The 1,153,433-nt window shown below is 40.9% G+C and overlaps 41 protein-coding genes, 9 long non-coding RNA genes, 12 other non-coding genes and 2 pseudogenes across 82 annotated transcripts; 18 read left to right on the top strand and 46 right to left on the bottom strand.

Annotated features, from left to right (window-relative positions):
• Positions 1-35,024: 35,024 nt before the first annotated feature.
• Positions 35,025-53,293, bottom strand: LOC145435816 (uncharacterized). Its single transcript, XM_080313084.1, has one exon. It carries the CDS (start codon positions 44,785-44,787, stop codon positions 43,750-43,752), a length of 1,038 nt encoding a protein of 345 aa, XP_080169210.1. The 5' UTR covers positions 44,788-53,293; the 3' UTR covers positions 35,025-43,749.
• An 89-nt stretch (positions 53,294-53,382) lies between these two features.
• LOC145435682 (uncharacterized) lies at positions 53,383-60,300 on the bottom strand. Its single transcript, XM_080312984.1, has one exon. It carries the CDS (start codon positions 60,298-60,300, stop codon positions 58,885-58,887), a length of 1,416 nt encoding a protein of 471 aa, XP_080169110.1. The 3' UTR covers positions 53,383-58,884.
• A 113-nt stretch (positions 60,301-60,413) lies between these two features.
• LOC145435676 (uncharacterized) lies at positions 60,414-66,352 on the bottom strand. Its single transcript, XM_080312975.1, has one exon. The coding sequence runs from the start codon at positions 65,224-65,226 to the stop codon at positions 63,808-63,810; it is 1,419 nt and encodes a 472-aa protein (XP_080169101.1). The 5' UTR covers positions 65,227-66,352; the 3' UTR covers positions 60,414-63,807.
• Positions 66,353-82,170: 15,818 nt separating this feature from the next.
• LOC145436046 (uncharacterized) lies at positions 82,171-85,340 on the bottom strand. Its single transcript, XR_013914147.1, has 2 exons — positions 84,766-85,340; positions 82,171-84,642 (listed from the first exon to the last, which is right to left on the bottom strand). It is a non-coding gene; the product is annotated as an uncharacterized LOC145436046 (long non-coding RNA).
• Positions 85,341-92,239: 6,899 nt separating this feature from the next.
• Positions 92,240-119,284, bottom strand: LOC145435638 (syntaxin-binding protein 1-like). 2 transcript variants are annotated; one of them, XR_013913928.1, is made up of 16 exons: positions 119,144-119,284; positions 118,263-118,344; positions 116,446-116,601; positions 114,997-115,100; positions 114,151-114,299; positions 112,161-112,221; positions 111,539-111,693; positions 110,025-110,132; positions 109,023-109,155; positions 103,407-103,626; positions 102,131-102,243; positions 100,094-100,278; positions 98,900-99,057; positions 93,863-94,008; positions 93,213-93,328; positions 92,240-93,149 (listed from the first exon to the last, which is right to left on the bottom strand). XR_013913928.1 is itself a non-coding variant. In XM_080312937.1 (14 exons), the coding sequence occupies exons 1-14, from the start codon at positions 119,219-119,221 to the stop codon at positions 96,840-96,842; spliced, it is 1,791 nt and encodes a 596-aa protein (XP_080169063.1). In that variant the 5' UTR covers positions 119,222-119,284; the 3' UTR covers positions 95,525-96,839. The 2 variants fall into 2 exon arrangements, 1 of the variants encoding a protein (XP_080169063.1); XM_080312937.1 differs by lacking the exons at positions 92,240-93,149; positions 93,213-93,328; positions 93,863-94,008 and adding an exon at positions 95,525-96,928.
• A 13-nt stretch (positions 119,285-119,297) lies between these two features.
• On the bottom strand, positions 119,298-121,834 carry LOC145435901 (uncharacterized). The gene has a single exon (XM_080313166.1). The coding sequence runs from the start codon at positions 121,169-121,171 to the stop codon at positions 120,563-120,565; it is 609 nt and encodes a 202-aa protein (XP_080169292.1). The 5' UTR covers positions 121,172-121,834; the 3' UTR covers positions 119,298-120,562.
• A 7,397-nt stretch (positions 121,835-129,231) lies between these two features.
• LOC145436003 (uncharacterized) lies at positions 129,232-356,309 on the top strand. Of its 2 annotated transcripts, XR_013914135.1 has the most exons (8): positions 129,232-129,303; positions 353,677-353,796; positions 353,856-354,085; positions 354,147-354,221; positions 354,279-354,462; positions 354,777-354,919; positions 355,276-355,370; positions 356,163-356,309. It is a non-coding gene; the product is annotated as an uncharacterized LOC145436003 (long non-coding RNA). The 2 variants fall into 2 exon arrangements; XR_013914130.1 differs by lacking the exon at positions 129,232-129,303 and having other exon boundaries at positions 353,007-353,796.
• On the top strand, positions 137,721-163,781 carry LOC145435583 (uncharacterized). 2 transcript variants are annotated; one of them, XM_080312876.1, is made up of 17 exons: positions 137,721-138,322; positions 144,135-144,219; positions 144,294-144,418; positions 145,239-145,318; positions 146,709-146,883; positions 147,583-147,676; positions 148,614-148,710; positions 152,367-152,520; positions 154,630-154,838; positions 155,671-155,825; positions 156,692-156,772; positions 156,832-156,942; positions 159,323-159,432; positions 159,974-160,048; positions 160,745-160,922; positions 161,130-161,836; positions 162,814-163,781. In XM_080312876.1, the coding sequence occupies exons 1-17, from the start codon at positions 138,131-138,133 to the stop codon at positions 163,072-163,074; spliced, it is 2,889 nt and encodes a 962-aa protein (XP_080169002.1). In that variant the 5' UTR covers positions 137,721-138,130; the 3' UTR covers positions 163,075-163,781. The 2 variants fall into 2 exon arrangements, with proteins under 2 accessions (XP_080169002.1, XP_080168993.1); XM_080312867.1 differs by having other exon boundaries at positions 137,741-138,322; positions 152,364-152,520.
• LOC145436040 (uncharacterized) lies at positions 157,603-159,246 on the bottom strand. Its single transcript, XR_013914146.1, has 3 exons — positions 159,106-159,246; positions 157,798-158,012; positions 157,603-157,714 (listed from the first exon to the last, which is right to left on the bottom strand). It is a non-coding gene; the product is annotated as an uncharacterized LOC145436040 (long non-coding RNA).
• LOC145448279 (centrosomal protein POC5-like) lies at positions 164,272-190,017 on the top strand. The gene is made up of 13 exons (XM_080326650.1): positions 164,272-164,423; positions 176,550-176,694; positions 178,927-179,031; positions 180,334-180,581; positions 181,632-181,730; positions 183,004-183,174; positions 184,069-184,248; positions 185,372-185,528; positions 185,716-185,838; positions 186,305-186,423; positions 187,660-187,753; positions 188,869-188,954; positions 189,612-190,017. The coding sequence occupies exons 1-13, from the start codon at positions 164,337-164,339 to the stop codon at positions 189,747-189,749; spliced, it is 1,752 nt and encodes a 583-aa protein (XP_080182776.1). The 5' UTR covers positions 164,272-164,336; the 3' UTR covers positions 189,750-190,017.
• A 1,095-nt stretch (positions 356,310-357,404) lies between the features above and the next one.
• LOC145435907 (uncharacterized) lies at positions 357,405-363,057 on the bottom strand. The gene is made up of 7 exons (XM_080313175.1): positions 362,660-363,057; positions 362,235-362,346; positions 361,140-361,206; positions 359,855-359,904; positions 359,512-359,649; positions 358,914-358,991; positions 357,405-357,791 (listed from the first exon to the last, which is right to left on the bottom strand). Exons 1-7 carry the CDS (start codon positions 362,752-362,754, stop codon positions 357,726-357,728), a joined length of 606 nt encoding a protein of 201 aa, XP_080169301.1. The 5' UTR covers positions 362,755-363,057; the 3' UTR covers positions 357,405-357,725.
• Positions 363,058-366,045: 2,988 nt separating this feature from the next.
• Positions 366,046-400,486, bottom strand: LOC145435567 (DNA topoisomerase 2-alpha-like). 2 transcript variants are annotated; one of them, XM_080312853.1, is made up of 30 exons: positions 400,290-400,486; positions 400,097-400,228; positions 396,967-397,121; positions 394,856-395,001; positions 394,687-394,784; positions 393,488-393,571; positions 391,919-392,047; positions 391,614-391,718; positions 390,048-390,224; positions 389,793-389,930; positions 388,383-388,488; positions 388,036-388,226; positions 386,444-386,569; positions 386,174-386,250; positions 384,044-384,183; positions 383,295-383,404; positions 380,874-381,081; positions 378,698-378,819; positions 377,620-377,768; positions 377,180-377,266; positions 376,656-376,800; positions 375,274-375,408; positions 374,859-374,959; positions 372,871-372,970; positions 372,126-372,240; positions 370,773-370,945; positions 368,749-368,877; positions 368,234-368,329; positions 367,038-367,205; positions 366,055-366,404 (listed from the first exon to the last, which is right to left on the bottom strand). In XM_080312853.1, exons 1-30 carry the CDS (start codon positions 400,326-400,328, stop codon positions 366,261-366,263), a joined length of 3,825 nt encoding a protein of 1,274 aa, XP_080168979.1. In that variant the 5' UTR covers positions 400,329-400,486; the 3' UTR covers positions 366,055-366,260. The 2 variants fall into 2 exon arrangements, with proteins under 2 accessions (XP_080168988.1, XP_080168979.1); XM_080312862.1 differs by lacking the exons at positions 400,097-400,228; positions 400,290-400,486 and adding an exon at positions 395,960-396,032 and having other exon boundaries at positions 366,046-366,404; positions 396,967-397,106.
• LOC145451720 (small nucleolar RNA SNORD35) lies at positions 367,294-367,369 on the bottom strand. Its single transcript, XR_013919012.1, has one exon. It is a non-coding gene; the product is annotated as a small nucleolar RNA SNORD35 (small nucleolar RNA).
• Positions 400,487-417,523: 17,037 nt separating the features above from the next.
• Positions 417,524-418,279, top strand: LOC145441611 (uncharacterized). The gene has a single exon (XM_080319521.1). The coding sequence runs from the start codon at positions 417,524-417,526 to the stop codon at positions 418,277-418,279; it is 756 nt and encodes a 251-aa protein (XP_080175647.1).
• Positions 418,280-420,980: 2,701 nt separating this feature from the next.
• LOC145448264 (uncharacterized) lies at positions 420,981-429,355 on the top strand. Of its 2 annotated transcripts, XR_013917854.1 has the most exons (3): positions 420,981-423,180; positions 424,469-426,387; positions 428,913-429,355. It is a non-coding gene; the product is annotated as an uncharacterized LOC145448264 (long non-coding RNA). The 2 variants fall into 2 exon arrangements; XR_013917853.1 differs by having other exon boundaries at positions 424,469-429,355.
• A 2,596-nt stretch (positions 429,356-431,951) lies between these two features.
• Positions 431,952-479,355, top strand: LOC145448244 (DNA topoisomerase 2-alpha-like). 3 transcript variants are annotated; one of them, XM_080326615.1, is made up of 42 exons: positions 431,952-432,111; positions 432,173-432,319; positions 434,931-435,085; positions 437,110-437,255; positions 437,327-437,424; positions 438,523-438,606; positions 441,076-441,204; positions 442,144-442,248; positions 443,451-443,627; positions 444,525-444,662; positions 446,765-446,870; positions 448,124-448,314; positions 449,720-449,845; positions 450,050-450,126; positions 453,485-453,624; positions 453,915-454,024; positions 454,944-455,151; positions 456,199-456,320; positions 456,965-457,113; positions 457,882-457,968; positions 458,280-458,424; positions 460,421-460,555; positions 460,743-460,843; positions 461,502-461,598; positions 462,027-462,141; positions 463,334-463,506; positions 464,578-464,706; positions 465,677-465,772; positions 466,064-466,270; positions 467,455-467,536; positions 470,821-470,904; positions 472,189-472,350; positions 472,411-472,459; positions 472,521-472,577; positions 473,405-473,516; positions 474,211-474,286; positions 474,903-474,952; positions 475,163-475,312; positions 475,914-476,060; positions 476,859-476,906; positions 477,768-477,896; positions 478,837-479,355. In XM_080326615.1, exons 1-42 carry the CDS (start codon positions 431,980-431,982, stop codon positions 479,008-479,010), a joined length of 5,145 nt encoding a protein of 1,714 aa, XP_080182741.1. In that variant the 5' UTR covers positions 431,952-431,979; the 3' UTR covers positions 479,011-479,355. The 3 variants fall into 3 exon arrangements, with proteins under 3 accessions (XP_080182741.1, XP_080182733.1, XP_080182749.1); XM_080326607.1 differs by having other exon boundaries at positions 463,334-463,516; positions 464,585-464,706; XM_080326623.1 differs by lacking the exon at positions 476,859-476,906 and having other exon boundaries at positions 463,334-463,516; positions 464,585-464,706.
• On the top strand, positions 467,602-467,805 carry LOC145451716 (small nucleolar RNA SNORA74). Its single transcript, XR_013919010.1, has one exon. It is a non-coding gene; the product is annotated as a small nucleolar RNA SNORA74 (small nucleolar RNA).
• Positions 475,010-475,083, top strand: LOC145451726 (small nucleolar RNA SNORD35). Its single transcript, XR_013919013.1, has one exon. It is a non-coding gene; the product is annotated as a small nucleolar RNA SNORD35 (small nucleolar RNA).
• LOC145451742 (small nucleolar RNA SNORD35) lies at positions 475,740-475,815 on the top strand. The gene has a single exon (XR_013919024.1). It is a non-coding gene; the product is annotated as a small nucleolar RNA SNORD35 (small nucleolar RNA).
• A 24,889-nt stretch (positions 479,356-504,244) lies between the features above and the next one.
• On the bottom strand, positions 504,245-504,326 carry Trnas-aga (transfer RNA serine (anticodon AGA)). The gene has a single exon. It is a non-coding gene; the product is annotated as a tRNA-Ser (tRNA).
• A 3-nt stretch (positions 504,327-504,329) lies between these two features.
• Positions 504,330-504,402, bottom strand: Trnat-cgu (transfer RNA threonine (anticodon CGU)). The gene has a single exon. It is a non-coding gene; the product is annotated as a tRNA-Thr (tRNA).
• A 6,406-nt stretch (positions 504,403-510,808) lies between these two features.
• On the bottom strand, positions 510,809-522,915 carry LOC145448228 (sodium/glucose cotransporter 4-like). Its single transcript, XM_080326590.1, has 9 exons — positions 521,960-522,915; positions 521,735-521,896; positions 521,531-521,674; positions 516,215-516,346; positions 515,966-516,151; positions 515,739-515,903; positions 513,771-513,897; positions 513,501-513,703; positions 510,809-513,418 (listed from the first exon to the last, which is right to left on the bottom strand). The coding sequence occupies exons 1-9, from the start codon at positions 522,071-522,073 to the stop codon at positions 513,275-513,277; spliced, it is 1,377 nt and encodes a 458-aa protein (XP_080182716.1). The 5' UTR covers positions 522,074-522,915; the 3' UTR covers positions 510,809-513,274.
• Positions 522,916-523,206: 291 nt separating this feature from the next.
• Positions 523,207-524,731, top strand: LOC145448236 (uncharacterized). The gene is made up of 3 exons (XR_013917835.1): positions 523,207-523,344; positions 523,759-523,913; positions 524,290-524,731. It is a non-coding gene; the product is annotated as an uncharacterized LOC145448236 (long non-coding RNA).
• An 8,316-nt stretch (positions 524,732-533,047) lies between these two features.
• LOC145435825 (uncharacterized) lies at positions 533,048-548,347 on the bottom strand. The gene is made up of 7 exons (XM_080313097.1): positions 547,951-548,347; positions 547,824-547,892; positions 545,844-546,059; positions 545,243-545,464; positions 544,282-544,320; positions 539,691-539,847; positions 533,048-537,053 (listed from the first exon to the last, which is right to left on the bottom strand). The coding sequence occupies exons 2-7, from the start codon at positions 547,855-547,857 to the stop codon at positions 536,693-536,695; spliced, it is 1,029 nt and encodes a 342-aa protein (XP_080169223.1). The 5' UTR covers positions 547,858-547,892; positions 547,951-548,347; the 3' UTR covers positions 533,048-536,692.
• On the bottom strand, positions 539,437-539,509 carry Trnat-ugu (transfer RNA threonine (anticodon UGU)). Its single transcript has one exon. It is a non-coding gene; the product is annotated as a tRNA-Thr (tRNA).
• Positions 548,348-551,417: 3,070 nt separating the features above from the next.
• LOC145435723 (uncharacterized) lies at positions 551,418-555,175 on the top strand. Its single transcript, XM_080313010.1, has one exon. It carries the CDS (start codon positions 551,634-551,636, stop codon positions 553,011-553,013), a length of 1,380 nt encoding a protein of 459 aa, XP_080169136.1. The 5' UTR covers positions 551,418-551,633; the 3' UTR covers positions 553,014-555,175.
• Positions 555,176-559,252: 4,077 nt separating this feature from the next.
• On the bottom strand, positions 559,253-567,526 carry LOC145435650 (NXPE family member 3-like). The gene is made up of 2 exons (XM_080312946.1): positions 565,471-567,526; positions 559,253-562,859 (listed from the first exon to the last, which is right to left on the bottom strand). Exons 1-2 carry the CDS (start codon positions 566,211-566,213, stop codon positions 561,902-561,904), a joined length of 1,701 nt encoding a protein of 566 aa, XP_080169072.1. The 5' UTR covers positions 566,214-567,526; the 3' UTR covers positions 559,253-561,901.
• On the bottom strand, positions 567,464-567,545 carry Trnas-aga (transfer RNA serine (anticodon AGA)). Its single transcript has one exon. It is a non-coding gene; the product is annotated as a tRNA-Ser (tRNA).
• A 3-nt stretch (positions 567,546-567,548) lies between these two features.
• Trnat-cgu (transfer RNA threonine (anticodon CGU)) lies at positions 567,549-567,621 on the bottom strand. Its single transcript has one exon. It is a non-coding gene; the product is annotated as a tRNA-Thr (tRNA).
• Positions 567,622-593,815: 26,194 nt separating this feature from the next.
• LOC145435846 (uncharacterized) lies at positions 593,816-599,905 on the top strand. Of its 2 annotated transcripts, none has more exons than XM_080313115.1 (5): positions 593,816-593,959; positions 594,503-594,741; positions 595,757-595,981; positions 597,902-598,082; positions 599,632-599,905. In XM_080313115.1, the coding sequence occupies exons 1-5, from the start codon at positions 593,934-593,936 to the stop codon at positions 599,885-599,887; spliced, it is 927 nt and encodes a 308-aa protein (XP_080169241.1). In that variant the 5' UTR covers positions 593,816-593,933; the 3' UTR covers positions 599,888-599,905. The 2 variants fall into 2 exon arrangements, with proteins under 2 accessions (XP_080169241.1, XP_080169249.1); XM_080313123.1 differs by having other exon boundaries at positions 593,816-593,967; positions 594,514-594,741.
• A 458-nt stretch (positions 599,906-600,363) lies between these two features.
• Positions 600,364-609,475, bottom strand: LOC145435943 (uncharacterized). The gene is made up of 5 exons (XM_080313223.1): positions 609,323-609,475; positions 607,917-607,995; positions 606,204-606,341; positions 602,583-602,703; positions 600,364-600,491 (listed from the first exon to the last, which is right to left on the bottom strand). The coding sequence occupies exons 1-5, from the start codon at positions 609,431-609,433 to the stop codon at positions 600,425-600,427; spliced, it is 516 nt and encodes a 171-aa protein (XP_080169349.1). The 5' UTR covers positions 609,434-609,475; the 3' UTR covers positions 600,364-600,424.
• An 18,367-nt stretch (positions 609,476-627,842) lies between these two features.
• On the top strand, positions 627,843-887,920 carry LOC145435598 (uncharacterized). 2 transcript variants are annotated; one of them, XR_013913907.1, is made up of 2 exons: positions 627,843-630,762; positions 887,808-887,920. XR_013913907.1 is itself a non-coding variant. In XM_080312885.1 (1 exon), exon 1 carries the CDS (start codon positions 628,164-628,166, stop codon positions 630,669-630,671), a length of 2,508 nt encoding a protein of 835 aa, XP_080169011.1. In that variant the 5' UTR covers positions 627,843-628,163; the 3' UTR covers positions 630,672-634,319. The 2 variants fall into 2 exon arrangements, 1 of the variants encoding a protein (XP_080169011.1); XM_080312885.1 differs by lacking the exon at positions 887,808-887,920 and having other exon boundaries at positions 627,843-634,319.
• On the top strand, positions 642,357-644,329 carry LOC145448210 (E3 ubiquitin ligase RNF121-like). Its single transcript, XM_080326569.1, has one exon. The coding sequence runs from the start codon at positions 642,540-642,542 to the stop codon at positions 643,479-643,481; it is 942 nt and encodes a 313-aa protein (XP_080182695.1). The 5' UTR covers positions 642,357-642,539; the 3' UTR covers positions 643,482-644,329.
• On the top strand, positions 644,329-657,256 carry LOC145448202 (WD40 repeat-containing protein SMU1-like). Its single transcript, XM_080326557.1, has 10 exons — positions 644,329-644,524; positions 645,685-645,835; positions 646,856-647,062; positions 647,776-647,932; positions 651,013-651,181; positions 651,582-651,677; positions 652,580-652,738; positions 653,534-653,692; positions 655,661-655,768; positions 656,922-657,256. The coding sequence occupies exons 1-10, from the start codon at positions 644,342-644,344 to the stop codon at positions 657,069-657,071; spliced, it is 1,539 nt and encodes a 512-aa protein (XP_080182683.1). The 5' UTR covers positions 644,329-644,341; the 3' UTR covers positions 657,072-657,256.
• LOC145435890 (lysophospholipase-like protein 1) lies at positions 658,999-666,783 on the bottom strand. The gene is made up of 4 exons (XM_080313155.1): positions 666,678-666,783; positions 663,619-663,746; positions 663,126-663,278; positions 658,999-660,788 (listed from the first exon to the last, which is right to left on the bottom strand). The coding sequence occupies exons 1-4, from the start codon at positions 666,706-666,708 to the stop codon at positions 660,384-660,386; spliced, it is 717 nt and encodes a 238-aa protein (XP_080169281.1). The 5' UTR covers positions 666,709-666,783; the 3' UTR covers positions 658,999-660,383.
• Positions 666,753-669,567, bottom strand: LOC145435736 (uncharacterized). The gene has a single exon (XM_080313018.1). The coding sequence runs from the start codon at positions 669,565-669,567 to the stop codon at positions 668,221-668,223; it is 1,347 nt and encodes a 448-aa protein (XP_080169144.1). The 3' UTR covers positions 666,753-668,220.
• Positions 669,695-1,061,116, bottom strand: LOC145435743 (armadillo repeat-containing protein 1-like). 4 transcript variants are annotated; one of them, XM_080313036.1, is made up of 3 exons: positions 1,061,099-1,061,114; positions 673,268-674,810; positions 669,695-673,140 (listed from the first exon to the last, which is right to left on the bottom strand). In XM_080313036.1, exon 3 carries the CDS (start codon positions 672,344-672,346, stop codon positions 671,081-671,083), a length of 1,266 nt encoding a protein of 421 aa, XP_080169162.1. In that variant the 5' UTR covers positions 672,347-673,140; positions 673,268-674,810; positions 1,061,099-1,061,114; the 3' UTR covers positions 669,695-671,080. The 4 variants fall into 4 exon arrangements, with proteins under 4 accessions (XP_080169162.1, XP_080169157.1, XP_080169168.1 ...); XM_080313031.1 differs by having other exon boundaries at positions 669,695-674,810; XM_080313042.1 differs by lacking the exons at positions 669,695-673,140; positions 673,268-674,810 and adding an exon at positions 857,360-860,639 and having other exon boundaries at positions 1,061,095-1,061,116.
• LOC145435790 (ADP-ribosylhydrolase ARH3-like) lies at positions 681,119-686,428 on the bottom strand. The gene has a single exon (XM_080313065.1). It carries the CDS (start codon positions 685,391-685,393, stop codon positions 684,281-684,283), a length of 1,113 nt encoding a protein of 370 aa, XP_080169191.1. The 5' UTR covers positions 685,394-686,428; the 3' UTR covers positions 681,119-684,280.
• On the bottom strand, positions 700,648-711,576 carry LOC145448193 (uncharacterized). Its single transcript, XM_080326545.1, has 6 exons — positions 711,456-711,576; positions 711,343-711,371; positions 711,031-711,220; positions 706,843-706,943; positions 704,013-704,167; positions 700,648-701,951 (listed from the first exon to the last, which is right to left on the bottom strand). Exons 1-6 carry the CDS (start codon positions 711,511-711,513, stop codon positions 701,648-701,650), a joined length of 837 nt encoding a protein of 278 aa, XP_080182671.1. The 5' UTR covers positions 711,514-711,576; the 3' UTR covers positions 700,648-701,647.
• LOC145435608 (uncharacterized) lies at positions 719,331-739,325 on the top strand. 4 transcript variants are annotated; one of them, XM_080312911.1, is made up of 16 exons: positions 719,333-719,543; positions 720,636-720,815; positions 721,434-721,625; positions 722,167-722,281; positions 725,009-725,158; positions 726,017-726,169; positions 727,208-727,318; positions 729,891-729,989; positions 731,239-731,370; positions 731,841-731,957; positions 733,907-734,029; positions 735,125-735,214; positions 735,510-735,671; positions 736,067-736,219; positions 738,309-738,401; positions 738,789-739,325. In XM_080312911.1, the coding sequence occupies exons 1-16, from the start codon at positions 719,495-719,497 to the stop codon at positions 738,790-738,792; spliced, it is 1,923 nt and encodes a 640-aa protein (XP_080169037.1). In that variant the 5' UTR covers positions 719,333-719,494; the 3' UTR covers positions 738,793-739,325. The 4 variants fall into 4 exon arrangements, with proteins under 4 accessions (XP_080169046.1, XP_080169037.1, XP_080169028.1 ...); XM_080312902.1 differs by having other exon boundaries at positions 731,239-731,397; XM_080312920.1 differs by lacking the exon at positions 727,208-727,318 and having other exon boundaries at positions 719,331-719,543; positions 731,239-731,397.
• Positions 741,763-741,834, bottom strand: Trnae-uuc (transfer RNA glutamic acid (anticodon UUC)). The gene has a single exon. It is a non-coding gene; the product is annotated as a tRNA-Glu (tRNA).
• LOC145448186 (uncharacterized) lies at positions 751,016-756,931 on the top strand. Its single transcript, XM_080326534.1, has 3 exons — positions 751,016-751,788; positions 753,052-753,137; positions 754,768-756,931. The coding sequence occupies exons 1-3, from the start codon at positions 751,474-751,476 to the stop codon at positions 755,957-755,959; spliced, it is 1,593 nt and encodes a 530-aa protein (XP_080182660.1). The 5' UTR covers positions 751,016-751,473; the 3' UTR covers positions 755,960-756,931.
• LOC145435872 (uncharacterized) lies at positions 766,617-788,030 on the bottom strand. Its single transcript, XM_080313137.1, has 7 exons — positions 787,556-788,030; positions 783,927-783,982; positions 780,568-780,715; positions 780,343-780,375; positions 770,847-771,002; positions 767,662-767,900; positions 766,617-766,888 (listed from the first exon to the last, which is right to left on the bottom strand). Exons 1-7 carry the CDS (start codon positions 787,611-787,613, stop codon positions 766,670-766,672), a joined length of 909 nt encoding a protein of 302 aa, XP_080169263.1. The 5' UTR covers positions 787,614-788,030; the 3' UTR covers positions 766,617-766,669.
• LOC145435779 (uncharacterized) lies at positions 797,116-800,033 on the bottom strand. Its single transcript, XM_080313055.1, has one exon. It carries the CDS (start codon positions 798,585-798,587, stop codon positions 797,376-797,378), a length of 1,212 nt encoding a protein of 403 aa, XP_080169181.1. The 5' UTR covers positions 798,588-800,033; the 3' UTR covers positions 797,116-797,375.
• LOC145448174 (uncharacterized) lies at positions 814,735-816,289 on the top strand. Its single transcript, XR_013917821.1, has 2 exons — positions 814,735-815,006; positions 815,466-816,289. It is a non-coding gene; the product is annotated as an uncharacterized LOC145448174 (long non-coding RNA).
• LOC145448182 (uncharacterized) lies at positions 815,603-817,153 on the bottom strand. The gene is made up of 2 exons (XR_013917824.1): positions 816,575-817,153; positions 815,603-815,831 (listed from the first exon to the last, which is right to left on the bottom strand). It is a non-coding gene; the product is annotated as an uncharacterized LOC145448182 (long non-coding RNA).
• Positions 821,465-822,195, bottom strand: LOC145439231 (uncharacterized). Its single transcript, XR_013915123.1, has 2 exons — positions 821,863-822,195; positions 821,465-821,805 (listed from the first exon to the last, which is right to left on the bottom strand). It is a non-coding gene; the product is annotated as an uncharacterized LOC145439231 (long non-coding RNA).
• LOC145448163 (uncharacterized) lies at positions 827,382-830,583 on the bottom strand. Its single transcript, XM_080326509.1, has one exon. The coding sequence runs from the start codon at positions 829,242-829,244 to the stop codon at positions 828,036-828,038; it is 1,209 nt and encodes a 402-aa protein (XP_080182635.1). The 5' UTR covers positions 829,245-830,583; the 3' UTR covers positions 827,382-828,035.
• On the bottom strand, positions 844,268-846,236 carry LOC145435769 (uncharacterized). The gene has a single exon (XM_080313048.1). It carries the CDS (start codon positions 845,686-845,688, stop codon positions 844,465-844,467), a length of 1,224 nt encoding a protein of 407 aa, XP_080169174.1. The 5' UTR covers positions 845,689-846,236; the 3' UTR covers positions 844,268-844,464.
• On the bottom strand, positions 848,412-857,334 carry LOC145435833 (sin3 histone deacetylase corepressor complex component SDS3-like). Of its 2 annotated transcripts, none has more exons than XM_080313100.1 (7): positions 857,192-857,334; positions 856,178-856,268; positions 854,451-854,598; positions 854,170-854,265; positions 852,858-853,067; positions 851,351-851,560; positions 848,412-849,108 (listed from the first exon to the last, which is right to left on the bottom strand). In XM_080313100.1, the coding sequence occupies exons 1-7, from the start codon at positions 857,274-857,276 to the stop codon at positions 849,016-849,018; spliced, it is 933 nt and encodes a 310-aa protein (XP_080169226.1). In that variant the 5' UTR covers positions 857,277-857,334; the 3' UTR covers positions 848,412-849,015. The 2 variants fall into 2 exon arrangements, with proteins under 2 accessions (XP_080169226.1, XP_080169232.1); XM_080313106.1 differs by having other exon boundaries at positions 852,858-853,064.
• LOC145435863 (uncharacterized) lies at positions 861,319-863,278 on the bottom strand. The gene has a single exon (XM_080313131.1). The coding sequence runs from the start codon at positions 863,122-863,124 to the stop codon at positions 862,210-862,212; it is 915 nt and encodes a 304-aa protein (XP_080169257.1). The 5' UTR covers positions 863,125-863,278; the 3' UTR covers positions 861,319-862,209.
• LOC145435954 (ubiquitin-conjugating enzyme E2 D2B-like) lies at positions 888,614-899,655 on the bottom strand. 4 transcript variants are annotated; one of them, XM_080313256.1, is made up of 3 exons: positions 899,516-899,655; positions 897,254-899,032; positions 888,614-897,171 (listed from the first exon to the last, which is right to left on the bottom strand). In XM_080313256.1, the coding sequence occupies exon 2, from the start codon at positions 899,018-899,020 to the stop codon at positions 898,565-898,567; it is 456 nt and encodes a 151-aa protein (XP_080169382.1). In that variant the 5' UTR covers positions 899,021-899,032; positions 899,516-899,655; the 3' UTR covers positions 888,614-897,171; positions 897,254-898,564. The 4 variants fall into 4 exon arrangements, with proteins under 4 accessions (XP_080169382.1, XP_080169369.1, XP_080169377.1 ...); XM_080313243.1 differs by lacking the exon at positions 899,516-899,655 and adding an exon at positions 899,244-899,353; XM_080313251.1 differs by lacking the exon at positions 899,516-899,655 and adding an exon at positions 899,087-899,225.
• On the bottom strand, positions 904,542-909,866 carry LOC145448159 (ubiquitin-conjugating enzyme E2 D2B-like). Its single transcript, XM_080326495.1, has one exon. It carries the CDS (start codon positions 909,790-909,792, stop codon positions 909,334-909,336), a length of 459 nt encoding a protein of 152 aa, XP_080182621.1. The 5' UTR covers positions 909,793-909,866; the 3' UTR covers positions 904,542-909,333.
• Positions 927,953-934,417, bottom strand: LOC145448150 (sterile alpha motif domain-containing protein 3-like). The gene is made up of 8 exons (XM_080326481.1): positions 933,294-934,417; positions 932,934-933,234; positions 931,962-932,055; positions 930,681-930,842; positions 930,407-930,619; positions 930,213-930,339; positions 929,847-929,926; positions 927,953-928,848 (listed from the first exon to the last, which is right to left on the bottom strand). Exons 1-8 carry the CDS (start codon positions 933,496-933,498, stop codon positions 928,594-928,596), a joined length of 1,437 nt encoding a protein of 478 aa, XP_080182607.1. The 5' UTR covers positions 933,499-934,417; the 3' UTR covers positions 927,953-928,593.
• On the bottom strand, positions 963,598-965,271 carry LOC145448141 (ubiquitin-conjugating enzyme E2 D4-like). Its single transcript, XM_080326471.1, has one exon. The coding sequence runs from the start codon at positions 964,734-964,736 to the stop codon at positions 964,221-964,223; it is 516 nt and encodes a 171-aa protein (XP_080182597.1). The 5' UTR covers positions 964,737-965,271; the 3' UTR covers positions 963,598-964,220.
• LOC145435936 (ubiquitin-conjugating enzyme E2 2 pseudogene) lies at positions 986,976-988,229 on the bottom strand (annotated as a pseudogene).
• LOC145448127 (ubiquitin-conjugating enzyme E2 D4-like) lies at positions 1,000,488-1,005,256 on the bottom strand. 2 transcript variants are annotated; one of them, XM_080326455.1, is made up of 3 exons: positions 1,004,629-1,005,256; positions 1,001,969-1,002,006; positions 1,000,488-1,001,177 (listed from the first exon to the last, which is right to left on the bottom strand). In XM_080326455.1, exon 1 carries the CDS (start codon positions 1,005,177-1,005,179, stop codon positions 1,004,634-1,004,636), a length of 546 nt encoding a protein of 181 aa, XP_080182581.1. In that variant the 5' UTR covers positions 1,005,180-1,005,256; the 3' UTR covers positions 1,000,488-1,001,177; positions 1,001,969-1,002,006; positions 1,004,629-1,004,633. The 2 variants fall into 2 exon arrangements, with proteins under 2 accessions (XP_080182581.1, XP_080182589.1); XM_080326463.1 differs by lacking the exon at positions 1,001,969-1,002,006.
• Positions 1,011,360-1,011,441, bottom strand: Trnas-aga (transfer RNA serine (anticodon AGA)). Its single transcript has one exon. It is a non-coding gene; the product is annotated as a tRNA-Ser (tRNA).
• On the bottom strand, positions 1,011,445-1,011,517 carry Trnat-cgu (transfer RNA threonine (anticodon CGU)). Its single transcript has one exon. It is a non-coding gene; the product is annotated as a tRNA-Thr (tRNA).
• Positions 1,012,038-1,014,662, bottom strand: LOC145448119 (uncharacterized). Its single transcript, XR_013917812.1, has 2 exons — positions 1,013,557-1,014,662; positions 1,012,038-1,013,218 (listed from the first exon to the last, which is right to left on the bottom strand). It is a non-coding gene; the product is annotated as an uncharacterized LOC145448119 (long non-coding RNA).
• LOC145441603 (ubiquitin-conjugating enzyme E2 D4-like) lies at positions 1,035,968-1,036,465 on the bottom strand. The gene has a single exon (XM_080319510.1). The coding sequence runs from the start codon at positions 1,036,463-1,036,465 to the stop codon at positions 1,035,968-1,035,970; it is 498 nt and encodes a 165-aa protein (XP_080175636.1).
• On the bottom strand, positions 1,045,753-1,046,382 carry LOC145448110 (ubiquitin-conjugating enzyme E2 2-like). Its single transcript, XM_080326437.1, has one exon. It carries the CDS (start codon positions 1,046,314-1,046,316, stop codon positions 1,045,813-1,045,815), a length of 504 nt encoding a protein of 167 aa, XP_080182563.1. The 5' UTR covers positions 1,046,317-1,046,382; the 3' UTR covers positions 1,045,753-1,045,812.
• A 6,485-nt stretch (positions 1,061,117-1,067,601) lies between the features above and the next one.
• LOC145448105 (ubiquitin-conjugating enzyme E2 D1-like) lies at positions 1,067,602-1,068,948 on the bottom strand. Its single transcript, XM_080326425.1, has one exon. It carries the CDS (start codon positions 1,068,892-1,068,894, stop codon positions 1,068,424-1,068,426), a length of 471 nt encoding a protein of 156 aa, XP_080182551.1. The 5' UTR covers positions 1,068,895-1,068,948; the 3' UTR covers positions 1,067,602-1,068,423.
• Positions 1,068,949-1,078,301: 9,353 nt separating this feature from the next.
• On the bottom strand, positions 1,078,302-1,078,840 carry LOC145448093 (ubiquitin-conjugating enzyme E2 D1 pseudogene; annotated as a pseudogene).
• Between the last annotated feature and the right edge of the window lie 74,593 nt (positions 1,078,841-1,153,433).

The raw sequence follows: 1,153,433 nt of genomic DNA, 5'->3' as shown, positions 1-1,153,433 counted from the left end.
AATGACGCTTGAGGGCACACTTCCATGTGAATGTTTCTCCGCATATATCGCATTTATGAATGACGCCAGCATGCCTAATCAAATGAGTCTTGAGAGAGCCCTTCTGAATAAATGATTTTCCACATATATCACATTTATGATTTCTGATGCCAGCATGCATGTCCGAATGAAGCTTGAGGGCGCTCTTCCGAGGAAATGCTCTTCCACATATATCACATTTATGAGTGATGACGCCAACATGCATGTCCATATTTCTCTTTAGTTCATATGAAATATTTTTGCCTGGAAATATAGCATCGACGAGCTTGAATGCGTTCAATTCTTCATGTTTAAATAGTCAGGAATGCTAATTTTTTTCAAATCTATTCGGCACATATAACTTTGCTAAATGATCGTGTAGCACAGTCTTATATCATCGGAAGCAATCTAAACAAAGCGCACCATAAGATTATAGACAGCGTGGCTGCTATACTTACATATTAAACAAATATATCAGTAGAATAAAATGAAATGCACAAATCATAGTCCAGAGACTACATACCAACAAGCCGTAACACTTCGTCAAACAACAGCATAATTTACTATAAATATCGATAGCATTCTCTCAGCAATCTCGACAACAACAGGCGTAGTGGGTATTCACCGAAACAGTACATCCGGAGCAGCAAAATTTATAGGGGCAAAGGTTGAAGACTGTCGATTCAAGTACGATCAACAACGTTGTAATCATTGTAGATCAAAGATCTCAAACTCAAATGTGCTCGCGGGTCAATTTCCTACTTTTTGGCGGCGCCGCGGGCTGCAGCACCAATATTGGGGGAATTCAATGTATTTCCAGGTCGGCCTTATTTGACGGAACCTTGCAGACTGACATTCCACACACATCGTGAAAATGTAATTTACCCTATTGTTTATTCACGCCTGGCACGACAAAAATCACATTTTCAAGTATTTTAATAAACTTGTTTCTGTACTTGGCATAGTTTGTCAAAATAATTACTTGTAGTGGCTATTCACCAAAACGGTACATCCGGACTAGCAAAATTTATCGGGCCAAGGGTGGAAGACTGTCGATTCAAGTACGATAAACAACGTTGTAATCATTGTAGATCAACGCCTGCAAGTTTGTGACCGTACGGCGGCATGCGGTCGTAGAAGAATAAATAAACGACTGTGCGCACGTAATTCAACTACCATGTGTTGATGGCCGGTAACATGCGATTTGAGTTTGCGAATTGGCCCCCAAGCCGGCATCCAGATTAATTAGTATATTCACAGAGGAGGTTCGGCATACCTTTACGATATTCCGGAAAGCACAGACTATAGAGTCTTTTCGAAAGATCAATTCAATTTGTATGTAATTCAACTGTATTCGTGCTTGGAGAAATTGAGTGGGACTTCATCTTTCGATTTTATTATGATAACATCTTTGCAATCTGAGTACCGCCGTACAAATCCAAACCGCAGAGTAAAATGATGCGCCACACCAAGAAATACCAATTTGGAATCGTGAAGCTTGACGACGGACATGCGATACGACCTTCAAGTAAGGTTGTCTAGTATAGGGTTACCATATTTTCGTGAAGCAAATTCCAGACACTCTTTAGCGCCCACTAGCGGATTTAAAAATGGGGGACCCAGCTGCGGCCGGCGCACTTGCCACGGAACCGTTTAGGCATGAGCACGCAATCTCGGATTTCGGTAATGGGAGCTTCAATAAAGCCAGATAAAATGTGTGTTTCGTGAATTCAGTAAGTCCAATTCTAATCTAATTTGGAAACAAACGTTACAGCTATGCCTCTAATACTATTGTAATTTGAAAAAAAATCTTGTTAACTGTAATTCGATTTCAAATCTAATTTAGAATAGCTGAAATTTTTCTGTTGTTCGAGTCTGGTACAGGGGTACACGAACAACATGATTTTTCTAGCACTGGACGGTTTTTTGTGACATTGACCTCAGTAATTATGTGAAAATCGACAATTATTCAGCAGATATTAAGGCGTAAGACCTCATGTAGGCCCAAGCTATCGGTAGTGAATTTTTGTTTCCCCACTGTCGCGCAGTGTTGGGATGACCCGAGTTACGACGTGACTCGAGTAAACTTTTACAGGTGACTTGACTTGACTCGGAATCTCAAAAATGGGGATTGGCTCGTGACTCAAATCAAAATTTTCGAATAAATTTCAAGTCATGAAGTGATCGGTATTAACTAAGTCGCTGTGCCTATACGTACATGCTCCTAACACCCTGATATGGTCTACTGTGCGAGAAACCAGCCATTCAACAACCGTGCAGTCTGATTTTACTGAGCCTCCGTCGCCAAGTCGCAAATAAAATGACCACTAACGTAGTGAATATAGTCTACATTGTCGTAGACTAGTAGTAGGCCTACTCTATCTAAAGCAGTGGTTCTCAACCACCGGTCCACGGACCGGTGCCGGTCCGCGACGAAATTCCTGCCGGTCCACCAGGTATATTACAATTTTATACCTTAGTTTCAAGATGCAATGGTGAAGGCGTGTCCATTGATAAAATAAATAAAACATCAAATTTTGAAATAATTCCGAACTTCGTGAGGTAACATTAGGGCTGGAAACATGTTCGATTTGACTTAAAGTTCAAGACGTGTCATCTGACGACATGCGAGCGACAGGTACAGAACAGATACGAGCTGACTCATTGCTAAATAGCGCAGTTTTGCGCGATAATTCGTTTTCGATTCATTCATTTTGTGCTGGACCTTAACTGGGCTCCCCAAACCGCCCAAATGGAGATGGACCGAGCGTATTAGGTCCCCTTCTCCAATAAACGCGCAGGATTTATAAATATAGGCATTTCAGCGTCAGCCATTACCGCGCCACGAAGTACCAACACATAATAAAGTACAGGCTAACAGGGGACTCCGAAAGGTGTGCCAAAATTCAGCAGCGAGAAACCCGATTCAGTCATGAATGATCGAAAGTTTTCGCTATTGGCGCGATTAAGCTACATAAACTCTCTGCTTACACTGAGTACAATGAGTGTGCTCACAAGTACAGGTGAAAACAACCACCCAACTGTAGGGTCTGGGGGCGAAGCCCCCGGAAGTTTGACTTGTCGTCCTGTGTGGGCCCAAGACCAACGTTATAGATGTGGGCTGACGGAGTGTTTTTTCGGCCCGGACTTGTCGATATAGTTGCTGTAACGTATGTTCTTGCGGCACGCATAGTATTCGTAGTTGCCAGTGTAGCCTATGCGTCTGGTGGCAGTGAGCAATGAACAAGGTAGAGCGACAAGGTGCTTGGTTCGACTCCGAAACGCTTCTTCTCCTGATATTCTCAAAGAGAAGAATATTATTCGAATTGACGTGGTAGGTTATACCCACCCTTCGGCTCGAAAAATTGTAAACAACTCTCGGCGGTAGTACTTTTATCTGGAAAGGCAATTTTACCTCGACTCAGCAGACTGACTATCATGAAATCACCTGGATGCCATCATGAGAATAATTAATTATGATCGAAACCCTCTAAATGTCGCTTTCTAGCACCACATAATTGCAAAAAACGTTGCATACTTTGCATTTTGGCTTCATTTCAATTTTGAAAGTTCACCGGTCCAACAAACATTTTTTGATATTTTACCGGTCGGCCAGGTGAAAAAGGTTGAGAACCACTGATCTATACCACTGTCTTTCTACTCAGTGCTAATAACGAAACTATTTCATAATTACAATGTGACCGATATACATTTATATACTCGATATGCATTTATATCCGATACACCAGTGGTCAGGAACCTTTTTTGTCCGAAGAGCCATATTGGCCCTATTTTTTCCATCTCAACTCCCAAAGAGCCATACATGCCATTCAACTGTTACCTCACAATTGAAAATTCGTGACGTCATCATAGTACTAATTCGAAGTCACTACATGGGATTCCTCGTGTGCGCTATATTTTCTCTGTAAAAACTGGTATTTATTGCTCGAAAATAAAGCTCGAAACTAAGGGTAAGGCACTGACGGGCCAAGCCTCACCATTGATAACACAATCCATCGTAAGTAGCTCAGAATTTGTTAAAACTGATGATATTAATCGAATGCTGAACACTGATTCGGAAAATCTTAATACTTATCGACTTTTAAATTCTCAAAGTATTCGGTGGTAACATAACGTTGCGCTACACGCCTACATTTTATCAAGAACGTGAATAGCTATGGCGTTGTTTGTAATTCGATTTTGTAATTGTGAATGTCACATCCACAACAGCTCATTCCGCGCCGTAGATCAGGAAGACAATGAGTATTTTAAAACTGCGTTTTGAATGGGCGTCGCCATGTATGCTATGCTCTTTGATTAATCAACGTATCGCTCAATTAAAGATTTTGTGTCGGGTACATAGAATTCGCGACAGTAACTTAAATTTGATGATTTTGAAAAGAGGGGGTCCGAGCCCCTAAACCTGAAGACGGTATTGTCTTTACCTCCTAAAGACATGTTTGTTTATCCTGCCACGAGAATAATTATTCTGGTCGTGATGAAAATTTACCAACAAGTCGCTGCAATATTGATCAATTCAGTTCAAAAATATATATTTGGCAAGGAGCCATATCTTATCCCCAAAAGAGCCATATATGGCTCGCGAGCCATAGGTTCCCGACCACTGCGATATACCTTTATAGCAGGGGCGGGCAACTTCTCCAGTCGGCGGGTCGGATGTAGGAAAATTAAATACTTGGCCGGCCGGATTGCTGAATCGATACATTATTCGCACGTTTATCCACATATACAAGGAATAAATCACATTTAATGAATGTATTTTAACGATAGCAATGTCACTTCAAAGCCATTTCTCGCCGATAATAGCGAAGACAATGTGGCTTTGAGAATAGCATTGTCATACAGGCGCCGTCGTGTCTGCTTCTATCTGATCAATCAACAGACGGTGCAATCCTTAATTAGGATTTCAAGGCGTTCGATAAGCCAGGTACCCCAAATTTACCAAGATATCAATTCATTAAGCTTGAGTAGGTGACGAGATAGCGTCGTTGTTCAACTGTATGGCCTAATAATCTCGATATTGAATGCATGCCCGCGTCCTCTACGAAATTTGAAAAGTGGCCCGCGACCCGTTTTGAGTTGGCGACCCCTGGCATAAGCCGCGACTTATAAAAGCCTATAGAAGTGTGCCGTGCTACAAGTCGGCGGTCACAGAATCAAAGATAAGAAGTATCAGCCTGGTGTAAATGGCCATTGTAGTCGACAAACACCATGATCACCGCAAATGACTTTAGGGTTGACTACATCGTAAATATCAATAATGCAAGTTGTTGTTGATGTTTGTGGTATTTGTCGACTACTATGGTCATCTACACCAGGCCGATATTCCTTTTTTGATTCAGTATCTGTCGACTTGTAGTACGGCCCACTTCTAGGCTTTTTAAGACACCGCTTACGCGGATGAAATGGCGAGGAGGGGCCTAGATAAACATCCAACACTTAGGTAGGAATTCTGGAGTCAACCCCGGTCGTACTCGAACCCACAACCCATTGGTGTTGTAGCACTGGATTATACCACTGCGCTATCTCGCCACAGATAATGCAAGTCTTCTCGCTTCGACGAATTTACGCGTAAGCTCCACTCTCGCACGCTGCGCAAGTGCGCATTCACGTATATAATAACACACAGTAACTAAAATTTGACGTACTAAGCGAGTAGTGGGGAATCTAGGCAGACTGGGGCCGCGGGTAATATTATCATGTAAGACGGAAAACTGTCCGCGGGCCGTATGTTGCCTAGGGCTCTTCAAAAATGACTTTTTTCTCAAATCGTACTGGCTACTTGATAAAATTGTTAGGTTGCCTGATTTAAGCCTGCACACAAAATTTGGATCAATTCCAGCCAGTAACCGCTTTGCTACAGGAGAAGAAGTTTTCTATTTATTACATAAAAATAAATATTAAAAAATTTAAAAATTTTCTATTCACCCCATGAAAGTGTTAGGCTGTCTATAGAAACGCTGCTCACCAAATTTGGTTCAATTCCAACCAGTGGAAGCGGAGTTATTGCCGTCGAAAAATTCGGATTTGAATAAAATAGTATTTACGGTGACCACAATTATAATAAATAAACAAAGAATCGGTGGATGGTGCTGGTAGCATAAAAAAATCAACGCTAAACGAGCATGCGGCATGCACCTCGACAACCTTAAAAGTTTTACTTGCTTTGTTGCAAAAATATTCTCGGAAAAACCAGCTTTCCGTTTATGAATATTTAGTGACTCTCTGATGTGAGCTTGACCCGCAATCACACAACATCACGAGCGATATATACGTAATCAGCGAATGATGCTTATTCAACCAATCAATGACATTGATATCGTCTTCTGATGTAAAAAATTGAACGGGCGTACGGAGTCAATCTTGACTTCATATCTACTGTAGCCTATCATTTAAACCAAATCCGTGCGATTAAGGTGCTTGCTACTGCTGCATAACTTGTTGTTGTTTATGGTATCGGTAGCGAGTATAGAGACCCGTTGTACACTCTGCTCAATATAAATGTAGCAATACTCAGATTCCGAACACATTGTTCGGTCTGGCTAAGACCGTGAAGGCGTAAGCTTATATTGCTTGGTAAGTTCTCGTCGAAATTGTTGGCAAAGCGACGGAATGTATTGATTTTATGCAATTATTATATCCTTTGATTACCGCGGTTGATACATTTAGCGACGTTTAATACGCCAATAAGTACTTCAGCATTGTGGCATTATGTGGACCGAGTCTTCGCTAGGCATCGTGTACATTAATATAGGCTATCACTTCATTGGAAGATAAGGTTGGAATTCGCAATTAGCAAAATGACGTCACGAGTTTCACGTTCGTGTTCACACAGAACCTTTCAAAAAGGTTCGCGTTCACACGAACCTGAACCTTTCAGAGGTTCACACCATCCCTAATAAATACGTGAGTCAAAATAGAAGATTGAATACGAAGCGCCGAGAAGTTGAATCAAATTGCTACGGTACAATACACTACCCACCTACACACCCGTGAGAATAGAAGCGCATAATATATATTCGTTAGATTCAAATCATACATGAGGGTTGGTTAAGGTGGGAACTGCGCGGTGTAGGTACCGCGCCGTCTAAATAACAGAGATACGTTGCAATTAGATTATTATTCCACTTCAAGTACATAAACGTAAGCTGCGATTATTTCGTTTTCAGTCAATTTATCTTTGATGCAACAATGGAGGATTAGTGAAGGATACAATCGGTGAATGACCCGTTGCTCTCACAAGTCACACCGGCGTATCGAGAACAATCCTAACATAAACAAGATACAGAGATTTAATCCACACCGTTTACTTGGTGACTTGAAATTGACCCGTAAAGTTAGCTCCGAATCACGATTCAATCCACATTTCTGAAACACCGAGTAAAGTAAAGTAAAGTAATTTTTGCGAAGTGACTCGAGTCAAGTCAAGTCATACGAAAAAGTTGTCTCGAGTCTGACTCGAGTCATCCCAACGCTGCTAAGAGGTGCACCATACATACATATAATTCGTTTAGGGTACGCATGTGGAAAAAGTTTGAGAACACCTCGAGTAAAACGTTAAAGGTTTCTGCGAAAGCATCGCGACATATAACTCGTATCTGATGTAATAACTTTGGACTATAGCAACTATTTCTGCACATACACAAGCCTGCAATATCTATAACTTTTAGATATCTCTTACACAACTATATAAAACGATCCTCGGCAACACCTCATAATTCGGCGAGCATACCCCGAATCAGACTGATCAAGAATCAAATGTAAACGTGGAAGGGCAACGATCGATTCCGTTGCTTCGTTCTGCTTGCCAGATCAAAGGATTACACGTGCGCATTTACCGATGCGCAATGCAAAACCAGCTATGTTGGTAATGTTATGACTATGGTCGCCCGAAGGCAAAATGTAATGCATTCTGTCGAAATCGAAAGATACTATCGCCCTGTTAATTTTGATTGATGCGATTTACTGAATGAATGCTCTCGGCCAGGGATGGTGTGAACGTGAGGTTCACATTCGCGTTCTGTGTGTGAAGCTAACGAACCTTTGTAGGTTCTGCAATATGAACGTTTTTCATACATTACATTATTACGTGATTATAACGTGTTTCGTTGAAATTCCTTGCATTTCAACTTCGGGCCACTCTATGAATGGGCAGCATAATAAATATAACGACTAAACAAGCATGCTCCTGGCCAATCTCATAGATTTAACTTGCTTTATTACAAAAGTTAGCACGAAATAATCAGCTTTGCCGTTCGTGAATATTTAGTAACTCTGCTGTGAGTTTGACTTCCAATCACACAACATCAAAAACGAAATACACTACATGTAGGTGGTCAGCGAATGATGCTTATTCAACCAATCAATGAAATTGATATGAAGAATACATCGTTGTGTAATACAGTGTTGGGTTCACGTCACTACCGTCGAATCACAAGTCATCTCGAGTCATTGCACTTTTCGACTCTAGTCAAGTCAAGTCACGAGTCAAGTCACTAATCAAGTCAAGATGAATTTTTAAAGTACGAGACATCATTCAAAGTCATTGCATTTTACCGTTTTAAATATAAATGGGGAGCCCGTATTTTCTGCATTGAAGAACGAATAAGGAGTTGATAATACAGTACACATAAGAAGTCGCGCGCTGCACTGCTACGCATGTAACAGTATAGCCCCAGTCAACTAGGCTTACCATACGTCCTCTTTTAAGAGGATTTGTCCTCTTTTTTGACTTTTTTGAAAGTGTCCTCGGAGGACGCCCTTTTGTCCTCTTTTTTGAGATTTTGTCCTCTTTTTTGAAAATTGAGGTCAGATATGGAGGAAATTGCGAGTGATATGCCGCAAATTAGCGCAGAAGTGAAGCTCCGGCGGGTATTTCGGAGGAAAAGCGGTGATTTCAGCTCTGAGCGAAATGAAGACTTTTTTTTTTTTTTTTTTTTTAGTCATCCATAAATGACAATGTCCGAGACCTGCGACGACGGACTCAGACATGAGATACGTTACGGTACGTAATGCATATCACGGTGTAAGTTATTCTGATTTGAGATGAACTGAACCGACTGCTGACATCAAGAATCTGTTAAAAGTCTATGCGTAAGCGTGGTGACATGATTCGTATCTAATCTGATAATGTATACTTTAACAACTATTCCTGCTCATACGCAAACCTGCGATATATGGAGCAACAACACGAAACTAACCGCGACAACGCCTCTGAAATGCTTAGTGCTTCTCCTTCGAATAGCTGACGCAGAACCAGACTGATTCAGTATCGAATGTCAACGTGGAATGTCAACGAACGATTTGTTAGTGTTATAGCTGGCGGCCCGAGGGCGAAATGCAATTACACTTTTTTTCAATGGAAGCTATTACCGCTCATGTGATTTTGATAGATGCAATTATTGACTGAATATTCTTGACGCTCCGACTGGTTTTCCGGTCTAGCGATCGGGTTGGTGACTGGCTGTGCGGTTTTACGTGAGCTTTTAGAATACATTGATCACTATTGCATCACCGTTTGCGAAAATGTAAATCACATCAGTTCAAGCCACCCGGAAAGTATGCTTGAAGTCAGAATTAGGCATTATACTGGACAATCGGTGAAAAACGTTAGCTAATTGTTACGGGCATGGTGTTATTTATATTATACACATCATTCATGTATATCAGGGGTGTCAAACATATGGCCGGCGAAGCAATTCTGAGTAGATTGACAAATGCGTGTATTATCGAGCACTAGGGTTGCAATTGAAACAAACTGTATTTTAAAACACTTTGTTTAAATCATGTTTTAAACAATGTTTTAAACAAAGTTTTAAACAAAGGCCATCTAAAAAAAATTGTTTTTTTTTTCAAGTTGTAAAATTATGCCATAATTGTGTAAATACTTTCTAAAAGACATGTTGTATGAGCCTACGGACAATTACCACCAGATGTAGCCGACGTATATCGATATGGGATGGTTGGAACCCTCAAAATACTCGGTTCAACAACAATAATACATATATTTCGTCAAAGGAGCTATATTTACCCTATATTTTCAATTGTCAATGCCAATCCACTGTGACGTCACAATTGAATATTCGTGACGTCTTGGCTTCAAAGAAATGTTTTATAAAGGGCCTTGTTTTAAAAATGTTCGTTTTAAATTGGTTTTAGTTGTAAATGCAACCCTATTTATGACTGTATTTACCCGCACAATCCTCATATTATAGCCAATTGGAGTGTTTGCGAATAAAGGTGTAGCTAGAATAGAACCCCATGACCCGAAATGTAATGTAATATACTATTGCGTATATAGGCAGGTTGATGAAGTATTAAAATGAAAAAAAAAGAATGGACTTTGAGATATTTTGTGACTGAGGTATTTTGGTGCGTCCCGCGAGCGATCTGAATTGTTGAATCCGGCCTGCGACGTCAGTCGAGTTTGACAAGCCTGTTGTATACCATCGGATTACACCAGTGCTTTCAAACCTGTGGGATGGTACGCACTTGTTGGATAGAAACAAATTGCAATGCGGCTGACGAACGCGGTGCGGATTGAAATCAGGATGAATGCGGACGAAAATCATAAATACTTGCTACTTTTTCTGATGTGGAATAATTGAAATAAAACTAATAAGAAATTCAAGTGCAGTGGCTACCTATAACTTTGCAGTTACGACTCATTTCTAAAAACTATTTCTACTTATGACTAGGACGTTTTTCATTACCTAAAAAAGGAAGATTTTGACCTAAAAATCAAAATTTTGATCTACCATATGCAAATGAGGTGTTTTCCCACATAATGGTAAAATTGTATCACATAACTTCATTTCTGGTTAGAGATGGCTGCCCTAACGAAGTAGTTTGGCCTGAAAAAAAAACGTTTTTGGCTTGGAAACACAAAAATTTTTACATGAAAAAAACAGTATTTCCACGAAATCTGGTACTATGAAGAATTCAAGTGATTACAATACGTATTATGGCAGAAATAATTGAAAAATTTTGTAGTTCAACGAGAGATACTTTACCACATTATTGGGTAGAAAGTGGATGCCCTTAACAAGAAGCTTGCCAAGGACGTTCCACAGCAACAGTTGTTGGCTGACAAGACTCAAGTTGTGCGTACACTGTTTGTGACACACCGTTTTGCTTCATTCCGACAATGCTGTCAACATCACACTTTTTCATTATGGGCTTCTTAATATAAGAATGATACAATGCCCAATAAGTCTTTTTTCAGTTAGGATATTGCGGTACGTTGACCATAACACCATGTCTACCTATTTGATTTATTTGAATATTTATGATTCACAATGAGCAGACAACTATAGCCGTTTAAAACGGTAGGCTTATGAAGTAGGACAAGCTGTAAAATGTCAAATGATAAGATCATCGACAGTCCAAAAATCCCGCCTCATACGAAATGCTGGTTTCAAAAAAGTTTTTTGACTTCTTTTAAACAAATTTGACAATTTTTGACCTAACGCTACAATTTTGACAAAATTTTGACTTATTCTGATCTTTCTATTTATGGGTATGTTTATCTATGTTCAATTTTCAATGAATAACTATCCTTTAAACGAGCGTCGTACGAAAAGCCCAGATGAAGCAAGTAAAGTCGAGCTTACGAAAATCGGCTGCAACTCACTTTGACGAGCACGCGTGCTAGAGAGAGTGAAAGACGCGGATGAGAGTGTGACTGGACGTAGTCCACAAAAATCGTACCACGAGCAAAAGACCAAGTAAAAGGACAATATTCATGATCGGGCGCAAATGACCTTATCGGTGATAAGCGCCAAAAAATGCTCAATAAAATACAAAATACAAACCAGTGGTTCCCAACCTTTTTCTACTCATCGCCCCTTTATACAGCCCTGTAGCTGCACATAATACACCTACAAACTATATCCAAGCGATCGTGACTCACAAATGTATTACGCTTATTCCTGACGCGTTACCGTTCGAATATTAACATTCTGATAGATTCGTACCGCTCTGACTTGCACGCTCAAAAGGTGCCAGTCAGAGAGCATGTATATATTATTGTTGTTGTGATTACAGATTGAGTGTAACTGTACTTGTCTGGCGTTCTCAGTATCGAAATGAGAGTTACGTAGTTAGTTAACTACTCAGTAGGAAACGAGTTCCTACATTGGTGACCCCGAACTACCTGGAAGACTCCAGAAGACCGCAAGTATTGTGCACAGCCAGGATTATACGGACGCTTTCCAACATGGATACCGCCGCTATGCAAGGATTGACCGACGCACTGAAGAAACTCGTCATCCCTTCGTCAGCTAATGCGGTAAGCGTTAAACTTCCGTCACTCTGGACTGACAACCCTACTTTGTGGTTCGCTAGAGCTGAAGCTCAGTTCGAGGCTGCAAGCATCACTCGAGATGATACGAAATTTAACCATGTGGTTTCGGTGTTGGATAACGCCACTGCTAGCGAAATTTCCTCTCTGCTTACTGAACCGCCAGCAACAGAAAAGTACCCTGCTATCAAAAGCGCGCTAATCAAAGTATATGGCAAGCCACAAGAAGTTAAGGACTCTGAACTTCTTAACATAGCCGGCTTAGGAGACAGAAAGCCGTCTGGTTTGTTGAGACACATGCGTGCGCTAGGTGGCAGTCAAGAGACATTACTGCGAGCGTTCTGGTTGGCCCAGCTACCTGCTGCAGTGCGAACAGCGCTGGCCACATCCGCAGAAACAGATGTTGAAAAACTGGCCGAAGTTGCGGATAGAGTGTTTTTCGCAACTCAGACAGTCAACGTGAGCGCCCTACGCCATGACGCGCAGGATATCGCCCCACAGGCAGAAGTAGACAGCGCAACCGGAGTTTTCATTTGTCACTACCACAAAACTTTCGGTATGAAGGCTACGAACTGCAAACAAGGGTGCACATTTGCCCAGTTGGTGTCTAAGCAGAAAAGTGAATCTTCGGCACCGCACACGGTGCGCTACGCCCGTCGCAGAAAGACCCGACAGGGAAACGACGACGCCGATCGCGGTTAGAGGCTGACGCGGTTGGTGGAATTCGTAGCTGCCTCTTGATCATCAACGATGCCAAATCCGGCCGCGGGTTCCTGGTAGACACAGGAGCCCAGGTTAGCATCCTTCCCGCTCTACGCTCTGATCGCCTCTCTCGCAATACCGATCCCCTTCTGGTAGCAGCAAATGGCTCAGAGATCAAGACTTATGGATACAGAACGGAAATACTGCACATCGGTACCAAAACGTACGAGTGCCGGTTTGTCCTCGCGGACGTTTCTCGTCCCATTCTCGGAGCAGATTTCCTTTTGCGGCATAGCCTCCTAGTTGACATAGGTGGGCGACGGCTCCTTGAAGCTTCTACATGCCGTACAGCTGTCGTAGGCCACCTGTCATGGTCTCGTCACATGCAACTCCATGTAGTCGAAAAGCATCCACATACGGTATACTCGAAGCTTCTCGATGAATTCAGCGAGATTACCAAACCGTCTTTTGAACTACAACAGCCGAAACACGGTGTGGAACACCACATCGTAACGACCGGCCAACCCGTCTTTTCGCGCCCACGCAGATTGCGCCCTGACCGTCTCAAAGCCGCGAAAGATGAGTTTGACAACATGGAAAGACTGGGGATTATACGCAGGTCCAGCAGCCAGTGGGCGTCTCCTCTGCATGTAGTTCCAAAAGCCAATGGCGAAAGCCGCCCCTGCGGCGATTACAGGCGCTTGAACGATGCCACGACACCGGATCGTTACCCGGTCCCTAACATTCAAGATTTCTCACACAACTTGGATGGAAAATCGGTGTTTTCAAAAGTCGACCTTGTGAAGGGATATTTTCAAATCCCCGTCAGGCCACAGGACGTGGCGAAGACTGCAATCACCACGCCTTTCGGACTCTTTGAATTTCTACGAATGCCGTTCGGTTTGAAAAACGCGGCACAAACATTCCAACGCTTGATGGATTCTGTCTGTCAAGGGCTTCAAAACGTGTTTGTTTATCTTGACGACGTCTTAATTGCGAGCCAAGACCAAGAACAGCACTTAGCAGACTTACGGACATTATTCTCCCGTTTTCGTGAACACGGGCATGTGATAAACCCCACCAAATGTCAATTTGGCCGGTCCACGCTCGATTTCCTCGGCCATCGAGTTTCAGCCAGCGGCATCAAGCCTCTTCCTGAGAAGGTGGAGGTAATCCGCAATTTTCCTGCGCCTCGGACGGTCAAGCAACTTATGGAATTTAATGGAATGGTGAACTTTTACCACAGATTTCTACCGAGTGCTGCGGAAATTATGCAGCCTCTGTACAGAGCAACCGCAGGTCGTAAATCCAAGACTCAAACTGTCCAGTGGTCAACAGACATGACCACGGCTTTCAACGCTACTAAGGCTGCTTTAGCCAAGGCCACGCTCTTGGTGCATCCTAAAACGGACGCGCCAACCGCCTTAACAGTAGACGCGTCGGATGTGGCTGTTGGAGGCGTCCTCCAACAGAAGTTGGGGAGTGTTTGGAAGCCGTTAGCCTTCTTCAGCCGTCAACTGAATAATGCTGAAAGAAAGTACAGTGCTTTTGATAGGGAACTGCTGGCGATTCATCTGAGCATCAGAAAATTCCGCTACTTTCTGGAAGGACGTCACTTCACCGTCTACACCGACCATAAACCGTTGACTTTTGCTATGGCGAAGAAATCTGTACCGTGGTCGGCCAGGCAATCCAGACAATTGGCCGCAATCAGTGAGTACACGACTGATATACGGCACGTTTCTGGGAAAAGCAACTCGGTAGCGGACACACTGTCGCGTGCCACCGTCAACGCTATCGACGACGGCCTTGATTTCCAAGCGATGGCACGAGAACAAACGGACCTTGATCTACGCGATACCAGCCTTGAGTTACAGAGGATTCCATTTGACGGTGGGCGGTCCACCTTGCTTTGTGACGTCAGCACTGGGACACCGAGGCCGGTGGTTCCACCATCGTGGCGACGACGGGTTTTCGACGCTGTACACACCTTGTCCCATCCGGGCATTAGGACCACTAAGAATTTGGTAAGCGCCAAGTATGTGTGGAAGGGTCTTGCAAAAGACGTGAACCAGTGGAGCAGGTCTTGCATCGCCTGCCAACAGTCGAAGGTCACCCAACACACGAAAACTGCTCTTGAAACGTTTCGTGTTCCGGAAAGGCGTTTCAGTCATCTGAACATCGACCTCGTAGGCCCCTTGCCTCACTCGCGGGGATACACGTATCTCCTTACAATTGTCGATAGGTTCACCAGGTGGCCCGAAGCCATACCGATTTCCGACATTTCCGCCGCCGGATGTGCCCGCGCACTGCTGTATAATTGGGTGGCGAGATTTGGCGTTCCGGCAGATATGTCATCTGACCGAGGGCCTCAGTTCACTTCCAGACTATGGGACGCAGTTTGTGAACTGCTCGGCACCAAACTTCACAGGACCACTTCGTACCATCCCCAAGCCAACGGACTGGTGGAACGCTTCCACCGCTCTATGAAGGCTGCCTTGCGTGCTCGATGCACGCATCCAGGCTGGGTAGACGAGCTACCGTGGGTTTTACTTGGACTTCGAACCACGCCAAAAGCGGACCTAGGGTCGACTTCGGCGGAGCTTGTGTACGGTGAGACAATAGCAGTGCCAGCAGATTTCATGGCCACGCCTGAGACCGTTACAAACTACAATCCACTGCTTAACCGCCTCCGAGAAACTGCCGGAAGTTTGCGCCCAACCCCTACCTCGTCTCATGGAAACACATCAGCTCATGTGACTTCGGACTTATCAAACAGTAAATTCGTTTTCGTGCGAAGAGGCGCACATGGGCACCCGCTGACAAGACCGTATGACGGACCATACGAGGTAATCTCCCCAGGAGAGAAGGTCTTCAGACTGAGGATTGGCTTGCGCGAAGAACTTGTTTCGGCGGACAGACTCAAACCAGCCTACATTGACAAAGAGCATCCATTCGTGGCGGCGCAACCACCTACAAGAGGTAGACCGCCCTTGCGTGATCGTTCCATACCATCTCCAGATCATGAGCAACGATCACCCGAAAGCTCCCAACGTGAACAGGATGACACGACGTATACGCGCAACAAGCAGATGAAGACTCGCTTCGGAAGAATGATTAACGTGCCCCCTCGATTCCGAGCATGAAAAGCCTAGTCACGATCTGGTGGAGGGTGGTGTAGCTGCACATAATACACCTACAAACTATATCCAAGCGATCGTGACTCACAAATGTATTACGCTTATTCCTGACGCGTTACCGTTCGAATATTAACATTCTGATACATTCGTACCGCTCTGACTTGCACGCTCAAAAGGTGCCAGTCAGAGAGCATGTATATATTATTGTTGTTGTGATTACAGATTGAGTGTAACTGTACTTGTCTGGCGTTCTCAGTATCGAAATGAGAGTTACGTAGTTAGTTAACTACTCAGTAGGAAACGAGTTCCTACAGCCCGACATATATTTATCGCCCTCCATATTTGCGGATCCGAGAATAGACATATAAACGGGAAATTTATACCGCTAACTCTGATCGCTTGAAAAATAAAATAAAAACAAAAATGGTAAACTTTCGCGGTGATCCCTGAAAATCCCGGTAGGCCTATCTGAGGATAGTATGTGGCAAGTTGTCCTTTATTTTAGGTAACATGAACGGCAGTTTCAGAATAAACTGATTTTCACGTGTATTTTCTTCCTATATTCGGTTGCCGGTTAGTTGAATATATAGGACTGAACGTTCTAATATTTTCGCCTCCTCCGCATGTTCTGTCCCCCGATCACCCCCTTCGGTATTTTGGCCCTAGGTATCTCAAATTCGCCCACCGGGGGCGATATCGCCAGATCGTGAGCCACTGTTTTACAAAACAAAGGACTAGATTGGATATTGATTGTTCAAATACGTTGAGCGAAAGGGGGGTGGACAATTGAGGCACAGCCTCACATGATAGCGCAATTCATCATAAACAGCTGGGAACTTATAATAACTGGTATTAACGGAATGCTATTGTCACACAGATTCCGAAAATCTAAACATTAATAATGTATAATAGCGTCAGCACTCCGCCCCCTCAAATCCTCAGGCAGCGGTTCTTAAACAGGTGTCCACGGATCACTTGGGGGTACGTAGCACCGGAATAGGGGGTACGAGATGAAGTGCTCAATAATACGTTTCTTAATTACTCATATTATTTTGCAAATTCACATAAAGTGGAATATTATTGACCGGATTTCTTCAACTCTAAAATGTTCATCGCGTGCCGCGCGATTCCCTTTCCAGAGAATTCTTACTTCTAATTTGGGCATGTCATTCTCTCCCACACAATAATGGTAGGCTTATAATAAAAATACAACATGCGTTGCAGAAATGAGTCTAGATTTTCTCGCAATTATGAGAGAATGGTGCTTTGAGGGCGCTGGGATGCTTTAGTCAAAGGGTGTGAAACCTTCTGGGACGGGACTATATCACACTCCCAAATATTGGCGATGGCCGTAACTTCCACCCCATGACATGCCAATACCTGTGACATTTCGGTACACCGGCGGCGTTTTACATTTGTACCCTAAAATCATATCACATCGACGAAACCTTCGATATTAATATCTCCGGTCGCTGAAACGTCGTCTATCCCTGAAATCTAAATAGGTTATGTTGAAAACCCTATGGGGGCCCAAGACCTGCCTTTGGTGGTGGTTTGACAAAGTGCTGTTTCGATCCTGGATAAGGGGTACGAAAAACATTTCATGACAGCTCACGGGGCACGAGCGCTAAAACGTTTAGTCCTTATTGGTACATGCGTTAACATTTTGTCAAAATCGATTCTTTATTTGACATTGCTCCTATGCCTTAGGCCAGTGGTTCTGATCGCGACCCAAATCTGAGTTTAATGGCATCTCGCGACCCAAGCCTCACAGATCAAAAGGAAGGCATTTAACGTTAGTATGCTACGTTTTTACGGGCATGAACGCCATAGAGAACTCGAAGAGAACAGTTGTATGCAGATCTGGGAAACATGTCACATATAACATAGTGAATGAACGCCTGGACGATCTGGTATATTGGTTAATAGCACTGGTCTACACTCTTTTTGCGCCAGGATTCCTTTGAGTCAATTATAACTAATTTAATGGCGCGCCGAATCTGGTGTTATTTTTGTTCTATCACGTCACGTTTTGGAGATACTAGAAATGTTGATTATCACTACTTTTTCGGGGTACTCAAGTAGATTAAACCTACTTGCAGTACTTACTGAAGTTGATATGTTTTCAGACTACTTCCACTTCTACCTGAACAGTATTTTGGATAAATTATTTGCTTTTGCATTCTGGATTTTGAAAAGTAGAAAGTAGTTTGAAGAAAATATTGCACCACTCTCATGAGTTTCATTGTCATTCGAGCTGCGTGACATAGCCCCTGAAGCATGGTAACTGAAAATATTTCCGAATATTCTACCAATGTGGAGTGTCATTATAGACACTTTGCTATTGCCGAGAAGATATATCTTGCGAATTCGTATGTAGCCACCACCGACTAACTGCTGAAAGTATGCGGCCACCCTCCACCGACCAAATATACTTAGACTGACTGACTGACTGACTGAATTTTAGTACTTCAGAGACCTTTCGTTTAGTCTTCAGAGCACTTGAAGTACTTTTGACGGGTCATAGAAATTAAAACCTCTACTTGTAATTGAGTAGAAATATAAGGCGTTACTTGTTCTACTTGAGTAGCAACGCCGATCAACTACTCTGGTTCATAGAATAGCATTACGGCAAATCAAAAACCGCCAAAAATGTTACAGTTTTTATATTTACAACTGGCGTTGATTCATGCGAAACAGAAACACTGGAACCAATCAAAAACATGATTAGAACTTAACCAATGCTCTGATCCGGCTACGTTCAAGCCTATAAAACATCGCAACTGGGGTAGGCCACCGATGTCCTAAGTCGAGACAGATCGACTGTCCTAGAACCGATATATATTTTTTGTATTGTGAGTGCCACCCACACGCACATCAGGTTTCATGTTGAGGTGTTAGCAAGCAGTCGCCATTCATCTGGTTTACTATAATTCACAATACAAAAGAAGCTCTTCATAACATGACAATAGACCAAAAGAAAACCAGCCCAGAAACAGCTTTTCTCAATTCCAATAAAAGATCACAGTATATGGAAACTGGATAAAAACTAGCATCATAAACAGGCGGAGAATAATGAGAAAAGGGGGTATTCGGTTTCGTCTGCACCATCGAGATGCTTTTGACGACGGAGATGCGATACGACCGCAGGTTCATCTGGTCAGCTCCCTCGCTTTTTTCTCCTCCATGCTATCCGTGGATGCTGAGCGCCTAGCAGGATAGCGGCGGATCCAAGTTTTCGAGTCTTTGGTCTGACCCGGCCGGTAATCGAACCCACGACCTACCGAACAACTGGCCGGACGCATCACCATTGGTGATAAATTATTTCAGGTTATCATGATTAGCACTTTTTCTCTGGATAAGCAGACATCCTGTACGTTAAGTTTTTTTTTGGGGGGGAGGGGGGTATTCATGGTGTTTGTCGACTACTATGGTCATTTACACCAGGCCGGTTTTCTTCTTATTTTCCGTAACTGCCGACTTATAGCACGGCCCACCTCTAGGCTTTTGTAAGACACCGCTGACGCGGATGAGGTGGCGAGGAGGAGCTTAGTTAAACCTCCAACACTTAGGTATCGGAATTCGGAAGCCGACCTCGGTCGGACTCGAACCCGCGCCCATTGGTGTTGCAGCCGCGGATTATACCACTGCGCTATCTCGCCACTCCTGTATGTTAATGTTTCAAAACAAGCTTAAAGGGCACTCAAGCCACTGCAGAAACTACAGCATAAAGTATTTCGAATCATAGCTACGGCCCCAAAGGGGCCTGGCTGCCCATCCAATAAGTCGCTGCTGAAGAGATTCGGCGTCCTAAACATAGAAGATATGCGGAAACTAGAAATCGCCAAGTTTATGTATCAGGTTCACTGCGGTCGTTGCCCCGAATATTTCAATGACTTCTTTACCTCTGAATCAAAAGCGCACAAGTACAACACACGCGCGTCCACGTCGTCCAAATATCATATGATCGACCGGAAAGATCATCGCTCTATCAAATATGCCGGACCTGATGTGTGGAACAGCATCCCGCCGGCCATCCGACAGTCGACGAGCATGTCCACATTCAAGTCGAAATACAAGCAATTACTACTAAATAAATACAGTCCATCCTAAAGATTACCGGACCACGACTGACCTATCGATCTCGCTTCCCATGACATGCCGCCCTATTTCTTGTCGCTTTCTTTTTCTATACTATATTCTTTATTTTCATTCAGTGTGCATGCCTCCTCTTTACATCGCCTAGGCCAAGGTGGGTGTCAGATTCCATAGACTACTCCTTGTCGCTTCGACATCTTCCTGTCTTTTCATTGTATCGCATTTTTTGTGGTGTATTGAACTGATAAAATTGCTAATAAACCAATGATGATGATGATGATGAGTCACGTGCCTGATTGAACAGTTCCCTTCTACATAATATACTAACAATATCATATTTATTGTTTGCAAACTTTTTACGTTTGACGAAAGAGAAGGGTACTGTCACAAAATGCATCGATCGATTAAGTCAGCAGGACCGATGTATAAAGATAACGTGGCGAACTAAATTGAGTATGGAGCTACTAATCAAAATCTTAACGATGAGTGGTATATAATGGTGATAACTACTATCGACTAAAATGGTTGAGTCTACATATAATATTATGGGCCGAAAAGAGGTCCTGATTGAAAGAAGGAGAGAACCACTGGATGCAAGCTCACTGAAAACTCACTCATTCTGTTCTATAACAACCCAGGTTTCATCATTATAGATCATTTCAATAACAATATTTGATATAATGCTGCTGTACGCTCACCATAATGTCACTAACGAAAACCGAAGTTTGATTAATTTATGAAAATGAGAAAAATACATACCGAGAACATTTGACGTGATGGAGAAATTCTGAGCACATAATCGGACTCAAAAACCTAATACTAGCGTTAGTCGATCATTAAAATTTTTTGGGCAATTTTTTTTTGAAACTTGTAGACCAGTGTAATTTTATGGGTCGAAACCAGCTCATAATTGAAGAAAAAAGAAAACCACTAGATTGGAGTACAACGAAAACTCTGTCCTGCTGCACTACAACCACCCAGGTTTAATCATAGATAATTTCAATGACAGTATTGGATCTGTAGCCGCTTTACGCTCACCGTAATGCCACTAACGGTAGCCGAAATTTGAATAATTTAATGACATGAGAAACATTCATACCGAAAAAATCTGACGTGATAGAGAAATTCTGAGCACATAGTCGGATTCAGCAACCTAAAATTAACCTGGATCAATCATTGTAATTTTTATCGAAAAATCTATTTGAAATTTGTAGACCAGTATAATCTAAACAAAGAGCATGATTGGATTATAAATAGCGCAACCGCTATACTTGCATATCATACACATCAACCAATAAAATCAAATGAAATGAATAAATGATTGTCCAAAGGACTATATTTCGACAAGTCATATCAGCATACTGTAACATTTCGTAAAATAAACAGCATAATGTATTTTACATATTGATAGCATTTTCTCATCAATTTCGGCAAAGGCATGCGTGGTTCGTACCTTATATTCACCAAAACACCATATGCGGACAAGCGGAAATTAATTTGAGCAAGGATTGGGTAGCGGCGATTCAAGTACATCAGGCAACATGTTTCTTAACATTGAAAGAAAAGTAATCACTGTATATCAGTGGTGGCCAACAAATGGGGGGGAAAATATATGTACGGCTGTGTACACGGCCGTCGACACATGCAAGTTGAAATTTTCGACGACTGACTATTGCGTCATACAGCTGGCATATAGCTTACTTGTCCCCGTGCCACTGACTAATAAAGTAGCATGGCTACCTTTTCCTTTACGCAATCCACAGGCCCACAAATCTACACTTTCATCATGTGTACGGTAGTGTAGTTATGATTTGGAGGGGGCCGTGGTTGTGTGCTTTTTACTGAAATTCCGAGTTTGGTTCATGAACCATTACCAGTGCAGCGACCCAGAATTGAATTGCTGCTGCGGTATCAACGTAACAGTGTTGTGTGTCCAACTGAAGCTTGAGGTGACCCTTCGATGTGAATGCTTTCCCGCATATATAGCATTTATAATTTGTGACACCAGCATGCATCTCCGAATGAAGCCTGAAGTAAGCCTTCGATCTAAATGATTTTCCACATGTATCACATTTATGATTTTAGATGCCAGCATGCATATCCAAATGAAGCTTGAGTTTACCCTTTGAAGTAAATGATTTCTCACATAGATCACATTTATGATTTTTCATGCCAGCATGCATGCCCAAATGAAGCTTGAGGCTACCCTTCCGAGTAAATGCTTTCCCGCATATATCACATACATGGTTTTTAACGCCTGCATGCATGTCCAAATGAAGCTTGAGGTTACTCTTCGATGTGAATGCTTTTCCGCATATATCACATACATAGTTTTTAACGCCTGCATGCATGTCAAAATGATGCTTGATGTGACCCTTCCATGCGAATGCTTTCCCACAAATATCACATTTATAGTTTGTGACGACAGCATGGTTGTTCGAATGAAGCTTGAGGTTACTCTTCGATGTGAATGCTTTTCCGCATATATCACATACATAGTTTTTAACGCCTGCATGCATGTCCAAATGAAGCATGAGGTGACCTTTCGAAGTGAATGCTTTCCCGCATATTTCACATACATGGTTTTTGATGTCAGCGTGAATGTCCAAATGAAGCTTGAAGTGACCCTTCGCTGTGAATGCTTTCCCACATATACCACATTTATAATTTGTGACGCCAGCATGCTTGTCCGAATGAAGCTTGACGTAAGCCTTCGATGTAAATAATTTTCCGCATATATCACATTTATGATTTTTGATGCCTGCATGCATATCCAAGTGAAGTTTCAGGTTACCCTTCGAAGTAAGTGCTTTACCGCATATATCACATACATGGTTTTTAACGCCAGCATGCATGTTTAAATGAAGTTTGAGGTTACCTTTCGAAGTAAATGATTTTTCACATATATCACATTTATAATTTTTGATGCCAGCATGCATGTCCAAATGATACAAGAGGTTCTTCTTCCACGTGAATGCTTTTCCACATACATCACATTTATGATTTCTGACGCCAGTATGCTTGTTCGAATGAAGCTTGAGGTAAGCCTTCGATGTAAATGATTTTCCACATATATCACATTGATGATTTTTGATGCCGGGATGCATGCCTATATGAAACTTGAGATTGCATGAATTTATTCTTGGAAATATCACATCAACGATCTTGAACCAGTTCAAGTCTTCACGTGTGAAGTGTTAGGAATGCTAAAAATGTTTCAACTCCATTCTTCACATATACGTTAGCTTAATGACCGTCTGGTACAATCTAATATGTTGGTATGTAATCTAAACAAAGAGGATCATTAGATTATTGAGAGCGCAACCGCTATACTTGCATATAAAAAAATCGGTAAAATCAAATGAAATGCACAAATGTGTGACCTGGAACGGAATTGCTGCTTCACTTTACTCGTCACACTAAATATAGAATTCACTTTTCAATAATGGTGGTGACGAGATAGCGTAGTCGTGTAATCCACAGCAGCAACACAAATGGGTTGCGGGTTCGAGTCCAACCGAGGTCGACTCCAGAATTCCTGCCTAAGTGTTGGAGGTTTAGCTATGCTCATCCGCGCCATGTCGTCTGTGTAAACGGTGTCTTATAAAAAGCCTAGAAGTTGGCCGTGCTACAATTCGGCAGCTATGGAATAAAAATTATGAAAATTGGCCTGGTGTAAATGACAATAGTAGTCGACAAACACCATGAATGTCACAAACAACAAGAAAATGGTGGTGAGACTACAGAAGCGCTCGACGAGGAACTGTCGAATTATGGGGCAGCGATGTCCTGTCATTGTCACAGCAAGTCGTGAAGTTGCGAATCTTTTTCGAGACCTATAATGCAGTCAGCTTGCCCCAATAGTGCTGTAGATATTTCTAAGGATGGGTGGATGGTTGGGTCGGTGGATGGGTGGATGCACGGACGAACGAACGAACGGATGGACGGACGGGCGGACGGACGGACATATGGATGGATGGATAGACACCTCTTTCTATTAAGATACCAGGATGCAATTCAAATATGATGACAGAGATATGTCATATTATGATTGTCAAACGGCCACGTTTTGCATAAGAAAAGTAAAATGAGCGCGTATGTCGGTGTCCTACAGTCTTATTTAGTGAGAGACATATTGCATCTGTTGGGTGCCCTAAAGTTGGTCTGAGTATATGAAGTTGATATGTGAAGCAGAGCTTACAGATGATCATCAGTAAGCGAGGATATGTACGTAGGCCACTCACTATAACAGCACATAAACGAACATGTTTCATAGACACATATTTCCGGTTCAGTTTACACAGCCTATATGGTTTTACATTACCTTTTTACATTTAAAAGTATGCCACATATTCGAATTTCCAAGCAACTTGTCACGGGCCGCATTTAGCCCGTGGTGTGCAGTTTGCCTAGGTGTGCGCTAACGAAGTGTTGTTACGGTCTTGAGTAGGGGAGATGTGGTACCGATGGATCAAAAATTGCAAAATGATCTCTGGCCCTCAAATCTTCAGCCGAGAATAGCAGATCTTTTGCTGTCTCAACACTTCGATACAAGCTCTACCTATTGCAGACATTTACATGAATATCCGTCTTTTCAAAAAATATTTATGAACGTTTAAAATTTGTTGCTCGAACGTGTCATCGGTCCCCACCCGGTGGGTCCGAAGGCACACGACCATGGGACCTATGAGACACACGCTCAAAAATTCAAATTAGTTTACTTGTTTTGTGTACTATAAGCTAAGCTACCGCAAGTCAATGAAGAATGTTTCGTCGCGACCTTCAAGAATAAAATAGATTATATCAACTCAAATGTTGGGATAAAATCTTGTTTTAATTTACGCTAAAATTTACAAAATTAATACCACATACATATTACCCGCAAATCGACATTTTGACTTTAAAATACCTCGTAATAGCGATAAAACACCACAGGTAACTATGATTTACAGCCTATATATATGTAGGCGAGTTTCTGTTGCTAAGTGATTAGTTGGTCCATCTATTTTGCTTGATTTTGCCATGGTACCATAGGTCCCCACCCCATAAATATTGTAATTGACTTGAAAATAGTCCACTCGAGGATGGTATTGAATAAAAAAATATGTGCCATTATATAGCCTGATACAAGCCCTATACTTCACATCAAAAATTATGGCGGGTTTGTTAGTCTGAAAGATGATATAGAAAAATGCAAATGTCGATCGAAATTTACTTCACACCCCCTAAAACGTAAATCATTCGTCACAGACCCCATAACTCACGCAGGTCGAATTTTTTTGCATGTGAGGAAAGATTCTGCCAGCATGCAATTGTAGACAAATTCACGGAGTGAAATCATGGAATTATCATGGAGAATTTCTCAAGTATTTTCGGTCCCAGTGATCCATCGGTACCACATCTCCCCTATACATTGCAGATTATAACCCAACTCCAGCACCTTTAACCCTAACTCATGGATAGCGCTTGACCTAAACTTACACGCTTGCCGAGGTGGAGCTACATGTGCTTGTGTACAACACGACCAGGACACTGTCACGCAGGGGCGTCGAAACCAAACTAATTTAGATCCACCAACACTATTATACACAACCCTCTCTCAATTAACCTCTTATTCTTAACCAGACTAATAGCTGATATACATCGCCTGAACGGAAATTGTATATAGCTAGCGACCAATGTTCCCTCTAAGCTGCACACGTGCGCAAATGCGAAGTGCTGAAACGGTTTCTGCGCACGGAAAATCTCTAAGCTGCGCACAGAAAATCTGAAGTGATAATTTATTTTTAGTCGTTGCGCACTGTTGTTCAAGGGACCGCGCATGCGCCCAGACTCGTGAAACATTAGAGAGAACATTGTCAGGGGCAAATAGTGTTATCGCTGAAGTCTGAAACAGAGGTACAAGTGCGACCCGTAAAGGTAAATATTGCGCTCTGTGAAGAATGATAATTTGCAATGACGCGAGCTTCACGAAAGAGATTTTTCTTTTAGTATGGTCTCGTACGCGTGAGCGATACTGATATCATTTCAATAACGCAATCTTTTCTGGGAATGGCGAAATAACATGGTTTAACAAAGTTATAAATAATTATGGGCTAGCTCGAAGTTGATCTGCGAGAAACTAACGAATAGTATTGTATAAGAACATTGCATAAGTTTTACTGTACAGTGTACAATTACATGCCGTGAAATTTCTACGTCATAACTTCCATCAGGCAAATCTGATCGCGTATGGTGAGAAAGGATAACATGCAGAATATGCAAGTACAAGCACCAATATTGTTGAAAATATCCATCCCCTTGCGAACGTTGATTGGGAAATGCTTCAGCTGCGCACTGTGTGGCGTTGAACTACATCAGCTTCCCAGCAGCACAAATTTCGATTTCATTCGATTCGTTTGAACGGAAATCTCCTGTCGATAAGGTCATACGCTAATATTGTTCTTGCTTCAGTCAGAATTGATCATTCGTATCATTATATAAGACTGTATGTCTTGATCGTAATGAGTGCATTGCCGGTATTAAGACGTCACATCAGTGTTTTAACGCGGTAGGCCTACATCGATCGCATGTATTGATTTGAAGAGGGTTCTCGTGAGTGTATGTCTACTAATAATCTATATGTCACCATGTCCGTACACGAATTTGTTGTGACGTCAGAGATGGTCGCACAAGATTACGATTCACCGTCTATAGTACTTGCGGTTACAAGCAGACATGCCACTTCTATGTTTTCCACACAGATCTGTTTTTTTCGAGCGTCACCTGGGTTTCTGGGTTTTTGTTTTTGAAATCTGTTTTTTTTTTCACCATCATATCCGTCAGGTCAATTTTACGCTCGAAATTAATCATTAGATTAGCAAGATAATATAGTGTCGTCAAATGCACGTACCTCAGTTTGCCCCTGTCAATAGATTTCACTGTAATTGTAACGGCAGAGTCTCAATTCACCTGAATTCACTAAGAAAATGAGAGATCTTGGCATGATGCGAGGGAGCTTTCATTGAAAACTGGCTGCCCAGGTCGCAGAAAGTCATGTACATAACTCATAAGGCAACTCATTAGAACCGTCAGCCTTGAAATTTAAAATAATTATTAAAAAAAAACGATTTGAGAATTGAATGCTATTATCACACCAATAATTTCGTCGTCTTCCAATAAATACCATGTAATTATAAAGTATGCACATTGCACATGGGCGGATCAGGTGTTTATCCGAGGACTAATATACCGTATTGTTATCTGAGTATACTTACCTCCAACAGAGAGAGAGAGAGAGAGATTTGGCAGCTAGCAAATTAGTCTCTGTGGGGTTGGTTATCAGCACATGCGAATATACCGTTGACCAACCCTAACATTCATGATCAGGCAGTTTATTTTTGAACAGGACATGCCAGCCACATTGTTCCAGGATTATTCAACCGAGAGCTTTTAATCTGCTCAGGTCACCGAAAATGCCCGAAAATCACTTAGAGATGGGGAATGGCATTGTTTTGAGTATTGACGCCGCGCACCTATTATTTCAAAGCGATGCGTCGAGCAGAAAACAACATAACTGAGCTGAATCTATTGTATGGACTGTGGGAATAGCAATAATACTGGATGTAACTTACTTCTATTACTGTATGATTGTGATTAATGCCTGCCGCATTCCAGTTTCACAGCTTTCGCATAGCAATTGGAGTAAAATATAGGAGCTGGGTTTTTCTGGGTTTATTTAACGTCTAAATCTGGGTTTTTCCGAAATATTTCAGTGGCTTCCTGGTTACAAGCGTCCATTCTTGTCGGTACAAGTGTTTTGGCTATATAGCTGATTGCCTGTTTGGCCAACGTTGAGTGAATACTCGCTTAATCTGCTTGTCACTGTTTATTAGGGCTCTTTAAAAATGACTTTTTTTCTCAAATCGTACTGGCTACTTCATAAAATTGTTAGGTTACCTAATTTAAGCCTACATACAAAATTTGGTTCAATTCCAGCCAGTAACCGCTTTGCTACAGGAGAAGAAAGTTTCTATTTATTATGTAAAAATAAATAATAAAAAATATGGAAATTTTCTGTTCACCCCATGAAAGTGTTAGGCTGTCCATCGAAACGATGCTCACCAAATTTGGTTCAATTCCAACCAGTGAAAGCGGAGTTATTGCCGTCGAAAAATTTGGATTTGAATAAAATAGTATTTACGGTGACCGATTCTTTGTTTATTTATTTAAAGTTGTTCTCACCGTAAATACTAATTTATTTAAATCCAAATTTTCCTTCTTCTCCTCCTCGGTAAATCTTATTACGTGAGCAGAGAGAGCTTAAAAATTGATCGCAATATACCGACTCAATCATGAATTATAAAAGATTTTCGCGCTTCGCGCGTTCAGGTGTCACACCCACCAAACGGACACCCAATTTATATGATAAGAAGCGGTAAAAAGCTCATATAGCCCGAGGGGGGTCTGGGGGGCGAACCCCCAGAAGTTTGATTTATCACCCTATGGGGGGTCTGGTTGCGCACTGTTGTCCAAGAGCCTGGGTGCGTTTGCGCAGACTCGTAAAAAAATAGAGGAAACATTGCGAGCGACCTGAACTAAAATTTAAGATAACCGGTCTTACTCGGAAGCGTAGACCCTGATACCTCTTACCCCACTGCAGAAGGCATGCGCCCTCCAATAGACTGACTACTGGCATTGAGAATGCATAGTACAGGACAGACTTGGATAAGTAGATAATTCTTGGTGAGTAATTCAGAGTTACCATACCAGTTGACACTGTGCACTAGCGCAGCTGTCGAAGCTGTAAATGAGGCCGAATGTCAAAAAATAGGACTTTTAGGTGTCCTCGGAGGACATTTCGATTTCCTGAAAACTGAGCACAAATCCTCTTGAATGAGTACATCTCGTTCTAATCTTATTTGTTTAACATTTCTAAGCTCTTGTTATGATTCCAATTTAATTTCTGGTTTTCCTGTAAATGCTACAGGAGAATAAAATAGTGCGAAACGAGCCAAGCTTGCTGTACAGACATTCGCTATTTTGATGCTCATCAAAATGAACCGTGATATGATATTAACGGAACTTAGTTGAATGTCAAAGTTTTCGTGAATTCAGGTATTCTAATTCCAAGCTAATTTGGAAAAACACAGTGTAGTTACAACTCTAATTTTAATCTAATTTGGAAATAACGGTGTAGCTGCGATATTAACTTTATTCTAATTCGAAAAGAACTTTGTGGCTGTTATTGTAATTCTATTCTAATTTAGAAAAGCTGAGAATTTTGTAGTTGTCCAGGTCCGGTACAGGCAGTGACGTACATGGATGTTCATGACTGATGCGGCACTGAACCCTTTAATTTCGGTTTTACATTCTCTATTGTCCTCTGGTCGTCAAATCTCTTTTTTACCACATTAAAATGGGCACTGTATAGGCAAAAATAAATATGTGACTCAGTAAGAACAAACTTAAATGGTTGAAAAGATCTTTCAGGCCGTAGAAAATCGGGGCTAGATTCATGATTGCGGAGGGATGCATATTTCCTTGGAAGAAGATTCGCAAATATAGAGAACCTTATAGGTTAGCGGATTCAGTTAGCGACCAGTTTCTTATCGCATTAGCCATCTTCACACAGGCCAGCTATGTAGGCTGCTCCTCGCTGTCTGATCCTCGTAAGCGGTGTCTTACAAAAGTCTAGAATTAGGCCATGACAGAAGTCGTCAGATATGGAATCATAACATGGAATATCGCCCTGGTGTAAATTATTATTAGTGTTCGAAAACACCGTCAAAACCACAAACAACGGAGATGCAGACTATGTAAGTAGCTACTGTCTATCTAGTCTATATATGACTAGAAAGGTGACTAACAAAGGTTAGCTCGATGGAAAGTAGTCGCGAAAACCCGTGTTCCGAGCACCTACTCGAAAAAAATGATATATATTTTTCAGTCGATTCACAGCGATTAGAGTTTGGGGAAAAACTTTTCCATTAATATGCCCCGTTTTTCGGATCCGTAAATATGGGGGGCTAAAATTTGTGTCGAGCTTGATAAGGGGGCAACGAGTCAAAAAATGTTGGGGACCACTGAAATCCATCACATACCACAATTCAGGGCAGGTATCGATGGAAAATATATACCAGCTACATCAGTAAGGGAATGTATTTGCTCTGCGTTACGTATCGGCCGTCGCTATATACAATTCCTACAACACTGTACTGTTTATGTCACTCACTAACATCAAACTCAAATGGATGAAAACGTCATTCAGACTGTGGAAAATCAGGGTTATATCCATGATTGGAAATGCTGATTTCCTTATAATAAGATTCGCAAATATATAAAACCTAAAGTGTTAGCTAATTGAGTTGGCGACCTGTTTCTTATCACATTAGTCATCTTCACACGTATGCTATCTAGGTCCCTTCCTCGCCACATTATCCGCGTATAAGCGGTGCGTTACAGAAGCCTAGAAGTGGGCCATGCTGCGAGTCGGCAGATATGGAATCATAGACTGGAATATCGATCTGGTGTGAATGACTATTGCAGTCGAAAACACCGTAAAGGCCACAAAAAACGGCAACGCAGGCTATATATACAGTCATCACATACCGCAATTTAATCTGGGTATGGATGGAAAATACATCACAGGTCACAGCTAGCCTACATCAGTAGGGGAGTGTATTTGCTCTGCATTACGTATTGGCCGTCGCTGCTATACCATTTCTACAGTTGTGTCGGTTTTCAAAACCGGTATCGCGTTTCACTGCGCTGCAATCGTCCGATTGCTAGCAAATAGTGACTAAATCGTTGTGCAGCATTTTTACGGTCGGCGGTCATCATCATCATAACACCCATTCCATACCAATGATCTGTATCTACGTGCAAAAGCTGTTGAACCTACGACGATTGCTGTGGCTAGGGCTAGGGCTATGACTAGGGCTAGAGCTAGGGCTAGGGCTCATACTGCATAGTTTGTCGGACGTATTTACCTAATTATGGGATAATTAGACGGCGTTTGGAAAAACACACAATTTTCTTTCAAGGCATTTGTTTAAACACTGTTTAAAACAAGTTTTGAACAAAGTGTTTTAAATGCACCATACATAGATATAATTCGTATAGGCGTCCGCATATGAAAAAAGTTTGAGAACACCTAGAGTAGAACGTTAACAGTTTATGCGAAAGCATCGTAACATAACTCGTATCTAATTTGATAACTTAGGACTACGCCAAGTATTGCTGCACATACACAAGCCAAGCCTGCAATATCTATAACTTTTAGCTATCTCTGACACAACTAAATGCAACTATCCTTCGCAACATCTCAGAAATACCTAGTTCTTCTACTTCGGCGAGCATAAACCAATTCAGACTGATCCAGTATCGAATGGAAACGTGGAATGGTGGAAATGACTGGTTTCGTTGCTTCGTTCCGCTTGGCTGATCCTGGCGGATTATAGGTGCCCGTTTACCGATGTGCAGTGACAAACCAGCTTCATTGACAATGTTATAACTGATCGCCCAAGGGCAACATGCAATGGATTCCGTCTTAATCGAAAGCTACTATTGCCTTTGTGATTTTGATTGATGCAATTATTGAATGAATGCTCTCGGCGCGTCATCTCGAGATCGGAGGCGAAGGGAAGGTGACTGGTTATGCTGTTTTACGCGAAACTTTATAATAAATTGATCACAAATACATCACCGATTCCGTAAATATAGAATTGAAATCAGTGCACGACACCTAGACTGCCTACTTAAAGTCAGACATCGGCAATGTGGCGGAACGCCGCATTAGCTAATTGTTATACTTACTATACATGTCATTGAAATACATCATTGGATTACGCTGTAAGATCACACAAAACTTATCTCATGGCTGCTCAAAATGTACTAAATACCACCCTAAAATCACCATGGACGATCTCGACACTGCCATAAAGATCTAGTTCAGTGCTTCCCAGCCGGTGTGTCGCGACGGATTACTAAATGTTGCAGCTTCCTATTCAGTATGCCAATTCCAATAATTTTCTTCTCGCGATTACGCGTACTCATCCTCTAAGTCTAAAATAAGTTGTTTTTGCACCCATAAATATTACGTTATCGTGTTCACAATAATTCATCAACCAGATTTTCGTGACAGTCATTTTGATTGAAGCGCCAAATTGGACAGTGTTATTGTGTATGCCTAAGAATCGGAAATAATTCCTTCCTCCAATGCAGGGGTACTAAAACGGGAGGCGTGTAAGCATCTGAAAAGGTACGCGAAGCTGCGGTCGACAGATAATTTATTCGCGCCCCGCGCGATTTATTACCTCCAATTGATAGATATTGCTCTGTGTATACTCCTAATTTCATATTTGACAATTCTCTAATCAACAGTCATAACCTTCCATGCCATTAAACTATCCATTGGGTGTGCTAGCTTTCCGGTAACAGTTTGTGATGTGACGATAAGGGGGCGCGTAATTTTTCACTACCATAAAGAGGAGGATGTGTGTAAAATAGTTTGACAACCAATGCTCCAAAGGTTTGCGTACGTTGAGAGGGAAATGCAGCAATCCAGCCCGATTTAGTGTTATATTAAGCAAAGAATTGCTGCGACGCAAGCTACTCGGAACCCCATTGTGTTCGTAAAAGACACGCACTTTGGTATTTGTAATCATCTATTACGTGTATTCATTCTTGACTGCTTCATATAGGCCTACCCGTGATCCTGCATTTCTCACAGCTTGTCGGCATCCACTCGTTACTCATACGACGGTTTGTGCGAGGCGAGATACCGTTGCGATTCACAGCTGCAACACCAATAGGTAGCTGACTCAAGTCCGACCGATATCGACTCTATAATCCCATTCCGAGTGTTGGGGGTTTATCTATACAGACTCCTACTCGCCATCACATCCGCGTAAGCGGTTTCTCAAAAAAACAAGAAGTGGGCGGTGATACATGTCGTCAGCTATGGAATAAAAAATGATGAATTCGAGCCTGGTGTAAATCACCATCACAGTCTAAAAACACTCTGAATACCGCAAACGACCACAACGACACATCGTGCGCTGAATCACGCTTTCGTTCGTTTTGTCTCATCTCATGGCGGGTCACACAATAAATGTGTGTCAAAAGTGGGTCGTGAACTTGAAAGGGTTGGGAAGCACTTATCTAGTTCAGCAAGGTCGAGATATTTATATGTATGTGTATCGCAAATCAGTCTATAAAGCTCGAGCCTGCAAATCAAACTGAATAGTATATTCATATTGACATGAACCCGAATATTTTCGGCTGACACTCGTCAGGGGTAATCGTCAGCAACTAGTGAAGAATTCGAAAGAACATCGTATGTCAACAATGGTATCACAAAATATGGCATCACCAGCTTGAAAGACGCTTAGAAAACTGCTTAGGGTTCAACACATGATCATGGTCCCGCACATCACAGTTTTAATCATGAGCACGGTAGTGTAGTTTTGCTCTGACTGGAGGACCTGATGTGCTGTTGCTGAAATTCCGATTCTGGGTCAAGAACCATTTTGGATTTTGGACTCGAAAGGAACTTGCTGCTTCGGTATCAGACCAACACTGTGACACGCTTCATTTCTCCAAGACGAAACGAAAGGACTTCGATACAGAAAACAGCCCATTCAAACCGCAAGTCAGATAGACACTCGAGCGAGGAAAGGGAAGTGATGTATTTTCCTGTAATAAGTTACGCGACAAATGAAAGCTGATCAACTGATAAACCATCGTTAAACTAATAATATTGAATAGAATTCGCTTCACTCCAACGACATGAGGCTACAGGAGCGTTGGACAAGTCCAGGAAAAAAAACACTCATGATTATTGACTATTATGAACGAGGAATAATCACATGAAGCTGGAGGGCTCCCTTCCCAATAAATATCAGATTTTTGATTTTTGACGGTCGCACGCAGCCATATGACGTTCGAGGTTGCTCTTTCTGGTAAATGCTTTTCCACATTTATCACATTTATAATTGACGCCAGCATGCATTTCCAAGTGACGATTGAGGTTGCTCTTCCAGATAAATGCTTTATCACAAACACCACATTTATAATTTTTGATGCCAACATGCATGGACAAATGGAGCTTGACAGAACTCTTCGATGTGAATGCCTTCCCACATATATCACATTTTTGGTTTTTGAGGCCAGCATGCATGTTCAAATGAAACTTGAGGTGAGCCCTGTGAATAAATGCTTTCCCACAAATTTCACATTCATGATTGGCGCCAGCATGCATTTTCGAGTGAAGCTTGAGGTTGCCCTTCCAGATAAATGCTTTACCACAAATATCACACTTATGATTTTTGATGCCAGAATGCATGTCCAAATGACGCTTGAGGTTACCTTCCAATGTAAATGATTTTCCACATATATCACACTTATGATTTGTGACGCCAGCATGCATGTCCAAATGAAGCTTGAGGTAACTCTTCGATGAGAATGTTTTCCCACAAGTATCACATTTATGATTTTTGATTTCAGCATGCATGTCCAAATGAAGCTTGAGGCCGCATTTTCGACTAAATGCTTTTCCACGAATATCACATTCATGATTTTTGATACCAGCATACATGTCCATATCAAACTTGTGGTCACATGAATTTTCTTCCGAAATATCGCATCAACGATCTTGATTGAGTTCAAGTCTTCAAGGTTGAAGTGTCGGGAATGCAAAATTTTCCCTACTCCGTTCGGCACATATGCCTTAGCTTAATGACCGCCTGGCACAATCTGATATGTCTGTAAGCAATGTGAACAAAGAGCACCATCATATTATAGAAAGCGCAACCGCCATACACGCATATCATACAAATAAGCAATAGAAACAAATGAAATGAACAAATCACAGTCCAAATGACTACATATCGGCAGGTAAACACTTTGTAAAACAAACAGCATAATGTACTTCAAATATTGATTGTATTTTCTCAGCAATTTCGACAAAGGCATGCGTGCAAGGGTTGGGAGCGCTGATCCAAGTACACTAGACAATATATTGCTTTTTAATCTGAGGACATGAGTCGATTGCGTATGGAAATCAGATACCCCCTCACACTTACACTTTCTTGAATACCGAAAAAATATAGTTGAACTAATATTACAGTAATCAACTCATGGAAAGGCAGTAAATTGAATGGTTAAGCACAGGGCAGCAGTACACATCTAACGTAATTTTCATTTGCTTGATATCATTGCCGTTGGGCAAAGCGTTTAAAAGTAGCTGCTTAAGAATGGGTGTGACAGTGTGACACCGACGATAGATTTCCACTATTGGTTCAGTTCCAGGACACACAATGCTGACAGCATAATAACCATGTTAGCTTCAGGCACGCTTCTACTGTGTGTAGATAAAATATGAATACCCTAATTCTACGCATACAGATAACGAATATACCTAAGACACGTGCGGATCGTTTTTTGTAAGCACATTACTGAAATAAAATAGAACTGGAGTGGTCAATCTTAAATCACACTACTGATCCGAATTTGGTAAAATCTCATTTAGATTTCTGTGATGTTAAGCAGTTAAAACCTTTCAAAATGTGTCGGCCTTGAAATCGGGCTGTCGCGCCAGAAATTAAACATAAAAAATGATTTGAGAAGTATTTACGTTAGAACAGCGATTATCAAACTTTTTAAGACACCCTCCCCCCATTATGATGGCGAAAGATTTCGCGCACCACTTACCGGCATATCACAAAACGCAACCAGGATGCTAGCCAGTCAAACGGATAGTGTAATAGCACGGGAGGTTACGCGTGTGGATTAGAGGTTTTGAAATATAAAATTCGAACTAAATACAGAGCAATAACTATGAGTGGCTGTAAATCGGGTCAAGCGCGATTTTTTTTTCAGTTGAGCTCAGCTTCGCGACCCCTTCTGATACTTTCACGCCCCCGAGGGGGGCGAGCGTCCAGTTTGAGAACCACTGCCATAGAATTATTATAGTGAAATATACTAAGAAAAAGTTTAATGAAGTCCTTGCATTATTTCGATTTTAAGTACGCATTTTATCAATAGTTTTTGATAAGTTTCTTCAGACTCCCGTAGGCCGCACAGAACGGTGCCCACCCCCCCAAAACACAGTATGCGGCCAACCAAAAATTTATCGGACCAAGGGTTGGGGACTGCCAATTCAAGTACACACAACAACACATTGCTATCAATTGAAAGAAAGGTGTTAGCACGATGTGTACACGAAATTCAACATGCATGCATCGTCGGCTGTCAACATGCAATTTGAATTTTGCGACTACTGACTATCGCGACTGACATACAGAGCCAACATGTCACCATGCCCATGACTGTTAAAGTATCATGGCAACCTCTACCAAATCCGCAAGCTCACACATCTCCATTTTCATATTGGGTACGGCAGCGAAGTAAACAAGGGAGTGATGAAATCACTATTGGCGCAAGAAATAAAAGCTATTCGCAATATGATGATAAAACATCATTTAACTCGTCACACAGAACATAGAATTTGCATCACAATAATCCACTTGTTCCGTTCCAACGTCGTGACGCTACAAAAGCGTTTGTTCAGAGGTTGACAAACTATGGGGTAGCACTGTCATAACAAAAGCAACTGGTAAAGTTGCAAATCTTTTTCAAGATCAGTAAAAGTCGACTTGATCAAATAGGGATGCACGCAATTTTTGTCACGCCAGCATATCTGTCCCAATGAAGCTAGAATTTACCCTCCCGAGTAAATGCTTTACCACAAATATCACATTTATTATTTTTTGATGCAAGCATGCATGTCCAAATGAAGCTTGATGCTACCTTTGGATATTATTGCTTAACCACATATATCACACTTAGGATTTGTGACGCCAGCATGCATGTTCAAATGAAACATAAGGTCACCCTCACCAGTAAATGCTTCACCACAAACATCACATTCATGATTTTTGCTGCCCGCACACAACCGTGTGACGCTTGAGGTTGCCCATCCGAGTGAATGCTTTTCCGCATATATCACATTTATGGATTTTGATGCCAGCATGCGTGTCCAAATGACGCTTGAGGTTACCCTTGTGAGTAAATGCTTTTCCACAAATATCACATTTACTAGTTCTGATGCCGGTATGCATTTCCAGATGTTGCTTGAGGTTACTATTTGATGGAAAGGCTTTTCCACATATAGCACATTTATAACTGGCGCCAGCATGCCTCTCAAAATGAATCCTGAGGCTGACCTTTCGAGTAAATGTTTTCCCACATATATAACATTTATGATTGACGCCAACATGCCTGTCCAAATGACGCCTAAAGTCAACCAGCCAAGTAAATCCTTTCCCACATATATCACATTTATGACTTTTCATGTCAGCATGCATGTCCAAATGAAACTTGAGGTCACCCTTCCGAGTAAATGCTCTTCCACATATATCACATTTATGATTTTTTACTCCAGCATGTCTGTCAAAATGAACCTTGAGGTCACCCTTCCGAGTAAATGCTTTCCCACATATATCACATTCATGATTTGTTACGCCAGCATGTCTGTCCGAATGAAGCTTCAGGTCACTCTTCTGAGTACATGCTTTACCGCAAATATAACATTTATGATTTTTGATACCGGCATGTAGGTCCACATGTTGCTTGAGATTACCTTTCGATGTAAATGCTTTCCCACATATATCACACTTATGATTTGTTACGTCAGCATGCATGTTCAAATGAAGCTTAAGGTAACATTTTTGGGTATATGCTTTCCCGCATATATCACATTCATGGTTTTTGATGCCAGCATGCATATCCAAATGAAGCTTCAGGTTACCTTTCGATGCTAATGTTTTTCCACATATATCACACTTATGATTTGTGACGCCAGCATGCATGCCTAAATGAAACTTGAGGTAGTTCTTACGAGAAAATGCTTTCCCACAAATATCACATTTATTATTGATGCCAGCATGTCTGTCCAAATGAAGCCTGAGGGCACATTTCGATGTGAATGCTTTTTCACATATATCACATTTATTATTCTTGATGCCAGCACACATGTCCATGGGAAAGTTGTGGTTATATTAATTATTTCTTGGAAATATCGCATCAACGATCTTGAACGAGTGCAAGTCTTCACGTTTGCAGTGCTATGAATGTTATTTTTCCCAACTCCCTTTCGCTAATATTATTTAGCTATGTGACCGTCTGGCACATCTGATGTGTCGATACGTGATCTAAACAAAGAGCACCATCAGATTATAGAAAGCGCAACCGCCATACATGCATATCATACAAATAAAGCGATAGAAGCAAATGAAATGAAGAAATCATAGTCCAAAGAATTACATATCGACAAGCCATATCAGTATACTGTAACACTTCGTGATACAAACAGTATAATGTACCATAATATTGAGAGCATTTTCACAGCAATTTCGACAAAGGCATGCAATCAATGGTTGGGGAGCATCAATTCAAGTATACTATACAACACACGAAGAGGAATATATGTACAGTTGTGTAAACGTAATTCAACTAGCATGTGACTACGGCCGTCAACATGCAATTTGCATTTAGTGACGACTGACTATCGCGACTGGCATACAGCCTACATGTCACCATGCCTTCGACTAATAAAGTATCATAGCTACCTTCACTCAATCTGCAGTTGCAGAGATTGCAGATAAACCATAATTTTAATTGTCCAACAGAATATAGAGTTCACTTTACAATAAACCAATTGTCCCGTTTCAACGTAGTGAGGCTACAGAAACGTTTGACCCGATGTTGTCAAACTAAGGGGTAGTGATGTCATAGTAATAACAATTGGTAAAGTTGCTAATCTTTTTCGAGACCGCAGAAAGTCAACTTGTTCCAATAACGATGTACGAATTTCTTTGCTTTGAGACGCATGCGGAATAATTATTAGTTTGATATGCGAAAGCCTCCGAAATGTGAGGACTGGTCTCAATCGCGTATGGAAATCGGATCTCCCCACACCTGCACATTCTCGGACAGCTTTAAATTCTGACAAAATGTGGTCGAACTACAATCAGAGTAATTAACACATAAAAAGGCAGTAATTTGACTGTTTTGACGTGAGCGGTAAACATCAAACGTAATTTTTAAATGCATAAATATATTACCTTTTCTAGAACATATACATTCATAGTTGTTGACTGAGAGAAATGATGTTTCTTCAACAATGAATGAGTTTAATTCGTGCTTCAACTTCCAAGTTCCAACAATGTCTTATTTGTACTTATTTTTCGACTTGAAATGTCATCATGGCGTTGTACCATTCATACACTGATGCAAGATTTTGATTGACACCAAACCTTACGCTGATCAGAAGGTACCCTTCAAAGAAATGCAACTGACTTTGCTTATGGTCAGGTACATTTGAGCTAGACACAAGTGGGGTAATAGCATTAAAATATCTATTTGCTACATGCTACTATTGAACATGATTTCAAAATATTCAACTGGAAATTTATCTCGTAATTCTTGCTCTGTGTATGGTACCATTTCCATATTTGAGAAGTATCTCAACACCAATACCATCTTTCATGCCCTAACAATGCCTTGGGATTGCAATAAGGAGGCGCAAAATTCTTCACTATAATCGAGGGGGCGTGTCGTAAAAAGTTTGAGAACAGCTGGACTAGTATGACTGATGAATAATCATATGAAGCTGGGGGCACTCTTTCCAGTATATACCAGATTTCCGACATGTGATGCAACCATATGACGCAAGAGATTGTATCTGATTCTTCACATATACCACACCTATGACTGACGCCAGCATGACTGTCTAAGTGACGAACGAGGATTCACTTCTGAGTAAATACTTTACAACTCTAGCATGCGTGTTCAAATGAATCTTGAGGTCGCTCTTCCAGGAAAATGCTTTTCCACAAACATCACATTCATGATTTTAGATACCAGCATGCATGTCTATATGAAACTTCAGGTCATATGAATTTATTGTTAGGGATGTCGCATCAACGATCTTGAACGAGTCCAAGTCTTCATATTTTAAGTGTTGGGAATGCAAAATTTTTCCCAACTTTATTCGGCCGTATGCCGTAGCTTAGTGATCGTCTGGCAAAAGCTGACATGTTGATAAGTAATCTATACAAAGAGCATCATTAGATTATTTACAGCACAACCAATATACTTGTATATCATAAAAATATATCAACAGAATCAAATGAAATACACAAACGATGGTCCAGTGGACTACATAGCACTAATCTATACCAGTATACTGTAGCAGTTAAACACCTTTCGAAATGCGTGGGCCTTGAAATCGGGCTGTCGCGCCAGAAATTGAACATAAAAAATGATTGAGAAGTATTTACCTTAGAACAGCGATTCTCAAACTTTTTAAGTAACCCTCCCCCCTTATGATGGTGAAAGATTTCGCGCACCCCTTACCGTCATATCACGAAACGCAACCAGGATGCTAGCAAGTCAAACGGATAGTGTGATGGCATGGAAGGTTACGACTGTGGATTAGAGGTTTTGAAATATAAAATTCCAACTAAATACAGAGCAATAACTATGAGTGGATGTAAATCGCGCCCGGCGAGAATTTTTTTTCAGTTGAGCTCAGCTTCGCGACCTCGTCTGATGCTTTCACGTACCCAAGGGGGGAGCCCCTAGTTTGAGAGCCACTGACTTAGAATTATCATAGTGAAATATACCAAGAAAAAGTTTAATCAAGTCCTTGCATTAATTCGATTTCAAGTAGCCTACGCATTTTATCAATATTTTTCATGAGTTTCTTCAGACTCTTGCGGGCTGCACAGAACGGTGCCCACCCTGTCTTAGAGTTACCAAAACACACTATGCGACCAACTAAAAATTTATCGGATCAAGGGTTGGGGACTGCCACTTCCAGTACACACAACAACACATTGCTAGCCATTGAAAGAAAGGTGTTCACTGTACGTTAGCGGCGGCCAGCCAATTGACAATGAAGAACATATGCACGGTGTGTACACGTACTTCAATATGAAAGTCTTGACGGCTGTCAATATGCAATTTTGATTTGGCGAGTACTGACTATCGCATTTGACATACACAGCCTACATGTCACCATGCCCTTGATTATTTAAGGATCATGGCAACCTTTACCAGATCCGCAAGCCCACACATCTCCATTTTCATATTGGGTATGATAGCGTAGTAAACAAGGGAGTAATGAAATCACCTGTCACAAATGGCGCAAGAAATAAAAGCTCTTCGCAATATTATGATAAACCATCATTTTACTCGTCACACAGAACATAGAATTCACTTCACAATAATCCACTTGTTCCGTTTCAATGTCGTGAGGCTACAAAAGCTGTTGACAAGAGGTTGGCAAACTATGGGGTAGCGCTGTCGTGGCAAGAGCAAGTGGTAAAGTTGTGAATCGTTTTTAAGACCAGTAAAAGTCGACTTGCTCCAATAGTGATGTACGGAATTTTTGATTGCGCATGGAAATCGGATCTCCCCACGTTTTACAAAACATATACAATATACACTATTGTTATGGACTAGAGTGAATGATTAATAAAATAATGAAGTTGGAGGGCACCCTAGCAGACATGGGGTAATCGTAATCGATTACAGCATTTCCAAGTAATCGTAATCGTAATCGATTGGATTGGATCGATTATTTCGTAAAAACGCGATTACTCTTACTGATTGACAGTAAGTCGCGAACGCGAGTCGGAAATACAATTGTGCCGTGATGTTAGTACATATAAATTGTGGGAACGTCGGCACTGTTAACAAGGTAATAGTATTAATGCGTCAAGACGGTATGAAAGAAGCATCCAATTTGGGTAAAGTAATCAGTAAAGCGTCCAACATTATGGCTCACGTTCGTAAATCAACGCACGCCACCGAGCGATTGAAAGACTTCAAAAAGCTCCAAACAGCAAATGCAACGAGATGGAATCCCGAACTAAGAATGATCAAATCGGTTCTAGAAGTTCCCCATGACGTTCTGCATGATTTACCATGACTCATCACAAGCTTACTGTACATGAGCTGTTTATGCGAAATTTTGAGTCCGTTTGATACGGCAACTGATAAAGCGCAAGGAGATAAAATAGTCACCTCAAGTTTTGTCATACCCTGTATTCGATGATTGCAATCAGAGCTTGATGAGATGCATGCGAAATATTACAACAATAGTAACTTCAACCGTATCATTAATACTTTTCGTCATTCGCTGAAGTTGCGATTCGTGGCTTATGACAAGGAGAAGGTGTTCCGATTAGCTGCAATACTTGATCCGCGTTTTAAAGGCGTGTCGTGCAAAGAAGACGAGTTGTCTGCGCTGCATGAATTAATCAAGGGTGAAATGTCTCGTACGACATCAAACAACAGCCAACCACCACTGACACTGATGTTCCGGTTAAAAGATGCAAACTATTTAATTACATGGGTTGCAGATCTTCGAACAGCGCTTGCACCTCTCGCGGCTCAACGATTGACTAAGAACTGAGCAAGTATTTAGCCGAGCCTTGCTTATCAGACGACTCGGGTCCCGTGAAATTTTGGAATATTCATGAAGCATCGATGCCGACGCTAGCGAAATTAGCCATTTTATATTTGCCGGGGCCTGCAACATCGTCGACCGTGGAACGGCTTTATAGCGTTGGTGGGAGGGTTTTCAAGCCAGATCGATGTCGCTTAACAGATAAGCGATTTGAAACTCTTCTGTTTATCAAATGTAATAAAGGTATTTAAAGGTCTGTGCTACATGCTACATGCAGGGATATCTAGATATCCCTGGCTACATTGTTGCAACATTTCGTTTGAACACGTCGATACAAGGATACAAAATAAATGTAATCGTGTGTAATCGTGATTACTTTTGTGTTGTAATCGTAATCAATTACCGGGGATTTTGCTGTAATCGTAATTGTGTGGGTAGGAAGTAATCGTAATCGCATTCGATTACATTTACGAAGTAATCACCCCATGTCTGCACCCTACACAGTAAATATCACATTTTTGATATTTCACATCAGCACGCAACCGTGTGATGCTTCAGGTTGCTTTTCTGAGTAAATGATTTTCCACATATATCGCATTCATGACTAATGCCAGCATGCGTGCCCATATAAAGCTTGAGAGCCATATTCGATGTAAATGCTTTCCCACAAACACCACAATAAAAATTTTTGATGCCAGCATGTCTGTCTGAATGATGCTTGGGTGCTATTTCCGATATTAATGCTTTTCCACAAATATCACATTCATGATTTTTTTAATGCCAGCATGTTCGTTCAAATGACACTGGAGGTTACCTATCAATGCTAATGCTTATCCATATTTATCACACTTCAGATTGTGACATCAGCATGCAAGTCGAAATGATGTTTGAGTTATTGCTTTGATGTAAATGCTTTTCCCGATATGTCGCACTTATGATCTGTGACGCCAGCATGCTTATCCGAATGATGCTGGAGGTCAACTTGCTGGGTAAATGCTTTTCCACAAATGTCACATTTGATTTTTGATTCCAGCATGCACTTTCAAATGACACTCAAGGTTACTCTTCGTTATAAATGCTTTTCCACAAATATCACATTTATGATTTTTGATTCCAGCATGCATGTCCAAATGACGCTTGAGGCCCCATTTCCGATTAAATGCTTTTCCACAAATATCACATTTATGATTTTTGATTCCAGCATGCACGTTCAAATGACGCTTGAGGTGATCCTTTGATGTAAAGGCTTTTCCGCATATATCACACTTATGATTTGTGACGTCAGCATGCCTGCGTGAATGAAGCTTGAGGTAACCCTGATGAGTAAATATTTTCCCACAAATATCACATTCAAGATTATTGATGCCCAAATGCATGTCCAAATGACGCTTGAGTTCACCATTCAATGTAAATGCTTTTCCACATATATCACATTCATGATTTGTGACGCCGGCATGTCTGTCCGAATGAAACTTGAGGTCACCCTTATGGATAAATCTTTTTCCACAAATACCACATTCATGATTTTTGATGCCAGCATGCATGTCCAAATGAAGCTTCAGATGAAACAGTTGAGTAAATGCTTTCCCACAAATATCACATTCATGATTTCTAGCGCCAGCATGCACTTTCAGATGTATCTTGAGGCTACCCATCATTAAAAATGATTTTCCACATATAACACACTTATGATTTGTGACCCCAGCATGCATGTCCGAATGACGCTGGAGGTCACCCTTCTGATTAAATCCTTTCCCACAAATTTCACACTTATGATTTTTGATGCCAGAATGCATGTCCAAATGACGCTTGAGGTTACCTTCCAATGTAAATGATTTTCCACATATATCACACTCATGATTTGTGACGCCAGCATGCATGTCCAAATGAAGCTTGAGGTAACTCTTCGATGAGAATGTTTTCCCACAAGTATCACATTTATGATTTTTGATTTCAGCATGCATGTCCAAATGAAGCTTGAGGCCGCATTTTCGACTAAATGCTTTTCCACAAATATCACATTCATGATTTTTGATATCAGCATACATGTCTATATCAAACTTGTGGTCACATGAATTTTATTCCGAAATATCGCATCAACGATCTTGATTGAGTTCAAGTCTTCAAGGTTGAAGTGTCAGGAATGCAAAATTTTCCCTACTCCGTTCGGCACATATGCCTTAGCTTAATGACCGCCTGGCACAATCTGATATGTCTGTAAGCAATGTGAACAAAGAGCACCATCATATTATAGAAAGCGCAACCGCCATACACGCATATCATACAAATAAGCAATAGAAACAAATGAAATGAACAAATCACAGTCCAAATGACTACATATCGGCAGGTAAACACTTTGTAAAACAAACAGCATAATGTACTTCAAATATTGATTGTATTTTCTCAGCAATTTCGACAAAGGCATGCGTGCAAGGGTTGGGAGCGCTGATCCAAGTACACTAGACAATATATTGCTTTTTAATCTGAGGACATGAGTCGATTGCGTATGGAAATCAGATACCCCCTCACACTTACACTTTCTTGAATACCGAAAAAATATAGTTGAACTAATATTACAGTAATCAACTCATAGAAAGGCAGTAAATTGAATGGTTCAGCACAGGGCAGCAGTACACATCTAACGTAATTTTCATTTGCTTGATATCATTGCCGTTGGGCAAAGCGTTTAAAAGTAGCTGCTTAAGAATGGGTGTGACAGTGTGACACCGACCATAGAGCGGCCAGAAGACCAAGAAGGCCAAAGATTTCCACTATTGGTTCAGTTCCAGGACACACAATGCTGACAGCATAATAACCATGTTAGATTCAGGCACGCTTCTACTGTACGTAGATAAAATATGAATACCCTAATTCTACGCATACAGATAACGAATCTACCTAAGACACGTGCGAATCGTTTTTTATAAGCACATTACTGAAATAAAATAGAACTGGAGTGGTCAATCTTAAATCACACTACTGATCCGAATTTGGTAAAATCTCATTTAGATTTCTGTGATGTTAAGCAGTTAAAACCTTTCAAAATGTGTCGGCCTTGAAATCGGGCTGTCGCGCCAGAAATTGAACATAAAAAATGATTTGAGGAGTATTTACCTTAGAACAGCGATTATCAAACTTTTCAAGACACCCTCCCCCCATTATGATGGCGAAAGATTTCGCGCACCACTTACCGGCATATCACAAAACGCAACCAGGATGCTAGCCAGTCAAATGGATAGTGTACTGGCAAGGGAGGTTACGAGTGTGGATTAGAGGTTTTGAAATATAAAATTCGAACTAAATACAGAGCAATAACTATGAGTGGCTGTAAATCGGGTCAAGCGCGATTTTTTTTTCAGTTGAGCTCAGCTTCGCGACCCCTTCTGATACTTTCACGCCCCCGAGGGGGGCGAGCGTCCAGTTTGAGAACCACTGCCATAGAATTATCATAGTGAAATATACTAAGAAAAAGTTTAATGAAGTCCTTGCATTATTTCGATTTTAAGTATGCATTTTATCGATATTTTTTGATATGTTTCTTCAGACTCCCGCAGGCGGCACAGAACGGTGCCCACCCCTGTCTTAGAGTCACCAAAACACAGTATGCGGCAAATCAAAAATTTATCGGACCAAGGGTTGGGGACTGCCAATTCAAGTACACACAACAACACATTGCTATCAATTGAAAGAAAGGTGTTCGCACGATGTGTACACGTAATTCAACATGCATGCATTGTCGGCTGTCAGCATGCAATTTGAATTTTTAGACTGCTGACTATCGCGACTGACATACACAGCCTACATGTCACCATGCCCTTGACTGTTAAAGTATCATGGCAAACTTTACCAAATCCGCAAGCTAACACATCTCCATTTTCATGATGGGTACAGTAGCGAAGTAAACAAGGGAGTGATGAAATCACCTGTCACCATTGGCGCAAGAAATAAAAGCTATTCGCAATATGATGATAAAACATCATTCAACTCGTCACACAGAACAAAGAATTTACTTCACAATAATCCACTTGTTCCGTTTCAACGTCGTGACGCCACAAAAGCGTTTGTTCAGAGGTTGACAAACTATGGGGTAGCGCTGTCATAACAAAAGCAGCATCTGGTCAAGTTGCAAATCTTTTTTAAGACCAGAAAAAGTCGACTTGCTCAAATAGTGATGCACGGAATTTTTGTCACCCCAGCATCTCTGTCCCAATGAAGCTTGAATTTACCCTTCCGAGTAAATGCTTTACCACAAATATCACATTGATTATTTTTGATGCAAGCATGCATGTCCAAATGAAGCTTGATGTTACCTTTGGATATTACTGCCTAACCACATATATCACACTTATTTTTTGTGACATCAGCATGCATGTTCAAATGAAGCATAAGGTCACCCGTCCAAGTAAATGCTTCACCACAAATATCACATTCATGATTTTTGCTGCCCGCACACAACCGTATGACGCTTGAGGTTGCCCATCTGAGTGAATGCTTTTCCACATATATCACATTTATTTGATTTTGATGCCAGCATTCATATCCAAATGAAGCTTCAGGTTACCTTTTGATGCAAATGTTTTACCGCATATATCACACTTATGACTGTGACGCCAGCATGCATGCCCAAATGATACTTGAGGTAGCTCTTCTGAGAAAATGATTTTCCACAAATATCACATTTATTATTGATGCCAGCATGTCTGTCCAAATGAAGCCTGCGGGTATATTCCGATGTAAATGCTTTTTCACATATATCACATTTATAATTCTTGATGCCAGCACACATGTCCATATGAAAGTTGTGGTTATATGAATTATTTCTTGAAAATATCGCATCAACGATCTTGAACGAGTGCAAATCTTCACGTTTAAAGTGTTACGAATGTAATTTTTCCCAGCTCCCTTTGGCCAATACGATTTAGCTTAGTGACCGTCTGGCACAATCTGATATGCGGGTACGTGATCTAAACAAAGAGCACCGATAGAAAGTGCAACCGCCATACATGCATATCATACAAATAAAGCAATAGAATCAAAGGAAATGAAGAAATCATTGTCAAAAGAATTACATATCGACAAGCCATATCAGCATGCTGTAACACTTCGTGATACAAATAGTATAATGCACCTTAATATTGATATTGTTTTCTCAGCAGTTTCGACAAAGACATGCAATCACTGGTTGGAGAGTGACAATTCAAGTATACTATACAACGCACAAAGAGGAATATACAGTTGTGTAAACGTAATTCAACTAGCATGTGACTACGGCAGTCAACATGCAATTTGAATTTAGTGACGACTGACATACAGCCTACATATCACCATGCCTTCGACTAATAAAGTGTCATGGTTACCTTCACTCAATCTGCAGTTGCTGAGATTACAGATAAACCATAATTTTAATTGTCACACAGAATATAGAGTTCACTTCACAATAAACCAATTGTTACGTTTCAAAGTAGTGAGGCTGCAGAAGCGTGAAGTTGTGAAACTATGGGGTAGCGATCTCATAGTATTAAAAAGTGGCTAAGTAGCTAATCTTTTTCGAGACCGGTAAAAGTCAACTTGTTCCAATAATGATGAACGGATTTCTTTGCCTTGAGCCGCATAGGGAATAATTATTGGTTTGATATGCGAAAGCCTCCAAGATGTGAGGACTGGTCTCAATTGCGTATGGAAATCGGATCTCCCCACACCTGCTCATTCTCGGATAGCTTTAAATTCTGACAAAATGTGGTTGAACTACAATCATAGTAATTAACTCATAAAACGGCAGTAATTTGACTGTTTTCAAGTGGTACAGCGGTAAACAACGAACATAATTTTAAAATGCCTAAAAATAATGACGTTTTCTAGAACATATACATTCATGGTTGTTGACTGAGAGAAATTATGCTTCTTCAACAATGAAAGAGTTTAATTCGTGCTCCAACTTCAACGTTTCCGCAATGCCTATATTTGTACTCATATGCGCCGATTTCTATTTTTTGACGAGGTGGCGAATTCTTGTGACGTAATATTTGTTCCAGACAGATGACGTCATCGTCACACGAAAACACACTTTATTACATGCCGCTGGTGTACTTGCAGAGTTGAACCATTCGCGTGATGTTTTAGTATCGGTCCTGCACTCATTAATATCAAACCATGCAGTCGAGGTATTAAATGGAATCTTAAAACGGTACGATCATTTGAAGTGTAATTGCGGCCTGCGCTATCAGTCGGTCTGACGGAATATGCAGTTGCATCAATAATATTTACGCGCAATGCCCAGTGTGACTAACGAAATACACTACGCACTGGCCTTGCAAGTAACACACGACAACTCTGGAACACTTCAAGCAGACCATAATGATGATTACAAACGCGAAATCGCGCAGCCAATCATTGTTTCTTGCGTCTTGCGATTTCTTGCTTGGCGTTGACCAACTCGCATCGCGGCAATTGTTTGATAAATAAAACATTGGTGCATTTCCCGATTTAAGTTCGCGAAGCATTTCGGGAGTACATCGGTCAATTCGTAAATTCAATATACATGTCGACGGCCGTCAACGCATACTAATTGAAATTACGTGTTGACGACTGCACAGATTTCGGTCTACGGCCGCGGGTTGGCCACCCCTGGGCTGGAATTAATTCCACTTCCGGACGCATGCCGCGATCTTACAAATAAAAATCCACTGTCTACCTAATGCCTAATAGTTTAATATTCGATAATGTTGTTCTCGATACGAGTACATAGAGCGATCAAGTTTATTGGAATGTAGAAGGTTCCCTGTTCAAACGAATCGAAAAAAATCAGAATTTGTGCCACCCACAATCTTGTATTCATCACGTTAATAATGAAAAGAACATTGAAAAATGACTTTGTGTGACAATTTCGGAGTACGAATGTATCGAGTAGATAACAAGAAATATGCATGATGGCAAATGAGAAAGCGTGTATTCTAATCAGCATCGCAACAAATCGGCTTTGAGTCTGACACTGCATTGAGTAGCTTTCGTCGCGACAATTGTTTTCTCATTATATCGGTGTTTAAGCTGTATTGCTGCATTTCCCGATTAATGCCTCTGGCAAAGCCTTGTCAGACAAACGAATCTGTGCAGAAATGAGTTCCAATTTGCAGGCACATACCAACACACCCTCCAATTTCGCGCACCGACGACCTATTACGAAGCTAGCTAGATCATGAATAGTTTTGTAAACGAATATGGGTGCACATAATTTAGATTTCAGAAAAGCAGAATGTATATTTGGGCGTCTGGTCGGCAGAGCAGATCTAAGATGGTGCTTCTCAGCACACGCTAGGCACGTAAGCCAGTCCAAAAATTAGGGGGATTCGGATTTTTTTTCAAATATGTTATAATATAGCATCAATTCAATTCGGGTCAAGTACATATGTAAATGGAGATCATATAATCTCTTCGTATCGACGATTTTAGGCGCATGATAAGCTTACCAAAGAGTCCGGGAGTGCTGTCCATTAGCCAGTCACTGATCTCTGGTTAACAATTCAATACGCACGCGCATATTGCGCAGTCTCGGCCACAGTTTTCGCAAATCAAAATGTCCGAACTTGATTGCACCGATTTCAAACCTTTGTCGTATTTCAGAACTCGAGACATGATACACACCTTCTGGTCGTTACGTTCAAGTATTAGCGAGAATCAATTTCACACGTTAAAGTCTGTTTGCAGCAATTCGATGTTATTCAGTTTAGCAATGTCGCTCTCTAATCGATATGACATAAAACATTCACTAATTAGCGTAAACTCGACCGCATTGTCTCGAAACCCGTGAGAGACAGGAGCCAAAGCATGCTAGGTCTGAGACGCGATAGGCCAACAATGATATCTTTCACTCCAGGCCTATTGCAGATGCTACTGTATAGGCCAGCAATGATATCGTGCACACCAGGCCAAAGCCGCCAATGCAGATTCGATTGCGCAGTTAAGCGATGATATAGTGTGAAATGGGCCTATTGCAGATGCGATTGTTGAAGCCTGCAGAACTAGGCTTGATCGAGACGCGATAAATCAGCCACGCGCACCGGAATGAATGACCTAATTTCGCGACCATCCAAGTGGGAGATCTTCACAGATTCTTCTCGCAAGTTGACAATACGTTTCTTTTAAATCCGACGCACGGAACACTGATTACACAATTATTGAATTGCAGCTATTAGAGTTAGAATAATAATTTTAAGATGACGGGGTTTCGCGTTTCAAATAGGGAAGTTTGACCCCCGAAACACCCGTTGCTACGCGGCTGACTCACGCGCGTGCCGGGATCGGAAGACGTCTCTAACGAGGTTGCATCTATTCGCCTTATTACTAATTACTGGTCACAAATCACTTGTGACCTCATGAGTCGGCGCCTAATTTGTACTTATTTTTCGATTTTAAATGTCAACATGGCGTTGTACCATCCATACACGGATGCAAAATCCGTGTTACTGATCTTATAGATACTATTGATGGCACATAACTAACAAAATGTGCAATTTGCAACTGCACAAGGCCATCGTGAGTAAATATATTGCCTTGTTTGACACTTCTCATAGGCGCACGATTTCTCTTGCTGCTTCATTTCCTATCACTTTGAAACGTGTTCTACACATCGAATGTCGGATACAGGTTTATCAGTATATGGGCATATGATCAACATGTATTCATTGAAGTCTACAGTAACTTCGTATAACATATAAAACGGATGATTCAACTGTCTGTAAGATGTTGTTATTACAGGCGCGATTACCGTACTCGCCTAACTTACACACCCATTACATTACATTCCCGATATTATGGTTTCAATGAACTCTTGCGATCAACAACTACTCTAAAACGACAGCTGTGTCTGCTTACGACGTGTAGAACGGAAGATATAATGGATTATAAGATTAGCGTTCATTCAGGCGAACTGAGCTACACATTGTGTTTTGCAGGAAACGTTTTTTCTGTATTAAACCTGCATTTTGAACAGATTATACGGTCAGGCCATGATTTATACATGGCACTTCGTATGCGCATTGACAATAGCTATTTATAGACGATAACTGTAACCGTTTAAGACCACTACAACGCAAGATGTCGTTTATTGATTGAAGCGTGTTGGTGAAAAACTGTGTATGGATCATATAGGATCCACCCGCGGGTAAAGGGTTAAAGTCGGTGCCTATGATGGCAGTGATTAACTCATAAAAAGGCAGCAATTTGAATATTTTCACACGGGACAGTGGTAAATATCGAGCCTGATTTCAAATAGCTTAATATTGACGTTTTACAGAAAATTACACATTCATGGTTATGGAGTATTAGGAATAATGAATTATCATGAAGTGGGCGGACACTCTTCCAAGTAAATATCATGTTTCAAATATTTGACACCGGCATCCAACCATATGACGCTTGAGGTTACCCTTTAGAGTGAATACTTTTCCACATATATCACATTTATGAGTGACGCCTGCATGTGTGTCCAAATGAACCTTGAGGTTGCCCTTTAGAGTGAATGCTTTTCCACATATATCACATTTATGAGTGACGCCTGCATGTGTGTCCAAATGAAGCCTGAGGTTGCCCTTGCCAGTAAATTCTTTTCCACATATATCACATTTATTACTGACACCAGCATGCCTTTTCAGATGAAAATTGAGGTAGCTCTTGTGAGTAAATTCTTTCCCACATATATCACATTTATGGCTGACACCAGCATGCCTTTTCAAATGAATCTTGAGGTTACCCTTTGATGTAAATTTTTTCCAACATATACAACATTCATGATTTGTGACACCAGCATGCATATCAAAATGAGCCTTGAGGTCACCCTTACGAGTAAATGATTTCCCACATATATCACATTTATGACTGACGCCAGCATGCATGTCCAAATGAAGCTTCAGATGACCCGGTTGAGTAAATGCTTTCCCACATATACCGCATTCATGATTTTTGATGCCATAATGCATATCCAAATGAGGCTTCAGGTGACCAGATTGATTAAATGCTTTTCCACATATAACACACTTGTGGTTTTTAAAACCAATACATATTTTCATATGACGCTTGTGGTCGCTCTTAACAGCAAATTCTTTCTCACATATATTGCATTCTTGATTTTTGATGCCAACATGCATTTCCATATGACGATTCAAGGCAGCTCTCCAAGAAAATGATTTTCCACATATACCACATTTATAATTTTGGTTGCCATCATGCCTGTATAAATGATGAATGAGGTTACCCTTAGATGCAAATGCTTTTCCACAGTTTTCACACTTATGATTTGTGACGCCAATATGCCTGTCAGAATGAATCTTGAGATCAACTTTTCGAGTAAATGCTTTCCCACAAATATCACATTCGTGATTTTTGATGCCAAGATGCATTTCCAAATGACGCTCGAGGTTACCCTTTGATGTAAAAGCTTTCCCACAAATATCACATTCGTGATTTTTGATGCCAGCATGGATGTCCAAATGAAGCTTAAGGTCATACTTCCGACTGAATGCTTTCCCACAAACACCACATTTCTGATTTTTCATACCAGCATGCATGAGTTCAAGACTAAATTTCCAACTTCATGCACAGAAATAGCCTAAGAACCGTTTGGCACAATCTGATATGGTGGTAAGTTATCTAAACAAAGAGCATCAATAAATAATAGATAGCACTAACGCTATCCTTGAATATGATACAAAACAATTAATGGAACAAATACAATGCACAAATGATAGCTCATAGAAGAGGACTACATACCAACAACCCATACCAGCATACTGTAACTGTGTTATATGACACTCTTCATTTTGCAAAGATGGAAGAAACTAGGTGATGAACGGTGATATCGAGAACAATTCATCCAACCCGCGAGTCATATATACGAGAGAACCAGACAGATTTCTTGACTAAGGACAAGTAGGTGATGTAATCTCCTGTGACAAATGGCGCAAGAAATACAAGCAGTTCGCAATCTACTGATAAAACATCATTTTACTGGTCCTACAGAATATAGAATTCACTTCACAATGATCCAATTGTACCGTTTCAACGTGGTGAGGCTATAAGAGTGTTGGAACTGTAGTTGTCAAACTTGCTCCAATACTGAGGTACGGATTCCTTTCCCAATGATTTGATTACTTGAGCGGTATACGGGATAATTATTGGTGTGATATGCGCAAGCCTTTGAAATGTGAGGGCTTGTCTACATTGTGTATGGAAATCGATCTCCCCACATCTACACTTTCTCTGCTAGCATGAAATACCGATAAAATGTGGTCGAACCGCTAATACAGTAATAAAATCATAAAAAGGCAATGAGTGAACAATGAGTGTTTTCACATGAAAAAGCGGTATACAACGAATATATTGAAATTGTTGAAAATATTGACGTTTTACTGTATCAGCTGTATCACAGTTGTAGCAGCTGTATCGCAGTTGTATCAGCTGTATCACTCAGGTATCAGCTGTATCACTCAGGTATCGGCTGTATCACTCAGGTATTACTCAGTGATCACTCGGCATAATAAGTATCACGTCTAGACTACGTCAGGATACAAAACATTTGGAGAATATTGTTGAAAAATATCTGGAGAAATTTTGCAATTGATAATGTCGCCTAGCTTTGCATCCTTTTCGTCAGCAGAAGACACGTATATTGCAAAGGAAAACTGTCCACAGATACTTTCGTACTTGGATAATACATTTCTTGCGTAGGCTCGTGAGAAGGTTTAGGCGTTGAATAGAATATTAAATTGGCATTCGTACTCTGAAGGACTGTATACGAACAATAATTGCAAAACAGTGCATTTCATGATAAAGGTACTGACGCAATGGCAAAAATGTAAACTGAATAAATTGATTTGCTACATGAAATCATTACAATGTATTTGGATGCACAGAGGGCATTTTATAATCAAAGAATTTTCTAAAAGTACCGTAATATTTCATGTATAATCCGCAAAATTTTTACGATTTTTTGCCCTAAAATCGGGGGGATGCGTATTATACATGGGAACAACACGCTTGAAAAAAATCTCTCTCGATAAAAAACTTGAAATCACACCTTTCTTCATGTTCGTTTCCAATCGCGCATCACTTTCACGGTCGTGCTCAGTAATTCGTATTATCAGGGTAACGCGCTACCAATTAGCAAAAACCGTGTTGCCAATTAATGAGAGTCGTCTGCCCAGCACGCAATCTCCTTCTGAGTTGGTTTGCCGTTTGCACGCAAGCGAAGTTAGGTCAAGCATTGATTGCTGAAAGCGTGCGCGGCAATCGTCGCTGATTCATCGACAGGCCATGTGCGCAAAATATAATCGCTTGCGTAATCAGTCGCACCTCCAACAGGCGTGGTGTGCAAGACATAATCGTTGGACTGAGCAACCGCATGATGCGCAAGATGTCGCGTCGCCGGCCTCGCAGGCTTTGGCTGCTATCTACTATCGTATAGAGGCAATATCGTTACTTTTAGCAATCGCATCTGTAATAGGCCACGTGCGCAAGATGTCGTGTCGCTGGCCTGAACTATCGCGTCGCCAGCCTCGCAGGCTTTGGCTGCTCTGTACTATCGTTTAGAGACGATGCCGTTAATTGCATAATGATTAGCGATGGTTATGTCATGATTGTTCGACAGTGACATCGCAAAACAGAACAACATCGCGTACTAAAACACAGCTACTCATGTACTATGAATGCAGGGCTGGCACTATACATGGGTACAGGCTTTTTCCCAGAATTTGCATGTCATTTTAAGGGTGCGTATTATACATGGGGGCGCACTATATTCGGATATTACGGTAAATACCGGTACTGATAAAATGTACCTGAAGTGGTTTCACAGTAATTAACTCATAAAAAGGCAGTAAATTGAATGTTTTCGTGCGGGAAAGGGGTATACATCGAACGTAATTTTAAAATGCCAGAAAATATTGACGTTTTACTGAACATATACATTCATGGCTATTGAATAATACAGTTGTTCTCGAAATTGGGAGGTGGACGCTTGGGGAAAGTGAATGCATCCAAGGGGAGGTGCGAACCCGATGGAGAGAATTGATGTTTATTCAACTCGAAATGAGTTCAAATTGTATGATACTCTATGTTTCTCCAAAACGCAACAAAACAAGGTAATGAACGATGATATAGAAAACAGCCTATCAAAGCAACAAGTCACCCTAGCCCCAACCCAAAGGACTACATATCGACAAGCCATACCAGCACACTGTAACACATCGTAAAACCAGCAGCATAATATACCTTAAATATTGATAGCATTTTCTCATCAATTTCGATACAGGCATGCGACCAAGGGTTGGGGAGCGCCAATTCAAGTTCACTAGACCAGCGGTTCTCAACTGCCATTTCCAGACGTACTTCCTGCCAGTCCGCAATGAAAAAACAAAATATGTCATCTCAATTTCAAAATGCAAGATGTTGAAGCCTTGTCTTTTGATATAGGAAATATTACATCAAATTTTAAAAGTAGTCAAGAACTTCGTGAAGTAACATTAGGCCTTGAAACATATTAGATTTTTCTTGAAGTTCAAGCCGTCTACAGTGACGACATGCGAGCGACAATTACGAGCTGCGACTATCTGAGCCGCACAGTATGTACGTAAATTCATTTTCGATTCATTGACGTGACGTGCGTGGAACAGCAGACAGCGATGAGTTATATTGGACACCAGGTTCATAGATACCAGCATGCATGTCTATATGAAACTTCAGTTCATATGAACTTATTGTTAGGGATGTCGCATCAACGATATTGAACGAGTCCAAGACTTCTAGTTTAAGTGTTCGGAATGCTAAATATTTCCCAAGTTCATTCGACCGTATACCGTAGCTTAGTGATTGTCTGGCAAAATCTGATATTTTGGTAAATATTCTGTAAAAAGAGCATCATTAGATTATTAACAGCACAACCACTATACTTGTATGTCATGAAAATATATCAACAGAATCAAATGAAATACACAAACGATGGTTCAGTGGACTACATAGCAATAATCTATACCAGCATATCGTATCGCTTCGTAATACAAACAGCCTGATGTATCTTACATGTTGATAGCATTTACTCATCAATCTCGACAAAGACATTTGTGGTTAGTATATCTTAGAGCAGGGGTGGGCAAACTTTTGAGCTCGCGGGCCACATTCAACATCTCAATCCATTTGCGGGCCGCACTATAAAAAATTGGGATTATAAACCAAAACGCAATATTGGTTTAGATTAGATAGTGAGGACATGGAGATAATATATATGCTTATTTAAATAAACCAAACATTGGTTGGATGATATCGTACACTCGTCACAAACAGTGGCAAGATTTCCACTCTTGGTTCAGTTCCAGGACACACAATGCTGACAGCATAATAACGATGTTAGCTTCAGGCACGCTTCTACTGTGTGTAGATAAATTATAAGCACATACATTAAACTGGAGTGGTCCATCTTAAATTACACTACTGATCCGAATTAGGTCAATCTCGTTTAGATTTCTGTGATGTTTAGCAGTTAAGACCTTTCAAAATGCTTGGGGCTTGAAATCGAGCTGTTGCGCAAGAAATTAAACATAAAAAATGATATAACAAGTATTTACCTTAGAACAGGGATTCTCAAACTTTTCAAGACACCCTCCCCCTTATGATGGTGAAAGATTTCACGCACCCCTTACCGTCATATCACAAAACGCAACCAGGATGCAAGCAAGTCAAACTGATAGTTTGATGGCATGGAAGGTTACGACTGTTGATTGGAGGTTTTGAAATATAAAATTTAAACTAAATACAGAGCAATTAACTATGAATGGATGTAAATCGCGCAGGGCGCGAATTTTTTTTTCAGTTGAGCTCGGCGACGCGACCCCTTCTGATGCTTTCACGGCCCCAAGGGGTGGAGCCCCCGGTTTGAGAATCACTGCCTTAGAATTACCATAGTGAAATATACTAAGAAAAAGTTTAAGTCATTGCATTAATTTGATTTTATCATTTATCAATTTTTATTCATCAATTAATCATTTTATCAATAAATTTTGATAATTTTCTTCAAGACTCTCGCGGGCCGCACAGAACAGTGCGGCGGGCCGTAGCTTGCCCACTCCTGTCTCAGAGTCACCAAAACACACTATGCGCCCAACCGAAAATTTATCGGACCAAGGGTTGGGGACTGCCAATTCAAGTACGCACAACAACACATTGCTATCCGATGAAAGAAAGGTGTTCACTGTACGCCGGCGGCGGCCAGCCAATTGACGATGAAGAACATATGCACGGTGTGTACACGTAATTCAACATGCATGTGTCGCCGGCTGTCAACATGCAATTTGAATTTTGCGACTACTGACTTTCGCGACTGTCATACACAGCCTACATGTCACCATGCCCTTGACTGTTAAAGTATCATGGCAAACTTTACCAGATCCGCAAGCCCAGACATCTCCATTTTCATATTGGGTACGGTAGTGCAGTAATCAAGGGAGTGATGAAATCACCTGTGCCAAATGGAGCATGATATAATAGCTATTCGAAATATGATTATACACCATCATTTTTCTCGTCACACATAACATAGAATTAACTTCACAGTAATCCACTTGTTCCGTTTCAACGTCGTGAGGCTACAAAAGCGTTTGACCAGAGGTTAACAAACCATGGGGTAGCGCTGTCACAACAACAGCAAGTGGTAAAGTTGCTAATCTTTTTTAAGATCGGTAAAAGTCGACTCGCTCCAATAGTGATGTACGGAATTTTTGATTGTGCGAAGAAATCGGATCTCCTCACGTTTTACGAAAGACATTGCTCTGGACTAGTGTGAATGATGAATAATATAAAGAGGTTGGAGGGCACACTACAAAGTGAATATCACATTTTCGATATTTTACGTCACATCACATTAATTACTAATGCCACCATGCAAACCCAAATGAAGCTTGAGAGCTATGTTCAATGTAAATGCTTTCCCACAAATAACACAATAATAATGTTTGATGCCAGCATGCCTATCTGAATAATGCTTGGGTGCCATTTGCGATATTATTGCTTTTCCACAAATATCACATTCATGATTTTTTTTATGCCAGCATGTTCGTTCAAATGAAGCTGGAGGTTACCCAGCGATGCTAATGCTATTCTATATATCACACTTGTGATTGTGACACCAGCATGTCCAAATGACGCTTGAGGTCACCACTCAATGTAATTGCTTTCCCACATATATCACAATGATGATTTGTGACACCAGCATGTCTGTCCGAATACAGGTCACCCTTATGAATAAATCTTTTCCCACAAATATCACATTCATGATTTTTGATGACAGCATGCATGTCCAAATGAAGCTTTAGATGAACCAGTTGAGTAAATGCTTTCCCACAAATATCACATTCATCATTTTTTACGCCAGCATGCACTTTCAAATGCATCTTGAGGCTACCCTTCAATGAAAATGCTTTCCCACAAATTTCACACTTATGAATTTTGATGCCAGAATGCATGTCCAAATGACGCTTCAGGTTACCCTTCAATGTAAATGATTTTCCACATATATCACACTTGGGATTTGCGACGCCAGCATGCATGTCCAAATGAAGCTTGAGGTAACTCTTTGATGAGAATGTTTTCCCACAAGTATCACATTTATGATGTTTGATTTCAGCATGCATGTCCAAATGACGCTTGAGACCCCATTTCCGACTAAATGCTTCTCCACAAATATCACATTTATGGTTTTTGATGCCAGCATGCATGTTCAAGTGATGTTTGAGGTTACCTTCCGATGTTAATGCTTTCCCACAAATATTACATTCATGAGTTTTGATGCCAGCATGCATGTTCAAATGATGCTTGAGGTAACTCTTCAATGTATATGATTTTCCACATATATAACACCTATGCTTTGTGACGCCAGCATGCACGTATAAATGACGCTTGAGGTCACGCTTTATTGTAAATGCTTTTCCACAGATATCACACTTCTGATTTGTGACCCCAGCATGTCTGTCCGAATGAATCCCGAGGTCACCCTGATGAGTGAATCTTTTCCCACAAATATCACATTCATGATTTTTGATGCCAGTGTGCATGTACAAATGAATCTTCAGATGAGCCAGTTGAGTGAACGCTTTCCCACAAATGTCACATTTTTGATTTTTAATGCCAGCATGCACTTTCAAATGACACTCGAGGCTACTCTTCGATGCAAATGCTTTTCCACATATCACACACTTATGATTTGTGACTCCAGCATGCATGTCCAAATGAATCTTGAGGTTTCCCTTCTGAGTATATCCTTTTCCACAAATTTCACATTTATGATTTTTGATGCCAACATGCATGTTCAAATGAAGCTTGAGGTCACCCTTCGATTTGAATGCGTTTCCACATATATCACACTTATGATTTGTGACGCCAGCATGCCTGTCCAAATGAAGCTTAAGGTAACCCTTCGATGTGAATGATTTCCCACAAGCATCACATTCATGATTTTTGATGCCAGCATGCATGTCTATATCAAACTTGAAGTCGTGTGAATTTCGTTTTCTGAAATGTCGCATCAAATATCTTGATCGAGTCTTCAAGGTTGAAGTGTCAGGAATCCAAAATTTTTTCCAACTCAATTCAACACATATACTTCAGCTTAATGATAATCTGATATTTCGGTACGAAATCTAAAAAAATGGCACCATCAGATTATAGTAAGCAAAACCGCCATACATGCATATCATACAAATAAAACCATAGAAACTAATGAATTAAACAAAATCAAATGAAATGAACAGATCATAGTTCAAAGGACTACATATCGTCAAGCCATACAAGCATACTGTACCACATCGTAAAACAAAAAGCATAATATCCCTTACACATTCATAGCATTTTCTCAGCAATTTCGATAAAGGCGTGCGAGCAAGGGTTGGGGAGCGCCAATTCAAGTTCACTAGACCCCAGTGGTTCTCAACTGCCGGTCCCCGACGTACTTTCTACCAGTCCGCGAGGGAAAAACAAAATATTTTACCTTAATTTCAAGATGCAAGATGTTGAAGGCTTTTCCATTGATAGAAAATATATTACATCAAATTTTGAAGTAGTTAAGAATTTCGTGAAGTAACATTAGGCCTTGAAACATATTCTATTTTTCTTGAAGTTCACGCCGTCTCCAGTGACGACATTCGAACGACAATTACGAGTCCAAATGAAGGTTGAGGTGAGCCTTCCAAGTAAATGCTTTCCTACAAGTGTCACACTCATGATTTTTGATACCAGCATGCATGTTTCAAAGTTCGGGTCATACATATTTATCCTTGAAGATGTCGCATCAACGATCTTGAACGAGTCCAAGTCTTGACGTTCAAACTGTTAGGAATGCTGAATGCTAACTCTGTTCGGGGAAATTTTAATACAACCACACATACATATCTAATATAAAAAAGGCAGTATGAAATCAAGTTTTATTCAGTATATTTGAGTTGCATACTTTTGACGTAATTAAATCACGGTTAATTTTGATTTTGTAGGGGTCACTGTTACGCAAAATTCGATTCGAAATTTTACCGGTCCGCGTTGAAACAAAAATTGAGAATCACTGCACTAGACAAGGTAGTGCTTACCATTGAAGGAAATACTTGAGATCAACAGCGGCCAACTAATGGTTGTACGCCGCATGCAGTCATAGAAGAATGTGTGTATGGCTGTGTACACGTAATTTCACTAGCATGTGTTGACGGCAGTCAACATACAACTTGAAATTTTCGACGACTTTCGCCTCTGGCATACAGCGTACGTGTTGCCATGCCGTGACTAATGAAGTATCATGACTAGCTTTACTAAATCTGCTGGTCCGAACATCTCCATTTTTATCATGGATTGTACACAAATGTAGATTTTGATGCTGTTGCATACCGAGTTAAAAGACTATCTTCCGAATTGTATATCAAGATGATGTTATGATTGTCATAAAACGCTGTAGTAAGTTTCAGGATTAATGGTAACTGATAACTGATTGGGATGGTAATATTAGTATCAAAGTCGAGTATACATGTGATATGCCATCTTACCTACAGCAAAGTAATGTGACCAAAACTGCTAAAAGAATTCAAGCGTGACTTAACAATGGTAAAACGGGATTTTCCATTCCATAGTCATATTCGATATTGAAATCAACTAAAAATGCTGCATCCGGACACCGTGGAAGTGTAAGATATATGAGGTACAGCAATATTTTCAATCAGAGGCCAACGATTATGGTTTCCTAACATTTTACCACCATGTTGTGACTTAACGAAAATTGCTGATATTTTTTCACCTCTAATGGTCGATACAGATAATTACTTCAAAATGTGATATCGGATCGACAATTGGTCGGGCTCTATTAAAAACCAATTAACGCTCGAGCTTGTGTGATACAATCATGAATAATAGTGGACCGGCGCAGGCTCAGGCAAGCAATCAAAAAAGCTTTCCAAAATGCGTTTGCGGTGCAAAAGTCACAATTGTGAATTGTCCACGCCTATAACTTCTTGTCATTACCGCAATACATCGAATATGGATAGCCCTATAACGCGCCTTGAGTCACGGAGCGGTCTACTTTTTGCAAGCCTCTAATGTTTTTACTACTGGCCAAGTGCATTTGATCAGCAGATGCGCTAGAGATACGAAAAGACGGAAATCTGGGAACCAACACAACAACCAATCTAAATCATTGCGAATTGGATTACATGATAGATTCCACATCGGGCATATGATTAGTAGGCCCACAATCTGTTATGGTACTATAGCCATGAACGCGCAAGGGCGAAATCTTCAGCTGCAATATAATGTGATACGCATATTACTCCCATTGTCATAGACGAGAAATGGTTAGGAGAAAAATTTATTGCTCTTGTGAAACTGCTCATTGGGCATCCAATCACAAATGAGCAATTATACCAAGATATAACAGAGCTAGATTTCGGATTCTGGTGGCATATTTGAGCTTGGGGGGAATGGGTGGGGGATCTTGGATATGGATCACATGTCTACGCCCCTATAACGTAGCATTGGACCCGAAGTTGTCAAAATTTGGGTCAGTGATGGCATTGTAAGAGCAAGTACTAAAGTTATTCTTTTTCGAAAGCAGCAAAACAGTCAACATGTTCCAATATTGGTTAATAGATTTCCTTGCCATTGCTGACTACTTGAGCAATATGGCAAATAATTGTGGTTTTTTATATGCGAAAGCCTTTAAATATGAGGACTTGTCTCAATTGCGTATAGAAATCGGATCTCCCCACCTTCACTTTCGCGGATAGGAACTACCATCGCAGTGATCAACTCATAATAAGGCAGCAATTCAACTGTTTTTACACGGTACAGCGGTAAACATAAAGCATAATTTTAAATTGCTCTAGAATATCGATATTTTACAGAAAATACACCCTCATTGTTAGCAAGTATCAGGAATAATGAATTACTGTAATTTTCCATGTATAATGCGCAAAATTTTCACGGTTTTTTGCCCTAAAATAGGGGATACGCATTATACATTGGCATAGTCTTGAAAAAAATCTCCCTCGATAAAAAATTGAAATCACACCTTTCTTCATGTTTGTTTCCAATCGCGCATCACTTTCAGCCATCGCGCTCAGTAATTCGTATTATGGGTGTTATGTGCTGCCAATTAGCGAGAAGCGTGTTACCAATTAACGAGCAGCACAGCACATGGTCTCCTGCTAAGTTAGTTAGCCATTTGTACGAGAGCGAAATTAGGTCATTGAGCACGAGCGAGCATCGCGCAGCAATCATCCTTAATATATTGCCAGGGTCAAAGGCTCACACCCCCTTTGAAAATCCACAAATTAAGTTGCTGTTGCAACGGTGACCAACACCACCAGCGAATTCAATCATACCGCCATCGTACGCCTCGAAGTCTTGATTGCCCGATACCATGATTGCTCAGAGAGAATAGCGGACATGGCGACGCTTGTCGGACTATGCAGTTTTCAAATCCAAATACACCGAGAAATTAACTGTCCTGGAAGTAACGCTTGAGGTTGCCCTTCTGAGGAAATACCTTTCAGCATATATCACATTTGCGATTGAGCATGCCTCTCCAAATGAACGTTGAGGTTGCTCTTCTGAATAAATGCTTTCCCACATATATCACATTTATGATTTGTGACGCCAGCATGCATGTCCAAATGAAGCTTGAGGGTACCCTTTGTAGAAATAGCTTTTCCACATATACAGCATTTATGATTTGTGACGCCAGCATGCATGTCCAAATGAAATTTGAGGGCACGCTTTGACTTGATAGTTTTCTCACATATATCACATTTATGATCTGTTACGCCAGCATGCATTTCCAAATGAAGATTGAGTTCGACCTTTTGTGAAAATGCTTTTCCACATATATCACATTCATGATTTTTGATGCCTCCATGCATGTCCAAATGACGCATAAGGACATACTTCCGAGTAAATGATTTCCCACATATGTCACATTTGTGATTTTTGATGCTAGCATGCATGTCCAAATGACGCTCGAGGAGATACTTCCGAATAAATGCTTTCCCACATATCTCACATATGTGGTTTCTGATGCTAGCATGCATGTATAAATGAAGTTTCAGGTCACTCTTCTGAGTGAAAGCTTTTCCACAAATATCACATGCATGATTTTGGATTCCAGCATGCATTTCCAAATGACGCTTGAGGTTACCCTTCGATTTGAATGGTTTCCCACATACATCACATTTATGATGTGTGACGCCAGAATGCCTGTCCAAATGATTCTTGAAGTTACACTTCCATGTAAAGGCTTTTCCACATATATGACACTTATGATTTGTGACGCCAGCATGCTTGTCCAAATGATGCTTGAGGTTACTCTTCGATGCAAATGCTTTTCCACATATATCACACTCATGATTTGTGACACCAGCATGCATATCCAAATGAAGCTTGAAGTATACTTTCCGAGAAAATGCTTTCCCACAAGTATCACATTTATGATTTTTGATGCCTCCATGCATGTCCAAATGACGCATAAGGACATACTTCCGAGTAAATGATTTCCCACATATGTCACATTTATGATGCGTGATGCCAGAATGCCTGTCCAAATGATTCTTGAGGTTACACTTCCATGTAAAGGCTTTTCCACATATATGACACTTATGATTTGTGACGCCAGCATGCTTGTCCAAATGATGCTTGAGGTTACTCTTCGATGCAAATGCTTTTCCACATATATCACACTCATGATTTGTGACACCGGCATGCATATCCAAATGAAGCTTGAAGTATCCTTTCCGAGAAAATGCTTTCCCACAAGTATCACATTTATGATTTTTGATGCCTCCATGCATGTCCAAATGACGCATAAGGACATACTTCCGAGTAAATGATTTCCCACATATGTCACATTTATGATTTTTGATGCCAGCCTGCATGTCTATTTCAAACTTGAAGTCATGTGAATTTTCTTTTCTGAAATATCGCATCAACGATCTTGATTGAGCATTTGAGGTTGAAGTGCCAGGAATGCAAATTTTTCCCAACTCTATTCAAACATATACTTCAGCTTAATGATACTCTGATATTTCGGTTACTCTGATATTTCGGTAAGTAAGCTGAAAAAATTGCACCATCAGATTATAGTAAGCACAACCGCCATACATGCATATCATACAAAAAAAGCAATAGAAACAAATGAACTGAACAAAATCAAATGACTACATATCAACAAGCCATACAAGCATACTGTAACACCGGCATGTTTATCCAAATGAAGCTTGAAGTAGCCTTTCCGAGAAAATGCTTTCCCACAAGTATAACATTTATGATTTTTCATACCAGCATGCATGTCCAAATGATGCTTGAGGGTACCCTTCCATGTAAATGCTTTTCCACATACATGACACTTATGGTTCGTGACACCAGTATGCATTTCCAAATTAAACTCGAGGTATCCCTTGCGAGTAAATGCTTTCCCACAAGTATCACGTCTTTGATTTCCTATACCAGCATGCATGTCTATATAAAACTTGAGGTTATATGAATTTTTTCATGGAAATGATGCATCAACAATCTTTACCGAGTTAAGATTTTCACGCTCAAAGTGTTAGGAATTCTAGATCTTTCCCAACTCAATTCGCACATACAGCCAAGCTTATTGACCATCAGGCACAATCTAATATATTGGTAAGTGAACTAAACAAAGAGCATCATTCATTCGATTAAAGACAGTGCGACCGTTACTCTTGCACATACAAATAAATCAATAGAATTAAATAAAATGCACAAACGATAGTTCAGACGCCTACATAGCAACAAGCCATTTGAGCATAATTCAACTCTCGATTACGGGGTGGTGCAGCCACTCCATGACTATATTATAGGGTGGTAAATCAAATCAAAATGTCAAAGTCTGTCGTGGAATCTGTTCTGTAACAGATCGGACTTCAATTGAATCATCAGGCCTTTCTCATATTTTGATTAGCGTGAATAAATTACGCCAATAGTCTGATAGCGGATTCAAAGTTTGAGACGCTCGTTGTCAATCTTAGATTACAGTAATTTTCACATCCACATGTATAATACGCATCCTTACAACGACAACGATCGCTAATCATTATACAATTTACGGCATTTTCCATGAACGATAGTTGATATCGGTCAAAGCATGCGAGGCCGGCGATGCGATAGTTCAGGCCAGCGACACGACATCTTGCGCACAAGGCGTATTACAGATTGATTGCCCAGGGTTGTCTGCGCTGCACAACAGCGCGTGATCTCCTGTTGAGTTGGTTTGCCGTTGATTCGCTTGCTAAATTAGATCATTAACTGTACCCGCACACGGCAATCCTCGCTAATTTATCACGTCAACTACAGGCCTGAACAACCGCATACACAGCACGCCATGTGCGCAAGATCTTATCGCTGGCCTGGTTGAATCTCCAACATGCCTGGTGCACATGACATAACTGTTGGCCTGAACAATCGCATCTGACCTCGTGCGCAAGATGTCGCGTCGCCGGCCTCGCAGGCTTTGGCAGCTATCTACTATCGTATAGAGCAGAGGTCTCAAACTCAAATGTGCTCGCGGGCCAGTTTTCCAGTTTTGACGACGCCGCGGGCCGCAGCATTTATGGGGGTATTCTGTGTCTTTCCAAGTAGGCCTTATTTTGCGGGAATGGATTGTCCTATTGAAAGTGAGCCGATCCAACAGACTGACAGTGAACGCAGATCGTCAAAATGTGATGTACTCTTGTATCAATTTAAGCCTGGCACGAATAGAATCCTCACATTTATAACTATTTGAATAGAATTGCTGTCGTACTTGATATATATATATATATAATTATTAGATATAGACACCGTATGGCGGATAAATGTATGATACCATTATAAAAGCTATCGGGTTATTATTTTTCAGCTACTATGAATATTTTGAATTTAACAGATGGATAATAGAGACTGATCTGATATCAAAACATTTTTAATTTGAGCATTGTAATTCCAATCCATGATTCGGGTATACTTCTGATAAGTAGGCTATTAATCTCATGGCCACATATCTTCAAATATAGGAGCAGAAAAAAATATAAATAAAATAAAAATATATTAATGAATGTGTCCTACTGATTGAAATGTCGGAACGCCGAACGGCCCATTGCTGTTACATCGTTGGAGCGTCTCACTACGGTACTCGATACCTTTAAGTGGCCTTAATAACACGGTTTAGCGACCAGAGATGTAACTAACAGATTGCCTATGAGTAATTCCCTGTCAACATGCAAATATTTTTTAAATCCGTCTCCACACCCTCTCAGATTTTTCCCTAAATTTATATACAACTAAAGTATCTAGTTCTGAGTACAACGAAATTTATTTCGGACAATTTCGTTGAACGGCTTTCGAGTTATTGCAGTTTGAAAAATGATGATTTTGTGATTACTCAACCATGAAATTTGGCAACACAAAACCTGTGTATGATTGTAACTGATATAGCTCAGAGGTTACGTAGAGTAAAGGTTTGAATGTTATTTAGCAATAATTGTTGGTACATGTTCTTCACTTACCACGAATTTCCCCGCTCCACAGTATTGGGTCAAGGTTCAAAACGCGATTTCAAAATTGGCATATGTTAAAATCGGTGATGCATAACGATATTTTTCAACTCATCTGGTGCAATTCTATTTAAACCAAAATTCACAAGCAAGGTGTCATTTGAAAGCTGTTTCCAACTAGAATGCACGAAACTTAGTTTTATTATTGATATTTGACAGCAACATGGTTAAAAATATAATATGGTGCATAATGCAAAATATGTCATTTTTTAATTAATTTTAATTATATTAATTCAGTGATTATCTGATTTTGTCATTATTCTACTCCTTATATGATAATGTGTGTTCAGTAGATAATTATTGCCATGCTCATAGAGTACTTTTATTTATTGCATGTGCATTATGCTTGCAAGGGGGCTTCTGGGTTTACCGACTATCAGTAATTCGAGTCAACATCCAAATAATATTTCAATTCGTCTTCACACCCTCTCAGATTTCTCTGCAATATCATGTACAACTAAAGTACCCAATTCTGAGTAGAATAGAATTTAATTAATATAACCTTATTGATCGGTTCTTGAGCAATTGCAGTATGAAGAATGAGGATTTCGTGCTTACTCAACCATGAAATTTGCGTATAATTATAACTGCTAAAATCATTACTTATACAGGCTGCAGGTAGTAATGCTGGTAAGCAATGATTGGTGGTACATGTTCTTCACTCACTAGGAATTCCCCTCCGTATTACAGAATCAAGGTTCAAATCTTGATTCGAAAATTGACATACCAGTATGTTATAATCAGTGATGCGTGATGATATTTCTGAACTCTCTGGCACGACTCTATCTAACTCAAAATTCATAAGTAAGGTGTCATATGAAAGCTGTTACCAATTAGAATCCATCAGAATTGGTTATGAATTGAATATAAGACAGGATCACGGTTAAAAATATACTTTGACACTTTATGCATAACAGGTCATGCACTATTTAGAGCGCATCTTTTCAATGAAGTTTTAGACAAGTGGCAGTCAAATATCACATGCAATACCAATTTAGCAACGTTCTACTCTTTCCAAGCTTCCATTTGACACCTTCCTCGAAAAAATCGGTTTAAATAGAATTACGCTAGGCAGAGTTGCATATTTGTTACGCATGACTGATTTTGAAAACATGATGACTTTGAATTGACATTTGACCCCTAACCCCCATTAGTAAAGTTAAAAATTTAGGTCTATCCCAATAAGCATATACCAAAATATCTTACTACAGAAATTCAAGTCTGCCCGGCAGCAATTTGATCACTATAATGTTAATTACAATTAGACACAGGTTCCAAGCGGTATAGCGTCACGGCCGAGTGAGCACAAAATGTCATTTTTCAAATTGCAATAACTCTGTAACGAATTGTCCGATTTTCTTGAAACAAAGTTTGCTATGCACCAAATTTAGTACCTTGTCGATGTGAAAATTTTCAATTTGATCTGAAATGGTGTGGAGACGGGCGTTTGCATGTTGAGAGGGAATTACTCCTATGGTTGCCATATTAACTTGCTTAGTTAGCGAAATACCAGCAAGGTGCGACCTTCTGATCTATTACTCCCCTGATACGCGATTAGTTTGTTGCGTCCATGGTTCTAACAAATTCACGGCATTCCGAGTCACTCCAAGTCCACTCGATTCATTTTCATTTTGCCATCGAGTTAGCCCGAGTCTGAGTAATTTAGGAAAGGTCGCGCCTAAGTCCAACTCACAAATTTCAGTCACGAATCGTCTAAGGGTCACGATTTGTCATCATGAATTGGAAATTTGGCGAAATAGTGAATCTTCCACTGCATGGTAGCGTTTGCAATTGATGTGATAGCGAAGTTTGATGAATAGTTTGAGGCTTTCGGAGTAATTTAGGAGGGCATTTTCACTTTATAACCTGAAAAGATATATGTGACACTTATATATTGTCAAATTAGTAAAAATCTAAAATGTCGTCGCGGGCCGCACAAAATGCTCTGGCGGGCCGCATGCGGCCCGCGGGCCGCGTGTTTGAGACCTCTGGTATAGAGGCAACACCGGTACTTGTATACATCAATCGCATCTGTAATAGGCCTCGTGCGCAGGACGTTGTGTCGCTGGCCCGAACTATCGCGTTGCCAGCCTCGCAGGCTTTGGCTGTTCTCTGCTATCGTTTAGGGACAATGCCATTAATTGCATGATTAGCGATGGTTATGTCATGATTGTTCGACAGTGACATCGCAAAACAGAACACCATTGAGTACTAAAACAGAATGACTTCGCAACATTCAAATATGTTTCAGACGTTGAATGCCAGTAGATTCAGCAAAGAGCCTCTTAAGAATCTCTCGGATCATGGCCTTTCTACTCGAAGCAAATTACGCCAGAACAGGATGTAATAATTAAAGATTTGAATTTATGGGTGAAGGATCACAGGATCGCCTGCAACACCAAGTTGTAAAGTTACAAATGTTTTCGAGACCAGCAATACATTCAGCTTGCTCCAGTACTGATGTACAGATTTCTTTGCCATTACTTCGACTTCTTGAGCCGTATGGGGAATAATTAATGGTTTGATATGCGAAACGCTTTGAAAATGAAGACCCGTCTCGATTGAGTATGGAAATCGTATCTCCACACACCTATACTTTCTTGGATAGCATTAAATACCACTAAAATGTGGTTAACTGCTATCACAGTAATAAACAAGAAAAAGGCAGTTAACTGAATGTTTTCACGTGGGACAGTGGTTTGCATCGAAGGCTTGGCTACATTGCCGTTTTACAGATGATACATATTCATGGTTATTAACCCTTTGTGATCGGCCGGCCTACTGACCAAAATTTTACTGCATCCATAAAAATACCGATAAAATGCGATCCATAGGGCTTAAATCGACGCCCAATATATTGCTGTAAACCTGAAGTAGCCTCCTAGCGGACTGAGACACTCGCACGGCTCAGACGCGAGAGGGAATGGCGTTATGCGAGGAAATGTTGTCAATTTTTTGAAAATGGAAGATGATTTTGTTCTTCAATTTATCCTGACGTCATTCATATGGCTTCTATTGGTATATGACCACCTGATTGTTCTCCGCATGAATCTCCACGTTCCAACGAGCCATTACACGCTACTATAACGCTTCACAGCCCAGCGCTACGATATTGGAAAGATAGAGAGGATAAGGATGACTCACGCGGCGGCCGCCGATAAGTGATTGATTACCTAATCTCGTATTCTCGCCGAAGGCAACGCGCGCGTGTACAGTTCTACGTAACATAATAGGCACTGCCCTGGCGGCATTGCCTAAGTTATATATATCTCTGCTATTCAAGTGTTATCAGCTTCAGTTGGTTATTGTGTGTAACTGCAATAAGGCAATCCAAGTGAACATATACTGGCTTATCCTTATTCGACGCTGCCTATATGCGCTGGAGAATTCATTTTACACGATACAGTATTGCTTCATTTCACATCCATTTGAACTGTCTTCTATAGCGCGAATGTTTTACGTATAATCAACACTATTCATAGAAGTCAACTGTAACTTCCTATGCCATCTAAAACAGACATAGGCTGCGTCTATGTGATGTTATTATTACAGGCCCGGCTACCGAAATAGCCTAACTCGCACGCTAATTTGTTCAGTGTTAGGGCTGGTGTCGGTTGTCTTATACAAAGCTAAGCTCCACGATAGCGATATTGATGGATTTGCCAGGATAATGGCTAACTATATGTATAATTTGCAATTGCCTGAAGCAATTATACATTTGTCTGAAACCGCAACCAGCCAGGTGCTCTTACGCAGCCATGATTTTCACGTGGCAAGGTATCGCTTTCTTTCACGTCAATTTGAAACATCTTCTACGTGCTAATCTTCGATATAAGGGCTTTCATACAATGGTATAACTACAACAAGCCATGTAAGATAACTGTCACTGGTTATATGACGTCTAGAACGGAAGGTACAATGGTTTAGATCTCAGGCGTTCATTCAAGCGAACATCGTTACAAATTTAATTTTGCTGGCAACGTTTTTGCGTGTTCAATCTTCATTTCAAATAGGATATACATTGATATAATAGATTATACATGGTCCGATGTATGCGTATTCATAAGAGTTATCCTTATAAAACCATTGTAACGGTTCATGACCAATACAGGTCTAGCTATCTTGGATTAAATAACAACTCCTCTGTGTTAAACAGTGGCGGTCCAGTATACTGGACAGCCGGGTGCAAAGGGTTAAGACTGGTATCACTGATGAATTATCATAGCTTCATGGCACCTTTCCCATTAAATATCACATTTCCGATTTTTGACGACCAAACGCAACCATGTGACGCTCGAGGTAGCCCGTCCGACCATTTTTTTCCACATATATCACATTTATGATTTTTGACACCATAGTGCATATCCAAATGACGCTTGAGATAACGCATTAATGTAAATGCTTTCCCCCATGCATCACATTTATGATTTTTGATACCCGCATGCACATCCAAATGATACTTGAGGTTACTCCAAGATGTGAATGCTTTCCCACATACATGACATTTGTGATTTTTTATGCTAATGTGCATGTCCAAATGATGCAGGAGGTTACCATTCAATGTAAATGTTTTTCCACAAATAGCACATTCGTGATTTTTGATGCCAGTATGTATGTTCAAATGACGCTTGAGGTAACACTTCAATGTAAATGCTTTCCCACAAACATCACATATATGATTTTCCATATCAGCAAGCATGTCTATATGAAACTTCAGGTCATAAGAAATTTTTCTTCGAACTATCACATCAACGATACTGAACGAGTTTCCCGTCAAGATCTTCACATTAAGGTGTTGGGAATGCTAAATTTATCCAACCTTATTCGGCACATATACCTTAGCTTGATGACCGTCTGGCACAATCTGATATCTAGGTAAGTAATCTAAACAAAGAGCATCATTAGATTATAGACTGCCCAACCGCTATATTTTCATGATTTATTGTCTCAAAGTCTAGCGGGGCTTGAAAAATGGAAAATTTTAAATTTCAAAACGGTCACTTGATATGTGGCGCCAAATATCAAAAAAAAAATTCGATGATAATTTAGGGCTCGTGTACCCTCTAGTGGTCGTTCAATTTCACAGAACGAGTCAAAAATAGCCAGCTTCGCTATATATTGATAACCGCCTGCACTAGAAAGCTGATTTTGGCTTAAAAGATGAGATAGAAAAAAGTTTCTATCTCAATTCCACAGAACTTTGTCTTAAAAATGAAATGACAACTCTATATTGAAAGCACATAAATTGCAAATCCATATTGAAAACACAAGAACATCTCTATATTGAAAAAAAAATTCGAAGATGGTTTCACTACCGGAGAATAAGTCTGAAAAAACTTTAAAATCTTGTTTCGTATTAGAGGATTTCATCTGCTTTCAAAACTTCAGTTTTTGTCTGATGAGACCATCTCTACGTTTAAATCCCGGCACATGGGCAGATTCTTTAGTCACCACTTGCAAGTGTCTTTCCACTGCCTGGTTGTGGCAAGGATGATTGAGCCTGGTGATGACCTTAGATTTTCAGCTCGAGATCAGACCAGTTTTTGATTGCAGGTGGCTTTTCCGTATCTTATAGATTCAAGTGGAACATTTGGTGGAATAATTTGGCCTTGATGTTTATAATTGATATTTTGAACTATCTGATGCTAGTGTCAATGTTGTTTTTAGGTTTCGGTTTATTAACATATAATCCTTCAAAGTCGCTAATTGGAATCTGGTATTCCGTGCTTGATCTGCGCATAGTTGTAATCTTGTTAACTGCAAGTCTTCTGAAGCCTTCATCATCATCACCAAGCATTACCAGCAAAACATTTTCATGATGTGAAAAATATGCATTTCTGATTTTGTTGTAGCACAGATTGTGCAATGTTATGAATTCGTGTATCAGGAAGCTTTGTGACACGGGAAACTATGATTAAAGGGGATTCTTGAATTTCAACGATTAACCTAAAATTTCAAAAAATATTGAAATTCAGGAATTGCCAATATTTTCCAGCCGGCAACCCCGGTAAAATGGCAAAAGAAAATCCATGCTTTGCCTGAAAGCATGGAGGGTAGCTCGTACGTGGGTAGCTGCCAGTGACAAAACTTGATTAGTTGATCATCAATACTGTTGCGGAAGGCTCAGGCGGGAGACGTCTCCATGAGAAATGAGAGGAGGGATAGTCATGCTTTGATGGCGGCTTCAGTAGCAAATATACCAAGTCAGCAATGGTCTTCCAGCCTCGTCTGAGGATGGGCTAGTCGGAGAGGAGAAACAAACGTGGCCTCGCCTGGAAGATGCATTATGGTCTCACGTTGTCGGCACGCCCGGCATGAGAGGACATCGGAGTGTGAACGCGGGCGGATGCCTATTGGGCCACCTACGATCTTATAAAACTTCTCAAGCCCCGGGAGGCAACCAGGGGTCTGGACTTGCATTACGACACTGTACTGCCACCCTACTAAAGAGGGCTTGTCGACCACTCAGGGTCTCCGTCCACAACCATATTCTAAATCAGGCGTCGGCAACACGGTGCCCGCAGGCCTGAGGTAGCCAGCAAGGACAGCCCTTACCAGTGAGCGTTTATATTAAGATATTGATCTATTTAGCAAGGTTTTTGTGTAAATCACACCAACATGTGGGCTGCGTTAAATTTTACAGTTTTGGGCTGGAACTCGTTTTGTGTTCACAATAGAGAAAACTTTCTTCTCAAGACTGATAAAAACATGATGTTTTGGCAGCTTTTGAGCAGTATCTCATGACTCTACAACCAGCGGTTATCGAGGTGGCCAATTTTACCCACTCGCGCGCAGAAATTCGACGCTAGGAAAATGGGGGTGTTCTCTTTGAGCAGTGGTTCTCAGCTAGGGTAGCACAGCGGATCCGCGAAGCCTTCAAGTTTGCAAAATGGTTGATAACCTAAATTCTAATTTTATATATTAGCGGAACATGAGGCAGTTTGTGATTCGTTACGGCGAAAGCTACAGGACTCACATCAACAGAATGGTCGTCTGAGATGAGATATTCTACTGTGCAAACTCATTTTAATTGCCAATAGCCCACTGATACAGCATACTGATGTACGAAGATGTTTTGTGGGGGGTTGTGGAAAAATAAACGTTGGAGTAGTAAGGTCGATCAGGGTGACCAGTGACTTTAAAATGTTTTTAAAAATCCGTTTTCTCCTGTGATACATGCAGAATCGCAGGCGCCGAATTTGATTTTTACATGGGTTACCAGATGAAGAAACGGGGGGGTTTCAATAAAAACAGAGGGGTTTGAAATTGTTTCAAATTTACCAAGTTAACAGCAATTTATTAAGGTTAAGTACATGCGTTAATGCCCATAATGCATGAATAGGAGAAGCTTCATAGTGTTGACGAATTTACGAGTATAAGTACGCGTAAGCAGGCCAGCGAGTGCAGTGGTTGATTAGCGATTCCTCGATCTCGCTTCAATATCAACAATTCACTGACACGTGTGCGAACAATTGAATACACAACCTCGGTGACGATGGACAATTTCACAAATTCATATGATTCAAGTCTGCTGTGGAATCTGTTCCGTAATGGTACCGATTTCAGGTGATTCAGGTGATATAACAATCGCATAATTGGATATAAAAGGCAAATCATACGAGGCCTGTAGCAGACGCTATAGTTTGGGCCAGCGATGTTAGCACATGCACCAGTCCTGCAATAGACTCAATAGTGTAGGCTGGTAACAATATCAGGTCTAGCCCGGTGCACGTGATAGTTCATAACAGCGATTATAGCGTGCAGGCCTGCATACGGACGCGCTAAATCAAACTAGCGATGGACAGCGCAAATCAGATGGCAATGACCGATTTCGCATACAAATGAATCTTGCTAATTTGCATTACCCAGCATCAATAATACGATTTAGTGAATTGGCATTTCAAAGGGACGAGATTTCTAGTTTTAAATGAGAAACTTCCTGGCTACGCACCTAGGGTTTTAATACCGACAACACGCTGGTTAATATCAGTCAGGGCCTATGGACAACGATGGCCCCGATCGTCCAGTCGAATTTGATCGTGAAATGGTGCGATTTTAATTATGCAGGTGTTATTGCAGTAAGAGCAATATATATCGAACATTAGTCGCAGGGAAGGTTATTCCAATTGAATAATTATATAATTGAGTAATTATATTTTAGGAAATAACATGGCGGGTTTGAGCAATAGAGTTTCTGTGGTGATTAGCGCAGATTTGCTGTTATTACGCAGATTACGCGTATGGATTATTGCTGCTTTTCATACTAATACATCAATACTACCATGACATTGTTCAGCGGATTACAAGATCCCCGCAATTGATATAACAGCAAATTTATGTCCGTAAATGGCTGCACATCTGGTGAAAATGTTTCGCATCTTTCCTGTGGTAGCGAAACAAAACCCACAGGCACATCAAAGCTCCAATTGCGAGTCTGATATCGTAAGTTATTTTTGTTTCTGCTCAAGATTTCCGTCCACAACGCCTGGGTCATTTTGAAAATACACTGGTTACGCCCAACAACACGCCCAGGCCTACAAGGAGCCTGCCACGAGAGAAAGGTCCTCTGGAAAGCGACTCGACATGTCATTGCCGCACAAGCCGATATGCATACCTGATATGCACGAAGAGGATGTCACTATTGCAATGTTCGCCTGAGAGAGGCAACAAAAGTCGATGTAATTCTGTCAAAACAGTTGACCTATTTTCATTGCAGTGTAGGCAAGGACTATCTTTGCAGATCGAAGAATTGCTAATTGACCGCTGGCAAGCTTATGCGAACATTTACGCGTAAATTCATAAACAAAACACGATGAGGCTTGTTCTATTAGAAACACGCTTTTCGTTAATTGGCAACACGCTTCTCTATTTGGCAGCGCCGTACACTCTATAATACGAATTACGGGGCCCAATGGCTAGAGGTGATGCGTGATTTAAACAAACATCGATCGAGGGATTTTTTTCAAGGCTTGCTGTAACCATGTATAATACGCACCCCCTATTTTAGGGCGAAAAATCGGTAAAATTTTGCGCATTATACATGGAAAATTACGTTAATCACAATTGCTAATGAGCATATACTTACGCCCAGGGGCGTAGACAGGGGGGTAATCGGTGTCCGATACCCCCTGTTTCCAAGCGCAAAATACCCCCCCTTCTTATATATATTTCCATTGATCTAATATTTCTTGTCCTATTCGATAATCCCCAATTGCCGCGCGGCACTATCGCGCACTCGAACGATCGAACAATGCAGTGCGGTGATGCCTTTTTCTAATATTGTTCTCTTGACTACGGAAGCCCGAAAAACGCATCTCACATGGCTCTCCCATCTCATCAGAACGCTATTATCCAGTTACAATAACACTCACATTGAAATTTCGATACCGCCCGAGTAGGGCTAGGCATAATGATTCGAGTACTCGAATCTGAATCGAGTATTAATTTTAATGATTCGAGTCGAGTAGCAAAATACGAATTTTTCGAGTACTGAAATTATAGTCTCCTCGCCACTGAAAGTTAATTTATCAACGAGAATTATAGTTCGATACCAGGGGCGTAGCCAGGGGGGGTGTTTCGGGTGTCCAAACACCCCCCTTTCTAAACTAGAATACCCTCCCTTTTTGAATCCCAAATCTAGAGGTAATATTTATTGGCATAATCGCGCATTCGTAATTGTTGCACCGAGAGTGTTTTCACTGAACGATCAATGCCAATATACCCCTTTTTCTCCGATTCTTCTCTCGTCTGTGATAACAAGAGTGCTTTAGGTATCATGTTACAACACAGTGGAACTTCACGCTATTTCGCGTTACAAATAAATTGGCGACTCGGCTTGATATCTTGCCTTGTTTTAATCAAATGCACAATGCGGAATCTGTTTGATACATGAATGAATTTGATACAACTCGGTTGTGTGAGTAACGACTGCCCGCCTTTTAGTCCTATGTTATCTCTTGTCCTGCTTTCACACATTTAGCCGAAAATAAAAACAATCATAGGACGCATGGGAGGCGCGAAAAATTAGGTCGCTCAGCGATTAGCTATGTGTTACAGTTCTATAAATATTCGATGTAATGTGGTAATAACGAGACGAAATAGTCCTGGATAATCCGCATTTGTCACTTTTGCATCGTAATCGAATGCTTTTTACGATTACGAGCCTAAGCCTGAGACGGGCTACTGACATTAACGATTGCATCGCACTACATAGCAAAAATGCTACATCAATTAAGCAAACGATATCAAGTTGAATCGAAACTCATGGTGTATAATTTGAATTAATCCAGATCCCCAGAAACGAACTGGGAACAATTCATAGCAAAGGCGAAGGTGTATTAGCGCGAATATTAAACCGTGACAAGCAGGAGATGTGTTAGAGGCCGAGTAACGATCAGCAAGACGGCCAGTCGTTACTCCAACAACCGAGCTAATTCACCGCCAATTACATCAATAAATAAGAGATTCCGCACTCGACATTATCATTTGTGAGTTATGATACCCGATTCGAGGTGACGTTGTTATGTGAGCGCGAAATGGCAATATCTCTGACTGTATTGTAACTTGATCACACTGCTCACTTTTGGTAATCAAGGGCACGTTATGTCTGTTTCTGCTGTTATCTCAGCTTACCAGTTGTGGTGCTATATCGTAATACGGTAATAAAACTGGGTTATGTGGATGAGTTACGGGCCGAATTAAAAAAGATCGGAACGTCGGGCGGGCGTTCTGAATCATGGCACAAGTTATCACGATATATATATCACATTCCGACTGCATATATTAACATTCGAGAATCTGGTTATGGTACCATATCAAGTCGAGGCCGCTACTTATCTGAAAGCGAAATTATAAGATCTCGCGCTGCTACGTTGATTGAAATATGATCTGTGCGCGTGTGTTGTAGATGTCGTAACTCGCTCTCAGTAATCATAGGCGCGCCTACGAAGAGACGTACTCGGGCTGCTATCCATCGTAGCGTACGGCATTGGCGTTATATTTTAATGTAACAAGGCTATGTATATGCGTATAGAGTTGTTAACACGAGCAAGATCATCTGATTCTTGTAGTAGAAGCATTTATGCATACAATTAGCCCGATAAATCGGGTATAATTCAGAACATCCTTTGTTGACGAAACACCCCCCTTTATTCTCGGCTGGCTACGCCCCTGTTCGATACTAATTTTCACTGTTGAAACCTTGACTGGCCGTACCGTAGCATACAATACCTATAATAGTACAAAGCTACGAACTACGAACGTTACTGAGAATATCACATTTCTGAAGTCATGATCATTCCACAACATTGTCAATAAGTGCAATAAAATCGGTCTGGTCTAAAAAATACCAAAGTATCTTTAATGTGATGGATAACAGGCATTATACTCTTTGTGGTGGCGTAAAAGGTATTTATTTGTACTTTGACCATAGCAATTTACAGCGTAGCTACGCTGTAAATTGCTATGCTTTGACATAAAACATTCGGTATTAACGTCATAATGAGCGATACTGGATTACTCGACTCGAAGCAGAATACGTGATTCAGAATCGAATCACCCGGGTACTCGATTTTGACCAGCCCTTCGCGCGAGTTGGTTTTCGTGTTTCGCAGTCTATTGTCAACAAACGTTTAGAACATGCGCGCTAGGCTTGTATCATGGAGATAGCAGATCCCTACACTACCAAAGCAGATCGTATACTAATCAAATGTCCTGTATGGCTAATTCCATTATAATTTAGCAAGGGCTGTAATGCATACCCTCAGAATTGTACAATATTTACAAATGTTGTTCTTTTATGAATTCGAAGTGGATTACAAAAAACAAAATTGAAAAATTTTTAACGGCTTAAAAGATAATGCGATTCAAAACACTCTTGTCACTAGGTGGCGCTGCATGCAAAAATCTTTAAAATCGATATTTTTTGCTTAAATTGATGAACAAGAACCAATTAAAATGTCTAATTATACAATGCTGGGACCAAGGAATTGGAAAAAATCAACGTTCTTGCCCTCAACTCAATGAAAAAAAAGTTACGGACGAAATAAAATTGGGGGTGCCCGGACTTGAAAATCCATGTGGTGTCCAGTTTCTACAAAAAAAAATTGTTGCAAAATGTACTTTGAAGCAGTATGGTTAATATAAAATTGGATTTTCGAAGTGCAGTCTATTCCTTCATGAAATCTCAAAAAATATGGTCTTTTATATGATTTATGGCTGAAAATAGTATTTACGGTGAACAGCTGGTCTCTGCTGCTCACCGTGAATACTATTTTTAGCAATCAACAATTGCAAAAATAAATTTTTTTGGAGATTTTATGAAGGAATAGATTGCACTTCGAAAATCCAATTCTATATTAACCATACTGCTTCAAAGAACATCTTGCAACAATTTTTTTTTGTAGAAACTGAACACCACATGGATTTTCAAGTCCGGGCCCCCTCAATTTTATTTCGTCCGTAACTTTTTTTTTCATTGAGTTGAGAGCAAAAACGTTGATTTTTTCCAATTCCTTGGCCCCAGCATTGTATAATTAGACATTTTAATTGGTTCTCCACCATCAATTTAAGCAAAAAATATTGATTTTAAAGATTTTTGCATGCAGCGCCACCTAGTGACAAGAGAATTTAGAATCGAATTATCTTTTGAACCGTTGGAAATTTTTCAATTTTGTTTTTTGTAATCCACTTAGAATTCATAAATGAACATTTGTAAATATTGGACAATTCTGACGGCATGCATTACAAATGTCAAAAAATTTGCTAAATTATAATGGAATGAGTCGTATGGAATCTATCATGTATTGATCCGATTTGCGATCAGTTAGTTCGGTTGTTGTGTGTGGGTTTCCAGATCTCCAGTCGTTTAGTGTCTCAGGCCTCTGGCGCATCTGCTGATTGTCCTGTTTTAACGCGCTTGGCCACTAGTAAAAACATTGCAGGCTAGGAAAATTAGGCCGCTCCGTGACCCGCGGCGCGTGATAGTGCTACATCAATGTTCGATGTACTATTGTAATGACCAGTTGTTATAGTCTTGGCCTCGACAATATGCAATTGTCACTTCTGCACCGCAAACGCGTTAAGGAATACATTTTGATCGCGAGCCTAAGCCTGTGCCAGGCCACTGTTATTCATGTGATGCAATCACAGAAGCTCGAGAGGTAATTGGTCTTTACCATCTCCACACACCAAAAATACTACGGTACACCATCTTGGCAGACAGTAGAAATCATATTGATTTGAAACACAATTAATTCAGATTGTTTGTATCAAACGGCAACAGACTATAATTCATTTGCGTATCTTCACTGTTCGAATGTTCGTGTTTGAGCGCAAAATGGAGAGATCTTCCTCTGTGCTGTAATATGATCTGCGCACTTTCCTGATAACATCCTCGCTTTGGTAATTAAGGTCAAGATACCTCGCTGTCATCGAGATTTGTTTGCTACTTCCATCTGATCTGATACATTGTGATTTGCGAGGTGATCATCGATCACCTGCTGCGTTGAGTCATGATTTGAGCGCGCTTTGTATCAAGATCCGCGCGCATGAAACTCGCTGTCGGCAAATAGTGGCGCGCAAGCCAAAAGCGCCTTGCGTTTGTTACTGTAGCATGCGACAGTACATAATAGAGCTAATTTATAAGATAACTGGCAAATGTTCATGTGTATAAAGACAATAACACAAACGAGATTATCTTACCCTTTTTGTATCGGCATTTGCGTGTATTTTTAACGCAATTTCGCGGTTAGCATAAAGAACATCATCTTCTAGAGAAATATCCCCCGTTTTAATAAATATCCCTGTTTTTTTTTTCTTCGGCTGGCTACGCCCCTGCTTACGCCATAGGCGCCGACTTACGGGGCTACAAAGCGGCCACCTTGTACAACATGCTCAAATGCCCAATTGATTTGTGACCAGTAATTAGTAATCAGGCGAATCGATGTGTCCTCATAAGAGACGTCTTCGATTTCGATAGGCGCGTAAGACACGGGGTTTCGAGGGTCGAAACACAAAACCCCATCATTTTGAAATGACCATTGTAACGCTAATATTCAGTTGCAATTCAATAATTGTGTCATCAGTTTTCCGCGCGGGCAATTTGCGAGAAGCATGTTGTCAATTAACGAGAAGAGTCTGTGATGATATCCTGCTGATATGGTTGCGAAATTAGGTCATTCATTCATTTCCGACCCCGTGGCAATCGTTGCTAGCCTGATTTATCGCGTCTCGAACAAGCCTGGTTTCGTTGGCCTGAGCAAACGCATTGGGTTTTGGTTAGGGTACCCCAATATTAGGGTTGTGGGTGGCAGATAGTAGGGTTGTGAGTGGGAGATATTAGGGTTGTGGGGAGAGATATTAGGGTTGTGAGTGGGAGATATTACGATCGTGGAGAGGGATATTAGGGTTGTGGGTGGGAGATATTAGGGTTGTGGGTGGGAGATATTAGGGTTGTGGGTGAGGGATATTAGGGTTGTGAGTGGGATATATTAGGGCTGTGGGAGTGATATTAGGGTTGTGAGTGGGAGATATCAGGGTTGGGGGGGGGATATTAGGGAGTGGGATATATTAGGGCTGGAGGATTCCGATGGACGGACTGGTAGCGCAGTTGCACTTTCGAATGATCGTACCGTTTTAAGAAGCCATTTAATAACTCGACTGCATGGTTGATATTAATGATTACAGGCTGGTATTAGAACGTCACATGAATCGTTTAACGCTGCACCAGCGCCATGTAGTAAAATGCGTCTTAGTGCAACGATAACGTCATCGATATGGAACAATTATGATGTCAAAAGACTCCGCAAGCTCGTAAAATAATAAAAGTCGGCGCCTATGCTTAACGGCATTGTCTCCAAGCCATTTAAGCCATCTGGAGCTAGGAGCCAGAGCATAGTAGGCCAGAGACGCGGTAGTTAGGCCAGCGATGATGTTTCGTATCAGGGCTATTGCAGATGCGATTGTGTAGGCCAGCGATGATATAGTGCGCACCGGGCCTATTGCAGATGCGATTCTTCAAGCCAGCGGAAATAGGCTTGTTCGAGACGCAATCGCGCGTCGATCGCGAAATCAGGCCAGCGACAATTGCTGAGTGCACAGCAATCAATAACCTAATTCAACAATCATCTCAGCAGGAGATCGCGCCACGTTACATGGTGCACAGAAAATCTCGCTAATTGACCTAGCGCAACACTGATAATAATATGACTAGGGCTGGGCACAATGAATTGAGTTCTCGAATCTGAATCGAGTATTAATTCTAATATTTCGAGTCGAGTAGTGAAAAATGATTTTTTTTCTAGTACCAAAATTATACGTTTCACGCCACTAAGAGTTAATTTATCAACAAAAATTATAGTTTTGACAGTATTTCCACTGTGGTTGCCTTGAATCTATGAACATATCGTGACATAAAAAACATGAATTACAGAGCTACAAAATACCTTTGTAGGCATTCTATTTTTTGAGGTATAGTAGCATAAAAGGTACACATATCTGAAATTTCCAAATCTTTCACACTGTTATGACATCATAATAAGAGATACTAGAATACCTTACTCAAATCGACTTTAAGCCTAATACCTGATTCAGAATCGAATCACTCAGGTACATGATTTTGCCCACCCTGGATATGACTAGCATTGAATTGCAACTGAACATTAGCATCAGAATGGTCATTTCAACCGACTTGGTCACGCGCTTCAAAAGAGGGGGTTTGACCCCCTCAGCCCTAAAGACCCCAACCTCAAACCCAAACGACCGTAACCACAACCGTTAGGACATTCACCCTCAACCCTAATGATTATATCCCCTACTCAAAATACGCTAACAGCAACCCTTAAGACCATCAGCTTCAACCCGACCAAAAACACGCTAATATCAACCCTATTGCCCCTAAAGCATTAGTTCTTAGGTACCGGTACTTAGGTAGCCTTCCGTCACCAAGGGAACGCCAACGCAAATCTGCAAGCCTTCGTGGAACCCTTTTTGCCAAGTTTAAAATCAAAAACACAACTAAATAGACATCACAACGGATTTGAAATTAGAATTGAAGTGCAGATAACATAGGAACTGATTGTGTTGAAACGTCGATAGATTAAGGATCTAGACCAGCAGTGGGCAAACTTTTGAGCTCACGGGCCGCATTCAACATCTGAATCCAATCGCGGTCCGCACTGTGTAAAATTATGATTATAAAACAAAATGCAATATTGGTATATGATTGTTTAGTGAGGACATTGAGATAATATATATGCTTATTTAAAACAAATCAAACATTGTTTTGATGATATCGGACACTAGTCATAAACAGTTGGCGAGATTTCATAGGCTGGTCGACCTTAATAACCAATTCGTCATAACTATATAGAGATGAAAGTTGGTTGTCCCGACTCCCGATTCTTAGAACGGGATTGAAATTTAAATCTGTGAGAAGCGATCTGTTCGTAGATTTTCTAATTCCACTTTTGGTTCAGTTCCAGGACACACAATGCTGACAGCATCATAATCATGCTAGCTTCAAACACGCTTCTACTATGTGTGGATAAAATATAAATACCCTGATTTTATGCATAGGCCTACACGCGCGAATCGTTTTTTATAAGCATTCACTGGAATAATTGAAACTGAAGTGGCCAATCTGAAATCACGCTCGTCATCCAAATTAAGTCAATCTCGTTTAGGATTTCAGTGATGTTTAGCAATTGAAACCTTTCAAACTGCGAGGGCCTTGGGATCTGGCTGTCGCGCCAGAAATTGAACATAAAAAATAGTATAGGAAGTATTTACCTTAGAACAGTGGTTATCAAACTTTTCAAGACATGCCCCCCTTCTGATGGTGAAAGATTTACCTTCAGCCCTACAAAATATTTCAGTTGCCGAAATAAACGATGCATAATAATTTCAGCTCACTTTCCACCAGTAGAAGAGAAGTTATTCCAGTTGAAACATGTGGAGATGTAAAAATAGCAGTTACGGCGGGTAATCTAGGCTAATTGTTAATGAAAAACTCAAATAACTTCGCTTCTATGGGTTGGCGTCAAATTTGTTTCGCATCGATTAAGACCACTCAACAATTTCATGGGGTTGACAGTAAAAAAATTTTAAAAAATAATTAACTCAAAATTTTGACTCTGCGGCGCCTGCTACTGGTTGGAATTGAGTAAAATTTGGTACGCAGGGTTTTTTAAGTAACTCATCAATTTAATCGGTGAATCCCCGGAATCCGGAGAAAAGTTGTTTTTGAACAATGCTACTACGTATACACCGCTGCACACGACGTACCAACACAACAGTAGCACTGCGACTACAGGTCGGACCTATAATTACCAGCAATCTACAATGACGGGTGTATCATCACAAATTGTACGAGTTGAGTATGCGGGCCTGGGCCTTGACCTCGCTTACAGTAAAAGGCCAACTATATCGACCAAAACAACTTTGCCTCATTCTGTAGAGTTTTACATGCCGATTCTAAAAATATACCACATACCCAGGCGCGTAGCCAGGGGGGGGGTTTCGGGGGTCGAAACCCCCTCCTTTAGAAACGCGAAACCCCCTCCTTTAGAAACGCGAAACCCCCTCCTTTAACGCGAAACCTTGCTCTTTTTAAATGACCGCTCTGACGCTAATACTCGTTTGCAATTCAATAAGTCATATTATCAGTATTGTGCGCGGCGAATTAACGAAAGGCGCGGCCAATTAACGAAAGACGTGTTGCTAATTAGCGAGATTCGTCTGTGCGCATTGCACTGCACAGTGTAACACGACACGATCTCCCGCTGAGATGATTGGCGAAATCAGGTCATTCATTGTCGCGCGTTCGGCAATCATTACTAGCCTGATTTAACGCGTCTCCAACAAGCCTAATTCCGCTGGCTTGAATAATCACATCTGCAATAGGCCCGCGGCGCACGATATCGTCACTGGCCTTCACAATCACATCTGCATTGGCTTGGTGTGCACGATATCTTCGTAGGCCTACACAATCGCATCTGGAATAGGCCTCGTACTAAAGATATCGCTAGCCTAACTACCGCGTCTTGGGCCTACCATGCTTCGGCTCCTATTTCTCGATGGCTTGGATAAAATGCTATTAAGTATATGCTGATTAGCGATTGTGATTAAAGAGTTACATCTCGTAACTGAATGACATCGAATGTCCGCAATCATGTTCGACGCGTGCGTACATGCGTAATTGATTTCCACTAGTCTTCAGCTATAGTCCAGTAGGCTTGAGTTATAAGAGGTAAAGGTTTGAACCACCTGAAATCGGCGTCATTGTAGCACATATTCCATAAAAACTCGTACATTTTTACTTGCCTAAATCGTCACCGAGGCTACGTAAGACGCAAGACGCATTGATGAGCGGGCGTATTTAATTGTTGGACGCTTTGACAAGCGCGCGAATTTAATTGTTCAGCGCGTTGATAAGCGCGCGTATTCAAATGTTCGACGCGTGCGTATTTCATTGTTCACGACAGATCAGGGAGTCGCTAATTAACAGCACTTCCGGACTCGTCGAAAAGCTTATCGTACGCCTATAATCGCCAACACGGGGATGTTGTATAATCGTTATTTACGCATCGCATGTACTTAACCCTAATGAGTCAATGCTACGTTACTAAATTCGGAAAAAATCGGAACCCCCCCCTTTTATTTCAAACCCCCCCCCCTTATTTTTCGGCTGGCTACGCGCCTGCACATACCTTCTAAAATTTAGTATTTTTTTCAGATTTCGAGCAGCAAAAGTCACAAAACGCAACCACAGACCAAAACTGTAGTAAAATCAATGAACCATGTCGATGACGTACTACCAGGATTTCTGATGCTGCGGCTGTGGTGTATGTATTGAAGTGGGACCAGAGTGGAATTGGTGGCAACGTCAAACAGAACTTTCTGTCTAATTACTAAATTATTCTATGCAGAACAGCACTCATCACGCAGGATTTATTTCAAAAAATTAACCAAGATTCCATGGGGTAAGTGGGATAATGTCAACCTCTGCTGAGGTGTCCTGTGTTATCCTTGCCTAAGAGACGCCGTTGCACAAATACTTGGTAGCAGCATCATTCACCATCTGACATTTTACCCCAATTATTTTCTAGCATTTTAACCATGTAATAAATTTGAATAGTATATTCATATTGAAATGAACCCGAATATTTTCGGCTGACACTCGCCAGGGGTTATCGTCAGCAACTAGTAGAGAATTGGAAAGAACATTGTATATCAACAATCATATCACAAAATATGACGTCACCAGCATGGAAGAGAGAGCGTTCAATGTACTATTTTTTACCTCAATTTCAATAAGAATATACTATTCAAATGTATATTGAAGTTCTGTACCTCCAAGAAGCTCTTCATGTAATAAATGAAAACAAAAGTATATTTACCGAGTCTACACCTGTTTTTACTCTTCATGTCAATAAAAAGTTCACAATTTGCATAAACCTGTTCCTCGAGAGGGACTTACAAAACATAATGCACTCATGCACTCAGTCCTCATATGCATTCAATTCACTAGATCAAGCCCCTTCCCCCCGAAGACCCATCTCGCAGACTAAAGCAAAGGCCCTTCGCCCTTGTACAGCCCTAGCATATAAGTATGACCAATACAGATGTCGGCTGGTCTAGTGGTAGGCCTACATTTCATTTGTCATGTCCTGTAACACGCTGAGCTTCAGAAATATAATATTACAGAGACTTGATGACTCGGAAAGATAAAGATACACTGCCTTCTATTACAAGGGATGTTGTTGCCAGAGGTGTTCAGTAACGAAGTATACTCTACTTCTCTCTACTTCTGGTACTAACTCAAGTAGATCTAAATTCTGCTACTTCTACTTGGTAATACTTTGTGATCTACTTACTTACTTTTCACTATTTTCAGTTTGCCAAGTAGAAGTAGTGTAATCCTCCAACATTTAATTCTCATAAAATTTCAAGTATAGCTCAGAATTTTTGTCGCGCTTCGCGCAAAGTACATAGGCCATATGGAGTGGCAAATATGTCTTCACAACAGTATTGGTGAATAGGCTATGAAATCGGTAGCGGAATGCGTGGCTCCGTTCACACCGTATTGTCGCCCATATGAAATATTTCATCACAGTAAATATGGCCCATCATAACGTTTCAAACTACCGTTTCGCAATGTAGTATTTACCTATCATGTCGTAGTCTAGCAGCCCAGCATGGCATGTCCTATTTTGGAAAAGTGGTCTCTGACTGTTTGAGCGTCAGACCTGCTTTAGCAGACCACTGTTGATGCTATCTGGACAAGTGACCTGGATTCTATTTTCCACTTTTCAGAAGTAGTATTTGTGCTTCTCTTTTAATTCATAGTATCAATACTTCGAGTTACTTAGTTTCACTTCCTTTGTCTGGAGAACTTACGTGTCGAAGTCACTATTTTCCGAAAATAAAATTACTCTATTTGACATTTTTACGATCCGCCATATTTTTCTATCAACGTACACTAATCTCTCAAAATGTTAACACCGTATCGGTATTGCTCTTCCACTAAACTACGGGCCTTATAATATAGGCCAGGGCTCCAGACCATGACATTTTTTAAAACTGGGTGTTCGAGAGAACAAATATGAGTATCGCATTTCCACAGCGATACTATCATTTGCATCCCATGATGAGAAAGAACGCTTATGCTCTTGAACATTGATACCTCCTGTGATGCATCAATATGAATCTATCTCTCTGCACCCTCCGCATAGCTCAATTTGGATTTTTTGACAGTCCATGCGAACGTATTATGACCGTTTTCACAACTACTTACTTGAGTAGATTTAAAGCCAGGAAATTCTACTTTTACTTCAAGTGATCTTAGGTCGCTTTCAAACGAAGTACTTGTACTTGTAATTGAGTAGATTTTTGTGTCGCTACTTCTACTTCTACTTGAGTAGCTTTCTTGACTACTTTGACCACCTCTGGTTGTTGCTAACACAGTTAGACGAAGTCGATATAAATAAAGTTATGCTGTTACAAACGACTATTCTGCGTTTGGCAGATACATAACCAGGGTAATATGAAACTGCGATTCCTTTCGGTAGAAAAACTGTGTATAACTTCTTTATTTGTACTAGACAAGTGATGAAAATCATAGGTAAGGTGGCCTAGAGAGAGAGATATGATATTCTTTTTCGCCTGCACCATCGAGATGCTTTGACGACGGAGTTGCGATACGGCCCCATGAGGTCTGAGGTCATCTAGACTGCGCCCGTGTTTTCTTTTTTCTCCTCCATGCTATCCGCGATTGCTGAGCGCCTAGCAGGATAGCTGCGGATCCCAATTTTCGAGTCCTTGGTATGACCCGGCCGGGGATCGAACCCACGACCTACCGCTCGAGAAGCCGTACGCACAAGGCACAACCATTACCGTACACTATCTCGCTCGGTACATAAAATAAATGAAAGTCAAGACGTTTCAGCCGAACAGCGCAGGATTAGACTGAATGCCAGCTCTTCATAAATGAAAATGCGTCAAAAAACCACTTGTTCGTTCTAGTGTTAATAAACTGATACTGATACTGAATATTGTAACCCATATTCATGGGTAAAAAAAGTAGACTAAACCCGGCAATCGACCAATCGTATTGCTGGTGTTCTGATACCGATCTCAATCAACAGCGGAGACCACGACACATCTCCTGCAACCGCGCAGCAGAAACCACTCGCCTCAAACGGGGCTTGTGAGAATAAAGAAGCGATGTATCATCATCGTGAGAGTTACCATCATGCTGTGTTTGAGCTGAACTAAACTGTCGAGTTTGCGAAGCGCCCTAAAAGACCGCGCGAATGCGTCGTAACGTAACTGGTATCTGATAACTTTGCCCTTGGCGATCAATGAAAACTATTTCTGCACATACAGAAGAACGGAACCCTGCGAACAGCTAGATATCACGCCATCACGGTTGGATCTTATTGCACCGCCTCCGAAACGCCAATTGATTTGGCGCGCAGACACCACGATACGGTCGGCTTCCCGAATGACCCAAATGTCGGAATTCACATCCATCCGGCCTCGGCTGGCAATTTGAAGTTCGAAAACTCCGGCTAATCAATTTCCTATTGAGTTGAGAATGCGAAAATACCCTACCCATGCCCCATATCATTCTAATTTTTTCTTATTTCGCTACGAAAATCCTTCTAAAATCCGAGTTTCAAATCAAATTGTAAATCCGGATCCAGTTCGGCTACGTCGAAAATCGATGAAATCCTGCTCCTGCTCCTACTCCGGCTCCCAAACTGGATCGTGGCCATCTCTGTATAGATATCTAACCTACGGATATATATGCGCAACACGTGATTCACGGTCGAGTGATGCGACAACTGCAGATTTGTTGTCGCTTCATAGCATGAAAGGGCAACGTAATTGCTAATCCCATAGATGACGACCCGAGCGCTCAAATTGAATAAAGTTGATCTTATTTGAAAGCTACAGTCGCGCTGATTCTGATAATATACATTAAACTTTCATCAAGGCAATGGAACCACCCAGAAATAGTCTTCAAAATCTTAAAATCGGCATTGTTCTAAACAATCGCAACAGCGCGGCACAATGACCATAACAACGTTCCTTGCGTGGCTGCGATTGTTTAGAACAGGGGTTCTCAGCCGTTCTTCGCCAGTGGCCCATTTTCCGATTTGAAGATGTTGTGTGGCCCACCTCTTATCCCGGAGTCATGGTCCCGTTCAACGCGTGGTCACTGGTGATCGCTGGCGCCGATCGATATGCCTTTTTCTCTAAAATATGCGCATTATTTCTCTTACTGGTCATTACAAAGGTAGACCTCCATACTGACGAAATCGTGCGAAGCGCGACGAAAATTTTCAAGTTGAATAATTCTCCTCCAACAAACAAACGACCAACGAAATTTGGGTGCCTTTGAGCTAACTCCGCTTCCACTGGTTGGAATTGAACCAAATTTGGTGAGCATCGTTTCTATAGACAGCCTAACACTTTCATGGGGTGAACAGAAAATTTTCAAATTTTTTATTATTCATTTTTATATAATAAATAGAAACTTTCTTCTCCTGTAGCAAAGCGGTTACTGGCTGGAATTCAACCAAATTTTGTGTGTAGGCTTAAATTAGGTAACCTCCTAACAATTTTATCAAGTAGCCAGTACGATTTGAGAAAAAAAGACATTTTTGAAGAGCCCTAATGCGGGTGCACTCTTTTACTGCAAATTATCTCAGCCTTGAGTAAAGTGTTTGTATAATTGAACTGGGTGTCAAATTATACTTCCTAAAACCGGTGGCCTGGTCACCACAAACTAAAAAGACGGGTTTACGTCTGAATTCAGTAAACAAATACTTTGTGCTCCAAATCTTTTTGGAATATCGCTGTCACCCTGCACCTTTTTTGAGTTCAGGCGTTCGGATAACAAGAGGCATGTTTGTCACGTCCCGTCACCAAGTGCCCCTTAAACCTGGGTTACCATATATTTTGGGATCCGGAAACAAGGACACTTTATACAAATTACCGGAGCAGAAAAGTGCCGATTCTAGAATTTTTACGGAAAATCTTGTGTCGACTAAAAAGAGGTCATTTTCCGACTCGACTCCCGAATGACTCACTTTTTCACAATACTGCTGTGGTGGTGACTAAAGAATAGGTCATTCTTCCAGTCCTACTCCCGGAAGACCAGCCCGAACATCCGAACTGCAGATTTTGCGTCAGTTATGGCGTTTTTTTTTAGTTCTAGTTTTAGTGTGGCTAACGATTCCTCTTGGTGATCGGCTATTGTATACTCATCTCGAGAAGCTGTTGCCTTGGGTGAAGTTCTTCGTAACAGATATATGCTCAATGCAATCGGTTTATATAAACGTTATGTAGTAGTTGGGTATAGAGTCTCATCTTAATGTTCCTCCTAACACGTGTTACATACACTTTTATACGATACTAGTCTCGACTCTCGACTCGAGAGTCTCGAGTCATCACAAGAAGTAGTTTCTTATCCGAGACATAGGGAAATATCATGGACGAGTGATCACAGCGGGATAGCTGCAACCCTAATAAACCGTAGGCCTATACTCAGTAATCAGTACTAGACATTTGGTGTGCATAAAAATACTACCTCATTAACAATACTAGTCAATATACACCCCCGTAATTGTGAATGGTTTGACTGTCACGCGAAGCTACCGTCACCAACTACCGACCCATATCTATTCTGACGTGCATTGCATTCGAAAAAACGTTTTTTTTTCGCCTACTCTTATTCCTCGTCAAGATGTTCACCACCACATCATTTCTCCTCACCAATTTAGGTTCCGCAAAAAGAACATCAAACCTCACATGCCCATTACCCAGCTAACAGTGGATGTGCCGCTGCTATAATGAGTTTTTAGAAGAAGCAGTGCACTACAATTTGATATTCTTTATATTCTTGGTTAGTAAAGAATTAAATTGCACTAAGATAAACACTCTGAATATTTGCAATAGATTCTAATCAAATACGTTGAAACTCACATCGATATATCACAAAATATCAGTTTCGTGACTCGGGGATATCGCCATAAGTGGCCAGCATAGTCGATTGCCAACAAAGATGTAGCTATTTCGAGATCGCACATCATAAGGTCCAGGAATTATCATACAGACGATAAGTAGCTGAATTCCTCCATTTTAAGCATCTTTTTCGGGTGTAAAAGCATATTCGATTTTTGTAATCGACATTGAAATCATGGAGAAAAAATCACGCTCTAGAATACGCGTCGCAATAGGAGTAAGCTAGAATAGTTAGCATTCGAAGTTAATAAGATTTTAAACTAGAAATAGTATTGGAAAGCTTAAATTATATTTGGGAATAGGCTACCTGATATTGAAGTCATCATCAAAAGTCAGCGCCGATTTACAAGCATTAAGGAGCACCAGGACTTGTAAATACCCACGGTAGTGTATTGGGTGTGCAATGCAGTTCGATTGCTCACACAACATAAAAACATTCAAGGCAGGCCACATATAACGAATATATAGATATTTACATACTTGTCACTTTCTATAGACGGCGAAAATGGAATGAAATTCCTCTCTTAAATCAAGAAAGCTCAGAAAAGACACGACTACTAAAGTATATGAGCTTGTAATCTACAGAAACTAAACGATAACGTGAAGTCAGTACATTGCTCTGGTGCGCATAGTTAGATTGAACATATGAAGTAAAAGAATCCTTTCGTTTGATCACGCTTGTCAAGGTTAGGTCGTAGAAAACGCGGTGGTGCGCCGCGGTTCAGTCACTGAAAGCTGGGTTTTCCTGTCCAGAAGATTGTGAGCTGCAGACAGTCGGATCGACAGTTACATTGTGGATAGTTCTTCTCTGGAAAGGCGGAACTTACCCATTCTCAAACTGCAGGTCAATATCACTTGGCGAGGCGTGTGTTGTCACTGCCGGCAGTGGGACCTGCTTGTTGTTAGAACCGCTGACATTTTCCATCTCGGTGGCTGGAGGTTTCTGGAAAAACGTGTTTGATTAACTGACGGCAATTGTATTCTAGCGCTATTTCTGATCAATTAGAATTATTTTTCAACCCGTTTCACTGCTACTTGAAAATCACTACTTAAATTTTTGGATTATAAAAATAAGCAGTATTGGGATAAGTCTGCAACACTTTACGAGTAAAATTGTCGTAAGAAATGCACGAAATAGCCCCCGTGCCACGGTAACTGAATAAATTTCCGAGGATTGAATCCATATGCGGGGTCATTAGTAGTTTTGCCTCAGTTCTGCTAGAAGTATGTGAACCTCACTCCCAAATCTACATTTCCAAACGGCTTAGTTAAGTACTTTCCAGACTGCCAGTTGAAATAGTTTTAACAGGTCTTGGAAATTGCTACGTCTAATTTTAATACAATAGAAATTCACGGTGTTAATTCGACTTCTACCCGAGCAGCACCAGGGACACTGATTATGACAACTTCTGAGAATAACCAATCCCGCAATTAGGATCTTCCATATACCATCCATATTATCATTAATATCTCTTACGTTCTTCTTTTTCGATAGTCTTCGCAAGCTTCTTCGCAGGATACCTTCTTTCAGTGGGGCTAATTGTCAATCGGAGCCGTCCGCTTCGGACGACAGATTCTGAAGATCGCAGAGGAAATCCGCCGGCCTTGCGATGTGAGTCGATCCTAATTCGCCGAAGGAAGATTATACAAATAGAATTGAGAAAAGTTATTTGTCTGTCTATGGACCAGTGAATTCGTGTGTTCAAGGAACGGTCAATCAGCAATTTGGCTGACAAAACCTCTGTTTATAGATTACGGTATATGGTACGGCCCGCAGGTGGTTTCTTCTCAATTCTCTTCGCAGTAATTTGTTCGGTGGTACCTAGACTTCTTCCAACATAAAAGTTTTCTAACTATAAATGGTGGATTGCTAGACAAATAGACTTATTTTTAGAACACTTGAACCCTAGTATTATGATTATGGACAAAAAAGCAATTCGTGATATCAACAATCAATTTTTAACTTGACTCGAGTCAACGGGGCGTTCTGATCGATTGCTCCATAGATAGGGCATGGTGTCCTTCATCACTTCGATTTTAATAGGAGACAACGAGAATATAGGCCTCCATATGGTAAGGGGACATGATAAATACTAATAAGTACAGTTTAGTAAGCCCAGACCTTTACATCTAGCAGTCAGTTTCGAGATAGACCAGTTCATAGCACACTAAAGACCAATAATCCAACACAAATCACATCAGGCAAAGAATATAAGCACGAAGAAATTCGATACACGAACGGGCTAGGCATTCGACACTACAAATTGACCAGAAAAGCGTCCTTACGGACATAGTCATGACTAACATAATAGTAGGAGCAATAAGTGGAAATTAACGGACCAGGCAAAAACAAAATACAGATATTTTCTTGGTGGACATTTACATTTTCCCCTCCCACAAAAGCATTTGAAGGATATGGTTGTTGGCGTGAAAAGACAAGAAAAGCAATGACAAAAGTCGCCTTGCGCACGTTAGGTGGGAAGTGAATACAAATGGAAAGCCGTACTATGCGTGCAAAGCAAGCTGACATAAGACAAGTAAGATTTTCCAGGAATATTGGTGATTTGCATGTTAGACTCTGAGATTGTGTGCGACTCGGGAATGTCAAAGGCCAACACAAGTTTAGTTGCGGAATACTTACTAAGATATAAAAGTACCATACCGAGTTCTTGTATTGTGGTCGTAGGCGGCGGGTCGAATACGCATATGTGACTTATCTGAGTGGCTCCGTTTTAACTAGTTTGTTATATCTCAGTCTCTATATCTTGCATATTTGTATATCACTTTTCACTTATAACCATTTTTTATATGTCACATTTCACTCAATTGCATTTTTACTATCTATGTTGTTGATTTACACGGCTGACAAACATTCTGTCTCTATTCTTCTGAATTTCTGAGTCTGGAACACAGTGACATCGCAGTTACCTTTCTGTCTCAAACCTGGTCAACCAACTATCCTGAAACTCTGTTAAATCTGTGAACATCCTGTAGAAATTACTTCACAACCTGTCGCCAGTCAATCTATTTTATCCTTCTCATGATGGAACCTCTACTACTCGTCTCAACTTCGAACAGATACAAGTAACAACATATGCCGATAAGCTGACATCAAGTGCCAGAGAAATAACTTCAAATCTACACGATACGTCAATATATTTTACACATTATTTGATAATTGTACTGCTACAAACAACTTCACCGTGAAAATAGCAAAACTTGTACAATGTACAGCCATGAAATGCGGTACCTATAACAGAGTTCCGAGCTTCAAAGATCTGTAAAACCTGGGCATTAACTGCATGCAGTGTCTTTTCATGGAAGTACGTTATTATCACATGAATATTTCCTTTTTATCGATCAATCAGCGGGATGAAGAGAGCATACAGAAGAACATTAAGACAAGCGTGCAAAACATAGGGACGAACAGACGAGAAAGAGTAGCTAAGTAATTATATATTTAGATATAATACACGACTTCAACAAGATAGCTGTTCTAATACATGATACCATTTAGTACTACAATAGACGCATTCGACGTTAATGTAAATAAACGTTCATGGATGATCACAAACAATTATGTCTGCCATTCTTGATACAACGGGGATTGTGATTTGGAATTTGAAATGGTATTGAATTTCACGAAACCATTGAATGAATTTGTGGCATCAGAGTTTAAATTATTATTCAAACTCTTTTATTTGTTCCTTGAATGGGTGCTTGCTAAACAGTTTTCATAAGATTAGTTGGTTTCACCACAGTTTCGAGCTATTATTATTGGATTACTGGATAATGGAATGTTTGCAACGGAATGCTGACATAATTTTGAAATCAGTGGATGTATGGTTATGAATTATTTATAAGGATGCTGAAGCAAACTTAGAATGCCGGTCCAATCTGTTGCAGTTATCGAGAAGATTGATAAATCGCCAAAATAATGGCGTATCAAGAAACAGATAGGCTACAGAAAAAAACTTAGCTTCTTAGGACTCCCCAAAGTCGTGAAAAGGACGGGTTACATGGAAAATGGAAATATACACTTATTTTCCATATTTTATTCTGCTACATTCACAGCGGACATTATAAATTACAATCAGTGCATTTGAATTCTCACGAGCCAAGTAATCAAATATTACTCCTGGTATTTCCGTTACTCCAAAAAAATCATTTCACACAACTCAAATCGAACCATTACAATCATTACTGTAGTCGGATTCGAATTATTGACTCACCAACAGCTCACAAATCAGTATACTCAGTATGTTGCTTACAGAGATACACAAAAATAACATAATCAACACTGTGTAAACTGTCTGTATAATCTTCTGTGTAACTACATACATCACATCGACATCAAACGGAGTAGTTATTAACAAATCACGCTGACTACCATCCTGAGCATGTTAAACGCTGTATATCGTCACGAAATACTGAACAGTCCCTTTCTCTTCTGCCTATGAATCGAGAACATGGTACCGCACGGCTCTAGTCAACAGGCGCAGGTCTTCGAGGAAGTTGTATGGGTTCACGATGTGGCTCGAGCCTGCATTCGGAGATATATATGTCACCAAATACAGACAACGAACGTTAAGTATGTGATATTACATATGTGACCAAAATACCGACAACGACCGTCAAGTATGCGATATTGCATATGTTAATAATCCAGAACACAAATTTAGACCCACAATTTTAAAAGAACGACCGTCATGTAATTAAATACAGTACGATTGCATGAGCAGGTGCAGAATATCCCGTGTGAGAGACGACATGCAAAAATATCGCATGCAGAAGCGCACACATAAATAAAATATCAAAAAAGGCGAAAAATTGCACACGCCGTGAATATAAAACCGGTGTGACATGCACGTGAGGGTGAGAGTATACGGAAAGTAACGAATGACATCACAATGCCACACAGCAACGTACCAGATATCCCAGCGGCGGATTGTGATGAAAGAAAGAGTATGTGGTTAGCGAGGGTAAGTACTTGTGTCACACGGTGCGTAGGATTTAGGTGCATCTGTCTTGCTTGGTAAGTTAGCCAACTGGGACAGGGTAGGCATTCCAACTATCAGTCTTGTGATTTAAAATCAGGATGCAAGAAGATAGTTCACTATCAACTAACTACTGAATTTTTGACTAGTTCTAAATAATGCTAGTTGCTGATTTGAAAAGTGAGTAGTTCTAGTTCTAGTGCGCATTTCAAAAGGAATTTAGTGACCAACAACTAGAGAGCAAGAGTCGTCGTTTGGTATGAATCATGATACCGGTGTTTTGTAGGGCGACGTTCTTGTAGCCATTGCTAGCTCAGAGTCATCAGTAGTTCACTACTAACAGTGGCGTAGCCAAGAGGGGGGGGGGGTGTTTGGCGGTCAGAACCCTGTCCTTTTGAAATGCCGACTTATCCCCGACATTTCTTATGCGTAATCAGCAATTCATATTATCAGTTACTAGCTGTATTTTAGTTAGTTGCGTCTTTTAAACAATTGATAGTTTTGGTTGGGCATTTTGAAAATCCAGTAGTTTGCACAAGTCTGGTATTGCTTGGTGAATCGAACAGGGGAATTAGGGACGTTAGCTGATTGAGACAGGGTAGGCTTTCCAAGCACCAAACTTACAATATTAGATCAAGGTGCAATCGATGAAATATCTAGAACATGTTTCACGAACAATACTGGAATGGCGGTACTGAAAAAAAAGGTGCTACGATTTTAGCCAGCATACAAAAGTGACATCAATGTGTGCCTTTTCGCGATCGGGTGTCTACGAGCTACTTTTTACCAGTATGGAAGAACTTCTACTTGTGCAGCAATGCTAAATAGTTCGAGCACCTCTTTTGACGCATCGGCAATTACACTATTCATGCATGTTCCAGAAGAAATTTCGTTTCTTTTATTTGCATAGAAAGAGTGTGCGAAAGAGTGGCCAATTGCTATCCATTGCGAGAGAGCCATTAAATTTGTAACAAATGCATCATCGCCAAGTACTGGTACCGCAGAATCCTGAAAGACTTATGATCTAGACAGGCAAACCTACTACGTAGCAAGAAAGAGTCAAACAGCAATATCGCAGCCAATACCAAGTGTCAGAGATGGGCATGGATTTGGATTAACGATGCGTTCAAGGATCTAATTTACCCCTTGTTATAGAATATTTCTCATTCACCCATAACTTCAAGATGTAAGAAGCAATCTTTCTGAAATTCGGACTCAAGGTCCACGTTTTTTAGCTTTCATTGGATCCTACAATTTTTTTAACTAATTTTTGACAAAATGAAGTTCATTCCAGTTCTTAACTAATTGCTGACTATTACCTCTGACGAGTCTCGGCCGAAAATACGTGGGTTTATTTCAATATGAATATATTATTCAATTGCATATTAAAAATTTAGGTCCCATACCATTCTTGTGTCATTTCGAAATATGGGATTCTGTTAGAAAAACACTACCGGGGTGCTGACTAAATCATCATCGCAAAACACTACCACACGTATCATCACACGACGACTCACCGATGAGCACTTCCCATTTGTCCCCGCCGCTGCGCAGCTGGTTTGTGACCTCATAGGCGCTTCTCATCTCGCTGCAGGTGACCCCGCCGATCATGAAGATGATGAGACGCGGGCCGGACTTGTACTCTGTGGGGCGGTCGTGCCAGTGGTACCGCGCGCTGTTTAAGAAATTTCAACATGAAATTATTTTTTGGTTTCATTCAATACGAATAGATTATTCAATTGTACATTGAATTTCTATAGCTACGAAAGAGATTCATTATGTCAAAAAAAGTCAAAATTAGGTCAAAATTGTAGCGTTGGGGTCAAAAAATGTCAAAATTAATTGTTTACAAAGTTAAAACTTTTATGCAGCCTGCATTTGTATGTTAGATTTTGCACTGTCGGTGAACTTATCATTTGACATTTTACAGCTTGTAGCCTACTTTATTGGCCTACCGTTGTAGACGGCCCATTGTCTGCACATTGTGAATCACGAACGTTCAAATGAAACGAACGGGTTGACATGGTGTTATGCTCAACGTACCGCAATATCCCAACTGAAGCAAGACTGCGTGGGCATTGCGTGGTTCTTATATCAAGAAGCGAATGATGAAAAATTGTGATGTAGACAACATTGCCAGAATGAAGCGACACGGTGTGTCACCAGCAGTGTACGCACAACTTCAGTGTTGTCAGCCAACAACTGCTGCTGTTGAACGTTCTTTCTCCATTCCTGGCAATATACTTATAGGGACAAACGCTTTCTAAGCGAGATTGTGGAAAAGTATCTGTCGTTGTACATAATGAGTAATGTAAGTACGGGAATTCGTCATAAGGCCAGATTTCGTCAAAATTAAGTTTCTTTCATGTTGGTTTTAGAGGCAATAACGTTTTTTTCAGGCCAAACTACTTTGCAAGAACAGACAGTTCCAACCAGAAATGGAGAAGGTTAGTGTAAATCTAACATTATACGGGAAAACACCTAATTTGCATACATTAGGTCCAATTTAGTCAAAATAAGATTTTGAAAGTGAAAACAATGTCAAAATTTTGATTTTTTAGGTCAAAATCTTGCGTTTTTTAGGTAAAAAAATCTCCACTCATTACATTATTTTTTGAATGTTATAGTGCTTGTCATTTTTTCACGCTGAAATCGCAAAAAAAAACCGAGACAACGCAAAACAATTTCAATTTCCACGAGCGCACACTCGCCTTTTCACCCCGCCGCCGCTAGCCCCGGCATTGCTGCGTCCGGACAAGAACGGGAACACCTTCTGGTCCAGCTTGTCCTCGACGGCCTGCTCCATGACGTCTTTCACCCACGGCGTCCAACGCGACAGCTGGTACTGGGCCTCGTGCTTGCGCCGTTCGATTTTGGCCGTGGGTTTCTTGCGACCCTGCGAGATTAGAGGTGCACGGATTAGAAGTTTAATTCAGATGAAAGCTGTTGAGCTTTTGAAAGTTTTATGTGACGTCTTCGACCAGGGTTGTAATTTTAAGGACTCAACTCGATTTTTGTAATGACTCAAATCAATTCATTGACTCGAGACTATGACGGCCAAGACAAACATTTCAGTGTGACTTCGAAGAATAGTAAAGCCACCACATAATTGGTATTTCACAGGGTTGTAATGACTCGAGTCATTTTCACAAAATACGGAAATGACTAGACTCGAGTCAATCTGCATAGGACTCGAGTCTCAGACGGCCAAGACCGACATTTCATAGCAGTTTCGAAGAATAGTAAAGTAACCACACTGCTGGTATTTTGCCTATTGTTACTGGTACTTGAAAATGTGACCTAAAACTGCTAAAAGTGGGGAAATCAGTATATTTTATATGCGAACAATTCGATATCACTAAATAAAAAGTGGTTTTAACAAGGCTTTTACTCAAAACTGAGCAGTCATCGCAATGACTTGGACTCGGGCTCGACTCGATGGCGAATTGAAAATGACTCGACTTGACTCAAGTCAAAACTATAATAGTGAGATTGACTTGTGACTAGGAACATTGTGACTTGTTTACAGCTGATAAAATGAAAATTGCTAACAGATGTGAAACCTTCAGTGAGTAGTCTGACTCGAACTGCTAAATTACTGACCAGCCTACCTCTGGTTGTACATTAGGGTTGCTAAAAATAGCTTTTTCTACAGATTCCAGGGATTCACTGATTAAATTAATGGGTTTCCTAAAACGGTGCCCACCAAATTCGACTCAAACTGGTAGATGTGAAAATTTTGAATTAAATATAAAAAAAAATTGTTATTTTATCTACGAAAACGATGCATAACAAATTTGACGCAATTCCAAACCGTAAAAGCAAAGTTATTTGAGTTTTTCGCTAATAATTCAGGGATTACCCACCGTCTATGTTATTTTTGTGAATATAATAGCTTCGTTTCTACCGGTTGGAAGTGAGCAAAAATTGTCAAGCAACGTTCTTTTAGACAACGCAACTATTTCATGGAGTTGACAGTGAAATTTGAATTATTTTTTCAAGTTATTATTAGTAAATTCAAAATTTTCAAACGACCGTTGGTTCACACCAGTTGGAATTGAGCAAAATTTGGTGTGCAGCGTTATTTTTTGGCAACCTAATATAGTTTAATCGGTGACTCCCCTGAATCTGGAAAAAAATGATAGAATGGTCAGTATTCAGTAGGGCTGTTAAAAAAAACTTTTCCTTCAGATTTCACTGGCTACTTGATAAAATTGTTAGGTTGGTTAAAAAAACACTGCACACCAACTTTGGCTCCATTCCAACTACTAGAAGCAAAGTTATTGCAGTAGAAAAATTTCTAATTCCATGATTTTATAATAAGTAATCAGTCACCGTCAATACTATTTTATTCAAATCCAAATTTTTCTGCTGTCGGCTGAAAACTTTTGCATTTTTATTTTTTAATGATAAATTTTAATGATAATAATGATAAAACTTTCTACCACACAAATCTCCCTTCCACTGGTTGGAACGAAGCCAAAGTCGGTGTGCAGCGTTTTTTTTAACCAACCTAACAATTTTATCAAGTAGCCAGTGAAATCCGAAGGAAAAGTTTTTTTAACAGCCCTAGTGGTCAGTGATGAAGCAGTTATGTTTCTGTACTACTTCCAATTCTGCGACAGTTTTCTAGAGAGAATTGAAATTCGATCATATTTCATGGCAAGGTTCAGATAGTTTGCAGACACCGGCTGAGATACAGGGAAAGAGAAAATGATAGAGAGAGAGAGAGAGGTTGACGGTCATACCTCGTTATTGCTGATTGTCACGGGCAGATATTGCATGTTGCGAATGGAATCCACGTCGGAGCCCGTGATTTTCGCGTGGTTCAACAGCTTCTCCAGGCTCTCGTCTGGAATCCCTGCGCGAATCGAAACGCTGGCGTCAAAACACGACGACACATTACATCAGGGGCGTCAAACATACGGTAACTAGTAAAATTATTGTGTATAGTGCTCAAAATGGAAATCTAACCAAAATGGACAGCCAGATTAAAAATTTCAGGCCAGTCGCCCAATTAACACCCGAAATAAGCTTGTGACCGACAAGACAGCGTCAGTCTTCTTGATCTGTAGGTAGTGGGTTCACTCCCCGGCCGGGTCAGACCAAAGACCCGATTAGTGGCACCGGTATCCATGACTTCCCCGTTTGGCGCTCAGCATTTCCGGGATAGCACGGCGGGGTCGTGCCAGACTTAGAAAGCCTTGCAAGGCTATATCTGCACCTCCCTTGTCCTGCGGCACATGCACATCCCGGACTCATGGCGTGCATATCCGGTTAGGCTGTTCAAAATCAATTTTTTCTTTCAAATTTCACTGGCTACGTGATAAAATTATTATTTTGGCTAAAACCACGCTGCACACCAAATTTGGTTCAATTCCAACCAGTAGAAGCGGGGTTCTTGCTGCAGAAAGTTTAGACTTTATTATATAAAAATAAATTTCAAAAAATAAAATTTTCTGCTGACCCCATAAAATTGTTATGCTGCCAGTAGAGATGATGCATACCAAATTTGGCTCAATTCCGACCACTAGAAGCGAAATTATTGCAGTAGAAAAATTCGAATTCCAATAAAATACCATTTACGGTGGTTAAGTGTTTGATTATTCATTATAAAATCATGGAACGAGACATTTTTCTACTGCAATACCTTCGCTTCTAATGGTTGGAATTGAGCCGATTTCGGTGTACAATATCTTTACTGACAGCTTGCCAATTTTATGGGGTGGACAGAAAAATTTGAAATTTTATTATTTATATAATAAACTCAGAACTTTCTACTGCAAGAACCTCGCTTCTACTGCTCGGAATTGAGCCAAATTTGGTGTGCAGTGTTGTTTTAGCCAACCGAACAATTGTACCACATAGCCAGTGAAATCTTAAGAAAAAAAACCCTATTATGCACAGATCATGTGCATGCTGCAAAACATCAAGGACAAAAATACATAACAAGCTTTTCTTTCCTTTCGATCAATACAAATCCACACACTTGCATTACACAACACGCTTCCGTATTCCACTTACCTCCTTTCAAAATGATGTAAAGCAGTATGATTCTGATCTTGTCGTTGGCGGAAACGTCCTGGTCCAGCAGTATGGGCACGATGTTCTTCATGGGCTCCTTGACCTTGTTGCCCTCGACGTCGGTGCCCATGGCCAGGTCCTGCTCCACCTTGCACAGCTTGTCCACCTTGTCGCTGTACTGCTTCATGCAGTCCTCGGCAAGGTGGAGGTGCGTCGAGTACTGCAGAATTCGATTAGAATTATAGATTATTCTAAAGCAGGGGCTCTTAAAACCTGTGTTAGGATGCGCACGACCAAGGGTTGTAACCCAGTCACGAGGCTCCGAGTCACAAGTCAATCTCATTTTTCTAGTTTTGACTCGAGTCAAGTCGAGTCATTTTCAATTCAACACCAAGTCAAGTCCGAGTCCAAGTCAGCGAGCAGAGGGTTGAGTCCGAGTTATTATGACTCGAATCTGAGTCCGAGTCATTGTGTTGACTGCTCAAGTGTTCAGTTTCCAGTTAAAGTCTTGTTAAACTCACTTTTTACAAGTCTGTTTGGTGCGATCAAATGGTTCGCAATTATAATATACAAATTTTCCTCACTTTTAGCAGTTTTGGTCGCATTTCCAAGTACCACTACCAATAGATGAAATCCCAATAGTGTGGTTACTTTACTATTCTTCGAAATGACAATGAAATGACGGTCTTGGCCGTCTGAGTCTCCTGTCATATGACTTGGTTCGAGTCATACGAAATGACTCGAGTCCAAGTCGAGTCAATACACAGATTGACTCGAGTCGAGCCATTTTCGTAATTTACGAAAATGACTCGCGCCAAGTCGAATCATCAGAAAATCATGACTCGGGTCGAGTCATGACTCAAGTCATTACAGCCCTGACTTGACCCCCTTTGTGAGCAAATTTCAATCACCCTGCACCAGCGTTGGGGTGACTCGAGTCACTTTGCAAAAATGACTCGATTTGACGCTTCAGAAACACGGATTGATTCGTGACTCGAAGTAAAATTTACGAGTCAATTTCAAGTCGTCAGGGGATCAGTGTCAACCAAATCGCTGTATCTCTTATAAGTCCTGATTGTTAACGGTACGCTGGTGTGACCCGTGAGCGCATCCAATCACTCAATGATTGTGTGCGTAGTAACTAGCCTCCGTTGTTATATATATCAAGTTAAACCACAAACGCAGTGATCGGAGCTTACATCTTACGTTGTCGTAATCTAGTATTACAGTTATTGATCTCTCTTCTATAAAGTGCTCATTAGGGGTATTCAAAAATTTGGTTACCTAATTTAAGCCTACACACCGAATTTGGCACAATTCCAGCCAGTAGCCGCATTGCTACAGAAGAAATTTTCTATTTATTATATAAAAATGAATAACAAAAAATTTGAAAATTTTCTGTTCACCCTATGAAAGTGTTTGGTTGTCTATAGTAACGATTTTCACCAAATTTGGTTCAATTCCGATCAGCGGAAGCGGAGTTATTGCCGTCGAAAAATTTGGATTATGAATAAAATAGTGTTTACGGTGACCAATTCTTTAATTATTCATTATAGTGGCGCTCACCGTAAATACCATTTTATTCAAATTCAAATTTTTTGACGGCAATAACTCCGATATAATAAATCGAAAATCTCCTCCCCTGTAGCAATGCGGCTACTGGTTCGAATTGTGCCAAATTTGGTGTGTAGGCTTAAATTAGGTAACCTAACAATTTTATCAAGTAGCCTGTACGATTTGAGGAAAAAAGTGTTTTTTGAATACCCCTAGTGCTCATATAACCAACCCTCGAGTATGATTAAAATCGGAATAACATCGTTCACACGCTTATATTACGCATCGACAGGCTTAAATTGTATATCATGTATACGTAAGTGGGTAGTGTATTGCATCATAGCATTTTTTCAGCTTTCTGAGGTCCTGTATTTTGGCTGATAATTACAGACTAGGGCTATACCATTACTTGCGTAGTTAGCAGTTGTGTGATCGACACAATGTCTCGTTGCATGTATATTCAACTCTATATTCGACTCGATTCAGAATAAATGGGGTCTCAATCTGTATTTCCAACAGCTAGCAAAATGATGCAATGAATATGACTTGACTAGTGACTTGACTCGACTCGAGTCACCTTCAAAAATCGAGTGACTCGACTTGAATCGAGTCAAAATCTGGATTGACTCGAGGCGAGTTGTGACTTGAAGGTTGTGACTTGATCCCAACACTGCCCTGCATCGATTGAACACAACGCAATAAAACTAAAATGAATTGGCAACAGATCCACGCAAAATAAAATCAACGAAACAAACGAAGGTGAGGAGGTTAGCCTGGTTAATATTAGACCTAGCTGCCGTTGAAATAACCTTACAGCATCAAAACAAACGGAGTGGGCCGTGATGTGATAGACACACTGATATCTGGAAACGCCAAACAAGAAATCATCAGTGTTAATTCCAATTTTCGGTGGTGTTACAGAATTAAATTAACTTTGATATTAAATCACTATATATGTACTATAAAACACTGGGGCTCGGAATGTGTTTTAGCTTGGAGACCAGTAAAATTTCGAGACATGGTTTCGTGAACCAATAACATTCGCAGATATAAACCAACACAACAACTACAGCCACATAATCATACGAATCAAATGCGAAAAATAAAAACATCACTTCCATTACCAGTTCATTTTACTAATTTTGTAAGGTAAAAGGTAGTTTGGGATAAGTTTCACAAGTGAAACTGTCATTACAACCATGCGGAATGATCCCTGTAGCCGGGCGACCGAATCTATCGTTGGCACCTACTAGCAGTGTCATTACCTATTATGTATCAGTGAAAAAGATCTTGAAATTTGGAAGGTAGCCATGTTTGACTTTCTACCAAGCCAGTCTACGGTTTGAAACGGTATATTCGAATTGTGGCGCTTGTTCGATATACGCTCTAGATCAGAGGTCTCAAACTAAAATGTGCTCGTGGGCCAGTTTTCCAGTTTTGACGACGACGCGGGCCGCAGCATTTATAGGGATATTCTATGTATTTCCAAGTAGGCCTTATTTGGCGGGAATGAATTGTTTTATTGAAAGTGAGCCGATCCAAAAGACTGACAGTATCGTCAAATGTGATTTACTCTTGTATAAATTCAGGCGTGGCACGAAAAGAATCATCACATTTATAACTATTTGAATAGAATTGTTGTTGTACTTGATATATATTAATTATAAGATATAGCCACAATATGGGCGGACAAATGTATGATGCCATCATAAAAGCTATCGGGTTATAATTTTGCAGCTACTATGAATATTTTGAATTTAACAGATTGATAATAGAGACTGATTTGATATCAAAACATTTTTAGGTTGGGCATTGTAATTCCAATCCAGGATTCCGGTATACTTCTGATAAGTAGGCTAATAATCTCATGGCAAAATATCTTCAAATATAGGAGCAGAAACAAATAAAAATATAATATAAATATATTAATGAATGTGTCCTAGTGATTGAAATGTCGGGACGCCGAACGGGCCATTGTTGTTACATCGTTGGAGCGTACAACTACGGTACTCGGTACTTGTAAGTGCCCTTAATAACATCATTTAGCGACCAAAAATGTAACTGTCAGATTGCCAATGGTTACCAAAACTACTTGCTTAGTTCGCGAAATACCAAGCTGCGACTTTCTGATCTATTACTATTCCCCTAATACGCGATTAGTTTGTTGCGCCCATTGTTCTAACAAATTCACGGCATTCCGAGTCACTTCGAGTCCACTCGAGTCATTTTCATTTTGCCATCGAGTTAGCCCGAGTCTGAGTAATTCTAAGAAAGGTCGCGTCCAAGTCCAACTCACAAATTTCAGTCACGAATCGTTCAAGGGTCAGGTTTTGTCATCATGAATTGGAAATGGGGCGAAATAGTGAATCTTCCACTGCATGGTAGCGTTTGCAATTGATGTGATGGTGAAGTTTGATGAATAGTTTCTGTTTTTCGGTGCAATTTAAGAGGGAATTTTCACTTTATAACCCGAAAAGATATATGTGACACTTAGGCCTATACATTGTCAACGTAATAAAAATCTAAAATGGCGTCGGGCCGCGTGTTTGAGACCTCTGCTCTAGATCGAAACAGTGCTTTCCATGACACCAACATGTGTTTCCCATGAACACAATAAAAGTTTATAAACGTCAAAATAAATTGTTTTTTGCCTTTGGAGAGATGGATATTAGAGTTGGATGCGGGTTAGGGTCAAAGTTGAGGTTAGGGTATCCCAAGATTAGGGTTGGGGAAGGGGGATATTAGGGTTGGATATCGTGTCCCTCATCACCCCTAACCTGATCTTGGGACACCCTAACTGACCACTAACTCTAATATCCCCCTCCCCTAACCCTAATATCCCCCTTCCCCTACCCTAATATCCCTCTCTCCTCCAACCCTAATACCCCCCTTCCCCAACCCTAATATCCCATAACTCTAATGTTGAGATACCCTAACCTCAACTTTGACCCTAACCCCCCTCCAACCCTAATATCCCTCTCTCCTCCAACCCTAACATCCCCCTCCCCCAACCGTAATCTTGGGCTACCCTAACCCCAACCCACATCCAACCCTAATATCTCCCTACCCCTATCAGTCTCTCCAAAGGCAAAAAACAATTTATTTTGACGTTTGTAAAATTTTATCGTGTTCACGGGAAACACTTACCGGTGTCATGGGGGACACTGTTCCGATCTGGGGCGTATATAGAAGTGCCCGAATTCTTTCCATGCCTTCGTTTTCTATTTAAACTTGTAGAACAGGGCCGGCCAACCCGTGGCCCGCGGGCCACATGTGGCCCGCGAGAGGGTTTTGAGTGGCCCGCGAGGTAATTTCGGAAATTTCTAATATCAAAAATGGATTGCACAGATTGTGAAATTGTGATTAGTTTGGCCGCAACACTTGAGATGTGATGACTAATATATCACTTCCGACGCATTGACAGATCCATCAGCCAGTCACATATTGATATATCTTCGTACACTACAATAAAGCAGAATAATTTGCGATGGATTTATGAAAAGTAAAAATTTTCTGCAAGCTTAGCGCAACATGTTGTCACTCGATTCCTTGTTTTTAATATTGTTGCCCTTTTTGTGAAAATGGAAGAACGCCTGATGTATCAGATTGAGTTTAACTATATTCGCGATTACGGGACAAAGTGTCGTTCAACATATGCGACCTGCGTTTGCGCTCGCAGTAAGATCGTTGACTATGGAACCTAGGGACGGAAAGATTGACGCATGTTGGTCGCAGCTTTCGATACCGATATGTCCATGCGCCGAATAGCCCATTCCTCGCAAACTTAGCCCAGCGATATACGACAGGGTCGCAATATAGTCAAGTGACAATATTATTGACCTATGAATTTCAAAAAAATTTCGCACTTCGCGCGGTGAGTGGCCCGCGCAATATTTCGTCAATCGAATGTGGCCCTTTGGCTGAAAAGGTTGGCCGGCCCTGTTGTAGAAGTTTCGATGTATGCCTTCGAAATCGTTATTCTACTCGTAATTGAGTGGAAATTCTACTTCTCTCGAGTACCAACGGACCATTTAGAAGACCTCTGTTTGGTATGACGCGTACCTTGTTCAACTCTTTCTGGTATTGCGGCATTTTTTTAAGCATATTCGACAGGTCGCGCATTGTGGTCTTGGTCTCGTTTTCAGTTTTGACGCGTTTCTCCGTCGCGAAATCCTTCAGTTTCGCGGTAACGGTCCTGAAATAAAATCAAACGTAAAGAAATTAAATTAAAAATTTAGGAAAAAATAAATAAATTGAAGGAATCTCCACAAAAAAAAAACAGATTCTTCAAGCGTGCCGTGAATCATGCGGAAACTGATTTTGTACCGATTCGAAAAAAAGACACGAGATCTCAAGGTCTGGTGTACTTTCTTATCCACAAGAAGCGTTGCCCGTGGCCAGGGTTGTAATGACTCAAGTCATGACTCGACTCGAGTCGCAATTTTCTGATGACTCGACTTGACTCGAGTCATTTCGTCAAAATACGGAAATGACTCGACTCGACTTGGACTCGAGTCATTGCGCATGACTCGAACCAAGTCATGTGACTCGAGACTCAGACGGTCAATACCAACATTTCATTGTAATTTCGAAGAATAGTAAAGTAACCACACTATTGGGATTTCGTCTATTGGTACTGGCACTTGAAAATGCGACCAGATACCGCTGAAAATGAGGAAAATTAGTATGCTATAAATGCGAAATATTCGATATCACCAATCGGAGTTATAAAAAAAGTGGGTTAACAAGACTTTAACTGGAAACCGAGCGAAACAAATTTAGTGTGTAGGCTTAACCTAGGTAACCTAACAATTTTATCAAGTAGCCAGTACGATTTGAGAAAAAAAGTCATTTTTGAAGAGCCCTACTGAGCAGTCAACACCATGACTTGGACTCGGCCCTCTGCTCGCTGACTTGGACTCGGACTTAACTCGGTGGTGAACAAAAAATGACTCGACTTGACTCGAGTCAAAACTAGAAAAGTGAGATTGACTTGCGACTCGGAGCCTTGTGACTTGGTTACAACCCTGGGCGAGGTAGGTATACGAATTCAACTTGTCGTACTTGGAAACCACTGCGATGTGCTGATGGCGGAGAGACACCCACAGGTCGTCGTCTTCGTCCAGAAGAACTTGCTTTTCCGGGCCTCCGGCTTGTTGCTGATTGTCATACCTGTTAAGTTACATTAATAGTAAACAAAAATTATAACCTGCACACTGTGCACAGGGAGCAGAGTGTGTCAATAAAAGAGCACCTCTACTTCTTCGGATTACTCAAATAGGATTTGACTGCTTGCACCACTTACTCAAGTATATTTACCAGTTTTTGAAGCAAACATACTAGCTTCTTCAAACTTTTCATTTTGTAAACTAAGAAGTAGCCTACTGAGTACTAGGGCGATTTTTTTTACCGAAAAAAATGAAGATTTCGACCTAAAAATCAATTTTGCACTGTCGGGGAACTTATCATTTGACATTTTACAGCTTGTAGCCTACTTTATAGGCCTACCGTTGTAGACGGCTAATTGTCTGCTCATTGTGAATCATAAACATTCAAATGAAACAAATGGGTTGACATGGTGTTGTGCTCAACGTACCGATGTCCCAACTGAAGCAAGATTGCGTGGGCATTGCATGATTCTTATATCAAGAAGCGCATGATGAAAAATTGTGATGTAGACAACATCGCCAGAATGAAGCAACAAGTTTTGTCACCAGCAGTGCACGCACAACTTCAGTGTTGTCAGCCAACAACTGCTGCTGTTGAACGTTCTTTATCCATTTTTGGCAAGCTACTTATTAAGGACACACACTCCCTACACGAGAATGTAGGAAAGTATCTTTCGTTGGACTGCAACAGATTTTAATTATTTCTACGATAATACGTGATGTATCTGGAATTCTTCATAGGGCCAGATTTTGTTAAAATAAAGCTTCTTTACGTAAAAATTTGTCAGTTTGAGGCAAAAAAGTTTCTTCAGGCCGAAGTACTTCGTAATACCAGACGGTTCCAACCAGAAATGAATATATGTACTACAATTCTAACATTATGTGGGAAATCACCTAATTTGCATACGTTAGGTCAAAATTTGGTCAAAATCAAGTTGTCAAAAAATGTCAGAATTTGGATTTTTTAGATCAAAATCTTCGGATTTTGGGTAAAAAAAAATTTGGTAGGCCTACCCCTAACCGGCAGTGCAACCTACGACGCCAACGATTTGCAGGTACTTGGAGGTACAGAACTTCAATATACAATTGGATAGTAACTTCATATTGAAATGAACCCGAACATTTTCGGCTGACACTCGTCAGGGGTAATCGTCAGCAACTAGCAGGGAATTGGAAAGAACATTGTATATCAACAATCGTATCTTTAGCAATGTCAAGAAATAATCGCCCTAGTTATTACATATCTACTACCAAATTCACTGGTAACTTTTGAAACCACTTTAACTGGAGTACGCTTGAGATCTCTTGGACTCAAAACAATTTTGGCATAGCTAGGAAATTATCACTTCTACTTGTATTTGAATAGGAAGTAATGGAATTAGTTGTAACACTGCTGATTATTACACATACTTGTAAACATCGTTTTCGACTGGCAACAAGTCATACACCATAGCTTGGTAGGTCAGCTCGTGGACCAGCGCCGAAACCGGGTCGAAGCCCCGGCCGATCAGTATCAATTGAGATCGGGACTTGTCCGGGCCGTCTCCCATGGTCGGGTTGTCAGCCTGGGGTAAAATAGAGTCAAATTTTACATAATGACTTGGTTGTAATGACTTGAGTCGTAATTTTTTGGTGAATAGACTTGACCCGAGTCAATTTTTGTATTGACTCGAGTCATTATGCACGATTCGAACCAAGTCATATGACTCGATACTAGGACGGCCAAGACAGATATTTCATTGTAATTTCGAAGGATAGTAAAGTCACCACGTTATTCATATTTCGTCTATTAGTCCTGATACTTGGAAAATAGGGCCAGAAACTGTTAAGACTGAGGAGAATTACTATATTATGAATGCGAGCCATTGTATGTCACTTGAGTAGAGTCAAAAAAGTGGGTCGAGCCAGAATGAACTCAAAACCATACATTCAACACAATGACTTGGACTCGGACTTGACTCGGCGGTGAATTGAAAATGACTCGGCTTGACTCGAGTCAAAACTATATAAGAGAGATTGACTTACGACCTACCTTGAAAGAGTCCAACTTGCTCTGCAGAAACTGAGCCAGGAGAAGACAGTTTTGGTCTTCGCTGTAAGAAATATGACAAAAGATATTGAATGCCGACATTTAACAACATGATTACCACCACAAAAGACAATTATTTCATAGAAACCGCGGTTTTCATCCTCTACGATATGAGCAATGAATTTTTAAATAATAATTTCCGTATACCGGGGTAACTTTGGACACGAAGAAGTAAAAGATTTAAATGGTTATTGTTGGAAAAGGGTTGCCGCTGGATGTCCAATTCTTTTTCATGAGGCAACAGTACCACAAGTTGTCTAAAAGGTGGATGCATTTCACTACCAGATAAACTTGACCCAACATAGATAAATTAATGGCAGGGGTCAATTTCAACAAAATTGATGGCCATCAAACTTCTTACAACCAAACATAGATGGCATGTGATACATAGATTAAAAACTTGGCAGCAGATACCTCTAAGTCTTAATCCATGGTAAAAATCTCACTGGGCTCACCCTTAGATCAATACAAGAAATTGTGATGTTCAAAGTTACCCTGTCAAATTTTATCAAAACGGGGTAACTTGGGACAGTGAAAAATGTGATATTTAGAGCTCTGTAAAGTGGCTGTTTCATCTGTGTCAAAGTGTATCGTCAACTATATTCCTTATGACCGGCCTGATATCTTTTTAAAATGGAATGAGGAGGTTAATAAATTAAGAGTTTGCCAAAACATGAAAAAAATGGGTAGGCAATGAGCTGAGAGATTGTTATTGGGTGTAAGCTACTTCAAAAACTTATCACATACCGTACTCTTAAAGATGCGGCTGCTGAATATGGGATAGCCTATGGTAAATTACGACAAAATATCCATCAGAGGACATAAGAAATGGAAAGTGCATCTTTTAAAGTAGGCCTACAGTAAAATATTTGAAATCGGCAATAAATCATGGTAACATGCTTAATGTTTGCTGTCGATTGCTGACACTGCCAGTGGGATACCCCTTATCACCATATGTTATCCCAATTGGTGACGGCATGGAGGAAAATTGAGATAACAGATGAATCAAGGGGCATTAAAGTCTTCATAAACTACCTAATTTTATTTTTTTTGGGGGGGGGCGGGGGGGATTAGGTAAAAATCATGCAATAGGCCAGTCATATACTATTTTGTTTCAGTTTTAGCCACTGCTCTCATCAACTCTTACCAAATAAGCCTCATATAGGAGGTTTCATAAACACGGTGTAAAGGCATACAACAAACTAGACTGTCCAAAGTTACCCCACATGCATGGACAATTTACAAAAATAAGGTACTTATTTATGACCATGAAGATTTTGGATTGGTTAATTCTAATCTTTGTTCCATGACCCAAAAAAACCACAAAACTTGCCTCCCCTACACCTTAGCATTTCCAAGAAACAGAGCAAAATTGTTGAAAATTGTCCAAAGTTACCCCGGTTTACGGTACCTTAATACGTGATGTAACTACAGGAATAGTTCACAGGGCTGGATTTCGTTAAAATACTATATTTTTCACGTAAAAATTTGTCAGTTTTTGCGCCAAAAACGTTTTTTCAGGTCAAACTACTTTGTAAGGGCAGACAGTTCCCACCAGAAATGAAGGTAAGTAGTGCAATTTTAACATAATGTGCGAAAACACCTAATTTGCATACGCGAGGTCAAAATTTGGTCAAAATTCAGTTTTTTTAGGTGAAAATATGTCAAAATTTAGAATTTTTAGGTCAAAATCTTTCGTTTTTAGGTCAAAAAAATCGACCTAGTAATTAGAACTAGAAATACTCACTTTTCAAAACTCGCAACTAGAACTAGAACTGAAACTACCCACATATCAAAACTCGCAACCAAAACTAGGACTGCTTACTTTTCAACATACGCAACCAGAACCAGAACTACTAAAAAACCAGCAGTTACTTAACTGGGAACAGGCTAGATTTATAGTTTGTACAAATCTGAGCAAAGACAGCCTTACCTTTTGAATCTGATAGCTGGATACTCTCCCAGGATGGCGCAGAGCGTCGCCAATTGCTCCCCGATACGCTCTAGGCCCTTGTTCCTACGCTCCTGATGATTGGGGCTGAAGGTGTACTCAAAAGAGTCCGGGCAGTCCAACGTGTACACCTGAACAGCGAGACGTTGACAGCGCCAGATGTAATACGGAAAGTATAGGCAGCTTCATGACAAGTTTGCATCACCCTACCGCTGCAGGTGGGGCATGTTATAGTAGAGTAGACATCCACTATGACAAAAGAATTAGATTAAAATTGTGTTAGTTGCTTACAACAATAGGCTACTTCTTGATCTTGAGTTTACTTTCTTTGTTTTTGCCTTTCTAGATTTTAATATCACTATTCCGGAATGGCTAAATCAGCAACAGAGACGGAATTAGGGTTAAAGTTACGATTTACATAACTACACTACATGGGAAAGGAATTTGTGAGCCCCAATGTGTTCTATGTTCAACATTTCTGACTAACGAGTCAATAAAACCAGGAAAGCCGACACTCGAAAAAACAGGGGGGTCTTTGATATTCCAAAATTTTCAAAGGGGCCCACGGTGTGAAAACGATTGGGAATCTTGGCTTTAACCAGTGAAATTCTCATACGAGCCACGTGAACTAGGCCCTGTGTCACGTTAACTCCATATATTTTCGGAGATTGTAGCTATTTGAGGCGTCATCAGTCATTTCTCGTTCACCACAAAGATACATCTTTCAAATTTTAACTAACTACCATTCTCTACTCTATGAACTCTTGTAGGCCTCCTAACAACACCAACACGCCATACTATTAAATAGTCACAGAGCTACACTCCTACCTGTGATTCGTACGGAAGAAACGCGATATTGATCTCGACGATGGAACGGGTAAACTTTGAGATCCTCGATTGACATATCTCCTTGAAGAGGCTTTCTCCGCAAGCTGTTATAATCGAGAGTTATCGTCGGTAAGATTAGAAACCAAAACTGTTTTGTAGTTTGTGACATAGGGGTTCTTAAAGTAGGGGTATAAATTTGGATCACGAATGAACCGAAACAATCTTTTAATATGTGTGAAATATTTGCTAAAATTCACGAAAAATTTCTTTGCGCTTTGCACGATGTCTTGTGGATTGGCTTATACTTTATAGCCTACATATCCAAGGTCACTGTGTTGGGTGCTATAGCCAATTACCGAGACACGCATCACTGGTTTAAACAGTCCCTATTCTTGACAATTCCCCCATTCTTATACTGGAAATTCGACCCATTCAAAGATGCCAAATTCACAAGAACATGACTACCCTTACGGCACTATTCACAAATCAATACGCTGTGATTAATTTTGGAGCCAAGTGCCAGCAAGAGTTAAATAGATTCTTCGTCAGCATGATTGCATTTTCATAGTTCACTTGCACTTGCACGGAACGTTCCAGCTATCGATACAAGATGAATTGATCCCCTCTTGATCAAGGTCGCGATCTCGGCAAACATTATCTGGCAGTAGTTGATACATATTACCAACAAATGAATCATGGGGATCTCCAACTAAGAGCTAGAATGTGTCAGCTATAAGCAAAAAGATAAGTAATGACTAGGCCTATCGAAATTCAAAACATCAGATCTAGCAACAGGGATTGTTTTTCTTCGATTATTACCATGTTTTTAATTGCGTAATCAATGGGCCGGTTTTTCTCTAACATGTCAATGCGAGATGTAGCCTAACTACTGGGGTTCTTCGTAGGTCCAGATTTTGCAAAAATAGGGTTTTTCTTTGTAAAAATTTGTTAGTTTTCGAGTCAAGAGGTTTTTCAGTCCAAACTACTTTGTTAGGACAGATAACTCCAACCAGAAATGAAGATAAGTAGTACTCCTACAATAATAACATTATGTAAGAAAACACCTAATTTACGCACACAAGGTCAAAATTTTGTCAAAATCAAGCTTTTTAGGGCTCAAGATATGTCAAAATTCAAATTTTCAGGTCAAAATCTTCCGTTTTTTGGATTAAAAAAGGCCCTAGAAATCAGAGTAGTCTATATCCATTTTACGCAATTTGAGAAAATTTATGTAAAGTTTTCATTTTCTTTCGGGCATTATATCTTGGCAATGGTTAACTTTGGAACAATGTGACAAACATAAAGATTAAACATAGCCGTAAAAATATGAAAATTTGAAAAAAATGAACATAAGCTACTTTGATTGACTCTGGCCGTTACAGCCCTGACTGGCCGTTACAGCCCCGACCAAAACACACATCAGAATATTCAATCAGATTTTCAACGTACTGTCGGTGAAGAAGATATGAGCCCCCTTATATCTCGGTCCTTTTCCGTCCTCAAAATCGTTGATCATCTTATGCACCGAGTCCTCGGTCGGCGTGATGAAATAAACAGCCTCTAGCGACGGGAGCGGCTGTCGCTTTTTCTTCAGATCCTCGACCACTGCGAAAATATTTGTTATGTCACGACCCGACCTGAACAAACCAATCTAGTATGTTGGCAGTCAACAAACTGTTATGTTCGTTAGGGGCATTCAAAAATGACTTTTTTTCTCAAATCGTACTGGCTACTTGATAGAATTGTTAGGTTACCTAATTTAAGCCTACACACCAAATTTGGTTCAATTCCAGCCAGCAGCCGCATTGCTACAGGAGTACAAAGATTCTATTTATTACATAAAAATAAATGAACAAAAATTTCAAAATTTTCCGTTCACCCCATGAAAGTGTTAAGGGTGTCTACAGAAACGGTGTTCACCAAATTTGGCTCAATTCCAACCACTGGAAGCGGAGTTATCGCCGTCGAAGAATTTTGGATTTGAATAAAATTGTAACCAATTCTTTATCATTTATTATAGTTGCCATTTCAAGTTAGGTTCACGTTGTAATCACAACACACACGACAGATGACATTTTCAAATATATTAGTGGCTTCGGCGGCATCAATAGAAACTCGTGATAACTTGCCAATTCTCTGACAACCAAATCACAAAGTTACGGCCAACAGAAATCCCTGATTTGTTATATAATAGATCGTGCTACTTTTAGCTTTGACTAGAATATTGATCAGGAGCGTGTGCCTCATACTATCAACTATTAGAATAGTGAATCATAATCCCACACTCAGGAAGGAGAAATAACATAGCAATGACGGAAGACGTATTTCATTGTACAGTTTGATATGAGCTTGCCAAGTTGCTGCTTCAACAAGACTTGTTGTTGCAGCCAGCCTTGCAATTGCAATGTATGCAGTTCATTGATGGTATGCATTCATTATTACCCAACCTGTTCCAATTCATTCTTGTGAAGTAGGGCTACTACTGAAAACACCTAGGTCAATATCTTGTGGTCCCCAATTAGCAATAATTTATGCCCAACAAATTCAAAATAATTGCATTAATTCAGTGCCATTGAAAGCAGACATTATGATTTGGACTGCCATGAAATTAGCTATGAATGTTTATTCACTGATTCACATATGGTACAACAGCTATGTATGTTCAATTGATTGTTTAGGCCTGTGGTGTCAATAAAGTCGAATTGACATTATTATGACAAGTTGACATCACGCACAATTTTGAAGAAGGCTAATCCTAGAATGTATGATATTGATTACTCCCGGACACTAGTTGTTTGACACCAAGGCCTGGTTACTGAAATTATCAGATTATTGTGAGTTACAACTCAATCTCAGGCTGAGAATTGACTGCTAATCATGGTAAGGACTGAACACATAGATACCTTAGTTGAGAAACAATTGAATTGTGTGTGATTAGTTTCAGACAAGAAGTGATAATGTCCATGGCAGGACTTTCGCAGCTATCATTTCACTGATACATGATGGTAGACTATTACGAAAATTTAAACCCCTCTATGAACTGGTATTATGATCAAACACATAATCTCAATATAGCCTACATAACAGGTTTTGACAGCTAGTAATATTATCACAGCAATAAAATAGCAACTACGGTATAGTGCCACAGAATGCATATAATATCTTCCAGTTTCTCAAAGCCAGTTGTGAGCCGTGTTCAAAATTCTACGCGATTTCGTAAGGTTGTCACTACCAACAGTGCCATAATCATGAATATTCCAACTTACATGTGATGCCCTTGTTCATGATATTTGTCATCTTACAGCAAGACGAGACAATTCGGACACTCAGCCTATCCAGGATCAACACCTGGCGAAAAATTTGATGCGATTACCATTTTGCTAGAAAATTTACCAGGAATATACAGTTGAGGTTGAATATTTTCAAAATGATTACAAACTTCAAAGTCAAATATCCTTCACAACTTCAAATTGGCATTATCATCATGGAGACTCAAACAACTTCTTGTGTGCCATTATCAATAGTAAATGGCATCATGCAGAAAGAGAGATTCAAACGACAAGCAATCGTAAAGTGTTACGTCACAATGTAAGCACTAAGCACGCAATAAAAATACAAAACTGGGAGTCATAAATGTAACATAACAATAATATGCAAGCTTGATCAAGTGCACAAAGATACGCGAATGCCAAAATTCGGATGTTGCAAAGTCAATCGGACATAAATTCAAGTTGAAACTAATCTGTGATGACAAATATAGCAGCTGTATGAAAATTCTTTCTGTAATATTGGGATTATTCAAGTCAATGAACGTAGATTCAGAAATCTTCCAGTTGAAAACCGATCTGCATTTAGAGATAATATAGAACATATTGTCATTATACTTTTAGGCAAAAAAAAAAACATTGTTTATATGAGTAGGTGTTGGGCTTGATAAGGAATAGAAACGATGTGAAAAACTATATGACAAATGAAATCCCAAGGAGGTACAGTCCTAATGTAGTATGGGGAGGGTACGGAAGGGTGTGTGGCCTTTGTAACCAAACGACACCAAGATGGGGGAGGGAACCTTTAAGAACACCAAAAGGAAACAAAAGTTTAAAGTTATGACCAAATATGACTATAGCAAACCAGGCCTAGCAAATACCTTCCACTCATTCGGCTTGTAAACTTTCATGATAATATCCTTCATGATACGATCGTTGACCATCGCCTTCAACGCCATCTTGAAGAAGTATTATTTACCAACCAATATAGCCCTACCTCAATTTCAGATTTTTCACTGAATAATTGAAAATTGGCTGCAAAAGAATACACAATATGAATTGAGAGCAATTCCAAAATTACTCGGCAACAAAAAATATAAAGCAATATACTTTAATTCAACAACTTTGAAAGTCCGACTGATATCCTTCAAAAGGTATGAGGTAACAATGCGTCCATGCAATCAATAGTAATCTACGTGCAGTGCAAGACCAGTCAATTTTGTATGAAATAATTACATAAAAATAACCATTACACTGACAAGCATAACGTTAAGCTCATATCATGCAAAGTTTGACAAAAATTAATAGCACCTACATCAGACACTGGTTTAAAACATTCAAGTCGTATTATAGCACAATTCATAACTGCAACAAATAACGTGATTGAACGCTCCAATGCATATAATGTTATTACAAGATGGTGCTATCAATTCAAAATCCTCGGGTGCGGCCATAGACAAGCCAGAAAATGGTCATATGATGGGAAGGACTAGTGCAGCCGAATTGGAAAACAGACTCAAGATGGGTTACAAGATACACAGCAAAACTCCTTGAATTCATGAATGTTATTGAAGGCACTTTATTATGAGTATGGCTTGGTAATATCGAGCTCCTCATCGATTCGATGCCAAGTTCAGTATTAGTCTTCCAGTTTCATATCAAGACAATCACTCATTACGATGTATGGTCGTATGGATGCTGTGGACAGTTCAAATAAGCACCTTTTATGCGATCGCAAAGAATATAATTGAGCATTTTTAGGCCATACCTATTTCACTTTAGATTGCGTAAATGCTGTATGTTTAACACGGGTTCACCGAATCTCATTCCCATTAATGTGCATTAGGGCTCTACAAAAATGACTTTTTTTCTCAAATCGTACAAGCCAATTGATAAAATTGTTAGGTTACCTAATTTAAGCTTACACACAAAATTTGGTTCAATTCCAGCCAGTAACCGCTTTGCTACAGAAGAAAGTTCCAAATTTTTTATTATTTATTTTTATATAATAAATAGAAACTTTCTTCTCCTGTAGCAAAGCGGTTACTGGCTGGAATTGAATCAAATTTTGTGTGTAGGCTTAAATTAGGTAACCTAACAATTTTATCAAGTAGCCAGTATGATTTAAGAAAAGAGTCATTTTTGAAGAGCCCTAATGTGCATGGCTCTGTAGCCTAGGCCTACTACATATTTTTGGATGACGTCATACAACCAATCGCGTTTACAGCCTCCACGTTGAAAAACAAGTATTGAAACTGTAACAGTGCTCAAATCGTCGCGCCCAAACCCAATTACAAAGCTCAGTTGTCGTTTAACACTTCCTCACTCTTTTCTCTAAGAAGAGTAAACGCTTTATCGATAATAGTCCATGTCTTTTCGCATTCCTGTACGGCCGATGATATTTTACGGAGTGACCCCGAAACGCCAGAAAGGTCAACCTTTTTATGCCACTGCAACGTATCTACGACAGACTGAAAACGACGGAGCATGTCCGCACTACCAAATAGAAACTTTTGAACGCTTTCGTGGTACTTTTTTTCTATTTTTAAATTATTACCGAGGAATGGTTTCGACAAGGCGTTCTGCAAATGCTGCGATTCCACGACACAGCTCTCAAAACCTTGCAACAACAGTTCGACCGAGTTTAATTTGCCGTTTAGCTCTTCGGAACGCAAGATATCGGCTGCCTTATTCATAAAGATTAGTTCTCTGTGTGCGCGTTTCACTTCCAATAATTTCTCCCGCATTTCTTCTGAGGATTTCATTAATCTTAATTCCACGGCCAGAGGATCTAAATCCACACAATTCTGTACCTCCTTTTCGGACAGAAAGTGTTCAGAGTCCGAAAGAACGTATAATATCCCATCGTATGGATGACTGTCTTCTTGCGAAGAGGAGTTGTACGTCATGTTAAGATCTATAAATAAAAATTGTATTTAAAGACTCTTGAAGGTAATACAGAACTTCATTATAGAATTGTATAATACATCGACTGTCGTATAGTATAGGCCTATCAGCATCACAAAATAATCATGGCATCAATGGCATAAGACATTCGAAAGTTCGAGACGAGCTTATAGGCTCAACGTATACACAAACTCATTCTGTTGGTACAACCTACTTTTGTAGATCTCGATAAAACTCAACTCCAGCCTCCAGGTATACATATGAAAGAATAACCGGCCTTTCCCGAATACACGAAACTTCAGCTGAAGATTACCCCTAACCCTGACAAGTGTCAGCCAGAAATATTTGGGTTCATTTTAGTATGAACGTATTATTATTATTCAAAAATAACATTACCGTACGAATAATTGTATAACACTGAGAGGGAATGGATAGAACAGTTGACTAGCCTCTTATATCCCAGCCAGGGTAGGTATAGAATTGGTGGCAACATCATGCACAATGTTCCGTTCCATGACATCATTATTCAGTGCAAGAAATCCTTCGGTAATGCCGTCATGCCCAATTTGTAAGTAAAACCAGCCTCAGTCTGGTATTCTACATTTAGCATTCTTAAATCATGCATAACTAAAGCTTACTTTACAGCAGTTTTTTCGGGTTATTGGTAAGACGAATGGATCGCACCATTAATACATGCAAAGATATCCATACAATAATCATTATTGCATTATTGATTGGGCGAGTCTATAATACAAGCAATTACTACTAAGTAAATACAGTGCATCCTCAAGATTACCGGACCACGACTGACCTATCGATCTCGCTTCCTATGACATGCCGCCCTATTTCTTGTCGCTTCCTTTTCTATACTATATCTTCTTTACTTTCATTCAGTGTGCATGCCTCCTCTTTACATCGCCTAGGCCAACTTGGGTGTCTGATTCCATAGATAACTCCTAGTCGCTTCGACATCTTCCTGTCTTTTCATTGTATCGCATTTTTTGTGGTGTATTGAACTGATAAAATTGCTAATAAACCAATGATGATGATGATGTTAATATATATTCTTTCTTATGTAATGGAATGAAAACGGCAAATATACCAGTATATTCGGCGGTATGGTCGTTTCATAATAATTTAGTATGATGCACTGATCGACTGATGCAACAGTGACAGAGGAAAACTCGAGACATAGAGTTTGACAGATCCCGCCGGCCATCCGACAGTCGACGAGCATGTCCACATTCAAGTCGAAATACAAGCAATTACTACTAAATAAATACAGTCCATCCTCAAGATTACCGGACCACGACTGACCTATCCATGACATGCCGCCCTATTTCTTGTCGCTTTCTTTTTCTATACTATCTTCTTTACTTTCATTCAGTGTGCATGCCTCCTCTTTACATCGCTTAGGCCAAGCCAAGGTGGGTGTCAGATTCCATAGACAACCTAGTCGCTTCGACATCTTCCTTTCTTTCATTGTATCGCATTTTTTGTGGTGTATTGAACTGATAAAATTGCTAATAAACCAATGATGATGGATTCACGCGTCCATAACGTCAACAAAACATAATATAAGTATCTGGTCTAGTCGATACACGGAGCAACGCAGGTTAATTCGAAGTCATATCTCGATCAATTTTCACAGATGACACTGTACTTCTTTCAACTTATCCTCCTATATATCAACACAGTAACTTCTTTTAATGCCGCTCGCAAAATTAAAGAACAATCGACCACTATTTAGCAACAAAGTAAATCCTCAATAGTCAATTCGGGATTTGCAAAGCAAACCAAAAATAGAAACTGATTGTGCAGCACTGGTGTCGTATGTATCATCGAAGTTATCAGGATTGCCATCATCATCATTGGTTTATTAGCAATTTTATCAGTTCAATACACCACAAATTTGCGATACAATGAAAAGACAGGAAGATGTCGAAGCGACAAGGAGTAGTCTATGGAATCTGACACCCACCTTGCAGACGCACCATGCAGACGCAAGTGAGAGAGAGAGAGAGATCACTTTCATTTTCGTATGCACCATCGAAGTGTTATGACGATGACGATGAGAAGAAAACGTTTGTAGGTTTTCGAGTCAGTATCATCATATATTCTCCTATATGCTTCCCGGAATGCTGAGAGACGAGTCAGCCCTCAAGATTACCGGACCTCGACCTGACATCAGCTCAGTGATCAACCCTCGTTTATCGACTTGCGTCATTCATTTTCATCACTAGTTGCTTTAAGTTTCTCCTTATTTACCAAAGTATATATCGTCATAAACTGATACTGATACTGAAGCCGAGGATACCAGTTTTACGTTTCGTCTGGTCTCGATCCTATTGCTGCGAGTTAATGTGATCCAGTCTCCCAGGACCCCGGCTCACACACCAACCCCTCACCATCGATCACGAAGCCAAACGCTCGTCTACCATTGCACTATCTCGTTGGAACAAAACCAGTACTTTAACATTTTTGTGTCATTATCCCAAAGAAGAGCATATAGACTTCGGATAGGGTCACCATATTCCGAGATCCTAAAAAGAGACCATAAATTCTGAAACCTTCAGCACCAGGCAGTAAAACTGGTATTGTTTCAAATTTTCCGACCGAAAGTAGGCTACTGTGTCGAAAAAAAGGTCATTACTTTGACTAGACTCCCGAATTACTAGCTTTTTACTATAGTGTATGGCGTGTTTACTAAAAAGGTCATGACTTTGTTACGACGCCCGATTTACCCCGCTTCTTCTGAAACTCTGACGTTTGATGCGCCGGAGTCGCATTTTCCATGGCAGTTTAATCCTTTTCAAAGAAAAAGAGGACAAATTCCCAAAAAACAGGACATGTACGCGTCCTCCAAGGACACTTTCAATTTATTGAAAAAAGAGGACAAAATCCTCTTAAAAAAGGACGTATGGTACCCCTACTTCAAGCGGAGTTGGTGCAGGAGCGAAATACACCGCCATCTATGCATGAAAAGCTGGCTCGATTCTCGTCAGCACCGAATAGTCGGAGGATTATCTGGACTACGATCGTCTCTTGTGTTGTGTCAATTGTTTACAGGACTGTGGCATCGGATACTAGGCCGAGGTGGATCCTATATTTTGGGACATCGTTGAAACGTCCTCCTGTCTATTCATTCAGTTAAGTTTATTAGGAATTTTCATCAATTCAAAACACCACAAGACTGTGATACAATGAAAAGATAGGAAGGTGTTTAATTTCTATAATTTGGGCGTTCTCGGATGATATTTTAGTTTTATTGAAAAAAGAGGACAAATCCTCTGAAAAAGGACATCGGGGCCTATCTCAGCCTATAATATTGTGTCTTGTGTAGATGAAAATATATAATTTTATACAGGTGTTAGGATCAGAACCCGAAGCAGGACTTCTGTCAACCCACCAAAAAGAAGTTTGGTCTTGGGGTGATCAACCAAACATCTCGAGGGATGGGGGATCAAAATGTCACTTAACAGATAATATGCTTATTTTTTTGGTACATCAACTGGGGTGTTATATTAAAATGAAGACATTTAGCGACATTAAATCGCGCGAGGCGCAAAAAAATATCAATTTGAATAAATCTCCACTGTATAATTTATGTTTACGATCTACGTAATAATTTTGAGCCCGCTTTGAGCTTACGGCCCTGATTTGATTACTAATAAATTAACCTCGTTTAATAATAACTAGACCACCGACTTTGCGTTGTCAGGGGGGGGGGGGGGCGTTATAGTTCTTTTGCTTATGTAGGCCTACCGTTGGAGTTGACTTTTATGAAAATCCGCCAACCAAGTTTGTGCGAACGGAGGGAGGTTGTGTATAATTGAATTTCATGTCTGAGACGTCGTCATGCAGTGATACGGTGGCACAGCCCAAATTTTGATATAGTTTCAATCTGTTCAATTATATTTACTTGAAATCTTATTATGTTGACCTGACAGGTCACATACCGTTTATTTATCCACATTGCTAGGTGGATGACTAAAAAAATATAATAAAAGGTCAACTTTACGCTCAGAGCTCAAATCGCCGTTTTTCACTCCGAAATACCCGCCGGCCGCCGGAGCGTCACTTCTGTGCTGATTTACGGCATTTCACTCGCATTTTGCTCTAAATGTGACCTAAATTTTCAAAAAATAGGACAAAATCTCAAAAAAGAAGACAAAAGGGCGTCCTCCGGGGACACTTTCAAAAAACTCAAAAAAGAGGACAAATCCTCTTAAAAGAGGACGTATGGTAACCCTACGTAAGCGCCAAAGCGGCTGCTACGCCACTGGATAGGAGGTGTCAACGTTGTCTGGCAGTGTGGTAATATAGTATTCAGCCACCCACCTTCAATTCAATTGAATTGATCATATTGCTAACATGCAATTTCATCATTTCAATACACCACAAGACTGCGATGCAATGAAAGATAGGAAGGTGTCGAAACGACTTGTTGGAGTAGGGTTCGAAATCAGACACCCACCTGGCCTAGACTCGTTTTTAACGGACCATTTCGCAGCTGCAAGCCCCCCTCCCCCATTTTAGAGCCGATGACACTCGTGAGGGACAATCGCCAGCACCTATAGTGTGTGTCTTGAGCGGATGAAAAGATATAATTTGAAGACACGAACTAGATTTTGAGCAATTATATTATATATATGAATCTACACTTGCAACAGATAATTTTGCGGGCCTGTAGTAAATTACATGCGAACCACAAGTTTGCCGATAACTGAGATGGTAGATCATAAAATTCTCATCTCGAAATTGGCGCGTTACGGATTTCGGGACCCACAACTTGAGCTCATGAAAAGTTACCTCACTGGACGCCAACAAACGGTTGCAATCTCAAACACCTTGTCCTCTCCCCACCCGGTAAGCTGTGGTTCAATCCAAGGATCAGTACTTGGACCGATCCTCTTCACCTTATCGATCAACGACATTTTTGAATCCTCCTCATTGAACACCACAGTGTTCGGTGCTCGCTGATGATACTCACCTCCTCTCTTCCGCATCTTCGTCGGCAGAGCTGGATGCCCTTACTAGTGACCAATTGCCCAAAGTGCATGAGTGGACACCCCAAAATAACCTTTGCATCAAGGCCTCGAAATCCGAGCTGCTGACAGTATATTCAAAAGATGACCTAACCGCGTTAACATCGCTAGTCAGCTCGTTTCAAACACAGATGATGCCAAATATCTCGGGATTTTATTGGACTCTGACATGTCCTGGAAGAGTCATATTCAGTCCCTAGACACTAAATTATCACCGAGGTGGGGCTACTGGCGTAGCAACATGTGCTGCCGCCCCTGGCTCTCGCTTCTCACACAACTCGCAATTGAAACACCAATGGTCAGATAAAGTTTCAGACACGAGCCTAAATATGGTGTCGAATGAAGTAGCTTTGCATTATATAACCAATGTAAAACATCGAACGCTGTTGCACTACGATCAAACGTGGTTCCACTGCTTCGCACCAGCCTCTTATCCCTTTTAAAAGCTCAAGTTGAACAACTTCATTTGATCTTATCTTAATTTGTGTACGTCCTAGAGGCCTCATATTGGTTTGTACGAAAAGCTATAGCAATCTTCTGATTTATATGATCCCTAATTCGAAGATATAAGGCAGTGGTTCCCAACCGGGGGGTCCCCATTGGGGGGAGGGGAATTTTGAAATTTTTAGGAGGGAATCTGGCTTAATTTTTTAGGGGAAATCTGGCTTTGGGATTGTATCGGAAGATACACTGGGTTCGCAAAGTTTTTAGATTTCTATGGTATAGAACTGTTAAGTAGAAATTAGTTCTTTACAATCGTATATGTTTCTTTGGCGGATTTCAAGCTAGGCGTATGTTTAAATGCCTTCCGTATATATTACACCCCCTGATAAAGTGAGGCTCACGAGACGATTTCGTTGGGTCCGCGACAGCCTCTCGACCGAATTGCTACTAAGCAGGAAAACGTCAAGCTGAATGCACAAGGCCACTAGTGAAATTGTATAACTGTCTAAGCCAACATATGAGCTAACGTGAAAAACATATCGTACCAAATTCATCGATTTAACTCAAGTCCATACCAAGCGGACTTGGTGAATTATTTTTAGTCAGCGGCTACGCGACCCGTAAAAAAACCGGTCAAATTTGACTGTAGGCTACTTTATCAAAGTTTAGCGCGGTCCGTACTCGCCATAGTTCGGACATATCTGAATATTTTTGGCCATAAATTGCTCAGTTAACAAATGATTGCGCATTAAAAACACATTTTTTAGTCATAGGACACTTTTCATAAGGGGTGGGGGGATTCTAGCACAAATATCGGCCAAGGGAGGCACGAGACGACGAAAAAGGTTGATAACCACTGGTATAAGGCATGACAATTTTCGGAGCTGACAATTTTCGGAGCGAACTCCAAAAAGTCCACCTCGTCGTCATAAGTGCTTAAAAGCGCTGGTGAATAAATTGTGACTTTCGCATTGCCACAGCACGTGGGAATTCAAAAGTCCAGACATATCATTTAAGTGATGTATGCCGGTAGACCTAGTTTCAGCTTCAAGTTTAAATCAATCCAAAGTTTGAAACATGCATCGTATAGCTTCTTCAGCAACACTGAGGCCAGCATCTTCTGATTTTTCGGCAGGCATTCTCCTTTTTCTGAGAACTCTCCGAACAATCGACCTTGACGACTTTTTGGGAGTGGTTCCATTGCCATGTTAACATATTATTTCGTGTGTTCGGAATTAGCGGGACACTAGCTTTCGATTGCAACCTGTTTGATTAAATTTTAGCTCACGGGACGCCAGCTATAGGACTACCAATTACGCTTATTTTAGCCGGCTGTGTACACTGTGCCGAGCGAGATAGTGTAATGTTGATGCGTCCGGCTTCTTGATCGGTAGGTCGTGCGTTCGATACCCAGCCGGGTCAGACTAGAGACTCGAAAACTGGTATCCGCGGTTACCCCGCTAGGCGCTCAGCAATCACGGAGGAGAAAAATGGGTTTGCAGACTATAAAGTCCGTATCGCATCTCCGTCGTCAAAGCATCTCGATGGTGCTGGCGAAAAAGAATGTCATCGCTCTCTCTCACACACACTGTGCATCCTCATTTTGCCGCCCCCTTGGAGCCTGCCGCCCCTGGCGCAGAGCCAGAACCGCCAAGTGGCTGCTACGCCACTGGGTGGGGCCTGTTCTACAGCCTTTAGACCAGGGGCGGGCAACTTCTCGAGTCGACGGGCCGGATATTTAAGTACTTGGCGGGCCGTATTCCTGAATCGATATAATATTCGCCCATTTATCCACATTCCACATATACAAGGAATAAATCGCATTTAATGAATACATTTTAACGACAGTAATGTCACTTCAAAGCCATTTCTCGCCGATAATGACGAAGACAATGTGGATTTGAGAATAGCATTTTCGTCATACAGGCGCCGCCATGTCTGCTTCTATCTGATCAATCAACACACGGTGCAATCCTCAATTAAGATTTCAAGGAGTTCGATAACCCCGGTACCCCTAATTTACCAACATATAAATTCATTAGGGTTGAGTAGGTGACGAGATAGCATCGTTGTTCATAATGTTCAACTGTGTGGCCTGAGAAATCTCGATAATGAATTCATGCGGTCCGCGACCTCTACGAAATTTGAAAAGTGGCCCGCGACCCGTTTTGAGTTGGCGACCCCTGGTATAAGCCAGACATGGGGTAATCGCGATTAGTAATCGTAATCGATTACGACGATTACAGCATTTTCAAGTAATCGTAATCGCAATCGATTACATTCGGAAAAATCCCGAAGTAATCGTAATCGTAATCGACTACTTCCCATATTTAATCGATTTCTTTGTGTGGGAACGATTACTTTTTATTTGTACAAGGACTGTGACATGAACTGAACACTCGTGAACAAGGAAGAGATATTATACCAGTTATTGAGAGCACAAACGTCTGATTTTCAAAAGTCACTGCTCATTATTACGTCAGAGGTAGCCTATTAGCTTTGCTCGTCTTTGCGTAGGAAGTATCCACACATAGTAAATAGTAGGGATGGTGTGAACGCGAGGTTCACGTTCGCGTTCTGTGTGTGAACCTCGGAAATTTAGAGGTTCGCGTTCACAACAGAACCTTGGTAGGTTCTGCACTGTGTACCTTTTTGGTAAATTGTAATTCGGACTTCACTATAAGATCTTTGGTTAAAATATATTGCATTTCAACTGCGAGTCACTCTATGCATGGCGCTGGCAGCATAAAAAATCAACACTAAACGAGCATGCACCTTGACAACATTAAAAGTTTTACTTGCTTTTCTGTTGCAAAAAATTTCTCGAAATATCCAGCTCTCCGTTTGTGAATATTTAGTGACTCTTTGCTGTGAGCTTGACCCGCAATCACACAACATCACGAGCGATATACGTAGTCAGCGAATGATGCTTATTCAACTAATCAATGACATTGATATCGTTTTCTGATGTAAACAATCGAGCGGGCGTACGGGGTCAATCTTGACTTCATATCCTTACTCAGCACCGTAACTGCCGCACCCCAAACCACCCAATTGGGGGGGGCCCGAGCTCGAAGGGGGCCCAAAATTATTTCGTGCATTAGCATAAATTATAGAGTATTTTTTAAAATTTATGCAACTTTTTCAAAAAATTTTCGCGCTGCGCGCGATTTCAAGCTGCCACATATCTTGATTTTGGAGTATTCTTGCCCCCCCCCAAAAAAAATAAGCAAGATTTATGGAAATCGGCATATCGGCGTTGGTCATTATCGCGCCACGATGTACCAAGGCATATAAAGTTTTAGGCCATGTAACATGCGACTCCAAGAAATGTGCTAGAACGATCGGCAGTGAGAAAACCTTGGCCGAAAAGGACGGCCCTTATGCTGACCGAAAGCTTCGTTATACATACAAAATACATGTAGGTTTAATTGTCCAAAGGCGCCTAAATGACTGGCGCCGAATGTTCCTGTCTTGGCAATCTGAACCTCACAAGACAAATACCATCCCGCAGGGGAAAATTATATACCGGTGAAGAAATACCAATTTGAAATCGTGTGTGTCTTTTAGTTTAGTAGCATACGTTTGGGCGATTCTATATTTTTTGATATAGCAGAAAGGAGGTCACGAAATACCATTATGTTACGGAGTCATACCAACGGGCCCTACAGTTTCCAAGACACCTCACTCAGCTCTGCCGGTAAATCTGATTACGTGAGCAGAGAGGACAAGAAATTGATAGCAATATATATGCAATTCCCGATCTTATTGACCGATTTTATTATGAATTATCGAAAAATTTCGCGCTTGGCGCTGGCTCACTAAACAGTACGACTAATTTCGTGGCAAAGCGAACGTCATTGGGGGTCGGTTTATCACCCTATGGGAGCCCAACACCCAAGATTTTTTAGGGGCCTGACGAAGTGCTGTTTCGTTCCTGTCAATGGGTATACGCCCGAAGATGTTTAATTATTAAATATTTAATTATTAATCTGATTAGGTGAGCAGAGAGAGGGTAAAAATTGATAGCAATACGTATGCAATTCCCGATCATATTTACCGATTCAATCACGAATTACATAATTTTTCCGCGCTTCGCGCGTTTAGTCGAGAAAAGCGTACCCAGTGAACGGAGCCCCATGTAAGATGATAAGTTGTGGTTAACGGTGTACAGGATACAGCCTGAGGGGGGTCTGGGGGGCGAAGCCCCCCAGAAGTTCGGTTTATCATCATATGGGGGGCCCAATACAAAAGTTTTGGGGGGGCCTGGCGAAGTGCTGTTACGGCCCTGTCCTTACTGTATCATTAAAACCAAATCCGTGCTGGCTGCTGCTATATAACTTGTTGTTTATGGTATCGGTAGCGAGAATAGAAACCCGTTTTACACTCTGCTCAATATCAATGTAGCAATACTCAGACTCCGAACACATTGTCCGGTCTGTCAAAGACCGTTAAGGCGTAAGCTTATATTCCCTGGTAAGTCCTCGTCGAAATTGTTGGCAAAGCGACGGAATGTATTGATTTTATGAGATTATTATATGCCTTCATAACCGCGGTTATCACATTTAGCGACGTTTAAAACGACAATATGTACTTCAGCAATGTGACATTATGTGACCCGAGTCTTCGCTAGGTATGTATATTAATATAGGCCATCACTTCATTGAAAGATAGAGTTGGAATTAGCAATATGACGTCACGAGGTTCACGTTCGTGTTCACACAGAACCTTTCAAAAAGGTTCGCGTTCACACGAACCCGAACCTTTCAGAGGTTCACACCATCCCTAGTAAATAGATATTCGATGTACATTTGTGTGATTGTAAGAAAACCCACCGTGCTGAGATCGGTTTATCAATACATTTCAGACACCACTACCTCGCATCATGATAATTAATCATAATCACCTCTCTGCCTAAGTTAAAATAGCAACTTTTGTATTGATGTTTGGTTATGCTTAGTAGGGATGGTGTGAACCTCTGAAAGTTTCAGGTTCGTGTGAACGCGAACCTTTTTGAAAGGTTCTGTGTGAACACGAACGTGAACCTCGTGACGTCACGTGACGTCATATTGCTAATTCCAACCCTATCTTCCAATGAAGTGATAGCCTATATTAAAGTACACGATAGGCTACCTAGCGAAGACTCGGTCCACATAATGCCACAATGCTGAAGTACATAACGGCGTTTTAAACGTCGCTAAATGTATCAACAGCGGTAATCAAAGGATATAATAATTGCGTAAAATCAATACATTCCGTCGCTTTGCCAACAATTTCGACGAGGACTTACCAAGGAATATAAGCTTACCCCTTAACGGTCTTAGCCAGACCGGACAATGTGTTCGGAGTCTGAGTATTGCTACATTGATATGGAGCAGAGTGTACAACGGGTTTCAATACTCGCTACCGATACCACGAACAATAACAAGTTATGCAGCAGTAGCAAGCACCTTAATCGCACGGATTTGGTTTTAATGATACAGTAAAGAAATGAAGTCAAGATTGACCCCGTACGCCCGTACGATTTTTTACATCAGAAGACGATATCAATGTCATTGATTGGTTGAATAAGCATCATTCGCTGACTACGTATATCGCTCGTGATGTTGTGTGATTGCGGGTCAAGCTCACAGCAGATAGTCACTAAATATTCACAAACGGAAAGCTGGTTATTCCGAGAAAATTTTTGCAACAAAGCAACTAAAACATTAAGGTTGTCGAGGTGCATGATGCATGCTCGTTAAGCGTTGATTTTCTTTTGCTGCCAGCACCATGCATGGAGTGGCTCGCCGTTGAAATGCAATAAATTTGAGCCAAAGATCTTTTAATGGAGTGAAAATTACAATTTACCAAAAGGTTCACAGTGCAGAACCTACCAAGGTTATGTTGTGAACACGAACCTCTAAATTTCCGAGGTTCACACACAGAACGCGAACGTGAACCTCACGTTCACACCATCCCTAATGCTTAGTTAAACTATGGAATGTAATAGTTCTAATTCTATAGTTAAATGCAGTTTCACCGTTGCTGCTTGGCGAGCAGTAGGCCTATATGGTACGAACGTACAGCAGACAAAGGTTTAAAATTCTGTACTCGCCAAATAAAACATTACGATTTCCACAACGAAGCATTAAAATCAACAGCTGCTGCTGATATAATCATCATAACTGGGCCGTTGTTTGCCGTTTCTCGTAATGGCAGCTTGCATTACATTATCTGCATTAAGTTGAAGGCAGAATTTTATGTTCCCTTTCTGTTATTCTCATAATATTCTACCCAAAACGGGTCGCTCTTTCACAATTCCTAACTGAACATTTGAACCTGCCGCCATAGTCATCGGCTTATATACCATGTTAGCGTGGGTTGTAGCTAGAATCTGGATTAAAACAACAAAAGCGTCCCCCAACCAAACTTTGGTCTTGGGCCCTCATAGGGTAGTCAATTTTGAAGTTGAAGATGTAATTTCGTCAATAATATTGGTAATTGCATTATATTGCATTTCTAATCCTATCTCAGCGCCTGATGGTCAGATTTACCTGAACAGCGGGAGGAGGGGGCGGCGTAATTCATAATATAACATTTGGTGTCTTGCAATAATTACTTTATTGTATGTTGTTAATTCGTGACCTCCTGTCTGTTGTATAGCCAAACGATATTGATTGTAGTGGCCCAAAGAGCAGACTAAATGAAAAACTTGCGTGAGACGCACACACAAATTGTCATGTCTAATGCTCTGTGGGTGCCCGGGTGGCATTTGCATCGTGGGCTCAGATTGGAAAAAATGGACTATTAGTCACGCCCAGCCAGCGCGGCTATGGACACATACCCTAAGTTTTGGCAAATGTCATTCTTTAATAGCACACTTCGTGGAGTCTCATGTTGGCCGAAACTGCATATGTCTTTTGATGTGTCGAGGAGCGGTATTGACTGGCACCTAAATGCCTATTACTATGAATTATGCATGCTTTATTTCTACAAGGGGAGACGTATGCATTTCAAAATCAAGCTATCTAGAGACAATTAAATCGCAAAGCTCAAAGAGATATTCCAAGTTAATGAAATCTCGCGAAAATGCTCTATAATTTATGTTGGTTTACAAAATACTTTTGAGTCACCTCCAACCACGCTCCCCAACCTAGTGGGGAATTGGGGGTGCGGCAGTTATGGACCTGGCAATACAAATCATTGGGTACGATAAACCGTCCTCTATAAAATGGGCAATGGGTGCATTATGACGTAACAAGGAAGCGTCCCATCTTTTTTCAAGACAGTTGGTATATCATTGGGCCTTTCCAGCGCAATCCATGTAGTGTCTTCCAACATAACTACTACGATGCAAAATAAATGTAATCGTGAGTAATCGTGATTACTTTTCCATTGTAATCGTAATCGTAATCGACTACTTCCCGATTTTGCTGTAATCGTAATCGTAATCGTAATCGCGTGATTCTGAAGTAATCGTAATCGCAATCGATTACATTCATGAAGTAATCACCCCATGTCTGGACTATAAGCAGTGTTTTCGTCTTACAAAAGCCTAGAAGTGTGCCGTGCTACAAGTCGGCGGTTACAGAATGAAAAACAAGAAATATCCGTCTGGTGTAATTGACCATTGTAGTCGACAAACACTATGATTACCACAAACGACATTAGGGTTGAGTACATCGCAAATGCCGATAATGCAAGTATTCTCGCTTCGACGAACTTACGCGTAAGCTCCACTCTAGCACGCTGCGCATATACGTATAATAACATGCATGTCACTAAAATGTGACGTTGTAAGCAAGTAGTGGTAAATCTCGGCAGACTAGGGCCGCGGGCCACATCATCATGTAAAACGTAAAACTGTCCGCGGGCCGGACACAATCCCTTCGCGGGCCGGATCCGGCCCGCGGGCCATATGTTGCCCGCCCCCGCTTTAGACGCTTCATGTCGGCCTGGTTTCTCCTGATACTCTGCCAGCAAAACTGCACTCTTGCCACTGCAAAACTACAACATAAAGGCACTCCGTATTATAGCTAGGGCCCCACAGGAGCCTGGTTGTCAATCAAACAAATCGCTGCTGAAGAAATTCGGTGTCATAAACATAGAAGATATGCGGAAACGAGAAATCGCCAAGTTCATGTATCAGTTCCACAACGGTCGTTGCCCCGAATATTTCAATGACTTTTTTTTCCTCGGAATCAAAAGCGCACAAGTAGCCTACAACACACGCGCGTCGCGCGTCCAAGTCGTCCAATTATCATATGATCGACAGAAAAGATCATCATTTCATCAAATATGCCTGACCTAATGTGTGGAGCAGTATCCCACTGGCCATCCGACAGTCGACGAGCTATCGATACTACGATAATACGATACTATCTTCTTTACTTTTCATTCAGTGTGCATGCCTCCTCTTTACATCGCCTAGGCCAGGGGCGGGCAACTTCTCCAGTCGGCGGGCCAGATATAGGAAAATTAAATACTTGGCGGGCCGGATTGCTGAATCGATACATTATTCACCCATTTATCCACATATACAAGAAATAAATCGCCTTTAATGAATGTATTTTAACGACAGCAATGTCACTTCGAAACTATTTCTCGCCGATAATGACGAGGATATAATGTGACTTTGAGAACAGCATTGTCATACAGGCGCCGCCATGTCAGCCTCTCTCTGATCATAGTGTCCTATATGGTGTGGAAACAAGCAAATCTCACGGCTCGGTGAAATTGGTCTACGTCACACTTTCCATTCGGCCAAAGGCAATTTGACGGTAGTTTTTGACCGACTTGCCGGGCATTAAATTTGATAAAACGGGTATCAATCGAAAGTTACCGCGGTTCTGGACCCCCCCCCAAAAAAAAAAAAAATAATAATAATAATAATAATAATCAGCCTCGAATGCTGCATTGTTACGGAGTTTGGTATTGTAACGCAGTCAAGCCGTCTGAGCTGCTCGGGACCAAGCGCGCACGAGAGTAGGAGTGTGAATGCTCATTGCTCAATCGGTTGCGCAGCAATGGCCAATACGTTTGCGGTTTACTCTGCTCCTCACCTGCTCCCAGACGGCATGGTTGCGTCATAATACAAAACTCCGAAACAATGCAACGTTCGAAGCTTTTTTGGGGGGGTTCCGGGACCACGGGCAGAATAGAATTTATATTTTCGCAATCAGTACTGCGGTAGCTTTCGATTGATACCCGTTTTATCAAATTTAATGCTCGGCAAGCCGGTCAAAAATTACCGTCAAATTGCCTTTGACCAAGGGAAAGTGTGACGTAGAACAATTTCAAGGAGCTGTGAGATTTGCTTGTGTACACACCATATAGGACACTATGCTCTGATCAATCAACACACGGTGCAATCCCTAATTATTATTTCAAGGCATTCGATAAGCCCGGCACCCCAAATTTACCAAGATATCAATTCATTAGGGATGAATAGGTGATGAGATGGCGCCGTTGTTTATCTGTGTGGCCTATTTTATCTCGATATTAAATTCATGCGGACCGCGGCATCTATGAAATTTGAAAAGTGGCCCGCAACCCGTTTTGAGTTGGCGACTCCTGGCATAAGCGGTGTCTTACAAACGACTACAAGTGCATGTGCCGTGCTACATGTCGGCGGTTACAGAATCAAAAATTAGAAATATCGGTCTCGTGTACATGACCATTGTAGTCTACAAACACCATGATTACCACAAACGATATTAGGGTTGAGTACATCGTAAGTGCCAAATAATGCAAGTCTTCTCGCTTCGACGAACTTACGCACAAGCTCCACTCGCACGCTGCGCACTGCGCATGCACGCTGCGCACTCCGCATATATATATAAAATAACGTACAGTCACTAAAATTTGACGTAGTAAGCAAGGAGCGGGGTATCTCGGCCGACTGTAGCCGCGGGCCACATTGTCATATAAGACGAAAAACTGTCCGCGGGCCGGACAAAATCCCTTCGCGGGCCGGATCCGGCCCGCGGGCCGTATGTTGCCCACCCCTGGCCTAGGCCAAGGTGGGTCTGATTCCATAGACTACTCTAAGTCGCTTCGACACCTTCCTATCTTTTCATTGTATCGCATTTATGGTGTATTGAACTGATGAAATTGCTAATAAACCAGTGATGATGATGAGGAGGAGGATGGTAATGGTGCTTTTGATTGGTGATCTTGATTATTTCTCGCTCTCTCTATCTCTCGCTTTCCTTTACTGGTTCACCGATCCCGAACGATTTGATGACTTTGTTTACGTCACGTGATTCGATTACGTCAAGAACAAAAATATCACATGATGACTGAATCGATCTAGAACAGGAACTATTTTGTTTGTTATATCTCTCGAGATGCCGCGATGCGGGAACACATTCTTTGGATTACCTGGGTTTTTAGAATATGCATCAATATAATATAATATGCGGTAGCAAAGTATCAGGTGTCAATTAAAAACGGAGTGGTTTGTTTCGTTCGTGGTTCGTTCAGTTGAGCTCTTCAATTTCTTTTCAATTTCACTTCATATAGATTGCGACACAGTGCAAAGCTAGAAAGGTCTCCATTGGAGTTGGAGTAGTCTTTTAGGTCTTAATTCTTGACAGCACAATGATTTGGTCTCAAGTCATATTCAGCGATTTCAGTCTTACTGATCTGATGAAGTGAGGTCTTAAAATTGAAACTGATTTAGCTTTTTAAGACCGTATTGATTGAATTGTCACAAATCATAAATATTTGGTCTTGAGATTAGACCAATAAACCACCAATGTAAAACGCATCTTTTGAGACATATTGATCTTATTGAGACAATGTTTGATGCATCAGTTTTTTGTGTCGTTTGCAAGACTAATTTTGCTAATATAAATGGTCTGTGGTCTTGAAAAACTAGCTTTTTAAGGCAATTTTTTGATGCATTTGATTTGTTATGTCTTGTTTTAATATGAATTTTGCTAATCAAGGAACTACATGGTCTGTTGCCTAATGCATTTATAATTATTTGGCTGTATACATAGATTGCAATGCAATGCTACGAAGGCGTCAAGACAACTTGGAATAGTCTTTGAAATCACAATAAGTGGTCCACCCTCTTCATTTGTTTAGTGAAGATAAGTGGAGCTGTCATCAGCCATATTTGAAAAATTAGTGTTTAGGGTAGGTAGGTCTATAATGAATCTAATCAAAGAATTTTCAACCATAAATAAGCCTATTTTTTCAAATCCAAAATTTTCTACTGCACTATATAATGTGTAGCGTTTCTTTTAGGCAACCCAACTATATATTTCATCAAGGAGCCAGTAAAATTTGAAAGGAATGTTATTTTCGAAGTAAGCTACAAGTCGAGTCAATACACAAATTGACTCGACTCGAGTCATTACAAACATGTCGTTAAACAATATATTGAATTGTGCAGCAAATCTTTTTAAATGATATTATACACTTACTGAAACAATTCCATTCTTTAGCACAGCCTACGTATCAAAGCTAAAATAGCAGATGTCCAGTTTTTTCGGTAGCCTGGTGAACAGTCTTAATTCAAACCAAAGTAAAAGTTACGACGACGATATGGCGGGATGTTACAACCTTTATGTGCATCACAATGAGTCCATGGATATTGATGACGATGTAATGGAACCGCCGGCGTTTCAAATTCCTACACACATGCAATGGGAGGACATACTCGGATTGGTAAGTTGGTGCTGAATAGTGGCAGTGAGTCCATATATTATATAGTCCTATTCCTATAGAAGATTGCTATATGGTTTCATAATTTTCTACTGTACATAGGTCTAGATCAGTATCAAGACTGTATAGTTTCAGAGGTGTCAATCTTGAAACACAAAAGAAATTAGAGGCTGACTCAAACCGTCCGATAACCTCAATTGTCCCACATATTATACGCAATGTGTTGCACACTAAAAATTACATGTACACTTTACCTATCTCCCATGTGAAAGTTTATGTATCTATACACTACAAAAAAAAATTAGACAAATTGGTCTCAAAATTAGACAAATTTGGTCTCAAATTTAAGAAATGAGGATGATTTGGTCTCATTTTACCACCCACTCACCATAAATGCTATTTTCGACTCAGACAACCATATATATATTGATCTGAATAGTACATGTGAGTAGTAAGTGGCATGTACCTTGATAACTATATCTAGTGAATACCTTGTAAACTTAGTACAGGATCATCTCAACACTGCAATTTCTGGTCTCTCTCATCCTTCCCCTCCTCCGCTCAGACCCCTAACACTGAAAAGGATGCCCCCGAGGCACTGCTACTATTTTCGATCAATTTCTGGCTTACTTTTGAGACATAAAGTACTTGGTAAGACTAATTGGTCTTTAAGACTAATTGGTCTTTAAGACTTATTGGTCTTTAAGACTTTTTTTTTGTAAAAAATCGATTTGAGACATTGAGACCAAATTTGTCTTATTTTTTTTTGTAGTGTATGTACGGGAATTCGAAACAAGCTATGAAGTTAATCGGTCACACTCTAGCCTCGGCCTACAAAGGAAGCGGCATGCACACACAAATAAAATAAATTACATATATCCACAGTGTCCCCTTTCTAACCTACATGAATAATGGCAAATACCTCCGTTGATGTTCTACTAGATTCGACTCGACTCGATCATTTCCTCGAAGATTCCGATCCGTTAGCTCGAAGCTAAAACCCGTCCACGAACTCCGGACCGTCAAAAATCCAGTTTCTATATGCGCAAATGAATTTATTGAATTCACGGGACTGTGATGGAAATATGCATATTGAAACTGATATTATACGAGAAAAACAAATTGTTTTTAACATAAATACCCGCTTGAACCTTTCTCTATAGGAAATGATCATGAATTCTAGGAAAAAGGTAATGCAGAGGCGTCCAGGTCCGCTAATCTAATTGACGAACCTACGGGGCTCGTTCACTTTCGGACCAAAAATCAATTTTCTCCATAAGGACGTAGTAGAATTGGTCCTCAAGTGAACGAGCCCCGTCCCGGTCCGTATTGGGGCGCGTGTAGTCGCGTTTGTCGCGGGCGGACAGGGGTATCGGCGGTTGTTTTTGTTGTATTTCTGCGTATTCGGGTCGGATTCCGTCGCATATTTTGTTTGTGATTTTTTGCCGAGAACATATTAAAAAATTAATAAAAATGTTCGTGGTATCAGAGGATTTACTGAGATATCTACACCATCGAATGTTTACATTCGATATAGAAGCACTGTTGGAGCTCAAAAACTACCCATGCTTTCCAAATGAAAACCTGATTTTCAGTGCTGACATAAATGTATCACCGGCCCATCTGCATCCAGAGGCCTGCCCTTCTCTTTTCAAAGCCTGAATCTGATCCTTGTTGAAAAAACCTTCCTATCCTCCTCCATCTGGTCCTTGTTATCCGAGCTTACATCCAAGTTCCAAAACGATCATAAATTGTGCAATTCCGCTATTAATCACATTTGGGTATCTTGTTTGGTTTTCATTGTGTATTTGTATCGTCGAAATGCTACAATTAATTTCACAATGATTTCGCATTACCAGCGATTTCAACAGCGCAATTTCTTCGTCTTTCTCCCTGAATTTCTTTGCACTGTATTCCGTGGCACACAAGACCTAAACAGGTGATAAGGGCGGCGACTCTATAAACTTTTAATCATAATAATAACGCGCAATTTCTTCATCTTTCTCCTGACACCGGCCTTGTAGCTGCAAATTGTAAGATGGGTGACTTTATATCGTATTGGGTGGTCTATGCTGTTACAGTATGTATGCGGCAAGTTTCTATTGGCCATATTGAATCTTACTAGCTCCATCTCCTGCTTCAACAGGATACAATTCTCACAAGAAGCCTTTAGGTTGAGATTCTAAATATATCGCCATATGTAGGCCTACAATTCGTTGATGCAGCCCAGAAATGCATTTTGCTGTGGTAGTCCGGGGTGATCTGAAATAAAAACGACCAGCAGACAACGAAAATACATAAATTCACCTTGGTTTCTATGTCCAATATACCAGTTGCGGGCGTAATCCCATAAATATCACTGCCAATATGAACGAAAACTACAGCCTCACACATAGGTTCAGGCTGTTTTTATGGTCTTTTGAGACCAAAATGGATGCCGCAACGTAACAGTGGCATGACGCAACAATGACCTTGCACTTCTTGCCCTTCTACATTCTTTGGGCGTAACCATACCGTATACTTTTTCGCTCTTCATTTTCGCCTTTGGTGGGAGGGATTCGGCGAGGCAAGCACAGTGCTTATACCCATTAGGCCACGACGCCCTCGAGAGCGGGAGACGATACGCGGCAATTCGAATTCGCACGCTCGCGTCATCCGCTGGAGGTCTCTCGCATAATCCCGCGGTTCCCGCCGTCCGCGAGCGGGCTCGTAGTTTGGGGCCGGGCGAACACAATGGCACGGGCACTCAAAAATGAACAGAGTAACAATTTAAAGATTCTAATCGTGTAGTGATACATGATTTCTTAGCGTACTGAAATTAGACGATCCTGTCGAAGTTACATTATGGCATCCTCTGTTGGGGGGCTGCCAGTAAAACTGCACTCAAGCCACTGCAGAAACTACAGCATAAAGTGCTCCGAATCATAGCTAGGGCCCCAAAGGGGCCTGGCTGCCCATCCAATAAGTCGCTGCTGAAGAGATTCGGCGTCCTAAACATAGAAGATATGCGGAAACTAGAAATCGCCAAGTTTATGTATCAGTTTCACTGCGGTCGTTGCCCCGAATATTTCAATGACTTCTTTACCTCTGAATCAAAAGCGCACAAGTACAACACACGCGCGCGTCCACGTCGTCCAAATATCATATGATCGACCGAAAAGATCATCGCTCCATCAAATATGCCGGACCTGATGTGTGGAATAGTATCCCGCCGGCCATCCGACAGTCGACGAGCATGTCCACATTCAAGTCGAAATACAAGCAATTACTACTAAATAAATACAGTCCATCCTCAAGATTACCGGACCACGACTGACCTATCGATCTCGCTTCCCATGACATGCCGCCCTATTTCTTGTCGCTTTCTTTTTCTATACTGTATTCTTTACTTTCATTCAGTGTGCATGCCTCCTCTTTACTACGCCTAGGCCAAGGTGGGTGTCCGATTCCATTGACAAATCCAAGTCGCTTCGACATCTTCCTGTCTATTCATTGTATCGCATTTTTTGTGGTGTATTGAACTGATAAAATTGCTAATAAACCAATGATGATGTCGCTAAGAGTTAATTTATAGTTTCGAAGTAATTTCCCAACGCGTTGCGGCATACGAAGCGGGGTGCGTCATTGTATATGAGATATCTGTGAAGTCGTGGTCGAGCCGCGGCAACAGTGACAATGGATGCGCAATAGGACTGTTGAAAAATAACCTTTATTTCTGAATCTTGTTGGTTACGTGATTAAATCGATAAAACGACGTACACCAGATTCGAATTCATTCTAACCAATATTCGCGGATTTAGTACAGCATGAAAATTTTGAATTCCAAGCATTTTGAATTCCAAGCCGTAGAAGTGGAGTGATTTCAATTTTTCTTTGATAAATATTTGATAATTCCGGGATTATCCTTGATCGGTGGATCATCCCAGAATTATCATCAAAAATGCGCAATTAAACGGGTACGCTCGAAAAATATACCTGTCCTGTCGCAATTACATTTAATCCGATGCGAAACTGACATTTTATTCGCTGTGGCCACTCTACATGTATAATTTGTATACATTTCAACTTTCCACGCCGTTCTCATTGATAATCGAACACTCGACACGACTCGAAGCCCAATACACATTGTCGTCTACTTATGACCCGTCGTTTCTAAAAGCTTATCGCTCTTTCAATTTAGAGTCCCAATTTCCAGCGCGGCGCTCGACGCTCAGGCTATCGCTCTCCCCCGTGGCGAGCGAGGGCCGATCATCAATGGGCTTTTGCCGCGTTGTAGTACTGGTTGGCGACGTGGCAGAACCGGGCTGCGGTCATCGCCTGACAGGTCTGAACTGCCCCTCAGACGAGCGCGGGTCAGATGGGGCTGCGGGTCTTGCTAGCTCCGCGAAACGCGGCTTTAGGAAGTAGAGGTGTTAATTTTGCACAGCTCGATCGAGCCGCCCCGCCGTCGAAAACCGGTCGTTTACGCAGCCGTCTCGCGCGGATCCGGAGCTTGCGCGCCGGTCAGCGCGCGAACACGTTCCGCCCCGCGGACCGGTCGGCCACTTCCGGGGTCGGCGCCACGGCCCGGGTCACGACGAACACTAGCACAGAAAGCCGTGCCCCGACCGGCGTCGGCCGTCGCCGAGAGCTTCATCGTTTCGTTCGCGTCTGCTCGTTCGGCAGTCGTTGGTTATATACGTATCACTACAAAAAAAATTAGACAAATTGGTCTCAAAATTAGACAAATTTGGTCTCAAATTTAAGAAATGAGGATGATTTGGTCTCATTTTACCACCCACTCACCATAAATGCTATTTTCGACTCAGACAACCATATATATATTGATCTGAATAGTACATGTGAGTAGTAAGTGGCATGTACCTTGATAACTATATCTAGTGAATACCTTGTAAACTTAGTACAGGATCATCTCAACACTGCAATTTCTGGTCTCTCTCATCCTTCCCCTCCTCCGCTCAGACCCCTAACACTGAAAAGGATGCCCCCGAGGCACTGCTACTATTTTCGATCAATTTCTGGCTTACTTTTGAGACATAAAGTACTTGGTAAGACTAATTGGTCTTTAAGACTAATTGGTCTTTAAGACTTATTGGTCTTTAAGACTTTTTTTTTGTAAAAAATCGATTTGAGACATTGAGACCAAATTTGTCTTATTTTTTTTTGTAGTGTATCTAAGTAGTAAAAAGTTCAATTATATCGTCATAGTGGAATCAAAGTAGCTTATGTTTATTTGACACATTTTGAGAAAATTATGTTTTCATCTTCTTTCAGCTATATATTTGCCCGGATTAACTTTAAAAAACCGAGACAGACATAAATAGGGCAAAGTTATAACCAAGAAATATTCAAAAGTTTTCGAAAAGTCGATTTTTTCAAGTTTTAAAAATGGACTTTCGAAAATTTGAAAATTGGACATGAGCTACTTTGATTCCACAGCGGCGATAATTGTCAGCATTTCCAAATTGTATTAGAATTACAATTATAGCTACAAATTTTTTTCCAAATTAGATTAAAATTAGAATTACTGAATTTGTAAAAACTTTCAAATTTAATTTAATCCTGAACTAGAAAGAAATGGCAACAAAAGTCAAAAATCAGTTTCGTTCATATTAAATCAGTGTTCATTATCTTAAGAATGTCAAATATCTTTACAGCAAGCTTGAATCGTTCCTCACTGGAAATTAAATTAGAATGAAATTACTGACATTTTGCTCGAATTAGCATACTGAGACGACTGGAATCATCTAGTTGCCCAAGTCTGCAGTTTGACGTAACCGTGATTGTCATTATTCATGTTGAATAACAATGATAGGTGATTGGAGAAATCGGATGCGGCGATAAAGCACAGTTTTCATATGTCGACGATGAAGGTGATGAAATCAGGATAGATTCACAAGGTGCGTGTTGCGATTGATGCGTTGGGTAGGTATTATAAGTTACGATCAATTTTAACGGCGGTTTCTATTTACAGAGGAATACGAAACAGCTCTTCAGATATGTCAAAAGGAAAGGCGGGATTTACACATCTATAACGTGCGGGAGCGTACCAAAACTGACCGAAAGAAGAAAAAGAAACAAAAAACAAATGAAACAGAGGTGATATATTTTACGGTTTTCGTTCAGGGGTTGTCTGAATGCAAAAATTCATGCCTAACATGGTTGATTACATAGAAACCACACCATCGTGTAAAACATGGTTTCTCATTTAGCTGGTGCATGATCGCATACTTTTTAAACCTTAATTTGCTATGTGTTACTTTTTTCATCTAGTTGTATTAACAGCAGTAAATATGCCAGATATGGCTTTATACTTTGCACAACATATGTTTATATTTGTAACATAGGCCTATGTATGACTGTATGATATGTGACCAGCTGTCTTGATGACCTAAGGACCATATCGCTGGTCACTATTTCATTGAATTATTTTCTCCTATTTGTGTCTGGGAAATGTCTGTTCTACTAGATTTTGTGCAAGAAAATAGCGAGTGGGAACTGGGAAGAGCACTTTTTTAATCTTGATATGTAGGCCTACTTGTGCGTTAATGTCTGTAACATCGGATGATATTAAATTGCGTGGTCCTTAATTTGGCTTGCCTCAAAGTATTTGGAAACCACTGGTCTAAAATCAACCGCTTGCTGAATTCAGACAAGCCCCATGGAAAATAATCAGACCGAACTACATCGATAATATTTAGTGTGCACCGTTTATGGTACCATATTCTAATGTTAGCGGTAAATGGACTCACTTCAGTTGGAAATGATCGGGTTAAAGTATTGATTTGACAACTGTCCTGTAAGCCAGGAATCAATATCATACCGTGATCGATTGGCTGCCTGCTACTGGAAAGTGTGATTAAAGCAGCTGTTGCTTTCTTGATTGCTGCTTTTGAATCTGACCATTATGCGTCTACAGGGGTTTGCGATCTTACCTGATCGATGTAGTGAAGAATCGGAGACGGATCCTGTCCGTACGAATACAGAGCAAAAAAAGAGGTACGCTATAATTAGTATAAACTCGTACCAACAGGAATTATTGATCATCAGTTTCGTGTGCTGATACATTGAAATTTTGCACCGATTTAGGCAATAGAGTGCTAATATTATCGATAAATAAGAGATATTGATGTGCTATTAGAAAGTCATCAACTTGAATGTCAGATGTGATATTGGATATTGGGACCAATGTGACTTACCGTGGTACTTAAATCTGAATAATGATTCAGTTAAGAAGTGAGAGATGTTGTTATGGAATGACGAAATTATGGTTTTGACAATGGGGAACCACCATGGAAGCCCTGAAGCTTTGTTTGGTTGTGTTGTGCAACAGCCAGACCTTGGATAACCAAATGGTTTAATTGTCTGATTATATCGACACGTCATTAATCTAAGTTTTCGTAAACTCAGTAATTCTAATTCTAATCTGATTTAAAAGAAAACTGTGTAGCTATAATTTTAATCTAATATCTCGTTTTCCGGTAAACGTTACAGAAAAACTGTATGGTGATAAATGAGCCAAGATTGCAGTACAGTAAGGCTCTTCAAAAATGACTTTTTTTTCTCAAATCGTACTGGCTACTTGATAAAATTGTTAGGTTACCTACTTTAAGCCTACACACAACATTTGGTTCAATTCCAGCCAGTAACTGCTTTGCTACAGGAGAAGAAAGTTTCTGTCGAAAATTTTTTATTTGAATTAAATAGTATTTACGGTGAGCACAACTATAATAAAGAAACAAAGAATCGGTCACCGTAAATACTATTTTATTCAAATCCAAATTTTTCGACGGCGATAACTCCGCTTCCACTGGTTGGAATTGAATCAAATTTGGTGAACATCGTTTCAATAGACAGCCTAACACTTTCATGGGGTTAACAGAAAATTTTTTATTATTTATTTTTATATAATAAATAGAAACTTTCTTCTCCTGTAGCAAAGCGGTTACTGGTTGGAATTGAACCAAATTTTGTGTGTAGGCTTGAATTAGGTAACCTAACAATTTTATCAAGTAGCCAGTACGATTTGAGAAAAAAAGTCATTTTTGAAGAGCCCTACTGTACGGGCATTTGCCATTCCCATGCTTATGAGAACGACTGTGGTTTGATACGAACTGAACTTATTGTAATCCAATTTGGAAAAAGCTGTGTAGTCATAATTCAAATTCTAATCCAACTTGAAAAAAACTGCATAGGTATAATTCTAATTCCGGCCTAATTTGGCAAAACCGTTTAGTTATAGGCCTAATTGTGATTTAGAAAAGTTTAAAATGTTCTAGTTGTGAAGTCTGGCTGTAGTCCCTCTGGTAACAAGCACAGCATATCGGAATGAACCACATAGAGGCCGACGCGGTTAGCAGGTACTGATTTTCCGAATTAATATTCGCAGCGATGCAAGAAACCAAGGTCTCGCCGTTAACAAATTACAAGTGAAACCGCCAGAGGGTGCCGTTGGCGGGGAACCTATTCAAATGGAAGAGGTTTCTTCAAGCTTATGCTCGGAAGACGTGTGCGAGACGAAACCCCATCCGCCATCAAATTCTCTTTTGTCGCTAATAAGAAAGGTGAGTGTGGTACATTGAACTCTCTCTTATTCGAAATTTCATGCTGGTGACGTCATATTTTGTGATACGATTGTTGATATACAATGTTCTTTCCAATTCTCCACTAGTTGCTGACGATTACCCCTGACGAGTGTCAACCGAAAATATTCGGGTTCATTTCAATATGAATATACTATTCAATTGTATATTATTTTTGAAGAGTTTCTTGGAGGTTACAGAACTTCAATAGCTATACACTTGAAGTATATTCATATTGAAATGTAAGCAATCGTATCACAAAATCGTATGTAGGCCTATACAATGTTCTTTCCAATTCTCTAGGCTACTAGTTGCTGACGATTGCCAGCAGAAAATATTCGGGTTCATTTCAATATGAATATACTATTCAATTGTATATTATGTTTGAAGAGTTACTTGGAGGTCACAAAACTTCAATATACACTTGAATAGTATATTCATATTAAAATGAGCCCCAATATTTTTGCTGACACTCGTCAGGGGTAATCGTCAGCAATTAGCAGAGAATCTGGAAAAACATTGTATATAAGGAATCTTATCAAAAAATCGTATGTATATAATGTTCTTTCCTATTCTCTACTAGTTGCTGACGTTTACCCCTGACGAGTGTCAGCCGAAAATATTCGGGTTCATTTCAATACGAATATACTATTCAATCGTGTTTTATTTTTGTGTTTGTAGGAAGCTCGCAAGATGGCAGCGGAAGAAGTCAAAGACATTTGGGCTTTTGTGAACGCTCTGAAACGCGACATCAACACAGAACTCGACGGTATCGGTGAGTGTGTCTATGACTTGATATCTTTCAAAGTTTATTTATTCATTTTTTGTAAAATTTACAAGTGTAAATGACAGGTTTTTCGCACTTGGACAGATTTTGAGGCAAAACAACTCACTTCCTACATTTTCAATAGTAGAAACAGGTTTTAGGATAAGTTAGCTTCTCTTTTGGTAGCAAAATTGTCATAAGAACCAGGTGAAATAGCCTTTGCAGCAGGATTGTAATCAAGTCATAAGGTGCCGAGTCGCGAGTCAATCTCACTTTTATGGTTTTGACTCGAGTCAAGTCCGAGTCCAAGTCATAGGTGTTGACTGTTTAGTGTTAAACCCACTTTTCACTACTCAGCTTGGTGATATCGAATGCTTCACATTCATAATATGCAAATTTTCCTCACTTGTAACAGTTTCTGGTCGCATTTTCAAGTACCAGTACTAATAGACGAAATACCAGTAGTGTGGTAACTTTACTATTCTTCGAAATCACAACGAAATGTTACTCTTGGCCGTCCTAGTCTCGAGTCATATGACTCGAGTTCAAGTCGAGTCGATTCACAGATTGCCTCAATTCGACTCTTTTGCCGTATTTTGAGAAAATGGCTCGACTTGAGTCGTTGCAACCCTGCTTTGCAGTAGTCATAAAATCAGTAATCGTTCACAAGTAGCCAAATATAATTTGCAGAAAGTGTGCAAACCCTCGAAAAAATCTACTTCTAGAGACTACTTCAGTAATTTTCCGACCTTACATTTATTACTTCAATTCAAAGTAATTTTGACGCGTCTTGGGAATCGATACTCTGCTGGTAATCCAGTAGAAAGTAATTGTGCTACTGCTACTACAACAACGCAAGTAGCAATGCTGTCTAGCTCTGGTTAATGGCGGGTTCTAATTTGAAATTGAAAATGCTTGAAGCTAAAAATCTAATTTGTACACGCAGGTGAGCAACTGGCTCAGCTTCGTACGCCTGAACCCGTAGAACAGGTTGCAAGTAACAGGACTGACGAAGAAGAGGCTTCGCCACACTCAAGTTTAAGGTAACGTAGATACTGTTTTGCTTGTTTGATATGATGTCTGTTGTCTAAATTATGTAGTATCTTGATAATATGATAATTAGACGATGGGGCTGTTCAAAGTTGACTTGTTTCTTCAATAAAACTGTTGGGTTGCCTAAAAAACGCTGGGCGCCGATTTTGGTTTCATTCCAACCTATGTAAGCATTGCCGTATAAGTTTGGGATTAATTTTATATATATAAATATAAAACTTTCAAATTTTTCTGGCTACCCTGTGAAATTGTTAGGTTGTCTGCAGATACGATGCTCACCAAATTTGGCTAAATTCCAACCAGTAGGAGCAAAGTTATTTGAGTATAAAATTATGGATTTGAAGAATATAGTATTTACAGTAGCAAATTCTTTACTTATTTATTATAGATCTACCTACAGTAAATACTATGATTTGAAATCCTAAATTTTGCAGAATGCGTCAATTCATAATCAGGTTAAACCTGATGGCGATCATTAAAGAGCCTCAGTCTCAGCCTCGTCTTTGCTATCTATCATACAAAAGCGTTTATGATTCATTATCACGAACATTTAGTCACCAATTAGTCACTAACTATCAAGGGTGTTATGAATTGACTGGGAAATCAATAGACACAGGCTGTGCAACCCTCAGTCACACGAATCAATGGTTAATTTCATTGCCAAAGTAACATATGGTCGCCTTTGTGAGATGGTATTGAATCTCATAGAGATTAAACACTCGGGCCAGATCTCCAGATGTGTTTCTATTGCAATCTGTTTATATTAATAAAGATTAATCTACTGATGTGTGGTTACTGAAAACCATTCCGCTTTGAATTACTTAAGCGTCTCTGTATATGGTAAAATACCCACGATATTGGTTGGATCGCTGCACACTGCATTCGTTTGGTTTTCATGGTTTTTCTTGTCAATATCGAGATCAATGGTCACATCAGACAACTCTTGTTGTTAATGTACAGTTTTCCCGAATTAGATTAGAATGAGAATTATAGCTGCACAGTTTTTTTTCCAATAAGCTTAAAATTAGAATTATAGGCCTAACCACCTCGCACGGTTTTTGCCGAATTAGATTAGATTCAGAATTACTGAGTTCTCGAAAACTTAAAAAATTGATTCAAGTTCAGATGACATTTAATCAGTAGGGCGATTTTTTTTACGTAAAAACACGAGATTTTGACTAAAAAAAATCCAAAATTTTGACCTTAAAAATCTTAATTTTGACCAAGTTTGACCTAACGTATGCAGATTAGGTGTTTTCCCACATAATGTTAGAATACTACTACTTATCCAGCCCTACATTTCTGGTCGGAACTGTCTGTCCTTACGAAGTAGTTTGGCCTGAGAAAATACTTTTTTGCCTCAAAAACTGACAAATTTTGACACAAAAAAACTTTATTTTAACAAAATCTGGCCCTATGAAGAATTCGAGTTGTTACATCAAGCGTTATGGTAGAAATAGTAAAAAAAAATTGTAGTACAACGAAAGATACTTTCTTACATTCTCGAGTAGAATGTGTCTGTCCCTACTAAGTATCTTGCCAAGAATGGAGAAAAAACGTTTGACAGCAGCAGTTGTTGGCTGACAACACTCAAGTTGTGCGTACGCTGCTGGTGACATACAGTGTTTCTTCATTCTGACAATGTTGTCTACATCACAACTTTTCATCATGCGCTTCTTGATATAAGAGCCATGCAATGCCCACGCAGTCTTGCTTCAGTTGGGATGTTGCGGTACGTTGAGCATAACACCATGTGAACCTATTTATTGAATTCATATGTTTATGATACACAGTGAGCAGACAATGGGCCGTCTACAATGGTAGGCCTATAAAGTAGGCTACAAGCTGTAAAATGTCAAATGATAAGTTCACCGACCGTGCAAAATCTACGATACAAACGAAATGCAGGTTGCAAAAAAGTTTAAACTTTGTAAATAATTTTGTCATTTTTTGACCTAACACTGCAATTTTGATCTAATTTTGACTTTTTTTGACAAATGTCTGTTCGTACAGGAAACTTGGCTCATTACACATTATACCATTCTCCTGTAGCATTTTCAGAAAATGCAGGAATTAGATTACATTTAGACCATGGAAACATTCCACAAATTTGATTTTGATAATTATAATATTAGATTACAGTCATTTCGCTTCAAGTATTGTAATCAATAGGCACATAACTGGAATTTTCTAGTGACCAAGTCTACGTGGCGCATTACTCTCTCTTAAGTAAGTTTACCACCTTTAAACTTTCCGAATTGACATTTTCAATATCAACACAGAATAATATTAGTTAAACACTGTTTAAGACCAGGCCAATACCTTCCAAAGGATTACATGATAATTCAGTGTTGGGGATTTCCCGATACAGTAAATTTCATACCATAGGACGATAATTGACAATGATTCACAGCAGCGCGCAAATCTCAATAACACGTGCTTGTCTTGTGACCTTGCGTTGGCATTTTCTTTGTGAATGTCGGGTTTGTGAATGATTGACTATCTTATTAGCTTTTAGAGTGTTTCATTGTTGGATTGTTGCCTTTGCCTGCCTTTGAAATGGGCCGTTTTGTGATTGATTAGTTACTTGTAACACCGTCATGTAACTGTCTGTAATGTAAACTCTTCAGTAGATGAAGTAGGCATAACCTACTGTACTACTCACAATTAAAGTAGAATACTTCATTACTAGGGCTTGGCACAATGCTTCGAGCATACGAAAGATATATTACAAAGCTACAGACGTTACTGGAATGAAATAAACATTTCGTAAGTCATAATGATCCCACAACATTGTCACAAAGTGCAATGCGATCGGTATGGTCAGAAGAATACCAAAGAATCTTTTGTGAGGGATAACAGACATTATATACTTCTGGGTGGCATAGAAGATAGATGTTTGAACTTTGACGTATAACATTATGTCATGACGTCAGGCGCGTAGCCAGCCGAAAAAAACAGAGGGGGTTTGACTTTTTTCAAATATACCAATTATAGCATCAATTCATTAGTGTTAACTGGGTTTAGTACAAGCTTCTCGTGTTTGACAAACTTGTTAGAAGCACCATAACACGATTTTAATAATAAAAAATGAATGATAATAATAATATACTCTTTGCAACGATGCTTGGGTGATATCGAATGCCTCGCATTTGTAATATAATAAGATCTTGGTTGGTTTCACACCTTATTTAACGTTCACTTGCAAAGTAATAATTACTCTTATTATTATCTATATCGTTCTGCTATAGGCTCAACGAATTTTATTCATAATATAGTAATTGTTACTTAGCAAGTGGACATTAAGTAAGGTGTGAAAGCGACCAAGATATTATTATTATTATCTATATCGTCTGCTATCGGTTCAACGAATTATTAATAATATCGTAATTTCCTCACTCTTAAAAGGTTCTGGCCTTATTTTACAAACACCAGTACTGATCGACGAAAAACTTTACTATTCTTACAATGAAATGCCTCTCTTAGCCATCTGAGTCTTGAGTACAAGTCGAGTCAATACACAAATTGCCTCAAGTCGAGTCTTGAAATATGAAAAATGACTCGAGTCGAGTCATATCTAGCATTTCTGCGTATTTCAATGGCCTGTCTTGCTTTAAATCTAGAATTTTCCTTTATTCAACAGCAGCGTAGCCAGTTCCGAAGGTGAAGGGTGCGACTTCGAGGCTTCGGTCGTCTGTCAGAGTCTGCCCGACGACAGCGTTGTAAGATGCGGGACCAGTTTTGAGAAGCATTGGGTTTTCAGGAACGACGGTAACTCTGAATGGGACCACGATACACGAGTAAGTTAGCGGGGGTGGTTACTGTGTTGGTTGTCGAAAATGAACTTTTTCTTCAAATTTTACTGGCTAAAAAAACGAGATATTTATTTACCTAAAAAGCGGAAGATTTTGAACTTAAAATTCAAAATTTTGACATTTTTTTACCTTGAAAATCAAAATTTTGACCAAATTTGACCTAGCTTATGCAAATTAGGTGTTATTCCGCACAATGTTAGGATTGTACCACTTATCTTCATCTTCATTTCTGGTTGGAACTGTCTGTCCTTGCGAAGTAGTTTGACCTGAAAAAAACCTTCTTTGCATCAAAAACTGACCGGGGCCTACGATAACTTACGGCCTTATATTGCGCATTCCACTTGCAACATCGGGGAGGCCGACGTTCGCAAAACAGACATCAGCGATTGCTTACGATTTCGTTTCTCGCAACCAGATCCCTCCCTTAGGATAAGTCTAGCAAAGCCGTATAACAGACGAAATTAGTACTTTACCAAAGTTACAATTGACAGCGTCCAAGATACAGTTATCCAGTATATCCCCTTATCCACTAATCACACAAATAGACTATATAGCGGTAAGGAATAAACTTGCTAATGAGAAGTATTTTAATGCATGGTAAAATCAATTACAGCATGTAAAGAATAAATTTAAGTCATTTTCATAAGTAAATACTCGCAAATACAAACACCAAGCTTATGGTTACAAAGATTCGACCTCAAATTCAGCGAATCAAATGCACCAATGATGTAGGTAAGCTACGACTTGCTCAACTGCCGCTTTTTAAAGCCCTTCATAACATCTTTTCTCACAGAGGCATTAACTAGCTTCTGCTTGTTATTGTAATATATGTTCACAATGATTCTGTTCGCCAATTTTGAAGCTCGCTCTTGATGACTACAACAGGCAAAGCTTATGGACCCCCAAAACGTTGCAAAACATATTCGGCAGCTTCTCTCACTGAGACTTGAGGATGAGAGCAGATGATTGTATCAGAACCCTCCAGGATTGAAAAACTGGATGCAGCAAACTTAGCGAGTGGTTCTGAAGGGGCAAGCAATCCCCCACGAGAGAGTATGTCGAAATATAATGAATTAGTGTCACCGGATTCTTCAACAATTAACTTAGAACATTCCCTGCAATTCATTTTCTTAGGACCTTTTTGCCGACGTACCCAGCAACATAATAGGACACCTCCTCACTGTCAGGAGATAAAAATGATCCAGTAATTTCAATTGCCACATCTTCAATTGTTTGTTTGAAATGATCCAAATGAACTGAGCTTTGAACACCAACATCATGCTCCCAGAAATTAATGTCAATTTTCAACATAGAACGGAGCAGTATTATCTTTTCAGAGTTGGTAACTTCTGTTAAACCGACCAGAAAACGCCCCCCACTCATTTGCCTGTACTGCGAGAACCTTCTTTCAATGGGGTCACTTTGGAATTTTCTTGGAATCACATATTCATACCCGTATCGTAGGCCCCGAACTGACTAATTTTTATATGAAAAACTTTATTTTAACGAAATCCGGCCCTATGACAATCCCAGTAGTTTCATCACGCATTATGGTAGAAATAATTAAAAAACTGTAGTACAACGAAAGATACTTCACTACATTCCCAAGTAGAATGTGTCCGTCCGTACCAAGAATGGAGAAAGAACTTTCAACAGCAGCAGTTGTTGGCTGACAACACTGAAGTTGTGCGGACACTACTAGTGAAACACCGCGTTGCTTCCTTCTGACGATGGTGTCTACATCACAATTTTTCATGATGCGCTTCTTGATATAAGAACCATGCAATGCCCACGCAGTCTTGCTTCAGTTGGGATATTGCGGTACTTTGAGGATAACACCATGTCAACCTATTTGTTTCATTTGACCGTTCATGATTCACAAGGAGCAGACAATGGGACGTCTACAGCGGTAGGCCTATAAAGTAGGCAACAAGCTGTAAAATGTCAAATGATAAGTTCACCGACAGTGCAAACATCTCTGATACAAACGAAATGCAGGCTTGCAAAACAACTATTTTGACAACTTTTTGACCTAACGCTACAATTTTTACTTATTTTGAAATGTCCCTACTAATCAGCAATATCTTATCACAGCTGCATCTCATCGAGGAGTCTTGTGAGCCCGCGGCCGGTAGGGGGTCCAGTCTGTCGGATTGGGGGTCCCAGGGAAAAAGCGTGGGGGTGCCGTCTTTGCGGCCCGGGCAGACCGGAGTGCTGGTGGTCAAGCTTTTGGCCCCGGTTCACCAGTGCGAGTATCGTTCCTCGTGGAAACTGAGCCACAGCAACGTACCCTTCGGACGCACGTGAGTGGTCTAGTGTTTGTATGTTTGTTTGTTTTAATGTTGTGATCAAGTCTCTAACTTTTGATTTGAGTCATTTCAAAATTTTCAGTCTCTAGTTGAATAATTTTGAAAGTGTCTCGGAGTGGGGTCTAGCTGTTTCAGATTGAACATCTTTAGAGTCGAGTCACGCAAGTTTACAAATTGACTCGAGTCAAGGCAAGTTAAGTTGTCTCGGATTTAAAATCTTTCAAGTCGAGTCGCGCAAATGTACAAATTACAAGCCAACAAATATTTCACGTTCATATTTTGTGATACGATTGTTGGTGTACAATGTTCTTCCCAATTCTCAACTAGTCGCTGACGATTACCCCTGACGAGTGTCAGCCAAAATAATTAGGGTTTATTTCGATATCAATATATTATTTAATTGTACGTTGAATTTCTCTTCCTCCTGCCAATATGTATGCTTATAAGTTAGCGCCAGAGTGAGTAATCGTGTCAAGGATGGATGCAATGATACCGTAGAGACCTTAAGATCTGTTTTAATGTTTATGGATATTTCAAAAGCTTGCTTTGTAGACACAGTTGTGAAATGAAAAGTCCATATTCTAAATTCAGTAGATAACTTCAACATACAGTTGAATAATTTATTTATGAGCCCGAATATTTTCGGCTGACACTCGTCAGGGGTAATCGTCAGCAACTAGTAGAAAACTGAGAAGAACATTTGATTGATTTAAATAGGTGATATGAAATCACTCTTATGTTGTAGCCTAGTTCTTTACCATTTGTAACTTGAATTCGCGCTAATATATGTTATGGTAGTTTGTATTCCCAATTTTTTTTCTTTCAGAGTAACGTGCAATGTCCATATCGAAGAGCAAAAGTCAGATTCATCGTCCGACCAAAGCCTGGATAGTTTCGTTCAAGTCCAGAATCCAAAAGAAGAGAATGAAGTGAAATCGGACGACGGGGAATCTGTAGTTACGGAGTCAAAAATCCAGCCTGGTGAGTTATTGTTAAAATTAGATTTAATTAGCGATTGCTTGAGTAGAAATAGAAGTTACTGTAAATTTCTACTGGAGTACAGCTGGAAGTGGTGATTTCCATGTACGGAATTAAGGGCAAGTATTCTAGGCCTAGAAAAGTGCAAGAAAGTGGCCTAAAACCGCAACCACTTGAGAAATTAATATGAGATTCTACATAAAATATATATAGCTGGATTCAGGTTTTGTGTAAAATAGGCCTTTTAGTTGCTTGAATAAACTTTCTTAATGCGAGAAAAATGTGTAATCACTCGAGTCATATTTTCAAATGCGTAAAATGACTCGACTCGAGTCAACTTATGTATTGACTCGACTTGTACTCTAGTCATTGTGCATGATTTGAACCAAGTCATATGACTCGAGACTAGGACGGCCGAGGCAGACATTTCATTGTAACTTGAAGAATAGTAAAGTCACCACATCTTTGGTATTTCGTCTATCAGTCCTGATACTTGGAAAATAGGGCCAGAAGCTGTTGGGTCTGAGGAATATTATGAACGCGAGCCATTCGATATCACTCGAGCTGAGTTGAAAAAGTGGGTTGAACCTGGTTAAACTCAAAACTGAACACTTTGACTCGAACTCGACCCTCTATTAACTGACTCGAATTCGGACATGACTCGGTTGTGAACTGATATTGACTCGACTTGACTCGAGCTAAAACTATAAAAGTAAGATTGAATGATGACTCGGAACCTTGTGACTTGGTTACGACACTGTGTGACGCTATTGCAAAATGCTGATTCTATTTAATGTGAGCCAAATTTTCAGTATCTGATTCGAATCTGGCTGATTGATGGTTTACATTTTTTTTTTAATGCATTACAGAGGAACAAAGCCAGCCAAGTGAGGAACAGGTACAACGTAACGATTACAACGTAGCGTCTTTTAACGCTGACGATATCAGAGGTAGGCTTCTACGAGATTTGCTTCGGATATTCTGCAGGCACAAATATTTTGTTTTGCAGAAGGGGCGCGTAGCGTTGACACAACAGATCAGGAGGCGTCTGCCGTCGGTAGTGAAGATAAGGTGGAGAATGCGACTGAGCACAGCTCAGATGCTAGCGTTGATGATGAAGGTACAGTTTTTGAATTTAATCTAACCTGCGTCAGCATCAGCACTGTGCAGTGTTGGTCAGTAGTCTATCGGGATTGCGACTTGTCAAAATCGATACTCTTACCGGTAAGAGCGTTACGTCAGTGCTGATTTACGGTATTCCAGCCGAATTTGGCCGTGTATTTCACCAAATTTCTCAAAAACAGTGACATATACTGCCAAACATTTCCAGTAAAAAGTTGGTTTTATGATATATCGAAAAAACTTGAATGAAAAATCGAAAAAATTGCAAAAAGTTGCACCATAAGATCCCTTCAAACAGCTTAAAACAGCATTCTACATAACTTTCAAGTATTTAGGAAGCTGCCGGAAGCTGTAAAAAAAAGTTGCGAAAACTTACCCTACTTATTATCATTCATAAGAGTGTGGGTGATACTGGAAGTAGAAATATTCACCTCACCCTCGTTGCGACCGCAAATAATATAATGCCTTACGCCGCATAAAGATACCAAGGTATATCTATCTCATTGCACTTTGTGACAACGCCGCGGGTTTCCACTAGCGTGCACAGTGTTGTGCTACAGCAGTTGTTCCCAACGCGGGCGATTTTGAGAAAGAGGGCAAAGATGGGGGGCAAAAATGTTGAAACGTTCAGTCAGATATATTTAATTTGCCGGATGCCGCACGAAACACCCTTGAAACGCGTTATTCCGGAGCTGCCGCGAATGTTGACTAAAAAGGTCAACTCGCGACAGACTATCCTCAGATACCGGGACCGCCGCGAATAGTTGACCCTTTTTTCAGTTGATTGCCGGCGATCAGAGTTAGCTGTGTAAATTTCCTGTTTTTATGTCCTCTTTCTCGTATCCGAAAATACGGGGCGATAAATAATATGTCGAGCTTGATGAGGGGGGCGTTGAGTCGAAAAAGGTCGAGAACCATTGTCTCGTATGCCGTGCTAGAAGCAATTGAGGTTTCAAGGCTTCGACAGCGGAAAATAGTATCGAACGTATATTTCCTGTTCATAAATCAGCTCTTAGTGGCTAGGAGCGTATAATTTTAGTATTTGAATAATTTATTTATCTTTCAATACTCGGCATAGATCATCAGGGGCGTAGCCAGCCGTGATAAAAAGGGGGTAGAACTGAATAAAGGGGGCAGAATGACCTTCTATGCGTCATACCTTTAGCGATAGCGACTTCTGTATCCCGTACGCTTTAGAGAGCGTAACTAATTGGTGGATCTAATTACTGAAAGCGAGTGAGCAATCAACAACTTGCACGGGATCATATTACGATGCGCACGCGCTCAGCCTGTTACAGTGCAGGAGATCTTATTTGCATTCAAATAAGTAATGGACCTTGAAACAATACAAGAACAACATTTCACACGAACAATCTATACAGCGCAGAATCAGTTATATCTTCATGAATTTTGACATGATTCAATTCGCGTGTAAGAGTAACGTCTGCTCGGCGTTTCAATTCCATTCATTTCGAACATGGCGCATATACTAATTGTATCGGCGCGTGAATAATGACTTATTCCCAAAGTGAGGTAATCGCAAACAAGTTTCGGCGCGGCTATTGAAGGCTGAATGCGTCCCGATGGGATACCGATCACGAAAGGCATACTCTAGTATGACGTATAGATGGTCATTGAGGTCAAGACAAGGCACAACAATGGCGTCTAAAATAAAATGCGAATCGAATGTATTGCGTCTTCACGCTGTTTTGGGAACAGGCTTGAGTTCGGCAAAGCACGAATCAGATGCTATTGCTTCAAAAGATGATTTAATTCAGTTATAAGTTGTCATTTTCATGTTATCAATGTTCGTTATCGTTTACAATGAACTGTTGATGAGAAAACCAATGCGTGAACGACGCGACAAATGTTATTGTTGCTCGACGACTGCATTCAGAATGAAGGGATTAAGCTTGACTCGCCGAGAGAAAAATGTAACAATGCCCCTTTCACGCTTGCATAGACGCGCTTCCGTAGACGAGAGATCGACGAGAAAAAGGCATGTAATAAGCGTCGGCAATCGGCGCCGCGCGTAGCAAATTGGAATTAGGCGATATCGTGAAGAAATGTTGTTATAGCAGTAGCGTTTATTTGGGATTTTCGGGATAGAATCGAGCCTGGAAGGGGGTAGAACGTTCTTCAATTCTACCCCCCTGGCTACGCCCCTGTAGATCATAACAATTAGTAGTGGAATCAGAGGCTTTTACCCCACTGGCAGTTTTCAGGCCTTTCATTTTCTGCTACCACCACGTACAGTTTTGTCTTGAAAACCTTCGTTACTGACCATCTCTGGAAACTACAAACAGGAATATTCCGCTCTATGAATACTTTGTTGTAAGATATCCTCTGTGAAGTTCTGTTATTTTAAATTCTGACAGATCAAAGCCCTTTGTCGGAGACGCCTTTGACTGTAGCCGCGCCGTCCGATACCGAGGAGGAGCCGAAGACTTTGGAGAACGAAGTCGATCAGACGCAGGAAGAAGTCGAGGTCAGCCGTTGACCCGTTTGTAGCTTTTCGCAGTCGGAGAGACGCATTTAGATTTGTGGATTCGTCGGATGGGTCGCATACTGCTAACAGTTGATTGAAATTGTGAACACAAATATATGCAATGTTCAGAAATGTATTGGTCACCGCTATAAGAGTGCTATTTCGTCCGAACGTCGTGACAATTACATTCACACACGCGATGGAATCGTCCCGAAACCTCTTTGTAGTTACCAAAATCCTAAGTGTAAAAATTGAGTGGTTTTGACTAAAAATATGTTTTAATTGAAGTAGAAGTATTCATCAAACGTAAACGCTCGAGCAATACGTACTCGAGTGCTCTGAAAAAAACAGTACTACTGCGTTACTGACCACTTGTTTCTTTACTAAAGTAGAAATAGTTCCACGAATGAAATGATAAACCGACGTGGATAGAATAACTGAACGTGTGAGCAAATGATGACTTCCGTTGACTCACAGTACAATGTTTGCCCTGTAGACGCATGCGAACATGACGGTAACAATGCACGCGTTTTGTTGACAGAACGATATTGAGACCTTCACGGAGCCGCACGCGCATTCTTTCAGTTCCGACGAGGAAAGCGACGCCGAAGATGAGGTTTGTATTATTCTGTTGAAAATAAATTCAACGGTACGCTTGTTTCCGGTAGAATTTGCCATACAAAATTTGAAGTGGGATTTTGTGCCTTGTGCTGTCAACAGGTGTGGTTAAATATGATAGCGTAATGGTGGAGCGAATTTAACGGCGCTTATTTAAAAGTCTCTTTCACATACAACTTATCCGAAATGAGTTGTAGGCTACGTTTAAACAGCTTCATATAACTAGGCGATTATTCAAATCCAACTTTTGATATTTTTTCACCCTAAAAACTTAATTTTGACCTCGTGTATGCAAATTAGGTGTTTTCCCACATAATGTAAGAATTGTACTGCTTATCTACATATCTGGTTGGAACTGTCTGTCCTTACGAAGTGGTTTGGCCTGGAAAAACTTTTTTGACAGATTTTTACATGAAAAAAACTTCATTTTACCGAAATCTGGCCCTATGATGAATTCCAGTAGTTACATCACGTATTATGGTAGAAATAATCAAAATTTGTTGTAGTACAACGAAAGATACTTTCCTACATTCTCGGGTAGAAAGTGTCTGGCCTTACTAAGTAGCTTGCCAAGAATGGAGACAGAACGTTCAACAGCAGCAGTAGCTCTGCGCTATCTATTCCTTTAGAAATAGATGAATGGTTTCCTTGTCAACCTATCAACTCCGGGCTTAACTGTTGTTTCTTATCACAGCCAGAAGAGAGCGGATCTGAAGTGGCCGAACCGGAGAGAGCCAGCTCTGAAGATCTGCAAAGCGTGGACTACGCCTTGGAGGAGGAACCGCCCTCTATGATGTCATTTGTGGTCGTGCCGCTGCCGGATTGCTTTGACGTGAACAAGCCTCTCAACGAATCGCAGTACACCGAAGAAGGTTTGAAAACTAGAATATTTCGGCAGTATTCAAATTAGGATTGGAATGATAGCTACACAGTTTGTTGAGTATCGGAATTAGTGAATTCGCAAAAACTTGAAAATTGAATTAAATTTCGCTGGTGTCAGAGATGAGTAGATTCAATATTTTTTAAATTTGATTTTTTTTAAATAATTTTATTTTACAAATTCAATTTTTTTAATTCAGATGCAAGCGTAGACTCTGCGGAAAAAGACGCAGCCTCACCCCAAAACGAAGAATCCGACTCGGAACCCGAATCTCAACCTGGGTCCGTAACCCGCCCCGAGAATTCGTCCCTCCCCGAAACGGAGACCCTTCCGAAATCGACCGCCCCGCACATCGTAATACCACCCAACCCAGACACAACCGGTCCGCCATCGAGCGGAGGTGTCACCCCTCAGTCTGTCGATAACGAATCACTAACCGAGCGTATTCATAAAGAATTTGATGAATTTTTGGCCAACCCGGACCATCCCGTGGAGTGCCCCGCCACAAAACCAAAAGTCCCGATGAACCAAATGTCTACCGCGTCGCCGGCTAAAATCGTGCTTTACGCGCAAGAACCGAAACCAGTCCCGAATTCTGTGTTGAATATCGACGCCCCGTACCAAATCCCGAATTCAACCACTGCCCCGCCGTTCCCGCCTTTTGAACAAGGTTGGGCTCGAAACCCGATTCCAGTACCACAGTCTGTCGTCGATAGCAACCCGTCGTCAGGTGAAAAACCAGTTCCAGCCCCTCGGGGCACCGCCGGGGCTATTCAGCCGCCCTTAGAGTTTGTCGGGGTGTTTCCGACTGAGCCGTTTGCGGTGGCGTCTCCGAGTCATAGTATACAGGACGACAGACAGACGCAGGAGAGATTGCGTCTGCCCAGGATACCTAGTCTTGAAACCGTGAGTTTCGCATTTTCTGAAGTTTGAAGTATGAATTATTTTTGCATTTTTTTTAATTACCCTTGATATCATAAGTTTGATAATTTTTGAAGTTTGAAATGTTTTTCACACTTACAGAGAAAAATAACACAAATGTCGTAAGTTTAACATTTATAAGTTATGAGTAAGGCGATTTTTTATCTAAAATATGGGAGATTTTGACCTAAAAAACCAAAACTTTGGCATTTTTTGACTTTAATGAACTTCATTTTGACAAAATTTTGCCCTCATGTATGTAAACTAGGTGTTTCCGCACATAATGTTAGAATTGTACTACTTATCTTCATTTCTGGTTGGAACTGTCTGTCCTCATGAAGTTTTTTGACTTAAAAACTGACAATTTTTATATGAAAAAAACTTAGTTTTAACGAAGCTTGATCTATGAAGAATTCCAGTTGTTACATCACGCATTACGATGGAAATATTAAAATTTTTATAGTACAACGAAAGATTCCTTCTACATTCTCGGGTAGAAAGTGCCTGTCCTTCCCTTACTAAGTAGCTTGCTAAGAATGGAAAAAGAACGTTCAACAGCAGCAGTTGTTGACTGACAACATTGAAGTTGTGCGTACGCTGCTGGTGACTCACCGTGTTGTCTACATCACAATTTTTTATCATGCGCTTCTTGATATAAGAACCAATGCCCATGCAATCTTGCTTCAGTTAGGATATTGCGGTACATTGAGCATAACACCATGTCAACCTATTTGTTTATGATTCACACTGAGCAGACAATGGGCCGTCTACAATGGTAGGCGTATAAAGTTAACAACAAGCTGTAAAATGTCAAATGATAAGTTCACCGACAGTGCAAACATCTACGATACAAACGAAACCCTAGTTATGAGTTTTAAATAAGTCTCCAAATCTTCGCTAAGCTATACGATTTTCCCTTGAGCTCCACTGATATTTTCATCTAGTGCATAATTCCTTTCCAGGATGGAGGAGTTTCTGCAGACGGCCCCGGGTCATCCGACGATCAGGACCACGAAATATTCCACACGCCGCCCCCGAGCTTCCAGACCAGGCGCTATCAGGAGGTGGAGTTGGGCCCTCTCGACCAACTCTACGAGATGGGATTTCACGACCTTGACTTGAACAGGGACATTTTCAACCAGTGCGCGGGCGACCTGACCCGCACCGTGCAGGCGCTAGTGTTGCGGGCCGACGCGGAACAACAGTACGATGAAACGGCTTGAAAAATGGGCCAGATACAGGCCTTGGTCGCATTTCTTAGCGTGTGAATTCAGTTTTGTATGTAAGATATGTAATCCTTGATGATTTGCACTGCATTTTCGAGATACAGACAGTCTGTGAAAAAACATAACCGCTTAAGTACTGTTAAAACGTAGAAGTACTGACCAATACCCCCTTCTGCCAAGAATCAGTATTATAACCTGAGGCGTAATTTTACCTTAACCATGGTAGAGAATTGGTCCTGTGAATTTTAAAACGTTGCGTATCAGCGAAGGCTTGCTAGTGATAATTGAACACTAAATCACTGAAGTACGTGTTGTGTAATTTTCTGCACTTAATTCGCAGTTCAAATGGCGCCCTTTACTTGGGAGAGAACGATGCTATTTGGTTATTTGTTCGGCTGGTGTTTTTTCTTGATTTCCTGTGCAATATGATTGTTACAGGCACATATTTTCCATCATTTCAATTTCTGCCGTATTAAGAAGCTTAAGGCTATCAAGCAGCCGGTATGAGCTGTTTTTCATGATACCTTCATTTGATGAATTTCCAAGGAAACGTCTGTATAGATGTCGGATATGTTTGATTTATGTGAATCTGCACTGTACCGCTTGTCTGTTACAATTTTTGATGTGTGTACATTTCGACTTTTATCTGTGCTTTTGTCTGAAAACTTGTATAAACATTAAACAATGACAGTTGTTAGTAGTAAGAGCCTCTATTTAAAGTCCAAGATGCTTGAGAAATGCCAAAAGTTTAATACTAGGACTGAGGTTGCGTCAGGGAAGTCTCTGTGGATTGAATTGTTGGAGAGATACATGAGTGAGGTGCAGGTGCATATATAACGTATATATTGGCCTGTCTTCGTAGAGATGAAGAGAATCGTCACCGACGTGATTGCTACATCCATAAAAAGAGCAAAGATTCAGAGCTACAGATTACATTTCCTGTGATAAGCTTTTAAGAATGTCTTCATGTTGCTGTCGTGGGTATTTTGTGGTAAATATTGTCCGTCAGCACCACGGAAGATGGTAGTACCGCATTGTAACACTCGCAGAACATTGCATAATGACACTAAATACTGGATGAATGTTGTGTCTCAGCTACGGTTCACATAAGAGACCGTTATTTGGTTCGGGTGCTGAGAGCCATATGTTAGCCTAGTGAAGCGTGACAACCGGTACGCCATTTAAATCATTATCATTGCAAACATCGAATCGTTTTGTTTTGTGTGAAAATCCGTGTTTCCGTGAATTGTAATCAAAAAATGTCGACGATGAGCGAAGAAAGAGAGGAATTACCCAATTTGCCGTCCGAAACATCGAGGGGAAGCTCCGTTTCTACTGAGCTGCAGGTGGGACATGTCTTGGTTTTGGGCATCCCTAAAAGACGGAGAAGCGGAGGCAGCGGAGACAGCGGAGGCAGCGGAGAACGGACCCTAAAACGCGGAAGCAACGGAGACGGCGGAGAGAGCCAAAAATGCCGATTCCTAAAAGACGGAGACAACGGACCTAGCGGAGAGCGGAGCTTTCGGTCATTAACCTTTATAGACACGCGCGACATAGCGGACGGATACTGAAAGCGGAGTCCGGGACCCCGCGAAATGGACATAGCGGACAGTTATATAATATAGAAAGCGCAGATCGGGGCGTATCGGAAGATGTTTCGAAGCAGTGGAGAATAACGGAGAAGTCAGCCATGCAAGTTCAAGGCCAATTGGGCGACTGATTGCCCATCGATGAGATGACATAGCGGGCGGTTATAATACAAGGAAAGCGGAGTTCGGGGCGTATCGGAAGATGTTTCGAAGCAGTGGAGAATAACGGAGAAGTCAGCCATATGCAAGTTCAAGGCCAATTGGGCGACTGATTGCCCATCGATGAGATGACATAGCGGGCGGTTATATAGTACAAAGAAAGCGGAGTTCGGGGCGTATCGGAAGATGTTTCGAAGCAGTGGAGAATAACGGAGAAGTCAGCCATGCGAGTTCAAGGCCAATTGGCGACTGATTGCCCTTCGATGAGATGACATAGCGGACGGATACTGAAAGCGGAGTTCGGGGCGCCGCGAAATAGACATAGCGGACGGTTATATAATACAGAAAGCGGAGATCAGGGCATATCGGAAGATTTTTCGATGCAGTGGAGAATAACGGAGAAGTCAGCCATGCAAGTTCAAGGCCAATTGGGCGACTGATTGCCCATCGATGAGATGACATAACAGACGGTTATATCGTTATAATATACTGAAAGCGGAGTTTGGGGCGTAACGAAATATATTTCGAAACAGCAGAGAATAACGGAGAAGTCAGCCATGCGAGTTTCGGGCCAATTTGGTGACTGATTGCCCATCGATGAGATGACATAGCGGACGGTTATAATATACTGAAAACGGAGTTCGGGGCGCAGCGAAATATATTTCGAAACAGCAGAGAATAACGGAGAAGTCAGCCATGCGAGTTTCAGGCCAATTTGGTGACTGATTGCCCATCGATGAGATGACACAGCGGACGGTTATATCGTTATAATATACTGAAAGCGGAGTTCGGGGCGTAGCGAAATATATTTCGAAACAGCAGAGAATAACGGAGAATTCAGCCATGCGAGTTCAAGGCCAATTTGGCGACTGATTGCCCATCGATGAGATGACATAGCGGGCGGTTATATAATACAAGGAAAGCGGAGTTCGGGGCGTATCGGAAGATGTTTCGAAGCAGTGGAGAGTAACGGAGAAGTCAGCCATGCGAGTTCAAGGCCAATTGGCGACTGATTGCCCTTCGATGAGATGACATAGCGGACGGATACTGAAAGCGGAGTTCTTGGCCCCGCGAAATAGACATAGCGGACGGTTATATAATATAGAAAGCGGAGATCAGGGCGTATCGGAAGATGTTTCGAAGCAGTGGAGAATAGCGGAGAAGTCAGCCATGCAAGTTCAAGGCCAATTGGGCGACTGATTGCCCATCGATGAGATGACATAGCGGGCGGTTATATAATACAAGGAAAGCGGAGTTCGGGGCGTATCGGAAGATGTTTCGAAGCAGTGGAGAGTAACGGAGAAGTCAGCCATGCGAGTTCAAGGCCAATTGGCGACTGATTGCCCTTCGATGAGATGACATAGCGGACGGATATATATATATATATCTCAATGAAGAATACGGAACTACCCCAAGTGCTATCCTACGATACAACTTTCTCCCTAGGGGACTTTTACGTTTCCATTTTAGTGTGCCGCAATGTGCTAATGAAGGGGGACCCAATATTCCCAGTTGCATTTATGGTGCATGAGAAAAAGTTCATGACAAACCATGAACAGATGTTCCGCGACATATTGCATTGCCTCGGTATGGATAAATGCTCAAACATTCCGTTTGTGACTGACCGGGAAAAAGGCATAACTAAACCACTCCATGATTACTTTCCAGACTTGCCAAAGTTTTATTGTCTGAACCATATCCTCAATGATGCAAAAAGATGGCTTCGCGAACACTCTTTTAAAACACACGAAGTGAGCATTCTATTAGGTGATATACGCAAGTTGGTTTTGTCGGATGGAGAAGATCAATTCAACGATAAATATCGTACGCTGGCAAATGGATGGACAGGCAAATTCAGAGAATATTTTGACAAACATTTGAAGGGTGACATTTCCAGAAATACCTGCAGATTCAGAACGAAATTTTTTTCCGCTTTTAGTGAGAGCCCACCCACTAACAATATCAGCGAGTCAATGAACAACGTTTTGAAGGCTGCGAGCGGGCGTAAAGAAATGACATTGGATGCCATCATATTATGGATGCATAATCTGCAGACGAACTACTTACATGATTTTCGCCGTGCGGAATGCGGACATGGGGAATATCAACTTAAAACGGAATTTAGTTACATGAGAAAAAAACTCGAACATATCAAATTTCCTAAAATGTTGACGCTTGACGATATCATAAGTGAAATCAACAATGACCAAAATGTGACAAAATTCTTCAGGTCAAACAATAAGTTGAATCAAAGATTCTCCCAGCGCGCTATGGCGAGGTGGTGCGGGATAAATAATATGGTTGGATTCTCGTCGACCAATGGTGTGTTCACCGTTGCTTCAATGACTCAACGTCAAGTTCATTGCGTCAGGTATTTCCCAAAGCCTCCCTCATGTACTTGCCCAAGCACAACAATATGCTATCATATTCTAGCTGTAGCGATGTCATTAAGGGACAACAGCACACAGAAAGCGGTCCCCTGCAATTTGAGTCAGCTCCTGAAAAATCGCAAGGGTAGGACCAGGAAGTCCGGTCGGAAAAGGCCTCGCCGGGTAGATTTTGACTATACCGTAAATAGTACACCAGCTCACCATTCAACACCAAGAAAACAGCAACCCAAACAACCGCTATTGCATTCTGATCTATCAATGATATCCGACGAGCAGATGTCTGAAATCAATGAAGAAACAGCGCCATTGGACTTGACGACCGACTCTGTGAAGCTGCCCGCCCTCAATGATTACCCTTGGCTTTCGTCGTCAAAGGAAAATAAAGATCCGCAGCATGTGATACGCCAATGCTTGAAACCTGAGCAATGGCTAGATGATGAAACAATAGAGCGAGCGATAGAAGCATTTTGTACCGAAAAACCTTTGGTTTTGTTTTTCACCTCGTACAGGTATCAGTGGACTGGACAAGATCACAACGTGCCGTCGCTATGCCGATTTGCGCGTAAGCACCAAGCAGCGAACAAAGACTTCTTCATTTTTCTAGTGCATGTTCCAAATCACTGGATACTGACAGTAGTTAACTTGAGTACCAAAACTATACTGGTGATGGACTCTTTTATATCTCCTAATCGGACGAGATATGAAGGTATTTTTCGCAACTCATTCAAAATTGTCAGTGCTTGCTTCAGGGTTGCGAATGTGAGATGCACAATTGACGAGTGGCAGTTTTTTCTGTGCAGGGACGTTAAACAACAGGAGAACACATTTGACTGCGGCATACATGTGATAGCAAATGCTTATTGCGTGACAAATAATTTGCCTTTAGCGCGTGATTTTCCGTCGGGAAAGTGCCGAGTCTGGGTAGATTACTTGGCAGGGATTCGAGAACGGTCAACTGAGAACCAACTGCCAACCGGCCGTCGACCGACTGACGAAACGCAATCAGAATCCCGTTGTATTTTGGATGATTGGAATGCGATATCAGAAAGTGATATTACATATGCAGAGCTAGCCGATTCCTCATCTGCCATTGGTGTCATGAATAAATCGAAATGGGATAACTGCGACAGCAGCTTATGTAAAGGTAGTAAAGACCAAGATCAGCAGATAATGTGTGTGAAATGCCGAAGATGGTTCCACAAGTCCTGCCTAGTCGATGAAAAGGCTGATGAGATGACATACTTCATTTGCTACCGCAAAAACTGCTTAGCTGCTAAAATTCAGCCGTGAACTTTTATTTAACCTTTTATCATGACTGTATAGTGTAGGCTATATATTTTCTTCGTTTCATTCATTGTTTCATTTTGGTAACATCTGTATATAATTTGTAAAAGATATTTCGTTAATGAAGTGACATGTGTTAGCAAATAAGGAGAAGATCGAGTCGAGCAAAGGTGGATTGTTAAGGCCAGGCAAAATGCCCCGATATTGGGTTCATAGCAAGTAGTTACGGATTTCGCACTATAGTCACTAGTGCAGAGGTCTCAAACTAGAATGTGCTCACGGGCCAATTTCCTGGTTTGATGGCGTCGCACGCCGCAGCACCAATAACGCTGATCTACAGGATTTTTGCGCCAGGACTTCTTCGGGTCAATTATGCCTAATTTGGGGGCGCTGAATACGAATCTGACGTTATTTTTGCTTTATCACATCACGTTGTTCAGATATTATATATGTTGAATATTTCTACTTTTTCGAGCTAATCAAGTAGATTTGGGCTATTTCCGGTACTTACTGAAGTGGTAATGTTTCGCAATTACTTCAACATCTACCTGAACAGTATTCTGGATGAAATAATTACATTTGCAATTCGGTTTTTGTAAAGTAGAAAGTAGTTCAGTATAATATTCCACAACTATCAACAGTTAAATTGTCATACGAAACGCGTCCGCTATGTCATCTCATCGATGGGCAAGCAATCACCGAATTGGCCTGAAGCTCGCATGGCTGACTTCTCCGTTATTCTCTGCTGTTTCGAAATATATTTCGCTACGCCCCAAACTCCGCTTTCAGTATATTATAACGATATAACCGTCTGCTATGTCATCTCATCGATGGGCAATCAGTCACCTTGAACTCGCGGCTGACTTCTCCGCTATTCTCCACTGCTTCGAAACATCTTCCGATACGCCTTGATCTCCGCTTTCTGTATTATATAACCGTCCGCTATGTCTATTTCGCGGGGCCCCGAACTCCGCTTTCAGTATCCGTCCGCTATGTCATCTCATCGACGGGCAATCAGTCGCCCAATTGGCCTTGAACTTGCATATGGCTGACTTCTCCGTTATTCTCCACTGCTTCGAAACATCTTCCGATACGCCCCGAACTCCGCTTTCCTTGTATTATATAACCGCCCGCTATGTCATCTCATCGATGGGCAATCAGTCGCCCAATTGGCCTTGAACTTGCATGGCTGACTTCTCCGCTATTCTCCACTGCTTCGAAACATCTTCCGATACGCCCTGATCTCCGCTTTCTAGATTATATAACCGTCCGCTATGTCTATTTCGCGGGGCCCCGAACTCCGCTTTCAGTATCCGTCCGCTATGTCATCTCATCGAAGGGCAATCAGTCGCCAATTGGCCTTGAACTCGCATGGCTGACTTCTCCGTTATTCTCCACTGCTTCGAAACATCTTCCGATACGCCCCGAACTCCGCTTTCCTTGCATTATATAACCGCCCGCTATGTCATCTCATCGATGGGCAATCAGTTGCCCAATTGGCCTTGAACTTGCATGGCTGACTTCTCCGTTATTCTCCACTGCTTCGAAACATCTTCCGATACGCCCCGAACTCCGCTTTCCTTGTATTATATAACCGCCCGCTATGTCATCTCATCGATGGGCAATCAGTCGCCCAATTGGCCTTGAACTTGCATGGCTGACTTCTCCGTTATTCTCCACTGCTTCGAAACATCTTCCGATACGCCCCGAACTCCGCTTTCCTTGTATTATATAACCGCCCGCTATGTCATCTCATCGATGGGCAATCAGTCGCCCAATTGGCCTTGAACTTGCATGGCTGACTTCTCCGCTATTCTCCACTGCTTCGAAACATCTTCCGATACGCCCTGATCTCCGCTTTCTATATTATATAACCGTCCGCTATGTCTATTTCGCGGGGCCCCGAACTCCGCTTTCAGTATCCGTCCGCTATGTCATCTCATCGAAGGGCAATCAGTCGCCAATTGGCCTTGAACTCGCATGGCTGACTTCTCCGTTATTCTCCACTGCTTCGAAACATCTTCCGATACGCCCTGATCTCCGCTTTCTGTATTATATAACCGTCCGCTATGTCTATTTCGCGGCGCCCCGAACTCCGCTTTCAGTATCCGTCCGCTATGTCATCTCATCGAAGGGCAATCAGTCGCCAATTGGCCTTGAACTCGCATGGCTGACTTCTCCGTTATTCTCCACTGCTTCGAAACATCTTCCGATACGCCTCGAACTCCGCTTTCTTTGTACCATATAACCGCCCGCTATGTCATCTCATCGATGGGCAATCAGTCGCCCAATTGGCCTTGAACTTGCATGGCTGACTTCTCCGCTATTCTCCACTGCTTCGAAACATCTTCCGATACGCCCTGATCTCCGCTTTCTATATTATATAACCGTCCGCTATGTCTATTTCGCGGGGCCCCGAACTCCGCTTTCAGTATCCGTCCGCTATGTCATCTCATCGAAGGGCAATCAGTCGCCAATTGGCCTTGAAGTCGCATGGCTGACTTCTCCGTTATTCTCCACTGCTTCGAAACATCTTCCGATACGCCCCGAACTCCGCTTTCCTTGCATTATATAACCGCCCGCTATGTCATCTCATCGATGGGCAATCAGTCGCCCAATTGGCCTTGAACTTGCATGGCTGACTTCTCCGTTATTCTCCACTGCTTCGAAACATCTTCCGATACGCCCCGAACTCCGCTTTCCTTGTATTATATAACCGCCCGCTATGTCATCTCATCGATGGGCAATCAGTCGCCCAATTGGCCTTGAACTTGCATGGCTGACTTCTCCGTTATTCTCCACTGCTTCGAAACATCTTCCGATACGCCCCGAACTCCGCTTTCCTTGTATTATATAACCGCCCGCTATGTCATCTCATCGATGGGCAATCAGTCGCCCAATTGGCCTTGAACTTGCATGGCTGACTTCTCCGCTATTCTCCACTGCTTCGAAACATCTTCCGATACGCCCTGATCTCCGCTTTCTATATTATTTAACCGTCCGCTATGTCTATTTCGCGGGGCCCCGAACTCCGCTTTCAGTATCCGTCCGCTATGTCATCTCATCGAAGGGCAATCAGTCGCCAATTGGCCTTGAACTCGCATGGCTGACTTCTCCGTTATTCTCCACTGCTTCGAAACATCTCCCGATACGCCCTGATCTCCGCTTTCTGTATTATATAACCGTCCGCTATGTCTATTTCGCGGCGCCCCGAACTCCGCTTTCAGTATCCGTCCGCTATGTCATCTCATCGAAGGGCAATCAGTCGCCAATTGGCCTTGAACTCGCATGGCTGACTTCTCCGTTATTCTCCACTGCTTCGAAACATCTTCCGATACGCCCCGAACTCCGCTTTCCTTGTATTATATAACCGCCCGCTATGTCATCTTATCGATGGGCAATCAGTCGCCCAATTGGCCTTGAACTTGCATGGCTGACTTCTCCGTTATTCTCCACTGCTTCGAAACATCTTCCGATACGCCTCGAACTCCGCTTTCTTTGTACCATATAACCGCCCGCTATGTCATCTCATCGATGGGCAATCAGTCGCCCAATTGGCCTTGAACTTGCATATGGCTGACTTCTCCGTTATTCTGCACTGCTTCGAAACATCTTCCGATACGCCCCGAACTCCGCTTTCCTTGTATTATATAACCGCCCGCTATGTCATCTCATCGATGGGCAATCAGTCGCCCAATTGGCCTTGAACTTGCATGGCTGACTTCTCCGCTATTCTCCACTGCTTCGAAACATCTTCCGATACGCCCTGATCTCCGCTTTCTATATTATATAACCGTCCGCTATGTCTATTTCGCGGGGCCCCGAACTCCGCTTCAGTATCCGTCCGCTATGTCATCTCATCGATGGGCAATCAGTCGCCCAATTGGCCTTGAACTTGCATATGGCTGACTTCTCCGTTATTCTGCACTGCTTCGAAACATCTTCCGATACGCCCCGAACTCCGCTTTCCTTGTATTATATAACCGCCCGCTATGTCATCTCATCGATGGGCAATCAGTCGCCCAATTGGCCTTGAACTTGCATGGCTGACTTCTCCGTTATTCTCCACTGCTTCGAAACATCTTCCGATACGCCTCGAACTCCGCTTTCTTTGTACCATATAACCGCCCGCTATGTCATCTCATCGATGGGCAATCAGTCGCCCAATTGGCCTTGAACTTGCATGGCTGACTTCTCCGCTATTCTCCACTGCTTCGAAACATCTTCCGATACGCCCTGATCTCCGCTTTCTATATTATATAACCGTCCGCTATGTCTATTTCGCGGGGCCCCGAACTCCGCTTCAGTATCCGTCCGCTATGTCATCTCATCGATGGGCAATCAGTCGCCCAATTGGCCTTGAACTTGCATATGGCTGACTTCTCCGTTATTCTCCACTGCTTCGAAACATCTTCCGATACGCCCCGAACTCCGCTTTCCTTGCATTATATAACCGCCCGCTATGTCATCTCATCGATGGGCAATCAGTCGCCCAATTGGCCTTGAACTTGCATGGCTGACTTCTCCGTTATTCTCCACTGCTTCGAAACATCTTCCGATACGCCCCGAACTCCGCTTTCCTTGTATTATATAACCGCCCGCTATGTCATCTCATCGATGGGCAATCAGTCGCCCAATTGGCCTTGAACTTGCATGGCTGACTTCTCCGTTATTCTCCACTGCTTCGAAACATCTTCCGATACGCCCCGAACTCCGCTTTCCTTGTATTATATAACCGCCCGCTATGTCATCTCATCGATGGGCAATCAGTCGCCCAATTGGCCTTGAACTTGCATGGCTGACTTCTCCGCTATTCTCCACTGCTTCGAAACATCTTCCGATACGCCCTGATCTCCGCTTTCTATATTATTTAACCGTCCGCTATGTCTATTTCGCGGGGCCCCGAACTCCGCTTTCAGTATCCGTCCGCTATGTCATCTCATCGAAGGGCAATCAGTCGCCAATTGGCCTTGAACTCGCATGGCTGACTTCTCCGTTATTCTCCACTGCTTCGAAACATCTCCCGATACGCCCTGATCTCCGCTTTCTGTATTATATAACCGTCCGCTATGTCTATTTCGCGGCGCCCCGAACTCCGCTTTCAGTATCCGTCCGCTATGTCATCTCATCGAAGGGCAATCAGTCGCCAATTGGCCTTGAACTCGCATGGCTGACTTCTCCGTTATTCTCCACTGCTTCGAAACATCTTCCGATACGCCCCGAACTCCGCTTTCCTTGTATTATATAACCGCCCGCTATGTCATCTTATCGATGGGCAATCAGTCGCCCAATTGGCCTTGAACTTGCATGGCTGACTTCTCCGTTATTCTCCACTGCTTCGAAACATCTTCCGATACGCCTCGAACTCCGCTTTCTTTGTACCATATAACCGCCCGCTATGTCATCTCATCGATGGGCAATCAGTCGCCCAATTGGCCTTGAACTTGCATATGGCTGACTTCTCCGTTATTCTGCACTGCTTCGAAACATCTTCCGATACGCCCCGAACTCCGCTTTCCTTGTATTATATAACCGCCCGCTATGTCATCTCATCGATGGGCAATCAGTCGCCCAATTGGCCTTGAACTTGCATGGCTGACTTCTCCGCTATTCTCCACTGCTTCGAAACATCTTCCGATACGCCCTGATCTCCGCTTTCTATATTATATAACCGTCCGCTATGTCTATTTCGCGGGGCCCCGAACTCCGCTTCAGTATCCGTCCGCTATGTCATCTCATCGATGGGCAATCAGTCGCCCAATTGGCCTTGAACTTGCATATGGCTGACTTCTCCGTTATTCTGCACTGCTTCGAAACATCTTCCGATACGCCCCGAACTCCGCTTTCCTTGTATTATATAACCGCCCGCTATGTCATCTCATCGATGGGCAATCAGTCGCCCAATTGGCCTTGAACTTGCATGGCTGACTTCTCCGTTATTCTCCACTGCTTCGAAACATCTTCCGATACGCCTCGAACTCCGCTTTCTTTGTACCATATAACCGCCCGCTATGTCATCTCATCGATGGGCAATCAGTCGCCCAATTGGCCTTGAACTTGCATGGCTGACTTCTCCGCTATTCTCCACTGCTTCGAAACATCTTCCGATACGCCCTGATCTCCGCTTTCTATATTATATAACCGTCCGCTATGTCTATTTCGCGGGGCCCCGAACTCCGCTTCAGTATCCGTCCGCTATGTCATCTCATCGATGGGCAATCAGTCGCCCAATTGGCCTTGAACTTGCATATGGCTGACTTCTCCGTTATTCTCCACTGCTTCGAAACATCTTCCGATACGCCCCGAACTCCGCTTTCCTTGTATTATATAACCGCCCGCTATGTCATCTCATCGATGGGCAATCAGTCGCCCAATTGGCCTTGAACTTGCATGGCTGACTTCTCCGTTATTCTCCACTGCTTCGAAACATCTTCCGATACGCCCCGATCTCCGCTTTCTATATTATATAACTGTCCGCTATGTCCATTTCGCGGGGTCCCGGACTCCGCTTTCAGTATCCGTCCGCTATGTCGCGCGTGTCTATAAAGGTTAATGACCGAAAGCTCCGCTCTCCGCTAGGTCCGCTGTCTCCGTCTTTTAGGAATCGGCATTTTTGGCTCTCTCCGCCGTCTCCGTTGCTTCTGCGTTTTAGAGTCCGTTCTCCGCTGCCTCCGCTGTCTCCGCTGCCTCCGCTTCTCCGTCTTTTAGGGATGCCCCTTGGTTTTCGTAATGACGTGCGGTGTAGTCTAGTATAATCATAATCACTTAATCAGCAAAACAGTTGAAAGATTATTATCCGTTTGCTGGCCAACCGTTGCGTATCAACTATCAACCACATTCAACTAAATGAATGATAAAATAGAATTGAGCGTGTATACCCTTCAATCTAGGACTCTGCGACTGTAACGTAATATATATACCTTATCACTACATCCATTAATCAAGAACAACAGTCCTACACCAGCAGTGGGAAAAATATCACCCATGGAATATAAGGGGTGGATTGATATTGGCGATAGGGTTGGTTTATAGATTAGGGATTTAGTTGGGGAGCGTCTATAGGGGTGGAGTTGGTTTGGTTTTGTGCCAGACTGGAAACGGATAGTTATTATATCGATATTGTTTTCAAATTCAGGTTTCTTGCATAGAATAATCAAGCAATTAATCGTAAAGTTGGGTGTGACGTTGCCACTTGCCACCAATTCCACTCTGGGTTTAGGGGAGAGAAGATCTCATAGTAGGGTTGCCTGCTGGGTTGGGATTTCAAGTTAGGTTACAGGTTTACCCTAGCCCCCAACAAACCTCTCACTCAACCATGCAACACAACATTCTTCCACTGGCACAGATACTCAAACAGATACGCTAACCTACGGATAGCCCTTAACCCACACAAACCAATCCAAAGGGTTACCGGTAACCTAACCAAGCCCTGACCAATCGTCAAAACATGGAGGGTATCACCAGAGTAGGCTATATGTTGTCATTGCTGACGCAGCCAATTTGTATCCACTCCAATATATGTGGTTTGTAAGACATGTATATATTGTGTATGCAATAATGTGAAGATGCATGCAATTATTTTCAACAAGACTGCTATACCAGACTTCGCCAACTAGAACACTCCCACCTTTTCTGAATTAGATTTGAATTAGAATTATAGAGTTCGTATAAACTTTAGAATTTCAATAAATTCCTAGTTGAAGGTAAACAACAAAAATTAAGTTCAATTCATACAAAATAAGAGCTCATAAGTATGAGAATAGCAAATGTCTGTACAGAAAACTTGGCTCGTTCCGCACTATACAGTTCTGTAGCATTTTTAGAAAAACCAGTTCAGAATAACGTTCACAATTGAGTTTATTATAAAATTAGTTTAGAATTACCTAGAACTAACAATTTAATTCAGAATATAATTATATTACCTGTATTTCACTCCAATTAGTCCAAGTCTTCGTTAGACATGCTGGTTTGTCGCAGTTGATGAAGTTCAGATGCTATATTATTGTCCCAAAACATTAACATTTCATTTCTCGTCAACTTAATGTGACAGGAGGAGTATGATGAGCTCATAAAGTATGCAATCGTTACCCCGAAATGGAACCCAAGTACAGTCGCGACGGAGTCTACTACCTTGCCGCAACTTCGATTATCTGGTGTTGACCAACAGCCGTTGACGACAATCGGAGAATATTCCGGTGAGTTTAGTATTATGCCGTTGACAGAGGTCGTCTTTGGTGAAGCATGTAAACTTTTCCAAAGTAAATCATGTACGGCTTTGCCCAGGGCATGGTATGGTATGGTATGGAAGTATGGTATGGTATGGATCGATATTTTGGTATGGAATATGGAAGAATGCAAGTATGGTATGGAATGGAAGATTTTAATCTATGGTATGGAACGACATTTCCATACTTCCATACTTTGGTGTTTTATACATTTTATCGTGATCTGTGCAAGCTTCATGAAGCGTACGTTGTTCGCTGTTCACGGAATACGATCGCTTTTATTATGTGTGAACGTGAACTATTGAACGCTGTGTAGGATCAAATACACGCTTGTGCAACGGTTTTAGGAGCACTTGAAATGACTTGATTTTGTGATGTAATAATGACAACAGTAATGTTGAATTGTTGATCCGATATTCTATTGAGTCTAGACACGACGTCTCCGAGGATAGTCTATCATGTGACGCAATAATTGGTAATGTTTGCTACTCCAACTACCGATATCTTACAAGCAATCATGATGCAACGTACTTAATGCTCAATGTTATTGATAATTACATTTCTTCTTGAACATTATCCGTACATTTATACTATGTACATACCGAGATATCTTATTGGTCATATTTCAAACGCTCTCCCATTAGGATTATCGGTCAGGGAGTGGGGTAGAGTTAGTTTGAAATTCTCGCCGCACTAACCCCAACCAAATACTGTACTAATAATCACGCAGATCGCTGCAGTATTGATCGCCTGCAGCTGCGATATTTTATGGGTGCGCCTATATTATAAATTACTTTGCGAGTATTTACTTCAAACTTGCATGTGCCTCATGCCAATGCACCGGAAATGCGATGATATTCTTACGGAGCAGGGGCGTGCAACTTCTCTAGTCGGCGGGCCGGATATAGGAAAATTAAGTACTTGGAGGCCCGATTGCTGAATGGATAAATTGTTCGCCCATATATACAAGGAATAAATCGTATTTATTGGATGTATTTTATCGACAGCAAAAAAGCCATTTCTCGCCGATAATGAAAATACAATGGGGATTTGAGAACAGCATTGTCATACAGGCGTTTGATAAGCCCCTTTACCCAAAATTTACCAAGATATATATCAATTCATTAGTGTTGAGTATACGTCGTAAATGCCGATAATGCAAGTCTTCTCGCTTCGAAGAGCTTACCCGTAAGCTCCACTCTCGCACACTGCGCAGTGCGCAGACCTATGTAATAACATGCAGTCACTATATTTGACGTTTAGGCAAGTAGTAGGGAATCTCGGCCGCGGCCACATTATCATGCAAGACAGGGAAACTGTCCGCGGGCCGAAAAAAATCTCGTTGCAGGTCGTATGTTGCCAGTCCCTTTTATGGACGGTCCTAGATAACAATCTGCTGACTATCTCAATTTGCTCGTGGAAGCTGTAGAGTAGAGGTACACGGCACCTCACCAATGTGAACTAAACCTCATCAAAACAGACTCTGTGAAACTATTACCAGGGATTAGATCCGCATCATTCCTATAGTTTAAGCAATAATGACATCCGATCCGAGATATCAATAATATAGGTGCTAGAAAAGGTACTATACTTATGATATTGAAGTATTTGAAAGTATGGAACAATGTTGGTATGGTATGGAAAATTGCAAGTATGGTATGGAGAAAGTAAGGCAAGTATGGAGTATGGAAAATTCTGGTTCCATACCATACCATGCCCTGGCTTTGCCTACTTGATTAGTTATCTTTCTTAAATACAGTTTAGTGGGCAGAAGTATATTAGATGCTGGACCTCAATAATTACGATTTTCCAGGTATAAAGTAGTTTCGTGACATGTTTTGCAAGTAGCTTCTTGGAGGTGCTGAACTTCAATATACAGTCAAATAGTATATTCATATTGATATGAACCCGAATATTTTCGGCCTACAGAAGGAGTTTGTGTAGGGCCTACCGTCTAAAAATTGTGGGCCTGCATTAAGCTTTAGCGATCTCTTCGGCCTGACTATTCAAGTTTCCTTGTGATACGACTGTTGATGATGCGAAGGTCTATCCAATGCTCCGCTAATGGCTGACAATTAACCCTGACTAATGTCAGCCGAAAATATTCAGTTCATTTCAATATGAATATACTACTCAATTGTATATTGAAGTTCTGTACCTCAAAGAAGCTCTGTGCGTTATTTCATGATTTTTTGTATACAGCTGGTTCAACGGTAACCACTCGTTCGACACACACAGAGGAAGACAGCGCAGTCGGTAGCGAAGAGCCGGAGACTGCTAGAAGGCAGACGGAGAATTGGCGACCAGGTACTGATATTAAAACGTAAACTGCTCAGATTTCCAGATTTGTATCAATCATGATATTGACTTTGAAGCTCTTGTGGCTGGCGTCTTGACGAAAGAGTGCATTTGGTTTTTCAAGCAGTTGCCAAAGTTTCGTAGTGACCACTGGTCCCAATTGTCAAACATTGGTCAGTGGCACATAATTAGTTTGTTTTCAGAACCAGATAGCCTAGTGCAGTGGTTCTCAACCTTTATGTCTTCGCGGACCCCTTTTGGACCGCCACGGACCCCTAACGCTTTAATTCAAATTTGGCTCCCAGAATCACCGTGCAACCGTCATCTGTGCTTTGCAAATATTAGTTTTATTGTTTCAAAGCGAATTCTGCTGCTGAATCTCGTGGAATCCGCGGTCGTGCCTTGAATGTTCGTGCCTTATACTTGATATTAATATCAAATCCCTATTGATTAACGAGTGCCGAATATTCATATCCGATGACACCTTTAAGTGTGATCGCAACATATATTACACCAAAATTGAGAAACAGATTTTTAGTGAACTGTGCACATAGCGTCCAACATAGTAATTTCCGTCTAGCAGCTTATCTTGAAGTTATTCTGAAACAATGGTTATGCATATCACTGGAGATAGTGGATTTTTGCAAACAATTTTCTTACAAAATCCCAACAAAACATCTGTAAACAACAATATTTTATCAGTATGCTATCGGCAACTTAGCAATTGAAATGAATTTACACACCAGGATATTTCATCTCAGACATCCATTTCGTTTATATGAGTCATGAAGTTTTAGCAGTTATGAAGCGAAACTGCCTCGTGATTTCCCTTATTTAAAAAAATTACAAACCAGGTTATCAACGATTTTGCAACTTTGGAGGTTTCGCGGACCCCCGGTTGAGAACCATTCGCCTAGTGTATAATAGTAGGATATGGTGGTCATGGATTGTTTTTTAGCATTCGATTGCAGTTCGTTTTGATTGTACGGTACTTCTGATGAATTTGATGAGTAATTCATGCGAAATAACAATCTAGATATCAACCTGAGGGACATTTTAGTATTACCCTATCTTTACACAGTAGACATAATTTATGTATAAAGCATGGTCCTGTTTGAAGGCAGTTATGTTTGAACAACCGCACGCAAAGGAGAGCCCCCAACCTCTTTTTTTTCTGCCCCATTGCTAAATCTCTCCGCATATGTACCCAATTACTCGCCAATTCAAAATGAGGTAACCTAATCTACACAACACTGCTTCACAATTCATACTGTCTTTAAATTGGGTCTGATTTATATCCGCTTATTGCAGAAGAGCACACACCCAGACCGATGCCGTCCCCAGGACGGACCCCGTACCGCGGCCCCATGCTTTCACCCTCGCCCACCTCCGCGTCAGACAGATCCGACCCCATTTCGAGACAGCCGGTCGCTATCTCGACATACTTGAAGGACCCAAAGACGGGCAAAGAAGGGGCGTACAGACACAAAGACCCGCATATGGTGCGCATGAACGAGCGTTTGGACCAGTGGCACGGAAAATTGAAGACTATGGTTTTGGTGAGTTTTAGTGAGTCTCTGATTGTAATGACTTATTCACGAGTCCATGAATTAATGATGTTCTCTGGCCTGTGTGAGAATATGGTGATGGCCTGCTGTTGAAAAATATATTTGTATTGAATTCAACCTGAGTAATTTCAGCTGACACTCGTCAGGTGTAATTGTCAGCAAATAGTAATTCCCAACCGCGGCTCCAAGGTAGCCTTCTAGCGGCTTTGGGTGACCTCTAAATATGCCACAAAAATATAACAGACAGTTGTTGTTTGTTTCTATGAATAGTTATAGTGAATTCCTGTATATGAATGCTAAAATGAGGGATATTAGTTATGTCTAAAGCCGTCTAAGGCTGCCATGGATGAATTCGTGTCAGACAAGGATATATCTTGGGTTCTGCAGGTCATAGACCGTTACATATCGTCTCTGTGAAGAGTAAATTTCAACACAATCTTGCTAACATAAAAATAACGGCTCATAATCAAATATAAATTGCAATAAGTCCAATATTACTCAGCGTATTATCCCCCACAAACTTGTGAATCAAATGCTGGAATGTACGAAGAGCTATCGCATAACGATATAATAGTATGTTGTAGTAATGATATGCATTTTCAGTTTATTTCAATGTATAGCACTCGCCAATCTGCGTCTATCAATGCTAAAATAACCGAGATAGAATCTACAGAAGTCTATGTGCTTGCTTTTGAATTATCTGGATGGTGAGATCCAGAGGTAGGCTGGCTACCTTAAATTATCGTTACAAGTAGTCTACTAGAGTGTCTTCATGCGGCTCCATACGTACTCTGAAGTTTGAAATGCGGCTCCGAGATCCAAAAGGGTTGGGTACCGCTGGCATATGGTATACAATTGCATAGTAAATAGGACTACATATTGAAATAAACCGGTATATGAACCTGAATTTTTTATTGAAGTTCTGTACCTCCCAGAAGCTCTTCAAATAATAATATGAATAATGAATATACATCGAGGGTTGATGTTATTTTTCTCTTGCTCTGAAAAAGTTTGTTAACTCTCGTACTACATTGTCTGCAGGCCGAGCTGAGCCAGACCAAAATTTCGATTGACGAGGAGCATCGCAGAAAAGTGTCCGATATGGAGCAGGGTCACAAATCCGACGTGGACAAGCTGCAGGTGACCTCTTTTACCAGAAAATGCGCGGTGACATTCCCGCCAATCTGTCATCCATGCCTCAAAACGATTTTAGGGCCCGGCGTACGTCTTAATATACAACGAGAAGTGCTCCCTGTGACCATCACCAAACAATGCTCCCCGTGAAGATATCATAATTTATGTTGTTTCACGTGATCTCCGCTAAACTAGATATACTGACGTCATAGATACAATCATGTAGAATCAGTTTAGCGAATCTTCGAAGCACCCCTGTACCTTAGATCCCAAACCTAAATCTAAACCCGCTGCCCTAACCCATTCTAGTAAGCTTTTAGATTAATTCGGATTGTAATTTGAATTACTGAATTCCAAAAATCTTTTAATTTTATTTAAATTCCAAAATAGAAAGAATTACAACAAAAATTAAATTGAGTTCATGAAATAAGATTGATTGCATTATCATAAGCACGAGAACGGCATGTTAGGGCTCTTCAGCTGATGTTACGAAGGAAATATGTCGTACACGCCCTATGTCCTAAAGAAATAGAATACATTAGGCCTCTTCAAAAATGATTTTTTTTCTCAAGTCGCACTGGCTACTTGATAAAATTGTTAGGTTACCTAATTTAAGCCTACACACAAAATTTGGTTCAATTCCACCCAGTAACCACTTTGCTACAGGAGAAGAAAGTTTTTATTTATTATATAAAAATAAATGATAAAAAATTTCTGTTAACCCCATGAAAGTGTTAGGCTGTCTATAGAAACGATGCTCACCCAATTTGGTTCAATTCCAACCAGTGGAAACGGAGTTATTGCCGTCGAAAAATTTGGATTTGAATAAAATAGTATTTACGGTGAGCACTACTATAATAAACGATTAAAGAATCGGTCACCGTAAATACTATTTTATTCATAATCCAAAATCATTTTTGAAGAGGCCTAATGTATTCTATTTCTTTAGGACATAGGGCGTGTACGACATATTTCCTTCGTAACATCAGCTGACGACTCTATAAAGTCCGATCTCTGTGTGACCGCTGGAGCGTGAAGTTGCTATCGTAATTTCAAAAAAGTGCCGCTCCATTACGGTGGTGTTCTGAAGAAAACAGCTGCGGCCAAAATTTCTATTCCGTTTTGCCCTTCAATACGAGACCACGTAATTTTTAGAGTGCAGTGCCTCTTCAACACGATATCAAAGTTTTGCGCCTCTAGAAGCCTGTCGTTGAGTTTTCCGCTAATGTATTTCTTCATTAAGTCATTTTATTCATATTCCTACCCGCAAATTTTCCAGGACGAGATCTCGCAGCTGAAAGAGCTCCTGCACACTTACGAGGTTTCCGTCGGGCGGAAGGACCAGGTGATATCGAACTTGACGCGGGCCGTCCAAACCGGGCAGGACCGTTTGGAGATGGCGCGCAGGATGATGCAGTGGAAGCTGAGGATGATGGACGAGAGGAGACAGGTTGGGACTCTTCGTCTGCCGTGCGTTGATCGAATCTGTGTGTTGAAACCGTGCCAATGTGTGTAACATGAGGGGTAAATAGCGAGTGTCGTTATAGTGAGCATTCAATATAACAAGGCAGGCGTTCAAGATAACTTCAGCTAACCTTAACGTAACCTTGCCCCAAATCGACCATAACACTAACTGCTTGCAGTCGGGATAGGACTAGAAAAAGGACGTTATCTGCCGCGAAAACATCAGGACAAAAATATATAACGGCCTATTCCTGCGTTATTTTTGTCCTCGGTGTGTTCACAACATATAAATGGACTCATGATGTATAGAATTGTTGGTGCTTATTGGATATACCCCACAACAACCACAACTCCAATCTCAACACGAAATACAATTTATTTTGACGTTTATAAATTTTGGCATGTTCATATGAAGCGTTTATTGGTGTCGTTGTGAGCGCTTGTTTGATCTCGGGGGGTGTATCGAAGAAGCGCCGAATTGTTTGGTTGCCTGAAAAACGCTGCACACCAATTGTGGCTCGATTCCAAGCTATAGAAGCATTGCTATATAAGAAAAAAGTCATTGATTTATTTAATGAATAGAATATGGGTAGATCTATAATAAATAATTGAATAATTTGTCACCGTAAATGCTATTTTTTTCATCCAAAATTTATCCAATGACTTGGCTTCTACTGGTTGGGATTGAGCCAAATTTGTCACGCATCGTTTTTCAGACAACCTAACGTTTGATTTCATTTTGTACTTTTCCGGGCCATATTTGCGCACATTCTAGATACGTATCGTATTTTTTTTTGGATCGTAACTGCAAAGGCATTCTCCTACGGTGTAAAATCTGTAGCATTTTGACGCGTCTAACGTTACGGTTCATATCTTTTAGAGCTTCACCACTCATCTCGCCAGGAAACACAGAGAGCGTACGATTTCGCTCAAGGTCTGGCAGGCCTGGCGCTCCACGATTGAGGCAAAATGGAAGGAAAAGGTGGAGAAGGCTTGCCAGAAAAAAGCACAGGAAGTCTGCGTGCAGCTCACCGACGAGTACGAAGAGAAAATTAAAGAGGTTGGGAGAATTTGATGCCCGTTTTGAGTGGGTAGTACATAAACAGTTATATTCAGGCTCGTAGCCAGCCGAAAAGTAATGGGGGGTTTCTTTTTTTGGGGAATTTACTAGTATAGCATCAATTCATCATGATTAAGTACATGCGTAAATGCCGATTATATAATCTCCTTGTCTTGACAAACTTACGCGTACATGACAAGCTGGCCAACGAGTCCGGAAGTGCTGTCAATTAGCGAGTCCCTGATCTCTCGTGAATAATTAAATACGCCTGCTTAGCAACATGTATTACGCTGCCTATGCGACGATTTGCACAAGTCAGATTGTCCTAGTTGTTATGGAATCTGTTCTATAATGGCACCGATTTCAGGTGGTTCTCATCTTTTATACTTCAAGCATTAACACACAACTTCTGATGGTTATGTTCAAGTATTAACTGAAATCAATTAACCTACGCATGTACGCACGCGCATATTTGCGGACATTCAGTTTTGTGATGTCACTATTCAATCACAATCGCTAACCAGCATACACTTAACTGCATTGTCTCCATGCCATCGTGAGATCGGAGCCAAAGCATGCTAGGCTCGAGACGCGATAGTTAGGCCAGCGATGATATCTTTCGTACCAGGCCTATTGCAGATGCGATTGTGTAGGCCAGCGATGATATTGTGGGAACCAGGCCGATGCAGATGCGATTGTACATGCCAGCGATGGTATATTCGCAATCATCTCAGCGGGAGATCGCGTCACGTTACATTGTGCACAGACTGATCTCGCTAATTGGCAACATGCTTCTCGGTAACTGGCTGCAAGCAACACTGATATATTGAATTGCAACTGAATATTAGCTTCACATTTCAAGATCAGGGGGGGTGTGGATTCCCGAACCCCCTGGCTATGTGCCTGGTTATAATCTTGACTGACTCGAGTCATTACAACCCTGGTTAGGATAAAGGTAAGGGTTCTTTTCAGGGTTAGGGTTGGGGTTATAAAGTTGTATGCTAAATTGAAGCATGCTATAGTGTCGCATGCTCAGATATCGGGTAAATTCATCTGTAGTAAGTTAACTGGCGGATGTCACCCTTGTTGAGTTAGCGTGACTTACCAAAAACGAAATTTTCAGCTTAACGCGCAGCTCAGGAACGCCAGAAACGAAGTGGCGGGCCTTCACAAGGAACGGGAAAAGTACGAGGAGACTATGAAGAAAGCGTTCATGCGTGGCGTGTGTGCGCTCAACCTCGAAGCGATGTCCATGTTCGAGGGTGGCGAAGGTCAGCCAGGTAAGTTGAGTGAATTTTTTTCATTTAGTTACTTATGGTACGAGTGAAACAGGCCTGCTTGTGGCTGACTATTTTCCATCTAAAATGATTTCTTTCGTTAGAAACTGATTATACTGATTAAAAAATTTTTGCTTGATGAGCAAAAATTCATCGAAAATAATATTTTTGCTAAAAATTCTTTCGTCAGGTCCGAGCGAAGTGGAGACGTTGGCTGCCGCTGTGGACGCGTTGCACTGTGCCCCGGACGGAAATAACCCCGGCGCGTCTTTCAAGTTCCACCAGGCCAGGAAACCAGACTATGTGCACTCCGGTATTATAAATTCTTGCTCATATTATACTTTTGAGCCTTCGCAATGGTAGCTCATACGAAAATCTGGGTAGAATTATGGGTATATTCCAGGGTTGTAATGACTCAAGTTCGACTCGAGTCACGATTTTCTGATGACTCGACTTGGCTCGAGTTATATTTTCAAATGACTCCAAATTACAATGAAATGTCGGTCTTGGCTGTCTGAGTCTCGAGTCATATGACTTGGTTCGGGTTTGAGTCATGCGCAATGACGCGAGTCCAAGTCTAGTCAATACACAGATTTCCATATTTTGGGAAAAGGACTCGAGTCAACTTGAGTCGTCAGAAAATCGTGACTTGAGTTCGGTTGCACCAGCTTTTAGCTTCGGACGCCAAATTTTGATTTTAAATATTTGTCAAATGAAAATTTGGGAACAAAAAAACACGTATCAAAAATCTTACCGGGTGTGTTCGGTTGATTTTTCAGATTTCGAACCCACGCGATTGCCGTACGACACCGCGTCTGTCACCGTTGACTATTCGGGGCCAGCGAATCGGCAGGTGTCTGGCGGCGGCCCCGCCAAAGGCTCTGTGGTTACAGGAAAAGTAAGCTGCAGTATTGACACCAGTGTCTTATTTGCGGTCCAATCGAATTGAGTGTGTTGATAGCAGGAGTGGGGAACCTTTTCAGTACATTGCGCTGCATTAGTGCTGGACACAATGATACGACTTTATCTAGCACTGAAAATATACGCCCGTTTGTACTAAGAGTTATATTATCAACGATAATTATAGTCTCGATGCTTTTTACTGGTGTTGAAGCCTTGAAACCTCGATTGGCCGATTGGCTAGTTGCAGTTTTTTCCAAATTTAAGTGGAGACGAATTACTTGATTTGCGAAAACTTGGACATTGAACCCAGTTCCGTTAATATCATGAGCGCGAGAATAGGAAATGTCTGTACAGTAGGGCTCTTCAAAAATGACTTTTTTTCTCAAATCGTACTGGCTACCTGATAAAAGTGTTAGGGTACCTAATTTAGGCCTACGCACCAAATTTGGTTCAATTCCAACCAGTAGGAGTTATTGCCGTCGAAGAATTTAGATTATGAATAAAATAGTATAAACGGGGACCAATTCCTTAATTATACATTATAGTGGTGCCCACCGTAAATACTGTACACACCCCTACTGTACAGCAGAGATGAGCTTGGATTAGAATTAGGTTTTGAAAAAACAGGATTTGTGAAATTTTGTCGGATTTGGATTGGACATTTTTTTCAGAACGAATTAGGATTTGGATTGGATTTACCGATTTTCGGGGAGATTGAAATATCGTGTGGGAAACTTTATTCAGATCAGTTATTAATGTACTTATGGTTACTAAGTTATCTTGAATCAAGTGAATCGTTGGTTGTGAAAGAAAATTTTCGAATCCCACCATTGCATAAATTAGTATTTTTTCTGAATTTCCGGTTGGAATCGGATTAGGATTGGACATATACTTGAATATGAAAAAGTTATGGATTAGGATTTGGATTTGGATTCTAAGGTTCGGATTTGGATTGGATTAGGACAGAAATTTCAAATACGCTCATCTCTGCTGTACAGCAAGCTTGGCTCGTTTCGCGCTATACAGCTCTTCTGTAGCATTTGCAAGAATGCCAGAAATTAGTTTGGAATCAAAAAAAAAAATACAAAAACTTCACTAATTTGATTAGAATTAGATCACCGTCATTTCACTGTAATTACTATCCAGTTGTACAAGTCTCAACACGAGCGCGTTTGTGAAGCTTGGGAAATCTCTTTTCGTTTTTAATTCAAATTATGCTTCTTGGTTTCAGTACCTCTCGAACCCGCCGATCAGAAACGTAGGCGGTAAGCATCCTGTCAACAGAAGTCGAACGTTGTCTGCGAACATAGCGCCTACAGTAACAGGTATGTTTGTGTTGTGTTTCTAGGTTTGTTAAAGGGGCACTGCACTCTAAAAATGGTGCGGTCTCAAATTGAAGGGCAAAACGAAATAAGAATTTTGGCCGCAGCCGTTTTCTTCAGAACCCCACCGTAATGGAGCTGCAATGTTTTGAAATTTCCACAAGGGGCTTCACGCTCCAGCAGTCACGCAGAGATCGAACTTTATATCGTTGTCAGCCGATGTTATGAAGGAAATAGAATACACCAGACCCGGTTTTGACATGGATCTGACTGTGCAATGGACATCTTCCGTTGAACGCGGTTTCTAAACCACATTGGCGTGTACGACATATTTCCATCATAACATCGGCTGACAACTATATAAAGTTCGATCTCTGCGTAACTGCTGGAGCGTGCTGCAAGTCTGGAAATTTCAATACATTACAGCTCCATTACGGTGGCGTTCTGAAAAAAACGGCTGTGGCCAAAATTTTTCTTTCGTTTTGCCCTTCAACTAGAGACCACACCATTTTTAGAGCGCAGTGCCCCTTTAACTCATGCCGAGCTAGTAAACTTCACAAAGTTTCTCAATCTATATTCAATTGAATAGTATATTGATATTGAAATGGAACCGAATATTTTCGGCTGACGCTCGTCAGGGGTAACCGTCGGCAACTAGTAGAGAATTGGTTGTTCAAAAATAACTTTTTCCGCGGATTCCGGGGATCTGCTGATCAAATTGTTAGGTTGCCTCAATAAAATGCTGCACGCCAAATTTGGCTCGATTACATCTGGTAGATGTGAACGCGCAGGAGTTCGAAAATTTTGAATTTATCACAGTAAAGTTTTAATAAAAAGTTTACAAATTTTACTGTCGACCCCATGAAAGTATGGAGCTGTGTACAAAATCGACGCGAGACAAATTTGACGCAATTCCAATACGTAGAAGTAATGTTATTCGAATTTTTCATTAATAATTCTGGGATTACTCACTGTCCCATCTATTTTTGCCAATCCAAAACTTCCAACCGCAATGACTTCGCTTTTACCAATTGGAATTGAGCAATGATTATTCAACTCGACAATTTCGAAGGGTAGATATTTCGAAGTAACGTTCCTTGTGCGTTTTGGTGTCCCAGGAAAAAGAACGCAGCAAGGGAAAGCGGAAAAATTCGGACCGCCACCACACGGAGTACTGGTTGAAAGACATCATCCAAACCTTCAGGTACACTAGAATCAAATGTAGTGGGTGGTTATCAGCAGGGTTGTAAGTCACAAGGCTCCGAGTCACAAGTCAATCTCGCTTTTATAGTTTTGACTCGAGTCAAATCGAGTCATTTTCAATTCACCGTCGAGTCCAAGTCATGGTATTATGACTCGAGTACGAGTTTCCAGTTAAAGTCTTGTTAAATCCACTTTTATAACTCTGTTTGGTGATATCGAATGGTTCACATTTATAATATACTAATTTTTCCCATTTTTAGCAGTTTCAGGTCGCATTTTCAAGTACCAGACCCAATAGACGAAATCCCAATAGTGTGATTACTTCACCATTCTTCGAAATTACAATGAAATGTCAGTCTTAGCCGTCTGAGTCTCGAGTCATATGACTTGGTTTGAGTCAAATCGAGTCATTTCTGTAATTTTGAGGAAATGACTCGGGCCATTACAACCCTGGTAAGCGGTGTCTTGAAGCAGCCTAGAAGTGGGCCGTGGTACAAGTGGGCAATTACGGGATCGTAATCAAAATATGGGCCTGGTGTAAAATTATCAATGTAGTCGAAACACCAGGAATATGAAACGCTACAACAACCCGACCCCTAAACAAAATTTACTCTTAATTTATAGACCTTTCGTTTGTTTATATCTGATGCGTTCTCAGAACTACCAGACAGAACAGCCGTTAAGCCACGCAGTCAAATATCCTTACACTCCGACGAAAGAAATAACGGTCACCAGAGGACCCTATGGCAGCGACGGTCAAAAGAAGAAGACCTCACAGAAAGGGTTGAAGAGTTAAAAGCTGATATTTTTTGCTATCGTTTAAAATAATTTTATCGCACTATATTTTATCAACTGTCTAGTGATGAATACCTCGTTGTCTTGACTGTATTTTCTGGGATTTGTTAACTGTCAGCGTTGGATATGATTTTAACCGCATAGACATTTATTTGTATTGTAGGCTTGATAATTGAAAGCGGGTAGTTTGTTTTGCCTGTGCTCGAATTAGTGTGGAGATTATTTTGGTAGAGAATAAATCTTATGTCTATGAGCTGCTACTGTGATAACGTGCACTACTCTGCGTTACTGTGTTGGCGTTGAGATAAGGAAGCAAGGCCTGAGAGAAAACAGTACAAATCAGTAGCTTGGAGGCCTTCCTCTGTTTTTTGTCTAACTCGTAGTCAAGTGATGTTTTGTGTTGGCGGAAATACTTTTGGACAAAGCCGACGAAATATACAATCGCATAGCAGCCAATATATATATGCGGCTATTTTAGTAACAATACCTGATGATCCAGGGGCTGGCAACTTCTTCAGCCAGAGGGCCGGATATGGGAAAATAAAGTAGGCCTACTTGGCGGGGCAGGAATCCTGAATGGATATATATCAGTCGCGTGTTTATCCACCAACACAAAGAATAAATCTTATCTACTGTGAGCTTTAAGTTTAAAATATAGAGACCAAAAACAGTACACAAAGATTTTATTAACGAGCTGTAGTACTTCTGTAGCTGTTGAAGTCAATGAGACATCTGCGGTCGATCAAAGTTGTCCACAAGTTCTTTTAACTCGAAGGCTGCATGTCGGACGTAGAAACCGCACATCAGTTGGCTTGGGACGCAGCTTTGTCTCGTTAATGTTCATGGTCGAAAATGTATGTAGACTAGAACATGTAGCTCCATGGCCATCTTTCTCAGGTTGGCAAACGTGGAATTATTCAGTGAAGCATAAAGAGTTGGCATTATCATGCAAGACAGAATACTGTATGCAGGGCGCTCAATATCCCGTCGTGGGCTGTATGTTGCCCGCTCCTGTGATAAACTGTACTCGGTAGTGTCGGAATTCTATCTGTTCATTGGTATCGCAGATTCAATTGGGATGTACCGAGATAACGATCGAGGTTCCCTAACATACTTTTTCCTCGAATCAGGATGCCTATCCACCAAGCTCATCATTGTACAAAATGTCGAGTCAAATAAACAGATTTCGGTCACGAATCATAATTGCGGGTCATTTTCTATAATCTTACGCCGGTAACATCCAAAGCAGTGGTTGTCAGCCGGTGAGGAACAGCGACGCAAATGAATACATAAAGTATATACACTACAGCCGCCTGAGAGAAATGAAGTTTCTTGAATTCGGAATGAGTTCAATCTGTGCAGACAATTCCAAGTTTCAGCAACGACAATAATCCTAATTATCTTACGATTTTAAATTTAGTGGTTGCGTCGCACCAACCACACACTATACACTACACCAGCGGTGTCAAACATCCGGCCCGCGAGGCAAATTTGAGTTAATTGAAACATGCTTATATCATCCAGCACACTCGTAATAAATGTTGAGATTTTTTGTAGGAAATTCTTTCAATAAATCACCCCTCAAGAGATCAAATGTTGATCACGTCCATTGTCCATAGGTCACTATATAATAATCATTGAGTTATATTTTTCATGTGAACAAGTCACACACAATTAATGTACAATGCGATAAGATACAATGAGGTGTTATGAACAGATAAAGGATGTCGAACGACACGCATCAGGCCTAGCTGTGCCGATGCGGTGTTCGACCAAGCCTTGCTACACCAGGGGTCTCAACTTCCCATGTGTAACGGGCCGCATTTTACCAGCAAAAGAGGCCGCGGGTCGCAGAACATTCTTACCATGTATTTGTGAGCTACTAATTTAGGCTAATGTAGTCTATTTACCTTTCGTATACGTGCGCTTAGTACGTTTTCATGCATTCTAAAGCAATAATGGACTGCGTTCGTAAACTGCTGTTTTTTGTAAGAATATGTATCTTCCCGGGGTGCGTTACGGTAACTTGTTCGTTACCGAGGCCATTGTTATTTTGAGCTCTCGCTGATAAAACCCACCCAGATAACGTCTGATGTGATGTCGGTGGATTCGTCCAATGCTAGGCTAATGCAGTGATGGGATGACTCGAGTCATGACCTGAGTCATGACTTGAGTCATGACTTGACTCGAGTCACCTTTTTCGTATGACTTGACTTGACTCGAGTCACTTTGCTAAAATATCTTGACTTGACTTGACTCGGCGTATCAGAAATGTGGATTGACTCGTGACTCGGAGCAAAATTCACGAGTCAATTTCGAGTCATCAAGCAATCGATGTCGATAAACATCATTGTGTCTTGCATATGTTCGGATCGTACGCGAAACGCTGGTGAGAGCGTGAGAGCGTGAGCCCATGAGAGCGACCGATTGTTCAATGATCGTGCGTTTTACTATAGGCCTCCATTGTTCTCTCACAAATAACTTGGCCGCAAACGAAGTGATCGAAGCTTACAGCATACGCTGTCGTAAACTAGTATAGTAAAGTAATTTATTAGCAAAATGTCAATTTCTCATCTCTGTTCATAACTTAACCAAACCTCTTGCCTTGTTGAAATTGAATTGCAATATAGTTTATATAGTCCTCAACCATTGGCGCAGGCTAGAATTGTATCATATCAATTTGTAAATTGGTAATGTTTTGCATCTTATCAATTCGTTTCTTTATTCTCTATTTTGGCTGGTAACTTTAATCCGACGCTATGTAATTCCTTACGTAGTTTAGCATTTCTACGTATATGTGAGCGATAAAGCGCCTTTTTTGCGTTGATTTTTATCTCTATATTTGTTCATAGGTTCAGAATCAATGACCACTCAATCTGTATTTCAGACAGCTAGAGCTAGTAAAATGCAATGACGTAAGCATGCCTCATACTTCGAAAAGGCAACTTGACTTGTTACTTGACTCGTGACTTGACTTGACTGTACTCGACTTGACTCGAGTCACCTCCAAAAATCGATTGACTTGACTTGACTCGAGTCACCTTCGAAAATCGATTGAGCTTGACTTGACTCGAGTCAAAATGTCGAATGACTCGTGACTCGAAGGTATAGTGACTTTATCCCAACACTGGGCTAATGTAGTCTACGCGGCAACGTGCAATAAAAGATCGACTGACATTTCTTTTACTCTTCTGGTCACGGTTGCATCAGACAGCTGTAGGCCCACTTCGTAATTTGTCATGTGATGGTGTCCATTCTGCTAAGTTCCGGAAACAGTGAATATTCGCACAGTAGGCCTATGTTAATTTTTTATTGAAATTATACCTTCTCCAGTAGATTTTTTGTGTTTAGCGATATTCCAATGAGTCTGTATCGTCGTCGGTAATGTTAACACTGCCTCGAAATATGGATTGCTGGGCTTGACACCTAGCCAGCAACGTTTTTCCAGATCAGGCGATATGTATAATCCAGAAGAAACTTACGTTGTATCATTTGAAGCTTCTACGCTTCGTTACGACAATTGTTCGACGACAAATATGACAAATCGGTTTTCCATTTATATCTGAGAAAGCAAATTCATTGTTCCACGGAGTGTTACAAACACAGTTTTCACCTTTTAATTTCTCGTTCCTGTTTCTGTTCAAACTATTCGCGGTGAGTGAAACACTCTTTAAAAGTGTACGACACAGCGGGATTCTCTTAAACCAGAGTTCAGAGGAATGCGGATTCAAATTAACAAATCTAAACTCGAGCATATATCAAGAAACCAGAACACATGAGTAGCCTATTCAAACAACACAGAGACGGTACGATAAGAGACGAGCTAAGTAGCTATTAATATGCAACAATACTGTGCTAGTAGAACCCCCTCAAAATCGCCAATGAATGTTTCATTCGGCTTTATTACAGACAATGCGATCGCAGAGAAACGATGGCCAGGTGAGGCACAAACGAATCTGATTCATGCACTATTCGCTAACAATTGGACAGTCGAAGCGCAGTGAAACGCGCTATCGATGCCGGAATCCAACTTCCAACAGTCTTGTAACTAGGAATTATATAGTAGCGACGGCCAACACGCAATGCGGAGTCAATACTTTCCTTTATACTTGTGTAGCTGTTATATATTTTACATCCATAGCTACGTTAAATTGGATATTTTACATCCATAGCTGCGTTAAATTGTGGTATGTGATAGCTCCTTTGTGTCCTTTATGCTGTGTTCGACTGCTATACCTGTAACCCCTAATTGTGGTATTTGATAGCTACACTTACATAGCCTGCGTTGTCGTTGTTTGGTCATGGTCAGTGGTGCCACTCCTAGTGTTTTTACACTAGATCCAGTGTAAATTTTGACTTGGCCTAGTACATTTTCCTTCGAAATTAGGCAAATAGGTTTTTTTTTTACTGAACAAATTTGTAACTGAGGAATGAGGATGCTATTTTCATGCGCTCCGAATAATTGATACCGGTACTTGAAGAGATAGTAAACTTGACCATTTAGCAAAATAGCGACCAGTCCTACATGTATTGTAAAATATGGAATCGCAACGGCTATTGGTGTGCACAGAAAATGCTATCTATGCCCACTGCCATTGTTACGTGCGTACGTGTTTGTGTGTGTGCTCGTATGTTGGGGGTGTTGGGGGGGGGGGGGGGGGTGCCTCACCAGTCATGAACGTCACTGCGCTACACACTACACCGGGGGTGTCAAACATCCGGCCCGTCGGACGATTTCATCTGGCCCGCGAAGCAATTTTGAGTAAATTGAAACATGCTTATCATCCAGCACACTCGTAACAAATGTTGAGATATTTTGTAGGAAATACTTTCAATAAATCATCCCTAAGACAGCAAATGTCGAAATTCCTCAGGCTTTTTTTCGTATTGGGGGATTAAACTACTTCTACTCTACAAACTGAAAATAGCGAAAAGTAAGTAAGTAGATCACAAAATATTAAGATGTAGCAGAAGAGAAAATCAGATCTACTTTCAACGACTACTTCACCTCGAAGCCAATAAAGCGCACAAGTACAGCACAAGTGCGTCAACGATATATCGCCGGCTATCCGACAGTCGTCGGGCATGTCCGCATTCAAGTCGAAATACAAGCAATTTCTTCTAAATGAATACTAGTCAGTCTTCAGGACTACCGGACCACGATCTAACATCGACATCGCCCTCCGCCACATCATTTCGTCGCTTGCGTCTTATATTCTCTGCATACTTTTCATTCAGTGTGCAACTGTGCATGCCTAGGCTAATGTGGGTGTCTGATCTTGAAGGCTACTCCCAGTTGTTTCGACACCTTCCTATCTTTTCATTGTATCGCAGTCATGTGATGTTTTGAAACGATGAAAATATTATCGAACCTGATTGATTGATATCCATTCAGGATTCCTGCCCCGCCAAGTAGGCCTACTTCATTTCCCCATATCCTAGGGTTACCATACGTCCTTAGAGCAAATTGCGAGTGATATGTGTGTGATATATGACAGCAGAAGTTACAAACCGCAAATCTACTTTCCTACACAAACCAAAGTCTGATATAGGATTTGGACAAGTAATTTGTTGCTCTGGTGATATTTGTTTAATATAAATGATGCAATTTCTCAGCAATAAAAATGGCAAGTTATGTGAATGTTCCTTCCTTTTCAATTTTCGTTCAAGGTAATCAATGCATTTCACATGCAAGGTCATACAGGAAGTATAAATACTTGTTTCGCATTACAAATCTACTTCACAATTTTCACTGGGGAATATGTTAATATTACACTATTAGTGATGACTAGGGCTAATATTTTTTGACATGTCAAAAAAGTCTAAATTTTGATCAAAATTGTTGCGTTGACGTTTTTTTCAAATTTGTTACCGGTGTGAAAAGTTTTTTGCAAACTGCATTTCGTTGGTGTCGTAGGAGCTCCTCTATGGGAAGCACATTTCTCGTAGTTGACGAGAGGGAAAACTACTTCAATATACTCATTGGCGACATTTCTGTGTATGAAAAGACGTAGTCCTATATCTTGGACACCAGCAGCATAGTGGAGACAGTGATCCAGCACGTAGATTGACGACGCACTGAAGAAGCTGGAAATTGAAAGAAATAATTTTGTTTTGATGCTTACCAATTCAGCCAGGTACATGAGCCAAGCTACTTCACAAAACAAAGAGTTCCAACTAGATATGTGGAAAATTACACGTTATATGCGAGGATGCAAAATTGTGCAATGTGAAATTTCGTATTGCCATCTGCATCATCGTATCCAAATTTCAGACAACTCTGACTCTGAGAGTCATTTCAAAAAATGCAGAATCCTTGGAACTGTCTGGAGCAGTGGTTCTCAACCTTCTTGTCTTCGTGAACCACTTTTAAACCGTCCCGCCACCAGTTCAAATTAAGCTCCGTCATCTAAAATATTAACTGTAGGCTAGTGATAAACAGCAAGAAAATGACTTTTATTGAAAATAACGGCGCTTCTTCGATAGTGGCCAGTCATCGAACAATGTTCACCATAATCACCAATAAATTATTCCCTTGAACATGTCAAAACATCAAAATAAATTATTTTTCGCGTCTTGTTAGGTTGGAGGTCGGTTAGGGAATCGTAAGATTAGGGTTGGTGGTGCGTTAGGGAGAGGGCTTGGGTTAGGGTACCGTAAGATTAGCATATGGGGAGACGGTTATAAGGTTTGAAGGTGGGTTAGGGTACCGTAATATTAGGGTTAGGGTGAGCCCGTAATGTAAGGACACCCTTGGGTTAGGGCAGAGGTCTCAAACACGCGGGCCGCATGCGGCCCTCGAGAACATTTTGTGCGACCCGCGATGGCATTTCGGAATTTCAAGTATTCGACAAATGTTCAAGTTCCACATATCTTTTTTAGATATAAGAACTTAAAGTTCACCTTAAAACTACTATAATAATCACTGAAATCTCAATTAACTACAGTATAACATCACTTTTAAAAAATACCATGAGGTAGAAGATCGGCTATTACGTCACATTTCTAGTTCATGATGATAAAACATGACCAGTTGATGATTTGTGACTGAAAATTGTGATCTGGATTTGTGCTACCTTTCATAAAAATTTTCGGATTGGAATGGTGATTAAATAAAAATGGCTCGAGTTGAGTCGGGTCAAATGTAAGAATCAGAGGACTTACGACTCGGAACGGTGACTTGGTAATCCTACAGACGCAACAATCTATGAAACTGCCATGAGGAATAGTAATATATAAAAAGGTCGTAGCTTGCGTTGTGTAGGGTATATATCAATCTAATCAGGTCAGTATGGCAACTATCCGAATTATGTAACCCGCGCGACGTGTAGTTGGTTACATGCAGGGTGTAGTTTGTTCTTTCTGTCCATGTTATTGTCGGTGGCGAGTAAGATACAAGTGCTCCACTTTTACCCACGTACAGGAGTCGAGTCTTGTCCCAAAGCATAATCGAACCTAGTTTTAGCCAATTCTACCGTCTAGTTCGAGTCGAATTTCATCTCTACTTTTCAGAGAAATTGCGCGAGTATCATCACCTGACCAACGTCTTTCGCAAAATTACACGTATAGCTCTCGGATTAAAGACGCCGATATTTCTATTATAGACAAGTGCTCCACTTTTAACCACGTACAGGAGTCGAGGCTTGTCCCAAAGCATAATCGAACCGAGTTTTAGCCAATTCTACCGTCTAGTTCGAGTCGAATTTCATCTCTACTTTTCAGAGAAATTGCGCGAGTATCATCACCTGGCCAACGTCTTTCGCAAAATTACACGTATAGCTCTCGGATTAAAGACGCCGATATTTCTATTATATACAAGTGCTCCACTTTTAACCACGTACAGGAGTCGAGTCTTGTCCCAAAGCATAATCGAACCTAGTTTTAGCCAATTCTACCGTCTAGTTCGAGTCGAATTTCATCTCTACTTTTCAGAGAAATTGCGCGAGTATCATCACCTGGCCAACGTCTTTCGCAAAATTACACGTATAGCTCACGGATTAAAGACGCCGATATTTCTATTATAGACAAGTGCTCCACTTTTAACCACGTACAGAAGTCGAGTCTTGTCCCAAAGCATAATCGAACCGAGTTTTAGCCAATTCTACGGTCTAGTTCGAGTCGAATTTCATCTCTACTCTTCAGAGAAATTGCGCGAGTATCATCACTCCGCCAATGTTTGTCGAAAATTAGCACATGGCCATCTGATTTAAGATGTCACAATTTAAATTATCGATACAGCATCAAAACGAAGACACGTACACGAGTCGAAGCTTGTCCTGAATCATGTTCGAACTAAGTTTCATCGAATTCTACCGTCTTGTTCCGGTTGAAATTAGAGTGTAGTTTCAAAAGAATCCGTGCGATTATCACCTGGCCAACGTCTTTCGCAAAATTACACGTATAGCTCTCGGATTAAAGACGCCGATATTTCTATTATTGACAAGTGCTCCACTTTTAACTACGTACAGGAGTCGAGGCTTGTCCCAAAGCATAATCGAACCGAGTTTTAGCCAATTCTACCGTCTAGTTCGAATCAAATTTCATCTCTACTTTTCAGAGAAATTGCGCGAGTATCATCACCTGGCCAACGTCTTTCGCAAAATTACACGTATAGCTCTCGGATTAAAGACGCCGATATTTCTAGTATATACAAGTGCTCCACTTTTAACCACGTACAGGAGTCGAGTCTTGTCCCAAAGCATAATCGAACCGAGTTTTAGCCAATTCCAACGTCTAGTTCGAGTCGAATTTCATCTCTACTTTTTAGAGAAATTGCGCGAGTATCATCACCTGGCCAACGTCTTTCGCAAAGTTACACGTATAGCTCTCGGATTAAAGACGCCGATATTTCTATCATAGACAAGTGCTCCACTTTTAACCACGTTCAGGAGTCGAGCCTTGTCCCAAAGCATAATCGAACCGAGTTTTAGCCAATTCTACCGTCTAGTTCGAGTCGAATTTCATCTCTACTTTTCAGAGAAATTGCGCGAGTATCATCACCTGGTTAACGTCTTTCGCAAAATTACACGTATAGCTCTCCGATTAAAGACGCCGATATTTCTATTATAGACAAGTGCTCCACTTTTAACCACGTACAGGAGTCGAGTCTTGTCCCGAAGCATAATCGAACCTAGTTTTAGCCAATTCTACCGTCTAGTTCGAGTCGAATTTCATCTCTACTTTTCAGAGAAATTGCGCGAGTATCATCACCTGGCCAACGTCTTTCGCAAAATTACACGTATAGCTCTCGGATTAAAGACGCCGATATTTCTATTATAGACAAGTACTCCACTTTTAACCACGTACAGGAGTCGAGTCTTGTCCCAAAGCATAATCGAACCGAGTTTTAGCCAATTCTACCGTCTAGTTCGAGTCGAATTTCATCTCTACTTTTGAGAGAAATTGCGCGAGTATCATCACCTGGCCAACGTCTTTCGCAAAATTACACGTATAGCTCTTGGATTAAAGACGCCGATATTTCTATTCTATACAAGTGCTCCACTTTTAACCACGTACAGGAGTCGAGTCTTGTCCCAAAGCATAATCGAACCTAGTTTTAGCCAATTCTACCGTCTAGTTCGAGTCGAATTTCATCTCTACTTTTCAGAGAAATTGCGCGAGTATCATCACCTGGCCAACGTCTTTCGCAAAATTACACGTATAGCTCTCGGATTAAAGACGCCGATATTTCTATTATAGACAAGTGCTCCACTTTTAACCACGTACAGGAGTCGAGTCTTGTCCCAAAGCATAATCGAACCGAGTTTTAGCCAATTCTACCGTCTAGTTCGAGTCGAATTTCATCTCTACTTTTCAGAGAAATTGCGCGAGTATCATCACTCCGCCAATGTTTGTCGAAAATTAGCACATGGCCATCTGATTTAAGATGTCATCATATAAATTATCGATACGGCATCAAAACGAAGACACGTACACGAGTCGAAGCTTGTCCTGAATCATGTTCGAACTAAGTTTCATCGAATTCTACCGTCTTGTTCCGGTTGAAATTAGAGTGTAGTTTCAAAAGAATCCGTGCGATTATCACCTGGCCAACGTCTTTCGCAAAATTACACGTATAGCTCTCGGATTAAAGACGCCGATATTTCTATTATAGACAAGTGCTCCACTTTTAACCACGTACAGGAGTCGAGTCTTGTCCCAAAGCATAATCGAACCTAGTTTTAGCCAATTCTACCGTCTAGTTCGAGTCGAATTTCATCTCTACTTTTCAGAGAAATTGCGCGAGTATCATCACCTGGCCAACGTCTTTCGCAAAATTACACGTATAGCTCTCGGATTAAAGACGTCGATATTTCTATTATAGACAAGTGCTCCACTTTTAACCACGTGCAGGAGTCTAGGCTTGTCCCAAAGCATAATCGAACCGAGTTTTAGCCAATTCTACCGTCTAGTTCGAGTCGAATTTGATCTCTACTTTTCAGAGAAATAGCGCGAGTATCATCACCTGGCCAATGTCTTTCGCAAAATTACACGTATAGCTCTCGGATTAAAGACGCCGATATTTCTATTATAGACAAGTGCTCCACTTTTAACCACGTACAGGAGTCGAGGCTTGTCCCAAAGCATAATCGAACCGAGTTTTAGCCAATTCTAACGTCTAGTTCGAGTCGAATTTCATCTCTACTTTTCAGAGAAATAGCGCGAGTATCATCACCTGGCCAACGTCTTTCGCAAAATTACACGTATAGCTCTCGGATTAAAGACGCCGATATTTCTATTATATACAAGTGCTCCACTTTTAACCACGTACAGGAGTCGAGTCTTGTCCCAAAGCATAATCGAACCTAGTTTTAGCCAATTCTACCGTCTAGTTCGAGTCGAATTTCATCTCTACTTTTCAGAGAAATTGCGCGTGTATAATCACCTTGCCAACGTCTTTCGCAAAATTACACGTATAGCTCTCGGATTAAAGACGCCGATATTTCCATTATAGACAAGTGCTCCACTTTTAACCACGTACAGGAGTCGAGTCTCGTCCCAAAGCATAATCGAACCGAGTTTTAGCCAATTCTACCGTCTAGTTCGAGTCGAATTTCATCTCTACTTTTCAGAGAAATTGCGCGAGTATCATCACTCCGCCAATGTTTGTCGAAAATTAGCACATGGCCGTCTGATTTAAGATGTCACCATATAAATTATCGATACGGCATCAAAACGTAGACACGTACACGAGTCGAAGCTTGTCCTGAATCATGTTCGAACTAAGTTTCATCGAATTCTACCGTCTTGTTCCGGTTGAAATTAGAGTGTAGTTTCAAAAGAATCCGTGCGATTATCACCTGGCCAACGTCTTTCGCAAAATTACACGTATAGCTCTCGGATTAAAGACGCCGATATTTCTATTATAGACAAGTGCTCCACTTTTAACCACGTACAGGAGTCGAGGCTTGTCCCAAAGCATAATCGAACCGAGTTTTAGCCAATTCTACCGTCTAGTTCGAGTCGAATTTCATCTCTACTTTTCAGAGAAGTTGCGCGAGTATCATCACCTGGCCAACGTCTTTCGCAAAATTACACGTATAGCTCTCGGATTAAAGACGCCGATATTTCTATTATATACAAGTGCTTCACTTTTAACCACGTACAGGAGTCGAGTCTTGTCCCAAAGCATAATCGAACCTAGTTTTAGCCAATTCTACCGTCTAGTTCGAGTCGAATTTCATCTCTACTTTTCAGAGAAATTGCGCGAGTATCATCACCTGGCCAACGTCTTTCGCAAAATTACACGTATAGCTCTCGGATTAAAGACGCCGATATTTCTATTATAGACAAGTGCTCCACTTTTAACCACGTACAGAAGTCGAGTCTTGTCCCAAAGCATAATCGAACCGAGTTTTAGCCAATTCTACGGTCTAGTTCGAGTCGAATTTCATCTCTACTCTTCAGAGAAATTGCGCGAGTATCATCACTCCGCCAATGTTTGTCGAAAATTAGCACATGGCCATCTGATTTAAGATGTCACAATTTAAATTATCGATACAGCATCAAAACGAAGACACGTACACGAGTCGAAGCTTGTCCTGAATCATGTTCGAACTAAGTTTCATCGAATTCTACCGTCTTGTTCCGGTTGAAATTAGAGTGTAGTTTCAAAAGAATCCGTGCGATTATCACCTGGCCAACGTCTTTCGCAAAATTACACGTATAGCTCTCGGATTAAAGACGCCGATATTTCTATTATTGACAAGTGCTCCACTTTTAACTACGTACAGGAGTCGAGGCTTGTCCCAAAGCATAATCGAACCGAGTTTTAGCCAATTCTACCGTCTAGTTCAGTGGTTCCCAACCTTTTTCGACCCATCGCCCCCTTTTGAAGGTCAACACCAATCATCGCCCCCCAAAATTTTGTGCACCGATAATTGGGCATACAGACTGTAATCACCGGCGGGTTGACTAAAAAAAAAAAAAAAAAGGTCATCTTTCTCCGCTCAGAGCTGCAAATAACGTTTTTTCTCTCCGAATTGCTAGGTGGATGACTAAAAAAAAAAAAAAAAAAAAAAAAAAAAAGGTCAGCCGTTTTGACGCGTCATCGCCCCCCTATCGCCCCCTTCGCTATTTTCGCCCCCCGTCGCCCCCTTTGTCCATTTTCGCCCCCCTATCGCCCCCTTCGTCATTTTCGCCCCCCTAGATCGCCAAATCGCCCCCTGGGGGGCGATATCGCCCACGTTGGGAACCACTGGTCTAGTTCGAATCAAATTTCATCTCTACTTTTCAGAGAAATTGCGCGAGTATCATCACCTGGCCAACGTCTTTCGCAAAATTACACGTATAGCTCTCGGATTAAAGACGCCGATATTTCTAGTATATACAAGTGCTCCACTTTTAACCACGTACAGGAGTCGAGTCTTGTCCCAAAGCATAATCGAACCGAGTTTTAGCCAATTCCAACGTCTAGTTCGAGTCGAATTTCATCTCTACTTTTTAGAGAAATTGCGCGAGTATCATCACCTGGCCAACGTCTTTCGCAAAGTTACACGTATAGCTCTCGGATTAAAGACGCCGATATTTCTATCATAGACAAGTGCTCCACTTTTAACCACGTTCAGGAGTCGAGCCTTGTCCCAAAGCATAATCGAACCGAGTTTTAGCCAATTCTACCGTCTAGTTCGAGTCGAATTTCATCTCTACTTTTCAGAGAAATTGCGCGAGTATCATCACCTGGTTAACGTCTTTCGCAAAATTACACGTATAGCTCTCGGATTAAAGACGCCGATATTTCTATTATAGACAAGTGCTCCACTTTTAACCACGTACAGGAGTCGAGTCTTGTCCCGAAGCATAATCGAACCTAGTTTTAGCCAATTCTACCGTCTAGTTCGAGTCGAATTTCATCTCTACTTTTCAGAGAAATTGCGCGAGTATCATCACCTGGCCAACGTCTTTCGCAAAATTACACGTATAGCTCTCGGATTAAAGACGCCGATATTTCTATTATAGACAAGTACTCCACTTTTAACCACGTACAGGAGTCGAGTCTTGTCCCAAAGCATAATCGAACCGAGTTTTAGCCAATTCTACCGTCTAGTTCGAGTCGAATTTCATCTCTACTTTTGAGAGAAATTGCGCGAGTATCATCACCTGGCCAACGTCTTTCGCAAAATTACACGTATAGCTCTCGGATTAAAGACGCCGATATTTCTATTCTATACAAGTGCTCCACTTTTAACCACGTACAGGAGTCGAGTCTTGTCCCAAAGCATAATCGAACCTAGTTTTAGCCAATTCTACCGTCTAGTTCGAGTCGAATTTCATCTCTACTTTTCAGAGAAATTGCGCGAGTATCATCACCTGGCCAACGTCTTTCGCAAAATTACACGTATAGCTCTCGGATTAAAGACGCCGATATTTCTATTCTATACAAGTGCTCCACTTTTAACCACGTACAGGAGTCGAGTCTTGTCCCAAAGCATAATCGAACCTAGTTTTAGCCAATTCTACCGTCTAGTTCGAGTCGAATTTCATCTCTACTTTTCAGAGAAATTGCGCGAGTATCATCACCTGGCCAACGTCTTTCGCAAAATTACACGTATAGCTCTCGGATTAAAGACGTCGATATTTCTATTATAGACAAGTGCTCCACTTTTAACCACGTGCAGGAGTCGAGGCTTGTCCCAAAGCATAATCGAACCGAGTTTTAGCCAATTCTACCGTCTAGTTCGAGTCGAATTTGATCTCTACTTTTCAGAGAAATAGCGCGAGTATCATCACCTGGCCAATGTCTTTCGCAAAATTACACGTATAGCTCTCGGATTAAAGACGCCGATATTTCTATTATAGACAAGTGCTCCACTTTTAACCACGTACAGGAGTCGAGGCTTGTCCCAAAGCATAATCGAACCGAGTTTTAGCCAATTCTAACGTCTAGTTCGAGTCGAATTTCATCTCTACTTTTCAGAGAAATAGCGCGAGTATCATCACCTGGCCAACGTCTTTCGCAAAATTACACGTATAGCTCTCGGATTAAAGACGCCGATATTTCTATTATATACAAGTGCTCCACTTTTAACCACGTACAGGAGTCGAGTCTTGTCCCAAAGCATAATCGAACCTAGTTTTAGCCAATTCTACCGTCTAGTTCGAGTCGAATTTCATCTCTACTTTTCAGAGAAATTGCGCGTGTATCATCACCTTGCCAACGTCTTTCGCAAAATTACACGTATAGCTCTCGGATTAAAGACGCCGATATTTCCATTATAGACAAGTGCTCCACTTTTACCCACGTACAGGAGTCGAGTCTCGTCCCAAAGCATAATCGAACCGAGTTTTAGCCAATTCTACCGTCTAGTTCGAGTCGAATTTCATCTCTACTTTTCAGAGAAATTGCGCGAGTATCATCACTCCGCCAATGTTTGTCGAAAATTAGCACATGGCCGTCTGATTTAAGATGTCACCATATAAATTATCGATACGGCATCAAAACGTAGACACGTACACGAGTCGAAGCTTGTCCTGAATCATGTTCGAACTAAGTTTCATCGAATTCTACCGTCTTGTTCCGGTTGAAATTAGAGTGTAGTTTCAAAAGAATCCGTGCGATTATCACCTGGCCAACGTCTTTCGCAAAATTACACGTATAGCTCTCGGATTAAAGACGCCGATATTTCTATTATAGACAAGTGCTCCACTTTTAACCACGTACAGGAGTCGAGTCTTGTCCCAAAGCATAATCGAACCTAGTTTTAGACAATTCTACCGTCTAGTTCGAGTCGAATTTCATCTCTACTTTTCAGAGAAATAGCGCGAGTATCATCACCTGGCCAATGTCTTTCGCAAAATTACACGTATAGCTCTCGGATTAAAGACGCCGATATTTCTATTATAGACAAGTGCTCCACTTTTAACCACGTACAGGAGTCGAGGCTTGTCCCAAAGCATAATCGAACCGAGTTTTAGCCAATTCTACCGTCTAGTTCGAGTCGAATTTCATCTCTACTTTTCAGAGAAATAGCGCGAGTATCATCACCTGGCCAACGTCTTTCGCAAAATTACACGTATAGCTCTCGGATTAAAGACGCCGATATTTCTATTATATACAAGTACTCCACTTTTAACCACGTACAGGAGTCGAGTCTTGTCCCAAAGCATAATCGAACCTAGTTTTAGCCAATTCTACCGTCTAGTTCGAGTCGAATTTCATCTCTACTTTTCAGAGAAATTGCGCGAGTATCATCACCTGGCCAACGTCTTTCGCAAAATTACACGTATAGCTCTCGGATTAAAGACGCCGATATTTCTATTATAGACAAGTGCTCCACTTTTAACCACGTACAGGAGTCGAGGCTTGTCCCAAAGCATAATCGAACCGAGTTTTGGCCAATTCTGCCGTCTAGTGCGAAGCGAATTTCATCTCTACTTTTCAGAGAAATAGCGCGAGTATCATCACCTGGCCAACGTCTTCCGCAAAATTACACGTATAGCTCTCGGATTAAAGACGCCGATATTTCTATTATAGACAAGTACTCCACTTTTAACCACGTACAGGAGTCGAGTCTTGTCCCAAAGCATAATCGAACCGAGTTTTAGCCAATTCTACCGTCTAGTTCGAGTCGAATTTCATCTCTACTTTTGAGAGAAATTGCGCGAGTATCATCACCTGGCCAACGTCTTTCGCAAAATTACACGTATAGCTCTCGGATTAAAGACGCCGATATTTCTATTATAGACAAATACTCCACTTTTAACCACGTACAGGAGTCGAGGCTTGTCCCAAAGCATAATCGAACCGAGTTTTAGCCAATTCTACCGTCTAGTTCGAGTCGAATTTCATCTCTACTTTTCAGAGAAATTGCGCGAGTATCATCACCTGGCCAACGTCTTTCGCAAAATTACACGTATAGCTCTCGGATTAAAGACGCCGATATTTCTATTCTATACAAGTACTCCACTTTTAACCACGTACAGGAGTCGAGGCTTGTCCCAAAGCATAATCGAACCGAGTTTTAGCCAATTCTACCGTCTAGTTCGAGTCGAATTTCATCTCTACTTTTCAGAGAAAATGCGCGAGTATCATCACCTGGCCAACGTCTTTCGCAAAATTACACGTATAGCTCTCGGATTAAAGACGCCGATATTTCTATTCTATACAAGTGCTCCACTTTTAACCACGTACAGGAGTCGAGTCTTGTCCCAAAGCATAATCGAACCTAGTTTTAGCCAATTCTACCGTCTAGTTCGAGTCGAATTTCATCTCTACTTTTCAGAGAAAATGCGCGAGTATCATCACCTGGCCAACGTCTTTCGCAAAATTACACGTATAGCTCTCGGATTAAAGACGCCGATATTTCTATTATAGACAAGTGCTCCACTTTTAACCACGTACGGGAGTCGAGTCTTGTCCCAAAGCATAATCGAACCGAGTTTTAGCCAATTCTACCGTCTAGTTCGAGTCGAATTTCATCTCTACTTTTCAGAGAAATTGCGCGAGTATCATCACTCCGCCAATGTTTGTCGAAAATTAGCACATGGCCATCTGATTTAAGATGTCATCATATAAATTATCGATACGGCATCAAAACGAAGACACGTACACGAGTCGAAGCTTGTCCTGAATCATGTTCGAACTAAGTTTCATCGAATTCTACCGTCTTGTTCCGGTTGAAATTAGAGTGTAGTTTCAAAAGAATCCGTGCAATTATCACCTGGCCAACGTCTTTCGCAAAATTACACGTATAGCTCTCGGATTAAAGACGCCGATATTTCTATTATAGACAAGTGCTCCACTTTTACCCACGTACAGGAGTCGAGTCTTGTCCCAAAGCATAATCGAACCTAGTTTTAGCCAATTCTACCGTCTAGTTCGAGTCGAATTTCATCTCTACTTTTCAGAGAAATAGCGCGAGTATCATCACCTGGCCAACGTCTTTCGCAAAATTACACGTATAGCTCTCGGATTAAAGACGCCGATATTTCTATTATAGACAAGTGCTCCACTTTTACCCACGTACAGGAGTCGAGGCTTGTCCCAAAGCATAATCGAACCGAGTTTTGGCCAATTCTGCCGTCTAGTGCGAAGCGAATTTCATCTCTACTTTTCAGAGAAATAGCGCGAGTATCATCACCTGACCAACGTCTTCCGCAAAATTACACGTATAGCTCTCGGATTAAAGACGCCGATATTTCTATTATAGACAAGTACTCCACTTTTAACCACGTACAGGAGTCGAGTCTTGTCCCAAAGCATAATCGAACCGAGTTTTAGCCAATTCTACCGTCTAGTTCGAGTCGAATTTCATCTCTACTTTTGAGAGAAATTGCGCGAGTATCATCACCTGGCCAACGTCTTTCGCAAAATTACACGTATAGCTCTCGGATTAAAGACGCCGATATTTCTATTCTATACAAGTGCTCCACTTTTAACCACGTACAGGAGTCGAGTCTTGTCCCAAAGCATAATCGAACCTAGTTTTAGCCAATTCTACCGTCTAGTTCGAGTCGAATTTCATCTCTACTTTTCAGAGAAATTGCGCGAGTATCATCACCTGGCCAACGTCTTTCGCAAAATTACACGTATAGCTCTCGGATTAAAGACGCCGATATTTCTATTATAGACAAATACTCCACTTTTAACCACGTACAGGAGTCGAGGCTTGTCCCAAAGCATAATCGAACCGAGTTTTAGCCAATTCTACCGTCTAGTTCGAGTCGAATTTCATCTCTACTTTTCAGAGAAATTGCGCGAGTATCATCACCTGGCCAACGTCTTTCGCAAAATTACACGTATAGCTCTCGGATTAAAGACGCCGATATTTCTATTCTATACAAGTACTCCACTTTTAACCACGTACAGGAGTCGAGGCTTGTCCCAAAGCATAATCGAACCGAGTTTTAGCCAATTCTACCGTCTAGTTCGAGTCGAATTTCATCTCTACTTTTCAGAGAAAATGCGCGAGTATCATCACCTGGCCAACGTCTTTCGCAAAATTACACGTATGGCTCTCGGATTAAAGACGCCGATATTTCTATTCTATACAAGTGCTCCACTTTTAACCACGTACAGGAGTCGAGTCTTGTCCCAAAGCATAATCGAACCTAGTTTTAGCCAATTCTACCGTCTAGTTCGAGTCGAATTTCATCTCTACTTTTCAGAAAAATTGCGCGAGTATCATCACCTGGCCAACGTCTTTCGCAAAATTACACGTATAGCTCTCGGATTAAAGACGCCGATATTTCTATTATAGACAAGTGCTCCACTTTTAACCACGTACAGGAGTCGAGTCTTGTCCCAAAGCATAATCGAACCGAGTTTTAGCCAATTCTACCGTCTAGTTCGAGTCGAATTTCATCTCTACTTTTCAGAGAAATTGCGCGAGTATCATCACTCCGCCAATGTTTGTCGAAAATTAGCACATGGCCATCTGATTTAAGATGTCATCATATAAATTATCGATACGGCATCAAAACGAAGACACGTACACGAGTCGAAGCTTGTCCTGAATCATGTTCGAACTAAGTTTCATCGAATTCTACCGTCTTGTTCCGGTTGAAATTAGAGTGTAGTTTCAAAAGAATCCGTGCGATTATCACCTGGCCAACGTCTTTCGCAAAATTACACGTATAGCTCTCGGATTAAAGACGCCGATATTTCTATTATATACAAGTGCTCCACTTTTAACCACGTACAGGAGTCGAGTCTTGTCCCAAAGCATAATCGAACCTAGTTTTAGCCAATTCTACCGTCTAGTTCGAGTCGAATTTCATCTCTACTTTTCAGAGAAATTGCGCGTGTATCATCACCTTGCCAACGTCTTTCGCAAAATTACACGTATAGCTCTCGGATTAAAGACGCCGATATTTCCATTATAGACAAGTGCTCCACTTTTAACCACGTACAGGAGTCGAGTCTCGTCCCAAAGCATAATCGAACCGAGTTTTAGCCAATTCTACCGTCTAGTTCGAGTCGAATTTCATCTCTACTTTTCAGAGAAATTACGCGAGTATCATCACTCCGCCAATGTTTGTCGAAAATTAGCACATGGCCGTCTGATTTAAGATGTCACCATTTAAATTATCGATACGGCATCAAAACGTAGACACGTACACGAGTCGAAGCTTGTCCTGAATCATGTTCGAACCAAGTTTCATCGAATTCTACCGTCTTGTTCCGGTTGAAATTAGAGTGTAGTTTCAAAAGAATCCGTGCGATTATCACCTGGCCAACGTCTTTCGCAAAATTACACGTATAGCTCTCGGATTAAAGACGCCGATATTTCTATTATAGACAAATACTCCACTTTTAACCACGTACAGGAGTCGAGGCTTGTCCCAAAGCATAATCGAACCGAGTTTTAGCCAATTCTACCGTCTAGTTCGAGTCGAATTTCATCTCTACTTTTCAGAGAAATTGCGCGAGTATCATCACCTGGCCAACGTCTTTCGCAAAATTACACGTATAGCTCTCGGATTAAAGACGCCGATATTTCTATTCTATACAAGTACTCCACTTTTAACCACGTACAGGAGTCGAGGCTTGTCCCAAAGCATAACCGAACCGAGTTTTAGCCAATTCTACCGTCTAGTTCGAGTCGAATTTCATCTCTACTTTTCAGAGAAAATGCGCGAGTATCATCACCTGGCCAACGTCTTTCGCAAAATTACACGTATAGCTCTCGGATTAAAGACGCCGATATTTCTATTCTATACAAGTGCTCCACTTTTAACCACGTACAGGAGTCGAGTCTTGTCCCAAAGCATAATCGAACCTAGTTTTAGCCAATTCTACCGTCTAGTTCGAGTCGAATTTCATCTCTACTTTTCAGAGAAAATGCGCGAGTATCATCACCTGGCCAACGTCTTTCGCAAAATTACACGTATAGCTCTCGGATTAAAGACGCCGATATTTCTATTATAGACAAGTGCTCCACTTTTAACCACGTACGGGAGTCGAGTCTTGTCCCAAAGCATAATCGAACCGAGTTTTAGCCAATTCTACCGTCTAGTTCGAGTCGAATTTCATCTCTACTTTTCAGAGAAATTGCGCGAGTATCATCACTCCGCCAATGTTTGTCGAAAATTAGCACATGGCCATCTGATTTAAGATGTCATCATATAAATTATCGATACGGCATCAAAACGAAGACACGTACACGAGTCGAAGCTTGTCCTGAATCATGTTCGAACTAAGTTTCATCGAATTCTACCGTCTTGTTCCGGTTGAAATTAGAGTGTAGTTTCAAAAGAATCCGTGCGATTATCACCTGGCCAACGTCTTTCGCAAAATTACACGTATAGCTCTCGGATTAAAGACGCCGATATTTCTATTATAGACAAGTGCTCCACTTTTACCCACGTACAGGAGTCGAGTCTTGTCCCAAAGCATAATCGAACCTAGTTTTAGCCAATTCTACCGTCTAGTTCGAGTCGAATTTCATCTCTACTTTTCAGAGAAATTGCGCGAGTATCATCACCTGGCCAACGTCTTTCGCAAAATTACACGTATAGCTCTCGGATTAAAGACGTCGATATTTCTATTATAGACAAGTGCTCCACTTTTAACCACGTGCAGGAGTCGAGGCTTGTCCCAAAGCATAATCGAACCGAGTTTTAGCCAATTCTACCGTCTAGTTCGAGTCGAATTTCATCTCTACTTTTGAGAGAAATTGCGCGAGTATCATCACCTGGCCAACGTCTTTCGCAAAATTACACGTATAGCTCTCGGATTAAAGACGCCGATATTTCTATTCTATACAAGTGCTCCACTTTTAACCACGTACAGGAGTCGAGTCTTGTCCCAAAGCATAATCGAACCTAGTTTTAGCCAATTCTACCGTCTAGTTCGAGTCGAATTTCATCTCTACTTTTCAGAGAAATTGCGCGAGTATCATCACCTGGCCAACGTCTTTCGCAAAATTACACGTATAGCTCTCGGATTAAAGACGCCGATATTTCTATTATAGACAAATACTCCACTTTTAACCACGTACAGGAGTCGAGGCTTGTCCCAAAGCATAATCGAACCGAGTTTTAGCCAATTCTACCGTCTAGTTCGAGTCGAATTTCATCTCTACTTTTCAGAGAAAATGCGCGAGTATCATCACCTGGCCAACGTCTTTCGCAAAATTACACGTATAGCTCTCGGATTAAAGACGCCGATATTTCTATTCTATACAAGTACTCCACTTTTAACCACGTACAGGAGTCGAGGCTTGTCCCAAAGCATAATCGAACCGAGTTTTAGCCAATTCTACCGTCTAGTTCGAGTCGAATTTCATCTCTACTTTTCAGAGAAAATGCGCGAGTATCATCACCTGGCCAACGTCTTTCGCAAAATTACACGTATGGCTCTCGGATTAAAGACGCCGATATTTCTATTCTATACAAGTGCTCCACTTTTAACCACGCACAGGAGTCGAGTCTTGTCCCAAAGCATAATCGAACCTAGTTTTAGCCAATTCTACCGTCTAGTTCGAGTCGAATTTCATCTCTACTTTTCAGAGAAATTGCGCGTGTATCATCACCTTGCCAACGTCTTTCGCAAAATTACACGTATAGCTCTCGGATTAAAGACGCCGATATTTCCATTATAGACAAGTGCTCCACTTTTAACCACGTACAGGAGTCGAGTCTCGTCCCAAAGCATAATCGAACCGAGTTTTAGCCAATTCTACCGTCTAGTTCGAGTCGAATTTCATCTCTACTTTTCAGAGAAATTGCGCGAGTATCATCACTCCGCCAATGTTTGTCGAAAATTAGCACATGGCCGTCTGATTTAAGATGTCACCATTTAAATTATCGATACGGCATCAAAACGTAGACACAAACACGAGTCGAAGCTTGTCCTGAATCATGTTCGAACTAAGTTTCATCGAATTCTACCGTCTTGTTCCGGTTGAAATTAGAGTGTAGTTTCAAAAGAATCCGTGCGATTATCACCTGGCCAACGTCTTTCGCAAAATTACACGTATAGCTCTCGGATTAAAGACGCCGATATTTCTATTATAGACAAGTGCTCCACTTTTAACCACGTACAGGAGTCGAGTCTTGTCCCAAAGCATAATCGAACCTAGTTTTAGACAATTCTACCGTCTAGTTCGAGTCGAATTTCATCTCTACTTTTCAGAGAAATAGCGCGAGTATCATCACCTGGCCAATGTCTTTCGCAAAATTACACGTATAGCTCTCGGATTAAAGACGCCGATATTTCTATTATAGACAAGTGCTCCACTTTTAACCACGTACAGGAGTCGAGGCTTGTCCCAAAGCATAATCGAACCGAGTTTTAGCCAATTCTACCGTCTAGTTCGAGTCGAATTTCATCTCTACTTTTCAGAGAAATAGCGCGAGTATCATCACCTGGCCAACGTCTTTCGCAAAATTACACGTATAGCTCTCGGATTAAAGACGCCGATATTTCTATTATATACAAGTACTCCACTTTTAACCACGTACAGGAGTCGAGTCTTGTCCCAAAGCATAATCGAACCTAGTTTTAGCCAATTCTACCGTCTAGTTCGAGTCGAATTTCATCTCTACTTTTCAGAGAAATTGCGCGAGTATCATCACCTGGCCAACGTCTTTCGCAAAATTACACGTATAGCTCTCGGATTAAAGACGCCGATATTTCTATTATAGACAAGTGCTCCACTTTTAACCACGTACAGGAGTCGAGGCTTGTCCCAAAGCATAATCGAACCGAGTTTTGGCCAATTCTGCCGTCTAGTGCGAAGCGAATTTCATCTCTACTTTTCAGAGAAATAGCGCGAGTATCATCACCTGGCCAACGTCTTCCGCAAAATTACACGTATAGCTCTCGGATTAAAGACGCCGATATTTCTATTATAGACAAGTACTCCACTTTTAACCACGTACAGGAGTCGAGTCTTGTCCCAAAGCATAATCGAACCGAGTTTTAGCCAATTCTACCGTCTAGTTCGAGTCGAATTTCATCTCTACTTTTGAGAGAAATTGCGCGAGTATCATCACCTGGCCAACGTCTTTCGCAAAATTACACGTATAGCTCTCGGATTAAAGACGCCGATATTTCTATTCTATACAAGTGCTCCACTTTTAACCACGTACAGGAGTCGAGTCTTGTCCCAAAGCATAATCGAACCTAGTTTTAGCCAATTCTACCGTCTAGTTCGAGTCGAATTTCATCTCTACTTTTCAGAGAAATTGCGCGAGTATCATCACCTGGCCAACGTCTTTCGCAAAATTACACGTATAGCTCTCGGATTAAAGACGCCGATATTTCTATTATAGACAAATACTCCACTTTTAACCACGTACAGGAGTCGAGGTTTGTCCCAAAGCATAATCGAACCGAGTTTTAGCCAATTCTACCGTCTAGTTCGAGTCGAATTTCATCTCTACTTTTCAGAGAAATTGCGCGAGTATCATCACCTGGCCAACGTCTTTCGCAAAATTACACGTATAGCTCTCGGATTAAAGACGCCGATATTTCTATTCTATACAAGTACTCCACTTTTAACCACGTACAGGAGTCGAGGCTTGTCCCAAAGCATAATCGAACCGAGTTTTAGCCAATTCTACCGTCTAGTTCGAGTCGAATTTCATCTCTACTTTTCAGAGAAAATGCGCGAGTATCATCACCTGGCCAACGTCTTTCGCAAAATTACACGTATGGCTCTCGGATTAAAGACGCCGATATTTCTATTCTATACAAGTGCTCCACTTTTAACCACGTACAGGAGTCGAGTCTTGTCCCAAAGCATAATCGAACCTAGTTTTAGCCAATTCTACCGTCTAGTTCGAGTCGAATTTCATCTCTACTTTTCAGAGAAATTGCGCGAGTATCATCACCTGGCCAACGTCTTTCGCAAAATTACACGTATAGCTCTCGGATTAAAGACGCCGATATTTCTATTATAGACAAGTGCTCCACTTTTAACCACGTACAGGAGTCGAGTCTTGTCCCAAAGCATAATCGAACCGAGTTTTAGCCAATTCTACCGTCTAGTTCGAGTCGAATTTCATCTCTACTTTTCAGAGAAATTGCGCGAGTATCATCACTCCGCCAATGTTTGTCGAAAATTAGCACATGGCCATCTGATTTAAGATGTCATCATATAAATTATCGATACGGCATCAAAACGAAGACACGTACACGAGTCGAAGCTTGTCCTGAATCATGTTCGAACTAAGTTTCATCGAAATCTATCGTCTTGTTCCGGTTGAAATTAGAGTGTAGTTTCAAAAGAATCCGTGCGATTATCACCTGGCCAACGTCTTTCGCAAAATTACACGTATAGCTCTCGGATTAAAGACGCCGATATTTCTATTATAGACAAGTGCTCCACTTTTAACACGTACAGGAGTCGAGTCTTGTCCCAAAGCATAATCGAACCTAGTTTTAGACAATTCTACCGTCTAGTTCGAGTCGAATTTCATCTCTACTTTTCAGAGAAATAGCGCGAGTATCATCACCTGGCCAATGTCTTTCGCAAAATTACACGTATAGCTCTCGGATTAAAGACGCCGATATTTCTATTATAGACAAGTGCTCCACTTTTAACCACGTACAGGAGTCGAGGCTTGTCCCAAAGCATAATCGAACCGAGTTTTAGCCAATTCTACCGTCTAGTTCGAGTCGAATTTCATCTCTACTTTTCAGAGAAATAGCGCGAGTATCATCACCTGGCCAACGTCTTTCGCAAAATTACACGTATAGCTCTCGGATTAAAGACGCCAATATTTCTATTATATACAAGTACTCCACTTTTAACCACGTACAGGAGTCGAGTCTTGTCCCAAAGCATAATCGAACCTAGTTTTAGCCAATTCTACCGTCTAGTTCGAGTCGAATTTCATCTCTACTTTTCAGAGAAATTGCGCGAGTATCATCACCTGGCCAACGTCTTTCGCAAAATTACACGTATAGCTCTCGGATTAAAGACGCCGATATTTCTATTATAGACAAGTGCTCCACTTTTAACCACGTACAGGAGTCGAGGCTTGTCCCAAAGCATAATCGAACCGAGTTTTGGCCAATTCTGCCGTCTAGTGCGAAGCGAATTTCATCTCTACTTTTCAGAGAAATAGCGCGAGTATCATCACCTGGCCAACGTCTTCCGCAAAATTACACGTATAGCTCTCGGATTAAAGACGCCGATATTTCTATTATATACAAGTGCTCCACTTTTAACCACGTACAGGAGTCGAGTCTTGTCCCAAAGCATAATCGAACCTAGTTTTAGCCAATTCTACCGTCTAGTTCGAGTCGAATTTCATCTCTACTTTTCAGAGAAATTGCGCGTGTATCATCACCTGGCCAACGTCTTTCGCAAAATTACACGTATAGCTCTCGGATTAAAGACGCCGATATTTCTATTATAGACAAGTGCTCCACTTTTAACCACGTACAGGAGTCGAGTCTTGTCCCAAAGCATAATCGAACCTAGTTTTATCCAATTCTACCGTCTAGTTCGAGTCGAATTTCATCTCTACTTTTCAGAGAAATTGCGCGAGTATCATCACTCCGCCAATGTTTGTCGAAAATTAGCACATGGCCGTCTGATTTAAGATGTCACCATTTAAATTATCGATACGGCATCAAAACGTAGACACGTACACGAGTCGAAGCTTGTCCTGAATCATGTTCGAACTAAGTTTCATCGAATTCTACCGTCTTGTTCCGGTTGAAATTAGAGTGTAGTTTCAAAAGATTCCGTGCGATTATCACCTGGCCAACGTCTTTCGCAAAATTACACGTATAGCTCTCGGATTAAAGACGCCGATATTTCTATTATAGACAAATGCTCCACTTTTAACCACGTACAGGAGTCGAGTCTTGTCCCAAAGCATAATCGAACCTAGTTTTAGCCAATTCTACCGTCTAGTTCGAGTCGAATTTCATCTCTACTTTTCAGAGAAATTGCGCGAGTATCATCACCTGGCCAACGTCTTTCGCAAAATTACACGTATAGCTCTCGGATTAAAGACGCCGATATTTCTATTATAGACAAGTGCTCCACTTTTAACCACGTACAGGAGTCGAGGCTTGTCCCAAAGCATAATCAAACCGAGTTTTAGCCAATTCTACCGTCTAGTTCGAGTCGAATTTCATCTCTACTCTTCAGAGAAAATGCGCGAGTATCATCACCTGGCCAACGTCTTTCGCAAAATTACACGTATGGCTCTCGGATTAAAGACGCCGATATTTCTATTCTATACAAGTGCTCCACTTTTAACCACGCACAGGAGTCGAGTCTTGTCCCAAAGCATAATCGAACCTAGTTTTAGCCAATTCTACCGTCTAGTTCGAGTCGAATTTCATCTCTACTTTTCAGAGAAATTGCGCGAGTATCATCACCTGGCCAACGTCTTTCGCAAAATTACACGTATAGCTCTCGGATTAAAGACGCCGATATTTCTATTATAGACAAGTGCTCCACTTTTAACCACGTACAGGAGTCGAGTCTTGTCCCAAAGCATAATCGAACCGAGTTTTAGCCCATTCTACCGTCTAGTTCGAGTCGAATTTCATCTCTACTTTTCAGAGAAATTGCGCGAGTATCATCACTCCGCCAATGTTTGTCGAAAATTAGCACATGGCCATCTGATTTAAGATGTCATCATATAAATTATCGATACGGCATCAAAACGAAGACACGTACACGAGTCGAAGCTTGTCCTGAATCATGTTCGAACTAAGTTTCATCGAATTCTACCGTCTTGTTCCGGTTGAAATTAGAGTGTAGTTTCAAAAGAATCCGTGCGATTATCACCTGGCCAACGTCTTTCGCAAAATTACACGTATAGCTCTCGGATTAAAGACGCCGATATTTCTATTATATACAAGTGCTCCACTTTTAACCACGTACAGGAGTCGAGTCTTGTCCCAAAGCATAATCGAACCTAGTTTTAGCCAATTCTACCGTCTAGTTCGAGTCGAATTTCATCTCTACTTTTCAGAGAAATTGCGCGAGTATCATCACTCCGCCAATGTTTGTCGAAAATTAGCACATGGCCATCTGATTTAAGATGTCATCATATAAATTATCGATACGGCATCAAAACGAAGACACGTACACGAGTCGAAGCTTGTCCTGAATCATGTTCGAACTAAGTTTCATCGAATTCTACCGTCTTGTTCCGGTTGAAATTAGAGTGTAGTTTCAAAAGAATCCGTGCGATTATCACCTGGCCAACGTCTTTCGCAAAATTACACGTATAGCTCTCGGATTAAAGACGCCGATATTTCTATTATATACAAGTGCTCCACTTTTAACCACGTACAGGAGTCGAGTCTTGTCCCAAAGCATAATCGAACCTAGTTTTAGCCAATTCTACCGTCTAGTTCGAGTCGAATTTCATCTCTACTTTTCAGAGAAATTGCGCGTGTATCATCACCTTGCCAACGTCTTTCGCAAAATTACACGTATAGCTCTCGGATTAAAGACGCCGATATTTCCATTATAGACAAGTGCTCCACTTTTAACCACGTACAGGAGTCGAGTCTCGTCCCAAAGCATAATCGAACCGAGTTTTAGCCAATTCTACCGTCTAGTTCGAGTCGAATTTCATCTCTACTTTTCAGAGAAATTGCGCGAGTATCATCACTCCGCCAATGTTTGTCGAAAATTAGCACATGGCCGTCTGATTTAAGATGTCACCATTTAAATTATCGATACGGCATCAAAACGTAGACACAAACACGAGTCGAAGCTTGTCCTGAATCATGTTCGAACTAAGTTTCATCGAATTCTACCGTCTTGTTCCGGTTGAAATTAGAGTGTAGTTTCAAAAGAATCCGTGCGATTATCACCTGGCCAACGTCTTTCGCAAAATTACACGTATAGCTCTCGGATTAAAGACGCCGATATTTCTATTATAGACAAGTGCTCCACTTTTAACCACGTACAGGAGTCGAGTCTTGTCCCAAAGCATAATCGAACCTAGTTTTAGACAATTCTACCGTCTAGTTCGAGTCGAATTTCATCTCTACTTTTCAGAGAAATAGCGCGAGTATCATCACCTGGCCAATGTCTTTCGCAAAATTACACGTATAGCTCTCGGATTAAAGACGCCGATATTTCTATTATAGACAAGTGCTCCACTTTTAACCACGTACAGGAGTCGAGGCTTGTCCCAAAGCATAATCGAACCGAGTTTTAGCCAATTCTACCGTCTAGTTCGAGTCGAATTTCATCTCTACTTTTCAGAGAAATAGCGCGAGTATCATCACCTGGCCAACGTCTTTCGCAAAATTACACGTATAGCTCTCGGATTAAAGACGCCGATATTTCTATTATATACAAGTACTCCACTTTTAACCACGTACAGGAGTCGAGTCTTGTCCCAAAGCATAATCGAACCTAGTTTTAGCCAATTCTACCGTCTAGTTCGAGTCGAATTTCATCTCTACTTTTCAGAGAAATTGCGCGAGTATCATCACCTGGCCAACGTCTTTCGCAAAATTACACGTATAGCTCTCGGATTAAAGACGCCGATATTTCTATTATAGACAAGTGCTCCACTTTTAACCACGTACAGGAGTCGAGGCTTGTCCCAAAGCATAATCGAACCGAGTTTTGGCCAATTCTGCCGTCTAGTGCGAAGCGAATTTCATCTCTACTTTTCAGAGAAATAGCGCGAGTATCATCACCTGGCCAACGTCTTCCGCAAAATTACACGTATAGCTCTCGGATTAAAGACGCCGATATTTCTATTATAGACAAGTACTCCACTTTTAACCACGTACAGGAGTCGAGTCTTGTCCCAAAGCATAATCGAACCGAGTTTTAGCCAATTCTACCGTCTAGTTCGAGTCGAATTTCATCTCTACTTTTGAGAGAAATTGCGCGAGTATCATCACCTGGCCAACGTCTTTCGCAAAATTACACGTATAGCTCTCGGATTAAAGACGCCGATATTTCTATTCTATACAAGTGCTCCACTTTTAACCACGTACAGGAGTCGAGTCTTGTCCCAAAGCATAATCGAACCTAGTTTTAGCCAATTCTACCGTCTAGTTCGAGTCGAATTTCATCTCTACTTTTCAGAGAAATTGCGCGAGTATCATCACCTGGCCAACGTCTTTCGCAAAATTACACGTATAGCTCTCGGATTAAAGACGCCGATATTTCTATTATAGACAAATACTCCACTTTTAACCACGTACAGGAGTCGAGGTTTGTCCCAAAGCATAATCGAACCGAGTTTTAGCCAATTCTACCGTCTAGTTCGAGTCGAATTTCATCTCTACTTTTCAGAGAAATTGCGCGAGTATCATCACCTGGCCAACGTCTTTCGCAAAATTACACGTATAGCTCTCGGATTAAAGACGCCGATATTTCTATTCTATACAAGTACTCCACTTTTAACCACGTACAGGAGTCGAGGCTTGTCCCAAAGCATAATCGAACCGAGTTTTAGCCAATTCTACCGTCTAGTTCGAGTCGAATTTCATCTCTACTTTTCAGAGAAAATGCGCGAGTATCATCACCTGGCCAACGTCTTTCGCAAAATTACACGTATGGCTCTCGGATTAAAGACGCCGATATTTCTATTCTATACAAGTGCTCCACTTTTAACCACGTACAGGAGTCGAGTCTTGTCCCAAAGCATAATCGAACCTAGTTTTAGCCAATTCTACCGTCTAGTTCGAGTCGAATTTCATCTCTACTTTTCAGAGAAATTGCGCGAGTATCATCACCTGGCCAACGTCTTTCGCAAAATTACACGTATAGCTCTCGGATTAAAGACGCCGATATTTCTATTATAGACAAGTGCTCCACTTTTAACCACGTACAGGAGTCGAGTCTTGTCCCAAAGCATAATCGAACCGAGTTTTAGCCAATTCTACCGTCTAGTTCGAGTCGAATTTCATCTCTACTTTTCAGAGAAATTGCGCGAGTATCATCACTCCGCCAATGTTTGTCGAAAATTAGCACATGGCCATCTGATTTAAGATGTCATCATATAAATTATCGATACGGCATCAAAACGAAGACACGTACACGAGTCGAAGCTTGTCCTGAATCATGTTCGAACTAAGTTTCATCGAATTCTATCGTCTTGTTCCGGTTGAAATTAGAGTGTAGTTTCAAAAGAATCCGTGCGATTATCACCTGGCCAACGTCTTTCGCAAAATTACACGTATAGCTCTCGGATTAAAGACGCCGATATTTCTATTATAGACAAGTGCTCCACTTTTAACACGTACAGGAGTCGAGTCTTGTCCCAAAGCATAATCGAACCTAGTTTTAGACAATTCTACCGTCTAGTTCGAGTCGAATTTCATCTCTACTTTTCAGAGAAATAGCGCGAGTATCATCACCTGGCCAATGTCTTTCGCAAAATTACACGTATAGCTCTCGGATTAAAGACGCCGATATTTCTATTATAGACAAGTGCTCCACTTTTAACCACGTACAGGAGTCGAGGCTTGTCCCAAAGCATAATCGAACCGAGTTTTAGCCAATTCTACCGTCTAGTTCGAGTCGAATTTCATCTCTACTTTTCAGAGAAATAGCGCGAGTATCATCACCTGGCCAACGTCTTTCGCAAAATTACACGTATAGCTCTCGGATTAAAGACGCCGATATTTCTATTATATACAAGTACTCCACTTTTAACCACGTACAGGAGTCGAGTCTTGTCCCAAAGCATATTCGAACCTAGTTTTAGCCAATTCTACCGTCTAGTTCGAGTCGAATTTCATCTCTACTTTTCAGAGAAATTGCGCGAGTATCATCACCTGGCCAACGTCTTTCGCAAAATTACACGTATAGCTCTCGGATTAAAGACGCCGATATTTCTATTATAGACAAGTGCTCCACTTTTAACCACGTACAGGAGTCGAGGCTTGTCCCAAAGCATAATCGAACCGAGTTTTGGCCAATTCTGCCGTCTAGTGCGAAGCGAATTTCATCTCTACTTTTCAGAGAAATAGCGCGAGTATCATCACCTGGCCAACGTCTTCCGCAAAATTACACGTATAGCTCTCGGATTAAAGACGCCGATATTTCTATTATATACAAGTGCTCCACTTTTAACCACGTACAGGAGTCGAGTCTTGTCCCAAAGCATAATCGAACCTAGTTTTAGCCAATTCTACCGTCTAGTTCGAGTCGAATTTCATCTCTACTTTTCAGAGAAATTGCGCGTGTATCATCACCTGGCCAACGTCTTTCGCAAAATTACACGTATAGCTCTCGGATTAAAGACGCCGATATTTCTATTATAGACAAGTGCTCCACTTTTAACCACGTACAGGAGTCGAGTCTTGTCCCAAAGCATAATCGAACCTAGTTTTATCCAATTCTACCGTCTAGTTCGAGTCGAATTTCATCTCTACTTTTCAGAGAAATTGCGCGAGTATCATCACTCCGCCAATGTTTGTCGAAAATTAGCACATGGCCGTCTGATTTAAGATGTCACCATTTAAATTATCGATACGGCATCAAAACGTAGACACGTACACGAGTCGAAGCTTGTCCTGAATCATGTTCGAACTAAGTTTCATCGAATTCTACCGTCTTGTTCCGGTTGAAATTAGAGTGTAGTTTCAAAAGATTCCGTGCGATTATCACCTGGCCAACGTCTTTCGCAAAATTACACGTATAGCTCTCGGATTAAAGACGCCGATATTTCTATTATAGACAAATGCTCCACTTTTAACCACGTACAGGAGTCGAGTCTTGTCCCAAAGCATAATCGAACCTAGTTTTAGCCAATTCTACCGTCTAGTTCGAGTCGAATTTCATCTCTACTTTTCAGAGAAATTGCGCGAGTATCATCACCTGGCCAACGTCTTTCGCAAAATTACACGTATAGCTCTCGGATTAAAGACGCCGATATTTCTATTATAGACAAGTGCTCCACTTTTAACCACGTACAGGAGTCGAGGCTTGTCCCAAAGCATAATCAAACCGAGTTTTAGCCAATTCTACCGTCTAGTTCGAGTCGAATTTCATCTCTACTCTTCAGAGAAATTGCGCGAGTATCATCACTCCGCCAATGTTTGTCGAAAATTAGCACATGGCCATCTGATTTAAGATGTCACAATTTAAATTATCGATACGGCATCAAAACGAAGACACGTACACGAGTCGAAGCTTGTCCTGAATCATGTTCGAACTAAGTTTCATCGAATTCTACCGTCTTGTTCCGGTTGAAATTAGAGTGTAGTTTCAAAAGAATCCGTGCGATTATCACCTGGCCAACGTCTTTCGCAAAATTACACGTATAGCTCTCGGATTAAAGACGCCGATATTTCTATTCTATACAAGTGCTCCACTTTTAACCACGTACAGGAGTCGAGTCTTGTCCCAAAGCATAATCGAACCTAGTTTTAGCCAATTCTACCGTCTATTTCGAGTCGAATTTCATCTCTACTTTTCAGAGAAATTGCGCGAGTATCATCACCTGGCCAACGTCTTTCGCAAAATTACACGTATAGCTCTCGGATTAAAGACGACGATATTTCTATTATAGACCAGTGCTCCACTTTTAACCACGTGCAGGAGTCGAAGCTTGTCCCAAAGCATAATCGAAACGAGTTTTAGCCAATTCTACCGTCTAGTTCGAGTCGAATTTCATCTCTACTTTTCAGAGAAATAGCGCGAGTATCATCACCTGGCCAATGTCTTTCGCAAAATTACACGTATAGCTCTCGGATTAAAGACGCCGATATTTCTATTATAGACAAGTGCTCCACTTTTAACCACGTACAGAAGTCGAGTCTTGTCCCAAAGCATAATCGAACCGAGTTTTAGCCAATTCTACGGTCTAGTTCGAGTCGAATTTCATCTCTACTCTTCAGAGAAATTGCGCGAGTATCATCACTCCGCCAATGTTTGTCGAAAATTAGCACATGGACATCTGATTTAAGATGTCACAATTTAAATTATCGATACGGCATCAAAACGAAGACACGTACACGAGTCGAAGCTTGTCCTGAATCAAGTTCGAACTAAGTTTCATCGAATTCTACCGTCTTGTTCCGGTTGAAATTAGAGTGTAGTTTCAAAAGAATCCGTGCGATTATCACCTGGCCAACGTCTTTCGCAAAATTACACGTATAGCTCTCGGATTAAAGACGCCGATATTTCTATTATAGACAAGTGCTCCACTTTTACCCACGTACAGGAGTCGAGTCTTGTCTCAAAGCATAATCGAACCTAGTTTTAGCCAATTCTACCGTCTAGTTCGAGTCGAATTTCATCTCTACTTTTCAGAGAAATTGCGCGAGTATCATCACCTGGCCAACGTCTTTCGCAAAATTACACGTATAGCTCTCGGATTAAAGACGTCGATATTTCTATTATAGACAAGTGCTCCACTTTTAACCACGTGCAGGAGTCGAGGCTTGTCCCAAAGCATAATCGAACCGAGTTTTAGCCAATTCTACCGTCTAGTTTGAGTCGAATTTGATCTCTACTTTTCAGAGAAATAGCGCGAGTATCATCACCTGGCCAATGTCTTTCGCAAAATTACACGTATAGCTCTCGTATTAAAGACGCCAATATTTCTATTATAGACAAGTGCTCCACTTTTAACCACGTACAGGAGTCGAGGCTTGTCCCAAAGCATAATCGAACCGAGTTTTAGCCAATTCTAACGTCTAGTTCGAGTCGAATTTCATCTCTACTTTTCAGAGAAATAGCGCGAGTATCATCACCTGGCCAACGTCTTTCGCAAAATTACACGTATAGCTCTCGGATTAAAGACGCCGATATTTCTATTATATACAAGTGCTCCACTTTTAACCACGTACAGGAGTCGAGTCTTGTCCCAAAGCATAATCGAACCTAGTTTTAGCCAATTCTACCGTCTAGTTCGAGTCGAATTTCATCTCTACTTTTCAGAGAAATTGCGCGAGTATCATCACCTGGCCAACGTCTTTCGCAAAATTACACGTATGGCTCTCGGATTAAAGACGCCGATATTTCTATTATAGACAAGTGCTCCACTTTTAACCACGTACAGGAGTCGAGGCTTGTCCCAAAGCATAATCGAACCGAGTTTTGGCCAATTCTGCCGTCTAGTTCGAAGCGAATTTCATCTCTACTTTTCAGAGAAATAGCGCGAGTATCATCACCTGGCCAACGTCTTTCGCAAAATTACACGCATAGCTCTCGGATTAAAGACGCCGATATTTCTATTATATACAAGTGCTCCACTTTTAACCACGTACAGGAGTCGAGTCTTGTCCCAAAGCATAATCGAACCTAGTTTTAGCCAATTCTACCGTCTAGTTCGAGTCGAATTTCATCTCTACTTTTCAGAGAAATTGCGCGTGTATCATCACCTTGCCAACGTCTTTCGCAAAATTACACGTATAGCTCTCGGATTAAAGACGCCGATATTTCCATTATAGACAAGTGCTCCACTCTTAACCACGTACAGGAGTCGAGTCTCGTCCCAAAGCATAATCGAACCGAGTTTTAGCCAATATAATACAAGTGCTCCACTTTTAACCACGTACAGGAGTCGAGTCTTGTCCCAAAGCATAATCGAACCTAGTTTTAGCCAATTCTACCGTCTAGTTCGAGTCGAATTTCATCTCTACTTTTCAGAGAAATTGCGCGAGTATCATCACCTGACCAACGTCTTTCGCAAAATTACACGTATAGCTCTCGGATTAAAGACGCCGATATTTCTATTATTGACAAGTGCTCCACTTTTAACCACGTGCAGGAGTCGAGGCTTGTCCCAAAGCATAATCGAACCGAGTTTTAGCCAATTCTACCGTCTAGTTCGAGTCGAATTTCATCTCTACTTTTCAGAGAAATAGCGCGAGTATCATCACCTGGCCAACGTCTTTCGCCAAATTACACGTATAGCTCTTGGATTAAAGACGCCGATATTTCTATTATAGACAAGTGCTCCACTTTTAACCACAAACAGGAGTCGAGGCTTGTCCCAAAGCATAATAGAACCGAGTTTTAGCCAATTCTACCGTCTAGTTCGAGTCGAATTTCATCTCTACTTTTCAGAGAAATAGCGCGAGTATCATCACCTGGCCAACGTCTTTCGCAAAATTACACGTATAGCTCTCGGATTAAAGACGCCGATATTTCTATTATATACAAGTGCTCCACTTTTAACCACGTACAGGAGTCGAGTCTTGTCCCAAAGCATAATCGAACCTAGTTTTAGCCAATTCTACCGTCTAGTTCGAGTCGAATTTCATCTCTACTTTTCAGAGAAATTGCGCGAGTATCATCACCTGACCAACGTCTTTCGCAAAATTACACGTATAGCTCTCGGATTTAAGACGCCGATATTTCTATCATAGACAAGTGCTCCACTTTTAACCACGTTCAGGAGTCGAGGCTTGTCTCAAAGCATAATCGAACCGAGTTTTAGCCAATTCTACCGTCTAGTTCGAGTCGAATTTCATCTCTACTTTTCAGAGAAATTGCGCGAGTATCATCACCTGGCCAACGTCTTTAGCAAAGTTACACGTATAGCTCTCGGATTAAAGACGCCGATATTTCTATCATAGACAAGTGCTCCACTTTTAACCACGTTCAGGAGTCGAGGCTTGTCCCAAAGCATAATCGAACCGAGTTTTAGCCAATTCTACCGTCTAGTTCGAGTCGAATTTCATCTCTACTTTTCAGAGAAATTGCGCGAGTATCATCACCTGGTTAACGTCTTTCGCAAAATTACACGTATAGCTCTCGGATTAAAGACGCCGATATTTCTATTAAAGGCAAGTGCTCCACTTTTAACCACGTACAGGAGTCGAGTCTTGTCCCAAAGCATAATCGAACCTAGTTTTAGCCAATTCTACCATCTAGTTCGAGTCGAATTTCATCTCTACTTTTCAGAGAAATTGCGCGAGTATCATCACCTGGCCAACGTCTTTCGCAAAGTTACACGTATAGCTCTCGGATTAAAGACGACGATATTTCTATCATATACAAGTGCTCCACTTTTAACCACGTTCAGGAGTCGAGGCTTGTCCCAAAGCATAACCGAACCGAGTTTTAGCCAATTCTAACGTCTAGTTCGAGTCGAATTTCACCTCTACTTTTCAGAGAAATTGCGCGAGTATCATCACCTGGCCAACGTCTTTCGCAAAATTACACGTATAGCTCTCGGATTAAAGACGCCGATATTTCTATTATTGACAAGTGCTCCACTTTTAACCACGTGCAGGAGTCGAGGCTTGTCCAAAAGCATAATCGAACCGAGTTTTAGCCAATTCTACCGTCTAGTTCGAGTGTAATTTCATCTCTACTTTTCAGAGAAATAGCGCGAGTATCATCACCTGGCCAACGTCTTTCGCAAAATTACACGTATAGCTCTCGGATTAAAGACGCCGATATTTCTATTATAGACAAGTGCTCCACTTTTAACCACGTACAGGAGTCGAGTCTTGTCCCAAAGCATAATCGAACCTAGTTTTAGCCAATTCTACCGTTTAGTTCGAGTCGAATTTCATCTCTACTTTTCAGAGAAATTGCGCGAGTATCATCACCTGGCCAACGTCTTTCGCAAAATTACACGTATAGCTCTCGGATTAAAGACGCCGATATTTCTATTATTGACAAGTGCTCCACTTTTAACCACGTGCAGGAGTCGAGATTTGTCCCAAAGCATAATCGAACCGAGTTTTAGCCAATTTTTCCGTCTAGTTCGAGTCGAATTTCATCTCTACTTTTCAGAGAAATAGCGCGAGTATCATCACCTGGCCAACGTCTTTCGCAAAATTACACGTATAGCTCTCGGATTAAAGACGCCGATATTTCTATTATAGACAAGTGCTCCACTTTTAACCACGTACAGGAGTTGAGTCTTGTCCTAAAGCATAATCGAACCTAGTTTTAGCCAATTCTACCGTCTAGTTCGAGTCGAATTTCATCTCTACTTTTCAGAGAAATTGCGCGAGTATCATCACCTGGCCAACGTCTTTCGCAAAATTACACGTATAGCTTTCGGATTAAAGACGCCGATATTTCTATCATAGACAAGTGCTCCACTTTTAACCATGTTCAGGAGTCGAGGCTTGTCCCAAAGCATAATCGAACCGAGTTTTAGCCAATTCTACCGTCTAGTTCGAGTCGAATTTCATCTCTACTTTTCAGAGAAATAGCGCGATTATCATCACCTGGCAAACGTCTTTCGCAAAGTTACACGTATAGCTCTCGGATTAAAGACGCCGATATTTCCATCATAGACAAGTGCTCCACTTTTAACCACGTACAGGAGTCGAGGCTTGTCCCAAAGCATAATCGAACCGAGTTTTAGCCAATTCTACCGTCTAGTTCGAGTCGAATTTCATCTCTACTTTTCAGAGAAATTGCGCGAGTATCATCACCTGACCAACGTCTTTCGCAAAATTAAACGTATAGCTCTCGGATTAAAGACGCCGATATTTCTATTATAGACAAGTCCTCCACTTTTAACCACGTACAGGAGTCGAGTCTTGTCCCAAAGCATAATCGAACCTAGTTTTAGCCAATTCTACCGTCTAGTTCGAGTCGAATTTCATCTCTACTTTTCAGAGAAATTGCGCGAGTATCATCACCTGGCCAACGTCTTTCGCAAAATTACACGTATAGCTCTCGGATTAAAGACGCCGATATTTCTATTATTTACAAGTGCTCCACTTTTAACCACGTGCAGGAGTCGAGGCTTGTCCCAAAGCATAATCGAACCGAGTTTTAGCCAATTCTACTGTCTAGTTCGAGTCGAATTTCATCTCTACTTTTCAGAGAAATAGCGCGAGTATCATCACCCGGCCAACGTCTTTCGCCAAATTACACGTATAGCTCTCGGATTAAAGACGCCGATATTTCTATTATAGTCAAGTGCTCCACTTTTAACCACGAACAGGGGTCGAGGCTTGTCCCAAAGCATAATCGAACCGAGTTTTAGCCAATTCTACCGTCTAGTTCGAGTCGAATCTCATCTCTACTTTTCAGAGAAATTGCGCGAGTATCATCACCTGGTTAACGTCTTTCGCAAAATTACACGTATAGCTCTCGGATTAAAGACGCCGATATTTCTATTAAAGACAAGTGCTCCACTTTTAACCACGTACAGGAGTCGAGTCTTGTCCCAAAGCATAATCGAACCTAGTTTTAGCCAATTCTACCATCTAGTTCGAGTCGAATTTCATCTCTACTTTTCAGAGAAATTGCGCGAGTATCATCACCTGGCCAACGTCTTTCGCAAAGTTACACGTATAGCTCTCGGATTAAAGACGCCGATATTTCTATCATATACAAGTGCTCCACTTTTAACCACGTTCAGGAGTCGAGGCTTGTCCCAAAGCATAACCGAACAGAGTTTTAGCCAATTCTAACGTCTAGTTCGAGTCGAATTTCACCTCTACTTTTCAGAGAAATTGCGCGAGTATCATCACGTGGCCAACGTCTTTCGCAAAATTACACGTATAGCTCTCGGATTAAAGACGCCGATATTTCTATTATTTACAAGTGCTCCACTTTTAACCACGTGCAGGAGTCGAGGCTTGTCCCAAAGCATAATCGAACCGAGTTTTAGCCAATTCTACCGTCTAGTTCGAGTCGAATTTCATCTCTACTTTTCAGAGAAATAGCGCGAGTATCATCACCCGGCCAACGTCTTTCGCCAAATTACACGTATAGCTCTCGGATTAAAGACGCCGATATTTCTATTATAGTCAAGTGCTCCACTTTTAACCACGAACAGGGGTCGAGGCTTGTCCCAAAGCATAATCGAACCGAGTTTTAGCCAATTCTACCGTCTAGTTCGAGTCGAATTTCATCTCTACTTTTCAGAGAAATTGCGCGAGTATCATCACCTGGTTAACGTCTTTCGCAAAATTACACGTATAGCTCTCGGATTAAAGACGCCGATATTTCTATTAAAGACAAGTGCTCCACTTTTAACCACGTACAGGAGTCGAGTCTTGTCCCAAAGCATAATCGAACCTAGTTTTAGCCAATTCTACCATCTAGTTCGAGTCGAATTTCATCTCTACTTTTCAGAGAAATTGCGCGAGTATCATCACCTGGCCAACGTCTTTCGCAAAGTTACACGTATAGCTCTCGGATTAAAGACGCCGATATTTCTATCATATACAAGTGCTCCACTTTTAACCACGTTCAGGAGTCGAGGCTTGTCCCAAAGCATAACCGAACCGAGTTTTAGCCAATTCTAACGTCTAGTTCGAGTCGAATTTCACCTCTACTTTTCAGAGAAATTGCGCGAGTATCATCACCTGGCCAACGTCTTTCGCAAAATTACACGTATAGCTCTCGGATTAAAGACGCCGATATTTCTATTATTGACAAGTGCTCCACTTTTAACCACGTGCAGGAGTCGAGGCTTGTCCAAAAGCATAATCGAACCGAGTTTTAGCCAATTCTACCGTCTAGTTCGAGTCGAATTTCATCTCTACTTTTCAGAGAAATAGCGCGAGTATCATCACCTGGCCAACGTCTTTCGCAAAATTACACGTATAGCTCTCGGATTAAAGACGCCGATATTTCTATTATAGACAAGTGCTCCACTTTTAACCACGTACAGGAGTCGAGTCTTGTCCCAAAGCATAATCGAACCTAGTTTTAGCCAATTCTACCGTTTAGTTCGAGTCGAATTTCATCTCTACTTTTCAGAGAAATTGCGCGAGTATCATCACCTGGTCAACGTCTTTCGCAAAATTACACGTATAGCTCTCGGATTAAAGACGCCGATATTTCTATTATTGACAAGTGCTCCACTTTTAACCACGTGCAGGAGTCGAGATTTGTCCCAAAGCATAATCGAACCGAGTTTTAGCCAATTCTTCCGTCTAGTTCGAGTCGAATTTCATCTCTACTTTTCAGAGAAATAGCGCGAGTATCATCACCTGGCCAACGTCTTTCGCAAAATTACACGTATAGCTCTCGGATTAAAGACGCCGATATTTCTATTATAGACAAGTGCTCCACTTTTAACCACGTACAGGAGTCGAGTCTTGTCCTAAAGCATAATCGAACCTAGTTTTAGCCAATTCTACCGTCTAGTTCGAGTCGAATTTCATCTCTACTTTTCAGAGAAATTGCGCGAGTATCATCACCTGGCCAACGTCTTTCGCAAAATTACACGTATAGCTCTCGGATTAAAGACGCCGATATTTCTATCACAGACAAGTGCTCCACTTTTAACCATGTTCAGGAGTCGAGGCTTGTCCCAAAGCATAATCGAACCGAGTTTTAGCCAATTCTACCGTCTAGTTCGAGTCGAATTTCATCTCTACTTTTCAGAGAAATTGCGCGATTATCATCACCTGGCAAACGTCTTTCGCAAAGTTACACGTATAGCTCTCGGATTAAAGACGCCGATATTTCCATCATAGACAAGTGCTCCACTTTTAACCACGTACAGGAGTCGAGGCTTGTCCCAAAGCATAATCGAACCGAGTTTTAGCCAATTCTACCGTCTAGTTCGAGTCGAATTTCATCTCTACTTTTCAGAGAAATTGCGCGAGTATCATCACCTGACCAACGTCTTTCGCAAAATTACACGTATAGCTCTCGGATTAAAGACGCCGATATTTCTATTATAGACAAGTCCTCCACTTTTAACCACGTACAGGAGTCGAGTCTTGTCCCAAAGCATAATCGAACCTAGTTTTAGCCAATTCTACCGTCTAGTTCGAGTCGAATTTCATCTCTACTTTTCAGAGAAATTGCGCGAGTATCATCACCTGGCCAACGTCTTTCGCAAAATTACACGTATAGCTCTCGGATTAAAGACGCCGATATTTCTATTATTTACAAGTGCTCCACTTTTAACCACGTGCAGGAGTCGAGGCTTGTCCCAAAGCATAATCGAACCGAGTTTTAGCCAATTCTACCGTCTAGTTCGAGTCGAATTTCATCTCTACTTTTCAGAGAAATAGCGCGAGTATCATCACCTGGCCAACGTCTTTCGCCAAATTACACGTATAGCTCTCGGATTAAAGACGCCGATATTTCTATTATAGTCAAGTGCTCCACTTTTAACCACGAACAGGAGTCGAGGCTTGTCCCAAAGCATAATCGAACCGAGTTTTAGCCAATTCTACCGTCTAGTTCGAGTCGAATTTCATCTCTACTTTTCAGAGAAATTGCGCGAGTATCATCACTTGGTTAACGTCTTTCGCAAAATTACACGTATAGCTCTCGGATTAAAGACGCCGATATTTCTATTAAAGACAAGTGCTCCACTTTTAACCACGTACAGGAGTCGAGTCTTGTCCCAAAGCATAATCGAACCTAGTTTTAGCCAATTCTACCATCTAGTTCGAGTGGAATTTCATCTCTACTTTTCAGAGAAATTGCGCGAGTATCAACACCTGGCCAACGTCTTTCGCAAAGTTACACGTATAGCTCTCGGATTGAAGACGCCGATATTTCTATTATTGACAAGTGCTCCACTTTTAACCACGTGCAGGAGTCGAGGCTTGTCCAAAAGCATAATCGAACCTAGTTTTAGCCAATTCTACCGTCTAGTTCGAGTGTAATTTCATCTCTACTTTTCAGAGAAATAGCGCGAGTATCATCACCTGGCCAACGTCTTTCGCAAAATTACACGTATAGCTCTCGGATTAAAGACGCCGATATTTCTATTATAGACAAGTGCTCCACTTTTAACCACGTACAGGAGTCGAGTCTTGTCCCAAAGCATAATCGAACCTAGTTTTAGCCAATTCTACCGTTTAGTTCGAGTCGAATTTCATCTCTACTTTTCAGAGAAATTGCGCGAGTATCATCACCTGGCCAACGTCTTTCGCAAATTTACACGTATAGCTCTCGGATTAAAGACGCCGATATTTCTATTATTGACAAGTGCTCCACTTTTAACCACGTGCAGGAGTCGAGATTTGTCCCAAAGCATAATCGAACCGAGTTTTAGCCAATTCTTCCGTCTAGTTCGAGTCGAATTTCATCTCTACTTTTCAGAGAAATAGCGCGAGTATCATCACCTGGCCAACGTCTTTCGCAAAATTACACGTATAGCTCTCGGATTAAAGACGCCGATATTTCTATTATAGACAAGTGCTCCACTTTTAACCACGTACAGGAGTCGAGTCTTGTCCTAAAGCATAATCGAACCTAGTTTTAGCCAATTCTACCGTCTAGTTCGAGTCGAATTTCATCTCTACTTTTCAGAGAAATTGCGCGAGTATCATCACCTGGCCAACGTCTTTCGCAAAATTACACGTATAGCTCTCGGATTAAAGACGCCGATATTTCTATCATAGACAAGTGCTCCACTTTTAACCATGTTCAGGAGTCGAGGCTTGTCCCAAAGCATAATCGAACAGAGTTTTAGCCAATTCTACCGTCTAGTTCGAGTCGAATTTCATCTCTACTTTTCAGAGAAATTGCGCGATTATCATCACCTGGCAAACGTCTTTCGCAAAGTTACACGTATAGCTCTCGGATTAAAGACGCCGATATTTCCATCATAGACAAGTGCTCCACTTTTAACCACGTACAGGAGTCGAGGCTTGTCCCAAAGCATAATCGAACCGAGTTTTAGCCAATTCTACCGTCTAGTTCGAGTCGAATTTCATCTCTACTTTTCAGAGAAATTGCGCGAGTATCATCACCTGACCAACGTCTTTCGCAAAATTACACGTATAGCTCTCGGATTAAAGACGCCGATATTTCTGTTATAGACAAGTCCTCCACTTTTAACCACGTACAGGAGTCGAGTCTTGTCCCAAAGCATAATCGAACCTAGTTTTAGCCAATTCTACCGTCTAGTTCGAGTCGAATTTCATCTCTACTTTTCAGAGAAATTGCGCGAGTATCATCACCTGGCCAACGTCTTTCGCAAAATTACACGTATAGCTCTCGGATTAAAGATGCCGATATTTCTATTATTTACAAGTGCTCCACTTTTAACCACGTGCAGGAGTCGAGATTTGTCCCAAAGCATAATCGAACCGAGTTTTAGCCAATTCTTCCGTCTAGTTCGAGTCGAATTTCATCTCTACTTTTCAGAGAAATAGCGCGAGTATCATCACCTGGCCAACGTCTTTCGCAAAATTACACGTATAGCTCTCGGATTAAAGACGCCGATATTTCTATTATTGACAAGTGCTCCACTTTTAACCACGTGCAGGAGTCGAGGCTTGTCCAAAAGCATAATCGAACCGAGTTTTAGCCAATTCTACCGTCTAGTTCGAGTCGAATTTCATCTCTACTTTTCAGAGAAATAGCGCGAGTATCATCACCTGGCCAACGTCTTTCGCAAAATTACACGTATAGCTCTCGGATTAAAGACGCCGATATTTCTATTATAGACAAGTGCTCCACTTTTAACCACGTACAGGAGTCGAGTCTTGTCCCAAAGCATAATCGAACCTAGTTTTAGCCAATTCTACCGTTTAGTTCGAGTCGAATTTCATCTCTACTTTTCAGAGAAATTGCGCGAGTATCATCACCTGGTCAACGTCTTTCGCAAAATTACACGTATAGCTCTCGGATTAAAGACGCCGATATTTCTATTATTGACAAGTGCTCCACTTTTAACCACGTGCAGGAGTCGAGATTTGTCCCAAAGCATAATCGAACCGAGTTTTAGCCAATTCTTCCGTCTAGTTCGAGTCGAATTTCATCTCTACTTTTCAGAGAAATAGCGCGAGTATCATCACCTGGCCAACGTCTTTCGCAAAATTACACGTATAGCTCTCGGATTAAAGACGCCGATATTTCTATTATAGACAAGTGCTCCACTTTTAACCACGTACAGGAGTCGAGTCTTGTCCTAAAGCATAATCGAACCTAGTTTTAGCCAATTCTACCGTCTAGTTCGAGTCGAATTTCATCTCTACTTTTCAGAGAAATTGCGCGAGTATCATCACCTGGCCAACGTCTTTCGCAAAATTACACGTATAGCTCTCGGATTAAAGACGCCGATATTTCTATCACAGACAAGTGCTCCACTTTTAACCATGTTCAGGAGTCGAGGCTTGTCCCAAAGCATAATCGAACCGAGTTTTAGCCAATTCTACCGTCTAGTTCGAGTCGAATTTCATCTCTACTTTTCAGAGAAATTGCGCGATTATCATCACCTGGCAAACGTCTTTCGCAAAGTTACACGTATAGCTCTCGGATTAAAGACGCCGATATTTCCATCATAGACAAGTGCTCCACTTTTAACCACGTACAGGAGTCGAGGCTTGTCCCAAAGCATAATCGAACCGAGTTTTAGCCAATTCTACCGTCTAGTTCGAGTCGAATTTCATCTCTACTTTTCAGAGAAATTGCGCGAGTATCATCACCTGACCAACGTCTTTCGCAAAATTACACGTATAGCTCTCGGATTAAAGACGCCGATATTTCTATTATAGACAAGTCCTCCACTTTTAACCACGTACAGGAGTCGAGTCTTGTCCCAAAGCATAATCGAACCTAGTTTTAGCCAATTCTACCGTCTAGTTCGAGTCGAATTTCATCTCTACTTTTCAGAGAAATTGCGCGAGTATCATCACCTGGCCAACGTCTTTCGCAAAATTACACGTATAGCTCTCGGATTAAAGACGCCGATATTTCTATTATTTACAAGTGCTCCACTTTTAACCACGTGCAGGAGTCGAGGCTTGTCCCAAAGCATAATCGAACCGAGTTTTAGCCAATTCTACCGTCTAGTTCGAGTCGAATTTCATCTCTACTTTTCAGAGAAATAGCGCGAGTATCATCACCTGGCCAACGTCTTTCGCCAAATTACACGTATAGCTCTCGGATTAAAGACGCCGATATTTCTATTATAGTCAAGTGCTCCACTTTTAACCACGAACAGGAGTCGAGGCTTGTCCCAAAGCATAATCGAACCGAGTTTTAGCCAATTCTACCGTCTAGTTCGAGTCGAATTTCATCTCTACTTTTCAGAGAAATTGCGCGAGTATCATCACTTGGTTAACGTCTTTCGCAAAATTACACGTATAGCTCTCGGATTAAAGACGCCGATATTTCTATTAAAGACAAGTGCTCCACTTTTAACCACGTACAGGAGTCGAGTCTTGTCCCAAAGCATAATCGAACCTAGTTTTAGCCAATTCTACCATCTAGTTCGAGTGGAATTTCATCTCTACTTTTCAGAGAAATTGCGCGAGTATCAACACCTGGCCAACGTCTTTCGCAAAGTTACACGTATAGCTCTCGGATTGAAGACGCCGATATTTCTATTATTGACAAGTGCTCCACTTTTAACCACGTGCAGGAGTCGAGGCTTGTCCAAAAGCATAATCGAACCTAGTTTTAGCCAATTCTACCGTCTAGTTCGAGTGTAATTTCATCTCTACTTTTCAGAGAAATAGCGCGAGTATCATCACCTGGCCAACGTCTTTCGCAAAATTACACGTATAGCTCTCGGATTAAAGACGCCGATATTTCTATTATAGACAAGTGCTCCACTTTTAACCACGTACAGGAGTCGAGTCTTGTCCCAAAGCATAATCGAACCTAGTTTTAGCCAATTCTACCGTTTAGTTCGAGTCGAATTTCATCTCTACTTTTCAGAGAAATTGCGCGAGTATCATCACCTGGCCAACGTCTTTCGCAAATTTACATGTATAGCTCTCGGATTAAAGACGCCGATATTTCTATTATTGACAAGTGCTCCACTTTTAACCACGTGCAGGAGTCGAGATTTGTCCCAAAGCATAATCGAACCGAGTTTTAGCCAATTCTTCCGTCTAGTTCGAGTCGAATTTCATCTCTACTTTTCAGAGAAATAGCGCGAGTATCATCACCTGGCCAACGTCTTTCGCAAAATTACACGTATAGCTCTCGGATTAAAGACGCCGATATTTCTATTATAGACAAGTGCTCCACTTTTAACCACGTACAGGAGTCGAGTCTTGTCCTAAAGCATAATCGAACCTAGTTTTAGCCAATTCTACCGTCTAGTTCGAGTCGAATTTCATCTCTACTTTTCAGAGAAATTGCGCGAGTATCATCACCTGGCCAACGTCTTTCGCAAAATTACACGTATAGCTCTCGGATTAAAGACGCCGATATTTCTATCATAGACAAGTGCTCCACTTTTAACCATGTTCAGGAGTCGAGGCTTGTCCCAAAGCATAATCGAACAGAGTTTTAGCCAATTCTACCGTCTAGTTCGAGTCGAATTTCATCTCTACTTTTCAGAGAAATTGCGCGATTATCATCACCTGGCAAACGTCTTTCGCAAAGTTACACGTATAGCTCTCGGATTAAAGACGCCGATATTTCCATCATAGACAAGTGCTCCACTTTTAACCACGTACAGGAGTCGAGGCTTGTCCCAAAGCATAATCGAACCGAGTTTTAGCCAATTCTACCGTCTAGTTCGAGTCGAATTTCATCTCTACTTTTCAGAGAAATTGCGCGAGTATCATCACCTGACCAACGTCTTTCGCAAAATTACACGTATAGCTCTCGGATTAAAGACGCCGATATTTCTGTTATAGACAAGTCCTCCACTTTTAACCACGTACAGGAGTCGAGTCTTGTCCCAAAGCATAATCGAACCTAGTTTTAGCCAATTCTACCGTCTAGTTCGAGTCGAATTTCATCTCTACTTTTCAGAGAAATTGCGCGAGTATCATCACCTGGCCAACGTCTTTCGCAAAATTACACGTATAGCTCTCGGATTAAAGACGCCGATATTTCTATTATTTACAAGTGCTCCACTTTTAACCACGTGCAGGAGTCGAGGCTTGTCCCAAAGCATAATCGAACCGAGTTTTAGCCAATTCTACCGTCTAGTTCGAGTCGAATTTCATCTCTACTTTTCAGAGAAATAGCGCGAGTATCATCACCTGGCCAACGTCTTTCGCCAAATTACACGTATAGCTCTCGGATTAAAGACGCCGATATTTCTATTATTGTCAAGTGCTCCACTTTTAACCACGAACAGGAGTCGAGGCTTGTCCCAAAGCATAATCGAACCGAGTTTTAGCCAATTCTACCGTCTAGTTCGAGTCGAATTTCATCTCTACTTTTCAGAGAAATAGCGCGAGTATCATCACCTGGCCAACGTCTTTCGCAAAATTACACGTATAGCTCTCGGATTAAAGACGCCGATATTTCTATTATTGACAAGTGCTCCACTTTTAACCACGTGCAGGAGTCGAGATTTGTCCCAAAGCATAATCGAACCGAGTTTTAGCCAATTCTTCAGTCTAGTTCGAGTCGAATTTCATCTCTACTTTTCAGAGAAATAGCGCGAGTATCATCACCTGGCCAACGTCTTTCGCAAAATTACACGTATAGCTCTCGGATTAAAGACGCCGATATTTCTATTATTGACAAGTGCTCCACTTTTAACCACGTGCAGGAGTCGAGGCTTGTTCAAAAGCATAATCGAACCGAGTTTTAGCCAATTCTACCGTCTAGTTCGAGTGTAATTTCATCTCTACTTTTCAGAGAAATAGCGCGAGTATCATCACCTGGCCAACGTCTTTCGCAAAATTACACGTATAGCTCTCGGATTAAAGACGCCGATATTTCTATTATAGACAAGTGCTCCACTTTTAACCACGTACAGAAGTCGAGTCTTGTCCCAAAGCATAATCGAACCTAGTTTTAGCCAATTCTACCGTTTAGTTCGAGTCGAATTTCATCTCTACTTTTCAGAGAAATAGCGCGAGTATCATCACCTGGCCAACGTCTTTCGCAAAATTACACGTATAGCTCTCGGATTAAAGACGCCGATATTTCTATTATTGACAAGTGCTCCACTTTTAACCACGTGCAGGAGTCGAGGCTTGTCCCAAAGCATAATCGAACAGAGTTTTAGCCAATTCTACCGTCTAGTTCGAGTCGAATTTCATCTCTACTTTTCAGAGAAATTGCGCGATTATCATCACCTGGCAAACGTCTTTCGCCAAATTACACGTATAGCTCTCGGATTAAAGACGCCGATATTTCTATTATTGACAAGTGCTCCACTTTTAACCACGTGCAGGAGTCGAGATTTGTCCCAAAGCATAATCGAACCGAGTTTTAGCCAATTCTTCAGTCTAGTTCGAGTCGAATTTCATCTCTACTTTTCAGAGAAATAGCGCGAGTATCATCACCTGGCCAACGTCTTTCGCAAAATTACACGTATAGCTCTCGGATTAAAGACGCCGATATTTCTATTATTGACAAGTGCTCCACTTTTAACCACGTGCAGGAGTCGAGGCTTGTCCAAAAGCATAATCGAACCGAGTTTTAGCCAATTCTACCGTCTAGTTCGAGTGTAATTTCATCTCTACTTTTCAGAGAAATAGCGCGAGTATCATCACCTGGCCAACGTCTTTCGCAAAATTACACGTATAGCTCTCGGATTAAAGACGCCGATATTTCTATTATAGACAAGTGCTCCACTTTTAACCACGTACAGGAGTCGAGTCTTGTCCCAAAGCATAATCGAACCTAGTTTTAGCCAATTCTACCGTTTAGTTCGAGTCGAATTTCATCTCTACTTTTCAGAGAAATAGCGCGAGTATCATCACCTGGCCAACGTCTTTCGCAAAATTACACGTATAGCTCTCGGATTAAAGACGCCGATATTTCTATTATTGACAAGTGCTCCACTTTTAACCACGTGCAGGAGTCGAGATTTGTCCCAAAGCATAATCGAACCGAGTTTTAGCCAATTTTTCCGTCTAGTTCGAGTCGAATTTCATCTCTACTTTTCAGAGAAATAGCGCGAGTATCATCACCTGGCCAACGTCTTTCGCAAAATTACACGTATAGCTCTCGGATTAAAGACGCCGATAATTCTATTATAGACAAGTGCTCCACTTTTAACCACGTACAGGAGTCGAGTCTTGTCCTAAAGCATAATCGAACCTAGTTTTAGCCAATTCTACCGTCTAGTTTGAGTCGAATTTCATCTCTACTTTTCAGAGAAATTGCGCGAGTATCATCACCTGGCCAACGTCTTTCGCAAAATTACACGTATAGCTCTCGGATTAAAGACGCCGATATTTCTATCATAGACAAGTGCTCCACTTTTAACCATGTTCAGGAGTCGAGGCTTGTCCCAAAGCATAATCGAACCGAGTTTTAGCCAATTCTACCGTCTAGTTCGAGTCTAATTTCATCTCTACTTTTCAGAGAAATAGCGCGATTATCATCACCTGGCAAACGTCTTTCGCAAAGTTACACGTATAGCTCTCGGATTAAAGACGCCGATATTTCCATCATAGACAAGTGCTCCACATTTAACCACGTACAGGAGTCGAGGCTTGTCCCAAAGCATAATCGAACCGAGTTTTAGCCAATTCTACCGTCTAGTTCGAGTCGAATTTCATCTCTACTTTTCAGAGAAATTGCGTGAGTATCATCACCTGACCAACGTCTTTCGCAAAATTACACGTATAGCTCTCGGATTAAAGACGCCGATATTTCTATTATAGACAAGTCCTCCACTTTTAACCACGTACAGGAGTCGAGTCTTGTCCCAAAGCATAATCGAACCTAGTTTTAGCCAATTCTACCGTCTAGTTCGAGTCGAATTTCATCTCTACTTTTCAGAGAAATTGCGCGAGTATCATCACCTGGCCAACGTCTTTCGCAAAATTACACGTATAGCTCTCGGATTAAAGACGCCGATATTTCTATTATTTACAAGTGCTCCACTTTTAACCACGTGCAGGAGTCGAGGCTTGTCCCAAAGCATAATCGAACCGAGTTTTAGCCAATTCTACCGTCTAGTTCGAGTCGAATTTCATCTCTACTTTTCAGAGAAATAGCGCGAGTATCATCACCTGGCCAACGTCTTTCGCCAAATTACACGTATAGCTCTCGGATTAAAGACGCCGATATTTCTATTATTGTCAAGTGCTCCACTTTTAACCACGAACAGGAGTCGAGGCTTGTCCCAAAGCATAATCGAACCGAGTTTTAGCCAATTCTACCGTCTAGTTCGAGTCGAATTTCATCTCTACTTTTCAGAGAAATAGCGCGAGTATCATCACCTGGCCAACGTCTTTCGCAAAATTACACGTATAGCTCTCGGATTAAAGACGCCGATATTTCTATTATTGACAAGTGCTCCACTTTTAACCACGTGCAGGAGTCGAGATTTGTCCCAAAGCATAATCGAACCGAGTTTTAGCCAATTCTTCAGTCTAGTTCGAGTCGAATTTCATCTCTACTTTTCAGAGAAATAGCGCGAGTATCATCACCTGGCCAACGTCTTTCGCAAAATTACACGTATAGCTCTCGGATTAAAGACGCCGATATTTCTATTATTGACAAGTGCTCCACTTTTAACCACGTGCAGGAGTCGAGGCTTGTCCAAAAGCATAATCGAACCGAGTTTTAGCCAATTCTACCGTCTAGTTCGAGTGTAATTTCATCTCTACTTTTCAGAGAAATAGCGCGAGTATCATCACCTGGCCAACGTCTTTCGCAAAATTACACGTATAGCTCTCGGATTAAAGACGCCGATATTTCTATTATAGACAAGTGCTCCACTTTTAACCACGTACAGGAGTCGAGTCTTGTCCCAAAGCATAATCGAACCTAGTTTTAGCCAATTCTACCGTTTAGTTCGAGTCGAATTTCATCTCTACTTTTCAGAGAAATAGCGCGAGTATCATCACCTGGCCAACGTCTTTCGCAAAATTACACGTATAGCTCTCGGATTAAAGACGCCGATATTTCTATTATTGACAAGTGCTCCACTTTTAACCACGTGCAGGAGTCGAGATTTGTCCCAAAGCATAATCGAACCGAGTTTTAGCCAATTTTTCCGTCTAGTTCGAGTCGAATTTCATCTCTACTTTTCAGAGAAATAGCGCGAGTATCATCACCTGGCCAACGTCTTTCGCAAAATTACACGTATAGCTCTCGGATTAAAGACGCCGATAATTCTATTATAGACAAGTGCTCCACTTTTAACCACGTACAGGAGTCGAGTCTTGTCCTAAAGCATAATCGAACCTAGTTTTAGCCAATTCTACCGTCTAGTTCGAGTCGAATTTCATCTCTACTTTTCAGAGAAATTGCGCGAGTATCATCACCTGGCCAACGTCTTTCGCAAAATTACACGTATAGCTCTCGGATTAAAGACGCCGATATTTCTATCATAGACAAGTGCTCCACTTTTAACCATGTTCAGGAGTCGAGGCTTGTCCCAAAGCATAATCGAACCGAGTTTTAGCCAATTCTACCGTCTAGTTCGAGTCTAATTTCATCTCTACTTTTCAGAGAAATAGCGCGATTATCATCACCTGGCAAACGTCTTTCGCAAAGTTACACGTATAGCTCTCGGATTAAAGACGCCGATATTTCCATCATAGACAAGTGCTCCACATTTAACCACGTACAGGAGTCGAGGCTTGTCCCAAAGCATAATCGAACCGAGTTTTAGCCAATTCTACCGTCTAGTTCGAGTCGAATTTCATCTCTACTTTTCAGAGAAATTGCGCGAGTATCATCACCTGACCAACGTCTTTCGCAAAATTACACGTATAGCTCTCGGATTAAAGACGCCGATATTTCTATTATAGACAAGTCCTCCACTTTTAACCACGTACAGGAGTCGAGTCTTGTCCCAAAGCATAATCGAACCTAGTTTTAGCCAATTCTACCGTCTAGTTCGAGTCGAATTTCATCTCTACTTTTCAGAGAAATTGCGCGAGTATCATCACCTGGCCAACGTCTTTCGCAAAATTACACGTATAGCTCTCGGATTAAAGACGCCGATATTTCTATTATTTACAAGTGCTCCACTTTTAACCACGTGCAGGAGTCGAGGCTTGTCCCAAAGCATAATCGAACCGAGTTTTAGCCAATTCTACCGTCTAGTTCGAGTCGAATTTCATCTCTACTTTTCAGAGAAATAGCGCGAGTATCATCACCTGGCCAACGTCTTTCGCCAAATTACACGTATAGCTCTCGGATTAAAGACGCCGATATTTCTATTATAGTCAAGTGCTCCACTTTTAACCACGAACAGGAGTCGAGGCTTGTCCCAAAGCATAATCGAACCGAGTTTTAGCCAATTCTACCGTCTAGTTCGAGTCGAATTTCATCTCTACTTTTCAGAGAAATAGCGCGAGTATCATCACCTGGCCAACGTCTTTCGCAAAATTACACGTATAGCTCTCGGATTAAAGACGCCGATATTTCTATTATTGACAAGTGCTCCACTTTTAACCACGTGCAGGAGTCGAGATTTGTCCCAAAGCATAATCGAACCGAGTTTTAGCCAATTCTTCAGTCTAGTTCGAGTCGAATTTCATCTCTACTTTTCAGAGAAATAGCGCGAGTATCATCACCTGGCCAACGTCTTTCGCAAAATTACACGTATAGCTCTCGGATTAAAGACGCCGATATTTCTATTATTGACAAGTGCTCCACTTTTAACCACGTGCAGGAGTCGAGGCTTGTCCAAAAGCATAATCGAACCGAGTTTTAGCCAATTCTACCGTCTAGTTCGAGTGTAATTTCATCTCTACTTTTCAGAGAAATAGCGCGAGTATCATCACCTGGCCAACGTCTTTCGCAAAATTACACGTATAGCTCTCGGATTAAAGACGCCGATATTTCTATTATAGACAAGTGCTCCACTTTTAACCACGTACAGGAGTCGAGTCTTGTCCCAAAGCATAATCGAACCTAGTTTTAGCCAATTCTACCGTTTAGTTCGAGTCGAATTTCATCTCTACTTTTCAGAGAAATAGCGCGAGTATCATCACCTGGCCAACGTCTTTCGCAAAATTACACGTATAGCTCTCGGATTAAAGACGCCGATATTTCTATTATTGACAAGTGCTCCACTTTTAACCACGTGCAGGAGTCGAGATTTGTCCCAAAGCATAATCGAACCGAGTTTTAGCCAATTCTTCCGTCTAGTTCGAGTCGAATTTCATCTCTACTTTTCAGAGAAATTGCGCGAGTATCATCACTTGGTTAACGTCTTTCGCAAAATTACACGTATAGCTCTCGGATTAAAGACGCCGATATTTCTATTAAAGACAAGTGCTCCACTTTTAACCACGTACAGGAGTCGAGTCTTGTCCCAAAGCATAATCGAACCTAGTTTTAGCCAATTCTACCATCTAGTTCGAGTGGAATTTCATCTCTACTTTTCAGAGAAATTGCGCGAGTATCAACACCTGGCCAACGTCTTTCGCAAAGTTACACGTATAGCTCTCGGATTGAAGACGCCGATATTTCTATTATTGACAAGTGCTCCACTTTTAACCACGTGCAGGAGTCGAGGCTTGTCCAAAAGCATAATCGAACCTAGTTTTAGCCAATTCTACCGTCTAGTTCGAGTGTAATTTCATCTCTACTTTTCAGAGAAATAGCGCGAGTATCATCACCTGGCCAACGTCTTTCGCAAAATTACACGTATAGCTCTCGGATTAAAGACGCCGATATTTCTATTATAGACAAGTGCTCCACTTTTAACCACGTACAGGAGTCGAGTCTTGTCCCAAAGCATAATCGAACCTAGTTTTAGCCAATTCTACCGTTTAGTTCGAGTCGAATTTCATCTCTACTTTTCAGAGAAATTGCGCGAGTATCATCACCTGGCCAACGTCTTTCGCAAATTTACATGTATAGCTCTCGGATTAAAGACGCCGATATTTCTATTATTGACAAGTGCTCCACTTTTAACCACGTGCAGGAGTCGAGATTTGTCCCAAAGCATAATCGAACCGAGTTTTAGCCAATTCTTCCGTCTAGTTCGAGTCGAATTTCATCTCTACTTTTCAGAGAAATAGCGCGAGTATCATCACCTGGCCAACGTCTTTCGCAAAATTACACGTATAGCTCTCGGATTAAAGACGCCGATATTTCTATTATAGACAAGTGCTCCACTTTTAACCACGTACAGGAGTCGAGTCTTGTCCTAAAGCATAATCGAACCTAGTTTTAGCCAATTCTACCGTCTAGTTCGAGTCGAATTTCATCTCTACTTTTCAGAGAAATTGCGCGAGTATCATCACCTGGCCAACGTCTTTCGCAAAATTACACGTATAGCTCTCGGATTAAAGACGCCGATATTTCTATCATAGACAAGTGCTCCACTTTTAACCATGTTCAGGAGTCGAGGCTTGTCCCAAAGCATAATCGAACAGAGTTTTAGCCAATTCTACCGTCTAGTTCGAGTCGAATTTCATCTCTACTTTTCAGAGAAATTGCGCGATTATCATCACCTGGCAAACGTCTTTCGCAAAGTTACACGTATAGCTCTCGGATTAAAGACGCCGATATTTCCATCATAGACAAGTGCTCCACTTTTAACCACGTACAGGAGTCGAGGCTTGTCCCAAAGCATAATCGAACCGAGTTTTAGCCAATTCTACCGTCTAGTTCGAGTCGAATTTCATCTCTACTTTTCAGAGAAATTGCGCGAGTATCATCACCTGACCAACGTCTTTCGCAAAATTACACGTATAGCTCTCGGATTAAAGACGCCGATATTTCTGTTATAGACAAGTCCTCCACTTTTAACCACGTACAGGAGTCGAGTCTTGTCCCAAAGCATAATCGAACCTAGTTTTAGCCAATTCTACCGTCTAGTTCGAGTCGAATTTCATCTCTACTTTTCAGAGAAATTGCGCGAGTATCATCACCTGGCCAACGTCTTTCGCAAAATTACACGTATAGCTCTCGGATTAAAGACGCCGATATTTCTATTATTTACAAGTGCTCCACTTTTAACCACGTGCAGGAGTCGAGGCTTGTCCCAAAGCATAATCGAACCGAGTTTTAGCCAATTCTACCGTCTAGTTCGAGTCGAATTTCATCTCTACTTTTCAGAGAAATAGCGCGAGTATCATCACCTGGCCAACGTCTTTCGCCAAATTACACGTATAGCTCTCGGATTAAAGACGCCGATATTTCTATTATTGTCAAGTGCTCCACTTTTAACCACGAACAGGAGTCGAGGCTTGTCCCAAAGCATAATCGAACCGAGTTTTAGCCAATTCTACCGTCTAGTTCGAGTCGAATTTCATCTCTACTTTCCAGAGAAATAGCGCGAGTATCATCACCTGGCCAACGTCTTTCGCAAAATTACACGTATAGCTCTCGGATTAAAGACGCCGATATTTCTATTATTGACAAGTGCTCCACTTTTAACCACGTGCAGGAGTCGAGATTTGTCCCAAAGCATAATCGAACCGAGTTTTAGCCAATTCTTCAGTCTAGTTCGAGTCGAATTTCATCTCTACTTTTCAGAGAAATAGCGCGAGTATCATCACCTGGCCAACGTCTTTCGCCAAATTACACGTATAGCTCTCGGATTAAAGACGCCGATATTTCTATTATTGTCAAGTGCTCCACTTTTAACCACGAACAGGAGTCGAGGCTTGTCCCAAAGCATAATCGAACCGAGTTTTAGCCAATTCTACCGTCTAGTTCGAGTCGAATTTCATCTCTACTTTTCAGAGAAATAGCGCGAGTATCATCACCTGGCCAACGTCTTTCGCAAAATTACACGTATAGCTCTCGGATTAAAGACGCCGATATTTCTATTATTGACAAGTGCTCCACTTTTAACCACGTGCAGGAGTCGAGATTTGTCCCAAAGCATAATCGAACCGAGTTTTAGCCAATTCTTCAGTCTAGTTCGAGTCGAATTTCATCTCTACTTTTCAGAGAAATAGCGCGAGTATCATCACCTGGCCAACGTCTTTCGCAAAATTACACGTATAGCTCTCGGATTAAAGACGCCGATATTTCTATTATTGACAAGTGCTCCACTTTTAACCACGTGCAGGAGTCGAGGCTTGTCCAAAAGCATAATCGAACCGAGTTTTAGCCAATTCTACCGTCTAGTTCGAGTGTAATTTCATCTCTACTTTTCAGAGAAATAGCGCGAGTATCATCACCTGGCCAACGTCTTTCGCAAAATTACACGTATAGCTCTCGGATTAAAGACGCCGATATTTCTATTATAGACAAGTGCTCCACTTTTAACCACGTACAGGAGTCGAGTCTTGTCCCAAAGCATAATCGAACCTAGTTTTAGCCAATTCTACCGTTTAGTTCGAGTCGAATTTCATCTCTACTTTTCAGAGAAATAGCGCGAGTATCATCACCTGGCCAACGTCTTTCGCAAAATTACACGTATAGCTCTCGGATTAAAGACGCCGATATTTCTATTATTGACAAGTGCTCCACTTTTAACCACGTGCAGGAGTCGAGATTTGTCCCAAAGCATAATCGAACCGAGTTTTAGCCAATTTTTCCGTCTAGTTCGAGTCGAATTTCATCTCTACTTTTCAGAGAAATAGCGCGAGTATCATCACCTGGCCAACGTCTTTCGCAAAATTACACGTATAGCTCTCGGATTAAAGACGCCGATAATTCTATTATAGACAAGTGCTCCACTTTTAACCACGTACAGGAGTCGAGTCTTGTCCTAAAGCATAATCGAACCTAGTTTTAGCCAATTCTACCGTCTAGTTCGAGTCGAATTTCATCTCTACTTTTCAGAGAAATTGCGCGAGTATCATCACCTGGCCAACGTCTTTCGCAAAATTACACGTATAGCTCTCGGATTAAAGACGCCGATATTTCTATCATAGACAAGTGCTCCACTTTTAACCATGTTCAGGAGTCGAGGCTTGTCCCAAAGCATAATCGAACCGAGTTTTAGCCAATTCTACCGTCTAGTTCGAGTCTAATTTCATCTCTACTTTTCAGAGAAATAGCGCGATTATCATCACCTGGCAAACGTCTTTCGCAAAGTTACACGTATAGCTCTCGGATTAAAGACGCCGATATTTCCATCATAGACAAGTGCTCCACATTTAACCACGTACAGGAGTCGAGGCTTGTCCCAAAGCATAATCGAACCGAGTTTTAGCCAATTCTACCGTCTAGTTCGAGTCGAATTTCATCTCTACTTTTCAGAGAAATTGCGCGAGTATCATCACCTGACCAACGTCTTTCGCAAAATTACACGTATAGCTCTCGGATTAAAGACGCCGATATTTCTATTATAGACAAGTCCTCCACTTTTAACCACGTACAGGAGTCGAGTCTTGTCCCAAAGCATAATCGAACCTAGTTTTAGCCAATTCTACCGTCTAGTTCGAGTCGAATTTCATCTCTACTTTTCAGAGAAATTGCGCGAGTATCATCACCTGGCCAACGTCTTTCGCAAAATTACACGTATAGCTCTCGGATTAAAGACGCCGATATTTCTATTATTTACAAGTGCTCCACTTTTAACCACGTGCAGGAGTCGAGGCTTGTCCCAAAGCATAATCGAACCGAGTTTTAGCCAATTCTACCGTCTAGTTCGAGTCGAATTTCATCTCTACTTTTCAGAGAAATAGCGCGAGTATCATCACCTGGCCAACGTCTTTCGCCAAATTACACGTATAGCTCTCGGATTAAAGACGCCGATATTTCTATTATAGTCAAGTGCTCCACTTTTAACCACGAACAGGAGTCGAGGCTTGTCCCAAAGCATAATCGAACCGAGTTTTAGCCAATTCTACCGTCTAGTTCGAGTCGAATTTCATCTCTACTTTTCAGAGAAATAGCGCGAGTATCATCACCTGGCCAACGTCTTTCGCAAAATTACACGTATAGCTCTCGGATTAAAGACGCCGATATTTCTATTATTGACAAGTGCTCCACTTTTAACCACGTGCAGGAGTCGAGATTTGTCCCAAAGCATAATCGAACCGAGTTTTAGCCAATTCTTCAGTCTAGTTCGAGTCGAATTTCATCTCTACTTTTCAGAGAAATAGCGCGAGTATCATCACCTGGCCAACGTCTTTCGCAAAATTACACGTATAGCTCTCGGATTAAAGACGCCGATATTTCTATTATTGACAAGTGCTCCACTTTTAACCACGTGCAGGAGTCGAGGCTTGTCCAAAAGCATAATCGAACCGAGTTTTAGCCAATTCTACCGTCTAGTTCGAGTGTAATTTCATCTCTACTTTTCAGAGAAATAGCGCGAGTATCATCACCTGGCCAACGTCTTTCGCAAAATTACACGTATAGCTCTCGGATTAAAGACGCCGATATTTCTATTATAGACAAGTGCTCCACTTTTAACCACGTACAGGAGTCGAGTCTTGTCCCAAAGCATAATCGAACCTAGTTTTAGCCAATTCTACCGTTTAGTTCGAGTCGAATTTCATCTCTACTTTTCAGAGAAATAGCGCGAGTATCATCACCTGGCCAACGTCTTTCGCAAAATTACACGTATAGCTCTCGGATTAAAGACGCCGATATTTCTATTATTGACAAGTGCTCCACTTTTAACCACGTGCAGGAGTCGAGATTTGTCCCAAAGCATAATCGAACCGAGTTTTAGCCAATTCTTCCGTCTAGTTCGAGTCGAATTTCATCTCTACTTTTCAGAGAAATTGCGCGAGTATCATCACTTGGTTAACGTCTTTCGCAAAATTACACGTATAGCTCTCGGATTAAAGACGCCGATATTTCTATTAAAGACAAGTGCTCCACTTTTAACCACGTACAGGAGTCGAGTCTTGTCCCAAAGCATAATCGAACCTAGTTTTAGCCAATTCTACCATCTAGTTCGAGTGGAATTTCATCTCTACTTTTCAGAGAAATTGCGCGAGTATCAACACCTGGCCAACGTCTTTCGCAAAGTTACACGTATAGCTCTCGGATTGAAGACGCCGATATTTCTATTATTGACAAGTGCTCCACTTTTAACCACGTGCAGGAGTCGAGGCTTGTCCAAAAGCATAATCGAACCTAGTTTTAGCCAATTCTACCGTCTAGTTCGAGTGTAATTTCATCTCTACTTTTCAGAGAAATAGCGCGAGTATCATCACCTGGCCAACGTCTTTCGCAAAATTACACGTATAGCTCTCGGATTAAAGACGCCGATATTTCTATTATTTACAAGTGCTCCACTTTTAACCACGTGCAGGAGTCGAGGCTTGTCCCAAAGCATAATCGAACCGAGTTTTAGCCAATTCTACCGTCTAGTTCGAGTCGAATTTCATCTCTACTTTTCAGAGAAATTGCGCGAGTATCATCACCTGGCCAACGTCTTTCGCAAAATTACACGTATAGCTCTCGGATTAAAGACGCCGATATTTCTATTATTTACAAGTGCTCCACTTTTAACCACGTGCAGGAGTCGAGGCTTGTCCCAAAGCATAATCGAACCGAGTTTTAGCCAATTCTACCGTCTAGTTCGAGTCGAATTTCATCTCTACTTTTCAGAGAAATAGCGCGAGTATCATCACCTGGCCAACGTCTTTCGCCAAATTACACGTATAGCTCTCGGATTAAAGACGCCGATATTTCTGTTATAGACAAGTCCTCCACTTTTAACCACGTACAGGAGTCGAGTCTTGTCCCAAAGCATAATCGAACCTAGTTTTAGCCAATTCTACCGTCTAGTTCGAGTCGAATTTCATCTCTACTTTTCAGAGAAATTGCGCGAGTATCATCACCTGGCCAACGTCTTTCGCAAAATTACACGTATAGCTCTCGGATTAAAGACGCCGATATTTCTATTATTTACAAGTGCTCCACTTTTAACCACGTGCAGGAGTCGAGGCTTGTCCCAAAGCATAATCGAACCGAGTTTTAGCCAATTCTACCGTCTAGTTCGAGTCGAATTTCATCTCTACTTTTCAGAGAAATAGCGCGAGTATCATCACCTGGCCAACGTCTTTCGCCAAATTACACGTATAGCTCTCGGATTAAAGACGCCGATATTTCTATTATTGTCAAGTGCTCCACTTTTAACCACGAACAGGAGTCGAGGCTTGTCCCAAAGCATAATCGAACCGAGTTTTAGCCAATTCTACCGTCTAGTTCGAGTCGAATTTCATCTCTACTTTTCAGAGAAATAGCGCGAGTATCATCACCTGGCCAACGTCTTTCGCAAAATTACACGTATAGCTCTCGGATTAAAGACGCCGATATTTCTATTATTGACAAGTGCTCCACTTTTAACCACGTGCAGGAGTCGAGATTTGTCCCAAAGCATAATCGAACCGAGTTTTAGCCAATTCTTCAGTCTAGTTCGAGTCGAATTTCATCTCTACTTTTCAGAGAAATAGCGCGAGTATCATCACCTGGCCAACGTCTTTCGCAAAATTACACGTATAGCTCTCGGATTAAAGACGCCGATATTTCTATTATTGACAAGTGCTCCACTTTTAACCACGTGCAGGAGTCGAGGCTTGTCCAAAAGCATAATCGAACCGAGTTTTAGCCAATTCTACCGTCTAGTTCGAGTGTAATTTCATCTCTACTTTTCAGAGAAATAGCGCGAGTATCATCACCTGGCCAACGTCTTTCGCAAAATTACACGTATAGCTCTCGGATTAAAGACGCCGATATTTCTATTATAGACAAGTGCTCCACTTTTAACCACGTACAGGAGTCGAGTCTTGTCCCAAAGCATAATCGAACCTAGTTTTAGCCAATTCTACCGTTTAGTTCGAGTCGAATTTCATCTCTACTTTTCAGAGAAATAGCGCGAGTATCATCACCTGGCCAACGTCTTTCGCAAAATTACACGTATAGCTCTCGGATTAAAGACGCCGATATTTCTATTATTGACAAGTGCTCCACTTTTAACCACGTGCAGGAGTCGAGGCTTGTCCCAAAGCATAATCGAACAGAGTTTTAGCCAATTCTACCGTCTAGTTCGAGTCGAATTTCATCTCTACTTTTCAGAGAAATTGCGCGATTATCATCACCTGGCAAACGTCTTTCGCCAAATTACACGTATAGCTCTCGGATTAAAGACGCCGATATTTCTATTATTGACAAGTGCTCCACTTTTAACCACGTGCAGGAGTCGAGATTTGTCCCAAAGCATAATCGAACCGAGTTTTAGCCAATTCTTCAGTCTAGTTCGAGTCGAATTTCATCTCTACTTTTCAGAGAAATAGCGCGAGTATCATCACCTGGCCAACGTCTTTCGCAAAATTACACGTATAGCTCTCGGATTAAAGACGCCGATATTTCTATTATTGACAAGTGCTCCACTTTTAACCACGTGCAGGAGTCGAGGCTTGTCCAAAAGCATAATCGAACCGAGTTTTAGCCAATTCTACCGTCTAGTTCGAGTGTAATTTCATCTCTACTTTTCAGAGAAATAGCGCGAGTATCATCACCTGGCCAACGTCTTTCGCAAAATTACACGTATAGCTCTCGGATTAAAGACGCCGATATTTCTATTATAGACAAGTGCTCCACTTTTAACCACGTACAGGAGTCGAGTCTTGTCCCAAAGCATAATCGAACCTAGTTTTAGCCAATTCTACCGTTTAGTTCGAGTCGAATTTCATCTCTACTTTTCAGAGAAATAGCGCGAGTATCATCACCTGGCCAACGTCTTTCGCAAAATTACACGTATAGCTCTCGGATTAAAGACGCCGATATTTCTATTATTGACAAGTGCTCCACTTTTAACCACGTGCAGGAGTCGAGATTTGTCCCAAAGCATAATCGAACCGAGTTTTAGCCAATTTTTCCGTCTAGTTCGAGTCGAATTTCATCTCTACTTTTCAGAGAAATAGCGCGAGTATCATCACCTGGCCAACGTCTTTCGCAAAATTACACGTATAGCTCTCGGATTAAAGACGCCGATAATTCTATTATAGACAAGTGCTCCACTTTTAACCACGTACAGGAGTCGAGTCTTGTCCTAAAGCATAATCGAACCTAGTTTTAGCCAATTCTACCGTCTAGTTCGAGTCGAATTTCATCTCTACTTTTCAGAGAAATTGCGCGAGTATCATCACCTGGCCAACGTCTTTCGCAAAATTACACGTATAGCTCTCGGATTAAAGACGCCGATATTTCTATCATAGACAAGTGCTCCACTTTTAACCATGTTCAGGAGTCGAGGCTTGTCCCAAAGCATAATCGAACCGAGTTTTAGCCAATTCTACCGTCTAGTTCGAGTCTAATTTCATCTCTACTTTTCAGAGAAATAGCGCGATTATCATCACCTGGCAAACGTCTTTCGCAAAGTTACACGTATAGCTCTCGGATTAAAGACGCCGATATTTCCATCATAGACAAGTGCTCCACATTTAACCACGTACAGGAGTCGAGGCTTGTCCCAAAGCATAATCGAACCGAGTTTTAGCCAATTCTACCGTCTAGTTCGAGTCGAATTTCATCTCTACTTTTCAGAGAAATTGCGTGAGTATCATCACCTGACCAACGTCTTTCGCAAAATTACACGTATAGCTCTCGGATTAAAGACGCCGATATTTCTATTATAGACAAGTCCTCCACTTTTAACCACGTACAGGAGTCGAGTCTTGTCCCAAAGCATAATCGAACCTAGTTTTAGCCAATTCTACCGTCTAGTTCGAGTCGAATTTCATCTCTACTTTTCAGAGAAATTGCGCGAGTATCATCACCTGGCCAACGTCTTTCGCAAAATTACACGTATAGCTCTCGGATTAAAGACGCCGATATTTCTATTATTTACAAGTGCTCCACTTTTAACCACGTGCAGGAGTCGAGGCTTGTCCCAAAGCATAATCGAACCGAGTTTTAGCCAATTCTACCGTCTAGTTCGAGTCGAATTTCATCTCTACTTTTCAGAGAAATAGCGCGAGTATCATCACCTGGCCAACGTCTTTCGCCAAATTACACGTATAGCTCTCGGATTAAAGACGCCGATATTTCTATTATTGTCAAGTGCTCCACTTTTAACCACGAACAGGAGTCGAGGCTTGTCCCAAAGCATAATCGAACCGAGTTTTAGCCAATTCTACCGTCTAGTTCGAGTCGAATTTCATCTCTACTTTTCAGAGAAATAGCGCGAGTATCATCACCTGGCCAACGTCTTTCGCAAAATTACACGTATAGCTCTCGGATTAAAGACGCCGATATTTCTATTATTGACAAGTGCTCCACTTTTAACCACGTGCAGGAGTCGAGATTTGTCCCAAAGCATAATCGAACCGAGTTTTAGCCAATTCTTCAGTCTAGTTCGAGTCGAATTTCATCTCTACTTTTCAGAGAAATAGCGCGAGTATCATCACCTGGCCAACGTCTTTCGCAAAATTACACGTATAGCTCTCGGATTAAAGACGCCGATATTTCTATTATTGACAAGTGCTCCACTTTTAACCACGTGCAGGAGTCGAGGCTTGTCCAAAAGCATAATCGAACCGAGTTTTAGCCAATTCTACCGTCTAGTTCGAGTGTAATTTCATCTCTACTTTTCAGAGAAATAGCGCGAGTATCATCACCTGGCCAACGTCTTTCGCAAAATTACACGTATAGCTCTCGGATTAAAGACGCCGATATTTCTATTATAGACAAGTGCTCCACTTTTAACCACGTACAGGAGTCGAGTCTTGTCCCAAAGCATAATCGAACCTAGTTTTAGCCAATTCTACCGTTTAGTTCGAGTCGAATTTCATCTCTACTTTTCAGAGAAATAGCGCGAGTATCATCACCTGGCCAACGTCTTTCGCAAAATTACACGTATAGCTCTCGGATTAAAGACGCCGATATTTCTATTATTGACAAGTGCTCCACTTTTAACCACGTGCAGGAGTCGAGATTTGTCCCAAAGCATAATCGAACCGAGTTTTAGCCAATTTTTCCGTCTAGTTCGAGTCGAATTTCATCTCTACTTTTCAGAGAAATAGCGCGAGTATCATCACCTGGCCAACGTCTTTCGCAAAATTACACGTATAGCTCTCGGATTAAAGACGCCGATAATTCTATTATAGACAAGTGCTCCACTTTTAACCACGTACAGGAGTCGAGTCTTGTCCTAAAGCATAATCGAACCTAGTTTTAGCCAATTCTACCGTCTAGTTCGAGTCGAATTTCATCTCTACTTTTCAGAGAAATTGCGCGAGTATCATCACCTGGCCAACGTCTTTCGCAAAATTACACGTATAGCTCTCGGATTAAAGACGCCGATATTTCTATCATAGACAAGTGCTCCACTTTTAACCATGTTCAGGAGTCGAGGCTTGTCCCAAAGCATAATCGAACCGAGTTTTAGCCAATTCTACCGTCTAGTTCGAGTCTAATTTCATCTCTACTTTTCAGAGAAATAGCGCGATTATCATCACCTGGCAAACGTCTTTCGCAAAGTTACACGTATAGCTCTCGGATTAAAGACGCCGATATTTCCATCATAGACAAGTGCTCCACATTTAACCACGTACAGGAGTCGAGGCTTGTCCCAAAGCATAATCGAACCGAGTTTTAGCCAATTCTACCGTCTAGTTCGAGTCGAATTTCATCTCTACTTTTCAGAGAAATTGCGCGAGTATCATCACCTGACCAACGTCTTTCGCAAAATTACACGTATAGCTCTCGGATTAAAGACGCCGATATTTCTATTATAGACAAGTCCTCCACTTTTAACCACGTACAGGAGTCGAGTCTTGTCCCAAAGCATAATCGAACCTAGTTTTAGCCAATTCTACCGTCTAGTTCGAGTCGAATTTCATCTCTACTTTTCAGAGAAATTGCGCGAGTATCATCACCTGGCCAACGTCTTTCGCAAAATTACACGTATAGCTCTCGGATTAAAGACGCCGATATTTCTATTATTTACAAGTGCTCCACTTTTAACCACGTGCAGGAGTCGAGGCTTGTCCCAAAGCATAATCGAACCGAGTTTTAGCCAATTCTACCGTCTAGTTCGAGTCGAATTTCATCTCTACTTTTCAGAGAAATAGCGCGAGTATCATCACCTGGCCAACGTCTTTCGCCAAATTACACGTATAGCTCTCGGATTAAAGACGCCGATATTTCTATTATAGTCAAGTGCTCCACTTTTAACCACGAACAGGAGTCGAGGCTTGTCCCAAAGCATAATCGAACCGAGTTTTAGCCAATTCTACCGTCTAGTTCGAGTCGAATTTCATCTCTACTTTTCAGAGAAATAGCGCGAGTATCATCACCTGGCCAACGTCTTTCGCAAAATTACACGTATAGCTCTCGGATTAAAGACGCCGATATTTCTATTATTGACAAGTGCTCCACTTTTAACCACGTGCAGGAGTCGAGATTTGTCCCAAAGCATAATCGAACCGAGTTTTAGCCAATTCTTCAGTCTAGTTCGAGTCGAATTTCATCTCTACTTTTCAGAGAAATAGCGCGAGTATCATCACCTGGCCAACGTCTTTCGCAAAATTACACGTATAGCTCTCGGATTAAAGACGCCGATATTTCTATTATTGACAAGTGCTCCACTTTTAACCACGTGCAGGAGTCGAGGCTTGTCCAAAAGCATAATCGAACCGAGTTTTAGCCAATTCTACCGTCTAGTTCGAGTGTAATTTCATCTCTACTTTTCAGAGAAATAGCGCGAGTATCATCACCTGGCCAACGTCTTTCGCAAAATTACACGTATAGCTCTCGGATTAAAGACGCCGATATTTCTATTATAGACAAGTGCTCCACTTTTAACCACGTACAGGAGTCGAGTCTTGTCCCAAAGCATAATCGAACCTAGTTTTAGCCAATTCTACCGTTTAGTTCGAGTCGAATTTCATCTCTACTTTTCAGAGAAATAGCGCGAGTATCATCACCTGGCCAACGTCTTTCGCAAAATTACACGTATAGCTCTCGGATTAAAGACGCCGATATTTCTATTATTGACAAGTGCTCCACTTTTAACCACGTGCAGGAGTCGAGATTTGTCCCAAAGCATAATCGAACCGAGTTTTAGCCAATTTTTCCGTCTAGTTCGAGTCGAATTTCATCTCTACTTTTCAGAGAAATAGCGCGAGTATCATCACCTGGCCAACGTCTTTCGCAAAATTACACGTATAGCTCTCGGATTAAAGACGCCGATAATTCTATTATAGACAAGTGCTCCACTTTTAACCACGTACAGGAGTCGAGTCTTGTCCTAAAGCATAATCGAACCTAGTTTTAGCCAATTCTACCGTCTAGTTCGAGTCGAATTTCATCTCTACTTTTCAGAGAAATTGCGCGAGTATCATCACCTGGCCAACGTCTTTCGCAAAATTACACGTATAGCTCTCGGATTAAAGACGCCGATATTTCTATCATAGACAAGTGCTCCACTTTTAACCATGTTCAGGAGTCGAGGCTTGTCCCAAAGCATAATCGAACCGAGTTTTAGCCAATTCTACCGTCTAGTTCGAGTCGAATTTCATCTCTACTTTTCAGAGAAATAGCGCGATTATCATCACCTGGCAAACGTCTTTCGCAAAGTTACACGTATAGCTCTCGGATTAAAGACGCCGATATTTCCATCATAGACAAGTGCTCCACTTTTAACCACGTACAGGAGTCGAGGCTTGTCCCAAAGCATAATCGAACCGAGTTTTAGCCAATTCTACCGTCTAGTTCGAGTCGAATTTCATCTCTACTTTTCAGAGAAATTGCGCGAGTATCATCACCTGACCAACGTCTTTCGCAAAATTACACGTATAGCTCTCGGATTAAAGACGCCGATATTTCTATTATAGACAAGTCCTCCACTTTTAACCACGTACAGGAGTCGAGTCTTGTCCCAAAGCATAATCGAACCTAGTTTTAGCCAATTCTACCGTCTAGTTCGAGTCGAATTTCATCTCTACTTTTCAGAGAAATTGCGCGAGTATCATCACCTGGCCAACGTCTTTCGCAAAATTACACGTATAGCTCTCGGATTAAAGACGCCGATATTTCTATTATTTACAAATGCTCCACTTTTAACCACGTGCAGGAGTCGAGGCTTGTCCCAAAGCATAATCGAACCGAGTTTTAGCCAATTCTACCGTCTAGTTCGAGTCGAATTTCATCTCTACTTTTCAGAGAAATAGCGCGAGTATCATCACCTGGCCAACGTCTTTCGCCAAATTACACGTATAGCTCTCGGATTAAAGACGCCGATATTTCTATTATAGTCAAGTGCTCCACTTTTAACCACGAACAGGAGTCGAGGCTTGTCCCAAAGCATAATCGAACCGAGTTTTAGCCAATTCTACCGTCTAGTTCGAGTCGAATTTCATCTCTACTTTTCAGAGAAATTGCGCGAGTATCATCACCTGGTTAACGTCTTTCGCAAAATTACACGTATAGCTCTCGGATTAAAGACGCCGATATTTCTATTAAAGACAAGTGCTCCACTTTTAACCACGTACAGGAGTCGAGTCTTGTCCCAAAGCATAATCGAACCTAGTTTTAGCCAATTCTACCATCTAGTTCGAGTCGAATTTCATCTCTACTTTTCAGAGAAATTGCGCGAGTATCATCACCTGGCCAACGTCTTTCGCAAAGTTACACGTATAGCTCTCGGATTAAAGACGCCGATATTTCTATCATATACAAGTGCTCCACTTTTAACCACGTTCAGGAGTCGAGTCTTGTCCCAAAGCATAACCGAACCGAGTTTTAGCCAATTCTAACGTCTAGTTCGAGTCGAATTTCACCTCTACTTTTCAGAGAAATTGCGCGAGTATCATCACCTGGCCAACGTCTTTCGCAAAATTACACGTATAGCTCTCGGATTAAAGACGCCGATATTTCTATTATTGACAAGTGCTCCACTTTTAACCACGTGCAGGAGTCGAGGCTTGTCCAAAAGCATAATCGAACCGAGTTTTAGCCAATTCTACCGTCTAGTTCGAGTCGAATTTCATCTCTACTTTTCAGAGAAATAGCGCGAGTATCATCACCTGGCCAACGTCTTTCGCAAAATTACACGTATAGCTCTCGGATTAAAGACGCCGATATTTCTATTATAGACAAGTGCTCCACTTTTAACCACGTACAGGAGTCGAGTCTTGTCCTAAAGCATAATCGAACCTAGTTTTAGCCAATTCTACCGTTTAGTTCGAGTCGAATTTCATCTCTACTTTTCAGAGAAATTGCGCGAGTATCATCACCTGGCCAACGTCTTTCGCAAAATTACACGTATAGCTCTCGGATTAAAGACGCCGATATTTCTATCACAGACAAGTGCTCCACTTTTAACCATGTTCAGGAGTCGAGGCTTGTCCCAAAGCATAATCGAACCGAGTTTTAGCCAATTCTACCGTCTAGTTCGAGTCGAATTTCATCTCTACTTCTCAGAGAAATTGCGCGATTATCATCACCTGGCAAACGTCTTTCGCAAAGTTACACGTATAGCTCTCGGATTAAAGACGCCGATATTTCCATCATAGACAAGTGCTCCACTTTTAACCACGTACAGGAGTCGAGGCTTGTCCCAAAGCATAATCGAACCGAGTTTTAGCCAATTCTACCGTCTAGTTCGAGTCGAATTTCATCTCTACTTTTCAGAGAAATTGCGCGAGTATCATCACCTGACCAACGTCTTTCGCAAAATTACACGTATAGCTCTCGGATTAAAGACGCCGATATTTCTATTATAGACAAGTCCTCCACTTTTAACCACGTACAGGAGTCGAGTCTTGTCCCAAAGCATAATCGAACCTAGTTTTAGCCAATTCTACCGTCTAGTTCGAGTCGAATTTCATCTCTACTTTTCAGAGAAATTGCGCGAGTATCATCACCTGGCCAACGTCTTTCGCAAAATTACACGTATAGCTCTCGGATTAAAGACGCCGATATTTCTATTATTTACAAGTGCTCCACTTTTAACCACGTGCAGGAGTCGAGGCTTGTCCCAAAGCATAATCGAACCGAGTTTTAGCCAATTCTACCGTCTAGTTCGAGTCGAATTTCATCTCTACTTTTCAGAGAAATAGCGCGAGTATCATCACCTGGCCAACGTCTTTCGCCAAATTACACGTATAGCTCTCGGATTAAAGACGCCGATATTTCTATTATAGTCAAGTGCTCCACTTTTAACCACGAACAGGAGTCGAGGCTTGTCCCAAAGCATAATCGAACCGAGTTTTAGCCAATTCTACCGTCTAGTTCGAGTCGAATTTCATCTCTACTTTTCAGAGAAATTGCGCGAGTATCATCACCTGGTTAACGTCTTTCGCAAAATTACACGTATAGCTCTCGGATTAAAGACGCCGATATTTCTATTAAAGACAAGTGCTCCACTTTTAACCACGTACAGGAGTCGAGTCTTGTCCCAAAGCATAATCGAACCTAGTTTTAGCCAATTCTACCATCTAGTTCGAGTGGAATTTCATCTCTACTTTTCAGAGAAATTGCGCGAGTATCAACACCTGGCCAACGTCTTTCGCAAAGTTACACGTATAGCTCTCGGATTAAAGACGCCGATATTTCTATCATATACAAGTGCTCCACTTTTAACCACGTTCAGGAGTCGAGGCTTGTCCCAAAGCATAACCGAACCGAGTTTTAGCCAATTCTAACGTCTAGTTCGAGTCGAATTTCACCTCTACTTTTCAGAGAAATTGCGCGAGTATCATCACCTGGCCAACGTCTTTCGCAAAATTACACGTATAGCTCTCGGATTAAAGACGCCGATATTTCTATTATTGACAAGTGCTCCACTTTTAACCACGTGCAGGAGTCGAGGCTTGTCCAAAAGCATAATCGAACCGAGTTTTAGCCAATTCTACCGTCTAGTTCGAGTGTAATTTCATCTCTACTTTTCAGAGAAATAGCGCGAGTATCATCACCTGGCCAACGTCTTTCGCAAAATTACACGTATAGCTCTCGGATTAAAGACGCCGATATTTCTATTATAGACAAGTGCTCCACTTTTAACCACGTACAGGAGTCGAGTCTTGTCCCAACGCATAATCGAACCTAGTTTTAGCCAATTCTACCGTTTAGTTAGAGTCGAATTTCATCTCTACTTTTCAGAGAAATTGCGCGAGTATCATCACCTGGCCAACGTCTTTCGCAAAATTACACGTATAGCTCTCGGATTAAAGACGCCGATATTTCTATTATTGACAAGTGCTCCACTTTTAACCACGTGCAGGAGTCGAGATTTGTCCCAAAGCATAATCGAACCGAGTTTTAGCCAATTCTTCCGTCTAGTTCGAGTCGAATTTCATCTCTACTTTTCAGAGAAATAGCGCGAGTATCATCACCTGGCCAACGTCTTTCGCAAAATTACACGTATAGCTCTCGGATTAAAGACGCCGATATTTCTATTATAGACAAGTGCTCCACTTTTAACCACGTACAGGAGTCGAGTCTTGTCCTAAAGCATAATCGAACCTAGTTTTAGCCAATTCTACCGTCTAGTTCGAGTCGAATTTCATCTCTACTTTTCAGAGAAATTGCGCGAGTATCATCACCTGGCCAACGTCTTTCGCAAAATTACACGTATAGCTCTCGGATTAAAGACGCCGATATTTCTATCATAGACAAGTGCTCCACTTTTAACCATGTTCAGGAGTCGAGGCTTGTCCAAAAGCATAATCGAACCGAGTTTTAGCCAATTCTACCGTCTAGTTCGAGTCGAATTTCATCTCTACTTTTCAGAGAAATTGCGCGATTATCATCACCTGGCAAACGTCTTTCGCAAAGTTACACGTATAGCTCTCGGATTAAAGACGCCGATATTTCCATCATAGACAAGTGCTCCACTTTTAACCACGTACAGGAGTCGAGGCTTGTCCCAAAGCATAATCGAACCGAGTTTTAGCCAATTCTACCGTCTAGTTCGAGTCGAATTTCATCTCTACTTTTCAGAGAAATTGCGCGAGTATCATCACCTGACCAACGTCTTTCGCAAAATTACACGTATAGCTCTCGGATTAAAGACGCCGATATTTCTATTATAGACAAGTCCTCCACTTTTAACCACGTACAGGAGTCGAGTCTTGTCCCAAAGCATAATCGAACCTAGTTTTAGCCAATTCTACCGTCTAGTTCGAGTCGAATTTCATCTCTACTTTTCAGAGAAATTGCGCGAGTATCATCACCTGGCCAACGTCTTTCGCAAAATTACACGTATAGCTCTCGGATTAAAGACGCCGATATTTCTATTATTTACAAGTGCTCCACTTTTAACCACGTGCAGGAGTCGAGGCTTGTCCCAAAGCATAATCGAACCGAGTTTTAGCCAATTCTACCGTCTAGTTCGAGTCGAATTTCATCTCTACTTTTCAGAGAAATAGCGCGAGTATCATCACCTGGCCAACGTCTTTCGCCAAATTACACGTATAGCTCTCGGATTAAAGACGCCGATATTTCTATTATAGTCAAGTGCTCCACTTTTAACCACGAACAGGAGTCGAGGCTTGTCCCAAAGCATAATCGAACCGAGTTTTAGCCAATTCTACCGTCTAGTTCGAGTCGAATTTCATCTCTACTTTTCAGAGAAATAGCGCGAGTATCATCACCTGGCCAACGTCTTTCGCAAAATTACACGTATAGCTCTCGGATTAAAGACGCCGATATTTCTATTATTGACAAGTGCTCCACTTTTAACCACGTGCAGGAGTCGAGATTTGTCCCAAAGCATAATCGAACCGAGTTTTAGCCAATTCTTCAGTCTAGTTCGAGTCGAATTTCATCTCTACTTTTCAGAGAAATAGCGCGAGTATCATCACCTGGCCAACGTCTTTCGCAAAATTACACGTATAGCTCTCGGATTAAAGACGCCGATATTTCTATTATAGACAAGTGCTCCACTTTTAACCACGTACAGGAGTCGAGTCTTGTCCTAAAGCATAATCGAACCTAGTTTTAGCCAATTCTACCGTCTAGTTCGAGTCAAATTTCATCTCTACTTTTCAGAGAAATTGCGCGAGTATCATCACCTGGCCAACGTCTTTCGCAAAATTACACGTATAGCTCTCGGATTAAAGACGCCGATATTTCTATCATAGACAAGTGCTCCACTTTTAACCATGTTCAGGAGTCGAGGCTTGTCCCAAAGCATAATCGAACCGAGTTTTAGCCAATTCTACCGTCTAGTTCGAGTCGAATTTCATCTCTACTTTTCAGAGAAATTGCGCGATTATCATCACCTGGCAAACGTCTTTCGCAAAGTTACACGTATAGCTCTCGGATTAAAGACGCCGATATTTCTATCATAGACAAGTGCTCCACTTTTAACCACGTACAGGAGTCGAGGCTTGTCCCAAAGCATAATCGAACCGAGTTTTAGCCAATTCTACCGTCTAGTTCGAGTCAAATTTCATCTCTACTTTTCAGAGAAATTGCGCGATTATCATCACCTGGCAAACGTCTTTCGCAAAGTTACACGTATAGCTCTCGGATTAAAGACGCCGATATTTCCATCATAGACAAGTGCTCCACTTTTAACCACGTACAGGAGTCGAGGCTTGTCCCAAAGCATAATCGAACCGAGTTTTAGCCAATTCTACCGTCTAGTTCGAGTCGAATTTCATCTCTACTTTTCAGAGAAATTGCGCGAGTATCATCACCTGACCAACGTCTTTCGCAAAATTACACGTATAGCTCTCGGATTAAAGACGCCGATATTTCTATTATAGACAAGTCCTCCACTTTTAACCACGTACAGGAGTCGAGTCTTGTCCCAAAGCATAATCGAACCTAGTTTTAGCCAATTCTACCGTCTAGTTCGAGTCGAATTTCATCTCTACTTTTCAGAGAAATTGCGCGAGTATCATCACCTGGCCAACGTCTTTCGCAAAATTACACGTATAGCTCTCGGATTAAAGACGCCGATATTTCTATTATTTACAAGTGCTCCACTTTTAACCACGTGCAGGAGTCGAGGCTTGTCCCAAAGCATAATCGAACCGAGTTTTAGCCAATTCTACCGTCTAGTTCGAGTCGAATTTCATCTCTACTTTTCAGAGAAATAGCGCGAGTATCATCACCTGGCCAACGTCTTTCGCCAAATTACACGTATAGCTCTCGGATTAAAGACGCCGATATTTCTATTATAGTCAAGTGCTCCACTTTTAACCACGAACAGGAGTCGAGGCTTGTCCCAAAGCATAATCGAACCGAGTTTTAGCCAATTCTACCGTCTAGTTCGAGTCGAATTTCATCTCTACTTTTCAGAGAAATAGCGCGAGTATCATCACCTGGCCAACGTCTTTCGCAAAATTACACGTATAGCTCTCGGATTAAAGACGCCGATATTTCTATTATTGACAAGTGCTCCACTTTTAACCACGTGCAGGAGTCGAGATTTGTCCCAAAGCATAATCGAACCGAGTTTTAGCCAATTCTTCAGTCTAGTTCGAGTCGAATTTCATCTCTACTTTTCAGAGAAATAGCGCGAGTATCATCACCTGGCCAACGTCTTTCGCAAAATTACACGTATAGCTCTCGGATTAAAGACGCCGATATTTCTATTATAGACAAGTGCTCCACTTTTAACCACGTACAGGAGTCGAGTCTTGTCCTAAAGCATAATCGAACCTAGTTTTAGCCAATTCTACCGTCTAGTTCGAGTCGAATTTCATCTCTACTTTTCAGAGAAATTGCGCGAGTATCATCACCTGGCCAACGTCTTTCGCAAAATTACACGTATAGCTCTCGGATTAAAGACGCCGATATTTCTATCATAGACAAGTGCTCCACTTTTAACCATGTTCAGGAGTCGAGGCTTGTCCCAAAGCATAATCGAACCGAGTTTCAGCCAATTCTACCGTCTAGTTCGAGTCGAATTTCATCTCTACTTTTCAGAGAAATTGCGCGATTATCATCACCTGGCAAACGTCTTTCGCAAAGTTACACGTATAGCTCTCGGATTAAAGACGCCGATATTTCTATCATAGACAAGTGCTCCACTTTTAACCACGTACAGGAGTCGAGGCTTGTCCTAAAGCATAATCGAACCGAGTTTTAGCCAATTCTACCGTCTAGTTCGAGTCGAATTTCATCTCTACTTTTCAGAGAAATTGCGCGAGTATCATCACCTGACCAACGTCTTTCGCAAAATTACACGTATAGCTCTCGGATTAAAGACGCCGATATTTCTATCATAGACAAGTGCTCCACTTTTAACCATGTTCAGGAGTCGAGGCTTGTCCCAAAGCATAATCGAACCGAGTTTTAGCCAATTCTACCGTCTAGTTCGAGTCGAATTTCATCTCTACTTTTCAGAGAAATTGCGCGATTATCATCACCTGGCAAACGTCTTTCGCAAAATTACACGTATAGCTCTCGGATTAAAGACGCCGATATTTCTATTATTGACAAGTGCTCCACTTTTAAGCACGTGCAGGAGTCGAGGCTTGTCTCAAAGCATAATCGAACCGAGTTTTAGCCAATTCTACCGTCTAGTTCGAGTCGAATTTCATCTCTACTTTTCAGAGAAATAGCGCGAGTATCATCACCTGGCCAACGTCTTTCGCCAAATTACACGTATAGCTCTTGGATTAAAGACGCCGATATTTCTATTATAGACAAGTGCTCCACTTTTAACCACCAACAGGAGTCGAGGCTTGTCCCAAAGCATAATCGAACCTAGTTTTAGCCAATTCTACCGTCTAGTTCGAGTCGAATTTCATCTCTACTTTTCAGAGAAATTGCGCGAGTATCATCACCTGGCCAACGTCTTTCGCAAAATTACACGTATAGCTCTCGGATAAAAGACGCCGATATTTCTATTATTTACAAGTGCTCCACTTTTAACCACGTGCAGGAGTCGAGGCTTGTCCCAAAGCATAATCGAACCTAGTTTTAGCCAATTCTACCGTCTAGTTCGAGTCGAATTTCATCTCTACTTTTCAGAGAAATAGCGCGAGTATCATCACCTGGCCAACGTCTTTCGCCAAATTACACGTATAGCTCTCGGATTAAAGACGCCGATATTTCTATTATAGTCAAGTGCTCCACTTTTAACCACGAACAGGAGTCGAGGCTTGTCCCAAAGCATAATCGAACCGAGTTTTAGCCAATTCTACCGTCTAGTTCGAGTCGAATTTCATCTCTACTTTTCAGAGAAATAGCGCGAGTATCATCACCTGGCCAACGTCTTTCGCAAAATTACACGTATAGCTCTCGGATTAAAGACGCCGATATTTCTATTATTGACAAGTGCTCCACTTTTAACCACGTGCAGGAGTCGAGATTTGTCCCAAAGCATAATCGAACCGAGTTTTAGCCAATTCTTCAGTCTAGTTCGAGTCGAATTTCATCTCTACTTTTCAGAGAAATAGCGCGAGTATCATCACCTGGCCAACGTCTTTCGCAAAATTACACGTATAGCTCTCGGATTAAAGACGCCGATATTTCTATTATAGACAAGTGCTCCACTTTTAACCACGTACAGGAGTCGAGTCTTGTCCTAAAGCATAATCGAACCTAGTTTTAGCCAATTCTACCGTCTAGTTCGAGTCGAATTTCATCTCTACTTTTCAGAGAAATTGCACGAGTATCATCACCTGGCCAACGTCTTTCGCAAAATTACACGTATAGCTCTCGGATTAAAGACGCCGATATTTCTATCATGGACAAGTGCTCCACTTTTAACCATGTTCAGGAGTCGAGGCTTGTCCCAAAGCATAATCGAACCGAGTTTTAGCCAATTCTACCGTCTAGTTCGAGTCGAATTTCATCTCTACTTTTCAGAGAAATTGCGCGATTATCATCACCTGGCAAACGTCTTTCGCAAAGTTACACGTATAGCTCTCGGATTAAAGACGCCGATATTTCTATCATAGACAAGTGCTCCACTTTTAACCACGTACAGGAGTCGAGGCTTGTCCCAAAGCATAATCGAACCGAGTTTTAGCCAATTCTACCGTCTAGTTCGAGTCGAATTTCATCTCTACTTTTCAGAGAAATTGCGCGAGTATCATCACCTGACCAACGTCTTTCGCAAAATTACACGTATAGCTCTCGGATTAAAGACGCCGATATTTCTATCATAGACAAGTGCTCCACTTTTAACCATGTTCAGGAGTCGAGGCTTGTCCCAAAGCATAATCGAACCGAGTTTTAGCCAATTCTACCGTCTAGTTCGAGTCGAATTTCATCTCTACTTTTCAGAGAAATTGCGCGATTATCATCACCTGGCAAACGTCTTTCGCAAAATTACACGTATAGCTCTCGGATTAAAGACGCCGATATTTCTATTATTGACAAGTGCTCCACTTTTAACCACGTGCAGGAGTCGAGGCTTGTCCCAAAGCATAATGGAACCGAGTTTTAGCCAATTCTACCGTCTAGTTCGAGTCGAATTTCATCTCTACTTTTCAGAGAAATAGCGCGAGTATCATCACCTGGCCAACGTCTTTCGCCAAATTACACGTATAGCTCTTGGATTAAAGACGCCGATATTTCTATTATAGACAAGTGCTCCACTTTTAACCACGAACAGGAGTCGAGGCTTGTCCCAAAGCATAATAGAACCGAGTTTTAGCCAATTCTACCGTCTAGTTCGAGTCGAATTTCATCTCTACTTTTCAGAGAAATAGCGCGAGTATCATCACCTGGCCAACGTCTTTCGCAAAATTACACGTATAGCTCTCGGATTAAAGACGCCGATATTTCTATTATATACAAATGCTCCACTTTTAACCACGTACAGGAGTCGAGTCTTGTCCCAAAGCATAATCGAACCTAGTTTTAGCCAATTCTACCGTCTAGTTCGAGTCGAATTTCATCTCTACTTTTCAGAGAAATTGCGCGAGTATCATCACCTGACCAACGTCTTTCGCAAAATTACACGTATAGCTCTCGGATTTAAGACGCCGATATTTCTATCATAGACAAGTGCTCCACTTTTAACCACGTTCAGGAGTCGAGGCTTGTCCCAAAGCATAATCGAACCGAGTTTTAGCCAATTCTACCGTCTAGTTCGAGTCGAATTTCATCTCTACTTTTCAGAGAAATTGCGCGAGTATCATCACCTGGCCAACGTCTTTAGCAAAGTTACACGTATAGCTCTCGGATTAAAGACGCCGATATTTCTATCATAGACAAGTGCTCCACTTTTAACCACGTTCAGGAGTCGAGGCTTGTCCCAAAGCATAATCGAACCGAGTTTTAGCCAATTCTACCGTCTAGTTCGAGTCGAATTTCATCTCTACTTTTCAGAGAAATTGCGCGAGTATCATCACCTGGTTAACGTCTTTCGCAAAATTACACGTATAGCTCTCGGATTAAAGACGCCGATATTTCTATTAAAGACAAGTGCTCCACTTTTAACCACGTACAGGAGTCGAGGCTTGTCCAAAAGCATAATCGAACCGAGTTTTAGCCAATTCTACCGTCTAGTTCGAGTGTAATTTCATCTCTACTTTTCAGAGAAATAGCGCGAGTATCATCACCTGGCCAACGTCTTTCGCAAAATTACACGTATAGCTCTCGGATTAAAGACGCCGATATTTCTATTATAGACAAGTGCTCCACTTTTAACCACGTACAGGAGTCGAGTCTTGTCCCAAAGCATAATCGAACCTAGTTTTAGCCAATTCTACCGTTTAGTTCGAGTCGAATTTCATCTCTACTTTTCAGAGAAATTGCGCGAGTATCATCACCTGGCCAACGTCTTTCGCAAAATTACACGTATAGCTCTCGGAATAAAGACGCCGATATTTCTATTATTGACAAGTGCTCCACTTTTAACCACGTGCAGGAGTCGAGATTTGTCCCAAAGCATAATCGAACCGAGTTTTAGCCAATTCTTCCGTCTAGTTCGAGTCGAATTTCATCTCTACTTTTCAGAGAAATAGCGCGAGTATCATCACCTGGCCAACGTCTTTCGCAAAATTACACGTATAGCTCTCGGATTAAAGACGCCGATATTTCTATTATAGACAAGTGCTCCACTTTTAACCACGTACAGGAGTCGAGTCTTGTCCTAAAGCATAATCGAACCTAGTTTTAGCCAATTCCACCGTCTAGTTCGAGTCGAATTTCATCTCTACTTTTCAGAGAAATTGCGCGAGTATCATCACCTGGCCAACGTCTTTCGCAAAATTACACGTATAGCTCTCGGATTAAAGACGCCGATATTTCTATCATAGACAAGTGCTCCACTTTTAACCATGATCAGGAGTCGAGGCTTGTCCCAAAGCATAATCGAACCGAGTTTTAGCCAATTCTACCGTCTAGTTCGAGTCGAATTTCATCTCTACTTTTCAGAGAAATTGCGCGATTATCATCACCTGGCAAACGTCTTTCGCAAAGTTACACGTATAGCTCTCGGATTAAAGACGCCGATATTTCCATCATAGACAAGTGCTCCACTTTTAACCACGTACAGGAGTCGAGGCTTGTCCCAAAGCATAATCGAACCGAGTTTTAGCCAATTCTACCGTCTAGTTCGAGTGGAATTTCATCTCTACTTTTCAGAGAAATTGCGCGAGTATCATCACCTGACCAACGTCTTTCGCAAAATTACACGTATAGCTCTCGGATTAAAGACGCCGATATTTCTATTATAGACAAGTCCTCCACTTTTAACCACGTACAGGAGTCGAGTCTTGTCCCAAAGCATAATCGAACCTAGTTTTAGCCAATTCTACCGTCTAGTTCGAGTCGAATTTCATCTCTACTTTTCAGAGAAATTGCGCGAGTATCATCACCTGGCCAACGTCTTTCGCAAAATTACACGTATAGCTCTCGGATTAAAGACGCCGATATTTCTATTATTTACAAGTGCTCCACTTTTAACCACGTGCAGGAGTCGAGGCTTGTCCCAAAGCATAATCGAACCGAGTTTTAGCCAATTCTACCGTCTAGTTCGAGTCGAATTTCATCTCTACTTTTCAGAGAAATAGCGCGAGTATCATCACCTGGCCAACGTCTTTCGCCAAATTACACGTATAGCTCTCGGATTAAAGACGCCGATATTTCTATTATAGTCAAGTGCTCCACTTTTAACCACGAACAGGAGTCGAGGCTTGTCCCAAAGCATAATCGAACCGAGTTTTAGCCAATTCTACCGTCTAGTTCGAGTCGAATTTCATCTCTACTTTTCAGAGAAATAGCGCGAGTATCATCACCTGGCCAACGTCTTTCGCAAAATTACACGTATAGCTCTCGGATTAAAGACGCCGATATTTCTATTATTGACAAGTGCTCCACTTTTAACCACGTGCAAGAGTCGAGATTTGTCCCAAAGCATAATCGAACCGAGTTTTAGCCAATTCTACCGTCTAGTTCGAGTCGAATTTCATCTCTACTTTTCAGAGAAATTGCGCGAGTATCATCACCTGACCAACGTCTTTCGCAAAATTACACGTATAGCTCTCGGATTAAAGACGCCGATATTTCTATCATAGACAAGTGCTCCACTTTTAACCATGTTCAGGAGTCGAGGCTTGTCCCAAAGCATAATCGAACCGAGTTTTAGCCAATTCTACCGTCTAGTTCGAGTCGAATTTCATCTCTACTTTTCAGAGAAATTGCGCGATTATCATCACCTGGCAAACGTCTTTCGCAAAATTACACGTATAGCTCTCGGATTAAAGACGCCGATATTTCTATTATTGACAAGTGCTCCACTTTTAACCACGTGCAGGAGTCGAGGCTTGTCCCAAAGCACAATGGAACCGAGTTTTAGCCAATTCTACCGTCTAGTTCGAGTCGAATTTCATCTCTACTTTTCAGAGAAATAGCGCGAGTATCATCACCTGGCCAACGTCTTTCGCCAAATTACACGTATAGCTCTTGGATTAAAGACGCCGATATTTCTATTATAGACAAGTGCTCCACTTTTAACCACGAACAGGAGTCGAGGCTTGTCCCAAAGCATAATAGAACCGAGTTTTAGCCAATTCTACCGTCTAGTTCGAGTCGAATTTCATCTCTACTTTTCAGAGAAATAGCGCGAGTATCATCACCTGGCCAACGTCTTTCGCAAAATTACACGTATAGCTCTCGGATTAAAGACGCCGATATTTCTATTATATACAAATGCTCCACTTTTAACCACGTACAGGAGTCGAGTCTTGTCCCAAAGCATAATCGAACCTAGTTTTAGCCAATTCTACCGTCTAGTTCGAGTCGAATTTCATCTCTACTTTTCAGAGAAATTGCGCGAGTATCATCACCTGACCAACGTCTTTCGCAAAATTACACGTATAGCTCTCGGATTTAAGACGCCGATATTTCTATCATAGACAAGTGCTCCACTTTTAACCACGTTCAGGAGTCGAGGCTTGTCTCAAAGCATAATCGAACCGAGTTTTAGCCAATTCTACCGTCTAGTTCGAGTCGAATTTCATCTCTACTTTTCAGAGAAATTGCGCGAGTATCATCACCTGGCCAACGTCTTTAGCAAAGTTACACGTATAGCTCTCGGATTAAAGACGCCGATATTTCTATCATAGACAAGTGCTCCACTTTTAACCACGTTCAGGAGTCGAGGCTTGTCCCAAAGCATAATCGAACCGAGTTTTAGCCAATTCTACCGTCTAGTTCGAGTCGAATTTCATCTCTACTTTTCAGAGAAATTGCGCGAGTATCATCACCTGGTTAACGTCTTTCGCAAAATTACACGTATAGCTCTCGGATTAAAGACGCCGATATTTCTATTAAAGACAAGTGCTCCACTTTTAACCACGTACAGGAGTCGAGTCTTGTCCCAAAGCATAATCGAACCTAGTTTTAGCCAATTCTACCATCTAGTTCGAGTCGAATTTCATCTCTACTTTTCAGAGAAATTGCGCGAATATCATCACCTGGCCAACGTCTTTCGCAAAGTTACACGTATAGCTCTCGGATTAAAGACGCCGATATTTCTATCATATACAAGTGCTTCACTTTTAACCACGTTCAGGAGTCGAGGCTTGTCCCAAAGCATAACCGAACCGAGTTTTAGCCAATTCTAACGTTTAGTTCGAGTCGAATTTCACCTCTACTTTTCAGAGAAATTGCGCGAGTATCATCACCTGGCCAACGTCTTTCGCAAAATTACACGTATAGCTATCGGATTAAAGACGCCGATATTTCTATTATTGACAAGTGCTCCACTTTTAACCACGTGCAGGAGTCGAGGCTTGTCCAAAAGCATAATCGAACCGAGTTTTAGCCAATTCTACCGTCTAGTTCGAGTGTAATTTCATCTCTACTTTTCAGAGAAATAGCGCGAGTATCATCACCTGGCCAACGTCTTTCGCAAAATTACACGTATAGCTCTCGGATTAAAGACGCCGATATTTCTATTATAGACAAGTGCTCCACTTTTAACCACGTACAGGAGTCGAGTCTTGTCCCAAAGCATAATCGAACCTAGTTTTAGCCAATTCTACCGTTTAGTTCGAGTCGAATTTCATCTCTACTTTTCAGAGAAATTGCGCGAGTATCATCACCTGGCCAACGTCTTTCGCAAAATTACACGTATAGCTCTCGGATTAAAGACGCCGATATTTCTATTATTGACAAGTGCTCCACTTTTAACCACGTGCAGGAGTCGAGATTTGTCCCAAAGCATAATCGAACCGAGTTTTAGCCAATTCTTCCGTCTAGTTCGAGTCGAATTTCATCTCTACTTTTCAGAGAAATAGCGCGAGTATCATCACCTGGCCAACGTCTTTCGCAAAATTACACGTATAGCTCTCGGATTAAAGACGCCGATATTTCTATTATAGACAAGTGCTCCACTTTTAACCACGTACAGGAGTCGAGTCTTGTCCTAAAGCATAATCGAACCTAGTTTTAGCCAATTCCACCGTCTAGTTCGAGTCGAATTTCATCTCTACTTTTCAGAGAAATTGCGCGAGTATCATCACCTGGCCAACGTCTTTCGCAAAATTACACGTATAGCTCTCGGATTAAAGACGCCGATATTTCTATCATAGACAAGTGCTCCACTTTTAACCATGTTCAGGAGTCGAGGCTTGTCCCAAAGCATAATCGAACCGAGTTTTAGCCAATTCTACCGTCTAGTTCGAGTCGAATTTCATCTCTACTTTTCAGAGAAATTGCGCGATTATCATCACCTGGCAAACGTCTTTCGCAAAGTTACACGTATAGCTCTCGGATTAAAGACGCCGATATTTCCATCATAGACAAGTGCTCCACTTTTAACCACGTACAGGAGTCGAGGCTTGTCCCAAAGCATAATCGAACCGAGTTTTAGCCAATTCTACCGTCTAGTTCGAGTCGAATTTCATCTCTACTTTTCAGAGAAATTGCGCGAGTATCATCACCTGACCAACGTCTTTCGTAAAATTACACGTATAGCTCTCGGATTAAAGACGCCGATATTTCTATTATAGACAAGTCCTCCACTTTTAACCACGTACAGGAGTCGAGTCTTGTCCCAAAGCATAATCGAACCTAGTTTTAGCCAATTCTACCGTCTAGTTCGAGTCGAATTTCATCTCTACTTTTCAGAGAAATTGCGCGAGTATCATCACCTGGCCAACGTCTTTCGCAAAATTACACGTATAGCTCTCGGATTAAAGACGCCGATATTTCTATTATTTACAAGTGCTCCACTTTTAACCACGTGCAGGAGTCGAGGCTTGTCCCAAAGCATAATCGAACCGAGTTTTAGCCAATTCTACCGTCTAGTTCGAGTCGAATTTCATCTCTACTTTTCAGAGAAATAGCGCGAGTATCATCACCTGGCCAACGTCTTTCGCCAAATTACACGTATAGCTCTCGGATTAAAGACGCCGATATTTCTATTATAGTCAAGTGCTCCACTTTTAACCACGAACAGGAGTCGAGGCTTGTCCCAAAGCATAATCGAACCGAGTTTTAGCCAATTCTACCGTCTAGTTCGAGTCGAATTTCATCTCTACTTTTCAGAGAAATAGCGCGAGTATCATCACCTGGCCAACGTCTTTCGCAAAATTACACGTATAGCTCTCGGATTAAAGACGCCGATATTTCTATTATTGACAAGTGCTCCACTTTTAACCACGTGCAAGAGTCGAGATTTGTCCCAAAGCATAATCGAACCGAGTTTTAGCCAATTCTTCAGTCTAGTTCGAGTCGAATTTCATCTCTACTTTTCAGAGAAATGGCGCGAGTATCATCACCTGGCCAACGTCTTTCGCAAAATTACACGTATAGCTCTCGGATTAAAGACGCCGATATTTCTATTATAGACAAGTGCTCCACTTTTAACCACGTACAGGAGTCGAGTCTTGTCCTAAAGCATAATCGAACCTAGTTTTAGCCAATTCTACCGTCTAGTTCGAGTCGAATTTCATCTCTACTTTTCAGAGAAATTGCGCGAGTATCATCACCTGGCCAACGTCTTTCGCAAAATTACACGTATAGCTCTCGGATTAAAGACGCCGATATTTCTATCATAGACAAGTGCTCCACTTTTAACCATGTTCAGGAGTCGAGGCTTGTCCCAAAGCATAATCGAACCGAGTTTTAGCCAATTCTACCGTCTAGTTCGAGTCGAATTTCATCTCTACTTTTTAGAGAAATTGCGCGATTATCATCACCTGGCAAACGTCTTTCGCAAAGTTACACGTATAGCTCTCGGATTAAAGACGCCGATATTTCTATTATAGACAAGTGCTCCACTTTTAACCACGTACAGGAGTCGAGGCTTGTCCCAAAGCATAATCGAACCGAGTTTCAGCCAATTCTACCGTCTAGTTCGAGTCGAATTTCATCTCTACTTTTCAGAGAAATAGCGCGAGTATCATCACCTGACCAACGTCTTTCGCAAAATTACACGTATAGCTCTCGGATTAAAGACGCCGATATTTCTATTATAGACAAGTGCTCCACTTTTAACCACGTACAGGAGTCGAGTCTTGTCCCAAAGCATAATCGAACCTAGTTTTAGCCAATTCTACCGTCTAGTTCGAGTCGAATTTCATCTCTACTTTTCAGAGAAATTGCGCGATTATCATCACCTGGCAAACGTCTTTCGCAAAGTTACACGTATAGCTCTCGGATTAAAGACGCCGATATTTCCATCATAGACAAGTGCTCCACTTTTAACCACGTACAGGAGTCGAGGCTTGTCCCAAAGCATAATCGAACCGAGTTTTAGCCAATTCTACCGTCTAGTTCGAGTCGAATTTCATCTCTACTTTTCAGAGAAATTGCGCGAGTATCATCACCTGACCAACGTCTTTCGCAAAATTACACGTATAGCTCTCGGATTAAAGACGCCGATATTTCTATTATAGACAAGTCCTCCACTTTTAACCACGTACAGGAGTCGAGTCTTGTCCCAAAGCATAATCGAACCTAGTTTTAGCCAATTCTACCGTCTAGTTCGAGTCGAATTTCATCTCTACTTTTCAGAGAAATTGCGCGAGTATCATCACCTGGCCAACGTCTTTCGCAAAATTACACGTATAGCTCTCGGATTAAAGACGCCGATATTTCTATTATTTACAAGTGCTCCACTTTTAACCACGTGCAGGAGTCGAGGCTTGTCCCAAAGCATAATCGAACCGAGTTTTAGCCAATTCTACCGTCTAGTTCGAGTCGAATTTCATCTCTACTTTTCAGAGAAATAGCGCGAGTATCATCACCTGGCCAACGTCTTTCGCCAAATTACACGTATAGCTCTCGGATTAAAGACGCCGATATTTCTATTATAGTCAAGTGCTCCACTTTTAACCACGAACAGGAGTCAAGGCTTGTCCCAAAGCATAATCGAACCGAGTTTTAGCCAATTCTACCGTCTAGTTCGAGTCGAATTTCATCTCTACTTTTCAGAGAAATAGCGCGAGTATCATCACCTGGCCAACGTCTTTCGCAAAATTACACGTATAGCTCTCGGATTAAAGACGCCGATATTTCTATTATTGACAAGTGCTCCACTTTTAACCACGTGCAAGAGTCGAGATTTGTCCCAAAGCATAATCGAACCGAGTTTTAGCCAATTCTTCAGTCTAGTTCGAGTCGAATTTCATCTCTACTTTTCAGAGAAATGGCGCGAGTATCATCACCTGGCCAACGTCTTTCGCAAAATTACACGTATAGCTCTCGGATTAAAGACGCCGATATTTCTATTATAGACAAGTGCTCCACTTTTAACCACGTACAGGAGTCGAGTCTTGTCCTAAAGCATAATCGAACCTAGTTTTAGCCAATTCTACCGTCTAGTTCGAGTCGAATTTCATCTCTACTTTTCAGAGAAATTGCGCGAGTATCATCACCTGGCCAACGTCTTTCGCAAAATTACACGTATAGCTCTCGGATTAAAGACGCCGATATTTCTATCATAGACAAGTGCTCCACTTTTAACCATGTTCAGGAGTCGAGGCTTGTCCCAAAGCATAATCGAACCGAGTTTTAGCCAATTCTACCGTCTAGTTCGAGTCGAATTTCATCTCTACTTTTTAGAGAAATTGCGCGATTATCATCACCTGGCAAACGTCTTTCGCAAAGTTACACGTATAGCTCTCGGATTAAAGACGCCGATATTTCTATTATAGACAAGTGCTCCACTTTTAACCACGTACAGGAGTCGAGGCTTGTCCCAAAGCATAATCGAACCGAGTTTCAGCCAATTCTACCGTCTAGTTCGAGTCGAATTTCATCTCTACTTTTCAGAGAAATTGCGCGAGTATCATCACCTGACCAACGTCTTTCGCAAAATTACACGTATAGCTCTCGGATTAAAGACGCCGATATTTCTATTATGGACAGGTGCTCCACTTTTAACCACGTACAGGAGTCGAGTCTTGTCCCAAAGCATAATCGAACCTAGTTTTAGCCAATTCTACCGTCTAGTTCGAGTCGAATTTCATCTCTACTTTTCAGAGAAATTGCGCGATTATCATCACCTGGCAAACGTCTTTCGCAAAGTTACACGTATAGCTCTCGGATTAAAGACGCCGATATTTCCATCATAGACAAGTGCTCCACTTTTAACCACGTACAGGAGTCGAGGCTTGTCCCAAAGCATAATCGAACCGAGTTTTAGCCAATTCTACCGTCTAGTTCGAGTCGAATTTCATCTCTACTTTTCAGAGAAATTGCGCGAGTATCATCACCTGACCAACGTCTTTCGCAAAATTACACGTATAGCTCTCGGATTAAAGACGCCGATATTTCTATTATAGACAAGTCCTCCACTTTTCACCACGTACAGAAGTCGAGTCTTGTCCCAAAGCATAATCGAACCTAGTTTTAGCCAATTCTACCGTCTAGTTCGAGTCGAATTTCATCTCTACTTTTCAGAGAAATTGCGCGAGTATCATCACCTGGCCAACGTCTTTCGCAAAATTACACGTATAGCTCTCGGATTAAAGACGCCGATATTTCTATTATTTACAAGTGCTCCACTTTTAACCACGTGCAGGAGTCGAGGCTTGTCCCAAAGCATAATCGAACCGAGTTTTAGCCAATTCTACCGTCTAGTTCGAGTCGAATTTCATCTCTACTTTTCAGAGAAATAGCGCGAGTATCATCACCTGGCCAACGTCTTTCGCCAAATTACACGTATAGCTCTCGGATTAAAGACGCCGATATTTCTATTATAGTCAAGTGCTCCACTTTTAACCACGAACAGGAGTCAAGGCTTGTCCCAAAGCATAATCGAACCGAGTTTTAGCCAATTCTACCGTCTAGTTCGAGTCGAATTTCATCTCTACTTTTCAGAGAAATAGCGCGAGTATCATCACCTGGCCAACGTCTTTCGCAAAATTACACGTATAGCTCTCGGATTAAAGACGCCGATATTTCTATTATTGACAAGTGCTCCACTTTTAACCACGTGCAAGAGTCGAGATTTGTCCCAAAGCATAATCGAACCGAGTTTTAGCCAATTCTTCAGTCTAGTTCGAGTCGAATTTCATCTCTACTTTTCAGAGAAATGGCGCGAGTATCATCACCTGGCCAACGTCTTTCGCAAAATTACACGTATAGCTCTCGGATTAAAGACGCCGATATTTCTATTATAGACAAGTGCTCCACTTTTAACCACGTACAGGAGTCGAGTCTTGTCCTAAAGCATAATCGAACCTAGTTTTAGCCAATTCTACCGTCTAGTTCGAGTCGAATTTCATCTCTACTTTTCAGAGAAATTGCGCGAGTATCATCACCTGGCCAACGTCTTTCGCAAAATTACACGTATAGCTCTCGGATTAAAGACGCCGATATTTCTATCATAGACAAGTGCTCCACTTTTAACCATGTTCAGGAGTCGAGGCTTGTCCCAAAGCATAATCGAACCGAGTTTTAGCCAATTCTACCGTCTAGTTCGAGTCGAATTTCATCTCTACTTTTTAGAGAAATTGCGCGATTATCATCACCTGGCAAACGTCTTTCGCAAAGTTACACGTATAGCTCTCGGATTAAAGACGCCGATATTTCTATTATAGACAAGTGCTCCACTTTTAACCACGTACAGGAGTCGAGGCTTGTCCCAAAGCATAATCGAACCGAGTTTCAGCCAATTCTACCGTCTAGTTCGAGTCGAATTTCATCTCTACTTTTCAGAGAAATTGCGCGAGTATCATCACCTGACCAACGTCTTTCGCAAAATTACACGTATAGCTCTCGGATTAAAGACGCCGATATTTCTATTATGGACAAGTGCTCCACTTTTAACCACGTACAGGAGTCGAGTCTTGTCCCAAAGCATAATCGAACCTAGTTTTAGCCAATTCTACCGTCTAGTTCGAGTCGAATTTCATCTCTACTTTTCAGAGAAATTGCGCGATTATCATCACCTGGCAAACGTCTTTCGCAAAGTTACACGTATAGCTCTCGGATTAAAGACGCCGATATTTCCATCATAGACAAGTGCTCCACTTTTAACCACGTACAGGAGTCGAGGCTTGTCCCAAAGCATAATCGAACCGAGTTTTAGCCAATTCTACCGTCTAGTTCGAGTCGAATTTCATCTCTACTTTTCAGAGAAATTGCGCGAGTATCATCACCTGACCAACGTCTTTCGCAAAATTACACGTATAGCTCTCGGATTAAAGACGCCGATATTTCTATTATAGACAAGTCCTCCACTTTTCACCACGTACAGAAGTCGAGTCTTGTCCCAAAGCATAATCGAACCTAGTTTTAGCCAATTCTACCGTCTAGTTCGAGTCGAATTTCATCTCTACTTTTCAGAGAAATTGCGCGAGTATCATCACCTGGCCAACGTCTTTCGCAAAATTACACGTATAGCTCTCGGATTAAAGACGCCGATATTTCTATTATTTACAAGTGCTCCACTTTTAACCACGTGCAGGAGTCGAGGCTTGTCCCAAAGCATAATCGAACCGAGTTTTAGCCAATTCTACCGTCTAGTTCGAGTCGAATTTCATCTCTACTTTTCAGAGAAATAGCGCGAGTATCATCACCTGGCCAACGTCTTTCGCCAAATTACACGTATAGCTCTCGGATTAAAGACGCCGATATTTCTATTATAGTCAAGTGCTCCACTTTTAACCACGAACAGGAGTCAAGGCTTGTCCCAAAGCATAATCGAACCGAGTTTTAGCCAATTCTACCGTCTAGTTCGAGTCGAATTTCATCTCTACTTTTCAGAGAAATAGCGCGAGTATCATCACCTGGCCAACGTCTTTCGCAAAATTACACGTATAGCTCTCGGATTAAAGACGCCGATATTTCTATTATTGACAAGTGCTCCACTTTTAACCACGTGCAAGAGTCGAGATTTGTCCCAAAGCATAATCGAACCGAGTTTTAGCCAATTCTTCAGTCTAGTTCGAGTCGAATTTCATCTCTACTTTTCAGAGAAATAGCGCGAGTATCATCACCTGGCCAACGTTTTTCGCAAAATTACACGTATAGCTCTCGGATTAAAGACGCCGATATTTCTATTATAGACAAGTGCTCCACTTTTAACCACGTACAGGAGTCGAGTCTTGTCCTAAAGCATAATCGAACCTAGTTTTAGCCAATTCTACCGTCTAGTTCGAGTCGAATTTCATCTCTACTTTTCAGAGAAATTGCGCGAGTATCATCACCTGGCCAACGTCTTTCGCAAAATTACACGTATAGCTCTCGGATTAAAGACGCCGATATTTCTATCATAGACAAGTGCTCCACTTTTAACCATGTTCAGGAGTCGAGGCTTGTCCCAAAGCATAATCGAACCGAGTTTTAGCCAATTCTACCGTCTAGTTCGAGTCGAATTTCATCTCTACTTTTCAGAGAAATTGCGCGATTATCATCACCTGGCAAACGTCTTTCGCAAAGTTACACGTATAGCTCTCGGATTAAAGACGCCGATATTTCTATCATAGACAAGTGCTCCACTTTTAACCATGTTCAGGAGTCGAGGCTTGTCCCAATGCATAATCGAACCGAGTTTTAGCCAATTCTACCGTCTAGTTCGAGTCGAATTTCATCTCTACTTTTCAGAGAAATTGCGCGATTATCATCACCTGGCAAACGTCTTTCGCAAAGTTACACGTTGTCGTAAACTGACTATTGCATTGAATGACTAACTGAAGCTTTATTAAAGCAAAGGTAACCAATGTGGCTTTAAGCAACATAGAACACAACTGACAGCAGAACAGAAGAGAATAGAATGACACGGTAACGATAAGGCGACACTGTACTGTACAACGTAACTAATCAGAGAAAAGTAATTATTGCCTAATTGCGGATCACCACATTCTACCCCCCTTGCATTTTGTAAATTCACATATAAAAATGACACAAAAATATCAATGACTAACAAAATTACCATACCGTTCCGGCTGGCGCCTAACTCTAGTTGAACGCCGAAGCTCGACGTCTAGATTTCTACTCGAATCATCTGGTACATCCTCTGAATGGTTAGATTCTTGAGGCTCTTCATCAGATGACTTCAACTCAACGTTAGAAACTTCGCGAATTGGCTCGTGGCCATCGACATCAACAGAACAAGGTTCAGCTTGTTTCGTTTCAGGATTAGTCGACGGTGTTTCTTCTCCAGTAGGAAAACGGGCCAAATCGTTGAGTGAGACGTTGGACTCGCGGCCGTTAGGAAAACGAACACGTGCGTAAGTCGGGTTGGCTTCAAGAAGTTCGACCTAAGAACATAGTTCGTCGCCCTTGTTTCTGACGAATTTGCGTAAGAAAACTGGCCCCGGTGTCAATAGCCAGGATGGCACGCTATTCCCCACCATACTTTTTCTTGGAAAGGAAAAAAATCGGTCATGCGGTGTTGAATTAGTTGACGTGCAAAGTAGCGATCGAACTGAATGTAGCGCATGAGGAAGGGCGTCAGCCCAACATGATTCTGAGACCCCGGTTGATTTCAAAATAAGTTTGATGGTTCGCCATAATGTTTGATTAAGGCGTTCGCACTGCGAATTTCCTGTTGGGTGGTAAGGAGTAGTGAAGCTAGTTGCAACCCCGCGAGAATGTAAATAATCCTTGACTTCCTTGGACACGAAAGCGGTGCCTCGGTCACTGTGAACGTATCCCGGAAGTCCAAAAACAGCGAATAGTGTCGACAAACACGAAACGACGGTTAGCGCGGAAGTGTTGCGACATGGAAAGGCGAACGGAAAACGACTATATTCGTCTATGACAACGAACATGAAAGGGGATTTGTTAGATTTCAAAGGCCCTTTGAAGTCTACGTTGATTCTTTCCCAAGGTTTCGTTGCTTTCACAAGCACTTGCGGATTGCATTTGTAAAAATTTGGTTTGATTTGAGCACAAATGCGGCAACGAGCGCAGGTCTCACGGACGTCATTTAGGGAGAACGAGAGATTTTTCGAACGAACGAAATGATGCAGCCTTGTGACTCCTGGATGACCCAGAGTGTCGTGTATGCGATTTAGATTAGAACCCAACTCACAGGGTGAGATCGATGCGCAATACGAAGATGTGGTCCGCGAAAACATATCAGCCGCAACATTCAGTGCCCCCGGTTTGTGTACGATATCATACGAAAATTGACCAAGTTCGACACGCCACAGTTGGATTTTGGTATTTTTGATTTTACCTTTAGATTTGCCGTCAAACATAAACGCGACAGATCTCTGGTCAGTAACAAGAGTGAAATGTCTGCCATGTAAAAAATGAGCCCATTTACGAACTGCCGCGATAATTGAGGACGCTTCTTTCTCAACAGAGGAGTAGCGTATTTCACTTGGCGATAGTGCTTTTGACATGAACGCGACCGGTCGACCGTTTTGACTAAGGATAGCTGCAATGGCTGCATTAGAAGCATCACACTCTATTGTGAACGGACTTGTCTCGTCGATCCTACCAAGAGACGCGTCAACTAACTCGCGTTTTAAATCGTTAAATGCGATAGATGCATTTTCGGAAAGCGGAAATTTTTCGACTGAATACAAAGGACGGATTTTGTCGGAAAAGTTGGGCAACCATTTGGCATAGTAGGCAAACATGCCACACACTCGTTTTAGTTCTGGGTTGTTGCGTGGCGGCAATAAATCGATTAACGGCTTTAGTCTTTCTGGGTCCGGTTTGATCACGCCATGCGACACGCGATAACCGAGCAAGTCTATTTCCGTAGAACGGATGATCGACTTCGAATGATTGAAAGTGAGGCTGAATCGCTGAGCAGCATTGAGAAACGCGTCGAGATTCCGATCGTGGTCGTCCTTATCCATACCGCAAACAGTAATATTATCCAGATAAGCGAAGGTGCCAGTGAGCTTGTTGTCTTTTATGACGTTGTCTATTATTCTTTGGAATGCCGAAACTCCGTTGGTGACTCCAAATGGCAATCGACGGTATTGGTAAAGATTTCCAGCGGCTTCGAATGCCGTATACGGACGATCATCAGGTGATAGAGCCACTTGATAATACGCGGACTTCAGATCTAACGTACTGAAAACTTTGAAACGGGCGATGTTGTTGACTTGGTCATCGATCCTTGGTAAAGGATAGGCGTCTAGTAAGGTGTACCTGTTGACCGTCTGAGAGAAGTCGATGACCATGCGCTTCTTGTGTCGACCGTCATTTACAACAAGAACCTGTGCTCGCCAAGGCGATGAGGACGGCTCGATGATTCCTTCCTTCTCGAGTTTCGCAACTTCCGCTTTAATGAAATGTAGATCGGCTTCGCTGTATCTTCTGGATTTAGTGGCAATCGGTTTACAATTCGGTGTCATAAACTTGAAAATTTGCGGTGCTTCGACACACGCTTGAGCAACTCCGCATACACTGTACTTCTGATCTCGAGGGAGTTCCAAGGTATCTCTATCTCCGTCCATATTGAAAATGACTCGTTTATGCAAGTTCATGAAATCGAGACCAAGCACCACATCAGCGCACAAATCTTCCATTCCTTTAAGAGGGAATTCCGTATATTTCGTTTCGTTTACAAGAATGTCTGGTCTGTAGAGTTCTTCAATCTTGCGGGAATGGGATTTGGAAGCAAATGTAACCGTAGAGGAGTACGGAGTTGATTTCAGGTCAATTTCGTTGGCGTATGCAGTGCTTATGAAGCTTTCCGCGGAACCGGAGTCGATTAAAGCAAATGTTATGTGGCAGCCGATCTTAACCACGATTCTTGCTTTTATGAGACATTTGGGTACTCCGATGGCGCTGAAGTATGAGATCATTGCAGTTACTGTTCTCCTGTTGTCGGTGGCCTTTCTCATGCAAACCACCTCATAATGACCTAGGGCTCCACAATAGCCACACTCGCTCCGTTTCGCTGGACATTTATATCGGGAGTGGAATGACTGACCGCAAAAAAAGCACTTCCGATTAGGTTTGATTGTTTTGCTCATTGCGTTGAGTCGACTGTGAGTTTCTGCGGATGATAGTTCGACTTCAGGATTCAAAGATTTTTCCAGCGGTTCGACGCCGACAGATGAACATGGAGTGCTGCAATAGATACTAGAGCTTCGCTGGGCGAATTCTAATGAGCGGGCTTTTGAGATCGCCATTTCGAGGGTTACAGCCCCGTCACTTTCTAATAATCTCTGTCTGATAACGTTTGATCGGAGACCAGTAACGAAAGCGTCGCGGATGGACTCCTTGCGATGATCTTCCGCCGAGAGAGTCTTGAATGTGCAATCTTTCGCTAGATCTGCCAAGGCGCGGGAAAATTCCTCGATCGTCTCTTCGGGCTTCTGAATACGGGTTACTAGCATGTGGCGGACGAAGATTTCGTTCTTTTGCTTGATATAAATTTTGTCGAGAAGTTCTATTGCGGTATCGTAAGTCGAACTTTCTTCAAAATAGGAATAGACAGACGACGACACGAAATTCGTTAAGATCTTCAGCTTGTCAATCTGTGTATCTTGATCAAATGATGAAAGAAAATTATCGAAGGTCTTCTTCCAATGCTTGTACTGTTTTTCAGCAGAGACGGAGTCCGGACTGATATCGAGCTTGTCTGGTTTCAGAATCCTTTCTGCCATAATTCTATGTTGCTTAAATTGTCGTAAACTGACTATTGCATTGAATGACTAACTGAAGCTTTATTAAAGCAAAGGTAACCAATGTGGCTTTAAGCAACATAGAACACAACTGACAGCAGAACAGAAGAGAATAGAATGACACGGTAACGATAAGGCGACACTGTACTGTACAACGTAACTAATCAGAGAAAAGTAATTATTGCCTAATTGCGGATCACCACACACGTATAGCTCTCGGATTAAAGACGCCGATATTTCTATCATAGACAAGTGCTCCACTTTTATTCACGTACAGGAGTCGAGGCTTGTCCCAAAGCATAATCGAACCGAGTTTCAGCCAATTCTACCGTCTAGTTCGAGTCGAATTTCATCTCTACTTTTCAGAGAAATTGCGCGAGTATCATCACCTGACCAACGTCTTTCGCAAAATTACACGTATAGCTCTCGGATTAAAGACGCCGATATTTCTATTATAGACAAGTGCTCCACTTTTAACCACGTACAGGAGTCGAGTCTTGTCCCAAAGCATAATCGAACCTAGTTTTAGCCAATTCTACCGTCTAGTTCGAGTCGAATTTCATCTCTACTTTTCAGAGAAATTGCGCGATTATCATCACCTGGCAAACGTCTTTCGCAAAGTTACACGTATAGCTCTCGGATTAAAGACGCCGATATTTCCATCATAGACAAGTGCTCCACTTTTAACCACGTACAGGAGTCGAGGCTTGTCCCAAAGCATAATCGAACCGAGTTTTAGCCAATTCTACCGTCTAGTTCGAGTCGAATTTCATCTCTACTTTTCAGAGAAATTGCGCGAGTATCATCACCTGACCAACGTCTTTCGCAAAATTACACGTATAGCTCTCGGATTAAAGACGCCGATATTTCTATTATAGACAAGTCCTCCACTTTTAACCACGTACAGGAGTCGAGTCTTGTCCCAAAGCATAATCGAACCTAATTTTAGCCAATTCTACCGTCTAGTTCGAGTCGAATTTCATCTCTACTTTTCAGAGAAATTGCGCGAGTATCATCACCTGGCCAACGTCTTTCGCAAAATTACACGTATAGCTCTCGGATTAAAGACGCCGATATTTCTATTATTTACAAGTGCTCCACTTTTAACCACGTGCAGGAGTCGAGGCTTGTCCCAAAGCATAATCGAACCGAGTTTTAGCCAATTCTACCGTCTAGTTCGAGTCGAATTTCATCTCTACTTTTCAGAGAAATTGCGCGATTATCATCACCTGGCAAACGTCTTTCGCAAAGTTACACGTATAGCTCTCGGATTAAAGACGCCGATATTTCCATCATAGACAAGTGCTCCACTTTTAACCACGTACAGGAGTCGAGGCTTGTCCCAAAGCATAATCGAACCGAGTTTTAGCCAATTCTACCGTCTAGTTCGAGTCGAATTTCATCTCTACTTTTCAGAGAAATTGCGCGAGTATCATCACCTGACCAACGTCTTTCGCAAAATTACACGTATAGCTCTCGGATTAAAGACGCCGATATTTCTATTATAGACAAGTCCTCCACTTTTAACCACGTACAGGAGTCGAGTCTTGTCCCAAAGCATAATCGAACCTAGTTTTAGCCAATTCTACCGTCTAGTTCGAGTCGAATTTCATCTCTACTTTTCAGAGAAATTGCGCGAGTATCATCACCTGGCCAACGTCTTTCGCAAAATTACACGTATAGCTCTCGGATTAAAGACGCCGATATTTCTATTATTTACAAGTGCTCCACTTTTAACCACGTGCAGGAGTCGAGGCTTGTCCCAAAGCATAATCGAACCGAGTTTTAGCCAATTCTACCGTCTAGTTCGAGTCGAATTTCATCTCTACTTTTCAGAGAAATAGCGCGAGTATCATCACCTGGCCAACGTCTTTCGCCAAATTACACGTATAGCTCTCGGATTAAAGACGCCGATATTTCTATTATAGTCAAGTGCTCCACTTTTAACCACGAACAGGAGTCAAGGCTTGTCCCAAAGCATAATCGAACCGAGTTTTAGCCAATTCTACCGTCTAGTTCGAGTCGAATTTCATCTCTACTTTTCAGAGAAATAGCGCGAGTATCATCACCTGGCCAACGTCTTTCGCAAAATTACACGTATAGCTCTCGGATTAAAGACGCCGATATTTCTATTATTGACAAGTGCTCCACTTTTAACCACGTGCAAGAGTCGAGATTTGTCCCAAAGCATAATCGAACCGAGTTTTAGCCAATTCTTCAGTCTAGTTCGAGTCGAATTTCATCTCTACTTTTCAGAGAAATAGCGCGAGTATCATCACCTGGCCAACGTTTTTCGCAAAATTACACGTATAGCTCTCGGATTAAAGACGCCGATATTTCTATTATAGACAAGTGCTCCACTTTTAACCACGTACAGGAGTCGAGTCTTGTCCTAAAGCATAATCGAACCTAGTTTTAGCCAATTCTACCGTCTAGTTCGAGTCGAATTTCATCTCTACTTTTCAGAGAAATTGCGCGAGTATCATCACCTGGCCAACGTCTTTCGCAAAATTACACGTATAGCTCTCGGATTAAAGACGCCGATATTTCTATCATAGACAAGTGCTCCACTTTTAACCATGTTCAGGAGTCGAGGCTTGTCCCAAAGCATAATCGAACCGAGTTTTAGCCAATTCTTCAGTCTAGTTCGAGTCGAATTTCATCTCTACTTTTCAGAGAAATTGCGCGATTATCATCACCTGGCAAACGTCTTTCGCAAAGTTACACGTATAGCTCTCGGATTAAAGACGCCGATATTTCTATCATAGACAAGTGCTCCACTTTTATTCACGTACAGGAGTCGAGGCTTGTCCCAAAGCATAATCGAACCGAGTTTTAGCCAATTCTACCGTCTAGTTCGAGTCGAATTTCATCTCTAATTTTCAGAGAAATTGCGCGAGTATCATCACCTGACCAACGTCTTTCGCAAAATTACACGTATAGCTCTCGGATTAAAGACGCCGATATTTCTATTATAGACAAGTGCTCCACTTTTAACCACGTACAGGAGTCGAGGCTTGTCCCAAAGCATAATCGAACCTAGTTTTAGCCAATTCTACCGTCCAGTTCGAGTCGAATTTCATCTCTACTTTTCAGAGAAATTGCGCGAGTATCATCACCTGGCCAACGTCTTTCGCAAAATTACACGTATAGCTCTCGGATTAAAGACGCCGATATTTCTATTATAGACAAGTGCTCCACTTTTAACCACGTGCAGGAGTCGAGGCTTGTCCCAAAGCATAATCGAACCGAGTTTTAGCCAATTCTTCCGTCTAGTTCGAGTCGAATTTCATCTCTACTTTTCAGAAAAATAGCGCGAGTATCATCACCTGGCCAACGTCTTTCGCCAAATTACACGTATAGCTCTCGGATTAAAGACGCCGATATTTCTATTATAGTCAAGTGCTCCACTTTTAACCACAAACAGGAGTCGAGGCTTGTCCCAAAGCATAATCGAACCGAGTTTTAGCCAATTCTACAGTCTAGTTCGAGTCGAATTTCATCTCTACTTTTCAGAGAAATAGCGCGAGTATCATCACCTGGCCAACGTCTCTCGCCAAATTACACGTATAGCTCTCGGATTAAAGACGCCGATATTTCTATTATAGACAAGTGCTCCACTTTTAACCACGAACAGGAGTCGAGGCTTGTCCCAAAGCATAATCGAACCGAGTTTTACCCAATTCTACCGTCTAGTTCGAGTCGAATTTCATCTCTACTTTTCAGAGAAATAGCGCGAGTGTCATCACCTGGCCAACGTCTTTCGCAAAATTACACGTATAGCTCTCGGATTAAAGACGCCGATATTTCTATTATATACAAGTGCTCCACTTTTAACCACGTACAGGAGTCGAGTCTTGTCCCAAAGCATAATCGAACCTAGTTTTAGCCAATTCTACCGTCTAGTTCGAGTCGAATTTCATCTCTACTTTTCAGAGAAATTGCGCGATTATCATCACCTGGCAAACGTCTTTCGCAAAATTACACGTATAGCTCTCGGATTAAAGACGCCGATATTTCTATTATTGACAAGTGCTCCACTTTTAACCACGTGCAGGAGTCGAGGCTTGTCCCAAAGCATAATCGAACCGAGTTTTAGCCAATTCTACCGTCTAGTTCGAGTCGAATTTCATCTCTACTTTTCAGAGAAATAGCGCGAGTATCATCACCTGGCCAACGTCTTTCGCCAAATTACACGTATAGCTCTTGGATTAAAGACGCCGATATTTCTATTATAGACAAGTGCTCCACTTTTAACCACGAACAGGAGTCGAGGCTCTTCCCAAAGCATAATAGAACCGAGTTTTAGCCAATTCTACCGTCTAGTTCGAGTCGAATTTCATCTCTACTTTTCAGAGAAATAGCGCCAGTATCATCACCTGGCCAACGTCTTTCGCAAAATTACACGTATAGCTCTCGGATTAAAGACGCCGATATTTCTATTATATACAAATGCTCCACTTTTAACCACGTACAGGAGTCGAGTCTTGTCCCAAAGCATAATCGAACCTAGTTTTAGCCAATTCTACCGTCTAGTTCGAGTCGAATTTCATCTCTACTTTTCAGAGAAATTGCGCGAGTATCATCACCTGACCAACGTCTTTCGCAAAATTACACGTATAGCTCTCGGATTTAAGACGCCGATATTTCTATCATAGACAAGTGCTCCACTTTTAACCACGAACAGGAGTCGAGGCTTGTCCCAAAGCATAATAGAACCGAGTTTTAGCCAATTCTACCGTCTAGTTCGAGTCGAATTTCATCTCTACTTTTCAGAGAAATAGCGCGAGTATCATCACCTGGCCAACGTCTTTCGCAAAATTACACGTATAGCTCTCGGATTAAAGACGCCGATATTTCTATTATATACAAATGCTCCACTTTTAACCACGTACAGGATTCGAGTCTTGTCCCAAAGCATAATCGAACCTAGTTTTAGCCAATTCTACCGTCTAGTTCGAGTCGAATTTCATCTCTACTTTTCAGAGAAATTGCGCGAGTATCATCACCTGGTTAACGTCTTTCGCAAAATTACACGTATAGCTCTCGGATTAAAGACGCCGATATTTCTATTAAAGACAAGTGCTCCACTTTTAACCACGTACAGGAGTCGAGTCTTGTCCCAAAGCATAATCGAACCTAGTTTTAGCCAATTCTACCATCTAGTTCGAGTCGAATTTCATCTCTACTTTTCAGAGAAATTGCGCGAGTATCATCACCTGGCCAACGTCTTTCGCAAAGTTACACGTATAGCTCTCGGATTAAAGACGCCGATATTTCTATCATATACAAGTGCTTCACTTTTAACCACGTTCAGGAGTCGAGGCTTGTCCCAAAGCATAACCGAACCGAGTTTTAGCCAATTCTAACGTCCAGTTCGAGTCGAATTTCACCTCTACTTTTCAGAGAAATTGCGCGAGTATCATCACCTGGCCAACGTCTTTCGCAAAATTACACGTATAGCTCTCGGATTAAAGACGCCGATATTTCTATTAGTGACCAGTGCTCCACTTTTAACCACGTGCAGGAGTCAAGGCTTGTCCAAAAGCATAATCGAACCGAGTTTTAGCCAATTCTACCGTCTAGTTCGAGTGTAATTTCATCTCTACTTTTCAGAGAAATAGCGCGAGTATCATCACCTGGCCAACGTCTTTCGCAAAATTACACGTATAGCTCTCGGATTAAAGACGCCGATATTTCTATTATAGACAAGTGCTCCACTTTTAACCACGTACAGGAGTCGAGTCTTGTCCCAAAGCATAATCGAACCTAGTTTTAGCCAATTCTACCGTTTAGTTCGAGTCGAATTTCATCTCTACTTTTCGGAGAAATTGCGCGAGTATCATCACCTGGCCAACGTCTTTCGCAAAATTACACGTATAGCTCTCGGATTAAAGACGCCGATATTTCTATTATTGACAAGTGCTCCACTTTTAACCACGTGCAGGAGTCGAGATTTGTCCCAAAGCATAATCGAACCGAGTTTTAGCCAATTCTTCCGTCTAGTTCGAGTCGAATTTCATCTCTACTTTTCAGAGAAATAGCGCGAGTATCATCACCTGGCCAACGTCTTTCGCAAAATTACACGTATAGCTCTCGGATTAAAGACGCCGATATTTCTATTATAGACAAGTGCTCCACTTTTAACCACGTACAGGAGTCGAGTCTTGTCCTAAAGCATAATCGAACCTAGTTTTAGCCAATTCTACCGTCTAGTTCGAGTCGAATTTCATCTCTACTTTTCAGAGAAATTGCGCGAGTATCATCACCTGGCCAACGTCTTTCGCAAAATTACACGTATAGCTCTCGGATTAAAGACGCCGATATTTCTATCATAGACAAGTGCTCCACTTTTAACCATGTTCAGGAGTCGAGGCTTGTCCCAAAGCATAATCGAACCGAGTTTTAGCCAATTCTACCGTCTAGTTCGAGTCGAATTTCATCTCTACTTTTCAGAGAAATTGCGCGATTATCATCACCTGGCAAACGTCTTTCGCAAAGTTACACGTATAGCTCTCGGATTAAAGACGCCGATATTTCCAGCATAGACAAGTGCTCCACTTTTAACCACGTACAGGAGTCGAGGCTTGTCCCAAAGCATAATCGAACCGAGTTTTAGCCAATTCTACCGTCTAGTTCGAGTCGAATTTCATCTCTACTTTTCAGAGAAATTGCGCGAGTATCATCACCTGACCAACGTCTTTCGCAAAATTACACGTATAGCTCTCGGATTAAAGACGCCGATATTTCTATTATAGACAAGTCCTCCACTTTTAACCACGTACAAGAGTCGAGTCTTGTTCCAAAGCATAATCGAACCTAGTTTTAGCCAATTCTACCGTCTAGTTCGAGTCGAATTTCATCTCAACTTTTCAGAGAAATTGCGCGAGTATCATCACCTGGCCAACGTCTTTCGCAAAATTACACGTATAGCTCTCGGATTAAAGACGCCGATATTTCTATTATTTACAAGTGCTCCACTTTTAACCACGTGCAGGAGTCGAGGCTTGTCCCAAAGCAAAATCGAACCGAGTTTTAGCCAATTCTACCGTCTAGTTCGAGTCGAATTTCACCTCTACTTTTCAGAGAAATTGCGCGAGTATCATCACCTGGCCAACGTCTTTCGCAAAATTACACGTATAGCTCTCGGATTAAAGACGCCGATATTTCTATTATTGACAAGTGCTCCACTTTTAACCACGTGCAGGAGTCGAGGCTTGTCCAAAAGCATAATCGAACCGAGTTTTAGCCAATTCTACCGTCTAGTTCGAGTGTAATTTCATCTCTACTTTTCAGAGAAATAGCGCGAGTATCATCACCTGGCCAACGTCTTTCGCAAAATTACACGTATAGCTCTCGGATTAAAGACGCCGATATTTCTATTATAGACAAGTGCTCCACTTTTAACCACGTACAGGAGTCGAGTCTTGTCCCAAAGCATAATCGAACCTAGTTTTAGCCAATTCTACCGTTTAGTTCGAGTCGAATTTCATCTCTACTTTTCAGAGAAATTGCGCGAGTATCATCACCTGGCCAACGTCTTTCGCAAAATTACACGTATAGCTCTCGGATTAAAGACGCCGATATTTCTATTATTGACAAGTGCTCCACTTTTAACCACGTGCAGGAGTCGAGATTTTTCCCAAAGCATAATCGAACCGAGTTTTAGCCAATTCTTACGTCTAGTTCGAGTCGAATTTCATCTCTACTTTTCAGAGAAATAGCGCGAGTATCATCACCTGGCCAACGTCTTTCGCAAAATTACACGTATAGCTCTCGGATTAAAGACGCCGATATTTCTATTATAGACAAGTGCTCCACTTTTAACCACGTACAGGAGTCGAGTCTTGTCCTAAAGCATAATCGAACCTAGTTTTAGCCAATTCTACCGTCTAGTTCGAGTCGAATTTCATCTCTACTTTTCAGAGAAATTGCGCGAGTATCATCACCTGGCCAACGTCTTTCGCAAAATTACACGTATAGCTCTCGGATTAAAGACGCCGATATTTCTATCATAGACAAGTGCTCCACTTTTAACCATGTTCAGGAGTCGAGGCTTGTCCCAAAGCATAATCGAACCGAGTTTTAGCCAATTCTACCGTCTAGTTCGAGTCGAATTTCATTTCTACTTTTCAGAGAAATTGCGCGATTATCATCACCTGGCAAACGTCTTTCGCAAAGTTACACGTATAGCTCTCGGATTAAAGACGCCGATATTTCCATCATAGACAAGTGCTCCACTTTTAACCACGTACAGGAGTCGAGGCTTGTCCCAAAGCATAATCGAACCGAGTTTTAGCCAATTCTACCGTCTAGTTCGAGTCGAATTTCATCTCTACTTTTCAAAGAAATTGCGCGAGTATCATCACCTGACCAACGTCTTTCGCAAAATTACTCGTATAGCTCTCGGATTAAAGACGCCGATATTTCTATTATAGACAAGTCCTCCACTTTTAACCACGTACAGGAGTCGAGTCTTGTCCTAAAGCATAATCGAACCTAGTTTTAGCCAATTCTACCGTCTAGTTCGAGTCGAATTTCATCTCTACTTTTCAGAGAAATTGCGCGAGTATCATCACCTGGCCAACGTCTTTCGCAAAATTACACGTATAGCTCTCGGATTAAAGACGCCGATATTTCTATTATTTACAAGTGCTCCACTTTTAACCACGTGCAGGAGTCGAGGCTTGTCCCAAAGCATAATCGAACCGAGTTTTAGCCAATTCTACCGTCTAGTTCGAGTCGAATTTCATCTCTACTTTTCAGAGAAATAGCGCGAGTATCATCACCTGGCCAACGTCTTTCGCCAAATTACACGTATAGCTCTCGGATTAAAGACGCCGATATTTTTATTATAGTCAAGTGCTCCACTTTTAACCACGAACAGGAGTCGAGGCTTGTCCCAAAGCATAATCGAACCGAGTTTTAGCCAATTCTACCGTCTAGTTCGAGTCGAATTTCATCTCTACTTTTCAGAGAAATAGTGCGAGTATCATCACCTGGCCAACGTCTTTCGCAAAATTACACGTATAGCTCTCGGATTAAAGACGCCGATATTTCTATTATTGACAAGTGCTCCACTTTTAACCACGTGCAAGAGTCGAGATTTGTCCCAAAGCATAATCGAACCGAGTTTTAGCCAATTCTTCAGTCTAGTTCGAGTCGAATTTCATCTCTACTTTTCAGAGAAATAGCGCGAGTATCATCACCTGGCCAACGTCTTTCGCAAAATTACACGTATAGCTCTCGGATTAAAGACGCCGATATTTCTATTATAGACAAGTGCTCCACTTTTAACCACGTACAGGAGTCGAGTCTTGTCCTAAAGCATAATCGAACCTAGTTTTAGCCAATTCTACCGTCTAGTTCGAGTCGAATTTCATCTCTACTTTTCAGAGAAATTGCGCGAGTATCATCACCTGGCCAACGTCTTTCGCAAAATTACACGTATAGCTCTCGGATTAAAGACGCCGATATTTCTATCATAGACAAGTGCTCCACTTTTAACCATGTTCAGGAGTCGAGGCTTGTCCCAAAGCATAATCGAACCGAGTTTTAGCCAATTCTACCGTCTAGTTCGAGTCGAATTTCATCTCTACTTTTCAGAGAAATTGCGCGATTATCATCACCTGGCAAACGTCTTTCGCAAAGTTACACGTATAGCTCTCGGATTAAAGACGCCGATATTTCTATCATAGACAAGTGCTCCACTTTTAACCACGTACAGGAGTCGAGGCTTGTCCCAAAGCATAATCGAACCGAGTTTTAGCCAATTCTACCGTCTAGTTCGAGTCGAATTTCATCTCTACTTTTCAGAGAAATTGCGCGAGTATCATCACCTGACCAACGTCTTTCGCAAAATTACACGTATAGCTCTCGGATTAAAGACGCCGATATTTCTATTATAGACAAGTGCTCCACTTTTAACCACGAACAGGGGTCGAGGCTTGTCCCAAAGCATAATCGAACCGAGTTTTAGCCAATTCTACCGTCTAGTTCGAGTCGAATTTCATCTCTACTTTTCAGAGAAATTGCGCGAGTATCATCACCTGGCCAACGTCTTTCGCAAAATTACACGTATAGCTCTCGGATTAAAGACGCTGATATTTCTATTATTTACAAGTGCTCCACTTTTAACCACGTGCAGGAGTCGAGGCTTGTCCCAAAGCATAATCGAACCGAGTTTTAGCCAATTCTTCCGTCTAGTTCGAGTCGAATTTCATCTCTACTTTTCAGAGAAATAGCGCGAGTATCATCACCTGGCCAACGTCTTTCGCCAAATTACACGTATAGCTCTCGGATTAAAGACGCCGATATTTCTATTATAGTCAAGTGCTCCACTTTTAACCACGAACAGGAGTCGAGGCTTGTCCCAAAGCATAATCGAACCGAGTTTTAGCCAATTCTACCGTCTAGTTCGAGTCGAATTTCATCTCTACTTTTCAGAGAAATAGCGCGAGTATCATCACCTGGCCAACGTCTTTCGCCAAATTACACGTATAGCTCTCGGATTAAAGACGCCGATATTTCTATTATAGACAAGTGCTCCACTTTTAACCACGAACAGGAGTCGAGGCTTGTCCCAAAGCATAATCGAACCGAGTTTTAGCCAATTCTACCGTCTAGTTCGAGTCGAATTTCATCTCTACTTTTCAGAGAAATAGCGCGAGTATCATCACCTGGCCAACGTCTTTCGCAAAATTACACGTATAGCTCTCGGATTAAAGACGCCGATATTTCTATTATATACAAGTGCTCCACTTTTAACCACGTACAGGAGTCGAGTCTTGTCCTAAAGCATAATCGAACCTAGTTTTAGCCAATTCTACCGTCTAGTTCGAGTCGAATTTCATCTCTACTTTTCAGAGAAATTGCGCGAGTATCATCACCTGGCCAACGTCTTTCGCAAAATTACACGTATAGCTCTCGGATTAAAGACGCCGATATTTCTATCATAGACAAGTGCTCCACTTTTAACCATGTTCAGGAGTCGAGGCTTGTCCCAAAGCATAATCGAACCGAGTTTTAGCCAATTCTACCGTCTAGTTCGAGTCGAATTTCATCTCTACTTTTCAGAGAAATTGCGCGATTATCATCACCTGGCAAACGTCTTTCGCAAAGTTACACGTATAGCTCTCGGATTAAAGACGCCGATATTTCTATCATAGACAAGTGCTCCACTTTTAACCACGTACAGGAGTCGAGGCTTGTCCCAAAGCATAATCGAACCGAGTTTTAGCCAATTCTACCGTCTAGTTCGAGTCGAATTTCATCTCTACTTTTCAGAGAAATTGCGCGAGTATCATCACCTGACCAACGTCTTTCGCAAAATTACACGTATAGCTCTCGGATTAAAGACGCCGATATTTCTATTATAGACAAGTGCTCCACTTTTAACCACGTACAGGAGTCGAGTCTTGTCCCAAAGCATAATCGAACCTAGTTTTAGCCAATTCTACCGTCTAGTTCGAGTCGAATTTCATCTCTACTTTTCAGAGAAATTGCGCGAGTATCATCACCTGGCCAACGTCTTTCGCAAAATTACACGTATAGCTCTCGGATTAAAGACGCTGATATTTCTATTATTTACAAGTGCTCCACTTTTAACCACGTGCAGGAGTCGAGGCTTGTCCCAAAGCATAATCGAACCGAGTTTTAGCCAATTCTTCCGTCTAGTTCGAGTCGAATTTCATCTCTACTTTTCAGAGAAATAGCGCGAGTATCATCACCTTGCCAACGTCTTTCGCCAAATTACACGTATAGCTCTCGGATTAAAGACGCCGATATTTCTATTATAGTCAAGTGCTCCACTTTTAACCACGAACAGGAGTCGAGGCTTGTCCCAAAGCATAATCGAACCGAGTTTTAGCCAATTCTACCGTCTAGTTCGAGTCGAATTTCATCTCTACTTTTCAGAGAAATAGCGCGAGTATCATCACCTGGCCAACGTCTTTCGCCAAATTACACGTATAGCTCTCGGATTAAAGACGCCGATATTTCTATTATAGACAAGTGCTCCACTTTTAACCACGAACAGGAGTCGAGGCTTGTCCCAAAGCATAATCGAACCGAGTTTTAGCCAATTCTACCGTCTAGTTCGAGTCGAATTTCATCTCTACTTTTCAGAGAAATAGCGCGAGTATCATCACCTGGCCAACGTCTTTCGCAAAATTACACGTATAGCTCTCGGATTAAAGACGCCGATATTTCTATTATATACAAGTGCTCCACTTTTAACCACGTACAGGAGTCGAGTCTTGTCCCAAAGCATAATCGAACCTAGTTTTAGCCAATTCTACCGTCTAGTTCGAGTCGAATTTCATCTCTACTTTTCAGAGAAATAGCGCGAGTATCATCACCTGACCAACGTCTTTCGCAAAATTACACGTATAGCTCTCGGATTAAAGACGCCGATATTTCTATCATAGACAAGTGCTCCACTTTTAACCACGTTCAGGAGTCGAGGCTTGTCCCAAAGCATAATCGAACCGAGTTTTAGCCAATTCTACCGTCTAGTTCGAGTCGAATTTCATCTCTACTTTTCAGAGAAATTGCGCGAGTATCATCACCTGGCCACCGTCTTTAGCAAAGTTACACGTATAGCTCTCGGATTAAAGACGCCGATATTTCTATCATAGACAAGTGCTCCACTTTTAACCACGTTCAGGAGTCGAGGCTTGTCCCAAAGCATAATCGAACCGAGTTTTAGCCAATTCTACCGTCTAGTTCGAGTCGAATTTCATCTCTACTTTTCAGAGAAATAGCGCGAGTATCATCACCTGGCCAACGTCTTTCGCAAAATTACACGTATAGCTCTCGGATTAAAGACGCCGATATTTCTATTATAGACAAGTGCTCCACTTTTAACCACGTACAGGAGTCGAGTCTTGTCCTAAAGCATAATCGAACCTAGTTTTGGCCAATTCTACCGTCTAGTTCGAGTCGAATTTCATCTCTACTTTTCAGAGAAATTGCGCGAGTATCATCAACTGGCCAACGTCTTTCGCAAAATTACACGTATAGCTCTCGGATTAAAGACGCCGATATTTCTATCATAGACAAGTGCTCCACTTTTAACCATGTTCAGGAGTCGAGGCTTGTCCCAAAGCATAATCGAACCGAGTTTTAGCCAATTCTACCGTCTAGTTCGAGTCGAATTTCATCTCTACTTTTCAGAGAAATTGCGCGATTATCATCACCTGGCAAACGTCTTTCGCAAAGTTACACGTATAGCTCTCGGATTAAAGACGCCTATATTTCTATCATAGACAAGTGCTCCACTTTTAACCACGTTCAGGAGTCGAGGCTTGTCCCAAAGCATAACCGAACCAAGTTTTAAACAATTCTAACGTCTAGTTCGAGTCGAATTTCATCTCTACTTTTCAGAGAAATTGCGCGAGTATCATCACCTGGCCAACGTCTTTCGCAATGTTACACGTATTGCTCTCGGATTAAAGACGCCGATATTTCTATCATAGACAAGTGCTCCACTTTTAACCACGTTCAGGAGTCGAGGCTTGTCCCAAAGCATAATCGAACCGAGTTTTAGCCAATTCTACCGTCTAGTTCGAGTCGAATTCCATCTCTACTTTTCAGAGAAATAGCGCGAGTATCATCACCTGGCCAACGTCTTTCGCAAAATTACACGTATAGCTCTCGGATTAAAGACGCCGATATTTCTATTATAGACAAGTGCTCCAGTTTTAACCACGTACAGGAGTCGAGGCTTGTCCCAAAGCATAATCGAACCGAGTTTTAGCCAATTCTACTGTTTAGTTCGAGTCGAATTTCATCTCTACTTTTCAGAGAAATAGCGCGAGTATCATCACCTGGCCAACGTCTTTCGCAAAATTACACGTATAGCTCTCGGATTAAAGACGCCGATATTTCTATTATATACATGTGCTCCACTTTTAACCACGTACAGGAGTCGAGTCTTGTCCCAAAGCATAATCGAACCTAGTTTTAGCCAATTCTACCGTCTAGTTCAAGTCGAATTTCATATCTACTTTTCAGAGAAATTGCGCGAGTATCATCACCTGACCAACGTCTTTCGCAAAATTACACGTATAGCTCTCGGATTAAAGACGCCGATATTTTAATTATAGACAAGTGCTCCACTTTTAACCACGTACAGGAGTCGGGTCTTGTCCCAAAGCATAATCGAACCTAGTTTTAGCCAATTCTACCGTCTAGTTCGAGTCGAATTTCATCTCTACTTTTCAGAGAAATTGCGCGAGTATCATCACCTGGCCAACGTCTTTCGCAAAGTTACACGTATAGCTCTCGGATTAAAGACGCCGATATTTCTATCATATACAAGTGCTCCACTTTTAACCACGTATAGGAGTCGAGGCTTGTCCCAAAGCATAACCGAACCGAGTTTTAGCCAATTCTAACGTCTAGTTCGAGTCGAATTTCATCTCTACTTTTCAGAGAAATTGCGCGAGTATCATCACCTGGCCAACGTCTTTCGCAAAATTACACGTATAGCTCTCGGATTAAAGACGCCGATATTTCTATCATATACAAGTGCTCCACTTTTAACCACGTACAGGAGTCGAGGCTTGTCCCAAAGCATAACCGAACCGAGTTTTAGCCAATTCTAACGTCTAGTTCGAGTCGAATTTCATCTCTACTTTTCAGAGAAATTGCGCGAGTATCATCACCTGGCCAACGTCTTTCGCAAAATTACACGTATAGCTCTCGGATTAAAGACGCCGATATTTCTATTATTGACGAGTGCTCCACTTTTAACCACGTGCAGGAGTCGAGGCTTGTCCCAAAGCATAATCGAACCGAGTTTTAGCCAATTCTACCGTCTAGTTCGAGTCGAATTTCATCTCTACTTTTCAGAGAAATAGCGCGAGTATCATCACCTGGCCAACGTCTTTCGCAAAATTACACGTATAGCTCTCGGATTAAAGACGCCGATATTTCTATTATATACATGTGCTCCACTTTTAACCACGTACAGGAGTCGAGTCTGGTCCCAAAGCATAATCGAACCTAGTTTTAGCTAATTCTACCGTCTAGTTCAAGTCGAATTTCATCTCTACTTTTCAGAGAAATTGCGCGAGTATCATCACCTGACCAACGTCTTTCGCAAAATTACACGTATAGCTCTCGGATTAAAGACGCCGATATTTCAATTATAGACAAGTGCTCCACTTTTAACCACGTACAGGAGTCGAGGCTTGTCCCAAAGCATAACCGAACCGAGTTTTAGCCAATTCTAACGTCTAGTTCGAGTCGAATTTCATCTCTACTTTTCAGAGAAATTGCGCGAGTATCATCACCTGGCCAACGTCTTTCGCAAAATTACACGTATAGCTCTCGGATTAAAGACGCCGATATTTCTATTATTGACAAGTGCTCCACTTTTAACCACGTGCAGGAGTCGAGGCTTGTCCCAAAGCATAATCGAACCGAGTTTTAGCCAATTCTACCGTCTAGTTCGAGTCGAATTTCATCTCTACTTTTCAGAGAAATAGCGCGAGTATCATCACCTGGCCAACGTCTTTCGCAAAATTACACGTATAGCTCTCGGATTAAAGACGCCGATATTTCTATTATATACATGTGCTCCACTTTTAACCACGTACAGGAGTCGAGTCTGGTCCCAAAGCATAATCGAACCTAGTTTTAGCCAATTCTACCGTCTAGTTCAAGTCGAATTTCATCTCTACTTTTCAGAGAAATTGCGCGAGTATCATCACCTGACCAACGTCTTTCGCAAAATTACACGTATAGCTCTCGGATTAAAGACGCCGATATTTCAATTATAGACAAGTGCTCCACTTTTAACCACGTACAGGAGTCGGGTCTTGTCCCAAAGCATAATCGAACCTAGTTTTAGCCAATTCTACCGTCTAGTTCGAGTCGAATTTAACCTCTACTTTTCAGAGAAATTGCGCGAGTATCATCACCTGGCCAACGTCTTTCGCAAAATTACACGTATAGCTCTCGGATTAAAGACGCCGATATTTCTATTATTGACAAGTGCTCTACTTTTAACCACGTGCAGGAGTCGAGGCTTGTCCCAAAGCATAATCGAACCGAGTTTTAGCCAATTCTACCGTCTAGTTCGAGTCGAATTTCATCTCTACTTTTCAGAGAAATTGCGCGAGTATCATCACCTGACCAACGTCTTTCGCAAAATTACACGTATAGCTCTCGGATTAAAGACGCCGATATTTCTATCATAGACAAGTGCTCCACTTTTAACCACGTTCAGGAGTCGAGGCTTGTCCCAAAGCATAATCGAACCGAGTTTAAGCCAATTCTACCGTCTAGTTCGAGTCGAATTTCATCTCTACTTTTCAGAGAAATTGCGCGAGTATCATCACCTGGCCAACGTCTTTCGCCAAATTACACGTATAGCTCTCGGAATAAAGACGCTGATATTTCTATCATATACAAGTGCTCCACTTTTAACCACATACAGGAGTCGAGGCTTGTCCCAAAGCATAACCGAACCGAGTTTTAGCCAATTCGAACGTCTAGTTCGAGTCGAATTTCATCTCTACTTTTCAGAGAAATTGCGCGAGTATCATCACCTGGCCAACGTCTTTCGCAAAATTACACGTATAACCCTCGGATTAAAGACGCCGATATTTCTATTATAGACAAGTGCTCCACTTTTAACCACGTACAGGAGTCGAGTCTTGTCTTAAAGCATAATCGAACCTAGTTTTAGCCAATTCTACCGTCTAGTTCGAGTCGAATTTCATCTCTACTTTTCAGAGAAATTGCGCGAGTATCATCAACTGGCCAACGTCTTTCGCAAAATTACACGTATAGCTCTCGGATTAAAGACGCCGATATTTCTATCATAGACAAGTGCTCCACTTTTAACCATGTTCAGGAGTCGAGGCTTGTCCCAAAGCATAATCGAACCGAGTTTTAGCCAATTCTACCGTCTAGTTCGAGTCGAATTTCATCTCTACTTTTCAGAGAAATTGCGCGATTATCATCACCTGGCAAACGTCTTTCGCAAAGTTACACGTATAGCTCTCGGATTAAAGACGCCGATATTTCTATCATAGACAAGTGCTCCACTTTTAACCACGTTCAGGAGTCGAGGCTTGTCCCAAAGCATAACCGAACCGAGTTTTAGCCAATTCTAACGTCTAGTTCGAGTCGAATTTCATCTCTACTTTTCAGAGAAATTGCGCGAGTATCATCACCTGGCCAACGTCTTTCGCAATGTTACACGTATAGCTCTCGGATTAAAGACGCCGATATTTCTATCATAGACAAGTGCTCCACTTTTAACCACGTTCAGGAGTCGAGGCTTGTCCCAAAGCATAATCGAACCGAGTTTTAGCCAATTCTACGGTCTAGTTCGAGTCGAATTCCATCTCTACTTTTCAGAGAAATAGCGCGAGTATCATCACCTGGCCAACGTCTTTCGCAAAATTACACGTATAGCTCTCGGATTAAAGACGCCGATATTTCAATTATAGACAAGTGCTCCACTTTTAACCACGTACAGGAGTCGGGTCTTGTCCCAAAGCATAATCGAACCTAGTTTTAGCCAATTCTACCGTCTAGTTCGAGTCGAATTTCATCTCTACTTTTCAGAGAAATTGCGCGAGTATCATCACCTGGCCAACGTCTTTCGCAAAATTACACGTATAGCTCTCGGATTAAAGACGCCGATATTTCTATTATTGACAAGTGCTCCACTTTTAACCACGTTCAAGAGTCGAGGCTTGTCCCAAAGCATAATCGAACCGAGTTTAAGCCAATTCTACCGTCTAGTTCGAGTCGAATTTCATCTCTACTTTTCAGAGAAATAGCGCGAGTATCATCACCTGGCCAACGTCTTTCGCAAAATTACACTTATAGCTCTCGGATTAAAGACGCCGATATTTCTATTATAGACAAGTGCTCCACTTTTAACCACGTACAGGAGTCGAGTCTTGTCTTAAAGCATAATCGAACCTAGTTTTAGCCAATTCTACCGTCTAGTTCGAGTCGAATTTCATCTCTACTTTTCAGAGAAATTGCGCGAGTATCATCAACTGGCCAACGTCTTTCGCAAAATTACACGTATAGCTCTCGGATTAAAGACGCCGATATTTCTATAATAGACAAGTGCTCCACTTTAAACCATGTTCAGGAGTCGAGGCTTGTCCCAAAGCATAATCGAACCGAGTTTTAGCCAATTCTACGGTCTAGTTCGAGTCGAATTCCATCTCTACTTTTCAGAGAAATAGCGCGAGTATCATCACCTGGCCAACGTCTTTCGCAAAATTACACGTATAGCTCTCGGATTAAAGACGCCGATATTTCTATTATAGACAAGTGCTCCACTTTTAACCACGTACAGGAGTCGAGGCTTGTCCCAAAGCATAATCGAACCGAGTTTTAGCCAATTCTACCGTCTAGTTCGAGTCGAATTTCATCTCTACTTTTCAGAGAAATAGCGCGAGTATCATCACCTGGCCAACGTCTTTCGCAAAATTACACGTATAGCTCTCGGATTAAAGACGCCGATATTTCTATTATATACATGTGCTCCACTTTTAACCACGTACAGGAGTCGAGTCTTGTCCCAAAGCATAATCGAACCTAGTTTTAGCCAATTCTACCGTCTAGTTCAAGTCGAATTTCATCTCTACTTTTCAGAGAAATTGCGCGAGTATCATCACCTGACCAACGTCTTTCGCAAAATTACACGTATAGCTCTCGGATTAAAGACGCCGATATTTCAATTATAGACAAGTGCTCCACTTTTAACCACGTACAGGAGTCGGGTCTTGTCCCAAAGCATAATCGAACCTAGTTTTAGCCAATTCTACCGTCTAGTTCGAGTCGAATTTCATCTCTACTTTTCAGAGAAATTGCGCGAGTATCATCACCTGGCCAACGTCTTTCGCAAAATTACACGTATAGCTCTCGGATTAAAGACGCCGATATTTCTATTATTGACATGTGCTCCACTTTTAACCACGTTCAGGAGTCGAGGCTTGTCCCAAAGCATAATCGAACCGAGTTTAAGCCAATTCTACCGTCTAGTTCGAGTCGAATTTCATCTCTACTTTTCAGAGAAATAGCGCGAGTATCATCACCTGGCCAACGTCTTTCGCAAAATTACACGTATAGCTCTCGGATTAAAGACGCCGATATTTCTATTATAGACAAGTGCTCCACTTTTAACCACGTACAGGAGTCGAGTCTTGTCTTAAAGCATAATCGAACCTAGTTTTAGCCAATTCTACCGTCTAGTTCGAGTCGAATTTCATCTCTACTTTTCAGAGAAATTGCGCGAGTATCATCAACTGGCCAACGTCTTTCGCAAAATTACACGTATAGCTCTCGGATTAAAGACGCCGATATTTCTATCATAGACAAGTGCTCCACTTTTAACCATGTTCAGGAGTCGAGGCTTGTCCTAAAGCATAATCGAACCGAGTTCTAGCCAATTCTACCGTCTAGTTCGAGTCGAATTTCATCTCTACTTTTCAGAGAAATTGCGCGATTATCATCACCTGGCAAACGTCTTTCGCAAAGTTACACGTATAGCTCTCGGATTAAAGACGCCGATATTTCTATCATAGACAAGTGCTCCACTTTTAACCAAGTTAAGGAGTCGAGGCTTGTCCCAAAGCATAACCGAACCGAGTTTTAGCCAATTCTACCGTCTAGTTCGAGTCGAATTTCATCTCTACTTTTCAGAGAAATAGCGCGAGTATCATCACCTGGCCAACGTCTTTCGCAAAATTACACGTATAGCTCTCGGATTAAAGACACCGATATTTTTATTATTGACAAGTGCTCCACTTTTAACCACGTGACGGAGTCGAGGCTTGTCCCAAAGCATAATCGAACCGAGTTTTAGCCAATTCTACCGTCTAGTTCGAGTCGAATTTCATCTCTACTTTTCAGAGAAATAGCGCGAGTATCATCACCTGGCCAACGTCTTTCGCAAAATTACACGTATAGCTCTCGGATTAAAGACACCGATATTTTTATTATTGACAAGTGCTCCACTTTTAACCACGTGAAGGAGTCGAGGCTTGTCCCAAAGCATAATCGAACCGAGTTTTAGCCAATTCTACCGTCTAGTTCGAGTCGAATTTCATCTCTACTTTTCAGAAAAATAGCGCGAGTATCATCACCTGGCCAACGTCTTTCGCAAAATTACACGTATAGCTCTCGGATTAAAGACGCCGATATTTCTATTATAGACATGTGCTCCACTTTTAACCACGTACAGGAGTCGAGGCTTGTCCCAAAGCATAATCGAACCGAGTTTTAGCCAATTCTACCGTCTAGTTCGAGTCGAATTTCATCTCTACTTTTCAGAGAAATAGCGCGAGTATCATTACCTGGCCAACGTCTTTCGCAAAATTACACGTATAGCTCTCGGATTAAAGACGCCGATATTTCTATTATATACAAGTGCTCCACTTTTAACCACGTACAGGAGTCGAGTCTTGTCCCAAAGCATATTCGAACCTAATTTTAGCCAATTCTACCGTCTAGTTCGAGTCGAATTTCATCTCCACTTTTCAGAGAAATTGCGCGAGTATCATCACCTGGCCAACGTCTTTCGCAAAATTACACGTATAGCTCTCGGATTAAAGACGCCGATATTTCTATTATTGACAAGTGCTCCACTTTTAACCACGTGCAGGAGTCGAGGCTTGTCCCAAAGCATAATCGAACCGAGTTTTAGCCAATTCTACCGTCTAGTTCGAGTCGAATTTCATCTCTACTTTTCAGAGAAATAGCGCGAGTATCATCACCTGGCCAACGTCTTTCGCAAAATTACACGTATAGCTCTCGGATTAAAGACGCCGATATTTCTATTATAGACAAGTGCTCCACTTTTAACCACGTACAGGAGTCGAGGCTTGTCCCAGAGCATAATCGAACCGAGTTTTAGCCAATTCTACCGTCTAGTTCGAGTCGAATTTATCCTCTACTTCTCAGAGAAATTGCGCGAGTATCATCACCTGGCCAACGTCTTTCGCAAAATTACACGTATAGCTCTCGGATTAAAGACGCCGATATTTCTATTATTGACAAGTGCTCTACTTTTAACCACGTGCAGGAGTCGAGGCTTGTCCCAAAGCATAATCGAACCGAGTTTTAGCCAATTCTACCGTCTAGTTCGAGTCGAATTTCATCTCTACTTTTCAGAGAAATTGCGCGAGTATCATCACCTGACCAACGTCTTTCGCAAAATTACACGTATAGCTCTCGGATTAAAGACGCCGATATTTCTATCATAGACAAGTGCTCCACTTTTAACCACGTACAGGAGTCGAGTCTTGTCCTAAAGCATAATCGAACCTAGTTTTAGCCAATTCTACCGTCTAGTTCGAGTCGAATTTCATCTCTACTTTTCAGAGAAATTGCGCGAGTATCATCAACTGGCCAACGTCTTTCGCAAAATTACACGTATAGCTCTCGGATTAAAGACGCCGATATTTCTATCATAGACAAGTGCTCCACTTTTAACCATGTTCAGGAGTCGAGGCTTGTCCCAAAGCTTAATCGAACCGAGTTTTAGCCAATTCTACCGTCTAGTTCGAGTCGAATTTCATCTCTACTTTTCAGAGAAATTGCGCGATTATTATCACCTGGCAAACGTCTTTCGCAAAGTTACACGTATAGCTCTCGGATTAAAGACGCCTATATTTCTATCATAGACAAGTGCTCCACTTTTAACCACGTTCAGGAGTCGAGGCTTGTCCCAAAGCATAACCGAACCAAGTTTTAGCCAATTCTAACGTCTAGTTCGAGTCGAATTTCATCTCTACTTTTCAGAGAAATAGCGCGAGTATCATCACCTGGCCAACGTCTTTCGCAATGTTACACGTATTGCTCTCGGATTAAAGACGCCGATATTTCTATCATAGACAAGTGCTCCACTTTTAACCACGTTCAGGAGTCGAGGCTTGTCCCAAAGCATAATCGAACCGAGTTTTAGCCAATTCTACCGTCTAGTTCGAGTCGAATTCCATCTCTACTTTTCAGAGAAATAGCGCGAGTATCATCACCTGGCCAACGTCTTTCGCAAAATTACACGTATAGCTCTCGGATTAAAGACGCCGATATTTCTATTATAGACAAGTGCTCCAGTTTTAACCACGTACAGGAGTCGAGGCTTGTCCCAAATCATAATCGAACCGAGTTTTAGCAAATTCTACCGTTTAGTTCGAGTCGAATTTCATCTCTACTTTTCAGAGAAATAGCGCGAGTATCATCACCTGGCCAACGTCTTTCGCAAAATTACACGTATAGCTCTCGGATTAAAGACGCCGATATTTCTATTATATACATGTGCTCCACTTTTAACCACGTACAGGAGTCGAGTCTTGTCCCAAAGCATAATCGAACCTAGTTTTAGCCAATTCTACCGTCTAGTTCAAGTCGAATTTCATCTCTACTTTTCAGAGAAATTGCGCGAGTATCATCACCTGACCAACGTCTTTCGCAAAATTACACGTATAGCTCTCGGATTAAAGACGCCGATATTTCAATTATAGACAAGTGCTCCACTTTTAACCACGTACAGGAGTCGGGTCTTGTCCCAAAGCATAATCGAACCTAGTTTTAGCCAATTCTACCGTCTAGTTCGAGTCGAATTTCATCTCTACTTTTCAGAGAAATTGCGCGAGTATCATCACCTGGCCAACGTCTTTCGCAAAGTTACACGTATAGCTCTCGGATTAAAGACGCCGATATTTCTATCATATACAAGTGCTCCACTTTTAACCACGTACAGGAGTCGAGGCTTGTCCCAAAGCATAACCGAACCGAGTTTTAGCCAATTCTAACGTCTAGTTCGAGTCGAATTTCATCTCTACTTTTCAGAGAAATTGCGCGAGTATCATCACCTGGCCAACGTCTTTCGCAAAATTACACGTATAGCTCTCGGATTAAAGACGCCGATATTTCTATTATTGACAAGTGCTCCACTTTTAACCACGTGCAGGAGTCGAGGCTTGTCCCAAAGCATAATCGAACCGAGTTTTAGCCAATTCTACCGTCTAGTTCGAGTCGAATTTCATCTCTACTTTTCAGAGAAATAGCGCGAGTATCATCACCTGGCCAACGTCTTTCGCAAAATTACACGTATAGCTCTCGGATTAAAGACGCCGATATTTCTATTATATACATGTGCTCCACTTTTAACCACGTACAGGAGTCGAGTCTGGTCCCAAAGCATAATCGAACCTAGTTTTAGCCAATTCTAACGTCTAGTTCAAGTCGAATTTCATCTCTACTTTTCAGAGAAATAGCGCGAGTATCATCACCTGGCCAACGTCTTTCGCAAAATTACACGTATAGCTCTCGGATTAAAGACGCCGATATTTCTATTATAGACAAGTGCTCCAGTTTTAACCACGTACAGGAGTCGAGGCTTGTCCCAAATCATAATCGAACCGAGTTTTAGCAAATTCTACCGTTTAGTTCGAGTCGAATTTCATCTCTACTTTTCAGAGAAATAGCGCGAGTATCATCACCTGGCCAACGTCTTTCGCAAAATTACACGTATAGCTCTCGGATTAAAGACGCCGATATTTCTATTATATACATGTGCTCCACTTTTAACCACGTACAGGAGTCGAGTCTTGTCCCAAAGCATAATCGAACCTAGTTTTAGCCAATTCTACCGTCTAGTTCAAGTCGAATTTCATCTCTACTTTTCAGAGAAATTGCGCGAGTATCATCACCTGACCAACGTCTTTCGCAAAATTACACGTATAGCTCTCGGATTAAAGACGCCGATATTTCAATTATAGACAAGTGCTCCACTTTTAACCACGTACAGGAGTCGGGTCTTGTCCCAAAGCATAATCGAACCTAGTTTTAGCCAATTCTACCGTCTAGTTCGAGTCGAATTTCATCTCTACTTTTCAGAGAAATTGCGCGAGTATCATCACCTGGCCAACGTCTTTCGCAAAGTTACACGTATAGCTCTCGGATTAAAGACGCCGATATTTCTATCATATACAAGTGCTCCACTTTTAACCACGTACAGGAGTCGAGGCTTGTCCCAAAGCATAACCGAACCGAGTTTTAGCCAATTCTAACGTCTAGTTCGAGTCGAATTTCATCTCTACTTTTCAGAGAAATTGCGCGAGTATCATCACCTGGCCAACGTCTTTCGCAAAATTACACGTATAGCTCTCGGATTAAAGACGCCGATATTTCTATTATTGACAAGTGCTCCACTTTTAACCACGTGCAGGAGTCGAGGCTTGTCCCAAAGCATAATCGAACCGAGTTTTAGCCAATTCTACCGTCTAGTTCGAGTCGAATTTCATCTCTACTTTTCAGAGAAATAGCGCGAGTATCATCACCTGGCCAACGTCTTTCGCAAAATTACACGTATAGCTCTCGGATTAAAGACGCCGATATTTCTATTATATACATGTGCTCCACTTTTAACCACGTACAGGAGTCGAGTCTGGTCCCAAAGCATAATCGAACCTAGTTTTAGCCAATTCTAACGTCTAGTTCAAGTCGAATTTCATCTCTACTTTTCAGAGAAATTGCGCGAGTATCATCACCTGACCAACGTCTTTCGCAAAATTACACGTATAGCTCTCGGATTAAAGACGCCGATTTTTCAATTATAGACAAGTGCTCCACTTTTAACCACGTACAGGAGTCGGGTCTTGTCCCAAAGAATAATCGAACCTAGTTTTAGCCAATTCTACCGTCTAGTTCGAGTCGAATTTAACCTCTACTTTTCAGAGAAATTGCGCGAGTATCATCACCTGGCCAACGTCTTTCGCAAAATTACACGTATAGCTCTCGGATTAAAGACGCCGATATTTCTATTATTGACAAGAGCTCTACTTTTAACCACGTGCAGGAGTCGAGGCTTGTCCCAAAGCATAATCGAACCGAGTTTTAGCCAATTCTACCGTCTAGTTCGAGTCGAATTTCATCTCTACTTTTCAGAGAAATTGCGCGAGTATCATCACCTGACCAACGTCTTTCGCAAAATTACACGTATAGCTCTCGGATTAAAGACGCCGATATTTCTATCATAGACAAGTGCTCCACTTTTAACCACGTTCAGGAGTCGAGGCTTGTCCCAAAGCATAATCGAACCGAGTTTAAGCCAATTCTACCGTCTAGTTCGAGTCGAATTTCATCTCTACTTTTCAGAGAAATTGCGCGAGTATCATCACCTGGCCAACGTCTTTCGCAAAGTTACACGTATAGCTCTCGGATTAAAGACGCTGATATTTCTATCATATACAAGTGCTCCACTTTTAACCACGTACAGGAGTCGAGGCTTGTCCCAAAGCATAACCGAACCGAGTTTTAGCCAATTCGAACGTCTAGTTCGAGTCGAATTTCATCTCTACTTTTCAGAGAAATTGCGCGAGTATCATCACCTGGCCAACGTCTTTCGCAAAATTACACGTATAACCCTCGGATTAAAGACGCCGATATTTCTATTATTGACAAGTGCTCCACTTTTAACCACGTGCAGGAGTCGAGGCTTGTCCCAAAGCATAATCGAACCGAGTTTTAGCCAATTCTACCGTCTAGTTCGAGTCGAATTTCATCTCTACTTTTCAGAGAAATAGCGCGAGTATCATCACCTGGCCAACGTCTTTCGCAAAATTACACGTATAGCTCTCGGATTAAAGACGCCGATATTTCTATTATAGACAAGTGCTCCACTTTTAACCACGTACAGGAGTCGAGTCTTGTCTTAAAGCATAATCGAACCTAGTTTTAGCCAATTCTACCGTCTAGTTCGAGTCGAATTTCATCTCTACTTTTCAGAGAAATTGCGCGAGTATCATCAACTGGCCAACGTCTTTCGCAAAATTACACGTATAGCTCTCGGATTAAAGACGCCGATATTTCTATCATAGACAAGTGCTCCACTTTTAACCATGTTCAGGAGTCGAGGCTTGTCCCAAAGCATAATCGAACCGAGTTTTAGCCAATTCTACCGTCTAGTTCGAGTCGAATTTCATCTCTACTTTTCAGAGAAATTGCGCGATTATCATCACCTGGCAAACGTCTTTCGCAAAGTTACACGTATAGCTCTCGGATTAAAGACGCCGATATTTCTATCATAGACAAGTGCTCCACTTTTAACCACGTTCAGGAGTCGAGGCTTGTCCCAAAGCATAACCGAACCGAGTTTTAGCCAATTCTAACGTCTAGTTCGAGTCGAATTTCATCTCTACTTTTCAGAGAAATTGCGCGAGTATCATCACCTGGCCAACGTCTTTCGCAATGTTACACGTATAGCTCTCGGATTAAAGACGCCGATATTTCTATCATAGACAAGTGCTCCACTTTTAACCACGTTCAGGAGTCGAGGCTTGTCCCAAAGCATAATCGAACCGAGTTTTAGCCAATTCTACCGTCTAGTTCGAGTCGAATTCCATCTCTACTTTTCAGAGAAATAGCGCGAGTATCATCACCTGGCCAACGTCTTTCGTAAAATTACACGTATAGCTCTCGGATTAAAGACGCCGATATTTCTATTATATACATGTGCTCCACTTTTAACCACGTACAGGAGTCGAGTCTTGTCCCAAAGCATAATCGAACCGAGTTTTAGCCAATTCTACCGTCTAGTTCAAGTCGAATTTCATCTCTACTTTTCAGAGAAATAGCGCGAGTATCATCACCTGGCCAACGTCTTTCGCAAAGTTACACGTATAGCTCTCGGATTAAAGACGCCGATATTTCTATCATATACAAGTGCTCCACTTTTAACCACGTACAGGAGTCGAGGCTTGTCCCAAAGCATAACCGAACCGAGTTTTAGCCAATTCTACCGTCTAGTTCGAGTCGAATTTCATCTCTACTTTTCAGAGAAATTGCGCGATTATCATCACCTGGCAAACGTCTTTCGCAAAGTTACACGTATAGCTCTCGGATTAAAGACGCCGATATTTCTATCATAGACAAGTGCTCCACTTTTAACCAAGTTAAGGAGTCGAGGCTTGTCCCAAAGCATAACCGAACCGAGTTTTAGCCAATTCTACCGTCTAGTTCGAGTCGAATTTCATCTCTACTTTTCAGAGAAATAGCGCGAGTATCATCACCTGGCCAACGTCTTTCGCAAAATTACACGTATAGCTCTCGGATTAAAGACACCGATATTTTTATTATTGACAAGTGCTCCACTTTTAACCACGTGACGGAGTCGAGGCTTGTCCCAAAGCATAATCGAACCGAGTTTTAGCCAATTCTACCGTCTAGTTCGAGTCGAATTTCATCTCTACTTTTCAGAGAAATAGCGCGAGTATCATCACCTGGCCAACGTCTTTCGCAAAATTACACGTATAGCTCTCGGATTAAAGACACCGATATTTTTATTATTGACAAGTGCTCCACTTTTAACCACGTGAAGGAGTCGAGGCTTGTCCCAAAGCATAATCGAACCGAGTTTTAGCCAATTCTACCGTCTAGTTCGAGTCGAATTTCATCTCTACTTTTCAGAAAAATAGCGCGAGTATCATCACCTGGCCAACGTCTTTCGCAAAATTACACGTATAGCTCTCGGATTAAAGACGCCGATATTTCTATTATAGACATGTGCTCCACTTTTAACCACGTACAGGAGTCGAGGCTTGTCCCAAAGCATAATCGAACCGAGTTTTAGCCAATTCTACCGTCTAGTTCGAGTCGAATTTCATCTCTACTTTTCAGAGAAATAGCGCGAGTATCATTACCTGGCCAACGTCTTTCGCAAAATTACACGTATAGCTCTCGGATTAAAGACGCCGATATTTCTATTATATACAAGTGCTCCACTTTTAACCACGTACAGGAGTCGAGTCTTGTCCCAAAGCATATTCGAACCTAATTTTAGCCAATTCTACCGTCTAGTTCGAGTCGAATTTCATCTCCACTTTTCAGAGAAATTGCGCGAGTATCATCACCTGGCCAACGTCTTTCGCAAAATTACACGTATAGCTCTCGGATTAAAGACGCCGATATTTCTATTATTGACAAGTGCTCCACTTTTAACCACGTGCAGGAGTCGAGGCTTGTCCCAAAGCATAATCGAACCGAGTTTTAGCCAATTCTACCGTCTAGTTCGAGTCGAATTTCATCTCTACTTTTCAGAGAAATAGCGCGAGTATCATCACCTGGCCAACGTCTTTCGCAAAATTACACGTATAGCTCTCGGATTAAAGACGCCGATATTTCTATTATAGACAAGTGCTCCACTTTTAACCACGTACAGGAGTCGAGGCTTGTCCCAGAGCATAATCGAACCGAGTTTTAGCCAATTCTACCGTCTAGTTCGAGTCGAATTTATCCTCTACTTCTCAGAGAAATTGCGCGAGTATCATCACCTGGCCAACGTCTTTCGCAAAATTACACGTATAGCTCTCGGATTAAAGACGCCGATATTTCTATTATTGACAAGTGCTCTACTTTTAACCACGTGCAGGAGTCGAGGCTTGTCCCAAAGCATAATCGAACCGAGTTTTAGCCAATTCTACCGTCTAGTTCGAGTCGAATTTCATCTCTACTTTTCAGAGAAATTGCGCGAGTATCATCACCTGACCAACGTCTTTCGCAAAATTACACGTATAGCTCTCGGATTAAAGACGCCGATATTTCTATCATAGACAAGTGCTCCACTTTTAACCACGTACAGGAGTCGAGTCTTGTCCTAAAGCATAATCGAACCTAGTTTTAGCCAATTCTACCGTCTAGTTCGAGTCGAATTTCATCTCTACTTTTCAGAGAAATTGCGCGAGTATCATCAACTGGCCAACGTCTTTCGCAAAATTACACGTATAGCTCTCGGATTAAAGACGCCGATATTTCTATCATAGACAAGTGCTCCACTTTTAACCATGTTCAGGAGTCGAGGCTTGTCCCAAAGCTTAATCGAACCGAGTTTTAGCCAATTCTACCGTCTAGTTCGAGTCGAATTTCATCTCTACTTTTCAGAGAAATTGCGCGATTATTATCACCTGGCAAACGTCTTTCGCAAAGTTACACGTATAGCTCTCGGATTAAAGACGCCTATATTTCTATCATAGACAAGTGCTCCACTTTTAACCACGTTCAGGAGTCGAGGCTTGTCCCAAAGCATAACCGAACCAAGTTTTAGCCAATTCTAACGTCTAGTTCGAGTCGAATTTCATCTCTACTTTTCAGAGAAATAGCGCGAGTATCATCACCTGGCCAACGTCTTTCGCAATGTTACACGTATTGCTCTCGGATTAAAGACGCCGATATTTCTATCATAGACAAGTGCTCCACTTTTAACCACGTTCAGGAGTCGAGGCTTGTCCCAAAGCATAATCGAACCGAGTTTTAGCCAATTCTACCGTCTAGTTCGAGTCGAATTCCATCTCTACTTTTCAGAGAAATAGCGCGAGTATCATCACCTGGCCAACGTCTTTCGCAAAATTACACGTATAGCTCTCGGATTAAAGACGCCGATATTTCTATTATAGACAAGTGCTCCAGTTTTAACCACGTACAGGAGTCGAGGCTTGTCCCAAATCATAATCGAACCGAGTTTTAGCAAATTCTACCGTTTAGTTCGAGTCGAATTTCATCTCTACTTTTCAGAGAAATAGCGCGAGTATCATCACCTGGCCAACGTCTTTCGCAAAATTACACGTATAGCTCTCGGATTAAAGACGCCGATATTTCTATTATATACATGTGCTCCACTTTTAACCACGTACAGGAGTCGAGTCTTGTCCCAAAGCATAATCGAACCTAGTTTTAGCCAATTCTACCGTCTAGTTCAAGTCGAATTTCATCTCTACTTTTCAGAGAAATTGCGCGAGTATCATCACCTGACCAACGTCTTTCGCAAAATTACACGTATAGCTCTCGGATTAAAGACGCCGATATTTCAATTATAGACAAGTGCTCCACTTTTAACCACGTACAGGAGTCGGGTCTTGTCCCAAAGCATAATCGAACCTAGTTTTAGCCAATTCTACCGTCTAGTTCGAGTCGAATTTCATCTCTACTTTTCAGAGAAATTGCGCGAGTATCATCACCTGGCCAACGTCTTTCGCAAAGTTACACGTATAGCTCTCGGATTAAAGACGCCGATATTTCTATCATATACAAGTGCTCCACTTTTAACCACGTACAGGAGTCGAGGCTTGTCCCAAAGCATAACCGAACCGAGTTTTAGCCAATTCTAACGTCTAGTTCGAGTCGAATTTCATCTCTACTTTTCAGAGAAATTGCGCGAGTATCATCACCTGGCCAACGTCTTTCGCAAAATTACACGTATAGCTCTCGGATTAAAGACGCCGATATTTCTATTATTGACAAGTGCTCCACTTTTAACCACGTGCAGGAGTCGAGGCTTGTCCCAAAGCATAATCGAACCGAGTTTTAGCCAATTCTACCGTCTAGTTCGAGTCGAATTTCATCTCTACTTTTCAGAGAAATAGCGCGAGTATCATCACCTGGCCAACGTCTTTCGCAAAATTACACGTATAGCTCTCGGATTAAAGACGCCGATATTTCTATTATATACATGTGCTCCACTTTTAACCACGTACAGGAGTCGAGTCTGGTCCCAAAGCATAATCGAACCTAGTTTTAGCCAATTCTAACGTCTAGTTCAAGTCGAATTTCATCTCTACTTTTCAGAGAAATTGCGCGAGTATCATCACCTGACCAACGTCTTTCGCAAAATTACACGTATAGCTCTCGGATTAAAGACGCCGATTTTTCAATTATAGACAAGTGCTCCACTTTTAACCACGTACAGGAGTCGGGTCTTGTCCCAAAGAATAATCGAACCTAGTTTTAGCCAATTCTACCGTCTAGTTCGAGTCGAATTTAACCTCTACTTTTCAGAGAAATTGCGCGAGTATCATCACCTGGCCAACGTCTTTCGCAAAATTACACGTATAGCTCTCGGATTAAAGACGCCGATATTTCTATTATTGACAAGAGCTCTACTTTTAACCACGTGCAGGAGTCGAGGCTTGTCCCAAAGCATAATCGAACCGAGTTTTAGCCAATTCTACCGTCTAGTTCGAGTCGAATTTCATCTCTACTTTTCAGAGAAATTGCGCGAGTATCATCACCTGACCAACGTCTTTCGCAAAATTACACGTATAGCTCTCGGATTAAAGACGCCGATATTTCTATCATAGACAAGTGCTCCACTTTTAACCACGTTCAGGAGTCGAGGCTTGTCCCAAAGCATAATCGAACCGAGTTTAAGCCAATTCTACCGTCTAGTTCGAGTCGAATTTCATCTCTACTTTTCAGAGAAATTGCGCGAGTATCATCACCTGGCCAACGTCTTTCGCAAAGTTACACGTATAGCTCTCGGATTAAAGACGCTGATATTTCTATCATATACAAGTGCTCCACTTTTAACCACGTACAGGAGTCGAGGCTTGTCCCAAAGCATAACCGAACCGAGTTTTAGCCAATTCGAACGTCTAGTTCGAGTCGAATTTCATCTCTACTTTTCAGAGAAATTGCGCGAGTATCATCACCTGGCCAACGTCTTTCGCAAAATTACACGTATAACCCTCGGATTAAAGACGCCGATATTTCTATTATTGACAAGTGCTCCACTTTTAACCACGTGCAGGAGTCGAGGCTTGTCCCAAAGCATAATCGAACCGAGTTTTAGCCAATTCTACCGTCTAGTTCGAGTCGAATTTCATCTCTACTTTTCAGAGAAATAGCGCGAGTATCATCACCTGGCCAACGTCTTTCGCAAAATTACACGTATAGCTCTCGGATTAAAGACGCCGATATTTCTATTATAGACAAGTGCTCCACTTTTAACCACGTACAGGAGTCGAGTCTTGTCTTAAAGCATAATCGAACCTAGTTTTAGCCAATTCTACCGTCTAGTTCGAGTCGAATTTCATCTCTACTTTTCAGAGAAATTGCGCGAGTATCATCAACTGGCCAACGTCTTTCGCAAAATTACACGTATAGCTCTCGGATTAAAGACGCCGATATTTCTATCATAGACAAGTGCTCCACTTTTAACCATGTTCAGGAGTCGAGGCTTGTCCCAAAGCATAATCGAACCGAGTTTTAGCCAATTCTACCGTCTAGTTCGAGTCGAATTTCATCTCTACTTTTCAGAGAAATTGCGCGATTATCATCACCTGGCAAACGTCTTTCGCAAAGTTACACGTATAGCTCTCGGATTAAAGACGCCGATATTTCTATCATAGACAAGTGCTCCACTTTTAACCACGTTCAGGAGTCGAGGCTTGTCCCAAAGCATAACCGAACCGAGTTTTAGCCAATTCTAACGTCTAGTTCGAGTCGAATTTCATCTCTACTTTTCAGAGAAATTGCGCGAGTATCATCACCTGGCCAACGTCTTTCGCAATGTTACACGTATAGCTCTCGGATTAAAGACGCCGATATTTCTATCATAGACAAGTGCTCCACTTTTAACCACGTTCAGGAGTCGAGGCTTGTCCCAAAGCATAATCGAACCGAGTTTTAGCCAATTCTACCGTCTAGTTCGAGTCGAATTCCATCTCTACTTTTCAGAGAAATAGCGCGAGTATCATCACCTGGCCAACGTCTTTCGCAAAATTACACGTATAGCTCTCGGATTAAAGACGCCGATATTTCTATTATATACATGTGCTCCACTTTTAACCACGTACAGGAGTCGAGTCTTGTCCCAAAGCATAATCGAACCGAGTTTTAGCCAATTCTACCGTCTAGTTCAAGTCGAATTTCATCTCTACTTTTCAGAGAAATAGCGCGAGTATCATCACCTGGCCAACGTCTTTCGCAAAGTTACACGTATAGCTCTCGGATTAAAGACGCCGATATTTCTATCATATACAAGTGCTCCACTTTTAACCACGTACAGGAGTCGAGGCTTGTCCCAAAGCATAACCGAACCGAGTTTTAGCCAATTCTAACGTCTAGTTCGAGTCGAATTTCATCTCTACTTTTCAGAGAAATTGCGCGAGTATCATCACCTGGCCAACGTCTTTCGCAAAATTACACGTATAGCTCTCGGATTAAAGACGCCGATATTTCTATTATTGACAAGTGCTCCACTTTTAACCACGTGCAGGAGTCGAGGCTTGTCCCAAAGCATAACCGAACCGAGTTTTAGCCAATTCTAACGTCTAGTTCTAGTCGAATTCCATCTCTACTTTTCAGAGAAATAGCGCGAGTATCATCACCAGGCCAACGTCTTTCGCAAAATTACACGTATAGCTCTCGGATTAAAGACGCCGATATTTCTATTATATACATGTGCTCCACTTTTAACCACGTACAGGAGTCGAGTCTGGTCCCAAAGCATAATCGAACCTAGTTTTGACCAATTCTACCGTCTAGTTCAAGTCGAATTTCATCTCTACTTTTCAGAGAAATTGCGCGAGTATCATCACCTGACCAACGTCTTTCGCAAAATTACACGTATAGCTCTCGGATTAAAGACGCCGATATTTCAATTATAGACAAGTGCTCCACTTTTAACCACGTACAGGAGTCGGGTCTTGTCCCAAAGCATAATCGAACCTAGTTTTAGCCAATTCTACCGTCTAGTTCGAGTCGAATTTAACCTCTACTTTTCAGAGAAATTGCGCGAGTATCATCACCTGGCCAACGTCTTTCGCAAAATTACACGTATAGCTCTCGGATTAAAGACGCCGATATTTCTATTATTGACAAGTGCTCTACTTTTAACCACGTGCAGGAGTCGAGGCTTGTCCCAAAGCATAATCGAACCGAGTTTTAGCCAATTCTACCGTCTAGTTCGAGTCGAATTTCATCTCTACTTTTCAGAGAAATTTCGCGAGTATCATCACCTGACCAACGTCTTTCGCAAAATTACACGTATAGCTCTCGGATTAAAGACGCCGATATTTCTATCATAGACAAGTGCTCCACTTTTAACCACGTTCAGGAGTCGAGGCTTGTCCCAAAGCATAATCGAACCGAGTTTAAGCCAATTCTACCGTCTAGTTCGAGTCGAATTTCATCTCTACTTTTCAGAGAAATTGCGCGAGTATCATCACCTGGCCAACGTCTTTCGCAAAGTTACACGTATAGCTCTCGGATTAAAGACGCTGATATTTCTATCATATACAAGTGCTCCACTTTTAACCACGTACAGGAGTCGAGGCTTGTCCCAAAGCATAACCGAACCGAGTTTTAGCCAATTCGAACGTCTAGTTCGAGTCGAATTTCATCTCTACTTTTCAGAGAAATTGCGCGAGTATCATCACCTGGCCAACGTCTTTCGCAAAATTACACGTATAACCCTCGGATTAAAGACGCCGATATTTCTATTATTGACAAGTGCTCCACTTTTAACCACGTGCAGGAGTCGAGGCTTGTCCCAAAGCATAATCGAACCGAGTTTTAGCCAATTCTACCGTCTAGTTCGTGTCGAATTTCATCTCTACTTTTCAGAGAAATAGCGCAAGTATCATCACCTGGCCAACGTCTTTCGCAAAATTACACGTATAGCTCTCGGATTAAAGACGCCGATATTTCTATTATAGACAAGTGCTCCACTTTTAACCACGTACAGGAGTCGAGTCTTGTCTTAAAGCATAATCGAACCTAGTTTTAGCCAATTCTACCGTCTAGTTCGAGTCGAATTTCATCTCTACTTTTCAGAGAAATTGCGCGAGTATCATCAACTGGCCAACGTCTTTCGCAAAATTACACGTATAGCTCTCGGATTAAAGACGCCGATATTTCTATCATAGACAAGTGCTCCACTTTTAACCATGTTCAGGAGTCGAGGCTTGTCCCAAAGCATAATCGAACCGAGTTTTAGCCAATTCTACCGTCTAGTTCGAGTCGAATTTCATCTCTACTTTTCAGAGAAATTGCGCGATTATCATCACCTGGCAAACGTCTTTCGCAAAGTTACACGTATAGCTCTCGGATTAAAGACGCCGATATTTCTATCATAGACAAGTGCTCCACTTTTAACCACGTTCAGGAGTCGAGGCTTGTCCCAAAGCATAACCGAACCGAGTTTTAGCCAATTCTAACGTCTAGTTCGAGTCGAATTTCATCTCTACTTTTCAGAGAAATTGCGCGAGTATCATCACCTGGCCAACGTCTTTCGCAATGTTACACGTATAGCTCTCGGATTAAAGACGCCGATATTTCTATCATAGACAAGTGCTCCACTTTTAACCACGTTCAGGAGTCGAGGCTTGTCCCAAAGCATAATCGAACCGAGTTTTAGCCAATTCTACCGTCTAGTTCGAGTCGAATTCCATCTCTACTTTTCAGAGAAATAGCGCGAGTATCATCACCTGGCCAACGTCTTTCGCAAAATTACATGTATAGCTCTCGGATTAAAGACGCCGATATTTCAATTATAGACAAGTGCTCCACTTTTAACCACGTACAGGAGTCGGGTCTTGTCCCAAAGCATAATCGAACCTAGTTTTAGCCAATTCTACCGTCTAGTTCGAGTCGAATTTCATCTCTACTTTTCAGAGAAATTGCGCGAGTATCATCACCTGGCCAACGTTTTTCGCAAAATTACACGTATAGCTCTCGGATTAAAGACGCCGATATTTCTATTATTGACAAGTGCTCGACTTTTAACCACGTTCAGGAGTCGAGGCTTGTCCCAAAGCATAATCGAACCGAGTTTAAGCCAATTCTACCGTCTAGTTCGAGTCGAATTTCATCTCTACTTTTCAGAGAAATAGCGCGAGTATCATCACCTGGCCAACGTCTTTCGCAAAATTACACGTATAGCTCTCGGATTAAAGACGCCGATATTTCTATTATAGACAAGTGCTCCACTTTTAACCACGTACAGGAGTCGAGTCTTGTCTTAAAGCATAATCGAACCTAGTTTTAGCCAATTCTACCGTCTAGTTCGAGTCGAATTTCATCTCTACTTTTCAGAGAAATTGCGCGAGTATCATCAACTGGCCAACGTCTTTCGCAAAATTACACGTATAGCTCTCGGATTAAAGACGCCGATATTTCTATCATAGACAAGTGCTCCACTTTTAACCATGTTCAGGAGTCGAGGCTTGTCCCAAAGCATAATCGAACCGAGTTTTAGCCAATTCTACCGTCTAGTTCGAGTCGAATTCCATCTCTACTTTTCAGAGAAATAGCGCGAGTATCATCACCTGGCCAACGTCTTTCGCAAAATTACACGTATAGCTCTCGGATTAAAGACGCCGATATTTCTATTATAGACAAGTGCTCCACTTTTAACCACGTACAGGAGTCGAGGCTTGTCCCAAAGCATAATCGAACCGAGTTTTAGCCAATTCTACCGTCTAGTTCGAGTCGAATTTCATCTCTACTTTTCAGAGAAATTGCGCGAGTATCATCACCTGGCCAACGTCTTTCGCAAAATTACACGTATAGCTCTCGGATTAAAGACGCCGATATTTCTATTATTGACATGTGCTCCACTTTTAACCACGTTCAGGAGTCGAGGCTTGTCCCAAAGCATAATCGAACCGAGTTTAAGCCAATTCTACCGTCTAGTTCGAGTCGAATTTCATCTCTACTTTTCAGAGAAATAGCGCGAGTATCATCACCTGGCCAACGTCTTTCGCAAAATTACACGTATAGCTCTCGGATTAAAGACGCCGATATTTCTATTATAGACAAGTGCTCCACTTTTAACCACGTACAGGAGTCGAGTCTTGTCTTAAAGCATAATCGAACCTAGTTTTAGCCAATTCTACCGTCTAGTTCGAGTCGAATTTCCTCTCTACTTTTCAGAGAAATTGCGCGAGTATCATCAACTGGCCAACGTCTTTCGCAAAATTACACGTATAGCTCTCGGATTAAAGACGCCGATATTTCTATCATAGACAAGTGCTCCACTTTTAACCATGTTCAGGAGTCGAGGCTTGTCCTAAAGCATAATCGAACCGAGTTCTAGCCAATTCTACCGTCTAGTTCGAGTCGAATTTCATCTCTACTTTTCAGAGAAATTGCGCGATTATCATCACCTGGCAAACGTCTTTCGCAAAGTTACACGTATAGCTCTCGGATTAAAGACGCCGATATTTCTATCATAGACAAGTGCTCCACTTTTAACCAAGTTCAGGAGTCGAGGCTTGTCCCAAAGCATAACCGAACCGAGTTTTAGCCAATTCTAACGTCTAGTTCGAGTTGAATTTCATCTCTACTTTTCAGAGAAATTGCGCGAGTATCATCACCTGGCCAACGTCTTTCGCAAAATTACACGTATAGCTCTCGGATTAAAGACGCCGATATTTCTATCATAGACAAGTGCTCCACTTTTAACCATGTTCAGGAGTCGAGGCTTGTCCTAAAGCATAATCGAACCGAGTTCTAGCCAATTCTACCGTCTAGTTCGAGTCGAATTTCATCTCTACTTTTCAGAGAAATTGCGCGATTATCATCACCTGGCAAACGTCTTTCGCAAAGTTACACGTATAGCTCTCGGATTAAAGACGCCGATATTTCTATCATAGACAAGTGCTCCACTTTTAACCACGTTCAGGAGTCGAGGCTTGTCCCAAAGCATAATCGAACCGAGTTTTAGCCAATTCTACCGTCTAGTTCGAGTCGAATTCCATCTCTACTTTTCAGAGAAATTGCGCGAGTATCATCACCTGGCCAACGTCTTTCGCAAAATTACACGTATAGCTCTCGGATTAAAGACGCCGATATTTCTATTATAGACAAGTGCTCCAGTTTTAACCACGTACAGGAGTCGAGGCTTGTCCCAAAGCATAATCGAACCGAGTTTTAGCCAATTCTACCGTCTAGTTCGAGTCGAATTTCATCTCTACTTTTCAGAGAAATACCGCGAGTATCATCACCTGGCCAACGTCTTTCGCAAAATAACACGTATAGCTCTCGGATTAAAGACGCCGATATTTCTATTATATACATGTGCTCCACTTTTAACCACGTACAGGAGTCGAGTCTTGTCCCAAAGCATAATGGAACCTAGTTTTAGCCAATTCTACCGTCTAGTTCAAGTCGAATTTCATCTCTACTTTTCAGAGAAATTGCGCGAGTATCATCACCTGACCAACGTCTTTCGCAAAATTACACGTATAGCTCTCGGATTAAAGACGCCGATATTTCAATTATAGACAAGTGCTCCACTTTTAACCACGTACAGGAGTCGGGTCTTGTCCCAAAGCATAATCGAACCTAGTTTTAGCCAATTCTACCGTCTAGTTCGAGTCGAATTTCATCTCTACTTTTCAGAGAAATTGCGCAAGTATCATCACCTGGCCAACGTCTTTCGCAAAATTACACGTATAGCTCTCGGATTAAAAACGCCGATATTTCTATTATTGACAAGTGCTCCACTTTTAACCACGTGCAGGAGTCGAGGCTTGTCCCAAAGCATAATCGAACCGAGTTTTAGCCAATTCTACCGTCTAGTTCGAGTCGAATTTCATCTCTACTTTTCAGAGAAATTGCGCGAGTATCATCACCTGACCAACGTCTTTCGCAAAATTACACGTATAGCTCTCGGATTAAAGACGCCGATATTTCTATCATAGACAAGTGCTCCACTTTTAACCACGTTCAGGAGTCGAGGCTTGTCCCAAAGCATAATCGAACCGAGTTTAAGCCAATTCTACCGTCTAGTTCGAGTCGAATTTCATCTCTACTTTTGAGAGAAATTGCGCGAGTATCATCACCTGGCCAACGTCTTTCGCAAAGTTACACGTATAGCTCTCGGATTAAAGACGCCGATATTTCTATTATATACATGTGCTCCACTTTTAACCACGTACAGGAGTCGAGTCTTGTCCCAAAGCATAATGGAACCTAGTTTTAGCCAATTCTACCGTCTAGTTCAAGTCGAATTTCATCTCTACTTTTCAGAGAAATTGCGCGAGTATCATCACCTGACCAACGTCTTTCGCAAAATTACACGTATAGCTCTCGGATTAAAGACGCCGATATTTCAATTATAGACAAGTGCTCCACTTTTAACCACGTACAGGAGTCGGGTCTTGTCCCAAAGCATAATCGAACCTAGTTTTAGCCAATTCTACCGTCTAGTTCGAGTCGAATTTCATCTCTACTTTTCAGAGAAATTGCGCAAGTATCATCACCTGGCCAACGTCTTTCGCAAAATTACACGTATAGCTCTCGGATTAAAAACGCCGATATTTCTATTATTGACAAGTGCTCCACTTTTAACCACGTGCAGGAGTCGAGGCTTGTCCCAAAGCATAATCGAACCGAGTTTTAGCCAATTCTACCGTCTAGTTCGAGTCGAATTTCATCTCTACTTTTCAGAGAAATTGCGCGAGTATCATCACCTGACCAACGTCTTTCGCAAAATTACACGTATAGCTCTCGGATTAAAGACGCCGATATTTCTATCATAGACAAGTGCTCCACTTTTAACCACGTTCAGGAGTCGAGGCTTGTCCCAAAGCATAATCGAACCGAGTTTAAGCCAATTCTACCGTCTAGTTCGAGTCGAATTTCATCTCTACTTTTGAGAGAAATTGCGCGAGTATCATCACCTGGCCAACGTCTTTCGCAAAGTTACACGTATAGCTCTCGGATTAAAGACGCCGATATTTCTATCATATACAAGTGCTCCACTTTTAACCACGTACAGGAGTCGAGGCTTGTCCCAAAGCATAATCGAACCGAGTTTTAGCCAATTCTACCGTCTAGTTCGAGTCGAATTTCATCTCTACTTTTCAGAGAAATTGCGCGAGTATCATCACCTGGCCAACGTCTTTCGCAAAATTACACGTATAGCTCTCGGATTAAAGACGCCGATATTTCTATTATTGACATGTGCTCCACTTTTAACCACGTTCAGGAGTCGAGGCTTGTCCCAAAGCATAATCGAACCGAGTTTAAGCCAATTCTACCGTCTAGTTCGAGTCGAATTTCATCTCTACTTTTCAGAGAAATAGCGCGAGTATCATCACCTGGCCAACGTCTTTCGCAAAATTACACGTATAGCTCTCGGATTAAAGACGCCGATATTTCTATTATAGACAAGTGCTCCACTTTTAACCACGTACAGGAGTCGAGTCTTGTCTTAAAGCATAATCGAACCTAGTTTTAGCCAATTCTACCGTCTAGTTCGAGTCGAATTTCCTCTCTACTTTTCAGAGAAATTGCGCGAGTATCATCAACTGGCCAACGTCTTTCGCAAAATTACACGTATAGCTCTCGGATTAAAGACGCCGATATTTCTATCATAGACAAGTGCTCCACTTTTAACCATGTTCAGGAGTCGAGGCTTGTCCTAAAGCATAATCGAACCGAGTTCTAGCCAATTCTACCGTCTAGTTCGAGTCGAATTTCATCTCTACTTTTCAGAGAAATTGCGCGATTATCATCACCTGGCAAACGTCTTTCGCAAAGTTACACGTATAGCTCTCGGATTAAAGACGCCGATATTTCTATCATAGACAAGTGCTCCACTTTTAACCAAGTTCAGGAGTCGAGGCTTGTCCCAAAGCATAACCGAACCGAGTTTTAGCCAATTCTAACGTCTAGTTCGAGTTGAATTTCATCTCTACTTTTCAGAGAAATTGCGCGAGTATCATCACCTGGCCAACGTCTTTCGCAATGTTACACGTATAGCTCTCGGATTAAAGACGCCGATATTTCTATCATAGACAAGTGCTCCACTTTTAACCACGTTCAGGAGTCGAGGCTTGTCCCAAAGCATAATCGAACCGAGTTTTAGCCAATTCTACCGTCTAGTTCGAGTCGAATTCCATCTCTACTTTTCAGAGAAATTGCGCGAGTATCATCACCTGGCCAACGTCTTTCGCAAAATTACACGTATAGCTCTCGGATTAAAGACGCCGATATTTCTATTATAGACAAGTGCTCCAGTTTTAACCACGTACAGGAGTCGAGGCTTGTCCCAAAGCATAATCGAACCGAGTTTTAGCCAATTCTACCGTCTAGTTCGAGTCGAATTTCATCTCTACTTTTCAGAGAAATACCGCGAGTATCATCACCTGGCCAACGTCTTTCGCAAAATAACACGTATAGCTCTCGGATTAAAGACGCCGATATTTCTATTATATACATGTGCTCCACTTTTAACCACGTACAGGAGTCGAGTCTTGTCCCAAAGCATAATGGAACCTAGTTTTAGCCAATTCTACCGTCTAGTTCAAGTCGAATTTCATCTCTACTTTTCAGAGAAATTGCGCGAGTATCATCACCTGACCAACGTCTTTCGCAAAATTACACGTATAGCTCTCGGATTAAAGACGCCGATATTTCAATTATAGACAAGTGCTCCACTTTTAACCACGTACAGGAGTCGGGTCTTGTCCCAAAGCATAATCGAACCTAGTTTTAGCCAATTCTACCGTCTAGTTCGAGTCGAATTTCATCTCTACTTTTCAGAGAAATTGCGCAAGTATCATCACCTGGCCAACGTCTTTCGCAAAATTACACGTATAGCTCTCGGATTAAAAACGCCGATATTTCTATTATTGACAAGTGCTCCACTTTTAACCACGTGCAGGAGTCGAGGCTTGTCCCAAAGCATAATCGAACCGAGTTTTAGCCAATTCTACCGTCTAGTTCGAGTCGAATTTCATCTCTACTTTTCAGAGAAATTGCGCGAGTATCATCACCTGACCAACGTCTTTCGCAAAATTACACGTATAGCTCTCGGATTAAAGACGCCGATATTTCTATCATAGACAAGTGCTCCACTTTTAACCACGTTCAGGAGTCGAGGCTTGTCCCAAAGCATAATCGAACCGAGTTTAAGCCAATTCTACCGTCTAGTTCGAGTCGAATTTCATCTCTACTTTTGAGAGAAATTGCGCGAGTATCATCACCTGGCCAACGTCTTTCGCAAAGTTACACGTATAGCTCTCGGATTAAAGACGCCGATATTTCTATCATATACAAGTGCTCCACTTTTAACCACGTACAGGAGTCGAGGCTTGTCCCAAAGCATAACCGAACCGAGTTTTAGCCAATTCTAACGTCTAGTTCGAGTCGAATTTCATCTCTACTTTTCAGAGAAATTGCGCGAGTATCATCACCTGGCCAACGTCTTTCGCAAAATTACACGTATAGCTCTCGGATTAAAGACGCCGATATTTCTATTATTGACAAGTGCTCCACTTTTAACCACGTGCGGGAGTCGAGGCTTGTCCCAAAGCATAATCGAACCGAGTTTTAGCCAATTCTACCGTCTAGTTCGAGTCGAATTTCATCTCTACTTTTCAGAGAAATAGCGCGAGTATCATCACCTGGCCAACGTCTTTCGCAAAATTACACGTATAGCTCTCGGATTAAAGACGCCGATATTTCTATTATATACAAGTGCTCTACTTTTAAACACGTACAGGAGTCGAGTCTTGTCCCAAAGCATAATCGAACCTAGTTTTAGCAAATTCTACCGTCTAGTTCGAGTCGAATTTCATCTCTACTTTTCAGAGAAATTGCGCGAGTATCATCACCTGACCAACGTCTTTCGCAAAATTACACGTATAGCTCTCGGATTAAAGACGCCGATATTTCTATCATAGACAAGTGCTCCACTTTTAACCATGTTCAGGAGTCGAGGCTTGTCCCAAAGCATAATCGAACCGAGTTTTAGCCAATTCTACCGTCTAGTTCGAGTCGAATTTCATCTCTATTTTTCAGAGAAATTGCGCGATTATCATCACCTGGCCAACGTCTTTCGCAAAGTTACACGTATAGCTCTCGGATTAAAGACGCCGATATTTCTATCATAGACAAGTGCTCCACTTTTAACCACGTTCAGGAGTCGAGGCTTGTCCCAAAGCATAACCGAACCGAGTTTAGCCAATTCTACCGTCTAGTTCGAGTCGATTTTCATCTCTACTTTTCAGAGAAATTGCGCGAGTATCATCACCTGGCCAACGTCTTTCGCAAAGTTACACGTATAGCTCTCGGATTAAAGACGCCGATATTTCTATTATATACAAGTGCTCCACTTTTAACCACGTTCAGGAGTCGAGGCTTGTCCCAAAGCATAACCGAACCGAGTTTTAGCCAATTCTAACGTCTAGTTCGAGTCGAATTTCATCTCTACTTTTCATAGAAATTGCGCGAGTATCATCACCTGGCCAACGTCTTTCGCAAAGTTACACGTATAGCTCTCGGATTAAAGACGCCGATATTTCTATCATAGACAAGTGCTCCACTTTTAACCACGTTCAGGAGTCGAGGCTTGTCCCAAAGCATAATCGAACCTAGTTTTAGCCAATTCTACCGTCTAGTTCTAGTCGAATTCCATCTCTACTTTTCAGAGAAATAGCGCGAGTATCATCACCTGGCCAACGTCTTCCGCAAAATTACACGTATAGCTCTCGGATTAAAGACGCCGATATTTCTATTATAGACAAGTGCTCCACTTTTAACCACGTACAGGAGTCGAGGCTTGTCCCAAAGCATAATCGAACCGAGTTTTAGCCAATTCTACCGTCTAGTTCTAGTCGAATTCCATCTCTACTTTTCAGAGAAATAGCGCGAGTATCATCACCTGGCCAACGTCTTTCGCAAAATTACACGTATAGCTCTCCGATTAAAGACGCCGATATTTCTATTATATACAAGTGCTCCACTTTTATCCACGTACAGGAGTCGAGTCTTGTCCCAAAGCATAATCGAACCTAGTTTTAGCCAATTCTACCGTCTAGTTCGAGTCGAATTTCATCTCTACTTTTCAGAGAAATTGCGCGAGTATCATCACCTGACCAACGCCTTTCGCAAAATTACACGTATAGCTCTCGGATTAAAGACGCCGATATTTCAATTATAGACAAGTGCTCCACTTTTAACCACGTACAGGAGTCGAGTCTTGTCCCAAAGCATACTCGAACCTAGTTTTAGCCAATTCTACCGTCCAGTTCGAGTCGAATTTCATCTCTACTTTTCAGAGAAATTGCGCGAGTATCATCACCTGGCCAACGTCTTTCGCAAAATTACACGTATAGCTCTCGGATTAAAGACACCGATATTTTTATTATTGACAAGTGCTCCACTTTTAACCACGTGACGGAGTCGAGGCTTGTCCCAAAGCATAATCGAACCGAGTTTTAGCCAATTCTACCGTCTAGTTCGAGTCGAATTTCATCTCTATTTTTCAGAGAAATTGCGCGATTATCATCACCTGGCCAACGTCTTTCGCAAAGTTACACGTATAGCTCTCGGATTAAAGACGCCGATATTTCTATCATAGACAAGTGCTCCACTTTTAACCACGTTCAGGAGTCGAGGCTTGTCCCAAAGCATAACCGAACCGAGTTTAGCCAATTCTACCGTCTAGTTCGAGTCGATTTTCATCTCTACTTTTCAGAGAAATTGCGCGAGTATCATCACCTTGCCAACGTCTTTCGCAAAGTTACACGTATAGCTCTCGGATTAAAGACGCCGATATTTCTATTATTGACAAGTGCTCCACTTTTAACCACGTGCAGGAGTCGAGGCTTGTCCCAAAGCATAATCGAACCGAGTTTTAGCCAATTCTACCGTCTAGTTCGAGTCGAATTTCATCTCTACTTTTCAGAGAAATAGCGCGAGTATCATCACCTGGCCAACGTCTTTCGCAAAATTACACGTATAGCTCTCGGATTAAAGACGCCGATATTTCTATTATAGACAAGTGCTCCACTTTTAACCACGTACAGGAGTCGAGGCTTGTCCCAGAGCATAATCGAACCGAGTTTTAGCCAATTCTACCGTCTAGTTCGAGTCGAATTTCATCTCTACTTTTCAGAGAAATTGCGCGAGTATCATCACCTGGCCAACGTCTTTCGCAAAATTACACGTATAGCTCTCGGATTAAAGACTCCGATATTTCTATTATATACAAGTGCTCCACTTTTAACCACGTACAGGAGTCGGGTCTTGTCCCAAAGCATAATCGAACCTAGTTTTAGCCAATTCTACCGTCTAGTTTGAGTCGAATTTCATCTCTACTTTTCAGAGAAATTGCGCGAGTATCATCACCTGACCAACGTCTTTCGCAAAATTACACGTATAGCTCTCGGATTAAAGACGCCGATATTTCTATCATAGACAAGTGCTCCACTTTTAACCATGTTCAGGAGTCGAGGCTTGTCCCAAAGCATAATCGAACCGAGTTTTAGCCAATTCTACCGTCTAGTTCGAGTCGAATTTCATCTCTATTTTTCAGAGAAATTGCGCGATTATCATCACCTGGCCAACGTCTTTCGCAAAGTTACACGTATAGCTCTCGGATTAAAGACGCCGATATTTCTATCATAGACAAGTGCTCCACTTTTAACCACGTACAGGAGTCGAGGCTTGTCCCAGAGCATAATCGAACCGAGTTTTAGCCAATTCTACCGTCTAGTTCGAGTCGAATTTCATCTCTACTTTTCAGAGAAATTGCGCGAGTATCATCACCTGGCCAACGTCTTTCGCAAAATTACACGTGTAGCTCTCGGATTAAAGACGCCGATATTTCTATTATATACAAGTGCTCTACTTTTAAACACGTACAGGAGTCGAGTCTTGTCCCAAAGCATAATCGAACCTAGTTTTAGCAAATTCTACCGTCTAGTTCGAGTCGAATTTCATCTCTACTTTTCAGAGAAATTGCGCGAGTATCATCACCTGACCAACGTCTTTCGCAAAATTACACGTATAGCTCTCGGATTAAAGACGCCGATATTTCTATCATAGACAAGTGCTCCACTTTTAACCATGTTCAGGAGTCGAGGCTTGTCCCAAAGCATAATCGAACCGAGTTTTAGCCAATTCTACCGTCTAGTTCGAGTCGAATTTCATCTCTATTTTTCAGAGAAATTGCGCGATTATCATCACCTGGCCAACGTCTTTCGCAAAGTTACACGTATAGCTCTCGGATTAAAGACGCCGATATTTCTATCATAGACAAGTGCTCCACTTTTAACCACGTTCAGGAGTCGAGGCTTGTCCCAAAGCATAACCGAACCGAGTTTAGCCAATTCTACCGTCTAGTTCGAGTCGATTTTCATCTCTACTTTTCAGAGAAATTGCGCGAGTATCATCACCTGGCCAACGTCTTTCGCAAAGTTACACGTATAGCTCTCGGATTAAAGACGCCGATATTTCTATTATATACAAGTGCTCCACTTTTAACCACGTTCAGGAGTCGAGGCTTGTCCCAAAGCATAACCGAACCGAGTTTTAGCCAATTCTAACGTCTAGTTCGAGTCGAATTTCATCTCTACTTTTCATAGAAATTGCGCGAGTATCATCACCTGGCCAACGTCTTTCGCAAAGTTACACGTATAGCTCTCGGATTAAAGACGCCGATATTTCTATCATAGACAAGTGCTCCACTTTTAACCACGTTCAGGAGTCGAGGCTTGTCCCAAAGCATAATCGAACCTAGTTTTAGCCAATTCTACCGTCTAGTTCTAGTCGAATTCCATCTCTACTTTTCAGAGAAATAGCGCGAGTATCATCACCTGGCCAACGTCTTCCGCAAAATTACACGTATAGCTCTCGGATTAAAGACGCCGATATTTCTATTATAGACAAGTGCTCCACTTTTAACCACGTACAGGAGTCGAGGCTTGTCCCAAAGCATAATCGAACCGAGTTTTAGCCAATTCTACCGTCTAGTTCTAGTCGAATTCCATCTCTACTTTTCAGAGAAATAGCGCGAGTATCATCACCTGGCCAACGTCTTTCGCAAAATTACACGTATAGCTCTCCGATTAAAGACGCCGATATTTCTATTATATACAAGTGCTCCACTTTTATCCACGTACAGGAGTCGAGTCTTGTCCCAAAGCATAATCGAACCTAGTTTTAGCCAATTCTACCGTCTAGTTCGAGTCGAATTTCATCTCTACTTTTCAGAGAAATTGCGCGAGTATCATCACCTGACCAACGCCTTTCGCAAAATTACACGTATAGCTCTCGGATTAAAGACGCCGATATTTCAATTATAGACAAGTGCTCCACTTTTAACCACGTACAGGAGTCGAGTCTTGTCCCAAAGCATACTCGAACCTAGTTTTAGCCAATTCTACCGTCCAGTTCGAGTCGAATTTCATCTCTACTTTTCAGAGAAATTGCGCGAGTATCATCACCTGGCCAACGTCTTTCGCAAAATTACACGTATAGCTCTCGGATTAAAGACACCGATATTTTTATTATTGACAAGTGCTCCACTTTTAACCACGTGACGGAGTCGAGGCTTGTCCCAAAGCATAATCGAACCGAGTTTTAGCCAATTCTACCGTCTAGTTCGAGTCGAATTTCATCTCTATTTTTCAGAGAAATTGCGCGATTATCATCACCTGGCCAACGTCTTTCGCAAAGTTACACGTATAGCTCTCGGATTAAAGACGCCGATATTTCTATCATAGACAAGTGCTCCACTTTTAACCACGTTCAGGAGTCGAGGCTTGTCCCAAAGCATAACCGAACCGAGTTTAGCCAATTCTACCGTCTAGTTCGAGTCGATTTTCATCTCTACTTTTCAGAGAAATTGCGCGAGTATCATCACCTTGCCAACGTCTTTCGCAAAGTTACACGTATAGCTCTCGGATTAAAGACGCCGATATTTCTATTATTGACAAGTGCTCCACTTTTAACCACGTGCAGGAGTCGAGGCTTGTCCCAAAGCATAATCGAACCGAGTTTTAGCCAATTCTACCGTCTAGTTCGAGTCGAATTTCATCGCTACTTTTCAGAGAAATAGCGCGAGTATCATCACCTGGCCAACGTCTTTCGCAAAATTACACGTATAGCTCTCGGATTAAAGACGCCGATATTTCTATTATAGACAAGTGCTCCACTTTTAACCACGTACAGGAGTCGAGGCTTGTCCCAGAGCATAATCGAACCGAGTTTTAGCCAATTCTACCGTCTAGTTCGAGTCGAATTTCATCTCTACTTTTCAGAGAAATTGCGCGAGTATCATCACCTGGCCAACGTCTTTCGCAAAATTACACGTATAGCTCTCGGATTAAAGACTCCGATATTTCTATTATATACAAGTGCTCCACTTTTAACCACGTACAGGAGTCGGGTCTTGTCCCAAAGCATAATCGAACCTAGTTTTAGCCAATTCTACCGTCTAGTTTGAGTCGAATTTCATCTCTACTTTTCAGAGAAATTGCGCGAGTATTATTATTATTATTATTATAGATGGTAAAAAATGGAAGTGGCGCATATCACCGATAAAGGTCTGGTGCACCACGTGCAAGGTTAATCGTAAAGAATAGTCAATTCAGGACAAATACAAATGAAAAGGTTGAGAAAATCATAGCAATATGTTACAAGAATCCACAAATTCGATGACAGCCGTAAAAAGTAGCGGGTTAACTAAAAGGTTATAAGTACTGAACGCAAGATGTAGTCCCTCACAATAGTGTTTTACCGTGCGTCTATGGTGAGCGTATTTACAACATGACAAAAGAAAATGTTCGACGGTGTCTGGTACGAAACAGAAATCACATAAAGGAGAGTCAATACACCCAATTTTAAACAGATGCACATTCAGCCGGCAATGACCGGAACGAAGGCGAAACAAAATATTCTCATGCCGGCGCGATATTCCATCTGACGATATTCGGTCGAATATGGAAGTTTGAAAAACTCGATAGTGACATCCTTTTTCATTGTTTCTGTATTCCGTGTCCCATCGCGATCGGATGGACTTCCGAATCGCGCTTTTCGCATCTGAAAACTGAATCGTTGGTGACCAAAGAGGTGGAGGTTGAGAGGCTGCTGTCCGCGCTAATTCATCCGCAATTTCATTTCCGTGAATGCCGCTGTGACTGGGTATCCAGCTGATGGCTACGTCGATGCCTGCCCGTTTGATCTGTTCAAGATAAGGATACATTGCATTAAGGATATGACTAGGCATGTCTAGCGGCTCGCCAATGGTCTGTATTGCGCTGAGGCAATCACTAAGTATGACGAATTTGTCTGTGCTCAAGCCGTTCTCTATTATCCATGAAAGTGCATACATGATCGCATCCAATTCAACAGTAATTACCGACTTCAATGGTGAGCAAGTTTGCGAATATTTCATTAGCTTCTGGGGTATGTAAACACCGTAACCAGTGGCAGTGGACGTTTTTGAGCCGTCTGTGTATACTTCAATATATTGGTCACAGACTTCGAACAGAAAGTCTTTGAAGATAGAATTTACTTTATGTGGGGTATCCAGTCTGGATATCACGCCACACAGTTGCGTGTGGACGTTTAGTGGGCTAACCGACCACGGCTCTCGAAAAGTAGGATAGCGCTGGCGAACACTGAATTCCGCCAAGATTGGCGACTTGGAAACTATATTGAACGTGACGAAATTCGGCTTAGTGAGACTGTATATTTCTTCCCATGAATCCTCTAATAGTCCTAACGTCGGGTGGGATCCGGGTGGATGTCTAAGAAGATGACAACGGTATACGCTACAAAGATACTTATGCCTCAAATGGAGAGGAAACTCATTACAAGAGGCCTCAAGTACGCAAATAGGTGTACTGCGCATGGCGCCGCAGCAGAGACGTAAAGCCTGGTTCTGGACGACTTCGATTTTGTTGATGTGGCACTTAGGGGCAAAAAAATACGCTGGCATCCCATAATCTACGATGGATCGTATAACTGACCTGTATAGGCGGAGGAGAGATCTCCTGTTTGCACCCCAATTTATTGCGCGAGTATCATCACCTGACCAACGTCTTTCGCAAAATTACACGTATAGCTCTCGGATTAAAGACGCCGATATTTCTATCATAGACAAGTGCTCCACTTTTAACCATGTTCAGGAGTCGAGGCTTGTCCCAAAGCATAATCGAACCGAGTTTTAGCCAATTCTACCGTCTAGTTCGAGTCGAATTTCATCTCTATTTTTCAGAGAAATTGCGCGATTATCATCACCTGGCCAACGTCTTTCGCAAAGTTACACGTATAGCTCTCGGATTAAAGACGCCGATATTTCTATCATAGACAAGTGCTCCACTTTTAACCACGTTCAGGAGTCGAGGCTTGTCCCAAAGCATAACCGAACCGAGTTTAGCCAATTCTACCGTCTAGTTCGAGTCGATTTTCATCTCTACTTTTCAGAGAAATTGCGCGAGTATCATCACCTGGCCAACGTCTTTCGCAAAGTTACACGTATAGCTCTCGGATTAAAGACGCCGATATTTCTATCATATACAAGTGCTCCACTTTTAACCACGTTCAGGAGTCGAGGCTTGTCCCAAAGCATAACCGAACCGAGTTTTAGCCAATTCTAACGTCTAGTTCGAGTCGAATTTCATCTCTACTTTTCATAGAAATTGCGCGAGTATCATCACCTGGCCAACGTCTTTCGCAAAGTTACACGTATAGCTCTCGGATTAAAGACGCCGATATTTCTATCATAGACAAGTGCTCCACTTTTAACCACGTTCAGGAGTCGAGGCTTGTCCCAAAGCATAATCGAACCTAGTTTTAGCCAATTCTACCGTCTAGTTCTAGTCGAATTCCATCTCTACTTTTCAGAGAAATAGCGCGAGTATCATCACCTGGCCAACGTCTTTCGCAAAATTACACGTATAGCTCTCGGATTAAAGACGCCGATATTTCTATTATAGACAAGTGCTCCACTTATAACCACGTACAGGAGTCGAGGCTTGTCCCAAAGCATAATCGAACCGAGTTTTAGCCAATTCTACCGTCTAGTTCGAGTCGAATTTCATCTCTACTTTTCAGAGAAATAGCGCGAGTATCATCACCTGGCCAACGTCTTTCGCAAAATTACACGTATAGCTCTCCGATTAAAGACGCCGATATTTCTATTATATACAAGTGCTCCACTTTTAACCACGTACAGGAGTCGAGTCTTGTCCCAAAGCATAATCGAACCTAGTTTTAGCCAATTCTACCGTCTAGTTCGAGTCGAATTTCATCTCTACTTTTCAGAGAAATTGCGCGAGTATCATCACCTGACCAACGCCTTTCGCAAAATTACACGTATAGCTCTCGGATTAAAGACGCCGATATTTCAATTATAGACAAGTGCTCCACTTTTAACCACGTACAGGAGTCGAGTCTTGTCCCAAAGCATACTCGAACCTAGTTTTAGCCAATTCTACCGTCTAGTTCGAGTCGAATTTCATCTCTACTTTTCAGAGAAATTGCGCGAGTATCATCACCTGGCCAACGTCTTTCGCAAAATTACACGTATAGCTCTCGGATTAAAGACGCCGATATTTCTATTATTGACAAGTGCTCCACTTTTAACCACGTGAAGGAGTCGAGGCTTGTCCCAAAGCATAATCGAACCGAGTTTTAGCCAATTCTACCGTCTAGTTCGAGTCGAATTTCATCTCTACTTTTCAGAGAAATAGCGCGAGTATCATCACCTGGCCAACGTCTTTCGCAAAATTACACGTATAGCTCTCGGATTAAAGACGCCGATATTTCTATTATAGACAAGTGCTCCACTTTTAACCACGTACAGAAGTCGAGGCTTGTCCCAAAGCATAATCGTACCGAGTTTTAGCCAATTCTACCGTCTAGTTCGAGTCGAATTTCATCTCTACTTTTCAGAGAAATAGCGCGAGTATCATTACCTGGCCAACGTCTTTCGCAAAATTACACGTATAGCTCTCGGATTAAAGACGCCGATATTTCTATTATATACAAGTGCTCCACTTTTAACCATGTTCAGGAGTCGAGGCTTGTCCCAAAGCATAATCGAACCGAGTTTTAGCCAATTCTACCGTCTAGTTCGAGTCGAATTTCATCTCTATTTTTCAGAGAAATTGCGCGAGTATCATCACCTGGCCAACGTCTTTCGCAAAGTTACACGTATAGCTCTCGGATTAAAGACGCCGATATTTCTATCATATACAAGTGCTCCACTTTTAACCACGTTCAGGAGTCGAGGCTTGTCCCAAAGCATAACCGAACCGAGTTTTAGCCAATTCTACCGTCTAGTTCGAGTCGAATTTCATCTCTATTTTTCAGAGAAATTGCGCGAGTATCATCACCTGGCCAACGTCTTTCGCAAAATTACACGTATAGCTCTCGGATTAAAGACGCCGATATTTCTATTATATACAAGTGCTCCACTTTTAACCACGTTCAGGAGTCGAGGCTTGTCCCAAAGCATAACCGAACCGAGTTTTAGCCAATTCTACCGTCTAGTTCGAGTCGAATTTCATCTCTATTTTTCAGAGAAATTGCGCGAGTATCATCACCTGGCCAACGTCTTTCGCAAAGTTACACGTATAGCTCTCGGATTAAAGACGCCGATATTTCTATCATAGACAAGTGCTCCACTTTTAACCACGTTCAGGAGTCGAGGCTTGTCCCAAAGCATAACCGAACCGAGTTTAGCCAATTCTACCGTCTAGTTCGAGTCGATTTTCATCTCTACTTTTCAGAGAAATTGCGCGAGTATCATCACCTGGCCAACGTCTTTCGCAAAGTTACACGTATAGCTCTCGGATTAAAGACGCCGATATTTCTATCATATACAAGTGCTCCACTTTTAACCACGTTCAGGAGTCGAGGCTTGTCCCAAAGCATAACCGAACCGAGTTTTAGCCAATTCTAACGTCTAGTTCGAGTCGAATTTCATCTCTACTTTTCATAGAAATTGCGCGAGTATCATCACCTGGCCAACGTCTTTCGCAAAGTTACACGTATAGCTCTCGGATTAAAGACGCCGATATTTCTATCATAGACAAGTGCTCCACTTTTAACCACGTTCAGGAGTCGAGGCTTGTCCCAAAGCATAATCGAACCTAGTTTTAGCCAATTCTACCGTCTAGTTCTAGTCGAATTCCATCTCTACTTTTCAGAGAAATAGCGCGAGTATCATCACCTGGCCAACGTCTTTCGCAAAATTACACGTATAGCTCTCGGATTAAAGACGCCGATATTTCTATTATAGACAAGTGCTCCACTTATAACCACGTACAGGAGTCGAGGCTTGTCCCAAAGCATAATCGAACCGAGTTTTAGCCAATTCTACCGTCTAGTTCGAGTCGAATTTCATCTCTACTTTTCAGAGAAATAGCGCGAGTATCATCACCTGGCCAACGTCTTTCGCAAAATTACACGTATAGCTCTCCGATTAAAGACGCCGATATTTCTATTATATACAAGTGCTCCACTTTTAACCACGTACAGGAGTCGAGTCTTGTCCCAAAGCATAATCGAACCTAGTTTTAGCCAATTCTACCGTCTAGTTCGAGTCGAATTTCATCTCTACTTTTCAGAGAAATTGCGCGAGTATCATCACCTGACCAACGCCTTTCGCAAAATTACACGTATAGCTCTCGGATTAAAGACGCCGATATTTCAATTATAGACAAGTGCTCCACTTTTAACCACGTACAGGAGTCGAGTCTTGTCCCAAAGCATACTCGAACCTAGTTTTAGCCAATTCTACCGTCTAGTTCGAGTCGAATTTCATCTCTACTTTTCAGAGAAATTGCGCGAGTATCATCACCTGGCCAACGTCTTTCGCAAAATTACACGTATAGCTCTCGGATTAAAGACGCCGATATTTCTATTATAGACAAGTGCTCCACTTATAACCACGTACAGGAGTCGAGGCTTGTCCCAAAGCATAATCGAACCGAGTTTTAGCCAATTCTACCGTCTAGTTCGAGTCGAATTTCATCTCTACTTTTCAGAGAAATAGCGCGAGTATCATCACCTGGCCAACGTCTTTCGCAAAATTACACGTATAGCTCTCGGATTAAAGACGCCGATATTTCTATTATAGACAAGTGCTCCACTTATAACCACGTACAGGAGTCGAGGCTTGTCCCAAAGCATAATCGAACCGAGTTTTAGCCAATTCTACCGTCTAGTTCGAGTCGAATTTCATCTCTACTTTTCAGAGAAATAGCGCGAGTATCATCACCTGGCCAACGTCTTTCGCAAAATTACACGTATAGCTCTCCGATTAAAGACGCCGATATTTCTATCATATACAAGTGCTCCACTTTTAACCACGTTCAGGAGTCGAGGCTTGTCCCAAAGCATAACCGAACCGAGTTTTAGCCAATTCTAACGTCTAGTTCGAGTCGAATTTCATCTCTACTTTTCATAGAAATTGCGCGAGTATCATCACCTGGCCAACGTCTTTCGCAAAGTTACACGTATAGCTCTCGGATTAAAGACGCCGATATTTCTATCATAGACAAGTGCTCCACTTTTAACCACGTTCAGGAGTCGAGGCTTGTCCCAAAGCATAATCGAACCTAGTTTTAGCCAATTCTACCGTCTAGTTCTAGTCGAATTCCATCTCTACTTTTCAGAGAAATAGCGCGAGTATCATCACCTGGCCAACGTCTTTCGCAAAATTACACGTATAGCTCTCGGATTAAAGACGCCGATATTTCTATTATAGACAAGTGCTCCACTTATAACCACGTACAGGAGTCGAGGCTTGTCCCAAAGCATAATCGAACCTAGTTTTAGCCAATTCTACCGTCTAGTTCGAGTCGAATTTCATCTCTACTTTTCAGAGAAATTGCGCGAGTATCATCACCTGACCAACGCCTTTCGCAAAATTACACGTATAGCTCTCGGATTAAAGACGCCGATATTTCAATTATAGACAAGTGCTCCACTTTTAACCACGTACAGGAGTCGAGTCTTGTCCCAAAGCATACTCGAACCTAGTTTTAGCCAATTCTACCGTCTAGTTCGAGTCGAATTTCATCTCTACTTTTCAGAGAAATAGCGCGAGTATCATCACCTGGCCAACGTCTTTCGCAAAATTACACGTATAGCTCTCCGATTAAAGACGCCGATATTTCTATTATATACAAGTGCTCCACTTTTAACCACGTACAGGAGTCGAGTCTTGTCCCAAAGCATAATCGAACCTAGTTTTAGCCAATTCTACCGTCTAGTTCGAGTCGAATTTCATCTCTACTTTTCAGAGAAATTGCGCGAGTATCATCACCTGACCAACGCCTTTCGCAAAATTACACGTATAGCTCTCGGATTAAAGACGCCGATATTTCAATTATAGACAAGTGCTCCACTTTTAACCACGTACAGGAGTCGAGTCTTGTCCCAAAGCATACTCGAACCTAGTTTTAGCCAATTCTACCGTCTAGTTCGAGTCGAATTTCATCTCTACTTTTCAGAGAAATTGCGCGAGTATCATCACCTGGCCAACGTCTTTCGCAAAATTACACGTATAGCTCTCGGATTAAAGACGCCGATATTTCTATTATTGACAAGTGCTCCACTTTTAACCACGTGAAGGAGTCGAGGCTTGTCCCAAAGCATAATCGAACCGAGTTTTAGCCAATTCTACCGTCTAGTTCGAGTCGAATTTCATCTCTACTTTTCAGAGAAATAGCGCGAGTATCATCACCTGGCCAACGTCTTTCGCAAAATTACACGTATAGCTCTCGGATTAAAGACGCCGATATTTCTATTATAGACAAGTGCTCCACTTTTAACCACGTACAGAAGTCGAGGCTTGTCCCAAAGCATAATCGTACCGAGTTTTAGCCAATTCTACCGTCTAGTTCGAGTCGAATTTCATCTCTACTTTTCAGAGAAATAGCGCGAGTATCATTACCTGGCCAACGTCTTTCGCAAAATTACACGTATAGCTCTCGGATTAAAGACGCCGATATTTCTATTATATACAAGTGCTCCACTTTTAACCATGTTCAGGAGTCGAGGCTTGTCCCAAAGCATAATCGAACCGAGTTTTAGCCAATTCTACCGTCTAGTTCGAGTCGAATTTCATCTCTATTTTTCAGAGAAATTGCGCGAGTATCATCACCTGGCCAACGTCTTTCGCAAAGTTACACGTATAGCTCTCGGATTAAAGACGCCGATATTTCTATCATATACAAGTGCTCCACTTTTAACCACGTTCAGGAGTCGAGGCTTGTCCCAAAGCATAACCGAACCGAGTTTTAGCCAATTCTACCGTCTAGTTCGAGTCGAATTTCATCTCTATTTTTCAGAGAAATTGCGCGAGTATCATCACCTGGCCAACGTCTTTCGCAAAATTACACGTATAGCTCTCGGATTAAAGACGCCGATATTTCTATTATATACAAGTGCTCCACTTTTAACCACGTTCAGGAGTCGAGGCTTGTCCCAAAGCATAACCGAACCGAGTTTTAGCCAATTCTACCGTCTAGTTCGAGTCGAATTTCATCTCTATTTTTCAGAGAAATTGCGCGAGTATCATCACCTGGCCAACGTCTTTCGCAAAGTTACACGTATAGCTCTCGGATTAAAGACGCCGATATTTCTATCATAGACAAGTGCTCCACTTTTAACCACGTTCAGGAGTCGAGGCTTGTCCCAAAGCATAACCGAACCGAGTTTAGCCAATTCTACCGTCTAGTTCGAGTCGATTTTCATCTCTACTTTTCAGAGAAATTGCGCGAGTATCATCACCTGGCCAACGTCTTTCGCAAAGTTACACGTATAGCTCTCGGATTAAAGACGCCGATATTTCTATCATATACAAGTGCTCCACTTTTAACCACGTTCAGGAGTCGAGGCTTGTCCCAAAGCATAACCGAACCGAGTTTTAGCCAATTCTAACGTCTAGTTCGAGTCGAATTTCATCTCTACTTTTCATAGAAATTGCGCGAGTATCATCACCTGGCCAACGTCTTTCGCAAAGTTACACGTATAGCTCTCGGATTAAAGACGCCGATATTTCTATCATAGACAAGTGCTCCACTTTTAACCACGTTCAGGAGTCGAGGCTTGTCCCAAAGCATAATCGAACCTAGTTTTAGCCAATTCTACCGTCTAGTTCTAGTCGAATTCCATCTCTACTTTTCAGAGAAATAGCGCGAGTATCATCACCTGGCCAACGTCTTTCGCAAAATTACACGTATAGCTCTCGGATTAAAGACGCCGATATTTCTATTATAGACAAGTGCTCCACTTATAACCACGTACAGGAGTCGAGGCTTGTCCCAAAGCATAATCGAACCGAGTTTTAGCCAATTCTACCGTCTAGTTCGAGTCGAATTTCATCTCTACTTTTCAGAGAAATAGCGCGAGTATCATCACCTGGCCAACGTCTTTCGCAAAATTACACGTATAGCTCTCCGATTAAAGACGCCGATATTTCTATTATATACAAGTGCTCCACTTTTAACCACGTACAGGAGTCGAGTCTTGTCCCAAAGCATAATCGAACCTAGTTTTAGCCAATTCTACCGTCTAGTTCGAGTCGAATTTCATCTCTACTTTTCAGAGAAATTGCGCGAGTATCATCACCTGACCAACGCCTTTCGCAAAATTACACGTATAGCTCTCGGATTAAAGACGCCGATATTTCAATTATAGACAAGTGCTCCACTTTTAACCACGTACAGGAGTCGAGTCTTGTCCCAAAGCATACTCGAACCTAGTTTTAGCCAATTCTACCGTCTAGTTCGAGTCGAATTTCATCTCTACTTTTCAGAGAAATTGCGCGAGTATCATCACCTGGCCAACGTCTTTCGCAAAATTACACGTATAGCTCTCGGATTAAAGACGCCGATATTTCTATTATTGACAAGTGCTCCACTTTTAACCACGTGAAGGAGTCGAGGCTTGTCCCAAAGCATAATCGAACCGAGTTTTAGCCAATTCTACCGTCTAGTTCGAGTCGAATTTCATCTCTACTTTTCAGAGAAATAGCGCGAGTATCATCACCTGGCCAACGTCTTTCGCAAAATTACACGTATAGCTCTCGGATTAAAGACGCCGATATTTCTATTATAGACAAGTGCTCCACTTTTAACCACGTACAGAAGTCGAGGCTTGTCCCAAAGCATAATCGTACCGAGTTTTAGCCAATTCTACCGTCTAGTTCGAGTCGAATTTCATCTCTACTTTTCAGAGAAATAGCGCGAGTATCATTACCTGGCCAACGTCTTTCGCAAAATTACACGTATAGCTCTCGGATTAAAGACGCCGATATTTCTATTATATACAAGTGCTCCACTTTTAACCACGTACAGGAGTCGAGTCTTGTCCCAAAGCATATTCGAACCTAATTTTAGCCAATTCTACCGTCTAGTTCGAGTCGAATTTCATCTCTACTTTTCAGAGAAATTGCGCGAGTATCATCACCTGACCAACGTCTTTCGCAAAACTACACGTATAGCTCTCGGATTAAAGACGCCGATATTTCTATTATAGACAAGTGCTACACTTTTAACCACGTACAGGAGTCGAGGCTTGTCCCAAAGCATAATCGAACCGAGTTTTAGCCAATTCTACCGTCTAGTTCGAGTCGAATTTCATCTCTACTTTTCAGAGAAATAGCGCGAGTATCATTACCTGGCCAACGTCTTTCGCAAAATTACACGTATAGCTCTCGGATTAAAGACGCCGATATTTCTATTATATACAAGTGCTCCACTTTTAACCACGTACAGGAGTCGAGTCTTGTCCAAAAGCATAATCGAACCTAATTTTAGCCAATTCTACCGTCTAGTTCGAGTCGAATTTCATCTCTACTTTTCAGAGAAATTGCGCGAGTATCATCACCTGACCAACGTCTTTCGCAAAATTACACGTATAGCTCTCGGATTAAAGACGCCGATATTTCTATTATAGACAAGTGCTCCACTTTTAACCACGTACAGGAGTCGAGTCTTGTCCCAAAGCATAATCGAACCGAGTTTTAGCCAATTCTACCGTCTAGTTCGAGTCGAATTTCATCTCTACTTTTCAGAGAAATTGCGCGAGTATCATCACTCCGCCAATTTTTGTCGAAAATTAACACATGGCCGTCTGATTTAAGATGTCACCATTTAAATTATCGATACGGCATCAAAACGTAGACACGTACACGAGTCGAAGCTTGTCCTGAATCATATTCGAACTAAGTTTCATCGAATTCTACCGTCTTGTTCCGGTTGAAATTAGAGTGTAGTTTCAAAAGAATCCGTGCGATTATCACCTGGCCAACGTCTTTCGCAAAATTACACGTATAGCTCTCGGATTAAAGACGCCGATATTTCTATCATAGACAAGTGCTCCACTTTTAATCACATTCAGGAGTCGAGGCTTGTCCCGAAGCATAATAGAATTAAGTTTAGTCAAATTCTACCGTCTTTTTCAGGTCAAAATTCGGGTCTACTTGGATATGAAATTGTTGCTGGTTCGAGTCTTGGCCCCGCCATGTTTCTATGTGTCGGATGTTTTTCTGGGCACCTTGTCGCCGATACCGCTGTAAATACATCGCCTTGAAAATCCCAGAGGAAGAGAGAGCCGAACTCCAGAACGATGTCATTATCAAATACCAAAAAAGGACGTAAAAAAGGCGGAAAGACCTTACAAAGATTATTGTGCGGGCCGCAAGTGACTCAAATGTTCATAATTGTTTATAGACAAACAATGTCTTTTGGAATATTACGCGTGTAGCTCTCCGATAAAATACGCTGATATTTCTATCCTAGACAATTGGCGCGAGTTGGGGAGCCAGCTAGAAGACTCTTTTGTGTGTCTACCGTTCACTCATCAGATCTATTATGGACTCTGGATTGCCTGCATACTTCCTGGTGCCAGTAATATATCTTAAAAAGATTCAATCCATCCAGAGCCCTTCGAATCTGTTCTACTGCGATGACCAGAGGATAATTAGTGCATGATCCGCAATTTTTCTGAAAAGTAGAGATGAAATTCGACTCGAACTAGACGGTAGAATTGGCTAAAACTCGGTTCGATTATGCCTTGGGACAATCCTCGACTCCTGAACGTCGTTAAAAGTGGAGCACTTGTCTATGATAGAAATATCGGCGTCTTTTATCCTGGAGCTATAAATGTAATTTTGCGAAAGACGTAGGCCAGGTGATAATCGCACGGATTCTTTTGAAACTACACTTTAATTTCAACCGGAACAAGACGGTAAAATTCGATGAAACTTAGTTCGAACATGATTCAGGACAAGCTTCGACTGGTGAACGTGTCTTCGTTTTGATGCCGTATCGATAATTGAAATGGTGACATCTTAAATCAGACGGCCATGTGCTATTTTTCGACAAACATTGGCGGAGTGATGATACTCGCGCAATTTCTCCGAAAAGTAGAGATGAAATTCGACTCGAACTAGACGGTAGAATTGTTTAAAACTCGGTTCGATTGTGCTTTGGGACAAGCCTCGACTCCTGAACGTGGTTAAAAGTGGAGCACTTGTCTATGATAGAAATATCGGCGTCTTTAATCCGAGAGCTATACGTGTAATTTTGCGAAAGACGTTGGCCAGGTGATGATACTCGCGCAATTTCTCTAAAAAGTAGAGATAAAATTCGACTCCAACTAGACGATAGAATTGGCTAAAACTCGGTTCGATTATGCTTTGGGACAAGCCTCGACTCCTGAACGTGGTTAAAAGTGGAGCACTTGTCTATGATTGAAATATCGGCGTCTTTAATCCGAGAGCTATACGTGTAATTTTGCGAAAGACGTTGGCAACTGGCAAGGTGATAATCGCACGGATTCTTTTGAAACTACACTCTAATTTTAACCGGAACAAGACGGTAAAATTCGATGAAAATTAGTTCGAATATGCTTCAGGACAAGCTTCGACTCGTGAACGTGTCTACATCTTGATGCCGTATCGAGAATTGAAATGGTGACATCTTAAATCAGACGGCCACGTGCTATTTTTCGACAAACATTGGCGGAGTGATGATACTCGCGCAATTTCTCTGAAAAGTAGAGATGAAATTCGACTCGAACTAGACGATAGAATTGGCTAAAACTCGGTTCGATTATGCTTTGGGACAAGACTCGACTCCTGAACGTGGTTAAAAGTGGAGCACTTGTCTATGATTGAAATATCGGCGTCTTTAATCCGAGAGCTATACGTGTAATTTTGCGAAAGACGTTGGCCAGGTGATAATCGCACGGATTCTTTTGAAACTACTTTCTAATTTCAACCGGAACAAGACGGTAAAATTCGATGAAACTTAGTTCGAACATGCTTCAGGACAAGCTTCGACTCGTGAACGTGTCTACATTTTGATGCCGTATCGAGAATTGAAATGGTGACATCTTAAATCAGACGGCCATGTGCTATTTTTCGACAAATATTGGTTAGGTGATGATACTCGCGCAATGTCTCTTAAAAGTAGTGATGAAATTCGACTCGAACTTGACGGTAGAATTCGCTGAAATTCGGTTCCATTATAATTTGGGACAAGTTTCGACTACAGACCGTTTCTGCGTTTTGATGCGGTAGCGATAATTGAAATGGTATCATCGTCTTGCGTATTGTATTTGATTGAAATGATACCTGCGATAAATCATAGTTGTCTGTTTTGGACACGTTTTCTGCGACAAATCGGCATAAAATTTGGTATGGACAGAGTTCTATATACGTTTTATCATGTGTCAGTGTCCAAATCCGGATACCATATCCGGATACGTCATTGTTTCATCAGTACGGTGATACAACCGTTCATGTTGTTACATGTCACATTTAGTAGGTACCCTTCGATTTGTGTGATGGAATTTTGTGAGATAACTTCACTCTCAGAGATGCCACTCCTGGGTTTTTCCACCCAGATCTGGGTTTTTTTAGCATCACCTGGGTTTCTGGGTTTTTATCCTTGAAATCTGGGTTTTTTCAACATCCAGTTCGCCAGGTCAGTTTTACGCTCGAAAATTAAATGTTAGATTAGTATGGTCGCAATATCGTAAAATGCACGCACTTCAGTTCGCCATTGTTGTTGTGTTCCTCTTAAACTATTTCTTGATCATATACCGAAGAAGGCTATACCGATGCAGCACAAGTACGACCACGTTTATTCACGACCAAAACTTAACAGAACTACGACACACGAAATACTAACGACGGTAGGAACACAGGAAAACAATCAACGAGCATGAGTCATCATTGAAAAACGCAAAGCAATTCCACAACACCTCCCTTCTAACTTGAGAGTTATTACAAATCAAGAATAACTCTCGGTTTACGAGTTCGTTTGGAGCGTCTCGGGTTATGAGGTCCATATTCCGGTAATTCATGGACTTCCGGTGAGGCATGACGCATTGCCACGATATTGTTTCTCGGAGGGCTTACTACCCTTTGATAATTAAAAGCAGATACATCAGGTGTGATGCCAGGCTCGCTGTCTTCTTCAATTCCATACCTTGGTCGAAGTTGATCAATGTTTCTTCTCCACGTAGGACCACGCGGATGAACCATAACATTGACGCGACGCTGCGAGAACCAAATTCCTTGGTAACTGTCGCAGGTACCCATTTGGGCTTTTTATTCTTCTTCGGCCCATAATACAGAGCATAACAAGGTGTGCCAATCGTGAATCGATTGACTGAAGCCTTTACTTGCTTCTCAACTTCTCTCACTTGCTTGCCTTGAGCTGCATGAGCTGGAGATGGCAGTAGCGTATCAATCATTGTTCGAATTTGTCTGCCATTGAGGAGCTGACTCGGAGATAATCCACTTGCAAGCGGTGTTCTCCTGTACAACATGAGGAATTCCTGTAATGCGGCCTTGGCCGGCAAGCTTGATTTGCGTAGTGCGCGTTTGAATGAGTCAACCAGCTTTTCTGCGGCGCCATTCGTAGATGGGTGATACGGTGCACCCGAAAGGTGGATAATTCCTCTTTCTTTACACCATTTCTGAGACTTGAACGTACTTGCATTATCGGACACAATGGTAAACGGATATCCAAAATGTGCAAAGTCCTGTTCAAGTAATCCGATCGTTTCCTTGCTTGAAACGGAATTGGTCGGGTGGATGCATGGATATTTGGAATACGAGTCCGTTAATACGAGCCAATTGGTTCCCATGAATTCGATTGCATGGTCGACATGAACTCTCATCCACGGCTTCTCAGGTAACATCCAAGGATGGATGCTTGCCTCCTTAGGAGCGTTCTGATTTTCACAGCATGAAACACATCTGTGACACGTGTCTACAATATCATTGTCCATTCGCGGCCAATACACAGCACTACCAGCAAGTTGCTTCATGCGTTGCATTCCAAAATGTCCCAAATGAAGAATATCCAACACCTTTCTTTGCAGACTCGAGGGAATTACGATTCTCGCTCCAGAAAACAAACATCCGTTTTCAACAGATAAACATGTGGATATCTTACGAAAATCTTCAACCGAATATCCTTGATCTTTGGTGCTGACAACATTTTCTGGCCAGCCCACTCTGGTGTGTCTCATCACAGCAGAAATGACAGGATCTTTGCTGGATTCTTTTGCCAATATACCAGGATCAGAAGGATTAATCTGTTGGCTCACAGTGCGTACTGTGCTAACAATGTTCATATTGTCCTCTTCCTCCCCTTTATCAAATACGGAGTCATGACTGAACGGGAGTCGACTCAATGCATCAGCATTACCGTGTTGCTTTGTATTACGATATTCAATATCGTAATCGTATTGGTTCAAAGTCAGTGCCCATCTTGCCAGACGATTTGCTGCGAGGGCCGGTATCGCTTTGCTTGGTCCAAACAATGCCAGTAGCGAGGTTTATGGTCAGTAACCAATATAAACTTTCTTCCATACAAGTATTGATGATACTTCTGGAGAGCAAAAATGATAGCCAAAGCTTCTTTGTGAATCTGACTATACTTTCGTTGAGTTTCCGTCAACGTTTTGGACATGTAGGAAATTGGCTTCTCAGAACCATCTTCAGAACGGTGAAAAAGTACGCAACCAATTCCTACTTCCGAAGCGTCACATGATAATCCTAACTTCTTTGTTGGATCAAAGTGAACCAGGAGCAAATCTGCACATAGCATTTTCTTCAATTCTTCGAATGAATCTTGCTCATCTTTACCCCAGAACCACGGGATTCCCTTTCTTGTAAGACGGTGTAACGGTTCTGTCACCGCTGACAGATTGGGTAAAAATTTACTGTAGAATTGTACTTGGCCCAGAAATGATTTGAGACCAGAAACGTTAGATGGAGCAGGCATTTTCAACACTGCCTCCACTTTCGAACCTTTGGAAATACCGGCACTTGATAATTTGTGACCTAGGTATTCGACTGACGGTTGTGCGAATGTGCACTTTTCTCTTCGGCATCGGAGACCTTTATCTTGAAGTCTCTTCAATAACGCACGGAGATTATTCATGTGATCGGCGGCGTCGACGCCGCTGACCAAAATGTCATCCAGGTAAACAGCTACACCTTTCAAGTCGGCAGTCAGCTGATTCATGATTTCAGTGAAATAACCTGGTGCTGAAGAGATTCCGAACGGTAACCTCATTTGCAGCAAGACACCACGATGCGTGCTGAGAGCAAGTCTCTTTTGACTCTCTTCACTCAGTTGAACTTGGTTATCGGCATCAGCCAAGTCAATCTTCGTAAAACCATAACCACCGCCCAATTTCTGCATGAGCTCTTCCGCGAGTGGAATAGGTTGTCTATGCGTTTCAAGTTGCGAATTAACTGTAACAGAATAATCGCCGTACACACGAATCTTTCCCGATTTACTACCAGGGAGCGATCGTTTACGAATTGGAATAACAGGCGTACCATAATCATTAAAATCGACAGGTTGCCACACACCTTTGGCTATCCCTACATCATACGCTTGGGATAACTCATCACGGATAGCAAACGGTACTGGGCGATATTTACAGAAAATAGGTTTCGCATCATTTTTAAATCGAATGTCTAACTTAACATCCTTTAAACAACCCAATTGAGATTTGAAAAGTTCTGGGAATTCGTTACTGATATCCTCACAGCGTTTGGCCAATTCCGAAAAATCAACATTGGAAAGTGATTTTACAACGCTGTTACCGTATAGCAGCGCATCAATTGAAATTCCCAACTTCAATATTCCACTACGGCCTATCAAGTTCAAATTCGGTATATCGGTAACTATAAATGAGAAATCGGATATTTCTGACCGATTGTTTGTGTGATTATCTCTTACTACTATCTCTCTCCCTAATAGTTTCCCTAAACGCATGAGCGATCTCGTCTTCTCGTTGTTGTGATTGTGCGACGTGCGTGCATGTATATATTAGCACCCACGTCTTGTGAGTTGTTGGAGCAATAGGGATTAGGCTAATCGATGCAACTGTTCTTTTGTATTTCAGTTTGATCATTTATTACGGTATTTAACCTATGAATAAATGCAAAGTTGCACATGATCAAACTTAATACAACCAAGGGACCGCTCCCTTGATGAAATTACTAACACAAGGATTTTTCGTCTGAAGCAGCGCACATTGTCATGGCGCTTCCGTGTCGTCCATGTTCCTGGCAAACTCATTCCTGCATCTGATGCATTCTCCAGGCACCCTGCTCCCTCGACTCCAGTGGATGACATGCCATTGGACCACTGCGACAGTATCGTGGCTGCCCATGAGGACACCAATCTGATTGAAATCAGCATCGTGGCCGCCTCCCGCGCATCATTGAATGCCATTGAAGTTGTCTCCTGGGACGATGTAAAGCGCAGTACTGCATATGATCCTGTCCTCAGTGAGTTAAAAACTCACATCATCTCAGGATTCCCAGACAAATCGGACAAATTGCCTTTTCAACTACAATCATATTGGCGGTACCGCGACAACCTTTCGATCGTAGACGATGTTGTCATGTATAATGACCGGATTGTCGTTCCCCCGCCATTGCGAGGGGTTATCTGTGAAATCTTACACTCGGCACACCAAGGGACTGCTGCCATGTCACAGAGGGCACAGGCCACAGTATTTTGGCCTGGGATGACTGAGTGTATAGCACGTACACGAGCACGTTGTGGCAACTGCAGTAAAATGGCACCGAGTCAAGCATACATGCCTCCGGCCGAGCCATTCATACCGACCTACCCTTTCCAAGCTGTTGCCGCTGATTATTGCACCGCCGCAGGCCACCACTATTTAGTCGTTGTTGACCGCTTCAGCAACTGGCCAGAGATATTCCATGTGAAGCACGGTGGGCAAACGTCTGGAGCCCTCGGACTCCAAGATGCATTACGAAGTTACTTCGGCACGTTTGGAGTGGCCGAAGAACTTAGCAGTGATGGGGGACCCGAATTTGCTGCGCACAGCACTCGGGAATTTTTTCGAAAATGGGGGGTACGTCACAGGCTGTCGTCGGCCTACCACTCAAGGTCAAATGGCCGCGCGGAAGCCGCGGTGAAATCGATGAAACGACTCCTTCTCGGCAACATTTCGCAGGATGGCCGCATCCGGACCGATGCAATTACTCGAGCATTGCTACAGTTTCGCAATTGCCCCGACCCCGCGAATGGACTCTCCCCTGCAGAAATAGTATTTGGCAGGACTTTGAAAGACGCGTTGCCGATCAAAGCATGGGTCCCAGTTTTCACCCAGCGCAACATCAGGCCATTATGGAGGAACCTCTGGCAGAGTCGCGAGCACACGTTACGTACCAGATTTGCGAAGCAGATGGAATCTCTGTCATTGAACACTAAGCCATTATCACCGCTTCTTGAAGGTGATGTCTGTCGCATTCAAAACCAAAACGGTCGTTATCCCCTTCGCTGGGACAGAACCGGCACTGTGGTTCAGTGCCGGGACCATGACCAGTACCTCGTGAAAGTGGACGGTTCCGGCAGATTGACGCTGCGTAACAGGAAATTTCTACGCAAGATTGAGCCGTACTTCCCGAACCAAGAGCGCACATATTTTCAGCCAACGGTCTCGTCTCCCGGCACAGCTACGTCACCTCAAGTCGTTTTGCCACCCGCTCGAAGTGGACAGTCACATGAGGTAGACCCTGGCGTGCCGAGATCCGCCGAATCGAGTGCAGAAGATCATCTACCAGTTGAAGTACCGATCGACGACACTAGTGTTGCCGCACCGTCTAATGATAGACGCCAGCGCTCTGGCAGAAATGTTACTCCGCCACTATGGCACAAGGACTACGTTATTGGGGCACAAATTTTATGTTGATTCCCGCTTCGATCGCCATTAGAGTATTTGGTTGGACGTTCTCTACACGCTGTATTTTGAACTCCTCACTCAATGCTCGTTGATTTTGTTAGGAGTTGGGGGGGATGTGTGATTATCTCTTACTACTATCTCTCTCCCTAATAGTTTCCCTAAACGCATGAGCGATCTCGTCTTCTCGTTGTTGTGATTGTGCGACGTGCGTGCATGTATATATTAGCACCCACGTCTTGTGAGTTGTTGGAGCAATAGGGATTAGGCTAGTCGATGCAACTGTTCTTTTGTATTTCAGTTTGATCATTTATTACGGTATTTAACCTATGAATAAATGCAAAGTTGCACATTGTTCACATCTGTCAGTGACACATTCTTAGGTGTGAATGTACCTAGAGTGTTCAGTTTATGCAAGGATGCAGATTCGAATTCAGCATTCACCTTTTGCATAGCAGGTCTTCCCAGATCGATCCATCTGTCTTTGGTCATGAAATTTTCTCTCGCGCCAGTATCCAACTCAAACGACTGGATGTCTTCATTGATTTGCACGTCGATTTCGATTTCTGGATACGATCGCGTATGTTTAACACTTTTAACGCGACGGTTCTTTCGAACACCTTTCTCCGTCAACCTATCTTTCTTTTTGATACGACATGCTGGTTGAATATGACATCTTTTGTCGCAGTAATGACAGACAGCATCTACATATTTGCATTCATCAGGAGAGTGTCCGCACTTGTCACATCGAAAACACGCCCTTTCAGAGAGGTTTCTTCCTTCCCCCTCATATCCAGCAACTCGACTCTTGGAGTTCTGGGCGTCTCCTTTACTTTTCTTTGTATAAGAAGACTTTACCACGTTAGTTTGAAACGGGATTTCGGATTTTGCACCATAAACGGTTTCTTTTGCTACCTTGGCGGCATCTTCCGTATCAGTTGCTGTTTTGACAACAGTCTCGAAGTTCAAAGAATCGCTTTTCAGTTTAAATACTGCCTTTAGAACAGCTTCATTTCCCACCGAACACATAAATCGCGTGGACATCGCTTCGTCCAACGGATTTTTAATTGAAGAAAAGTCACATGTGATCGCGTCTTGCCTGATACGAGCAGCTAATTCTGGTATGGTTTCACCAGGTTTGCGCTTCATATCGCTCCAAAATTTGTAGCGTTCTCTAATCACAAATTGCTTCGGATCATAGTGCTCTTTCATAAAAGCGTTAATTTCTTCAATGGAAAGATCATTAATCTTCTTAGGATCGGCCTGCTGCGCAGCTATGTTCTGCAACATCTTGTAGACCACTGGACTTTGATTCGTTAAGAATACATGGGCCACTTTATCATTCGGCACAGAGTTTGCGCTCACGAATGTGCTGAATCGTTCCCAATAATCGGTCCAGAGTTCTGTTGTGGAGTCAAATGGAGCAAATGGCTGAACTGACACATTATTGCTGACCGGCGCAGTGGAGACCGCCTGAGAAGATATTTGACGCAGTGTCTCCATCCATGCTTTCATCTGCTGTTCGTTATGTGCCCTCTGCTCGTCCATCTCTTTACGCTGCTGTTCTAACTGTTCCTTAAGAACGTTAACGAGTTCTTCGGACATGTTGGGTGTGGTAGTCACGCACTTGAAGTATGTACGTCTCACGAATAAAACTTAGTCGCACTGCAACCTCTTCTTGGAAATGTTGAAATAGCTCAGATCCCATATATATCACAGGATCCCATCCTCGTCGCCAGAAACGCTCTGTTGTGTTCCTCTTAAACTATTTCTTGATCATATACCGAAGAAGGCTATACCGATGCAGCACAAGTACGACCACGTTTATTCACGACCAAAACTTAACAGAACTACGACACACGAAATACTAACGACGGTAGGAACACAGGAAAACAATCAACGAGCATGAGTCATCATTGACAAACGCAAAGCAATTCCACAACAATTGTCGATGGATTTTGCTGTTATTGTAACGACAGAGTGTTGAGAATCTATTTCACTACTAAAACGAGAGTCTTCGGCTTGATGCGATGAGCTTCATTGAATGGTAACTTCCAAATCGCAGAAAGTCATCTTCATATAGGACGATTGCCAGTAGCGAACTCGGCACTTGGTGAACAATTCGGCATGTATCGATGAATATCATGTAACTGTATGGTATGCACAAGCACATGAACAGACCAGGTGATGATCCGACTAATATAATCCTATTGTTATCTGAGTATATTTATAGTTCCAACAGGGACACTCAGAGAGAGAGAGAGTTAGTTAGTTGGACACCCCTAGCAAGTTAATCAGAGGCATTAGTTATCATATCAGCACATTCGAACCCTAACCCTATGTCCCTTACCCTAACCCCGAATTTCATGATTTGACAGTTATTTATTTCCACTATATATTGGTCTGTGATCATTCCAAATAAAAGTGATTGTCGTAAGATTAATCAATCGAAAGCTACTTTCAATCTGTTCTGGTCGCTGAAAATAATGGAAATCATCCTTAGAAATAGGGAATGGATGGCATTGCATTGAACTTTTGCAGCGCGATGATATAATTAGTACCGGACTACCGGTACACTATCATCAACTATTCACGCTGCGCCCCAATTGTATCATTTCGATGTGTCGAGACGAAAACATCGTGTTTTTTGTGCGATTCGCAGTGGTAACGAAGCAAAATGTGTATTATGAACGGCTGTAAATTCAATATCAAAGGCTTCAATGACTGTATGAGTGTATTGGACGACTATCAGTCTCCACTTTCACAGCTATCTCGTGTCTTTTGCGTGAAATATAGGATCTGGGTTTTTCTGCGTTTATTTCGCCTCCATATCTGGGTTTTTCCGAAATATCCCAGTGGCATCTCTGTTAATCACTCTGGTTTTCGGCGCGCAGGTTTCAAATCGTCAGACAAAAGACAGAAGCGCTCTGATAATGGCGGCTTGTAGTGCAGATATCGTTGTCGTTTTGGTTTTAGTTGCGTTCAGGGAAATCGCAGTTAATTGAGGCTAATCCAAGCATAGAAGAATACCGAAAACTGCTCTGTGCAAGGTAATTTATAAATAGGCTATGCTTCTTATATAATCATAGTTAAGGACTTGTCTTGAGGTAATACGATATAACTTCATAGAACTAGTCTAGTCTTTCTGGTAATATGGTGTCCATATCATAACTGGGCGGCTATATCTGAATATAATTCTTGGATTCATATCAAACCAACTAATAAACTATAGAACTTGTGCGGCTAATCATGAGCACATTTCCTGGATATCAACTTACTCCAACCTTACTTTAAGGATTTGCTGTAAATGAATATAGGTCATTAGGTGGGTATTAGTCGATCAATAAATCGAGCAATCATTTGCTGTTGTGCTTTTTGTTGAACAAGAACAATCGGTTGCTGTTGCTGTAATACATAAAAGCTGGAAAACCGATGTAGAAGTGATCTCATTGATTCAGACTAGCTTATATCTTATGAATTGTGAATTGTGTGAAATTGTTTGTATCTATAATAGTATTGCATGGCTGGTGGTTGCGTAAGAATGCAAATAGCACGGTAAGGCTAAGAATAGAAAGCAACCATAATATGATGATCGCAATCGGTCTCTGTATAAAAGATACATATGAAATGCTCATCCAGTAAGTTATAAACTCAGAATTAGTATATTGTTTTCCAAGTGGGCCTACCTTTGCCATCTACATTATCCATATGTTTTAGATGTATTGAAGGTAGCTTTTAGTGATATAATAAACGCTGCGGAGAGTATAGTGGCTTGCTCACGTCTTTGTCATTGTCTGAACTGAAAATGAAGCGCAGCGGCCAAAACGAAAACGTCAGCTGAACAAACAATTTTTGAATAATTCGGCGTCAACTGATGGTCAAGGTATACCCTTTTATTCCGTGAAATATGGTACATATATGTAAAACGTTTATAATTTGTAGATGATGTTTTTCCTGCACTGCAAGGAAGAAACATAATCCAAGTATTCAGATACAAGACATGCCAATTTCAAGAACGCGGTCATCTTATGATTCTAGCAATGAAAGTGTGGCAAGCAGGAGTGATATCAATGATGCTCGCAATGCAAGTTTGCCATCATTAAGCGAAAATAGTGTTCAAGAATGGCATGATCCCAACATTGAATGTAACGGCCAGAGATCTAAGTCCTGCAGTAAGTTCCTAGCACTTTGATGCGTTCTGGAATTTGAGAATAAAGTCTCTCTGTTTTTCAGATGCTCCTTCATTTAAAATCATCGTTGAACTACAAAATTTTGACCATCAACAATGTGGCCTGTCATAAAGTAATGGTAAGTTTATCACATATGATGGTCAATCCAACTTTCTTGTAATCGAATCCTTTTTAGCTTGTGCATCAAAGACATAAAGTTGCAGAAAAACCAGATGATGGATTTCCTCAGACATCATATCGACAATGACTCCAAAAGACCTCAATCGAGTGCCCCAATTTTACTGGAAGATATAATTGAAGATCCCTGTGAAACCTTGTCACAGCTGGAACACCTTTGAACAACGGCAAAGTCTGAACTGGTATGTTTTTGTTTCTCATTCGAACAAAGCGATTGACAGTCTAAATCAGGGGTGTCCGCCGACACCAAGGAATCATTTTCAGACACAGCAGGGGTCCTTTTCGAAATTAGTTCTATTATCAAAAATTGAATTGCCAATGTGATTTATTGCGAAATCGCAAAGTCAACCAAGCCTTTGATCAGCGTGACCATGAAATTTATGGTGTGGATGGTTTTATCTAGAATGCCCATAAATGTTATGGTTAATTCTGGTGCAAACCATTCATGCAAGGCAGTACCATCTGTATTGTGTACCACTAATATAATGTTTTACAGGTAGCCGCTTTAATGGGAATCCGGGGTGTACAATTGCCGGAAACTGTCGGAAATATGATGACCCGCATAGCTGTAAAGATAGTAGGAAAAACCAGTATTAAGGGTCAAAACAACAAGAGTGACACTTGAAAAGACTATTAGACGTAAGTTATCAACGGTTATTGACGGGAATTAAACGTAATCAACATAAAAAACAAGTTGAGCCCTAGCCTCGATTTTTCAACATTTTAATCGTTTGACGTCATATTTGGTAATACGAATACTGATGTCGTGATTTGCTAAGTTACCTACTTTAGTACTCTAGTTGTTAATGAGTTTTAGCAGAAAATATTCAGCTGCAATTGAATATATTATTGCAATATGAATATATTATTCAATAGTATATTGGAATTCTTTACCTCCAAGAGTCTCTTATATCAATGAAACTTGTTCGTTGTCTGATGTATAATATACCATGACTGGACAGTGGACATCTTCATCTAGTTATATCTCTTTTTAGGAGCATGCAGATCGGCTCATCCTGACCTCGAGATCCCAGATAAAAGAACTAAAGATCAGGTTGCAAGATCTCTAGCTGTTGCTGGATCTTGCAAGGTAATTTTGTTGTTAAGTTAAGCCTGTGTGCTGTGACAGTTGTGTCTTTGATGATATTATTGAACTCTAAGTGAATTGTTGTTACCGCTCTTCAGAACATTGTATATCAGTGGTCCCCCAACTTTACAAGAAAATTTACGAGACAGACCTTTACAATTTCCCTCCGCGGGTCGCATTTGTCTCGCATGGGGAGATTAAAATTTAATTTTAATAACTCTACTTTGTGTTGATTTACAAAGTAATTTTAAGCAACTTCGATTTTAGTTTAGACAATACCCTGTCTAAAGATTTTTATACTCAAGGAATTTAAATTTCTGGATCGTGTGAATTTCTGGAAGGTACTACGCAGTCATAAAAATTGTCTCGCAGACCACAGTTTGGGAACCACTGCATATATTTGCTGTGTCGTGCATGGAAGGAGCGATCAATATCACATCAGCCTCTCACAGGCAACGATTACCATATTAACAATAAAATAATAATGTGGAGAACAATCTTCACCTAGTGCCCAAACTATAGGTTTTGAAATCCGTTTCCAGCAGCAGCCACTTCATGACGCCAATAGCATGAAAATCATCTCTATAATGACAGGCATTATTGAACAGGTTCTGGTGTCTCATCTTGACAGCGTAACTGCGTTGATTATATCTTCAGTGTAAAAGTAAAGGTCATGTCGCTTTTGGTGAATGTGACTTAGACCACCATCCCACTTTACTCACAACCAAACACAGAAAAACTTTTATTCTACAGTGATAATAATCAATTGTACTAATCTACTCGTTTATGTTATAGGGTGGCGATAAAGAAGATAACAGGAACAAGGCTGTCATCACAGAGTCTGACAATTCCGACAACGATTTCGAACTTATGCTTAGGCAGCAATATTTGCTGAAGTGATTGCGCAGTTCTGTGCTGATTTAATACACGAACAAAGCCATGCATGATTTGTAAAATTATCAGTCAGTCTTCCTTGATAAGGGCATTGCAGGATGTGGCAGGTCCAGGTACCTAACTAGGGTCAGGGGTCACCTAGGGTCAGGGGTCATCTAGGGTCAAGCAAGATATGATGACAATGTCATACAGGTATCATTGAAGATATCCTATATATGTGCAAATGTGTCGACAGATTTATATAAACAATACATATGACTAGATATATTTTCAAGTAGTTGAGACATATACACAATATATATGCAATATATTCTGTGTTTGCTGGGTTTATGATAGTGAAAAATTTCACCCCACCCACCCTTAACGTGATATAACGTAATATTAATGAGAGCAATCAGGATGCTTGCAAACGTAAAGTATAGTTTATTGCCATTGAAGGTTATGCCTGTTGATGAGAAACTTCTCAATTATGAAATTCGGACAATAGACAGAGCAACAACCATGAGCTGGAGGAATTTACTGCGGCTTTGCGCCTCCCAGCTTAAGATCCACTGGTTTAAACAATCGTGCAAGGCAATTTCTCTTCCCGTTCATTGTACTTTGTTTCTGTGCAAAATGCGCTCAAAACTTCATCGCCCTAGTTGTACAAGCGTTTGAGTGTGTGCTCATCACTTGCGTTCAATAAGTTTCACTGAATAATTAGTCGATTCGTTATTTGATTGATTAGAAAACTCAATGCTGCATGACAATGAACATGAACATGTTCGAAGGGAATTGGTGACGCTAACGACGTGACCACATACGGTGTTCTTAAATCTGAATTTGGTGCACAGGGATACCTATCAACTTATAGGTTTCCCATAGCTCTAGGGTAGGCAACTCACAGCCTGTGACTAGTGTTTTTTGTCGCTATGCATACATTAAATGCAATTCATTCCTTCTAAATAGGTGGATGAATACACGATTAATGATGTATCGATTCAGGAATCCGGCCCGCCAAGTACTTCAATTTCCCATATCCGGCCCGCTGACTGGATAAGTAGCCCGCCCCTGCCATAGACCATATCGTCCACATCTACTCTCAGCACCCCCTTCTCCCCTAATCTGTAGCTAGCGCCCCCTGCAAGGCGGCAAACACACATATAAACGGGTAATTTATTCAGATAACTTTGCAAAAAATGTCACGTTTCACAGGAGTTGCTTGGAAAACCGATGTCCCGTCTACTTTTTCTTTTCAAATTGTAGTGTTAGGTCGTGAAATTGTCAGAATCGTGCGCAAAGTCAAAAATCGATTGCACACCGCGTTTCGATGGCGTCGTAGAGGTCGCGCTGTCGGTGAACTTATCGTATCTCGCAGCGTGCTTCGCAGGTCTACTACACCCAATGTCGATTTGACTCCTAACCCTGGAATCAGTCGGGCGCTCGAGTTTGCTCAGGCCTTCCAGCGACTACTTCTCCAGAGCGCTAACGCGGAATTTTCGCATTTTCCGCTACCTGCGCCAACGGGACGGTTTCTGGGAGTTTATGAACCTGGCGTAGAAAACAGTGTTGGAATCAGAGGCGGTCGAAATCAGACTCTGACAACTACACCGTTATTTGAGAAAAATGACGATGAGCGAGATGCTTCTATGCACTCATTTCAACTATACTATAATTTCTAGTTTTCATGAAATTCTACAGGAAAGTAGTTAAAAAAACTGTTATATCTAGGGCGGTTTTTTTCACCTAAAAATCCAAATTATGACCTAAAAATCCAAATTTTTACTTTTTTGACCTAACAAACTGAATTTTGACCAAATTTTGACCTAACGTATGCAAATTAGGTGTTTTCCCACATAATGTTACAATTGTGCCACTTAATCTTCATTTCTGGTGAGAACTGGCTGTCCTAACGAAGCAGTTTGGCCTGGAAAAGCGTTTTTGGCTTAGAAACAGGCTACTTTTTACATGAAAAAACCAATATTTTACCGAAATCAGGCCTAATGATGAATCCCAGTGGCTACAATACGGTATTATGGTAGAAATAACTTATAACAGTGCAAAACAAGTACAAGTACAAGTACAGTACATGCATTTGCCATTCTCATGCTCACGAGAGCTATTATCATCCAGTAATACTAATTTTGATCAGATTTAGAATTAATTCAACGATAAACTGAATTTGATTTTTGTTACATAATTGAAGTACTTCCAAATCTAATCGATAGGGAGATTTTTTTGACACGTCAAAATAAGTCAAAAAAATTGTCAAAATTGTTTGCGAAGTTGAAATTTTTTTGCAACGCGCATTTCATTCGACATTTTACAACTTGTGGCCTACTTTACAGGCCTACCGTTGTAGACGGCACATCGTCTGCTCATTGTGACAGTTGGTGAAAATTAACATTTTTTAGACAAAATTTTGAATTTTGAGATCAAAATCTTCACTTTTTTAGGTAAAAAAATAACCCTACCAATCTAATCCGGAAATCAACGGTAGCTATCATTCTACTTTCAATCTATCTTGGTTAAGCCAGAAATTTTCCAGTTGCTCGAATCTGGTAAAGTAGCCAGCCTTGCTACGCAAAATAGAAGTAAAGTCGCAAATTTCTACTCGACCATAAGTAGAATAGGCGATTCCCACTAATCTACGAGCGTTATTCGAAAACCGACCTCGACTAGAGCCTGTGGTGCCTTCTTTTCCGCCTCGCTGCCGTCCGGGTCTATTTTCGTGGCCTTTTTAGGGGTGGGCTGTGAAAATACGGACCGAATTTGAACGCGAGTGACCATTACGACGACCACCGTGAGAGTAGCTATCCGAGAAGAAATATTTACGCCAGCAGCTGTCGATGTAGTCAACGTTACATGTCCTTATGAAAATGACTAGACTTGACTCAATTTAAAACTGTAAAAAGTGAGATTAGATTGACTTGGAACCTTGCGACTTGGTTACTACCAAGCTTTCTTATGCTGACAGCAGTAGATGGAGTGATCTTTTTGGCCGGGTATTAGAAATTTCGTGCCGGTGACCTCACATTTCATGATACGATGGCAGATATACAATGTTCTTTCCGATTCTCTACTAGTTGCTGACGATTACCCCTGAGTGTCAGCCGAAAAATTCCGGGTTCATTACAACATCAATAATTTAATACATCATTCCAGTGGCTCAAGTTTTGAGAATCTAAAAAATACACCAAATGCCTAGTTCCAAAAATCACACGTCCACAAATCTTACGCTAATATAAACGAGACTTGTTCGAAAGCTCACCTTGACACGGGCTTTCGGGGCCGTCTTTTTAGCGGCCGGAGATTCCTTCACCACCTCGACGCTGTCACAGTCGGACATTTTGCGAGACGCTCCCGGCCTGTCCGAGGGGTCTGTTTTCTTAGCCTTCTTAGGGGTGGGCTAAAAAATGACAGGCACAATTTTAACGCGCCCCACCCCAGTTCGATAAAAAACCAGTCGTAATCAGAAATTTTTGTCGCGTCAGCCATAAAATAAAAGATATCGTCAAATCGTATTACGAAGACCATCGTGATAACATCATTCGCGGCAAAAAATCGATAATTTTCCGATTTCACAAGAACCCGGAAGACAGAAATTGACAAACCTTGGCAGTTTTAGCAGGCGTCTTCGCGGCGGGAGCCTTTTTGGGTTGCTCTAAAAAGACAGAGTCACAGATAGCGCAAATTCTTTGAAAATCACGCCACACGGCGTGCCGCGTCTGATAACTAGTCTGGTTACAACGATTCGAGTACTTTTTTCGCCACCAAGAGTTGAATTTATAACCAAGAATTATCAACGAGAATTACAGTTTCAATGCTATTCTTCACCGCGGAAACTCCCGATTCACGCTATACAAAATATGCAGTACAAATTTTTACACGTTTGTAGAAATGATCTGTAAAGTAATGATTAGGGCGATTTTATCTAAAAAAAACGGAAGATTTTGATCTAAAAAATTTTGACATTTTTTCACCTCAAAAATCACAATTTTAACGCAACGTATCCAACTGAGGTGTTTTCACACATAATCTTAGCATTGTACCAATTACATTCATTTCTGGTTGGAACTGTCCGTCCCTACGAAGTAGTTAGGCTTGAAAAATTTTATTCGACTCAAACTGACAAATTTTTACCTGAAAAAACTTCATTTCAACGAAATCTGGCCCTATGAAGAATTCGAGGAGTTACATCACGTATTACGGTCGAAATAATCAAAATTTCTTGTAGTACAACGACTGATACTTCCCCACAATCTCGGGTAGAAAGTGCCTGTCCTTACTAAGTAGCTTGCCAAGAATGGAGAAAGAACGTTCGACAGCAGCAGTTCTTGGCTGACGACACTGAAGTTGTGCGTGCACTGCTGGTGACAAACCGTGTCGCTTCATTCTGACAATGGTGTCTACTTCACAATTTTACATCATGCGCTTCTTGATATAAAAATCAATGCCCACGCAGACTTGCTTCAGTTAGGATATTGCGGTACGTTGACCATAACACCATGTCAACCTATTTGTTTCATTTGAATGTTTATGATTCACTATGGGTCGTCTAGAAGCTGTAAAATGCCGAATGATAAGTTCACCGACAGTGCAAAATCTACGATACATACGAAACAAAGTTTGCTAAAATTTTTTGACTTTGTAAACAATTTTGACATTTTTTGACCTAACGCTACAATTTTGACAAAATTTGACGTTTTTTGACATGTCAAAAAAAAATCGCCCGAGCCATGATCAAACCACAGAGACACAAAGCGCGACGAGATAGGTGCAGTAGAACAAATACCAAATAATCTTAAATGTGATGTATAACATAGATTATTCCTAGTCACATAAAAGGTACATATTGAATAAATATCCTAAAATATCCCCGGGAAAGACATCACTCACTGTTCGGAGTGCTGACGTCTTCGCTAGACCCCGTTTTCGGCAGCTTCCTTCGGTTGGCCCGGGTTTTCTGCAAGGACGAAAATCGGGGTTTTTAAACCGAAAGCACCAACCCAAAAGTGTTTCTTCTCCGGCAAATGCCAAATCAGCCAGATTCGCAATACCGCACCGCGCGGTTCACGTGATTTCACCAGAGAGAGCGAGGATTTGGATTGACAAAAACTAGAATTTGGCACTTGAAGACAAACTGTACCGCTAGAACGTTGTCAATTTTGATGAAATCAAATCACAATTTGAATTACAGCTACAAAGTTTTCCCCGAATTACAATTACTGCCACAGTCTTTCGCTGTTAAAAAAAAAACTGTGTCTTCAGATTTCACTGGCTACTTGATAAAATTGTTAGGTTGGTTAAAAAAACGCTGCACACTATCTTTGGCTCGATTCCAACCACTAGAAGAGATTTTCTTGCAGTAGGAAGTTTTAAATTCATCATTAAAACATAAGTTAAATTTCAAATTTGTTCTGTCAACCCCATACAATTGTTAGGCTGTCAGTAGATATGATAAACACCAAATTTGGCTCCATTCGAACCACTAGAAGCAAAGTTATTGCAGTAGAAAAATTTGGATTTGAATAAAATAGTATTTACGGTGGCTAACTCTTTGATTAGAAGTTTTTCTAGCGCAAGAATCTCCCTTCTACTGGTTGGTTTTCAGCGAAATTTGGTGTGCAGCGAAGATTTCACGTACCCAACAATTTTAGCAGGTAGCCAGTGAAATCTGAAGAAAAAGGTTTTTTTTTCAAACAGCCCTACTGTACAGTTATCACGCAGAATCTGCAGGAAAACCAGAAATTGGAATGAAATTGGAGCAAAGAAGTATTTCACAAATTAGACTACAACTCGGCCAAGCCTGGTGCGCAGACAGCGCAACTTCTACGACACAAACACAGTTCGGATGCATAAGAAATTTTTCCCTTTGGTAAATATTTTGCGCGGCCTAACTCTGCAATTTTGACAAAATTCCAACTTTTCGCCATGTCATAAAACAACCGCCCTATTACACAGCCAAAAATTTTGACTAACATCTCGTCACACCTTAGCGACGGGAGAGGGCGACTTCAGCTCCATAATCTCGTCCGAAGAGGGATCGGCCTTCTTGGAGGACTCCTCCGCGCCATGGTCATTATCGTCCAAGTCGACAGCATCCCTGTACAGAAAGGTCAGGCTAAAATACAAAACTAGAAAATTACAGTTTCCATGTTGCGCATATCGCAGCTAGCATTGTGATGACTTCGAGTCACGATTTTGTTTTGGCGACTCGAGTCATATTTTCAAATGCTTAAAATGACTCGAGTCAAATTGAACTCGGACTCAAGTCAAAACACACTACGACCCGGACTCGACCCCTTGCTAGTCGACTTGGACTCGATTTAACTCGAGTCAAAACTCTAAAAGTCGGAACCTTGTGACTTGGTTGCAACCTCGACCGTCGCGCACGCAGCAACGCAACAAAAACTCACTCGTCTTCATTATCGTTTTCAGAGCCCTTCTTCAAACTGACCCTTTCAGCTAGCGACAGCGGCTTGTCGACATCATCGTCAACGTCCATGTCCATACCTGGAAGGCATTCGCGATTATAAACACAAATCAAAGTTTCAGGAATAACGAAGAAACTTTTCCCTGGTAGATGCCACTGAACAGACGAACGAAAAACATTTTAACAATATTTCCAAACACGAGTTATTGCAGTACAAAGCTTTAGATTCAAAAATTATTTAATCATTAATTATTATCCCGACCCACTGCAAGTACCATAATTTCAAATTCAAATTTTTGAACACCAACAACATAACTTATAATACTGGTTGGAATTGAGGTAAATTTGCTACACATCGTTTTTTTCTAGATAACTCAACATTTCATTGTGTTGCCTGTAAAATTGGAAGAATATACAAGTAGATTTTGTAAACTATAATAGCTTCGCTTCTATTTGTTGAAATTGAGTAAATTTGGTGCGGAAGACTTCGTTCTGGCCAACCTAACAACATTATCGCGTATGCGGGGTAGGGTGGAGTGAAAAAAAGAAAAATTTGAATTTCAACAAGTGCCTCTGATATTTGGCCTCAAATCAAAAATGAATAACTTCTATCATAATTTCAGGTTCTTACGCCCTCTAGTGGCCGAGCTTATTCACCAAACGAGTCGAAAATAGCTAATTTTGCCATATCCTGATAACCGCTTATGCTAGAAAGCCAGTTTTGGGTTTAAAATCTGTGGAAGCAACATGTTTCTATCTCACTTCCATAGAACTTTGTCCTGAAAATGTACAGAAAAAAAGTTACAAGCAAACTGTCGATTTTTAGACCGCCATTAAAAGTGTTGGATGGTTGTACCAAATTTGCAATGCCGATTAGCATGTTACTGTTTGTTACATTGCTGCTTTAACAACGAAATCTTGTTTGAAGGACTTATCAGTTGATTTTCATATCAACCTAGTATAATTTGGATAGTAGAGAGCATGATTGAACTTTCTTCATAGTTGCAAAGGAGCTACATGACCATTGGATTTGGTGCAATGTATTTTCCATAAATGAGTTTCCTATTGCTCGAAAAGTCAATCAACTGATGTTGAAATTTAGACAACTAACTCGGTATCACAAGAAATCTAGAACATCAAATTCTTATAAAGAAATGGAAACTACGTTCTTGCAAGATATTGATAGGCTTTTTGGCATCTTCTGCTGCGATAGCAAACAGAGAGATAAAATTGCACTCCAATGTGGCTTAAGAATGGCACCGAAAGATTTGAAGATCAGAAAGCAGAGCGCAAGGGAAAAGGTTTGGTTGACGCTGTGCCTCTTTCATCAGCTGACGAAAGATTTCGAAGGCAGTCAAGCTCAATCCAACAACCGGTGATTCTAATGCAGGTGCCAGCACTTCTATCGGGCAATTCAGCTTTAATCAAAGTGATTCAGAGTCAATGCAATCTTAATCAACATCTTCTGGTAATGATTCAACTTTTATGGGAGGTGCTCAACCATCAAACCAAAACCATGTGTTGGGGATCAACTTGGCAAGAGTTTGTGAACGGTATAATGTATTGGACCTTACAGGAGCTGCTGCTGCAACTTGTGTATTGCAAGATGTTGGAATAATCAACTAAAAAAGTGATTCGTTTGTGGTAGATCACGGCAAATTACGAGGAGATAGAGAAAGGTGCAGAAAAGAAATACAAAGAAGAGAAGCAGAAAACTTAAATCTTGTGTATGGACTCTACTTCGATGGAAGAAAAGATGACACTTTGAATATGGTTGAGGCACCAACTGGAGAATGCTCTATGACAACAGAGCTGGAGAAACATATTGTTTTAGTAGGAGAACCAGGTCAGAATTACCTCGGTCACTTGTCACCTCCCAATGGAAAAGGTCGTGTTTTGCCAAGAAATGTATCAGTTTATTTCCAACACCAAACTCTGCAAAAACCCAGCTGTCGTGGGATCAGACAGTACAGCTTCAATGACAGGGAGATTCAAAGGCTGCATTCGTGCAATGAACTTCTACAAAGACCACTACAATGGGCTATCTGCTTGCTTCATGGTAATGAGCTGCCATCAAGATATGTTTTCACAGCAATGCGTAATTCAAACACGCAATACAATATTATAAATTACAACTTTCAAGGCGGATATGTAGAATGGCAGCTCATTATCATGAAGCAAGCAGATAGCCTATTGAAGTGGTCTTTGTAAAATTTCTTCCATTGCACGAATGCAGCCTTTGAATCTCCCTGTCATTGAAGCTGTACCGTCTGATCTCACAACAGCTGGGATTTTGCAGAGGTCGGTGTTAGAAATAAACCGATATATTTTTGCCAAAATACGACCTTTTCCATTGGGAGGTGACAAGTGACAGAGGTAATACTCACCTGGTTATCCTACTAAAACAATATGTTCCTCCAGGTCTGTTGTCATAGAGCATTTTCCAGTGGGTGCCTCAACCATATTCAAAGTGTCATCTTTTCTTCCATCGAAGTAGAGTCCATACAAAAGATTTAAGTTTTCTGCTTCTCTTTTTTGTATTTCTTTTCTACACCTTTCTCTCTCTCCTCGTAATTTGCCGTGATCTACCACAAACGAATCACTTTTTTAGTTGATTATTCCAACATCTTGCAATACACAAGTTGCAGCAGCAGCTCCTGTAAGTGATACCGAGTTAGTTGACTAAATTTCAACATCAGTTTATTGACTTTTCGCGCAATAGGAACTCATTTATGGAAAATATATTGCACCAAATCCAATGGTCATGTAGCTCCTTTGCAACTATGAAGAAAGTTCAATCATGCTCTCTACTATCCAAATTATACTTGGTTGATATAAAAATCAACTGATAAGTCCTTCAAACAAGATTTCGTTGTTGAAGCAGCAATGCAACAGACAGTAACATGCTAATCGGCATTGCAAATTTGGTACAACCATCCAACACTTTTAATGGCGGTCTAAAAATCGGCAATTTTACTTGTAACTTTTTTTCTGTACATTTTCAGGACAAAGTTCTATGGAAGTGAGATAGAAACATGTTGCTTCCACAGATTTTAAACCCAAAACTGGCTTTCTAGCATAGCGGTTATCAGGATATGGCAAAATTAGCTATTTTCGACTCGTTTGGTGAATAAGCTCGGCCACTAGAGGGCGTAAAAACCTGAAATTATGATAGAAGTTATTCATATTTGATTTGGGGCCAAATATCAGAGGCACTTTTTGAAATTCAAAATTTTCTTTTTTTCACTCCACCCTAATGCGGGGGTTATTTCAACCTTATTTTAAGCCTGCAGATGCAGTTGAATATGTTTTGCTACATCTTTATCGTCAGATTTTTTGTAGTAAATTCGCATCAAACATATTTCCAAGACGAGAGTTTTATTCCGCAAAACAATGTCGGTTATCAGACTAGGACGGGAGATACCGAAAAACAATCGCCCGTCCACTCTAGCAAACCTACGCGCGCTAAACGTCAAAGTCTCCCGAGGCTAAAACAGCCTCCGAAATTCGTGACGAGTCGACGCGCCTCACTCTACCACCCTCGTAACGCATGACACGCGACAGAAACGGGCCAAACATGCTGACTAGAGAATGGATACAGTTTCTAGAAAAATTAGTACAAAAATAGGATGAAAACACACGAGAGCAGGAAGTAGCATACCTAATTTCTTGTTGGCGGTGACGAAATGAGAGTCCGGTTTTTTGACGGTGGGGTCTTCGATTTTAGCCTGCAATTAAGATAATAAAAGTAAAGCAAACAGGCCAGGTTTTCGATCAAAAGCCAGTACACCGTCAGCTATGGTCTGCGTTTCTACAGGGGACACTACCCTTATTATTGTACGCCTCTCAGAATTCAGGAAGAAAATTTAAAGAAATCGGCATCTAGATTCGAAAAAAGTGACTAAAAATTCCAGAAAACAACATCGCGTTCAAAAACTCTAACCGGAAAATTTCCAAGAAAACATTAAAATTTTGAAAATCGACCGCAAATTCCGGGAAAACATCGAAATTTCTAAAGCTGACCGAATGTTCGGATAAAACATCAAGATCAAAAAATATCGCCTGAAAACACAGGCAAGCAAAATCAGACGTAAACTAGTGACCGTAAATACCAAAAGTAACATCGGTAGTAAGGCAATAGCGGGTAAAGAACTTCGGAAAACAACATTGCGTTCAAAAAATCCGATCAAAAATTTCGAGAAAAATCGAAATTTCCAAAATTGACCACAAATTCCAAGAAAATAACATCCGGTCATAAAAAAAATCGACCGATAATTCCGCGAAAATAACGTTACGATATGAAAAAAAAATCGGCCGTAATTTAAAGAAAAAACTTGACCGAAACCCTCAAACCCCAATACCTTCTTTCCCCTTTTCCCCCCGGCGAGCGGCTTGGCAAGGTCAATCCGCGGGGTCACCCTGACACCGTGCGGCGACGGGAACACTTCAGCCTTGACGGCCTCGGTCAGTATGCCCCTGCCCTGGCTGCCGGCCGACCCGGCTTTCTTGGCTTCGGCCTTCTCCATTTTCTGCAGATCGACAATTCGATTAACGACAGCCTACGATAGTTTCAGTGAAAATCAGAGCATCATCCGCAGGTTACATACCTAGGTTAAATTATCCGCATCAGTCTTGAAATGTTAAATTATCATCACGTCATGTTATGAAGACCATCGTGAGAACATCATTTGCGGCGCTAAGCAACTTTACATTTGTAACTGCACCACGAAACCAGGCGCACAAGACCACAACTGTCCAAACGCAGCTTTTTAGGTCAAATTTGACTGGCTATTCGATAAAATCATTAGGTGGCACACCAAATTTGGCTCGATTCCATTCGTCAAATGGTCAAGTTGTACAACAGGGGTGTCCAAAAATGAATTTTTTCTCAAATCGTACCGGCTACTTGATAAAATTGTTAGGTTACCTAATTTAAGCCTACACGTCGAATTTGGTTCGATTCCAGCCAGTGGAAGCGGAGTTATTGCAGTCGGAAAATTTGGATTCGAATAAAATAGTATTTACGGTGGGCACACTCGCACACCTATAATAAACAATTAAAGAATTGGTCACCGTAAATATTATTTTATTTAAATCCAAATTTTTCGACGGCAGTAACTCCGCTTCCACGGGTTGGAATAAACCAAATTTGGTGAACATCATTCCTACAGACAACCTAACACTTTCATGGGGCGAAAAGAAAATTTTCAAATTTTACTTCATTTCTATATAATAAATAGAAACTTTCTTCTCCTGTAGCAATGCGGCTGCCGGCTGGAATTGAACCAAATTTGGTGTGTAGGCTTAAATTAGGTAACCTAACAATTTTATCAAGTAGCAAGTACGATTTGAAAAAAAAAGTCATTTCTGAACACCCCTATTGTACAATAGAATAGTTCACAGCTGATCTGGCTTCATTCCCGCCGACTCGATCACGAAAATCACGTTTTCAAACTCAAAAACTGACTCGAGATCAAATACGAAAGAAAAATCACGGAAATTTCTTAGTCACGTAGAAACGGAGCAAAAATTTTCAAAGCCACACTCAAAATCTCACCTCAAATTCCTCCATAAATTTGTCGAGGTCGTCGCGCCACAATGTCGACGGGGTCTTCCCGAACAGCTCGTCGAGCTCCGTCTGCTTCGCATCTTTCTGTAAAGGTTACATATTTTTAGAACAAAATCGGCAATCACACCAAAATGCGAACCGACACAGGGAAAATGTCGGTTATCAGACTAGACGGGCGACACCCAAAACAATAATCGCCCGTCCACTCTCGCAAACTTACGCGCCCCAAACGTCAAGGTCTCCCGAGGCTAAAACAGCCTCCGAAATTCATGACAAGCCGACGCGCCTCACTCTACCACCCTCGTAACGCATGACAGGCGACTCAAACGGGCCAAACATGCTGACTAGAGAACGGAAGTTTTCGATAACAAACCCGCGCATGAAGCCAGATGTGATATAATCAAACAGAAGTAGACACTTTGAGATCCTTAGTATAACTCTGGGAATGTATTTTCCCGCATTCATCGATTAGCAGCCCAATCGCAAAAGCAAACGCGGCAAACCTGCTTTAAGAGGTCTTCCTTTTTCTCCATGGACAGACTCCACAGCGGCATGTTGAGAATGTAATTGAAGTCCGCGCCGCCGTTCGTCTCCTCGCCTTCCGATTCCGCGCCTTCGTCGTTTGCGAGTTTCTGGGCAGAAAAATTCATCGATATTTATCAGGTGGCAAATTGCAGTCATATAGTCATGTTCAGACCAGGTCAACTGTATAACACGACTAACAAGAGCTAAACGCCTGTGGTCTAGTTAATGAAATGCTTGTTTGCTCCAATTCAAATCTAATTTGTAAAGTGTTTTCATACCGATTCAATGTCAGTAGCCTAGTTCTAATCGTAAGCTAATTTGTAAAAAAACTGTAGCTGCAATTCTAATTCTACTATAATTCGAAGAAAAAAAACGGTTTAGCCGCACTTCTAATCCCAGCGCAATTTGCAAAAGCCTGGCAGACTGTAGACGAGCAGAGAATTTTCAGCTTCTCCAAATCATATTACAATTAGAATTACTGTACACAACTAAATCCAAGACCAGTGTATATTGAGTCAGAGTTCGGCATCGCGAATGTCCGCACACAAAGTTTGGTTCATTTCGCGCCATACCGTTCTCCCGTAACATATCCAATAACACTAGAATCAAAACTGAAGCATAGAAACGTAAAGTGTAATGAGCAGATCGATTTTTTTGGCCTAAAAACTCAATTTTGACTTGGCGAATCAAAATTTTGACGTTTTTTCGTCTCAAAAAACTTAATTTTGACCAAGTTTGACCGAACGTACGCAAACTAGGCATTTTCTCACACGTTAGAATTGTACTACTTATCTTCGTACGTGGTTGGAACTGTCTGTCCTTAGGAAGTAGTTTGGCCTGAAAAAAACTTTGATCGAAAACTGTCAAATTTTTACGTGAAAAAAACTTCATTTTAACGAAATCTGGCCCTACGATGAATTCCAATAGTTATATTACGCTTTATAGTAGAAATGATTAAAATTATTTGTAATACAACAAAGAAAACTTTCCTACATTCTCGGGTAGAAAGCGTCTGTCCTTACTAAATAGCTTGCCAAGAATGGAGAAAGAACGTTTAACAGCAGCAGATGTTGGCTGACGACACTCAAGTAGTGCGTACACTGCTGGTGACAAACCGTGTTGCTTCATTCTGACAATGTCGTCTACATCAGCGGTCCTCAACCGCCGCGACGACATTCTTGCCGGTCCGCCAGGTATATTACAATTCTATACCTTAAATTCAAGATGCAATGTTGAAGGCTTTTACATTGATAAAATAAATAAAACATCAAATTTTAAACTGATCCAGAACTTCGTGAGATAACTTTAGGGCTGGAAACATGTTCGTTTTGACTTAAAGTTCAAGACGTGTCGTTTGAGAACATACAAGCGACAAGTACAGAACAGGTACGACCCGGCCCATGGCTAAATCGCGCAGTTTGAGCGATCATTTGTTTTCGATTCATGCATTTTGTGCAGGACCGTAACTGGTGCACCCCAAACCACCCAATTGGAGAGGGGCCGAGATTGAAAAGAGCCCTAGATTATTTTGTAAATTAACATACATCACTGCGTAGTATTTTAAAACTTTTTCCAACATTTTTCAATTTCTTTTCGCGATTTAGTGTCACTAAATGTCTTGTTTATCAGGTGCCCTTCTCTGAGAAATACGCATGATTTATAGAAATAGGCATTTCGGCATCGGCCATTACCGCGCCACGACGTACCAACACATAATGAAGCGTAGGCTAACAGGGGACTCCGAAAGGTGTGCTAAAAATTAGGCAGCGAGAAAACCGAATCAGTCATGAATGATCGAAAATTTTCGCTATTGGTGAGATCAAGCTACATAAACTCTCTGCTTACACTGAGCCTAATGAATGTGCTGACAAGCACAGCTGAAAACATACGCCCCACTGTAGAGTTTAGGGGCGAAGCCCCCGGAAGTTTGTCTTGTGGCTATATAAGAACCATACAATGCCTCCTAGGAAGCACACCTACAAATCCGCTAACGGCACCATACCTTGCCGACTGCATCCTTCCAAGCCTTGACCGGGTCAGAGTCGTAGCCCCGGTCCGCCAGCATCTTGACCAGTTCTTTTTTGGGCTTGTTGAATATAGAAATGACGCCGTCGACCATCTCCACGATAAACCTGGCCTGGTTCGAGAGCTTCTTGGCTTCGGCCGTCAGCAGTCCTGACCGAATAAAACAAATCGCAAAAATTGAAGCCCACGTACGTTTACCAGGCTAATTTCCGTGTGGCGTTTCAGTACAAGGATACCCGGTCATCTTTTCAGTATAGATATTCATCCGCCGTTATATGGCGTCCGTGTTTGTTATAATCATCCCGGAATGCAAAATCATACCCAAATCTCTGACGGAAGAGACTCTCGGAGGTACAAAACTTCAACATACAATTGTTTCGTGTATTCGTTAGGGTCATCCAGTGTCCATACTTTGGAAAATATCAAAAACGATTCATAATCATGTCCCATTCTATATATTATCGATAAAAATCGTCAACAAGCTTGCAATAAGCTCAAGCATACTCGATTAACCAATCAAGATCCGATATTTTTATTAAAAAATGGAAGATTGCGACTAAAAAATCGAAAGTCTGACATTTTTTACTATAAAAAACTTGATTTTGACAAAATTTTGCCCTCGTGTATGTACATTAGGAGTTTTCGCACATAATTTTTAAATTGTAGGCCTACTATTTATCTTCGTTTCTGGTCGGAACCGTCTGTCCTCACGAAGTAGTTTGGATAAAAAAAAATGTTTCGACTTGAAAACTGACAAATTTGTGAAAAAGCCTAAATGGGGCAATTTTTTCTTTACCTAAAAACGGAAGATTTTGACCTAAAAAATCAAAATTTTGACATTTTTTGACTTAATAAAACTTCTATTTTCCACCAAATTTTGCCCTCGCGTATGCAAGTCAGGCGTTTCCCACATTCATCTTCGTTTCTGGTTGGAACTGTCCGTCCTTGCCAAGAAGTTTGGCCTGAAAAACTTTTTCGACTTGGAAACTTACGGGTGTTTCTATGAAAAAATGTTATTGTAACGGAATCTGGACATTTTTCCATGGAAAAACGATATTACAACAAAATGTGGACCAGTAACTACATCTCTTTTTTCAGATTATTCAAAATTTCATGCCGATAACATCGTATTTGGCGATACGATTCTTGTTACACAATGTTCTTTCTAATTCTCTACTAATTGCTGACGAATATCCGGGTTCATTTCAATACGAATATACTATTCAATCGTATATCGAAGTTCTGTACCTCTAAATACATTTATAAGCTCGAGATCGCCAAAAATAACGCCGGAAAAACCAGATTCAATCTCAAAGACGATATAACTCACCGAGCAAAAACTCTTTCCTGTCGTGATACTTTTGCAAACGGATCTTGTAAAAGTATTTCAGAACGTCGAGGGTGTCGGTGAACTTACGCAGGCAGCCGCGCTCGTCGAACATGACCTGAGTTTACCGAGTAGAACATTTATGAAATTGTTCGTTTTTTATTTCACTGGAAGAAGAGTTTAATTTGAAAGTCCAATTTTTTATCAATCATACCGCCTCAAAGTACACATCGCAATAATTTTTTTCGTGCGAACGGAATCCAACCCCCCATATTTGTTCATCTGTAGCTTTTTCCCTCGAGTTAAGAGCGAAAAAGTTGATTTTTTCCAATTCCTCGGCCCCAGAATTGGATAATCAGACATTTTATTTGATTCTCCGCTATCATTTAGCCAAAAGAATATGGATTTTACAGATTTTTGCATGCAGCGCCACCTAGTGACAAGAGAATTTAAACCACAGGAAATTTTTCAATTCAATCTTTATAATGTACGCATAATTCAAAAAAGATATTGGACAAATATATCGGACAATTCCGAGGGTATACATTACAGCCTCGCTAAGTTATAACGGAATTGCCTTATGTATCCTTTTTAGCCAACCTAACAATTCTACCGAACACCCGGTAAAATTCAAAGAAAAATGCAAATTTTGAACAACCCTAAAACCCAGTCCACGTAGCTTTTAAACATCGAGGGATTCTACGCACAATCGAAGCCCTGGCAAATTCAGGCGGACGCGTTCGCTCACCAAGCTGTTGGCGCAAGTCAGGGAGGTCTGCAGGTTGAAGAAGCTGTGCAGGGTGCGCTTGTTTTGTCGCAGTGTGTCCTTGGACATCTTCACTTTGAACCTGAAACGGAAAAGATGAACGTGCGTCACGCTTCGGCAACGGTATAAACACCCTAACGGCGGTAAAATTTGGTGGGAAATGGCTGGTGATTTTTTTTACCTATACCGTGATTTTTGAACAAATTTTGGTAAAAATTCTTTGTAGGCTTTAAATGCCTCAAAGTTTCGAAAATGACTACGTGGTCTCGTGAAAAATTCAATTTGTGACACTTTGGTGAATTCAATCCTTATGAGGGGCGGGATGATGTAGGAAAGTATCTTTCGTATTACTACAACAAGTTTCGACTATTTCTACCGTAATACGTGATGCAACTACTGAAATTCTTCATACATCCAGATTTCATAAAAACGAAGTATTTTTCACATAGAAATCTATCAGTTTCAAGACAAAAAGAGGATTTTCAGGACATACTGCTTCGCAAGGACAGACATTTCCAACCGGAATTGAAGATAAGTAGTACAATTCTTGCGTTATGTGGGGAAAACATCTAATTTGCTTTTTTAGGTCAAAATCTGCCGATTTTAGCTAAAAAAATTGCATTACTCTCAAGACTTGAGTAGTTGAAAGGTGACACCTAATAAAACAAATATCTACTACAAAACTTGAATTTTTTTCAATTTTCAGAGCACGGTAGCCTAGCCCCACAATGGAACTCGACTCGACGTCAAAGTTTTCGCAAATTCAGCGATTCCAACTCTAATCTAATTAGGAAAAAGAAAGTGTAGCCATTATTCTTCACTAATTCTGAAAACTTCATAGCTGTAATTCTGATTCTGAAATAATTCGATATATGATATTTTCATAATCCTAGTTGAACATAACCGCTCAAGCGGTCATATCTTTAGTACGCTTGAACTTCCACACAGAACAGTTTTTAGACTAAACTACTAGTTTTTTAGGAAATTACACTTTTTAAAATACCAAGTAGTTATGGGATAAGTTTGCATCCCTTTTACAAGTGAAAGTGTCACAAGAACCTTACGAAATAGCCCTCGCATAACGATAACCGAATATTAGGGGTGTCCAAAAATGACTTTTTATCTCAAATGCTACTGGCTACTAGATAAAATTGTTAGGTTACCTAATCAAAGTCTGCACACCAAATTTGGTGCAATTCCAGCCAGCGGAAGCGGAGTTATTGCCGTCGAAATATTTGGATTTGAATAAAATAGTATTTACGGTGGCCAATTCTTAAATTACTTATTATAAGCGCCCACCGTAGATACTATTTTGTTCAAATTCGAATTTTAGACGACAATAACTCCACTGGCTGGTATTGAACCAAATTTGATGTGCAGGCTTCAATTAGGTAACTTAAGAATTTTATCGAGTAGCCAGTAAAATAGGAGAAGAAATCATTTTTTAACAACCCTGATGAATATGTATTCCAAAAGATCGTATTACTCACAGTAACAGTTAAGATACGTCTCATTTTCAATAGTTATTAGTATCATTCGCATTTACAAGCCCACGTTTTCGGCTGATACCAAAAACGACACTTTTCAGATAATTCGTTGGTTCGAGAAGCGTTTTCCGTGGGTCTGCGAAACCAAAAATGTCGCAAAATTTGGAAATTCACAAGGCAATTTCTTCGTAACTGTTTAAAGTTCGGGACTCGCATAAAACGAATAACCGTCAGAGATGAAATATTCTACTTCGCAATCTAATTTCGATTGCCAAATTGCCAATAGCCTACCGATACAAACACACATTGCTGTTGATTGCTTAAAGATGCTTTGTTGTGGTTTCGGGAAAAAAATCGTTTGCAAAAATCAAGTTTCTCGGCGATAGACAATAACCGCTATTCCGGAATAACTCAAAGAGATTGTAGCTGGAAAAGAATGGGCTGGACGCAACATGTAAAATTCATAAATGCGGCCATAGTTACCTCACAGTGACATCCGTGTTGTACTCCTTGTACTCGAGAATCTGCGGCGGAGTCTTCTCCGTTCCCAGAGACATCGGCTCCAAAACCGATTCCTTATAATTCTACCAAAACAAGGGTTTAATTGAACAATTCAGCTCATGCAACTAAGAAAAATTGGGTTCCCGAATGAACTTGAATTTTTGCAAAAATTTTTTACACGTTGTCTGATTCAGTTTTGGATTCGGACACGTTGAAAAATCAGTGCTAAAAAAATAACAGAATTACAAATTTGACTGGATTTGCACCCGATATAAATTCTTGAATTTACAACATTTTTCAACATCCAATGCTGATAAACAATCGTTAGGTAATTCACCATTAATTTTACAGAATTCAAATTAAGTCGAGAATTACAAACCCGGTTCCTAGTCCGTACCTGGGTCCAAGTCTTTACGGGCAGTTCCGTGATCTCCACGTGTTCTTCGTCCAAAACGCTGACCTCCCCAAACGTGGCGTGCCTGTTCGGCTCGACCTCCTCGATTTGCCCTCGAAAATTCTTGTAGCTGATGTTCTGAAACGAAAGCCGGGGTTTCGGGTATATTATCACATCGAATCTGGACCGAGCTACAAACTTACTTGTTAAATTGTTAGGTCGATGAATCAACCAAACCATACACGGCTAGATTTCAACTGGTAAATTTCAAATTCATCATAAACATTTTCAAATTTGTTCCACCCTGCAGATTGTGGATTTGAAGGAGAAAAATGCACCGACGCGGGGAACGCAAAATCCTAAAATTGTGAGGGCCTTTTTCGATCTAACGCCGTCTTTAGGAAATACCAGGACGGTGCCGTGTTATGCTAAAATTTGAAGGAATTTGTGCGACCCCTCTCGGAGAAATTACATTTTGAAATCTCAAAATTGAAGGTCATGTTTTTAAAAAGTTTGCCGTGAAGCTTCGTAATTCAGAGCAAGGCAGACCCAGGCCAAACGGCTCTTAGCATAACATAGGTCTCGATATTAGCTTGTCATAAAACACTGAGTGAATACTATACGGCAGATGTGTCATACAATTTTGGATGTACCATGAAGCTGTTCAACGAGATTTTTCAATAGAGAAAAACGTTAAACATTTTACCAGTAATAAAAGATACTAAACTGGTGCCGATGAACATTGAAATTATCAAGTTTTTAGCTATGTTTTGGGTAAGATAAGGCCATGAGGCAAGAGTATAGGTGCTATGTTGATATTTCACGCCAAGATGATGTATACCAAATTCGGCCCAATTCCAACCACTAGAAGCAAAGCTATTGCAGTAGACAAACTTCTAATTCTATGATTTTATACTAAATAATTAAAGAGCTAATCACCGTAAATACTATTTTATTCAAATCCAAATTTTTCTACCGCAATAACATCGCTTTTGGTGGTTGGAATTGAGCCAAATTTGGTGTGCATAATCTCTACTGGGAGCCTAATAAGTGTTTTTTTGAACAGCCTAAGTCAGCCAATCAAGTTCACAACTTTCCACGATTGAAAATATCCTTAATTCTTCATTTTTCAAATTTTTTTTCGAGAATAACCATTGTTCGGGTAAAAAAAATAGTTTCGTCTGGAATCTACGAGGACCACCGAGAAAAAATTTTGCCGAAAAATGTTGCCAGAAAAAATCATAAAATCTAATTGTAAAGTCAAAAAAAGATATGTGTCCTAATTTCAGAAGATTGCTTCCCCGGTGTAAAAGTTATGTGTACGACTGATTTCACAACTCGAGGGGTAGCCCTGGCCCCCGGCCCATATTGACGGCAGTACTCACCATGGGTTTGGGGTCGTCGCCGTCCAGCAGCCTGCGGATGTTATCGACAACGTCCCGGACGTCGTGGTTGGGCACAAAAGAGGACCAGCCCGTCCCGATGCCTAGAGCGCCGTTGACCAAGATCATGGGAATGATCGGACAGTACCTGCGAGGTCGCAAAATCGAAACGGGTTCAGACACGTACGTCGCTGTCAGTCAGAGCTGTAACGACCCGAGTCACCGCATCACCGGTATTTCGTCTATCAGTCCTGATACTCGGGAAACGGGGACAGAAACTGTTGAGGGTGAGTAAAATTTAATTGGTTTTCGAGTATATAAACCTTCCGTAAACTGCACCGTGTAGAAATGCACTCCGGTCATATTACCCGATATTTACGTCACCACTAGGAGTCTGCATACATTCTAATCATCCCGGAATGCAAAATTGCACCAAAAAGTATGCGATTCGGACGCTTGGATTGAAATGCGGGCGTTGAAGACGCCTCGCACGACAATAAACAGTCCCCGACACTGAAAACACTCACCATTCCGGCTCCACTCTTTGGTTATCTTCGTAGCACCAGGTGAGCACGTTGTCGTCGAGCGCAGGAAACAGCAACCGAGTCAGCGGGCTGGATATTAAAATATACAAACCGATAAAAATAATCGGTAAAACAAACAGAGAAATAAATATTAAAAAAAGAATCGGAGAAATCGACGTCTCTTCAAACGACACTCAGCAATCAGAAAAATAACAAATAAAATATGATCTGAATCTATAAAAATAACAGCAATACTGGAAAAATTGACAACTTAATTGGACAATTGGATTTTTTTCAGAAATAATCAGAATTTGTTTTAAATGCTCCTTTTGAGATAAGACAATTGGAATTTTTTTAGCAATCAGACTTTTTCTAAATTATCGTAAAACTAATCACTATGTGGATGACAACCTAAGAAAAATCGCGAGATCGCGTTCGCGGACCTGAGCATCGTGAAGATGTAACGGGGCGAGGCCGCGTCCTTGCCCCCGTGCAGCCTGGTCCCGAACTGCCCGATCGGCTGCAGCAGGTTGACGTTGTTGGACCCCACGTGGTTCTGGGCCATGTTGACGATGGTCGTCATTAGCGAGGCCTGCGACAATACGATAGAAACTATAAAAGGAGCTGCCGTGTACGTATTTTTTTCCAAATTACATTAAAATTAGAATGATAGCTACACATTTTTTCCAAATTAGTTGACAATCAATTATTACAGCTACATACTTTTTTTTCAAATTACATTAAAATTATAATGATAGCTGCATCTTTTCAAACTAGATTAGAATTAGAATTACAGCCACACTTTTTATTCAAATTATTTAGGAATTAGAATTATAGCAACAGGTTTGTTATCCAATTAGTTTATATTTATGGGTTAGAGTTACATAGATTTTTTTCTAAATAACAACAGAATCAGCACCATAGCAACACAATTATCCAAATTAGATTAGAATCATAATTACAGCTACACAGTTTTTCCAAATTAGATTGAAATTAGAATTATAACTACAGTTTTCCAAATCAGTTTACACTTAGAGTTACAGCCACAAATATTTTCTCCGAATATATCCAAATTAGAACTATGGCTACTTTCTTTTTTAAATTTAATTAGAATTATGGCTATACAGATTTTCTAAATTTGATGAAAATTCCGAATTAGATCAGAATCACAATCATAGATAAACAGCCTAATGCTTCATATACAATTCATGTACGAAACCCGGGCAATAGAAGAATCTCGACTGTGTCTGAGACATTCTGCGAATGGGTTCGAGTCAGTAATATCGCACATTGGTTATTCTTCCCCCACGTCGCCGCACGGAAACGCTAGGACGCGGTCTGCTGATGTGCTCATTGTGATACGATTGTTGATGAGCAATGCCCTTTTAATTCTCTACCAGTTGCCGACGATGACCCCTGACGAGTGTCAGCAAAAAATACCCGGGTTCATTTCAACATGAAGATACTATTCCAGTATAATGAAGATTATTCCACAGGGTTCCTATTACGTGTAATCATTACCTCTCCGTGATGGTACGCGGACAATTCGGCCACCGAGCCCGCGAGCTCCGCCACCTTGACTTCGCGTTTATCGTTCCTCTTCAGGCAGGTAAACAGCACTTTCCTCTGGCTCGGTTTCAGTCCTGGAGGAAGCACAACATTGTCAGAAGACGTTAAGCCAGGACGAGTAGAGGTGCGCCTTTCAATCGCTCTACATACGGGAACTGTATTGGTGCTACTACGATTCTGGTCATATTTTCAGTATTGCCTTTCAAACACTGCAGACGCAGCGTCAGACTTTTGCAAGATGTAATCATCCCAGAATACTACCGACGGAACCACAAAATAACAGTCTCTTTTTTGACCGAGTGTATCAAGTTTCATTCGAGTACCATTTATCGCATCGCCGCCCGTAGCAGTAGCTGCGTAGAGAGGGTGGCGGCCCGCTAAAAGTTGCTCAGAATTCGAAAAAAAATCTACTTTACAATGTTAATGTATGGACCAAGACCATTATTACAGGCTGTCGAACCTGAACCGTAAATGCGTTTACCTTCGAAGTGTCTTTCGCAATTCGCATGCGCAATCCAGATTCAAAATAAAGTCAACGTAGCAAACTATACCGCAACAATTGAGGTCTGACTAAGTCAATTTTGTCCACATAATTCGGAGAACGAAAGCTTCACTTTCTCATTACCTGATATCAACACACCCACCGAGCAGCATGAATTAACAATGCAATTCGCTGCGTTCAATTAGTAATGAGTCATTAACCTTTTGCGACCGGCTGTCTAGTATACTAGACCGCGACTGTTCAACAGAGGAGTCGTTATTTAATCAAAGATAGCTAGACCTGTATTGGTCATAAACTGTTACAATCGTTTTATATGGATGGCTCTTATGAATACGCATACATCAGATCATGTATAACCTATTATATCAATGTATATCCTGCTTGAAATGCAGATTGAACACGCAAAAATTGAATTTGTAACTATGTTCACTTGAAATGTAAACCATTGTACCTTCCGTTCTAAAAGACATATAACCAATTACAGTTATCGTTACACATAATAAGCAAGAGGTTGATAACACTTCAATAGCATGTAGATATATAACATAGGTAACGTCGCTAAGACAGTGTGCCTCCTATGTTATGTAGAATTGGACGCGCTTAGCCTTTAGCGAGAATATGCGACTATGTAATCGATTACTCATTGGCGTGAGTCATGCTTGTCCTCTCTGTCTTTCTAGTAGCGTGTAATGTCTCGTTGGAACGCAGAGATTCATGCGGAAGACAATCAGGCGGTCATATACCGATAGAAGGCCTACGTGTGACGTCAGAAGAATTAAAAAAATAAAATTATATTTTAATCTCAAAAAATCGCGTAACGCAGTTCCCTCTCGCGTCTGAGCAGTGAGAGTATCTCAATCCGCTAGACGGCTACTTCAGGCTTACGGCAAAATATTGGGCGTCGATTCAAGCCCTATCGATGACATTTTTCGGTCTTTTTTATGGATGCAGTGAAATTTTGGTCAGCAGCCTGGCCGATAGCAAATCGTTAAACACATATCAGCACTGATTTAAAATCCATGTTTTAAATACCTTAACCCTTACGAGGTGGGTGTATCATATATGATATGGCATGTCTCCGACACCGACTTCTCCATGTTGACATGCCCTAGACATCGGGGACTACGTTTTATGAAAAGCTGAGACTTTTCCGATGTATTTAGCACCTTACTCAAAAATTTTGGTTTGCAAAAATAATAATAAGAAAAATAAAATGAAAAAATGGTTATCAACTTATCACCTAAAATTTCCAGATATTTTCCGAGTGGGAAATATTGTCGGAAAATCTGCCAGAACATCAGAAGTCGACAGGCACGGTATTCTGTGTAAATTTTCACCGTTTCAAACATCAAAACGTGTTCTGGAGAGTTTTCTGAGGGGGGTTTGTTAATTTTGGTTACGCTTCAGTGATATTCAATATCTAGGTCAAGTTCAAGACCAAATTCAGACGGCATATGAGTCATAAAACTGGTTTACTATCCCTGCAAATGCTTGGATATGACAAAAGAAAGCATATTGCGTTGTTTTATGCCTCTCCCCCTTTTCTAGTTCTGTAAATTTCTACTCTCGCACTAGCGTGCTCAGAAATACGAAAAGCAAAGAAAACCTACTCCAGCAAAGTCTCACCGTCGAGCAACGAGGGCACGGACCTGTCCACGTCGGCGCAAGAGTAGAGAATCAGTTCCCTGTTGACAAACTCCGTGTAGGTCAGCGACTTCACGTCGGCGTTGTACAGCGCGTCGTCGGGACGCCCGTCCTCCCTCCGCTGCCGCCTGGAAGCCATAAAGTTGGACAGCCACTCCCTGCGGTCGTCTGCGCGTTTCCTATTGAAGGCCTGGGCAAGATTTCAAGTTACTTTATTAGTTTTTGAACAGCACGAAAAAAATAATGCAACCGGTAAAAGCAAAGTTATTGCAGTTGAAAGTTTTGGATTCGCCAGAATAGCTATGACTGTGGGACAGGGTCAATCGAATCGAGTCAATCTGTGTATCGGTTTAACTTGGACTCGAGTCATTGCGCATGACTCGAACCAAGCCATATGGCTCGAGACTCAGACGGCCAAGACCGACATTTCATTGTAATTGCCAAGAATAGCAAAGTAACCACACTATTGGGATTTCGTCTATTGATACTGGTACTGGAAAATGCGACCAGAAACTGCTAAAAGTGAGGAAAATTTGTATATTATAACTCTGAACCCTTCGATATCACCAAACAGAGTTATAAAAAGTGGGTTTGGCGAGACTTCAGCTGGAAACTGAGCAGTCAACACAATGACTTGGACTCGAGTCATAATACCATGACTTGGACTCGACCCTCTGCTCGCCGACTTGGACTCGGACTTGACTTGGTGGTGAATTGAAAATGACTCGACTTGACTCGAGTCAAAGCTATAAAAGAGAGATTGAATTGTGACTCGGAGCCTAGTGACTTGGTTACAACCCTGCTCTCTAGCATAATATAATTACGAAAAAATGGTTCCATACTTTACATTACATTACACAATGACTTGGACTCGAGTCATAATACTACGACTCGGACTCGACCCTCTGTTCGCTGACTTGGACTCGGACTCAACTTGAGTCAAAACTTTAAGTGAGATCGAATTGTGACTCGAAGCCTCGTGACTTGGCTACAACTCTGCTTTGGGAAATCCTAGAATTATCAATGAATAACCAAAAATAACTTCGCTTCTACGGGTTGGAATTGCGTCAAATTTGTTTTGCATCGTTTTCGTAGACAACTCGCACTTTTACAGGGTCGAGAGCAATATTTTAATTCACAAATTTTAATTGTGTCGGTTCCTACCGGTTGAAATCGGGACAAATTTGGTGTGCATCGTTTTTTAGACATCTAACAATTCAATCGATGAATCCGCGGATTCCCTGAAAAAAAGTTAATTTTCGAACAACCCCCTAGGCAACGTCCAGTTCTCTGCACTTGGGTGGAGTGATTAAAAAAATTGGAATTTCAAAAAGGACACTTGATATTTGGTCCCAAATCTAAAATGAACAGCTTCTATCATGATTTCAGCTTCTTACGCCCTCCAGTGACCGAGCAATTTCACCGAACGAGCCCAAAATAGCTAATTTTGTAGTATCTTGGCAACCGCTCACGCTAGAACAGTGATTCCCAACCTTTTTGTCTTCATACCTCACTTCAGATTTATTCCGAGCCTTCATTCCCCACCAGGACCGTAACCGCTCTTTGTCAGCCCCGCCCAAAAACGTTGTTCCTGGGCCCCCAGAACCCCCGCTGAGCCTGTACGCTTTTCCCTGCAACTTATCAGCTGCATTGGGTCTACTGTTTAGTGCGTCGCCTTACTACGTAGTTTCGTGGGGGAAGGGTGGCCAATAATCAGATATTCGGCAATATTAAATCGCGCACGCAGCGCGAAAATTTTTCGAAAAAGTGGCATAAATCTAAAAGAATACTTTAATTATGTTAATTCATGAAATAATTTTGGGCCCCTTCGAGCTCGCCCCCTCCCCAATTGGGGGGTCTTGGGTGCGGCAGTTACGGTCCTGTTCCTCACTACCCAGCACTTTTGTCATCACAGAGCAGCTGTTTGCTGGTTTGACTACACAAGACACACAACCACACCAGTACGCAAGAAAATCGCCTATTACTGCAACATAAAACGAATCGTGAACCGATACCAATAACGCTCATAATTTCGCGAAAGCGTTATTTCACGTCAAATTAGCCGTGCTGGATGCGTTTGTGACGCCATCATTGGCCATCCAGAGTCAAAAATGAGGTTTTGTGAACAACACGCAATATAATTTCCGATACATACATTCAAGAGCAGTTAACTGGTAGCGGTAATTGCGCCCGTGAATATGTCGACTGTCCTGTATACAATTTTGAAGAAATGCGTCTATTCCCCACCAGAAACCATTGAATTCCCCACCAGTGGGGAATTCCCCACCGTTTGGGAACCACTGCACTAGAAAGCCAGTTATGGGTTTAAAATCTGCGGAAGCAACAATGTTTCTATCTCACTTCCATAGAACTTTGTCTTGAAAATGTACGCAAAACACCCACCAAATCGATATGTCCGTCGTCGGCGGGACCGCCGTATTCAAACTGGATCCTGTGGCGCTCCATGTCTGCGAAATATTCTTTCGCCTCTTTCGCGGTAGACGTGCCCAAACCTGTCAAAGAGCGGGAATCGGTTTCAGTCCCAGAGAGCGTTTCCACGGCAGACTCATTCCGTTATACCTTAGCAAATTTTCCGACATTCGTAATGCATACCCTCAGAATTGTCAGTTATTTACAAAGGTTGTTCTTTTTTTCAAATTCCGAGCACATTCAAAAATTTTAGCGGTTCAAAAGATAACGCCATCCAAAATTATCCTGCCACTAGCTGGCACTGCATGCAAAATTCTTTAAAATCGATATTTTTCGCTTCAACGATGGTAGAGAACCAATTAAAATGTCCAATTATAAAATTCTGGGGCCCAGGAATTTGAAAAAATCGACTTTTTCGCTCTAAACTCGATGAAAAAAAGTTACGAATGAAACAAAATTACGGAGGGGCGGACTTGAAAATCCATGAAGTATTCCGTTTACACTAGAAAAATGATTGCAAATTGTACTTTGAAGCAGTATGGTTGATACAAAAATGGGATTTTTAAATTAAACTCAACAATCACACAAATTTAATACGACAACTTTCTTTCTACGTCTTACCAGAGTGGAATAAGCGCCAAAATAAGTACCGGCATTTGTGATATTTTGAAAATAAAGTCTTGTTTCAGATCCTAGATTCAAATCCAAGTGAAAATTCGAACCTTTGTAGTACTTCACTTTCCAGGATTTCGAGTTTGCCGTGGAATTCTCCCAGCCTTCGAACTCCGGGATGGAATAGAAGGACAGGACCTGGCTGCCCTTGGACACCTTGACGATGGGCGTGATAAACTCTTCCACCACCCTGGACGAAACGTAATTACGCGTTCAGGGTTATTTTAGGTAATGCGATTGTCGACATAAAATGCTATTTCCAATTCTCTACTAGCTGCTGACGATTACCCCTGACGAGCGTCAACCGAAAATATTTGGCTAGATTTCAACACGAATATACTATTAAATAACTATTACAAAGCGATTACAAGCCAAAAACATAACTCATTCTAATAAAGCTCCTAGTCACAAGTCAAGCTCACGTTTATAGTTTTGACTCGAGTCAGGTCCGAGTCCAAGCCATCGCGTTGACTGCTAAGTAGGGCTGTTCAAAAAAACTTTTCCTTGAGATTTCACTGGCTGCTTGATAAATTGTTATGTTGGTGAAAAAAACGCTGCACACCGACTTTGGCTCAATTCCGACCAGTAGAAGCGAGGTTTTTGTAGTAGAAAGTTTTGAATTTATCATTGAAAAATAGAACATGTAAATTTCACATTTTTATTGTCGACCCCATAAAATTGTTAGGCTGTCAGTAGAGATGATGCACACCAAATTTGGCTCAATTCCAACCACTAGAAGGGAAGTTATAGCAGTAGAAAAATTTCCAATTCCACTATTTCATAATAAATAATTGAAGAGTTGGTCACCGTAAATACTATTTTATTCAAATCACAATTTTTCTGCAATAACTTTGCTTCTAGTGGTTGGAATTGAACCAAATTTGGTGTGCATTGTCTCTACTGACAGCCTAACAATTTTATGGGGTTGACAGAAAAATTTTGAAATTTTGTTTTTTCATTTTCCAATCATTAATTTAAAACTTTCTACTGGTTGGAATGGAGCCAAAGTTGGCGTGCAGCGTTTTTTTGCCCAACCTAACAATCTTATCAAGTAGCCAGTGAAATCTGGAGAAAGGTTTTTTTGAACAGCCCTACTGCTCAGTTTCCGAGTTGAAGTCTTATCACCGTTTGGTGATATCGAATGGCTCGCATTTAAAACATACAAATTTTTTTCATTTTCAACAGTTTCTGGTCGCGTTTTCAAGTACCAGTACCAATGAACGAAATACCAATAGTGTGGTTACTTAACTATTCGAAATTACAATCAGAAAATCGCAACTCGAGTCATTACAACCCTTAATCAACAGACATTTTACCGTTTTCATAACTGTGATTTGATATGAACCTAACTTATTTTGACCAATCCATCGTACATCGTATTTGGTATCTCTTAGCTGCAGTTCAAATACCGTGCGTTTCCGCGGATAACGGCTGCTGTTACAACGTTTTGCACACATATTCAACGGCAATTTCAGACTCTATCATATTTGGAACAGGGTGCCGACAGCATCTTGGTTGCTTTCACACCTTATTCAACGTCCACTCGAAAAGCAAAATTTACACAAACTTTTAGAGGACTGCTCCTTCATCAAGAATTTTTCGAATTTAAATGTAGTAAGCTAAATGCAACGCCTTCCATACCGATGGAAATTTTGCACATGCATACTGCGGTTCAATATCCCCTGTTTATGAAACCTGCCGGCAGTTTTGTATTCACCGGCAGGGCAGAAAGCAGGGACCAAGCATAGAGCAGCACGCGAATTGGAGTCAATTACCCAGTTGTTATGAATTCAGCAATTCAAGGCCGACATTTCATCGTAACTCCGAAGAATAGTTAAGTCACCGCAATATTGGTATTTCGTCTATCGGCACTGATACTTGGTAAATAGGGCCAGAAACTATTTGGACTCGACCCTATACTACAGTGGTTCTCAACCTTTTTGTAGACACGCCCCCCTTTTTGATAGTGAAAAATTTCGCGCCCCCCTTATCGTCATATCACAAAATACAACTGGGATGCTAACTGAGAAGCCCTGCTCTACTAGCTGACTTGGACTCGGACTTGACTCGGTGGTGTATCCAAATGAAATGACTCGACTTGACTCGAGTCAAAACTATACAAGTAAGATCGACTCGCGACTCGGAACCTTGCGACTTGGTAACAAAATCGGCACGCCTACCTTTGATGCAGCAGTTTCGGCCAGTTTGCGTGCAAGAAGTTGATCAGCAGGCCTTTGATGTGAGATCCGTCGTGATCCTGAAACCCAAACACATAGACGATAACATATTGTTCCGCACGCAAACAACTATGTCACCGCGGTCAGAGACAGCCCCCGTTCAGACAGTATGAATACAGTTTAACAGTCATGTACCTACATAAGGTATACTGCACCGAAGTCTAATCATTACAGGTAATGTTCTCAAAGCAAGGTTTGAATCAAGGCCATTACCTGATCTGTCATAATCATCAGTCTCCCGTAACGCAGGCTCTTAACGTCCGTCTCGTCGGCGTACTTCTTGTTGTACTGCAGTCCCATGATCTTGATGATGTTGTTAATCTCGCCGTTCTCCACGATCTGACAAATACGAGACGCTGACAAATACGAAAACATTTGGGTCTTATTTCAATATGAATATATTATTCAAGCATATAATGAAGCTCTGTACGTCCAAGAGTCTTGCCAAAAACTGTGAAGAAATATTTTACTAGACAGGAATTATCATCGTTTTTACACTTTTTTCACAATCAATGCTCGGAAACTTACATTTGCTTTACGACGGTACAGGAGACATACATTGCATGACAGGGTGGAATGAAAAATGGAAAATTTTGCTGCCAAATATCAAAAAATTTATATTTTTTGGTTCATGCACCCTCTAGTGGTCGTGCAATTTCACCGAACGAGCCAAAAACATCTAATTTCGCTCTATACCGATAACCGCTAACGCTAGAAAGCTGATTTCGGGCTTAAAAGATGCGGAAGCAACAAGTTTCTATCTTACTTCCGCACAGCTTGGTCTTCGAAATATACAGAAGAAAAGTTGTAAGCAAATCATTGATTTTTAGACCGTTTTAGGTAGAATTAGGAACTGAAGCAGTGGGTATGATGCAAAAAGCGTGAGGTAATAGCTTTTATGACTGACAACACCATATTGAAAGCACAGAGATATAAAATCCATATTAAATACACAAAAACATCAGTTCTATATTGACAAAGGCTAGGCATGTTTATTGAAACATCTCGCGTCGCGACATTATAACACAGCGCTATATTCATAGCCATGTTGAATGAATATGTATCACAGTCATAGGCGCAGAACCTGGGTATGCAAGGTATGCCACGCATGACATTTTTTTAGGTATGTGGCATGCGACATATGTGCGACGTGCGTGCGTAATTGAATTCCGCTAATACTTGAACATAACCGTCATAAGATGTGCGCCAAGGCTTCACTTATAAAAGACGAGAGGTTTGAACCACCTGAAATCGGTGCCATTATACAGAACAGATTCCGTAACACGGACATTTTGACTTGCGTATACAATTGCATAGTATGTTCCGAATATTTTTGGCTGACACTCGTCAGCCACTAGTAGAGAATTGGAAAGAACATTGTATATTGACTTTGACTCGGACTCGAGTCATTCGAACCTCTGCTCGATGACTTGGACTCGGACTTGACTCGGTGGTGAATTGAAAATGACTCGACTTGACTCGAGTCAAAACTATATAAGTGGGATTGACTTGTGACTCGGAGCTCTGTGATTTGGCTACAACCCTGGGAAACAATGATTTTGGAAACCGCAATATTCGTAACAGGCAATATTTTCGTGCAGATTTTGTGAAAGTTTTCAAGTGGTTGTTACCACGCATAAAATCGGACGCTCTATTTATTCCAGCCCTAGTAAATAATCTGGGTCATACAGTATGAATACTTGAACATTCATCGACAAAACACTTAGCCTTCTGTCATCCGATATAATCATTCCCAGACATAGCCTAGCGTAAATCAAGGAGGGGGCGAAAAAAATCGGACCCACCTGCTTGTGGGTCGCGTCCCGCACGTTAAGCAATTTACCACGCAGCGGAAACACCCCAAACTTGTCACGGCCCACCACCGAGAGCCCCGACACGGCCAGCGTCTTGGCCGAGTCTCCCGCGGTCAGGATCAGGGTGCAGTCCTGGGACAGCTTGGTGCCGGCGTCGTTGGCGTCGTCCAGTTTTGGAATGCCTGACAAAATAAATTATAAACAATTACTAAGTTTATAAAAATTTTTAATAGTCATCATGTGTCAAAATGCCCAAACAAATACAACTGAAAAAAATTTCATTAAAAAAAACATAATTTAAAGTGATTAACAATGGCATAAAAATGACGTGGTGCGACCTTTGATCTTGTTAGATTTCGCCCCGGACATCTTCTTGGACATCTGCGACTGCGTCTTGAATTTCACCCAGTTCATGACGCCGTCCACTATACCGCACGATGAGGCCTGCAAACGCGAATCGGGTCAAAATCCGAGGTTTGGCGACGGAATTGCAAAAAGTAGACTCCTAGTCGTATTACGTCACATTTTGATACTGGCAGAAAATACAGGCTGCATCAGCGAGGATATCTTATGAATTGATTCATAGAGTTCGCCAGTTCTAACAGAGTTCACAAGTTTCTTACTCAGATAGAAATTGATTGTAAGAACATGTAATTAATAGCCTACAGGATGTGTTAGTCAAATTACTGTGGTTGAAACGTAAACGATATCTGTACCGAGTCAAAATTCTAATATCAATCAGGCTTGAAAATTTAAATTGGCTCAGCGACAGATTACCGTAATTTACAAGTATAGTACGCCCCCGTATGTATAATACGGACCCTTAAAATAGCGTGTAAATTCTGGGAAAAAGCCTGTCTCATGTATAGTACGCACCCTGCATTCGCAGTACATGAATAGCTGTGTTTTAGTACAAGATGTTGTTCTGTTTTGCGATGTCACTGTCGAACAATCATGACATAACCATCGCTAATCATTATGTGATTAACGGCATTGTCTCTAAACGATAGTAAAGAGCAGCCAAAGCCTGCGAGCCTGGCGACGCGACGTCTTGCGCACGAGGCCTAGTATAGATGCGATTGCTAATCATTATACAAGTAACGGTATGGCCTCTATACGATAGTAGATAGCAGCCAAAGCCCGCGAGGCCAGCGACGCGACATCTTGAGCACAAGGTCAGATGCGATTGCTAAGGCCACCGGTCATGTCGTGCACACCACGCCTGTCGGGAGGTGCGACTGATTACGCAAGCGATTATATTTTGCGCACATGGCCTATCGATGAATCAGCGAGGATTGCCGCCCGCGCGCACATTCAGCATTCTATTAACGACGCTCGCGTGCAAACGGCAAACCAACTCAGCAAGAGATTACGTGCTGTGCAGACCACTCTCGTTAATTGACAAAACGCTTTATGCTAATTGGCAGCGCATAACACTGATAATACGAATTACTGGGCGATGGATGATAGTGATGCGCGATTGGAAACAAACATGAAGAAAGGTGTGATTTCAAGTTTTTTATCGAGGGAGATTTTTTTCAAGCGTGTTGTTCCTATGTATAATACGAGCCCCCTCGATTTTAGGACGAAAAATTGTGAAAATTTTGCGGATTATACATGGAAAATTACGGTATGTATTTGGTGTGCAGCGTTTTTTAAGGTAACCTGACAATTTAATGAGTGAATGGCTAGAATCCAAAAAAGAGGTCATTTTTGTACAACCCTACTGAGCATCTCTAAACACTCACCGATTTCAGGAACTTGTCGCTCAAGGCGCAAGTGGATCCAAACTTCTTCGCCGCCAACGTCATGCGCTCCTTGGTTTGCGAGTCGAACGTGGGGTTCTCGATGAGGCAGTTAACGAAAATCCAGCAATGATGCTTGATCTGGAAAAGTAAGCGGCAATGAAGAGAAGAGATAAAATTTGAAACCACGATGGAAATATTCTTCAAGAGTCCAAAACCAACACCGCTACATTGTACAAGAAACACGCAAGCAATTACCTGGAACGGCTTAACATCGAAGCCCTTTCCGCCTATGTTTTTCTTCTTCACAATCTCCAATATTTTCTTCACAACCTGGTCGGTGATGTAGTCTACGTGCCGGCCCCCTTTAGAAGTGGCTATGCTGTTCACAAACGACAAATGCTGGAAACCTTTTTTCGATAAGGTGATGCAAACCTAAAAAAGGGTAGGCGACTGACGGAACCGCTTCAGAGTCGCAGCTAAGTCGAGATTTCAGATGATATGTTGTTATTATTGTCGTATTATGAAGGGCTGAGCGCAATGATTCAGTACTCCAACCTGAATCAAGTATCAATTCCAATGCGGAAGTCAAGAGCCGTAAGTCCAAGTCAGTTCAGTAAATATCTTACCAAAGCAACGTTTTAAAACTCTTGCTTGGTAGAGTTGAATGTTTCACATTCAAAATATACCAATTTTCCTCACTTTCAACAGTTTTTGGTCACATTTTCAAGAGCCAGTACTAATAGACGAAGTACCAATCACGATGTAACTTTACTATTCTTCAAAATTACAATGAAATGTTGGTCTTGGCCGTCAAGAGTCTTGCATTATTTATTATTAATTATATTAGAATTATAGCTACACATTTTGTTCGAATTAGATTAGAATCAGAATAATGGCTAGTTTTATTCAAATTAGTTGGAAATTAGAATGATAACTACACAGTTGGCATCAAAGTTGGAATGGCAGTTACGCATTTTTTTCGTAAATTAGTTTACAATCAGAGCTATAGCTACAGTCCTTTTCCAAATTAGATTAAAATTAGAATTTTAGCTACACAGTTTGTTCGAATTTGATTAGAATTATGGCTAGTTTTTTCTTCAAATTAGTTTGGAATTAGAATTACAACTACAACTTAGTTTCTTTCAAATAGATCAAAGTTGGAATGATAGCTATGAAATTGTTTTCCAAATGGGTTTACAATCAGAGTCACAGCTACAGTTCTTTTCCAAATTAAATTAAAATTAGAATTATAACCACCCAGTTTTTCCAAATTAGATTAGAATTAGAATTATAACTACAGTTTCTTTTCGAATAGATTACAGTTAGTATGATAGTTATGCAGTTTTTTTTATTAATTAGTTCACAATTAGAGCTATAGCTACACAGTTTTCTTGATTAGATACAAATCAGAATTATAGATACCGTTTATTTCAAAATTAGTTTACAATTAGCGTTATAGATACACAATTTTCCAGATTAGATTGAAATCAAAACTAAAGCTAGTTTCTTATCCAAATTAGATTTGAATCACAATTATATCTACATAATCTATTGCTTCATATACAATTCATGTACGAAACCCGGGCAATAGAATTATCCCGACTGTGTCAGAGACATTCTGCGAATGGTTTAAAGTAAGTAATATCGCACATTGAATATTCTTCCCCCACGACGCCGCACGGAAACGCAAGGACGTGGTCTGCTGATGTGCTGGATAGCAGGCAAAATCCACACAAGGACTTTGAGACAGTAAAGAACTTAGTTATTGACCCCTTCTGCATATATACATCAAGCTACTACCGTAGTACAGCAATTACTCACTTCCCAACGCGGATTCACTTTTTCATACACCGTCTCGTAGGGAACCCCGTTTTCATCCGTACATTTTTTCGTGTATAGCTCGACGTAATCTTTGAAATTGTTCACCTAAAACAATCAACGTCAGACTGATTCAATCACCGAAATGGGACATTTCATATTTTTGTCCGCGATGTTTTTGCGGTTCATGTGCACATGCACACCGTGAGTGCATCATGTGCATATGCCGCCGCACAAGGAAGGTGCAGAAATAGCTTCGTAAGGTTTTACAAGTCTCGGAGCAAGAAGTAAAGCATTCGACAGCTTACCGGTAACCGAGTGCCATTGAGATAGACAATGACGCCTTTTGTTGACCCGGCAATGTCGTAGGCGCGTCTAGACAGTAACGCCACCGTGTCCGCGTCTAATTTGTCCATGCCGAATTTCTTCAAATCGGGCTGAAAAAATATTAACACATTGAAACAGACACCAATTACTGGTACCTACATAAATTTGACTTTTTCTATTCAAGAATAGAGAATTTTGACATTTTCTGCATTAGATTTCGATTACTCGAAGCTATATTAATAAATAATTAGAAAATCGACAGCTGAAATTCCAATTCCACAAACTTTGCATTAAAACCAATGCGCTTATCCAATGTGCATCACAGTAATTGTTCACAAAATTAGCAAGATAAAGTGGGTTATAGGTCTCTTCCAATCAGCTAGAGTCGCTATGCGCATTATTACAAACATTTGGACGAGTTCTTAGACACCTAAATAACACGAAAGTGCCATATTTGCGTTACTGTATATTGAATACTACATTTAGCTGATAAATGAGTATTTAATACCAGGCTAAATCTAGGAGTTATTGCAGTGTCTGTGAAATTAGCTATATAATGATCCCTTCCATCAAGTAGAATCATTTTGAGCTTAAGTACAATATTTCCAATGTTAGTGATCCCCTTAATTACTTGAGGATACCATACTCGCTTTATTATAGAAAAATTACTATTTCGAACTGATAAATGAGCTATCGGCACTATCTGACAGATTTCAAGCACGACCCCACAAGACCCAGTCCTGTTATTCACACATTACCACGGAGACTAGCGCCATTATCTTCCATCGAAATCAAAACATTACATCACCAATCACCGCTGCCCTCAGATCTCATAATCTCATAAAGTCATTGGAAGGGCCGCGAGCAAAGTAGAGCCCCGCGGTCACTGGACAACACAGATCGAGTTAACGATCAAAGTGGCGTGCCAAGCGTCCGCTGGGCCGGACTTCAAAAGCAGCCGGCTTCCTCTAGGCACGGTTGTCATCATTGGGCAAGCAGCAGAGCGGGCATTGCATTATAGAACACATAATTGGGACGGTTAACTTACAGTGGAGCATACAATTCGACAAGCACACCCCCAACTTAACAGCTACCATCCCGCTAACACCACCTTTAACCCACGTTTACAAAATTTTCAGCTTTGACAACTATTTTGGCACAGGAGGAAGAAGTTTTGTGTTTTTCTGGGGTTAGATTAGAATTAGCTATTTAGCTGGTTCACAATCTTCATGTTCGTCCATCGGTAGCGTATATTTTTTAATTATTTGTGTCCAAAATTACTCCAGCATTCAGGGTAACTTTGGAGAAGGCATTTTTTTGCACGTCTTTTCACTCCAGTGTCTATAATACCCATCAAGTGAGGTTTATTCGAACAGAGCTGAGAGCATTGTCTAAAAATGAAGAAAAATATAGTCTAGGCCTGTACTAATGCAAGGTTAGGGTTAGTTTGGGTTATGTTAAATGACTCGCTCTTTTGAAGGGGTCTGGAAATCTGTAATTATGGAGATCATAGCTACGATAAGCAAAAAGCAATACTGCCATATGCTCACCGTGAAAGTGATACACGTGTAATCCTTTTCATCGTTGGCCGACAGCTTCATAGGCCCGGCCTGCGCCATATTACCAGTCCACGTCTGAAAAACACAACCTGTTGAAAACCGAGCCAGTCAATCCTTTTCAACAATAACAACCGATCCACGATAATCAAAATTATAACCAGCCCTCAGATCTCATAATCTCAATTGGTCATCGGAGCCGCACGCAACCAAAGCCCGGCCTAGAGTGACCACAAAATTTAGAACCAATTACCTCTCGCGTAGTTTAGAAATCTGTCTCTATAGAACAGGCTTTGATCGCGGCAAGCTTCCTCAAGGCATTGCTGTCATCACAGAGCTTAGATTTTCACAAAGGCACTTGTCCAAGTAGTTCGAGACTGAATATAGACTAGCTGTCATTGTCATAAGATTGCTATATCCACGTAAGATTATTATATTCACATATGGTCAGTAGGGTTGTTCAATCACTTTTTTAAAAATTTTTGCAGCTACTTTATCAAATTATTGGGTTGGCTAAAAAAACGTATCACACCAAATTTGGCTCAATTCCAAGCGGTTGATGTGAAGCTGCAGGAGTTTGAACAATTTGAAATTGTTATAAGAACACTTAAAATATATCTTACAAATTCTATTGCCAACCCTATGAAATTGATAAATTGTCTACAAGTACAATGCTTGACAAATTTTGCTAACTTCCAACCGACGGAAGTGTAGTTATTGGAGTTGAAAATTTAGGATTTAGCAAAAATAACATTGACGGTAGGTAATCCCAGAATGAAAAGCTTAAATAACTTCGTTTCTACGGGTTGGAATTGCGTCAGATTTGTTTTACATCGTTTTCGTAGACAACTCAACACTTTCACAGAGTGGACAGTAAACTTTGAAATAGAAATTATGTTTTTTTTTATAATAAATTCAGAATTTTCAAACTCCCGTAGCTTCACATCTACAAATTGGAATTGAGCCAAATTTGGGGTGCAGCGTTTATTTTTAGCCAACCTACTAATTTTATCAAATAGGTGCAAAAATTGTAAAAAAAGTGATTTTACAAACAGCCCCAGTGGTCAGTATGCAAGTACCAATTTTCATAGCATTTTGCCGATTTTTCAGTTTCTTGAGCAAAACTAGGACTAGAACACTTCCGATAGCCGACTAATTCGACTACTTCTGTTACAGTTCACCAAATCACGCACCATCTTAAACTTTTTCTTATATTCCTTCGAAGACGTCTCCACAGTGAACTTGGTGCTGAAAACATTGCACAGTTTCGCCCCGTATCCGTTACGGCCGCCTGAACACAACAAAAAACACCCGTTTCAGCCCGAAACGTCGCGAGACAATCAGTCCGCTCTCGAAAATTACCTGTGACTTTTTTTTGATCGTCGTCATGGTTACTGGGGGTGAGCAGGTGTCCGAAAATGAGTTCGGGAACGTAGAGTTTTTCTCCCTTGTGCTTTACCACGGGTATGCCTTTGCCGTCGTTCCATACCGAGATCAGGTTGCGTTCTCTGCAAGACAACTACATATTATTACACTAGAACTACAGCGGCAGTTATTTCCAAATTAGATTAAAATTAGAAGCATTAAATTCGCAAAAACTTTGAAATCTCATCAAATTCCGAATTTGCGAGAAAAAGCTTTTTTGAGCGCGATAATAGCAAATCTCTAAACAGCAAGCTGGGATCGTTTCACCATAGTGTCCTATATGGTGTCGACACAAGCAAATCTCACGGCTCAGTGAAATTGTATCACGTCACAATTTGGATTCGGCTATAGGCAATTTGACGGTCATTTTTGACCGGCTTGCCGAGCAATAAATTTGGTAAAACTGGTATCAATCGAAAGCTGACTCTGCACTGATCACGAAAATATAAATTTTATTCCGCTAGTGGCCCTGGAACTCCCACAATCAGCCTCAAATTTTTCATTGTTATGGAGATTGGCATTGGGACGCAACAATGCTGTCTGGCGAAACGAGAGAATAGCTCAAGAGAAAAAGAGCCAGACAGCATTGTTGCGTCCCAATGCCAATCTCCATAACAATGAAAAATTCGAGGCTGATTGTGGGGGTTCCAGGGCCGCGAGCGGAATAAAATTTATATTTTCATCATCAGTGCAGAGTCAGCTTTCGATTGATACCCGTTTTACCAAATTTAATGCTCGGCAAGCCGGTCAAAAATGACCGTCAAATTGCCTGTAGCCAAATGGAAATTGTGACGTGATACAATTTCACTGAGCCGTGAGATTTGCTTGTGTCGACACCATATAGGACACTATGGTTTCACACTGTACAGTTCACTTGTAGCATCAAGAGGATACCCAGATATTAAATTGGAATTATAATGAGAGCATGGAAATATTTCACAAATTCGATTGTAACCAGAATAGCAATATTTCTTCCTCACCCGGAATTTAATTCCAAGTTTTTTCGAATTCAGTATTGGAGTTCATATCATCATATCAAACCTTGATCTTATAAGCATGAGAACGGCAGATATCCGTAAACCAAGCTTGGCTCGTTCCGCACCATACGGTTTCCCTGCAGGGTTTTCAGCAGAGATTAGATTAGAATTAAAATTATATCAAAGCAACAGTTCCCGAATTGAATTGCACAATTACATTACAAGCATTTCTCACTAATTAGCCCAAAAAGACTAGAATTATTAATTGTCAAATCTGACCTGTACAATAGGGCTCTTCAAAAATGACTTTTTTCTCAAATCGTACTGGCTACTTGATAAAATTATTAGGTTACCTGATTTAAGCCTACACACAAAATTTGGTTCAATTCCAGCCAGTGGAAGCGGAGTTATTGCCGTCGAAAAATTTGGATTTGACTAAAATAGTATCTACGGTGACCGATTCTTCGTTTATTTGTTATAGTTGTGGTGCTCACTGTAAATAGGCTACTATTTTATTCAAATCCAAAATTTTCGACGGCAATAACTCCGCTTTCACTGGTTGGAATTGAACTAAATTTTGTGCGCAGGCTTAAATTAGGTAACCTAACAGTTTTATCAAGTAGCCAGTACGATTTGAGAAAAAAGTCATTTTTGAAGAGCCCTATTGTACAGGTCAGATTTGACAATTAAAAATTCTAGTTTTTTGGGGCTAATTAGTGAGAAATGCTTGTAATCTAATTGTGCAATTCAATTCGGGAACTGTTTCTTTGCTATAATTTTACATCGTTTCTATAGCCTAGACAGCCTAACACTTTCATGGGGTGAACAGAAAATTTACAAATTTTTCATTATTTATGTTTATACTATAAATGGAAACTTTCTTCTCCTGTAGCAAAGCGGTTAATGGCTGGAATTGAACCAAATTTTGTGTGTAGGCTTAAATTAGGTAACCTAACAATTTTATCAAGTAGGCCTAGCCAGTACGATTTGAGAAAAAAGTCATTTTTGAAGAGCCCTACTGTACAACCTTACCTCAAATTCAACATTCGCAACCCCCTAATTCTGACTTACCCGTCGATATCAATTCTTATCTTCGACATATTCGGGTCCCTCTGCTTGTTATCGGCAGCGTTCACCAAAACTTCGTCGAAGATCTTGTACAGCCCCGGAACGAAGGTGATTTCTCGGTTAACCATGCCGTTCTCTCCGTCCCAAACCCACATCGGCTGCAAATAATCAAATGCTCAAGAATAATTTGAGTTTCGAAAAAAAAATCTGACATTATCAATTACTTACATTCATGGAAGTACAGAACTTCATTAGCCTATACAATTGAATAATATATTCCTAATGAAATACTGTAATTTTCCGAATATAGTGCGCCCCCATGTATAATACGCACCCTTAAAATGGCGTGTAAATTCTGAGGAAAAGCCTGTACCCATGTATAGTACGCACCCTGCATTCGCAGTACATGAATAGTTATGTTTTAGTATTCGATGTCATTCTGTTTTGCGATGTCACTGTTGAACAATCATGACATAACCATCGCTAATCATTATACACGTAACGGCATTGTCTCTAACGATGATAGCAGCCAAAGCCTGCGAGGCCCGCGACGCGATAGTTCAGGCCAGGACGATATCTTGCGCACAAGGCCTATTATAGATGCGATTGTTCAGGCAAACGGTTATGTCGTGCGCACTAGGCCTGTTGGAGATGCGACTAGTGTGTAGGCCAGCGATTACGTCTTGCGCACATGGCGTGCTGTTAATGCGATTGTTCAGGCCTGTTGTTGACGCGATAAATCAGCGAGAATTGCCGCGTGCGGGTGCAGCAATCCAGTGACCTAATTTCGCTTGCGTACAAACGGCAACCAACTCACCAGGAGGTCGCTTGCTGTTGCACAGCGGAGCAGTGCAGACGCTAATCGGCAACACGCTTCTCGCTAATTGGCAGCGCGCAACATTGATAATACTAATTACCGGGCATGATGGCTGAATGTGTTGCGCGGTTAAAACAAACATGAAGAAAGGGTGATTTAGAGTTATGTTTCGAGGGAGATTTTTTTCAAGGCTTTTTGTGCCTATGCATAATACGTACTCCCGATTTTAGGCCAAAAAATCGGGAAAATTTTGCGCATTATACATGGAAAATTACGGTACACCCCAATATTTTGTGTTGACACTCGTCAATGGTAATAGTCAGCAACTAGTAGAGTATTCTTCCCGATTCTCTACTATACTTGCCAACCCCTGATGAGTGTCAGCCGAATATAATCATTATATTCATTTGATATCACTTCAATACGAAAATATGATTCGATTCACAGGGACAGTAATACAAACAACGGTATCTATGTGACTAACCAGCTGTGTATCTCCATGTTTTGTCCAAGATAAGCACCATCAAAATCTATCTAAAACCAGACACGGTCTGTAACAATGTATTCTGCATTGTCGGAGCACAACGTTTGTATATTTGCATTTCCTATGGAAGTGGTTATGATTTTATAATCTTGCCACTAAACTGTTTGGATTTCAAAGAAAACTAGGATTTGAATTATCACATTTTTTGCTTGCTACGAAATCATTACTTTCAATAGTACTCCACCAGTAATTGATGTCACTTTGACTTTAGTGCTAGCAATGGCTACTTTGACCACATCTGCCCAAAATAACACACAAGGCAACATCCAAATACACGCCACCACCCTCAGATTTCGTAATCTCATTGGGTCATCGGTAAGTCCGCTAGCAAAGTCTAGAATCGTTCGAGTGTAGAGTACGAATATAAGCGCCACTGTGGTTGTGGCTACGTGGGAAGAGCGTCAAAACGTCTGCAGGAACGCATAAACCAGCATGTCCCCAGATTTATCAGAACACGTGCCTCACGCTCAGTGAAAAGCTCACCCTTAACTCATCCGCTCAAGATTGATGCTGATCGATCAAAGGCCATTAATTCTGCCCTCGGCAAACATCTGTTAGATAATCCGATTAGCGCGAATTATTATCGAGACAACCGATTTGGAATCGTTGGGCGGGGCCGTTCACAATTCCATTTGTGTGCCTTGGAGCCGACTTTTATCAAAATGCACCAACCAAAACTCTGTCAACAAAAGGAGTTCGTGTACCACCTAAAAATAGTACATTGAACGCTCTCTCTTTCATGCTGGTGACGTCATATTTTGTGATACGATTGTTGATATACAATGTTCTTTCCAATTTTCTACATAGTTGCTGACGATTACCCCTGACGAGTGTCAGCCAAAAATATTCGGGTCCATTTCAATATGAATATACTATTCAATTGTATATTGAAGTTCTGTACCTCAAAGAAGCTGTTCATATACTATTAAAAAAAACGATGTAAAATTGGTAACTTTCCGCACTCAAATTGGTTTCGTAAATGATTGAGTCCAATCAAGTTGAAATCAAGATTCAACTGTGAACACTTCAGAGTCTCAACACTATGATTTGGACTCGAACCTTCTCAGCCTGACTTACAGACTCGGACTCGACTCGAACCAAAACTAAAAACGCTAGATTGACTTGCGACTCGAAACCTTGTAATTTGGTACAGTTGTACTGTGTGGTAACGGTAATCAACGATCCTACGAAACGCAAAACTAAACTGCAACCCTAAACCAATTATAAACGCACAGCTTTCAAGCTTCTATAATATATCATGTTTCGAAGAGAACACAGTTGACGATCATTCGAAACAACACCAATTTTTAAATATTCTTGTGGCAAAATAATTGGTGACGCCAAGGACCAAATATTGATTTTCATAAGAAAGTAAAAACATGTGCGCTTTATATTGCAAGCAATATTTGGTCCTTCATATGGCCGTGATAAATACTGCAGGTCTGCATGTCAACGTGACTTTTCATAAAAAAATCTTAGAAGAGCAAAAAAACTCGCGTTGAAATATATTTTATGGTACTTGTGGTGGGCAAGATAGCATTTTTGTGTTAATTTTTAGTTAAATATATTGGTGTAGCGCCAATAATACGCACTTGTAGGCGGTTCAATAATGTATCCGACGGTCACAAGGAAGATATGATATGCAGAAGCAATAAAATGTGGAATCATGAGCAAACAGCAAAGAATGTGCAAGGCGATTCGTGAATAACTAATATAACAAAAAAAAAGCTAATTTGAATCCATTGATACTTGATTAGAAACAATAAACAAACCTGTGTCACGGTCTCAACAGATCCGATATAAGTATCTGGCCGGAGTAAAATATGTTCCAACTGTGTTTTTTTCTGATAACTCCTCTCCACAGACACGCCATCTTTTTTCGAGTCTGGCGTCTCTATCATCGGCTGCGGACGCGAGAAAAATTGGTCAAGGCCGCGTATTTTTGCAAAAATAGATAACACTTACCGAGAAGGTCAGTTTCTGTATCTTGTCTTCCGAGTCCATGCCGCCTTCTTATTATTTTTATTCAGCAATTTAAAAATACTCAACAGGTGTTAAATCAGGTATATGTAGACCGATTGCAGACCGAAAATACTCGATTCGACACAAACCCCACAGCGAATTTTCGGCAACCACGAGGAATGACCACTGAGCTCAAGAAACTCAAGATTCGAGAAAAAAATTTCCCACAAATTTCTGTAACACCGGTGGCGCACTTTTGTTCAATGGGAATAGGCCAGCGGTTCTCAACCTTTTTTGACAGGCGCCCCCCTTGGCGATAGTCAGAAAAATCGCGCGCCCCTGACCCCCTTACATTTATCGTCATGTCAAAACAGCACATCATCTAATACAGAGGTGGGCAACCCGCATTTCGATTAGTTATGCAGATAATGCAGCCTAAGGCCGCTTTCCAGGGCGTAACCGCAATGAACGATCCGGACGCAAAATACCTATAGTAAACTGTCCATATCCATTCCCGGTGAACTCCGAACTATTCTACTTTTCACAACGGCCTATTGTACGAACCGAAATCGCGAGTGGCAATGTTATGAATAGTTGCAGGGAGTAGTGCATAGTCGCGCGGAGCGCGAAAATTGTTCAGAGCCGCGAATGAGGATTCCCATTCCTGCTCCAATTAGAAGGGCGCTATTGCGTCAGAATCGAAAAATGAAGTTTTTTTGAATTGCGCGGAGCGCGAAGAAAATTTCAAGATCATATATAAAATCTCTCGAAAATTCGGGAGTGACTTCGTAATTGCAATTTGCATGTCTACGGCTGCCAACACATACTAATAGAATTAGGCGTCGACGGCCGCACAAATTCCCTTCTACGACCGCATGCGCCCGCACGGGCTGCCCACCCCTGATCTGATAGTATAGCCTACATAAGGTAGGCCTATATCTTACGCCAATTTTGAATCCGCATTTCAGTTGTTTAGTCAGTTTTTCCAGAATCATGGCAATGATCCTACTTTCGATTTGTCAAATTGATTGCATACCTCAGAAAATCGTTCACTCTCTTATGTTCATATCTCAAGTTGCGATTTATCCATCACCCACCCCAGTCGACATCAATTTCTGCGCTTTGGTAGGATGATCGTCATACTCTATAGTCATACGCAATATCTATTTGACATAACCATCGGTCATTCGAAAATATGTAGCTTGTCTTGGAGCGACGTTACGATATGCCGGTCTACAACACGCAATAAACTTCATAAAATTTGGTTATCTCTGATAAAAGAATAGACACCCTGATCTTAGCTAATGCATCTATAGTGTGTATGGCCCACAGATTGGCGGGGAAAATGGACATTTGATCCGCTGTACCGAAATGATTGTAGTGATGTAAATTTATATTCTAAGATATATTATAATGCAGTGGTTTCGAACCGGTGGGTAATTTAGGTAATTAAACATCTGTATGGAATTCCGACCGTACCTCTAATATTTAGGCCTATTAGCTCATTTGCAATTCAGCAATCGTATTCATTATCAGTGCCTCCAATTAGCGAGAATCGACTGGACAGCGGCACGCGATCTCCCGCATATATACGTTGTTATTCAGTCGCATGCGAAATGGTGTGATTGAAATCACCTGACTCGTTATAATAAGAGTTCTCATGTATGTGAATTGAATATGTATTCAGGTAGATCGCGGACTTGCTAATTGATAGCATAGCCTGACTCATTACAGATGAAATAATATATTTCTTCTCGAGTTATGCAGCGTGCGAAAGTGTAGCTTATGGCTTATTTTGTAGATAATGTTACTGCTAGCATTCCGTTACAACACTATATAGATATTACATGTCATGAGATTATTTTGTGATTTCCAAATAATCCCATGTGTGTAGGCCTATAATAAACGTTCCGTATTCGATGATTAGGCAACATACATTGCTGACGACGTATGATATAAAGAAACTGGGGATATCAATGGTGTATCAGGGCTGTTTAAATGGATAATTTCATCTAAATAATTAGAATAAAAACGCCGCAACATTTCCACATATCAAAAATAGAATATCACTTGAGAGGCTGGGCAAGTTGCGGAAGTATGGAAAAAGTATCAAATATGGTATGGAAGAAGGTTGCTATGGTATGGAAATTGTTAAGTAGATTATGGTATGGAACGATTGGGCGGGTATGGAGTATGGAAAACTCCAATTCCATACCACCCAAACCTTGCCCTGTCTATAGCACTATCGGATCTCAAAATATAGTAACCCTAACTAGCGGGCCAAAAACAAACTTAAATAGGATAGCTGGTAGGCTATTTCTCGTGTAATCGTGAGAAGATAAGGCGTTTCGCACATTTGGCAAGGTGAATAGGGAACTGTGCACTATTTATAAAATTCTTCACGACTCACCCGAAATAGGTTTGTGACCACTATTGCTCGCGTGCGCAATCGGGCAGTTCTGACACGGTCTCTGTGCACAGAAAATGTAAGATGCGCACAAGAAAGCCGAAGTGATGACATTTTGTTGTAGTCAACACCACAAAATTAACGAAAAAAGTGGATAAATCGGCAGTCCAATCAATGTGATGACCAGGCCGTGTTATTTTTGGCATATGCCAAAACTGCCAAAAATAACTTATTTTTGGCATTTTTCTATTTTTATTTTTGGCAGTTTTGGCATCGTCCTCTAAATAAATAGTTTCAGCCTCGAATTAGTCACAAAAACGCTTTATTTGGGCTAGTTTGTCAAAAGACACCACAAAATGTGCAGCATCCACGTATAATCAGTGCCAACAAACTATAAGAAGAAGAAAAAACCTAACGATTTCATAGGTTAAAAATATCAAACGAAACCACAAAATGTGCAGTATCCATCGGACTCGGTGCCAATAAGCAAAAAAAAGCCTAACAAACACGCTCAACAGCTGATTGTTACAGCTGTTGAATAGACTTAAATCGTTTGCACTGTAACAGTGCTTCCAAACTCAGGTCAGCTAAGTTTCTCCTAAATTCATTTCTCGCCCAGCGAATCTGGGAAATATCCGCTTCAACAGTAGCCGTTGAGGGAAAGAATGTTGCCAGTCATCCACAAAAGGTTTTCCGAGCTTCAAAATCTTTGGAGGGCCGAACCGGCTTCCATGCATCATGAAAAGAGATCACTTCGTCAGTGCCATCGATCTCATCGTGGAAAGAATTTTCTTCCTGATCCTTTTCCAGGAGTTTCCTATGTTGTCTCTCAACACATTCCATTTAGTAGCCCGACTATCATTTCTCCTTCAGTCTACCGATATATTTTCGGAGGACTTTTGTCACTTCAGGTGGCATTAATATTACTAACTCGCATGGAAGAGTCCTGGGAAGATTATCTTGTTTAAGAACATTGACGCAACAAGACTATGTCTTGTAAAACGAGACTATGCAGCTCAGAAATAGCCAGACAGTTTGTTGCGTCACAATGTTCAACTCGATCACAATGCAAAAATCGTGGTTGATTTTCGGGGTTCCAGCTCCATGAGCAGAATATAATTTATATTTTAATAATCAGTACTGCGGCAGCTTCTCATTGATGCCCGTTTTATCAAATTTAGTGCTCGACAAGCCGGTCAAAAATGGTCGTAAAATTGCCTTTGGACAAATGGAAAGTATGACGTAAACCAAATGAAGTCCGCCGTTCAATCACGCTGTGCCCACGCCATTTAGGACACCATGCTTTCACCCCTAATGGGTGGGCTGGACCCAGATTAAGAAACCTGCCTGTCACAAACGCTCTTCTCGCTTGTAACGCGGTCCTTTTAACACAACACCATGAACGAAATACACTATTTGGCAGGCCGCGTTATTTTTGGCATATGCCAAAAATTGCTTATTTTTGGCATTTTCAAATTTTTATTTTTGGCAGTTTTGGCATCTGGCTCCTGAAATGCCAAAAATAACACGGCCTGGTGATGACCCTTTTTTATTCGTTACTCACTGTTGTACAATGGACCGCGCAGTGAGTTGGTGAGCGCGCGCAGACTCGCGAAAATTTAGAGGGAACATTGTTCGGGACCCACTGATGCGTATTTGGTAAATTGAATAGGAAATTGTATCATTTAAAAATTTCTTCGCAACGCACCTGAAATATCTTCGTGACCCACCGTTATGGGAAGCACTGCTCTAGACTAGCAGTGCTTAATCTACCTTTATGAGCACGTCCCGCAATTTTTGTGAAAAGAGTTTCATCCGTACATACTTACGGTTTATGCCATCAGGATGTCTCATTAAAAAAGCCTCGTTTTGATTTCAACTATAAAGCACTAAAACCCTTCACGGCCAATTACGTGTTGGATTTTGTACAAAAACGACTTATATATAGTCCTTAGATGGCCCGGTCTTTATGAGATTTTTTATTTTATTCTTTTATTTTTGATTGTATTGTATTTGCGGCCAACACATTAATTTCAGTAATTTCGGAAGTCTTTACGGTCTTTCGTCACATTACGGAAGACTTCCAACTAATGTTCCCTCTAAGCTGCGCACGTGCGCAAATGCGCAGTGCTGAAACGGTCTCTGCGCACAGAAAATCTACGCTGCGCACAAAAAATCAGAAGTGATGCTTTTTTTTTATAGTTGGTGCGCACTGTTGTCCAATGGACCACGCAGGCGCGCAGATTCGTGAAAATTAAGATGGAACATTGCCAGGGCCAAATAGTGTTATCACTGAAGTCTGAAACCGAGGTACAAGTGCGCCCCGCAAAGGTAACTATTGCGCTCCGTGGTGAAATGAGAGTTCACAATCACCTGCGCCTCACGGAAGATATTTTTTTAGTATGGCCTCGTACACGTGAGCGATACTGATATCATTTCAATAGCGCATTATTTTCTGGGAATGGCGAAATAAGATGGTTTAACAAAGTTATAAATAACAATGGGCTAGCTCGAAGTTAATCTGCGAGAAACTAACGAATGATAGTCTTCTCCGCGTGGCATGAATATTGCGTAAGATTTACTCAGGACCGTCACTTTCGCACCCCAAACCCCCCAATTGGAGGGGCCGAGCTCGAAGGGGGTCCAAAATTATTTCGAGAATTAACATAAATCATGGTGTATTTTTTGAAATTTTTCAGGATTTTTTTTTCGCGCTACGCGCGTTTTATTATTGTAAGATATCTGATTATTGGGTACCCTTTCCCAACAAAACTTAGGCATGATTTATAGAAATGGGCAGTTGGGCGTCGGTCGTTACCACATCATGACGCGCCAAGACATATGAAGCTAAAGGCTATGTAACATGCGAATCCAAGAAGTGCGCCAGAACGATCAGCAGCGAAAAAACCTTGGGCGAAAAAGACTGCCCTGGTGCTGACCGAAAACTTCGATATATACAACTATATGTGTAATTGTTCATGTCCATTAGGGCTGTTCAAAAATAACTTTTTTTCCTGAATATTGCTGGTTACTTGATTAAATCGTTAGGTTGCCTTAAAAAACGACGCATACCAAATTTGAATTCATTCCGACAAATATTCGCGGGTTACGTAGAGTTTGAAAATTTTGGATTTGCCCAAAAACGCAAAAAAAAAATTTTCTCAAATTTTTTTGCCAACCCCATGAAATTGTTGGGCTGTCTTCAAAAACTATGCAAAACAAATTTGACTCAATTCCAAGCCGTAGAAGCGGAGTTATTCCAGTTTTTCGGTGATAATTCATGAATTATCCACCAATCAAGGATAATCCCAGAATTTTCGAATAAAAACTGAAATAACTCCGGTTCTACAGCTAGGAATTGAGTCAAATTTGTTTTGCATAGGTTTTGAAGACAGCCCAACAATTTCATGGGGTTGGCAAAAAAATTTGAGAAAATTTTTATTTTGCGTTTTTGGGCAAATCCAAAATTTTCAAACTCTACGTAACCCGCGAATATTTGTCGGAATGAATTCAAATTTGGTATGCGTCGTTTTTTAAGGCAACCTAACGATTTAATCAAGTAACCAGCAAGATTCAGGAAAAAAAGTTATTTTTGAACAGCCCTAATGTCCATGGGCGCCTAAATGGCTGGCGCCGAATGTTCCTGTCCTGCGATCCGAGTCCCACAACAAGACAAATGCCATATCGAGGGAACATTATTTTCCAGTTAAGAAATACCAATTTGAAATCGTGTACGTCTTTTACTTTAGTACGCTTTGGCGATTTCAATATCTTTTGACATAGCAGATAGGGGGTCACGAAATAGCATCATGTAACGAAGTCATTATATCAACGGGTACGCCCGAAGATGTTTTATTATTATTTAAGGGCCTATCTATTCCAACACACCTCCCTGGATCAGCTCTACCGGTAAATCTGATTATGTGAGCAGGGAGAGGATAAAAATTGATAGCAATATATATTCAATTCCCGATCATATTGGCCGATGCAATCATGAATTATAGAAATTTTTTCGCGCTTCGCGCGTTTAGGGACGCGACTACTAAATGGCCACCCAATGTACATGATAAGTACCGAAAGAAGCCTAGAGCCGTAGGGGGGTCTGGGGGGCTAAGCCCCCCAGTAGTTAGTTTTATCACCCTATTGGAGGGTGGTTGCGCACTGTTGTCCGAGGGCCTGCGCAGTGAGTTGGCGTGTTTGCGCAGACTCTTGAAAAATTAGAGGGAACATTGCTTCCAACCCACGATCGGTCTCTTTCGCTTGTCATGCGCCACTATAACTTAATCATTACTGCCGACTTTCTCGGCTCGGCTCACCACGACTCTGCACTCTGCTTCTCAAAACATTGCTAAGGCAATGAGGTCAGCGATGAGGAGCCCAGATAACCCTCCGGCACATGAAAACGTGGCAGAGTCGGGACTCAAACTAACAACCATTGGTGTCGTGACGGTGTCGCTTAGCACACTGCGCCGACGGTCTTTATAATAACCATCCAACACTCAAAACACAGCGTAATTTCCGCAATTGAAAAATACTTGCTGAAATCGTTTTAATCGACACACAGGTCTCGGAGGCTCCAGTTCGCTGAAGCAGTGCAAAACCCACTGTTTGCTTAATGCTACTGCCTGGGCTTGAAACAGTGTTGCCAGGTTATTTTACAACAACAAGCAAAAAAAATCTGAAAAACAAGCCCAAAACAAGTGAATTTTTAGCCGAGACAAGCCCAAAAACAAGCAACAATTTTTAGAATGCAAAACATTGTATTTACAATACAATTCACTCAGATATAGGCCTAACATGTGAAACGATGTCATTTTCCTGTCCAATATCCACAGTGTCCTGATACATGCTTTCATTAAACCGCTCCAGCATGCATTTCGTAGGTTTGAAGTCGGTACAGTAAACATTTTGTACGAGGGTATCACAAACCTTGACACCAAGGAGCGAAAGAATAGTAACAGATCATCCTGTATTTCAAGATAATCTCCAGATTCGGACTGAAAAAGCTTGTTGATTTTGTTGAATTGTTGCAAGATTGGTGTCAAAAACTGCGAATACAACTTGTTAACAGGCTCACCATACATGTTTGATAAAAAATCAAACAAGCCCAAAAACAAGCAACCCGCGACTCCTGAAAATAAACCGCGAATCGCGAAAACGACAAGCTCAAATTCGCGGGAAAACCGCGCGGTTGTCACCACTGGCTCGAAAACAAGCTCCAATATCAAGGAGATGCCTCGAATGAGCACATTATTCGAGCTTGCTATAGGCTACCTATATACTCTCTTCTTTTCCGTACCAATCAAACCGTTTATTACGAAATTATGATGATTGTTCAGAGAAAGAAAGCAGAAAATCAATATTAGGTCATTTTGGTCCCGCGTGTCGCAGGCTCATACGGACTGATGCACTGTATGTCAGCCACTACACACGCTTTCGAATCAAACCTTTGATTACGTGAAAGTGCGCAAATATTCATTCACTACGGCTGGTGCGAAAGAAGTCATTGTAAAAGCTACGATTAGTGGTGCGTCGTAAGTCCAACCATGTTCTTACAATTGCCCTGCAACGACAAAAGTATGGGAGCCAGTGCACTTGAATTTCCTATTAGATTTATTTGAATAATTCCACGTAATAAAGTAATAATTATTTGCGATTTTCATCGGTACTCATCCACACCACGTTGGTCATCCGCAGCACTGCAATTATTTTCATCCGCACAAGTCTGCGTACCATTCCACAGATTGAAAAGCACTGTTCCAGGCTTAGGTGGGTTTTCTGGTTAAAAGACAACTCCAAAATTTGCTTCGGCAATCCGATCATACCGATTTCATTGCACTTTGTGACAGTAATGCTGTGGATTGATCGTGACTTAAAAAATATGTTATTTCTACCAAAGTCTGTATAGCTTTTATATCAATCGAGGTTTCAAGGCTTATTGACAGTGGAAAATTGTATTATTCAATGAAGCGATGATCCCTCCTTCCACCTTTGCTCCACGACAATTCAAGTTTCCTGAATACTAACGCATACAGCATTCACGAGTAGTGCTCTTTGAGCATTGAGTACGAGCTCGTCCACTCAGGTAGGCTACTGTCAACATTGCACGTGCAGTCGTGCATTTGTACAGTTTGCAGGGTAATCTACCACAACTAATTTTCAGTTTTCTCTTTGAAAATACTTTGGAACAATGGTGAACTCGAGCGGCCTCAAACTATTCTGCAGTATATAGCATGTGCAGAGATTTTCGTCTCTGCAGCAAAAGTTTTACCATAACGGTTTAGCAATCCAGCGCATCCCTCCTCCTTACCTCCTCCTGCATCATCATCATCATTGGTTTATTAGCAATTTTATCAGTTCAATACACCACAAAAAATGCGATACAATGAAAAGACAGGAAGATGTCGAAGCGACAAGGAGTAGTCTATGGAATCTGACACCCACCTTGGCCTAGGCGATGTAAAGAGGAGGCATGCACACTGAATGAAAGTAAAGAAGATAGTATAGAAAAAGAATGCGACAAGAAATAGGGCGGCATGTCATGGGAAGCGAGATCGATAGGTCAGTCGTGGTCCGGTAATCTTGAGGATGGACTGTATTTATTTAGTAGTAATTGTTTGTATTTCGACTTGAATGCACATGCCACTACAGAATAGTTTGAGGCCGCTCGAGTTCACCATTGTTCCAAAGTATTTTCAAAGAGAAAACTGAAAATTAGTTGTGGTAGATTACCCTGCAAACTGTACAAGTGCACGACTGCAAGTGCAATGTTAACAGTACCTGAGTGGACGAGCTCGTGCGCAATGCTCAAAGAGCACTACTCGTGCATGTTGTGCGTTAGTATTCAGGAAACTCGAATTGTCGTTGGAGCAAAGGTGGAAGGCGGGATCATCGCTTCGTTGAATGACACTATTTTCCACTGTTAAGCCTTGAAACCTCGATTGATATAGTATATACAGAGCTACGGACTTTGGTGAAAAAAACATTATTTTGAAGTCAGCAGGATCAATCCACAGCATTGTCAAAAGTGTAATGAAATCGGTATATGATCGGAATGCCGAAGCGACATTTGGAGTTCTCTTTCAACCAGAAGACCCACTTAAGCCTAGCGCAGTGCTTTTCAATCTGTGGACTGGTATGCAGACTTGTGCGGATGAAAATAATTGCAGTGCGGATGACCAACGTGGTGTGGACGAAAATCGTAAATAATTATTACTTTTTTACGTGGAATTATTCAAATAAACCTAATAGGGAATTCAAGTGCAGTGGCTCCCATACCTTTGTCGTTGTCAGGCAATTGTAAAAACATGGCTGGACTTACGACGCACCACTAATCGTAGCTTTTACAATGACGTCTCTCGCACCAGCCGTAGTGAATTAATATTTGCGCACTGTGACGTATAATCAAAGGTTTGGGTTTGATTAGCAAGTGTATGTGTAGTGGCTGACCTACAGTGCATCAGCCCGTCTGAGCCTGCGACACGCGGGACCAAAATGACCTTAAATTGACTTTCTGCTCTCTTTCTCTGAACAATCATCATAATTTCGTAATAAACAGTTTGATTGGTACGGAAAAGAAGAGAGTATAGTAAATAGAGGCTCACAGTTGCAAGTTACTGTAACGCATATTTCCCCCTTCTTCTCAAAGCATACGTCGCAGAGGGCATACTTTTAGTTCGCCATGTCACCAGAGCTCTCTGTTACTGTTACTATATGTATGCAATATGTGTTGAATTTCGTGCAAAGGGCATATACTTTTAGGTCGCCACGTCACCAGAGCTATCTGTTGATATGTGTATGCAAAATGTGTTGAATTTCGTGCAAATAGATTTCTTCACGCGATTTGATGTGAATAGTTTGTACCTGCAAGGTTATACTGTGCTGGGTGCAGTAGCCAAAGCGAGACACGCAGAAAATATGGCTTGATCATGAAAGTTTGCCGACCTTTTTATTACACAATTTGGTTTGAATTCACCATAAGATTTGTTCGACTGGTTTCTAAACACCGTCGAAGACCGTATGGATGCGGTGGTGTATAATCCACAGCTGCAACACCAATGGGTTGTGGGTTCGAGTCCGACCGAGGTCGACTCCATAATTCCTACCTAAGTGTTGGACGTTTATCTAGGATTCTCCTCGTCATTTCCTCCGTGTAAGCGGTGTCCGAAAGCCTAGAGGTAAGCCATGGTAGTAAGTCGACAGCTACGCAATAAAAATGAAGAGAATTGGCCTGGTGTTAATGACCATGCAATGACCATAGCGTCGACATTAACACCATGAATACCACGAACAACAGCAACAACAACAATAACCGTCGGAATGCTTTGTGCAACGCGGGCGGGTGCCGTCCTATGAGATAAGTTCATTTCGAGGCCAATCCCTTATGCGCCGGGACACATGGAGACGTGACGTTTTGGCCAACATACTGCAAGGAAAGTGCGATGCCAAAAGGGCCAGCGGCGACAAAACCTTTTGCTTGCTGGTTGGCCAGAGCTTTCGATATTGATATGCTCGGTCGTCGAAATGGTCGGCAGTCGGTATCGTGTAGTCCCGCCCTCGCAATCAGAGTACACATTCAAATAAAATACGGCGCGCAGAGGAAAATAATTGTCCCCAATTTGAAACCGCATGTGTCAGACATATATTTCGCGGAGCTGTGTTACGTACAATTGTTGTCTGCGAGTTCTCTCTAGCCTACATTCCTGTAAAATCGCAGCATATTATTATGATGAACACGCTTTCTTTTTGATGCGCGAGGCTGCGGTGGCTAATCATTCACTAAAACTAAGATCTTGGTCGCGGTCCAACAAATTTGAGAACCCCTGTTGTAACTTGTAAGCGTACAAGTTAGATTGAGCTAAAGAGCCGAACACACTGTATCGTGACATTTCTTTGTGCTTCTTATTTACTGGCCAGAGAGAAAATGGCAAATTCAAAACAAAAAACAGTATAACAAAATTGAAGAAGCGTATCATAACCATAAGGTAGCAAGCTCATAATGTGCCTACTGTCCTTGATATCGGAGCTTGTTTTCAAGCTCATGCAGGCAGAAGCATTAAACAAACATGTGGGTTTTGCACCCCTACGATACGTACTGGAGCCTCCGAGACCTGTGTGTCATTAAAACGATTTCAGCAAGTATTTTTCACTTGCGGAAATTACGCTGTGTTTTAAGTGCTGGATGGTTTTTATTAGGGCAAGTTTTTGTTGCAGTTAAATCCGTGGAAAGTTGCATTTATTTTTGACAAAAGTTGCAGTAAAAAGTTGCATTTCTTTTTTCACAAAAGTTGCACTAAAAGACCACATTTTGCTCGGTTGACTAAAAAATAAATAAAAGGTCAACTTCCCAGACTGACCAAATAAAAAAAAGGTCAACTTTCCGGCTCAGCTCCCGAAATACCCGTAAGATCGTGACTTCAGTGCTGATTTATGGTATTTCAGTCGAATTTCGTCGTGTATTTCACCAAAATCGAAAATACTTTCATGAAAAATCGAAAAAGCTGCAAAATGTTGCAAAAAGTTGCATGAAAAAAAATGGACAAAAGTTGCAAAAAGTTGCACTATAAGATTCCTTAAAACAGCATTCTATATATCTTCCGAGTATTTAGGAAGCTGCCGGAAGCTTTAAAAAAAAGTTGCAAAAGTTGCAAAAACTGGCCCTAGTTATTATGAAGACCGTTGGCTAAGTATGCTAAGCGACACCGTCACGACACCAATTGTTAGTTCGTGTCTCGACTCTGCCACGTTTCTATTTGCTGGAGGTTTATCGGGGTCCTCGTCGCTGACCTCACTGCCTTAGCAGTGATTTGAAAAGCAGTGCAGAGTGAGAGTGGTGGTGAGCCGAGCCGAGAATGACAATTAAGCGAAAAAGACAGATGGTGGGTGTGTGGCGAGATAGCGCAGTGGTATAATCCGCGGCTGCAACCACGGGTTTGAGCGACTAACAGCGAATATCTTCTCTTCAGAATGGTTGTGAAACGCATGTTTAGTCACAATGTATACAGACATTGACAAAATCGACAAAAATTTCTTGCGCCCACATGGAGAGCCTCCCGAGCCCCCGAGGATGAGAACCCCTGGAATAAGCCTTCTGAGTTTGTTGGTGTATTTAGGATTTTTAGCAGTTCAAAACGCCACTAGATTGTGGCAGAATTTAAAGATAGGAAGGTTCAGACCGTTTAGTATAAATGCTATCAGGTCAGTACACTATGGACATAAATAGGAAATTCGTGGTCCAAACGAAAGTGACGATTTTTTTTAGATAACCAGAAACTGATAGCCTAATGAGAAAGAAAAAAAACTGTATTTTGGAAGCGACCATTGGGAAAAATTTACCATTTTTCCAAGATTTGGTGTTTCAAGTTTGAACATATTGAAAAAGCGTCCTCCTTTCCCGTTACCAGACTTTGAGTACGTTGATTGGAAAATGCAATCCGGCATGATTATAATCAGCAGATAATTGCCTCGACGCATCTCGGGTACCCTTCGTGCTGTTTGACGTAAAAGACGAATTACTGCTTGAATATGCGCTTTCTCGATTGTCACGAATACGTGTATTCATAAGTTTGATACAATCGTATTCTCGAATGGAATCGCAATTTTACTCGTGGGCGTCCAATTTAACTCGCAGAACAAATTAGGTTTTCATTCATCGACGCAGCGAACGCCAAGACAATCAGCTGTGCATGTGCTTGTACAATGCGCATGTCTCTTCTTTACATGGCCCAGGCCCACGAGGAAGCTGGAATTTGCCAAGTTTATGTATCAGTTCCATTGTTGCCACAGCCCCACAAATTGCAACTACTTCACCTATCGGAATCAAAATCGCAAAACGACGGCGCCAGTGCGTCCTCGAAAAACAACTATACCAGTGCTTTTCAACCTTTTTGAGCTCCATTCGCACTTTTGTTTGAAAAATAATTTCATCCGCACCAGTCAGCCGAAATTTAGTACACGAAAAGAAAATGAAGAAACTTATCACTTTTGTATTAGAAGAGCTTCTTGGAGGTACAGAGCTTCATTATTTTGCATTCAGCGTATCGTATTATTGACTAATCAAGCACTAAAATCACTGCAAAATCAGAGATATCGCACTGACGTTGTTCTCAAGAAGTTCGTTGCATTTTCCGGGGGTAACGTCACTAAGGAAGGACGTAGTTTATTTTTGTCCTTGATGTTTATTTGCGGCATATACACCGACTCATGATACACATACACACGATCTGCGCATATGCATACCATGTGTACATGATGTGCATATGCCGCTGGACAAGGAAGTGCAGATATAGCCTTTTAGGGTTTTCTAAGTCATGCACTACCCCTCCATGATATCCCAGTAATGCATGAGCGCCAAGCAGGGAAGCCATGGATAGGCCTACCAGTGTTACTAATCAGGTCTTTGGTCTGACCCGGCCGGGGATCGAACCCACGACCTACCGATCAAGAAGCCGGACGCTTAACCATTACGCTATCTTGTCGGTTGCGTGCTGTGATTTCCTTGGAAGCTTAAAGGGCGAACCCAAGAACAATATTCACTCGCAACAATATCACTTTGCCACTAAATCCACATGTTATACGTCATCGCGATGTGAATGTGTTTGTATTTAGAACGCACAAAATAGTGAAACTGTACTTGAATCGTAGCATCAATGTTGCGACTATAATAGCACGTTTGGTTCATTTTTCTGACAACATTCGAAAACATGCTTCGCTTACTAAGGTATGTTAGATAGGGTTACCATACGTCCTCCTTTAGGAGGATTTGTCCTCCTTTTTCGGGTTTTTGAAAACGTCCTCTGAGGACGCCTAAATGTCCTACTTTTTGAGATTTTGTCCTCTTTTTTTTTAGGAATTTTTGTCAAATTTATAGCAAAATTTGACTGAGATGCTGTAAATCAGCACCGAAGTGACGCTCCGTAGGGTATTTCGGCAGCTGAGCGAAAGTTGACCTTTTTTTTTTATTTTAGTCAACCGACTACGAAGTGGTAAAAATTTACCACTTTTTCAGGATTTTCCACCGGTATTCTGTGTTTGAAAATTTTGAAATAATGTCCTCCTTTCCCGATTCCAAAATATGGTAACCCTAATGTTAGACGATTGGATGGTACGGTGGACGTTAAAATCAGGAATGCATTGCTATACAAACCCACACAATCCGAGTAATTGATGACTGTTGTTTATGGATAAGCTTAGGCTTCATTCACTTCTTATCTATGCAGTACACAAATCAACATATCTTTTAATAACTACGTTCGGCATCCTCGTGTTGTCAAAGCCAACACTTTCACCTTGAATAATTATTACTCGCATAAGATTCATGATTAACACACAGTTATATCGGCCCGGGTAGCCAACTGCGGGATGACTCTTAGGTAGGGTTGCCATACGTCCGGAATTTCACTGAAAAATCTGCGTCCGGGAGGAATTTCTGAAATATGCCTAAATGTCCGGAATTTTGAAGGCTGGAGGCAGGCTCAAAAGTTTTTCGTAAATCAACATAAACAATATTATTTTCAAGCAGATTTATGCTATTCAAAATTGTTCTTCGCGCCGCGCGCGGGTTAATGCAACGTATAATGATATTAGTATGGGCACCACCACCCTCGCCAAAAAATGCAATCACAATGAATATAAATAACCATCATTTACTGAAATAAGTCTGTTTGTAATTGCAATTATAAGCTAACGGTATATTCGTAGGGTTGGTTAAAGCCGATTGAATGCTTCAATCACAGACAGTGGTTCCAAATCTTGGGGTCGTCAGCCTTTATCAGGGAATCGTGATGATGTTGGACGTAATCAGCTACCTAGGCCGTGAGTAAGTGTGGACAAGCTGAATTGTTTTAGTAATCAGCTTATCGAGTTTTAAGCTTTGCCACGGAACATTTTCAAGTGGGAAATGAGGTCGCGACCATAAAAGGTTGGAAATCACCGGATGTGCAACCTATTGGTGCATTTTATAGTAGCCTATCGAAGAATCAATATTATTGACAGAATTCATACATAAAATTTAACAGCCAAATGCATATAGTAAGTGCCTAACAAGTTAACAAGTTACATCAACTACCATGGTGGGCCCAAGATCAGTGCTTTTTTTGGCGGAACGGGGGAGAAAAAATGTTGTTTCACACCTAATTAAAACACATAAACAGATAGCCGCACCGACCTAACTGTGTAGCAGGGCTGTCAAACACAATCCTGACAGGTCAGACACGGCCCGCCAGATGATTTCATCCGGCCCGTGGCGGAATCTATTGCAAACCCTAGTAAGTAGCAATCACCAGAGCTCACATTACAGATGGCCTAATTCATGACCTATGTTCCACTTCATTCCTGTATAGTGTATATACAGTCGATGGGCAATGCTTTGCTAGTGTGACGTCATATTGACGGTCAATGTGTTAAACCTTATTTTGAAATCCGCTACTGGGCGCTAAAGAGTGTCCGGAATTTGCTTCACAAAAATATGGTAACCCTACTCTTAGGTCAATCGTACAATATTGGAAAACTGACTGAAATAATGCCAAATTATCTTTACTCTCCCACATATCCTTATATATAAAGAGTATAGTAAGGTTCAACCGGTTGGTATCGTAAGTAAGTATCGTACCCAGCAAACACCCGATATCCCGTGGAGTTACTGGTATGTCCACAATTGTTCCCACTCGTCCCACCTCCCACCCTCAGTTACGGAGGACTTGCTCAGTATGCCCAACATTGGACGTCAATTTATGTAACTCCAGGTGACTACCAGAGGAAGTGAATTTTAGAATGCTCCTGTGCCAGTCACCATTGACCATTCCAGTGGATGTCATAATGGTGTGATGCCTGGATGCCACCTACACAGGAGTTCGTCAGGATGTCCCTACTTTCTATGAATTCAAGTGTGCATTGTGCAATCAATGCAAAATAGTTTTCTGAATACACTCATGAATGTCATGATACATTTCACCATTTGTAATCTATCGGAGTGAATACGAGAATGTTGATTGATGATATGGCGATGATTTTCTATCGCGCGGAACTTCAGAAGCCCGGCTATCGATGATCGCGGTTGTACATTGTTAGAGATATAATGTACGATATAGAGACATACAGCTATTTTATTGTGACATTACTGGATCGAAATGTCCACATCAAGGCAAAATATATGTTAATATTTCAAATATACCGTATACCCAATGCATGTGAAATCTTCCGAAATGAAAACTTGACATCCGTTATAATGGTATGGTGATGACTATTCCAATCACGGAACTACTCAGTCTGCCCGGCTATTATCGATAATTGAGGCCGTATTGCGCAAGAGGCCAGCGATAATGCATATAGCTCAGTGATATGAGGCATTCCGATACCTGTCGAGTCTCGAGTGTCGAGCCGAGCACGCCTGTTGCTTGAAATTCATTCAACCATAAAACCAATAAAGACTGCGTTCTTCTGTCTGGCGAGCATGCGCGCGCGTGATTCAGTTTGAATTTGAAAGAACAGGTTTTGTAGTAATGGCGGAGTGACGGGTTTATCACAGGAAAGGTTTAGTTTAGAATAGGATACTTAACGGCGTGGATGGATTGTGCGTGCTATTGATTATTATTGATATTGTCGCTGTCATGAGTACTAGAAAGGCAGAGAGCGGGGAAGCTTGGTATTTGAGTGCTATATTTATTGAACAGCAACAGCCTCGGTCATCATCAACTGCGATAACCGTCATGAATTTCACTATGATTCTAGTGGCACGTCTGCGCCGCGGTTTATCATGATCATTGATTGCGTTAAGGTTATATGCCTACATATATACCTATATGTGCATTGTACTGAACTGTGATGCTCGAAGATGACACAAAGGACCATCAAGAAAAATGTGGACTATGAGACCATCCTGTCAAAGCTGGATATACTGACAGAGAAAATTGACGAACAAAAAGATCAAACTGGACAGAAATTTGCTGATCTGATGAATGAAGTGCAAGAACTTAAAAAGAGTGCTGAGTTCCTAAGCGCGAAGTATGAAGAAATCAAAGAAAAACTCGACACGTCAGACCGGGAACTATCCGAAGTCAAATCTCAAAATTGTGAACTAAGGAAAATGGTTTACGACCTACAGTCTTCAAATAATGAAGCATGCAGAGCAATCAATGACCTTGACCAGTATGGGAGAAGAGAATGTATAGAAATAAAAGGAATTCCCTACAACAAGAATGAATGTACTGACGATCTAGTAATCACTGTAGCTAAAAAATTGGAAGTGAACATCAGCAAACATGACATAAGTGTATGCCACAGACTTGGGAAACCCACCGAAGACTATCCACATCCGGTCATACTAGCCAAATTCTGCTCGAGGAGAGTCAGAGACGCAATCTTCAGCAACAGATCAATATTACATAAAGAACGAGAAATTTATATCAATGAAAGCCTCACAAAGTCCAACCGTACTAGATTCAATGCCTGTCACAAGTACAAAAAAGCCAATGCATTTAAATACATTTGGACAAGACATGGAGTTACCTACCTGAAAAAGAATGACGATGACCGAGCTATGTCAATCAAAAATGATGAGGACTTATCAAGGTACAACATTTTCCTATAATACGAAAAAGTGGATCTATGATGATGAGATTGTCTGATAGCCATGCCTATTAGGTTTCCTTGCGGCTTCTGCCGACAACCCTGTAAATCAAATCAGAGAGCTATTTGCTGTGATTTATGTGATTCTTGGCTCCATCTTAAGTGTAGTAATTTGACTATTCTTCAATTTAATTGTCTTGGATCATCCGAAGCGAACTACTATTGTTTTCAATGTGTTAACTCCATATTACCTTTTTCTTTGCTTGACAATGTGCAACTTTCACAAGAATACCTTTGGTCACCGAGAATGAGCCTACCTATTGGTACTAGTTATCATAACATTGAAAACCTCAATTGCTTGTTTGATGATAGTCCTTCTATGTTGTTATTACATGCAAATGTGAGATCTCTACCTAGGAACATAGGGATTCTTTCCTCAATAATTTCAGATCTTAGTCATAAACCTGACATAATTGCAATCAGTGAAACTCGACTAGCCTCGGTCCTACCATATGAAATTGGCTTAGATGAATACTCATTCATAAATGCGAACTCTCCAAACGTAGTTGGGGGAGTGGGGTTCTACATTAGAAGCAGTATCCAATTTCAAACTATCACTGAATTTGATCTAAAACTAAAAAGTTGTGAAGAACTTTGGATAGAGACCCCCTTGATCTGCAACAAAAATAGATCTAATATTGTCATAGGAGCTATCTATAGACACCCCCACCAACCACTGGTTCAGTTTATTGAAGCTCTTGAGAATTGCCTAGAAAAGCTTACTGCACAGCATAAGAAATTTTACCTGCTAGGAGATTTCAACATAGACCTTCTTAAAACATCAAATAAATACTCTAGGGAACTAGCTGATCTTATAACTAACTATTCTTGTCAATCACTGATAAATGACCCTACTAGAATAACTCAAAAGACTCAGTCGCTAATTGATCATATCTTTACGAACAACTACTCTCAGCATGACTCTGGTATATTGATCAGTGATATATCTGATCACCTGCCAATATTCTGTAAGATTGCTAATACCTCTCCAGGAGTTAAACCAAAAATATCTTTTATTCGCGACTATAGAAGACTCTCACTTGATTTGTTTTCATCCGAACTTACTGAAGCGTTAACTGACCTACAACCCGTCTGCAGTTCCGAACCCAATACCATTAACCAATGCTTTACCTCATTCATTAGTTGTATTAATTCACTTTTGGACAAATACGCACCTCTTCGCAAACTAACGCGCAAAGAACGCCGGTTCTCGACCAAACCTTGGTTCACACATGCAATCCGTAAATCCATAGCAACTCGACGTAAACTATATAAAAGTCACTTTTTATCAGGCAATGCTGATAAAATAATTTTTTACAAAAAGTACACCAATATTCTTACCAAATTGAAGAAAAAATCTAAAGGTAATTATTACCGGGACCAATTCCAGAAGATTCAAGGGAATCAACAAGAAATCTGGAATCTCTTTAATCAATTATTCAAAACCTCCAAACCAAAAAAATTTCCATCGAAAATCAGTAATGAAAATGTCTTTATTACTGCTGAGAAAGACATATGCAATGAGTTTAATCAATACTTTGCGAACATTGGAAAAAATCTTGCAGATAAACATGTGTTATCTAGAACCTACAAGAACTACCTAGGTAGGCCCCAACCTAACTCAATTTTTATTGAACCAACAACAGAGAATGAGATCATAACAATTGTGCACAATCTAAAAAAAAACTCGGCAACGGGGCCTGATGGTGTTCCTGTTAATATTTTGAAGGAAACCATATTCATAACAGCGCCAACCCTCACTGTATTGATTAACAAATGTTTCGAACTTGGGATCTTTCCTGATTGTCTCAAAGTAGCACGTGTGACTCCAGTTTTCAAAAAAGGAGATCCACTCAAGTTATCCAACTATAGACCAATATCAATATTACCAGTCTTTTCTAAAATTTTAGAAAAATTAATGCTTATTAGATTAACCAACTTCACAGATGAATTTAATATATTATCTAAAAACCAGTTTGGGTTTAGAGAAAACCACTCAACCTTGCATGCTGTAATTGACAGTGTTGATAACATCTATCAGAGCCTGTTTAAGAAGCTATCAACCATTTGTGTTTATCTAGATCTGCAAAAGGCATTTGACACTGTCGATAGAACTATACTACTAGGAAAATTACATCACTATGGATTTAGAGGAGTGATGTATAAACTTTTGGAGTCTTACTTGAATAATAGAAGTCAATTTGTCAAAAGTAACGAATTTTCATCTGATAAATCAATAGTTGAAATGGGTGTACCACAAGGATCCGTTCTAGGTCCCTTCTTGTTTTTGATCTACATAAATGACTTAAATAATGCCTCTGAGTTTACTATCCAGTTATTTGCAGATGACACATCTCTGATGCTGTCGTCAAACAATATAACTGACTTGGAGTGCTCTTGCAACTCAAACCTGCAAAAAATATTGGATTGGATGAATAAAAATAGATTAACCATAAATACCTCAAAAACTCACTGTATGCTCTTTGGAAGGAACTCGAATAGTAAGATTGATATAAGGCTGAATAGGGAAAGCCTGATTCTACAGAAAAGCATACATTATTTAGGTATAGTTATTGATAACAATCTGACATGGGGTGAACATATAACCTCTATTTGCATCAAGCTATCTAGAACTATAGGTATCATTCGAAAGTCACGTTTTATCTTACCACAGTCCACTCGGATAATGATTTATCATACCTTATTTCACTCTCATCTAACTTATGGTATCATTCTCTGGGGATCCACATGGGAGAAACATTTGAATCGAGTTAGGAGCCTGCAAAATAAAGCCATCAAGCTAATATGCCTTGCCAACCGTAGAGATCACGTTAACCCTTTATATTATAATTTAAAAATTTTGAAAATTGATGATATTTATAGATTTGAAGTCGGCATCTTGATGCATAAGTTCTACAATAACACCCTACCTGACATTTTCTCGGACTATTTCACACCTATCAGTGAACATCATTCTCATTTTACAAGAGGTTCTGTTATGAATCTGTATTTACCTAAGGCTCATCACAAAACCATTGCCTATCAAGGTCCTCTAATATGGAACTCCATTCCTTCGCATATTAGGAGCAATACTTTATATGTATTTAAAACCATGTATCGTGCCTTCCTTATTGAATCATACAAAAGCTAAAATATATTTTAGTGCGAACTAGTACCGGTCAATCTATCTTGTTTGTTTCAGACCAGTACAATTTGTTCTTTTCCTCCATTTATCCTAACATGTGCTCTTACATTTACCCTGTCAGTCTTACAATTCACTGTTGCAGTACGATGTATGCAATTTATAGCCAATCTACTTCGATCAGCTGCAGTAGACTCGATGATCAACAGATCACTTCGCTGCAGCTTCATCTTGCAATCGTAAAACATATTGGTCAATTCTATGAACTGTATATCGTATTCGTACACATCTCATTTGCTTTGAAATTGACACTGTCACCATTTTTTTTGTATGTGTCCGTGATTCTGAAGTTTATGCTATTTTTTTTTTTTTTACTGTTTTGTTATTTTGCGATGATGAATAAAAAATTCTCTCTCTCTCTCTCTCTCATGTACGAACGAAACTAATCGACCCGCCGCTAATCGTAAACCTATGCAGTACTTGAAATACTATATAGCGATGAGCATGATCATGATAATATTTAATTATGTGCAATCATTGAAGTTCGATTTGCAGCACAGTGGGTTTCATGTTGTTGTAATATCCAACTTCTGTTTGATGTGTACGGTATATACTATTAAAACTTTGAAAAGAATTTCCAAAGACTGCAAGATCCATGCAGCAAACCAGATGCAGCATCGATGAATGTATTATAGCCTTGGTTTATATAGCTACATAATTTGAAAGTGTATTATAGGATGTTCCTTTACGGAATGTGAGATTGCTGAATTTGTGGCTGAAAACTATTGTTGCACCTATGGTAATGAATATTTGCATCCTATTGACTGGCATATTTATTATTGTATTCGTTGTAATTTTGTGTTGTGTCCACAACAACATTATAGCCATTGAAACTAGTCGAGGTTTTCGGTGAACATGTCAAAATGTATGGCTTTATTATTAGTTTAATGTTAGGGTATTCTAGGAACAATCATTATAGTTAACCCAACTTGAACCTCAGCCTAATTTAATGATACCCTAATGCTAAACCAATTATATACTACATGGATTTTAACATGTTCATGGGGCAGACGGGTTGTCGCAATGTTGGCAATGTCGCCGTGCAACATACTTAAAATGCTTACTTATAACTTGCAATATAACGATAACTTATAATTTACATATAGCTTATCTATACGATATCTTGAAATCCCTGGTAAGAAATAGTAGTCACAAAAATTATAGTCGCATTTATAGCTCATTGGATATCTTGCGCGTTCCTTGTCATGTATTATGAAAGTTTAAAATTGGTGAAAGTAGATACTTATTCCATTTGAATTTTCACTTCTTCTCGGACCTTGAGTTGACATTGATCTTGATATTTCGCCCATTACCTTCCAATAAGTATATTGCACGGAGACATTATGCCGACATTCACAAAATATATTGCACGGCAATAACATTGCCTACATTACAGCGACATTCACAAAGTAGATGGGCCCTAGGGAAGACTGATTGCTGATAGTCATGTTGTCATGAATAAGAAAGCACACTATTGACCCTTATTATCAATGGACTCTTAATGCGGATGAGGCAGGGGCATATATGGGTCTGCGTATACAACATCGCTTCATTTTTAGCAGGAGTCTAAATATGGAACAGGCAATGTTATATAGTACTTTACAACTTCGGAGCAACGCATCCCAGTCGTGCATTGTCCATGGATTAAGAAGATGAATCATGTAAGTTGGAGTGATGATTTATGATTGTTCATGTTCATTAATCAGCGATTTATTAGCCTGAAAAAAGTGTCATAAATGATGCGCAAATAGACTCTGTGACGGTGGTTCCCGATCAGGATTTCGCCAGTGGTGCTCAGGATTGCTGCATGATATTTTGATATTGTAACTCTACGACCTGATGTTTCGTTGAATCCAAGTGTGCCATAATTCACAGTGACGCTAATCTGGTATACATGATATCCATAAATATCTCAGGTTGGCTGCATCACTTCTGTTCTGATTAGTAGGGCTTGGCAAAATCGAGCACCTGAGTGAAGAGTGATTGATTCTGAATCTGGTGTTAAGTGTCAAGTATTCGATAATCACTCATTATGATGTTATACTGATAACAGTCATAACAGTATGAGTATTATGGAAAGTTGAAAACGTATCTTTTATGTTTCTACTAAGAACATACAATGATGCAATGCTAGTTTTACATCACACTAAATTACAGATAATTTGGTATATTTTCGACCGATACCTATTTCATTGCACTTTGTGACTATGCTGTGGGTTAATCATGACTTCACAGATATGTCATTTCCACTAAAGTGAATAGCTTTGTACTACGTATTTTGTATGCTACTTCCACATTGGAAAATGGTATCAAAGATGTAATTTTATTGATAACTGTACTCTTGGTGGCAAAGAGCGTATAATTTCAGAAGGCCTACTTGAAAAAGTCCTCTAGTTGGCTCGAATCAATAGAATTAGTGGTGACCAGTGAACTCGGCCCATGACGAATTCGGCCTATTGAACTCGGCCTTCGGTGAACTGGGCCCATGGTGACTTTGTCAATACAAATTATTATAAATGTCGTGAATCGTATTAATAATTGAAGGCAATGGCGAATTGGTGGTGGCGGATATGTCGCATGAATGTTATTCCCACTGAGGGCGGTATCGTATGTCGGATGTATAAAATGTTATATTGAACGTACGGAGCTGTATAATGTCGACGAAGAGTGCAGAACGTCAAGGATCATATCGCACATCGTGAATTAGGTGCATCCCAAGATTAGGGTTGGAGAGGTTTAGGTTTAGGCCGAGTTTACCGTAGGCTGGGTTCAATGGGCTGAGTTTACTGGTAATCAATTTAATACTCGATTTAGATTCGAGTACTCATGTGCCAAGCTAGTACTTGTACACCATTGTTTTTGTTTTTTCAACAGGATGTTATGGATACCTGGCTTCAGTTCTTGACAAATGCCTTCACTAAACCTATTCTAATCATTTAAATTTTCTAGATCGACAATGTCTGATGGCAACAACGTCAAGCAGGCTGTACGAAGAATGCCTTCTAGACTGGGGCCGAGATCGTTTGGAAGAACTACTGTGACCTAGAACAAGCGTTGCTTTTACTCTACAAAATCGGTGCTGCGCCATGCTCGGGAAAAACTCAGAAAGCAATCAAAGGTAAAAAACGTTGAACAGACTATATAGAAACCAGAGGTGGTCAAAGTAATCATCTTTTGTACTGAAGTTGAAGTAATGTCATGAATTTATACACACGTAGATGTAACAAGCTACAAGGTGTGTCAAATCTATTTGAAATGGAAGTCGAAAATGAAGTTCTGAAATATGCTCTATTAATTACTTTTAAAAAGTAGATTTGGTCGATGTGTTGCATACGATTGCCCGACATATGAGCATGCGACACAATGGAAAACGACAGTTGAGCATGAGCATGGAACAGTTTAGCATGCGTCACTTCAGTATGTGACTTCATAACCCCAAAACTAACCCTAACCCGAAACATAACACTGAAATTAATCGCTATATATCCCGACCCCAAGCCCTACCCTAACCCAAGCTTAAATTCAACCCTAACCCGTAATTTAACTCGCATGCTCATGTGTCGCATGCCCGTATGTCCACAGACCGTTGCATACTCAATAGTTGGTAGGGTGATCAAAGTAATCATTGTTTGCACTTGAGTAGAAGTAGTAGCAACGCTGTTAACATCTACTCCAGTATAATTAGTGGTTCACAAGGCGACAGTGGAGCTTACGCGTAGTTCGTCGAAGCGAGAAGACATGCATTATCGGCACTTACGATGTACACAATCCTAATGTCATTTGTGGTAATCACGGTTTTTGTCGACTACAATGGTCATTTACACCACGCCGATATTTCTTATTTTTGATTCCGTAACCGTCGACTTATAGCACGGCACACTCCTGGCCTTTTGTAAGACACCGCTTATGCCAGGGGTCGTCAACTAAAAACGGGTCGCGCGCCACTTTCAAATTCCGAAGCCGCTGGCCGCATGAATTCAATATCGAGATAAAATAGGCCACACAGTTGAACAACCACGCTATCTTGTCACCTATACTAACCCCTAATGCAGTGGTTCTCAACCTTTTTGGCTTCGCGGACCCCTTTTGACCGTCACGGGCTCTCGCGGACCCCCTCAAGTTTTAGTTCAATTTTAGATCTATCATGGTGCAACCTTCATCCATCTTGTGCAAATATGAACTGTAGGCTTATGATAAACAGCGAAATAATGATTTTTCTTGAAAATAACATCATACTATTTATGTGGAAGTTGGTAGATTTTTATTATCCCAAAGCTAATTTTGTTGCTGTATTTCTTGAAGTACGTGGCCCGGTGGCCGTGTCTTGTAAATCCGCGTCTTCGTTATGACATAAACGAGGAGTGCCAAAAATCATTTCCACAAAGATAGATGGAGGCTAATGGAATATTAACGCACAACGCTTCCGACGATACTTATGGTGTGATCGCAACATTTATGACACCAAAATGAAGAAACATTTATTTAATGAATATATCACGTCCAGCATCTAGCGCAGGGACGGGCAACATACGGCCCGCAGAGAGTTACTACTGTCAAAGTGAAATCTCAATCTAAACGTATAGACAAATTTTGTGCGCCAAACAATGGATCCAAGTTTTCCAACCTGAGAAATAACTTGTTCTGTTCGTTTTACATGTATATTTACGATCAAACATTTTCGACCATGAACAATTGAACATTAACAAGACAAGGCTGCATACCAATAAAACTGGTGATATGAATTTCAGGGTTGGAGCGTAATGCTTTGATAGCAACGAAACACTCCTTGTTCATCAAAAAACCAGCCTTGTCAATAGGGCATCCGCAGTAAAAATGCACCGAATCTGATAGCCGAACTTTAAGAGCAGGTATATCATTGTTCGATTTATCACGAGTGTCAGCCAAAAATATTCGGGTTCATTTCAATATGAATATACTATTCAATTGTACATTAAAGTAATGTACCTCCAAGAAGCTGTTCAAATAGTGGTTATGTATATAACAGGATACAATGGATTTCATGGCGAGGTTTCAATCCCTGCATTGGAACAAATTTAAAAAAAAATCGAAAATATTTATTTTAAACAACTGTTCACTAATTTGATGAGACTGACAACTTCAAATTCAGAAGGTTTTGCAGAAATTACGAAGTCACCCTGATTGACGTAAATATCTCCATATTTTTATTTTTCCCACACACCCAAACTGAACGTCTCTAAACAGCAATATGTTTGTATCAGCAGGTTATTGGAAAATTGGCAAGGAAAATGAATTTCCACACTACGATAGTTCATGTCAGACGATTATTATGATGATATGATTCATGAGGTTTTAGCAGTTGTGGTGTGAAACTGCCTCATTCTTTTCTCAAATTAAAAAATAAAATAAGAATTAGTATATCAACCATTTTGAAATTTAGAGGTCTCGCGGACCCCCGGTTGAGAACCGCTGCCCTAATGAATTGATATCTTGGTAAATTTGGGGTACCGGGCTTATCGAACGCCTTGAAATCTTCATTAATATAAGGATTGCACAGTGTGTGATATATAGAATCGAAATTCGAATTCTCGGTAAAGTATTATATAGTTTCGAATACTGAGAATATATAATACTTTACTGAGAATTAGAATTTCGATTCTATATTCGTACACGAAATTTACTTTCACTTACTCGACTCGAATCATTGGAATTAATACTCAATTCAGATTCAAGTACTAGAATCATTGTGGCCACTGGCCAGCCCTAGTTATTCTTGGTGGTCGCTTCCAAACAAAGATGGTCGGAGACTCGGAGTAGTCGTAGTTAGTACTTAAGTATCAATAGCGATTTACAAGACATCAAACTACCTTTCAAGTATAAGTAGAAAGTGAAGTTCGAAAAAGTAGGCTACTGGGGTGAGTAGTTTCAAAAAGTGGACACAGTCGAAATGTCGAGGCTTATTGTATGTAGTCGTAGCAGGGTTGTAATGAATCGAGTCATGACTCGACTCGTGTCCCCATTTTCTGATGACTTGACTTGACTCGAGTCATTTTCGCAAAATTCGGAAATGATTTGACTCTACTCGAGTCAATCTGTATATTGACTCGACTCGGACTCGAGTCATTGCGCATGACTCGAACCAAGTCATATGACTCGAGACCAACATTTCATTGCAATTTCGAAGTATAGTAAAGTGACCACACTATTAGGAATTCATCTATTGGTACTTGTATTCGAAAATGCGACCAGAAACTGCTAAAAGTGAGGAAAATTAGTAGGCTATATTTTGAATGAGAATTGAGAACCATTCGATATCACCAAACACAGTTATAACAAGTGGGTTAACAAGGCTTCAACTGGAAACTGAGCGTCAACACAATGACTTGGACTCGGTGGTGAATTGAAAATGACTCAAATTGACTCGGGTCAAAACTATAAAATTGAGATTGACTTGTGACTTGGTTACAACCCTGAGTCGTAGGTGCATGCTTCTGAACAGAGATAGTCAAAAACGTAGTTATTTTCAGCACTCAAGTAGAAGTATTTGTTGTGTCATCAATGGAGTAGAAGTAGTAGTAACGCCATGTATTTCCACTCTGGTACAAGCAGTGATTTACAAGTCTTGTCCAAACTAATTGATGTGAAAGTATAATTTCTGAAAAGTACTCAAGTATGTACTTTAGATGTTTCCAGGGTTGTAGCCAAGTCACAAGTCAATCTCACTTATATAGTTTTGACTCGAGTCAAGTCGAGTCATTTCCAATTCACCACCGAGTCAAGTCCAAGTTAGCGAGTATAGGGTCGAGCCCGAGTCATGGTGTTATGACTCAAGTTCAACCATTGCGTTGACTGCTCAGTTTCCAGCTAAATTCTTGTTTAATCCAGTTTTTATAACTCTGTTCGGTGATATCAACGGTTCGCATTTATAATATATAATATAGGCTACTGATTTTTCTCACCTTTAACAGTTTCTGGTCGCATTTTCAAGTACTGCTACCATTAGACGAAATACCAATAGTGTGGTTACACTAGTGTGTTATCGGTCTTAGCCGTCCGAGTCATTACATAGATTGACTCGAGTCGAGTCATTTCCGAATTTTGAGAAAAAGACTCGAGTCACCAGAAATCGCAACTCGACTCATTGCAATTACAGCCCTGGGTGTTTCCACAAGTTGATTTGATTGGCTGACGCATACTCTGTATCGCTAGTTCAGAAGCTCTCCACACTCAAATAGACGCAGTAGTCATAGTATCGTCGTAAATTTTCACTCAAGTACAAATAGAAGTAGCGATTTACAAGACATATTACAATTAATGCAAGTGGAAATATATAGTGAAGTTCTGATACATATTTCATGTGCTATGAAGAGTGTATCTACATACAATTTGCTGACATTGTTTTTATGTGCTTCAGACAAAACAAGGACTGAGAAGAAACCTGTTGTTGCAACCAAAGTTTATTGCCAAAGACGAATACGCGCTCGCGCTCTTAACATGATGCGGTACAGCCGATGCATCGTTTTACGTCTTGCAATGGTAGTTCCTACTTATGATTGCTTATGTCTGTTTTTAATTGTCTTAGCGGTTGTCCTTTGTCAAATTCCTTTGACATGTTTCTTTCAAATTTCTCGTATGCACCTCAATTGGAATGTTTGTCATGTTAGTTAGTTAAAACTAGCTGATATTTCCAAAATTCATGTGACACATTTATTTCATATATTTATAATTTTGTGATCGAATTTTCACTTAATCCTTAACTTTGTTAAATTAAATAATAAGAGTTCTTTAATTAATGTTTTACTTGAAATTTGCAATTGTCGTTTTCCAGTAACCCAATATAAACAGTTTGTGAGCTTATATGATGTTGGATTCCATGTAGTGGGAGCAGAGCAGGTATCGAAGTGGAGGAGGTAATCATAGAGATCATTAAGTTTTCCACAGGGAGTCCTGAGGACTTGAACAGGGGCGAATAAGACGTCCGCAGTACGTGGACTGGCGTCCATAGGGAGTGGCGTCAAGTCCACAGTACGTCAGGCGCGTTCATAGGGAGTGGCATGACGTCCACAGGGAGTGGCGTCACGTCCACAGTACGTCAGACGCGTCCATAGGGAACCACGTGACGTCCAGGATAGGTCAGCCGCGTCCATGAGGAGTCGCTTCATGTCCACAACACGTCATTGCGGACGTACTCAGAGAGCAGACAGGACGTCCCTAGTTGTCGACAAACTCACTCCAGGGAGGTGACGGCCGTAAGTTACCGGACGTCCTGCCGGCAATTCCACCGGAAGTCAACTGGACATCGAGTGTTTGCTGGGTAGTATCGTAAGTATCGTAGGCCCCGGTTCAACAGTCTAATTAAGCTTAAATTAGGCTGCATAAGGAATATCGTAAGACATACGATTCGATGGGTTTCATTTTGCACTACAGAGGGTGCTCAGACTGATCACTGCTCATCTGCTCAAGCTAAACCGGTAGAGTGAGGAGTATTACAAAGTTTGTAGTACAAAGGCGGTACGAACACGAACTAGGTAAACTTTTCCTATGGATCAGCAAGCTTAGTGGAATCGCCAATATGTTATATACAGGTCTATGCCTTTACGATATAGACTTGGCCTGAGATTATCAGTCCAAGAACAGGAAAGCGTGTCTAAGCCTAAATTGTGGAGTTCGCATTACAAATAGGCCATTGCACTGGTCAGTAGTTAAACTGCCCAGTGACTTGATAATTCGATGTGATGCAAGATAAATATTCATAGGACGTAAGACACTAATCTGCTTACGCTAATTTTATTTACAACAGCCTCTACTCCTTGGTTAGGTACACGAGTAGACAACACTTGTTATAGATCTGATGTGCTAATTGTTATAGTTGAATAAACGCTAAATTCTTCTGTTAACCAACATCAATGTGTGCCAAAATTCCAATATTTTGCATTCAAATATGCCAAATGTCAACACTAGCATCTGCTACTATTACCTACATTCCTACAATAAGGTCCGTATACAATATCCATGCACGGTGGATGCTTTCGAACAAGTGAGCAAGTGAGCAGTGACGTAATCCTCCCGCGCGGAAATATTATCTCAAACTTTGCATTATACACGCATCGGGAGCGTTCCTCACTTGTGAACCAGAAAATCCGAGCTACCAACAAGTTTTTAGAATTGCTTCCAAGCGACAAAATTTACGGGCTCACTGTACTTAATATCGTGTTTATTTGAATTATTCCACGTCGAAAAAAGTGAGAAACATGGACAATTTTCATTCGCACTCATCCGGATGTTTCATTTGCACCATTCGCCCCACGCTTGCCGTTCGCACTAATCCGGACTTTTCATTCGCACCACGCTCGTCATTCGCACTGAAATTCTTTTCAATCGCACTAGTGCGAACCGTCACACAGGTTGAAAAGCACTGAACTATACCATTTGATCAGGACGGAGTGCAAGAAGACTCGCATCGCTTTATCAAGTATCTAGACCTTTGTCGGACCTGTAGTGTGGAGCAGCATCTCGCCGGCTATCCGACAGTCGTCGAGCATGTCCACATTCAAATCGAAATACAAGCAATTTCTACTGAATCAATATTAGTCAGCCCTCTGCTTTACCGGACAACGACCTGACATATTGATCTCACACCGTCACATGCCACCTTCTTTTGTCGCGAGATAGCGTAGTGGTAGAATCCACAGTAGCTGCAACACCAATGGGTTGCGGGTTCGATTCCAGAATAATTTCAACTTAAGTATTGGGGGTTTATCTAGGCTCCTCCTCGTCATCTCATCCGTGTAAGCGATGTCTTATAAAAGCCTAGAAGTGGGCCATACTAGCCGGCAGCTACGTAATAGGAATGATGAAAATTGTCCCGGTGTAAATGACCACAGTAGTAGACAAACACTATGAATACTACAAACAGCAACACACAGCAATTTCTACTGAATCAATACTAGTCTGCTATCAAGATTACTGGACCACAATCTGACACATCGACCTCGCCTACCGACACATGCAGCATTCATTTTTGTCGCTTACTTTTATGTTATCCTATTTCTTCTATCTATTGTGCATGTCTATTATTTACATGTTATAGGATAAGGTGGGTGTCTGATGAAAAGATTATTCCAAGTCGTTTCGCCACCCTCCTGCTCATGATATTGCAATCATGTGGTGTATTGATTTGGTAAAAAAATTAATAAAATGCTGATGAGGTTGGTGCATGTCTGATTTCAAAGACTACTCCAAGTCATCGCTACACCTTCTAATCTTTAAATTTTAACGCAATATTGTGGTGTATTGATTTGATAGTGGTAATAAACTGAACTGTACCTCCCTACAATTTCATTATGTCGCAATCTTGCGGTGTTTTGAACTGCTGAAAATCCCAAATACACCAAGGAACTCAGAACAGAAGGCACCGAGAAAAGTGCGCCACCGGTGTTACAGTAATTTGGCGGAAAATCTCTCCAGCCTCGAATCTGTCGATGCGCGCTGTCTTTCCTCGTGGTTGCCGAAAATTCGCAGTCGGGTTTGTGTCGAATCGAGTATTTTCAGTCCGCAATCGCGGCAAAAGCGGCATGGACTCGGAAGACAAGATACAGAAACTGACCTTCTCGGTAAGTGTTATTTGCTTTTGCAAAAATACGCGGCCTTCACGAATTTTTCTCGCGTCCGCAGCCGATGATAAAGACGCCAGACTCGAAAAAAGATGGCGGCGGCAACAAGCGAATGTCTGTGGAAAGGATTTATCAGAAGAAAACACAGTTGGAACATATTTTGCTCCGTCCAGATACTTACATCGGATCTGTTGAGACTGTGACACAGGTTTGGTTCTATCCATTGATTCGAATTGGCTTTTTTTGTTTGTTAGATTTTAGATATCAGTTATAGTTATTCACGTTTCACGAATCTCTTTGCACATATTCTTTGCTGTTTGCTCATGATTCCACATTTTACTGCTTCTGCACATCATATCTTCCTTGTGACCATAGACCACATTATTGAACAGCCTATATGTGCGTATTATTGGTGCTACACCATTTGCTAAAAATAAACACAAAAATGCTATCTTGCCCTCCACAAGTACCATAAAATATATTTCAACACGAGTTTTATTGCTTTTCTAAGACTTTTTGATGAAAAGTCACTTTGACATTCAGACCTGCAGTATGTAACACGGGCATGAAGGACCAAATATTGCTTGCTATCAAGCGCCTATGTTTTTTTAGTCTTGAGTGCACTTTCTTATGAAAATCAAGTATTGTTCCGACCTTAAGCATCACCAATTTTTTTACGTCAAAAATATTTTGAAATTCGTGTTGTTACACGTGATCGCGACTGTGTTCTCTGCGAAACCTGATATATTAGGCTATAGAAGTTTAAAATCTGTGTGTATATAATTGGCTTAGGGTTGTATTACGTAAGATCGTTAATTACGGTTACCACCAACTAGAGCTGTTACCAAATTACGAGGTTCCGAGTCGCAAGTCAATATCGCGTTTTTAGTTTTGACTCGTGACTCAAGTCAAGTCAAGTCTTTGAACTCACCACGGAGTCGAGTCCGAGTCTATAAGTCAGGCTGAGAAGGTCCGAGTCCAAATCATAGTGTAGAGTGTTGAATATCGATTTCGACTTGTTTAAACTCACTCATTTACAAGGTTGTAATGGCGCCCAATGTGAGTGCGAAAATTGCACAATTTTACATGTTTTTTTGTAAACCTGCAATTCCTCACGATTTGAGCACGGAATATTATTCAAGTCAAGCTTAAACTCAACTTGACTTCACCGCTAGACACCCGAGAAAGACTAATAAAATATATGACTTGAATTACGGCAAAATATTATAGAAAGTCTCGAGTCTAATGTCCTGGTCGAGTTATTCGCAATGGCTCTAATTAAATACAGGAAGTGATTAGAGTAAAATCTATCCACTAAAAAAATGTGACTTGTCTCGAGTCAATACAATCTGCTTCCAACCTTGATCCTACAATACCCTAATCCCCAAGCTATTCTATAGCGTGAATCTTTGTCTGGGCAGGAAAGTACACTTGGGGGTTCTTTATCAATACGATTGGCCTCCCTTTATGATTGCATATATTGAGTCTCATCCACATCAAGTTGATGATCTCATGAAATACCATAAAATCTGACATATTTGTGAAGAACACTTGACTGTGTGGATTAGAAATTACACTAACCCGGGTGTTATTTTTCACGTAAGTTATGAACCAAAGCAACTCATCAGATACAATTTTGATGATTCCAAACAGTCCCAATGTCTAGTAATGTTGCCTTCGATTAATATTTCTACACTGCCCGCTTGCCCGATGATGACAACCATGCCTTGAGGAAATAGGCTGCTTCCAAGTCTGGCCCTGCGGACGCTTTGCACGCAACTTTGATCGTTGATTCGATCTGTGTTGTCCAGTGACTGCGAGACGGACGTTGATCGAGGCCCTTCCAATGACTCGATGAGATTATGAGATCTGAGGGCAGCGGTGATTTTTATGGAAATATTTGGATTTTGATAGAAGATAATGGCACTAGTCCCTGTGGTAGTGTGTATAACGGGACTGGGTCGTCTGCAATTATTCCTGAAAGTTGTGTCAAATATTGCCTGGTATTAATTGCTTATTTATCTGTTTTATTATAAGGCCAATATGATGCCTTTGAGTTATTTAAAGCGTCAAAAAATTCTTCAAAACTGATTCATCTTTTGAAAACGATAAAAAGTCTGGCCTGGTGAGACTGCGAGCAATATCGCCAAGTCACCCGATTCTAGACTTTGCTAGCGGACGTACCGATAACCCAATGAGATTATGAGATCTGAGGGTGGTGGCGTGTATTTGTATGTTGATTTGTGTGTTCTTTTGGGCAGATGTGGTCAAATTAGCCAGTGTTATCACTGAAGTCAAAGTGACATCAATTTATGCAAACCTAGTGCTCTGACAAAACAGAAATACTTAGTTACTGACCGCCTCTGGTTTTAGATTGATTTTGATGGTGGCTATCTCAGTCTACTAAACATGGAGATACACAGCTGGTTAGTCACACGGACATTTATGCCCTCGTGGAGTTTTACTATTGTTTGCTGTTTGCATTTGCTGCGTCTGTTATGAATCGAATATTATTTTCATATTGAAGTAATAATAATGAATATATTCGGCTGACGCTCATCAGGGGTAATCGTCAGCAACTAGTAGAGAATTGGATAGAACATTTTACTAGTCGCTGACGATTACCATGGACGAGGGTCGGCCGAAAATATTCGTGTTATTTCAATACGAATATAATATTATTCTCCTCTGTACATCATGAAGCTCTTTTATTATTATTTGTGACAAAATTCATGAATCAACCGACTAACTATTGACAATATCAGATTATTTCGTTATTTTTTTTGAACCTCAAATTATTCTTGAACGATTAATTTCAGCCGATGTGGGTTTGGGACGGAGAGAACGGCATGGTAAACCGAGAAATCACGTTCGTTCCGGGGCTGTACAAGATCTTCGATGAAATTTTGGTGAACGCCGCCGACAACAAGCAGCGGGACCCGAAAATGTCGAAGATAAAAATTGAGATCAACGGGTAAGTCAAAATTAGGGGGTTACAAAAGTCGATTTTATGGAACTGGTGTGCGAGTCGGACTTGACAAGTGGATTATTTCAGTTGTGTAATTAGACTAATTAGAGCGAAATGCTTGTATTCTAATTGTAATCCAATTTTGGAAATGTTTCTTTGCTCTAATTTTATTTCTAATCTAATTTCTGCTGTTCCTTGAAATCCTGCCGAGAACGTTATAGTGCTTAGGCAAACAAACCAAGTCACAAGGCTCCAAGTCACAAACTTTTATAGTTTTGACTCGAGTCAAGTCGCGAGTCGAGTCATTTTCAATTCGCCACTAAGTCAAGTCCGAGTCCAAGTCATCGAGAAGAGGTTCGAGTCCCATGACTGACTGCTCAGTTTCCGGATAAAGTCTTGTTAAACCCATTGTTATAACTCTGTTTCTTGATATCGAATAGTTTGCATTCATAATATACCGTAATTTTCCATGTATAATCCGCAAAATTTTCATGATTTTTTGCCCTAAAGTCGGGGGGGGAGTGTATTATACATGGGAACAACACTTGAAAAAAAATCTCCCTCGATAAAAAAACTTGAAATCACACCTTTTCTTCGTATTTGTTTCCAATCGCGCATCACTTTCAGCCATCGTGCCCAGTAATTCGTATTATCAGTGTAACGCGCTACCAATTACCAAAATGCGTGTTGCCAATTAACGATAATCGTCTGCACAGCACGCAATCTCCTGCTTGAGTTAGTTTGCCGTTTGCACGCGAGCGAAATTAGGTCATTCATTGATTGCAATCCTCGCTAATTCATGGACAGGCCATGTTGCGCAAAATATAATCGCTTGCGTGATCACTGATCAGTCGCACCTCCAACAGGCGTGGTGTGCACGACATAACCGTTGGCCTGAGCAATCGCATCTGACCTAGTGCGCAAGATGTCGCGTCGCCGGCCTCGCAGGCTTTGGCTGCTATCTACACTCGTATAGAGGCAATGCCGTTACTTGTATAATGATTAGCAATCGCATCTGTAATAGGCCTCGTGCGCAAGACGTTGTGTCGCTGGCCTCGCAGGCTTTGGCTGTTCTGTACTATCGATTAGAGACAATGCCGTTAATTGCATAATGATTAGCGATGGTTATGTCATGATTGTTCGACAGTGACATCACAAAACGGAACAACATCGCGTACTAAAACACAGCTATTCATGTACTGCGAATGCAGGGTGCGTACTATACATGGGTACAGGCTTTTTCCCAGAATTTGCATGCCATTTTAAGGGTGCGTATTATACATGGGGGCGTACTATACATGGGTACAGGCTTTTTCCCAGAATTTGCATGCCATTTTAAGGGTGCGTATTATACGTGGGGGCGTACTATACTTGGAAAATTACGGTACTAATTTTCCTCAATTTTACCAGTTTCTGGTTGCATTTTCAAGTACCAGTACCAATAAACGAACTCCCAATAGGGTAGTTACTTAACTATTCTTCAAAATTACAATGAAACGTCGCTCTTGGCCGTCTGAGTCTCGAGTCATATAACTTGGTTCCAGTCACGCGCAATGACTCGAGTCCAAGTCGAGTCAATTCACATGCCGACTCGAGTCATTTCCGTATTTTTAAAAAATGTTCGAGTCGAGTCCAAGTCGAGTCAATTCACTTATCGACTCGAGTCATTTCCGTATTTTGAGAAAATGACTCGAATGTCAGAGTCGAGTCAATTCACATATCGACTCGAGTCACTTCCGTATTTTGAGAAAATGACTTGAGTCGAGTCGTGATGCGAGTCATTACAACCCTGGTGCTAAACAAGCCAAGCTTGCTTTACATGTATTTGCCGATTTGATTTGATGATCTGAACTCAATTACTAATCTAATTTTTGAGATATTTATCTGCTCCCATTATAATTACAATCTAATCCCTGTTTTTTGTGATTTTGCGAGTTCAGTAATTTTAACAAGAATCTGATTTGGTAGAAACTACAGCTGTAATTCTAGTATAATTCTGAAAAGATAGATATTAACTAGTTGTCTTGCAGAGAACGCAACCTGATCTCGGTATGGAACGACGGCAAAGGCATACCCGTCGTGGAGCACAAGGAGGAAAAACTGTTTGTGCCGGAACTCATTTTCGGACACCTGCTCACTTCCAGTAACTATGACGACGACCAAAAAAAAGTCACCGGTAATTTCCGAGAGCAGATGGACAGTCTCGCGACGTTTCGTGCTGAAACGTGTGTTTTTTGTTGTTGTCAGGCGGCCGTAACGGATACGGGGCGAAACTGTGCAATATCTTCAGCACCAAGTTCACTGTGGAGACGTCTTCGAAGGAATATAGGAAAAAGTTTAAGATGGTACGTGATTTGATGAATAGTAACAGATGTAGTCGAACTAGTTGCTATCGGAAGTGTTCTAGTCCCAGTTTTTGTCAAGAAACTGAGGAATAGGCGAAATACTATAAAAATTAGTAGGCCTACTTGATTACTGGCCACTTGGGTTGTTGAAAAATCATTTTTTTTCAGATTTTAGCGGCTATTTGATAAAATTGGTAGATTGGCTAAAAAAAAACGCTGCACGCCCAAATATGGTTCAATTCCAATTTGTAGATGTGAACTACAGGAGTTTGAAAATTCTGAATTTATTATAAAAAACGCAGCTTTTTTTTCAAAGTTTACCATCTACTCTGTGTGAAAGTGTTGAGTCGTCTACAAAAACGATGCAAAACAAATCTGACGCAATTCCAACCCGTAGAAACTAAATTATTTGTGCTTTTCATTCTGGGATTACCCACCGTCAATGTTATTTTTGATGTATCCCAAATTTTCATCTGCAATAACTTCAGTTCCGTCGGTTGGAAGTTAGCAAAATTTGTTGAGCATTTTACTTGTAGACAATTTATCAATTTCATAGGGTGGACAATAGAATTTGTAAAATATATTTCAAGTATTTTTATAACAATTTCAAATTATTCAAACTCCTGCAGCTTGACATCAACCAGTTGGACTCGAGTTGAGTTTGGTGTGATACGTTTTTTTTTATACAACCCAATGATTTGATCAAATAGCTGCAAAAATTTGACCATATATATGAATAGATTAATCTTACGTGGATATAGTAATCTTATGATAATGACAACTATTCTATATTTAGTCTCAAACTCGAATAAGTGCCTTTGTGTAAGTCTTTTTCAAGCCCTGTGATGACAGCAATGCCTTGAGGAAACTTGCCGCAATCAAAGCCTGTTCTATAGAGACATTTCCTAACCGCAATAGTACGAGGTCGTAATTGGTTCTAAATTTTGTGGTCACTCTAGGCCGGGCTTTGGCTGCGTGCGGTTCCGATGACCAATTGAGATTATGAGATCTGAGGGCTGATTATAAGTTCGATAATCGTGAATTGTTTGTTTCTATTAGGATTGACAAGCTAGGTTTCTTACTGGCTATGTTTTTCAGACATGGACTGGTAATATGGCCCAGGCCGGGTCCTTGAAGCTGTCTTCCAACGATGAAAAGGACTACACTTGTATCAGTTTTATGGTAAGTATACGGAAGCATTGCTGTTTTATCAACTTTTGTAAATATTTTTAGATATCCCAGCTTTGTTACGTAACTATGGATTTCCAGACTCGTAATTGTAACCTTGCCCCTAACGTATTTTGTAACCAGAAAATCTAAGCCATATCCTAAGCAAACCTTACCATGGTACTGGTCTAGACTATTTCTTTCTTCCTATTCAGACACTGCTCTCGGCTCTGTCCAAATAATCCTCACTGACACTGCAGTGAATAGACTTACAAAAAACTGCCTCGGCCACAATTGCTTCAAAATACACGGTGCTGATTGACGAACACGGATTTTGGATTAGCGAATTTTAATTTTAAGTAACTAATCTGATCTAACCCCCGAAAAGCACATATCTTGTTCCTCTTTGCCAAAATATTGAGCAAAATGGTGAAAATTTGTCACGGTACTAGGTTTTTCTCAGCCCTACATTAGGGGTGGTCAAAAATGAGTTTTTTTTTTCTCAGATCGTACTGGCTACTTGATAAAATTGTTAGGTTACATGATTTAAGCCTACACACCAAATTTGGTTCAATTCCAACCAGTAGCCGCATTGCTACAAGGGAAGAAAGTTTCTATTTATTATATAAAAATAGATAGCAAAAATTTTTAAAATTTTCTGTTCACCCCATGAATGTGTCAGGTTGCCTTTAGAAACGATGTTCACCAAATTTGGTTCAATTTCAAGCAATGGAAGCGGAGTTATTGCTGTCGAAAAAGTTTAATCAACAATGAAATAGTATTTACGGTGACCAATTCTTTAATTATATATTATGGGTGTGCCCACCGTAAATACTATTTTATTCAAATCCAAATTTTTTGACGGCGATAACTCCGCTTCCGCTGGTCGGAATTGAACCAAATTTGGTGAACATCGTTTCTATAGACAACCTTGCACTTTCATGGGGTGCACAGAAAATTTTGAAATAATAATAATAATAATAATATATAGAAATTTTATTCTCCTGTAGCAATGCGGCTACTGGCTGGAATTGAACCAAATTTGGTGTGTAGGCTTAAAAATTAGATAACCTAACAATTTTATCAAGTAGCCAGTACAATTTGAGAAAAAAGTCATTTTAGAACACCCCTACCCTACATATGACGTTGGACATGTGGTGGGTTTAAGATTGTTACGGTGATGGTAGGGGTTAATCTTGGGGGGATTGTGAAATCACATGCTCAACTGTCGGTTAATGGTCGCAATTATGTGATTTTATAATGCAACGCTCAATCTGCTGCTTGCCCAATGATGACAACCATGCCTAGAGGAAGCGGGCTGCTTTCCGAGTCCGGCCCAGCAGATACTTTGCACGCAACTTTGATCGTTGAGTCGGTCGGCGTTGTCCACTGTCCAGTGACTGCTGGACGGACTTTGCTTGCGGCCCTTCCAATGACTCTATGAGATTATGAGATCTGAGGGCAGCGGTGATTGGTGGTGTAATGTTTTGATTTCGGTAGAAGATAAGGGCTCTAGTCTCCGTGGTAATGTGTGGAATCATGCATGAAATTGATGTCAGATAGTGCGTATGGCTCATTTATCAGTTCGATATAGTATTTTTTCTATAATAATGCAGGTATGGATGGTATCCTCGTGTGATTAGGGGATCAAAAACATTGTAAATATTATAATTTAGCTCAAAATGATTCTAGCTGATTGGGAGGTCACTTTATTTTGCTAATTTCACAGACACTGCAATTATTTCTAAAATTGGCCCGGTATTAATTGCTCATTTATCAGTTTCGTATAGTATTTAATATATAATAACGCAAATACGGTACATTCGTGTCATTTATAGTGTCTAAAAACACATCAAAATGTTGATTGGGCTAGTTGATTGGAAGCGACCTATGACCCACTTTATCTTGCTAATTTTGTGAACAATTACTGTGATCTACATTGGATGAGCGCGTTGGTTTTAATGCAAAGTTTGTAAAATCGCAAGCCAATTGCGACCAATATCACCATGTACGCAACTTATACAGACCCTGAGGTTTATTAGATTGATTGATTCGACGGAAAAGCAGACGTGGCATGAAAAGTAGTTATAGAATATCTTTTTCCTGATTATCGGCGAGAAATGAACCATCTCTGAAGTAACATTCACATTTAATAATTTTATTTCGTATTGCGAGCGTAGCTGTGTGCATTCGAGATGGCTTGCTGGCTATGACATTGAAATGTACCCCTGTAGCACAACGTTATGTTACCGTATGATTTGAGAATGGGGCAGTAAAGTTGATCAAATAATTTCAGTTGGCGATTATTCTAATAAGTTACTAATGCTAGCTTTGAAATAGTAGAAATTTGAACGCAGAGAATGCCAAAATGGACTATTCTTTCATATAAGAAGTCAAATTTATGTAGGTATTTTTTAATGGGTATCCTGTACTTGAGCAGTATTGTGTAAAAGACTAATAGTCTGTGTGTTTGAACTTTTTCAGCCCGATTTGAAGAAATTCGGCATGGACAAATTAGATGCCGACACGGTGGCGTTACTGTCTAGACGCGCCTACGACATTGCCGGGGCAACAAAAGGCGTCACAGTCTATCTCAATGGCACTCGGTTACCGGTAAGCTGAAAAATATTCGACCCTTTGCTCCGAGACTTGGAAAGCCTTGCGAGGCTATATCTGGTCCGTCCTTGGCCCAGTAGCATTGGGACGGAGTGAAAAGAAGAAAAATTTATATCTGAAAAAGCGCCTTACTTCTATCGTCATTTCAGGTTCCTGCACCCTCTAGTGGCCGTGCAATTTAACCGAACGAGCCAAAAATATCTAATATTGTGATATCTTGATGAAAATCAATAATTTGCTTGTAACTTTTTTTCTGTACGTTTTCGAGACAAAGTTCTACGGAAGTGAGATAGGAACATGTTGCTTCCGCAGCTTTTAAGCTAAAAACCAGCTTTCAAGCATAATCGGTTATCAAGATAAGACGGAATTAACTATTTTAGGCGCGTTCGGTGAAATTGCACGGCCACTGGAGGGCGCGGGAACCTGAAATGATGATAGAAGTAATTCGTTTGAGATTTGGGACCAAATATCGAAGGCACTTTTTGAAATTAAAACTCCACCCTACGGTAGCATATGCACATTAGGGGTATTCAAAAATGACTTTTTTTCTCAAATCGTACTGGCTACTTGATAAAATTGTTAGGTTACCTAATTTAAGCCTGCACACCAAATTTGGTTCAATTCCAACCAGTAGAAGCGGAGTTATTGCCGTCGAAAATTTGGATTATGAATAAAATAGTATTTACGGTGAGTAATTCTTTAATTATTTGTTATAGTTGAGTGGTGCTTATCGTAAATACTACTAGCCTGTACGATTTGAGAAAAAAAGTCATTTTTGAAGACCCTAACGCACATTATACACTCATGGTGTGCATACGCATAGATCGTGTGTCTGTGTATCGTCGGCGGGTGCATATGCCGTAAAAACGTCAAGGATAAAAAATATACCACGTCCTATTCCTATGTTAAATCGGTCTGACTTTGATTTGGTTTTAGGTGAAAAATTTTAAAGATTACGTGGAGCTGTACACGAAAAAATGCACGGATGAAAACGGGGATCCCTACAAGACCGTGTACGAACAAGTGAATCCGCGTTGGGAAGTGAGTGTCTGCTGTGCTATTGTAGTAGCTAGATATATATATATGCAGATGGGGTTAAGATAGTACTTTACTATCTCAAAAATCTTGTGTGGGCTTTGCCTGCTATCCAGCACATCAGCAGACCGCGTCCTTGCCATTCCGTGCGGCGACGCGGGGGAAGAATATCCAATGTGCGATATTATTGACGCGAAACCATTCGCAGAATGTCTCTGACGCAGTCGAGATTATTCTATTGCCCGGGTTTCGTACATGAACTGTATATGAAGCGATAGGCCGTGTAGCTATAATTAGGATTCTAATCTAATTTGAAAATACTGTAGCTATGATTCTAATTTTCATATGATCTGGAAGAAAAGTAGCTATAATTCAAATTTTAATCCAATTCAGAAAAACCGTAGAGCTATAATTCTGATTCGAGTCTAGTTTGGAAAAACCGTGTAGCTATAATTCTGATCGTAATCTAATGCAGTAAAAATTTGTGTCTAATTCTAGTTTCAAGCTAATTTGAATAAAAACTGTTGCCATAATTCTGATTCTAAACTAATTTGGAAACTAGACGCTAGCTGTAATTCATCCTCGTCTTATTTTGAAAACTGTGTAGCTGTGACTCTAATTGTAAACTAATTTATAATAAACTGTAGCTGTAATTCTGGATGCTAAACTAATTTTGAAAAAATTCGGTAAAATTCTGTTTCTGATGTAATTTAGAAAAACCAGCTATAATTCTGATTCTAAACTAATTTGAAAAAACTAGCTATAATTCTAATTTTATTCTAATTTTCAAAAAACTGTAGCTATAATTCTGGTCTAATTTGGAAAAACTGTGATTCTAAACAAATTCGGACAGAAAACTGTAGATACATTTCTGATTTTGAACTAATTTGAAAAAAACTAGATGTAATTCTAATTTGAATCCAATTTTCAAAAACTGTGTAGTCATAATTCTAATTATATTCTAATTTTGAAAAACTGTAGCTACAATTCTGGTCTAATTTGGAAAATCTGTGATTTTAAACAAATTTGGATAGAAAACTATAGATATAATTCTGAAGAAAACTCGCTATAGTGATGGTTTTTATCTGATTAAAAAACTGCGGCTGTAACGTTTGTTGTGAACTCACGACAATAGTTACAACGTATCATCTTAAATCTCAAATTAGCTGCGACTCCAAAGCACAATCATCAGTCGCCTGCCTTTTTAGGTCTGCATCACGTTATCGGAAAAGGGTTTCCAGCACCTGTCGTTTGTGAACAGCATAGCCACCACGAAAGGGGGCCGGCATGTAGACTACATCACCGACCAGGTGGTGAAGAAGATATCGGAGATCGTGAAGAAGAAAAACAAAGGCGGCAAGGGCGTCGACGTTAAGCCGTTCCAGGTAATTGCTAGCTCGTTTCTTGTGCAATAGGCGTCTCAAATCCTGCTGGCTACTCGATAAAATTGTTAGGTTACCTAATTGAAGTCTGCACACCAAATTTGGTACAATTCCAACCAGTAACCGCATTGCTACAGGAGAAGAAAGTTTCTATTTATTATATAAAAATAAATAACAGAAAATTCTCTGTTCACCCCATGGAAGTGTTCGGCTGTCTATGGAAACGATGTTCACCAAGTTTGGTTCAATTCCAACCAGTGGTAGTGGAGTTATTGTCGTTAAAAAATTTGGATTTGAATAAAATAGTATCTACGGTGGGCACCACTATAATAAATAATTAAAGAATTGGTCACCGTAAATACTATTTTATTCATAATCCAAATTTTTCGACGGCAATAACTCCGTTTCCACTGGTTGGAATTGAACCAAATTTGGTGAGCATCGTTTCTATAGACAACCTAACACTTTCACGGGGTGAACAGGAAATTTTCAAATTTTTGTTATTTATTTTTCTATAATATATTGAAACTTTCTTCTGTAGCAATGCGGCTACTGGTTGGAATTGTACCAAATTTGGTGTGCAGGCTTTAATTAGGTACCCCTCACAATTGTATCGAGTAGCCATTAGAATTTGAGGAAAAAAAGTCATTTTTGAACCCCCCCTATTGTATGATAGCGCAGACATTTGCCATCCTCATGCTAGCGGGAGTGAGCTCTGGTCTCATATGAACCAAAGTTGATTTTGTTGCATTCCTCTCCAGTTTGGATTTGAATTTAATTTCCTAGAGCCCGCGAATTCGGTCTTATTTGGGAAAAACTGTCGCTATAATTCTCGTTCTAAGCTAACTCGGAGCGTTCTGTATTAAATTCCTTTCTCTCAATTGCCGCCTACTTTTCCAGATCAAGAACCATTGCTGGATTTTCGTGAACTGCCTCATCGAGAACCCCACGTTCGACTCGCAGACCAAAGAGAACATGACGCTGGTGGCGAAAAAGTTTGGCTCCACTTGCTCGTTGAGCGAAAAGTTTCTGAAATCGGTGAGTGTTCGGAGACGCCCGACAAGGTTGTAACCGAGTCGCGAGTCAATCTCGCTTTTATAGTTTTGACTCAAGTCGAGTCGAGTCATTTTCAATTCACATCCGAGTCTGATACAATTTGACAGGGGCTGAAATGCATAACCTCAGAATTGTCCAATATCAACAGTAATTGGTCATAATAGTAGTTACGGTGAGCAGCATTGCACTGCTGCCCACCACGACTACTATTATTATGACCAATTACATATTGCAAAGACCAATTTTTTTGTGATACTATTCTGGAATAAAGAATAATTTGATAATCCAATTTTTTATCAATCATACTGTGTTAAAGTACATTTTGCATTAATTTTATCTATGTAAATGGAATCCTACATGGATTTTTTGAGTCCGCCCCCCCCTCCAATTTTGTTTCATCCGTACCTCTTTTTCCTTCGAGTTTAGAGCGAAAAAGTTGATTTTTTTCAATTCCTCGGCCTCGAAATTGTATGGTTAGGCATTTTAATTGATTCTCCACGATCGTTACGGTAAAAATGATGGACTTTAAAGTTTTTTGCATGCAGCGCCATGCAGCGCCATGAGAATTTTGAATCGCCTTATCTTTTGAACCGCTGGAAATTTTTCGATTTAATTTTTTTCAATGAACTCAGAATTCAAAAAAGAACAACATTTGTAAATATTGGACAATTCTGAGAGTATGTATTACAAATGTCAGAAAATTTGCTAAATTATAATGGAATGAGTCATCCAATATTTTCAACTATGCTCGAGTGACATAGAATGTCTCGCGTTGGTAATATGGTAAGTTTCCTCACCCTTACTGGGACTAGCAAGTCAAAAACCCGACTCTCAGACGGCCGCCCCCAACACCATGAACTTTTCAGTCGCTAGATGTCGCTATGCTTTTTACAAAAGAAAATTTAGTCCTGCCCTGCAGATTAGGGATTTGAAGGAGAAAAAACGCACCGACACTGGGAATGCAAAATCTCAGTACTGCGAAGCCCTTTTTTCAATCTAACGCCTTCTTTCAGAAGTACTAGGACGGCGCCGTGTCACGCTAAAATTTGAAGGAATACGCGTAACCCCTCTTGGAGAAATCCCACTTTGAAATTTCAAATTTCCAAGACATTTTTTCGAAAAGCTTGCTGCGAAGCTCTGTAACTAGGAGTAAGGTAGACCTAGGCCGAACGTCCCTTGGCATGACACAGGTCTCTATGTTACCTTTTCGAAAAACCCTCGGCGAATACTAGTCGACATATATGTCGTACAAATTTTTGATTTACAAATTCGACTCAATTCCGACCAGTAGAAGCGGAGATATGCGAGTTTTTCGATGATTATTCTTGGATTATCCACCGATCAAGGATAATCCGAGGACTATCATCGAAAAGCTCACATAACTCCGCTTCTACTGGTCGGAATTGAGTCGAATTTGTTTTGCATCGTCTTTGAAGACAGCTCAACAATTTGATGGGGTTGGCAAAATAATTCTAATTTTTTTTTTTTTGAAATTTTTCCCAATAAATTGAAAATTTTAATTGGATCTGCGGAGTCCTATACTTGTAAGAATTGAACCAAATTTGGCGTGCAGCGTTTTTTAGGGTAACCTGACAATTTAATCAGTGAATGGCTGGAATACGGGAAAAAAAGTTATTTTTGAACAGCCCTGGTGTAGGTGCTAAGTCTATATTTCAGGCCAAGAAAAATAAATTGTGAAAATTTTGATGTTTTTTCTAAATTTTGGCTTGCTACTCCCCTTAACAGTTTCTGGCCCTGTTTTCCAAGTATCAGGACTGATAGACGGTATACCAATAACATGGTAAATTTAGCGTCCTTATAAGTTACAATGAAATGTCTGTCTTGGCCGTCCTAGTCTCTAGTCATATGACTTGGTGAGTCATTCACAATGGGCTCGAGTGCAAATCCAGTCAATGCACGAATTGACTCGAGTCGTTATACGCATTTGGAAAATTGACTCAAGTCGAGTCATTACAAGTTGTAATGACTCGACTTGAGTCAATTTTCCAAATTTACAATTTTAATTTACAACCCTGATGCTCGGTAACGTTATGAGATGTGTCAAATGTGATTTGTGTTGGCAGGCCTCTTCGTGCGGTATAGTGGACGGCATCATGAACTGGGTGAAGTTTAAGACGCTGTCGCAGATGTCCAAGAAAATGTCCGGGGCGAAATCGAACAAGATCAAAGGTCGGACCGCGTCATTTTTTGCGATCTGTTTGTTTTAAATTAGGATTTTTTAAATTTATTAATTATTTTCCAATAATTTCAAGCTTGTTCCTTTTGTCATCTTTCATCGTTTGCTTTCTTTCAGCAAAAATTGTTAATCTTTAATAAAACAGTTGATGCAAAAGGCAACAGGCTGTAACCCTACTACTGTGGAGTTATGTTTTGTTATACGATTGTTGACACACAAATGATGATTGCCCCCCCCCGATGAGTGTCGGTCGAAATTATTCGAGGTTGTTTCAATAGTTTGACGGTTAAATTTTTTGGTATCTTGCACATCAGCAGACCGCGCCCTTGCGTTTCCGTGCGGCGACGCGGGGGAAGAATATCCAATGTGCGACATTACTTGAAACCATTCGCAGAATGTCTCGGACACAGTCGAAATTATTCTATTGCCCGGGTTTCGTACATGAATTGTATGTGAGGCAATAATTGTGATTCTAAACTAATTTGGAAAGAAACTATAGCTATAGTTCTGATTCTATTCTAATTTGGAAAAAAACTGTGGCTATAAATGTAATTCTAAACTAATTTGGAAAGAAACTTTAGCTATAATTCTGATTCTAATCTAATTTGGAAAAAACTGTGTAGCTATAAATGTAATTCTGAAGTAATTTGTAAAGAAACTATAGCTATAATTCTGATTCTAATCTAATTTGGAAAAAAACTGTGTGGCTATAAATGTAATTCTAAACTAATTTGGAAAGAAACTATAGCTATAATTCTGATTCTAATCTAATTTGGAAAAAAACTGTGTGGCTGTAAATGTAATTCTAAACTGATTTTGTAAAGAAATTATAGCTGATTCTAATTCTAATCTAATTTACAAAAAACTGTAGCTATAATTATAATTTCAATCTATTTGGAAAAAACACTTTATAGCTATAATTCTCGATTCTAAACGAATTAAAAAGAAAAAAATAGTGTATTTTTTATTAGGGACATTGTTGTCCCTTTGCCATAGATGTTTATTTTTCAATACCTGTTGTTTTATTAACATCTTGAAATTATTTTTTAATAATAATATTTTAGAATGGTATTCTGAAACTTGACGACGGGAGGTTGTCTTTTTACGATCATTGTTTATTGTTTCAAGTGGTTGATAAAGTCGAGGTATTGCAAAACTTGACACTAAGTTTTCCGTTTTGCCATCATTATTATCAATTTAAATATTATTTTTAATTCCATTTTTTCAACCATATATTTTTTCGTAGGTATTCCAAAACTTGACGACGCCAACGACGCCGGCACCAGGCTCTCCGAGGACTGCACCCTGATCCTGACCGAGGGAGACTCGGCCAAGACGCTGGCCGTGTCGGGGCTCTCGGTGGTGGGCCGGGATAAATTCGGGGTGTTTCCGCTGCGGGGTAAGGTGCTCAACGTGCGGGATGCCACCCACAATCAGGTGGGTCCGATTTTTGCCCCCTCCCTTGATTTAAGCTAGGCTATGTCTGGGAATGATTATATCGGATGGCGGAAGGCAAAGTGTTTTGTCGATGAATGTACAAGTATTCATACTGTATGACCTAGATTGTTTCAAGTTTTGGCGAGAGTCTTTAAGTTATAGAACTTTGATATGCGATTGAACGATATATTCGTTAGGGCTGTTCAAAATCAAACTCTTCCTTCAGACTTCAGTAAAACGTTTTGAATCTATCGTTAAAAAATGAAAAAAAAAATTTCAAAATTTTTCAGTTGACCCGATAAAATTGTTAGGCTAGTCAGTAGGGGTCTTCAAAAATGAATTTTTTCTCAAATCGTACCAGGCTACTTGATGAAATTGTTAGGTTACCTAATTTAAGCTTACGCACCAAATTCGGTTCCATTCCAACCAGTGGCCGCATTGCTACAGGAGAAGAAAGTTTCTATTTATTACATAAAAATAAATAACAAAAAATTTGAAAATTTTCTGTTAACCCCATGAAAGTGTTAGGTTGTCTATAGAAACGATGGTCATCAAATTTGGTTCAATTCCAGCCGACGGAAGCGAAGTTATTGCTGTCGAAAAATTTGGATTTGAATAAAATAGTATTTAGTATTTACACTACAATAAATAATTGAAGAATGGGTAATCGTAAATACTATTTTATTCATGATCCAAATTTTTCGATGGCAATAACTCCGCTTTCGCTGGTTGGAATTGAACCAAATTTGGTGAACATCGTTTCTATACACAACCTAACACTTTCATGGGGTGAAAAGACAATTTTCAAATGTTTGGAATTGAACCAAATTTAGTGTGTAGGCTTAAATTAGGTAACCTAACAATTTTATCAAGTAGCCTGGTACGATTTGAGAAAAAAAGTCATTTTTGAAAACCCCTAATGATACACACCAAATTTGACTCAATTCCAGCCGACGGCAGCGAAGTTATTTCGGTAGAAAGATTTGCGATTCCATGATTTCATAATAAGTGATTGAAGAGTTGGTCATTGTAAATACTATTTTATTCAAATCCAAATTTTTCCACCGCAATAACTTTGCTTCTGGTGGTAGGAAATGAGCCAGATTTGGTGTGCACCGTTTTTTTTAACCAGCCTGCCAATTATATCAAGTAGCTAGTGAAATCTGAAGGAAAAGTTTTTTTTCAACAGCCCTTATTCATATTGAAACAATCCCGAATATTTACAGGGGTCAATTGTCGGCGACTAGTAGAGAATTGAAAAGAACATGGCATATTTAAAGTTTGTCGCTAAATATGACTTCATAAGTTTCGGTGCTCTGCAAAGCAGACTCGAGGCGCGTGAATTGTTGTTCCCAACCCTATAATTTACATGGAATTGTAGACGAGACTATTTTGTGCTTGGCAGATCATGCAGAACAGCGAGATCAACAACATTATCAAGATCATGGGCCTGCAGTACACCAAACAGTACGCCGACGAGACGGACGTTAAGAGTCTGCGTTACGGGAGACTGATGATTATGACAGATCAGGTAACGGCCTTGATTCTAACCCTGTGTTGAGATAGGCATTGAAAAATCAGCATCACCCTGAATGATTAGACTTCGGTGCAGTATACCTTGCGCGGGTACATGACTGCTGAACTGTATTCATACTGTCTGAACGGGGGTTATCTCCGGCCGCGAGGACGTAGTCGGTTGCGTGCGGAACAATATGTTATCGTCTCTGTGTTTCAGGATCACGACGGGTCTCACATCAAAGGCCTGCTGATCAACTTCATCCACGCCAACTGGCCCAAACTGCTGCATCAAAGGTAGGCGTACCTGATTTTGCAGCCAAGTCGCAAGGTTCCGAGTCGCGACTCGATCTCATTTTTATAGTTTTACTCGAGTCAAGTCGAGTCATTTTCAATTCACCAGTCAACCCGAGTCTAGTAGAGGGTCGAGTCCGAGTCATAGTGTTGACTGTTCAGTAGGGTTGTCCATAATTTGAAAAATCTCAAAATATATGCGTATCCATGTCTCATTCTGTAGATAATTTATAAAAAACGTCAATGAGCCTGCAATAAGCTCATAGTAAAGTCGGTAACATTTGTCTAAATGCGTCTGAAAGAAGCTGCCGTAGAGTGGGCGTGTTAGCAACCATAGAACGACGAGAAGACCAGTAATGACAAAATCACGTCTCTTGATTGGTTATTCAGCTATGCTTGAATGATCACGACCACAGCGGCTTGCTGATTATGTGCTTCTATTAGTCCAAGGAGATCGCTAACGGCAATGATTATGTAAGCGCATTGTACATTGGTGATTTAATAATAAAATGAGACATCCGGTCATTGAATGTTTTAGTGTTAAAACTAGGTAACGATAGGTCTAGAGCAGCAATAGCCTCTTACAGGCATGACAGAGGTGAAGCAGCGAATAATTGTGAACTTATAGAACTAAGTATAGATCCAAGAAATACATATATTATATGCTTGAGATTACGCCAAGTGGTCCTGCTTTTCTGGGTGCAGGTAAGGCATATTAGACATCACCAAACTGGTGCAGCATAACATGTGAGATGGATGCTGGACACAATCCCGTATGCTCAGAAGATATGTGGGCCGACCAGGTAGCTTACATTGGATTTCCCAAGAAGAGTGTAACTACCGCACCGCTTCAATCCATCCTTTTTTGTCCATGTCTGGTTTGATTCAAGCATTAGTCGTTATGCAGCCGGTAATGATCTAACATTCATTAAGGACATGCTAAGCAATGCAAGCAAACTGTCTTTTTGCTGGTCCTACCACACAGTTTTTGCTTATCTTTAGACCTCTTTGCCCGGCATCATTGAGGACTTTGATAGCACTTGCGGGTATGATTCGTTATGCTGGAATCTGACAAGTGCCAAGCGTAAATGACTGGTTCATCCAGCCCTTACAGCATTCAAGACTTCAATTATGTACCACGACAACAGCCTAATAAGATCAGACAAAGCAGTGTCAATGTCAAGCTTTATAGTTGTATTCAATGATGGTACATCCCCTCTGAAACTAGAAATTCGTTTGCCACTTGCATAAGAGCCTTTGCAGTATTTTTCCGTGTGTTTTTTTGCTTTCCATCAATGAAATCAAGGCATACAGGCTACAGCGGTTACCTGCGCAATAAGCCATCCAGTCATGTATTTAAAGATATTGTGAAGCAGCTGTTCTTATAGTTCATCATGTATTTCGTTACTCAACATGTTCTGAATTAATCCTAAATCATTAGTTGCGGACCAACCGACAATGCACTGACAGAATCACCGCCATCAGCCGACTCCTTGACCAGCTGATCAACAAGCCGCCAACATCGTGATCATTGAAGCATAGCAGATTAGTCAATCTAACGCCGTGATTTTGTGATTACTAGTCTGCTTGCCGCTCTATGGTCGCTGACACGCCCAATCTACGGCAGCTACTTTGAAACGCATTTAGACAAATGTTAACGACTTTTCTGTGAGCTTATTGCAGGTTCATTGACGTTTTTCAAGTATAATCTATAGAATGAGACATGGATACGCATAAATTTTGAGATTTTCCAAATTATGGACAACCCTACTGTTCAGTTCTGAGTTCAATCCACATTTTTCAACTCTGCTCGAGTTATATAGAATGGCTCGCATTCATAATATCGTAATTTTCCTCAGTCTTAGCAGTTTCTGACCTTATTTTCCAAGTATCAGTACTGATAGACGAAATACCGATATTGTAGCGACTAACTATTCGAAGTTACGAGATGTCTGTCTTGGCCGTCCTAGTCTCGAGTCATATGACTTGGGCACCGAGTCATGCGCAACGACTCGAGTCTAGTCATTTTGCGCATCGAGTCATTGCAACCCTGGTAGGCGTACCTGATTATGTATGGAAGAGTTGGACACCTGAGATATTTTCGGACGTGCCAAGTTTAGATTAGAATTTGAATTATACCTGCAGTTTTTTCGAATTGTATTAGAATAGAACTACTGAATTCGTAAAAACTCAGGAAATAGACACAAATTACGAATTGATGAAAACACAGGCCCTGTTTTCTGCCCTGTCGGTGAATGCATAACTACCGGCAGGTTTCATACGCAGGGCATATTAAACCGCGGTACGCCGGTGCAAAATTTCCATCTGTATGGAAGGCGTTGCATTTAGCTTACTACATTTAAATTCTAAATCTTCTTGATGAAGGAGCGGTCCTTTAAAAGTTCGTGTGATGAATAAAATCATTACTTATCAAGTGGACGTTTAATATGGTGTTGAAGCAACGTTGATATTATCTGTATCGTCTGCTGTCGGCACCCCGTTCCAAATATGATAGTCTAAAATTACCATCACAGGGTTGTAATGACTCGACTTGAGGTCTCAAAATACGGAAATGACTCGACTTGATCTGTGTATTGACTCAACTTGGACTTGAGTCATTGCGCGTGACTCTGAGTCTCAGCCGGCCAAGACCGACATTTCATTGTAATTTCGAAGAATAGTTTGGTAACCATACTATCGAGATTTCGTCTATTGGTACTGGTACTTGAAAATGCGACCAGAAACCCCTAAAAGTGAGGAAAATCAGTGTATTTTAACTGCGAACCATTCGATGTCACCGAACAGTGTTATAAAAAGTGGTTTCATCAAGACTTTAACTCAAAACTGAGCAGTCAACGCAGTGACTCGAACTCGACCCTCTGCTCGCTGACTTGGACTCGGACTTGATGAATTGAAAATGACTTGACTCGAGTCGAAACTGTCAAAGCGAGATTGACTTGAGAGCTTTTTTAGAATTAAAATTGAAGCATAAAAACATTTCACAAATTTAGATTGTAATTATAATTCAGACATTTTGCTGTAATCAGTTTGACTAAAACCTAGAATTATCTGGTTGTCTAAATCTAGTGTGCAACACTCTCTTGTCCGTCGGAACTAGATATGGGCCGGTCCATCGCAATGCACAATTTTCCTGATTTTCTGACAAAAATCGGTCTCTAGTGTTTAATTTTTGGCTTGCAATCGCTTTGCAATAGGTATTTATTACTATATTTATATTGAAATCAACCTGAAACTCGTCAGGGGCAATCGTCAGCGACTAGTAGAGAATTGGAAAGGACGTTGTATATCAACTATCGTATTGCCAAAAATAGCCCTGACACTGTTTTTGCGTTTCGTTCAGGGTGGTGGAAGAGTTCATCACGCCCATCGTCAAGGTGTCGAAGGGCAGCCAGGTGCTGTCGTTCTATTCCGTCCCGGAGTTTGAGGACTGGGAGAATTCCACGGCAAACTCGAAATCCTGGAAAGTAAAGTACTACAAAGGTTTGTATTTTCCGATATCGCGGATTTGGATTCGAACCCGCTGTCTTTGAATGAAGTTTCGTGTCGGTGCGATACACCGAGCGATTGTCGAGTTTGTTTTTAAAATCCAATTTTATATCAACCACACTGCTTCAAAGTACAATTTGCTTACTCGGAATTCGAAAAATGTAAATAACGGACTATTCTGAGGGTGTGCGTTACAAATGTCAGAAAATTTGCCAAATCATAATGGAATGAGTCTGCTGTGGAAACGCTCTCTTGGACCGGGACTGATCTCCGCTTTTTGGCAGGTTTGGGCACGTCGACCGCGAAGGAGGCGAAAGAATATTTCGCGGACATGGCGCGCCACAGGATCCGGTTCAAATACGGCGGCCCTGACGACGACGGGAATATCGATTTGGTGGGTGTTTTGCGGACATTCCCAAGACGAACGTGTCGCTTCCGCAGATTTTAAACCCAACGCTGGCTTTCTAGCATAAGCGGTCGTCAAGATACGGCAAAGTTAGCAGTTTTCGGCTCGTTTGGTGAAATTACTCTGTCACTAGAGGCCGCAAGAAGCTGAAATCATGATAGAAGTTGTTCATTTTAGACTTGGGACCAAATATCGAGAGTCCGTTTTGAAATTTGGATTTTTTTTGACAATTGAAATTTGTGAATTAAAATATTACTTTCAACCCTGTTAAAGTGTGAGCTGTCTACGAAAACGGTCCGAAACAAATTTGAAGCGATTCCCACCCGTAGAAGCGAAGGTACGTTAGGTTTTCGTGAACAATTCTTGGCTTTCCCACAGCAGGGTTGTTGCCAAGTCCCAAGGCTTCGAGTCGCAAGTCAATCTCTCTTGTATAGTTTTGACTCGAGACAAGTCGAGTCATTTTTAATTCGCCACCGAGTCCAGTCATAGTGTTGACTGCTCGGTTTCCAGTAAAGTCTTGTTAAACCCACTTTTTATAACTCTGTTTGGTGATATCGAATGGTTCGAAGTTATAGTATACAAGTTTTCCTTACTTTTAGCAGTTTCTGGTCGCATTTTCAAGTACCAGTGGCAATAGACGAAATCCCGATAGTGTGGTTACTTTAGTATTCTTCAAAATTACAATGAAATGTCGGTCTTGGCCGTCTGAGTCGTGTGACTTGGTTCGAGTCATGCGCAATGGCTCCCGTTGAGTCATCAGAAAATCGGGAGTCGGGTTACTTGCCCCGACGGTTGCGTTTTTTGACCGATTCCATTTCAGCCCGACTGTCTTTTATGCGGAACTACCTTCTTTTTTGCGATTTGTATATATTGTGAGCATGATGAAGTAACTTGAAATCACGCCCAGGCCTTCAACAAGAAGCGCGCAGACGACCGCAAGGAGTGGCTGTCCAACTTTATGGCGTCCAGGCGGCAGCGGAGAGAGGACGGGCGTCCCGAGGACGTGCTGTACAACGCTAACGTAAAGTCGCTGACCTACTCGGAGTTTGTCAACAGGGAACTGATCCTGTACTCTTGCGCGGACGTGGAGAGGTCCTTGCCTTCGTTACTCGACGGTGAGTCTGGTATATACACGATGTATGCGAGTAGCTTTGCTTTAGTTTTGCATTTTTAGGCAAATTTGAACAAAACTTGTGCTAGAAAAGAAATTGACAGTGCTAGTGCTACCAAGTGGTAAAACAAAAAAGGGCAGAGAAGGCATGTTTTGGAGACAGACTATGTTCTAAATTAGAGTAGACTAATCGGTTTAAATCCATGTACAGATGGCAATGCCACAAGGATCATATAATCTTGCCTGTGAAACTTCTGTGTACACATAAGCATATGCCAGTTAGGTATATTGAAACATAAATTTTGGTATATTCAGTACCGACAGAGGAACTGAATCACAAACATGTTTTGGTGAGCTATCGACGACTAAATGCGGGGTCATATTCTAGTATTATGAATGGTTAATTGTAAAGATTCCGGTCCTTGAGAATAAGTGATGAGCGGTTTACTCTCTCTTGAAGAAAATAAGGGATTTTAAGAGGGTGGAGTCCAACTCGGAGATGGGGTAGAGGGCGGGGCTGTAATCGAGTCACTAGGCTGCGAGTCGCAAGCCAATCTCACTTTTTTAGTTTTGACTCGAGTCAAGTCGAGTCATTTTAACCCGCCACCGAGTCAAGTCAGCGAGCAGAGGGTCGAGTCCGAGTCATGGTAATATGACTCGAGTCCAAGTCGTTGTGTTTACCGCTCAGTTTCCGGATAAAGTCTTGTAAACCCACTTTTCATAACTCCGTTTGGTGATATCGAATGATTTGCATTTGGCCGTCTGAGTCTCGAGTCTTACGACTTGGTTCGAGTCATTCGTAGCTTGAAACGCTCGATTCAAAAGATTTAAAAGTGCTGATCTTGTTGCTTTGCGCCGTGAGTATTGTGTGCTGGTTGTGGTAGCGTTCTGGGATGATAACGTTTGCTTACTGTCTATCTGACGCTGTCCGCAGTGTTTGAAGCGCAATACTGAAAATATGACCAGAATCGTTACAGTTCCGATACGTAGAGCTCTTGAAAGGCATGCCCCGAATTGAGCGTGTGCCGACGCAATGTTCTACTTCCTCCAGGGCTGAAACCGGGTCAGAGGAAAGTGCTGTTCACGTGCCTCAAGAGGAACGATAAGCGCGAGGTCAAAGTGGCACAGCTGGCGGGCTCTGTGGCCGAATTATCTGCGTACCATCACGGAGAGGTAAGGATATTGGTAACCTGCACCCGCTCGTTTGATGTTACCGGAGTTTTTCCACCTGTGGAATAATCTATAGTATATAATCAATAGTATATTCACATTGAAATGAACCCGAATATTTTTTGGCTGACACTCGTCAGGGTTGATTGTCAGCAATTGGTAGAGAATTGGAAAAAAGCATCCGTCAACAATCGTATCACAATGAGCACATCAGCAGACCGCGTCCTAGCGTTTCCGTGCGGCGACGCGGGGGAAGAATATTCAATGTGCGATATTATTGACGCGAAACCATTCGCAGAATGTCTCGGACGCAGTCGAGATTATTCTATTGCCCGGGTTTCGGACATGAATTGTGTACGAAGCAATAGGGCTGAGTATCTATAATTTTGATTTTAATCTAATTTGGAAAAAAAACTGTAGCTATAATTCTAATTCCAAACTAATTTGAATAAAAACTGTTGCTGCAATTCCAATTCTAATCTAGTCTAATATTATATAATTTGGAAAAAAAAAGTATGTAGCTATAATAACTGATTGTTAACTGATTTGGAAAAAAATGTGTAGCTACGATTCTGATCGTAATCTAAATTTGGAAAAGCTGGCATGTCACAGTAGCTCCTTCTATAGTTTGTATTGTATTGTCGCAGGCGTCTCTAATGACGACAATCATCAACATGGCCCAGAACTACGTGGGGTCCAACAACATCAACCTGCTGCAGCCGATCGGGCAGTTTGGCACCAGGCTGCACGGGGGCAAAGACGCGGCCTCGCCCCGTTACATCTTCACAATGCTGAGGTAATTTGACGAGACAATCTTTCTTATATTATGTTTTTTCGATTGTCATCCACATAGCGATTAATTTTCCGATAATTTAAAAAAATTCAGATTGTGTTTTTTCATATTGCACCATGTATCAAAATTTTGCGAATGTTTTAGTTTTGCCACATTATCAGATCGTTTGAAAAAATTACCATTACCAATTTTGCGAAAGTTTTAGGTTTGCAAATTATGAGATATTTTGAAAAATACCGAATGTATTTTCACGAAACGGTCGTTTTTCCGATTACATCGGTAGAGAAATATTTTTACGAACACCTGTTCCGATGTTAAAATTGTGAATTTAACTACATTTTTCCGATATTACTGTTCCCACGAGACTATTATTTTTACAATTATCATTTTTTATGATTTATAGATTCATATTATACTGATTATTAGGCGATTTTTTACCTAAAACCTAAAGATTTTGACCTAAAAAATCTTAATTTCGACCTCGGGTACGCAAATTGGGTGTTTTCGCACATAATGTTGAAATTGCACTATTTATCTTCATTTCTGGTTGAAACTGTCCTTAGTAAGTAATTGACAATTTTTGACCTAAGGCTACGATTTCGACAAAATTTTGGCTTGTTTTGACGTGTCAAAAAAAGACCCTTCCGATTATTTTAGTGAATGCTGATATTTTCTTCATTTCCGAGTGTCGTTTTAAGAGACGCCTATTTTCTGATTCTTTTTTTAAATATTTACGGTTATTTTCATTGGTTTTTATATTTTGATATACAGCCCACTGACTCGACTGCTGTTCCCAGCTCTCGACGACAACGTGCTCACCTGGTGCTACGACGATAATCAAAGAGTGGAGCCGGAATGGTGAGTGTTTTCAGTATCGTGGACTATTTATTGTCGTGTGTAGCGTCTTCAACGCCCGTGTTTCATTCCAAGTGTTCGAATCGGATACTTTTTGGTATAATTTCGCATTCCGGGATGATTAGAATATATGCAGACTCCTCATAGTGGTGACTGAACAAGTAAATATCTGGAAATATGACCGGAACGCTTTTCTGCATGACGTAGTTTACGCATGCTTTGTATACTTGATGAAAGCGAATTTTCGGCCGCAATAATGGATTGAAAACGGATGAAAAAAATGTGTCTTACCGGTTCTGATTTTGTGTGCGCAGGTACTGTCCGATTATCCCCATGATTTTGGTCAACGGCACTCAAGGTATCGGTACGGGGTGGTCCACTTTTGTGCCCAACCACGACGTTCGCGACATTGTCGATAACATTCGCAGGCTGCTGGATGGCGATGATCCCAAACCCATGGTGAGTCGCGTGTTAGCCGTGTGTTGTGTAGTGGAATTATACCAACGAAACTACTAGTTTTGATATTGTTTTCCGCTGTTGAAGGTTGTGAACTGTGATCGGTTGTGTTGCAGCATACGTAACACCTAGTGCAAAGCCACGCGTATTACAGGAAACACCGTCTCAGTAGAGATGGTGCACACCAAATTTGGCTCAATTCCGACCACTAGAAGCGAAGCTATTGCAGTAGAAAGATTTCTAATTCCATGATTTTATAATAAATAATAAAGAGTCGGTCGCAGTAAATACTATTTTATTCAAATCGAAATTTTTCTACTACAATAACTTCGCTTCTAATGGTTGGAATTGAGCCAAATTTGGTGTGTATGATATCTACTGAGAGCCTAACAATTTTATGGGGTCGGCGGAAAAATTTAGAAATTTTATTTTTTAATGATAAATTCAAAACTTTCTAGCTGCACGAATCTCGCTTCTACCGGTTGGAATGGAGCCAAAGTTGGTGTGCGGCGTTTTTTTAACCAACCTAACAATTTTATCAAGCAGCCTGTGAAATATGAAGGAAAATTTTTTTTGAACGGCCCTAATCTGGAGTTATGCTGGTCATAGACATTTACATATCGTCTTTGTGAAGAGTAAATTTTTAAACAAATTCAGTAACATTAAAATAACGGCTCAAAGGCAAGTGTAACATAGCGACATAATAGCATGTTGGAGTGATGATATGCATTTTCGGTTAATTTCAATGTGAGCACTCGCTAATCTGCGTCCATCGACGCTAAAATAACCGATGTAGAATCTATAGAAATTTATGTGCAATGTGTGTGCTTTCGAATTGGCTGGATGGTGAGATTCAGAGGTAGGCTGGCTACCTTTGAATATTCGTTATAAGTCTACAGCCTACTCGTGTGTTTTAATACGGCTCCGACATCCAAAAAGGTTGGCAACCATTGTCTCTAAACGATAGTAAATAGCAGCCGAACCCTGCTAGGCCCGCGGTGCGATAGTTCAGGCCAGCTACAATATCTTGCGCACGAGGCCTATTACAGATGCGGTTGCTCGGGCCAACGATTATGTCGTGCGCACCAGGCTTGTTGGAGATGCGGCTGTAGTGTTTAGGTCAGCGTGTCGTATATGCGGTTGTTCAGGCCTGTCGTTGATGCGATGAATTAGCGGGATTGCCGCACGCTGTGCAACAATCGATGACCTAATTTTGGCGATGCGCGATTGAAAACAAACATGAAGGTTTGATTTCAAGTTTCATTACGAGGGAGATTTTTTTAAAGGCTTGTTCTACCCAAACATGATACGCACCCCCCTCCCCTCCCCGATTTTAGGACAAAAAAATCGATGAAATTTTGCCTAACATACATAGAAAACCACGGTAACATTTCTATCAAGTCTTGACCAACACACAGCATTGTAACACGGGAAAAATGAAATGTGCGTGGTCGAAAAAATATCAAATCCATTTAAAGTTTGATATAGAACTGTACTTAGCGTAATAAGTTCTAGGTTTGTTCGAAAAGAACTTTTGTTTTCCGTATCCCTGGGATTCACTGATTGAACTGTGAGGTCGCCTAAAAATGCTGCGCTCCAGATTTTGCCGAGGGCCAACCGGTAGATTTTGAATTTGTTATGGAAAATTGATGAAAAAATTTCAGATTTTACCCCAGGAATATAGTCGAGTTGCACACAAAGGCAAATTTACTCATTATTAGTTCCGGGATCAGCCGCCGTCCCTGTCATTTTTGCGAATCCAAAATTTTCAACTGAAATAGCTTCGCTTATAGTGGTTGGAAGCGGGCAAAAACCGTTCAGCATCGTTCTTTTCAAAGACAACGTTACGATTTCGTATTTCAAAATAAATTATTCAGTTGAAATCTAGCCGAGTATGGTTTGGTTGATTCATCAACCCAACAATTTAATAAGTAAGTTTGAAGCTACGTCCAGATTGGAGATGATGATAAATCCGAAACCGCCCCGGCTTTTGTTTCAGAACATCAGCTACAAGAATTTTCGAGGGCAAATCGAGGAGATCGAGCCGAACCGGTACGCCGTGTTTGGGGAGGTCAGCGTCCTCGACGAGGAAAATCTGGAGATCACGGAACTCCCCGTGAAGACTTGGACCCAGGTTTGGTGTTCTCGAATCTGAATTTCGGGTCTAAATCTAGTCAAATTTGTAATTTTGTTGTTTTTTTCGAGCACCAATTTTTCATTGTGTCTGAATCCGAAACTGAATCGAATTGAGTATAAAATATTTTTGCAAATAATGAAAGTCGTTTGAGCTGAATTGTTCTAGTAAACCCTTGTTTTTGCAGAATTATAAGGAATCGGTTTTGGAGCCGATGTTTCTGGGAACGGAGAAAACTCCCTCGCAGATTCTCGAGTACAAGGAGTACAACACGGACATCACTGTGAGGTAACTGCGGCCGCGTTTCCAAATTTTAAATTGCAAATAAATTGTCGGTAAATAGGTTTTTGAGGAGCTAGGCTACACCTCGAATTGGGAAATCAGTCGCGCACCCGTAACTTTGACGCTTGCGGAGCAATCTTTCTGAAATTTGGACACGGGGTGCTTTGTTGGACATTCTAAATTTGGTGAAAAACGGTGCACGTTTTTTTGACTAAAGTCAGATTTTATAATTTTTCAAACTAAAATTTTTGTGAAATTTTTCCGGCAAAGTTTTTATGTGAAATTTTTTCAGGGCCTACACCTAAAAATGTTCATGTTGATTAGACGGTTTTTTCCTCCTCAAAAATGATTCGTGACTTTACAGGCTTTGATTTCGTGACACGTAAAAATCACATTATCGCTCAAAAATCCAAAATTTCACACAGTCTATCGTCTGAAAGCGCCAGAATGCTGTATTTTTTCTCCTGTATTGCTTACACTACATAGGCTCATTAAAATATTTTCCAATTATATACCGTATTCTATTTTTTTATAAAATTGTATACATGAAAATGATTTAGTTTACCACTGCTGAAGTTTTTTATTTCAAATTTTTATGAATATAGTTATATAGTTTACTTTCCGCTGCTGAAATGAGATCAGGTGTTGATCTTTTTGGTTCCAGGTTCAAAGTGAAGATGTCCCAGGACAAACTGCGTCAAAACGAGGGCGTCCTGCACAAATTCTTCAACCTGCAGTCCAGCATTTCTTGCACCAACCTGGTGAGTGAACGCGTCCGCCTGAATTTTTCGGGCTTCGATTGCGCGTGGAATCCCGCGACGTGAAAGCTACGTGGACTGGGTTTTGGCGTTGTTCGAAATTTGCTTTTTTCTTAAAACTTTACTGGGTGTTCATTAGAGTAGTTAGGTTGGCTGAAAAAGCGTGCTGCACGCCGAATTTGGCTCGATTCAAACCCGTAGAAACGTAGCTATTTGAGTTAATTTGAATATTTTGACTCGTTTGGCTAATTATAGCATTGCCTGCCGTAAATACCAGTATTTCGAATCCGAAATTTTAAACACTGATAAATTTGCATTTTGCTGTTTAAAAATTATTGAAATTTGCTACACGTCATATTTGTAGACAACTTGACAGTTTCGTGGGGTGCTCGAGAAAATTACAAATGAACGATTTCCTTTTATAAACTCAGGTCATGTTCGATGAGCTGGGCTGCCTGCGGAAGTTCCCCAATACGCTCGACATTTTGAAATACTTTTACAACATCCGTTTACAAAAGTATCACGACAGGAAAGAGTTTTTGCTAGGTGAGTTTTATCGTCTTTGCGATCGAATCGTGACTATTCCGGCGTTATTTTTGGCGGTCTCGAGCTTCCGGACGTGTTTCTAGAGATTCTTGGGGGTACAGAACTTCAGCATACGATTGAATAGTATATTCGTATTGAAATGAACCCTGATATTCGCCAGCGAGCAGTAGAGGATCGGAAAGAACATTGTATATCAACAATCGTATCGCAAAATATGGTGTGATCGGCATGGAATTTCGAATAATCTGGAAAAAGAGATGTAACTACTGGTCCAGATTTTGTTATGGTATTGTTTTTTTCATAGAAAAATTTGTCGGTTTGCAAGTCGAAAAAGCTTTCTCGAGTTTAACTACTTCGTAAGGACAGGCAGTTCCGACCGGAAACGAAGATAAATGTGGGGAAAAGCCTAATTTACATACACGACGGCAAAATTTGGTGGAAAATAAGTTTTTTGAAGTCGAAAAATCTCAAAATTTTGATTTTTAGGTCAAAATCTACCGATTTTAGATGAAAAAAAAATTGCCCCACTTGTGCTTTTTCTTGAAAAAATTTGTTTGTTTTCAAGTCGAAACCGTTTTTTTCGGGCCAAACTACTTCGCGAGGACAGACTGTTCCAACCAGAAACGAAGATATATAGTGCAATTTTAACATTATGTGCGAAAACTCCTGATGTACTGTACAAGTATACATACACGAGGGCAAAAGTTTGTCAAAATCAAGTTTTTTGAGGTAAAAAATGTCAAACTTTCGATGTTAGAGTCGCAATCTTCCGTTTTTTTGGGTTAAATATCGGATCTTGATTGGTTAGTCGGGTATGCTTGAGCTTATTGCAAGCTTGTTGACGATTTTATCGATAATCTATAGAATGGGACGTGATTAGGAATCGTTTTTGGTATTTTCCAAAGTATGGACTTAGGACAACCCTTTGAATACACTAATCGAAGGACAACCCTTTGAATACACTAATCGATTGTATGTTGAAGTTTTGTACCTCTGAGAGTGTCTTCCGTTAGAGATTTAAGCACGATTTCGCATTCCGGGATGATTATAATAAACACGGACGCCATATAACGGCGGATGAATATCTATACTGAAAAGATGACCGGATATCCTTGTAGCGAAACGCCGCTCGGATGATAGCCTGGTGAACGTGCTGAGGCTTCAATTTTTGCGATTTGTTTTATACGGTCAGGACTGCTGACTGCGGAAGCCAAGAAGCTCTCGAACCAGGCCAGGTTCATCGTGGAGAAGATCGACGGCGTCATTTCCATATTCAACAAGCCCAAGAAGGAACTGATCAAGATGCTGGTGGACCGGGGCTACGACTCTGACCCGGTGAAGGCTTGGAAGGTTTCAGTCGGCAAGGTACGGCGCCGTTTATGGTTATGTAGATCCGCTTCCTGGGAGGCAGACTTGTACATCTAGGCCATTTGATTAATCGGATACAATAATTCCCATGGAGCTTGGACAACTAGGTAATTCTAATTAAATAGCCTAATAGTTCGTATAATACTGGTTGTCTGATTTAATGTCTGGATTTCCTGGAAATGTTACAGGAGAGCTACATACAATTGAATAGTATATTCATATTGAAATGAACCCGAATATTTTCGGCCGACACTCGTCAGGGGTAATCGTCAGCAACCAGTAGAGAATGGGAAAGGTCATTGTGTATCACAGGGTTGTAACCAAGTCACAAGTCAATCCCAGTTTTATAGTTTTGACTCGAGTCAAGTCGAGTCATTTTCAATTCACCACCAAGTCAAGTCTGAGTCATGGTGTTATGAGTCGAGTCCAAGATATTGTGTTGACTGTCCAGTTTACAGTTGAAGGCTTGTTAAATCCACTTTTATAACTCTGTTTGGTGATATTTAGCGGTTCGCGTTCATGATATAATAATTTTCGTCGTTTTTAGCAATTTCTCGACGCGTTTTCAAGCACCAGTGCCGATAGACGAAATCCCAATAGAGTGGTTACTTTACTATGCCTCGAAATTACAATGAAACGTCGGTCTTGGCCGTCTAAGTCTCGAGTCACATGACTTGGTTCGAGTCATGCGCAATGACTCGAGTCCAAGTCGAGTCAATACGTAAATTGATTAGAGTCGAGTCATTTCCGTATTTTGAGAAAATGACTCGAGTCAAGTCGAGTCATCTGAAAAACGTGACTCGAGTCATTACAACCCTGGTATATCAACAACCATATCACAAAATATGACGTCGCCAGCACGAATTGGGATCTGGAACAAGAGAGCGTTCTATGTACTATTTTAAGATGGAACACATTTTGTAGAGAAAGCTTGTATTATGATAAAGGTCGACTCCAAGGCTGTATATTGCAAAACGAACCAAGCTTTGTCTGTAGATGTTTGCTATGGAGATGAATATATATCTGCAATTTGTCGCCTGATAAATATCAATCAATTTTTCTGCCCAGAAACTAGCTAACGATGAAGGCGCAGAATCGGAAGGCGAGGAGACGAACGGCGGCGCCGATTTCAATTACATTCTCAACATGCCGCTGTGGAGTCTGTCCAAAGAGAAGAAGGAAGACCTCTTGAAGCAGGTTTGTTTGCTTCGGCGATTGAAAACAAGTCGATATAACGCAGACGGAATGTTTATGTGATGTTATCGATGTGTGAGCGGACTCTGGAAGGTTGCGTTGCGTATTCAGTCGAGTATATGACTCGCTAATAAACGCATATATCTTAGGGCTGTTCGAAAAAAATCTCGTTCTTCAGATTATTCTGGCTACGTGATAAAATTGTTCGGTTGGATAAAACAACTCTGCGCACCAAATTTGGCTCAATTCCAACCACTATAAGCGAAGTTATGGCGGTAGAAAAATTTCTAATTCCATGATTTTGTAATAAATAATTCAGGGAGTTGGGAACCTTGCATAATATTTTATTCCAATCCAGCTTTTTCTACAGCAATAACTTCGCTTGTACCGGTTGGAATTGAGCCAAATTTTGCGTGCATTATCTTCACTGACAGCCTGACAATTTTATGGAGTAGGCAGAAAAAAATTTGTTAGTTAAATTCAAAACTTTCTACTGCGAGAATCTCGCTTCTACTGGTTGGAATTGAGGCAAATTTGGTGTGCAGATGTTTTTGAGCCTACATAATGATTTTATCACGTAGCCAGCGAATTTCGAAAGAAAATATTGTTTTTGAACAGCCTTTTTCGTGAAAGTTTGTATTACTTCGAGCATTGTGTTTGTATATTGAAATTTTTTTGTTCTTAGTTTTAATATAAAGTTATTCCATTCTCTAGTCAGCATGCTTGGCCTGTTCTGTCGCCTGTCATGCGTTACGAGGGTGGTAGAGTAAGGCGCGTCGACTCGTCACGAATTTCGGAGGCTGTTTTAGCCTCGGGAGACCTTGACGTTTTGCGCGCGTAGGTTTGCGAGAGTGGACAGGCGAATTTTTTCGAGTATCTCCTGTCCTAGTCTGATAACCGACATTTTTCCTGCGGTCGGTTCACTTTTTGGCGCGATTGCCGATTTTGTTCTGAAAATGTGTAACCTTTACAGAAAGAAGCGAAGCAGACGGAACTCGACGAGCTGGTCAGGAAGACCCCGTCGAAATTGTGGCGCGATGATCTCGACAAATTTATGGAGGAATTTGAGGTGAGATTTTACACGTGAATTTGAAAATTTTTGCTCCATTTCTACCAGTGCGGTTTGAGAAAAAGTCATTTTTGAAGACCCCTAATGCAGAGTTGCTTAGAACCGCAAATGATGCTCACACGATGGTCTTCATAACACGACGTGATGATACTTATATATCACAAGACTGATGCGGATAATGTATCCTTTGACGCCAAACCAGTGTACCCGTTTCTGTAGTAGTACACGTAGTCGCACTGATTTTCATCGACACTATCGTGGGCTGTTGTAAATCGAATTGTTAATCTACAGAAAGTGGAGAAGGCCGAACAAGAGGAGGCCGCGGCGGAACTGGCGAAAGCCAAGAAAGCCGGGCCCGTCGGCAGCAAGGGCAGGGGCAAGCAGACCAAACTGACCAAGACGGTCAAGGCGGAGGTGTTCCCGTCGCCGCACGGCATCAGGGTGGCCCCGCGGATGGACGACTTCAAGCCGACCGGCGGAGAGAAAAAGACGAAGAGGGTATATGAATTTTCGGTCAAATTTTTTCTTGTAATTTCCGGCCGATTTGTTTTTTAAAATTGTAACGTCGCTTTCTCGGAATTTTCGGTCAATTTTTTAAATGTGCGGTATTTGCTTGGAATTTGTTGTCAATTGTTTAAATTTCGATATTTTCTTGAAAAATTGTGAAGGAAATAGAATACACTGGGCATGATTTTGACATCAATCTCCCGACTGAACATCTTCTGTTGAACGCGGTATCCAAACCACCTCGACGTGTACGACATATTTCCTTCATAACACCGGCTGACAACTATGTAAAGCTCGATCTCTGCGTGACTGCTGGAGCGCGAAGATTTTACGGGAATTTCAATACATTGCAGCTCCATTACGGTGGCGTTCTGAAGAAAACGGCTGCGGCCAATATTTTTCATTCGTTTTGCCCTTCAATTTGAGACCTCATCATTTTTAGAGTGCAGCGCCCCTTCAAATTCTTTAACCTCTATATTGCCTTGCTGGTATTTTTGATTGATAGCTTCTAATTTTGATGTTCTTTTCGAGGAATTCTCGGTCAAACTTTATGCTTCGCTGGTATTTTCAGTCCTCAATACTGTTTTCTTGGAATTTGTAGTCGATTTTTGAAAATTTTAATGTTTTGAAATTTTCAGTCCGATTTTTTAAACGCGATGTTGTTTTTTCTCAACCTCTTAAATCTCTATACTGCCTTACCGGTATGTTTGGTTGATTTTTTCAATCTCTATGTTGTTTTATCAGAATTTTCGGTCAATTTGAAAAATTTCGATATTGTTTGTGGAATTTGCGGTCAATTTTAGAAACTTTGATGTTTTCCTTAATTTCTTTTCTTAAATTCTTTAATACCTATGTTGCCTTACCGGTATTTTTGGTTGATTTTTTTATCTTGATGTTGTATTCAATGAATTCTCGGTCAAATTTTCATTCAATCTGCTGTTTTTTGGTCACTTTTTTCCATTCCGATGTTGTTTACCTGAGAATTTTGTTAACTTTTTGTAAATCTCGATGCTGATTTCTTAGAATTTTGTTGTGAATTCCCTGAGAGACGCACAATTATTAAGGTTAATTTACCCGTAGAAATGCAGGCGGTAGCCGAAGGCGCGCTGGCTTTTGATTGAAAGCTTAGCTTGTTTGTTTGATTTTGTTTAGGTTGAAATGTATTTGAATTGCAGGCTAAAATCGAAGATCCCACCGTCAAAAAGCTGGACTCGTATTTCGCCACCGCCAAGAAAAAGTCACCCAAAAAGAAACTGGGTACGTTGCCTTCTGCTCTCATGCGTTTTCATGCTATTTTTGTACCAATTTTTCTAAAAACTTTATCCATTCTCTAGTCAGCATGTATGGCTTGTTTCTGTCGCCTGTCATGCGTTACGAGGGTGGTAGAGTAAGGCGTGTCGACTCGTCACGAATTTCGGAGGCTGTTTTAGCCTCGGGAGACTTTGACGTTTTGCGCGCGTAGGTTTGCGAGAGTGGACGGGCGATTATATTTCGGTATCGCCCGTCCTAGTCTGATAACCGACATTGTTTTGCCGAATAAAACTCGCCTCTTGGAAATACGCTGAATGCAAATTTATTTCAATACCGCAGTAGCTGTTGGAAAAATAATCGGTCAATATAGATATAGCAAAATGTATTCAACTACATCTGCAGGCTTACAATAAGGCTGAAATATCTTTTATTCTTCAACTTTTAAATAGTATATTCATATTGAAATGAACCCGAATATTTTCGGCTGACACTCGTCAGGGGTAATCGTCAGCAACTAGTAGAGAATTGGAAAGAACATTGTATATCAACAATCGTATCACAAAGTATGACGTCACCAGCATGAAATTTCGAATGAGAGAGCGTTCAATGTACTATTTTTAGGTGGTACACGAACTCCTTTTGTTGACAGAGTTTTGGTTGGTGTATTTTGATAAAAGTTGATTCCAAGGCACACAAATGGAATTGTGAGCGGCCTCGCCCTACGATTCGAAATCGGTCGTCTCGATAATTATTCGCACAAATCGGATTATCCAACAGATGTTTGCCGATGGCAGAATTAATTGCCTTTGATCGATCAGCATCAATCTTAAGTGGATGAGTTAAGGATGAGCTTTTCACATCGCGTGACGCACGTGTTCTGATAAATCTGGGGACATGTTGGTTTATGCGGTCCTGCAGACGTCTTGACGTTCTTCCCACGTAGCCACAATCACAGTGGCACCTATATTCGTACACTACATTACTTTGTTGAAGTGCAGGAAGTATGTCTTTGCGTGTTGAAGGGAGCAGTTGTGTTGTTGTAAAAATTACATTGGTTTTGACTGTATCGTAACATTTACCGACAGCAGAAATCAATTGTTTTTCAAAGCGGGTGGAAATGGGGCCAATCCAAGGTAGATGGATATAAACATCTTTTATTGTTCGTGCGGTGGGCTCTGTTCGTTTTTCTGCGTTGAATTGCGTTAATTTCCTCTCCATGCCGCGGCTGATGACGTGTTCAGGGTAACCGTTATCAAGTAAGATTTTTCGGATGTGGTCAAGTTCTAAACTCAGTTTGTTACCCGAACATATCATCAACGCTCTATGCACTAGTGTGCCTATGAGGTTAATTTTTCTGCGCCGAGGACTAAATGAATTCCATCGAAGGTATTGGCCTGTGAATGTCGGTTTTCTGAAAACAGACGTTTCAAATTTGTTGGTATTGCGCTTTTCAACTAATACGTCCAGAAATGATAATGAGTTATTGCGTTCTTTTTCTATTGTGAATTGCAAGGCCGGGTGAAGCGAGTTTAAGCGAATGAGAAATTGGTCACACTCCGATTCATTCCTGAAAATGACAAATGTATCATCTACGTATCGGCGGTACAATAGTGGTTTGGCGGACTCACGCTGGGACAGAAGCTCGCCCTCGTAATACCCTACCCTACGAAAATGTTGGCCAAAATAGGTCCCAGGGGACTACCCATGGCTAAGCCGTCTATTTGGCGAAACATGACCTCGTTAAAGCTAAATTCCACGCAGCAAGTTGCCGCTTGTAAAAGTTCAACAAAGACGTTACGCGGGATTGATGGTGGCGGTAACTTACCACCGTACAGCGCGTTGGCACAAATATCAATAGTCTCATGCAGCGGAACGTTCGTAAAAAGACTAGAGATATCAAATGAGCTCAGAAACACGTCTGGATTCGGCAAATCCAGGTTTCGTATTTCACCAGCGAACGTGAACGAATCGCGAACACATTCCGTGCCGTACAATTCCCGAACCGGTTCCAAAATGTCAATAAGCCATTTTGCCAGCTGATGGTGAGCAGACCCGATCATGGAAAGTATAGGTCTCACTGGGACATTGTCTTTGTGAGTTTTTGGCGATGTGAAAAGCTCACCCTTAATTCATCCACTTAAGATTGATGCTGATCGATCAAAGGCAATTAATTCTGCCATCGGCAAACATCTGTTGGATAATCCGATTTGTGCGAATAATTATCGAGACGACCGATTTCGAATCGTAGGTCGAGGCCGTTCACAATTCCATTTGTGTGCCTTGGAATCAACTTTTATCAAAATACACCAACCAAAACTCTGTCAACAAAAGGAGTTCGTGTACCACCTAAAAATAGTACATTGAACGCTCTCTCATTCGAAATTTCATGCTGGTGACGTAATATTTTGTGATACGATTGTTGATATACAATGTTCTTTCCAATTCTCTACTAGTTGCTGACGATTACCCCTGACGAGTGTCAGCCGAAAATATTCGGGTTCATTTCAATATGAATATACTATTTAATTGTATATTGAAGTTCTGTACCTCCAAGAAGCTCTTTAACTTTTACTGCATATGCGAAAATGTGCCAAAACGAAGCGCTGCACAGCAAATTTGACTCAATTCCAACATGTAGTTCACAAAATTTCATAGCAAAATGTATTCAACTACATCTGCAGGCTTACAATAAGGCTGAAATATCTTTTATTCTTCAACTTTTACTGCATATGCGAAAATGTGCCAAAACGAAGCGCTGCACAGCAAATTTGACTCAATTCCAACATGTAGTTCACAAAATTTCATAGCAAAATGTATTCAACTACATCTGCAGGCTTACAATAAGGCTGAAATATCTTTTATTCTTCAACTTTTACTGCATATGCGAAAATGTGCCAAAACGAAGCGCTGCACAGCAAATTTAACTCAATTCCAACATGTAGTTCACAAAATTTCAATGATATTCTTCAAATTTTACTGGCAACGCAATGAAATTGTTTAGTTGTCTAAAAAGAAAAACTGTGTAGCAAATTCGCCTCAATTCCAACCAGTATGAGTTGAGTTATTGATGTTCAAAATTTTGAAATTGAAATCATAGAACTTACAGTGGGTAGGTATATAATTAATAATTTAATAATTTTTAATCTAAAGCTTTGTACTCCAATAACTTGGGTTTGGAAATATTGCTAAAATGTTCTTCATTCGTCTGTTCAGTGGAACCTACCAGTGAAAAGTTTCTTTGCTATTCCTGAAACTTTGATTTGTGTGTTATAATCGCGAATGCATTCCAGGTATGGACATTGACGATGATGTCGACAAGCCGCTGTCGCTAGCCGAAAGGGTCAGTTTGAAGAAGGAGATGGCCGCCAAATCGAGTATGTTTTGTCAAGTGAATTTAAGGAGGTGTTTGTGTACCATGTAACAATAGTACGTTGAGGTTTAGCGATCTCTTCGCCCCCCGATTGTTTAAAATTTCATGCCGGTGACATCGTATTTTGTAACACGTTTGTTGATATACCATGTTTTCTCCAATTCCAATTACCCCTAGTGTCAGCCGAAAATATTTGATTCGTTACAGTACGGATATATCGTCTCTGGTAAACCAAGCAGTCTTTACATCCATTTAAAAAATTTTTGACTTCGACCACAGAATTGGTCATACCATGGACATAGTTTTGTTTTGAATTTATCTTGAAAAATTCAAGATCATAGGTCCACCGGGTCTGGTTTTAGGCCAAATCTACTGAAAATTGTGACACGGGGGCGTGAAATTCGACCCGGGGAAAATCTGGTTTCTGCTGAAAAATTGGAATGTCCGGTTTCGACCATCAACTACTAAAATGTAATCGATATTTAGATAAAGTCAAAAACAATCTATAGTTTCATTTTTACTATCATCAAAATCCGGGGCTGCAATGTCTCGAGTTGCGTTTTTTGGTGACTCGACTCGGGGGTCTGTTGAAAATGACTCGACCTGACTCGAGTCAAAATTATAGAAGAGAGATGGACTTGCGACTTGGTTACAACCCTGTCAAGATCCGCTTGATGTACAATCGAATGATGTCGATATTGAAACGAACCCGAATATTTTCGGCTGACACTCGTCAGGAGCAATCGTCTGCATCTAGTAGAGAATTGAAAAGAACATTGTATATCAACAGTCGTATCACAAAATATGACGTGAAGAAGGAATTCTTCATAGGTCCAGATTTCGTTAAAATAAAGTTTTTTCATGGAGAAATTAGTCAGTTTTTAAGTCTAAACGTTTTTTCCCAGGCTAAACTACTTCGTAAGGACAGACAGTAGAATAAAAGCAGGACAATTGTCACGTTATGTGGGAAAGCATCTAATTTGCATACGCTAGGTCTAAATTTGGTCAAAATTTAGTTGTTTTTAAAAGTCTAAAATTGTTAAAATTTTGATTTTTTAGGTCAAAATCTGCCGTTTTTGGGTAAAAAAATTGCCCTACTCACGTTTTTTCCTAGAAAATTTGTCGGTTTTCAAGTCGAAACAGTTTTTTCAGGCCAAACTACTTTGTGAGGACAGACAGTTCCAACCAGAGAGGAAGATAGCAGTACAATTCTAACATATGTTATTTGATGTATATTGGAGTTGGTTACTCCAGGAGTTTAAACGTATTTAGCGTGTGTGTGTTCTAGGAGTGAAGCCGGCGGCGACCAAGCAGTCCAAGCTGAATTTCAAGCCAAAATCGAAAGCTAAAGAAAAAAAAAAGGACCCTTGGGACACTTCCGAAGACGAATCGGACGGCAACATTGTCTTGTCGTCGAGCGACAGCGACGATTTCAGACCTACCAAGAAAGGTTAGCAGTCTTTGCCGCCCTTGACAAGGTCCCTATATCATCTTTACCTGTTGATTTCAGCGAAAAAGGCCGACGACTCTGACTTTGACAGCTCGCCGGCCAAGAAAAGGTAAGCGCTTTGATTTTTCGTTCGTTTTCCCGCTGACTGACCCGCCGCGTTTGCGTTTCAGCCCCGCCAAAAAGACGTTGGTCCTATCGTCGGACTCTGAAGACGATAATAAGGACAAGTGAGTTTTTGTCGCATTGCTACGGCCAGGGTTGTGATGACTCGACTTGAGTCACGATTTCCTGATGACTCGACTTGACTCGAGTGATTTTCTCAAAATAACGAAATGACTCGAACCAAATCATACGAGTAGAGACTCAGACGGCCAAGACCGACATTTCATTGTCATTTCGAAGAATAGTTGAGTAACCACGCTGTTGGGATTTAGTCTATTGGTACAGGTACTTTGAAATGCGACCAGAAACTGCTAAAAATGAGGAAAAATTAGTACGTTTTAAATGCGAGCCATCAGATGTCACCAAGCAGAGTTATAAAAAGGGGGTTTAACACTACTTTACCTGAAAGCTGAGCAGTCAACACAATGACTTTGACTCGGACTCGAGTCATAATACCATGACTCGGACTCGACGCTCTGCTCTATGACTTGGACTCGATTTGACTCGGCGGCGAATTGAAAATGACTCGACTTGACTCGAGTCAAAACTGTAAAAGTGAGATTGACTTGTGACTTGGTTACAACCCTGGAACTTCAAAAAAACACCCCCCCCCCCGTCATTGTCAAAGGAAAATAAAATTTACAGTTTTCACTTATTGTTTGGGTGAAATATGATTTTGATTTTTTCCCCTAAAATTCACAACCAGGTCAAGTCCGAGTCAGCTGTTCAGTTTTCAGTTCGATTGACTCGGTTCGAGTGGTGCGCAATGACTCAAGTACAAGTCGAGTCATTTTACGCATTTGAAAACATGACTCAATGGTGACTCGAGTCGTTACAAGCCTGGCTACGATTGGTTTCTAGTTTTGTATTTTAGCCTGACCTTTCCGTACAGGGACTCGGCGGACTTGGACGATATCGACCGCGGCGCGGAGGAGTCCTCCAAGAAGGCCGATCTCTCCTGGGACGAGATTATGGACCTGAAGCCGCCCTCTCCCGTCGCTAAGGTGTGATTGGACGATGTTCGCTGAATTTTCGGCTGCCTAATAGGGCATTTATTTTTTGACGTGGCAAAAAAAGTCGAAATTTGGTCGAAATTGTGGTGCTAGGTCATACAAGATTGATTACAGAGTCTAAATTTCTGTTGCGGTAGTATTTACTGTAGCTAACTCTTCAATTATGTGTAATACAGTCATGGAATTAGAAATTTTTCTACTGCAATAATAACTGCGCTTTTAGTGGTTGGAATTGAGCCAAATTTAGTGTCTGTCGTGGTTTTAACCCACGTAACAATTGCATCACATAGCCAGTCGAAATCTGAAGAAAAAGTTTATTTGTGAACGGCCCTATTCTACACGAGTCTGGAGATACACTTTGTTGCTAGCATTCTAATCTGGACATAAAATTTTAGCAGTAATTGTAATTCTCGTGTAATTTGGGAAAAACTGTGTTTTTTCAAGTTCCTACCAAAAGATCGCATGTTTCGTCCGATGACCCTATAAAATTGTAATTTAATCTCGAAAAACTGAAAATGTTCTGGTGGTACTAAGTCTGTCTCCAAGTGCTAAATTCGAATTTTTGTCAATCCGAAATTATGTAAACCACGTGGTGCACGATTGCGAGCGATTTGGCGTTTGCCGGGGAAGCAGCGCTTTTTGCTTACTGCTTTCGGTTTAAAAACTTTGAATTTTATCTTTGCAGAAAGCCCCGGCCAAGCGAAGGAAGCTGCTGGACACGGGGTCCAGCGAAGACGTGGGCGCTTCTAAGCCTCCGAAAAGTGAGTGATGTCTTTGCCGGGGATATTTGAGGATGCTTATTCAATATGTACCTTTTATGTGACTAGGAATAATCTATGTTCTATATCACAGTTGAGATTATTTGGTATATGTTCTACTGCACCTATCTCATCGCAGTTTAGGTCTCTGTGGTTTGATCATGACTGGGGCAATTTTTTTATCAAAAAAGGGCAAATTTTGTCAAAATAGTAGCGTTAGGTCAAAAAATGACAGTTCCAACCAAAAATGAATACAATCAGTACAATGCTAACAGTGTGTGGGGAAACGCCTAATTTGCATACGTTAGGTCAAAATAAGGATTTTTAAGGTAATAAAATTTGAGATTTTATAGGTCAAAATTTTTCGTTTTTTTGGTAAATATCCCCCTAATCATGACTTTGCAGATATGTCATTTCCATAAACGTGTTAACCTTTGTATCGTATGTTTTGTATGCTGTGATACGACCAATCGGCGTTTCAAGGCTTCCGCACTGTAGAATAGTATTGAAACTATAATTCCCGTTGATAATTCTTGTTTATAAATTAACTCTCGGTGGTATAGAGTAAAAAAAGTACTTTTTCGAAGAACTTGCTCCATCTGTGACTCTGCCTTTTTAGAGCAACCCAAAAAGGCTCCCGCTGCGAAGAAGCCTGCTAAAACCGCCAAGGTTTGTCGATTTTTGTCTTCGGGCTCCTGTGAAATCAGAAAATTATTGATTTTTTGCCGCGAATGATGTTCTCACGATGGTCTTCATAATATTATTTGATGACATTCTCAATTTCATACTGACGCGACAAAATTTTTTAATTACGACTTCGAATTTTTGTGGAACTATGCGCGGTGGAACGCGTTTAAAATTGTGCCCGTCATTTTTTAGCCCGCCCCCAAAAAGGCTAAGAAAAAAGACCCGTGGGACTCGGACTCGGACAGCGCGGGCGGGTCCGGTAAAATTTCCGACTCTGACAGCGTCCAGGAGGTGAAGGAATCTCCGCCTGCGAAAAAGACGGCCCCGAAAGCCCGTGCCAAGGTGAGTTTTCGAACGACTCTCGGTGATGGTAGCGTTAGATTTGAGGATATGTGTACTACTTGAATAATATATTAAATTAGTGATATTGTAATGAACACGAATATTTCCGCCTGACACTCGTCAGGGGTAATCATCAGCAACTGGTAAAGAATTTTGAAGAACATTGTATATCAACAATCGTATCACAAAATGTGACGTCACCAGCACGAGATTTTTGATGGCTTAATCTACTTCTGTTGGCATAAGCAGGGCTGTAACCAAGTCGCAAGGTTCCGAGTCACTTTTTGTATTTTTAAATTGAGTCAAGTCAAGTCATTTTACGCATTTGAAAAAATGCCTCTAGTCGTTGAAACCCTGAGCAAAGGACATGCAACGTTGACTACATCTACAACTGCTGGTGTAAATATTTCTTCTCGAATAGCTATGTCGCGAATGATGTTTTCACGATGGTCTTCGTAACACCATTTGACGATATCCTTTTATTTCATGGCTGACGCGGCAAATGTGAATTAAATAACTATACGGTGGTGTTTTTCACAATTTTTTCCGACACCATGGTCGGTCAAGTGGTCACGCGCGTTACAATTCTGTATTTTTACAGGCCGCCCCCAAAAAGGCCAAGAAGAAAGAACCGTGGGGCTCTGACTCGGACAGCCCCGGCGCCGCAGGTAAAATGCCGGAATCGGACGGCAGCGAGGCGGAAAAATCTCCGCCGGCTAAAAAGAAGGCACCAAAGGCTTTAGTCAAGGTGGGTTTTTCGAACGACGCTCGTAGATTAGTGGGAATCTCCGATTTTGCTTATGGTTGAGTCAAACAACTGGGAAATTTCTGACTTAACCAAAACAGATTAAAAGTAGAATGATAGCTACTGTTTTTAAAATTGGTAGGGCGATTTTTTTACCTAAAAAGTACAAATTTTGACCTAAAAAATCAAAATCTTGACATCTTTGACTGAAAAAGTTAATTTTGACCATACGTCGACCTAGTGTTTGATTCACAACGAGCAGACGATGGGCCGTCTACAACGGTAGGCCTATAAAGTAGGCAACAAGCTGTAAAACGTCAAATGATAAGTTCACCGATGGTGCAAAATCTACGATACAAACGAAATGCAGGTTACAAAAAAAATTTTACTTGGTAAACAATTTTTGACATAACGGTACAATTTTGACTTATTTTGACATGCCCAAAAAGATTGCCCATCGATTAGATATAGAAGTACTTAAATTATGTAACAATCAAATTCCTTTTATACATTGAATTAATTCCAAATCAGCTTGAAATTGATATTGCCGGATGAAAAAAGCTCTTGTGACCATGAGAATGGCAGATGTTTGTACAACAAGCTTATCTTGTCTTGCACTGTTATAACAGTTTTCTTTCCTGTAGCATTTTCATGAAAACTAGAAATTATAGTATCGTTTAAATTAGTGCATGGAAGCATCTCACTGGTATTAGAGCTACCGGGCATTTTTCTCAAATGACGATATAGCTGTCGGAGTCTGATTTTGCCTTTCTCTGATTCGAACACTGTTTTCTATGCCAGGTTCATAAACTCCCGGAGCAGTGTCTGAAAACCGTCCCGTTGACGCAGGTAGCGAAAAAATGCGAAAATCCTACGCTCTGGAGAAGTAGTCGCTGGAAGGCCAGCGCCTGGCTGATTCCAGGGTTACGAGTGAAATCGACATTGGGTGATTTCGGCACTTGGCCGCCCGTAATCGTAACTTATATAATATCGGGTTCATGTTTTTACATAAAAACGGAAGATTTTGTACTCAGAAATTAACATTTTTTACAACAAAAAAGTTGATTTCGATCAAATTTTTCTCAAGTATTTAAATCATTCTATGGTTTATGCTTCAAATTGAGTGAGCCATAGGTCGTCTACAACAGTAGACCTATAAAGCGCTCTGCAAGGTGTAAAATGTCGAATGATGAGTTCACCGACAGCGCAATCTCTACGACGCCAACGAAATTTTGCTTTGTTCACAAGTTGACAGTTTTTAGGCAGTTTATGACTCAACGCTACATTTTTGTGAAAATATTCTTTTGACATGTGTAAAAATAAACGTAATATGAGTGATTATGGTCAAACAATGACGATAAACTTCTTCAATCTCAATTTTATAGTTTTGACTCAAGTCAAGTCAGGTCGAGTCATTTTCAATTCACCACCGAGTCAAGTCAGAGTCGTTGTGTTGGCCGCTCAGTTTCCAGATAAAGTCTTGTTAAACCCACTTTTTATTACTCTGTTTGATGATATCGAATGGTTCTCATTCATAATATACTAATTTTCCTCACTTTTAGCAGTTTTTGGTCGCATTTTCAAGTACCAGTGCCAACAGACGAAATTCCAATAGTGTGGTTACGATACTGTTCTTCGAAATTGCAATGAAATGTCGGTCTTAGTCTCGAAGAATTCCTTTTCGTTTCGACGTGTGTTTTTATTTTTCAGCCCGCCCCCAAAAAGTCTAAGAAGATATCGGACTCTGACGCGTCTGGGAAGTCGTCCGGTCCGGACAGCAATGTTCCGATAAAGAAGTCGCAGCCAGCTAAAAAGGCGGCGCCCAAAGCTAAGGCAGCCGTAAGTATATCGGGCATGGATATAGTCCTTTTGCGGTGCATAGGTAGTTGGGATGTACGCTAAGTAAAATTTGTAATTGTGGGCCTAGTTTAACCACAGCGTTCAATTCAAAATCAAACTCTCGGGCGTTCACATCTCTACCAGTTATAATCGAGTCGAATTTGGTTTGCAGCGTTTTTTTTACAGACGGCTTAACAATTTAATAGGTGAATCACCGGGATCGGGAAAAAGGTTATTTTTGAGCAACCCTAGCGTAATCCATTTGCAGACTACGTCCGATTGTACTCGGCGTTTTTCTGGTTTTAAACCGAAATTCCTTGTGTACTTCATTTCATTCTAAATCAGGTCTAGAATGCATGGTCGTAACCATGTCGCAAGGCTCCGAGTCGCCAATCAATCGGACTTTTATAGTTTTGACTCGAGTTCAAGTTCAAGTCATCGAGCAGAGGTTCGAGTCCGAGTCATGGTATTATGACTCGAGTCCGCGTCCAAGTCAATGTGTTGACTGCTCAGTTTCCAGTCAAAGTCTTGTTAAACCCACTTTTTATAACTCTGTTTGCTGATATCGTATGGTTCGCATTGATAATATACTAATTTTCCTCACTTTTAATTGTTTCTGGTCGCATTTTCAAGTACCAGTATACCAATAGACGAACTCCCAATAGGGTGGTTATACTATACTACTCTTCGAAATTACAATGAAACGTCGCTCTTTGCCGTCACGAGTCATATGACTTGGTTCGAGTCATGCGTAATGTTGACTCGAATCGAGTCACTTCGGTATTTTTAGAAAATGACTGCGTCAAGTCGAGTCATCATAAAATCGTGACTCGAGTCTGACTCGAATCATCACAACCCTACTTTGAAATTGTCTCTTCTACGCTGAATGCTGCTTACAGCGCCATTTTAGCCATTTCGTAAAATCCGTGATTCGTTCCAGAAACCCGTCAAAAAAGCCGCCAAGAAAGACGAGTGGGCGTCCGACTCTGACGTGTCCGTTCCTAGCGACTCTGACACGAAGAAAACGCCCCCGAAACGGACCACGGCTCGCCGGGACAAGGCAGCCAAAGCCAAATACGTCTTTGACTCTGATGACGGTGACAGCGACTTTTGAACTGCTACCGGTGCGGTGGTCGTGTCTAGAAGTCGATGTTTGGTCGCCAGTGAATCGGGTTTGATAGCCAATCATCCCGACATTTTACATAAAGAGTTCTCGAAAATATTCTTGTCTTCTGCAATTTTTATAAAATTGTGTGCCGCGTCGGGATTTTCCTTCACGTTCTGTGTTCTGCCGCACATTTTTGACTTTATTCCCGCTGTTTGTTGACGGATGGTTTTTCTAGTTTTGTATGTAACTTGCACGCCGGCTAGACGCGGTTTGTAAAGAATGCTCAACCCTTCTCTGTGCACTGCCGTGTGTGTCAGCTGTTTAATATAACGATTTATGTGCTTACGGGCAGCAGGTAGCAGTATAATGAATCTCTCAAAGATATACTTCAGGCTGAGGATGTTCGTTAGAGAATCGTTCTGGTACTCGGTTCATTATTAACAATTACATATGATCAATACACAACATGACAGCGATACAATGACAAAGTAGGGAGGTGTCGGAACCACTTGAAGTTGTTGAACGAAATGCAATAGAACAGTGCTTTTCAACCTGTGTGACGGATCGCACTAGTGCGAATGAAAAGAATTTCAGTGCGGATGGAAAATCCGGATGAATGCGAACGGCAAGCGTGGTGCGAATGAAAAATTGTCCATGTTTTTCACTTTTTCCGACGCGGAATAATTCAAATAAACACGATATTAAGAACAGTGAGCCCGTAAATTTTGTCGTTTGGAAGCAATTCTAAAAACTTGTTGGTAGCTAGGCTTTTCTAGTTCACAAGTGAGGAAAGCTCCCGATGCGTTTATGTACTGTACAAGTGTACAATGCAAAGTTTGAGATAATATTTCCGCGCGAGAGGATTACGTCACTGCATGGAAAAAAGAAGGAGTTCGATCGGTATCAGTTGCTCAAAGCTCACTTGCTCGGAAACATCCACCGCGTATGGATATTGTATACAGACCCTGAAGGACTGTAGGTGATAATAGCTGATGCTAGTGTTGACATTTGGCATATTTGAATGCAGAATACTGGAATTTTGGCACACATACATGTTGGTTAACAGCAGAATTTAGCGTTTCTTCAACTATAACAATTAGCTTATTAGATCTATAACAAGTGTTGTTTACTCGTGTACCTAACCAAGGATTAAAGGCCGTTATAAATAAAATTGCTGTAAGAACATTAGCGTCTTACGTCCAATGAATATTTGTCTTGCATCACATCGAATTATTAAGTCACTGGGCAGTTTATTTACTGACCCGTGCAATGGCCTGTTTGTAATGCGAACTCCACAATTTAGGCTTAGACACGCTTTCCTGTTCTTGGACTGATGATCTCAGGCCAAGTCTAGATCGTAAAGGCATAGGCCTATATTGGTGATTCCACTAAGCTTGCTGATCCATAGGAAAAGTTTGCCTAGTTCGTGTTCGTACCGCCTTTGTATAACAAACTTTGTAATACTCCGAACTCTACCGGTTTAGCTTGAGCAGTGAGCACACTGAGAACCCTCTGCAGAGCAAAATCAAATTTACCAAGCCGTATGTATTACGATATTCGTTATGCAGCCTAATTTAAGCTTAATTAGACTGTTGAACCTTATTACTCTTTATGTATAAGGATATGCAGGATGCTAAAGATAATTTGGCATTATTTCAGTCAGCTTTCCAATATTGTACGATTGACCTAAGAGCCATCCCGCAGTTGACTACCCAGGCCGATATAACTGTGTGTTAAGCCTTTGATACTGTGAACCACGAGATACTGATACGAAAACTAGAGCATTATGGAATTAGAGGGATTGCCAAGTCCCTGCTTACGAACTACCTTGCAAACCGTAAGCAGTTTGTGAAATTGGGTCTGTCAAAATCGGTAGAAATGGATGTAGAGTGTGGAGTGCCTCAGGGCTCAGTTCTAGGACCGACCCTATTTTTGATCTACATCAATGATATTATTAACTGTTCCTCCTTTTATACTACACTGTTTGCCGATGATACCCATCTTTTTCTTTCATCCGATACTATAAGCAACCTACAAAGTTCTGTGCAGAGTGAACTTACAAAAGTCTCTCAATGGCTTGCTGCTAACAAATTAAGTTTAAATACCGATAAAACTGTGATGATGCTCTTTAATACTGCTTCTGATAACCTTACTGTGAATCTAAATAATAACTGTATCTCACTGTGTGACTCAGCAAAATATCTTGGAATCATCATTGACTCTAAATTGTCATGGAAACCGCATATTGCTCATACCATAACACAGCTTTCTAGATGTGTAGGTGTAATGACAAAACTCAAGCACATAGTTCCTAGATCTGTGCTTAGGACAATTTACTTTTCGCTTTTTTACTCGTATGTACAGTATGGCCTAATTGTATGGGGGAATGCTTGTACTTCACATTGTTCTAAAATTCGTACCCTGCAAAACCGAGCCATGCGTTTGATGGCTGGCTTGCCCCATCGAACAAGATTATCCCAGTACTACCGCAAATACAATATTCTAAAATTTGACGATATTTTTACATTTGAAGTAGCTAAATTTATGCATCAATATTTTTCAAATGAATTGCCTCCTGTGTTTAATGATTTCTTCGTCCTTGCTCAAACTGTTCACTCACACAATACCAGATTTTCTTCCCAGGGCAACATCTATTTTCATCGACCCACCAGTAGCCTCACAAAGAAATCGATCGACTATGCCGGTCCTGTCATATGGAATGCTATACCCTCTTCAATACGGGACCTCCCATACCACTCCTTCAAAAAGGAATTATTCAGTCACCTCATCTCCCATTACCAATGATCCGCTTGTCTCCCACCAAATTTGTAGTTTCTTTAGTATTTTATTTTTATGCTGAGCTGAATTGATTGATCCCAACCAATGCATCCAAATTTCTAACACAATATCTGTATTTGTTAATGCAGGGTGTGATCAGACTAGTTGACCCTACCCAGAGTCATATCGGTCACACCCTGTCCTATACCGTACGTTCATTTATTGTTGTTGCATGTGCCAATGATGTTTTCTTTACGGTTGGACAAATCAATAAATATCTCTCTCTCTCTCTTAATCATGAATCTTATGTTTATAATAATTGTTCAAGGACGTGAAAGTGTTGGCTTTTACAACACAAGGATGCCGAACGTTGTTATTGAAAGATATGTTGATTTGTGTACTGCATGAATGAAGCCTATAAGCTTATCCATAAACAACAGTCATCAATTACTCGGATTGTATGGAATTGTATAGCAATGCATTCCTGATTTTAACGCCCACCGTACCATCCAATCATCTACCATTAGGGTTATGATATTTTGGAATCGGGAATAGACAACACTATTTCAAAATTTTCAAACACAGAATACCGGTGGAAAATCCTGAAAAAGTGGTAAATTTTTACCACTTCGTAGTCGGTTGACTAAAATAAAAAAAGGTCAACTTTCGATCAGCTCCCAAAATACCCTCCGGAGCGTCACTTCGATGCTGATCTACGGCATCTCAGTCGAATTTTGCTATATATTTGACAAAATTTCCGATAAAAAGGAGGACAAATCCCCCTAAAGGAGGGCGTATATAGTAACCCTATCTAACATACCTTAGTATACGAAGCATCTTTTCGAATGTTGTCAGAAAAATGAACCAAAGGTGCTAGTCGCAACATTGATGCTACGATTCAAGTACAGTTTCACTATGTTGTGCGTTCTAAATGCAAACACATTTACATCGCGATGACGTAACATGTGGATATGGATTTAGTGGCAAAGTGATATTGTTGCTAGAGAATATTGTTCTTGGGTTCGCCCTCTAAGCTTCCAAGGAAATCACTGCACGATACCCCCGGAAAATGCAACGAACTTCTTGAGAACAATGGGCGTGCGATATCTGTTAATTTTCTACCGCAGTTATTTTAGTGCTTGATTAGTCAATAATACGATACGCTGAATGCAAAATAATGAAGCTCTATAGCTGTACCTCCAAGAAGCTCTTCGAATACAAAAGTGATAAGTTTCTTCATTTTCTTTTCGTGAGTAGTTATATAGATCGGTCGTGATTCGCCATTGTGGCTTATGGGCGGGGTGGCACGGTGCCGAGAAACCGGGGGTGGCACGGTGACCCTTATCTCTTATGGCGGGGGTGGCACGGTGCCATTGTGTCTTATGGCGGGGGTCGCATGGTTACCTTTTCGGGTATACGCGCGGCGGCACGGTGCCGTGAAAACTCGTGGTGGCATGGTTACCTTTTCAGGTATAGGCGCGGTGACATGGTGACCTTTCAGGAGAGATGATTTGACTAACGTTGTGGGTATAGGCGCGGCGGCACGGTGTTGAATATGTATCAAGTAAATAGTCATGTGATTGATCCTTAGGTAATGTGTATATTCCAAATTACGGCGAGTACGACAATGATATATCGTTATTCTTATGGACGCGGCGATGATTCGTACTTTCGAGTATCTCTCGCATGGTGTTGAATATGTACGAGTCACCAACAATAACCGCGCAAACGGAAACGTGGTTTGTCGTGAGGATTAAGCAGTGCGTGCGACCTATATTTCGAATGACCTGTGCGCTGAATTATTTCTCGTCCAGCCGCTACTATCGATTATTACACTATTCCATTCAGTGCGAAATAGTTTGATCGTAAATTATGATATATGATGTCGTAGTTTAGTCGTATCAAATGACCGATCGTGTTCTCTCTTTCCTCGCTATTGATTGCTACCTGAATAATATTTTCGGCTTATTCACTGTTTCGCGCCTACAAAATAGTCTGTTGTTCACAGTCACAACTTCATCGCGATAGCACAATTTTCACACCTCGATCAGTAGAACAACACCGCACTAACCCAGTTGTCGAATCACATAGGTCATACATTTTACGCGAAATGAAATATTGTATTGTGGTATACAAATATGCAAACTATTCTTTCAATTCAACATGTCTAGTTAACGAATCGATTTTCAAGCTACCGACACAGTTTTTAACACGAGTGAGTTGATATTTCTTCCCGGGTACGAGCGAGGCTTTGTTCCATTGGTCCAAAACCACCTCACCAGTATCATCCTTCAATGTAAAACTGTATAATTTCAACTCCTTTCCGGCGCCAGAATTGACCGTCTTCTCCTCTCGAGAAACACAAGTAGCGGCGAGCGAGATGTATTCATCTTTATTTCCGTATACCGATTCACAGGTCAATAATGGGTATTCTTCAGTCGTATGTCTCGATTTTCCATGCAGAGTTACTGACGAAGCCCGTCCCAGTAATACAGCAGGTTTTCCAGTAAACTTGTCAATTTGGACCCAACCGGATTTGACCATGAGTTTTTTTCGTTTGGAGAATGCTTTCTCAATGACCCCGAACAATTCACGATTGAAACACGTGAAAGATATATCTTCGTTATTGCCGTCGATGAATATACCTTTGAGATATTGGCTAACACCACCTCTTTTGGGTGATGAGACGAATTTGACGCCGACGTGAAAATTTGAAGTTGCTCCGACTTGCATAGTGTTGACGCTGTTCGATGTCATATCGTTTGATAAAGTGGGAGTCATCAACAAATCCGTCGATATTTATAGAATTAGGCACGTGGTATTGAGTGAGTTAACAGTCTTTGTATAATCCTGATGACCCGCGTGAATAGACTTGGATTGAAATAAACTTTACAGGAGTTCTGTAAGAAAGGATGCCGTTCACAAGTGACAAACGACACGAATGAATTTTCTTCTTACCCAGTCAATTATCAATGTACTGTAGTGAGTATTCAAGATGTCTGTTGTTAAATCTCTGTACAATGCAATCGAACAAATCTCACTTTTCATCGCTGCAATGCTTATGACACTAAAAACACCATTCCAGTCGATACCGTATGATCGAATCGAGTTAACCAACGCGGTAAAATCACACTTTCGAACACGGCTCACGTTTTGTCCATGTACATAGAAATCTAGTACTCCGTGGATGAATTTTTCCGTTTCGCTCAATGTGGGGGTTGTCAAGTTCTGATAGTAGAGAAGGTAATTCTCAATAATCGCGCTAGTTGCCATAACGAGTATATGTTAGGGATGGTGTGAACGTGAGGTTCACGTTCGCGTTCTGTGTGTGAACCTCGGAAATTTAGAGGTTCGCGTTCACAACAGAACCTTGGTAGGTTCTGCACTGTGAACCTTTCGGTAAATTGTAATTTTCACTCCATTATAAGATCTTTGGCTCAAATTTATTGCATTTCAACTGCGGGCTACTCCATGCATGGTGCTGGCAGCATAAAAAATCAACACCAAACGAGCATGCACCATGCACCTCGACAACCTTAAAAGTTGTACTTGCTTTGTTGCAAAAATTTTCTCGGAATATCCAGCTTTCCGTTTGTGAATATTTAGGGACTCTCTGCTGTGAGCCTGACCCGCGATCGATATACGTAGTCAGCGAATGATGCTTAGTCAACCAATCAATGACATTGATATCGTTTTCTGATGTAAAAAATCGAACGGTCGTACTGGGTCAATCTTGACTTCATATCTTTACTGTATCATTAAAACGAAATCCGTGCGATTAAGGTGCGTGCTACTGCTGCATAACTTGTTGTTTGTGGTATCGGTAGCGAGTATAGAAACCCGTTGTACACTCTGCTCAATATCAATGTAGCAATACTCAGACTCCGAACACATTGTCCGGTCTGGCTAAGACCGTTAAGGCGTAAGCTTATATTCCTTGGTAAGTCCTCGTCGAAATTGTTGGCAAAGCGACGGAATGTACTGATTTTATGCAATTATTATATCCTTTGATTACCGTGGTTGATACATTTAGCGACATTTAAAACGCCGATATGTACTTCAGCATTGTGGCATTATGTAGGCCGAATCTTTGCTAGGTATCGTGTACATTATTATAGGGCATATTAGGCTATCACTTCATTGAAAGAAAGGGTTGGAATTAGCAATATGACGTCACGTGACGTCACGAGGTTCACGTTCGTGTTCACACAGAACCTTTCATAAAGGTTCGCGTTCACACGAACCTGAACCTTTCAGAGGTTCACACCATCCCTAGTATATGTAACTATCAACTGAGAAAGTAAACCATGAGAATGACACCACAATGTGTTAAAATGGTGAAATACACCGCTCAGATTTCGAAAAAACAGATGTTGGCGGGTGCGTTTGACATGTGTGACACACTAAATACATCCGGTTCTGAAATTCGGAAACACGGTCGGTTCTGAGGATTATGCAGTGTGCGTGCGGCCTATATTTCGAATTACCTGCGCGCTGAATTATTTCCCGTCCAGCCGCGTGCTACTATCGAATTAAATCTATAAATAGCCAACACCGCGATCTGATTGTTATACTTCTCTGTCGCAGACATAAACGTTGGTTGGAGCAGTTAGATTAATTATTGTACAATGGCCGAGGCTCACATAGATAATCTTGACAAATTTGGTTATGAACCAAATGCATTCGAATCGCAATTTGAAGAGAATGCGGATATCTTTGACGCTATTAATCCTGGTGAGCTGATGACGTCTGATTTAAGAGTTGAATCCGCAGAACGCGACCTTACGGCGACGATCGAAATGCAGTCAAACTATACAGATATAGCGCACCAGGCGTGGCTGAAGTCGGGTCAACTAGCTAGAGAAAGCGCGATTAATGACCTCGCGAACTTGTTGACGACGCCGTGTGTACCGATCGATGAGGCGAACGTTAGCACCGAATTACCGAGTACTGAGAAGCCGTCGACTTCTGGGGTGACGCTACCACGCTCCGCGGGGTCGCTATCGGTAACTGATACTCCTAAATCTGTATCAACCGACAAGTCGACTCGAAAAAGAGCCATATCGATAACGGCGGGGGTAGGCATACTGCCAACTAAACAGATTCGTAATGGGAAATCGAAAAATTCGAGTCGTACTGAACCCAGACAGAAGGCTAGCAAGAAACCTGCGAAATCGAAAACCGTGAGTGTCGATGATTTTCGCGACGACGTGAAGGGAAAGAAGAAGCAAGAAGAAAAACTATGTCAATACACAGTTGACAAGATGGTTACCCACCTCCAGACTATTGACGTTGTTAAGCCGCATTTAGGTTCAATACTATGTTATGTTGATTCGTTGACGGAGAAAAAAAATTTGACTGTCACAAAGCTCATGACTGACATCAAACGCTTGCTTACTGGTGAGGGTCAGCGTTGGAGTCTTGATGAGATTCATTCTGAATTAAATACCGCAACCGATGAGTACTTGCATCGACTTCTAGAAATTAGAACAAAATTGAAGTATAATTTGTGCTGAATGATTTTCGTTGTTGTGAGTGTCTATTCTCAATTTCTGTTTTCCGTTTCAGATTTTACATTAGAGCCGTAAATAAACAATAGCTTCTAAAAGCGCAACCACTATCGGTGCTGGCACTCTTGTAATCTCGAATCAGCGGTTCACAGTCTTTCTCTCCCGGGGTCGAGCGGCGAACAACGTGGCTGACTGTCTGGGTATATTCAACTGCGGATTGTTGGATAAGGAGTTAATTAGTAAGTTATTCGGTACGATTTCTTTGATTTATGAATATAATTTGTTATTTATTTATCCGCCAGACAAAACAAGCGTGGGATTAAAGAATTGAAACATTGAGTTATTACTGTGCAGAACTAGTGAACATGATGTAATGATTTTGTTGTTGAACAGACAGTGCAAACTCAAGTTGAAAACACGAGTCTACTGGTAAGTTATCTGCTGCATCACTACGTTAGCGAACATAGTTTGATGTGTTACTTGTTTTATTAAGCATAAAGTATCAAGGAAGACACCGCCAAAGAAACTAGATTGTAAGTAAGACTAGTTTAATGTGCCCAAAGTGCTGAATTTGACCGCGTGTTATTAATTTTACAGATGAGTCGACAACGGAGAAATCGTGTTCGCGAAGAACCGAATGCACCACCAGAGATCGCGGACGAACGCCAAGAAGTTGTAAATCAGAACTGGCAAGCGATAAAATCGTATGTAGCGAATCAGAGTCGGCGTGTGTATAATATCCGAGTCATCGGTCGGGAGCTAGCAGATGTTTTCCGCGATATACAAACTATATTTTTCTCAGAGTCGACTCGTTTCAAAATCAATTTCGCGTATGCATTTATTTTATACCACATCGAGACTCTAAGATTTCGCTATTTTCATGCATCGACGAATGTTGATAGTGTATTAGAAACACCGACGCTAATTTCAACACTATCTGAATTTGATGAATTTGTTGAATCTATTCACCTGGAAACCGCACTTGATTTGTTACAAAACTCTCGACCAGATACAAAGTCACTGCCAGTCTGTCTGACTAATGTACAGTTTTATGTATACCCTACGGGTCATTTACTGATTGGGTGCGTTGGTATTAAAATACCTCCGGGTCTGACACAATCGAGATGTATCTCGACATTTACACGTCGAAAAAATAAGAAACTGTACAATGACAATCTTTGTGCTTTTCGCTGTATCGCCCACTCGCTAGGAAAAGATACAAAGGAAATGGCTCAACAATTCACCTCGGTATATGGTGTCAGTGTGGAAGCCGGCGTAACTCTTGACATGTTGAGTGATATCGAGGTCTTGTTTAATGTGGCCATATTCGTGTACACCAAAACTGAAGGTAAAGCTAGTGCACTCCGGCGTAGTACCTATGAAGCGAAAGCTGTTTACCTACATTTGGAAGATCGACATTTTTGTCTCATTACTAACATGAACCGTTATGTGGAGACCTATAGATGTGTTGTTTGTCAACGATTGTTTGATGAACAATATGATTTGACCAGACACAAATGTGTAACGGGTCCCGTTGAAGTGTTTCCGGGTGGCGTGTATACACCTCCTCTGAACATCTTTGAAAAACTTGATCTAGAAGGGGTGTTTGTTCCTCATCAGCTTCGTTATTTCAAATACCGTATCGCGTTCAGTATAGAGAGTGTGTATGATACCTCAAAAACTTTGCGAGAGCATCAGAACATCCCCATCTCTGTTAGCATATCGTCTAATGTGGAAGGTTACTTGAAGTCGCATGTAATTGTCTCGAGTGGTGATACAAACGATTTATGCGCCCAAATGATTGATCATTTTCACGATATTCAAAGTGAATCATTCAGACTGTCACTCACAGAATATCGACCCTACCTGGACATGCTCAAATCGAAAATTACCGAAATGAAAGTGCTCGATCCTTCAAAACACCCAATACCCCTTGAACGTTTACAAGTGGAGTTTATGAGTTATTTGCGTCAAATCCCTGTTTTGTCGTTCAATGGTGATCGATATGACTTGAACTGGCTCAAAGCGTACTTGTTTGGTTTTCTCGTTGACGATAATCTTAGTGTACTAAAACGCGGTAACAAATTTCTCTCAATGACGACCAACAGACTTCAATTCTTGGATATTGTGAATTACTTGACACCTCGGTTCTCGTATGATTCATATTTGGAAGTCGTCAAATGTAGCAGTGCTAAAGCTCACTTCCCGTACCAGTTTCTGACTAGTTTGGAAAAGTTGAATAACTCGAGTCTACCAAACCACGACGAATTTTACAACCCGCTAAAAGGTTGTAATATATCCACAGCTGAATATGAAAACTGTTTGAAGGTTTGGAACGACAACAAAATGACTACTTTACGTGATTATCTCAAATGGTGCAATGCGAACGATACTCACTACTTCATTGAGGGGTTAGAAAAACAATTTCAATCTTTCAAAAGCCAATTCAATGTTGATATATTCAAGGATGCGGTCTGCCTACTCGGGGTTGTATCGAGACATCTTTTTAATAGCATACCGCGTGATTTCACAACGTTCAACGATAAACATAAAGATCTGTTTTCGCTATTCAGGGATAATTTAGTGGGTGCACCATCGATCATTTTCCATCGATACCCAAAACCGGGTGTAACTCGAATCAAAGAACATGTCTATAAGGAAAATGCACAGATCGTGCAACATATAACAAGTTTGACCAGCGACTCACTCTATCTGTATGCTTTGAGTCGACCAAGTCCAACCGGATTTGCGGTACGTTGGCAACCAATCGACGCCGAGTGTACTAAATTCAAACCTGTCAAGACCGCACCGAAATGCTCAGAGACTGTAACCCAGTGGATGAATTGGTATTCTCATGTTCATAAGGTGCATGTTCACAACGCTTTTAACGGACCTGAAATTCATGTGGGCATGCGCAATTATCGACCTGATGGGTTTTATCGTAATTCGGCCGGACAAGGGATAATCTTATTATTCCTTAGATGTGATTTCCACGCCCACGATTGCAGATTCGGATGTGATGACCCAGTCCGTCGAGAGCGAGCTAAACGTGTTCATGATTATTACAAAAGTCTAAATTATCAGGTTGTATGTAAATGGGAATGTGAGTGGAATATTGAGAAGAGAAATCCTGATATTGTGCGATATCTCGATGGTATTCAACCACAACTGACTCGTGTCAAGTCTGTCACCCCACAGAAATTGATGGAGATGGTGATGAATGGTACTTTCTTTGGCTGTTTGCTGGTTGATATTTGTACTCGACCACATTCGAAAAAGCGATTCGCTCAACTCCGCCCGATATTCAAAAATACCACAGTGTCTCGCGATACCGTGAAAAGTGACATGAATCAGCTTGCTGTAGATCGGAAATCACCCAGTAAACCCGCTGACATGTTGGTTGCGTCGTACTGCGGTAAGAAAATCTTGCTAACCTCCGACTTGATCAAATGGTATGTAGATCATGGGTTGGTGGTACCAAAAATTCATGAGGCTGTCGAATTCACAAAAAAGACATGTTTTGACAACTTTGCGAAAAATGTCTCAGACTGTCGACGTGCTGGGGATCGCGAGCCTAACATGGAGATTATTGGGCTAACGCAAAAACTCGCTGCGAATTCATGTTATGATCGCGAGTTAATGAATCCGCGTAAACTCAAACAAACCACGTTCTGTGATAAAAGTGAATTGGACGCAAATGTGGAGGATCGCTTTTTCATCAAGTGTGAACAATTAAACACAGATCTATTTGAAATAACGAAGCACCCTCAAAAGATCGAGCAAGATAACTGCATTCAAGTATCGTTCTGGTTGTATAATAATGTCAAGTTACGGATGTTGTCGTTTTTTTATGACTGTTTATGCAAATATTTTCGTGCCGACAGCTTCATGCTACTTTCGGTGGATATCAACTCGTTTTTCATCGCGCATTCAGCACCGCTCGATGATATTCTCATTTCCGAGAAAAGGAACGAATTTTACTGTGATTACGAGAATTGGTTTCCACGGTATTTTTGTGATGAGCATCGAAACGAATTCCTGACTGATCCGATTTCTTTTGACCGCTCGAGACAATGCTGTAAAGATACGTATGCTCATTATCTTCATCAACCTGGTTTGATGGAAGTGAGATACGACGCCGATGCATCTTTCCGTGGTCTCAATCGCTTTCGCAGTGACCCAAGAAAAAATTAAGCATGGCATTGAATGTTATTGTGGTGTACTTGTATATATTTTGTGTGATTTGTATTTATTTGTATATACTGTGTGTTTGATGTGATTTATTTGTATTGTGTGTGGTGACGTATCATTTGTTTTCCAGATCGATAACGCTATTACCTATCTAAGTCTGTCACGTCGTTAGATTTTAATGGTTTACATGTAGAGCTGATTACCTTGGAGCGAGAATTACCACAGTTCATGATTCTTGGTTCTACCAAACAACTCCCAACGTCGATGATACCCGATTGACGAAAAGCAGACCACCAAAACTTGTGATCCGTGGTAAGGTCTATAGTTTGGTATAGTAACACTGTTAGATTTTAAAGCGGTATGAATCCCTCGTGTTATGAATCCTCTTATGTGATTTATTATTTTACAGGTTGGGATCAGCTGCTTGACGACTTGAATAAAGCATTCGTAACACTAAAACTCCCACTGACGAAATTACGAGGGACAGATGAAGATTTCATAACCCAGGGAAAATTGCTAAATCGAACTTTACTGGGTTTATATATTCCGCTAGAACAAGATGACTACAACAGTGGATATTCCCAACCTTGTTGATATATAAACACATACACTTTATCGAGTTTTCAATAAACAACAAATGATGGAATTGATCCACCCATTCGCGTGTATTGTGAGTGGTCCTTCAAGAAGTGGGAAGACTACTTTTGTTGCAAAGCTGATTAGGCATGCGACATCCATGATTAAACCAAGTGTATCCAGGGTCGTATATTGTTACAATAATTATCAGGAGGTTTTCAAGACGATGCATAACGTAGAATTCCACGCCGGTCTAGATATTTTAGAAGAGTTGAAGGTTTGCTCTGAAGACACCTTGATTATAGTGGATGATTTCATGACTGAGACAGCAAAAATTGCAGACTACTTTACAAGATTTTCTCATCATTCAGCCAATCAATTTGCTATATCACGCAGAACCTGTATCACAAGGGTAAAGGAGCACGTGACTTGAGTCTTTCAAGCTCGTATATGGTGATTTTCAAGAATCCGCGCGACCAACAGCAGATCAGTTTTCTTGGTCGACAAATGTACCCAAACTCTAGATTTTTAACAGAGGCTTATCGTGACGCTGCTAGACAACCTCATAGTTATTTATTTATCGATCTCACGCAAGAAGCACCTGAAAATCGACGCGTTATGACCAATATATTTCCTGATGAAACCATGGTGGTTTATAGCCCGATGGTATAAATAGCCAAGCGCAGAACCGACTTTAAACTCAAAATGACCAAGGTACCAGCTCGGACACGGCGGCATATACCCACACTAGAGTTCCTACATAAAAGTAAACCCGAAATACGCAAGCAAATTATATCGGGGGCCAGCAAAGAATTGATCGAGTGTATATGCGATTGTACAAAGAACATTTTAAACGGTAACATCCCTCTTTCAAAGTATAAAAGAAAGCGACTATCAGCCCATAAATGTAGTTTACGTCGACTTGTCAGGAAAGACATCCCTATTCGACATAAGAAACGTATGGTTAACCAGAATGGGGGTATGTTTATGACTCTATTATCAAGCATCCTACCCGTCGTCACTGGTTTACTCGGTAATCTTTTCAAAAAATGACTTCTTTTAAAAAAATCTTCATAAATCCGAACCCGGTCAACGGAGCTGACGTTCAGAAATTGAATTTGGATATCGACAAATGTATGAGCGACATATTACAGATGAACATACCTCAAGAACGAAAATTAGCCTTATATAACGACGCACTAAATCGTTATCAAACAAAACACAACACACTGAATCAACCGATGAAAATCGATATATCAGAACAAAGGAATCTATTTTCGGCTAGTGAGTTGGATGCACTGCGACGCCTGATCAAGGGTGAACCATCAAGGATTCCTATACCATCACCGAGTAGCCAACGAAGCAAAGTAAAGACTCAGCATGCCCCGACGAAAAGCGGTCGTACACCCAAGACCCCGAGACGATACGGATGGGAGCCATACTAAGTATTTCACGCCAGGGCTACCTGGTAGTTACCGCGGTGCATACGTATTCTCTAGAGGGCGGAATAGAGTCAAAGTCAAGGAGTTTCTTTCGAGCAAGGACGCGTACACGAAACATTTTCCCTATCGAAAGAAATTTAAGAGACCTAGAGTGATTACGTCCGGTCTTGGTGTTCAGTATCAAACCGATCTCATGCATATGCAAAATCTTTCAAAAGAAAACGATAATTTTAAATATGTGTTGGTGACGATTGATTGTTTCAGCCGATTTTTATATCTGTATCCACTCAAGAACAAAACTTCGCAAGGTATTATTCGCGGATTCAAGGAAATATTCAAGGATCGTATACCTCATGTTATTCAAAGTGATCAGGGTTCTGAGTTTACTAACCGTGCGTTTCAGACTTTCTTGAAAGATAACAACGTGCGACATTTTCATACAAATAGCGAACTGAAAGCATCGATATGCGAGCGTGTTATTCGTACTGTGAAGCAAGTGTTATACCGTTATTTCACGCATATTAAGACTTTGAATTATGTCAATGTCCTGTCCGAGATATGTCAGGGGTATAACACTACTTTTCACGTGGCTATAGGGTGTCCTCCAGCGGATGTTAATTATTCAAATCAAGAACAAATTTTCCATAGGTTATACGGTGACATGACCCCTAAAAAACCCAAACTAACTATCGGCACACCCGTCAGGATTTCGAAATCACGTGGTAATTTTGTAAAAAGTGCCTTGGCGAGTTGGAGCGAAGAAATCTTTTTCGTATCTCAATGTCGTAAAGGTGACCCTCCTACTTATCAGTTGAAAGACTACCACGGTGAAGTTATAGACGGTCGCTTTCAGCGTGAAGAGTTACAACCAATAACTAAAAATAATAATATTTACAATATCGAGAAAATCCTGTCTACTCGCAGGAAAGGAAAGAAAACGCAATATTTTGTAAAATGGTTGGGTTACCCATCTACATTTAATTCCTGGGTCTCGGATTTGTATAAATAGACGCTGAAAATGTTGTTCAACCAAACTATGGATTCTGATTCCGGCTCATCTCGCATGGGTCAAGTCTCGAACAGTCTGAAAAACCAGATTGTGTTTATTGTACAGATTTGTATGTTAGTGTGTGTAATCGTGTTTTCATTATATCAAATTTCTGTCGGGGTGGATCGTGAGATATATTTAACGCTACTGTCTTCTTCACTTGGGTATTTATTACCGAATCCATCACCTCACCGTATATGTTGAAAGAAACAATAAAATGTTGTTGACTCTACCTTCGAATGCGAGTTTGGATAAATTTCCGAATACTAGCACAGATTTTCAAACGGAACTTTACAAAGAATTAGAAATGAATCGCCATGAGCTAGGATTATGTGAGCTGACCTTCCCCCATGATTTCCAACCGCGAATTGAAGTGACAGCGAAAAGTATCGGTTTTGGATTTGTCGATGCGAATGGATACACCGATCGGTATTATATTCCCGAAGGCTCGTATTACAGCATCGGTGAAATGTTAGAATCGTACGAGAAATATTACATGGGGGACATTTTCATTTTACAAGGATTCGGAGACTTTAGAATCACATTCAGTAGATTAGTCACGAGTAAAAAAAGATACAAGCGGGATGTACCCATAAATACCGATACCGCAGACTCTAGCGTCAAACACATACCCCGTACCGCGCATGATTCACCCGAACCTTACGGATTGATACCACTTGGTTCTGTGTTGGATACAATAACATTTAGACGTGTTGTATCTCGTCGCCGCGGAGTGGTAGAATTTATCTTTACACCCGCGATAAAGTTGGAACGGATTGATAAGGTTTATGTGTATTGTGATCTGATACAACCAAGACCACACGGTAACAAGCTGCAACAACTTTTACGGGTGGTTACTGTAACCGCTAAACCGAATGAAAACCAAATCAACATATTCCCAAAACCATACTTCTTTGCTTTAGCGAGAAACAATTTTAGAACGATACGAATTTATCTACGTGATGCAGCTGGCAACCCTATTAAATTTCGAAAAGCACCAGTGACAGTAACCCTACGCTTCCGTCGTAGAGCTGTTGATTCAATATGAGTTACATCACGTTGTCTAGCACCAAAGGTGAATTCTCGGTGGTGTTACCGAATGAAATTATTTGTAATGAGCTTGCGTTGGTGGATATGAGTTTTGTCAGTGAATCTCTTGATCGAATTATAATCAATCGTGATCAAGCACTCTGGGAGCTACATAATGAGAAAGATCGAATAGTAGAAGCGTACCTAACACCACTTGGGAATTATGCAAACAATCTCGAGTTGACGCGAATAATATTATCTGAAAGTTTCAAACACTGCTTCACCGAAAGAATCAACGATGAACTTTTCCGAATTCGTTACCCGAAACGTATCACACTCCACCCCACGGATATATTCACGAATTATTTCAGTGTAGTTGATCAAGTGTCGACGCCAGTATGTAATGTCACGTCGATCAAACCTAAACCAACTCAACCCCACCTCAGATATCTTTTTGTGTATATCAATGTACTACGACATCATCCGGTGGGTGATTACATGAGTCAATTGCTTCGTGTGATCCAAGTAAATAACGAGACGTGTATGAGACAAGAAGTTGTATATGAAAAACCGTTTTATTTCCCAGTGTCGATTAACCACATCCGTGATATAAAAATCACCACCCGGGACCAATACGGTCAGTTAGTATATGATATAGAGACCACATTGACACTCCACGCACGATGAAAATAGCGACGTTAACCACCTCTATGCTTGGTGTTGATTTTGAACACAGACTACTCACCATCAACAACATCCCGACGAGATATTGTGAATTAGCCCTCATGGAGATCGATTTCACTTTAACCGAACCAGCGATTGGTCAATATTTGTTTGTGTATTGCGATATTATTCACCCTCACTTACTTGGAGATACGTTAGCGCGTTTATTACGAGTTATACCGCTGACACCTGGTGATGTCACGCATAATTGGGTAGCGACAAATCCGTATTATTTCCCTGTTTCAAAAGATGTTGTAGATTCTGTATGTCTTTACCTCAGGGATGAGTTTGGGGAACCTATAAATATAATAAGTCGTTCATTGCAAGCTACATTTAACATTAGGAAGCGATTATGAAAGTTGTTTTCACGTGTGATCATCATTCTGTCCATCGTCATTATAACCAGACAGGCGATGGTTATGGATATTTTAGTGGTGGAGTTCAAGCCGGTTCCGGTATCGGGAGTTTGTTTAAATCACTCGGTCGTTTAGTGACACCTATTGCGAAATACGCTGGCGGTCAATTGTTACGGACTGGAGGTGAAATAGCGAGAGATCTATTACGGGGTAACTCGATCAAGTCTAGTGTTGTCAAGAGAAGTAAACAAGCTGGCGGTCGAGTGATTGATAAAATTTTAACCCCAAAAGCTATAAAAAGGAAAAAAACAAAGTCAAAGAACACTTCATCCAAACGTCGTCGTAAACAACAGGATATATTCGACTAAGAACTATGTTGATGCATGCGGGTTCCCGAGAATGTCATAACTCGGGATTAAACATATTTAGTATACCCCACACACAAACCAGTATTGAGGAATCGCAATATGTCGTCGTCAAACCCCATAGTTTAGGTAATGTCATGGAAGTACAATTACCAAGGACGGATCGATATATGGATCTACAAAACACGTTCTTGAGATTACGTTTGAAGCTCACTAAACGCGATGGAACTGATTTAGCAAACGATACACAAGTGGGCCTGGTCAATAACATGTTGGATTCTCTTTTCAAACAAATCGATGTAACTATTTCAAATGAGGTTATCACAAATTCGGATAATTGTCATGCCTACAAAGCTTATATCTCTCGGTTGTTGAATGATACTCACGGCGCCTCGGAGAGTTTCGTGCAAGGACAAGGTTTTTATAAAGATGTCGCTGGATCTATGGATGTTCTTGGTGCAGCGAATACTGGATATGTTAAACGAAAAGACCTTACCAAAAACAGCACCCCGCTAGAGTTGATCGGAAAAATTCGAATGGGTCTTTTTGAACAGTCTAGATGTATGTTGGATAATGTCGACATGAAATTAAAATTTACACGTAACGAAGATAATTTCTGTCTTCTCGGCGCCGCGGAGGATGTACAAATTGTTTTACTCGAAATGGAGGTGTATGTCAAACAGATGAAGATCGCTGAAAGTGTAAGCTTAGCACACAAGTCTGTACTACAGAAGAATACTGCCAAGTATCCCTGGATACGCTTACAAATGTCGACTCATACATTCGCCGCGGGCTTGTCGAAAATTGATAGAGAGTTAGTTAGCGGCACCATGCCAAAGAAGATCGTAATTGGTTTAGTCGAGACCACGACATTTAACGGTGTTCGGACCAAAAACCCATTCAACTTTAAACACTTTGATGTTCAAAATCTTTCGTTAAGTGTGGATGGGCGTCAAATTAACGGACGCGAATTTCATTTCGATTTTGATAAACACGGCGGACTCGAAGGTTATATGACACTATTCTCTCAGACAGGTCGCTGGGAATCCGAGGCACCTTTAAATATTTCACGCAAAGATTATGTCAATGGATACACTCTTTTTGTGTTTGATTTGACACCCGATAATAGTTTGGGATGTTATCAACTTCATAAGACAGGAACTGTGCATCTGGTTTTGACTACGTCGAAGCCTTTACCAACCTCCGTAACCTTGTTATGTTTGAAGGAGTTTCAACATCTTCTACAGTTGAATCAAAAAAGACAAGTCGTCGAAATATGAATACGTCTGAGATCAATGATATTCTCTATAACCATCCTGACACACAAAGTCTATATCTAGGAACTTATCCAGTAGACCAGTTACCGAAGAAACCAATTAGCGGAAAATTCGCTATCATCATTAATTACGACGAGTCGAGTTTGCCTGGGTCTCACTGGGTGTCTATATACAGAGATGACGATACTCATTTTCATGATTCGCTAGGTTTCGGACCACTAAAACCTCAGATAATCGAATTCCTGGAGCCGGATGAATTTTCCGTGTCTGGGAAACAGTTACAGAGTAAAACTTCGGATGTGTGTGGAGATCATGCTATTGCATTCTTGATAAAAAGAGCTCAAGGATTTTCAGCCGAGGAATACTTGGATAATTTTGGCGATGATAAAAAAGTGAATGATACGATTGTACGTGCTTTTGTGAAGAGTTTGATTTCAGAGTAATAAACGAATGTGTAAATGTGTATACTTGTGATTCTTGTTGCAACTGTGAACAGCGGACTATTTTGTAGGCGCGAAACAGTGAATAAGCCGAAAATATTATTCAGGTAGCAATCAATAGCGAGGAAAGAGAGAACACGATCGGTCATTTGACACGACTAAACTACGACATCATATATCATAATTTACGATCAAACTATTTCACACTGAATGGAATAGTGTAATAATCGATAGTAGCGGCTGGACGAGAAATAATTCAGCGCACAGGTCATTCGAAATATAGGTCGCACGCACTGCTTAATCCTCACGACAAACCACGTTTCCGTTTGCATGGTTATTGTTGGTGACTCGTACATATTCAACACCATGCGAGAGATACTCGAAAGTACGAATCATCGCCGCGTCCATAAGAATAACGATATATCATTGTCGTACTCGCCGTAATTTGGAATATACACATTACCTAAGGATCAATCACATGACTATTTACTTGATACATATTCAACACCGTGCCGCCGCGCCTATACCCACAACGTTAGTCAAATCATCTCTCCTGAAAGGTCACCATGTCACCGCGCCTATACCTGAAAAGGTAACCATGCCACCACGAGTTTTCACGGCACCGTGCCGCCGCGCGTATACCCGAAAAGGTAACCATGCGACCCCCGCCATAAGACACAATGGCACCGTGCCACCCCCGCCATAAGAGATAAGGGTCACCGTGCCACCCCCGGTTTCTCGGCACCGTGCCACCCCGCCCATAAGCCACAATGGCGAATCACGACCGATCTATATAACTACTTTCGTGTACTAAATTTCGGCTGACTGGTGCGAATGAAATTATTTTTCAAAAAAAAGTGCGAATGGAGCTCAAAAAGGTTGAAAAGCACTGCAATAGAATATAACAAAAGTTGGCTGTGTAAGATCGTGGTCCAGTGACCTGGAGAGGAATTGCTCTTGGTCGTTGATTGGCGTTACTGTAAAGTGTGATTGACACGCAGAGAGAGAGAGAGAGAGAGAGAGATATGATATTCTTTCTCGCCTGCACCATCGAGATGCTTTGGCGACGGAGTTGCGATACGGCCTCATGAGGTCATCTAGTCTGCGCCCCCGTTATTTTTTCTCCTCCATGCTATCCGTGATTGCTGAGCGCCTAGCAGGATAGCTGCGGGTACCATTTTTCGAGTCTTTGGTATGACCCGGCCGGGGATCGAACCCACGACCTACCGCTCGAGAAGCCGGACGCATAACCATTACACTATCTCGCTCGGTGGAGGCGGCTATTGTGCGACTACAACTGGGTCGCACTTGTGACAATGCTGTGGGGCGATCACGAATGCTCCGATTATACCAATGCCGTAGCTTCATACTACGTTTTGACAAGCTATAGGTCAGGGGTAGCCGAACCGTGGCCGTGGACACGTAATGCAATTGGTATATTATGTTAGCGGCCGTCGACATGCAATTTGAATTGCCGAATTGAATCCTGATTTCTTGAGAGATTAAAACTAATTTTTTCACGCTGCGTGCGATTCAATTTGACTTTGTTTTAGGATTTTTAATACATAGTAGCGCCATTTCCAATCAGCGCCCACAGTATAGCCTAGATTCGAACAGCAAAGGAAAACGATCCGCCCCATATTGAAATACAAACTCGGAATCGTGTGCTCCTCACTATACCGGCAATCCTGATGGAAGGTCAAGAAAAACGGCATGCTACAAAGTGACTACTATGAATTGGCTCGCCCGAAGACGCATCATCATTTATAACTTGCCCTAAGTTTTAGAAAACGCCCTCATCCACCAACTTTACCAGTGAATTTGATCACATGGGCCAAGAAAGGATAAATGTTTGATAGTAATAAAACTACTAATATTAATGACTGTGACCAGTCCCGTAACATGACCACTCGCGACTTTGGTGCACATAGTAAGGCGATATGATTAAATAGCTCAGTCCGTATGAGTTCACCGGAAAGGTGTGTAATTGGCGTTCAGCTAGTTCATTATGACTGTGTCCTGGAATGCGGCCGTAGTCACTTAGTCAGTATCACCGAAATGCGGCCGTGAATCGCAAATCGGTTTGCCATCCGACAGTCGACGATCGAGCATGTCCACATTCAAGTCGAAATACAAGCAATTACTACTAAATAAATACAGTCCATCCTCAAGATTACCGGACCACGACTGACCTATCGATCTCGCTTCCCATGACATGCCGCCCTATTTCTTGTCGCTTTCTTTTTCTATACTGTATTCTTTACTTTCATTCAGTGTGCATGCCTCCTCTTTACTACGCCTAGGCCAAGGTGGGTGTCCGATTCCATTGAAAAATCCAAGTCGCTTCGACATCTTCCTGTCTATTCATTGTATCGCATTTTTTTGTGGTGAATTGAATTGATAAAATTGCTAATAAACCAATGATGATGATGACCCCTGCTGTATGCCTACAGAGTCATGACTCGACTCGAGTCACGATTTTCTGATGACTTTAGTCATTTTCTAAAAATATCGAAATGACTCGGTTCCTCTCGAGTCAATTTGTCTATATCGACTCGACTTGGACTCGAGTCATTGCGCATGACTCGAACCAAGTCATATAACTTGAGACTCAGACGACACAGACCGATTGTTCATTGTTTGTTTGTTTTTGGGGTATTTCATGGTGTTTGTCGACTACTATGGTCATTTACACCAGGCCGATATTCTTCTTATTTTCCATAACTGCCGACTTATAGCACGGCCCACCTCTAGGCTTTTGTAAGACACTGCTTACGCGGACTTTTTCAGTGACCTTACGGATCGGTGAATTCAGCCCCGGAAATTTACGAAAAACGGGTTTAGTGAATTCGGCCTCGGCGGAAAAAAAAAGAATTGGAGGATTTGGTTGTAAAAAATTTAGAAATTTTTTTTATAAGTTAAAATTTGACACGAAAAAAAGTCCGATCAAGATGAGATTAAAAAGAAGTGTTTGTATCAGCGTAAGCTTTCTAAGCTTTCTAACATTTGTTTTTATCGTGCGTAGAACCCAATGGGGGACGGAAAACTTATACAATATTCTGTACGAATGTATACAACGTAAGTGATTATTTATGCTCCAATGGTGAATGGTGATAGAGAGAGAGATATGATATTCTTTCTCGCCTGCACCATCGAGATGCTTTGGCGACGGAGTTGCGATACGGTCCCATGAGGTCCCATCTAGTCTGCGCCCCCGTTTTTTTCTCCTCCATGCTATCCGTGATTGCTGAGCGCCTAGCAGGATAGCTGCGGATACCATTTTTCGAGTCTTTGGTATGACCCGGCCGGGGATCGAACCCACGACCTACCGCTCGAGAAGCCGGACGCATAACCATTACACTATCTCGCTCGGTGACTGGTGACTCGAATGACTCGAACCAAGTCATATGACTCGAGACTCAGACGACACAGACCGATTTTTCATTGTAGTTTCGAAGAAGATATACTATAGTAAAGTAACCACACTATTGGGATTTCATCTGGTACTGGTATTTGGAAATGCGATCAGAACCTGCGAAAAGTGAGGGAAATTAGTAGGTATATTATAAATGTGAACCATTCGATATCAATAAACAGAGTTATAAAAAGTGAGTTTACAAGACTTCAGCTGGAAACTGAGCAGTCAACACAATGAATTCATCATCATCATCATTGGTTTATTAGCAATTTTATCAGTTCAATACACCACAAAAAATGCGATACAATGAATAGACAGGAAGATGTCGGAGCGACTTGGATTTGTCAATGGAATCGGACACCCACCTTGGCCTAGGCGTAGTAAAGAGGAGGCATGCACACTGAATGAAAGTAAAAAATACAGTATAGAAAAAGAAAGCGACAAGAAATAGGGCGGCATGTCATGGGAAGCGAGATCGATAGGTCAGTCGTGGTCCGGTAATCTTGAGGATGGACTGTATTTATTTATTGGACTCGGATTCGCCCCTCTGCTCGCTGACTTGGACTTGACTCGGTGGTGAGTTGAAATCGGCTCGACTTGACTCGAGTCAAAATTATAAAAGTGAGATTGACTTGTGATTCGGAGCCTTGTGACTTGGTTACAACCCTGACATGTTTACAAATATACATAATATACAGAAATGAGTCCAACCGTGTTAGAAAGTACGAACGAACGTCCTAATATCGTAGGAAACCGTTTGGACGCTTTATATTCTAGGAGTATGCAGTGTGTAGCCTGCAGGAGCGTGACTATTCTATGGACCGGCATTTCGGCATAACATAAACACGTTATCAGGACTTCAACGTTTTTTCTCAGAGTTTATACTTTCGATGGGTGGTCAATCCATTTGGATGCAAGGAATCTAGCAATCTTCAGACAGGGGCAGAAGAACGTCTCGTCCTTTTAAAACACTGTTTCCGTGAAAATAGAGGAGTTTAAACGGTTTCCATCCAAATCTAATTCCACGATCGCCACAAAAGCAAATGAAATGTTATTGCCATTTGCATCTTTATGGCTTTATGAATGTAGATTCTCTGTTTTGATTGTAGGGTAATTGAAAGCTGTAAATGAAATACTCTGCTTAATTGACGACGAGATGCGGGTATGATTGTCATTTGTCAATATGTAATATATTTTCAGCCGTGTATGCTTATATAAACACAGTCACATCTATTGCAATAGTAGTTGAAGAATTTGCATAGAAACTTTTTATCAAGCGTGCCGCGAACGTTTTATAAATTTCATAGCGTGCCAGATTTACACACATAAAAAGATAATAACGAACGCTTACATCAAACCATTGTGATTTCTGCTGTATGACTCAGGTGTGTGTCTTATTTGAAGGCATGGGTGCAACGGCCCTGTGGTACTTTAAATTGCTAATGAACTAAAATGAACAAATAGGCATCGAAACAGGGTTGTAATGACTGGAGTAATGACTCGACTCGAGTCGCGATTTTCTGATTACTCGACTTGACTCGAGTCATTTTCTGAAAATATATCGAAATGATTCGACTCGACTCGAGTCAATCTGTGTATTGACTCGACTTGGACTCGAGTCATTGCGCATGACTCGGACCAAGTCATATGAATCTAATCTCAGACGGCCAAGACCGACATTTCATTGTAATTTCGAAGAATATAAAGTTACCAGACTGTTGATATTTCGCCTATTGGTACTGGTACTTGAAAATGCGACCAGAAACTGTTACTTAATACTGAGGAAAATGAGTTTATTTTAAATGCGAACCTATCGATATTACCAAAACAGAGTTATAAAAGTGGGTTTAACAAGACTTCAACTCGAAACTGAGCAGTCAACGCAATGACTTGGACTCGGACTCGAGTCATAACACCATGACTCGAACTCGACCCTTTGCTCGCTGACTTGGACTCAGACTCGGTGGTGGACTATAAATGACTCGACTTGACTCAAGTCAAAACTACAAAAGTGAGATTGAATGGTGACTCGGAGTTTAGTGACTTGGTTACAACCCTGCATCGAAGTCACAGTAGAAGAAAAATATCGTTGTCGGCAGGATTCGAACCTGCGCGGGCAGAGCCCAACAGATTTCTAGTCTGTCGCCTTAACCACTCGGCCACGACAACTCGAGCCACCGGTGAGATTCGAACTCACGACCCCTGGTTTACGAGACCAGTGCTCTAACCACTGAGCTACGGCGGCTGACGTGCTCTGGCTGGAGAGCAAATTTTGATATTTCCTCATAGCTAACTTTATAATTCCTAAAGGGAGGTATTGCTATTCATGGAAATATGGACTGGACACCTAACAATGTGTCAATTTACTAATCGATAGTGTCATGTACTAATGATCATGGTAGCTGGTAATAGGGGTTCTATCTAGGGATGGTGTGAACCTCTGAAAGGTTCAGGTTCGTGTGAACGCGAACCTTTTTGAGAGGTTCTGTGTGAACACGAACGTGAACCTCATGACGTCACGTGACGTCATATTGCTAATTCCAACCCTATCTTTCAATGAAGTAATAGCCTATATTAGTGTACAGTTAAACACGATGCCTAGCGACGACTCGGGCCACATAATGACACAATGCTGAAGTACATATTGGCGTTTTAAACGTCGCTAAATGTATAAACTGAGGCAATCAAATGATATATATACTCAAAGGAGATAGTGTAGTCGGGGCAGATAGTGTAGTGGTTTGGCGCCCACCAATTTGACGGACCGGGTTCGATTCCCGTCGGAGGTTAATCTGGGCTCCTCTTCCCCCGCCGTTGCCGTTCTTACGGCGACAAAAAAGCCCAGTAAAAGGGCCGCGGCTTCAAAAAAGATCAATACCGAAAAGAACTGTGACATCGGGCACACACGGTCTAGGCCAGACCGTCCAATGTACTCGGCGTCTGTTACATTGATATTGAGCAGAGTGCAAAACAGGTTTTTATACTTGCCCCCCCGATGTTGCCCCATTAACAGGTTATACAGTAGCCAACACCTCAATCGCACGGATTTGGTTTTAATGATACATTAAACATATGAAGTCAAGATTGACCCCATACGCCTGCTTGATATTTTTACATCAGAAAACGATATCAATTTCATTGATTGGATGAATAAGCATCATTCGCTGTCTATACATTTAGTGTACTTCGTTCGTGATGCTGTGTGATTGCGGAAAGCCAGATATTTCGAGCAAACTTTTGTAAAAAAGCAATTAAAATTTTTGAGATTGCCAAGGTACATGCTCGTTTATTGTTGCTTTTTTATGCTTCCAGCGCCGTGCATAGAGTGTCCCGCAGTTGAAATGCAATAAATTTGAAGTGAAAACTGTATTATATGAAAAGGTTCACAGTGCAGAACCTACCAAGGTTCTGTTGTGAACGCGAACCTCTAAATTTCCGAGGTTCACACACAGAACGCGAACGTGAACCTCACGTTCACACCATCCCTAGTTCTATCAACTCTTATATTAACGACGCTTCATTCACCAAGAGATATGACACTTATACCACTGCTGTCTCAGCACTTTGTTAACTGAAACATCCATCCGTGTCAACTAACAGACCGCCAATCAGTTATTTCTTGGATTAGCGCTTTTGATGGCTAGCGTTGGCAAGCTATCGGAACAGACATATGACTGTATAGTGCAGTGGTTCTCAACCTTTTTGGCTTCGCGGACCCCTTTTGACCGTCACGGACTCTCGCGGACCCCCTGAAGTTTTAGTTCAATTTTAGCTCTATTATGGTGCAACCTTCATATCTGTCTTGTGCAAATATGAACTGTAGGCTTGTGATGAATAGCAAAATAATGATTTTTCATGCAAATAACATCATACTATTTATGTAGAAATTGGTAGACTTCTATTATTTCAAAGCTAATTTTGCTGCTGTATTTCTTGAAGTACGTGGTCGTGTCTTGAAAATTCGCATCCTCGTTATGATATGAACGAGGAGTGCCGAAAACCATTTCCGCAGAGATAGATGGGGGCTAATGCAATATTAACGCATAACGCTTCGACGATACTTTTGGTGCGATCGCAACATTTATGGCATCAAAATGAAGAAACATATATTTTATAAACATATGACGTCCAGCATCTAGCGCAGGGACGGGCAATAGACCGCGGGCCGGATTCGGCCCGCGACGGCATTTTGATCGGCCCGTAAAGAGTTTCCAAGGTCAAGGTAAAATCTTAATCTAAAAGTATAGACAAATTTTCTGCGCCTAAGAATGGATCCGAGTTTTCCAACCTGAGAAAGACTGTCATGAAACTACTTGTTCTGTTCGGTTTTACATATATATTTACGAGCAAACATTTTCGACCATGAAGAATTGAGCATTAACAAGGCAAGGCTGCTGCATACCAATATAACTGGTGACATGAATCTCAGGGTTGGAGCGTTATGCTTTGATAGCAACGAAACACTCCTTGTTCATAAAAAAACAGCCTTGTCAATAGGGGATCCGTCATCAGAATGCGCCAAATCTGATAGCCCAGCTTTAGGAGCATGTATACCATTGTCCGATTTATGACGGGTGTCAGCCGATAATATTCGGGTTCATTTCAATATGAATAATGAATATACTATCCAATTGTATATTGAAATTCTGTGCCTCCAAGAAGCTGTTCAAATAATGGTTATCTATGTCACAGGATAAAATGGGTTTTGGGGTGAGGTTTCATTTCCTGCATTGGGACAAATTGGTGAAATAATCCGGAACCTTTTATTTCAAACGACTGTTCACTAATTTGATGAGACTGACAACTCTAAATCGAGAAGGTTTCGCAGACATTACGAAGTCACCCTGATTGACGTTACTATCTCCATATTCTTACTTTTTCCACAAACCCCAACAAAACGTCTCTAAACAGCAATATGTTTGCATCAGCAGGTTAATGGGAAATTGGCTATGAAGATGAATTTCCACACTACGATCATGTCAGACGATTATTACGATGATATGACTCATGAGATTTTAGCAGTTGTTGTGCGAAACTGCCTCGTGCTTTCTCAAATAAAAAAAATGAAAATTAGAATATCAGCCATACTAAAAATTTGGAGGTCTCGCGGACCCCCTGAAATTGCTTCGCGGACCCCTAGGGGTCCGCGGACCCCCGGTTGAGAACCACTGGTATAGTGTATATACGCGACACCGAAGTATAAATGTTTTGCGGATTAGTCTCGGTTTATTGCGGCTGATATTTTGAGATATCTTCAATTCAGTGATGTCGACATGTCCGGAAAATGGTCGATAGCGGTCTTGTACTATTTATGTAATAATAATATTTTATACACCATCTATAACCTTGCACGACCTTTGGTTTTCGCTACATCCATTTATCTTCTGAAACAGAGTCGCAAGAAAAGTAAACACCTGGTGTCAGTGGTGGGTTAAGTTTTAAGACGTAAAACCATGATGGTATAGGTAGGCAACTTCTCTAACGACTCGACAGTCTACATTCGATACTTCTACAAAGTAAATGTCTCGCCCAAGGGTGCCTGGATGTGCAACTGAGAAATCGCTACTCGAAAGATTTGGTGTTCTAAACGTAGAAGATGTGAGGAAGCTAGAAATTGCCAAGCTTATGTATCAGTTCCATTGCGGTCACTAGTCACTGTCCCACAAATTTCGACGACTACGTCACATCGGAATCAAAAGCGCTCAATTACAACACACCCGCATGCCACTAGAACAACTACCATATATGATCAGGACGGAATACAAGAAACCGCATCGTTCTATCAGGTATGCCGGACCTGAAGTGTGAAACAGCATCTCTCCGACAGTCGTCGAGAATCAGCATCGTTGGGTTATGTATTTTTTTCATCTGAACAAGTCACACACAATGTACAATGCGATAAGACACAATGCGATATCATGAACAGAACGTTTCTCGACACTTTCGTGTAGCACAAAAATGTGTGCGGCCCCAGGGTTGTAATCTGTCCACCTCTGTTGTAATGTACATGTACACTGTACAGTGTAGTACACCGTACAGCCTATTCTTGCCCGTACTAGAGGTGCTGCAATGTGAAAATTAGCAATATCCACCACCTCTACTTCTCTATGTGATCTGGAGCCATTATACGGCTATATGGCGGGCGTTCTCCTATGCAAGACGACATCACGGCCCGCAACAGAGAGTCGGCGAATAGTTGGGTTGAACTTTATTCATTCCACAGCAGCAGATCAACAAATCGCAAGTACAGCCGGTTTGTCGGCAACGTATTACAGCGTCTGTCGTTCGTTGGTAAAAATCGCACAAACATCGGATAACGGTCTTCTATACATGAACAAGGCTAAAGACAGGGTTGCGCACAATCAACGCCAATGATTGAATGTGATTTGTGATAGATGGCGTCGGTAAAAGCAAAAAGATTCCAACGAACCCAAATTCTAAGTACGATAACCCAGCCGGAGCAAATATTGCATCAAGAAGCAACATATATAACATGGGCAGTGGGCATTATTTGTAAAAAAATATCAACCAAGCGTTTATATCATAATAATATGCCGCACATGTTCAGGCCAACAAAAGCCATACGGGAGGAATCACAACATACAGCAACATAACAGCCGAGTGCGAGGAGCCGGAAAGAATCACGCAAAGAGAAATGTGGAGCTCCTTGGAGGTACAGAACTCCACTATACAAATGAATAGTATATTCATATTGAAATAAACCCGATTATTCTCGGCTGACACTCGTCAGGGGTAGTCTAATCGTCTGCAACGAGTAGAGTATTGACTGATGATTACCCCTGGCGAGTGTCAGCCAAAAATTTTCGAGTTCATTTCAATATGAACATCTTATTCAATTGGATAGTGAAGTTCTGTACCTCCAAGGAGCTCTTCAAATAATATTTATGTAGGGAATTTAGTTTTTCAAATAAAAATGACCAGTCTCTGTGATTGCAGGTGGCAAATTTCAATTATAAATGATGTATCCATTCTTTTTTGTAAATTAAAGGGCACAGAATTTCCTAATGATGGGACTTCACGAATACTCATTGCGACGTATGAAGTCATTATTCCGAAGCAGGAAATTAGTAGGGGGCATTCGAGAATCTCGCCAGCCTATGGGTACGCCACTGGTTCAGTATACAGACCATACACATATTAAATGATTCGAAATGCCGCAGAGTGTAGTCCAGGAAATCGTGAAGATATCCTAGTCAAAAGTCGGGTGGAATATTTACAGAGAGTATGTCACTGGCGGTGACGTTACGGGTGCGGGGAACTTCGGTTTTGCATTCGGCCTAAAGAGAAGTGTACGAAATATTGCTAAATACCGTAAACGAGACCAACCAAGAAATACAAAACTCGAAGGCAATATGGCTAACATCGCTGGTCATAACTAAATGTATTAATAACCAACAAAGAGAACTATCATACCGAATAGTAGGCCTAACCGAAGCTATACTTACAGGAGCAATAATGAAAAAGGCAAAATGGACCTACAGGAAAAATATGTCAAATAAAAGTCAATGCAAACTATGCGCAATAGAGAATGACACGGTGAAGCATATGTACGTTGTCAAATATACTAAGAAAACTTTATTGTATCAGGAACTCACTCGAAGAAAAAGTCAGAGCGGACATCGATATAACCGAAGAGAAACTGTACAGAAATATATACGCTGGTCCACACTTGATAGCCACCACAGTGGCATACGCGAGCGGAAAACGTGAAATGTGGAAATTCAAAAGACATATATGGACATTAGGGCTGTTCAAAAATAACTTTTTTTTCCCGATTCAAGCCGGTCACCTCTTAAATCGTCAGGTTGCAGTAGAAAACCTTGCTCACCAAATTTCACTCGATTCCAACAAGTAGAGGCCTCCGCAGATCCAATTAAAATTTTTAATTTATTATGGAAAATTAAAAAAAAAAAATTCCAAATTTTTCTGCCAACCCCACGAAATTGTTGAGCTGTCTTCAAAGACGTTGCAAAACAAATTTGAGTCAATTCCGACCAGTAGAAGCGGAGTTATTGGAGTTTTTCGTTGAAATTTCTCGGATTATCCTTGATTGGTGGATAATCCGCGATTTATCAACGAAAAACTCACATAACTCCGCTTCTACTGGTCGGAATTGACTCAAATTTGTTTTGCAACGTCTTTGAAGACAGCTCAACAATTTCATGGGGTTGGCAGGAAAATTGGGAATTTTTTTTTTTAATTTTCCATAATAAATTAAAAATTTTAATTGGATCTGCGGAGTCCTACACTTGTTAGAATCGAACCAAATTTGGTGTGCAGCGTTTTTTAGGGTAACCTGACAATTTAATCAGTGAATGGCTGGAATCCGAAGAAAAAAGTTATTTTTGAACAGCCCTAATGGACATTCTTAATCAATGCGCAGCGACCGAAGAAATCAACGCTCTCAAGGAAGCAATAAAAAATCAAATCAAAGATCCGAGGACTGTGATGAAAAACGTCATACTGAACATATGCACGCGAATAATATAGCAATACCAAAATATTCCTACAGAAGCGCAATATAGATGTAGGCTTTACCTACTATGCCCTACCGCAGTTTTAGGCTATACCTACTGCACTCTAAAAATGATGTGGTCTCAAATTGAAGAGCAAAGCGAATTTTTAACGAACTTTAGATAGTTGTTGACATATTTCCTTCATAACATCGGCTGACAACTATCTAAAGTTCGTTCTCTGCGTGACTGCCTAATCGCGTTGAGCAAGTGCGACGGTGAAGACATCGTGCCATGTAACGGGTTAAGGAATGACGCGCAGCCGCGGCAGCTGGAGCGTGAAGGTCCTGCGGAAATTTCAATAAATTGCAGCTCCATTACGGTGGCGTTTTGAAGAAAATGGCTGCGGCCAAAATTTTTTATTCGTTTTGCCCTTCAATTTGAGACCACATCATTTTCAGAGTGCACGGCCCCTGAGAAGATACATACATATCTTACAACCATTGTTATATTTTTCTTTATTATGTTATTGTATTTTTGAGTTACACTTCACTTTGAAATAAAAGCACCAAAGAGAGAAATTTCGCGTACCGATCCGCCATACAGCTATCAATAGCTTTGAGTTACAGAGATAACATGGATGTAAAAGATATCCATAAAAATGCTACATAAACTCAGTACATGCATAACTACGCGCATGCAAAATGAATCTACCTATGCCACTTTTGTTACATGAATTTACATTTTATATGACGGCGACGAGATTATCATCGCAGGTTATATGATAAAAAAACGATGGTAATTCAAAATTCCTTCAATCGTCTTCGCAGCTCTCGTATAGAGGGGTTTCTTTTCAGATTTACAAGCCGGCGGAGTTGATACTTAACATCAGAGCCGTATCAATGAGCGCAAACGTCAAAACGTTATGGATTGAAAGGTGGCTGAGAAAAAGGTAATGTTTATAACGTACCCATCGATGTCATCAAAGAAGGGCAGGTATATCATCCTGTCAACTCTTGATGAACATCTATGAATATATACATGCGGCAATAGTACCGCCTTGACACAGTATTCAACCAAATAAATAACTGCATTATACATTAATACTAGGGTTACCATACGTCCTCCTTTTTCAGAATTTTGAAAATGTCCTTCGAGGACTCCTAAATGTCTTCTTTTTCGGTAATTCGTCCTCCTTTACAGCTTTTAGAGCTAAGATAGGGGACAGATTCGAGATAAAATGGGCATAAATGACGCTAAACAGGAAATTCGTGGTTCTAACGAAAGTGACTACTTTTTATTTTATTCAACCAACGTAAACTGCATGAGAAAAACTTTACTTTTGGAGTTGAGCTGGAAAGTCCACTTTTTTTAATCCACCAACGTACAATGTGATCGAAAAAGTGTAATTTTCGGTAGTTGAGTTGGAAATTTGACCTTTTTTTAGTTAACCGACCTCAAAGTTGGAAAAATTGACCATTTTTTCAGAATTTGCTACGGTATTCCAAGTTTGAAAATTTTGAAAAAGTGTCCTCCTTTCTCATACACCGCGGGAATTGACTAGCTACATCAGGGGCGGGCAACTTCTCCAGTCGGCGGGCCGGATATGGGAAAATTAAGTACTTGGCGGGCCGGATTGCTGCATCGATACATTATTCGCTCATTTATCCACGTATATAAGGAATAAATCGTATTTAATGAATGTATTTTGGCGACAGCAATGTCACTTCAAAGCCATTTCTCGCCGATAATTACGAAGGCAATGTGGATTTGAGAATAGCTACTCACACTCGTATCTACTCACAGCTGATCAATGAACACATGGTGCAATCCCGAATTAAGATTTCAAGGCGTTCGATAAGCCCGGTACCCCAAATTTACCAAGATATCAATTTTATTAAGGTTGAGTAGGTGACGAGATAGCGTCGTTGTTCAACTGTGTGGCCTAATTATTCTCGATATTGAATTCATGCGGCCCGCGTCCTCCATGAAATTTGAAAAGTGGCCCGCTACCGGTCTTGAGTTGGCGACCCCTGGCATAAGCGGTGTCTTACGGAAAGCCTAGAAGTGTACCGTGCAACAAGTCGGCGGTTACGTATTCAAAAACAAGACATATCAGCCTGGTGTGAATGATCATTGTAGTCGACAAACACCATGATTACCATGATTACCACAAACGACAGTAGGGTTGAGTACATCGTAAATGCCAATAATGCAAGTCTTCTCGCTTCGACGAACTTACGCGTAAGTTCCACTCTCGCACGCTGCGCAATTCGCATACACGTATATAATAACATACAGTCACTAACATTTGACGTAGTAAGCAAGTAGTGGGGAGCTGCGGGCCACATTATCATGTAAGACGGAAAACTGTCCGCGGGCCGGACAAAATCCTTTCGCGGGCCGGATCCGGCCCGCGGGCCGTATGTTGCCCACCCCTGAGCTACATGAAGCTAACGATAAACATATCAACCCATCGATGTCATAAAATATTGGCAGGTATATCATCTTGTCAACGCTTGATGAATATATATGCGGCAATAGTGGTGTCTTGACACAGTATTCGACCAAAAATAAGCACATTATAATAGATACATCGCGAAATTTGACTAGATACATGAACTCATAATAAACATATCAGCTTCAACAACCAACGAATACCACACGGCCAATCATCCCTACCATCACCATCATATACATCGGCAGGATTTTCAGCAAGCCAGCGAACACACTGCCTTCGTTCACGCCAGTCAAGCTATCCGCCGCTAACTCACTTTGTACGAGCACCTGTCAATGAATATCGTATATACATACCCGAACAAGCAATCTGTCAGACCATGATCAAAGCCTACATTTCAATAACACATACCTGATCCAAGTACCAGTACCACGTAGCAAGAATCGTCAGACCAAACGTCAGCCCAGACCACAAGAAGTCTCGAGCCACAGCATCGCGGAACACGTTGAAGGAATGAGCTCGCGGTACCCCACATGACTGGTTTTGGACGAAGATCGCCGATGCGGCGTTCATGAATTTCTGTAACTCTTCATATCCCACAACATCAAAGAACGCTGCAAATAGTTTCCTCGAAATGAAGACGAGCATTGTTCCGATTTCAAATATATCACTGTTACTAACCCAATATCATCATAGCAAATCCTCCTGTGAACATGATCCAGGTAATAGAAAGAAGCAAAATCATAGTGAAATATATGTTCCAGTCCAGGACTTGGTTTAGAAACAAAGTCCCGGCAATTAGGTTTGCCTGTAACGCAGAGCGACAGCGTTAGGTTAATTTACGCCATATTTCAGGAATTCTCGGTATGTTGCCCGTATTTTGGTGCTAAAATCTGCGTTGGTAGGGTTTTCCAACTTTGGTAGGGTTTTCCAACTTTTTCCGACTCTTCTCAGCACATCGTAACTGGCTACTGACTAGTAGTCATTTTTTGTCTGTAGCACATTTGTGACGCGTTAGTCACGTACAATATACCCCAGCACATACTGTCTGGAATAAAGATACCGGTCAGGAGTAAGTGAGCAGGAGAGCTAATCATAAACGTATCGGCCATTGTTGCGCACGTGATTGAGCAATGAGCATTGAGCATTCACAATGTCTCCTGACCTGCGGCATCGTTATTTCGGACAGAATGCCAAACTCCGTCACGATGCAAAATTTGAGGCTGTTTATGGGAGATTCCAGGACCAAGATCAGAATAGAATTCATATTTTCGTAGTCAGTACGGGAGCAGCTTTCGATTGATACCCGTTTTGTCAAATTTCGCGTTCGGCAAGCCAAAACAAATAGTGCCGTAAATTTCGTTTCGTCAAATGGTGAAAATGACGTTACCCAATCGCTGTTAGCCGAGTGATTTGCTTGTGTCCACACCCCAGTACTAGGCTTAGATCTTCTCTCAATGCTGGCGTCGACGCTGAATTTATTGACACAGATTACAGACATCGCGATCATTTTCGCGAATGCAGTGGTATGAGTGGCGTAGCAGCCACTTGGCGGTTCTGGCTATACGCGATGGATGCGGCTGGCTGCAACGGGGCGGCGACATGAGGCTGCGCAGTGTACACAGGGGACACAGCACGGAGAGATGTATATTCACGATCTAATACAGTCATTCCCAAACAGATTCTCAGGTGGGCCGCAATGTTTTTTCTCGTTTTGACTGAAATTAACACCTGTAACCGAGTGACACAGCTTGGAAAAAGACGAAATGTGGGTATATTTGTCAATAATTAAACCAATGAACATTACAACATTCATTATTATGGCGCAATTAACCTGATGATTAGGCGACAAGCGCCAAGATTGCTCAATAAAACAAACAAACAAAACAGACCTCGTTTCAGTCGAATTTATGTTCGTATAAACGAGTATAGCCATTACGATACCACGTGACTTTTTAAGCAGCTTTCTTATAAGTGTGTCACGACCACGAGCGTTTTATAATTTTTATATAGTGTGACACAAGCCGAAAAAGTTTGGGACCCACTGATCTAATACGTTACGATCCAGACATGTGCGAAGCAGTGAAACCGCGTTTGATCGTAATGCAACAGCGTTTGATGTTGTACAATGATCAACTAAATCACACCTACTTGATTCGACACCATATTTATGCTTGTGCCTGAAACTCTATCTCGCCATTGGGCCATTGGTGTTTCAATTGCGAGCTGTGAGAGGAGTTTCTCAAAGCTCAAAATGATAAAGTCGTTCAGCGATGAATGATGATCGACTATCAGCTCTATCGATTCTTTCTATTAAAAGAGACTACGTTAACAAAAACTTGATTTGGAAGATATCATCGCTATCTTTGCTTCGGCGAAAGCTCGAAAAGTTCAATTTTGAGACAGCTATTCATCATTTATTGCCAGTACATTTGTTCTCCATTTTTTTTTGTCCTTAACACTGAGTGACTGAGGCTTCTTTCTCACGCAATATGGACATGGTAATTATTTTTATTGAAAAGATTGCTTGAACATGATACTATATTTCAAAATTTGCTGTAGTCTACTTAGGGCGTCATTATCAACGACTGGTATAAGACGGAAAGTGAATTTCACAAACGCATTGTTGAATATACGAGTATAACTCACCGAAACGCTCGTGAAAATATACACGAAGAGCGGCAGCACTGATAAATATATCCGTATTCTCTGACCACCGGATCTCCCGCGCGTATATTCGGGTATCGTTGTGACGCTTGTCGATGTGTAGATCGGAGCAAATATCCACCCCAGTAATACCAGAATTATCATGGCCTGAAAACGAAATAGCGGAAAAGTGGGTTTCTTGAAGGTACTTGATACTATTTCAGGCTTACGTTCCAATCAAAAGCACCGACTGCAATCCCGGCAGTGGCACCCATCCCGGCCACCCCAACGAAAAGGCCGTTTCCGATATTGCCTGACAACAGACACGCTCCCACTGCAAACCGATGTATATTTCGTCCAGCCATTACGAACCCATTCACAATTCCTCGGTTATTCCGAATCAAGGTGAACACGGCCTAAATATACGTACATCTCTTACCCGACTCTTATGTTAACCAACATGTCTTGTAAAACTTTACCCACAGCTCAACTGCTATCTTTAAAAAGAGAAAAAGAACGACCATGGCGCTTCCCTTCAATTCCACCTGGTCTAGTACTTTTGCAGATTCAGAACTATTTGCCATTGTGATTGCATAGCACCAATATTCGCTCTGAAAAAGTAAAAAAGAATGCAGTAGGGATGTTTTCACGGCTATAGTCACTGGTCAGAGTTGTTTCAGTGACTCGTCGAAAATATCTCATGGTAGACCATGAAGAGCGAGCTATGAGAATTTCATGGCCGGCCATACAAGTTAATATTATCGTATTTATTTGTGACAAGGAAAGTGACGCGTCGCTGGCAGTTTTCTGAACGAAACAAAACACCTCCCCCGTTCGCAACGCTTATTTTGATGCATCGCTAGTAAGTCAATGATTTGCGGAAGTGCTCTTTCCCGTGATATTCGTCGTGCGACATCGCTCTACAGCATGTGTGGTAAACATCCGGCCCGCGAAGCTATTCTGAGTGAATGAAAAATTACTTGATTGATTTTTTGATGAGAAATACTTTCACGATAAGTCCTCAAGACACCAGATGAGCAACATGACCAGATCTAGGAATGGTGCGAACCCCTGAAAGGCTCAGATTCGCGTGAACGCGAACCTTTTGCAAAGGTTCTGAGTGAACGCGAACGTGAACCTATGACGTCATGTGACGTCATATTGCTGATTCCAACTGTACATTTCAGTTAAGTGATATATTAATGTACACGGTCTAGCGACGACTCAGGCCTCATTATATACCACAATGCTGAAGTACATGCTGACTTTGTAAACGTCACCAAATGTATCAAGTGGAGGAATCAAAGGCTAATAATTAGGGCTGGGCGAAATTGAGTATACCTGAGTGATTCGATTCTGAATCACGTATTATGCTTCGAGTCGAGTATTCGAGTACCACTTATTATGACATCATAACAGAATTTGTTATGTCAAAGTTCAAATATGTACCTTTTACGCGACCACAAATAAATAATGCCCGTTATCCATCACATTAATGATACTTTGGTAATTTTTTCGACCATACCGATTTCATTGCACTTCGTGACAATGTTGTGGGATGCTCGTGACTTCGTAAATGTGTTATTTCAAGTAACGCTTTTTACTGTGTTTTGTATGCTGCGATACGGACAATCAAGGTTTCAAGGCTACCACAGTGGGAAATAGTATCGTAAATTTAATTCTCCTCGGTAAATTAACTTTCAGTGGCGAAAGGCGTGTAATTTCAGTACTCGGAAAAATCGCCTTTTCTTACTCGACTCGAATCATTAAAATGAATACTCGATTCAGATTCGAGTTCTCGAATCATTGTGCCCGGCCTTAGTAATAATCCCATAAAATCATTGTCTTTCGTCACTTTGCCAACACTTTCGACGAGGACTTGATACATTGATAATGAGCGGAGTGTAAAACGGGTTTCTATACTTTCTACCGATATTACCCCATAAACAAGTTATACAGTAGCCAACACCCTAATCGCATGGATTTGGGTTTTATGATACAATACGAGAAACATATCAAATGAAGATGGATCCTGTATGCCTGCTCGATTTTTGTCAGTAGACAACGGTGCATTCTTTATGTGATTTTCATTGATTGGCTGAATAAGTATCATTCGTTGGCTATCTACATGTAGTATATTTCGTTGGTAATGTTGTGTGATTGCGGGTCAAGCTCACAGCATAGAGTCAGTTAATTATCACCAACGGAAAGCTGAATATTTCGAACAAACTTTTGTAATTAAGCAAGTAGAGTTCTTTAATATTGACAAGATGCATGCTAGTTTAGTCTAATCTTTTTATGCTGCCAGCGCCACGCACAGAGTGGTCCGAACTTGAAATGCAGGGACTTTTTAACCAAAGATGTTCTAGTGACGTGAAAATTGCAATATGTGAAGAAGGTTCCCAGTGCAGAATCTATACCAAATTCCGTTTGTGATTGTGAACCTCTAAATTTCTGAGGTCCTCACACAGAACGCGAACGGGAACCTCACGTTCACACCATCCCTTTTTAGATGCCACCTTAAAACATGTTGCAAACATTGGGGGTTTATATTTCGCGCCACGCGTGACGAAAAATTGATAAATTTGACATATTTTGTCAATGTTAATTTGCAATGAGATCTCAGGGATATATATAATTATGTTTTACTATATAATCATATGTCCCTACGACATCATTTACTGCGACGTAATTTTTCTTCAGCGCCCCTTACCGTCCTCTGAGCCCAGTGCTCCCCCGATATCGTCCACGAGCGTTTTCGACCCCTCCAAAATTCAAATCATCCCTTGGGGGCGATGGAATCCAGGTTCAGAAACCCAGGTTCAGAAACCCTGATTTTGGACAGGCCACATTTAAAAATGATATTCTGCGTTCGCTGCGACTACAAGTTGGCGATAACGGAGAGTAGGCTACTATTTTGCCGAGTGAATCGCGGAGGCTTTAGGTATTGCAACGGCTCTATTAGCTCTATTGTATAAATTCATTCAGTCATTACAGGCTATTGACAAATTAAGTTCGTCCGGCCCGCCTTGTCATGTTAACACAAAAAGATACAAATGCCCGAATACCAACTAACACACCTGCTCTCTATAATTACACAACGGAAACCATTCATAATCTGCTTCCTTATTGCAACGAATCTGTATTATGACATGGACATCATGTAACCAATTATCTGCCTTTGTTGACGATGGTGGTTAGTCACCGGTCAAACAAACTATTTTATGGGAATGCGACTTTGCATTAAAGCATCCTTGAGTTACAGTAATTCCGCGGCCCAAAATTCGGACAGCTTTGAATGCCCGAGTGTCAACATGAAGGTACACTAGTACTAGTAAGGCATTGCCTATCCATTGTATTATAGAATAGATCACTAACCTCCGTAGGTTACTGATCTATAATTGGATACCGGAGTGGATTTTTGAACATAGTGTCGTCAATTCACTAGGCTAAATGGCCATATCTGATTTGACCTCTATCTCCAGGCTAGGGTTGGTATTCTCATTTGCTCTGCAACAGGCTTCTTGTTGCGCTATTGTTTTATTGCTTCACTGCTCTATAATTTTATGTGACGAATATATACGCTGTAATATTTCAGACATGTTCTGAACCAGTGGTTCTCAACCTTTTTGTCTTCGCGGACCTCTTTTGGACCGTCACGGACCCCCGCGGACCCCCGAAGTTTAATTTCAAATTCAGCTCAATTATCATGCAATCGTCATCTGTCTTGTGCAAATGATACTTGTAGGTTTTTGACAAAATGACATTTTTTGAAAATAACATCATACTATTTATGTAGAAATTGGGTTGACTTTTATTATTTTAATGCGAATTCTGCAACTGACTCAAAGTTTCACTTCACATTTAGCTCTTTTATCGTGCAACCGTTTTCTGTCCTGTGCAAATAACAACTGTAGGATAGTAATAAACAGCATCGAAGTGACCACTGACCATTCTGGAGGATAACATCATAGCCTTTTATTTATGCCTTTTATATATATATTTATTTATTTATTTTAATTGAGAAGACTTTTATTAATTCAAAGCGAATGCTGGAGCTAAATGTTATGAAATGCCTGCAGTGTCTTGAAAATACGCGCCTTCGATTTGATATAAACGGGTGTTGAAAATCCGTTTCCACAAAGAGAGGTGGTGGCGAATGTAATAATAACGCGTAACGCTTCCGACTGCACATTCGGATATGATCGCAACAAATATGGCACCAAAATTGACAAACTAATTTTTTTATCGAACACGTAACGTCAAGCCGGGTCATTTCTATCCAGCAGCTTATCTTGAAGGTTTTATGGAAAAATGGTTATGTATATCAAAGGAGAAAATGGATTTTTATAAACATTTCGAAGTCACCGTGATTGACTGATCCAACCTTTTATTTTCACACAATCCCCAACAAACCAGCTCTATACAGCAAAATATTTGTATCAGTAGGCTATTGGCAATTTATTAACTAAAATTAGTCTGCACAGTAGGATATTTCATCTTAGACGGCCAGTATGTCTATATGTGAGCTCTACTAGTAATGAAGCGAAACTATGCCTCGTGATTTTCCTACTTAAAAAAAACGAGGTTATCAACTATTTTTTAATTTAGTGGTTTCGCGGAACCGCTGAAAATGCTTTGCGGACCCCTGTTGAGAATCACTGTTCTAGATATTGCAATATCGACCAAGATATAAGGATTTCAGCTAATAGCCCAACTCAACTCATCTATGTATCCAAAATAAAGTGCTGTATTGGCATTGATGAAGAAACAAAAATTATTTCCATTACAGCAATGAACAATTGCTTTCAATCGGCGGTAGCCTACTTAATCTCTAAGAACCCGCGGAACACCCACGCCAATCTACACAACTAACGAGACATCTAATAGTTTACTGGTGTACAAAATGACCCGGGCCTCAAAGGATAGTAAAAATAACGGAAGCCTTAAAATGTAATTTTTCACATTTACAAAAGCATGATATTTAATATTTATTGAAAATCGGCGTGATTTGCGCTCTTCCCCATTCAGATATCAGTTTAGAAAGGCAAGATTATTTTATCCGCTTACTATCGTCATTTGGTTCTAGTCGGAGAATATAATTTTTAAGTTCACGAAGGATATAGTTACCATACGCTCTCTTTTAAGAGGATTTGTCCTCTTGTTTGACTTTTGTAAAAGTGTCCTCGTAGGACGGCCAAATGTCCTATTTTTTGAGAATTTTGGTTAAATATAGAGTAAAATTCGACGGAAATACAGCAAATCAGTACTCAAGTAACGCTCCGGCGGGTATTTCGGGAGTTGAACTGGAAAGTTGACCTTTTTTCAGTTAAGCAACGCAGAATTCAACAAAAGTGTCAATTTCTGAGCCGAGTCGGAAAAATGACCCTTTTCTTTAGTCAACCAACCACAAACTTTGGTAAAATTTACCATTTTCCCGGATTTTACTCCAGAATTTTGAGTCTGAAAAGTTTTGAAAAAGTGTCTTTCTTTCAGATTTCCAAAATATGGTAACCCTAATAAAGGAGCTCTGTCAATCATATTAGTTCCTCCACATCTATTTTATTAAATTTTTATCCACTCTCATTCGACTATATGTACGGATATTTCGAATGTAGAAGATAATTTTGCGCAATTCAGTCAGTTTGGCACTGTTTTGCGAAACATCTGGCACCCGAAGCTATTCAGCAGTTAGCAGCTCCGCGATGATATCGCGATCATTTTTGTGAATGTACTCGTGTAAGAACAAAAATGACTTTCACAAACGTATTGTTGAATATACGTGTATAACTCACCGAAGCGTTCGCGAAAATATACACCAAGAGCGACAGCACTGATAAACATATTCTGTGACCACCGAATCTCTCGAGCGTATATTCGTATATCGTTGTGAAGATCGGAATAAATATCAATTCCAGTAATACCAGAATGACCACGGCCTGTAAACCAAGCAACGGAAGTGACTTTCTTGAAGGTACTTGATACTATTCCAGGCTTACGATCCAATTAAAACCACAAAATGCGAGCAGGGCAGCATGACTCATCCCGACGATAAGACAGATTCCGATGTAGCTTGAGAACAGAGCCTCCACTGGCAATAAATGCATAATCCCTCCATCTATGATGAACTCGAACATATTCCGAATGATGGTCAACATGACCTGAATACACGCAAACCTCTTTCCCGACTCTTGTGTTAACCAATATGTCTCGAAAAACCTTACCCACACCCCAACTGCTGCCATAAGGTTAACGAGAATGACCATACCGATCCCGATATCGCGTTCCTCCAATCCCACCTGGTCTAGTACTATTGCCGATTCAGAAGTATTTGCCATCGTGACTGTAAACCTACATACAATAACTGTAGCGTACAGCAACAATATTCGTACTGGAAAAGTAAAAAACAAAGCGGTAGGTATCTGACCTGGCTAGAGTTGTTTCTGTAACTCATCGCAAATATCTCATGATGACCACGCCAAGCGTGCACACTGGAATTTCATGACAGGCCGTAAAAGTTGATAGTATTGTTTTCATCAATGAACAAGAGGGTGGCGCTGTTCGCCGGCAGTTGTTTGAATGAAGCAAAAACTCCACGTGTTCGCGACGCCTATTTTGATGCATCGCTGGTAAGTCGATGATTCCGGAAGTGACGATACTTCAGTCCTGGCTGCTTCCCTTGATATCTCGCGTGTCACATCACTGTGTACAGTGTAGTGCGCAGTACTGTAGCGTATAGCACTGTAAGTTTTACATCCGCACAAGTGCGTAACATCTTACAGGCTGAAGAGCACTGCACTAGGCTATGCGCCATCTTTGATTTGACCTCTGGTAATCGTTAGGCTGGGGTTCGTATTCTCAATCTCACTTGGTCTGCAACAGGTTTCTTGCTACGCTATTGTTTTACTGTTTCACTGCTTTATAATTATCTGCGACGAAGATACACGACCCTATCGTTTCAGATATGTTCTAAACATTGCAATTCGACCAAAATATAAAGCCTTCAGCTAATCGCCCAGCTCCACTCACCGATGTATCCAAAATAAAGAGCTATTGTCATTCATGACATAACAGGAATTGTTTACCGTTAATGCAACGATCATTCCGTTCAATGGGACGTCATTAACCTTTAGTAACCCGCGGAATACTCGCGCTAATATGCAAGCCTTCGTGGAACACTAAATTTCCGATAAGTCACAAAAACTAAAATCTAGCACAAGACACAACTAACTAGACATTCAATAGATAACCGGTGCACAAAATGACCTGTGTGTTAAAAGAAGAAAACCATATAATGTACTTTTTCATGATAGTAAATTATTATTGAAAGTCCCTGTCCCTGTGACTTGTACTGTTCTCATTCAGATACCAGCTCATATATGCGAGATTGCACCTTAGAAAGTTCCATGGTATTGTTCGGTCGAAACGCAACAGAGTGATATCAATAGACACTTACGTGACCTTTGACACGAACCAATCAGGTTGCAGCAGGATGTAAACAAAGAACAAGGCCGGGCAATCTCACTATGAGCGCTTATGGAAAAGGGTTGAAAAATGAAGGTTTTTCGCAAAATTACATTGAATTGGGAATAGCTGGCTTTGGTGAATGGTAATAACGTAGAGCTAGTATGTATTTGCAGTGTTCTAACCTACAATAAACATGAATGGTGGCAAGCACTCATCAACATGGTATGTCGAAATGAATGGATTTCTGACAACTTTTCGGATGAAGCAACTATTGCTGTATTATCCTTAGTCCTTAGTCGTACACAATGGGATTGTCGTACCGAAAGCATGTATTAGATTAATCTTGAGTCAGGATATGTGGGGTATTCATTATGTGGGCTTGGCGTTATAAGCGTTCTATTTATGAAATCGTATAGTACAGTCTACAGTCTGCATCATTATCTGGCAAATTACTGTTACACTGGACACCTGTCTGCATATTCAATGATCATATTAATATGATATATGTTAGGCAACATGATCCGTTCCCAGCTGAAATCGTCATTTTTTGTTCTAGCTCATGTATTGAATCAAGCAGGACAAATGCCGGATAACCACTGCGCTAATAGCCTGTGTAACTTGGAGATGGCTACCCAGACCGTTCCTGGTGTGTGCTTGTATCCTTTCCCAGAGCCAATAACATGCATGGAAGAATGTAAAATCTGGATAAAGGCATGTGGACTTCCTTGTAGTCATCTGAATTCTCATTTTATTAATAAAATGACATATCTATTATTGCACCAAAAATATGGAATCGTGACATAATTTAGATGAAACAATTCTGTGTTTCAAAATGAGTCCAATCTGAAATGCAGTCACACTTGATGCCACAATCGACTTGTAGTGTGTCTCGTTTTATTCCACTCCAGTTTTGTTGCTTGATGGTGTGTAATGGATTGAAATTGTTGAGAGCAATATATTCAATAATGAGATGAATAGTTGAAATTGGTAGCGCTGATACGTTGCATGAGTCGGACGAGTACGCCTTGATAGGTGCCTGCACAGCAGTGTTGCTCTGTAAAATAAACATATTATATATTTTGTGCAGGCTTGATGGATATCTTATATGAAGCTGCAGAAAGAGGAATTTGATGGATAAAACGCAAGAAAATCAAATTTCTGGAAGAAGTAGAAGCACAAAACAGGAAACCCGTCCAGGAAAATTACAAATTGACGGACAATTATTGCTAGTGAAGTTTAGTTCTCAGAGGAGCATCATAATGTCAAAAGATGCGGAGAAGCTGAAATTTTATGCTAGACTACATTAAATTCTTTCTGGATTGCCCGACTTATCCTACTGACGTCAAATTTATAGCATTGCTGTAAGCATAGTATTAAACCATTATGTCAACCGTATATAACTGCTTCATTAGATTTCGATTTGGCCATGTAGATATGTGGTTCTTAAAAAGGCACCATTTGCATTCATTCATGATTTCTCAAAACTAGAATGATTATTGACTGTCAATAAATCACATACAACTTTGAAAGGATTGATAGATTGTGGTGCACTTACTTTTGTGCAGGAACTGTTCACAGGGACCATTTCAGATCGAAATATTAGTGAAATATGTGGATTCGACAGGAAATGTGAGACATTGATGGAGTTCAGCTATGGTGAACCAGGAAATGCTATCATGGCAGAAAAAGGATTCACCATTGAGTCTGAAATCAAGAAATTGAATCTAGATTTGAATAGTCCTGCACATGATTTGGCACACCGTCAAATGCCTGAGCCAGACTGTTCCACAACAAGAAAGATGGCGAGACAACGTATTCATATTGAACAGCTGATCGGAAGAATCAAGGAGTATAAAATTTTGTCTGGTGTCATACTATGCAGCATTGTGTATCAACTAACCAAATATGGACTAATTGCTTACTCTACTTCAAGATTGAAAATTAAAAATGACCGACGCAACATATTCGGCAATTGTGCAAATTCAGTTCCATTGTGAATATCGTAATGCCTAATAGCATGCTACAGATCGTAATTGCGCGGTGCCATGGTCAATGTGTACCAACAGTGCATGTCTATTCATACTATACTCCAGTGGTGTGCATTGAAGCTCATTTAGAGGCCCAATTTGTTGAATGAACAATTCTTCAGGTGAAAATGTACTAGGATTATTTGTGTTTGGTGGAATGTTATAAAACTGAAGACACCAGATACACCAAAATCTACCTTGAGGCAGGAGTTGATCGGTTGCGAGTACGGTCGAGAAATTGATTGTCAATCACGATCGAGCTCACTGAGGCTGATGCAAATCACAATGTAGTCCTTGTAGCTTCAGGTCCTGGATTGTCTTAATCAATGCATATATGCATGAGAGCATATATCAGAACCTAATGTGAAAATAAATCATGGTTACGACATCTATTGCAGGAATCTCTGAAAAAATGTATTTTGCTTTACTTACCCTGTCTTACATGTGCAAGACGAATCAATAATGGATTTTCTGAGAACGTGTATTTCCATTGAGTATGATATCTCACTTTTCCGCAAGTTGCGATAACATTGGCTGTTCACTAGAATATTGCTTCCATGGATTGTCTCCTCAATCTTTGTCCCTAAGTCGTGTACGTAGCGCTCCATGAAATATTTCGTAGCTTTCTCCGCGGTGTTAGAAGAAGATGCTGTTCCACTCAAATCCAGAAATTCGATAGAATCTCCATAGCTTTCAAGTTTCATAATTAATACACCAAAATTGTGATGTGTGGCAGCAGCTGTATTTTATAGCATATATTTCTGAACATGAGATATGCTTGAAAATTTCGCTCGAGACCGGCAGCCTATGAAATCGTCAAAATATGCATTACAACAATCCTATAGTATAGTATACAACAATCATCGCTTAATCCGAAAAGTTGTCAAAAAACCATGCATTTGGACACAGCACGCTGATGCGTACTCACCACCATTCATGTTCATCCTAGACTAAAAGCTGCAACTACATACTAGCTCTACGCTATTACTATTTATTAAGGCCAGTCATCGCCAATTCAACGCAAATTTGCTTAAAACCTTCATTTTCCAACCATTTCCCATAAGAGCTCCTCGTAAGCTTGCCCGGCCTTGTTCTTTGTTTACGTTCTGCTGCAACCTGATTGGTTCGTGTCAAAGGTCACGTAAGTGTCTATTGCAAACTGCGAGTCACGCAATGCACATTGCACACTGCTGTGAAGACTCCGCAGTGCCCACAAGCGGCGAAAATCTTTCTTAACCGCTATGCCCTAAGCTGACTCAGATTTCTAGAACTCTAGGTGTACTATGCCAGTGCTCTTCAACCCTTTTCGTCATGTTACATCCTTTCAACGTTTAGTCAAAACTCGTACACTCCTGACCACATAACACACTGATTCCGTACAGTAAGCGTAATCCAAGGGTGTTCAACCTTTTTGCTACTCACCGCCCTATTTTGAGGACATATAGCATATAGGGCCGCATTCCAGCGGAGAGTCGTCCTGGCCTATCAGGACGTCATATACCCGTGTTGATTTGACTACTGGGAACTTCGCACAACGGAGAGCCCTTGCTTGTGGTGTTTTGTGCCATGACTGATTTTTTGAGATATAGCCTACCTTGCGAATAAAAGTTTCTAATTGTAGAGGCAGAACACCCCCGTAGGATTACTATATATGCACCATAATCGCGAGAATATATGCTAGAAAAAGTTATCTGGATTATTTTTGTATAGTCTCGCAGTTTGCAAAAGATTTTTACACCTGGAAAATTATTTTCGTCGATAATATTGGTTATTTCATATATTCCAAATATTTGTATCCATTCTCAGCCCATGTGATCAGATTAACTGGTACCGCTGATGGAGCGAGCGTCTTCGAAAATGTTGGATACAAATGATTAATGATGTATGCATGCATCTTCTGGTTTTTATTAATCACTTTCTTGCATGATATTATTTTTTGACCGCCGATCAGGATCGCAGGCATAGACAAAAAATATATTGGAATTGCACAAACGTACCAGATAAATATCGATTCGTGAGACGCAGACGATTCCGACTTGGTATTTCTTTATGATTAGGGTTACCATACGTCCTCTTTTAAGAGGATTTGTCCTCTTTTTTACTTTTTTGAAAGTATCCTCGGCGGACGCCCAAATGTCCTCTTTTTTGAGGATTTGTCCTTTTTTTAAAAAAAATTTTGGTTAAATGTAAGTGAAAATTGGACTGAGATATAGGAAATCAGCACTCAAGTAACGGTCCAGCGGGTCTTTTTGGAGTCGAGTTCTAAAAGGTGGCCTTTTCCGTAGTCAACCAACGGAAAACCTGATTAAAAGAGGGCTGGAAAGTTGACCCTTTTTTAGTTGAGCAATTATAAACTCGGAGTAAATTTATCAATTTTTCAGGATTTTTGTCCGGTATTGTAAGTCTGAAAATTTTGACAGAGTGTGCTCTTTCAGATTCCCGAAACATGGTAACCCTATTTATGGGGCGCATCAGTTTCCTCTGCGGTTCGCATTTGTACGGTGGGGCTCGGAATACACTATTATATTAAAAACGGAAAATCCAAGTCATCCTGAATCGCGCTCATCGTGAATGATATTTTCAAGTTTAATGAAAAGGTCATAAAGATTTGGGAACCAATTCGTTAATTCAAATTGCATATTGACGGCCGCATAATTATTGTTTTATGGCTGCTTGCGACCGTACGTCCGACAGGTTGGCCACTTCTGACCTGTTGAAATAAGTATGAGTAAAGCTGCAACGTATATTGGTTATGCTAAATAATAATCAGGGCGTGATGTTACTGGATCACCATCTTACACAGTGGTTCTGAAACTCGACCATTGAGACTCCCTGGCTACGCCTCTGCAACTATGATGTACACTGCGCTATTTATAGGCATAAGCATCTCACAGGAAGTACCAATTCAAAATGTCTGAGATCTCGCGGCAGCCTCCTCGAGAATCATTATAGACAGATATAGCTGCACACATGACAACTCCATCCTGTTCTACTCCACAATGAACCAATAAGTTCATTACCAACGGTGAAATGGTGAAAGGAAACGTTTGCTTATGACATCACCAAAGGAATGTAACAAACAAGCTGCATGATACAACTGACATGAACATTGTACGATATTGCACACTCGGTCTACATGTTCTGAAGCATAAACTTGCCTAATTTTTCTGATATCTAGTCACTAGTTCATTTAATGCGGATCTGGTACACCAGTACACCCATCTGAGTGGTAGATCCTTTTAAAATTTCGGTACACACGGGGGTGTACGATACACCAGGTTGATGAGCCCTGCACTATGTAACACCAAACCGTTCTGTCTTCTACGGCATCAGTACAGTGTTGCCAATTTAGCGATTTTCGCGCTAGATCTAGCGATTTTTCATCCGGTTTAGCGCCAGAAAATATGGATCTAGCGCCTAGCGATAAATCTAGCGATTTTTGAAACAGTATTTAGCGATTATTTAGCGCTTTTTTAGCGAAAATAACCACTAAAGATCAGTTCGGGCTGACGACTGCATTGGCTATACCGGCCACCAGAGTGCGGACTCCGATGATATATAATTATTACTGCCCATCTAATAGATCAGAGGTCTCAAACTCAAATGAGTTCGCGGGCCAATTTCCTAGTTTTGATGATGCCGCGGGCCGCAGCACCAATAATTAGGATATTCAATGTATTATTTCCAAGTAGGCCTTTTTCTGACGGGATCTTGTAGACAGGCATTCCACAATCATCTTAGATATGTAATTTACTATTGTAATATTCACGCTTGAGTGGCTTGACACGGAAAATATTCATATTATCAAAATTTAAATAAAATTGGTTTTGTGGCGGGCATAATTAATCTTTAATTAATGAGTTATAGACATCATAGGAGAGGATGCATCTTGCACCCCTTGTGATTCCAATGAGATTTCTCGTTGCCCCGGTCCAGTTTCAACACAATTTCTGATGGTACCTATATGAAAATCAGAAAGCCCATTCACATAAAATCGCGCATAGCGCCAATACTATTTTCCAGTTGAATAAATTGACCAGAAAAATATTCCACAGCATATAGGCCTAATTCCACAATGCATCTCGTGCATCCTGATGTGGTGCTTCGTACCCCGATGGGGTCTACCGACCCTGGTTAAGAACCCCTGAAATAGAAATGTCCAATCGGCAAAGAATTCATTGGTGTAACAGCTGCAGAACGTACTAATATCTTTCTCGACACCGATAATAAAATGGATGAAGAGAACAAACAATACCCATCATGTAACCAACTATACGTCATGGGTGTCACAGAATGCCATGCTTGCCATACTGACCTGATTAGATAGCTACATATCCTACGCAACGTAAGCAACGATGTTGTGATATATTACTATCCCCCATGACAGTTTCATAGATTGTTTCGTCCGTAGGAATACCAAGTCACCGTTCCCAGTCGCAAATCCTGCTCTGATTTTACCGTTTGAACCGACTGCACTCTAGTCATTTTTAATAACTCACCTAGTCAATCCTAAATCGAGTAATTTTACGAGAAGGTCTCACCAAACCAAATCAAAATTTTCAGTCACGAATCATCAATGGTCATGTTTTATCATCATGAATTAGAAATGTGGCGTAATAGCAAATCTTCTACTGCTGCTACTACTTCTACTACTACTACTTTTAAAAGTGATGTGATAGGGAAGTTTTTCGAGATTTCAGTGATCTTTATAGTAGGTTGAACTTTAAGATCTTATATCTAAAAAAGATATATGGCACGTGAATATATTGTTGAATACTTGAAATTCCAAAATGCCGTCACGGGCCGCACAAAATACTCTCGCGGGCCGTGTGTTTGAGATCTCTGTAATAGATAGAAGTTTATACGCAACTCCTGGTGGCTACGCATAGGCAAACAGTGTCTCTTCTTGCTGAGTAATCTAAAAGTAGCATAATTGGCAGTGCTACATCTGGCGACCTGAACGCTGAAATTTAATATAATTGGCCATGATCGAAAGATAGTGTCGCAGTGATTTCGAAAATACAAAATAAAATCTCGTCCGGACAATGGAACCATGCACCCCGAAACAGCCCTCAAAGTCTGAAAACCGGCATTGCCCCAACAATGGAACCGCCGCAACACAATGAACACAATGAAAATAAAGACTCACTCTCTCTCTCTCTCTCTCTGTCTCTCTCAATGAGCATAACAATGACCAATTTCGTCCAGCGATTGTTCTTATCAATGCCGATTTCCAGGCTTTGGGGGCTGTTTTGAGGTCGCTCCATTGTCTGACATGAATTTAATTCGTAGTTCGTTTAAGACCAGATTAATTACATTTCATACCCCGGGTTGGTCCTCGGATTATTTTCTTAAGGTCTCTACTTATAGTGGCAAACAAACCCGGTTCAAGTCGTGTTGTGTCGGGTCAAGTCGCATGTCGTGTAACATTACAGTGTACACGTGTGTCAAGCAGTGTTGGGATGACTCGAGTCATGACTTGACTCGAGTCAGACTCGAGTCACCTTTTTCGCATGACTTGACTTGACTTGAGTCACTTTGCTAAAATGACTTGACTTGACTTGACTCGGCACATCAGAAATGTGGATTGACTCGTGACTCGGAGCAAAATTCACGAGTCAATTTCAAGTCATCAAGTAATTGTTGTCGATAAAAATCACTGTATCTTACAAATGTTCAGATTGTTCGCGAAACGCTTGCGTAGCCCGTAAGAGCGACCTATCATTTAATGACCGTGCGTTTCATTGAGCCTCGACTGTTTTCTCACAAATAAATTGACCGCACACTTAAGCTTACAGCTTACGTTGTCGTAACTCTAGAAGTAAAGTAATAGAACAGCAAAATGTATATTTCTGTTCTCTGTTCTTACCTTTACCAAACCTCTTGTTTTATTGAAAGTGAAGTAAAATATAGTTTATATAGTCCTCAATCATTGACGCAGGCTCGAATGGTATCATATCTATTTGAAGATGGGTAATGTATTGTATCTTATCTATTCGTTTCTATATTTTGGCTAGTAACGATAAAATGAGGCTATGTAATTACGTAGTTTAACAGTTCTGCGTATATGTGAGCAATACAGCGCCTTCTTGCGTGTATATTTAGCTCTATTTCCGGTCATCGTTTCGGAATCAATGACCAGTGACCACTCACACTGTATTTCGGACAGATAGTAGGGATGGTGTGAACGTGAGGTTCACGTTCGCGTTCTGTGTGTGAACCTCGGAAATTTAGAAGTTCGCGTTCACAACAGAACCTTGGTAGGTTCTGCACTGAGAACCTTTTGGTAAATTGTAATTTTCACTCCATTATAATCTTTGGCTCAAATTTATTGCATTTCATCTGCGGGCCACTCCATGCATGGTGCTGGCAGCTTAAAAATCAACACTAAACGAGCATGTACCATGTACCTCGATAACCTTGAAAGTTTTACTTGCTTTGCTGCAAAATTTTCTCGGTATATCCAGCTTTCCATTTGTGAATATTTAGTGACTCTCTGCTGTGAGCTTGACCCGCAATCACACAACATCACGAGCGATATACGTAGTCAGCGAATGATGCTTATTCAACCAATCAATGACATTGATATCATCTTATGATGTAAAAATCGAACGGTCGTACGGGGTCAGTCTTGACTTCATATCTTTACCGTAGCCCTATCATTAAAACCAAATCCGTGCGATTAAGGTGCTTGCTACTGCTGCATAACTTGTTGTTGTTTGTGGTATCGGTAGCGAGTATAGAAACCCGTTGTACATTCTGCTCAATATCAATGTAGCAATACTCAGACTCCGAACACATTGTCCGGTCTGGCTAAGACCGTTAAGGCGTAAGCTTATATTCCTTGGTAAGTCCTCGCCGAAATTGTTGGCAAAGCGATGGAATGTACTGATTTTATGCAATTATCATATAGTTTGATTATCGCGGTTGATACATTTAGCGACGTTTAAAACGCCGATATGTACTTCAGCATTGTGGCATTATGTGGACCGAATCTTCGCTAGGTATCGTGTACATTAATATAGGGCATACGCTATCACTTCATTGAAAGATAGGGTTGGATTTAGCAATATGACGTCACGTGACGCATAGAACCTTTCAAAAAGGTTCGCGTTCACACGAACCTGAACCTTTCAGAGGTTCACACCATCCCTAACAGATAGCAAATTGCAATGACGTAATCATGCATCATACATAGGGTTTTTTGAAAAGGCGGGTATTCATGTAAATGTCCGCGATAGGTAGAGCTTGTATCGAAGTGTTGAGTCAGCAAAAGATCTGCTTTTCCCGGCTGAAGATTTGAGGGCCAGAGATCATTTTGCGATTTTTGATCCATCGGTACCACATCTCCCCTACTTCGAAAGGGCAAATTGACTTGAAATGTGACTTGACTCGTGACTTGACTTGACTTGACTCGACTTGACTCGAGTCACCTCCAAAAATCGAGTGACTTGACTTGACTCGAGTCACCTTTGAAAATCGATTGACTTGACTTGACTCGAGTCAAAATGTGAAATGACTTGAAATGACTCGTGACTCGAAGGTAGTGACTTGATCCCAACACTGGTGTCAAGTCGCATGTCGTGTTCAAGTAGGCCAAGTCCAACACAGATTAAAGAAGAAGTCAAGCGCATAACCACGGTACATCGCATCACGTATTCACCGACGCATCGAGTAAGGCACGCTGATATAGTGAGCGGTTATGCCTGCAAACCTGGTCAGTGTTCATTGATCTGCGATCTGCTTTATCGAAATGCACTGTACGTTTTGACTATTACGTATTATGAACTAGAAATATGATAAGTGACTTTGACTCCAGACGAGTAAAATATAGCTGAGAAGAATGTATCGATATAAAGGTTCAATTTAACACCTTTAACAATTAATCCAGATTTAGCGCTATTTTTTAGCGCTTTTTTCTCAATATTTAGCGCCATCTAGCGATTTTTGACACCAGTTTTAGCGATTTTCTTCCATCCGTAGTTGGCAACATTGCAGTGACTACACAAACGGTAGGGTTATTTGGATCTGAGAAAGAGGACATCGTTTAATACACGTGACCATAAAAGAGAACGATTTGCGAAAAGAGGACATTCGGGCGTATCTCAGATACAATTCGGGTTTCTTGAAGAAAGAAGACAGATCCTCCTAAAAGAGGACTTATGGATCCTTAATCAACGGTCAAGAGCCCGTACTTCAATTTCTCCATATTAAGGTAGGGGACAACATTCAAATGCTTTCCCATTGGAAATGAACTTCTAAATATTTGAGACAGAATTGGCATTTCAGAAGGTCAGGGTTCAGATTTAGAACCCCAACCTCTTCTTCGTGCGCCACTGCTTACGACGTACCACAACGACAGTGACAGCTCGACTTGATCGGGCCTGATTGCCTGCCCAGTGTAGAAGACAACACGGGCGTGTCATCACAAATATGTATAAGTCGGGTGTCTGTCTTGACCTGCGCGGAACTCCTGAGACTGGTACACGGAATACCTAGTGTTCCGTGGAACATCGGGTATGAAGCACCCTGAACTAGAAGAAGTTAAACCGTATTGTTGTTCTGATTAAAAGATAGTTGGCAATTTCCGACTCATCACATGATCGACCTAAAAGATCATCGCTCCATCAAATATGCCGGACCTGACGTGTAGAACAGTATCTCGCCGGCTATCCGACAGTCGACGAGCATGTCCACATTCAGGTCGAAATACAAGCAATTTCTACAAAATGAATTCTATAGTCCGTCCGCGAGATTACCGGACCACGACCTGACCTATCGATCTCGCCTTCCGTGACATGCCACCTCATTTTTGTCGCTTGTTTTTAATATTATCTTAATTTACTTTCATTCAGTGTGCATGCCTCCTCCTTACACCGCCTAGGCCAAGGACGGGCAACATACGGCCCCATTATACCTGCTTATTACGTCACACAATAGGCCTAGTAACTGCAGGTTATTCTTTAGCGTGTGTGTGTGTGCGTGTGAGTACAGTGCCAAAGTGGAGCATACGCGTAAGTTCGTCAACACTGAAAGGATGGAATTACCGGTATTTACGCATGTACTCAACCGTAATGAATTGATATCCTGATAAAATGGGAAAAATCCCAGCCCTCGTTAATTCGTATATAGGCCTACATTACACCAGAGGGCGCAACATACGACTCGCGCTCACAGTCTAGCGTAATTCTCCACTACTTCCTCACTACATCCAATTATAGAGACCGTAGGCTATTCATTTTTTTTCGGACACAAATGATAGCGATTTTTAGTTAATCTTATGGCTCTTTGTTTTCTTTGTGTGCGACATGCAGCCAGAGTTCAAATAACATGTTCACAACTTAGATTGACCACAGATGTATCATTCAACAGCTATAGAAATACATTACATTATTAAATTCATTGTATACTGTTTTGGTTTCTATGCTTCAAACTAAAAATTTATATTAAATACAATTAATCCTTGTATAGGTTGATAAACGCGCGTTTTGTGTCTCCATTCAGGAATCCGGCCCGCCAAGTACTTCATTTACCCATATTGCGGCCCGCCGACTGGAGAAGTTGCCCGCCCCTGGCCTACGTCAAGGTGGGGGTGTCTGATTTCAAAGACTACTCCAAGTAATCGTTTAAACACCTTCCTATCTTTTCATTGTATCTCAATTTTTGTGGTGTATTGAACTGATAAAAATTGCTACTAAACCGAAACGATCATATACGAGAATGGTTTAAAGCATAGCTTTTGCAAGCTGAGAACGTTCGATAACTAGAAAAATTGGAAGTGGAAATAGAATCAACCAAGAAACCTAGGGCTAAAATATAATTTTTACTAAATTCCGGACATTTAAGCATATTTTAGCGTTTCTTTCCGGACGCAGTTTGAACACTATAATTCCGGACCAGTCCGGAAATCCGGAAGTCTAGCAGCCCTATTATAGCTACACATTTTTTCATATCAGATCAGAATTACTGAATTCGAAAATACTTGGAAATAGAAGTAAATTCCCAATTGGAAAGAAGTACAACAAATATCGAGTTCAGTTCGTATCAAATCAGATTTCATTATCATGCTTACAAAAATAGCAAATAACTGTTCAATGTTCACAAAACCTCATGGCTCGTTTAGACCTTTCGCGAATACCAGAAATTAGATCAGAATTAAAATGAACGCATGGAAACATTTCGCAAATTGGATAAGAATTAGATTACCTGCATCTCGCACAACTAGATGTATTTAACAGTCTTGGGATGATTCGAGTCACCTTTTTCGTATGACTTGACTTGACTCGAGTCACTTTGTTAAATTGACTTGACTTGACTTGACTCGGCGTATTAGAAATGTGGATTGAATCGTGACTCGAAGCAAAATTCACGAGTCAATTTCAAGTCATCGAGCAATCGATGTCGATAAAAATCACTGTATCTTGCAATCGGATTGTTCGTGAAACTCCGGTGTAACCCGTGAGAGAGACCAATCATTCAATTATCGTGCGTTTTACTGAGCCTCCCCATTGTTCTCTCACGAATATATTGACCGCTTACGAAGTGATCGAAACTTACAGCTTACGCTGTCGTAAACTGGTATAGTATAGTATTTTAATAGAAAAATGTCTATTACTGTTCTATGTACCGGAGCAAAACCTCTTGTTTTATTGAAATTAAATTCTAAGATAGATTATATAGTCCTCGACAATTCGCGCAGGCTCGAATTGTATCATATCCATTTGTAAATGGGATATGTATTGCATCTTATCAATTCGTTTCTCAAATCTCTATTTTGGCTGGTAACTATGAACTGAGGCCATGCAATTATACCTGCGTAGTTTAGCATTTCTAAGTATCTGTAAGCGATACAGCGCCGTCTTACGTGTATATATTAAACTTCATATTAGTTCATCGGTTCAAAATCAATGACCAGTTAATCTGTATTTCAAATAGCTAGCAAAATGCAATGGCGTAGGTAAGCCTCATACTTCGAAAAGGCAACTTGGCTTGAAATGTGACTTGACTCGTGACTTGACTTGACTCGACTTGACTCGAGTCACCTCCAAAAATCGAGTGACTTGACTTGACTCGAATCACCTTCGAAAATCGATTGACTTGACTTGACTCGAGTCACCTTCGAAAATCGATTGACCTGACTTGACTCGAGTCAAAATGTGCAATGACTCGAAATGACTCGTGACTCGAAGGTAGTGACTTGATCCTAACACTAGTATTTAATGGGCCAAATCTGACTGCTGCAAATGTGAAATATGTCACTGTGTCGGTGTTTGCATGTATTGTTCGATAGATCCCTGTTTGTTATCCTCTCGCAGTGAGCCCTAGTACTGCGCGGTGTCTGAATAATCAACCCGTCTCTCAGCTAACCCCCCGCGTCTGAAATACCGAGATTCAAAGACGTCCGCATCCGCACAGAGACTATACCTCGATATTGAACAAAGCCTTGTTCAATCAAGGGTCAAGTCACGTGGCATTAGTCGCCGCTCTTTTCCTGACCGTCGCGTAGGCGTAAGCAGGGTCGTCCTCGGGTACGTCTTCAGCCACACTGTCGTCAGATGTAAACGAATTATAGTCCTGTTGAATTTCGTCTCCGTAGTTCTCGTCGTTGTGCATTTGTTCTGTTTGGTTTTCAGAAGCTCCATCTTCTGTTAGCTGTAGGAGACGGTTGCTACGGTGTTCGCCGTGTAGCGGGAAGTGAGATTCTCCGTTCGCGGTGTCGTCGACCGCTATAGGGTTGGATATTTGCAGAACTGTGATGTCGCGCGGTTTCGCTAGCTCGTATTGCACTCGCGGTAGTCTGGACCCGGCTTTCAGTTTTCGCACACTGAAATAGAGCCAGAGAACAGCTTAATAATTACCGCTCAAATCCACTCTAGTATGCAACTCTTCAGGATTGTGAACAATGTAGCGATGAAAACTCCGCAGCAAAAGGTTGGGTTTTACTATAGAGAGGGTTAGTAACGCAGTAATGTCTGATTTTCCATAGTACTAATGTATGTTTTGCCTAGTTGAAGTATACGCTAGTGGTTATGTCTTTCAGTCAGACTATATACTTAACATGACATAACATAACATTGTTGGGTTATATTTTTAATCTGAACAGTCACACACAATGTACAATGCGATAAGACACAATGCGATGTCATGAACAGATACTTTCACTTCTACTTAAAATTTTTATGCAATACTACTTACTTTTACATTTTTGATAGGATTGAATCGATAAATCAGAAGTAACGGCGTGTGTAGTTCCACGATGATCAATGTCATGAGCAGACATGGGGTGATTAATTCATGAATGTAATCGATTGCGATTACGATTACTTCTGAATCACGCGATTACGATTACGATTACGATTACAGCAAAATCGGGAAGTAGTCGATTACGATTACGATTACATTGGAAAAGTAATCACGATTACTCACGATTACATTTATTTCGCATCGTAGTAGTTATATTGGAAGACAATAATTGGATTGCGCTGGAAAGGCCCAATGATATAACAACTGTCCTTAAAAAAAATGGGACATTTCCTTTTTACGTCATAATGTACCCATTGCCCATTTTATAGAGGACGGTTTATCTCACCCAATGATTTGCATTCTTGTCAGGTCCATAACTGCCGCACCCCCAATTCCCCAATAGGGTTTGGAGCGTGGTTGGAGGGGACTCAGAATTATTTTGTAAACCAACATAAATTATAGAGCATTTTCTAGAGATTTCATTAACTCGGAATTTCTCTTTGAACCTTGCGATTTAAATGTCTCTAAATAGCTTGATTTCGAAATGCATAGGTCTCCCGCTCAAGAAATAAAGCATGCATAATTCATAGTAATAGGCATTTAGGTGCCAGTCAATACCGCTCCTCGACACATCAAAAGACATATGCAGTTTCGGCCAACATGAGACTCCACGAAGTGTGCTAGTAAAGAAATACAGTGGGCAAAACTTAGGGTATGTGTCCAATCTTAGCCCACGCTGCAAATGCCACCCGGGCACCCACAGAGTATTAGACATGGCAATTTGTGTGTGCGTCTGACGCAAGTTTTTCTTTTAGTCTGCTGTTTGGGCCACTACAATCAATATCTTTTGGCTATATAACAGACCGGAGGTCACGAATTAAAAACATACAATAAAGTAATTATTGCAAGATACAAGAGGTTATAATTATGAATTACGTGCCCCCCTCAGGTAAATCTGACCATCGAGCGCTGAGACTTCCAAACTGATTACCCTATGGGGGCCCAAGACCAAAGTTTGGTTGTTTTGATCCTGATTCTAGCTGCAACCCGCGCTCATGGCTATGGCGGCAAGTCCAAATGTTCAGTAAAGAATTGTGAAATAGCGATTGGCGCCCGTTTTGAGTAGAATAATAAGAGAATAACACAAAGTGAACATAAAATTCTGCCTTCAACTTAATGCAGATAATGTAATGCAAGCTGCCATTACGAGAAACAGAAAAACAACGGCGCAGTTATGATATATATCAGCAGCTGTTGATTTTGATGCTTCGTTGTGGAAACCGTAATGTTTTATTTGACGAGTAGAAAATTTTCAACCTCTGTCTGCTGTACGTTCGTACCATATAGACCTACTGCTCGCCAAGCAGCAACGGTGAAACTGCATTTAACTCTAGAATCAGAACTATTACATTCTGTTAGTTTAATTAAGCATAACCAAACATCAATATAAAAGTTGCTATTTTAACTTAGGCAGAGAGGTGATTATGATTAATTATCCTGATGCGAGGTATAGCGGCGTCTGAAATGTATTGGTAAACCGATATACATCACGGTGGGTTTTCTTACAATCACTCTAATGTACATCGAATATCTATTTACTATGCGTGGACACTTCCTACGCAAAGACGAGCAAAGCTAATAGGCTACCTCTGACGTAATAATGAGCAGTGGCGTTTGAAAATCAGACGTTTGTGCTCTCAATAACTCGAATAATATATCTTCCTTGTTCACGAGTGTTCAGTTCATGTCACAGTCCTTGTACAAATAAAAAGTAATCGTTCTTTCACAAAAAAAATCGATTAAATATGCGAAGTAGTCGATTACGATTACGATTACTTCGGGATTTTTTCGAATGTAATCGATTGCGATTACGATTACTTGAAAATGCTGTAATCGTCGTAATCGATAACGATTACTAATCGCGATTACCCCATGTCTGGTCATGAGTGAAGGAGCAAATAAAAAGCCACCAGTGAGGATCGAACTCACGACCCCTGGTTTACAAGACCAGTGCTCTAACCACTGAGCTATGGCGGCTACATACCGTCGCGAGCGAGAGTAATCTCTCATTTTCACAAGCGAAAGTGGACTTGAAGTGAACAAGATATACTCGTTAGTCGTTAGTATGGATGGGTGTAACGGATATGAGCTTTGGTTCGGCATATAGAAAACAGCAGGCATCTTACCGCAAACACCACACGGACGGGAAATCACTTACCGAATGTACAGCCAGAAGATAATTCCTAGACACGCCAGCAGAAGCAGTATGAAAAACACAATGACTCCGGCCAGCGTTCCTGACGAGATTCCATCACCAATCGCCTCTGGTTGCGCTGTTTCGTTTCCTGTTGCGACTGACTTGAACTGTGGAGTGACTGTTTCGAAGCGGATTGGGATGTTAGGTTGAATAAATTGGGCCAAACGAAGTCAACTTGAACAATCGCATTCAACGACCAATACAGAACGCGACAATGTTAACAAGTAATACTCGCCGCACACAGGTCAAGAACGCCATATTATGTCCCCATTATTGAAATTTATTAAGCTAGTAAAGCGTTCTAATAGCACACATTTGTAATACTGTGCTAACAGCACCCCGGAAAAGGATGTTATGTTATTGATGTTTAAACCACAAAGCCAGTAACATATTGTATAATCCGCGGCTGCAACACCAATGGGTTGCGGGTTCAAGTCCGACCGAGGTCGACTTTAGAATTCCTATACCGAATTCAGTATGCAAAATACATAATTCCTATATGTGTTGGCTTCTCCTCGCCACCTCATCCGCGTAAGCGGTGTCTTACAAAAAGCCCATGCAGAAGTGACCGTGCTATAAGTCGGCAGTTACGGAATAAAAGTGAAGAATATCGGCCTGGTGTAGACCATAGTAGTCGACAAACACCATGAATAACACAAACCAACAAAGATTTGGCTGTAACATGTCATCAGAGATTGGCAAAGTAGTCATCGTTAAAACTCAAGTAGAATTAACGTCCTAAATTTCTATGCAAGTACAAGGAGATGTAGCAATTTCCAAGAAAGTAAAAAGTGAGTATTCTAGCAGTAGTTTAGCCTAGATAACGGAAACTGTTAAATAGAAGTAGTCAACAACATAACCACTTGAAAAAGTAGTGTAACTAGGCAAAATCTACTGCAAGAGGAAATAGTTCATTACTGACCAACACTACATGTCACTACCTAACTGCCGGGTAGCGCTGTATAGTCTCTATAAATGCATACCTTTTTAACTGGAGTGTGCAATGTGCATGGTCAACAGGCCTACCGATGTAAGATTGTAAGCTTGGGTCTTGTGGCTATATTGTATAAAGTAGGGGAGATCGGGGACAATTGTAACACTTTTTGTATTTTCTAACATTACGTGTTTTTCTCATGGAAATTTCATTTCCAAAGTTTTATAGAAAGAAGCCAACTACTCGATACGTGACATAAAAACTAGAATGGAACTCAATCGACAAAAAATCATGGAAATTTTGAGTCGCAAAAATTGCTGCTCATATGTTTCAATCGCTTGTACCAAGGGGCAATTGTACCACCAATGCGGGGCAATTATAACAGTGCTATTTAAAACTAAAACAAACGAAATGAGAAACGATAACGGGAGCACAAATTCTATTATTGTATTAAACTGAATAAAGAGAAGTTTTAACGCTTTCAGGCTACGCTCCATCACATTTTTGGCATCCGAATACAGTATCACCCTTCGTGCCTTTTTCATGAGCTCAAAGTGCTCAAGAAACACAATCAGTCCATCATCATCCTATATGCGTATTCGGCCTCATCTGCCAAGGTGCTGTTGTTAAGCGTACATGATAGGTTGGGCATTCGGTCACCGGTGAAGGTGCGAAACCGACCTGGCTAAAATATATTGGTCGATGATAGTATAGCAAACGAGGTCACAGCAGTATGTGGCGTCAAAGCTAATGGCATTCTTTTGTTCTGTACAAAATTGAAATAAATTGTTCACACCAAATGACAAAATGTAAGTGGGCCATGCTCAAAGTCAGGGGAAAAGGATTCAGTCATAGGCAAGTTCTTTAGTTACTATTGAAGGTCGACTCACCAAAAGTCGATCAACAACAGAAAGGGTGGTTGAAACACGGAAATAACCGATCCCTAAGATTCACATCACCACTTTTATATGGCCGTTCCAACAGATGATCATGTTAGAATTGGCATGACAAGGTTGTATCTGTTCTGGTATTGAACTTCTGTCTGTTGCAAGATCCATCTGCTGTACATAAATGGTTACACCAACATATGAACGAAGATATGCAGCACTGGAAAGACATTGTGACGGGGCAGAAGTAACAGAGTGTTACAATTGCCATGGTACGTTCGACCATGATTAGTGTCTCAGTATAGTACCTTCCAGGCGATGCAAGTCCTAGTTATTCTATCACAGTGCTTTTCAACCTTTTTGAGCTCCGTTCGCACTTTTTTTGTAAAATAAATTTCATTCGCACAAACTAATCGTTGTTATACAAAAATTGTTATACCAAAAGAAGATGAATATAGGCCTACTTAAAAACATTTTGTTCAGATTTGCAACAAATTGGTTAGTATGTAGCTTAAGCTACCAAGTGTCTTATTAAAAAGGTAACTTTTTTCGCTCGCTTTGCTTTCAATTATTTCACTAAAACCCTTCACGGCCAAACAATGTTGTTGGGAATATGTGCAAAAATGTCTACTTAGGGCTTAGATGGCCAGGTCTTAAAATCTGTTCTGCACCCCTATCCAAAATGCAGCGTATTATCTGCGAGTGAAAAATGCTTGCTGGCAGAAATCGTATTCAAGAGCTGGAGACAAAGGTCCCGCGTGGCTCCAGTTTGTCGAAAGGATGAAAAACCCACATGTTTGTGTTGAAGCTTTTGCTTTATTTCTTTGGAACATAAGGTGCAAAACGATCAAGAAGAGTAGCCACATTAGAGCTCGCTACCTGATGATACGTTGCTCCAACTTCTGGGTCGCAAGTTTAGGAGAAGAACAAATAACTCGCGATACTGTGTGTTGTACTCTTTAGCTCAATCCAACTTGAGAATTCATGACATTAACGATAAAGCAGCCTTCAGACTACCACCAAAATTTGAGTTTTTGTGGCATCTCGCGATCCGAGCCTCACACATGAAAAGGAATTTATGTTTAATATTACAGCTGTATGCTACGATTTTACGGGCATGTACGACATACAGAACGCGCACACCACAATTCTACACAACACAGCTCTACAAAACATGTCTTACGCACCCGATTTCGAACTAGGGCGAATTAAATACCTCTGTGCATCGCAGCTGTATTACTGTCTCCTCAGTCCTCATATTGCAAGAACGGGACTATTCCGTGCCGACAACGGAGCATATTCAATCCATCTTGAAAGGTTTGGCCATCCAGTATCGGTCATTTTTAGACCAAGGTTTTGTCGCCGCTTATGTTTTTGGCACCGCGTTTTATCAGCGGTTTGTTCGTCAAAACTTTACGTCTTCAAGGGGTTGGTCTGGAAATGAATGGGTCTCGGAGGCCTGAACTCGCTCGTTGCACACTCCTACAGCTACACTAGCTCATCCCAACGGTCTTCGACCATGAAAAAAACAGTCGAACAAATCTTATCATGAATTTTCATGATAAAGTCATATTTAATGCGTGTCTCGCAAATTGGCTACAATACCCAACACAGTGATCTTGGATATGTAAAAACTTTCGCAGAATTTTTTGCGATAAATTCAACAAATATGACATACATATTAAAAGATAGCTCTGGCACCGTGTCGACCCAAAATTATACACTTGCAGGGGTAAAAATTTGCGTTACAGTAACTTCCGAATGTGAGTCTGTAATGATGGTATTTACTACTATCCTTGTGCCTCGCGCAAATCGGACAGTTATTACTAAAATTATGTTGATTATTTAGCGAAAGAAAGCAGAAAGTCACTTTGACGTCATTTTCCCAGCCTGTCGCAGGCTCAGACGGGCGGATACTGTATGTCTGCCACTATAGAGATTGTACAGATCTCTATACTGTCACTACACCAGCTTTCAAACCAGGCTTTGGGTTACGTAATAATTAGAGTGCGGTAATAATAATTAACTACGGCTTGTGAGAGCTACGATCAGTGGTGCGTCGTTTTTTGCAATTGCGTCGCAACTACAAAATTTACACTGATCGTAAATTTCCTATTAGGTTTATTTGAATTATTCCACGTCAAAAAAGGTAATAATTAATCACGATTTTCATTCGTACTTGACCCGGATTTTCATTCGCACCGTTCGCACCACCTTCGTCATTCGCACTGCAATTATTTATTCGCACAAGTGCGAACCGTCACACAGGTTGTAAAGCACCGTTCTATCATCACGGTAGACTATGGTTACGTTGTTCCAGCTACACGTATCACGTTGTAACCATTCGAGTACTATTCGCCGGAAAAAATTATTACAGACCAGAAAATATTTACTCAAAGAGTCCAAAATTTCGAAAGAGAGCCCAAAATGTCCAAGCTACATATATTACGTTGCAACCACTTGAGGTACTATTCCTCTGAACTAATTGTTCTAGACCAGAAAATATTTACTCAAGTGTCCAACATTTTTTCAAATTATTACGAGGTATCGCATTGTAGCTAAACGTAACTTCAGGTATGTTAGCATAGATAACTACCGCATGCGCACTCAAAATATCAAGGCGTTTTCTCCACCCTACTAACGGTGAGGTCGATTGTTACATTTGCCCCTAGTTACATTTGTCCCCGGTCTCCCCTACTGAATATACGTGGAGTCGATATAGGTTACTTACGTGATGTCGTCATTTGTCCTGTGGACTTAGCTGTCGCCTCTGCAATCAATATTGAAATTCACACATACAGTGGGAAAAATTCTGTTTTATTTTGCTACATTGGTATAGGGTCGGCTCATTAGCCTATATACATTCCTGCTAATTCTCACAACTATATATCAGCATGTTTGATAACGCTAGAGCAGTCGTTCCCAACCTGCGGTCGGGGTACCACTCGTGGTACGCGAAGGTCTTCCGGGTGGTATACGCGAGAAGATTCTTTATTTTCGACCGAAGAGAGTTATTAGTTCAGTTGGGTTGATTTTGAAGTTTTTGCAGTTTTCTGACTGGTGGTGAGAAAAGAATTCCATGCATCCCATTAACCCTGGCTGATAACGCCTAGTTTAGTAGAATTTGTTATCATTAGGGCGATTTTTCTGACATGTCAAAATGAGTCAAATTAATGTCAAAATTTAGATTTTTCAGGTCAAAATCCTCCGTTTTTACGTATAAATAACGCCCTAGTTATTACACCTCACAGGTCAAATACGTGATTATGACGTAATAGATGATGGAAACATTTTTTTGATCAACTACGGCGCACGTGACATATGTAGATGGTACGCGAGCACTGCATAAAACCTCGAAGTGGTACGTGGGTAGAAAAGCTTGGGAATCACTGCGCTAGAGTATCAGTATAGTATCACTTTAATAATATTTTCATCATTTCAAAATACTACAAAACTGCGATACAATGAAAAGATAGGAAGGTTTCGAAACGACTTGGATTAGTCTTTGAGATCAAAAACCCACCTTGGCTTAGGCGAAGTAGAGAAGAGGCATGCACAAATGCACACTGAACGAAAAGTAAAGCAGAGGATATAAAAGGCAAGCGAAAAAATGATGTGGCGTGTGGCAGTTCATTTTGTAAAGATAAAAGTTAAGTGAAGCAAGCCTTTAAATGGTTAATTGAATCACTTACTCGAGTTACAGGGAAAACGCTTGTAATCAAGCGAAAATGACAATGTCCCTTCTCTTTTAACTTGGTACCGAAAATCCCATGATGTTGATTTATTGTTAAGCCAGACGAAATCTGTGCAATTTGCGTCTTGAATGATGCCGTGAACATGTTCGTCCTCGCATGCCGGATAATAGGAGTAGACAATGCAGAAACCGACTGGCTTCTTACAGAACGCTGCCAAATCTGTGATTGATGTATGGAAGATGATTGCATTGATCATTGTATTACGGTGCTATAAAGTGATGCGATATGTTCGATTGAGAGCAAAGAATTCTTACGATAGGCCTACTTCTAAAAACCGGGTTTTCGATTCATATTCATACTTGAAGCTCCTACGCCTCTTACAACCAATCGTTACAATATTTTCATCAAATATCTCTACTTTCTCTCGCTAAATCCACCGGCTTTAACTCAAGACTCCTTTCTGTTATAAATTTCGAATGCCATTTTCAATTCTGAATACCTATCTCCAGAATGACTATAATATGGTCAAAAACCGCAAAATTAGAATTTAAAAGAGATTTCGGATGTAAGGTAATTCGTATTGCTGGCATATACCAACCTGGGAAGCGCAAAATTCCGAGACATCCGCTGTTGTACAATGAAAGCGATATAATTTTAATGACAATGATGCTCTTTTTTGCTGCGAATACTGGAAATGTCCATCTGCATATTTTCTTTTCCGCTTCACTGCCCCCATAGTTGACCGTGCCCTCGGAGTCACGAAGTAGTGTCGAAGTTGGACACCCTGCCGCGGTAAGGTTGCTAAAAGTGGTTCCTGCAACATACCAAAATATGTAACCAGCACTTTCAACGAAGATTCAATCATTGGACACGATCACAATGGTCAATGACGGTAAGATGTGGAGCATCGTCCTGTTTTCGAAACCCACTCCCTTGAACATTAGCATTCGAACTGAGCATGGGCAGTAAACACTCAAAAAATTTTTCATTTTCTATTAGTCTAGAGCAGTGGTTCTCAACCTTTTTGTATTGGCGGACCGCCTTTGGACCGGCACGGACCCCATGGACTCCCTGGAGTTCTAGGACAAATTTATCTCAATTATCGTGCAATCGTCATTTATCTTGTGCAAATGATAACAGCAGGCTAATGATAAATAGAAACAAAATGACTTTTCTTGGCAATAGCATCATATACTATTCCTGTAGAAATTGACTTTTGTCATTTTAAAACGAGTTCTGCATTTCAAGAAATACGTGGTCGTGTCCTGGAAATCCGCGCCTTCGATCTGATATGAACGAGTGCCGAAAATCTATTTATACAAAACAGGTGGTGGCGAATGCAATAATAACGTGTAACGCTTCCGACGACACATTTGGGTATGATCGCAATAAACATGACACCGTGATTGACCTTGCTAATTCAACTTTTTTATGTTTTCCACAATCCCCAACAAAACATTTCTAAACACCAAAATATTTCTATCAGTATAGGCTATAGGCAGCTTAGCAATTACAACGAGTCTGCACAGCAGGATATTTCATTCCAGACGGTCATTCTGTTGATGTGAGTTTGGGGTTTTTATTGAAGCGGAACTGCCTCGTGATTTTCTTAATTCAAAAATTACAAATTGGGTTATTAACTATCTTGTAAACTTAGAGGTTTCGCGGACCCCTGAAAATGCTTCGCGGACCCCGGTTGAGAACCACTGTTCTAGAGCGTATTTGATATAGACTGGGTCCGCTCTCAGAAGTAGAGCGTTTACTGAGATAGATATCAAAATTCAATGGGCCTTCAATTTGATTATTATAAGTCCCTACTCTGTCCCCAGCTGAAGACGATATTTCATACATGATGTGATGTTTGTTGCAATTTGACCTTCGTGTCTTACCATAGATAATTAACCTATGGAGATAAGTTATATATGATCTTACCCCGCACTAAGTCACATCCATTGTGACGCAATCATGGTGAGAACATGAATAATAACTAGGACAAGTTTTTGTAGCAGTCAAATCCGTGGAAATTTGCATTTATTTTGCACAAAAGTTTCAGTAAAAAGTTGCATTTAATTTTCACAAAAGTTCCACTAGAAAGTTGCATTTATGGACAAGTTCCTTGAAATTATTAGGATATGAGATATTCGAGTCGTACCGTATCCAAGGCACTGTAGCAAAACTCAATGTTGGCGACTGCAACAAAATCATTAGCTTAAAAAAATAAAATATAATTGTCGGGTTGTGTAGCCTGAATGTACGACAAATCAGAAAGGACCTATTTACATATAGTGCCAATTCCAGTAAAAAGTTGGTTGCATGAAAAATCGAAAAAACTTGCCAAAACTTGTAAAAAATCGAAAAGAGTTGCAAAATGTTACATGAAAAATCGAAAAGGTTGCAAAAAGTTGCATGAAAAAAAATTAAGAAAAGTCGCAATATATGATTCCTCCAATCAGGTTAAAACATTATACTGCATAACTTCCGAGTATTTAGGAAGCTGCCGGAAGTTGCAAAAAAAGTTGCAAAATCTGCAAAGACTTGCCCTAAAATAACCATTACTAGCTCTACGATCGGTACCCACCTAGTAAGATTGCTACAAGCACGCTAAGCTTCATTTTCGTGACGATTATTCAGGTAAGTATAGTGGCATCTGGTATAGGAATAGACAAGGTATTTTAGAAGCTCAGTTGAAAGTCTGAACGCTGTACCCAAGTGCTACTATGACGTTTCTAGATGTAAACTAACTAAGCCAGCCAAACTACATTCTCACAGCTGGAGCGTATCGGATTAGCGCCAACAATACTTATTACACAGGAAATATACTATCCATGACTTGACGCGCACCGTATTATAGTTACACAACTGTACGTTTAACTAATAATGATACCGTATCAGTGACCAACTTCAGCGAACACCTTTACTGCAAGCTCACAGATAGTTCAGATACAGACTTCCTGACAATCAGTAACACACTTTCGAGAATAATCTGAACACTATTCCTTGCGTCTGGCTGACGCATGCTCAGAGGCTGGTTTCGCGGTTTTATTGTAACAAGTGTTTAGTCACAAAGAGACTTCCTGCATTAACTGTCATGTGACGTTCTCGAGGGCGTTTGTCAGAAATTCTAGGGAAGCGTAGCAGTTCGTTGCAGGGCTGCATTACAGTGTTGCCAATTGAGCGATTTTCACGTTCACGTCTTAGAAAATTCAACTGTCCTTATTTCTAAGAAATGTCATTATTTTCGACTTGCGTCCTTATTTTGTCTTATTTTCAACCACTACAGAACTTCGATTGCTTTTCTCTGGTATTTGTGTTGCATAATATTCATAAATTATGTTTTGTGTCGAGATTATATGACATCATAAAGGAAAGGAACTCTCGGGACGTACACACCATAAGATTATAGACTTCTCAGTGGTGAGATAGCTCGGGCCGTGAGTGGTTTCGTTTGTACCAAGCTACCACGGCGGACGTCATTTTAGCAGTAAACAGCAGTATCAGGTTCCTGCTGTTTGGTCTACAGAAGAATAAGCTCAAGCTGTGGGGAAGGCAGAATTTATTGCCTAGTGAAAAAAGGCGCAGTGCAGTCGACACATTGGTTAAAAATTAGTAAAGCTATTAATCATTGATAAATTTTTCTAAATTATATTGTACTTGCGCACGTAGTTTTAGCTACTAATATGGCTAAATCTGATTAGTAAAAATGAGCAGGCGTCAGAACGTTTTTCGTGACGATTATGAGAGAGAATTCTAAGATATCTAACGAAGTTAGAAGGGACCTGGAGGTCACAGGAAAGACCGCTATTTCAACTCACATTGATACCCAAAAACACAAGAAGTGTGTCATAATAATTAATTTGAGCCAGTCGATGAATACTTTTTCCACAAGTCGATCAGCACCAACGACAACAGACGACAACGCAGCTGCTGCAGAGGGTACCTGGGCATTCCATACTGTCAAACACCAGCAATCATTCCTCACCAACGATAGTACATCGCAATTGTTCAAAACAATATTCCCCGATTACAACATCGCAAATAAGTTTTATTCGGCCAGGACCAAGACTGCAAGCATTGTTACTCGAGTTCTTGCTCCATACTCTCAAACATGATTTCGTCTAAACATAGTGTACGGCCTTTTTCCATTTTCTATAACGCCTCTAATCACAACGAGGTGGAGAAGTTTGATTTATCGCCCTATGGGGGTGGGGAGGGGGGCTGACGAAGTGCTGTTTCGGCCCTGAGTAAAGGTAAACCTAGACCTGAGCTCTCGTGAGATCCACGAATCACTTTCTAATATCGAGGAGTTGCTGGAGCAGATTGTTTCTGGCGAAAAGTAAGGAATGTCATATGCCACGGCTCGTATAAATACAAAGTATGCTCAAAAACGTTTTGTCATGCTAATCCAATTTTTCGTCTGTCCTTAGTTTCTGGTCTATGTCGATGGCAGCCCTTTAGATAACACTTACCAGTTTGTATACAATCCTCCAAACAATATGTACTGTAGGCTGAGCATATAATAGTATTTGTGCTGGGTGCGACGTGCCAACACCATTTTGTCAGTGAAAAGTGACAAGGTACGGTACTTTGAAATTTTGTTCTGGTGCAAATGCATCCTGTATTCGACTTATTTAAAATGTGACATGTGGCCAACGAGAAATGTACAAACATGGCACCACCAAATACGTTTTGGCTCTCCGCTCTCAAGTCACCACTAGATTGAATTTGCAATGACCTTTGATGGATCAAAATTTGTCAACGAAAGCTGATTACGTCTTGTGCTCATGGCAATTTACCATTCTGATTTATAAGACCACGAACCATGATGTTTCTTGATTAGCAAATTTTGTCTTAAAAACAAGACCAAAAAAACTGACACATCAAAAACTGCCTCAATAAGCTAGTTATGTCTTAGAGCTCGTGGCCCATGCCAACTTTCCGGCCTCATTTTTTAGACCACAAATCATGTCGTTTCTTAATTAGCAAGATATGTCTTAAAAACAAGACCAAAAATACTGACACAGCAAAAACTGTCATAATAAGCACAACATGTCTTATGAGATGCGTTTTATTGGTCTTATTTTTAAGACCAAATAATTTTGTGACAATTATATATGGTCTTAAAAAGCTGAATCAGTCTCAATTTTAAGACCCCAATTCATCAGTGAGACTAAAATTGCTGAAAATGAGACCAAATCATCCTCATTTTTAAACTTTAAGACCAAATTTGTCTAATTTTTTTTGTAATGTAGTTTAGTGCTTGTTTTTTAAATTAAATCACCAATATTGATAATTCCGGTGTCATATAGCTTGAAAATTCCTTGCAATGAGTCCGTGACTAGGAAACAAATGGAAACCATTTACGCGTATATTGTGCCGCACAGTAAAAAAGAGTTCTGCAATGAAATACTATGAGGGAGAAATTTCAGTCACGTCAAGCTCACTGAATCGATTACCTTTATTGTAATGACTTAATTTTTTTCCAATTGTGTAGCATACAGCCAGTTGTCAGCATATTAACATTAGATACGCATTTGCGTCGACGTGTGTGGCTCATTTCGCAAGATATTATTGAAACTCGGTTTTGGGCTCAGTTCTAAAAAGTTTGAGAACCACTGCATTTCACGCATTGTACCTGTTTATGAATTTGCTCCACTTCGTAGCTGCACGTCATTAAGGTGCACATCAAGAACCTAGGCTATGTATGCAGAAACTGGTATTTCAGCATTAAAAAATCTTGAAATGGAAGTAGTACAGACAGTACAGTATATGAAAAACACTACTTGAGCAAGTAAAACTATCTTAGGTTTCGACTCGAGTCGATTATTGGAGTATCACTCACCGGGACGTCACTAAATTGTGAATGATGCGTAAAATTCAAATATGTGCCTTTTATGCGACCACAATGAATTGAATGCCAGTTCTAAATCACATTGAAGATTTGGTGTTTTTCGACCATACCGATGTGATTGCACTTTGTGACAATACTGTGAGTGATCTCAGCTTCACATATATATCATTTCCATTAACGTGCACCACTTTGTAGTACATGTTTCATATGTTGCGATATGATCAATCGAGATTCACAGCTTTACACAGTGATAAATTACATCAAAGTTATAATTATCATTAATTAGTTAACTTCTAGCGATAAGAAGGATCGTATAATTATTAGAGTTAGCAAACTTTGCTGCATCTGTTTGAAATTTGTGTCTGGCATTTTGCTCTTAAGACTTCAAGTAGGATGTTATCTCAATTTCTGTGGTATATAAATGCATTCTGTAGTGATCATTTCACCAAATGAGTGACACAAACTCTCATATTCTAACTATTCATCACGACTTGAAATATCTTTAGGTGATATCACAAGAGTAGTGGAGGAATAGGGGATATGCATTCCGGTGTCATGAATCATGAATGTGATATATGTGGAAAAATATTTACCCTGAAGTCTAACCTCAAGTGTCATATGGACATGCATGCTGGCGTCAAAAATCATGAATGTGCTGTGTGTGGCAAAGCGTTTACTCAGAAGGGTGGCCTCAAGCGTCATATGGACTTGCACGCTGGCACCAAAAATCATGAATGTGCTGTGTGTGGAAAGGCATTTACTCTGAAGGGTAGCCTCAAACCTCATTTGGAGATGCATGCCGGCGTCAAAAATCATGAATGTGCTGTGTGTGGCAAAGCTTTTTCTCGGGAGCGTCACCTGAAGATCCATATGGAGATGCATGCCGGCGTCAAAAATCATGAATGTTCTGTGTGTGGAAAAGCGTTTACTCAGAAGGGTGACCTCAAGCGTCATATGGACTTGCACGCTGGCATCAAAAATCACGAATGTGCTGTGTGCGGAAAGGCATTTACTCAGAAGGATCCCCTAAAGCATCATATGAAGATGCATGCTGGCATCAAGAACCATGAATGTAATGTGTGTGGAAAAGCGTTTACTCAGAAGGGTGCCCTCAAGCGTCATATGGACTTGCACGCTGGCATCAAAAATCACGAATGTGCTGTGTGCGGAAATGCATTTTCTCGGAAGGGGTACCTCAAGCGTCATGTGGAGAGGCATGCTGGCGTCAAAAATCATGAATGTAACGTTTGTGGAAAAGGTTTTACTTGGAAGGAAAACCTCAAGCGTCATATGGACATGCATGCCGGCGTCAAAAATCATGAATGTGCTGTGTGCGCGAAAGCATTTACTCAGAAGGGTAAGCTGAAGCGTCATTTGGAGATGCATGCTGGCGTCAAAAATCATGAATGTGGTGTCTGTGGAAAAGCATATACTCGAAAGGGTCACCTGAAGCTTCATATGGATATGCATTCTGGGGTCAAAAATCATGAATGTGGTGTGTGTGGAAAAGCATTTACTCGGAAGGGTAACCTGAAGCGTCATTTGGAGATGCATGCTGGCGTCAAGAACCATGCATGTAATGTGTGTGGCAAAGCTTTTACTCAGAAGGTAGGCCTCAAGCTTCATATGAAGATCCATGCTGGCGTCAAAAATCATGAATGTGGTGTGTGTGGAAAAGCATTTACTCACAACAGTAACTTCAGGGATCATATGAAGATCCATGCTGGCGTCAAAAATCATCAATGTTCTGTATGTGGAAAAGCATTCACTCAGAAGGGTAACCTCAAGCTTCATATGAAGATCCATGCTGGCGTCAAGAACCATGCATGTAATGTGTGTGGCAAAGCTTTTACTCAGAAGGTAGGCCTCAAGCTTCATATGGAGATGCATGCTGGTGTCATACAACAAACATGTATGTGATATATGTGGATTGTGGAAAGACATTTTTCAACAAGGGTAGCCTCAAGCTTGATATGGAGATCCATGCTGGCGTCAAAAATCATGAATGTGCTGTGTGTGGGAAAGCATTTACTGAGAAGACGACCCTTACCGGACATATGCGGTTGCGGATACATGCTTGCATAAAAAATCATGAATGTGGTATATGAGGGAAGACATTTACTCGGAACAGTCACTTGGAACACCGTATGATTATCCTTGCTCACAAAAAATCTTGTCTGCAATATTGGCAACAAAGCTCAAACATGCCCCAGACGTGGTGTCCGAGTGGCATTACAGTCCAAATCTACCCCATACGTCGGACCTGGGCAAAGTGTGGCCCGCGAAGCTATTCTATGCGGCCCGCGAAAGGTTGTTCGGAATTCAAAACATAAAACCATGGGTTGTATCAAACGAACTGGAAATTAGTATACTTTGAAGCCTGTTCAGTGTTCATATGTCACGATTACGCTGCCTAGTGCCTACGTACCTGCCATGCGTAATCTTGATTCAAAATAAAGGCAAAGTGGCGAAGTGCGAGTAGAAATTGAAGTCACAAGAATTCACTCTTCCATATAGTTTAGTTCAAGCCTTCTTTGTTTACATTGTCACATTATGCATTAAACGGTATGTGTTTCAATTTGTGACGTGATATGTTTTCAAATACCTAATTCGTGAAACAAGTCAACCAGTGATCGCGATTATTATATGACTCATCATATCTATTACCCATAAAGGATTAACGAGCATGCCAAAAAAGAAAGCCGAAATCTAAAACTCAAAGAAGGCTTAGGTGTAGAATTTAAAGCACTAAATATTCGCGTACTGGAGTCAGGGGTATACCCATCGTTTCAGTTTTTGTCGATCATGTCGCCGAGATGAAGGATTTCAATCAAAGTCGGTCTCATGACAAAAGCACGAATCTTCCCATCGATCCAAAGTAAGGGACCGAAACCAAGCCTCTGCTAAATGCGAGGGAAACAACTCCGGGGACGTCCCTCGCATCATACGTATGGAATATTATTTTTAAGCGAACCCTGCACGATGTCTCGATACACTGAGTATGAGCCCCAGTAACTGGCGCCACAAAGTTACCGGCGTGGTTACCAGTATCGTGATGATATCCGATACTGCTCAGACCATAATAGCCGTGCAATTCATCGGTATGAATGATTGTGCCCAGCTCTACTTCGGCGAGAATCCAGTCATGAAGAGTTCGCTTGTCTCGCCGTTCTACTGGGAAGAGCCTCAGCTCGCCGGCTTTCCGATGTTGTTCATTTCGAGAATCAATAGAAATTGAAACTTGACGCATTCCAACAACCCAAGGACCACGACGATCACGAGTTGACGTACTTGCAGTACCAACATCTATGTTGGGATTTCCGCTTGGTCCTGGACCATCATTGAGATCAACTCCAGAGCCAACATCGCTTACCCCGGAAGTCCACCCAACGTCATCATCGTCAGCAACCGCGACGCTACTCACTGGCCGTTGATCCCCGCGCAACAAGCGGCTGCGGTTCGCCTTCCTTTTGCCACGAACCAGGGATTCGTCAATCTCGACGAGGATCTCGACTCCCCCCCAACTTCGCGCGTCGCTGAAAAGCTGCAATGCAAATTTCGCGGCAGAAATTTCGCCAGTCGACAATGGTTGATTCAGCTATTAAGCGTGATATCGTTGTATCAGCGCCTAATCTACCCATCGACCAATGATAAATGATCTGCATCACCTTCTGATAACTGAGTTTGACGTTTGCACGACTCAAACCGTCAGTAAATGCAAAAAAGGTGCCGGTCCTCGGGGACACGCGAGTTTTGCAGGAGTTGCAGCGAATCCCAATACACGTGTCGGGGTCTTGGCCTTGGTCCCATCGATCTCGGGCAGATAGCGCTTTCACATTTCGAGGTCTTGCACTCCAACGCAATCTTCCCCTCCTCCTGCATCTCCAGTTCGGGCATTTATGGAATGAATCGCAGACGAGCGAATCAGTCCTTTGGCAACCAAGAAATCCCACAAACGGGTTTCATCGCGTAAAAGATTGTACAATTTCACCTCCATCGTAACTTCGAAGGCAAAGAAGAACTCCACGTGTATTTTTGCGTTTATATAGATAATGAGGATAATATAGTTCGATGTTACGTCACTGACTACTATTCGTGCAGCGATTCTTAAACACTTATGCTGGTAATAGTAATAGTACTTGTACTAGTACTGGTAGCCAGAACATAAGGTATATGGTATGGAAAGGAATGGGAATTTTCCATACCATTGCAACATTCTTCGATACCATATTTGATAGCCTACTTTGCTTTTGTGACTATTGTGGAATTGTGACTTCTGGATGCAGTGAAAATAAGTGAAAGTTTGGCCGATAACTGAAAAGAGTCGTCCCATGTTGTTCACTGAAGTTCGTAGGTTCTGCACTGTGAAATACACTACCACATTCAACGAATGATTCTCATTCAATCAATCAATGAACTTGATACGGAATTAAAATGAAGAATATCGGCCTGGTGTAAATGTTTATCGTAGTTGACAAACACCATGAATACCAAAAACAAACAAACTCAAGCCACTGCTATCTAAGGAATGTGGTCTGTTTTGTCGCCTTAGTTTGCTAGTAATGAAGCGAAACTGCCTCGTGATTTAGCGGGGACAATCTTGACTAGGGTTACCATACGTCCCCTTTTTTGACTTTTTTGAAAGTGTCCTCGGAGGACGCCCTTTTGTCCTCTTTTTTGAGATTTTGTCCTCTTTTTTGAAAATTTAGGTCAGATTTAGAGCAAATTGTGATTGATATGCCGTAAATTAGCACAGAAGTGACGCTCCGGCGTGTATTTCGGAGTTAAAAACGGTGATTTTAGCTCTGAGCGAAGAGTTGACCTTTCATTTTTAGTCATCCGCCTAGCAAGGTGGAGAGAAAAACGGTATTTTGAGCTCTGAGCGGAAAGATGACCTTTTTTTTCTAGTCAACCGATCACAAAGTGGGAAAAATTCACCGATTTTTGAGAATTATCCACAGGTTTTGCAAGTCCCAAATTTCTGAAAAAGTGTCCTCTTTTTATATTTCCAAAATATGGTAAGCCTATAACTTCTAGGCTTTGATAAGACACCGCTTACACGGAGAGGGGGAGTTAGCGCGGAATAGAGATTAACAAAAAGAACATGTGACATCGGGCACTATAGGTCAAGGTGGATGCCAGTTCAAGATACCGCAATTGGTCGTTCAACATCCTTATCTGCATTGCATCGCTTTGTGTCTTGTTCAGTTGCAAATATTATCTGACGATTACTTTTCGATAGGTGACGAGGAGTAGCCTAAATAAACCTCCGACGCTTCGGTAGAAATTCTGGAGTCGACCTCGGCCTATTCGAACCTGCAACCCATTGGTGTTGCAGCTGTGGATTACCACTACGTATCTTGCCACAGATAAAGAGGGTAAATGCATTGTGCCAGCTTGTGGCGAATAACAGAGTGCACTATTAGTGCAAATAATGTCTGCCTACGATGGTACGAACGGTTTGCAGCAGTGGTTCTTAACCTTGCCTCCAGCGCCCCCGAACCGGCGCTGACGATTTTGAAGGGGGCGGAAACGCTCAGGGGGTGATATGGGAGGCGCTGGGCTCAGGGGACGATAAGGGGGCGCTGAAGAAAAATGGCTTCACCGTAGATGATGTGGTAGTAGGACATAACCTTAATGAGTATTCAGAACAAATTGACATCCAACAAAACATGTCAAATCTCAAACTTTTTGGTCGCGCTGCGCGACGATGTTTTCCACATATGTTTTCATAAATGAAGCAAGTGATTATAATTCATATAAAATGAATTGCGCGTACTTTTAGATCGCCAATTAAATCGTCAAAATATTTCTTCATCGTATCATGAAGGATTATACTCTCTTGTGTTGTGGTTCACAACCTCACGTGAACGTTATATAATATGAGTTGCTTTGTTTGGAATACATTCATGTTAAAATTAATAACTGGGTACAGTACTAAATTCAATGTGAGCAGATATAGGCATCCAATTCTCCGTTGACTTACTTATAGTTACACAAAGTGTTATGTTCTTGATGTTGTTTGAACAATATCTCAATACGACGAGGTTGCAATACGAAATCATTATATTATCAGCAGAATAACTTCAGGCAGCGACACGATCCAGAGTACAGTTAAACGAAAAAGGACGACGCAACAGAACACAGGGTATAAATACAAGCACGACACACGAGGAAATAATGATTGGCGGTAATTACTAGTCCTATAGAAATTAGGAGTAGAACAACACTGAACGTAAATACACGAACATAACACAAAGCACTAAAAAAAATCCAATACCATTAATCTCCCCGTATTGCCAATCACCGATGTGAATTCCGGAGGGTTCGAACCACAGGGTATGAGACTGTGCCCGATTGTTGATATAACAACCTCGATTTGACCCTGAATATACCACACACAATTATTATATTGTTTATTATAGTCGAATGGTGCTCGAGCGCGATTAAAGCGCGAAATATTTCCAATACCAAAGTCCCAAAAAGACCGACTGAACGTTGACCTCTTACCAAGACCGAAACTGCTGCAACCCAAACCCCCAATCGGTTAGCTCGAAGGGTGCCCTAAATTATTTCGGTGAATGAACATAAATTACACATCATCTTTTTACGACTCCCCCACGGCAGAATACGCATAATTAGCGAAAATAGAAATAAGCATTTCGGCTTCGGCCATTACCACGCCACGATGCACAAAGGCATATGAAGTTCCGGTGAATATGGGACTCCGAGAAGTGTGTCAAAAGATCGTCAGCGAGAAAAACTTAGCTGAAGCGGATTGCCATTATTTTGAGCGTAAACTTCGATGTATATCAGCCTAATTGTCCATAGGTGCTCAAATCGCTCATGCCAAATTATCCTGTCGTCGCAATCTGCTCCCCACAGGACAAATAACATCCATCAGAAAAAAATTATTTGCCAGTGACGCAATACCAATTTTGAATGGCGTGCTTACTTCAGTTTAATACGTTTATGCGTTTCAATAACTTTTGACTATATAGCGGACGAGAGGTAACAAACTAACATGTACCAGAGGTGGTAAAAGTAGTCACCGTCACTACTCAAGTAGAAGTTGAAGTAACGCCGGAATTTCTACTCAAGTAGAAGTAGGAGTTGTGGTTCACAAGTAAGTAAGTAAGTAGGTATTCTACGCTTATTTTTGCCTAGAAAACTGAAAACTGTCAAGTAGAAGTAGAAGTAGTATAAAATCATAACTACTTAAAAAGTAGTTTGAGTAGGCAAAATCTACTTCAAGTACTTCAAAAAGTAGAAGTACTTCGTTACTGACCACCTCTGCATGGAACGATTTAATTGCACCAACGGCCACGCCCAAATATGTTCAATTATTACGTGGCCTTCATTTTCCAATACAACAGCTCACTCAGCGCTACTGGTAAATCTGATTACGTGGGCTAAGATAATAAAAAGGTTATAGTGACATATATATGCAATTACAACCTATTTCGTTCATGCATTATTGAAAATTTTGACTCCTAGGGCGACCAGGCCACATAAACTTTGCTGACCCTCGAAATCAAGCGACGGGGTTCTTGGTGGCCAAGCCCTCTCATGAGTTTGGTTTATCACGCTATGGGTGCTCAAGACAATCGTTTTTTAGGAGGACTGACGAAGTGCTGTTACGACCCTCCCTCTTACCCATTGTCTTTATTACAGTCCTTACAATATGAGGTGGGGGGCACTGGAGCACGATAATTTTTGAAAGGGGGCGCTGGAGGAAAAAAGGTTAAGAACCACTGGTTTGCAGTGTCGAGAAAAGCGAGTTTTCCTATCGCATGCAGCTTTCCTAATTTCGAATAGGCCAAATAAAAATCCGACGTTCCACGCACTCGTGAAGTCACCAACAGTGACATACTCTAACTATTTCACCCGACTCTTGACTGTAAATATCTTCACGATTTCCTGCACTACACTCTGCGGCATTTCGAATCATTTTATATAGCCTATGTATCGTCTGTATATCGAACTAGTTGCGTACCCATATGCTGGCAAATTTCTCGAATGGCCTCTCCCAATTTTCTACTTGGGAATAATGACTTCATTTGTTTTTACTACGTCACACGAGGTATTCATGAAGTCCCATCGTTAGGAAATTCTGTTCCCCTTAATTTACAAGAAACAATGGAAACAACACTTATAAGTGAAATTTTCTACCTGCAATCACATTTTTATTCGAAAATCGAAATCCACTATAAATAAATATCATTTGAAGAGCTTCCTTCGGTTAGGTTAATTAGCAATTTTTATCAGTTCAATGCACCACAAAATTGCTATCCAATGAAAAGATAGGAAGGTGTCAAAACGACTTGGATTAGTCTTTATAATCAGACACCCCCTGGCCTAGGCGATGTAACGAGGAGGCATGCAGTTTGCACACTGAATGAAAAGTAAAAGAAGATTATATAAAAAGCAAACGACAAACTGAGATGACATGTCACGGAAGGCGAGATCGAAAGGTCATGTCGTGGTCCGGTAATCTTGAACGCGGACTATAGGAGTATAGGACTTCATTATGCAATCATAGTGTCCTAAATGGTGTGGATACAGCGAGATTGAACGGTTCATTGCATGTGGGTTACCCAAATACTTTCCATTTGGCCAAAAACAGTTTTAAGGCACTTTTAAACTATGACGTCACCGGTATGGAGTTTCGAATAGTCAGGTTGAAGAAATCGCTTATGATCAATGTACTGTTTTTAGAGTCTGTTAGCACAAACTAGTTTGGCGTATTTTGATAAATGCCGACTTGGACAATTGTATATTGAAGTTCCGTGCCTCCAGGAAGCTCTTCACATACATATTATATGTCACATATTACGCATATTACACAAATTACGCATATCACATATGGTGTAGGCTACATATATAATATATTGCATATATATTTTCTACTATGCCATTGTACAGGGTTATCAATTTCAGACGTCTAAAACCCAGAGAGAAGACTAACAAAAGGGGGTCTAGTCCTATCGTCGGCCTCATCATATAACATTTAGTGATCGTATCGACCGTTTGGCTATTTTGAGCCGTGCTGAGCACTGAAAATAAGAATGGAAATACGTAGTTTTATACTGTATGTAGTTTCAACATTGTATATTTCCGAACCCCTTTAAAGTAGCCCGCCGACACGCAAGAGGTTCATGGATCTGAGTTTAAGAACCCCTGACTTTATAGTGCTGTGGTTCTCAACCGGGGGTCCGTGAAGCATTTTCAATGGGTCCGCGAAACCTTTCAAAATGGTTGACAACCCAATTCGTGTATTTTTTTAAATTAAAGACATAGTGAGGCAGTTTCGTTTCATGACTCGCATAAACCAGGGGCGGCCAACCCGTGGTCCGCAAGAAGATTTTGATTGGCCCGCGAGATAATTCTCGAAATTAGATAAAATATAAAATATTAAATTACCCAGGTAATTTATTGTGAACTTGCAAGGCCGACTCAAAATTTGAACCGCCTGACCGCAAAATTCGGGATATCAGTTTCGACGCAGGGGCCAGGGGCCAGCCACATTTACTGTAAATCTTCGTATCTGAGAGGGTGACTAATGAATGACCATACGTCCTCTTTTTTTACTTTTTTGAAAGCGTCCTCGGAGGACGCCTAACTGCGCTCTTTCGACAATTTAGGTTAAATGTACATGGAAATTGGACAGAGATATGAGAAATCGGCACTCGAATAACGGTCCGGCGGCTTTTTCGGGACTTGAGCCGGAAAATGACCTTTTTATAGTAAACCAATCACAACCTCGTGAAAAATTTACCATTTTTACCAGATATTGTAGCTCTGAAAATTTTGAAAAGGTGTCTTCTTTTGCGATTTCCAACATTTGGTAATCCTAGTATATGACCAAAAAGTAAAATATATCCTGGTGCAATTATTTGACTTGATATTTTTCCTAGCACTTCGCATTATTGTCACTCATTTTGTTGCTATTAGTGCACCCTCCTGAAAATTAAAAATACGCCCAATTTACTGAATTGAGTCCGACTATATTCGCAATTATGAGAGGCCGTGTCGTCCAACATTCGACTTCGCGTCTGCACTCACAGAAATATTGCAAGGGCGATGAAATCTTTGCATAAATTTGATAGGCGGATATTCGCTGAAATTTTCGCTATTTAAATGTTCATGTGCCAAATATTCCTGTCCATGCCAAATGAGCCAAACGGTATACATATGCGATACATGCTAGTGACATTAGTATTGGCCGAAATCAGTCACAAAATTTGAAAAACGCGGTTAGGTCGTTAGTGCACTTTGCACACTCACTTTTCGTGACATAATTGTTATCGATTCTGACTCCTAGTAATATGAGTCTTGTTTTTATCGTTACGTAATCCGGTTCGGTCCTATCGGGCGACTGACAAAGGTCATCAAAATGCCCACCCAATGGTTCGCAAATCTCATGTGGCCCTTTGGCCGAAAAGGTTGCCCGCCCCTGCACTACGCTATCTCGCCACCACTCACGATGAGCTGCTAGGCTCCCGATTAACCCGCTTGAGCGACCCCTCATTACCGATTTCGCGTCGTTCATGCCGACTTTCAGTTGATCCTGTCCATTAGCCCATAGCTGTATAATCTGCAAAGGAGGACGAATCGTCGAAAAGGAGAAGGACAAAAGATGACGGTTGCACGATAATTGAGGTAAATTTGAAGTAAAACTTAGGGGGGACCATGGGGGTCCGTGACGGTGCAAAGGGGGTCCGTGAAGAAAAAAGGTGGAGAACGACTGTCATAGAGAGTGGTACTAGATTCGACAAAGAGCTAAATATACTCAGCCTAGTCACAAGTCAGCACACGTATGACAACAAAACCCCTACGGCGTCTCTCAACATATTGTCCTCGGGGTGGACTAGCCTGTTGCCCCTCACCAGCATAAAATCCCACATTTCAAAGTAAGAAACATCGCCCTCAATACCGCGAATCACGTTGCGCATAATCACTTCTAGCAAGTGCGTTTTCCACGGCGACACTACGAACGGTGGCCGCGGCTCGTGGTAGTGTAGTCCTTTCACGATAACCTTAGAACCTGGAAGTCTCTGCAGTAACGATCGCAAAGCTTCAGATATTCGGGTGATGCGGTCTAAAAACACATCGGGAGAGAATAGCTCGAAATGGATGCCGCCCGTGACGATGATCACGGTTCCTTTCCCGCCAAAAGTCACGTGATCCAGCACGTCGCTCAGAAACGGCCAGATGTTGCCGTTGTTGTGAAAGCTCGGACCAGGCGGGCGGAAATGCATAGTGATGTTATCAGTCTTCAGAGACGTGTCTCTGGGCTGCGACCAACCTCCCCCGGGCGCATTTGTCCTGTCCTTCAACCCGAGCGCGTCTCTCACGTAAAAATACAACTGTCTGACAGTTGAATCACCGAGAAAATAAACGTCCTTGTCACGGAAGCACTCAAGCAATCTTCCCGTCGAATAATTTTCAACTTGAAACGTTCTGGAGACCCATTTCGAATCCAGAAACCAGCCCGACGCTTCCATCGGTTGCGAACTCCACTCGCCTTTGACGAGAGGGTATTTTACGACGGATGATGACGACACGACGTTGACTTTTACAGAGCCCGCAGGGACCTGATAGTTTGAATTTTTGACGAAATAGCGATCGTCCCAAAATCGCAGTTTGTCCATGTGCGGCTGCATGGTTTGTCTCAATAACGGGTTGCACTCGCCGGACGGCGGCTTAAGGCACGTGTAGCGCTCTCCGTGGGTCGGATTGGTGTAATTGCATAGTTCTGAAGGGCTGAAACAAGAACGAAGTCGGATTTCAACACTCAAGCTTAACTGAAATCTAAAAATAGTCTAATAAAATTGCTTTAATTTACAATTTGTTGTTTGGAAAGTCTTTAACGGTACATTATTACATTGCTATTAGCCCCGCAACGGTGCGTAGACCAGCGACCTGGTGAGGCACTGACCACTTTATAGTCAGATTAGAGAGAGAGAGAGAAAATGAGGGTATTCGGTTTCGTCTGTACAATCGAGATGCTTTTGACGACGGGGATGCGATACGACCGTAAGGTCATCTAGTCAGCACCCCGCTTTTTCTCCTCCATGCTATCCGTGGATGCCGAGCGCCTAGCAGGATAGCGGCGGATACCAGTTTTCGAGTCTTTGGTCTGACCCGGCCGGGGATCGAACCCTAGAGCTACCGATCAAGTAGCCGGATGCATCACCATTATACTATCTTGCTCGGTTAACAAACATTATAAACCTGAACGCAGAAATCAGTTGTAGCCTTGTTTCTTATCGTATTAGCAGTTAGGGATGGTGTGAACGTGAGGTTCACGTTCGTGTTCTGTGTGTGAACCTCGGAAAATTTGAGGTTCGCGTTCACAACAGAACCTTGGTAGGTTCTGCACTGTGAACCTTTTTCATATATTGCAATTTTCACTTCATTATAACATCTTTGGTTCAAATTTATTGACTTTCAACTGCGGGCCACTCTATGCATGGGGCTGGCAGCATAAACATTCAACCCTAAACGAGCATGCCCTTGACAATCTCAACAATTTACTTGTATTGTTACAAAAGTTTGCTCAAAATATCCAGCCTTCCATTTGTGCATATTTAGTGTCTCTGTGCTGTAAGCTTGACCCGCAATCACATGTCATCAAGAGCGAAATACACTGTATATTGTCAGCAAATGATCCTTATTCAACAAATCAATGAGATTGATATCGTCTTCTGATGTAAAAATCTAGCAGGCGTACGGGGTCAATCTTGACTACATATGTATACTGTATCATAAAAACCAAATCCGTGCGATTGGGGTGTTGGCTACACTGCTGTATAACTTGTTAATCGGTAGCAAGTATAGAAAGCCATTTTACACTCTGCTCAATATCCATGTGGCAATACTCAGACGCCGAATACATTGTCCGATCAGGTCGAAATTGTTGGCAAAGCGACGCAAGATACTGATTTTATGGGATCATTATATCATTTGATTGCCCCAGTTGATACATTTTGCGACGTTTCAAACGTCAATATGTACTTGAGTACTGAGCTATTATGTGGTTCCGAGTCGTCGCTCGGTATCGTGTACAGTAGATTAATATAGGCAATCACCTAATTGAAATATGGGGTTTAAATTAGCAATATGACGTCACGTGACGTCATGAGGTTCACGTTCGTGTTCACACAGAACCTTTCAAAAAGGTTCACGTTCACGCGAACCTGAACCTTTCAGAGGTTCACAACATCCCTAATTAGCACCAGACTTGTACAAACTTCCAATCTAGTTAGTTGGCGGACAACAGCTAATGTTCTAGTAGTAGTTCTAGTTCTAGTCATGGTCGCCGAATAACTAGGAAACACGTGTCGTCCTTTATTGCCGCGCATCGTGATACCGGTGTTCTATTGTGTGATGTTCTTGGAGCCATAGCTAGTTCATTGTCATCACTACTAACATTGGCGTAGTCACTTAGCAGGGGGTGGAATTTATTGGTCTACCCCTGTAATTTCCAAGTTTTACTGACGTTGATGTGGAAGGCCGATCATAAGTTGCTTTAGGATTGAAGCTAGTTAGTTGTGTTTTAGTTAGTTGGTCGCGGATTTTCCGACGTCAATGGTTTTGGTTCTTGAACTTGAAGTTGTAACACGAGAAATGGTCAAGTGATTGTGAGCCTCACAGCTCAGTAGTGCCCTCTCTGGTTGGATTTCCCCTCGTGTCTTGATAGTCACTTGTTGAAGTTTGGTCACTTTGTTGCTTGTAATATCATTGGATCAGTGATTGAAGTTAGGCTAAATTTAGGGATATAATGTGCCATTTAGGGCATTATTTGTAATGTGTAAGTATTGTATAAGTTTAGGCCATCATTCAGGGGATTGTATTTTGTTTAGATTGTAAGTTTAGAGCCTAGAGAGTTAACTGTTGTTAACCGCTATTGTGACTATTGCCTCGACGTTGACGTGATCTTTCTATGTATAGTAAATTGCTATCCTATTCTGTAACTGTTTGAGTTACATTTGACCGGGTCTCAGGGGTAGGCTCGGATTGTAGGAAGCAAAGAAAGTGAGGTGGTAGTCTCAATTCGAGTTGGCAAGCTACTCGACAAGCCTAAAATTGTTACAGCCAAAACTCTAATCAAGTAAATATAACGAACCATCGTTTGAGCTAGGCAACAACCAAAACGTCCGTTATAGAAGTGACGCATTTGAAAATGGAGTATATTCTACCAGTCTGATTAGCACTCTTCACGTGCGGGCTGCGTAAAGAGTACTACTTATCCACAATTGAAGGTAGGTGCGGAAAATACGTAATGGTAAGAGAAGGTAGACGAGAGCTCCTGCAGCGCGAGCTTGCGATCGATGAAATTATAACATTCGTTCAACACCCAGGAAGGACATACCTTTTATCAGGAAAATCGATCGAGCAATCCGTGTATTCGTGTCTATTCTTAGAATTCCTCATTTCAGTCTTCATTATGACTTCATACTCGTGAGACGACGAATATTTCGTCATCATTTCGAGCACGCTCCGGCTCGGGTGCAGCATGGTAACGCGTAGCTCCGCGGCGCCACTAAACGGTAAGATGCATTTGATGTCATACGTTCCGTCGCTGTTATCAACCACCGCGCAAGACACTCCATCGATAGACTTATTCACTGGCCTTAGTATAGCCCAGAAAAAGTCACCGCCGTGTGATTGCTGCGTGCCATTCTCGTCTTTTGCGATGATAGTAGCTCCGAGCGTTTCTCCCGTTCGTAAGACTCGGATGAGATCCAAACGTACCTCCACGTTTTCAGCAATAGTACTCTTTAATTCGGGTCCAGAGATTGCCTTAGACATCATATCGGCAAGGTGCGGGAAATACCTTATCCATTCCGTCTTCAGGATTTTATTGTACAGCGATTTTCTTGGGTTGTCTTCATACGTCATTAGTGACCGAGGTTTACCTACTGTAAAGTCTTCACGCACGCTGTGAGCATCAGTCAATTTAACGGGGACATTCGTCACTACTGGCCAAGGTCTAACAACTTTGAAGCCTTCGTGTACAACGTGAATATCAGTCCAGTTTACGTACACGACGTAAAGCAAAACGAGAAGGCCAGTGCTGACGCAACTGACTTGAAATCTTCTGTCAACAGTCATTGTAGTCTTCCACAATTCCTTATAACATCAAAGATCCTTGGTTTGACACCAACGGCAGGCTTTTAACGTAGTTGAAAGTCCAGTTCTACGAAATCTCATCGCAAATCGCGGATTGCGGCAATAACACATGAGTGTATACTGTATAGTATGTACAATATTCAGTTATGGTTATCAAAGAAAACATCAATACTAGCATTGAATTTGTGCAAAGAAGCAGTGTTGGGATGACTCGAGTCATGACTTGACTCGAGTCAGACTCGAGTCACATTTTTCGTATGACTTGACTTGACTCGAGTCACTTTGCTAAAATGACTTGACTTGACTTGACTCGGCGTATCAGAAATGTGGATTGACTCGTGACTCGGACCAAAATTCACGAGTCAATTTCAAGTCATCCAGTAATCGGCGTCGATAAAAATCACTGTATCTTGCATATGTTTGGATTGTTCTCGAAACGCTGGTGTAACCCTGGAAAGCGACCAATCATTCATTGATCGAGCATTTTACCGAGTCTCGATTGTTCTCTCATAAATAAATTGACCGCAAACGAAGTGATCGAAGCTTATGTTGTCGTAAACTCTAGTAGTACAGTAAAGTAATAAAATAGCAAAGTGTATATTCTGTCTCTGTTCTTTTACCTTTACCAAACCTCTTGTTTTATTGAAATTAAATTCTAATATACGTTATATTGTCGTCGACCATTAGCGCATGCTCGAATTGTATCATATCTATTTTTAAATGAGTAATGTATTACATCTTATCACTTCGTTTCTCCATTCTGTATTTTGGTTGGTGACTATTAACTGAGGCCATGCAACAGTTCTACGTATACGTGAGCGATACATCGTCTTCTAGCGTGTATATTTACCTCTATATTCGTTCATCGGTTCGGAATCAGTGACCACTCAATCTGTATTTTTTTACAGCTAGTAACTTACAATGACGTAATCATGCCTCACACTTCGAAAATGCAACTTGACTTGAAATGTGACTTGACTCGTGACTTGACTTGACTTGACTCGAGTCACCTCCGAAAATCGATTGACTTGACTTGACTCGAGTCACCTTTGAAAATCGATTGACTTGACTTGACTCGAGTCAAAATGTCCAATGACTCGGAATGACTCGTGACTCGAAGGTAGTGACTTGATCCCAACACTGAAGAAGTAACACAGCTTCTCCGTTTATAACTGTAGTAGAAACGCATATTGAAAAGCCGACTAAAGTACGACTGAAGAGAAAAGGAAATTCGTTGTCGTCAGGATTCAAACCTGCGCGGACAGAGCCCAACAGATTTCTAGTCTGTCGCCTTAACCACTCGGCCGCGACAACTCGAGCCACCGGTGAGATTCGAACTCACGACCCCTGGTTTACGAGACCAGTGCTCTAACCACTGAGCTACGGCGGCTGACGGCTTAACCTTGGAAGAGGCGGCTAACAATTTAATTTACTAGAAATTACGGCATCACTTGGGGGGTCATTACATGCTCATTCGTGATCGTGTTCGTAATCGCGTTCGTGATAGCGTTCGTAATCGCGTTCGTGTTCGAGACTTTGCCCAACCGAACAGAATATTAATCTTCGAGATACGTATCACATGTTTTGTTCGCACTAGTGATTTCTGTTCGTTCGTTCGTGGATTGGAAGGGGGAAGATCAACACTTCGTTTCGTATAGCCTACATCAATGAGCTGAGAAGGATTCCTTGATTGCTTGACTACCCATCTAAATTTGTTAACGACAAATTCTGGGAATTAATATTAAAGTGCAAGCAGAGGTCCAGACAATATGCTCAGAACTTGCGGAATGATGATTTATTTATGAGTTGATTAATTATGACTTGAAACGAATCAAAGACTTTTTGAGACCTAGATTTTCCTTATAGCAGCCCGATTATGACATCGCAATTACCATGCGCTATCGGCAATGCCATAATCGTTTACATCGTCACGGCTATCTAGTAGCTATTGAAACAGTAAAGGTGCTTTCTAATCGCAAATGCTTGTCTGCAAGCCAGTTTAAAACTTTATAAAGTTCTTTAATACAGCGTTTTGCGGCAACGACTTCCGTGTTGTTTATTGATATGTAAATGAAAGTTGGAGCTATAGATAGCATTGTATCTCAAAATGCGCTCACTACTTTACTCACAGTTGGCTGGGATATTTTCAAGAAATCTATGGTGCAATTCTGGAAGCCTCTTGAACGGAGCGCTTTAAGAGATACTAAAACTTTGTGCTGTCAGGTTAGATGTGCAGAACGATGACCCAATGGCTCCATGCTATGCTATACTGCTGGTAATCAATACAAATATTCGATTTCAAATTTGCTTATTTTAAATTCTGTGACGACGTTTTTTTATCGCTCCATTCGTTCAAGTCAAAATATTCCCATTCTTGACGTCCTCAAAAGTGCGATGAGCGATTATTTGTACAAAGAAACAACGGGCAGCCAATGCCGAAATTAGTCTTCCCGAAACAAACAAGTCTTCCCGAATGGCGATCGTACGAGCACGAATGGTATTGAGTGTTCGCGTTGTGCCAAAGAAATTTGTCCGAATTCCGGAAGATTTTTTTCATCGTGTTCGTGATAAGATCGCGCGGAGTACCGATCATAAAAAATGTTCTGCGATTTCCCGTATACTGAAGATTTCTAATCTTACGAAGAGCATGTAATGACCCTCTGTACTATAGCAATTCTAACCACTTTGAATATCTGCTGATATCCCACTAAGCTGACTTGCACATAATCGAGGAGCTAAGACAGAACCAAGCAGAACGCTAACCCGTTTGTGGAACGCCCCGGGGCACTGAAAATCGAGTACCACACGTTTTGAAGCAGTGCAGACAACAACGCGTAAACGGGCCTTTGCGATTACTCGTGACCTATCACGCGACAGCGGCTTTTATGTCCACTCCGGCATTGCATCGCTCTGTCGAGTAGGCGTGGTGCACACTGTCGCTTGTAACATGCATAGATGGAGTGGCTTTTACGTCCACTCCGGCATTGCTAGAAACAAGGTTGAGAAGCACTTTACTAGCGGCTCCTGAATTACATTAATTAATATTTGGTTTTTCATCAATCGTTGCGCCGAGAGAGCAGACCATAAAATGCCCACAATCAGTTGACTAGCAGCAGGATCAGGGACATAAACGCGGAGAACAAACGCGTCATGTTGACGATGGCGCTGCAAAACTGAACATCAGTTTGGTTCAAGGTTCTGCGGATATGTATAAGCTTATTGTTACAGGATATGTGTCTGTAGAACAGTAAACATATACGACGAATGTACAAAACGAATATAACGTACATAATATTAACATCAGAAGCACTAAAATAGGGACGCACGATATACGGTGACTTACTCACGCCAGCCTGATCAATTGTAACAGGTTTATGGTCAAATGTTATATATGGATTTATAGAGCAGTTTGCATTTATGACGAATGTCCAAAAAGAATCAAATCTCTTAAATATTTTACAACAGAAGCACTATAACGGGATTGCACGATACGATGACTAATCCACGCCAAACTCGAATCTCGCAAAACGAGCAGCTTGGAGAATAAATCGACAGCAATATTCCCTGTAATATTTCACGAGTCTGCTCGACACACCAACTAAATGGGGGCCCCATGGGCATCAGTGCGTGACAGTACAACAGTGCGTGGGCCGCACAAATTTCCTTCTACGCCCACTGGTTGGCCACCCCTGGTGTAGGCCTACTGTGCTAAACACTGATGTGACGTCCTAATGCCGACAATGCAGCCATTGCTATCAGTGACGTGCGGTGAGGTTCATGGCTGGTGAGGCACGGACCCCCCCCACACACACACAAACACGCACCCACGTAAAGTACCTGATAAAGAGACCGACAATGTGAATAACAGCAGCGGGTATAGAGAGCATTTTCTTTGCACACTGATAGATAGCCGTTGCAATTCCATATTCAGAGGTGGTCGGTAGCGAAGTACTTCTACTATTTGGAAGTACTCAAGTAGTTTTCCTCTACTTCTAGTACTTACTCAGGTAGATCTGATTTTCTCTTCTTCTACTACGTAATATTTTCTGATCTACTTACTTACTTTTCGCTATTTTCAGTTTGTCAAGTAGAAGTAGTTTATTCCCTCAATACGAAAGACAGGCTGAGGAATTTTGGAGCTGTTTTCATGGAGTACCAACATTCAATATTCATAAAAGTCAAGTAAAGCCCAAAAATTTTGTTGCGCTTCGCGCATAGTAGTTATGGACTGACAAATATGTTTTCACGAAAATATCAGTGAATATAATTTAGGTATCGGATTGCTCGGTTCTGCTCACACCGCATTGTCGCCCATATCAAATATTTCATCACAGTAAATATGGCCCGCCATAACGTTTGAAACTACCATTTCGCAATCTAGCAATTACCTATCATATCGTAATCTAGCAGCCCATGACTTGTCCTGCTAATCTAGAAAATCCGGCTTTTTAACGTTACTCCTGTTTTAGCAGATCACCTTCGAAGCTTTATTGACAAGAGACATGAAATATATTTTCCGCTTTTTAGAAGTGGTATTTGTATTTTACTTTGAATTCCGAATATCCCAATTTGAGTTCTAATTACTTTCAGTTCTTTTGTCTGCAGAGCATACATGTTGAACAATAAAAGCAAGTGTAGTTAGTAATGCCTCTATTTTCCGAAAATAAAGCTACACTAAATATAAATTTTACGATCCACATTATTTGTTATTAACGTATACTAATCGCACAAAGTGTTGAAACCGTATCCGATACAACTTCTCCGTATTGCTCTTCGCCTAAACTTGGGGCCTTATAATATGGGGTAGGGCGACGTGCCATGATATTCTCCAAAACGGGGTCTTCTAGTAAACAAAGGGTTAGTATTACATTTTCATATCAATACTAAAATTTGCATGCCATGATGCAAAAGAATCCTTATTCTGTCGGAAATTGATACCTCCTGGATGCACCAATACGTATCAAGCTCTCTGCACCTTCCGCATAGCTCAATTTGCAGCTTTTGACAGTCCATGCGAACGAATTAAGACTGTTTTCAAAACTACTCTCTTACATGAATAGATTTAAAGTCAGTCAACTCCACTTCTACTTCAAGTAGTTTTAGGTGACTTATGAAAAAAGTACTTCTACTTGTAATTGAGTAGATTTGCCCAATTTCGAAAGAAAATACACTAGGACACTAGGTCAAGTCAAAATAATAGATCTAGTGTAAAAACACTAGCAGTGGAACCACAACGACAACGCAGGCTGTGTAAGTATAACTATAACATAATGAAGAGTTATTGGTATTGCAGTCGAGTTCAACATAGAAGCCACAAACAACGACACTGCAGCCTATGCAAGTAGATATCACATACCGCAATTTAACGTGGCTATGGATGGAAATACATAACAGCTACATAAGTAAGCGAATGTATATTTGCTCCGCATTAGGTATTGGCCCTCGTTACTATATAATTCCTACAAGACTGTAGGATTCCGAAATCGATAGCGCGTTTCACTGGGCTGCAATTGTCCAATTGTTAGCGAACAGTGCATGAGGCAGATTCGTTTGTGCCTCACCTGACTGTTGTTTCTCTGCGATATCATTGTCTGTACTAAAGCCGAATGTTCCATTCCTTGGCGATTTTTGGGGGATTCTGGTGCTCTAACACTGTTAATATTTGGATTTTCGGAATAAGTGTGACGATAGCATTTGATTGATACCAGTTATTATGAATTCCGTGCTATTTATGATGAATTGCATTGTCGCAGGTGAGGCGAGGCACGACCCGCCCGAGCCTCACCTGTGCCTCACCTCTCCTTTTACGCTGTATTTTTGAATAATAAATATGCAAATTGATGATGTTTGGTGAAAAAATGTTCAAATTTGGTTACTTATGAACATCGATAGAAAATGCGCTATTATGTAAAATTCATATTAGTGCATACTGCATATGTTACCAGTCTGTACAGCGGCGATCAAGTTAATAGAAATGTCGGAGATTTCCGTCTCAACCACTGTTTCTTAGCCTTGACGTCAGTGCACCCCAGGGAGTGAAATGGGGGGGGGCGATGAAGAAAAATGGCGTCGCAGTAGAGGGAGCTGTAGGGACACAGCACAACAACAGTCCTATATATCCTAAGTTTTCATTGCAAATGAACAATACATCCGAAAAAACTGCCAAATCTTGAAATTTTTCGTCACTCTACGAGCGAAATATATGCAGGCCATGTTTGCTACATGTTTCCATGTATACGGTGGTTTATTATACTTCATTTAAAGTGATTTGCTTGTGCTTTCAGATCGCCAATTCCCCGTTAGAATACTACCATCACACTACCTCGGGTTATTTTCCACAAAATGTTTCGAACTAGGCAGCCTATTTTATCCCGCAGCGAACAGTGTGTCGAAGTCGAATAAAAAGGCACTGCACCACTTTTAAGAGCGAAAGTGAGAGCCCTTTGTACATTGAAGATGCTTTGAAGCTTTTGGGTTAAAATGATCAACTAAAATGTAGTTGTTTTTGTGAGCTACAAAATTAAATCTTCAGAATATTCCTTCATCGTATCATAAAGGATGATACTGTTTAGTGTTGTGACCTGCAACCTTACATTAATGTTCTATAATATGGATTGCTTTGTTTCGAATAAGATAATGTTGAAGTTAATTGACCAGCTGGTATGAGCCCGTACCCGAAGGTTGTCATGACAACCTTGATTTAATCACAGATATAGCACATACAATTATCATAGCGGTAATTAGTCGATTGGTCCTTAGGCGCGATTGTAGCTATTTCCTATAGTGACAGCTCGTAAAGACCGACCGGACTTCGGACTCTAAAACCCCTTGTTTTTACTTCCATCCCTAAAATATGGGGGCCGCCAGACCCCGGCAAGTTTCTAAAGGGGGTGCTGCAGAAAAAAATGTTAAGAACCACTGGTTTAAACGAATCGAACACAATTTTGCTGCAGAGAAACTGATGTAATTCAACGCCATACACTACACACTGCACATTCGCAGCATTTCACGATCAACGTTTGCAAAGTCCCGTTGAGCAAATATTATGCGCAGCAACGAATTGCGATTCTCAGGCATACACTTTAACATACTGTTAAATTTCCAACTCCAATTAAAAAGACCAACATGAAGATTCCTCGCGACTTATTTCGAACACGGGAATGCGACGCTTATGGAGAGAGGAGTCTTTTTCAGAACACTCGGGTTGAAATCGACGTTTCTACCGAGATGGCGTCGCTTGAGCTGATTACGAATTAATGCTTACAAATTAGTGATGTACATTTGTACATCTAAAATGATCGTCAGTGTGGTCAGTTGAGAAATAGTGCTTTCTGTGAAAGACATAGTGATAATTTTTTTATGAACCACGGGTGGATTTTTGTTTGTGCGCGGCTCAGATTTTCTGTGCGTCTATAGGCTGAGTCGGCTTAGAGCAGGGGTCGCCAACTCAAAAGGGGTCGCGGGCCACTTTTCAAAATTCGTAGCGGCCGCGGGCCGCATGCATTCATTATCGATATATAGTACAGGCAACCACGTTTTAAAACTCTACGTCAGTACAACGCTATGCTACCTAACATAGGCGATAGGCATAGTGACCACAAAAGAAGTAATATTTTATTAAAGGAATAAAAATACAACAAAAGATCATTGTCGTCAATTTCAATATATTTTGAACTCTGAACTGTGCACGATACCTGGAAACGCTTTTGGGGGCTAGCGAGATACGTTACTATGGTTGAAAGACCATCTCCGCGTAAAGCTTGATCTTGTCTGGAAACCCTAAGCCTGTGGTTCTCAAACCTTTTTAAATATGCCCCCTGATACTAAAAATTTCGGGCCTCCCACTTATCGTCATATCACAAAATGCACCCAAAAAGCTGGCAATCCCAACGGATAGTTTGATGGCATGGAAGGTTATGAATGTTGATGGGAGAATTCTATAATATGAATTCCGGACTATTACACAGAGCAATAACTATGAATGAGAGGTGAATCGCGCCTAGCGCGAAAATCTTTTCGGTTTTTGCACGTTATTTTCAGCATTTCAAAATGTTTTCTTAGCTTTCTTCCGAAATCTCAAATCAAGTCGCGGGCCGCAAAATATGACCTTGCGGCCCGCGTGTTGGTGACCCCTGGCTTAGAGGGAACATTGCTCGAGAGTCATCCTGACATCACATCGGTACGAATGATATGGAAAGTTCACATACATTGCGTCTATGCGACCACAAAGAATCGAATCCCAGTTTTACATTGCATGGATTACTGGGAATTCATTTCGGCACACCTATTTCATATCACTTTGTAACAATCCTGTGAGTTGTTCATGGCTTCACAGAAATTCTATTTCCACTGACGTGTGTAGCTTTGTAATACTTGTTTCGCATGCTGTGATTACACCAATCGAGGTTTAAAGGCTTCCGCAATGTAAAATAGTATCGCCCACATCGCAGCGCTGCATTATCGCTATCGCTACGCTGGTGTCAGCTTACGCATCTAGCATTCGAAATCGAGCCTCAAAATTACTGTGAATATCTGCGAATGTTACTAGCATCGTCATGGAATACTTTGATACCACGAAGAATATGTGAAATATATATCTGTTTCACGCGGCAATCTTTACGCCGCTTCCCGGGAACACGCTCACATTTAACATGCACAGTCGAATCACATAATAACTGTAAACTTTCAACCTAATACACCGGCTTCTCAATACCGCTGCAAACTAAAGCTATCCATACAACAAGGAAATGGCCGTGTGCCGCGCACTAGACGAATTATGTACCTCAATGTCAGTATTGTCAGCGTTATATGGAGCAATGCGACTATGTAGGGCTGTTCAAAAATAACTTTTTTTTCCCGATTCAAGCCGGTCACCTCTTAAATCGTCAGGTTGCAGTAGAAAACCTTGCTCACCAAATTTCACTCGATTCCAACCAGTAAAGGCCTCCGCAGATCCAATTAAAAATTTTAATTTATTATGGAAAATTAAAAAAAAAAATTTCCAAATTTTTTTGCCAACCCCACGAAATTGTTGAGCTGTCTTCAAAGACGTTGCTAAACAAATTTGAGTCAATTCCGACCAGTAGAAGCGGAGTTATGTGAGTTTTTCGTTGATAAATCGCGGATTATCCACCAATCAAGGATAATCCGAGAAATATCATCGAAAAACTCACATAACTCCGCTTCTACTGGTCGGAATTGACTCAAATTTGTTTTGCAACGTCTTTGAAGACAGCTCAACAATTTCATGGGGTTGGCAGAAAAATTTGGAAATTTTTTTTTTTTTTTAATTTTTCATATTAAATTAAAAACTTTAATTGGATCTGCGGAGGCCTTTACTGGTTGGAATCGAGTGAAATTTGGTGAGCAAGGTTTTCTACTGCAACCTGACGATTTAAGAGGTGACCGGCTGGAATCGGGAAAAAAAAGTTATTTTTGAACAGCCCTACTATACAGCAGCAACGCACTAAACTTGTTCGCGTGTTTTTGCCGAAAAGAGTACCGATCACTGACTGATCACTGATATCTAATAGTCAAGTCTCAAATTACTGTCGTGGCATGATCTTGACCTCAAAACCCCTAACGCTTCAGCACAGACACAGGAGAGAGTAGCTCGCTAACCAGCATGTCAGTCGTTTTTCTATTGAAAATCCGAAAAACATACAACCCGGCAGTTCCGGAAACGCGAACCTGTACTGTACCAGTGTACACTGTACAGGTACATTATACAATGTACGTTATAAAACCCTATAGTAGCATAACCTTGCGTACGATTAGCTAAGCTTGACGTAATCTTTGCGATCATGTTAGGGCGCAAGTCTTTGTGGTCTAGCCCTTTCACAGCCGTAGTAATTATAGTTTTAAGCCTATAGTTAAAAAGCACCTGAAATAGCATAATTATATACTCGAATGGGCCATTCTCACTGGCATTACTGACTGTATGCTATGGTTGTGTTTCGTCTAGCATTTCTGACTAGGTTTCTTCGTATAGCGTATTTCGATTGAGTCAAAATTAAATCCTCCTTCTGAGTCGTTCGCTGGCTCGCAGTCACCAATCCGTGAGGATAACAATTGTTTCTTACTGCTGAGAGTAGACTTAAATCTTCGACTAGATCAGCTGAAACATCAACCCATTTCTGTAACGCCCAAGGGCGAACAGGAAATCGGGTTCGACGCGTATTTGACGTAGCGCAGACACCGACGAATAAATAGTACGTTTCTCATGATGACGTCATATTCTTTCGTGCAATGCCGCTTTTGATTCCACGACTGCACTGCGCAATGTGACTTGTCAGAAGTGGCGCTGTCGGGATACTTGTGGCAACATGCAGGCTGTATTTAGCGCCTGTCGCATAATATGCCTTGATAGGATAACAATCTGAACACAGTCTGTCGCAGTAATACTTAATAAAGCCATATATTTGATCATTTATTTAGGCGTTGCTTTGATCACACAACAAACTGACATTATACAGTTATCCAACGGTGGCGCGTTCTAAAATATCTGTATCAGTACTGTCTCAGAACGAAACTGGTTGTATGCTACTGCTACGCAGTGGCATCACTGTGGGAAGTCTCATTTTGCGCATCATAAATATTGCAAAGACGATACGCTGCACGAGAATGAGACGCAAGCATTGACGAGTCGAGACGAATCAATACTAGTTAGCCCTCTATAGTTTACCGGACCTCGACCTGCCATATCGATTTCGCCTTCCGACCAGTGATGAGCATCGGAGCGGAGTCGGAGTGGATTCGGAGCGGAGTTTTGCCGATTTTGTGACAGACGGAGCGGAGTCGGAGTTTACTACAAATATTTTTTCGGAGAATTTCGGAGTATTGTAACTTTTTTCTCCGATATCTTCGGATAGCTCTGACCAGAATACACTATTGATTATGATTACAAGCCAAAACACAGACAGTTGACACCTTGTAAAGTTTTAATATGCGGGTAACATGCAAAAATGACTTCTAAGTAAATGAAAATCAGTCATCTGCACTGCAATTGGGGACTAATACTATGAGGCCAACCATATTATCACATGTACAATGTTGTACCATGTGTACCATGTACCATGCTTGCCACTGTTTCGGATACTTGACGAGATTCATCGGAGTATCTTGGAGTCTGGGATTGAGCTCTTCGGAGTCGGAGGGAGTTTTCCTCAGACACTTAAGTTGTCGGAGGGATTCGGAGTCTCGAAAAGCACTATCCGCTCATCACTGCTTCCGACACACTCCACCTTTTTGTCACCTGTTCTTTTATATTAAATTCTTTTACTTTTCATTCTGTGTGCATGCTTCCTTTTTTACATCGCCTAGGCCAGGTGGGTGTCTATTATCATTATTATAAGTAAAAATCGTGATAGTGGCGCTTATCACGGCACAGGTTTTGTGCGGCCGTGACTGGCAAAAAGATTGGCCACCCCTGCTGTATGACAGTGATGTTCTCAAATCCACATTGTCTTCGTCATTATTGGCGAGAAATGGCTTTGAAGTTGCATTGCTGTCGTTAAGATACATTCGTTAAATACGATTTATTCCTTGTATACGTGGATAAATGGGCGAATAATGTATCGATTCAGCAATCCGGCCCGCCAAGTACTTAATTTTCCTATATCCGGCCCGCCGACTTGAAGAAGTTGCCCGCCCCTGGTTTAGGCGAAGAGCAATACGGAGAAGTTGTATTGGATACGGTTTTAACACTTTGCGCAATTAGTTTACATTAATAAAAATATCGTGGATCGTAAAATTGTTTATAGTGAAGCTTTATTTTCGGAAAATAGAGGCATTACTCACTAAACTTGCCTTTTTACTTCAACATGTATATTCTGCATGCAGACAAAAGAACTGAAATTAATTAAAAATCAAAGTATGATACTCAGAATTGAAAGAGAAATACATAAAAGCGGACAATACATTTCACGTCGTTTTTCCAGAAAGGTGGTCTGCTAAAACAGATGCAACATTCAAAAAAGCCGGAGTTCACTTTTCAGATTAGGACACGTCATTGGCTGCTAGATCATGATGTGATAGGCAATTGCTAGATTGCGAAACGGTAGTTTCAAGCGTTATGGTGGGTCATATTTACCGTGATGAAATATTTGAATTTATATTCACCGATACTTCCGTGAAAACTACTGTGCGTGAAGCGCAACAAAAGTTCTGGGCTTTACTTGACTTTTATGAAAATTAAATGTTGGTACTTCGTGAAAACAGCGCCGTAATACGCCGGGCTATATTTCTTATTGGAGGATTAAGCTACTTCTACTTGACAAACTAAAAATAGCGCAAAGTAAGTAAGTAGATCACAATATACTACGAAGTAGAAGTAGAAGTAGCGAAAATCAAATCTACTTGAGTAAGTACTAGAAGTAGAGGAAAACTACTTGAGTACTTCGAAAAAGTAGAAGTACTTCGTTACTGACCACCTCTGTATATGGAGCTATACACACACGACATTTGGTTATACAAATAATGAGTATACAACATGTATTATCTATACCATATAAGTCGTCCCGAAGATATCACGAACTGTACAACATTATCCAATATCGTTGGATCTGTTAAAACGTCTTTCAACTCCCAATTTATTCGGCTCACTCACGCAGCATGATGTAGTTGTCTCCTTTGATGTTGATATCTCACACAATGTAACAAAAAGTGCTCTACAGATTCTTCTGCATTGCATTGCTGACATAGTGGAGTCTCAGAACAAGGGATCTTATGCAGATGTTGATTCAGTCTGCAATGGCCGCTTCTTAATCTCAGTAGAATTACGTGTCTTCGCCGTGTTCCAATTTGAGCTATATCGTCGGTAATTGATGGTCGCAGATTCTTACGCTCTTCCGGTCTCAGTGCTTTGGTATATCTGATCCCATTCACATCTACAATGGTGTCTTAAGACGGACAGTGCATCACGCAGAGGTAATGAGAGGTGGGTGTCTAATTTCGAACACTACTCCAAGTCGGTTCGACACCTTCCTATCTTTCATTGTATCGCAGTCTTGTGGTGCATTGAGTTGATGAAATTGTTAGCAATAAATTGAAACTTAATTGAGTAAATTTGTAAATACAGTGATGGCTGGAAACTATTAAACCAATATAAGTACCATTCCTTTATATTTTGTCAACATATTTTACAAATCCTTGTTGTATATTGCTTTAGACTTGGACGTGCGCAGCCGTGAACTCCATTCTTCAGGAAGCAGTCGCTGATATATGAAAGCACCTTGCACTAATTATAATGCCAACACCTGCAGGGTTGGACTGACAAAAAATTGCGTATAACACATTTTACTATTTTTGTTGTACACAAATATTTTTCCTCACGCATTATTAAGTTCTGCACCGTTACATATTATGCGCGTATCTTTCTTGAAAAGTAGGCATTCCGTTTTATTTTTCGCAATTTCTTTATCGGGCAGTTATGGCGGTAGCCTGTAGAACTCTCCAGCAATTCGTTAGCCAGCAGATAAAATGGTTTATATCTCTACATCAACGTTTTCTGAGAAATCCTTTCCAAACTAATCGATATGTCAGCGAGATGTCATAAGCTCACATTATTGATTGTGAGGACTATAACTACATATAGATTGAAAAGATTGCTGTAAATTTAAATTATCAGTTAATCAAAGTTCACTACACGCTCATGATTTTGCAGTGATGATCAACCGTGTAGCAGAGTATTTTCATTGTCGCTGTTATCAGATATTGCTTTTCGTTTCCTCCCCAAATCGGCCCATCCTGGTTGTTTGCGTACTACTAAATGGTGATAGCTGAAACATAAGAAAAACATTTCGTTATCGTTTGTTCGACAATATAGAGAAAGTCAGTTTGAAATAGCAATTATCTCATTTCATCATGTCTTCAATCTCAGTCGAGAGCATTAATGTATTGGGGAAATGGGACTGTGTGAACGAGCGCTTTTGGTTATTTAATATTGGTGTCGACATATAGATTGACCGTTTTTGTATGTACAGTTCAATTCTGCTTCAAGTCCTAATGCTTGTAAGATAGCAAAATCCATGGATTTTATCGAATGAAATGTCGTGGCTCACAAATCCCTTAGTGCAGTGGTTCTCAACCTTTTTGTCCCCGCGGACCCCTTTGGACCGTCACGGACCACTGCGGACCCCCCGAAGTTTTAATTCAAATTTAGCTCAATTATCGTGCAATCGTCATCTGTCATGTACAAATAATATCTGTAGGCTAGTGATAAACAGCAACAAAATGACTTTTCTTGAAAAAAACATGCTATTTATGTGGAAATTGGGTTGACTTTTATTATTTCAAAGATAATTTTGCAACACAATTTTCTGAAATACGTTGTCGTGTCTTGAGAATCCGCGCCTTCGACTAATATGAACGACGGCCAAAAATCCATTCCCACGGAGATTGGTGGTGGCGAATGTAGTACTGAACGGGTAACGCATTCTACGACACGTTTGGGTATATGATCGCAACAAATATGGCACCAAAATTGACAAACCATTTTTAATGGACATAAAATGTCAAGCCTGGTCATTTGTGTCACGCTGCTCATCTTGATGTTATCATCGAACAATGGCTATTCTATATCACAGGAGAAAATGGATTTTTGCCAACATTTCGCAGTCACCGTAATTGACGTTACTAATCAAACTCTTTTTTCACAATCCCCAACAAAATATAGGTATCAGCATACTATTGGCAATTTACCAATTAAAATGAGTCTGCACAGTAGGACATTTCATATCTGAGAGACATTCTGTCGGTTTGAGCTCTGGTGTATTATTAGTAATGAAGCGAAATTGCCTCGCGATTCTCCTATTTAAATAACATACAAATTAGATTATCAACTATTTTGTAAATTTAGTGGCTTCGCGGACCCCCTGAAAATGCTTCACGGACCCCCGGTTGAGAACCACTGCCTTAGTGGGTGGTACGCGCCACTGTCATTGTCGTATAGTGTGAGAGAGAAAGATATTCAATCTCCAGTAACCATTGTGCATGTTGAGCTAATTCTCTATTCCTATACATTATGAGTAATCACCAAAGTTTCTTAGTAGGCTACTTATTCGCCTGTTCAAGGTTCAAACAACGCCAGCATTAAACGGTGTGGTGGAGACGTCGGATTTGAATTAATTATAAGGTTCCATTAATTTCGACAGGTTCATCACATGCCTTATTCGTACGTCTTGAATACTAATTCTCGGACTCGAGTCGTGCCCCAATGTCCCCAACGGGTTCGGGCTAATAGCTGTCGTGCTCGTGCTAGTTTTTAGCCCTCCTGATTTTACCTCATAGGCCTATGTATAGCGCGACTTGGTTTACTCTCCCATCAGCTGCAATTGTAGTAATTACCCTGTTGAGCAGGGATTCGCCTGTGAGCCTTTTTAAGGGCGGCTATGAAATAATCTGAAAAATAAATCATCTCCAAGTCAACACCATCACTATAACAAAAGAAACCAATTAAATGCCATGTGGCTGACTTTTTCCATGTCCAAGCCAGCTACTAAGACAACGGTTCTCCACCCTTTTGTCTTTGCGGGCCCAATTGGGACCGTGACGGACCCCCGTGGACCCCTCCAAGTTTTAGTTTAAGTTTTGCTCACTTATCGTGCAACCGTCATCTGTCTTGTGCAAATATCAACTGAAAGCTAGTGATAAACAGCAACAAAATGACCGTTCTTGAAAATGATATCATATACTATATGTAGAAATATGGGTCGACTTTTATTATTTCGAAGTGACTTATGCAGCTGGATTTCTTATCTCTTGAAATATGTGATCGTGTCTTGAAAATTCACGCTTTCCATTTGATATGAACGAGTGCCGGAAGTCCATTTCCACGCAAAGGTAGGTGGCGGCGAATGTAATTTATAACGGCTGACGCTTCCGGTGACACCTTTGAGCACGATCGCAACATATATGGCCCCGAAATAGAGAAACGTATTTTTCAATGAAGTTATCACGTCCAGACTAGGCATTTCCATATAGCAGCTCATCTTCAAGATATTCTTGAATAGTGTTTATGCATATCACACATGAGACAGACTAGAAAAACTATTTTCAACAAACCTCAACAAAACGTCTTTAAACAGCAATATACATTTGTATCAGTAGGCTATTGGCAATTTGGCTATTAAAATGAGTTTACACAGTAGGATATTTCATCTCATATGGCCACTCTGACGATGTGCTTACTGAAACATTAGCGCTTTTGAAGCGAAACTGCTTCGTGATTTCCTTGATTTAAAAATGTTACAAATTTGTTATCAGTAGGGCGAATCTTTTTCAACTTAAAAACGGAAGATTTTGACCTATAAAATCAAAATTTCGACCAAATTTTGACCTCACGTATGCAAATTGGGTGTTTTCTCCTATAATGTTAAAATTGTACTTCTTACATCTTCATTTCTGGTTGGAACTGTCTGTCCTTACGAAGTAGTTTGACCTGAAAAAACATTTTAGACTTAAAAACTGACAAAGTTTTACACGAAAAAATCTATTATTTTATTTATATCTGGCCCTATGAAGGATTCCAGTAGTTACATCACGTATTATTGTAGAAATAATTAAAATTTGTTGTAGTACAACTAAAGATACTTTCCTACATTCTCGGGTACAAAGTGTCTATCCTTACTAAGTAGCTTGCCAAGAATGGAGAAAAAACGTTCAACAGCTGCAGTTGTTAACTGACAACAATGAAGTTGTGCGTACACTGCTGGTGACACACCATGTTACTTCATTATGACAATGTTGTCTACAATCTACATCACAATTTTTCATCATGCGCTTCTTGATATAAGAACCAAGCAGTCTTGTTTCAGTTACAACATTTTGGTATAAGTTGACGATACCACCATGTACACCTATTTTTTTTCATTTCACCGTTAATTATTCACAATGGGCAGACAATAGACCGTCTCCAACGGTTGGTCTATAACTATGGTTGCATTTAAAACAAACGGTGTTTTAAAACACTTTGTTTCAAACATGTTTTAAACAGTGTTTTAAACAAAGGCTCTTTAAAAAAGAGTTGATTTTTTCCAAGTTGTACAATTATGCCTTAATGGCGCAAATCATTTCCAAAAACATGTTGTATGAGCCTACGGACAATTACCACCCGATATAGCCGACGTGTATCGATATGGGATGGCTGGAACCCTTAAAATAGTCGGTTCAACATTTATAGTACAGATATTTCGTCAAAAGGGCTATATTTACCCTATATTTTCAATTGTCAATGTCAATCCACTATGACGTCACGATCGACTATTCGTGACGTCATGGCTTTAAAAAACAAAACAAAAAAACCATGAAAAAACGTTTGAAATTAGGGTCTTGTTTTAAACATGTTAGTTTTAAATTGATTTTAATTTTAGATGCAACCCTACCTAGTAGGCTAAAAGCTGTAAAATATTACATGATAAGTTCACCGACAGTGCAAAATCTAAGATACAAACGAAATGCAGACGTCAAAAAAATTTGGACTTTGTAAACAATTTTGACAAATTTTGACCTAACGCTATAATTTTGACAAAATTTTGATAGGTCAAAAAATCGCCCTCGGTATCACTAATTTTGCAAATTTAGAAGTTTCGCAGACCCCCAGGGGTCCACGGACCCCCGGTCGAGAACCACTGTACTACGTAATTGTCATAGCAAAACAAGATCGGCTCCATTGAATGTACCTCGATTCGGTTTCTTCTGACACTCGTTCTGTGGCTATGGAACTATCTGGCCGGTCGAATTGGTCGCACGCATAATATTCGCAGGCTCTACGGTTGCACGTTGCAGTAATGTTCCATGTGAAGATATTACCAGTGGCGTTCACAGTTCCATCGAATTCCGAAGTTAGTAGGAGTAGAGCATGCGTTAGCACAACGGAAATCCGGTTTGGTACTTAAAGTTTACATTAAATACGATTAATCCCGTAGGTGGATAAATACGCGTTTGATGTATCGATTTAGGTATTCGGCCCGCCACGACCTTCATTTTCCCATATCCGGCCCGCCGACTGTACTGTAGAAGTGGCCCGCCCCTGTCGTAGACCATACGCGAAATTACAAATCCGTCATTCGTGCTGCGAATCGTCATGTTGTTTGTTACTGTATTTCCAGTATAACAGAAGCGAACGTTGTCTGCACATTGTTGCTATACGTGCTGTAAATAGCCTCGTGGCTGTCTTGATTACGCGCCAGGGGCTATTCAGGGTAGTAGTTGAACGAATGAACTATAGCATCGAGTTCACATGGATATTTCACTCACGACTACGGTGCATAGTGGTCAATGCTCATTGCTCAGATTGATCACGATCAACTCCAAACAGAGAATAATGCATACGTTCGTAAAGACTGCGTGTATTTATATAGCCTACTGCATATACTAGTGTGTATGTGGTCGGATTGGAATCATGCATTCGGTCAGCGCGATACGTGACATGACTGACGCTAATATCTGAAACACGGCCGAACAGCGGCAAAGACGCCCATTTGCGCAATCATATTAGAAGCCGCAATTAGTTATGAAATAAGAAAAGTTGAATGGGAGCCATAGGTGTCAATTTCCTGGTTGCGGGAACGAATATTGTGTGATGAAGGAATCAGTTTTGGTGTGTGATATTCCTTCTGTTAGTGCAGTGAAGGTTAACAATCTGCCAATGATATATATTCTTCAGGGTTGTAATTAATAGAATGCAGTAAGGTCAGTTACGAAAACCAAGTATTCTTACTTTTTTAAATGTATTCTCAAGTAGACCTTTCTCACACGTACTTCTTACTCAAGTGGCAATTTCTGACCACTTCCACGTAGCAGTTGTTTAGGCGATAATGCTACCTTTTAGAAAAGCAGAATCTAGTTTTAAGATTAATTTGGATAACCTTTTATGAGTGAGATACTCGTAGTGTGCGTGTGAAATAGAGATGTAAGGATTATGGTTTTTAGGGATCCGGATCCAATTCTGTTTAATAAAAATGACATCCAGATCCTGTTTCCATTGTTAATGCTAAAATTTGAATCCAAAATAATCCTGTTCCGATCTGGTAGCATCCATTGGCCCCTTAGCCGATGTTTTTCAAACTATACCTCGACAATGCATTGGAGCTTGTTATCAAGGATATGTGATGCAACGCAAAACTAGCCGGGTCAAAGTTCACACAAAACATTGATGTATTGTAAACAATCAGAAAGACACTTTCGTGAACTAGAAATTCAGAATCCTGCCCTGATCCGGATCCGGCACTCTGGAAAGAAATGTGGATCCGAATCCAATCCTGTTTATGAAAAGCATGCAGGATTCCTGTCCGGTTAGAATTCCAAATCCCGATCCTGTGCTGTACATTTCTAGTGTGAAATAGTCTATGTATCACTGTAACTACGGTTACCATAATTTAAGATCCGGTAAAGAAGGGACTTTTTACAAATCACAAAACTTATAAAATCGGATGAGAAAACGGGAAATTCTGTTGTTTTGACTAAAAAAGGATCACTTTATCAACTCGACTCGCAACTACACCACCGGAAGACCCACGCTCATGAAATTCTGTTGTGTTGGCTAAAAGTATTTTCCCAGCTCGTTTCCAGAAAGTCACACTTTAACGTAGTTTTCGCGTCTTCTATAGCGTTTTTTGTTTTGTTGTCGCTGCACAATCTCCTGGCTGTCAAAGCTATAACGGATGACGAATTGACAGAAAGGGGAAGATTCGGGCGTCTCCCGAGGACATTTTCGATTTCATGAAAAATGAGGACAAATCCTCTTAAGATGCGACGTATTGCAGCCCTGCTGTAACTGAATATATTTTCGAAGATTCCGCCAGTTTTTGATGTCAATAGTTATGTTGCGTCAGTCGCTAAGATGCCTTTTTCAATTTAGAACAGGGGCGGGCAACTTCTCCAGTCCGCGGGCCGTATGTAGGAATATTGAGTACTTGGCGGGCCGGATAGCTGAATCGATACATTATTCGCCCATTTATCCTCATATACAAGGAATAAATCGCATGTACAGAGTGGCCAACTGCTGGTGGTTCAAAAGAGCCAAATTGCTCTCCAAAATGTGACAACTATTTCCGATTTCAACCAATATGCTTATAAATTAGACCTAAACACAAAAATGATACGTTGTCAACAGCATGTGCACGTTTACGTTAGAGTGGAATGAAAATAACTTTTTTTAATCGAAAAAAGGGGTTCTTAAATCCCGACAAATGACCTGAAACTGCAATAGAAATTGACTTTAGGCAATTGCTCCTATTTTACAGCCGGCAACCCCCAATTTCTGCGCATGAGGGGGTAAATTGCACAACTCAACAACCACTGCTCGTAGAGTCAGGATATATAGCTCAAAAGCTGTCAAAACATCAAGTTTCTATCTGTCTTAAGAAGAAAGTTTTCTATATTGTCAACACAAAACGAGAAAACAGCCGAAAAACAGTAAAATATTGAAGCGGGTAAATTTAGGGAGTAACTAAGTTACATGTTAGTGTGATTTACACAAAAACAGCTAAATAAATCAATCTCATTATTTGAAAGCTCACTGGTTAGAGCTGTTACTCCATTTTTTAGAACAGGCCGGTGGGTGACTCATCTGGTACCTTGGGCCCGCGTTGGTGACCCCTGATTTAGAATATGGAGCGCGAGAGAAGCACTGTGATGGCAATAAGCCGCTTATATGATGACATAGGCCTGCAAATCCTAATATCCAAGGTTAGAACGAGAACTAAAGAAAAGTGATTCGACTTTACTTCAGTTCAATTGTTAAATAATTTTATAGTAAAATGCGCCAAATTGGAGCCAACGCGCCAAACGTAATTTTTCGTCGCCAACCGATCTTTAAAAGAGCCAAATTTCCGAAATTTGGTTCCCAAATGCGCCAACGAGAAATTTATATAAGATAATCGACACCGAATATGGCAAAGACGTCATTCACATGTACATGCACACGACCTGTATATATACATAACATGCCTGCATTGCATACATTGCATTCTCGGTGGTGTCCATTCTCGGTATCGACCGGACACCGCCGCGGGCCACATTATCAACTAAGACCTGAAACTGTCCGCGGGCCGGATAAAATCCCCTCGCGGGCCGTATGTTGCCGGCCCCTGATTTAGAATGTAGCCAGTGGTTATTAAGTATTAACTGCTAAAAGTATACACTACCTCGACTAAGTTTACCTTTTATAAACTACTTTTGCTTGAGTGCTTTTCTGGTCTTCCATTTTCTACTGCCATTTGGAGCAGTATTGAGACGTCTTGACAGTATATGCCGCTTACATTAGAGCAGTGCTCTTCAACCTTTTTCGACGTCGTACACCCTTTTAACGATTGCTCAAAACTCGTACAACCCTGTACATTAGGGGTCTTCAAAAATGACTTTTTTTCTCGAATCTGGCTACTTGATAAAATTGTTAGGTTACCTAACTTAAGCCTACACACCAAATTTGGCTCAATTCCAACCAGTAGCCGCATTGCTACGGGAGAAGAAAGTTTCTATTTATTATATAAAATGAATAACGAAAAATTTGAAATTTTTCTGTTCACCCATGAAAGTATTAGGTTGTCTATAAAAATGATGTTCTTCAAATTTGATTCAATTCCAACCAGTAGAAGCGGAGTTATTGTCGTCAAAAAATTTGGATTTGAATAAAATAGTATTTGGTCACAGCATAGATAACTACCTACGGACCGTAGGTTAGTTATCTGTAGTCACAGAGTCTATTCGCAGCCAGTTAAGCCGCCCGCCACGCAAATTGGAATTTGTTTCTTGTCAGCCCAAAAACAGCATGACATTACGAACGATAATCAACCTAAATGTAACAGTATTGGGGAGAGAGTAAGTAAAGTTACTACTGCAGAAGCGGTAATTCAGATCAGCGATGATAGCAGGCGCACCATGTAGCGTACGGCGTATCAGGCCTGCCCCACACCACATACAGTCGATAGTAGCACTTGGGCTGCAAGAGATGTCAGTAACCTTAGATCGTATGCCGCTATACACAGTCTATTGTCGCTAATTTGCAGCACTAATAACAAAATACTAAATTGCAAATGTATGGCGAAATATTGGACATAAAATCGGCATTTTAAAACAAAAGGGTTTCGATTTCAACATGGAAGCTGTTTCGACCCTGGCTGGCTACGTCACTTCATTTATGTGTATTGCGGTATTTATTAACGTCGGATAGGAAGTACAGATTCAAGAAGTCTGAGCTATCGCGGCGGTTCCTTCAAAAATCACTAAGATCTAAAAGACTAAAATCACTAGCTGAACACATATATGTTAACTGCATACTTTCCAACACCAAACGGAACCATTGGTCTATTGCCGACGGCTAAATGAATAGGAGAAATATTTGCTTATGACATCTGGTGTCGACACAAGCAAATCGCACGGTTCAATGAAATTGTATCACGTCACAGTTTCCATTTGGCTACAGGCAATTTGACGGTGATTTTTGACCGACTTGCCGAGCATTAAATTTGATGAATCGGGTATCAATCGAAAGCTGACGCTGTACAGCTTGCGAAAATATAAATTTTATTCCACTCATGGCCATGGAACCCCCACAATCTGCCCCAAATTATTCATTGTCGAGTAGATTGGCAGTGTGACGCAACAATGCTGTCTAGCGAAACGAGAGACTAGCTCAAGAGCAAGGATGCGGCCGAGCGGCGAGAGTGGGATCAGCTGACGTCGCGGCAATAGCGATGTGCAAACGCGCCACAGAGAAACGCTGCGCTGTTGATACTTTTTCTATGCGTTTCGGTACAAGCGAGCACACACCAGCCTTTCCTTGACTTGTAAGGGTAGAACTGGGTCCACGGAATGTATTAGGGCCCTACCAATTTTCGCGCAATATCCTTTAGCTGATAGAGATATGTAGGCTACGTCTAAGTAGTCTACATTGGACATGCCAGATTATTATGATATCGATTGCCTTAGCCCGCTTGTTGCGTAGGGCTCCAGAGATGCGTGGCGCTGTTGATACTTTTTCTATGCGCTTCGCTAAAAGCGAGCACACACCAGCCTTTCCTTCACTTGTAATGGTAGAACTGGGTCCACGGAATGTATTTGGTCCCTACCAATTTTCGCGCAATCCTTCAGCTGTTAGAGATATTTCTAGTAAGAAAAATGTACTTTCAAGTAATAAGATTCACTCAAGACAGCAAATTTAGATAATGTAAATATATCATATTGTAGTAATACAACTACAGTGTTGAGTTTTCACTCTAGTCCCCATAAGCACCACGTCGGTGACCTTGCCAAATTTCGAGAAGGCGAGAAAGTGCAAACTCTGTTGGGCCGAATGGACAATGGACATTCAGTTATTCACAGATGCGAAAAAAATACTGCAAATCCGTTTTACGTAAGTTACATTAGGAATATATAGGGTAGAGTGGGGTAAAACGCCCCTGTGAGGTAAGACGCCCACCATCGCTATTACCAAACAAAGTGATTGTTGAATGAGTCACAATAGCCTAAAGTATGCCTAATGGTCAGACGGAGCTGTCACCTTAATTTCTGAAGTTGAAAGAGGACTTGGTGAGTTTTACGATAATATATTACTTTTTGACTTGTTTCTTACAAAAATAACCGTAATATAACTGGATGAAACGTAACTATTGAGGTCGCCGAATGAATCTTTCTCATCTTATTTAGGATCCTACTATGTTCGATGTGATTTTAGTGTAATTTCATCGTCAGATACACAAAATAACCACCTTGTTAGTGTTTCGAAAGTAATGGCGGCCTCGTGGCTAAAACGCCCACCCTATACGCGGGGTAAAACGCCGCTAGTGGGCGTTTTACCCCTTGAAGTGATTCGCATTCGTATCATTACCCAGGAGATCAAAATCATGTTGTTTGATAAGGAATTTCCAATGATATCCAATACAGTACTGGTAGATTTTTTTTAAACGGTTATGGTCTGTAAATTAATCACTATTTTTTTAAATGGCATGCAAAGACGCGAGATGAGTGTGAAACTCGAACAGGAACTCTGGGGAGTTTGATCAAGAATCAACTAAATGTGTTCACTAATCAGTCTAATCAAAACACTACAATTATTATTTACCTGCAGAACAAAAACATGGTGAGGACTTATAAAAGGAAAACATCCAGGGCGTCGTACTCTGAAGAAAACTTGCGCAAAGCTATGGACGCCGTGCAAGGAGGCGCGGCGTTGAAGACAACGGCAATATATTACGGGATACCTCCTAGAACGCTCCGTCGACATACGAATAAAGAAGTATCGAACCCGGGTTCTATTTCATTGGGGAGGTTTAAACCAGACATAAATCTTCAATATGAAAGTGAAATAGTATCGAAGATTAAGGACATGGAAAAGGCCTTATTTGGCTTAACTACGAAGGACGTACGCCGTCTGGCTTATGACTTTGCCACAAAGATGGGAATGAAACATCGGTTTAATGACGACGTTAAAATGGCTGGCAAAGACTGGCTACGTGGTTTCTTATCACGTCATCAAGAATTATCAATTCGAAAGCCGGAAGCTACCAGTATAGCACGGGCAGTGGGATTTAATAAGCCTCAAGTGGAAAAGTTTTACACGGCTTATCGGGGCGTTTTAAACTCACACTGTTACGTGCCAACTCGTATTTGGAATATGGACGAAACCGGAATTACCAATGTCCAAAAGCCTGACAACATCATTGCGACGAAAGGTGCACGAGAAGTTGGGAAAATGACGAGCGGGGAAAGAGGGAAAACGGTCACGATAATTTGCGCAACGAATGCGGCGGGAGCATACATACCCCCTATGATTATATTTCCAAGAAAACGAATGGTGGACGGGCTAATGAGAAATGCACCCATTGGATCAATTGGCCACTGCACTGCAAACGGCTGGACCGATGAAGGAAGTTTCTTAGTTTGGCTAAAACATTTCGTTTCAATTGCAAAACCCACAGTTGATGAAAAACATTTAATCATCTTGGATGGTCATCATAGCCATAAAACCCTTGCTGCAATCGACTATGCCCGTTCGAACGGAATCGAACTTTTGACGTTACCACCTCACTGCACCCACAAAATGCAACCACTCGATAAAACGTTTTTTAAATCTTTAAAATCTAGTTATAATTCATCGGTGGACAATTGGATGGTAACAAATCCAGGAAAGAGGGTCCAATTTTTCGATATGGCCGAGATTTTTGCTGTTGCTTACAACAGATGTGCTACGGTAGAGAAATCCGTCAATGGCTTCAGGGCCTGTGGACTTTGGCCATTCAATAAAGATATATTCTCGGAAGAAGACTTCATCGCGTCCGAAATGACCGATGAGCCAGACCCACATGCCGGAAATGCTGACAACTGCCAAGATAATTCCTCCACTACCGACCCAAGTATAGTTGAAGTGGGAGGAACCACCAATAACACGGATTGCGAGGTAGTTAAATCAACTACCATGGCTTCGACTTCAAAACATTCAGAGGCAAGGGAAGCTATAGACGAGTTATGTTCGCCGGTTAAATCAGCCACAAAACGAAAAAGATCCAGGAAAGCAGAAAACTCAGAAGTGCTTACGTCATCACCTTATAAAAACGCTCTGCAAAAAAAAATTAAATCACCGAAGCCGGTTACAAAGAGATCGAAAAAGGAGAAGGTGCCTAAGGATAAATGTCCACCCAAAAACAAAAGAGATGACGAAGAATGGCCTTGCTTGATTTGCGTTGAGCCATTCCGTAATAGTAGGCCCGGGGAAAAATGGATTCAGTGTCTGATTTGCCATTTATGGGCACATCAAGAATGTACGCTTGGAGATCGCCATTTCATTTGTCAAAATTGTGATTCTGAGGACGACGACCTTTCTGACTGACTTTAACACAATATTTGCCTTGGCACATCTGATTTTAGATTTTCGTTCATTAGCTTGTTTTTTGTTCATTACATGTTTGGGTTGCAACATTTGTACAGGATTCAATTTATAGTGGGCTAGTAAGCATGTATAATTGTATACGAATGAAAAAGAAATCCTTAACAGAGTATCAGTGGGTAAATTGTAAGACCTAGTAGGGCAAAACGCCTTCGTGTGCGTTTTGCCCCACCCATGGGGCAAAACGGCATTTTGACGAACATGGATGAATCATGATTTTACTGCTGATAAACGATACATAAGCTTTCCATACATTCATATTGGATAAGGTACGACATCTCGCGTTGATACTATGAAATTTAGACCAACTCGAATAGCACGGAGGATTTTATGGCGTTTCTCCCTTACGATAGGCGTTTTGCCCCACTCTACCCTATACAGGCTACAGAATGAATATATTTCAAATATCTGTGATACCACTGTATTACTTTTGACGCAAAAGGTCCCCGGCATTCAAAAAAACTATTTGGTGATTGAAAAATGCTAAACCAAATTCCAACGTCAATGTTTATAGTGATATCAGATATATTCCAGTGAAAAACAAAGGTATGAATTTGGTGGTAACATTTTGGAATCATTTGGCAGGTATGGCCCGCAAGCTTTCTAGTAACGGATTGAATCCGGACAGCGATACCAATTTAATTCGACACTCCTGCTGTTAAACTTTATTCAACAATCAACATTTTACCTGCTGCATTCGCGGACCAAGTCCTACCCATACGGATCAAATAAAAGCTTGTAATGTATGCTCATGCTCAATGCTCCTTGCTCACACTTAACCATACAAGCGACTATAGAAAGTATCGACACCCGCCATCAACAGCGCGACGTGTCTCTGGAGCCCTACGCAACAAGCGGGCTAAGGCAATCGATATCATAATAATCTGACATATCCAATGTCCAATATCCAATGACATATCTTTATCAGCTGAAGGATATTGCGCGAAAATTGGTAGGGCCGTAATACATTCTGTGGACCCAGTTCTACCCTTACAAGTCAAGGAAAGGCTGGTGTGTGCTCGCTTGTACCGAAACGCATAGAAAAAGTATCAACAGCGCAGCGTTTCTCTGTGGCGCGTTTGCACATCGCTATTGCCGCGACGTCAGCTGATCCCACTCTCGCCGCTCGGCCGCATCCTTGCTCTTGAGCTAGTCTCTCGTTTCGCTAGACAGCATTGTTGCGTCACACTGCCAATCTACTCGACAATGAATAATTGGGGGCTGATTGTGGGGGTTCCAGGGCCGCGAGCGGAATAAAATTTATATTTTCGTAATCAGTGCAGAGTCAGCTTTCGATTGATACCCGATTCATCAAATTTAATGCTCGGCAAGCCGGTCAAAAATCACCGTCAAATTGCCTGTAGCCAAATGGAAACTGTGACGTGATGCAATTTCATTGAACCGTGCGATTTGCTTGTGTCGACACCATATAGGACACTATGGTATTACACTTGAGATAACATCGTACCATACTGCTCATTAACCTGTGCGTCAACCTGTACTGGCCCATAAACCTGCCTTTGTGATAGCTAGCCATCGGCTCATTGTAATTCGGATCTGGTACACCCCTGTACACCCCATCCGAGTGGTACACCCTTTGCAAATTCTGGTACACCCTGGGGTGTACGACAACCCCGGTTGAAGAGCACTGCATTAGAGTATCAACGCTGACTACTTTGACTAACTGTATTTATCTTTTAGACTTCGTGGATTACCGATTCTCTTAAATTGACTTGTCAGACAGGCTATACGTTGTCAATAGGCATCGAGTTTATAGTCGGACTCTATTCCGTATATTTCCATGGGCTGTCGCCGCAAACATGCAGCTATGTGTACTTGCAGCAATCTTACTAGGTAAGACGATGTTCACAGGATGCAAACCAGATTTTGGTGACTCGACTTGACTCGAGTCATTTTTTCAAATTCGTAAAATGACTCGAGTCGAGTCAATTTTTGTATTAACCCGACTTGTACGCGAGTCATTCTGCATGACTCGAAACAAGTCGTATGACTCGAGACTAGGACGGCTAAGATATTTCATTGTAACTTCGAGTAATAGTTACGTTACCATTACTGGTAGCTCGTCTGATAGGGTCGGCAATGGTTAAAACTGATAAAAATGACTGTATTGGGAATGCGAGTCATTCTATATCCCTCGTAGTCTGTAAAGTAAACAAAACCACTTTTGAGTAATAGTGCTACTATACACAATACTATCTGACTACTGCGGAGTGCTACTATACACAATACTATCTGACTACTGCGGAAATGTAGAAGCACTTCGTTACTGGCCACCTCTTCGTATCAGCACACTCCGGGATCATTGGATGGGTTGATGCTACACTGATCATGATTCTCCAGCCTTTGCGACTAATGATTTGACACCCACGTATTTTGCAGGAGCAAGCAGCAAGCTCGGCGCTGCACTGTGTCCCGCATACGCACCGGCTTCTCAAATCCTCGATAAGTCTTCCGGAACTGTCAGTTACGAAGGTAACGAAACGGTGTCAGCAGTGTGCAAATGGTCATTCCCAGTCTCCGCACCACAAAGAAATGTGATAATCATCAAGCTCGCATCGCTATCGTTGTATGAAAGTGGCTTATGCGCCGGATTACTAAGATTTTCAGGTTGGTTTGATGAGATTACAAATATCTAGATGTGATCAAAGAAGTTAATATTGCTACTGAAATGGATATTTGTAAATGGAACTACAAGTGGTAAGGAACCGAGTGGCGCAGTTGGTCAAATAGTGCAGTCACGACACCAACGATAGTGCATTGAAAATCCCAGACTGAAAGTCAGCTGTGCTACATGTCGGCAGCAGAGACCACGATGGGAACGCATGGGAGCGAAAGGGACTGAAATTGACTGGGAGCAAGAATGGAAAGTGGTCCCCAAAAGATTACGAAGTCAAAGAAATGAACATTACCATAAATTCGTGTCGTGGTGGACATAGCCTGAAAAGGCGATAAGGGCCACTGTGTTGTGACAACAATAATATTATTAAAAACTCGAAGTAGGTCCGTAAATTTATATTCAATTACTATTATAGAAGCAACGATTTTCTAGACATGCAAAAACTACGTAAAAACGATATGAAAATAGGAATGAGTGGATTTGGTGAATGGATGGCAGACTTTTGGCAATTAATCGGAGGTCGACTAATAAATGACCGGATGTATCTTCGCGACTCACTAAAAATAAATAGTAACAGAACATAATGGTAAATTTCTGATGGTATATTCAGTTATCGTGATGCAAGGTTTATTTCACGGGGTTCGTATGACAATTTTGATCATATAAGTGAAGCAAACTTACCCCGAAACATAATTTCTACCTTTCAACAGTCAAATTGTAAAAAAGAAACTGAGTAGTCTTGCCTGAACAAACTGTTTGAGTACAACTGGAAGAGGTGTAAAATCTTGAGCAAGCTCTTGAGTAAGTAGTTCAACTACTCAAACTCCGCTTGGGTATAGGCTAATCCAAAATAGTAGACGTGCGTTGTTGCCAACGACTTCTGCAAATGTCATTCAATATTTTGAATCTTGAAAATGGTTGCTTGTATGTTCTGGGTACAGAGCTTTATAGTTAACCTCATGCCGCACAGCAGTATTTAATGACTCATACCCTGGTATCTCACAGACATGCCAGGGTTCTGCCAAATGCCAATCGGTTTTTGCATTGTCTATTCTCATTCCTCTTCGTGCGATAAAAGACGGGTCCCGGAAGCCATTCAGAGTGATAACTGCACGGATTTCGTTTGGATAAACAATAATGTTACGACGATAAAGAATGTTCGGTACCAAGTAAAAAGCGAAGGAAATATGTCGTTTTCGTTTGACTACAAGCTTTTTCCGTGTAACATCGGTAAGTAAAGTACTTATAGTCAAGTTGGTTTGGCTATTATATAAGCATTGTGTCTTGTGTATCGCATTGTGCCTTATGCGTGTCTTGTTGAGATAAAAATAGATTCTGACGATGATTGATTATTGATAAATTGAGTGTGTTTTAGCAGGGTTGCAACGAAGTCAAAAGGTTCCTAGTCACAAGTCAATTTGACTTTTATAGTTTTGACTCGGGTCAAGTCGAGACATAGTGTTTACTGTTCATTATCGAGATCCAGTCACGTTCAACGCACTTCTGTGAAACTCTTGGGTGATTACGAACACCTCGAATTCAAAATATACTAATTTTTCTCACTCCAAACATGTTTATTCAAACAGATAAAAGACCTGGGCCTATTTTTCTAGTACCGCTCCTGATATACGAGACTTGAGTAATTCATATAGAATGTGTTAAGTCATACGACTTCGTCGAGTCGTGCGCAATGACTCGAGTACAAGTCGAGTCGAGTCATTTTTCATTTTTAAAAAAGTCTGGAGTCAATTCGAGTCAACAAAAAATTGCGCGCCGATTTGAGACATGAGTCGAGTCATTACAACCTTGGTTGTTAGACTACACTTGCTCGCTATTCATAGTTACAGAACATGTTTGCGTCATCTACTGAGGGATAGCGTCATTCCAACATGCAGATGTGCAGACGCGTGTGACGTTAATGTTATATAATTTTGGAATCGCGCTGATACGTGACACTGGCACTTTTTGCGTTAGTTGTGGAGATGTATCACGCAGAGTTTGTAGTTTTTCAGTAGTGAATGACTCATAAAAGTCTGCGGCGCTTCGTGTCTCGTTCAACCACTTCAAAGTTGCGTTTCATTTAATCTCGCTTCCTGCTAATACTTTGAAGAAGTTTATGGGTGTCCTGAAGACCGATATAGCAGCGGTATACCCAGTACACAGTGATTAAGTATAAATTTACACTTCGCCTCCAAGGATTTCTAGAACTGCCCTGTTCGCCTCGTAATCCAATCACTTCCACTTCTACATAAGTAGCATCAATGACAATTTTGGCTGCCTCTTCCCTGCCAACTTTTCCTGGAACCCGCTGGAAATGTATGCAGCATTGCAGCAGGCCTCCAATGTTGAGTGGGGGTATGGAATGAATATTGATAAGCGAATCAATCGATTTTAGTTTTGGTTATAACGACCGTTGGAAGAACGTGGAAAAAACCAATGAACTATAGCTATCAAATCCACAGCTTGTGGGATCCGCCAATTGTATGGAAATATGGAATGAGGTTTCCCCCGTTTAGTATACTGGATAAATGAATTTTAAATCTAATGTTTGGAATCTGATTAATCTCTTAGCACAGTCTCTATAACGGCCCACGAAAGGTTATTGTTATAAAAGAGGGGGTGCTATGTTATATTTATAAAATGCATATGGTATATTATACTGATATCGCTTGGAAATAGCCAAAATTAGTAACAGCAAATATATCGATTTGATTGTCAAACTGACATTACTTAACGAGGATCGCTACGGAACAAGCAATCATAAGGTGGTAGCTGGGTCGCGAAATGGCCGCAGCAGTCGTAAGGGTCGACTCCAGTTAGAAATGAGATTAATCACAATTTGCTCTTGCCTTAGTTCGTAATGACAACTTGTTGAACGCCGAAGGACTTGCCGCATACCATTATTGAATCTAGATTTAGATCGAGGGGAAGAACGTTATAAAACCTATTTATACTGGTGTTCATTTGCACGTTTGTAGAATGTATGCAGATGTGTAGTATTTTCGTGATATATCAATATGTTATATCTTGATGTGGTTTATAGCATTAACTTATCTCTATCCGTTACGCAAAAAAGAACCTTTACGCCTGATATGCGCCACTATATCCACTGGCTTTATCTATCATGATTCAGTTTAATCACTTTTATAGAACCAGTGCAAGTCTCGACATCAAATTACCAACAAACAACCGTTCCACAAATCTCGTCCACCGAATCACAGCAGTCCACGAGCATTGAGACACCGTTAACTTGGATTATGGTCGGATTATTAGCTCTTTGCGGGATGTCGCTGCTGGGATGTTCAGCTACCGTAGCCATACTGTGCAAGCGGTGAGTAAACTACCGCTACTGACCGTCAAAACTCGCCATGACACCGACTATGAGACAAGTGGACATTGTAAGTTTTCGACATAAGTTCAGAGGTTGTCAGTAATCGAGTACTCTACTGTTAAGAAATATTCAAGTATTGGTTTCGCCTGTGCTTCAGGGCGGGCAACATACGGCCCGCGGGCCGAATCCGTCCCGCGACGAGATTATGAGCGGCCCCTGGACAGCTTCCGGTCTTACATGATAATGTTACCCGCGGCCCGCATCTAGGCTACATACCTTCGCGAGCAAACCTTTTCGAACGTCCAAATTAACGAGACAAAGCAGCGTTCCAATAAAACTTATGTTCACGTGCAGTCGTTACTAAGGGTTGTATGTCCAACATGCAGCCAGAGTTGACTTGTTGACAACTTTGATCGACCACAGTACATTACGTTAATGAATTTATTGACTACTGTTTTCGATCCCTATGCCCCACGCTTAAAATTTACATTAATCATGATTTATTTCTTATATAGGTGGATAAATACGCGATTAATGTCTCGATTCAGGAATCCGGCCCGCCAAGTAGGCTACTTCATTTTTCTCATATTCCGCCCGCAGGCTGAAGAAGTTGCTCGCCTCTGGCCTACTTGTAATACTGTACTAGAGCGGAATGCTTTAGGATTCGTAGATTACTTGAAAGTTTTTGAGGCAAATCTACTCACTTTTCATACATAGGATTTTGAAAATTATAATGTGGTTTTTGGATGAGTTTGTATCACGTTTTTGAGAGAAATTGTCACTAGAGCAAAGTGAAATGATCCCTATACCACGGAACCTGAACAAAGAAAACAACTGAACATACCGTCGAAAATTTTATCTATGCCAGTGTTGTAATGACTCGAGTCATTACTCGACTAGAGTAACGATTTTTTGGTGACTAGACTTGACTCGAGTAATTTTTTCAAAAGCGTGAAATGACTCGACTCGAGTCAAATTGTGTATTGACTCGACTTGTACTCGAGTCATTGTGCATGACTCGAACCAAATCATATGACTCGAGATTAGGACGGCCAAGACAGGCATTTCATTGTAACTTCGAAGAATAGTAAAGTTACCACATCATTGGTATTTCGTCTATCAATTGTGCTGCTTGGAAAATAGGGCCAAAAACTTTCCGGGCTGAGGAAAATTACGATATTATAAATGCGAGTCATTCTATACCACCCGATCAGAGTTGAAAAACGTGGGTTGAAAGGGATTGAACTCAAAACTGAACAGTGAACCCAGAGACTTGGACTCGGACTCGAGTATCAAGACTATGACTCGGTATTGACCCTCTAACCACTGACTTCGACTCGGACTTGACTCGGCGACGAATTAATAATGACTCGACTTGACTCGAGTCAAAACTATAAAAGTGAGATTGACTTGTGACTCAGAACCTTGTTACTTGGTTAGAACCGTGATCTATATACAGTCATTTGTATTAGCCGAAATATTCGGCTTGAAATTCTGAATTCGAACTCGGATTCGATTAACGCTTTCGCGTATGAATTTCTCTATACAGATTGCGAATGAAAAATTCGAAAGGACCGCAACAGGATTTCGACCAGGTGAAATATAGTGATATCGCAGCCTACCATATAACTGATCGCGTGTCAGAGGACGGAGCCAAGCATGCCGACTCAGGCCTCCATGTATCCCCAAACGACAACTGCTATCACGCTGTTGGTTCCGCTGAAAGTTATACTCATTATTTAGTGCCTTCATGTAGAGTGGAAAATTCGAACGACGTGACTGCTACTTATGAATATGAGCAATAAATTCCAGAAATAAGTTGATATTATGTTAACCATGGTGGTCGCATTGCACCCTTCGTAGCAACTTTCGTGAGCCTCGTCATTGTCAGAAATGAAGATATACCTAACAGAGTATAACAGTGTTTTTTCAATCTGGATTCTGTGTGTCAGTGTCAGGTCTTCGGCTGAGGACAAGCCTTTGAGATATTTTACCGTTTGTTACAAAGAAGACGGGGTGCTCGATATTATACGAGTGTTCGCTTATAGACAAATAATATGCGGATAGGTGTGAAACACGTGACTTCACGGCTGGGCGACCGGATGTGCTAACATACTGGCGGCTTCGTAAACAGAGGTGAGAATCTTGTAGCTGATCATCCGAGCTCAAAATCGATTGTAACTGGTATTAAATTAACCTTACTCCTCCATACTTGCGGTGCAATAATATTTTATGCGTTTGACCGAACGCTTGTACATCATACGTATATTTCGATCTGGTATGACTTCAATTTCGCATTACTTCATTTCGGTACAGCTGATAACTGGATAGTAATGCTATGCCTATTCGATGACATTTCTCGGATTCAACCTGCTCCACTCTAGCCACGATCCAGGGTATATCTTGATCCTGAAAACACAGCACACAAGCATTCAATAAGATGTAGTACTCATCAATTGTACGATCTAAAATACTTGGGTTTCGGTACATTTGGCAGAGCGAGCCAATTTAGCCTATGGTGCCAGCTAGCGGCCGTCAGTGATAGTTTGGCCATCGTGCCGTTTGTCGTCGTATTGAAATTTATTTTGACTACTTGCACCACGCACTCAAGGGGTTATGTATGACGATTACTTTCACTGCTAGTTGAACTGTTTTTAGGCAAAATAACTTAATTCTCTCAATTTGTATTTTTAAGAGTACAATGTCCGTTTGGCATTAGTTGCATCCTTTAAAGCAGTTGCGGGCAACTTCTCCATTCAGCGGGCCGGATAGGGGAACATGAACATGAGGCGGGCTGCATTCCTGAATTTTTTCTATGAGTTTAGGGGAACTCCCCTTTGTGAACTCGCCACAGATCCGTCCATCCTACCTACCCTGCACTACCCTTTGTACATACAATTCAGAGATGCACGCATTTCTGCAGTTGCGAAGTATATCTGGATTGGGCGACCGATTCACAGGCGAGCCCAAGTTAGAGATATGAATGTGATGAAAAATCAGAGAATATCTGGTTTGTAGTCGCGCCAAGCGCGAAAATTTTTTGCATAAATGAATGAATTTGATCAATGATATTGGTGAGTGTATGAGCAAGTGGTTTCTTCGAAAATTTACAGCACGTATAATTTTGAACATTGATCATGACATAAGAATATACATTCATGAGCTTATGGCAGATTATTCACTTCGGGCCCGTTCTTTCTTATTGATTCTTTTGTTGAAAACGCGGGCTATTCTAGTGTATTTATGATACTGTATTCTCATAATCAAGTCACGTACGTAGAGACACTAAATCGCGCCGTGTGCGCGAATTCTTTTTTAGTTTGAATCCATCTGCCCGATAATATTCCACTTCTTATAAATATTACGTATATTCTCGAAAAACTTGGGAATGGCATGGTCCCATTCGCCCATGGCAACGTCAATACAGTGAACATCAGTTGTATTGGATCGTCGCTTTGTCTTGCTCATGTTCCTACTCGAAAATGTTTGCGCATTAATGCCTGTAGACGGCGACGCTGGCCTCATCATCACGTAAGACCCAGACCAAAAACTGTCGGCGGGCCGCATAAAATCCCGTCGCGGGCTGGTTCCGGCCCGCGGGCCGTATGTTGCCCGCCCCTGATTTAAAGATTGGCATTGCCATGAAAACCGCATGTCTTTTTTTTCATTTTCAACATCCACTTGAAAGAATTTTCATTCTGTTTACTCCAGGGCTTGGAGACTATCATGTCAAGCCATCAGCCCGATACTTAACCAGTATTGATTTGGAGACTTGTTAATTATGATGGTACAGTATCCCAGCTACACAACGTATGTCCCGGCTTGGAAAATTAAGCTATTACTAGTCTGTAGCCAAGCAGTGTGCTTCATTTTATAGCCAGGGATATATAGAACTACTTAAGTTCTATATATCCCTGTTTGTAGTATGGCTTTCCTCATTTGTTCGAGCCCGTGGCTAGGCGCGCTCGGAATGAAAGAGAATAGCCAAGGAAGTTATTTGTTTGGTTTATTTGACACATACAACAGTGGTGTTTATCGCCTATTAAGGTCATGTACACCACGACAATGATATCAGTAATGTTCAGGTTCTTTGCTTTTTGGTATTCTTTCCGGACGACTTCCACACTCGCGCGCTCTCAATTTCAGTCTCTCTCTCTTTCATGCGTCCGGACTTGTTCTTTACTGCCGACTTCTTACTGGCGCGGCTCACCATCATACTGGGCTTTTCGAGACACTGCTATTGCAGTGAGGTTAGCGATGAGGAGCCCAGTTGAACCTCCGACACATAGAAGATAGTTCGAACCGGGATTCGAACCACAGCCATTGGTGTCGTGACGCTGGCGCTTAACCAACCGCGCCACTCGCTTCCCCGGAAGTTATTTGTATGGATCTGAAGAGACTCTGCATCGGCATTTTCAGCGCCAGGATGATTGTGTGATGCAAATGCAACACCATTGCTAGTGTACTCGTCACGTTCGTAAATGTCATCCGAAAACTTACGGGATAATGGATTTCAGAACTTCCACCGCCTGTTGGGCTCTGCGGCCAGACCTGCAATAGACTACCACGAACTTCCTGCCGCACATTATTTGGCGAAAGTCGACATGTTTCTCGAAGGCGCCTGTAAAGAGAATTGTTTTCAGTCAACGCTGAGTAGCTTATCATACACAGCAGGGCTGGCCAACCTTTTCAGCCAAAGGGCCACATTCAATTGACGAACTTTTGCGCGGGCCACTATCCGCGCGAAGCGCGAAAATTTGTTGAAGTTCATAGGTCAATAATATTGTCACTTGACTATATTGCGGGCCTGCTGTATATCGTTGGGCTAAGTTTGCGAGGACTGGGCTATTCGGCGCATGGACATATCGATATCGAAAGCTGCGACCAACATGCGTCAATCATTTCATGCCTAGGTTTCATAGTCGACGGTCTTACTGCTAGCGCAAACGCAAGGTCGCATATGTTGAACGACACTTTGTCTCGTAATCGCGAATATAGTTAGACTCAATCTGATACATTGGGTGTGCTTCAATTTGCACAAAAGGGCACCAATTTTAAAAACAAGAAACCGAGTGACAACATATTGCGCCAAGCATGCAGAAATTTTTTTACCTTTGATAAATCTATCGCAAATTATCCTGCTTTATCGTAGTGTACGAAGATACAGGCTACCAATATGTGAATGGTTGATGGATCTTTCAATGAGTCGAAACTGATATTTTAGTCATCACCTCTCAAGTGTTGCGGCCAGACTAATCAAATTTTTGGTTGTCCTTGCAAGTTCACAATCTGTGCAATCCATTTTTCATGATATTAGAAATTTCGGAAATTACCTCGCGGGCCACTCAAAACCGTCTCGCGGGCCACGGGTTGGCCGGCCCTGATATACAGCATTATATTCTCATACAATATTGTTACTTTGACAGCATTCATTGTACATTAGGGCTGTTCAAAAATAACTTTTTTTCCTGAATCTTGCTGGTTACTTGATTAAATCGTTAGGTTGCCTTAAAAAACGACGCATACCAAATTTGAATTCATTCCGACAAATATTCGCGGGTTACGTAGAGTTTGAAAATTTTGGATTTGCCCAAAAACGCAAAAAATTTTTTTTTTCAAATTTTTCTGCCAACCCCATGAAATTGTTGGGCTGTCTTCAAAAATTATGCAAAACAAATTTGACTCAATTCCAAGCCGTAGAAGCGGAGTTATTTCAGTTTTTATTCGATAATTCTGGGATTATCCTTGATTGGTGGATAATCCAAGAATTATCACCGAAAAACTCCGCTTCTACGGCTTGGAATTGAGTCAAATTTGTTTTGCATAGTTTTTGAAGACAGCCCAACAATTTCATGGGGTTGGCAAAAAAATTTGCGAAATTTTTTTTTTTGCGTTTATGGGCAAATCCAAAATTTTCAAACTCTACGTAAACCGCGAATATTTGTCGGAATGAATTCAAATTTGGTGTGCGTCGTTTTTTAAGGCAACCTAACGATTTAATCAAGTAACCAGCAAGATTCAGGAAAAAAAGTTATTTTTGAACAGCCCTATTGTACATTGTACGAGCACATTCTGCAGTCTGTACACTACACCATGGAGGGACCCGCGGATCTGACCCGTGACGGGATTTTATCCGGCTTACAGTTTCCCGTCTTACATGATGTGGCCCGCGACCCCAGTCTGCCGAGATTCACCACTACTTGCTTAAACGTCAAATTCTAGTGATTGTATGTTATTAGGCCAATGCGTGTGTGCGCTGCGTACGAGAGTGGAGCTTACGCGTAAGTTCGTCGAAGCGAGAAGACTACAATATCGGCATTTACGATGTACTCAACCCTAATGAAATGATATCTTGGTAAATATGGGTTACCGGGCTTAACGAACGCCTTGAAATCTTAACTAAGGATTGATCAGAGAGAAGCAGACGTGGCGGCGCCTGTATGACAATGCTATTCTCAAATCCACATTGTCTTCGTCATTATCGGCGAGAAATGGCTTTAAAATGACATTACTGTCGTTAAAATACATTCATTAAATACGATTTATTCTTTGTATATGTGGATAAATGGGCGAATAATGTATCGATTCGGCGATCCGACCCGCCACGTACATAATTTTCCTATATCCGGCCCGCCGACTGGAGAAGTTGCCCGCCCCCGCACTACACATGCTATATAAACAATAATGCATTGTACGCAGTGCCAATTAGGGTTGCATTTGAAACAAAAATCAATTTAAAACAAACATATGTAAAACAAGGCCCTTGTCTAAAGCATTTTTTTTATTGTTTTGTTTAGTGATGACGTCACGAATATTTAATGGTGACGTCACATTGGATTGACATTGACAATTGAAAATGTGGTGTAAATATAGCTACTCCGACGAAAACTGCTTCCAATCACTGTCATAAACAGAACGAAAATATCTTTAACCAGGGCTACATCGTTATGCTGCATTTGTACGGTCGGCGGTCATCATCATCATCAGAACACCCATTTCGTACCAATGATCTATATCTACGCGCAAAAACTGTTGAACCGACGACGGTGTCGGGGGTCCAGTCACCACACATCGTATACGTCGACTATTTTGGCTGCATTTCGTCCGTAGGCTAATGTTGATTTTTTTAGGATGTATTTACACAATTATGGCAAAATTAGACAACGTTTGAAAAAACAACACAATTTTGTTTTTTCAAAAAAGCAATTGTTTAAAACACTGTTTAAAACATGTTTTAACCAAAGTCTTTGGAAACACAGTCTGTTTCAAATGCAGCCCGAGTTCCAATGGAAGTTCGGTATGCTAGCAGTATCTGCTTTCAAATAATTTCATCAATTCGAAACGCCACAAGATTGCGATACAATGAAAGATAGAAAGACATCGAAGCGAATTGGGAGTAGCCTTCTAATCTGAAACCCATACCTGGACCTAGAACAATGGTTCCCAACGTGGGCGATATCGCCCTCCGGTGGGTGATTTTGAGAATCAAGGGGGCCTAAATACCAAAGAGGCGACAGGGGGCGATGGGGTGAGAAAATGTTTGGACGTACATGTAGATATATTTAATTAAAACCGCCAAAAATGAACGTGAAGGTGGCTTATTCTGATCATGATGCGAAAAAAGTGTCAATTCAATGGGGAAGTAGACACGGAAACCGGTTACACGAGCACCTACAGCCTCGGAAAAATGCCATTTTTTAGTACATTCACCAGCGAACTGAGTTAAGTGAATAAATTTCCAGTTTATATAGGCTATGTACTCTTTTTCATATCCGTAAATATGCGGGGCGAAAATTTGTTTTGAGATTGACAGGGCGGCGATGAGTCGAAAAAGGTTGAGAACCACTGGCCCTAGAAGATGTTGCTAGAGGCGTGCCCCGTTCACAGCACAGTTGCACGCTGATTAAAGATTAAAAGAAGAAGAATAAAAAAACAAAATATTGTAATTTCAGATCCCCTCAGATCGTCTATTCGACATACCTAAAATAAAAGGTATTTGTCCCCTACCTATAGTCGGACATATGTAAGTCGGATCCACTTGTTAGATATGTAATGTAAAAGTGCGGGGATTGGTGAATCACTGATTCGAGAAAATCAGCCTCTTTATTGTGATATCCTTACCGTTGGTGATTGTGACCAGGAACGCAGTCGGGATGTATCCTTGCGCGTATTCGTCGGGCCTCCTGATGTCCACGAGTACGAATTCCGATTGGTTGTACTTGATCAAATTGTACATTTGTTGATACGAAAGTGATTGCACTGCGTTATAACGTTAACAAGCATTAGCGAAAAACGGCAGGGTGACAATGAATATTATAAGAGCCCGACTGGAAATCAGAATGAGTGGCTACTGGCTATAGCCTAACAACTGCCAGCATTGTTTGCCATCCGTAAGAAAATCAACTTGCGGGCCGCATGCGGCCTGCGTGCCCATCACCTTCATATCAGGCTAGGACAGGGGCGGGCAACCTACTGCCCGCGGGACGGATCCGGCCCGCGAAGAGATTTTGTCCGGCCTTAGGACTGTTTTCCGTCTTACATGATAATGTGGCCCGTGGCCTCAGTCTGCCGATATACCCTACTACTTGTTTACTATGTCTAATTTTAGTGACTGTATGTTATTCCTATTATATGCGAGTATGCGCAGCGTGCGAGAGTGGAGCTTACGCGAAAGTTCGTCGAAGCGAGACGACTTGCATTATCGGCATTTACGATGTACTCAACGATTTCGTTTGTGGTAATCATGGTGTTTGTCGACTACAACGGTCATTTACGCCAGGCTGATATTTCTTAATTTTGATTCCGTAACTGCCGACATGTAGCACGGCACACTTCTAGGCTTTTGTAAGACACCGCTTATGTCAGTGGTTGCCAACTCAAAACGGGTCGCGGGCAACTATTCAAATTTTGTCGAGGACGTAGGTCGCATGAATTCAATATCGAGAGTAATTAGGCCACACAGTTGAACACGACACTATCTCGTCACCTACTCAACCCGAATGAATTGATATCTTTGTAAATATGGGGTACTGGACTTATCGAACGCCTTGAAATCGTACTTAAGGATTGCACCGTGTGTCGACTGATCAGAGAGAACCAGACATGGTGGCGCCTGTATGGCAACGCTACTCCCTAATCCACATTGTCTTCGTCATTATCGACGAGAAGTAGCTGTGATGTGACATTGCTGTCGTTAAAATACATTCATTAAATACGATTTATTCCTTGTGTATGTGAATAAATGGACGAATGATGTATCGATTCAGCAATCCGGCCCTCCAAGTACTTATAATTTTCCTATATCCGGCCCACCGACTGGAGAAGCTGCCCGCCCCTGGGCTAGGACATCTAGAAAACTTTCAGCCTTTCAAAATTAGATTCGAGTTAGAATTTTAGCTACACAGGTTTTTTGAATTTGATTGGAATTAGAATTACTGAATTTGCGAAAGCTTGTAAATTGAATCAAGTTCGGTTCATATCAAATCGGAGCCCATTTTCTCATAATAATGAGATTAGCAAATGTAGGCTATGTGTAAAAAGCTTGGTTAGTTTCGCACTATACTGTTCCCCTGTAGTATTCTCAGGAAAACATGATATAATATAAGGCTAGGGGCGTGTAATTTTAGCGCTCGACTGTCTGTCGACTCAAATCATTGTACCCAGCCCTAAGGTTAATTCATTCATTAGAAGCGGGGTGGCTTCAAAAATTAATGTTATTGCCGTTATTCCGTGACTAGAGACATCCAGATATCTAGATATCCCTGATCGGTAACGTAACGAAAGCTATATAGTATTCATAGATATTTAACTGAAAGAAACTGACGATAGACGTACCGCCTCTTGATAGCTCTTCGTTGTATTCCGACACAGCGCAAGACGGTCCTCGTTTAATGATACCTGCGGTGTCCCGAGGCTGAAAATTCAACCCGTCGTTCATAGTTGATATCACGCCATAACTTTACGAATTCGTGTGATGAATTTGAGACGGGATGTAGCTAGGCCTATATACATTCACGTTTATTATTGGCATTTCGGGAACCAGGTGCCAAAATTGCCAGAAATAAGAATTTTTGATATTCCAAAAATAAGGGTTTTTCAAAAATATATGTGCTTATGAAAGTTGTTGATAAAATTGAAAGGAGTAGGTATGAAGCGACAAAACAAGTGCGGAACGCAAAATTCTTGCTTAGGGGCCCGTTAACCATACGCCGACAAGATATAGCGTAATGGTGAAGCGTCCGGCTTCTTGATCGGTAGGCCGTGGGTTCGATCCCCGGCCGGGTCAGACCAAAGACCTGATTAGTAACACTGGTATCCATGACTACCCTGCTTGGCGCTCATGCACTACTGGGATAGCATGGAGAGGTGGTGCATGACTTAAAAAGCCGTAAAGGCTATATCTGCACTTCCTTGTCCAGCGGCATATGCACATCATGCACTCATGGTGTGCATATGCACAGATCGTGTGTATGTGTATCATGAGTCGGTGTATATGCCGCAAAAAACATCAAGGACATCAAGTCCTTTCCTTTGGGTCCGCGGACTACCTTTCAAGGGGTCCATGAAAGGTGAATGAAAATCTTAGGATCGAGGCCATGAAATCGGCAGATTAAATTTGGAAGTACCGCCAACTTACGGATTGACGAGTCTGGCGATTAGGAAGTAGATAATCCTTGCCAGCAAGAGTATATAGGATTTTCGTTTGCAATCAGTATATTTTGGAATCCGTGACTGAGAGCCCTGAATTTTGGATTTAGCGCAATGACTCGGCATTTTCCTGTTGCCATCGCTATAGTGCATTTTGTTACATCATGAAGCCGCCACGCGCGACCTAGTTCGCTCGCTTCGCATCGCTGTGCAAAATATTATGTTGTTGTCAATTCGTTTTTTAATCTTGCTGTTAGATGGCGCTAAGTGGATGCTACACGTTTTGTGACCAAACCAAATTGCCTAACCTGGTGAATTCGACTCTATGAATTATGAATTCATGGCGATGGCAAAATCGCCGAAAATAAAATCTGAAACATTCCAAAAATAATCTATGTTTTGTATTTTTGGCGTTTGCCAAAAACAAACATGCCTGCGTAGCGTATACGGGGACAAGCGTTGCCATCTCGTAACAGGTAAGCACACGTCACGAATCGGTACTGAGCTCATATTTCGAACAGCATTCATCCTGCACTACCGTCACAGAGATTACAGTGTCATTGATTTACTAGTTGTATTTTGTCAAAATTTACCATTTCTGCCATGGAGTCTGTAGGTGGTCCAGTCGGAGACAACTCCCCTACTGAGAATAGACGCAAAAGTGTCACAATCATCCCAGCAGCTGCAGCCAATTTCAGACTCATGGTGCCCGTCGGATTGTAGGATCGGTTCTATATCAACTTGTTCTGAAATGAAATACTATATGAAGAGGTTCTCGGATGCATAGAACTTCAACATACAATTGAATAGTATATTCATATTGAAATAAACCAGAATGTTGTCTGCTGACAATCGTCGGCAGTGAGAAGAGAATACGAAAGAACATTGTGATAGGATTGTTGATATACGATGTTCTTTCCAATTCTCTACTAGCTGCTGACGATTACCCCCGACGAGTGTCAGCCGAAAATATTCGGGTTCATTTAAAAACGGATATGCAACGCGTATATACGATCCTCGAAATATGTGGAGCACCAAACCATGAAAATTTCTCCAAAGTGGCACCGCGCGAAATAAAGTTATGAACCCCTGGTTGCGCCATTGCGTCGGAACTGATGTTTCAGTGATCATCAAATTTCGCGGTCAGGCTAATCAAGGTTTGGTTGGCGTTGCAAGTTTACCTGATGTTATAACTAATTTCAAGAATTACCTCACGGGCCGTATTTTGCCCGCGGGCCACGGGTTGGCCGCCCCTGTACCAAACCCATGAAACGTCAAGAAAATACTTGCATCCTTTTGTAATGCTGAGATACAATTACGACTTACAGCAGAGTTTAATGTAAGCCAAACCTCTGTCTAAACATTATCCAGTATAATTTATTGTCTTGCTGCTGCTTGTTATTGATTTTGCGACACTATATCTCGTCTTATGAATTCCAGATAATCAACACGATTCTACTATACAATGTTCATTGTTCAAGTTGCTGCATTACCGAGCAATGTACCGTGAACGTCATTGCAAGATTTCGCATTGGCTCGCATTTACAACATCTTTGTCAAATCGTATCAATCGCTTAGTCGGCCGCTATCATTTCCTGTCACAAGATTGAATTATGAACTATACTGGAATACTCCTCGACTAGGATGCAGTACCCTTAGGAAGCAGACGTACAGAGTCTAGAATAAGATTAATCGTACATCCTAACAATTAGCCTCAGGCTTATGTAGGAAGTGTCGGAATTCATCTGTTGCATGTGGTATTTTGATTGGCTGGCAACGTGACATTAACGAAAGTTCATGCCGCACATGACGATACAGGGATACAGCTGATCACGATAGATGAAAGCAGCCGTGACTTGCAAAATCTGAATGTACTTTTCATGTCAATGATAAGAATAGAGGCAGCATCATAATTTCGTAAAAGTAGATACGCTACGCAGCATAGCGTTTTTTCGAGTACTGATATTATACCATTGAGAGTCAAGTTATCAACGACAATTATAGTTTCGATACTAGTTTCCACTGTGGAAGCCTGGAAACTTATATCGGTCGTATCGCGGCATAGGAATCGTGTTGTACAAAGCTATGCACGTTAGTGAACATAGCATATCTCTGAAATCCCGATCAACCCACAGTATATTGTCACGAAGTGCAATAAAAGAACTGGCATTATATTCTTCGAGGTCGTATAAAAGGGACGTATATATATACTCAAGTGTTACTTACTGAGTGATATTCGAATTGACTCGAATCCCAATATCCGAATAAATTATTGATAAAATATTATTACCAATGTACGGAAGTGGTGACTTACAAAATAAACGGTCTGGTAGACTGGACAATAATTATGAAGGATAAGGCACTGAAATCGAACTAGATGTCATAAGGTCTTCGCATTCACGCGCGCAATATGATCGGTGTACGAGTAGCATATCAAACAAAAGACCTATATCACCACGCCTGCAATCTCGAATTACTGTTATCACAATAGCGGTTCGACACTTGAGCTTACTGCCCGATTTAAAGTCCCCCGTTTGTAAAAGCTTATGTTTAGTCTAATGAAGTTAAGAGACGTATGTAACCGAGATGTTTGATTGAACGATGTATTCCTGACGATAATAAAATATACCTTTTGTTAGATTAATGTGATGCGTACAAGGTATAGCCATAGTCACGGATAGATGTTATTTAATAAGTATGACAGTAACTGATAAACGTAGAGTATCTATGGGCGGACCATAACAGCTACACGTATGTCCACAGTGTGCACGCAGAAAGGAATGAAGTCAATACCGAGTATAGAAATAAAAAGAAATTCAGTTCGCCACGGGCTATAAGCAACATGTTAGCGGGATCTCGTCGAAAGCACAAAATTGAAATAATTCATCACATATTATGACGCGAAAAGCAGGATTTTCAAATTTTACAGTCAGATGTCGAAAAGTGGAGAGTATATACCTTCGTGATAAGTTTGCATCAAATGTCTAAGTGAAATCGTCCTGCATCACGCTAACTGAATATATCGTCGAGGGGTAATCAAAGTGGCTTATGTCCCTTTTTAAGAAATTTTAGTTCCATTTTTCAAACTTATAGAAAATCATGCTTCTGTAAAATTTTCATGTTTACGGTCTTATCTTGGCCATGTTTATGTTTATCACATCGTTTCAAAGTTAATCGTGGCCAATATATGGCCGAAAGAAAATGAGAACTCTACATAAAGTTAGTTTTCTCAACATGTGTAAAATGGACAGAAGCTGCAGTACTTTGATTTAATAGCAACGATATTTTCAAGGATTGCACTTATTTTTCGTTAGTCTCGAAGATATAGGCAATTTTGAAAGTAGTCATTTTCGACTAAAAGTATGCTAATCCTCGACCTACTTGAAGTGGTTTGAAAGTATTTGATCCAGTTTGGAAAATAAAGTGATTTTCCTCTACTGTTTAGGTATATAGCTCATGACAAACCAATGTTTTAGTTACGATGCTTAGTGACGAACGGCCGCAAAGTTGCGTTACTTATGATTCCATCGTATCAAGACCGGTATCAGTCGAGAACGACACAGAGAAAATCAACTGGTTTGATTGGCTGCGAGAGGAAATCGACAACGAAAACGTCACAATCAAATTTAAAATCATCAAAAGCAGAAAGCTCGTGAAAGGAAAGTGCTGTTGCGAAATCAATGATTACACATGTGAAGGAACCTGGATGTATCCGTCCACCAGTACGATACGTGCTAGAATTGAAAGCGACAGTAACTGGATTCCCTGCAAGTCTCTGATTCTCAGAATGAATGAAATCCTGTACCGGAAACTGCATATATACAAATACACGGCTACTGAATTAATGAATTTCGGGGTTAATCTGAAGATTGACGCGGAGTATGCTATCGAAAGCACTCATTCCGTGATTTATGCAATGAATGAAAGGCGGCTCGAAAAGGGCTTGGATGCAGTGTACATAGTTGCGCCCGAACGCCCGGACGTAGATGAGTTGTACTACGAGAAATTCATATTCGAAAGAGTTGGTAATGAAGATATCAATGGCGGACAGAAAACGAAATGTTTCGATTGGCTGAAAAACGAAATTAAACAGCGTCGCTTAACTATCAAACTTAGTAGAGCCGAAACCTCTTGTCTCCCAGAGAACCGTGTGCTCAATCAGAATGATTGTAGCGGGAAGTGGATGCGTCCGAAACCGTTAGCTGTGTGGTCTGTCCTAGACAGCAACGCTGACTGGATTCCAAGCTCGGAGTTGATGAAATCTTTGAAAAACGGACTGGAAGAGCGACAGCAAAGGCACCAGCAGCTCGCGTGCTTGTTTTGGTATTACGGAATCGATATCCCGCAGCGCAAAGCCCACGAAAAGTGGAACACTGATGCCGTGCTGAAGCTTGCTGCAAACAGGCGCTCGCATTTAGTTCACTAACCGCAGTTCCTGAGATTGAAACAGCTGGTTTGATGAAGTATGCATGGAGACGAGAGTGCCGTTGAATCATTTGATGTGGCACCAAAAAAATGAGCCTATGTAGCTATTTTGATCGCAACGGGCTTTTACTACTCACAGTACACACGCGTGTTTCTGAAATGTTTTATGGTTATACTGAAGGCTGGCCGATGCGTTTGTATACATGCATGTGAAAATCCATTTTATATTTTATGTCATATATTTTATATAGCATTGCTTGACTTTTCTGTTTTGTATATGTGTGTCGAATTGTCGCTTGCCTTTATCATAATGATTCTGTGGCACCAAAAAGTGGTCAGCAACTAAGCAGTTTTTGCCTCCTTACACTAAGTTCTCAATAGGTTCTATTTTCAGACTATACTGCCACTTATACTTACCAATTACGGCATACCTTCAATTTTATACTTACTTGAAATGGTTTCGGCATGTCTCGAAAGCGCTATACTTCTACTTGTAGTTTAATATAATTTACTGCGTTACTTCTACTTCTACTTGAGTAGCAACGTTGACTAGGTTTACGTCGAACACCCCTGCCTATACATTTAATGTGAAAATTGTCAAGGATGCACAGCACTTCAACGGACTATAGCCTGGTGAGCTCTACATGAATCCTGTGGTTAATATATTTCATATGTGTGGTCCGTAATGAGAAACCCCGCGACCGCGGTTTTTTCTTGTTTTTGTCTCCTTTACAGCAGATGGAGATGGCAGTTGGTTAGTTGACTTCGACACTGCTGGTGCCGTTTACGGTGTGACGAGATAGGGTAGTGGTGCGATCCTCTGCTACAGTGTTACACTACCAATACGTTGGGGGTTCGATGTCCGAGCGAGGTCGGCTACAGGTTTATTAGGCTTATCGGCAGCCTAGAAATGGGCTGTGCTACAGTAAGTCGGCAGCTGCGGCCTTGTGTAAATGTCCATAGTAGTCGACAAACACCATGAATACCCCAAAACAAACAAACAACAAAGAAGATGGATCTGGTGTAAATGACCACTGTAATCGACAAGCACCATACCATAAACAACATCATCATCGGCCGGTTTTTTAGGCCTTCTCGTCGTACAAAATGCTTGCTTGGCACAACAAAATGAATATGGAATGATTGTAAAATGGCCTTAAGTTTCGAAGCTCCCCGAAATCCGAGAATTAAACACCTCGAGTATTAAACCAACAACTACGTTCTTTGAATTCTGCCTGCCTTTCCTCGTCTCAGTCGCAATACTTAAAACGTGGAGAAATCTGCAACATGGCGAAAAAAAACGATTTATTCGGTGCCTGCAGTCGGGCTCTATTTGCTCTAATGACACTGTGATGGCCTTTTCTAACTAACTCAAGGAAGCTTCGATTGCAGCGTTACATATTATAAAATTTCATTTCACGGTAAATGCGAAATGTTCGGTCACGTAACAGAGGACAATCAATAGCTCGCAGTATCGTATATAAAAGCGCGTGTGTACGGACCTGCTTAGGATAAATCAATCAAAACTTCATATACATCTACCAATGTCCTTAATTGCTGTCGTATATAGGTCTTTATCCGTTATTCTCACCTATGTCAAAATACACCCCAAGAAAAATGAATATATTCTTTAACAATCGCAGCACTATTACCCCTATATTAAAATCTTTTGGAATAAGCTGCTTGAAAAGTAGCCTACATCATTCAACTATCCTCAATTAGTTCGCAGCAATTACTTAGCTTAGTAACGCAATCATAAAAGATTTGTTGTGGCCTATATCACATGAGGAATTGACTAGCATTATATTCGCATTACAGGGCCAATGCGTGTGGCATTGCTTTCCCTGTATTGTTCCATACTACGTCGGCGCGTACGATTGAGGGTCACTGCCTTTTGAAGAACTGAAACATTATACGTAGTAAGGTTCTAAGCGTACCGTGTGAAACTAATATCTGCAGCTTGCATGCACAATGCACATATAGCCCGCCCAAGGCCTATACAACATGATAGTGTATTATTGCAGCATGTCGTGCGATACGTCACAGAAACAGCCATGCACGCCGTACCGCGGTTTTATTGTCACGGACTATGTTTTATTGCATGTAAAGACAAGAAAATGGAGGTAATTTCACTCAGGCACGCAAGTCAGTCACGTCGGTAATTGTCATTGATAAGTTCAATCCCCGCTCGACTACTGAGCGGAGAGGATACAACCACCACCGCCGGATGGTGAGTATAGCCATAAACTCAGATACTCTCTCCTCATGTAGCCTTGGTCATCCGGCAGTGGAGACTATAACTTTGTCATTAGGGAGTCTTGATTAAATACCGCGATCGAAAAGCATATTCAAACATTACGCGGCGGTCTGCGAAGGATTTTATTACGCTATACTGGTCCACGAAAAGTTCGTATACTTTTGCAGGTTAAGTGAATGTTCAGAATCATAGTGTTCAAGGTCACTGTTGAACATTAAAATGAATCAAGTTAGCCTAATCGAAACATGTGTTTTACTGCTTTTGGTGGGCACACCCTTTAGTGATATTATATATAAACTGTATGAGCTGCTATCAATTTCAAGGACCTGACAGCGAAAAAATAATAATTGATACTATTTCAACCTCGTTGCATAGATACACTTCCGTGAACTACGGATAGCCGTTTCGACGATTGCCACGGGGAAGAATTATGTAGGCTACGTGGTCCGGCTATTGAAGCTGACATTAACCTTTGATTCACATTTACAGTGTCTATTTCCGTCCTTATGCACGCCATGAAACATGTTGAAAGATTAAATGAGTATGTGACTGCAGTTCCATGTTGTTTAAATTGAAATTACAGTGTGGAATTTTTGGGATGTTCAACTTCTTTCGGAAGATTTTAGACTACTTCTACTTCCCTGCGTAACTCCAACTATTTTCGGCTGACATCAACAATCGTATCACAAAATATGACACCGGCTTGAATTTTCAAATGATATTCGGGTTAATTACAATATGAATATCCTATCCAATTGCGGTATATTGAAATAGTGTACCTCCAAGAAGCTCTTGAAATGTAGTTGCAGATTATTTAGCCGAGTTAAAATTACAGAATCCGTGTTCTCGTCACATGGGTTACCATATGTCCTCTATATTTCAATAAATTGAAAGTGTCCGCGGAGGACGCCTAAATATCCCCCTCTTTTTGGAAATTTGTCCACTTTTTCTCTCGAAAAAGTGTTAAAATGTGCTCAGAAACTGAAATCCGATGCAGCGAACGTCAGAGTAGGCAAGACAATCAACGAAAAATACGGCGCGATGGGAATTTAGTGAGCAAGGATGGGGAAGATGACTTTTTTTAGTCAACACCTCTGAAATGAGGTAAAAGCGAGTAATTCGGGAGTCGGGTAAAAGTGATGCCCTTTTTTAGTCAACACAGTACTATTGGTCGAAATTTTTTCAAAATCAACAGTTTTCTTTTCCGGTTCTAGCGAGATTTCAGCATTTTCGAAAAGTGTCCTCTTTTTCTGGTCTCAAAATATGGTAACCCTAGACTTATTTTTCCAAATTTCGTCGGCTTAGTCGTCAAATCGTCAGGTTACCTGAGAAAACGTTGCACACCAAATTTGACTCGATTCCAACCAGTAGAGGCCGAAGTCAATCAAATTGAAATTTCGGTCATTTTTGAAATAATAGTATTTACGGTGACCAATTTCGTCACACCGACATGACCAAAAATCGTGTTCGTTATGCCTGAAGAGGCAGGAATGTCTTTTCCGCTTGTTTTGATCTTGACAAGGGCCTATGGTGGAATTTATATGAAGATATTGCCAGTAAACGAAAAAAATATACGACTCGAATGAGCTGGAAATTATTCCACTTCATTGAAATAGCCTCCTTAAAAGGATAGTAAGATAATTTTCAAATAGAGTACCTTACGCCCTGAAATTAACGACCACGAAAAGGAAATGAACTACCAAGCAGGTAAAATACAGGTAAAATTTTTCAAGTCGGACTAATTTAGATTTCACGAAATCTATCCCAGTTATTCAGGGTATACCGACGCCTCTCTGCCTTGATTCGAAGTTTTTACTGATTGCAAAGTCGCCATTCCCAAAATCTCATCCACAGAGACATCAGTTGCATTCCTCAGCATCTCAGTGTTCGAATATTTCTCTGCTACTTGATATTGACTGATCCAGGGCGCTAAAAATGTTGTTGATTGCTATTGAGAATGGGCTATGGCCAGGGGTGGGCAACCTTTTTGCTATTCCCGGCCGCATTTTGAGTACTTATGTAGCCTACGGCCGCATTCCAATGCATAAGCTGCAATGAACTAACTGGAAGCCAATTACCCAGTTTACCCATGTTAAACTGTCCATGTCCATTCCCGGTGAACTCTCATATCGGTTTACTGTGCACAACGAAATCATGAGTGGACATATTCCGACTAATTACAGGGATACGTTTTGGTCGCGCGAAGCGCGAAATTGTTTTCAGATTCGCAAATGCATTTCGTCATCATTAGTAGATTCACATATTACTATTAAATATTAATCTTTTATCAGCCCATGTTATCAGATTCACTGGTGTTTACACCGTATCCCATGCAACTTCTCCGCATTGCTCTTCATCGACTAAACCACCGGCCTTATAATATGGGGAGTGCCAGGGTTTTAACCAAGTCATAAGGCTCCGAGTCACAAGTCAATCTCACTTTTATATTTTTGACTCAAGTCAAGTCGAGTCATTTTCAATTCCCACCGAGTCAAGTCCGAGTCCAAGTCAGCGAACAGAGGATCGAGTCCGAGTCATGGTATTATGACTCGAGTCCGAGTCCAAGTCATTGTGTTGACTGCTCAGTTTCCAGTTAAAGTCTTCCTAAACCCACTTTTTAAACTCTGTTTGGTGATATTGAATGGTTCGCATTTATAATATATTAATCTTCCTCACTTTTAGCAGTTTCTGGTCGCATTTTCAAGCACCAGTACCAACAAACGAAATCCCAACAGTGTGTTGGCTTCGAAATTACAATGAAATGTCGGTCTTGGCCGTCTGAATCTCGAGTCAATGACTTGCTCCGAGTCATGCGCAATGACTCGAGTCCAAGTCGAGTCAATACACAGATTGACTCGAGTCGAGTCATTTCCGTATTTTGAGAAAATGACTCGAGTCGAGTCGAGTCATCTGAAAATCGTGACTCGAGTCATTACAACCCTGGGGAGTGCGCCATACCATGATGTTTTCTAAATCGTGCTGTTCGAGTAAACAGAGGATTAGTATCGCATTTCCATATCAATACTATCATTTTCATCCCATGATCGGACGAATGCTTATGCTGTCGCAAATTGGATACCTCCTGGTATGCATCAATATTAATCAAGCTCGACACCTGTCGCATAGCTTAATTTGCACCTTTTGACAATCCATGTGAACGAATTACGATCATTTTAACAACTACTTACTTACTTGATTAGATTTAAATTCAGTCTATTCTACTTTAAGTAGTTTTAGGTTGCTTATGGAAGAAGTACTTCTACTCGTACTTGAGTAGATTTTTTCGTCCCTACTTCTACTTCTACTTGAGTAGCTTTCGTTACTACTTTGACCACCTCTGTCTCTTGGTGATGGTACTTGAAAATGCGACCAGAAACTGCTGAAAGTGGGGAAAACTAGCATTTATAAATGCGAACCATTCGATATCACCAAACAGAGTTATAAAAAGTGGGTAAACAAGACTTTAGATGGAAACTGAGCAGTGTATAGACATATGACTTGAACTCAGACTCGAGTCGTAATACCATGACTCTGACTCGGCCATCTTCATCCTGACTGGGACTCGGACTTGACTCGGTGGTGAAATAAAAATGACTCGACTTGACTCGAGTCAAAACTATAAAAGTGAGATTGACTTGTGACTTGGTTAAAACCTTAGCTTAGCTTACAAAGGATAATACTATATTAAAATCGAAAAAATAAGTATGGCATTAAATCGCGGCTAGCGCGAAGAAAATTTTAAGATAAAATAAGATCTCTCAAAAATTTTGTAATCAAATTCGTAAGTTCAATTTGCCTGTCGACGGCCGCCAATAACACATACTTATTGAATTTCCTTCTACGACCGCAGGTTGCCCACCCCTGGGCTATGCCAATGAATAGTATTCATGAGATGAAAAACCTTTCTGGTACTTCACATAAGCGTTGATACTGGAGATTTTTATGTGCTCGAAACTTTGCGAGCTTCAGGGAAACCGAATGGCAACCCACTAAGCTTATAAAGCTCATTAGTCATTGCCTGAACACCCTTCTTGTCACAGAGTAATAAAAAGCATTGGTGTTTTACCACGACATATGGATACTATTAGATGGTATTAACCGAATATGGAGGAGGACATGAAGAGAGGACGATAACTTTTGATAGGAAGAAAGATATGTCACGATGCCCATTAGCCTTATAATTCGCCTGTGAGGGTATAGGCTATTATAGGAGTGCTGCAGAGCAGAAGATAGAATATCATATAATATCAATTTGCATCATGAAGAAATCTACATTGGACCGACAAAGAATATAGTTATCGACTATCGCTTGAGAGAGATATTTACCCGTATTTGACGTACTTTTTGTCAGTTCATTTCCTTTTCATGGTCGTTAATTTCAGTTTGTAACTGAAACTTATCTCGCCATCCTTTCAACATGGCTATATTTCAATGAAGTGGACTAATTTCCAGCTATAGTTCGTGTCCTATCTTTCTTTCGTTTACTGGCAATGTCTTCATCCAAACTCCACAATAGGCCCTTGTCAGGATCAAAAGAAGTGAAAAAGACATATCCTTGCCCCTTCAGGCATACCTGGGTCCTGGAACAAGATTTTTGGTCATGTCGGTGTGACGAAATTGGTCACCGTAAATGCTATTATTCCAAAAATGACCGAAATTTCAATTTGACTGACCTCGGCATCTACTGGATGGAATTGAGTCAAATTTAGTGTGCAACGTTTTTTCAGGTAACCTGACGATTTGACGCCCCTGTGGATATAAGCTGTATCAGCTGTATCAGCTGTATCACCCTGAGGATATAAAGCTGTATCAGCTGTGTCAGCTGTATCACCCTGAGGATATAAAGCTGTATCAGCTGTATCACTCTGTGTATATAAAGCTGTATCAGCTGTATCACCCTGTAGATATAGAGCTGCATCAGCTGTATCAGCTGTGTCAGCTGTAGCACAGCAGTATCACAGCTATATCAGCTGTATCAGCTGTATCGCAGCTGTATCAGCCGTATCCCTCATATATCAGCTATAGCCTATCATCCCGGTATCTCTCTGCAGACTGCTGTGTATGTGTAGAGACAAGTGTGACTGTTTGATGGCTGTGACAAGACTAGTTGACCACAGACGTTTATTTTACGGCCCGCAACATCTTTTATTATGAACGCAATTACTACTGACACTGTATTGTTTAATTTAGATACTTAGCTCTCTTATCGTAGGGTTGTCCTCCTATAATGTATGTGGATGTACAATATTGATTGCAATTAATTTCGTTCCGGGGTTACGTTATTCAATCATATATATACATTGCAAAATTGTATACATATCATTGCGTTATTTTCGTTCATGAAACTTATTTCTTTTATGAGAAAAAACAGTATCGTAAGTATCTGGGTCTATAGAGGCAGATGTGGGTACACAAACACACAGGAGTAGTTGGGATTATCAAATTCAAATGCAGGTTTGAAAGCTGTCTAGATATGATACTATGTGATATCCGTTCGAACATGATGGCCAGGTGGCCAGGTGTTATATGAGTGATCATTGTTGAGTAAGTGAATCTTAATGGTCTATAGGGGAGATGTGGTACCGATGGATCACTGGGACCGAAAATACTTGCAAAATTCTCCGTGATAATTACATGATTACACTCCAGGAATTTGTATACAATTACATGCTGACAGAATTTTTCCTCACATGCAAAAAAAATCGACCTGCGTGAGTTAAGGGGTCTGTGACGAATGATTTACGTTTTAGGGGGTGTAAAGTAAATTTGGATCGACCTTTGCATTTTTCTATATCACCTTTCAGACTAACAAACCCGCCATCATTTTTGATGTGAAGTATAGGGCTTGTATCAGGGTATATAATGGCACATATTTTTAGAATCAATACCATCCTCGAGTGGACTATTTTCAAGTCAATTACAATATTTATGGGGTGGGGGACCTATGATACCATAGCCAAATCAAGCAAAATAGATGGACCAACTAATCACTTAGCAGCAGAAACTCCCCTACATATATATAGGCTGTAAATCATAGTTACTTGTGGTGTTTTATCGCTATTACGAGGTATTTGAAAGTCAAAATGTCGATTTGCGGGTAATATGTATGTGGCATTAATTTTGTAAGTTTAGGCGTAAATCTAAACATGATTTTAAGCCAACATTTGAGTTGATATAATCAATTTTATTCTTGACGGTCGCGACGAAGCATTCTTCATTGGCTTGCTTTAGCTTAGCTCATAGTACACAACAAAACAAGTTAACAAATTTAAGTTTTTGAGCGTATGTCTCATAGGTTCCATGGTCGTGTGCCTTTGGACCCACCGGGTGGGGACCGATAACACGTTTGAGCGACAAATTTTAAACATTTATAAATATTTTTGAAAAGGCGGATATTCATGTAAATGTCCGCGATAGGTTGAGCTTGTATCGAAGTATTGAGACAGCAAAAGATCTGCTATGCTCGGCTGAAGATTTGAGGGCCAGAGATCATTTTGCAATTTTTGATCCATCGGTACCACATCTCCCCTACTTCATCATCGCACAAATCATCTTGTTGCCTTGCTATAATTAGGGCAGTAACTGTCGCACCCTAAACCTCCCAATTTGGGGGGGGGGAGCGATCTCGAAGGGGGCCCAAAATTATTTCGTGAATTAGCATATAGAGTATTTTTTGAAAATTTCAAAAAACCCAGTTTTAAAGACGCCTTACTCAGCTCTACCGGTAAATCTGATTACGAGAGTAGGCCTAGAGAGGATAATAAATTGATAGCAATATATATGCAATTTCCGATCATATATTGACCGACTCAATCATGAAATATATAAATTTCTCTTGCTTCGCGCGTTTAGGCGAGAAGAGCTAGCTCACTAAATGGAGACCCAATGTAGATGATGTAGCGATAAACAGCGTATAGCCTGCGGGGGTCGGTTTATCACCGTATAGGGGGCCCAAGACCAACGTTTTTTTTTGGGGGGGGGGGGGGGCTGACGAAGTGCTGTTACGGCCCTGGCTATAATGCGTCCTGATAATGCTAATAAACCAATGATGATGATGTTCTAGTTTACGTCTGACATTGCGTTTGCATAATCACTGTAGGGGACGATACCCTTGTGTTCCGACACCTGACTATTTTGCATCCCAGACGTAGTCTTGGCGTGATACTTTTTATGCAGAGAGAAATCTGGATGATAAAGCTGATAATGGAGTGAGACAGCTCATACCTGAGTGACATGGTTGATACTTGAGAGTGATAGTCTACTAGACTATTTCGCGCATCCCAGACATAGCATAGACGTGTAGCCTACTTGTTGTAGAGTGATACCTGGGTGAATCTCGGTAAGGTTTGTCTTATAAAATATGGGAGCAGCGATGATTCTCAAAGTTAAAGTAATTAAAACATTATTATAAACAAAATCAAGAATTGTTTGAACACAAGACACCAATTCCATACAGGTAGAGTGATACAGCTGATACAGATTTATATCCACTGGGTGATACAGCTTATACATCTGATACAGCTTTATATCCACAGGGTGATACAGCTGATACAGCTTTATATCCACAGCGTGATACAGCTGATACAGCTTTATATCCTCAGGGCCCGATTGGCCTGCTAAGCCTATGAAATTTGACAAAAAAAAGTTTTTTTAACAACGCTACCCTGCACCTACAAATAATGTAAAAATGCACAGATACATGAGACAAAAAGAGAAAGCTAATATTATATTTTACTGAATTATCCCCACAAGCACATGATTTAACTCCAGACTGCTACGGAAATCAAAAGGATGCATGTGATCACAGAGTATATTTCTAGTCCTACGGAAGTATTATTATTTCCGTTTAGATATTTTGTATTCGTAAACACCCAGATTTCTTTGAAGTGTGGAGCAAATGCCGATGCCGAGACAGATTACAAGCAGACACTTCGAGACTTACTCGAAAGTGATGTCGTATAGTAGTTTCAGTTCAGCTCAGTAATAATTTTATCATTTCAAATCCGCGAAAAATGAAAGTATAGACAGGAGTCGAAACGACCAAACTGTTTGGAAGTAACCTACAACTTCATAAAGTCTTGAGGGGAGTGAGAATAGTTTGAAAACACTAGTTGAATTTCGAGTTTACAATATCTCGGTAAGCGACATTTGTCAGGGAGGCTATAGCAAGTAAAACAGCAAAATCGCAGTTATTACAAAAGAAACTGAAATATAAAGGTCGAGTTGGTTTTTAACAAGTCTTTCTTTGCCATGATGAAGAAACAGAAACCTATAACGTTAATTAACGTATTACACCTACTGAGACTTTCCCATTTTTGTTTTTGAGTTTAGTTGTCCTAATAATTATACATTTTTGGTTCATTTCTGATATTTGAAGGTCCCCAATCCCAAAAAGTTTGAGAATATAGGCTACTTGCATCTACTTACCCCCACCCAATAGCAACCTAACTAAGAGATCTATCAACTACTCGGGACCTATCATCTGGAATGCATTACCACCACATATCCGTGAATTGCCTTATAATAGATTCAAAAAAGCCCTACTTGATCACCTCTTGTCGTTACACTAACACTGTTGCCCTACCTCGCCAAGACATTGCTTCATTGATCATTTGCCACCATTGTTTAATTTTTTTTTCTATTTTCCTTTAACTAAACATTTCTTTACAGCCAGACTGTTCAGAGTCAAGTGTACCTGTTTGATGCTGGTGTGATCAGACTAGATGACCTTCACGGTCTTATCGATCATTCCTATCTAATACCGAATACTGCTGTGCACGCATATTTTCTGTACCACCATCACTGCCGTTTGTTATGTATTTTGGTTCGATGAAAATAAAGACTCTCTCTCTCTCTCTCTCTCTCTACTGGTCTAGAACATGTAAACAGAGGCATATATGTACAGTATGTGTGGTACACTGGATTAAAAATGAGAAATAACATATAAAAGGAAAAAAAGAGCACCCTAGCGTTTAAATCGGTAGGTCTATAGGGCGCAATAACATCTCAGATCCCAGACCATGATCAGGAAATAATCTCAACTCTCGGGTGCACACTAATATTTATTGAAGTTGAATCTTGTATTATGACTGGAACTGGAATGGGGTGAACTTCATGACTGTCTGATTGCTTGCAGAATTATGTTCCACAATCATGGTCCGTCATAGTTGAAAACCGATGCGCTTGTAACTCATACACATTTACATATACCGAATAGGCCTACGCAACGCAAAGCGAACACATATATGTGTGTTGTAACCTACTTATGCACACTGCACAGGGGCGTATCAAAGGGGGAGATATTTTTATGTGCGTTAATACCCAAGTTTTTTTTCACTATACGCTGCCCACTGTCACATCATATGGTTACTTGAGTTAAATACATCACATAGGCCAAGTGGACACAAGCTGTGAGTGGCACTAACGAATACATTCGTGGCATATGAATATTATGCATGCATTGCACTCACAATACTATAATACTTATGGTATAGTAATAATGAAATTGAAGTTGCTTCTACATTTCCACGATTTATATCATGTAGTCTGCAGTGAATGTGGTGGTATTGTATTGGTTTGCATAGGCCCATATCTCATGTCATATCTTGAGTGTTGGTGTTGCCATACATCAACAATTTATCCTGAATATTCGTCGTGCAGATTTGGACAGCTATAGAAACTTATCAGCTTTACCAAATTGGTTGGAATTAGAATTATAGCTACTCGCTTTTTTCCGATTTAGATTAGTAGAATTGGATTACTCGTATAGGTGAGGACTCATCACTGTGAACTTCTGTCAATGTTGGCTATCATGCTATGTATGTTAAATTATTTATCGCATGTAGTCAGTTGATATAGCTTTTAATGCAGACCTACCGTAATTTTCCATGTATAATACACCCCCATGTGTAATACACACCCTCAACATGGCATGTATGTGCGCGTATCACGCGATATCATGCGCATATGATAAGTTACCAGCGATGGTCATGCTTCAGTATTCGATGCCATTCTGTTTTGCGATGTCACTGTTGAACAATCATGACATAACGGTTGCTTATCATTATGCACTTGAAAGCATCGTGTCTGGTCTTAAACGGTTGTAGGTTGCAGCCAAAGCCTGCAAGGCCCCTCGACGCGGTAGTTCAGGCCACCTAGGTTATCTTGCGCACGAGGCCTATTGCAGATGCGATTGCTCAGGCCAACGATTAGATCGTGCGCACCAGGACTGTTGGAGATGCGATTATATCTGTGCATATGGCCTGATGCATATACGGTCGTTCAGGCCTGTCGTTAACGCGAGAAATTAGCTAGGATTGACCTGATTTTGCTTGCGTACAAACGAAAAATCAACTCAGCAGAAGATCGCGTGCTGTTGTGCACTGTGCAGCGCAGACGACTCTCACTAATTGGCAACACGCTTCTCGCTAATTGATAATACGAATTACTGGGCACGATGGCCGAATGCGATGCGCGATTGCAAACAAAACATGAAGAAAGGTGTGGTGTTTTATTTCGAGGGAGATTTTTTCAAAGCTTGCACCTTGCACCCATGCATAATGCGCAGTGGACCCCCCCCCCGATTTTAGGACATAAAATTTGCGAAATTTTGTGCCTTATACATGGTAAATTACGGTAGATTCCATAGGCCCAGGGTGGAATCAAGGCACCTTTACTGTGTGTGACAAATCGTCCGATTTTGCAGTATGGTTAGAACCGTATCGAGTGACACCTCGCGTCATAAGAGTGCAACTTCGGGAGGCCTTGCGTATCGCAATTTCATTGGAAAACTGAAGAAAGGCCAACGATAATATAGCATTTACAGTAAGCGGAGATAATTTGAAATCAATGTAAAATAAATATTAGTAAAGATGTATATTCCCTATATAAAATTGGTGGTGGCCAAGTGAATGTTTTTTAATCCGGCTATCAGCTGCATGACTGCATGAAATTTTAGATGATTACTGTGTGTTTGCACCTTGCACCACACAGATTCCGCACTGCCGCTTGAACAGATCAGTGGAATTTTTAGAAAAAGAAAAAACAAAGCAAAATTATCATGTATCAAAATCAAAAATACTTATTCCTGTGCAGTGTGCCATTAATTGCAGAAGATTGACAAAGACGCAAACCTGGTTAATTTGACTTACTGGCGAATTGGGATAAATGCATTATAGGCACTAGGCAGTGGTGGGAGTCTTTTTCGTCAGCAGGTTCTGTCTAATAGTCATATTTTTCACCTGGTTCAGTTGCAAAAAGTCATTGACAATAGCCTAATGCTAACCAGCTCACTGCTATCATGAAGTTTTGTGCGAAGGCTCTGTAGAACTGCTCCAAACTTGCCGAATCGCACCAGTGATCTTATGTAGACAGAAGAGAGCAGCTAATTTTAACAAAAAATTGCGCACTGAATGATCACAGTTCGGCAACTGTGCATTCTTTTGTGGTCAGGAGATAAGACCTGATAATCGTGATGGAATGTACTCTGCATGAACATGAACATGTCATGCTACAGCCTATATGTAATGAGTTACGTTACCACTGTAATTGGATCATACGAAAGCACACACTTATGCTGTGGTTTGCACTGAACTTATCAACTAGAACACCACAATGACTGCATGATATGTCACCCACTGTGCTATTCCAACTAATAGTATAATATATGCCCTATTCTAGTCCCTCACAAGCTGTCAATATTTTTTGTATCAACAATATCTATGACACATTTGAGTTAATTTTACCCAAAGTATTTACTCTATTCAATAATCGCGGAATGATATCTACGCTATATTATGCATTGCAGGCAGATTTTCGTGGAGAACTTCTATCGACTGACGGTTAAATATTGTGAACCTGTGTGAACCAGTTAGAGTACTTTGATCGCATTTGATTACAGGGTGCTTACCGCTTACCTAATGTATTTATAGGAAAGGATGTTATGGTTGAGGCTAATATATGGATATAATTGCATTTGATTACAGGGCGCTAATGTAATATATTTATAGGAAAGGATATTATGGTTTTAGTTAAGTATAGAAATAATTTCACCTCTAGTGCATCTTTAATGTTATGGCGGAATTGATACGATAAAATCTAGGGGCAACTTGTATTTTAATGTTGTGGTGATTTTGTTATTATAATAAATCCTAGGATTGATGAAAAGAGAAATGATAACATGGCTTGGTGAAACGTTGCGAAACCATCAAGTCAACTGCAGCTCGTGTACAGAACAATCGGTTTTAATTGAATTGAAAAGTTTGTGCGAAATATTATTATTACTTATTAATATAATCAGATCAGACAATAGGCATATACAGTTTAATACTATATTCATATTGAAATAGTCCTGAATAGTTTCGGTTGAGCAGTGGTGGCTGGTAGTGACTAGCTCATTTCGATATGAATATATCACCGGTAATTAGTATTATATTGCGGTTTTGCAACCGTTAGTCCGTTAATATTGAAGGCACATAATAGCCTTCTATGATTGTATTTATCGCATCATTGAGCAATATTTCACAAGTTCATCAGTTTAGTGATTTTATGTGTCCTCTAGTGAAGGGTTTGCAACTAACCAACTTTGACCATAATTGCGTACAGAAACAAACATACTTTCTTTGTTACAGATATTTGGTATAGCCAGTAGCCTGACTTAGTTTATCACCCGATTTCGATTCGAATGCTTGGATTATCAAGACACCCGGGTAGACTTTACCTTGTCAAGTTACCGTAATGACTGGAGACCCAAAATGGCCGACCAAACGCTTGAAACGCTGGCCGACATACAGAGTATGATCGACATCATGTCGGAAAGGCTAGTAGCCCTGCGCGCTCTGCGATTACAGGAATTCATCAAAGACGAAATCCGATCCTTGGAAGGGAAATTGCTGAAACAATTTTGGGAGCAATTAATGGTGAAATCGCGAGATCCCGACGTAAAGAACCAATCATTATACCAATCATATCCCTCGTTATCGAAATGGCTGGTTATAGTCGGCGTGTCGGAAGGCGCGAAGCAAAAAATCACGGCAAAATTGATCTCGTTGGAGGCCCTGATGTCTCTCTCGGATAATGAGATATCAAAATTTCTGGACGGCCTGCCCAACGACAAGGAAGACGTGCGTAAGGTATGTGCGGCTTTGTCTTTGTTGAGAAATTTCAACAAGACTAAAAAAAGCACGGGGTATTGGGATTCTTGGAAGAAAGGTACCAGTACAAATGAAAACGGGTGCGAGTCGGACAGCAATGCGTCCGGTGTGGACCATAACGAAAATCTTCAAATGAATTCGAAAACGGATATACGCGATCAATCCGAGAATTATCCGTCTTCGAGTCAAGGCACGAGTCAAAAAAGCTTACCCCGATTCAACACCACGGAAGAATTACACTCGACGCAAGCGGATGTGTTTCCACTCGACGGACACCGCACTTTACCGCATGCTAACACATCAAACGATGTGTTTATAAGCACGCGTCCCGCGAAATCGCACGTCCGACAGAGCAGCGGGCCGGTCCTGCACAAAACAAGACCGCCTACAAACTCCAGCTCTTCGGCGCACTTGAATTCGTCAGTCGAGAAGATACCGACTAAAAAGACGAAAAAGCGTCCCGGTAGTATCGAGATACGCGACACTATGTTGCCTGACTTTGTGGATATGCTCAGGCCTAATTCGGCGACAGGGATTCGAAAACCGTCACAGACCACGTCGAGTCATAATAGTTCCAGTGGGTCACCGATGTCACCCAGGACACCGTTAACCCCGATCGTACCACAGTTTCCCATATACCCGGGTCAAGAACACCAACCCCAACAGTCGAAGCCGCGGTATAACCGTTTCCGGGCTTTCAAAGATAAGATAAAAGACAAAATGGGATTGAAAAGGCATAAAAGTGAGGAACACGTAGACGATATGGCAGACAAAATTCAACATAAACACAGGTCCGACACGTGTCCAGACGCTAACACTTTGATTACTGCTTTCGATCGAGATGATACTGACTTAAACATCAGCTCTGCACATATCGCTAAAAATCTGTCGCGAATTAACACAGAATCCACGCTTGAGGGTGATAATTTACTGCTACAGTCCTACCGCGGTAGCAGGGAAGACCTTACCAACAGCACTGTTCTTGTAGACCCGCGGACTAGCGTGTCAAGCGAAGGCGACACCCGCGTTACGCCTGACGAGTCGGAAGATAACGAAGAGGCTGAAAATATAAAGATGAGGAAAGGTTTAATGCGACAGTCCAGCACCATGAGCGGGGTGCATGAAGAGTGGGACGTGCCTTGGGAGGAGCTTGTTTTTCAAGACCCCATCGGTCAAGGACGCGTTGGGACTGTCTACAAAGGAAAGTGGCATGGAGAAGTAGCGATACGCGTGATCGATGTGTACCATAACGACGAACAAAAGTTACGAGCGTTTAAAGAAGAAGTGACTTTATATAAAAAAACACGTCACGACAACATAGAACTCTTTATGGGTTCCAGTATCAATCTGCCGAAACTAGCTATAGTCACGAGCTACTGCCGGGGAAAGTCTTTGTACCAGTACATCCGAGCTAGCAAGGACCACGTGAATCTGAACAATGCTAAAATTATAGCGCAACATATCGCGCAAGGAATGGGGTATCTGCACTCGCGCGGCATCGTGCACAAGGATTTGAAATCGAAGAACGTTTTCATCAACGGTAACCGCGTGACTATCACGGACTTCGGGATACTGGGACTGCATCAGATATCTTCCAAAAGTATCGTAATGAAGGCAGGCACTTTGCAGATTCCAGACGGTTGGTTGTGTTACATGGCGCCTGAGATTATACGCGCGCTACACGTTCCGAACACGAAATCATTCACGCCGCCTTCACTGCCGTACACTAAAGAATCGGATATGTACGCTTTCGGTACCGTGTGGTACGAACTGCTGACTAGCGCTTGGCCTTTTCAAGGCTACTCGTCAGAGTCTATAATCTGGCAAGTCGGTAACGGCCGTAAGCAGAGCCTTTCTCATTTTCAAGGCTCGAAAGAAGTGAAAGACATATTAATGGCGTGCTGGGCCGGCGATCCGTCTCAGAGGCAGGAATTCACAGACTCGGGAGTCATGGGGCAGCTTTTGCGGTTGCCCCAAGCTAAAATTATACGTCGTTCCTCGCAACCGATTAAAACGAACAAAAAAGGGAATAAACACGGGGGCATTGGGACAGGAGATAGGATGTTTGATCTCTCGATGCATTCCGTAATCCATGAGCTGGCAGAGTAGATATCGCCTTTGTGGGTAATTGAACGTGGCTGCGTGTGCATAAAATAGTTTCGTAGAACATGTGCGGTGTGTCCAACTGTCCATTTGATTTGTGACCATTTCTACTCTAGACCCCACGCATTTGATGGGAAACTGTTCCATGTTGCCAAGTGCAATGAGAATACTGGAATTTTCGTTGTTTCATACGTGTTTGACTGCTTTCATTCGCCATCGTTCCGTGGTGGGTGGATATTATTGTTTTATGTCCTGTTTTTGTTTTAACTTATTGTGCTCTGGAGAATGCGAACGCCAGTCGATTGGTATCCGAATTTGTGTCTCTCGTGCGCTTAGAAACCCCAATCATGGTTTGCCTGTGATGCTTGAGCCCATTCGATTGGAATATCAGCAATTTCCTATCACAGGGGCTTGGTCAAGATATTTTATCGCTATGAACACTGCAGTTTTTTTTCCCAACTATAAGCATGAATCCCGGAGCTGCGTAAGCATTAGTCTATGACAAATTGTTGTCCATAAATGTTACGGTACTTTATCTGGCCTCTATTGAAGGAAATTATCAAAATTACTGAAGCATAACTTTAATGTATAGTATTAACGGGGTTAATGAGTTATGAGCATTTGTTGAAATGGTGATGAAAATGTAATATGTGTCTGTTTCAGTCCTGATATGAATTTCATTCGTCAAATTGTTGTCATCTGAGACACTTTGACTAATGCGGCCATATGCATCATGCTCATGTGATGTTCAAATGATTCCTTATAATACTACCAGCTTTGGTGCCAGACTTTACTTGGTGTACTGAATATGGCGATGAGTACGGTAGTTAATTTCCAGGCATTAATCCTGCCATGTCCTGACGTCTTAATTAACAGCACAGAGTGCCACGGAAACTGATATCCACTCGGATTTTTCTGACGTCGGCCTGTGACGTATGGTATCAAGCGAGGATAACTGCTATGCAATATATTTACAGATACTTATTCTTGAGACCGCTCAGATGTATTAACGCGATTAACCACCGAATGCCGTGTGAATGATAAAAATAGCACCTTTCTTGAAAACTCGCCATATCACATGCTGTAACATTGACCGTAACGGCCGAAATGTGGGTGAGATAGCATTCCATGGAAAAAAACCTCGTAGAATGAAATACAATGCTTATCGATCCCTATTCTTGTTATGGACATTATATTATGATAAAAAAACGAATGGTATCCGTCAGTAGCTTTTGAAATGAGTGCTGTTTCCGTAGTGTTGGACAATATTGAATAATGTTGAACGCTATTGGCGGAGAGGGTAACCTTGTGTTATGAACCCAAAATTGTACCAAAATGTGGAAATATCCATGTAGAATCCTAAAGTAGCGCTGGGCAAACTGATTTGAGTAGTCAAATCTGAATCGAGTATTAATTCTAATGAGTCGAGTCAAATAGTGAGAGATCATCTTATCGAGTACACTGAGAGTTAATTTGTCAATGAGAATTATACTTTCGTTGCTCTTTTTGGCTGTTTTTGACACTATTCCAACCAGCCGAAGCCACGGCAGAGCCAACGGAAATTTTTGAATTTTTTCAAAAAAAAATGAGTTTTATTTTTCAAATTTTACTGTTCACCCCATGAATTTGTCGAGTTGTCTACAAAAACGATGCGAAAGAAATTCGACGTAATTCCAACCCGTAGAAGCGAAGCTATTTGAGTTATTCATCAACAGTTCTGGGATTACAGTAGGCTACCCGCCATCGATGCTATATTTGCGAATTCAAAACTTTCAACTGCGATAACTTCGCTTCTACTGGTTGGAAGCGCGCAAAAATCGGTATGCACCGTTCTTTTGGGCGACTTAACAATTTCGTGGGGTTGACCGTAAAATTTGTTAAAAAAATTTAATAATTTATAAAGTAAATTTGAAAATTTCAATCGGCTCTTCCGCGGCTTCGGCTGGTTGGTATTGAGCCAAATTTGGTGTGCTGCCTTTTTTTAGGCAACCTAACAATTTAATCAGTGAATCCCCAGGATCCGTAAAAAAGTTATTTTTGAACAAAGAAATTGGTATGGTCAAAAATCTACCAAATAATGTTTAATGTCACGTAGTACTGTCATTGTATTATTTTTTGATTGCAAAAAGGTACATATTGGAGCAAATCATTCATGCTGCCGTCATACCCGACTCCACGTTTAATACTCCATTCAGAATCGAAACACTCGGGTACTCGAATTTGCCCAGCTCTAGCGATAAGGCCACAGAACGATGAATCTACCTCATACTTCGACAGCTGTAAACACATCCACTGGCGTTATTCTCCACAAATCCGGACACGTTGCGATGTAAGTCCATGGTCAAAACCCACTCTGTCGATTCGAGGAAGCATTTTGACGAAGCTCAATCCAGTTTTATTCAAAAGTACATAGCGATCTCAAGTGGCATATTATTTGTTATTATTTTCTTGGTCTTTCCGTGTTTTATTATTATTCGTATTACTTCTGATCAATATTCTTCATGTCATTCGTTATTAATCATTCTGTCCCACTGAGCTGTTGTTTGAACTCGACGCCCCGAATTCGAATGATGTACAGGGGGGATGTTGGGTAAATACTCATTCTCACTGTATAAGCGTGGTTTCTTAGATAAGTCTTTCAGCCTGAACATGCAGCGTTTTTCTTTCATGTGAGCTCTGAACTTCCAGCTCAACTGACAAAAGATTAGGATTTGATGCCGTGAAATGATTGCACTGTACCTTTTGGAGACACTTTTGGAGGTACAGAACTTCAATATACGTTTTGATTCTGTATTTATATTGAAAGAAACCCGAATTTATCGCTTGATTATTCGAATTTTCGTGTCATTTGAGGATACGATTGTTGATATGCAATGTTCTCTTCAATTCTACGGGTTGCTGACGACTACCCCTGACCAGTGTCAGCCGAAAATATTCGGGTTTATTTCTATATGAATATATTATTGTTCGATCGTATGTTCGTTGTGATGGTGTCTTAATATTAGTGACACGATGTCTTGATATTCCGACCGGAATGCGTCTTAAGACCAACAAAATGACCTCTTGAAACTAATCGGAGCTGTGTTACGCGCTGTAAACCCCCGTTTCTTGAAGCGTCTCCCGTTGTCCGCCACTGTGGAATGAATGGGTCAGTTGAGATTATCGTGGAAGTTTTTGAAAACATCAGCTCGATGCACTCAGATATTGAGACTGCATGTTCTAATTGCACTGATTGCGTAAGCCGTGTTTGCTCAAGTATTTGGCGTGAAAGTGCATTTCAGCACAGCTGTCGCAAGAATTATATAGCTACTGAGCATATGCTGTGTTTTTGTTATCGCGAATTCGTCATTTTAGTAGGTGGTTTTTCATTGCACATTACATTACCAGTTAGTCTCCTTGTGGGATTGATTTTGAACCTAGAAAATTCCCATCATTTCCTGACATAAATTCACGGCGGTGTGATGTTTTCCATAGCGGTGTCGCTTTTTCATTGTTCATTGCGATATGCGGACTGTTGAGATGCTCGTTGCGTCCGTTCACGACGACTGTCGGCGTAGCGACGAGAGTTCTTGAAATGTTTCATGTTTCTATCATAAAATGATATAATTCTGCCTTATTTTTTGGGGTTGTGGTGAAGGGAAAATGTAAGCCTGACGAGTGTGGTGTGATTTTGCGAAATCCCAGATAGCGACATTTCATTAGTGGTTATTCAGATCTGTGCTTCTGATTCTTCATAGTTCTCAAGTAGACTTACCTGCCTGCTCTTTGCTTGAGTGGTAGGCCTAATGTTTTAAGGATACTTCTACTTTACAGTCTTTGAGGCAAATTTTCATTTACCGGTATTTAGTTTTCATTTGAATGTAAAATATTCGGTGAGTCATTTCTTAATGAGGGGTATGCCATTCCCTCCGACAAAATAATAGCAGACTGAAGAAAAGATACAACATTAGTTACAGAAATGAGTCTAGGGACTTTTTTCGCAATTATGAGAGAATGGTGCCCTGTGGCCATTAGGGTGCTTTAGTCCAGGGCTGAGAACCCTGCTGGGGCGCACTTCGACGTTGTCCGTAATTTCCAGCACGCGAAGACCTGTGACGTTCGGTGTACCGACGACGACGATTAACATTCGGACCCTGACATTACAGCACATCGGCGACACCGTCGATATTAATATCTCCAGTCGCTGAAATGTCTCCTGTCCCTGAAATCCACATAAGCTGTGTTGAAAACCTTGTGGGAGCCCAATACCAGCCTTTGAAGGTGGCTTGACAAAGTGCAGTTGCGATCCTGAATATGGGGTGCGAGAAACATTTCAGTGCAGCTAAGGGGTACAAGCCCTAAAAGGTTTTAAGGAACTCTGTCTTAAGCAGGCCCAGGCAAAGCGCGGGCCAAATGCGGCCAGCGAAGCAATTCTGTGTGGCCCGTGAAAGATTGCTTGGAATTCATAATATTAATCCTGCTTTTTGAATTTTGATGCGCGGACTAAAACCATAGACTGTATCAACTAAACAGGAAATTCGTTTACTATGAAGCCTGTTCAGTAATATAGCACGATTAGGCTACCTATACGTAACTCGCATGCTGCGTAATCCAAATTCAAAATAAAGGCAATGTGGCAAAATATGAGTAACAATTAAATTCACAAGAAATCACTCTTTCCATATTGTCTGGGTCAAACCTTTGTTGCCATTGTTACATTATGCATTATACGGTACGTGTTTCAAATTGTTCCAAATCCCTAATTCGTAAAACAAGTCAATCAGTGCTCGTGATAATTATATGACTCGTCATAACGATCACCCATGAAGGGTGAACCGGCAGCCCAAAGCTGAGAGTCGAAGGATTAGTGCAAGTGGCGCAGTTGGTTAAAAACTGCAGTCACGACACCAATGGTTGGTTGTGGTTCGAGTCTCGGCTCTGCCATGTTTTTATGTGCTGCGGTTTATCTGGGCTCCTCATCGCCGATCCCGCTGTATACACAGCGCTTTGTGAAGCCCGTAAGAAGAGAGAGCAAATGGCAAAATAAAAGTCCGCAAATTCATTGACATGCAATTTCTGTACTTAGTGCAAATGATCCAAGTTGTAATAAAGCCAATTATGTGAATAAAACAAACAAACCCATCAAGGATCATGAACGGGCATGTTAAAAAGTGAAAGCCGAAAGCTAACATTTATAAAGGATTAGAGCACTAAATATTTGTATACTGCCGTTAGTAACCCCTCCATTTAGTTGTTGCGGAGCATGTCGCCGAGATTAAGGATTTGAATTGTGACAAAAACACGAAATACTCGGTCAAGGGAGGGCGAATTCCAGTAAAAATGCAAACTTCGCTGAACATCAAGGCTATTTGAGCTGCGCTCTGCTCGGAATGCATAGCGACCAAGACAGCTCTGTACCATCCTCCATAGACATTTCAGTGCAGTGGTTGTCGAAGGGAGGGGTGAGAGCATCTGAAGGGAGGCGCGAAGCCGAAATTAAACGAAATGTTTTTCGCGCTCCTTGCGAGTCACCCCTATTGATAGTGTAGTTATTGATCTGCGAATTGTCCGCGATTTTGATATTACAGATTCTCTCATCAGCAACCATCCTTCCATGCTACCAAACCGTCCGTTAGGATTGCTGATATTCTGGTTGTTCTTTTTAATCTGTTGTGATATCATGATGGGGAGGTTGGGCGCGAAATTTTTCATTATCATAAAGGGGCACGCGTAAACAGCTTGAGAACGACTGTTCTAGTGTCTTAATAGAAGAACGTGGATAGGGGTTTAAAGAAAGGTAAAAATGCACCATGTTTAACATTTTTCAAACCATGACAGCAAATAGATTTTTTTTCAATTAACCGCCACTTTCCCATTGCCAAACGTCAACACATTCACCGAGGAGCATATATTAACAATGTAATTTAGATACATTAAAATACGCCGGATAATACACCTAAATTTTTTCACTCGGCCCGCCAACGTATTTTCTACTCCTCATTTGGCCCGCGGAGGAAAATAATTGCCCACCCCTGGTCTTAAGGATACTTTCATTGATACTCCACTAATTTATGGCGCAAAACTTTTTACACTTCTTTTGTAAAATTAGAATGTAATTTTTTCATGAGTGAAATTATATAACAATGTCAGTTTTATCAAGAATTTTATCACTTCACAACACCACAAGACTGCGATACAATGACAAGATAGGAAGGTGTCGAAACAACTTGGAGTAGCCATTAAGATAAGACACCCACCTTAGCCTAGGCGAAAAATAAGAGGCATGCACACTGAATGAAAAGTAATGCAGAGAATATAAGACGCAAGCGACAAAATGAGGTGGCATGTGGAGGAGGGCGGGGTCGATGTTAGGTCGTGGTCCGGTAATCCTGAAGAATATATTTCCATCTGCCCAAGACACGCACACAATGTACGATTCCGATATAGGCCTATACAAGACACAATGCCATGTTATGAACAGAGGGGGATGCCGAAACGACCAGCGGCGGTCTCTTAGTCAGGCATCCACCTCGGCCTAAGTGCCCGTTGTTTACAGTCTTCTTCGATGTTAATCTTTCTTCAGTCCATTTTTTGACGCTATTTCTTGCGCTTTCTTACTTTATCGGGCTTTTCTGTGCTTTAGTTGTCGTCGGGTGGGTGCGTCTGATTTTAAAGACTACTCCAAGTCGTTTCGACACCTTGCAATCATTTCATTGTATTGCAATCTTGTGATGTTTTGAATCGATGGAAATGGATACAAAAACACAGCAATATATATGAGCAATTACCAATATTATTGACCGATTGAATCATGAATCAAGGAAATATTCCGCGCTCAGAAGTAATGTTAAAAACGAGTATCTGGAAGGGGCTTTAGGTTATAAAGTTCGGTTTATAACTCTTCGGGGGGCCATGACCAACGTTTTTTGGGGGAGGGGGCGGACGAAGGGCTATTTCGACCACCCCAAATACATTTATTGATAGAAAAACGCGGATAGGGGTTTAAAGAGAATTCAAAGTGTATCATGTTCAACATTGTTTCAAAATATGACGGCAAATAAATATTTTTTGGTAAAAATTGACCGTCAATTTCTCGTTCCCAATATGAACACATCCATTGAGCACCATTTAGTGTAATTCACTGCTTTCAATTCAGAAATAAAATAAATATGCTAGAGAATACATCTAAAATTTGTGACTCGGCCCGCCAACATATTTTCTGCTTCTCATTTGCACCGCGGAGAAAAATATTCGCCCACCCCTGAATTAAATGGTATTAACCTAATATGGAGGATGACATGTAGAGAGGACGATAACTTTTGAAAGAAAGGAGATCTGTCACGGTGCCCATTAGTCTTATACTTCGCCTGTGAGAGTACTATAGGAGTGCTGCAGAGCAAATGATAAAATATCATAATATCAAATTGCGTCGTGAAGAAATCTACATTGAACCGACCAAGAATATAGATATTGATTATCACACGAGATATATATTTACCCGTAGTATAAGTGTTTATTGTCAGTTCATTTCATTTTCGTGGTCGTTCATTTTAGTGTTCAAAGTAGGCTACTCTATTTGAAAATTATCTCACCATCCTTTTAACGTGTCTATTTCAATGAAGTGGACTATAATTTCCAGCTAATCCGTGTCATATCTTTTTTTCGTTTACTGGCGATGTCTTCGTCCAAACTCCACCAAAGGCCCTCGTCAAGACCATATAACGAATGGAAAAAACATCCCTATGCCTCTTCAGGTATACCTGGAACACGATTTTTGGTCATGCCGGTGTGACAAAATTGCTCACCGTAAATACTATTATTTCAAAAATGACCGAAATTTCAATTTGACTGACCTCGGCATCTACTGGTTGGAATTCAGTCAAATTTGTTGTGCAACGTTTTTTTAGGTAACCTGACGATTTGACAAGTAAGCCGACAAAATTTGAAAAAAACAAGTATTTTTAAACACCCCTACTGCTCAGTTTCCAGATAAAGTCTTGTTAAACCCACTGTTATAACTCTGTTTGGTGATATCGAATGGTTCGCATTTATAATATACATATACTCTACTAGTTTTCCTCACTTTTAATACTTTCTGGTCGCATTTTCAAGTAGCAGTACCAATAGACGCACCCCGAATAGGGTGGTTATACTTTACTACTCTTCGACATTACATTGTACTTCGCTCTTGGCCGTCTGAGTCTCGAGTCATATGACTCGAGTCTGACTCGAGTCGAGTCACCCCTGTCAGGTCGTAGTGCGGTAAACTTGAGGGCTGACGATATGACTAGTAGGCCTATTTATTCCGTAAAAATTGCTTGCATTTCGAATTGAATGTGGACATGTTCGACGACTGCGAGATAGCCGGTGAGATACTGCCCACACTGCAAGTCCGGCATATTTGCTAGATCGATGACCATTCATGTCGACCATATGATAGCTGACCGACGTGGACGCGTGTGTGTTTATAGCAGTGTTGGGATGACTCGAGTCATGACTTGACTCGAGTCAGACTCGAGTCACCTTTTGCACATGACTTGACTTGACTCGAGTCACTTTGCTAAAATGACTCGAATTGACTTGACTCGGCGTATCAGAAATGTGGATTGACTCGTGACTCGGAGCAAAATTCACGAGTCAATTTCAAGTCATCAAGTAATCGGTGTCGATAAAAATCACTGTATCTTGCATCTATTCGGATTGTTCGCGAAACGCTGGTGTAACCCGTGAGAGCGACCAATCATTCAATGACCGTGCGCTTCCATGAGCCTCGATTGTTCTCTCACGAATAAGTTGATCGCAAACGAAGTGATCTGAGCATACAGCTTACGTTGTCGTGTAACTCTTGTGGTAAAGTAATAGAATAGCAAAACGTCTATTTCTGTTCTCCGTTCTTACCTTAACAAAACCTCTTGTTTTATTGGAATTGAAGCCGAATATAGTTTATGCATAGGGATATATAGAACTAATATTGGGGAGATGTGGTACCAATGGATCAAAAATTGCGAAATGATCCCTGGCCCTCATATCTTTAGCCGAGAATAGCAGATCTTTTGTTGTCTAAACACTTCCATACAAGCTCTACCTATCGCGGACATTTACATGAATATCCGCCTTTTCAAAAAATATTTATAAACGTTTAAAATTTGTTGCTCGAACGTGTCATCGGTCCCCACCCGGTGGGTCCAAAGGCACACGACCACGGGACCTATGAGACATACGCTCAAAAACTCAAATTTGTTAACTTGTTTTGTTGTGTACTATAAGCTAAAGCTACAGCAAGCCAATGAAGAATGTTTCGTCGCCACCTTCAAGAATAAAATAGATTATACCAACTGAAATGTTGGCATAAAATCATTTTTCGATTTGCGCCTAAACTTACAAAATTAATGCCACATACATATTACCCGCAAATCGACATTTTGACTTTCAACTACCTCGTAATAGCGATAAAACACCACAGGTAACTATGATTTACAGCCGATAGATATGTAGGCGAGTATCTGTTGCTAAGTGATTAGTTGGTCCATCTATTTTGCGTGATTTGGCTATGGTACCATAGGTCCCCCACCCCATAAATATTGTAGTTGACTTGAAAATAGTCCACTCGAGGATGGTATTTGTTCAGAAAATATGTGCCATTATAGACCCTGATACAAGCCCTATACTTCACATCAAAAATTATGGCGGGTTTGTTAGTCTGAAGGGGGATATAGAAAAATGCAAATGTCGATCCAAATTTACTTTACACCCCCGAAAACGTAAATCATTCGTCACAGACCCCATAACTCACGCAGGTCGATTTTTTGCATGTGAGGAAAGATTCTATCAGCAATTAATTGTAGACAAATTCACGGAGTGTAATCATGGAATTATCAAGGAGAATTTTTCAAGTATTTTCGGTCCCAGTGATCCATCGGTACCACATCTCCCCTATCCCTTAACTTCTATATATCCCTGAGATTATATAGTCCTCAACCATTGGCGCAGGCTCGAATGGTATCATATCTATTTGTAAATGGGTAATGTATGGCATCCTATCAATTAGTTTCTCTATTCTCTATTTTGGCTGGTAACTATAAATTGAGGCTATGCAATTACGTAGAATAACAGTCCTATACGTATATGTGAGGGATACAGCGCGTTCTTGCGTGTATATATGTAACTCTATATTCGTTCATCGGTTCGGAATCAATTACCAGTGACCACTGAAACTGTATTTCACACAGCTAGCAAATTGCAATGAAGTATAATCATGCCTCATACATTCTTCGAAAAGGCAACTTGACTTGAAATGTCACTTGACTCGTGACTTGACTTGACTTGACTTGACTTGACTCGACTTGACTCGAGTCACCTCCAAAAATCGAGTGACTTGACTTGACTCGAGTCACCTTTGAAAATCGATTGACTTGACTTGACTCGAGTCAAAATGTACATTGACTCGACGTGACTCGTGACTCGAAGGTAGTGACTTGATCCCAACACTGGTTTATAGCCTACTTATGCACTTTTGACAATGCTTTGTTCTCCTGTCGCCAATCATTCGGATGTTCTTACGAAGAATTGAAGATGCATGACGAAGGTAGCTCCCTCCCTCCAATCTACTACTGAAAGTATGCGGAACCTTGAGCAACTATCTACATTTTAGAGTTACTCAATTGTGGGCTTTTCAAACATTTCAGTGTGCATGTTCAGTTGTTCATGCCTCCCTTTTTACCTCGCCTAGGCCGGGGGTGTCTGATTTCGAAGACAACTTCAAGTCGTTTCGACACCTTTCTATCTTTCATTCTATCGCAGTCTTGTGGTGCACTGAAATGATGAAATTTTTAGCAATAAATTGAATTGAATTATTTAAGTAGTTCTTGCATGCCTTGCAAATCACTAATATACTTATATTCTTATATTGGAGTAGGATTTTACAGCGTTATTTCTACCCGAGGAGAAATTCTGACAAATTAAGACCACCTTGTTGATAAGTAAGGCCAGAAAACGTATTGAGTAGATGATTCAGCCGTCCCGGCTAGTTAGCCGGCGTCTTGCTCTTTTCATATTTAGGGGGTAAGTTGGAAAAGTGCTGGCTACGAGAAGGGATGGTTAAAACGGAAAGTGGCTGCGGAATTATTCAACAATTAATCGTCGTATTCTATGCGCATGATATATAGGCCTATATTCATTGTGGGGCTAATGAAACCGGAAATTGGGAGGAAAATAGTTCATTCACCTTTTCTTCATTTCACTTTTTTTGATCCAAACTTAATGTCCGCTAGATAGAAGTCAAGAGATGCGTAGTGCCGCAATATTCTACTTCAGGGTGCTGTGTTCACTAGTATTTTACTATCTTTGCTACGAAGATTTCAAAGTCAAGAATATTATCAAGACTTCACCTTTTTTATCATTTCATCAAAATATAGGGATAAGAACACCACATTCTCGCTCGAGGACCAGCGCCGGACCCTTGACAACATAATATTATTAAACATTATGAAGAAAACATCCCATCGTTGTCGTGGAATCATTAGACACATTAGCTATTTTTCACCCACTTTATTCGTCATTCTTCAATATTTCTGAATTTGGCACAAGATATGGTGTCTCACACTATTTTACTACGGTGCCGGCATATTTTAATATTTGAGATCTGGCAACAGTTCTCTTGATACGATTCAGTGCTCGCCGATCAATGGTCACTAACTCACTAAGCTTGGAATACCCGAATGCAACACAAGCACAAGCCGAGTTAATATATAGGCGAAGTATTGTATTCTTTAGTTCAGGTGTATACTTGTATGACGATTTGTTCCTGATGACAGCATAGCTAATAGTAACATGTTACCGACAACTAATTGAATAAGTATACCGGCACGTTAGTTTGCAGCAAACACACAGTCCGGCATGGAAAAAGCCGAATCCCACGATGCCGTCGCCTCGGAGAAAGTCCTAACGGAGAAGGAGCGAATCGCCGCTCTAAAAGAAAAGCACAAAGGCCACGAAACTATGCATCTCGAGATGGTCTTAATATTAATATCGACATTGATAGTATCCCAAATAGCGCTCGTGCAATGGAGAAACAGGCATCCAAAGTCTTATAATATCGCGACTTTGGCTGGGATGTGGTGCATACCTCTCGGATTTTCGTTATATAACCACTGGTGGAGGTTTCTATGCACATGGACTATATTCACAGCGATTACTATTTTTGTTTTGATGAAAGCTAGGAAAAGGCCTCTGCACGGATCTACTCCAAGACTGGTGTATCAATGGTTTTTGTTAGTATTTCGCGTATCTTACGCTGTCGGGCTGTTCGGATACTTCTTAGTGTTGTTAACAATGATAGGGTTTAACATGATTTTTCTAATTAGACCTGAAACAGCCATGGACTTTAGTATGTTATTACTGTTTTACGGGCTGTACTATGGTGTTATGGGTCGAGATTTCGCGGAGATCTGCTCAGATACAATGGCATCGACTATTGGGTATTACAAAAAAACAGGCATGCCTACACGTCAACTATCCACCAACGTATGCGCAGTATGCGGGCAAGTCTTGGAGATACCGCAAGACGAATATGAGGATAAGGAAGAGCGTGTTTGCAGATTATCGTGCGATCATATGTTTCACGAGATGTGCATTCGCGGATGGTGTATCGTGGGCAAAAAACAGACTTGCCCCTACTGTAAAGAAAAAGTGGATTTGAAAAGAATGTTTCCGTCGCCGTGGGAAAGGCCCCATATACTGTACGGTCAGCTACTGGATTGGATACGGTATTTAGTAGCTTGGCAGCCGATGATATTGTTTCTCGTGCAAGGCATTAATCGTGTCTTGGGATTGAAATGAATAATTCAGCTTTTTTAACGGTACGCAGCATTATAGATCATTGTAGGAAGTATTGCAATCTCGATTTCAATTACACTGGTGCCAACTGGAGTTTACATGTATCACAGGCGCTGTTAAGATGGAATTTGTTGTGCAAATGGTATTTCATTATATTCTGGCACGGTTTATATTAAGACATTTTATCACATAGCTTTTCAGGTGAAATTTTTATTGATATATCCAATGTCTGATATGTCTTGAAAATTTATTGTTCAATCACTTTCCAGGTAATAAATTGTCTGCAATTGAACTGTCCTCCCTCGTATGTTTCATTTCTGGGGAAAACGCCAAAAGCAGATGGCGTTGAATAAAATTTAGTCATAAATACTGGGATTATTATGCAATACATGAACTAGTCTGTTAATTGAAGACGACATGTCTGCATCTGCATTTATCGGTCTTATTTCTAGATTGTGAAGTTTGCTGCTCATTCTTACGACCCCTTGTGTGTGGCGCCTAGTTTAAATTATTGCCCACACATTTGGATCATAAGATGCGTTCGTATATATAGAAACAAATATTGACAGACGACAGTTACTGTTCTCATGTATAAGGCGCATGACATACGCTGAACATGAAGTTTAAATGAATGAGATACGTCTCCTACATCAGCGATAGATATGCAAATGCTTGCATTATCTTTTTATCAACTATTTATGTGCTACTGTTATTATAGTTTTTCGGATAAGGGATTGGATTTTCGCACGCGTAAAGTTTCAATTCTTTGTCCTGATACATAACTCGCTTCAAAATATATATCAAACGATAGTAAATTAATGATGGATGTCGTTATATTTTGTGGATATAGATCATAAGTAATCATGACCTTAGAAATAGAGTCCGCTGACGTGATACGGTTGATCGAGCAGTATCTGAAGGAGAGTAATTTGCATCGGACTCTGACAATGCTGCAAGAGGAGTCGACAATATCCTTGAACACTGTGGACAGTATCGACGGATTTGTGTCGGACATCAATAACGGACACTGGGACACTGTTTTGCAGGTTCGTGTTGAAATCTGGTCATGATTTTTATTTGTTACCAGTGATATGAGTTTATGCGACTAACTTGTAGAATTTTTGAATGAATATTTGCCGGGTTGTAATGACTCAAATGCGCAAAATGACCCGACTCGACTTGAGTCAATTTTTCTATTGACTCGACTTGTACTCGAGCCATTGCCCGTGACTCGAACCAAGTCCTATGACTAGAGCCTAGGACGAGTAACTTCGAGGAATAGTAACGTTACCCATTATTGGTAGATCGTCTATCAGTCTTAATACATGGAAAATAGGGCAAGAAACTGTTAAGACTGGGGAAAATTGAAGAGCTTTTTGGATCTATAATTGAACATATATATTGAAATGAATCCGAATATTTTCGGCTGACACTTGTCAGTCAGGGGTAATCGTCACCAACTAGTAGAGAATTGGAAAGAACACTGTATTTATAATATATAGACTATTGTTCATATACCATGTTCTTTCCAATTCTCTACTAATTGCTGACGAGTGTCAGCTGAAAATATTCGGGTTCATTTCAATATGAATATACTATTCAATTGTATGAGGAAAATAACGATATTATGAATGCGAGGCATTCTTTATCACTCGAGCAGAGTTGAAAAAAAGTGGGTTGACCGGATTGAACTGAAAACTGAACAGTGGGATGCTATGACTCGGACTCAAGCTGACTTGGACTCGGGCTTGACTCGGTGGTGAATTGATAATGACTTGACCCGACTCAAGTCAAAACTATAAAAGTGAAATTGACTTGTGGCTTGGTTACAACCCTGAATATTCGCATAAGTTTGAACAGCATGTTAGCCGTGAACCTTCAACTGAGCAAGTTTCTACAGAGTATTTTGATGAAACTATTACAAAATACATAACTTCTCAGTTCGGTAATGGAGTACTTCTAGAATCTATTAGTGTTGCAGCTGTGCACCATACCATTGTGCTGTCTCGACACTTATACCAAGTAGGGTGTGTATTAATTTCCACCTATAATTCTGGAGTAGCGGGCATGTGGTTTATAATTAAAAAAACGAAACAATGGATATTGTTTTTTAATCTGGTATCGCTATGTGACTTGCGATGTTACGTTCGCTATCAATTGCGAGCCGATCAACAATAATAATTCATATCAATTTTGCTTCTCGCAGGCCATCCAATCTCTCAAGCTCCCGGATAAAGCTCTTGTTGACCTGTACGAACAAATTGTGCTGGAGCTGGTGGAGCTTCGTGAACTGGGGGCAGCTAGATCGCTCTTACGTCAAACGGATCCGATGCTGGCGTTGAAGCAATCACAGCCCGGTAAAATAAAAATGTATTTTTCCCAAAAGTTGATTCTAATCCAATTTCTGGATTTCCTGTACATGCCACAGGATAATTATATTGCAAAACGAGCCAATCATGAACAAATTTCACATCAACGTGATAAATCTAGCACATTCTGGTGTAGAATATTCACTCCATAGGCCCTGACAGTGATTTCAAAAACTTTCATACTTTTGTGCCATTTCGGACTCTTGCACAAGTTATTCTTCTGGGATAACCTGAAAAATATCCATCACGGTTTCATGACATTTCCCCAAAAAGACGAAGGAATGAAATTTTGTTATTGCAACGAGCCTGGTTTCAAAGATTTCTCTAGTAACAGTCTCGCAGACATACCAAAACAACCTCATAAACTTCAAAGAAGGTATCTAAAAGTAGGTTGATTTACTGAAAAAACCGCAGGCCCAAAGTAGAAGGGGAAGTGTTCATAAACATAACCACCAAGTAAGCAAGTGCAAATGGGAAAAGCCCGCTTGAGTAGGCCTACTCCAAAATGGTAGAAGTAGGCTACTTTGTTACCGACTACGTCTAGGTATTATTAGTACGTTACTGATAAGGCTACTGTTGGCAAAGTATTATTTAGGTTATTTCCACAACTCGTTGACCAGTGTTGAACAGCGAGAGAAAATTTTCCGCTTTCCCAAATTATATGAGATGAATTAAACATTTTTTTGACAAATTCGATGACGTCATGTTCTTGTATTCGACATTTCATGCTGGTGACGTCATATTTTGTGCTACGTTTGTGGATATACGATGTTCTTTTCAATTCTCTACTAGTAGCTGACGATTACCCCTGACGAGTGTCAGCCGAAAATATTCGCGTTCATTTCAATATGAATATACCATTCAATAGTGTAATTAGATAACTAGAATTATCTAGTTGACCGAGTCTGTAATTGTCCTACGACAATCGTATTCATGTCATTGGTTGAGGCATTTTGCATAATCTCGTCGTGTGACCCTTTATTTGATATCTTTTCCTTTCAAATTCAGACCGGTACGTTCATCTCGAAAACCTGCTCGCCCGATCGTACTTCGACCCCCGCGAGGCTTACCCCGACGGTTCCACTAAAGAGAAAAGGCGCGCCGCTATCGCGCAGTCGTTAGCGAAGGAAGTTAGCGTGGTTCCGCCTTCGCGTTTGATGGCGCTGCTGGGACAAGCTTTGAAGTGGCAGCAGTATCAAGGGTTGTTGCCACCTGGTAGGTTGAATTGAGCGTAAGTGGGATTTGTTTTGCCTTGAAGTGGCACTGCACACTAAAAATGATGTGGTCTCAAATTGAAGGGCAACACAAAAAAAAATTTTTGGCCGCAGCCATCTTCTTCAGAACGCCACCGTAATGGAGCTGCAATTTCATGAAATTTCCGCAGGGGTTTCATGCTCTAGCAGTGACGCAGAGATCGAACGTTATATAGTTGTCAGCTGATGTTATGAAGGAAATATGTCGTACACACCAAGGTGGTTTAGTTAGATACCGCGTTCGTTCAACGGAAGATGTCCAGTCCAGTCAGGAGAATTATGTCAAAATTGGCCCTAGTGTATTCTATTTCTTTAGGACAGAAATGGATCATGTCTAGCAGTGTTTTATACATGAACAATGTTTTATGCATAAGAATAGGACATGATGGTGGTGAGACTCAAATCGTTATACCTGGTTTGACTCGAAGCTTAATACCTGACTTAACCCGGAATTTATTGCTCGACTCGGAAGCTTAATACTCTACTCAACTCAAAAGTCAATACTTGTCTCGAAGCTGACTCCTTGACTGTTGTTGACTCGAGCTTACTAAAATCGGATTTGAATCACCCAGGTAATGATTTCGACCGGACCTATTCGTGACCCCGGTATTTCACAAGATCACAACATTGGTTTGGTCTGATGCTCGCACCAGGCAAACTCTAGTTACGTTTCAGGTTCCACCATCGATTTGTTCCGCGGCAAAGCGGCCACCCGCGAAGAAGAGGAAGAGAAATATCCGACCATGTTGAACAGGACGATAAAGTTTGGGCAGAAGTCTCACGTGGAATGCGCAAAGTTTTCGCCGGACGGGCAGTACCTGGTCACGGGCAGGTTTGTAAATCGAATCGTACAGTTTTTATCCAAATTAGATTAGCATCGGTGAATTCGCAGAATAGATACCATAGGCGCTGAACTCAGGTATGCTAGGTATGCCGCGCATACCTAGGAATTTTTTTGGGTATGCGGCATACCCAGAATTCGGTTTGGTCTGTTACTGACTGGGTGGTGAATTGATCGATTTAGAAATAAGCGTTTCGTAATGCTGCTGAACACGTAAGTAAACCGACAGCAATACGTTCAGGCGCTTAACGAAACTCCGTCCTTCAGTTACAATTCAGTTTCCTGTATTTTATCAGTGTTGCGCGGGGCCACGGCCAATTAGCCGGAAGCGCGTTTCCAATTAGCGAGAATCGTTTTTGCACAATGTAACGCAACGCGATCTTGACGCTGAGATGATTGCGAAATTAGGTCATTGATTACCGCGCGCAATCGTCGCAGGCCTGATTTATCCCGTCTCCGTCAGGTCTAGTTGCGCTGGCTTGATGAATCGCATCGGCAATAGGCTCGGTGCGCACTATACCATCACTGGCCTGCGCACGAATACATCGTTGGCCTACACAATTGCGTCGGCGTGGTTCGAAATATATCATTGCCGGCCTAACTATCGCGTCTCCGGCCTAGCATGCTTTGGCTCCTATCTATCGGTTGTGATTAAAGATTGATATCACGAAATTTACTGACATCGAATGTCCGCAAAAATGTGTGACTTGTGTGTACATGCGTACTTAATTTCCGCTAATACTTGAACATAACCAATAACCATCAGGAGATGCGAGTCAATGCTTGAGTTATAAAAGTTGAGAAAGGTTTGAACCACCTGAAATCGATGCGGATTCCATTATAGAACACACTCCATAACAACTCGGCTATGCGCCTGAATATTTGATCAAACGCGAGTGGTCAGAAGACGCAACGCGAGGCAACAAGACCGAGAACTTGATACTGAAGATGTTAATTTCTATATGCGCGAAATGTTGCGATTGTCATCTCCTGCTGTGAAGGAACATGATATCTTATGCGCCGGCCGGAACTATCGCTTCTTCTGTGATTGTGATGTCAGACTGGCTCAGACATTGAACAATGAACATGGACGGAATTGATTGAAATACATACTGACCGTGAACAGACAGCGGCGTAATTGATTTTGACTAACGCTAATCCTAAAACAGAACGATCAGAAAATGTCTTGCAGGCTCTTGATATTGAAACTTCTAACTCCTATGAAATCAAAGTCACTAATGAATAGAGTCCAGAACAGACTTTCTATTTGGGAAAATAATTCCTGCAACCTTATTAGCCGTCGCCGAAGATGCGTATTCATTTGTTCTCGAGGCGGAGTGATTGAAATCTCCCGATTGTCGGCGCGTGTGTTGGCGAATATGTTGCGGAGATTGCGAGCTCGCTAATTGACTACACCAGTGGTTCTTATACTTTTTAGACCGCGACCCAAATCTGACTTTTAGTGGTATCTCGCGACCCAAGCAACACACACCAAAATGAATGCATTTGGGTGCCGACCGATCCGATTTGGGTGCCGATCAATAACGAAGGGTTTGGCCACCCAGCGACGGTGATTTCCAGAGAAACCAATGTTGAAAAAATCTTATCATGAATTCAAACCAATTTGTTTATTACAAAGGTCGGCACATTTTCATGATCAAGTCATGTTGTGGTGGCGACTTCTCCGCGTGTCTCGCTTATTGGCCGTGGTACCAAACTCAGTGACCTCTGATATGCTCAAACCAACTACAGTGAATCGCGCGAAAAGCGTACATATTTTGTTGTTGCAATGACCTCAAATAATATTACATACATATTAAAGGACCGCTCTGGTACCGTCGCGACCCAAAATTATACCCTTCGCGACCTATGTTTGGGTCGCGACTCATACTTTAAGAACCACTGGACTACACAGTCGCACGCGTTGGTAATCTTATGGTAGCGTGATGTGTCGAGTACATTACACAAGGATGCTGATCCGATCGATGTATTATCGGCATTGGTGCATGTTCTTAACCATAATAAACTGATGCCACCCTGGTAAATTTGAAATGGATTCAATCAATTCAGCAAGCGGCCGGCTGGCTACGCGGCCTGCCTAATCATATCGTAATTTTGTCACCATATACAAGTGCCAGGTGATATTGAACGCTTGCGAGTCGGCTAATTTGCCAATTCTGGCGCACTATGACGTCATCCCTTTGTGACGTCATCGATCTCGCATACCTAGGGAAAATCAGAGTTCAGCGCCTATGATAGATACAACAATAATCAAGCTCAGTTTGAACATATTAAATGAATTCAGAGTTCGTGCTCATATGTATGACAATGGTAAATGTCCATTGTCCATACACCAGGGTTATCACCAAGTCACAAGGCTCCGAGTCACAAGTCAATCTCACTGTTATAGTTTTGACTCGAGTCAAGCCGAGTCATTTTCAATTCACCACCGAGTCCAAGTCAGCGAGCAGAGGGTCGAGTGCGAGTCGTGGCATTATGACTCGAGTCCGAGTTATTGTGTTGACTGCTCAGTTTCCAGTTAAAATCTTGTTAAACCCACTTTTCATAACTCTACTTGGTGATATCGAATGGTTCGCATTTATAATATAATAATTTTCCTCACTTTTATCAGTTTCTGGTCGCATTTTCAAGTACCAGTACCAATAGACGAAATCCCAGTAGTGCGGTTACTTTACCATTCTATGAAATTACAATGAATTGTCGGTCTTGACCGTCTGAGTCTCGAGGCATATGACTTGGTTTGAGTCATGTACAGACTCGAGTCGAGTCATGTCCAAATTTTGATAAATTCGAGTCATCAGAAAATCGTGACTCGAGTCTTTACAACCCTGCCTTGGTTCGTTTCGCGGTGTGCTGTTGCCCTGTAACATTTTTAGACAAACCAAAACAATGTCAGAATTGAAATTAGTGCATAAAAAACATTTCACAAATTAGATTAAAATTAGATTAGTATATAATTAGTCAACTAGAATTATCTAGTCTTCCAAGTCTGCTACACACAGTCTTCTCAAATATATGTTATGTGAACAACACCGCTAACTAATTTTCAGTGTTGACGGCTTTATCGAGGTGTGGAACTTTGCGACTGGCAAGATCCGTAAAGACCTTCAGTTTCAGGCGCAGGACCAGTTCATGATGATGGACGACGCGGTCCTGTGCCTCGCGTTCAGCCGGGACAGCGAGATGCTGGCCACGGGCGCCCAGGACGGAAAAATCAAGGTTGGGTGTATACTGTGGCTTTTTTATAGTACCGTACCGGAGTAGCGTTTGTCCACTTGCACTACATAAGTGGTAACGATTATATTACTTCTACTGATGATTTAAAAAGTAAAACTATTGACCTTTGGGTTTTGTAAAGTAGAAAGTAGTTTGCAGATGGGTTTGGAACATTGTGACGTCATTGAAACCTGTCGCATCAGAATGTCTGAGTTCGCACCTTTTATTTATGTGGGGGTGGGAGGTGGTCAGCGACATCTCTCTTTACTGGTCACGCCTGTGTATACATGCAATCGGTACGGCTTACATCCTAGCAATCTTGGTTATGTGACTCTAGTTTCATGGAAAAGAAATATTATCAAGATAATTCCATTACCTTTCCTCTTGTGTGTTATCTTTGAAGGTTTGGAAGGTCACCACGGGCCAGTGCTTGAGGAGGTTCGAACGCGGGCATTCGAAAGGCGTCACCAGCGTTACGTTTTCCAAAGACGGCAGCCAGGTGGGAAACGCTAATTTTTAGTACGGCACACGTCAATTTTTAGCTCGAGTCAATAAAAAATCGTGACTCTAGTCATCACAACCCCAAAAAGTGAGATTAGGATAATTTTTCCTCGAATCACTAACGAGACTTGGACTATACTAATTGAACGAAATGACTGTAATCAATTCCTAATCTAATTTGGTAAACGTGTCTATGCCAGGGTGGTCATGACTCAACTCGAGTCGCGATTTTTAGGTGACTCGACTTCACTCAAGTAATTTTTTTCAAATGCTTGAAATGACTCGAGACGAGGACGGCGAAGACCGACATTTCATTGTAACTCCGCATAATAGTATAGTGACCACAATGTCGGTATTTCGTCGATCGGTCGCGATACTTGGAAAATCGGGCCAGAAACTGTTAGGTTTTTATCGTATTCCTTTATAGTTAAAAATTCGAAGGTTTTGTGAATTGAGTAATTTTAATATTAATCTACCGGTAATTTGAAAAAAAAGCTAGCTATTACTCTAATTCTAACGTAATTCGGAAAAGCTGTAACAGTAATAATTAGGGCAAGTTTTTGCAACTTTGTTTTACAGCTTCCGGCAGCTTCCTAAATACTCGTAAGATATGTAGAATGCTGTTTTAAGCTGTTTGAAGGAATCTTATAAGTGCAAGATTTTGCAACTTTTGTCCATTTTTCTCATGCAACTCTTTGCAACATTTTGCAACCTTTTCGATTTTTCATGAAAGTATATTCGGTTTTGGTGAAATGCACGGCCAAATTCGACTGAAACACCGTAACCGAGTCACGTTTATAGTGATTTGTGACAATTTTAAAATCATCTTGTAACAGCAGCCCTTGATAGCATTATCATTACGATATTTGAACATTAACGGTTTATTTTGGATTCTCTCAGATTCTTAGCACGTCGTTCGACCAGACGATTCGGATCCACGGTCTGAAATCTGGCAAGACCCTGAAAGAGTTCAGAGGTCACTCGTCGTTCGTGAACGAAGCACTATTCATCAACGACGGACATAACGTTATCAGCGCTTCCTCGGACGGGACCATCAAGGTGACCGCACCCTACCCGGCTTATTTTAGCAGGGTTGTGTAATGACTCTAGTCACAATTTTTCGTTGACTCGACTTGAGATATTCTACAAATAGGTGTGCTTTTTGTGAATGCATTCGATTACTTACCCAAGTTGCTGTGACAATTTCACCCATGAAGGAATTGTGCCTCGAACAATTTTACCTGCTGTTCACCATGAACTTTACGTAATATCTCTGAAATCATATTGCAAGTTACCGTGGCGAAAGGTTGTACCTGCAACCATTATTGTTAGTGATTCCCCTGAACATAACTTAATACCTCTGAATCAAATTGCAAGATACCATAAAAAAATTTGCGCCTGGAGAAATTTTTATCGTTATACCTGAACAACACTTGATACCTCAGAATCACATTGCAAGACACAGCAACAAAAAGTTGTTTGCGTAAGCTGGAGACATTTTTGGTGATCCCCTGAACATAGCGTAATACCTCTGAGGCTCTGAATCAAATTGCATGATACCATAGCAAAAAGTTGTGCCTATAACGAGTTTTGCTTGTGATCCCCATGAACATTACTACATATCTCTGAACCAGGTTTCGGGAGAAACCATAGCAAAAATAATACCCAGAACGCTTTGGTTGGCGCTTCCCATGAACATTACCTAACATCTCGGAATGAAAGACATGTTAAAAACTGCACCAGTATTATTTTTGCTGGCGTTCTCCATGAACGTTTCATCTTGATCTTTATGCGATTGCTTTGAACTGACGGCACCAAGTGAACTGCATTTACAACGGCCTTTCCTCGCCACAGGTATGGAGCGTGAAGTCGACCGAATGCACCAACACGTACAAATCGTTTGGGGTGGGCCAGCAAGATCTGACAGTGAACAACATTCACGTTCTGCCGAAAAATCAAGAACAGTTTGTGGTCTGCAACAGATCCAACACCGTTATCATTCTCAACATGCAGGTAAGTTGTGACCAAGTCGCAAGGTTCCGAGTCACAAGTCAATCTCACTTTTGTAGTTTCGACTCGAGTCAAATCGAGTCATTTTCAATTCGCCACCGAGTCAAGTCCAAGTCGTTGTGTTCACTGTTCAGTTTCGAGTTCAACCCACTTTTTCAACTCTGCTCGAGTGATATAGAATGGCTCGCATTCATAATATTGTAATTTTCCTCAGTCCTAACCAGGGTTGTAATGACTCGAGTCACGATTTTCTGATGACTCGACTTGACTCGAGTCATTTTCTCAAAATACGGAAATGACTCGACTCGAGTCTATCTGTGTATTGACTCGACTTGGACTCGAGTCATTGCGCATGACTCGAACCAAGTCATTGACTCGAGAGTCGGACGGCCAAAGCCGACATTTCATTGTAGTTTCGAAGAATAGTAAAGTAACCACACTATTGGAATTTCGTCTATTTGGTACTGTTACTTGAAAATGCGACCAGAAACTGCTAAAAGTGAAGAAAATTAGTATATTATAAATGCCAACCATTCGATATCACCAAACAGAGTTATAAAAGTAAGTTTAACAGGACTTTAACTGTAAACTGAGCAGTTAACACAATGACTTGGACTCGGACTCGAGTCATAATACTCTGACTCGGACTCGGACTGGACTCGGTGGTGAATTGAAAATGACTCGACTTGACTCGAGTCGAAGCTATAAAAGTGAGATTGACTTGTGACTCGGAGCCTCGTGACTTGGTGACAACCCTGGTCCTAACAGTTTCTGGCCCTATTTTCCAAGTATCAGGACTGATGGACGAAATACCAATCATGTGGCGACTTTACGATTCTTTGAAGTTACCATGACATATTTGTCTTGGCCGTCCTAGTCTCGAGTCTATGACTTGGTTCGAGTCATGCACAATGACTCAAGAACGAGTCAAGTCGAGTCACCAAAAAATCTTGACTCGAGTCATCACAACCCTGGTGAAATGGTGCAAAAACGTCCCGGAAATACTTTCTGGTAAAGCAGCGGTTCTTGAACTTTTTTGGCCGCAACCGAAATCTGAAGTTAGTGGCATCTCGCGACCCAATCCTCACTCGTCGAAAAGGCTGCATTTTTAATATTAGTATGCTAGGGCATTTAGGAAATAGCAAACAGGCAGTGTACAGTTGTGCGAAAAGCAGCACTATGAAATATTTCTCTCGCACGCTATTTCAAATTGGGGTGCATTATTTTCCTCTGCATGCCGCAGTTGTGCCACTTACTGTCTAGTGTCTACTCATATTTCAAGGATGTGTTCTGGCGCGGAAGGGGGTTGGCCTCGAAATACATGTGTATCATATTCCCCAAACGCTAGTTGCACACCCCTACACTAAAGCATTCCAATGGTCTCCGACGGTGTTTTCCAGTGAAACTAATGTCGGATAAATCTTATCAAGAATTCAAACCAATTTGTGTAATACAAAGGTCGACACATTTTCACGATCAAGCCATGTTGTATGGGGTTACCATATGTCCTGCAAGGACTCCCTAATGTCCTTAATGACAGCCAAGATTATGGATAGGCTAAACTAAAAAAACCCATAAATGACAATTCTGTAATGAGAAGGTTTGTGCGGATCATTCACGAGTAGAAAAATGACCTTTTTTTAGTCCACATAACAAGATTTATTGTACAAATTTTGGAATCGGCAGTTTTCTACTCCGGTAAATCGGACTTTTGTGACCTCTAAATACTGTCCTCCTTTCCAGAGTTCAAAATACGGAAACCCTAATATTGTAGTAACGACTTTTCTGATAGTCTCGCTTATTGGTTATGGTACCCAACACGGCGACCTGGGACATGTACATTGTGCAAACTATCCGCAGGAAATCCCCCAAAGAAATTTTTCGTTGCAAGAGATTCAGCAAATATTACATACCTTTTAAAAGATCGCTCTGGTGCCATCGCGACCCAAAATTGCACCCTTTTAATTCCAGGGTCAAATCGTTCGTTCCTTCAACTCTGGTAAGCGCGAGGGCGGAGATTTCGCATGCTCGACCGTGTCGCCGCGTGGAGAATGGATTTACTGCGTAGGCGAAGACCGGGTATGTGTTTTAGCTGTTACGACTAGGATGGATCGGGCAAAAACGAGTACCTGTGTGATTCGATTGCGAATTTTAGATTTGCAGTCCAGTATTGTGTCCCGAGGTCACAAGTCAGTTCTACTTTTGTAGTTTCGACTTGAGTCAGATCGAGTCATTTTCAATTCACCGCCGAGTCAAGTCAGAGTCCAAGTCAGAGTTCAAAGGTTCCAGTCCGAGTGATAGTGTTGCGACCAGCGACCAACTTTTTCGTACGACTTGATTTGACTCGAACACGTACTTTTGCAAAAATGACTTGGCTTGACGTTTCAGAAATGTGGATTGACTCGTGACTCGAAGCAAAACTTACGGGTCAATTTCAAGTCGTCAAATAATCGGTGTCGACTAAATCGCTGTGTCCGGAATGAGTTCGGATTGTTGGCTATACGCTGGTGTAACCTGTGAGAGCACCCAATAACTTGATTGCAGTTTTCACCGAGACGCCGGTGCTATATTACAAATAAAATGCAGTGATCAGTGGTTATAGCTTACGTTGCGTTGTCGAAAACTCGTAGTTAACTAGTCTAATAGCAATGTATCGCTGTTCTATAAACTGGTCACATTGGCCTGTGCCCTGTGCTCATGTAACCAACCCTCTTGTATGATTTAAATCGAACCAATATAGTTTATATTACTTGTCAACAATAGGAGCAGGCTGAAATTGTGTATCATGGTTTCGTTTCCTATCCTCTATTTTGAGCTTGGCTGATAATTAGAGACTGGGGCTATACCGTTACTTGCGTAGTTTAGCATTTCTGCGTACGATCTAGCGATGCCACGCCTTTTTTCGTGTAAACCCAGAATATATGGGGACTCAATCTGTATTTAAGACAGCTAGGAAATGCAATGACCTCGGATAATGCATTGTACTTCAAATATTCAACTTGACTCGCGTGACCTCCAAAAATCGAGTGGCTTCACTTGACTTGAGTCATCTGAAAAATTGATCGACTTGACTCGAGTCAGAATGTGCAATGACTCAAGATGACTTGTGACTCGATGACAAGTGACTTGATCCCAACACTGGTTGTGACTAGGCCTATAGTGCGTACAATGACTAGTTTTGCCGCCTTTGATTTTGGGATGGAGCATTCTTTCATCATTTGCCTTTTCGCAGGTGCTGTACTGTTTCTCCACCAACTCGGGAAAGCTAGAGAGAACTCTGACGGTGCACGATCGCGACGTGATAGGGATCGCGCATCACCCGCACAACAATCTCATCGCGACCTACTCTGAGGACGGCCTGTTGAAGCTGTGGAAACCCTGATAACGAAATATACACTGGCTGGAAAGCTTTTGTAATCATGGACGCGTCCTGTTGATGGAGTAGAGAAACGGCGAACGCGGGCACTCTCTTTTGACTAGATTGCAATCATTTTACGACTTGGTCTGCTTTCGATTGCGCCGTACGTTTTATGTGGATGACGTTTGAATACTTTTTATTGTAATGGATGAGTTTATTTTGTGATTTACACAAGAGTTTCGCAGCAGCCCTGTCAGTCAGTCAGTCAGGTTTATTAATATTTTCATCGTTTCAAAACATCACAAGACTGCGATACAATGAAAAGATAGGAGGGTGTCGAAACAACTTGGAGTAGCCATTAAGATCAGACACCCACCTTAGCCTAGGCGAAGTAAATAAGAGGCATGCACACTGAATGAAAAGTAATGCAGAGAATATAAGACGCAAGCGACAACATTGGGTGGTATGTGGCGGAGGGCGAGGTCGATGTTAGGTCGTGGTCCGGTAATCTTGAAGACTGTCACGATTGTGATGGTGTCTTTTGCGGATAGAATACTCTTGGTGCTCCCAGAATAGGGCTGAGGAAGTCTGTGATAGAATACACCCTTCCGGTGGTGCAGCAATGTGCGTCATCTGGCATAGGTACGGTTGATACTAGGGTCACCATATTTCGAGGTCAGGAAAAGGCGACACTTTCTAGAAATCGCAAAGCCGGACGAGAACACGGTTTATTTGTAAATTTTGACTGAAAAAGAAGGTCATTTCTCCGTTGTCCTCGCCGTCAATTCCACATTTCGCGTCTGCCTGTGTACGTACAATCGCCTGTCAAAGCTACAAAGGAGGATATTTTCGATTTCTTGGAAACGGAGGACGTGCTGTTCTGTTCCAATCGTAGCTACTGGGGTGTGGCAGTTACGGTGCTGGTTGTGGTCGACCAACCGATAATGTGAAGGAAAAAAGTGTATTTTGGGCGCTGAGCGAGAATGTTGGCCTTTTTATTCAAGTCAACCAACCACGTAGTGGAAAAATTTTACCATTTTTTCAAGATTTTCCTCCGGTATTGTAAGTTTGAAATTTTTGAAAAAGTCCGCCTTTCCCGATTCCAAAATATGGTAACCCTACAATAAACAGATATTGGGCCGTCTACAACGGCAGCCATGTAAAGTAGAAGTATAAATTTTGACTTCGTAAACAATTTTGACAATCTTTTGACCTAACGCTACAATTTTGACATTAAAAAAAAAATCGCCGTAATCAATGTTCCCTCTAATTTTTGACGAGTCTGCGCACACTCACCAACTCACTGCGCCGAACCTTGGATAACAGTGCGTAACGACTAAAAAAAAGGTCATCACTTCGGATTTTTTGTGCGCAACTTAGATTTTCTGTGCGCAGAGACCGTGTCAGCACTGCGCATTTGCGCACGTGCGCAGCTTAGAGGGAACATTGGCCGTAATGCTTATGTAGCTCAGCGGCATATTAAACAAGAATCGACTCTCCAAGAATAATTGACTGCCTAGCGTCATACTAAAGTGAAGATAGTGTAATGGTTATGCGTCCGGCTTCTCGAGCGGTAGTCGTGGGTTCGATTCCCGGCCGGGTCATACCAAAGACTCGTAAAATGGTATCCGCAGCTATCCTGCTAGGCGCTCAGCAATCACGGATAGTATGGAGGAGAAAAAAAAAACGGGGGCGCAGACCAGATGACCTCATGGGGCCGTATCGCAACTCCGTCGTCAAAGCATCTCGATGGTGCAGGCGAAAAAGAATATCATATCTCTCTCTCTCTCTCTCTCATTAGCCTATTGGGCACCGTGCGCTGGTGATGGCATATTTTCATGATTCTGCTACACATCGTCACTGTACTGAGTGCGCATGGCGGCTTCAGCGTAGCGTTTCTACAGAATATCAACTGGATTGGTACTCTGTCGAAGCACTATTCAGACAAAAATTTGAACCAACTTTTTATTTGCATTAAATTGTATGGTGCATAAATTAATAAAGAATTTGCGCACAGACATTACTACAAAGCGTAAAATGATTCATCCGTAATGCACGACCATACAATCAAGTAGAGGTTGTCAAGCATGATTTATAAACAGTTGATAATCTCGCAGCATAAGAATGAAACAGAAAACGTGATGCCCGTTAGATTTGCATTGATATCAGCAGCACAATTTATGGGTAGAAAATATGCGGCCAAATAGCGACTAATCTTGAATTTCTTCGACTCGGTCAAGATTTACTTCCGTAATGAGATTTATCAAAAGATTGCACCATTTTCTCCGTAGTGAATTACAAGTAACGCCGTGAATTTCAACTCAATTACAACTGGTGGTAGAAGAAAATGAAGTCTCTGTAGGTAGTTTCAATAAAGTAGATTTGGTCAACGGCTTGAATATTTTAGGCAGGTAATAGAAGGTGACTATACTCGAAATTGCAAGTTGTACTTTTGCCATGAACAACACAATGCATAAGTAGATTATTTGAACATATATTCACTTACTTACAATGATACTACCGCAGGAAATAACCCACGTATTATCGTAACTTGAAATATTGTACATATTCATTGTTATTCTCGAAAAAAATCACGAAATTTCAAATCTTGCCACATCTGATTACCCGCTAAAAAGTATACGACCTTCGACCAAATTTACTTTTTTGGGCTATTTACCCGAATGCTCTTCATTTCATCGCCAGAATGAAATGCGGATTTCAGATATGGAACAGCATTTGGACTGTTTCGTTACTCGTTTGAAGCAGACTTGGGCAACTAAATAATTCTCGTTTTATAATCATATTAATTAGAGCGAAATTCCTGTATTTTAATTCTAATTCTAATGCGAATTTATGAAATGTTTTTGTGTACTAAACTAATGTTAGTTCTAATCTAATTTCTGGTTTTCCCGGAATTGCTACAGGAGATCTGTATAGTTCGAAACGAGGCAAGCTTGCTGCACATACATTTGCCATTCTTGTGCTTTGATTTGATATGAACTGAATTGATTCAATTTATCAATCAAATTCTCGCGAATTTTGTGATTTTAATTCTAATCTAATTCGAAAAAAAACTACGTATGATTTAAATTTTAGTCTAATTTGGAAAATAATGTGTAGCTATAATTCTATTCTAATTGGGGAAAAAATGTTACTCCAATTCTAATTCTAGCCAAATTGGGAAAAAATGTGTAGCTATAATACTAATTTTAATCTACTTTGAAAAAATTGCGCATAATTATAATTCTTGTCTAATTTGGAGAAAATGTGCAGCTATAATTGTAATTCTAATCTAATTTTGAAAGGCCGAAAATCATCTGGTTATCGAACTCTGGTTCAAAGTTTATTTTGATCAGCTCCAGGTAACAAGTCTTCCACCCATTTTCTTAAAGCAATCAATTCCTCGGTGCCGAGTTCGTGCAGATACCCGTAAGTCTTAAAGCTCCCTTTCACCCCGAAATCTTGCAGTTTATCGAACGTTTTCTGGCCCCATTCGTGCATAACCAATTCGTCCCGCTGTCCGTGCGCCATGAATAATTCCGGTGACAGATTGTCGCCACGATCTCTTCTGGCTTTGATTTCGCTGTATACTGAGGATTCCTCGTTTAGAAAGGAGGACAGTGCGAAAATGCCTTTGAGGTTGGGATGTGAACGATATCCGAGATGCAGTGCCATGGCACCGCCCATCGAGAATCCGCCTACGATGATACGGTCGTTAGTGATACCGGACTCGTTTTCCGCCTGCAATTCAAACAGTTCTATCGCCTATTTTGGAAATCAGTAAGTTAAGGTTGCTTAAAAGAACGACACCACGTTTGCAGGGCTGCATAATACAACATGTCCCTAGGTTTATTATGTTGTTGTTCATGGTATTCATGGTGTTTGCCGACTACAATGATCATTCAAACAACGCCAATATTCCGTCACTGCCGACTTATAGCACGGCATACTTATAGGCTTTTGTAAGACACCGATTACGCGGATGAGATGGCGAGAATCCTAGATATACCTCTAACACTTAGGTAGGAATTCTGGAGTCGGACTCGAACCCGCAATCCATTGGTGGTGTAGCTGTGGATAATACCACTACGCTATCTCTACAGGGTTGGTGCGATGACATGCAAAATAAGGTCAAAACATGCAAAATAAGGTCAGTCGCGACATGCAAAATAAGGTCAGTCACATGCAAAATAAGGTCAGTCGCGACATGCAAAATAATGTCAGTCCGCGCATAAATCCAAATCTATACTTCAATTACAAATCCAACTTTTTTTTCCTATGAAAAATAAATTCAAAATATCTTTCCTGTATAGCAGCCTACTTTCAACATTGAAATTCCTTATCTATATCTTAAATACTATGATGTTTCAATCAAAAGATAATCATGATTATCTTGATTACGAAGTCAGTCGCATGTAGAATATTATTATCAGTCCGCGCATAAATCCAAATCCACAGTTCAATTACAAATCCAATTCTTTTTTTTGATGAAAAATAAATTCAAAATATCTTTCCTATATAGTAATTTCATGATTGACATTCCCCATCTATATCCTAAATCTGAAGATGTTTCAACAAAATGTAATCAGACGATTATTACGATTACGGGGTTAGTCGCATGTAGAATATTAACAGTCCGCGTATAAATCCAAATATTTACTTCAAATCCTACTTTTTTCTTATGCCACTGACCTTATTCTGCAATCTGCATGTCGCGACTGACCCTATTTCGCATGCCACTGACCTAATTTTGCATGAGACTGACCTTATTTTGCATGCCATCGCACCAACCCTCCTCCGCTATCTCGACACGCCTAGATTTATTAGATCACTCACACCACGCTCGGAGAAAAGCTAGCCCTTGACTGATTTCCTGAAAAGGCCATGAATTCTGCTACTGGCAAACATTTGTTAGACAATTCCGTCTGTGCGAAAGATTATGGAGACAACAGATTTCACGTCGTTTGGAGGGCCGTTCACACTTTCATTTGTGTACCTCCAAGTAATATAGTTATTGCTCTGTGTATAACCCTAATTTCATCTTTGAGAACTCTCTTATCCACAGTCATAACCTTCAACACTGTCAAACTATCCGAAGGGATTGCTGGCATTCTGGTTGCAGTTTGTGATACGGCTATAATAAATGGGGGACGTGTCTAAAATAGTTTAAGAACCACTTCACTAACTGATACTTATCACTAGGGCGATTTTGTTTTACTTGTAAAACGGAAGATTTTGACCTAAAAAATCAAAATTTTGACTTTTTTTACCTTAGAAAACTTAATTTTGACCAAATTTTGACCTCAAGTATGTAAATTACGTGTTTTCCCCACAAAATCTTAGAATTGTACCACTTGTTTTAATTTCTGGTTGGAACTGTCTGTCATTACGAAGTAGTTAGGTCTGAGCCAACGTTTTTGACTTAAAAACTGACAAACTTCTACTTGAAAAAACTTTATTTTAACGAAATGAAGAATTCTAGTAATTTTATCACGCATTATAGGAGTACTAATTAAAATTTGTTGTAGTACAACGAAAGATACTTTCCTACATTCTCGGATAGAAAGTGCCTGTCCTTACAAAGTAGCTTGCCAAGAATGGAGAAAGATGGTTCAACAGTAGCAGTTGTTGGCTGGCAACATTGAAGTTGTGTGTACACTGTACACTGCTGGTGCTACATCGTGTTGCTTCATTCTGACAATTTTGTCTACATCACAAGTTTTCATCATGCGCTTGTTGATATAAAAACCAATGTCCATCTCCCACGCAGACTTGCTTCAGTTAGGATATTGCGATACGTTGAGAATAACACATTGCCAACCTATTTGTTTCATTTGGCCGTTTATGATTCACAATGAGCAGACAATGGGTCGTCTAGGCCGATAAATTGGGCTACAAGCCGTAAAATATCAATGATAAGTTCAGTCACAGCGTAAACATCTACGATACAGACGAAATGCAGGTTGCAAAAAGATTTTGACTTTGGAAGTAATTTTGCCATTTTTCTGACCTAACACTACAATTTTGACAACATTTTAACTTTTTTTGGCGTGTAAAAGAAACCGCCCTACTTATCACCTTAACAATATCTGCCAGTTTTGACATCATGGAGTCGATAGATTCTTTGATATCAGGTGCTTTGAACGAGATTTTCCGACGATCGAACCACACACTGCTCTCGTTTCCGCCGGACGGGGTGTAAGGTTGTGGTGGCGCAGTTGGATATATTACCTGAACAAATTTCAGACACACTCGCGTAAACGCACTAGCATTTATTGCCGACGTTCGCCATACCAACAGACTTGTACAAACTACTGGTTTTGATGTAGAATCGGCATTATATTGTTTGTGGTCGGATAACGCTTATATATTGGAACTTTCCTCGTCATTCATATTGACGAGACTTCATAATGAGTGATACTCGAACACCCGACCTGACGCCTAATACGTGATTAGGAATCACATGACTCATTTAGTTCATTTTCCCGGCCTCAGTGAAAAGTGGGTGGTAAAATTAAGCGCAAAGGTTTAAGGGTGGACACTGATTTAACCTAATTTTATGACACATTACCTTGATATGATTAAAATTGAATCCACGTTTGTCGCCTACTCTGTCAAAGCATTCGTCGACCCAGCTACGAACTCCAACGCCGGTGTCACCAGACCCGTGCAAAAATATCAGAGATGCGGTATGCCGCCCTGAGAATAACAGTACCATCTTGAATGTTTTTATATGTATCATCGGGGGATTGTATAGTATAATCAATAGTCTGAAATACCATCACGGTAAAATACTGTGTGAGTTATCAACTTACATAATAATAATATTGACCGTGAGATATGAGATTTCCAGAAATGGGTCACCAAGGACCAGGGTTGTAACCAAGTCACAAGACTCCGAGTCACAAGTCAATCTCTCTCTTACAGTTTTGACTCGAGTCAAGTCGAGTCATTGTCAATTCACCACCGAGAATAGTTCGAGTCCAAGTCAGCGAGCAGGTATTATGACTCGAGTCCGAGTCCAAGTCATTGTGCTGACTGCTCAGTTTCGTGTTAAAGTCTTGTTAAACCCTCATTTTATAACTCTGTTCGATGATATCCAATGGTTGGCATTTAGATATACTAATTTCGTCACCTTTATCGGTTTTTGGTAGCATTTTCAAGTACCAGTGCTAATAGACGAAATCTCAATAGTGTGGTTACTTTAATATTCTTCGAAATTACAATGAAATATCGGTCTTGGCCGTCTGAGGATTGAGTCATATGACTTGGTTCGAGTCATACGCAATGACTCGAGTCCAAGTCGTGTTGTTTCACAGATTGACTCGAGTCAAGTCGAGTAATTTCCGTATTTTGAAAATAATGACTCGAGTCAAGTCGAGGCATCAGAAATCGTGACTTGAGTCGAGTCATGACTCGAGTCATTACAACTCTGCCAAGGACACCTAAATCTGTACACTGCTAGCAAGGGTCGTAAAAGTAATGACTCGACTCACGTCACTCTCTCAACATACAGAAAATGACTCGACTTGACTTTAATTTCTATATTGACTCTACTTGTAGGCTACTCGAGTAATTGTGCATGACTCGATCAAGTCATTCAACTCAAGACTCAGACGGCCTAAACAGGAATTTCGTTGCAACTTTCAAGAATAGTCAAATTACAACATTAGTGGTTCTTCGCCTATCGGTACCAGTGTTGGGATGACTCGAGAAATGACTCGACCCTCAAGTCAGATTCGAGTCATTTTCGTATGACTTGATTCGATTCACTTAGCAAAAATGCCTTGACTCGGCGTTTCAGAAATGCGGATTGACTCGTGAATCGGAGCAAAATTTTCAAGTCAATTTCAAGTCATCAAATAATCGGTGTCGATAAAAATCGCTGCAGGCTACTTTACAAATGTTCGCATTTTTCTCGATACTCTGGTGTGACTTGTGAGAGCGAAAATCTAATTCATTCAATGATTTTCGTTTTACTGAACCTACATTGTTCTATCAGAAATACATTGACCACATACAGCGTAGGTTGTCGCAGAAGTAATGTAATATAATAACAAAAGGCATCTATCTCTTTTCTATAGACTGGTCATTGGTGCTAGGTGATCACCTTAACCAAATCTCTTGTGTGATCGAAATGGAATTCGAATATAGTTTGAAGTTTATTTTACTAGTCAAGCATTGGCGGAGGCTTAAATTGTATCCCGTGGATATGTAGTTGGGTGATGCATTATCTCAATTCATTTCCCCTATCTGAGGTTTCGCATTCTATTCTCTATTTTGGCGGTTAATTAAATACTGCGAGCAAACATCAGTTACGTAGCTTAGCAGTACTACACATTCGTCAGCTATACAACGCCTTTTTGCATGTATATTTAATTCTATATATTCATCCCTCGATTTAAAATATATAGCGACTCAGTCTGAATATCAAATAGCTGGCAAATTGCAATGACTTATTCATGCCTCGTACTCCGAAAAGACAACTTGACTTGACTCGAGTCACCTCCAAAAATCGCGAGACTTGACTTGACTGGAGTCACTTTCGAAAATTGATTGACGTGACTTGACTGGAGTCAAAATGTGCAATGACTCGAGATGACTTGTGTCTCCAAGGTAGTGACTTGATCGCAACATCCAGTACTGCTACCTTAAAAAGACGTCCAGAAACCGTAAAGAGTAAGAAAAATCTGTATATCGTGAATGCGAGGCATTCGATATCCCCCATGCAGAGTTGTAAAACGGTTGAACATGACCCGAACTCGAAACTTACCACAATGACTGGGACTCGAACTCGAGTCTCTACACTATGACTCGACCCTATGCTCCCCGACTTGGACTTGACTCGATGGTGAATTGAAAATGACTGCACTTGACTCGTGTAAAAACTGTAAAAGTGAGATTGACCTGCGACTCGGAACCTTGTGCCTTGGTTACAACTCTCCTACTAGCAGTTGACTACTACTGCAAGTGTGTCAACATACATATAGGATGAAAAAAGGCCTTGCGGTGACGGGATGCTACACCGCATAGCCGTATACTGAGAACTGAAACCGGCTTGACTAAAAGTGCTCAGCAACAAAGAACTTCTCTCTCAAATGGATATGTTTTTTAGACTACACCCACTTCTACTTCAGGATTTTACGTAAGTATGCTTAGTTTTATACATGTTTGCTTTTGTTAGATGGAAAGTAGTCTTGGGGTGTCGGCATCACCCTTAATGTGTGACATTAACGGGGCGGAATACCCCCCTGTGTCAGGGTAACCGAATAGATTTTTAGAAAATTGCTATTATTCTTTCAGAACTTGCAATTGCAGTAATCTTGGCTCATATTTCTACTTCTACATGACTATCAACTTTTAACATCTCTGGGCTTAGCGAGCAAAAGTATACAATGCCTCCTCATTCCAATGATTTCCTTCAAATTACTTGAGTACAGATTATGGTTTAGATCTTTTGTGTTTTATTTTCATAGTTTAAGAGTAATATCGGCATGTCTTGGTTGATAAGACACTGACAGAAATACAGGTGAATGGAATGCATCCAACATTACTACAGTTCAGTGATTCAAGAAATCAAGGTAGGAACAAGTTGACGAAATACCGAGAAGCTGTTTAGTGTCAGCTTACCTGTAGGAGCTACGATCGTTCTATGAAGCATTTTTGTCACTCCGAAAACACAAGTAATATGAAATAATTTTAAAATCTGTGAGAATGCAAATAGGTTTCGTTTACTCAAATAATAAACAGTTGAATTGGTAATTTGTTGAGACCAGTTCCAAATAATGATAAAATTCCGGTACGCATATAAATTGAAATGGCTTTTAGCTGCTATTTAACGAATTACCCTTCTGCAATGAGACAAAGATTGAGTAGCCTATTGGAAGAAAAGTTGCGTTGTTGCGTTAGACGTATCAGACTCTTTCTTTACATGAAACGCTAACGATTCTACATACACGAATTTACACATTAACACGTATTGGTGTTTCAAACTGATAAAGTACATATGTGACAAAAATATGGCAAAATAATATCAGCGACAACGAATCGCTTATAACGGGATATATCCCTATAAGGTTCAGGGTGATGATTACATTTCGTATACCGTAATTTTCCAAGTATAGTACGCCCCCTTAAAGTGGCATGCAAATTCTGGGAAAAAGCCTGTGCCCATGTAGAGTACGCACCCTGCATTCGCAGTACATGGATAGCTGTGTTTTAGCACACGATGTTGTTCTGTTTCGCGATGTCACTGTCGAACAATCATGACATAACCATGCTAATCATTATGCAATTATTGGCATTTTCTCTAAACGGTAGTAGAGAGCAGCCAAAGCCTGCGAGACATGCCGAAACGATAGTTCGGGTCAGCGACACGACGTCTTGCGCACGAGGCCTGTTACAGATGCGATTGCTAAACATTATACAAGTAACGGTAACGGTATTGCCTCTATACGATAGTAGATAGCAGCCAAAGCCTGCGAGGCCGGCGACGCGACATCTTGCGCACGAGGTCAGAAGCGATTGCTCAGGAAAACGGTTATGTCGTGCACACCACGCCTGTTGGAGGTGCGATTGATTACTCAAGCGATTATATTTTGCGCACATGGCCTGTCGATGAATTAGCGAGGATTGCCGCGCGCGGTTCAGCAATCAATGAATGACCTAATTTCGCTCGCGTGCAAACGACAAACCAACTCAGCAGGAGATTGCGTGCTGTGCAGACGACTCTCGTTAATTGGCAACACGCTTTTTGCTAATTGGTAGCGCGTCACGCCGATTATACGAATTACTGGGCACGATGGCTGAAAGTGATGCGCGATTGGAAACAAACATGAAGAAAGGTGTGATTTCAAGTTTTTATCGAGGGAGATTTTTCTCAAGCGTGTTGTTCCCATGTATAATACGCACCCCCGATTTTAGGGTAATGTGAATATGCATGTCTTTCTAAATATGCCTTTCTCAAGAAAGACTTTCGGTACATATGACATTATTGGTTGTTTTACTCCATTATGAATATTCCTGTGTTGGTTCAAGTTACCCAACTCAGTAAACGCTTTGCAATGAAGCTCACATTCATAGTTTGATTACTCCAGCGTTATTATGAATGTGTACTTTTTAATTTCTCTCACTAAGGAAGAATTTCCCACATATCTCACAATACCAGTCCAACTCAAATATGTGTATTCACATGACGTTTTAAATTAGAACTCTGAGAAAAGTATTTGCCACAGATTTCACACTTGTAGTTTTCGATTCCGGTATGTCTATGTCCATGAGATCTCAATGTGCAGTCACTTGAAAACACTCTTCCACAGATCTCACAGTTGTATTTTCTGACTCCGGTGTGAATGTTCACGTGTCCTTCCAAATGTGCCTTTCGAGCAAATGACTTGTCGCAGATCTCACAGTGAAAGTTTTTTACTCCAATGTGAATACGTATGTGTCTTTCTAAAGATGACTTTAGAGCAAAGGTTTTCCCACAGATCTCACAGTGAAAGTTTTTTACTCCAATGTGAATACGTATATGTCTTTCTAAACTTTTCTTTAGAGTGAAGGTTTTCCCACACATCTCACACTTGTAGTTTTTGACTCTTTTATGATTATGAATATGATTTGCTAAGCAGATTTTTGTCCTGAAAGACTTGTCACACATCTCACATTTGTAGTTTTTGGCTTCAGTATGCGTATTCCCATGTGATTTCAATGACGTGTAGCCTGAAAACACTTTTCCACAGATCTCACATTCATAGTTTCTTACTTCAGTGTGAATGTGAATATGGATATGATTTGCCAAACTTCGTTTAGAAGCCAAGACTTGCCCACAAACGTCACATTCATGGTCTTTGTCTCCAATATGCCCATTCCTATGACTTTTCAGGTAACTGATTTGAGCAAACGCTTTTCCACAGATCTCACATTTGTAGTTTTTGATTCCGGAATGGGTATTCCAATGTGATTTCAATGCGCAGTCACTTGACAACACTTTTCCACAGATCTGACATTCGTAGCTTCTGAGTCCAGTGTGAATGTGCACGTGTCCTTCTAAATGTGCCTTCCTAGCAAAGGTTTTCCCACAGATGGCACATTCATAGTTTTTTACTTTAGTATGAACATGATTGTGGCGTGTTAAAATCGCCTTCGTAGCAAATATTTTCCCACACATCTCACATTCATGGTTTTTGGCTTCTGTGTGAATATGCATGTGTCTTGCTAAATTTGTCTTTGCGCAAAAGCGTTTTCCACATATCTCACAGTCATAGTTTTTGACCCCAGTATGTATATTGCTATGTATTTTCAAGTTTTTGATGGTAGAAAACACTTTGCCACAGATATCACAACCATGGTTTTTGAAACTGAAGTGGGTTTTTAGATGTTTTTTCAATAAAGTGATGGCAGAAAAAACTTTACCACAGATGTCACATTCAATTTTTCTTTCAGTTAAGTGGAATTGAAAGTGAGTTTTTATTTCACCGTGATGATGGAAGCTTTTCCCACAAATCGAACATGTCTTCGTCATTCTTTCCGCTTATCTTTAAATGATCTCTTCTAGCATCAGACATTCGAAGTTCTCAGCCCAAATACGACTAACTTGCAGACCAGAGGCTATCGTGTAGTAAAGGAATTTTTATAATATTGCATCGCAATCTGAAACATAATGTGTGCAAATGCAAAATTTATCAGTGACGTCATTTTGATGAAAAACACCAGTAACCAGTTATGAAAACACTAACATATACGATGATTGGTAACAAGATAACCAAGACCATACACATTCCAAGCAAGTTGTTATGGATAGACGTGTAGGACATACTTGGGATGTCACAATTTAATATTTGTCAGTCAAACGTTTCGGAGATACACTTTACAAAGCGGTTGTCCAGCATGCTCAAATATTTTGGGAACATAGGTAGTGTGGTGTACATTTACTGAAGCTCCAGCAAACTGCTCAACCAGCAAGAACTCACAGTTCAAGGAACTCGGAAGTCACTTTCTGAAAATTGATTCCTAGTGACGAATGTACCTCTGCTTCTACGAACAAATTACAGTACGTCTGTCAACACAGAGGTGGTCAAAATAGTTATCATTGGTGCTCCAGTAGAATTAGAGGTAACGTCGTCATTTCTAGTCAAGTACAATTAGTAGTAACGATACTCAAGACATGTCAAATTTACTTAAAGTCGAACTAGAATATGAAGGTATGAGATGTACTCAAGTCGCGAGTTTGCATACTTATGGCAAATAAGAGACGAGGTAACGAGTTTTAAATACACGAATTTACACAAACATGTATTGGTATTTGATGCATCTTTTTGTCGCCATCTGCAGCCTGTACTATTGTTCTTTGGAGCATTTTCAGAACTTTGAACACAAGAGTTGGATAAAATCAGCTCGAAAACTGTGAAAATGAAAAGAACTAATATTTACTCAAATATTAAACAGTAGAATTATTTCATTTTGTAATACAAGCAACATCACGTTAATTTTGAATAAAGACTAGAGGAGGTATATGTCGAATGATATTAATATAAATACAAATAACCTACAACAATGTGACACGGATAAGGGCCTGAAAAAGTTGACTTGCGTCTTTCCAAGAATCAGATCATGCTCACTCTTTCTTGAAACCCGAACGAGTCAAGAACGATAAGTATGCTACTAAATACGGTAAAATAAAAAGCAATAGCAACTGCAAAACATATATAAACGGGATACATCCTGACACACCAAGATACGCAACCGACTTTACACGAGATTTAATAATGACAACAAACTTGAAAAGCTCAAACTGCGATATAAATATCTTCGATCAAGTAAATGCACTTCCACTGATCTAAAATTAATTTGAAAGGCTTCTCACGGATATTATATTCGTATTTTCACTCCAGTGTGCATATATAAGTCTTTCTGAATATGGTTTTGTAGCAAATTACTTCCAACAGATCTCAATTACGTAGTTTTCGACACCAGTATGTGTATTTCGAAGTTTTCAATGTGCCAATATGAGTAAACATTCTTCGACAGAAATTATATCATTGGATTTTGACTTCTGTATGAATGTGCATGTGCCCTTCTAAATGTGACTTTCTAGCGAAGGACTTTCCACAAATCTCACAGTTGTGGTTTTTGATCCCGGTGTGTGTATTTCCATGTGATTTCAATTGAGAGTAGCTTGAAAACATTTTCCAACAGATCTCACATTCATAGTTTTTGACTCCAGTATGAATGTGTATGTGTCCTTCTAACTGCGCCTTTCTAGCAAACAACTTACCACAGATCTTACATTCATAGTTTTTTACTCCAGTGTGAATAAGGATATGTATTGCTAAACTTGATTTTGAAGCGAGGGCTAGGCCACAAATCTCACAATTATAGTTTTTTATACCAGTGTGTGTATTCCCATGTATCTTCAAGACACTGATTTGAGTAAACGCTTTGCCACATATCTCACATCCATAGTTTTTACCTCTAGTGTGAATACGCATGTGCTGTATCAAGTCGGTTTTTCCAGCGGAATAAATTCCACATATCTCACACTTGTACTTCTTGACTCCAGTATGACTACGAATGTGACGCATCAAATTTCCCTTTATAGCAAAGAACTTCCCACAGCACTCACATTTATAGTTTTTGATACCAGTGTGTGTATTCCCATGTATCTTCAAGACACTGATTTGAGTAAACGCTCTGCCACATATCTCACATTCATAGTTTTTTACCGCAGAGTGAATATGCATATGTTGTTTTAGTATGGCTCTTTCAGCGAAAGACCTCCCACACATCTCACACTTGTAGTTTTTGACTCCAGTATGTGTATTCCAATGTCTTTTCAAGACACAAGTTCGACTAAACGCTCTGCCACAGAAGTCACATTCATAGTTTTTGCCTCCAATGTGAATATCCATGTGTTGTTCTACATGGGATTTTGCAGCATAGGACTTCCCACAGATCTCACACTTGTAGTCTTTAACTCCAGTGTGAATACGAATATGACGTGTTAAATGTGACTTCGAAGTAAAGGTTTTCCCGCATATTTCACAATCATAGTTTTTGACTCCAGTATGCACATCCCAATGCGATTTCAAGTTACCTTTCGTAGTAAACATTCCCCCACAGATCTTACATTCATAGTTTCTGACTCCAGTGTGATAAAGCATGTGTTTTGCTAATTGTGACTTTTTGCTGAAGGATTTCCCACAGATCTCACATTCATGATTTTTGAAACGAGGGCATATTATCAAATGTCTTTTCCATGAAGAGATCTTTTTTCCACAGATCGAGCATATCTTCTTTGTCATTCTCCCTGCGTATTTGTAAGTTACTTCTTCAGGTAGCACACATCCACAGTTCTTTGTTCGAAAATAATTACGGTATCCTTCAATCGCCGAGCATCGGCTATTGCATAGTAAGGGAAGTGTTATATTAAAGCACCACAGTCTGAAACAAAAGGTGTGCAAAACACTGAAAGTAACCAATTACAGAAAACAAACTGAACATTTTAATAGCACTTGAATATGTCTCTGCGTTGCAATGATCGGTAATAAGACAATACACCATAGCCATTTCAGACACACCTTTTTCTGATATCACAATTCCACTTGGGTGTATATTTACTTGGGCACAAGCAAACCACCCGACAAAAACTGACCATTCAAGAAAACCAAAAGCCTCATTTTAATCCAGGAATGAAACCAGTGAACAATCAAATTGGCAGAAAACTGACAGTTCAAAGAACTCCAAAATCTCTTTTTTACCCGTAAATGGAATGGATGGAGCGACGAGATGCCTGTCCAGTTTGACGAACAAATTACTCCTGTATACCCAGAAGTAGTCATTGTCGCTACTCTAGTAGAAGTACCGTCGTTAAAGTCTAATCAAGTACAAGTTCAAAGACATGCCTAAACTACTTCTAGTGAAAGTGGAAATGAAGTTCTGAAAAGTACTCGGCTACATAGTTTAAAAAATTAGATTTGACCAAGGGTTTGGACACTTATAGAACTTAATCGAAGGTGACTACTTTCAGGGTACATCGTTACGACAAACGCAAAGTAATAATGGCACCCCAAATAGTTTCTAAAATAATTTCAGCTACCTCAGTGCAGGGTTATTTTTCCCAGTCGATATGAACGTTTCACTCAGCACGGTGATGCAGATTTTCCTCACGACAAACGCAAAGTAATAATGGCACCCCAAATAGTTCCTAAAATAACTTCAGCTACCACAGTTCAGGGGTTATTTTTCCCGGTCGATATGAACATTTCACTCAGCACGGTGATGCAGATTTTCCTCTCAAGTACTTTCTACCTCATAATTCAAAGAATAAAAACATTTGTGACTATAATGTCAATATATGTCGCCCATGCGACTGCGTTATGGCTAAGGACACTTTTCAAGCAAGATACTCACAAGACATCTCACATTTAGCTTTTTTTACTCTAGTATGTGTATTCCGAGATCTTTCCAATTTACCGACTTCGGTAAACGTATTACCACAGATTATACATTGATAGTCTTCGAGACCGGAGTAAATATGCATGTGTCTTTCCAGCGAAGGATATCCAGCAGATGTCACATTCATAGATTTTGACTCCAGAATGAGTATTCATGTGTGATTTCAGGTTACAGATTCAAGTGAACGCTCTGCCGCAGATCTCACACTCATGTTTTTTAAACTTCAGTGTGAACATGCATGTGTGTTGCTAAACCTAACTTTCCAGTGAACGACTTCCCCACACATCTCACACTTACAGTTTTGACGCCAGTGTAAATTTTGTTGTTCTTTGCTAAACTTCCACATTCAGTGAAATACTTTTCACATATCACACATACCTACTTTTTGACTCCAGTGTAGATATGCATGTGTATTTCTTTCCACAGATCCCACATTTATAGTTTTTTACTCCAGTGTAAATAGGTATGCGTCCTGCTAAACATGACTTTGAAGCTAATGACCTCCCACAGATCTCACGCTCATCGCTTTTTACTCCGGTATGTGTATTCCCATGTGTTTGCAATGTACCAATCTGATTGAATGATCTGCCACAGATTTCACATTCATGGTTTTTGATTCCACCGTGACTATCTAAATTGCCCATGCCCAGCATCCAGTTCGACCTCCATTTCACTTTGGGCTGAGGAAGTTCTGGCGTTCAGTTGTGACGTTAACCGGCGTGCGAAAATTTGGTCAGATGAATCCAAAGGCCCGATAATATCCAGACATCTTTCAGCACGCGGCCCCTTTTGATCATTGTAAAATTTCCAATCCTTCTCAGTCATTCGCAACTTATGCTGTTTTTCAAAATCTTTTCGTTGATTATCATCTGTACAGAAGATGTCATACAATTCATCTACGTTTGACAAAAAAAATTGCTTGCTTTTTCAAGTACGATTTAATACGTTTGCTTTTTGGCCACCGGTGGAGTTTACTAAAGTCTATGACCAACAATTGAATCTTTTGGGTTATGGTACGTTGGTTCAGAGGATGAACATTGCCAAACACTCAGATGTCATAGATTTCTTTCGCAACTTTTGACGCAGCTTGTTTAGTGCGAAAGTTCTTGAATTGGAGTATTCTCTCTATCACTTGCCCTTTTGCGGGCAGTAAACCAGGTGGAAACTTTTGACAACCACTGAACTTTTCGCCACCATGCAAAATCTTGATATGTTCTCCACTTCGTCTAGTTCTCACCATAATTGTGATCATAAACCCAATAAATCATACGATAGGCTACTTTGTAAAGTAACTAGGTGTAGCGTAACAATCTGTAAAAACAAAACATGGCTTATTAAGAGTCAATAACTGCACTGTATAACGCCAAAATTTGAAAAAATAGCGGTTTTACTGTTTTTTGGCTATAACTCGCTTTGTGTTCACAATAGAGAGAACTTTCTTCTTAAGACAGATAGAAACATGATGTTTCTGCAGATTTGGAGCTATATATCATGACTCTACAGTCTACATCCAGCGGTTGCCTTTTTTTCAAATTTCGTCGGCTTTGTTGTCAAATCGTCAGGTTACCTGTGACTCAATTCCAACCAGTAAAAGCCGAGGTCAGTCAAATTGAAATTTCGGTCACTTTTGAGATAACGGTATTTACGGTGACCAATTTCGTCACCTGGTCATAAACAAAAATCGTGTTCCAGGTATGCCTGAAGAGGCAGGGATGTCTTCTCCACTTGTTTTGATCTTGAAAAGGGCCTATGGTGGAGTTTGGATCAAGAAATCGCCAATAAACGAAAAAGTATATGACACAGATTAGCTGGAAATTAGTCCACTTCATTGCAATAGCCACGTAGAAAGGATGGTGAGATAATTTTCAAATAGAGTTCTTTACGCACTGGACTTAACGACCACGAAAAGGAAATGAACTGACCAGCAGGTAAAATACGGATACCTATATTTTTCAAGTAAAAGTCATATATCGAAGTATTTTTGTCGCACCAATTTAGATTTCACGAAATCCATCCCAGATATGCAGGGCATACCGATGTCTCTCTGCCTTGATTCGTAGTTTTTACTGATTGCAAAGTCGCCATTCCCAAAATCTCGTCAGAGACATCAGTTTCATTCCTCAGCAGCTCAGTGTTCGAGAATTTCTCTGCTACTTGACATTGACTGATCCAGGGCATTAAAAATGGTGCTGGTTACAATTGAAAATGGGCTATGCCAATGAATAGTATTTATGAGTTGTAAAAGCATTTCTGGTACTTCACATAAGCGTTGATACTAGAGCTTTTTATGTGTTCGAAACTTTCAGCTTCAGTGTAATTAAATGGTAACCCACTGAGCTTCTAGTACATTAGTCATTTTCCGGTCTTTCAATATCCCCTTCTTGTCATAGAATAAGAAAAAATATTGGTGTTCTACCACAAGATATGGATACAATTATAGATGGTATTCACCAAATGTGGAGGATGACATGAAGAGAGGACGATAACTTTTGAGAGGAATAAGATCTGTCACGATGCCCTAGTTCTATAATTCACCTGTGAGAGTACCATAGGAGTGCTGCAGAGCAAATGATAGAATATCAGATAAGATCAAATTGTATTGTGAAGAAATCTACATTGGACCGAAAAAGAATATAGATATTGACTATCACTTGGGAAATATATTTAACCGTATTTTACGTGCTTATTATCAGTTCGTTTCCTTTTCGTGGTCGTTAATTTTAGTGTGTTAAGTACTCTGTTTGAAAACTATCTCGCCATCGGTTAAAAGCATCTGTTTTAATGAAGTGGACTAATTTCCATGTCATATCATTTTTCGTTTACTGGCGATGTCTTCATCTAAACTCCACCATATGCTCTTGCCAAGATCAAAACAAGTCAATAAGACATCCCTGCCTCTTCAGGCATACCTGGAACACGATTTTTGGTCATATCGGTGTGACGAAATTGGTCACCGTAAATACTATAATTTCAAAAATGACCGAAATTTCCATTTGACAGACTTCAGCTTCTACCGGTTGGAATTGAGTCAAATTTGGTGTGCAACGTTTTTATAGCTTACTTGACGATTTGACAATTAAGCCGATGAAATTTGAGGAATAAAGTTTTTTTGAACACCCCTAATCTTCACGACAGACGCAAAATAATTATGGCAGCACAAATAGGCAATAGTTTCTAAACTAACTCCAGCCCCCCAGAACAGGTGCTATTTTTCACGGTGCATGGTGATGCAAAGTTTCCTCAAAAGTACTTTGAAGATTTTGACACCAATGCAGGATACTCCTAACCGATCTCACATTACGCTTTTTTCTACTCCAGTATGTGTATTCCACGATGTTTTCAATTCACCGACATTAGTAAACATATTACCAATGAAAACAAAATTAAAGTTTTTGAGACGTGCCTTCTAAATATGCCTTTCTTGGAAAGGACTTCCAGCAGATGCAACGTTCGTCGATTTTGACTCCGGAATGAATACTCGTGTGAGTCTAGCAAACGCTCGGGCAGATCTCGCACTTATGTTTTCTTTTATTCCAGTCAGAACCTTGATTGGTGGATAATCCGAGGATTATCAACGAAAAACTCCAATAACTCCGCTTCTACTAGTTGGAATTGAGTCAAATTTGTTCTGCGTCGTGTCTGAAGACAGCTCAACAATTTCATGGGGTTGACAGAAAAACTTGACATTATTTTTTAATTTTCCTATTGAAATTAAAAATTTCAATTAGATCAGCGGAGCCCTATACTTGTTAGAATTGAACCAAATTAGGTGTGCAGCGTTTTTCAGGGTAACCTGACAATTTAATGACTGAATGGCTGGAATCAAGAACAAAAAGTTATTTTTGAACAGCCCTAATATGCATATGTCGTCCTAAATGAGCTTTGGTAGCGAATGACTTCTCACACATCTCACACATGTCGGTTTTGACTCCAGTATGAAAAAGAATGTGACGTGTTAAATTTCCCTTCAAGGCAAAGGACTTCCCACACATCTCACACTCGTAGGTTTTGACTGCAGTATGTGTAAGCACATGTGGTTTCAAGCTAGGTATCAGAGTAAACATTCTGCCACGGATCCCACACCCAAATTTCCTTACTGCAGCGTGAATATCCATGTGTTCTACTAAATGTGGCTTTGTAGTGAAGGAATTCCCACAGACTTCACACTCATAGTGTTTGATTCCGGTATGTGTATTCCAATGTGTTTTTCAATGAGTTGTGGACTGAAAACGCTTTCCCACATACCTCACATTTGTAGCCTTTGACTGCAGTATGTGTAGTCTCATGTACCTTCATGTCTCTGTTCTGATTGAAAGATTTACCACCAATTTCACATACATAGTTTTTTACTCCTATGTGAAAATGTATGTGCACTTTTACTTGCTCTTTTTTAGTGAAAGACTTCCCACAAATCTCACATCCGTAGTTTCTAACTTCAATATGTGTATTCCAATGTGATTTCAAACCCATGTAGCCTGAAAACACTTTCCCACAGATCTCACATGTGCAGTGGCTGCGTTTATGGTGGTCTTTTAGACCCACCGAGATAGGTTCTAACTACGTCTCTGGAGATGCGCTGAAATTTGCTATTCAACAATTCTCCGAACCAGATGCGTTCTCTGTTCAACTGGACACTACACAAGTAGGCTACAAAGTCACTTAAATAGAATAGAAATTTAGAATCCTGTCTTGATCCAAATCCAGTCTTGTCCGATTAAAATTGAAAATCTTGATGCTGTCCAGTGTACATCTCTACCAGCAATACAGACAGTCGAAAGTCGACATCCATAAGGATCATTTGAAATTACATCCGAAATTAAATAACTGAAAACATTTGAATATATAAAGATTTAAATGTGGTAATTTAAATTCCATGAATCTAAAATGAGCAAGATTTAAAAAAAAAAGGAAAGTCCACAACATGCAGTGTTGGGATAAAGTCACTAACTTCGAGTCCCAAGTCATCTCGAGTCATTGCACATTTTGGCTCGAGTCAAATCAAGTCACTCGATTCCAAAGGTGACTTAAGTCGAGTCACTAGTCGAGTAAAGTTGAACTTTAAAAGTAAGATACATGATTTAAAGTCATTGCGTTTCGCTAACTGTTTTAAATACAGATGGAGTCCCCATTTATTCTGAATCGAGGAATGAATGTAAAGTTGATTATACACGCAAAAATGCGCTGTATCGCTCATGCATAAGTAGAACTGCTGAACGACGGGAGTAGCGGTATAGCTCCAGTCTATAATTATCGGTCAAATACAGCTTAAATACAAAACCTCCGAAAGTTGAACAAATGATATGGTGCAACACCCTATAGCCTACCTACATATCCATGATACACAATTATAAACGTATGAACGATGTTCGTTTGATTCAAATCATACAAAAGGGTAGGTTAAGGTGAGCAATGGACACTGTTAGCAGTTCATAGAACAGAGATACATTGCTAGGATATTACTTTACTGCTAGTTTACGATAACGTAAGCTCAGATCACTGCGTTAGCGATCAATTTGTTTTCAAGATATCAATAGAGGCTTGGTGAAACACACAATCATTAAGTGATTGGTTGCTCTCCTGGCCCCACCAGCGTATCGTCAACAATCCGAACTTATACAAGATACAGCGATTTAGTCAACATCGATTACTTGATGACTTGAAATCGACTCGTAAATTTTGCTTCGAGTCACGAGTCAATACGCATTTCTGAAAAGTCAAGTCATACGAAATAGGTGACTCGAGTCATCCAGTGGACGTTGGCTAAATTGAATCACAGGAGATTTGAATCAAGAACCGAATCGCTACATATCAATATTTGTTTTACTGATAAAAATTTAAACCAGGACATCAGTAAATCGAAACCAAATTCAAAGCGACTTGCACGGTCGAAGCATAGAGCCGTGGTGAGACAAAATTTTACAACAGTCATGGATCGCAAATGACTTAACAATGCTACAGTTACATTTACACTGAAATATCGTCTTTTGGAAGCAGACTCATAGAAACTACTTGATTTTAAAAATGCGCAACTGGAGATAACGGTACTGATATTTCAAAATTCAGAACAACAACTACTAATTTTTCACAACTCCCAACTAGAATTGGAACTACACACTTTTTAAAACCAGTGACTTAGAACTGGAACTACTGACTTTTTAAAACTCGCAACCAGTACTAGAACTAACCAAAACACAACTGACTGATAGTGGGCTACGAATTACAGCATTGTAAATGAGTTGGAAAATATTGGAGTGAGAACAGGATGCGGTTTCAATAGGATTCAAAAGGATGGGGTTTCGTGTTCAAAATGGAAGGAGTTCCGACCTCAAAAACCAACCCTCCTGCTCAGCCACTATTACTCTGAGCTAGCAATGGCTGCAAGAACATCACCCAATGGGACAAATAGAACACCAGTATCACGTTTCTTTCCAAATGACGAGAACTGTTTTCTAGATGTTTTTCAACTAGAACTATTCAGTTTTCAAAATCCGCAACTAGAACTTTCCAAAAGCCACAACTGTAACTTGAACCACTCATTATTTCAAATCTACAACTCCGACAAGTAACAGTGAATTTACCGCCGACCAACTAGATTGCTAGTTTGTACAAATCTGTTTGGAAGACATACAGGTCTACAGGAGGATTGGAGCCAAGAAAACCTTCTCATTTCGAGGGATGCATATTTATTTAAATAGACTGCTCTAATTCATCCTTCTCAACTCACACAGTCTCTCGAGTTATATTTCCAAGCAATAATTCTATCACATTGTTGAGACCAACTGAAGTATGCGTTGCATCAGCACATTCTAGTTGAGTGGTTCTCAACCTTTTTGTCTTAGGGGACCCTTTTTGGGCCATCACGAACCCCAGAAGTCTTAGTTCAAATTTAGCTCAATTTGCACACAACCGTTTTCTGTCTTGAGCAAACATCAACTGTAGGCTAGTGATAAACAGGAACAAAATTACTTTTCTTGAAAATAACATCCCAGTGATCATACTATTTATGTAGGAATTGGTTAGACGGTAGCGAATTCTGCAGCTGCACTTCCAGAAATCTGTGGCTGCGTCTTGAAAATCTGCGCCTTCAATTTGATATCAACGAGTGCCGAGAATCTATTTCCCCAGAGATAGATGGCGGTGACACTGTTGGGTATGACCGCAACATACATGGCACCAAAATTGAGAAACATATATTTCAATGTACAGGAACGTCCAGCCTAGTCATTTCTATAAGTAGCCTATATTACATGACAAAATGGACATTTGCAAACATTTCGAAGTGACGCTGAATTGACTAGCCTACTCCAATATTTAGTTTTTCCACAAACTATGACAAAACATCTCTTAACAGCAACATTTTGTGAAGTTTTAGCAGTAATTAGGCGGAAATTGATTCCTAATTGTCCTAATTCAAAAATAATAATTTTGCAAATTTAAAAGTTTCGCATACCGTACCACTGAAAATGCTCCCCGGACCAGCAGTTAGGAACCACTGTTCCAGTTCATTACTCTATGTTCGGGTAGAGCAGCGGTTTCTAACTTATTGAGACACTCTCTCCTTGATGATGGTAAAACATTTCACTCCTCCCCCCCTTCCCATAAAATCAAGAAACAATATACAGAGTAAATAAGTTTGCAATAAGAGTGTATAGTTACATGATAAGGAAGGATATAATCGTTTAGCGATAAAGTATATATACAGTACAATATCAAACTGCACATAGTAGAGAGTAATACCTAGAGGTAAAAGTTTATTGCTTGTTTTGTTACCAATATTTATTGCAAAGTCAGCACATGTGTACTGTGTAGGCTACTTCACTGTTCTGTGTCTTTTATCAGCCCATTAGAACTCAACCCAAATGTAACAGACCATTAGCACAATTAGAAACCCACATAGAGGCTGCACTTCACATGAAATTAGCACTTCAGCAGAAGCCACACAATTTTTTCTACGGCAGCAGGTTGCACATCTATGCTATAGCCGTTGGCGTACATCTTCCACGGGACTTGGAAGGGTTCAGACGATTCAGGTTTGGTCCTACATATAAAAATTTTCACCTGACACAGAAAGTCATAGTCAAATAATGTTTGGTGACGAGAAACATCACTCGATTGAGTAATTTTGACTCGTTATAAAACCAGGTAGGGCCTACAGTCTGGCAGACTACAGAATGTCTCGAATTGAGCATACCAAGAGTGGTCACTTTGCTGTCGTATACCATTTCAGTTGGAATCTTTGCTTCCGAAGAATCAAAAGGCATATTATGTATTGCATATGACATGACCTTGCAGTGAATAAATAATTTCTCCATCGTTTTACGCTTTCATACTACACTGACGCTTCATTTTCACTAATACAGGAGCTTAGACCGACCAGAAAATATCTCTCAAGAGGAAGTAGAGCTGGGTAAACAGCAATACACATTCACAAGAAATCTCAGATATGTTAAGGTGTCACCGAAGTTTGGTATCTGTCAAAATCAAGCATCTGGGAACACCGTATAATGTATATGGATGATTATACACGGTTCTCATTGCAAAATAAAGGTCCAATGAAGGATACATGCGGTATGCGGCATACAAGACAATGAAAGAGTAAGGAAACATTATAAGATAGCTGAAACATCCAAGATTAAACACTGCTATGGCAGGCAATAATACTAGTGATACCATCGCATTGTGTCTTAACGCATTGTACTTGTGTGTGACTTGCTCAGATGAAAAATATAACTCAACGATTATCACTAGTAGATCGACGAGGGTGTTAGATTGACAAGCAACAATTGGTCATTTGAACATCCTCTGACCTGTTCATTAGATCGCATTGTACATTATGTATTTAAAAATACTTGCGGAGAGTATTGATTGATTGGCTTCTGTACTGAAAGTGCTTGGTGCGGCTAATTACAAGTACCATTAAAGCCACTGATTTGCTACTTCTACTGCAAGAGCATCAGTCGTACCATTGAAAGTGGAACATAAGAAATACGGAGTTTGTACCATTACTACTGAAGTTTGACACCAGGTATACTCCCTGCCGGAATCCAGCCTCACCATTAGCTGGATTCTAGGGAGGCATCCGTCAGGGACCAAACCCGACACCTCTGGCTTGCGAGACCAGATGTGCAACAACTGAGCTACAGCGGCAATCGAGTTCATGTCATTATTATTCGTACAACAAAAGTTCTACCTTTGTCTAAGTGATTTGTAAACAGTGTGTCATGGCATGCTAGTGTGCCTCCAAAGATCCAGTAGTGAGCTGACCGAAATGCGCAACTAGAACTAGAACCACTCACTTTTCAAAATCTGCGACAAGAACTAAAACTACAACTAGGCTACTCATTTTTTAAAACTCGCAACTAGAACTAGAACTGGACGTACTCAATTTACAAAATATGCAACTAGAACTAGGACTAATCATTTTTTTAAACTAGCAACTAGAGCTGGAACTAGGCCTAATCAGTTTTCAAAATCCGCCACTATAGCTAGAACTACTCCCATTTTGAAATTTGCAACTAGAACTAGAACAACTCAAAACACCGTTAGTAAGTTGATGTTTAACTAACTAAATGGGTAATTTGTACAACTTTGAAACTGACTTAAATATAAAAATAAGGCATGCAGACAAGCACACATGATTTCAAAGTGCCCTGCTTCAAACTGCTGTAATAGCTGATAAACACATCCCATTCAAAGATGGGTTCAAAATCAATCAAGATAATATTGCCATTCGCTTCTGCATGGCTCTTGTGCACATGACTTTTCTGAACTAAATGAACGGCAGAGATCATAATGCTAGCTTATCCAAGAGAAATCATCTGATTAATAATTGCAAATCACAGCAACCTACTTCGCTGGATTAAAAGTGTCACCAAATGACTCGGGATAATACTCTTACTAAACGTCTATGAGCGAGGATTACCAGTTTTAATCAGACGATTAGCAATTTCCCGGATAAGCTAACTTTAGGATTTCCGCCCTAAAAACTGTAAACAAAAGCTTAGAATGGAAGAAATGCAACTTTGTTCAGTCATTCATGTTCATTAGGGTTGTTCAAAAATAACTATTTTCACGAATTATGGGGATTCACTGAATAAACTGTCAGGTTGCCTAAAAAAACGCTGCACACCAAATTTGGCTCGTTCCTAACTGGTAGATGTGAACGCACAGGAGATTGAAAAACTTGAATGTAGTGAAAAAACTTCAATTTCACAGTCAAATCCACGAAATTGTCAAGTTGTCTGGAAGAACAATGCTTGAACATTTTATGTCACTTCCAACCGATAGAAGAAGTTATTGCAGTTGAAAATTTTGGATTAGCAAGAATAGCCTGGACGGTTGATAATCCAAGAGTGATTAATGAAAAACTTCAATGACATCGCTTCTACGGGTTGGAATTGCATCAAATTTGTCTCGCATCATTTTTGCAGACAGCCCCACAATTTCATGTGGTTGACAGTCAAATTTGAAAAATATTTCATAATCTTGTCCACAACAAATTCAAACTTTTCAAACTCCTGTGCGTTCACATCTACCAGTTGAAATCCAGGCAAATTGGCGTGCAACGTTTTCTTGGGCAACCTAACAATAAATAAGTGAGTCCCTGGAATCCGGGAAAAAAGCTATTTTGGAACAACCCTAGTGTTCGCATAAACAAGCATATTCATCGCATTACCATGTTAAAACATTTTCACATCCCTTCGAATGTAACTGTGTCGCGGGCATTTAATAATTATTCTAGTGTACCGCAAACCGAAAGAGTTTGAGAATGACCACGTTAACTACTCATTTTCCGCAACAGGGTCCTCATTTCGATCACCAGTACCAGTCGTGTTCAATTCGTAAAGACCATCGGCAAGTTTTATGGCTTCGTCCGATTTTTCGCACGCAAATTTCCACTCCTCCGACAAGGCCTCGACACCGTAATAAGCGCCAGCTATAGCGCCCGCCATGCACCCAACCGTGTCCGAATCGTGACTGTAAGCAGCGGCAAGGATCGTGGCTCGCAGAAATCCATTGTATTTCGACAGTGCAGGAATTCGTTTCGGATTCAGAGTGTACAGGAAACAGAATATGGCGGCCGGAATAGATCTGTGGGCCGTAACGTCCGAGCCAATTTCTTTGTTATACTGTGGCGCTTTCACTAAAGACTTGGAGCTGAGCAGCTTCACTACCGCGTCACATTTTTCACGATATATCTCCAAGCCTGCCTTATCAGACGTCAATTCGTTTAGCTGCATGTACAAATCTTCTACGAACTGAGCGGGATCGTCGATATTATCAGTATTCAATGCTTTCTCTATCGCGAGTGCTTGGAGTATAGCACCATTAACGCCTTTGGGATTAGTGTGGGTTAATCGTGATTGCTCACTGGCCAGGTTTGATATTTTCACTGGATCACCATGATAGAATAACGGGACAGGAGCTACTCGCATAGCAGAGCCATTACCGTAAGACCCAGTCCCGCTAAACTGTCGTTTTGCAGGGTAGTAAATGTTCCCTTCGTAGTTGCGTTCGCGGACGTCACGCAGCAAAATAGCGGCATTTTTCCCGTAATTACGTTGAGGTTTTGAGGCCGCGTGTGTTTCCGCAAATGACTTCATAACGTCTCGAGGCTCGTAACTCTTGTTACGTATCAATGATTCTCCCAAGTCGAACATCATGCAGGAGTCATCAGTGTGAGGAACAAATCCTTTTTCCTTTGCCTCTTTTTCTCGAACCTTCTTGGCAGTGTCGTTGTAGTACATGATCACTCTTTTGACATCGATTTCAGTCCACATGTTCTCGTAGCGTTCTCCCAAGCAATCGCCATAAAGCGAGCCCATCACAGCGCCGCGAAAACGCGATTTCATGGGGACTACACCCTTTGGTTCATGACTGGATGAGTTACCCATCGCTTCAAGAGACCGCGATCAGAATAATTCAGTGAGATGAGAACTGTCAGTTAGGCATTGCTAAATTGGTATTCTAAAACACAAAGACGAGAGAAAGTGGTAAATGGTAATTCACGATTAACGATTTTGGTCTCCGCAATGGCAGTGTCTATAAGGCAGGGGTTCTCAATGGGTGGGCCACAAAAGGTAATTTGAGGTGAGCAACAAAGCTATTTGGAAATTGTAGAGTTATAGTGAAAGTTCAGTTATATTTGTTATGTTCATATATTCAAAAACATAGTCATATTATCGATTTATGCGTAGACTTCATAAAGCTTTTCATCTGACTCTGATGAGATGTAGTGGCAAGTTATAGAGTCACAATGTACAAGTCGAAAATTGGAGGGGAAACGAGGGCTTTTCTCTGCCGGCTATAACAACCTACGGCCAGACGGCTCTCGTTAATTTACAACGCGCTTCTCGCTAATTGGCAGCGCGTTAAACTGAAAATATGAATTACTGGGTACGATGGCTGAAAGTGATGCGCGATTGGAAACAAACATGAAGAAAAGTGCGATTTCAAGTTTTTATTGAGCTAGTTTTTTTCAAGGCTTATTGTTGTAGGCCTACATATGTATAATACGCACCCCCCTATTTTGGGGCAAAAAATCGGTAAAATTTTGCGCATTATACATGGAAAATTGCAGTAGTCGTTGCATGGTTAAGGCAAGTGCTGTGAGCCGGCTATGGAACACAGATACATTGCTATCAGTTTACTTTACTACCAGTTTACGACAACGCAATCTGTAATCCTTGTTCCAGTTCCAGACTAAACGAATGGTTTTTTTCGACAATAGCACATGACAGACGGGTATCTGTCCTGGAATAATCAAGTAATTATAAATATTACATGGAAAGTTACGTGGGACGGTCCCAACAATTCCACTCTGACTCTGGCCGATGTTCATTTCATATGCGGTCAAGCATCCCGCCGGCTATCTGACAGTCGTCGAGCATGTCCGCATTCAAGTCAAAATACAAGCAATTTCGGCGCTTCTTCGATAGTAGGGAGACATCTAAAAATGTTCCCCATGATCACCAATATATGTTTATCATGAACACGTCAAAATAAAAATGTTTTTTTTTTGCCTTTGGAGAGACGGATATTTGGGTTGGGAGAGGGTTAGGGTCAAAGTTGGGATTCGGGTATCCCAAGATTAGGGTTAGAGGAGGGGGGATATTGGGGTTGGGAGAGGGTTAGGGTCAAAGTCGGGATTCGGGTATCCCAAGATTAGGGTTGGAGGAGGGGGAATATTGGGGTTGGGGACGGGAGGAGGGAGAATATTGGGGTTGAAGACGGGAGGGGGAATAATAGGGTTAGGATATCCCAAGATTATGGTTAGATTATCTCAAGATTAGGGTTGGAGGAGGGGATTATTAGGGTTGGGGACGAGGGATATTAGGTTTAGAGGTGAGTTAGGGTATCCCAAGATTAGGGAGGGGGATATTAGGGTTGGATATCGTGTCCCTCACCCCCAACCCTATTGGGATACCCTAACCACAACCCTAATATGCCCCCACCTCCAATGCTAATATCCCCCCTCATCCAACCCTAATCTTGGGTCGGGATATCCTAACCCTAATATTCCCCCAACCCTAATATGGATGTGCAACTGATAAATCGCTTCTCAAAAGATATGGTGTTCTAAAGTTAGAAGATATGAGGAAACTATAGGTATTGCCAAGTTTATGTATCAGTTCCATTGCGGTCAATGTCCCATGTCCCTCAAATTTCAACGACTACTTCCCCTCGAAGACAAAAGCGCACAAGTAGGCTACAGCACACACGCGTCAACGAAGAACAACTACTTTATGATCAGTACTGAATACAAGAAAACGCATTACTCTATGAAGTATGCCGGACCCCAATTGTGGAACAGCATCTCGCCGACTATCCGACCGTCGTCGAACATGTCCGCATTCAAGTCGAAATACAAGCAATTTCTTCTAAATCAATACTAGCCAGTCTTCAGGATCACCGGACCACGACCTAACATCGACCTCGCCCTCCGCCACATGCCACCTCATTTTGTCGCTTGCGTCTTATATTCTCTGCATTACTTTTCATTCAGTGTGCATGTGCATGCCTCTTATTTACTTCGCCTGGGCTAAGGTGGGTGTCTGATCTTAAAGGCTACTCCAAGTTGTTTCCACACCTTCCTATCTTTTCATTGTATCGCAGTCTTGTGATGTTTTGAAACGATGAAAATATTAATAAACCTGATTGATTGATTGATTGATTGATACAACAATCAATGAAGTATCACTATGTAGAAGGTGACTCGGGTCGTCCCAATGCTTTAAGAAAAATACTTGAACAAAATATCATCCTAGTTCAAGTGCATTATTCAAGAAAAATGGATTTCCGGAATTCAGAAAAAGAATACACTCCAAAACTATTTACCACAGTCGCACATATCATCATGCTAAGATTGCTAAAGCTCACCATAATCCAAATATACTAAGTATCAACTAGACGTAACACGTGATGATCATATCGAACGTATCACTATTTTGCGAAAGTTAACCATGAGTTCTATAATCCACAACTCGTAGTCTCAAAATTAGGAGAGTGAAAGTATGAAATTTTATGGGTGACTAGGGTGAGGTATTCGGCAACATCATCGTTGTGTTATACTCGTGGTAGCGCTAAATTTCAGACCACCCCTGTGAGACTTTTTAGCGTTATTAGCTAAATGAATAATCCGACGAGACATTTACGTAAAGTTGGTCTTAGTCAGTAGAATCGAACTATATATAAACAGTGGTCAAAAGTCCGTGGTTACCATTCTTTATAGACTCATCGCCCCTCATCAATCTCGACACAAATTTCCGCCCCCCCCCCCCCCCCCCCCCTAGCGACGAAAAAATCTACTCTAGTACGAGTAGAAGTACTTCTTCCATAAGCAACCTAAAACTACTTGAAGTAGAAGTAGAATTGACTGACTTTAAATCTACTCAAGTAAGTAAGTATATGTGAAAACTATCGTAATTCGTATACATGGACTGTCAAAAGGTGCAAATTGAGCTATGCGAAAGGTGCCGAGCTTGATTCATATTGATGCATCCAATTTTCGACAGCATAAGCATTCGTCCGCATCATGGAATGAAAATGATTGTATTGAAATGGAAATGCGATGCTAATCCTCTGTTCACTTCAACAGCACGTTTTAGAAAATATTATGGTATGGTGCCCTCCCCCATGTTATAAGGCCCGTAGTTTAGTCGACGAGCAATACGGATACGGTGTATAGGATACGGTGTAAACACTTCGCGCGATTAGCACACGTTAATAAAAAATATTGTGTATCGTAAAAATGCCATGTTTAGCTTTATCCGGAAATTAAAGGCATTACTTCACTTGCTTTTATGCTTCCACATGTATGTTATCCATACAAAAGAACTGATATTAATAATAATTAGAATTAATTTTATACCGGGAATTGAAAGTGAAATCTAATTACTACTTCTAAAAGCGGAACATGTATTTCATGTCTTAACTCTAGAAAGTTTCGAAGGTTGGTGTGCTAAAACAGCTCTGAAACTTAAAAAAGTCGGAGTCCACTTTTCCAGATTAGGACACGCCATGGACTGCTAGTTTACGATACCATAAGTAAATGCTAGATTGCGAAACATCAGATTCAAACGTTATGATGAGCTGTGATGAAATATTTCATATGGGCTACAATGCGGTGTGAGCGGAAATACGCCAACCCGCCACCTAAATTATGTTCACCGATACTTTCGTGAAACCATACAGGTCACTCCGTAACCACTACGCACCAAGCGCGACGAAAATTCTGGGCTTTAATCAACTTTTATGAAAATTAAATGTTGATACTCCGTGAAAACAGCCCCGAAATTCATCAGGATATCTTCCTAATTGGAAGATTAAACTACTTCTACTTGACAAACTGAAAATAGCGAAAAGTAAGTAGATCACAAAATATTACGAAGTAGAAGTAGCGAAAATCAGATCTACTTGAGTAAGTACCAGAAGTAGAGGAAAACTACTTGAATACTTCGAATAAGTAGAAGTACTTCGTTACTGACCACCTCTGTGTGGCACACTAGAAAAATTATAAAACGGTAGCGGCACACTTACAAAAAATATGCTTTTTGAGAAAAAGTTTACGTGGTAATGCGATGGCTATGCTCATTGCTCATTTACACGAACATATATGAGACTGAAACGAAGGTACATTGGATTGTTAACGACCTACCCGTATTTCGTCGCCAATTTGAAGCCGTCTCTCTCGAGCACAGCTTTTAATGTCATTCAAAACAAAGAAGCTATGCTCGTTTATACGAACTTGTATGCGACTGAACCGAAGTTACATTGGATTGTTGATGACTAGGGCGATTTTGTTTTACCAACAAAATAGCAAATTTTGACCTGAAAAACCTGGTAAAATTGTACTATACTTATCTTCATTTTTGGTTGGAACTGGCTGTCCTAACGAAGTAATTTGGCCTGAAAAACTGTTTTGAGCTTGAAAACTGACAAATTTTCACATGAAAAAACTAGTATTTTAACTAAATCTGGCCATATGAAGAAATCCAGTAGTTACAATACGTATTATTGTAGAAATAATTAAAATTTGTTGTAGTACAACGAACGATACTTTCCTACATTATTAAGTAGAAAATGTATCTCCTTACTGAGAAATTTGCCAAGAATGGAGAAAGAACGTTCAACAGCAGCAGTTGTTGGCTGACAACACTTCATTTGACCGTTTTTGATTCACAATGAGCAGACAATTGGCCGTTTACAACGGTAGGCATATAAAGTAGGCCTGGGCTACCAGCTGTAAATAAATATCAAATGATAATTACACCGACAGTGTAAAATCTACGATACAAACGAAATGCAGAGGTTTAAAAAATTTGTGGAATGCTAAACAGTTTGACAAATTTTTACCTAACGCTACAATTCTGACAACATTTTGACAAATTTTGACATGTTAAAAAAATCGCCCTTTATTGATGTCATACCCGTATTTCGTCGTCAAGTTCAAGCAGTCTCTCTTGAGCACAGCTTTTAATGTTATTCAAAACAAAGAAGCTATATATGTTCACATAGTCATGTAGATACAAATGACAATGCCACTCGGATCGCTTTTCTGCCTATCATGATATCGGTCGGGATTTGAAATGAGACAACCATTTTTGTGGAAAGAGCGTTTAAAAAACGAGGTGTTTCGTATATATCAACGAGCTGTTCTTGAATGAGATTACTTGTTCGATTGCTTCCAAATGCACTGACTACCCATCTAAATTTGTGGAAAACAAATCGTGAGACGAAATATTGCAATGAAAGCGCCGAATGTTCCTATCTTGGCATTCTGAACTTCACAAGACAAATACCCTCACGCAGGGAAATATTATATGTCAGTGACGAAATACCAATTTGAAATCGTGTGATCTTTTAGTTTAGTATGTTTGGGCGATTCTATATTTTTTGATATACCAGACAAGAGGTCATGAAACACCATCATGTAACGAAGTCATACCAAGGGGCCGGGCAGAGGGGTCCACCCACCCGAAGATGTTTACTTATTATTTACGTGCCCTGCAGTTTCCAAGACACCTCACTCAGCTCTACCGGTAAATCTCATTACGTGAGCAGAGAGGACAAGAAATTGAAAACAATAAATATGCAATTCCCGATCTTATTGACCGATTTTATCATGAATTATCGAAAATTTTCGCGCTTCGCTAAACAGGGCAGCTACAATTTCATGACAAAAACGAACAACGTGATGGGGGGGGGGGGTAGGTTTATCATCCTATGGGAACCCAAGACTCAAGGTTTGTGGGGGGCCTGACGAAGTGGTGTTTCGTTCCGGCCAACGGGTATACCTATACACCCAAAGATGTCTAATTATTATTGAGGGGTCCTTCCTTTCCAAACACACCTCACTCAGCTCTACCGGTGAATCAGAGCAGAGAGAGGATAAAAATATATAGCAATATATATGCAATTCCCGATGATATTGACCGATTCAATCTTGAATTGGAAAAATTTGCTCGCGCATCGCGCGTTTAGGCGAGAAAAGCTGACTCGCTAAATTGACACCCAATGTAGATGATGAGTAGCGGTAAACAGCGTATAGCCTGAAGGTGGGTCTGGGAGGAAGCTCCCCAGAAGTTCGGTTTATCACCCTATGGGGGCCCAAGACCAACGTTTTTTTGGGGGGCGCTGACGAAGTGCTGTTACGCCCTGACTGTGCACGCATTTGTTCTGTACCACCATCGTTGCCGTCTGTTTTTCATGTATTTTGGTTTGATGAAAATAAAGACTCTTTCAATCTCTCTCTATCTCTCCTGCGATGTGATCGAATGTCGTGACTTAAAAATCGTGACTTAAACAGACGTTTCCAGTGAATATTTATTTTAAACTATCTGATTTTCATATTCCTCGGAAGCCTCATCAAATAACCTGGTGGCCGGTAGACTTTCGTCGGTGGGCGAACTCAACTCGATATCCCATGGTCTGGTAATCTTGAGTGCTGACTAGTATTTATTCCAGTGGTTCTAAAGCATATTCAGTTTTTACCTGAATAAAAAAAATTATAAAATTCTGGCGACACACTTACAAGAAAAGATAAGTTGCTTTTAAGATAGGCTTACCATATTTTGGAAATCAAAAAAGAGGACACTTTTTCAGAAATTTGCAACATGCAAAACCGGAGTGAAATTCCCAAAAAGCGGTTAATTTTTCCCACTTTGTGATCGGTTGACTAAAAAAAAAAAGGTCATCACTTCTGCTCAGAGCTGAAATCACCGTTTTTCACTCCGAAATACCCGCCGGAGCTTCACTTCTGTGCTAATATGCCCCCCAGACCCCCCTCTCGCTATTCGCTGTTTGCCGATACTTATCATTAACATTGGCCTCCGTTTAGAGCAGTGGTTCCCAACGTGGGCGATTTGGCGGTCTAGGGGGCGAAAATAACGAAGGGGGCGATAGGGGGGCGAAAACGGACGAAGGGGGCGATAGGGGGCGAAAACAACGAAGGGGGCGATAGGGGGGCGATGGCGCGTTAAAACGGCTATATTGGAGTTGGGACCGTAACTACCGCACCCTAAACCCCCAATTGGAGGAAGGAAGGAAGGAAGCCGAAAATTATTTCGTGAATTAACATGAATGATGGAGTCATTTTTTAGAAATTCATGCAACTTTTTCCAAAATCTAATCTTTTCATGTATCTTGTTGTTGGGGTCCCCGTCACCCAACAAAAATACGCATGATTTATGGAAAGTAGAGACCTCGGCGTCGGCCATTACTGCGCCACGACGCACCAAGACATATGAAGTTATAGGCCATGTAACATGCGACTCCGAGAAGTGTGCCAGAACGATCAGCAGCGAGAAGAAATTGGCCGAAAAGAAATGCCCTTGCGCTGACCGAAAACTTCGATATATATATACATATATGTTTAATTGTCCATAGGCGCCTCAATGGCTGGCGTCGAATGTTCCTGTCCTGGCGACCTTAACCCTACAGGACAAATGCCATCCCGCAAGGAAAAAAATTATTTGCCAGTAAAGAAATACCAATATGAAATCCTGGGGGTCTTTTAGTTTGGTACGTTTTCACAAATTTCCATATCGTCTGACATAGCATATATAGGAGGTCACGAAATAGCATCATGTAAAGAAGTCAATATAACAACGATTCCGCCCGAAGATGTTTAATTAATATTTAGGGGTTCTACCTTTTCCAACATACCACATCGACCATAATGACCGATTCAAAGATGAATTATATAAATTTGTCGCGCTTCGCGCGTTTAGGTGGAATACGGTGACTCACCAAACAGTACAGGAAATAGGGTATAGCTGATATGTAGCGACAAAAAGCCCGCTGGCTGAGGGTGACTGGGGGTTGGTTTATCACCATATGGGGCCAAGGAACAACGTTTTCGGGGGGGGGGGCGTCACGAAGTGCTGTTTCTCGGTTCCCAATATTTCTGGGGCGATGATCGGTGTGGAGCTTCAAAAGGGGGCGATGAGTCGAAAAAGGTTGGGAACCACTGGTTTAGAGTGTCAACTTTCCTCACCTAAACCGCGCGAAGCGCGAAGATTTTCTATAATTCATGATTGAGTCCGTCAATATGATCGGAAATTGCGTATATATTGCTATCAATTTTTATCCTCTCTGCTCACGTAATCAGGTTTACTGATAGAGCTGAGGGAGATGTGTTTGAACAGGTAGGACCCCTCAATAATATTTAAATATCTTCGGGCGATACCCGTTGCCAGGAACGAAACAGCACTTCCTCAGGTGCTCCCAAAACCAACTTGGGTGTTGGGCTCACATCGGGTGATAAACCTACCCCCTATCACCTTGTTAGCTTTTGCCATGAAGTTAATTGTAGGCCTACTGTCTGGTGAGCCAGGGCGAAGCGCGACAATTTTCGATAATTTATGATAAAATCGGTGAATAATATCGGGAATTGCATATATATTGTTATCAATTTCATGTCCTCTCTGCTCACGTAATGAGATTTACAGGTAGAGCTGAGTGAGGTGTCTTGGAAACTGTAGGGCCCGTTGGTACTACTCCGTAACAAGATGTTATTTCGTGACCTCCAGTTTGAGCGTAGGCTACCAAACTAAAAGACGCACGCGATTTCAAATTGGTATTTCTTCACTGGCATATAATCTTTCCTTTCGGGATTGTATTTGTCGTTCAGATAGTAAAATACACTTTTTTGTATATATAACGAAGTTTTCGGTCAGCATAAGGTCAGTCCTTGTCGGCGAAGGTTTTCTCGCTGCCGATCGTTCTGGCACACTTCTTGGAGTCGCATGTTAGGTGGCCTAAAACTTTATGTGTCTTGATGATCGTGGAGAGGTAATGGCCAACGCCGATATGCCCATTTGTATAAATCTTGCGTATTTTTTCTTCGGGAAAGAGTACTCCAAAATCAAGATATTTGGTAGCTTAAAATCGCGCGAAGCGCGAAAAAAATTTGAGAAAGTTGCCTAAATATTCAAAAAATACTCTATAATTTATGCTAATTCAGTAAATAATTTTGGGCCCCCTTTGACCTCGGCCCCCCCCCCAATTGGGGGGTTTGGGGTGCGGCAGTTACGGTGCTGTGCGGCATATCACTCGCAATTTGCTCTAAATCTGCCTAAATTTTCAAAAAAGAGGACAAAATCTCAAAAAAGAGGACAAAAGGGCGTCCTCCGAGGACACTTTCAAAAAAGTCAAAAAATAGGACAAACGTATGGTAAGCCCTTTGTGGACGAGCGTAACAAATTCGGTACTTACCGAATTACATCGTTTTGTACTGACTTCACGCATACTTACACGGCCACGACGGCCGTCGCAGAAAGTACACATTCCGAACTTCCCTTTGGCGCCTTTTAAAATAGAGTGTTTGGAGTGAAGGGTGGGTGTCCCGGACGTTGGTTATTGCATTGGCATGTCTGAGTGAAGTCAGTGGACCCACGTCCTTTCTTGCTCCGCGGTCGAATGATTTGGTGAGTATATTCGTTCAGAAAAATATGTATAGGATTCTTTATACCATAAATCACATAGCCAGAAGTGTTTTGGATCAATAACGTGTAATTCTTCTCGGCAAAGTTGAAAATGGGGAGTGATGCGAATTTGCATCATTAGCCCTTTGTTGGTAAATTCTGACAACATTCCTACTACTGAAATATTTCCATATGGAATGGGTATTTACGTGAGAAAAGAGGGTAATAGATTCACCAACTTCACGAGTCAAGAAAGTGCCTTGATACATCACATAATGACAACGAATATGTAAACTAACTTCTAGAATAGTGCTAAAAAGGTAACAAATATTCTCAATAATTTCAATCAGAAATTACTGTTGCAAAAATGGATACCAGATGTTGTTATGGGGAAAAAATCACTCATCAAGTGATGGTAAACTGGAAAGGCAGTAGGCTAAAGATGGTGGCAGTGATTCTGACGATGAAGAACGTTCTACTGCAGCAACTTCTGCTGCTATGTGGTAAATGAGTTCGGATGAATCCTCTTCTCCCGACGAATCTGATGAAGATTCCTCAATCGTGTTTTCAAAAGTAGAGAAAGGGAAAACACCGGGTCAACTGCATGTACACCGCATGAACCAAAACGAAAACCTATATGGAAAACAATTCAAGGTGGAAAGATCCCTAGCTACTATTTTCCTATATGGAAGGCAGAATTGCTCGACAGTGTACAATTATGCATTTATTACTGAGTTTTATACTCCAATAAATGATTAAGCTGTAAATAAAGCAACGAAAGACTCAACCGAAACTTGCACTTGTCACTACCTTCAACTCCAGTGAGTTGACACAAAAGTCTTTGTCAGCATGAACTAAAGTCATGCGTGACGGTATGAGCCATAACCATACAGACAGTGACTGTACTCTATGTCTTCTCCGCACACATATTTCGAATATTTTGTTGGAGCGGAATTGCTGGACTGGATTGTTTATGAGAGCAATTTATTTGCCGTTCAAACTAATCCAACGAAGGCAATACAGATGACTGGAGATGATATTGAAAAAGACTTAGGATGTCGCATGCATATGTCTATCGTGAAAATGCCAAGATCCTATATGTAATGGGCCAATGATACTAGATATGATAAAGTTTCGGATATCATGTCCCGAGATCGATGGAAGCAGATCAAATCTTTCTTGCTCATAGTTTATCTCACATGTGATTTTTTGCAGTAGGAACTGTGCGATCAAACAAACTGTGTGGCTGTCAATCCAGTAATGGCACAGACTCCAGGACAAGGAGAGTGAGATTTGAAGTAAAGGAGGTTTCTCTGGACGGCGTTAGTATTTGGGCAGTAAAGTGGTATGACAATCGCAGTGTTATACTGGCCAGTACCTTTGTCAAAGCAAATCTTGTTAGTAAAATTGAAAGATGGGACCGGAAACGAAGTAACGCTCACAGGTCGACTATCCATTTATTGCCGAACAGTACAATTCATTTATGGGGAAGGTTGATCTTCTGGATGCCTATTTGGATTATTACAGAACATGTATCCGCTCAAAAACATACTATACATGTGATTGTACGTCATTTGGTTGATCTTGCTGTCGCCAATAGTTGATTGCTGTACAGACGGGACTGCGTTTTTGTGCAACTTCCGAAACAGAGGCAAAAATGTCTGCTTGCTCCAAATTATATGCAGAATACCTGGTAAAGTATGGAAAATTAGTGACAGGGGAAAAAGACGGAGGACATCTCTCTGTATCCAGCAGGAGTATGATAAAAAAATGGAAAAGAGGACCAACAAAGCCCACCCCAACGTGACCAAGTGGGTCACACCCCTTCTATGGACACCAGGCAGATATGCAAGAGACATACCTATGAAGAACAACCTGCTATAAAATGTGTCAAATGTCATGTACAGCTGTGCCTGAACAAAAACTATAACTGTTTTGCTAACTTTGACCAGTAATTTCAATTGTCAGAATGGACGTGTTTTGTTTCGATTTTTGTCGCGAAAGCCTGATGTCGCAAATTTGCGACAAACATTTAAAATAATAAATAATAAAAGAAAAATTTAAATTTTGTTGACCAATGTTTAAGTTGAGGTAAAACAATTAAAGTTACGCATAGAAATAATTTTTCCAACCATAGAGAATATATTCAGTCCACAAAGGGATATTTACACGATATTTACACGATAAATGAGATGGATGTTTTCATTCATTCGAAAATAGCGACTGAAGCGAGATTACATTGTTGACAATCAACTCCGTATTTGGTAGTTAGTTTCAATCCATCGATGTCGCTTTACTGCTTTTAATTTTAGTAGCAACATAGTAGCCACATACATAGCAATGAATCTGAAAAGAGCAATATAATTAATTGCTTTTGTACCGATCCATCGTCCGTTTTTTGTGAATAGCGATTTAAAAAACTAGGAATTTCGAAAATCCATGAACTTTTCTTCAGTTTTAGCAGAGAGATTGCTTGATCCATCGCTTCCAAATTACTCAACTACCTAGCTAAAGTCCGATGATAGTTAATGTCGCAGCGCAAGCCGCAACGATAACGCTTTTAAGAGGGTCGGCAAATTTCTTAAATCTACTGGTAGAGAGTTTCAGGTAACGGCATCAATAGGTATGCCTATAATATAAACTTTTCTGGGAGGACGATTTAGATACAAGCGGAAGTGATAATCCATTTGGCGAGGCAGAACGAGTGAGGTGTGAATGTACCGAGGTAAAAATATAGTGAAATGTTGGCCAAATAGTGGTCTATATATTATGATGAAAGATTGTGCATCATTTTTGCAGTTTCGTATTTTATGACGTCTGTCACTATCACGATGGTAAATTTTTGTATTCTGGCAGGAGTCACCGACGGAAGCCGACATCACTTAGGGCCCGTATAGCAATATTTTGGAGAGTGAAAATGGACCTCAGACATCTTGTATGGGTATAGCAGCACCGAATTTTAATATGTCCGCATAAAACCGCGCATAGTTCAACGTTGATGAGTGATATCTGAGAGCTCATATTATCCGCGAAAATACATAGTCCTAAATACACATAATAGAATATCTGGCGAACATAGTCTTGCATAGACATCATAGTTTTGCAAATTTATGTATAACCTGGATGTTATTTTTCTCTCGAAAGCAAAGTATCATCTTACGCAGGGGCTCTCAACTTCCCTTGTATCGCGGGCCGCATTTTAACAGCAAAAGACGCTGCGGGTCGCAAAACATTATTACCATGTAATTGTGGGCTACTATTAAATTTAGGCTACTGTAGCCTATTTACCAGTCGTATACAGGCCGGTATATTCCCCTTTAGACCCTTTCAACAGAGAACCGAACTCTACGCTTCAAACCGGAAGAGAGCAAGTATAAAATTACGGTAACTTTTGCGTTACAGAAGCCATTATCACATTGAGCTCTCAGTTATATGAGAAGAATTCTGGCGTTCGGGGTCATTTCTGAGCAAACCGATCAACCCTTCTCCTTTCATTCCATGGCGGGGGCCCTGCACCATTAGTTAAATTAGTTAGCTTTGTCAAGTTGATGTTTTTCGCTGGTCCCCCTCCCACGTTGGCCCAGCCTGCATTTTCCTTGCAAATATGTCCACTCTAACAAAATGCACCAGGATAATTAGCTATGCAAAGTCTGTGGAGTCGGTGAATTCATCCAATGCTAGGATGAAGTAGTCTACGTGACTACGTGCTTCAGAACATGCGATAAAAGATCGACTGACATTGCTGTAACTCTTTTGGTCATGGTTGAATCAGACAACTGTAGCTTCGGCATATGTCAGGTGCTGTTGTAATTGCTGCTAAGTTCCGGAAACATCAAATACTCGCAGAGTTTTATTGAAATCACACTTTCTCTAGCAAATTTCTCGGGTTTAGCGATATTCCCAGCAATTTTGAACGATTTGTCTGCAACGTCGTCGGCAATTTTAAATGCCTTGAAATATGTATTACTGGGCTTGACACCTAGCTAGCAACGTTATTTATAAGATCAGGCGATCTGAATAACTCCAGACGTTATGACATACGAAAACGGTTCTTCGACAAGTATGATACAACGGTCTTCCATTTATATTTGAGAAAGCAAATTCATTGTTCCACGCAGAGTTACAAACCCAGTTTGTGCCGTTTAATTGCCCATTCCGTGCTCTTGTTTCTGTTCAAACCATTTGCGGTGAGTAAAACACTCTTTAAAAATGTACTACGTAGCGGGATTGTCGTGAACCAGAGTCCAACCGAATACGGATTCAAAACAATAACAATCTAAACTCGGGCATACATCAAGAAACCAGAACACATCAAAAATGATTAATTAAACGAAAGAGAGATAAGAGAGCTAAGCAGCTAAATTAATATGTAACAATACCGTGTCAGTAATAATTGCGTTCACGATGAAAGATGTCGCGGGCCGCAAAGTAAACGTCTGCAGGCCGCGGGTTGAGAACCCCTGATCTAACGTATAATGAATGTTACTTATTTCTCGAAAGCAAGGTATTATGAATACATAGTGCTAAATACACATGGAGATAGTCTAGTCGCGCATAGTCCGACGTTAAATGTATTATGTGAGAGTTTATATTCTCAAATATGAGTATACTAAATCTGCGCGATAACCTATTGGTGTTCGTCGTGTTATTATACCCAGTCAAAGTTAGTTCGAATCCCTAAATACACATGACGATTGTCTAGCAGCGAGCAATGAACATAAATACACACGGCGATAGTCTAGCGGTGAGCGATGAACGTAAATAGCCTCAGGGTGTGTCTATAACCTAGACACCCTCACTAATCACCTTTTGCTCGGTTGACTGAAAAAAGGGTCAAATTCCCAATTTCACTTCCGATATACTGATTTCCATCCGCATTATCTATTGATTGACTAAAAAAAGGTCAACTTTTCGGCGAAAGTACTTCGTTGCAAAAATTTGTATGAAAACAAAAGACAAAAGTTGCAAAAAGTTGTACTAAAAGATTCCTTCAAACAGCTTAAAACAGCATTCTACATATCTTACGAGTATTTAGCAAGCTGCCGGAAGGTGTAAAAAAAGTTGCAAAAGTTGCAAAAACTTGCCCCAGTAATAAAGTATTCAAGTGAAAAGCGAGGGCGTGAGATATGATGGAAACATCGACTGACCAGGCACGCGAGCGATTTGAAGGTTGAAGTTGAGGTTGAAGGTCATAATTGCATCAGTAAAACAATGTTGCGCCAATAAGCAACAGTGTTGGGATCAAGTCACTACCTTCGAGTCACGAGTAATTTCGAGTCATTGAACATTTTGACTCGAGTCAAGTCAAGTCAGTCGAATTTTGGAGGCTACTCGAGTCAAGTCGAGTCAAGTCCAGTCACGAGTCAAGTCACAATTCAAGTCAAGTTGCCTTTTCAAAGTATGGCTCATGATTACGTTACGTCAATATACACGCAAGAAGGCGCTGTATCGCTCACATATACGTAGAACTGTTAAACTACGTACGTAATTGCATAGCCTCAGTTTATAGTTACCAGCCAAAATAGAGAATAGAGAAACGAATTGATATGATGCAATACATTACCCATTTAGAAATTGATATGATACAATTCAAGCCTGCGCCAATGGTTCAGAACCATATATTCGAATTCAATTTCAATAAAACAAGAGATTTGGTGAAGGTGAGAACGGAAATAGACACTTTACTATTCAATGACTTTAAGTAGGATGTAAGATTCGATCACTTCGTTTACGGTCAATTTATTTGTGATAGAACAATGGAGGCTCAGTAAAATGCACGATCATGGAATAATTGGTCACTCTCATGGGTTACACCAGCGTTTCACGAACAATCCGAACATATGCAAGATACATATTTTTATCGACACCGATTAATTGATGACTTGAAATTGACTCGTGAATTTTGCTCCCGAGTCACGAGTCAATCCACATTTCGAATACGCCGAGTCAAGTCAAGTCAAGTCATTTTAGCAAAGTGACTCGAGTCAAGTCAGGTCATACGAAAAATGTGACTCGAGTCATCCCAACACTGAACCAATTTTAGCACAATTTCAATGTACGGAAAATGGAAGGGCGGCCTTCCGGATGAATTTTGAATACGTTTCTCTCGTAGGATTGGTGTAAACCTCAACGCAAACATCGTTTTTGATCGATAGATTTTTCGACCATCAAGATTTCAGGACTCTTGTGGGCCACTTTTCACCCGCGAGTCACATTTTCGACTTTCGACCTCCATGTCATGTCGTAAAGGCTTGTCATCGAGTTAGTCAAAAATAGCATCAGATTCCTTCCTGTTTTATCAATATTCTCACTATCACTAAATTATGAAAAGATAGCAAGTAGGCCTAGACAAAACGACTATAGTAGTAGTAATTCAATCAGACACATACATGAGCCTAAAACATGTGAATAACAGGCATGCACCATTGCACACTGAATGAAAATAAGTAACAGGAGACAACAAATAAGGACACGCGACGGAAATGAAAGGCCATTTGTAAATATAAGCGAATTCGATAAGTCAGATTGTGTCCGATAATCTCGAACGCGGACTGGTAGGCTATTTACTCAGCTGAATTTGTATGAATTTTGACTTGAATCTGAACACGCTCGGCGACTGTTTAATGATGTATTCCGAAGATGGTCTGTATGGGTGGGATTATATATATAACTTGAACTGCTGACAGTTAATTGTTTCGACAACACACGGATATGGGGGTGAGGTTAAGCTTCGCAGTATTCGCATACGTAACGGTACGACGCAACGGCGCAGTCTTCGAATAGCAGGCTGGTGGTACTATCGGGATTCGTGCGCCCGCAAAGGTTGTATGCTGGGGGATCTGGTCTGGCGGTGTTGTCGGTTTGCGTCAGAGCGAACGAAGAAGGTGATGATGACGGGTTAACGGTCTCAAACGGCGCGCTCCAACGAGCGGTGGACATGACGGCTCCCGCACCTCCCGTTACTGCCACACCTTTCGCTCCGAGCCAGAAAGTCAGGGATCCGGCTTCAATCTCTGTGAGTAATTCGCTGTCGGTCCCAAAACCATGTTCAGAAATAAGGGTGATAAGATATCTTTTGAAGCCACCATAACAGAAGTTCTTAAACATGGTTCCATGATTGCCTTGGGAATTCACGGTCTAGTATAGTGGTTTGCAACGTGGGCGGTTTGAGAACAAAGGGGGCGACTAGGAAGCGATAGGGGGCGAAAGTCTTAGAACGTCCAGTGATATATATTTTATTAATACGGCGAGAAATGCACGCGAATACTGCTTATTCTGCATATGTCGTGAAAAGAAGGTCAACTCAACGGAAAGAGTCGAGGTTAAGGGAGAATTTGGTAAGGGGTGATGAGTCGAAAAAGGTTGGGAGCCACTGGTCTAGATTGAAGGGGTCCATGAGAGGGTAATGTTGAAACTACAGCAAGAAAATACATTAAACGGAATTATAATACATGTCCATATTTTATTATGTATTTTCCCGGTAACGTGGACATGATAAGGACTGAGTGCAGGTAATGACCATTGCATATGTCTACTATGAGTTTTGTTGGCATCGAATAATCAACTAGATGTGATTAAAACTGGGCGAAGGACATTGATTTTCTATACATAATCGTCGCAGATTCAGGCAATATGGGGACCGCGCAAACAACACAGAAATTTAGCGGTCGGCGCTGAAAATTTCAAGAACCCCATGCACTAGAACAGTGGTTCTCAACCTTTTTTGACTCGCGCCCCCCTTAGAGATGGTCAAAAAAATCGCGCGCCCCTGACCCCCCTTGCATTTATCGTCATGTCAAAAACAGCACATCATCTAATACAAAGGTGGGCAACGTTTTTGATAATCATGGCCGCATTTCGATTGCTTATGTAGCGTAAGGCCGCATTCCAGGGCATAGCCGCAATGAACGATCTGGACGCAAAATTCCTATGGTAAACTGTTCATATCCATTCCCGGTGAACTCCGGACTATTCTACTTTTCACAATGGCCTATTGTACGCACCGAAATCGTGAGTGGCGATGTTATGAATAGTTGCCGGGAGGTGCATATTGTCGCGCGGAGCGCGAAAATTTTTCAGGGCCGCGAACGAATTGTTATTTCTTGCCAATTCCCATTCCGGCTCAGACTAAGAAGGGCGCTACTGCATTAAAATCGAAAAATGAAGTCTTGTTGAATTGAAGTCTTGTTGAGGGCGAAGAAAATTTCAAGATTAATTAAAATCTCCCGAAAATGCGGGAGTGAATTCGTAATTGCAATTTGTATGTCTACGGCCGCCAACACATACTAATTGAATTAGGCGTCGACCGCCGCTCAAATTCCCTTCTACGGCCGCAGGCTGCCCACCCCTGATCTAATAGTATACATAAGGTATATCTTAGGCCAATTTTGAATCTGCATTCCAGTTGTTGAGTCTTTTACATGACAAATTTCTCCAAACTTGGTTGAAAATAATAAAAAACATTGAACAAGACATCCGTTAATTAATTTCAAGGTAGGTCACCCTGAGACTAATCCTGATGCTGGTCGTGAGTACAGAGAGCAAGTCGTCGTTCTGTCCTGCCAGGCTAAATTTGATCAGTTTGGGAAATTAATTAAATTGTGTTGATTTATAGCCTAATGAGGGCGAAACCGGGCAACCTATGTTGCATCTAAGTCTGTCTTAGGCAGTGCAGTTCGCAAGCTACTATCAACATCTGCCCAGCGCGCCAAGCTTTAGGCTACTGTCAAAGCTATGAAGCAATGACTTACACGTGGGAATTGCTCTCTATATCTCCAAAGAATTCCAAAAATTTGCTCAAATCAAGTTGAAATCAGACTATACTCCGTTGAGCGCGGTTGCTAGAGTTTGTATTTTGCAAGCTTTCTTGAATATGTAATAAATTTCATCTTCATTAATCGTTTTCTCAGAATGGATGTAAAACACATGTTCAGACACGTAATATTTATACTGACTTTGTCAATTTCTCGCGCCCCCCCCCTATACTGACTTCGTCAATTTCTCGCGCCCCCCTGAGAGCCTTCCGCGCCCCCCAGGTTGAGAACCCCTGCACTAGAAGATTCAACTAAAAATAGCTTCAAAAATTAACCTTCTCTCTGTCTCGGCCTTGTTGAAACCGGTCACGGCCAGACGTGCTCCGTTTGTGAAAGCTTGGCACGCGGCGTCTGCGTCAACCCACGTCGCCATTTCGGTCGAAAAAAAATACCTGCAAGACCCGACCATAGTCCAATCGGCGAGTGGGTCCTGCAAAAACAAATTCAGCTAGTTCAATATTGGTACAGAAATGCATTATTTCTGACGCTTGACATGCAGTAGTCACGGCAACGAACGATGTCAACCAGTGCTTCTTACCACTGTTAGCAGCGCTCCCTAGGGGCGATTACCATTTCAATATGGGTGGAAGCACTCAGGGGGCGATGTGGGGGCACTGGTACGCTAAGGGCCGCCGAAGAAAAATTACGTTAGGGTTCTATATATCCCTGCGTGCACGTTTTAAAATTACTTTTGACAAACTTCTGCAAACCTGCAATATTTTTCTCACGAAATCTACCAAAGATCTATGCAATATGTTTCCATAAATGCCGGGGTTATCATAATTCATGTAAAATGCGGGGTTAATACTTTATGTGCGTACTTTTAGATTGCAAAGTCACCCTTAGCATAGTGCCGTGGTTCTCAACCTTTTCGACTCATCGCCCCCTTTTGAAGCTCCAAACCGATCATCGCCCTCCAAATATTGGGAACCGAAAAACAGCACTTCGTCAACCCCCCCCTCGAAAAAAAAACGGTATTCTTTAGCCCCATGGGGTGATGAAACAAACCCCACACCCCCCTCAGCCAGTGGTCTTTTTGTCGCTACATATCAGCTATACCCTATTTCATGTACTGTTTGGTGAGTCACCGTATTCCGCCTAAACGCGCGAAGCGCGACAAATTTATATATTTCATGTTTGAATCGGTCAATATGATCGATGTGTTATGTTGGGAAAGGTAGGACCCCTAAATAATAATAAAACATATTCGGGCGGAATCGTTGTTATATTGACTTCTTTAAATGATGCTATTTCGTGACCTCCTATATCTGCTATATCAGAAGACATGGAAATCGTCAAAACGTACCAAACTAAAAGACGCACATGATTTCATATTGGTTTTTCTTTACTGGCAAATAATTTTTTCATTGCGGGATGGCATTTGTCCTGAAGGGTTAAGGTCGCCAGGACAGGAACATTCGACGCCAGCCATTGAGGCACCTATGGACAATTAAACATATATGTATTGTATATATATCGAAGTTTTCGGTCAGCACAATGGCATTCCTTTTTGACCAAGGTCTTCTCGCTGCTGATCGTTCTGGCACACTTCTCGGAGTCGCATGTTACATGGCCTCTAACTTCATATGTCTTGGTGCGTCGTGGCGCAGTAATGGCCGATGCCGAAGTCTCTCATTTCCATAAATCATGCGTATTTCTGTTGGGTCACGGGGACCCCAACATCAAGATACATGAAAATATTAAATCGTGCTTTTTGAAAAAGTCGCATGAATTTCTACAAAATTACTCAATCATTCATGTTAAATCACGAAATAATCCTTCGATTTCGCCCCCCCCCTACCCCCAATTGGGGGGTTTGGGGTGCGTTAGTTACGGTCCCGACTCCAATATAGCCGTCTTAACGCACCATTGCCCCTATCGCCCGCTTCGTTGTTTTCGCCCCATATCGCCCCCTTCGTCCGTTTTCGCCCCCTATCGCCCCTTCGTTATTTTTGCCACCCCTAGACCGCCAAGTCGCCCCCTTGGGGCGCTATCGTCCACGTTAGGAACCACTGGCATAGTGGATTTCGCAACAAAATGTTTCGAACTAGGTATTGTAGCACACGGCGTGATAATATCCGCGACCGGGACCATAAATCACAGTTGAAGATGAGAGCCATTTGGACAGTAGACTGGACTAGACGTGCTTTGAGACTTTCGGACCTAAATGATAAAATGAATATCTTCATATTTGATAGCTACAAAGTATAATTCTCAGAGTGTTTTCTCTCTTACCATAAACAATGATTCTGCTCAGTCTTGTGACTCAGAGCCTCACAGGTGACATGTACGATTGTACGTTTTATATTATAGGTTAGATTGTTTTGAGTACATACATGTCAAACTTGAAAGCCGGGTGCAGTATTTTCAGGGGTTTCTTTATTTGTCGCAAAAAGAAATGAAGAAAAAATAATAATAAAACTTTGGCGTATCCCTAATCGCAGGTGTGAAATCGATGTTGGTACATTGGGCTCGAATCCGATTGGTATATGAGCCCGTACCCGACAGTTGTCCTTGATTTGATCAGGAAAATACGAAATCGAGTTATCAGATCGCTAATTAGTTAGAGTTAGGGGGATATCGGGCTGGGTTCAAGAGCGAACTATTCCCAATACATGTAGACAAGTCCAAATCTGGCAAGACCGATCGGCCTTTGACTTCTACCCCATCGTATTTAGTACAACCAGCAATATGGGGGGGGGGGGTGCCAGACCATGAAAATTTCTGAAAAGGGGCGCTGGAGAAAAATAGGTTAAGAACCATTGATGTAAACAAATAATAATAAAACATCATCTTTGAAGCTATTCAATAATAGTAGCCTACGTAGCAGGCTCGCAACAACCTTGTATTGTTTACATCGTGCGCCAACTTGATTCGTCCACGTGCAATGCGATTGTTGCGAATATTCTTTAATAGTGACTTATCAGTTGGCAGATAGCTGCGTTGCTTCTTGCTTCCCTACCACTGCAGGTTGGTACTTGGAAACTAATTATAGATCAGGTGCTGGCGCACTACGAGTATACTCACGCCGTGTCGGATATTGACGGGCACGATTCTGCAGCAAGTTTTCAACTACTAAAATAGCAATTCCGAAGGTATTCTCACCTCTGTGGTTTCAGGCGCTGCTGTGGTCGCTATAGTAGGAGTAGTAGCCACTGTGGTCGAGGCTCGAGCTGCCGTCGTAGTCGGTGGAAACAGTAAAGACCCTGTAAACGAGTATATCAGTATTCTCTCTGCTTGTCAGATCCAGAAATCGACTGTACCAGGGCGAATGAAGGCTGTTGAAACCACAATGATCACTCAATTTAATACAAGCCACGGACACGGTTCATGGCGTTTGTAAAAAGCTGCCCCGACGCGGAAACGATGCGATTGCTCGCAAATGAACTCAATGCACTGGGTGTGAACTGTGACTTATTCTGTGGGGTGTGATTTGCATGGAATATTACATCCATGCAGTATTTATTGCATCAGTAGGTTATTGCTATTGTGATATGGTACCGTCCAACAAACTATTTGCGGCGCTTTTTCTATAGATCAGTGGTTCTTAACCTTTTTTCCTCCGGTGCCCCCTTTCAAAAATTGCCCGGGTCTGCCCCCCTGTTTTAATGACTCTAGTAAAAAACAATGGGGCAAGTGGTCGAAGTCCGGTTTAGGATTGCGACGTCATTATTAGAGAAACATTTCAGCTTGAGTTGCTCCCGAGGACCAATCGACTAATTAATGATATAATAATTGTATGAGCTGTATTCGGGATCAAATCAAGGTTGTTATAACCATCGGGTAAGGGCTATACGAACCAAGCTCTTAACTTGAACATGAATGTGGGTCACAACTCTAAGCAGTATCATCCTTTATGATACGATGAAGAAATATTCTGACGATTAATTTTGTAGCTCTCAAATATTGTAGCTCTCCTGCATATTTTGGTAATCATTTTGGCCAAAAAGCTTCAAAGCATCTTTAAAATTTGGACGTTGTTATATAAAAATGTAAAAATAAATTTCAAATTTTATTGTCAACCCCATGAAATTGTTGGAATTGATCCAAATTTGTCGTGCAGTGTTTTCAGGCAACCTAACAATTTAATCAACGAATCCCCGGAATCCGGAAAAAAGTTATATTTGAACAACCCTAATGTACAAAGGGCGGCACTCTCAAAAGTGGCACAGTGCCTTTTCGATTTCGACGCTCTGTGCGCTGCAGGATACAATACCTAATTAGAAAGATTTCGTCGAAAATAAACCGACTAGTTTGACGGGAACGTTATAACGGGGAATTGGCAATCCAAAAGTACGCGAAATTCATTTTACATGAGTTATAATAATCCAATGCATTCATGGAACCATCGTCGGGGTATATTGCGCCCGACGCGTGACGTAATGCGTCGTGATTTGGCAGATTTTGTCGAGTGTTAGTTTGCAATGAGAGCTCATAGATATATAGAACTATCTTTCTACTGTATACCCATATGTCCTTACTACACCATCTACTGCGAGGCCATATTTCTTCAGTGCCCCCATACCGCCCCCTGAGCCCAACACCCCCTGAGCCCAGCGCCCCCCCACATTGCCCCCTGGGCGTTTTCGCCCCCTTCAAAATCCAAATTGTCCCCTGGGGGGGGGGGGGGCTCTGGAGACATTTTTGCTATAGATCTAGGCCTCTAATGATGCAAAGATCTGTTCATGGAATAAATGTATCCCTCTCATATTTCTGGGCAAAATCTATCAGCACAGCAATCAGATATATTTCTAAAACCATAGAATAATCGATTTTAATACGTAACCGGAGCAGCATACATGCAAGAGATGCATAGCCAGCTGAGATACATCATCATGTATCTCCAGAAAAATGACAGAGCGATGTTTTACAAAGGCATAAGACCTCCCCGTTGCTTGTGTCTACACTCCGGATAGGAGATTATGTTTAGATCAAACGAGTGAGTGATGCATCATAACTAGGGACTGGCAAAATCGAATCACAGCCGATTGGAATTGGCCTCCAATGCTACTTATATCCAGACATGGGGTAATCGCAATCAGTAATCGTAATCGATTACGACGATTACAGCATTTGCAAGTAATCGTAATCGCAATCGATTACATTCGAAAAAATTCCGAAGTAATCGTAATCTTAATCGACTACTTCACATATCTAATTGATTTATTTGTGAAAGAACGATTACTTTCTATTTGTACAAGGACTATGACATGAACTGAACATTCGTGAACAAGGAAGAGGTATTATACCAGGTTCAGTGATAGCACAAACGTCTGATTTTCAAACGACACTGCTCACTATTACGCCAAAAGCATTAGATTTGCTCACCATTGCCTAAGAAGTATCCACACACTGTAAATAGATATACGATGTACATGAATTATAGTGTCATCATAAGAACGCCTGCAATGTTGTATATCAGGTTATCAATACACTCCAGACTCCACTACCTCGCAGCAGGATAATATTCACCACTATGCCTATAGTTTCAAATAGTAACTTATGTAATGATGTCTGGTTATTCTTATAGTTAGCCTACATGCAGCTCGACCGTTGTTGCTTGGCGGGAAGTAGGCCTATGATTTGAAATTTTGTACTCGTCAAATGAAAGAAACATTGCGATTTCCACAATGAAGCATTAAAAACCAACAGCTGCTGATATATATCATAACCGAGCCGCTGCTTGCCGTTTCTCGTAATGGAAGCTTACATTATCTGTATTGAGTGGAAGGCAGAATGTTATGTTCATGGTATCTTTTCCTCATATGATTCTACCTGGAACGGGCGCCAATCGTTATTTCGCAATTCTATACTCAAACTCTGGACCTGTCGCCGTAGCCACCCGCTTATACACCATGCTAGCTTGGGTTGTAGCTAGAATCAGGAAAAAACAGCAATTCTGCCCTCCACTCCAAACGTTGGTCTTGGGCTTCACAGGGTGGTCAATTTTCAGGTTGACAATTGAATTTCGTCAGAATATTGGCAATTGCATTATATTACTATTCATTTTTAATCCGCTGCAACTCCCGGTGGTCAGATTTACCGGCAGAGCTGGGGCCACGTAATTCATAATTATAATATCTGCTATGTTTTGCTTTATTGTATGTTGTTAATTCGTGACCTCCAGTCTGTTATATAATCAAAACATATTGTAGTTACCCTAACGTAGCAGACTAAAACGTTCGTGAGATGCACACACAAACTGTCATGTCTTCATTCTTCTGTGGGTGCCCCGGTGGCATTTGTATTGTGGGGCTCAGATTTGAAGGACATGGCTATTCGTCACGCCCATCCAGCGCGGCCATTGACAATATGCACATACTCCAGTTTCGGCCTCGGTAGCACATTTCGCGGAGTCGCATGTTGGCCGAAACTGCATATGTCTTTTGGTGTGTCGTGGTGCGGTAATGACCGACACCGAAATGCCTATACCTATAACTTAAGCGTGCTTTTTTTCTTGAGAGACACCCGTTTGCATTTCCAAATCAAGTTATCTAAAGACAATAAATCGCCTAGCTCGGAGAAATTTTTCAAGTTAATTAAATCTCTTGAAAATATCCTGTAATTTACAAAATACTTTTGAGTCCCCTTCGAGCTCGCTCCCCACCCTATTCGGGAGTTTGAGATGCGGCAGTTACAGACCTGGCAAGAAGGCAAATCGGCGGTTGCGATAAATAGTCCCCTAAAAAGTTGGGCATTGGGTACATTATGACGTAACAGGTAAATGACGTATTATGAATATAGAAAGTTGTTATCTCATTATGCCTTTTCATAGCAATCCGTATATTGTCTTACAATATATCTTCTGAGATTAGTTCCAAGAAACAAAATAAATGTAATCGTGAGTAATCGTGATTACTTTTCCAATGTAATCGTAATCGCAATCGACTACTTCCTGATTTAGCTGTAATCGTAATCGTAATCGTAATCGCGTGATTCAGAAGTAATCGTAATCGCAATCGATTACATTCATAAAGTAATCACCCCATGTCTGCTTATATCATCATATTTTTTTAATAACTGGCCTAATTCAAAATTCCGATCTCTTAAATGAACGGGAGCAGTGTGCACATCGCCGGTAGCATTAGCCGATTTGATTCGAAATGCCCGATTCTAATAGTAAGACATTAAAATTGATTCGATTCAGTGATGCGTGTTTCCCGTCTCTGTACATTACAGTATTATGTCGCCTGGCCCAACATGTTTGAAAATCCAAACCAGCACGAATTCATCAAAACAGCCGTTACTAAATTCGAATGGTGCCCCATTATTACGTGGGGACTTACCACGTACTTATGAGATAGTATACAGCCGTTCTTTGTAAGAGGCTGCTCAATCCTCCTCGTGTCTGAGCAGGCTGGTAACGAAGTTGATAACGTGGCTGGTACCCTGGTAGGTATCTGGGTTGGTACACAGGTACGTATATGGGTCGGTAGGCGGGTCGGTAGAGTGCATAACCAGCGTCATCAGCAGTAAGGCCCAACTGAAAATATGTAAGCAATGTAAGCGATTAAAACTGGAACATTTAGTCTGGTAATATCTTTTGATTCCGAAATCGCATCATCCGGCAAAGACGGTTTCTACAGAAGCAGCGGACCAACTCACGTGATTTACAACTGGGTCCTTTTCGCCTTCTGTAACAAATTTTTAGACCGCGAATTAGCGGTGATAATTTCTGTTGTAATGGTTTCACCCAACATAATGAGAGGTAAACTCACTTTCAGACGCGTATACCACGTACACAAGGAGTGCGAAACAGGAAATTGAAATCCTCATGTCGAGTCCGCGACTACAAGATATGATGTATCAATATATTTCAACTTGACCCTTGATAATACTAGACAAAATGAATCCAACATGAAAGCTTTGGTTGGTATTTGGTAAGTAGTGAGTTTATGCCCTCTGCTAGCATCATCTGGCATCCACGGCTTCCCACAGGTGGACGGAAGCAAAGTACTACATGCACTAATTACTGAAGTGTTTATGTTTTTGACTAGACGCTCCGGGATAACGCCAAAATGAGAATGACTGTGTGTGTATGCTGACTCGACAATCTTGAGTTCGTTCGTACATTTATGAAATGTAACATTATATAGAACATCCCTGGGTATCTAGAACTAGTTCCAGATATCTCTGGTACATCCCTTGCCAAGTCCCCTCGACTGTGTAACCGGTAATATATCTTCCTTCCTTCTTCCCAGCACGAGTCAAAATAGCAGCATTGCTGGTAGCAGGGATCGATACTTGACTGAGTTCAAAACGTGAACCCTACATTTTGGGATTTGATAACTCTAATCTATAATTGTTGTTGTCTATCGGAAATGCTTCGCGCTATTTAACATCGATGGATATTTGTTTCAAGCTAGCCAAGTACACATTGGATACAAATACACAGCCGTAAAACAGAGTCTCTTATCACGATATACAGTAATACATGTCCAACAAAAAAGAATTAAAAGCAGACAGGGATTCAAAATTTCTCTTCCAAGCAAACAAATTAAATTTGCTAGTCGTTTTCAGTATTGATTGTTAAAAACGGGTATATATCGCATACAGCGGATAATGCTAATTGTGTAGGATAACTATCTTTCCGGAAAACTGGTTTGCACAGCCAAATAACGATCCCCTAGAACAGTGATTCCCAAAATTTTAAGTGGCATAACATAGCAAGCCATTGGGCACTGTTCGCGTATCAGTCACGTTGTATCTGATTGAAAGGAACGGGTTTCAAATTAAATGGGAAACAGTGTTTGTAGAGGCTGTGGGTCACATGACAAGAATACCGATATTAGCGGAGTAGAAACGGTCTAATGTGAAGGTATGATTTAGCGCAATGAACTAGTGCAGGGATCTCGTCAATGATGGTGGGTGATTTCATGATAATTAATCATCAATGACATAATTCGCGCGATTCGATTTCATCAAATTTGACCTAAAGTATTACTGAAACTGCTGTAAGTGAGGTCTAGAAAAGTTTAAATGATTTGGGGTGATCATTCTCATAGCTTGCCCGACAATTGTTGCACCATTTTATGACGGAGGCTGCAAGTCTGATTCAATTTATAACGACCGCTCGAAATTGACGCGCTGGCTGAACCTACACAAGACCACATCTGCATGGAACTGTCATAATTTAGTAAATTTGGAATGAGTATGCTAGCATCCAGCGCAAAACACACCGACGTAGTATAATGAAGGCATGAATCGTGACAACGCTGTTTTCATTACGTTTAAACGTAGAGTAAGTACCATACAAATATTTGACATGTATTGCAAATCTTGCTACCTTCGAAAATACACACTATTCAATTTTGCTAAAACTACTCGCGTACCCCCTGCAAAATTACAAAATTCTGTATAGTCCATACATAGCTCCCTCGACACCGACATGGAAATTTTACGACTCGGAATGCGTTGAGTACGATACGCGACTCCCGAACCCGCATGCGTCTTTTTGCTTAGAAAAACTGTTAGAAATTCACTGAGAGACGTTATCGCCGAGATATCTGTGCCGTCAATAACAGTTTCGACTAGTCTTCCCCAAGGGCATTCTAGAATGTTCTAGACTGGTGATTTCAAACCGAAGCGTTAAAGGCATTGGCGATCTATACGTCAACTGAGTAGATCACGTGATGTTAAAATATTTACGCCAGTCTGTATAACAGTGGTTCTTAAACATATTAGACCGCCACCCAAATCTGATTTTTATCGTCGTCTTGCAACCCAAGCCCCATATACATCGAATTCATGTATTTTTAATGTCAGTATGCTACGATTTTACGGGTATGCATGAAAATCATAGTGTCCGATATGGTGTGGACACAAGCAAATCTCACGGCTCAGTGAAATTGGTCTACGTTACACTTTCCATTTGGTCAAAGTCAATTTGACGGCAATTTTTGGTCGGCTTTTCGAGCATTAAATTTGGAAAAGTGGATATCAATCGAAAGCTACCGCTTCACTCATTACGAAAATATAAATTATATTCCGCTCGTGGTCCTGGAATCCCTCCCCCCCCCCACAAAAAAAAAACATCAGCATCGAATGTTGCATTGTGACGAAGTTAGGTATTGTGACGCAACCATGTCGTCTGAGAAGCTCAGAAGCAAGAGCACAAGAGAGTGAGAGTGCGAATGTTCAATCGGTTGCGCAACAATAGCCAATACGTTCGCGGTTTACGCTGCTTCTCGGTTCTCACCTGCTCCCAGTCGGCATGTTGCGTCACAATACCAAACTCCGTTACAATGCAACATTCGATGCTGATTTTGGGGGTTCCAGGAGCACGAGCAGAATAAAATTTATATTTTCGCAATCAGTACCGCAGTAGCTTTCGATTGATAGCCGTTTTATCAAATTTAGTGCTCGGTAAGCCGGTCAAAAATTACCGTCAAATTGCCTTAGACCACGGGCGGGCAACTTCTACGGTCAGCGGGCCTGATATGGGAAAAGGAAGTACTTGGCGGGCTGGATTACATAGTCGATACATTATTCGCGTATTATCCAGTATCCACCTATACAAGCACTATATCGGATTTAACGTAAACGTCAAGTTTGAAGCATAGAGGCCAAAACAGTATTTGATGAATCTATTACCCAGATGTATTTCAATAGCTGTTAAAGTCAATCAAACATCCGTGGTCGAACAAAGTTTCAAGTTTCAACTTAAGTTCTTTGAACTATGGCTGTTTGTCGTATGTTGAAATCCTTAGTAAAAACTGCACGTCAACATCATTTATTGGAATGCAGCCTTGTCTTGTCAGCTTGGCAAACTTGGATTCATTCTGTGACGCATTAAATTAGTCAAATACTTTCGGATTGGAATTTCACTATCAGGGAAAAAACTCTCTGCGGGCCGCTCAAAATCCGATCTATAGTAGCACGGCCCACTTCTTGGCTTTTTATAAGACCCCGCTTACGCGGATCACTTGGAGAGGACGAGCCCAGATAAACATCCAACACTTAGGCAAGAATTCTGGAGTCAACCTCGGTCGGACTCGAATCCGTAACTCATTGGTGTTGCAGCTGTGGATCCTACCACTACGCTATCTCTCCACAATCGAGAATCGATACAATGTAGTTGTAACGATATCCTTTCTTATCTATACATTTAGGGATATCATAGACTCAAGTAAGACGGATGCGGCACAATCACATTACATCATCCATTTCAAAGCCTAAATTCAACGCCTAAGTCATGTACAATGGTATCACTCCAATGCTGCATTTAGTACTGAGTCACGAAATAACAATGGAGGTTTATGAATATGAATATAACGAATATGGTCAGTTGTGTCTAGAACTTCAATTCGAATGGACGGTCGAGTTTGTAAGAGACTATTTACTCATCAAGTGTACAAAGATTCGAGGATAAACACTGAGAAATCAAATTATCAAGATGTTGAGGCTAAGGCCATTCATTTCGTGTTGCGGCAAAGACGGAGGCATTAGATTATGCCTATACGTGCATACCATCCCACCTCTCTACGTGCAAGCGTAATTTAGATTAAAATGTTGTGTTTGAATTATACCGTGGTGCAAGTCTCAGGCAGGTTCTTGTTTCGTGCACTAAGCGTGTATATTCCAGTGTTGTGATGAATCGAGTCACCGTTTTCGTGTGACTTGACTTGACTCGAGTCACTTCGCAAAAATGACTTGACTTGACTTGACTCGGCGCTTCAAAAATGCGGATTGACTAGTGATTCGGAGCACAATTTACGAGTCAATTTCAAGTCATCGAGTAAGCCGTGTCAAGAAAAATAGCTGTGTCTTTGATATGTTCGGATTGTTCTCGATACGCTTGCGTGACGTGCATGCGAGTGACCAATTTCATTCATTCAATGATTTTGCGTTTCACAAATCAATTGACCGCAAACCCAGTGATTGGAGCCCAGTGTTGGGATCAAGTCACTACCTTCGAGTCACGAGTCATATCGAGTCATTTCACATTTTGACTCGAGTCAAGTCAAGTCAATCGGTTTTCGAAGGTAACTCGAGTCAAGTCAAGTCACTCGATTTTTGGAAGTGACACGAGTCAAGTCGAGTCAAGTCAAGTCACGAGTCAAGTCAAAATTCAAGTCAAGTTGCCTTTTTATAGTATCAGGCATGCTTATGTCATTACTAGGGCGATTTTTTTTACCTAAAAAACGCAAGATATTGACCTAAAAAATCTAAATTTTGACATTTTTTGACTTTAAAAAGTAAATGTTGACCAAATTTTGACCCAACGTATGCTAATTAGGTGTCTTCTTACATAATGTTAGAATTGTACTACTTATCTTCATTTCTGCTTCGAACTGTCCGTCCTTACGAAGTAGTTTGCCCTCAAAAAACTTTGTGACTCAAAATGTGACGATTTTTTTACATGAAAAAACTTTATTTCAACGAAATCTGGTCCTATGAAGAATTCCGGTAGTTACAACACGTATTATGGTAAAAATAATTAATATTTGTTCAAATACAACGAAAGATACTTTACTACATTCTCGGGTAGAGAGTGTCTTTCCTTACTAAGTAGCTTGCCAAGAATGGAGAAAGAATGTTCAACTGTAGCAGCTGTTGGCTGACAGCACCGAAGTTGTGCGTACACTGCTGGTGATAAACCGTGTTGTTTCATTCTGACAATGGTGTACATCATAATTTTTCATAATGCGTTCCTTGATATAAAAACCATGCAATGCTTACGCAGTCTTGGTTCACTTAGAATATTGCGGTACGTTGAGCATAACACCATGTAAGCCATGTTTCATTTGAATGTTTATGATTCTCAATGAGCAGACAACGGGCCGTATACAACGGTAGGCCTATAAAGTAGGCTACAAGCTGTAAAATGTCATACGATAAGTTCGCCGACAGTGCAAAATCTACGATACAAACGAAATGCAGGTTGCAAAAAAATTTCGTCTTTGCCAACAATTTTGACATTTTTTGACCTAACGCTACAATTTTGACCTAATTTTGACTTTTTTTGACATGTCAAAAAAAATCGCCCTAGTCATTACACTTTGCTAGCTGTCTGAAATACAGATTGAGTGGTCATTGATTCTGAACCGATGAACGAATATAGAGTTGAATATGCACAGAAGGCGCTCACATATAAGTAGTCTCAGTTTACAGTTGCCAGCAAAAATAGAGAATAGAAAAACCAATTGATAAGATGCAATACATTATCCTCTGCCCTTTTACATATTGATATGATACAATTCGAGCCTGCGCCAATGGTTGAGAAGTAGCCCATATAAACTATATTCGAATTCAAAATCAGTAAAACAAGAGGTTTGGTTAAGGTAGGAACTGAAATAGATAATTTTCTATTATATTACTTTACTACTAGTTTATGGCAACGTAAGCTGTAAGCTTCGATCACTTCGTTTGTGTCAATTTATTTTTGAGAGAACAATGGAGGCTCAGTAAAATGAGCAATCATTGAATGATTGGTTGCTGTCACGGGTTACACACCGTTTTGCGAACATATGCAAGATACAGTGATTTTTATCGACACCGATTAATTGAGGACTTGAAATTGACTCTTTAATTTTGCTCCGAGTCACGAGTTAATCCATATTTCTGATACGACGAGTCAAGTCAAGTCAAGTCATTTTAGCAGAGTGACTCGAGTCAAGTCAAGTCATACGAAAAAGGTGACTCGAGTCATCCCAACCAATGTTCCCTCTAATTTTTCAAGCGTCTGCGCAAACACGCCTACTCACTGCGCAGTCCCTCGGACAACAGTGTGCAACCACCCTCCAATAGGGTGATAAACTAACTACTGGGGGGCTTCGCCCCCCAGACCCCCCTACGGATGTAGGCTTCTTCCGATACTCATCATGTACTTTGGGTGCCCATTTAGCAGTAGCATCCCTAAACGCGCGAAGCGCGAAAAATTTCTATAATTCATGATTGCATCGGCCAATATGATCGGGAATTGCTTATATATTGCTATCAATTGTTATCCTCTACCTGCTCACATAATCAGATTTACCGGTAGAGCTGATCCAGTGAGGTGTGTGGGAATAGATAGGCCCTCTAAATAATAATAAAACATCTTCGGGCGTACCCGTTGATATAATGACTTCTTACATGATGCTATTTCGTGACCCCCTATCTGCTATGTCAAAAGATATTGAAATCGCCAAAACGTACTAAAGTAAAAGACGTACACGATTTCAAATTGGTATTTCTTAACTGGAAAATAATGTTCCCTCGATATGGCATTTGTCTTATTGTGGGATTCGGATCGCCAGGACAGGAACATCCGGCGCCAGCCATTTAGGCGCCCATGGACATGGACAATTACACATATATTTGTATATATCGAAGTTTTCGGTCAGCGCCGGGGCAGTCTTTTTCGCCCAAGGTTTTCTCGCTGCTGATCGTTCTGGCGCACTTCTTGGATTCGCATGTTACATAACCTTTAACTTCATATGTCTTGGCGCGTCATGGTGCGGTAATGGCCGACGCCCAACTGCCCATTTCTATAAATCATGCCTAATTTTTGTTGGGAAAGGGTACCCAATAATCAGACTTCTTACAATAATAAAACGCGCGTAGCGCGAAAAAAAATTCCTGAAAAATTTTAAAAAATACACCATGATATATGTTAATTCTCGAAATAATTTTGGACCCCCTTCGAGCTCGGCCCCTCCAATTGGGGGGTTTGGGGTGCGAAAGTTACGGTCCTGAGTAAATCTTACGCAATGTTCATGCCACGCGAAGAAGACTATCATTCGTTAGTTTCTCGCAGATTAACTTCGAGCTAGCCCATTGTTATTTATAACTTTGTGAAACCAGGTTATTTCGCCATTCCCAGAAAATAATGTGCTATTGTAATGATATCAGTATCGCTCACGTTTACGAGGCCATACTAAAAAATATCTTCCGTGAGGCGCAGGTCCTTGTGAACTCTAATTTCCTCACGGAGCGGAATAGTTACCTTTGCGGGGCGCACTTGTACCTCGGTTTCAGACTTCAGTGATAACACTATTTGGCCCTGGCAATGTTCCATCTTAATTTTCACGAATCTGCGCGCATGCGTGGTCCATTGGACAACAGTGCGCAACAGCTATAAAAAAAACATCATTACTGATGTGCGCAACGTAGATTTTCTGTGCGCAGAGGCCGTTTCAGCACTGCGCATTTGCGCACGTGCGCAGCTTAGAGGGAGCATTGATCCCAACCCTGTTGGAGCCTACAGTCAACTGGTAGGAAAGCAATATAGTAGCAAAGTATCCACCTCTCTTCTAAAGACAGGTCAGTGGTCAGTGGACATTGATGCCCGGTGCTCATCTTAGCGAAACTTCTTGTATGATTTAAATTGTAGTCGGATATATTTTGACTTAATCATACCTTGACTTGACTTGACTCGAATCACGTTAAAAAATCGATTGACTTGACTTGACTCGAGACGAAATTTGCCATGACTCGAGATGATTTGTGACTCGAATGTAGTGACTTGATCCCAACACTGGTATATTCACACCCGTATATCACGGGTGATGGTACGCTACGGTGTGAGCATACATTTTATTCGCTAAGAGGGTGCCACCCTTAACAGCGATCCGTTAATCTGTGCATACCGAACGAGCGGAAGAAACAGTTTAGTATTCCGTAATAATAATGAGGACCATAAGAAAGTGACGGCACTGTTTAGTAAGAATGGGACACGCCATTTGGTTCTGTGTGCAATTTTAACGATATACGTAACATAAAATAAGAAAGATAGATATAAACAATGGACACGTAATAATCTGCCGACTTCACTATGGATGGATATGCCGCGACCGCCTTCGGAATTGCATTGACTCTGACAGGTATATAACTTTCTGTATACTGAATTTGTGAATTGTGAATTTTAATTAGTAGTTAATGACAATATCGAGGCAAGTGACTGACACGATAAGACAACCGAAAGATCCAGGTCGAACGCTGTTGCTTGGGGCATTAGGCAGAGGGAGATGTCGCATGCATGCTTGCGAATCGTCACAATTCTTCGGTCCTATACTCCAATCCTGTGTTTTAAAGCTCTGGTCCGACTCCGGTCCGAAAAACTACGATGATAATTATCTGCTCACAGGGTGGTTTTGAATATTGATTGAAACAATGCAAACAGGGCAGTAAAAACTCAAAGATCCAAACCAACACTCATCTGGAATAATTCCGTCAACTTGGACTTAGCATGCGGTTTATTCCCATGAACGTTTCATTTTAAATTGATTTGAGAGTGGAAGAGGGTAAGACTGTCATATTCTTAGTAAAACTACTGATCCGGCTATGGCCGTGCCAGAAAAAGTACTGATCCGGTTCCAAACGGGCTCCGGCCAAAAATAAGAAAATCCGCCCGGATATCCAATCCGACTTCGGTCCATGCTCCGCCCTAATGTATAGCGGGTGATTCTCGTAAACTAGGGCGTTTTGGACCATGCCTGTTTGTTCATGAATGAAACTTCATGTCCCAGGTGGACACCATAAGAAAGTCTATCAGGGATTGAATCGTGTAGCGAAAGCGACTTCCTAATAGCGCGGTAAATATTGCAGGTATTGTAAATACATAGGTTGCATGATGTAACAGTACTCTCGGGCGTTTCCGGTTGATTAAATGTATCAGACAGTCCAGTTTACCAGAGTCCAAGTCCCTATCGTACTGAACATTAATATTGGAACCGCTGAGTATGATGAATTAGTATATAGTTCTGTTATAAAGGGTCATAACAGTTTTGTTTCCCTGGTAATAGTTGAACTCTCTTTCGGGTAAATTGGATAGAATTGGGGCAAAAAATGATTTTCACCCTCAAGTTCTAATTGTTTCCTACACATAGACCAATACCATCACTGAAGTGTGCGACCAAGTGCGAAAAAGCAAAGGAATTCGCTAAATGAATTCAGTTCAGACCTTTCCTTCATAGCCATGCAATTGACGCAGTGTGTCGGTCTCGGTACAATCTGCAAAGGAACGGAATTCCAATACAACAGCCCACCAGGAAGTGAAAGCTGCAAACAATGGGAGATACCAAAAGCACCGGAAGGTGCTGCCACTGTCATTGAAATAGACAGCGAAAAGAGTGAGGGGATGGTTGAATTCCCGGGTAAGTTAACGGATGGAACCATTGTCCGAAAAATAGTTCTAAAATCAAGCCAAAGCTTGCGCTTTTAGATATTTCCCGGTTATAAACGGAAGGTTTTTCATTTCGAAACGTGACATTTGTTGAATATTGCTATTTGAGAGGTGGCCATCGAACATGCCCCGCAATTTGTAAACCAAGTATTGGGGGAGACAAAAGCGACCATTAGTCCCTGTAAATTGGTATATAAAAAGATTATCTGTCAAGAGTGAGAGAGTGATCAAGATCACCTTGTCAATCGTCATTGTATACTCATGAGAACATTCTGTCAAAAGCGTTTAAGAGATAACTAATTTCCAATGCTAGTTTCTACACATGGATATCAAACAACGGAAAACTAAAAATTGACACGAAAATTTAACCAGAGTCAAAAAAAATTCCAAAGAGAACCGAGACGTCCCGTTTTCTATATACATACGGTCAATGATTGTCGTGTCCGAAAAACAAACAAAAACAAAGCATTTGCGACGGATAGATCTACTAAAATCCTGTTTCCTTGGATAAACATAAGAACGCCTAATCAAATCTAGATGTATAATGAAATCCCCGACTCTATTTTGCGCTACTATTTCCTGATTACAGATATCGGCTCGATCAACCCGAAATACATTTCTTGCATTGTCTACCTGCATAAAGAGTGTCCAGTGTCATTCCGAGGGTGCGACGAAGGGTATATTCAAACTTACAATCATGAAATGGATTCGCCCACGTTAGCGACAGTGAAGACAGGGAGCTCCGTTGTAATGTCATACCGATATCAAGACTGCACGACAGGTAATAACGGAATATACGAGACACGGGGTGGCATCGGCTGTAACTTGATGCCTTCTGCCGCAAGAAATGGTTATAATATTATTTTCAAATACGATTGCACGATTTCCATGTGGCACCATTTTAGTTATAGGTATTATCGGGTATTTTAAATTGTTAGTCGAAATGGCGAGTCGTGGTCAGATCCAAATTTTTGTCAGCCGGTTCCAACACGAATTTTATGTTTCTCTGTCGGTCATTTATAGTAACCAGAAATGCTAAAATGTTCGCTGATCTCATCAAAATTCGTTTAACGGTTCTGCAGAACCGGTAGGCCTACGAACCGCCTGAATTTGCCGACCGGTCCTAAAACAGCCCAAAGGATGTTTCACTTACGCACACTTCAGCTCACAACCAAATACTATATTATAATGACTTTTCCCATGGTATGACGATACAACATGTATTAGAAATCTAATTTAGAATATATGTAAATATAGAATGACTCCGAGATCTTACTGCATGCCTATATGTGTCCCTAATAATCGCTTCCATTCATTTCTAGACGAGCCGGAACAAAACGCTGAATGCATGATGGACTCGGTAGCGAGTTCAATAACAGCAGCAATAGCAACACTTCTTGTCGTCGTGTTTCTTCTCGTCGTTAAATTTATTCTCGAGTGAGTGCAGAGAACTAGAAGATTTTCGAATCAATACAATTATACGCGCGACAACCCAATTTTGTAGTTTGCAGGATTCATTTATTGGCCGACGAGACAGCGAGTATAATGAACATCAAGCTGGGCATTTTACTATTATTAGGGCTGGTTTTAGTTGCACTCAAATCGCGAGAAAGTTGCACTTAATTTTGGAAAAAGTTGCAGTAAAAAGTTGCATTTATAATTTTTGTTGTATTAGTCGGGTATGAGACACTCGAAAGGTTATGTTGTATAACCTAGTTTCTGCAGGTCGTCAAATTTGTTGCTGTACCATTTCACGGACATTCTGGCGAGACCGCCAAAATTTATATTTTTCCCCTACACACAGCAAGAAAATTACGCAATGCGGGAATAATTTTCCCCCAAAAAGTCAAACAGTATAGCGATCACCCCCTACCCCTAAAACAAGTCAAATAACTCACCCTAAACCCCCTAGGTTTGCAAACTTGACCCTAGGCGACTTTAGGAAAATCAAAAGACTGAATATGGTGATGTAGTGAAAATGTAATTTTGGCAGCAGTCTCGCATGGGCGTTCGTGAAATGGGAAACTATCTCATATTCAAACGACTGAATTACAAAAGCGACCTACTTACGTATTGTTCGGACACAGTCGTGTTTGGCAGGGGTAGTTGAACTTTTTGCTTGCAGACCATTGTGTCATAGATAACACAGTGATGCAGCTAACCCATCATACTTTTTGTTATGCAAATCAATGAGAATAGAACTATACCGGAAATAGTTTATAGCATGATTTTAAATCACTCCTTTACATTTTGACACAATATTTGATAAAAGTTGCAGTAAAATTTGGTATGAAAAATAGAGAAAAGTTGCAAAAAGTTGCACTATAAAATCCCTCCAAACAGCTTAAAACATCATTGTACATAAATTCTGAGTATCTAGGAAGCTGTTAAAATCTGTAAAAAAAGTTGCAGAAACTTGCCCTAATTATTAGCATGAGAGTTTATCGTTGTTTTAAAAGAATAAATGGCGGCGCTCATCACCAATCGCCCGTCTGGAGATATGTATCACGACTCATAGTCCTCTCTCCAAAAATGAAGTCACGCAACTGAAACTAAATACTCCCCCTTTTCCGCCGGGTATTAAACATTTGAACTATACTGTCCTGATCCGCATCTCAAACAAAGACATGATTGGCTTTCCGAATTTCATTTGGTTGCTGCTCAAATCCTGTAGCCCAGAGCATGTGTTTGCATTAAAAAGTAATATATGATGGCTGATGGCATAGGGTTACCTTATGTCCTCTTTTAAGAGAATTTGTCCTCTTTTTTGACATTTTTGAAAGTGTCCTCGGAGGACGTCCAAATGTCCTCTTTTTTGAAAATTTTTGCGAAATCCATGTTAATATATTCAATATATTCCGAATTGCGATACCTAAGTGTTGGAGGTTAACCTAGGCTCCTCCTCGCCACCTCATCCGCGTCAGCGGTGTCTTACAAAAAGCCTAGAGGTGGGCCGTGCTATAAGTCGGCAGTTACGGAAAATAAGAAGAATATCGGCCTTGTGTAAATGACCATAGTAGTCGACAAACACCATGAATACCCCCAAAACAAACAAACAAACTGAGATATAGGAAATTAGTACTCAAGTAACGTTGCGGCGGGTATTTCGGAAGTTGATACAGAAAGCTGACCTTATTTTTAGTCAACCAACTGCAGACTCGGAATAAATTGAGCAATTTTTCCGGATTTTACTCCAGTATTGTAGTCTGAAAATTTGAAAAAGTACATGTCCTCATTTCAGATTTCCAAAATATGGTAACGCTATGATGACATAGCACATAAAAATGAAATATTCAGGTAATGCTTTAACTGTCGTATTGCTAAGAGTAAGTGGTTCCACAATCTGATGACATCTGCACTCTGCAGTAATCATTTCAGTACTCACTTTAAATCTACAATTTCATCAGATCAATACACCACAAGAATGTGATACAATGAAAAATTAGGAAGGTGTTGAAGCGATTTGAAACACTTTGAAATCAGGTAGGTGACCTGGGCCTTGGCGATGAACAGAGGAGTCATGCACACTGAATGAAAAGTAAAAGAAGATAATATAAGGGACAAGCGACAAAATGAGGTGGCATGTGACGGAAGGCGACATTGATATGTCAGATCATGGTCGGGTAAACTAGCGGGCTGACTTATTCATTCAGTAGAAATTGCTTGTATTTCGACTTGAATGTGGACATGCTCGGCGACTGTCGGATGGGCGGCGGGATATTGCTCCTTACGTCAGGTCCGGCGATGATCTGTTCCGTACTGTTCTACTCTTGAGTTCCAGCATATTTGATAAAGTAATGATCTTTCAGGTCGAACATATGATATATCATCATTAATAATAAGCTAATTGAAATGATCGAAATGACCTGACACTCTATGTAACGAATGTAATTGAGAATATGGACTTGTTCGTACAGAAGAATATTGCGTGACCGGATTTAAATTTAAAAATTGGCATACTCTTCGCTTTCTATACGTCTGCCGAATGTATATTTGGAGTCATTACTGGACTGGATATGGTCGTGTAACGAAATGCAACCCGGATTCTACACACAAAACCGGAACTGAGTTTATATTTGAAAAGGCAAATATACGCTTATCTCTTTTGGTTCCTCGCAAGCGTTAAGTTTATACGAACATTCTACTTTCGTGCGTCAATCACAGAACCCGTCGGGCATCGAAGAAGCGAATCACCGATGTAGAGATGGCAGAAAACGAAGATAGGATCACTATGGAACTGCGACCTATGTCATCTGACGACGCTCAGGAACAATCTGACGACCCCGAGAGAATGACGTCGTTCACAAGAAAAAGGTGTCTAACATTAGGAATATTGAGAGAGCCTCGGATGATGGCCCAGCTATGCTGGTAGCCAACTTGGACATTTGGACAACTAGAATATTAAATTTCTCAGCTTTTCTAAGTTAGATTTGAATTAGAATTACTGAATTCGCGAAAACTTGGATATTAAGATCAGTTCATAGCAAGTCAGAGTTCGTTGTCACGAGAATGGAAAACGTCAGTACGTGTACAGCAAGCTTGGCTCTTTTCGCACTGTATAGTTCTATCGTATCATTTTAAGAAAAAACGATAAATTACATTCGAATTGAAACTGGAGCATAGAAGAATATCACAAATTAGATTATAATTAGATTACCGGCTTTTACCTCTAATCACAATCAGATGAGACAATTAAAATTACCTAGTTCTCGCAGTGCGTATAGGAGTCGATTCAAAACATTGACAACTGGTATATTCAACAACATACCCTACTTGAGCAGTAGTAGCAGCAAAACTACTCGGCCCTCCGGAAACAAATCTGAATTTGGATTATATATGTAGGCCTATTTGTTCAAATATCAGTAAAGTAACTCTGATTTTCAAAACAGATTGCGTGTAAGTTGGAAAGTCCTGGTTATCAAACTTTCGTAGATCGGTGTTTTACTACACATAATATCGCTGATAATGCATTACATTTAGAGATCAGTGTATATAGTCCAATCGGGAGCTACGATAACGAATATTGTAGGCCCCGGTCAGACCATTTTACCAGGCACAGGCCGGGCTGATTATCTATCACCCGAAGAGGACTCTAATCAAAACCGCAAATATTTCGACTCCATAATATTGGCCAACAATGAGCAATCCCATCACACGAAGTTTTCCATACAGCAATAAAGACTCGGACTCGGAGGAAGATGAAAGTGGTGAATCCGAGACGGAAGAATCGGAATCGAAATCGAAACACGAGAAAAGTAGCTCGAAGAGAAAAATTCGCCTTGAAAGCAGATGCAACTACCTGGCTGACATCGAAGAAGTCAGAGCGTAAGTTATGCTACTACCTGTATACGATTTGGAGATCTCTATTTCACGGTGTTGCATGATTTCGAAGGCTTGGGCGATGGGCATGTATCTTTGTATAATATATTCTCATATAGTATACCGCAGAGGGAACATCTAAATCATGAACCCGTCTTTTACAGGTTGCATATTAAGATTGCCATCACAGTTTTGTATTGTATATAATATTTACTATATGATAACAGTCTATGTTTCTCAATTCTTTCGAGAGCACGACCCACAAGACTCTTTCTTGTAATCATTTTAAGAGATTAGTAATATTTTCTCATATTTCCCGACACCAATGGACGTGGGTTTGAATCCCGGTTCTGACCAACTTCTGCGCGTCGGAGGTGTCTCTGGGCTCCTCATCGCCGACCTCACTACTACGGTAAAGCATTGTAAAAGCCGTGCTATAAGTCGGCAGCAGAGACAACAATGGGGACGCATGGGAGCGAGAGAGAATGAAGAATGACTGCGAGAGAGATTCAAAGACGTTCCCAAGAATACCAAAAAGCAAAAGACCTATGGACATTATGAAATTCGTGTCGTGGAGCACAAGACCTAAAAAATCGATCAGCCCCAGTGTGTTGTGCCCAATAATACAATACAAAACTTTCTCATACAATACAAACGATTTCAGACGCAAACCTAACTACCAGGTTATTTGAGATTTGGAAATGTAACATAGTCATATTAAATATTAACATCATACAATCGAAGATCAAATTCCTGTCCCATTATTGCTGTTTTTTTTTAACAGACTTCATATAATGTTGTATTATCCGGGATAGCGTTAAACTAATATTTATGCACAATGCACTATCGCCTTCAAATTCATACGCAACTGTGACAATGCACCTCACAAATATAACAATGGTTCAATCCATTAGATATTCCAATCTCTGTAGTTCCAGTATAGGCTATACTTACATGTTCTCCAGTTCTCACATGTTCTCCAGTTCTAGACTGTTTGACTTGGAAAGATTTCATTTGATTCTGGGATGTTGTCTACATTCTTAGGAAGAAGCTCGAACTGGTGCAGATAAAAGGCAAGCGAAGTACTTCGTTATCCGCTTGTTCAACGATTGCTGAGACGAATACGCCCTCGAGTTCAGATACTGACACGGAAAAGTGAGTCTCAGAAACTTGGAGTGAGGACACAGGCAGAGCCAGAAAAGTGGCGCTGCGACGTAACAAGATTGGCTGAGACATAGCATGCTTGTAGCAGTAACTTGGAGGTGACTACCAGAGGTGGCCAGTAACGAAGTACATCTACCTTTTTGGAAGTACCCAAGTAGTTTTCCTCTACTTCTGGTACTTATGCAAGTAGATCTGATTTTCTCTACTTCTACTTCGTAATATTTTGTGATCTACTTACTTATTTTTCTCTATTTTCATATTGTCAAGTAGAAGTAGTTTAATCCCCCAATGCGAAAGATAGCCTGAGGAATTTCGGCACTGTTTTCACGGAGTACCAACATTTATTATTCATAAAAGTCAAGTAAAGTCCAGAAATTTTGTTGCGCTTCGCGCATAGTAGTGATGGAGTGACAAGTATGTTTTCATGAAAGTATCAGTTAATATAATTTAGGTATCAGATTGCTTGGTTCCTCGCACACCGCATTGTCGCCCATATCAAATATTTCATCACAGTAAAGATAGCCCACCATAACGTTTGAAACTACCGTTTCGCAATCTAGCAATGACCTATAATATCGTAATCTAGCAGCCTATTGCGTGTCTTGCTAATCTGGAAAATCAGGATTTTTTTAACGGTACACCTGTTTTAGCAGATCACCTTTAAAGATTTATGGACAAAAGACATGAAATATATTTTTTTGCTCTTTAGAAGTAGTATTTGTATTTCACTTTCAATTACGAGTTTCATACTTTGACTTCTAATTACTTTCAGTTATTTTGTCTGCAGAACATACATGTTGAAGCATGAAAGTCAGAGTAATAATGCCTCTATTTTCCGAAAATAACGCTACACTAAATATAACTTTTACGTTCTCAATATTCGTTATTAATGTATACTTATCGGGCGAAGTGATGAAACCTTATCCGATACAACTTCTACGTATTGCTCTTCGCCTAAACTTGGGGCCTTATAATATGGGGTAAGGCGCTATGCCATGATATTATCAAAAATGGGGTCTTCTGGTAAACAGCCGCATAGCTCAATTTGCAGCTTTTGACAGTCCATGCGAACGAATTAAGACTGTTTTCAAAACTACTTACTTACTTGAGTAGATTTAAAGTCAGTCAACTCTACTTATACTTAAAGTAGTTTCAGGTGGCTAATTGAAGAAGTACTTCTACTCGTACTTGAGTATATTTTTTTCGTCGCTACTTCTACTTCTACTTGAGTAGCTTTCTTGACTACTTTGACCACCTCTGGTGACTACTTCTAAAATTGAGAGATGCATCATCCACTATTGCCTATGCAAGAGTTTGTATATTTCGAAAAACACTTAGTTCAGATGATACAAGAGCCATTTTGCTCCGTTGTCATGACAATTCCACTCGTACAAGTGATACAAAGATACCCCAAAGCATTTGAAATATACGTGGTAGAATATTTGCTTAGTTGTGATCGATTTATTTGAATTGCTGCCACATTATAATTGATTAATGTCGTGGCACGCAAGACCTAACGGTGATAGGCGACACTCCCTTTCTTCTACCAAATAAATAATAATAATAATATACCCCAAAGCTACATTCTACTTCATAAAGTTTTGCCTTAACAACTATTACTATAAAGTAGGATTGGAAGTAGTCAAAAGAGAGAACCACTTGAGTAAGTGTAGTCGAGTAGGAAAAACCTACTCGAGTAGTCTGAAGAGTAGTAGTAGTATATATATACTTCGCTACTGACCAATGACCATCTGTATTGATAATATATAAATCTTATATGTTGCGGTCAGTTTAAGGTATATATGTGACTTTACATTGATAATATCTAGTCCAGAGCAGGGTTCGCTTACTCAAAACGGGTCGTGGGCCACTTTTCAAATTTCGTAGAGGCCGCGGGCCTCAAGAATGCAATATCGAGACAAAATAGGCCACGCAGTTGAGCAACCACATTTTAAAACATTACGTCAGTACAACGCCGTGCTCTCTAACATGAGCGTTTGGCATAGTTACCACAACCGAAGTAATATTTTATTTAAAATGTAGAAAAGGAACAGGAAATATCATGATTATCAAATTCACTTTATTTTGAACTATGGGATTCGCACGATATACCTAACAACACTTTTCAGCTACTAAAGAATCGATATTAGGGCTAGCGGTAGGCTACACGTTACCGGCTGTAAGACTGTCTCCTCCTAAAGCTTGATATTGTGGAGAAACATTCAGCCGTTTTCTAAGCGTCTCGGTTTTGGCAGTTTCTGGTCATTTGCTCGTCAAGGCAATATGTCTATATTCATATCAGCTGATTGTCCCTCGATCGAATGATGTTTCCATAACCGCACCCGTTCAGCTCGTGAGGAATGATGATGTTGGGCACAAGTGAATAGGTTATTTTGAAACAACAACAATATTTTGAAATTGAAGTCAATTTCAGCATGACAAAACGCTTTACTGGTAGCGTTATTTCGAAATCTCATATCGGTTTGCGGGCCGCTAAATATGACCTGCGCCCACCGGCCGCGTGTTGTTGACCCCTGATCCAGAGCATATCTACTATTCGCAGCGACAAATCGGGCAGCAGCGGAGATGTCAAAACTTCCACAGACAATACGATTGATAAATTCGCAGGGGACCCGGACGTGCGGTCGGATGACGTAGCTAAGTAAGTACCGCCTCTCAATTATGCGGACAATTTCAGCATTCGCGAGTCCAAATTCTCGCACATGATGAAAGAACATGAATGTACAAAATAGCGGAGATTGTAAATTTGTGACTCTACATCATATTAAAGATTATTTGGTATTTCTTCGGCCATACCTAGTGACAAATCTGTGAGTTGATCACGAATATTCCGGTATTTTGCGTATCTTTGCACTATACTTGTTTCATATGCTGCGATGCGACCATTCGATGTTTACAGCCTTCCATAGCAGAAAGTAGTACTGAAACTATAATTACCGTTGACAAATTAACTATTAGTGGCTAGGAGCGTGTTATTTCATTACTAAAAAATCATATCTTCCAACTCAACTCCAATCGTTAAAATTTATAGTGGAATCAGATTCGAGTACTCGCTTCATTGTGCGTTACCCCGATGTATGGTAATATAACACATACAATAAGCTTTCGATATGCGCAATGAAAGGCACTCGTTAATTCACGAAGCTGCTCTGTTATTGTGCAATTGTAGTATATGAAGCAACCGTCTAGCCAGAATCATAACAAGGGTGCGGAAAAAATCTGTAAACGTCTATGCTTGCTCGAGAAACAATTGTAGCCAATAGACCTCGCAGCGGCTTTCAAACACTCGATCAGTACAGGTAGGAGTACTGCTACTGCATGTGGTTCCATCGATTGCCCAGTAGCGAATCTACGGACCACGTTCGGGTTGAGGAATCCATAATATGGACGTGTATCCTCAACAAGGCCGATATTTTCGGAATAGAACACGCAACACGTCGTTTGGATTGCACCTCGCTCAACGAAACAAGACAATTCAGCGGTTTGTCTAAACGACATGTCGCGAGTTGTTGTCAGTTTTGGTTATTTTCCATTGTTGTGCAGGAAGATACATTCATTTCCCGGTGCAGTGCACAATATAGGATAGCTATAACCAGAAAACGGATTGTTACCATGTTCTATGCGTAGGTCATATCAGAAATAACTAGCTGGTGCAATACTAGTTAGAGAGAAGTGATATCGTAAAGTTAAACTCTCAAGTATAGAAGTGGCATCAGAGCTTCCCGGACCAGGCTAGAAATGCGGAATTAAATTACAAGGGACTTCGAACGTGTTTGGGATAAAGAGTAACCATTTCGGAGTGCGGTTACAGGTTTTACCTAACGGAATTGCTAGACATAATATGAATGAATCCATTTACCAGTTACCTTAAAATATATTAACGATAAAAGGGACTCAACTGAGCAGCAGCGTACAGCGAACGAACCAAATGAAGGAACCCTAACATACAAAAAAGAGGAAACGCAAACCGGGCATAAAGAGGATAATACCGGCGTCGCAAACGAGCCCCAAGGAGATTCCTTGTATGCCACAGCCGAGTCAATTAGATTGTAAGTATACAATTATACATAGCCTACATATCCCTCATTTCCGTAAGAATTCAAATTATATTTGGCTCGTGAAGACGGTGTGAAACAGCGTTATGCTAGTGTTCAAGTAAAAGTTTTATTTGGTTCAATTACACCCAATCACCAATTAGAATTGTCCGAATTCGTCTGAAACTGTGATTTCTAGGATCGTTTTGCAATTAACCAGTGACAGATTCTCTAAATTACCGAGATGTATTCTTTAGACGGAATGCAGAAAAAAGGGAACAAAATTCTATGATCATTTCACAATCGACCATGTAGGTAGATATACCGGTGGCTTTACTCGTTATACCACACATGTTGCTTGAAAGTCAGCGATTGTTCGATATTTAGTAAACTCGTATACCGCGCGTTCCCGTTGGCTCACATAAGTTCTTTTACGTGCTCTTCCTTTAATTTTATAGAAACAAACTTGAAAAGAAGAAAACGGACACGATACAATTAAAAATAACTACAGAAACTTCAAATCCAGGCGACCAAGCATCAGGTGGACTTCCACGCGACAACAGCATGATGCAACGGTAGGTTTCAAGTTATATATGTATCACTGGCATCACCATTGGCATATTAGTCAATACGTGAATACAGCACTTATGCCATTATATATCTATTCTATTATTACCGCGACAGAAATGAGTTTATGATACAGCAAAACATGCGCAACGCCAATATTTTGGCTAGGGCTATATTTGAAACAAACGGTGTTTTAAAACACTTTGGTTAAAAGATGTGTTGAACAGTGTTTTAAAAAAAGGCCTTTTTAAAAAATATTGTGTTTTTTGTAGTTGTAAAATTATGCCATAATTGTGTAAATACTTTACAAAAAACACGTTTGAGTCTTTGGACAATTATCACCCAATATAGCCGGCGTATATCGATATGGGATGGTTGGAACCGTCAAAATAGTCTTTTCAACAGCAATAGTTCATATATGTTTCGTCAACGGAGCTATTTTTACCCTATATTTTCAATTGTTAATGTCAATCCACTATTACGTCACAATTGAATAATCGTGACGTCATGGCTTTAAAAAAACATAAAAAACAATAAAAAAATGTTTTAAATTAGGGCCTTGTTTTAAACATTTTTGTTTTAAATTGATTTTTGTTCTAAATGCAGCCCTAGTCTAATCTGTGATGTTTTGGATTACGATAAAACCAGGATTCAAGGTTTCGGTGGTGGGAAGTTAAAAAGACAGTGTCGAAACGGGAACTTCCGCCGATGATATATTTACTTTTTCGAAACGGATGTAGGTATACTCGAAAAGCGGCTTCCAACCCAACCCACACCTTATGAATGATAAGGATCGTTCTTTACATTGTAGCCACTAGTGGGCAACACAGCGCTGTGATAAAACAATGAAAGAGTACGAATTTGGGACGGTTAGTTTGGTTACCAAGTATTAAAATCACTGAGAGAATGATGAAACTAAGATATTATCCAAGAACTATCCCAATTACGACGAATTCAGCCCCCAGGAAAGTATTCTACAGCTCGTCATTATGAAATCATAGGTCACGTGGCTCCTTACCGAACTCTGATGTAAGTCTCACCTTGTAATATCAAAATCTGTACATTCTGTAGGCCTACTATATTTTGTCAGCATCAAATGCATGATTCAAGTTTCAGTATAACGGGTTGAACTGGCTATCCGAGACTAAAATATCCCAAATTCTGGAATTTGAATATCCTTACTATAGCCAATTCAAGCCGTGAGGTTCATTCGTGAGCAAGCGAACAAATCTTGGTCCTAGTAACAGGATGTCGCTTGTATTGAAGTAATGAAGTAGATCATTCGTGCGAGATGGATATTAAATTCAGTGAAGACTCAAGCTCGCATCTTCTCAAGTCCTGTGGTAAAATATAACCGATTTTATATATTTAGGTCGTAAATCGATCTCTTCAAATTCACTGGAGCGGTCATGTAGTTAGCGTTGCTACTCAAGTAGAATTAGAATGAATGCCGTTACTTTCTACTCTATTGCAAGTAGAAGTAGAAAATGAAGATATGAAAAACTCTGAGGTAAGTATCTTCGAAAAGTAAAACTGGTTTTTGTGTGGCGTACTGTTTGGAGTCGATCGTAGGTCGCCGCTTTCGAAATAGCAAGGTACATCCTCGCGACTCACGCGAAATGACCAATGATATTACTGAGTTGCAATTTTCGAATTGATGTTCAGTTATCAGTATACAGACGCCCAGTTTTAAAGCAAATACAAGCCGAACTACTTTCTATTATTCAAAATACAAAGGATGAAAGGTAAAAATGTGTGCCTAAAAAACTGTCAAGTAGTATTGGAATTAACCTAAAACATAAACACTTGAGTAAATAGTGTAAGTAGGCAACATCTAATCGAGTCATTGGAAAATGTAGAATTATTTCGTTACTGTCTTACTGACGGTGTTACGATGGATAAACTTCCTGCAACTCATACTGAATGAGATCCGCCTATATTTATCAATGAATTGCAGGGATGACGCAGATACCGCCCAAGGCCCCGTTCCTTCCAAGTCGGCAGATGAAATCGGAAAGGATGACGCGCCCAAATCGAGGCGTGGGGAATCCAATTATGTACCAGTCGACGAAATACGAAAGTAAGAATACTCAATGAGTTACCGCGAATGATCTTTTTCCAAAACTCAGAATCCGTCTCTGTAGTCGATCGAGTCAATACAAATGATCTTATTTCACTGATGTATGTACAAGGCATTTTACGATGGTAATGCATGAGATAATAGCATGGTCCAAATACTGAATACTGTATTCGTAACGTAGGCGCATACGGTTAAGTCTACGGGTGATTATGGTATAAGAAATATCATAGCCACCAACTATTTAGCAATTTCTGTTATAACGGAAACCACGATTCTGTTAAGAGATATTATCCAGGGGTATGTGTACTCCAATATTCCAGCGTTTTTTTGTACAGCTTATGAACTGGTACAGGGCCAGAATGAACATAATTTCCCAGGATGTACCATGGAGTTGACACGTATTCAGTCGAAATAAACCATATTCAAACGTTTGCTGATGATAAAGTACGTAGAGAAAATGCAGCCTATCAATCTATTACCAACAAAAATGTACCCAGCTATACTATGTGGTACACACTCAGGCAGTCGCCAAATCCACACGACACTCTAGTGACCACAACCAAATTTCCTCAAACTGTTAATGAATCACTATTCACTATGAATGACGAAGTTCCAGTTTAAAGCACCAATATTCTTTCCCTTTCTATTCCGGTGTATGTAGTATATAATGAAAGTTAGTAATCAGGGTCACATCACGAAATACATGGTCATCAATTTAATTTTATGAGTGAACACCATCGCCATTGTGCAGCTGGCCTTGGCGGTTTGTGCGCAGCCGTTATGGGATAATGATATACATCTGCATTATCATGCATTCACGTCGATACTGGGACCATAGGTGATACACAGGTGGATGGAGCGACGTAAGCACTTGTGATACGAATGTATGCCCGCCATCATCATCAGCTTAGCAATTATAACATGCAACGCGTACTTCGTCTCTTTTATGTTGCTGGTAGCGGAAAATCCGGTCATTGTTTTATGTCAAACTAAGTAAGAGTATGCCTACAGTCAAATCAATCCCTTTATCCAGTTCATGAGTCAGAGATGGGAAGTATCGTATAAAATGATGATAAATGCAAAACCTGTTTGAAGGAAAAAAGCTGAGGACGCAAAGAATAAAACGAGAAAATCCAGCCAGGAAGTTCAACGGACGGAAATTGAAGCTCTTAAATCATCCCAAGGGTAATAACATTGCAGTAGCATTTAAAAATGCTTATTGATCAATGATCATACAGAACAGAAGACTTACCGATGTGAACCATGCCGTATTTTAATCATTTGGCTCAGTTTTGTTTAGCGGAATATTTCGCGCCCCGCTAGCAATTAATGGTACAAAAGCGTCGCATGACGCCAAATACATCTAGAACTGTTCCGAGCGATATTTCAATACCCTGTATCACAATCTTGTGGTGATTTCCAACCATATCTATACGAGTAGAAGCCGACATGACATGTAACCTATTTTTGTGCTTTATAGAAACACAGCGGATGCTACAGTGAAACCTGGGTCAAGCAGCGACCGTGGGCATGAAGATGCTAGTTGCCCGAATTCTGGAAGCGAAATCGTTGCGTCCAATATAAAAAACGGAACAGCTGCGAGAAAGGCTTCCGTTTGCGTTAATGTGGACGAACTGAGAAAGTATATGTCGTTTGTCTTTCGGCATCTCCAAATGCCATATCCTATTTTACTACATTTAAATATCTCTTACACGGTCTTATCAGATCGGCATTTCAAGCATCTTCTGGCCAGTACACTCCCTATTTTTTCCTCTTTCCCCTCACCACCTAAGTCAATGACCATGTAAGATTAAATACGGGGCCGTATCAGTCAGAACATGTTTAAACGAACTGAAAATATATGATGTAATATGTTTCTCGAATACTGAGCTCCTCCAAGCGCAGTGACGATTTGAGCTTGATAACAAAATATTGATTGGTCACCAACATTTGCAATTGGTTACCGCACTATATTTCAGCCACACCCTGACAAAAGCTTCCGTTCCCCATTCGTGTTTATTTGGTTATGCTTCCTAGAACCATATCGGGCACCGCAGCTTCAAACAGCAAGAGCAAGGATGACGCTTCAAGCAGTACAAAGTCTGGAAGCGAAATCACAGTGTCCAAGATAACAAACAGAATCCTATCGAGGAAACAGTCCGACTACGTTAATGTGGATGAACTAAGGATGTAGGTCTATACCAGTGGTTCTTAACCTTGCCTCCAGCGCCCCCAAGGGGCGCTGGCGATTTTGAAGGGGGCGGAAACGCTGAGGGGGCTCAGGGGGACGCTGGGCTCAGGGGTGCGCTGGAGAAAAATGGCTTCGCAGTAGATGATGTGGTGGTAGGACATATCCCTAATGAGTATTCAGAGCAAATTAACACCAAAAACTTCGACATATACGTTTAATTGTCCATGGGCGCCTAAATGACTGGCACCGAATATTCCTGTCTTGGCAATCTGAACCCCAGAAGACGAATTCATCTGGCAGGGAAAAATTACATGCCAGTGAAGAAATCACAATTTATAATCGTGTGCGTCTTTTAGTTTAGTACGATTGGGCGACAGGGATATCTAAAGCTAGATATTCCTGTTGGGCGACATCCCTGTTGGGCAATTCTATATTTTTTGATATAGCAGACAGGAGGTCACGAAATAACATCATGTAACGAAGTCATACCAACGGGTTCGCCCGCCCGAATATGTTTAGTTATTAGTTACGGGCCCTACAGTTTCCAAAACACCTCACAATGTTCGCTCTACGTTTTGACGAGTCTGCGCACACTCAACAACTCACTGCGCAGACCCTTGGACAACAGTGCGTAACGACTAAAAAAAGGTCATAACTTCGGATTTGTTGAGCGCAACGTAGATTTCTGTGCGCAGAGACCGTGTCAGCACTGCGCACCTGCGCAGCTTAGAGGGAACATTGCACCTCACTCAGCTGTAACGGTAAATCTGGTAACGTGAGCAGAGAGGACAAGAAATTGATTACAAGATATATGCAATTCCCGATCTTACTGACCGATTTTATCATGAATTATCGAAAGTTTTCGCGCTTCGCACTGGCTCGCTAAACAGTACAGCTGATTTCGTGTCTAAAGCGAACAACGTGATGGGGGGCGTTCGGTTTATCACCCTATGGGAGCCCAAGACCTAAGTTTTTTCGGGGGGCCAGACGAAGTGCCGTATCGTTCCTGCCCACGGGTATACGCACGAAGATGTATAATTATTATTGAGGGGTCCTACCTTTTCAATCACACATCATTCAGCTCTACCGGTAAATCTGTTTACGTGAGCAGAGAGAGGCTAAAAATTGATATCAATATACATGCAATTCCCGATCATATTGACCAATTCAATCATTAATTATTGAAATTTTTCGCGCTTCGGGCGTCTAGGCGACAATAGCTGGCTTAGTAAACGGACACCCAATGTAGATGAATAGTATCAGCAAATAGCGGATAGCCGAAGGAGGGTCTGGGGGCGAAGCCCCCCGGAAGCCTGGCTTATCACCCGATGGGGGAACCCAAGACCAACGTTTTTTTTAGGTGGGTGGGGGGGGGCTGACGAATTGCGGCCCTGGTAACGAATTAATTGTACCTACGGGAACGCCCGAATATGTTTAATTAATAATTACGTGCCCTTTATTTACCCATACAACAGCTCACTCAGCGCTACTGGTAAATCTGATTACGTGGGCTGAGAGGATGAAAAGTTTATAGCGACTTATATATGTAATTACCACCTATTACTTCATGCATTATAGAAAATTTTGGTACCTTAGGGCGACCAGGCCACACAAACTTTGCCTACCATCGAAATCACGCTGCGGCGTTCTTGGGGGCGAAGCCTTCAGAAGTTTGGTTTATCACGCTATGGGTGCGCAAGGCAATCGTTTTTAGGGGGGTTGACGAAGTGCTGTTACGGCCCTCCCTCTTAGTCATTGTATTTATTACATTCCTTACAATATGAGGTTGGGGGGCGCTGGAGCACGATAATTTTTGAAAGGGGGCGCTGGAGGAAGAAAGGTTAAGAACCACTGGTCTATACGATGAAATTATATTCCTCAATGACAGAATTCCTTGTCCAAATCCTGTTTACGATTCAAATTTGAGCTAAAAGTGTTAATTAGCGGCAAATTTTCGTGTACGGTCCGAGACATGACAGGATACGAGCTTCGATTTCGCTCTATCGGGTTGTATCAGGATTTAACTGAATATATCAATTAGGAAATGAACCGCAACAGCATATTTTCTTATAACCAATTCGTGTTAAGGTACCAAGCGGATAAAATGAAAGAGAATCCTACCGCGCGAAGTTCAGAACTCGCAATTGAGAAATCAACGGGCGACACAAAGAAATCACCAGGGTAACTTGGAATGTTTAATTCGGGGAATTTATTTTTCCCAAACCAGTTACCATTGAACATTCTCCATCGCACCATCACATTCCTAGATAACATATCAGCAATTTAACCTCCTATAGCTACAGGCGACGTCTTTAACAATGAACCAATCCAATGTACTTCGTAGCATGTAATGGAAGTCGCAACTCGAAAGTTAAACCATAAACTGCTTGTTGGGAGTTTATTAAAATCACAACAGCTCTGGTAGGAGCCGCTATCATTGTGCATCTGATGAGGTCTAACTTGAACGTTTCTCGAAGTGTGGCTTATTCGTTGTCTGTATTATCACATAGTTCCTATTGTGACGATTTCCGTTAATGTCTGTATAACCGACCTAGTTTTATTTTTTAGATGAAACGACGATCCATCTGGGAACTGAAGAAAACGCCAGAATCTCAATATACCCGCAAACCGGACTCACCAACGAATGTTGCTTAATTATGTGTTTAACCAGATTACGTAAACTAGAAATTAAGGATATACACTATACAGTATAAACGTTGGACTATGTCACAAAATTCCATTCCAAATGTGTTGGAAACATCGGGATATGACGCGAGGTATAGCCAAATCTTTCGGATGTAATCCAGCCGATGGACCGGACATATATCATGTCTAATGATCCGCTAATGTTTGCAACTAGAAGTTGAGATGAAATGGTCAAATTTATTTTACGTCTGTATCATCATAATACATCGATCATGAACACTTCTACAGGCACACTGACACGCATGCATCTGCATTTTCGATTGATTGCTTTTGCAATAGGCTATACAGAAAATACTGTGTTAACTGGATATACTTTCAACCGATTACCATTTCGTTGAGCGTTCAGCAGTCTGTAAAGTAAGTTGCAATGTATTATATATTAAAATATCTAAAATTTGATGTTTTTCGCGTGATGATGTGACTGCATGATTTCTAATACTAAATCGTTTGGAAATCAGAAAAAGACCCGATGAAACAGCGCACTCACAAGGAATGGAAAGACCAAGAAAGAGCCGTGGAATAGAGACTAACACCGAAAAAGGAACTGTGAAACCGGGCCCTAGGCCGAGGTGGATGTCAGTTTAAGAGAACGCTACTGCAACCGCATCTGGTCGTTCGGCATCCTCCTATGTGTTCATTACATCGCATTGTACATTTTGTGTGTCTTGTTCAGTTGAAAACATAATCTGGCGATTATTGATATTATTATTATTATTGCTTGTGCGACTCCAGCCATACGTATTATATCGGTATGAGTTCGACAGTTTCATCCATACCTATTACCCAACATATCGCGTGTGTTTTTGCTACCTCGACGCTGAGATAATAATCATCACATGACGGTTTCCACATATGACATGAAATGATTATGATATGGTATATGGTATAATTGAGCATTTAACTTTTAAAACAATCAGTCTTAAAGAACACTCCCAAGAGCGCCATGAAAATGCAATGCCTTCAATATAGCCTCGAAATGCAGCAATTTCCGTCACACATTCACTGCCCCATCCCCGTCTATACACCGTAATCGAACTTCGACCGATGTAACATTATTGTTTATTTACCTGCGGTCATGTCTTTCTGAACAGGATCGAAGTCTATGCAAAGATGGTGCGATTTATCATTTGCATTACAACATATTCGATCGTGTTATGAACCTTGCCCCAACGCCCCGAAAGAGCACATCGCTAATTTTCTGCAGTCATTGCAACTCAATCGCATATAATTGCTCCCATACAGTTGAAATATGCTCGGGGCATGATTTCCTCGACAGGTAAAGCTGATTAACGTCGCGGTGCAAAAGGCCAGGAAAGGCGACAAGTGCCACGGTGTTGTGACCATTAATAATAATAAAAATAGTAATTATAATAACATTCGGCGGCATTGTTGCGTTTCAACTCTATAGTCAACATTGATGACAATTTAACAAGTCTCTATAATGGAATATATCTTGGTAATTATAATTATCCCATAAATTAAACCCCATATATTATCTTGAAACGTTATCCAGGAAGTGAAAAACCGATAGGATATGTGGTGTGATATACCATACAATGTGTGTCGTATGAAACAACGATATGAAGGAATTATTTAAGATGCATCGTGTACGACCTCGTATTTCTCTACGATATATACAATATATACGTGTGTGATACAATGCATAAATGAGAATTACATTTTGGAAACGATTCGTATATCGTTGGTACGATTTGGCTCAATAAAATTACAAGTTGTCTGTGTGATCTTAAACACGTATGTACAAGACAGAATCTATGGCACGTCAGTAAACAAGCCGTTCATTGCCGCTGGAAAGGAAGATATACGCATGGAATTGTACAAGTAACGTTCTGGAGTCGGACGATTCAGATTACACAAGTTTAAAATAACAATGACATTTTTCCTGCATTATAGTCTCTGACATCGACATTACGACATAAATGGTAATCAATATCCTAGAACAGTGGTTTCCAACGTGGGCGATTTGGCGGCCTAGGGGGGCGAAAATGGACAAAGGGGGCGACAGGGGGCGAAAATAGCGAAGGGGGCGATAGGGGGGCGATGACGCGGTAAAACGGCTATATTGGAGTCAATTCGGAGAATTACCTTTTTTTTCTTTTTTTTTTGGTCAACCCACGGAAATTTGGTTGAAATAGTTTAAAATTCGACAACGATCCTAAGTTGACTTTTTTTTTCTTTTTAGTCAACCCGCCGATGACTACAGATGGTATACCGATTTTTCGGTTCACAAAATCTGGGGGGCGATGATCGGCGTTGAGCTAGAAAAGGGGGCGATGAGTCGAAAAAGGTTGGGAACCACTGTCCTAGAAAGTGAAAAAGTGCGCATGCAGTGCAAAGTTCTCATGAACAATCGATAATATAAGTTAATAGCGCATATATCTGTAACCGCATTCGTATTGCTATATAGTTTCGGACTTAAAAGGTCCAAGCGGGGCCCATGATATCGTAGGCCCGGGTACGAGGCATTGCAAAGCTACATAGTCTCGTCCGGTTATTCCCAATCTTTTCATGGGCGCTACCCAATATTCCTATTTAAGAATGATCCCACCCATCACTTTATTAATCTGAATCAAGAAAAAACTTCCGCACCTTCACCCATACCTATTATTCACATATTATCCCACTTTCTTTAGTGCGGTTGGTTGCCAATTTCATCGTTTGAGAATAACGGTGTTGCTAGAACAGAGCCTATCTAATCCATAACATCACAATTTCGTATATGCATGATAATTAGGCACAGCACTACTAAAGAAACATGGATTCGGAGGCAATGCTCTGGCATGATCTGAGAAGACAGGCAACAAACGAAAATATGTTCCCAGTCCGGGAATCGAACCCGGGCCGCCTGGGTGAAAGCCAGGAATCCTGACCCCTAGACCAACTGGGAAGCTGTCGAGCATAGATGCTATCAAAAACACATACCTCAAATTCTCTCGTTTTTTACCTAACCTGCAAACTCTCTCGTTTTCAATCGACGCACGAGTACGCGTGTGACAGCATGATTCAAATTATCGAAAGTGTTCGGATCGGTTTATTTAGAGTTACCCATAGCCATGGGTTTCCGTATTTTGGAAGCGGGAAAGAGGGACACTTTTTCAAAATTTTGAAACTTATACAGTTTTTCTTTCACATTCTCCGTTGGTTGACTAAAAAAAGGTCTTCATTTCCGCTCGAACCCCGAATTTCCTGTTAAGCGTGATTTATGCCCATTTTCACTCGAATCTACCTATCAACTTAGCTCAAAAAGCTGTAATGGAGGTCGTATGGTAACCCAAGTTTATTAACAATTTTTATTAGTTCAATACACCACAAAATTGCGATACAATGAAAATATAAGAGTGTGTTGAAACTACTTGGAGTAGTCTTTGCAATCAGACACCCACCTTGGCCTAGGTCCTAGGCGATGTAAAGAGGAGGCATGCACACTGAATGAAAAGTAAAAAAAGATAGTATAGAAAAAAAGCAAGCGAAAAAATGGGGTGGCATGTCACGGACGGCGAGATCGATAGGTCAGGTCGTGGTCCGGTAATCTTGAGGACGGACTAGTATTTAGTCAGTATAATCTGCTTATATTTTGTCTTGAATGTTTTACAGCTGTAAAATGTGCACTGTACTCTTGGCGAAAGGGTGTGTATTCACACCGAGAAGGCGGCACGTGGGCGCAGAACCTAACTCTGAATTATATAGCGCAGTTATGTGCAAGCATCATTTGAATTCAAACGTTTTGTTTGATTGATACCGTGGCGTAAGTCTGAGGTAGGTTCTGGTACCACGGGTGTATATTACAATTGCACCCTTATATCTCGGTTAATGTCGGGGTGTGAATACACACGTTTTTCGCTGAGCGTAGCTTCACAAAAATAATGACGCCTTTAGCCGGATTCATGACCCCTGAACTCCTATTGTTCCTAGCTTTCTAGCGATATATTCAATACTGAACGAATATTAAATATCCATTACCACGAAGAAGATAACGTATTTAGCAATGTTCGTTTATTTGTAAGCAATACACAATACACATATATGTTTCTAAAGAGCTTTTTGGCGGTTCAGAACTTCAATTTTACAATGTACAATGTACAATTGTACATAGATGCTTGTGTATCTCAACAGTACAATATAATTCGTAGAAATCGATCTCACATTCCGAAAACAAATCGCCGTACAAAAGCCCATGCGGCCATAGTTCTCGTCGTATAAGAGCGACTGAGCAAAGGTCATTTTCAAAAGAGCGGACTCTGATACATATGGCGTGACTCTCTCGTTTTATTGTCGTTCATTGACCTTACTACACGCGTTCCAGACGCGTTCCGAATCTCAAAGGTTACTACAGTCTGCTAGATCGGTTCTCGTGTCTCTCGGCGTACGCCGCGTTCAAAGTCTGCTTGTACCCGTTTACTCACTTGCAGGACTTTTCTGAGCACTTTTCTAAGCAGAATGGAGAGTATTTCAATATACAATCTCGTTCAAAGTCCAAGATCAGCGCGAGAAAACTTTGTTGTTCAAGATGAAAGTCGATAAGAGTCACTGTAGGTAGCACAGTCCAGAAATGACAGAGTAAATGCCAAGGTGCACAGTAGCACAATTCACAGAAAATGCGTGAGATTCATGAAATATCTAAAGTTCATAAAATTGTAAAGTACCTAATTAAAGTCTGTTCTTCCTGGGTATAGCTAGGATAACCATTTGATTCAGATATATTTTATAAATTATCCGACTGCAACTGCTGTTAGGGCCAGGGAGGTTTCATGCGTGGGGCGAAATATAGATGCAGTTGGCAGATACTCAGAAACTGATCATTTTCTTGAAAATACACGATTTCCAAACAAAATGAACTCACTCGGGATTATGATTTCTGTCTATATCATTGTAATCTTATAGATATAATTACTTCACGCTACCGTAATTGAACTAAAACACCAACTTACACGAAAAAAACGTGCATTGTCGAGACTACAACCACGCTGGGATAGGTTGAAGCGACACTGATGAATCGTGGCAATGCGAGTAGAAATTGGCTTTTTCGGAGCACTGTTTGGTGTTAGCAGCTCCGTGTGTAGTTCGAACAAAATACTGTTTCTATGGTCTCAATTTGAGGTATAATATCGCTGATGTTTTTCATAGTAGATATGATAAATTTTTATTCAATTTATGCCCTTTCTCAACGGATCTCGTTACGCAAAAGAAGCCACCATGTTCGGTAAATCTAACCGTATACACGTTACCTTTGTGTAGACATTCATCAAGCGATATTGTGTACTCCAAAGATGGTATGTATAATGTATATAAACATATGCGATACGTGCAATTGTAGTTAGTATTACGTATACATTTTGAGACAAGCAAACATTCATTTTGTTAGCTAGCTGTTCATGTTTGAACTGTATTTATAAACATTACCTGTGCAAACTAATGTAACGTCGGGTCAGTGCGTCATTTATGGTAGTGTAGTGGAATGAAATCATGAGCTTATTTGCCTTGAATCCCCGTGATGCTTACAAGAGCACATGATGATATATTGTGTTTCGTTTGATATTCAGGATGAAGATTGTCAAACTCAAATCAGAGCGTCAGAAATTCAAATTCACGAAGTTAGTTTGAGTTCAGATGATGTCGCTATCATACGTTACTACTTACTATGAAACAGACCTCTCGTCGAATGAAAGCAGAATTTCGTATTTCGTAGAAAACCCTAATTCCAGGTTACGCGAGCGCATGACTCAAATTTGAGTATCAGACTGAAACGCCTTGACGAAATCTTTTGAAGGAGATACCGCAAGAGATTTCAGTCGTGTTATAACTTGTTACGGTATATGATGCCAGTATAATGCACATGAATTTGCTAATACGGATCAGGAGATTTTACACTCAGAGAATCCTTTAATATAGAGTATGAAAGATGGTGTAGGGGCGCTTCAGATCTTTCTCTTGATAGTCACATTAGGTATTGTTACCATACGTTCTCCTTTAGGAGGATTTGTCCTCTTTTTTCAGGTTTTTGAAAATGTCCTCCGATGACGCCCGAATGTCCTCGTTTCTGGCAATTCGTCCTCCTTCACATCTTTTAGGGCTAAGATAGTGGATAGATTCGAGTGAAAATGGGCATAAATGACGCGAAATAGGAAATTCGTGGTTCGAACGCAAGTGACGACTTTTTTTTTTAGTCAACCAGCCACAACGTCGGGAAAATTTGACATTTTTCCGGATTTTACACCAGTATTGTAAGTCTGAAAATTTTGAAAAGGTGTCCTCCTTTCACGAATCCAAAATATGGAAACCCTACATTACGTAACTCCATGTTTGTTAACAAACGCGTATTATATATTTATGTGAATACTAGGGTTACAGAATGAAATGTATTCACAATCACAACGCGATACCGATAAACTGAAATTATTTACAAGCGATTCATGCAGTCGGATGTGGCGAACATGTTACGTATGCCTCTGGTTAGTATGTTAGTCATTTCCGTTTGAACTCGTGTCCTACTTCCATGCAAGCACTCGTTTAACTCTTTTCTTATTGCTGGGCGAGAAACGTTACGAGTTGTAGGCCGGCTGAGTCACCAACAAGACAAGCGTAAATGGAGTGCGACAGATGCTATCTCTCGAAACGAAAATTCCAGTTGAGACAGCTTCAAATACAACTCCTTTACGTGATAATGCTCGGTATTGTAGAGATACAGTAATCACGACAACTGTAGAAATCGAGTACATAGCCAAGCTATAACGGGACGTACGTACTTCGCCTGATCAGTGATCACACAGCAATGGTCCAACTGAGTATCTATGTGTTCGATCTAGTCATGACAGACAAACTCACATAAAGAAAACATAACTCGCAGTTTGCTTGTGATATACAGAGATCAGGAATTTTCTCTTACTGATGAAGCGCACCCTGGATTGCGCGCTGATAATTTTAAGTGCAATCTTGCGACAGGATAGCGAAAAACGGGTATATTCGTCGTTATTGAAAGATCGTGCCGATGTGAGGCTCGTCTTAAATTAATTTGAACCCAACGCGGGTCAGACCTCGGACACTGAGTTCACGATTTTCCAATGCGTCTCAGTCGGTCGATCGTGATTGATTTGAAACTTACAAATCAATGCGGGTAGCCGGTTACCGACTGAAGAGCATTATTTTCAAAGTCCCAGACCTCTAATGCTAAAACATTGACTCGGACTAAGTATTTAAATGACGGTATGAGCTAAACGTTTGACCAATTTGTCGCATATGTGATAATTTCGGTAATAACATATTAATGAACATGTCTAGTCTGTCGTCCGTTGGGTTGCGTGAAAATGCCGTTTGCCTCAGTTGAATGGGAATTCACGATTCCCTTTCTTCAACTAACGGACGACAATCACCCACCTATCCGTTCAAGGGCCTCTTCGCTGAAGTGCGGGGTAGGTTGCCCTTTTAGAAATGAATACTTGTACATATGAATGTTATCACAATCATGAAGGACACGCAACTTAATAATGAAACGGGTAACTAAGTTTCGTTAGATAAAGCCGTCATTTTAGTTCTACTTTGAGATCAACGAGTGATCTATTGTCGCTAATAAGATATGGTAAATTCTTTTGTGGAACCAGAGTAGAATGATTCGAGTTCAAATTTCACAGCTGTTTCAAACAGTTCTTTGATGGGGCTTCATATTTAGTAATGTCCACATAAACAAGTATTCCCAAGGCAATAGAAGTGGCGATGACGTCGTTGTGATTCTCCTCAACGGGCCGTCCTTCACCGATTGCAAGATGTCTTAGTTCTGCGCGGTTACGCTGGGGTCAGCGAGGTTGAGATGCCGATGTGTTATGCGAGGTGCGCCCGGTAATCTTTTATTGACCGATAATGACCAGTAACACGCCTCTAGGATTTGTTGGTGGGCGTTGTTTCCCTCGTAAAACGTTCGGCTTTGTCAATACACGTACTTCTGTAATCTGAGAGAATGACGTATTCAAAAGAAACCGATCGTACGATTCGACGTGGACTTTGCTCTCTCCCGCATGAGCTGAGCAATGAGCGCAAGGTTCACGTTCAAGTCTTGAAAGAACTACGACCACAAAAGCACCTTGTGTCGACTTTGAAGCTAACCGATGCGCGCTTAAATTTTTATTACATTCAAATACGTATCACTGATACGATTACGCATGGGTACCAATACGATTAATGGCATACAAGGACAAGCCCTACACGTCCAAGGGACGTTTATGTCGACTGCCTGTACCGTGGGTTGAACTGATTGCGTAGAGAGGGCCTTGTTATCGGTTCAATAGTATTGGAGGTGATTATGCAACCTATATGAACCGGTCTAACTAACTCTTACTGTAATCCCCGCCTAAATACGCTTTGTTGCTGAAGTGCGCCATAATTGCTGCGGTTTCAAGTTAGTTGCCCGAAGCACCAAGTCATGGTGTCTTTGCCGACTAAACGTTATTGCAGCGACTTCAATTTTGGAACCCTCCAGCTGTATCTACCGCGTATATTTGATCATCATTTCCTAAAGATAGAACGCTTTGGGATTTTTGTTAGATCTGTGTCGCCGCCAAAATTGCAGAATGCTCCAGGTGTGGCCGCGGGCAACAGCTTACGATTATAACCAATGACCTCAGTATCGGACTTCGTATCCTTTGCCAAAAATACGAAACCAGTTACGCGCATCCAGAAAGTCCTTGAAGTACTGATATTTATCCATGATGACTTCGATTGCACAATCGTTGTAGCTGTTGGTGAAAACTCTTTCAAATCGTTGCTTAAGTACGGAAAGTTTTCTCCTGAATGACTTCAAAACTTTGTTATTATGAGGAACAGGATGGATAACTTCCGTTGCTCTACTGTTAAAGGCATTTGTTTTTACGGGTCATGGAAGTAGCCTTCTTCGTTCGACCGCAAATAGGTAAGCTATATCCGGATCATCCCGCAGCGGAACATTATTTTTGATGTATCACTCAAATTTGATGACTATGTACGCAGCGCTAACAAATAACTCGATTTAACAAGAAATCGACATCATTAAGTTCGTGCCATCGCGCGACAGTAGACCAAAGTTCGAGATTCGCCACGCAAACTGCACTTGGACAACTGGGGCGAAGTCCACATTTTTCGGCACTGATTGACCGCGTCACTCTTGAAGATTCCGAAGAGATTTGCGCTCGTTGATGACAAGATTATGTGTGATTCATTGCCGTTAGTAATCCCGCATTCTGACAGTTTTCGTTCCTCGATTAACATCACCTCCATTTCGACACGGTATTATGCAGTTCGTCAAGTAATTAGCACTCTAAGGCTGCAATCGCTGCAATGTCAGTCACCACGACTAAAAGTTACAAAACATGTTGTTTTTAATTATAAAACACAGCCCTACGACCGAAGTACAATGTTAGTGTTGTAATGAGGTTCGATACTTGAATCAACATAACCGATAAATCGATACGTATAGTGACGATGACTTGACTGTTTGCGCGAGTCTTTTTGACGTACCTTACGAGATGTATCACTCATGACCTTTGTCACGTACGACAGTGTGCGTGCGTTAATGTACTGTACCTCACGATGCCTTGCCTCTTATCAAACTACTACTAATAAAGTACAGTTCAGCTGTAACGAGGTACATATGCCACAATCTTGCGGGTCGGATACGTTATTCATGTGATTATTTTCGGCGTTAAAACCAGTTACCATAATCAAGTGCTCCAATACTAGAGTTCCAACCCGTCACGATATCACTACAAGTTCTGGTTATAGTTTGCTAGTCGTTGAAGACTTGGTCATATACAGCACATTTAGCTGATGGCCGCCGATTTACACGTAATGAAATGGAAGTTTAGCAGACGGTCCGGATTAACAACAATCGCTGCAATACATAGCACAGTATCAGTATACGAGTCATGTTAGAGTTAGTGCTGAGTGATTTGGATGCTTCAATATATTGGAACAGGAATTCTTGAGTATTGATGGGAGTCGGGCACTCGCTGGGAATATGGGCGTTTCAGAGTTGGGTCAGGACTCAGGATTGCACCGATTAGTCAGAATTAAACATTGAAGTTATATCGATAGCGAGTATCGAGATTACTTATAGTAGACCATAGTGACCTCTTTACGCTGCCGTGGTTGAATCAGTAAGGTCGTTTTGTGCCGTTTACAACATCGGAGAGTCGAGTCATATTTCCAATTGTATATGCGATGTTTTTTTCGACCGCTGGTGCACTTCGATAGGTATATCTGAATTCTGTCACCGTAACTTCGCTTGTTTTCCGCGAAACTCTAATTACTCGTCGGACTTCGATTCTGTTTTGCACAGCTGTCGACGAACTTGCTTCACTCCACGCCCCTGAGGCGCTGCTGTAACACGTCGAGACGTTTGCAAGAAAACGCCTAATCCGCCATTTAGGCAATAAGAAGACTTCGTCCTTGGTTTTTCCGAGGTCAATATGACTTGGACTTTTTGCGAGATGCACTCGCTTAACGCAGCAACGCATGAATTGCATATACGCGTATTATTGCTGCAGAGCACCCGGCTTCAAACGCATTCTGGCGCATTCACGACACGAGCAATAGCACTTTGGTTATGGATTCCCACTATACGCCTAGCCATAATGACAAGACAACCGGGAGTTCTCATTTTCAGATTTTACCCGGCATCGCCTGGGGACAAGCTTCAAACCTCAGCCGACAATATATTATTCCATCGTAGGATTTTGGCCCCATGGCGGTTTCTAAGTAATTTGCTGCCAGAGGTGTTAATATTTCACATTATTACTGGCGTATGCTTGATCGTGGCTAGTATTTTGTCAACGCATGCTTTCCTTAGAAGTTTGAATCTATTTATAATGACATATCGCTATTGCTAAAGTGTCTATATGCGCTCTGACGTAGTTGTAGTCTGTAGTTGTATCCCAACTCGCACTTATTTGCTTTCGCGAGTCAATGACCCGCCTTTTCCACGGGAAACAAGTCGGACTTTGCGCTCGAAGCGTGGCGTGATGCGGTCGCGGTCAAACAAGGATGTTCAGAAAGTCTGACTCTTATAACGCTATCGCGTGGTGAAAACCCTTCAGTTGAGGACATTCGTGCTTGAATGAAAGTACCGAACTCGGCTGTGTAGCGGCTTCATGATATGACTTATAAGTAGTAGTTACGATCTACCTCAGTTTGCTCTTATGGTGCTGTTTATGAGATGCATGTTCGAGATTTATATAGTTACCAACTCAAATATACGCCTACAACAAGTTGTTAGCGGCGAAGGCCCCTAGAAGCTATGGTTGCTATTGTATATTTGGCATATCGAGGCACCAACCAACGACGAATTATTGACTGGTTGGAGTTGGAGTCGCGGTATGACCAGGAGTAGAATGGATGTTTCATACACAATTATCATTTTGTTATGACTAAGTACTAACCAAGGGATCCTTCGCCGAGAGTATTTTCCTTCGACAGCATGGCGTTAATTAAACCAGTAGCAGCCGACTATCGCCAACTCGTAAAGCATAGCTCCAAAATCAACACAGTCGCGGCAAACGCTATTAGTTACTACACAGCACAGACCGCAAAAACGCCGAACAAATATTGATAAGCATGCTTGCCTGGACACGTTTGACATTGAGTTGAGTTGTAGCGAAAGTATCGACCACAACTGTCACACGTATTTTACTGTACCAGCGGAAGAGATATCATGCGCATTTCTGCGATATGACTACCTCGATTGAACTGGATCGCTATTGTGGTTGTAGCCCTGAGCGGAATGACCGTTACGGACAGAGAAATGAGATGTCGATTTCAGAGCTACACAAGAGGAATAAAACCGCCCATCTATCAATCTGCGGACATGGTATAGCTAAGTACGACCTTGCGGGTTGTTTTTACTCCCGCATACACAGAAGAAACCTAATAAGATATTGGCGTATCATTGGCGCGACGCTCACCCGGCATATCCAGCGGGGTTGCCTGTTGCCCACGGAAGTCAATAGGCGAGCATTTAGCAACTTGGATTTGACGTTTTAGTAGTTATCTTGGTGGAATTTGTTGACCATATCAGACGTACATATATATAATCTGAATTGTGGCAAATATGATGACTGAAACATCATAGTCGAGAAACTTGCATGGAACCAATTGAAATCGTTGTATAAATGATGACATCTGACATGTTATTTATCACTTCCAAGCAAAATTCCACTGAAAATTGGCAAGCCTCAGGGTGGCCGGCGTACTGCTGAAATTACATTCTCTTTTACACGTTGCCGAGTAGGCTATCAGTGCCACATAGATAACTCAGTAGACAGAAGTGCGAAGTATCTGCTCTCAACATTATTCGCAGATAGAGAAATATAGTAAGAAACACCTTTGCGAGTGGATAACGTATGTTAGCTATCTTTGCTCTCGAAAAGAAATCGTTTCTTTGAGCAATTCAGCGTCAGGTTCGTGTAGGCAAGGAAATGTTATTACTTGCGTTGATATATTTAACAACTATGCTGCATTTCTCATTTAGATATCGCACTTTGTCAACGATAGATAGAAATAATTTGATATGGTAGCCAATGGACAGTCACGGACTGCAAGTCGTGACGACGACATCGCCACAATGACTCCGATTACCGACGATGTCAGCCACGTCAAACACGCGATCATCTCAACCTTGATGCACGCGTGTCCCCATTGCGAGTTCAAATGCGCATCGATGGGAGAAATGACGCAACACTCGTGGGAGGAACACCCGCTGTTGATGAGGAGAAAGAAGCACTTGATCCCCACGCTGAAGGCGGGCGATGACGGCTTGAAAAACCAGAATGTATTTCAAGAGAAAACGGAAACTCATGTCGTACAAACGGCACACGAAATGCAGGTCGGTCATGAATTTCATGTTTGAAACTATGCCATTTTGACTACATAGGTGTTGACAGAGTTGGTCAGTAACGTTGTTCTTCTAATTTTCCGCGTGCTCAAGTAGGTTTTGCTACTTCAGCACTTACTCAAGCGTTCGGGGAAAAACTACATACTTTAGGGCACTAAAAAGTAGTTGTGCGATAAGTTCTATCATTTTATGTGTGAAATTGTATGAACCAAGTTAAATAGCCCCTGCTTAGCGATAACTGAATATATCTCTATGATTGTATTTGTACGGTACCAAATCTCGAGGATAGATATTGAAAGGTAACCTCCGCCGATTTACTGCTGAGAGTATGCGTCCCCCATTCAAATCTACTCTTTCTTGAGTTCTTTTCGGGCATTTCATGTACTACTTCCACTGAAAGAAGTTTTGGCATGTCTCTCAAATCGCTACTTCTAATTGTAATAGAGCAGGAATTAAGGCGTTACTTCTACTTGGGAAGTAACGCTGGCTATGTTGACCAGCTCGGGGTGTTGAAGAACTCTGAAGTGGTTTGGACATGCGTTACTTGCAATTTACGAGCACTCTGTGGTGCCGTTTGCATACGCTTTCGAAATACTCAACAAGTTAATAGCGACAACCCTCACTTATCCGTTGCATGAGTTGCACGCGTAGAGCAAAGGTCGTTTCCGCGTATCAATCGAGCGGATGCAAGTCATACTACGCACCTGTAGAATTTATTGGAATTTTTCGTACTGTAATGGCGTCAAATGCCATCATGCTGATTCGGTAATGAAACCATACACTATTCCAAGAATGTCTTTGTGGAGTCAGTATGGTGGGCATGTGCAGTTTACGCCACAATTAGGTCATTCGCATTACGGTATTAATGGTGACAGAAGTACCTGATCAAATTTGGAGGTGAATTTATGGAGTCTTTTCTGATACATCACGCCGAAAATATAAACATACTTTATCAGATGATCCTCGTATTTAAAGTTGAAATCTGTAGAAGTCCAGATGTGGACCAAGACGAACTGAACTAATCGTGGATTTGAAATGAATATGCTGATCCATTATCCAGTTTTTATTCAAATTCATGTGAAAGGATGCCCTAATTTTACATCTCAGGTGTGCAGTGTGCAAGCACGTGAATTAGATGATAAAAACAACTTTTGCGCGTTCTATGCGAATAGCTCTCCATCCGGTGGTGTATAAATTTACCGTACAGTGCGCGTTGGAACTTTCACTAATACCGATCTTCCCTTTTTACCGCAGAATTGCTATCTCTCTGGCAATGTTGCTTCAAATAACAAAGTCCGGCAGAGCCAGGAAACAGACGAATATCGCGAGAAGGCTATAAGGTGAGACGTTATTTCCTGAAAGCATTCAGTTCCATTCCAGGAAATTATCCAATGCCAAATATCGCACGGCACAAGTATACCGTGGAATCATCGCGTTCCACGGGTGAGTGTTGGAATGTAACCTCAAGGCAGCACCTGTCTCCATGCGTTCCAAACTCGAGCTCGTAAATCATGCCACTCGTTTCCGAGCTTTGTACAAATACGCCTGTCGTTTTGTGGTATTTTGAAAGAGGGATGACAAACAAACTTGTGGGATTGGGAAATTACATCTCTTTGGTTTCATATCCTATATTATCGATTACCCCGTGTAGCTTTGGAATCCGTTTCCGCGATCTAAACCTCAAATATTATGAGTTCGTCACTAATCGTATAGTTTATGAGATTGCAGTTGAGGCCAACTATCGAAAATAGGAAATGATTCAACGTATAAGATCACAGTTTGCATTACAATATAATTTCCAATGAGATGCTGTTAGCTGTTTGTTCAGTAGAACTATTAAATGAAATTGAAATTCCTTTGAATCGAAAGGGATCGAGTTCGAATCAAGCCAAAATCTTCAATTCCCTGTGTTTCCGCATACCAATGTACATTGTACGCGCTGCATCCTATAATTACGAAATCGGGGCCGATCCATAGGTGCGATGCCGCTAGAATTTTCCCATTCAGCCGAATATCAATACCGCAAATGCAAATAGTCTAATAGAAATTATATTACTTCCACGCAAACGATGAAAGTACAGAGCGAACGCATCAAATCGCACTGCAAAAGAGCATGGCAAATATGCCGACTGCGAAAAATCTTTATATAGAGTAGGCAAAGGTTGCGTAAACTTGAATAGTTCGGCGCCTAGCCAGAGACGTTGCTGATCTGCAAATACATGACAGCGATGGGTACTAAGGCGACTGTGTGCGATGCCGGTAGTTTGTGTTTTACTACGCCTATCGTAAAGAGGTCTGCAAAGTGTGGACGCAGCCCGGTTGGGGGCAATTGCGACACTTTGTCGCTTTGTATTGTGTAAGGTAGATATCGTTTCTAGTAAGAGTTTGGCCCGCCTGTAGGAGTATTGATTGCCGACGTTTCGCAATATTTGCATGAAAGTTATATATGTTCAAAAGTTTCAATAAATGAATAATAGATTTCACGGTAGCATAATAAGGAAACCTAATGAACGTCATGAAAAATAAAGTCTGGCAACGCAGTACCAACACACTCCAGCCCGAACACACTTCATGCCACACACATAATGGCCGAGTAGCGACGTATATTCTGAACATACCCCAGACAATGTCCTAATAGCAACGCAATGCGAACATTATGGTTCGTAATATTTTCATCGAATTAAAACATCACAAGATTGCGATAAAATCAAAAGGTAGCAAGGTAACCATACTTGGAGTAGTCATTCAATCAGACACCACCCTGTCCTACAACATGTACTGTGCACTTGTATAGTGCACACGAAGGCCTGGTAATCTCGAGCGCTGATATATACATACCTCATACAATATATCCGAGTAGCAATACTGTCCGAACATTATCATTACTTTCATTGTGATCCTTGCACAAACTGAACACACCCAATTTCGCGAAGCTTCAGAAATTAATATAGCACCTGTCAACTTTTTCAGGTCGATATCGCTTCTATCAACGGCAGCCGCCATCTTGGAAAGTCAAAGTGCTCCGGACCGCCAACTCCCGACATTGAAACATCCGGGAAACGAACGCCTGCTTCCAATACAGCCAATTCCAATCAACGCCGTCGAACAGTACTTGACTCCGGTATACCGCGCGTACGTACCCACTCTCAACCAATACGTGACAATACCAGTGAGCGTGACATCAATTCCAAACCGCAACCCTGCAAATCCGTACCTGCAATACTTCCAACACGCCCAGCAGTCGAGCTTGGGTGAACGGATTTCGCAAAGCTACCCTCGCTACGTAGCTTCACCGCAGAAGATGACAGCAGCCAAACCGCAATCTCAGCCGACGCAGACTTCGGAACAAATACGCAACCTGCTAACGTCTAACAGTGCCAGCTTGCCCACGAAGGAGCGTTCGCAAGTTTGTGCAACACGAAAACCCGCCAAAACTCAGAGGACAGTCAAGCGACCTGCTTGCACTGACTCGAAAGCAAGCGATCACTGCCCGCTAGGGCATGAAAGGCGAAGGCAACTAGAAGAAGCCTTGCTGTCTATGGATTGCTGTGACATAAACGACTCTAGCACCACTATGCCGTTTAAATGCTCAGACGGGGTGTGGAGAATGGTGAAATTCAAGTGTATCAAAGGCTTGTGGGTGGTGCAGACCCCACAATCGGACACGCCAACGGTGTACGTCCCGTGTGATGACGGTAGACTGAATAGAAAGAATGAAACGCACGTACCTTGTCGCAGTATTGCACAAAAGCGTAAACTTTCAGAAACTATCACTGACGTGGACGCAAAACGCCTTTGTGCATCCGCACCAGTTTTTCCTTTAGACGAAAACAACAACGTACCCACTACATCTTTAAAGCGTGCTATGTCAAATCCGCTGCTAACCAAGAGCTTACCTGCTCCTTCGCAATTCTTCACCAACAAAGAAGGAAAACGTGTGAATATATCGGTAGTGAACCGCAGCAACCCGCCCGCTTCTTGTAACCTCATCAAGAGCTTATTGTTACGCAAACCGTCGCCGACAATGGCGACGTCCCCGTCCGGATCTTCCTCGTCGTCGGGCATTATGAGGTCACAATGCGCGCCGAAATTCACCGCAGACACCAACCCGATCGCGGCCGCGCTGAGCAAAACTTGGCTCAAGAGCTCCATGGCTTTTTAGAGTTTTGCGCGCGCGAAAATGTTAACCCTGGTCTGGTCGAGCGCAACCGATGGTTGGATACGTGCCTAGCGCCCATCGCGAACACATTTAAGGACTTTACTGATATATACACAATGTTATCTGGGAGTCTTAAAGTTCAATACCAAGTCTCCAGATTTTCGCGCATGTTTCTAAATATCCCAAGCACTTGGTTCATGCGACAACGCTAGGTTTTGCATATTGCATGTTAACGCTACTGCTCAGGGCCTTACCAGACCGCGAGGTTTAATGGTACACGAATCTTTGGGGTGATAGAAGATATTCGGTGAAAAATTAGGCACAAATATTAAATATACGAGAAATGGGAGATTCCATGTAGCGGAAGCTCATTAGCGCCGTACCTTGCTACGCGTCCGTCATCCATCATTATTGATTTCTCTCTCTATGCCTTCTCATAAATTGAAATTAGTACATTTTCGGGCTGCTTCGCCCAAATCAAAAGTGAACGTATAATATTTATTAAATAGATTTGTTTATTTCCACCACCTGCCTTGAGCTACATTACTAGATAGTATATTTTAACAGCACAGAATGGGAGACCGGGATAGTTGCTTCAACAGCAGTTATCTGGTTGAACATATGATTAGGTCTAGGCCAGTATCAGCTCCGCACAAATATAGGTAATTCTTCTTTCGTACGATATGCTAGAAATGGTTGTTTAATGACAAAACAAAGATGATACTTTCAATCTATTCCATGATAAGAGTACATCTTGCCGTAATGTTAATGATTGACAATCATTTCCGTGCCGGAGAAATCAATGACTAGATTTGTTAATGTTTTCGTTCCGTAACGTTGGGGCAAGACTTCCTTGTTGTGCAAGTAATGGTGTCGGTATGAGTGTATTTTCTGTATCCAATCGCCACTGTTATGCGAATTTGATCTTTTTGTGTCTGAGCCTAATTTATTTACCATTACATTCATTTCGAAAAAGTGCCTCAGTGTATTTCACAAGGCAAGAATAGTTGTGGAATTGCAATTTGATGGTTTAGAATGCAGTAAGGTACTCTTGAAGTGTCGTGCGGTCAGGTACCGGGTCAATACGACACGAGTCTGCATAGAATTTGAAGTAAGTCAATGGCAAGCGACCACACGTTCATGATAATTGCATAATGCAATTTCATACGCTTCTCACCAGTTATCAGAGCTGATGGATGTTGTCACGTCTCTCCCTCGCCTCTGTCTTGTTCGAAACCGGTCTAACGTAGAGATTAGTCGACAGAAACCTTCATATTCATTAATTGCTTTTCGTTGTTCCTGTCACGGCAGCCAGACTCGTACAAACTACCGGATTTTCAAAAGCGCAGCTAGACCTACAACTAGAAGTACGCTCACAAGTAGCTGGTACTGGAACTAGAACTAAAGCTCTCCAGAAATCCGCAACAAACTAACTAAAGCACAACTACCTAGATCAGCGGTTCTCAAACAGGGGTCCACGGAACTCTTGGGGTTACGAAGCACCAAAGTAGAGGGGACGAGATGCAGTGTGCAATTATACGCTATTTAATTACCTCGAAATTACTTTGCCAATTAACATAAAGTGGAATATTATTAGTCGGATTTCTTCAACTCGAAAATTTTCTTCGCGCTTAACGCGATTCTCTTTCAAGTGCGTTCTTGCTTGAAATTCGGGTGTCCCATTCCCTCTGCCAAAGTAATAGTAGGCTTAATTAAAGATAACGCATTAGTTATAGAAATGAGTCAAGCTCTAGACTTCTTCGCAATTTCGAGAGAATGGTGCCTTGATGAGGTCATGGGGGTGCTTTAGTCCAGCGCTATGAAACCTGCTGGGGCAGGACTATCACACTCAGAAATTTTAGCGCTGACCGTAGGTTCCGCATCAGAGCACGCCAAGACCTTTGGCACTTCGGTGCACCGGCGGCGGCAATCTGCATTTGGATCCTAAAATCACAGCACATCGGCGAAACCGTCGATATTAATATTTCTAGTCGCTGAAATGCCTCGTGACCCTGAAATCCACATAAGTTGTGCTGAAACCCTCTCGGGCCCAAGACCAGCCTTTGAAAGGGGCATGAAAAAGTGCTGTTTCCATCCCGAATAGGGGTACGAGAAACATTTCATGACAGCTCAAGAAGTACGAGCGCTCAAAAGTTTAAGAAACACTGACCTAGCTAGATTCAATTCCGAAGCATCTCATTAAATTTTATTTCATTGCAATCGGATAGGTTTCCAAATGAACATCAGTATACGTGTGAAATGGTAGGGGTTTTGACACCCAAAACCCCCTGTATACGTCATTGCAGGGTTGTAACCAAGTCACTATAGGCTCCGAGTCACAAGTCAATTTCACTTTTATAGATTTGACTCGAGTCAAGTCGAGTCATCTTCAACACAACACCGAGTCAAGTCCGAGTCCAAGTCATCAATCATAGGGTCGAGTCCGAGTCATGGTATTATGACTCGAGTCCGAGTCCAAGTCAATGTGTTGACTGCTCAGTTTCCAGCTAAAATCTTGCTAAACTCACTTTTTATAACTCTGTCTGGTGATATTGAATGGTTCGCATTTCTAATATAGTAGTTTTCCTCACTTTTAGCAGTTTCTGATCGCATTTTCAAGTACTAATACTAATAGACGCAATCCGAATAGGGAGGGTACTTCAATATTCTTCGAAATTACGATGAAATATCGGTCTTGGCCATCTGTGTGTCGCGTTATATGACTTGGTTCGAGTCATGCGTAATGACTCGAGTCCAAGTCGAGTCAATACACAGATTGACTCGAGTCGAGTCGAGTCATTTCCGTATTTTGAGAAAATGACGCGAGTCAAGTCGAGTCATCAGAAAAGCGTGACTATGCGGAACTATGTTTTCATAAATGCGAAACTAGAACTAGAACATTGCTTCTTAAAATTTTCTAACCTGGAAAAGACTTGGGCCAGCGGCTCTCAAACTTTTTTAGAAACGCCACCTTTATGATAGTGAAAAAGTTCGCGATTCCCTTATCGTCATATCACAAAATGCAACCAGAATGCCGGCAATACGGATAGTTTGATGGCATGGACGGTTATTACTGTTGATGAGAGATTTATCAAGTATGAAATTAGGACTATACACATAGCGATAACTCTGAATTGGAGGTAAATCGCGACCATAGCTTCGCGCCCCCTGCCGATGCTTTATCGCCTATTAAGGTCATGTGCTTCACGACAATGATTGGTAATGTTCAGTATATTTGCCTTCATAACATTCTGGACGACTTCCACACTCGCGCGCTGCCAACATCAGTCACTCTCGCTTTGCGTGCACTCGGAACTTTGTCTTTGCAGCCGACTTTCTTGGCTCAGCTCACCATCAATCTGGGCTTTTTTGAAACACTGCTATGGCATTGGGGTTAGCGATAAGGAGCCCAGATATAGGCCTGCCTCCGACACGTCGAAACGCGGCAGAGTCAAGACTCGAACCATCTCGTGACGGAAATCAGAATAGGACATAACAAACTTGTGATTGGGTACAATATGACACTAGACAGCACCCCAATCGCACGGATTTGGTTTTTATGATACAATAGAGCAGAGGTCTCAAACACGCGGCCCGCGGGCCGCATGCGGCCCGCCTGAGCATTTCGTGCGGCCCGCGTCGACATTTCAGATTTTCATAAATTTTACAACATATAAGTGCCACATATATCTTTTGAAGTTGTAAAGGGAAAATTCCCTCTTAAACTGCTCCGATAGCCTCTATCCATCCAACTTCACTATCCGCGGCCATGCAGTAGCGATTCCCTATTTTGCAACATTTCCAATTCATGATGATAAACCCTGTCCCTTAGACGATAGTCGTTTACAGCACTATGCTTGGACGATTCGTGACTGAAATTTTTGAGTTAGACTTTGACGCGACCTTTATTAGAATTACTTGGACTCGGGCTGACTCGATGGCCAAATGAAAATGACCGGAGTGGACTCGGATGGACTCGGAAATATGTGAATTGGTTAGAACCATGGACGCAGCAAAATATTCGCGTGTCATGGGATAGTAATATATCAGAAGGTCGCAGCTTGGCATTTCGCTAACTAAGCAAGTAGTTATGGCAACCGTTGGCAATCTGTTAGTTACATCTTGGGTCGCCTAACCATGTTATTAATGCCACTTAAAGGTACCGAGTATACCGTAGTGGTACGCTCCAACGATGTGACGATGTTGTTCGGCGTTCCGATATTTCTATAACTATGACACAATTATTAATAGATTTATATTGTTGTTTTTCTGCTCCAATATTCGAAGGTATTTGACCATGAGCTTATCAGGAGTATACCCGAATCCTGGATTGGGCTACACTGCTAATCCCCAAATGCTGTGATAGCAGATCAATCTCTATTATCAATCTGTTAAATTCAAAATATTCATAGTCGCTGCAAAATTATAACGTGATAGCTTTTACGATAACATTATATAATTGTCCGCTCACATGGCGTCTATATCTTATAATTAATATATATCAAATATAACAAAACTTCTATTCAAATAGTTATAAATGTGATAATTTTTCTCATGCCAGGCCTAAATTGATACAACAGTAAATCCCATTTTTATGATGAGTGTTGAATGTCAGTCTATTGGATTGGCTCACTTTCAATACGACAATTTCATCACGTCAAATACGGCCTAGTTTGAAAGACATGGAATACTCATGTTGTTGCTGCGGCCCGCGGCGTCGTCAAAACTGGAAAATTGGCCCGCGAGCACATTTGAGTTTGAGACCTCTGCAATAGAGATATATGGAATCAAGATGGAACCCGTACGCCTGCTGGATTTTCCACATCAGACAACGATATCAATTTCATCGAGTGGTTGAATAAGCATCATTCGACGACTATGTAGTGGATTTCGTTCTTGATGTTGTGTGATTGCGGGTCAAGCTCACTGCAGAGAGTCACTAATTATTCGCAAACGGAAAGCTGGATATTTCGAACAAACTTTTGTACCAAAGCAAGTAAAACTTTCAAGATTGTTCAGGTGCATGCTCGTTTAGTGTCATTTACGCGTCCTCCGAGGACACTTTCAATTTATTGAAAAAAGAGTACAAATCCTCTCAAGAGGACACATGGTAAACCTATGACCTGTGCGGCCGTGACGCAACTCGCGTAGCCTATACCATATAGATGCTGCTGAGCTGCTGGTACCAATTTCTGGATCGCGTGTCGATGTGCGGCTCACCGCAAAGTCTCACCTGCCTGCCGAGTCTTTATTGAATCGGACAACTCAGGGTGTCTTGAAGTTCTCGAAGAATTATATTCACTGAAACATATATCTTCGTACTGCACACAACCTGAGAGGTCAAACAGATCCAAGCATAGAGATAGATAGAACAGTTAACCAAAATCGAATGCGCTTTGACGATGCCAAAAGTCTAAACCAGAGGTCTCAAACACGCGGCCCGCGAGAGCATTTTGTAATTTGAAGTATTCAACAATATAGTCAAGTGCCATGTCCTTTTTAGATATAAAAACTTGAAGTTCACCCTAAAATTACTATAAAAATCACTGAAATCTTAACAACTTCACTATCACATCAGTTTTAAAAGCAACCATGTGGTAGAAGATTAGCTTTTACGTCACATTTCTAGTTCATGATGATAAAACATAACCCGTTGATGATTCGTCACTGAAAATTGTGATTCGGTTTGGTGTGGCCTTCTCGTAAAATTACTCGATTTGGGATTGACTGGGTGATTAAATAAAAATGAGTCGAGTTGAGTCGGGTCAAACGTTAAAATCAGAGATAGACTTGCGACTCGGAACGGTGACTTGGTAATCCTACGGACGCATCAATCTATGAAACTGTCATGGGGAATAGTAACATATCAAAAGAAGGCAGCTTACGCTGCGTCGGGTATATAGCTATATCTGATCAGGTCAGTATGGCAACAATTGGCATTCTGTGACCCCCGTGACGAATAGTTGGTTATATTCTGGGTGTTGTTTGTTCTCTTTATCCAAGCTATTATCGGTGGCGAGTAAGGTAGTAGTACGCTCTATAGCTGTAACACCAGTGAATTCTTCGTCGATTGGACATTTCTGTTCCAGGGGTTCTTTTGACTTTTTTAGTTTTCGAGCTGTTCCAGCATACCTCCTTGGAAACTTTCTGTCTTTAGATATGAAATACATATTCCGCTTTTAGAAGTAATATTTATATTTCACGGTCAATTCCCAGTATCATACTTTGAGCTGTAATTAATATCAGTTCTTTGGTCTCGATAACATACATGTTGAAGTATAAAAGCAAGTGTTGTAATGCCCTTAATTTCCGACAATAAAGCTACACAATACGGCATTTTTACGAACAACCATAATTTTTATTCACGGTTAATAACCGCGCAAAGTGTTCACACCGTATCCTATACAGCTTCTCCGTATTGCTCTGCAACTGAATTTCGGGCCTCATAATATGGGGGAGGGCGCCATACCATGATATTTTCTAGAACGGGCTGTTTGATTAAACAGAGGATTAGTATCGCATTCCCGTATCATTTACATCCCATGATGCGGAAGAATGCTTATGCTGTCGGAAATTGAATACCTCTTGGAATGCATCAATATGAATCAAGCTCTGCACCTTTCGCATAGTTCAATTTGCACCTCTTGACAACCCATGCGAACGAATTACGATCGTTTTCACAACTACTTACTTACCTGAGTAGATTTAAAGTCAGTCAATTCTACTTCTACTTCAAGTAGTTTTAAGTTGCTTATGGAAGAAGTACTTCTACTCGTACTTGAGTAGATTTTTTTCGTCGCTACTTCCACTTCTACTTGAGTAGCATACTTGACTACTTTGACAACCGCTGGATAAATGTACATATCCTGTAATCTGCTGCGCCAAGTGCTTCATTTTCTCATATCTGACCCGCCGACCGGAGAAGTTCCCCTCCTCTGTCCTAGAAGAAATGCCATGTAGTGAGCTCCTTTCTTAATATGAAATTAGAATCTTTCATCTGCATTCGAATCTCAGGTCCATCAAAGATACCAACTTCAAGCACCTCGTATGATAAGGATACTAAGTGCACCCACTGTATCCCCTTTGTTGGCTCAGCAGAGAATTTCCGATTTACAATTTTAAAAAGATGAGACGCATATGAGTATTTCAGTTAAGCTTCACAATGATAAATTTGATAGCTTTATACCCTTCTTTCATTTTGCTACAATGATCAATTGGTATAGGTGAAAATATATTTCCGTTGTGCAAAATTACAATTTTTAGGCTTGACATCGGGCTATGTTGATATTGATTGAGAGAGAGAGAGAGAATCTTTATTCGTATACATTACATATCAACATAACACTACAAAAATGTTACAGTGAAATGCGACATGCAAGGTAGACGGGAGGCTCGATATGACAAAGTCTTGAAGATTGAATAACCGAGGGCGACATGAGAATTCTTCACAGTCAATTATTATTTATTTATGCACAATATGCCGTACGCTAATCTACAAGCCTTTGGGGAACCCCTAATCTTGAGTGAGTCACAAAAACAGAAGTCTACCACTACCACATTACACAACAACTACACATTTGATACATTACTTACATTGTGCGAGCGGAAACTCCGGTCAAGAAACACTGATCTAGGTAGGCTAATAGTGGCGCAATGGTAAAGGTCGTTAGTTCTAGTTCTCGTTTTAGTTGCGGTCTTTGAAAATTGGGTAGTTGTAGTTCTAGTTGTAGTGCTAGTTGCGTTTTTTGAAAATCCAGTAGTTTGTAAAAGTCTGCTCTTTGTCTAAGTTATTATCGCCCAATGAAGGTGGCGAGTAAAGTAGTAGTGCGATCCAAAGCTGTAACAACAGTGGATTATTCGGCGATGCGATATTTCTATTGCTATGGCACAATAATCATTATATTCAAGTTATTATTGATCTGTTCCAATATTCAAAGGTAAATTTCACGCTGATATAATTTGACTTTGGTAATGGCATGATTAATAGCCTGCAGGCCTGCGCCGAAACCGGATTGGTAAATTCTAAAATATGCGACTTATGATTTTGGCACGTTCAAATGTCCGCTATAGCTGCATTTTAACGTGACAGATTTTACGATGTCGTACGATTCATTTGTACTCTAGCATGGAGTCTTCGACTAATTATTTCAACAAACTATATGCCCAGTACAACAGCAATTTTATTCAAACATATGAGAGTGTGATTTTTCTGTGCCATGCGTGAATTCACAACGGTAAACCACATTCTAATGACGACTCTGGAATGCCAGTGTGCAAGGTCTCGTCAAATGAGGACTAATTGGAAATACATTGAATAGCCCTATTGTTGCGGCCCGCGGCGCCATCAAAAACTCGGTGTGAGATCTCTGCTTTAAATCATTATTCCAATCAAAGTTACAATATGGCATCATCTGTTGGAGAGTACTGCCAGTTTTAGGGCACTGAAGCCACTGCAAACATTACAACAACAGCTCCTTCGTATCAAAGCTAGGGACCCAACCAATGTTCCCTCTAAGCTGCGCACGTGCGCAAATTCTCAGTGCTGAAACGGTCTCTGCGCACAGAAAATTTACGCTGCGCACAAAAAATCAGAAATGATGTTTTTTTTTATAGTTGTTGCGCACTGTTGTCCAATGGACCACGCAGGCGCGCAGATTCGTGAAAATTAAGATGGAACATTGCCAGGGCCAAATAGTGTTTTCACTGCTGAAGTCAGAAACCGCGGTACAAGCGCACCCTGCAAAGGTAACTATTGCGCTCCGTGACGAAATGAGAGTTCACAGTCACCTGCGCCTCACTGAAGAATTTTTTTAGGATGGCCTCGTACACGTGAGCGATACTGATATCATTTCAATAGCGCATTATTTTCTGGGAATGGCGAAATAACATGGTATAACAAAGTTATAAATAACAATGGGCTAGCTCGAAGTTAATCTGCGAGAAACTAACGAATGATAGTCTTCTCCGCGTGGCATGAACAGTGCGTAAGATTTACTCAGGACCGTAACTTTCGCACCCCAAACCTCCCAATCGGAGGGGCCGAGCGCGAAGGGGGTCCAAAATTATTTCGAGAATTAACATAAATAATGGTGTCATTTTTGAAATTTTTCAGGAATTTTTTTTTGCGCTACGCGCGTTTTATTATTGTAAGATATCTGATTATTGGGTACCCTTTCCCAACAAAAATTAGGCGTGATTTATAGAAATGGGCAGATGGGCGTCGGCCATTACCGCACCATGACGCGCCAAGACGTATGAAGTTAAAGGCTATGTAACATCCGAATCCAAGAAGTGCGGCAGAACGATCAGCAGCGAGAAAACCTTGGGCGAAAAAGACTGCCCCGGTGCTGACCGAAAACTTCGATATATACAAATATATGTGTAATTGTTCATGTCCATGGGCGCCTAAATGGCTGGCGCCGAATGTTCCTGTCCTGGCGATCCGAGTCCCACAACAAGACAAATGCCATATCGAGGGAACATTATTTTCCAGTTAAGAAATACCGATTTGAAATCGTGTACGTCTTTTACTTTAGTACGTTTTGGCGATTTCAATATCTTTAGACATAACAGATAGGGGGTCACGAAATAGCATCATTTAACGAAGTCATTATATCAACGGGTACGCCCGAAGATGTTTTATTATTATTTAGAGGGCCTATCTATTCCAACACACCTCACTGGATCAGCTCTACCGGTAAATCTGATTATGCGAGCAGGGAGAGGATAAAAATTGATAGCAATATATATGTAATTTCCGATCATATTGGCCGATGCAATCATGAATTCTAGAAATTATTTCGCGCTTCGCGCGTTTAGGGACGGTACTAGTAAATGGGCACCCAATGTACATGATAAGTACCGGAAGAAGCCTAGAGCCGTAGGGGGTCTGGGGGGCTTCGCCCACCAGTAGTTAGTTTTATCACCCTATTGGAGGGTGGTTGCGCACTGTTGTCCGAGGACCTGCGCAATGAGTTGGCGTGTTTGCGCAGACTCTTGAAAAAATTAGAGGGAACATTGGCCCCAACGCGCCCAGGATGTCCGTCCGTTGAAAAGATCCGGTATCCTAAACATAACAGTTATGCGGAAATTGGAAACTTCCAAGTTTATGTATCAGTTCCACTGCGTTTACAGCCCCGAAACCTTCAATGACTTCTTCACCTCGGTATGGAAAGTGAATAAGTACAACACACGCACGTCCACGTCGTCCAACTACCATGTGGTTGTCGCTCGCTCTATCAAATATGCCGGACCTGCAGTGAGGAACAGCATCTTGCCAGCTATCCGACAGTTGTCGAGCATGTCCGCATTCAAGTCGAAATACAAACAATTTCCATTGACTCAATAATAATTAGTCCTCAAGTTCACTGAACCACGATCTGACATATTGATCTGGCATTCCGACACATGCCCCTAATTTTGCCGCATTTGATTTTATATCAACTTCGTATACTTTTCATTCAGTGTGTATTCCTCCTTTCTACATCGCCTACGACAGGTGGGTGTCTGATTTCAATAACCTGCCTACCCTTCGACGCCTTCCTAGCTTTTCATTGTTTCCCAGTCTTGTGGTGTTTTGAAATGATGAAATTGTAAATAAGTAAATTCACATTGAATTGAACTGATTTCATTCAGCATAAATAGCGGTGATTTCGTTTCATTCAAATTCAAATTTATTCAAACAACTGAAAACGCGAGCATAGCATCAGTTTATTATTGTGGACTGTTTTCGCAAAATACTCCGGAGGAAGATACCGTCGATAGACTGTTTTGCAGGCCCGGAGCAAAGTTCGCGACACCAGTCGCATCGGCCATCAGGTAAATTTGGGTGAGACTTGCCACTGCAATAGGACTACCAGGGCCATCGTAGCCAGCCCAGAAAAAGTTATCGTATGGTATTTCCTGTCCGTTTCTGTACGTCACAGTCGACGCCTGTTCAAAACAAAGAAAATTACAAAATGGTTCACGCATTGGAATAGCAGTCTACCAGCGGCGAGCGAATAGTAACCGTATTGAACTGACAAAAATTGCTAGTAAACTGAACTGAACGAATGAGCACTACTGGTACATGTCTTCAGGCGCGTGAAGGTGTCCATATTCCATCTCATCGCATTCACGTTCCAAGAAAACTCGATATATCTTGTTAGGCTTTCGTTCACACGGTTGCATTGAACAACTGTTACTTTTACTACTCGACTCATCGATCAATATAAATACTACTCGATTCATATAAAAATACTCCAGTCACAGCGCACAACCCTCATTCGAATACCCGATTTAGAATCGAATCACTGAGGTACCTTGTTTAATGTTTATGCCGGTCCTATATTAACACTTCACACTATGTTTTAAACTACCGCCGCTTCCACTTGAACAGGTATTTATGCAGAATATTAGTGTTGTAACCAAGTCACAAGGCTCTGAGTCACAAGTCAATCTCCACAGAGCGTTCATCCTCATACGAAATATTCCTATTACAGTGTGAGGCGGATACAAGTGCATGAAACGCGACTGACAGTCCGTCTAATATCATACGTGAAAGTCCGCAAGCAGCCATTTATTCATTTCCGACCCCAGATGAAGCACATGCCATTTCCAAATAAGCTGGTGGCACTGTAGAATTACCGCTAACGGCAGTCTATAAAATTAGGCAATTCCTAAGCATATGATGATGCATGTGGACTGTGGAGGGGTAGCATTTTTACCTCAGGGTCAAAGCCCATTCCCAAAGTGATAACATATGGATTAGGCACATCCGCTGGCTTCTTTTCACGGGCGAGGCTCACAAATTCATTTAGTTGAGCAGAATTTTGAATCTCCGCCAACAAATCTCCTTGATTTGCGCATACTGCAATAGCCTGATCGACGCCGACCAACGGAACCACAATAAGTGTAAAGCATTTTCCGGAATTATAGATTCCACCTTCTTTTCTGCAAACTTCTTCTGTAATTAAGAAGGATCAACGGTCGAGATCGCCCCCAATTGTAATGTCGGAGTAGTAGCCACTAGGGTTGTGTCAACGTGACGTCCACGTTCACTTCTGTGTGTGTCTCAGAAACTTAAAGGTACGCGTTCGCAAGCGAACCTTGTAGGTTCTTCACCGTGAACCTTTTTCTTATATTACAATTTCCAGCAATTGAAATGGTGAGGAGGAACCTAGAGAAACCTCCTACACTTGGGTAGGAATTCTGGAGTCGACCTCAGTCGCACTTAGACCCGCAAACCATTGGTGTTGGATCTGTGGATCATACATACCGACACCGCAACTGCGCGTCGTTTCGCCATTCTCCTATCTGTTCATTACATTGCATTTTGTTCTGTGTATCACTTTATACATTGTGTGTGTCTTGATCGAATTAGAGGTATAGCCTGACTAATATCGATTTTCAATTGCTATCGATTTTATTGAATTATAATAGCGTTTGATTGTTACAGTTGACATATTTGATGCTGTTTAATAATTCGGCATGTACCTCAGCATCGTGGCATAATGTGGCATCAGTCATTGCCAGGTATTGTGTATATTGATATATTACTTCATGGAGATATAGCTTTTGGATTTGCTATATGACTTCACAAGACATCAAAGTTTCGTGCTCAAAATCGCTTTCGCGCGCACATAGAACCTATCAAAAGGTTGGCGTTCACACAAACCAGAATATTTCAAGTATTCTTCAGATTCTACTTTTACTTGGTACTATTTTGTGATCTACTTACTTTATTTTCGCTATTTACAGTTTGTGAAAAACAAGTAACATATTCTTCAAATCTGGGAGGGGGAGACTGATTAAGGCAGAGAGTATTTATGGGATGTTTTCGCAAAGAACCAACAAGAATTTTAATTTTAAGGAAGTTTAGTGAAGTGCATAATGTTCGTCGTGCTTCGGTGCGTGTTGGAACGACTCGAGTAACCTTTTTCAGATGCTTTGACTCTACTCGGGTCTCTTTGCAAAAATGGCTTAATTTGATCGACTCGGTGGTGTAGAAATATGGATTGACTCGCGACTCGAACAAAATTTGAGAGTCAATTTCAAGTCAACAAGTAATGTAATCGGTGTCGACTAAGTCGCTGCACATATCAACGCGATATCATGACCTGTATGATGACACAGCCTGGTTGTACTGAGCCGTCGTCGATATGACAAAAATTAATTGATCGCAAGCGAAGAGATTGGAGCTTACGTGTTCATGAACTGGTAGTATTCTATCAATATATGTTATATTATCCGTGGACATGTGAGCATGCGACATTATATCATGCGACACTTCGGCATGCGATCATTGGGCATGCGAAAAATGATAATGTCGGTAAATTTACGGGTTAGGGTGGATTATGGCTGGATTTACGGCTGGGTTAGGATAAGGCTTGGGGTTACGATATAGCCTATATAAAGGTAAATTGTTATGCTTTGGGTTTGGGTTAGTTTTTGCGTTATAAAGTCGCATGCTGAAAGGACGCATGCTAGTGTCCCATGCTAAATCGTCGTTTTCAATTGTGTCGCATGCTCATATGTCTGGCAACCGTGTTTTAGACTACTCAGTGCGTACCTTGGCAAACCTCTTGCTGCGAATGAAATCGGACTTATATAGTTTGCATTAAGGCTTAAATTGCATCGTATGGATGTATGGGAGGGTTGCGTATATCAATTTGTTATAACTTTCTGAGGCTTCACATTCTATCATCTGTTTCGCTGACAGTAGGCTTACCATACGTCCTCTTTTAAGAGGATTTGTCCTCTTTTTTGACTTTTTTGAAAGTGTCCTCGGAGGACGCCCTTTTGTCCTCTTTTTTGAGATTTTGACCTCTTTTTTGAAAATTTAGGTCAGATTTAGAGCAAATTGCGAGTGATATGCCGCAAATTAGCACAGAAGTGACGCTCCGGCGGGTATTTCGGAGTGAAAAACGGTGATTTTAGCTCTGAGCGAAAAGATGACCTTTTTTTTTTTCCTAGTCATCCACCTGGCAATTTGGAGAGTAAAACGTTATTTTGAGCTCTGAGCGGAAAAGATGACCTCGGTTTTCTAAGTTGCAAATTTCTAAAAAAGTGTCCTCTTTTTAGATTTCCGAAATATGGTAAGCCTAGCTGACAGATACCAACGTGGTATAGAAGTTCTTCGTTTGTGTGAGCCATACAACGCTCTTATGAATGTAGAATTAACTCGATAGTCCTTACTCGATTCTAGGGTAGCCTACTCCAATGGGTACTTCAATCATCCTGCAAAATGCCACTAATACTTGAATTTTGCCTCATACTTCGAAAATTTGACACGAATTTGTCACTTGACTGGGGACTTGACTCGAATTGACTTAACTTCACTTGACTCGACCTGAGTCACCTCCAAATATCGAATGACCTGACTTGATCTTCAAATTTCGACTTGACTTGACCAACATCAAAATATGCAATGACTGGATATGACTTGCGACTCGAAGGTAGTGACTTGATCCCAACAATGGCTTTGGAGGAAATAGATATGAAGTGACTCTGTGATCGCGAAAGTATCAGTCGATGTAATTTGGATAGCGGTTTACACGGTAGAGTTCACACCTATACCATACCAGCCATACCATTACCATACCACCCATACCATACCCCCCATACCATACCAGGGAATCCCCACACCCCACCATACTTGAACATTGCCATATCCCATATCAACATGTCATTCAATACCACTGCACACCGTTGCTCGGGTGGGAGGAAAATCTTGCTGCCTCGAGTTGTCGGCAGTAAATGCGAATGATCGACTTCTCGGCAACGTATACACGGTTGTTCATTTGCACAGCTTTTTGTTATCGGAGGCAGTAACTCGCAATACCTTTTACCCGCCTATGCACCGCTTACTTTTGCAAATGATCACATTCTCAATTCCAACCAAAGTCCTTACCTAATGGACATTTCACTCCGGTGGTGCACCATCCATATCGCTCATCATTACCGATGCATCCTGATTCACTGCGGCACTGCCTCGTGTAGCGCTGTAATCCTCTTTCCTCGCCGCATGTGGAGCTGCATGCACCCTGACGTGTCCATGACGCCCACCCTGAAAAGCACCAAGACTTTTCTATCAACGAAAGTTGTGCATTTGAAAAGTCTAGAACAGGGGTTCCCAATCTTTTTGATGCCGTGGCCTCTTTGGAATTTTTTTTACCAATAAATGGCTTCCCTCTTTTGTCAACCTTTTCAAGCACGTAAAATATTTGGTTAATGTCATGACTGAACTTGTTTTTGCAGTGTCTTGATTCCCCATGTGATAGCAAACATCCGAATATTGTTTATACACCGATTTCGTAGTAAGCCTAGTGCAGGGGTGTTCTTTCAACCTTCTTATTATTATTATAAACGGCCGCATTTCGAATACGTCTATGGCCTACCGTCGCATTCCAGCGGAGAGTCGTCATGGCCCATCTGGATGGCACATACTCATGTTAAATTGGCTTCCGGAAACTCCGCACGGTGGATGGGTTGCTTGTTCGAGTCCGACCGAAGTCGACTTGACAATTCCTATACCTAAGTTTTGGGGGTTTATCTAGGCTCGTCCTCGCCACCTCATCCCTGTAAGCGGTGTATTACAAAATCCTAGAAGTGGACCTTGCTATAAGTCGGCAGTTACGGGATAAAAATGATGAAGAATATCGGCCTGGTGTAGATGACGACAGTAGTCGACAAGCACCATGATTCATGAATACCACAAACAAACAAAAAACAAAAAATACCTGACAAATATAGTGACGGTATGGGTACAAGACGCCCAGGTGAGATTATAAACAGATTTCTTACAGCAATGTTTTGCAGGTACAGTATAATGAGATCAGCAAATATTTATCCCGTAACACGACTGGACAGTGGCGTGAGACTCTCGTCTTCTCTAATCTGACTCCAATAACGATAACATGACATTTCCCTACCGGCTGTACACACGGACTCGCAGTGTTCCGATTGCTCCGAATCGCAATTATCTCGGCTCCCGCAACTCCTTGTTCGGCGCCTTGTTCCAGACCCGCATTGAGCAGAGCAAGGCCCCCAATCTCCCCAGTGTACGGATAAATGCAAAATCAAAATCATCATTAATATCCACTCCCAGTCCTATTAATATAAAATAAATGATGATTGGCTTTAGAACACGTGAGTATATGTTTTGGCAAATTGAATTTCGTATATGCCAGGGGCTTTCAGCCTTTTTATGGTCACGACCCAAAATTTTGATTTGAAAATGTTCCGCTACCCACTTCTCAATTCAGCGCACTTATTAACACTCAGTAGTTGGAATTCCCTGGTATATGAGAATGTACCAATAGAGACCGAGCTAGCGCAACGCGGACTTTCGCTCGAAGACGCCAACGACCGCCCACGCTGGAGGCGCTTAACAAGGGCCCAAAACGGATTATCTTGATGTTCTTTTGTTTCCTGTTTTCTTTTGCCCTTTTATTTAATTATTTAATTGTAGGTCGATATATATATAGCGTAGTGCAGCAGAGATGGTCAAAGTAGTCAAGAAAGCTACTCAAGTATAAGTAGAAGTGGCGACGAACAAATCCACTCAGGAACGACTAGAAGTACTTCTTTCATTATCCACATAAAACTACTTGAAGGAGAAGGAGAATTGACTGACTTTAAAGCTACTCAAGTAAGTAGGTAGTTGTGAAAACAGTCTTAATTCGTTCGCACGGACTGTCAAAAGCTGCAATTTGAGCTAAGCGGAAGGTTCAGAGAGCTTGATTTGTATTGATGCATCCCAGGAGGTATTTCGACAGAATAAGTATTCTTTCGCATCATGAGAGGCAACTTATAGTATTGATATGAAAATGCGATACTAACGCTCTGTTTACTAGAAGACCCCATTTTAGAGAATATCATGGCATGGTACACTACCCCATATTATAAAGGTCTCAAGTTTAGGCGAAGAGCAATACGGAAAAATTGTATCAGCTACGGTTTTCACACTTTGCGCGTTGAGTATACGTTAATAACGAATATTGTGCATCGTAAAAGTTATATTTAGTGAAGCTTTATTTTCAGAAAATATAGGCCTTGCTGCACTTGCTTTTACGCTTCAACATGTATGTTCTGCCAGCAAGAGAACTGAAAGTAATTAGAACTCAAAGTATGATACTCGGAATGAAAAGTGAAATACATATACCACTACTAAAAAGCGGAAAATATTTCATGTCTTTTGTCCATAAAGCTTCAAAGGGGATCTACTAAAACAGGTGTAACGTTCAAGAAAGCAGGATTTTCCAGATTAGCAGGACACGTCACGATATGATAGGTTCGGTAGTTTCAAACGTTATGGTGGGCCATATTTACTGCGATGAAATATTGAATATGGGCGCCAATGTGGTGTGAGCGGAACCAAGCAATCCGGTACCTAAATTATATTTGTCACTCCATAACTATACTGTGCACAAAGCTTAACAAAATTTCTGGGCTTTACTTGACTTTTATGAATATTAAGTGTTGGTACTCCGTGAAAACAGCCCCGAAATTCCTCAGGCTATCTTTCGTATTAGTGGAGTAAACTACTTCTACTTGACAAACTGAAAACAGAGAAAAGTAAGTAAGTTGATCACAAAATATTACGAAGTAAAAGTAGAAGTAGAGAAACTGATCTACTTGAGTAAGTACCAGAAGTAGAGGGAAACTACTTGAGTACTTCCAAAAAGTAGAAGTACTTCGTTACTGACCACCTCTGAGTGCACGACGGGGGGCACCAAACTGTCAGAGTTCCCATTGGTATGCTTGATTTTGATAACTAGGTAAAATTAAGCTTACGCTTATAGACATGAATTTGTAATGTCAGATTTTGGACTCATGTTCAAATTACTTTTCGAATATTTTGCTGTCGGGCTGCACTTGAAATTCAAGCTTTCACAAAGCCACAAGTCCTGCCACCAGGGAGACGACTTTGTAATGTAATAGATCTTAGCTTAGAATGCGACGTCAACTAACTATAGATCTTGATTGCTTTGTGCTTTAGATTTCCGCTACGTCCTGCCATTGCCACGGTCCTGCGTAGGCCTATATTTCATTTCATTAGCATTGAAATGTACCAAAAACCAGCAACCAAAAAGAATGATCGAGCGAATCAGCGTTTACACGCGACCCACGGTACTCATGGTGTTTTGCGACTGCAATGGTCATTTACACCAAACCGAATATCTTTATTATGATGTCACATGAATTTACGTCGCCGCTCACGCGGATCAGATGTCGCCGAGGAGCCAAGAAAGAATCTCAACACTAGGGGCTTTGACACAAAAGTTGGAATTGACTACATCGGGTCGAATCTATAACATATTGATTTATCAGATTTCACGAGATATTTGATGTGATTCGGCACCAAAAGCGTGTTTTTGAGACGAGGTACGTTATTGATTCTATCTAAATGTCAAAAACTCGATTTCCATAATGCTGACGCAGACGTTTGTTCGTTGAAGCAACCAATCTTAAAAGCAATCTACCAAAGCTAAAATGACATACTTATCTCATATTCCAGCGCATATTTTCAGAGATTTTTGAGATATCCTAGTTTGAAATTTAGAATGCCGTTCACCCGCCAATGATTACTCGACCATGCATTGAAGAAATTATTACGGGTACAACAAGCGTACTGTTTATTTATATGTGCGTCAATGGGCTATTTGTAGGACTTTGATCACGTATAATTGGTCGTAGGTATAGGAACAATTGACTGTTAGCAAGCTACTCTCTTCTGCATATGTGTTTGGGGTAAAGTTATCATTGTAAATATTTGTTTAAGGTTGGAAACGTGCAAAAATCTGAGACGTGGCTACTGGCTAATTGCTATGCAGGGTTGTAACTGTTATGTTCTTGATCTTGTTTGAACAATAACTCAATACGACGAGGTTGCAATACGAAATCAGTATATTTTACAGCAGTATGACTTTAAGGCAGCGACACGATCCAGAGTACAGTTAAATGAAAAGACCACGAGACAACAGAGCACAGGGTAAAAATACAAGCACGACACACAAGGAAATAATGATTGGAGTTAATTACTAGTCCTATAGAAATCAGGAGACATAGGAAACAACAGTGAACGTAAATGCACGAACATAACAGTCCTCCCCTGTAAGTTAGAGGGTTGCCCACATTTACGTAAGTCTATAGAAATCGGTGGGTTTCCTATTCCTAAGAGGATAACGTCTGCCCGACGATTGAGCAGGACTAGCTGCAGGGCGTTGTGCCGTATTCCTGACCAATGGTTGCTCAGCTTGGGACTGTTGAGGCTGAGCAACTTCCTGTGTGGCTTTATCATGACCAGTGGAAATCAAGCGTGGTTGGAGTTGGTTTTTGTGCCTCCTCCAATACCCATGATCCGTTTTTATAATGTACACAACACGCCCCAGTATTTCCGTCACCACGCCAGCAACCCACTTTGGTCCGCTTCGGTAACTGCGAGCGTAAACCGTGGAACCAATCTCGAAATGAGTGACAGATTGTCCAGGCGTAACGGGTTTCGATTTGTCGAAGGGCGAGCACAAACTTAACAAATTGCGCGGCTGTCGACCATGTAAAATCTCGGCAGGCGTTTTCCAGTCTATGCCCGGGTGCGGTGCACATCGGTACGTAGCGAGAAGTGTTTGGAGCGCGAAGTTGAGATCTTTTCCCCCGTCGCAATTTTTTATTAATCCAGCTTTTAAAGTCTGGACGAAACGCTCCGCTTCCCCGTTAGAGGCAGGGCGAAAAGACGGTGATACGATGTGGCTGATTGCCAAATTAGAGCAAAACGTATCGAATTCATTCGATGTGAATTCCGGCCCGCCATCCGTGACAATTGTTACGGGCAAGCCTTCAATAGAAAAGACTTCCCGCAAAGCGTTGACTACACACAAGGTTGTGGTAGATCCGACATTCATTACTTTAACGAAAGGATATTTCGAATGCGCATCGACGATGACAAGAAACATCTTGTTGTTCATTGGACCTGCGAAATCCAAGTGAATTCGTTCAAAGCTTTCAGAAGTTTTAGGCCATTCGCGGTACTGACGATCAGGCGCTTTCATTACCTTACGGCAAGCGTCGCAACTCTTGACGAGATTTTCAATGTCGCGATTAATGGAAGGCCATGCGATGTAACGTCGAGCCATCTGCTTCATTTTCGCGATACCCCAATGTCCTTCGTGCAACAATGATAAGGCTCGCGAGCGAAGTGACTGCGGAATTACTACGCGCTGAAACCCATCAATATTGAGCATGACTATGTCTTCGTGCAGAGAAAGCGAATGTTTGCGAGTCGAAAACCAAGAAAAATCATCAATGTGCACCTTTGGATTCCAATTACCATGAGTGACAGATAATTTTACTAGTTTCATGGTTTTGTCCTTCAGCGTCGCATCGCGAATTTCATTGCGAGTTAACGGTAAGCCATCGAATGCCATATTAATAGCGTGAACGATCTCCGCGTTTTCACGAATTTCCAGTTCGTCAAACTCAGGGTCTGGACCCTTTGGTAGGCGGGATAAACCGTCGGCGTTTCCGTGCTGATTAGTCGGTTTATAGCGAATATCGTATTGATAAGCCATGAGCGTTAGTGCCCATCGCTCTAAGCGTTGCGCTGTAATCACGGGAATTTTCTTGTCCGGCGAGAAAATAGCTAAGAGCGGTTTGTGGTCCGTTACGAGCGTAAATTTTCTACCATACAAGAATTGACGAAATTTAGTGACTCCGTAAATGATTGACAGAGCTTCCTTCTCCATTTGAGAGTAGGATTTTTGCGAATCGGAAAGTGTTTTTGACGCGTGCGCGATCGGTCTCTCTTCGCCATTGTGCTCGATTGAGAGGACAGCGCCAATTCCGAATTGAGAAGCATCAGCTGACAAAATGAGCTGCTTGTTTACATCATAATGAGCTAACTGCGTAGCGTCGATTACGTCGTTTTTGAGAATGCAAAAAGCTGCATCACAGTCCGCATTCCAAATGAATTCCGCGTCTTTTTGAAGAAGACGGTACAAGGCAGCGGCTTTATTCGTGAAATTAGGAATAAACGCGCGATAATAATTTACTTTGCCCAGGAATGCCTGTAGCTGGCGAACATCCTGAGGTTTAGGCAACTGTTTGATTGCTTCAACGGATTTGTTAGACGGGCGTTTGCCATCCTTGTCGATTATATGACCAAGGTACTCGATACTACTTTTGAAAAATTCACATTTAGCGAAGTTGACGGTGAAACCGTATTCGGTGAGGCGCTCAAAGAGTAGCGATAAGTTGCGAAAATGATCGCGTTCATCAATGCCAGTAACGATTATGTCATCGATAAAACTAGCAACACCGGGTAAGCCGGCGATCATGGCATCAATACAGCGTTGAAAATTTGCGGGACTAGATGCGACTCCGAAACACATGCGTCGATAACGGAATATTCTAGCTGAAAATAAGCATCGGCAAGATCGATTTTCGTGAAAATACAACCACCCTGTAACTTGTGAAGAATTTCATCCAAGGAGGGCAGGGGATGTTGATCTATCTGAATTTGTTGATTCAATGCTTTGAAGTCACCACAAATGCGTACTGATCCATTTGATTTAGTGACGGCAACAATTGGTGCTGCCCAATCACTGTAATTGATTGGTTCGAGGATACCTTGATTGACTAATCTATCCAATTCGGTTTGAACAGCGATTTGCCTTGCGAAAGGCAAAGGGCGTGGCTTGTTGAATACGGGCTTGGCATTAGGTTTCAAGTGAATTGTCACCTTTGTCTTGGTGCATCGTCCTAATACATTAGAGAAAACGGAGGGAAATTTGGACTGAAAAGATACCAATTTGTCGTTCGAATCACAAATGTCAATAGTATTACATGATTGCGATTTGACCATCTGCGAGGAAATTGCATCCAAAGCAGACGTTCCCTTAGCGGTCACGGAGAAAGCATCGCTCCAATCCAGACCAAAAATGTTTTGCCCACGGTGTTCGTCGAGAACTACCAATTTTAAGCCAACTCGAACTTCGGAACCCACCTGCACGCTTACAGTGCAAATACCTTTCACTTTCAGTGGCTTGTCGCCATACGCTACGAAAGAGCAATGGTATGCTGAGAGTTTCGGAGAGCCCAAAGTTTTGTACCCAGTCAATCCCACCATGGCGGAGGGTGCACCAGTGACCCACTGTGTCGGCAACGGAATGCCGTTGATGCTGGAGTTGATCCAGAGCTGGTTTCCTACGCGTCGATATAGTTGATCGATGTCGAAGGAGAGGAGCGGCACTGAGCAGAAATTGACGGATGTGACCTGTTGCGTGATACTAGGTTTGGACATGCACACAGGCTTGATATGACCTTTACGACCACATTTCTGACATACTGAATGTCGATATTGACAGTCTTTTCTCTGGTGATCGATGAAACAGCGGCTGCAGGATTTCAGTCTTTCCGGGAAGTTGCCGTGGATGGATTTGGAAGGTTTTTTCCCCTTCTGATAACTTCCCGTCATTTTGTTGACGATGGAAGCGTCTTTACTGCTACTCTCGCCTTGGATAACCCTATCAGTTTCCAGCGTTCTCACGTATGTTGCGGCTACTTTGAGAACGTCGTCAAGGGATGGATTGGTTTGTGTTAGACAATGCCGTCTCACATCCGCGTGCGGCGTTTCTTTAATGATGAGATCGCGCATTAGCTCATCAACGTAGCTCTGATCACAGCCATCTCTTGAGCATATGAAGTTGCAATCTTTGGAGATTCCGCGTAGAGTAGCGATCCAATCGGCGTACGATTGTCCCGGCTGCATTTTACAATTGTAAAATTCGTACCTGGCTGCTTGCACATGAATGGAGTCCTTGAAGTGTGTAGACAATTTCTCAGTCAACGCGTCGAAAGTTTGCGCACTGACCTCAGCAGCACCAAACAAATTACGTAGGAGCGAGTAGGTTTCAGGTCCAACCCATGAGAGTAGACACGCTCTTTTTTTCTCCATGCTGGAAATGCCGTAAATTGCTAGGTGATGGTTGAATCGTTGCAGATATTGGTCCCATTTCTCCTTTGATTTGATGAACGAATCAAACTTGGGAGCGGTAGCTTCAGATGTTGACGAACCGGGACTCGACCTCTGTGTTAACTGCGCCATCTCTGTCATGACTTTTGCCATTGCTTCGTCATGCTTTGCTTGCTGCATCGCATGTTGCTTCAAATCTTCTCTGTGCTGTGCGTGTTGTTGCTCCAGCTGTGCTTTTTGATTTGCCATTGTTTCATGTAGGCTTGCCATCATTGCCTGCTGCTTCTCGGGCAGCTTCAATAAACCTGAATCCATGCTTTATCTTCGTCGCAGAAATAACTATGAATCCGACTTCTGACACCAATTGTTATGTTCTTGATCTTGTTTGAACAATAACTCAATACGACGAGGTTGCAATACGAAATCAGTATATTTTACAGCAGTATGACTTTAAGGCAGCGACACGATCCAGAGTACAGTTAAATGAAAAGACCACGAGACAACAGAACACAGGATATAAATACAAGCACGACACACAAGGAAATAATGATTGGAGTTAATTACTAGTCCTATAGAAATCAGGAGACATAGGAAACAACAGTGAACGTAAATGCACGAACATAACAGTAACCAAGTCAAAAGGTTCCGAGTCACAAGTCAATCTCATACAAGCCAATCCATACAATCCAAGTACCGCCATACAAATGCGAACCGCAGAGGAAAATGATGCGTCCCATGAACAAATACCAAGTTGGAATCGTGTGCGTCTCACGAATGAAGATTTTTCTGATACGTATAGGCGATTCCAAAATATTTTGACTACACCACAATCCTGATGAGAGATAACAACATGCAACAAAGTGATTAATAAGCGGAAGTTGAATCATCAGAAATGCTGTGCCAAAATTATTCGAAGGCATCCCTTCATCAGCTCTACTGGGTAATCTGATCACGTGGGATAAGAATGGATAAATAAAGGCGAAAAAAAAACAGACAGTAATATGTCAAACTACCAGTATTATTGACGAAACTAAAAACATTTTTGCGTTCCACACGACTATTATGAACCGAATTTTATACGTAGTTTTAGTACATATATAGTAAACTTGCGAGGATGTTCTGCTTCTACATTTGTAAACTCTTATACGCAAGGTAGCCTACTTCTCTCAGTGACGGCACAGAACACCACAGACGTCTTCTGCGGTGCAAAACGGTGCAGATAAGCCACGACGACTCTCCGCTAGAATGGGGCCTTATACTACCGAAATGCGGCCGTGTTTAGCAAAATGGTTGAACACCCCTGGATCACGCTTACTGCGGAATTGGTTTACTATGTGTCAGGGGTGTACGAATTTTGAGTACACCTTAAGAGATGGTACCACGACGAAAAAGGTTGAAGAGCACTGCATTATTGAAGCAAAATCATACTACATACCCGAATCTGTTCCTGAGCTTCCTGAATTTCGCTCTGAAAAATATCATGCAGGGTGTGGTCTAAGGTTTTATTCCCACTTACAGATTGCAAAACTTGAACATCATAACTATCGATACATGATCGGATACAAACTTACACGATGCAAATATATTCTCACGTGCAGACGTACACACACCCACAGTCCCACACCCACTAACATTCTCAATCTATTTATCATACAATTACCTTGTCGTGCATAAATTAGCCACAATAAAGTAATCAGTTGTTGACGCCGCTGTGACTGGCTTGTCGCAGCTGCGTTACTAATCGTTGTCTGAGGTTGACACGGTCCAACGTAATACCCGGCAACCGTCCAAATCAAGCATCCACTATGCTGCGTCAAAAGAATTCCAGTTACCGTACTATAGTAAACATTAGGGTTGTTCCAAAATAATTTTGTTTTAGATTATTGCGGTTATTAGCTACAGTTGTTGGGATAACTAAAAAACGTTACACATCAAATTTGGCTCAATTTCCACCAGTTGTAGTGGGGGCTGTTCATAAACAAGAAATCTTGCCGCAAATCAAGAACACTTTGTGTATACTTCATGCACCTAAATAATACTCCTCGGGATTTGTTGTAGTTAAAACATGTTTTATATAAAATGTTTTAAAACTCCGTTTGTTTTAAATGCAACCCTATTTTCATGCAGCTGCTGTGAAGTATGGATCTCTCCTGGCTTACAGCCCAACTTCGCTTGCGGACGACTCTGAAAGTCTGATTAGTAGGGCAAGTTTTTGTTGCAGTAAAATCGCGGGAAAGTTGCACTTAATTTTAACAAAATTTGCAGTAAAAAGTTGCATTTTTAATTTTTGTTGATTTATTAGGGCATGAGATAGTTAAACGGTTCCGTTATATGAACTGGTTCCTGCATAGCTTTCAAAATTGTTACTTTTTCATTTCACGGACGGTTTGGCGAATGGTGAGACCGCCAAAAATGACAATTTTCATCGGTACACAGCAAATTGCGAAATGCGGGAATAACCCCCCTCCCCAAAAAAAGCCAAACAGCCTAGCATAACCTATCCTCCTAAAACAAGTCAGATAGCACACCTCAAACCTCTTAAATCTGCAAAGTTGACCAAATTGATTGCAGAAAAAATCACTCTAAGCGACTTTAACAAAATCAATAGCCTGAAAAAGGTCACCCGTGAAAATGTAATTTACGGCGGTCTCGCCTGAGCGTTTGTGTAATGAGAACCTATGTCAAATTTACACGACATAATAAATATAGCGGTCTATATACCTATTTTTCGGGCACAGTCGTGCTTGGCAGAGGTATAGTTGAACTTCTTGCTTACAAGCCATTGTGTCATAGATAACAGTCAAATGCAGCTAACCCATCGTATAACACAGTGGTTCCCAACGTGGGCGATATCGCCCCCCAGGGGGCGATTTGTCGGTCCAGGGGGGCGAAAATAGCCAAGGGGGCGATAGGGGGGCGAAAACGGACGAAGGGGGCGATAGGGGGGCGATGGTGCGTTGAAATGGCTATATTGCCGTCCATTGCCGTAACTGCCACACCCAAACCCCAAATTGGGAGGGGGGCCCGAGCTCGAAGGAGGCCCACAATTTTTTCGTGAATTAACATTAATCACAGAGTATTATTTTAGAAATTTAGGCAACTTTTTAAAAAAAAATTCGCGCAGCGCGCCATTTCGTGGTCACATATTTCTTGCTTATTGGATACCCTTACTCCAAGAAATAATACGCATGAGCTATAGAAATGGGCATCTCGGCGTCAGGCATTATCACACCATGAAGCACCAAGACATGAAGTTTCAGGCCATGGAACATGCGACTCCGAGAAGTGTGCCAGAACGAGAAAGCCTTGGCGGAAAAGGACTGCCTTTATGCTGACCGACTTCGATATATATACGATATACATATATATTTGATTGTCAATAGGCGCCTAAATGGCTGGCGCCATATAGTGTTCCTGTCCTGTCAATCAGGACCCTACAGAAAAATGCCATCTCGCAGAGAAAAATCAATTGCCGGTGCAGAAATACCAATTTGAAATCGTATGCCTCTTTTAGTTTAATACGTATGAGCGATTTGAATATCTTTTGACATAGCAGACAGGCCACGAAATGTCATTACTTAACAAAGTCATTATACGCCCGGCTCCGCCCGAATATATTCAATTATTATTTACGGGCCCTACATTTTCCAAGACACCTCACTCAACTTTACCGGTAAATCTGAATACATGAGCAGAGAGAGGATAAAAAATTGACTGCAATATATATGCAATTCCCAATCATATTGACCGATTTAATCATGAATGATAAAAAAAATTCGCGCTTCGCGCGAATTAAGCCGACTAACTAAAGAATCCAACAAATTGTGCTGAGAAGTAGCGGTAAAGAGGTATCGGGGGAGTTGGGTCTGAGGGGTGCAGAACTTGGCTTTATCGCCCTATGGAGGGGGGTCAAGACCAACGTATTGGGGGGGGGGTCAGAAGTTTGATTTATCGACCTATGGAGGGGGGGGGGCAAGAACAACGTATTGGAGGGGGGCTGACGAAGTGCTGTTACGGTCCTTTTGGAATCAAGTCGGAGAAATCACCTTTTTCTTAGTCAAATCACCAAAATTTAGCGGGAAAAGTGTAATTTCGAGGCCTAGCCGAAAAGTTGACCTTTTTTCTTAGTCAACTCGCCGGTGATTTCAGTCTGTATGCCCATTTTCGGTTCCCAATATTTGGGGAGCGATGATAGGTGTGGAGTTTGAAAAGGGGGCGATTAGTCGAAAAAGGTTGGGAACCACTGGTATAACACATTGTTATGCAAATCAAAAAGATTAGAACCATACTAGAAATAGTTTGTAGCATGTTTTCAGATCACTCCTTTACACTTTCACACATCATTTGATAAAAGTTGCAGTAAAAATTGGTATGAAAATAGAGAAAGAGTTAAAAAGGTTGCATTATAAAATCCCTCCAAACCGCTTAAAAAATCTATAAATAGTTGCACAAACTTGCCCTACTGATTAGCTTTTATCACGAACCTCAATTGACCAGCCAGTATACTAGAAAAATCAGATCGATGATGACATGAAGTCATCAATTATGCCATAGAAGAGCCTATCAGCACAGGGTGACGCACGACCTTGGTAAAATGATCATTTCGTTAGTCGTCCTATCAACGATCACCATTATCCGTTTTTATGTCTTTTATTGTAACTTGTAACAAGTGTCCTCTTTTCGGATCTATAAATATGGTAGCCCTAGCTAACACGCACTTTCTAGTTCTTTACATTACTTGCAACATTTATTGGAATAGGTCAACGATATTTAACTCGGCCCAAACGAAAATAAAAAGAAATGAAAACAATCCATGGGCGATACTGTACATTTCTTAAACACATGCAGCAACGAAATATGTGCATGTGCAGCTGCTATACGCACCACGTGACTGTCGTTATTCACTCGTTACAGTGAGTCTCGGAGGTATTTATCGGATTCGCTCTATATATAGAGTGTACATTAGTTTCGAACCAAAATAGGACATTCAGATTTGATATGTATATGAAAACTTCTTACTCTTACTACCGGGCTGGTTGATGTGGCGTTTTCTCCGCCCTCAGCAACGTCAGTACCTGCGCATATAAGTGTATGATCGTAAGTCAATGGTTCTCAACCCATGGCCCGCAGACGATAATTTCCCGGCCTGCGACATCTTTCATTATGAAAGCAATTGCTACCCTGATACTACGGTAGTTTCCAGGGTTGTAACTACTCGAGTCGCGATTTTTTGGTTACTCGACTTCACTCGAGTCAGTTTTTCAAATGCGTCAAATGACTCGACTCGACTAGAGTCAATTTTTGTATTGATTCGACCTTTACTCGAGTCATTCTGCATGACTCGAATCAAGGCATGTGACTCAAGACTAGGACAGCCAAGACAGACATTTCATTGTCGCTTCGAAAAATATAGTAAAGTAACCACACTATTGGTATTTCGTCTATCAGTCATGATACTTGGGAAATAGCGTCAGACACTGTTAAGACTGAGGAAAATTACTATATTCTGGATGCGAGCCATTCTATATCACTCTATAGCAGAATCGAAAAATGTGGATTAAGCTGAAAACCGAACAGTCAACATAATGACTTGGACTTGGACTCGAGTCAAAAGACCATGACTCGGACTCGAATCTCTTGTAGCTGGCTTGGACTCGGACTTGACTCGGTGGCAGGGTTGTAATGACTCGAGTCATGACTCGACTCGAGTCAGACTCGAGTCACGATTTTCGGATGACTCGACTCGACTCGAGTCATTTTCTCAAAATGCGGAAATAACTCGACTCGAGTCAATCTGTGTATTCACTCTACTTGGACTCGAGTCATTGCGCATGACTCGAACCAAGTCATTGACTCGAGATTCAGACGGCGAAGACCGACATTTCATTGTAATTTCGAAGCCAACACACTATTGGGATTTCGTTTGTTGGTACTGGTGCTTGAAAATGCGACCAGAAACTGCTAAAAGTGAGGAAAATTATTATATTATAAATGCGAACCATTCAATATCAACGAACAGAGTTAAGAAAGTGGGTTTAGGAAGACTTTAACTGGAAACTGAGCAGTCAACACAATGACTTGGATTCGGACTCGAGTCATAATACCATGACTCGGACTCGATCCTCTGTTCGCTGACTTGGACTCGGACTTGACTCGGTGGGAATTGAAAATGACTCGACTTGACTCGAGTCAAAAATATAAAAGTGAGATTGACTTGTGACTCGGAGCCTAGTGACTTGGTTACAACCCTGCTCGGTGGTGAATTGAAAATGACTTTACTTAACTCGAGTCAAAACTAGAAAAGTGTGATTGACTTGGTTACAACCCTGGTAGTTTCTTCTAGAGTTTTACATATCGGGTGATCTTAGAGTAAACGGTGCTAGCTATGATGTCAAGCCCAGCAATCCATATTTCGGGGCATTGTTAAAATTGCTTGGAATATCGCTAAACCCAAGAATCCGCTCTGTGAATTCAATAAAACTTTAACGTACTGTGCGAATATTCGCTGTTTCCAGAACTTAGCAGCAAGGCCAACATCACCTGACAAATTCCGAAGTTACAGTTGTCTGATTCAACCGTCACCAGAAGAGTAACAGCAGTGTCAGTCCATCTTTTATCGCATGTACTGAAACACGTTGTCACGTAGACTACTTTAGCCTAGCATTGGAAGAACGCTGTCGATTAATGCTTTAGAATGCATAAAATGTACGAAATGCCCGTATAAGACTGGTGTAAATAGGCTACAGTAGCCTAAATTTAATAGTAGTCCACAAATACATGGTGATGATATTTTGTGGCCATCAGCGTCTTTTTCTGTTAAAATGGGGCCCGCTATACGCTATTCTTACACATTTGGGGCACTGGCAAGGTAATTTAGTGTTGAGAAAAGCAGACGTGTAAGAATCCAGCTTGGGGTAGTGAACAACGAGCTGTCGAACAAAAACCATACTCCGTCTGATAAGTTACCGTTCAAGTGATACATGCGCACTTCATCAAACCAACTGCCTAGCCGTCATTCTCAATCGATAATTTTCTGGTAGCTCATGTGAGATTAGCCGGATTAGGAGTTATCAGCAAAACATCATCACATCGAAACTTAGTGTTAGTAGTATGTCACCATGAAGAGTAGCTCGGATTGGTACATCCAGTCAAATATGATGACACTACTGATTATCTCATGTGGCGAAGGTCACTATATAATTTATCACTGAATATTAAAGAACCAAATAATATTGCTTTGCGACAAGCAACACGAAATTTTATACCGTATAGTGGTAGGACTACCGCATCGCTGAACCTTTTTGAAATGTGCTGTGTGAACACGAGCGTGAACCTCATGACGTCACGTGACGTCATATTGCTAATCCTAACCCAACATTTCAGTGAAGCGATAGCCAATGTACTGTACAGTACACGATACCTAGCGACGACTCGGCTACATAACGCTATAATGCTAAAGTACATATTGACATTTACGTCGCATAAAAAATCCCATAAAATCAATATCTTCCGTCGTACTGCCAGCAATTTCGGCGAGGACTTGCAAGGGAATAAGCTTCGCCTTAACGGTCTAGCCCAGACAGGACAATGTATTCGGCGTCTGAGTATTGCTATATTGATATTGAGCAGAGTGTAAAGCGTTTTCTATACTTGCTACCGATATCACCCCATTAACAAGTTTTACAGCAGTAGCCAACCCTCCAATCGTACGGATTTGGTTTTTATGATACAGTAACCATATGAAATCAAGATTGACCCCGTTGGCCTACGCCTGCAAGATTTTTTGCATCAGATAACGGTATCAATTTCATGGGTTGGTTGCATAAGCAGCATTCTCTGACTACCAACCACATGCAGTGTATTTAGCTCTGGATGTAGTGTTATTTACGGGTCAAGCTCACAGCGGAGAGTCACTAAATATTCACAAACGGAAAGCTGGATATTACGAGCAAACTTTTGTTACAAAGCAAGTAAAATCTTTGAGATTGTCAAGGTGCATGCTCGTTTAGTGTTGATATTTTATGCTGACAGCGCCGCGTGCATCTAGAATGGTCTGTAGTTGAAATGCAATGAATTTCAACCAGAGATATTACAATGAAGTGAAAATTGTAATACATATCAAAAGGTTCCCAGTGCAGAACCTACCAAGGTGCGTTTGTGAACGTGAACCTCTAAATTTTGAAGGTTCTCACACTGAACGCGAACATGAACCTCACTTTCACACCATACAATGGTAGTAACACAATATTCGAAGTCATTCAGAAAGTCTCGAGTCATGGGCAACCACTCGATTAACTGCAAATAAATATGGAAATGCGACAAGTGAATGAAGTCTAATCGAGTCATTTTTCATGTTCATTAAATTTATTTGAGTTTATTGGAGTCAAAGTAAAATTGCGACGCGAGTCATTACAAACCCGAGTCTATGTAACAACACCGATTAACCTTAGGGTTGCTATAAAGTAGTTTTTTTCGAGAACATTCACCCTTACGAGTAAACAGTTAGAATGTGCATTGTGCATGTTTGTTGATCTATTTCGAACAAGAATGATCCGACCGCCTGTCCATGTCGCATATCAGGAGGTCGGGGTTTGCTAACGATCGCCAGGTAAACGGAACTTTGCAAGCAAAGAGATGGGCCTACTCACCGGAGCTTCTGCAGTATGCAATGAACAGGATTGTAGCGAATGCGAGTCTCTGATACATGTGGTCCTTTAACGTTTAAATACCTTTCTGTAATATAATAATTAACGATATTTATCGGACAAGCAGTATCGGTTGATACAGGATTTCTGCAAGACATCCGCATGCATTACATCTTGGTTCGCGACTGCTGATAGTTGGCATTAAACTTCTTAAACCCTATACCGCAAATATTAATAGCCTAGGGGAATGTTCTGGATCCGATATTTATTTATTTACGTCAAGTCGAATGTTAGCGAATTTCCATCAGTTAATAATAGTTTGTTTGTCCGAGAGAGAGAGAGAGAGAGTCTTTATTTTCATCCAACCAAAATACATAACAAACGGCAGTGATGGTGGTACAGAAAATATGCATGCACAGTATTCGGTATTAGATAGGAATGATCGATAAGACCGTGAAGGTCATCTAGTCTGATCACACCAGTCCGGTTTGACTATATCATTGCGGCAGTTACATCAGGCTTCTTAAACGGGTTGTTACCTCTCCCATTCTTAGCAGCAAATTTGGCGATTCGAAGCGGCTAGCACAAAATGATATGTGTTTTATTATGGAGCATTATAACAAGAGTGCCCTCAGTGGCGTAAACAGGAAATATGACTATACATTACCGGGCACGTCTGAATTCTTATCCTTTTAGCATGTTGTCTCCACCAATTTGCATCCAGTATTTCTGTCACACTCTGTCTCGTGTATTATATATGGAAATGGCGTTGCTTTAAGGACATTGTGGTTTACGATACCAACGTACATCCGTCAAAGTTTTATTGGTAATAGAACAGCAATCATTTAATGATCCACGCCGCACTGACAAGTTTTGCAACTAAGTCAAGTTTAGGTAATTTCTTTGCGATGACTCTAGCTCATTGGTTCTCAACTGGCGGTCCGCGATGCATTTCCAGCGGGCCCGCGCAACCTCTAAATTTGCAAAATGATTGAAAATTTCATTTAATTTTTAAATTAGGTAAATTACGAGGCCGTATCGCTTCATTTCTGCTAATACTTCATGACTCACATACAGTGTTGGGATCAAGTCATTACCTTCGAGTCACGAGTCATTTCGAGTCACTGCACATTTTGGCTCGAGTCAAGTCAAGTCAATCGATTTTCGAAGTTGACTCGAGTCAAGTCGAGTCAAGTCAAGTCGAGTCAAGAGTCAAGTCACAATTCAAGTCAAGTTGCCTTTTCGAAGTAGAGGGCATGATTACGTCATTGCATTTTGCTAGCTGTCTGAAATACAGATTGAGTAGTCATTGAATCTGAACTGATGAACGAATGCAGAGTTGAATATACACGCTATATCGCTCACATATATGTAGAACTGTTAAACTACGTAAGTAATTGCATAGCCTCAGTGTATGGTTCGCAGCAGAATAGAGAATAAAGATACGAATTGATAAGATGCAATACATTACCCACCTACAAATTGATATGATACAATTCGAGCCTGCGCCAATGATTGAGAACTATATAAAATATATTCGACTTCAATATCAGTAAGACAAGAGGCTTGGTTAAGGTATGAACAGAAATATACATTTTGCTATTAAACTACTTTACAATACTAGTTTACGACAACGTAAGCTTCGATCACTTCGTTTGCGGTCAATTTATTTGTGAGAGAACAATGGCGGCTCATTAAATCATTGAATGATTGAATGATTGCTCACTTTCACGGGTTACAACAGCGTTTCGCGAACAATTCGACCATATGCAAGATACAGTGATTTTTATCGACACCGATTACTTGATGACTTGAAATTGACTCGTGAATTTTGTTCCGAGTCAATCCACAATTCTGATACGCCGAGTCAAGTCAAGTCAAGTTATTTTAGCAAAGTGACTCGAGTCAAGTCAAGTCACACGAAAAAGGTGACTCGAGTCAAGTCATGACTCGAGTCATCCCAACACTGCTCACATAATGATTGATAATGAAATATCCCACTGTGCGAATTTTCCATCAGCCTACTGATACACTTGTGTTTGTGAAAAATGAAGAGTTGGAATAGCAAGGTCCATTTGCGTGATGTCGAAATGTTTGCAAACTCTCTTTCCCCCTGTGATATACATAACCACTATTCCAGAACAATTTAAGGTGAGCTGGTAGATCGAAATGACTAGGCTGAACGTTAAAAGTTCATTGAAGAATCTTTTTCTCAAGTTTGGCGCCATATATGTTCAAGACGCTGGACGCCGAACGCTATCTAACGCATCACCAGTTCAGCCGTCAGACGCCGTGTATACATGCGCCCGGAGTTTGGCGGCTAAGCGAGTTTAACCCCTGTTGTGTCGTCGACAGCAATGTTCCCTCGAATTTTTCACCACGAGTCTGTACGCACTCACCAACACCGTTCGCGGTCGCTTGGACAACAGTTCGTAACGTCAAAAAAGTTATCACTTCGGATTTCTTGTGCGCGGCACGCGTTTTTCTGTGCGCGGCTAAGAGGGAACAGGGGTCGACAGCGTCACCCGTTATTATTACATCCGTCAACACCGATCTCTGTGGAAATAGATTTTCGATACGCATTCACATCAAATAAAAAGCACGGATTTCCAAGACACGACGAGATATTATTTCAAGATATGCAGCTGCATAATTCTCTACTGTCGACCCAATTTCGACTTGAATAGTATGTTGTTTTTAGGAAAATTCATTTATCACTAGCCTACAGTAAATATTTGCACAAGACAGATGACGGTTGCAGGATAATTGAGTGGAATTCGGGGAGTCCGCGAAGACAAAAATGCTAAGGACCTCTGCTCTAATTACAGGAATATACCTGAATAAGAATGACGACCATAATTGCGTTATTCCAGAATGTTAGGATACTATATGTCCTTTTTGTCTAATAAAACCAAAATGTTCTATTTTTTCGCAAAGTGTCCTCTTTTTTTCTCTTAGTGTCAGGCGAGTATATACAGCCAAGTAGGGTTGGATTTAAAACAAACGCAGTTTTAAAACACTTTGTTTAAAACGTGTGTTAAATCGTGTTTTAAACATTTAATGCCTTTTAAAAAATATTGCTTTTTTTAAGTTGTAAAATTAGGCCATAATTGTGTAAATACTTTATAAAAACATGTCGTATGAGCCTACGGACAATTACCACCCGATATAGCCGACGTTTCTATATGGTAGGGTTGGAACTGTCAAAATAGTCGGTTCAACAGCAATAGTATAGAAATTTACCCTATATTTTCAATTGTCGGTCAATGTCAGTAAGCTATGACGTAACAGTTGAATATTCGGGACGCCATGGTTTAAAATTAAAAATGAACAAAAAAGTTTTAAACAAGGGCCTTGTTTTAAACATGTTTGTTTTAAATTGATATGCGTTTTAAATGCAAGCCTACAGCCAAGACTAACTCGACAACGGTTAACTCGCTAAAATAACACTGGAAAGTCGGCTTTTTCCGGAACCGCCGCGAAGTTTGACTACAAAAGGTCAACCAAGCACAAATTATCGGTTTCTAAGGAACCGACTCGGAAATTCGACCTTTCTTTGATAGTCAACCAACCAGCGTAAGCGGTGTTTTATAAAACCTAAGAAGTGGGACATGCTACAAGTCGGTAAATACGGAATCAAAAATAAAGAATATCGGCCAGGTGTTCAATGACCAATGTAGTCGAAATGCCATGAATAAATCAAACAAACAAACCAGCGATTGGCATTTTCCGTGTAAATTTCACGTTGTTACGTCTGTTATACTTGCTTGAAAAGAGTGTCTACTTTTTCGTCTTTTCAATAATATGACGACTAGTAACAATGAACAAGGGGTATCGCAATTCGATAGTTCGGCATTGATGAATGCTGATGCCAATCAATCGATCAATCAACAGATTACATCGGTCTACACAAAATCAGGTTAGGGTTTTGACAACTGATTTTCGCTAATTTTGGGGCGCTGAATCCGAAAATGACCTTAGATTTTCCTTAGTCATATATCCCTAATTTAAAATAAAAATTGACCCCCTCTGTTGTCAAGGCAAGGAATTCTGATGCAATAAACACTGTTTTACCTACAATAATCTAGCTTTCATTAGCAAACATAGCAGTCTATATTATATTCACTCAAATTTGCGTTGTCTTTATTAAAATTTCATGCCTTGGAATAAAAATAGGCATGCAAAAGTGCAACCATACATCAAACGCTACATTACGCTGACGAATACGTCGATATGACATTAACAAGGTATTAGCCAAATTATAGCCTACAGTTCACACAATATGCACATAGACATTCCAATGGAGTGCAGAAATTCTGAAGACACATTCAGAAATAACGGAAGTTCCAAAATAAAGATCGACTCAGAGGGACTTGGGCAGGGCGAGTTCAGAAACATCCAAAAAAGACGTGGCATAAAATATGAACTGTTCACTTATAAGCTTAAAAATGCTCTTTTGAGGGACTTTCTTTTACCAGCAGCACCTGGAATTTCTCCTTTCAAACGCGAGCAATAGTCGGCCATCATATCACAATCCAAGTACAGGTGGGGACTGTGTCCCTGTCAGAGTTGGATCAATTACAATAATTCAGTACAATTACAATAATTCAGTACAATTACAATTACTTTCTTGAATGTTTAAATTACATTACAACTACTCAATGCTAAAAATGTCAAATTACAATTACAATTACTGTTAAACATGTAATTGATTCGGTAGAGAGGTGTTCTTTGACAGCCGTAGCGACGTAATTAGCAACAATCTCAAGCTATTCAGTATTCATGTTTCATTCATGATACGTAGAATACCCTTTAATTAAAAGAAAACTCGAACTATTCCTAATCATGAGTACTGAAAACTACAAACACAGAAAAATGTTTCAAGCGACTGTTAACAACCAAAAGTTTGAGCGACTAACAGCGAATAGGCTACAGGACAGTCAATGAAATCAACAGATTAGGCTATTCAGAGCTTAGTGAGGATAATGAAATCTAATTGGTAAGGCGTCAGCGATAAGGATGATACCGATAAGATGTGTAAAATTGCAATAAATGCAAAAGGAAAGAACTTCCTGATAATTGCGAATTACAACATTTTGGTTCGCACTTACATTTTCACTTGCTTGGAAACTGTTAGATTGCATTTGATGAACATCGGGGTGTGAAAATTTCTGGCCCCGGTAGATTTGGCCAAGATTGGGATAACATCTCAACAAATGCGTGATCAAGTTTGATGAAGCCTTGGTTGGAAACTTGAATTTCTTTTTGCAATTGTTGCAGCAAGCCTAGGTACTGGTCAGAGATTTAAAAATAAAACTCTGACCGTGGTGTAAGAAATGGTTCAGCACAGGTTTCAGAAGAGCTTATTTGCTGTTGATGCATTTTTGAGATATCGAGATTTAGTTGACACCACTGGTTCTCTAACTTTTTTAGACACGCCCCCCTTTATGACAGTGAAATATTTCGTGTCCCCCTTATCGTCATATCACACAATGAAACCAGAACGTTAGCAATCCTTACAGATAGTTTGATGGTATGGAAGGTTATGACTGTTGATGAGAGAATTCTCCAATATGAAATTCCGACTACACATAGAGCAATAACTATGAAATGGAGGTGAATCGCGCCAAGCGCGAAAAAATTTCAGTTTACTGGAGCTTCGAGCCCCCTTCAGATGCTTTCACACCGCCCAAGGGGGGCACGCCCGCCAGTTTGTCAACCACTGGTTTAGCCTATATTGTAAAAAATTTGGATTTGAATAAAATAGTATTTACGGTGGGCACCACTATAATAAATAATTGAAGAATTGGTCACCGTAAATACTATTTTATTCATAATCCAAATTTTTCGACGGCAATAACTCCGCTTCCACTGGTTGAAATTGAACCAAATTTGGTGAACATCGTTTCTATAGACAACCTAACACTTTCATGGGGTGAACAGAAAATTTTCAAATTTTTTTGTTATTTATTTTTATATAATAAATAGAAACTTTCTTCTCCTGTAGCAATGCCGCTACTGGTTGGAATTGAACCAAATTTGGTGTGTAGGCTTAAATTAGTTAACCTAACAATCTTATCAAGTAGCCAGTACGATTTGAGAAAAAAAGTCATTTTTGCAGAGCCCTAATGACCATGTCAGCCTATCTGTTTTGGTCCGTGGAAATATGAGCATGAGACATTATGGTCCGTGGAAATATGAGCATGAGACATTATAGCATGTGACACTTCGGCATGCGACACATGAGCATGTGGGATGGATTACACGTTGGGGGTGGATTTAGGGTAAGGCTTGGGGTTAGGATATATATAGGGGTAGGGTTACCATATTTCTGTGACCCAAATTCTGGACACACTGTAGCGCCCACTAGCGGATTTCAAAGTGAGTTATGACGCCACAGTAGCAAAGCTTTGCTCATAGACCAGAGGTGGTCACACGATCCGGTTTAGGAGTATGTGGCTGTGTGTTGTGTAATCGCGACCGAAACCATATTTTTCAGCCCCTTTCCGCCCAAATAAACGATGATTTTGAGCCCACCATAGGGTAATCGATCGAACATCTGGAAGGGGGGCTTGCTATATGAATCTGGTTTCTATATCCATATGGTCGTTAAATTTTTTGAATGAATTCTGTCAATAATATTGGTTGTTCCATATATTACTATATAGTTACTACTCTCCGTCCACATGATTTGAGTTAGCGGTAGAGGATGATGAGTTCGCAAATGAAGCGAGCGTAATCATACATCGTTAAGTCATGTTCATGTCCCAACGATAAGATTATTAATAAGCCTTATGCCGGTGCGCACCACGGAGCTTTAGAAACACCCCAGTGGTTTCCAACCTTTTATGGTCGCGACTTCATCTCCAATTTGAAAATTTTTCGTGGCCCAGATCAAAATTTGACGAGCTGATTACTAAAAGAAGTCAGCACCTTTGCCCAGACTTACTCACGGGCCGATTACGCTCAACATACATTTTTGAAGAGAACTAGTTTCATACTTAAGGATTCTGCAATAAAAAAAATTTGGAAAATTTTGTTAGTTCAGCAGTACCTTACGGCCTTAAAAAGCGGGACGTTTGGCTGACTGGTCGGGACGCCGGGACAAGACATTGAAAAGCGGGACTATCCCGCCTAAAACGGGACGTGTGGTAAGCCTATATAGGGGTGAATTTCAGGGTTACGTTTCGGGTTAGTTTTTGGGTTATAAAGTCACATACTGAAGAGACGCAAGCTAAAGTGCCCCATGCTCGACTGTAGTTCTCCATAGTGTCGCATGCTCGTATGTCGGGAAGCCATTTGTACCATTTGAGCAGACAATGGGCGGTCTTCAACGATAGGCCTATAAGTAGGCTACAAGATGTAAAATGTGAAATGATAAGTTCACCGACAGTGCAAACATCTACCATGGAAATGAAATGCAAAAAAAATTTGACATTAATTGCAATGTCAACAAGAATTAGCCGTAATTATTAGATAACAAGCATTATTCACAAAATAAAATCACAGGCTGTACGCAACGTAACAACGGCAAGAAATAAGGTCACAACTACACAAGTACACATGTACCCCGAGGTGGTCAAAGTTGGTAAGCATTTCTACTTGAGTAGTAGAAATACACCGCAAATTTCTATTAAATTACAACCAGGAGCGGCAATCACGAAGACATATCAAAACTACTATAGGTGGAGGTATAAATTGAAAGGTCTTCAAAGTACTCGGGTAGTTCTTAAAAGTTGATTTTGTCGGAGGGGCAAGGGTTGCATACTTTAAGCAGTTGAGCCGAGGTAGATAACTTCAAAACAGCAGATTTCTTCTGCATGACTGACACAAAACGATTAATGACACTACTAATAGTTGCATTAGGGTTGTTCAAAAATGACTATTTTTTCGCATTCCGGGGATTAACTGATAAAATTGTTAGGTTGCATGAAAAAACGGCGCACACCAAATTTGGTTCAATTCCAACCTGTAAGTACAAACCGCCGCAGAGTCAATTGCAATTTAAACATTCATTAAAAACAAAAAAAATTTCAAATTTTACTGTTAACTCCACTGAATTGTCAATTTGCTTGAGAGATGCATAACAGTTTCTGGCCACTTCCAACCGGTAGAAGCAAAGTTATTGCAATTCAAATTTTCGGATTTGCAAAAATAGCACTGATGGTGGGTGATCCCAGAATTATATTGATAAAAAACTTGAACAACTTCGCTTCTACTGGTTGGAATTGCCAAACTTCGTTTAGATCGTTTTTGTACACAACGTAACAATTTCATGGGGTTGACAGTGAAATTTGAATTTCAATTGGCTTGCTGGTTGGGATCGAGCCAAACTCGGTGTGAAGCTTTTTTTGAGTCAACCTAACAATTCAATAAGTGAATCCCCGGAATCCGGAAAAAAAGTTGACTTTGAACAACTCCAACATGCAGTCATCAAATATATGCACAGAAAACAAACTGGAAACGAACTAAAGGTGGTAGTTGAGTAGGGCAAGTTGATTTGGTGGAAGCCTCGCATGTATTTGGCAATTTATCAGTGGACTCATTTGAAATTGCAGGATGCAGCTTTCCAACTATCACAAAACGCCTAATGTAACTAGGGCAAGTTTTTGCAACGATTTTTTACAACTTCCGGCAGCTTCCTAAACAATGTTCCCTCTAAGCTGCGCACGTGCGCAAATGCGCAGTGCTGACGCGGTCTCTGCGCACAGAAAATCCAAGTTGCGCACAAAAAATCCGAAGTGATGACCTTTTTTTTAGTCGTTACGCACTGTTGTCCAAGGCTCTGCGCAGTAAATTGTCGAGTGTGCGCAGACTGGTCAAAAATTAGAGGGAACATTGTTCCTAAATACTCAGAAGTTATGAAATATTGTGTTTTAAGCTGTTTAGAGAAATGAAATCCTACATTGCAACTTTTTCGATTTTCGATGCAGCCAACTTTTTACTGGAAATACTTGGAACTACATGTAAATATATCGCTTGATTATTTCACTATCGTTTAAATTCGACGTCCTTTCTGATTTGACGTACATTCAGGCTAGACCGCCAAAAATTATATTTTCACTGGGTCAATTTGTTCAGGTTATTAATTTTGTCAAGTCTCCAACATTAAGTTTTGCTACCGTGCCATGGGTACGGAACGATTCGAGTATCTCATACCCAAATAATTTCAAGGAACTTGTCCATAAATGCAACTTTTTAGTGCAAGTTTTGTGAAAAATAAGGGCGACTGTCCTCGGATTTGACTGCAACAAAAACTTGCCCTACTAAAATCGCTACAACTACCATGTAGTTCCAGTATATATTCAGGAGTTGCCGTGGTGACTATTAAGGAGTACTCAAGTAGGCTTCGCCTACTTGAGCAGTTATATTTTGTGACTAGTCCCAATTCTTCTTAACGAGTTTTTGGACGAACTTATTACTAAAGTAGTTTTCATACCCTTCATTTTCTACGGCCGGGACTTGAAGTAGGATTCTAATAGTGTAGAAATTCAAGTCATTTTTTATTGAGTAGTAACGCTGACTACTTGGACCACCTCTTCATTTGCGTTGCATCGACATGAGTTTCACAAACCACACAATTCATATCCGTCTTGCTTGACACTTTACGATGCTGAGTGTCATCCTTGCCATGCAAATCTTCTGTGCATCGTTCCGATTTAAGGATACGTACCGCCATGCGAGGGCACCATGGATGAGTGAAAAGGATTCGCATATTAGAGGCAAAATCTTTCTGTCCAATATGTTTTCTTGCATGCTCTTTCAAATAATCGGACAGGGCGAGAATGTTCTTTTGTCGGATCGCGCTCACGAATTCTTCGCATCATTTCCCGGCTAAGTGACGGCGCATGTGTGTATTCAAACTAGATTTTTCACTGAATTTCATATCGCAAATGTCGCAGCGATGGTTCCTGAGGCCGCTATGAGTTAGCGAGTGACGTGCGAGCTTATATCTGGCAATGAAAGCCTTCCCGCATACACCACATCTATGGTCTTTGACTCCGGTATGAATTCGGGCGTGCTTGTGCAAGTAATAAAGTCGAGTAAATCCTTTGCCGCAGACCTCACAAGCGAATTCTTCGCCACAATCCACGACTGAATGAATGCGCATGTGGTTGTTCAAACCCACTTTTCCACGAAATCCGCTGTCGCATATGATACATCGATGTTGTGGGAGGCTACTATGAATTAGCGAATGGCGTTCCAGATGCCCCTTTTGAAAGAAAGCCTTTCCACATATATCACACTCATGACCCGTGAACCCAGTATGAATTTTCTTGTGCGAAACCAAAGCCCCATTATGAAGGAATGCTATACCGCATATCTCGCAAATGAATCTTTTGATGAGTTTCAAACCGAGATGACTGCGCATGTGAGCAGTTAACAGTGAACTAAGATGAAAGTCCTTGCCGCATACCTCGCATCGGTGTTGCATCGCGTCGGCGTGAACCAGCGAATGACTTGTCAGGTGGCTCCGACGAATAAACCCTTTACCACATATGCCGCAAACATAGTCTCTGATTCCCATGTGGACTTTCAAGTGGCATTTCAGATTTTCACCCGAACCCATTGCTATTCCACAGATTTCGCAATCGTGTTTATTTACATCAAGATGAGTTTTTTTGTGGTTATTCAAAGTTTGAATAGTAAGACACTCCATCGCGCAGATTTCACATTTATATCTTTTGATGCTGGAATGAAAACCGAGCAAATGCGTTCTCAAGTGTGTTTTTTGACGAAATTCCTTGTCGCAGATGTCGCATTTATGTTCTTTGACACCGGAATGAGCAAGCATGTGCGTATTCAAGTGGGCATTTTGACGGAATGCCTTGTGGCATATCTCGCATCGAAACCGTCTGATGTCAGAGTGATATAACATATGTTTGTACAGTACTGAACTATTCACAAACGCTTTTCCGCAGATATCACACTTGTACGCTTTCACCCCGGTGTGAATAATCACGTGAGATCGAAGGTGCAAAGGTGATTTGAAGACTTTTCCGCAAATCTCGCACACATTGGAATTACGAGTCATAGTCTTCGGTATCTTGCTGATGTAATGTAAATTATGTGATGCCCAGTTTCAGGTAAATAGTCTTGTTCTAGCGAGAATCTGCGTAAAATAGTTAACAAAATAGAAGTCGTTCATCATATCTTTAAAACCTCTGGCGTTGAAATCAGGGCTGTTATTTTCCTAAATATGGAAATCAAATCGACTCGATTTGCGTATTGACTCGAATTGTCATATGACTTGAGACTCGGACAGGCAAGACAGGCATTTCATTGTAAGCAAACAGCAGCAGTAATTACAATGACTTAGGACTCGGACTCTTGAAAGTCTCAACAGTATGACTTGGACTAGACTAGTGGTTCCCAACCTGGGGGTCGTGAAAGCATCTGAGGAGGCCGCGAAGAAGCGGTCAACTGAAAAAAAATTTTTACCTCTAATTCACGCGTGTTTCTCTTTATATAGACCAAATTTCACATTTTTTAATCCTCTCAACAGTCATAACCTTCCATGCCATTAAACAATCAGTTGGGGTTACTAGCATCCTGTTTGGATTTTGTGATACGACAATAAGGGTGGGCGCGAAATTTTTCACTATCATAAAGGGGTCGTGTCTAAAAAAAGGTTGGGAACCATTGGACTAGACCCTTTGCACCCTGACTTTGACTTGACTCGGTGTTGAATTGAAAATGACTCGACCTGACTCAAGTCTTATGATCGACAAGTTAGTGGTTATATCCCGGGCTATGTTGAATTCAGCACTTTGCAAAATCCTAGTCTACCCCTAGCCAAACTACAAAATCTAACCCTAAGTTCCTACCCCAATAAATAACCCTACATTTCTGCCCCGCTATAACCCGAACCCAGTGTGCCCGGCCTCACAAAATTAGTCATTTTTGTGGCAGAAGAACTATAACGCCTTGAATGATACAATCGCAAACACACTGTGATGCCGTGCACGTCGACAAAATCAGGCAAACAAAGTGTTCCCAGTTGACAGTTGTCTAATTAAATGCTTTACAGATCCGCGACAAAAATAAATAATTCTGTGACAGTGACACCAGGTACACCTTCCTTCACTTTACAATCCTAAAGCCCAAATCCTCCCTAAAAAATATATTATTTTACTCGAATACGAACCACTCACAGTCCAAGGTAACACCCATCGCATCGAATCTCTAGTGTACTTTCTTGTCCACAACAACACGGTAATCACCAGTCAGGGTTCCCCATGAACATGTCAAAGTCTATAAATATACCTTAGGATCCATATTATCGTTTGCGGCCAGGGTATCGTAGGATTTGAGGTTAACCCCAACCCTAATCTTCCGTTACTACGACCCTTACACTAATTATAAACATATCGTAGTTGAAGCACCGCTGTGATGCTAATAGTAATAGAACATCAGCGGTAATATGATAATCGGGTAAGCTAAGCTACGCAGAAGCACAGAGAGGTGAAGCGGAAGCTCTGTTCACACCGCTTGCAAAAATTGAACGCAGCCATGCATGACGGATAACAGCTGGAGTGGTGAGTCAATCAGGTTTATTAATATTTTCATCGTTTCAAAAACATCACAAGACTGCGATACAACGAAAAGATAGGAAGGTGTCGAAACAACTTGGAGTAGCCATTAAGATAAGACACGCACCTTAGCCTAGGCGAAGTAAATAAGAGGCATGCACACAGAATGCAAAGTAATGCAGGTGGTATGCACTATGCAGGTGCAGGTGGTATGTGGCGGAGAGCGAGGTCGATGTTAGGTCGTGGTCCGGTAATCCTGAAGACTGGCTAGTATTCATTTAAAAGAAATTGCGTATATTTAGACTTGAATGCGGACATGCTCGACGACTGTCAGATCATAGCAATTTACAACGTAGCTAGCATGGAGACTCGATCTGGTAACTTGTAGTTTGCAGCTCTCCCTAGTGGGTAGGTAACCAAATATGACGATGCCGTTGCTGTAGTGCGGATTGTGCTGGTTTTTGCTGTAAATTGAACTCATTTGGAGTTCGGATAATTCTTGGATATGGTATTCAATGAAGAGTAATTGCTAAGAATTTTAGACAACGGTAGTATCTCCCTCACAGAAAGTATTTTCTATCGCTTCGTAGAACGTCTATGCAGTGATATCGGGATATTTCCAGCAGACATTTCAAGTAAAGTTTGACATCAGAAATCAAGAACATTTCGGCGACCTGCATTATCTACCTGTGCTTATCAATAGTGAATTGCATCCAGGAGGAAATACTACAAGACTTCAATCAAATTTTTATGGGCTAAAATTGGAAATGTCGCGATGATAATACTGAATGCCCGCTAATCATATTGTGGAACCACCTTCCTCCAATTACGTATGAAAAAATCAAAAGATTCATTCCTTCAAGATCCTCCAGTGGAGGTATTTTTATTACCAATGATGACGAAAGATTCTAATGTACATGACTGGTTCACTATTAACATGCAGATAGCAGAATAGTACGACTATATATGTAAATTGAATTCAATCGGACATATCCTCCAATAGATCTTCACGAATCCTCAAGAGCTTCTTGGAGGTACAGAACTTCAATATACAATTAAATAGTATATTCATATTGAAATGAACCCGAATATTTTCGGCTGACACTCGTCAGGGGTAATCGTCAGCAACTAGTAGAGAATTGGAAAGAACATTGTATATCAACAATCGTATCACAAAATATGACGTCACCAGCATGAAATTTCGAATGAGAGAGCGTTCAATGTACTATTTTTAGGTGATACACGAACTCCTTTTGTTGACAGAGTTTTGGTTGGTGTATTTTGATAAAAGTTGATTCCAAGGCACACAAATGGAATTGTGAACGGCCTCGACCTACGATTCGAAATCGGTCGCCTCGATAATTATTCGCACAAATCGGATTATCCAACAGATGTTTGCCGATGGCAGAATTAATGGCCTTTGATTGATCAGCATCAATCTTAAGTGGATGAGTTAAGGGTGAGCTTTTCACATCGCGTGACGCACGTGTTCTGATAAATCCAGGGACATGTTGGTTTATGCGGTCCTGCAGACGCCTTGACGTTCTTCCCACGTAGCCACAATCACAGTGGCACCTATATTCGTACACTACATTACTTTGTTGAAGTGCAGGAAGCACGTCTTTGCGTGTTGAAGGGAGCAGTTGTGTTGTTGTAAAAATCACATTGGTTTTGACTGTATCGTAACATTTACCGACAGCAGAAATCAATTGTTTTTCAAAGCGGGTGGAAATGGGGCCAATCCAAGGTAGATGGATATAAACATCTTTTATTGTTCGTGCGGTGGGCTCTGTTTGTTTTTCTGCGTTGAATTGCGTTAATTTCCTCTCCATGCCGCGGCTGATGACGTGTTCAGGGTAACCGTTATCAAGTAAGATTTTTCGGATGTAGTCAAGTTCTAAACTCAGTTTGTTACCCGAACATATCATCAACGCTCTATGCACGAGTGTGCCTATGAGGTTAATTTTTTCTGCGCCGAGGACTAAATGAATTCCAGCGAAGGTATTGGCCTGTGAATGTCGGTTTCCTGAAAACAGACGTTTCAAATTTGTTGGTATTGCGCTTTTCAACTAATACGTCCAGAAATGATAATGAGTTATTGCGTTCTTTTTCTATTGTGAATTGCAAGGCCGGGTGAAGCGAGTTTAAGCGAATGAGAAATTGGTCACACTCCGATTCATTCCTGAAAATGACAAATGTATCATCTACGTATCGGCGGTACAATAGTGGTTTGGCGGACTCACGCTGGGACAGAAGCTCGCCCTCGTAATACCCTACGAAAATGTTGGCCAAAATAGGTCCCAGGGGACTACCCATGGCTAAGCCTTCTATTTGGCGAAACATGACCTCGTTAAAGCTAAATTCCACCGAGCAGGTTGCCGCTTGTAAAAGTTCAACAAAGACGTTACGCGGGATTGATGGTGGCGGTAACTTACCACCGTACAGCGCGTTGGCGCAAATATCAATAGTCTCATGCAGCGGAACGTTCGTAAAAAAACTAGAGATATCAAATGAGCTCAGAAACACGTCTGGATTCGGCAAATCCAGGTTTCGCATTTCACCAGCGAACGTGAACGAATCGCGAACACATTCCGTGCCGTACAATTCCCGAACCGGTTCCAAAATGTCAATAAGCCATTTTGTCAGCTGATGGTGAGCAGACCCGATCATGGAAAGTATAGGTCTCACTGGGACATTGTCTTTGTGAGTTTTTGGCAGTACGTACATGCGTGGTCTTTGCGATCCCGTCGGTCTGATGGCGCTGTATGTTTCTGCCGTTAGGACACCGTTTTTCTTCAATGTCAGCAAACGGTTGGTCAGTCGTCTTTCAATTTTAGGTGTATTATCAAATTCCGAAACCGAACCAAGCGAGATAAATTTGGTTTTGTCATGCAATATTGATTCCATTTTCGAAATGTAGTCAGCTTTGTTCAGAATGACAACACCGGATCCTTTGTCTGGTTTGGTGATGTGAATTTCAGGGTTGGATCGCAATGCTTTGATGGCTAGGAAACACTCTTTGTTCATCAGGAAGTCCGCCTTGTCGACCGGGCATCCACAATACGAATGCGCCAAATCTGATAACCGAGCTTTGAGAGCAGGTATACCCTCGTCTGATTCTCGTCTGATCCTCAAGAATAGACAGAAGATATTTGCTTGCGCCCAAAGAGTCGTTCTTCTGGCTGATGGTTGGGACAGAATCCCTGCTTCGAGGACCTATGACTTCCAAATCTGTCAACAAACAGCAAATTATCAATGTACTATATTGACAGTTGAAACTCACCATGCAATTACTGAACATCCATTTCATTCGTGCATGATTACATATGCACTCAAGGACAGCAGAAATTCCAAATCGCAAATCTGCTTTCCTACACAAATCAAAGTCTGATTTAGGATTTGCACAAGTCATTATTGTTGCTCTGGTAATATTTATTTAATATAAATGATGCAATTTCTCAGCAATAAAAATGGCAAATTATGTGTATGTTCCTTCCTTTTCAATTTTCGTCCAAGGTTATCAATGCATTTCACAAGCAAGGCCATACCGGAAGTATAAATACTTGTTTCGCATTACAAACCTACGTAACAATTTTCACTGGAGAATATGTAAATATTACACTGTTAGTGATGACTAGGGCGAATATTTTTTGACATGTCAAAAGAGTCAAAATTTTTATCAAAATTGTTGCGTTGACTTTTTGTCAAATTTGTTACCAGTGTGAAAAGTTTTTTTGCAAACTGCATTTCGTTGGTGTCGTATAGGAGCTGCTCTATGGCAAGCACATTTCTCGTAGTTGAAGAGAGGGAAAACTACTTCTATATACTCATTGGCGACATCTCTGTGCATGAAAAGACGTATAGTCCTACATCTTGGACACCAGACCAGCATAGTGGAGACAGTGATCCAGCACGTAGATTGACGACGCACTGAAGAAGCTGGAAATTGAAAGAAATAATTTCGTTTTAATGCTTACCAATTCAGCCAGGTACATGAGCGAAGCTTCTTCACAAAACACACAGATCCAACTATAGATATGTAGAAAATGTCACGTTATAAGCGAAGATGCAAAATTGTGCAATGTGGAATTTCGTATGGCCATCTGCATCATTATTGTATCCAAGTTTCAGACAACTCTGAGAGTCATTTAAAAAAGAAGCAGAATCCTAGAACTGTCTGGAGCAGTGTTTCTCAACCTTTTTGTCTTCGTGAACCACTTTCAGACCGTCCCGCCACCAGTTCAAATTAAGCTCCGTCATCGTCATCTATAATTATTAACTGTAGGCTAGTGATAAACGGCGAGAAAATGACTTTTATTGAAAATAACGGCGCTTCTTTGATAGTGGCCACACATCGAACAATGATCACCATAATCAACAATAAATGATTCCCTTAAACATGTCAAAATTTATAAACATCAAAATAAATTATTTTTCGCGTCTGGTTAGGTTGGAGGCGGGTTAGGGAATCGTAAGATTGGGGTTGTGGGTGCGTTAGGGAGAGGGCTGTGGTTAGGGTAACGTAAGATTAGCGTTTGGGGAGACGGTTATATGGGCAAGTTTTTGATGCACTAAAAGTTGCAGAAGTTGCATTTATACAATTTTTTGAAGTCATGAGGGTATAAGTTACTCGAAAGGTTCCAGCAGTTTAAAATTTGCATGGTGTCTGCTTGTTCCGTTTCTACCTTCCCTATTCAATCAATCATGGTTACATTTTTATTTACATAGGGTTCGCACAATTTACCAATTAGTTCAGGGAGTTTCATGACTAACGGAATAGTGGGTATGCCGCATACCTGAAAAAATTGCTAGGTAAACACGGCATACCAGGTATACCTGCGTCCGGCGCGTATGGTGGGCCGCATTGTCACTTGAAATCCATTAATTTAGTCTTTATTCTAGTTTTATAGCATATTTTGCGCAATACTTGATAAAAGTTGCATGAAAAATATAGACAAAAGTTGCAACATAAAACTCCTCCAAACAGATTAAAACACCATACTTCATATATTATGAGTACGAAGCTTTATTTACGAAGCTTCCAGATGCTGTAAAAAAAGTTGCAAAAACTTGCCCTTTTGAAGGTGGGTAGGGTACCGTAATATTAGGGTTAGGGTGAGCCCGTAATGTTAGGATACGGTACCCTAGGGTTAGCGGTTAGGGTGAATGTACTAATAATGTAGTGGTGAATGTAGTAATAACGCGAAACACTTCCAACAACACCTTTGGGTATGATCACAGCATATATAATACCGGTACCAAAATTTGTTATTGAGCCCACCGTCGTGTCGGAAATTAATTATTATTATCTGTAGATGAAACACAACAGTGATAGCATAGCAACAGTTGATTATAGCAACGGTACCTTCCTACTACCATAACTAATCTTCACTACGTCACTCAGCACATAGGCCTACAAAACATTCTACTAAAATATTTCCGCGACCAATGTTTAGTCAGCATCCCTAAAAGGCTAAAACCATTCTTGTTATGCTTGCAGTTGGGACGGAATCTTGTATAAACCTCTCATTGCCTGCACTATAGCAGTTGCAAAATTAAAGTCAGCACCATATCTACCATTTCTGCCTCTCTTGCGCTAAATGAACAGAGATGCGCCGCGTTCTTGTGTTTCAATAATATTTTTCAACGCAGAAATGGTCTACCAACCCCTATACTTACCAGCTACCACCTTATGACGACTAGGGCTGGGCAAAATCGAGTACCTGAGTGATTCGATTCTGAATCACGTAATATGCTTCGAGTCGAGTCGAGTAATCGAGTATCACTCATTATGACGTCACAACAGGATGTACTATGTGGAAGTCCAAATATGAGCCTTTTATGCCACCACAAAGAACGTAATGCCTCTTATCCATCACATTAAAGATGCTTTGGTATTTTTTCGACCATACCGATTTCATTGCACTTCTTAACAATTTTGTTGGATGATAATGACTTCGGAAATTTGCTATTTCCAGTAACGTTCGTAGCTTTAAACTGTGCCTGATATGTTCAAACACGGCCAATCAAGGTTTAACGGCTTCCTCAGTGGAAATTAGTATCAACACTATAATTCTCGTCAGTAAATTAACTTTCAGTTGCGAGGACCGTATAATTTTAGTACTCGAAAAAATCGTCTTTTACTACTCGACTCGAATCATTAAAATTACTACTCGATTCAGATTCGAGTACTCGAATCATTTTGCCCAGCCCTAATGACGACCAACACATATATGGCATTATAATAATAGAGGTGAAGAGGCCGCTGGTTACCCGAGTATTTGAACATGCCATTTGGGGCACATAACTTCAGAATAACGCGAAACAATAACTTAAATATTGTTGATTTATTCGCTAAAACCTGGTGATAGCCTACCTGATAGCCTACCGGCGAGATGCTGTTCCACATTAGGCCTTTTGCAGGACTTCGATCACGTGACTAGATACGCATAGCAACAACAAATTGGTTAGCAAGCTACTTTCTCGCGCACCTGCTTCAGTGCTAAATATCGCATAGTGTACTGTTGATTTCTGGTTGTAAACGTTTCGGAAATTTGTTGTAGAAGTCATCAGAGATTTACCTATGCTAGATGTCAATCCTGTACAAAGAACATAGAATGATATCGTCAGAATTACGCAGAAATCCGTCGTTAACGTAGCCGTATTTCGGATACAGTATATTATCGTTTTCGGGCTGTAAACGTTCGCAAGTGTCATGGAGATGCGCAAGGATTCAAATATGTTGGATGTCTTTGATTCATGAACTATGTAAACTCCTTGCGTCAAAATGATCAACATTGTAGCCGTTATTCGGTAGTCAACTATGATTTTATGACACGAAATTCGACATTGCAGGACATTGACTGCGTGATATTTATTGCAGCATTAAGTTAGGTGTGGATAGTATACTATAGTTGTATTGTAGCGGTAGTTGGTAATCATTGCAGCATTTTGATGATTGATATCGATTGCAATATATATAGGATACTGCTATTTTTAAGCCTAAGAGACAATGACTGCCAGTGCCAGTACGTTGTGTTATGAATTCATGCAATGTGCTACATACCATATATATCAAATATCCTAAGCTATTGTATGACTTCTCAGTTAAGCAATTCAAAATATTTAGACCTATATTACAAGTTATTGATCATTCTGTCACAAGTTATTGATCATTCTGTCATGCTGCCAAGTGCCACTACCCGAAGGAAAATGATCATCAGCTCCAATTGAGGGTGAAACAAACTGTCCCGGGGCCTGGATTACTTGATTGATTGCCTGGATTGGATTACTTCACTCTATGGCACAGTGCAAATATCTTGAGTTTCAAGACATATGGCTATACCACATGCATACGGATTAATGATCTGATGGATTATCCCAAGAGAGCCGTGTTATGTTCTTGATCTTGTTTGAACAATAACGCAATACGACGAGGTTGCAATAAGAAATCAGTATATTGTACAGCAGAATAACTTTAGGCAGCGACACGATCCAGAGTTCAGTTAAATGAAAGACCACGAGACAAACAGAACACAGGGTATAAATACAACGCAAGGCACACAAGGAAATAATGATTGGCGCTAATTACTAGTCCTATACAAAATAGAGTGAAACGATACCAACGTAAATACACGAACATAACAGTCCTCCCCTGTAAGTTAAAGGGTACAAGGGGATTCACGTCGGCCGATAGAAATCTGTTTGTTTTCTATTTCTAACGGGGTAACGTCTACCCGACGTACGAGCAGGACTAGCTGCAGGATCTTGTGCCCTGTTCCTAACCAATGGTTGCTCAGCTTGCGACTGCGGAGGCTGAGCAACTTCCTGTGTGGCTGTATTGTTATGGCCAGCTGAAATCAAGCGTGGTTGGAGTTGGTTTCTGTGCCTCCTCCAATACCCATGATCCGTTTTTATAATGTACACAACACGCCCCAGTATTTCCGTCACTACGCCAGCAATCCACTTTGGTCCGCTTCGGTAACTTCGAGCGTAAACCGAGGAACCAATCTCGAAATGAGTGACTGATTGTCCACGCGTAACGGTTTTAGATTTGTCGAAGGGCGAGCACAAACTTAACAAATTGCGCGGCTGCCGACCATGTAAAATCTCAGCAGGCGTTTTCCAGTCTATGCCCGGGTGCGGTGCACATCGGTAAGTAGCGAGAAGTGTTTGGAGCGCGAAGTTGAGATCTTTTCCCCCGTCGCAATTTTTTATTAATCCAGCTTTTAAAGTCTGGACGAAACGCTCCGCTTCCCCGTTCGAGGCAGGGTGAAAAGACGGTGATACGATATGGCTGATTGCCAAATTAGAGCAAAACGTATCGAATTCATTCGATGTGAATTGCGGCCCGCCATCCGTGACAATTGTTACGCGCAAGCCTTCAATAGAAAAGACTTCCCGCAAAGCGTTGACTACACACAAGGTTGTGGTAGATCCGACATTCATTACTTTAACGAAAGGATATTTCGAATGCGCATCGACGATGACAAGAAACATTTTATTGTTTATTGGACCTGCAAAATCCAGGTGAATTCGTTCAAAGCTTTCAGAAGTTTTAGGCCATTCGCAATACTGACGATCAGGCGCTTTCATTACTTTACGGCAAGCGTCGCAACTCTTCACGAGATTTTCAATGTCGCGATTATTGGAAGGCCATGCGATGTAACGTCGAGCCATCTGCTTCATTTTCGCGATACCCCAATGTCCTTCGTGCAACAATGATAAGACTCGCGAGCGAAGTGACTGTGGAATTACTACGCGCTGAAAACCATCAATATTGAGCATGACTATGTCTTCGTGCAGAGAAAGCGAATGTTTGCGAGTCGAAAACCAAGAAAAATCATCAATGTGCACCTTTGGATTCCAATTACCATGAGTGACAGATAATTTTACTAGTTTCATGGTTTTGTCCTTCAGCGTCGCGTCGCGAATTTCATTGCGAGTTAACGGTAAGCCATCGAATGCCATATTAATAGCGTGAACGATCTCCGCGTTTTCACGAATTTCCAGTTCGTCAAACTCAGGGTCTGGACCCTTTGGTAGGCGAGATAAACCGTCGGCGTTTCCGTGCTCATTAGTCGGTTTATAGCGAATATCGTATTGGTAAGCCATGAGCGTTAGTGCCCATCGCTGTAAACGTTGCGCTGTAATCACGGGAATTTTCTTGTCTGGCGAGAAAATAGCTAAAAGCGGTTTGTGGTCCGTTACGAGCGTAAATTTTCTACCATACAAGAATTGACGAAATTTAGTGACTCCGTAAATGATTGACAGAGCTTCCTTCTCGATTTGAAAGTAGGATTTTTGCGAATCTGAAAGTGTTTTCGATGCGTGCGCGATCGGTCTCTCTTCGCCATTGTGCTCGATTGAGAGGACAGCGCCGATTCCGAATTGAGAAGCATCAGTTGACAAAATGAGCTGCTTGTTTACATCATAATGAGCTAACTGCGTAGCGTCGATTACGTCGTTTTTGAGAATGCGAAAAGCTGCATCACAGTCCGCATTCCAAATGAATTTCGCGTCTTTTTGAAGAAGACGGTACAAGGCAGCGGCTTTATTCGTAAAATTAGGAATAAACGCGCGATAATAATTGACTTTGCCCAGGAATGCCTGTAGCTGGCGAACATCCTGAGGTTTAGGCAACTGTTTGATTGCTTCAACGGATTTGTGAGACGGGCGTTTGCCGTCCTTGTCGATGATGTGACCAAGATACTCGATACTACTTTTGAAAAATTCACATTTAGCGAAGTTGACGGTGAAACCGTATTCGGTGAGGCGCTCAAAAGAGTAGCGATAAGTTGCGAAAATGATCGCGTTCATCAATGCCAGTAACGATTATGTCATCGATAAAACTAGCAACACCGGGTAAGCCGGCGATCATGGCATCAATACAGCGTTGAAAATTTGCAGGACTAGATGCGACTCCGAAACACATGCGTCGATAACGGAATAGACCGAATTGCGTGTTGATGACACACAAATTCTTCGCATCATCATCTAATTCTAGCTGAAAATAAGCATCGGCAAGATCAATTTTCGTGAAAATACAACCACCCTGTAACTTGTGAAGGATTTCATCCAAGGAGGGCAGGGGATGTTGATCTATCTGAATTTGTTGATTCAATGCTTTGAAGTCACCACAAATGCGTATTGATCCATTTGATTTAGTGACGGCAACAATTGGTGCTGCCCGATCACTGTAATTTATTGGTTCGAGAATACCTTGATTGACTAATCTATCCAATTCGGTTTGAACAGCGATTTGCCGTGCGAAAGGAAAAGGACGTGGCTTGTTAAATACGGGCTTGGCATTAGGTTTCAAGTGAATTGTCACCTTTGTCTTGGTGCATCGTCCTAATACATTAAAGAAAACGGAGGGAAATTTGGACTGAAAAGATACCAATTTGTCGTTAGAATCACAAATGTCAATAGTGCTACATGATTGCGATTTAACCATCTGCGAGGAAATTGCATCCAAAGCAGACGTTACCTTAGCGGTCATGGAGAAGCATCGCTCCAATCGAGACCAAAAATGTTTTGCCCACGGTGTTCGTCGAGAACCACCAATTTTAAGCCAACACGAACTTCAGAACCCACCTGCACAGTTACAGTGCAAATATCTTTCACTTTCAAAGGCTTGTCGCCGTACGCTACGAAAGAGCAATGGTATGCTGAGAGTTTCGGAGAGCCTAAAGTTTTGTACCCAGTCAATCCCACCATGGCGGAGGGTGCACCAGTGTCCCACTGTGTCGGCAGCGGAATGCCGTTGATGCTGGAGTTGATCCAGAGCTGGTTTCCTACGCGTCGATATAGTTGATCGATGTTGAAGGAGAGGAGCGGCACTGAGCAGAAATTGACGGATGTGACCTGTTGCGGGATACTAGGTTTGGTAGACATGCACACAGGTTTGATATGACCTTTACGACCACATTTCTGACATACTGAATGTCGATATTGACAGTCTTTTTTCTGGTGATCGATGAAACAGCGGCTACAGGATTTCAGTCTTTCCGGGAAGTTGCCTTGAATGGATTTGGAAGGTTTTTTCCCCCTTCTGATAGCTTCCAGTCATTTTGTTGACGATGGAAGTATCTTTACCGTTACTCTCGCCCTGGATAACCCTATCGGTTTCCAGCGTTCTCACGTATGTTGCAGCTACTTTGAGAACGTCGTCAAGGGATGGATTGGTTTGTGTTAGACAATGCCGTCTCACATCCGCGTGCGGCGTTTCTTTAATGATGAGATCGCGCATTAGCTCATCAACGTAGCTTTGATCACAGCCATCTCTTGAGCATATGAAGTTGCAATCCTTGGAGATTCCGCGTAGAGTTGCGATCCAATCGGCGTACGATTGCCTCGGTTGCATCTTGCAATTGTAAAATTCGTACCTGGCAGCTTGCACATGAATGGAGTCTTTGAAGTGTGTAGACAACTTCTCAGTCAATGCGTCGAAGGATTGCGCACTGACATCAGCAGCACCAAACAAATTACGTAGGAGCGAGTACGTTTCAGGTCCGACCCATGAGAGTAGACACGCTCTTTTCTTCTCCATGTTGGAAATGCCGTAAATTGCTAGGTGATGGTTGAATCGTTGCAGATATTGGTCCCATTTCTCCTTTGATTTTACAAATGAATCAAACTTGGGAGCGGTAGCTTCAGATGTTGATGCACCGGGATTCAACCTCTGCGTCAATTGCGCCATCTCTGTCATGACTTTTGCCATTGCTTCGTCATGCTTTGCTTGTTGTTGCACCATCATCACTTGCTGCTTCGCTTGTTGTTGCGCCATAATCTCTTGCTGCTTCGCTTGTTGTTGCGTCATAATCTCTTGCTGCTTCGCTTGTTGTTTCATCTCTTCTCTGTGACGAGCATTTTGCTGCTCCAGCTCTTCTTTACGCTGTGCGCGTTGTTCCGCCATCATTTCCTGCTGCTTCTCCAGAAGCTTCAAAATACCCGATTCCATGATATATGTTCGTCGCAGAAATAACTATGAATCCGACTTCTGACACCAATTGTTATGTTCTTGATCTTGTTTGAACAATAACGCAATACGACGAGGTTGCAATAAGAAATCAGTATATTGTACAGCAGAATAACTTTAGGCAGCGACACGATCCAGAGTTCAGTTAAATGAAAGACCACGAGACAAACAGAACACAGGGTATAAATACAACGCAAGGCACACAAGGACATAATGATTGGCGCTAATTACTAGTCCTATACAAAATAGAGTGAAACGATACCAACGTAAATACACGAACATAACAAGCCGAACATAGGCAACTAAGAAATTGATGATGCCCTCGTCAAGAATTCAGCCTGGAGCCAATTATTATCACCACATAAAATTTGGTCATGCGGTGGAAGGCAGCGTGGTTTCATGCCAACAGAAAATGTCAGCAGATGATCTGACCACTGACTAACTGTCCTGAACTTCTTTCCCGATGTTGATGTCTGCTTTGAAAATGATATTTCATTTGTGTACAGCAAGACAAGCGCTCTTCCGTGGATGCTATGAATATGTCTAGACAAGTGGCTATGGAGGTAGAAGAAAATACATAGGCATAACAGTCTCGGCAGTTATTGAACTTGATAAGGTTAACATCCACTTTTCTTCAACTATTTCTTATGCTCTGGGCATCGAATGCACAAAAATTAATAAATCGATCTTCTTTGCAAGTTTATTTGTAAATTCAATGAATCAAAGAATATCATAAGTTCAGAATATTACGGAGTCAATGCGAAAGAAACAATGTTAGTCGTATTTAGAGGATGTTTCTGAGTTGGTTGAGCCAATACACAGAGGGGGTCAGCAACGAAGTACTATTTTATCTGAGTACTAGCGTCATTATGAGTTTATGCTACTTCCACTTCTACTTGACACTTTTTAGGTAGTACTTTTTTGTCAGGTTTGGGATTTTGTCAACTAGAATGTAGCTTTGGCGCATGATTGCATCCCCTTCAAGCGTGAGGTTGAACTGCTGGGCAAAATAGCCCCAGTACCACGGTAACTAAATTAATTTTTGAAAATTGCACTTATTTGTGGTGTCATCACCCTTTTGCGTTGATCAAGAAGATGCAACATGCAATGTTTACAGTTGTCACATGGCATCAATTTCTAAAACTAAGTGACCCTCAACCAAATCTACTTCATGTAACGAATTTCTTGACCGCTTTTCAGAAATTCATTTCTACTTCCACTTGAAGTACTTTGGACATGTCCTGGAAGTAATTAGTGCTACTTGTACTGGAGTATAAATTAAGGCATTACTTCTACTCGGTTCCCAACAATGACCACGTTGACCATGTCTGGGTATAGGATGACCGATCTTGTCACTGCGTTTGAGCTGCTCTAAGAGTTATATGATAGTTACTTCCCTTAGTTCGCTAAATATCGCACATATGTGACATCAACTATTTATCAAAATCGAGTGTGATTTGCCAAATCCACTTCAATCGCAGTTGCGAAGTAGTGGTAATAAAATTGGCATTGTATAAGGCAACAATAAAGTGCACTGATTTGCTTAGTCTTGACGGCAGGTTCTCCCAAAAAATACTTCCGATGTGTTCAGCGACATTTGTTTTATAGCAGGCCGCCCGCACCCAAACCAGCAGACAGTATATCCTGATCCTTGCGGGTCCCGGCTGCTTCAGCCATATCTTCCATCCAAAATCAGGCTCCACAACAGACAAATAGTACTGCTTGAACTAACAAATACTCTTACCAGAATATAAGCCAATCGCTTTACTTCAAATGCATAAATTTAAGTACATATGATCAGAGTTGAGTACAGTAATACGACTAGGTTACCGATGGATTTCTGCGTAATTCTGACGATATCATTCTAAATGCTTTGTACAGGATTGACATCTAGCATAGGTGAATCTCTGATGACTTCTACAACAAATTTCCGAAACGTTTACAACCAGAAATCAACAGTACACTATGCGATATTTAGCACTGAAGCAGGTGCGCGAGAAAGTAGCTTGCTAACCAATTTGTTGTTGCTGTGCGTATCTAGTCACGTGGTCGAAGTCCTGCAAAAGGCCTATTGAACGTAGCCACGCATGACGGATAACAGCTGTTTGTTCGGTTGTTCCCCACTGAGCTATATAAACATTGGAGTCAGAGATGAGCATGGATTAGGATTAGGTTTTGAAAAAACAGGATTTGTGAAATTTTGTCGGATTTGGATTGGATTTGGATTAGACATTTTTTTTCTGCACGGATTAGGATTTGGATTGGATTTACCTATTTTATGGGAGATTGAAATGTCGTGTGGCGAATGGCGACAAACTTTATTCAGATCAGTTATTAATGTACTTATGGTTACTAAGTTATCTTGAATCAAGTGAATCGTTGGTTGTGAAAGAAAATTTTCGAATCCCTCCATTGCATAAATTAGTTTTTTTTCTGAATTTCCAGTTGGAATTGGATTAGAATTGGACATGGACTTAAATATGAAAAAGTTATGGATTAGGATTTGGATTTGGATTTGAAGGTTCGGATATGGATTGGATTAGGACATAGAAATTTCAAATCCGCTCATCTCTGATTGGAGTGCGCTACTCGCGATATTTGCGTGATCCATTGGCCGCCATCTTTGGGTTAAAGGTCAACTGCATCTCTACAGCAACTTTGCGGAATCATGTTCAGAACTTTATTTTATACCGAAATTACCGACTTTCCGTGTTTCTACTCAATCGGAAATTGCCGTAATTTTGACTGAAAGTCCCAATATTGGCATGTTTACAGAAAAAGCAGAATGTGCATTGTGACGTCAAGTACATGACATCTCTATTCTCACCACAGGGGATATGTGTGATTGTGTGTTCGCCAAGACGCTGGGCGAATATTTGAGTTAGTTGTATGGCGAAGGACTCGCTTGTATGGTGTTAAAACTGAATCTGAGTACTTGAATGTAAGTATGAAATGCGGACGCGCTTCAGGTGGTGATTCGCTCGATCCCACATCAGTGGAACCCCTATCAGCTTCGTATGATGGGTCGGTTGGTAATCTGTAGTGTGATCAGCGTAAAAGCTAAATGAAATGCAGTATGGTAGCGGCCTATGTATAATTTGGTGGATTACTTCGTTTCAATTAGGAATCTTGCTACAATCAATCACAGGTGTTAATATGGAGGTTGCCAGCTTAAATGCCGACTATCAGGGAGAGTTTGTGCTGACAGAATAAGAGTGAATCACAGCATTACCATGATTTCAATCAGCTTGTTGGGTTGGTGATGCATTGAAGATGTCTTACTATTGATATGAACATGATTATGGCCACAGAATTATAACATCTAGTTTGATGCATGAGTCTCATTAAGATGAAACGGCGAGTCCGTTGCCAAGTAATTTCCTAACACTACACTTTTCAGGAAGCTGAGAAACACTGCACAGGAATTTCGTCCGATTGCTGGGGATTCTGCAGAAAACAACACGGAAAATCCTGCCTGCGCATGTCGTTACTGCCACCCGATCAAAAGTCACATCCAGTAGTTTCAAAGGATTTCAATTTTGAAATGCTTCATTGCGCATGAAAATAGTTTTATTGAAAATAGTAAATGCAACAAACTAATCCATCAACACTGCTACTGTATCAGGAAGAGAAACATCGGGTTTTGTGTCCAGCAATATCATCATCCGAGCTAATTTTGACGATGCCGCTACTTAAATAAAATTGATGAACTCTGCCGTTCCTGGTCGTGTTTTGACGAGTGCATTGACTTCTTCATTGCAGTAATCTAGAGAAGGCAAAAAAATATCACAAGGTGTTATAACACAGTCAGATTGAAGGCAGTATTCCTTCTCAAGTATCATTAAATAAAGGATTGCAAACTGCATCCTACAATGATGCGTATGGCTTGTGAATATGGTGAAATCTTATAAGGGTTGTTTTGAACAGTTAACAGAGTACTTTACGACAGTTATGGTGATACTGGTACTTTCTCATCTCCGCTGAGCTGCCAACATCTTGAGAGGGACATAGATTACGATATAGTAATGGATCATCGGTATTATCGTGTTGCTTTTGCTGCTTACATGATAAGTAGGCTTCCTGACTCATAGGCTACAGCTTCATCAGTCTATGATTTTATCAGGGTTGTAGCCAAGTGGCAAATTTCCGAGTCACAAGTCATCTCACTTCTATAGTTTTGGCTCGAGTCGCGTCCTTTTCAATTATCCACGGAGTCCATAAAACTGATAAAAGGAGGTCAGCGATGTAACCATCAGGTCATGCAGTCAGCTGGTTACATACTCCCTTTTCAGTAACTAATGCCACTACTTCATTCAATGAGTGAAGTGGCTTAATTTTAGAATACTTCCACTTCAAAAGTTTTTGAAGGCATATACGGTACCGTACTTAATTCTACATGTATACTTGAGTGCAAACAATAACTACTTTCGTTACTACCACAGTCAATACTAATAGAAACGGTTAGTTACAGTTTTATAGTACTAGCTGACTCAATACATTTTCACTTACCGATTTCGGACAGTACGTGAAGTGTGGACCGGAGTACATGCGATAGTTGCCTGTGTTCGGTAGTCAACTAGCTTGTGTATCTCGGATACTTCATTGAAGCAAGATGGTTGGAAGTGATCCGCGCATGAATATGATTCTGTGCGCAATTTCGGTCTTCACGGTGTTCCGCACTGTTCAGCTAATCAGCTATAGGCGTCCGGTCGGCTGACGGCATATGGCTTGTGAAAGCGATGTAAGGACACTTTGAGTACCGCATATTGCGTATTGTAGCAGCCATACGCGACATAACGTCTACCTCCATTCCTCATCTTCTAAACAGCTTTCATGATCACACTGAAATACTCAAATCCACAGCAACAGGGATAACCTTAAGCAAACCAGGTATCAAGACTTCTGCTGTGTCAGTTACATGACGTCATTTCATGGCTGAATGGTTTCGTTTCCGTTTTTTGACTTTTCGATTTATAATTTAAATTACTTGAAAACTATAAGGTATTTTCAATTTTCATTATTTTATTCATATTCCTAACCACATAATGTACGAAATAAGGCAAAGTCATTTTTGAGATGCAGTTGACCTTTAAGTTGATAGCTGCGCGTTAAGCTGGTAGTCAAGGCAAAGTGGTTGGGTGATGTGACTGTTTTGATTACTCCTTGGCCTGGAGGTATCAATTTCGATGGTTCGGACAAGACAAGGTTATTTATATATGTGTCACCGTATGTATTCATTTGCAAATATCTTCCTGATGTAGATTGCTCAATGATATATATACAATAGGGTTGTCCATAATTTGGAAAATCTCAAAAAAGATGACTATCCATGCCTCATTCTGTAGATTATTGATAAAAAACATCAATGAACCTGCAATAAGCTCACGGGAAAGTCGTTAACATTTGTCTAAATACGTATGAAAGTAGCTGCCGTAGAGTGGGCGTGTTAGCGACCATAGAACGACGAGAAGACTAGTAATAACGAAATCACGTCTCTTGATTGGTTAATCAGCAATGCTTGAATGGTCACGACCACAGCGGCTTGCTGATTATGCGCTTATACTAGTTCGAGAAGTTCGCTAACGGCAATGATTCTGTAAGCGCATTGTACGTTGGTGATTTAATAATAAAATGAGACATCTGGTCATTGAATGTTTTAGTGTTAAAACTAGGTACCGATAGCTTTAGTGCAACAATAGCCTATTGCAGGCATGACAGAGGTGAAACAGCGAATGATTGTGAAGTTATAGAATAGGGTTACCATATTTTTGTGAAGCAAATTGCGGACACTCTATAGCGCCCACTAGCGCATTTACTAATGAGGTATTACACATTGTCGGTCAATATGACGTCACACTAGCAAAGCATTGCCCATCGACAGTATACAAGAATAGAGTGAAACACTGGTCATGAACTATGTCATCTGTAATGTGAGCTCTTGTGATTGCTACTTGCAATGGTCTGCAATGGATTTCTTCACGGGCCGGATGAAATCGTCTGGCGGACCGTGTCCGGCCAGTCGGGATTGTGCTTGACAGCCCTGCTATACTGTTAGGTCGGTGCGGCTATCTAGTTGTGTTCTTTAACCAGGTCCGAAACAACATTTTTTCAGCCCTCTTCCTCCCCCCCAAAAAGCACCGATCTTGGGCCTACCATAGGGTAATCGATGTAACGTCTTGGGCACGTATACTATATCATCTGGTTGTTAAATTTTATGAATGAATTCTATCAATAATGTTTATTCTTCCATATATTAGGCTACTATAAAATTCACCAGCAGGTTGCCTATCTGATGATTTCCAACCTTTTATGGTCGCGACCTCATTTCCAACTTGAAATGTTCCGTGGCCCAGCGCAAAACTTGATTAGCTGATTACTAAAAAAATTCAGCTTGCCCAAACTTACTCACTTCTTATTTTGGAAGCTGATTACGTCCAACATCTTCGCGATCCCCAGATAGAGGCAACCGACCCCAAGATTTGGAACCACTGTCTGTGACTGAAGTATCCAATCGGCCTTAACAAACTCTATTGGAATATGCCGTTAGCATATAATTGCGATTACAATTAGACTTATTTCAGTAAATGATGGTGATTTATATTTATGTTTGATTGCATTTTTTGCGAGGGCGGTACCTGGTTCCCATACTCATATCAATATGCGTTGCATTAACTCGCGCGCAGCGCGAAGAAAATTTTTAATAGCATAAATCTGCTTGAAAATAATATTGTGTAAGTTGATTTACGAAAAACTTTTCAGCTTTCTTCAAGCCTTCAAAATTCCGGACATTTAGGCATATTTTAGAATTTCCTCCCGGACGCAATTTTTCCAGTGAAATTCCGGACATGTCCGGGAAATTCCGGACGTATGGCAACCCTATTATAGAAGTAAGTATAGATACCAGAAATATCCTACATAGCTGATATGCTTGAGATTACACCAAGTGGTCCTGTTTTCTGGGTGCAGGTAAGGTATATTAGACATCGCCGAACTGGTGCGGCATAGCCTACCATGTGATATGGATTCTGGACACAATCCTGTATGCTCAGAAGATATGTGGGCCGACCAGGTAGCTCACATTGGATTTCTGAAGAAGAGTGTAACTACCACACCGCTTCAATACATCCTTTCTGTGTCCATGTCTGGTTTGATTCAAGCATTAGTAGTGATGCAGCCGGTAATGATCTAAGATTCATTAAGGACATGCTAAGGCAGCTAAGCAATGTAAGCAAACTGTCTTTTTGCTGGTCCTACCAGCATAGTCTGTGCTTATCTTTAGACCTCTTTTCGCGGCATCATTGAGGACTTTGACAGCATTTGCCGGTATGATTCATTATTCTGCAATAATCTGACAAGTGCCAAGCATAAATGACAGATTCATCCAGCCCTTACAGCATTCAAGACTTCAATTATATACCACGACAACAGCATGATAAGATCAGACAAAGTAGTGTCAATGTCAAGCTCTGTATTTGTATTCAATGATGGTACATCCCCTCTGAAACTAGAAATTCGTTTGCCACTTGCATAAGCGCCTTTACAATATTTTTCCGCTTGTTTTGTGCTTTCCATAAATGAAATTAAGGCATACGGGCTACAACGGTTACCTTCACAATAAGCCATCCAGTCATGTATTTAAAGATATTGTGAAGCAGCTGTTCTTTGTTCATCATGTGTTTCGTTACTCAACATGTTCTGAATTAATCCTAAATCATTATTGGCGGACCAACCTACAATGCGCTTACAGAATCACCGCCGTTAGCCGACTCCTTGACCAGCTGATCAACAAGCCGCCAATGTCGTGATCATTGAAGCGTAGCAGATTAGCTAATCCATCGCCGTGATTTCGTGATTACTAGTCTGCTTGCCGTTCTATGGTCGCTGACACGCCCACTCTAAGGCAGCTACTTTCAAACGCATTTAGACAAATGTTCACGACTTTCCCGTGAGCTTATTGCAGGTTCATTGACGTTTTTTTAACTATAATCTATAGAATGAGACATGGATACGCATAAATTTTGAGATTTTCCAAATTATGAACAACCCTAATATACAATGATTGGAAACTGCCACGCCCCTTAACGCTATAAGATAGATTCCCGGCGAAATCAGTCCGTCGCGGGATATGCTTGAGTAGAGGTACGGAATTGCGTATGTCGACTGTGGGGGAGTGCTGCAATCGACCTTTCTGGCGTACTAATTCACTGATTTCCCCCAATTGGTTTAGTTTTTGTTGGATTCTTGAGCTTAGTGAGGCAGTGCTGCATACTAGGATCTAATATAACTTTTAACAATGCACATTTATCAAAGTACCGACTAGCTGTGAGGCATTTTAGCATCGGTTGCAACCATGCATGTACGACACAGCCAAAAAATAATAATAGATACTGTGGGTGAGCGTCAATATAGATGTGCAGAACCTAGAATGATTGTTAAAAGAGGATTTTAAAATATTCTGGCAGCATTTATGTCACCTGATTTTTTAAAAGAGAAGGGTTGATTACGATAATTGTGTGAGCAACTAAGTTGTTTTATATAGTATATGTTGTAATATTGTAGGGCCGAGTTCACTGGAAACCATAGTATCAGTATAGCGACTGTACCTTCATAATATAATATAAAATCGGAACCAACCGGAAACTAACATTGCACTGATTGGTAAAATGCTAACAGATATAACTTTTTACCGGGTCAGGCCGTTCAATCCACATTCCACATCAATGGTGAGAATCGGCATTGATCCAAACAATATTCCATCGGGAAAACAATGCACTAGAATGACATTGAGGATAATCACTCCATAGTTGGTATTGTGCACATCGACCTGGCGTGATATGTCGTACTACTCTCAATAGTTGAATCTTTCACACCGGGGTGTCCGAAAGCGTCTACCAATGCCCATTTATTCAAAATATACCTGGTAAACGTACAGTACGAAACAATGGTTGTAACTTTTCGCCAATGAGAGAAACGGATTGCGCAAAACGTCATCAAGTGTTTAGCCAATAGGAATACGGATGACGAAATAGTCGCGGTACGAAATATACATATATATCTTTCTAAAACTTGCGCAATACACAAGAACGATTCTGGCTTTGACTAGTTACAAGATGTATACGATACAATGTATGTTGGCCACACATGATAGTCCTAATAATACTCTAAAGTCAAATTCACGTTGACAGAGTCAACTACACCATCTACAAGCGAGTACGAACTACCAACGGGGCAACATCACTCCCTAGGTGCTCGCGCAGCACCGTCAGTGACTAGGCCGTTCCCCAGCCAACCATCCGCCAGAGATTCCGATCGGTACGTCCTACTCAAGCCTACAAACACAAGACCAACTACCTACTACTTCACGCCCTAACTCCCTAATACCGCCACTACGCCACGGAGCATATTTGGAATACTTTTTATAAAGTGCAACGGCAAAGTAATGCAACAGAAATGATTAGAACATGGCACGTAACTAAGATGGAGGGCAGTACTCGCACACATATTGCGCATAATATTCGGAATCATCCCGAAAGGTGAGGACATTTGGATCGGCCCCAGAATAAGTCGAAGCTTCTGCCGTAGATTGGACCCCTTCCAAAGTAACGCCGGCTTCCGCGACGTAGAGCGTCGTGATAGTCCCTCCTCCCTCCCTCCATCTCTCGGCCCAGACGGTGCCTCCATCTTCCAACAAAGGCAGCCAGACATCTCCCTCCAATTCGAGAAAATCGACGTACAAGGCTCTGGGGTTGAAACAGGCTTCATTCACGGCGTGACGTCAAACAGATTGCGTCACTCACTTGCGATCTGCCGCGCTCCTCGCGTTCCTATTAGCGACGAAAAGGCTTAGCTGATCCTCGTCATAGCAAAAACGAGTTACTTCATCCAAATTAGCAGTGCTGTCCCCGACCTGGTAGCAACATCCTTTGTATTTAAGCCAGCCCTGGAACGCTTCCTGAAACAGAGCAGTTGCAGCGACGAAGAAAGAGAGCGAGAGACAAAAACATTCACCGGGTACTCGGCTCCGCACGTCTCCGGCTCCGGTTCTGCCGTCGTTGTCATGGTCGTTGTCCTCTCTGTCGCCTCTGGCGTCGTGGTCGTCAGCGTTGTCAGCGCAGTCGTCCGTGGCGAGAGCAGCCCTGCAGAGAGGGACGCAAGGTTGAATTTTGTTGAATTTCTACTATGATACATTACATCTGCCAAAAGCACGCTATCCGAGCTCAATTGTGACAATTGATACCCGCAAGGGGTCGCAAGAGGCTCGCCCGACGCGATGACGTCATCGAACAATTGTATTTGCTACTCACTCAGCCAAACTCGCGCTTGCAGATAGTCGATCAGAAACGTTTCTATGCGGCTCTGTGGTCTGCGTACAGTTGATCCGTATTGATAAGCAGGGGTGTATGCGGGAGTATATCTTGGAACTACCCTATACTGGAATGAGTCGTTCGTTACAAATCAGGACTTGGGTCAGACACGCGCTCGGACTCTTACCACTGCATTGCGCATGACTGCAATGACTCGAGACCGCCAAGACAGACATTTTATTTGTAACTTCGAAGAATGGTAAACTGTGTTCAGTTTCGAGTTAAATCCGGTTCAACCCACCTTTTTTTTAACTCAGCTTGATGAGTGATATCGATTGACTCGCATTCAGAATATAGTAATTTTCTCAACTCCTAACAGTTTCTGCCACTATTTTCCAAGTATCAGAACTCGTACATGAAACATCAATCCTGTGGTGACTTTACTATATTATTCGAAGTTACAATGAAATGTCTGTCTTGGCCTTATTTTTGAACAGCCCTACTGAACAGTGAGCACAATGACTTTGGACTCGAGTCACAACACTATGACTCGGACTCGAACTTCTAGTCATTGACTTGGACTCGGTGGTGAATTGAAAATGACTCGAATTGACTCGAGTCAAAACTATAAAAGTGGGAGGTACGGAAATGACTTGACTCGAGTCAATCAGTGTATTGACTCGACTTGGACTCGAGTCATTGCGCATGACTCGAATCAAGTCATATGACTCGAGATTCAGACGGCCAAGACTGACATTTCAATGAAATTTCGAATAGTAGTAAAGTATAATCACACTATTGGGATTTCGTCTATTGGTACTGGTACTTGGAAATGTGACCGAAAACTGCAAAAAGTAAGGAAAATGAGTGTGTTATAAATGCGAACAATTCGATATCACGGAACAGAGTTATAAAATGTCGGCTTAACAAGACTTTAACCGGAAACTGAGCTGTCAACGCAATGACTTGGACTCGGACTAAAGTCATAATACCATGACTCCGGCTCGACACTATGCTCTCTGACTTGGACTCGGACTTGACTCGGTGGTGAATTGAAAATGACTCGAGTCAGTTTCAATTCACTACCGAATCAAGTCCGAGTCCAAGTCACGGAGTGGAGTGGATTCCCCGTGTGGCGAGATGGCGTAGTGGTATATAATCCACAGCTACAACACCAATGGGTTGTGGGTTCGAGTCTAGGCTCTTTCTCGCCATCTCATCCGCGTAAGCGGTGTCTTATAAAAAGCCTAGAAGTGGCCCGTGCTACAAGTCGGCAGATTCGGAATCAAAAAGAAGGAATATCGGCCTGATGTAAACGACCATAAACGACAAACACCATGAATACCACAAACAACAACTCCTACTCTCCGATCAAAAATCGCTACTCCTGTCATGCCTCGCGAGTCGCCACTCCTTCATATCGAATGTCGCGACTCTTTCAACTCCAGACTGTAACAAATTGAAACCAGAGGGAGATAAAAAGTTAGGTCTTGGCGTCTACAAAATGGTTTTAGGGGTTCCGCGAAAGGACAATTTTGAAATACATCATCAATTAAACTACAAAACCAGATTCTCTTTTTTGGAAATGACGCCGTGAATGGGACAGCGAGTAACCTTCAATGTTATCCGGCCATTAGTTAACTATTAATTTAGGCATGGACTATAGCTCAAGTGGAGTTGCGCTTGGTGTGATGACCTTTTTTATTCCATCAGGCAGATTTTGGCCTAAATCTAGGTTGACCTACGAAGATAAGACCTTTTCTTCTTTTTAGCCATCAGATGCTCAAATTTGTGGGTTACACGCAACCCACAGAACTTGATGGGCTTCACGATCAAAAAAGTTCAGTAACCGCTAAGCTAGATAATTTGGAATAGCCTAATAGGCTACATAATCGATATCAGGGGTTCTCAACCTATTTTAGCTCGCGGACCGTTCAAATTTCAAAACAAATTAGACTGCCAACACTTCAAAAATCAAAACAACTCAAAATACTTCAATAATGTCACCATTCTGTACATTGGACTTATTATGCGTGGTTCTATATTGAAGTTTCTGCAAGCCTTCTTTTAAAACCACCACCATCATCATAATTTTTTTAAAACACACAAGATTGCGATATAATGAAAAGATAGGAGGGTGCCAAGACGACTTGGAGTAGTCTTTTAATCAAACACCCACCTCGGCCTACTAGTTACTAGTTACGGCCTTGCCTGCTAGTATCTATTTCTGGGTCGCGGTTCGACGTGCGACGCACCAAGAAGTCTCACCTGCCTGCTGTGTCTCTGGTGCATAAGAAAAATCAAGTGTCTTGAAGTTCTATATTTACTGAAATGCAGCATATCTTTGTACGGCACACAACTTAAGACCAAACAGATGAAATCAAAGAGGTATAGCCATAACGGTTAACCGACATTGAATGCGCTTCGACGATACTAAAATACTGACCCAAGTGTCACAAAACTGTAAACTCAAAACAACATGCTAAGCCAATCAGACCGACCAATAATATTAATAATGATCGGTACTTTAATTATGCGTGTCGCAGTTAAGCTTTATACACAGTCAGAAAGAAAGTAACAGAAAGGAAAAATGTAACATAAAATGAAGTAACATTCAAAGGACATGTTCACAGGATGAGCTTGACTCTCACGACCAACTCGAAAATAACGATAGCTAGAGTGGGTTCAGACAAAATTTCTTCACCGTAAATGGAATATGACTGTCAGCACTTAACTTTATACTTCAGCTTACATCAAGGGTACAGGCATACTGAGCAGTGTTAACAATAAATGGCACTTCCGTATCATTGCCAGGACCTTAATGTGAGATCAACAAATCGTCATTCGAAAGTCGATGTCAATTCCATTGCGGAATGCGGCCACGGTCTAAAGCACACAAGTGCAACACAATTGCGCCCTAGTCGCCCAACGCCCTGCACGAGTTACAACAAATGAGAATTGGAATATATTGTGGCAGGCTTTGGTCAAAAACTACATTCTGCAGCACATCAAAAATAATATTTCTAAATTGAAAGCAGTAAATGTAATTATTTACAGGAGGCTAGTTGATTGAGATAGAGGATTGTTGATATGCAATGTTCTTTCCAATTCTTTACTAGTTGCTGACGAGTGACGACCCCCTGACGAGTTTCAGCCGAAAATATTCGGGTTCATTTCAATATCAACATACTATTCAATTGAAGTTGACAGTGAAATTAAAAAAAATTGACTTTTTTTCAATAAATTCAAAATTTTCAATAGGCTCTGCTGGTTGGAATTGAGCCAAACAATTTAACTAGTGGATACCAGGAATTTGGGAAAGAAGTTATTTTTGGACAACCCTCAAGGTGCAGTCTCCAAATATATGCACACTGCACCGAAAACAAACCGGAACTGCACTGAAGGCAACAGTTGGGTGCCAGGGTAAGTTATTCGGTAGGGCAGGGGTTCTCAACTTCCCTTGTATAACGGGCCGCATTTTAACAGCAAAAGACGCTGCGGGCCGCAGAACTATGTTACCTTGCATTCATGGGCTACTATTAAATTTAGGCTATTGTAGCCGATTTACCAGTCGTATACCGGCATTTAGTACATTTCTATGCATTATAAAGTAATAATGAACAGCGTTCGTAAGTTTGCAGCTGCTGCTTGTTAGAATGTGTATCTTCTAGCGGCGCATGTAAATCCCTTCATGGAGCGTGCATTACATTCGTTGTCAAGTCGGTATATGCAACTTCAAATCCTTCCACCAGAGAGCCGAACTCTTTGTTCCAATGCGTGGGCGAGCAAGTATAAAATTACTATAACTTTTGCGTTACAGAGACCATTATCACATTGAGCTCTGAGTGATATGAGAAGAAGTCTGGTGTTTGGGGGCATTTCTCAGCAAAACAATCAACATTTCTCCTTTCCGTTCATGCCTAAGGCACTGTACCAATAGTTTCAGAAGTCAGCTTTGTCAAGTTGATATTTTTCGCTGGTCCACTCCCCACGTTTGCCCAGCCAGTATTTCTCTGCATATATGTCCACTCTGATGAAATTCAAGCAGATAATTAGTCATACAATGTCGGTGGATTCATCCAAGGCTGCGTAAAAGTAGTCTACGCGGCAACGTGTTTCAGAACATGCGATAAAAGATTGACTGATATTGATTTTACTCGTCTGGTCAGGATTGAATCAGACGATTGCATCTTCGAAATTTGTCTGGTGATGTTGTCCTTGCTGCTAAGTTCCGGAAACAGCAAATATTCGCAAAGTATGTTACGATTTTATTGAAATCACACCTTCTATATCAGATTTCTTGGGTTTAGCGATCTTCGAAGCAATTTTAAACGATGCGTCTTTAACGTCGTCGGCAATCTCAACAACCGTTCGCAGTGAGTCAAACACTCTTTAAAAGTGTAGGCCTACTAAGTAGCGGGATTCTCTTGAACCAGAGTCCACCCGAATAATGATACAAAACAATAACAATCTGAAGTCGAGCATACATCAAGAAACGAGAGCACATTGAAGCAGTGTTTCTCAAACATTTTTTAGTCACGCCCCACCTTTTTGATAGGGAAAAATTTCGTGCCCCCTTATCGTCATATAACAAAATGCAACCAGAATGCTAGCAATACAAACGGCTAGTTTGATGGCATGGAAGGTTATAGCCGTTGGTCAGAGAATTCTCAAATATTAAATTCGGACTATACACAGAGAAATAACAGTGAATTAGGGATAAATTGCGCTCAGCGCGAAATTTTTTTCAGTTGGCCGCACCTTCGCGCCCCCTTCAGATGCTTCACGCACCAAAGAGGGCGCGTGCCCCCAGTTTGAGAACCACTGTCTTCAAGAATGAGTAATCAAACGAAACAGAGACGGTGTGATAAAAGAGCTAAGTATCTAAATTAATTTGTAACAATACCGTGTCATTAGTAATTGCGTTTATAATGAAAGATGTCGCGGGCCACAAAATATACGGCTGCGGGCCGCATGCGGCCCGCGGGCCGCGGGTTGAGAACCCCTGCGGTAGGGGGTTCGCATATATTTGGTCATTAATCAGTGGGCACCTTCAAAATTGCAGGATGCATCTTTACGGCGATCACAAAATGGCCAACGACGCTAGTTCCAGAATATATTCAGGGAGTTATTGTGATGACTATTTAGGAGTACTCAATAAGCCTTTGCCTATTTACGTCCTGAGAACTTCCACTTCTACTTGACAAGTTTTAAGGCAAACTTATTACTAAAGCAGTTTCCATACCTTTCATTTTCTACTGCAACTTGCAAGTGACTTTGACATGTCTTGGAAATTACACCTTCTACTTGTAACTGAGAAGAAATTTACGGCATTACTTCTACTTCTAGTAGTAACGCTGACTACTTGGATCACCTCTTCACTTACGTTGCGTCGATTTGAATTTCTCGTTACACAAACGACACAAATCATATCCGTCTTGCTTGACACTTTACGATGTCGATCGTCATCCTCGCCATTCAAATCTTCTGTGCATCGTTCCGATTTTAGGATACGTACCGCCATGCGAGGGCACCATGGATGAATGAAAAGGATTTGGACATTCGAAGGAAAATCTTTAGGTCCAATATGTTTTGTCATGTGCTCTTTCATATACTTGGACAGGGCGCATGTTCTTCTGTCGGAACGAGCTCACGAATTCTTCGCCTCATCTCCCGGCTGAGTGAAGGCGCATGTGCGAATTCAAACTAGATTTTTCACTGAATTTCTTATCGCAAATGTCGCAGCGATGGTTCCTGAGGCCACGATGCGTTAGCGAATGACGTGCGAGTTTATAATTGGCAATGAAAGCCTTCCCGCATGCACCGCATTTATGGTCTTTGACTTCGTTATGAATTCGCGTGTGCTGTCGCAAGTAACGGCGACGAGTAAATCCTTTGCCGCAGATCTCACAAGCCAATTCTTCGCTACGATCCACACCTGAATGAATGTGCATGTGTCTGTTCAAACCATATTTTTCCCGAAATTCTTTGTCGCATATGATACATCGATGTTGTGGGAGGCTACTATGAATTAGCGAATGGCGTTCCAGATGCCACTTTTGAAAAAAAGCCTTTCCACATATATCACACTCGTGATCCATGAATCCAGTATGAATTTTCGAGTGCGAAACCAAAGCCCCATCATGAAGGAATGCTATACCGCATATCTCGCAAATGAATCTTTTGATGAGTTTCAAACCGAGATGACTGCGCATGTGAGCAGTCAGTGAATTAAGATGAAAGTCCTTGCCGCATATCTCGCAGCGATGTTGCATCGCGTTGGCGTGAATCCGCAAATGATTTGTTAGTCGCCACCGAAGAATAAACCCTTTTCCACATATGCTGCAAACATGTTCTGCGATTCCCATGTGGGCTTTCAAGTGGTATTTCAACATTTCGCGCGAACCCATTGCTTTTCCACATATTTCACAATCATGTTCATTTACATCAAGATGAGTTTTCTTGTGGTTATTCAACATTTGACTAGTAAGACACTCCATCGCGCAGATATCACATTTATATCTTCTGATGCTGGAATGAACACCGAGCAAATGCGTTCTCAAGTGTGCTTTTTGACGAAATTCCCTGTTGCAGATGCCACATTTATGTTCTTTGACGCCGGAATGAGCAAGCATGTGTGTATTCAAGTGCGCCATTTGACGGAATGCCTTGTGGCATATCTCACATCGAAAGCGTCTGGTGTCAGAGTGATATAATAAATGTTTGTACAGTCCCGACCTACTTACAAGCGACTTTCCGCATATATCACACTTGTACGCTTTCACCCCGGTGTGAATAATCACATGCGATCGAAGGTGCAAAGGTGATTTGAACACTTTTCCACAAATCTCGCACACATTGGAATTGGGAGTCATAGTCTTCGGTATGTTCCTGCTGTAATGTAAATGATGTGATGCCCAGTTTCAGGTAAAAAGACTTGTTCTAGCGAGAATCTGCGTAAAAGAGTCAACACCATAGAAGTCGTTCATCAAATCTTCAAAACCTCTGGACTCTGGTGTTGTAATCAAGGCTGTTATTTTAATGAATATGGAAATCGAATCGACTCGATTTACGTATTGACTCGAATTGTCATATGACTTGAGACTCGGACAGGCAATTCATTGTAACCAAGCAGCAGCAGTAATTACAATGACTTAGGACTCGGACTCCTGAAAGTCTCAACAGTATGAATTGGACTAGACCCTTTGCACCCTGACTTTGACTTGACTCGGTGTTGAATTGAAAATGACTCGACCTCGACTCAAGTTCATGATCGACTTCCGACTTGATTAGTGGTTATAACCCGGGTTATATCGAATTCAGCACTTTGCAACTTCTAATCCTAGTCTACCCCTAGCCAAACCACGAACTCTAACCTTCAGTCCCTAAACCAATAAATATATATATTTCTGCCCTGCTACAACCCGAACCAAGTGTATCCGGCTCTACAAAATTAGTTGATTTTTGTGGCAGAAGAACTATAACGCCTTGATTGAGACAATCGCAAACACATTGTGTTGCCGTGCACGAAATCAGGCAAACGCAAACAAAGTGTTCCTAGTTGGCAGTTGTCTATTTCAAGGCCTTACAGTTCTGCCACGAAAATGAATAATTCTGTGACACCAGGTACACCTTCCTTCACTTTACAATCCGTAAGCCCAAATCTTCCTTAAAAAATATAATATTTTACTCGAATCTCGCATCGAATCTGTGATGTACTTTCTTATCCACAACAACACGACCATCACCAATCAGGGCTCCCCATGAACATTTCAAAGTCTATAACTGTAGTTTAGGATCGATATTATAGTTTGCGGCAGGGGTATCGTAGGATCAGAGGTTAACCCCAAACCCTAATCTTCCGTTACCACGACCCTTAAACTAATTATATACACATATCTGAGTTGAAGCACCGCTGTGATGCTAATAGAACACCAGCGGTAATACGATGATCGGGTAGTGTTCAAGCTAAGCTAAGCAGAAGCACAGAGAAGCGAAGCTGAGGTTCTGTTCACACTTCACACTGCTTGCAAAAATCGAACGAAGCCGTACACGTACATGACGGATAACAGCTGGTTGTTAAGCTGTTTCCGCGCCAACATACATTTGCGGTCTGGCGTAGTTATGCGCGTAATATAATAATAAATAAACACACCTTGCGCTTTCAGTGTACGTACACTATGTGCATGTGCATGTGCATGTGCATGTGCATTAGCACATCCATGCCATCCGTTTCAAACGGCGGTACAGTTATAACTCGTATTGCTAGATGGCGGAACTCAGGTCCATGCTGACTATCACAAAATCCAACAGTGACAGCGGCGGACCGCTTATAACTCGAAATACTGTACTCATTCTTCCTCAAGTGTTTTTGCTCTTCGACTATGTGACTACATACCAGAGATGAGCATGGATTAGGATTAGGTTTTGAAAAAACAGGATTTGTGAAATTTTGTCGGATTTGGATTGGATTTGGATTAGACATTTTTTTCAGAACGGATTAGGATTTGGATTGGATTCACCTATTTTCTGGGAGATCGAAATGTCGTGTGGCGAATGGCGACAAACTTTATTCAGATCAGTTCTTAATGTACTTATGGTTACTAAGTTATCTTGAATCAAGTGAATCATTGGTTGTTAAAGAAAATTTTCGAATCCCTCCATTGCATAAATTAGTATTTTTTCTGAAATTCCAGTTGGAGTCGGATTAGGATTGGACATGGACTTGAATATGAAAAAGTTATGGATTAGGATTTGGATTTGGATTTGAACGTTCGGATTTGGATTGGATTAGGACATCGAAATTTCAAATCCGCTCATCTCTGCTACATACTACATACCAGGCAAGTGATCTATGGCCTACTTCCACTTCAACGCTTTTTGCGTGCGATTGCGACGAGGCAAGAAAATGCGTCCTTCAACGTACTCCAGGGAATGGACACTGGGCACCAGTGTTGGATCAATTGTAAATTGTAATGTAATGTAATTAATTACATTTTTCAATGTAATTGTAATGTAATTGTAATTGAAGCATTTTTATTTTGTGTAATTGTAATTGTAATTGTAATTTGACAAAAATTTTGCTCAATTGCAATTTCAATTACATTAAATTGCTATTGAGACCTGACAAGCACATCATAAAATAATTGACTTATAATGCATTCTCTGTCGACAAGGAATTTGGTGGATCCATTCGCGGAAGCCCTTGACTGCGCCCTTGCGGGCGAAGTCTTTTATTTTTACCGCTATGCTGGCCTCGGCTGCCATTGTATACAATTATTAGATTACTAATCAACGGATGGATTCGCAACACGTGACTCACGATTGAATACGCCGAGAAGCGAACTGCTGAGCCGGCTAAAAGCAGCAGAATTGATAGTCCCATAGCTGGCGATCCAAGCGTCGAAATTTGATATGTATGGTCCTAATCGAAAGCTAGTGTCACACCAATGATATATATACAATGATTGGAAACTCCAATGAGCTCTGCGTTTGAGCGCGTCGCGAGTCATGCTTCACTACAGGTATGAAATCGATGTAAACAAACGGTTCGCCAGCAATCTTTCTTCAGGAACTGGCGTTAACGTAGTGAAAAGTTTTTTATCGAGACCTCTTTTGCACGTGAAATGTGTGCATACTGTACAGGTTTTGGCCAATACCAGTAGCATGGCTTAATATTCAGACGAAACTGATGTACCAGTGTGCCTACGTGATGAAAATTGTGATCAGAGGTGGTCTCGCTGTATCAAATAAAGATGGATACTTCATAGTACGAGCTAGAGTTGGGATCAGGTCACTATCTTCAAGTCATTGCAAATTTTTAATCAAGTCACGAAGTCATTTCTAATTTTTTCAAGTCAAATCAGGTAGGTTCTAAAACTGACTCTGAAGTCAGGCCTTCTGAAGTTGTGAAAGTAGGCAAAATCTACTTGAGGATATCGCAAAAAGCATCACGGTTTTGAAGTAATAATAGTCATTATTCCTTTGTTACGGAGATTCATCTTGTGATCCGAATGCTCATATATACAATTGAATAAAAATAAAAATATTTTTGTTTGATACATATCAGGAGTAATCGTCAGCAGCTTGTAGATACAGTATACAATTGACTAACAGATGTATACAAAGTAAAGTCCAACTCATTTCTTCATACTACTCGAGTACTTTTCAGACCGTTCATTTTCTGCTTCAACAAGTAGATTTCAATATCCAATTGACTAAGAAACGTCTGCAAAACCTTTTTCAAACTACGGTACTTCATGAGTACAATTTACCATGATATTATGGTATATCTTATAAGTGTATGTGTGCGCAAGAGTGACCCACAATAGGTAGAAAGTTCCTGCCACTGTCCATGTCAGGTTTGATAGACTTGTGCGCAGCCAATGATCTATAAATGATTGTTCACAGCATATACCTTGTATAGTCATTAAATTGTAATGTTGTCCATGTCCAGTCCAGTTTGTCAACTCTTACAATCATAGTTGACTTGCAAGATGGTGACTTCGAAGAATGGGACGGAATAGAGACTATCCAACAATCCCCTTCACTCAACAAATCTCCGAACTTACACATCACCATCTATTCCCTGAATGGTCGAGGTGATCATGGAAGAAGTTGAGTGAATCCGAGCATCATAACAATGTGTCATCGCATGGGTATTACAGAAGCAGGATTTTGAACAGCTTAAACACCTCACCTCTTCATGGACTCCTAAATGCTCTGATACTAGTCGTGTCTAAATTTCAATGAGGATACCAACACCATAATATCATTGAGAATTTTATACAGGGTATGGATATTTCATTTACTATCACACTTGAAAACTGCATAAACAACTTTTGTTATCATGTCAGACTTGTTGTCATCTAAATTCAGAATAACAAGAACCAAAATCCTAGTCAACGGAAAGCATTTAAGTCAAGTGAATATGTAGCAAAAAGGGATTTTCATGTTTATGCAAATTACAATATCAGATATACCTATGTTTAAGCCGTTCGATAAATGTACTGTCTGCATCTATTTTTGTTGTAATTTATGAAACTGTGCTGTGCTATTATGAACAATCGAATAACTGTGCCTAGTAGTTGATAACGTCAATGTTTCTTGTCACGTAACAAAAATATATATTCTCAAATGTTATATTTTCGAGCTTTCTTATCCTCTCTTAATGACAATAACAGGACAGCAGTTGGATGGTAGAGCAGCGATCTCACATGACGTTGAACATCGGAGGGCATTCAAGCATCAAGTACCATGGCATTTGAACACTAGTATGTTTCAAGCCTCGTTAGAAATCAATTATTCTTTGAAAATTACCATATCGCAGGTGCGGCCAGATTTCCTGATCTAGATAAAAATGATTCCAATAACGGATCAAGACTCAATCTCTTGGTGATAATGAGGTAGTCTGCTCGATGGATTGGCATTGTTGTTGTTTTCTTGTCTCTTTGATAAGCTTCCCTGCTCACGAATTTTGTTGCTGTTTCTGCGGCATAAGAATATCTCCAGTTTTGCAGTAGCGGCATATCTTTTTCCAGCTAGTACATGTGAAGCAATATTATCTGGAATGCAATATGGCTTTAAATGGCAGTTGTAGCTGAACTTGGTTGTCATATTCACAAGGCACACGAAATTATCCACAGGTTGCATTGTAGATTTGCAGTTTCCATCTCTTCACCTCTCGTACTCGAATAATATGTATAGTCTTTCAGCAAGACTATTTTTCTCTACATCAATCGATCCAATGAGTATCAATCCAATCCGGCACCATTCGTCAAAGTATTATTCATTTTGACTACAATCTTTGGAAATATCTCAATGTCTGAAGCAAAGTGGAACATGACATGGTTGCTTCTCATGGACGGCCTGGCGTGCCGAAATCCCATAAGATAATGATTTGCACTTTTATTAAGATCGCTGAATCCTTTTCAATTTCCTCGCGGCTGTTTCAATACACGAACAATCTTTTCTTGAAAGTTAGAATGGACTATAATTTATAAAAAATGTGAACGATCCTGTAAAAAATTTATGCATTAGACATTTACAGAATGGGAATTTGTTATGTCACAGTTTTGCCAGTCAACTACAATTGAAATCAAGTTATTAATTCAATCCGTCAAGTATTTTCCGTACTGCCGCAAATGCAATATATATGAGCAATGTGCATATTCAAGAGAGAGATTTTGCATTGGATGATTGTGGAGTTACATTGCTGGAAAAATAACCTGGGTAGCGGCACATACAATGCAAGTTGATGCTCATGCTCAGGTCATAAAGCGTGATGCAAATGGCGAAAAGTTATGAAGGTTATACATAAAAAACCACGGACGTACACACTATACAATGACGAAGGTTACAAAATCATTTCCTAACCTTTGAATGAATAAGACACCATAGAATGTTGCTCGCAAATGCATAACTCATCTATTTTGTACAATCCTTCCAGCTATCAATCTTTACGAGTACCCCATGTTAATTTTCAAGGTTTACAGGCAATTCATGGGGAACACTTCACAACGGGTAGTTCATATCAAAGAAGTGCCAAAACGTTTACCAGGTATATTTTGAATAAATGGGCATTGGTAGACGCTTTCGGACACCCCGGTGTGAAAGATTCAACTATTGAGAGTAGTACGACATATCACGCCAGGTCGATGTGCACAATACCAACTATGGAGTGAATATCCTCAATGCCATTCTAGTGCATTGTTTTGCCGATGGAATATTGTTTGGAACAATGCCGATTCTCATCATTGATGTGGAATGTGGATTCAACGGCCTGACCCGGTAAAAAGTTATATCTGTTACCATTTTACCAATCAGTACAATGTTAGTTTCCGGTTAGTTCCGATTTTATATTATATTATGAAGGTACAATCGCTATACTGATACTATGGTTTCCAGTGAACTCGGCCCTACAATATTACAATCTATACTATATAAAACAACTTAGTTGCTCACACAATTATCGTAATCAACCCTTCTCTTTTATAAAATCAGGTGACATAAATGCTGCCAGAATATTTTAAAATCCTCTTTTAACAATCCGTCTAGGTTCTGCGCATCTATATTGACGTTCACCCACAGTATCTATTAATTTTTTGGCTGTGTCGTACATGCATGGTTGCAACCGATGCTAAAATGCCTCACAGCTAGTCGGTACTTTGATAAATGTGCATTGTTAAAAGTTATATTAGATCCTAGTATGCAGCACTGCCTCACTATGCTCAAGAATCCAACAAAAACTAAACCAATTGGGGAAAATCAGTGAATTAGTACGCCAGAAAGGTCGATTGCAGCACTCCCCCACAGTCGACATACGCAATTCCGTACCTCTACTCAAGCATATCCCGCGACGGACTGATTTCGCCGGGAATCTATCTTATAGCGTTAAGGGGCGTGGCAGTTTCCAATCATTGTATATATGTCATTGTGTCACACTGATTCCGCAATAAAAGTATATTTCCAGGCAATGGTACCATCCCAAAATAGTCGTGAAAGTCTGGGAATCGGCATTGTTCTGAACAATCGCTGGGCGTACTTGGTCATTGTTGTGGTCATGCTGCTGCGGCGCTCTCACTTTTCAGAACAGTCGGCCTTAAACGGCTATTTTGGAGCAGTTACATTGTCCTGACGAGATATTAATTTGTATTTTCGGAATTAGTGCATCAATAGCTTACAATAAAGACCCGATGCACCAAATTTGGACGCTTGGATCGCCAGCTGTAGGACTACAAAGTTTGCTGCTTTTAGCCGGCTCTGCAGTACGTTTGTCGGTGCATTCATCCGTGACTCACATCTTGCGCAATGCTCATCTATCCGTGGGTTGGCAATCTACAATACGATTTCAGATCACGATGCTGCATCGTTACTTCGTCTGGCTAACTAACCAGACCACTGGATATTATATAACGTCCTATCTGACAAAGCACGGTTTTGTTTTTACTCCTCATCCTAATTCCTACGTCCCTCGATTAAAATAATATTATTTCTGTAATGATATACTATATACGCAAATCCAACACGTGCATTATAATACTTTTTTCAACGACATACTGCACCCTATCCTTAATCCTAACCCATAGGAAATTAGGTAAATAACATTTTACATTTCCAATTACGTGAGCCATAATTACCGAGCATACAAAACACGCTTATATTACGTCACAATGACATCTTACATAGCATACTATGTACGCACATAAACGCATTTATTACTACACAATCTGAACTAGACTTGAATTGTTATTAATTACGACGCTACGGTTGTCAAGGAGCACGGTTGAATTTATGATTATTCAATTGCAAGTTCAACAACAGCAATTGTAATTGTAATTGTAATGTAATTGAAGCATGCAAGGAGTAATTGTAATTGTAATTGTAATTTGATATTTTTAGCATGGAGTAATTGTAATTGTAATGTAATTGAAACATCCATGAAAGTAATTGTAATTGTAATTGTAATTGTAATTGAACTGAAATAATGTAATTGATCCAACTCTGCTGGGCACCGTGGTCTGTGGGCTGTAATTACTTCCCTGATACGGCATGCGAAAACCCAACAGGAACTTAGTCGTGTTCGTGGGCTCGAGACCTCGCCTTTCCGTGGTCGCACACACTGGTAACACAAATCCGCATTGCTTATAATACACGAATATTCATATAACGACATGGTACCGCAAAACAACATACACATTGGCACACAGGGCCGTAACAGCACTTTTTCAGTCCCCCCTCAGAAAAAAGTTGGTCTTTGGTCCCCCATATGATGATAAACCGAACTTAGTCGCCCAGACCCCCTCAGGCTATACGCTGTTTACCGCTACCTATCATCTACAGTGGAGGCCGCTTACTGAGTCGGCTTTTCTCGCCTAAACGCGCGAAGTGCGAAAAAATTCTATAATTAATGATTGAATCGGTCAACATGATCGGGAAATGCATATAATTATATTGATATCAATTTTTATCCTCTCTCTGTTCACGTATTCATAGATTCACAGGTAGAGCTGAGTGAGGTTGAAAATGTAGGACCCCTCAATCTTCGGGCGTAGCCTATACTCGTTGACAGGAACTGAACTGGCATATAATTTTCCCTGCGGGATAGTATTTGTCTTGTGACGTTCGGATTGCCAAGACAGGAACATTCGGCGCCAGTCATTTAGGCGCCTATGGACAATTGAACCTAACGAAGTTTTCGGTCAGCATAAGGGCAGTCCTTTTCAGCAAAGGTTTTCTCGTTGCGGATCGTTCTGGCACACTTCTTGGAGTCGCATGCTACATGGCCTAAAACTTTTGTAGCCGCACGGATCCGGAGGATGGGTGATCTCCGGTTAGGAGAGCACGCCGGCGGCAAAAAGGTGAACTAATATTATTCGTATTCTGCTGCGCTGGCTTTTGTACTTGACTGCTGCTTTTGAGCAATACATACTGTGAGTTCGAATTCGGTGGAACCTCTCATTTCAGTCTCGAACCTGAAAGACAGTGGCATCATCTTCTGTGAGGTAGATAGCTTATTAGAGGAACAAAAGACGGAACGGCCACACTTTATATGTCTTGCTGAATCGTGGGGCGGTAATGGCCAACGCGGATATGCCCATTTCTATAAATCTTGCGTATCTTTTCATGGGAGAAGAGTACGCAAATATCAATATATTTGGCATCTTGAAATCGCGACCAACACGAAAATTTTTTGAAAAAGTTGCATAAATTTTCAAAAAATACTCTATAATTTATGCTAATTCACGAAATAATTTTGGGCCCCTTCGAGCTCACCCCCCCCCAACCACACACATAAATTACTGCACAAACCCCAGTAGCCCTTGACACTTCCTACTGTAGGCCTATATACTACCTCACTTGAACTACTACTTCAATTTCAAACCCAATGGCCAGTGGCCACCCATGGACTAAAGAATCGATATTGGGGTTAGCTAGACATGGTACTTTCTGGAAAACTCTCTCCTCGTAAAGCTAGCATGGTCTTTTGGGGAGCCCAAAGTCGTTTATAGAGCGTTCTTACGAAATTAAAAATCTGGCCGCGGGCCGCGTTTTGGTGACCCGTGACTTAGAATCTGATAATATACCGATTACTGGCGTTGTGGGATGGGAGGAACACCCTACAGGTTTCAGCACAACGTAAATTCACACCCCAGGCTTGGCCCAAGAACCACAGGTCTTTAGCAGACAAATAATAGAGCCGCCGATGGAACAATATATAAGTCATTGCTCGAGATTTACCGGGCCCCCGATCTGACAAACCAATTTCGCGCACCTACAGACTCCACTTCATTTTATCCATTGTCCATTTCATCTGACGTGGAAGGAAGTGTGCACTGTGCATCTTGATAACATGTTCCAGGTCAATGTAGTCGTCTGAGTAAAACACCATGACAACGACAAGTCGTTTCGACTCCTTCCTACATTCTTATTTAAAATAATGTCACATGTCCTGGAAGAGTCACATACAAATACTCAAACCACAACTATCGAAGTCGAAGGTATGTGGTCTATTTCGCCGCCTTAGCTACACTCTGCCAGTCAGCGTGCTGTTGATACTCTTCAACACTCTATTCCAGTGGTTCTCAACCTTTTTAGCTTCGCGGACCCCTTTTGACCGTCACGGACCCTCGCGGACCCCCTCAAGTTTTAGTTCAATTTTAGCTCTATTATGGTCCAACCTTCATCTGTCTTGCGCAATTATGAACTGTAGGCTTTTGATAAACAGCAAAATTTTGATTTTTCTTGAAAATAACAGCATACTATTTATGTAGAAATTGGTAGACTTTATTATTTCAAAGCTAATTTCGCTGCTGTATTTCTTGAAGTACGTGGTCGTGTCTTGAAAATCCGCGTCTTCGTTTTGATATGAACGAGATATGTGCCGAAAACCATTTTCGCAAAGATAGATGGAGGCTAATGCAATATTAACGCAGAGAGAGAGAGATATGATATTCTTTTTCGCCTGCACCATCGAGATGCTTTGGCGACGGAGTTGCGATACGGCCCCATGAGGTCATCTAGTCTGCCCCCCGCATAACGCTTCCGACGATACTTTTGGTGTGATCGCAACATTTATGGCACCAAAATGAAGAAACATATCTTTTATGAACATATCACGCCCAGCATCTAGCGCAAGGACGGGCAACATATGCACCGCGGGGCGGATTCGGCCCGTGACGGCATTTTGATCGGCCCGCAGAGAGTTTCTATACCGTCAAAGTGAAATCCTAATCTAAAATTATAGACAAAATTTATGCGCCAAAGAATGGATCCAAGTTTTCCAACCTCAGAGAGAATGTCATGAAACGAATTGCTCTGTTTGGGTTTACACATATATTTACGAGCAAACATTTTCGACCATGAACAATTGAACATTAACAAGACAAGGCTGCATACCAATATAACTGGTGATATGAATTTCAGGGTTGGAGTGTAATGCTTCAACAGCAACAAAACACTCCTTGTTCATCAAAAAAACAGCGTTGTCGATAGGGCATCCGCAATAGGATTACGCCAAATCTGATAGCCGAGCTTTAAGAGTGGGTATATCATTGTCCGATTTATGACGAGTGCCAGCCGTAAATATTCGGGTTCATTTCAATATGAATATACAATTCAATTGTATACTGAAGTTCTGTACCTCCAAGAAGCTCTTCAAATAGTGGTTACGTATATCACAGGATAAAATGGATTTCGTGGCGAGGTTTCAATCGCTGCATTGGGACAAATTCGGGAAATACTTCGCAAATTATTTATTTCAAACGACTGTTCACTAATGTGATGAGACTGACAACTTCATATTGATGAGAAGGTTTTGCAGACATTACAAAGTCACCCTGATTGACGTTACTATCTCCATATTTTAATTTTTTCCACAAACCCCAACAAAACGTCTCTAAACAGTAATTTGTTTGTATCAGCAGGCTATTGGAAAATTGGCAATGGAAATGAATTTCCACACTACGATAGTTCATGTCAGACGATTATGATGATGATATGAGTCACGAGGTTTTAGCAGTTGTGGTGCGAAACTGCCTCATGCTTTCTCAAATTAAAAAATAAAATAGAAATGAGGTTATCAATCATTTTAAAAATTTAGAGGTCTCGCGGACCCCCTGAAATTGCTCCGCGGACCCCCGGTTGAGAACCGCTGCTCTATTCCTATCAAAGTTACAATACGGAATTCTTTGTTGGGGTGCCGCCTTCAAGAATACAATTGACCCTCTGCAAAAACGTCAACATCGGATCATCTGTATCATTGCCAAAGCCCCATGGGGGCCTGGATGTGCAACTGATAAATCGCTTCTCAAAAGATTTGGTGTTTTAAACTTAGAAGATATGAGGAAGCTAGAAATTGCAATGTTTATGTATCAGTTCCATTGCGGTCAATGTCCCTCAAATTTCAACGACTACTTCACCTCGGAGACAAAAGCGCACAAGTACACCACACGCGCGTCAACGAAGAAAAACTACCAGATGATCAGGACTGAATACAAGAAAACGCATTGCTCTATCAAGTATGCCGGACCCCAATTGTGGAACAGCATCTCGCCGGCTATCCGACAGTCGTCGAGCATGTCCACATTCAAGTCGAAATACAAGCAATTTCTTCTAAATGAATACTAGCCAGTCTTCACGATTACCGGACCACGACCTAACACCGACCTCGCCCTCCGCCACATGCCACCTCATTTTGTCGCTTGCGTCTTATATTCTCTGCATTACTTTGCATTCAGTGCGCATGCCTCTTCTTTACTTCGCCTAGGCTAAGGTGGGTGTCTGATATTAAAGGCTACTCCAAGTTGTTTCGACACCTTCCTATCTTTTCATTGTATCGCAGTCTTGTGATGTTTTGAAACGATGAAAATATTAAGAAACCTGATTGATTGCAATAGCTGTTGAGATCGAATTAAACCGATTGCATTTGATCATGTAAACGTAAACTGCCATCGCTGCCCACACGAACGAGCCTCGAACACCACCGAAAAAGCTACTGCACAAATATAATCTTTTTATAAAAAAATGGACATTTCATAAAATTCACGGTGGTAAGCTGGTTGGCTAGCAAGCTTAACCGAATCTGCAGGCAACAGAAAGGGAGTCAAAGTAGAATCGCAGATCACAAGTTTATTGCAGATATGGTGTAGATGCGATTAATCGATTTTCGGCGAAATCGAGTACCCGAGTGATTTGAATCTGAATCGAGTATCACTCGCTAAGACGTCACAACTGTAAAGTGTGCGAAGTTCGATAACCTTCGCCATGTTCTTGATAACACTTTCAAGCGACTGCAGCGAATATGTATGCCAGTTCTACAAGTCTTTGTTAATAAATTAATAGGTAGTGGCAAGTAACATATAATTGCAGCATATATTCATCTCTCCCTCTCGAATCGTTGTGCGCAGCCAAACCGAGCCATCTACTTATACATAGATATAGCCACGGACAACGGGATTCAACAAGCCCGCCACAGATATGCTCGGATAGGAATATTCGACATACGAGCGCAAACCTTCGTTGAGCATAACGTCGATTAAAATACAGTCCAATTCGTTTTAATCCCAGGCTATAAACACGACCCAGTGTCGGCAGTTGTCACTGCGAGCTTTCAAACGATTCAGCAACCGATACTGCTGCAATAAATTAACTGAGTGGTCTTCTTTTTTCCATACTTGCAACGGTGCAGCTGCGATGCAAACATCCTGACCGTGGTCCTTGAAGCTTTACAAACGGTGATATGGAAAATTCAACGGGGCACCTACGACCAAAGCTGACGTTCTCATGCCACGTTTCCACAGGCGATCAAAGTATAGATAACTAACCTACGGCTAGAAACGGAACTCTAGTGGTCATACTTGAATACGCATGTTGGGATCAAGTCACTACCTTCGAGTCACGAGTCATCTCGAGTCATTGCAGATTTTGACTCGAGTCAAGTCAAGTCACTCGATTTTCAAAGGTGACTCGAGTCAAGTCAAGTCACCCGAGTTTTGGAGGTGACTCGAGTCAAGTCAAGTCACGAGTCAAGTTGAATTTTCAAAGTACGATACGTGATTCAAAGTCATTGCATTTTGCTAACTGTTTTAAATATGAATGGAGTCCCCATTTATTCTGAATTGAGGAACGAATAAAGAGTTGATTACACACGCAAGAAGGCGCTCTATCGCTCATGCATACGTAGAACTGTCAAACTGCGCAAGTATAGCGGTATAGCCTCAGTCTATAACACGGGAGGGAAAACTGCGACTCGCGAGCCGCCTGCTGCATGCTCTTTGAATCTTTGCTCAATGTGCATTCGGTGATAATGAACGTAACCCACAATGCCTTTTCCGTCAAGATTCGCGCAATAATCACACAGCTAGAATTGAAACGTCATTACGAAACCAAACATCAAAACCTAAATTTCCATGCGTTATCCAAAAGAGGCATGTTTACGAAGTATCATGATTACCAAGCTCCACCCTGTTTGACGTCATATCAGTCCAATTTCAAACACCTTGCAGCCTAGGTGGAGACGCATCGTCTGATACCACACAATAATAAACTTCAATCGATACCCTAGATTTCCTGGTGACGAAATATAGTAGTAAGCCTATGTATCAATTTTTGTGTTGTAACTCTTTTAAGGCAACGATTTGTGATATACGGCTCGCCCGTGAAGCAGCTTTGCCCTTCCCCGATCTATAATTTTCAGCCAAAATATAGGATAGCATATGAAGCATCAGAAGGTTCAATGAAATGATATGGAGCAATACCTTACCCACATATATATCCATGATATACAACTATAAACGTATGGATAATATTCGCTCGTTTTAAAGCACGCAAGAGGGTTGGTTGAGGTGAGCAACATTACGACAATGTAAGCTATAAGCTCCGATCACTGCGTTAACGATCAATTCATTAGTGATGTAATAATGAAGGCTCGGTAAAACGCACAATCATTGAGTGATCGGTTAACAATCCGAACTTATACAAGATACGGCGATTTAGTTGACATCGATTACTTGATGACTTGAAATTGACTCGTAAATTTTGCTTCGAGTCACGAGTCAATCTGCATTTTTGAAGCGTCGAGTCAAGTCAAGTCAAGTCATTTTTGCAGAGTGACTCGAGTCAAGTCAAGTCATACGAAAAAGGTGACTCGAGTCAAGTCATGACTCGAGTCATCCCAACACTGATACGCAGTAGTGTTTACTGCTGCGTAGGGCAATAGCAGCAGATCTGGTGATCCCATAGCTGGCAAGCCGAGCTCCTGTTGCAGTGATCCCAAAAATATAACTTCGAATCTGGTCAGGGCACCAAGCCCTCCAGAAATCACGAAAAGATGTCTGAAATCCGTATTGGAGCAACGTCATACAATGACCTAGTGCAGTGGTTCCCAACCTCTTTGCTTTCATTCCCCACTTCAGATATATTCCATTCCTTCATTCCACACTACCCAAAACTTTTGTCATTACGGAGCACACAACACACACAACCAGACCAGTACGCAAGACAATGGCCTATAACTGCAACATAAAACCTGAAACGTATTGTGAACCGATACCGGCAACTTTCAAAATTTAGGGAAAGCGTTATTTCACGTCATTCTGGTCGTGCTGGAGGCGTTTGTGACGCCATAATTGGTTATCCAGAATTGAATGAGCGTTTGTGAAAAACACGCAATATCAAATTTTCGATACATACATTCCTAAGCAGTTAACTGGTAACGGTAATTGCGCATGTGTCTTGGTAAATACGTAGACTGTCCTGTATATAATGTTTAACAAATGCATCTATTCCCCACCACTTGGGAACCACTGACCTAGTGCGACGCTACGATTTTTCGGAACCGTGATTATTACCTTAAAATCTGGTCAGGGCTCCGACCCCCCCCCGAAATAACAATCAGAAATTCATATTGTTGTTGTATCGGAGCAACGTCATACAATCACCCAGTGCGACGCTACGATTTTTTGGAACCGTGATTTCATGGGCTCCGGTACGTGCTGACCTGATTTCAATGTCTATATTCGGAATCAGTGCGACACTAACTTTCGATCAGGACCAGTCTTGATAAATTTTAGGTTCAATGTTTTGTCGCGTTCCGTTTCAAATGCTTGCTGAGGGTAAATGCTTTTGCATGTGTAAATTTAAACTTGATTGTTGCCCGAATGCCACATTGCAAATGTCACAGCGATGACGCTTGATGCGAATATGAGTTAGCGAATGACGTACGAGTTTGTAGTTTGCAATGAAAGCCTTCCCGCATACACCACATCTATAATCTTTGACTCCAGTATGAATTCGCGTGTGCTTTTGCAAGTAACGGAGTCGAGTAAATCCTTTGCCGCAGACCTCACAAGTGAATTCTTCGCTACAATCCGCGACTGAATGAATGCCCATATGACTGTTCAAAGCAAATTTATCACGAAATTTCTTGTCGCATATGACACATCGATACCAGCACTGTTGCACGTAGCCATGACTTGGCAAATCACGCGTCAATTTCGACTTGGAAGCGAAAGCCATCCCATATACATCGCATTCTTGATCCTTGCATTCAATATGAATTTTCATGTGCATCATCAACTCCCCGTCTCGAAGAAATTTTATACCGCATATCTCGCAAATGAATCTTTTGATCGGTTTCATACCAAGATGACTGCGCATGTGAGCAGTTAACAGTGATTTATGACGAAAATACTTGCCGCATATCTCACAGCAATGTTGCACGGCGTCGGCGTGAATTAGCGAATGGCTCGTTAGTTGGCTCCGAAGAATAAACCCTTTACCACATACGCTGCACACATATTCTCTGATTCCCATGTGGGCTTTCAAGTGGTATTTCAACATTTCGTGCGAAGCCATTGCCTTTCCACAGATTTCGCAGTCATGCTTATCGACATCAAGATGAGTTTTTTTGTGCTTTTTCAAATTTTGAGTGATAAGAAACTCCTTGGCGCAGATATCACATTTATATCTCCTGATGCCGGAATGAACTCCGAGCATATGCGTTCTCAAGTGTGCTTTTTGACGAAATTCCTTATTGCAGATGTCACATTTATGTTCTTTGACACCGGAATGAGCAAGCATGTGCGTATTCAAGTGGGCCTTTTGACGGAATGCCTTGTGGCATATCTCACACCGAAACCGTCTGATGTCAGAGTGATATAATAAATGTTTGTACAGTACCGAACTATTTACAAATGCTTTTCCGCAGATATCACACTTGTACGCTTTCACCCCGGTGTGAATAACCTCGTGCGATTGAAGGTGCAGCGGTGATTTGAACACTTTCCCGCAAATCTCACACACATTGGAGTTGGGAGTCATAGTCTTCGGTACGTTGCTGCCGTAAATTATGTAATGACAGTTTCAGGTAAAAAGTCTCGTTCTAGTTATAGAATCTGCGTAGAAGAGTCAACACAAAAGACGTCGTTCATCAAATCTTCAAAACCTTTGCTGTTGTAATCCGGGCCGTAATTTTCTTAGATATGGAAAACAACTGACTCGAGTCAATTTGCGTATTGACTCGAATTGTCATATGACTTGAGACTCGGACGGGCAGACAGGCATCTCATTGTGACCAAACAGCAGACTCAATTCTTTAAAGTCTCGATAGTATGACTTGGACTCGACCCTTTGCACCTTGACCTCGACCTGACTCAAGTCTATGATTGACTTTCCACTTGGTTACAACCCTGGTTGTATTGAATTCAGCACTTTGCATCTTCTAATCCTAGTCAACCCCTATCCAAACCTTGAACTCTAACCCCAAGTCCCTAACAAAGTAAATATATATTTCTGCCCTATAACCTGAACACAGTGTACAGGGTTTCACAAAATTATTCATTTTCGTGGCAGAAGAACTATAACGCCTTGAAGACAATCACGAACACATTGTGTCACCACACGAAACCAGGCAAATAAGTGTTCAGGTTCACAGTTGTCCAATTCAAGGCTTTACAGTTCTGACTAAAAATGAAATAATTCTGAGATATGATATTACCATTCAGGTACATGTTCCTCTACTTTATCATCCTGAAGCGCAATTCCTCACTGAAATTACAATATTTTCCATGAATACGAACCATGCATGACTAACTGTCCGTGATAACACTCACCACGTCCACTCTCTAATGTACTTTTTTTTTAACCATACTCTACAACATGGCCAATTGGCCATCACCAATCAGGGCTCTCCATGAACATGTCAAAGTCAATAACTATACACTACAAAAAAAAATAAGACATTTTTTATCTTATTAACTTAAAGTGACTTTTTATGAAAAAATATCTTAAAGACCAATTAGTCTTACCAAGTACTTTATGTCTCAAAAGTAAGCCAGAAATTGATCGAAAAAAGTAGCAGTGCCTCGGGGGCATCCTTTTCAGTGTTAGGGGTCTGAGCAGAGGAGGGGAAGGATGAGAGAGACCAGAAATTGCAGTGTTGAGATGATCCTGTACTAAGTTCACAAGGTATTCACTAGATATAGTTATCAAGGTACATGCCACTTACTACTCACATGTACTATTCAGATCAATATATATATGGTTGTCCGAGTCGAAAATAGCATTTATGGTGAGTGGGTGGTAAAATGAGACCAAATCATCCTCATTTCTTAAATTTGAGACCAAATTTGTCTAATTTTGAGACCAATTTGTCTAATTTTTTTTGTAGTGTAGCTAAGGATCGATATTATCGTTTGCGGCGGGGTATCGTAGAATTAGAGGCTAACCACCAACCCTAGTCTTACGTTACCACGACCCTTGAACCATAGCAATTTACAACGTTGTAAATTGCTATGCTTGAACTATATGCAAACCTATCTTGAGTTCCTGTGAGTTGAAGCACCACTGTGCTGTTAATAGAACATAAGCGGTAACACGATGACGATGGTGCTGAGGCTAACCATGAAGCTGACTTACCACAGACAAGCGAGCTATAGATAACTAACCTACGTAGATTAGTTATCTATAAGCGAACTGACATTTACAACTAAGGTAATCCGTAGATGCGAGTCATTGCGAGATGCGACAATAACTCGCGACACGTCATTTCGCGCTCTGATGCATGTCTACGCAGCTCGATTTGTTTATAGATAACTAAAGTAAACCGGTTTACCTTAGTTATCTATAATTTGTTTAGCTGGGCGCTTGTGGAAGGGGATATTAATTTCTGCATTTAAATGGGAATATCTGTCCATGGGGTTACTTAGCGAGTAGCTACTACGTGTGGTTACTGACCAAGGTTTACCTTAGTTATTTATAAGCTGAGGTCCTTTTCACACCAATGGCAGAAAATAAACGCCGCCATGCATGACGGATAGCAGCTGGCGCGTAATGTCATCACAAATGAAAACACCTTGCGCCTTCCATGTACGTCAGAGATGAGCATGGATTAGGATTAGGTTTTGAAAAAACAGGATTTGTGAAATTTTGTCGGATTTGGATTGGATTAGACATTTTTTTTAGAACGGATTAGGATTTGGATTGGATTTACATATTTTCTGGGAGATTGAAATGTCGTCTGACGAATGGCGACAAACTTTATTCAGATCAGTTATTAATGTACTTATGGTTATCAAGTTATCTTGAATCAAGTGAATCGTTGGTTGTGAAAGAAAATTTTCGAATCCCTCCGTTGCATAAATTAGTATTTTTTCTGAATTTCCAGTTGGAATCGGATTAGGATTGGACATGGACTTGAATATGAAAAAGTTATGGATTAGGATTTGGATTTGAAGGTTCGGATTTGGATTGGATTAGGACATAGAAATTTCAAATCCGCTCATCTCTGATGTACGTGCAGTCGTGAACTATACAGTACATTACACCATGTGTATTAGCTTAGCACACCCATGTAAACCGTTTTGAAACAGCGGAACATCCATTTCATCTCATGTCTTCATATCGTATTCCAGGTCGAGGTAGGTGTCTGAGTAAAACACCATTAGACCAGTTTACTACATTTTCATTTATAAATATGTTGAGATCGAACTAAACCGATTGCATTCTATCATGTAAACTGTCTTTGCTACTAACGCGAACAAGTCTTTTACTGCACAAATATAAATATTTTATTGAAAAAAAACGGACATTTCATAAAATTTACGGTGGCTACCTGGTTGGCTGGCACCAATCTCCAAGCTAAACCGAATTTGCAGTACAGTTTTTCCTTCACGTTATCACAAAAAGTCGACTTTTAGGCTCAGCTCCCGAAGTAGCCGCAGCAGCTCTACTTCAGTGCTGATTTACTGTATCTCAGTCGAATTTTGCCCTATGTATAACCAAACTTGTCAAAAAAAAGGACGTTATCTCAAAAAGGAGGACAAATCCACCTGAAGGAGGACGTTGGTAACCCTAGAATACCGGAACCATTGTGCTTAGCCATGCTGACCACCTCTGTTGCTACATCAATGAAACACGCGTAGAAGGGGATGCGACAACCCAGTAACTGGTATGCTCGCATAGGAAGATTCGACGGATGATCACAAACACACGCTGAGCCTAACGTCAATTGAAACACACTCCAATTCGTTTTTTATACCAGCCAACAAACACGACCCTGGGGAGGCAGTCCCCACTGCAAGCTTCAACGGGATTCGCGAACCGTCGCGTTACCGAGACTGCTTCAAGCCGTTGCGGACGCGCCACAATTCACTGCGCCGACTTCTTTATTCCGTACTTGCCGCGGTGCAGCTGCGACACAAATATCCTGACCGTGGTCCCCGAAGGTTTTCGAACGGTGATCTGGAAAATTCAACGGGTCAGTCACGAACGACGCTGACATTCTCATATCACGTCAAGGTATACATAGCGCAGGGTTGTAATGACTCGAGTCACGACTCGACCCAAGTGACTCGAGTCATTTTTTCAAATGCGTAAAATGACTCAACTCGAGTTAATTTTTGTATTGACTCGACTTGCACTCGAGTCATTGTGCATGACTCGAACCAAGTCATAGGATTCAACACTAGGACGGCCAAGACAATTATTTCATCTAACTTCACGAAGAATAGTAAAGTTACTAACGTTATTGGATTTCGGCTATCAGTCCTGCTACTTGGAAAATAGGGGCAGACTGAAGATAATGACTATTCATAAATAAGAGCCATTGTATATCATCCGAGCAGAGTTGAAAAAATGGGTTAAACCGGATTGAACTCAAAACACAATGACTCGGACTCAAGTCGCAACACTGTGGCTCGGACTACACCCTCTACTCAATGACTTGGACTCGGGTTTGACTCGCTGTGAATTGAAAATGACTCGACTTGACACGAGTCAAAATTATAAAAGTGCGATTGACTTGTGACTCGGAACCTTGCAACTTGGTTGTAACCCTGGATGATGCCATAGCCGGTGACAAGCATAAAATTTAATAAAATCGGCCTTTATCGAAAGCTACTGTTGCACTGATTACGAAAATAGAAATTGAAGTCTGGTGAAGGCAGTGACCCCCCATTAACATCACGATCAGAAGTGTGCAATTGGTGTTGTTCCGAGCAATCTTGATTTCAGACTTCGAGTGAGATTTCGGTGTGGTTACCTGGTTTTAATTCATATATTCAGAATCAGTGCGACACTAGCTTTCGAACTTGACCAGCTTTCATAGATTTTGTGCTCGGGTCGCAAGCTGTGGGTTCACCAAAACCACTGGCTCTGTTCAGTTCAGCAGTAAACATTGAACACTACTGCGTATTCAAGTGTAACCACTGGAGTTGTATATCTGTCCTTAGTTTAGTAATCTATAGTTAAAGTTGACAGCGTTGCTACTCAGTAGAAGCCACAGAGTTCATCTCTACTCAATCACAAGTCCAGCAGTGGCAATATATCCGAGCCAATATGTCAAAGTTACTTCAAGTTGAAGCATGGAAGGAAGGATTGGAAAGTACTTGATTATGTAGCTTCAAAAACGAGTAATCGCTGCTGCCACTTGGAATCGAGCAGACAGCTATTGCTGTAAAATACTGCTGAGGAGAAGTGGAATTGGTTAAAACACACAACTCCTAGATTGAGTAGCATAGTCTAACCCAGTGGTTCTCAACAGTCCACGAAGCCTCTAAATTTGCAAAATGATTGATAACCGTATTTATATTCTATTTTCAAAATAGAGAAATTACGAGTCAGTTTCGCTTCATTACTGCTACAACCTCAAGAGTCAAGACTCACATCAAAAGAATGACCGTCTGAGATGATCCTACTGTACAAACTCATTTGGATTGCCAAATTGGCAATAGCCTACGGATAGAAGCATATTACTGTTTGGAGTCGTTTTGTTGGGGTTTGTGGAAAAATAATAAAGTAGAAATAGTAAGGTCAATCAGCGTGACTTCAGACGCATGCAAAAATCATTTTTCCTGTGACATACATAACCGCTATTCCCGAACAATTTCGAGATGAGCTGCTAGATAGAAATGACTAGGATGGACGTTATGTGTTCAATAAAATATCTGTGTCTCAATATTTGTGGCATATATGTTGCGATTATACCCAAAGGGGTCGTCGAAAGCGTTGCCCATTATGGCATTGCCACCACTCTTTGCGGAAATAAATTTTCGGCACTCGTTCATATCAAATCAAAGGCGCGGATTTTCAGGACACGACCACGTATTTCAAGAAAAGCAGCTGCAGAATTCGCTACCGTCCATGCAATTATCCACATGAAGAGTGTGATGATTTTTTCAAGAATAGTCATTTTGTTGCTGTTTGTCACTAGCCGACTGTTAATGTTTGCGAAACGCAGACGATACGCACGATAATTGAGCTAAATTTGAACTAAAACTTGTGGTGTCAGCGGGGGTCCTTGACCGTCCAAAAGGGGTCCGCGAAGACAAAAAGGTCGAGAACCACTGGTCTAGGCAAAACCTACTCTAGTACTAAGTGTAGAAGAACTTCTTTACAGACACCTCTGCCCACAACCTAAGCCTAGAACCTAACGAAAATACCTAGACAACGCGATTCTCCGAATTGCCCGGCTACCGCAGATTACCTCTCTATCCGCGATGATAGAAATCACGCCCGAAAACTTTGCGTTCTCCCGATAGTTGCATATCGTCACGGGCTGTCCGCGGTGAAACCACTTCTTGTCATACAGCAGCTTGCCGGCGTCGACACGGGCCTCCACGAGACGGCCCTCGGAATTCTGCAGCTCCTGGGTCAGTTCCTGGGTGAGCTTGGACGGCTTGCCTTTGTTGAGTATCTGGTGATGAGTGGCAAATATGTAGCAGCGTTGGGATGACGCAAGTGACAGAATTATGGCGTTTCGGAAGTACGTAAACGACTAACGACTGGGGATTGGGACCGGAGCCAACGATACGAGTAATCGAATAGTATATTCATATAGAAATGAACCCGAATATTTTCGGCGGACACTCGTCAGGGGTAATCGTCAGCAACTAGTAGAGAATTGGAAAGAACATTGTATATCAACAATCGTATCTCGAAATATGACGTCAACAGCATGAAATGAGATCTCATATAAGAGAGCGTTTGAGTAATGGAATCCGAGTCACGTATCAATTGCAATGATTCGAATCAAGCAGTATGTCTGATTTAATAAGTGCAAAAACTATATTCAAAACAAGCATCCCAATATTTCGATGTATCTCTATCGCAGTTGGTAAGTGTTGAATTATTTCTACTCTTACAGAGTACTCAAGCGGTGATATGTTCAGACTACTTATACTTTTACCTAACAGTTTTTGAGTTTTCGACGCAAAACCGCTTACTCTCTACAATTTGACTTTAGCAAAGTAGACAGTAGTTTTGGGGCTGATTCTTATCACTTTTGTAGGTGAAATCATCATATAAAATTGCGAAAATAGCCCTGTATGATGGTAACATAATATATCATCGAATAATACATATCATATTATTATTGCTCTATTTATAGTGTCGTTAGTAAAGCCTGACTGATATCAGATTTTTCAGACGATAACTTGCACTGCCGCGCCGCCAACAACTGCGACACATCCAGAATTCAGCCGATATTGAAAAGATATGACATCTAGCTTGAGTGACTGAGCGTTTAATATAACAGCTTCGCAGCCATTGGTGCTCCGCTTGGATATGAAACAAACTAGAAACACTGCATCTGGACACCTGCAATAGGGTTACCATACGTCTTCTTTGAAGATGATTTGTCCCCTTTTTGCGATAAATTGAAAGTGTCCTTGGAGGATGCCTAAATGTCCTGTTTTTTGGGAATTCACAACAAAAAACACGACCACGACGCAGTCAACGTCAGAGTTGCGTTAAGAAATCGGGTATATCGGCAGTCGAGTAAAAGTGACGACCTTTTTTTCGTCAACACCACACCTTCAAGCTATAAGAAATAGATTATATCTCTCTCTGACTCCCTTCAACTAGGCTGTGAAGTCACGAGAATTGCTGATACGTTTTTCAAAGTGTGGTATCGACTTGAGATTACCGGAGAACTGATGATAATCGTGACACTCGCTTTTTTCATCACGTCACTGTTCCAACCCAACACTCACCTTCAAATCCTCCAGAATGTCCTCGTCGGGCAAGACAAAGTTCAGTTGCGTCGGGCTGGGCTTCCTCCGCTTGTCGCTGCTGGCGGGCGCCGGGTCGTGGGCCCTGCGTCGCAGGTTGCGCTTGACGTGCGTCTTGGCGTCCACTATCGACGGGCACACTCCCGTGAGCTCCATGGTGTGGCGTTCCGCTTCGATCGTCTTCTTCTTCTCCTTGACGCAACGAGGGACTTCAAAAATGTGGCCAGGCACGTTTCGCATTCGCTCTACTCCTACTTTTACTCAAGAGGCGGTAAGTAATGGGTAACTCTTGTTTTTTCAGAGTAGGCTTACCCAAGTAGGCTATTTCTATACTCAACATTGCTCCGATGGTTTTGCATTCACATAACTGTACTCCTATTTCATTCTCAAGCGGAGATAATCAAGTAGATTTTGCCCACTTACTCTCCTCTAGTGGTTTTGTACTCCTGCTTGTGCTCGTTAACAAAGTATTTCCAGCTTTTAGTACTCAAGTAGATTCTCCCTATACTCGGACCACTTGGGTGGTTTTGTATTCATAGTATTCCTACTTTTACTCAGGGGCGGCCAGCAACAGAGTACTACCTCTTTTTCAGAGTATTCAGTGAGGTTTGACCGGCACACAAGCAGTTTAATCGGGGTTGTAATGACTCGACTCATATGACTCTCTCAGACGGCCAAGACCGACAATTTCACTGTAATTTCGAAGAATAGTAAAGTAACCACACTGTTGGTATTTCGCCTATTGGTACTGGTACTTGAAAATGCGACTAGAAACTGTTGAAAGTGAGGAAAATTAGTATATTATAAATGCGAACCATTCGATATCACCAAACAGAGCTATAAAAAGTAGTTTTAACCAGACTGTAACTGGAAACTTAGCAGTCAACGCAATGACTTGGACTCGAGTCATAATAACATGACTCGGACTCGACCCTCTGCTCGCTGATTTGGACTCGGACTTGACTCGGTGGTGAATTAAAAATGACTTGACTTTTCTCGAGTCAAAACTATAACAGTGACATTGACTTGTGACTCGGAGCCTTGTGACTTGGTTATAACCCTGAGTTTAATATTCAAATTACTAATACTTTTACTCAGATTGTCTTACTTGATTAGTCCTCGTTATTTTTATAATAATTTGTTTTATAAAAGTTATTAAGCAAGGATACTAATTTTTGCGCACTTCATTACGTGAAGCAAAAAGTCGCTTTTGGATGCACTTCAACCGCAGCCAGGAAATATTAACACAAAGCATGGAGAACAGCTTTCGGCTTCCTTCAAATTTGATTTTCACCTGAAGTTCCGCTATCAGATTTTCCTTCAATTCCACTTTCTTCTCTTCAAAGTCACAGATCGCGGCTTCCTTTTCGCTCTCGTATTCTTGGTCGACCTACAAACGTGACTTGAAAGGTTTTCTGATTTAAGTAATGTCGTTAACATTCGTTACTGTAGTAGGCCTATGCATCAGGGTGTCTAAATCCACAAATTTAAAGAATTGATATTGAAATTCATTTACACTACAACATGTTGCATCCCTTATATAGATATGCATCCCTGTCCACATTCGATACAAACCTTTGCCAATAGATACTCTTGATGGACTTGCGCTTGACGCTGTCTTTCCTTGTGAGCCTGCTCCAATTTCTTCAGCCTCTTCGAATACTCTTGCAACGTTCCGGCATTCAACTGCGTCAGTTGTTTCTTCAGTTGACCCAACTTCTCCCTGTGTCGAGACAAAGGAAACTAAACTTATCATAATCTCCGCACGATCTTTTGATAATGATAGCCATCTGTCATACTGAAAGATTAACATGGAACAACATAGTATAAGCTGATGAGATTGGTCATACGGAGAAAACTGACAACAGCTACTGATGTGACCAAATGTTGGATTTATACATCAGAACAGGGGTTCTCAAAGTACGGGTCACGACCCATGTTTGGGTCCAAATTTGGGCCTGAAGCTGCAGCTAACAAGGGGACCATGTAATCGATAATCGTTAATGAAAGATAGGCTACCGGTACTGAAAATGATCATTCTCGTTTGATAGCACATGAACGGATTCAGTGAATTTCATACATTGATTTTTGAATTCTATATTACAGATAAATCAGACTCTGTCATTTACAGAAAATATACAAAAAACAGTTTCCTGGATGAATTCTCCTCCATTACTTTCATATTGGACAAAGCGTGCTTCTCCTAAATTCCAGTGGATGCTATAAAATTTAACAAGGAACTCTCACGCAGTTTTAGCGTTCGGGTAAATTCCAAAGTACAGCGCGATTGGGAGAAATTGAAATTAGATACCGGGCTCACATTCGATCCCTCTATTACAGTAAACATGTCGCACATGTGCAAAATCAAATTAATTTTTTATGCTTCACAATATAGATGTGTTGTGACATGTTAAGATCCATAGGAAGTCTGAATTAGGAAAAAAAACCTTCGAATTCTCCTTCGGAAAAAAAGGAATTTAGCTGGTTACTCTTGGTAGGTAGTAGCGTGATGGGTCAAGCGCTACCATCATAGCTTCATTACATATTATGGTGCTTGTGCTAATCATAACCAATCTGAGGGTCGCATTGCACGCAGAAATTATAGCATTGAAACCTCCTTTGCACTTCACGAGTTCATCTCGCGGTGACGAGTGTATTTGATAGTTACAAAGCAAAATCCTGCTTGAAGACGCGAGTCCAAATGATAATCCCGAATCTATTTCCAATTTATAACGTCCAAAAGAACTCGATATCAAGGAACGATTCAGGTTCAATCCGAGTCTAAATGATGATCCCGGATCTATTCCTATCTCTTGGTCTGAATTTTAAATTAAAGATCCAATTTAGCCGTAGGCTCAAACTAATGTCTACGGTAATCAATATGTCACAAAAAATGCTGATTCCATTAATATTCACAGCCTCACGCCAAATGTTTCTGATGCTACAAAGGCTTCCAGGCTTCCACAGTGGGAAAAAAGGAATTAAAACTAAATTTCATGTTTACAAAAAATCTTCTAGCACCATAAGTGTATTAGTTTATTCCTCGATAAAAAATTACTCTTACCGCTATATCGAATGGGATCAGAGTTCATACTCGATTGAGATCTGAGTACTTAAAAATTGTCATACCCACCCTTGATAACGAATGAAAATGACTTAAACTCGGGCAGGGTTAAATGGCGACTGTATGTGGGATAAATTCAGTACAGCATGTAGGTGTTGACAGGTCAGGTAAAAGCGACAGTATGTGTGGGCTATAACAGGTAGGCTAACAGAAAGCTTTGTTTCAAATCCCTGTTCACCTGTAAATTTGCTCTTTGATTTCCAGAGCTTCCTCTTCGCATTTCGCACGATCCGTCTCGCTGGCGTCGTCTGTATCTTCATCTTGAACAGCTGCAAAGAAGCAGGGTGCGTCTTTTGACAGGGCGTTACCAGAGAATTATAACAATCCCAAACAGTATACGCAACGAAGCCAAAAAAATTCTCAACGAAGACAGAGATAGCGGAGAGCTAGAGATGAGCAGACGCAATATTCTCAACTTCAACACAGGATCGTAACGACTTGAGTCATTTTTCAAATGAGTAAAATGACTCGACTCGAGTCAATTTGTGTATCAAGTCGACTCGTGCACGAGTCATTGTGCATGTGCATATGACTCGAGACTAAGGCGGCCAAGACAGACATTGTGACTTCGAAGAATACTAAAGTCACCACATTATTGGTATTTCGTCGATCAGTCCTGATGCTAGGAAAATAGGGCCAGAAACTGTCAGGACTGGGGATTGAGGAAAGGTACGATATTATGAATGCGAGCCATTCTATATCCCTCAAGCAGAGCTGAAGAAATGGGCTGAACCCGATTGAATTGAAAAGTGAACACACGACTTGGTCTCGAGTCGCAACACTATGACTTGAACTCGACCCTCTACTCACGAACTTGACTCGGGTGGTGAATTGAAAACGACTCTACTAGACTCGAGTCGAAACTATAAAAGTGATATTGACTCGCGACTCGGAACCTCGTGACTTGGTTACAACCCTGATGTTACGCTTTCATCCTGTCTATATTCAGTAAGGGTTGGGAGTGTAACAATCCGTGTGCTCCAATCCGAGTGATACTTAGATTCTCGAGTCAGCGTTGAATTGACCAGATACCTGATTTTTCCCAGCCTCAGTAACGATTCAAGTTCAAATATGGCAGTACCATGTCAACATCTACATTCCCTCCCTATCAGGCCAAATTATAATGATCTGCTTTTTCCAAATCTGGTCAGCTCACTAGAATGTAGTGAAAATGAATCATAACATCACTCACCTTTACTCCTGGGTTTTCCCTCATCGATTTTCAGCGACGTCTCCTCGTCAAAACTGTCATACGCTTCACCGGCAGACATCTTCATCTGGCAGCACGGACTGAGATACTATCCGATCGAATTCAGTAGCAACCACAGTTCACCGTTTCAAAACACCAATGGTTTAGAAATCTAGAACACAAAAAATCAATTCGCAGTCATGAAAAGATAAAAAGACACCGAAATAAAGCAAATTCGATCAGGAAATATCCACTGTGGCAATGGAAAAGGATATCGCGGTTACATCGACAGCTGCCGTTATGATATTCACACATAGCCATCAATTGCGAATAACTCAAGGCGTGCTACAGCAGTTATCAGCCGTCCAAATTACTGGCTATTCCAAGAACTGTAGTAAAATCAATGGCGAAATTGTATCATCCCCGGAACCGTCAGTCAGCAATTCAACGTGCATATAAAAAGTAGGGTACCATGCGAAGCTTAATTGGCTCAACTTTAAGCAGAAATACGATGTATTATCAACATATTATGCTTGAATTGATACATAGGATAGGTCTAATTTGTGCCGTCCTTGAATCCAGAAGAGATAATCGTCCTTTTTTTAGATATTACAGTAACAGGTAGTTTCAAAGGATTATAAATAATCCTTCGGAATACTATTAAAATCATTGATCGGTGGCATTTGTGTCACATGTCAGACTAATTACAAAAATACAGCTTACTCGCGTAACTATCGTATGAACGCAAAACTGTTTCAAGCTTGAGATTCAGTTGATCATGCATTAGGTATATCGGGTACAATATAAAATGCAACAGGCAGACACCAGTTAATTGTTACCAGCAATCCCGAGTAGGCGAGTACCATTCTTTACGCACATAGACAACGTTTGCAAGTTTTGGGCTGTAGTGGCTTATTAGACCAGAACGGCAAGACTGCACCAGCATAAGTAATAATTCATAAGTCCCCACATCTGCTTCAAGTCGCCAAACACAATCTGACAAAATCAATATCTCAATTTTGTTTCGGAAACCAAGACAGCGCTTCCTGAACTTAATGAATGCCAGCAATTCGGAAGTGAATCTACAACGCTAAAGCCGTCAAGAATATCCGGTAGTAACTTTGATGCACCCCAAAATGGCTTCTTTTGCTTTTAAAACATGTTGTGAACCCAATTTTTGCACTACGGTGACTAGGCTATCATATCCACAGACCATCAAGGAGCAATAATTTCTAGGATGCCAACTTCTACATCCGCTGTGTGCAATCTTAAACAAGTTCTCAGCCAGAAATTGCAGTACTTCGCAAACAATACGATCCCGAATTTCAAGGAAATTCATAATCGACCACGGAAAATGCAGATTATCAGAAAAAGAGTTGAAATGTAAAAATCCTCAGAGTGACGCTGAACCAGCATCCCGAAAATCCAAATCTTCAACCTTCAAATTACGTATCAAGGAAATGTTTCACCGTGTGCCATGTTAAGAACACTATCAGTTTCGCATGACATTGTACATACACTGTGCAGAGGTAAAGATAAAATGCGATGTCGTATATACATGTCTTTGTACAATGCATATCACACAAGCACCAATTTACAATCGTTCCGACAGAAAGTCTTCACGAATCACGGCATCGTGGCGTGCCGTTACCAGTTTTCACAAAGCATCAAACACGAGTTTTTATGGTCGAATAGGAGAAAATGATGGTATTCATCGAGGTGCGAAGATTAGGGCTGGACACCGAGATTTGCGTGCTCAAATCCGAGACGAGTATCGATTGTAATGATTTGAGTTGAGTAGCAAGAGGCAAGAGCACATATTTTCGAGTACCGAAATTCTTCACACTTTGACTTTATCAACGATAATTATAGTTTCTACACTCTTCTCAACGTGATAGCCTCAAAACTATACTTCTCAATTGGCTGTCACAAACATATCTGGCAAGCCTACGGATATTCACGTAAACGACATTGCGATGGAGAAGTCATGTGCCCAGAGCATCCAGCATACCGTCGATGTGAAATCAAAGTGACTTATGTCTATCTTGCAAATTTTGAGGTCCATTTCTCAAATTCTGAAAAATTCATTTCATTTTTTTTCCGGCTATATCTTTGTGAATAGTTACGTTTGTCTCATTGTTGCAAAGGTAATCGTAGTCAAGGTAACGGCCGAAAGAAGACTTGGAAAAACCAAATTTCCTCAAAATATTCAAAATTGACATAACCTACTTATTTCCACTGCGACGAAATGATCACAACAATGAAATAGGACAGTCACGGGCAAGAAAGACAAAATTAATTTTGATGATGTATGACTGGTATTTTGTTTCTCCATGGCCTCGAAAATGTACATATTCAAACTTTCTAATCGTTATTACTGTTATAAAGAAGTAACATTCGGTACTCGGAACACTCGAATTTAAGTTGAATGCTCGTCTCAGAATCGAATCAGTCGGGTACTCGATGTTGCCCAGCCCTAGAGATGATATTCCGGTGTTTTCACCAGTATAAATTCTTATTTACAGCGTTAACCACGCTACCAAACCACGACTTCGCAAAACTGCCGACGGCTTCCGTATATCCAGGTCTGGCAACGCTTTGCTTATTCTCCTCTTTATTCGGCGATTCTCCCGCGTCTTCGTCCAAATAGGGCGGCAACTCATCCGCAAACTCCTTATCGTCAAACGAAACAAGCACTTCTTCCCCGGATTCGTTTTTAATCACTTGTTTCGCAGACATTTTCCGCGTGTTGTGAATAGCGTGCACCAAACTTTCGGCGTGCATATCGGCGCGCGCGCGTATCATACACCTTTGCACGCCCATGTTGAAAGTGATCGAAATCACACCGGTTACTCTCAGAAGTTCATTGATGCATTCCTGCTTCTTATCCTCACTGTCAAGACCTTCGATTTGAAGCTGTATTATTTTTGCTTTTTTATTCCCCCCTAGGAATTTAACTGGTTCCTTTGGATTGGTTTTGCGTGCCGCACGCATCCCAGCACGAGTTATAACCCCCGCGCTCTGCTGCTCTTTCGTTACATGCTGAGGAGCTGGGTTACATTTGCTCAAAAACAAGATCTCAGACGCGGCCTTTTTACATTCCTCGTTGAATCCGTCACGCTGTGAGATCTTCTGCAGCAGCGTCTGAAGTCCGACCGTATTTTGAAAGCGAGACAATAGACTCTCGCTACTGACGGCTTCCTGCGCCAGACAACGCAAAGCTTTTAGCGCTTCTACGATTACAGACGGGTGCTGTTCATCGGGGTCCACAAATATCAACAAGGAGTTGACATCGTTACGTAGCATGTACTGTCGATTACTGGGAATTCTAGCGAGACGGTGCAGTTCTTTCACGATGGAAAGCGAAGTCGCTAAATTAGCCATTGCTTTTTTGCGGAAGATATCACCAGCGATAGTACGGCGGCTACATTTAAAGCTACTATTTTCCAAGCTTCTGCGAATAGGAACGAATGCATTGAAGATATACACATAGAACTTAAAAATATGACAGCGGATCATAGAAAATTTGCTGCTATGTATCGAGATTTGTGAATACAATCCAAATCGAATTAGCACCTACTCATATGTGATGTGGTCAACATTATAAAAGTTGCGAGGAATGAATTTAAATGTTCATTTTTTACAGTAGTGATCGGTTAAAGAGTAAAATGTTCTTTCAGCATGAAATAAGAAACTTTGTAGCTGACACAGACAAGATAAAGCTTGCTACAATTCGCATTTAGCACACACTGCTTTTAAGGAATGCAAATAATAGAAGGCGATTCCATAAACTTTGACATGGTATAGGTCCTAATTGGTATGTGAATGAATTTTTTTTCGCATTGATACGCGAAGACTCTATCCAAAAGAATAGGTTTCACCATCGACCTTGCCCAATCCAGGTATCGAGGTATGAATTATTGGAAGACAATAAAATCACAGCTGTTGGTGCAAATAACCGCAGCTGTATACTTCTAAAAATAGTTTGATACTGATAGCGAGGTTTATGGGCTCAAATTCCAAGCTATTACAGCATACGGAAATGCCTGCAATAAAGTGTAGTCAGCAGATCCAGCAGCAGGAGTCACACTCACAAACCTTGCTTTCACATAGAAGACAGAACACATTGAAGAAGTGAGAACAGAACACAGTAGAATAATACACAGAATGATAAAAACAAGTCAGTTCATGATGAAGAAAAACATAAAGCCATGTCTAGCAACCATAAAATTCCAAGCATACACCTTACAAAACTATTAAAACATATAGGCCTACATAGCCTATTCTATTCCGTACATGTTTAGCAATTTCATTAAGGCTGATACACGGATTCCCCAAAAGATCTCCTGTATGCGATTTCATTTTTCATGAAAGAAACATGGTAAAGTAGTCATAGCCTATAGTATTCAAGCATTGTGCGACTACTGCTCAGTAAAGGGTATTCTCATGACATTGCGACAAAATAAAGTGCTTGTTTATGCCACAGAGATGGCTGATAGAGAATTTTCAATAATTTCAAGTTAGAATAGTATTAGAAATATAGCTACACAGGTTCAACTCCAACTGGATTAGAATTACTGAATTTGCGAAATCTCGGAAATTTAATCAACTCATATAAACTCATTTTCAAAAGCATGAGAGAAAGGAATGTGCGTACGGCAAGCTTGGGTTATTTCACAATGTAAAGTAGGCTACTCCTGCATCAATTTTAGGAAAATCCAGAAATCAAATTGGAGTCGAAATTAGAGCATAGAAATATTTCAAAAATTAGATTGGAATTGGAGAAAAACATTTGGCAAAAAAGATTATTTTAGTTGTCCAAGTCTGCCTACGTAGCACATTATCGCTTTGAAATGAACAAGGTTGAGGTAAGACAGCGAAAAGGAGCGTACCTAACAAATAAGTGATTGTGGTCGCTCAATGTAACAAAGTCCGCAAGACCTGGGCTGGGCAGTCTACGAACGGCTGTCAAGTTACAAAACATTCAACAAATTACAACCGCTGATAGAGGAATACCAAACTTAATTAGTCGCTCTCAATCCTAAAATTCGCTGAATCAGATTTTCTTCCGTTTTGGGCCATCGGTAGACATTCGTATTCTGCAACCAAGTAGGCAAATGCGAATGTTTCGAACCCGCAATAAGCACAGGAAGAACATTGTAGTTGCGACACCCGTCGTTGCGGTGCTTGGTCAGCAGGTTTTCCATAACATAAAGACACTCGGCGTTACAATTTTCATCCACGTCCGAATTAGGATCAGAGGATCTCAAGGCAGTTTTAAACTTGGGATCAACACAGACTATCACGACCGTGCTATTTTCAATGTTATCATCCAACCACATGTTCATGTTAACTCCCCGCATCGATTCTTCATTGTAATCAACATGAACCGAAATTCCATTATCTCGCAGAGAAGACACAATGTTGTATACATCCGATATAACGGCGCTATCATTGTTATATTTCATATAAGTAATAAAAGCAGATAAAGTATCATTCGATTTTTCGACCTGTTCATCGTGTTTATTTGCATATGAAGGATATTTTTCTTGAGCAAAAGGCATTATATCTGGAGCTCCACAAGGTAATCCAGGAGATATGGTGGGATATCCGCTAAAAAACGCACCATGATGTTGTTGTTGATGAATCATACGTTGGTCGTAACTTGGGGGAAAGCCACATGCAGCCGCCATCAACGGCGGGACAGCATCATTGGGCCTACATCGATCTCCGCCTTCGTAAGCCTGGGTCGACCGTATCGTTTCAGAAACATCATCATTATTAGTTATTTCTTCTGCATAAACTACGCTTGGCTCTCCCGCGTCTTGCTCACTATTCATGGCAAGTTTCATCGCCATGTCAATCAAGGCGTCGAGGTCGTCGGGTTGCTGTAGCGAAGTAGTCGCTCTCGGTACTGTTTCGTCCTTCATGACCATAAGCGAGTTGACACACGGCTTTTTGTTATATGCTAAATGCTGACGACGACTGTCAAACTATCATGTCTGGCATATACGGCAAACAGCAATGAATGACACAGTTGTTCTCTGTTCGCGTTCTAACCACTGAGCTGCTGTTCCGAGTGTTGCCAACTCCGGCTGGACAAAAGTCGCTAAAACTGGCGTCGAAAATCGCTAGATGTCGCTAAATCTTGAAACAAAATCGCTAGAAAAAGTCGCTCAATTTGATTTTAATTCCTGAGGTTGTTGAATTTAACCAGAATATCCATATATTCCATATATTTTTGTTGGCTGTATTTTAATCGTCTGTTTCAAACGCCTCTTAGCATATTTCTAGTTCATAATACCCAAGAGTCATGTCAGTCATCTCAAAACAGGACGAAATGTGCGGTACATTTCAACAAACCATATTGCTCTGCGTGACCATTGACCAGGTTTGCAGTCATCATTCACTATATAGGCGTGACACAAACTGCCGCTGAAGGGATTTTGAAGTGAAAAGCATCGTGGATATACATGTGCGGACGTGAATACGCGAAACACGATTAATGATATCATGATGATATGACCCAGGTAACACGACCACGTGGTGCCCATGTGGTATTTAGGTGGATAGGTGGGTTGGCCAAATTGAAGGGTCTCATAACATGGGTCCCACATGGACTCCAAGTGGGATTTCCAAGTCAAGGAGTTGCTGGGCTATACCATACTATTCCCGTCTAGATCCCATTACCTTTGTCACTCATTTGTATCTACTATTTTCAACTCAGGACGCCTTTTACTCATTAAATTTCTGTATTCAAATCATTTAAGCGAATGATTTTCGTCAATGAAGATGTGTCGATATTCCTTATGGTTCCCACATGGGACCCAGTAGTTTGTCCCCATCAGTATTTATTTTATATTTTCCCACAGCAAGGTTTGTTTATCTGTATAGTTAAGTTGCATTATAACTGGTTTCCGATTGAATTCTATCACCACAATTATTATTATTCCTTTCTCCATATGAATTGAATTCGAGGTACTGTCACTTTTCACTTACACCAGTGGTTCCCAAACTTTTTTAAGACGACCCCTTTATGATAGTGAGGAATTTCGTCACCCCTTATCGCCATATCGCAAAATGCAACCAGAATGCTAGCAATCCCAACGGATAGCTTGATGGCATGGGAGCTTATGGCTGTTGATGAGAGAATTGTCAAATATGAAATTCGGACTATACACAAAGCAATAACTAAGAATGGGAGGTAAATCGCGCGGAGCGCGAAGAAAATACTCAGTTGACCGCAGCCTTGTCGCGCCCGCTCTAGATGCATACATGCCCCCAAGCCCCCCCCCCCAGTTTGAGAACCACTTACTTGCACAATGATGGCGGGACCACTCACCCACCGTAAAGGTTATTATATACTGAGTATTCCGTATATATTGATCTAAGGAACTAGGGTATTCGGTATGTACTGTACATTGTTCAATGATAAAGTTATCTATAGTGTAGAGTTAAGTGAAAACGCATCCTTTCAAGTCGGGTAAGTTACCAGTGTTGCATACCCCTGACATGCACGCCTGCGCTGCTACAAGGTCCGGGGTCGTAGTATTCTGTACCCTATCACCTTCGTGGGTTACCCACATGGGACCCTATAAAATCCCAACACATATAGCCGCCAAATCCACGTGGAACCCAGCTGGGTGTCCCACATGGGGACCCGTGGAGATCCATCTGGTTACCATGTGGGTCCCAAGTAGTCGTGTTACCTGGGGATGATCAATGATGCAATATCGGCCGACTGATAATTGCGGAAACGTTCTTGCCTTCCCGTAACTGGATGGGGGTACTTGAACTCGACATGACCCACACCGGGTTTGTCAGCCATCATAAGCTGCAACATGCACTTTAGACGATAATAGTAGCGGCTGACCATCCAATTATCTTTTTATTTCCCTATCATCCACCTGATTTTGGTGTAGAAAGTACGCAACGTAATCGTTTGTTTTGATTTATTTTATGTGTTAGAGCAGTGCTTTTCAACCTTTTAGAGCTTCATTCGCACTTTATTTGTAAAATAAATTTCATTCGCACAAACTGACAAACTAACGTTGCTCCAACTTTTTTTCCGATTTCCCATTTTCTGTCTTTCAAATAAATTCACGATACTATGTGTTCAGTTCTTTAGCTCAATTTAACTTGAGAATTCATAACAGTTTAAAAACGTTGAAGCAGATTTTCAGACTACCACCAAAATCTGAGTTTTTGTAGCATATCGCGACCCGAGCCTCACCCATGAAAAGGAATTCATTTTTAGTATTACACCACAATTCTATCCAACACTGGTCTACAAAATATGTCTGATGCACGCGATTTCAAATTAGGGTGAATTAAATTCCTCTGCTGCTCGCAGTTATACTACTGTGAACTCAGATTGCAAAAACGGGACTATTCTATGCCGACAACGGAGCATATCCATATTGAATGGTTTGGCCATCCAGCATCGATCATTTTCAGCCTAGGTTTTGTCGACGCTTATGTTTAGGCACCGCATTTTATCAGCAGCTTGTTGGCCAAAACTTTACGTCGTCATGTGACCCGTCGCAGAAGGGGTTGGCCTCGAAATGAATGAGTATCACAGACCTGAACTTGCTCGTTGCATATCCCTAGTCCCTACACTAGCTCATCCCAACGGTCTTCGACCATGTTTACCAGTCGGACAAATCTTATCATGAATTCTTATGATAAAACCAGATTTTCTGCGTGTCTCGCTTACTGCCCACAGTACCCAACACCGTGGCCTAAGATTTGTAAAAACTATCGCAGTATTTTTTGCAATAAATTCAACAAATACTACATACATATTAACAGATAGCTCAGGCACAGTGTCGACCCAAAATTATATTCTTTGCGGTCCGTACTTTAATTACCCTTGAAGGGGTAAAAATTTGCGTTAATGATGGTATTTACTACTATCCTCGTGCCTCGCGCTAATCGAACAGTTAATAATTACGAAAATATGATGATTGTTTAGCGAGAGAAGGCAGTTAGTCAATTTGACGTCATGTTTCCAGCTTGTCGCAGGCTCAGACGGGCTGATATACTGTATGACTGCCACTACACAAGCTTCCAAACCAGGCTTTTGGTTACGTAATAATTATAGTGCGAAAATATTAATTCACTACGGCTTGTGGGAGCTACGATTAGTGGTGGGTGGTAAGTTAAACAAGTTACACTGCCCTTGACTACAACGTTACACTGCCCTTGAATTTCCTATTAGGTTCATTTGAATTATTCCACGTCAGAAAAATTAACAATTATTATTCACGATTTTCATTCGCACTCAACTGGGATTTTCATTCGCACCATTCGCACCACCATCGTCATTCGCACTCGTTCGGGATTTTCATTCGCACCGTTCGCACCACCTTCGTCATTCGCACTGCAATTTTTTTCATTCGCACAAGTGCGAACCGTCACACAGGTTGAAAAGCACTGTGTTAGAGTGTATTCAAGCAGTTTGAGGGAGGGCGATTTAAATCCGTTCGTTGGATCTCGATATCATCATCATTGGTTTATTGCATTGGTACGAATAGTGTTATAGTACTGATTAGGACTGGGCGCAATGATTCTAGTACTCGAATCTGAATCGACATCGAGTATTAATGTTAGTGAATCGAGTGGAGTAGTGAAAGACGATTTTTTCGAGAAGCCTAGTGAAATTATGTGCTCATCGCCACTGAAAGTTAATTTATCAACGGGAATTGTTGTTTCGATACTTATTTTCCACGGTGTAGGTATAGAATGTAAACGTGGAATGGCAGCGACCGATTTTGCAGCTTCGTTCCGCTTCGCTGAAGCTTTACTCAGACTTATTTTACGGCAGCTACTGTAGAATTTCTGGCAATCCAAAAGTTGTCTTCCAGAGCTCAGAATTTACTGAATCTGGTCTTGATCGAAAGCTACTGTCGCACTGATTTCGAAAATATCAATCAAAATATGGTGAAGCACCGTACTGAGATGAAAAACCACCCTCAACACCTAAAATCTGCATTGTTCAGAACAATCGGATGACCGCAAAACAATGACCATAACAATGACCCATTGCGGCTCTTCGATTGTTCGGACAATGCCGATAATCCAGACTTGAAGGGCGAATTCTAATCGGTTCAGTGCCTGATCATATTTTTATTTGCATTTTCGGAATCAGTGCGATAGTAGCTTTCGATCAAGGCCAGATTCAGTAAATTCTGAGCTCTGGAAGACAACTTTTGGATTGCCAGAAATCCTACAGTAGCTGCCGTAAAATAAGTCTGAGTAAAGCTTCAGCGAAGCGGAACGAAGCTGCAAAATCGGTCGCTGCCATTCCATGTTTACATTCTATAGTGTAGGCCTTGAAACCTTGATTGGCCGTATCGCGGCATACGAAACATATAGTGCAAAGCTACGACTGGAAATAACATATTTCCGAAGTCCTGATCATGTCAACAACTTTGTCACAAATTGCAATGAAATCGGTATGGTCGAAAAATACCAAAGTATCTTTAATGTGATAGATAACGGGCACTGTATTGTTTGTGGTGGCAGAAAAGACGTATATTTGCATAATTGAACCTTGACAATAATGTTATTACGTCATAATGAGTGCCATTTGACTCGAAGCAAAATACTCGATTCATTATCGAATCACCAAGGTACTCGATTTTGCCCAGCCCTAGTACTGATACTGTTACGTCTCGTCAGGGATATCTAGAATTAGAAATCCCTAGACTCGTGTAGGTGTCAAAAGTCCGATGCAAAATAGTTTCATCAGTTTTCTTGTGACTCGCGATTTCAGTTTAAGAGGGATGGGGAATTGGAGAACCCTACGTGGGCGTAAAGAATTAATTCATATTTCGGAACTTGTATAGCAAATTTCAGTGAGTGAGAATGATTGTGATTACTCGTTATGTATTGGGAGTCAATTGGTCAGGATCTTGACAAGTTCGGCGAATTTTATGGCTGGAAATGTTATGGCCAACTTCGTTCCCATGACCAGGAAAGTTAGTTGACGTCCCTGTCCAGTGTCCATACACGCTAACGCGACCTGAATGCAGATCGGCGATGCGTGCTGAGGTTGTAACGCGCATATATGATATGGTGAACGCTGAACGTGCATGATGTTTGCTGCTCATAACTAACTGATTGATATCAGATATTTTTGAAAAAAATCGCGAGAATATCGCTAAATATTTTTCAAAAGTCGCTAGATTTATCGCTAGTCGCTAGATAGATATTTTTTGTCGCTAAACCGAATGAAAAATCGCTATATCTAGCGACAAAATCGCTAAATTGGCAACACTGGCTGTTCCCCCTTTCCTCTGTGTTATACTTCTGGATAATAAAAACACATTTTCTAAGTGGAAAACTTCCATGTTTTGAAAGTCTTGCACCCCAGAGGTTCGTTTCGTAGATGCACCGGTTTGAGAATAAATTTGTTCCTGTGCTTCGGAACAAATTTTGATATAAATGTGCCATTATGTGGGTACTAAACCGATTGGCAATACGTTTCTAGATATGAGACCGCGACAACACTATTTCAGCTCAGGGCCAGGGGTGACGAGAGGGTTTGAGTGGCCCGCGAGGCAATTTTAAAAATGACTTCAATATCAATATTCGTCAGATTATATTTTTATCTGAACAAGACACACACAATGTACAATGCGATAAGACACGATGCGATGTAATGAACAGATAGGAGGATGCCGAACGACCAGTTGCGGTCTCTTCAACTGGCATCCACCTCGGCCTATAGTGCCCGATGTCACAGTTCCTTTTATGATGTTAGTCTACATTCAGCTGCTCTTTCTTGCTCTTTCCATTATTAGTGAGTGCATTCTTTCACCGGCCTTTCTTCTGGACTGGTCGCTCAGCAATCACGGATAGCATGGAGGAGAAGAAATAAACGGGGGCGCAGACTAGATGATTGATTGATTGATAGATGACCTCACATCTCGATGGTACAGGCGAAAAAGAATATCATCTCTCTCTCTCTCTCTCTCTCTCTCTCTCTCTCTCTCTCTCTCTCTCTCTCTCTCTCTCTCTCTCTCTCTCTCTCATGTTTATTCCAGTCCCATGGTAAAGTATATAGCAACAAAACAGATTTGGGTCGAGTTACCTTTGTCGTCACCGCGTGTTCGAAATGAAGTGGAACAGCCCCATTGGAATGGGTACCCCCTCCATAAAAATTAAAGTGAAAAATGCGCTGGTGAAAATATTGCAGCTAGGCAATAAATGCGATCTGGAAGCACGTGCTTCTCACCAAATGAGCTTTTCTTTCAGTTTCAGTTGGTCTGGTACGTGTGTGCGATATTCCACCATATTTGTAGTAATGACAATCTTCACCGGCGGTCTCGAATTATAATATCAATTGACCACCCAGGGTTGTAATGACTCGCGTCATGACTCGACTCGAGTTCGACTCGAGTCACGATTTACTGATGACGCGACCTGATTCGAGTCTTTTTCTGAAAATACGGAAATGACTCGACTCGACTCGAGTCAATCCGTGTATTGACTCGACTTGGACTCGAGTCATTGTGCATGACTCGAGACTCATACGGCCAAGACCGTATGCGAAATATTCGATATCACCAAACCGAGTTATAAAAAATGGGTTTAACAAGACTTTAACTGGAAACTGAGCGGTCAACACCATGACTTGGACTCGGACTCGAGTCATAATACCATGACTCGGACTCGACCCTCTGCTCGATGACTTGGACTCGAACTTGACTCGGTGGTGAAGTGAAAATGACTCGACTTGACTCGAGTCAAAACTATTAAAGTGAGATTGACTTTTGACTCGGAGCCATGTGACTTGGTTACAACCCTGATAACACCCGAAGCGAACTTGCGAATAGTTTCCGTTTGGCATGGGATCCCTACTTTTTCCAAGATACCACTTTCATCAGCTCTACCAGTATATCTGATGAAATATATGTAATGTATGCAAGTCCAGCAGCTGTATTATCGGCCAAATTCATTCATTCATTCCAAATTATAGCTGCTTGTCACGTGCTGGCTGACAGCAATTAGAAAAGGCATTTCAATTCAAATCAATTTATTGTTAAAATTTTCATTATTTCAATGCACCACAAGACTGCGATACAATGAAAGGTAGGAATTAGGTGTCCAAACGATGACTCGGAGTAGTGATCGAAATCAGACACCCATCCTAGCCTGGGTGATGTAAAAGGAGCGACAAAAAGAGCTGGCATGTGACGGAAGGCGGGATCGCTAGTGTATGTCACGCCGCAGTCAGGTAAATACGAGGAGGGCTGACTCGTGAATATTCAGTAGAAATTGCTTGTCATATGAGGTGGCATGTCGCTCCGAACAGTCTCGTGCCAAAAATGCGAAAATCCGGCCGGATATCCAATCCGGCTCCGGTCCATTCCCGCCCTATCGCAGACCTAGTTTGTTCACCGATGACTCCTATGAATTAGCTTCACGTACAAGTCACAGACACAAATGTGCGCTAAATTCGCGTTACATATTACTAACGACTAAGCACGCAGCGCAATGACCATAATAATGGCCCTTGCGTGGTTGCGATTGTTTAGAACAATGCCAATTTTCAGACTTTGAGGTGTATCTCAAGGGGGTTCCATTGCCCTGATTTGGTTTTAATGTATATTTTCGGAATCAGTGCGACAGTAGCTTTCAAATATGATCAACTTTATTCAATTTAAGCACGCGGGTCGTCAGCTATGGGATTAGCAATTATGTTGCGTTCAGATTGCTGAGCAGTAATTTTCTCCGGGCAAGCAGGCGAGACGACGGGTGTTGCGTATCTATCCGTAGGTTAGTTATCTATACTGAGAGAGAGGTCAAGATATGTACCCCACGCTCCGTGGATATATGGTCTACTTAGGTGGGATACAGATGGGCGAAACGATTAAGGCTAATCGGAAAATAATTGTAACGATTCGATCGAGTCGTTGGTAGGGCTGGGCAAAATCGAGTACCTGAGTGATTCGATTCTGAATCACGTAAAACGCTTCGAGTCGAGTCGAGTATTCGAGTATCACCCATTATGACGTCACAGCAGAATATACTATGTCAAAGTTCAAATATGTACATTTTATGCCACCACGAATAACATAATGCCTGTTACCCGTCACATTAATGATAATTCGGTATTTTTTCGACCATGCCGACTTCATTGCACTTCTTGACAATGTTATGGAACGATCATGACTTCGGAAATGTGTTACTTTCAGTAACGTTCGTAGCTTTGTACTATGTCTATTATGCTGCGACACGGCCAATCAAGGTTTCAAGGCTTCCTCAGTGAAAAATAGTATCAAAACTATAATTCTCGTTTGTAAATTAACTTTCAGTTGCGAGGAGCGTATAATTTCAGTACTCGAAAAAATCGTATTTTACTACTCGACTCGAATCATTAAAATTAATACTCGATTCAGATTCGGGTACTCGAATCATTGTGCCCAGCCCTAGTCGTTGGAGGCGATTTTGCACCGCGTTCCAATAAAATTTCCGAGAATTTGAGTTTCTATTTCTTCCCAACATGGAAGACTTGAAACCTCAATTCGCCGTCTCCGCACGTTAACGGAGCTGATATTTCTGTGAATCCGAGATTAACCCACAGCATTGTCACAAAGTCCAATTAAAGGTGGGCAATCTGGGCATGGTAAAAAAAAGGCCAAATTATATTTATTTGGTGACGTAGAATTGGCGTTATTTCTTTATGTCACATAAAACTTACGTATTTAAACTTTCTATGCAATGCCGTGACGTCATAATGAGTGATACTCAAATAATCGACTCGACTCACTCAGGTACTCGATTTTACCGAACCCAAAACAGATCAGCACTCATGTCAGTGTAGGATTTGCCACATCGGACGCGTTCTGATCTTGATGAAGTTCTAATTGGAATTACTTCCTGCCACGACCCCACCCCTTTGCCTGTCCCAGCTCAAATCAGTTCAGTTTAATATTCAAATTTCATCTGATGAATGCACCGCAAGATTGCGATACAATGAAAAAAAAGGAAGGTGTCGAATAGAGTCTGAAATGAGACACCCACCTGGGCGATGTGTAATGAAGAGGGGTGCACACTGCCCTTGGGGGTGGGGGTAACAACAAATGTTGTTTGCCAGCGAAAGGTTTATAGAAGGTTGCGTACATGGATATCTAGAGCTGTAGATGTAAATGATTACGCTTTACGCTGCCAATATCATTATATCATTGTAAGAAGATTAAAGAAAATTAAAGCGAAATCCGTGGATGACCACAAAGCTGATTCAACTTATCCGTAAACGTAACCGGTGGCATAACCGCATAGACACCAAGAACTGCCCCGAACATGAACGAGAAAGATTTCGACGTTTCAGGAATCGCACCGTGCATCTCATTTCCAAGGCAAAAGCAAAGTACAATGAGAGATTTTTCAACAGACGCATAAAGGACACTCGAAAAACATGGTCAGGACTTAACTCTCTCCTACATCGAAAAAAAGGCCATAAGTCTGCTTCGGAAATTGTGAATTCGGATACCGGAAACAAACTTTCAGACCCGGCGGCCATCGAGAATCACTTCAATGAATATTTTTGTAACGTAGGCCCAAATATTGCTTCTTCTATTACAAAACCTGTGTCGGCCAGGTCAGAAGTGAGATCGATATCCCAGTCAATTATGCTTGAATCTACGACCAAATACGAAGTAGAAGTAGCCATCCACAAACTGAAATCGCACAAGGCCGACGGCTATGACCAAATCCCATCATGGTTTTTAAAAATGAAAAGCCTGCATATCGGTCAATATATGGCCCATTTTTTCAACTTCATGATAGAAAATGGAGTCTACCCAAGCTATCTAAAAAAAGCCAGAGTAGTCCCTGTACACAAAGCTGGGGATAGAACTAATGTCACCAACTACCGTCCGATATCTGTTCTCCCATGCATCGGGATAGTATTCGAAAAGTTACTCCTCTCCCGCCTGTCCTCATTCCTCGCCAAAATGTCTGTCATTTCCCCTCAACAATTTGGCTTCCGAAACAAACACCAAACCGCTCATGCCCTCCTAACAGTGGCCGAACAGTACTATGATATCTCAGAGAAGCGAAATGTGGGATGTAGCATTTTTCTCGACCTAAAAAAAGCGTTTGACTGCGTAGCCGTAGATCATAAAATTCTCATCTCGAAATTGGCGCGTTACGGACTTCGGGGCCCGCAACTTGAGCTCATGAAAAGTTACCTCACTGGACGCCAACAAATGGTTGCGATCTCAGACACCTTGTCCTCTCCTCACCCGGTGACCTGTGGTGTGCCCCAGGGCTCAGTACTTGGACCGCTCCTTTTCACCTTATATGTCAACGACATTTTTGAAACCTCCTCATTGAACACCACACTGTTCGCTGATGATACTCACCTCCTCTCTTCCGCATCTTCGACGGCAGAGCTGGATGCCCTGACTGGTGACCAAATGCCCAAAGTCCATGAGTGGACGGCCCAGAACAACCTTTGCATAAACGCCTCGAAATCGCAATTGCTGACAGTAAATTCAAAAAATAACCTAACCGTTAATATCGCTGGTCAGCCCGTTTCCAACACAGATAATGCCAAATGCAACCTCAGTTTTACTGGACTCGAACATGTCCTGGAAGAGTCATATTCAGTCCCTAGAAACTAAATTATCACAGAAGTGCGGCCTGTTCTACAGCCTTGGGCGCTTCATGCCAGCATGGGTTCTTCTGATACTCTTTAAATCCTTAATCCAATCGAAGTTACATTATGGCATCCTCTGTTGGGGGGCTGCCAGTAAAACTGCACTCAAGCCACTGCAGAAACTACAGCATAAAGTACTCCGAATCATAGCTAGGGCCCAAAGGGTCCTGGCTGCCCATCCAATAAGTCGCTGCTGAAGAGATTCGGCGTCCTAAACATTGAAGATATGCGGAAACTAGAAATCGCCAAGTTCATGTATCAGTTTCACTGCGGTCGTTGCCCCGAATATTTCAATGACTTCTTTACCTCTGAATCAAAAGCGCACAAGTACAACACGCGCACGTCCACGTCGTCCAAATATCATATGATCGACCGAAAAGATCATCGCTCCATCAAATATGCCGGACCTGATGTGTGGAACAGTATCCCGCCGGCCATCCGACAGTCGACGAGCATGTCCTGTCCACATTCAAGTCGAAATACAAGCAATTACTACTAAATAAGTACAGTCCATCCTCAAGATTACCGGACCACGACTGACCTATCGATCTCGCTTCCCATGACATGCCGCCCTATTTCTTGTCGCATTCTTTTTCTATACTATCTTCTTTACTTTCATTCAGTGTGCATGCCTCCTCTTTACATCGCCTAGGCCAAGGTGGGTGTCAGATTCCATAGACTACTCCTTGTCGCTTCGACATCTTCCTGTCTTTTCATTGTATCGCATTTTTGTGGTGTATTGAACTGATAAAATTGCTAATAAACCAATGATGATGAATGATGATGAAGACCAGTGCTTAATCCACTGGGAGAAAGATTTCACCTTGAAATCTATACGTGAGATGGCACCAGAGCATCAAATTCATACATTGCATTTCTCCCAACTGGCACATCGCCGACATGCCTAGAGTTTTACGTCAACAATAATTACTATTCCGTGAATCGTATCGTGCGACAGGGATTTTACTATTTTTGCGTTTCACAAGTTCGAGAACGAGAGTGCGCTTATTGCGCTGTTTGACGCAACGCTATAAGTTTTAATTCGCTTCCCACGTCACGATTATAGTTGTCGTACTTTTCCTTCAAACTTTTAACGTACAGTTCACTGTGATGTTATCTGTACTCACTAGGCTTGGGCCAAGGTTGCTTGATGCAGTCTCGGTATGCGCATGATATGCATATAATCATATTTTTTAACTGGAAGATTCTACTATTTGTTTGATATTGACATGTTTGATACATGCACAACGTTAAATGAGTGGGATTGAAAACATCAAATTAACGTATTGGCAGCGCTAATGAAATATTTAATGTTAAATTAATTGACATCAGCATGTACTGTAAACATTGATCAGCTTATGTATGACGCTTAACATAGGCTCAGTGTATGAAATTGGTTAGCTCTTTATCTATTCCAAAACAGAACATCCATGTATTCATCTGGCATATGTATCCGTCCAATTTCTCGCCGTCTTCTGATAACGAATGTAGTCCTCTTGGTAGATCTTAGCGCTTTCAGCATCCATTGGATCGTCCGGATTCGGTGAAGCTAGCAATGATGAAATCGACACCAGCACCTTTACCAAAGTCAAAGCTGGCGACCACTCATTGGCGAGGATGTCGACGCAGACGGTACCCCTCCGACTAATGTTGGGATGGAAAATCTTTGTTTCGAATTTGATTTTCGGGGGCTTGAATGGATATTCTGTTGGAAATTCCACTCTCAGATGGAATCTTCCTCCCTCGTACGGTGTTTCCGATGGTCCGCGCAATATGGCTTGCTAAACGTATATATTCGAGTCGTCCAGCGGTCCTGCTTGTGAAATCTCGGGATTCGCTTGGATTTCTTGAGCAATCTTTCGCCACTCGAACCGCAGCCTATTCTTTGCTATTCAACGGGAAATCTGCGAAATCAACTGACTCCGTCACCCCATTATAGTTTAGTACGTATATCTACCGATGCTCTACAGTAGCTTTCTTTTCTGGGACAAACGTAGTATTATACACAATTATACAGTGTGAGCACCGACACATACACAAAGAGAAAATTAAAAAATATATATTGTTCAATAATTTATTCATGTTGAAATAAACCGGAGTATTTTGGGCTGACACAGTCAGAGGTATCCGTCAGTCACTACTAATTTTTCAGTTCTCTACGATCGTTGCTGACGATTTTTTCTGACAAGTGTCAGCTGAAAATATTCGGGTTTATTTCAATATGGATATATTATTCAATTTTATACATTGTTGCTCTGTACCTCCAAGAGTAACTTGTAAATATTCCCGTATAATGCTAGATAAGTGCCTGATTTCTCCTGTATTTTGGCGGAATGACCCGGTTTATACCGCAACAGATGCTTAAATGTTGTGATATGTGTTGCAATCATGGTGCAATCAAGTATAGGGAGTTCAAAAGATGTCGGTTATGCCAATGGAGCAACGTAACTTTACGAAATAGTTAAACAATTAAACGCAGTATTACGTAAAGTGTGAGAAAGGAAACTCGCGAGAGAGTGTATAGGGGCCTCTACTTGGTAAATCCCCTCCCCAATCGACACGAGAGTCTCGGCAGTATAGCGCTTAAAACAGGGGTGGGCAACATACGGCCCGCGGGCCGGATCCGGCCCGCGAAGGGATTTTGTCCGGCCCGCGGACAGTTTTCCGTTTTACATGATAATGTGGCCCGCGGCCCTAGCCTGCCGAGATTTCCCACTACTTGATTACAACGTCAAATTTTAGTGACTGCATAGTGCATGATATTATATACGTATATGCGCAGCGTGCTAGAGTGGAGCTTATGCGTAATTTCGTCGAAGCGAGAAGACTTGCATTATCGGCATTTGCGATGTATTCAACCCTAATGTCGTTTGTGGTAATCATGGTGTTTGTCGACTACAATGGTCAATTACACCAGGCTGATATTTCTTATTTTTCATTCTGTAACCGCAGACTTGTAGCACGGCAGACTTCTAGGCTTTTGTAAGACGAAAACACTGCTTATACCAGGGGTCGTCAACTCAAAACGGGTCGCGGGCCACTTTTCAAATTTCGTAGAGGTCGCGGACCGCATGAATTCATTATCGAGATTTCTCAGGCCACACAGTTGAACAACGATGCTATCTCGTCACCTACTCAACCCTAACGAATATATGTGTTGGTAAATTAGGGGTACCGGGGTTATCAAACTCCTTGAAATCTTAATTGAGGATTGCACCGTGTGTTGATTGATCAGATAGAAGCAGACATGGCGGCGCCTGTATGACAATGCTATTCTCAAATCCACATTGTCTTCGTCATTATCGGCGAGAAATGACTTTGAAGTGACATTACTGTCGTTAAAATGTATTCATTAAATGCGATTTATTCCTTGTATATGTGGAATGTGGATAAATGGGCGAATATTGTATCTATTCAGCAATCCGGCCCGCCAAGTACTTAATTTTCCTATATCCGGCCCGCCGACTCGAGAAGTTGCCCGCCCCTGGCTTAAAAGAAAGACGGAAAAATAGAGAGTCTAACACTGTCACATCGGCCACTAGGCCGAGCTGTATATTACATTGATCGACCGACCGTACTTGGCGATCTTTCTATTTGTTCATTGTGTCTTGTGTACAACATTGTACATTTTGTGTACATTATATATTGAGCAGTTAAAATAATTGATGGAACTGTGGCTTATATTACGATTGCTTGTTTGATTGATTGTTGTGGACTATATAAACTATATTCGAATTCAGTTTCAATGAAACAAGAGTTTTGGTTGAGGTCAGTACAGAGAACAGAAATAGACATTTTTCTATTTTCTTACTTTACTACTAGTTTACGACAACGTAGGCTGTTAGGCTTCGATCACTTCGTTTGCGGTCAATTTATTTGTGAGAAAACAATGGAGGCTCAATGAAGCACACGATCATTGAATGATTCGTTGCTCTCACGGGTTACACCAGCGTTTTGCGAACAATCCGAACATATCCAAGATACGGTGACTTTTATCAACACCGATTACTTGATGACTTGAAATTGACTCGTGAATTTTGCTTCGAGTCACGAGTCAATCCACATTTCTGACACGCCGAGTCAAGTCAAGTCAAGTCATTTTAGCAAAGTGACTCGAGTCAAGTCAAGTCATACGAAAAAGGTGACTCGAGTCTGACTCGAGTCAAGTCATGACTCGAGTCATCCAAACACTGCTTTACAGCTCGTCCTCCTAGCTCCTGCCTATCATGGATAAAATCAAACATGTGCATTTTGTTGAACTTACGATCATGCTGTACCGAACAAGTCTTCTATGTCCAATGTCCATGTGTGATATAAGTGACGAATTTATTCTGGTGGGCCTGTCACAAATTCTAAAAAGAGACCAGAATTTATTTTCTTTCGGCATTGTAGGTCTGTCGGTGGCACGAGTTACAGAATAAAATATTAGCATAAACAGAGAAAGTGGTAAAAAATCCCAACCACGATAACAAAGTTGCATTTCGGAGAACCTATTTATCACCGGTTCGATTACCGCCGTGATATTTTAAGGAATTGGTCGTGATTCAAACTGATGTTATGTCGCCATGCGGGGAATGTGTATCGATAAAACAGCGGTTTCGTGACAGCAACCTTGTAATCTGGTTTCCCCATAAGCAGGTCGTACCGTTTTCGGCATTTCAAGAACCAAATCCCAAAACTGCCAAAAATAAAATTTTCAAAATGCCAAAAATAAAGGCTTTTCGTAAATATATATTGTTATGAAAGTTTTAGATATAAATATCAACAAGGATTGAAATGAGTTTGCATGAAGCGAAAGAACAAGAGTGTGACACTAAATTCCTAAATTGAGCTCTCTGAACCTTTCGGAAGGCCGCGGTTTACCGCCCAAGGGATCTATGTAATGCGAATGAACAAATTGAACATCCTTGGGTCGAGAACAAAAAGTCGAATACTGAAATCTGGAGTTACGATATAGCCTACTGTGAATTGATCAACCCAGGAAGTATAGATGATATCGAGCGATTAGGAAAAAGATGATCTTTACCCGCAACAACAGGGTTCTAGTTGGTAATTAGCATATTTTGGAATCCGTCAATGAGAGCCCTTATTTTTAAATGTAGATCAATGACTAGGCCTTTTGTCACCGCTCGTGCATTTTTTTACCTCATGTAGCCGACACGCGCGACCCATGCTGCATTTAGCTCAATGCATATATATAATTCGATTTGCCTTTAACTTGTTAATGAAAATATCAGCATAGGGTGCAATCTCAAATAGACTCTGTCCCGTCGGGTAATATGAATATATTTTCCTCAATGAAAAATTGAACATACACACTTTTACTCTCGCTGTTTGATGAAAAAGTGTATACTGCACATTTTGTGACTTTCGTTTGATATGAAAGGTCCGAACGATGCCAAGACTGCCAATAAGAAAATCTGAAAAATGCTAAAAATAAGCCATTTTTAGTATTTTTGGCATATGTCAAAAATAACACGGCCTGCCCATAAGTATGAGAGTGATTGCAAGATATCCCTGACTATTTCTCCACAGTTTATTTCACTCAAGTTTCTAATACTTTACCCCCCTTTAGCATCTGTTAGAATTACCTATCTTTCACCGCGTCAAGGTGTGGCCGGATGCCGGATTCGGCCATATCTATTATTGCATGTGTGCAAGGTTTGAGTAAGTGCTATCCACAGTGGTGGCCCTATGAACGGGGGGGGGGAGACTTACCGGGGGGGGCCTATGAGTGTCTAACCGTAACTTATGGGGGGCTCCGTCCCCCAGACACCCCTTTAGCATCTGTTAGAATTACCTATCTTTCACCGCGTCAAGGTTTGGCCGGATGCTGGATTCGGCCATATCTATCATTGCATGTGTGCAAGGATAGACTACATCAAAACTAAGTCATTCTACAGCATGCGGAGACGTTATGATTATAGGGATACGGGACTTTTCTAACAAATGCAGAGATTTGATGATGATTGACACATCTGTACGGAATCATATTCTTGCTTGGTACACGGATTTCCATGTTTATTCGCTATTTTCCCTGAAAAAAAGCGCATAAACCGAAGAGGGGGGGGGGGGGGGGGGCTTCGACCAGGGGGGGGGGGGGCGGGCGACCGCCCACCTCGCCCACCCCAATAGCCGTTACTGGCTATCCATAACAACACATAGGACGAGCAAAAGACGCCAATACCAAGACACTGCGCTCGCCCAGAGACCCAATCTTAAACAAGAGAGTGCAAGCAGCCACCGTCTGCATTAGTAAACACGGCCGGTATATATGCATGAAGCCCGATGCACACTGGGCTCACGACGCGACAAATCATGTACAAGTACACTAACGACGTATGCCGACTGCAACAAGGTTGCTCAACTACGCAATTAAGTAGCGAGAGAGATCGTAGCAGTCAGCAGTTACCGATCATTCCGCTGTAGTTTGCCCAGGTATTTGCCTGTTTTGGCGTCTTTAATTGTTTCTTCATTGCAGTTAGAATGATATGAAACCATTTCAGTACTGTAGCTTGATAGCAAACGCAGTTGACCGGCAGAAGTACAAGCAGCAATTGTTAAATGTTAATAAACATAAAAGAAACCGGTACAGGTATAGCAGGGTGCCGGTAGTGATGATGTCAAAACGAATCTGACAGCCTTTATAGTTTCTATATGCTTGTGCAGCGACTTATCTTGCATTATTGCTTGGTATACCTTAACCAATGCATCGGCGGAAATCTGGGAAAGCAGTTACTTTGAAATAAAGTATATGTCGGAGCTCGAATGCAAATTTCTGATTTCGGTAAACATCTCGTTGCACAACCATCAATTCTTATACTTATTTCGTTCATTTTCCACTTTATCAGGCTTTTAGGTACGAAACAGTTGCAATTATATAACTGAGCAGATAGATATTATGCATGATTATGAAGGAGATTACCATTACCAGATATGGTGCATTTCATTCGTTTTGTAGGAGCGATATTTGCGCTACTCTACGAGGGGCTCTTTGAGATGACTGCGACATGGAATATGAACATTAGGGCTGTTCAAAAATAGCTTTTTTTCCTGAATCTTGAGGGTTACGTGATTAAATCGTTAGGTTGCCTTAAAAACGACGCACACCAAATTTTAATCTATTCCAACCAATAATCGCTGATTTCGTACAGTTTGAAAATTTTGAATTTACCAATAGATGCAAAAAAAATTTTTTGTCAAATTTTTTTGTCAACCCCATGAAATTGTTGCGCTGTCTTCAAAGACGATGGAAAACAAATTTGACTCAATTCCAACCAGTAGAGGCGGAGTTATTTGAGTTTTTCGATGATAATTCTTGGGTTATCCACAGATATAGGATGATCCCCGAATTATCGAAGAAAAACTCAAATAGCTCCGCTTCTACTGGTTGGAATTGAGTCAAATTAGTTTTGCATCGTCTTTGAAGACAGCGCAACGATTTCATGAGGTTAACAGTAAAATCTGACAAAAAATTGATTTTGCATCTTTGGGTGAATTCAAAATTTTCAAACTGTCCGAAATCAGCGATTATTGGTTGGAATGAGTAAAAATTTGGCGTGCGTCGTTTTTTAAGGCAACCTAACGATTGAATCACGTAACCACCAAGATTCAGGAAAAAAAGTTTTTTTTGAACAGCCCTAATGGACATATATTTATGGAATATTAGTATTTACCTGGGCTCCAATAGAATTGGTGTGTATAGGACTAGTAAATTCGTATTAGTTTTTAAATAAGAGCTCGAGAATAACCATTACCATAATCTCTTTGACCGACTTGGCTGTTACCAAATATAGGTTTTGATTTTCATCTGATAACAAACTATGTGAAGATTTAGACTGGGATTTGAATGGTCGGATATTCGTCTTGAATTTAAAAATATTTAATCTGAATTTTTGACATCCCCTATGTGTGACCCAATATTAGCGTTACCATACGTCTTCCTTTAGGGGGATTTGTCCTCCTTTTTGAGGTTTTCGAAAATGTCTTCCGAGGACGCCTAAATGCCCTCCTTTTTGGCAATTATTCCTCCTTTACAGCTTCTCAGCTAACATAATGGGCAGATTCGAGTGAAAATGGGCATAAATGACGCTAAATAGCAAATACCGACGTTCGGGCGGGAAATTTGTGGTTCGATCGAAAGTGACGACCCTTTGTTTAGTCAAAACCACTAAATTCAAGTAAAAAGTGTGCAAATCGGGAGTCGAACGAAAGTGATGACCTTTTTTTAGTCAACTCACCAAATTTTACAGCAAAAAAAAGCGAACCGGTGGTTTTCAGATTTAATCAACCAACTTTTCTGATCCTGATGTGTCCGCCATTCCCCATTCCATGATATGGTAACCCTACCGAAAATTATCTTATAAGACAAGGCTGCACTACATATGTTGCAGGGTAGCAGGATATGACAAGCGGGTCATACGCCATTGTGTTAGTATCGTGCACTGTTTCCTGTGGTGACGCACGGCACTCATGATAATTAGTAAATCTGTCACAAGAATAACAAGGTTGACAGCGTGGCCTGCAAGAGAGCAATAGGTTCCTCCTCCTGAAACACCACCACCGGTGATGCAAACCAGGGCTGTGGAGTCGGTAAATTTTACTACCGACTCCAACACCGACTCCGACTCCACGCGTTTTCAATGGACCGACTCCGACTCCGACTCCGACTCCTGAATCTTCAAACTTACCGACTCCGACTCCGGCTCCGACTCCGACTCCCGAGTCTTTAAAACTACCGACTCCGACTCCGACTCTGACTCCAACCCCGACTCCAACAGTATTACCAATTTACTTCGAAAATTATATGTCACAGTGACGGTTAAATGACTATCATATAGCCAAAACCTATGATAAACGATGGCATGCAAAATTGTTTCATTGTGGCACAGCTCGAATTATTCACTATGCATAAAAGATTTCCTTTTTAAATATCCTTCCGTTATTCATATTTTATCAGTTTTTATAACATGGACTCTCTAATAACCTAAATCAGGGGTTCTCAACTTCCCTCTTATAACGGGCCGCATTTTCACACTAAAAGACGCTGCGGGCCGCAGAACATTATCACCATGTATTTGTGGGCTACTATTAAATTTAGGCCTATTTATCAGTCTTATTCGGGAATTTAGTACATTTTTATGCATTCTAAAGCATTATTGGAGAGCGTTCGTAAGTTTGCAGTTGCTGTTTTTTTTTTTGTGAGAATATCGATCTTCTAGTGGCGCAAGTAAATCCCTTCATGGAGCGTACATTCCATTCGTTGCCACGTCGGTATAGTATATGCACCCTTCAAACCCTTCCACCACCAGAGAACCGAACTCTCTGTTTCAATGCGTGAGCGAGCAAGTATAAAATTACGGTGACTTTTTCGTTACTGAGGTCATTATCACTTTGAGCTCTCAGTGAAATGAGAAGAATTGAGACGTTGGGGGTCATTTCTGAGCAAATCAATCAACTCTCCTCCTTTCCTTCCATGGATGGAACCCTACACCAATAGTTACAGAAGTCAGCTTTGTCAAATTGATGTACTGGTCCCCTTCCCACGTTTCCCCGTCAGCATTTCCTCTGGAAATATGCCCATGCTCACTCTGATAAAAAGCCCCTGGATAATTAGCTATGCAATGTGTGTGCACTGTGTGCATCGATGGATAGGTCCAATGCTAGGCTAAAGTAGTCTACGTGGCAACGTGTTATAGAACATGCGATAAAAGATCGATTGATATCGTTGTTACTCTTCTGGTGACTGTTGAATCAGACAACTGAAGCTTCGAAATTTGTCAGGTGATGTAAGACTTGCTGCTAAGTTCCGGAAACAGCGAATATTCGCACAGTACGTTAAAGTTTTATTGAAGTCATACGTTCTTTAGCAGATTCTTGGGTTTAGCGATATTCCAAGCAATTTTGAACAATGCGTCTGTCATGTCGTCGGCAATTTTAAGGGGGTAAGGTACTCCCAGATCATCAAAATTTTTCATAATTTTTTTATTGCAGAATTACAAAGTATGAGACTAGCTCTTTCCAAAAATGTAATCATCTTGCATGATTTCAAGCTATAAGTAGGTTAAAATTCCATTTAAAATCTCTCATTTTCGTAAAAATTCCATATCCACACACCCCCCATATTTTTAACCAGCTCAAAATTGTCACTAAAGACCACATCCTTATACTTTGAACAGTTATTAAAAAGAGCCATATCTGTAATCACTCAAGCATGAATATCATAACATTCTTTGGCAGCCAAAGCAGTTGTAAAGCACAGTCACAAGACACTGTGATTACTGATTAGCTATCCTGTTGTCGGTGGCCGATTTTTGAATTATTTTGTGGGAAAACTGATAGTTAGTTGTGATTTTACAATGGGCGGGACAAAGAAAACAACAACACAGGCATTTGACCAGAATAGGAGAAAATATTATGATAAAGTCATTCAAGAAAAGTTTGGAACTTTTATCTGCGTTGAAGTCTGATGGTGGTAGATGGAATTCAGAGGAAACCTTTTTCCTAGCAAGTCATGCATGATGCAGTTATTCAATGTATTGTGACTTGCCCGGACTGTGGTTCAACAGGCAGGGGCTATTGGCAAAATATCCAGCAAGGCTTTGCCACAGAGATTAGCATCGGAGTGTCGTGCTGCAAGAAAGAAATTTTTCGTCGGTTCACCTCATCAAAAGAGATGATGTTGAACAGGAAGACAAAAAGCATTGTCATCACCAGATCAACACCAAAATGGAGCCAGTATTATGATAATGCCATCGTAAATGGTGCACCAGATGCACAGGAAGCATCGAGGAAGTGTGGGCAATACTGATGCCCAACAGCTCAACTCCAGAAGAACCGATGCACGGCAATTGTGATGAAAGGAGGTGCTTTTATTTGAAAGTAAAACTTGAAGATGCTACCGATCCAATCCGCAAGTATCCGCTGACATCCAAAATGTATCAAATAGTCAAACCCGACTTCAAGGACCTTGCAAGTATTGAGCTTTTTTCAAATTGCATGACCTTGCAAATGCAGAATGCTAAGGGTTATGCAACTCTAATTAGTATTGGAGTGTCATGATGAAATTGATGCTAAAAATTCTATGTTTGAAAGATCACGCGTGAAATATGGGTGAAGTATCTCCACTCACACTACCTGCAATCGGTATTTTGACAATATCGCAGTATTCTTGATATGTTGTTTCATCTTTACAACATCTAACTGATGTCCAATTCAAGGTCTGTAAATTTTTCGAATCTGGGATAGCAGTTTTGAGTAAAAAATCATCAAATCACTCATACTTTTTATGACTGATTTTGCATTTAGGCACATTCAATTGTCTTAAAATTTGGCTATGTACTGAATAAAGCATGCCTGTACCATTTAAAAGCAACAGATTTCAAATACCTGCTCTACTTTTTCAATAAAATATTTTTCAATTTTCAAAGTTGATTTTCTCCTATTTCTAGTTTTTGTTAATATGGTGTCACGGGGAAAGCGAATTTTGATATCAGAAGACCTTCAATTCTGATCAAACTTGGCTCAGTACAAGCAGTAGGGCTGTTATACCTGCTGAAACTATTGTTTCTTCTATAAGAGTTTTAGTTTACTTACTTTGCTACTTATGATCTGAATTTTATGAAAAAAAATCGAAAATTCGGCACCGTACCAGTACCAAACACATATTTCGTAAAAATTTTCGAAAAATCGGAAGTTTCAAGCGTTTCAGCAGGTGCTTAGAGGCCTTAGGACACTTTATGAAGCATTTTTTAGGATATCTCGGCATCCATCGAAGAGACAGGCGTTTCCCCGTGCTAACCGTCCGATTCACCAATCTCCCCCCCAATTCGGGCCCAAGGAATTTTTGTAAAATGCTAAAATTTTTACAGTGTATAAAGTTGAGTATAAATAGTTCACATACCAATTTTTGAGAATCTAGGACTGACTGTTCAGGAAATATCGCAATTTGAAAATTTTGTGTGTCTAGCAGTACCTTACCCCCTTAAAAATGATTCAAAATATGGATTGCTGGGCTTGAAACCAAGCTAGCAACGTTTGATATGTAGGCTATAACTCCAGATGAAACTATCGTGCTATCATTTCAAGCTTCTAGGCTTTGTTACAACAACTGTTCTTCGACAAATGTGACACATCGGTCTTCCATAACAATACGGGGCCAGTAGTGATTATATTGAAAGATGTCGCGGGCCGCAAAAGAATCGTCTGTGGGCCGCATGCGGCCCGCGGACCGCGGGTTGAGAACCCCTGACCTAAATGTATGAATCATTGAAATACGACATATGTCCTATCCTGTATAATTAAAATGTAGATAAAAAAATCGAAGTGTTGCTCTTATGTATGAGTCAGCATCTAATATACAGGGATGCATATTACTAATTTTCTCATTACACACTGTACTGATAACAAGCACACTCACTCTCACCACTAATAGACATTGGTCATAAACGAATCGTAGGAAGTAGTCAAATAGCATATGTCTAGTCTACACTCCACATGCACTAAAGTCAAGTAATCAAGGACTAGGACTTGCTGTCTTTCTTAATCATTTGTTCGACCCAAGCAGCTAAGCTACACCTCAAATATTGTTAATTTTGTCAAGTGGGAAGGAGCGTTTGGCTATATTTACATCAATTTTACAACCAGAGGATATATTTGCTCTGTCACAATATCATGGTATAATTCCAAAAATTGCATCCATTTGTGACTGCATCGGGAAAATGCATATTGCTTCTTTGTTCCTCTATGCAACTGAATTGTAATTTGCCAATAATGTCCAATTCTATCTATGTCAGCGGTGGCCAACCTTTTCGGCCAAAGGGCCACATGAGATTTACAAACCATTGCGCGGGCAACTTGAATGTTGATAACCTTTTTCTAGTCGTCCGATAGGAACGAACCGAATTAGGTAACATTGAAAACAAGACTTATATGAGTACGCTTCAAAATTGATACCAATTATGTCATGACAACTCCGTGTGCAACTGTGCAGTGTGCAGTCATGCCCTGGTCGCGCGAAGCACGAAATCTTTTCAAAGGTAATGAATGAATTCGATCGATAAATATTTTACTTGCATATATTGGGGGTCGCCTCTGTGATTGGCTCATTTGGCAAGGACAGGATTATTTGGCGTTTTAGACATAGCAATATCGACGGTTTTGGTGAACATGCCTCAGTCATTTTGTGCAAATGTTTCATCGCCGACGATCTCGCTTCGAGCGCACAAGCGAAGTCGCATGTTGGACGACACGTCATCTCCTAATTTCGAGTATAGTTGGACTCAATTCTGTAAATTACGCGTATTTATAATTTCCAGTAGGGGTTCCAATACTAAATGCAAGAAACGTGACAACAAATCATGCGACGTGCTAAGAAAAATTTCAAGTCAAATAAATCTGCTACGAAAACTTTATCGTCATATACGAAGATCTGTGATGAATGGGGCTGGCCACTGGTTACCCCAGTGCGTCGAAACCGATGTTTTAGTCATCATCATGAAATTTCGCGGTCAGGCTAATCAAATTTTCTTGGCCTTGCAAATTTACCTGATGTTATATCTAATTTCGATAATTACCTCGCAGCCACACAAAATCTTCTCACGTGCTACATTTGTCCTGAGGGGCACGGTGTGGTAGTATCGTTACTAATAACAGTGATTGATGGTACATACAAATCATGATATTGTTATTATTAGTAATTTAAAGATACCTTTGAAAGCAATTGTTTTCATGATAAAGAAGCTGGAGTCGGAGTCGGAGTCGAAGTCAGGGTAATTTTCCAAAACTCCGACTCCGACTCCAGTCAGTATTTTTCCACGACTCCGACTCCGACTCCAGCCACTACAGTTTTCCCGACTCCGACTCCATCAAGCGAAAATTAGCCAAACTCCGACTCCACCGACTCCGACTCTACAGCCCTGATGCAAACCCAGGCGTGATTCCCACGAGTATAGTCATCAGGGTTGTAATGACTCGAGTCATGACTCGACTCGAGTCAGACTCGAGTCACGATTTTCGGATGACTCGACTCGACTCGAGTCATTTTCTCAAAATACGGAAATGACTCGACTCGACTCGAGTCAATCTGTGTATTGACTCGACTTGGACTAGTGTCAGTGCGCATGGCTCGAACCAAGTCATTGACTCGAGATTCAGACGGCGAAGACCGACATTTCATTGTAATTTCGAAGCCAACACACTATTGGGATTTCGTTTGTTGGTACTGGTGCTTGAAAATGCGACCAGAAACTGCTAAAAGTGAGGAAAATTGATATATTATAAATGCGAACCATTCAATATCACCAAACAGAGTTAAAAAAGTGGGTTTAGGAAGACTTTAACTGGAAACTGAGCAGTCAACACAATGACTTGGACTCGGACTCGAGTCATAATACCATGACTCGGACTCGATCCTCTGTTCGCTGACTTGGACTCGGACTTGACTCGGTGGGAATTGAAAATGACTCGACTTGACTCGAGTCAAAAGTATAAAAGTGAGATTGACTTGTGACTCGGAGCCTTGTGACTTGGTTACAACCCTGATAGTCATACCGTTTCAGCATTTTCGTGATCCCTTCTATATTACGAAGTAAAGTTGCCTTACGTGACTAACGGAAACAGGGAATATCAAATTTCGTTCCATGGCAAACGATGTCCGTAGGAATTAATGGTAAGGATTCCTTTAGTTGAATCCATCAGACCTCACCTGGTTATACCGAACCACTCCCTCAGTAAAATGAAGTTTTCGATGTCGATTGTATTAGAGAAATGTATTGAATCTTTATTGCATGACTTAGCATGTGCACAGGGTTGATAAAAAAAATTTCTAAGTAAGCACAGCAATAATAATTCGACATAAGGATAAACGAGAATATGCATACAAATAATTTTGGGCAGCGGTAAATGGTGACACAGCCTGAAATACTGCAGGCGGGCGATAACAAACTAGTTGATTCGTGTGTATCTTGATGTTGATATGATGCGCTTGATTCGCAAACCAGGTCTCTTTGCTTCAGTCGTATTCCTGGTAACTGTGTCGCAGTGTTCATCTGGCATACGTATCCGTCCAATTCCTCGCCATTGTCTGATAATGCGCGAAATCCTCTTGGTACAATCGAGCGCTTTCTGCATCCATTGGGTCGTCTGGATTCGGTGAAGCTAGCAATGATGAAATCGACACCAGCACCTTGACCAAAGTCAAAGCTGGCGACCACTCGTTGGCGAGTATATCAACGCAGACTGTACCCCTTCGACTTATATTCGGATGGAAAATTTTGGTTTCGAACTTAATTTTGGGGGGCTTGAATGGATATTCAGTTGGAAATTCGACTCTAAGATGGAATCTTCCGCCCTCGTATGGTGTTTCTGATGGTCCGCGCAATATTGCTTGCCAAACGTAGATGTTCGAGTCGTCCAGCGGCCCTGCTTGTAAAATCTCGGGATTGGCTTGTATTTCTTGAGCGATCTTTCGACACTCGAACTGCAGTCGATTCTTCGCCATAAAATAGCAACCTCTCTCGTTTCGACCGACTGTTGACTTTCAGCTGTAACGTGTGTCGATATCAGAAGCAAGGCGTTTATATATGCCGAATGCCGATGCAGTTTGACGTAAAATGGGGAATACCCAGGTATTGTGTCGTACAGATATTTCTCTCGAATGAGCCAGTACACGCTAGCGGGTACGAGCAATAGCAATCCAGATCTATCAGAGCTTCAGAGCAGACACAACCGGTATGTTCGAGGTTTAACCTCGAGGTTTAACCAGCAGAGTATTGTTTGAAGGCTCAAGTAGATTCAGCCAATGGATTACTGATCATTCACTCACACAACTCTAGTTCTTGCTCGATTTGAGACACGGTTTTGTCTTGTGTAGTGTGGTCAGAATATAACATCCGCTTGAAACCGCTTTATTCTCAATAAGCATGGTTACTAATCATCAGATCAGGCATAACAAATTTCTGTTGCTATTCAGTGACGCCACGAATACGAAACAAATGCAATTGTATTGACAACAACGCACACTGAGCTTGCGTTGCACAATAACAATGTTTGTAAATATTGCGCAATATATCGTGGATTATGCAAGAACGTTTTCGAAAGGCTGCATCTAATAATAATGCATATACGAAAATTCTAGTCAATGCCGAAGGCAGCATTATTGTAGTATTGATATCGTTGACAGAAAATCGAATACCAATGACAACGCACTTCGAAGCTGCGTTTCCAGTCCTGTTTTAGCGGCTGGAAAAATGCGACGAGATTCCCGATCATACTGCGCCCCAGCCGTTACAATTACAATCATGTGCATCTAAATCCCTAGCTCAGCGACAGTTCAGCCATTGCATTATGACCTCGTGTCTTTTCAGATAAGGTATCAATTCAATTAGTTTTTTTTTTCATCATTTTTCTTGGGCATTTACTATAGTACTCAATATAAAGTTTAAATACTGCAAGTGTGTAAGTGATAATCACGTGGCGGGTCACCTTATTACCGACGGGTCAGTGATACAATTGTGAAATCGTGAAGGGGGGTGTAAGTATTCATTGCATAACAAACGAGGAAATCAACAAACTGTACCAGGAAATGTCAAAACATTCATATAATCAAACTTATTAATCCCGAGCAGAGTTGGATCAATTGTAATTTGTAATTGAGTTGAATGTAATTTATTACATTTTTCATGTAATTGTAATTGTAATTGTAATTGTAATTTGATCAAAATTTTGCTCAATTACAATCTCAATTACATTTTCATGGAAACCTGACAATCACAGCATAAAATAATCATTTTATCAATCATTTATTCGTCGCACCAGTGAAAATCCAGTACGAACCAGGATGACGATGAGGGGCCTTAAGGCCTTAGTGAACAGTCACCACATGCAATAATTAGCCTATTTACATCGGTGTTATATGCGTGCAGCGTTATAACTAGATAATTCAGTCACGCTAAACTGTTTCCCATACTTCAGTAGCAACATAAAACTTTGTGAATTACAATATAGACTAAACCAGTGGTTCTCAAACTGGGGGCGTGCCCCCTTAGGCGGCGTGAAAGCATCTGAGCGGGGCGCGACGCTCCAATGTACTGAAATCTTTTCCGCGCTTGGCACGATTAACCTCCGTTTTATGGTTATTGCTCGGTGTATAGTCTGAATTTCGTATTGGAGAATTCTCTCATCAACAGTCATAGCCTTCCATACCATCAAACTATATGTAAAGATTGCTAACTTTCTGGTTTCATTGTGTGCTATGGCGATAAGGGGGGCACGAAATATTCAATGTCATAAAGGCGGGCGTGTCTAAAAAAGTTAGAGAACCAGTGGGCTAAACTAAATCTGAGTATTTCAAAAATGGATGAACAGCAAATAAACTCTTCTGAAACCTGTGCTGAACCATTTCCTACATCATGGTCAAAGTTTTCTTAATCTCTGACCAGTACCGAGGCTTGTTGCAACAATAGCAAAAAAAAAATCAAGTTTCGAACCAAGGCTTCATCAAACTTCATCACGCATTTGTAGAAATGTATCCCAATCTTACCTCCAATCTTGGCCAAATTTACTGGGACCAGAAACTTTTCGCACCCTAATGTTCATCAAATGCAATCTAACAGTTTCCGAGCAAGTGAAAATGTAAATGCGAACCAAAATATTGTAATTCTCAGTTATCAGGAGGTTCTCTCCTTTTGCATTTATTTTAATTTCACGCGCCTTATCGGTATCATCCTTATGGCTGATGCCTCACCAATTACATTTCATTATCCTGACTCAGCTTTGAGTAGCCTAATCGTTTGATTACATTTCATTTACTGTCCTGTAGCCTATTCGCTGTTAGTCGCTCAAACCTTTGGTTCTTAACAGTCGCTTTGAAACTTTTTTCTGTGCTTGTACTTTTTAGTACTCATGGTTAGGAATAGGTCGAATACGTTCGAGTTTTTTTAATTAAAGGGTATTCTACATATCAGGAATGAAACATGAATAGCTTGAGATTGTTGCTAATCACGTCGCTACGGTTGTCAAAGAACACCTCTTTACTGAATCAATTACCTGTTTAAAAGTAATTGTAATTGTAATTATAATAGTAATTAATTACATATTTAACAGTAATTGTAATTGTAATTGCAACTTGATATTTTTAGCATTGGGTAATTGTAATTGTAATGTAATTGAAACATGCAAGGAAGTAATTGTGATTGCAATTGTAATTGAATTAAAATATTGTAATTGATCCAACTCTGATCCTGAGCTACGCAAATATTAAAGACAGGTCACGCCACCGCCCTATACATGCACCGGCCACCACAGTCGCTAAAACAACGCTTGAGAATAAATGAATAGTGCCATTAAAATGGTAATAGAGACCCAATCAATCGATCATACCGTCCTCTACAATATTAGCCTTTTATACGACGTAACAAGAAAAAAACAAAAAGATAACTTTGCGGTCTATGACTATTCCCCGAGCAAAGCGTGATGCGAACCATGGGTATTTCGAAATCAAACATATGGACGGCGTCGTGTTCCTACCCGTGATGAGCATCGGACGGATTCGGATTCTATTGCAAACTTTGTTCCGGATATTTTCGGATAGCTGTAACTTCTGCGTCGGATATCATTGGATAGTTCTGACCAGACGTGACGTGATTTAATGCCAAAAGAAAAAAGTTTCAGCTCGACAACCAAACTCCAACAGTAAACATGTTCTGATAAGACTGGCGACAGTCTAGAGTTGTTCTGTAAAAGGTTCAAGCAAATATATATCAGCTAACCCTAACCTATAAACTACTCGCAGCTCAGCAGGATTCTTCGAACAAGTTATTCGATTCGGTATTTTCGGATTCTGGACGACAATATTCGAATTCCTATGAATTTTTGCTTGATATTGTTCGGATTCGGACGGATAGTTCCGTAGAGACTCGAGCCGTCGGACGGATTCGGATTCTCAGAAAGCAATATCCGCTCAGCACTGGTTCCTACGTATTTTAAAACCACATTACGAAATAGCTACTCTATGATGACGGGAGATTGTTATTTACTCGACCAAATTTTTATTGCTAAAGATAATGCCATAGTTTAAAGCCAGGTACATACGAGTAATCCATTGTTCTTGATCTTAGCTATTGCGTCAGCGTGGCGATGTAGGCTACATTGAGGTACAAATCGACATTTGGCAGTAGTAAAGGTTGCGGCGGACTTCTTGCTGCAGTTTCGCATTGTGATATGCATGTGAAATCTGTCCCAGTTTCGTTTGTAAAGTTGTATGGCAGTTTCCGAAAGTGTAAATGGTAATGGAAAGTGTATACATGTTGATGGGAAACAGTTATTAGTGTCACGATGAACACTGGTTGGCTGTTGATCGCAAAACGAAGAAGCGTCAATTATTTTGTGTTGTGCTTGTCAGGTCTCAATAACAATGTACTATAACTGAAATTGTAATTAGGCAAAAATTTGATATAATTATAATTACAATAACAATTACACAAAATGAAAATGCTTCAATTACAATTACAATTTCATGAAGAAATGTAATGAAATACATTCAGCTCAATTACAAATTACAATTACTCCAACTCTGCTATACACGTATAAACATTGCTTCAAAACCATGGAGAGATAGGAGCCAAAGCATGCGGGGCCTGTTGCAGATGCGATACTTCAGGCGTCAGCGACGATAGCAGCAATCAATGACAATCTCAGCTGGAGATCGCATGCTGTTGTGCAGAGTCGATTCTCGATAATTGGCGGCACACAACACTGATAATACGAATTACGGTACTGAATTGCAACTGAATATTGGAGATGGAACGGACATTTCAAACGGACAGTGATTCGAGTTTGAAAAAGAAGCGATTTCGACCCCCGAAACCCCCCTACGCGCCTGTACGTAATCTATTTAGTATTGCTTAAGCGTTCTTCCGAAATATGAAATCAGCAGGTCGCGGGCCGCGTGTTGGTGACTCCTGCCATAGAGACCTTTTGTCAATCAGCGGGAATTCCAGATCTATATTGTTGATACTGTTGGACCCCAAATCCACTACAACTGTTGATAGTATTGTGGGATACCGAATTCAACTTCAATACCTGCTAATATTTCAAGCCTTTTACAACTGAATATAAAATCGTAAAATAAAACTATGAAAATTTTAATGATAAAATTTTTTGAAATTTTAGGAAAAATTTGAAACGCATCCAACTTACATGTTTAATTTTTTGGATTTTTCACCAAAGATAGCTAGTTTGACACTACATGCTAACTGCTTTCAAAAAGGGCTAAATATTGAAAACAATTCGCCAAGGGGCCAAAGAAATTTTTTTGGAGCCAACTGCCTCTAAAAAGGGTCAAATTTAGCAAATGTCGCCCCAAAAGGGCCGATCTGGCAACCCTGGGCCAGGGGTGGCCAGCCCGTGGTCCGCGAGCCGAGAAGGTTTTAAGTGGCCCGCGACGTAATTTTTAAAATGACTTGCTTTCGAAAATTAATGTATAGTAAAGTATTATGGGCAGATTTATTCAACTTGAATTTTTCTTCGCGCTTCGAGCCATTCAGTGTCACTTAATTTCTTTCCATATTGTTATGGGTAGTCGGTACCCCCTCCCGAAAAATAAAAATGAAAAATACGCAAAAAAAAATATGCAGCTCGGGAAGAAATGCGATTTGGAATCGTGTGCATCCGCACCAAATGAGTTTTCTTTTAGTTTTAAGTGGTCTGGTACGTGTGAGCGATTTACATATTTTGAGTAAAAGACTTGCGTAACTAGTTTGCCAAGTTTATGTATCGGATCCATTGCTGTAACTGCCCCTGAAAATGTCAATGATTTCTTTACCTCGGAATCAAAAGTGCACATGTACATCATCCGCGCGTCCTCCTCGCCCAACTGTCATATGGTGGACAGGAAAGCTCATCGTTCTATCAAATATGGTGGACCTGAATTGTTGAACAGTATCTCGCCGGCTATCCGAATCCGACAGTCATCGAGCATGTCCAGTTGTCCTCATTCAAGTCGAAATACAAGCATTTTCTACTGAATAAATGCTAGTCAGCCAGCAAGTTTACCGGAAAGCGACCTGACATATTGATCTCGCCTTCCGTCACACGCCACCTCATTTCTTCGCTTGTTTTTTTATATTATTTTCTTTCACTCTTCATTCAGTGTGCAACAGCGCATGCCTCGATCCTCTTTACATCGCCTAAGCCCGGGTGGGTGTCTGTTTTCAAAGACTACTCCAAGTCGTTTCGACATCATCCTATCTTTTCACTGTAGGCCTATCTTGTCTTGTGGTGTTTATGAAACAATAAAATTATCAAAAATAACCCGAACTGAACTGAACACGTAGGGCAATTGCATACGCATCTATATCAGTTGCCATTTTCTTGCACCAAATTGTTCGAAACCTAGGACATAAAACAGTACGTAAAGGTAGGTAGTTGTCAAACTGCGGGGCGCCTCCTTGAGAGCTTGACAGCATCTGATGGGGGAGGCGAAGCCGCCTAAGAGAAATGAAGTTTCTTGAACTCTGTATGAATTCAATATGTGCTGAAACTTCCAAGTTTGAACAACGGCAATAATCCGAATTATAGTATGATTTTAAATGTCATGGCCGCGTCGTACCATACATACACCGAAGCTTGATTGTAACTGAAACCGGACCTTGTATACCAGTCAGAATATTCTCTGAATTAGGAGTAACTGGTGATTGCGCGTGTAGGTGTTAGCTGATGCTTTTATGATCTGACTGTCTGTGAAGCATCTGTGCTGAACGTGTGATAAGACAACTCTATGAAGAAATAAAATATTTCCTTATAAGGTCATGCGATGTGTCATTGTAACATGCATTTGGATCTTAGAAATTGAGGATTTAAATCGAAGTGGTATAGAACGGGGCTACACGCTATGGGTTTCTTATTTAACTTCTGGTCAGGTACACCTGAGCCAAGCCCAAGTCAGGAAATAAATGGTAGTTGACACCAGAATTGCTATGATACGTGTTATCATTGAACATGAATAATTTTCACAAATCATTCGACTATAAATATTTTCTCGCTCCGCGCGATTTACCTCCAGCTGATAATTATCACCCCGTGTATAGTCCTATAATGTCATGTTTGAGAGGTATCTTAATCGTCATAACCGCATAGCATTTATAAAGGGTATGGTCAATCTATGCGTTGGGATCGCAAACATTCTTGTTTGTAAGTAAGTAGGTATAAATGAATATAGCGGCGATGAGAGGAACGCGAAATTTTCCACTATCATCACGGGGGGCGTGTCGAAAAAAGTTTGGGAACCGCTGAAATACACGGTAGGCATCTACTCCGGCTAGATCAAAGGTGTCAAACATATGGCCCGCGGACCGCATCCGGCCCGCGAAGCAATTCCGATTAGATTGAAAAATATTTGTGTCATCCAGCACATTTAAACAAATTTTTAGATTTTTAGTAAGGAATATTTCTATTGAATATTCAATAATAGTCGGATTATATTCCCATCTGCCCAAGACATTCACAGAATGTACATGCGATATGCAAGACCCAATGCGATGTAATGACCAGATAGGATGCCTAAACAACCAGTTGCGTTCTTTTGATCTGGCATCTCATAGGCCACGTTATAACTATCTGCTCTAAAGTTTCTCTCTAGTTACTGTTGGGAACAAGTTGATGATACTCCGAGATGGCGAAAAAGTGCGCACTGAGTTTATTAATGTACGGAAAAGTAGTAGAGCACAGTAGCGAAAACGTCAATGCGGAAGTATTATGTGCACTGTGCAGGTTACGTGGATTACTTAGTCTACACGAAAATACAATTCAAATATATGTGGTTGCACTGCTGTAGCACTTCTGACTCGAAAGGTCCCCGGCCTTCAAATTAACCCAATTCGCGACTTCATACTAGTAAACCAAATTCCAACGCTGGTGTTTACAGTATAATCTTTTGTAGGCCTGTTCCTCACAGCGCAGGGCTAGCGCCAGATTACGACTAAGACAAAGGGAATAAATTTATCACAAATATTTTGTTCCAAGTCAGCATACGAATGTTTAATTAATTATAGTGTTTTCTAGCATTCACTTAGCCCACGCGACCATAGTGGAGACACACCATACTCATTTAAATTCGAGACCCATTGCGTTGACCGAACACCACTCAAGCCTGTATGGAATCGGTGTCCTGTGCTCACACTATGTTTTATTTCTTTATCATTTTTTATTAAATTACTTTACCTTGAAAAATCATCGCTGCTCACCTGATATATCAGGCAAAACGGCCAGCGATTCCAGTCAGGCACTCAAGTAATTCTTCGCGGGACGCAAGTTGCTGTAAGGGTAAAAGGCAATATGTCGCGGTTTTGGCAAGTGAGGATATAACCGCGTAATCAGATCGTTATCCATCCACCCACATGATAATCGCCGGCATCAGCATCAATATCACGGCATCGTCAGGATTCGGGAACACCGTCCGGAAAAGTTGACTCTTCAAGAACTACTGAAAGGAAACCAGCCGATTATTGTAAACTAAACAATCACGACGTGATGATTGATACAGAACTAATATCCCTTTCTTGATAAATTTATTCGATTCAATACAGGTCTATCACAAGAATGGCGATGCAATTTAAGAAACGGGGTGGTGGGGTGGGGTGATTTGGTAAAGTATGAAATATTAACGGTAAATAGCTGACTGGATTAGCTGATAGAGTCGCCAAACTGACTATAGCCAATGTAAAGAGCAGGCATGTACATTGTACACTGAATGAAAAGTCGATATATCACATCGAAGTCCGGTAACTCCGAAAGCTTACTAGTATTGATTCAGCAGAGCTCTTTCTCATCACTTTACTTTGCCCGTATCGAGTTTGCCACAACGGATCGTTAGTCTGAAGTTCTAAACGACCGTTTGTTGGCAACAATTTGGCTCACCGGTGGCTGGTGGGTTACGCATTAGGCCGCCGGCGAGAGTCGAGTCGCGATTGCGAGACCAGTGTGCTATCCAGTGGGATACGGTGGATGTCGTTTTGAAATGAATACGTGTGATGGCGCTAGAGCCTAAATTTCAATAACATGTGTATTTCTCCCAACGGCCGTCGGCGCCGATGAGCTACATACTCTCTAGCAACAATCAACATTCCACGTTGCGTGCGGCTGCGATTTCGCAATATTGCGCTTTGTAAGGTCAGGTCACGAGATGAATGCGTTAATTACGTTGAGCCTATATTGCTAAGAACTTTGCACGTCATCATGATGGTTCTGGAACAATCTAGTCTAGACGCATTTACATGTTCACCGTGACGTCGTCAATACTCAATACGTCCCCATGAACCCACGATATTGCGCCGTTGTTTAAAGACTTTAGTCCCCATCGCCATATCTGACAGTCCTTCCCAAATTATGAATGGATCCTGAATCGACTATGATCTATTCGTGGTATGCACGTGGTATGTATAACATCATATTTTATGCGATGGAACATTCTACTATTTAAACAATATAGACACATTTGATGTTAAATATATACACGATGAGAATGATTTAACTTCATGTTAAAAAAACATCAAAAGTACGCGATTGACCGCGGTATTAAATAACGGATGCTAAAATGACATAGGCATGCAATAAACAGATCAGCTTATGTATGCGCTCAACATCGGCTCAGTGTGCGAATTTTTCAGCGCTTCGCGTGATTCGTACTCCCGAAAAGAACATCCATGGATTCATTTGGCATACGTATCCGTCCAATTTCGTGCCGTCTTCTGATAACGAATGTAGTCGTCTTGGTACATCTTGGCGCTTTCGGCATCCATTGGATCGTCCGGATTCGGTGAAGCTAGCAATGATGAAATCGACACCAGCACCTTTACCAAAGTCAAAGCTGGCGACCACTCATTGGCGAGGATGTCGACACAGACGGTACCCCTTTGACTTATGTTTGGATGGAAAATCTTGGTTTCGAATTTGATTTTCGGAGGCTTGAATGGATATTCCGTTGGAAATTCAATTCTCAGATGAAATCTCCCTCCCTCGTACGGTGTTTCCGATGGTCCGCGCAATATGGCTTGCCAAACGTATATATTCGAGTCGTCCAGCGGTCCTGCTTGTGAAATCTCGGGATTCGCTTGGATTTCTTGAGCAATCTTTCGCCACTCGAACTGCAGCCTGTTCTTTGCCATTCAATGGAGAATCTGCGAAATCAACTGACTTCGTCATCCCATTATAGTTTAGTAAAGTTTATCTACCGATGCTCTACAGCAGCTTTCTTGGCTTCGTGGACGAAGTAGTAATATATACGATTATACATATACATGCAGTGCACTAACAGAGAAAAAGAGAGCGATAGAACTAGAGAAATGATTCGACTATTATTGAAAAATTGAAATCATAATGGTCGAGCACCTTGTTTCTCCTGAATTTTGCTAGAATTGTCAGGCTTATACCACAACAGAAATATTTAATGTTCTGATACGTGTTGCAATCGTGTGACAGTTATGACAATAGAGTGACGCAACTCGGACGTCTCAAATAATCAAACGCAGTATTACGTATCTCGCGCGAGAGCGAAGTTTCGTCATATTTTTTCTAAATTTACGCGGACCAAAAGTAGTTACACAATGTATGGGAGTGTTATATAGATATTCCAGATATTCCTTAGCGAAATGTAACTTTACCGAAGCAGATAATCCAGTATCCATGACATTGATCACTGCCGCTACCGCTGTCGCTGTCTAAAATTGCGCAAGATTACAAAAGCAATAAAGGTAAAGCAAACATTTCTCAACATCAGTGTGCAGCTCGTTCTACCCAAACTGCTTTATTTCAAACCTGCGCATTTTTGATACGTTTATTTTGGAAAAAAAATGGGAACCACTGCGTTAGAGGTTAGCTCTTCATCGTGTGCGCATTGCGCGCTATCCATATTGTACGTAACGCGACGCTCAGATCGCTGCGTTCACAATAAGTTCACTCGCGTTCACAGTAGGGTCAGTCGCGTTCACAATAAGCCCAGTCACCAATATAACCTGACATGACTAGTCATCTGAATAGCACAGTTTCACAGTGAGATTGTCATTGAGTTGCATAGTATATTAATATTGAATTGAACCCAAATATTTTCGGCTGACACTCGCCATGGGCAATCGTCAGCAATAAGTAGATATGCAGTATTATCTTCAATTCTCTACTAGTCTCTGACGATTACCTATGACGATTGACGAGTGTCAGCCGAAATATTACGATTTATTTTAATATGAATACACCATTCAATTGTATATTAAAGTTCTGTACCTCCATGAAGCTCTTCATTCAGTTTTAGGAATATAGTCCAATCATGTGCCTGTCGGTATACGCCTCCAGAGCAGTGATTACCACCCAACCGCGGATCTCGGAGCCGCATGCGCATGTCCAAGGCCGCCCCAGAAATCCGGGAAAGAGAATTCTTGAACACTAGCGTCAAAGGCATGGATGAATAGTGAATACCCGTCAGACAAGTACAAATTGCAATAAGCTCAATATTACTCAGCGTATAACCACCCGCAAACTTGTACATCAAGTACTGGAATGTACGAAGAACTATCACATAACGACATAATACTATGTTGTAGCAATGATATGCATTTTCAGTTTATTTCAATGCATAGCACTCGCTAATCTGCGCATATCAATGCTAACATTACCGATCAAGAATCTATAGAAGTCTATTTGCAGTTGTGCACGGTTTTGAATTAGCTGGATGGTGAGATCCAGAGGTAGGCTATAGTTACCTTTAAATTTTTGTTATAAGTAGCCTGCTCGAGTGTTTTCATGCGGCTTCTTAAGTACTCCGACATCCAAAAAGGTTGGGAACCACTGCTACAGAGTGACATTAGTATCTGCCAATTCCGACCGCCATTTATCGGCATGTTGAATGACGTCCTCACTTCAGCTACCGCGTTCTTCGGTTAAAAGGTTGTCAGACATTCCTTGCTATTAGTATCAGAAATGTCACTTCTATAATATGTGGATTCAGTTGATACGGACCAGTATGATAACGCCACTATCAGACTGACTAATTGTGGAGTCTGATCCAAGCTACTTTCAAGGGTAACTCCCAGTAAGGGATCTGCATTTGGATTTACGATGTTTGTAAAGCTGAATTAGGTTGCAAATAGCATTCTGATAATATCGGATATAATCAGCTTTTTATTTACTCATTTGTTGTCTTGTTATCGAATGTGGGTTTAAATTGGCTTTGATAACAGTCGAAATCAGGGTTTGAAAAATTTGGTGTTCGGCTTAGATTAGAAAATATTATATCATGACTTTGGACATCTCCTGACGGCAGAAAAATGCTGCATAACGATGTAGTCCTTGTGAAAGATAGTTTTCGGCTCGTTTAAGACAGGGGTCGGAAGACTTTTTCGTCAAAGGAGTTATATCGACCCTATCATTTTAATTGTCAATGTCAATCCATTAAGACGTCGAAATTAACGATTCGTGACGAAATGGCTGAAAATAAGTTTGAAACATGCGCCATCTTTTAAACATGTTTGTTTTAAATTGATTTTTGTTTTTCCTCCGGTGCGCATAGCCAGATTTGGTAATACCTTTTTCTAATTCTCATGACCGAGAATGCCATTACCGAGAATGGACATTACCGAGAATTGACACCACCGAGAATGGACACTACCGAGAATGGACATTACCGAGAATGGACACTACCGAGAATGTATATTACCGAGAATGGATACCACCGCGAATGGATTTTACCGAGAATGGACACCACCGAGAATGGATTTTACCGAGGATGGACATTACCGAGAATGTATATTAACTAGAATGGACATTACCGAGAATGGACATTTCTGTATCTGACTTTGCGCGATCCAAATTGTAGCCTATCTCCTAGCTCTTCGACCGGGTGTTTCGTACACCCTGGGGTGTACCAAAATTATAAAAGGGTGTACTAGTCAGATCGGGTGTACTGGAGTGTGCCAGACCCGCATTGAAATGGACCAATGACTAGCTATCATAATGAATAGGCAAGTCTATGCCTCAGAACATGTTGACCGGTTGTGCAATATAATACAATGTTCATATCAGCTGCGCGCAGCTTGTAAATTACATTCCGTTTGTGATGTCATAAGCAAATGCTTATGCTCATCATTGGTTCAGCATTCCTTGGTAATGGGTCGAGTTTGCGAAACACTATATTAGGTGGTGGTCCGGTAACCTAGAGCCCTAATTAGTATTTAGCATTCCCAATACGTTGCAGCCTTGTTCATCCATATTTCAACAGGCCGTGCAGAGGTGGAAATCTGCAGGGTTACGGTCGCATGCAGCCGTTAAACAATAATTATGCGGTCCTCTACACATAATTAAATTAGCGTGTGTTGACCGCCGTCAATATGCAATTTGAATTACGAATTGGTTCCTAAATCTACGAGAGAAGTTACTTAAACTTGAAAATCCTATTCACGTTTGGTGCGATTCAAGGTGATTTTTCGTTTTTAGTATAATAGTGTAATCTGCGCCACACCGTCCATAAGCGAACCGCAGAGGAAAATGATGCACCCCATAAATCAGTGGTTTCCAACCCGTGGTAACCGTACCACTAGTGGTACGTGAAGTTCTTCTGGTACGCAAGTAGATTCTGTTCTTTTTTCGACCAAATGGAGCTATTAATTTAGGTGGGGTTGATTTTGAGTTTTTTTGAAGCCGTCGTCGTCGTGGGTCGGGGAGATCCCACCAAAGACGGCTTACGGGTAATAGATTTACAGTCGTAAACTATTGGGATTCCGTGTTAATATATTTACCCACAAGAATTTCCAATGGATCCACTACAAAAATCATTTACTGCGCGTTAAAATACGCAGTTTATTTTCTGTTTCGCTGACGTCGGCAGCTCAACACGGTGGAAACATTTTTGACCGTCTTCGGCGCGCGTAACTTATGTAGGCGGTGCGCGACCACTGCATAAAACCTCGAAATGGTAAGTGATTGGAAAAAGGTGGGGAACCACTGCCATAAATAAATATCAAGTCAGAATCGTGTGCGTTTCACGAATGAAGGTATTTCTGTTACGTTTGGGCGATTCTAATATATATTTCGACTATGCCTACAATCCTGGTGGGACGTCAAAATTAACAACATGCAACAAAGTGATTAATAAAAACCGAAAGATGGATCATCATTAATTTTGTGCCCAAATTTTGTGAAGACACCCCTATATCAGCTTTGTTAGTTAATCTGATCACGTGGGCGAATAATGGATTTGACAGTATTATATGAACCAACCAATAGTGTCGACGATCCAGATAACATTCCCTAGCATTTAAACTCACGATTTCGGTGTATCGATATAGTAAGCCCACGGCACAGTTAAAAGCTTTCATACGCAAGGGCTATCCGCGATGCCAAGTTTCCAGTAGCTAATTTATCGTAAGTATATATGTATGACGTCGAGATGCCATGGTGGTTGTATGAATCGAAAAAGCCCGTGAATAGCGAAAAGGTTGAACACCCCTGGATTAGGCTTGCTACGGAATCAGCGTGTTATGTGCTCAGGGGTCTACGTGTTTCGAATAAAAGTTAAAAGGGTGTACATTAGGGCTGTTCAGAAATAACTATTTTTTTCGGATTCCAGCCAGTCACTGATTAAATTGTCAGGTTACCCTAAAAAACGCTGCACACCAAATTTGGTTCAATTCTACCAAGTAAGTAAAGGACTCCGCAGAAACAATCAAAATTTTTAATTTTAATTTTCCCAGCCCCGTGAAATTGTTGAGCTGTCTTCAAAGACGTTGCAAAACAAATTTGAGTCAATTCCGACCAGTAGAAGCGGAGTTATGTGAGTTTTTCGTTGATAAATCGCGGATAATCCACCGATCAAAGATAATCCGAGGATTGTTATCGAAAAACTCACATAACTCCGCTTCTACTGGTCGGAATTGACTCAAATTTGTTTTGCAACGACTTTGAAGACAGCTCAACAATTTCATGGGGTTGGCAGAAAAATTTGAATTTTTTTTTTTAATTTTCCATAATAAATTAAAATTTTTAATTGGATCTGCGGAGTCCTATACTCGTTGGAATGTAACCAAATTTGGTGTGCAGCGTTTTTTTAAGTAACCTGACAATTTAATCAGTGAATGGCTGGAATCCGGAAAAAAAAGTTATTTTTGAACAGCCCTAGTGTACATCTGTACAACGATGAAAAAGGTTGAATAGCACTGCGGCTATCTTATGAGTGAGAGAATCCAGTGCATGTTATAGGATGGCTGGATATGACTTCATGCGGTTATCCAAGGGATTTCTAAAAAAGTTTTAGAAGAAAAGTTTTAGAAATCCCTGGGTTATCTGCATTAAGCAACGACTCGTAATATCCTACTCTGCTACCAGTAAGAGACCAGTGAGACAGCAACCCAGCTGCAGGCAATAAATGAGGACACAGTATTGTCGGTTTTCTCCCTAAATCATTACGGCATGTGATGCATACATAACCAGGCGTGCTTCCCACGTATTAAGTCATACCCTTTCAACATTTTACGTGATCCATTCTATATTACGAAGTACAGTTCCCCTAAATGACTAACTGAAATGGGAAGTATCATTTTTAGTTCCTTGCGCAACGATATGCGCATGAATTAATGGTGTGGTTTGATCTTCCATCGGACTTGTTAACCGAATCTCTCCCATAGTAAAATCAAGTTTCAAATATACGATTGTAAGCCAAAAATGTATTGCATTTATAATGTATGATTTATCATGTGCACACAGTTGAATAAGAAATTTGCCTAACAAAGCATATAAATAATTGAATGCAATAAGAAATGAAAGAGAAGCTTGTGTAAGAATTGAGGTAGGCAGCGTTACAAGGATGAGACAACCAGAAATGCTGCGAAATAAATTAGCTGCTTCATGTGTATCTTGATATGGATATTCTGCGTTTGATTTGCAATCCAGTTCTCTATGCCTAAATCTTCTCCCCAGTAACGGTGTCGTCGGATTCATCTGGCATACGCATCCGTCCAATTCCTCGCCATTGTCTGATAATGCGCGAAATTCTCTTGGTACAATCGAGCGCTTTCTGCATCCATTGGGTCGTCTGGATTCGGTGAAGCTAGCAATGATGAAATCGACACCAGCACCTTCACTAAAGTTAAAGCAGGAGACCACTCGTTGGCGAGGATATCAACGCAGACTGTACCCCGTCGACTTATATTCGGATGGAAAATTTTGGTTTCGAACTTAATTTTGGGGGGCTTGAATGGATATTCCGTTGGAAATTCGACTCTAAGCTGGAATCTTCCGCCCTCGTATGGTGTTTCAGATGGTCCTCGCAATATTGCTTGCCAAACGTAGATGTTCGAGTCGTCCAGCGGCCCTGCTTGTAAGATCTCGGGATTCGCTTGTATTTCTTGAGCGATCTTTCGACACTCGAACTGCAGCCGATTCTTCGCCATAAAATATCAACCCTCTCTCGTTGCGACCAATTATTGACTTTCAGCTATAACGTGATGTCGACATCAGAAGCAACTCATTTATATATGCCGGGACAATTTACGTAAATGGGGAATACCCAGGTAGTGTGTCGTACCGAATTTCTCTCGAATGAGCCAGCACGAGCGAGTACTGGCGGGCGAGTACTTGCAATAGCAATTAGCAATTCATATCAATCAGAGCTTCAGAGCAGACACAGCCGGTATGTTCAAAGTTTAACAGATATCATTTTCGAGCAGAGTATGTTTTGAAGGCTCAAGTAGATTCAGCCAGAGGATTACTGATCATTCACTCACACAACTGTAGTTCTTGCTCGATTTGAGACACGGTTTTGTCTTGTGTAGTGTAGTCAGAATATAACATCCGCTTGAAACCGCTTTATTCTCAATAAGCCTGGTTAATACCAATCAGATCAGGCATAACAGCTTTCTGTTGCTATTCAGTGACGCCACGAATACGACACAAATGCAATTGTATTGACGGCAACGCACAGCGTGCTTGCGCTGCACGATGGCAACGTTTGTAAATATTGCGCAATCTCTCGTGGATTATGCAAGAACGTTTTCGAAAGGCTGCATCTAATAATAAGCATATACGAAAATTCTAGTCACCGTTTCGTATCATTTTCACAATGCCGGAGGCAGCATTATTGTATTATTGACACCGTTTACAGAAAATAAAATTTCAATGACAACGCAGGATGCCCTGTCTTGCTGTATGTATATCGAAAACCAATCGACATCAGCAGGTCCAAGTTAAGTTAAATCAAGTGGATGATAAATCGATTCCCTGAATTAGGAAAGTAATGGAACATCATTAATATAAATATTTACACTCGACCACTGCCGATCGCGAATATTGCTGACTTTGCTTTACATAATGCGGGTAATTTTCCCGAGCGTACTTGACCCATGACTAGGCATTTTCTAAATCCTAGAAAAGTAGGAATATTTCTTGTGAATGGTGCAATATGTGACACCTCTCTGTCACAATATTTGCTATATTTGGACGTGAAGCTACTACAGTTATACATGGAGTACGCCATTCTTGCAATCAGAGAAGTTGACAATGCGAGGCGTGTGAATTAGCTTTGTGTGCTTGTAAATTGAACGTAAATTACCTGCTTATATATGTCAACCGAGTTTGTCAGTCGACGAAGTGTTATTGTCTTCAGAATAAAAGCCTAATGACTTATAAGTTATACGCAGACGATTGACATGCCTTTTGGGTGATGTACTGGAATGCGTCAGCCTCCTACCTCTCCATATATGATCTAACAGCACTGAATTCGTTTTCAACAATTTATCGCCGTGTGACTGACACAGAAGACACACGCTCGTTGCCCAGAATGCCCAGCCCACGCCTTCTTGTATCGACTCTCTCTCTCTCTCTCTCATGATTGCAATAGAGAGGCTATAGCAGTGGTTGTGAACCTTTGCTAACCTGCAAAACACGTACGCTGATCCGCATACCTTCGCCGAACCCCAAATCTTCACTAAGTCATAAATCAAAAATTTACCTCACATCAAATACATTACTGTAGTTTACTTGTGCACAAAACGAACTGCATATCAACAGAGCGTCAAAAGATCAAAATCATTTAAATAAAATTTTCACACAAAACGAAAACATTAAAATCAATATTTATCGCAAATCAGTGTGACTTTTGCTGGTCACTTTTAGATGCCAATTCAGAATTGCGGGGCTTTACCTTGGAAAGTGTCATGGTATTTTTCCGCCGAAGCGCAACAGCGTGATACCAATTGCATAACTACGAATTCCTCATGTATATGGGAGATATAATTGGAATTTCAGAGGGCCGGGGTTCGGTTTCGAACCCCGACCTCCTGCGTACTGGTATGCGCAGGACGTACCACCAGAACAGGCACAATTCGACTAGCGATCGGGCCTAATTGCCTGCAACCAATGGTGGACAAGACGGATGCATGGTCACAAATTATATCTATGAGTTGAGTCTGTGTCTTCACCTCCCCGGAACGCCTGAGACTGTCTCATGGAACCCTTAGTGTCCCGTGGAGCATCGGTTCAGAACCGCTGGGCTATAGTGTAGCCGGATTATTCGGGTACGAACTGTGTTCCAGTTCCGTTGTCTTCACATCGTGGTGTTACAGTAACTGTGGTCATTCTTACCAGATCCATACGTTTGTTGATGATTCTCCACTTACGATTAGCGTGCCGCACTTTGATGTATAGGCAAGCCGTGCTATTTTTGGCATTTCTGGAACCAAATGCCCAAACTGCCAAAACTAAAAATTTAAAAATGCCAAAATTAAGGTCTTTTAAAAACATGTATTTTTATGAAAGTTTTAGAAAGTATTGGAATGAGTCTGCATGAAGCGACAAAACAAGTGTGTGATGCTAAATTCCTAAATTGAGGTCCGTTAAACCTTCGGAAGGCTGTTGTCTACCGTCCAAAGGATCTATGTAATGAAAATGAAAATCGTAGGGTCGAGGCCAAAAACTCGAGTACTGAAATATGGATTTACGATATACTGTGGATTGATCAACCCGGGTAGCAGATGATATCCAGCGAATAGGAAAAAGATGATCTTTGCCCGCAACAGCAGGGTTTTCGTTAGTAATTAGCATATTTTGGAACCGTGATTGAGAGCCGTTATTTTTAGATGTAACTCAATGACTATAGGCATTTTCCTGTTGTCACCGCTCCTGCATTTTGTTGCGTAATGTATTCGACACGCGCGACCCATGCGGCATTTAGCTTCTTGCGTATACGTGATTCCATTTACTTATAACTTGATAATGAAAGTGTCATCATATGGTGCAATCACTGATAGAGTGCTGTGTCCCGTTGGACAACAGGGATATAGTTTCATCAATTACCAATTGAACATACACACTTACACAGTATAAAATGCCTCAGTCGCCAAGAAGTAACCGTCATCAATGCGTACCATACACAAGCCTACAAACATTCAGTCCTTCACCGTTTTCTTGTTTGTTTGCCGGTTGGATATTTTTCATATTATATTGAATCTTAAAGCCACTCGAGATTTCTAACCATTGGTTAGCGAGTGAAGGGCTGCGAATCTGCGATCCAAACGTGTCAGCCTCGATTTCGAATTGGTACAATAAGTGGTATTGTAATCTGTGTGAATGCAGGTAGGCCTGATTATGCACGCATATCGAAACTATACAGCGTTTTACATTGTTAATCAAAGCATACACATATGAATTCGTGCCGATGCCAAAACTGCCAAAATAAAATCTGAAAAATGCCAAAATAAGCTGTTTTTGATATTCTTGGCATATGCCAAAATAACACGACCTGCGTATAGGTGTTTATAAAACTGTAGGTTGCAGATGAGTAATGACGATAATGAGCCTGAGCCTTATAAACCTCAAGCACTTACGACCATTGGTATCGGACCAATAAACCATACGCTATTTGCCAAGATCGCGCTTATACATATGTTACTGAATACTATAAGACTTGAATATGGTAAAATCGTACTGTACTAAAGCGAATATTTTTCCACTCAACGTTTTTACGGTAATAAATTCTCTCAGCTTTCTGCATTTTATAAAATTAGATTTCAAGATGTACTTTACAAACTTAGTACATTACTCCATGCTAAAATGCATCAGTAACAGAAAACAAAAACACATTATGACACCCGTCTGGTTTCTGATATAGATTCGGCTACTTGAAGATTTATCTATTTTTTTTAGATATAAGACAGTATATTGTCGATTGAAAAATCGTATCGGCAGTCACAAAATATTTAGTAGATTATCGCGAGAAAACTTTTGAACAAATCATGCGATCGCAATGGAAATTTATTATAACATAAAATTAATACAAAACCATAATTCATAAATGTTGCAGCGTACCACAGGCAATGATAAGTACAGTAAATGGTGTTAAAATCATACAGCTAAAGCTATGAAAATGACCGTTCGCATTATTCAAATAACAGTACGGGCATGTGCATTGTGCAGTGAGAATGGAATTCGTAACGCCAGGTGGTCACGTTTTCGCGTGCTGTTCCGTCCATCTTATCGCTGTCTTCAAATAGGCGGGGTAGTCCTCTCGATGTAGCGCAGCACTTTCCTGGTCCATCGGATCGTCTGGGTTAGGAGAACCAAGCAACGACGAAATAGACACCAAAACAGTCGCCAAAGTCATCACAGGCGACCACTCGCCAGCTAGGATATCAACACACACGGTTCCTTTTCGACTGATGTTCGGGTGAAAAATTCGCGTTTCGAACTTCACTTTTGGCGGCTTGAAGGGATACTCTGTCGTGAATCGCACGCTAAGATGGAATTTTCCGCCTTCGTAAGGCGACCCGGGTGGTCCGCGGATTATGGCCTTCCAAAAATATAGATCCGAATCGTCGAACGGTGCGGCGTGCACGATTTCAGGGTTTTCTTGTATTTCCTGAGTGATTTTGCGGCACTCGAATTGAAGTCGAGTCTTTGCCATAAAACCCGAATTCTTGGTTATAATGTAAATATATTGATATGCTTCTTTTATAATGCTGCCGCTGAGACAGTGGTTGAAACATAATAAGATCAACAATCACATGACCATGCATTTTAATGAGCAATCAAAATAATACCGGGGTAATACCCCGGGCTACGAAATTGCGCCTGGGTGTTGCTAATACAGGACTCGACTTTAGTTACATGGACAATACATGACACCCCTTTATTGAATTACTAGTAACCGTATCTTTTTGAAGACGTATGATATGTATTTATTGTATATACTTCATGTGGCTTACTTCGCTGGCATCGCAATGTCTTCCCTTCCGAAACGTGACGATTGAACGACTGAAAGTGGATCATGTACGTAGTAAATACGTATTGCGTTTGTCATGTATTCGTTTCGGATACTTCTTATTCTCTGGGTGTGTAATGTCATAGGATTGCATCACTGCTCCATGATTTCTCTAATAGATGATGGTCATGGTTATGACATATAAATGAGAATGCAAGTTGCACGATACTTATCCGTGTTACCTATGGCCACAACAAAGTACAACTGTATATATAGAGCATAATATAAAGAGTTATCATAGATAATACATTCCAGAGTTATATGCTCCTGGTTATACAAATTGCGAAGTCGTTACATGATCAAATTCACAATTTAGCACCGGAAATGAGAGTTGCTATGCACTCAATATACTGTGACCGATAGGGATTTTCCAAGCATAGGAACTGGTGTGTAGAAATGTAGTTGCCACAGAGCTAACTGGAATGTTATAAATGTGTAAATGAATTGGCATTGGTTGTGGTTGAGACGTCGATCGTCGAATGAATAAACTATTTTAAATAATTTCACTCAATAAATACTGCACAATTTCCTGGCTATGTAAGAATGATTTACTTGATCAATGTATTCATTTGGCATACATTGCTTCAGACGCTGGAGAGTGACGATTATATCAGTTATCAAGGTCGGATATGTGTGCTGATTCGAATTTAGACTTGAATAACGCGACTTTCCAATGCTGGCGAGATCATGTGGAATTATGATTTAAGACATTTGCAAAACTGTGTTAGCAACTGCTCAGCTTTTGACAGATCTCGCGTGACCTTTGAACCTATACTAGCTACCATAATAGATGGACTTGAGCTGGGTGCTGTGATATAATATGAATAATGGGTTTGGGTATGGAAATGTTCAAGGTCAGCCTACCTGTTGGTAGAATCGGTCGACTAGAAAATTTTCAGGTTTTCTAATTTAGATCAGAATTACAATTATAGCAACACAGCTTTTCCAAATCGGATCATAATTGAAATTGTTGATATACAACGTTATTTCCAATTCTCCACTAATTGCTGACGATTACCCCTAGCGAGTGTCGGCCGAAAATATTTGGGTTTGTTTCAATATGAATATACTATTCGATTGTATGTTGTAGTTTTGTACCTCCGGGAAGCTCTTCAATTATATATATCTACACAGTTTGTTTTTCAAATTAGATTAGAATTATAATTACTAAATTGGCGGAAACTAAGAAATCTGATCAGGCGTAGTTCATATCTAATCAGAGTTACTTATCATGATCATGAGCATGAACATTGGCATGGTTAATGTCTGTTCGGCAACTTGGCTCGTTTCGCTGCACGCAGTTCTCGCGCGGCATTTTCCGGAAAACAATAAATTAGATTAGAAGTAGAAATTGTAGCAAAGAAACATTTTACAAATTAGATTCAATATAGATTACCGGCATTCACCTCTAATTATTATTATCTAGTCGTACGAGTCTGCCTGTGGGCACGATTAGGCCTTTTAACGGATCTATCGGACATTAATCTGCTCTTGTGCGTGGATAGGGCGTCCCTACCCCTATCGATAAGTGCCCGAACTCACACGGGACATATCACATGACACGATCACGCCAACTTTACCATGTGACATATGCTCAATTGCTCATTCCAAAATAGGGATTATTCGAAGATTTTGCCATATTTAGAATATGGCGTAGTTCAGCACTCACGTGATAACGCAGTTTCATAACCACGCGGCAGAGCACGTGGCGCCTGACACCATATTCTACGGTACATACCGCTTCTAGTTTTATAGTTTAATTCAGTATTGGCAATGATTGTCAGTGATTTCGGCACGTTTAGATTTAATCGATAACATAACAATACCCGTTAAGTTTTAATATTAACGAGATAATTCATATTTTCCCAGACTAACGAAACCTGATATGAAGAACACCCGGGGTTTAAAGGTTTGGTAAAATCCGACGAAAATCAGCATCCGGGTGAAACCATCAAATTTACAGTTTATGAATCGAATTACGTTCTTCAGGCTCGGTGACAATCATATCAAATACGGACGCTATGACGGCCGCGTACCGCAATGTATTCTGTGAATCTAATACAGGGGTGGGTAATCATTTTTCCCGCCGGGATAAACGTGAAGCGGAAAATACGTTGGCGGTTGTAGACAAAACTTCAGTCTATATTCTGCGGCGTATGAATTTTATTTCTAAATTGAAAACAGTGAGATACATTGTGCTCTGCGCGACTAGCCTTGCTTGCGTGGCGATTTAATGTAGTGGTATAGTCCCCAGCTGCAACACAATGGGTTGTGGTTTCGAGTCCGACATAGATCGACTCCAGAATTCCTACCTAAGTGCTGGAGGTTTATCTAGGTTCTAAGATCTTTTTCGCCATTCCATCCGCGTAAGCCGTGTCTTATAAAAGCCTACAAGTTACCCGTGCTACAAGGCGGCGGCCATAGAATGAAAAACAACAACATACAATTGGAGTAATGTCTGATGTGAATGGTGACTCGTGATCACTGGAATTCATGTGGTAGCTGATGGCATGGCCCACAAACCAGTGTTACGCCATATCTGACCTACAAAAACACAGTAACATCGTCCAGTTGTACACATTGACCAGAAGATGTTTCGCGAAAAAATGTGTAGAAATCTATGTAAAAGTTCCAATGTATAAATCATGAACGATAAAGGTGCCGCCTAACACCTGACAACAGTGTCGCTAAAACAACATACAAGAAAATAAAGGAATTGCACAAATCATGATCAGAATGAAAGTTACATAAATCAATCAGACACTCCTATACAACATTAGAATGTTACGCAACGCGGGAAAAGAATATTGCGAAACAACTTCAAACACAATGCGTGACTTAGACCAAAGGTATTCGACAAACACATGATGGCCCACGTGTTGCTATATGTCAACACCATAGTATGAAATAGCTACGCAACCATGACATGATATTTCAATTTATAAATACAGTCGACTCTGCCTCAATTCGGAGACCGGATAAACCGGAGATCCGATAGAATACTACTATACTATAGTCAGCCCTCAATATTACCGGACCACAATCTGACATATCGAACTCGCCTCCCGACACCATTTACATTCTTTGACTGACACTTGTCGTATTCATTCTCGTCTCTTCCTTTCATGTTAGGTTTACCATACGTTCTCTTTTCTGAGGATTTGTCCTCTTTTTTGACTTTTTTGAAAGTGTCCTCGGAGGACGCCCAAATGTCCTATTTTTTGAGAATTTGCACGGTTAAAGATAAGTGGAAATTCGACTGAGATATAGGAAATCATTACTGACGTAACGTTCCGGCGGGTATGTCGGGAGTTGAGCCGGAAAGTTGACCTTTTTTTAGTCAACCTACTGAAAAACTCATAGAAAACCGGAAGTTCGGGCTTTGAGCCGGAAAAATGACTTTTTTTCATTTTAGTCAACCGACCCCAAAGTCGGAAAAAATTTAAAATATTTTCCGGATTTTACGCCAGTATTGTAACTATGAAAATTTTGAAAAAGTGTCCTCTTTTCACATTTTCAAAATATGGCAACTCTATTTTATATCAGTGTTTTTTTAACCTTTTAGCGCTGCTACCCATTGAGATGTCATGAAATGTTTTTCGCTCCCCTTTCGCTCCCCAGGATCGAAACACCACTTTGCCGAGCCACCCCCACAGGCTGGTCTTGGGCCTCCATAGTGTTTCCAACAAATCATATTTGTATTTCAGGGGCGGGATACATTTCATCGACTGCAGACATTAAAATGGAAGGTTTTGCCGATCTGCTGAGATTTTAGGGTCCCAATGTAAATCGCCGCCGCAGCTAAATGTCACAGATCTTGGCGTGTTATGGGGGGGGGGGGGGGGGGGTAGTTACGGCTAGCGATGAAATGTGGGAATGTGATAGTCACGCCTCAGCAGGTTTCATAACCCTCGACTAGAGCATCCTAACGGCCTTAGAGCACCATTCTTTCATAATTGATAAAAGTCTAGCCTTATTTCGGCAACTTATGTTGTATTTTTTATTATACGTGTACCATTATTTTGTCGAAGGGAATGAAATGCCCTGATTCAAAGTACGTACGCGCAAAGAAAATGTTTGAATTGAAAAAACCCGCCTATATTATTCCACTTTATCTTAATTTTTAAGATAATTTGCGTAATTAAATAACGTATGATTGCACACTGCTTCTCGTACCCCCTATTTTGGTGCTTCGTACACCCAAGGAGTCCGTTGATCATGGTTTAAGAACCGCTGTTTTATGTTATCCTTCTAAAACTCTGATTTACATGTTATAATGGGCCAAGGTGGCTGTCTGATTAAAAGGCTACTTGAAGTCGTTTCGGCACCCTCCTATCTTTTCATTTCATCGCAATCCTTTGATGTTTTGATTTAATGAAAATTTTAATAAAATTATTGTGATGATGATCATTCGGCCAAAATACAATTATCCGCTTAATTCGGACACAGGTCTGCAATTCCTATCGTTGGGTTGTGAGTTGTTACACAATAAACAGTACCTATAGTTTGCCATGAATACCACAAAACGAAAAGAAAGTACCTAATAGTTCGTTTTAACAGAAGATGAGTGATAATGGTGAAGCAAAAACGATACATGCAGTAGCAATTGACAATGGGCTCATGTAACGATGTGCCAGCTTCATTGTCGCCTTTACTTCGGTACAATGTCGGTTATCTTTTCTACAAATGATTTTCTGCCTGGTTGAAAGCTTTTCGTTTTTAATTCCTACTGTTTTGTGGTACTTTTATCATGCGAAGATACCATTTCAGTTCTTTTTGCACATAGCTTAGTACTATACTTTAATAATTATTGTACTACTGGCTCTATATGTGAGTGTTGCATACAGTAATATATTATATGTATTTGTTTATTCGATTTGTATAGAAATACTGTAAAATAAAACTAACCTGCGTTTTATGCCACCACTGACAATTACTGCAATATAGCATAGCTGCAATTCATGTACTTCGTAAGAGTACTGTCGGCCTATTTGTATTGCGTTGTCTGTCTTCAGGCATGACCACGGTTATTATTATTATTTGCACAACACAGTCGCGCTTATCGCCTTTTCCGGATATATGCACCACGACACAGATTTTTGTAACTGCATAGGTTCTCTAATCTTCGTGATCTTGGGGACGACTTTCACGCTCTCTTCTCAGTCAATCGTCAGTCTCTTTCGCTCCCACGCGTCCCCATCATGGTATCTGCTGGCGACTAGTTCATAGGTCAATGATTTTCATCTTTCTGGTGAAAAATAACCGTCTTATGGTTATATTGTATGATCTGTGTACCGTAGGCCTACACATCGTAGGTATAGTTCGCGTTCTTGCGCAATCCCGTCATAGTGACGGTAGGGAAAAGAGGTTTTAACGCATTTAATTCCTCCTGGATGAAAGACACTAGTATAATATTTACTAAAGTATAAACAACATCACCGGTGCTGAACAACTGTTGTCAATCAACAAGGAGTTTATATTCAATTTTGATAAGTTCAACATTGGTGAGATAGCGTATGTTCACAGCTGCAAAACCAATGAGTTGTGACTGTCTGTTTTACACATTCATGATCGGCGCAAAGAAATTAAAATGATAATGTGATTTGTATATTCATAGTTAACATAGGTTTTCTGTTTCGTACCTAAATGTAAGAGTCTGATTCGCAGTGACTATGCCGTGAACGCTTGATAATTTGGCTAATGAGCCGCAAGCCTGTGGTCTCTTTCTTCATCTCAGTCGCACTACCATGTACACCACATCCGGTGGCCTGCCAATTTGATGCTGCGCAGTAATGCATCGAATGTGCCTGTGTACAATAACACCAGAGTGAAGCTAGTCAATTATACAGCAGCCGAAATGCGCGCGTATAGTTTGCAGCTAGATTCAAAACGGCATGGACAAGGATCACGCCGACCTCGAAACCGAAATATCTCGGGTAACGAGCACATGCAACATGTGCCACAGTACAAAACAAGGAATAATTACCAATAATGATGGGGCGTCCAAATATATAATATGGGATAAAATGGAGTCGTCAGTGGTCTCATCCGAACGAATAAGTCAAAGCTGAACATGAGCATTCTCTCATGGATTTTCCGATGGAAATACCCAGGATTTCACGATAGTTATCCGTAAACGGTTTGCTTGAACTTGTATAGGCTATAATTGTACATACGTATGTGACCTTCCTATAGGAATCATTTCTCGCTTCTTCATCGCCGTATGTTATAATTGTCATTATACGAAATTTATGTCTTATCATTAACCGAAAACGAAACCACACTTTCAATGTCCTACGACTTGCTGTTTCTCATTGAGATGTAAACACTTATTAGCTTCCGTACACGCATGTAGCGTACACCCGAAAATATCGCCAATGATTACAATCACCAGTTCCCGGATTTTTTATAGAAAGAATGCGTCGCATGTTAATATTATACAAAAGTGGATATCCCCATGAGATTAACTTTAACACATACAGTCCATTAAAATACATTATTGGCTGCCTATGTCATAGAGCAGGGGAGGACAATCGTTTTAACGTTGGGCCAAATGAGAAGCAGAATATAATTTAGCGGGCTGAGCTAAAGGTGTAAACTATATTTGAGGTGCGAAATCTCCGCAGTGGCGTCTGTCCTACTGTTGACAGTTCGCCTGGAAAGCGGGAGCATTATTCCCAGATAATATTGGCATTGCTGAGTCCAACATGCATTCCTTCACAAAACCTCGCTATCCGAAAATGTCTTAATCCTTGATATGTTACAAAGCTGGTCTCGGTCGCTGTATCCCGAACTGTGTATAGCTTGGTAAAATATCCTTGCTATTTTGCTAGCTTCATTAGCAGGACTTTCAAAATTCATGCTCTCTGAGACCCAGCCCTAGAGTTTGTATTTTCCCGCGGAGTTTCCTCGGTTTGCCGACTCAAATGATCCCTCATAAACACGGCGACCGGCTCGCCACAACTTGAATAGACCGATTTAGTGCCCCATATCGTCTTGAACTTGCATAATTTAGCGTCAACCTTTCTTTTTTATATGTGTCATTACTAGGGCTGTTTTTTTTACCTGAAAAAAGGAAAATTTTGACCTAAAAATCCAAATTTTTGACTTCTATTGACCTAAAAAAATGAATTTTGACCAAATTTTGACCTGACGTTTACAAATTAGGTGTTTTCCCACATAATGTTAAAGTTGTACCACTCATCTTCATTTCTGGTTGGAACTGGCTGTCCTAACGAAGTAGTTTGGCCTGGAAAGCGATTTTGACATAGAAACAGGCAACATTTTACATGAAAAACCCAATATTTTAACGAAATCTGGCCCTATCAAGAATTCCAGTGGTTGCGCCATATGTGGCCTACGAGAAGGTTTTGAGTAGCCCGCGAGCTAATTTCCCATTATATTATCGAAATTCTGTTATATTATCGAAATTCTGTTATATTATCGAAATTGAATTGCTCAGATTGTGAACTTGCAAGGCCAACCAAAAATATGATTAGTCTGTCAGCGACACTTGGGATGTTGATGACTAAAATATCAGTTTCGACGCATTGGCAGATCCAGGGTCCAGTCACATTTTTAGTAAATCGTTGTATATTACAATAAACTAAAATAGTATTAAAATTTTTCTTCACGCTTCCCGTGTTTAATTGTCACACGATTTCTTTCTTTGTAGCCTACCCCCACCTGAAAATGAAAAACCGCCTGATTTAGCCGATTGAGTCTAACTATATTCGTAATTACGAGAAAAAGTATTTTCGCGTTTGCGCCCGCAGAAAGATCGTCGGCGATGAAATGTAGGCACAAAATGATTGTCGTATATTAGCGGAAATCTTCGATATTGATATGTCCAGATGCCGAATAGTCCTGTCCTTGCAAACTGTGTCGAACGGGCGGTATACAGTCGACCGGCAATATATTCAAGTATTATTATTATTAACTTCGAAAATTTTACGCGACAGGCGTGGCTAGTGGGCAGCGCACTCGTTCGTCAATTTCATGTGGCCCTTTAGCCGAAAAGGTGGCCACCCCTGGTCTATATAGATTACTAATTTACCCGTAGGTTAGTTATCTGTACTAATCTTGAGTCCGTCAGCCGTCAGTAACATCGGATGCAGCAACGAAGACATAGGTGCCGCCGGGGCCTACGATACGATATAACTATATAAGTATCGTAGGCCCCGGTGCCGCCGTACCGGCTTGTGACGACATAATGAATACTTGTCAATTGTCGATAACATCATAGTTGCACTAACGAACTTTACTCCGTGCCGTTGCTGTGTGCAGCATTAAAATTATGATGTGGCGTTTTAACACTGACACTGTACTGTGTACTCTTTAACATTAAGCCATACAGCTCAATTCAATTTTTAAATGTGCGATTATTATTCAACTGTAACTGTAGTAAGAGCAATATGGGCGGATGTTACGACGTGGTGAATAGAAATTCGATTTGTACCAAATGGCCATCGGGTGCCGATCAAGTTTATCTGAATATAATATTTGTGAACCACTATTAAATTTAGGCTACTGTAGCCTATTTACCAGTCTTATACGAGAATTTAGTACATTTTTATGCATTCTAAAGCATTAATGGAGAGCGTTCGTAAGTTTGCAGTTGCTGTTTTTTGTAAGGATATCTATCTTCAAGTGGCACAAGTAGGCTAAATCCTTTCATGGAGCGTACATTCTATTCGTTACCATGTTGGTATGTGTATACACTTCAAACCCTTCCACCAGAGAACCGAACTCGCTGTTTCTATGCGTGAGAGAGCAAGTATAAAATTACGGTGACATTTTCGTTGAGAGCTCATTATCACTTTGAGCTCTCAGTGCTATAAGAAGTCAGACGTTCGGGGACATTTCTGAGTAAACCAATCAACTCTTCCCCTTTCCTTCCATGACTGGAGCCTTACACCAATAGTTACAGAAGTCAGCTTTGTCAAATTGTTGTTTTTCACTGGCCCCCTTCCCACGTTTGCCCCGTCAGCATTTCCTCTGGAAATATGTCCACTCTGATAAACCGCACCTGGATAATTAGCTATGCAATGTGTGTGCACTGTGCAGTGTGCACTGTGTGCAGTCGATGGATTCGTCCAATGCTAGGCTAAAGTAGTCTTTGCGGGACAACGTGTTTCAAAACATGCGATAAAAGATCGACTGAGACAGCTGTTACTCTTCTGGTGACTGTTGACTCGTTGAGTGTTGAATCAGACAACTGTAGCCCCGAATTTTCGCAGGTGATGTTGAACTTGCTGCTAAGTTCCGGAAACGGCAAATATTCGCACAGTACGTTAAATTTTTATTGAAGTCACACATTCTTTAGCGGACTCCTCGGCTTATTGATATTCCAATCAATTTTGAACAATGCGTCTGTCACGTCGTAGGCAATTTTAAAAATGCCTCGAAATATGGATTGCTGGGCTTGAAACCAAGCTAGCAACGTTTTCTCTAAGATCAGGCGATATGTATAACTCCAGGCGACACTATCGTGCTATCATTTGAAGCTTCTAGGCTTTGTTACAACAACTGTTCTTCGACAAATGTGACAGATCGGTCTTTCATAACGATACTGTACCAGTAGTAATTGCGTTCATATTGAAAGATGTCGCGGGCCGCAAAAGAATCGTCTGCGGGCCGCGGGTTGAGAACCCCTGGGCTAGATGAATAAACATGCTTTAATGTAAAAGCATTTCCAGAACAGTTTATACATCGTATTGGTCCACTCATTACCATTCAAAATTTGTTTTCATTTTCTGAATTCAAAGCAAGCTTTCACGTGCCGGTCAGATTTTCGTCGCGCGCCGCAATTGCCCGCCTGCAGTAAAATGTCCAGGTTTGTCATGGAAGGTTTATCTGGTAGTGGTATGGAAATTCCCTGTTGTAATCGATAAAGTATCGTCTAGCTCCAAATAGTTAATCATTACAATAAGTTTCGTTCGACTTCTTTGTGTCATGCTTTGTTGCTGTTTTATTTCGGGAATCAGCTGTATCATTCAAACATCCTGTTTTTGTATATAACACACACCTGAGATCTATCTCTAAGTGAGTGCGACAGGCATATGTAAATCTTCGGCCGTAAATAGTCGAGATATATGGTGCACTAGATTTACATAGTGTAAATCTATACATACATCTGTTCTAAATAATGAGAAGGTGGTTTCCAAAATGATGATATTAGGAAAGGCGCAGGAATGGGGCAGGGAAAGGGCGGAGCCATGTCGGTTAACTGTTAGCGGGGCGTGGATCGCGTTTCGTGGGAGAAAATAAAAATGGTATCTCCATGCCTGACATCCTGTTTATTATGTGGGTCTGAAGGTATTGTGATATTATATGTATATTCTGCATCTTCGCGACGACTAGATAATATTTTAGTCAGCAATAGTAATGATTTATTTTCATATTAGCCTCGTGGGACGGAATGATAAAATGGAAGATTGTCGAAATTACTTGATAAAATCTAATATTCAGATTCGCACTTCGGTCCTCACAAATATAGAGGCTACAAAGTCACGCATTTCATGATGCGCACTTTCACGATGTGTACGCAACGAAAGAACATAGACACATTAGAAGCTTGTAACTTCGCCGAACACCCAAAGATATCGAAAGGTTAATGAAAATTACATTGATCAAGAATTAAATCGGTTGTTCCATGATTCAGGGTAATACAAATTGTTCCTTTGCCGACTTACACCGGATCGTATGTCATCATTTCGTGGCTTATGTGCACACCTGCACATGTACATCATCGATTGCTTTCAGGGCAGTAATTTCCACAGTAACGTCTTATGAAACATTCCTATATAGATGGCGAAACTCACGAAGAGAGGAGAGGAGGTGTGGTGAAATAGGACCGCTCAATTTGTGAACGCATGCGCAGACTAACCTACAACGATATTTCGACAAAAAGCTGTTGATATGTAACTGAAATACACCTGGTGCTTCAATTCAGAACGATTCTCCATCGTAGTAATTTCCTGACCATACACGGTGAACAGCATCAACGTATAGTAGGCCTATTAACGACGTCAGTTGAAAATTACACCAAGTGAAGGCGATTACGTCAATTTGAATTTCCATCGGAAACTTTTACGGCAATGTACTCAGCCGGTCTTAGCATGCCGTCAATATCTCTATCTTCTAGTATGGTTTTGTCTTACTACTCTCTTTGCTGAACTTGAAGAAGGTTAACTGAAGTTTTCTGCCCGATACTCACACTGGGTAATGGTTAGAATCATATAATTACTGTAATCATATAATCACTTTAGCACCCATGAACATTCGGAGGGTTTCAACGAATCGCAGCGAGTGACATGAAGTATGCAGCTATAGGATTAAGACATTAAAATTGGAAAAGTTGTCAATGTAATATAGAAAGTGAGGGAGTCGAGAAAAATTGAATTTAAGAAGCTAAATTCATATCAGAATCAGCATCATTCTGTAATAATTTTTTTCGGTTCAAATTACAAGAAGAATTGCGACACAATGCACAGAAAAGACGAAGTCGAAACGATGTGGTGCATTCCATCAAACAAATAACCAGCATGGCCTCAAAACATCGTAATAAAAATGAGCCCACTCTCGTTTAGAATTCAGCAAGGGTAATGAAACTAAAATAAAGGAAATGATTCCACTCGACTACCAAACAATTTCCCGAGCATTTACCAAATCGATTTTCTCAGACACGTAGGAAACGTTTGTCAGCTTATAGCTGCATTTATAAGCATTTATTATAACCTACATCCCACAAATACATGAAATTCATCAACAATTTCCTTTGCTAGTAGGGTTGTTCGAGGCATATTCACAGCATGAGATTGATCGAAAACAAAGGTTGACATATGTGGCGTCGATGGGAGCCGCGCGACGCTCATTTGGTATATGCGCTTTAACAGTATTCCTTCGAAGCTAAAGTTCACGTGTTCGCACACCCAGGAACTGCTTCCAACGCTCCGTATAAGCTGCGTTTCAACCTTGAAGATCCAAGTCGGCCGGCCGCCCCCAAGCTTAAAACATGTTCTTTGGACAATGAACTGAACACCAGGGGCGTTCAAAAATAACTACTCACCAAGTTCAGCCATTCACCTGTTGAATCGCTAAGTTGCCTAAAAAAACTGTGCACGCCAAATTTGGCGGCCCAATTCCAAACAGTAGAAGCCGCCGCAGACCAATTTGAAATTTCGGCCATTTTTAGAAATAATAGCATTTATGGTGGCAAATTTCGTCACTACGACATGACTAAAAATCGTGTTCCGTGTATGTCCATTGAAGAGTGATGCTTTTTCCATGTGTTTCTATCTTGACAAGGGTCTGTGTTTGGATAACGACATCGCCATCGTGATCGTTAATTTCAAAGAGGAAAGTATTGTACTTGCGAATTACAGCACGATCATTTTAAAGCGGATATTTCGATGGAGTTGACTAATTTCCAGCAAATAAGTGTGATATTTAATTTTCATTGGATGGCGATGTCGTTATCCAAACTCTATCACAGACCCTTGTCAAGATAGAAACACATGGAAAAAGCATTACTCTACAATAGGCATACATGAAACACGATTTTTGTCATGTCGTGGTGACGAAATTTTCCACCGTAAATACTATTATATCTAAAAGTGGTAGAAATTTCAAATTGGTCTGCGGCGGCTTCTACTGGTTGGAATCGAGTGAAATGTGGCGTGCAACGTTTGTTTAGGAAACCTGACGTTTTAACAAGTGAATGGCTGAACTTTTGAAAAAAAGTTATTTTTGAACATCCCACTGAACAGTCATTCGTTTCAGCATTCATTTCCAAGAAGCATTGGATTCGTTCACCAAAACAAGGTTAATAATGTATTACGTACCAATGGTGATCGGCTATTCGAGGTAAATGACTTTTGTTGTCTGGTATTTGAGTCTGAGCGAGCTTCTAACCCTCGCCTTAACCCGAGTTAGCTCCAGCCCTAGCCTCAATCCACGTGCTCAAGTGTCGCATGCTGAAGCGTCGTATATGCTTGTATGTGCACGGAACAATAATTTTAGCCAGGAAAGCAACACGAAATCAGTAGTCTGTCAAACGAGGGCGATTTTATGACGACGATGTGATAATTGTCGTCTTTTTAAACGGTAAAGAGTATCGCATTGGCAACGGATGGAGACTGTTCTGTGTTACCAGCCATACTGGATAGCCGATATGATCCCTGTTGTTGAAGGTCATATTGGGGTGTATTATTACATGTAAACAATACATGTCTCCTTACTGAACCTACTGAACTCGGTATCCTTCCCGTATTTTGCCAATTAATGTGGATATCTTTCCGCGTAAATTCCCCAGAAAGCGGTAGTTTGTTCTAATGAACAATAGCTCTGCATGTAAATTTCCGTTTATTCACTCAACCGTTTAGTTTCATTCGACATCAGCTTCCCGCATATTTGTGAGAAAACCAGCGGTATAGTTTTGAGGTAATAAATAATAGTAGGTTTATGGGATGTCGTCTTATGTCTCTTCTCTATACTGTGTTTTCTAAATTGATGCTCCTACTCCATATCCATTATGGAAGCCAAATATAAGCATTTACGAGTATAGTGCATCGAACTGCATTACTAAACAGAAGTGTCTATTCATAGTACTATTCAATTCAGACTTTTCGCGTCTTGTAATTGTGCATACGTATAAATAACATATGCTATGTTAGATTTTCGTGATTCATTCGCTCGGATGACTACCATATGATCTAGGAATTACCTCTAAATTATAAAATATACTTTACATACAAGCAGGGGAATATAGCTGGGTTCGAGGAATCGGTAAACAATATTGCGGAGGTCGTAAAACGCTTATTGCTGATTTCAGCGACGTAACAAACAATGAGCATCCCACATGATTTCCTCGTAATATCATCTCCTGAAAAACCACCCACTTCAGATAAACTGAGCCAGTCTTCCTGTCCACGATATTGAATCCCTGTATGATAACCAGTCATCAGTATTTGGTACCAGCAGAGGATAATACTTTGTTGTTGCTTATTATCATTATAGGTGCACGTAAACTCACATGTTTACTTTGCATTGTCGATATATACTTCCAGTACCGCTGAGTAAACGTACATGTATATTCGAAATTTGCATATCACGTATAATGTTTGAATACGCAATCTTAAATTCAATGCAAATTCATTTCGATTGTATTTTGCGGCTACAGTATCGGGTTCGACTTCCGCCCGGGTCAGACCAAAGACGTATGGGTTTGTATGGAGATGTTTCCCCGCGCTGGACGGATGTAACTGGGCGAGGTGATTCTTAAAGTTGCGTAATACGCAAATAAATGTAAATGAATGCATTTTCTCGAGTTCCTACTCCAGTAGATGTAGATCAGTGATTGTTAACCCGTATTCCCAGTCTCCAGCGTTCACTGGAGGCCAAGACACACAGTTAACTCATACATGTGATTTGTGATGACTACGGCGATTTTATTTACATGTCACAATAAGTCAAAATTTTGTCAAAATTGTTTACTAAATCAAATATATTTTGCAACCTGCCTTTCGTATGTGTCGTAGATGTTTGCACTGTCGATGAACCATAACCTATATAAAAGCTATTGATGAACTTATCATTCATTTTCATTGGCCTGCCGTTGTAGACGGCCCATGCCTGCTCATTGTGAATCATAAACGGTCAAATGAAACAAATAGGTTAACATCGTGTTATGCTCAACGTATACCGCGATATCCTAACTGAAGCAAGAGTGCGTGGGCATTGGTTCTCATATCAAGAAGCGCACGATGAAAGATTATGATGTGGAGAACATGGTCAGAATGAAGCAACACGGTGTGTCACCAACAGGGTACGCAAAACGTCAGTGTTGCCAGCCAACAACTGCTGCCGTTGAACGTTCTTTTTCCATTATTGGCAAGCTACCTAGTAAGGACGTATATTTTCTACCCGATGATGCAGGAAAGTATATATCGTTGCACTGCAACACATGTTAATTATTTCTACCATAAGGCGTGATGTAACTACTGGAATTATTTATAAGTTCATATGTCGTAAAAATAAAAATTTTCATGTATACATTCGTCAGTTTTAAAGTCAAACAGACAGTAGCAACCAGAAATGAAGATAAGTATAGTACAACTGACGAATTATGGGGAAAACACCTAATTTACATGCATGAAGTCAAAATTTGGTCAAAATTAGGTGTTTTGAGGTAGAATATTGTCAAAATTTTGATTTTTAGGTCAAAATCTTCCGTTTTTTATGTAAAAAATATTCCCTCTAGTGATGACACGCCCGTCCTGGCAATAACTGGTTACGGGTAATTAGGTCTGGTCAGTAGTCGAATTGCGACTGGTGTGGTGGTAGGTTGCGTGCAGCTGTATTGGATCAATTGTAATTTGTAATTGAGCTGATGTAATTATCAGATTTTTTCATGTAATTGTAATTTTAATTGTAAATGAAGCATATCTATTTTGTGTAATTGTAATTTGATAAAAAAATTTCCTAATTACAATTTCAACAAATGACAATCACAACATAAAATAATTAGCCCATTCACATCGGTGTTCTATGCGTGCCTCGTTAACTAGATAATTCGGCCATGCTATACAGTTTCCCAACTTCACTAGCAACAGAAAACTTGGTGAATTACAATATAGGCTAAACCAGAGGCTCTCGAACGGGGAGGCGAGCCCCCCTTGGGAGGCGTCAAGCTCCGATAAACAGAAATTTTTTCCGTGCCTGACGCGATTTACCATCTCACACCAACTCCACGTAAAGCTTGATATTGTGGGTGGAAACTCTAAGCCAGTGGTTCTCACACATTTTTAGATACGCCCCCTTTTTGATACTGAAAAATGTCGCGCCCCCTTTTGGCCATATCACAAAATGCAACCAGAATGATAGGAATCCGAACGAATAGTTTGATGGCATGGAAGCTTATGACTGTTGATGAGAGAATTCCATAATGAATTCCGGACTATCCATAGAGCAATACCTATGAATAAGAGCCAAATCGCGCACTGCGCGAAAAAATTTCAGTGGACCACAGCTCCGCGCTCCAAGCTTGAGACCCACTGCCCTAAGCCGTTTTCTAAGTGTCTCGCTCTTTGCATTGTTTGGGCCATTCCACGGTAAGGCCATAAGCCCATTCATATCAGCTTATTCTCTCTCGATGAAATGCTGCGCTGCGCAGACCCTCAGACAACAGTGCGTAACGACTAAAAAAAAGGTCATCACTTCGGATTTTTTGCGCGCAACTTAGATTTTCGGTGCGCAGAGACCGTGTCAGCATTGCGCATGTGCTCATGTGCGCAGCTTAGAGGGAACATTGTTTATCGGTATCAGACATGGGATAATCGCGATTAGTAATCGTAATCGATAAAGACGATTACAGCCGATCGATTACAATCGATTACATTCGAAAAAATTCCGAAGTAATCGTAATCGTTCTCGACTACTTCCCATATTTAATCGATTTCTTTGTGAAAGAACGATCACTTTTTATTTGTACAAGGACTGTGACATAAACTGAACCCTCGTGAACAAGGAAGAGGTATTATACCAGTTATTGTGAGCACAAACGTCTGATTTTCAAATGCCACTCCTCATTATTACGTCAGAGGTAGCCTATTAGCTTTGCTCGTCTTTGCGGGACAAGTGTCCACACATAGTAAATAGATATTCGATGTACATTAGTGTGATTGTAAGAAAACCCACCGTGCTGTATATCGGGTTATCAATACATTTCAGACACCACTACCTCGCGACAGGATTATTAATCACCTCTCTGCCTAAGTTAAAATAGCAACTTTTGTATTGATGTTTGGTTCTGCTTAGCTAAACTATGGAATGTAATAGTTCTAATTCTGCAGTTAAATGCAGTTTCACCGTTGCTGCTTGGCGAGAAGTAGGCCTATATGGTACGAACGTACACCAGACAAACGTTTGAAATTTTGTACTCATCAAATGAAATATTACGGTTTCCACAACGAAGCATTAAAATCAACAGCTGCTGATATATATCATAACTGAGCCGTTGTTTTGCCGTTTTCGTAATGGCAGCTTGCATTACATTATCTGCATTAAGTTGAAGGCAAAATTTTATGTTCACTTTCTCTTATTCTCATATTATTCTACTCAAAACGGGCGCCAATCGCTATTTCACAATTCTTTACTGAACATTTGGACCTGCTGCCATAGCCATCGGCTTATATACCATGTTAGCGTGGGTTGTAGCTAGAATCAGGATCAAAACAGCAAAAGTTTCCCCCACCCAAACATTGGTCTTGGGCCCCCATAGAGTAGTCAATTTTGAAGTTGAAGATATAATTTAATCAATAATATTGGTGATTGCATTATATTGCATTTTTAATCCTATCTCAGCGCCCGATGGCCAGATTTACCAGAAGAGCAGGGGCGCGTAATTCATAAGTATAACATCTGGTATCTTGCAATAATTACTTTATTATATGTTGTTAATTCGTGACCTCCGGTCTGTTATATAGCCAAAAGATATTGATTGTAGTGGCCCGAACATAGCAGACTAAAAGAATAACTTGCGTGAGACGCACACACAAATTGTCATGTCTAATGCTCTGTGGGTGCCCGGGTGCCATTTGCATCGTGGGCTCAGATTGAAAGAAATGGACTGTTAGTCACGCCCACCCAACGCGGCTATTGACAATGGACACCTACCCTAAGTTTCGGCAAAAGTCTTTCTTTAGTAGCACACTTCGTAGAGTCTCATGTTCGCCGAAACTGCATATGTATTTTGATGTGTCGAGGAGCGGTATTGACTGGCACGTAGATGCCTAATCACTGTAAATCTAAAAGGTGGAGATTTCCTCCATTGAAAGTGGTTCACCATTTTGACCATTTCTGGTGGAATGCAACTCCACCCCCCATCATGGTGGAAATACTTTCCACCCTATATGGGGAAATACCCTCCCCCTATATAAGGATTACCTTCCACCCTATATGGAGGAATACCCTCCACCCTATATGGGGGACTACCTTCCGCCCTATATGGGGTAATACCCTCCACCCTATATGGGGGACATACCTTCCACCCCAACCTATCTGTCAGCTGCCACACATCTTTGCTTTATGCAATACTGCTGAATACAAATCCAATTAAAAACATACAAGTTTGGCATTTTATTAAGCGTATTCGAACAGTCATTACTATAGGGTTACCATATTACGGAATCGAAAAAGGAGGACAATTTTACCAATTCAGGAAAGTTAGTTGATTTTGTTAGTTAGTTGACAGCCAATTTTGCTCATTTTATGCTGGAAAACTTTTGGTGTTGAATGAAAGTGACGACTCCAGAATTACCATATTTTTACTTAAATTTAGTGGTGTTGATCAAAATAAAAAGTCGGCACTGACAATCGACTTCGAATGACCCTCTTGAGCCTCCGTATGGTAACCCTACATAACTATGATGACAGTTCCATTGTTTATGGCAACATATTGGTAGCCCTCACAACAGGATTTGTCAGCTCTACGCCAGGCAGCTTTAGCAGGTAGGACGAAATGAAGGTGAGAGTGTGCTTGATATTTTTCTGAAATTTGATGTTAAATATCCAATGAGCTGCGATCAGAAGAGCAAGTACTTCATCAAAACTTTCAATGTTTTTTGAGAAGACGATTCCATCCAAGTGCAGGCTCCATTGCGAATTGTAGACCAGCGTTGGATATGGAGAGATAGAAACCTGAAAGATATATTACTATGTAATCTTCTGACTTCAGATCATTATGATATCGAGATAGGCTTAGCACACAGGACAATTCATATTACCACTGCACAAGTTATAAACATGAATTTGTGTCACAAAATGTTGCTTATTTGATTTATGCTTTTAAAAATATCTTGTCACCAGTCAGTCTGCTGCGATGAAGTATATTTCAATCTCATGAGCCCCAATCCGTTACTTAAGCTATGCGCGACGCCTGGACCAGGTCTACTGAAACTTGCCACTTTCTATTGCTAGAAGTTGTAAGGTATATAAGAAATATGGATTGACTTGATTATGAAACACTGGTTTACCATTATGGTCATTTACAACAGGCAGGTGTTCCTCATTTTTTAATCCGTATTTGCCGATTTGTAGCACGGCCCACTTCTAGGATTCTTGTAAGACACCGCTTACGCGGATAAGATGGCGACGTAGAAACCAGACTTGTACAAAGTATTGAATTTTCAAAATCCGCAACTAGAACTACAACTGCTGAATTTTCAAAATCAGCACCTAGAACTACAACTACTGAATTTTCAAAATCAGCAACTAGAACTACATCTACTGAATTTTCAAAATCAGTAACTAGAACTACAACTACTGAATTTTCAATATCAGCAACTAACTACAACTACTGAATTTTCAAAATTCGCAACGAGAACTACAACTACTAAATTTTCAATATCAGCAACTAGAACTACAACTACTGAATTTTCAAAATCAGCAACTCGAACTACAACTACTGAATTTTCAAAATCAGCAACTAGAACTACAACTACTGAATTTTCAATATCAGCAACTATCTACAACTACTGAATTTTCAAAATCCGCAACTAGAACTACAACTACTGAATTTTCAAAATCAGCAATTAGAACTACAACTAATCAAAAAACGTTAGCTAGTTGACCATCAACAACTAACTGTTTAGTTTTAACAAAGCATATTATACACCATCTATCTACGAATAGCTTACCTCTCCAATATGAAGAAAATTGTCGTATCCTTCTCCAAACATGGTTGGTATACCAGCACGCCAATCCACCACTCCATCACCTATAAAGCAGACACAGGTTATTAGAACCCTCGATGATCACTTCTAGCATTCCGATATTTATTTTGAACGCGTGTAATTTTCGGAAATGAATCCAACTGCAACTGGCTGGTACGACACTATGTTATTGTGAAAGCCACGATTATTGGTGCGGCGCAAGTCAAACAAGTTTCTACAATTGCATCGCAACGGCAGAAGTTAGAGAGCCACTGCACTTGAATTCATTCGAAAAAAGTTGTTAGCGGAAAATTTGCAATGCCACACAATGTCATGAAATAATACTCTCACCTAGTAATCCTTGAATAGTTTCGGGAACTTTAGGCCACTTTATCTTGGCCTGAGCTATATTGTAGCGGCTCTGTGTTGTGCGCTTCAAAATATCAAACCCAATCAAGGTTTCAGCCTCTTTCAACATCTTAATATACATAAGATATGATACACCTGTGGCAATGACAATTTATCCTATAGACTATTGTACCTACCCATTGAGCATCCCATAGTGCTGGATAAATCAGGAGTATATCCGATAACTGAGCCCCTTCTAAAATCTGATTTCTGCGGTGTTGATGGGTCCTCTTCATTCGGTCTAGGAGCGTGACTTGGTTTGGTTCCAACTTCTTTACTTCTTGTTGCATATCTTTTATGAGATTATCAATGCTGTGTTGATCTTCAACAAAATCCGGACAGAAATTATCCTGAAAAATTAGAGTTTAATTAGCTCATCTCAAAACCAAGATAAAAATTAACTGGACTTACAACCCTGGCTCTTTTGCATCTTGAGCTGCTGGCTTCTTCTTCTTCCTTAACAACATTCTTTCGTTTTGTACCATACTTCTGCTTCATCTGATTCACCAATTCAGCTTCCAAATGTCTTCGATAGTCCTTGAACTTCTGCCTCAAGGCAATATGCCACGAGCCCTAAAGAAATTGCAAATATTGTTGAACTCAACTCTGCAGAGAGTACTAATACTAAAAGCAAGGAAAAACCCCTAAACAGCCCGCAAAGTCTAAAAATCGGCATTGTTTCAACAATGGCAGCGCCACGACACAATGAACATAACAATGAAACGGAACAATGCCGATTTTCAGACTTTGAGGGCTGTTTTGATGTGGTTCCATTGCATGGACTCGAGTCGCGATTTTTGGGTCACTCAACTTGACTCAAGTCTTATTTTTTTAAATACGTTAAATGACTCCATGCGAATCAATTTTTCAATGCAACTTTGAAGAATAGTTATTTCGAGTATTAGTCCTGATACTTGGCAAAATGGGGCCATATTGGCGAGGTGGTGGCCACCTCGTACAAAATGCTCAAACACCCAAGTGATTTGTGACCAGTAATTAGTAATTAGGCGAATCGAAGCGACTTCATTAGAGACGTCTTCATTTTCGATAGCCTACACGTGTGTGCCAGGCGCGTAACCATAGGGTTTTCGGGGTTCGAATTCCCCGGTCGGAAACGTCATTTGAAATGACCATTTTAACTCAAATATTCAGTTGCAATTCAATAACTGTGATTGCAGTGTTCCGCACGAGTGTTATTTTCGTTATTAACGCGCAGTATGCCATGCCATTGTCAAATATTGATGCATCACAAGATTATGGGTGACACAAACTCTGAAATTATTCGATTTGTTTGAACAGGGAACCTTCCACATTCCGATAATCTTGATTGCTAGACGTACTCGTATCGAGGACAACAATATCGAATTTTAAACTATTGGGCATTTGGTAGACAGTCGATTTCTATTGATAAGATTACGGCATGCGCCCGGAGCTGGAAATAATTCTAGCTCAGGGGTGGCCAACCTGCGGCCGTAGAAGGAAATTTGTGCTGCCGTCAACACGTAATTCAATTAGTATGTGTTGGCAGCCGTCGATTCTGGTGCGTATAATACGCTGATACGAAAACATATATTTGTCCGGAATTCACCGGTAATGGGCCAGAACAGTTTACTATGGATATTTGGCGTCCCCTTAGTGTATTATGCCCATTGCCCACTTGCCCAGGACTACAGCTACATGCAGCTGACTTACATAGCTGGAATTTTCTTCGTTATTGTCTTTCAAAACCGGATAGTTTCTTAATAATGCCACGCATACTTCTCGATACTGATGCGCAGTGGGGTACCTGTTAGATAGATCGTCATATAGTTACCTGCAAACATATCCTTCAACTTCATATGTCTCGGAGCGTCATGGTGCCGTGATGGGCGACGCCCTACTGCCTATTTCTATAAATCATGCGCATTTTCTGTTGGGAAAGGGTACCCAATAATCAAAATATCGTACAATATTAAAACGCGCATAGCGCGAAAAAAATTCCGGAAAAATTCCAAAAAAATACACCATGATTCATGTTATTCAACGAAATTATTTTGGACCCCTTCGAGCTCGGCCCTCCAATTGGCGGGTTAGGGTCCCGAGTAAATCTTACGCAATTTTCATGCCACGCGGAGAAGAGTATTCGTTGGTTTATCGCAGATCAACTTTGAGCTAGCCCATTGTTATTTACAACTTTGTTAAACCATATGTTATTTCGCCATTCCCATAAAAGAATGCGCTATTAAAATGCTATCTATATCGCTCACGCGAACGAAACCATAATAAAAAATCTCTTCCGTGAGGAGCACGTGATTGTAAATTCTCATTTCTTCACGGAACGCGATATTTACCTTTGCGAGCCGCACCTGTACCTCGGTTTCAGACTTCAGTGATAACACTATTTGGCCCTGGCAATGTTCCATCTAATTTTTCACGAGTCTGCGCGCCTGCGTGGTCCATTGGACAACAGTGCGCAACGACTAAAAAAACATCACGTCGGATATTTTGTGCGCACTGCGCATGCTTCGATTTTCTGCGCGCAGAGACCGTTTCAGCACTGCTCATTTGCGCACGTGCGCAGCTCAGAGGGAACATTGGTTACCTGATATATATCCAAATAACAAAATGTGTGCGCGAGCTTTGAAACAAAATGCGATGGATAGAATTGAATAGAATTATACTTACAAGGAATATCGCAAAAGATCTTGAAAGAGAATTGTCCTGATCTCTTTTCTCAGTCTTGATGGAATCACAATATTGCCAGCGCTCCCAGATACTAGGTTTTTGATGCGTTGCACCAGGTATTGAGGAAAGGTTGGGATGTCGTAGGCCACAGGCCATCGTTGGTATGAACGTGAAAGTAATGATTTAACTGAATCATTCGTCACAATAGATTCAGATGAATCACCCATCACATTACGTTCAGATGAATCCACAGTTAGGGAGTCGCTAGTGATGCTGCTATCGCAAACGCTTTGTTCATTTTCTAGGAAAATGGGGTATAGAGGTGAAAAAATTGATAACTGAAACCAAGCCTAAACTTACCCGTAACAAGAACTCTAATCCGATCATTGTCTTTTACATCAGCATCAGACAGATCAACCCAATCAGTAAACTCCTTATCATAACACTGAATATTCAAGAGTTCCGGCGCCAAATCAAATTTCAGTGCAACAGATGATGGTATATCTTCTTTTCTGCACACATTAATGATCTTGTTGTTGGTATTGAATGTAACTAAAAGTCTCATAATTATTTAGGACTGAAATTACAAATTACAATTAGTTTTCAATTACATCTCACACCAAGTGATCTAAACGGACATGATGGTGGTCATCGACTGCGTACGCATCTAAAGGTACAAATGATTTTTCATCGCCGGGAGAAAGCAAATATTTCACCCAAGAGTTTTCCACAATGTGACTGTGAAATTGTCTAGAAAAGAAAGGCGAAATGAGTCATTGTCTTCTACTATCAGTACTACTGTCTCTGCATTGGATGGCATAGAGCTTTCACTGTGTTTCCTCGAAAGGTGCATTCTATAAGCATGATAAGAAGCAGCAACATATTTGCATGGAGCGATTTTACACTCTAAGTTTGTACATATATAGTGGCAGCGCCGAACATGAGCCAATAGAGACTTCCTGTCCAAGTATTGGTTTATGCATGCAAGGATAGGACATTTCAACACATTCATAGTAATATCTCTAATGATGTGCTGTTAAGTCATACATTTTAGATTTTACCGTTCAATTCGCAACTAAAACGCACTGGTATCAGTTATTGCGCTGAATGACAGTCTAACACTATAAAGGATTAACCGCAGAAATTGTAATACTAAACGTCGGACTGAGCGGGACTGAAGACAAGTTATGCATTGTCCGAGACCGTGACATGTCGTTTAGTATTGGCAGAATTATACTGAATATATTCATAGTAAATTCTCACATTTACAAAAATTGTGACGCCAGAAAGATATCAGAAGAGTTCCTTTCATTCAAACAATGAAAATCCAAATTATAAATATGCAGCTACTGCATAATGGTAAAACTAAATACAGAACCAGTTTGAATACCGGTACCCAATAGCTCTATCTATGTTATGCATGAATATGAAAATGTACTTTTCCTACCTAATTCCTGGCATTATAATCACCAGTTGGCTTACTTGAATTACCTTCCCACCAAGCAAGATAACAGCAGAAAAACAGTATCGGGTCATCAGATGCATCATTCTCATCTCTCATCAGCCTACTGGTAACTGCTTATGACAAGTTCAATGTATTTTTAGTCACGAGCGATACCGGTACTTAATATGAAATCGATTAAGCAAATGACATTACTTATGAACTAAAATCAACAATAATCATATTGTGATCAACTCACAATCAATGAATATAAATACCTTTCTCTGTCGACCGACTAACTCAGATCGACTGACAACGGAGAGCGCGTATCCCCGATTCCCCGTGCATTCGAAATTGCCAGAGTCCCGGATGCTGAATTACCGCCGGTCACGGTTCATTGGTGAGGATATTGGCATTAAGAATATACGTTAAAGGTTTTGGATATGCTACGGTCGTGCAGGATCTCGAAATTATTATCACAATCCATTAATAGTATTCAGATATTTTCAAATTTACTAATCCCTCTACTGGCTTAACCACTTGTAAATGAAATATTTATTATTTTATCAATATTCCAAAATGTATGCGACTATGACTTTATATTGAGTGAAAAAACAACACTCGACTCGAAATTCATGTCTGATGACGTTATTAACTATAAGCCAGTATCGACTGTCATGTTTTAATCGGGCAATACGACAGTTTGCGAAGAGTCATTTCTGATTTCCACCATGTCAATAATTGTTTTCCACCAAATATGGTAGACTATTGATTCCTCCCTCTTTCTACCCTCTAAATTCCTCCATATCTGGTGGAGATACGGTGGATAATTGGAGGGGAAGTATCTTTCTCCATTTTCCAACCATTTTTTCCACCTTTTAGATTTACAGTGTACTATGAATTATACATGCTTTATTTATTGAGGGGGAGACGTATGCATTTCGAAATCAAGCTATCTAGAAACATTTAAATCGCAAAGGTCAAAGAGAATTTCCAAGTTAATGAAATCTCTCGAAAATAATTTATAAGTTATGATGTTTGACGAAATACTTTTGAGTACCCTCCAACCACGCTCCCCACCCTATTGGAGAATTTGGGGTGCGGCAGTTATGGACTTGGCAAGAATGCAAAACGTTTTGTGCGATAAAGCGTCCTCTATAAAATGGGCAATGGGTACATTATAACGTAACAAGGAAATGTCCCATCTTTTGTAAAGGCATTTGTTATATCATGAGGCCTTTTCAGCTCAATCCATGTATTGTCTTCCAATATAACTACTACGATGCAAAATAAATGTAATCGTGGGTAATCGTGATTACTTTTCCAATGTAATCGTAATCGTAATCGACTACTTCCTGATTTTGCTGCAATCGTAATCGTAATCGTAATCGCGTGATTCAGATGTAATCGTAATCGCAATCGATTACATTCATGAAGTAATCACCCCCTGTCTGATCGGTATCATTCTTATCGCTGACGCCCTACCAACTACTGGGGATGGTGTGAAAGGTTCATGTTCGCGTGAACGCGAATGTCAACCTCATGACGTCGCGTGGCGTCATATTACTAATTCCGACCCTACATTACAGTGAAGTGCTAACCTATATTAATGTACACGATACCTAGCGACGACTCGTGCCACATTATGCCACAATGCTGAAATACATATTGACGTATTAAACGTCGCCAAATATATCAACTTGGGCAAATGATATAATAATCCCATTAAATCAATATCTTCTGTCGCTTTGCCGACAATTTCGACGAGGATACTTGCAATTGCAAGAGAATATAAGCTTATGCCTTAACGGTCTAGGCCAGACCGAACAACGTATTCGACGTGTGAGTATTGCTACTTTGATATTATGCAGAATGTAAAACTGGTTTCTGTACTTGCTACCGACATTACTTTAACAAGTTACACATCAGTAACCAGCGCCCCAATCGCACGGATTTGTTTTTTTTATGATACATTAAACATATGAAATTGAGATTGACCCCATACGTCTGCTACATTTTTTACATCAGACAATGAAATGAATTTCATTGATTGGTTGAATAAGCATCATTCGCTGACACCTATATATGTTTTGTATTTCGCTATTGATGTTGTGTGATTGTGGGTCAAGCTCACATTAGGGCGAGTCACTAAATATTCACAAACAGATAGTTGGATTCTTCGAGCAAAAATATGTAACGAAGCAAGTGAAATTTCTGAGATTGGCAAGTAGCATGCCCGTTTGGTGTTGATTTTTTTCATGCTTCCAGCTTCGTGCCTAGAGTGGTGGAAAGTTTAAATACAAATATTTGCAACTAAAGATGTTATAACGACGCGTAAAATGGTAGCGCATGAAAAGGTTCACAGTGCAGAACCTACCAAGGTTCGTTTGTGAACGTGAACCTCTCAATTTCGGAGGTTCACTCACAGAACGCGAATGTGTATCTCACGTTCACACCATCCCTACCAATTACATTTCGTTTGCCTTACGCAGCTCTGAGTAGGCCATTCGTTTGAAAACATTTCATTGACTGTCCTGTAGCCTATTCTCTATTAGTGGCTTAAACATTTAGTTTTTAAAAGTCGCTTGAAACATTTTTCAGTGTTTACAATTGAATAGTATATTCATATTGTAATGAACCCGAATATTTTCGGCTGACACTCGTCAGGGGTAATCGTCAGCAACTAGTAGAGAATAATAAAGAACATTGTATATCAACAATCGTATCACCGCGGAAGTCTCGCCCAGCGCCCCCAATCGTAGCACCACCACTGGTTGTGTGCAGTGGCGTACGCAGTTAAGGTTGGCGTTCGAAATATAAATCTTGTCCTTTTGAAATGCTAATTCTGTTTCCAATATTTAGTAGCCAGCTTGTAATTAAACAATTAGTATCACACCGTTTCGTTTCGTACAAACTATACGATGAAAATTTCCAAGATGAAGCTTCGAATTTTTAAACTGTATCTGAAAGGGAAATGCCGAAGTGACACTGACTTACGATTGTATTGATTATAATGTAGATGCGGGACTTCAATTCAGTTCGGATTTGGATCCAGTTTCAAGAAGCCACATTTTTCAGTATTTTGCCACGCCGTTCCCCACTGCTTTCAATGTCAACATGAATACAAAATATTATTAAATAATGAAATGTACATACGTTCGTGAAACGAAGGAGTATTAGGAACTGGTACCTCGCAAGTAACTTGGTATGTTGTTTCGTAATTTTCACGAACAAAAAAGAAACGAATTTGCTTTGCGCAAATATACCGCACCAACAGCCAGGATATGAACTATAAATATATTATGCACACAAATATAGGGATTCAGGCCCTATTGTTTTATATACTCGATTCAGATTAAGGGTCGAAAGGGAAAGTACAGTTCACTAGGTTGACACAGGCCAGTTCCCATCACGTCCGGTTTGCTGCTTTGTTCTGCGGCGAAGAATGAAATGATCGATACTATAGCGTGTCGGAGAAAACTCAAGCGGTATTACATCTGGTGTGTGGTATGTCTGCCAGGGACATAAATAGAACGAAACGTCTTATTGTGAAAGTGGAAGAAACCCAATAGTTTACTTCCTCTACTAGCATCATTGCTGCTGGATCCAAGAATCAGTCAGAAAACACAGATTGAAGTGGATATCCGATTTCAATCTACCCTTGATAGCCGTTATCAGTAAGGCAAACCAGAAGAATGGTGTTGACCGTATAAAAAATCACGTTCCGTTCGTCCAATAAAAGGAAATTAACGACAGTTGACGCAAGAGGAATACGTTACAGCAACAGAAAAACACATCGAGAATTCCCAAGGGTTGCAATTTCCCGTTCGGGTGCATTTCCCGAAACTGGCGTGGGATCAGTAGTTTCCCGTAACGCTACCATTCTTCGTTTTCCAGATTTACGTTCAAGAGTCCCGCTACTACACGATCAGGGGATAAATATGTCTCTCGATATAATTCAGCTTTACCAGGGAATTAAGGAATTCAGCAGCTTTCAAGAATGACTTTTACTTTTTGTCACTTCTCACAGTTCATCGCTTCTCTCGCAACAGAAAGGTGGTTGTTGTTTAATAGTATTGGATGGTGTATTCACATTGAAACCATCCGGAAAATTCCCGGCTGACGCTCTTCAGGATTAATCGTCAGCAAATGCAGTGTATCGAGAATTGAAAAGAACTTTGTATGTCAACAGTCGTATCACCAACTATGGCGTCAAGAACGTAAAAATTCGAATAATATTGGCGTACAGATGGCTTAGCCTTAGGCTCAATGCCCAGTTCTAGATGATACACGAACTCTTTCTGTTTGCATAACATGGGTTGGCGGAATTTGACAAAAGTGAACCCCAATGTACATAATTGAAAGAACGAATGGCATCTCCTGACGACGAGAAATCTGTTGTCTCTGCGATGAATCAGGGATGACCTGGAGTCGGTTCAGAATTGGAATCCTCGCGTGTATACAGTTAAACTCATAAAAATATATCATTTTCGAATAAAGACCGTTCATCATGACATTAAGCAGTGACACGTTGCTCCCGGCAGCGTTCGACAACCTGAAACAACAGTAATAATCGGGATACAACCTCTGAGACGTCGTTAAGCCATTGGAATACCAATTACTAATAGCCTGCTTTATTTAGATTGGTCTCATATTTATTGCATTGCGCAATTTTGTGAAAACATGTTTGCCTGGTAGCCGGTTCAACATATGTGTTAGGGTGTGAAACCCGTTTGCTGACGATTGATATTCTCTTTTCATATTCGATTCTTTGAAACCAGCGTTCTTTCGCATTCACACGCACCAGATAACATCTCTGACGTTATCGCATCCTTCATTTGATAGATTCGGGAATCGATTTGTTGTAACCTCTACGAAGGTGATGGTGGGAGTTCCCGCCAGTGTCGCACGTAGGATGTGACCTCATTGTGGCGTGTTGTGAGATGTCGCTCGTGATAAACGTATAAATCTGTAACGTTTTATCCACGGTCTGATATCCGTTTAGACTAGATAATATCAGTTTAATTCATAAAGCAGAGTGTACAGAGAAACTCCATCGTACTAACGACAGAGACCACTCACATAATACTAGCGAATGAACAAACAGAAAAATCAACACAAATCCATATGCATGCGGAGGAATGCGAGAGTTTGGTTGATAATTGGTCAGGTCATGGTTACTTTCAGTAGGGACAGAGGTGGTCAAAGTAGTCATCGTTGGTACTCAAGTAGAAGTCATGCAAGTCTACTCGAGTACAAGTACAAGCAGCGGCAACAGTAAGTTTTATAGGTCTAGTTAAGCCTAAAAACTGAAATCTGTTAAGTACCAGTAGCAGCATAAGTAGTCTAAAAGAATATCCAGTTAAGTATGGCAAAACCTATACTCGAGTAGTTCGAAAGAATAGAAATACTTCTCTACTGTCAATAGCTGAGGAGGGATTATGGTTATCCAATGACATGAGGAATGCTACAATAAGCAATAAGCATCTCGCATGTAGTATGCACTATACAAATTTAACAGTGTCTTAAATAATAGCAACTCAATTCTACCTTCCACGATACGCATAAATCCGTCGTCTTAACGGTAGCTAAGATGGGTGTTATATTTATGAGCATATACATGTGATTTCCTCTTCGCCGCTGCAAGGGCATGGTATGGTATGGTGTGGAAAGAAAATTCGGTATGGAATATGGTAATGTGCAAGTATGGTATAGTATGGAAATTCCCAAGTATGGCATGGATATTGTTGTCCATACTTCCATACTTTCGCACTTTCTTTCCCAGAACTATGACAGTTATCCAACTTTCGATTTGTTAAATCGATTGCATATACCTCAGAAAATCGTTCACATCTCAAATTGTAATTCAGCCTCGCCCACCCAGGTCAGAAAATTATTGAATACAACAAAGTCGTGCAACGCGCATACAAAGAAAAACAACAATAATCATACCGATGGTGTTGGCTAATGATACTATAGTAGGGGAGATGTGGTACCGATGGATCAAAAATTGGAAAATGATCGCTGGCCCCAAAATGCTCAGCACTTTGATACAAGCTCTACCTATCGCGCACATATACATGAATATCCGTCTTTTCAAAAAATATTTATGGACGTACAAAATTTGTTGCTCGAACGTGTCATCGGTCCCCACCCGGTGGGTCCAATGGCACAAGACCCGGGGACCTATGACACATATACCTTAAATACCTCGGATGTGACAACTTTTCTTGCTCAGTATTATAATCTAAGCCACAGTAAGCCAAAGAAGAATGTTTGATCGCAACCGTCAAAAAATAGAATAAATATTGACTCAAATGTTGTCATAAAATCACGTTCCGATTTAGGCTCGGACTTATAAATTTGAGGGTACATAAATATTGCCCGAAAATCGACAGTGTGACTTCCAAATACCTCGTTATAGCGATAAAACATCATATGCAATTATTACATAAAGATTTTCTGTACGTAGGCATGTTTCATTTGTTTTATGATTAGTAGGCTTGATTATTTTGCTTAATTTGGCTATTGTATCATCGGTCCTCACCCTACGAATTTTATACATGAATCGAAAAAAATTCCACTTAAGGAAAGTACTGAACAAAATAATAGGTGCCATTATATAGTCTGATACAAGCCCTACACTTCACAATCAAAATGATTGCTGGTTTGTTTGTGTTGAAGGTTACAAAGAATAATGTATATGTCGATATAAATTTACTTTACACCCCCCAAAACAAAAAACATCTGTGAGAGACCCCATAGCTCGCGCACGTCGAATTTTTTTGTATGTGAGGAAAGATTTTACCAGCAAGCAATTGTAGACAAGTTCACGGAGTGTAATCATGGAATTATCATAGAGAATTTTCAAAGTATTTTCGGTCCCAGTGATCCATCGGTACCACATCTCCCCTATAGGCAGGGGAGGGCTCGGGGACCCGGCCCCGAATAGATTTAAAGCGGCCTCGCAGAGTGTTGGCGGTCTTAGATGATAGTGTGGCCCGCGGCCGGAGAAAGGTGGCCTTGAAACTAATTGTTCTGTTCGGGTCTACCTACATACATTTACGAGCAGACATTGGAAGCAGACCATGAAAATGAACAGACAAAGCCGCGTTTTAATCCAGCTGTTGTTCACGTGCAGTTTTACCAAAGGTTTCTGCGTCCTACATGCAACCAGAATTCAAAGAACTTTTGTCGACAACTTTGATCGACCACAGATCTCATTGCCATCAACAGCTAATGAAGTATATTACGTTGATAAATTCATTAAATACTGGGGATGGTGTGAACGCGAGGTTCACGTGCGCGTTCTGTATGTGAACCTCGGGAATTTAGAGGTTCACGTTCACAAACGAACCTTGATAGGTTCTGCACTGTGAACCTTTTTCATATGTTACAATTTTCACTTCATTATATGACGTCTTTGGTTGAAATATATTGCATTTCAATTGCGGGCCACTCTATGCATGGCACTGGAAGCATAAAACAATCAACATTATACGACCATGTTCCTTGAAAATTTCAAAAATTTTACTTGCTTTGTTACAAAAGTTTGCTCGAAATATCCAGATTAACATTTGTGAATATTTAGTGACTCTCTGCTGTGAGCTTGACCCGCAACCATCACGCAACGTCAAGAGCGAAATACACTACATGTAGGTAGTCAGCGAATGATGCTTTTTCAAACAATCAATTAAATACATATCATTGACTAATGTAAAAAAATCTAACATAGGCGCACGGGGTCAATCTTGATTTCAAATGTTTATTGCATCATAAAAACCGAATCCGTGCGATTTGGGTGTTGGCTACTGCTGTATAACTTGTTAATGAGGTAATATCGGTAGCCAGTATTGAAACCCGTTTTACACTTTGCTCAATATCAACGTAGCAATACTCAGACGCCGAATACATTTTCTGGTCTGGCCGTAAGCGTATATTCCATTGCAAATTCTCGTCGAAATTGTTGGCAGAGCGACGGAAGATATTGATTTTATGGGAATATTATATCATTTGATTGCCCCAGTTCAGTGCTTTTCAACCTGTGTGACGGTTCGCACTTGTGCGAATGAGAAAAATTGCAGTGCGAATGACGAAGGTGGTGCGAATAGTGCGAATGAAAATCCGGATCGAGTGCGAATGACGAAGGTAGTGCGAATGGTGCGAATGAAATTCCGGATCAAGTGCGAATGAAAATCGTGATTAATTGTTAACTTTTCTGACGTGGAATAATTCAAGTAAACCTAATAGGGAGTTTAAGATCAGTGTAACTTTTAAAGTTACGACGCAATTGTCAAAACTTGATAGGACGCGTCACTAATCGTAGCTCTCACACGCCGTAGTGAATTAATATTACCGCAGTCTAATGATTACGTAACCAAAAACCCGGTTTGAAGCTGGTGTAGTGGCGGTATAGAGATCTCTACAATCTCTATAGTGGCATACAGTATATCAGCCCGTCGGAGCCTGCGACAAGCTGGAAAAAGACGTCAAATTCTGGTTTCTTTGCTAAACAATCATCATATTTTCGTAATAACTGTTCGATTTGCGCGAGGCGCGAGGATAGTAGTAAATACCATCATTACAGACTCACATTTGCAAGTTACTGTAACACAAATTTTCACCCCTTCAAGGGTTATTAAAGTATGGACCGCAAAGAGTATAATTTTGGGTCGACACGGTGCCAGAGCTATCTGTTATGCAATATTTATTGAATTTCTTGCAAAATATCCTGTAAACGTTTTTACATATCCAAGACCACTGTGTTGAGTACTGTAGCCAATAAGCGAGACACGCATTAAATATGGCTTCATCACGAGAATTCATGATAAGATTTGTCCGACTGTTTTTTCTGGAAAACATGGTCGAAGGCCGTTGGGATGAACTAGTGTAGGGCTGTGCAACGTGAGAGCTCAAGCCTATGAGACTCATTCATTTCGAGGCCAACCCCTTCTGCGTCGGGCACATGAAGACGTAAAGTTTTGGTGAACAAGCCGCTGATAAAATGCGGTGCCAAAAACATAAGCAGCGACAAAACCTCGGTCTAAAATTACCGATGCTGGATGGCCAAACCTTTCGTGAGTGATTGGATATGCTCCGTTGCCTGCACGGAATAGTCCCGTTCTTGCAATCTGAGTAGACGAGTAGTACAACTGCGATACGCAGAGGGATTTAATTCGCCCTAATCTGAAATCGCGTGCTTCAGACATGTTTTGTAGAGCTGTGTTGAGTAGAATTCTGGTGTGCGCGTTCTGTATGTCATACATGCCCGTAAAATCGTAGCATACAACTCTGATATAAAAAACGAATCCTTTTCATGGGTGAGGCTTGGGTCGCGATAATGCCACAAAAACTGAGATTTTGGTGGTAGTCTAAAAGCTGCTTTACCATTATTAAATTGTCATGAATTCTGAAGTTAGATTGAGTTAAAGAGTAGATCTCACAGTATCGTGAGTTATTTGCTCTTCTCATAAACTTGCGGGGTAGAAGTTGGAGCAACGTATCATCAGGTATTGAGCTCGAAATGTGCCTACTCTCCATGATCGCTTTGAACCTTATGTTCCAAAGAAATAAAGCAAAAGCCGCAACACAATCATGTGAGTTTCTCGTCCTTTCGACAAACCGGAGCCTCGCGGGACCTTTGTGTCAGCTCTTAAATACGATTTCTGCCAGCAAACGTTTTTCACTCGCGAAAAATGCGCTGTATTTTGGATAGGAGTGCAGAACAGATTTTAAGACCTGGCCATCCAAGCACTAGTAGACGTTTTTGTACAAATTCCCAACAACATTGTTTGGACGAGAAGGGTTTAACTGTAAAATAATTGAAAGCAGAACGAGCGAAAAAAGTTGCCTATTTATTGAAACACTTTATAGCTTAAAGGGGCACTGCGCTCTAAAAAATGATGTGGTCTCAAATTGAAGGTAAAAACGAACAACATTTTTTGACCGCGGTCATTTCCTTCAGAACGCCACCGTAATGGAGCTGCAATTTATTGAAATTTCTACAAGAACAGCTGCCGCGGCTGCTTAACCCGTTACATCGCACGATATCTTTGCCGTCGCCCTTGCCCGATGCGATTATAGGCAGTCACGCAGAGAACGAATTTTAGATAGTTGTCAGCCGATGTTATGAAGGAAATGTTTCCAAGTTTCTTTCTCTGCGTGACATGCCTTATCGCGTCGAGCAAGTGCGACGATGAAGACATCGTGCCATGTAACGGGTTAAGCAGCCGCGTCAGCTGGTCTTGTAGAAATTTCAATAAATTCCAGCTCCATTACGGTGGCGTTCTGAAGGAAATGACCGCGGCCAAAAATTTTTGTTCGTTTTTACCTTCAATTCGAGACCACATAATTTTTAGGGCACAGTGCCCCTTTGAGCTACATAGTACAAATTTGTTGCACATCTGAACAAAATGTTGTTAAGTAGGTCTATCTTCATCTACTTTTTGTATAACAATTTTCGATTAGTTTGTGCGAATGAAATTTATTTTACAAAAAAAGTGCGAACGGAGCGCAAAAAGGTTGAAAAGCACTGCCCTAGTTGATACATTTGGCCACATTTAAAACGTCAATATGTACTTCAGCATTGCGGCATTATGTGGCCCGAGTCGTCGCTAGGTATCGTGTACATGAATATATGCTATCACTTCACTGTAATTTAGGGTTGGAATTGGCAATATGACGTCACGTGACGTCATGAGGTTCACGTTCGCGTTCACACAGAACCTTCCCAAAAGGTTCGGGTTCACACGAACCTGAACCTTTCAGAGGTTCACACCATCCCTATGATATTGTTGTTGGCCTCTATGCTTTCAACTTGAAATTCACATTATTATGATTTATTTCTTGTATAGGTTGACAAATACACGATTATACTGTATCGATCTAGGAATCCAGCCCACAAAGTACTTCATTTTCCAATATTCGGCCCGCCGACTGGAGAAGTTGCCCGCCTCTGGTATAGGGTCGTATGACCCGCATTTTCGAGTGAATTAATTGGACAATTACTCCGCTATCGCAAGATCACGGCGATGTAAAATTGTATTCTGAGATAAATTCTAATGCGACAATACCTTTGTTTTATGTAATTACAGCAAGTAATGCATTCGCACACTAGTTTTACACGTGAAAATGAGTCGATATCGCTACTTTTCTGTGTTTATATGCGTTACGTCCTTCGATGATTATGGGCAACCTACATCGTTGCCATATGACACAAACAAATTAGCAATGGAATTGGTGCATCAGGTCAGGACTGATTAAAATGAAATGGATAACTGCTAATTCTATACACACATCAAAAATACAAAAGTATTTGAGATTTTGGGCAACTATGAGAAAATATGGAAAATGTATCAAGTATGGTGAAGAATGTTTGTATGGTATGGTATGGGAAATTGTAGGTATGGTATGGAACGATTGATGCGGGTATAGAGTAAAGAAATTCCCCGTTCCATACCACACCATACCATACCATGCCCTGGCCACTGCATATTTCATGCAACGATACTCATTCATCGTATCGCCTAGCAGTGACTCAAGTTTTCGGAACGGAGGAACACAGATCACGAAAGTGTATCAATTAAAATATTCCGGAAACTGTGTCATTTGAAATTCCACTTCCCCGTGAAACATCGTCATAACGAATCGGAAACTTTACAATAGCCATGATGCCGGATGCTAAGCAATCTTTGAATGCTACCTAACGGCAGTAGAGGTGTTCCTTGATTGGGGAAGCTCCGACCACCGCACGTGTACGGTGCAGGTAAAAGCGTCCGCAAGTGGAAAGTATAACACTGTCGGTTTCCAGTAAAGGTGCTGGTGTTCGTCGAATTTCATTGCACCAATCAATTATTCAAAATTACCGATTACGTTTGTTTGAAATGACAATATCAAATATGTTAGGGCTACCATATTTTGGAATCGGGAAAGCATTTAAAACAGTCAATTTTGCAAAATATACTGGACATTTTGTTGTGTTGACTAAAAAAAGGTCATCACTTTCATTCGACTCCCGAATCCCTCGCTTATTACTCGTTTATTACCGAAAAAACGTCATTTATACCGATTTTCAGTTGAACCTGTCCATTATCCTAGCTGTAAATGCTGTAAAGGAGGACGAATTGCCAGAAACGAGTACCGCACACTAAATTTCCTGAAAAACGAGAACAGGATGACGTATGGTAACCCTAAAATATGTTGGGATATCGCTATCATGCACAGGAACTCTTCCTTCTATTCCATTCCAAAGAAACACTCAAAGGGTTCAAAGGGCCCAAAGGGTTCTCTTTCTCGCTGCGGTAGTTTTTGTTTTAGTATTCATGATGTTTCGATTACTTTGATAATTTTACAGCACGCGGATGTTATTCTCGTGATTACTGATCTGCCAACTCCTAGCACGGCCACCTGGAGTTCTAAGCTTTTATTATTATTGTTATGGTCGGCTAAATCAAGTACCTGGCTAACCTGAGTGTTTCGATTGTGAATCGAGGATTAGGCATCGAGTATCGTTCATTAGGGTTAAACGCCACCGCAAATAATATAATGTCCATTCTATATCACATTAAATATGATATGATATTTTCGACAGTAGGCTACCTATTTCAATGCACTTGTCAGTTGTCACAGTGCTGAGTAGCTTTGTACTGTGCTTGTTTCTTACGTTGTGATATGACAAACCGAGGTTTAAACGCTTCCACGGATGATAATACTATTGTATTTATAGAAACCGTGTATGGTTCGTGTTCACGGATTTTCGTCCTCTTGAGTATGCATACAGTAAAGTTAGGGAGTTGGAACAACCCGTAACTTGTTTAAACAGTAATTGGTGAGCTACTACGAAAGTACCGGAGTAAGAACTATCGGAATCAATCAATGACTGCGTATGAGTGTCAATACAATGATATCAATAGATACATCAGATATATGATGCAAAATCCCCACGGCAACATATACCAGCATCGAATTACAATTGAGAATTGGATATTTTAGTGATACGACGTATCGAAACCCGGCATACGTATAGGAACACGATAGCACTCGGATAATCGATTATTATCGGATAGGATAACAACTTATACACCAAATATTGAAACCATGCGGTATAGGTTCATGGAATTTTGGACAAAGCTTACAGGCTGGGTGAAGATTTGACGAATGTACGCAATTTAATTGAACGCAATTTTGTGAAACGCGTATAGAAGCGTCATGAGTTTGGAGATTGAAATTTGCATCAGCCGAAAGGTAAAGCTTCAAATCAAGCCAGAAGTTACATTCCATTATAATTTTCTGCTTCTAGTATGTCATACTCCACAAATAGTTAATTTTTAGAGACGTCAGGACGCTGCTTTCTGTCCACTGGGTATACCAAATATCGTCAAATTATATTTTTATTCGCCCAAGACACTCACAGAATGTACAATGCGATATACAAGACACAATGCGACGTAATGGACCAATCACGATGCCGAAACGACGGAGGACTTGAAGCCAGGCTGCCTGCGTAAGCGGCGCCGACGCTCACCACAGCGCTATCTCCCCCCCTTTAACATGTGCGTGGGAGTAAGGGTACAGCTTGTCTTAGGATTAGTGTCAGGTTAGTAATACAGTCAAAGGTAAGTCTTTGGGCTGGATTTGCCTGCTCAAATGTCCCATGTTGATGTGTCTCATGGTGTCACTTACCCAAATGTCTGACAACTCATTTACTATATCATCGTGTTTGTTCGATGATCCTTTAGCTAAAATAAAGGTGACGTATTTTTATAGCACCATGTCTGTTATTATCTGTCTGCGGTGACGCCCTTTTACGGTGAATCTGGTCGTGGCTGATTCTGTACGTAGATACGTAGAAACACGTATGGATCTTGGGCGTGGGAAACACATGTTATCAAATTTAATACCAATCGTTTTATTTCAATTGAATGACGTATTGCAGAATCTATGGCATATGAGAATAATGTTTTCTGTGCTGGCGCCAAAATGACCCTCTAGTGCTCGTTACGAATTTGAGTGCTATTATCAATAATAATTGAGAAATCACAGTGGCCTCTTTTAAAGGCTTATCAGAAGTGCTATCGCAGGCTTAGATTGTAAGTGGTAAGAGATAAGTTACATTTACCTCAGTAGAGGCCTAGGTGATTTCCCCTCGAATGATATAATACAGTATAGTTCACAATCTTTTCAACCTCGTGGAACCGTCTCAAGGGAAAAATAGCTCGCTACACTCCAGCATTCCGAGCACTCTGAGTGTTGAGTAGCGTAGTGGTCCGTTGTTAGTGAGCCGCGATAAAAGTTGGAAGATTTGGCAAGAATATGACTAAAAAGTAAATATAAAAAGGTCACCGCCTACGTCATGTCGATGTTTCGACCTGGGTCTTTATGGGAATGACTATAAAAAAGCCAACACCTTCTGCCAAACCTCAACGTCACGGCCGAATTGCCAGAGTGATGACCTTTTGTTCAGTTCCGCTTTCCCAACTGCCATTATGTTACGTGGGCGAGTGTGCGTTTCACCGCTTTCTTCGGTGGAGGTCTTTCCCGTACGCCGCCATGTTCGCAGTGTCTTTCCAGAATAAGGCCCAGAAATCGATCGAAAAAGAACGAATTCAAGAAATATATTGATAAAGCGAGAATAAGCCAAACAAAATCTAGATCGAACACTGTTACATCGAATGTTAGGTGGAGGACGATGCCAGATTGAGAGAAATCATACTTGGTAGTTTCGGCATCTTCACATCTGCTCAATACATCGCATTGTACATTGTGTGTCTTGAGCTGTTAAAAATAATAGAACCACCGACAATGCCGCAGTCATAATTTGGATTCCTAAATTTTTGTTATACGTCAGTCTTGTTTATACCACATTTTCAAACGGACTCCCTGAGCAATCCAACCGGCACACTGGCGGCACATGGGTTGAGAACCACTGATCGAATACAACACACCGTCTATAGGAGGGCTATAGTAGGATAGAGAGTCAACCTGCCATCGTTGATGGTTTGATCAAGATAGATCATATACTTGGCATATGTTCTTACGATATAATTGCTATATGGAATCAATTATATACCCATAGGTGGTCAATAACAAAGTACTTGTACTTTCCCGGAGTACTCAAGGAAGATTTTCCTACACTTCCACCTTTGCTTTTCGTGTTTTTCAGTAACACTATACTTACATTGTCAACTTCGGATAACATAGCCGCAAAGTATAAAGTAGTTTTGGTTTATGTTTGCATCACTTGTGCAAGCAAAATTGTCATAGCAACTTGACCAAGCATCGCCGTACCACTGAAATTTATTTTGCAAAAGAAAAAAATATTTGCAATACAACGTTGTCGAGATCGCACTTTGTTAAGAAGACATGCATTCAGGGAGTAGAAACACATTTTGGTATAACAAAATATACTGCTTGGTGGCTGTTTATGTGATGAACCACTATAGCTATTTGCTATGGATCGTGGCTTCTGATCGCGGTATTTGCCAAGGGCGCATTGGGGGCGTGAAAGCATCCGAAGGGGAGGTGAAGCCTCAGTTAAGTGATGATTTATCTCTAGCTCATGCGATGGTATTCACTCTGTCTATTATCCGAATTTCATATTTGAGAATTCTCTCATCAATAGCCATAACCCCTTCAATCCCATCAAACTATCCGTCGGGATCGCTAGCGTTCTAATTTTTCTCTTTAATTTTTGGTGATATCCCGATAAGGGGGCGCGAGATTTTTCTCTATCAAAAAGGGGAGCGTGTCTAACAAAGTTTGAGAACCACTGAATTAGAGGGAAGGGCGGGTAATCTAATTATTAGGAAAAGGCAGAATATTTTCTAGTTGTCAAACTTTGTACAGACTAGCTGGTTTGGTTTCGCTTCGTACAACACATTGTGACGTTTGTCTGACGATAACGAAAATCGTAATATGAGTTGACATATCGAAATATAGGCGTACGTTGATGTGTGATACGAGCAGCGAGATTTTTATCACGTCCGGCTGACGCATCATCATATCGATCACGGCGCATCTGACCGAAAATCAAGGTATCGCTTACGTCAAAACGTCAGAAGTGTTCACGTAATCATAATGCTATTCAAGAATGCAATTAGAAGTATTGGAAGTATAGGCCTACGTTTATAACACTGCCCCTGTGGTACGCCATCATAAATCTCCGATCGCAAGGTTAGCAAATCGATGTGTTCATAAACAATCCAGCAATCCAGTCGGGGCCTATCATCGTATGCCTCTACTGCAACACAGAAAGTATAATACGGTCTGAAGCAGTGGTTCTCAACCTTGAAGCTTCTGCGAGCAGAAAACAATCAAAACAATCTATGCGGAAATTGTAGTTAGGACGAATGCATGTAACTTTAAACGAAATATTGAAAGGAAATTTGCTGTTACTAGGGATGGTGTGAACGCGAGGCTCACGTTCGCGTTCTGTGTGTGAACCTCGGGAATTTGGAGGTTCGCGTTCACAACAGAACCTTGGTAGGTTCTGCACTGTTAACCTTTTTCATATATTACAATTTTCTCTTCATGATGACATTTTTGGTTCGAATTTATTGCATTTCAACTGCGGGCCACTCTATCAATGACGCCGGCAGCATAAAAAACCAACTCAAAACGAGCATCCACTTTGACAATCTCAAAGATTTCACTTGCTTTGTTACAAAAATTTTGCTCTAAATATCCAACTTTCCGTTTGTGAATATATAGTGACTCTCTGCTGTGAGCTGACCCGCAATCACATAACATCACGAGCGACATACAAAACATGTAGAGAGCGATTCAACCAATCAATGAGATTGATGTCGTTTTTTGATGTTAAAAATCTAGCTAGCGTACGGGGTCTATCTTCACTTCATATGTTTACTGTATCATTAAAACCAAATACGTGCGATTGAGGTGTTGGCTACAGCTGTATAACTTTAGGGGGAAGCCTAATATCGGTAGCAAGTATAAAAACCTGTATTACACTCTGCCCAATACCAATGTAGCAATACTCATACACGAATACATTGCCTGGTCTGGTCAAGACCGTTAAGGCGTAAGCTTATATTCCCTGGCAACCCTCTTCCAAATTATTGGCAAAGCCACGGATGATATTGATTTTATGGGAGTATTATATCATATGATTGCCCCAGTTGATACATTTAGCGACGTTTAAATCGCCAAAATGTACTTCAGCATTATGGCATTATGTGATCCCAGTCGTCGCTAGGTATCGTGTACATTAGGGTTGCCATACGTCCGGAATTTCCCGGACATGTCCGGAATTTCACTGAAAAATCTGCGTCCGGGAGGAATTTCTAAAATATGCCTAAATGTCCGGAATTTTGAAGGCTTGAAGCAGGCTCAAAAGTTTTTCGTAAATCAACATAAACAATATTATTTTCAAGCAGATTTATGCTATTCAAAATTGTTCTTCGCGCCGCGCGCGAGTTTGCAACGTATAAAGATATTAGTACGGGCTTCAGGCACCACCCTCGCAAAAAAAAAATGCAATCAACATAAATATAAATAACCATCATTTACTGAAATAAGTCTGATTGTAATCGCAATTATAAGCTAACGGTATTTTCCTAGAGTTGGTTAAGGCCGATTGGATGCTTCAATCACATACAGTGGCTCCAAATCTTGGGGTCGTCCGCCATTATCTGGAGATCGCGATGGTGTTGAACGTAATCAGCTTCCTATGCCGTGTGCAAGTTTGGGCAAGCTGAATTTTTTTAGTAATCAGCTTATCAAGATTTGAGCTTTGCCACGGAACATTTTCAAGTGGGAGATGAGGTCGCGAACATAAAAGGTTGGAAATCACCGGATGTGCAACCTGCTGGTGCATTTTATAGTAGCCTATATATCGAAGAATCAATATCATTGACAGAATTCATACACAGCCTAAAATATAACAGCCAAATGCATACAGTAAGTGCCCAATAAGTTACATCGACTACCCTATGGTGGGCCCAAGATCAGTGCTTTTTGGGCGGGAGGGGGCGGGGGGAGAAAAAAATGTTGTTTCGGACCTGATTAAAACACAAACAGATAGCCGCATCGACCTAACTGTATAGCAGGGCTGTCAAACACAATCCTGACAGGCCAGCCACGGCCCGTCAGATGATTTCATCTGACCCATGGAGTCCCCCATGGAGACCCATGCAATCACCAGAGCTCACATTACAGATGGCCCAATTCATGACCTATGTTCCTCTTCATTCCTCGATGGGCAATGCTTTGCTAGTGTGACGTCATATTAACGGCCAATGTGCTACACCTCATTTTAAAATCCACTAAGAGGCGCTAAAGAGTGTCCGGAATTTGCTTCACTAAAATATGGCAACCCTAGTGTACATTAATATAGGCTATCACTTCATTGAAAGATAGGGTTGGAATTAGCAATATGACGTCACGAGGTTCACGTTCGCGTTCACACAGAACCTTTTAAAAACGTTCGCGTTCACACGAACCTGAACCTTTCAGAGGTTCACACCATCCCTAGCTGTTACCTTTTCGATATTACAGTTGGTATATATGTCTCTGCGGAAGTTTCTGCAGCAAGGTGAAGTCCTGTTAAAACCACGAACTTTATTTTAGTTGGTCGGTATCCATTGAAAGAACTGCGACATTTTTGTTTGCCAGATGTGTTTCTACTGTCAAATATCGCTCGATTACAGTGACGTGCGGCGGGTTTCATGCCTGGTAAAGGCATTGACCTCGACTAGTTCTAGTTGCGTATTTTGAAAATCGGGTAGTTCTAGTTCTAGTTCTAGTTGCGGGTTTTAAAAATTGGGTAGTTTTAGTTCTAGTTCTAGTTGCGAGTTTTAAAAATTGAGTATTTCTAATTCTAGTTCTAATTGCACTTTTTGAAAATATCCAGTAGTTTTTACAAGTCTGACGACAAACAACGACGATGCAGGTTAAGAAAGTAGCGATCATATTCGACAATTTCAGGTAGCTGTACGGATGGAAAATACATAACAGCTACATCAGTAAAGTAAAGGTATATTTGCTCTGCATTACGTATTGGCCGTCGCTACTATTAAATTCACACAACAATGTTGGTTTCCGAAGTCAATAGCGCGTTTCACTGTGCTAGGATTGTCCGATTGTTAGTGAGTGAGGCAGATTTGATTCTGTCTCACCCGACCATTGTTTCTCTGCGCTGCCATTGTACGTAATAAAGCCGAATTGCGCATTCCTTGGCTATTTTGAGTGGGTTTCAGTTTTCCAAGATTGTTACTATTCGGGTTTTCGGAATCAGTGAGAAAATAGCATTTGATTATTACTAGTCATTACGAATTCTGAGCTGTTTATGATAAATTGCATTGTCGCAGGTGAGGCACGACCCGTTAGTGCATCACCTGTGCCTCGCCTCTCATTTCGCGATATATATTTTGGAACAATAAATATGGAAATTGGTGATGTTGGATGAAAATTTAGTTATTCATGAACATCGAAGGTATATATAATCATTTGAAGGTGTCACAATATTCCTTTACCCATACTGGCGACAAGTGGGGCACTCACCCCTTGCCTGTTGTGACCGCACGTCAATGCTCATTGCTCCATTGTAATGTCTAAATTCAACGAATTTTGTTGAAAAGGTCTTCCTACCGTTCATGTATAAATGGTCTGAAATAGGATTACCATATTTTGAGATCCAGTAAAGAGGACACTTTCTACAAATGACAAAATTTATAAAATGGGACGAGAATACGGGTAAACGGTAACAGTTTGGTACGGCACTTGTAGCAGTGCGACGTCCAAATTAGACCATGAGCTTCATGTTATGACATCATGCAAACGACCATGTTCAAAACTGCTAAATGAATTAAAAATTTGATGTTCCATTTCTCTAATGGATGGAAAAGCGCACAAGTTTGCAATTAAGGCATAAGATTGGTTGGAAATTTGCACTGACAGACGGTTGAGAGTCAGTTGTCTACAGCTTGAAGGTAGGGCATTTAATGGCATGTTGTCGTCTCGTGACCCAGGTAAATAACAAAATACCACGTGATTTTACAACAAAACGTTTCGCCTTGAGGGTTACGTAAATAAATTACGTTTATCGCTCTCTTCCATGCCATGAAATCTCACGTGGCATGTTGTCACTGGTAAGCGGTCATTTAATAAGCGGGAATTGGCGTTCCTATAAAAGGACAGTCGCGTACGATTGCGATGTCATGTGGTACTCAAACAGCCACGTGATGAAATCGCACGTGCTTATTTGAGTGTGTGTATGTTTACAATGCATTGCTGCGAGAGAATGATTCCAATAAAGGAAATGTAACCAAGGTGTAACGACAAGGAGACTTAATTACACTGCGTGAGGAGTGAGTTCATCTTAGATCATCCGGTCTTAAATGCACGATCAGCTATATAGCAACTAATTTCACATCTTATGGATACCGAAAATTAAATCGTAGACTTCGATAATTATCAGCCCTGTTGGCTTCTATCCAGATATATAAAGAACGATCAATCCCAACTTCCACGTCGATTCTATAACACAGGGGCTCCCAATCTAGTGGTCGCGACCCTCGTGGGGTCGTTCGCCTATTCTTTGGTGGTCGCGTAGACGGCAAGTAAATACCAACTACTATTACGACAGTGCCAATTAATCGGATTCTCTTGGCGGCTCATTTCTGAAAATTTTGGTTAATTTTTCAAAATAGAAAATAAAACGACCTTTGAGGAATGCGAACCCGGCCAAAAAGGATTCAGATCAGTCGAAGCGTCATTTCAAAGCTCCACCTGATACAACGTAAAATGGTGTTTGGCCACCACTGCGAAGATTAACGGTTCAGGTACATAGCAATTCATGGGATCGGGATTTCTCCTTCCTTGAATACTACAAGTTACCGGATCAGATATACCAAATCACTGACACCGGAAGAGCGTATAAGAATCTGCGACCATCAATTACCGACGTCATAGCTAAAATTGGAATACGGCGAAGAGACATAATTCTACTGAGATTAAGAAGCCTCCATTGCAGACTGAATCAACGTTTGCATAAGAACCGTTGTTCTGGGACTCCACTAGGTCAGCAATGCAATGCAGAAGAATCTGTAGAGCACTTTTTGTTGTGTTGTGTGAGATATCAACATCAAAGAGGCCCACTACATTATGCTACGCGAGTGAACCGCATAAATTGGGAATTGAAAGACATTCTAACACAGTGATTCTCAACCTTTTTGTATTCACGGACCCCTTTCGGACCGTCACGGACCCCCGCGGATCCCACGCAGTTTTAGTTAAAATTTAGCTCGATTATCGTGCAATCTTCATGTGTCTTGTGCAGGCTTAGTGATAAACAGCAACATAATGACTTTCTTCAAAATAAGATCATACTATTCATGTAGAAATTGGTTTGACTTCTATTATTTCAAAGCGAATCCTGCAAATGTATTTCTTGAAATACGTGGTCGTGTCTTAAAAATAAGCGCCTTCGATTTGATATGAACGAGTGCCGAAAACCTACTTCCACAAATATAGGTGGTTGGCGAATGTAATAATAACGCGCAACGACAACACATGTGGGTATGATCGCAACAAATCTGGTACCAAAATTGACAAGCAAATTTTTTTAATGAACTTGTAACCAATGTTCCCTCTTATTTTTCACGAGTCTGCGCGAACACGCCAACTCACTGCGCAGGCCCTTGGCCCATGATTCAGTCGCTGTATTGCTATCAATTTTTATGCTCTCTCTGCTCACGTAATTGGATTTACCGGTTGAGCTGATCGATTCAGGTGTGTTGGAAAAGGTATAGGACCCCTAAATAGCAATTAAAGGTCTTCGGGCGTACCTACTTATGTCTTCCGTTTTCACATGCTCCGACAACCATTCCATGTAAAACGGCTCGCACTTCTTTGCTAATTTGGCTTGGTGAAGGGATGAGCATGACAAACTACCCATTCGTTTTGTCATCATTAAAAGCGATCAGTATAAACAGTGACAAGCAGAATTAGCGAGTATATTAACTCAATGTTGGCCACACAGGCAAGCAGCTAGCCAGAACACATGTTGCGACACAAATGGACGCTTGTAACCGCAATTACTATAGACGGCGAATGGTAATTTTGTGCGACCATATGTGACGTCACAATGAATCCGTGTATGTACATTGTGACATATAGATTACTAGCAGACATACACGACTGGCAAGAGAACGCATTTCAAATCAATACATGCGATCGATGTAGGCCTACCGCGTTAAAACGCTGATGTGACGTCTTATTAATACCGGCAAGACACTCATTACTATCAAGACATACAGTAATCTATATTGATACGAATATTTAAGTCTGACCGAAGCAAGAACAATATTATCGTATGACCTTATCGACAGAAGATTCCCGTTCAAACGAATCGAATAAAATCAAAATTTGTGCTGCTGAAAAGCTGATTTAATTCAACGCACACAGTGCGCAGTTGAAGCATATGCCGATAAACGTTTGCAAGGGGATGGATTTTTTCAAAAATATTGGTGCTTGTACTAGCATATTCTGCATTTTATCCTATCTCATCACACGTGATCAGATTTTCCTGATGGAAGTGATGACTTCGACAATTCACGGCATGTAGTTGCACAGTTAATCTTATGCAATGATCATGCCACGCGAAGAATATATTCGTTAGTTTCTCGCAGATTAACTTCGAGTTAGTCCATTGTTATTTATAACTTTGGTAAACCATGTTATTTCGCCATTCCCAGAAAAAGACTGCGCTATTGGAATGATATCAGTATCGCTGACGCGTACGAGACCATACTAAAAGAAAAATCTCTTTCATGAGGCCCTGGTCATTTCTATCTAGGAGCTTACCTTGAAGTTAATATAAAAGAAATGGTTATGTATATCACAGAAGAAATTGGATTTTTGTTAACATGTCGAATCGCCGTGATTAACCTTTCTCATCCAACTCCCCCCCCCCCACAATCCTCAACAAAACATCTCTAAACAACAAACTGCTTGAATCCATAGGCTATTGGCAATTTAAAAACTGAAATGAGTCTGCACAGTGGTATGTTCCATCTCAGACGGTCATTCTGTTGCTGTGAGCTCTGGAGTTGTACTAGTAATGAAGCCTCGTGATTTCCCGAATATAAAAAAAATACAAATTATGTTATCAAATATTTTCAGACTCCGCGGACCCCTGGCTAAGAACCACTGCTCTAACAGATCTAAAGATATAGGATAATGTTGTAGATTTCGTGATGTCGTGTATGCATATTGTATATTGTCGGCTAGCTCCGTGTATTGAAGTTGCATGTGCATTTTGGTATGCCAATATTACTGAGCGATGCTGTATATATTTGGATAATGCAAATTTATTGTAATAACTAGGGATGGTGTGAGCCTCTGAAAGGTTCAGGTTCGTGTGAACGCGAACCTTTTTGAAAGGTTCTGTGTGAACGCGAACGTGAACCTCGTGACGTCACGTGACGTCATATTGCTAATTCCAACCCTATCTTTCAATCAAGTGATAGCCTATATTAATGTACACGATACCTAGCGACGACTCGGGCCACATAATGCCACAATGCTGAAGTACATTTTGGCGTTTTAAACGTCGCTAAATGTATCAAATGAGGTAATCAAATGATATAATACTCCCATAAAATCAATATCATCCGTCGCTTTACCAATAATTTCGACGAGGAGTTGCCAGGGAATATAAGCTTACGCCTAAACGGTCTTGACCAGACCGGGCATGCAATGTATTCGGTGTATGAGTATTGCTACATTGATATTGGGCAGAGTGTAAAACAGGTTTTCACACTTGCTACCGATATTAGGCTATACCCCAAAAGTTATACAGCTGTAGCCAACACCTTAATCACACGAGGTTCACACACAGAACGCGAACGTGAACCTCGCGTTCACACCATCCCTAGTAATAACCAGTATAGAAGTGGCGCACAGTACCTGTGCTGTGATAAGCGCCACTATTACGATTTTACTCATAATATTATTAATAATACAAGTGACCGGTAGTGGTATGTGTTAACGCTATACCTACACAGTTTTAAACACACTCTCGGTGCGGTCGAATATCTTATAGATTGTTATCTGTGGTTCGCATGACGCAGGATTTCACGTCAGTACTTGACAAGTATGCGATTGGATATAATAGAAATCGTTCCAAAGTACTATAGTCTTGAGAGACGGAGGTTGGCAAGTTCATATTGCGTAGTCACTATTACTGCGCACATAGTTGCCAGCGTCCCATATAGGCTGTGAGAAGGGTTTTGCCAATTTATTGTATTCAACACGTCAAAGTGAAAGGTGGTTGCGAAACATTTTCAAATCGATATTTGGGGTCGCGACCACAAAAGAGGTTGGAAACCCCTGCTATAACCTAACTCAAGTATTTGTTACTCGACAAACCGTGGTATTGAGTTTATGATACCTCGTTACGCCCTATATGTCAGTTTCAATTCTCCTTTGATGTGATATTGAACAGTATCAATATCAATGTATCAAGTTTGATGTTTATTCAGATCATTCTAGACGAGTTGGAACAACACGACACTGCCTCTTCTTTAAATAAAACATCTGTATATTATATATAGGATAATTGTGAAGAATTGCCCTATAATTCTCGTAACTGAACCACAGCAAGAATGTACCACACCAATTGCCCGCTTCGTTATGCTATTATGAAACGAAATAGTTTCTGATGAATGCACTCATATTTATAGTACTTTTCGATTTCGTACCCATAAAGAGGCATTTGCGCTCGTCATGAAGTCAAACGAGATTTCTACATGTGACATCATGAATCTATAGCCCATATACATCCACCCCACATGTTAACCGAAAACTGTTTAAAGAACGCCCTACAACCATACTGAATTCGATCCTCCAAAAGTCAAGCATTCCACGAAAGCATATTTTCGTAAGGACAGCTGTGTGTTATGGATAGCTGATGATGTCGTTTAGGGTTGGGTTAGGTGTGATTCTGAGTTGTCATATCAATGAAATACGTCACTATATACGAGTGGTTTAACTACAAGGAGTGTATATGGGCTAGTCCGATCGCGTGCCTAAATAGATGTAGAGAAAATATACTTTATCCAACCTGTTTAAGATAAGGAAATGTATCTAAGTTGGGAATATTTAAAACACCGGTTATTTATCTCAAAATTGCTCGATAAATTCCCGACTACAAAATATGGCATATTACGATTGGATCTTCCATACATATTTGCGGGTGGGACTTGAGATTAACATCAGGGATGGTGGGAGCGTTATGTTCACATTCGTGTTGATCGTGCGAACCTCGAAATTTTAGAGGTCAGTGCTTGAAAAAAAATCTCACAAGGATCTACGATGTGAAAGTTATTGAAAAATAGCAACGTTTTACAGTAATCATAATGTCTATGATCAAAATACGTTGAAATGCTACTTCATATAATTCTACGCATGAACGTGACTGCACGAAAAGAGCATGGACACAAAACTAACACGAACATAGAAAGGTTCAAAACTTTATCGATTCTTGAGAATTTCTATGGAATTATCGCACTATCACTGTTGTGAAACATACAACCACTTGCCTCCGTCCGACCACGAAACGGGCTAACCAAGTTCGTGTATGAGTTCTGATCATTTCCCGCAATCAGACTTTATTTCTTTCCTCTGTATTAAATCGTAATAGTGTATCCTACTTACCGTGTAACTGATGCTGTGAGTTAATATGTCGCATGTGCACGAATATATACCGGGTTTCACATCAATATTGCTTCCAGCAGTGTTTAGAACGATTTATTTATTAGGTAAAATTTCACGGATGCCAATATGACGCAAGCTATCTCTCTTGTTTTCAAATATATAATAAACTTGTTCGCTGCATGGTTTTGATCTGTGATTCACCGATCGCGCCAAAATTAAGTGCATACATTTTACAGAATTTCTGCTAAACTTTACGTCGAAAAGTTTGCTTAAGACGGCAGGGTTGTTGTATTGTATTGTAAAGATACAGGGTTGAAACCAAGTCACAGGTTGCGAGTCACCGTCACAAGTCAACTTTACTTTTACAGTTTTGACTCGAGTCAATTCTAGTTATTTTCATTTCACGACCGAGTTAAGTCAAAGTCAGAGAGCAACCGGTCGAATCCGAGTCATAGTGTTGAGACTTGGGTCCGAGAAATCAAAACAGGTTCAAACCGAGACTCTTGGGAGATATCGAAGGCCTGGCAATCATAATATACTTATTTTTGCCGCTACATCTTTATTCAAACAGATGAAATAGCGTTTATACGTCTATTTTCCAAGTATAGCTCTCGATACAGGAGGAATCAAGGAATATAGACTATATCGAGTTATATGACTTAGCCGAGTCATGCGCAATGACTCGAGTAGAAGTCGAGTCAATACACAAATTCACCCAAGTCGAGTCATTTTCCATTTTATAAGAAAATGACTCGGGTCACGTTGAATCATGGCTCGATTCATTACAGCCCTGTTAAAACTTTGCAGATTGCGTAAAGTACCATGAATTTTAATCAATCATACTCCAAAGAAAATAATTCATTTATATCCAGCAATTAGAATACTGTGCCGTCTGGTTGGCAGCATTCAGTAATACCACCGGGTCACTAATCACATGATATTTAATGAGACGATTTTAATATGGAACAGGTGTGAACTGGCTGAACCTCACCATATGTCATGAGTGACTCCGTAGGCAGACACATAGATATACACTGGAGATATCGAACCCGAACTCAAGAAACACCCATTTTAACAAATATAATATCGATCGTGTTTATTCAACCCAATGACGACATAGGAAGGTATTTCGGAAACGATAACAAATGGGAGTTACGGCTTTGTGTATGAGCTAAAACAGTCCTTCTCGTCCGTTTTCAATTCGAGTGCTGTTGTCAATAATTAAGGAGGAACAGCTGCTGTTTTCAGTGTTATCAGGAGTGCTATTCTACGCTAAGAGGGATACTTGGGACTTGCTATGATACATCTCTCTAGGAAGAGGCCAAGGTAAATTCTATTCTAATGATGTAATATGTTATACCACACTCCACTGGCTCATAGATAAGAGCATATATGTCATAGGACATCAAAATAATTGAACTTTACATTGTTGAGATATTTTCTAAAGATGCTCATAAGATATGCGGAATCAATATCATTTCAATGTGGCAATATGTATAGAATTAGCCTCACGCACCATCCTGACATTGTCTGGATACAGGGCGTTGATTCTCAACCAGTGAGTTGTGACCCCAAATGGTTTTTACGGAGTGTAGTATTTTGCGGTCGGTACCATCGACTTTCGGCCTACCATAGAATGTATGGGGATTACGTATTTTTTCTAGTTTCGATTGAAATGCGATCGAAATTGTCGCTGTTCGTGAGGATGGACTTGCAGTTACAAAAATACTTGTTGTGATATTTGCAGATGTTGAAAGGCCCTTCGCGCGACGCGCGAATTGTGGCATTTATGTGCTTGTCACGAACTTTTTTTTATTAATTTTCACGATGATCGGCTAATTGAAGGAACCGACCGACAAGTTGTTACAGGATCGTAACACATAAATGAGATACTTTTCCTTCGTCCGATTTCTTATTTGTGGTTGTAGCCAATGGCCAATTGGATTTCAAAAGTAGTTTACGTTGCTTAAGAAGCATTATTATTGCACTCGAAAATCTAAACCACGCCTCACTGAAACGATTGAGACATAATTGTAAATTTGCCAATGAAAACATTCACAATCCTGTCACTAAAATGATTTGCCATTCAACGGAATAAGAGGCCAGTTTTATATACTTTAGTTTTTCACTCAAACGAACTGCTACTCAGTTTATCTGTCGCTCAATTGGTACGCACCCAGATGTAGCATATAGATTCCCATTTCAACCTGATCAGCAACCATCATATCACCATTTCTTGGCAGCTATAGCTGATGTAAGAGGAGAATGGAAGTCAATGAGGCCCTGTAAGGTATACAGTTATAAATTTAGTTCCTTCGTGCAGTAACTGCGAATTATTAACACCCAATAGGATCCTAAAAACGTATATGCGCGCGCGAACCAGTAATCGCATTTTGCGAAATAAAGTGGAGAAATCGATAATATTTGGTTTTGCTTCGTCAGGCACATTAAGGTGTTTATCTCCTGACTCCTAGTGACGATATTCGATATATGCATATTGCTGTGGCATGATGATATAAAGCAGTACGTTCATACGTGATAAAACTTGTAGTAAACAGGTCAAAGGACTTAACATAGTTTTTATCACATACGATGTACTCATTATAAAGTCAAAAACAGCGCGTCAGGCTGACAATTCGGGTGTCGCTTACGTCAAGAATATTCCGAGTAGTAGCCACAGTAATCAATATTGCAACTCGAAAATCCCCCAAATACACACAATGACATGAATATGATCATGTCGCAGTAATCACATTGCCCGTCAAAACAGATTGAACTGCGTGAATACTAGTATTTTATAGGGACTGAAGGATGCACCGTATGATACTAGGGACATATTTACTTTACAATATCTCTCGATATCTTGCAGCATGACTTGAAGTAGCCTACAGCGATACAGTGAAATAGCTATCCGGTGTCGTAATGATACAGCGATGCGACAATCGCATTCCAGAGTTACCTCCGCAAAAATTAGGCAATGACATTATTTTTATTTGTTTTGTATTTATTCGTATAAAACAATTATCAAATCTGGGTGAGGGACTCACGCAGTTGTAATGTATCTGGCATTCTGAAATGGTATTGCTGATTCATGACAACTGATCACGTGCGAACAGAATAATTTTAACTATATAAAACGTTCAGCCGGACGTATAGAAAAGACCACAGAGTCATTACCCACCATATTTCGGTTTCGTTGAACTGAGCAACATTTTCTCGTTTTCAAAATATACCAGTAATAGCAGTAATCTTGTATGATGCGTTTGCTAAGAAGTAAGAACTATAAGTTATGGTAATAGCTTTTGTGTACGAATATCGCCTACATTCATAAATTTCGTACTCCCCATACGTCTCAACCTCTCATAGCGACAACAGCAGCTCGGGATGACTTCTCGCCGCCTCTTAAAAGCTTCTATGTAACTTTTGTCTGCCTATCATGCGGTATAATCTGCTATTTGTCATGAGGATTTGGCATGTGTACGTGATTGCTACTTGACCTTGAAATTGACATCAGAAGATATGATGTAACATAGCCTAAGCAAACATAGGTAACATGTCATGTGCTTTTATTTCATAAATTCTTAGTTGAAGTACCTAGAATTATAAAATCATTGATTTATAGAATTAATATCAAATCAGAACACGAGGGATGGACAAAAGTGAATGTATAAGAAAGAACGTCAGAGAAATATTGATACATTGTAGCACGTTATATAGCAGACCTGGAATATGCGGTACACATTGTGTCTCAAGGAGCTATAATATGATGCAGTTATATTTTTATTTTTAACGCAATTTTTCTGGATGTGCGTTTTAAGCAAGCAAATGTCATCAATATGATTCTGGTAAAAAAAGGTACCGTTCATGATAAATGTGTTGCTTCGTGTGTTTTATTTTACTCTCAAATGCACCGTATACCTGAAGCATCGAACCTAGCAGTGGATTAATATGAGAATTCACTTAATTCAAATTACAAATTTGCAATTACAGTTTTACAAAATGTTGCGATATCCAGCAATAAGCAATGCTCGATAAACATTTATCAGTGAATGGATGTCAACATATAGGTTGCAATCATTCCAAGTATTCCATAAAAGTTACCCATAATCCAACAAGGAATAACATTTCCTTAACTTTTGAAATAATTGAACGTCATGAAATGTCTCTGAATGTCATTTACGTGACCGGTCAACACTGTCTTGTGATACTGCAACCTTCGCGCTACAACTTGTAGGATCGGCGATAGCGTACATTTCTGTCCACTGCTTTGCCCGCTTGAAATACAGTCCTGGATTATCCAAATACAAAGTGGCGCTCTCCACATCCATAGGGTCATCAGGATTTGGAGAAGCGAGCAAGGAACATATAGATAAAAGTACTTTCGATGTTGTGAGTGCTGGGGACCATTGCTTCTGCAAAATGTCAACACATATCGTCCCTCGTTTGCTTACGTTGGGATGAAAAATCTTGGTGTCGAACCGCATTTTGGGCGGTTTAAAAGGATATTCCGTCGGGTAGTCTATAAGGATTCGAAATACTCCTCCTTCAAACGGCGTTCCTCCAGGTCCTTCAATAGTCGCCCACCAGCGATACATATCTGAGTCATCGAGAGGTCCTGCTCTGATAGGCGAACTGCTGGATTCTTGCAGAAACTTCTTATATTCATGCTGCAGTCGTTTGAAGGCCATGGCTTCTTTCTCTTATTTTGCCAATACACACGATATATGAACGTCGAATCTTGAAAACCTATGTGGGACTTCCCCAGGTGTAACAACCAGACCTACGGATAGATGCGCAACTCCCACACCACTCTATGTTACGCTTGTGCAAGCAGTCTCTCTTATTGCTGAGCAATCTAAAAGCAGCATAATTGGTAGTGCTATAGCTTGTGACCCGACGGCTGAAATTTATTAAAACTGGTCTTTATCGAAACCTAGTGTCGCACTGATTCCGACAATACAAATTAAAATCTTTTCAGGGAAATGGAACCACCTCAAAACAGCCTTCGAAGTCTGAAAATCGGCAATTAGAGACACTGCTTGTCCAAGCGTGACCACCGCGAGTTGCGTATTCATCCGTGGATTAGTAATCTACAGGGTTGTAACCAAGTTGCAAGGCTCCAAGTCACAAGCCAATGTTACTTTTATAGTTTAGACTCGAGTCAATGCGAGTCATTTTAAATTCACCACCAAGTCAAGTCCGAGTCCAAGTCATCTAGTCCGAGTCCATGTCATTGTGTTTACTGCTCAGTTTTCAGTTAAAGTATTTTTTATAACTAGGTTTGGTGATATCGAACAGCTTGCATTTATAATATACTATTTTTCCTCAATTTTGACAGGTTCTGCATGGTCGAGTTTTCACGTACCAGTACTATTAAATGAACTCCCAATAGCGTGGTTAATTTACTATCCTTCGAAATTACAATGAAAAGTCGGTCTTGGCCATCTGATTCTCGAGTCATATGACTTGATCCGAGTCATGCGCAATGACTCGAGTCCAAGTCGAGTCAATACACAGATTAACCCGAGTCGAGTTGAGTAATTTCCGTATTTTAAGAAAATGAATCGAGTCAAGTCGAGTCATGGCTCGAGTCATTACAACCCTGGTAATATATACATTTACCAAGAGGTGGTTCGTAACGGAATAGATTCAATATTTTAGATAGATTAATAGCACATGTATATGCCTACAAATAAACCCTTGCTACTTCAATAGAACTATAATGCATTCATTGTTCAATAGGCTAATTCTATATTTCCATTGCTATTTTACTCCGTGAATGAAAAATATGCCTGCAAATTAAGATGGTCGAGAATCACTGGTTCAAAAGGCTCACAGGGGCACCTTCAAGCGATCCCGGACTTTCAAATACTACATTTCCATAAAATCAGTCCAGGGGTTTTCATATGAAAAGTCTGGTAAATTTTTATGAATTGCTAGTTGAAATGCCCAAATATTTGAACCAAATTTGTAATCATGATTAATATCGGCAGGCTAATTGAGAAAGTTTTGCGCTGAGCAGATGGAAATTCCAGCCATTTGAAAGAAGACCATTGTTTTATCATTGATGAATATAATGACGGTTTCCAGTTGCCAAGAATTTGGTTAGTATCTTTGTATAAAGGAAAGAAATAACCTTTATCACTACCAGAGTTCGTTAGGTATGTGATTATCTATTGTTATTCAGATACTGTGCATCTGCGTCAGTAAACCTACTCAGAAAGACAGCGAGTGCAGTGATTGCATGGGAGTAAGGCAAGTCCACATCTAAATAAAATTTGCATTGCCTTTGCGTCTAGACTGAATATGAATAGTTATCACCAAGATTCAACATACGCGCGTCAATCAGACCAATTGGGAGTATCGGAAAATGTGAAGTAATTTGCACACGATACTACATAGTCTCATTTCCTATCTCATACATGTTAATATATTCGACTGACGCACGTTCACACGTATCTCCCGGTATGGTCTTGCTTGCCGTACTTTTCGTTCAACAGTATTCGAAGAAGTCTTGAAGAAGCCTTCCATATTGGGTGATCGTTGGTATAATCAGAATACGTTCAATTGCTCGCAAATTGTTCACAACTACGTCATCCGATTAAGCACCAAGTGACAGGATGGCGAAAATATTCCGTCATCACGCTGAAGGATCTGCCGATTATGGCGTGACAAAGAACAGATACCATATTTCGGTAGCCGAATGTTATCAACCCATGTTCGTGAATGAGACATATATGTAATGAAGTCATACCGCGCTACTGATATACAAAGTTTAAAACTAGGGTGCGAGATCATCTATACGAGTAGCATACTAGAATATCGTTTATTCGCAATTTGATGCATGAGTCATGATGATTGAACAATAAGTCATTTAATCATCTATTCTATATGCACATCCTCTCTGTAAGTAGATTTATCGGATCGTTGAAATTGTCTTACAAACTATGATATCGCAGTATAATACATATCTGCCACAGTTGATTTTAATTAGATAGTGCAATTGAGATTGGTCAAAAATAAGTGCCAATGCAATCCTGATCTTGCCATACAGTCACAGAAGTTATAATGTAAATACTAAATACACGCTTATTGATTGATTAAAATCGCCAATAAGTCGATTTCATTTCGTAGGAAAATTGGTGCTAACATATTTTTGGTTTTAAGCGCTTCTTGGAGGTACAGAACTTTATGTTTGTTTTTACAGTTTTACAGTATTAAGACCACCGGTGCCACACATACGACCTAAAGTCTAAACCAGGGGTGTCAAACATACGGCTCGCCAGACCATTTCATCCGTCCCGCGAGGTCATTCTGAATAAATTGAAGAATTATTGCGATGTAGCCTATTATACAGTAGGCCTACATTTCTAATAGTAGTAAATGTCGAGCTTGTTCATCGACCACAGTATAACGATCGTCGTCAGTGTTGAGTTCTCACTTAAGTAACCATCAGGAACAAAGTGGTGACATTGACAATACATTATGGGCAGGCAAAATAGCCTATTATGTTCTGAGTGTTCTGGGAAAAGGGACCAAATAACGGTTATTCACAAAGGAGGAAACGACAATCCGAAACCGTTGCATGTAACATATGGAGAATATATTCGCTACAAGAAAAATAGAATTCAAATATCACTGCTCGCACTGCTGCTTATATTACTCTGACCGAAAAGGCGCCAGCCGCGGTCGTCAGAGAAATCGAATGGTGAATTGGTGATATAAAAATGATGAACGAAATGCCAGCGCCCCCGTCTAAAATCTCTCATATTCCACACCATGAATACACAAAGCCAACGACGCATCACGATCAAAGCAACGAGATCATTGAATTATTCCAACTTACATATCTCCATATTATAAGAAACTCCGCATTCTTAAAGTTGAGGACGTATATATTTTTGAATTAGCAAAGTTCATGTATAAGTTTAACAGACAACAAGTTCCAAATTCACTTGTAAACTACTTTGAATACTTCGTGCATATAAACAACTACGGTACTCGATCCAAGAGCTCTTCCAACCTGTTTATGTCTAATTCCGACAATGCTTTTCCTCCCTTGAAGCGTGCTGGAATTGATGTGTGGAATAAATTGTCCCTGCGACTGAAAAGTATGAGTTTTCCGTCATTTAAGGCACTGTTGCTTGACTTACTTCTCAGTAAGTACTAATCGGATGTATTCCCCATCTGCTATTGCATCAAGGGATCGCACTGTGTACTTTCGTTGTTGTTTTTCTATTTACGTTTTTTTACAAACCACCATAACTAGTAAGCATGATTGAATGTATCTATATACTTCTTTCTAATCTCCAAGGTTCCGGCTTTTGTCGGCTCTCCGTCAATACTATTATAGACCCAGTCACACGCTATTATTCTTGTGTATGTGCTTTTTTGCTCGGAGTATTTTTTTGCATACTCATGCTGTTTATTCCGGTTGACGAAGAAATAAATCTCTTTCTCTCTCTCTCTCGTCATTAGAGCCATCGTTTTCGTAGTTTGTAAGTGTAACCCAGTGGTTCCCAACCTTTTTCGACTCATCGCCCCCTTTTGAAGCTCCACACCGATCATCGCCCCCCAAATATTGGGAACCGACAAACATCACTTCGTCATCCCCCCTCCCCCGAAAAAAAAACGTGGGTATTTGGCCCCATGGGGTGATAAACTAAACCTCAGACCCCCTCAGCCAGTGGGCTTCTTGTCGCTACATATCAGCTATACCCTGTTTCATGTACTGTTTGGTGAGTCACCGTATTTCGCCTAAACGCGCCAAGCGCGACAAATTTATATAATTCATGTTTGAATAGGTCAATAAGGTCGATGTGGTATGTTGGAAAAGGTAGGACCCCTAAATAATAATTAAACATATTCGGGCGGAATCGTTGTTATATTGACTTCTTTACATGATGCTATTTAGTGACCTCCTATATCTGTTATGTCAGAAGGTATGGAAATGGTCAAAACGTACCAAACTAAAAGACGCACATGATTTCATATTGGTATTTATTTACTGGCAAATAATTTTTTCCTTGCGGGATGTCATTTGTACTGTAGGGTTAAGGTCGCCAGGACAGGAACATTCGACGCCAGCAATTGAGGCGCCTATGGACAATTAAAAATATATGTATATATATATCGAAGTTTTCGGTCAACACAACGGCATTCCTTTTCGGCCAAGGTCTTATCGTTGCTGATCGTTCTGGCACACTTCTCGGAGTCGCATGCTACATGGCCTCTAACTTCATATGTCTTGGTGCGTCGTGGCGCAGTAATGGCCGACGCCCAAGTCTCACATTTCCATAAATCATTCGTATTTTTGTTGGGTGACGGGGACCCCAACAGCAAGCTACATAAAAATTATAAATCTCGCGGAGCGTGAAAAATTTTTCAAAAAGTCGTGTGAATTTCTAAAAATTACTCTATCATTCATGTTAATTCACGAAATAATTTTGGGCTTCCTTCGATTTCGGGCCTCCCACCCCCAATTGGGGGGATTTGGGTTGCGGTAGTTACGGTCCCGACTCCAATGTAGCCGTTTTAACGCACCATCGCCCCCATATCGCCCTCTTCGTCCGTTTTCGCCCCCTATCGCCCCCTTCGTTATTTTCGCCCCCCTAGACCGCCAAATCGCCCCCTGGGGGGCGACATCGCCCCGTTGGGAACCACTGGTGTAACCAATCGGCCAGTCATCGCATTTTGTCAATTTCATTGTTTGCGGATAACGGAGTTGCTAGAATAGAGCCCATATCATCCGTGATATAATATACAATACTATTTTGCATGACGGTTGATAATAAAGCATTCCAGTGAAAAACGACGGTATGGATTCGGAGGTCACATTTTGAATAATTTGACATGGTCCGGCCCGCGGGCGATCAACACGTCTGAATCCGGCCCGCGACCCGAGTTGAGTTTGACACCCCTGGTCTAAGCGAATGGCCGAAAGGTCGGATTGCCATATGTAAATGGCCGAAATCTACAAGGACGATACCGCTGTATCTTGCTTGGAAACTGCAGCAAAGTAGTAAACAAACAACCACTTTACGAACTCATAACTGTACAACACATGCGGTCGTGCAAACAACAATAATTTCATGAAGATAAACTTACATGTGGATGGCTCACAAAGTAAAATCCTAGTTTTATGTAATGTTCACACGAAATATGCGCAATTTTTTTTCTTCATACCACCATTGAACTTAATATAACAATATACGTATAGTGGTGCTGGTGGAATTCTGAGAATAAAAAGGGAGTTAAACTATAAGTATAGTTGCTTCGTCTAGGTCGTGTGACACGCGTTTGCGTGCTCTAGGTCACAAATGACGTAATTCACGGATCTGGAATTTACAGACCCATCCCGTATCGAGACATATCTTAAATACTGGTATACATGCCAGATATACCGCAAGCTATGTAATTTTATTCGTGGCATCTGCTAATGTTTGATAGCTGCAGAGATATGGTAAAGAATTAGCGAGATCAGTGGCGGCGTTAGACCGCATTCGCCATGGAATGTAATATATACGCCTAATCCAGCTCAGGTCTGTAAATCAATAGGCTTCAGTCTACACTTTCTGGTCATAAACTTTCGGCCACTTCTCCAAGTCAATGAATGGCTCAACGGTAGAAACAATATCATTAAAACTGGATTTCTCGAGTCAAATCCAAATCCAGCAATTTTATACACAATGGGATAGCAAGGCAGACGGTATTTTCCACAGTACACACTGCACGTACACGACATGCAGCAAATCACCATTTAACTGTGATAGAGAGATAGAGTCGACTCCGCTTAATTGGGACGGTTTGGTCCCGCTCTATTTACGCCGAATACGACGGGAAAAAAGTCTTTGTACGAGATAAGCGGAAATCAGTTGTTTGCTTCATAGTCGTGCGTAAAGGCACGGAGCGCATTCAAAATTTGGCATACTGTTGCGTAATAAATTAATTGCAGCTGCGCTATGCTGTACTAATTGCCACATATCGCATAAAACGCACATTTGTTATACAATATACCTTCGGATTAGTTGTATAGTATACACAGTATTTTCCATACCAAACCATTCAGAAAATACTGTATGCTGTGTTACTGTGTAACACACGCATATAGGGTTCAAATAATACTTTGTGACATCCCACACCAATCCAACTAAGTGCAGAACTGTCAAGGAAGCGTCTTCACGTTATTTTGCTTAACTTTTCTGCACCAATCTGTGCTACAAGATGCACGCAATTGCACCCAATAAGCGACTAAGAAGCTGGCACGGCATTGTGTGAGTTCATTGTCGATTGTTAGTGCATGCATCGTCATATAGTTTCACCATATTAGCTCATTTTGTGTTAAAACGAACGAAGTACTGTTTATTGTGGCATAGCCAAACGATATGAATTGTGCACCTTGGTCCAAACTAGCCGCAGTTTTTTTACGCGTAGTTCCCATTTTTGTTCCGTTCCTGACTATTTTGACCGAGGAAAGCGATTGTCTGGATTGTCCGGTGTTCGAATTAATCGGAGGCTACTGCATAACGAAACCATAGCACCTAACGCATAACATACTTCATTGCCTATTGTAGGAAGTTGGAAAATATATCCTATACTTTCCAAGTTTCGATTGGGCGCGAGGTCGCGCGCATCCGCCGAAATTCGAAATCTTAGTCTCAGTCGACTGTATCCGAGAGAAAGTTTTCACTCGAAGTAATCACATAAATAGTTTTCGACCATTTCGCATCATCTGACATAGGATTACCGGAAACGCTACAAAAGTCTAAACGATTTTACCAAGTACAGAACACGCAAAAAAAAACAAGAACATAGTATCAAAAATGTATATGGATGAAATATCATTCGATTGTTCTTCAAATTTCAAATTTAATAGGCTTACGCGAAATCTGCCTATTCTCGATAAGGAGTGTTTTACTGTAAGGCTTGGACAAATTGTTATTATCAAATACACCTAAAATGAAATATGACAACACTATCATTTCACGTCATTTCCCAAGTGTTTCTCGGAATAGCGCCTTATGTCTATTTAAAGCATTTCTTTTGCCATTATTGTTTGCATCTCGGAAATAGCGATGGTTCGAATTAGTTGTGTCAATAGTCTTCCACATTCGCATATGTCACAACTAATCATTCAAACATTCAGAGGTCATCATGGTCTGTTCATGATGTGCATATCTCGCTGGACGAGGAAGGTGCAAAAATATCCGTTTAGACCAGTGGTTCCCAACGTGGGCGATTTGGCGGTCTAGGGGGGGCGAAAATAACGAAGGGGGCGATAGGTGGTCGATGGCACGTTAAAACGGCTATATTGGAGTCGGGACCTTAACCATCGCATCCCAAACCCCCCAATTGGGGGTGAGGGGCCCGAAATCGAAAGAAGTCCAAAACTATTTCGAGAATTAACATGAATGATAGAGTGATTTTTTAGAAATTCATGCGACTTTTTCAAAAATTTTTCGCGCTTGGTGCGATTTCATATTTTCATGTATCTCGATGTTGGGGTCTCCGTCACCCAACAAAAATACGCATGATTTATGGAAATGGGAGACTTCGGCGTGGGCCATTACCGCGCCACGACGCACCAAGACATTTGAAATTAGAGGCCATGTAACATGCGACTCCGAGAAGTGTGCCAGAACGATCAGCAGCGAGAAGACCGAAAACTTCGATGTATATACAGATATGTTTGATTGTCCATAGGCGCCTCAATGACTGGCGTCGAATGTTCCTGTCCTTGCGACCTTCTACAGGACAAATGCCACCCCGCAAGGAAAAAATTATTTGCCAGTAAAGAAATACCAATATGAAATCATGTGCGTCTTTTAGTTTGGTTTCCATATCTTCTGACGTAGCAGATATAGGAGGTCACAAAATAGCATCATGTAAAGAAGTCAATATAACAACGATTTCGCCCGAAGATGTTTAATTATTATTTAGGGGTCCTACCTTTTCCAACATACCACATCGACCTTATTGGCCTATTCAAACATGAATTCTATAAATTTGTCGCGCTTGGCGCGTTTAGGCGAAATACGGTGACTCACCAAACATTACATGAAATAGGGTATAGCTGATATGTAACGACAAAAAGCCCACTGGCTGAGGGGGGTCTGGGGTTTGGTTTATCACCCTATGGGTCTAAAGACCAACGTCTTTTTTTCGGGGGAAGGGGAGGGGGCTGACGAAGTGCTGTTTTTCGGTTCCCATTATTTGGGGGGCGATGATCGGTGTGAAGCTTCAAAAGGGGGCGATGAGTCAAAAAAGGTTGGGAACCACTGGTTTAGACTTTCCAAGTCTTTTAGAACCGCTCCATCCTGTCCCGGAAATGCGCCAATCGCGGAAGCAGTGGATACCAGTTTTAATATAATCAGGTCTTCTGTCTCACCTGCGGAGATTGATCATGACCACAAACCTACCGATCAAGATGCCTGACGTTTCACGACCATGCTAATTTGTAGGTCTTCGTATCGAGCATGTAGCTATTGTGATTTGTGACCTCACCTGAAAACTGAAGACAAAATACGGATGTTATAATAATCCTGCCTATATATTATATCACTCCAATATAGCCTACTCGACACGGATATTAATATGTAAAATGTTTGTTTTAGACTCGTTTTACGAATGTACCTCAAGCGTAGGCCTATATCTTGATAAAGATGGTTTTATAAAGTCGTGAGGATAACGATGACATCGTGCTTTCATATCTGTTAGTGCTGCTGATATTTCAAGGACAAATCGTATTAAATAGAAATACTCACGATGCGACCGCAATTCATATTTGGATGTAAATATTCAGTCTACGTTTCCTTGAACATGGGAGTGATTATTCCAATAATATCTCGCGACTCTAATGGTAGGCTATGAATAGTGTGTTCTATTTGGAGTTGAAATTTAAAACCAGTAACTCGTAATGGTTCATGCCGTAAAAGGGTACGTGATTGTAATACTATAATTACGATAGTATCAAACATATCAAAGGAATGGATTGATCAAAGATAGCTATTAGGTGACGAGTATGGAATGAGAAAATACCACACGGATTCATATTGCCCAAGGTGGAAAATATTTACAGTCGAATGACGCGAGTAGCTGTGACATGACTGACTCTAACAGCCAGAGACAAAATTCCGAGTTGAAATTGTGGAATTTTGCATATCAAGGCCGTAATCACGACTCGGTATCAGCCGGCAATGAGCGAATATATATTTGAGGTTGAACAGCAAAGGACTCGAAGAAATTGATTGCATTTGAAAGAATCTCTGGAACGGATAGGGATTTGGGTAGAAAACGAAATTCCGTTGACAAAATAAATCCGAGCCGGCTATGTCGGGATATGAACCTGATGCAACATTAGTGTGCTTAAAATTTCACTTCCTGAAATTATTAAACTCACGGTATATACTAGGATTTCACATTTTCTGTTACTGAATAGGGTAGAAAGGAAGTGTTTTAAAAATAATTCGGTCATTTACAAACATGTCTTTATACGTGGATGCGCTTGCGCAATATCCTGTTATTCATTCATCTCGAGGACTAAGTCGAGAATACACTTGTGTACTGCGTGGTACCGGTAATGCAGTCGGCTGTACTCGTCTAAGTGGCGCCGAGATGAATAAGGAGAAACTCAATCGGAGGCGGGCCCTTGCAACTCCCTGAGGGGCCAGATGACCTGCGTATATCCTGTGAAACCAAGTTATTGTGAGCGGTTGCCCGACATATGAGCATGCGACATAATGGAAAACGACAGTTCAGCATGGAACACATCAGCATGCGTCACTTCAGCATGTGACTGTATAACCCAAAAACTTACCCTAACCCGAGACATAGCCTAACCTAACCTAACCTAGCCTAACCTAACCTAAACCCTAACTCTAACCCAACCCAACCATAAATGCAACCCTAACCTACCCCTAACCCGTAATTTAACCCACATGCTCATGTGTCACATGCCAAATTGTCGCATGCCGAAGTATCGCATGCTGTAATGTCGCATGCTCATATGTCCACGGACCATTGTGAGCCTGTCTTAACGGACGTGTCAATAGGTTGAGAGCAAATGCAGTACGGATGGCTAACGCAATTAATTCAGTACACATCGGCTGAAATATATTTCCGTCAGCCCATGTTTGGTGATCCATGTTACTGCCATCTGCAGTTTATGGATGCACCTGAACATCGTAACGCCATTGACTGTGAAATCACTACCTGGATGTGATGATGTCATTGTGTAAGTCGAAACTATCGTTGATTCAGCTGTCGATGGGGGCTATGAACAGACGATGCAAGGTTAATTCTTATACTGGTTAGGCCTCGTGTGTTCCTGCAAATCGCCAAAATGTATATACGAATATTCGAGTGCTGATTCCTTTCCGAAGAATTGTTGACTTGATGAAATTTACGTGGCGTAGACGTGTGCTTCCATGCTTAAGTTACTGATAACCATAACAGATGGTGTGATATATTATCGTTGAACTGTCAACCGAACCTAAGGTTCGTCTTCGTCAGCGAATGTCAGTATGAAGCTGCTGATTGCCATTGTAGCCTACTGTGCGGGACTTATCTGAAAGCCAATATTTTCAGCAAACGCGGCGCTAAATGAGGTTTGTCTATGGTACTAGTCAGCGTTTTCAGTTTATTCACCACTTGGTGCTTTCCCTGGTATTTGGTGATCTAGGCTTGCAGAAGAGCAGGGATGTCAAACATACGCTCCGCGGGCCGCATCCGCCCAGCACTAGCAGGCGATTTCAATCGGCCAGCGAAACAATTCTTAGATTTTAAGTATGAAACACTTTCAATAAATAACACCTCAATACAGCATATGTCGAGCATGCTCATGCTCATAGCCCACATTATAACCATCCGACTGCGATGTTGTGGTTTCACTATAGTCCTCATTAGCAACAAGTCATTGGTATTGAACCCAGTTCCAAGGAGGCAAAAATGGGCACGCCGAGTTCGGAGTTGCATGGTGATATGGATCCAAATCTATTCATTCACAGAAGCGAAAACGTCCGTGCCAAACCATTATATGCCGGCTACACGGAGACTAGAACAGTTACACAAAATAAAATTAAAATATCAGTTGTCGCACCACGTTTACAGTTAAATCTCTTCTATTCCACAACGCATACGCAGGGCTGACGCGAGAACAAACGGAGCATAGAAATATCGTCGTTAGAGCCACTGTATTTAACCAGCCAATTATCGTATTTTGCCAATTACGTTTTTCACGAATAATGGTGTTGCTATAGAATAGAATCCCTATGATCCGATAAATAATTTTACATACTATTGTGTATATGGGCTTGTTAATAACGCGTACTACTACTAGGTCATAGATTTGGAGGTAAGCATTTTGGAATCATATGAATGGTTCTGCCCGCGAGCGATCCAATGGTTTGAATCCGACCCGCAACGCAAGTTGAGTTTGACACCCCTGCCGTAGAGAGTTTTCCATCTATATACAATTACATAGTCCCTCTGGAAGCGAGTGTCGCAGTTGGTTAAACACTGCTGGCGCGACACCAATGGTTGCTGGTTCGAGTCTCGCCTCTGCCATGTATTTATGTGTCTGAGGTTTATCTGGGCTCCTCATTGCCGACCCCACTGTACACACAACGCTTTGAAAAGCCCAGACAAAGAGAGGGCCGAACTCTAGAAAGGTGGCAGCAAAAGACCAGAAAATGGACGCAAGAAAAAGCGGAAAGACATTACGAAAATTACTGTGCGGGCGCAAATGACCCAAGTATTTATAAGCGCCAATTGTGTTAATAAAACAAACAAACAAACATAATGTCTCTTCGTAAGTCGTTAGACATGGCCTTACATGGCTGATTCCTCGCAAAAGTTATGACCTCTTTGTAAATGATGAAAAAAACTATCTCGGTGATTTATCTAAAGGCCCCAAGACCTCATCGCAATCACAAACCGATCCGAATAAGCAGTGTCTTACAATAGGCTATATTAAACGAAGGTAGATCTTGCTATAAGTCGGCAGTTCATGAATCACCAAAACGTGGTATATCGGCCAGGTATAAAATGACAAGTGATGTCGAATCACCGTTAATAGCAGAACCACAATGACGGCAAATCAATCGCAAAATCACTTGAAGTTTGAACAATATTGATCACAAATATTTCTTCAATTGATCGCAGTGATTGGGGCGAAGAACTCGTTCAGAATATCTTATTAAAATGACGAACGCGAACACACACTGAACCTTGCAGCTAAGAATAATCCTAATCTTCGCTACACACAGCACAGCTATCACATTACTGTCACAGTGGCAATTCCAGTGGACATATAGAATCGACATAAGCGAGTATCAGTAATTCAAACGGTGTTATCTGCTACGGAATTAGATTGGTCGCTTTTTCCTATACTCCTGGAGAACTCAACACATTAACATGGCAATTTAATTCTGAAAATACCTGATAATCAGCTTCAGTTAGCTGGCAAGGTTTGTAGATCGTACTCTGTACTGTCTAGCCCAGTGTCTTTAATACGAATCTGCGGTTGTCAGCATTGGTTTGGTTAGGGTTGCATTTAAAACGAATGGTGTCTTCAACCACTTTGTTAAAAACTGTTTTAAGCATTGCCATTTTAAAAAGAACGAAATTGTGCTTTTTTTGAAAAGTTGTATATAAAATTTCACCATACTTGTGTAACTACTGTCGAAAAACGCATAGTATGAGTCTACGGACGATTTTCACTCGATATAGGCGACGTACACGATATGGAATGCTAGTTGGAACCCTCGAAATTGTTGTCGGCTCAGCCGTCATAGGCTCATAGCACGTAGTTTTGGATCATTGGTACGGAAGGGATGTTCTGATGATAATGGACGCCGACCGTAAAATGCTGCATTACAGTGTAGACCTGGCCAAATATATTTCTGGTCGGTTTAAGACAGGGGTCGTAAGCCTTTTTCGACAAAGGATCCTATTTAGCAACAATTTCAATTGTCATTGCCATTCCACTGTAACGCCACAATTAAAGACGTCATGGCTAATAAAAAACACAATTAAAAACATGTTTTAAACAAGGGCCATGTTTTAAAAATGTCCCTTTTAAAATGATTTTTGTGTCAAATGCAACCCTAGGTATTGCCAATGGCATGATGCGATTGCAAGGTCTCACCTTCACCCTGACGTACACAGCAGAAAAGGCTATAAATATTCAGAGGTTTCACCATCTCTTCGGTTATTCATAGGTCATCGACCGCTATAACACGATGTTAATACCTTTATATAGTACATATGGACTCTCGGTATTTACCTCGAAATACTTGTATAACTATGATGTAACTTGGTAGGCTGCTATATACTGTACACTGTACAGTGTACATTCGCAATCACTGAGCATCATGGAAACACGACGGGATATATGTTCAGACTTGCACAAACTACCGAGCTGGTTATAGTTCGCGGTAAAGTAACTACTGCTTTCGGAGTAGTTCTATTTCTAGTTGCAGATTTTAAAAAGTAGTGGTACTAATTCCAGTTGCGCATATTGAAAATCTAGTAGTTTGTACAAGTCACGATGTGTTTCATATTCAGGGCCGTGGCGGCATTATGTCGCCCGTGCAAGGTGTTTATCGTCGCCACCGAATATGATCTTCAAGGTAACTTCGTCGGCTACAGATGGAATTGCCCAAATGAGTGGCACTATGATTTCTGGTCGTGGGAACATAATTTAGCATAACATCGATCGCGTTAATCAAATATAATGACAATGCAAGTAGATTGTTTTTAAATGATTGAAAGAAGGTAGTTATAGCCAGGATCGTTTCGTAATTGACGCAATGTGAGCTGTATCCTTTCACAGCTGTCGACACGCGTCAGCCATATCAATAATTCATCATTGACATCTGCTGTTGCTACGAGATGGCGGTATATTCTCAGAGTAAGGCCCAGGGCATTTACATTCTGAATAATTAGAAGTCTGACGCCATTCGACCTCTAATTGCACAAGATTAGATGATTATGGTATCAAGGCAATGTCACATAATCGTCGCTGGTTTGTGTGGAAACCGTGATAGACTACACTCGAATTATTTGGTATTTTAAAGGTTGAAGAGGTCAAATTGTTGGTAATTTCAATGCCAGTTCTGTTTTCTCGATTCTATTTGTCTGAAATCCCTGCAATTAGACTTCTCCGAGATCTGGAAGATGCGATTACATGTATACCGGAATGGTGTGAATTACAGACGCATAAAGACGGTAGTCAAATGAAAGCATGTCAAAGTCCGGATAATGATAAGTTACTAAAGACGAAATTAGGAATTATGTCCGAATCCAGATCAAACGCTTGGGCTGAATATAGAGAGTTTGGATTGCTTGTTCTTTTCAAGAGAATAGCAGGACTCCATCTCCAATCCACGGATGAAATCAGATATCCTAATCGGGTACATCTCAAATGTGCAATGATATACTGAAATATTTGGTGGTCCTAGTATTCGTCATCATTGGTAGACAAGTATAAAAGTATTATTATAACTTTGTCACTCTCTACTCAAATAAAAGTAGAAGTATCGATTCCATCATCTTTTAGCAACTTCAAGTGGGGAATGTCAGAAAAGTATTGAAAGAAGTAATTTGATCTATGAGGTGCATTTACATGTTTATCAGAGGTGGCTACTCTTGATATTGCAGGGTGCATCTTCGCGGTTAACGGACGATGGCTAATTACTAGGGCAAGTTTTTGCTACTTTCGCAACTTTTTTTTACAGCTTCCGGCAGCTTCGTAGATCCTCAGAATTTATGTACTATGGTGTTTCAAGCTGTTTGGAAGGATTTAATAGTGCAACTTTTTGCCACTTTTCTCTATTTTTCATAGCCAATTTTTACTGGAACTTTTATCAAATATTGCGTAAAAACGTAATGGAGTGATTTAAAAACATACCATAACTATTTCTGCATGGTTCTACTCTCTTCGATTTGCATAACAAAGAGCTATATGATGGGTTAGCTGCATCTCACTGTTATCTATGACACAATGGAGAGACGTTCAACTCCCCCTGCCAAGCACGACTGTGCCCGAATAATATGTAAATAGATCGCTTTATTAATTCTGTCATTTAAATTTGAAATAGTTTCCCATTTCACGAACGCTCAGGCGAGACCGCCGAAAACTACATTTTTACTGGGTCCCGTTCTTCAGGCTATTGATTTTGTTAAAGTCGCCAAGAGTGAATTTTTCTGTACTGCCCATGGTCAAGTTTGCGGACCTAGGAGGTTTGGTGTGTGTTTTTCTACTTGTTTTAAGGGGAGGGGGTTATCGCTATGCTGTTTGGAATTTTTTGGGAAATTATTTCCGCATTGCGTAATTTTCTTGCTGTGTGCCGGGAAAAATGTAATTTTGGGAGGTTTCGTCAAACCGTTAAATGGCGAAGTAACAAATTTGACAGCTCTGCAGGAACTAGGTTATACAACGGGGCCTTTCGAGTGTCTCATACCCTACTAATTCAACAAAATTATAAATGCAACTTTTTACTGCAACTTTTGTTAAAATTAAATGCAGCTTTCTCGTGATTTTAGTGCAACAAAACTTGCCCCAATATATTAAGCTGCCGTGCTACAGGGACCATTTCGCGCAATTGTTATGACAATTTCAAAATTAGTCAAGGTGCGAATGTTCCGTAATTTTGTCTATAACAATTGCCAAATGAAAGTGCTGGTACTAATCTGAAAGCATACCCACTGGAGAAAGTAGTGCGAGTAGGCAAAGCATGATTCAGTATACTCAGAAAAAGAAAAAGTCCATCGATAGTCACGACCTCTGAATAATATAGACATTGTGGTATGCCGTGTGTTGTGGGGTTACTGGTACATTTTGCACGTTATTCATAAAATGTTATTTAACACCAGCTCCTCACCTACCATTACACCAAATACTATTGTTTTATGATGAGTGATACTTTAGTCAATAGAAACGACAGTATTTCAATACTGAAAACCTCGGAATAAGTCATTGAGATATGCCGTGTCGAGTGTGGTCAGCTGATCACTGATACATTTTGCGCAATATTGTCAATATCCACCAGCTCGAGACCTAGTCACCTACTATATTTCATTGTACCATTGTTTTCTAATGAGTGTGATTTTAGTTAAATGCAACGACAGACATCATCATCTAACCTTATTTCAGTCAGGTCGGTGATTTATATCAATTTCCGCAAATTAATAAGATCATTCATTGACGTGTGACGATGACAAAGCGAGCGCGCACAGCTGACGAATCGTTGATATATAGTCGGTAAAATTACCCAGGGACAAATAGAAACAGTCCGTGGGTGACTATATAGTTGCATATGCGGTATGAGCAAGACAACCAGACAACCAAATTATGGCTTTATGACTCAACTTTACCAGGTTCATCTCGAATCCAGATGAATGGGATGTAAATTTTGGTAAGTGGTCTCCCGAAGCCGTTGAAGCCCTGTGTAAGTTAAATCCAGGTAATATATCACTGAATGCATATGCTTTTGTCAATGGTTCAATGTGAAAACACGCTTCGAAATGCCGGAGCTTGATTCGGATCCTCAGTCCCTATGTAGAGCAGAGATAGTGAAGGACGAATACATGGAAAAGCGTCTAAAGCAGTGGTTCCCAACCTTTACTAAACTGGCTGCAATCTGCAAGCTCTCATCTAAGCCCAAATATTCGCCTAGTCTAGTCACAAAAAAAGTTTACTACGCTACACGAATAGTGATGAAAAAATGAACCGTGCATCAGAGCAAAACTAAAAAATTATGATTTCCACACCAAACCAAAAGATCATTATGTATGTTTGCTTTAAAACAGTGTGAATTCTCCTTTATGAGTCGCGTCTGTGTGTTGACCTCCAGTGACCTTTGCGGCTGGCGCATCGAACTCCGGGGGCTCGGGAGAGCCCGGTTAACAACCACTTGTCGACAGAAAACCAGAAAAGATCAAAATTGAATACTGAATACAGTTACACAGTCACAGTTACAGTTACAGTTACAATAATAAAACCGGTATTGTATTGTATTGCAGTGTATTATTGTTTCAGAATTCACATTGTCTCTACTGCATTGTTAATGTTCATTCCACGCCAGGCCGATACTCCCGTTCGTAATTCCGGAACTGCCTACTTAGAGTACTGCACACTTTCGTCCTACTCCTTGCGGAATTGATGGCGAGTATAGGAGACTAGATAGCAGAGATGAGCATGGATTAGGATTAGGTTTTGAAAAAACAGGATTTGTGAAATTTTGTCGGATTTGGATTGGATTTGGATTAGACATTTTTTTCAGAACGGAGTAGGATTTGGATTTATCTATTTTCTGGGAGATTGAAATGTCGTGTGGCGAATGGCGACAAACTTTATTCAAATCAGTTATTAATGTACTTATGGTTACTAGGTAATACTGAATCAAGTGAATCGTTGGTTGTCAAAGAAAATTTTCGAATCCCTCCATTGCATAAATCATTTTTTTTCTGAATTTCCAGTTGGAATCGGATTAGGATTGGACATGGACTTGAATATGTGAAAGTTATGAATTAGGATTTGGATTTGGATTTGAAGGTTCGGATTTGGATTGGATTAGAACATAGAAATTTCAAATCCGCTCATCTCTGCTAGATAGAACTGCAACAGAAGGGTACAAATGTACCGTTTTATAGGCTGAATAGATCTCATAAATGGTGGTTTATTGCTTTGTATTATATACAAAGACAGCGCATGCAGGTCTACCTCGTCAGTCAACAAGGTTTCCATTCGTAATACGGTACTTTCTAGTTCCTTCATTACACGACACTACGTCGGAACTACGTTTTTGTTTCGATCTATGATGAACGTAGTGAACAAGTTCTCTCGAATACGAGACCATTGTCATGCGACGTGAGCAAATCCATGTGCTTCAATTGGGGAGCATAGTATGTAGTAAACAATTCAATCGACGACATGTGAACTTAATCATGTATACGCGCAACCACGTCAGCTGCTGCAGCTACTACGACTATCGGATTCGACTGTTATTTTCGTATTCACAGTGTTTGGACTACTGTGGTCATTCATTGGTCATTTACACCAGGCCGATATTCATTATTATGAATCCTAATCTACCGTCTTGTAGAAAGAAACACCACTTTCGTTCTTGTTTTCTGTACGACCAGAGTTTCATACAATTGCGTGGACTGTACGACAGAACCAAATCGAGCGGCTCACTGCGTCTGGGATGCGGAATTCTCGCCATTTTACTGAATACAATTTACGACAATATTTAAACTTACTTCGCGATTGCTAAATTGAATTACCGGGTATCAATCGAAAGCTGACGCGGTACTGATTACGAAAATATAAACTTTATTCTGCTCGTAGCCCCGGAGCCCCCACAAATCAGCGTCGAATTGTGACGGAGTTTGGCATTGCGATGCAGTATCACCGTTTGCAATAATGATGCCTCACCTCGGAAGCAAATGACCGGCGGCGCAAGCCACGACCGTATTGCTCATTGCTGCGCCACTGGTTGACCACTATCAGTCTCACTCTCACTCTCACTCTCGCCGTGCCGTTGTTCACTTTCAGTGAGCCGCGTCGATTTGGTTGAGTCCACACTATCGTAGGTTAATACTTACGCGGATTATAGTGGTAAGATACGCTTTCCATATTTTGGAGTCGGGAAAGGAGGACACCTTATCAAAATTTTCAAACTTATATTCCTGGAGTAAAATCCGGAAAAATTGGTAAAGTTACCACGAAATTGATGGTAAATGTCAACTTTCGGCTTCAACTCCCGAATTACAGTTTTTCTTTCACTTACGTTAGGACCACGAATTTCCTGTTTAGCGTCATTTATGTCCATTTTCACTCGGATCCATGAATCATCTTGCCTCTAAAAACTGTGAAGGAGGACGAATTGCCATAAAGGAGGATATTTAGGCAGGGCGATTTTCTGGTGACTCGACTTGACTCGAATCATTTTCTTAAAACTGAAAAATGACTCGACTCGAGTCAATTTATGTATTGACTCGACTTGTACTCGAGTCATTGCGCATGACTCGGACCAAGTCATATGACTCGAGACTGGGTATACCTACCAAGGCCGGCATTTCATGGTAATTTCGAAGAATTACAAAGTTATCACACTAATATTATTTCGTCTATCATTACTGGTACTTGAAAAATCTATCAGAAACTGTTAAAAGTGAGAAAAAATTAGTATATTGTGATTGCAAAGCATTCTATATCACCAAGTAGAGTTGTAAAAAGTGGGTATCACATGACATTAACTCGTAACTGAACAGCCAACACAATGACTTTTGGCGAGACAGCGCAGTGGTATAATCTGCGGCTGCAACACCAATGGGTTGTTGGTTTGAGTCCAACTGTGGTCGACTTCAAAATTCGTATACGTAAGTGTTAGAGGTTTATCTCGGCTCCTCCTCGCCACCTCATCCGCGTAAGCGGTGTCTCACAAAATGCCTAGAAGTGGGCCGTGCTACAAGTCGGCAGTTGCAGAATAAAAATGAAGAATATCGGCCTTCTGTAAATGACCATAATAGTCGACAAACACCATGATTACCACGAAAAAAAAACAATGACTTGGACTCGGACTTGCGTCAAAACACTGTGACTTGTGTAACACGAGAAATGTTGAGTGTCCGTGAGCCTTGGAGCTCAATAGTGACTTTAGCAGTCATCCGTACCCGCGTGATTTGTTAATCAGTTTGAGGCTTGGTGCTGGTGATAAGTTTTTTTGTCAGTGATTCAAATTAGTCAAAATTAGGGGTATAAGGGATTCGATTATTGTATTGTTTGGACGTTTGGTGCATCATTGAGGTAATTGTCGTTATTCATTTAGATTATCAGTTTAGCCTAGAGAGTTAACTGTTGTTAACCGATTTGTAGCCACTGCCATGAAGTTGACGTGGACTATCATTTGATAAATTTGTGATCCTATTTCTGTAATTGTTTGAATTACTTTGACCGTGTCTCAGGGGTAGGCTCGGATAATAGGACGCATAGAAACTAGGTAGTGGTTGGAATTGAGTTAGCAAGCTACTCGAACAGTCTAAGTTGATACAGCCAAGTCTCTAATCGAGCCAAATATAACGTACTATCGTAACTAAGCTACGACCAAAAGTACGTTACAACTTGGACTTGACACTCTGCTACGTGACTTGGACTCGGACTTGACTCGGCGGTGAATCTAAAATGACTCCACTTGACTCGCGTCAAAACTATGAAAGTGAGATTGACTTGTGAGTTGTGACTCGGAACCTTGTGACTTCGTAACAACCGTGCATTTGGCGTCCTCGGAGGACATTTTCAAAAACCTGAAAATGGTGGACAAATCCTCCGAAAGGAGAACGTATGGTAACCTTAGGTAGGAGTGGAATTAATTCCGGATGCTACTGCAGTGGAATTATTGCTCAAAGTCAAAATCAATTCAGAGAAAACGTTTATTAAATCGTAAATGCTACTATACCACGCGATAACTTTCAACAGTTAAAATGCGTATCGAGTTCATGAGGTTTATGGGAGTTGATCTAAACTAGTAGTTCCGAAACTTTTTTGACCCGTCACCCCCTTATCCAAATCGACTGACCTATCTTCAGCGCCCCCAAATGCTAGAGGTTATCAATGACGAATTACTTCATCTTTGCCGTGGTAATCAAGTATGTTTTTTCCACTTGTAATACTAACTCAAGCTTGGTCCGTGTACTTGTGTCACCTACACAAGTAGTTTTGTTTGTATGCTACATTTGCTTCAACAGTTTTTTTATGCTTGAATGGTGATTTTTGCTCGAGTGAAAAGTGGATTTTGGATTCACTTCGAAAGCGCGTTGAGAGAAGTCATAAATAAGTTCAATATAAGCAATGTGAAAGCAAATGTACCTGATTTGTTCCTTTTCACCTTTTGACGGGCTAGGCTAGGATTAATCGAGCATTAAGTCGATTTTCTATCAACACCCTTCGAGTGTACATTAAACTTTGCAAGAAACCAGGCTGTTAATTAAATACAGTCGACAGTACGTTCTGGCATTTACAGCCTCCTATCGCTCTCTACGAACATTTTCGCCCTCAAGAGCCTCCTTCGTTATTTTTATACTCTTGTCGCTCAGAATCGCGCCCAAGAGGGAAGATCGATTAGTTTTGGAACCACTGGTCTAAACACTGAACTATTTCAGTTAAGTGTAAGTGGTAAGGGAAGATCTGATGTATATGTATTCCCTGATATCAGTACATCGTTACCGATACTGGCTGGATCGTACCACGCTACGAAATTTACGCAGGTTAAGTGAAGTTTGCGTTTACTGATATAAGTTAACCCATCCGCGATTGTATTCGTATTTGGGATTTGATTGTGCTAGTATGGAGCATTTGGATTCAGATAGTGACTTTTCTGTACAATGTTCAATTGTACATGTACACTGTACAGCAGGGATCATGGAATTGTTTGGTGATGCCTCACGAGGAAGTGCATATCGGGGCCTATCGTAGGCCCCGTGCATATCAATACTGACGTCGCAGGACTATTGGTAATGTCTTCAGTGAATGTGTTAAATAAGTGCTGGTGAGAAGAATGAAGATTGTATTTTGTTATGTGCGTTAACGCGTATTAAGGGACACGAATCCTGATTTTGGAAATGACAGACGGATGTTTACTTACGTGTGTCTCTACGATGTCTGCAGCTACCGAACCACCATCTCGTTAATAATCAGTATTTACATTGCGGTTGTCTTTACAGTACTATAATCTTCACTCTTGAGATTCGAATGGAGTAGGCTGTAGCGATAGCAACTAAACCGCCCTTCGACACTCCATGGAAAGTTAACGTGTGACTCGTTCGCTTTCTGTTGCCTAGTGCACTTTGGTCACGAAGATTTGAAAGCTTGAAACTGTCTAAACTGCGATCATGAAAGCTTACTAATAATATGTGTGAATTGACGATTATATGCGACAGTAGTTGTGATTTTATTTCGTTTAATTTTGTAAGCTCATACATGAATCGTATAAAAATATTGGATAATAACTTCGGCCATCTAACGGACTTTAAAAGTGAGAAAAGAAATGCCACAGTGAAGAGTATGAATAAGAGGGATACGTAGTTTTTGTATTCAAGCATTAAAGTTTCAATTATGCTTCGACTCTACGATGAATAACGTCGAGAATACGGTCACATACGGTCACATTTTGAAGGATGTAGCAATTTATCGATCATGAGTTCACTGTGCCAAATAAAACATAAAACTATGATTGCGGTTGCATAAAAAAGATTTTTTATGTGAAATAAAGGCTTTGCGAGTTATATTTGTTTGTTTTCGAGTTCATGATCCATATAGTATCCGAATGATCAGTGCATGAATAAGGAAATTCAGCGAAATAAACTGTAAACACACACAGCTGTAAACCATCAATGCACGTCAGCAGATTCGATCGGAACCGCCGTGTATAGAGGCTTGAATTCAGGCAAAATCGCGGATGTCCATCGGTCCTGTTCTGTGTATTTGATGTTAGGCAGCAATCGACCGCGATACATGTATAAATCATGTTTTGCAATCGCTCCAACTATCCCAAACTTTATCATAATCAAAACTGTGAATAAATTCTCCTCAACCGGCACACATCATATTCAATTGGCCTGTATAGCGTCTCGTGATGTGCCCGTATGCAACGGAACTTTACCCTTGCAAGGCGTAGTGTGAGAGATGGCATACATTTCCGTCCATTGCTTGGCCTGTTCGAAATACAATTCTCTATTTTTTAAGTACAAATCTGCACTCTCTGCATCCATCGGGTCGTCCGGATTAGGAGAAGCCAGTAAGGAACATATTGACAGAAGCACTTTCGATGTAGTTAACGCTGGTGACCATTGCTTTTGCAAAATGTCTACGCATATCGTCCCTCTTCTGCTTACATTGGGATGGAATATCTTAGTCTCGAATCGCATTTTCGGCGGTTTAAACGGATACTCCGTTGAATATTCTATTAATATTTTAAACAATCCGCCTGCGAACGGCGTTTCTTCAGGTCCTTCGATTGTTGCCCACCACCGGTACAGATCTGAATCGTCGACCGGTCCTGCTCTAATGGGAGAATTGCTAGGCTGTTGCAGGAATTTCTTGTACTCGTACTTTAGTCGCTTGAAAGCCATGTTTCACTTCGAGCGAAATAATGTTACCGGTAGTCTGGCGTATATATATGCCATTCGCAAACACAACTCCTAGGGAGTTCCCCGGGTAGCATGGAGTAAAGAATTGACTAGCAGACGTGTCATTGCATGCGCTAGCTCAAGCCGCACGATTTTGAATCATAACATCCGCACTGAAAGACATTGCTCATGTATAACTAGCCACACACCGTCGGTAAGTATGAGCAACTCCTCCACCAGGCGCATTCACAGGATTATACGGGCTCGAAATATCGATGTACGAAATGATTCACACGTATCAAGAACATTCGATGTTCAATCCCAAATGAAAAAGATTAATGTGATGCTAAAGGGCATGTACTTGCAGAAATACACTTCATCACGAGTGAATGACGGGATGAAATGTTTGTAAGCATGAATACTAGTCAGCCCTCAAGATTACTGGACCACGACCTAGCATATCAATCTCATCCTTCCGCAAAATGCCACCACATTCTGTCGCTTGCCTTTTATATTCTCTGCTTTACTTTTCATGCAGTGTGCACTGTGCATGCCTCTTTTTTTACATCGCCTAGGCCCTAGGTCCAGGTGGGTGTCTTATTTCCAAGACTACTCGAAGTCACTTCGACACCTTCCTTTGCATTTTATCGCAGTTGTGTGGTGTTTTGAAATGATTAAAATAATAATATACTGACACTGAAACTGCTGCAAGGTTACATTCTATACATATACACCACTCAGTGCATAGATAGACTGCAATGTTCTATATCGTATGGCTGGTCGTAGGGAGCAGGGCTATGCAAATTCGAGCACTTGAGTGATTCGATCCAGAATCGAGTTTTAGGATTCGAGTCGAGTCGAATGTTAGAGTATTACTCATTACGACGTCACAACCGCATGAATGACGTGGGGATTTCAAATAAGTACCTTTTATGCGACCACAAAGAATATAATGCCAGTTCTTCACCATATTAAAGATCATTTAGTATTTTTGACCATATACCTATTTTATGACAATTTGAAATTGACGTGACTTGATAACGACTTCACAGATATGTCATATCCACTAACGTGCGTAGATTTTCCATGATGATTCCAAACAGCTTCACTGACCAGGAGCAAGTACGAAGCGAGAGTGAGAATGTAAAAGCTCAATCGCTTACGCAACAATGGCATATACGCTTGCGGTTTGCGCTGCTCGTCACCTGCTTAGCGACTGCATTGCACGCCACGATGACAAACTCCATCGCGATGCAAAATTCAATCCTAATTGTGGAGGTTCCAGGGTCGGGAGCCGAATAAAATTTATGTCTTCGTATTCAATACAGCGGCAGTTTTCGATTGATACTAATTATATCAAGTTTGGCCCTCGGCAAGCCCGTTAAAAATTACCGCAAACGCAAACCTCCAACACTTAGGTAGGTATTCTGGAGTCGACCTCGGCCGGACTTGCATCTACAACAACACAAATTGGTTGCGGGTTCGAGTTCGACTCCAGAATTCCTACCGAGTGTTAGAGGTTTATCTAGGCTTCTCCACACCATCTCATCAATGTAAGCGGTGTCTTAAACGCCTAGAAACTGGCCGTGCTACAAGTCGGCAGCTACGGAATAAAAACATAGGAAATATCGGCCTCGTGTCAATAGCCATTGTAGTCGACAAACACCATGAATACCTCAAACAAACACCGCAAAATAGCTCTTTGGTCAAATGGAAAGTGTGACGTAAACCAATCGCAGTGAGCCGTGCGACTTAGCCGTGTCAACACCATTGTAGGACACTATGCCTGATTGAACTATTTCAGAAATACATTAAAATACTTCCGGTTATGTACCGGTTTTAGAGCAACTGCATTGAACAACACAGGCAATGACCGAAAGACGGTTATCTTAATAATATTTTTCATAATGGTACTTTGACGAAAGTGCGATATTCCACATCCAGTCGGTAGCTCATAATCCTAAATCCATTGTCCTTCACCGGCAGGTTCATCTCATTCGTGCATATCACCTATGACTCAACCATATCTCAGACAGGACAAATAAGCTTCAGCTATAAATGTCACAAGTCACCATGGGCTATGTCGCAAGTTAGAGCATAGATTCAGCACTACCATATGCTCCCTTAACCCTCAACGGAAACCAGCAGAAATGTTACTCAGCGAGGCATGGGCATAGGATATCTGGAAACTCGACCGACAGCGGTTTCTTGAAAGACGTTATTATAGAGTTATTACTATTATTTCGAAGTCAAATTCCGGAAATCGATTTATCAATGCGCATATCTGTCTAGGTTTTGTGTTCCCTGTTGTTATATTGCAAGGATCCAGGAGATATGTGGAAGTTAAAACAGGATAAACTCTAATTATGGCTGTAGCGATGAGAAACTCACACTATGCAGTGTCTATATCTGTGATTCTGAAACTGTGTGCCGCCACATATTCCAACGTGTGCCGCTTTTTGTAATTTTGGAGAAAATCTTCATAATTTTCTATCATGCGGCATGCATGCTAGCACATGGAGCACCGTGACCATTGCAATGTAACCGATCATGGCATAGTCAATGAGTTGGCAAATTGCTGTTAAATTGTGCTGCTATATGCCTTTAATTCGTTTCACGCACCGAATGAATCAACTCATAAGCAAAGAATTACTCCAAGGACTGGTCTTCAATTTGCAATGTAATATTATTTCTCAGGGATAGTTAGTCCATTTCGAAGCAGTCAATCCAGCAATTTTTCGGCAGAAGTCAACTCATAGATTTACGAAAACGCAGTGTCCGGAAAATTGGAAGCGTTATGGCCCTCTCCTTCTAAATCCTGCTTTCCGTGGCTGCAAAAGCAATCATGATTTCAATGCCTAGTGCAATTGTGCATTGTGCATCTCTATGACTATGTGAACATATATATTTTGGACGACGACATGCAGGTACGTTTATCAACAACTTAGCCTCGTTTCAGTCGTATAAATTAGCATGGTCATCGTGAACCACGTATGTTTTTTCTTTCTTCCAAAGAATACTTTCTTGTAACTGCGCAGCAAGTGTTTTATAAATTTTCTAATATGTCACGAGCAAAAATTAGTTGGAGAACCACTGGTCTATATTCTTTGATATTGATTCTAATGCGTCAAGCGAAAAGGAAGCGAACTCAGCAGTTCAAAACAATAGCGTTGACATCCGGTTCAAAGGTATATATCTTATATATGCAAGAGTATTAAGGAAAAATACACTGGCGTTCAAAGTTCAGCATGGTATATGAAACACTATTATCACGACAGGTATGGACTCATATCACAAAAACCTTTATGGAGAGGCAGGGTGGTGAAGCCCCGAAATGCTGCCGAAATTGCTCAAATCCACTAGATTTATTGGGTTCAGTCCCGACTAAAGGGAGTTTGCATATGTATTGTATTGTATACGTTTTGCTCACTGACCAACTGATGAAGTCGATTTCTCGAATATTTCCAGATTAGTTAATGGAAATGTATAGGAATGATGTCAACCCCTGAAAGGTTTTGGCTCGTGTGAACACGAGTCGCGATCGCGAACACTAGTTTCGGACGTCACGTGACGTCGAAACTCCAATTTCAAACACTTCTTTTCCGTAATGATATAACTACGTACGGGTGGGGCGTCACGACACCAATGGAAGCGGTTTCGAATCTCGGATCTGATCAACTTCTGCTTGTCGGAGGTTTATCTGGGCTCCTCATCGCCGACCTCACTGCAACCGCATTGCGTTGAAAAGCCCAGGCGTGAAAAGTGAGCCGAGTTATAAGTCTGGAGTAACGACCACGATCGGACGCATGGGACTGAGAGCGACCGAACAATGATTGCGTGAGAGGCTGAAAGACGCACCCAAGAATATAAGAAATCAAAACCCATGAACATTATGAAATTTCAATAGTGGAACGCAGGGCCTAAAAAGGCGATAAGCTCAAGTGTGTTGTGCCCCATTAATACTATACAATACAACTGCGTGAGGTACGTGTATAATACCTGAAGGGCAAAGTTACAGAAGTTTTTAGAACGAAATAATACTATATTGCCATTGTGCCGTTCGTTAATATCAAATAGTAACACAGCAGCTCGACAGTGCACTTAACAAATGTACTTACACAACTTTATATTTTTAATGGATATTAGCCTGCATTCTCGAAACCGTCTGTGGAGGTCTGCATCAATCCGGATCGATTGCCTCTAATTTCGGCTATTTTAATCGTCTTTTTCGAAAGCATTAGCATTGTAAAGCGGCTTCTGACTTCCTTTCCACGCTCCTGATATTGCCTCTAGTAGTAGTTAACAAATCAAAATGCGATTGGTGTTGGTTTTTTACGTGAGTGGTATACGATATAGGTGAAGCGAAGCTCCTATCACAGGATGTTATAGAGTAGGCTTACCATATTTTGAAAATGCAAAAGGCGGACACTTTTTCAGAAATTTGCAAGATACAAAACCGGAGTAGAATTCTCAAAAACCGGTGAATTTGTCCCACTTTGCGGTCGGTTGACTAAAAAAAAAAGGTCTTCACTTCCGCTCAGATCTCAAAATAACGTTTTTTACTCTACATTGCCAGGTGGATGACTAAAAAAAAAAAAAAAAAAAAAAAAAGGTCTTCATTTCGCTCAGAGCTGAAATCACCGCTTTTCCTCCGAAATACCCGCCGGAGCTTCACTTCTGCGCTAATTTGCGGCATATCACTCGCAATTTCCTCTATATCTGACCTCAATTTTCAAAAAAGAGGACAAAATCTCAAAAAAGAGGACAAAAGAGCGTCCTCCGAGGACACTTTCAAAAAAGTCAAAAAAGAGGACAAATCCTCTTAAAAGAGGACGTATGGTAAGCCTATTATAGAGCAATGTTTCATAACCTTTACTAATAGTGGGAACCGTTTCGCTAATCTGCAGGCCTTCGACAAACCTAACATTTTTGCTGAGTCACAACAACAAGCCCTACTTCTTTACATGCGTAATACACTGCTATAGAATTCCGGTGCACAAACCAACAGCGTCAAAAGTAACAAAGCATTAACACATGATTTTATATCTAAACAAAATTATTATAATGAATATTTGATGCATCTCAATGCGACCTATTTATTCTCTAAGAGTCTGGTGTGTTTCTTGATATTAGGTGAATTCTTGAGATTGGCCCAGCGAACAACCAATGTTATATATAAAGTAACTTGTTGGTATCGTTTCATCGGATCTGAGGTCTCTTTTTAATTTAGCATGCTTAATTTCTTGCCGCTCGTGCTGAGATTGTTGCAATGATGACCCCTGCAACCGTGCTTACCGTCATCTGACTGGTATGATTCCGTGCATTTGGTGATTTATTGGCATTTCATCATGCTGGTCTGGATTTAGTTCGGTGTACTGACCTTCCCAAAGCGTTTCAAAGGACACATGGGGTCATAGGAAGTATCATGACCTTGTTATGTTATACGTCAGAGGTCAGACTGCATGTTATCATTTCCTCACATTCCAAGTATCAGAACAGTCTCATTGTTCATCTCCGATTTCGAAGTTCATCCTCCCCCTTATGCAGAATCGACAGCCAGTTCCATATGCGATTTTAACAGAGGTGACTTTGTTGACGTGATTTCGTATAAGAGAACTGTGCCTTGTGGAGACTTGTTCCGTGACGTCATCGACTAATAATGCTTTGATTCATCTGAATCCATCTGATTCATCATGTCTGAGGAAACTCATTATGTCTGACCGCATTTATTGTAGAGCATACATATCACATATCCATGCTACGTTTTGTCTTGATAAGGCGGGATAAGCTAGTCCAGTGGTTCCCAACATTTTTGCCTTGATTCCCCACTTCAGATTTATTCTGAGTCTTCATTCCCCACTATACCCAAAACTCCTATATACCCTTTTAAAATGCCTCTCCATAACATTTGGCAAGACGTTTAGCAGGGACTTGCTATTGGAAAAGTGTAAAGAAAGCAGATGATATTCAACAAATGAAACATTTCATCGGAAGATAATACAAGAAAACACCACAGTTTGTCTAACAAGCAATGCGAATTCTGCTGTTGTTCTGTGAAAATGAGTTTTTGTGAGCAACACGCGATATAATTTTCGATGCATACATTCCAGCGCAGTTAACCGGTAACGGTAATCGCGCATGTGTCTCGTAAATATGTGGACTATCCTGTATGTAATGTTTGCCAAATGAGTCTATTCCCCACCGGTTGGGAACCACTGAGCTAGTCTGTTCACTCCGTTGAATGTTGTTGCCATCTAACGGCATAATACGGTGATGCTGACTACAAATTCGTATCTAATTATTTTCGACTGGAGATGGTAACATTTCAACGGAATTCCATTGCTTTTGTAATGTAGTGTGTCCAGGAACCTTTCGGAGATTTCTTTTTGAGCGCGAGTTTCGCATTCCGAAAACGGTCGTTAACCCCAATATGCACTGCTGCATGCGCTCCACCTGTGATCAATATCTGCTCGAAGGAGTAGGCCAGCATGCTTGACGATTTTTGAAAATTGATTTTGGTGTAATGCTGTCTGGAATACAGACTACGTGAAACGGATATGATTGTAATCGAACGTGACATCACTTGTGGCTCTATTTATAGTCCGACTCTGTATTGTGCTGTGTTTCAATCGATATCCTTATCTGTCGTGAGCGTTACGGAGCGTTTCTTAACGATACATGTTTGAAAACGTGGTTTGAATATAAGCCACGCATTGTATGAAGCTTGTGATGGTGAGCCATACTCGACTTCGCAGTTTGTGATATCATGCAATGACTTTGTATGCAGATCCTATATATCTGGGTACATAACGAGCTTGTGCAGGAGAACAATCAGTTTAAACAGATAAGTCGATCTTCATAGCAAACATCAACAATCCAGAGTCATTGTAACTCACACTATGCGCTTAGTGTTGTTTACATTTCCCATTATTAACCGGCGTCGTCATTTTACCGGCCGGCATTTCTCAAGGGACTTTCCCCGGTACGAAATAGCGAGGAGTCGAAATTAATTGCCACGGCGGCTGAGATTGAATCTCTTTCTTCCCCTCGACAGGTGCATAGCATTTTAGCTTGATAAAGTTTTGAGCAGTTATGTGCAGATACGCATAATGTCTGTGCTAATAAATCTTCCCTATATGCCAGCACAGCAGCATGAATCAGCTGGGCGAATGCGCTTGGCAAGGCCCTGTTGAATGCATATACGGTCATCGTGCTGACGGAAATACGGGAGTTAGTACACCAACCGGTATGTGGGGGACAGTTGTATTTTATACATGCACTTCTATTTTCGAAGAAATCAGAACCTGTCGGGTTTACGCCAGCGACATGCGGCGAGTTTTATGTTTGGTAAAGCACTGACCCCATCAGACTCAGAATTGCAAATATATAAACCCAAAATGGTAGCTTGTTCAATTAGCTACATGTTATTTCCCATCCCATTGGCATTTTTCACACTCAGGCTACGTAGGCTACGTAAGAAGGTACTACGTCACATATTCACAATTGAACGCATAGCTAAACTGTTAGCGAAGTCTGTGTTCACAATTCCAACGCGTCTGTGGCGAGTGGAAAGCCATTGGCATACGTACAGATGCCCAACTTCATGAATTCAACTGTAATGTTTCAATATCGTCAGAGTCAACTACTGCTGCAGCCATTAGCATGGTCTCATCAATTACCAAGTCACAACATCTGTCACGGCACAGCGATAGGCTGTGCTACTGTGATATGCCAATGAAATATACTTGATGCGAACGTCGGAAGAGGGAAGTTATCTCAGTGGAATATGCCTACGCGGCGCGGTTTCTTCCTCAGTAACACCACTGCGATATTGTTTACTTGCATTTTTCAAAATTTCTCGCCATTGCGCACTCTTTCACCCATCCATATACACTAGTGCCGAGATAACGTTCCACGCAGCTGCTACACAAATGTGGATTGTGAGTTCAAGTAAAGCTGAAGTTGACCTCGGGATTCCTATGTAAGTGTTGGAAGTTTATACATAGCCTTTGGCAATTTTGGCAGTGTGTTATTTTGTATGCCTGAGAAGTGGAATTACTTTCTTCCATCAAAAGCTTTGCGAAGGTTGATCGGGAAATACAGCAATCCAGTCTGATTTGTCGTTATAACCAGCAAACAATTGACGCGAGAAAAGCTATTCGGAACCCCATTTGTGTTAGAATTACTGATTGCACATACGAGCTTTCTCGTGGGAAATCATCAGTTGCGTGTACCAATTTTACTAAGCTTGATACACTCGCAGTCCCGCCGTAATCTCCCAGCAATCGAATTTGTTTTGCTGACCGGAAGAGACATTTATTTGAATAATGCAAATAGAAGCGATCTGGTGCACAATGCCACTGCTGCCGAGCACTATAATTCAATACAACAACAACACTCGTAGTCCCGGATTACCGCTTAAAGTCACTTGTCGGTATCTAGTTGAGCCCGGTACATGCACGACGCATTGCGAGTTGAATGCCAAATATAACACGACCTGCTTATGCATGCATGTTGTACACTGTAGTGTACACCAAGCTTGGATCATTTCGCCCTATACAGTTTTCTTTTAACATCTTCAGAAGAGCCGGAAACTAGATTAGAATTATAAATACTTACAATTTATTGATCCGAGAAAATCTCCCGGAATTTTCAAAGGAAGTACCTACTCAAGTAACGGCGGGAGATTGGCGCCGCTTTATAGCCCATTTGTCTCGCCATGTCATCGCATCTTTTCCCGTCATATTATATACCCGGGGAATCACCCACGTTATGCTGGTTTGCAAAACTCAACGATTGCCGCCGAGTTACGCATTGCTGAATATTGATTCGCTTTTCAATAGTCTGCAATCCTCTCTACGCCTGCACGCTATTGTATAGCAGTGCTGCGTACCAATTACTAACTATTGAGACGAGTTAACTACCAACTGACAAGAATACGACCAAAAGAATGGGCGTTATGTGCAAATTTAATGTTAAATATCACGATTCCTTTAATCCGCGTGCGCCAGTGTCACTGTATAGCTAGTTAGCTACGCTTATTTTCAACAGAGCAAATCAACGTTCACAAGATGCACTTTATACATCACGTTCACATAAGAGAATTTTCCAAAACATTCCTATACTGTAAAGTCCAGTACACATGGATCATACCGACATGTTCGCAGTTGCACCGAGACAATAATATGCAATATATTGCAGATATTTTCTTAAGTGCTAAGCTTCAGATTATGAAGGATTAAGTGCACAGGAAATAATTAATTGAAGCAATTCACTCTACCTTCCTATTTATCTTAATGTAGGGTTATCATACGTCCTCATTTAGGAGGATTTGTCCTCCGTTTTCAGGAAATTAAAAATGTCCCCAGAGTACGCTGAAATGTCTTCATTTTTGGCAATTCGTCCTCCTTTACAGCTTTTACAGCTAGGCAAATGCACAGGGTCAATGAAAATCTGCATAATGGGTGCGAAATAGGTAATGCGGACGTTTGAGCGGGTCATCCAAGAGTTGAATCAAAGCGATGACCTTATTATCAGTCAACACCACAGAAGAACCGCAAAAAGTGGGTAATGCGGGAGACGAGCCAATGTGATGACCTTTTCATTAAGTCAACACAACAAGATTTCCAGTAAATATTTCAAGATCAGCCGTTTTAAATTTCGGTAAACCACCTTCTATAATTTTCAAAAAGTGTTCTTCTTTCCGGATTCCAAAATATGGTAACCCTATGTCAATGGGTGCGGGTACATATCACACAGAAATAGGTAATGCAATAAATCAAAGGAGTATTCGCACCACTTCAAATTTGGAATGCAGCATCTCAGCAAGTCACATGAACGAATGCTCTATTGATTTTTCGGGTTTTCGTAGTAGTGGTAATTTGAAAGACACAACTCTTCTATATACTGCCTACATAGCTGCTGTAATGGTTTGAAAGCAATGATGTAGTTCGCGTCTGCTGTAGAGGTCACCATGAACATGAAAATAGAAGCATACGCGCTGTTCTGGGAACATAGCAAAGATTTTACCAGTATGAACTCTCAAGTGAACCACCCCAATGAAAGCCCCTTTGTTAGTAACACGTATACGGTGTTCTTTGCCAAAAGAATGCGTTGTTCTTAACCTCATATTGTTTTGTGTAATGGATGCGAGGCAAAACGGCAGCATACTCAGGATTGCGAGGTAACTCGAGTACCATAGAAAACAGAACATCAACACACGAGAGCTCAGTATAACAGCGGTTTTGTCTACAATGTAGACTCTAGAAACATTTCGTGGCGATAATAAGTACGCGTACGGCGTGGTATGGTATAGAAATCAACGAAACTTCACAACTCAAAAGAAACTACTTCTGAACTCATTAGTATATCCATTGAACACCAGACGAGATATCGAGGTCTATGAAGGCCCGTCACATATTGACCGTTGAATAAAAATCGACCAAGGAGTCTGGCTGCATTCACAATATCTTGTCATCCTGAAGGTTCTGATTATTTATCAGCATATAACTGCAATACTCGTGAATGCCCTGGTTTGTTTTGTAGAACAGCCAGCAGAGTTTAGTGGACTTATTATACTCAAATCCATATCCTGTTCCATAGTTGAGATTCAAATCCAAGTCCAAGTCGCAATCGAAATCTGGTATCAATTTCATATCATACAATTCAAATTCACACAGGGACCTAATCAGATTACAATTTTCATTTTGAATTAGTACGACAGTAACGTTTGATTATCACCGGTTCTATCGAAATTTTCGCTTGGTTTGTCGGTGTTAAGATTGCAATTATTTCTCTTGACGCAAACGAGAGAGTGGCGCTTAGCCGTCTCCGTTGTATGTGTCGCTTGACTACACCAGTGTTAGAGCATTATAATTGGGGCAGTGGCCCTGTATATAATTGGAATTTATAATTCGTATTCAACAATTGCTGTGATTCATTAATTCTAATATAAAAGTGGTGTAAGAATTGGAATGTCACAGATCACTGGCTTTGTGTTCGACATATTGGCACGCGATGCCTAGAATGCATTACCATTTTCTCTTGTAAACACCTTAATAAACGAAGCGCATCGAATGATTAAAGGTATATATGACTCTTATACTAATATCTTATTGTATGTCTGAATTTCTGTGTCTATAGCAATAAAAAAGAATGACTCTTTCGCATTCATCGCTATAGAAATGCTAGTGCGGTAAATTTATCCGTTTACGCCGAATGAATCTGGTAGCGATGACTTCATATAATGGTTCAATACGGACTCTGAATAATATGAAACGCAGATGTGTAAAATTATAGAGATTTCTATTTATGGTCACAATGAACCTAATAATGCATTGAAAATACAGCTAGCATAATGGTCCAACTCATGCTGAAGACATAGGTAGGAGCAGAATGTCCCTTCCGCTTCTGAATATTCAAATAAAGCAGTGGTTCTCATCCTATTTTCAAGCGGGAACCCCTAAATCTATTCAGGTTACAGTCGTTGAGGTCGGCGCTGGAAGTAAGTCAAAATTAGGACAAATGTTATAAAGGATGCTGTAGTTTTATATTTGTTGTTTCAACGTTAGCCTTTCATGGATCAATGAAAACTAGTCCCAAGGGGTCCATGGAATCCTGTATATCAACCCCAGAAATATATCATCTCTCTTTACTTGGAATACTGACTATCAAACATTTTAATTTGAAACTACTGTTTTCTAATTGAACTGTTCCGTAGCCGCTATGCTTTCTTTCGTCCTTTGACTTTTTTAACAGTAAGTATATTTTCTTGGTAATCTTCATATTCTACAGCTCTGAAATATTCACAGTTACAAATATACTATGGTCGGATTGTTCACTTTTTAAATTATATCATTTTCTGCCACTATACCAGTTCAAGGGGATACGCTCTTGTGTATAAGATTTGACTCTGGCCTCTTTTCTAATTGGTCAAGCTGTATCCGTTTATTCTCTGATTCTGTTCAATGTTCATCAGGGGCGGGCAACTTTTCGAGTAGGGGACCAATCATCCTCATTTTACCAATTCCGTTGTTTGCGAATGAAACTATTGATAGAATCGAGCCCAGTGATTCATATGCTGTATTAAAATTGAGTATTGTAGTGGACAACAGGGGAAAACTTTTGGTAGCATTTTGGAATAATGTGACTGGTCCGGCTCGCGATATGAAAGTCTACATCCAGCCCGCGACGCAACTTCAGTTTGATACCCCTGATCTATATAAGATGGTATACCAATAGTGATCTCCAGCTTCGTTTCTTCCACATTTCTTCGCGAAATTCATATCCATGACAAAAATGAATAACGGCTATAATGCTTGATGTATATATATCTATTATAGAATCTTTTATTTATTGTACATATTCTACATTGTGATGTGGAGTTTAAGATAACGTACAAATAAAAATCCGCCACAATACGCATCCAACTATACATTAATACATTACTATACATTACTAGAGCACAAAGTGTTGAGAAGAACAAAACCTTTAAAAATTAATTTTCACACAAAACGAAACATTATAATGAATATCCATTGCTAATCAGCGTGACTTCTAATGTTTCATATCATACACCAGTTCAGAAATGCGAGGCTTCACCTTGGAAAGTGTCATCATATTGTTCAGTCGAAACGCAACAGCGTTATACCAATTGCTTAATTGCAAATGAGCTTAGGAATGGAAGGACGGGGGTGGCTTTCCAACTCCGACCTACGCTGCGTATACGACATTTACGACGCACTACATGCCACCACAATAGTAACACTTTGACTACATATCGGGTCTAATTACCTGCAACCTGCAACTAAGATTGACATATCATCAAAAATCATATGTATGAGTTGAGTGTGTGTCTTGACCTACAGTTAACCCCTTAGATTGGCTCAGGGAACCCCATCTGTTTCATAGATACCGTGTTATATTCTATCTTTACCCAATGCAGCAAAAGAGAATGAGACAGCGTAGTCGAGGCACAGATGATACTTGGTTCTTGCTTGAGGCTTGAAAAAAAGCAATAAAACATTATATTATAACTCATCGTAATAATAAAAGTAATATTATGATGGACGTGTATTTAACATGTACGTCATCATTCTCATATGTGTGATATAAATCATCATTATCTCAGTTGGATTACGTTACTGTAAGCATGAACCAATCTAGATAATCCAACGAACTAATAATTACATCAACCTCCGTCATAATTGCATCTTTGTTAGTAATTATTAGATAGAAGATAATTATCAGCAGGAGATAAGTTTACAACATAATAAACGCTACTCCAGTAACACAGTGAGAAGGTTACATAGTTTAATTGTTGTGTTTTAGTTAATGGTTATCACAAAAGTCAAAGATTGCTGGAAAATCTGGAAATTTAGCAATTAAATACGATTTCAACAAAATTTGATGCACTGATGTTTAGATACAGTGCCATTTACAGCCCAGCAACGGAATCTGTAACTCTAAACATGGTAACCACCAAAGATTTATGATTTGGCAAATAATGATTAACTATATACTACCATGCAAACTGAGTAACGCCATAACTATAACGTAATACCACATGGCATGCGACGAGCAGGACTTGGCGAGACATTCCTATGTAGGGCACACCGGGGGGTAATCTGCAACACAAGCAACTGGAGCAGTCGCAATCAGGGCGGCTACATCGACCTCCCACTCAGCTTGACAAGTGTCCAATACTGCCCATTAAATCATCCACGCACAATTTGGCACATATCGAGAAACGCACAATCTAAAACAAAGCAGAATCTAAACCAGGAATCCTCACCTTTTTCTGAAAATTAAATGGTCTCCATATTTTTCTACCTGTTGAAAAATTAAAAACGTTTTTTAATTGTACAACTTATTTATATTGTTACCGGTAGTCAGAATGATAAAATAATATCGATACTACACACAGCCAATAAATTACTTAGTTATTAGAATACATATTTAGTTAATGTGACACCTGAGCTTGATTCTAGCCTGAAAATGTCTCAAATGCTGGTTTGGTGGTGGAGGGAAGAAAACCAAAAAAAAAACTGAAGATCAAGAAGCAACTTATCGTTGTACTATTATTATTGTTATTATCTTTTAATTCATCACCGTAGGAGACTACTTACATTCGCACGATTGCATCAAATCAGCACAACACTAATACTTTCACCCCAGAATCTCGCATTATTGTCCCCCCCCCCACCGTTTCCGGCAGAACAAAACCATATCGAACTCATCACACATGAGGATACTATTCAACTATAAGCTCACACGCGCGCACATATGAAGCATAGACTATCATGGCAATTACATTTCAAACTTCAAGAACTCCACGCTATGATTCCGATCGACTGTCATATTCCTCATTCGGGAGCGTTCTTTTAATGTCTTCCTTCAACGAATACCACGCATTCACAAGTCCCGCCAATAACACAGTCCATGAAAAACGAAATGCAGTCTTCAACTTCCACAGTAATGCACCTTGCCAAAGACGTGTGCAACTAGATGTCGATCCATCAATCGATCCAAAATGCCATTCCTATGGCCGAAATCCATTCACTTTTCAATAAACCACCACTCAAACGATGATCCTGACATGCTCGCCTCTGCAGAAGACATTTTCCCACGGTTCCAGCGCATATATTAGGCCTACACCATCACAACGCGAACCAGATTATTTCACAACAAAACATAGGACGACCGTAAGAAGTGCTATCAACACATAATAGTGTATGCATCCTCTTTCAAACAAACTCACACTTGTTCGGCCAGTACATACGCGCTGTTACGAACTCAAATAAACATGTTATGGTTACTGAGCAACCGAGCTATGTGGTGCAATCCAACCGAAGAAAATCGATAATGTGGATGCTGTGTGAGAACGTATAATCCAATGTGAAACTTGATGTTCAACTAGTTTATATCAAATTGAGTCAATCGAAAAAGATTTGATTGCAAAACTTGCGGTGCATACGAGATAGTTGGGTACATTTGTCCATTATCCCATGTCCTTTATCGACTTTTCAATGATTATCATTAAATGCGTCTTAACGTGTACTGATTTTACATCGCAAACACTGCAGTTCGCAGACGTTTGTCAATTTGTGATATTCATTAGCCTAATAACTTTCATAAGTTCATATTTCCAGTACATCGCCGTGAGTTTCATATGCCGCTTAGCTCGACATTATAATTAGAATCAATAGATTGACAAGAAAAAAGAGGAAGTTACAACAGATATATTCTTACATATTTATGCCAACTATTGAAGGAATGCTATATATAAGAGACATATACCTGATTATTTCTTGCACGCTGGGAGATGCAACATTGCCGCCGCGGACTATAACCGAGCTAAAGTCATATTACAATCGAGAATGACTTGTTCGCCAACTCATTACATTACTCATCGAATGTGCTTTAGTTTAACTTTGACCAATCTCCATTAACACATATTTCGAAAGGTCGGTATATTTCGATGATGAACAGGTTTACTGACTGTAATCACTAATCACTAGGGCGTTTTTTTTTTGACTTGTCAAAATTTGTCAAAATTTTGTCAAAATTGTAGCGTTAGGTCAAAATTTGTCAAAATTGTTCATAAAGTCAAAATTTTTTTACGTCTTTATTTCGTTTGTATCGTAGATTTTGCAGTGTCTGTGAACGTATCATTTGATATTTTACAGCTTGTAGTCTACTTTATATACCTACTGTTGTAAACGGCGCATTGTCTGCTCATACTGAATCATCAACGGTCAATGGTCAACGTACCGCAATATCCTAACTGGGGCATCATTCTTATATTGAAAAAGCGCATGATGAAAAATTGTAATAGACAACATTGTCAGAATGAAGCAACATATTGCGTCACCAGTAGTGTATGCACATTGCACAACTTGAGTGTTGTCAGCCAACTGCTGCTGTTGAACGTCCTTGGCAAGTAAGGACATGCACTTTTTACACAAGAATATAGGAAAGTATCTCTCGTTGTACTACAATTTTTTTTTAATTATTTCCGCCATAATACGTATTGCAACCACTGGAATTCTTCATAGAGCCAGATTTCGTTAAAATATTGTTTTTTATATGTACAAAGTTGCCTGTTTCTAAGCCAAAAACGTTTTTTCAGGCCAAACTACTTCGTTGGGACAGCCAGTTACAACCGGAAATGTAGATAACCGGTACAATTTTACCATTATTTGGGAAAACACCTAATTTGCATACGTTAGGTCAAAATTTGGTCAAAATTCAGTTTTTTTAGGTCAAAAAAAGTCAAAATTTTGATTTTTTAGGTCAAAATTTTCTGTTTTTTAGGTAAAAAAAAAACCGCCCTACTAATCACCAATGGTTACACCGTATCAAAGAGAGTCGCAGGAAACCTTGCGCATAATAATCAGTGATCAAGAACTATCATCTTCTTAAGTACATTTACTGTATCTTTCTTATCCTCACCTCAATTAGACAGACTCAATACGAGCATCAGTTGAAAAGGACTGCCCTGGTGGTGAACATCTCGGCACCGTTGAGTGGGCTCTACTTTTAAGGGCGGTGGTATCCATGGCATACATTTCGGTCCATTGCTTCGCCCGTTTGGCGTACTCCCTGGGGTTTTCTATATACAGGGTCGCACTCTCCGGGTCCATCGGGTCGTCTGGATTGGGCGAAGCAAGCAAGGAGCATATGGACAACAGGACCTTCGATGTCGTAAGCGCTGGCGACCATTGCTTTTGCAAAATATCTACACATATAGTCCCTTTCCGGCTGACATTTGGATGAAATATTTTCGTTTCAAATCGCATTTTCGGCGGCTTAAAAGGATATTCCGTTGGATAATCTATCAGAATTCGAAACAGGCCGCCTTGATACGGCGTTCCTTCCGGTCCTCCGATGGTAGCCCACCACCGATACAGGTCGATATCGTCGACTGGTCCTGCTCGAATGGCAGAATTTATCGGCTCTTCTGTAAATTTTTTGTATTCGTACTGCAACCTCTTTAAAGCCATATCACAATTAGCTTAGTAGACCGACATCGCTAGCAGATACTTGTTCTAGTTCCTTCAATTTGCTGTTAGGCTGCTGCAATCTGCTGTTTCAGATATCTACGCGGGGAAGTCCCGGGGATATGGAGACTATACAATTATACATAATACATAAACATTTAAAAACTTCTCTTACGCCATCATAGGCTCAGTGCCAGTGGGCGTACTACCGGAGGATTGTACAAACAGAAGCTTGACTTCAGTGTTACGAATGTGTGACACGTAAATTTTGCATGTCTATACGTTCCACACTTCCACAAACGTTTTGATAAGCAACAAAATTTCGCGGACCTTTTTGCAATCAAAACCATTCGTGTTAAAGCTGCTTCTCGTTCCTTGCTATATCATTCGTCCAGGAGGCGTGTAATAAACACAAAACTACGATATATATATATATATATATATATCCGCCCCAGTCAACATCCCACCCTCCCCCCAACTTCAACAAGATGTAATTATGTACTTGGGCGCAAAGCTCAACGCAATGGAGCCGAGGATTGGCAAGCAGAGGGATTGAGTAAATGTTTACTCTGCATACCCTACTACAGAGGTCTCAAACACGCGGCCCGCGGGCCGCATGCGGCCCGCGAGACCATTTTGTGCGGCCCGCGACGGAGTTTTGGATTTCGAAGTATTCGACAATATTTTACTACCAATTTTTAAGAACTTAAAATTCTACTCCGGAAGCCTGAAACTACTCATCGAACTTCACTAATACATCACTTTCAAAAGTTACCACTCAGTGGAAGATCAACTATTACGTGACATTACTTGTTTAATATGGTAAAACATGACACGTTTATGATTCGTGACTGAAAATTGTGATTTGAACTTGAGCGCGACCCTCTGTAGAATTACTCGTACTCGTACTCATCACGTCAAACGTTACAATCAGAGGACTTTTGTGACTCGGAATGCCGTGACTTGCTACAACCACGCACGCAACAAAGCATGGTGTCCTATATGGTGTGGACACAAGCAAATCTCACGGCTTCGTGAAATTGGTGTTCGTCACACCGACCATTTGGTCGAAGGCAATTTAACGGTAATTTTTGACCGGCTTGTCCTGCATTAGCCTAAATTTGATAAAACGGGTATCAATGGAATGCTACCACGGTACTGACTGCGAAAATATCAATTTTATTCTGTTCGTGGCCCTGGAACTCCCCGAAATAAGCCTCGAATGTTGCATTGTATGTGAGTTTGGTATTGTGATGCAGCAATGACGTCTGGGAGCAGGCGAGGAGCACCGCAAGATGCAAGCGTATTGGCCATCGTTACGCAAGCGATTGAGCACTCTCACTCTCGTGCGCATTTGCTCTTGAGCTGCTCAGACGGCGGCATGGCTGCGTCACAATACCAAACCCACTTACAATGCAACATTTGAGGCTTATTTTGGCGAGTTCCAGGGCCACGAACAGAATAAAATTAATATTTTCGCAATCAGTACCGTGGTAGCATTCCATTGCTACCCGTTTTATCAAATTTAGGCTAATGCAGGACAAGCCGGTCAAAAATTACCGTCAAATTGCCTTTGACCAAAGTGTGACAAAGACCAATTTCACTGAGCCGTGAGATTTGTCCACGGTGAGATGTCCACACCATATAGGACACTATGAACAAACTATCAAAGTGGTAGGAGAAATAGTAAAATATCAAAAAGCCGTAGCTTGCGTTGCGTAGCTTATTTATATATCTAAGCATGTAGGCAACCGACATTGGCATTATGTTGCCCCCTTGATATAGTTGGTTACATCCCGTGTCATCTTGGGTAACTTTATATATGTTATTGTCGCCAATTTAATGTGGCGAGCATCAACTATAGTCGTAGCCTACGCTTTACAGCTGTAACACCTACGGAATCTTCGGCGATTGCACATTTTTATTGTTATTGCACAGATCCATTATGTTCAAGTTGTTATTGATCTGTTCCAACATTCGAAGGTAAAATCAAACGCTGATTCTATTTGACTTCCGTAATGACATGTCAATATAGCCTAGTTATCTGATAAGGAGTGGACCTATGCTCGAAACCAGGAAATAAGGCCTACTTTGAAATACATTGAATTACCATATTATTGGTGGTGCGGCCCGCGGTGCCATCAAAAATAGGAAATTGGCCCGCGAGCACATTTGAGTTTGAGACCTCTGCCCTACTACATACACATTGATTTAACTAAGTTTAGAGCTGCCGTACTGGACTTGAGAGTACCCTTCACCATGGAAAATATAATAACTACTGATTATATATTACCTTTGCTGTGTGAATTCCTTGCGAAGACAAAGATACAGTACTAAATGTTTAGTTGACTGATTATCGCAATATCGATTCGATCAGCAACTGTTATGTCGTGACGCAAAAGACCATAGTTGTTATATGCGTCACTAAAATTGTTTTTAAATATAATAATAATAACTAAGTGCTCGTAAATTAATAATGCGGGTCTGAATCAATGTTCCCTCCAAGTTGCGCGCGTGTGCAATTGCGCAGGGCTGACACGGTCTCTGCTCACAGAAAATCTAAGCTGCGCACATAAAAGCCGACGTGATGACCATTTTTAGTCGTTACGCACTGTTGTCCAAAGGACCGCGCAGTGATTTGGTCAGTGCGCGCAGACTCGTGAAGAAATAGAGGGATATATATATATATATATATCGACTTTTCAATTAGATAAAATAAAAAAAGGGCAAAAGAAAACAGGAGACAAAAGAACATCGAGGTAATCAGTTTTGGGCTCGTGTTAAGCGTCTCCAACGTAGGCGGTCGTGGGCGTCTTCAAGCGACAGCCCGCGTTGCGCTAGATCAGTCTCCATTGTTGAGCACCATGTTCTCCGATTCCAGCCACCTCTGCGCCATGGCTCCGTGGGAATGTGATTGATGATGGCGGCGGCTGGTTGCTCGTCTTGATGCCGCACTAGATGGCCGATTAGGCGGAAGCGTCGTTCAGTTGCCAGTAGACGGCATGGGACGGGACCGTTCCTGTGAGTTCTCGCAATGCGTTCGTGGATATATGCTCCGGATGGTGAATGCCGAGTGCATAGCGGAGGAGTGCGTCGTAGTTAGCGTTGAGCGTCTTAGCCAGCTTCTCTGTCAGCGTGAGTGCCTCTATTCCGTAGAGAAGAACCTGCTCGACAGTGGCACGGAAGATGCGGGTCTTGAGAGGGAACATTGGTCTGAATCGAATAATAGGCTTTGACTCGAGTCGAAAAATCACTATTTCACAAAAACGTCGCAGTGTACAGCTTTGTGTTACATGTTTTGGATGCTGGGATGATTTCAAGACTTTCTCGCCGTGGAGAAAGCATCTCGTTTGTGATGAAACAACTCGCAGCGGCAAGGATCGTATATCAGAACTCGAATAAAATCGCCTTCACTGCTCGAATCGTAACAATTAATACTCGACTCGGGTCCGAGTACTCGTATAATTGCAATCAACGTTATTGATAGCCTCGAAGAATCTATTTCCTATTTAACCAGATACCGCTGATTCTGATCCTCTTTAACCCGCAGACTGATAAAACTTCAAAACAAATCTTGCGGACTGGTGAACCTTCAAAAATTAAAATTCACCTTAGATATAATTACGACAACTTGAATGTGATATTGAAAACTCCATTTGATGATGCCTTTTTGATACTAAATATCTAACTGTAACTTCATTGTGATTGTTCGGTATTCCTTGAAAAATGCGACTTTGTTATTTGTTATAGGGGTATGGGCCAAGAGTTGCCTAAATAAAGTTTGTTCAATATACACCGCAGTTTTTACATATAACGTGTCCAAAACGACTTACAGGCTGCTTTTTGACAGTTTCTAATAACACTTGTGTCATTATGACGAACGCCTAAAAGACCTTAAACTTTCATTACGACATCATGCACAAAATTACGCTCCACAGCTCTAAATACATTTAAAATGTGATGCTTATTTCGTTAATTAGTGGACAAGAAGCCAACTTCTTGCATTTGGGAATTGAAATATAAAACTTTACGATATATGGAGGACCAGCAGAAAAGTTGACCCGGGCAGGCAATTGAGAACCATTGGCATAGACTTCTATACTTGGCAATTTGAAGCTTTCTGGGCAAACCCGGGCTTAGAATACGTACTTTTTTACTAACGTGAAAAGCGCAACTGTTAGGTACCCTTTAGTAGAAAATTACCACGTTGCTCCCACTCGATTACCAACGATGACAACGTGGATCACCACTGTATTTTACCTAAATAGGTCTCCAAGGCCTCGAATATGGGCCGCGACGATGTTTCGGTCATGAAAACGAAATTTAGCCATCAACAATTGAAAGGCTCGAAAATGGACTGCAAACCATGTTCGGTATATTGAAAATCAAGCTATTGAGGATGAGGACTAGCCACATAAAAGCAAGGTTTGTTTGTTTTGGGGGTATTCATGGAGTTTGTCGACTACTATGGTCATTTACACCAGGCCGATATCCTTCTCATTTTCCGTAACTGCCGACTTATAGCACGGCCCACCTTTACGCTTTTGTAAGACACCGCTGACGCGGATGAGATGGCGTGGAGGAGCCTAGATAAAAGCAAGGTAGAGCGATTCACTGAGACATGACAATCAGGCAAAATTTGGAATTTCCCCTACGCGCTATACTGTCGACCGCGGCTTCGACTGGTATATGCAGTTTGAATGGTATAGTCAACCGAAGTTCGTAAAATAAACGTGCATCAGTTATTTTAATTACAATACCAATCAACTTATCGACCATTTGCCCCCGCGCTATTTGTCTCCAAGGCGCGCGATTCCATTCAACTCGCAATATATCTAACTGAATGAACTATTTTAGGTCTATTGATTTAGCAATCGGCTCGATCACCATAGAGCAGTGGCTATTGACAGGGATTTCCCGGGATCGCTGAGCAAGTTTCAGGGGTTCGATGGAGATCAAGACAAACGCTCAATTCTTACATATGATCCGTGATGACACACCCGTCATGGCTTCATTGGCTGCAGACCATTAGACGCGATCAATAGTACATTCATGACTGTTGCGGTGCGTTGTGTGAACGGGCGTACGCAGTTTGATTCGGGTTCGAAATCGAAGTACCGTCCTTCTGAACTACTGATTCTATCTTCTATATTTATTAGCTCATTTCCAATTGAGCAATTGGTATCACTCTGTACAGGGTTTTGGCCGAGCAATGTCATGGTACATTACAACGTGAAGCCTCGCAATTTCGAAGTGCTATGAGACAGGGAAAAGCAGTAGTCACACTTATTCGCAAGAAATAGTCATCATATAGTTTTTGTTTTTTTGTGAAAATCATATATTAATGGTTTTGTTGTTATAACACTCTTTTGATGTACATTTCACATTGTGAACCAGTAATCTACAGTCATTAATTGGATGTGTAATCTGGTAGTTCGTTGTTTTGATGAGTCACAGAAAATTCCGCGTTCTCCTTGGCTTCGCTATCGCTAGCAGGTTAGCGTGATGGCTCGCTCCACAGTAAAGGTTAGGGTTGTGTTTAAAACGAAAATCAATTTAAAACAAACATGTTCAAAACAAGGCCCATGTTTTTTATTGTTGTTTTTTGTATTTTTTCAAAGTCATGACGTATAGCTCCATTGACGAAATAGGCTTCCCACCCCTGTCATAAACGGACCAAAAATATCTTTCAAAATCCTTAACCAGGACTTTAACGCAGCATTTTTGCGGTCGGCGGTAATCATCATCAAAACATTCATTCCGTACCAATGATCTATATCAACGTATACTATAGCTGTTGAACCGACAATTTCGCGGGTTCCAACCATCCCATATCGTATTCGTCGGCTACATCGGGTGGTAATCGTCGTCCGTAGGCTCATACAACATGTTTTTGGAAAGTATTTAGGCCAACAAATTTATGGCATAATTATACAACTTATAAAAAAACACAATTATTTAAACTCCCCTGTTTAAAACACTTGAATGAAACCCTAGTACAGGTTAACTACAGTCATCGAGTCATTGACGCGATTCCGAAAATTCTATGGACAGTTGTACAATTTTAAATAGTCAGGAGTTCTGCTGGTATCACAGTATATTTGCAGCATATGATATGATTAAATTGCTACTACTGCATAACAATAGTGATATAACATAATATGTAGTCGAGGAGAAAATAGTCGTTGTCGGCAGGATTCGAACCTGCGCGGGCAGAGCCCAACAGATTTCTAGTCTGTCGCCTTAACCACTCGGCCACGACAACTCAAGCCACCGGTGAGATTCGAACTCACGACCCCTGGTTTACGAGACCAGTGCTCTAACCACTGAGCTACGGCGGCTGTGAGTAACGGAGGTAAACATACGCCGTCAATTTCTTGATTCTGTGTGATAGTGTTATCGTAAAGGTAGAGGATTTACTATATCCAGATGGTATACCCTCTTTCATAGTGCGAGATTGCGACTTAAGATACATAGCAGTTTCGTGTTTCTTACCGTATACGGATCTTCGAATAAACAGGCCAACATAACTGTCGTCGTACCCACATGGTGATTCACTGTTTCGAAGCAACTTGTTTCTTTGTATATCTCAGGGATATATAGAACTCCGGGATGGCTGACTTCATTTTGGCCGTTACCTAAGTAGGTCCAGAAAGTTACCTGCAATCTGCCTCGAAATATTCACTTTTCTGCAAGCTAGCGATACAGCTGTTTCTAGAATAATGATCCTCACTCTTTTGCAGAATAGTTAGTGAGTAAGCTAGACATTCTTCCCATATCACAACCTTACTGCTGTATAGCCAACCTAGTAAAGTATGACACTGCTGTATAGCCAACCAAGTAAACTATGACAACTCTGAATTTCAGTAAATCATGAATGTGTTTAATTTCTACACATCATATAATCTGCATCAGGCCATAAATAACAGAGTGAATAACGAATAATATCAGCCTCTTCTACCTATTTACAAGCCATTGTCTGAAACCTTGCAGCTGGGAAGGGGGGGGGGGGGGTAATAGGATTGATTAAATCAACCATTTCAATTAGCATTAATCGACAATTACCATGAAGTATAGGGTTGCATTTAAAACAAACATGTTTAAAACCAGGCCCTTGTATAAAACATACTTTTTTTAAGCGATGACGTCAAGAATATTCAACAGTGACGTCATATTGGATTGACATTGGCAATTGAAAATATAGGGTAAAAATAGCTCCTTTGACGAAATATATGTGCTATTGCTGTTGAACCAACTATTTTGAGGGTTCCAGCCATTCCATATCGATATTAGTCGGCTATATCGGGTGGTAATCGTCCGTAGGCTCATACAACACATGTTTTGGAAAGTATTTACACAATTATGCCATAATTTTACAACTTGAAAAGAATTTTTTTCAAAAGGCCTTTGTTTAAAACACTGTTTAAATCATGTTTTAAACATTGTGTTTCAAACACAGTTTATTTCAGATGCACCCCCACCATGGAGCATTTACAATAATGAAATGATAGCACGGCCTGTAAGGACTCGAAATTGTGATAGCAGCATTGTCATCTTCTATGTCACTCAATGAAAGTTGATCAAGAAATCAACACACCATTGATACTTCTCTTCAGGTTCAAATGCAGCCTGGGTGGGGGGGGGGTAGAAGTTTGGTACATATCATTATCAATTTGAGAAGCATTCGGTAGACCCAGTTGTTGAATTCAGCTGATATTTTGTTCACCGAGCAATAGATTCATGACCGCAGTGAAGAAATTGCAACCATGGCTTAACGGTACATCACGAATGGGCGTCCTGAAGCATTTCATGCCATTTATCAGTTAAGAAATATTCAGTATCATTGTCTTGCAGATTTTCCGATAGAGCGATAGATGATTCCATGCCAAAAAAACATCTCGGTGAGGAGGCACGAGATCCAAATATTCAGATTGTGGCCATATTTGCCAAGATTTCAATGGGATGTGCCCAGTATAATATATCAGGATATCCACTGTTGACGTGATGCAAATGCTGGAACATCGCGTTAGTTTTTCTGGAATCTGCAACAAAAATGAACAAATGATGTATTTAGAGACACAAATTAACCTTAAGAATATATATATATAGATGTATGCAGAGTTGTTCTATAGTGAAGAACTACTACTTCATTGTAGTACTCAAGTAGGTGTTGCCTATTTTCGAAGATAAATCTTGTAAATTTGAAGCAGCCATCTCCAAACTCAAGTACCTTGCAGGCATTTCACTTTCTACAGCTACTTGAGGAAGTTTAAATACCAGTACGCCCGGGAATACAACTATTACTTGACTACTTTAACCACATCAGGATTAATGTAAATCGCTCATTTAATAACATATTACTAGAATCAGCCTAACTTACCTTTGGCCGACCGAGGAGAGCTCCAATGCATTATTGCGACGATTTGACGAAACCTTGCAAATTGAAAGCAATCCTCAGAGTTTTCTCTTCCTTCGTCGTACAGGCCTATAGGCTATAAGTGTTTATATGGTAAAGACAGGCCGTATCTCAGGGTCGTACCGTGTCCTGACGATTGTGTTGGCTTATCCATTCAAGGGAGTGGGCATCTTCATGGCTTCAGTAAGAGCAAATGGTCAACAAATGTTGTGGCCATATACTGTACTGGAAGTCAGCCATTGGCAGTTCACAACAGTGCATTTCTGTTGAAGTATAATTCCAGTACTGTAGCATTAAGGTGCCATTCATTAACAAACATATGCCTGCCTTGTTTTATCAGACATGTAACTGATGAATAGTATCTGTAACAAGAGATTTGATTCAAAAGTTGTTATGGACACTTACAACTGCAACGACCTTGACGTGTTGTGTTTGTATTAGATTCAAATGTTTGGTTATCCTTAATTGAAATGCCTCTTGAATCTTGCACATCGGTAGTGTACTCAGTGGCTCCAATTCTTACTAAGAATAATCAAGCAATGATCTGGAATACCTGTAAGCCTGCAATAGGCTACCAGCACTACCTGCATATTCACATATTAATCTATAGCACAAGATCTTAACTGACGAAGTCCCTCCTAACGGTCGCCTTCATAGCTCACACGGCACAGTGTAAATGTACACTTGTACTTGTACAATGTACAGCCTTGGATGGTATGGTGACATACATTTGCTTAACATACCGGTAAATGAAAAACATACCGCAAGGCGTAATCTAAATCATACTGCGGATATCAATGTTAACGTTAATTATTCTACATTTTGTTATTTTCTCACGATTATCAGCGCAGCAAAACATGTTACATAAGATACTACAGAAGCAGAGATATTCCGAAGCCGAGTAAATGACCGTACCGGCATACCGCTAAATTGCTGCTGAAGGAATAGGGCTAATATCGCAAAGTTTCAGACTACCTGAACATTTCATAACCTAGTTAACCTATAGCTTTATATAAGAACATAAACATGAATATTATATGCCCCTACCGCTCTCAAAAACTTGAAATTACACACAGATGCAGCGGCTGACTAGAACGTGCATCAAAACTGAATGCGTGAATCCGGACCTACTTAGGTAATGCCGCGATGACGCAATTGACGCAGTCAGCCATCCCGGAGTTCTATATATCCCTGGTATATCTATAACATTATTATGATCTTTCGATATGGGCGGAAGACTACAAACCCTCTACTTGGTAACAACACAAATAAGTTTGTCAACTTTGTAATGATTTATCCAAGGACCAGCGCATGAAGAAACTAAAACCAAGCTGGTGATGTGTGTATTCTAGGCGCAAGCAGTCAAAAGAGCTCTATGAAATCATCTTGGTTTATATTACTGGTCTAGACAAACCCACGCATTCCCTCCGAATTCTCCACGGGTCATCCTGAAATCATAATTGAGTACTATAGTTACAAATTTCCCATCCCACGCGCATGTATACAAAGTAAGATTTATGGTGCTTATATTATAGTCATACCGATTCATCTAAAAAGGTGGTATACGGTACAGTAAAAGAACGGTAAAAGTTTCACGAGCCTTATGCGTTTATAATAATATGAGTGCCCTCTCAAAATACCGGTAAATGTCCAGTAAAAATACTATATGGAAATACTCCTACGAATTTGGCACAGTTTGCGCGTGTAAATCTGTATACCAATGGTTCCCGAAGCGAAGCCGCCTGGGAACAATTATGTTTTTTTAACTAGCCATGAGTTTAATATCTTCTGAAAGGTCCAAGTTTCGGCAATAATACGAATTATACTGCGGTTTGATACAGGGCTGTGGAGTCGGAGTCGGAGTCGGTGGAGTCGGCGTCGTTGTCTGGGTAATTTTCGCTTGATGGAGTCGGAGTCGGTGGAGTCGGCGTCGTTGTCTGGGTAATTTTCGCTTGATGGAGTCGGAGTCGGAGTCGTGACAACTATAATAGCTGGAGTCGGAGTCGGAGTCGGAGTCGGTGGGAAAATCTACAGACTGGAATCGGAGTCGGAGTTTGTGAGAATGACCCTGACTTCGACTCCGACTCCAACTTCTCTATCATGAGAACATTTGCTCTCAAAGAATTTTCAATATAATTTTTATGTACCACAAATCACTGTTATTAATGACCATACCGATCAGGTGCCGCCAGCCCGTGGCACGCAGGCCAAATTTGGCACACGAGAAGGTTGGTGTGGCCTGCGAGGTAATTCTCGAAATTATTAATGACATCAGGTACCATTGCAAGGCCAATCAAAATTTGATTAGCATGACCGCGAAATTTGATGATGACTTAAACAAAAGTTCTGACGCATAGGCGTATCCAGGGGCCAGCCACATTTATCCCAGATCTTCGCAAACGACCATAAAGTAGAATATTTCATAGCAGATTTATTTGACTTTGTTTCTCGGTACTTCGCATGATTCATTGTCACTAGATTTTTTGCATTCAGTATTTGAGCCCCCTTCTGAAAATGATAAATACCTATTATTCACAGAATTGAGTCTAACTATATTCGCAATTAGGAGATAACGTGTCGTCCAACATGCGGTTTCGCTTGTGCACTCGCAGCGAGATCGTCGACAAAACATTTGCACAAAATGATAGAGGCATGTTCACTGATACCGTCGATTTTGCTATGTCTAAACCTAGAATAATCATGTCCTTGCCAAATCAGCCCAGTGGTATACAGATGCGACCCCCAATGTATGTTAGCAACATATTTATTGATATAATTCAGTCATTATCTTGGAAAAATATTTTGCACTGCACAGCTGCATGACATATTGTTATCAATTTTAGAGCGTACAAATATAAGTCTTGTTTGCAATGTTACCCAATTCGGTTCGCTCCTATCGGACGACTAAAGAAGGTTATCAACATTACAGTTGCCCACGCAATGGTTCGTAAATCTCATGTGCCCCTTTGGCCGAAAAAGTTGCCCTCCCCTGATATAGATGAAATTAGACATTACTTGCAAATTACAACTCACTTGCAGAGGGGAAGAAAATCGCAATACCCATTTTCGCGATGCAGTCAAAATTGATGCAATTTTTGGGATTATACCATGATACTGTGACAGAGAAAATGCATCGGCTGGTTTGGTAAAATTGTAAAAATGATGTAAATATGACCAAACGATGCTTCCCACTTGACTAAATAAAAACATGTGTAGTGTAGCTTAGCTGTTCGGGTCGAACAAATGATTAAGAAAGACTGCAAGTCCAATCCTCGAATACTTGATTAAGTACATGTAGACTAGACATAGGCTACGGTCTTTGACTACTTGACTAAATTCCATTTATGACCATTGATACTAGTAGTGAGAGTGTATGTGCTTGTAATCAGTATAGTGTGCAATGACAAAATTAGTAAGTTTAATCTCTTTATTAGTTGCTGACTCATACACAAGAGCTACAATTGGATTTTTTATCTACATTTTTATTATCCATGATTGGATATCTGCCATATTTGAATGATTCATACATTTCAGGATATTAGAGAGTCCATGTTATAAAAACTTGAAAAATGAAGGATATTTAGCAAATCTTTCTTTCATGTTAATTGCATAGTGGATAATTCGAGCTGTGCCACAATGAAACAATTTAGCATGCCACTGTTAATAATATGTTTGCATATGTTTAATGGTTGTATGATATAGTCATTCAACCGAAAATGTGGCACATAATTTTCGAAGTAAATTGGTAATATTGCTGGAGTCGGAATCGGGAGTCGAGGTCGGAGTCGGTACGTCTAAAGACTCAGGAGTCGGAGTCGGAGTCGGAGTCGGAGTCGGTACGTTTAAAGACTCAGGAGTCGGAGTCGGTATATTGAAAATGTGTGGAGTCGGAGTCGGAGCCGGAGTCGCAGCCACTTTGATATGCCATTACGTCGTGCCATCCATACAGCGATGTTAGATTTGACTGATACCGAACCTTGCAGCGATCGCAATATGTCTCTGAATTAAGAGTAACTGATGAATGCGTATTGCGTATAGCTGTTGGATGAGGCTTTTATAGTCTGTGAGTCAAGCCTCTGTGCATAATGCGTAGGAAGGCATAAAGATGTGGAAAAATTAGATATGTTCTTATAAGGTCAAGTCCGTATGGCGTGTGGTCTGCGCGATTGATATTTAATTTTTCTTGCGGTCAGGTATACGTTTGAGTCAAGCTCAAGTAGGGTAATAGAATTATTACACCCCCAAATTGCTAAAATATCTATATGCTACGTACTACCATTCCACATGATTATTTTTGACAAAATATTGAACTCAATTGAACTGAACATTTATACCTCTTGTCCATATAATTATTTCTCTTTGTATATAGACCGAATTTCATATTTGAGAAGTCTCTTAACAATCATAACATGCCATGACATCAATCAATGCGTTGGGATTGCAAAGATTCCGGATGTTCTTATCAGTATTTTTTCGAGATTACAAAAAGGGCTGCGCCAAAGTTATCATTATCATCAAGAGGGGTGTGTCTGAAAAAGTTTGAGGACCACTGCTGTATACAATAGCAACATACGCGGAAATCATAAGTATTTCCATTCGCTACCTTCTGGTTTTATACGATTTGCAGGTTATATATGTGTCATACAGGTAGCCTATGTCGGTCAGCCAGGTAAAAGTTTACAATGAAATACGATAAAATCACGTGTTTTTCCACGTGAGAAATATTTCATTACTGTCAGCCGTGGCGCGAAATGTGACGCGAATTGTGACACTCAGCACACCTCTAATCAGATCAAAGCATATATATGCGTAAATCATGTGAACCTTCACCCATATCACTCACGCACCAACGCTTTTGTGTTGAACAAGAGGCACGTGACGTGACCGGCTGCGCAACAATCTCTCTGCTATTGTATTGTAGGCTACTGTAAAGTACATTGTATTCAATTTTGCACATTTCTCCCTGTTGATCACGATAAGGCCTTGTGGCGTTTGACTGTTCGAAAATAACAGTGTTGTATCCTACAAACAAGTGTGTTGCAATTGTAGAGTATGTAGACTTCCATAACAACATAGGAACAGCATTACACAAATGGATAAAAGGTGGCATTCCATGTACTCAAGCAGGTGAATACTGCTTTGAAAGAAGTGATTTGACCAAAGCTACAATGAAACTGAAACGCTATGCTCTGTCTTCAGTAAGGAATGGGACTGGTCTTTGAAGACCATGAGAGTTCGTTCATTTTTGCGAATATTTGTTTAATATATGTATTTTTATTATCAATATCTCATAGAAAGTCTTCGAAGTGGGCGTAAAAATGTCCGAATTTATAAAATGTCGGATGAAAATGCAGTAAATCTATTCCGAATAACGAAATAATACACAATGCACACATATTGAAAACAGAAAGAGTTTCCAGAAGGAATATATTGCGAGTTAGAAAAAACGTAGGCCTACTAATAAATTATATTCATCGTAAACCAACGATTTGATTAGCGAAAAGGATTCAATATTCGTGCTTTGCTCAATTTTTCTATGAAGCCGCACGAGATTGAAAAAGTGCTTATTGATAAAAAGTTTTTGAACAATTTAAAAAAAGTGTTAACCATCTATAAACGAATTGAATTATTAGTTATTTTGTGATTAATTAGATCTGCATATAACAACATTGAATTAAATAGAAAATAGCAAAACAATAAAAAGTGAATTCATCATTTCAGTTCAAATTTGAAATCGTTGAAAATGGCCTATAGTTGCAATACTGGCGGCATGAAAAAGTATTGAAATTCGTAGTCGTCATCCATTATATAGGGATATGAATTTAAACTTGAAGTGTTCACAGTGACTTACCAGTGAAGCTAACCCATATAAAGCAGTGTTAAGAAAAATGTGTGAGAAAATGCATATTGCATAAGCAAGTTCCATACAGCTTACTGATATGAATAAACATGAAACTGTGAAACACGATATATATACCACAACATTTAGAAAACTGTAATCTGCGAACCCCGTGCATACATATCGGTCCATTGCTTCGCCCGAATCGCATAAAGTGTCGGATTTTCTACGTACAACGTAGCGCTCTCGGCGTCCATAGGATCGTCAGGATTAGGAGACGCAAGCAAAGAACATATCGATAAAAGTACTTTTTCCGTCGTTAGTGCAGGCGACCATTGCGCTTGCAAAATATCTACGCATATTGTACCCCTCCTGCTGACGTTTGGATGGAAAATCTTCGTGTCGAATCGCATTTTAGGAGGTTTGAATGGATATTCTGTTGTGTATTCGATGAGAATTCGAAAAACCCCTCCCTCAAATGGAGTTCCGGGAGGCCCTTCTATCGTTGCTGACCAATGATACAAGTCGGATTCATTAATAGGCCCCGCTTTGATAGGCTGATTCCCGGGATCTTGTAAGAACTTTCTATACTCGTATTGTAACCTTTTCGTAGCCATCTCTCGTGTAACCCTTGTTGCCGGCCGTTTCATTGTGCTTATCAGCAACTACGCTTTATATATAGGACGAAGAGGGTTACCAACAAAGAGTCGTATGAGCTGGGGAATCCCGTGGTAATACGGAAAATGTGTTGTCCAAGCTATTCATTGCATAGCCGGTTTTATTCTGCTTCATCATATGATTTGAAATGTTTGACTTTGCTCGTGGCAAACAGCAGAATTTAACCGAAAAATTACGAATAAACCTGGTATTGGAAATCTGGAGTCAATTTTTACAATGTATAGAGAGGCAGATACCTCAAAAACGAATAATACAACTTGCGGAGGCAAGTGCGGAGGCAGGGTCTTTCCTGTTGCCAGGATGAGAAACGTAAATAATGAAAAGATTTCATGATTTTTGGTATTTGTCCGTTGATGTTCAGTTCATGAATGATTTAGTTTGAGTATTTATCGAAGTTCAAGTTCAAGTTCTTCAAATATTTACCCACCTAAAAGTACGCAGTTTGCATAATTATTTCCACAAACATGCGATAAGAAACAAAGTCGTGCAGTGAATCGGCTAATATGTTTTAATCGGATTCTAGAGTAATATATTACCTCAACAATCATGAAATGCAGTCACTGCATTGAGGGCTAGGATACTGAATCTCATGTTTATCGGCGGAAAGTCAGACATTATGGACTATACTAAGCTATTTGGTAGATAAAATAGCTTCGATATGATTTATTATTGGAGCAGTATTTGTTTGATATATGATTGATAAAGATCACAGGCCAGTGGTCATCGTAGGTATGTCTATTTGCCGTTGAAGGTTAGGTTAAGGCTCAGTTGATGGGTGTTCCAATAGCCCGCCGAAATAAGTCCCATTTCTAAGCGATTCACGCTTTCACGACTGCCAAGGCAGTTTCCGAGGAATTTGATCAACCAAAATGTATCAAATATGATTCATGGTCTGTCTATACTTAGCTCGCTGTATGGTGCTCACACTTGCCCAGTTCATGAGCTATACTTATAAAGCGTCTTTACTAGGCATGGGCACAACGATTCGAGAATCAATTGTTCTGATTCGAGCCGAGCAGCAAGAGTCGAATATTTCGAGTAACGAATTTAAACGCTATTGGCACTGTGAATCTTTGTCGTGGTCCCACAGTGGCAGCCTTGAAACCTTGACTCGGCGCGAAGCGAATCTGTCAGGTCGTTCAGTTTTGTCCAGTCCTAATCATTACCCAAGTCGACCCTGATGACTTGCTCCGAATCATACGAACCAGCGCACTGTTAAAAGCTATGGACTCCTGTATAGTCTCAAGTAGGGCTGGGCAAAATCGAGTACCTGAGTGATTCGATTCTGAGTCACGTATTACGCTTCGAGTCTAGTATTTGAGTATCACTCATTATGACGTCACAACAGAATATACTATGTCAAAGTTCAAATATGAATCTTTTAGGCCAGCACAAAGAACATAATGCCTGTTATCCGTCACATTGAAAATACTTAGGTATTTTTTCGACTATACCGATTTCATTGCACTTCTTGACAATGTTGTGGGATGATCATGACTTCGAAAATGTGTTATTTCCAGTAACTTTTGTAGCTTTGTACTATGTTTCGTATGCTGCTACACGGCCAATCAAGGTTTCAAGGCTTCCACAATGAAACTTAATATCGAAACTATAATTATCGTTAGTAAATTAACTTTCAGTTGCGAGGAGCGTATAATTTCAGTACTCGAGAAAATTGTCTTTTACTACTCTACTCGAATCAATAAAATTAGTACTCGATTCAGATTCGAGTACTCGAATCATTGTGCCCAGCCCTAGTCTCAAGTATTGTTCGAAGTGTTCATAGCTCATTGTGGAAGGCTACCTTACTTTATATCGATCAAATGAAGGAGTGGATCATGGGATGATATAGAGCAGGCAAGGTTGTAACCAAGTCTCAAGGATCCGAGTCACAAGTCAATCTCACTTTAATAGTTTTGACTCGAGTCAAGTCGAGTCATTTTCAACTCGCGACCGAGTCAAGTCCGAGTCCAAGTCATCGATCAGAGGGTCGAGTCCGAGTCATGGTATTATGACTCGAGTCCGAGTCCAAGTCATTGTGTTGACTGCTCAGTTTCCAGTTAAAGTCTCGTTAAACACACTTCTTATAACTCTGCTAGTTGATATCGAATGGTTCGAATTCATAATGTACTAAATTTCCTCACTTTTTGTCGTTTCTGGTCACATTTTCAAGTACCAGTACCAATTGACGAAATCCCAATAGTGTGGTTACTCTACTATTCTTCGAAATTACAATGAAATGTCGGTCTCGGCCTTCTGAGTCTCGAGTCATATGACTTGGTTCGAGTCATACGCAATGGCTCAAGTCCAAGTCGAGTCACGACACAGATTGACTCGAGTCGAGTCATTCTCGTATTTTGAGAAAATGACTCGAGTCAAGTCGAGTCATCAGAAAATCGTGACTCGAGTCGGACTCGAGTCGAGTCATGACTCGAGTCATTAAAACCCTTAGAGCAGGGGTCCCTGACGCGGTGTCCGCGGGCTACCGGTACCGCGCGAGAACCAAATGAATCGCCCGCGGTCGCAGTAGCAAATATTCAAATGAGAGATTTGAAAGTCGAAGCGGAGAATGGTTTTATATGAGCACCAGTTGAACACGGGTCAGTTGACCCTAAGGAACACATGAACGCGGTTTTCGATCGGGGCGTTTCTCGTCTTCGTCCACGCGGAGGCTTAACGGGAATCTAAGTAATATTCCCTATAGTCGCGTATCGGAGATTGGCGCATCGGCGCGCAGTGCGCTATTGAGCCCGTAGACGCTGGTGTGAGTCCCGCGGACTGAAATTTTTATGGAATTCTGTTATAGGCAAGGGGTGGAAATCCTGCCGAGTGATCTGAATGTCCAAGTGATAAAGCCCGAATGAGCGCAGATTAACGGCGGGAGTGTCTGGTAGTCCGTCGCATTATTCAACACCCAAGAAGTAGCTCTTGGTTTCAAAAAGGTTGGTGACCCCTGATTTAGAGTGACGTGAATTCACGTGTTATGACAGGGCTGCGCAAAATCGAGTGCTTTCGTGATTCGATTCTGAATCACGCAATATATGCTTCGATTCGAGTTGAGTTATCGAGTATCAATCATTATGACTTCATAACAGAATGTAATATGTCAAAGTTCAAAAATGTACCTTTTATGCGAGCACAAAGAATATAATGCCTGTTTTCCATCACATTAAATATACTTTGGTATTTTTCCTATCATACCGATTTCATTGCACTGGGTGACAATGTTGTGGAATGATCATGACTTCGGAAATGTGCTATTTCCGGTAACGTTCGTAGCTTCGTACTAAATGTTTCGTATGCTACGATACGGCCAATCAAGGTTGCAAGACTTCAACAGTGAAAATTAGGCTTCAGGATTACTGGACCACGACCTAACATCGACCTCGCCCTCCGCCACATGCCACCCCATTTTGTCGCTTGCGTCTTATATTCTCTGCATTACTTTTCATTCAGTGTGCATGCTTCTTATTTACTTCGCCTAGGCTAAGGTGGGTGTCTAATCTTAATGGCTACTCCAAGCTGTTTCGACACCTTCCTATCTTTTCATTGTATCGCAGTCTTGTGATGTTTTGAAACGATGAAAATGTTAATAAACCTGATTGATTGATTGATTGATTGATTGATTAGTATCGAAACTATAATTCTCGTTGATAAACTAACTTTCAGTTGCGAGGAGCGTATAATTTCAGTTCTCGAAAAAAATCGTCTTTTACTACTCGACTCGAATCATTAAAATTAATACACGATTCAGATTCGAGTACTCGAATGATTGTGTCCAGCCCTAGTTATGTGCCACGGGCTGAACTTCTCTGACATAGGCCTAGGTATATTTAGTTGGAGAGTGTGATCGAGGGCTAAAAGTTACGACAATGACCGTAGACGCAGACTGGAAACCGGAAATGTCATCGTGTCCTTGCTGGATGCGTGGTACAACGACACGTAATTCAGATTTTCTACATGGCTGTAGCTAACTGAGCAATGAGCGATGAGTAGACTATACTGGTATTCAGGCCTACCATATGTCATATTTTAGGAAGATTTGTGGTATTTTCCCATGAAAAGTGAACTGTCCTCCGAAGATGCACAAAATACCCAAATGTGCTCTTTTTATCGCATTTCGAGTGAGTCGCTGATACTTTTCACAATACTTTTAGACGAAATCCATGTATTTCCAAAAACATAATGCAGCCATGAAACCTGCTGAAATGCTGGTTTAAAAAGGATTTATAGAAAATGTCCGTATTACCAGCCCTATACCTTCGTGATTTTTATGGCAAACGTTGCTCGACGGTCTCTGTCAGCATCTGTCACAGTTGTTCTGTGATGCAGCCACAATGATACAAAGAAAGAGACGGAATCAGTTTGGAGCGTCTTGACGATTGTATATAAGTTCAATGATATTTCGTGTAAACAAATTCCCGGACTCGTTAATTATGATCATTCCTTACACCTTACAGCAGAGATCTCAAACACGCGGCCCGCCAGAGCATTTTGTGCGGCCCGCGACGACATTTTAGATTTTTAATAATTTGTCAATATCTAAGTGTGACATATATCTTTTCTGGTTATAAAGGGAAAATTCCCTCTTAAATTGCTCCGAAAGCCTGACACTATCACATCAATTGCAAACGCTACCATGCAATGGACGATTCACTATTTCGCCAGATTTCCAATTCATGATGACAAAACCTGACCCTTAGACGAGTCGTGACTGAAAGTTGTTAGTGGGACTTGGACTATATAGATAACTAAACTCCGTAGGTTAGTTAGTTATCTATACTTGGACGAGACCTTTCTTAGAATTACTCGGACTCGGGCTAACTCGATGGAAAAATGAACATGACTCGAGTGGACTCGGAATGCCGTGAATTTGTTAGAGCCATGAACGCAGCAAACTAATCGCGTATCAGGGGAATAGTAATAGATCAGAAGGTCGCAGCTTGGTATTTCTCTAACTAGCCACTTAAAGGCACCGAGTACCGTAGTGGTACGCTCCAACCACGTACCAACAATGGGCTGTTCGGCGCTCCGACATTTCAATGACTAGGACACACTCATTAACATATTTATATTATATTTATATTTTTTCTGCACTTATATTTGATATTTATCATTGGGATTAAAACCTACTTATCAGAAGTATACCCGAATCCTGGATTGGAATTACATTGCTCAACCTAAAAATGTTTTGATATCAGATCAGTGTCTATTATCAATCTGTTAAATTCAAAATATTCATAGTAGCTGCAAAATTATAACCCGATAGCATTTTATGATTGCATCAGACATTTGTCCGCCGATATGATGTCTATATCTTAAAATTAATATATATCAAGTACAATAACAATTCTATTCACATAGTTATAAATATGAAGATTCTTTTCGTGCCAGGCATAAATCGATACAAGAGTAAATCACATTATAAAGAGGTGTGTTTACTGTCAGTCTGCTGGATCACTATCAATAGGAAATTTCACCCCCGCCTTGTGGCCTACTTGGAAAGACAGAATACCCCTATAAATGCTGCGGCCCGCGGCGTCGTCAAAACTGGAAAACTGGCCCGCGAGCACATTTGAGTTTGAGACCTCTGCCTTACAGGCATTAGTTGAGGGAATCGAGAAATATTCGTGCAGTAAATGCGAAATTTGACTTGCTTTTGTAAATTTCGCTTTGCTTTGTTTTTGTAACTTTTGCCTGTAAATACCAGGGAAATGTATGAATATCATCAAAGTCAAACGCAACAATTCTACTTTTGTGTTATTTACCGGCAAAATCTCATCTTTTGCCGTGCTGAAAATACGGTAGAAGTACTAGTAATATCACGTTGACTATGTTTATCGCGACTTGATGAAATGGTTTGAAGGTTTGAGAACTATGACGTTTTCCATTTACTTTGTCCGTTTTATATTTCATCAACATTGTAGTCACATGGCGCAAGAAAGCGTGGGAACGGAATCGGTAATTTCCCTCAATCAAAATACTGCATTACAGCCAGGTTGTTCTGTGTTGGAGTATCATATACGATCATATACGATCTTTGTTTGCAATATACCTTTCACGAGTCCATTGAGAAACACAGCGGCGAATCCAATAAACAACAATTATAGTATCGATTTCACGTGGTCCGATATAGACTTCGCATGTTGTTGTGACACAACAAAGAGATGCGGTATTGGCAAAATGACGCAATCAAGTTAAATTGCCGGTTTAGACGTTAGGGTTGGGGACTTTACCACGGAGTTTGATAAGAGTGGTGCGATTACTATTTTGGTATTGAAAAGAGAGTGCCTCAGTAGCAAAATATCGATGGAACCAGAACTAAATTTGCACTTTCTATATTGTGCCAAAAGCTCATTTGCATTTTGAAGTTTGACAAAAAGAAGCTTAAAAATACCCTGCGCAAGAGGAAACGTAGCGCCAAGACACCATTACTTTCTTATGGTTCTTCACAGTCACCAGTGATCGGGGAAGTGGGGCTAAATTTACCTAACCGTAATAACTATAACATGCCTATTTCCTTTGTTAGAAACCACACTGTAACATAGAAGTACTTCCTTATATGTCGGTAGCGGACCAGGGAACTAATAAGGGACTTCATCAGGCTGGAATTGGAAATGCGATACGTATCGACCCTATAGAAATGACGTATCGCCTACAGTCTACAACAGTGGTTCCCAACCTTTTTCGGTGTCAGGGCCAAATTTAGAATTTCAGAGTACGGTCGGGGCCGCACGAATACCAGGGCAATGAAAAGGACCCAAAATAGTCATCAAAATATGAAAATTGGCATTGTTCCCATCAATCGCTCGAAGCCATTGGCTATTGTTATGGTCTTTATGTTGCTGCGCTCCCATTGTTCAGAACAATTGACCTTTAGTGGCTATCTCGGAGCAGTTTTATTGCCCTGGCGAGATTTCAATTCGTATTTTTAGAATCAGTGCGACAGTAGCTTTCAAATTATCCGGACGTTTCGGTCGTGAGCTGTAGGACTGCCAATTATGCTGCTTTCTGGGCCGTTTAGTGAGTGAGCTTTTATTGCCTAAACGCGCGAAGCGCGAAAATTTTCTGTAATTCATAATTGAATCGGTCAACATGATCGGGAATCGCATGTATATTGCTATCAATTTTTATCCTCTCTCTGCTCACGTAATCAGTTTTACAGGTAGAGCCGAGGGAGGTGTGTTTAAGAAGGTAGGACCCCTCAATAATAAATAAACATCTTCGGGCGTATATCCGTTGGCAGGAATGAAAGAGCACTTCGTGTCGTGAGCCCCCCTCCCCCAGAAAAACTTTGGTCTTGGGCTCCCATAGGGTGAAAAACCGACCCCTATCACCTTGTTCGCTTTCACCACGAAATTAACTGTACCGTTCAGTGAGCCAGCGCGAGGCGCAAAATTTTCGATAATTTATGATAAAATCGGTCAATATTATTGGGAATTGCATATATATTGCTATAAATTTCTTGTCCTCGCTGCTCACGTAATCATATCTACCGGTAGAGCTAACTGAGGTGTCTTGGACACTGCAGAACCCGTTGGTATGACCCCGTAACATGATGTTATTTCGTAACCTTCTGTCTGCTATAATATCAAAATATATAGAATAGCCCAAACGTATGCTACTAAACTAATAGGCGCACACTATTTCAAATTGGTATTTCTTCACTGGAATATAATTTGTCCCTGCGGCATGATATGTGTCTTGTGTGGCTCAGATTGCCAAGACAGTATTTTGTATATATAACGAAGCTTCGTTCAGCATAACGGCATTCCTTTTCGGCCAAGGTTTTCTCGCTGAAAATCGTTATGACACACTTCTTGGAGTCGCAAGTTACATGGCGTAAAACTTAATATGTCTTGGTGCTTCGTGGCGCATTAATGACAAACGCCGATACGACCATTTCGATAAATATTTTTTGGGGAGGATGAGTACCAATAAGTCAAGATATTTGGCAGCATGAAATCACGCCTAGAGTAGAAAGATGCACAAATTTTCACAAAATACTCTATAATTTATACTTATTCACGAAATAATTTTGAGCCCCCTTCGAGCTCGCCTCCTCCCCAATTGGAGGGTGTGTCGTGCCACAGTTATGGTCCTGTCTATACCTATATCTATAATAGCTACTGCTCGTTTAACTGGAAAGTTAGGGCACATTGCTGTGAAACAGCAGCGACGTAACGTTAGTAGTCTACTTACGACTATCCTGCAATCCTAATTAAAAACTACAGACTCCAAGCCAAGTATGTGAATTTCATAAATGTAAAATTTTATTTTTTGTCAATACTCGATTTCTTAATATTTTGTGGGGGCCGCAACAAGGCTATCTGCGGGCCGCATGCGGCCCTCAGGGCCGCGGTTGGGAATCACTGGTCTACAAAGTTCATAAACGTAGCAGGAGTGCTCGAAGTAGTCAGCGTTGATACTCAAGTATGAGTAAATGGAACTGTAACGCCGTCAATTTCAACTCAGTTACAAGAAGTTGCGATTTCTAAGTCATGTCCAAACAAAACTACCTCTAATGAGAATAAAGAATGCAATTATGGAAGTGATCCAGCAGTTTCATCGAGCAATTTGGTCGACGCAAAGTTATAGTTGTATCTATATTCTCATTGACCTGGGGCGAGCGTCAACATGCTTTCCGCGTCAACTTGCTAATGATCATATTTGGTTAGGGTTGCCTTACGGCCGGAATTTCCCGGTCCTTTCCGGAATTTCACTATTGAAACTGCGTCCGGGAGGAAATGATGAAATATGCCTAAATGTCCGTAATTTTGAAGGCTTGAAGGGAGCTGAAATTCTTTTCCTAAATCAACGTAGGCTGAGAATGGATAATTCTTTAGCGATAAAGAAAAAAACAATCTTGTTGACGGAATGAATTCAGGAAATTTAACAACCAGAGGCACATATAGAAACCAGATGCATACAGTTAAGTCTTCAGAAGTTGCATAGATCATCCTACGGTGGGACCTCAGACCAGTGTTTTTGAAGCAGGAGTTGGGCTTAAACGTGTTGCTTCGGTCCTGGGAAAAACACACAAACACATATCTGCAACGACCCAACAGTATAGCAGAGCTGTCAAACACACAGCCGGCGGGCCAGACAATTTCATCAGGCGCGTGGAGAAGTCTGTTGCAGATCAAATGAGAAGGCCCTAGTATTCACCAGAGCACAAATTCGAGATGGCCCAATAGTCCATTACTATTTAATTCACGACTTATGTTAAAAATCCACTCCTTATACATTCGATAGGCAAAGCATTGTCAGTGTGACGTCATATGTGTTCATACCCCATTTTAAAACCCACTATGAGGCGCTAAAGAGTGACCGGAATTCCGGCCAAGAAAATATGGTAACCCTTCATTTGGTATACGATCTCGATATACCGTGCAATATAAGAAAATATTCAGTGGATGAGGTAAGTAGTACATTGTCTATCTGTAGGGTTAAAAACCTCATGTTAACGCGTGCGTACGGCATTACCTTGTTTCGTGTGTAATTTGTGTATTTCTATTTGATTACTACTCGGTGTAATCATCATTATCAGTCTCGTTTTCCTTCTCTATATATTCAATTGATAGACCTTTTTTGTTTGTTACTTTGCTGTGAGGACGGTTGAAGATTTGCAAGCATTGTTATAAATCCTACGTTTATTCTGTCCTTGCCTACTTTGTGTCATTGTCTATTCAATAATTGTAGTAAATGGCTGTGTTTGGTTTATACCAGCGTTACCGACAGTCAAGATTAGACTGGCTTCTGCGCCTATAATCGCCACACGATCATTTCTCGTGCAGCGTAGAAGCACCTCATTGATGATCTTTTCTGTGTGGCAGTTATTCTAAGCTATAAAGCCCAAACTGGATGTTGCAATTACGTCCGCATATTTCATGCTCCCTATACCTGACTACGTAGAAGCAAATCTTAATAATTTCACAAAATATGTTATTACATGTTCAAATACCTGTATTCAACTCAATGCCACCATTTCTATGAATAAGTTAATGTCGAGTCATTACGGAAAAGCTCATAGATTATTTTGTTGGGGATATGTAAGCTAGAATGCAACTGGATCCTGTCAGAGATAACGGGTTAATTTCCTTCAAGTTAGAATTCGCGACCCTACTAGCAACTTGTGGTGTTGCTACCACTTCCCTAGCATCTTAAGTACATTTGCGCTCAAATTTTATTTCGGTACCCGAGTCAATCGTAGAAAAAAGATGCCTTAACATGTAGGAGTCTGAATGACGTGTGTATTGCCTTTGCGCGAACACCAGCAGGCGAGGGGGGATGGCAGAGTCTCGATTCCGATGGCACACATATATATTTCCATTTGTACCCGTCCGCATTATTGTGCAATGCTAAGGCATTCTTGTCAGCCATTTTGAAACCTGAAGCCAACAACATTCCCAAATGCATCGGTACTGTACTGAGACTTGAATATTGGAGTTCCCTTTTGGCGGTTCTAAATTGGTACCCCGCCAGATTTTGCTGACGAAGAAAGGCGGGAAAACCGTCCAAAATAGCAAGTTCTCTCGGTATACAATCGAGTTACTTAGAAATACGATTCAGCAATTCTATTTCATTGGCATTTCAATGACATCTGTTTACACCGCACAAACATGGGCTTCTACAAGTAACCTTGCAGTTACAACCTATAATCCACCTACTGTGAATACAAGTATCGACTGCCTGCTACACGACTGAATTATTGACAGCGTACATTTCCGCCCACTGCTTAGCCCGCTTGAAATGAAGTTCGGGATTTTGCAAATATAGATCTGCACTCTCAGTGTCCATCCGGTCATTTGGGTTGGGAGGCGAGTTGAGAACATATCGTCAAAAGAATCTTCGATGTAGTAAGTACCGGTGAATATTGCCTCTACAAAATATCAACACATATCGTCCCTCTTCTGCTTACGTAGGAATGAAAGATCTTGATCTCGAATCGCATTTTAGGCGGTTTGAAGGGATATTCCGTCGAGTATTCTAGAAGCATTTTGAACAATCTTCATTGAGAGAGCGTTCCATGGGCCCTTCGATAGTTTGATTCGTTGATTCGATTAATTGTTCCACGTTTCGCGGTCAGGTTCATGAAATGTTTGGATGTCCTGCAAGCTCACAATAACTTTCCTCGGTAATTTATTTCTGTGATAACATAATTAATTTATAGAATTACCTCACGGGCCAATCAAAACCTTCTCGCGGACCACATTTAACCCCCGGGTCACGGGTTGACCTCTCCTGATCTATGGTGTCATTTTAAAGGTACCCCACATGTTCCTGACTTCTCAATCTTCATCACCACATCGCAAACTGCTATTGCCACCATACAATTTATGTATCTTATTATGGATAATTGTCTTGTGTGAAATGAAAGGTTCATGTAGTGCTCATTAAGCGTCATGATAGGTTGATTTTAAGGATACAACCAATCAACAATCACAAAACACTGTAATGCAATCAATGAATATGTGGAATGAGAAAATATGATAAGGTTCAAAAGAGGTCATTTACAGTATGTCTTTTCTTGCAACCTGAAAAACATATATATTATAAATATACGCTTATGTGTTTTTACTAGGGCCGGTGACAGGTATGACCATATTTTAGTCAACACATGTACTATCGGTCGATTTTCTTTTTAATTTTCAGTTTTTTCCGGTGCTGGAGCTTTCAGAATTTTTGAAAAGACGGATCTCAAAATACGGTAACCCTACCCACTGACTGACTACAAGATCGTGTAGCTAAGCATAACTCGCCGTACTACAATAAATCTGGACTTTTTGCAAAATAATCCGTAGTGTAACTACGTGAGTTTTTCATACGGCACACATTTGTAAAAATAAAGTTTATTGATGTAAGAAAATGTCAAAGTTTTAATTATAGGTCACAAAATATTCACCATACTTATGACTGTAACAGTGACAGTCGGCTACATGTATTTAATAGTCTACGAATCATCAATACTGACAAGGGGACTTCATGTACGTATGAATGGCTCCTGAATTGACTTCCGCCGAAGAAATTACAGCACGCTGGTATTCAATCGCTGATTGTAAATCCACTTGCAAGATCACGCAAGTCCTACTAGCGGGTATAGTAGATGGTTAGATGAGGGAAACGCGCCAATAATTAGGAAAAATGAAGAAAAAAACGCATCGTTATCCATACCAAGTGGAATCTAATACTTGGTATTACTATAATAATGAAAGTGAACGATGGTATTTTATTTTGGTTTACTAACACATTTAGTAATTGGCATTGGGCGTCAGAATATTTATAGGCGAGTTGGCTGCAGAGTTGTAAGTAACTGTATCGATTTCCAAGACTTGCCAAAACTACTTGCAGTGAAAATAGAAATTGAAGGTCTTTGAAATTGCTAAATCCACCTTCGCGACCAACACCGAATAAGCAAATGAAATTGGGTTCCCTACTATTACCGAGAATGCTATTACCGAGATGGACATTACCGAGAATGCTATTACCGAGAATGGACATTACCGAGAATGCTATTACCGAGAATGGACATTACCGAGAACGGACAATACCGAGAATGGACATTACCGAGAATGGACAATACCGAGAATGGACATTACCGAGAATGGACAATACCGAGAATGGACATTACCGAGAATGACATTACCGAGAATGCTATTACCGAGAATGGACATCACGGAGAATGCTATTACCGAGAATAGACATTACCGAGAACGGACATTTCCGAGAACGGATATTACCGAGAATGAACAATACCGAGAATGGACATTAACGAGAATGCTATTACCGAGAATGGACATTGCCGAGAATGTATATTACCATATCATCGTAACATGTTTGATGGGACTGACACTGTATGACTATGGTACCGAACACAGTGGACTGGAGACGACCAAAGTAACCATACACCATAACCACATTACGTACAGATTACGTACGTGTAATGCAGTAGCGACCAACTTTTTTACCCTTCGCTACCATTACTGTAAGAAGCACGGGTGTAACCGATGCCATTGTCAGCAGCAGATAGGCGGTTGGTAGGATTCCTGGGTGTAAACGATAAATATGACAAAATTAAAAATGTTTGGCGCGCTGCAGCATACGAACAGTTGCCGAGCCCTGAGATAGATTATGAGCTTATATTCCACACTTATTACACTGCATGTCCTATCCCCAGCTTTGACTGCTCGTGTGCAAGGATTTATAACCTAATATCAGGGAAATCATGAGGCAGTTTCGCTTCATAAGTGCAAAAGCTTCAGTACTCACATCAACAGAACGGGTTTTGATATGAAATATATCGTACTGTGCAAACTCCTTTTAATTGCCAATTAATAGCTCACTGATACAAACATTTTGCTGCTGAGAGATGTTATGTTGGGGTTTATGCAAAGAAAAGTTCGAGTACTAAAAGATCAGTCAGGTTGACTTTGAAATGTTGGGATTTGAAGTTCTTTGTACCCGCAAAATTGTAAACAATAGTTTGGGATAGAAATTACATATTAATCCCTAATCCGTCCCAGCAAAGTTATTGAGACCTCGCCACGAAGTATATTTTCTTCTGTGATACACAATATACATAACCACTATTCTAGATTTTCGAAAATCACTTTCTCAATATTGGGGCCATATGTTGCGAATATATCCAAGAAATGCCACGTATTTCAAGAATTCGTTTTGAAATATTAAACGTCTACCGAATTACGACATATATCATGGTTATATTTCAGGAAAATACAGTTTTTCTGGTTTAGCACTCTACAGTTAATGTGTGCACAACACTGATGATGGTTGCATGATAATTCAGCTAAATTTGACTTTACCTTGAGTCCATAAGCGCGAAGTTTCAGCCTAATGCTGGTGCCCGGCGTTTATCTTGATCTCCCAACGTCATACCATAAACACTCCTTGTAAGTGCACTTGGTGACATTTCACAAATTAAATCGCTTCATTTTCAACGTGTTCTCGTAATACGTGTATCAAAACAAATCTAGGTCATTGCGACACTGTCTGTCTAGCTAGGCTACATCACCTATTTTTTAACATACGTAAAACAATGATGGAAATTTCGAAGGTTTCGTAAAAACGGGTATAAAATTCGAAAATTGCGATTTTTCAAACGACTATTCCGAGCCCGATCGGTTCGGTTAGTCTGTGCAGCAAAGGGGGAGATCGCTTATCGCGTCGACACCCTCGGGTGGTCTCTGGGACGTGAGGTCGCCGAGCATTAGTGCGCCAAAGTGTATTGTCGGTAGTGTCCATTCTCGGTAATGGTCATTCTCGGTAATAGCATTCTCGGTAATGTCCATTCTCGGTAATGGTCATTCTCGGTAATGGTATTCTCGGTAATATACATTCTCGGTAATAGCTTTCTCGGTAATAGCCATTCTCGGTAATAGCATTCTCGGTAATGTCCATTCTCGGTAATGGTCATTCTCGGTAATAGTATTCTCGGTAATAGACATTCTCGGTAATAGTAATCTCGGTAATAGCCATTCTCGGTAATAGCCATTCTCGGTAATAGTATTCTCGGTATTGTCCATTCTCGGTGATGTCCATTCTCGGTATTGTCCATTCTCGGTAATGTCCATTCTCGGTATTGTCCATTCTCGGTAATGTCCATTCTCGGTATTGTCCATTCTCGGTAATGTCCATTCTCGGTATTGTCCTTCTCGGTAATAGCATTCTCGGTAATAGCATTCTCGGTAATAGCATTCTCGGTATTGTCCGGATACGATGAAATTGGAAGTCGGTGCAATTTTCAAAAATAGGTTCAGTTTTCGCCCAGTCGTTTAGAGAATCTCGCTCATGAAAGTGGTGCAAACATATTCCCAAACTACCCTTCCCTCTGCAACATCCACTGCGCAAAAACTTTAAGTACATTGACATTAAAAATCGTTTTCCTAAAAAAAGTCTAAAATAAATAACGAAAGAGTCTCAAATCATGACAACTATGGAAGAACTGAAGAATCTACTTCGTTACTCCGAAAAATTTGATATATTTCGTTTCTGACACCGTCTGGTTGGTTGTCGCAATACATTGAGAACCAGTGAAGACCCGCCCCCCCCCCCCCTCCGACGACAAGTCAAGTCGATATCAACACACAACCGTAGACTATAGTCAGCACGTAAAATCCAGACACAGCAACGATATCAAAGCTGAAATCTACATTATTGTGCTTCGGTATATAGCTGCTGGTTTAAAAGTGTAGGTTACCGAGAGTTTTATTATCGAATGTAAACATAGAATGGAAAGACCGATTTCTCAGCTTCGCTGAGGCAGGATTCAGAATTGCGCGACTGTAGGATTTCATGCAATCCAAAAGTTATAACCCAGAGCACAGAATTTACTAAATCTGGTTTTGATCGAACGCTGCTGTCGCACTGATTCCGGAAATATGAATTGAAATATGGCCAGGCTTCGTACTTTGACGAAAAATCACCCTAAACATCTAAAATGTGTATTGTTCAGAACAATCGGATGACCCCAAAACAATGACCATCACAATGACGCGTTGCGGATCTCCGACTGTTCGGACAATGCCGATATTTCAGACTTGGAGGGCGAATTCCGGGTGGTTCGGTGTCTAATCATATTTTAATTTATATTTTCGGAATCGGTGAGACAGTAGCTTTCGATCAAGGCCAGATTCAATAAATTCTGCGCTATCGGAAGATGACTTTCGAATTTCCAGTAATCCTACAGACGCTGCCGCAAAACAATTCTGAATACAACCTCAGCGAGGCGGAACGAAGCCGCAAAATTGGTCGTTGCTTTCGATAGATAGTTATGCTGCGAATCGCTATGTATGAAAGCGAGAGAAATCGATAAAGTATGCTACTAACCTGATGTCAACGTCACTTGACATACATTGTTTTCTGTACTGAACCCGAACACTGGACAGCGTCTTTGGCATACATGTCGGTCCACTGACTCGCGCGTTTGGCGTACTCTGTAGGGTTTTCTAAATATAGACTCGCACTCTCCGGGTCCATCGGGTCATTCGGATTGGGAGAAGCAAGCAAGGAGCATATGGACAAGAGGACCTTCGATGTCGTCAGCGCTGGTGACCACTGCTTTTGCAAAATATCTACGCATATTGTGCCTTTACGACTGACATTCGGATGAAAAATCTTCGTTTCAAATCGCATTTTCGGCGGCTTGAACGGATATTCTGTTGGATATTCTATCAGGATTCGAAAAACGCCGCCTTGAAATGGCGTTCCTTCGGGTCCGTCGATGGTGGCCCACCACCGATACAGGTTGATATCGTCGACTGGCCCTGCTCGAATGGCAGAGTCCCTCGGCTCCTGTGAAAACTTCTTACACTCGTACTGTAACCGCTTCAAAGCCATGCGCTGCTTTATTCACTCGGTGCATATATGGCTGACAGATTCGTTGTGTTGGTTCCGCAAACTGCTGTCGGTCATATATACTTTCAACTGTGTGCACTTCGTTAATTGTATTTACATTCGATTACCAGGTGAATTCCCATGTACAGGAAATCGTGTACCATACCTATACAGTACTAGGGTTGCATTGAACACAAACGGTGTTATAAAACACTTTATTTGGTACATGTTTTAAAGAAAGGCCTTGAAAAAAATGTTTCTTTTTTAAGTTGTAAAACTATGCTACAATTGTGTAACTATTTTCCAAAAAGCATGTTGTATCAGCCTGGACAATTACCATGCGAATTAGCCGACGTATATCGATATGGGATGGTTGGAACACTCAATATAGTCGGTTCAACAATTGTAGTACAGATATTTCGTCAAAGGAGCTATATTTACCCTATATTTTCAATTGTCAATGCCAATCCATTATGACGTCACAATTGAATATTCGTGGCGTGTTGACTTAAAAACAACAACAAAAACAATAAAAACATGTTTTATATTAGGAACTTGTTTTAAACATGTTTGTTTTTAATTGATTATTGTTTTAAATGCAACCCTATCGAACAGGGGTTCTCAACTTCCCTTGTACAGCGGGCCGCATTTTTACAAATAAAGACGCTGCGGGCCGCAGAATATTATTATGTATTTGTGAGCTACTATTAAATTTAGGCTACTACAATTATACCAGTCGTATACTGGCATTTAGTACATTTTCATGCATTCTAAAGCATTAATGGACAGCGTTCGTAAGTTTACATTGGCTTGTTTTTTTTTTGGTGAGAATATGTATCTTCCAGCGGCGCAAGTAAATCCCCATATGGCGCCTGCATTGCATTCGTTTCTAAGTAGGTATACGCACCCCAAACCCTTCCAATAGAGAACTGAACTCCCTCTTTCAATGCGGGAGTGTACATGTGCATTGGGCAAGTATGAAATAACGGTCACCCCTTTGTTACAGAGGCCATTATCATGAATTTCTGCCCTCAGTGATATCAGAAGAAATCTGTTGTTCGGGGTCATTTCTGAGCAAACCATTCAACCCTTCTCCATTACTTCCATGGCTGATCGAGCCCTGCACCAATAATGTTGATGATGAGTCAGCTTTATAAATTTGTTGTTTTTCGGATTTTCCTCTGCAAATATGTCTACTCTGATAAAATGCACCCAGATAATTAGCTATGCCTTGTCTGTGGAGTCGGTGGATTCGTCCAATCCTAAGCAAAAGTAGTCTACGCGGCAAAATGGATCAGAAAATGCAATAAAAGATCGACTGGCATTGCTGTTACTCTTCTTGTCACAGTTGAATCACACAACTGTAGCTTCGAAATTTGTCAGGTCATGTTGGCCTCGCTGCTAAGTTCTGGAAACAGCGAATATTCGCACAGTATGTTGAAGTCTTATTGAAATCACACCCTCTCTAGCATATTTCTTGGGTTTAGCGATATTCTAAGCAATTTTGAAAGATGCGTCTGTAACGTCGCTGCCAATTTTAACAATGCCCGACATATGGATTGCTGGGCTTGCCACCAAGCTACCTTCGTTTTTTTCTAAGCTCAGGCGGGGAAAGCAAATTCATTGCTCGACGCCGAGTTACAAACCCAGCTTTCGACGTTCCCGTTTCTAGTACTTGTTTCTGCTCAAACCATTCACGGTGTGTGAAACACTTTTTAAAAGCGCTCTATTGACGATCAAAATACGTTCGGTTCGTTTTCCCCACGATATAGGGTCAGAATCGCATAGTTGCTGTGGCAATCACTGCTGAAATGGATGTGAATCTGCCATATATACTGCTTTCAATCTGACACAATCTAAAACCTTAAAACAATACGTATAGTTCAAGTAGTCTTAGTCCCCATAGTTGTAATAGAAGGTGAAGTAATCGAAACATGTACGCAAAGAGGTGAAATGTACGAAACCCATGTGAGTATTTCAGAAAAGTCGAAGGATTTCGTTACTTACCCCCTGCTGTACGATTTACCCTCGATAAGGATTTTGATGTGAAAATATGATTACCGAATGACCATCTTAAGTCGCAGGGAGGGTTAAACTGTTCAGATATGTACTAATATGTACTAATAATGTACTAATTGTTGTAAATTAGGTTGTACTCCCTGCAGTCGATCTCTTAGCATGTAGCAACTAGAAATCGCACAATCGACTAATTTGAAATCGTAAGCGTCTTTTAGTTTAGTACGTATGAGCGATTTGAATATCTTTTGACATAGAAGATATGCCCCGAAATGCCATCACATAACGAAGTCATTATACCCTCGGGTCCGCCCGAATATATGTTTAATTAATATTTACAGGCCCTTTATTTTCCAAGACAACTCACTCAGCTCTACCGATAAATCTGATTACATGAGCATAGAGAGGATAAAATTGACAGCAATATATATGCAATTCCCGATCATATTGACCGATTTAATCATGAATGATAGAAATTTTTCATAGAGTCCAACAATTTTGCTGAGAAGTAGCGGTAAGGAGGTATCAGGGGAGAGGTTCTGAGGGGCGACGGCCGCGAAGCCCCAAAGAAGTTCTGTTTATCACCATATGGGGGCCCAAGGCCAACGTGTTGGGGGCCTGACGAAGTGCTGTGACGGTTCTTTTGGAGTCAAGCCGGATAAATGACCTTTTTTAGTCAAATCACCGGTGATTACAGTTTGTATGCCCATTTTACGGTTTCGATGAGTCGAAAAAGGTTGGGAACCACTGGACTAATTGTATTCAAGGAGTATGATTCGAATAACCATAACCATCAACCATTCTTAATTCGATAAGATTAGTCTCTTGGACATCCACAGAAGCGGCGGTGTGACACTGTCAATCGAACTTAAAATGAAACAAATTTCACTATGCAAAGGAAGAACTTGTCCAAATTGTAGAGAGATGACAATTGAGAACACCTCTCATATAAAATGTATCACTATAACCAAATAATGGCGATTTACAAAATTAATAGGACTCAAATCAGCCGTGATTTCTGATTAGATCGATTTCAACCAATACAGAAAAATGGTGTTAGTGTTGAGTGTATGTGGTGTTACGAAAGTGAAGCTAAACGTAGACACTGAAGAACCCCGTGGTATATAAATACTGTTTACCTCATCGTTTGTGTCTAGGTATCCAAATAAGAGATTTCCATAACGAGATACATTAGATATGTGATATATTTTTATACATAGGGGCGGCATTACAAACCAACTACCGCCTGTGGAATCAACATTTACCGACACAATTCGAGAGAAGCGGACAATTGCGATTACAAAACCCTCAATAACGATTTCTTCGAGAGCATTTTTACCGATGAAATTGACTTACCGCAAAACGCGGGAATCGAGAGAAAACGTAAAAGGTCTGCATCACGAACGTCACTATCCGCGAAGTTCGCGCAGATTTCTCCCGTTAACTTACCGCCTATCTTCTAGCTGATGGAGTTGAATCCGCGCTGTAAATTGCAGCTTTTTGAACTGCAAATTCTTAATATTCCACTTCAATATGGTAAAGAAGTGAGGCAGTAATCGATATGAGATGACATGTCCTGTAAGTCACCCAATTGGGTTATATTTCGTAGGCCCAACTGTTAGTAAAATCAAGCGAAATAAGGCAGTGGCGATATATAACGCCTTGAATTGAATTCACATATGGACCAGTGAGCGCGTGGACTGAGTGCCTCACGCCGTTTACGGCCTGTATGGATATAACGAGGACTAGAGTTCCATGCCGGAAGCATGTTATTATAATGTTAAATTATAGATTGCTAACCTCCGTAGGTTAGTAATTTATTGTCAAATAGATTTATTTAATATTCACCTTTTATCTTTGGCTAGCATATCTTGTGGTCGGCTTGTCGATGAGTAATTCGATAATCGTATAAAGTCATTGAGAATTACGATCAGGGTCATGTTTCCAGAATGTTATACATGTATTGCTCCTACTGTATCCTCATACGAACTTAAAACTCAATGTACGCGTGATTCTAGACGCAGCGGCCGTAAGCAGACAAACTATGATGTACCGTAAGCCTCGCCTGTATTTTGTTCTCTTCAGAGCAAAATCACAAACAATTCGGGTATTTCCATTTCCCTGTTTGTGAAAGATTATCGCGGCTAAATTGCAAATCGTTGCTGACCACACAGCATTATAAGCCCTCATTTGGTATTACTTTGTACTGAGATTGCCGACTTGGCGAAATCACAAACTAGTGCGTTGATTGCGAAACGTTGTGTTGCGTCTGGAATTACGAGAGTTTACGTGAGTTCAATGCGCTCTTGCGTGAGCTGGACGCAAAATGTTTTGAAATACCAATTTTGACACAATGCGGTATTCGCATTCGAGAGAACTCGTTACCGCTGGCGGAGAGTCTGATTTACCGCATTGTTTTGTAATGCCCCCCCAGATGATATCATTATGTATATTTGAATTATTGCAATCCTATCAGCTGACGGGTAAGCAGACAATAAAATCATCGCCGTTTACATTAAATTTTGTCGCCGCGCTTATTCACCGACTGTATACATCTCGCGCTGCTCTATCAACAATGTCATCCCTCAGAGTATAGTATGACTAGTACTACAAATATACATTACCGCATGGGTTTCAAAATGATTCTGAGATGATTCACGTGTGGTGAACCTATACATAATGATGATAATCTGTATTATTTGCGTAGGACGGGCTCTGTGGAAACACGCGGTGTTATAACGGTGGTCTCACATTCCTTAACTATAACGTGGCATAGGATTCTTAACGAACAATAAATAACAATAAAATTGCTGGGTGGAGCCACCACGGATTCGCGGCAGGTACAGTACCAGTGTAATTTTCAAGAAGCATGCACGCTTGCGGAACTTTTCATTCACTACGGGACCATCGTTATGCATGGACCATCTAGTTCAGGGCTCTTCTACCGGGTGTATCGTACACCCGACGGTGTACCATATTTTTAATAGGTGTACTCGGATGGGGTGTACTGGAGTGTACTAGATCCGTGAACCAATGACTAGCTATCACAATAAATATCCACGTTTATGCTCCAGAACAGGTTGACCGGATGTGCAATATCGTACAACATTCATGTCAACTCTATGCAACTTGTAAATTACATTCTTTTTGTGACGTCACATGCAAATGTTCCTCCTCCTCATTAACGTTGGTTATGACACTTCAGGTTCCTTTTGGAGTAGAACAGGGTCTAGTTACGATGTGTTCAGCTTGCGATATCTGTATATAATAATGATCGGGAAAACCGCCACGATGGCTGAGACATTTCGAATTGGAACTTCCTGAGACGAGCTTATAAATAACACAGTGTTATGTTGTTATTGCTATTTGTGGTATTCAGAGTGTTTATCAACTGCTATGGTCATTTACACCAGGCCAATTTTCTTGATATTTCATTCCGTAGATGCCGAATTGTAGCACGGCCCATACTTTTAGGCCTTTATAAGACACCGCTTACACGGATGAGATGGCGAGGAGGATCCTAGATAAACCTCCAACACTTGGGTAGGAATTCTGGAGTCGACCTCGGTCGGACTCGAGCCCGCAACCCATTGGTGTTGCAGCTAGGGTTTATACCACTACGCTATCTCGCCACACAAATAACACTCCGTATATAATTGCAGGGGCGTATCCAGGGCTTTCGGGGGTCGAGTTTGAGAGCCAGCATGTTAGAGGGTGGTCCGGTAACCTCGAGCCCTGATTAGTATTTAGCATTTCTTATACGTTGCAGCTTTGCTCATCTTTATTTCGATTACACCAGGGGTGGCCACTGGCCAGCCTGGGGACGTACGACCGCAATCAGACCTAAAACAACAATCAGGTTATGTGCTGCTGTATTGTATAAACATAATTAAAGTTGCGTATGTTGATGGCCGTCAATGTTCCATTTAAACTTACGAATTGGTTTCAAATTATCTGAGAGATTTCAAGTCAACCTAAACATTTTCTTCACGCACAGCGCGATTCAGGTGACTTGGAATTTTCGTATTTAATAGAATAATGTCTTTGCAATCTGAGCCCCACCGTACAAATGCGTACCGCAGGGGAAAATGCCGCGCACTATCAAAATAAGAACTTGGAATCTTGTGCGTCTCGTGAGTGAAGGTTTTTCCGATAAGTTTGGGCTAATATTTTCGCGCTCAGCGCGATTAGAAGCCTAATCTCGTTTACTTTTCCTGACATTTATACTCATGATTTTGGTGCATATATAGTAAGCCTGCGGGGATATTCTGCTTCTACAACAACTATAAACATTTTTATGCAAGGTATATCTCAAGAAATAAGTGATGTCATGGAACACCAGAGGGCCTCTCCGCGTTGCAAAATTCGCAGTAGCAAATTTTACAAGTGTATTTGTCGTCCAGAGATGACTCTGAACTGAAAAGTGGCCGTGGGCTATATATATGTAATCGAATAGCGGGTTATTACTACAGTATCGGTGTATTATGTGGTCAGGTATGTACGTAGGGAGTTTATTGATGTTTCCAATGATAGGAGTATGCGACTATGCGTAATTCATGGGTGTCTGGACAATACCGAGAAAACCATTACCGAGAATGCCATTACCGAGAATGGACACCACCGAGAATGGACACCACAGAGAATGGACCGTACCGAGAATGGACACCACCGAGAATGGACATTACCGAGAATGCAATATATGCAATGCAGGCATGTTATGCATATGCACAGGTCGTGTGAGTGCATCACGGTGTTGCCACATTCGGTATCGATGCTCAGGCATACATTTCGCGACAACGTCAGTCCCAGTAACCTATATTCTTGACATTGGCCATTCTCGGTAATGTCCATTCTCGGTGGTGTCCATTCTCGGTAATGACTATTCTCGGTAATGTCCATTCTCGGTAATAACATTCTCGGTAATGTCCATTCTCGGTAATGGTTTTCTCGGTATTGGTATAGAACCTAATTTATGACATTACTGCGCCCACCTCCGACACACCTCTTACATAATGTTTGCCTAACCTAAAGATTCATTCGTTCGACTGGATATATTGACAGCGGCAGCTTCAGTCCTCAATCGCCATCAAAGCTCTGACGCGCGAATAAAGCTGACATCGTGTCAAGTATTCTATAGGTAGATCCTGTTGATCAGCGCCCGAATTCGCGTCATTGATGTACTTACGAAGGTATATTGGTCGTGGTGACTAGAAGAAGCTGATGAAAGATTTCACCCGTTGTGAACATCACTGCATGTAAACATACGTCAACTATCCATGGTTCGTCATGTCAAACTCTATTTTAATCCGATATAAGTTGTCCTCCATTACCCTGAAGTCGTGGATGGTGGAAACCCCTGAAATGTTCTGGCTAGTGTGAACATGAACATGAACGTGAGCACAAACCTATGACCTGAGGTGACGTCACAAAGTTATGGTTTTCAGTCCGTTTCACATGCCTTATACCAGAGGCGGGCAACATACGGCTCGCGGCCCGCCACAGGATTTTTGAACGGCCCACAGACAGTTTCCGGTCTTACTGTCCGGACACAGTCTGCCGCAATCTCCCATTACTTGCTTACTACGTCAAATATAGTGAATGTAGGTTGCATGGAGCTGGAGATGATTGATCTTCGGTATGACTCCACCCTGAAAGAGAAATTCAAATCCCAAAGCATTGACAAATTTTATGAGTGACTGTATGAATTCGAGTTTGCCAACATGTGAAAAATGGCCAATAAACTACTTGTTCTGTTCGGGTCTACATACATTTTCGAGATAGCATTTTCGACCATGAACATTAACACGACAAAGCTGCGTTCCAATCTAACTGATGTTCACAAGCAGTCTATACAAAGGGTTTCTATGTCCGACATACACCTAGAGTTCAAAGAACTTGTTGACAACTTCGGCCGACCGCAAACGTCTCATTGACTTCAACAGGTATTGGGGTGTACGTTAATAAATTCAATAAATATTGGTTTGGTATCTATGTATTACTTGACGGTTACGGTAAATACGATTCATTCCTTGGATAAGTGGATGAATGCGCGGATAATGTATGTTTAATGTGCGTTTCTGAGTCATTCCTTGCGTTGGTGTGCATTATGATCTGGACGAAAAATGACTGAAAATGAAGGATTAGTTCTAATTTGAGTGCCGCGATTTTTCACTAGTCTAGTAAATGTGATAAATTTCAGGGTTATATAGAATTCACGAGATCATTTTCATATTGTACACGGCCTTGATAATCATCAAAACTACCTAGGACTGATCATGATTGGCAGGATTTACCAGGTAAAGGAATATAACAGTAAATGTACCATCCACATACAAATCCACAATATAAACATCATATTGTTTATGCAAACGTAACAACATAACACAGACATGGGAACCTTACAGGTGTTCTTCCATGACTTTTATGAGCATGGTGTGAACGCATCGTAGTCATTCTTTAATTTTATCATACGCCCTGCTACATCCCCAAGACTCAAACAAATGTTGTTCTACATTTATAGCAGCAAGTATGAGCTTTTCTACTCAAAGGTCTTTGGTTTGTTGAAATGTTTAGCGATTTCGGCAAAGTCGCAAGAAACCGTCGAGAAAAAACACCCCGACCCTCACTTCGGAGTACTGTACGTGTACGTACACACATGCACTACACTCTACAACAGCGAAGCATAGAAAATATAAAAACATCTCGCATATGTTAGTTCTCAGGATGCTCTTCAAGGCGTATAAAGCTACGTCAGATATAAATGTGTTAGCAACCCAACCATCCACGTCCTTGTTGGAAGAAATTTACGGATCTATGTCCTGCTCCATATACGTAGCCTTGGCTACGAATGTGATGTAAAATTATAAATGATGTCGTAGGATAAACAAAATACGCAGACACGGTTTTATTCCATACTGAAACGTCTATAGCTCGAAGAAAGATTTTGAGAAAAGTATAAAATGAAAAGGGTTAATTGCATAGAGTCATACAAAGAACGGTATACAGTTATAAAATGGTATCGAAAAATATATAGCTTGGAAACCGAATATATTCACTTAAAGAACCATTTTAACAACCAATCTACCAAATACAAACAGGAAACTTTTGAAAACCTGTCCTTCGATCAGCGAAGCGTATACTATAATATTAGTGAATTCAGTTCTAAGATCAATGTCCAACACATTTAGAAAGCGTTCAGTGACCATCGATAAACTCACTAAGGACAATTCATTAACACATGTGTAAAGTGTAAACGTTTTGAAATACCGTATGCATAACGTATGGATATCTAATTCGTCGCACATCTGTGAAACTCAATTCAAAAGAAATCAAATTTAATAGACTGTGATCCCTTGATCCCTTTCGACTCGTTGCGTTATTGATGACGATGCAGTTGCATACATGTCGGTCCATTGCTTGGCCCGTAATGCATAAAGCTTCGGATTTTCCACGTACAAATTAGCGCTCTCGGCGTCCATAGGGTCGTCAGGATTGGGAGATGCAAGCAGGGAACATATCGATAGCAGTACCTTTTCCGTTGTGAGTGCTGGTGACCATTGCGCTTGCAAAATATCCACGCATATCGTGCCCCGCCTGCTGACGTTAGGATGGAAAATCTTAGTGTCGAATCGCATTTTCGGAGGTTTGAACGGATATTCTGTTGAGTATTCGATGAGAATTCGAAATACCCCTCCCTCAAAAGGGGTTCCGGGAGGCCCCTCTATCGTCGCCCACCAATGATACAAGTCCGATTCGTCTATCGGTCCTGCTTTAATAGGAAGCGTGCTGGGCTCATTAGAAAACTTTTTACACTCGTACTGAAGCCTTTTCATAGCCATCTTTCGTTTGAATGTTGCTGTGCACTGTTGCTTGATGGTTGGTCCTCGTATATGCGTAGCCAGTATATATATAGGACCTACTGTGCTACAAAGTAGGGACATATACCGGGTGATTCCCCAAACATCAGCCTACAGAAACGATTCGGTAGATCACAGCTGCCATTTCTTTTATCGATAGTACAGTGATATGTCCCTTCTAACACTTGTATACTCAGTGATTAACTTATTCTTTGTCAGTCCTCGAGACGTAATTTTTGCGGAATATATTCCGACGTTGACTTGAAGATTTGAATTAACCAAGGGGAAGGGGCGGAGTAGAAAGACTAAAATAACCACCTGTCGTAACATGCATATGATGGAAGTCGGTATTCATGATCTAGTGTCTAATGGCATAGTGGCGAGCTCAGCTCATTTTAACTGTTATCTCTGATATGAATAATAAGTATATCGATTGTCTGTATAAGAAATCTAATCTGTATGCGACGATTCAATTTTATCACATGGCATCATTGGTTCGTGAGTGTCATCACCCCACATTGTGTGCTTTCCTAGGTGAGGCCATAATTAAAAGTAAATACGACCCCACCTAGGACCCCATACATAACAGCGCACCCATACTAACGGTACATATACCAGTATACCTTACAAGGGCTGGGGAATTCCCCTGAATCAGTGCATCCCGCTTCGTTCTTCAGGCATTAAAGGTGTGTAACAGCATGTCGGATGACAAAATAGTCCGTCAAGTCAGCATCATCAACGTAATTGCGTCCTTACTCATCAGTTATACTCATAACATCACATATGGCCGGTAGTTATCAAAATGTCATCGAAACTTGATTGTAATATCGAAATAGTACTCAATTCTGCGTCACAGATTCGGTTGAACAAGTATTACACACAAGTAGACTGTACCACGTACTAGACCAGTGGTTCTCAACCTAAGGGGCGTGAAAGCATCTGAATGGGGACGCGAAGAAGTGGTCAACTGATTTTTTTTTCGTGCTCTGCGTGATTTACCTCCAATTCACGCGTGTTTCCCTCTATATAGACCGAATTTCATATTTTTGAATTCTCTAATCAATAGTCATAACCTGCCATGCCATCAAACAAGCTGTTGGGTTTACTAGCATCCTGGCTGGATTTTGTGATATGACGATAATGGGGGCGCGAGATTTTTCACTATCATAAAGGGGGACGTGTCTAAAATAAGGTTGAGAACCACTGTACTAGACGTTAGCATCATATGATGTGTTCCAAATCGAGACAACACAATAAGCTCTGACTGACATCAATATATCCCGCTCGTGACATTCTTGTTGTTGACTATACTTGTACAATGTACGTAGAATTGTACATGACACTGCACATTGCACATGTAGCCAACGCATCCTACAAGAACATCATAAAGTATGACGTCATGGGGTCGGTGTGACTGGTATTCCATATCTATGTAGGATCGTCAACAGACTCCGCTATATTGTACAGCCGCGAAGACCACCCCTATATGTTTTACTATCATTTTGCGTATTCCCGAGGCTCCCCTCAGCAATGCGTGGGCACGAGCGCTAAAGAAAGCCTGGGTGAACTTATTCAAAGGACAGGACCGAGGACATTGCTACTTACTAAAACAATCGAAGCTCTACACCACCCTCTCCATCAAGATATTCCATAAAGAGATATACACCCACGAATATACCATGCATAACGCTGGTCTACAGGATTCTTCGGCGATTTGTTTTGGAAATTATTACCTAATTTTGGGGCCCTGAATCCGAATCCGGCGTTATTTTTGCCCAATGCCATCACGTTTCTGAGATAATATATATGTCGATTATTAATACTTTTTCAGGTTACTCAAGTAGATTTTGCCTTCTTCTCGTACTTGCTATAGTGTCTATACGTTTTCAGACTACTTCCATTTCTACCTGAACAGTATTTTGGATGAACTATTAACTTTTGCAATTTTAAATAGTATAATGTAGTTTAAGGATAAGATTGCACCACTCTCGTGAGTTAAATTGTCATAAGAATGGCGTGAAATAACCCCTGAATCGCGGTAACTGAATACATTTACGAATATTCTACCAATGGATAGTGTCATTATAGTCATATCGCGCTATACGTAGACGTTACATCTTCAGATTTCGTGTATAGCCACCTCCGAGTAACTGCTAAAAGTATGCGACCCCTTCCCCCACCAAATATACTTAGACCAGGGGTGGGCAATTATTTTCCTCCGCGGGCCAAATGAGAAGTAGAAAATACGTTTGCGGGCCGAGTGAAGAATTTTAGTTATATTCTCCAGCGTATTTTAATTTTATTTATAAATTACACTGTTAATAAGTGCTGCTCTGTGAATGTGTTGATGTTAGGTAATGAGAAAGTTACGGTTAACTGAAACAATATCTATTTGCCGTTCTGATTCGAAACAAAAACTTTTTACAACTGATGCTTTCATGCCCCCAGTTCGTGAACCACTGCACCGAAATGTATCTGCAATAGTAGAAGGCTTATTTTCTTGGCCGCTGTCCTCCGAGCAGTGTGCAGTTTAAATAGCCTTGATGTTGAGCGAAACTTTCAGTTTTTTAAACTTCGCCCTCCCTTGAACGAGTGTTTCGTGTTTTTGTCATAAGACAGATTCCAATTATAATCTTTAATGTCGGCGACATGCTCGCCAAAAACTAAAAGGACGAGTTTACCTCTGACTCCAGCATACAAATATCTAGTGCTCTGAAGTATAAACCTTCTTTGAATTTCAGTTTTCGGCTTTCCTTTTTTGGCATGACCGTTAATCCTTTATGGGTATCGATACGATGAGTCATGTATTAATCGCAAGCACTGATTGACTTGTTTTACAAATTAGGTATTTGGAAAAGTATCAGGTTACAATTTCAACCGCATATCGTATAATACGTAATGTGAAAATGGCAACAAAGAAGGTTTGAACTAAAACTATAAGGAACGATTGATTTCTTGTGACTTGAATTGCTACTCATACTTTGCCACATTGCCTTTATTTTGAATCTGGATTACGCATGCGAGGCAGCGTGATTATGACATATTAATAAACATGAACAGGCTTCAAAGTAAACGAATTTCCTGTACAGTTGATACAGGCTATATGGTTTTAGTTATTCAGAAAGCAAGTTTTATGTTTTGAATTCCAAACAACCTTTCGCGGGCCGCACAGAATAGCTTCGTGCGCCGCATTTGGTCCGCGAGCCGCACTTTGCCCAGGCCCGACTTAGACACATACAGACTTTGGTACATCTCAGAGCTTTCATTTTCCTCTTCCACCTGAAGCAGTTTTTACATGTCTCAGAAATTACAACTTCTACATGTAATTGAGTAGAAATGTATGGCAATACATGTTCTACTTGAAAGCAACGCTGATCCCTTCGGCCATTTATAGTTCGCAGAAAATTATTACGGCAAATCAGAAACCGCCATGAAAATATAAAGGTTTTTATAATCAGAATTGCCGAGGCGTTTAATCATATGAAACACAAACATATGTCCATTCTCGGTACTGTCCATTCTTGGTAATGTCCATTCTCGGTAATGGAATTCTCGGTGATGTTCGTTCAGGGTAATGGTTTTATCGGTATTGGTATAGAACCCAGAAATAGCTACCCTCGTTTCCGATAAAATGTGACTACTGTAATGAAAGTGTTGGTTCGATTCCTGATATATTGGTGATTTCAATGATATTGTCGACTAGAGTGGTTTGCCGGCTTTACCAACCTAACATTATGAACGGAATAAACCTAACGTTAAAATACAATATGGGGTAAAACACAAGGTACCAAGGCACAATGTAAATACGTCAATAAGCGTGATTTCAGTTGTCCACAGAATATAAAGTGAAATGTTATTCTCTGCATTTCATTGGCATATCGCTCTGAATGATTGAAACGTTTGCAGTGTGCGGGGTCATGCCAAAGAATCGTTTATATAATTGGTATTCGCTGCTTCTCCGCTATGTGCTTGTCAATCCTACATTGGGCGTACAGGAAAATTCGTGAAGATTAAACCATAATTTTTCCGTTGTTTTGAACCTATTCAGTCAAAGCACCGCGATGGTGCGTAGGTACAAACAATACCTCTTTCTTCCTATATCTATATTCGTATCTTGGCAGGGGCCTTAATAAAGAGTTTCTGCGAAACCGCGGATCCCATAAGACCCGTAAACAACTGTGAAGACCTAAATACCAGAGATGAGCATGGATTAGGATTAGGTTTTGAAAAAAACAGGATTTGTAAAATTTTGTCGGATTTGGATTGGATTTGGATTAGACATTTTTTTTCAGAACGGATTAGGATTTGGATTGGATTTACCTATTTTCTGGGAGATTGAAATGTCGTGTGGCGAATGGCGGCAAACAAATCCGTTTTTTCTGAATTTCCAGTTGGAATCGGATTAGGATTGGACATGGACTTGAATATGAAAAAGTTATGGATTAGGATTTGGATTTGGATTTGAAGGTCCAGATTTGGATTGGATTAGGACATAGAAATTTCAAATCCGCTCATCTCTGCTAAATACTTAATCCCCTCAATCTGATGTGTAAATGTGAATAACATCTAATGGCAGGTAAGTCGAATAACTGACAGTCCGAATCGTCAGTTCAGTATGTTTTGCTCAGGATTGGTATATGTGAGGTTCTTTGTATGGAACAAACTACAAAGACTCCATCCACAAACAAGCACAGGTGTACAATATGCAGTCTACACAACAGCAGCTTCGCGTAGTGACCCGATCCAGTCAAAGTCCGCATACCATAAAACAAAGCAAATGTGGATTTGACATACCGACGCAATCAGTTAGAATTTCAATGCGTCATCTAATGCGCCTCTGTCAACCATAGTGCCAGTAAAATTCTAGAAATATTACCGAGAAGTTGGATGAAGGTTGAATGATGGTCATGCTGTGATTAGATCACCGGTTATTAACCTTAGCCAATCCCTGAAACACTTACGCCAATCTGCAAGCATTCGCGGAACCTGAATCTTTTTTATCTAGGCTCCTCGCCATTCCATGCGCGTAAGCGGTGTCTTAATAAAAGTCTAGTACTGCGCCGTGCAACAGGTCGTTAGCTCCAGAATCAAAATAAAGAAATATCGGCCTGGTATAAATTACCATAGTAGTCGACAAACACCATGAATACCACAAACAGCAATAATAATAACAGCAACTCCGAATTTTCGCTGGGTCATAAAAACTATACGCAGCATATAATGCATTACTATACATCGCTGGTGCACAAAATGTGCATCAACAGAGCGTTTAAAAGAACGAGATCACTAAAATATAATTTACATATAACACAAAAACAAATTAATGTTTATTTATCGCACATTGGTGTTACTTCTGCGTTTCCTGTCAAACAAAAGTTCAGAAATGCGAGACTTCCACTGGATATGTGTCATCGTATTGATAGGTGGAAATGTAGCGGCGTGACATGAATTACATGATTACAAACGGGATTTCAACAAATGGAGAGGGAATTGGCATTTCCGGGGAACGGGGCTTCAATTCCGACCCCCAACCTGCGTACGCTACTGTACATGACGTACTACCACAGCAGTCACAATGCAACTACGGACCAGGTCTAATTGCCCGCACCCAATGATGGCCAAGACGGGATTGTCATCACTAATCATATGTTGAGTTGAGCCGAGCGTGTGTCTCGACCTCCACGGAACTCCAGAAACTGGTTCGCGGAACCGAAAGTGTTCCATGGAACACCGGTGTACTACCACTGGATTAAATAGCGATATTCCCTCGGTAGCATTGGATAGGAGATATGCGGAACTAGGTTCATCATTTCAGTCAAAAGCGGATCTACCTTTGCATGTCATATTGCCATTACAAACGAAATGTGGAAACTCCCAACGAAACCGGAACTATTACGTCATAATTTTACATTGCATTTCCAGTGACTAGTGAGGTACTTCCACGCTAATTCTAAGCCTATAGTCCTTGGTAAAATAGTATTTTGCATACGTAAAACAACGCTGTAAAGATATAGGGAAATGCCTTCTCACATATAGTAAAACCTCTTCCAAAATTAGGTTCATTGTTCGTTTTCATTCAATCTTGTTTCTCCAATGACCGACAATGCGTCTACTAAAATCGATATCAATATTGACATCTAAGTTTAAATCTCGTTAAATATATAAATGAATAACATAAATGCAGAATTTTCCTACTAGAAAACACCGTAATGCCATGGCTTAGTACAGTGCTTTTCAACCTTTTTGAGCTTCATTCGCCCTTTTTTTGCAAAATAAATTTCATTCGCACAACCGAAAATTGTTATACAAAAATAAGATGAAATACAACTTATTTGTGCAACAAATTGGATACTATGTATCTCAAGCCATCACGTGTCTCATTAAAAAGGCTACTATTTTCGCTCGTTTTGATTTCTACTATTTCACTAAGACCCTTCTCGGCCAAACAAGTTCATGGGTTTTGTACAAGAACGTCTACTAGTGCTTGGACGGCCAGGTCTTAAAAGCTGTTCTGCATTCCTATCCAAAATACAACGTATTTTTCATGAGTGAATAAATGCTTGCTGGAAGGAATCGATTTTGAGAGCTGACAAAAAGGTCTAGGAGGCTCCAGGTAGTCGAAAGGGTGAAAAGCCATGTGTTTGTGTTGAGGCGTTTGCCTTATATCTTGGAAAAGAAGGTGGAAAATAAGGTCCAAACGATCAAGGAGAGTACGCACATTAGAGCTCGCTACCTTATGATACGCTGCCCCGACTGTTTTTTTTTTTCGATTTCACATTTTCTGTCTCGCGAGTATGTGGGAAGAGCAAATATACTCACGATACCGTGTGTTCTGCTATTTAGGCCAATCTAACTTGAGAATTCATAACAGTTGAATAACGTTAAATCAGCTTTTAGACAACTAGCAAAATCTGAGTTCTTTTGGCATCTCGCGACGCGAGCCTCGCCCATGAAAAGGAATTCATTTTTAATAATACAGTAGTAGTATGCTGCGATTTTACGGACATACATGACATATACAGAACGATCACACAACAATTCTATCCAAAATTCTATAAAAATATGTATTGGGAACCGAAAAATGGGGAAACAGACTGAAATCACCGGCGAGTCGACTAAGAAAAAAGGTCAACTTTTCGGCTCGACCTCGAAATTACACTTTTCCAGCTAAATTTTGGTGATTTGACTAACAAAAAAAGTGATTTCTCCGACTTGATTCCCAAAGGACCGTAACAGCATTTCGTCACCCCCTCCCAATACGTTGGTCTTGACCCTCCTCCATAGGGCGATAAAGCAAACTTCTGCATCCCTCAGACCAAACTCCCCCGATACCTCTTTACCGCTATACTTCTCAGCACAAATTGTTGGACTCTTTAGTTAGTCGGCTTAATTCGCGCTAAGCGCGAAAAATTTCTATCATTTATGATTGAATCGGTCAATCTGATCGGGAATTGCATATATATTGCAGTCAATTTTGTATCCTCTCTCTGCTCATGTATTCAGATTTACCGGTAAAGCTGAGTGAAAGGTGTCTTGGAAAATGTAGCGCCCGTAAATAATAATTGAAAATATTTGGGCGGACCCGTGGGTATAATGACTTCGTTACGTAATGACATTTCGTGGCCTGTCTGCTATGTCAAATATATATTCAAATCGCCCATACGTACTAGACGCACACGATTTCAAATTGGTATTTCTGCACTGGGAATTAATTTTTCTTTGCGAGATGGCATTTTTTTGTGGGATTCTGATTGCCAGGACACGAACATTTGGCGCCAGCCATTTAGGCGCCTATGGACAATTAAATATATAGGCCTATGTATATCATATATATATCGAAGTATAGGTCAGCATAAAGGCAGTCCTTTTCCGCCAAGGTTTTCTCGTTCTGGCACATTTCTCGGAGTCGCATGTTACATGGCCTGAAACATCATATGTCTTGGTGCGTCATGGTGTGATAATGGCTGACGCCGAGATGCCCATTTCTATACCTCATGCGTATTATTCCTTGGAGGAATAGTATCCAATAAGCAAGAAATATGCGATCAGGAAATGGCGCGCAGCGCGAAATTACTTTGAAAAAGTTGCCTAAATTTCCAAAATATTACTCTATAATTAATGTTAATTCACGAAAAAATTGTGGGCCCCCTTCGAGCTCGGGCCCCCATCTCAATTGGGGGTTTGGGTGTGGCAGTTACGGTCATGGACGCCAATATAGCCATTTCACCACGCCATCGCCCCCCTAATCGCCCCCTTCGTCCGTTTTCGCCCCCCTATCGCCCCTTGACTATTTTCGCCCCCCTGGACCGACAAATCGCCCCCTGGGGGCGATATCGCCCACGTTGGGAACCACTGGTCTACTCGGATTGCAAGAACTGCACTATTTCGTGTCAACAACAGTGATGAGCATCGGAGCGGAGTCGGAGTGGATTCGGAGCGGAGTTTTGCCGATTTTGTGACAGTCGGAGCGGAGTCGGAGTTTACTACCGATATTTTTTCGGAGAATTTCGAAGTATTGTAACTTTTGTCTCCGATATCTTTGGATAGCTCTGACCAGAATACACGATTGATTATGATTACAAACCAAAACACAGACAGTTGAAACCTTGTAAAGTTGTAATATTACGGGTAACATGCAAAAATGATTGCCAAGTGCATAAAAATCAGCCATCTGCACTGCAATTGGGGCTGGGGAATAGACAATACTCTGAGGCCAACCATATTATCACATTTATTTAGTAAAACACATTATCAAGTGTATCATGCTTGTCACTCAAATGATATGGTTAAAATGGTATGATTGGCCACGAGCTATCTTAATCTAGGGATCTAGCAAGGCATTCGTTGAACATTGTCTGTAGTTAATTATGTTTCGGATACTTGACGAGATTCATCGGAGTATCTCGGAGTCTGGGATTGAGCTCTTCGGAGTCGGAGGGAGTTTTCCTCAGACACTAAAGTTGTCGGAGGGATTCGGAGTCTCGAAAAGCACTATCCGCTCATCACTGGTCAACAACGGATCATATCCTTATCCATCCATATCGAATGGTTTAGCCATCCAGCGTCGGACATGTTTTGGCCGAGGCTTTGTCGACGCTTATGTTTTGGCACCGCATTTTACCAGCGGTTTGTTGGCCAAAACTTTACGTCCTCATGTGACCCGACGCAGAAGGGGGTGGCCTCGAAATGAATGAGTCTCATAGGCCTGAAATAGCTCGTTGCACACCCCTAGTCACTTATACACTAGTTCTTTCCAACGGTCTTCGACCATGTTTTCCAGAAAAACCAGTCAGACAAATCTTATCATGAATTCTCATGATAACGCCATATTTTCTGCGTGTCTCGCTTATTGGCTACAGTAGGCTACCCAACACCGTGGCCGTAGATTTGTAAATACTATCGCAGGATTTTTTGCAATAAATTCAACAAATATTACATACATATTAGCAGATAGCTCTGGCACCGTGTCGACCCAAAATTATACCCGTTGCGGTCCATACTTTAATAACCATTGAAGGGGTAAAAATTCCCGTAACAGCAACTTGCAAATGTGACTCTGTAGCCTAATGCTGGTATTTACTACTATCCTCGTGCCAGTCATTACGAAAGTATGATGATTGTTTAGCGAAAGAAAGCAGAAAGTCAATTTGACGTTATTTTTCCAGCCTGTCGCAGGCTCAGACGAGCTGATATGCTGTGTTTCTGCGACTACACAAGCTTCCAAACCAGGATTTAGATTACATAATAATTATAGTGTGAAAATATTAATTCACTACGGCTTGTGAGAGCTACGATTAATGGTGCGTCGTAAGTTAAACAAGTTTTTACAATTGCGTCGCAACAACAAAGTTACACTGACTTTGAATTTCCCATTAGGTTTACTTGAATTATTCCAGGTCAGAAAAATTAACAAATATTATTCGCAATTTTCAATCGCACTCATCAAGGATTTTCATTCACACCATTCGCACCATCTTCGTCGTTCGCACTCATCCGGGATTTTCATTCGCACCGTTCGCACCACCTTCGTCATTCGCACTGCAATTTTTTTCATTCGCACAAGTGCGAACTGTCACACAGGTTGAAAAGCACTGGCTTAGTATATTCCAGCTACTAACACACATGTGAACTGTAAATATGGGTTTATTTACCAGAATTCCGCCACAGTGTATGATGCAAATCAAGCCACCGACACTTTCAGGTAAAAAGTTATAGTTTTACGAGTCAAACACACCCATTCTTATCGACATATATCTCAGAGGTGTAATGAGTTGTACTTAAGTGTACCAGATTTTCGCGATGTCGTGGGCTGGTACACGAGAATAGGGCCCACTCCACCACTGTGATCCTACGAATTGGTATTGTTTACCCGTTCTCATCCACTTTTAAAGGTCATGAAAGCTAAATTCTGTACCAGAAAGTGCCATTAATCTGATTCCCACCCTACGTCATGGTAGAAATCGGAGAAATTTGCAATTCTAGTATAGTAGTAGGAGTCAGTGATGAGCGGATAGTGCTTTTCGAGACTCCGAATCCCTCCGACAACTTTAGTGTCTGAGGAAAACTCCCTAGAGCTCAATCCTAGACTCCGAGATACTCCGAATAATCTCGTCAAGTATCCGAATCACCAGACACTCACTACAGATTAGGCCTACAGACACTGCTCAACGAAAATGCCTTGCTAGATCACTAGGTTAAGATAGCTCGTGGCCAATCATACCATTTTAACCATATCATTAGAGTGGCAAGAATGGTACACTTGGTAATATGTTTTACTCAATAAATGTAATGATATGGTTGGCCTTATAGCATTATCTACTCTCTAACAGTGCAGACGGCTGATTTATATGCACTTTGCAATCATTTTCGCATGTTACCCGTCATATTACAACTTTACAAGGTGTCAACAGTCTGTATTTTTGTTGGTAATAGATAGTGTCTTCTGGTCAGAGCTATCCAAAGATATCGGGGACAAAAGTTACAAAAGTCCGAAAATCTCCGAAAAAATATCTGTAGTAAACTCCGACACCGCTCCGACTGTCACAAAATCGGCAAAACTCCGGTCCGAATACACTCTGACTCCGCTCCGATGCTCATCACTGGTAGGAGTAGAAGTAGTAATAATAATAGTAGCGCGTTCAATGGAAATCGGACCCTCAGCTTCCGTGCAGCCTGCGTTGTAACCATGCAGAAAGTGCTTGCTTAGCCGGAAAAACTTACATTACTGAGAATATATGCAAAAAACAAGGTCAGATGGCTCACACTTGAGAGATCATTTTATTTTATTTCTTCCATTGGTACACGAAGTCACGCACATGGTACATCCACATCAAGTCACACATGCAAGGAAATATTACGCGATAGCACAGAATAGAAGCATACGAATGAATACTATAGTTATTATCTTTCAGATTCTAATTCAGATTCTGATTTTTAATAGAAACAGATCTATGCTTGATATTGTTAATAGGATATTGATTGACGTGCACAGCAATAATTCAGACAATCTTCACAAGCCATGGAATAGGATTGGGGAGAAATAGCGCAGTGGTATACGTTCCACAGCTACAAGACCAATGGGTTGTGAGCTCGCGTCCGACCGAGGTCGACTCCACCATTTTTGCATAAGTATTGTTATAAGCGCCTAGAACGAAATTGTTGGATGTCGGCAAATCTAGAATGATATGAATAGAAAGTGAGGGCTTGGTGTAAAATACCAATGCAGTCAAAGCTCCATAAATAGCAAAGCAACCGCAACAGTATCAACAATAACGGTTACATAATAAAGTGTAACGCTATGCTGTAACTGTAACTGTAACCACTCGGGTATCTTAGATTAGCAATATCGGCGAAGGGTTAATTTCGCATGCGGGCGTGTAATGAATGTAGAACAGGATGTATGGAATGTAAGCACACTCTCAGCGAAAATAGTATGTATTTCCACCCGTATACCACCCCTAATATATGAGTGTGAATACACACCCATGACACACGAAACCGGAACCTACCTCAGACTTACACCGCGGTATAAATCGAGTACAACATTTTAATCCAAATTCGGCTTGCACGTAGAAACGTAGGAACGTATGCACAGTTGCATATAGGCACGTAGAATTTATGACGCATATATACGAAACGGATCTTTACCGCAGCAGCTTGTCACGCCAGTTGCAATCAATATTACATACACGTACTTTGGAATTAGGGTCACTATTACGAAATTACAATAGGACTTATAGACACCATATTCTGACAAAATGAAGCTCGCGTATACACCTACGTTATAAATAGCGGCCGGGGAGGATAAAGTTCGCCAGACCGGATGGTCGAAGGTCACGCAATTAAACCTTGGACGTCGGTTCATGAGACTCTCTGCTAATGAGCATCTGTCAGCTATCACTTTGACCGCAATACAATATTGCACATAGGAATACTCTGATGAGGTATGCACTGTAATTGCATGAGTCTAAATCAGGCCATTGTCACCTTTTGGTACCAAATTATGCTTTCCACACATTCAAAAGGGCGAAGACGAGGCATATGCACTACCCCTGTGAACGAATGTCTGGAGGGTGTAGAGGTTTTTGCTTGTGGGTATAACATTTAAATAAATGAAATTGTATGGGGGAGTGAGTTTCTACGAAAAGGGATGGTTTCAAATCGTATTTTAACATTCTTCTAATTCGAAATCAGACAAGAGCAATACATTTTTGAAAAGACCTAGTTTCATACTTTAGGATTCTGCAATAAAAAAAAATTGAAAAATTTTGTGAGTCCACCAGTACCTTACGGTCTTGAGCGCCATCGATAACAGAACTAACGCAAATTCAAGCTGTTGATGTGCTTTACTATTCAAGTCCCGAGTTAAGTCATACAAACGGCTTGAATCAGGTTAGGTTAAGTTATTTCACACCTTGCGATGTCGATTCAATTTCACGTCATCAAACATTATCCGTTCGTTAACAAATACCAAACTCATCGAAATTGCCATTGGAGTTGAACTTTCGTAATAGTGGGTGAAGCATATCGTTATTCGAAAACTACCGTGCGCTATCGTTGTTCGTACATCGTGATTAAAATCTAGCGACCCAATATGGAATCCGACATGTGTGACAGGAATACATTTAATGCGCGAAATTTCTATTATTTCCACACAACCGATACTCATCAAATAAATTTGTGCATGGTAGTAAATATATTATAATTTCAATGAAGGGTATATTAATACGTCAATTTATAGCATGCTTGGGCTGCGTTGTAGTTAATTATACCGAAAACATAAAGTGAATGGAATCTGGTGGATAAACAATTAGGATTGATTGGTGTTTGTTGCAGTAAAAATGACCTCGAAAATCCTGTCCGGGACATGTGTCATCCCAATTTTGTCATATGTCGAGGCCGGGTCAAGTCAAGCAATTTATAAAACGTGACTCATCCCAACACTGCTTGTATGCTTGATCATTGGTTTATGAATACGACACGATGTTAGATGTCAAGCATACATGACATAGGGTCGTTGGAAGTCATCGACCTCTGACGTCCTTCAGTCTGACATTTTGATCGGCATTTGTAAGAAAGCAGACTCCAGTCTGCATTTTTACGTGCAAAACTACTTGTGAAGAGCTTCTTGGAAATACAGAACTTCCATATACAATTGTATAGTATATTCATATTGAAATGAACCCGAATACTTTTGGCCGACACTTTTCAGGGGTAATCGTCAGCAACTGGTAGAGAATTGGAAAGAACATTGTATATCAACCATCGTATCTCAAAATATGACGTCACCAGCATGAAATTTCGAACAAGAAAGCGTTCAATGTACTATCTTAGAAGGTGCACGAACTCCTTTTGTTGACAGAGCCCTGGTTGGTGTATTTTGATGAAAGTCGACTCCAAGGCACGTGAATTTAAGTGTAAACGGCCCCTTCCGACGACTACTTATAAAGCTTACGTAACTGCGGCATGCAGTGTGATGTGTACACACGAGCCAATGCGGCTGCATAATGGGGACAGCAATAGGTAAGAATGCTGCTCAATGGAACAGCTGCTGACATTACGTCGTTGTCACCGGTACTTGCGGTACTATGCCGGCCGGCGCGTCGTATTATTACCGAGCAGCGCTTCTCGGTACTTCCCCCGGTTACTAATGACGCATTTGAACACGGTAATTCAAGCATAGTGTCCTATATGGTGTCGACACAAGCAAATCTCACGTCTCAATTAAATTGGTCACGTCATACTTTACATTTAATCAAAGGCAAATTGAAGGTGATTTTTGACCGGCTTACCGAGCATAAAATTTGATGAACCGGGTATCAATCGAAAGCTGACGCTGTCTTTTTTTTTTTTTTTAGGGGTTACCTGGAGGAACCGCAGTAAACCTCCACCCCGTTACGCTTGCGGCAGCCGCATGGCACTACATCATGTTGCTATTGCCAGAAGCGCCTTAATAGGTCACTCTTGGGTCCAAAGTACCCAAGAGCTCCCAAAAGGTTGCTTCCTGTTTGCTTCTTTTTTCTACCAATAAGTTTCGTCACTTGTTGGTGCAAACAGTTGGCACAAGGAGGCGTTGGCTGGGGGCGTCTGCGGAGGCTTGTCCCGCCGCCACCATACTTGTGCCTGGGATACTGGCCAGTCGAGCTGACACAGATCCCGGTGTCAGAATATGAAGGCCAAAAGGCCATACTCTTCCTAGGTGTGAGAGTGATTGGAAGTATCGGTTGTACCACAAGGGTTTCGCATCAGCCAGGCCGATACATACCTTAATACAACCAAATACTCTGACGCTGACGCTGGCGAAAAGATAAAATTTATTCCGCTAATGGCCCTGGAGCCCCCATAATCAGCCCCAAATTAATCATTGTTGAGGAGATTGGCAGTGTGACGCAACAATGCTGTCTGGTGAAATGAAAGAGTAGCTCAAGAGCAAGGATGAAGCTGCGCGGCGAGAGTGAGATCAGCTGGCATCGCGGCAATGGCAATGTGCAGTGCAATCGCGTCGCAGAAAAGTTGCGTTGTTGATACTTTTTCTATAGGCGCTTCGGTAGAAGCGAGCACACCTTACCAGCCTTTCCTTGACTTGTAAGGGTACAACTGAGTCCACAGAATGCATTAGGGCCCTACCATAGGCTTACCATATTTTGGAAATCTAAAAAGAGGACACTTTTTCAGAAATTTGCTACTTGCAAAACCGGAGTAGAACTCTCAAAAAACGGTGAATTTTTCCCACTTTGTGATCGGTTGACTAAAAAAAAAGGTCATCACTTCTGCTCAGAGCTCAAAATACCGTTTTCCTCTCCACATTGCCGGGTGGATGACTAAGAAAAAAAAAAGGTCATATTTTCGCTCAGCGCGAAATTCACCGTTTTTCACTCCAAAATATCCGCCGGAGCGTCACTTCTGTGCTAATTTGCGGCATATCACTCGCAATTTGCTCTAAATCTGATCTAAATTTTCAAAAAAGAGGACAAAATCTCAAAAAAGAGGACAAAAGGGCGTCCGGAGGACGTATGGTAAGCCTACCCTACCAATTTCTTCATACCAGCGCATGGTATGGTATGGAATGGAATAGGAATTTATCATTCTCCATAACTGCCACGATCGTACCATACCATACTTAACAATCTTGCGTACCAGAGCAACATTCTTCTATACCATATTTGATACTTTTCCCATACATTCGCAACTTGTCTAACGTCTCGAGTGATGTTCTATTTTTTATTTGTGGAAATGTTACGGCGTTTATATTACAATTACTTTGGATGGAATTATGCATTTGAACGACCCAGCTGCACCAATGATATCCCTATAGTTTCTTTATATCATATGTCGTCAGCGATGCAGGTTACCTAATCATCGAAGACGGAATCATATAATATATACACACGGGTTTATTCAGAAATCAGAACAAAATCTCATGACATGTAATTCTAGTGTGGTAACGCATTGCTATCAGTTACATCATGTACAAAATTACATAAAACAAATGTAGTGTCAAATCAGACGATTGGTTCCCAACCTTTTTTCTTCATTAATTTAAATTCAATAAAATTTGGTAAGACTTTGTTTTGTAAAGAGTTCCTATTGGCGAAAGTTAAGACCACCAGAATTAAATAGCACGCAATAAAATTAATGCGCAGTGAACTGGTAACCGTAAACGCAATGTTGCCGCTCCGTAAAATGTATGCAAAAGCCGACAGAAAAATAGGAAATAGGAAGGGTTTGAACTTTCACCAAATGTAGTTTAGTAGCATCAATTTACATGTGAAAATGCCGAATAATGCATGGGTCGGATAAACTTCCTGGTGTTGACAAACTTATGCGTATGGTAGATATAAACCGCATAAGCTACACTTTCGCATGCTACTATAACTGGAAAAGAAAGAAATATGTATTTCATTTATAACGAGTCCGGCTATGCTGTCAAAGAAGGAGTCCGCGATCTCCTGTGAATACACATATTCATATAAAACACATATGAACCTTTATTATAATGAATTAGGTGATTTCAATCACACCATTTCGCGTACGAACGAATAACAACCCATATGCGAGTTCACGTGCCGCTGTCCAGTCGATTCTCGCTAATTGGAGTCAAGTGATAATACGAATTGCTGAATTGCAAATGAGTTAAGAAATACTAGAGATACGATCGGCATTTCATAAAGACGTTTAATCACAGAGGTTATTAGGGTAAAGATTTTATTTACAAGTGAGACTATTCCCAATCATAGTAACCCATAACTTTCCTACCTGTTGGAAACCACTACATTAGAATATGTCTTAGAATAAAATTTTACATCACTACAATCATTTTTCTACTACATATACAGTGAGCGACTTCTGAGGTTTGCAATCGATTGGAAAAATCCAAAGTAGGATCATTGTCATGGCTCTGGGAAAACTATCAAGTATGGAAAAAGTAAGGAAGTATGGCAAAACATTCCATACCATACTTGGAAACTTCCATGCCATAACATATCATACCATACCATACCACACTTGCACATTTACATATTCTCTACCGAAATTTCGTTCCATACCATTCCATACCATGCCCTTGTCATAAGTGATGGAAATACACAGCTGCCTATCTGCACTGTACGGCATCTGACCACAACAAGACATTCACGCTAGGTAAGTTGCGTTCAATTAATTGCCAGGTTTTTACTGCATGTCGTAATTGCAATATATATGCACTGTCAACTTTGAGAAATGAATACACAAACAGTCTGTGCATACCTGGGAAATATATGTGGTGTCATAGTGTTACACGCCTATAACTACACATATGACACATTCTACAGATATCGACCTAAGGCCTATTTATTATCTGGTAACCGTCACGACATGACTCGCACAGTGCATATTTTTCGAACCATCACCCATCCAAACTATTCTAATGATTCATACAGGAGGTAACACTGAAATTATTCCCTTATGTCGGTAAATTGTGCATTCATACCTTTTGTCGTCCCGATCATTAAATAACGTAAAGTTTATGAATGAGGCGGGTGTAAATGGGCTGTCTGCCATCCCACGCATCTCATTACATCGAGTAATGTCGAATACGCGACCACACTAATACCATTCATAATAATTAACAGTCGCATACACCAGTGGTCCTCGACGTAGGCGATATTGCCCCGAGTGGGCGATTTTGAGAATCAAAGCGGCGAAAATACCAAAGGAGGCGATATGGGTGCGATGGGGGGCGAAAATGTTAGACCGTCCTGTGAGATGTATTTAAGCAACACGGCCAAGAAATACACATGAAGACGGCTTGTTCTGCATATGACACAAACGTTGACTAAAAAAGGCCATAACTAGGGCGATTTTTTTGAAATGTCATAATAAGTCAAAATTTTGTCAAAATTGTAGCATTAGGTCAAAAAATTGTTAAAATTGTTTACGAATTTAAAAAAAAAATTTGCCACCTGCATTTCGTTTGCATCGTAAATGTTTGCACTGTCGGTGAGCTTATCGTACGGCATCTTATAGCTTTTGGTCTACTTTATAGGCCTACCGTTGTAGACGGAATATTATCTGCTCATTGTGAACCATAAACGGCCAGATAAAACAAATAGGTTGACACGGAGCCCCGGTTGACATGGTGTTATGCTGAGCGTGCCGCAATATCCTAACTGAAGCAAAACTGCGTTGGCAATGGTCCCTATATCAAGAAGTGCATGATGAAAAATTGTGATATAAACAACATTGTCAGAATGAAGAAACACGGTTTGTCACCAGCAGTGTACGCACAACTTCAGTGTTGCCAGCCAACAACAGCAACAGCTGCTGTTGAACGTTCGTTCTCTATTCTTGACAAGCTATACTTAGTGAGGACGGACACTTTCTATACGAGAATGTAGGGAAGTGTCTTTCGTTGTACTACGACAAATCCTAATTATTTCTACCATAATGCGTGATGTAACTACTGGAATTCTTCATCGGTCCAGATTTCGTTAAAATAAAGTTTTTTCATGTAAAAATATTTCAGTTTCTAAGTCAAATAGGTTTTTTCAGGCCAAACTACTTAGTAAGGACAGACAGTTTCAACCAGAAAAGTAAAGCCAGACAGTTCCAACCAGAAATGAAGATAAGTAGTATTCTAACATTATGTGGGAAAACACCTAATTTACATACATGAAGTCGAAATTAGGCTTTTTAAGATCAAAAAATGTCAAAATTGTTATTTTTAGGTAAAAAAATCGCCCTAGTCTTGACTTAACGGAAAGTTGACGCGCAAACCGGTTTTCAGAGCACCCACTCGAAAAAATGACCTTATTTATAGTCAATTCACCAGCGATCACAGTTAGATGAATAAATTTCTCGTATATATGTCCTCTTTTTGGATCCTTAAATATTGGGGCGGAATCAGTGTCGAGCTTGAGAAAGGGACAATTAGTCGAAAAGGTTTGGGAGCCACTGGTATACACCAATAGCAACCCGCTTATCGAGGGTGATAAGAAAGTAGACGACTTTGGAGGTAACACGTCATATTTAGATTGTGAATATAATTTCCTGATTAGTGCGAAATTGTGACACACAATAGGTGACGTTGTTTATACAATACATATATGTAGCATGACCAAATAATATATGCAGAATTTCATATACAAGTCTGTTGCAAGCGGCTTCCCTATATTTGGACTGAAATTCACATTCTCCGCAACTGCGTAACATGCTGTTGCTTTGTTTGGTTCTCGTGTTTGCTGTCGTACCCATGACACACCTTCCATGTAAGTATATATAACGAGGGCGTACCACGGGTTATACGTGCGTATATGAACGCGTACATTTGGTTTCCTACAATACGATTCCATGTAAAGAATACAATACTGTGGCGTAGTGACGAGCGTAAAACAGCATTGACGCGTGTTGACGCTAGCAGGGCTAATCATCTCGTGTTGACAAATCCCGTGGTGTTGTTGTTGTTACTATTGTAATATTTGGTTATTGGCTACTATGGCATTTTACACCAGGTCTAAAGAGTCTAAGAAATTCATTAGCGTTACAACTGTCTGCCGGTGAGGATAACAAATTCAGGCACTGATGGTAGTAAAATCCGTGAATCTGAAAACAGATTTGTGATCCGAAATGATATGTCTAAAGACCGCTATCGTCTTCAAGTGATCGCGTTGGGTCGAATAGCGTTCGCCATCAATTAAGAAGTGCTCGGTCGTCTCAAATCCCATGTATTAGCAGCAGTTTAGATTAAGACGCAGCACATGATATCGCGTAACGGCGTACACACCTTTACCGATACTATGGGAAACAAGTCTAAAATTCTTCTGCTGTAAGTAGGCTTTCGCTTGCCCGACATTGAAGCTTGTGACACGATGAACATCGACCATTGAGAATATCGCATTGACCATGTAACACAAACTCTAACCTCAACCTCAACCCTGACCCCAATCCTAATGCTAACCTGAACCCACCATGTGGTAAAGTTTTGTATGATATTGTGTAGCATGTTACTATATCCACAAATCCATACTTTGAAATGTACTCTTAGATTCGGGGACTTACCGTCCTGTTTTTAACTGGGACAACACCTCGATCGACACATACGGATCGCCGACTAGGAAGGATTTATTGCCGATACACCGATATTTTGTGGCGATATTTAAATGTAACTTATTTATCGAATAAGTCGAATTTTCAATTGTTGGAAGTAGTTTCAAAATACATTCAGTATCAAGTTTATTTATTTACGATGAAACAGAAGCATAGCATGAAAGAACTGTAATTATCGGTTTATCTGCAATTTTCATATCGCCTCTAAAGTCTGGTACCAGTCGAACTTTAGCATACACCCAGCATCCTAACCTTGCTGATATTTCGTGCAATCTGTACTTTGTCTAAATCAGGGGCGGGCAACTTCTCCAGCTGGCGGGCCGGATATAGGAAAATTATGTACTTGACGGGCCGGTTTGCTGAATCGATGCATTATTCGCCCATTTATCCACATATACAAGTTGTAAATCGCATTTAATGAATGTATTTAACGACAGCAATGTCACTTCAAAGTCATTTCTCGCCGATAATGACGAAGACAATGTGAATTTGAGAACAGCATTATTGTCATACAGGCGCCGCCATGTCTGCTTCTCTCTGATCAATCAACACACGCAGCAATCACTAATTAAGATTTCAAGGCGTTCGATAAGCCCAGTACCCCAAATGTACCGAGATATCAATTCATTAGGGCTGAATAGGTGACGTGATAGCGTCTTTGTTCAACTGTGTGGCCTATTTTATCTCGATATTGAATTCATGCGGATCGCGGCTTCTACGACATTTGAAAAGTGGCCCGCGACCCGGCTACGGAATCAAAAACAAGAAATATCAGCCTGGTGTAAATGACCATTGTAGTCGACAAACACCATGATTACCACAAACGATATTAGGGTTGAGTACATCGTAAATGCAGATAATGCAACTCTTCCCGTTTCGACGAACTTACGCGTAAGCTCCACTCTCGCACGCTGCGCAATGCGCATACATGTATTGTATATAATACCATACAGTCACTAAAATTTGACGTAGTAAGCAAGTAGCGGGGAATCTTGGCAGACTGTAGCCGCGGGCCGCATTATTATATAAGACGAAAAACTGTCCGCGGGCCGGACAAAATCCCTTCGCGGGCCGGATCCGGCCCGCGGGCCGTATGTTGCCCGCCCCTGGTCTAAATCAACGTACGAGATAGGCCTATATCTACATATACACGAGATATATCGAGATATATATATACACGAGATATATCTATCACAGTATTATCCTCGGCCGAAAAGCGCCAAAATACAACCTGGCTACTACAGCTTTATCTCTAAGATATACTGTAATCGGAAACGTGTTACTGATAAGTGCTCCTGGTATAAGCGAGACTTATATTTTGTATTGTTCGCAGGCCACACACATATGCTACGTAAAGTATTAGTTTGGTTCATTTTATTATAAAATCTCAGATGTATACGCTGGAAATCCATTGCAACAAGCACGTAAAACATTAATGGCTATCACAAGTAATAATAATGAAAATAGCACAGGATTTCTTCATATAATAAGAATCTGACAATAAGAAAATGTCAGCAGAGATACAGATTTGATCAGTAACAAAAAACGAGCTGCTGGTAAAAATTTACCACAAGTGAAAAAAAGCTCACGGGTAATCAACGTTTGAAAATAGATTGACTAAAATCGATAGTTTTACTGATGTAGACAGATAGAAATAATACACATTGTTCGAATAGAATGCATAGAAATATTACAGTTCCGGTAAACAATGATGTTTTATTAGTTGTCTCGGAGAAAACGCAATTTTGTTTGTGTAAAATCAACTGTTATCTTAAGCCACATATATGCAGAGATATTGGTAAAGCTTTGGCGATATTACAAAAGAGAAATAGAAATACTATAATAGCAGTTCACAGTGGGTTATACACATCAGAGTTATACTCTGTACCTGGGTATGGCATGGAATTCATTCAGAAAACGCAGCTCAGTATTCAGCAAGACATATATGAAGTATATGTTGAGAAGTTTTCCTGTTACACTGATCACCGATCTGGTATGGAATCACGTTCAATAAAGTACTACCGGAGCACCTCTGGCGTACATCTCCGTCCATTGCTTAGCCCTTTGAACGTAGAGTGTTGGGTTTTCCACGTACAGATTTGCACTCTCGGCGTCCATAGGGTCGTCAGGATTTGGCGACGCAAGCAGGGAACATATTGATAAAAGTACTTTTTCCGTTGTCAGTGCTGGCGACCATTGCGCTTGTAAAATATCCACGCATATCGTACCTCTTCTGCTGACGTTTGGATGGAAGATTTTGGTGTCAAATCGCATTTTAGGTGGTTTGAAGGGATATTCGGTGGAGTATTCTATAAGAATGCGAAATAACCCTCCTTCAAACGCTGTACCAGGAGGTCCTTCTATCGTCGCCCACCAATGATACAAGTCAGATTCGTCGATCGGTCCTGCTCTAATAGGAAGCTTCCCGGGTTCTTGTAAAAATTTCTTGTACTCGTACTGAAGCCTTTTCATAGCCATTTCTGTGTCAGGCGTTGTTGTTCACCGCTATTGAATCGCTCGACAATGTCACTCTCCGTATTTATACAGAGACAACGACCGGCGTAAATTTCAGTAGGGGACTCCCCAGGTAACCGCGTGATGCGGTAGACTTATGGCGCTGGCAGCATAAAAAAAATCATCACTAATCGAGCATGCACCTTGACAATCTCAAAAATTGTACTTGCTTTGTTACAAAAGTTTACTCAAAATATCCAGCTCTCCGTCAGTAAATATTTAGTGACTCTCTGCTGTGAGCTTGACCTGCAATCACACACCATCAAGAGCGAAATACACATAGGTAGTCAGCGAATGATACTTATTGGGCCAATCAATGAAATTGATATCGTTGTCTGATGTAAATAATCTAGCAGGCGTACGGGGTCAATCTTGACTTCATATGTTCATTGTATCATAAAAACCAAATCAATGCGATTGGGGTGCTGGCTACTGCTGTATAACCTGTTAATGGGGTAATATCGGTATCAAGTATAGAAACCCGTTTTACACTCCGCTCAATATCAACGTAGCAAAACTCAGACGCCCGAATACATTGTCCGGTCTGGCCTAGACCAGTGATCCCCAACGTGGGCGATTCGACGGCCTAGGGGGCGAAAATAGCGAAGGGCGATAGGGGGGCGATGACGCGTTAAAACGGCTATATTGGAGTCAAGTCGGAGAAATGACTTTTTTTTCAGTCAACCCACGGAAATTTAGTTGCAAAAGTGGAAAATTCGCAATGAGTAGAAAAGTTGACCTTTTTTTTAGTCAACCTGCCGCTGATTACAGTTTGTATACCGAATTTTCGGTTCACAAAATCTGGGGGGCGATGATTGGCGTTGAGCTTGAAAAGGGGTCGATGAGTCGAAAAAGGTTGGGAACCACTGGCCTAGACCGTTAAGGCGTGAGCTTATATTTCCATGCATGTCCTCGTCGAAATTGTTGACGAAGCGAAGGAAGATATTGATTTTATGGGAGTATTATATCATATGATTAGTGATTACCCAAGTTGATAAATTTGGCGACGTTTGAAACGTCAATATGTACTTCAGCATTGCGGCATTATGTGGCCCGAGTCGTCGCTAGGTATCGTGTACATTTTTATAGGCTATCACGTCACTGAAATGCAGGGTTGGAATTAGCAATATGACGCACATTAGAACTTGCAATAAAAATGGGCCCCGAACTGAAGGATGGGAAGAGGCACTGTTTAATAAGTTGGCGCCATGCATGGCAAATAGATTACGAAGGTTGCTGTCTGAAAACCGATCGTAATAATTCAGAGTGACTGTAATGAAAGAGAGCTGCGGGTATAGTCAGTATATGTCACGATGCTTTGAATCTTTGTTTCTCCGTGACATTACCTCGTTGCGCTCATTAACTGTTAATACCAATTATGGCGAAGTCGCGAGCGGAACAAACGAAAATTCACCTGACACGTATGTTTTTGGAAAAAGCAGTCCTTCTCATCGTTACTGTTCTGCAATATCGGGCTTAATTAAATCCACCGAAGCGATTAAGTGATGCAACGCCATTCGAAACAGCATCTCGTCATCGAAGATTTAGTTGCTACTGATAGCGAGTTTTGTCGATTGCCTACTGCACTCCATGTTCATGAAGGCAGGCATCGGGCATAACTTTCATATCGTTGTCAAATTGACTTACTGCATAATGATTTGCATTTGGCGTGCATTGATGGATGGCTAGCGCGTGGATTCGAGATTAATCAAGTCCGCTTATGCCTGGAAACATCAGGAATAGTAAATTTGAATAAGTCGGTACCAAGTTAGGGCTTTCTAGTTATTCTGTATACCGCACTACTGAGACGTCGAAACGAATAAGCTACTAATGGTACTTCGTATGGCAGCAGACTTCACAGACGGTTGCCCATTACTAAATATAGAGTTGTTACACGAGGTAGTCGTAAACAGCGGAAAAATACTGTTTGAAACAACCATGTATTGAAATCATGTACTATTTCTATCGCGGCTCGTACTATAGATAACTAACCTACGTAGGTTAGTTATCTATACTCGTACCAAATGATAGCGTTGTCCTAGTTACATACCGCACAGAATTTGATGCTGTGTACTCAAGCGAAGACTATTTTCTCATACTTGCAAATTTGAGAGAAGAGAAGAGAATTCTACGCGTTACGATCGCTCTACCATGAACCGCCTAGCCCTAAATATGGTGCATCGAACGGAGTCCGGTGGTTTCGTCGACTTGCGTCCTCCACTACCGTTTAAGGCCATGTATATCACGAGATGGAATACATAAATATGCACCGTAATTGATCTGGTGATGTAGAAATTGTAGGCACCCCCGGTATATGATATGGAACTTTCATGCGATGACATAAACGGGCTGCACATCGCTTAAGATAGTATGAGACGGCTATAGAACCGTGCAAAATCGTGCGATACGGCTGATTTCATCTTTACCTTTACGAGCCAAATTATTGCCTTACTACCGTAAGCATCAAATTTTGCGAGTTGACGAACTATATCGCTTCGAAGTATCAAAATTATACACAAATATCTTTCTAATAGTTTGCCTCCTGTGTTCGATGACTTTTTCATACCTGCTAAAATGTCCACTCCCATTACACGAGATCCTTGTCAAAGGGAAATATCTACTTACCCCAACCCAATAGCAACCTAACTAAGAGATCTATCGACTACTAAGGACATATCACTTGGAATGCATTACCACAACATATCCGTGAGTTGCCTTGTAATAGATTCAATAAATAACAACTTAGTCACCTCTTGTCGTTATATTAACACTGTTGTGCTATCTCACAAAGACATTGCTTCATTGACCTTTTGCTACTGTCGGTAAATTTTTATTTTTATTTTACTTTTTTAACTAACAGTTTTCACGGCCAGACTGTGTCGAGACAAGTGTACCTGTTTGATGTGGGTGTGATCAGACTAATCGACCTTCACGGTCGTATCGATCATTCCTATCTGATACCGAATATTGTGCATGCATATTTTCTGTACCACCATCATTGCCCTCTGTTTGTTATGTATTTTGGTTGGATGAAAATAAATACTCTCTCTCTCTCTCTCTCTCTCTAGATCAGTGATTCCCAAACGCGGTTCCGAGAGCCGCATGCGGCTCCCAGCTAGCCTTCTTGCGGTTCTCATTGACGTCTGAAAATCCCACATAAATATTAAAAAATCAATTTATACCAAATAAATATAGTTCATGTTTAAAAATCACTCTTGCTCGGCTTGGAGTCTCGAGTTTATAATCAAGGGTGGAGACCAATTCCTCTGCTGTCGGGTAGCAATTCTCTACTCAGCAACGATTTCGTTACTCAACTCACGCCAAAACGTATAGGCTATTCACACTCAAGTGCGTTCGGATCGGCACTCAAATTTAAGTCATCTCACCACCAGACACTTAAGTATAGGTGGTGTTACAACAAATTTTTAAACGGTATCTGACCATCGAACCAATGGCTCATTAGATGCATACACCAGGCTTATTAGCAACGATATTGATGAGTTCGACCGCCGCATTGACGGAATGAATGCTTTTTTTGCGCGTATAATCATATTGCAATTAATGTGGCCACTGCCCCTAGAAATTTTAAACTCGAGTTGCTAGACATGCAGTCAGATATCGAGCTCAAGCAATTACTTCAACGTGAAGACCTGAATTTTGGAGTCAGGTTCCAGAGGGAAAGTATCCCAACTTGATAACCAATGCCCAGAAAATGTGATTAACTTATGTATGTGTAGCGCTTTTTAGCAAAATGCTCAGAACCAGAAATCAAAATCGCGATCGATCGACCAATGACCACCTGACGCAGCTACTGCGTACTGCAATCTCTGCAATTCGCTTCGCTTTGACACACTTCTTGAAGCTCAAAGCCAATGCCAAGTTGGACATTAAATTGATTTGTGTATTTTTTTCTTGTTGGTGTTGCTATGAGTTGGTTGGCCTTCATGCTTTATAAATTTTGTTATACCTAATGAGTGTATTCGTGCGGCTCCAAAGGTACTCTGAAATTTGATATGAGGCTCCGACACCAAAAAAGGTTGGGACCCACTACTCTAGATAGTAGCTATGACACGACATATACTCCGAGTCGCTATATAAACCAGAGAGTCTAGAGTACTTTATTATGTGGTGGCTGTGGCCTGTGGGTATGGGGACCACGTGCTAACGACAACAGGCTGGACTTACAACTACGCCACATTACTTCATATTGAAGCTTAGAAGAAATCTTGTATTGAAATTTGAAACAACCATAAACAGCCACAGAGAAAACCGTACGACGTACATACAGCTCGGTATGAAAACGTCTACCATGGATAAACGACTCGCGTGCAACATGACTTGAACGCGTGAAGTGAAGTCAATCAAATAATCAACCGATTTACTAGACTGGTAAGCTAAGGTATTTTCCCTACTGAATATGATCAATCACCGTGACCATAGCTGTGCAACAAGTAAGCTGCCGGTTTAGGCCATCATGACAACTCTTTTGCCTCGGTTTGAGTTCAACTATAGTGCACGAAGACACTTTCCGGCCAAACAAATGTTGTGTTGTGCAAGAACGTCTAGTGCTTCGATCGTCAGGTCTTTATAGGAACCATATCCAGCACTCCTATCCAAAATACAGCGTATTTTACCCAAGCGAAAAATGCTTGCTGACAGCAATCGTTTTCAAGAGTATGACCATGACCAATTGACCATAGTGTCCTACAATGTGTGGACAGACGACACAAGCAAATCTCACGGCTCACTGCGATTGGTTTACATTATACTGTCCATTTGGCCAAAGGAAATCTTGAGTTAATTTTTCACCGGTTTACCGAGCTCGAAAATGGATAAAATTGGTATCAATTGAAAGCTTCCACGACATTATGAATTTTATTCATATACCCTCACTAATAACACCGATATATTCAACGGATATTTAAAGGGACACTGCACTCTAAAAATGATGTGGTCTCAAATTGAAGGGCAAAACGAAAAAAAAATTGCCACAGCCATTTTGTTCAGAACGCCACCGTAATGGAGCTGCAATTTGTTGAAATTTCCACAGAACCTTCACGCTCCAGCTGCGCGTCATCGTCTCTTAACCTATTAACAAACTTTATGGCACGATATCTTCACCGTCGCACTTGCTCGACGCGATTAGGCAATCACTTAGAGAACGAACTTTAGATCACTGGTTCCCAAACTTTTCCGGTGTGAGGGCCAAATTTAGAATTTCAGAGTACGGTCGGGGCCGCACGAATACTACGGCTATGAAACGGACCCAAACAGTCATCATGGCTATTTGGGAGTAGTTTTATTGCCCTGGTGAGATTTCAAAACTGTACACTGTTTACCGCTACTTATCTGCTGCATTGGGTGTCCGTTGAGTGAATCAGCTTTTCTCGCCTAAACGTGCAAAGCGCGAGTAATTTCTTTAGTTTCATCACTGAATCGGTCAATATGATCGGAAGTTTTTGGTATCTCGAAGTTTTTGATCAGCATAATAACAGTCCTTTACGGCCAAGGCTTTCTCGCTGCCGATCGTTCTGACACACTTCTTGGAGTCACATGTTACATGGCCTAAAACTTTATATGCCTTGGGCGTTGTGGTGCGGTCATGGCCAAGTCTGATATTCCCATTTCTATATATCTTGCGTATTTTTTTTCTTGGGGAAGAGTACCCAATAGCGTATTCAACCGTGAGTCACGTGTTGCACATCTAGTTATCATAGGGTTACCATGCGTCCTCTTTAAAGATGATTTATCCTCTATTATGATTTTTTTTAAAGTGTCCTTGGAGGACGCCGAAATGTCTTCTTTTTTGCGATTTTGTCTTCTTTTTTTAGGATTTTGGTTACATATAGGGCCAATTTCGACTGATATACATTTAGTCAGCACTGTAGTAACGTTATGGCGGCTATTTCGGGAGCTGGACCGGAAAGTTGACCTTTTATTTCAGTCAACCACCTGTTAATGTGAAAGAAAAACTGTATTTTCCGGGAGTTGAGCCTCTTTTTCTTTTTTAGTCAAGCGACCACGAAGTGGGAAAAATTTACTATTTTTCAGTATTTTCCTCCCGTTTTGAAAGTTATCAATACCTAATTATATCTATAGCTACTGCTCGTTCAACTGGAAAGTTAGGGCACATTGCATCGAAACAGCAGTGACGTAACGTTAGCAGTCTATACTCACAACTTTCTTGCAATTCTATAATTAAAAACTAAAGAGGCCAAGCCAAGCAAGAATATTTTATAAATACAAATTTTATTTTTCGTCATAAATCGATTTCTTAATATATTTTTTGAGCCTCGGGGCCTCGCTTGGGAATCACTGCTTTAGATAGTTATCAGCCGATATTATAAAGAAGTTATGTCTTACACGCCAAGGCGGTTGGCGGAATGGAGACTATTCTTGGCGGTAATAACCTACTACACTATGTGACTCACGTTTATCCTCATTAAACCAAGAGTTGCGACTTACATTGCATTGCTACATTGTAATGGTTATGCACAACAGAAAGGCTGCACAATCAAACTTATTAAGCGTATGCAAGGCGTCAGGCACGTCTGTGAACCGGACTGGACTGAAATCCACCTTCTCCATACCTGCGTAACCTGCTTATAAATTGGTGGTCTGACGATTTATTTGTTTCTCGTGTGTGCGCAATTGCCAATATCCGTGGTACAACGTCAGCGCGAGTATAAGTATCTCCAAAAGAAAATGTTGACATTTTCAAAGTCCACAGAAACAGTACGGGCCGCGGGGCACGTGCGTCATATGAACTGAACACATTGTGCAACTGAACAATGGAGCTAGAAGGCAACAGAAGAGCGCCGTGCGTAAAACCATTTCTGGTTATGTATAGCGAGACGTCATTGACGAACATTGTTACGCTCCAATGGAGATAAACATCTCATGCCTTCAAAGCCCTTGGATCATCATCAGCGGTTTATATAAATACACAGAAAACGATATCGTGTCACTACGTAGATCTATTTACTAAGACCATGGGAAATAAGTTGGAAAAATCTTCCGCGGTAAACAGGTGGTACCTAGTCCAACATTTAAGCTAGCGACACAATCAAAAACGGCAATGGAGCGTGCGACACTTGACCATGTGAATAACCCTAACCGCGGCCAGTAAGCCTATCCAACCTAACCTAACGTTGAACCTTATCTGGATGCCGCACCCAAACCCAAGTCCGTGGTAAAGTTCTACTTCACAGCGTAGAATCTACCAGTGTTGAGATGACTCGAGTCATGACTTGACTCGAGTCAGACTCGAGTCACTTTTTCGTTTGACTTGACTTGACTCGAGTCACTTTGCAAAAATGACTTGACTTGACTTGACTCGGCGCTTCAAAAATGCGGATTGACTCGTGACTCGACGCAAAATTTACGAGTCAATTTCAAGTCATCAAGAAAACGGTATCAATCAAATCAGTGTATTTTGGGCATAAGTCCGTATTGTTCGCGATACGCCTATGTGCCACTTGTGAGAGTAACCAGGCATTCACTGAATGTACGTTTGAATGATCCTCCATTATTGCATCACAAATATATTGACCTCAACGAAATGATCACAGGTTACGTTGTAGTCGTAGTAGTATTAGTAGTAGAAGAAGAAGAATACAATAGCAATGAACGTAGGCTATCCATGTCTCTTAGACGTACGGCTCACTGCTTGCTAGCATTGCGCAGTGATCACCTTTACCAACCCTCTTGTTTGATTCAAATCCATATCAATTTGTTACAACTTCTCGAGGCTTCGTATTCGATCCTAATGACTGATATAATAACAGACTGTAGCATAGGTATACAGTTAGTCGCGTATTTTATTTGCGGTTCTACGTGTGCGTGATAGACGCGTTCTTGCATGCATATTAAACTTTACATTAGTTATTTGATGTCAGATAAATGGCAAATTATACTGTCTTTCACTCAGCTAGCAAAATGTAATTACTTCGAATCGACACTGATACTTCGAAAATTCAATTTGACTTGAATTGTGACTTGACTCGTGACTCGACTTGACTTGACTTGACTTGACTCGAGTCACATCCAAAAAACGAGTGACTTGACTTGACTCGAGTCACTTTCGAAAATCGATTGACTTGACTTGACTCGAGTCAAAATGTGCAATGACTCGAGATGACTCGTGACTCGAAGGTATTGACTTGATCCCAACACTGGAATCTACACGATCCACGGGCCAGTATTTTGATATGTAGACCTATAGATTCGGGGAGTTCCCGTCCTACTTCAAAATTGGGACATCACCTCGACTGAAACACACGGATCGTCGGTTATGAAGGATGTTTGCACACACGAACATTTTCTGACGATTTCCAATGTGACATATTTCAACTAGAATTTTCAGTTTCTGCCAGCAATTTCAAAATACATCTAGTATCAACTTCATTTATATACGATGCAGCAGAGTCAGAATAAAAGGGACTTATCGGTATATCTGGAATTTTATAATAGCTTCTAAATTCCCTATCATTGTTGACATTTCGTGCAATCTGTACTCTAAATCAACTTACAGAACATTGGATATATCAATTACCGTGTCATTCTCGACCAAAGAGCACCGACATACTGCTAGTCTATACAGCATTATCTTCAAGCTTCTGCAATTGGAAACGTGTCACTAATAAGTGCTTCTGGTATTGATAGCTTTGAACAGACTTCGCAATGACTGTTGCGTATATCGAAACTTATATTTTGTATTGTTCGTATGCCACGCTCATGTGTTACGAAGGATTTGGCGAAATGTAAAGTATTGGTTTGGTATATTTTATTATAAAATTTCAGATGTGTACGCGGAAAATCCATTGCAACAAGCATGTAAAACATAAATGGATATCACATGTATAATTATTGAACGAAAAAAAACATTTTGCTCCACCAAATAATAAGAATTCGACAATTGGAAAATGCCAACACGAGATCACTGTAAACTGCAGATTTGATCAGTATCGAGGAACGAATTGTTGTCGTAAAAAATTTAGCACAAGATGAGAAAAATCTTGCTGGTAATCGACATTTGGAAGTTTATGGCGTGCAATCGAGAGTTTAACTCATGTACGCAGATTGAAATATCAAATATTTTGTTTCGGACGAAAAGCAATTTTGTTTGTGTAAAATTAACTCTTGCATTATTATTTAAACTGTATGAAACTATCAACACATGTATGACCAATAAGTCGCATAATAGCAGATGTATTGTTAAGGCTTGACCTTATAACAAAATAGATTTTTAAAAAATCACTATCATTGCGATTCACAGTGGATTATAGCCTTCAGACGTAACAGGCTATTACAGGAAATTCTTTCCAAACATGCAGTTCAATGTTCAGTAAGAAATACATGAAGTATATACTGAACACCGCTCTTTTTATGGAATCACGTTCAATAAACCGCTGCGGGAGAACCTCTGGCGTACAGCTCCGTCCATTGCTTAGCCCGCTGAGCGTAGAGTTTTGGGTTTTCCACGTACAAATTTGCACTCTCGGCGTCCATAGGATCGTCAGGATTGGGCGACGCTAGCAGAGAACATATCGATAAAAGCACTTTTTCCGTTGTCAGTGCTGGCGACCATTGAGCTTGTAAAATATCCACGCATATTGTACCCCGCCTGCTGACGTTTGGATGGAAGATCTTGGTGTCAAATCGCATTTTCGGTGGTTTGAATGGATATTCGGTGGAATATTCTATAAGAATTCGAAATACCCCTCCTTCAAACGCAGTACCGGGAGGTCCTTCTATCGTCGCCCACCAATGATACAAGTCAGATTCGTCGATCGGTCCTGCTCTAATAGGAAGCTTCCCCGGCTCTTGTAAAAATTTCTTGTACTCAAACTGCAATCTTTTCATGGCCATTTCTCTTAAAATAATGCTGCTTCACCTTGCGTAACAATCCACCACTGACTTAATCGTTCACTTATATACTTACCTACCAGTCCCGATATTCCTCCAGGAAATACCCAGGTAACAACTTCATAGCACGATTTTATTTGGCAGTGTCAATTAACTCGGCGACAACACCGGCGATGAGAGACGTGGGAGATGCGCTCATGCGTATCCATATATATAAACCAGTGTCGAGACTTGAATAGCGTCACTTTTGCTCAAGCCGTTTGGTGGACGGACCTACTGGCGAGGCATTGCGAAACGAATTACTACGAGGTAGTACTAAATGGTTGAGCTGCTTCACTTACCCAGTATTAGGCTTACCATATTTTGGAAATCTAAAAAGAGGACACTTTTTCAGAAATTTCAGACTTGCAAAATCGAGGAAGAATTATCAAAAACCGGTGAATTGTTCCCACTTTGCGATCGGTTGACTAAAAAAAAGGTCAACTTTCCGCTCAGATCTCAAAATACCGTTTTTCTCTCCACATTGCCAGGTGGATGACTAAAAAAAAGGTCATCTTTTCGCTCAGAGCTAAAATCACCGTTTTTCACTTCGAAATACCCGTCAGAGCGTAACTTCTGTGCAAATTTGCGGCATGTCACTCGCCATTTTCTCTAAATCTGACCTAAATTTTCAAAAAAGAGGACAAAATCTCAAAAAAGAGGACAAAAGGGCGTCCTCCGAGGACACTTCCAAAAAAGTCAAAAAAAGAGGACAAATCCTCTTAAAAGAGGACGTATGGTAAGCCTACCCAGTATAGGCCGGCGTTGCAAAATCGGTTGCACCCACCACCTTCGAGTTGCACCAGCACACGCAAATTCTTCTGCAGCTATCATGGCAGTCAAAACTCGTGTGACTTTCAACTTTTTTGACCTACTCTTGACCTACCATGCTACCATAGTTCCGAGAAGGTTTCATTCGACAAGACATTGCAGCATGAATACATTGTACAGGCATCATAACCATATTGCAGAATTAGTTTCGAATATTTTCGGCTAGTTGTTACTTTGTTTCGGACTTTTCTGGATAATTCTGACCAGACGTGACTTTGACTTCAAGTCGAAAGAAAAAAATCGTCAGCTAGACAACCAAAACGGACAGTGTACCCTTTTTATAAGACTAGTAGCACTCTAAAGTTGTTCTGTCAAAGGTCCAAGCAAATATAAACCAGCCAACTCCAGGCTTTCATAAAGGCTACGCCCCAAATGTATCTAGCTCCGCTGCACAATTTGGATTTTTCGGAAAATTTATTCTACTCGGATTTTCTGGATCATGGACAATATTTTTTGGATTTGCATGGATATTTGGATGAGATTGTTCGTATTCGGAAGGATTGCTCCTCGGAGACTTGAGCTGTCTGATAGATTCGGATTCTGAGAAATCACTATATCTGCCCGTCACTGATCATAATACGGTAGTATGTAGTGTACACTGTACAGTGCACCTGACCTGTACAACAACAAAAAAACGATTCGCTGATGCCAATCTTCCTCGAGCATGTTTTAATGCAACGGGTCAACGTCTTCTGAAACTAATCAAGTGCAACGATCTCTTACATGATGGTAGGTAAATTATCGTCTGATAGGGCCTTTAGTATTCTACCCAAACAATCCTCAATAGATAGCGAAGAGCTTTCGAAACGGTTATAATGGGCGAAACGTGAGATAGTGACATTAAATTAACCAAGTAAAGCCAATACTAATAGCTAAGCAGCCACAATATTGAGTGAAGATGAGCATAAACTAGGCTTACTATATGTGCCCTTTTAAGAGGATTTGTCCTATTTTCTTTTAAATAAATTGAAAGTGTCCTCGGAGGACGCCTAACTGTCCTCTTTTTTGGGAATATGTCCTGATTTTCTAGAAAAAGTGTTGGAATGCGATCAAACACTGGACTTCGACGCATCCAATGCCAGAGTTGGCAAGACAATCAATGAAAAAAACGGCGCGACGGGTATTTTGAGGGTAGACATGGGAAAGATGTACCGCTAATATTGGGTAAAAGCGGGTAATTCGAGTGTCGGAGGGATCACTTATTTTTAAGTCAACACAGTACTATTGGTCGACAAATTTTCATAATTACTAGTTTTTCCCGGTACTAGAGCTTTCAGAGCTTTTGAAGAGTGCCCTCTTTTTTCGGACCTCAAAATATGGTTACCCTGCGATAAACCATGTGTTGACCTATTTAAGCGCGTAAGTGAAGTATAATTATGTTGGCGCAAGGGATGGCGATTGGTACAAGGAATTGGACCTCTGATTTTAGTAAGAAGTTCAGTAGATCACGATAATAAGCAATAGTAGATCGAAATAGATCTATCTCCAACTCCAAACAGTGATCACCCGTGACAAATAAAAGCGACATAGTATTTGCTGCTGACCACAAGTCGCTACCAAATGACAAATCAGCCGTGTCAGCATTCTAGCAACCATCGGCGCTTTCTATTTGAACTTCTCAACCTAAACCTAAAGCAAAATATCTAACCCCGCCAAACCCTAACTGACTCACTTTCACGAGACATATGATTCAAAAGCGCATGGTCATTGTGGCGCAAGATCAGCGTAGAAGTGGCAGTTATAACAAGATCGGAACACAAAAGGAGTTTAATCGATACAAGCAATGTCTATAGAATGTATACATGGACTACATAACTAACTCTTCAATCATGTGAGTTCTGTGAATATTGCCGGAAAGTAAATAGCCCTGTGGACCATATCTGAATCCTTTAAAAAACTGTCGATTCGTTATGTCTCTCGTCTGAATTGCAGTTCGCCTTTCCGCATAATAAGCTAAACTGAACGCGCTTTTATGATATGCATGGCGTAGTTTATGACTGGTAATTGAATAGCCAACTCGACCCGAGTCGATCTGTATATTCATCAAGACTCAGATTTCCCATGCCTCAACATTCCCATGTACTGAATTGAGATTTAATCGACAGATATATAAAGTTCCTGATATAATTTTCATGTCTCCTTATTATTGCATCTTAGTCATAAAGCTTTGACACACTACCAAAACAATAACATCAGTCGCTCGCCGGTAAGCGAAAGTGTTGCGAGAATCACCGCGTGACTGCGCATGAATGTCATGCTGGCAATGCATGTAGAAAAGTCGCTCATTTGCATATTAAAAGCAGGGTATTCCTTCCAATTTGTCGAATATTGGATGAATGTCACGTTGTCCACAGAGAAACTTGCACTCGTATATACGTCATCGCATTGACGCATCACCAGAATGACTATTCACAACTAATACGAATGAGAATCTTGCTTGTTCCAAATATAATGATATCAGTTGCTACATCCCCCTCTATATTTACCGAGGGTCAGGAATTATAGAGTATGCATCCAATGAAAGCACCATGCCGTTTTGTTCGGGTTGATTATTAATATTTAATATCATGTAATATTAATTATTAACATCGCACATCGCCTTTATGTTCTTCAGGTATACGTCAACGTTTGAGCCAATAAAATGTGTCGTTTTAGTACGTAAATACTGCAGAAAGTAGGAGAATTTTACTGGTGACTTCATTTTATTAGATTGGGGACGAATGAAGGCTACACATGTAGGCTACGCGGATACACACAGGTTTCAAGTATTAGCGATCGATCCAGGGCATTGTCACACATAGTGTGGGCCCGCAACTGGCACGTTCACTCCGCGATCATGAATGGTACATATTCCAAGTTTGCAATTCACTCTCGCTATTTGTGACGTCGTAGTGAGTGGTATGACTCGAATACTAGACTCCAGTCGAAGATTAATACTTGCCTCGGAATGTATTCAGTCAGGTACCGGATTCTTACCAGCCTTAGTTTTGATCTAACACGGCTTTTTCGTCTTTTCGATTTTCCCGTGGAATAATTGTAATGTCATGTTACGTCTAGGGTTGCATTTAAAACAAAATCAATTTAAAACAAACGTGTTTAAAGCATGACACTTGTTTAAAACATGTTTCTTATTGTTTTTTATCAGCCATAACGTCACGGATATTTAATTGTGACGTCACAGTTGATTGACATTGGCAAATAAAAAATATAAAGTAAATAAATGAGACGACGAATAGGGCTTCCGAATAGGGTTGAGACTTCGGGATCAAATTTGAAATCCCGGGATCGGGATTTCCCATGATTTTCGCTTCCCAATCCCGGGAAATCCCGGGATTAGCAAAGTAGTGAAATACACATACAAGCTACACAAACAACACTTATTCCTTGTAAAATTGACGTAAAAACATGCTACAGTCAATACGATCGAAACTCAGCGATCGAAACCAACCCCGGTAGGGAGCATTTAAATTCATGTACCGCCTGTTTCGTGTAGAAGTTGATTCGTCCAACGGGTTCGAAAAACGTCCATTATTACGTTTCATTACCGTAAGCTCTTCTTCAACACACTTGTGGAATTTTTGCTGTGTTCGATGACAAAGTCCCGAACCCGTTTGTGACATCTTGGCAAGTCATAGCCGCAAGCCTTGAACGCCCGACGAATTCGCTCACTTTCGGCGATTTGATTAATTATTAGCCCGTCCACAGCAGGTAACTGGCTAGGAAGTTCATCGAGGCGAGACTTGCTCGATTTAGAAAAGGAATAGATCTTCATCATCTTCCTTTCCGACTGATATTTCTTTGACATGTCTTATTGAGTCATGCATGATGTAATTACTATCCTGTGTACGGACCTTAAATGGACCTTTGTGCTAGACCCTGAAGCTTTCGAAACGTCTTGACACAAGTTGCATTTGGCTTTTTCTGTAGTTTTCTGTAGCTTCGCCACACATCTGATTTTCTCTTCGCAATGACACCTTCGAAGTTAGCTATTACTCCGACCTGTATTTCACCTCCACAGCATCGGCATTGTAACGCTCCGATACTCCGTTTCACTGCTATAGGATCTGTAGACTACGACGGAAGTAATTGTGTAGTTCATTGTTGTGCAATAGTCAGTTTTAATATCACATAGTTGTGAATTGTTCTGGACAATGAGCCGAGTTTGTAACACTGCTTTATTATCAAAATAAGAGATATATAATATGGCGCTACGTAAACATTGGTACAAATTCCGGGATCGGGATTGCTTCAAATCCCGGGATACCGGGATCGGGGATTGGCCGGGTTCCAACGCTACTTCCAACCACATGTCATAAGACTGAAAAATCTTCAACTCCATCATTATGCAGCATTTTTATGGTCGGCGGTCTCCATCATCAGAACACCCATCTATATCTAGAACAGGGGTGGGCAAACTTTTGAGCTCGCGGGCCGCATTCAACATCTGAATCCATTCGCGGGCCGCACTATTTAAAATAGGGATTATAAACCAAAACGCAATATTGATATTTGATTATATAGCGAGGACGTGGAGATAATAAATGCGCTTATTTAAAACAAGCCAAACATTGCTTTGATGATATCGCACACGTCAGAAACATTTAGTGGCGAGATTTCATAGGCTGGTGGACCTCAATAACCATTTTGTCAAAAGTATAGAGATGAAAGTCGGTTGGCCTGATTCTTAGAACAGGATTGAAATTTAAATCTGTGAGCAGCGATCTGTTCTTAAATTTACTAATTCCACTTTTGGTTCAATTCCAGGACACACAATGCTGTCAGCATCATCACCATGTTGGCTTAATCAAACACTCTTCTACTATATGTGGATAAAATATAAATATCCCAATTCTACGCATACAGACAACGAATCTACATAAGACACGCCCGAAACGTTTTTTATAAGCACATCACTGAAATAATCAAAAATGGAGTGGCCAATCCGAAATGCCCCTCGTGATTCAAATGATGTCAATCTCGTTGCTGCTATCCCGCAGTGATATTAAGTATTTACCTTAGATCAATGGTTCTCAAACTTTTTAAGACACGCCCCCTTATGATGGTGAAATATTTCTCGTCTCCCTTCTCGTCATATCACAAAACGAAACCAGGATGCTAGCACACCTAACGGGCAGTTTGATGGGATGGAACGTTACGACTGTGGATGTGAGATTTTGACATATGTAATTCAGACTAAATACAGAGCAAACTATATGAATTGGATGTAAATCGCGCAGAGCGCGAAAAAAAGTTTAAGTTGAGCTCAGCTTTGCGCCCTCATTCAGATGCTTTCACGCCCCCAAGGGGGGCGCCCCCCCCCCCGATTTGAGAACCACTGTCTTAGAATTATCATGGTGAAATATAATAGGAAAAAGTTAATTAAGTCCCTGCGGCCTGCAATAATTCGATTTTTAGAACGCATTTAATCAATATGTTTAAAAAGTTTCTTTAGACTCTCGCGGGCCGCACAGAACGGTGTTGCGGGCCGCATGCGGCCCTCGGGCCGTAGTTTGCCCACCCCTGATCTAGAATCTAGATGCTATAACTGTTGAACCAACGACGATTTAGAGGGTTCCAGCCACACCACATCAGAAACGTCGACTATATTGGGTGCCAATCGTCCGTACGCTCATACTACATGGTTTTTCGGAAGTATATACACGATTATAGCATAATTAGACAACGTTTGAAAAAAAACACTGTTTAAAACATATTTTAAGCAAAGTGTTTTAAAACACCGCTTGTTTTAAATGCAACTCTAGTCACGTGATGTTGTCGTATTTTGAGAGAATCTATTATAAAAATTCGTGTTAGTGCGAGTGTATATTTTGTAACCCAACGGTGGGTTGGCGAAGGCATTTCAGGTGAGTCACCTATCATTTATAAATGTTACGGGTTTCTATATTCAATATGTCACAAAAGGCTGCTTTTCGTTTTTTATGGAATGCCAGCAAACAAACCCTCGGCCGGGTCAGACCAAAGACCTGGTCAATAAAACTGATATCCTTGGATTTATCGCTTGGTGCTCATCATCTTCAGTATAACATGGAGGGGTGATGCAAGAATTAGAAAGCCTTACAAGGCTATTTCTGCTCCTCATACATGTCAAGCGGCATATACGCACCATGTAAAGTACACTCATTATATGCACAATGCACATGCACAGATCTTATGTATGTATATCATAAGTCGGTGTATATGCCGTAAAATATCAAAGAACAAAAATATATACACCCTCTTAGTCCTATTCTAATTGATATGATAGCAGTTTTATATGTATAAATGGATAAAAAAAACTTTTGGACTCCATACGGTTTTACATGTGGCAGTTGGTCGAAAATGTATGGTGTACCTCAATTTGAGAGTTTATGGATATTTTCGAAATAATCAAGTCAATCAAGCCTAGACTTCATGTGATAATATTCAATACGCAATCTCACATCTCGCATTAATAGAAAATAGCATGTGTTTTGTGTATTGACTCGAGTCAGGATTTTGTAGTGACTTGACTTGACTCGAGTCATTATTTCAAATACGTAAAACGACTCGAATCGAGTCAATTTGTGCATTGACTCGACTTATATTGGATTCATTGTCCATCACTCGAACCAAGCCATAGGATTCGAGACTAGGACGGTCAAGACAGACATTTCATTGTAACTTCTAAGAATAGTAAAGTCACCATATTACTGGTATTTCGCCTATCAGTACTGATACTTGGAAAATAGGGCCAGAAACTTTTAAAACAGAGGAAATTTACAATATTATGAATGCGAGCCGTTCTATATTACTCGGGCAGAGTTGAAAGAGTGGGTTGAACCGGATTGAACTCAAAACTGAACAATGAACACAATTAACTACACTTGGTCTCGGAGTCGAAACACTAAGACCCGGACTCGACTAACTACTCACTGACTTGAACTCGCAATTGACTCGGGGGTGAATTAAAAATGACACAACTTTACTCGAGTCGAAACTATAAAAGCGGCATTGACTCGAGAATATGAACTTTGTGACTTGGTTAAAACCTTGCTGGGCACCGTTTCCTCTACCAATTACTTGTTGTTCATTAGTTTCCTGGGCCGCACAATAAAACTTGCAATAAAAATGGGTCCCGAACTGGGAAAGGTTAGGAAGCACTTTTCTATAGGTTTGCGTCATGCATGGCAAATAGATTACGAAGGTTGCTGTCTGAAAACCGATCGTAAAAATTTGTGGTGACTGTAATGAAAGAGAGCTGCGGATATAGTCAGTGTATGTCACGATGCTTTGAATCTTTGTTCCTCCGTGACATTACCTCGTTGCGGTGATTAATTATGGCGAAGTCGCGAGCGGAACAAACGAAAATTCATCTGACACGTATGTTTTCGAAAAAGCAGTCTTTGACACTTCTACTGTTGTGCAATATCGGGCTTGAAACGATTAATTGATGCAACGCCATTCGAAACAGCATCTCGTCATCGAATATTTAGTTGCTACTCAATAGCGAGTTTTGTCGATTGCTGACTGTACTCGATAGTCACGAAGGTGGGCATCGGGCATAATTTTCATTTCGTTGTCAAATTGACTTGCTGCATCATGATATGTGTTTGACGTACATTCACCGATTGCTAGTGCGTGGATTCGAGATTGTTCAAGTCACCTTATACCCGGAAACAGTGTTCCCGTATATTACGCCAATTTGCATTTTAATTTTCGTTCGGAACCTGAGTCTTTCGTAGAACAAAGCTTTTCTCTAAAAATATCAGAAGATTTGCGACACACCTGATAATCTGAGGCGGCAAACTAAAGTGTCACGGCACACAGTTTGGGAATCACTGGCCTACAATATATAGGCCAGCACCAGCTAGATCAATAATATATTCGCCGCGTACAATACTAAAAAGTCCTCCCGTAGTTCCCCGAGTAATCTGTGAACTTTGGACCTTTGGAGTCGCAACCGACCAGCCGGTGACGTGACGTGACGGGAAAATACGAGAGATCGCTAGCGGCGACTAGAACGCTAGCGGCGACTATAGACCAGTGGTCGGGAACCTATGGCTCGCGAGCCATATATGGCTCTTTTGGGCATAAGATATGGCTCTTTGCGAAATAATTATTTTTGTACTGAATTGATTAATATTGTAGCGACTTGTTGGTAAATTTTCATCATGGTCAAAAGAATTATTGTTGTGGCAGTATAAACATATGTTTGAGAGGTAAAGACAATTCCGCCTTCAGGTTTAGGGGCTCGGACCCACTCTTTTCAAAATCTTCAAATTTAAGCTACTGTCACTGTCACGCCGGCGGCCAATATCACTCGCGAATTTCATTTACCCGACTCGAAATCTTGAATTGTGCGATTCGTTGATTAATCAAAGAGCATAGCTGACATGGCGACGCCCATTTCAAAACGCAGTTTTCTAATACACATTGTCTTCCTGATCTACGGCGCGAAATGAACTGTTCTGGATGTGACATTCACAATTACTAACTCGAATTACAAACAACGCCACAGCTATCCACGTTCTTGATTGGTACGTATAACTCAGTGTAGTACGGCGATAAAATGTATTTGTGTAGGGCAACGTTATGCTACCGCCGAATACTTCGAGAATTGAGAAGTCGATAAGTATTTAGATTTTCGGAATCAGTGTGACAGTGACATTCGATTAATATCAGTTATATTATATTCTAAGCTACTTACGATGAATAGCGTTATCAATGGTGAGGTTTTGCCCGTCTGTGCCTTACCTGTCGTTTCGAGCTTTATTTTTGAACAATAATACCAGTTTTTACAGAGAAAATATGGCGCACACGAGCAATCCCATGTAGTGAGTTCGAATTAGTGCTAATATGACGTCACGGATTTAAAATTGTGACGTAACAGTTGATTGGCATGTATGGCTCTTTGGGAGTGGAGATGGAAAAAATAGGGCCAATATGGCTCTTCGGACAAAAAAGGTTCCCGACCAATGGACTAGACGCATACTGGCATAAGTCTAGCTATTTCCTATTGACACAAGCCTAAAAACATCAATACAGCGAAACGTGGTTGCCGGCTATTACGACTTGACCCCGACCGATTGCGAGTTCGCCGATAATATCAGTTCGATACCACACTTTCGGTATCGGACATTGGAGGTAAAGAAGTATCGGTCATTTTGATGTCGTCACAAGATGGTGGTGGGAATTCAAAAAACTGCAATCCTTGACTGATAGATTGGGAATCTTGCTGTATTTGATATAGCTTACAATTAGAGAGGTAGAGGTAGAGGTAGTTTCGAGCTTACTTGAATTTTGACTGAATATATCGGTGTTATCAGTGAAGGTGTTAGATATAGACTATATTGGTATCGGGCATTGCCCCCAAAATCCATGGTCTGGCTCCAACTACGACATTGGGTCGGTCATAGAATTGCTGCTATCTCCATGACCAAATGGATCGTTCTAAGATTTATTACCGGTAACGCAGATTTTAGATTATAATAGGTAAGTGCGAGCGTAAATCAGTTACACCAGTGGTTCCCAAAGTGGGCGGCGCCAGCGCCCCCTGGAAGCGTTCGCGAGGGTAAAGGTGCGCTGGCAAGAAAATGGGTGGTAGGGGGGCGCTTAGGGCAAATGGGTGTAAGTTTGGAAGGCAACTGCTACGTACAGTGTTGAAACGATTGATTAATAAAGCAGCTTGATTCGCAGTAAAATTGCATAATAAATTCAGGAAGGGCAATTTAGGGTCGTCCGTCGATTTATTAAACTGTACCGGAAAAGTCCGTTGTTACTTGACAATGTAGTTCCTGCTCATCAATGGACCAATGTAGTGGTCTTCAGCATACCCGAACAGCGCGATTCATTGTGTGCTGTGCTGGAATAGAACCCCTCCATGATCCGTGTATTGCGAATCAGTAGATTGATCCGGCCCGGCGGCGATTTGAAGGCTTGAATCCGGCCTGCAGCGTAATTTTGAGTTAGAAAACCTTGTTGTGCACCATGTTGTGGATGACAAGTTGCCACTGAGCTAGGCGTTAAGGCTCCAGCGGTGGGAAGAGAGCATCAAAGCTTTTTTGTGGATAAATTATCTCTTGGTGGGGAGTATAGGGATAAAGGGACATAGGGACATATTCGATACCAAAAAAAAATCCACTCTAACTACGCAACTTGAATCGTTACATCTGAGACGAGACTTGGTTACTCGGATAGTGGTTAACAGCACTCCAGATACGAATTTAATATGATCGTAACGAGAAAAGTTACTGTTAATTGACAGAATGATCTGTGGCGCCTCGAAAAAATACAATTAAATGGTATATTCATATCGAAATGAACTCGAATAATTTCGGATGACACTCATCAGGGATAGTCGTCAGCAAATAGTAGATAATTCAAATGAACATCGTATATCAACAATCGTATCACAATATATGACGTGACCAGCATGAAATGTCGAATGCGAGAGCGTTCAATGTACTCGAAAAGGGTCGTTCACACTTTCATTTGTGTGCCTTGGAGTCGACTTTCATCAAAACACACCAGATTAAGCTGTTTCAACAATGAGAGTTCGTGTACCATCTAGAAAATTTTCCGTGTTCCCGAATTGGCTCTGAATTCGAACCCACAAATGGGGAAATTTGAGTTATTGGTATTCACTTCTATCTTCGTGCATCATGTTAATCGAACTGTTATTACGAAAGTATGATGGTTGTTCAGAGAAAGACATCAGAAGTCATTTTCTGCGTGTCGCAGGCTCAGACAGGTAGATGCACTATACGCCTGCCATCACACCCGCTTTCAAAAAGACTTTTGATTACGTAATAATTGCAGTGAGCAAATATTAATTCACTGCGACGGGTGCGAGACGAAGTTATTGTGCAAATGTACAAGCTACGATTAGTGCCGCGTCGTTTTTCAAACAAGTTTTTACAATTGCTTCGGAACAAAAATTTAGGGAGCCACTGCACTTGAATTTCCCATTGGGTTTATTCCAGATTCCAATTATTCCAGATCAGAAGAAGTAATCATTATTTATGATTTTCATCCGCACTCATCGACACCACGTTTGTCATCTGCACTGCAATTCTTTCATCCACGCTGATGCGCATACCATCACACAGATTGGAAAGCACTGCTATATACATTTTAATAGTGTGTTCATTTTGAATAGTGTGTTCCTATCGGATAGAACTATAATATTTTCGGCTGACACTCATCAGAGGTAATCGTCAAATCACAAAATACGACGCCCCCGGCATGAAATTTCTAATCATCGAGACGAAAAGAGCGCTATTTTCAGATGACACACGAGCTCTTTCTATAGCAGGGGTGTCAAACTCAAGTTGCATTCCGGGCCGGGTTCAGACCTTCAACTGGCTCGCGAGGCGGACAAGTTTGATTATTCCAAAATGATACCACAAAATCTACGCCCGTGTTTTCCGCTTAAATACTCAATTATATATCCAGGGTTCTATTCTATCAACACCTTTCTTCACAAAAAATGGAATTACGACAAAATTACGATGATTGATCGGTTGAATACAGTTACACAAATTGCTAAACAGTAACTTTAACGACGATATACTCCGCATATTGCTGTGAGATGGCTTTGTTTTAGTCGTAATCAGGCGATAATCCTGTTTATGCAATATGAGGAATACACGAAATTTAACTGTAAACACATACGTTCAAATTTGGTTCATTAATATTATATCGTGATCCGTTTTTTTTTCTGGAAGTCGAGGAGATGTTAAGTAATAAGCGTAAATAAAGTGCCACCACAGATATTTTAAACATATTTTGGTGTAACGATTAGGCCTATGTTTTCCATGTCGCCTGCATATAGGACTACCGGTTTCAAGCAGGGGTTTAGGTATATTTTTCCACAAAAGTATGAGTTCAGTGTGTACTTTTTAGTTCTCGGAATTAGGTGTCAACGGCAGGGACTTGCTGCGCATAGTCATTGTAGTGAAGCCGTAACACCACTGTCAGGTTTTTATAATGCCACATTTTCTATCTTGGGTAGGGTTACCATGCGTCCTCTTTTATGAGGTTTTGTCCTGTTTTTGACCTTTTTGAAACTGTCCTCGGATGACGCCCGAATGTCCTCTTTTTTGAGAATTTGTCTTATTTTTTGAAAATTTTGGTTAAATGTATTAAAATTTTTACTGAGATATTGAAAATCAGCGCTCAAGTAACGGTCCGGTGGGTTTTTCGGAACTTGAGCCCGAAAAACGACCTTATATTTTAAGTCAAACAACCAAAAACTCGGGAAAAATTTACCATTTTTCCGAATTTCAATCCAGTATTGGAAGTCTGAAAATTTTGAAAAAGTGTCCTCTTTTCAGATTCCTGAAATATGTTAACCCTAGTCTTGGGGGATTATATAATGAAAGTATTTCGTACTAAACTTCTAAACATTTACCAATAGTTTGCTGGACAACGCAACACTTTCTTAGAGTCGCTTCGCGGGCCAAATGAAATCATCTGGCGGGCCGTATGTTTGACAGCCCTGTTCTATAGGCACAGACTCGATTAACGTATTTTGATAAAAGGTGACCCCAAAGCACACCAATGAAAGTGTGAACGGCCTCTCCAGACCACGCAACATCTGTTGTCTCGATAATTTTCAACGGGAACAGTAATATCCGACTAATGTTAGCCAATCACTATTATTCACAACACTGTAGCGATACCGATTTAGAAAAGTCAGCGTGAGAAAATTGAGTGTTGATGGGGATTACACAGGGGAATAACCAGTTACCAAGACATTGTAATTTGGGTTTTGAATACGCTAACTTGATGATGTTGGCTCGTGATCAGAAATCTGACTGCTAGTAAGACTCATCAGCGCCATGTCCCGGAAATTATTTCACGCTCATATTCATTATCGAGAGATTTTGATTCAGTGGCGTCATCTAGCGGATGATATATTCGAAGAAATGTGGCAGAAGAAATTCGGTGTGCAACTAAACGACGGATGCACCTAACATTTTCTTTTTGACAGTTGCCACAGTCACATCACATGGTCCGGTGTGATTGATTTGCACCCTTTTCTTTGTCTGTCTAAAGGAAATGACTGCAATGTTATAGGCCTAAGAAAAGGTATTGTGTTGGATTACGTAGGTTTTATTTTGACACGGCACTGTTCTTCACATGGCCTTGAAAACGGGAAATTAACACTCTGATGAACAATTCTGTTGAGTAGGACCAATGTTATAGCGCACTGCGTTTGTGGCCTCGGCTCCGGGTTGGTGTTAGCATTTACTTTTCTGTCTTCAATTGTGCTTAATAATATAGGCCTGTATCGGTCTTGAATCACAGTACTGGAAAGTGAGGGAGTAAACAAAAGTTAATAACCGCTGTTTCATAGCAAAATTAGCGAAATAAGTCCAGCCATGTCAACAATTATGTGAGAACGGCATCATAACATCGCATGAGGTCGTTGGATTGTCGGGTGTGCATTGTGCAACCTGTCCTGATGGGTCTGTTAAGAATCAGTTATAATTGCAAGAAATTGGGCAAATATTACATGCATTAAACGGTAGCTGTGGTGCGTTTGCGATCCGAATTTATGCTCCTCGCGACGCATACATGGGATTTGGGTGGGATTCTATGCTTAAAACCACAATTGCGATGAAACTATAAATGTTTGGCGCCAGTTCGTATTATTTTGATATTGACATATTTTTGGTGTTGGCACGCTGCATACAAAACGTTGCCGACGTCTGTTTTGATATAAATCGATATGCTGGGCCGTATCTCGCGCATGCAAAGCGACATTGCACGGGCGTATTGCTTCAACTATATGATGTGGTAAAATCATGAGGAAACCAACTGCTCGAAAATATCCATCATTATTATAGGAACTAGATCAAGCAATATATCAATGTGTCGCCAATATAACATAATGGCAATGGAATTTTATAAACGAATTGGTACGCGTCAATCCAAGCTATATAACTGGAAATCTTTTATTGATAAAAGACCTATCATAACGACTAGTCGACGTTTGTTCAGGGGGGGGGGGGGTTCTGCTCAATCCTGATAATATTCGTAATCGCGTTCGTGTTCGCGACTTGCTCAACCGAACAGAATATTTATATTCGCGATACGCATTGATTGTTTTTTCGTAGTCGTGACTTCTGCTCGTGATGAGTTGGAATTGGGGGAAACGTCACACTTCAGTTCGTAAGTCAATGAGCTGCTTATCTGCAGAAGGAAACCTGGATTGCATGACTACCCAGTACCCATGTAAATTTGTTAACCGCAAATTATGGGCAGTAATATTGCGGTGCAAGCAGACGTCCAGAAAATGTACTAGGAATTTGCGCAATGATTATCGGCTCATGACTTGATATATTAAGGGCTGGTAACGAAGCAAAGATATTTTTGAGACTTGAGTTTCTGGCGCTATACGGAATGCATAATCGTTTTCATCGCCATACCAGCTAGCTGAACAGCTACTACTATTTCAAATGACAAATCATTGTCTGCATGCACCCTGTCGTACAACTCTTTTCCGACATTTCAAAAGCATTCGCGACACACCCGACAATCCACCGCGACACACAGTTCGATAATTGCTTAGTAGACAGCTCACGCGTGTACTAACCTTGACAATAAGCCAACATGTCAAGGCGGTGATGCACGCAAAGGATAAAATTATGAAAGCTCCCTGAACGAAGCGTTCCAAGAGAAACCATAACTTTATGCTGTAGGCGCAGGTCTGCCACACGATGACTTAATGGCTTCATGTTATTTTTCCACTTCTACTTCCGAACACGAATAGACGATTGCATATTTTGCTTCATTCCAAATATGAGATCTCATTTCATGCTGGTGACGTGATATTTTGTAATACGATATTTGATATACAATGTTATTTTCAATTGTCTACTAGTTGATGACGATTATACCTGGCAAGTGTCAGCCGAAAACATTCGGGGTCGTTTCAATAAGAATAAACTATTCAAATCCAAATTCCGTAACTAATTTGTTAGCTCTACATTCCTTCAAATCAAATTGTTCCCGTTTTTGACATCCTCCAGGCGATAATTTTGAAAGAAACAACGGGCAGTCCTCGTGCCCAAATAAGTTTTCCAGAACCAAACAAGTTTCGCGAAATGGCGATCATGTGAACACGAATGGTATTGACTGCTCGCGGCTTCCCGAAGATACTTGTCTATATTCCCGGAGACATTTTTCATCGTGTTCGTAATAAGCCCGTATATGGAATACCGATCACATAAAATGTTCGGCGGTTTTCAGAATACCGAAGATTTTTTTTTTTATGATGAGAGCAAGTAATATTATTCCAGGTGCTCAGGATATATTCGATTAAGTAGTTTCTGTACTGCAATATGAGGATTATTTCGATGATGAGCGAAGGCTACATTTTTTTTGTGCAACTCTTTGCAACATTTTGCAACTTTTTCGATTTTTCATGAAAGTATTTTCGGTTTTGGTGAAATACACGGCCAAATTCGACTGAAACACCGTAAATCAGCACCGAAGTACAGGTATTTCGGGAGCTGAAACGGTAAATTAGCCTTTTTTTTAGTCAACGGAGTAAAATGTGGTCTTTTAGTGCAACTTTCGCAACTTTTGTCAATAATAAATAAATAAATGCAACTTTCCGCGGATTTAAATGCAAGAAAAACTTGCCCTAGTAATTACTATTCCTAGACCAATAAGAGGAAAATGCCAACCAAATTGTTAATTTATTTGCTAAGAGCTTTTCGACTGACTCTCATCAGTAGCGAACGTCAGTGAATGGGTGAATCAAATTCGAAATGTAAGAACTATTTTGACTGTACGACGTAACAATACCAAAAACAAACTACTAGTACACGACGGGCAAGACACGGTAGTAATAGCGGTGCAAAACAAACGTCAACTAGTACATATTCGGTTATAAACAACCGTGAACACAACACGCAACATTAATGAAATATTCCAAGAGACAAAAGACACCAACGTAAATTGCACGAACATAAAATTATTCAATATACTTCCAAAGCTCTATTTGATGGGAGCTTGTAAACTGGCATTCCACACACATCGTGAATATGTGATGCACTGTCGCGATATCCATGCCTGGCACGAAAAAAAGTAACATTTGATATATTTGAATGCAATTTTTATTGCACATGGCATATCATGTCATGTTAATGAGATACAACACAACGCAGGGTGACAAATGCATCATGGCATCGTAAAAGCTTTCGCTTTACAATTCTGCAGCTAGCAGACATTAGACGTGCGACAGTTATAGGTAGAATATTTTGGAATTTAACAAGGATTGATCTGATATCAGAGAATCTGGTCAGTAACACCCAATCCAGGTTTCAGGCATACTCACGATTAGTAGGCTATTGGTCATGTCATTGCCAAAGTTTGATTAACCTTCGGACATTGAAACAGATTAATAACAACATAAATATGAAACTAATGTGTCATAGTAAATAATTGTCCAATCGTCCAACAATCCATTGGTGTTACAGCTGTCCTGCATACCGCATTATTAAGGCCCATTCACACATGCACGGTTTCCGGCCACGATTTTTGCCGTGCGATCTTCCTTCGTACGATTAAAAGGCCGGTTTGCAGTGGAAATGTCCGTTCACACATGCATGATTTGTGCTTAGTAGCTGCCAGATGCGGCTATCCTATGGTCGATTTGTCCGCTTGTTGTACGGAAAGTTGGATTGAACGAATTTTCCGTGGCTGCCGGTCAATGTTCCCTCTAAGCTGCGCACGTGCGCAAATGCGCAGTGCTGAAACGGTCTCTGCGCACAGAAAATCTACGCTGCGCACAAAAAATCAGAAATGATGTTTTTTTTTTATAGTTGTTGCGCACTGTTGTTCAATGGACCACGCAGGCGCGCAGATTCGTGAAAATTAAGATGGAACATTGCCAGGGCCAAATAGTGTTATCACTGAAGTCTGAAACCGAGGCTAACTATTGCGCTTCGTGAAGAAATGAGAGTTCACAATCACCAGCGCCTCACGGAAGATATTTTTTTAGTATGGCCCCGTACACGTGAGCTATACTGATATCATTTTAATAGCGCACTATTTTATGGGAATGGCGAAATAACATGGTTTAACAAAGTTTTCAATAACAATGGGCTAGCTCGAAGTTAATCTGCGACAAACTAACGAATGATAGTCTTCTCCGTGTGGCATGAACATTGCGTAAGATTTACTCAGGACCGTAGCTTTCGCACCCAAGCCCCTCAATTGGAGGGGCCGAGCTCGAAGGGGGTCCAAAATTATTTCGAGAATTAACATAAATCATGGTGTATTTTTTGAAATTTTTCAGGATTTTTTTTTCGCGTTACATGCGTTTTATTATTGTAAGATATCTGATTATTGGGTACCCTTTCCCAACAAAAATTAGACATGATTTATAGAAATGGGCAGTTGGGCGTCGGCCATTACCGCACCATGACGTGCCAAGACATATGAAGTTAAAGGCTATGTAACATGCGAATCCAAGAAGTGCGCCAGAACGATCAGCATCGAGAAAACTTTGGGCGAAAAAGACTGCCCAACTGAGCTCAGTTTGTCTGGGTATTCATGGCACTTGTCGACTACAACGGTCCTTAACACCAGGCAAATCTTCTGCACTTCTGTTTCCGTATCTGCCGACTTGTAGCACGGCCCACTTCTACGCTTTTGTAAGCAGCTAGGCGAGAATTCTGAAGTCGACCTCGGTCGGACTCAATCCCGCAACCCACTGGTGTCGCGCCGTGTATTATACCACTGCGCTATCTCGCCACCGCCAGCTCGCAGTAAAAAGTGCGCTGCTCTGGTTTTAACAGCTTTCCGAGATGGAGGTATTGAATATTCGTCGAATAAGAGCATTTTCGTGTTGTGTTCTGGATTTCCATTGGTTTTAAGATGTATAATATGTGATATGAGAAGATGAAATTATCGGTATGATGTTCATATACACACCAGTGGCAATACCGCTACGGAAATCTGATTTTATTGAACATAAATAGTTATTATTTATTTTTATTTTTAAATTAATGTTATTAGATCAATGTCATTTAGTTATGTTAACGATTTTAGTATGTGTGTCATACCCCGTGAACCCGTATGAAACTGGATTCGGAACGACCGCATGATTGGTCATTAAAATAGCTGATATGTTTTGAATAGATCAATACAAGGTTCTTGCATCGGTTTCAAAAAACGAGGCATTCATCGCGATTTCATAAAGGTTCCATTTCTTCTGCGTTGGTCGACGCCGAACGAGTCAGATGCGTGGAATGCATTCACACGTGACAATGATCTTGTGTCTGGTATTCATTGTGTTTTTCAACTACGATGGTCATTTATACCAGGCCGATAGTCCTTATGTTTGATAAAAACACCTCAAGGATTTTCAACCGAACAATACCCTAGTTCAATGTTACAGGCTATTCGGCATGTAGAAGAGGATATCAACGCCCGCCTACGCAGACGACATAATCGTGACACTGGCGAAAGAGGAAGAGCGCACAAAAGCACTCCGAATAATAGCTGACTTCGGGGAGGCGAGCGGTTTGCACATCAACCTCAAGAAAACCAGGGGCATCAGCTATACGAAAAGAAACGAAAACGCAAAATCAGCACCAGCATCAAATGGCTAGGCGAACTCCTCATGCTGTGCAACGCCGTAGCGCACAACAGGAATGAGGAGCAAAAGCCATGAGTGACGGTGATCAACTAAACAACGGAATTTAATAAAGAATTGGCAACAACACACCTGGACAGGTATGAAAAAGAAGAAATAGTCAGAACTAACATCTTGCTTTTTTCATATACATCGGTTCGAAAAACCACAAGCCAAGCAGAATAAGAAAAAAATTAAAGATCGCAATCGCCGCATTCTTGTTCGGACATGAGAAGAAGGTAAAATACGCGAAACTAATCCAACAGAAAGACCTGGCCGGATTGAGCCTGATAGATATACCGACGATGACCGACCTCGCTTTCGCTAAATCGGCGCTGAAATACGTAGGCTACACCCTACACAATGAGGACAAGACTCCAGACAACCACCGGCCAAGAAGAGTTGAGAACCAGCTGGCACTCAAAAGGTACGCAGAAAATTCATTTAAAAATAATGTACCGCATGCATTCCAGCTGTTGACGCATTGGCGTGAAATCAACAAATCGACGAACGACATCGGAGTAACAGCACCGAACAAAAAGATCAAATGAAATGGTGATCGCAACTTGCGATTCGCAAGCAACAACGCGAGTGAAGTAGCAGGGCCTCAACTGGACAAACATCAACCATCACTTCCCCAAGCATAAACAAGAGGATCTCAACTGGAACATCGCACACAGAATACTACCGACGAACGAGCGACTACAGGCGACATCTGCAACAAAATCCAAAGACTGAGAGATATGTGGACTGTACGACTTGAAGCCCATGAACACACATCCGTGAGTTGCAAAACTTCTACGCCAGTCATGACTTCTCTTCTAGACTCATGCAAGAAATGTAGCCTACAGCACAAACCTAACAAGAAACGACAAAAAGAACAATTATCAACACAGACCCGACAGGGTCTCTATTGGAAGAAAAACTCGTCGCACTTGTCAAGCTGACGTCGATTGCGAATCAGGTCATTCGGACCGAAAGGAATCTCTGCAAACACGAGCAAAGAAACATGACGACAGATTGGTTATACTTCGATCCTGCATCATGAGGTTTACAAGAAGAAGAAGGAGAAGGCAGGAGCCAGTGGCGGCTCGTGACGATATCGGGTGGTGGGGCAAGGGCTGCAAGCGACTTTTTATCAAGATGACGTAACAATGGCGTTTTCCAACGTAAACAAGTAACTTAATGATGGTACGGCAACATGAATTTCCCGGCAACAGTGATTTTAACGTATGTGCCACGAGAGGTCCGCCGGTGAGCTGTGACTTGAAGTGTGGCAACTGCGTAAACGGCGTACGGAACAAAGATTCAACACGGTTCATGTTCGCACTAGACCTGACTAATTATCTGCAGAAATGCATATGACTATAACTCGAGAGATAGCGTAAGCCTAATTGGAAAGGTCAACGAGTTCGGAGAGATACGCAATTGTTATCTCATAGATTGGGCCTGTCATATTGAATTCAAAACATCATTCGGAAAAACTAAGAATGGTAGCCTCGGAAATTCGGTCTCGGTACAGCATAGCAGATTTTGGCCTTGAAACTGGAGACTTTAACACGACACATACGGCTTTATTACTGTCTATATAGTTCTGCTGCGAAATCGTCTTTGGAAAATATATTACCGAACAAATACGTGGATGAAAGCCTTAAACTTAGTACACTGTCAAAATTGATGCGAACAGACCAACACCGAATTTTGCGTAAAATTTACTGAGGAATAGGCTGATCAAGTGATCAGCTGTTAGCCGCCATCGAAAACGAAATAGCTATCGCGCTTGACAGGGGGTTGTAAGCTAATGGCTTGAAGGCCACAATTTCACGGTGAAATTGACATTGGAGAATATAATTTCAAAGTAAATATTTGAATGCAAACTGAGAATGATATCATCATCTCAGTTAACGTTACCGCAGATACACCGGCTTTTGCGTGAAATCGGCAATGCGTCGTAGGCTAAAGTGTCAGATCGGAGCACATCTCTACCATACTCGACCTTGATAACGAAATTACTGCCCTAATCATTGAGTGTCAACCTTGAGACTAGGCACAGCGTTCGATACTAAAATCAAGATATACCGTGCAAAAGATAATGACGGATCTAGGTAAGGAGCAACGTTAAAATCAATAGAGACCAATACCGGCTTTGCGTATAATCTGTTAGCGATAAATGACGAGTCAGCTCTCACTCGAATTAGGAAACGAAATTACCACTAACACAGTTCAGTGACAAACTTAAAACTTGTTACAGCGTTCGATACTAACATTAAGACTTACCGTGCCAAATGTCGCAACCGATCTCAGTATTGAACAGGGGTGGGCAAACTACGGCCCGCGGGCCGCATGCAGCCCGCAACACCGTTTTGTGCGACCCGCAAGAGTCTAAAGAAACTTATTGAAATTAGTGATAAAATGCGTACTAAAAATCGAATCGACGCAGGGACTTCATTAAACATTTTCTTAGTATATATCACCATGATGAATCTAACGCAGTAATTCTCAAACTGGGGGATGCGCCCCACTTAGGAGCGTGAAAATATCTGTAGGGGGGCGCGAAGCTGAGGCTCGAATTTTTTTCGCGCTTCGCGCGATTCCCTGCCGATTCATACTTATTGCTCTGTATTTAGTCTGAATTTCATATTTCAAAATCTCTCATCCACAGTCGCAACCTTTCATGTCATCAAACTAACCGTTAGGTTTGCTAGCATCCTGGTTGCGTTTTGTGATATGACGATAAGGGGGGCGCGAAATCTATCACCATCATCAGGGAGTCGTCTTGTCTTAAAATGTTTGATAACGACTGTTCCAAGGTAATTACTTCCTAGATTATTTTTTAATTTCTTGCGCGACAGCCCGATCTCAAGGCCCACGCAGTTTGAACATCACAAAAATCCTAAACGAGATTGACATAATTCGGATCACGAGTGTGATTTCAGATTGACCAATGACCACTCCAGTTTTAATTATGTCGTTGATGTGCTTATAAAAAACGATTCGCGCCTGTCTTAGGTAGATTCGTTCTCTGTATGCGTAGGATTTGGGTATTTATGTTTTATCTACACCAGTGGTTCCCAACGTGGGCGATATCACCCCCAGGGGGCAATTTGTCGGTTCAGGGGGGCGTAAATAGCCAAACGGGCGATAGGGGGGCGAAAGCGAACGAAGGGGGGATAGAGGGGAGATGGCACGTTGAAATGGCTATATTGTCGTCCATTACCGTAACTGCCACCCCCAAACCCCCAATTGGGATGGGGGGCCCGAGATCGAAGGAGGCCCACAAATTTTTTCGTGAATTAACATTATTTATTTTGGAAATTTAGGCAACTTTTTCAAGAAATTTTCGCGCTACGCGCCATTTCGTGGTCGCATATTTCTTGCTTATTTGATACCCTTCCTCCAAGAAATAATACGCATGAGTTATAGAAATGGGCATCTCGGCGTCAGCCAGTAAGACACCATGACGCACCAAGACATATGAAGTTTCAGGCCATGTAACATGCAACTCCGAAAAGTGTGCCAGAACGAGAAAACCTTGGCGGAAAAGGACTGCCTTTATGCTGACCGACTTCGATATATATACGATATACATAAATATTTAATTGTCCATAGGCGCCTAAACGGCTGGCGCCAAAGGTTCCTGTCCTGGCAATCGGAACCCCACAAAAAAATGCCATCTCGCAGGGAAAAAATAATTGCCAGTGCAGAAATACCAATTTGAAATCGTGCGCGTCGTTTAGTTTAGTACGTATGGGCGATTCGAATATCTTTTGACATAGCAGACAGGTCACGAAATGTCATTACGTAACGAACTCATTATACCCACTCGTCCGTCCGAATATGTTCATTTATTATTTACGGGCCCTACATTTTCCAATACACCTCGCTCAGTTTTACCGGTAAATCTGAATACATGAGCAGAAAGAGGATAAAGAATTGACAGCAATATATATGCAATTCCGAATCATATTGACCGATTAAATCATGAATGATAGAATTTTTTCGCGCTTCGCGCCAATTAGGCCGTCTGGCAATTTCTGCTGAGAAGTTGCGGTAAAGAGGTATCGGGGGGGGTGGGGGGTGGGGGGTGGTGGTTGGAGGGGGGTTGGTCTGAGGGGTGCAGAAGTTTACTTTATCGCCCTATGGTGATGGGGGACAAGACCAACGTATTGGGGGGGGGGGTGACGAAGTTCTGTTACGGTCCTTTTGGAATCAAGTCGGAGAAATAACCTTTTTTGTTAGTCAACTCGCCGGTGATTTCAGTCTGTATGCCCATTTTTCGATTCCAAATATTTGGGGGGCGATGATCGGTCTGGAGTTTGAAAAGGGGGCGATGAGTCGAAAAAGGTTGGGAACCACTGATCTACACAGTAGAAGCGTGTTAGAAGCTAATATGGTTATGATGCTGTTAGCATTGTTGATCCTGGAACTGAACCAAAAGTGAAAATAGTAAATCTTTGAGCAGACCGCTGCTCACAGATTAAATTTCAATACTGTTATAAGAATCGGGACAACCGACTTTCATCCCTACAGTTTTGACAAATTGGTTGAGGTCGACCACAATGTTCCCTCGAATTATTGACGAGTCTGCGCACACTCACCAGCTCACTACGCAGACGCTTGGACAATAGGGCGTAACGACTAAATAAAAGGTCATACTTTCAGATTTTTTGTGCGCAAGTTAGATTTTCTGTGCGCAGATACCGTGTCAGGACTGCGCATTTCCGCACGTGCGCAGGTTAGAGGGAACATCGTCGACCAGCCTATGAAATCTCGCTACTGTTTCTGACGCGATGTTTCAAATAAGCATATATATTAGGGATGGTGTGAACGTGAGGTTCACGTTCGCGTTCTGTGTGTGAACCTCGGAAAATTTGAGGTTCGCGTTCACAACAGAACCTTGGTAGGTTCTGCACTGTGAACCTTTTTCATATATTGCAATTTTCACTTCATTATAACATCTTTGGTTCACATTTATTGACTTTCAACTGCGGGCCACTCTATGCATGGAGCTGGCAGCATAAACATTCAACACTAAACGAGCATGCCCTTGACAATCTCAAAAAATATTGTTACAAAAGTTTGCTCGAAATATCCAGCTTTCCGTTTGTGCACATTTAGTGTCTCTGTGCTGTGAGCTTGACCCGCAATCACATGACATCAAGAGCGAAATACACTGTATTTTGTCAGCGAATGATCCTAATTCAACCAATCAATGAGATTGATATCGTCTTCTGATGTAAAAATCTAGCAGGCGTACGGGGTCAATCTTGACTACATATGTATACTGTATCATAAAAACCAAATCCGTGCGACTGGGGTGTTGGCTATACTGCTGTATAACTTGTTAATGGGGTAATATCGGTAGCAAGTATAGAAACCCATTTTACACTCTGCTCAATATCCATGTAGCAATACTCAGACGCCGAATACATTGTCCGATCAGGTCGAAATTTATGGCAAAGCTACTCAAGATACTAATTTTATGGGATTATTATATCATTTGATTGCCTCAGTTGATACATTTGGCGACGTTTAAAACGTAAATATGTATACTTAAGTACTGAGCTACTATGTGGCCCCGAGTCGTCGCTCGGTATCGTGTACAGTAGATTAATATAGGCAATCACCTAATTGAAATATGGCGTTAAAATTAGCAATATGACGTCACGTGACGTCATGAGGTTCACGTTCGTGTTCACACAGAACCTTTCAAAAAGGTTCACGTTCACACGAACCTGAACCTTTCAGAGGTTCACACCATCCCTAATATATATCATATTCATGTCCTCACTATATAATATATTAGCAATATTGCGTTTTGGTTTATATTCCCAATTTCATATAGTGCGGCCCGCGAATGGATACCGATGTTGAATGCGGCCTGCTGGTTCAAAAGTTTGCCCACCCCTGGTATTGAACATCGTCAAAATCAAAGGATACCAATACCGGCTTTTGAGTAAAATCTGTTTGCGATACATGACGGATCAGCACACACTCAACTTCGGAAACGGAATTACTACCCTAAACTTTAAGTAGAAACCCTGAAACTTGGGGCAGTGTTAGATACCACCATCACGACATGACATACCAAGTTTCAAGACTTTTCATGGTGTGAAACACCATCAAAATCGACCAATACCAGCAATTGTCGACTAAACCCATATGACGGTAACCGAGTTCAGCTATAGATACGATTGTTACATCACACCTTAGGGGCACGAGCTATTGTGCCCCGGTTGCTCGGTAATTTTATGAATAGGAGACAGTAAATCACCATTTCTTTATTGTGCGCGGCTTTGAGGGGCATGCCCCGGCTAGCATTCGCAAAGCGAAAACACAGAAGAGAATTCGATTTTCGCGGAGACTTCGCTATATATGGGCATTTGTATGCGAAAGGACAAGAAGAATACGATTTTCGCTGTGATTTCGGTATATATAGATTGGTGTGCGTCTATAAATGGTAAAGAATTGTTATTGAACAGAATTTTATGTGGGCAATGCCCCAGCTGCCCTATAGGACGAGCCGCCACTGGCAGGAGCACGAACCACGATCGGAGACAATCCAGGACAAAATGAAGAACGAACTAGAAGAAAGAATCACACCGTAAACTGAACAAGAGCAGAGCTTCAACGGTCATGTAGCGAAGGTAAACCGAACCTGCAGGCGACGAAGTTATGCAACCCCTACAAAATGTTGGATTTTCAACCAAACTATACCCAAATTCCTTTGGTGACAATTGAATTGTTAATCGTACTATGGTGCGTGTTTTTGTTAAGATTTTAATTTCAATGGAACAAATTACCTCAGTGAGTGAATATTCTCGTGATTCTATAGCCTACTTAGCACACGAAGAAAGGTGGTCTTGATTCTTTATTGTGTGAAGAGAGTGGAATGGCGATCGTGTGAATATCCGAAAGGCAGCTGGGTCAATGTCGACAATGTCGGTGGTAATATTCAGGTATCGATTCAACTTAACAAACCGTTATGTCGATGGCATATAAAAGAATAAACATAGAACATAGATCATAGAACACTTTTCCGACTATTTGTTTTCAAGTCATGACCAAAGTCTGATTCTGTGATTTCACAATTATTCGTTAACCTGGTCAGCAATCGTAGGGTGCTGTAGCTTAACAAACTAATTACCGACTCCTTATCAATTCACGGCCGATCATAGGGTTTTCACCCCATAAACGATTGCATATCTGTAACACCAAGTCACATGGGATCCCTATGTCTATGAGCTCTACGACTCTGCGGCAGGGGCAGCACTCTGGGCCAACTCTACCAGGGGGTCCGATGTCCTCGGGGCTACCGACTGGGCCCCGCGACGACCCGGGCGACTGGGCCCCGTGGCGACCAAATCCGTATTATCGCACCATTGCTGGCACTGGTTGCAGACAATTCCTTTGAAATGAGAGGTTCGTACGTTTATTGCCCGCGTTAACGATGTTAAATAGAAGTTAAATAATAGATCAGAAATGTCTTATTGAGATACCACTATTGGAAGTGGGTTCGAATCCCGGTTCTGACCAAATTCTACGTGTCAGAGGTTTCTCTGGGCTCCTCAGGGGCGACAGGCGGCTATGGGGTGGCACGCTGCGCAGCACGGACATATGGCTAATCACGAGCGAAGCAGCGACACCATGTTTGATCGTTTGATTGTGGTATTTATGGCGTTTGTCGACTACTAAGGTCGTTTACACCTAGCCGATATTGTGCATTTTTCTGCCGTAGCTACCGACTTGTAGCACAATCCATTTCTAAGCTACTGCGAAAGCTCGAAAAGTTCAATTTTGAGCGATTGATCTTTTTTACCTAATACATTTTTTCTTTTTTATTTTTGGCTTTAACGCCGAGGCAGTGAGCTTCTTTCTCAAGCAATATAGAACTGAACCTTTCAGGGGTTCACACCATCTCTACTAGCGACCTCTCATTGTCGAAGATCGACGCAGACGGTACAACTTCGCCGACTTAAGTGAGCTATTGTAGCGCCGACTCTTGATAAGGGGCACGCAAAAATCTTTCGAGCTCAAAACATATATTGCATGCATGTGGACTTTATTTACAAAGGTGCAAATGAAAATTTCTCAGATATTTTAAAACATTAACTCACGTTTTTCGCAATTCAACTTAGAACTTCCCCCCGCATGATGTAAATAAAGAATGAATAACGCCCACAGCACAAAATCAACTGGCTCAATCAAAAACACGCCTCACGATCTAAAGCATGGACTTCAACACGTGACCTGGCATATGATTTCGCAACATATTCATATTCATTCCTCCCCGAATGCTGATATATTATTATTAGGTGCCCGAAGTTGATCCAGATTTTAGAATATTTTTTCAACACTCGCAGATTCCCCGTCTGCATTATTGTTACTATCTGTTTAACTGTTTAATGCGTATGTCATCATTCCATTGGATATCATATAATACAGCCGATGTCGACAATTATATATAAATTTTATGATTGTAGATTTCAAGCGTCATGAAGTAGTAAGCCTATGTAGTATGCACTCAGTTAAGTAGGCCTAATATAACGTGGTTTTATAAGCAACAATAACCAATAATCCTCGAGATATATTTCTTCATCTGAATACGACGCACACAATGTACAATGCGATAAGCCCATAAGACACAATGCGATGTAATGAGTCAGTAGGAGGATGCCAAACGACGCGCAGTTGCGGTCTTTTAGACTGACATCCACCTCGGACTGGAGTGCCCGTTGTTTTCGATGTTGATGTTTTGAAGCCGCGGCCCTTTCTAGTTCTTTCCATTCCTTTTGAGTGCTTTTTTTCGTCGGGTCTTTTTTCCGTATGAGCGGCGACGGCCGCGGTCTGATTCGTAGACGCTTATCCTAACCACTACGTTATCTCCCCCGCTGCTGGGAGCTACATTAATCGTGGCGCCACGATTGTGCATTTGTAGTATACTGCGATACCAACAGTGAGTCGCCGTAGTGACCCTTGATTGTCCTATTCGTTTCTTCCCGATATAAACGACCATATGCACTCTCCTACGTCAAAAAGCGAGGGTAGCTATTCCTCCACCACACAAAATAGGCGCTGCCGTACATTTGCGTCCATAGTATTTGGCCAGGGTACTACATATCACTGTAATTCAGCGTTCCTGGGCATGTACCATGTGAAACACCAGGTCTGTGACCACAGGGACGTGGCCATTATATGACCCACAGACATGAATAAATCAGAAGAATAATGTACACCACTAAATAAAATAAAAATGAAAAATAAAGCAGAAAAGGGAATGAAGCAAAATTAAAAGAGAGGTAATCATCAAACTACCAGAGGTGGTCAAAGTAGTCATCGTCGCTACTCAAGTAGAAGTAAAAGTAACGCCGAAATTTCTACTCAAGTAGAAGTAAGAGTGGTGGTTCACAAGTAAGTAAGTAAGTAGGTATTTTACGCCTATTTTTGCCTACAAAACTGAAAACTGTCAAGTAGAAGTAGAAGTAGTCTAAAATCATAACTACTTAAAAAGTAGTGTGAGTAGGCAAAATCTACTTCAAGTACTTCAAAAAGTAGAAGTACTTCGTTACTGACCACCTCTACAAACTACACAATCCAAAACGAACGTTACCCCATTGTTCTATTTGCTTATTCGAAATATGAACGACCATACGCGCTCCCCCACGTCGAAAAGGGGGGTTAAATATTCCACCGGCACGCAAAATAGACTGAATACTTCGGTTTGATGGGGGATGATTCCGCTTTGTTCTTCTGTGACGCCAAGGTCAGCGTTGGCGTATAATTGCGTCCAGCACTTCGCCTTCTCTGAATATAGCACCGGGTTCTCCAGGTACATAATTGCACTCTCGGCGTCTACAGGGTGATCGAGATCAGGAGAAGCAAGCAAAGAACATATCGACATAAGCACTTTCGACGTCGTAAGGGCTGGTGACCATTGCTTTTGCAAAATATCCACGCATATCGTACCCCTTCTGCAGATATTTGGATGGAAAATCTTGGTTTCGAATCGCATTTTAGGGGGTTTGAAAGGATATTCTGTTGGATATTGGATGGTAATTCGAAATACCCCCTCTTCAAATGGTGTTCAGCGTGGTCCTTTTATCGTCGCCCACCAATGATACAAGTCCGATTTATCGATTGGCCCTGCTCTTATAGAAAGTTCATCCGGCTCTTGCAAAAATTTCTTGTACTCGTACTGAAGCCTCTTCATAGATATTTCTATATCAGGCATTGTTGTTCGCTGCTATTGAATCGCTCGACGATGTCGCTTAGGGTATTTATATATAGATTGCGACCGGCCAATACTCAAGCATCAACGTGACTCGGATAAACTAGAGCCCTTATTACGGTTGCTTTCTTGACAACAGAGAGCTTGTCGCGAAAATAGCAATGTTGAAGGAACAACAAATACCTCCAAATTATCAACTTTACTTCTCTGATTAGGCTAGTGGAGTGCAGAACATGGTATGGTATGGTATGGAATTTAATTGAACGGTATGTATTAAACCTCGCCCAGAACTCGACAGGGGACACCCCAGGTATCATGTGAGAGGTGAGTTATTATTGATAGTTTTCTTGTCGGCAGTAATCAGTGAAAACAGGCATATGTTTACCAGCAGATCTCGAACCTGTTATGTTTCTAAGTCACACTCTTTCATTACGAAAGACGGTAGGCCTATGCAACATCTGAATATCGTAAATCCTCAACCATTGCGACCACACGCGATGAAGATAGTAACCGCAACACATGCTAATCCTTTCAGATTCAAGAAATTGGTTGCCAATGTTAACTGTCATTACTCGCAGCCGCGGTAGCTCAGTGGTTACAGGACTGGCCTCGAATTTCGCTGATGGCTTGACTTGTTGGCCGAGTGGTTTATGGGCCAGATCAGAAATCTGAGCGCATGTTCGTGTTGCATATATGCTCCGCGACTCTTTCCTCTGATTATTATGCAATGTTTGCAATTGAATCATATCATATGCTGCAAAACCAAACAATAAACTATTTTAAATTGTACCATATTATGTACATGGAAAATCCAACTCACTGATTCGGAATCGAGTATATGAATCCATGACTAACTGTGAAGCCATCACGCTAATCTGCAAGCGATAACGAAGCCGAGGTGACGGCGGAATTTTCGGTGATTAATTAAAATAATGATCTACCAATTACATATACAATGACTTATTGTAGTTTACTTGTTCACAAAATGAAATGTGCACCAAAAAGGGCCCAAAGAAAAAAACCAATACAATATGATATTCAAACAAAACAAAAACAGTGTAATGAGTATTTATGGCCAACAAGTGTGACTATACTGCTTTCCCCTTTGAGATACCAGTTCGAAATTACGAGGCTTCGCGTTTGAAAGTATCGTGTTAGGTAGGCTTACCATATTTTGGAAATCTAAAAGGGGGACACTTTTTCAGAAATTTAGGACTTGCAAAACCGGAGACGAATTCTCAAAAACCGGCCCGCTCAGATCTCAAAATACCGTTTTTCACTCCACATTGCCAGGTGGATGACTAAAAAAAAAAAGGTCAGCTTTTCGCTCAGGGCTAAAATCACAGTTTTTCGCTCCGAAATTCTCGCCGGAGCGTCACTTCGGTGCTAATTTGCGGCATATCACTCGCTATTTGCTCTAAATCTGACCTAAATTTTTTAAAAAAGTAAGCCTATACCTTACGGCCTTAAAAAGCGGGACGTTTGGCTGACTGGTCGGGACGCCGGGACAAGACGTTAAAAAGCGGGACTGTCCCGCCTAAAACGGGACGTATGGTAAGCCTAGTGTTAGGGGTTATAGCTCGATCAAATCGCAACAAAGTGATACCAATTCAAAATGACCTAATGAATATAGAAGATAGAATCGGTGGATCAGAAGTACGGAATTTCGATTTCGAACCACAAACAAACTGATTATACGACCGTATACGTCACTGCACACGGCGTACCACACAACAGTCATGGTTCGTCCATTGTTCGCACTCAATGATCTGCAGCCAATAAGAGCATGGATAGGTGGGTCAGCACTATGTTGAATTTTTACCTAAAAATGGAAGATTTTGCCGTCATGTATGTAAATTAGGTAATCTCGCACATAATATTAGAATTGCACTACTTATCTTCATCTCTGGTTGGAACTGTCTGTTCTTACGAAGTAGTTCGTCCTGAAAAAACTTTTTGACTTAAACACTGACAATATTTACATGAAAAAACTTTACCTCAACGAGATCTGGAACCAGGAAGAATTCCAGTACTTACATCACGCAATATAGTAGAAATTGGCCAAATTTATGTAGTACAACGAAAGATACGGGTAGAATGTGTTTGTTCTTACTAAGATTGTAGGAAGCAGTTGTCGGCTGGCAACACTGAAGTTGTGCGTACATTGCTGGTGACACCCGGTGTTGCTTCATTCTAACAATGTTGGCTAAATAACAATTTTTATTCATGCGCTTCTTCATGTAAGAGCCAATAGCCAATACACACGCAGTCTTGCTTCAGATGGGATATTGCGGTACGTTGAGCATAGCGCCCTGTCAATCTATTGTTTCATTTGACCATTTATAATACACAATGAGCAGACCATCGTCCGTCTACAACGGTAAATCTATAAAGTAGTCTACAAGATGAAAATGACAAATGATAAGTTCAAACCGACAGTTCAAACATCCACGATACAAACAAAATGCAGTTTGCGAGAAGATTTTGACTTTGTAAGCAATTTTGACAATTTTTTGACCCAACGCTACAGTTGTGACAGAATTTTGCTTTTTCATACACGTCAAAAACACCCCTCAGTCATGCCTTTCAGGCGTAAATTGCACAATACCTTATTGGGTACTTTTACGGTCGATTACATTGTGCTGAGTTTGAAAATTAATTTTCAAAGGTCAAATATGTTTTAACTGTTTCTGGGACAATTCTTTGCGCTGAAATCAAAAATGCAAACATATTTTCTTAATCAGGTCAAGTTTTTTCTACACGGCATATCCAATTATGCTAGCTTTTGGTCATTATTCTACACCAAGAAACTAATTTATGTGGTAGCTTAATTGGTCACGCATGTTGTCAATTTCTGCAAGATGGTATTTTCATCTGAATTCAAGGTTTTGCAATGACAGCCGTATTAAATACTACTAAAATATAATAACCAAGTCGAAATAATGGCACCTTCAACTAACCAAGAAATCATAATTTTGTTCAATGGCGCTCAACCTAACAGAAGAAGATAAAAGTAAATATGTTGCACTATAGATACGTAAACACTTAACATCACATATGCGTTTTAAATGCGAAATGCTTGCCAATATCAATGTGTTAAGCATGAAATGAAAACGAAGTGTTCAAAATAGCGTAACAAAGAAAGCGTTGTGTGAATTCAGATGATGTAAGAAACTGATACAGATATTCCGAGGATAAATACAATATCAATATAAGATACAAATGATTTATGCTGACAATAAATGTCACTTCAAATATTCTTTTCCATGTATGGATTTATGTGCGGATCTCTCTTCAATCACCAACGGTTATCTGTAAACATGTTTAGGTCCCTGTATCCTTGATACCGTTGTACCATCTGGTCAAGGTCTTGGTGGAATCTTTCACCTTGTTGTTCGCTGTAATCACCACAGTTGACTGGAAAGTAATCCTAATGAGAAGTCAGAAAGTGCATTTTCACAGACCTCAGGGCTACAAGGGATTGAAAGCTTTCAAGGAGCTCTTTGACATGTGCTTCGTAATCAAGGCTTCTATGCTTGCCTGGGAATTTTTAAATGACTAGGCTACTCGAGAAGCTGCCAATGGTCATTTTTCTGCTACCCTCATATGTGCGGTAAAACCGTCGTCTTTGATCAGTTCACCGATCTGTGGCCTTTGCACAAAGCTGATATTAATCCTGTTACTTCTTCACAGTATACTGTATGACAGTGGTTCTCAAACTTGTCTAGACACCCCCCCCCTTTTTTTTTATAGTGAAAAATTCCGTGCCCCCTTCTCGTGATATTACGAAATATTAAAGAGAGAAATCAGATTGCAAGCATTCCCAACGGATAGTTTGATGGCATTGAAGGTTATGGCTATTGATATCAGAATTCTCAAATATGAAATTCGAACAATAGACAATGGACAATAGATCAGGGGTCACCAATGCGGTGCCCGCGGGTCGCAGGTTAGCCCGCGAAAACCAGATGAGTAACCTGCGAGCATGTGCTAGAATAGATCGAATAGCAGCACTATAGTAGGCATAATTGATTTAGCTATTCTTGTTTTTATCATACCAACCTGTAACTTTAAAACGACAATAAGTATTCATAAACAAACACTTTAAATGATGACATTAAATACCCCCAATTACAATTAGTATTATATCAACATGTAATCGAATCACCAGACTGGGGACACGGCACACTGCTTATACAGTATGCAGGCAACATATAGGTAAAAATGGCTTTGACTGGGGATGTGGATTTTGATTTTCTAACTTCTAAATGTAACTAACACATTCCACAAATGCATAATTGCAGAGATACCCTACATTGAAATGCATAATCCTGTTTGCCCATCCCATAAATACTCAGTCCTACAATGCCGTTTAGTTAGCCGAAAATATTACAAAGGAGTGTAAGTGATACAACACCAACCATTATAGTCAATAGTGCAGAGGCGACCAACCCGTGGCCTGCGGGTAAAATATGACCACCAAAAGGTTTTTATAGTGGCCCGCGAGGTAATTTTCGAAATTACTTATATTATTAAAAATGAATTGCCATTGCAAAATAGATTATCGTTAACTTGAAAATCCAACCAAAAGTTGATTAGCGTGACCGCGAAATTTGAGATATTGATGACTAAAATATCGCTTACGACGCATTAGCGTAGCCCGGGGCAGCCACATTTTTCGTAGATATTCTTATATTACCATATATTAGAATATTTCACGCCGGATTTGTTCAATTTCAAATTTTTCTTTGCCCATGTCGACAATTTTTTCGCTCCATTTCTTGCTTTCAATAATGATAACCCTCCTGTAAATTGAAAATGAACAATAACCAATTAACACTAGAACTACCGGAACTTCGAACTACCTAGAACTACCATGTGGCTTTTTTGACGCGTGTTGAATCTTTTCCGATTAACCGAATGGCAACGGCTGCAATTTTCGAAAAATTTTACTTCAATTTTCAAAATCGAAAAACTGTGCCTTAATGGGATTGGAGCCCGGTAAACAAGGTAGCGTTCGATTCAGAATTTCAACGCGGATCCGATTGCGCCACTCAAATCATTTTGAGCTCTGTGTCTGGCCACTTATATCAATAGCAAGCCGTGAAAACGTTGGTTGGAAACAGAAATGCTATATTGCGGACCTTATGAACCTTAGTATAGGTATTCGACGACCATACAGTCTGGTGTATTGTATATGCTCAGAATTCATCGTTCTAGAGAGCCCTGAGTCGACGGTCTACGTCTAGCAGGCGCTAATTTCTAATCAAAACAATGCCGACCGCTTTAGTCAGCTCGCGGCAGACCGCCGAGAGAGTGAGTCATGGCGCGTCATTCGCGCGCGTATGGTAACTTCGAAGGCTTATAACTCTAACTGTTGTGACCCTATATTAGTCATTTTAGTGTTCGTAGACGGATATTTACAGTCCTTACCATAATGATTTACTGCAAATGCTTATCATTACTACAACGTAAGATATATATCGATGTACGACAGCTCTTTGTATACCCAGACGCACGCTTTTGCGTAGGTATAATCGCTGAGTAATATTGTATGTATTCCGAATTATACTTTACCATTAGCCGTTATTTAGAATCATATAGACAACAACAATTCACAGACACAATCTATGAAGGTGTATGCCTATTAGAACACGATATATTTCACGTTATGTGACGGGTATTCAGCCATGTGCTTGTGGCTGGTACGGTAGTCTGACGGAATTCGCTTCCCGGTTTTCAAATGAAACCTTGAGCGGTATAGAACTAACTAGTATCGTTGCTTTAGCACAATATAAACAGAAACTGACAATCGCTATTCATAGCAACAAACTACAGCTGGTTATGACGAATAAAACCAACTAAACGACAGTGTATATGGCGGGTATGAGGAACGCGCGTGTCTGCGAAATGATGCTTCGGCGGATATTTTTGTCACGCGGCCTATCACATAGCTTTTGATCAGCTTAGATGTAACTAATATCAGATATGAAGATATGTGTGGACTTGTATGGACACTAGCTATTGACATAATGAAACAACTATGCCCGAAGGCGGCTAGAACGAAACATACAGAACGTTATCTGATTGTGGTCAATGACGCGCGAATTGCCGACACAGTGCATTTTGCAACATAATTATCCACGGTGTTTGATATACGATTTTGACGTCTTCGATATAATAAATATCAAATAACAAGGTATCAATGAACTTGTACGAACAATATCTATTCACAGAAATGAACAACAACGACCTAGCACGATTAATATGTAATATATCGTGGTTTCAATTACGGCACCCATCTCTCGTACCGGCATGTCGAAAAATAGACACGCCGGTGCGAAACGGTTAAATGCACTTACCGGAGCTAAAAATCAGCACAAATCTCAAAAACGGCATCAGAAACCATTTTTTATTGCGCTCACAGCTACTTGCAATATTTTACATACACCTTAGGTCAACACTTATAAAAGAAATCGCCGTTTTTGGTGTAACATACAAGTGTTGCTCTGGTGCGCATTTGGTATTTAAGCACGTTCTTTAAAAATTTAGAGTAGGTTCCGGATCCGCTTTAGGCACATCATCATTGTTGGTTATTGCTGACATATCATAAAGCTTATCAGATAAGATTTGCATAATTCAATTTTGCAACTAATCCTCGATTTGCATATTTTTAGAGTATCGGCATTTTGGCAAGTAGACGATCATTCACATTCTAAGAAAACATGCACGGACCATCGTCGACTTGTTGGTACCCTCATAGAATACTGCCTTGCAACCTGACCAATAATATCCCCCTGGTTTTGTTTCGTTATAACATTTAACCGTCACTGGTTTCTTGTTTGTGTTGTTTCTGAAGGAAACAGTTACCTCAAGTTGCAGTGAACTCAATATATATATGTACAAATTCGATCTCGACACTGGCATCTCGCCGTTACGCTTATCAACAAGATGATAGCTTTGAAAAGTGTGGCGACATGAAGCTGCCTGTGTTCCTTCTGGTCCTAGATAGCGTCAAGCAACTTTTGACAATAGTGTCAACTGGGACTTCGTTTGCTTCTCCAAGCGTATACAGCCACATTCACGTAACATTGTTTCGAGATGGATTACATCAGACTCTTCACATTACTATGCTTGGCAAATGTATAGATTATGGAAGAGGTATCCTGTCCTATCCTTGCCTAAATATGAGACGCCCTTGTACAGATACTTGGTAGCAGCAGCGTCCACCATCTGACATTTTACCCCAATTATTTGCTGGCATTTCGACCTTGTAATGAACGAAAAGCATATTATTTGTATCGAATAAACACCTTTTTTTACTCCTTATGTCAATGGAAAGATCATGACTTCCATAAATCTGTTCTTCGAGAGGGCCTGACTAAACATAATGCACCCATGCCCTCAGTCCTCATATGCATTCAATTCACTAGATTCAGCTCACTCTCCCCCCGAAGATCCAGCTCGTAGACCGGAGCAAAGACCCTTTGCCCTTGTACAACCCTAGTATATTAGTATGGACAATACAGATGTCGGCTTGGTCTGATGGTACATTTCAAATTTCATGTCCTGTAACACGCTGAGCTTCAGAAATATAATATTACAGAGCTTTGGTGACTTGGAACGAGGAAGATCCAGGGCCTTCTATTACAAGGGATGTTGTTGCTAACACAGTTAGACCGAGTCGATATTAACTAAGTTCTGTTGTTACAAACGGCTTTTCTGCGTTTATCAGATACATAACCACTTTCAAGATTATGAAACTGCGATGCCTGAAGGTAGAAAAAGTGTAATGCGTCAAAAAAGCCACTCGGTAGTTCTAGGTAGTTATGTGTATAACTTTTTTATTTGTACCAGATGAGTGATGAAAATCATGGGTAAGGTGGCCTACATCAAATAAATAAAAGTCAAGAAGTTTCAGCAGAACAGCGTGAGATTTTACTGAATGCCAGCTCTTAAAAAATGAAAATGCGTCAAAAAAGCCACTTGATCGTTCTAGTGTTAACAGAATTGACTTTAACCATATTCGCAAAGATGAGAGAACGTGTCGTGTAACATGCGACTCTGCGGCGATGACACCTTGGTACAGAATTAGAAACGCCGAAACCTGCGATATTGATATGTCGAGGCGCTGAATAGTCAAGTCCTTGCAAACTGAGCCCAGCGGTATACCGATATATACAAGCAACAATTACACTGATCGGCATCATTTTTTTTTTCTGGCCAAAATGATGACTATTAAGTCAATTTTCGTACACTGATTACGAATATGAAGTCGCTTTTTTTCTTACGTCAGGATTTTTAATAATCTGGGACTTAAAATTTTGCATTTTAGTGCTAAAAAAGCCTGTTTTGTGACGTATTCCTTGCTGTTTGGTAATAGCTATCACCATTGTGACGTCATGAGCAGTGGTCAAAGTACATACCATAGGTACTCAAGTAGAAGTCCAGGTAATGGCGTCAATTTCACTCAAGTAGAAGTAGAAGTATCGGTATCAATTTCTACTCGAATAGATGTAAAAGTAACTTTTTACAAGTATGTAAAAAAGTCACTATATAGGCCTGGTTTTTGATATCACCATCAATTTAATAATATTTTTTTCCTTTCAAAACATCACAAGACTGCGATACAATGAAAAGATAGGAAGGCGCCGAAACGACTTGGAGTAGTCTTTGAAGTCACACATAAGATATCTGCAATAAGACCTAGGTCTAGGGCTAGGTGATGTAAAGAAGAGGTATGCACAGCACAATGAATGAAAAATAAAGCGACATTGAGGCTGTGAAGCACTTGAAAACAAAAATATTTACCCTTTGGTGTGCCAATATGGTTTGAAGACAGCCACATGGACATGGAAAAGATTGTTACTTTTTTCTCTTGTTTTTTTTTAATATAATGTCACAAATCAGCATAACATTCAATATCCAATTAGACTTGTGCAATACGATTATCTTATCAGAGGCAAGATGTTGCAATTGCATTCCCTTCAAAAGTTTTATCAGCAGTTGGCAAAAACTTCTCTCGGTGAAGAGTATTTGTCTGAAGAATGATCTCAGCATGAGTGTGATGGTGATCAGCACCTATATAAAGTTGAATCAAGCTGAACTGAATAACTGTGTCAAAAATTTGAGTTTGCAAAATGAATCTGCTCTTTTTGTAGGCTTCAGATTAAAAGCCAAACATATAGCCTACTTTGCACTGATACCACTTTTGCTTGGTATATGCATCGTGATAGTGAATACGCTCTCTTCATTGCCGGCGAACCTTCTTTAGTCTATTGTGTCGATGTCTAAAGTATCATAGAGACATTGGAAACCGTGAATTACGCCTATTTATTTTCGCAACAAGCCTAAAAGCTGTTTTGTCGCACAATACAAATCAATGTGCTTTTATCCCGGTATCTGGTACAGCTGGCATCGAGAGGTCTTACGAGAATTTTAAATTTGGAATAAAGTATTCAAACTACTCAAACGTGTAAGGTTTCCGTTGAATTTGAACTCATAAATGTACTGCTGGTTCAACGATCCAGAACTACAAGTTATCCTTGTTTTATGTGTGAATGGAACAGTAGAAATCATTGAATTAAATGTAAGTGGCCCATGAGGGAGTATCTTACACCAGGCTTAAAAATGTTTTGAAGCCTGCTCTTATCGACAGATCTAATGTTGTATTTCCACCATTATAAGTTAAACTGTATCTCATGATTTTTTTTAAAAGCTCTGATCAAAGAGAGTGCACGTTCTAAATACAGTCACGAAACGTTTCTTCACTTGAGTGCTGTTACGGTTAAAGAGGGTGTATTTGTTGGATTTCAAATCAGAGTACTCACTAAAACCCCTATTTCTTATTGGAAAGTCGGATTTAGAAAAAATACACGACTCTCCCTCATTGAAGTTGCATCTAAATTTCTTGAAAATACCAAGGATCATTTTCATTGGGAGGGTTCAGTTTCAGATAGTAAAACCTCGCTCCAATAAAATACGCTGAGAGCTTTGTAGGATGTGTTTCGCATCATAAACGGGCCTAAAACGGGCAAATGCGCCCTTAATACAGGCGTTTTTTAGTAAAGATTTCCAATCGACTTTTTCGAAAAAATGTGACGTGATGGGTTAATTCTGATGGCAAATTCGGAATCAGCATCGTCAAATTGGGTAAACACAATTAATCGTTCTAAAAAAAGAAAAAAGTTGAAAAATGCAGACCAGTGTTATTGACTGTATTCATCCACTATGAAAAACTTTCGCGTTTCGCACGAGTTTTTGTTGACTACATGCATACTTATACAATGTATTTGAAGTTTGGGGATTTGGTCAACAAAAGTATACAGGCATATATTTGCAACGTAATGAGATTTTGTAAGCAGTAAAAACTTCGAAGTAAGGAAGAGAGACATCGGTATGCCCTGCAGAACTTGGATAGATTTCGTGAAATCTAAATTGGTCCGACAAAAATACTTCTAGATATTACTATCACTTGAGAAATATATTTAGCCGTATTTTACTTGCTTGTCAGTTCATTTCCTTCTCGTGGTCGTTAATTTCAGTGTGTGAAGTACTCTATTTGAAAATTATCTCACCATCCTTTTAAGGTGGCTATTTCAATGAAGTGGGCTAATTCCCAGCGAATCTGTGTTATATCTTTTTTTCGTTTATTTGCGATGTTTTCATTCAAACTCTACCATAGACCCTTGTAAAGATCAAAACGATTGGAAAATACAACCCTGCCTCTTCAGGCATACCTGGAACACGATTATTGGTCATGAGTGTATGACGAAATTGGTCACCGTGAATACTACTATTATTTTAAAATTGACCGAAATTTCAATTTGATTTGACCGACCTCGGCTTTTACTGGTTAGAATTGAGTCGAATTCGTGGTGCAACGTTTTTCAGGTAACCTGACGATTTGACAACTAAGCCGATGAAAATTGAAGTAAAAGGTTCTTTTTGAACATCTCTAACGCACACTCTTTTCGATGAGAGTGCAGTCTCTTGCAAATCCAAAAACGAAAGTGCGCTGTACTACGAGTCTCAGCAGATCAGGGATCTCGACTTATATTAAAAACACTGGTCCGGTGAAAAACTATCATTGTCATTGAAACACCATGAATACCAAACCGAGCCATTTATCCACGCTGTTTACAATTTCTTTCATCGTGTTTCTCTATATTACAAAATCGTCAGAAATATTTTTTGTTGCTGTGGGGCGCGCTAAGTCACCCTCTTTCAGTATTGGAACTCTTCATGTTGTTTGCGGTATTTATGGTGTTTTCCGACAAGATGTCATTTACACCAGGCCAATATTTTGATTATGAATTAGTATCTGCCGACTTGTAGCCTCGCCCACTTTTAAGCTTTAAAAGATAGTGGTCGGATGGCGCCTAGATGGAAGATCGTAGATGAACCCCAACGCTTGGGAAGGTAGTCAGTAGTTCACCTCGGTAGGACTAAAGACAACAAACCTATGGATAGATACGCAACACCCGTTGTCAGGCTTGATTAATCAAAGGTAATTATTGTTCGGTGTTCAGCAATCGAAAGCAAAGTAATTGCTTATCAAATATCAGACGACCTGAGCACTCAAATCAAATAAAGTTGATCTTAATCGAAAAATACTGCCGCACCGATTCCGAAAATATACATTAAAATTTGATCAGGGCAATGGAACCCCTCGAAATACACCTCAAAGTATGAAATTAGGCATTGTTCGGAACAATCGCAACTACGCAAGGGTCTTTGTTATGGTCACTGTGCAGCGTCGCTGCGATTGCTTAAAACTAGGGATGGTGTGAACGTGAGGTTCACGTTCGCGTTCTGTGTGTGAACCTCAGAAATTTAGAGGTTCACGTTCACAAACGAACCTTGGTAGGTTCTGCACTGTGAACCCTTTTCATATATTACACTTTTGCCTTCAATATATAAAATCTTTGGTTGAACTTTATTGCATTTCAACGGCGGGCCACTCTATGTATGGAGATGGCAGCATAAAAAAAATCAGCACTAAACGAGCATGCACCTTGACAATCTCAAAAGTTTTACTTGTTTTGTTACAAAAGTTTGCTTGAAATATCCAGCCTTCCATTTGTGAATATTTAGTGAATCTCAGCTGTGATCCTGACCCGCAATCACACAACATCAAGAGCGAAATTCGCTACATGCTGGTATAGCCAGCAAATGATTCTTATTAGACCAATCAATGAAATTGGTATCGTTGTCTGATGTAAAAAATCTAGCAGGCGTACGTGGTCAATCTTGATTTCATATGTATATTGTACCATAAAAACCAAATCCGTGCGATTGGGGTGTCGACTTGGCTACTGCTGTATAACTTGTTTATGGGGTAATATCGGTAGCAAGTATTGAAACCCGCTCAATATCAAAGTAGCAATACTCAGACGCCGAACACATCGCCCGGACTGGCCTGGACCGTTAAGGCGTAAGCTTATATTCCCTTGCAAGTACTCGTCGAAATTGTTGGCAATGCAACGGAAGATATTGACTTCACGGGATTATTATATTATTTGATTGCCCCAGTTGATGAATTTGGTGACGTTCAAAACGTCAATATGTACTTCAGCATTGGGGCATTATGTGGCCCGATTCTTCGCTAGGTATCTTGTACTACTGTACAATAATATAGGCTATCACTTCACTGAAATGTAGGGTTGGAATTAGCAATATGAGGTTCACGTTCGCGTTCACACAGAACCTTTCAAAAAGGTTCGCGCTCACACGAACCTGAACGTTTACGAGGTTCACACCATCCCTACTTGAATCAATGCCGTTTTTCAGACTCAGATGACTATTTCGCAGGGTTGTAACTAAGTCACAAGGTTCCGAGTCACAAGTTAATCTTACTTTTATAGTTTTGACTCGAGTCAGGTCGAGTCATTTTCAATTCACCACCGAGTCAAGTCCGAGTCCAAGTCACGGAGTAGAGTATCAAGTCCGAGTCATACCGTTTTGAATCTAATCCGAGTCCAAGTCATTGTTTTGACTGTTCAGATCCGAGGTAATGCCAAGTGAAACCCACTTATTACAACTCTGCTTGGTGATATCGAATTCTTCGCATTCATAAATACTAAGTTTTCTAACTTTTAACAGTTTCTGTAGCAATTTCAAGTATCAGTACTGATGGACGAAATAATAGTATAATTTTACTATTCTTCGAAATTACAACGAAATGTATGTCTTGGTAGATCCGAGCCTCATGTCATATGACTTGGTTCGAGTCATGCGCAATGACTCGAGTCCACGTCGGGTCAATACACAAATTGACTCAAGTCGAGTCGAGTCAAGTCATTCATCATTTAAAAATTGACTCGAGTCAATTCGAGTCACCAAAAAATCGTGACTCGAGTCATTACAACCCTGCTATTTCGGGGTGGTTTCATTGCCTTGATGAAATTATAATGTAAGTATGATGAAAGTATAATGTATAAGATCAACATTATGTTGGTTGAGCGCTCGGGTCGTCAGCTATGGCATTAGAAATTATGTTGCTTTCAGATTGCTGAGCAGTAATTGCCTTTAAGCAAGCAAGCGTGACGACGAATGTTGCGTATCTATCCGTAGGATAGTTATCTCTAGTCAGACTCGCACCTGCAACCTATCGGTGTTGCAGCTGTAGATCATACCACTATCCTATCTCGCCAACGCACCAGGTGTGATGTATGTACTAGAGAAAGGACAACCAAAATTTATATGGGCACAAAGGCGTAAAGGCTCGATGTCAATCAGGATTTAGTATTCCGCATAAATCCTTCTCATAACTTGGAGATAATTGAGTAAATATTTCACAACATTAATGCACAGTAGTGCTTCCCAACCGGTTGGTCGCGAAGCTATTTCAAGTGGTTCGCAGAGAATTTCTAACTAATACAGTTTCCTATTCAATTTGCCAAATATGCCAAACGCGATTAGACGGTCCAACATGTGTTCTCTTCATCCAAATCAAATTGTTCTTGCGGCTGTAATCGCTGCAAGCTTCGTTTTCGTGTACACCAGGGGTCGGCAACCTTTTGCTAGTCGCGGGCCAAATTTCGATGGACAACCTTTTGGCGGGCCAGATTTTTTCTTGGTACTATATTTTACGCTCACTTCGGTATATTATCCTATATTGCTGCAATCTCATTCATACCAATCCGAAGACACGCGTATTTACACTTCAACGACACTTGCGCAACCGCCTTACCCTCGTGTTTTTGGTCTACCCTCGTGTCCTTGTGATACCGCCTGTTATGATCTGAGTGCATCCAATTTATTCCGTTCCCGCCATTATCCACGTCAATCAATCAATCAATCATTTTTATTTGTCACACCAGTGAAAATCCGGTACGGACCAGGATGACGACGAGGGGCCGCAAGGCCTTAGTACACAGTCGCCACCTGTATGAGTATACACATTACATTAATGTACAACATGTACAATGTTATTGGCCGTGGTGCAAAAGGCCGTCAGGCGATAAGCGCCATTCTTTATGTTTAATAAACAACAAAAACAACAACTTTAACGACACAGAATAATTGTGACGATTGACGCAGCTTGCTTTGTGTAAGGTCTTCTACTTCTGGTAACAAGTCAGATGAAACAAGAATCAGACCCTATTCAAAATGAACGTCAGAAATACGTGATCTTAGCTTGCTCTTCGTGAATTTCATTGTTCAAAACTATTGTTCACATGCGTACGTGCTTCCAAAAATCGATGCAATTTCTTTTGCATTGCTGGTCAAGCTGGGATAAAGACCAATTTCAAGAACGTACTCTTTGTCAAAGTCATGCAGCGATATGCTTTTTATGAAATTTGTCATTCAATTCAGCTGCATCGCATTTCAGAAGGCCCATTTGAAATTTTCAGGCAATGGTATTGGCGTCCACATTAAACAGAGTACTGAATAGTCAGAATTCATTTTGTAGAGAAGGAATGTCGGAGAAGCGGGTGAATATTCAGTAGTTGAATTTCGTATCACAGTTACGAATGTAGTGTTGGTACTAGGTTTTCTCTCCTCCAATATAGGAAAGTGAGCAGAATTTTCTTTGTACTGTTGACATTTCCAGAGTCAAAGATTTGTTTTGAATGCTCCTCAGCATCTCATGCATGTAGTTGTTTTCCCCCTGAAGTTGCAAGTTCAATTTGTTCAGATGTGACGTTAAATGTACCAGGAAAGCAAGATGAGATACCCATTTTCGATTACAAGATTATGAGTCGGCGATATTTGTGTTTTCGAGGAAAGTTGCTATTTCATTTCACAGTTCATACACTCGTGTAAGCATAGCTGTTCGACTCAATGAGCGAACATGACAGATATAGGCCTACATGACATCGCCATATTGATTCTCTGCTTCTAGTAATATCTGGCGTAACTGATTCAGTTGATGAGACAAAAATCATTAACAGTTTTCGCCATTGTGGCCAAAACACTATTCAGGTTGTTTGTCTTGGCACACAATGCCTTTTGGAAAATCAAACTATAGACAGGCTAACTAACATACGGAGGCTAGTTATCTATAATTAAATAGTTTGAGATTCCGTCATTGCGTCTGAGATGCTCCATGCATTTTTTGAAGCAAAGGAAGGACACCTTTATTGTCACACCCCGTTACAGTGGTAAACCCTTTAAAAAGGTATGGAACACCTTCGGTTGCGAGATACACCCGATTGATATAAGCACTGATCCAGTCTAGTCTATCTCCATCTCCTAATTCAACCACATTCGTTTTATGGCGTAACAATAGACTAATACGATGTAGGCTACTATTATATCGTAGCGATGCCGCATTTCTTTCATGCAGCGCTGCACTGCAGATTGAAACTCATTATGAAGCGGCGGGCCGTATTCTTGTGATAACTAATCATTATGTCGCGGGCCGGACGATTTCGCTTGGCGGGCCGTAGGTTGCCGACCCTTGGTGTACACAATGACTCGTGGGTCAGATTTTGGCGGCAGTCATTTTGATTGAAGTGTGCAATTTGGCAGTGCTTTATTGCGTATGCCTGGGAATTAGAATTATTTCCTTCCTTCAAAAGCTTTTCCAGCGTTTATCGGGAAAAGCAGCAATCCAGTCTGATTGTTGTTATAATCAACCGACAATTGCCGCGAAAATGCTATCCAGAACCACTTTGTGTTCGAATTACTCATTAGGATACGAGCTTCCTCGTTTGCTATTATCTGTCACGTGTAATAATTCTAGTTAGCTTGAGACACTCGTATTCCCGAATTATCGCGGAAAGTCATTTGCCGGCATTTAGTATAGCTCGGTAATGACTCGACGCATTGTGAGTTGAATGACATTCTTCTTCGTTCTGTCATAACTATAGGGTGTTTTTTTGACATGGTAAAATTTGTCAAAATTTTGTCAAACTTGTAGCGTTAGGTCAAAATTTGTCAAAATTTTTTTGACATCTGCATTTCGTTTGTGTCGTAGATTTCGCACTGTCGATGAACTTATCATTTGATATTTTACAGCTTGTAGCCTATTTTATAGGCCTACCTTTGTAAACGGATAATTTTCTACGCATTGTGAATCATAAACGGTCAAATAAAACAAGTAGGTAAACATGGTGTCATGGTCAACGTACCGCAATGTCCTAACTGACGAAAACTTCTTGCGCATTGCATCGTGCATGATGAAAAATTGTGATGTAGACAACATTGTCAGAATGAAGCAACATGGTGTGTCACCAGCAGTGGTGGCCCTACGAACGGGGGGGGGGGATACTTACCGTGGGGCCCCCATAAGCATCTAACCGGGGCGCCCCCATACCCCCATTTCCCATCTCTTTTATTATCTATCTTTCACCACGGTAAGGATCGGTAAGGTGCTGGATTCGGCCATGTCTATTATTGCATGTGTGCAATAGGGTTGTTCAAAAAAACTTTTTTTTCCAAATCTCACTCGCCTACTGACTAAATCGTCAGGTTGTCTAAGAAAACGATGCAGACCAAATTTGACTCAATTCCAACCAGTAGAGGCCGTGTAATCTTGAATTGAAATTTTTAATTCATTATTAAAAATTAAAAAAAAAATTTCAAATTTTTCTGTCAACGCCATGAAACTGTTGAGCTGTCTTCAAAGACCATGCAAAACAAATTTGAGTCAATTCCGACTTGTAGAAGCGGAGTTATTCGAGTTTTTCGTTGATAATTCTGGGACTATCCTTGATCCGGGGATTATCAACGAAAAACTCAAATAATTCCGCTTCTACTAGTCGGAATTGACTCAAATTTGTTTTGCATCGTCTTTGAAGACAGCTCAACAATTTCATGGGGTTGACAGAAAAATTTGAATTTTTTTTTTTTTAATTTTTAATAATAAATTAAAAATTTCAATTCAAGATTGCACGGCCTCTACTGGTTGGAATTGAGTCAAATTTGGTGTGCATCGTTTTCTTAGACAACCTGATGATTTAGTCACAAGGCGAGTGAGATTTGGAAAAAAAAGTTTTTTTTTGAACAACCCTAGTGTGCAAGGATAGACTACATCAAAACTAAGAAATTCTACCGCATGCCGAGACGTGATGATTTTCGGGATACGGGACTTTTCCAACAAATGCAGAGATTTGATGATGATCGACACATCTGTACGGAATCATATTCTTACTTGGTACACGGATTTCCATGTTTATTCGTTATTATCCGCGAAAGAAGCGCACCATCCAAATAGGAGGCGGGGGGCTTCGACCAGGGGAGGACCCGGGCGACCGCCCACCTCGCTCACCCCATAAGCCACCACTGGTCACCATCAGTGTACGTACAACTTGAGTGTTGTCAGCCAACAACTGCTGCTGTTGAACGTCCTTGGCAAGCTTCTTAGTAAGGACATGCACTTTCTACCCAAGAATGTAGGAAAGTATCTCTCATTGTACTACAAGAAATAGGTAGTGTGACGTAAGAATGGTATAACAACAACAACAACAACAACAACAACAACAACAGCAACGAGAGAGTTCACAAAGCGAGAGCGTTAAGCAATAATGCAATAGTGCAATACAAATTGGCTATAATATATAGCCAGAGACGCAACACTAATGAAATACGTGGATAGAATAGAGCCGTGCCGACAAAGAATTGGTTGCTCGAGTTTTATTATAGTCGATTCGAGAACCTTTAAATGGGACAGAGGACATCCGCGAGACTATGACCAGACCATGGCATGTAACTCTGCATTAGGGCAGCACCTTCTTACGCATCCAGAGTGTGTAAAATCGTATATTGATAACAGATTTTCAATTCTTGCTCGCGGACGCACTCTGTCCCATTTATCCTGTCCCGTATTTGAGATTCAAATCCAACTCCGAGTCCGAATCGAAATACTACATTTAATTTCATATTATATGCAATGTGCATATCCAAGTTCACGACTGGTAATGAGTATAGGATTTCGAAAATTTATTCTGAAATTACATGTTAAAGTCCAAATTCATATTGACAGGCAGTGTCCTAATCAGATTTAAATTTTCATTTCGAATTGGTACGACAGTAGCTTTTGATTATTACCGGTTCTATCGAACTGAGCCTCGCTGAGCCGAGTCCGTTCTTTGTGTCGCCAATCTACACCAGTGTTACGACATTATATAATTGGAGCAGAGTTCATGTAAAATATTGGTATTTCTAATTCATAATTCACATGTGATTCATTCATTCCTATGTAAAAGCGGTGCAAGAATGGGAATGTCACAGATCACTGACTTTGTGTTCGACATATTACCAGGCTATACTTGAAACGCAATTATATTTTCTCTGTAAACACCTTAATAACTGACACGCATCGATAATAACAGGTACATATGACAATTTTAACGAATATCGTCTTGTGTGGCTGAATTTCGAGTAAACGCAGCAATACAGAAGAATGCCTGTTTTATATTCATCGCCATAGAATTATCAATTCGGTAAATTCACCCGTTTACGCCCCTCGCCGCCATCTCATCCGTGTAAGCAACGTTTTATAAAAGCTTAGACGTTGGCCGAGCTACATACAAGTCGACATCTACGGAATAAAAATGAAGAAAATTTTCCTGGTATAAATGGCCATAGTAGTCGACAAACACCATAGATGTCACAAACAACAACAACCCGTTTACGCCAAATGAATCTGAAAGCGATTACTTAAAACAGGGACACGCGTATTAGTATATTTCATCAATAAAGTAGTATTTCTTTTGCGGTAACTATGCCCGTCGCCTACGTTAGAGAGCACAACGCAGTGCCGACGTAAAGTTTCAAAAACGTGGTTGCTGAACGGTGTTGCCTATTTTGTCTCGATATTGCATTATTGCGGCCCCCTATGCCGTGACCTCTGCGAAATTTGAAAAGTGACGCGCGAGCCTAACTGAGTTGGCGACCCCTGACTTAAAATAACGTTTCAATACGGACTTTGAATAACCGGCCCGCGGGCCGTGTGTTACCCTCCCATGATGTACACTTTATCTTTTCCCGGTCTCCTGGCGTCTGCGCCTGCCTGATTAGCAAAAGTGAGTAATTTGATGAATATTGCTAATGATATACAGAGCTCAAGTGAATTCAGTGGCGCTCTATCACTATGTCTTCATAGAATTATTCAGTCGAGTCACTGCGAGAATGAACATTCCGAAGGAAAATCGCAAACAAATCACGAAAAACAATCGTGAATAAATTTAATTTGGTCCCGATTTTCCAAGACATGTTGAAAATATGTCTACTGGACATTACGCTGGTAATATCTATACCAGGGGTGTCAAACATACAGCCCGCGGGCCGCATCCGGGCGGCGAAACGATTTCATCCGGCCCGCGAAGTGATTCTGAAAAAGGGCTGCATCATCAAGCACATTTCTGACAAATGTCGAGAATTTTAGTACGAAATGCTATCATTAAGTAATCCACCATGGCAGAAAAGTGTAAATATGCTCATGGACGGCATTGTAACCATACGGCAATGGTGTTACGGTTCCTCTGTAATGGCCATCAGCAACAAGTCGTTAACATTGATACCTAATTCAGAGAAGGAAAAAGTGCACACTGGGCTCAGAGTTTCATGAAAAAATGGACCTATGGATATTTCGACAAGACAATCCGCGCCTACCTCCTCATCGATGTAGCTATCTATCAACATACCATGAAAATTGTCGTATCTGAGGATGAGTGTGGTGACATCAAGTGTTCCATGGAAAAGATGGAAATGGGAGCCAGACCAGGATTGCGAGTATTTGAGCGAAGGTTTAAAGAAACGTGCAATCGATTTGCAAAAAGAGGACGAACAACTGCACTATGGGGGGAGTACCACTATAGAGGATGTAGGATGAAGTGATGACCCATTGTTCTCTTTCATTGAATGTATTATGACGTTTTGGATAGGTCATGGTCTCTCAGTGCTTAGGGACCGATGTTCTGTTGCGAATTTAAACTGCGTACCGTAGGTAGCCCGTAGGTAAGTACTCCGCTGTCATTTTGTTACTTGTATATGTTTATAGTCTGGGGGACTGATTGTTATGGATGAAGAAATGATATGGGAGTATTGGGACGGTGTGACTAAAGAAGAAATTATGTACTGCTTCGAAGGCTTGGATAACTGGAGAGGAGCTTCGTGTGCAGAATGTTATGCCACCTTTCCCACAATAAAGGAGCTTAAATACACGTCAAAACCCATAATCATTCCAACTTCCGACAGCAACATACTGAGAATTGCATATGGGTCGGCCAACAGCTTGATTAAATTAGTTCCACCATTAGAGCAGTTTAATCTGGATTCTATTTTATAATTCATGAAATAGCATAAATCCAGATATTATGGAGTCAACACAACAAATTATACCTCATCTAGAAGGACTTAATGATCAGCAAGCCACTGACTGGCTCTACTTCAACCTTCAATACATACTTGTAGATCGACATTTTACCAGTGTTGGGATGATTCGAGTCATGACTTGACTCGAGTCAGACTCGAGTCAACTTTTTCGTATGACTTGACTTGACTCGAGTCACTTTGCAAAAAATGACTTGACTGGACTTGACTCAGCGCTTCAAAAATGTGGATTGACTCGTGACTCGGAGCAAAGTGTACGAGTAAATTTCAAGTCATCAATAAGTAAATGGTGCAGGGATATCTAGAGTTTCTAGATATCCCTGAAATGGTGTCGACTAAATCACTGTATGAATTCATGTGTATAAAGATTATTCGCGATACGTCGGTAACACTTGTGAGAGCAACCAGTCATTCACTTATTGTACGTTTCAATGGTCCTCCCTAGTTACATCACAAATAAATTGACCGCAAACGTAATGATCACAGCTTACGTCACCGTAGCCGTGGAGTCGACTTTCATCAAAATACATCAACCAAAACTCTGTCAACAAAAGGAGCTCGTGTACCACCTAAAATAGTACATTAAACGCTGAGAGCCGAACTCTTGAAAGCTGGCAGCTGAAGATCACGATGAAGGAGCAAAGAGCAAAAAAGACATCTGACATTAATGAAATTCATGTACTGGGCGCAAATGACTGTAATAGCGATAAGCGCCAATGATGTGCCAATAAAACAAACAAACATTAAACGCTCTCTCATTCGAAATGCCATGCTGGTGACGTCACATTTTGTGATACGATTGTTGATATACAATGTTCTTTCCAATTCTCTACTAGTTGTTGACGATTACCCCTGACAAGTGTCAGCCGAAAATATTCGGGTTCATTTCAATATGAATATACTATTCAATAGTTACCGTAGTAGTCGTAATAGCAACGTATCTCTGTTTCTTGAATGACTCAGCGCTTGCATTGTGCTGTGCTCAACTTTACCAACCCTCTTGTATGATTTAAATCGAACATAGTTTATGCGTTTATATTCTCACGGACGTGTAGATGGGTCGTGTATTGTACCATATCAATTTGTTTAAACTTCCCGAGGCTTCGTATTCGATCCTCTATTTTGGCCAATGATACATATATCATTGATTTAGGCTGATAATAACACACTGTAGCATGTAACTATCCAGTTACTCACGTATTTTATTATAAGTTCTACGTGGTGTGTGCGATACAACGCCTTTTTTCATGTACATTTAACTTTATATTCTTTATTTGTTTCAAGATAAAATGCTAATTTATCGGTCTTTCACACAGCTGGCAAAATGTTGCGACTTTGAATCATCACTCATACGTCGAAAATTCAATTTGACTTGAATTGTGACTTGACTCGTGACTTGACTTGACTTGACTCGACTTGACTCGAGTCACCTCCAAAAATTGAGTGACTTGACTTGACTCGAGTCAAAATTTGCAATGACTCGAGATGACTCGTGACTCGAAGGCAGTGACTTGATCCCAACACTGCATTTTACAATCTGTTCATATATGCTGGTAAATCAGATCTGTTATAAATCACTAATAATCAAGTTCCAAATAGCGAATACTTTGGGAATATGTCTCGGCTCTACGCCATACTAGAACAGCCTATACTATACTTATCAGTGATGAGTAGGGCGATTTTTTGAGAGGTCAAAATAAGTCAAAATTTTGTGAAAATTGTAGCATTTGATCAAATTTTTTTTAAATTGTTCACAAAGTCCAAATATTTTTGACTTCTGTATTTCGTTTTGCACTTTCGGTGAACTTATCATTTGATATTTGACATCTTGTAGCCTACTTTATAGGCCTACCGTTGTCGACGGCCCATTGTCTGCTTATTCTAAATCATAAACGGTCAAATGAAACAAATAGATTGACATGGTGCTATGGTCGACGTCCCGCTTTATCCTAACTGAAGCAAGACTGCTTGGGCATTGCATGGTTTTTATATCAAGTAGCGCATGATGAAAAATTGTGATGTTGACAACATTGTCAGAACGATATATCACCAGCAGTGTGAAAACTGAACCTTCTTTCTGTATTCTTGACAAGCTACTTAGCAAGGCAGACACTTTCTACCCGATAATGTAGGAAAGTGTCTTTCGTTGTTGTAATACAACAAATGTTAGTTATTTCTACCATAATACGTAATGTAACCACTGAAATTCTTCATAGGCCCAGATTTCGTTAAAATAAAGTCATTTTGTGTAAAACTGTTTTAGACACGCCCCTCTTTATGATAGTGGAAAATTTCGCGCCCCACTTATCACCATATCACAAAATGCAACCAGAATGCTATCAATCCCAACAAATAGGTTGCTGGCATGGAAGCTTATGACTGTTGATGAGAGAATTCTCAAATATGAAATTCGGACTATAAACGGAGCAACCACCGCAGTTTCGCACCTTCCTTCAGATGTTTTCACGCCCCTAAAGCGGCGCGACCACCAGTTTGAGAACCACTGATCTAACTTTACGGCATCATATCTGCTACATGGGGAGTTCCCTATTTATGCCGATCTTTATCTCTATATAAACACCGTGAGCGATATCGTCCAGCGATTTAATAGCAGTGAACAACAGCAGCGAAATGGCTATGACGAGGTTCTGGTACGAGTACATTTTGCAACTTGCTCCGTACTTGCTCCGAAAAAACTGAAAGGACGGGTTTACCTCTAACTCCAGTATACAAATATTTAGTACCCAAAACCTTTGAATTTCAGCTTTCGGCTTTCTCTTTTGACATGCCAGTTCATCCTTTATGGGTGATCGATATGATGAGTCATATAGTAATCGCGAGCACAGTTTGACTTGTTTTACGAATTAAGGATTTGGAAACACCTCACATAACAATTGGGGCACGTACCGTATAATGCGTAATGTGACAATGGCAACAAAGGTTTGACCCACACTATACGGAAAGAGTGATTTCTTGATCGTTACTCATACTTTGTCACATTGTCTTTATTTTGAATCTGGATTACGCAGCATGCGCGGTAATTATAGGCAGCGTAATCGTGCCATATTAATGAGCAGGCGTCAAAGTAAACGAATTTCCTGTTTGGTTGATACAGCCTATGGTTTTAAATCACGCATTAACATTCAAAAGGCAGGTTTAATGTCTTAGAAACGCCTCTAAGACCTAAATTCTATATAGCAGAGGACGGAATACTTGAGATGTTTTGGAAATGGTCACATGATGTGTAAAATGAGACAGTAGCCTATAGGCGGGTTCTCTCATAATGCATGAAGTAAATCACTCGGCGAATATCGTAATGTCGAGGCGCGATAGATATCTAGTTTCAAAATGGGCGTCAAACTTCGTCAATATTTACACGTATGACACCCGTATTCAGAAAACATAACTTAAACTTAAATACAAATATTTGCGGTGACAAGGTGACACCCAAATAATCGAAAAATGACACATACCTAAGCTGATGACTTACCATTCTTTTTTCACAACCGATAAACCGATGCCACACTTTACGCACCATCCGTGGATTTGATCAAGGTAGGGTTGAATGTTTTGAGCAAGTTCTCCGAAAGCAAGACCGGTCTCCCAAATGTTGGGGTGTGAACCATATGTGGCCCATGACCAACTTCTTCGGGGTGAAAGGACCCTAGAGATCACAGGAAGATATAGAAAATCTGAATATTGTCAATATATGCAAATAACTACGTCAAATGTAGTTGGTAGCAGCAACTGGGATATTTTCAGTGTTTCCAAATTATCTCAGAATTCGAATCCTTGAAGAGAGAAAATTTGAATTACATCAGTTTGAAAATTCGAGTCTGCAAAGATGGTATTTCCTACTATCCTCATACATCGTGCTAATCCAGTGGTTCTCAACCGGTGTGCCGCGGCACACTACTGTGCCAATTGGACTGCTCAGGTGTGCCGCGAGCAAATGTGGTAAACTATGTCTGAGTTTAACAAGAATCCCAATTTTGAGTGTGTCATTGTTGGTGGTTTTTCTATTGAATTTACCCAATCAAGACATGTGATGCACAATCCGATGCAGTGAACAGATATAAGGATGTCGAGGCGACCGTAGTTATGGTATCTCAAACTAGTATTTCAATCTGGCATCCCCATTATGTCATGGATTGGGTCTTTCTCAGGGCTTTTTATTGTAAAGACGCTCTGAGCACAGCAACGTATAGGGGCGGATAGTCTAATAAATCTGCAACGCTTTGCTACTGCACTGCCATGAATCAAATTGGGGCCTCCGCCGTCAATGGGTGTGATATGCTAGTTTGCCTACATAGTACCATTTAGGACGGTGATAACTAAACTCGGGTAATTGGATATTATAGATTATTAAACTACGACCACCTACGACGTAGGTTAGTAATCTATAGGGATATTGAGGTGTGGCCGAAGTGACTCCCATCAGAACCGTAGGTAGAACAGGGACATGACGCAGGTTGATGGCCTTTTTATGTTTCTATTTGTAGTCGTATTCTTGCCACGTCTTCGTCATCGATTATCATTTTACACCATGCCGATATTACATATTTTGATTTCTGAGATGCCAACTTATAGCACGGCTCACTTTTTGTAAGACACTTTGTAGATCGGAGGACGAGTAGGAGCCTACATAAACCTCCAACACCTAGGAAGGCATTCTCACCATCGAGAAAGTAACTCATTTGAAAGTGATGTTCACGTTTAAAAATTAGAATTGCCAACATAGCCATTCACATTACGATTGTTAGGTAGCGTGTCAGCACTGCAGGTATAATGTAGGTTCAGTGCGCAATGTTATGTTACCGGCGACAAATTCGAGAATTGATAAGTAAAGTTGATCAAATTATATCAGTAACAAATTTCCCCGCCGCTGAGATTTATTATTCCGATTTGTTGGAACTACAGGTGAACTGCGGGTGGCTGCCAGTAAGATTATTGAGGTATACTATCCTCATATGTGCTATTACACGATCTGCGTGGAAATGCGTTTGGCACCCATGTATATTGTATAAACACCTCTGTATTTGTTAGTGGCGATCGTGATGGACTCTTCGATGCGATGGTTAATTATATCGACAATGCGGTAGTGGGCAGACTTTATTGTCAAGTCAATCTTATGAAATTAAGCTGAACCTGAAGTTTAAACGAGATCTCAGCAGGCCAGTTATGTGGTAACAGAGGTAATAGCTGCGTTAATTCAAAACCTCACACGTAAACGGAGAAAGCTCTTCTTCCGGCCCGCAATAAAATTGTAGAAAAATGTTTGGGAAGAATTGAAAACGATTCCCATGTCAAATGATACCATTCGTAGATGCATTTGTGAGATGTCCGCTGAAATAAAAGAAAACTCACGCAGAGAAACGCCTACTTGAGTGCTCCGAAAAGGCAGCAGTACTTCGTCAAATGTCAGTGACCACCTCTGTAAAAGGATGGTTGCTGCTATACGGATTCTGGTAGTTTGCCTGTGCCATAAGCCAAAAGAGTTCGGAACCACTGTGCTAGTGTGCCGCGAACTATTTTTAATCTTCGAAGTGTGCCGCGAGGTCAAAAAGGTTGAGAACCACTGTGCTAATCGAACCGTTATTACGAAAATATGATGATTGTTCAGAGAAAGAAAGCGAAAAGTCAAATTTACGTCATTTCCTCTTGTCGCAAACTTAAACGGGCTGATGGACTACTATATGCCTGCCATTGCACCCGCTTTCGAATCATACTTTCGATTACGTAATATTTACAAAAGAGTGACTGAGAGTAAATATTAATTCACGATTTTTCAACATCAGGATACATCAAAGGCTTCCTCAAATACTTGTGTTTTTCAATACCACTTGAACGCAACAGCATGGCTACCACCTGCTTTTTGCACTTTCAATATTTGCACCTACTTGTAGTGTAATTGGTGATTTTGCAGTAGTCATAAAGATGCAGTCTGTAATTTCAAAACTGACCTATCCCTGATCATTCCATCAAATCTCTTATGCCTTTCAACACAGAATTGAATTTCAAGGTCCCCAATCATGTTATGTAAAGCAATTATGTATGATAAAACAAAATGCATACACTTGAAGAAAGCAGCATTTACAAATACAGAATTGAATTTTTATGAACACAAATCTTTTGCATGTACAGAAATAATGAATATAAAAAAGGGCACAGATTTGAAGAAAGAAACATGATTAACAACAGTACGAAGATCGATGCAAAATAATCATAATGGACAACGAAAACGGCGTATGGAAAAATGTGCTAGTTATCAGTTCATGTCATCATTACTCGTACCCTTTTCGGAAACCATCGATAAACTGCGTCGGTATTGACTTGGTAACACACTATCGCGTTTGAGGTTGATTAAGTATTTACACGCGTACTGCAAGCATTCGTCAAGATAATTATCACAAATCAAGCGCTGACTATATCAGTAAGTGCGTCTAGTTTGGAATTGCAGGTGTATGGAGTCGGCATCATATCTTAGTACACGAACGGATAGCCTAACACGCACAAGCTTGCACTGTTCATATTCCTTAACTTAGTAGCTATATATTCCTTAACATAGTAACTTAGTAGCCATACACAGATATTTTCATAATTGAACGTTATTAGAAATTCCTGTGACGCGGTTTTATTGGCGTCTAAAGACCCATTTCCGTGATTGAGGGCCGAGGCTCGTGCCGGAACGGTACATATTAAAATAATTCGCACTCTTTCCGTCAGTCTCTGCAAAGCTACTTAATCTTTGCTTTTCTATTCTTAAGAGCGCGTCAGTTACACTTCGGCATTATTAAATGGGAACATTTTGAATGAGCTCATATAGAAAAGACGTATGTCGTGCTAGTCAAAGTAACTCCCTCAAAAAAGAGCATACAGGCTAAATGAGACGTTGTAAATCAATAGTCTTTGCTACCACGAGTCCTCATATAACTCAAATTCCTGACCACGTCGTTTAAGGGACCTACGTTATCGTCGCTCGACGATGGTACCTTTCTATTACTACGATGCGAAAATGAAGTTGCCTATTCTCCCTAATTTTTGTGAGTTAGTGTTATCTCCCGGAAATACAACAATACTGTTAATTTATCTGAGTCTTACCCTATGAACGAAAATTACTTTAGACCTTTTTAAATACTTTTAAGCGCGATTTACTCTCGCAGTAAATGTTTACGTTTATATATTGACGTTGTGCGCAGAATCGGTTGGCTCACTTTCAGTCATATAACCTTGAATCCCGCCCATTACGGTGTTCATGGCAGGAGATTACAGTACTACCGTAGCACTGCTGCCCCCGACTTCTACCAAGTTGGACAATTTGTTCGCGATCACGTTTGCATCTGCCCTGAAGAGGACAATGATAAATTATGATAATTCACGCTAAATAAATATACACAACGAGAAAGCGGAAATGGACATGCAATCAAAACTAACAGCATTCCCGATTGTCCTACTCATTTCTTCGAGTTAAAAGCGACCACATACGTTCTCCCATATGAAGAAAAGGCGTTAAATATCCCACTGAGACACAAAATATACCAAATTATTCGGGATGATCACGGACGATTTCGCTTTGCGCTTTCCAAACGTGGTCATTTTCTCCGGACGGTGGAACGTTAGTGATGGCGTACCTCTTCGTCCATAACTTGGCAGTCTTGGAATATAGCAAAGGGTTCTGTCGATACATAATTGCACTCTCAGTATCCGTAAGGTTTTCGGCATTGGGTGCGGCAAGCAGGGAACATATCGATAAAAGCAATTTCGACGTCGTAATGACTGGCGACCATTGCTTTTTCAAAATATTCGCGCAAATCGTACCCCGCTTGCAAACGTTTGGATGAAAAATCGTCGTTTGAAATCGCATTTTTGGAGGCTTGAACGGATATTCTGTTGGGTATTCGATGATGATTCGAAATATCCCTCCCTCAAACGGTGTTCCCGGAGGTCCTTCTATCGTCGCCCACCAATGATACAAGTCGGATTCGTCGATCGGTCCTGCTCTAATAGAGCGGTCGCCTTGCTCTTGCAAGAATTTCATGTACTCGTACCGGAGCCTCGTGATAGCCATTTATCTGTCAGGCGCTGTTGTTCACTGCTATTGAGTCGCTCGACGATGCCGCTCACACTATTTATACAAAGAACGGATGGCACAAGTGACAATAGGGAACTCCCCAGGTAGCAGCGTGATGCCCAAAAAGGTTGAAGCACGTGCATCAAACTGGTGGGCACGCCCCCTTAGGGGCGTGATAATATCTGAAGGGAGGCGCCAAGTGTGGTAAACTGAAATTTCTTATTGCAATCCGCGTGATTTACCTCCAATTTATAGTTGTTGTTCTGTTTATAGTCCGAATTTCTTATTTGAGAATTCTGTCATCAAGAGTCATAAGCTTCCATGCCATCAAACTATCCGTTGAGATTGCTAGCATTTTGGTTGCATTTTGTTATATGGCGATAAGGGGGGGGGGGGACAAATTTTCCACTATCATAAGGATGGGCGTGTCTATAATGCTTGAGAACCACTGACTTAGAGCCTTTACTATGGCTTTTTTTGGCAATTCATATACCAGTATCATTCAAGCGGAATTTTAGTCAATAAATGATAATTAGGGCGATTTGTTTTTACCTTAAAAACAGACGATTTTGACCTAATCGATTGAAATTTTGACATTTTTTACCTAAAAAAAATCATTTTGACCAAGTTTTGACCGCACCTATGCAAATTAGGCGTTTTCACACATATTGTTAAAATTGCACTACTCATCTCCATTTCTGGTTGCAACTGTCTGTCCTTACAAAGTACTTTGGCATGAAAAAACGTTTTTGATTTAAAAATTGACAAAATTTTACACGAAAAAACTTCATTTAACGAAATTTGGACCTACGAAGAATTCCAGTAGTTACATCACGTATTCTGGTAGAAATGTGGCAGCCGTGCTCTATACTGCCCCCAAGTCAGTTATAGTATCATCGCATCGTGCTTTCACTTCCTCTTTTGCTTCTGGCCGCTTCGGCGGACGGACGTATAATAAAGTCTCTGCAGCGTTGTTGAATCGTGTGTGATCAACTACAGACGGAGGTCTGTTACAATGGCGAGCACGCTAAAAACGTTACTTCATAAATTCAATTTCGGCATTGGCTATCTGAACCGATTGAAGAAGCAGTTTTGCATCGATGTGAGAAGTTTGAAGACTTGACTGATGGCTTCACTTCGTAATGACTGTTTCACTGGCGGAACTGATGTGAGCGCGCGTGGAGGGGATGGAGCTTGTGACTCTCCCGGTCCGATGTTATGAAGAGGGGATGGAGCGTGTGACTCTCCCGTTGATGTGGCGCGGCGTTGTTAGGGTTTTAGTTTAGGGAATTGTTCATTGATGTTAGTTTAGGGTTAGTGTTCTGCTAATGTGATGTGGTCATGCGGGTGTTTGCGATTTTGTTGATGATTTGGGACTTGTCGGTTTTGATGTTGCTGTTTTTTATTGTATTTTGTGAGAGTGCTTTTATAGGCACTTCTCAAGTTTGGTGGGGAATAATGTGGCAGCCGTGCTCTATACTGCCCCTTACGTCAGTTATAGTATCATCGCATCGTGCTTTCACTTCCTCTTTTGCTTCTGGCCGCTTCGGCGGACGGACGTATAATAAAGTCTCTGCAGCGTTGTTGAATCGTGTGTGATCAACTACAGACGGAGGTCTGTTACAGAAATAATTAAAATTTGTTGTAGTACAACGAAAGATACTTTCCAACATTCTCGGGTAGAAAGTGTCTGTCCTTACTAAGTAGCTTGTCAAGAATGGGCACAAAATGTTCAACAGAAGCAGTTGTTGGGTGACAACACTGAAGTTTTCTGTACACTGCTGGTGACATATCGTGTTGCTGCATTCAGACAATGTTGTCATCACAATTCTTCATCATGAGCTTCTTGATATAAGAACCATGTAATGCCCAAGCAGTCTTGCTTCAGTTAGGATAATGCGGTACGTTGACCAGAACACCATGTCAACCTATTTGTTTCATTTGACCGTTTATGATTCATAATGAGCAGACAATGGGCCGTCGACAACGGTAGGCCTATAAAGTAGGCTACAAGATGTCAAATATCAAATGATAAGTTCAACGACAGAGGAAAATCTACGATACCAACGAAATACAGAATTCAAAAATATTTTGACTTTGTAAACAATTTTGAAACATTTTGACCAGATGCTACAATTTTCACGAAATTTTGACTTATTTTGGCGTGTCAAAAAATAAATAGCCCTACTCATCACCAGTGTTGGGACGACTCGAGTCATGACTTGACTCGAGTAAGACTCGAGTCACCTTTCTCGTATGACTTGACTTGACTCGAGTCACTTTGCTAAAATGACTTGACTTGACTTGACTCGGCGTATCAAAAATGTGGATTGACTCGTGACTCCGAGCCAAATTCACGAGTCAATTTCAAGTCATCAAGTAATTGGTGTCGATAAAAATCCCTGTATCTTGCCTATGGTCGGACTGTTCGCTAAATGCTGGTGTAACCCGTGAGAGGGATGCCTTTATTTTGTGCTAGGAAACTTATGAAACTTATGGGAACTTATGAAACTTATGGAAACTTATGAAACTTATGAAGCTTATGGAAACTTATGAAACTTATGAAAACTTATGAAACTTATGAAACTTATGGAAACTTATGAAACTTATGAAACTAATAGAAACTTATGAAGATAAAGAGACTCTTGGAGGAAGAGCCGTTCGATTTAAGAATATCTTCCTATTGAAATGAATTCGAATATTCTCGGCTGAAACACGTCAGGGATAATCGTCAGCAGCTAGTAGAGAATTGAAAAGAACATTGTATAGCAACAATCGCAATGACATAATGAATACAAGCCAGTAAATAACCAATCAATTTTAGTTGAAACCGTCCAGATATGTCGTACCTTATTGTCCTCGCATATATGTGCTGTGTCTCATGTTTGATATGAACGCATATGGCATCGCGCACACCAATGCTACTTAGCCTATTTCATAGCGCAATGGTGAGAGTTCAGTATGCATACACCCGCTTTATCTTGTATTATAAACCTGACTGGTAATAAATTTTATTATACTGGACTCATTCACCTTTACTTTGCTTAAATGTAATTCGAATGCCAAGTGAAAACCGTGGGCGTTGTCAATGTGAAGTTGGATAACTCGGAAAATTTTCGCGACCAGTTGGAAATTGAGATAAGTTCAGTTCATACCAAGTCAGAGCTCTTTGTTATAAGCACGAGAATGACAAATGTCTGTACAGCAAGCTCGGTTCGTTTCGGACTATACAGTTCTGTATAGTATTTTCCGGAAAACCAGAAGTAGATTAAATTCAAAATTGTAAAGCATTGAAAAATATCAGAAATAAATTAGAAGATTACCAGCATTTCGCTCTAAGTAGACGATTATGTCGGAATCAGGGTATCTGGTAGGCTATTCTCCTAAATTAACATTGCAATTTACATACACATTGTTCGTAATTGTGGAAGAATTAAAGCTTCGCGTCCGGAGAGTTAGTATTTTTATATGATCTGTTGTGGAGAATAGAGAGTACATCAAAACAATGTGACGTCTACCAGCGCATCTGAGATATTGTGCACATTGCACAATCTTGAACTTTCCCCGTGCGGCAATCATATCGGGTGGCGCGTTAGCATATTAAGATTGCGACACAGTCGCGTTTGCTGATTGACCCTGAATTGGTGTCTTTGAAATAATATTCGACGTCAATGCCACTCAAGTATTTGGATAAACTATGCTGCTAATCTTTAAAGCAACCTTTTCGGTTCTGGATATTATTGAAAATACTCGTGAAGTCGTGATATACTCATATATGACGTATGAATATGTTGTTTCTTATCGTTCCCAATGATATTATATTATATGTAGGTAGATTCACCACACATCGACCAATAATCGCTGATGCGCAATTGCCCATTGCCACCCATCGTTGCTCTGGTTAAACCTCTAGTGAGTCTAGTCTCGTTGTCTCTGGTAGTCCAGTCACAGGTGTGTAACACCAGTACCAATATCCAGCCCCTGATAAACTGGTAGGGTAACGGCAGAAACGAAATCCGTCGTCAAAATCGAGCACTACTCAATGAGTGGTACACATTTAGCGGATCACCGATCCGTTGAGGCAATTTCAAATTCTGTTTAATAAGTTTCATAAGTTTCATAAGTTTCATAAGTTTCATAAGCTCCCATAAGTTTCATAAGTTTCATAAGTTTTCATAAGTTTCATAAGTTTTCATAAGTTTCATAAGTTTCCATAAGTTTCATAAGTTTCCTAGCACAAAATAAAGGCACCCCGTGAGAGCGACCAGTCTTTCAATGATCGTGCGCCTTACTGAACCTCCATTGTTCTCTCACAAATAAATTGACCGCAAACGAAGTGATCGAATTTTACAGATTACGTTGTCGTAAACTAGTACAGTAAAGTAATTTAATAGCAAAATGTCTATTTCTGTTCTCTGTTCTTTCCCTAACCAAACCTCATGTTTTGTTGAAATTGAATTCAAATATAGTTAATACAGTCCTCATCCATTAGCGTAGGTTTGAATTGTATCATATCAATTTGTAAATGGTAATGTATTGCATCTTATCATTTCGTTTCTCTATTCTCTATTTTCGCTAGTAACTATAAACTGAGTCTGTGTAATTACTTACGTAGTTTAGCAGTTCTACGTATATGTCAGCGATACATCGCCTTATTGCGTGTATATTTAACTCTATATTCGCAATTGGTTCAGAATCAATGACCACCCAATCTGTGTTTCAAACAGCTAGCAAAATGCAATGACGTAATCATGCCTCATACTTCAAAAAGACTACTTGACTTGAATTGTGACTTGACTCATGACTTGACTTGACTTGACTCGACTTGACTCGAGTCACCTCCAAAAATCGAGTGACTTGACTTGACTCGAGTCACTTCCAAAAATCGATTGACTTGACTTGACTCGAGTCAAAATCTGCAATGACTCGAGATGACTCGTGACTCGAAAGTAGTGACTTGATCCCAACACTGCTCATAACTGATAAGCAGGGTTGCCATCGACATGGATCAAAAAATAAGGACAGTCGAAAAATTAGATTAGCACTCAAAAGCGTTTTGTGCCTACTTTGTATTTATACCAGCCGTGGCATATAACATTCCATACTTTTTACCAGATACAATCTGCTCAAGCAACTCCATACTATTAAAAAGTGCTTCAGGGATCTCATCACGACAGCGCAGGTCTAGGTTTGCCTATAGCCTACTTGTAACTGGGATTTGACTGTCCTTTCACTAAGTCTGTTCCTTTCCTTGGTCCACTTCGCCGAAACCAGAGAGAACACTCTTTAATTTTAACAATAAACTATATGAAAAGAGTGACTTCTAGTGACTTTATTTGCTACGGCCACCCTTTGCTATATGGAATTCATTTTGAATATGGATTACGCACGCGAGGTACGTAGTAAACGAATTTGCAGTTCAGTTTTTACAGCCTGTGGTTTTAATCCACTCATCAACATTCAAAAGTAGGTTTTATGTTTCGAATTCGAAGCAACTTATCGAGGGCCGCTCAGAATATCGCCGCAGGCCGCACTTTGCCCAGACCAGATCTAATTAGTATCTCGTCTCTTGTGTACAGCACAAATGGGTTATGATTGCGTCATCGTATTGAGTAGCTCGCCTCCCGACAACTGTTTCTGATTGTATCGACAACATCTTTGATGAGGTCGCGTGGATTCGCCTAACTACTAATGACTAGTTACAAATTACTGGGGCATTTTGAGTATTTTATACGAGGTGGCGCACGTTAACTCGCAAGTTGGCGCCTTATGCTGCTGTGTACTACTAAATTGACGTCGGCTGCGATATCTTGGTCGGCTACAGCTGCAACTGCTATATCTCATCACTTTGAAGTCAAGTTCCGTTCATTTATGATGCCAATAAATCTCGACGTAAAAGCATAATTTTAGAATATTATGCAACACAGATACCAGAGGAAAACGATCGAAGTTCTGTAGTTGTTGAAATTAAGACAACATAAGGGCGGAGTCGAAAACAAGGACCTTTCCTAAAAATAAGGGCAGTTGAGTTTTCCAGGACCTGACCCTTCAAAATAAGGACAAATCTTAGAAATAAGGACGGTATGGTAACCCTGCTGATAAGTATAGTAGGTTGTTCTAGTATGGCGTAGGGCCGAGACATATTCGCCGAAGTATTCGCTTTTCGCAACTTGATTAATAATGATTTAAACAGATCTGATTTACCAGCATGTATGGGCAGATTGTAAAATGTCTATCTACAAATATGTGTTGAAGGTTGAAGTAGAGCCAGTCAGTGGATTGCTGATCATTAACGCCTTCTAGATGAGAAACAATTTGTTGTGTCGTTGCAGTATCGATCGGAATGAAGACGCATTGTTCCCAATAAAAATACTTGGCTAATAATAATCAGATCAGGCATAAAAACTTTCTGCTGCTATTCAGTGACGCTCCGAAAACCAGGCAAATGGTATTGTACCGACTACAACGCACACAGTACCTGCGTTAGACAATAACAATGATAGTAAACATTGCGCAATCCATCATGGATTACGCAAGAACGTTTGCCAGAGGTAGAATCTAGTATAAAATTATACATGGAAATTCTAGTCACTTCGCATCATTTTCACAATGCTGAAGGCAGCATTATTTTAGTATTGCCATCGCTGATTGAAAATCAAATAGCAATGCCAACGCACGATATGTCGTTGTGCTGTTATCGCGACCAATTCACAAATTTACATGGACTTTACTGTCTGTGGCAACGAAACCGCATGGACACATACGGTGTCATATTTCGAGATACGAATGTTGATATATATTGTTCTTTCCAATTCTCTACTAGTTGTTGAGGACTGTCAGCCGAAAATATTCGGGTTCATTTCAATATGAATATGCCATTCAAATACATACGAGTGTTTACTGACTAGGCATTAAGAACGCTGCACGTGAGCATGTGCGGCTCGCGGGCAAAATGCGCGAAATTGTACGAACTATCGCCTCACTACCGTAAGCATCGAATTTTGCGAGTTGACGAACTATATCGCTTCGAAGTATCAAAAGTCATTCACAAATATTTTTCCAATAGTTTGCCTCCTGTATTTGGTGACTTTTTCATACCTGCTAAAAATGTCCACTCCCATTACATATGCAATTCCCGATCTTATTGACTGATTTTATCATGAAATATCGAAAATTTTCGCGCTTGGCGCTGGCTCACTAAACAGTACGACTAGTTTCGTGGCAAAAGCTAACAACGTGAATGCGGGTAGGTTTACCACCCTATGGGTGGGCCTGTCGAAGTGCTGTTTCGTTCCTGAACGGGTATACGCCCGAAGATGTTTAATTATTATTGAGGGGTCCGACCTTTTCAAACACACATCACTCAGCTCTACCTGCAAATCTGATTACGTGATCAGAGAGAGGATAAATATTGATAGCAAGATATATATATATATATATATCCGATCATATTGACTGATTCAATCATGAATTATAGAAATTTTTCGCACTTAGGGCGTTTAGGCGAGATAAGCAGACTCAGTAACGCTTCCCAATGTATATGATCAGTAGCGGTAAACAGCGTACAGCCTGAGGTGGGGCTGGGGGGCGAAGCCCCAAAAAGTTCGGTTTATTATCATATGGGGGCCCAAGACCAACGTTTTTTTTTGGGGGGGGGGGGCTGACGAAGTGCTGGTACGGCCCTGCATATATATTGATCGTTTCGGCCAATATGCATCGGTCATCTTCGGCCAAATTTTTTTTGGTGACACACTTTGCGAAGTCGCATGTTGGCAGAAACTTCATAAGTCTTGGTGTGTTGTGGACTGGTAATGACTAGGGCTGGGCAAAATCGAGTACCTGAGTGATTCGATTCTGAATCACGTAATATGCTTCGAGTCGAGTCGAGTAATCGAGTATCACCCATTATGACGTCATAACATAATGTAATACGTCAAAGTTCAAATATGTACCGTTTATGCCACCACAAAGAATATAATGCCTGTTATCCATCTCGTAAATGATACTTTGGTATTTTTTCGACCATACCGTACCGATTTCATTTCACTTGGTGAAAAAGTTGGGGGATAATCATGACTTCGGAAATGCGTCCAGTAACCTTCGTAGCTTTGTACCATATGTTTTGTATTCTACGATACCGCCAATTAAGGTTTCAAGGCTTCAGCAGTGAAAGTTAGTTTCGAAACTATACTTCTCATTGACAAATTAACTTCCAGTGTCGAGGACCGCATAATTTCAGTACTCGAAAAAATCGTCTTTTACTACTCGACTCGAATCATTAAAATTAATACTCGATTCAGATTCGAGTACTCGAATCGTTGTGCCCAGCCCTAGTAATGACCGGCGCTGAAATGCCTATTTTCTTTCATAAATTATGCCTTTTTTTCTTGGGTGGGGAGACTACCCATATTAACATGTATGCATTAAAATCTATTAAATCGCGCGAAGCGCGAAGAAAATAATTACTTGAAGGAAACCTTTCCTCAAATACTTTATTATTTATGTTCATTCGCGCAATAATTTTTGGTCGCATTGAAGCTCCCCCACCCCCATTAGATGGTTTGGGGTGTGGCAGTTAAGGCGCTGCAAATACTTGTACTATTTGATTCACCCTATAGGTCTATTCACCAGTCCTTAACTGGTGTTTCATTCATTTCTATGCATTTTAAAACATTAGTGGCGGACATACTTGGACACGGTTCGTAAATTTGCAGTTGCAGCTTCATCCTAGTGCGAATGATACCTAACAGCAACAATGTTTGTTATTACAATTTAAAAACGCCACACAATTGTTCTGAGTCTGGATTCCGTTCCCAAGTACTTTAATATCTGGTTGTAGCTCAGTTGTAGCTGCTAACATGGAATTCTGTAAATGTCAGTCAGTTATAAGGGAGTACTATTTTGATTTTATCATTCCCATGGCAGAGTAAAAGGTTTCACGTAAATAAGTAGACCCAAAGCTGGTAAGAATGTTATCGGCAAATAAACTTAATGAAGTGTATTGATTCTTCGGTACGAGGGCTATCCAGAATGTCGGAATGCTCCCGTATTTTAGGATATTGTTGTGTAGCACTCTTTGAAAGCGCCTTTTCCGAAGATAGAGAATGATAAAGTTCTGAATCTGTACCGTTGCACCTGCGCTCCGGAATCCGTTTCTATACTAGATAATATCATTTAGATGTATACACAGCACACTACATACAGCGAGACCTGTTCAGCAGCCATAAACGAAATTGTACTACCCTGCGGCAGTATCTCACGAGAGTCCAAATGAATTTCAACCCAGTCTCTTACCAAAATCCATACTAATACCATAATTATTATTATAAAAACAAAAACACTTTGAACTCGAGCATATGGAGAAACCAGATCATATCAAAGAATGAGTCATCATCAAAACATATGAGCGAGCTAAGTAGCTAATTTAACGCTTCACAATGCCTTAATGATAATAGCAATGTATTATTATTATTATTATTATTGATAAAAGTTTAGGGTGTCACTTATCACCTGTTAAGGTATGGTGCGCCACGGTCTACAGTGCTAATAAATTCAGGGAAAGGGCACTCAAATGAATCTAATACTAGAGAGAACAAATTCAGCGGTCGCGGACGATACGGCGGGGTTAGATAACAACTCAAACAGCGTAAATGAAAGTTGAACGTATAGTACACTCGCCGTGCAGAAATCTGCGATGAAATTGATATTCCGGGCAGAAAATAATGAAATGATTCGCCGTTACAGATACAATACAATACAACGTACATAGGGGGGGGGGGGGGGATCACAATCGATTTTAAACAGATGACTCATCAACTTGTATCGGCGTGATAAAATATGTCATCGTGGGTCGTGCTGTAAGTTGCCATCTCAGGAATCATAATAAACAATATCGATGTGGTGTAATATGACCGTTGACCACAGCATAGTCGAAATACCATGAACACTAGAAATATAACCAGTACCATGAGAGCAAGAACACTGTTCAGACCATGGTTCTGATGGATGGATCTTTTCATCATCTCGCAATCGCGTGGTGTATTCCTTTGATAAAAAAATTAATAAAATAATGATGATGATGATGATGATGATGATGATGATGATGATGATGATGATGATGATGATGATGATGATGATGATGATGATGATGATGATGATGATGATGATGATGATGATGTGACTAGAAAAAACGTCAACAACTTCGGTAAACCTCAACATCAGCTTCGAATTGCCCGAGTGACGACCTACTCGTCGCTGGAAAACCAAACTGTCTTAAGTCCGCTTCTCGTAATTTGATTTGTTTAGTTATTGGCGCAATAAATGCTACAAAACGTAAGCGACATGCCATTCCACCGCCACTGACGGCAAGAGCCCTCAGCGCGTCGGAGGTTGATCTGAGATTATCCTCCTCTGCCGACCGAGGGGGCCTAAAATAAAGATCGAACATAGCAGTATTATGTCGTTCTCCTATATGTTCATCGCATCGCACCTTCATTTCTGTTATACATCGACCTTATTTACTACATCGTCTTGTGGTACTATATAGCGTGCCGTTGCACATTGGCGGGGAATCACTGGGATGATGGGCTGCCTGATTAAGAGACCTTACTTGGTTGTTTCGACATTCTTCTATCTGTTCATTACACCGCGTTTCTACATTGTGTGTCTTGAGCGGATGGAATAATCGAATCGCGGTCTTTGCCATAATCAGAATTTGGATTCCTAAATTTTGCTATACGTCGACCTTGTTTACCACGTTCTGTCGCGACACCCCTAAGAAATCCAATTGTCACACTAGTGTGCCGCGTGTGCCTCTACACATAGGCGCTGAACTCGGGTATGCTAGGTATGCCGCGCATACCTATGAATTGTTTTGGGTATGCGGCATTCCCAAAATTCGGCGAGGTCTGCAACTGACTGGCTGGTGAATTGATCGATTTGCAAATAAGCAATGTGTTTCGTATTGCTACTGAACACGCAAGAAAACCAGCAGCAATACATTCAGGCGCGTAGCAAAACCCGGCCGTTTGAAATGACAATTCTGACGCTAAAATTCAGTTGCAATTCAGCTAGTCGTATTTTATCAGTAGGGCAGTTTTTTTTTTACCTAAAAACGGAAGATTTTGACCTAAAAAATCTAAATTTTGACCTTTTTTGACCTAAAAAAACTGAAATTTGACCGAATTTTGACCTCACGTATGCAAATTAGGTGTTTTCGCATATAATGTTAAAATTGTACTACTTATCTTCATTTCTGGTTGGAACTGTCTGTCCTTACAAAGTAGATTGGCCTGAAAAAACGTTTTTGGCTCAAAAACTGACAGATTTTTACATGAAAAACTAGTATTTCAACGAAATCTGGCCCTATGAAGAATTCCAGTAGTGACATAACGTATTCTGGTGGAAATAATTAAAATTTGCTGTAGTACAACGAAAGATCCTTTCCTACATTCTCGGGTAGAAAGTGCGTGTCCTTACTACGTAGCTTGCCAAGAACGGAGAAAGAACGTTCAACAGCAGCATTTGTTGGCTGACAACCAGGGCTGTGGAGTCGGTAAATTTTACCACCGACTCCGGCTCCGACTCCGACTCCACACATTTTTAATATACCGACTCCAACTCCGACTCCGACTCCTGAGTCTTTAAACGTACCGACTCCGACTCCAACTCCGACTCCTGGGTCTTTAAACGTACCGACTCCGACTCCGACTCCCGACTCCGACTCCAGCATTATTACCAATTCACTTCGAAAATTATATGCCACATTGTCGGTTGAATGACTATCATACAACCATTAAACATATGCAAACATATGATTAACGGTGGCATGCTAAATTGTCTCATTGTGGAATAGCTCGAATTATCCACTATGCAATTAACATGAAATAAAGATTTGCTAACTATCCTTCCTGTTTCAAGTTTTTATAACATGGACTCTCTAATATCCTGAAATGTATGAATCATTCAAATATGGCAGATATCCAATCCTGTATGATAAAAATGTAGATAAAAAATCCAAGTGTAGCTCTTGTGTATGAGTCAGCAACTAATAAAGAGATTGAACTTACTAATTTTGTCATTGCACACTATCCTGATGACAAGCACACACACTCTTACTACTAATAGACATTAGTCATAAATGGAATTTAGTTAAGTAGTCAAAGACCTGCCTGTGTCCAGTCTACATGTACTTAATCAAATATTCAAGGATTGGGACTTGCAGTCTTTCTTAATCATTTGTTCGACCCAAACAGCAAAGCTACACTACAAATATTTTTAATTTTATTGAAGTGGGAAGCATCGTTTGTAGGGCCGGGCACAATGATTCGAGTACTCGAATCTGAATCGAGTAATAATTTTAATGATTCGAGTCGAGTAGTAAAAGACGATTTTTTCGAGTACTGAAATTTAAGCTTCTCAATACTTAAAAGTTAATTTATCAACGAGAATTATAGTTGCGATACTAATTTTGACCGTTGAAGCCATGAAACCGTGATTGGTGGTATCGTAGCATACGAAACATATAGTACAAAGCTACGAAGGTTACCGGACGTAGCACATTTCCGAAGTCATGATTATCCCACAACATTGTCACCAAGTGGAATGAAATCGGTATGGTTGAAAAAATACCAAATTATCGTTTATGAGATGGATAACAGTCATCATATTCTTTTTGGTGGCATAAGCGGTACATATTTGAACTTTGACGTATTACATTTTGTTATGACGTCATAATGAGTGATACTCGATTACTCGACTCGACTCGAAGCATATTGCGTGATTCAGAATCGAATCACTCAAGTACTCGATTTTGCCCAGCCCTAATCGTTTGGTCATATTCACATCATTTTTACAATTATACAAAATCAGCCGATGCATTTGCTCTGTCACAGTATCACGGTATAATTCCAAAATATGCATCAATTTTGACTGCATCGCGAAAACGCATATTGCGATTTTCTTCCTCTGTGCAACTGAGTTGTAATTTGCAAGTAATGTCTAATTTAATCTATATCAGGGGTGGGCAACTTTTTCGGCCAAAGGGACACATGAGATTTACGAACCATTGCGTGGGTAACTGGAATGTTGATAGCCTTTTTTTAGTCGGTCGATAGGAGCGAACCGAATTAGGTGACATTGCAAACAAGACTTATATTAATACGCTCTTAAATTGATAACAATATGTCATGCAACTGTGCAGTGCGCAACCAGGTCCTGGTCGCGCGAAGCGCGAAATTTTTTGCAAGATAATGACTGAATTATATCAATAAATATGTTGCTAACATACATTGGGGGTCGCATCTGTATACCACGGGGCTCATTTGGCAAGGACAGGATTATTCGACGTTTAGACATAGCAAAATCGACGGTATCAGTGAACACGCCTCTATCATTTTGTGCAAATGTTTTGTCGACGATCTCGCTGCGAGTGCACAAGCGAAGCCTCATGTTGGACGACACGTTATCTCCTAATTGCGAATATAGTCAGTCTCAATTATGTGAATAATATGTAGGCCTACTTATAATTTTCAGAAGGGGGCTCAGATACTGAATGCAATAAATCTAGTGACAATGAATCATACGAAGTACCGAGAACAATTTCAAGTCAAATAAATCGGCTATGAAAAATTCTACTTTATGGTCATATACGAAGATCTGGGATAAATGTGGCGGGCCCCTGGATACGCCAATGCGTCAGAACTGTTGTTTTAGTCATCATCAAATTTCGCGGTCATGCTAATCAAATTTTGGTTGACCTTGGAATTGTACTTGACACCGTCGTATGAGTTATTGTTCAAACAAGATGTCATAGATTATTTCGAGAATTACCTCGCAGGCCACACCTAACCTTCTCGTGTGGCAAATTTGGCCTGCGTGCCACTGGCTGGCCGCACCTGATCTGTATGGTTATTAATAACAGTGATTGGTAGTAAATAAAAATTCTACTGAAAATTCTTTGAAAGAAAATGTTTTCGTGATAGAGAAGTTGGAGTCGGAGTCGGAGTCGAAGTCAGGGTCATTCTCACAAACTCCGACTCCGACTCCAGTCAGTATTTTCCCACCGACTCCGACTCCGACTCCGACTCCAGCTATTATAATTTTCACGACTCCGACTCCGACTCCGACTCCATCAAGCGAAAATTACCCATACTCCGACTCCGACTCCGCCGACTCCGACTCCACAGCCCTGCTGACAACACTCAAGTTGTGCGCACACTGCTGGTGACAAACCGTGTTGCTGCCTTCTGACAATGTTGTCTATATCACAATTTTTCAGCTTGCGCTTCTTGATATAAGAACTATGCAATGTCCAAGCAGTATTGCTTCAGCAAGGATATTGCGGTACGTTGACCATAAAACCATGTCACTATTTGTTTCATTTGACCATTTATGATTCACAATGAGCAGACGATGGCCCGTTTACAACGGTAGGCCTATAAAGTAGGCTACAAGCTTACTTACTTACTTACTTTGAACAATGCGATGTTTATAATGTGGCTGTGAGTGAATGATACATTTACAGTTGTATTCTTGCACGTGGTGATCCCGGCAATTGATGAACAATCTTGGGTAGGGTTGAGGAGTGTAGGATAGGTGATCCAACAAAATGACTATCAGTCTTAGGCAGTTTTGAGGAGTTCTAAGGCAGTGTGGGACATGACAATGGTGTCCTGAACTGACAATACTTTCTATAGTGAGGTTATGTAGCACTCCAACCACAATAGCTACATAAAACCAGCTTATATATGACGTTTTACTAGCCTAGTCCGACTAGCGACACTCAAATTTTAGGGGAATCTCCTATTTTTAGCCGATATTCTTCCAGCTCAATGTGCACACGGATGCAAGGGATGAATTACGAAAAAAGTACCTAGAATATGTTTTTATGGTATAAGGCATGGGAATCGGACTGAAAACCACGACATTTTGAAAGTCGATCAATTCTAAACAACCCTAGCTTACGTGGTGGCGATGGTTAATTACATCTACAATGCGGCAGTGGGCTGAGTATATTGTCAAACGAATCTTATGCAACGGTATCTGGGGGCAGCCCGAAATTTTTGTGAAGTCGCAAATCATGACTGAATCCAAATAACCCCCTTTTACTTTCGTCTGAATACGCTCTGTTTATTGTAATCACGAAGGTACAGTATTCCGTCCTGAGGAAAACGACGACTTCCTATCAGTGCTTAGTAAGCTATATAAGGTATGCTTTGTACAAAAGTTAACTTTTAGAAATATTAAAATGGAGAAGTTTAGTTCAAAAGAAATGAAGTCAAACAGTAATGATCATTGCAATAAAGAAAAGAGAGCTTTTGGAGGTGGAGGTAAATTAGAAAAGAACGCAAAGAGAGCACGCTTATATTGCGACAGGTATTTAAATATGGGTTTCACTTGGTGTGAAGATGAATCGCACCTGTACCAGATTGCCTTATCTGTCCCGCGAAATTGTCGAATGAAGCTATGATGCCAAGTAAATTGAAAAGACACCTTGAAGAAAGCAAGAACACTTGGCTGAAAAACCGCCGAGCTATTTCAAAAGACTCTTGGATGAGTGAAAACACCAATCTAAGTCGTTTACCAAAACATTTGAAGTTTCAACTAGATCACAACAGGCCAGTTATGTGGTGGCGGAGGTACTAGCTAAAAATTCAAAGCCTCACACGGAGAAAGTTTTTCTTCCGGCTTGCACTGGAATTGTAAAAAAAATGTTCGGGACCAAAGCTGCAGAGGAATTGAAAACAATTCCCTTGTCAAATAACACGATTCGCAGACGCATTAGTGACATGTCCAGAGATATATAAGATACCGTAATATCTTCTTCGAAGAAGAGCAAAATCTTTACGATGCAAGTTGACGAGTCTACTGATATCAGTGGCAAGGCCCAGTTATTGGCTTTTATCAGGTTTGTCAGTGACGGGAAAATAGCTGATCATTTTTTGTTGTTGTTGTAAAGAACTCAAGGAAAGGACGACTGGTGGAGATGTATTTGATGTTTTAAGCAAGTGTTAGGAAGAAAATGAATTGTCTTGGGGGGAATGTGTACG

Source organism: Botryllus schlosseri, chromosome 1 (genome assembly GCF_051294905.1).
Source record: "Botryllus schlosseri isolate E-star chromosome 1, Bs_hap1, whole genome shotgun sequence".
Lineage (NCBI taxonomy): Eukaryota > Metazoa > Chordata > Ascidiacea > Stolidobranchia > Styelidae > Botryllus > Botryllus schlosseri.
This window is presented reverse-complemented; position numbering and strand designations above follow the sequence as displayed.

Coding starts and splice junctions, on each gene's coding strand:
- LOC145435816 (XM_080313084.1), bottom strand. CDS start 44,787: ATGTATGCTGATATCAAAAATCATGAATGTGATATTTGTGGAAAAGCA.
- LOC145435682 (XM_080312984.1), bottom strand. CDS start 60,300: ATGCGACATTTCAGAAAACGAAATTCACACGACTTCAAGTTTGATATA.
- LOC145435676 (XM_080312975.1), bottom strand. CDS start 65,226: ATGCGATATTTCAGAAAAGAAAATTCACATGACTTCAAGTTTGAAATA.
- LOC145435638 (XM_080312937.1), bottom strand. CDS start 119,221: ATGGCGTTGAAGGCGATGGTCAACGATCGTATCATGAAGGATATTATC. Junction 99,058..100,093: donor AGCGGCGGCGGGGTGAAAAG/GCGAGTGTGCGC, acceptor TTTCTTAAACAG/CGCGCGGTACCACTGGCACG. Junction 96,929..98,899: donor CAAATGGGAAGTGCTCATCG/GTGAGTCGTCGT, acceptor CTCCGAATGCAG/GCTCGAGCCACATCGTGAAC.
- LOC145435901 (XM_080313166.1), bottom strand. CDS start 121,171: ATGACGTACAACTCCTCTTCGCAAGAAGACAGTCATCCATACGATGGG.
- LOC145435583 (XM_080312867.1), top strand. CDS start 138,131: ATGTCCAGTTTTTTCGGTAGCCTGGTGAACAGTCTTAATTCAAACCAA. Junction 145,319..146,708: donor AATACAGAGCAAAAAAAGAG/GTACGCTATAAT, acceptor TAATATTCGCAG/CGATGCAAGAAACCAAGGTC. Junction 148,711..152,363: donor TCGCCACACTCAAGTTTAAG/GTAACGTAGATA, acceptor TTTATTCAACAG/CAGCGTAGCCAGTTCCGAAG.
- LOC145448279 (XM_080326650.1), top strand. CDS start 164,337: ATGTCGACGATGAGCGAAGAAAGAGAGGAATTACCCAATTTGCCGTCC. Junction 181,731..183,003: donor CCGACGTGGACAAGCTGCAG/GTGACCTCTTTT, acceptor CAAATTTTCCAG/GACGAGATCTCGCAGCTGAA. Junction 188,955..189,611: donor GACATCATCCAAACCTTCAG/GTACACTAGAAT, acceptor ATGCGTTCTCAG/AACTACCAGACAGAACAGCC.
- LOC145435907 (XM_080313175.1), bottom strand. CDS start 362,754: ATGGACATGGACGTTGACGATGATGTCGACAAGCCGCTGTCGCTAGCT. Junction 359,905..361,139: donor AGACGTCAGCACTCCGAACA/GTGAGTGATGTC, acceptor CTGTCTTTTTAG/AGCAACCCAAAAAGGCTCCC. Junction 357,792..358,913: donor CACCACAGGCTCTAGTCGAG/GTCGGTTTTCGA, acceptor TTTCTACGCCAG/GTTCATAAACTCCCAGAAAC.
- LOC145435567 (XM_080312853.1), bottom strand. CDS start 400,328: ATGGACTCGGAAGACAAGATACAGAAACTGACCTTCTCG. Junction 397,122..400,096: donor CTGTTGAGACCGTGACACAG/GTTTGTTTATTG, acceptor GATTATTTGCAG/CCGATGTGGGTTTGGGACGG. Junction 381,082..383,294: donor ACGACGGACATATCGATTTG/GTGGGTGTTTTG, acceptor AATCTTGCCCAG/GCCTTCAATAGGAAACGCGC.
- LOC145441611 (XM_080319521.1), top strand. CDS start 417,524: ATGACACAAAGGACCATCAAGAAAAATGTGGACTATGAGACCATCCTG.
- LOC145448244 (XM_080326607.1), top strand. CDS start 431,980: ATGCGCGCTGTCTTTCCTCGTGGTTGCCGAAAATTCGCAGTCGGGTTT. Junction 444,663..446,764: donor GCGAAAAGTTTCTGAAATCG/GTGAGTGTTCGG, acceptor TTGTGTTGGCAG/GCCTCTTCGTGCGGTATAGT. Junction 466,271..467,454: donor GAGAGAAAAAGACGAAGAGG/GTATATGAATTT, acceptor TTTGAATTGCAG/GCTAAAATCGAAGATCCCAC.
- LOC145448228 (XM_080326590.1), bottom strand. CDS start 522,073: ATGGCAAATACTTCTGAATCGGCAATAGTACTAGACCAGGTGGGATTG. Junction 515,904..515,965: donor TCGGTGCTTTTGATTGGAAC/GTAAGCCTGAAA, acceptor TTTCGTTTTCAG/GCCATGATAATTCTGGTATT. Junction 513,704..513,770: donor ATTTGCTATGATGATATTGG/GTTAGTAACAGT, acceptor AACTATTTGCAG/CGTTCTTTGATGTTGTGGGA.
- LOC145435825 (XM_080313097.1), bottom strand. CDS start 547,857: ATGAAGCTTAGCGTGCTTGTAGCAATCTTACTAG. Junction 545,465..545,843: donor CGGAATTTTGCGCTTCCCAG/GTTGGTATATGC, acceptor CATCAATCACAG/ATTTGGCAGCGTTCTGTAAG. Junction 539,848..544,281: donor AGGACAAATGACGACATCAC/GTAAGTAACCTA, acceptor GCTTCGAAACAG/TCACTCCACAGTTCAAGTCA.
- LOC145435723 (XM_080313010.1), top strand. CDS start 551,634: ATGCATTCCGGTGTCATGAATCATGAATGTGATATATGTGGAAAAATA.
- LOC145435650 (XM_080312946.1), bottom strand. CDS start 566,213: ATGACTGTTGACAGAAGATTTCAAGTCAGTTGCGTCAGCACTGGCCTT. Junction 562,860..565,470: donor ATCGATTTTCCTGATAAAAG/GTATGTCCTTCC, acceptor TTCTTGTTTCAG/CCCTTCAGAACTATGCAATT.
- LOC145435846 (XM_080313115.1), top strand. CDS start 593,934: ATGCAGCTATGTGTACTTGCAGCAAT. Junction 595,982..597,901: donor GCTTTTTCCGTGTAACATCG/GTAAGTAAAGTA, acceptor TCACTTTTATAG/AACCAGTGCAAGTCTCGACA. Junction 598,083..599,631: donor GTAGCCATACTGTGCAAGCG/GTGAGTAAACTA, acceptor TTCTCTATACAG/ATTGCGAATGAAAAATTCGA.
- LOC145435943 (XM_080313223.1), bottom strand. CDS start 609,433: ATGAGTCTGAAATTGGCTGCAGCTGCTGGGATGATTGTGACACTTTTG. Junction 602,704..606,203: donor CCTGGTCACAATCACCAACG/GTAAGGATATCA, acceptor TTCTCTTTACAG/GCGCCTTCGAGAAACATGTC. Junction 600,492..602,582: donor GTTCTGAAATCCATTATCCC/GTAAGTTTTCGG, acceptor CTGTGTTTTCAG/GATCAAGATATACCCTGGAT.
- LOC145435598 (XM_080312885.1), top strand. CDS start 628,164: ATGGCCGACCAAACGCTTGAAACGCTGGCCGACATACAGAGTATGATC.
- LOC145448210 (XM_080326569.1), top strand. CDS start 642,540: ATGGAAAAAGCCGAATCCCACGATGCCGTCGCCTCGGAGAAAGTCCTA.
- LOC145448202 (XM_080326557.1), top strand. CDS start 644,342: ATGACCTTAGAAATAGAGTCCGCTGACGTGATACGGTTGATCGAGCAG. Junction 651,678..652,579: donor TTTCCAAAGACGGCAGCCAG/GTGGGAAACGCT, acceptor GGATTCTCTCAG/ATTCTTAGCACGTCGTTCGA. Junction 653,693..655,660: donor TTATCATTCTCAACATGCAG/GTAAGTTGTGAC, acceptor TTTTAATTCCAG/GGTCAAATCGTTCGTTCCTT.
- LOC145435890 (XM_080313155.1), bottom strand. CDS start 666,708: ATGCTTCATAGAACGATCGTAGCTCCTACAG. Junction 663,279..663,618: donor TCAATTTTAATCATATCAAG/GTAATGTGTCAT, acceptor AAATTTGTTCAG/GTAATATATCCAACTGCGCC. Junction 660,789..663,125: donor AACTGGCAGATATTGTTAAG/GTGATAAGTAGG, acceptor TTTGAATTGCAG/GCGGAAAACGAGTCCGGTAT.
- LOC145435736 (XM_080313018.1), bottom strand. CDS start 669,567: ATGACGAAGACATGTTCGATTTGTGGGAAAAGCTTCCATCATCACGGT.
- LOC145435743 (XM_080313031.1), bottom strand. CDS start 672,346: ATGACAAAGAAGATATGCTCGATCTGTGGAAAAAAGATCTCTTCATGG.
- LOC145435790 (XM_080313065.1), bottom strand. CDS start 685,393: ATGGGTAACTCATCCAGTCATGAACCAAAGGGTGTAGTCCCCATGAAA.
- LOC145448193 (XM_080326545.1), bottom strand. CDS start 711,513: ATGAGGATTTCAATTTCCTGTTTCGCACTCCTTGTGTACGTGGTATAC. Junction 711,372..711,455: donor CGTGGTATACGCGTCTGAAA/GTGAGTTTACCT, acceptor AATTTGTTACAG/AAGGCGAAAAGGACCCAGTT. Junction 704,168..706,842: donor CAGCGCCTGAAACCACAGAG/GTGAGAATACCT, acceptor TTGTTTTTGCAG/GACCCACTCGCCGATTGGAC.
- LOC145435608 (XM_080312902.1), top strand. CDS start 719,495: ATGGATGGATATGCCGCGACCGCCTTCGGAATTGCATTGACTCTGACA. Junction 722,282..725,008: donor GTCGTTAAATTTATTCTCGA/GTGAGTGCAGAG, acceptor CGTCAATCACAG/AACCCGTCGGGCATCGAAGA. Junction 729,990..731,238: donor CGGTCGGATGACGTAGCTAA/GTAAGTACCGCC, acceptor TAACGATAAAAG/GGACTCAACTGAGCAGCAGC.
- LOC145448186 (XM_080326534.1), top strand. CDS start 751,474: ATGGTAGCCAATGGACAGTCACGGACTGCAAGTCGTGACGACGACATC. Junction 751,789..753,051: donor AAACGGCACACGAAATGCAG/GTCGGTCATGAA, acceptor TTTTTACCGCAG/AATTGCTATCTCTCTGGCAA. Junction 753,138..754,767: donor TATCGCGAGAAGGCTATAAG/GTGAGACGTTAT, acceptor CAACTTTTTCAG/GTCGATATCGCTTCTATCAA.
- LOC145435872 (XM_080313137.1), bottom strand. CDS start 787,613: ATGTATCAGAGACTCGCATTCGCTACAATCCTGTTCATTGCATACTGC. Junction 780,376..780,567: donor GCTAATTTATGCACGACAAG/GTAATTGTATGA, acceptor GATATTTTTCAG/AGCGAAATTCAGGAAGCTCA. Junction 771,003..780,342: donor AAGCTCAGGAACAGATTCGG/GTATGTAGTATG, acceptor GGTGCTTTTCAG/GGTGGGCGTCATGGACACGT.
- LOC145435779 (XM_080313055.1), bottom strand. CDS start 798,587: ATGACTCGTAATTCCAATGTGTGCGAGATTTGCGGAAAAGTCTTCAAA.
- LOC145448163 (XM_080326509.1), bottom strand. CDS start 829,244: ATGACTCCCAATTCCAATGTGTGCGAGATTTGTGGAAAAGTGTTCAAA.
- LOC145435769 (XM_080313048.1), bottom strand. CDS start 845,688: ATGACTCCCAACTCCAATGTGTGTGAGATTTGCGGGAAAGTGTTCAAA.
- LOC145435833 (XM_080313100.1), bottom strand. CDS start 857,276: ATGAAGATGTCTGCCGGTGAAGCGTATGACAGTTTTGACGAGGAGACG. Junction 854,266..854,450: donor AAGAGTATCTATTGGCAAAG/GTTTGTATCGAA, acceptor TCACGTTTGTAG/GTCGACCAAGAATACGAGAG. Junction 853,068..854,169: donor ATCTGATAGCGGAACTTCAG/GTGAAAATCAAA, acceptor CGTTGCGTCAAG/GAGAAGAAGAAGACGATCGA.
- LOC145435863 (XM_080313131.1), bottom strand. CDS start 863,124: ATGGTCATGAAGGACGAAACAGTACCGAGAGCGACTACTTCGCTACAG.
- LOC145435954 (XM_080313256.1), bottom strand. CDS start 899,020: ATGGCAAAGAACAGGCTGCAGTTCGAGTGGCGAAAGATTGCTCAAGAA.
- LOC145448159 (XM_080326495.1), bottom strand. CDS start 909,792: ATGGCAAAGACTCGACTTCAATTCGAGTGCCGCAAAATCACTCAGGAA.
- LOC145448150 (XM_080326481.1), bottom strand. CDS start 933,498: ATGAGACTTTTAGTTACATTCAATACCAACAACAAGATCATTAATGTG. Junction 930,843..931,961: donor ACGAAGAAAATTCCAGCTAT/GTAAGTCAGCTG, acceptor CAATTTCTTTAG/GGCTCGTGGCATATTGCCTT. Junction 929,927..930,212: donor AACTATTCAAGGATTACTAG/GTGAGAGTATTA, acceptor TCTGCTTTATAG/GTGATGGAGTGGTGGATTGG.
- LOC145448141 (XM_080326471.1), bottom strand. CDS start 964,736: ATGGCCTTCAAACGACTGCAGCATGAATATAAGAAGTTTCTGCAAGAA.
- LOC145448127 (XM_080326455.1), bottom strand. CDS start 1,005,179: ATGGCTTTAAAGAGGTTGCAGTACGAATACAAAAAATTTACAGAAGAG.
- LOC145441603 (XM_080319510.1), bottom strand. CDS start 1,036,465: ATGGCTTTGAAGCGGTTACAGTACGAGTGTAAGAAGTTTTCACAGGAG.
- LOC145448110 (XM_080326437.1), bottom strand. CDS start 1,046,316: ATGGCTATGAAAAGGCTTCAGTACGAGTGTAAAAAGTTTTCTAATGAG.
- LOC145448105 (XM_080326425.1), bottom strand. CDS start 1,068,894: ATGGCTATGAAAAGGCTTCAGTACGAGTACAAGAAATTTTTACAAGAA.